The sequence below is a fragment of the Diceros bicornis genome, chromosome 3 (assembly GCF_020826845.1).
Source record: "Diceros bicornis minor isolate mBicDic1 chromosome 3, mDicBic1.mat.cur, whole genome shotgun sequence".
Taxonomy (NCBI): Eukaryota; Metazoa; Chordata; class Mammalia; order Perissodactyla; family Rhinocerotidae; genus Diceros; species Diceros bicornis.
The window spans coordinates 63405739-64559171 of record NC_080742.1 but is presented as its reverse complement, the minus strand read 5'-3'; the positions used below and the strand labels follow the sequence as shown (position 1 = coordinate 64559171).

At 38.5% G+C, this 1153433-nt stretch overlaps 6 protein-coding genes, 1 long non-coding RNA gene and 1 pseudogene across 16 annotated transcripts; 4 read left to right on the top strand and 4 right to left on the bottom strand.

The window, feature by feature from the left end:
- The first annotated feature begins 91275 nt into the window (after positions 1-91275).
- Positions 91276-220878, top strand: BMT2 (base methyltransferase of 25S rRNA 2 homolog). Of its 4 annotated transcripts, XM_058528604.1 has the most exons (9): positions 91398-91613; positions 104699-104840; positions 119514-119684; positions 156643-156757; positions 193652-194908; positions 204571-204750; positions 212283-212425; positions 214396-214670; positions 218870-220878. In XM_058528604.1, exons 1-9 carry the CDS (start codon positions 91454-91456, stop codon positions 219415-219417), a joined length of 2991 nt encoding a protein of 996 aa, XP_058384587.1. In that variant the 5' UTR covers positions 91398-91453; the 3' UTR covers positions 219418-220878. The 4 variants fall into 4 exon arrangements, with proteins under 4 accessions (XP_058384605.1, XP_058384587.1, XP_058384592.1 ...); XM_058528609.1 differs by lacking the exon at positions 204571-204750 and having other exon boundaries at positions 91402-91613; XM_058528618.1 differs by lacking the exons at positions 91398-91613; positions 104699-104840; positions 119514-119684; positions 156643-156757 and adding an exon at positions 188568-188664.
- Positions 220879-290434: 69556 nt separating this feature from the next.
- On the top strand, positions 290435-294340 carry LOC131396338 (uncharacterized). Its single transcript, XR_009216471.1, has 2 exons — positions 290435-290545; positions 293433-294340. It is a non-coding gene; the product is annotated as an uncharacterized LOC131396338 (long non-coding RNA).
- Positions 294341-370829: 76489 nt separating this feature from the next.
- Positions 370830-374668, top strand: LOC131399911 (large ribosomal subunit protein uL6-like; annotated as a pseudogene).
- Positions 374669-468732: 94064 nt separating this feature from the next.
- On the bottom strand, positions 468733-477441 carry LSMEM1 (leucine rich single-pass membrane protein 1). The gene is made up of 3 exons (XM_058528596.1): positions 474724-477441; positions 472916-473044; positions 468733-469072 (listed from the first exon to the last, which is right to left on the bottom strand). The coding sequence occupies exons 1-3, from the start codon at positions 474848-474850 to the stop codon at positions 468942-468944; spliced, it is 387 nt and encodes a 128-aa protein (XP_058384579.1). The 5' UTR covers positions 474851-477441; the 3' UTR covers positions 468733-468941.
- Positions 477442-482306: 4865 nt separating this feature from the next.
- Positions 482307-507439, bottom strand: IFRD1 (interferon related developmental regulator 1). 2 transcript variants are annotated; one of them, XM_058528559.1, is made up of 12 exons: positions 507266-507439; positions 503212-503316; positions 502988-503072; positions 501791-501915; positions 499998-500155; positions 495680-495730; positions 495410-495588; positions 495219-495327; positions 489564-489698; positions 485430-485558; positions 484922-485017; positions 482307-483069 (listed from the first exon to the last, which is right to left on the bottom strand). In XM_058528559.1, exons 1-12 carry the CDS (start codon positions 507354-507356, stop codon positions 482980-482982), a joined length of 1353 nt encoding a protein of 450 aa, XP_058384542.1. In that variant the 5' UTR covers positions 507357-507439; the 3' UTR covers positions 482307-482979. The 2 variants fall into 2 exon arrangements, with proteins under 2 accessions (XP_058384542.1, XP_058384553.1); XM_058528570.1 differs by lacking the exon at positions 489564-489698.
- Positions 507400-507713, bottom strand: LOC131396324 (uncharacterized). The gene has a single exon (XM_058528583.1). It carries the CDS (start codon positions 507556-507558, stop codon positions 507400-507402), a length of 159 nt encoding a protein of 52 aa, XP_058384566.1. The 5' UTR covers positions 507559-507713.
- Positions 507714-593944: 86231 nt separating this feature from the next.
- On the bottom strand, positions 593945-717287 carry ZNF277 (zinc finger protein 277). The gene is made up of 12 exons (XM_058528544.1): positions 717184-717287; positions 651513-651714; positions 643734-643822; positions 643385-643467; positions 613935-614026; positions 610337-610447; positions 607461-607593; positions 600318-600385; positions 598806-598902; positions 597051-597093; positions 595845-596019; positions 593945-594289 (listed from the first exon to the last, which is right to left on the bottom strand). Exons 1-12 carry the CDS (start codon positions 717272-717274, stop codon positions 594103-594105), a joined length of 1371 nt encoding a protein of 456 aa, XP_058384527.1. The 5' UTR covers positions 717275-717287; the 3' UTR covers positions 593945-594102.
- Positions 717288-717594: 307 nt separating this feature from the next.
- Positions 717595-1153206, top strand: DOCK4 (dedicator of cytokinesis 4). 6 transcript variants are annotated; one of them, XM_058528487.1, is made up of 53 exons: positions 717854-717913; positions 775732-775894; positions 899355-899438; positions 902160-902200; positions 904238-904293; positions 908244-908340; positions 913178-913326; positions 918755-918839; positions 927250-927401; positions 945288-945369; positions 945912-945972; positions 950410-950542; positions 954440-954528; positions 973961-974086; positions 983383-983507; positions 984629-984791; positions 990777-990883; positions 1013443-1013599; positions 1018828-1018925; positions 1019037-1019120; positions 1019293-1019393; positions 1021489-1021570; positions 1022619-1022789; positions 1027232-1027424; positions 1040965-1041092; positions 1043295-1043429; positions 1059441-1059539; positions 1070518-1070612; positions 1081496-1081571; positions 1083899-1083999; positions 1084714-1084772; positions 1091548-1091696; positions 1093374-1093459; positions 1098160-1098255; positions 1099118-1099178; positions 1103397-1103490; positions 1111555-1111703; positions 1113418-1113504; positions 1115319-1115423; positions 1120693-1120834; positions 1122453-1122619; positions 1125876-1125962; positions 1133459-1133635; positions 1134374-1134457; positions 1137514-1137633; positions 1137985-1138106; positions 1138430-1138550; positions 1139827-1139908; positions 1140080-1140189; positions 1141890-1141962; positions 1143736-1143849; positions 1146628-1146689; positions 1150510-1153206. In XM_058528487.1, exons 2-53 carry the CDS (start codon positions 775885-775887, stop codon positions 1150939-1150941), a joined length of 5859 nt encoding a protein of 1952 aa, XP_058384470.1. In that variant the 5' UTR covers positions 717854-717913; positions 775732-775884; the 3' UTR covers positions 1150942-1153206. The 6 variants fall into 6 exon arrangements, with proteins under 6 accessions (XP_058384480.1, XP_058384461.1, XP_058384491.1 ...); XM_058528497.1 differs by lacking the exon at positions 775732-775894 and having other exon boundaries at positions 717595-717913; positions 1138430-1138496; XM_058528478.1 differs by lacking the exon at positions 775732-775894 and having other exon boundaries at positions 717595-717913.
- Positions 1153207-1153433: the final 227 nt, after the last annotated feature.

Sequence of the window (1153433 nt, the reverse complement as noted above, 5' to 3'; positions counted from 1 at the left end):
ACAGTTCCCCTTGGGAACTAGAACAGAGCTTCAGAATTGTCCTGAGTTGGGCTGAAATGCCTAGGGATTTATACCTCTGCACTGATCAGTCACTGGATGTGGGCTGCCCAAGGAAGGGACGTGTCTGTGGATGAGGATTTCTTCCACTGAGGCAATCTCTGCACCCCTGCAGGTAAGACAGCCTCAGCAGCTGGATCAGTAAGGGCTTCGCTGACGGAGGATCTGGGCCAGGCATAGTGTCCACCACGTTAATACCACCAGCACTGTACGAGAGTGCCCGCTTCCCCTCACTTTGACACCACGTGCTGTCATTAGTTATTTCATGTTTGTTGTCTGAAAGGTAAATAACGGAGTCTTGTCTGGTGGCAATCTGTATTTCTATTTTTATAAATTTCCTATTGATGATATTTGCCCATTTTTCTATTAGGGTGATTTGCCAAGGAGAAGGCTGAGTTGTTCTTTCTTAAAAAGCTCTTTATATGATAAGAATGCTAAAATTCCCACAAACAATGCAAATATTTTTTCTCAGTCTGTAATATTTGTATTCAATTTTGTGTGTGTGTGTGTGTGTGAGGAAGATCAGCCCTGAGAAAACATACGATGCCAATCCTCCTCTTTTTTGCTGAGGAAGATTGGCCCTGGGCTGACATTTGTGCCCATCTTCCTCTACTTTATATGGGACGCCACCATAGCATGGCTTGATAAGCGGTGTGTCGGTGCGCACCTGGGATCCAAACTTGCGAACCCTGGGCCGACTGTCAAAGTGGAGCGCGCGTACCTAACCGCTGCACCACCAGGCCAGCCCCTATATTCAATTTTTTGTGGTGTTTGACAGGAGAAGCTTTTCATTTATATGGTCAAATATTTTTATCTTTTTCTTTATGACTTCTGACTTGGGAATCATGCTTAGGAAGGTCTTCTCCACCCCAGGATTATATCAATATTGATCCATATTTTGTTAATTATTATATATGTACATATATATACATATTTACATATGTATATATATAAATATATAATGTTTATCTGGAAATTTTTGTTATATATAAGGTAAGGAAATTATCTTATCCCAAATAGTCAACAGTCCCAACACTATTTATTGAATTATGTATCTTTCCCCTGATGTTTTGAAATGCCATCTTTATCACGTTCTAAATTCTTGTTATACTAATATCCAATGGATTTTTAATTCATTTTCAGGGCCATCACTGAAAAATGATTCATCAAAAATGTTCTCCAGTGTGTCACGCTATACAGGATGGTGGTGTGTACAAACATTTTAGCCAAAGTTTCCGACCCTTTCTCAAAAAGAATAATTTGATATAAAGAAATTAAATTAAATATTAATAGAAACATAATTTCCAATTTTGAATGATGACTTTTAATTATGTCCAGCACTGCTTTATCTATAGAATGCTAATATTATTTAGAATCCTTACACACCACTTAGGCACATTTTGTTTAAATAGCTGAGATGATTCTTTCTCTATTACTCCAAACCCATGAGATTAAATCCTATTACAAGTAATTCACATTAGCATCATTAAGAAGATAATCCTATTTGGCCTACATACAGTTCATTTCTTCTTTCTTTCTTTTGTTTCTTTCTTCATTTCTTCTTTTGTTTCTTTCTTTCTAAACAATGCAACTTAGCCCTGTGTTTCTTTTCACTAAAAGAGAAAGAAACAGAAAGATAAAGGGACTAATCTATAAAACATTGCCTCTATCACTCTCTCTGCCTTTACATCAAGCATTCAAAAGTGTGGTTTTCTTTGTAACCATCTCTATGCAATAAATTGATAATAAAATAGAATCCAGATATCATTTAATAAAACAATTTAGTTATTGAATATCTATCTTCTGAAGAGCATCACGCTCTGCCTTTCACCTAAATTACGATGCTCAGTCTCATACATTGGAACACTTCAACTGGGAGGAAGAAAAGGAGTGTGGTTTGACTTCAGGCCCAGGGTCACCTGGGGGAGTCTGAGAGGTGTCACCAATCTCTCAAATGTTTTATGGTTCCTCAGTGAAATGAGAAATTATTCTGGCCTACTCTACTAAAATATTAACTTTGCAGTTGGTTCAATATTAGTACTCTTTCCCCAAATAAAACTTAATTCCCAACGCAATAAATTCTTCTAAATGAAATAAAAGAGATGTTTCTGATATACTTTCTTAATACTTTTCCGTCTGTGAAAATGTGCAGAATAATTGTGTGCATGTGTCCCTGTATATTACACCAGCTTCCTGACTACATTATCACGTGCTAAGAATACATAACTAAAATAATATGGCAAAAGCTCCACAAAAGATACTGTAGTTATCCAGGGGGGAGGATGGGGAGAAGAAAATGTGATCAATTACTTTCAAATAAACTAAAATGTCTTTATTTGCAATTAGACAAAAGTGCAGTGCTGGTAAAGACCCAAAATGAGACTATCAGCTCTGAGCGCAGGCGTCTTCTCTTCCCATCCCCACTCTCCAGACTCCCCCAAATTTACCTCCATCACACGCATCGTTGTTTTCTCTACTTTTGTATCAAAAGGAAGAAGCCTTCCCTACAAAAACTCATCCTTCTCATGTGCCCTCCATGATTTCTCAGTGTGAGACCTTGCTCCAACAATTAGTTTCTCTTCCTCCCCACCCGTCCCTCTCCACGGGCTCCCCGATTTGGGCCTATAATACTCATTGTAGAACCTCCACTTCTTCCAGTTTATCACATATTCTTTCTCCCCTTCAAGCTTCTGTATTCTGACTTCATTGTCTCACCCACTTTTTCTTCAATTTTCTAAAATCTGTCTTCTGTCTTTAGCACACTACGGAACTGTTCTTGCTGAAGATCTAATTACCAAGGCCAATATATTATTTTCAGCCTTTGTATTATCTGTTCTCTCTGTAACATTTAACACTGGTAACCACATGCTTTCTAACATTTTCCACAGCGGCTCTCATGCTTGATTCTTTGGCCTAGCTCGTCACTCGGCTGCTCTGGATGACTCTCCTTCCACCTGCCCTTCGTACAATAGTGTCACTGAGGTTTTGTACCAGGCACTATTTTCTCCTACACACATTCCTGGGAGCTCCCATCTATCCCATAATCTCAAGCAGCTATACACTTATGGACCCCAAATCTCAATATCTAATCCAAATCTATCTCCCAAAGCTTTAGACTACCAAATAGCTCCAATCAGTTGTCTCAATACTTACAAACATGTGCACAAGAGAATTGATTACCTGCCCATTTGAGTCTACACAAAGACATAGCAAACTTTGCAGTTTCAACTCCATAAGGTATAGGATTCAAAATACATGCATATAATTCATGTCATTTAGTTCATAATGTGAATGTATATATTGCTATCACTGGAAAAATTGCTTCACCTCCTCTGAAGACGAGATTTTTTGTTTACTCCGCCTAACATCATACAATTATTTTGACTTAAGGGAAACAGAACATAGGAAACAAATGGTGAAGTGAGATAATACATAAAATTTAATAATTCAAGACAATTTTATTCAAGATGCATTAGGTAGGAACTCTCATTTGCTTATCTTTCCAACCGCTATTTTCATCTTCCTTAAATTGGTAGGGTAACCTACCCTATCCTTGATCATAATACACTATGTCTTTAATGTGTGAGAGTATAAATGTTTGAATTAGTTAAAATGTCATCAAAGGACCAGTTCTGTCTTGTGGATAATAGGGTTTCAGATGACTTCATTATCTAAAAATAATCAAACACAGTAGAGTTCGCTGCAACAAAAACTGATATACAATGTTCCATAAATATATTGTGCAGGAGTCTAAGATGTTGATCACGCCTTCTTGGTATACATGAAGGCTGAGTGAGTAATTTCTAGGCAGCATTATTTAGGTCAAACAGAAAATGGTTCTAGCAGGAAGGTGTTGGGACCATTCAAGCTAAAGAAATGCAGATTTTGAATGTGGGCATTATTCTCAGTAAATCAATTCAAACATGCTTACTTTGAGTATAGAATTATTATGATTTTTCTACTAGAAACTCACTATAATATCTGCTGTCATATGTCAGTAAATCTTGATGGCTCTTCCTTCAAAGTATATACAGAGTGCAACTACTCCTCACCCCTTCCTCCACTACCACCTTCAAACAAACCACAGTAATCTCCCTCTGATCTAGACTATTGTAATTGTTTATGAAATGATTTCCCTATTGGCACCTTTGCCTCCCCTACCGGGTGTTCTTCATACTGCAGCTAGAGTTTCTTTGGAAAACACAAATAAAATCACATCACTCTTCTTGTCAAAACCCTCACTTAGAATAAAATCCCAAGTCCCTCCAACAGCCTACAAGGCTCTACACAATCTGTGCCCCTGCCCACCCCACCCCACCCCCCATGCCGCCTCCAGGGCCTCATCTCCTACCACTCTCTCTCTAGATCTATGTATTCCAGCCTCGTTGACTTTGCCGTTCCTGTGACACAACAAGGACATGCTCTCCCAAGGGCCTTGGCTTTGCCTAGAATGCTCTTTCCCCAGATGTAGCTACATCTTCTTTATACTTCCTACACTTTCTTCAAACCAAGGTTCAAATCCCACCACCAGTTCTGTGACTCTGCCATGGTTACTATCCTTTCTTCTATTCTAGTCTCTTTTTCTGTAGGAATGGAAATAATACCACATACTCTGGCCTTTGCTCCTGCAGTTCCCCGGTAACCCCCGGTTCCCCGGTAACCACTACACCCAGATTTCTGTTGAGGTCTACCTGATTTCCCTCAGGTCTCTGCTTATATTGTTTCCTTATCAGAAACATTCTCTGACCATCCCATATAAAATAGCATACAAACCACCCTCTCTGTCTTCCATCTCCACTGACTCTCTTTTATTTTTCTTCAGAGCACTTTTCACCACTGCCATATTATGTATTTACTCATTTTTTATGGTCTTTCTTCCCTCACCAAAACAAAAATTTCCTTTTTGATAGAGACTTTCATGTGTTTTCTTCATTGCTGTACCCCAGCATCTAGAATTGTGTCTGGCAAATATTTAGAGCTTACAAATACATTTTTGTTAAAAAATTAAAGAATGAATGAACATGCATTTAACTTAAGGTGAATTCATTCTGAAAGTTAATCAGAGATATAATTACTGAAATACTACATGGATTTCAATATGACGTGGGTTTTGCCTATATCACACAATATATATCTGGAGAATGGTAGCCTTTACTTTAGGATGATTCACACTGTGTATGCTCACATGATAAGCTAGGGATGTAGCAAAGTAAACACCAATCTAGATAATTCTGGCCCTCAGAGTAATTACAGAGTGGTTCAGAAATACACATTTTAATCACCCACAATAATGAAATTATCCAACAACCTTCTGAAACCTCTACTCCATCTGTGTGTTTGAACAGTTTGAGGCATTAAATCCAAACTGAAGGGTATCTGATCTGATTATAACAGCCAGGCAGGTGTGCAGGGATCTGCATTTATTGGCTCAAGGACTAAACGATCATAGTTCCCACACTAAGACCAGTTTAATTTCTTGTCAGCAGGTCTATCCAATGTTTTCCATGAGGAAGCCCTAAGAGGTTACATATCTTTAAGTAACAGACTCATTTTAATGCTTTTCCATATTTAAAATGGCCCTACAACATACGTTTGCAACAAAGAGCCAAAGGAAATTTAACCATCTCCAAGATTATTTGCAAATTTTTATGTTGGGGATTCTATTTTATATTGGAAATATATCCTTCTTTGAATTAGAAGACAAAACTCTCTGAGGACTCTTTCTTTGGCTAAAATAATATGAATTCCCTAGCTGCTTTCTCTAGCAGCAGATCTATAAAGCTCAAATTAAATAGTGTAAAAAGGGCCAACTTTATTAGATTGTTAAAATAGATAACTTCAAAAATAGATTTTCTGGGAAAATGCTAAAAATTCTTTAATATTGAGAATAGACACCTTGGAGATTAGCCCAATCTATTAACTAATGTACATTAAATTTTTGCCACGTTATTTTTTCTATTCAATGTAACTACTCAAAATATTTATTCAATATTATTGCAAGATTCTGAAGGAGTAACTTGGGATTGAGTATTTTACAATAGGCTTTGTCTGTAAAGAAAATATAGGAAAGAAAAATGATTTTCATATTCATGTAAAAGAGAACAGATGACTACTAGTTGCAACTCTGTTATATTAATATATACAATATGTTTCCAAGCTGCTATGTCTGTGTATAAAGTTGGCTTTTACAATGTGAATCCATTGTCAAACAAATCACTTTCATGATGAAGATGGTGTAGAGAAAATAAATCAAGTCCAAATCAAATAAAGCTTTATTCCATTCTTTCCCTCCAGGAATATCAGAATTCATTTAACTATCCATTTGTCCTAATGAAATCTTCTGTTGTACACGTAATGCAGGTGAGCTGAGCAGCATTCCCAATTGGATCTGCTCTTACAAACCGGAACCAGCTACCAGAGTGGTGCAGCAGAAAGCACTGCTGATCGGGTTACAGCTCTGGCTCCTTGGTCAACCATGTGGCTCGATTCTGTTCCTTCACGTGAAACAGGGTAGAACGTAAACCAGAGGGCTTCTAGGATCTCTTCCAGCTTTAAGTTGGTATATTTTCCCCCTTAAAACAAATATCTCTAAAGGGTCAGGAAGAGAGAGAGAATTTGTTTCTTCAACAATAATTGCAGCAATCACATATTTTTTAAACTACAGCAGAAAATTTGAGAACTGATGAAATCTAGAGATTGTCAATGTGGGAGATTTGATGCTGTTGGCCATCCCCTGCTTCCAGAACTTTTGCCAAAATTTTCTTTATAAAATCTGATTATGTCATACCTCTAGTCAAAAGCACATGCTCCCTGGCTGATTTGGACATCTTTAGGCTTAGCACTATAGACAAAGATCCATATAATTTTGTCCCTTGAACCACTGCCGCCTCATTTCCTGCCATACCTTTCATTCTTCTTATACATCCCAGCAGATAATATTCTAAAAAGCTCTACACATCTGCACATACTGTTCTTCCACCTCCCCTGTCCTTCCTCCCTTCTTCCGTTAGCAAACTCCTACGTGTGAGGATACCCCCCATTGAGGACTTAGAGCTATTTGTTAACATTTCTATCACAGTCTTTATACATTGTGTTGTAACTTCTGGTTCTAGGTAGTTTCGCTGTAAACATCTTTTGCCGCAAGCATTTTCTCTGCAAGTAGTTTCGCAGTATAACTAATTGGCTGTAAGGCAATTTTACCATAAAAGATAAAATAAGTGGTTGACAGTTTGGTTTTATTTCTTCTCCATGGGCAAGTTCTCGAAGTATTCCCATTTTCATATTATATGAATCGTAGCCCTCATGACGGTCTATATAGTGACGAGCAGACGTGGTGGTCTTAAAATAGAGGATGATAATTACTATATATATCGACGTGATAGAAAATATGGTGATAAAACTTACTGGAAGTGTGAAATAAGAGAGTGTAAATCCAGATTGCCTACTACACTGGAAAATGCCAACATATCAGTTTGCAAATCCTTCAGGGAGCGCAGTCATCTTTCCCACCTGTCAAAATCAAAAGATTACCAAGCTATGGCAAATATATAAAAGAGGTGGCTACTAAAGTCTTTATAATGTTATTATTAATTTTAGTGTTCCTCTTTTATTTTTCATTATTTTATCTTTTACGGCAAAATTGCCTTACGGCCAATTAGTTAGGCAGCAGAAATGCTTGCACTAAAGATGTTTACAGCAACGATTTTCACAGCGAAACTACCAGATACGGTAACTTCTCTGTTCAAGTCTATCTTACTCATTAAACTGTTTCATTTTGGGAGAAAGAGATCATGTCTTACCTATCTTTGTGTTGCACCCCAGTGCCTAGTACGATGCCTGGCACATAGTAGTGTTCCATAAATATTTGCTTTGTGTGGACCTGTAGATAGGTTTAGGCAGTGAACAATAACTGCTCTGAGCTCTCCCCAGCCTTAGTTGCTGGGTAATGTTGATACAATGACCTAAAGAGTTACAACATCCCCAGCATAGTAATATTCCTCCTCATAGCAGGTATAAGAGTGAAAAGATATTTCTTGGGTAGGTTTATCAGAGAAAAATTAGCACATCCTTCACTATGCATTTTAAAAAATAGAGCAAAGAGTAGGTATAGACAGAAGTCCATTCATAAACACTTTTGTTTCTTCTCAATGAATGAAACAACTCTACGGAGCATGCTTAGTAATGATAAATCAGGAAAGTTTGGGAGGTCAGATTTCCCCCAAAAAATCTGCTTCAGGACATCCTTTGTCACTTGCAAGCTCCTTTGAGCCTCACCATTTGCTTGCTGGTGATGAGGTAAAAATGTAACAGAAAAGGATCTCTCCCCAAAGTCAATAAACTCAACTCAAGTGATGACTGACCTACAGTTAGAAAAACAGTGGCTTTAAATCTGTGTTAAAATTTATTGACACAAACTGTTAATTATTGCAATAGTAGGAGCAGCGTCAAGCTATTTTAAGAAGAGTCTCCTAGAAGCAAAAAGTTATTGCCCTGAAATGGCTCTGCAAAATCAAAATGGATTCATAGAGAGGGCCTGGCCTGCTGGCTTAGTGGTTAAGTTCTTGCGTGCTGCTTCAGTGGCCTGGGGTTCGGGATTCGGTTCCCAGGTGTGGACCTACACACCACTCATCAAGCCATGCTGTGGCTGCGTCCCACATACAAAACAGAGGAAGATGGGCACAGCTGTTAGCTCAGGGCCAATCTTCCTCACCAAAGGAAAAAAAAAAGTATTCATAGAGAGCCCAGAAATAAATCCACACATCTACAGTCAACTAATCTTCAACAAGGGAGCCAAGAACACAAAATGGAGAAAGGATAGTCTCTTCAATAAATGGTTTTGGGAAAAACTGGATATCCAAATGCAGAGGAATGAAATTGGACCCTTATCTCACACCATATCAAAAATCAACACAAAACGGATTAAAGATAAGACTTGAAACGGTAAAACTGCTAGAAGAAAACAAAGAGGGAAAGTTTCTAGACATTGGTCTGGGCAATGATTTTTTGGATATGACACCAAAAGCACAGGCAACAAAAGCAAAAGACAAATGGTATTTCATCAAACTAAAAATCTTCTGCAGCTCTCAGCCTTGGTGCCGTCTTCTTAGAAACCTCTACGCCAGGAGAGCCAAGTGGAAGAAGAAGCGAATGCACAATCTCAAGTGCAAAAGAGGAAAGATGAGGCAGAGGTCCGAGTAAACCACTAGCTTGTGCACTCATGGAAGCCACAGAAGCAGAAACATGGAAAGCTGGAAGCCAGGGACACTGATAGAAATTGTTGGACTGCATGCTACTATCTAGAACTTGTCTCATTGAATCTGGAACATCCATCACCACCTGATTTCCACGACCACCTCTGAGAGACCCACCTCACTCATACCAAAACAGTCCTTTTTGGTCCTTTGCCCTGGACCTGGTGACATTCTAGGCTAGTTCTGTTCTCAGTTGTAGCTGAATGTCACATATGTACAATAAATCACCTCTTCCGCTGTCTTAGTTGATGAAAAAAATCAATCAATCAATAAAAAGCTTCTCCACAGCAGAAGAAACCATCAACAAAGTGAAAGGCAACCTCTGGAATGGGAGAAATATTTTCAAACTATATGTCTGATAATATCCAGAATATATAAGGAACTCATATCACTCAATAACAAAAAAACAAATACCACAATTTTAAAATGGCAAAGAGCCTGAGTAAACATTTCTCAAAAAAAGAGAATTGACCTTTTACAATTGACCAATACAAATGGTCAACAGGTATACGAAAAGGTGCTCAACTTCACTAATCATCAGGGAAATGCAAATCAAAGCCACAACGCTTTGATTGTGTACGAGATATCGCTTCTTACCTGTTAGCATTGCTATTATCAGAAAGACAAAAGATAAGTATTGGCAAGGATGTGGAGAAAAAGTAACACTTGCGTGCAATTGATGGGAATGTAAATTGGTACAGCCATTATGGAAAACAGTATGGAGGCTCCTCAAAAAATCAAAAATAATACTACGTTATGATCCAGAAATCCTACTTCTATATCCAAAAGAAATAAAATCAGCATCTCAAAGAGATATCTGCACGCCCATGTTAATTTCAGCATCATTCACAATAGCCAAGATATGGAAATAACCTAAATGTCTATCAATGGATGAATGGATAAACAAAATGTGGTACATACATTTTGGTATATATACCAACAAAATGTGATATATAAATTTTGGTACATATACCAACAAAATGTGATATATAATGGAATATTATGCAGCCTTAACAATGAAGGAAATCCCGCCATTTGCAACAACATGGATGAGCCTGGAGGACATTATGTTAAGTGAAATTAGCCAAATGCAGGAAGACAAATACTGCATGATCTTACTTATATGTGGAATCTAAAATAGTCAATCCCATGGAAGCAGCGAGTAGAATGGTGGTTACCTGGGGCTAGAGGGAGGAGAAAATGGGGCAATGTTGGTCAAGGAGTACAAAGTTTCATTTATGTAAGATGAATAAATTCTGGAGATCTAAGGCACAACAATGTGACTATAGTTAACAATACTTTATTGTATACTTGCAATTTGCTAAGAGGGTAGATTTTAAGTGTTCTTACCATAAAAAAAAGAAAATGGTAACTATCTGAAGTGACGGACATGTTCATTATCATGATGGTAGTGATAATTTCACAATGTGTATGCATATCAAATCATCAAATTGTACACCTTAAATATATACAATTTTTAATTGTCAAATATACCTCAATAAAAAAAACAAAATGGATTCTTGATCAAGGCTTCTTGGTCACTTCCTATGCAAAGATAGGAGAACTATATATATTATAAAAGGTAGCCTTTTACAGTCTTTTCAATATCTAAATCAATTCAACCTACCAAAAACAAAAGCTAGCAAATATTTTCTTATAAAAAGCTCCTAAATGGACTACATGTGTCATGCAATAATTCAATTCATCATTGTAACAATCCTGTAGTAGGAATTATGATTTCCATTTTTCACTTGAGGAAACTGAGGCACAGAGAGACTACATAATTTTTCACATCTCGTGACTAGTTAGGGTCAGAGCTACATCACAAATCCAGACAATCTGACCTCGAACCAAAACTCACAATCACTCACCCCGTTCTTCAACACTGGGCTATGCTATCTTCTATACAAGAGTAACTTTTAAAAATAAATAACTTTGGTGATTTTTTCTGATAATAAAAATGAATCATGTTCATTGTAGAACATTTTTGCAATCAAAAAAATAAAATCATATTTAAAAAGAAAGCATATAGATCCCTAAGAGATTGAAACAGTATGTATTCTAACGGTGTGACAATAGAATTAACTGTGCAACTTTAGGACCCACAGAAAAAGAGCAGACCTCATTATCAATTTGTGAGTCATGTTCCATTCTATAGCCGATACTCTCCTTGATCAGAAAGCAGCCACTACCTCAACACCATCTGATATTTTATGGATAGGCCCAGCTCCAACATCAAAAAATAGGGCATCAGTGTTCAGAAACACCTCTTTATAGTTATTGTTCTCTGCTATGATTCACAAGATAATAAGTGCTTGATATAATGGAAGGCATTCTTGTGCCAGCAAGGCATGTAATGACTTTTTCTGATAGGTTTCTCAATTGCTTCATTTTGTTTAAGGAAAACACGGAAGAAATTAGAGTAGCCTCAGGAATTCTCAAAGCTTTTCCTGTATTTTTGGAGAAGATGCAGCTTTGATTTTACAGAATGTATCTTGGATAGAGTGACTATAAAAATTGCTAACGCCATGACTAAGAAAATATATTAGAATTGTTCTAATTACATCTTTATCTCTTTTCATTCAGATATATTGTGTATCAAAATCATATAGAAATTCCTAAACTTTGCCTTTGAGTTCTTAATATATTGGTCTTGAAGTGAAATATGGATCCACTCTAGAATGCTAGAAGGCCTCCATGAAGCACCAGAAAATTAAAAGATCAAAGCTTTAAAATTCTAAAATACTTCGTATTCACCACATAATTCAAATTATAATATCAACTGTGTGTCATAGTGACCTTAACAACTTAGGTAAGTATCTTGTAAAAAATAATTATCGAAGATATATGTGTGTGTTATATGTGTTTCAACATACCAAAATAGAAAAGTACAGGCTTATATATTCATCCATCTAAAATTATAATGTTGAAGGCAATAACAGCCAGCCTATGAACATTTAGCAAGTTGTAGGTGCCAAATAAATATTACACACTTAAAGTAGATTTTCCAAAAGTGACGCTTTCATTATTCTTTATCACAAAGGTTAAAATGGTACAACAGAAATTGGCATGTGTAATATTTTCAATAATCTGAAATAGATTAGAATTGATTGAATACATCTAAATGACACAAGGTAAAGCATCTCCGTTTCCAAACTAAATTAGGATGAAATCTATATCTAAATCTATTTAATGCATCCCATACTAGAAATGAAATAATAGACACGCAGTGATAAATCATGTCAGTATTTCTAGGCCCTAATTTTAAAAAACCAAAGTTCAAGTAGACCTTTTGATCAGAATCAAAGTAGACTGATAATTAAGTGTGGTGGATTTCGGCCATTAGTCATGATTAGGGCTCTTAGAATACTTAACAGGGGAAATTTTTTTTTTTTTGTGAGGAGATCAGCCCTGTGCTAACATCTGCCAATCCTCCTCTTTTTTTTTGCTGAGGAAGACTGGCCCTGGGCTAACATCCATGCCCATCTTCCTCCACTTCATATGGGACGCCACCACAGCATGGTTTGCCAGGCAGTGTGTTGGTGCGCGCCCAGGATCCGAACCAGCGAACCTCGGGGCCGCCCCAGCAGAATGCGTGCACTTAACCGCTTGCACCACCAGGCTGGCCCCAACAGGGGAAATTTTTAACATACCAAGAAAATAATCTCATATGATTTTCGTAGGTATCTTTTGATTTACCTGAACTCAATGCAGTGAGCTTAATCAATTATATTGTTTTGCCAAAATAATTGGAGAATGTGTCTCATCTTCAGAGAGCCTGCGACTTAACTTTCTTTATCAATCTTACCACACGCGTGATGGAGAATTTAATTCTAGATGTATTCAAAAATAGTTATACAGAAATAAGTATTTTTGTAAATTTCTACCTTCATCTATGTATATATTATAAATTGTGCTAAAATATCATAGACTCTCTTATTTCTGAGCTTTTACTGTTTATATTTTCTGGAGATCATGTAAAAGAAATTCTTAATCTTTTAGGAATATGAATTTATTTAAAATCTGATGATAGCTATGATATTTTCCTTTTTAAAAAATGTACATGTTCACAGTTTGCATCCAATTTCAAGGGATCTATGGATCCCAGGTTAAGAACTTGTGTTCTGTAACAAATACTTCATTTTTCCAGAGGGGATGTATGAAATGTTTTGGACTTCTCAAAAGAGAAATGGATCAGTGAGTTTATTGAATGGGATCTTAGAAGATTTTGGGGGGTGATTACATATGACATTGGAATTGGAGTTTATCTGTCTATTGAGAAACGGATCTCATTTCCGTAGGTGAATGCTTTTATAACAAAAGGGTCTCCACTGGCTTAGTCATCTCTTTGGTGAGATTTCCTCTCCTGGTCTCTCATCATTGCCAATTCAAGTGGCTCAGTGTTGCCAGTGCAAATAAAATAGTCCTTCTCCCCCACAACCATTCATTTATTAAATAGATATTTATTGAGTACCTGTTATATGTTAGGATCCTTCCCAAAACACCAGACACAAACAAGAAATACAAGGTTCCCACTCTCATGAAGCCCGCATTCTAGTAGAAAGGAAGAGGGACAATAAGTAAGTAAACGAATAACCAAGATAATTTCAAATAGTGATAGGTGCCATGAAGATTATAAAAGAAGGTCATGTGATGAGTCACTGAGGTGAGGGGAAAGACTCCCTAGAATGCGGTATTGCTCTGAAATCTCAAAGGATGAAGAAGCGCCAGCAGTGGAAAGATTTGGGCAGAGAGTATCTAGAGAGGGAACATCAAGTAAAAGGCCATGAGGTGAGAGCATGCTTGACTTGTTTAAGGAACCTAAATATGACCAGCGTGGCTAGAGTAGACTAAGGGTTAGACGAAGTCAGATGGGTGGGTGAGATGCAGATCATGTAGGACCTTGCATATCATTAAAAGGAGTTTGTATTTTCTTTTAAATGGGATGAGAAACCTTTAGAGAGTTTTAAGCAGGGAAGTTGGTAGTACAACCAGATTTGTATGTTTAAAAGTTTATTTTGTCTGCTGTTACCTTAGACCCAACAGTAGCCACAGTAGAAAATGCAGCAACTTCCATTGAGGGCAGATATACAGAAATTTCTACCATGGATACCCAACAAAGCAAATTATAGTCTGCAAGTAAGAAGAATCTTATGACTAACAACGTAATTTTTTAAAAGTTTTTTTTAAGATTATACAATTAATATATAAGAGTGTGAGACTTCAACAATCTCTGGTTCTATCTATACTTTATTGAGTGCTCTAATGTTCCATTTGTTCAATAAATAATTATTGAATAACTTCTATATGTCAGGTGCTGTTCTAGCGTAGTGCTTTTCAAACTATCTGTGGTGAAGGACTAGTTTTTTTGCTTTTCTTTCTCAATTCACTGTTACTAGTATTTTTATAAAATACAATAAAAATAAGTTATTAGAAAAGTGAATTTAAAAGATACATAGGATACAAGTTTAATTTATGATTATTAGATTCATCAAACATAAAATTATGTTTCATAAGGTATAATCAAAAGAAACATAACAAAAGGGGAAAAAAAGAATTACAAAGAATTGAAAAACTAAACATGTTTAAAAGTACATGCATAGGGGATGAATATCGAGAATTTCTAATACACTTGTAACTTTTTGTCATTCCACAATAGTAACTAAATAACAATTTACACACTTTGAACACTAGTATATCAATATTTAAAATTTTTAGTGCAATAAATGAGCTTGCTTCTTGCTTGTTAAATTATCTAATCAAGGTTGGATTGACAATAATGTATTTATAAGTGGTTTCTGTTTTGTTTTAATAACACTCAAAAGTAGAGAAACCAGTCTCACAGAAGAATATTGATAGGAATGAAAGGAGAGATTTTAAAGTAATTTTGGCAAGCTCAGGATATTCATTTTTAACTTTTATACAGAATGAGGCAAGTGATATATTTTCAAAATTAATCTTCAATCCTTCATCATAGCCAGACCTAACAACTTGCCCCCTAAAAGTATAGTTAAAGCCCAAACTGGTCTACTCCCTGTTCAGTGACTATAGAGCTATCTTATGAGTCCACCAATCATGAACTTGGATGTCGTGGCAATGTCAAATGGCTATAAAAGCTCCTAAACCCTTACTTTGATTTCTTCACTTTCTCATCACAGAAAAGTTACACACAGTTCTCAGACCCACATCAGTCTGTGAACTATAGTTTAGGGAGCACTACTCTAGACTAACCTTTCTATGAACAAAATAAACCTGTATGTTTTCAAAATCGTTAAATTTTGTAGAGGGATGCTTTCTACTCATTATTGTTATAGACAGCAAATATTAGAAATAGCAGCAATAAAACTCAGCGTTAACCTGGAGGGATTGCCCTCCAGATGAAAAAGGATTTGGGGTAATTTATGTCTCTGACTGCCTGGCACTATTTCTGATGCCTGAGATTTGTTCTAACACAGAGTTTCCTGCAACGATCATCTATTTAGAAGTGCTCAGATCATTTTCTTCACTCCTCTTAAAAAAAAAGTAATTAACATAGAGCAAAATCTATTAGGAATGTTTTAAAACTTCATTTAAAACAGTCTTATAATTTCAGGTTTTATTAGGTTAAAGGACTATTTAGGTCAAATGACTATTTATATAAACGGGATTATAATCAGTTGTGAGCTGGAGCTGGCTCATACTGGTTAGAAAGAACCAATTATGTACATCTCTTCCCATTAAGCATTCACTGAAGTCAGGTTGGTAGTTGAAATCAGCCTTGGTGAAAGTATTTACACCATGGAAATCAGTAAACACTACTAATCAAGGCTTTTTTTTCTGGAGAGCTTATTATTAAACATTTGCTAGCACATCACTGGTTGCAATTAATAATAGTTTCAAATTTCTTTTGAGTAAAAAGAATTGACAAAATGGCATTATAAAATTTTAAATATTTCAGGTACTGTTTTCAAGATGGTTTCATTCATGGTCTTTAGCACCAGGCTAAGAAGAAAAAAAAAAAGTCTTTCTGGATTTTATGGGATAATCTATCATTCAGTAGAAATTTATATCATTGTTTCTGTTTGTCCATACAGGCAGCTATGCACCAGATCACAAGTAGGAGTAGCAACAGGTAAACACGAAGAATAACAGTATATGTGTGTTTACTTGTGTAAAATTATGTTCAAATGTGATTTCATAATTATCTTTATATTGACCAGAATATATTAGCAAAACTCCAATAATTTCTTCTAGACAATAGCAAAAACTAGAGCTGGTAAAAAAAAAAAAAAAAAAAAACTCTTTGAAATGATAGGAGAAGTAAAAGGTACTGTATCAGTAGGAAGTTGGATTATTAAAAATAATAATAATAATATTATTTCCAATAATAGTATTGGAAGTAGAACTCATAGCTTGCATCTATAAACAAACAGACTACACTAAAACAACTTAAATCTGTCACTGAGAAATTATATTATTTTTAAAAACAAAATTTTTTTAAAAGAAATGGCAAGAGGGTAGATGTAAGGATCTAACATATATTTGGTGAATGAGCAGATAAATGGCTACCCAATGTACATTTAAAGAAATGAGCACATTGCCTCGCTAGTTAGAATGTGGTTCCAAAGAAGTTAGGGGCTGGTTAGGTCCCTCTAATCTGGGATCCTAGACTGAACACCTAATCTGACTATTGGTCTTGAAAACGAAAGCCTAAAGCCACAGGAGAAAGCCAACAAATTCAATGCCTCACCCTTACAAGCATCCCAATTCAGTGCACATGAATTGTGGGGGCAGTGGGTCAGTAGTCCCAGCTTTTGATACCAGGGGTTTCATAAATCATTAACAGCTATCTCACTTATATTCATTTATTCTCCTAATCAAGCAAAAGTGCAGTGAAAATCAAAGTGGAAATAAGAATAATTCCAAACTTTAGGATATACTGTTTTTCAAATATCATGAAAGATGTTTACAGCAAAAATGTTGAACACAGTAGCTTCATCCCCACCTTGCAATATTATCTGTTCAAAAGAAATCTTCTTAAGGATTGCTATATTTTCCCTTGAATAGTTATCTTTTTATGCTATTTGAATCTGAGTTGATTTTCACAGCACAGCAAAAATAGGATCTTATGGAGAGATAAATCCTCCAAAAATAGGATCTTGTGGAAAGATAAAGAGTAATTTAAATAAATTATGTAAAATAATGAAATAGAGAATTAAGAAGATATTCTTATCATAATATATCTACCCTTCCCATTTTGTAAGGATTTTCTTTTATTGAAAGATAACTTTTTAGTAACTAGGAATCAAAATCCTCTGCTTTTAAATTATTTGAAGGGATAATCTCTCTATTCTCAGTTTTTTGCTTTCTTTTCTTGTTCAGGGAGGAAAAAATCCACATCAGTGCTGCTCACAAGCTACTTCATATTCTCCTTTTCTTAAGCAAGCTGTGTCAGGTGATTCCCTGACACCAGCAGCCCGTTAATCACCCTCGGTGACAGCTTAGTGCCCCACGGTTTTGCCAACTATCTATATCTTCCTTAAACATTTCTTACTTTCAGAAACAAAATAAGGTTTATGTCAGTATTAACTTCAACCATAGTCACTTAGCGGCTACAAAAAATCTTTCTTAAAATTGAAATACAAAGAATGTTCCAAAATTTCAATCAACGTAAACATAGAAGAAAAACAAGATTCTCTCTCCATTTCCTGACCGAATCTTTCTATTACTGATTCACAGATTTTTAAAATTTAAAATTATAATGACAAATATGATAACAATCTCAGGATTTTCAAAAGGCTGCAAATTGTATTCAATAGGATAATAACCTCTTCCTTTGACACTGTTTACTTGTCAAAGGATTAGAACACACCTGCTGCTGAGCAATAGCAGTAAAGAAGAAGAAAGATCAATAAAAATCTGTTGTGTTCAAGTTTCAAGAGGCATGCTCCCAGGCATAATTATATATTCGTAAGTCATAAACTTAACTTCATATATTTCTTTACATTTTGGAAGATAACAAAAGAATTTTAAAAAGCTGTATTTTTCCTGCATCATCATATATAATCCCCACAAAATCCCCACATGAAGAATGAACTATTATTATTCTCATTTTATGGATGAAGCAATGTGGGCAGGAGACAAAGGAAATTAAATGATACTTGTCTGATGCCACACAGCCTATACATGGTAGAGATTCCAAAACAAACCTCACTCAAAAACTCATGTTCTTCATCACCAGGATACACTCCTCCTTTAGATTACCATCAAGGAGTTTTGAAACTATTTTTCTCAACTGCTTTATGAATCAATAAAAATACAGAGTTTTTGAAACACATAGAAAACAATCATAGCTCATATGAATAATGATAATTTATATGTGATTGGTCATGTACAAAACTTTCTTGCACATTCTTCCTTTTGAAAATCATTGTATAAAATTCTGAGTTTCCAATCTGAGTGTCATTTTAAAACTTCCTTGAAGATAATACACTCAGAACAATATTTAGGTTAAATTCTACCATGTAAGTCCATGACTTCTCTCTGAGAAACTGTACTAACCTAACAATATGCACTTCACGTAACTCCAGCAACCATCCACATTCATGAGGGTAATTTTGAAAGACTAATCAGGAGCTTCCAATTTTGCGCCCTAGGAAGAGAAGTTGTGGAAAGTTTATTGTGACCTCATTCAACTTCTAAGATTTCAGAAGTTTTACTATAGATGGATAATTGCCAGACTTTAATACTTTGTTTTCTGTTATGTGTATCTGGCCATTTCAAGAACAGGAACAAAGACCAAAAATTCTCATTACTTCCCATAAAAGGGTCAGACAGGTTCAGGCATTCATCCTTCTAGCCCATCTTCAACAAATGTGTGTATAACCTTACTTTTCCTTGCTAACAGGAAAAAGAATTCCCCTTACCATTATCCTTTGTATATAAGGAAAGGCAAATAATTAGAGAGAGAGATTAGTTTGACATGCCAATCTAATTGGATGAGCATTGACTAAATCTTTGCAGCTGTATTTTCTTGATATGCTTACTGTTTCATGCCCTATATGTAATATATTGTAACAAAATGATCCAGGTCCATCTTTAAGGTCAGCTCTAAATGATCAAATACATGCATGTAGGTCAATCACAAAGAATTGATTGGCCATCCACTTATAATCTAATTGATTGCATTGTTCTTAATTATATCTGAATTAGCCAATATGATAAAAAATAATTATATCAGCAATTCAGTACTTATTAGGTAAACCAAAGTAAAACTCAGATTTATTTTGCCATGTTCGAGTTATTTGCTTGCAACTAGACTTTAAAAATTAGTTTGAAAACACATTTTATCTAATAGAAATATATTTTCTATTGTAAAGAAATTCATGCGTCCTGCAAAAAATTCAGACAATACAAAAGTACAGTACATAAAGTACAAAGTTAAAGTCATCTTGTAATATTAACCTTGTTTCTAGTTTTCTAGGAAAATCTTACTTTGCCCTTGTAAAGTTTGCCTTTTTAGAGTATCCTTTCCAAGTTCCCAAGCAATTACATAATCTCAAAATTATAAATGGAAAAACCAATAAATTGTGATCTTTAGGCAAAATCAATGCTTGTGGAGAAAGAGAACAAATTCCCCTGCCATTTAACAGAAATCATAGTGTTTATTCTTGCTTCTCTAACATGTGTTCATTATTTTTAAATTCAATTACTTTAATCCATGACTATTTGGTGTCACAAAAAGTTGCAATTTTTTTCCACAGTCATCCACTTAATTTTTATTTTTAAATTTAATTTGCCCATAAGAAAATAACTATTACGATAAAACACAGAAAGCACATGCTCCAATTGCATAAGTTGCTGGACTTAGTTTCTCGAGACTATATAATGGATCTCTATTGGTGGTTCTCCGACATTAAATGTGCATCAGAATCACCTAAAGGTCTTGTCAAAACCCACAGATTGCTGGGTCCCCACTTCTAGACTTCTGAATTAATAGATCTAGACTATTCCCAGGCAATTGTGGTGGGGCTTGTCCAGGGACCACATTTTAAGAACTGCTGATCTATATAAAGGCATTAAACATCACTTCAGAACTCATCTTTCTAAGATGTATTGTCACTCGATCTTGATTTTAATGTACAATTTAGTGCTGTGTATATAGTAGGTTTCCCTAAATGCTGTTAACTAATCAATTCTAAAATTAGATATAAAATAAATTGGGTTACAAATCTACCAGTTATTAAATAACCCATCTTTTCTCCTAGCTTACCAATTGAGAAAATTTTGGCCTTGGTTTCAGAGAGTGCAGATTCATAAAATGGCCTTTGGATCCTGAATCTTTCTAACTATTAAGTTTCCTTTCAGTGCACTTTTCTTTTATTTCCTGACAATAACAATCACAGTCATCCTGGTACAGGTAATATAATGGTAAAATGAAATGTGCCTAATGACACATCAATGAAATTGTTGATTAAATTGTTGGTTTCAGGATTTTTTTTTAGAACAGTGTTTTGGTAATAGAGAATGATATTTGGAACAAAAGAGATCACACCTTGATTTTTTAGTTTCAGTATAATGTTAACATCGTGTTGCTAAAATCTGGAATGTGTCTATTAGTTTGTTTTGACATTTATCTTTCACCTCGCATGACTAATTTAAGCATGATGTTTCTTCTGTTTTCAATCCTACGGTGAGATAAGTCCTTCCCCATAGTCACACCCAGTTCTACCAAATTCTGAAAGCTTGTTGAAATATCAATGGAACTGTTGAAATATCAATGGAGGGAAATATTTAATGATTTTTCCTTTTCCTTTGTCAATATGTTATGGTATTCATATAACTCCCTCTGGTGGCAAATGTAGCATGGAATGTTAATATTTTTCAAGAAATATACATGTATACATTTCTCTTCATATAAAGTCAATGATTTTTTTCTCTCCTGCCTGAAGTTTTCTTCTCTATCTTAATGCTATCCACAATCTAATATGACCATTGGAAGGTGTCAAAACGGTCAGTTCAATAAATACAGAAATAGACTGAATCTCTTTGTCAAAAATCAACCTGGAAAATGGTGTCAAAGAGTTTATGCATCCTTTTAACAATCAAACTGGAATATAAAAATACTAAAACAATTAATTAAAGAAAATGACTCCCAAAAACTCAATCTTAATTCCTCTAAACATAGTCCATTCATAGTCACATATAAACTTAGTCTAAGAAAACCTAAGTATATGCACCCAGAAAATGCCCTCAGAGCTCCATGCAAATATATTATAGAGTCATTCAGAGACAAATTTGAATTCTACCTCTGCCACCTGATGGATAGGTAACCTAAGTCAGATTACCTAACCTCTGTGAGACATGGTTTTCATATCCATAAAATGGAAGAATGCTTACTTTATGAACTTGTTGTAAGGATTAAATAAGACTGGATGTTTAAAGATCTAGCACTGTGCCTGACGTTCAGTAAGACACTAGCTATTGTTATAGTTATTAGTTTTAATTAACAAATTGAAGCAAAAAGAATTAAAAAATTGAGACCTCTGCCTGATTTTTACTTGAACCTTTCAGAGCAACTGCCTCAGATGAGGTAGAGAGGCGAGGCTCAGGTTAGACAAAGCTCACCAAGGTGAAGAATGCCATTCACGAGTCAACCTCCAAGTGACGGTCAAGCAAAAGCACATACTGCAGAAATGCAGCTAATTTGTTATACGTGTACGTGGTATCTTGATATTCCAACATACCACATCTAATTGCAGTTATGGAATATCAGAGAACGCCCCCTTTCATTCAAACTTGCCTATATTTCCATGGCTCAAGTCAATATGCCAATGTTCATCTCTGAGCTTAGAGATAATGGGGATCTATGGGAAACAAAATTTTTCTCCTCAAGGAAGAAAATATTTTAATAACTTTTTACATTTACTATAGGAGAAGAAGGATAGTAAAGGTAATTTTATATCTTCTAGTAAAAGCTTTTTGCGCTTGTTGAACAAAATAATTGGCCTATATAACATGAAACATTGATCATGACTTAAATGATGCTTGTGTGCACAGCTGTTTTAAAAGTTTTTTGGTTTTTGATTTTTTTTCTGAGGAAGACTCGCCCTGAGCTAACATCTGTACCAATCTTCCTCTATGTTGCATGTAGGTCGCCACCACAGCATGGCTGCCAACAAGTGGTGTAGGTCTGTGCCCGGGAACCAAACCTGGGCCCTGGAAGCAGAGTAACTCCAAACTCAACCACTAGGCCATGGGGCCAGCCCCTGTTTTAAAAGTTTTGATTGGTCCATTAAAACAAGTTATTTCTCCTCATTCCCTTGACTGTTGTTTTGTAATTGTGTTACTAATTTTGTGACTGAATTAATTACGCATATACACAGCCACAGATGTGTACGTTTAAGGGTTTTGTTGCCAAGGTTAGTTGTGGAAAATCTCATTTATGAATTTTGCATTGTTATTACTTAACTTTCCTTCCAAGAAGAAGTGGTGCTACCACAGATTGGTCAGGGGCAAGAGCACCATAGTGGGACACAGTGCTAGGGACATGTTCTGTCTTTCATCTGAGATTCTATTCCTTGAGAATCTCATTTTGCCTTTTTGGATGCTTGCCAATGCAGCTTAAGTAAGAAGGACCAGGCTGCCCCATGCCCCCATCACCTCCTTGAGCTCTTGTCACTGTGCCTTCCCCTAGTGCTGGCTTTTTTTTCTATGAGATAAATATAATCCAAGATTTGAGTATGGATTTAGAGAAGGAAAAGCAGAGAAAGCTACTTGGTCTTCTTTATCTCTAGCCCAATTAAAGCCAAAATGTCAGCCAGTAATAAGAGGGTCCTTTGCCTGACCAGGTCTCTGTGCACAAATATTCCCCTTGGCAAACTTGTGAGGAGGATTGGAAGGTATTCCTGGGTTTCTACATACCAGTTACTGGGGGAAAGGAGGAAAGAGTAGGCAGAAATAGAATTCTGTGCTTTTCAAGTCAATATATGCAAATTAGTTAATACTGTAAAATGACTTCACAGTAATATAGTCAGCTCCCCAGAGTTAATCATTTCTGGACCGAACCAAAATTTATAGCCAGTCCACCGGCCACAAAACATGAAAAAGAATATTATCAACGGTGCCTCACATCTTTTACAAATATTTAATGATACATATATGATTACATATATTCAGAATAATTTTTGATTCCTCCTCTTCATTGTACCACACATGTACTCACCAAGTTTTCTTGCCTTGTCTGTCTTCAAAACATCTCTCAGATGTATTATCTATAGGAATTATCATCAACTGCTCCCTCTCCTGCACTCTGTCTCACACAGGATTCTTTCAATTATACCATTTCACAATTTCCCACATCTATCTACTCTCACTGTCCTCTTGTCCATCAGTCAGGCCCCAGCAGAAAGCAGATGGTACATGCTAGCTACATAATTTGAGAAGAGTTTAAAAATGAGAATAGTTATGAAGGTAGGACCAAGGCTGAAGGAAACCCTAAGAGTGATGCAGTACCTTGGGACCCACTACACCTAGGCCAGAATGGGCAAGTACTCACTACTTGAGTAGTGAGTGTTTCCCAGACCTGAGAGGAGAGCTATATGGATAGGGCTGACAGACACTAGCTATAGCTTTTGCTAGAGGGATGCAACCAACCTGCTGTGGTTAAACTGGGAGGGATCTGGAGGGAATCAGCATCTCAACCTTACTCTTCTCCTTCCCTCTGATCACCTAAAGGTATCTCCCATCGGCCACATCTACCAGGAAGCTAGAGGACAAAGTTGATGTAGCCCATGTGGGGCAGCTTCCCATGGCCCAGTGTAGCAGCAAGAAAGGGAGGGGGGTGGGTCTACAGATACATCACAAGAATTTAAGAACATCCTGCCTTACCATAATTTTACTACAAGTGGACATCATCTCCTGCCTGGATTATTGCAATAGCCTCCTAACTGGTCTCCTTGAGCCCAGTCTTGCCTCCTTCCAGTCCATTCTCCACACTAGACAGAGCGATCTTTCTAAAAGTGAAAATACGATCATGTCATTTCCCTAACTTAAGCCATTCAATGGTTCCCTATTGCTCTTTGAACAAATTTCGAACTCCTTAACATGAGTTTTATGAGGCCTTTGACAATCCAGCCCTTGAAGATCTTTCCGATCTCATTATTCAATGTTTCTCTGATCACATTCTACACTCCACACAAGCTGAAGGTAATACGGGTCTTCTAAGAAGTGGTACTCACCCTCTTATCTACCTGCATGATGGTCCTTTTGCCTGAGTGACTTTGCCACCCTCTCTGTGGATTTAGCTCCTTAAGACTAATTCCCAAATGTTCCCTCCTCTAGGAAGCATTCTCCATTTTCCCAGAATTAGGCTATATGTGTTCCTGGTGCAGCTCCATCTGCTCCAGTCATGGCAATAATATGTTATTTTAATTGCCTCTTTACTTGTCTATTTCTCCCTAGAGAATATAGGCTACTTGAGTACAAAGGATTACATTGCTCATCATTGTCACCCCAGCACCAAGCCAGGCCTGGCATCATGTGGGCACCTAGGAAATTTTTACTGAATGAATAAGAAAACTAAAAGAAAAAAGTCCAATCTCTTCAGCGTGACTTCTAGACTCTCCATAATCTACATGATATTACCTAATCACCCTCCTGTCATATTATCCCATCTTCTTCAACATCTGTCCTGCACTCCGTCATGAACTCATCTGTCCAACCATTTTTCCTTCCTAGGGAGGAAATTAAAAGTCCCCTTTCTTTCCTTACTCTCTCTCCTAAGAACGGATTAGAATGTAGGCATTGCATTTCATCTCCAAGGAGGAGGAATGTTGCTTCTCAATTAGACTATAGTACAAGAAGGTAGGGTATTACAAAGGATTGAAAGACTACACAAAAGTAAAGATGGTTCTTTGGGGCTTTTGTCAGTCAACTACTCCGTACATAGAAGGAAGATAGGCAGAGCATTACGGAAATAGTCATTTTTGCACTGACATATGGTTCCTACAGTATTTCTTTTTTCATATGTGCTTGACTTATCTATCAATTAAACCATGGACTCTTTGCAGTTAAGTACCAAGGTTTTCCCTATATTTGTATTCAATTATACAAATGTAAGGATGGTTCTTTGGGGCTTTTTTCCTTCCATGAGACTGGAAAGGTAAGGCAGGGCTCCAACCTGTCCCTCTGTTTCCATGCAGCTAGGAAAATAGTCTTTCCCTTTTCTCAAATCACACTTGGGCAAATTCTCTCTCCTACACACTCTTCTGTTTCTTGCTGTCGTATTGGCTGACAAACCACAGTGGAGTTGTAGGTAATCTTAGAGTCCAGCTTCCAAGGGTCCAGCTCACTGGGTATTGAGGTTTAATGTTAAAATCTCAACTTACAATCAAAGGTTAGCTTACCTGGCTTCCTTTGTGTGAATTGCTTTCTAGGGGATCTCGAGTGTCAGGGTCCTTGTTTGGGTTAAGATTCAGAAATTTCTGTGTACTGGAAAAATACATATTTTTAGTTTTTTAGTTTTTTAAGTTCTTGCTGTTTGGTTTTATTGTTTTTTAAATTATTTTTTAAGTCCCATATGGACATGGTAAAAAGTTCAAAACTCTACAAGGAGACAAACAAGTGTCCCTCCTTCCTAGGTTCTCTCTCCTGGGAATTAGCAGAAGTGTCTGCTAATTATATTTTACTGTTATAATAACATCACTTCTCAGTCTCAGAATTGGGCTGCCATCAGAGAGCATTCTGGTGGCAGATAACAGGTAGGAAGATAGGCAAGTGGCCTCAGACAGATTATCACAGGTAGAAAGTGTCCAGCTTTGATTTGGGGAGGATTTTGATCTCTTTCATCCTGGAAATGGGTTAATGAGGCTGACAGAGCACAAAGATAACCAGGATGTAAGAGGAGAACTTGGTCAGAGACAAGGCAAAAGGCAGATCCAGTTATTAGAATAAGGGTATGAGAGCAAAGCTGGACCAACCATTCCACAGAGATGGACTGACTCTGAATCCCACTGCTACCAGCCAACTACTCCTTACCATCCCCTAGATCAGGAATATGATTGTTTCCAGACTAGGGATGGGGGCTAAGAGCGCTGAGATAAGTTTCAGAGGCTAGAAAATCATGGTAGAAGGAAGACAGGCAGAGCATTATGGAAATAGTCATTTTTGCACTGAGATATGGTTCTTACAGTATTTTTTTCATGTGTGTTTGTCTTATCTATCAATTAACCCATGAACACCTTGAGTTAAGTACCAAGGTTTTCCCTATATTTGTGTTCAATTATGAATTATAAATTTAGCTAATTTCTGTGTACCCACCACTCTGGTGAGTTACGTGAGAATTTTACATATCAAAAAGAAATTTACCTTTTCATTAGAAGTTTACCCTCTGAAGTGGAATACTTCCCAAAAAAGTTAAAAGTGTTTCCGAAAACAAAAACAAAACTATTTTTCTGGTATACACACAGCCTGCCTCCAAGTTGCCAAAAGCAATCAGATTACTTTGGACTCGAGAATCAGAATCAAACTGAACTCCTCATTTCGACCTTGGATCAAAACACCAACAGTATAATTAAGTGGCTGTTTAGAGGAGAAAATAATCAATTCTGGGAGGTCCAGTATGATTAAGATCTGATTGTTCTTAGAAATTTTGAATTCTTTTCTGAGGTTTTTATGTGTATTGTGATTGGATACATCAGAACAATCTGATATCATCCAGACTTCCATCAGCCTCAGTGGAACCAACTAGACCCCACACAAAACCCTTCCATGAGGCCTGAAATACCTGTCAGGTGTACTGACTCCTTTGGAGGAACGTGAGATTTAATGTCTAGATTATTAAGAGTTATGCTCAATGAAACAGCTCTGCTACTGCAACTCATTACCTCCCTGACCTCATCTCCTGTTACTCTCCCCCCTGGCCTGTCCACTCTAGCCTCAAACAGGCAGATATGCCTCAAAAAGGCCTTTAAAGCCTTGGCATTGCCTTTTCCCTCGCTTTGCGGACTCTTCTCTCAGATAGCCACATGACTAACTCCCTCCAGCTCACTTCCTTCATGTCACCTGCATGGAGCTACCTTCCCTGACAACAGAACAATCTATTATTTTGTGGTACCTACCCTACTTTGTATTTATTCATTATTTACCTTTTTTTTTGTCTAACTGAAAGTTCTGTGAAGGCAGGGACTTTGTTTTGTTCTCCACTGTCTATTTAACAAATAGCCATTCAGTACCAACTAAGTGCAAGCATCATTTTAAGAAACACAGCCATGAAAGGAGTTTACATTACAGAAGAGGGAGAGGGAGACAGACAATAAACCAGTAAGTAACGTGATATTTCAAATGGTAACCAATGCTTTGAGGAAAATAGAACAGGGGAAAGTGATAAAGAGTGACTAAGAGTTGGAGGATTAATTTAAGTTGGCTGGTCTGGGAAGACCTCTCTAAGGAAATAACATTGAGTCAGGTAGAAATTATATAATGGAGGCAGCCATGAGAGAACCTGGTAGCTGAGCACTCCAGGAAGGGGAAACTGCAAGTGCAAAGGACCTAAGGTAGGAAAAATTTTGACATAAAGGGGCATAAAGAAGTCCATTGTGTCTAGGGGTTTGTGAATGATAGGGATAAGATGAAATGGGAATGGCAGGCAGGCATCAGATCATACAGGGCATTGTAGATCATGCTGAAGCATTAGATTACTTTGCCTCCTATGTGTGGAATAGACTATAGGAGAGCAAGAGCAAAGCAGCAGGTAGCTTTGTCCTGGCAGACATAAGAGATGACAGTGACTTGGATCAGGGTGCTTGTAGTGTAGATAGAGAGAAGTAGAAAAAATGGAGCTATATAGTAGATATATATAAATGACAAGCCTTGCTGATGAACTGGATGTGTGCAATGAGGGAAAGAGAGGAATCAGGGATGACTTCCGGACTTTGGGCTGGACCTATTTGGTGGATGGATGAATGGCATTTCCATTTACTGAGGCAAATATTCAGTGCTTGGCACATATTCTGTGCTCAATAGCTGTTGAATACATCAATCAATACCGAGGTTCTGGGTGAAATTTTGTTTGAGTAAAACAGTTCTTCTGATGAAAGCAGAGGTTGGAAACTGCTGCAGTTAGAGTGATTGGAGTGGTACGTGCAGGTTTCATTCTCATCTGGGTGAGTTGGAGGCAATGGCTCTGCTATTAATTTCCCTTGGCAGTGCCTCACAGATGGAGTAACAGTGGGTGCATGCATACACAGAGCTGACTTCTGGTATGACCAGGGTAATGCTAGGTTTGATATCAGGGTGATGTTGGCCTCGTAGAATGATTTAGGAAGTGTTCTATCTTCCTCTATTTTTTGGAATAGTTTGAGAAGGATGGGTATTAAATCTTCTTTGAATGTTTGGTAAAATTCACTGGAGAAGCCATCTGGTCTTGGACTTTTATTTTTTGGGAGGTTTTTGATTACTATTTCAATCTCTTTACTTGTTATTGGTCTATTCAGATTCTCCATTTCTTCTTGGTTCAATTTTGAGAGGTTGTATAAGTCTAAGAATTTATCCATTTCTTCTAGATTGTCCAATTTGTTGGCATATAATTTCTCATAGTATTCTCTTATAATCCTCTGTATTTCCATGGTATCCGTTGTAATTTCTCCTCTTTCATTTCTAATTTTATTTACTTGAGCCTTTTCTCTTTTTTTCTTAGTAAGCCTGGCTAAGGGTTTGTTGATTTTGTTTATCTTCTCGAAGAACCAACTCTTTGTTTCATTAATCCTTTCTACTGCTTTTTTGGTCTCAATTTCATTTATTTCTGCTCTGATTTTTATTATTTATCTCCTTCTGCTGGCTTTGGGCTTTGTTTGTTCTTCTTTTTCTAGTTCTGTTAGGTGTAATTTAAGGTTGCCTATTAGGGCTTTTTCTTGTTTGTTAAGGTGGGCTTGTATCGCTATGAGTTTCCCTCTCAGGACCGCTTTTGCTGCATCCCATATGGTTTGATACGGCATGTTATCATTTTCGTTTGTTTCCAGATAGTTTTTGATTTCTCCTTTAATTTCATCAATGATCCATTGGTTGTTCAGTAGCATGTTGTTTAATCTCCACATTTTTGTCACTTTCCCAGTTTTTTTTTCATGGTTCATTTCCAGTTTCATAGCCTTATGGTCTGAAAAGATGCTTGTTATGATTTCAATCTTCTTAAATTTATTGAGGCTTGCTTTGTTTCCCAACATATGGTCTATCCTAGAGAATGTTCCATGCGCGCTTGAGAAGAATGTGTAGTCAGCTGTTTTTGGATGGAGTGCTCTGTATATGTCTACTAGGTCCATCTCATCCAGTTTTTCATTTAAGTCTACTATTTCTTTATTGATTTTTTGTCTGGATGATCTATCCATTGCTGTAAGTGGGGTGTTAAGATCCCCTACTATTATTGTGTTGTTGTTGATTTCTCCTTTTAGGTTTGTTAATAGTTGCTTTATGTACCTTGGTGCTCCTATGTTGGGTGCATATATATTTATAAGTGATATGTCTTCTTGATGGAGTGTCCCTTTTATCATTATATATTTCCCTTCTTTGTCTTTCTTAACTTGTTTTATCTTGAAGTCTACTTTGTCTGATATGAGTATGGCAACACCTGCTTTCTTTTGTTTGCCATTAGCTTGGAGAATTGTCTTCCATCCTTTCACTCTGAGCCTGTGCTTGTCTTTAGTGCTAAGATGTGTTTCCTGAAGGCAGCATATTGTTGGGTCTTGCTTTTTAATCCATCCTGCCACTCTGTATCTTTTGATTGGAGAGTTCAATCCATTTACATTTAGGGTAATTATTGACATATGAGGGCTTAATGTTGCTGTTTTGTCACTTATTTTCTGGTTCTTTTGCATTTCCTTGGTTTCTTGTCCCATTTGTTTTGGACTGCCAATTCAGTTTGGTTGTTCTGTCTTATGACTCTTCTAGTTTTCTCTTTGTTTATCATATGTGGTTTTGTTTTGATTATTTGTTTAATGGTTACCTTGAGGTTTGGGCAAAAAATCTTGTGTATGAGATAGTCCATTATCTGATGGCCTCCTATTTCCTTATGCTAAGTCAATTCAGTCACTTTTCTTTTCCCCTTCTAAGTTGTTCTTGTTATACCTTGTTCTATCTTGTGTTGTGGCTGTGTGTTTACAGTGATGAGGTTAAATTTATTTTTGGTGAATTTCTTCCTTTGATCTTTGAATTTAGTATTTAAGTGGTTGCTAACCTATTCCGGTAAAGATCTACTATTTTTCTGAGTTTGTCTACCTACTTTTCTCCTTGCTCCAAGCTTTGTGTTCCCTTTCTCTTCTTTTTTTCAGGCCTGAGGGCCTTCTTGAGTATTTCTTGTAGTGGGGGTCTCGTGGCCATGAACTCCCTTAGCTTTTGTTTATCTGGGATAGTTACTATTTCTCCATCATATTTGAAGGATATTTTTGCTGGATAGAGTATTCTTGGCTGAAAGTTTTTGTCTTTCAGTATTTTGAATATATCATTCCAGTCTCTTCTAGCCTGTAAAGTTTCTGTTGAGAAATCCGCTGAGAGCCTGATGGGAGTTCCTTTGTACGTTATTTTTTGTTTTTGTCTAGCTGCCCTTAATATGGTTTCTTTGTCATTGACCCTGGCTAGCCTTACCACTAGGTGTCGTGGTGAAGGCCTTTGTCTGTTAATATATATAGGTGTCCTGTTGGCTTCGCTTACTGGTATTTCCTCCTCCTTCCCCAGATTTGGGAAATTCTCAGCTATTATTTCCTTGAATAGGCTCTCTATTCCTCTTTCCCTCTCCTCTCCCTCAGGAATACCTATAACTCCTATGTTACATTTTCTAATAGAGTCAGATATTTCTCGGAGTCTTTCTTCATTTCTTTTTGGTCTTAATTCTCTCTCCTCTTCCATCTGGAGTATATCTGTATTCCTATCCTCTAAGGTGCTAATTCTTTCCTCCATATTGTCAGCTCTGTTCTTTAGGGATTCCAGATTCTCCTTTGTCTCCTCCATTGTGTTCTTCATCTCCATCAGCACTGATTGGTTTTTCTTTATGATTTCAATCTCTTTTGTGAAGAAACTCCTAATCTCATTGAATTGTTTGTCTGTGTTGTCTCGTATTTCGTTGAGTGTTTTTATGATAGCTATTTTGAAATCTCTGTCATTTAGTTCATGGATTTCTGTGACTTCGGGGTTGATTTCTGGGTGCTTGTCATTTTGTTTCTGGTCTGGTGATTTCATATATTTTTGCATTGTGGTTCCTGTGTTGGTTTTGTTTTTCCTCATCCTGGAAATCTCTGGTTGCAATTTCCACCTGCCGCCACTGTCTGGTGGTAAAGGGCTGTGTAGTCTAAGCCCCCTGCACTCTGCCCCGGTTTTTCTGCTGCGATCCGCAGTTTTGTGTTTTTTTTTTGTTTTTTTTTTCCCGCTGCGATCCATGGGTCCAGTCGTTTGATCAGGTCTGCCGCAGATCGCTTGGTCTGGTCTGTCGCGGATCACTTGGTCTGGTCTGCCACGGATCACTAGGTCTGGTCTGGTCGGTTGAGCTGCAGAGTCCGGTTTGCTGGGAGGGGGGAGCTCTCTCCTTTGCCCTCTGGGTCCCTGACCTGGGAGGCTTCTCGTTTGCCCCTCTTTATCCGCTCTCTGGGGTGCTCAGATGTTGATGGTAGCCCTGTGGCTCCTCTGAGTCCTCTGTGCCGGAGTTTCCCACTGGCTGAGAGAGTCTGAAGAGCCACGGTCTCCCCGCCGAGGGCCGCCCCTCCCCCTGTCTCTGGGAGCTGCTCGGACCGGGATCGCTGATCTGATGGGGAGGGAGAGGAGTTCTCCTTACCTCTCCCCACTTCCTCTGGGGGCCTAGCACGTTCCGCTCTCAGATTTGTGGCAGTGTGGATCCCTCTGGTCTAGCTTTTCACTGTCTGGGATTCCGTTGTTGGTCTGTGACTGTTCCTTTTGTTGTATCTTGTCGGGGGAAGAGTTCACGGGAAAGCTCACTCCGCCATGATGCTACGTCACTCTTCTCCAATGCTAGGTTTGAGGTGGGTAGTCTTGAGAGGTCTGAAGATTACCCACTATGAAGGTGGGGCAGTTTGGTTGTGAATGAATTCTCAGTTGTAAGACCAACGGCTTGGTCAAATACAGTAAAGTCAGAGCTTGGACAGGGTCACAGGAGAGGACTCTGGTCAGGTAGGTTGGCATTAGGACTGAGAAATCGGAGCTCAGGGCAGCAGTACAGGCTAGAATAAAGTCAGAGATCCCCTTCTAGAACACAGAACCTAAATAGCAGCCATCAGAAGAGAGAAGAGAGGTTGATGTTGGTTAATAAGGAATTGTAAAAACTAGAAAAACAGAGTGAGCAGAAGTTTGAATTTCATCCAAGGAAGATGATTGTGCCCCCCCAAAATTGTTTAAATCCTTTTTTATGAAGTAATTAGAGGTTTTTTAGGCATGCCAAGTTTACAGGAGGTTAATCCCTGGAAACTGGGTGGGGAGTGAGAGAGGAGGGTATGGTATCACAAGGTCCTTTGCTGAGCGACTTATAAATCACACTACAGAAGCAGTTACCTTCTCTGACTACATACAAGGCCACTCTTAGTTCTGCTGGGCTGAATAAAGTAATCACGGTTTAGAGAGATTATCTGCCTTGCAGAACTGCTGGGGAGAAAGTGTAAAGCAGAATGAAGAGCAAATGCTTTCTCTCCTAACCAACACAGGAACTGAAGGTTGCTCAAACCTGGGTAATCTAGACACCTCCTGCCACTTGCACTGCCCAGGCAGCTAATAGAATCCAGCAGCAGCCTCACCACTGCCCAGGATATAGACCTATGGGGGCATCTGTAGTTGAAAGTTATAGATGTCCGCTGATGTGGCGTCCCGGGAAAGCTAGAGCTCGACTTCAGCAGGATTATGAGGTTTAATTGATTAGTGCTGCTAAAGTGTGTGCCATCTAGTTGTAGAGTTTGTAGTCTTACCTTCATAGAATTGAGTTAATTTCCTCCCAAGGGACGCATTTGCAATTTTCTTAAGTGATAGCTTTAACCTAATACCCTCAGTGGTTAAAATCTTGGTAGTTAAAAGTTAATGCGTTTCTAACAAGCTATTCACAACATATGCATAAATTGTTTTCTTTTCCATGGATAGTCCCAGGTTGAGGGGTTGAACTGGATGAAAGAGAAGAAACGCAAATCTCTTCTCCAGATTTGATTTCTGAGATAATATCAAGTGCCACAGTATTTTTTAAAACAATGGAATTTTCATTTTCATTGAAAAAGGCTATCATTTTCTCATTGTAAGAGTCAACAATACTGAACTAAAATTCTATCCCTTACTAGCTGTGTGAACTTGGATCAGTTACTTAATTTCACTAAATCTCAGTTTCCTCACCCATAAAATAGGAATAATGATAGTTGTGACTATCAAATGAGATAATGCAGGAATAAAACTTAACACTTGTTTGGCAGACAAATATTTTCTACCAATTTTTTATTATTAGTAAATATTTTAAGAATTGGTTTTATCCTCCAATTAAATAATTATGCATGTGGGTATTTAATTTGCAGGACCAAACTTGAGCTCCAAAGCTTGAGCAAAGACAAACATTTTAAATGATTTTTCAACTTATTTTCTATTCTTCCTTTGTGTCAAATCTGTCTAATTTATCTGACAGTAGACCTTCTAAAATGAAGTGATTATTATCCTGACAATTCCAATTACCCAATCTTTTAAAGATCCTAATATGCATATATTTTTCACTGTAATCTTTGAATTTTTCAAGGTTATTAATTAATTAAAGAATGGCTTGTTCGGTAAGATAGTTCTCGGTCTGTATTTACAGAAGGAAAGGGCACGTGCTACTCTGCTGTTTTATTGATTGAAATGACCTGGGTAAAATCCTAATCTTACTGCTAGGATAGGCTTAAAGAACAACAATATACTTATATTCAATTCTGCTTTTTAACTGCTATTCATTGCTATCCTGTATGCACAAAGCCCTAAACATACAATAATTGAGTCACTAAGAAGCAAGAGGAGCAGCTGCATTTTCTGTACATCTTGTCTAGACCAGAAGCTGGTAGATCTTGAGAGAAAAGCTGTTTTTAACAATTAAGAGAGCTTTCTCGATTTCTGCATAAACTATAAAGTAAGGAGAGTGAGTGAGTGAATATGTATTGAGAATACACCACCAAAAATATATATATAAATCTACATTTGAGGCTAATAATAAAATATTTTTTAAAGGTATTAAATGTGGGTCTTATTTTTGTATTTAACCCTTAAAGTTGTGTTAGGCTCTACCTTCGACCACACCTAACCGGGACTGAGCCCTCGTTTGCCACAAACATTAGGAAACACAGAACAATAGGCACCCCAGCAGTAGGGTAAATTCAAAAGACTTTATGATAGAAAAGGAAACTTTCATTGTGTTTGTCCTTTGAAACATTGAGCAAATTTATTTTTTCTATTTTTTTCTACTAATATTTAGAAGACGAAAGGAAAACAAACAGCACTTAAAATTGTAGAATTATATATATAAAACTTTGAGTATTGTGATGAAAAGAAAATTCTAAATAGCATAAAAATTGACATTCATAGTTAATCTCCAAACCTCTTTTTATAAATCAACTATGTCTTCCTTTTCTCAAAACATCTTGTTCCTTATGCTAAATTATTTCCTATATGAATGAGCAGTTTTATCTGTAAAGAAATAGGTGATTTATTTAATAATTTTGTAGATTTTGATATATATATACATCAGAATCATCAAAATGTGCTTCTTTTATTAAAAAGCAGTAAGCGAATAAGTGAGCCTGCTACAAGCTAACACACTGGCTACTTGCAAGTTAACAAATGAGCCTGCCACAGTTTCATGGATACTGGCAGAAGACATGAGCCTCTTGGATCAGAGACAAAGAACAGTTTCTTACTCAGAGCAATAGCCATAGCCAGAGTATCAGCATCTGCACTGATGTCCAGAGCCCCAATTCCCATAGAGCTGCATGATCAGAGAGGAACACTGAACTAAGGGAACCAAAATCTTTTATAATGGGCAGTAAGAGTTCTTGCTCTTCGCTCCAGATGGAGATATTATCTCTATGTTCCAAGGCTATAAACAACCCTACCCTTTTCTCTGGAGGGAGACAATATCTCTGTCTTCCAAGTCTTTTCTCTTTACAAACATTCTTGAAAAGATAGTCAAGAACAAAGGGCAGTCAGTGCCTTACTTTGTAAGACATGCAGAAATGAAAGAGACTCATGGAGGATTGTCTCTCAGTGATACCAAGCAGTGATTTCTGAGTAAAGAGTTCGGAAGGAGAGAGAGAGAATTCTCTCCTGGTGACTTTTCTGGTGCAGAGAGAGACAAGGCCTCGCATACTGGGTAGTTTGGTGATAGGGTTTAGATCGGCGTGAGTTTCCACTGCCATTTGTGGCCTAATAAGAAGAAAATTCCATCTCCCGCTCTTCCTTTTTCCCTTGTCCCAATCTCTCAGTTTCCTAGGACATATTATAGTTGCCGTCTTGGCATCTTGAGCCCTGACTTGGAAACCAATTACCTTAGAAATAATTTATGACAGCAGCCAGATTCCATGACTATTCCTCTCACTGCCTCCAATCTCAGTCTCCCCAAAGGCCCTTTTAACCCGTAATGTATCTGATTTATAGAATATTCGGTTTCAACTGCCTTGCGAATTAAATAAACTTGGTGGGCTAGCTGGAGACCATAACCACCACTTGTGTAGTCTCTAGTGTGGGAAAATGTGTTTTATTAATGAATGCATTTAACAAATGACTTTATGGGCCATGCCTCTTATTAGATTGCATCTTCATATTTAATAATCAAGTTTTTAGATTTTTATTAGAGAAAGTTTATTTTTGCAACTGTCTTTGAAAGATGGCACTATTTTCTGTGGCAGCAAAAAAGTTATTCCAAGCCAAAAGCCTAGAGAAAAAGTAAACTTAGTCTCTAACAGGAGATTAAAGTTAACGGTGTATGAGCCAACACGCTCTGTCAAATTATCATATTCTCTCCCTAGAGAAGTACAATGGACAAAAAGCAAACAGTAAAAGGAAAAAATTTTAAAGATATTTCACAAAACCCTTGAAAAATGAGTTTGTAATATATCAGTAAGAAAAAACCAAGGAATTATCTCCCTCTCCCTGGAAAAGTGTTGTAGCTTTAAGAACCTCTCTTGAGTACTCCCGGTTTACATTCAAGCTCTCTTGTGTTATGGGAATCTTGCAATAGCACATTACCATTTTTCATCAAAATGTTCTCTATGATATTACACTTTCAAATTTGCTTTTGCTTAACTTCACCCCATTACACACAGCTATAGAAAATTTTCTTATCTGCATTCCCATTTAGAACTTATCAAACATTTTTATCATTTTTATATGAATTTTTACATAATTTTTTTAGAATTTATGCTCCTTTTTTTTTTTTCTAGTTGAAAATTATCCAGTTGTATTTTTCCCATATGGAGAAACTGACAGCAGACTAGTAAAGCCAAGTGTGATCTTCCCAAGTGCTAGTGAGAGGGGCAATCACTATTTCTGTGCTCTAACAGATTGCCGACATTTTTTGTTTATCAAAGTGAGGATTTTTTTGTAATTTTGCCACCTTTAACTGTCCTTTATTTTTTCTGTTTTCATAGGATCTTACTTCATGTTGATCTGGGGAAAAAAATACCCATTGGTTCTTTTGCAATTACGGTTCTCTAGCTATTAATTTATCTGTCTTAGTGTTGAATTTGTGTCTGATTTTTCACATTTCTAGGGCATATTCTTGAAATTTTACAAAATGTTATCTTAAAATATCAATTTACTGAACTAGCTAGGAAGTAATTTTGAATATTATAGGAAAGCTCATATTATTGGCTCATATTAATTAACACCCAAAACTTAAAAATTGAAATGAATATTATCTTCTTCAATATAACTGCCTTAGGATTTCTACTTTTATTTCACTGATCTTGCCATTTTTTAAAACAATTTTTGAGACTCCTCTTATAGATTTACCTTTGGAACCTGCTGCTTTGTTTTAAATGAACTCAGCAGGAGTAAATCTTCATCCTTTAAGTGTGGACTTTAATTTTTGGATAGGGATAATTATCATTCATAGTCTGGTGAATAGGTTGATGATCAGGCTGAGAGCCTGTTTGGAAGAAAAAGTATCTGACTATAAGGAATGAGAGTAGTGTTCTTGTCTGACTAAACTGGCTCTGAAGACAACTTCAGACAGGACTTCTAGAAAGTTTTTGAGCTTTGTCAGGGGCAATTGGTTGCCCATATGTCTGGCTTCTGTGCAGATCCCTGGTTCAGCCAGTGGTAGTAACGTATCACATAGGTCCTGACACACCACTATCCTGAACTCACCCGGCAGGCCATTTTCCTCTAAGGGAAACGGGGAGTCATTAGAGGATTGTGAGCAGATGAGTGCCATATACTGACGTGTTTTGAAAGAATCACTCTGGATGCTGTATTGAAAAGACACTGAAAAGGTACAGGTAAAAAGTGGGGCAGACAATAGGATCTAATTAGAAAGCTATTGCAGTAATCCAGGCAAGGGATGATGGTGGCTTGAACAAAGATAGAAAGTGGAAGTAGTAAGAGGTAGTTGGATTCTGAATGTATTTTGAAGGTATAGCCAACAGGATTTTCCAATGTTCTAGACTGGATCTCAGCCAAGGGCCATTTTTCCCAGTAAGGAGCATTTGGCACTGTCTGGAGACATTTTTGGTTGTCATGACTAAAGGCACACTGTAGGCATTTAGTGTATAGAGGCCAGAGTTGCTGCCAAGAATCCTACATTGCACAGGACAGTTTCCCACAAAAAAGAATTATCTAGTCCAAAATGTGAATTATACTGAGGTTGAGAAACCCTGCTCTAGTTGTACTTTGAGCATTACCCTGTGAGTTTCCCTACTATATGCTTTAGGAGAGGCCACCTTAAGAATTTTGATACTAGGCTAAAACTATTGTTCAAATGCCCACATAAAAGGACAGACTAGCAAAATCCATTCTGCCAGTGGACTCAAAGCCTAAGTTAGAAAGAAACCTCCCCAGTGGGTCTGTTTTAGGAATAATGAGTAAGTCTGTTTAGAGGGAGCTTTATCCACCAAGGCATCCAGATGGAGGGCAACTAAAGTCAAAACTTCTGCTTAGGCACCCAGCATCCAGCCGCTCCTGGATCCACTGAAGTCTACATTTATGAGAATTCCTTCTGATTTTCCTAGCAAAGAGGGATCAAGAAATAGGGACAAAATCTTTACTTTATGAGCCCAAGTAGAGCCTGCTCTACCAAGTGGCCCAGGCCCATTATGCTAGAGGAGGAGATCTCTTGTCCACCATAGCAGGGCAACCACCGCACAGACTTGCTCTTTTAAGGATTCATCTAATTGGGTGTCCTCACTCTCTGAAGATATATCAAGTCTATGATATGTGTCAAATAATTACAACTTGGAACACTACTCTATGAATGTAGGCATCCTTTTACTTTTAGAAATATTTAGTTTGAGAAAAGACTCATCAACTGTCTAAATCCCAATTCTAGGAAATAGAGCTACTAGGTTGGAGCGAATATCAAACTGAATGTGGGTGTTTCTATTGTCAATAACACATTAAGAAGGACAAAGCCACAAGACCTGGGCACTCATCTGCTCACAAGACCTCTAAAAAGCCCTGTCTGAGTAAACAACAAAATTATACAGGCCATCCTTGTTATCCATATATTTATTATTTGAGTTCTCAAACTTACAAGGTTTCATAGGCTAGCAAAAGTATTATGACACAAAAATATTTGCTAAGGAACTACCACATATAAAATTAGTTCATACTCAAAAATCCCTTCCTGCCTCCCATTCCTTTACCCTATGCATCATTTTCATATCTTTGCCATTTTCTTACAAAAATTATGACGTTATAATTATTAGTGAAACTGAAAATCTCACAAAAGGTGCAGGCTTCATGAAGTCCATAAAAGTGCAATTACAAAACAGCTAAGCTATTGAGAAATAAAGATCTGATGACAAAGTAATTCCCTCAAAAGACGCTTTGAAGAAGCCCTTGAATATTTTGCAAAGATAATTCCTTTTATGAGCATGCTGCAAAAGTCAAGTGAGAAGTGAAGGATGCCCTATTGTGCTATTCTATAACTTCGTTAGAAAAATTAACCCCTCAAAAAGGCTTTGATTTATTTTTTGTGCGTCCTAAGAATTAGCACAATCATAAGCAAACTCTAACCTAGTTGTTGTTAAGTAGGAAATAAATTAAGTTTACTTTTATAATTTACAGACTAACATCTTATCTTGTTTCTTCAATATGAAAATACACAGGAATTTTCCCCCAAATTCTCTTATTCTCTGTCATTCCTACCACTCATATTACAAATTCAATTCTTAATTAAAGCTACAGTGAGCTTCTGTCTGTTTATTAGAGTCTGACATGTATCTTCTACCCCAAGACTAGTACAGTTTCCTTTTCTGCTCAGTGGTTAAACTGGCTGGATTAGACACTGCCAGTAGTTGAACACTTAACTCCAAAGAGTTACAGGGATACCTGACCTAAACCTCAGAGAACCTCAAGAGGCTCCAGAACCCATTGAAATGTCCCGTTAAGTTAGTTTAGCACCAAGGCCCATTTGAAAAACTTACAACCTAAACAAATGGATGGTCCTCTCAGAAGGCCAGGGGGCCCTCAGTCCAGAGAAGCACCTCAAAGTGACAAAACAGCTTAAAGCTCAACATTCCAACCAAATGTATCCAAGCGTTAGATGATTCTAACTTGGTCTGTAATTGGCCAGCTCTCCTGTCACTTTTCAGAGCCAAACAAAATTCCAGCAGAGATTCTTCCTCTTTTGAACTTACAGATTGGCTTGGTTCCAGAATGGCTTTATTCTAGTTCTCTGACCTGCCCATCAATTCAAGCCCAGCACCTGCAAATCTCCATTTTACGGATGGGAAAAGAGACTTAGAAGGGTTAAGTAATCTTTTCAAGGTCACAAACCTAGTAAGTGGCAGAGCTGAGATTTGAACCATGGCAGCTTGATTCCAGAGCCTACCCATGTCACCATTCTGCAGTATTGACTCTATCGGCATAAGAATTAATCGGGCAAAAATAGGAAAGACTAGTACTGTAGCGTGCCACTAAGAGAGAGATTTAATGATGACGGTCTTGTGGTGAAACTTGGATCACACCAAGGGCAACTGCCTGAAGCACCTACAATGAAGATGAACTCAGCTATGTAGAAATGAACAAATTTAGATCCCTGTAAATTTCTTCCAAGACAAAGGCTGCTAAAAATCTTACATAAAGAAAATAATGTAGTCTGGTGTTTAAAGCTAGACTGAAATTTAAAACAAACAAACCAACAAAACCTAGGTACTGATCCTAACCCTTCCTCTAAGTATCAAGCCTTGGGGGCACCATGAAATCTCCATGCTTCTGTATGTCCATCTTACACATACAGCAAGGTAGGTAATAATGCCTGGCTACTCCCTCTCAATGGTATTGTGAGTGCAAATCAATGAGTTTTAATTGTCAATATTCTTTGAGACCATCAGAAAAAGGATGTCACATAATTCGAAAGTGACCCACCTTCTGCTTACTTTTAGCCACTCTTGGTATTTCTACACTCATTTGTATTACACTTGAATTTTTCTTGATCACTTCAAGTCATTGCTTGTACTTTGCACTATGTGCATGTACAGTTACATAAAGAAGTGTATCCTCATTACTCACTTATCATTAAATTGGTTTTATCTATAAACAACTGAAAAGATTCCATCAAGGAACTGACCCATAGAAAACTAGATCATTTTCTTAAAATCAAATACAACTGTTGTTGTGTTATATCAAAGTACATAACAATTATTTTGTCCTCTGTTATACCATTTTTAATGTAGCAGAAAAACCATTAAGATTTTTTTCTTCCTTTATTATTTCTCTATTATTTGTGTGGCTTCATCTGGATATGAGCTTTTGGATTTTTTTATATATATATAATTTAATTTGAAGCATTTTTTTCATTGAATATTTTTACTTGTATCTCATTTTCCTTATAGATATTTCTTTTTGTTAATAGTACACTAAATATCATTCATAATCTCCAAAATGGTTTCATCTAGTCCCATTTCTTCGTTTCTATTTAAAAATATACTTATAGGTCAGAAGAATAGTTATTCTATTCCTTTGAGGTTCCCTTTTAGGGCTTATGTTGCTTGCAAAGCCTCAGTTGACTATCTAAAACTTCAATATTTTTATCACATACAAGTAAACAGTGCTTTTACAAGTTAACATTTCTAAGATTTAGGCTCTCCTTTTGCTAAGTTCTAAAACATTCTAATGCCTAAACCATTCTAATTCTAAAGCAAAGAATAGAGTCTTTTCATCTTTATATCACACCCATGAGTGTCCAATACTATGCCTGGCACATAATAGGTACTTAGTAATTGTTCCTTGATTGAATGAATCCATTAACTAGTCTATCATTTCTAGAATTAGTTTGGCATTGTCGTCTCCTGACTTCTCTCTTCTTCACATTTGTCATCCGTAAAACTGAGGTAATACTGCGATGAGGTGTTAAGTGTGAACTGAACATGACCCTCGCTGGGCTCTGCCACTTGCTATTTTCTCAGCACAATACTCTCACAGTACCCAGTGTTACTTTTAAGTTTTCCAGCATCAGTGGTTTTTCAGGATGCTTAAAAGTAACTTGCATATCAAGCAGGAAGAGCACAAAGAAACTGCAGGATATTGAACTATGCCGAGCGCTGCATTACATTTATATCATCACATCATCTTATTTCCCTCCATAAGGCAAGAGAGGAAGTCTATCATCAGATAAGCTTTTAGCCGTTTCTGCTACATTGTACCCAAAATATAAAGCCGGGAATATTAACCATGATATCTGAAACTATAGGTATAATTTTATGCTCCAGAAGTAGCATTTGCCTAACATGAGAGATATATAAGGAAAATAGTTGCTGTTTTCTTCCTCAGAGAAAAGAGTAACTTCATGAAGCTATGAAAAATACTGTATTTCTGTATTTCACAAAGTATTTATGGATAATGACAGGTTTGCTGAAATTATGTAATCAGCCATTCCTAAATTGGTGCCATTATAATTAATGTTTATTTGAAAATCCTCAGAGAGGGACAGAAGATACATCTCCAGCTTTGTAATGACCTGAGGTTGTTCTGGCTGCTCTTCCCAACACCTGGGCTAACACCTATGTAAATCAGATAATGCTAATGTGTGCATATTAATGAAGGTCAAGCTTTACTGTTCCCATAGCTAATTTTTTAAAAAACTAATTTCCTCCTTTTGACAGTTTTATTACCAACAGATTCTTATTCTTCTAAAGAACAGAAACCTCCTCTGTCATGCTTCTAATGCCTCATCTCTCGTATTTTAAAACCTTTTTGAGTGCTGTATCTAGTAGCTGTGTCTGATGTGTTGTGAAAAGCCTGCTGTAGTACAAAGAGCCTTGTACTTAGGTTCAGAAGACCTGGCTTCAATCCTTTAGCTACTAGTAAAGGTAATCACTCCTTTGGACTGAAATTTCCACATCTGTAAAGGAAAGATGATAGCCTGATCTTTAAAAAACCAGTTACTGTGGCTACTATCAAAACAAAACAAAATAACCAACCAGAAAATAACAAGTGTTGACAAGGCTGTGGGAAAACTGAAACTCTTGTGCATTGTTGGTGGGAATGTAAAATGGTGCAGACACTATGGAAAAGAGTATGGTGGTTCCTCAAAAAATTAAAAATAGAACTACCATATGATCTAGTGATTCCACTTCTGAATATATACCAAAAGAATTAAAAGCAGCATCTTGAAGAGATATTTCATCCATATTCATAACAGCATTATTCACAGTAGTCAAAAGATGGAAGCAACCCAAGTGTCCATCGACAGATGAATGGATAAACAAAATGTGACATACACATACAATGGGATATTAGTCATCCTTTAAAAGGAAGGAAATTCTGACACATGCTACACATAGATAAACCTTGAGGACATTATGCTAAGTGAAATAAGTCAGTCACAAAACTACAAATATTCTATGATTTCACTTACATTAGGTATCAAGAGCAGTTGAACTCATAGAAACAGAAAGTAGAATAGTTTTTGCCAGGTGCTAGGGGGAGGAGGAAACGGACAGTTGTAGTTTAATGGATATAGAATTTCAGTTTTGCAAGACGAAAAAATTTTGGAGATTGGTTCCACAACAATGTGAATAAACTTAACACTACTGAAACCATACACTTAAAAATGATTAAGAAATTAAAACAACAATGAGATATCATCTATTAGAATGGCCAAAATCCAGAACACTGACGACACCAAAGGTGAGGATGTGGAACAACAGGCACTCTCATTCATTGCTGATGGGAATACAAAATGGTACAGCCCCCTTGAAAGCCCCTCTGGCAGTTTCTTACAAAACTAAAATACTCTTACCATACAACCCAGCAATCGCCCCTCTTGGTATTACCCAAAAGAATTGAAAATTTATGTCCACACCAAAATCTGCACACAGATGTTTACAGCAGTTTTATTCATAATCTTGAAAGCAACCAAGATGTCCTTCAGTAGGTGAATGGATAGACTGTGGTACATCCAGACAATGGAATAATATCCAGTGGTAAAAGGAAATGAGTTATTGTCATGAAAAACCATGGAGGAACCTTAAATGCATATTACTATTTGAAAGAGCCAATCTGAAAAGCCACATACTGTTTGATTCCAACTATATGACATTCTGAAAAAGGCGAAACAATGGAGACAGTAAAAAGATCAATGGTTTCTAGGGGCTGGGGGAAGGGAGGGCTGAATAAGTGAAACACAGAGAATTTTTTTTAGATTGATGAAACTATTCTGTATGATACTATTATGGTGGATACATGTTATTATAAATGACATTATAAATTAGAATGTACAACATCAAGAGTGAACACTTATATAAGCTGTGGACTTTGGGTGATAATGATGTGTCAGTGTAGATTCATCATTTGTAACAAATGTACCACTCTGGGGGTGGGAGGTGGAATGCTGATAACAAGTGAGGCTATGCATGTGTGGGGGCAGAGGTATAAGGGATATCGCTGTACCTTCCTCTCAATTTTGCTGTGAATCTAAAATTCTTCTAAAAAAATAAAGTCTATAAATTGAAAAACATACTTGAGATAGATTTTATGTTATGTGTATTTTGTCACAATTAAAAATAAAAATAAAATCAGTTGCTTTATAAAATTTAATTTCTTGAAAAAAAGGATTCTGTATCAATTTGCTATTTATTATTATCCTTCAGTGTTATTACCCCCAAAAAGTATAATAATAAAAGCATAATAAAAAATATAATAAAAGTATAGAGCTATAATACGTATCTATGTATAGTTCACATATATGGAAAATTCAGTGCTGCATTAGAAATGTTACACATCTGCTTTTACTTAAATTGACTCCCAGACTCTACACTGGAGACATGAATGAGTGGAGTATTTTTTGAAGAGAGAACATTTCCCCAATAGGAGAGGAGAGCTGTCTCTCTGCTCACCAACCTAGTCTTTTTTTCTGCCAGTCTGAGTACACAGTGCATAGTACTCAGCACTGAAAATCGCTGAGAGGACAAGTTGGAGGGCGATTGCAAGAAGGAGCGAGTGATTACTGAGTAATTATTTGCCACAGCACTCTTCTGCTCCTCTCTTTGCTTCTTACAATCCCCTTCCTTACCCCCAGAATCTACTGTGAAAGTCTCATGAATGCAAAAACCAGGGTAAAGAAGTGACTTTTTCTCAAGGCTCCCCAAAACAACCGCTGTGGCAGTTCGGCTGTTCTCTGGAGAATTCAACAGACAGCCCGTTGGAAGTAATGTTTTTGGGATTTGTTTTTGTTTTTGTTTTTTTGTTTTCCTTTCTTGCCCTCCTGGCCATAAAGAGAACACCAAAGTAGTAAGTCTGGCTGATTCTTTTTGCTTCACAGGTGGGCTAAATAGCAAAGGAGGTCAAATTTCTCCTCTGTGACCCATACACCACTACCCACCACCTCACAATCATTAACACCTTCGCTGTGTTGACACCATTTTCTGAGAGGAACTCCACCCCCTAGGTCAGCCCTCTCCTCACGGCTCCATCTACTCTGAACACAAACACTCCAGGTTCTGAACCTTTCCCACCTCCATTTCTCATTCCTCTTCCCCAGAAATCAAAGCTTTTCCTGTACTAACTCTCTCAGACTAACAACAAACTAGCTAACCTGCCACGTTGGTTTACACTAGGTTTTGATTGCTGATTTTGACTTATCTCCAGAATAATTTCCAATTTAGAACAGCAATCAATATCCAAACATAAAGTATTCATAAACCTAAGGTGAGAATCCCGGGCACTGTATTATATCTCCAAATTCAGGGACCAAGCAGTCTTTTTAGTGCCTTTGAAACCACATCAAGTGATTAGCTGCCTGTTCTCCTATGCAAAGGGCTATCTTTGCTCTTTAAATTTTGCTCACGCAGTTGTTCATTTAGTAACTATTTACTAAGCCCGTGCTGAAAACACGATACTGACGTAGGTTCTTCAAGCATTTCCTGGGCAGCCCTACAAGCAGCCTTTCATTAAAATGCCTATAAAGATGCAGAAAGAGGAAAGAAACTCACTGCCACAGACAATCAAGATGGAAGCCAGCCTAACTCTAGTATGTGGGAAAGAGTAAAGCTAATTCTAAAGCAGAGGGAGCTTGGCAGGGATAAGCACATAGCATTTCCTACCTTCAGTCTATGAAGATGTCCCGAGAGAAAGCGGGGGAGAAGTAATAAATAGTGCGTTGCTTTTAAGGCGTGGATCCTAACATAGAGTTTAGAGTGCAGTAAAGTTTTTATGCAAGTAATTATGACTCATGATAAAAAGTATTTCCCATTCATTCTTGCCTTTGTCTCCACATGAGTCTGGTTCTTCAGGCTTCTGCAGAGTTCATACATCTCTGGGTTTAAAATATAGTGCCACAGGGGCCAGCCCAGTGGCGTAGTGGTTAAGTTTGCATGCTCCGCTTCAGCAGCCCGGGGTTCACCGGCCTGGGAGCAGACCTACACATTGCTCATCAAGCCATGCTGTGGCAGCGTCCCACATATAAAGTGGAAGAAGATTGGCACAGATGTTAGCTCAGGGTCACTGTTTCTCACCAAAAAAAAAAAAAATAGTGCTATAATTGAACAGGATTTAATGTCTCCATTTTTATATTATACTGCTTATTTAATCCTTTAAAATAAAATGATAGGAAATTCAACATATTTTTTCCCAATTTGCTTAGATAATTGCCTCATTTATGCATTCTCTTTTTGGCATTTCATGGCTGACTTACATCGAGTTTAATGTATGCTAACAACCCTAGAGCTTACACAGTTATTTTCCCATATCACCCGTGAATATTCTACTCCTGTCACTGATTTTCATTCGTTTCTGCCAGTCCTAGATTTTTAAAATGCTATCTGAAGTGTAGAACAGTTGTACAATCAATACAATTCAAGTAAATAGTCTTTACCTGGAAGCATTTGAAACAAATTAACAGTAACTGGAGATGGCGGTAAACTGACATGAAAATTACTTAAATTATTCCATCTGGAGAAAAGAAAACAGAGGAAGACAATCATAGTTTTAAGATATAAAAGATTATTCTAAAAATGTATAACAAATAGCAAACTTGTCCAAAAATTTATTCTCAGTTATAGACGAAGAAACAGCAGTGTTAATTAATCATTGATCAATATAGGGAGAGGAATAGAAAACTTTCTGAATTTGAAGATGGTTTTTGTTTGTTTTGGGTTCCGTGCTCCAACCTGTATTCCACTTCTCCATTTCAGATGTAACCCCAAATAAACAGAGTGCAAAGAATAGGGATATGAAGAGAGATCTAAGGTTAAAATGACAAAAGAACAAAACAAGAACATATAAATGAGTAGTTTAGGCATAGCAGTGTTTATAAGCAAAAATTTTGTGGGAGATAATAAAACATCATTTGGGTACAAAGTATTAAGTGATGCATAGATGACTCTCTTTAAAATAATGTTATGGAAGACTTTCATTTCTACAGCACTATGTCCTTTATTAAATATTATGTGCCATTGCCCAGATGTAAATCTGACCTACCTTTTTGTACAAGATAGCCCAAGAGAATGCTAGGAAAGCTAAATGTCAGGATTATGCAGAGCCAAAATTAGCTGAGCATGGATAAAACTATGAAAAGATATACCCCAAATTGCTCACAGTGGTTGCTTCTACAGGATGGAATTAGAGCTGGGGAAAGAGGAACGTTATCACTTTTACATCATTTATTTTCTGTGTAGATTTTTTTAATTGGTTATAATGGTCATATATTACTTTTCAATTTAAAAATTAACTATTGAAACTTCTGACCAGATGTAAAATAATGCTGATTCTCAGTTCAAGCAATTTCTGACTTAGAGAAACAGCACTTCTAATGACCACAAATTCCATTCCCTGCCTCCTATCTTTACCCTCTCTCCCTTCAGTTAGACACAATGCCACCCACAGAAAAGTCCTGGATCTATTGCCAAGTGGGCTATTGTAGGGTGTAGAAAAGGTGGAGCAGAGTTAGGCAGATTTTTTTGACAATCCGTGTATTCAGAGGAGTGAGTAAGAAAAGACGTTGTGAATACTATGAACAGACCCTGAATCCAGATTCCCAAACAGGGCTTCTTGCTTAAATATTGTCCTGGATGCCCAAAAGACTTCCTGCTTTGCTTGGGCTTTTTGCACTTCAGTTGTTACACCCCATAGAATTCTACCCAAAAGACCATCCTTTGGTTTATATCTTTCTTTAAAATACAAATACTTCTTGAGAGGGTAAAGCGCTTGCCACTATTCACACATTAGTAAATGTTAGTTTAATTGTATTTCCCTCATAAGAGCCCACTGAAATTAGGCTTGCTGGAGAGAGAAAAGGTGTGCCACAGGTAAGTGTATGAGAGGGTAATCGGCGACGGGAGACCTGGATGTTGAACTGAAGAGGACTTGGTACAGCAGAGAGCATGTGAGTCTGGGAACCACAAGAAGATCCTGGAAGTCAAAAAGGAAGATATGTCATAAGGGAAGGTGGTAGATGCCAAAAATACCGTGGGCTACTTATAAAAGCACCCAGTGAGAAAAAAACTCCTTTTGCTCCCTTTGCTGCCTTCTCCTCTTTCCTCTCCTTTCTTTTTCCTTACTTCAAATACTATAGCAAGTATAAGTACCACAAGTGAGCGATATATAATGGCCTGAATAAACTTTGGTTGAAGGCTCCCTACTCCATCCTTCCACCTCCAATGACTCCCCACCACCTCCCACAGCCTAAACACACAATAATGTGTCCACCGCCCAGGACAAGGTTTGAGAAACAGCTTCTTGAAGACTGTCAGTCAGAAATACATTTTGTCAGTGCTATTTCTATAGACTGAATGCTTGTGTCTCCTCAAAATTCCTATGCTGAAACCTAATCCCCAAAATGATGGGGGATTAGGAGGTGGGGTCTTTGGGAGGTGATTAGGTCATGAGGATGAAGCCCTCCTGAGAGGAATTAGTGCCCTTGTAAAAGGGACTCCAGAGACCTCCCTCGCCCCCTCCCCCATGTGAGGTTACAGGGATAGGTGGCTGTCTATGAACCAGAAATAGACATTCACCAAACACCTAATCTACCAGTGCTTTGATTTTGGACTTTCCAGCCTCCAGAACTGTGAGAAATAAATTTCTGTTGTTATAAAGCACCCAGTGTATGGTATTTTTTGATAGCAGGCTAAACAGACTAAAACAGGTATGAAATCTACATTGGGGTGGATGAAATTACAACCCAGATGGGCACACCTAGCAAATAATAGACGGCTGATTGTTTTGTCAAGATGGCAAAGGAAGCCAACGGGAAGAGCTGAGTTGCTAGAGCTAGCTGAGGGGAACGTAAGGGGTTGGGTGGGGGGATGGAAGAGAGAAGAGACACTGGTCAGGAGACAGGAACACTGAAGTGGGGGAGTGTATGGAGAGGTAGAACAGGAAACGTTACAAAGTTTCTGTTGTGTGCTGTGCAATCTGAGTCTTCTTCCCCAATTCCCAACTAAATCCTTAGGAAAATATCTACTTCTCATTTTTGGAATTAGCTCTATTTTTGCACATAGATTAAGGAGTTGAGTAAGGTAACTGTAAGGTAAAACCAAGGCTTTCCCTCAGGAGCCTGCAGTACTCCACTTATATGGATAGAAGTGTTTATGCTTATGACACAATAAAAAGAATTGTTTTTATAGGATGGTGACAAAGTTATTTTTTCCCTTTCCATTGTTATCAGCACGCTGTTTTACAATACATAATTATTTTGTCTCCAAGAAAGAACTTTGCATTTGAGTATGTACAGACTTGGGGGGGGGGTGGAGAAGTTCTAGCAACGTCCTCTCTCCAGCCTGGCCTGAGTCACATCTCCTCTGCCATAGACTCATACTATGCTTCCCCACAGGTTTTAGAGCTTTTCATAACGTAGGCCACGAACAGACTCAGGGATACTGAGATGAGCCTTCTGTGCATCCCAAAGACAAAGCAAGGCAGCCAGGAGCAGAGAGGGCTGTGCCTTGTAAAACCATGGCTATGAAATTCAGGCAGAACAGCCAAGGCTAGAGAACGTACTATGCATACCATCAAAAACGGTTGATAAAGTGAGAAAAATGAAAGAGTAACATTTACTAGAGATGTTTTCTTGGTTTTCCAGCATTGCTTCTCAACTGAGGACTTCTAATCCTTTTAGGGAAGACTGTGAAGATAAGCGAGACAACACATGAGCTGTTTGGAGCACTCAACTGGATGCCACGTGTCCCAGGACTAGCTAGGAAATATTTAATGAAAGCAGTGGGGCCTGTATAAATATAGTTTTTTAAAATAGATTTGACCACCCATTTACATTTATCTCACTCATGCTTGTGCTTTCCCAGCTATTTCACCTCTCTCTTCTTCTTAGCATCAGTGCATTAAAAGAAAACAAGCATCCTGCTGAAGCAAAAGTAGCAAAAGCATTCTCACAGGCAATGGCTTCTATGAAAACAAAATCTAAAGGACTTGGGGAAAACAGAGCTTATATAACCTCTTTGGGGTACCCATTGGTTTCCCTTGCAGTCTTTCTGATCCTAAGCTCAATTTTTGCAGTTTAATTAATGCTATTATTTGAAATCTCGCTGTCCAGCTAGCATATTCAGGTGACAGGAGGATTATAACTTGAGTTTCCTAATGGAGGAAGATAAGAATGTTTGAAGATCACAGAAATTGTAGGATAATGGTTAACAGAGAGCCGTATTGCCCAGATTCACACCCCAGCTCTTCTCTCACTCACTGTATGACTAGGGACAGGTTACTTAGGCTCTCTGTGCCTTCATTTCCTCATTTATAAAGTCACGATAGTAAGTACCTGCTTTACAGGGTTGGGTAAATTGAATAAATGCATATAAAGCGCTTGAGACATTACCTAACACATCGTAAGCCTTCAATAAACTTGACCATTAATATTGGAAGGATCAAATTAACTTTTGTGGCACTTTAGGAGCTCTCATAGTGTGGTTTACTTGAGGTTGTCGCTGGAAGGTAGGAAATGAGGCTGCAGAAAAGGGCTGTCTCCGGCCGGCCCTGTGGCTTAGCGGTTAAGTGCGTGCGCTCCGCTACTGGCGGCCCGGATTCGGATCCCCGGCATGCGCCGACGCACCACTTGTCTGGCCATGCTGAGGCCATGTCCCACATACAGCAACTAGAAGGATGTGCAACTGTGACATATAACTATCTACTGGGGCTTTGGGGAAAAAAAAAAGGAGGAGGATTGACAATAGATGTTAGCTCAGAGCCAGTCTTCCTCAGCAAAAAGAGGAAGATTAGCATGGATGTTAGCTCAGGGCTGATCTTCCTCACCAAAAAAAAAAAAAAAAAAATTATCAGTGTGAAAACTGGAGGGAAAAAAGGAAAAGAAACTTTCATTCCCTGTTAACCAAGTGAATTTTAGTGCTGGAAATGACTTTCCACTTGTTTGCATAACTATAGCAAGGGCATAAACTTTAAAATATTTCTGGTCTTACATAACTTTAGGTTCAGCCACAGTTAAAGGAAACAAATAAATGTGAATACATGATTAAAAACTGTGCAATAAGAAAAGAAGAATTTTTAACACTAGCAAAATCACTCATTTTACATTACAGTTTAATATCCTACATAAAAGTGAGATAGAACCTAACACCTGTAGGTAAGACGGGGTGGGCGAGAGAAGCTCATATTGGACAATTACATGAAATGACACTTGCAAACAGGGAAAACCAAAGAAATAACTACAAATGTTCCATAGCTAGTAATTTGATACTGGAGTGGGAGGTAAATAAAATTAGAGAGGAAAATTAGGAGGCATGTGAGAAATTGCTGAAACAGAGCTAGGGGTTGGAAATACGAAGTTGCTTTTAAAAAGCATCAGAAATTTTCCAAACAAACTGGATTCCCAAGTATTACTTAATAACAGTTTTGGATGGAATAATACTACTACTTTAGCAAAGAGGAATAGTCTCTGCAGCTTCAAGCTTTCTTGCTGTCCTCAAAGATAAACACATAGAATTCCTGGTTTAAGGGGATGACAAAACCAAAATGCGTGGGAAAATTACAAAGTTCAAGTAATCTTATGATGTTCTTATGACCATGTTTCCTGATCTGTGGTAGCTGACTTCTGAGTAGTCATTGGAAGAACCACAGGACTTCCGCTCTCTAAGACTTATTCTTGAATGTGAGCTCTTCAATCTTTTCCCGTCTACTTAATCTTTAGCTCGTGTCTCTTGCCCAGAGGGGAAGGACAATGGCAACCCTGCCTTAAAGAAAGACCCCCATGCAGACCTAAGGACCCAATCAGTAAAGAGCAAGTATCTGCTTTTCCTTACAATGGGTGACAACCAATTCAATAGGTCCCTATCCTTCATGAGAATGTTGTCTTTGTAGCATTTCCTTACAAGGAGTCCTATTGCCATTTGATCACATATTTGTTTCAAACATATTATATGCAATTTATATATAAATTGTTTGAAACATATATATTTTAAATATATTTAAACATATAATATGCAATTATATGGCATATTGAAACATTATATATAATATATATATTTGAAACATATTATATGCAATTTAGTTTGAAAAAATTTACAGGCAATTGCAGTATTTGTTGTTAATTTTTAAAAAACACAAAATGACGAAAATAACTGGATGTAGTCCAGTTGAAATAGTCTAAACTATGCTCCCAAACTCTAAATTGATTTGAATTAAATGATGCTTTTAGGAGTTGAAATAGGAATTACAAGTGTGGTATTATAGTAGAGTGTATTTTAGTTAAAATATCTCAATCAGAAAATCTAAAAGCTAAAGATAAGCAAAATAACAGAAACATCTAAATACCAGAGTAGTCTTCTCTTTAGTTTAATCTCATATCGATGTTTAAATGTATATAATACTTTTATGTTTCTGAGCTATTAATCAACACATTGGTTCTCTTTATTTAATTTTTTTGCCACTTTTAACTTAAAATAAATTTGTAAATGTAATATTTTAGAGTTTAGATTTTTCCACTTTCACATTTTTGCAATTCTTCTTCTTCTTCTTCTTTTTTTTTTTTTTGTGAGGAAGATTAGCCCCAAGCTAACATCTGTTGCCAATCCTCCTCTTTTTCCTGAGGAAGATTGGCCCTGGGCTAACATCTGTGCCTATCTCCCTCTACTTTATATGTGGGACGCCTGCCACAGCATGGCTTGATAAGCAGTGTGTAGGTCCGCATGCAGGATCCAAACCTGACAACCGCAGGCTGACGAAGCAGAGCGCGCGAACTTAACCTCTATGCCACTGGACCAGCCCCACATTTTTGCAATTCTTTTAATCTGTGCTTGGAGTTAAGGAACCTTCAAAAATGTTTTCATGCCTTGAATGGGTAGCATTCTCCTTATTTACAAAGGGTCTTTACTCTGAGATAATTGATAATAGAATTATATTTATGAAGACTTAAGGCTTAGAGTACAAAATGTGTAAATTTGCATTTTCTGCAGTTTGTTATAGAGTTTAGGAAGAGCAAGTAAAAGTTTTCTCTAAGAAATTAATTAAAACAAGTTGAAAAAATGATTAATAATAGTATGAGTTCATTCGATCCTGTGGTTCATAACTTTATCCTGAGCCATATATTTTGAATTTGGAAAGTTTTATGATTAATTTCATATAGTCTAAATCAAACTCATCTGTCCAAATTAAGGTATCAATATGATAAGAAACTTAAGTAATCAATCTTTTGTTTATTGCAGGTATCAAGTCATTTATTCATGTATAATTTAGACCAATTCAAAAGAACCATATCTTCCAGCCCTACATTTCCCGAATATGTGTGCTGAAGAATAGCAGCAATTGTTCAATATGCTACTAATAACATTTTATTTTTGCATAAGTAGACTGTACATCAAATTGTTTTTCATTTTTATTCTTTTCTCTTTCTTGTAAAAAATAATAATAATGTGTACTTTCAGTCACCTGCATTCATGAGCAGATTTTTTTCACAGGTCAGTTAATTGATGGGTCCATATATTACTTGAGATTGCTATCTATTCCTTCTCATTAGGCATTTATCTCATCAAGGTGGATATAGTAAATGATTGTTTGCCAAAAGTAATCAAGTTTCTTGAGAGCAGATTTAATGTTTCCTCGTATCTCTAGGGAAAAATAAAATACCACATGCAGAGAAGTCAAAACAATAATTGTTGGGGCTGGCCCAGTGGCATAGCGGTTAGATTCTCTTGCTCTGCTTTGGTGGCCCGGGGTTCACAGGTTCAGATCCCAGGCTTGAACTGATGCACCTCTTGCCAAGCCGCACTGTGGCGGCATCCCATATAAAGTAGAGGAAGAAGGGCACAGATGTTAGCCCAGAGCCAATCTTCCTCAGCAAAAAGAGGAGGATTGGCAATGGATGTTAGCTCAGGGCTAATCTTCCTCACACACAAAAAAAGAATAATTGTTTACAAAACAATAAAAATTAAAAGCTAAATTGTTTTAAATCCTACTGAGAAATAGCATGAAGTGCCAAAACGTATGAATATAATGTCTCCTTTTATGTGAAAACACTACTAAACTTAAACAGCTATCCCATACTGAGCCTTGATATTTTACAAGTTAAGGCTCTCCCAAAGCTATGCAGCCAATAAGCTTCCATCTCTAAATACATTAACAGCTTATATCCATGGAACCTAGGTCAGAGAAAATCACTGTGTACCAGATGTGGATGGACAACTCAAGCAGGTACAATTTTTTTTTTTTTTTTTTTTTGGTGAGGAGATCAGCCCTGAGCTAACATCCGCCAATCCTCCTCTTTTTTTTTGCTGAGGAAGACGGCCCTGGGCTAACATCAGTGCCCATCCTCCTCCACTTTTTTTATATGGGACGCCGCCACAGCATGGCTTACCAAGCAGTGCGTCGGTGCGCGCCCGGGATCCGAACCAGCGAACCCCGGGCCGCCGCAGCGGAGCGCGCGCACTTAACCGCTTGCGCCACCGGGCCGACCCCGAGCAGGTACAATTTTTAAGACAATTGTAATCGGTGCTACCCTGAGGGTATGGAAGGAAGAGGAGGTTGCTAGGGACACGAAACCAACTGACTGGACATGTATGGCTCTCAGATGCTTTATGATACCACTGAGTGCACAAGGGCACACACAGAGGAGCATACACAGAGGGTGCAGAGATGTATGTGCAAGAGCTCATTGGCTGTTGCCATGGAGGCAGCCAGTAATGGCATATAGGGAACACACAGAAGGACATAAAAAGAGATGACTGTGCCACATATACTGAGAAAGAAACCTGTGAAATCCTCTCCTCTCATTGGCCATCACTATGGAGACAGCCTTTAAAAGCCCGTAGGAGATGGAAATTAGATTCTAGTTTAAACGCACGCACACACACACACACACACACACACACCCCTCATAGAGTTGAGTATCAGCATGAAAAAGATTTAAAGTCAATTTCATAAGCTGTTTTCAGGAACAACTACTAACATATAGCAAGGAAAATCCCTCTAGACACAAAGAAAATATTGTCATTATTTAATAATGATCAAGAGTATCATTTTTCCTACCCTGGTATTCATTTCAAAAAGTTACCCAGCTCATCCAATTTTATCTCTAGGTTGTATGTCAGATTCCAATACCACTGGATCCCATTAACAGGTCACCCTTTCAAGTAATGAAGATAACCCCCTGCTGCACAGAAAGTGCTTAAAAGCCTTGAAACCCTGATGTTTGGCAGGTAGATATACTTCAAGTTTTATCAGCTCTTTATAACCTGGGTAAATGTTTTTCAGTGATGCATTATTAACAAGGTTCCTCAACACCCCGTTATGTTACAAAATCAGTTGAGATTTAACCAGCCGCTCATGAGGCATAAAGGAAATCATTGTTTCTTAAATTATCCTCTTCTGCTTCTTTTACGTGATGTTAGTCTGCCCTGACTCAATTACCAGTATAACCATCATCTCTTAAATACTTTTCAATTTTTCATTTGTTCTAACCTCCTGCTATGTGTAGTAGCTAAGCTACCTAAAGCTTAGGTTTATCCTGGTTCCAAAAAATACCTAGAAATATACAACTAAGGAAAATGTATATTGTAGGAAAAAATATAAAAATGATGCCTTTTGAGAATATGGAAATTGATCATCACTACTTATTTACTAAGAAAAGTACTCAGCAAATTAAAAAGTTGAATAGCTTATTCAAATTTAAAGAATTTGAAATTTAAAAAATTTTTTTCTTCCTCTTCTGACATAAATTTGTTAGGTAACAAAATGGGAAAGAGCTTGCGTCTAAACTTTCTTGACACTACATATTGAGGTAGAATTGCCCCTGTGGCTGAATTCTCTAAGAGGTACAAAACAGGTGTTATAAAGTATACATCTGAAGTAACTTAGAGGTGGGACATGTGGCTCATTTATTACTGTTTTCAAGGACTATTCTAGCCATGGGACTGGGGTTGAGAGAGAGAGAAGAGAGAGTCCCAGGTAGCAAAACTCCCTAATTTACTCCTGGCAACTTTAAAATAAGAAATTCTACAGCTGAGGGAAGCACGTGCTTTTGTTGCAAAAGTCAAATATTAATAGAGGTATAAATTACGGTGGAATGTTCTCAGTCGCCTCTCTAGTCGCCTATCTAGGGGTTAGGATTATGTCTTGAGAAAGAGAGCACTAGAATGTTAACCTTAAACAAATAGACAGCCAGTTATTTCTCCATCAAAAATGCACTTATTCGGGACCAGCAAAGAATTGCAATTCGTGATCTGCAATCATAGCTAGCCACGTGCAAGTCCCAGCAGCAAAGGAAGGACAAACTCCATTACAGAGAGGAAGAGAACGTTGGGAGGGCTTTTGTAAACAGAGTCCATTGGAGGAGACTGGGAGTTCAAAGTGTAGCGGCTTTTAAGCGGCTGCGTTGTGACAGTCTCTCATTGGCTGAGCTTCTTGGTTAAGAAGAGGAAGTCTTTCTTCTGCCTGTTGTGCTGTGTTATGAACATAGGGCATGAGAGCTCCCCCTTTTGGCCTCCTTACTCCATTTTAATGAGGTTTCTGTTTATTAGCTTCCACAAGACAAAGGCTAAAATAAAGGTAGACTGTTCAGCAACTCCATGCAACCAAACATTTAACACAAGATCTTCTGCCCTGCAAAGGCATAGCCAAACAAGCCAGTCTATGGGAACTTAACTGAGTTCTCATTATAAGTCAGGATGCCCTAGAATTATAAATTTTCTTGGCTAGGGATCAGCCTGTATTTGGAAACAATAAAGTTCTATCTTTATGCACTTGGTGTCAGAGGCAATCCTGAACCCAATGTACCTTAACATTTGTTGAATACATCTGCTGTAAACTGCTTACACAGCAGTGTGACAGACAAAGAAACACCAGAACTATTAAGAGGATGGACTGGATCTTATCAGTTAGACTGAAAGGTGTGCTTACATGAGCTCTGAAATGTTCCATAGTGTCTAACTTTTTATTTCTTTGATGTCTAAAAAATGTGATTCAGCATTCAAGCATGACTGATTTGGTATTTTTAAGCAGAGAGGAAAATCTGGTTCAATGTAAATATTAAGTATCATTGTTTATATAGGTCTTTTTATGCTGGGATTTGACCTGAACTTTTATCAAGTTGTGGGATGGGTTGTGAAGCAAGGTATGTCATTCTTTTGATCCTAAGCACTATCCTCAGAAATTTCATTTGCAGAATGAGTTTCATTTTCAAAGGACTTACTGTAAATAATGATAATAATAATAATAATAATAGCATTAACTTATTTCAATCTTTCATAAAGGCATAAAAAACATCTTAAAGAATTGTTTAATTTTCCTGGGGAGGTCCAATGCTCTTATTTTAGGTTATTATGCACAGAGATCATTAATATTTTTTTAAGTTAATTGACTTTTCATGCTGCAACTTTAGTTGCCACTATACAGATCTTCATTTTCAAGGAAAGGCCACTAGGGGTTATTTCCTCTAAGTTACATACCTGTAATTCCCGTAATAACCCAGTCAATCAATGGGAGCTCCTGAGCTATCACCTCTAGCTAGATTCAAGCAGTCTGACCTTCCATGGGCAGAGTTACTGTGTGATAAAACTATAACATTTATTTATACTCGATTATGTTATTTCTATAAAACATTTACTTATATTAAGATATTACATTTCAGCAATAAAAATAGCAAAGTTTCAACATTCCTACAAATGTGTTCATCAAATCAGTAAGAAAAAACATACAAAACACAATAGATGAGAAAGGGCATGAATAAATCAACAAGTCACATAAGATAATTACTGAAAAAAAGTTCAACCTCACCAGACTTCAAACATGCCGAATAAAATGAAATAATATTTTAGCATATCATAATTAAACTGCCCAAAATAAATAATGATATAAAGTTTATAAAATTTAGAATAAATAATAAAATGAAAACAATATATTTTAAAGATTAGATCAAAGTTTAAAGGAATATAAATCCTTGGGCAAAATTGGAGAACATCTTTATTAACTTGTAACAATTATGAATCTTAATCCAATTCTTCTGTTCCCTACAGATATAAACAGGATGTTCTTTTTCTCAAATTTTAGAAGTCCAGAGTTCCTCAGTTGTTGGAGTTAAAATTTTACTGCACTTTTTCTTATTTTAATAGTTATCTATGATCTCAGCTTACTTCGACTTAGCTAGTGAAGTAATTCCCCAGAGTTTAACTCCCTTTGCTTCAGAGTTCTAACTTTTCCTTCCTTATAGGATTTGACACAAAGAGACCAAGGTTGAAGATGTCCTATATTTCCCAACACAACTTCCATGTGACGGCATTTTTCAAATCAGCGGAAAAATTTTCACTTCTGACCAGGTTTCTTTTTCATGCCCATTCTTCCTTTTTGAAGTCAGAGCTTGTTTAAATCCAAAGTCGCACTGTCTACTTAGGCTCACATTGCATTTTCCCGTGGTAATGAGTATAGCAGGCTTTAGCGCACTCATAAATCTACTTGTTACTGTTGTTGTTAATTAAAAGGATGTGCCCTTTTCATTTCAAAACAGACTGTAACATACATTTAAACAGATATATAAAATTGTTTCTTTCTGTCTACCAATTAAACTGTCCTCATAGTTGCTCAAAAGCATACATTTAATCACCTATAACATTTTCCTAACTCAGTGCTCCTACAAAACAAATTGCAATATTTAGAAATTTCATCATATTTCTTAATGATATGATTATACTAAGCTTTTGATAAAACAAATAATGTTGCATATTTGGAAACAAATAAAATATTTGTGATCCCACACTAGCTTACAAATAAAATATTTGTGATCCCACACTAGCTTACAAGACACTTTCAGTGACTGAAAATAAACTCTCTATATTCTCAGTAGCTAAATTATTTTTTAAATTTTTATTTAGATTAGCACCTAATAATAAAATTAAAGATTCTAAAAAATAGTAAGTAAACTCGATATATTCTTCTGCATTTTTGGTTAAAATATTTTATTTTGACGGTTTCCTGTATTTATCAGGGGAAAAAATTCTAATTTTGTTATAATAGGGAAAAAAATTACTTCTCCATCCTCATTTGCTGCTAACCTTTTCCTACCCGTTATTATATCCACCTGCCTTGAAATGCCCTTGGGTTTTTCCTTCACATTTGGCATAGTCATTTTTAAGACCAACTCAAAGGTCCTATATGAACCCAACATTAACCACCAGATTTGAATCACTCATTGCACTATCTGTAATCTCCTAGGTCTTCATCCACACTTCTTTCTAAACACTTAGCATCTTTTATTGTAGTTCATCTCACATATGTTTGTATCTCCTTTTGGACTGTGAGATCCTTAAGGGCAAGTATCATAGTATCATATTGTGTTTACCTTTATATTTTCATGATCTGGCAAAGTAGCTGGTACAAAAAAAAAAATGCCACATAGACTTTTAATGAAAAAATAAATCATTACAGAGTGGTTAAGACCTAGAAGGGAAGCAAATTACTTCTTCCTCTGAAACAGGAGAAAAGGAAGTTGTACATACATAGTATTGCTCCTTCATGGAGGTGATTTCACCATTTCAAAGGTAAGGTGAAAAATCTTGGGAAGAAAATTAGTTCATCTGATTATGAATTTGTGTCCAAGGCATTCATACTCTTATTTTTTTTTTCTTTTGTGAGGAAGATCAGCCCTGAGCTAACATCTGATGCCAATCCTCCTTTTTTTGCTGAGGAAGACTGGCCCTGAGCTAACATCTGTGCCCATCCTCCTCCACTTTATATGGGACTCCACCACAGCACGGCTTGACAACCGGTGCGTCGGTGCACACCCGGGACCCGAACCCACGAACCCTGGGCCGCTGCAGCGGAGCGCGGGCACTTAACCGCTTGCACCACCAGGCCAGCCCCAAGGCATTCCTACTTTTAGTCTCGCCAAACTACAAATAGTTGTGAAGAGATTTCACAAGGTGTTCTTCAAGGAAGCAGGAATAAACAAAGAACAATACGATTCAGAAAATCAGAGAATAGTTTAATGGGATGATTAACATCCCATCCGTTATTGGACCAGGCTGTCCTGAGGAAGAACATACTTGGCGTAATCCTATTTTAGTACCAGGATTGAGGAACGAGAGTCTATGAAATCTTGAATGTCTGCAATATCCAGATGTACAGATATATTTTTCTTCTTCAAGGGCACTGAGTAGAGTCTTTATTTTGGCTTAAACTTCGGAGTGGGCTAGGAAGCTGTGATGTTATGATTTATAACAAAGTGCATATTTGATCTTCATCCCTGTTTCTGGCATAGAGCCCCTAAAACCCTTGGAATTTCCTAACGGATAAGAGTGATAACGATGCCTTTTGTTATGTTAATTAGGTGACTTTTGGAAAGCCTCTAAGTAACCTAAGGGGGGGGGCTGGTTGCCAGGGGAACCAACCATGTGACCAGAGGGTTGGAACTTTCAGTCCCACTCCCCCCACCTCTGGGAAGGAGAGAGGAGCTGGAGATTGAGTTCAATCACTAATGGCCAATGATTTAATCAATCAGGCCTATGTAATGTAGCGTCTATACAAATCCAAAAGGATGGGGGTTTGAAGAGCTTCTGAGTTGGTGAACACGTGGAGATTTGAGGGGAGTGGCACGCCTGGAGAGGGCATGGAAGCTTTGCACCCTTTCCCCCTACCTTGCCCTGTGCATCTCTTACATCTGGCTGTTCCTGAGTTATATCCTTTCATAATAAACTAGTTATCTAGTGAGTAAATGAGTTTCCTGAGTTCTGTGAGCTGCTCTAGCAAATTAATTGAACCCAAAGTGGGGGAGAGGTCTGATCTACAGCCAATCAGTCAGAAGCACAGGTAATAACCTGGGCTAGTGACTGGCCTCTGAATTGGGTTGGGGGCGGTTAGGAGGAGGCAGTCTCATAGGACTGAGCCCTAACCTGTGGAATCTGATGCTATCTCTGGGTAGATACTGTTAGAATCGAGTTGAATTGTAGTACATCTCACTGGTATCCCTATCATTACTTGTTGGTATGGGGAACCCACACACACACATACACACATATGCTGGAATTGGGTTCAGGAACCGAAAAAGAGAAGGTTTTTGATAAACTAGTTTTTATTCCTCTAGCTAGTCTGAAGCAATTCTCCAATACAAGCAATTGTGAAACTGTGCATATGTTTTGATCAGAGTAAGCAGAGTGTGAAAGTAAACATATACAGACTCCTGCTCCTGTTCTTCTCCAGACCCCTTCAGATTTTCCCTCTTCTGTAAACCAATCTGTCTTCAGATATGTGTTAATATCATCAATTAGGTTCTAGTTCATTTCACATTTAATCATATTTTAAACATATAGATTTGCTAATTTAATGAATTATATGAAGGTTTTAGTGATTTAGCTCTTTGAATTTCACCTTATTTTTCCTAGTTCTGAGATCATCTCATTCTAGCCTTCAGTACACTGCCTCTAATTCTCAGTGGATTACATTAATTGTATCTGTACAAGCCTAATGTTATAAGCCTTTGTGAAGACCAACTGGACAAAAACAAGGTCCTTAGGCAACGCTCATAACCATTACTTGCAGTCAGTCAGCTCCATTCTTGCTGAAGGGGAAGATTTTTGCAAAACCTAACAATGCCCAGGTTAGGCAGCTTGTTCAGCAACGCTGAAGTGTAGAACATCCAGTCATCATTAATTGAGGAGTCTTTCAAGATTTATTTGTTCAGCCTGGACTTTCTAACCCTTGGAATTTTCTAATGTATCATGGAAACACTGTTTTCTGGGGTTCCAGATAAGGTAGCAGGCTTTTTATATTATATTAGCCATAAAACTATAGAAGATAAGTTCTTTTAAAAACCTCTACATGGTTTCCCTTGGAGTAATCCTTGATCCTCTCCTTCTCTCACAGCCCACACTTAATCTTTAGGAAATCTTGATAGTTCTGCCTTCAAAATATGTCAGAATCTGACCACCTCTCATTCTTCCCCCCTCCCACAGCAATGCTGGCATTGATCTAGGCCACCTTGAATTATTACACCCGGAATTACTATAATCGCCTCCAAACTGCTCTGTTTCTGTCCTCTCTCCCCTATAGCCTATCCTCAACACAGAAGCCACAGAGATCATTTTAAGTCTGCTCTTCTCTGTTCAAAACCCTGCAGAGGTTCTCTATTTCATTCAGAGTAAAAGTCAAAGTCCTTACAGTGGCCCCCAAGGCCCTACATGGTCCACACGCCCACCTCACCTCCCACATTACCTCTCTGACCTCTTTCCCTGGCTCATTCCACCTAAACCACATTGGCCTCTATGCTGTTCTTCAAACATATTAGCCATCCAGCCACTTAGGACCTCCACATTGGCTGTGCCACCCACCTGCAATTATCATTTACCTCCTTCAAGTCCATCCTCAATATCACCTCTTCAATTGGGTTACATGATCACCCTATTTAAAATGGCAACTTCTTCTTCTCCCTGGCACTATTGATTTTGCTTATCTTGCTCTATCTTCTCTTTCTCATAGCACTTATCATTTAATAAACTAAATAATTAACTTATTTGTTATGTTTATTGTTTGTCCACCATCTCTACAATGTAAGCTCTTTGAGAGCAGATATCTTTGTCTGTTTTGTGCACTGACATCTCAGCCACCTAGAACAGTGTCTGGCACGTAGTAAGTGTACAACAAATACTTGTTGAATGAAAGGATGAATGAATTGCTAATAGGAAAATATTTCTGTTATCAGCTGAGTCAGTTAAGGATTTAGAGTTCAGATGCATAGAATAGAAATATGACTACTGTGACTTATATAGGAGTTAATTTTTCTCATGTAAAGTAGGCAGTTCCAGTTAGTACCTTATTTCTTATGCCTTTCCACCCCATGATCCTTAGCATGGGGTTCCTTACTCACATCCTTAAGAAGGCTGTTTCACTTTCAGGCACTATCCACTGAGTCTGGCCCTTTACTGGATTCCCTGTCTAATGACTTCTGATTATATCTTATTGGCCAGAACCAGAACACATGGCCATTCATAGTTGCAAGGAAAATTTTGAAGTGTCTATATTTTGAAATGGACACATTGCAGCCCATAATGGAAGATTAGAGTTAATACATGTAAATGCTTAGAACAATGCATGGCATAGAGTAAATGGCATGTACATGTTAGTCATTACTGTTACCTTTGTCTTTTATTTTTTAAATTCTGAAAGTGTTCTGTGAATACTTAGCCAATGATGGAAGCAATATATTGTAATATGACTATATTGAATTAATACAGTTAATATATTAAAGCCTTTCATTGTTAAATAAAAGAATGATTAAAGTGGTTAAAATGAATTTGCTTTAAAGAACAAAATTAACAGTAGGATCTTGGAGTTTAATTATGCAAAAAAATCTACAAATTTAAATGCTACTTTGTTCTGAATGAGGTTCAAGTTCACACAGATAAAATCATACTTATGTATGTTTTCCCAAATATTGCTGATTCACTTATGTCTAAATACCTATTATGTGACAAGCACTGTTCTAGGCACTATTCTACACTCTGTGGACAAAACAATAAATGGGCAAAAAGGTGTTTCCAGAGTTTACATTCTAATGATCATGAACAAGGAGGTTATAATATTAAAAAGCCCTTCCCAACCCTTCTAATGACTTCTTGAATTAATTTATCTAATACCTGAATAATAAGAGAACTGCTCTAAAGTAAAGAACTTATTTAAAAGTAAGTTGCTCTATGTCATAAAACTTAAAGAATATTATGCAAAGTGCATTTTTCTTCTTCACTTTTAAAATATAAGCAGGCTATTTTTTCCATATCTGCATGATGTACTTGCACATTTATGCTAATTCTTAAGGAAGTTGTTTTGTTTTATTTTTTGCTTTGGTGTACCAGTCCTAGCATAAATTTATTTTATTTCATTCATGTCTGCAAACATTTTAAATGTAAAGAGCCTATTGGTCTAGACCTAGTGAATTTATTTATTTCTAAAATTATTTTGCAGAGTCACAAATATTAAGTACAATTCTTTTAAATTACTCACAGATACATAGGATGAGTTGAGTGAGTGAGGAGAAAGTTGAAAAAGGTCACTACATTTAAAAGGTCATCATTGTGAATTTGTTACTATTTGAAACTGATCTAAAGCCATTTTCTGTCTGAGGTTCGGTCAAGACTCTAGAATGGGAAACAAACATTTGGGAAGGAAATACGCAACACATCTCAGAAATCCTATGAGAAAACTTTCAAGAAAATATTTATTTCAAAATACCGTGTTCCTATATGCCCCGGTGGGGAATGGTCCCTACAAAAGTCTGTTACCTGGCTCTCAGAGACTCAGGGTCACTTCCTAGTTCCCACTTCGACCCCAGGCTACCTGGGGACCACTCCTAACACAACAGCCTCTACTTTGGGCTCAGTGACTTCAGGCCTGAAAATTGCTGCTCTCTGTTGTAGATCTATTTGGTGGAGATGGAATGAGCGGTCTCTGCCCTCTTTTCATTTATGAACTGGCTGTATGCAGTCTCTGCTCATTTTTTTCCCTTTGCCCATGATAAAAGCAAAAGGGTAAAGAAAAAAAAAATAAAACAAAGAAGAAGGCTCAATCAAAAATGTAGAGTAAGGCTAACGGCCCAATTAGGTTATGTTGTTAGATTTAAATCTTGAAATAACGTCAGAAAGTCTGAAGAATTGGTTAACCTATTACCTTTTCCCCAAACTGTTCACAAAATTGCAGTGTTTCAGTCATTGTTATAAATCCTAACCTTTTCAGGCAAGGAGTTCAACAATAATAACAATGCTGTAAATAGCCACAATTCTTTTTCTCTTTTGTCCAATTCAGTCATCGCCTAAATAACATACATATCTAGTCTGTCCATTCTGCTTGAGGTGGAAATAAACTTTTGCAAGATACTTGACCCTTTTGGCACTAAATTTTGTGGAGATCCAATAAATAATACATATATCCATATCTCTACTATTTCCAACTAGGACACAGGTGTGTATGTGAGTGTGTATGTGTGTGTGTGCCTGTGTGTCTGTGTGTCTGTGTGTTTAAGGATAATTGAAAACTATCAGAAATAATAAGAAAATTCATAAGTCCATGGGGTACACAATTAACACTAAAAATAAACAGCTTTCCAATATTTAAGCAATAACCAGATAGAAACTATATGGGAAGAAATGATCACGTTTATAAGAACAATAAAGAGACAAAATATCTAACTATAAACTTACAGGAAATATACAGAATCTATATGCTTAAAACTTTAAAACTATACTAGGGAATAGTTAAAAAAATTTAAAGAAATTATAATATACACTATGCACTTGTATACAAGGGAGACAATATTATAAAAATGCCATTTCTCCTCTAAATTACTCTATAAGTTAAATGCAATGACAATTAAAACACCCACAGGATTTCTTCTTCAACTGGACAAAATTATGCTAAAGATCATCTGGAAAAGTAAGCATGCAAAGATAGTTAAGAAAATTCTAAAAGGGAAGAATGGAAGGGGCTAGCCCTACTAGCTCTTAAGACACCATGTAACTTCCATAATTAAACAGTTTGGGAGCTTGAGAAGAAATAGATCAATGGAACAGAAGACAAGAAATAGAGAACAATTATGTGACATGATAGAGGTGTTAGCTAATGCTACTGTGGTAATCATATTGCAACATATAAATGGATCAAATCAACACCTTGTATGCCTTAAACTTACACAATGTTATAGATATACAATGATATCTCAATTTTAAAAAAAGCACAATACGTAAAGAGATTTCCTTTATGTTAAACTTGTGTTTCAAATCAATCTGGAAGAATTTCTGTATGGTGAAAACTAAAATGATAACTACAAACAAAGTCAAACAATACATAAGGAAAAAAATATTTGTAACATAAAAAAGGATTAATTTCGTTAATTTGTAAAGAACTCACATAAATCAATAAGAAAAAGATGATCATTTTGGGAGAAGGAAAGAGAGAAGAATAAACCTGATTTTATTTTTCTGGAAGAAAGCAAGAAAATGGCACATATCTCTAAAGATATGACAAAAAAAACTGGGTTGTGAGTGAAGATGTGTGGAGGGAGATGGAAGAAGGAGGGTTTCACCTTTCAGTTTCCTTCTTTCTCTACAACATGAATTTTTCTAGTCATATTCATGTATTTATTTATTTAGCAGGTCAACATATTACCTGGATGATGGAATTTTAGGCCGATATTTATTTTCATTATTTTATTTATCTATGTTAAAAATAAAACGCAAATTATTATTTTAAAATTTTAAAGAAATTGCTCTATAATGTCTGTAATTTACTCTAGAATACTCCAGTGTAGTGAGATATATGAGTTTCAGTTTAATTTTACCCTAGGAGCAGGTAGTTATCATTTGAAGTGTCCTAATCAGGAACATATACTTCATGGGTGGTTAGTTAGCTTTGAATAGTTCTAACCAAAGCCTACAATCCAGAGGCTGTTATACCAGCGTTTCAAGTATCTTTATCTCCAATCAACACCAGAGGCTTTGTTACATGTTAGAAAGGATTTTTCACTGGTGAAATGAATGGTGCTTAAGATGTATGCATTGGCTATAAATATTGTACACATTTTCCCACCTTTGAATGAATAGCCTAGTATCTAGGCAGTCCAATATCCTACACCTTTTAGAATAAAGCTCTGGTTTAGGATTATGAATAAATTACTTGACTGCCTAATGGAAGATTTTGCCACCTGACTCTAACTAAAAGTTTAGCTATATTTGATATTAAAATGTAGTCACATTCATCTGTATTGAAACTTGTATGCAAGGATCTGTCAGAGTGCCTAAAATGATGCAGTGCACAGAGCAGATTGTATGACTTTTTTCCAATAAACAGTACTATGTAATGTTCATATACATTTGTGGCAAATTTGGTCTTACTTTCATTGTAACTGTCACCTTATGGTGAAGTTATGGAGGAGAAGACCTAAAGCCCTCACCTAGCTTTTATTGGAGGTCATTCCACATATCTACACAAAAATTTTACTATGAATGATTGAATTACCTTAGGTCGATTTGCAACAAATTTATAAAAGGGATAATAGGGGTGGGAACTTTGAGAAGCAGAAATCTTGGAAACGATCTCCGGATGGTATCCTGCCTCCCAATTATCATACCTGGTCTCCAGAAATATAGACAGAATTTGAAAGGTAAGATTTAATCATTGCCTTGATATGGGTCACTATATTTCTTTATTAAACTTACAGAGACAGCCCCCACCCCTGCCCTCTGCCCCGTTTCCTGTGTCATCTGGGATCACTATTATATTCCCAATTCTCCGCCTCAATGACCCTCTTTGCCAGGTGTATTATCCACTTTTCTCTGGAGATATGCTAAGTATTCTGCTGGTTTCTCAATTTGCAATATCCAAGGCCTTGTTTAGGACCTTTGATAATTCTGTTAAAAGCCCTGACAAAATCTACTGATTGCAAAAAATTCTGAATAAAGTCCTTCATAATGTAAATTTGTCTGTTTTCATGCTGGGTGTCCAGACTTAGCATTGCCAGGCTACCTGTTTTATCTGAAATGATAGTTGCACATTTGGACAAAGATAATTTTCTTGCCAATTTTACTTTTTGGACATGTGTTACTTTTTAATTCTCCATACAAAAATTTAAGTCATCTAATCCTTTATATCATTTATTAATCAACTCTTGGAATTTTACCCTATTTCAGTCTAAGTTTTTTTTAAGTTTAATGTAGTCTCAAGAATAGTTCACATAAATTTGAATACCCTGCCTTTGCAAATCTAAATCTTCTGTGTACTTGATGGATGGTTTCAGTCTTGATATCACTCTAGCATTATAAATTTAAATTATATTCAGAATTTCTCAGTCTCATAATATCTTTCCCTATGTCTTTTAACAAAACTCTAACTCAAAATATTAATATCACATTCTTTAATCCTCAAACAACATGCCACCTTCTACACTGTGAATTAACTCTTTAGTTGGGAAAAATTACCAACCAAATTTAATTCTTTTCATCTGGAAATTGTTCACTCCACATCTTGCCATGAATTGTACACTATGCTCTCAGATCACTTGATACCTGTGAGGTCTAACAATTACTAGAAACACAAAATCTGCTAAAGATTTGAGATGTGTGGTTTAATATCCTATTTTTGGAAGTAAAGTGTGTTTCCCAGAAAGTTTAGCAAGTTGCTCAGTTATCCAGCAAGTTAGTGTCAACATTGAACCCAGAACTCAGATTTCCCCCAAGGATAGCACACCACTTCCCCATTTAATTGTCTGATTCACTAAGGTTTTTTTCCTGAAAGCCAACATTTCAGCAGCAGAGAGTATGATGAAATTAAAATAAAATCTATATGGAAATTTCAAGCTCCAGTGTTTAGATCTAGACAAATATCCTAAGGAACAGCAACATTAATTCTTTAACACTTTTTAACAACAACAACAAAAATCCTATCTCTTTTATGTTTTCTCCTTATATTCCCAGATTACAGGAGCTGCGGAGGGGGCTGCCCTTATTTCTCTTTGATCCCTTTGAAGACACACAAATAAGAATAAAAATAAGCATCCTTAAGATCTTGCTCTGATTGAGCCATTTCTAAAACATCCTTTTCACGTTCCCTTCTCTGTGTAATAATTTTGCTTCTAACCCTAAAACTGTCAACTTCCTTCCCTATGCTTTTTTTCAACTTTACACGAATTGACAAAGGATGAACAGAAAGGTCCATAAATAAGTGAGAATGTAAAGTGAGTTCTTCCATCCTGGAGCCAAGATAATTTTTCAGTTATATACATTCAGTGCTTTCTCATAATTGGCAAAGAATCTGAATGGTACTGCATCTAAATGAAAAATTGACTCCATAGCATCAGGAAGTATGGTGATAATACGGGGTATGCTACCCAAAAAAGAAAGGGTTTTATGTCTACTAAATTATGTATGAAATCTAACATCTGTTAGAGCCATTCAAGGTGCAAAATAACTTAGTTAAGATCCACAATAACTTAGAAATGTCTAAATATTGAATATTGTCGATTACATTTTAAAAGATTTAACCTGGCATTTTCTTGTTTTCTTTGACCATATGCTTTGTATTGCGCTTTTTAGTACCCCTCTCTAAAAAACACAAGATATTTTTGCTATCCAACTGCACTGTCAATGCAATCCCATTTCTCATTCTTAGTTCTCAGTTCTCATTTTTATTGTGTAGTTTTGTTTTTTATTCAAGTACCAGAAGTAAACATTTAAAATTTGCAAACAGAGAGCTCTATCTGTGTTCCTACATGCATGGGACATGATACACTTAGAGAAATGATTATCAAAGAGACATGTTTACAACTGAATTCAAATATGAGGAAATGAAAGACATCAATTTTAAAATGTTTTTTATTTTTTTGAGGAATCTCTGTGATCAGCTTCTATGAACCTTTCTTTCCTCATCTATAAAACTGGGATGCTAAAATACGTAATCTAAGATCTAATTATAGGAAATTTAAGTGGCCACTTCAATGTCTATCCCATGACATATCATAGTAATATAATCAGATAATAATGTGGCCCAGCATTTGGTAGCCAGCAAATGCATCTCCCCTTTCATACTGCATACCTAAACTCAGGTTTTTAATAAACATTCATTTTCAACAGGCCCATAAATGTCTAATCGTGAGGGTTTTTTCACTATGGTGGCAGGTCTACAGAAGAATGAAGCCATACCCTCTTTAATTATAAAATCACAACACATGTGACATGATAGACACTGTGGTAAACCTAGTTAACTTACTATAAAGTATTCAGGATTTTAAAGACAAAATAAAGTGGACATTCTCTGAAGTCACAGTTGTCTAATACATTTAAATGCCCCTTTTTCCGCCTTAGATTTTAAACTGTTTCCTTTATGTGGCTAAAACTAGATAAAAACTGACAATAAGTCAGCATTATGCTGTGCCATATAATGGAACACTAAGTGACATATCATACGTTGCTATTATAAAATTATATAAAATCAACTACAGTGTTAGGTTATAGATTCTTCTGATAAAATGGTTTTTTGCTTAGCAACACTAGCAATACAGTCATAAGAACTAAACTGAAAAAACTAAAAACATCCACCCTTACCAGGAGTAAACACGGGAATGATGGTGAAAGATTCCTTACTCTGTTTGTCTAATGTTTGGATTTCAGTTGGACATTACATGAAGCCAAAGTAAGTTTGATGCCACATTTTGAAATATACTATGATTGAGATATTGCATTTCACTCTCAGGTTTTCCACGTTCCTAGAGAATTTCAGAATCATTCAGGAAATCTTATGACTCAGGTCCTATCTTCTTATCTGTGAAAATGAATAATCTTAAAATATAAAGTGAAAGGAGAGGAAGAGAAAATTTAAGGAAAAAAATAGTATTATCTGGTCAAAGAGTTCTAAATAGCTATTAGTTATAAACCCTAGTAATTAACATTATGAGTTTAATAATAAACAATCAAGAAGATTTCAATCTTGATGTATTAAACTGCTCAGGCTGCCATATCAAAGTACCACAGACTGGATGGCTTAAACAACAGAAATTTATCTTCTCACAGAAGAAGTCCATGATCAAGGTGTAGGCAAATTCGGTTTCTGGTGAGAGCTCTCTTCCTGGCTTGCAGAGGACCGCCTTCTCAATATGTCCTCACATGGCCTTTCCTCTGTGTGGGTGTGCAGAGAGAGAGAGAAAGAGATCTGGTGTCTCTTCCTCTTCTTGAAAAGGATACCAGTTCTATTGGATTAGGACCCCACTCTTATGAACTCATTTAAACTTATTTACCTCCTCAAGGCTTATGTCCAAGTACAGTCACATTAGGGGTTAGGGATTTAACATGAGAATTTTGTGGGGACACAATTCAGTCCATAATACTTGGTATTCATTGAAAATCTCTCAAAATATTGGTTTCTCTACTTCAGGTCAAGCTAGGAATAATTGGTATAAGATGTTTATTAATTGTGACAATCACAAGTTTATTCTTAATTAGCAAGAACATCTCAGCATTCTCATATTATGATTTTATCCTTTACCCCTAGGAAAAACAATACAGGAGCATTATAACACAATCTAGTAGGCAATTTATGTTGAAATGAGAGTTTGGCTACTCTCTTCTTTAAATAATCTCAGACCCCTCTACTGGGACCATGCCTTTCATAATTCTCATTATGTCATAAAGAGGGATTATAGGAAGAGGGCATATATAGGGAAATTTGTCCTTATGATAATGGTAACACTACTGTAATAGCAGAGTAGCTAGTATTAGACTAAATCTCTTATAGATATTAATTACAAACTCTGGGAAAAAATACATACATACACACACTATTTGAAGGCACTGTAGACTAATCAAAAGCAAGCAGGAACTAATGAGGAGTTCGACCCTTGGAAGAAGAAGGAAATTGTACTCAATAGGTCCATATTTATATATTTTTCCCCCTGAGGATATGAAGCAATAAGAACATAAGCAGAAAGCCACAGTCTTACTTCCTTAAGTATCAGAGGACGGAATTTGGGGCTTCCAAGGTAATTGGTAATTTAGGTCGTAAATCCAGAAAAGAGAGGTCTATAGAAGGCAAGCCCCCAAAGTCTTGATACAAACTACCTTCAAACCCTTGGGTAACCCCCAAATTGCACATGTCTAGAGCAGACACCAAAGAGACTAGGGAAAAGAAACAGCTGGAAGGTTAAAAAAAAAAAACTGGGCAAGGAATGAGGTTGTTTACTACCTTGGGAAAAAGCGAGTTTGAAGTTTGAGTCTAGTCAAAGTTGAGGGGGATTGGTAAACACCTCAAGCTTTCCACTGAAATCCCAGAACAATCAAGATTGTTGATAAAAAGACTACTTTCTAGGAATAAATCATATATCCTAAGACTAAGGGCAAAACTAATTCCTAAGATTACAGAAAAAACTTTCCCTAACAAAGTATAAAAACCAAGCCTTCACAAATTCATGCTGATTACCCAGTAACTTAATTACTTGGTCACACAACGATCAACACTTCTCAGAGAGATATAATGAAATCCAGAATCTTTACAACGTATCATCCATAATATCCAGCCTGCAATCAAAAAGTACTAGACATGGCAAGAAATAAAAGAGTCTAACTCCTTGCCAAAAGAAAAAAGAGTTAATAGAAAGAGATCTCAAGTTGACCTAGATGTTAAAATTAGCAGGCAAGGACTTTAAAGAAATAATTATGAAGATGTTCATGACTTACAAAAAGGTGAGCAGAATGAGTGAACAATGGACAAATATCAGCAGAGAAATGAAACTACATAAAAGAATCAAATGGAAGTTCTAGAACTGAAAAATACAATAAGCATATGAAATAGCACTCAACTTCATTAGTCATCAGGAAAATGCAAATTAAACACACAATGAAATGTCATTTCACATCCTTAGAATGACTAAAATTTAAAAGATGACAATACCAAATGTTGGCAAGGATGTGGAGCAACTGGAACTTTCAGACATTGCCAGTAAGAGTGTAAAATGATACAGCCACTTCGGAAAAAAGTTTTGGCAGTTTCTTATAAAGTAAAGTATATAGCTACCCTATTACCTGGCATTTCCATTCCTAGATATTTATTCAAGAGAAATGAAAACATATGTCCACACAAATACTTGAAAACAAATGTTAATAGCAGAAATAACTCAAATGACCACCAGCAGATGAATAAGCTAATTATGATCTATTTACACAATAGAATACTACTCAGCAATAGAAAAAGAATGTACTGTTGTGCAACAACATGAAAAAATATGAATGATATTATGTTGTTTGAAAGAAGCTAGACACAAAGGAGCACATACTGTGTAATTCCTTTTATAAGAAGCTCAAGAACAGGCAAACTATCCCTATAGTGATATAATCAGAATATCAATTGCATATGGTGAGTGGAGATTGACCAGAAGGGGAACAATGTAACTTCCTGGAGTGATGAAAATATTCCAAATCTTGTTTGAATTGATGCTTATATGGCTGTATTCAACTATTGTAACTCACCAAATTGTGTGTATATTTTACCTCAATAAAAATGGTATCAGAAAGTATCTATCAACTACATATTCACTTATAAAATTTCAATTCCTCAACACCATTAGAGAATATGGACCTATTGCATATAATTATTTTCCATGAAAAGTTACCACTGTATATAGTTCTTCATGCAATCAAATATAAATATTAAATATAGAAAGCAATAAGAATACAAAAAAAAAAAGGAACAAGAAATTTTCCAATCTTACAAAACAGTGCTTAGTAGGGAAAGGGAAACTACCAAAGATATTTTCTGTTCCTTGTTAAAACTCTTTTTGCCTTCAGGATTCAAATTTACATTCTAAGTGGGAGAGAATTAAAATTGGTCCACCCCTTTAGAATGGATTCTATGCTTGGCTAAGCAGAATAAATCATTATAACATGGCATTTTATATTACATATTCATTTTATCCCAAAATCTTGCAAGTTAAAAAGAAATAGTGACACATTGAAAAGCTAATTTACACTCTGATAGAAAAAGTTGTCATGAGAGGTTCATGGTTAAAAAAAAAGTCATTAAGGAGTGTACCATCCTAAAGTAATGATTCTCAACCCTAGCTGTACATTAGAATCACCTTGGCAGATTTTAAAATACTATATACTGGGGCCGGCCAGGTGGCTTAGCGGTTAAGTGCACGCGCTCCGCTGCTGGCGGCCCGGGTTCAGATCCCCGGCGCACACCGATTCACCGCTTGTCCGGCCATGCTGAGGCGGTGTCCCACACACAGCAACTAGAAGGATGTGCAACTATGACATACAACTATCTACTGGGTCTTTGGGGAGAAAAAGGGAAAAAAAGGAGGAGGATTGGCAATAGATGTTAGCTCAGGGCTGGTCTTCCTCAGCAAAAAGAGGTGGATTGGCATGGATGTTAGCTCAGGGCTGATCTTCCTCACACAAAAAAAAAATAATAAAAAAAATAAAATAAAATACTATATACCAAGGCTTAAACCTCACTAATTGAAGCAGAATCTTTGAGGTATTATTTTCACTGAAATATGAACTTCATGAGGAAAGTGTTCTTTTTCTTTTTTTTTGCTCATTCTTATAACCCCAGAGCTTAGACACTGTCTGTCACATAGGAGGCTCTCAATATTTGATGAATGAATGAATAAGGGATAAATTAGTTATTACAAGCCAAGGAACAATTTTGCTCTTGTACATAATGGCAGAATTCCTCAAGATGATGCAGAGCACAGCAATGTGAAGTTTTACAAAAATGTTTGATGATTTATGTTCATTTTAGCTGAAAATTACTAAGCATTCGTCAAGTATTTTCTATAGATCAGGAAATACGCTCAAGTGAGGTATACAAATGTGAGTAAGACATAGTCCTGCATTTGAGAAGCTCCCAGTTGGTTAGGGATTAGTGGTAAAGAGACAGTCTAGCATGTAAACATTCATTGATTTATTCATTAATTCAACACTTATTTATTAAGCACTTACTATGTGCCATGCACATATGCGCCAGGATATGCTGTGGCAAACAAAGAAAATGATACCTGTCCTCAAGAATCTTACTGTCTAGTGAAGGAGAAAGATAATAAATAGGGAAATAAATAATTATAATTTGTGATAAATATTATGAAGGAAATGATTATAATGTTGTGATGGAAAATTTTGGTCGGGTAGAGGCCACTATTTTGTATTGGATGATCATAAAATAACTCTCTAGGGAGGAAACATTTGTGTTGAGACTTTAATGATGAGAAGAAGCCAAGAATGCAAAGTGCATAGAGAGTTTCTAGCAAAGGAAATAACACATTCAAAATACCTGAGGCTGGAAAGAACTTGGTATGTTAAAGGACCTGAAAGAATCTAATGGCTGGAGCATAAATGGAAAGTAGAACAAGTTGAAAGTGGAATAATAGGTGGTGTTATTAAATTCACAGCCTGGTAGGCCATGGTAGAGAGTTTGGATTTCATTCTAAGTGCAATACGAATCCATTAAATGGTTTTAAGCAATAAAATGGCATGATGCAATTTATATATTTAACAGATTATTCCTTTTTCCAAATATAAAATAGACTAGAGGATGGACAAAAATGGAGGCTTGGAGATGAGTTACGAAGCTTTTGCAGAAGTCCAGGTGATAGAAGATTGAGGTAGTAAATTAGAGAGATTACACTGGAGATGGAAAAATGTGAGCAGCTCTGAATATATCTGAAGAGAAATTTGATAGGACTTGGTGAGGGATTGAATGTGAGTGAGGGAGAGTAAAGAAGCAATAATGACCCCCAGGTTTCTGGCTTACATGAATGGGATGATTGAGGAAATAGCTACACAAATGGAGAAGAATAGGTCAACTCCAACATTTAAAGTTTGGATAGAAAAGGGGTCAAGGAGAATGAAAAGGAGCAACCAAAAGAGAAAACTCTGGAGCATGAGGAATCTCAGAATCTAAAAATCTCCCTAAAAGAGGAGAGTATTTCAAGAAGGAAGAAGTGATGAAATATGTTCAATGGTGCTAAATGGCTAAGATAAGGGCAGAAAAGGACCCACTGGATAGGGCAAAATGAAGGTTGATGGTAATCTTGACTAAAGCAATTTCAGTAGAATTATTGGAATAAAATTCAGATTAGAGATGGCTGAAGGGTGAATAGGAAGTAAGGCAATGGAGGAAGGAGTAATCAACTCTTTCAAGAAGTTTAGTTTTGAAGGAAGTAGAAAAATGGAATGAGAGCTGAAGGAAATTATCGGATCAAGAAGAGATACTAGAGCATATATGTACATTGATGGAGATGCTCTAGTACAAAGAGATTGTTCAGGGAAGAGAGAGTATTAATGAAGAAGACTGAGAAAGGAGCATGGTAATCGAGGATGTTCTCAAGAGAATGATGGCCAATGGAGTCTAAGCTGGAGAAGGAAGGGAGAGGGTATGGTAGGGGATTACAGTGAATGAAAGGTAAACAAAGCTATGAATAAAGAAAGCTAGAAAGAACAATGAGTATTTGTGCTTCTGAGAAAGAAGCATACTTGGAAAAGGAAGAGGATGATCCCATGGAGACATAAGGTTGAGGGAATGTCGTTGTCTTTTGAGGCTATAATGGAGAGTAGAGGCAGTGAAAAGAGATGGAACTTAAAGCTTGGAAGCTAGTTTTTGAAGGGTATTGCATGCCTACCAAGAGTTTGTACTTGATTTGTTGACAATCGTAATTATTAAGACTCTTCGAGTTGCAAATAACAGATATCTACTTGGGTGAACTTAGCAAATGAATGAATGAATGAGTGAATGAAAGAAAGGGGGTGTTTAATGTTAGGGTACAAGTGTCTTACAGACTCCAAGAGAAGGAAAGCAGTAGCAGCCTAGGAAGCGGCTGGAATATTGTCAGTACATTGTCACTCTTTCTCCTTTTCTTTCTCAGTCTGTTTACTCCTTATCCATTTTACAATATTAAAATTTGGTAACCCCTAGCTCATAAGTGTGCTTTTTACAGGATGGAGTGTGATTGGCCCAGTTCAGGTGTCTACTCCTGTTTCAGTCAACTATGATTGAAGAGTGGGGAGTTGTCTGGAATAAATATGGCTTCTGGAGGTCCATCCCTGTGGATCAGTAGTGGAACTCATAGAAGATAATATTTTTAGAAGTTAGGCAGGCAGCTCTCAAAGCATGAAGACACAGGAAAAATTTTTTTTTAAACATGGAAGTAATATGATCAAATCCATCATTTAAAAAGATAACTCTGGCAGCAATACAAAGAATAGATAGGAATAGAGACTAACCAGATTTAGAGAGGTAAGCCCAGTTAGGCAACCACTAAGAAAAATTCCAGCAAAAAATAAGAACCTGTATTGGGACAGCAATACTAGCAATGGAAAGACATGGATGGATACCAGACACATTTTAGAGGCTAAATGGACCAGACTTAAATATGGGCAGTGAGGAAAGGTGACAAAGAAAAGATTACTCCAAGATTTCTAGCTTGATCAATAGGGTAAATAGGATTGCTGATAACTGAGAAATGGAAAACAAGAAACAAAAAACAAGGCTTGAGGGGGCAATATTGAGCCTGAAGTGTTACAGTAAATCCAATGATAGATTGAAAGCTCAAGAAAGAGTTGATAAATCAATGTCTGAGAAACGTAGGTAATAGTTGGAACTGTAAGGATTGCATGGGATCATTCAGAAAGATCATTTAAAGTGAGAAAATATAGTAAACTCCCTTGGAAATCTCCAGCAGAAGAGATGAAACTAGGAGAAAAACAAAGAGCAGTCAGAAACATCCAGGAAGAATAAGAGATAACTGTATCTTAGAAGACAAGAAAGAACTTTACAAGGAAGGAAATGATCGACAATATCAAATTCTGCTGGGAGGAAAAGTAGGCTGAGAGCTGAAAAGAGGCTAATGTGTTTGACAATCACATCATTGCTGACCTTTCTCAGAGCAATTTCAGTAGAGTGGTGGAGGTGGAAGCCAGATTGCAGAGGGTTGAGAAGCGGCCGAGAGAACAGGAAGTGGAAGCCGTGCCTATAACCTGCTCTTTCCAAAAGTTGTGTATAAACTAGAATATATATCGATATATAATGATTTATTCTATTAAAACTTATTTTATCACTGTATTGGGTTGGACTGAAACTAAATTATTGACAAAGCCCCAATTGAGCCATGGACTCCTGACTCTCAAATATCTAGAGATTGCCTTATCTTTACATAAATTAATTCTGTGGCCTTTTAGAGAAGTAGAGCCAATGATATTATATCTCATCTTTATTTTCACGGCATTGTCTTTAATGATTTCTCCCCCCATCATTCCTTTTTACTCCATCTGAGCTCTTCGACACATGACCTTTTTGCGGATCTCATTAAAACTTCTGCTTGTTTTCTCAAGTTTCCTATCAATAGGGGTAATTGCTGCCTACACAAAACCCAGTCTCCTATTAACTGGCTCATTACCTTGAGTTAAAAGTTCAGAAACTTCTTCAAACTGAAGTCATTGCAGTGTCCTGAAAAGAATCTACTTTTGAAGGTGCTGACAAATCTGTAAGCCAAGACATTTTTTTGGATTGAATTCATTGTTTTACAGATCAAACTTGTTCCTGTTTGCACCAGTTTTCCTCCCTCACTGTATTAGTACATTTATTACTCTCCAAGTCATAATCGTGGCAAACATACAGAGTAGTAGAGGACAAAATCAGTTAATATGTTCATCACAGCTCTATCTGTATGGATAGAGCTAATGGGGTTCAGAAAAAGAATACTATTGAAGTTCTTCTAGTTCTCTCTCTAGTTGAAGACAATTAGGTCAATAAACATTTCTACTCATTACTTCTATGCTAACTAGTTTTATCTTTGCATTTTCTGGGCTTACCTCACTGATGCTGAACATCCTAAAAAGCCTTTGCTTCTTTGGATCAGTGAGAAAATCCAAGAGATATGAAGTGAAAAAAAAGAATTAAAAAATGTAATAAAATAAATGATCTGAATCCATTATACCTAATGAGTAATTTAAATTCTTCTTTGGTAGTACAAGTAAACATCTTCTCAAATACATTTTTTAAAGCATCGATATAAGTTCAAGACAGACATCACTTCGAGTGGAATAATATCTCCTAAAAAGAACTAAAACGCCCCAGTGTACAACTGCCCTCACTATCAAACATTTATTTAGCAGGTGTTACACTGTGGGCACTGTGACACAGAGATATGGGGCTCGGTTTGTGTCCTAGAGAACCATACCGTGGGTTGAGGAGACAGGATATGCTATTCATAGGAAAGTAAATAATAATATAAGAGCATATGTTCAGTGAGAAATGAGTAGTATACATAGTAAGAGCTATTAGATTTCAAAAGGAGAGACCTGCCACACCAATATGGAATAACTGGAAAAGTTTTCATGAAGTAAGTGCTCTTTGTGCTAGATCTTGGAGGAAATATAAAATGTAGGTTAGCAAAAAGGCACGGGGAGGGCCAGCCCTAGAGGCCTGGTAGGTAAGTTCGGCACACTTCATTTGGCCAGCCTGGGTTCGGTTCCCGGATGCGGACCTACACCGCTCGTCCATCAGTGGCATGCTGTGGCGGAGGCTCACATGCAAAAAGAGAAAGATTGGCAGCGGATGTTAGCTCAGGGCAAATCTTCCTTGGAAAAAAAAAAGGCATAGGGACGGCATTATAGATAGAGGAGACGACTTAAGCAATGATCCAGAGGAAATGTAGAATTGTTTAAGATATATTAGACCAATCTGGCCTGAAGAAGGCCTGGAAGTGTCTTTTGTGCTCTGGGAGAAGTTAGCCACCATGTGAAAACTGAACCTACCAAGCTGTGGGAAGCCTGACCTAGCCATATAGAGAGGTCAGGTACGGAATTGAGGCCATTGGCCCCGAGCTCCCAGCTGAAATAGACAGCACCTACCTGCCAGCAATGTGAGGGAGGCCATCTTGGCAGTGAGTCTTCTAGGACTGTTGAGCTACTCACCTGATACAATTGCTGACCCCTGTCTAAATTTCAGAATTTTGAGCAAATAAATGATTGATAATATTTTAAATCACTAAATTTTGGGGTAAATAACTCCCTTTTTTCTTGATATGGGTCAAAATTGTGACATAAGCAAAGTTTATCCATGAGGACCTCTTGCTCCAGTATTATTCACTTTCCCAATTTTGTCTTCTCTTCCACTTACCATAAGTGTTTATCCTTAAAATCTGTGTCATATGATGACTGGTTAATTTGTTTTTTAAAAAAAGTTCAAAGTGTCCCTTCTAATGTTATTTATCTTTTAACAAAAGAAGATAGGAATATCTTTAAGATGCAAGTGCTGAAAAGGATAGGGGGTACGCGCAGCTATGCAATTAAAGAAGAAAGAAAAGGAAACGTGTAAAATCACCATTTAGGAGCCCAAAACATCCCATTTAAGCTATATCATTTCAGGTTATCTAGCTCCCAATTTTTCTTTGCTTAATTTCTTTACTTAAAAGTATCATGTCACTAATTGTAGTTATTTGTTTTTAATTGAGAAAAGTTAGTTACCTACTATGTTATATATAGTTACCTCATATGCCATTTCATTATAAGCTAAAATCAACTTAGCAGAAAAATATTTTTAAATAGCTAACAAACAAATGACTTTTTCCATCTGATGCTTTTCCTAAAACATGTAAAGTGAAACAGAGAGTTAAATGTATTATGCAATTGTATTATGCAATCTGCAACTAGTCTATCACTAGTTCTCTTTAACTGGTCTGAAACTTCAATGGGAAATTATCTTTAAAAAACATATTCCCCTTAAATTAAGTAGCTTACATTTTAATTCAACACAAAAATCTAAGTAATATTTTCAGTTCCTAACACTATCAACTATTTAGAATTAGACCAAATTAAGAATTTAAAACTTTCCTATCATTTTCTATTTTAAAGTCATGAGCATTGGTAAGAGACTAATATTTAAGAATTATTTGATCTCTTTCTTTTTTCCTTTTATATATCTTCTCAGTTAACAGATATGCTAAGTCCTTGCTATTTTCACACTAAGTTGATCACGTGGTTGATCTAGGTAGCAAAAGAGATAACCAATCTGTATCAATCTCCACTTTATTTTATAAATAGTAAATAAGAATTTCACTGGTCTGCATCCTCTTACTAGTTACTGCAAATTTTATAAAAATACAGACAATGGTTTTTTTGTTTGTTTGTTTTTGCTACTGAAGCCACAATACCCAGCAGAATGTCTGGCATATAATAGGTGCTGAATATATTATTTTTAACAGCTTTATTAAGGTATAATTAATATACAATAAAGTGCACACATTTAAAGTATACAGTTTGCTAAATTTTGACATGTACAGACTCACAAAACATTACCAAAATCAAGATAATAAACATATCCATTACCCTCAAAAGTTTCTTCATGCTCCTTTGTAATCCCTCCCAGCCTCCCCTCCCTACCTCATCTCCATAATCACTGATCTACTTTGTGTCACTATAGATTTGTTTGCATTTTCTAGAGTTTTATATAAGTGAAATCATACAGTATGAATTTTGAGATTAATTTATGTTGCTGTATGAATCAATAGTCTTTATTTCTTATTATTGCTGACTAGTATTCTACTGTATGGCTATGCCACAGTCTGTTTATCCACTTATCTGTTGATAGACATTTGGATTGTTTCTAGTTTGGGGCTGTTATAGATAAAGCTGCTATGACCATTAGTGTATGTCTTTTTTTCTTTTTCTTTTTTGGTGAGGAAGATTAGCCCTGAGCTAACATCTGTGCCAATCCTCCTCTATTTTTTGTAGGTGGGATGCCGCCACAGCATGGCCGATGAGAGGAGTAGGTCCGTGCCCAGGATCTGAACCTGCGAACCCAGGCCGCCAAAGCGGAGTGCACAGACCTTTAACTACTCAATAATAAGAAAACAAACAACTTATTATTGAGTTTTGAGAGTTTTTTGTATATTCTGGATACAAGTCCTTTATGAGACATATGATTTCAAATACTTTTTCCCACTCAGTGGCTTCTCTTTTTATTTCCTTAACAGTGTCTTTTGAAGAGTAGGTGATTTTAATTTTGGTAAAGTCCAACTTATCAATTTTTTCTTTTGTGCGTTATACTTTGTGTCATATCTAAAAAATATGTGCCTAACCCAAAGTCATAAAGGTTATCTTCCAGAACTTTTACAGTTTTAGGTTTTATATTTAGGTCTGTGTTCCTTTGTGAGTTAATTTTCATAGATGGCATCAGGCATATATTGAAGTTCGTTTTTTTTTTGCTTATGGATGTCCAATTGTTCCAGGATTGTTTGTCGAAAAGACTATCCTTTCTCCACTGAATGTCTTCGTGGAAAAGTCAGTTGTCTATATATGCGTGGGTCTATTTCTGAACATTCTTTCCTGTTCCACTGATCTACTTGTTTATCTTTATGTCAATACCACACTGTCTTAATTATTGTGGCTATATACTAAATATTGAAATCTCCAACTTTGTTCTGCATTTTCAAAATGTTTTTTGGATCTTTTTGTTTCTTTGTATTACCACATGAACTATAACTCAGCTTGTCAATTCTTGCTTAGATTTTGATTGGGATTGCCTTGAATCTTCAGGTCAATATGGGGAGAATTGAAATCTTAACAATATTGTGTCTTCTGACCCATGGCTGAGCAGATTTTAATTGAATAAAAGAAAAATTGTTGAAAGTTCAGTTTTGGAATGAATAATTTTCAGAAGATCTATGTAAATTGGAAATATCATGTTCACTAAAATGTTATGGCAATACAGATGATATGATCTTATATAGAGAAAATCCTAAAGACACCACCAAAAAAACTACTAGAACTAATCAACGAATTCAGTAAAGTTGCAGGACACAAAATCAACATACAGAAAAACAGTTTCATTTCTATACACTAACAACAAAATATCTGAAAAAGAAATAAAGAAAACAATCCCATTCACAATAGCATCAAAAACAATAAAATACTTAGGAATAAATTTCACTGAGGAGGTGAAAGATCTGTACACTAAAAATGACAAGACTTTGAGGAAAGAAATTGAAGAAGAAGCAAATGGAAAGATATCCTGTGTTCTTAGACCAGAAGAATTAATATTGTTAAAATGTCCATGTTTCCCAAAGCCATCTATAGGTTCAATGTAATCCCTATCAAAATTCCAATGTCATTTTTCACAGAAATAGAGAAAAATATCCTAAAATTTGCATAGAGCCACAAAAGACCAAAGAAGAGCCACAAGAATAGCCAAAGCAATCCTGAGAAAGAACAAAGCCGGAGGAATCACACTTCCCAATTTCAAACTATATGAGAAAACCATAGTAATCAAAACAGTATGGTACTGAAATAAAAATAGACACACAGACAATGGAATAGAATTGAGAGCCAAGAAATAAACCCCCACATATACGGTCAACTGATATTTGACAAGGGAGCCAAGAAGACTCAATGGGGAAAGGATAGTCTCTTCAATAAATGGTGTTGGGAAAACTGGATAACCACATGAAGAAGAATGAAATTGGACCCCTATCTTATACCACTCACAAAAATTAACTTGAAATGGATTAAAGACTTAAGTTTAAGACTCGAAACAATAAAATTCCTATAAGAAAATATAAGGAAAACCTCCTTGACATTCGTCTCAGCAGCGATCTCCTGGATATGACACTAAAAGAGCAAGCAACAAAAGCAAAAATAAACAAGTAAGACTAACCAAACCAAAAAGCTTCTGCACAGCAAAAGAAACCATCAACAAAATGTAAAGGTAACCTATGGAACGGGAGAAAATATTTGCAACCATATATCTGATAAAGTATTAATATTCAAAATATATAAAGAACTCATACAACTCAATAGTGTAAAAAATCTAACAAGCTGATTAAAAAATGGGCAGAAGAATTGAGTAGATAGTTTTCCAAAGAAGACACACAAATAGCCAACAGATACATGAAAGGTGCTCAATGCCACTAATCATCAGGCAAATGCAAATCAAAACCATAATATCACCTCACGCCTATTAGAATGGCCATCATTAAAAAGACGAGAGAGGGGCCAGTGGTTAAGTTTGTGTGCTCCACTTCAGTGGTCCGGGGTTCATAGGTTCAGATCCCGGGCACGGACCCACACACCACTTATCAAGCCATGCTGTGGCAGGCATCCCACATATAAAATAGAGGAAGATGGGCACAGATGTTAGCTCAGGGCTAATCTTCCTCACCAAAAAAAAGAGACAAGAGATAAGAAGTGTTGGCGAGGATGTGGAGCAAAGGGAACCCTTGTGCACTGTTAGTGGGAATGCAAATTGGTACAGCCACTATGGAAAACAGTATGGAAGTTCTTCAAAAAATTAAAAATAGAACTACCACATGATCTAGCAACCCCATTTCTGGGTATATATCCAAAGGAATTGAAATGAGGATCTTAGAGATATATCTGCACTTCCATATTCAATGCAGCATTACTCACAATAGCCAAGATACGCAAATAAGTGTCTATGAATGAATGAATGGATAAAGAAGAAGTGGTATATAAATATAATGGAATATTATTTAGCCATGAGGAAGAAGGAAATCTGGCCATTTGTAAAAACATGAATGGACCTTGAGGGCGTTATGCTAAATAAAATAAGTCAGACAGAGAAAGACAAATACTGTATGGCATCACTTATATTTGGAATCTAAAAAAAGTCAAACTTGGAGAAACAGAGAGTAGATTGGTGGTTACCAGGAGTTTAAGAGGGTTTGGGAAGCAGAGAGATATTTGTCAAAGGGTACAAACTTCCAGTTATAAGATTAACAAATTCTGGGGATCTAATGTACAGCATGGTGATTATAGCTAATAATACAGAATCATATTCTTAAAGATTGCTAGGAGAGTAGATCTTAAATGTTCTCACTTCCAAAAAGAAATGGTAACTATGTGGCGAGATGGAGACGTTAGCCAAAGCCATGGTGGTAATCATTTTGCAATACAATAGAGGTATCAAATTAAAAAGAAGAGAAACATTTAAAGGCTACTTAACTTTACATTTCAGATTTTTTTATGTCTTGAGTTGAATCAGCCCCCATCAATTTTCATTTGTTCCTCTCAAAATGTATTTACTAACATGACTATTTTCCCTTTGAACAGAGAATTTTTCCAAGACTGTATATTTACTAGCAGGAATGATTGGGTCTCACACCCTTAGAGCACCTAATACACCTATTTCCCTTCCTTTAGACAAACAACCCCCAAAGAATCCCTTTTTTAAATTTATTAATGTATATTTTCTAATAAAGGAGTTGCCAAAACAACAACAACAACAACAAAATGTTATGGCAGGGAATTTTGATTTGGATTTTCAAAATGCATTTATTCTAATTATCTTACAAGAAAATTTTGGGAGAGATATAGTCAAGTTTGGGATATATGTGGTGATTGCTTCATACCTTGACATATAAAACTTGTAATTTCAGACCTAATATGTAATTTTTGGAGCATGTTCTACCTTTAGAAAAAGAAAAAAATGGTGGGTCAGTGACAGAGTATTAAAATCCAAAGGGAGACTGATGTACATTCAATAAGAAAAAGTCTAAATTTAGCTTCCTACATCCAGGAAAATTTCACTTCTTCAAGTCCCTTAGAAACAAACAATGCCTGTTTCATTTATTTGCTTTTGTAATTTTTTAACTTCTCAAAGCACTTCCAGTCCGTGATTTCCTTTTACTCATACAACGACATGGGAGGTAGGAATGGCAAGTCATCATCATGTGGCAGCTGAGGAAACCGAGGAACCTGGCAGACAACAGATCACCAAAAGTCACAGTGCAAGCTAGTGAAGACTGCTTCAGGGTCACCTAATTCTCTTCCACGTTGTCTCTTCTGAGATGTCCCTTCACTAGAGACCTTTATGCAAAAAATGGAACTCTAGCTATTCAAATAGAAAAGGCATTTATTAAAGGATGCTGGGAGACTTCTAATCTCTAGAAAGTTTAAGAGGCAGACTTGGAGACTATCCAGCCCGGATCAACACCTAAAAGTCAGACCCAGCGACTACTCTGCTGGGTCAGACCCCACTGCTTCTGTTTCTTGGCTTACAGGGCAAATGCTGGGCTCTGGAAGATAGAACCTCAGTCACTGTAATACTAAAAGACCCACACCTCCACAGTCTCCCTCAACAGACCAAAAGATTCCCTGTAGTTTCTGCTTCATTGTTTTGCTCTTTTCCAAATAGACAGTTAGCTCCAGAGAATGATTAGCAGAGTCTAAGTCACTTATCTGAGCCTGCATTCATAATGGGGGAAATCCCTCAAACATATTCAAAAGGAGCTGAGTAGTCTCAACATGACAAGGTACATCTCACAAAGTGTTCTCAAAATTAATGTGAGTGACAGAATTACAGTGGTTTGGGGGCTGAAAGGGATCTTTGAAATTGGCAGTGTTTCCAAATTTTAGCCCATGACTCAGAGGAACATACAAATCAATGTAGCGTGCTCCACAGTTTTAAAAACTAAAACAGAATTGAAAATACCACCGTGTATCGCACTTAGTGAAGATAAGTATTGTCTGGTGAAACTTTTGTCCTAATTACATAGGGTATCTATAATTTACATATTTATATGTATAGTATAAGTGTCCTGAGCCCCAATGTAAAATGTATTTCTTTTAAAAAAATGTATTTCTTACTGTGAGACCTGGTAAAAAAAAAAAAAATTGAAAAGCACTAGTCAAATCCAACCTCTTCATTTTACACTTGAAGAAGAAAAAATAAGGCTCAGAGAAATCAAATACCTTCCTCCGCTGGTTAAGGCAAAGCTGGAATCAGGACACAGAAAATCTCTCAGTCCTAGTCTCCATTACAAGGACATCACCTATCATCTGGAAGAATACTTCCCATTTTCTGTGTAGATCTCTTCCTACAATAGCCCTGTTGTGATAATTAAATGTATTTCATTAATTAGTATATCACAAAATTATTGTAAATTTTATGCCTAACTCCGCATTTGGAGTTAGGCAGTAATTAATGGCTGTCACTTGCTGCAGTTAATACTAGTCTTAACATCATACTGCATATTAACTCTGGAAAGACAGTTAATCTGTATTATTTTAAAGATTTTTATGTTGGCAGATATGTTAAGAATTGCAGTGGAGACATTGGATTAGTAACTATCAACAAAATTTTAAAGAAAATAACTCTATTTTGAATAAATAGAAAGATTTTTAAAGTTGTAATCTGCCATACTGAATGAAAATATACCACTGAAATATTTCTTTTCTTGCTAGTTCTCCACTGTTTGTTTCTATAAAAACATTAAATACATTTTCCAAAGAAAGTTTCTATGATTTGAAATACAATATGAAAAACAAAAAGCCTTTCAACAGTTTCTCTATAATGTGTCCACTTAATGATACACCTATTTTTTAAAAATTTGAATTACTAGAAAAAACTACTTAAACTTTATAGATATTTTTATATTCATGGGTAAGAATTATACAAATAATATATAAATATCTACAAAATAATACAGATTTTAGTTTTCCAGTCCTCATTTTAACATTCTATTTCTAAATTGCCATGAGCCAAAGATTTGGCTTGGAATATATCCCAATCTTCAACCACAAGGAGGTTCACCAAGTTATTTTGCACTATTGATGTACACCATTGTATGATTTATAAACATAAGTTTAATATTAATACTTCTATTATACAACATTAAAACCTAATTGTTTTTAAGATTTTGATAATAAAGAGGGTCAAAAAGGAGTAAATAATGCCAAAATTCAGTGAAGAATAAAAATAAATGATTAATGCGTTAGATAATTCAAAGAATCCCAATTTCTGTTGTGTAGTCTTCTCCCTTCTACAGGAATACTCAATATATGTAGTCATGAAAAGTACACCACTTTTGCAAAGTGCACCCAGAATCTTTCTATTCACTAACTCAGTGCCACCACCTAGATTTTGATATGGATTTAAAAGTTTACTTTTCATGGCAGATCAATTTTTTTGTGTGTGTGTGAGGAAGATCAGCCCTGAGCTAACATCCATGCTAATCCTCCTCTTTTTGCTGAGGAAGACCGGCTCTGAGCTAACATCTATTGCCAATCCTCCTCCTTTTTTTCCCTTTTTCTCCCCAAAGACCCAGTAGATAGTTGTATGTCATAGTTGCACATCCTTCTAGTTGCTGTATGTGGGACGCGGCCTCAGCATGGCCAGAGAAGCAGTGCGTCGGTGCAAGCCCAGGATCCGAACCCAGGCCTCCAGTAGTGGAGCGTGCACACTTAACCGCTAAGCCACGGGGCCGGCCCCCGGATAAATATTTTTTGAACTCTCACTGAGAACAGAATGCACTTTATTTCCACATGTTGACTCTTCTCATTGTCTATTGGAATTTGTTTTCATTATAAAGAATATAACTGCAAACAAAGTGGACAAGGTATTTTTCTTGCCAAGGACATTTTTTATATACTGAGTGGTTCTTTGACATAAGAAGCTTACCATGACACACCAAATGTTCATGGGGTAGGGTGCAAAAGTTAGTCAGATAAGGCAAAGAATGAGGATGAGAAATTTAGTTATGAGGGTTTAGTGCAGTCATTAGAAATGCCTCTTCCTCCCAGACTGGTTTGTCTTGCTCAGTAAATACTGTTTTCTTCCAACATCCCTTTTCCCAGTTGTCACTTAAAATAATAATGAAAGAATTTTTTAAATAAAAATAATATACTTACAATAAATGAAATCTTGTCACCACATGGGGGGGAAAAGGTGCTGATATTTTCCTGGGCATAGACTATGCTCATTGAATATGGCACCAAACCTACTTCCGGCAGTGAATCCCTCTTATCAGCAGTTAGGACAATTATTTTACTTAAATGGAAAATCCCATTACCATTCTTCTTACCATTCTTAACAGACAGAAAGCTCTTTCCAATACTACTAATCACACTGGAGAAAGGTTATAAACTTGCTTTAATACTGTGGTCTATGGCCAGTTGCCATAGTCCTCCTACAAAAACTCGGTATTGATGTTTCTCAGGACATGTTGGCCCTTGCCCTATTTGAATTCATGCAAATCTAGAATAAAATCCAGCTGTCCAATTTCTATTTCTTGAGTTGCTTCTCAAGAAAGTGTGAAATCAAAAACCAAATTTAAAATATGGAGCTCTTCAATTTGCTTGAAAAATGACAACTAGATAGTCTTAAATAAGTTTCTTTTACTTCCTCTTATATTAATATTTAATGTTAAATAGTATACCAACCAAATAGCCAGTTAAGAAACAGCAGAAAATTCTCACATTTCTTAAAAATAGAGACCTTAAAAAATTCTCATTAATGACTTTTTAAATTGTAATACCTATATTTGGTAAGAGTGCAGTGAAATAGACATTCACATGTACTGCTGCAGGTGGCATAAACTGCTACCACCTTTTGGAAAAGGCAATTTGACAATATATATCAAAACCTTAACATACCTGACCCTTTGATTCAGAAATTTGACTTTTAGGAATTTAATCTAGTGAAATGTATAATTAAAGAAATGAACAAACATGTATACAAGGGTGTTTTTTATAGCATTATTTGTAATACAGGAAAACTGGAAACAACATTAAGTACACAATAGCTGGGACTGGTTACTAAAATGATAGGCAATTCATATAATAGATTACCATACAGCTATCAAGAACTATCCCATTTGAAATAAGTATAGACAAGCAAAGAAATAAAATGTTAACAGTTGTTATCTCTCCGTGGTTTCCAGGTGACTTTTACTTTCTTTACTCCTTTCTGTGTTTTCCAAATTTCATCCAGTGTACATCTTTACTTTTAAAAAGGAGTTAAAAATTCATTTACCAGTAGTAGTATGGAGGAGAGTTTTTTTTTTTTTAAACTACAGTTCAGTACAAATGAAATTTAATCTGTTTACTATGGTTGTAAGTTCCAAACATTTGCACCTCTTTTTGTCTCCCATATATATTAAAACATGGAAAGAGCCAAAAGAGGCATGTCCTTCAAGTTCCCCTTTCTTTCCAAAAGAAATTTCCCCAAATAAGACCACATATCCTCAATTTATTAGACACTTTTGTGTAATTTCTCTTCATAATTATAATTAGTTCTTTTGAAGTTTATCTGTGTTTGATCTCCCTCTTCACTGTGCCAGTAGGGACACACCTTCCATCTTTAAATTCCACCGATCTTCCCCCTTCTCTTCCCCCCTCCCGCTCCTCCTATGTTCTGGAGAGTGTGTATAAATGCTCTGTTCTTCACAGTTTTCATTATTCAGAAGGTGGCATATAAAATAGTTACATAATGCAAGCTATATTTATATTCATAAAATCATTAATCAGAAAGTTCTCATTGCAACAATTTCCAAACAACGTGTGTAACCAGCAACTGCAGTGCCGGGTACGCTACAACGCAACACAATTCATTAAGGGCTCTCAGCCGGTTGAATCTCTGATATTCCAGCAGCCTCAGTACCACCTCAGGAGCTAATGCAGAGGCTACCTCTCTCTGGAGAGTGGTGTTCCACCTTTCTGGGACAGAAGTCAGCAGCCACATTCCCCATGAGCTTCCCAAGAGAAGGGAGTGGAGGAGTGGGGGAGGTAGAACAGGTTGCCAAACTCACTTAGGCACACTCCGCATAGACTAACCCATGAAATTAAAGGGCAGGAGGTCACCCAAACCAACTTTACAAGCGCTCAGAATTCTGATGCGAATTACACAAGGGCAGGCTTCCTGTGACACCGAGGCCACGACAAAAGGTCTTGAAGGCGTCTGTTTTGGGTTCGCCATCTTTCCTTCCCTCTCCCCCATCAACTTCTATTCCTTTTCTTGGCCCTCTCCTTTCCCCATTTTCTATGTCTTTCGCCCAGCACTGACACTAGAGGCATTAACCATTGCCAGCCCGTGAACTAAATCTGTATTTGTTAGCCGGACCTCTCCTCGCGCCAAGGAAAGCATCTATGCTTGGGTCCCTTGAAGGGTAATATTCCTGTGCTGACAAGTCATCTCAAAAAGCCTTCTCAGAGCTATGCAAATAAAGAGAACCTTCAAGTGACAAGGTGCAGCGGGAGCTCAGGTAGAGGACCCTGACCGCATCGCACCAGAATGTAACTCTCAGGGAGTGGAACCGCTGGAGATGGTGAGAGAGAAGGGTGGTTGAACGACGCCCAAGCCAAGCAAACAGACGCGCAAGCGCTTGGCTCGCAGCGCGTCTCCCGTGGCCGCATCACAGCGCCTGCGCACAGAATCCGAGGCGGGGAGAGGAGCGGAGGGGCCCCGGGGCCTAGCGCTCCCACCGCCTCAGCTCCCCTCAGCCTGCGAGCCCCGCCTCCTCCAGCTGCTCGCCTTCCCAAACAACCGGGTGCGCCGCCAGCGCTCTCCGTCCATTGGCCCTTGGCCTTTTCCGTTTCCGCCCAGCCCTCCACAGTCCACCAATCAGCTTGTGCGTTTGGGTAAGAGGCCTCCTCCGAGGCCGTCGCTTCGGCTCTTTTGCCTCCTCCGGCTGCTGCCTCCGCTGCTGCCTCCTCCTTCCCCACCTCCTCCGTCAGGCGGGCGTCTGCGGGGGCCCGAGGGGCGGCGGCGGTGGCGGCGGCGGCGGCGGTGGCGGCGGCGGCGGCAGCAGCAGCGACATGGAGCCAGGCGCCGGCGGCAGAAGCGCTGCTCGCGGGCAGGGGGCCGGGCCCCCGACCACTCCGCCGCCCCGGGAGCAGGAGCGGAAGCTGGAGCAGGAGAAGCTCTCCGGGGTAGTGAAGAGCGTCCACCGGCGGCTCCGCAAGAAGTACCGGGAAGGTAAACAGCGAGCGGAGCCGGGGGGGGGGAGGGGAGGCCTCGTCGCCCCCAGCCCCTTGTCACCGCTCCCCCCCCCCGCAGGGGCAACCATTACAACCTGAAGGAGCTGCACGTCAGCCGCTGCCGCTCTCCCAGGCCCGGACGCCCCCTTCTTGGTCGAGTTCTCCGTCGGCGTCAGGCGCGCTCCTCCGCCCCCTTTTCTTCGAGGGCCGTTCAGCAGAGTTGCAGGCCTGTGGAGGAGCTGAGTCCCCACCCCCGCCCCTCCCCTGTCCCCAGTCGGGGTGCTGAGATTGTTGTCGCCACACTCACAAACACACCCCCGCCGAGGAGGTGGAGAGACGTGGAGGTAAAACACGGAGGCAGGTAAAATGCGTTTGAGAAAGACGGCCTGAGGGCAGCCCGCGCTGCCCCTCGCCACCTCGCGTGTGACCGGCCTGTTTGATGTGCTGCCCGGTCGGACCCCTTCCCTCGGACCTCGTTCCTGCGGGTTGAGCCTGGCCGTCCCGGGGCGTCCTCGCTTGTCTCCCAGGGCTACGAAGTCAGCAGGCCTTTTAGCTGACTGGACTTCACCTTGTTAAAAGGGGGAGGGCTCCATCCATGTCCCCACCTCACCCCCCCCATTCTTCAAAAGCTGGGTCTGAGTGGCAATGTAAGCGGGGGAGGAAGAGATCTGGGGCAGGTTCTTAAAGTACTGTTTAGCTTTGCAGAGTCTGTGTAGCTACCAAGCCTCCTAAGCACCCAGTTGCCAGTGAAGCCGGCCATCGCTGGGGACTCCTCCTATGCAAGATCTTAAGCAAAGGAAGAAGCCTTACAAGCTTTTGCTTGTGCCTGAGGAGTGTTTATGGTTGGGGTCTACAGTTATCCTTGGTATTTTTAATTACAGGCTTATTTACAGAGCTATTTTATGAGACACTGATGGTGAAAATTCCCAGTTTTTTTATATGCTCAGAAGAAATTTCCTCTAAATATCAAAATGAGGGATAACTTTCAGCTTGCTCTTGCTTTAGTTTAATTGCAAAGTGAAAAGTCAGCAGTGTTCTAGTATTAGTCTTATGCTTAGTTAATTTAGGATTAGAAGCAAAATTATGACAGGGAACAGACATGTAAGATCATGTTACTTTTGATTTACAAATACTTTTCTGTTACTCTAGAAGATTAAAACTATCTTTTGTTCCTTTGAATGTAGTGGATGTGTTTCATTTTTCAAACTTTAAATCCAAAGTTTTCCTCCCTTGGCAACTCAGGCCTTGCTTTTTAAATAGCTGCTTAAATAGTCATCCTCAAAGACGGCCTGTAGTTATTAATAGGTAGCAATAGAAAGAGACTTATCGGGTATAAAGATGTTGAAATTTGTGTTTTAGAAGAATGCTTTAAACCCCAGCCCGCAATTTATTCAATAAAATGAATAGTTACCGTAGCAACCATTGCATCATTCTTGATTTTCAGAGAATGCATTCATGTAATGGCATTCACTGTAGATTTTCATGTTGTTTGGAGAAATGAGGAAATAAATGAACACACTTTCCTTTAATTTATCATGCTATTTTGTACAAATTTAAGCAAGTACCCTTTTAAAGAAAAAAATGACTAGCATATAATTCAGTTGCCATTTTTATCTTTTTATAATAATTCAGTGTTCATTTATTCATAAATGAATAGGTTCCACTTAAATTAACACACTACTAATGTGTCATCACGTCTTCAAGTGCTGTTTACACACGCTTAGTTCTCACATGTTGAAACATGTCTTTAAGCCTGAATGTTAACCAAGGGAACACTTGTGTATAATGAGAATTGGTAGTTGGAAGTTACCAGAGCTAGAATAGATAACATGTAGTTCATAAGTGAATGATCTACTGTGCTTCTGGGCAGGTAAAGTCCTGGCAGTCTGTAAACATTTGAATGAGACTGTTCTTGAGGCATTTTAATGCTCTGAATTCCACCAGTGATCTAGACTTCTCTAGGCTTTATTCCAATGATGAACAAAGCCTCATCAGTGAACTAGCAAAGTAAAAGATCCTAACGAGCATGCCCTTTCTACCGTTATTTCTGACGTGTAGGTCAAATCTTAGTTGTGATTTGACAAAATCTGTAAAAAAAAAAGTCTGATTATGCACATAATAATCACAAATATTTTTTAGTGTTTTCCTTTGAGGTCTTAGTATTGTGATACTGATGGTCCCCAGTCTGTGAACATATTTTACAAGTTCATTTGCAAGTCAGCGTTGGTCATAAAATAATATAAATGGTGCTTAGGTGCTAGGTCAGGTTACAAAGGCCTATTTAATCAGTAACATACCTGAACGGTAATACCAATAACTATGGAAACTACTACCCTCCTGTTATAACAATATTCCTATCAGAAAATACAGTGAAAGTTCCAGCTTAGAATCTTGGAGTGTTAAACTAGAAGAAGCCTTAGCATTTATCAGTGATTCCCAAACGTACTGATCAGTAGACTCATCTGGATGCCTTTTAGAAAATACCTCCTTAATTACACCTCAGATGTACAGTTTCAGAATCCCTATCATTGGAGCCTGGAAATTTGTCAGCCAGATTTTGGAGTGGTAACTAAACTAGTTGCTACCTTTTACGCACAGGTGAGCCAAAATATTAAATCCCAAAAATATTATTCAATAAAATGAGTAGTTTTTTCCCAAAAATATTAAAATAACCTGCTTGAAGTTTGGCTAGTTCATCATTAGCACTGTACATGTTTTAGGGGAATAATAGTTTTTTTCTTCCCACTTCCAAGCCTAAGCGTGACTGCATATGTTGGTAGAATGGGAGAGGAAATGGGAAGCAGGAAGTAGCTCTAGAATTTGTGTTAGGTGAAAGGATATAAATTGGTGGGAATGGGTAATCCATGGGATAGATATGATTAGCTGAGTTGGGGCTATGTGAGGTATGGGTTTTTGGGTAGAGATGGCAGGGAAGAAATAAGTTGGAGTAGAGTGAAGAAGGAGGCACAACATTCGCTGGTTAGTAAAGACAGTAGTGAGAACTGGATAATGAGTATAGAGTTGAATAATATCATTTTCCCTTCCCTTATCTCTGGTAGTGGAATTGAAAATGAAGCAGGAATAAGAAGGAAAATACGATTTTTCTGCAGTAGAAAAAAATTTTATGTAGTAGAAAAAAATTTCTCTTGACCCTTCCCAATCGATTTGTTCAACTGATGCTTGTTGATGGTGATGAGCAGGCGTGGGGTAGAGGGTAGTGAATAGGATGTCAAGACTAGCAGGTAGGTTTAATATGGTCTTTTCTTTTATTGCTTTTCCCTTCTCTACTTCATTTTACTGCCTGTCCTTATGTCACTACTTGGAGAGCCTTTGCTGATTTGTATAAGAGTAAAGTGAGAATTGGAGATAAAAGTCTGTTCCGGGCAGTTCTGATATCTGAAGTAGTTATCAAGAGGAAATGGTAGGGAAATGTCTAGCAGTGGTGATGAGAAGGTGTGTTTCTGGTATCATCCATGTATAGGTAAGGGACAGCCTTTTGGACTGAGCTTATATAAATGGAAATATGCTTGTAGATATAGGTGTTTTCTGTCTTTGCTATACACAATTTTTAAAATATGATCTCCATGTAAACCAAAAATATTTTAAATATATCATAAGAGTTGTAGACAGTTTTTTAGTAAGAAACAACTAGTTTTGCTTTCCAAACATGAACTTCATTGTTTAATCAGATCTACCTGATAAGTACATATCTAATTGAGGATTGAAGTAGAACCATGTTTATTTTTAGTTGTCTTTGTTTGATTTTTTCCCATAACCATAGTCGCATAATCCCATTCCTATAGTGATTGTTATTATGCTTGGCATCTCTTTTTCCAAATTTAATTCATGTAAAAATTCCAAGAATATGTAAAGACTGCAGCTGTTAGAAATAAAAGTATGATCTCCATTCCATTTAGTTTTGATTTTTTAACCTATTTTGTGAATGTTTTTACTTTAGCAGATTTCATCAGTTTATTCAGTTGCTGAATTTTCTTGTTCTATATGCCGAAACAGATTAAAACAGTTCACATAAACCCATGCAGCTTACAAAGCAATCAGAGAAAAATAAACATACATATTAACCTGTTAACAGTGGTATTCTCAAGGTCATGAGATTATAGGTGATCCTTATTATACTTTTCTACATTAAAAATAATGTTAGTCGCAATGATAATATTATAAAAGTAGTTAAAATAAACAAGACAGATTACTGATAGTGAAGTAGAAAAGGAGAACACAGGATAGGTTGGTTCTGTAGAATAAATCCAGAAAAAAATTGTGTTACGAAGATTAACAATTGTGAGCTGCATTTCATAAGTCAATGACTAAATAGCCTAAAAGTTTAGATGTTTAATTAGTATTGATTATTCAAATTCTTCTTCATAGTTTGAGGCAAAGGGTGAGCCAGAATAGGAGTTTAGGATAAGCTGAAAAATACATTTGTGGTTGATTATTCTTTAGCAAACACCTAAAACAAGAAAATTGTAGGGAGATGGGAAGAATCTAAATTAGAAATAATTTTAAACTAAAACCAAAAGGTCTAAAAATTAAAGAATGAGTGTAATGTTAGTGTTTTTCCTGAAACAAAGTTTTGAAATTGTTTTTAAAGTTAAGATAATAGACTATCTGTTTTTAATTGAAATTTCCTAGATTTTTTTTTTTCCTTCCATGGCCTTCAGCACTACTTTAAAATACTGACCCGGTGGCGTGGTGGTTAAGTTCATATGCTCCAGCTTCGGTGGCCTGAGGTTTGCGGGTTTGGATCCTGGGCGCGGACCTGTGCACCACTTATCAAGCCGTGCTGTGGCAGGCGTCCCACATATAAAATAGAGCAAGATGGGCTTTTAGCTCAGGACCAATCTTACACACACACACACACACCCCCCCAACTCGATGACCCCAGGAAACTTTGAGCAGGTTCTCTTTGTTTTCCCTTTATTTCAAGTGAGGTTTTACTCTGTTTTCTTTACTTGTTCTTCCCAGTCACAATCATTCTGATATAGAATCAGAAAGTGCTGCTTTTTGTGATAGAATCTTTGTTCAATCAGCAAAATAAGTAAGGTGAAGACTGTCCACAGAAAGGCTTGTTAACTTTGCCCTAGAAGAGTTTGAACTGCTATTCTAGTGGGGAAAAAAATGAAGAGAGTTTAATAATCAGTAACGCTAAAAGATAAAGGTAACATTGGCTGATAAACAGTGAGGGACACATAGTATGTTAGCTACTTGATTTTGTTATTTTTAGTCATCTTTGTAGTAAGGTATCTTTTTAGGGATTTTTTTATGTTTCAAAAGATACAGTAAAATTCAAAAGTATTGGTGTAGATCCTTTGATATTTTTGTGGAAAAAAAATATATAACAAATGGATCTTATCCTTGGTTCCACATTTGTATCATCTGTGGAACTTTTTGGAACACAGGCATCTGTATTATTTAAAAGCTCCATGGATTATACAGTGGACAAAGGGGTTGAGGAACACTGAGCTAAAGTACTATAGATTTGAGAAGGAAGGAATCTAGAAGAAAGGAGATCAGGTAGGAGACTCTTACACTAATCTGGTTTAGAGTTAATAGCTTAAATAACAGTGATCGCGAAATTAGAGAAAGATAAATCAAAGACGATTTGAAGGTCAGAGTGAGCAGTTTTAGTGAAAGTAAAGAGGAAGAGTCAAGGATGATGCCAAGATTTCTTGCCTAGGAAAATATAAGTAGCCATTTCCATCCAGTTTGTTGGGATGGGGGTAGGGAGAACAGAGTAGACAGGCAGGTTGGCTTGTCATACGATGGTGGTAATGATTTAGTTTGGAATGTATCCCTTGCAAGTGTAGGATTGGAAGCCCTCCCTGTGGAAGTTGAAGCTTTGAGGGCAGATGAACTGACCATTGGTGTGATAAGAATGTGTAACTAAGGATAGATCCTTGGAAGACACCACTTGTGTCCACAATATTATGTAAGTGCTCCTCTTTCTACCTTATGCTCCCGTAGCACAATTTTGCTTGCCTTTATTGTATTTATCACTTACCAGTTCACTTGTCTGTCTTTCCCACTAAACTTAGTTCCTTGAGTAGAACTCTGCCTTTTATCTTTGTATCCCTCATACCTAGCACTGTGCCTTGTAGATTTAAGGGACACACACACACACAAAAAGAAGCTAATACAGATATTTCCAGATAGTTGAGTCTAATCTTTTTATGTTAATAACTTTTAAATTTTAACTTTTGGATACAAATCTTTTGTAATTAGTTTATGGTCATATCTTTTTTGTGTGTGGTGATGATTGTACCATTTTATGTATATATATATATTTATTATTTTTTTATTGAGGTAACATTGGTTTATAACATATAAATTTCAGGTGTGTATCATTATATTTCGATTTCTGTGTAGATTGCATCATGTTCACCACCCAAAGACTAATTACCGTCCATCACCATACACATGTGCGAATCACCCCTTTTGCCCTCCTCTCTCCTCCCTTCCCCTCTAGTAACCACCAATGCAATCTCTGTCTCTGTGTGTTTGTTGTTGTTTTTATCTTCTATTTATGAGTGATATCATATGGTATTTGATGTTCTCCCTCTGACTTATTTCACTTAGCGTAATACCCTCAAGGTCCATCCATGTTGTTGCAAATGGCTGGATTTCATCTTTTTTTAATGGCTGAGTGGTATTCCACTGTGTATGTATAACACATCTTCTTTATCCATTTGTCCTTTGATGGGTGCTTAGGTTGTTTCCAAATCGTGGCTATTGTGAATAATGCCACAGTGAACATAGGAGTGCATATATCTTCACGCATTCGTGTTTTCATATTCTTTGGATAAATACCCAGCAGTGGAATAACTGGATCGTATGATAGTTATGTTCTTAATTTTTCGAGGAATCTCCGTACTGTTTTCCATAGTGACTGCACCAGTTTGCACTCCCACCAGCGGTGTATGAGAGTTCCCTTTTCTCCACATCCTCTCCAACACTTGTTATTTCTTTTCTTGTTAATTGTAGCCATTCTGACAGGTGGTCATATCTTCTTAAATTGAGTATGTTAGATTAATTTTATCCTTTTAAAAGTGGCCCAAATTATCATTATGAACATCATTCTGTTTTTCTGTAAATAAAATAGTAGAGAATATAGATATTGTAAAGTGCCTTGTCCTTAACATTCTATAAATGTTTGTTGAATCAACTTGCCTTATCTTACTGTATACTGTGAATTCTATTTCTCCTCTTCTTATCTGCTACTCCCCCTTCCCTAAACATTGGTTCCCACATACCAGTGTCAGCCAGAGTTTAAAAAAAAAAAAGTTTTGTCCAGAGAAAAATGAGAACTAATAAGGATATTGTAATAGTGATATGTGTGTTTCTGTGTGTGTTGGTATTAGAAGATGGTAATAGTTTCGTGTATATGTGTATATTTACTTATATACTGTAACTTGACAGATAAAAATTTTGCAACCCCAGTATCAGTCTCCTAAATTTTGGAGGTGAAATTTGTACCAGTTGCAAAATCCAGGCATCTGAGAACCACTGATCTAAACTGTACTAATTTATTGTGCTTAAAGTGTAGATATACTGATGCCCATTGCAAGGGTTATTTTAGAATAGATGACTAGTCCCCATGCCTTTAGAGAGGCATCTAACTATCCCCTATTCTCATTTATACAGAAATTCCTCTACTTACCTAGAAACTCCTATTCCCATTTATACATGATTTAAGTCGCAGAAGGTTGTTTATAAGTCCTTTGTTTACACTAAATAAGTGATCTGTGTGGTCATACACATATTGGTAAAATTGTTTCACAGGGGAATAACAGATTTCGATGCCACTGATTCTGACTTTTCTTGATTGTTTCAGAGAGCTTTACATTTTGGGTTAGCTATTTTTATCATAAATATGTTTGTAATAAAAGAGTGCTTCAAACATGGAAGATACACCATGGGCTAAGTTGTGTTTGTAGATACTAAGTTTTATCCATGCAGTGTTTTGTTTTTAATTAAATTTGACTCTTGAGGTTGCCCCAAGCTTCATTGCTCTGTATATTATTTCACCAAGCATTTGAGTTTACAACCTTGCCATAAACCCGTGGTTTTGAGCCATGGCTGCACAGTGGATTCATTTGAGGAGCATTAAAATAAATGACCAGTTCCCACTCCAGACCAATTAAATGAAACTTCTGGGTGATTCCAGTGTGCAGCCAGAATTGAAACCACTGCCAGAAACCTCACAAATAATTCAGTTGCAGAGACTAAATAACTGCATTTGACGGACAAAAGATCACTTGTTTGTGACTAGTAAAGTCAGTGTACTTTGCTCTAGTGCAAAGCTTTGTTCGTGTTCATGAAAGTTCGTAAATTAAAAACTTACAAAGAGAGGCAAGGTGGTATAGTGGTTAGGAGCATGGACTTTGGCACTTGACTGTCAGGTTTGATGTGTACCCTTGAGAAGGTGACTTAATCTCTGTGCTTCAGTTTCCTTATCTGTAAAATAAAATATCTGCCTCAATGGTTGGCATTAGAATTAAATGAGTTAATATTTGTAGAGTACTTAAAACAGTATCTGGCACAGAGGAAGCATTAAGTTTGTTAAATACATAATTTAAAAAATAATAGAGGTGTATCTGTAGCTGTACTGCCTGGATGAATTTAAGGTATAACATTGACAGAATTTCTACCCAGACTGTTCTGTAAGTCTCTTTCTTCTCCAGTATTAGAATGGCTGTAATTTTTTTTTTTTTTGCCCCCTTCTTATATTTCTCAGTTTTTATATGAAAGGTCTGACCTTTTTAGCACATTACAATATTGTTTTTTTTTTCCCTCATTAGAGAAATGACTAGTCACAGCCTGTTGGGTGTAAGATGCAGGTTTTCAGGTGCTTCCTTTGTTTGAGTCTCAGGAGCTGCTTCAACACCAAACACCTTGGATGTTTTGTCCCACCTTTAGGTGTGTCCCTATATCAGGAGCTCAAGAATGCTGAGAAGGCCGGTCTGTGTGTGGCTTAACTATGTTCGTGAGACAGTCTGGTTCTGAACACTTTGTTTTAATATCTTGGAATGGCTGCTGCTGAACTTGTTTCTACTGGGTCATGAGTTTCTCTGCTTATTACCTCATACTAGAGGAAACAACCTTTAAAGGTTCTTTGAACTTGAGTTTGGTAATCTGGTCATGTATAGATAATGCATCTTACAGCCCATATTTGGTTATATACCTAAGTAAAAATCAAATAAATTGTTAGTTCTGAATTTGTAAAAGTGTAAGACTTGTTTGTGATACTCAAAGTAAATCTTTTTGTTTAAGAGAATTTGGTGACCCTCAAATTTAATGAAATACAGTTTTTATTTTGTAACTTTTACTATGCTGATGACATATTTTTTAAAATGGAATTTATTGAGGTGCAATTTATGTACAATAAACCAGACCCATTTAAAGTGTATAATTTAATGGGTTTTGCAAGATGTATACACCTCTGAAAATATTACCACAATCAAGATACAGAACATTTCTATTGCCCCCAAAATTTCCTTGTGCTCCTTTGCAGTCACTCTCTCTCTCTCTACCCTTGGTCCCACCAATCTCTTGTCACTGTGGATCTGTCTTCATTTTTTAGAGTTTTCTGTATATTGATGTGCTTTCAAATAAGACAGTCTTTTAAATATTGGTTAACTTAACTAAATAACAAAAAATTCTTAGAATTGAGTTTTAACATTTTTTGTGTGTATGCAGTTTGACCAAGTTAGCAGAGGAGTTTTGAATATATATACTGGGCACTGGTCAACCTTGACTTTTTTTGACTTTTGGAACCCAAGTCCTAAATTATTTTGAAAATACTTTGCTTAGAGGGTAAATACCACTATTTTGAATACTGTAAAAACAAATCGCTGGGCTCTTATGAAAAAAACTGAATTTTCCCATTCTGTTTTTGTTTAATAACTTTATTTTAAAAATACTTTAATAAGCTTTAATAAAGGTATTCTGGAAAGTGGAATTTTCTCATAACTGAAGGCTGTGTTTTTTATTCACCTTTGTAACCACCAGACATTTAACATATGTAGTGTATACCTAGTAGTCGGGGTTTGATACATTTTTCTCGAACAAATAAATGATTTAAAAGTCCTGTGTCTTGGATGCCTTACATGGGATGTAGGGAACATATCAGGTTACTATCTCTATTATAGCATCTATCACATTTTATTAAATGTCTTCTCCCCTTCTTTTGATGCCAGTGCTTGCTCATTAACTCTATTATTGTCTGTAGTGTTTGACATAGAGTATTTTTTCAGCAAATCTGTTGAAAGAATGAGAAGTATATACAATTGCATTGTTTAGTCTCAATTATATCTTAAGTGTACTATACTAATCACACATGAATTTTAGTATCAGCATACTTGGAGAGAGTCTGGAGACTCGTAAGTGTTAGTGAAAACATTAAATTGAAGTTGTCTGCAATCAGTTTAAGTTGAAGAGGCTTACAGACAAAATTTATATCCTTCCTTAGAACTTCAGTGGAGCAGATAGTAAGCCTTAAAACTCCGTAAGAAATTGACAGTATTTAAAGAGAAGTTTGTTGAGTGTGAAAAACTAGAGGTCTTCTAAAAAGCAGTAGGTTTCTATATGTATTTATATACAGTTGTCTTTACATCTCACAGCTAGTAGAATAATTCTAGAGTCAGTTGAGTTTCACAGTATACAGTGACATAGTAAGGACTCGGAGAATTTGTAATGGATGCCTTTGGGGCCACATATAACAACATTACATACCCTTGGTCCTCAGCTGTGGTGGACAGACACGGTGAGTTCAGAGGTACTCAGCTGTGATGGAGTCCCACTTTAAATGTGTGCTGCTTTCTTTTCTACTTTCAACCTTTCTCCAACACTGCTAGAGCCCACTGAGGATGTCCCCTTATTCAGTTCCTAAGTGCAGACTAAAAGTACAGGTTGTTAACAACCCTCAGTTAATGGGGGATAATAACTGATAGGTAAATGCTCCTGCCTCCCATCTTTGAGGTGCACAATTCCAGGGTCATTCTGTATGCTTCTCTGTTGCCCACAGCAACAACCTCAATAATGCACCCTTTTATTAGTGTTTTCTCCTTCCTTTCTTTCTCCCCACTTCCTCCTGTTTTCTAGGATTCTCTCCCAGATAAACTACTTGGACCCAGGTCCTTATCTTAAGTTGTACCTTCTGTAGAATCTAAACTAAGAAGTCTCATATAAAGCAAATTTGAATATGTTAAAAATAGCTTTTCCCAAACATATTTGATCATAGAACTTTTTTTTGGATGACTCCTATTACCAGCAAATTTAGTAAATTTATGTATTTACTTATAATGTGTACATTTTATAGGACAGTGAAACTTACGAGTTCAAACAAAGGGACTTTTAGAATTGAAGATATTCATCTCAACAAAAGATATAGGACCTTTAAAATTTATACCTTAATGAACCATTTAGTATCAAGTCTGATGGGTGAAGTCAGGAATTGTGTTATGAACCATCATAGGTTTATTAAAGTAACATTAATCAAAATATTTGTTTCAAATACTTTACTTCCTGTAGTTCTGTTTACAGCCTTGGTAAATAACTACATCTGAAAGATGTTGCTAAAACTGAGGAATTTTTCTTTGAGAATTTAGAAAACTTTTGTTTGCTTGTTTATTTTTAGTGGACAGTTATTGCCAATTTGCTATTATATAACAAATTGAGAGCCCTATCACTACACACGTTAGTGATTAATGAAAATATTGTTGTATAAGAACATAACCCCTCAAAAAGAGAAAACTTTTCGTCCCTTTTAGGTTTAAAATCAGGATTCAGGCCAAGGCTAAGACTGATACGTGCTCATCTTAGCTAAGCAATATGTCTGTAAGGGTGTGTTTGTACGCTTATTGTTTTCTTAATTTGGTCAAACTAGAAGGCTAATAGTTTGGTTTTCAACTCAGTACTTACTGGACTGTGTGCTTAAAATAACCAATAAAATTTTTCAAATTTTGAATAGATGTGTCATTATATTTAACTATTATAATTCCTTTTCTGTTGTTTTTTTTTTTTTAAAAAAACAACTCTTAAATACTAGAATTTAATAGTCTCACCTGGGGAAAGAATTTGAGTATAATTATCATTCCCAAATTTGGCTCTTCTTTTTATGTTTTGGAGTTTATTCTGTCACCGAACAATTGCTCATATTTGAACATGAGGCAAGAGAACCTAAATCTTATGTCTAAGGACATTGAATGAAGCCGCTTTGATAATTTTTGTTTACTCTTTTACCCTTACAGTGATGTTAATGTCATTTATTTGGCCGTAGCATTCTCATACCTTTCTTTATCAGAACTCACATTGGTGTTTCAGATTTTATATTAAATGTGATTACTGATTTAATTTTAAAAAAACAGAGGTAGTGGTTAGAAGTAATACTGTGGCCAGATAATGTAGTCAGCTTATTTTTATTCAAAACATTTTATAAAGACTCAGAACTTTTGAGAGGCTTCCAAGGTAATATCTCTAGCAACATTTTTGCCCTAGCATTATAATTTTCAAAGTATAATATGCCTAGAGCAAGTCCAAGTGTGTAAATAAAAATATTTAACTTGCATACTAATTTATGTCACTGTCTCACCTATCGACCCCTTTTTAATGTAGAGAACTAATAAGTATGTAGAGATCAAAGAAAATAACAGGCAAGAAACAGGCTTAAGTGGTTTTACTCTGTTGCTACAAGGTGATGTTGCCTAAGGGTAGCAGGCATTAAGCATTAATTCAAGCATTAATGCTTGAATGCCCTGCTATACTTGTCCCCTACTAGCATGTTTTTGGTTTATAAACTGGTAACTCATATATGTCTACTTGCATTTATTGGTTTTGTTCAGCTTCACAAATCCATCTGTTTAAAATGGTAAAATTTATTTGATGATCAAGTCATCACAGTTAAAATGATGCATCCATTTGCATAAAGGAGCTTTTAAGATTATGAAGTTTCAACTTCATGAAATTTTACTTCATGATTTTGCTTCTACTTTATTTTAGATTATGCTGAAACTTTTAAAAGCCTGACTTTTTTAAGTAAACTTAATTCGTTTTTTTCCTTGTTTTTAGTGGGAGATTTTGATAAGATCTGGCGAGAACATTGTGAGGATGAGGAAACACTTTGTGAATATGCTGTTGCAATGAAAAATTTGGCAGATAATCATTGGGCAAAAACTTGTGAGGGCGAAGGTCGTATTGAATGGTGTTGTAGGTGAGTGTTTTTATGAAATAACATTTTTGGCCTCTAATGTATTGTTTAAACTCTTAAATCTAAGTAATGCTGTGTATAATTCATTGTACCAAAATAGAAATGTTTTAAAACAGATGATGTCTTTTAAACAACTTCTTCCTCTTACCTCACTTTCCCTAGCTTTATTTCATTCATCTTTTTTTAATCAAAATGTTTTTCTTTGATATAACTTTAAATTTTCTGTTTCAGCTTTTTAAAAGTATAGCTTTAAATACATTTAATATATTTAAACATCAATACATTTAAAATATGAGGGGCTGGGGCCGGCCCCGTGGCTTAGCGGTTAAGTGCGCACGCTCCGCTACTGGCAGCCTGGGTTCGGATCCCGGGCGCGCACTGACGCACTGCTTCTCCGGCCATGCTGAGGCCGCATCCCACATACAGCAGCTAGAAGGATGTGCAGCTGTGACATACAACTATCTACTGGGGCTTTGGGGGAAAAATAAATAAATAAAAAAATTAAAGTATGAGGGGCTGGCCCAGTGGCATAGCGGTTAAGTTCGCGCGCTCTGCTTCAGCAGCCTATGGTTCGGATCCTGGGTGAGGACCTACGCACCACTCATCAAGCCATGCTGAGGCAGCGTCCCACATAGAGCAACTAGAAGGATGTACAGCTATGACATACAACTGTCTACTGGGGCTTTGGGGAGAAAAAAGGAAAAAAAAGAGGAAGATTGCAACAGATGTTAGCTCAGGGCCCATCTTCCTCAAAAAAAAAAATATGAGTTTTAACACTTGACTCATCATTAATAAGTTATAGTATAGAAATTTCTTTAGATAATTATCCATATTTGGATTAAAGTAAAAGTGAGTACTTTTCTATAATGTAAAATTTGAAAACATCTTGAAAGTTTTAAAATCCTGAATTTTTGATGTCTTTTATGTTGAATTTGGATAATATTTATTTGCTCATAGTATAGATTCTAATGTTAAAAACATCAGAAAATTGGGCCGGCCCCGTGGCTTAGCAGTTAAGTGCACGTGCTCCGCTGCTGGCGGCCCGGGTTCGGATCCTGGGTGCGCACCGATGCACCGCTTCTCCGGCCATGCTGAGGCCGCGTCCCACATACATCAACTAGAAGGATGTGCAGCTATGACATACAACTGTCTACTGGGGCTTTGGGGGGAAAAAAATAAATAAATGAAATCTTTAAAAAAAAAAAATCAGAAAATGAAATACTGCTAATCACTTCTCTCAAAGTGGTAAAATTATAAGAATGGATATGTATATTGACTGAATTTAAAAATGAATTGCCAGAAAACAAAGTATTATCTTTCTGCATGGACAATAAACTTATAACTTCAGGTTATGTTTCATTTCAATTACTTTTTATTCAAAATTTCTGTTTTTATCTCATTTAAAAATTATGTAATAATGCACATTTCATTCATTCAAAAATAATCCAGAGAAAAATATGTATTTAACTTAGTTCTTTTATTTATTCATTTAATAAATAATTTTTAATGATTGTCTACTGTGTGCCAGTCACATCATAGGCACTGGGAGTACAACAATCAACCAAATAGACAAAATCCTTGCTCTCCTGGAGCTTACATGCTAGTGGAGGTTAAAGGCAACAAACAGTATATAAACTAAATATTTACTTGGTCAGATAATGGTAAGTGCCAGGAGAAAAATAAAGCAAGGAAAAGTACAACAATTTTAAGTGGGGTAGGCAGAGAAGGCCTCACTGAAGTGATGATGTGTAAAAGATGCGAAGGAAGTGAGAGAGCAAGCCCTAACAAGTCCAAAGGCCTCGAGGCAGGAGTGTGCTGGCATGTTTCAGAAACAGCAAGGAGACCAGTATGGATAGAGCAGAATGAGAGTGGGGAAGGTGGTAGAAAATAAGATAATGAACAGCTAGATTTTGTACGGTCTTGTGGGCCATTGTAAAGACATTGGCTTTTATTCTGCGTGAGATGAGAAGTCATTGGATGTTTTAAGAAGAGGAGTAACAGGATTTTATTAACCTTTTAAAATGTGTCAAGAATTTTTAAGGATTAATTGCTGTGTTAAGAGACTATAGGAAGGTCAAGGGTGTAAGGAAGGAAACTAGTTAGGAGGCTACTGCAATAATTAATCAAGGCACAAAGTTAGAGTGAAACAGTTTTCTTGGAGAGTGAGCAAGTGAGTGGATAGGACAGTGTAGTAGGATTAATGCTCAAATGAGTAGAATGACTCACGAGAGGGGCAAGGGAGATGATGGTGTATACATTGTGGTGATTATGATGATATGTAAGAAGGGAGTTGAAAATATGGGTGAGGAACAGTGAAAAGGTGGTATCATCAGTGGATTTTGGAGTCAAAGAATTGTGGAGTTGGAAAACTAAAGAAGGAGCAAGAATAATAGGAAATAGGATACTTGGAATTAAAATGTTGGGGGTATTTTTGCTTGGTTCAAGAGAGAAAATGGTTATAAATTTGACTGTTCTACAGAATATACATATTCTCCCTCAAGCTAAGAAACACAAAATGAGGTATACTATGAACCAAATATTTCCCTTGCAACACAAAGTGATAATGTAATCCAATCAGGAAATCAGCACCATCACTGTTTAAGACCATCGTTCTTGGCTTTTAGCAGCACTGCTTTTAAATTAGTATTCTAGTACATCAGGCAAGCTCTCAGACTGTTTCTTAAATGGACTTTGATATGTGGTGTTCTCATAGGAGCATTTGCTTGAACCTTCCACTTGAATAATGCATCTGCCTCACACTTCACTCTCTTTTCTTTTTCCTTAGATTTGTGTTTTTATCAATAGTTATTCTATCTACATGTGTTCTGAAAGAGGTCATTTTTAGGTCAAACTGCTGAAAAAGAACATTAATAACAATTTAGGTCAAACTGCTGAAAAAGAACAGTGGCAAAATGTGATAAAAAGTTTTTACTAGGGGAAGTAATCCCAAAAGGAGTTTTATAATGTCTTTACTTTAAACTTAAAACTAGATTGAGGAAAAAGGCTTCAAAACAATATTGAATTTTGAAACTTGAGTTATTTGTAATTCCAGCTTGGGTTATATGTAATTCCTTTCTCTGTTGACAATTCTAAGAAAGCAGTGTCACTTTGAAAGCTAAAGTGGGGCTTTAAAAGGGTTTGATAAAAGTTTGTTTCCAGTTAGTTATGCTTAAAAACTTTGTAGGAGTTTGGTATGTGAGATAAGCCACTGACATTACCCTGCTAAGATTTTGTTGACTGTTTAGCCTGAAGAATTCTACGTAAGATTTCCTTCAAAAAAATAATATTTTATTTGTAATATGAAGTATTAAAAACCAGAAACAAAACACAATATAAAGGTATAGTTGTGCATTTAATAAAAGTTTACCTTTTCTAACTCTTTATATACAAAGAAACATAAAAACACGCTATTTCCTGAAGCATTTGAAAGTAAATTGCTGATAACATGACTTTTCATCCCCATATGTCTCCTAAGAATAAGGACATTCTTCTACATAACCACAATACCATTATCACATTAAGACAGTTAACAGTAATTTTGTAATTTCCTAAAATATCTAGTTCATAAATTCAGATTTTTCTTATTGTCCCCAAAGTGTACTTTATAATTTTTTTTTTCTAAATCCAGTCATGGATTTGGTGGTTACATTTCTTTAGGTTCTTGTTTTTGTTTTCCATTACATTGAGTTTTTAGAGAGATATCAGTTGATTCATAAAATATCCCACATTCTGTATTTTGTGGTTGTTGGTTCAAGGTGGATAATAGCATGGTTTAAATATTCTATATGTCCTTACTGATTTTTGTTTTTGGCTTTTCATTGTATCAATTACCAAGAGAGATGTTTTCAAGATATCATTTTTCTCAATTTTTATGTAATAATTATTTGGCTCTTCTTTAGAGATTTCATTTTTCTATTGAAGTTTTCCATATCTTCATCTATTTGGTTAATCTTTTTCTCCATTTAAAAAAAATATATATATGTATAATCATTATTTTAAAGTTCTTGTCTGCTTATTCCAACATAGAGTTTATCTGTGGGTCTGTTTCTTTTGGCTGTTTTTTCTTTTGGTTATGGATCATTTTTACCTTCTTCATTGTGCATCTGGTAATTTTTAAAAATATATATTACTGGCATTGTGTTTAGAAGAGACTGGCATAAATAATTATTTTTCCCCAGAGAGGGCATGCTTTTTTCTCTGACAGGCAGCTAGGATGTGAGACTAACACTTTGATCTCATCAGGAGGTAAGCTGGGTTGAGTTGGATTACCTCTTTAGGTAGTTACAGTTCACCTCTGGCTTCAAATGCTTTGAAGATGAATCCTGTTCTATGTATATCACAGGCACCATCCTCTAGCAGGACTCTGGGACCTAATCCCAAAGAAGAATGCAGAGAATTTTCTTTGCCTTTTAGTTCCACTCCAAGCCTCCAGTGCTGCTCCACTGCCTTTTTCATACTGGAAAAAAGACCTATGGAGGGAAGGAGGAAGAAAATGAGAAGAACAGTCTCTGCATTTGGATTTCTTAAAGATTCCAATCTGTCACATCATTCTAAGCAGCCATTAAAAGCTCTCCTGGTTTTCATTTAATCAGAGTCCCTCTACCATGGAAGGTTTGATCCTCTGCTGCCTATGCATCTTTTCAACAAATGCACAAAGTGCCTGTGATCCCTTCTTATCTGGGAAGGGCTTGTCTCTCTCTGGAATTTAGTTCTTTTAGAAGACTTAGCATCCTCAGCTCTCTTGATTTCTTTTTAATATGTCGTTTTTTGGATTGTATAGTTTTTTTTCCTAGTTACAGCATAACCAAGGGTCTGTTATGATAGTCTGTATCCTAATCCACAACCAGCTTTGTGTCCTGTTTTGATTTATTTGATTGTTTTCTCATGGTGCCATATAACTACTTCTTCAATCTCTTTTATTTCTTGTAAACGGAATGTTGAGTCTAACGTGTTGATTCAGGTCACGTATTTTTGCCAAAATATCTATTAGGTGCAACTGCATGCTTCATATTGCACACTGTAGCAGGTTCATATTGGCAGGTTATTCCGCTGGTAGAGGTGCTCAATTTTACTATTTGGTTAAGGTGGCACCTACTAGATCCTTCCATTGTAAACTTAAGTTTTTCCTTTGCAATTAGCAAGTAAAAGTGACATTTTGGCTTGTGGATCAATCCTGTCTCCCAACAGTCTTTCAACTAACAGGTTTACTTCCATTTATTAAATAAATTATTTGGGGTTGCAAAATGATTTCTTAAATTGTATCATTCCTTGCATTTATGAGCTGTCATTCTTATGTAAATAAAAACTTTCATTTATGATCAGGGAATGATTACATGTTCTCCAGAAAGGCTGGGTAAAAATAAATATATAAGTAATTCTTTCTGTTTAATTACCAATACTCACAATAGGGAGTTGGTTTAATAGTTAATTCCAATCGGGACAAATGAGTTTTTTGGGGTTTTTTTTTTTTTTTCTTCAGAATATTGCTGTAGCCTTCTGGATTGTTATTGATTCACTTTTTTTAAAATCGGTCTTTGATCTTGTTTTATTGTATTCTAATTATTCTATATTCAGCCTGTGGGTGTCCCTTCAAAGCTGGCTTCTGTGTTCTGACATCATCTTTGAACATTTTCTTGCTGTCCTAGTGCAAGATGAGCCTTTACTTTCCCTGCACAAGACCTAGAATCAATCTGTTTCTTCAAGGAGCCCTAGTTTCTTTTAGTGGGAAATGGCGTTTAGAAATTAAGATCTGGGCGCTAGATGTGCTACTGGGGTGTCCTACAGTTTTTGAGTGAAGAGAGTTAGAAAACAATATATATATAGTCTTAAATTCATAATTGATATTTTCTATTCAAATGTATCATTACAGGATTTTTGCCTAACTTCTTTGTTTTATATTTGAATCTCTTCTGTTACACTGAATGACTTAGTTCTGAATAACATGAACACGTTTGCTTTGTCCTACAGTTCACATAAAATGGTTTCAAAATTACAATACCAGTTTTACTTCTAACAGTAAACTGAGTCAAGTTTAAGATTTCTTTGTGGTTCTTTTGTCTTTAGAACATATCCCACTAAGAGAACACTGTGTTTGAAAGTTACTTGAAACAGTTCTTTTGTGTATAGTTACGTTACCAATTTGCTGTACATTTGGTTTCATTTTACTTTTGGTTTTATGGGTTTTTTCCCCCTATTTTCTTTAAATTGGGGGGAATATAAAACATTTACATGGTTCAAAAGTCAAAGTTTTGTAAAAAGGTATACTCAGAAAAGGCTCTTGTCCGTTTTATTCATTTGTTTCTTGTTTTTGCTACCAGTGTCTTTTTGTAGAAATAAGCAAATTCACTCACACACACATACACATCTACCTTTTCTTATCTAAGTGGTACATGTTATACACTCTGGTTTGTACCTTTCTTTTTTACTTAATAATATGTCATGGGGATCACTCTATTTGGTTTTGCATTAGTAGGGTTTTCCAGAGAATTGCCTCATGTTTATGTAGGTTGACAAGTCTCAAGATCTGCAGGATGAGTTGACACACTGGAGACCCAGGAGAACCAACAGTGTAGTTCCAGTCTAAGGCCAGCAGACTCGAGACCCAGGAAGAGCCGATGTTTCAATTTGAATCTGAAGTCAGGAAAAATCCAGTATCCCAGTTCAAAGGCAGTCAGGCAGGAGGAATCTCATACTCTGGGGAGGTTCAGCCTTTTTATTCTGTGCAGACCTTCAAGTGATTGGGTGAGGCCCACCCATATTATGGAGGACAATCTGCTTTACTCAGTCTACCAATTTAAATGTTAATCTCTTGAAATATAATAATGTATACCTGAACTTTATATAATGTTATAAACCAATGTTACCTCAATAAAAAAATTAATTTAAAAAATGTTGATCTCATCCAGAAACATCCTCACAGAAACACTGAGAATGTTTGACCAAGATATCTAGGCACCTCGTGGCCGGTCAAGGTGACACATAAATTAACCATCACAATTATATAGATATCTTCCTCATTTTGTTAAGTTATTTACAAACTTTTCCCTTTATAAATAGTGCTGTAATGAATAACCCTATGCATAATCATTTTGTATTTTTGGCTTTTTATCTTTGTAGCTTCCTAGATGTGGAATTGCGGGGTAAAAGAGTAAAGGCATATGTGATTTTGGTGGATATTGCCAAATCACCCTCCAAAGAAGTTATATCATTTTGCAATTCCACCAGCAAAAAACAAGAGTTCCTATTTCTCCACAACCTCACCAACAGAGTATATTGCCCACCTGTTGAATTTTTTCCAGTCTGACAGATGGGAATTGGTATCTCTGTGTGGTTTTAATTTACATTTCTCTTATGAATGTGGTTGAGTGTGTTTTTCTATATTTAGGAATTACTTGCCTTTTTTCTGTGAATTATGCGTTCATGTTTTTGGCACCTTTTTTCCTATTGGTTTTTCGTCCCTTTTTTCTTGATTTTTTTGGAGCTCTTTATATAATTTGCAGATATTTGCCCTTTTTCTTTGACTTTTCCCATGCAGGTTTTTGTTTTGCCGTGTAGAAGGTTTTTATTTTTACATAATCAAATGTGTCTCTCTTTTTTTTTTTCTTGAGGAAGATTGGCCCTGAGCTAACGTCTATTGCCAATCTTCCTCTTCTTTTTCCTTTTTTCTCTCCACAGCCCCCAGTACATAGTTGTATATCCTAGTTGTAGGTCCTTCTAGTTCTCCTGTGTGGGACGCTGCCTCAGCATGGCTTGATGAGCCATGAGTAGGTCTGCGCTCAGGATCCGAACTGGCAAACCCCATGGTTTTGTTCTTTCTTTCCATTTGTTCTAGTCTGCTTTTTTGAGTCTTTCAGTAGTGTTTTAAGGTTTTCTGTATAGTGGTTATGCACATTTCTTCTTATATTTATTCCTAGTTATTTTGTCATTTTGTTGCTGTTGTAAATGTGATCTTCCCTTCCATTATATATTCTATCAGGCTGTTGTTTATATGTGGAGGCTTTTGATTTTTGTATGTTTTACATCCTATTTTACTGAATTCTCTTACTGTTAGTTTATGATTGGTTCTTTTTGGTTGTCTAGGTATAGTATCATATCATCTGTGAATGCAGAGTTTTATTTCTTTCTAATTCATTTGACTAATTCTTTTTCTCCTGTTTATTACATAGCTGTACCTTATTTAGTGATAATGTGTGTGGTGTGTCCCCACTAATGAAGTTGCTGGCTTTTTGGCTGATATATAATTTTACTGTTAGGGAGTCTTCACCAATTCCTATTTCATTGAGAATTTTTGTTAGAAATAGGCGTTGAAGTGTTGAATGTCCTTTCAGCATCTACGGAAATGGATGAGTTTTCTCCTTAGATTTATGAATATAGTGAATTATAATAATGCATTTTCTTGTATTGAATCATTCTTGCATTCCTGAAATACATACTCCTTGGTCATGTTTGATTTTGGTTTTCTAAAATTTTATTTCATATTTTTACGTTGATAATTATAACTGATATTGGTCTGTATTTTTTTGTAGACATTATCAAACCTAATTATTGTTATTTTGCTCCCTAGAAATGACTTTGGAAAATTTTCCTTTGTTTCTATGGTATGGAACTGTTTAAGTAGTTTTGGGGTTGTCTCATTTGTACTCGTGGAATTTTAATTTATAGAGGTGACTGAGTGACAACACAGGACAGTGCCATTGAAAGAATTTATTGCTTAAATTTCCTGAGAGAAGGGGGTATGCCATGCCACACAAGACCACAGGAAAAGCACCAGATTTGGTCAGGAGGCAGAAGCAGCAGTGAGGGGAGAGGATAGACCAGAGCCTTTATGGGGTTTCCTTGGGAAAGGCAAACCAGGGTAGAGTAAACAGTTTAGGATTGGCTAGTTGGAATAATTTTAGTGGGCTTTGGGGCATAGGAGCTGTCCCTAACTATTTGGTATGTGGGCCTGCGTTGATTTAGGACAGGGGAAATATTGGCTTGGTGTGTGAGTTAAATAAAGGAAATAGTTTTGGCTTGTGTATGAGAGGGGTGCCCCCTAGGAAGTTGTTTATTATCTTTAGGAATTATCTAGCCTTGGGAGGGGCAGTTTCTCCTTTGTGATTAGATGCAAGTTAAGCATATTATTAGCAAGAATATTACATAGGTGATATTGTGTCCTCAGTATAATTACATCAGGAGGCACATGATATCTATGACATATCTATGCTACTCTGAGTTGGGTTTTTTATCCTTTTTCCTTTCAAATGGATTTTATTTTTTAGAGCAGTTTTAAGTTCACAGTAAAATTGAGCAGAAACTACAGATAGTTCCTGTATACACCCTGCCCACACACACGCACAGTTGCCCCCGTTATCAGCATCCATCCAGAGTGGTACATTTGTTAAAACTGATGAACCCACACTGACACATCATTATCATCCAAAGTCCATAGTTTACATTAGGGTTCATTTTTGGTGTTATATATTCTATGAGTTTTGGCAAATGTATGAGTTTTGACAAATGTATAATGACAAGTATCTACCATTACAGTGTCATACAGAATATTTTCACTGCCCTAAGAAGCCTCTGTGCTCCACCTATTGTACATCCATTCTTCCTCCCTACCCCCAGCAACCACTGACTTTTTTTACCATCTCCATAGTTCTGCCTTTTCTAGAATGTCATATAGTTGGAATCACAGTACATAGCCTTTTCAAATTGATGTCTTTCACTTAATAATATGCATTTAAGATTCCTCCGTGTCTTTTTCATGGTTTGATAGCTTATTTCCTTTTAGCATTGAATATTATTCCACTGTCTGGATGTACCACATTATTTATCCATTCACTTACTGAAAGACATCTTAATTGCTTACAAGTTTTGGCAATTATGAGTAAAACTGCTATAAACATCCACGTGCAGGTTTTTGTGTGAAAGTAACTTTTCGGCTCTTTTGGGCAAATACCAAGGAGTGTGACTGCTGGATCATATGGTAAGAGTATGTTTAGTTATGTAAAAAAACTGCCAAACTATGTACCAAAGTAACTGTACCGTTTTGCATTCCCATTAGCGATGAATGAGAGTTCTTATTCCTCCTTATCTTCACCAGCATTTGGTGATGTTAGTGTTCTTGATTTTCGCCATTCTAATAGTGTGTAGTAGTATCTCATTATTGTTTTAATTTGCATTTCCCTAATGACATATGATGTAGAGCATCTTTTCATATGCTTATTTGCCATCTAAATATCTTCTTTGGCGAGGTATCTGTTCAGGTCTTTTGGCCATTTTTTAATTGGATTGTTTGTTTTCTTATTGTTGAGTTTTAAGAGTTCTTTGTGTATTTTGGTAACAGTCCTTTATCAGATATGTTTTTTGCAAATATTTTCTCCCAATCTATGGCTTGTTTTCTCATTCTTTTGACATTATCTTTTGCAGAGCTGAAGTTTCCAATTTTACTGAGGTCTAGCTTCTCAATTCTTTCTTTCATGGATTGTGACTTTGGTGTTATATCTAAAAAGTCATTGCCAAACCCATGGTCTTCTAGATTTTCTCCTAGGAAATTTATAATTCTCTAAGAATTTTATAGTTTTGTGTTTTACATTTAGGTCTGTGATCCATTTTGAGTTAATTTTTATGAAGAGTGTAATGTTTTTGGCATGTGGATATCCAGTTGTTCCCTCACTGTTTGTTGAAAAGACTACCTTGACTCCATTGTATTGCCTGTGCGCGTTTGTCAAAGATCAGTTGAGTGTATTTATGTCGGTCTATTTGTGGGCTCTCTATTCTGTTCCATCGATCTATTTGTCTAGTCTTTTGCCAACACCACACTGTCTTGATTACTGTAGTTGTGTAGTATATCTTGAAGTCAAATAATGTCAGTCCTCCAACTTTGTTCTTCTCCTTCAGCATTGTGTTGGGTATTCTGGGTCTTTTGCCTCTCACATATAAACTTCAGAATGTTTGTTGGTATCCACAACATAATTTGCTGTCATTTTGATTGGGATTGTGTTGAACCTATAGATCAAGTTAGTAAGAACTCATATCATGACAATAGCGAGACTTTCTGTCTCTATTCGTGAAATATCTCTCCATTTGTTTAGTTCTTCTTTATTCTCAGTTTTTCTTAATTTCAAATTTGAAGTGTTCTTTCATATCTGCAATTGCCTACTTAATTATATATAACTGATATTGAAGTGTTATATTACAGTTTTCTTCTCCTTTATGGCTGTTTTTGTTTTCTGCGTTTTTGGGAAATTTCATCCACTGAAAGTTTTGATTGTCTTTCTCTTCCCTTCTAATAGAAACTTGTATGGTTGCTGGGTTCATTGGGCATTTCTCTTATGTATTTTGTCTATTATGTTGGAGTATCTCTAGATGTGTAGGTAGGGATTTGAGTGGCATACTTTGTTTCTGAATTCAGAGAACCTTGCTTGACTGCTACAAATACAAAACTGTGAGTTCCTTTCATAAATGTTGTCCTCTTTTCGTCTGATTTATGATTTTTTAATGTGTATAGATTATAACATTTCAGTAGGCTACTTATCCTTAATTGCTTCATTCTTTTCCTTTATCACCACACTTCTAGAGATAATTCCTTTATTCAAGGTGCCTCTTTTCTCCCCCCAAAACAATATCTTCTCAAGGCTCTCATCTTTGGTGACAGCACTTCCTCTATACTTTCCAAACTCCTTCCTTTTTTCCCTCCAGTGACTAATGCTCTGATTCACTTTGTCCCAAATCTCTTCTTAAGATTTCCTCACTCAAAGTTGGATCCTCTCCTGATGGTGAACCTTCGCTGGTGTTATCTGTTTTTTGCTACCTCTAAGACCCCAAAATACCTTCCTCTCCTTTATAGACTCTACTTTTGGTGGTTGCAAAGCCACCTCAGTTGGCCTCAGATTTTTATTTCCCCAATTATAAGTAAGATGAAGTTCTGTTCTGTTTCCTAGTTATGCCATAGGTATGAACTGTTTGTGTTTTTATTTGTTTTTATTTGCTTTTCCTAATAATCTGTATGTTTTTTGGAAGGTGCATAGAGAGATTTATTTATTTATTTATTTATTTATTTATTTAGTGAGGGAGTTCAGCCCTGAGCTAACATCCGTGCTAATCCTCCTCTTTTTGCTGAGGAAGACCGGCTCTGAGCTAACATCTATTGCCAATCCTCCTCGTTTTTTTCGTCCCCAAAGCCCCAGTAGATAGCTGTACGTCATAGTTGCACATCCTTCTAGTTGCTGTATGTGGGATGCGGCCTCAGCATAGCCGGAGAAGCGGTGCGTCGGTGTGTGCCCGGGATCCGAACCCGGGCTGCCAGTAGCGGAGCACGCGCACTTAACCACTAAGCCACGGGGCTGCCCCCTGTGTAGGGAGATTTAGATGGCTGTTACTATCCTATGAGAACCTAGAATTCTAGCCCTTGAAGTATTTTGCTGCCAAGTTTCTAGATAACTATGAGATTGAACCATATAAAATGGCAGTTTTTGTGGCTCAAGAACTTTTGAATATCAGCAGTTGTATATGGTTTTACCTCAAAGAAAAGTAAGCAAGCTCTTTACTCTTGTGTTTCATGCCTTAGTGAAATGTTATATGATAGAGGCATTATTTTTAGTATTAATTCCAAGGTGATAAAGGCTAGACTTTTTATCAGTTTTACTGAGGTTTAATTTATATACAGTAAAATGCACCCATTCTATTGTACAGTTCAGTGGGTATTGACAATTATTTGTGCTCATGTAACCACCACCACTATCAAGATATAGAACATTTCCATCTTTCAGAAAGCTCCACTGTACACCTTTCTAGTCAGCCCCATCCCCTACTCTAGGAAACCACTAAACTGCTTTCTGTCATTAGATTCGATTTTTAAAGGCCACGTTTCTAAATTGGCTTGAGTCTTGCATGATCTGAAGCTTGCTAATCTCCAGTGTCACCTGGCTACCATTCCTCTCTCTGTGTGTGCTGGCCTCAGGGCCTTTTCACTTGTGAGTGCATCCATCAATCCATCCCTTTTCTGCTTGGCACTTTAAATTTCACATACCTTGAACTGATGTCCATCTCTGCAGGATCCACGCTGCTTTTCTCTTTCATGCCTTTCCTCATGGTGTTCTCTCTGCCAGGAAAGCACTTCCCTCCTTAACTAACATTCTTTCTTGCCTGATTTATTCCTACTCACCTTTCTAAAATCGGCTTATGTTACCGATTTTAGATGGGTTAGGTATTTATCAATTGTATTTTCTTTGTTTTTATATAATTTTTTGTCTCCTTCACTAGTCTGAGGTCCTTAAGGGCAGCTATGCCTTCTTCAGTTTGCTTTCCCATCACCCATGAGCCTGGAACATGATAGGTACTTAATAAATGTTTGATTAATGATGAATGAGTTTCAACTCCTGTATATAATTAGAGTTAAAACTAAATCTCCACAGGGTAAGTTAAAGAAGTCTTAAATAATAGATAGTTAGAAAAACTGAAGTTGAACTAATAGCATCCTATAAGTGTGAGGAGAAATGAGTATTGTTCCCTTAGGCCATAGTTCTATTTGCAGAAACAGGTTTTTAATTAATTATTCAATTCTTACTACTTTTGCCATTTGTTTTTGGAACTTCAGCAAGCAGTGTCTATGGAGAAAAATAGTCCAGCTTTTTTCGAAGTATGAGCTGTATGTAATAATAATGTGGTTTGTTTTAAGAATCTAAAAAGAAAAAAAAATGTGTTTGGATTCCATTCTCCTTCACTTTAAGTAGCTTTGATAAGTATATCAGTTAATTGTTGTCAAGTGTGTATCTCCTGTCACATCGGAAGCTCAAGGGCCAGAGTTAGGTCTCATTAGTGTTTTTTCCTTTAGGTTTCTTGGCTTTAAAACCTATTAAGTATTTGAGTTGATTCTCTGGTTCGTATTTATTGTCCTCTTACATACCCAGGCCTGTGCCCTACTATATTCACAATAAAATTATATTAGGTATGAAGAAAATTGTTTAAGGTTATGCCAGTCATCAGTTTCTGATTCTGGATAGCAACCTGATATGGGCTAAACTGTATGAGCTTAAAATGATACATCTTGGAAAATCTGCATTTTAATAGTCTTAAGAATTGGGACAAGCAGGAATGGTCTCTTGATAGGTATAATTTCCAAATGTTATAAAAACCACTCCTATATTCAAACCTCTGTTCTCTCTGAATGTATACCTTTGTAATTTGATACCATTTTTATGCCCTTTTCTCAGAGCAAAGAAGAAAATAAATGATCTTAGTATGTTGACAACTTGACTTTGTTTTCATAAACCAGGAGGAATCTGAAAAACAACTGATAGGATATCTGTCTACTACCAGTGAAGCTGGCTCAGAGTTAACTGTGACTATACTATTATTCTTTTTGGGTGCTGTCACTGAGTAGCAGAGTTACCTAAGCTTTTCTAGAGGAACTTATGCTTTAGTTAAGAATAAAGTTCAGCAAAACATACAGGCACGTCTGTACTCCTGAAAAACATACTTTTAATGTATTAAACATAATCTATGATCATGCTTTTTAAAAAATTTGAAAGTGCTGCATAAGGTGCTCAAACTTACCTCTGTGTGTCACTCTCAATATAGGAATCTGTAATTTGAATGTTTCCTGTTTTGATTAATAAAGGCTAATGTTTTCCAATTTTATTTTATATTCATACCTAATGTTTTAAAATATAATTTTATTTTGCCTTGTAGTGTATGCAGAGAATATTTCCAAAATGGTGGGAAGAGAAAAGCACTTGAAAAAGATGAAAAAAGAGCTATACTCGCCACTAAGACCACTCCAGCCTTAAATACACATGAGTCTTCTAAACTTGAAGGTCATTTAACCAACCTCAGCTTTACAAACCCTGAATTTATAACTGAGTAAGTAGACTTTTTCTACTTCAATTATTAATGTTATCTTGGATAGCGGTGTTAATAATGTAATATAGTGTAATGATTCACACCAAGTAGTAGACAGTTTGCTGGCAGTATATTAGGTTGAGAAATGCAGATTTGTAATATTATTAGGTAGAAAACTAGCATAAAATTTTAAGGGATGTCTGGAAACCTAGTGGTTCTATAACAGATTGTCCTCTCTAAAAATGAGAAAGAATAGTTTATTAAATGTTATAATAATTATTGTTATGGTAATACAAAGAATCAAAACAGCAAAATCCAATTAACCTATGTTTAATTTAAAGTGGCTTATCCACTAAGAAATCACAAATAAGGAATAAATGGAAGATTATTAATAGAACCAATTGCCGTTATTTTATTATGGTTATAATCTGCTTGCTAGTAAGATATGTATGCATATAGGCACAAATTTTACTTAATAAGTACATAAGTGTTTTTCCAGTTTTATTGAGATATAATTGACATATAACATTGTACAAGTTTAAGGTATACAACATAATAATTTAATATGTGAATATAGTGTGAAATGATTACCACAATAAGGTTAATTAACTTCCCTCTCCTCACATAATTACATATTTTTTTCCTTATGATGAGAACTTTTAAAATCTACTCTCTTAGCAATTTTCAGATATACAATACAGTATTGTTAACTACAGTCATCATGTTGTATGTTACATCCCCAGAACTTATTTATCTTATAACTGGAAGTTTGTACCTTTCATCCACTTCCCCTACCCACACCCCCTGTCTCTGGCAACCACAAATCTGATTTCTGTTTCTATGAGTTTGGTTTTGTTAGATTCCACATAGAAATGAGATCATACAGTATTTTCTTTCTCTGTCTGACTATTTCACTTAGCGTAGTGCGTAGTGCCCTCAAGGTCCATCCATGTTGTTGCAAATGGCAGGATTTCCTTCTATTTTTTTTTTTTTTTTTTTTTTTGTGAGGAGATCAGCCCTGTGCTAACATCCGCCAATCCTCCTCTTTTTTTGCTGAGGAAGATGGCCCTGGGCTAACATCTGTGCCCATCTTCCTCCACTTTATATGGGACGCCGCCACAGCATGGCTTGCCAAGCAGTGCGTTGGTGCGCGCCCGGGATCCGAACCGGCAAACCCCGGGCCGCCGCAGCGGAGCGCGCGCACTTAACCGCTTGCGCCACCGGGCCGGCCCCAGGATTTCCTTCTTTTTTATGGTTAATAGTATTCCATTGTGTATGTATGTGTGTGTGTGTGTGTGTGTGTGTGTGTACAAGAGTATTATAATCCAATTAATATTAATTATTAATATCCAGTTATTAATAGCATTAAAATTATTTATACACTCTAGTACCAGAATAGATTTATAATGCCAAGTAATATTTTATTAATCTCTTGAAAATTATAAACTTGAATAATTCTAGAAACATTCTTGATAGATATTGAAAGCTAAACATGAAAACAAAATTAAATTAACCTCTTAAGACAGTTCCAAGTCTGTAGATATCAACATAGCATTACTTTGGTTACTTCGATTTTACATCGTGTTGAAAATATTATCTCGTTTGTTAGAAGCAATTTCATTTAAAAATTAACATACCTTTGATTAGTTCAGTAGGAAAAGAGAACGCATCTTTACCTTTATTAGGTTACTACAAAGCTTACAAAGCATAATGACTTACTAAACATCTTGTAACTCATGTGCTATGAACATTTTAAAATATTTTTAAAGTGTTGACCAGTGTAAGAAATTATGTAGTTATACTGTTATCAAAAACAGGTACATATGGAAAATATCAACCCTAGAATTTCTATTTGGTTCTTTTTTATCGTCTCTGTTTCATTGTTGAGATTACCTTATTTGTTGAGACATTGTTATCATATTTTCCTTTAATTCTTTAAACATGATTTCTTTGAATTCATTGAACATTTTTATAATAGCTGATTTGAAGTCAGCTGCATCCAACATTTGGGCTCACTGGGAGTCTCTTTCTATTTACTGCTCTTTTTCTTAAGTGTGGACCACACTTGCCTGTTTTTCTTTGCATGTCTCATAATTTTTTTTTGAAAACTGTCCAATATATTTTTGATAATATATTATAGAAACTCTCATTGTGGAATTTCCCCCCAGGAGGGTAGTGGTGGTGGTGGTAGTGGTTTTTTAAGTAATTTGCTTGGACTTATCTGTGAGATCTGTCTCCCTGGTATTTTTTACATTATTGTTATTTTTATTTTTTAGGTTGGTTTCCTAGGGTTTGTACCTGTTATCTGCATAGCTCAGTGGTCAGTGATAGGTCAGAGGTTGTACTCAAACACCTCTCGAGCCAGTAAGGCTTCCACTCTCTGGCTATGGATGTGTGTTGACTTGGGAGTGTATTTAAAATTTAGGCAGTTTTCAAGTCTGCCTCACCTTTTACTTTCCACCAGGCCCTCTTGGGTCTCCTTTGCATGTTCATTTAGCCTCCCAGTTGGCCAGGGCTATGGGGGGAGCTTATCTAGCCCCTCTATGCCTCTCTCATTTCCAGGACTTTTCTGTTAAATTTTGGACTAGCCCTCCAGTCTACAGCTCAGCCCAACCAAAAGTGCAACCTGAGGCTAGCATAGCTGCTTACTTTCTCTGTTTGTTTCCTACCATGTTTGCTACTTTTACTGACAATACTGTGTGGGTTTTTCACCCTTTGCTCCAAATCATGTTAGCCCCTTTCAGCAGTTGAAGCTGCTGTTTTTCTCAGCCAGCCCTGTCCTTGAAGAATTTCCATACCAACTGAGCAGGGGGTGGGGTGATGAAGGCAGCTTCAGGCAAGGACACCACAGATCCCCACTGCTGTTAACCTAGGTTCAGCTAGTTTTCATGAATAAACACTTCTTGACTTATTTGCCTTGTTTGAGCCCTGAAATGGTTGTTTTTGATGATTGTGTCCAATTTTATAGCTGTTTCTTGAGAAGTGGATTTGCCAACCTCTACCCCGCCATAGTCAAGAAATTCCTGTCTTTGGTTTAGTTTTAAAGGAGAAAAACTAGTTTGGTTTTAAGTATTTAAAGGAAAGCATCCAAATATGATTGTTACAGTTCCGGATTTACTTAGTATTGAAATTAAACATTGAAATGACTTAGCCAAGGATGGCTAGGTTTACATTTTATTCATTCTAAAAACTCTGGACTCCTTCATATAGCATCTGGCCCCAATGTGTGTGTGTGTAGATTTTTTCTTCCCGCTCTTCCTACCGTGCTTACAGCCTGTATTCTAATCATATGGAACTATTTGAATTCCCCTAGTGGTACATGCTTGTTCTCACTCTCTGGCAGTTGCAAGTGCAATATACCCTCTTTCTGATAAACTATTGCTATATTATAATATATTAGGCTATACTTGAAGCATCTTCCCTTCCAGAACTTAACTTGAATTTCTCAAAAGAATTGATACTCTTTGGTACCAAGATTAAACTTTTTATACCTTTATTGTAGTACTTATCGTATTGTATTAAAATCACTGACTACAAATGAAATTAGATCGCAGTATGAAAAATTTGCGTGTAGAGAAGATTATAGGTGTAGAAAAATTACTACTCAATCCTGGTTACATTTAGGCATGTTTCTTTCCAGTCTTTAATAGGTGTTGTTTTTTGACACAATAGAGAGCACATATAAGAATTTTGTAAACTGTTCTTCCCTTTCTGTTAAACCACTCATTCTGCATTATATTTCATCATAAAGATCTACCTCTGTATGTCTCTGAATATAAAGTGATCCTGAATACAAAATAATACTCAATTTTCCCAAAGAGTATCTCTCTCCTTCTCTTTCTCTCACACTCACGCTTTTAGGTAGGTAGATGAAATAGTCAAAGGTCAGATGTTTACACTATTTATTTATAGATATCATCATATAGGAAGACATGTACCCCTTACTATCTAAATCTATTTGATTTCGGACTTTGGAAAGCAAGTTTAGATAGCAAGCTTATCTTTTTCCCAATTTTATCTCAAAATATCTATTCAAGTAATTTTGATTTCTAGGTTCAGATAGTGAGGGCTCATATAGCAAAAATACCTTTTTTTTTTTTTCAGCACTTACAGTTTATGAAAACCAGATTTAAAACCAAATGTTTGTTACTACAGGAGTCACTTTTTAAGTCATCTATATCTCAAAATTGAGATGTCACACTTTTTGAATCTGTGTATAATGTCGTTACTGGAAACTTGATCCCAAGCCCCAGTTACCGCTCATTCATCCTAACATTAGGATAGTTGTGTCCCAACCCTTCTTCATCTTGTACATATATGCTTGTAAATAATACAAAATAAGTACTTACTTTGCTGCCTTTTAAAAAGTATTTATATTTTTTCAAAACATTCACAAAACAGACCATATCTGGGCCATAAAACATACCTTAACAAATTAAAAAGATAGATCATCATAGAAAGTATTCTCTCAGACCACAGTAGAATTAAACTAGAAATCAAAAAAAGAAAGAGCTGGAAAAATCTCAAAATATTTACAGTTTAAACAGCACACTTCTAATTAACACATGGGTCAAACAAGAAGCCTCAAGAGAAATTTTAAAATATTTTGCACTAAATGAAAGTGAAAATGCATCTTATCAGAATGTATGGGATGTAGTGAAAGCAGTGGTTAGAGGGAAATTGCATATATTAGAAAAGAAGAAAGAAGTAAAATCAATAATGTCGGTTCTACCTTAGGAAACTAGAAAAACAAGAGAAAATTAGATCCAAAGTGAGCAAGAGGAAAAGAAATAATAAAAATTAGAGCAGAAAAGAATGAAATTGAAAACAGGAAAACAATAGAGAAAATCAGTGAAACCAAAAGCTGGTTCTTTGAAGATCAGTAAATTGATAAACCTCTGGCCAAGCTAACCAAGGGGGAAAAAAAGGAGAAACACAAATTACTAATATTAGAAACGAAAGAGGGGCCATCACTACTGATCCAGTAAATGGACAGTAAAAGGATGTATAGGAATATTATGAATAATTCTGTGCCCACAAATTTGATAACTTAGATGAAGTAGACCAATTCCTTGAAAGACACAGTCTACCAAAACTCACACAAGGAGAAAGAGATAATCTTGATAGGTCTATGTCTATTAAAGAAGTTAAATCAATAATGAATAGCCTGTCAAAACAGAAAGTGCCAGGCCCAGTTGGTTTCACTGGTGAAATCTACCAAACATGTAAGGAAAAAATGATACCAATTTCCTACAATCTGTTCCAGAATATACAATCAGAGGGACACTTCCTAATTCATTCTGTGAGGCAAGCAGAATGTAGTTTAAGACGCTCAACCAGTCTTCCCATTTCCCAATATGTAGTGAAATTGATGTGTTCCTAATTGATTGTGTAAACATGATTAGATAATGACTATTATCATCTGTATTGGGAGGTTAAGGTATGCTTTAGTTGCTTGTGATGGAGACAAATCTAAGGCTAGAAGGAGACTAGAGAATTCATCTATTTGCCTTACGATGTTGCTTTTCAATATCTTTGAGAAAACAGCTACGAAGTACAGTTGTAAAGCTATACCTCTGAGTATAATTACTAAATCTGTACTAAATTTCTCTGCCCTCTTTTTTGGCCAAGTTCATCAAGTGGTCTTTCATCAATTAAGCAACCAAGCTACATTGTGTGAAGTCATTTCAGGCTAGTGTTAGTTTTCCCCACATAGTACTTTGTTGTTTAAAATAAAGAAATTGAGAGGTCTCAATAATGTAGAGACTTTGTAAGGACTCAAATATAATGCCCTCTTTTTGAAGGATAATATGGTGGAAAGAATCTTGCTTTATACTCATTATTCTCTTGTTGGACATTTAGGTTGTTTCCTTTCTCACAGTTGTTTCATCTCAGCATTAAACTTCTTTGTGCTTGAATTTTTATGTCGTTGGGATGGATTCCCAGAAGTAGGTTTCTGGGTTGAAGAGTATAAATGGCTCAAGGCAGTTGTACATATTACTGAATGACTTTCCAAAAAAATAATACTAATTTTATTACCTCTAGCAGCATTAAGTGACCTTTTTGCCAAAACTCACAAGCATTGAGTATTTTCATTTTCTTCACTCTTTATTAAGGTGATGAAATAAAACGGCATTGCATTATATTAATATGCATTTCTAACAGATACATAAAACAAGGAAAAGGAAAATTTTTAAATAAATGGAAATAAAATCATATGAAATCAAGAAAATAAAATTCATTCTGTGAAGTTCTAGTACTTGCCATGGCAGAAACATGGTATGCATCCTGTCATTTTACATTCCAAAGTCCATGATAAACATAGGTAATTGGTCATTGGATCTTTCCTACAGAGCCTGGACTTGGCCTCAGAATCCTTTTCACACAGCACTCTTGAGAAGCCATTACCAATTAGTCAGTCAGTATGAGAGAAGAAACTGATCTGCCATTCATATCCATTACCCTTGCTATAAATAGGACCACAGTTTTCACTCTTAAGTTCACTCTTAGCAGCTAAGCCAGGGCTATAAATAGGATCATGTCTTTATTTCCTTTTTTTGAGAATTGTCTATGTCATTTGCTTGCTTAAGTATTGGGATCTTAAGTGTTTATCAATTTCTGTGAGCTCTTTAGTGCTCAGGGTATTACTTGATATTTACAGTTATTGAGTAGGGGCTTAACACGTGCTTCATGAGTGAAATGACAGAAGAAAGACAGATGGACAGAAGGCAGTGAAAGAAAGAACATATTTAGGACAGCAGAATCATGTTTTTATAATCATCTACTTGAAATTTAGTTAATTGGTTGAGAAAAGGGGGAAGGAAGAGGTGGCCCTGAGCAAAGGAAAGACCTGTTTATTAGATGGTCACTGCTAATCCAAGAGCACTGCTATAGGCCTTATCTCCATTCTGCCTTAGGATGTAAGATACTGGACATACCCTTAAAAGATTTGTGACAGAGAGAGGGAGTACAATACATGATGATAGGTAATTCCTAATAAAGAAGACCTAATTAGACCTGTTAATGCCGGGTTTGAGAGTTCAATTTATAACAAATAGTGGTTTTGTATACCATTTTTAATGTTCTCTCTTTTTTTTTAAGTTTTAGTTAGCAGTTGATTTCTATGCAGTTTTAGCATTTTTTGTATTTTCTTGGGTTTTTAATATTGAAGGTTATCCTAGTAAGTAAAAGATGTTACAGTGGTAAAGGAGGAAGTTAAATGTCTTTTGAACATAGAGTATATAAATAAAAATTTTTAAGTGTTTCAGTAGTGTTTTGCTTTTAGTTTGAAATGCATTATATATTAATCGAAGTATATATATATATACAAATATAAATTTGAACCTGAAAATAAAAGTCTTCATTTATTTTACTGAAATGTTAATAGGATAAAATTATGATTACAAATATCAGATCTGGAGTTTTAGTAATATTATCAAAATATTAAGTTCCATTTAAAGCCATATATATTGTCATTTTTAAAGCTGTTTCTACAGAAACAATGTGTATTACCAATTCCAAAATGTACAGTTTTCCTCCATAGGTTTTCTTGGTTTCAAATATTGACGATTATGAATAAACTGAATGTAAATAATCCATGCTTATCAGTTAGTCCTTTCTAAAAAGTTAGGAAGGTAGTTCCTTTTCTAATTTTCGCACTGGCTTAGAGAATAACCTTGGGGAAATATCTAACATTCCTGAATCTCCTTTTCTTTATAAAAAATAAAATAATACTGTATAGTCTTCTAGCTGTTAAAAAAAATGGGAAGAACTATGTATAAAAAACCCCAAAGCTCTGAGCTTTTCAGATAATGACTCAAAGTACGAAATGTTGAGAATGAAAGTAATGATGATTGTATAGGTTCAAAACATCATTTGGGTAAGATCTCAATCAGCAAATCATCATGAGAAGAATACTGTGATCCAGACTTCTATAATCTGACTGTACATAAAAGAAAATGATGACTACAAAATATTTTCTACCAAAAGAAATTCTGTCTGGAGGGATTCCTAAAGTAAATGTGCTTCCTTAGTAAGACTTAAAGCATTCCAAAAAAATTCTTTCTGTTAACCTCAGTTTATAAGATTCTTAATGTAGTTTTGTGTACTATGTCCTCAGCTATTAAAGATTTACTATCTAAAACAAGTTGTTTATTTTTTTAGTAACTGTAATTGAATCTAATTTGATCTAATAAATATAAAGCTAATTAGGCTTTTATGTGAAATTATAGAAAGATAATTTAGGAAATGGAGTCTTCAGTGTTTTGTTTTAGCTAACAAATTACTATTTTCTAATAAATTACCTGAAACCTAAAACCCTTCCTGAAATAAATATCAGTGGATGTAATTCATTTCATGGAAGTGGCAGAGGCATGTGCTATTATTATCTGTTTTATGAGTCTTAATGGTAATTTAGTGGTTATTAATAATCAACCTCTTCCATGTACTTCTCCTTATCACTACGATGTTATCTTGAAAAAATAAATCAGTCTTCATCCTAACTCATGTGCTGTAAGGACGTGTCCTTTTATCAGTCCATTTACTTGTCCTTTCTTAATAGCAGTACATTCCCTTTCTATGCCTGTCTCTTAAATGCTGCTCCTGGGCTCTCTACTCTTCACGCTCAGCATATCCTCCCATGGCAGCTTAATTTACTCCCATAGCTTTCTTTACCACATATATGCTGATGATTCCAAATCTGTATCTCCAATTCAGACCTCTGATTTGACTTTGATATATCTGGGTGCCTAAATTGACATCTTTATTTGCATTTGTGCCTGTGAGATATCCTTGTGTCGTGAGTGAGCTAGTATTCTCTCCTTTCCTGTTCTCTAAACCAACCAAATCTGTTCCTCTTCCACTGTTCCCTGATTCATTTAATGCATCTATAGGCCCAAGCTTGAAACTTTAAGATTTATTCTTGGCCCCTTCTCCCATCTCACTTCCCACTTCTAGTTAATCAACAAGTCCTACTATCAGTTCTAAATTCTCAGTATCACTTCAGTCTGTCTACTTCTGTCTGTCCTCGTCTCTCACCAGGGCTTCTGCAACAGTCTCCTATTTCCAGTCTTATTCCAATCCATTCTCCACAGTTCAACCCGAGAATTTTTTCTGAGATGTAAGCCTGGTAATACCAACTGTGTTACTTAAAAACTTTTCAGTGATTTCCCTTTGTCCTTGAGATAAAATCCAAGCTCCTTAACAAGACATAAAAAATCCTTCATGATGACCTTTACCTCCCTCATTTCTCAGTACCTTTTCTTTTTAACTATATTGATCTTCCTTTTATTAACGTAGAATTTCAGCTTCTCTCTGGTGTTTTTCCTTCTGCCTAGAACATTCTCTCACAACCCATCATTCATCCCCTTCACCTGGATAATTTCCTGTTAATTCTTATATATAGTCTTAAACATTCAACTTTCTCAGGAAGAACTTCCTTGGTATCGTCAACAAGACTGCATATTCCTCTAACACAGCAGATCTCAAAGTGTGGTCCCTGGATCTCTAGAAGTGTCAGATGCCCTTTTGGGGAGATCTGCGAATTTATGTTCATGTTAATATTAAGATATTATTTGCCTTTTTTTACCATGTGGCCATTTGTACTGATAGTTTAAAAGCAATGGTGGATAAAATTTTAGCACAAATCAAGGCAGTGGAACCAAACTGTATTTAATAGTCATTGTGTTCTTCACCATGAACCCACAATTTAAAAAAAGTCAGTTTCACCTAAGATCGTCGTTGATGAAGCAGTAAAAATTATAAATTTTATTAAACTGAACTGTTGCATAATCATCTTAATAATCCGGGTGATGAAATGGGAAGTACACAAAATGTACTTTTGCATACTAAAGCATGATGGCATAATTATCCAGCTATTTTCTACTTAGCCAGATTATCAGAGATTCACAAAAAATGTAAAACAATGCCACCCTTCTCAGTAGATTTTTTGTTTTTGAAAATAATAGTTCATTTTTAAAAAATGTTATTTATGTTAGCATATGATGATTTTATTATTGCTATTTTATGAATAAATTTTTTAAAAATTTCTCAGCTATAATTACTAGAGTAAATATCAATAGATATTACCTATATAAACAAAAGTTTTTTGGGGTCTTCAGTAGTTTTTAAGAGTACAAAGGGATTCTGAGACCAAAACGTTTGAAAACTCCTTCTCTGACACATTGTCATTCCCTGATTCTGTATATGATTTGTCCTTTCTCTTAGACCACATTTTAAACTCGGTGAAGGTAAGGTCCACATCTGCCTTGTGGGTAATTCAGCTCCTAGGATAGTGCCAACACATGTATTGATTATTATTATCGTGCATATTGTTAAAATTGTGAGTCTGGAGCTAAAAAACGAGTTCAAAAATCGGAAGATATATATAGAAGTCTCATCTGCATTGGCGGCTATTATTTTGATTGGTGGAACTATATGATATCATTTGGATGTACAGAATATCACCTGAATCAGTCTGGAGAAAACTGGTAGAGTAGAAAGAGAGAAGGAAAGAGAGAAACCTTAATTATGGAACTTTAGGAAATGCTTACATACAACATGAGTGAAACATACAGTGAACATAAGAGTTCGGAAGGATAATCATCAATAGGCTACAGATCAAGAGGATGTTCTTCAGAGGTTTATAGAGTAATGATACTATTAAGAGAAGGGTGATAACAAGTGGAAAGGTTAAGATAGGATAATGTCTTTAGGAAAATTCAGATCAGGAGTTCTACCTAAGGGACTACAACACGAATTTTATTTTGTACATGTAAGTCTATGGAGTAAATTTTTTATTATCTCAAATCACCTAAACAAGAATTTTACTGAATTTATTTTTTATTTTTTGGTGAGGAAGATTGGCCCTGAGCTAACATCTGTGCCAGTCTTCCTCTATTTTGTATGTGGGATGCCGCCCCAGCATGGCTCAATGAGCAGTGCATAGGTCGGTGCCCGGGATATGAACCCGCCACCCTGGGCCACTGAAGCAGAGCGAGTGAACTTGACTACTACACCACCGGGCCAGCCCCTGAATTTATTTTTAATGCTAATACAAGAGCATTAAATTAGGGGATGGGAAGAGGGTAGCAAGTGGCTAAAGCCAAGAAACAGAAGATGTAGGCATATGTATAGAGTCTGGTGGATTGAAGAGTAAATTATGTTGTTAGTGCTACAACTTTAATCATCACCTCTTTCTTATCCCCAGGAGGATCACTTTCTTAATAAAAATCTCCTGTTCAGTATTTCTCCAAAAGAAATACTTTACTTGAAGGCTCTGCTCTTATTCCCCCTCATTTGTAGATAAAGAAAAAACTTATGGACCAGAAAGACTTAATTTTATAAAATCACCTATTATGCTCAGATAATGAATTTTCCATTAGTTAATGCCATCTTACCTAGTCAATTAGAACAACTTGGTTTCTTGGTATTGAACCTCAGAAAACATTTACTAATTTTATATGGGATGTTGGAGAGTGATGATTCTTATGTTTTCGTTGCCATTTTTTTCCTTAAATCACCTGCATTTTGATAACTCATTCTTCATCACAGCATTTTGATATGAAACTGTCAAAATATTGCTTTGATAATTGTCATGGTCAAGGGTAGTACTAAGCAGATTTTTACTGTTTATGCCATACATATAATACCAGTTTTCAGATATTTCAGATAAAGTACATTTCATGCTAGAGTATATTTAACATAGTTGGATACTTCTAATCTGGACAGTGAAGAATCATACTCAGTTATTAAGAAGGAAAGTCAGTTAAGACAAATTTTAACTGGTGGAATGTTTAACCATCAATTTGTACTATAATTTTTATTTTTTTACACTGCCTATGAATAGTGACTATATGCCCTGGTTTGTCTTGTCGAGTGCTGGTTTATGTTTGTTAATAGTGCTTTTGCTTTATTTTTAGAAGGGTCCTAATTTGGATTATAAACTATATAACGACCTTACCTATAAAATACAAAACCCATAATATAACCATAGCTCAGTTAGAAATGTGTAGTAAGAAAAGTAAGATGTATTTAAAGAGTAGACAAAAGAGATATATAAGTAAATGGACATCATGACCTATCAGATGACTTCAATTCTCCCAAGCAGTAAAATCTGTATAAATTTTTTTTTTCATGGCTTAGAAGAGGAAGCAGACAGAAAAGGTGGAGACTATTGAAATTGAAAACAGATATTCAGTTTGAAAATCTATAATTGAAAGGCAGAAAAACTAGTAACCAGTGGGTAAAGTACCAAGTAACCCCAGCCACCAGAACACATAGGTAGGTATATTTTCAGTCATTCAAAAAAATAATATTTGCTGAGTGCTACTATATTTCTAGCCCTCTGTGCCAGATAACAAGGAAAATAGAAAAAGAAGGGTAAGATTTTCAAAAACATAGCATAATCCTAAGGGAGATTAATGTATATAAAAGTATGGGATGGCTTAGTTCACATTTAATTCTTCAACGTCATATTTCTGTATTTGTTACTGTTGGTTGCTTAATAGTAAATGCAATAGTTTGCAAGTGTAATGTGTTCCTAGAGCAAAGCCATTATTTTCCACGTTTTGCTTTTAAATGTTAACAATATTCAGTAGTCACACTAATTGACTTGTTTGCATTTGACTTTAAATGCAGTTCTTTTTTGCTGAGCGTAGAAAAAAAGATCTTGTGCTTTGCCAGAATCATTATGCCACATTTTATGATCTATCCATCCAGGAGTGTTATTCAAAAAAAAAAGTTTTGATACATACAAATCATATTATAGTAGCAAGGGAAAAGATGTAGAACAGGTTAATTGCAGTTAGACTCTCAGTATACTAAGTGGCATTGGACCTGAGGACACTACAGCCTCTTTATGTATGGGCAGTTCTTCTTCATTCATAAAGAATTCTTGAAGAATGTTTTAAAGAGTCAAATGGATTCATATAAAAGTTGGACAATTACAAGAGGTCTTTTATTTCCATTCTCTTAAAAAATAAAATTCTTAATTATACCTCATGTTTTAAACAGAATTAGTGACAATATATTTCTAGTATGTTATACATGTTCTTTAATAGTTATAAAATTGAGAACAGTTTAATTTTAGCTTCTCAATTACGTGTCCAGCGAGTATGAAATTGAGAGGTTGAAAATCCACCGCTTTAAGCAGCTTAATGAATTTTATCTTTGTCTCAGTTGTACTAAGACTGATAACAAAGCTCCTTATCACTGGCATTATTTTAATTTTCCCGTTATTATCAAATAATGGACAGTGCAGTAAATGGCATAATTGACAATGGCATATGTAGAAGGAAACATGAACCCCAGTTTATTTATTTATTTATTTATTTATTTATTTATTTTTGTGGCAAAGATCAGCCCTGAGCTAACATCCAATGCCAGTCCTCCTCTTTTCTTTTTTTTTTTTTGCTGAGGAAGATTGGCCCTGAGCTAACATCCGTGTCCATCTTCCTCTACTTTATATGGGATACCACAGCATGGCTTGACAAGCAGGGCGTTGGTGCCCGCGCACGATCCGAACCCACAAACCCAGGCTGCCGAAGCAGAGCGCACGCGCTTAACCGCTTTCGCCACCAGGCTAGTCCCGAGCCCCAGTTTTTAAATACCTTCCTCTGGTGGTGTTTTAAGTTTCTCTACTTTGCTTACAGTCTCATTCTTTTGGGAAAGTATAGTTGTAACATTGTTTAAAGCATGGTAAAGAGAAAAAAGAAAAGTATGGATAAATTTGAAGACTGCTGTTATTAAGTAAAACAAAGAAAGGAAATATAAAACTCTTCTGAGATCTGGTACTCAGTCAGGCCTGGACGGGATCTATATTTTGAGACCCATAGTGAAACACAGGGTTAGAGTCTTTTGGCTTTCTAAACCTTCTACTGTGAAGCTTATGGGTAAACTGCTATTTAAAGAGATAGAATAGGAGCTGAAACTGTATAATCAATAAACAGACTTCTTCTTGAGTTTCAGCCCACTGCCTCCCTGACCTCTTTGATTTCACCAGGCAGCACCTGTTGCAGCCACAGGCTGCTGGCCCCTTGAGGTCTTTCCCTTCCTTCTCTGGCTCCCTCTCCTTCTCCGTGCTTAACTTGGCTCAAGGGGACTACCTACCTGGGGGTCTGTCAGTCAGAGCTGGCTTTAGGATTAGTCGCAGTGTGGAACAGAATTCTGAAATGTTCCTCTGTACCAAATTTAATAACACGTTAGTACTAAGTTTATTCTTATTATACTGATAATAGCCAAATTCATCATACTGGGTAACTGTATATGGAGGAGTATATAGATACTTCAATTCTCAAATCATATATTATTTATGATTTTTTTGAAGTAGTAGTCCTCATGTAGTACTATATATTTATTAAACTGTGTATGTTTCCCATTCTCCCTCAGTTCAGCTCTACTTATAGAAAGCCTTGAAAATAATTCATAAGATGTTTGTTTATATAGCAATTGCCTAAACTATATTCCTGCTGTATAAATTTAAGGACAATAATTTCGTCTTGTTTAACACTGTATCATCAATACCTATGAAATATCTGGCACATAGTAAGTACTCAGTATATATTTGAATAAATGAAAGAAAAATATAGAAACAGTTGAATAATCTAATATAGAAAGTGTAAGGGTAATTGCTTTACTTCTGGAGAATATTTTAAAATTAAGAACATGGCCTTAAGAACTTGACCAGAGATGAAATATGAAACTCAGGTGGAAGCCTTTTTTGAAATATGTAAGTTGAAGAACCTTAGCCAGCTGGATTCTTTCTTATCTCAGTTTTCCAAAGCAATGATTTTTAGACTTCAAAGAAATATTGTTACCTGTGTTAATTTTAATCTAAGCCAGCAGTGATAGAGGTCACAGCACAGAACTTTTAAGCTATAAATGTGAGTGTAGAGTAGTCAAGTATTTCACAATGACATTGTTTCCCTTACTTAATCTCTAAGCCTTCAGGCAATGTTTATTTGCTTTAAGAACCATGTAAGAGGAAAAGCCTATTCCTCCCAAGATCTCTGTACTCTTATGGATTAACTCTAGATTGAATATATATTCTCAACCATAGAAACAACTTTGAAAACCTGGGAAAGTCGGTATATTTGACAGAATTCACAGTATTCTAAGTAAGTTAATCTACTCTATCATAAAATCACAAGAGAACCTGTGTCTAAAGGCCAGATTTTTTTTTTTAGGCCTTAATAGTAGTAGAGAACTTATGAAAAGGTTAGAGAATTCTAAAAGTGTTGTTATTTACTTAGTAACTGGCCCAAGGGGCATTATAATCTTCCTAACCATTATAATTTTCCAAACCATTGTACTAGTGTATAAAGCTCCATGAGGACAGATGTTGGAACTGTATTATTCTCTGCTGTAATTCTGGGGCCTAACACAGTAACTTTGCATATAAAGGAACCCAGTAAATCAATCAGAGAATGAGTTCTCTGTTAAAAGGGACTGTAGAATTGAATCCAAAATCCCCAATAGTGCTAATCTCATGATTAACTCAGACTTTAGAACATACAGATGACTTAATTTAGGTTAGAAACAGGGAAAATTAATAGTACTCTGTTTTCTTTGTATCCGTAGAATATCTTTCAGTTCTGTGTACCGTTGAGTAAGGTGATGTTGGTCCAAACTATTTAGAGTAGGATGCAGCCATAAATGCAGCAGATTATGGATGATCCCAAGGAGAAAAACAAAGGATTAAAATGTCAGAAGTAGACTAAGAAAAGTTTTTACAAAGGGAGTCGGGGGGGGGTACTTTATATCTTCAGAAAACATTGGTAATCTACTATCTTTATCTACTATTTGGCTTTTCACTGTAGTTAATATGAGACAATATATCCAGTTTCAGCCAACTTGTATTTGACCACCCTGAATAAAGAGGAGTAATAATTGCCATGGAACTAGGGCCTTCGTACACAAAAATGAAGAGGAGGAAGAAAGGGAAGGGGCGAGTTTTTCAAAGCATAACAGATTAGAAACCTTAAGTAAGAATACAGAAGAAGGGTCAGATACATAATAACAAAATGTGACAGTGAGAGAAAAGACCAACTATCTTAGAGAAAAGCAACAAATAATTCCAGAAACATAGGCATATTTTTTGTAGGGGCAGAGTCCTATACATCTATAAAAATTATTAATGATCATGATGAATACCCCTGTTGTCAACAATATTCATTAACTCAGCTTTTAAAAGACAGGTAAGTCTATATTAACTCTTTAGAGATTTCCATTACATATAAAATACATCCTCCTTCAAGCACTAGATCCCTGCCCTTAAAGAATCATGCCCCACCACAAATTGCAAGTTGTTAAAAAATACTGAACTGTAGGTTGCCAACAAGTTATGTCATAAATAATAACAAATGAGAAAGTTGAGATAAACAGTATTTTAAAAAATCTTGTTAATTGTAACTCCCCAGTGTTGTTATGTGATATCTCAAGACACAGTCACTCAGGACAAGTTCATGAGTGAATATAAACCTGCATTTCAGTTAACTTCATAATTTTGAATTTTTTCCAACTTGCCTTGTCTGATTTAGTCATTTTTTGCTTCAACTCCGTAGTTAAAAAGTGTTTTATTTATAAGTGCCAGTCTCATGATTAAATTAACTCTGACTTTAGAACATAGAGATGACTTAATTTAGGTTAGAAACAGGGAAAATTAATAGTACTCTTTTGTTTTATTTGTATCTGTAGAATATCTTTTTAGTTCTGTGTGCTATTGAGTAAGGTGCTATTCTTAGTAAAGAATGGAAGTGTCAGATCTGTGGGGGTTTTTTGTAATTCCTTTGCATTTGCATTTTTAAACTATCTTCAATCTTTAGTTTCTTTGACAGGAATCTTGATAAGCTACTCTTTCATGAGTCCTAGTTTAATTAAAACCAATAATTCAGTCTATCTATTCACTTACCTGGGAGCAAGGAAACTCAGTATTTTGTGTGCTAGGGAACAAATAGTAGTGATGTGCCACTGTTATTTCTCTGTGTTTTGGAACGTCCTTTCATCTCTCAGGTAACCCTACACTCAATGGGGAGCTTGACCACCAGACACAGGGATTCTGTGGGGGTGTCTATTAGTCAGGGTTCTCCAGAAGAACAGAATCAATAGGGTGTGTGAATGTGTGTATAGAGAGAGAGATTTATTTTAAGGAATTGGCTCACATGATTGTGTGGGCTGGTAAGTACAAAATCAAGGGCAGGCCAGCAGGCTAGAGATCCAGGCAAGAGGTGATGTTGCAGCTTGAGTCTAAAGGCAGTCTGGAGGCAGTATTCCCTATTCCTCAGTTGATCTTAGTCTTTTTCTATTAAGGCCTCTAACTAATTGGATGAGGCCCACCCACATTATAGAGAGTAATTTGCTTTACTCAGAGTCTACTGATCTAAATGTTAATCTCATCTAAAAAAAAAATACCTTCACAGTGACATGTCTAGATTGGTGTTTGACCTAATATCTGGGTACTCTGACTTAGTCAAGTTAACACATAAAATTAACTGTCACAGGGTATCAGTGTCAATTAATTTACCAGTAGAGCTTAATTTCTTATTGTAGAAATGAAAATCACAGATGAATAGAAGTTCTGATATTGGCTTCCCATACCGACAGATGATTTTATATATTCCCCACTTTTAGGAACACTGTAGTGGCTGCCCTTTATGATTAGCCTTACTTGTTAAAACTCAAAAAAAAATACTTATGAATGTTTCATTAAGTTTGAGCTTTCATAAGTAAATCACTGATGTATAGTAAAACCTCATTAATTTGAAATGCATGATTATTAACAACTCATCAAAAATTTATCTCTGGAAAAATTTATCTATAACTGGAAAAAGGATTTTGTGTGTGTATGTGAGGAAGATTGGCCCTGAGCTAATGTCTGTTGCCAATCTTCCTCTTTTTTTTTTCTTGAGGAAGATTGTCCGTGAGCTAACATCTGTGGCAGTCTTTCTCTACTTTGTATATGGGATGCCACCACAGCATGGCCTGATGAACGGTGTGCAGGTCTGCGTGCGGGATCCAAACCCGTGAACCCTGGGCCACCGAAGTGGAGTGCGCTAACTCAACCACTGCACCACCAGGCCAGCCCCTGGAGAAAGGATTTTTAAACAAATAATGTAAGAAGTATTACAGTTGGGATATTTACACATTTAAGAATGGGAACTTTTCTTCAGACTTTTTTATTTTAAAAGTCATTTTAGATATTTAAAAAACATTCTTTATTTTTTAAAAAACATGACATCAACTAGACTTGGTGGTGAACATGATATAGTCTATACAGAAGTTGACATATAATGATGTACACCTGAAATTTATGTTATAAACCAGTGTTACCTCAATTAAGAAAAATTCTTTAATTATTTTGCCATCTCAGAATTACTGTTGCCTTTCATTTGCATGTGTATTTTTACATCGCTGCTTTCAAAGTGCATATGTTATTTTGTTTTCACCTGCAGGTAAACATACGTGTCTTCTGTGGTCTTTGTCTTTATTTTTAATAGTTGTATGATAATTCATCAAGTTCATGTTTGATATCTTCTGTCATGTTGACTTTAAGATAAAATTTATAGTGACATTGCAAGTTAAAGGGTATGAATATTTCGGTGCTCTTGCTAAATATTTCTATTTTGTTTTACAAAAAAATTATAAAAGCTTGCCACAAATAGTATTCAGATTGTGCACTGTTAAAAGCTCACCACATTCAAGGAGGAGCCATTCACATGGCAGGCGTATATACTAACTTAAATGAAAATGGATGGTGGTCTTGCCTTCTGGCCTAGCTTGGAGCAGCAAGAGAGAACATCATTGTTCGTGAAACAGAACCCATACACACATAACATTGCCTGTTCTATCCCAGCCATACTGGGCATCCAAGGGGTCCCCTCCCTCTTGTGCTTGCTGCTCTTGGAGGCCCAGCGTTTGTTCACCTCTTGCTCTGACGCTGACAAACTCATCTCTTTGGAGCTGCCATAGGTGTTGTAATAGGTTGCTAGCAGTGTGGGCACTCTGGGGTTTGGGTATGTGTAACCCACATATTTGCACAGCCAGGTTGCTTCTCATGGGCTCTAGAAAACCTCTCTGGGCAGAGCTGCAGTGGGCCACTGCATTCAGTTGTTCAGTTTGTGCAGTTATATACTTAATATTTTTTTTATTTGAAGAAGGGGGTACTTTTTCTCTAAATCACAAAGACACCATATAGACCGGCATGGCTCTGGAATTTTATCCTTTTTCATTGTCATTAGTGTGACAGTTGTGTATATAAACTTTACTTTGACCCCATTAAGTGCAAAATATTTTTATAATTTTTGCAATTTGCAACTTTAGATGTATATTTGTTTGTTTTTGTGATTACTAGTGTGGGTTAATGTTAATGGCTTTTAGTTTACTTTTAGCATTTTTCTCATCTCTATACATCATTTTTCCATTTATATGTGAAGGTCTTGACTTTTTGCTTTTAAATTAAATTTTTCTAATGTTATAAAATGTTATGACATTTTCTGCAGACTATTATTGACCTTTGTTTACTTCGTATTCTGTTTATTTACATTTTTGTTCAAATCGTTGATTTTTTTATGATTTTATTTTAGTGCTTCAAAGCTTTAAAAAAAAGATTATTTTCTTCAGACTAGATATTTTCAGCTATTTTTTTCTTTAGCACGTATTCTGGATCTGACCTACAGTTGTGTATCACTTAGTGATGGGGAGACATTCTGACAAATGCATCATTAGGCAATTTCGTTGTTGTGCAAACATCATACAGTGTACTGAAGGGGAACAAAATTTGCCACTGCGCGATGTGTCTCTTTAACATGAGGATTATTTTAGGCTGATTATTTTTAAGATACAAAAGGCTCAAAGCTTTTCTTGTTACATCCCCATTAATTGCCTAAAAGAATTCAGATTAAAAAAACCTATCTCAGGAAGCAAGCTATCACCTTAGCATAACATGAACTAGGTGGTAGACAGAGAGGACCCTAGAAAAGCCTGTTTGTTGGGCTCCCCTCTGTGTTCTTCTGTTTCTGTGTGACCAAACACTTGTTTTTCAAATGTTTGCTCCTTTTCAGCTACCTGTGAATTGCCTTTCTTCCTTTTGAAGTCCCCGAGTCTCCCCACTCTCAATGTCTTCTTTTGTCTTTAGCTGAGGATGGTATTTAAGGTGAGGGCTTCAGCCATTTTGGCAAATTACTTGGTTTTCCTGAGTTTCTCCCATGTGTACATGTTATTAAAGTTGTTTTTCTCCTGTCAATCTGTCTTATGCCGATTTTTTTCTTAGACCAGCCAGAAGAACCTAGAAGGGTAAAGGAAAATTTCTTCCTCCCCTAAAGTACTTACACAAATCTAGATGGTATAGCCTGCTACCACACCTAGGCTGTATGATATAATCTCATGGGACCAGCATCATATATTCGATCTGTTGTTGATCAGAACGTTGTTATGTACACATGACTGTATATATGATTCAATACCAGTTGCTCTGAGGTTTATTTTATATATGATTTAAGGAGTGAATCTGACTTATCAGATAGTTTTTTTTAATGTAACTAAAGTTATTCTATATTCTATTCGTTTGTTCTTAATTCAGTTTTTATTTACTATATAGTTTTGAATATTATTTCTGTTTCAATTTCTAGTAATTGGTTTAATTTTTCATTTCTCCTCATCCCTTTCATTGTTCCTTTCAGTTCAAAAAGAATCTTTTTGGGAAGATACTGGTTGCAATTGAATTAAATGTTAAATAAGTTTGGACAAGAACATTTTTACATTGCTTAGTTTTCCTGTACAGGAACGTTTATTGAGATTTTCATAATCTCTAGTTTTGTAGCTTTCTTTTGGGAAGTTTTTTGTCCTTAGATAATGGAATATTACTTTATTATGTTTTCTATCAGTTATATGAAAAATCATTTAACTTGAAATGCAATTTTTTCAAATACTTTAAAGCTATCCTTTAACAAAAAATATGTTGTTATACACAGGGCAGTATTGTTAGGCTGATATTTGCTCCTTTACATCCTTAAAGATAATAAACTATTTTCTTTTTTAAAAAGTCTGTAATTCAGATATTACATTTTTTAACTATAATAAAAATGAGGGCATTCATTTTAACTGAATTTCATAATTGTATACTTGTTTATAGCTTCAAAATAGGAACATAGGGTTCAAATTCATCTTTAAGTAGCCAGTGTGTACACATATACACACACACAAAACTATCAGTCCTTCTCATGCCTCTAACTGCAGAAGCAAATATTCTGAATAAACTTATAAAATTGTTAGTGTCTAATATAAAGTAAAGGGTTTTTTCCAAGTATGACATGATAAGCAGAATTCTGAAGATGGCTACCCACTGCTGCATCCCAAAACTTTCATCCCTTGTTTATTCAGTCAAATACTAATCTAGGTACTGCTGTGTAGGGATTTTCCAGATATAATTAAGGTTGCTAATCAATTGACCTTAAGATAGGAAGATTATCTTGGTGGGCCTAATCTAATCATATGAGTCCTCAAAAACAGAGAACTTTCTCCAAATGCAGTAGAAGAGGAGGGGAAAAGAGCATGCCAGGGAGATTTGAAGCATAAGAAGGATTCAGTGTGCTGTTGTTGGCTTTGAAAATGGAGTGGGCCATGAGCCAGGGAATACAGGTGGCCTCTAGAAGCTGAGCAGCCAGCCAGCAAGGAAGCAGGGATCTCAGTCCTACAACCACACAGAACTGGATTCTGCCAACAACCTAAATGAGCCTAGAAATGGATTCTTCCTCCCCATAGAACCCCAAAATAAGAGCCTAGGCCTGCTGAAACCTTGATTTCAGCTTTATTAAACTCTAAGGAGAGTTCTGGCCAAGCCTGCTTAGACGTCTAACCTAAGTGGTATTTTAAAATTGTTTGTGGTAGTTTGTTACACAGCAATATAAAACTAATACATATGGTTAATTTTTTTTCAAAATGAAGAACTACATTCATAGTACATATTTCCATAGCATATTTATTTTATGCATGGACAACTGAAGTTGTCTCCAAACTGCCACTTCCTTCTGTATTAGACATAGTAAGGATAATTGTTAAAGTTCAGGCTGCTGAGTCAGATAAATTTTAATTCCTTCTGAAATCACTTGCTAGCTATATGACCTTGGGTGTGTTATTTATCTTCTCTAAGCCTCATTCTCCTCATCTATAAAATAAGAGTAGTAGTACCTACTCATAAGAACTTTACTTTGCCGATGTAGTGGCCATTGTTATACGATTACAATGATCACCATGATGGCAACACAAAGAATGTTGTTAATAAGAGCAGGAATCTGGGCATTTGTGTGAAGCTATGGCTGAGATCTTTTCACTTAATTCTTTATACCCCTCTCTGATCTCCGTATGTGGAGTTTCTGGGTTATATTTTCAGTTTTTTCAGATGTTTTGCTTAGAAACTAGATATTTATGCCTGTCTCATGAAGCTTCTATTCCCCTATCTCCTATCTCAGAGTATCCCAGAGAAGTTCTATAAAATAAGTAATACATAATTGAAAAGGGAGTTTGTCAGCAAATAAATTTGGGAAAACATTGAACTAAAAAAGTTAAATGGAGTTTTTTAATTATAGAGCTGTTATATGGTTACATGCCTGTAGCTCTTGCAAAAGAGAATATATTTCCCACATTCATTGACCTGTTGACAAAGGAGCATCTTGCAAGACTACTTCATGAAATATACTTTGGGAAAAACTGTCCCTTCAGATATAAATCATTAGCTCCGTGAGTGAACACCTGTCTTTTCCTTTTTAAAGCTTGACTTCATCTACTTAGTGCAGGTTATTTAGCCCATAAGCAACCTTTACTCACCACACTTAATCTCCCTTCAGTACATTTTTTTCTTCTTTACTACCAAAATATGGCAGGGAAGCTGTTGTCTGGCTGTTACACATTGCCATCAAAATCGATAATGTTTGGCAGTCAGAATTTCAGGGATTTGTGATACATACAGAAATGAAATGGATTATATGAAACGTGCCAAGAAGGAGTTGCTAAATAGTGATGATAAGCCAAGTCTTTAGAGTCAGAAGTTTTCTATTTTAACTGTTTTTTCCTGCTGTTCCTTAAGAAATGATTGAGGCAAGAGGACAAATGGAACTAATGATTTTTATGTGATCCAAAGTATCTAGTAATAAATTTTACCCACTTATTTGTCATCTATCAGCCCTAAAAGTTGGCTTTAGAATAATTTCTCATATCTATACATATATATACACACACATATATATATATGACTATCATGAATTTCAAGGAGTGACAGTGCTATTTACATATTCTCAAAAATGCACTTTCTTCTTGTTTTTTTTCCCTCACAAAAATATGAGATGGAAATACATTATTCCCCATTCCCTATTTCAAACCAGCAGGGATAATAAATAAAGCCTAGATCATTGATTTCGACCATTTTTACCATAGAACCTTTCTTCAGAGGAAACATTTTATGGTCTGGTCAAAGGGTATAGAAGTTGTAGCCTCCCAGTATCTCCCATATCTGTAGAGAGCACTTTGAAAAAAACACTGTTGTAAACTACATACTTGAGTAAATATTGCTAGGTTTTCTTATGTAATAAGCAAGAAATTTTACTTAGAGTTTGCAGCTCCTTCTTAATATGTCAAGAAGTTCAAGATGCTATTGTTGACATTGGCAACATGCCAGACAGAAAATTATGTAGAAAATAAAATCCTGTATTTCCCTATTAAACTACTTAACCAGCAGGGTGGGAATTGAGGGGAAGAGAGTAAAGAAATATGATCTTGTTTTGGAAAAGAGAACAAAGACAATATTGAGTAAAAAGCAGCATGGGAAATTTAAATAGAAAGTTATCATTTGAAAGCCTGTACATTTTTACATATAATAAGGTTTTTTCTTAACGCTTTTTCTATTGTGTAAAGAAGGAAAAACAGTCAAATGAAGTTAGAAAGAAGACTATGAATTCTTATGTTTTAGAAATGTTTTCACATAATACAATTGTAGGATTCTCTGCATGAATTTGTCTAAAGAAACAAAGAGATAACTTAGAATGTAGATGAATATTTCAGAGGCGTTAAAATGTAGAGGAAGCACAACAAGCTTTTTAGCCAAACTGTTTTCTAATCAGTGTGTTTTATCACTTGACAGAATGTAAATGAAGGGAGGTAGTGCAGATATGCTGAAAATAGAACCCAGTCTAACAGTATTTCAATTAGTTGTCATTCAGAAAGTATTTTGCCTCCCTACTCATCAGCCTCTTGACTTGTTAATATAAATTTTCCTTATTAGAACAAACTAATTTTTCCAAGTATTTGCCTTACCAACATCAGTAAATTTAGCTATTTCTTTTTGTTTTGTTTCTCATAAGATATAATGACAGATTATTTATTTATTTATTTATTTTTGCTGAGGAAGATTCACCTTGAGCTAACATCTGTTGCCAATCTTCCTATTTTTGTATGTGAGCCACCATGATAACACGGCCACTGAGAGACGAGTGAGGTGGATCCACGCCCAGGAACCGAACCAGGCTGCTGAAGTCGAGCACACCCAACTTAACTACTAGGCCACCAGGGCTGGCCCAACAGATTTTTTTTTTTATTGTTTAATCTTTTCAGAATCACATTTCGCACGTCAAAAAAGTGGCTTTCAACTATAAGGCTTACATATGGCCTGCTGCACATTTAGAAAAATGTGTTCAAATGCCCCAGAGTAGTCTCCAGAGAACATAAATATATTCCAACAGTGCTGCCATAGACCACAAAATTTATTAAGCTGTTAAAGGAAGTTACAATGCCTACACCATATTCCTTTTGAACATTGTTAATGGTGGTAAATTGTCTATTGTGGTTGAATTTGATGTTAATTTTTGGAGAGATGTTTCAGTAAAAAATGCTATGGCTGTGATAAGCCCTAGGTTGCTATGAGAAGAGGGATGAAGCATGAAAAGTATAACTTGAGAAGGGCTATCTGAGGATTATAGGTGTCTTGGAATTTAAAGAGCACATCCTAACCAAGAATGCTAAACATTAACTCAGAGATGGGTTCACAAATACTACTTAATATTCCTAGTTCGTATCCCGTGTGTGTAAATACTAAGTACTCTAAACTAAAGTAAGAAATAATAACTCTTTAATAGTATGGTCCAGGGATACAGGACTGTGTCTCTTTTAGTCATTGGAGTCCAGAAATTTTTTGTAGCTGGACTCCAGCCACAAAAGTGAGGCGGCTTTCTGGAAAGAAGGAGGGAGACAGAAGAGTATCTGTTTGGTAACTTTTCTGTTCCCATGAAGACCAACTGTGCTTCTTAAAACTGAATTCCATGAGATATCTTTTCATATTTAAAATAAATCTGCCTTTTACTTAAGCTAGTTTAAGTGGTTTTCTGTTCCTTACAACTAAACTATACCAGACCGAGACAATGATTCTGTAAACCCTTGTCTTCATCATCACTGCGTATGCATGGAAACTCAGATGATCCAAGCAGAGTCTGTGAACCACCCAAAATCATATCAAAATCTGATTTGTGTGTCACATGTGCATTGTTTTCTAGGGGGAAAATACCTTAGATTTCATCAGATACTCAAAGAAGTCTGTTACCCAAAAAATTTAAAAACTACTGGTAGAGAACCCCATGCAGAGACCCTTGCATCCTAAGTGACAGTGCCTTTCTGTTCTGCCTCTAGGTGGAGACAGTGAATGACTGACTCATTATTGTTGGATCTGACAGTGCCACAGTTACACCAGTTTTTATCCTATATATGGCACATTTTAAAAGATGCCCCTTAGAGCCTTGCTGCTGTTAGATATATATTAACAATCTGACAGAATAGATTTTCATGAAATTTGGCACTTGAGAAAATCACTAGGTAGTAATTTTTTTTCTAATAAGTCTTAATTTTTGTTCATTTTATTATTTCTAGCTGTAATTTGATATAGACAGGTTTGAATTGGGCAAGAGAGTGGTATTTTGTTCTGTCAAAAACTGATCTAAGGGCCAGCCACAGTGGCCTCTTGGTTAAGTTCAGCACGCTCCACTTCAGTGGCCCGGGTTCTGATCCCAGGTGCAGACCTACACCACTTGTCTGTCAGTGACCATGCTGTGGTGGCAGCTCACATACAAAAAAGAGGAAGATTGGTAGTGGATGTTAGCTTAGGGCGAATCTTCCTCAGCCAAAAAAAAAAAAACAAACCTGATCTAAAATTTTAGAATTAGAATGGCATTTGGAGGTCATCTGCTCCAACCTTTTCATTTTACAGATGAGGGAACTGAGATGCAAAAAAAGTAAAATTTCTAAGATCACTTGGTAGTAAAGTGTGAGTCAAGATAGAGTTCTGTTGATTATCTGTCTCCTGAGCCTTTTTTACTGTACCAAATTTTTGATGATTATTATTTCTTTACTCCTTGTCCCCATCTATGATGTGTAGTTAACTCATTTAGTCTATACAACACTATGAGAAAGGTACTACTATTATTCCCATTTTAGTAACTTTTTTCTATTCCTTTGGGGAAATTACATTGTGATTGTTCTATTAAAACATGTTTGAAAAATACGTGGTGGTGGAATTGGATTTCAAGTCTTGGATAAGTCAATGAAGAGCCATTTCAGATAATATTTTCTTCTCTGTTTTCTAGGAAATGTGATTAGAGGATTATTTTTTTGTTTGTTTTTAAATTTCACAATGAATTTTAAAACAATGTTAAGAGCAGAAGAAACAAGTGTCACTGATGACTTAAAAAAGAACTACAATACAATGAAATCAGTGACTGGACAACATTTCAAACGGCACTTTATGAGTTTCAGAGATTCTATGGAAAGTCCACACCTACTTGGAAACACACACCTTTGCACTTGCTCTGCTTTCTGACTGGAATGACAGTTACCCACCTCAACAATCCTCCCCTTTATTCTCCACTCTTCCCTCCCCATTTTCTCCTGGGAAAAGCCTGCTTATCCTGACAGGTCCCAGCTACAGGTTTCCTTTCTCTTCCACCAGTGTTCTTCTACTCTTATAATATTTTATACACTGCTCTACTATGCAATCATTGCATTGTTTCACATTATATATTTACATGTGTGTCTTCTTCACTGGACTGAATTCCTTGGATGTCAGGACTCTCTTAACTCACCTTGATATCTGATAAACAGAGGCAGACAGGTACAATAGTTATTCAATAAATGTCAAATTATAGATATGTATACATTTAAAGCTATTCTTAAAAATGGTACTAAAGGTACTTGGATTTTTTTGTAAAAGATTTGAAATACTATTTAGATAAATAATTTTAAATTAAAATGACCTCTAAACTAAGATTAAACAGTCTTAACTATATATTTATGAATATAGCTATTTAATATCAGCTTTTTAAAATTGGCTTCCAAAATCTAATCTTATTTCTGATTTTAGAACTTGAGCTTTCAGGTTGACAGCCTCTATATTTCCACATCAAAAATTAGAACATATGATCTAACAAAGATTTTGTTTTGCTTTGTTTTGTTTTTGAATTCTGTGAGTGAAAGTACTCTGAAATATGGTTTGGATGCCAAGAGACTGGAATTTCCAGATCCTTCAACTTCTATGAGGAAGAGTAGTTTAGTTGGTATTATTCAGAAAAAGTCAAGATCCTATTATACTATTTAAGTATTTCTTTTGTTACATGACTTATTCTTACTTTGCCTGGGCCAATTTTTTGAATTCCAGAGATCTAACCATGACATTAACTACCATTTACCTTGCAAATAAAAGGGGCTTTTCTCCCAAGTAAATTTATACTATGAGAATTTGCATAAATAGTAGTAATGTTCGTTGTTGAATTTTGAAGTATTGGTGCTTCAAATACAGAAATATTGGTGTCAGGATTTAGTCTTTAGCAATAAAAATCATCTTGATGTGAAAGTAGTTCTTTTAAGATTGATTTATTTTGGACTATGTGATTACAAATCTCATAAGAATTTATTAAGGGTAAATCGGAGAAAGACCAGGATAGCTCTACTTAGTATCAATATAAAAAAACTGTTTATTTCTCTTACAGAAAAATTTGAAGTAGTGATTAAAATGAGAAAATTGGGTAATTCAGTGTCATTTCAGTCATATCTGTATTTGGTATTTTATCTATTTTGTTTGCAGAAAACTTCTAGAATGCCCATATTCCAAAAAGAATAAGTGCCTTACAAAAACAGATACAATTTTTAAAATATGAAAAATAGTGCAAATGAGGAAAACAAAATGTATGAAGAATAATAGGAAGCAGAGGTGAGGTTAGTGTAAACAGTACCTACTGAGAATTCCTGTATACTTGTTAGAAGTGAGCCACAAGTTTAGCTCATAATCACCATGGGTTCCCTAGAAAGGAAGTGCCCCGTTCCTTCAAAATAATTTTCTTTCCACTTGACTGCTTTTGTCTAAGTGAAATGAACCTGTCCAGGTTTAGTTCATTTGACCTTGTCCCTTTAGGAGGTCCATAAATAGAATTCAGAGGGTCCATGAACTTGAATGAGAAAAAATTAATCTTTATTTTCACTTACTTCTCATTAAAATTTAGCATTTCCTTCTCTTATGAATGTAGACAGCAAAATTCAGGATCTATGACTTTGTTACTTACAGAAATCACAGATATTTAGGTATCATATTATAGTTATTGTATATATATCAGAATATTATTTATTAGATTCACTGCTAGATCCTCATTATTTAATGTGTTACTAAAGAAACACTTTACTATATCAAAACATAATATTTTGATAATCGTATTTCAGTATACAATTTCAGTATATTCCTTTGTAATTCGGTTTATTTTATTTATTAATTTAAAAGCATTATTTTGTAAAAAGATCCATATACTTCACCAGACTGCTAAAGGGGTTCATGGTCCAAAGTACTTAAGAATCTCTGACTTAGAGGAAGAAACTACAAATGGTTATATGATGGTAGATTCTTCCTTTCAGAACTCATATTCATTCAATAATTGGATTATTTGAATACTCACTGGAATTCAACATAAATAATGATGTTAATTAAAGTCGTCATCTCTTGCATTGAAGCTAACATTTGTTTGAAAATATTATTTAAGAACAGTGACCATGAATTTCCAGGTAGTTCCTCTTATCTTGTGTTATTATAGCTAGCACTACTCTATAGTTTTTAATTTTTTAATAATTTAATGAAGAATTGATTCTAACATTAAGTTCCTTCCCATGTTACATAAATTACACATATTAATGTATAAGAAAAGTCTGTCGGTTAAGATCACTTGAGGTTAGCTCTCTGGCCTTTTTTGATGAAGAAACTTCAAAGTCATTTAATAGATTATTCAGAGCCTATTTTTGCCCTTAGCACGCCTCATGTATTCACATAATACAATAGTTCCATATCAGTGAACAATAATGAAGCACTACTTCTGTTTATTTAAATATCCTTTTGTAACTATTGGATCTGTTGTCACAAACTGATTTCATGCCAACCACTTAGACTAAGTTAATTTTATCTGTTTATATATTCTACTTTAAAAGAATAATGGAATACTACTTGGCCATAAAAACAAGAAAATCGTGCCATTTGTGACAACATGGATGGACCTTGAGGTTATTATGCTAAGTGAAATAAGTCAGACAGAGAAAGACAAATACCGTATGATTTCACTCATGTGAAAGATAAACACATAGATAAGGAGAACAAATTGGTGGTTACCAGAGGGGGAGGGGGTAGGGGGAGGGCGAGAGGGGCACATATGTATGGTGATAGATGGAAACTAGACTATTGCTGGTGAACACAATGCAGTCTACACAGAAACTTAAATATAATAATGTACATCTGAAATTTACACAATGTTATAAGCCAATATGACCTAATAAAATAATTTTTTAAAAAAGTTAAACTAGAATATGGCTAGCAGAATATTCTAACTCATCTCTCAAACGTGAAAACAATTTTTTTTTAAATGTTGGATAAATATTCTTAAAAATACCGAAGAACTGGTAAGGCCAAAATGCAAATGCTGGCAGGAACCCAGAAAGGTAGGCAGAGCACAAAGCTTCTTTTGCCTTGAGAGCATTTGTCCAAACTAACAAATTTTGACTTTGGTTTTTATACTCCACTGATAGAGTTGGAGCTCCAGAGTTACTTTCTCAGTTTAAGTCTGAACAAGAATAAATCTACCCCATTCATGCAGAGCATGACAGACCCTGACAAGTTGAAACTACAGGACATCCCAAGTGCAGTCTCATAGTCCCATTTCACATCACCAGAGTCATCACCAGAGTGGTCCAGAAAACTTCAAATCCTGAATTTATTTAGTTGAAAGTGGTCCTACACTGGTGGTATCCCAGGTTGCCTGACAGAAGCAAAAATGAATACTTATGCTCAAAGAATCTTCATAACTAATTTTTCAAGAAAAATAAAAGTAATTAGTAAAAAGTAATTACTAAGCATGTATGGAAACAAGTCACCATGATCTAAAGCCAGCACACAGCAAGAACAGATTTGTAAAGGCCTCAGATACTAGAATTATGAGTCACAGTTTATAAAATAACTATTTTTTTAAAAGAAAAGAATTGCTTGAAAATTTGTATAGGGACTAGAAACTTTAAGGACTTACTAGCCATTTGGAAAGCCAAAATTAAAAAACAGAACTTCTAGAAGTGAAAAATAAAATAATTAAATAACTCGGTCTGTGGCATGAATTGAAGAAGAAATTATTGAACTGGGTAAGACATAGTAAATGAAATTATCCAGAATGCCACATACAGACAAGAAAATACAATATACAAAAAATTAAAATGGTTTAAGACACGGAAGATAAAATGAGAAGGCCTAACTTCTTATTGGAGTTGTAGGAGGAGAGAAAAGAATGGGAGAGCAAACCCTTACTAAAAGAAATTCTAAAGATAAATTTCAGGCAGAAGGAAAATGATCCCAGATGGACAGTCTGAAGTGAAAGAAGGAATGAAGAACCAAAAAAATGATAAATATGTTAGTAAATCTAGACAAACTTTTGTAAAACAGAACACCCAAAAAGACTAACATAAGTTGTATGGTTAACAGAATTTAAGTGTTCTCAAGCATTTGTATGGTCTGGGAAAGGGGTAAGGTTATTCAGTAGTTGAGTATATATTTTTATAAAACATTAGAAACTGTAAAATATTCAAATCAGTAAAATGAAAAAACATGGAATCGTTAAAATTTAAAAGGAAAAATCTAAAACCTGTTCTCAACCTTGGCTCTACAATACATTCACTTGGGGGGCTTTTAAAAGTCCTAATGCCCAGACTCTATCCTACACCAATTAAATCAGAATCTCTGAGTGATTTTAAAGTTCCTAGGGTGATTCTTAGGAAAGCAAGGAGGGGAAGAAGAGAAACAAAGAACAGGTAGAGCAGATAGAAAGTGCAAAGTAAGATACTAGATAGAAATCAAAATATGTCAGTGAATCACATTAAAAGATCTAAATACTGTTGAAAGACAGATTGTCAGACTGGATTTAAAAATCCAATTGATGATGCTTATGAGAGGCATATCCAAAACATAACACTTTACAATAAATATCATTTCTAGAGATAAAGGAGATTTTTCATAATGATAAAAGGTGTGATTTAACAGGAGAATATAACAGTGTTTAATTTGTATATGCATAATAGTATAGCTTCCATATATATAAAGCAAAAATTGACAGACAAATCTACAGTTGTTTTGGGGAGATTTGTTTTATTTCTCCCAATATTGTAGTTTGATAAATTTGAAAACTCTAAGGAAATTGTAAGAATAGTACAGCCAATACCTTTATATTCATTGTCTAAGATTTATTAACAGTTAATATTTTGCTTTATTGGCTTCATATCTCTGTGTGTATACATGTAGACACATTTTGCTTTTCTTAACCGTTTAAGTTACTTCAACCCTAAATACTTGAGCATGTATAGCCCAAGATCGAGGACATTTACCTGCATAGCCTCAATACAATTGTCATCACACTCAGGAAATTTAACACTGATGTAGTAACGTAATACACAGTTCATATTCACATTTTCCAGATTGTCATAATAATGTTCTTTATAACTGTAGGTTGATTGTTTGATCCAAGATTCAGTCAAAGATTACCATATTGTATTTAGTTGAATATCTCTTAGGCTTCATTAATCTAGAAAATTCCCTGTGATAAGATTCATGTTAAACTTTTTTTTTTTTTTTTTTGGTGAGGAAGATTCACTCTGAGCTAACATCTGTTGCCAATCTTCTTTTTTTGCTTGAGGAAGATTAGCCCTGAGCCAACATCTGTGCCAGTCTTCCTCAATTTTGTATTTGGTTCGCCGCCACAACAAGGCTTGACGAGTGGTGTAGGTCCACACCTGGGATCCAAACCTGCAAACCCAGGCTGCCAAAGCAGAGCGCACTGGACTTAACCACTACACCATGGGGCTGGCCCCTCATGTTAAACATTTTTGATAGGCATGCTACATAGATGATACCATGTTCTCAATATATCACTAAGAGGGCACATGTTAGTTTGTCCCATTATCAGTGATGTTAAGTTTGATCATTTGGCTAAGGTGGTATCCACCAGACTTTTCCATTATGAAGGTACCTTTAATCTGTAATCTGTGGGGTTATGCATGAAGACAGAGTGAATTTCCTATTCCTTGACAGTTTTCACCTGTGACTTTAGCAGCCATTAATGGTCTTGCCTGAATCAAGCTTTTTTTACTGTAGTGGTTGAAATGGTGATATTTCTATTTCTAGCTTGCTTAAACATTTATTGGTTGGTATTCTGTAAAGAATTTTAATTATCTATGGACTCAGAGTTTTTTTTAATTCAATGTGTTATAATTCATTCCTGTCCTTATTCATTATGATGCTGAAATCATCCCAAATTAGGCCAGTGGAAACTCCTGTAAGCTGGCTCCTTTGACCTTTTGATATGTTCCCATTAGTTTTTGAGCATTACCTTACTTTCTTGTACAACAAGATAATCCAGGTTCACCTTGTCCTTTCTCTGCTTCAACCCTGGAATAAGCCATTCCTCTAAGAAGTACAGATTCCTCTTAAGTGAGGAACCATATTAGGGCCTTTAGGTATTTTCATTGCTAATGGGGTGTCATTGCTTCTACACCCTTTCATGTGAAACCTCTAATTCCAGTCCATCTCTAAAGGGTTCTTTCCCTCCTTTCCCCCGTTCTGAATTTGTACCTCCCAGCAACTTTAGTTTATTTCCCCATTTGCTCAGCCCTTCAGTACACACAAAATAATTTCAACACAGCTGTACCAGTACCAGAAAAACAACATACTAAGTAAAATTCAGGATTCCTTTGCAGTTCTTTTTGTCCTTAAAATATCACCCATTGAGATTATTATAGTCATAACACTGTGTTCAGAAGTTACTGAATTTGTTTTTCCTTCTGTGTTACTTAATATATTGCTAGGTTCATTAGTTGCTCTTATTGTTTTGTGTTTTTTCCCATCTTTGTGATTTAATTTTATTTTTTGAATATGTAAAACATTAACAACTTTGAAATGTCAAAACTACAAAGAAAGGTGTACTCAGACATCCCGTTCTTTCCTCAAAACATCCACCTCATTTCCAAATGCTGAGGTTTTATTAATTCTGGTTTATCCTTCCTGAGTTTCTTTTTGCAAAAACGAAAAAGTAATATCATTTCAAATCAATTTATAGAGATCTTTTTCCACTTCTTTAAAAAAAAATTGGAAAATTTTTTAACACAACTTCTCAATAATTGAGAGAGCAAGCATTCAAAAAGTAAGACTATAGGGGCTGACCCCATGGCGTAGCAGTTAAGTGCGTGCACTCCGCTGCTGGCGGCCCAGGTTTGGATCCCGGGCGCGCACCCAAGGCACCACTTACCAGGGCATGCTGTGGTGGCGTCCCATATAAAGTGGAGGAAGACAGGCACAGATGTTAGCCCAGGGCCAGTCTTCCTCAGCAAAAAGAGGAGGGTTGGCATGGATGTTAGCTCAGGGCTGATCTTCCTCACAAAAAAAAAAAGTAAGACTATAGAGTATTTGAACAACATGATTAACACACTTGCCCAGTGGCAGTTTATATATAGAATAGTGTACCCAAAACTGCAAAGTAGTACTCATTTCAACCATACATGTAACATTTGTAAAAATGCTTTATAAAAATTTATAAATTTTTAAAATTTGTATTAACTTTATAAAAATTTATAAAGCAAACATCAATAAGATTCAAAGGGTTCAAATTGTACAGAGTATATTCTCTAAAGACAATGTTATTAAGCTAGAAATCGATACCAAAATGGCAATTAGGAAATACCCAAAAGTTTAGAGATTAGTAAATAATATTCTTAAAAAAAAAGTCTGAGCTGAAGAATTTATAATGAAAATTAGAAAATATTTTCAACTAAATAATAATAAAAATACTTTTTGTGAAAAAACACTTTATGAAAAAATGTTACAAAAATGCTTTATTACTAAAACTTGCAGATATGGCTAAAGCATCACTTAGAGGAAAATTTAGAGCTTAAATCCATATGTTATAAAGAAGAAGGGCTGGAAACCAATGAACTAAGAATCTATCTCAAGAAGTTAAAGATAAATCAGCAGGGCCGGCCCCGTGGCTTAGTGGTTAAGTGAGCGCACTCCACTGCTGGCGACCCGGGTTCGGATCCCGGGCTCGCACCGACGAGCTTCTCTGGCCATGCTGAGGCCGCGTCCCACATACAGCAACTAGAAGGATGTGCAGCTATGACACACAACTATCTACTGGGGCTTTGGGGGGAAAAATAAATAAATAAAATCTTTAAAAAAAAAAAAAAGATAAATCAGCAAATAACACCTCCCAAAAAAAAAACAGTGTTAAAAAGGAAATAGTAAAGATAAGAGCAGGAAGATAGAAAAGATCAACAGAAATACAAGTTGGAATTTTGTAAAGACTGTATTAAAATTTAAAATCTCTGAGTGAGGGAGATCACAAAAAACAAAAGTCACAAATAATCAATTTGAGGATTAAAAATGGGGGATGTAACTATACATACTGAAGACATTTAAAAGATAAAAGTATAATGAAAAACTTTGTGCTCATAAATTTGATGGAATGACCTATAATCATTAAATTAAATCAGTGGTTAAAAATCATCTCAAAAATAAAACTCCAGGGCCAGCCCCGTGGCTTAGCGGTTGAGTGTGCGCGCTCCACTGCTGGCGGCCCGGGTTCGGATCCCGGGCGCGCACCGACACACCACTTCTCCGGCCATGCTGAGGCCGCGACCCACATACAGCAACTAGAAGGATGTGCAGCTATGACACACAACTATCTACTGGGGCTTTGGGGGGAAAAATAAATAAATAAATAAAATTATAAAAAAATAAAAATAAAAATAAAATAAATAAAATAAAACTCCACGCTCAAATGGCTTCCCTGGCAAGTTCTAGTAAACATTCAAGGCGAACTGTTCTTACACAAACTCTAAAAATAGAATAAAAGGGGCTGGCCCCGTGGCTTAGCGGTTAAGTGCATGCACTCCTCTGCTGGCAACCCAGGTTGGGATCCCAGGCGCGCACCGATGCACCACTTCTCCGGCCTGGCTGAGGCGGCGTCCCACATACAGCAACTAGCGGGATGTGCAACTACGACATACAACCATCTACTGGGGCTTTGGGGAGAAAAAGGGAAAAACAAGGAGGATTGGCAATAGATGTTAGCTCAGGGCTGGTCTTCCTCAGCAAAAAGCGGAGGATTGGCACGGATGTTAGCTCAGGGCTGATCTTCCTCACCAAAAAAAAAAAATGTAACCTCTATTTATTGCATTCTTTTTCTGAGAAAAATCAACTTTAGATTGTATTATTTTCACTTACAGTGCCTTTTCCAGGAGCTTAACCTACTGTCTGTAGTTTAACACCTCCCTCATGGACCCTAAGGTAATAATGCTAGCTAAGCTATGAGGGAGAGAAAGAAGCTGGACAGGGTCTTTCTGCCCTTTAGACTTCAAGGAACCAAGATTCTGTTTTTACCGAATTATTTCCCTGCATTTTCTTTCCTTTATTTTTCCAATATCCATCAATTTATTAAAGTAAATTAACATCAGTGAAAATGGCATATGTCTGAAGTTGATTTTCTTTATTGCTTTACTGTCTGAACATTAGGACTACAGGCTTTGGACCAATAAAATCTACTGTTTTTCTTCATCCTTACTTGCTGCTATGTAGATCAATATTAGTTGCACTCAACTAACTTTATAAAATGGTCATTTCTGGTACTATTTTTCCTACTATTTTTGGACATGAGGAAAGCTCTTGCACATAATAAAAATTTTTCATAACTTAAATACTATTTATGCTTTTTGATCCCTTTTAAACAAATCATTGAGACAAATTAAAGTCAAGTCCAAAGACATTGTTACATTGACTACTGAGAATTGATTTGTGAATGGATTCTTTCATCTACAATGACAGTTTTCAAAATGTGGTCTGGGGATCTGAGACCCTTCCAGGGTCTCTGTGGGGGAAAAATTATTTTCATAATAATACTAAGTTGTCATTTGCCTTTTTTACTCTCATTCTCTCATGAGTATAAAGTGGAGTTTTCTAGAGACTACATGGCATATGATGTTGCAACAGCTTGAATGTAAAAGCAGATATGAGAATTCATCTTTCTATTAAACCAGACGTTAGACTTGAAAAAATGTAAAACAATGCCTTACTTTTCGCTATCTTCATAATCTATATTTTTCATTAAAAAAGTTTAATTTACATTAACATATACACTAGGTTTATTGTTTTATAAATGAATTAATAAATTTTTTTAGACTATTCAATTTTAATTTCAAATACGGTATTATTGATAGATATAACCCACATAAACGAAAGTTCTTTAAGGTCCTCAGTAATGTTTAGATGTGTAAAGGGATCCTGAGACCAAAAAGTTAGAGAGCCAATAATCTATATGATCTTTTTTATTCTCAAATGTTTGAATTTTTTTCTTATACTTTATTTCATCTTATAAAAGGCAAACTAAAAATAATCTGTTTTTAGGTTGCTACAGACCTCAGGAAAGATCAGATTACTTGATGTTGGCAGCTGCTTTAACCCATTTCTGAAGTTTGAAGAATTTCTAACTGTTGGCATAGACATTGTACCTGCTGTAGAGGTATGCATAGTTCTGATTTGTTTTGTTTTAAGACTTGAATATTTTACGTGTATATTTACAGAGGAAAAGCACTGTCTTTACATTCCTGAAATAGCAAATATATTTCCCGTGTATGAGTGGATAAGAGATTATTTCTGTTCAAAACTAAATGTATATTCCGTGAAAATTTTTGAGCATTTGGTTAACCAGTATTAATTTGACCAGTACCATATTGTCTTTATTTTCTTTGTTTTGTTCCCTGTTATCATCTTTTATTGCAATCAAGAAACTTTAGTAGATTGCAGATTTGCAGATTTGTATTGTTTGGGCTTTTTGTTTGGTTTATTTTTTTAATGCATCTCTTTCTGAAATATACTGTGAAGTAGAGCCATTATGGAATAGTGGAAGGAGCAAGGACTTTGGAGTCAGCCAAAACTTTATTAAATTCCAGCTATTTGTACTTAATAAATGAAACTATTGAACATAGAATATTTCCTCTACTTTTAAAATTAGATTTTTTTTCTCAGTCACATAAATTCCTAATGTTTGCCATTTTACTTTTGATATAGCACCAGGCACAAAAAATTTCTTAAATATGGCATTTTTATTGTTATAAAGAGAGTGTATTAGAGTATATACCCTTTGGTTAGAGATTCCCGCCCCCCCACTATATTCCCAGCACCTAGAAGAGTACCTAGTACATTAAGTACTTCTTGAGTAAAAGAATGGAATCTTACTTTCAATCTAGGTTTGAATCTCTAAGCCTCCATTTCTCATCTGTATAATGAGGTTAGTAATGGACCTTCATAGGATTGTTGTAATGTTTACTTGAGAAAAAGTATTTAAAGCACCTAGCACAGCACTTGTTATATAGAGTGCTAAAGAAATGTTTGCTGTTATTGAAAAGTTCCCACATGAAGATTCAACTTTCATATAAATCTTTTCTTTAATTTCGATGAGCATGACTGTCTAGATTGAATCTATATGAGCAACATTGAGCACCAAGAAAAAGCTAAAACCATTACTATCATCTCTACTACTTAAAGATAGACAAATGTTTGCTTTATGGTAAAACAGCTGTTCTTAGCTCATCACAGCAGAGAATTCCTGTGCCTCAGGAGCTGTAGTTTTAAAGTGCAGGTAGCTTTGTACATGGATTCTCTCCCCTTCCTTCCTCAGGATACACATTAGAGATGTCCTTCAGAGACTGCTGAGACATGATGACCCTTTGATCTAAACACCAGGCTTAAGTATTATTCTTAAAATATTAAATTTGTTTATAGATAGGGTTATAAACTTTGAACTGTAAAGTCATTAGGGAAGTCAAAAGAACTGCTATACATAATACATAAGTTCTAAAGTAAAGTCAGACTTTCACAGTTCCAGAACCCTATAACTAATTTTAAAACAAAGGGAAGAGACTTACACTTCCAGTCAAGATGGAGTAACATGGACCAGATTGATCCTCTTTCCTCCTGCCTGAAGCAGCAAAAAAGTGGACAAATTATTCAAAATAATTTACAAGACACTGGACATCACGTAATGAAGGACAGTGATCCCTAAGAGATTGAAAACAAATGAGATGAGCCCTACAACTGCACCAGCATGTAGCCTTCAGACAGTTTCCAGGACGTGGCACAAAGAGGGGATTCCCAAGCAGAGCCCAGTTGATGCCCTGAGTTGTGGAGACAGAGCTGAGAGTCCTGGGAGACCAAGAGAGCTAGGGTTCCTAGGACCAGAGTATCAAAGATATGAGAGCTGCACAGAGGAAAACTCCAGAGGTCTGCAGAGAGTCCTCCTTGAGTACTCACTTGAGTAGTGATGAGTACCTGTGTGTGAGAAAACTACGTGATATTGGAGGAAGTACTGCTACCTGAAAGGACTAGAGGTTATAGTGCCCAGCACTCATACAGGCTAGAAATAGTACCTGTTCCCACTAGCCTCACTGGAAACCTTAAGAATCATGAAGCATTGGGTAGAGTACACAGAAGAGCCTGGCATCAGTAGTGGAGAATATTAGCCCTAGACTGAACACTGCTCTAGTCCCACCTAACAGATCTTAAAAGCAAGACCTCAGAAGATCAAACTGTCTCCAGGTAACTTAACTACATCCCAGAACAAAGCTCAAAAATCTTTATAGCAATACAGAGCCATCCAGCACCTAATTCACTGTGTGTGGCATCCAATAAAGAAGTAACCAGCCATGTAAAGAAATAAGAAAATAGAACCTACAGTGAGGAGATAAATCATCCAACAGAGATCAACCCTGAACTGACACAGATGTTAAAATGAGGAAACAAGGACATTAAAATGGGGACATTATGACTATATTCCATATGTACAAAAAGTTAGAAACGTGGAAGATATTTAAAAATACCTAAATCTAACTTCTAGGGGTGATACTACAATGTATGATATGAAACATGTACTAGATGGATTAATGGTATGTTAGATATTACAAAAGAAAAGTTAAATTTAAGACATGGCAATAGAAACTACCCAGAATTAAACACAGAAAAGAGAATTTTGTAAAACAAAAGAACTACAGCAAGCAATGAGACACTTTCAAGTGGCCAAATATAAGCATAATTGGAGTCCCCCCAAAAGGGAGGGGTGTTGAAGAAATAATGGCCAAAATTTTTCCGAATTTGATAAAAGCTATAAACCTACAAACCCAAGAAGCTCAGCAAACCCCAAGCACACAAAACAAAACAAATTACACCAAGAAATATGGTAGTCAGACTCCCCAAAAACCAGTGATAAGGAGAAGGTCTTAAAAGCATCCAGAGATTTAAAAAAAAAAAGCTCAAGTACTGAAAGATAAAAATTTGTTACCTAGAAGCCCACACCCAGCAAAAATATCTTTCAAAAATGAAGGCAAAATAAAGATGATTTTTCAGACATAAAAAAGCTGAAAGAATTCAACATCAGCAAACTTGCAGTACAAGAAATGTTAAGGAAAGTGTGCTTCAGCCAGTTGGAAATATGGATCTACACAAAATAATGAAGAGTACAGGAAGTGATAACTACATAGGTGTAAAAAGTATAAGACTTTTCCTTTATTGTTTAAACTCTTTAAAAGACAACTGACCATTGTTATGGGTTGAATTCTATTCTCCTTAAAAAGATATGTTGGAGTCGTAACCCCTAGTATATGATTTATTTGAAGATAGGGTCTTTACTGATGTAATCAAGTTAAAATGAGGTCATTAGGGTGGGCTTTAATTCAGTATGACTGTAGTGTCCTTATAAAAAGCAGAAATTTTGACACAGAAACACACACATGGGTGTGATGCATCTACAAGCTAAGGAGCACCAAAGATTGCCAGCAAACAACCAGAAGCTAGGAGAAAGCATGGATCAGATTCTTCCTCACAGCCCTCAAAAGACCAGCCTTGCAGACACCTTGATCTCTGACATCTAGCTTCTAGAACTGTGACATAATACATTTCTATTGTTTATGCCATCCAGTTGGGGATGTTTTGTTATGACAGCCCTAGTAAACTAATACAACCATTTATACAAAAATATCGAGTGAGGTTTATAATATATGTAAAAATCAAATGTATGACAACAATAGCACGAAAAGTGAGAGGGAGAGTTATGGAAATATACTCTTTTAAAGTTCTTATATATGAAGTGGTGAAATATTATTTGAAAGTAGGCTATGATAAGTTAAAAATGTATACTATAGATCCTAAAGCAACCACTAAAATAAAAAAAAGAATTAGAGCTAATAAGACAACAAAGGAAATAAACATGGAATCATAAGGAACTTCAGTTAATCCAAAAGATGGCAGAAAACAGAACAAAGGAAACAACAAACAGATGGGACAAATAGAAAATACATAGCAAGATTATAAGTTTAAACCTAAGTGTATCAATAATAACATTAAATACGGCCTAAATACCCCCAATTAAAAGGCAGACATTGTCAAATTGGATAAAAAAACCAAGACCCAAATATATGCTACTTATAAGAAATAGACTTCAATTATAACACACAAATAGATTAAAAGCAAGAGCATGGACAAAAGAAAGGTGACGTGGATATATTATAATCAGATAAAGTAGATGTCAGAGCAAAGATTATTACCAGCAATAAAGATAGTCATTTCATAATGATAAAAAGGTCAGTTCATCAAGAGTACAAAAAAATCCTAAACATTTATGCACCTAATAAAAGAGCTTCAAAATAGATAAACCAAAAACTGATAAAATAGCGAAGAGAAATAGACATTTATAAAATTATAGTTAGAAATATCAATACCCCCTCTCAATAATCAATAGAATGATTAGAATATCATCAAAGAAGAATTCGCCAGGAAAATTAGACCATATTTTGGAATGAAGATAAATAAAAAACATAAGATATCAAAATGTGTAGGATACTACTTAAGTCACTAAAGTAGTACTCAAGGGAAAATTTACACTACTAGACACCTTTATTAGAAAATAAGAAATGTCTCAAAGCAATGACATCAACTTTCCAACTAGAAAAAAAAGGCACACTAAATAGAAACTACAAGAAAGAAAATAAAGATCAGAGTAGAAACTAATGAAATAGAAAACTTTCAGAAAAACAGTAGCGAAAAGGGTTGAAAGCAAAAGCTATTTCTTTGAGAAGTTCAATAAAATTGATAGGAGTGACTTCAGCAACATGGCAGGGTGAGCTGTTCCCTTTCTCTCCCCCTTTAAACTACAACTAAATGGACATTCATTGACCAACATAAGATACCCACACAGCACAATAGGATGCCTGAGAGACCCACACAGCTATACATCTGAAGGTGGATGGACTGGGCTCCCAGGGAGGTAGTGGAGATACGTGAGCACTTCCCTGGCAGCCATGTGCGTGCATGTGAACACTTTCCTGGCCAGCTGGAGTGCCCATAGTGCTGCTGTAGTCCCATAAATTGGAATGCACCTTGGCGTGACTCTAAGAAGAGGTGGCAGCCACCCTAAGCCCGTGCACCAACACTTTCCCAGCCAGTAGGAGAGCCCACTGTGCCACTGTGGTCCCAATGAGTGGCCCAGGCTCAGAACCCACAGAGAAGCCCACCCGCCAAGCACAGCAGCTGGCATGACCGTAAGAAGAGGCAGCGGCAGATCTACACACTCACGCAGATGCTTTCCCAGCCAGTGGGAGTGCCCACTGTACCCCCACAACTTCTAGCAGACAGGGTGGAATGAGAAACATAGTTCCTGCTTCCCCCCAGTGGTAGCAGGTGGAATCTGCGACCTGATACTACCACAAATGCATTGGTAAAGGATTAGTTCATCAAGCACCATGAGGAACTACAGCAACAATTCACAGCAAAAGGAAAATGACAAGTCTCCAGAAACCAATCCTGAAGTCACAGAAATTTACAATTTAAAGGCCAGAGAATTCAAAATAGCTGTCATAAAGAAAGTCAGCTACGGGGCTGGCCCGGTGTTGTAGTGGTTAAGTTTGCACACTCTGCTTCTGGCAGCCCAGGTTCACAGGTTCGGATCCTGAGCGCGGACCTACACACTGCTTATCAAGTCACACTGTGGCAGGCATCCCACATAAGGTAGAGGAAGATGGGCATAGATGTTAGCCCAGGGCCAATCTTGCTCAGCAAAAAAGAGGAGGATTGACAACAGGTATTAGCTCAGGGCTAATCTTCCTCACAAAAAACGAAGAAGAAAGAAACTCAACGAGTTACAAGAAAACTCAGAAAGACAGTTCAGTGAGCTCAGGAATAAAATTAACGAGAAGAAGGAATAGTCCACCAAAGAGACTGAAACTATAAAAAGAAAAAAGCCAAGTGGAAATTTTGGCTTTGAAGAACACAAAGAGATAAAAAATAATCTAGAATCTTTAAAGTATAGAGCTGATGTGTTATGGAGGAAAGAATTAGTGATTTAGAGGATAGGGATATAGAAATGCTTCTGGTGGAAGAGAGAGAACTAAGATTTTTAAAATGAAAGAATTCTTTGAGAAATAGCCAACTCAATTAGGAAAAGCTACCTAAGGATTATACATATTCCAGAGGGAGAAGAGAGGGAGAAAGGAGCAGAGCGCTTATTCAAATAAATAATAGCTGAGAAACTCTCAAACCAGGGGAAGGAACCGGACCTACAAATACATGAAGCCACTAGAACTCCTACTTACATCAGTGCTAAAAGACCTTCTCCAGGGGCTGGCCCAGTGGCATAGCGGTTAAGTTTGGGCATTCTGCTTCAGTGGCCTGGGGTTCACCTACTCAGATCCTGGGTGCAGACGTACTCACTGCTCATCAAGACATGCTGAGGCAGCATCCCACATAGAAGAACTAGAAGGACCTACAACTAGGATATACAACTATGTACTGGGGCTTTGGGGGGGAGGAAAAAGAAAAAGAGGAAGATTGGCAACAGATATTAACTCAGGGCCAATCCTACTAAAAAAAAGACCTCCAAGGTATATAAAAGTGAAACAGGCGAAAGTCAACGACAAAGAAAAAATATTAAGGGCAGCAAAGCAGAATAAAATAACCTACAAAGGAACCCATATCAGGTTTTCAGCAGATTCCTTGGCAGAAACCAGACAGGCTAGGAGAGAATGGAATGATATATTCGAAATACTGAAAGACAAAAACTTGCAGCCAATAATACTCTACACAGCGAAAATATCCTTCAGATACGATGGAGAAATAAAAGCTTTCCCAGATAAACAAAAACTGAGGGAGTTCATCACCACTAGACCTCCCCTACAAGAAATGATCAAGGATGCCCTCATACCCAAAACAAAAAGGCAAAGGTCTACAAAGCTTTGGAAAACTGCAGCTCTCTTTCAGTACAGGGTAGCAAATAATTATAATTTAAAAGGGAAAGAGAAGGAAAGTATCAAAAGTAACTATAAACACTCCAACTTAGCCACAGACTCAGAACACAAAACAGAATAATTTGTGACAACAATAACTTAGATGGGGAAGAGGACAGAGATGGAACCTGATTAGACTAATGGTAATAGAAGGCTCTCAGAAAATGGACTTTTCTATGAGATCTTTTATACAAACCTCATGGTAACTACTAAATGAAAAATCAGAACAGAGACACAAATGATAAGTAAGGAGAAAACTGTCATAGAAAATCACCAAACTGAAATGGCAGTCAGAAATACACAGGAAAAGAAACAAGGGAAATATAGAACAACTGGAAAACAAGAGATAAAATGGCAGTATTAAGCCTTCATATATCAATAATCACCCTAAATATAAATGGGTTGAATTCTATCAAAAGACACAGAGTGGCTGGATACATTGAAAAACAAGACCGAATAATATGCTGCCTCCAGGAAACACATCTCAGGTCTAAAGACAAACACAGGCTCAGAGTGAAGGGATGGAATATGATACTCTAAGGAAATGGCAAACAAAAGAAAGCAGGTGTTGCCATACTTATATCAGACAAAGCAGACTTCAAGATAAAAAAGACAATGAGAGACAAAGAGGGGCAGTATACAGTGATAAAAGGGACATTCCACCAAGAGGAGATAACACTTATGAATATATATGCACCTAACACAGGAGCACCAAACTACATAAAGCAACTATTAACAGACTTAAAGGGAGAAGTTAAGAGCAACACAATAATAGTAGGGGGACCTCAACACCACACTTACATCAGTGGATAGATCATCCAGACAGAAAGTCAACAAGGAAATCATGGAATTAACGAAAAACTAGACCAGATAGACTTAATAGATATATATATAGAACATTCCATTCAAAAACAGAAGAATACACATTCTTTTCTCAAGTGCACATGGAACCTTCTCAAAGACAGACCATATGTTGGGAAACAAGGCAAGCCTCAATACATTTAAGAAGATTGAAATCATATCAAGCATCTTTTCTGACCACAATGCTATGAAACTAGAAATCAACTACAAGAAGAAAGCTGGGAAAGTCACACATATGTTGAGACTAAACAACATGCTTCTGAACACCACTGGACCAATGGAGAAATTAAAAAATACCTGGAGACAAATGAAAATGAAAATTCAACATACCAACACTAGTGTGATGCAACAAAAGCACTCCTGAGAGGAAAATTCATAGCAATTCAGGCCCACCTCAAAAAACAAGACAAATATCAAATAAGTAATCTTAAACTGTACCTAACAGAACTACAAAAGAAGAACAAACAAAGCCCAAAGTCAGCAGAAGGAGGGAAGTAGTAAAAATTAGAGCAGAAATAAATGAAATAGAGCTAAAAAAAAAAACAGTAGAAAGGATCAGTGAAACTAAGAGCTGGTTCTTTGAGAAAATAAACAAAATTGACAAACCCTTAGTGAGGACTCACTAAGAGAAAAAGAGAAGGCTCAAATAAATATAATTAGAAATGAAAGAGGAGAAATTACAATGGATACTGCAGAAATACAAAGGATTATGAGAAAATACTATGAAAAACTATATGCCCACAAATTGGATAACCTAGAAGAGAAATGGATAAATTCTTAGATTCATATAACCTCCCAAAACTGAATCAAGAAGAAATAGACTGAATAGACCACTCACAAGTAAAGAGATCGAAACAGTAATCAAAAACCTCCCAAAAAACAAAAGCCCAGGACCAGATGGCTTCTCTGGAGAATTCTACCAAACATTCAAAGAAGATTTAATACCCAGCCTTCTCAAACTATTCCAAAAAAATCGAAGAAGATGGAACACTTCCTTACTCATTCTATGAGGCCAACATTACCCTGATACCAAAACCAGACAAGGACAGCACAAAGAAGGAAAATTGCAGCCCAATATTGCTGATGAACCTAGATGCAAAAGCCCTCACAAAATATTGGCAAACCGAATACAGTAATACATTAAAAGAATCATACACCATGATCAAGTGAGATTTACCAGGGACACAGGGATGGTTCAACATCCACAATCAATGATACACCACATTAACAAAATGAGGAATAAAAACCACATGATCATTTCAGTAGATGCAGAGAAAGCATTTGACAGGATCCAGCATCCATTTATGATAAAAAACTCTCAATAAAATGGGTATAGAAGGAAAATACCTCAACATAATATAGGCTGTATATGACAGACCTACAGCCAGCATCATACTTAACAGTAAAAAACTAAAAGCCATCCCTCTGAGAACAGGAACAAGACAAGGGTGCCCACTCTAGCCACTCCTATTCAGGATAGTACTGCAGGTTTTGGCCGGAGCAATTAGGCAAGGAAAAGAAATAAAAGGAATCCAAATTGGAAAGGAAGAAATGAAACTCTTTTGCTGTTTGGAGATGACATGATTCTATATATAGAAAACCCTAAAGAATCCATTCAAAGACTATTAGAAATAATCAACAACTACAGCAAAGGTGCAGGATACAAAATCAACTTACAAAAATCAGTTCTATTTCTATACACTATACACAATGTACAAACTAGCAGAAAGAGAAGTCTAGAATACAATCCTATTTGCCATCACAACAAAAAGAATAAAATATCTAGGAATAAATTTAACCAAAGAGATGAAAGGCCTATACACTGAAAACTATAAGATATTATCGAAAGAAATTGAAGAAGATATAAAGAAGTGGAAAGATATTCCATGCTCATAGATTAGAAGAATAAACATAGTTAAACTGTCCATACTACCTAAAGCAATCTACAGATTCAATGCAATCTCCATCAGAATCCCAATGACATTCTTCACAGAAATAGAACAAATAATCCTAAAATTTATATGGAACAACAAAAGACCTCGAGTAGCCAAAGCAATCCTGAGAAAAACTAACAAAGCTGGAGATATCACAATCCTTGAATTCAAAATATACTACAAAGCTATAGTAATCAAAACAGCATGGTTCTGGCACAAAAACAGACACACAGATCAATGGAACAGAAATCAAATCCCAGAAATAAAACCACACATCTACAGAGTTAATCTTTGACAAAGGAGCCAAGAACATACAATGGAGAAAGGAAAGTCTTTTCATTAAATGGTGTTAGGGAAACTGGACAGCCACGTGCAAAAGAATGAAAGTAGATTATCTTTCACCATACACAAAAATTAACTCAAAATGGATTAAAGACTTGAATGTAGGATCTGAAACCATAAAAGTCCCAGAAGAAAATATAGGCAGTACACTCTTTGACATGGGTCTTAGCAGCATCTTTTTGAATACCATGTCTATTCAGGCAAGAGAAACAAAAGAAAAAATTAACAAATGGGACTACGTGAGACTAAAAAGCTTCTGCAAGGCAAAGGAAACCATGAACAAAATGAAAAGACAACCCACTGACTGGGAGAAAATATTTGCCAATCATATCCAACGGGGTTAATTTCCAAAATATATAAAGAAGTCATACAACTCAACAACAAAAAACAAACCACGTGATCAAAAAATGGGCAGAGGATATGAACAGACATTTTTCCAAAGAAGATATACAGACGGCCAACAGACACATGAAAAGATGTTCAACATCACTAATTATTCTGCAAATGCAAATCAAAAGTACAATGAGATATCACCTTACACCTGTTGGAATGGCTATAGTTACCGAGACCAAAAATAACAAACATTGGAGAGGATTTGTGGAGACACAAATGTGGAGAAAAGGAAACCCTCATACACTGGTTCTCCTGGTGAGAATGCAAACTGGTGCAGCCACTATGGAAAACCGTGTGGCGATTTCTCAAAAAATTAAAATTAGAAATACCATATGATCCAGCTATTCCACTACTGGGTATTTATCCAAAGAACTTGAAATCAACAATCCAAAGAGATTTATGCACCCCTATGTTCATTGCAGCATTGTTCACAATAGTCAAGACGTGGAAGCAACCCAAGTGCCCTACAAATGATGAAAGGATAAAGAGGATATATATACACACACACACACACACACACACACAATGGAATACTACTTAGCCATAAAAAAAGACAAAATCATCCCCTTTGCAACAACATGGATGGACCTTGAAGGGATGATGTTAAGCGAAGTAAGCCAGACAGAGAAAAGACAAATAGTGCGTAATTTCACTCCTATATAGAAGATAAACAAACACATGGATAAAGAGAATAGATTAGTGGCTACCAGAGGGGAAGGGAGTTGGGGGGTGGGCGAAAGGGGTAAAGGGGGACATAATGTATGGTGATGGATAAAAATTAGACTACTGGTGGTGAGCATGATGCAGTCTATACAGAAACTGATAAATAATAATGTACACCTGAAATTATACAATATTATAAACCATTATGATCTCAATAAAATAATTAAATAAAAAATAAAATTGATAACCCACTAGGCATACTGATTAGGAAATAAAGAGAAGGTAGTGATATCATTATAGATTATTAAGAGGATAATAAGGAAATATTACGAACAACTTTATGCCAATAAATGCTACAACTTAAATGAAATGGACAAATTCCTTGTATGACACATACTCCCAAAGCTCACTCATGAAGAAATAGATAACCTGAGTGGCCCATATGTATTAAAGATATTTGGATTGGCAATTAAAAACTTTCCCACAAAGAAAATTCCAGGCCCCAGTGGCTTCACTGGTAAAAGCTACCAAACAGTTAAAGAAGAAATAATAGCAGTTATACACAAACTTCCGTAAAATTGAAATGGATGGAATACTTTCCAACTCAAATGAGGCTGTTACTCTGATACCAAAACCAGACAGACATTACAGAACAAGAAAAAACTATATACTTCATCCCTCACGAACATAGATGCAAATGTTTATTATAAAACTTTAGCATGTTGAATCCAACAATATTTCAAAAAGGATAATACATCATGGCTCAGTTTGGTTTATTCTAGGAGTGCAAGATTGGTTTAATGTTCAAAAAATACTCAATCTTTTCATCACAGTAATACACTAAAAAAGATCATCTCAAGAGGCACAGAAAAAGCATTTGACAAAAATCGAAATGTTCTTTCCTGATTAAAACTCTCAGAAGGAATTGAAGGGAATTTCCTCAACTTGATAAAGGGTATCTGAAAAACCTGCAGCTAACATCATACTTAATAGTGAAAGAAAAATGCTTTTCCCACACGAACTAGAACAACAAGATAAGGATATTTACTCTCACCAGTTCTATTCAGCATTCTCTAGAGGTTCTAGCCAGTGCAATAAAGCAAGAAAAAGCAATAATAGGCATCCAGATTGGAAAGAAAGAAGTAACTGTCTTTATTCACAGGTAACGTTGATCATTTATTAGATTATTCTTTGTAATCTACAGAGAAGCTACTAGAACTAATAAGTGAGTTTAGCAAGGTTGGAAGATAAAAGATCAATATACAAAAGTCACTTAATTTATATATCTAGCCACAATCAATTAGAAATTAAAAACATTTACAGTAGCCTCGAAAGTATGAAATATTTAATATATGGAAATATATTTAAATGAAATATAAATCTGACGAAAAATGTGGAAAAACTTGTGTATTGAAAACTATAAATTATTGAGAGAAATTAAAGGAGACCTAAATAAGTGGAGAGATATACCATGTTTATTGGCAGAAGAACTCAATATTGTTAACATGTCAGTTTTCCCCAAATTGATCTGTAGCTTCAATACAATCCTGATAAAAATCCTAGCAGGTTTTTTAATAGAAATTGAAAAACTTCTTATAAAATTTGTAGGGAAATTCAGAGGACCTAAAACAACTAAGATAAAAAAAACGAAATGACTAAATAACTAAAACAACTTTTTAAAAGGACAGTGTTGGAAAGTAACATTACCTGATTTCAAAATTTATTTTAAAGCTACAGTATTCAAGACAGTGTAGTATTGGTGTCAAGATTATCAATGAAATATAATAGAGGGTCCACAAATGGGGCCATACTTAATGGACTACTGATTTTCAACCAAGATGAAAAGGATAGTCTTTTAAACAAATGGTGGTTGGAACAATTGGATATCCATATACAAAAGAGAAAACTTCAGTCCATGCCTCATACCACATACTAAAAATGAACTCAAAATGGATCATAGACCTAAATGAAAAACCTAAAGCTATAAAACTTACAGAAGAAAATCTGGGTGGCGCTGGATTAGGAAAAGATTCCTTAGATATGACACCAAAAGCAGTCCATGAAAGAACAAACTGATAAATCGGCGTTCATCAGAATTAACAACAACTGCTCTTGCAAAGACACTGTTAAGAGAATGAAAAGACAAGCCACAATCTGAGAGAAAATATTTTCAAGTCATATGTCTGATTAAGGACTTGTATCCAGAATAAAGAACTCTTAAAACTCAAAAATAAGAAAAGTTTTTTAAAATTTAAAGCAATCTAGTTATTTTTAAATGGGCAAAATATTTGAACAGACACTTTACCAAAGAAGATATCCAGATGTCAAATAAGTACATGTAAAGAACATCACTACTCATTAGGAAAATGCAAATTAAAACCACAGCATACCACTACACACTTATTACAATGGCTAACATTTTAAAAGCTGGCCATACCAGGTATTGATGAGGATTTGGAGGAACTGGAACTCTCATACACTCCTGGTGGGAATGTAAGATTGTGTAACTGCTTTTGAAAACAGTTTTGGAGTTTCTTTAAAGGTTAAACATGCACCTATTATATGATCCAGCCATCCCTTTCCTGGATATTTACCCAAGACAAATAAATGAAAGCATGTCTGTTCAAAGACAAATGGGAATATTCATAGCAGCTTGAGTTGTAATAGCCAAAAACTAGAAACAACCCAGATATCCGTAAACAGGTGTATTGATAAACAAACTGTGGTATTTCCTCGATACAGTAGGATACCTCAGCAATTAAAAAGGAATAAACTATCCATATATGCAAAAAAATGGATGACTCTTATGTGAAAGAAGCCAGGCAAAAATAAGAGTACATAATTCTGTATTATTCCATTTATATAAAATTCTAGGAAATGCAAACTGATCTTTAGTGATAGAAATCACATCAGTGATTGCCTCGTGGCAGGGGAAGAGCAGCAAGGGTATTACAAAGGTGCATGAGGAAACTTTTGGGGGTGTTGGATCTATTCATTAACTTAATTGTGGCAATGGTTTCACAAGTGTATAAATGTCAAAAGTTATCAAAAGTGTACACTTTAAATATGTTTGTCAGTTATACTTCAGTTTGTATGTCAGTTACACTTCAATAAAGCTATCAAAAAAAAAAAGGCAAAGGGAAGAAAAACAAGAATCTTTTTCTGTGTAATAGAACTTTATGTATCACTTTCCCTAATAGATAGTCCAGATGATTATGTGACCAGCTTGTATACCCACTAACAAGAATGAGGGACTAAGGTATTAGCCCATATCTTTGTTAATTAACTAACTATTGTTATATGATAAAGGTAACTAATTTTTATCTAATTTTAAAACTGCTTTCTTATTTTGGATCATTTCCATAGAGCTTAATATTCAGCAAATTATGTGATGCTGTTTATTCCTTTACTTGTAGTGTTTACCAGGGTCATTTGACTAAATTAAATTTAATGTGTAGTTTGTTTCAAACCAGGGATTAACTTTTTAGTACAATAAATGGAATATTAAAATTGCTTTTTTAAGATAGTTAAAGTTAATGGTTTAAGAGATGTTTTTCATGTCTGAGAAGTTTGGGTATTCTGTTTTTACAAATTTATAATGCCTCTTTCATTAATCCTCTTTGACTGCTTTGATTCATCTTTATTTCATGATTTAAAAATATATGCTTAAAAATTATTTCTAATTTCAAAGTAATTGTTAGGCAGAAATTTTTTTAAGTGATGACTAGAAATTCTCTGGGCTTAATTACTCTTGAGATTTTTGTGAGTAAAAGTTTTAGTTGAATAAGTCTGTGCAAGTGGAATAATTTACAAGCTTGAATTATATAGAAATGCTGTGAAATACTTTGGTGGAAATAATCTTGAAATTCTTAATATTCCTTGTTTTTCCCTTTCTGTAGAGTGTATATAAATGTGACTTCCTGAATTTGCAGCTTCAGCAACCACTCCAACTTGCACAGGATGCTATAGATGCCTTTTTGAAGCAGCTGAAAAACCCTATTGACTCTCTCCCTGGAGAACTTTTCCATGTGGTTGTTTTCTCTCTCCTCCTTTCTTATTTTCCATCACCTTACCAGCGATGGATTTGCTGCAAGAAGGCCCACGAACTGTTAGTGTTAAATGGTTTATTGCTTATCATCACACCTGATTCCTCCCATCAGAACCGTCATGCTATGATGATGAAAAGCTGGAAGATTGCTATAGAGTCCCTGGGCTTTAAACGTTTCAAGTATTCAAAATTTTCACATATGCATCTGATGGCATTTAGAAAAATCTCCCTAAAAACCACAAGTGACTTGGTTAGTAGAAACTACCCAGGGATGTTATATATTCCTCAAGATTTCAACAGTATAGAAGATGAGGAATATTCTAACCCTTCCTGCTACGTTCGATCAGATATAGAAGATGAACAACTAGCATACGGTTTCACAGAGCTCCCTGATGCTCCATACGACTCAGATTCTGGAGAAAGTCAAGCCAGCTCTATTCCTTTCTATGAGCTAGAAGATCCCATATTACTTCTAAGTTAATATAAAAGCAAAAGGCCCTTTCAGTCCAGACTCCTAAACTAATTGCTTACACTAATCAAAATACTAACATGAACTCAGTACTTAAAACCTGGTTTGCATAAAAGAAATGCGAAGGTTTACAGAGTTTGCTATTTTTTACTACTTCTGGATTTTAAAATTTATTCTTATATAGAAAGCTTAGTTTCATGCAGAGTGACTCCTGTCATAGCAGAAACCACTGTTACTTTAGCATTTAGCACTAAGATATCATAGAAAGGTACCTTTTTCTCTTTAGTGCTCTTGTGAAAAAAGAAGCATAATTTGCTATGTACTTTTTTTTCATCTTTTTAATGTTGACTTTAAACCATTGCAGTGAGAAACTTTAAGATTTGTAGGAAGCTGTAGATTGCACTTTGATGACTCACAAGTTAAATGTGACACAGAGATAGATTGGTGTAGTTGTTTTGTGATGCACTTATTCTTTTTTCTAACTAAATCGTTATCTGTTACAGAAAGCCATTTTCTGTTCAGGTTTGTCTGATGATCCAGTATTTCCTGAACTTTTTGGAATTGATGATAATTCTTTTTCCTTCTTTCTTGCTCATTGGCAGCATCAGACATTAGGGGAGAGATTTCCCCCAAAGTATGTATTCTAATTTGATTAGCACAGTACAGTAAACACCATTGCCAAAGTAGAATTTTCATATCTTTCTTGTTAATTTGGGCCTTGGTGTTAAGTATATTTAACTGTGAGAGTTTTACTTTTTTAAATTTAGGTTTCATTTACAAAATTTTGTATTTAAGCAAGGAACAATATAATACTCGATACTGACCTGAAACACCTTTGTGAAAGGGTTTGCACTTGTAAGAGAGCTTATGTTCTATCTAGAGCAACCTTGATAAGGTCTTTACCTTTCCGTTAAGGAGGTGCTGCACTACAAGTCTGGAATTAACAGAAAAATTTAAAATTAACCCTCTGCTGGTAATCTTATAAAATGGCTTTGACCTTTTGGTATTCTAATTTCTATCTAAATCCTAACAGAAAATTTTCTTTGAATATATAAACCATTAGTTGGCTGTGGGAATTTTCCCTTTCCACATTGATAAATGCCTGTCTGTGTTTCTGAATCAGAAGCAAATGATTAAGCAGAAATATATGTCCAAACAAGACAAGATTAGTTTAAATAGCTAAGAACATTTAGTCCACATTGTCTTGTCAGCCAGCAATTGTCATGTAAACTATCATTTTTAAGAGTGCCACTGTGTGGATTTTTTTTCAAGTGGTTATTACATTAAAATTACCTCATACTGAGGTTTTTGCACTGAAATATCACAGTTTCAGATTTCATGGTTTAATGTTATGTATGTGTGTGTTTTTAAAGGAAACTTGCATTTTCAGTAGTTGATCCTAAATTTCATAAACTGCACTTCTTTACTCTGGTAAAACTGATGTTTTTGTGCTTATTGTGAATTGCTGTAGTTAACTTTGAATGTTAAACTTTATTTAGAAATACAGAATTTACCCTTTAAGATATAAATGGCTGTGTGTACCTGATATTTCAAATTAAATTTCACATTCTAAATGAAAGTAAGAAGATTATAATTAACCTAAAAAAGTCAGTTGACTAAATGCAATAAATATTGGTTGCTCAAATATGCCAGAAGTAACTTGAAATTTTTCATTTACTTTCAATAGCATAATATTCCTTAATAATTAGGATTGACTTTTCTTTCCAATTAAGCACTACAGGTCAAGTCTTGTAGCTCCCCCAAAAGAAGAAGAAAAAAACACTGTGTTCAGGATAACACAGAACTGTGTTTTGGTAGTACCTCTTTTACCATACTGTCCATTTCTTTGATTTGGCTAAATACTATCTAAAGGGCAAAGAAAACAATATACCAAATGAAAGTGCTTTGAAAGTAAATGAAAACAGTGCTTTTGAGAAGCTGGTGTAAGTGTGACCTGGGAGTCAGCCTTTGTGTTACAGCTAAAATGTTGGTGCTATAAATTCTTCTGATTGTTTACAGATGTTGATTCTGCTTATGCTCCAAAGTGTGCATGATATATTTTAAGTAGTACTTTAAAGAAAAATCTCTTTATAAAACCTATACTCCCACTTAGTATAAATTTGTTTGGATTTATAAATATCATTTGTTACTGTAAATTCAGCTTATTCAAATTAGTTGGCACAGGATTTAAACTAATACATATTCCACCAAAGCCAATTCAATGTATAAGTGTTAAAATATAAGCAGTCATGTGGCTTGGTGCCAGATTATATATGTAATGACAAGAGAAGTTAATAGAGCCTTCTAATACTGTATAGGTACTCTTGAGAATGATTTTATTTGGATATATAGAAGTTAAGGGGCCTCCTGTCACATTCACAAGAGGATTCTCCAAAATAATTTGACGTTTCAAAAACAAATGATCATTTGTTTGGATTCTTTAGGATCATGACTAGATCAAGTGATTTATATCATAGTTGCCAAGTGGTGGAAGATGGCATACCTGAAAATGTATGTTTGTGTTTGTTGTATTTTTTCACATTTTGTGAACAAAGCCCATTTATTAAAAATTTTAAATTTTCTAATATTCATTGTCTATTACTTATAAACTAAAAGTTTTATGGTCTTTGACCTATTTCACTAAGTGATTTCAGAACTGGGAAGCAATTTAGAACTTGAATAACTTTTAGAATTTTCTAGCTGGGTTCATCTAGTCAAATCCCTTAATTTCATAAATTTGTTCACTGAGATCCAGAGAGCACAAGTGACTTCTCCACTGTCATGCTGTTTATTGAAGAACCAGGACAACAGCCAGCATAAATTCTAGTTTGTTGTATGTCAACCACATCATACTCTACTTTCCTTGAAAGTTAATTACATCAAAGATAATTTAGTTATCAATTATTTTAGGGCAGCAGATGGCATTCTCATGATGTGAAAGAGTTCTTTATTCATTGAACAAATGCTTGAATTCTATCACATACAATATGCTGGGGAACAGCAGGGATTGTGGTGGTCACAGTGCCCTGCTTTCACGGAGCTTCTGATCTAATGAAGACAACAAGCTTTCTACATCGAGTTAATGTCTGTATCTAGGAATGATTGCCTACTCATCCTACACCTTTGCCCCTGCATAAATCCCTTAATTTGTTTCCCAAAAATGGAACAGGAGGCAAAAAAAAGTTTTACACAAAAAACTATTCACCAAATTACAGACACATTGTAGATAAGAGGGATGTATTGTTTATCCTCTAGAAAAGTGCAAGCTCAAAATAAATTCTTTGATTGTAAAAGGCAGAAAAACAAATGGAATCGAGCTTTTGCTCCATTTCCCCACACTTCTGAGCACAGTACTGCAATGGTATTCCCCTTCAAGAATCCATACACTGGATAAGCAGAAGACAGATTTAAGATCTGGTTCCTTCTTGGTGCTGCCAGTTGATAATAAAGGTGGAAAACAAATTCTTCTCAATTACTAGTCCAAAAAACATAATACAAATGTTTACTACAAAGAATGTTTGTGTTATGATAATTTGATTCTTCCCAAAAAAACTGAATTGTAGTAACCTCCATGATAGCTCATAATAAAAAGTTCATGTCCATGATCCACTGAACACAAAGCTCTCCAAGATTATTAATGGTGGCCTGTGTTACACAATACCTAATAAACAAGCATGCTACAATAACTAACAATTTCATTAAGAACCTCTAAATGTTATAAAGAGGAAAGTATTGGATTTTCTAAACCCTATTTTGTCTTCTTAGAGAAATTCAAACCTCAACAGTTGGAAAGTTTTTTTTTTAATTTATCTTAAACTCAGGTTTGAATGTATATTTTATCCTAAATTTGTTTCAGAATGAGCTCAGTAGTTTAGTATGTATTTTTCAAATAAGAATCTTATTACATATGGTACTACTGAGTTGTAACTTTTAGTCGACATAAGCAGTGTTGAACTTGTGAATTTTATTTTTAACCATAACGCCTTTTCTCAATTAATAGAAAGCTATTCCACTTTTTGCAATAATATAAAACACTTATTAATGTTACTGCTTTTTTTTAGTAATCAAAAATACTGATAACTATTTTGCATCATGGATTTTTAACAATTTCTAAGATTGAGTCCATCAGCAGTACCAAAGATGGTACCTATGTTTTTCAAGTTAAAAGAAAATACAAAGAATTAGGTCATAAGCATTAACTGCAGAAGTATTTCTTGAATTTGTCCTTAATAATTAGAAGGCTGTAAAACATAAATTTGTTAATATTGTTGGATTGGAATGCCCATGTAAACCATAAAAATAGTAGGGAGCACAGCACAAAAGACAAAGCAGTGCCCAACAGTGCTTCCTAGATCCAGGTCTATTTGCAACACTTTACAGAGAAAAGTGTGAATATACTTGCATCCTTTTATCCCATGTATGTCGTACTACTGAAGGCAGTCACAAGTAAATCATTCATAGTCTCCTGATGACAACATTCTTTCTTTCTATAGACCTTTGAGCTGCCGTGAGGAATTAGATACCTAAAAGAATATGATTTGTGGTCACAGAGATATTCTATATGAGGCTATTATAGAATCCACATTGAAGTTATTTACATTTATTCCCTAGATCTACAAATGTTTTTTACAGTTAACCTAATGCCACTCTTTAGCTATGCCCAGTGCCTGCTACCAAGGAAAAAGAATACAAACATGGCCATGGCCAGTATTAATTTAGTTCTCTCTCAAACTCCTATAATACATCTCTGTTTGGATACGAGTTAGCAGAGAGAGGCTAAAATATGTAGGATAAAGTCAGCAAGAAGCAATGATAGTTGCCAAATTGCCATGGGCCTTTTCACTAGGAATCCAAGACATAACATATTTCCCAAAGCCAGGCATGGATGAAACATTCTCTGGAAATAAGGTAGATGAGTGATTGCTGGAAAGAAGAGAGGTAAGCAGTCCAAATCCCTGGACGCCTGCCAGAAGAAAGATACTTAGGAAACAGACCTGAGACAGAAAGAGGGTCTAATGGCTTGGCTGTAAAAGGAGCTTTATGTTTTCCAGCCCCACTGAAGCATTAGCACAGATTAAAGTACCAGAGTGCAAGTTGCTGTGGAAAACTGAGAATTTGAAAGTAAGAAGATAACATTTGATAGAGAGGAAAGGTGATGGTCTAGAGCTTGTGTAACCAGAAGTATTATCAAGGTAGGTGGGACCCTGGTGGCCTGGAGAATGGTGCCAGTTGGAATGAAGAGCTACAGAACATGAGTTAGGATATCACAAACCACCTCTTTAGTTTTGCTTGATTCACGAATTAAGGCTTAATTACTACACTGTTACATTACACTAGGTACTATAAGGAATAGATGTCTGCTGTGCTCTTCAGGGCTGACAAGTAACAAGAAAAAAAAAGATGAATACATTAGCATTGATACGAGGCAACAAAAACTATAAAACTGCAGAATAGCATATTGCCCTGCAGCATCTGGTGGTACATGTCAATGAAATCTGTTCACGTGACCTTTTGACAACACTGTTTATAACTAAGCTAGATGCAATTTATTTAAATATGGGTATTCTTCATCATGGAAGTGCCAAATGTAAATGATGTTGCCCGGAGCTCCCTGCCTCTCCCAGTTCAACCTCCTACACTCTCTCCTTCTGCATCTGTGCTCAAGTCCTAGGAGGAGAAGAACACAAGCCTGTGCTCACCTTTGCACTAGCTAGTTCCTATGCCTAGAATTTCTTCCTCTCATATTGGATTTGCATGGCTGGTGCGTTTTTGTTATTCACATCTTAGCTTACATGTCACCGCCTCGGGAGGATCTTCCCAGTCCACATAATCTAAAGTAGTCTCTTCACATCACTGTAAAGTCTCTGCATAATTCTAATTATCTGAAGTTTATCTTTTTCCTTGTTTGTCTATATATACAGGCAAGGCCCTCATCTATCCCACTCTGCATCTTCAGCCTAGAAAAGTGCCTTGCACAAACAGGTGATCAATAAATATTTGCAAGTGAATTCATTTTACCTTATAAAATACAAGTGACATAACACAGGACCACTGCTGATACTTAGTTATGAATCGTTTGGGGTGGTCTGGTTCTGTTTTCTGTTAATTAGTTTGTTACTTAGTGCATTCTCAGAAAGGATATAACTCAATTTATACTTCAGAAAAGTCTGAGTTGGTTTATATAAAACGCAGCTGAGATCAATACTAAGTGACTTGGAGCCATATAATTTCTTTTTCTCTCCTCTGCTTATCCCTACTCATTTAAATTTCTTGTATCTTAATCTCAGATCCTACTTTCTCATCATGTCTCTATCAATACTATCCAATCCCCACCTCCCTCTCATTGTCAATAAAAGAATTTAAGTTTATAAACCATCATTAGCTTTACTACATATTTAAAAGGAAGATTTAGCTAATTGATCTTTTCAACCCCACAAGAAAAGTGGTGCTCCAACAGTTTCTTAATTCGTGTAAGGGATACATACTATGAGATCTTGTGCAAATTTCTTCTCAGGACCATTTTCTTTTTTTTTTTTTTTTTTTTAGATTTTATTTATTCATTTTTTCCCCCCAAAGCCCCAGTAGATAGCTGCATGTCATAGGTTCACATCCTTCTAGTTGCTGTATGTGGGACTCGGCCTCGGGTTGGACGGAGAAGTGGTGCCTTGGGGCGTGCCCGGGATCCGAACCCGGGCCGCCAGCATCAGAGCGCACGCACTTAACCGCTAAGCCACGGAGCCGGCCCCTGGACCATTTTCTTAATCCACAAAATTCACTTCTCAGGGTTAATGATAGATTTAAAAACAATTTCTATAAAGCAAATAACACAATCTTGTCACCTAGTTGGGATACACACAATGACTATTATTTATTTTAGCAAATAGCATTTAATAGCCCTGTTCCTTTTTTCTCCCAATCTTGCCTGTTCTGTGTTCATGTACATGACCATTTCACCTCCACCATCACCACCCAATTCAAAAATCGCTGATATCTACTCCTTAAAATCATAGTGAGCAAGTTAAATAGTCAGTGTTATATTTTCTTATCTTCAATTTTCTCTCCTATGAATTCCCAGAAAATGACATAAGAGATACCCAGGTCACTACAACCTACCCTGCAATGTTTTAATGGAAACTACAAATCACAACACAAGGTGGTCTTGTTGCTTTAAAATAAGAATTAATAAAGAGGAGTAACCACTTCTTCAGTACGTTTGATTCAACTGTCTAATTATTAACCATGAGGGAGTTTCCATAAATATAAAGGATGGCAGTTAATAATGAACTAGGAGAATCACCAATTTCATTTAAGAGTAGGAAGAGATTAGGGATATTACAGCATTAAAAGGGAAGAAAACCCTTGAAACACAGTTCAGTTTCTAAAGTACTGACTTCTCTCGCTCTACAAAAGCCCACCTGCTATTGTTCTATCACATTCCAAGTTACGAGTGTAACCTCATCCATGACGAGTACTTGTCTGAATCCACTAACTAGTTATGGTACTACAAAGGCCTATACACAAGAACAAATTGAAGACTTAGTACCCCTAGTGACATGACAACAGCCTCGAAAATTACAACAGGAGCAACAGAAAAGACACATTTTTGAAAAATAGCATTCAGTTCTAAATAAAGTCCTTTCAATAGTCATGATAATAATACCAAGTATCATTTACTAAGCAACAATTATGTGTCAAGTATTATGCTAAGTACTCTACAAACATTGCCTCACTTTCATCCTCTCAACAAGCCTACAAAGTAAGTACTAGTATCACTATTGTATTAATGAGGAAACTGAATCTTTGAAATGTTAAGGAATTGTCTAAAGTTATAGAGGTAGAAAAGTGGCTCAGCCAGACTGTAACTTGGGTCTGACTTCAAAGTTTATGTTGGTTCACCACATTACCTAAGTTGCCTGATCAATGTGGCTGTCTGAATGACTATATATTTTTGAAACTAGTTTCATAAACACTGGGTACTGTCTACAGTGCTGTGAGGGTGCAAAGTTGAATAAGATATGCATATGATGAGTGTTTGCGTTACACTGTGCAAGGCATTCTTTCATGTACTGAGTTCTGATACCGAGATAAATCAGATTGTGCCTTCAAGAAGCTTCCAGTCTAGTAGGAAAGACAAAATGTGTACATAAAAATTATAATGCAAGGAGAAAAAGGGATGTCATAGAAGTTGAAAAGGGAGTCAAATACTCTCTCCTTTAAAAAGGCACGAGAACTTAGCTTCACAGGTGAGTTTTATCAAACTTCTGTGAATGATTTTTTTCTAAAATCTGCTCCAAAGCTTCAAAAAGAACTTGAAAGTTCAAAAAGAAAAAGGGAATGTTCAGCTATAGTTGATTCAAACTTGGAGAGCGCACAGATAAAATTACAAGCTGTATTAACTTTCTACTGCTGCTGTAACAAATTGCCTCAAACTTAGTGGCCTAAAAAAATACAAATTTATCTTACATTTCTGTAGGTCAGAAGCCCAACATAGGTCTCACTGGGCTAAAATCAAGGTGTTGACAAAGTTGTGTTCTTTTCGGGAGGCTCTAGAGAAGAATCCATTTCCTTGCCTTCTCCAGCAAGAGACTACCTGCGTTCCTTGGCACATAGCTCTCCTTCCATCTTTAGAACCAGCAGTGTCAGTCAAGTCCTTCTCACATCACAGCTCTGAACCTTCTTCTATCTTTGCATCTCTCTGTCTCTAACTGCAGCTGGAAAAGGTTTTCCCCTTTTAAGGACTTGTGATTAGATTGGAACAATGAGAATAATCCAGGATAATCACGTCAGCAAAAGGGTCTTTAACCTAAATCACATGGGCAAAGTCCCTTTTACCAAGTAAGGTATTCTATTTACAGTTTCCATGAATTAGGACACCTTTGGACAGCCAATATTCTGCCTACCTCAAAGGCTATTTCACTTATAACTATTAATGCAAAACTAATAAAATACTAGAAAATATCAAGTAAAAGTAATATATTGACACATTTCTTTATTACCAAAGAGGGTTTTTTCCTTTCCAAAGATGAGTTCAGGTAAGTCATAACATAAGTCACTATATCTACCAATTAAAAAGAAAAACCATATGATCATCTGGATGCTTAGAAAAGCATTTATTAAATCCAACACCCTTTCATAAACAAGCTCTTAGTCAGATTAATAGAAGAAAGCCACCTTAACATGACAAAAAGAATTTACCAAAAACCTCCAGAAAACTTCATTATTAATGAACAAATACCAGAAGCCTTTCATTAAGGGCAGAAAGAAGAAGAATAGTGCCCAGTTGCACCATGACTATTCAATGTACAGACTTAATTTAGTAAAATCAGATAAATAAATGAGGTATAATACTGGAAAGGAAGAGATAAAGCTCATTATCTATAGATTATATCATTGACTAAAAACTATAAGAGAAATGACCAAAAAACTATTAGAAAGTTTAGTAGGTTAGATTTTCCCATAAAGCATCAAAAATTAGCAAATATAATGGAAAAAATATTCCATTCATGGTGGCAAAAGTAAACAACAAAAAAAACTATTAAAAATACTTAGCAATAAACTAAATATAAAAAAGTATGGAAACCTATATAAAGAAAATACTAAAACTTTACCAAAGAGCATAAGACTAAATAGCTGCAGACACTGCCAGGTTTCTGATGGGAAGATCAAATATCAGAGATAAATCTGTGATTTGGGGAGATATCAAGATTTGGAAAAAGTCAAATCTCCCCCAAATTAATCAATAATCCATTGCAATCTCAATCAAAATCCAAATAAGGTTTTTGTATCCATTTTATAAGCTGATTAAAATTTCACATGAAAGAGAAAATGGGCAAGAAAAAACAAGAAATTTTTTGAAAAAGAAGAAAGAAGTTATTGATATGAAAACATACAAGCTATAATAATATAAATGGTAAGGCATAGGTGCAAGAAAGTTAATAAAACAGAGTAAAAAGTCCAGAAACTCTCCAATGTACATATAGAAAGAAATTTAGTATAGGACAAATGTGACGTTTCAAATCAGTAGAGAAACAACGGAAAATTCAATAGTGTTGGTGGTAGACAATTCAATAAGTGATAATAAATATGAACAAAAAATAGGAACTGACAGTTCACGTGAGAAAAAATACAAATGGAAAAAAATAAAATGACAAGGGGCTCAACTCACTAGTAATGAGAAAAAGAGCAAATTAAAACAACAAGTAGATACTGTTTTTCACCCATCAGCCCAACAAAATGAAAAATAATAATATGCACTAATGATATAGGTATGGGGATAAGAATATTCTCTTTCACAATTAGTAGAAATTTGGTATAAATTCAAAAAGCCTTTTTGGTGAACAATTTAGCAGTATCAACATTTTGAATATGCACTTAATGCAGCCATTTCTAATCCATAAACATATCACCATGTCTGCAAATTTTACATATTCACTGAGGCACAGTTCTTAATAACAAAAATCTTGGAAGTCTAAATGCCCATCAATAGAAAAATAGTTACATGAATCATAGTACAGTCATTCTATACAGTTGTTTAAATTTTTTTTAAAAAACCAAAACCACACAGGGATCTCTATGTCCTACCTTGAGAACATCTCCAAGATAAAACGCTAAAAATAAAAAAGTGCAACAACAGTAGAAAGAATATAACAATCAAACAAAAAACAAAATTATACATTTGTATAAGAACTCCTATTAACATATGGAAAGAGGATAAGATCAATGACAAAACTTACCATGATTAAGAATGACCAAAGTGCAGCTTCCTAGGTCCCACTTCCATGAGATTCTGATTTATTGGGTCTGGGTTGATACACAGGTGCCTCCATTTTAACAAGCTCCAATGTGATTTGAGGTAGGGAGGCTATGGCCAACATTTTGAGAAACAGTGACTTAGAAGGATATAATGTATCAAAGAGGAATACTGTTTTCCTGAAGGTATGGGAGTGGCTTTGGCAAAGTGCTGAAGAGGAACTTTTTACTCTGTATAGTATAAGCTGTTACTTGAATTGTGTGAATTAGTTAGGTTCTACATTTTAAAAGCAATTAAAACAATGAAAAAGGAAAATACTAAAAAGAAGTTGAAGTGTCTTCAGTCACCTAACAGATAAAATCTACAAGAAATCAAAGAAAGAAAATATTTTAACCTGGGGCAATCAGGGAAAACTTCCTAGAGGAAGTGGCATTTAAAACAAGCTTTGTGGGCTGGCTCAGTGGCATACTGATTAAGGTCAGCATGCTCTGCTTCAGCGACCAGGGGTTGCGGGTTTGGATCCCAAGCGTGGACAGACACCACTTGTCAGCCATGCTGTGGTGGTGACCCACATACAAAATAGAGGAAGACTGGCACAGATGTTAGCTCAGGGCTAATCTTCCTCAACAACAACAAAAGAGCTTTGAAGGAAATGCTAAGGTTAGGACAACTAAAACTGAGAAATTAATAACAAAGAAAAAAAGAAGTAAAAATGTAGTTCATTGACAGTGGGATCCAAAATGGTTCCTTTCCAGCAAGAAAATCAGCAGTATGCATTAAGAGCCTCAAAAATGTTCATATTCTTTAACCAACCTAGGACTCTATTCCAAAATGATAATCAGAAATGTAATATATCACAAGTGCAATGAGCCAAAGTGCTCATCATTGTAGTATTTTTGATAGCAAAAATCAAAAACATCTTAAATTTTCAAAATTAAGGAAAAGGTTAACTAAATAATGGTTCAGCCATATGATGAAATATTTGCCATCATTAATACAGTGGAAAGGCTAATGAAATAAGGTGCATCAGTTAAAATGGCAAACCAAAAATGGTTCAAACAATAATGACATTTACTATCTCACTTAAAAAGAATTTGGGAGGTAAGGAAAAAAGCAGAGTTAGTTAAGCTTTAGCAAAGACTACTTGTTGTCATGTATTATCTATTCTCCCTTCTTTCTCAGAAAGAGAACTCTGATTTTTAGATATGCATACGGCCACTCAAAAACTGACCACTTTTCCCAGACTCTATAAATACTAAATACTGGTCAGTGTGATAAAAGCTGAATTGTCTTATACAGCTTCCAAGAAGTGTCATTAAAGTAGGGGTGAGGGGAGTACATTCACTTCTTGTACTTCCTCCTTTCTGTTGATTGGAATTCAGAAGTGATAGCTGGAAATTAAGCAGCCATCTTGGACTATGAGTAGGAAGCCATGTCTTGAGTGGAAGGGTAACAAGAGAGATGGAATCAGGATCTTTAACAACAAGGAGCACCACATCTGCTCTGGAACACCTACGTCTAGACTACTTTTATGTGAGAGAGAAATAAACTGCTATTAAGCCACAGTTATTGAGTTTTCTGACACAACCATCTGAACTTAATCCTAAAATCTGGGCTCTACCCTTAGAGTTTCTGATTCAGTAGACCTGGGCTTAGGGCCTAATAATTTGCATTTCTAACTAGTTCCCAGGTGATGCTGATGCACCTGGTCCAGGGACCACACTTGGAGAACCACTGCACTAACGGAAGTAATGACTCAGTGGTTCTCAACCATTGCTTTACATTAGAATCACTGGGGAGGGGAGTAGGAGGGTCTCTAAAAAAACCCACAGTCTATCTGGGACTCACTTCCAAAGGAGACTCTAATTTAATTGACCTGGGCTGGGCCTGGGTATGGGTGTAGGTTAAAAATCTTCCAGATGATTCTAAGAAGTATAACAGGACTGAACACTGTAACTCTTTCCCTACATACTGTGAACAGCTGTAATGAGACTGAAATTGAGTAGTGAGGGGAATGATATTTAGAAAGCTGCACTTGATGGCCCAGGACTTGAAGCCAGAAGACTGTGATTTAAGTGCCTTCTCTGGGACAGTTATGAGGACAAGGAACACTGGAGTTTCTCTGGACCTTAGTTACTTTACTTGTAAAATGGTGATGAAAATATATACATCATCAGGTTTTTGTAAAGACTGGATTATATTATATAATTGAAAACACTTTGAATCTCAAAGTGTTACCTAGAAATAATAAGGGAGTGGGGCCAGCAGATCATCTATGGAGAACCTGAGTTGGTTTAGCTCCAGAACAGGATTGGAGAATTGAAAGAAGTAGAAGGAAAACAAGAGAGAACGTAGGAAGAAATAACGTAGGACTCATCTGTGACTCCCTGCCACAGAGGACTGGAATGGATGATAGGATTGCCCATTTCTCCTGCCATGGGTGCTGCCTTTTCCTCCTTTCCTTGATTTTTTTTTAAATCATGATTATATTTTCAACAGTTGTTCTTAGTCTGGAATAACTCCTCTGGGTGAAATTCCTGGCCTGGAGCCTGCATAGAAAGAAGCAAGTGTTGAAGAATGGATATTCCAGCTATTAGGATCGTTACAGTGCCATCAATAACCACAGCCTGAAATCTCCTATCAGTGAAATGTTTTCCCAGGTGGCTGTTTTATATCCAGGTGTTTGGCTGTAGATGTGCCAGATGTCAGGAAGTGACTCCGATACTTCTAATTTCAGGACAAATAGCACCAGGCAAAGGGAAGTTCAGATCACGACCTGGAGGGCCTCAGGTGCCAGACTCAGGAGTGTGGACGTATTCTGTAGCCTGTAGAAGTCACTGGTTTTAATCTAAGAAGTGATAGAGAGTGGTACTCAGAATATCAGTCAGGAGGCCAGTGCAATGGATTAGTCTGGGGTGAGGCTGACATCAAGATGACCAGCATAGAGATTCCTGAAATAATTCAGGTGTCAGGACCTCAACTAGGGTAGTGGCAATGGAAGTTGAAAGAAAATGATAAGTTCAAGAAATATGATGGATGAAAATGGACAACACTTGGCCTTCACAATTGTCAGGTTCTTTTAGTAAATACAAGTAGCCTTCAACAACTAAAGATTGATGAGAGCTACCCGTCTCCTCTCTCGCTATTAGATAGTGTCCTACAGTGAAAGCAATCTCAGACTTCATGCTACTACACAAATAAATATTCATCAACAAGGAAACACAAAAAACAGTACATAAACAATATTTTGTGGCAAAGTACTAAACAGTGGTCTAGACCTGGAGCCATTCTGAAGGGTGTCAGTCTGCTAGATTCTTATACCACATTTATGCAAGGACAGGAGTGCCTGTATAATATTCTAGCCAACCACATGTCTTGAACACCTGTTAATTCCACAATGAAAAATTATTTCTAATTCTTGATGCTAATTAACATACCTCTAGTGCAGATTTACATAGTGATATTGGAAGCAATCGTGCATCCAACTTTGTAGTGAAGATTCCTGATTAGCGTCTTTCAAATGCTAATTACTCACCCTGCAGTGTGCAGATTAAAGTTAACTCTCAAACACATACACATCTCACTGAAGTATTCTAAAGTATACCGACAAGATAATGAGCATCAAAAATGGTTTCAAGGGTCAAAAGGCAGAGGATCATGTTTGAGGAAGATGAAAAAGCAGTTTTAATGAGGCGTCTTAGTGCTAAGAAACAGAAAACAGCTGCGGCTGATTTAAGCAGAAAAGAAATTTTTTAGAAGATATTTGGTAGCTCAGAGGATTGAAGATGGAAGCTTGGATCTGCATGGCCAGAGACCACAACCAATAACAACAGACCACAGAACTGCTCGGAGAGGGCTCTGGGGTTGCTGTCACCATGCACAGGCATCTTGAATCACTGACTCCGCTAATACTGGGTGCTGATGCCACTACTAGAACCACTCTCACCACTGCCCCAGGAGCTTACTTTGCTACACTCCTGCAGTTATCCAGGGACCATAGCTTTCTGTGCCAGCTTTTTTGAGTCACTAGCTTCCAGCTGGTGCACATGATTGGTTCAGCAAGTATTTGGCATTTCAGTTTCAGCCACTAGACTCCTAGGGTGGGCAAGTCTCCAAATGGAAGGGGGCCTCAGGTGGTGGGAATGCAAAAAAGAAAAAAGATAAATGTCCATTAAAGGCAACTTGAATTGGAAGTGATGACAATATATTCAAGTAGAAACTTGTAGCAGGCAGTTGGAAATGTGACACTGTGTTCCCCAGAGGGCCAGAGTTACAGATTTGGGAGTTGGGTAGTGATTGCACTTAGAGTTAGACGTGAGACAGAAGTCTGGAGAGAATCTAAGTCAAACTTTCCATGTAAACACGAGGAATCTGAATCGGAGAGTGCTTCATCTCTATAGATGCCCACTCCGAACCCCCAACAGCTATTAAATGAAAATGAAGAAATGCACACTCTAGGGGAGAAAGGACAAGTATATAGATAACACTAATAGACCATAAGTGAGAGAAGAGAACTAGCGATTGTTAAGGGCCTACTGGGTACTATTATTTTATTTAACAAATATTTAAGTGGCAACTATATATCAGGCACTATGCTAGGCTGATTTAATGCTGAGCAAAACCAGACATGTCCCTGCATTTGAGGAAATGAAAGCAGGCTGGGGTGCAGAGAGTTGGGGGGCAGTGTGGTGTGAGGTCAAACTGGAGGTAAAAAGGGGCCAGATTACACAACTTGTCTGTACCTGTTTAAGGATTCTGAGATTTATCCTAAACGGGATAACCCATCTAAACGTTTTTAAGGCATTTTTTACGTATATTACACTTAATTCCTACAATGAGCCCTGTAAGGTATTATTAGCACTCATTTACATAGCAGGAAACGGGTTCACAGAGATTAACTGACCTATCTAAGAGCTACAAACAGTAGTAGATGGTGGGGACAAAAGGCAGGCAGGCAGGAAGGCTTCTTCGAGAGGGAAGGGGAATTCATACATTCTGAGGGCCTACCTTATGCCAGAAAAAAAATACTGGTTCACTGAATATTCACAACAACCCTGCAAGGAAGGTTACCATTTTATAAATGGAGAAACCGGGGTGACACACAGGAAAAGGGAAGAATCAGAATTCAAACCCCAAGACTCTCCGGCTGCACAGGGGTTGTGAAAACGCTGCCTCCAGGTAATATCCCCTTACGTTGATTCAGTGCGCTGAGTGCAAATGAGGATCAGCCCTGGAGTTGAAGGACCCTCAGGAAGCGAGACTGGCGAACGTGTAAGGCACAGGGTGAAGAGGGGGAACGGACAGGCCAGGGCTGGGGGAGCTTAGTGTTCTCCGTGGACTAAAGACCCGGGCGGTGTATTAAAGGAAGTCTTATTTAGAAAAGGGGGCGATAAGGGCTCTGAAGGCGAGCCTAAGGAGCTTGGGCTGTAGGCGGTCAGCGGATACCCAACCATATATTGTGCCATAGATACTAAAGAGCAGCAACGCCTTCTGCAGTTTTTACAGCCGACGCACGAGCGTCCCGCCCGTCCTGCCCCAGTTTCGGTCCGGCCCGAGGCGGCGGCCTAGATGCTTGATGGACACGGTCGGCGTGATCCAGCGTGGTTTTCCTGCTCCCTGTTCTCCGCCGCTGACTCCAGGTCTCGGGAGGGCACCGAGGCCCGCTGAGCCTGCGCCTTAGGCGGGGCTGTTCGCGCTCGCGCAGCGCCAGACGCACCTGGGTCCCCCCGCGGCGCGGCGGGTTGGGGCGGGGAGTCGGGCCGGGCCTCAGGGAGGAAGCGCGCCGCGCGGTTTGACCCCGGCGGCGTTCCGTACCGTCGCGGACTCGGCGGCGAGAACATGGCGGCCGCGGGCGGGCGGGTAACGGAGAAAGTTTCCAAGGAGACTGGTCTGTGCTAGTGGGTGCGGCCTCGGGCCCTGGAGCCCGCGCGCGTGCCATCTCCCCGCTCCGAGTAGCAGGTTCAGCCCCAAAGGCCTTCCCTTTACTGTGTTTGCCCCAGAGCCGACTCCGAGTCTTGAGAGAGCTTTGGTGGCGACGGCCGAGTCAGGTAGGAGGACCAGGGGGTGAACGGCGGGGCGGCGAGACCCGAGCACAGACACCGCCCAGGGCTCCGCGTGGTCCGGGCCCCAGGCTCCGCCCAGCTGGCCTCCCGAGGCGGGGGTAGGGATCCTGCCCCAAGAGAAGTTGACAGTGTGGGGTGGAGGATGGAAGGTGGAGGGCGCCTCTCCGTGTCCCCCAGCGGTTCCCCGCTCAGCTGGGCGCTCACGGTGGTCGCCTTCTCCCAAAATAGAGGGATGGTCGAGAACAGCCAGGCTCCTCCTCAGGCTTCCCACATCTTGCTAGAAGGAGGCCAAATGGAAGAATTGCTGTTGCTGCCCTATTGTTGACGGATTTAATATTCGAGGTGCCTTTCTCCATGTATATGACGAACCCAAAGAGTTATTATCATGAACTCAGAACCGAAGCACAGAAATTCCCCCATCCTGGCTGCTCATTATGGTTCTTTCAGCTTTTGACGCTTCCGCTAGATGGGACAGAAATAGTTCCTGAGTCGAAAGCTGATGCATACGATATAGTGTGTCTTGGACTCCTTAGTGAGCCATTCCCTAGAGGTGGGACATGCAAGAGCACTTACTGGTTTGGGGGAATTTGGATGAATTAAGTGAAGGCTAGAGTAGGGCCGATAGAGAAACACACCAAACATTCGTGGAATCTCCCTTAGCTCTATTACTTATTAGCTGTGAGATAGGCGACAAGTTGTTTATTCTCTTTGTGTATTAGTAATTGTCGAATAACTGGTTGCCATTCTTATTAAATATAGTGACTTCTGTACTAGACTTTATTTCTTCAACAAGTATTTGTTGAATACCTACTTAGTGCCAGACTTTCTGCTAGACCCTGGGCATACAGTGTTGAAGACAACCCCTCAGAGATCTTGTGGTCTAGTGGAGAATGCAGACGTTAAATCAGTGTTGATGAGTATTTTGCTGTTATACAAGCAGTAGAGGTTTCATATGAATAGGTCAGGGGTGATTTCCCTAAGAAAGTGGTTTAAGCTGAGACCTGAAGGGTAGGAGTGAGCCACTTGTGAGGACTTGGGTGGGGCCAAGAGGAGGGAAAGGAGTGCACCTGGAAAGGAAATAGCATTTGTGTAGTTTAGAATTGAAAGGTCAGTATGGCTGGAATACAGAGTTAAAGAGGGAGAGTGGTAAGAGATGAGGCAGGGAGGTTATTTACATCCAATGTGGAGGGTCTTATCAGGCAGTTTAAGAAGTTTAGACTTTATTGCTAAGGGTGATCGGAAGCCATTGGAGGGTTTTACATAGGAGAGTGTCATGATAAATTTTGATTTTATAAAGGACACTTCTTGGAGAAGAGCAAGAGTGGATACAGGGAGATGTTGAAGCATGATTCAGAGGTGGCCAAAATTGGGATGGTGACCTTGGAAATGGAAAGTAGAAACATTTAAGAAGTGTCTAGGAGAAGAGTGGACAGGACTTGGTGAGGATTAAATGTAGGTGGTGAAGAAGAGGAGGGTTAGAGTAGTAAGTGGAGTTTTATGAAACAGACTCTGGCAGTTATTAGTTAAACTTTTCCCTAATGCGGATTGACTCATCTGTGCTCCGTTTTTATCTGCATCTGAAGTAATTTCCCATTGCATTATTATTAGTGATGGCAGACAGTTGGAAAGGATTGTAATGCTTTGTTGTTTTACTCTCTGGTTCACGTTTTCTTTTGAAGGTCAGAAGGGGGAAAGACTTTGTAAATTAGTCATTTAAAAATAATTATCTGCCACGTTGGTTTTGCCCCTTAAGAGGGTGGCTGCATGTATTCCATGAATTGGATGTACTGTACTTTATTTAAAGTTATTTACATGTTTACATTTACTTTGTTTCCAGGTTTTTACCTCTATTAACAGTGTAGAACAGAGCTAGCGCTTTTATTTCTATCAGGTAGATTAATATTTGTGTGTACTTAAGGAGAGAGATAATAATTAAAGACATGGAAGTAGATGAGATTCCTCATAGAAAGTGTGTAGTGAGAGAAAAGCCTATGCTTGAGATTGAACGTCTAAAGGATGAATTTAGGACTGAAGAGCCTGCAGGGAGACAAGAAGGAGAGGAGGAAAATCTGGAGACTGATCTTTGGAAGCTAAAGGAAGGGCAGGTTTCAGAAGGTGAGAAGAGTCAGTAATGTCAAAAGTTGTTTGAAGAATGTGCAGGATAATGAGTGAAAAGTTCCCATTGAATTTAGGAACTTACAGGCCATTTCGGAACTTGGCAGAGCAGTTGTGTGGTGGGAACCACTGTTTAATGGTGTGAGAAGTGAAGCAACCAAATATTAGCTGTCAAGAGAATAGAAGATTGAATTTGGAAGAGGAAACGGGAATGAGCGAGGATTGTTTTTGTTTTATTTATTTCTGTGTCTGGGAAGTTTTTTGTAGTGTTTTTAAAAAGTGTTTTTCAAATGTTTAAGTGCTAACGGAGTGAGAGTTTGAAGAGAGGGGAGAGAGTATGAAGTTCTGGAAGAGGCACAGGGAAGAGATACACAGTATGGCTGAAAGATTTAGCCTTAGATAGGGAAGGGACACTCTTCTTTCCTGGTGTTGGGAAATGTAGATAGAGGTGCGTTTCTGGTGTTGGAAACTCAAGTAAGCTTCCTTCTGACAACTCTGTGGAAGGCAAAGTCATCTGGTGAGGACGCAGTGGGAAGTGGGTATCAGAGATTTGAGGACAGGGAAGAGAGGTCTGGATAGTCACAGACTAGAGAAGGGGAGAACGTGTTGACCAGAGAAACACAGAAGGATGTCTCATGAATTTAGAGTGGCAACCATTTAGCCTGGTGTGTGATTTTTTGCCAGCAGTGTTTCATAGTCTGAACCCAGACTGTATCATCAACCTGTAGAGGATATATATTCTGACATCTTTGTTGAATGGTTGTATAACACAAAGGAGTGATGTTAAAAAAAATTCAGTGCACTCTAGATTTTAGCAGTTTCTCGCACTTGAGTAAAAAGATAAAACCAAAATATACCAAAGGAAGACTTTTTTTAGTTGTGTGTGGTATCTTAAGTAAGAAATGATTAAAGGAAAATGTAATTGAGCAAAATCAGTTAGAATACCTAGTTAATTAGATAGATTTAGCTCTAAAAAATATACTTGTTGAACATATAGAAGTAGAATTAGTAATAATAATACTGGGAACCTCCCAGAGACCCTAAGGTTGATTCAGTAACATTCTTCTCCAGCAAAATGGGTAATTAAGGGTTAATTCCAGGTTAAACCATGTTTCTGTTGTGTTTTTCTTTTAGTGTCCTGCTATTAAGAAAGTGTAAATAAACTGATCTGGTTGAATTTTTTTTTTTTTTTTTTTGTGAGGAGATCAGCCCTGAGCTAACATCCACCAATCCTCCTCCTTTTTTGCTGAGGAAGACGGCCCTGGGCCAACATCGGTGCCCATCTTCCTCCACTTTATATGGGACGCCGCCACAGCATGGCTTACCAAGCAGTGCGTCGGTGCGCGCCCGGGATCCGAACCAGCGAACCCCGGGCCGCCGCAGCGGAGCGCGCGCACCTAACCGCTTGCGCCACCGGGCCGGCCCCTGGTTGAATTTTAATCTGGTTGAATTCTCCATGGATATTCTCCGTGCAATGGCGCGTGACCATGAGCCATTGCAATGGATTGGTTCTTCTGAAACAGTAGACTAGAAAATTTGGAGAATTATCTAGTAGATAGTTAAATCATTTTTTGACTACTGTCATGTCTTAAGTGCAAGTTGTGGGGGCACTTAAGGTTGAAATAATTATCTGGGTCCTGTAACAAATAATCATTGTGGTAACTTTTTTTAAGTAGAACTATAATGTTTCTAATTTACTTTTAAATAACTGTTGGTCAACATTCCAACTTTTCAATTTTGGCTGGAAAGTTCAGGAATTGGTTTACTACAGAGATAATATTTAGATTTAGAAAGTAGGTTTTGTAATCAAAGTAATTTACTAGAGGTAAAAGTACAGAGAGAATTATGGATCAACTTTAGGGAGTAACTTTAATACAGTTAAACTTGACTTCTAAGTTTGTTAGTTAAACGAAGTAAAGACTAAGATTTTATAGCATTATAGAGCTGCCTTGTAAAAAGATGTAGAGGATTTTAGGCAGGTAGTAATGGTCGTTATTATTGTATACTAGTGCTGTTCAAATTAGAGGTAATGGTGAAGTCCCTCATTCCTTTTAAGAGCTGAGTAGCTGTCCACTGTGCCAAACCCATCTGCCACAATCTAAGCTAAATTGAATACCTCACATTTGCATGCTGCTGAAAAATCAGATACTGGAATAAGAATGGATTAGGCGAATTCCTCACCATCTCTGGGAACACAGTTTCACTGATGGTGATTTAGTCATGCAATCCCAGCATATGATGTGTAGAAAGCACTGGCATTTTTGTTTGGATAAACTGCAGAATTTTTAAGCCAGAGACACTTATCATTAAGATACGTGCAAACCAGGTTTTTACACTGGGTTTCAGAAGAAACTTTATTTCTCACTTATTCATTATTTTGTACAAAAAAGATACATGTGAAAGGTAAATTATATAAAATTAACACTGAAATATTTTTTCTTCTTTTTAGATCCCTATAAACGAAAATTCCACCAGAGGAAATGTTGAAATAGGAGTTACAGATATATTGGATTTGCTGGATGAAATACAAGCAGTTAATTTTTGTAAAGTGGGGAGAAAGCCCAAATTGCCAGAGTACATGTGTAAATCACTGCGTTATTGCTTTAGTCATTGTCTCTATTTAGCAATGACAAGACTGGAAGAAGTTAACAGAGAAGTGAACATGCATTCTTCAGTGCGTTATCTTGGCTATTTAGCCAGATTCAATTTACTGGTTGCTATATGCTTAGGTCTTTATGTAAGGTGGGAAAAAACAGCAAATTCCTTAATTTTGGTAATTTTTATTCTTGGTCTTTTTGTTCTTGGAATTGCCAGCATACTCTATTATTATTTTTCAATGGAAACAGCAAGTTTAAGTCTCTCTAATCTTTGGTTTGGATTCTTGCTTGGCCTCCTGTGTTTTCTTGATAATTCATCCTTTAAAAGTGATGTGAAAGAAGAATCAACCAAATATTTGCTTCTAACTTCCATAGTATTAAGGATATTATGTGCTTTGGTGGAGAGAATTTCTGGTTACGTCCGTCATCGACCCACTTTATTAACCACAGTTGAATTTCTCGAACTTGTTGGATTTGCCATTGCCAGCACAACTATGTTGGTGGAGAAGTCTCTGAGTGTCATTTTACTAGTTGTAGCTTTGGCCATGCTGATTATTGACCTGAGAATGAAGTCTTTCCTAGCTATTCCAAACTTAGTTATTTTTGCAGTCTTGTTGTTTTTCTCCTCATTGGAAACGCCCAAAAATCCAGTTGCTTTTGCATGTTTTTTTATTTGCCTGATAACTGATCCTTTCCTTGACATTTATTTTAGTGGACTTTCAGTGACTGAAAGGTGGAAACCCTTTTTGTACCGTGGAAGAATTTGCAGAAGATTTTCAGTCGTTTTCGCTGGAATGATTGAGCTTACATTTTTTATTCTTTCAGCATTTAAACTTAGAGACACTCATCTCTGGTATTTTGTAATACCAGGCTTTTCCATTTTTGGAATTTTCTGGATGATTTGCCATATTATTTTTCTTTTAACTCTTTGGGGATTCCATACCAAATTAAATGACTGCCATAAAGTGTATTTTACGCACAGGGTAGATAACAATAGCCTTGATAGAATCATGGCATCCAAAGGGATGCGTCATTTTTGCTTAATTTCAGAGCAGTTAGTTTTTTTTAGTCTTCTTGCAACAGCAATTTTGGGAGCAGTATCCTGGCAGGTAAGCTTATAGTTTGTTTATTATGTCAATGCCTATGATGTGTGGTTAAATGCTTGCTTCAAGAGTTGAAATATTAGAATTGAAAGGTCGAGTTCCCAATTTCAAAAGGAGATTCTTTTTTGGTGCTTATGTAGTTTTATTCATGGAATTGAAGTAATGAATGAATATTGACTGGATAATGTAGTTTGATCTCTGGCAAAGAGGTACCAAAATGTTAGGAATACTCAGCATGTGACATACCTCCTACCTTCTGATTGATTGATCATTAATAAAACACTCATAAAGATCCTTAGAATATTAACATTTGAAGGGTGCTTAGAGTTTGTACTTGAATCCTTTTGTTTTACATATGAGGAAACCAAAAGCTAGAGAAGACATATCCAGAGTCACTGGTACTAGCCAGAACCAGGTTACCTAGCTTCTGTCTAGTCTGCTGGTCTCCTCACTACAGCACATTTCTTTTATATAGTCATTTCCCTAAAGATTTTATATAAAAGATGATTAGATATATAATAAAATATCAGATTCCTAATTACAGATCAGAGACTATCCTAAGAAGGAAAAAATGGGTTTTATAATACGTTTGCTGCCCACAATATGTTTTAAAAAAAAAAACATCTTTTGTAGACAAAGATATTTAAACTGTATGATTGGAGTTTGTATCTACAGTGTTAACAAACCATTCGTCCATTCTTTGAACATTTATTGAATGCAGTGTATGTCAGGTACTGTACTGGGTGCTGAAGATCTAAAGAAGGCACAATCTCTAATGGGAGGGGAAAGAGGCAGGCATGTAAACAATTATTATTACAGTATGACAAGTGATATAATTTGAGTAGATCAGGCTGGGGTGTGGAGCATAAAGGAAGGTCAGTTCTGCTTGGTGCACTTCTCTGCTTTGCACCAGTTAGTTACTGCAGAGGAGCAGGAGGGGAAGGGGGAGGGGGAGGATGTCAGAAACTCTAACAAGAGTTTTCCTTCCTCTTCCTCTCCTCTCTCCTTCCTATTAGCTGCTTTCCCAGCCCTAACTACTTTTTCTTTTCCAAATCGGCCTCTTTCATGCTTGACACCTTTCTAGATCATCAAATCCTCTTAACCAAATATTTTCTAAGTCACCAAATTCTTCTTTTTTTATACCAGTGATCTTCAAATATGATATGTGTATCACTGGAGGTACACAGCTTTCCAAGGAGTATTTCAGCAAACTTAATTTTAAGAGAATCAATTTCCAGATTTTCTCCTTCCATTCTGCTTTCCTAAAGTTGATTTACTTGAAAATGCCCCTCAATTTAGGTGTGGAGTGGTATCTTATTGTGGTTTTAATTTGCATGTCACTAGTGATGTTGAACATCTTTTAATGGGTGTATTAGCCATTCGGTTATTTTTGTTGTTGAAATATCTATTCAAATTTTTTGCCTGTTCTTAAATTGGGTTGTCTTCTTATGATTGAATTTCAAGAGTTCTTTTTATATTCTGGATATAAGCCCATTATCAGATATATGATTTGGAAATGTTTTCTCTTAATCTGTGGCTTACCTTTTTTTTTTTTTTTTTTGTGAGGAGATCAGCCCTATGCTAACATCCGCCAATCCTCCTCTTTTTTTTTTGCTGAGGAAGACGGCCCTGGGCTAACATCTGTGCCCATCTTCCTCCACTTTATATGGGATGCCGCCACAGCATGGCTTGCCAAGCAGTGCGTCGGTGCGCACCTGGGATCCGAACCAGCGAACCCCGGGCCGCCGCAGCGGAACGCGCACACTTAACCGCTTGCGCCACCGGGCCGGCCCCTGTGGCTTACCTTTTTAATGATACCTTTTGAAGAGTACAAGTTAATTTTATGAAGTTCAGTTTATCAACTTGTTCTTTTATGGATTGTGCTTTTAGTATCATATTTAAAAAATCTTTGCTCCACCCTAGGTCACAATATGTTTTCTTCTAGTAGTTTTGTTGTTTTAGGTTAAACATTTAGGTTTATGATCCATTTTGAGTTAATTTTTGTTTATGGTATGAGGTAAGATCTATTTATTTTTTTTAAATATGGCTTTCTAATTGTTTCAGCACCATTTGTCAAAAAGACTATCCTTTCCACTGTTGAATTGCCTCAGCATCTTTGTCCAAAATCATAAGGCTTTATTTCTGAGCTCTCTTTTTTTGTTCCATTGATCTGTGTGTCTCTTCTTATACCAGTACTATGCTGTCTCACAAGATATCTTTTATTTTCCCTTGAAATTTCTTCTTTGACTTATGTGTTACATTCATGTGTATGTAGTGGTGAGGATACGTTCTGAGAAATGCATCGTTAGGTGATTTTGTTGCTGTGTGAACATCATAGGGTTTACTTTCACAAACCTAGATGGCATAGCCTACTACACACCTAGGCTATATGGTACTAATCTTATGGGACGACCGTCGTATATGTGGCCCATTGTTGACCGAAATGTTCTTATGCGGTGCGTGACTGTTTAAAAGTTTGTTGTGTGATATTGTAATATTTAGGGATTTCCCACATTTCTTTCTGTTACTGACTTGTAATTTACTTCCATGTGTTTGGAGAACATAGTTTGTATGATTTTAGTTTTTTATTAAGACTTGTTTTATGGCCTGGCATGTATTTTATTCTGGAGAATACACCATGTTCACTTGAAAAGAATGAGTATTCTGTTGTGGGGCAGAGTGTTCTGTAAATATCACCTAGGTCAAGTTGGTTGGTGGTTTCGTTCATGTATCTATATCCTTGCTAATTTTCTGTCTAATTCTATCAATATTGAGAGACGGATATTAAAACTCTCCATTATAATTGCTAAATTGTATATTTCTCCTTTCAGTTCTGTCACTTTCTTGCCTTGTGTGTTTTGGAGCTCTGTTCTAGATGTATATACATCTTTAATTTTTATACCTTCTTAATAGATTGACCTTTCTGTTATTACAATAAACAGCATAGTTGAGTAGTTACAGCAGAGACCCAGTGGCCCACAAAGCCTGAATTATTAATTTTTTGGCTCTTTACAGAAGGAGTTTGCCAGCTCGTGTTCTATACCAGGGCTTCTCAAACGTTAATATGCATAGGAATCAGATGGGGATCTTGTTAAAATTCTGAAGATTGGAATTAACTGATTTGGAAGGAGAGCCTGAAACTGCATTTCTAAGTATCTTAAAGGTGATGTAGAAACTTCTGGTTGGAAGTATACCCATTGAGTGGTAAAGTATTGATTTAGCTATTCAAGACTAACGTGAATCTACCTGAGTTTTGTCTGCATTCCCCAAGTAGTTGCTATTGGATAACTGCTGTCTGTGGTGTAGGTATGTATTTAAGGCAATTAAATTTTTTAACTTAATTTTAATCTAACTAATTTCTGTAGAAAGATTTCCCAAATTGTGCTCTGCCCAGTGTTCTGTGAGATGTTAATGAGTATACTCAGAGAAAAAGTGTTCAAAGAAGTACAGAAACAGAAACATTTCCAAACTTACTTGACCATGAAATCCTTGCGTCTACCTCTCATTATCCCCATTAACCACCCCAACCCAAACACACACATACATATACCTATTAACCTCTGTGTGAAGCATAACTTGGGTAACACTCTGCACTGGATTTATACAGGTTCCAACTCTTGATTGATGAAAACATCAGAAAATTATATAGTGAAGGGAAAAAAATTAAGAGCTTGTTAGGCCAGGACTGTTTTTGGCATAATGAAATCATTGTTAATCCAAGTAAATTCTAAGGGCTATCTCAAATTCTTTAAAGTAGATTTTAATTTTTTTATTGAACAATTTTGGCTTAAACATTCCTAAATGATATTGATACTGATTAGATTTTTAATAATATAACTTAAACCCATTTTTCACATTTTTGTGAAAGTAATATTAAAGTGCTAAACTGATTTTTTTCCACTGTCCTAAAATATCCTTAAATGGATTTCCACTGGATAAACTATTCCACTGATTGGGTTGGAGCAGACTCAATGTGGCAGGCAAAAAATGAGGACCCGAATAAGCCTTTTTTTAAAAAAAAAATTATGTTATTGAGGTCACATTGGTTTGTAACATTGAGTAAATTTCAGATGTACATTATCATATTTCAGCTTCTGTTTGGACTGCATTGCGTTCACCACCAAAAGTCTAGTTTCCATCCATCACCATACACTCCCCTCACCCTCTTCCCCTCTGGTAACCACCATCTGTTCTCCTTATCTATGTGTTTGGTTGTTTATCTTCCACATGTGAGTGAAATCATAGGGTATTTGTCTTTCTCTGACTTATTTTGCTTAGCATAATACCCTCAAGGTCCATCCATGTTGTCACAAATGGCATGATTTTGTCTTTTTTTATGGCTGAGTAGTATTCTATTGTATATATACACCAGGTCTTCTTTATTTATTCATCCATTGATGGGCACTTGGGTTGCTTCCAAGTCTTGGCTATTGTGAATAATGTTGCAGTGTACATAGGGGTGCATATATCTTTTTGAATTAGTCTTTTCATGTTTTTTGGATAAATACCCAGAAGTGGAATAGCTAGATCATATGGTAGTTCTATTTTTAATTTTTTGAGACATCTCCATACTGTTTTCCATAGTGGCTGCACTAATTTGCATTCCCACCAGCAGTGTATGAGAGTTCCCCTTTCTTCACATCCTCTCCAATACTTGTTTCCTGTCTTTTTAATATAGCCATTCTGATGGGTGTGAGGTGATATCTCATTGTAGTTTTGATTTGCATTTCCCCAATAATTAGTGATGTTGAACATCTCTTCATGTGCCTGTTGGCCACCTGTTTATCTTCTTTGAAAAAAATGTCTGTTCGTATCCTCTGCCCATGTTTTGATTGGGTTGTTTGTTGTTAAGTTGTATGAGTTCTTTATATATTTTGGAAATTAACCCCTTGTCAGATATGCAGATATTTTCTCCTAGCTGGTAGATTGTCTTTTTGTTTTGTTAATCATTTCCTTTGCCTTGCAGAAGTTTTTAGTCTGATGTAGTCCTATTTGCTTATTTTTTCTTTTGTTTCCCTTGCCTGAATAGACATGGAATTCAAAAAGATACTGCTTAGACCGATGCCAGAGAGTGTACTGCCTATATATTCTTCTAGGAGTTTTATGGTTTCAGATCCTACATTCAAGTCTTTAATCCATTTTGAGTTAATTTTTGTGTATGGTGTAAGATAATGGTCTACTTTCATTCTTTTGCATGTAGATGTCCAGTTTTCCCAACACCATTTATTAAAAGACTTTTCTTTCTCCATTGTAGGTTCTTGGCTCCCTTGTTGAAAATTAGCTGTCCATAGATGTGTGTTTTTATTTCTGGGCTCTCGATTCTGTTCCATTGATCTGTTGTGTCTGTTTTTGTGCCAGTACCATGCTGTTCTGATTACTATAGCTTTGTAGTATATTTTGAACTCAGGGAATGTGATACCTCCAGCTTTGTTTGTTTTTCTCAGGATTGCTTTGATTATTTGGGGTCTTTTGTTCCATATAAATTTTAGGATTCTTTGTTCTGTTTCTGTGAAGAATGTTATTGGGATTCTGATGGAGAGTGCATTGAATCTGTAGATTGCTTTAGGTAATATGGACATTTTAACTATGTTTATTCTTCCAATCCATGAGCATGGAATATCTTTCCATTTCTTTGTGTCTTCTTCAATTTCTTTCTTATAATAATATAATAGTCTTATAGTTTTCAGTGTATATGTCTTTCACCTCCTTGGTTAAATTTATTCCTAGGTATTTTATTATCTTTGTTGCAATTGTAAATGGGACTGTATTCCTGATTTCTCTTTCTGCCAGTTTGTTGTTAGTGTATAGAAATGCAACTGATTTTTGTATGTTGACTTTATTGTATTCATTAATTATTTCTAATAGCTTTTTGGTGGATTCTTTACGGTTTTCTATATATAGAGTCGTGTCATCTACAAATAGTAACAGTTTCACTTCCTCCTTCCCAATTTGGATGCCTGTTGTTTCTTTTTCTTGCCTAATTCTCTGGCTAAAACTTCCAATACTATGTTGAATGAAAGTCACGAGGGTGGGCATCCTTTTCTTGTTTCTGTTCTTAAAGGAATAGCTTTCAGTTTTTCACCATTGAGTATGATGTTGGCTGTGGGTTTGTCACAGATGGCCTTTATTATGTTGAGGTACTTTCCTTCTATACCCATTTTATTGAGAGTTTTTATCATAAATTGATGCTGGATCCTGTCAAATGCTTTCTGTGCATCTGTTGAGATGATCATGTGATTTTTATTCCTCATTTTGTTAATATGGTATATCACATTGATTTGCAGATGTTGAACCATCCCTGAATCCCTGGAATAAATCCCACTTGATCATGGTCTATGATTTTTTAATGTATTGTTTTATTCCATTTGCTAATATTTTGTTGAGAATTTTTGCATCTATGTTCATCAGTGATATTGGCCTGTAATTTTTCTTTTTTCTGTTGTCCTTGTCAGGTTTTGGTATCAGGGTAATGGTGGCCTTGTAAAATGAGTTAGGAAGCATCCCATCCTCTTCAGTTTTTTGGAAGAGTTTGAAAAGGATAAGTATTAAATCTTTGAATGTCTGGTAGCATGCACCAGAGAAGCCGTCTGGTCCTGGACTTTCGGTTTTTGGGAGGTTTTTGACTGCTTTTTCAATCTCTTGTGATTGGTCTATTCAGATTCTCTATTTTCTTCTTGATTGATTTTGCGAAGTTGTATAAATCTAAGAATTTGTCCATTTCTTCTAGGTTATCCAGTTTGTTGGCATATAGCTTTTCATAGTATTCTCTTATAATCCTTTGTATTTCTGTGGTATCCATTGTAATTTCTCCTCTTTCTTTTCTAATTTTGTTTGAGCCTTCTCTCCTTTTTTCTTAGTCTGGCTAAGGGTTTGTCAATTTTATCTTTTCAAAGAACCAACTCTTAGTTTCATGGATCATTCCTATTGTTTTTTTTTTTTTTTTTTTTTTTTTGTGAGGAGATCAGCCCTGAGCTAACATCCGCCAATCCTCCTCTTTTTTTTTGCTGAGGAAGACGGCCCTGGGCTAACATCGGTGCCCATCTTCCTCCACTTTATATGGGACGCCGCCACAGCATGGCTTACCAAGCAGTGCGTCGGTGCGCGCCCGGGATCCGAACCAGCGAACCCCGGGCCGCCGCAGCGGAGCGCGTGCACTTAACCGCTTGCGCCACCGGGCCGGCCCCCATTCCTATTGTTTTTTTTAGTCTCTATTTCATTTATTTCTGCTCTGATTTTTATCATCTCTTTCCTTCTACTCTGGATTTTGTTCTTTTTCTAGTTCTTCCAGGTATAGTGTTAGACTGTTTGAGATTTTTCTTATTTCTTATTTCTTAAGGGCCTACCTTGAGGTAGGCCATTATTGCTATAAATTTCCCTAAAGAAGCCTTTTGAGTAGATCAGTTTAGTCAGCTATAGATAGGATGAATTAAAGTAGAGATAGACTGAAACCAAGAAAGCTAGCTAGGAGTAAGAGGTAAGGACCTGGACTAAGGTGATAGGGGAAAATTGCTGTGCTAAGGATAAGATTAAGAGAATTATCAAGGAAAAAACTGATAAATCTTGTTGAGAAGTAAAATTTAAAGAGAATTTGAGATAAGTTGATGAATTGTAGAGTTGAATATTCTGACATGGTGGATAGTCTAAAAATGTTGAAAAGATGTTGAGAGACTGAAGGGAGCAGATGGGAATGTAGGATGATGGATTTCATTGAGTTAATGACCTAGTGGACATTTCTAATTAACAAAACATTTTATAGTAGGTTTATTTTTTAAAGTATATTTTTAGAGAGTCAAATGTACTCTCATTTTACTACCAGAGAAGTAAAAGCAAACAAACAAAAACATGAGATTACTCTGCCTCATGGAACATAATTGTAGCTTAGAACTTAATTTCCCAAAATGGACTTAGCCATTTTTCTCTATTTTAAGCCTTTTTGCATGTCAGTAGTTTTGGGTTTTGTTAGTTTTACTTAGCTTAATAACAAAATTTTTTTTTGTTAAGGAAAAATTTGCATACAATAATATTCCCCCTTTTTAGTGTACAATTCTGTGATTTTGACAAACGCATATAGTTGTGTGACCACCACTACCACAGTCCACACATAGAGCAGTTCCATCACCCCCCAAAATTCCCTCCTGTTCTTTTGTAGTCAGTCCCTCTCCCAACCCCCAGTACTTGGCAACCACTGATGTTTTTTCTGTCTCTAGACATTGTCTTTTTCCAGAATGTCATATATATGAAATTATACGGTATATAGCTGTTTGAGTTTGGCTTCTTTCACTTAGCATAATTCATATAAGATTCATCCATGTTGTGTATATTAGTAGTTTATTCCTTTGTATTGCTGAGCAGTATTCCATTGTATGGACGTCTCACAGTTTGCTTATCCATTACTCAATTGAAGGACATTGAAATTATTTAGTTTTTGGTAATTATAAATCTGCTGTAAACATTCATGAGACAGGGTTTTGTATTAACATAAGGTTTTTTATTTTACGTGGTGTGGGATTGCTGGGTCATGTGATAAACATATGAGTCATACATTTAACTTGATAAGAAACTGCTAAACTGTTTTCCAAAGTGGGTCTGTGATGTTGCATTCTCACCAGCAGCATATGAGAGTTCCAGTTGTTCCACATACCCACCAGTGCTTGGTATTGTCTATTTTTTGTTTGTTTTTTAACCATTCAAATAGGTGTGTAGTGGTAACTCATTGTAGTTTTATTTTCTGTTTCCCTAATGATTAACTATGTAAAGTATGTTTTCATGTGCTTACTTGTCACCTGTATGTCTTCTTTGGTGAAGTACCTGTTCAGATCGCTTGACAATTTTTAAAATTGGGTTGGTTATTTTCTTATTATTGAGTTCTTTATATATTCTACATATAAGTCCTTTTTCAGATATATGACTTGCAAATGTTTTCTCCCAGTGTGTGGCTTGTCTTTTCATTCTTTTATTGTGTTTTTTGAAGAGTAGAAGTTCTTAATTTTGCTATAGTCCAGTTTTCCAATTTTTTTCTTTTATGAATCATCTTTTAATGTCATATCTAAGAAATCTTTGCCTGACCTCGTTTGAGTAGAATCTTTGGCTGACCCCACATGTATAGCTTCTTTTTTGTTTTTCATTAGTTTTACTGAGTTTAATAACATTTTAGAATGTGTCAGTAGTATCACTCCAAGTCATTTATATTAGAAAGCTGGAATTTTACCATTAACTTGTGTTTTGTTCATAATCTCATTCCAACTTTAAAATGCAACATTACATCTGTTATCTCCTGCAGTTTGTATTATGTTTATTGAATGTGTTATTTGCTTTTCTCTTTTTTACTTTTTTCCTTAAATATAAAGTCAGTAAGAAAGACTTACACAATACCATAGCATTTGGTGCTAGTTTTATTGCTCGACTATAGGCTTTTCTGAAATTATGATAATTGATAATTCACATAAGGATAAAAAGGAAAGAAAGTGTCCAGATACCCAAAGAAGCATACCCCATGGCTCACTCTTATGTTGAGAGATTCTCTCTGAAATCTTTCACGTGAGATTTGATATGCCTTTCTTTGCCAACCGTGGTCATTTGCAGATTCCATGGAGGTTTGATGCAACTTTTTGTAGAAACCCTTTTGCCGCAAACCAGAAAAACCACAATCACAGTTGATTTCTCCATAGGGGAAGCAGTGGCAACTACTGGGTATGACAGATGTAACAAGATCAGCCTCACATCAACGAAGGGTTGGAATCCACAGATGCAGCACAGTTTCATTTCTAGCAAGATGGCAGGATCAGCCATATTACTTCGCTTGGCATGGGGGGCAGGGAGTTTTCAAATCTGCTGCCAAAACTAGAAACGTACGTTTCATAATTTTTTGTTTTGTTTCATTTCTGTTCCTAAAGTTTTGAGCTATTTTAGTCTAGATGAGAGGGGGGACACTACCTCTTTTTAACTTGAAGAAGGTATACTTTTAATTTGGTGTTTTATCACTTCTGCCAGAACACTATGAAACAGGAGTAGATGCCTTTTTTTCTAAAACACCAATAACAGTGGTCTGAGTATTGTTTTATTCATGAAGTAAGAACATGATATTTCTTTTTTCCCCCAACTGATTTTCTAGCTTTTAAAAATTTTAATGACTGGAGATAATTTTTTCCATTTTAATAATAATGGCAAGACTTACCATTTATTAACTGTTTTCTGTGTGCTATCCACCATTCTATGTACTTCATGTGTGTTAATTTATATGATTCTCTATGACACTCTGGGATAGGTACCATTATTATTCCCATTTTATGGATAAGAAACATGCTTGAGAGATTAGGAAACTTGCTTACGGTTACATAGTTGGTGTGAATCTAGGCGATCCGCCTTCACAGCCTTTACTTTTAACCACTCTGCTTAGTTCCATATATTTTTAGAGTTGGAAATAAGCATAAAGGTTATTTAATGTAACCTCTCTATTTTGCCCATGAGGAAGAAGTAAGATTCAGTACAGTACCCAGGTTTGATTCCCGTACCAATGTTGTTTCACTTTCATCAGGATTGTGGTCTAAAAAATTTTTATTTTTGCTCTCTTTTTTGAGGCTACTCAAAAAAAAAATTTTAAATGCATTTGCTAGGCCTTAACTCTACGTAAGATCTCCTAAATAGCAATAGTCATATGATGAAAAAGTAATAGTCATTTGGATTTACTCATAATGATCTCATTTCAATTTAAAAATGCTTCATCGAGATGCTGGTCCCGTGGTGTAGCAGTTAAGTGCACGTGCTCTGCTGCTGGCAGCCCGGGTTCGGATCCTGGGTGCGCACCGACGCACCGCTTGTCAGGCCATGCTGTGGCGGCGTCCCACATAAGGTGGAGGAAGATCGGCATGGATGTTAGCTCAGGGCCAGTCTTCCTCAGCAAAAAGAGGAGGATTGGCATGGATGTTAGCTCAGGGCTGATCTTTCTCACAACAACAACAACAAAATGCTTCATTGCAAAATTACAGCTACCATTTTTTGTGCTAAACATAGTTCACACATTTCTAATCTATAGAATAAGCTCATAAAATATTATCCACCTTTTATAGATTCAGACTCAAAGGTTAATTAATTTATTCACATACACACAGATGGTAAGTGACTGAGCTAAGAATGAACCAAAGTCTACCTTCAAGCTTGAGTCCTTTCCACTACACCCTATTGCCTGTAGTGGACATAAAGAAATCACTTGACTTTAAAACTGTAGCTTTTCTGAGCCAGCCCTGATGGCCTAGTGGTTCAAGTTCAGCACTCTGACCACTCCGGCTGCCCAGGTTTGTTTCCAGGTCGCGGAACCACAGCACCCATCTGTCAGTTGCCATGCTATGGTGGTGGCTCACAGAAGAACTAGAAGGACTTGCAACTAGAATATACAACTGTGTACTGGGGCTTTGGGGATGGGGCAAAAAAAAAAGAGGAAGATTGGCAACAGATGTTAGCTCAGGGCGAATCTTTCCCTGCAAAAAAAACAAAAAAACTGTATCTTTCCTAATGGTCTTAAGTTTCCTGAACTAAGAAAAGTTTTGGAAGTTGCCTGTGGTTTCTTAAATCTGGATTTCTCACATCAAAGAGCATAATACTTCGATTTATATGTTGCTCTGTAACATACATTTATATATTCCGTTTCTTAGTTGGGCTTCATTTCTTTAGACTTCTATGTATAATATTTCCCAAATCTGGCTTACTTGAGGAGACTTATAGAAAAATACTTCTAAACAAACAATAATTATATCTCTTAATTAAATGCCAGATTTTTTTTTAAATGAAATTCTGACATTGGTATCTGTATGTTGCATAACGAGATTTTTTTCTTATTACCTGAGAAATTTTAGAATATGAAAGTGTTGAATATTTTGTCTATGACTTGAAAGCCCAGCTGAATAGAGAACTAATAGCTAGTAAGTATGCCAAGGGTATTACTTATAGTTGTTTACTGGTCTGCTGTTATGTTCAGTTTATATCTGCTTTGAAATTTGAATCATGTCTTAAAGTTTGATAGTGAGCTTAGGAAGATTTCTAGAAGCAAAGTAAGAAAAGTACCTACGCTTACTGGTTTTGATCAAGTTGATCTTATTTGTTACAGGGAGTTGTTTAAAGTGGAAGGAGTACTCCAAAGTGACAAATGACTTTTAGGTTGAAGCTATAGAATAAAGGTTTGCATGCCAATAAAATTGAAGCTTTTTGAAAGTGGCAAGTCGATAAAACATTCTAAATTTATTTTGGCTCCCCCTGGACATATTTGCCATCTCTTCAGTTAAGATTGCGAATTTTTTGTATTGCCAAACTGTTCGCTTTTATTTGTGTGTGTTATCTTGATAGTATATTTAATATTGTTTTCTAAGCTTGCTTACTCAAAATAACCTAATAGGAGTATTTAATGATTTTTTCCAGATGAATTAGCTTTTTAAAAATTAATGGCAACATAAAATTCTCAATTTTTTACTAACATTATAAAAAACAAGTAATAACAGATCATCAGTTGCCTATGAATTATGATCAGTAAACCTCTGAATATCTGCTTATTTAGTCCTATTGTATTAAATATCATCAGTGTTGTATACCTGATATGAGGATATTGAATAACATCACTATCAATTAACATTTTAATTGAAATTTTAAATTATTTAATTAGGCTTCTCACTTGCCGTCTACAAATTGGCGATTGAACTTTATCATTTGTGTAGTTCACTGCTAGATTATAAACTGTTTAGTATTTTTTTTCTAATGGTAGAAATGATATTTTAACTGCACAGTAAAAACCTTAGTCATAGTAGCTTTATATAATTCTTTAATGTAATGTAGAAGTAGTCAGTAATATTTGGTATTCTATACACATGAATATTTAAAGGCCAGTCTTGACATTTGAGATATTAAATAAATAGGGCCAACCTTCAAATAAATATTTCTAGGCCTGCTTTCAGGAATGGAAATTTTCATTTTCTTTTCTGTAGGAAATAGGAAAAATTGGTAGATAGAAAATTAATAAGCAGTCTTAACTAAAGAAAAATAGTTTGACTAAACAAAATGAAAAGTGAACTTTTTTGATGGTACAACATTCTAGTCTTTTACCATTTACATGTCAAAATTTGATTCCCCATTCTCAGTAGAATATCAAGTTCCTTAATGTTTATTTATGAATTTTTTAATATGTATATGTATATAAATTTTTTTTCCCTCTATGTCATAAAATTTCCTGGTAACTCTTGGTACAGAAAGTTTATTTACTCACCTGAACTTCTCATTCTTCTAAAAACCATCCATTTAGGATTAACGTGCAGGGATTTTTCTTTTTTAAAGAGGATGCTATTGCCTTGTAATTCTATTTTTTAAAATACCTATAATTATGTCTGTATAGCAAAATAAATAAATAAATAGGCCTGTAAGATTATTGAGTAGACCAGTTTTATTCGGCCAGAACATTTTTTTTTAACGTATGCCTTTAGGTAGCAATGCTGCACCTTCCTTTAGAATCCTTACCACTACTTATTACTTCTATAGCTGCTTCACTTATCTGGTTTTCTGGCCCCTGAAGGCATTTGAGTTTGTGACCCTTGCTATAAATTATAACATAGTGAATTATTTTCATTCCTGTATTGCTGTCTTGATCAGAAAAGTGCTAGTTATGTAAAGTTAAAGGTAGAAATAATAAAGTTGTCATATATTGATCATGGTATTTAATAATTCTTTTAGTAATTCTTTTATATGAATGGCTGACATAATTTGAAAGTAATCCTTTTGTGTGAATAGGGGTTTAATTGATTAAAGCATTATCTATTTTAAAGGAGCAACATATTCAATAGAAGTATAGAAATTGAAAAGAAAGTAATGAAATTATCAGTATTTGTAGGCAAGATGATTATCCAGCAAACCTAAGAGTTAACCAAAAAACCAATTGAAAATGCTGTAACAATAGTTGTGAGAATTATGCTGCATCTTTAAAATTGTAAACTATATCTAAAGGTTGATAAAAGGTTGATTTTGCTCACTGATACAGTTATCATTAACCCAACCAGTATAAAAACTGTAAAGTCTCTTGGACTTATATGACATAAGTTGTATAAGAAGAAATAAAAGGTGTTTATAGTGGAATTATATTTTTTAATACCATTTAGGTAGCAAGTGGTATGTAAATATACGAAAAAATCAATATCCTGGACGTCAATAATCAGAAAATGTAATGGAAATTATTCTATTTATAGAACAACAAACATAAAATGTCTAGAAATAAAGTTTAAAAGAAACTTATGGAATTTTTATAAAGAAATACTGTAAAACTGGGGCTGGCCCGGTGACATAGTGGTTAAGTTCGCACACTCTGCTTTGGTGGCCCGGGGTTTGCAGGTTGGGATCCCAGATGCGGACTGACACACTACTCTGCAAGCCATGCTGTGGCGGCATCCCATATACAAAATGAAGGAAGATGGGCACAGATATTAGCTCAGAGCTAATCTTCCTCAGCAAAAAGAGGAGGATTGGCAGTGGATGTTAGCTCAGAGCCAGTCTTCCTCACAAAAAAAAAAAAAAAAAGAGAAGAAATACTATAAAACTCCACTGAAGATTATAAAAGAAGACTTGAATAAATTGAAAAACATACCATACCTCTGGGATAGGAAGACTCAACACTGTGCCCTGTGACCATTTGTTAGTATAGAGGAAATAGTTTTCAAATGTGCACTTTTGGTGCTGAAAGAGGAGCAAAAATCAAAGTCCAGAGCTTCAGAAGTGGGATCTCCAGTAAATTACCTCCCATTTTAAGATGACACGTTGAAGGAAAAGGATGGAGTCACGTATATTAAACTCCTCTCGTAAACTTGCATGCTGACCTTGTGTTCTATTAGTGATCCAACTTAGATTAAGTGGTCAAACCTGGATTAAGGTATGTAGACTAGTAATGCCCCAATTCCCTGGAAGAAATAAACAAAAATCCTCTTAGAGAAAGTATCACCCTACGCCTGAAATTAGTTATATAATATATATATATATATGTTTACATAGTGTTCTGCTGATAAATATAACCGGATACACACACATGCACGCACACACATGTACAGCATCAAGAACAAGAAGCAGCAGGACCAACAGAAGGAGACAGTCCAAAAAGTCTGGGGATAACCATCATACTTAACTAAATCGAAAAAAATAAAAGCAGAGATAGTACATAATGGTAGGAAGTTGGAAATTATAAAAAAGTGACAAGCCGGATTTGAAAAAGAACTGAAGTTTTCGAATCAGAAAATAAAATACCTGAAATTAATGATGTGCAAGCTTAACAGATTAGACAAAGCTGAAGTGAGCATTAGAGAACTGGAGGATATAGTTCAGAAGAAGCTATGCAAGAAGGAGCACAGAAGGGAAAAAATAGGGAAAATACAGAAGAAAAGGGTAAGACTCAAAGGGGATACAGTGAGAAGATCTCATCTGTGTTTTATTGGAGTCCCAGAAAAAAGGAAATAAACGCCAAAGGAAATATTTGAAAGGGTAGACAGACTAATGGAACAGAAGAGAGTACAAAAATGGATCCCAGAATACTTGCTTTATGACAAAGATGGTACTGTAATGTGGAATGTTTGAAACTTTCAGTAATAGGTAATTGGACAATTGGGTGTTCATATAGAAAAAATGTAATTGGATCATTATCATAAACAAAAATCAATGTCATTTGGATTATAGACCTAAATGTAAAGGGCAAAACAATAAAGCCTTTAGAGGATAGTGTAAAATATCTTCTTGACCTTTGTGTGGATGAAGATTTCTTTAATAAGACATGAAATGACTGCAATTAAGAACTTAGATTAAGCAAAAAAACAGCATTAAGGGAGTCACAGAGGAGGAAACATATTTGCAGTACAACGGACAAAAGACTTTTATCTGAAATATATGGAGAGCAAAACAAAGCTGTAAATCAATAATAACAAGGCAGCCCCGTGGAAAAGTGAGCAGAATATCTAATACTTCCCCCAAGTTGAAACCCAAATGATCAAAGGTATTTAACATAATTAATAATCAGAGAACTCAATACTCTGGTTTTGTTTATCATAGTTAATTAAAAGGAATCTAGATAGCAGTGACAGAATCAGCTAGTTTTTTTTAAATACATATGCTAGCATGCCATTTGGACTTTACAAATGATTTAGAGTTATGTTAATAGGCTTACAATATATTAAAAAGTTTACAGAACATTATATTATCATCCTATTTTGGTAAAAAAACATAAGTATATATTTGTGAATATATATTGCATGAAATCTGGAAATATTTCAAAAAATTAGTAACTATGTATGGATGATGGTACTTGGAATGATTTTGTTCACATCTTTTTTACTTGTGTTTTCTAATGTTTCTAAATTGAGCATGTACTGTATTATTTATATAATTGATAACATAGAATGTACCAAAAATAGGGCATTATATCCATTTTTCATTGTGGGAGTCAATTGCTATTTTTTATTTAAATTCTGATCAAATGAACCTCTTAGTGTTAGAAAAATGTGTGTTCATGCCCATAGGCACATGACTGTGTAGTATGTGCGGTAGCAACACAGAAAGAATGTAGCATAGTACCAGTATTGTGAAGGTATAGATCAGGACTGAGTAACTATCTTCCTTCCATTTTCTTTTCACTTAAAATGTCCTTTAATTGTTTTCTGGGTTTTTTTAATCGCAGTTACTACCTAATCTTGCCTACTTCTTTTAATATTTTTTTCCTCCCTTTTTCCTTCCATTCTGCTTTTAGGATGCTTAAATGTCTTTTTTTTTTTTTTTCTTTTTTACAGCTTTGAATTTAGTCTACAGAGTCTGGAGCTTTTCAAAGGAAAGCTGTATTATAAGTTTAGTTAAATATAAGAATGGAATTCATTTTGATAGCTTTAGGATCTTAAATTTTCTTTAAGATTTTGTTCTTTTAATTTCCAGACTTTTCAGAGGAAAAAAAAAAGAGTCCTTTCTAAAGTACCCTTTCTGATAAAGTAAATGAGTGTGTTATTGAAAAATAATTTAGGGCTGTGGTTTTGACAGGAAAGGATTTGTTTTCTGGCTTTTTCTCTGTCATATCAAGAGTGGTTATGTTTTGTTTTTTAGTTTGGGTGGGATGTTATTTAACATTTTAAAAAAATATGATGTGCTGTATTTGTTTTGCCATGACTTCTAAGAAGTTTAGAGATACATTTAGGATTTATTGCTTATCCATATATAGCTGTCTGTTTCGACTTATAATTGTTTTTAGATAATTGTTCTTTTTATCCTTTTTGAAAGTAGGGGCAAAAAATGTGAATAAATATGTGTGTATGAAAATGTATAGACGTATGCACACACATAAGTGCAATCATACACAATATGTAAACATGCTGTTTTAAATTTCTTTTAGCCAACAAATGGAATCTTCTTGAGCATGTTTCTAATTGTTTTGCCATTGGAATCCATGGCTCATGGGCTCTTCCATGAATTGGGTAATTGTTTAGGAGGAACATCTGTTGGATATGCTATTGTGATTCCCACCAACTTCTGCAGGTACAGTAATCCAATATAATTAGTAATAACTACTTGACTCTAACATTTTCCTAATATTTGTATGACTATAAATATAAAATATAGTAGCTCACTTTTTCAAAACTCTTAATATTTTCAAAATATAATACTCTTTCATTTTTTTTTTCATTTACCCCAAGTGTTTAAAAACCTTTACTCTGAATAATAATCTTCAGGGTTTGGGTTTGATTTAAATATATTTTTGATAAATGTGATTAGTTTGTATTTTAGCTAGAAATCAGAAAATATGAATGAATTTTCTAAGGAAAAGTCCTATCCTTTCTTTAGAAAGGGATGTCTTGTTTAAGAAAATGTCCCCTGAAACAACATGGTGAAATATAATAGAATGTACAATGGACCGCAGAGTCCTAAATTCTAGATCTGTGTTACCTTAGGCAAATCATAACTTCTCTGAACCTCAGTGTCGTTATGTAAAATGGAAATGACAATACCTATTCTGCCCATCTCAGAGGAGTATTATGAAGAGCTAATGAGAATATGAATGTAAAAACACTCTGCCCACTGGAAAATGTCATACAAATACCAGAAATTCAAAAGATTGGCAATGAATGTTATATATATATTTGTTTGATTGCAGTTTTATTCCAAAATAATTTTTGGCCCCAAATGTGTGGCAGATCTGTTTGAACTGTAAATATTGCCACATTTTAATTTATCTTTTATAGTTAAGTACCTTTGAAGTAGAAAAAAATTAGTTCTTTGCCATTAATGAATTCTGATGACCAAGTATTCATCATACTTTCCTTGGAGGTAGGGAGGGGACGACTTGAAATCAAAAAGTTTTTATCTGATTTCAGATATTTGACATATAAACCCCAAATAGACTATTTGTAGTAAATATTTTCCTCCATGTTAAAGACTTGATAAAAAGTTGAAGAGTCTCGTGAGAAGTAGAAGAAACAGATTTAGAGGGTCCCGTGAAGTGAGATGTAACAACTCTGCAGAAAGAATATGGAGAAATAGTAATTTGTACAGTTAGGTTTTTATTTCATTACAATTTTTATTTATGCATTGCTTATTCTTTTACATTTTTGTGATTGTTAAATGTTACAAAAATGGAACAAAATGTTTTATTCTTTTAATGAAAACTAGAGTGTTATCAGAATAGCATTGATAATATATGAAGCAAAATGTAAAGTTTTCAAAATTCCTGATATGAAATTTTTTTTCTGGATAGGAGTGATGATTCTTTTTCTCCCTCAATATTGATAGTATTTTGATTCTGCTAGTTGTAAGACTTGGTTTACCATCTTTACTAAAGTAGCATTTCACTTTGTTCCAGGATCAGAGATCTGAGTCTTCAATTAGAAGTCAGTAGTATAAGGCAATGGACCTAAATTTTAGTAATTCTTTTAAAATGCCATTTACTAATAATTCATTTCTTCTATAATTTATGTACCTTAGGTTAGTAAAACTTGAACACAACTTTATAAAGACTGTCTTTTTCAATACAGAAAGTAAATATGTAATTTAAAATATTGCTTTCATATTTTGTTAAGATTTTATTTCTTAAGAAAAAAAGATTCTTTCATTATAGTCGCACCCTGGTGTTCTTGTAACACTTTTGTGGTAAAATTAGTATAATCTTGCTTTTAACAAGTCTTGTCCAGTATCTGTCATTTGGTAAGAAGTTGTGAATAAAGAATGAAGAGTAGTACTGTTTACATTTGGAGTTATTATTCTCCCAGCTTTTGGTTTGGTTATTGTTCTATTGATAAGAAATATAATTTTTAGAAACTAGGCTTTGATTTTCCAAGCTTAATTCTTAGCACTGTAGGAATTTTAGAAAAGATGATTTAAAAAAATTCCTACCATTTAGTTAGCAGCAACTATTATGATTCTTAGATAATTAATTATAAATAAAGGATATAAATATGACATAGAATGAATACTTCGTAGCATCAAAATAATATTTTTTTCTCCTTCTTCAGTCCTGATGGTCAGCCAACACTTCTTCCACCAGAACATGTACAAGAGTTAAATTTGAGGTCTACTGGCATGCTCAATGCTATCCAGAGATTTTTTGCGTATCATATGATTGAGACCTATGGATGTGACTATTCCACGAGTGGACTGTCTTTTGATACTCTACATTCCAAACTGAAAGCTTTCCTTGAACTTCGGACTGTGGATGGACCTAGACACGATACATATGTTTTGTATTACAGTGGGCACACCCATGGTACAGGAGAGTGGGCTCTTGCAGGTAAATTCAGCTCTGGCAGTTTCACTATGATGAAGATACACCAGTTTGTGGAAATCTATCCTTCACATTGGAAACGTTAAAGTTCCAGAATTCTCAATTTTCCACTTCACAGTTTACAAAGTATACATATGACTGTTTTGTTTTTCTTTTCTGTAGTATACCTGTTCAGCATAATTCTAGTAATCTCTAAAGGTTTTGAGAATTATGTCTTATATTGATTGGAAGAAAATCTGATCTGAGACTTATAATCAGTTTCCCTTCAAAGTATTTTCAGAATTATTAAATATAGTTACATTTTTCAGAAGCTGATTAACTTATTTGACTAGTACCTCTTAAGTCTTTAAATGTTATGGATGCTGATTTCAGTAGTCCTTCACATGTACAGTTTTATTTATGTTAGAAAGCTCATCAAAATTTTAAATAGCAGGCACTGTGATATGGTGGGAGTAGCACTTAGGTCAGGAGACTTTAGTTCTGGTCCTAATTTGCCGCAACAGTGTTATTTTAGGCAAGTTACTTAACTTCTCTCAGCTTCAGTTCTCTTGTCTGTAAAATGAGGGGTAGCATTAAATCTTCCCTGCCAAAGGAGAAAGGAGATCTCTATATTACATGTAAGTTTGTTTGTTGGTCTTCCCAACTAGAATAGACACCCTGTAAGTCAAGGGCTTTGTTTTATGAATTATTTGTTCAGCACCTAAAACAGAGCTTGACACATAGTAGGGGATCCTTAAGTAACTGACAGATGGATGAAATCATTGAATGAATCATGAAAAAAAGGATAATTTTCTTATTTTTAGATTAGAAATAGTTATTTTAGGTTTAATTATACCCTACTTTTTTCCATAAGATATTTTAGATGTTTTTCACCAAGAACACATACAAATAATAAAAGTCATAAAATGTAAGTAGAAATAGATACTCAGATCAAAGAAAAATATAAACGGAAGTATTATAGAGGGACAGAAGCAGAGCTACCAATATAAGAACTTCAGAAGGAAGGAAACAAAATCAAGGTTAAGTTGGAGATGATTTTAAACCGTCATGGTCTCGCTAATTTCATGCCAGATTTATAACAGGGTTTTATCATAAAGGAAAATATTTTTTATAATTTTTTGTTTTTGCAAATAAATATTGAATAACTCAATAGCTGTCTAGAAAGAGTAAAAGCAAACCAATATTTATTGGGCACATTTGAAGCGCAGCTACTATGCTTAGTACGTTATACACATTATTAGATTTAACCTTCACTTGAAATCCTTTGAGAAAAATACTATCACCTCCATCATCTTTATTTTTCAAAGCATGAAATGAAAACTGAAAGTGGTTATATAACATGTGTTGGTCATACTACTGATAAGTGATGAAACCATGATTCAAGCCCAGATATTCCTGACTCCTTAAGTATATTTTTCCCCATTGTACCATGTTGCTACCAAAGGCAAAAACCATGAAGGTAGAGAAGTGGCATGTTCTGGTTAAGTAGATGTTTTTTGTTAGCATAGTTTACCCATTTTCAAAATATTAGAATATAGAGGGAGGTAGTCAACATTAAAACTACTTGAATATAGTTTATAAAATCATTTACTTGGCCTGTAACTTTTTAATAATTCAATGTAGAAAACAACTTTTTAACCTTATGGTTACTTTAATTCCAGGTAAAGTATAGCATTCTGTGTACTTCAGAGCACAAGAGAAAAAGTTATAGTCAATTCAAAAATTTTTATAGAAATAGGATTTCAGTCCTAAAAGCAGGGATTGATTATTGAAAACTTACTGCAATGCTTATAATAATAAACTGTCTCCCAATCAAATGGGGAAAAAAAGGCATAATTTTGGTGTTCATGCATATATCCTTAATTATTTTTAAGTATTATAAGAAAGTATTTTAAAAGTAAGCTTGTTGCGTGTATTTACATGAAGGACTTTTTACGTAATATAAACATTTTTCAAAAAGTTTGCATTTTTCTTCTTAAATCTTTTAAAATTTATTTCAGGTGTTTTTTTAAAATATGGCTTTGGATATAAATTCTAGATGTTCAGTTTACTAATATTTATATCAGCTGTTTCTTGTCCTAGGAAAGTAGACACCAAGATGAATAGTATATATATCAGTGTTCTTAAATTTTCATTTACTATGAGTTAGGAATAATTTATGAAGACTTCAAAACTCTAAAGTAGGGTTATATTTTAGGTAAATGTCTAGCAGTTATATTCTGGAATGGTATCTTTATAATATTTTTTTGAAGTATGTCACCAATAAATTGACCATTATAGAATTTCTCTATTAGAAGAAATCTTCTTCTCAAGAAGATTTGTTCCTGTATGTATAACTTTCTTTGTCAGAGACTTTATTGTAAAAAGGAGAAAACATAGCTGGCCATGGCCTTGCCTTCCCTGAGAGGGTAGGTTTTGTCCCATAATTCAGCAACTGTATACTCTTACAGCCTGAGGCACCTGGCCCACTTCGAGGTAACCCAGTTGAACCAGGCCCAGAGGCTGAGCCCTCTTTTTAGTCAGTTTCTGACTGGCCCTGGCCTGCCCAAAGTACAGCCCTCGAAGGCTAATCCTACCTCAGAAATAGTATTGAACCACCCCTTCTCTGAAGAAAATGCTTCTAAAGGATTGTCTCTCTTTCTCTCCTGTGTTGTCATTTTGATAGTTTAGCAAAGAGGATGGTTGCTCTTGGTAGAAATGTATTTTCTAAAGTTACGTTGTTGAATCTTGTGCTAGTAAATTGTAGCATGTTAAAACTTTTTTCTAATTATAAAAGTAACATATGCTCATATTTCTTTTTATCATTTATATAACTTTCTATAACTAATTTACTAATAATTTATATAACTTTTATACTTTTATACAATTTTTTCTTTGTTGAATTTTGGAAAAGATAGAAAAGTATAACAGAAACCACGTGAAAGCCAAACACCCAACAAAAACCATTGGTGTTATTTTTGTAGATACACTTCTATGTCATGCCTTTCTCCTAATATTATAGACATTTTCTTATCATTTAAAAATTTCTTTATAAATACTTTATTATAAAGTTCTCTCATAAGGTTATACCATAATTTATTTCCATTCTGCCCTGTTGGTTGTTTCAGATTTTACACCATCTTAGATAGTAGTGTGAAGGTCTTTACCTGTAGTTTTTTGCCCCCATTTCTGCTCTTTTCTTAGGATAAATTCCTAGAATTGGAATGATTATATGAGTGTACCATTGAGACAGAGCCAGGACTATGGTAGCAATTACCTTAGGCACAAAATTTAAGAGGGTGCCAAGAATTAAATAATCAAGATAATATTTTAATGTAAGATATTTAAAAATCAAAATTAATGCAAAAAACTATCCACAATGAACCAGATGTAAAACCGATTAGCTGTAGGACAGGTTTCTAGGTCAGAAATTTATTTACCTTAGACCTTTCTGGGCATGTATATTTTTAATCCTTAGTTGTTTTTCATGTATAAAACTGATTTAAAAATAAATCCATTCTAAACTTGTTCTTGGTACAGTGTTTGGTAAAGTGTTTCTTTTTCATTTAGTAGGTACCTACGTATGAGGATGAGGTAACATTATCAGTGGTGTAGAAGAGGGGTCGGCAAACTTTTTCTGTAAAAAAACAGGTATTTTCGGCTTTGTGGGCCATAAGGTCCCTGTTGCAACTACTCAGCTCTGCTGTTGTAGTTGAAAAGCAGCCATAGACAGAATGTAAATGCATATTATTTATGGAAACGATTATTTGAAATTTAAATTCCTCTAATTTTCCCATGTCATAAAATATTGCTCTTTTGATTTTTTTCAACCATGTAAAAAGGTGAAGTCAGTTCTTAGCTCTCAGGCCATGCAAAAACAAGTAGCAGGCTGAATTTGTCCCACGAACCATGTTTGTTGCCCTTGATGTAGAATATTAGCTTTCATTTGTGGTTTTAATTTTTTTTCACCAAATTTAACTTTATAAAAATCTATTTTCTTAATTTAGTATAGCAGATGTAACAAGGATGATTGGTATTTTTTTTTTTACCTGAAGTTGAAAGTCTGTTTTTAAAAAAAATCTTCTGAATACTTTGAAAGGAAGGCTCTATCTATTTTTCCACTTACATATTTAATTCCAATAATTTAAAGAAAATACACTTAAAAGAGTATTCTTAATGAGAGGCTTCAGGAATTATTATGCTACTGAATTTTCTTTTGTTCACAGGTGGAGACATACTACGCTTTGACACACTTCTGGAATGGTGGAGAGAAAAGAATGGTTCCTTCTGTTCCCGACTTATTATCGTATTAGACAGTGAGAATTCAACCCCTTGGGTAAAAGAAGTGAGAAAAATCAATGACCAGTATATTGCAGTGCAAGGAGCAGAAATGACAAAGACAGTAGATATCGAAGAAGCTGACCCACCACAGCTGGGGGACTTTACAAAAGACTGGGTAGAATATAACTGCAACCCTAGCAATAACGTCTGCTGGACTGAAAAGGGACGCACAGTGAAAGCAATATATGGTGTGTCAAAACGGTGGAGTGATTATACTTTGCATTTGCCAACGGGAAGCGATGTGGCCAAGCACTGGATGTTCCACTTTCCTCGTATTACATATCCACTAGTGCATTTGGCAAATTGGTTGTGTGGTCTGAACCTTTTTTGGATCTGCAAGACTTGTTTTAGGTGCTTGAAAAGATTAAAAATGAGTTGGTTTCTTCCTACTGTGCTGGACACAGGACAAGGCTTCAAACTTGTCAAATCTTAATTTGGAGCACCCAAAGTGGAATATTACTGAGAGTTCATACTACCAGTTGTCACTAACTTGCCATTTTTTTGTATATTTTTATTTGTGACAAGTATCTTGCTACTTCTGTAGCTGCTCTCACTTTGTCTTTTCTCAAAGTAATTATGGTTTATGTAAGGTGTTGAGAATGAGCATTATTTTATAAAAGTATGTAAGGAGTCATAAATTCTGACTCTGTAAATGCATAAGAGATGTAAAAAATAACAGTGCACTTTGAGGAATGTTTGCATATGCCTCTGATTAGAAACAAAACATTTGTCTATGCTCTGCAGTGGCCAATGAAGAATTACTAATGCCTTATTTTCTAGGCATAGATTAGAGAATGTAGACCAGACAATTTGTTTACTAGTACAAGAAGACTACCAGTTTGCTTACAGAAGATTATTTTTTGTGAACAGTAGGTTTGAGTCCAAGACCATTTGAAGAATTACAAACTCTTTCTTAGAAAAGGAAAAAAGAAGTCTGCTCGAAATGAATGCAAAATTTGCTTATAGTCCATCACATTCAGATGTCTTGGTTGTCACTTGTTACCAGTATAGCAGAGACGCCCAAACCACTGTTTTAGATCAAAACATTCTTCATGTAGGTAACTGTAAGAGGCTAGAGCCTACAAGTTGCTCCTTCTTGCATTGTTGGGGTCTCTGAAAGCACTGGCAATTTTAAGAGTCTTTCTCAGGGTAAGTTAATGTTTTCGTAATGAACAATATTTTCAGCTAAAAATTCCTTCCAAATAAATTATCTTCCCTTTCAAAAAGTAATCTTATAAAAGAAATTTAGCAGTTTCTCATTGATTGAGGCTATTTTCAGTATTCAGAAATGATTTTGATCTCTATAGAATTAATGGTCTGCATGAAAATTATTTTTCAAATCCCCTTTAGTGGCAACATTTTTTTTCTATTGAAAGTCAAAGGATTGGAAACAGGTCATTTTTCTTCTTGTATACGTGTAATGTGTTATGTGAAAAAGTATTCATATTGGCAATTTTAGTTAAGCATTATGGTATGGTTGTAATTTTTAAAACTTAATTCAGTGTTTTGTATGATTAAAGCAGGCACTGATCAGGGTATCTCCTAAGAGGTAATTTACCTCCTATTCCCTCCCAATAATCCTTACATTCTGAGTTTTCATCTCTGAGAAATAACAAGAGGGAATAGAATTCAGTTGGGGGATAGTCTAATCTTTGTCGTTTAAATGGTGTGACTTCTCACATTGAAGCCATTTTTCCAGCCTCAGAGAGAGGAAATAATGCCTCTACCATTTTCTACCTGGTGACTTGAAAATTGAAGTTTTAGTTAGGAAGAAGTCACTTAGTGTCAGGGAACTTGTATACCACTATCTATGCACCGTTGTTATAGTCTGATTATTTCTGTGTTTTGAATATGATTTTCCTAATTCTTTGAATAAAGTTTTGTTAAAAATTAATTTTCATGTAATGTGCAAATAAATTATTGAATATTTTAGTATATTAAAAGTGATAGTCATAAAAAATGCCCACATATAAGAGTTCACGATTGGTAGCAGGTTGATTTTAACATTTCCAATATTTGGTTACATATTTATATCAAGATCATCCAAATGAAACAGTATAGTGTTTCATTACTATTCAGAAGTAGTATAACAGAAAAGCCAAGTGTTAAAATTATAAGCTTTTATAGCTGCAAAAAACAGTTGAATTAATTTTAAGTAAAATCTCTTTTTAAATTTCTGAGCCAATATTGAGCATATCTCTTTTCTCTGAGAAAGCCAAGTATGGAAGTATATTCTGCATCCTTATAAAGTGATATTATTATGATGGTACTGAAAATCACATTCAAAAGGTAGCAGACAATTTTACAGCCACAAAGCTAACATTTGAATACATATTTTCTGTGAAAATACAACCAAAAAAAGTCTGGGCTAAAAATGTGACTTGAGCCAATTTATTAACCAAAAAGCTTAGCATATCCACTTTGATGAATTCTCCTACCCAAACAAAAAACTATAAATGACTTTTAGGAGATGGCATCCTAAATTAAAGCTGCCAATTTTAAAACATTAAAGTAACTGATAGTATGGAGAAGGAATATTATAGGAAGGATAAAATTACTGGTTACTTTTACCTAAAGATTGAAAAATAGATCTAACAGACAAATTTTCTTAATGGCTTTCATTTTATATATCAGAGTTTAAGAAGGAGTTACTTGGAGTGATAGGAATTATTTTAGGGAAAACTACCATTCCACTAAAAAGAAATAGATAACATGGAGACATTTTTTAACATATTATTGACTGACTTGGTTTCCTTATATGATACTTTGCTAAAACCACAAAAGCGCTACCCGCTAGAAACATCTTTTTAAAGAATGTACACTGTTAACGTGACAAATTAAGGAGCCAAGTTCTTTCTCTTCCCAAAACTTTTCAGTTATGCTATTATTTCATCAAAAATTGTTTTAGTTTCCTCTGATTAAACTCTTTCTCCCTGGGATACTGGGATTTATCTTTGTATAGCTTTCTATCTTCTTCTTAATAAATACCAAGTTCTACAGAAAAGACCTTTCTCAGAAGACCATTTTTATGACTAGTGTTTTCATAAGTTCTATGCTTTTAAAAAATTACATTGTTAATTAAAATGCACTTATATTTAATGCATTATTGGGTGGATTTTTTTTAATTTTTGGTAAAATATTCATTAGAATTTATTTGTAACTGTGTATTTTGTTTGTGAATATTGGCTTAAATATATTTGCTGTTTTGGGTAGTGCCTTTTTGTGTGTATTCTATCACATTTAGAACTTAGTCTCTTCTGAAGTAATGTTCTATATTACCTTTCCACAGGTGATGTGATAGTTAATATTATGTATGCTAGAAGAAAATGGTTTAATTTTAAGAATGAGATAGGTATATTTGAATGTGATTAAGTATATTTGATAGTAGATGCTCAAAGGAGTTAGATCTGTCAGAACTTTTGAACATCTCCTCTGTTGGAAACCACTAGACTGTCATCTCTTTTAGGCAGACACTTACACATCTTGGTATTTCTGGCACACAGTTACCCAGAAGACTGCGTTGCCCATAATGGGAGTTATTTAAAAAATATTTTTGACTGAGTTAATGAATTTAGAATCCTAAGGAGAAATTGGAATAACATGATTGTAAATTACTACATTTTCTTTACAATTTTAAGTGGATATTACTTCAAGGTCCTCATTAAGTTAATAATTACTAAAGACTGTTACAGAATCAGTGCAAGGAAAAAAATCTCAAATTTGTAGTAAAAGAGTAATAAGTGTCAAGATTAGGGAAGGAAAAACTCTTGCAGACGGGTTTGAATGAAAACATAGCTGATGTCACCAAAACACGGCTTTTTGTGGGTTGGGTCCATTTTCATCATCACTCGATATGATTAAGATTGAACCTTTTATTGATTTCCCATTAGAAACATAGAGATTAGAGATTTATCACAAATGGAAATTATTAAAAGAAAGTCTGATGAACAAAGAAGGAATGTGGCTCTGCATATCAGTGACAACCGGACTGTAAGGTCAGAATAACCAGCCCATAAACGTGAGCAGGTTAAAGACAAGCCGGGGAAACTACAAATACCTCCTTTTTCGGGTATCTTCTGTATTCACTAGATGCAATACATAGATGTAAAGTACGAAACAATGAAATTTAAGTAGTAATTGTTTTGAGCAACTACTTTGTTGATAAAGTAGTTGACGTATTAAGAAATATTACTATTATTACTTAGACCAAAGCTGATTCAAAAATGGAAAACTGTAGGCTAATCACTAGTTTTTTTTATTGTATGCATAAAAGCCATTTTAATTGGTTAAAAAAAATTCACCAGTCATCTTGTATGATGATCTCATAATATTTTATAAGTATGAGCTTAAAATAATTAGAACAGTTTTAGTAAACTGATCTGGACCTAAAATTATTTATTCCAAATCAAAGATCTTTAGCAGTGGGCCAGGGATAAGTGAGGAACATGACATATCTTCCTAGACCAGCAATGTTTATTCCATGTGAAGTAAAAACGTTTCTATATTAAAACACATACTAATGTATTGAGCAACATTTACATTAATTTTTTGTGCAAATCACAAGACTTCAAAGCAGTTTTAATCTTGCAGTAGATCATTTCTTCTGTCTTCCATACCCTAGAACACTGATGATTCTTTGGACACAATATTGGATGTTAATGACACTTTATACAGAATTTTTTTTTTTTTTGAGGAAGATCGGCCCTGAGCTAACATCTGCCAATCCTCCTCTTTTTTTGCTGAGGAAGACTGGCCCTGGGCTAACATCCGTGCCCATCTTCCTCTACTCTATATGGGATGCCGCCACAACATGGCTTAACAAGCGGTGCGTCGGTGCGCGCCCAGGATCCGAACCGGTGAACCCAGGGCCGCCGCAGCAGAGCACGTGCACTTAACCGCTTGCGCCACCAGGCCGGCCCCCAGTATACAGAATATTTTAAAAAAAGAAAAGAAATCCTTTGTCTTATGGCATGGAAATGCAAATAGCACAATGTATTTTCTCTAAACAAATCATTTTGTTTGTGTATATATAAAATTTCAGATGGATGCCATTTTCATGTAATTTTATAATACATATTTCTAGGTTGGCGTCCTTATACATAAGGATTTCTTTTTCTACACAGCTAGATATTGATAAGAAAAATGGGATAGGAATTTTAATTTGTAATCCGCATCCATGTACACACCCATTCTCACCTATTTCTCTCCTACCTAATTAGAAGAGATATTCCTCCTCCTTTCCAACACCTAACCTTTGCATTCCTTTCTTACTTTCCACATAAAACAACTAATTCATCAATAACAAAATGACAATGGTTTTCATCTATTGAATGTTTACTATGTTCTAGGCAGCGTGATAAGCATTTCTATATCCATGATTTCATTCAATCCCCACAACCACCTTTAATGATGGATATACTTTTATGATGAGGAAACTGAGGCAATGAACTTAACATAACTTCCTCCAAATGACAGCTATGGCTAAGAATTTGGGTCTCAAACTCAGCTTTGAGCCAGATTTTATGTTGTGGAGACCCCCACATGCCGGGAAAAGGAAGGTTTTCCTCTTGGGTATAAATACCTGCATTTCTTTAGAGAAATGTTTTGAGTATTTTGTAAAGGGGGTAAGCACCTGGCTACAAGCACATGGGCAAATAGAAGAAGTGCAGTTGGTCAATATAAAGACCTTCAATTATTAACTGCGCCAATATCAGCCCCGCTTCTTAACCTCTCCCTCAATTTTCCAGCAATCTCTGATGCTAGAGCCTTTCTGGGGTTGTGCCGGACTGGTCAGATGCTCCTCCCCAGAAGCACCGTCTATGAGGCTGCTACAGCTTGCTTCTCTCGGCTTCCCTGGTTCATACTCTTCTATTCATATTGGCTTCTGGATGTGTACTGAAGTCTCTGGTCTGATGATAGATCCTCCCAGTCCCTATATCTTGATGGTATATTCACTTGCTTATTCCTTTACTATTAATTTAATGGGAACTGGAGGAGAAGATATAAAGCCATATGTTCACTATCTTGAAGCCAAGGTAAACTTCATTTTAAAAGAACATGGTGAATTAGACTTCCACCGCTGGCTAGGATATAAAATACGAAAGAACTTTGATCCAATGAAAACATTAGAAAAATTCCAGATGAAATAAACATACTTTTTAATGGAGCTATTGCAGAGTAGTATGTACAAGCAACACCAGATGAAATAAATCCCAGAGAGAGATGAATTCTTCATAAACAAGCAGAGACTGCAGCTGCTTCTATACCTGGGACAAACGCCTGTCTGGGTGCTGGTGGGTGGCAAGTGGAGATGCCATAGACTAGGAGGTTTTGCAGGAAAGAAGAAACCAGCTGAACTTTTGATGACATTGTAGGCTGGTGAGATGGGTCTGCAAGGGCATCAAGTGCTTGAGCCAACAATTCTCCTGTCTGTTTTCCCTGGAATTTTGCCAAGAAATTAGCAATGGAGGAGAGCCTAGTAAGTAAAGAGAATTCATGCAGCTTTGCACATCACACTTAATTGCCAGAGTTAGAAGCAGATTTGAATTCAAACTAACTAAAAGAGACTCAACTCTTATTCCATTTCAAGCACTAAAAAAATCAAATTGCTCAGTCTCTTGGCAGATGAGGCATAGGAGGTTAGGGATTGGACTAACCGGAGGTGAATTCCATCTAATTAAGGCTGCAGCGCAGCTCTAGCTCAATTCATCTTATTGGGGATTCTGAAGGATAGGTCCCTCACCCTAACCACCACAGACTGAACTGGCACGCACTCGAGAACACACACACACAAAATTACTCTTTACTCTCCACTGTTCTTTCACGCAGAATACAGAATACAATTTTAAAAATATGAGATATGTGAGGAGGGGAGGAATTGGACCCATTATCAAGAGTAAGCAGTCAACAGAGACTTATAGGTTACTAGCAGACAAGAACATTTTAAAAAACTAAGGTATGTTGAGGAATTCACAAGAAAGAAAGGATATGAAGGACAAAGAGATAAGAAATTTCAGAACCGAATGGAAATTATAGAACTGATAAATATAACAGAAATTTTAAAAATCACTGGATGGCACTTATGGGGGGGGCGAGCAGTGTCTGGCATAAGATGTCAGAGTGGATGGCAGAAACCACAAAGAGGAGCCATCTGACATGGGCTAAGGAAGGCATCCCATCGGGGATAGGGGAGAGATGATGATGGGGGATTGGTTACATAAGGAGGGATTTATCAAATAAGAAAAATATATTAAAGACAATAGAAGCAGATTCTTTTGTTAAAGAAGGGAATGGCAATGGAGAGAACAAGAATGATCCCTAAGGTGTTGGATTGGAAGAGAAAGTATCAGATAAAGGAATTAATATAGATGTAAATATTTGCAAGCATAAGTGTGTGGTATTTTTTTTACAGATAATCTCTAGCATTGTTTACTAAGAGGGCCTGAGATTATCAGTGCCCCAATAGCAATGAACACATCTAGATTCTAGATCATGGCTTCTGAATATTTTTTTCCGCTAGAAGGAGCCAGGGCTCTTAGGAGAAATAACTGATTACTTCTGATTACTTTTGCTGGAGCAGCAAAAAAACAAGATGAGTCTGGAATATCTGTTAGTTCCAGAAAGCAAACAGTGCTCACAGAATAATAGAGACAAGACAAAAAGGCAGAAAAGTCAGACTGAAGCAGTTCCCAGTGATTTGAGCATTAAAATAAACAATGATAGTAACAGACTATATATCCCATTGAGTAAAATAGGAAACTATATATGCTCATACTGATATAAATAAATGAAAAATTTGATGAACAGGATAGTTACATTAAAACAGAGGCATAATAAAAAAAAATTGATAGAGAAGATAAAGTAGAATACTAAAAAAAATACTTGATTAATCCAAAAGAAGGCAGGAAAGGAAGAACAAAGAAACAAAGAACCAATAGGACAAATGATAATAGCAAGATGCCAGATTTAAAATTAACCATATTGATAATTATATTAAATGTAAATGGACTAATGGCTTCAATTAAAAGTCAGAGATTGTCAAACTAGATCAGAGTTTTTCAACCTCAGCACTATTGACATTGTGAGCCACATAATTCTTTATCATAGGAGGTTGTCCCTGGCTTCTACTGACTACATACCAGTGGAACGACCCCTCTCTCTTCAGTTATGACAACCAAAATTGTCTCCAGATATTTCCAAATGTCCTCTGTGAGACAAAATCACCCCTGCTTGAGAACCACTCTGCTAGGTGAAAACCAAGATGCAACAATATGTTGTTTACAAGAAATACATGTTAAATATAAAGACACCGATAGTCTTAAAGGAAAAGATTGGAAAAAGGATGCAAATATTAATCATAAGAAAGCTGGTGTGACTATATTAATATCAAACAATGTAGACTTGAAGACAAAGAACACTTACAGAAATAGATATACATCATAATGACAAAAAGATCCACCTATCAAAAGGACTTAAATGTGCATGTACCTAATAAAGAGCTTCGAAATACATGAAGCATAAATTGACAGAAACAAAGGAAAAAGACAAATCTATAACCATATTTAGAGATTAAACATTGCTCTTCCAGTAATTGCTAAAGTAACTAGGTGAAAATCAGTAAGGTTATAGAAGATTTGAATGCCTTTAACCAGCTTGACCTGAATGATGCTTTCAGAATATTACACTCAACAATTGCAGAATATACATTCTTTTCAAGTGCACCTAGAATGTTCACCAAGATAGATCATATGCTGGGCCAAAAAACAAGTCTCGTTAAATTACGAATCCATGCAATCAAACAAAATATTTTCTACGACTACCACAGAAATAAATTAAAAATCAATAATGAAAAGATATCTAGAAAAAATTCCAAATATTTGAAAGTAACATACTTCTAAATAAACCCTGGATCACAGACAAAGTCACAAGGGAAATATAAAAATATTTTGAATTAAATGTCAAAGTTCTTCAAAATAATTTGTTTTCATCCCCCTGCTTTGCTGGTACTTTAAGCAAGTGCTAGAGTAAAGTCAGCACTGAGACAGGATTATTTACATTGTCAGTATATAGAATATAGAAATTCATTTCTTACTACATATACAGGTCAAATGATATCTGGAAGGAGTTTGTCAATTAATATATATGGTAAAGCTGTATTTTAGAGAACAACCAAATCATAAAGATTTCTCCAAGGATTGATATATGAGGAACTTGAAGCCATTTTTCAAATCTAAGGTCCCTGGGGTCCTCCTTGTGGAGGATTATAGAGCCATGTAAAACTTGCAGCACTAGAATGAACGCAGACCCTCTTCACATGGAACCCTTCTCTCTACCTCTTGACAGAAGACAATGTTTTAAGTGAGCACCTTCTCTGACTTTAGGAAGTTATTCTCTCTCTTGGATACAGTAACTTAAGCCCCTTAGTAAGTGAGTAGGATTACTTACCAAGAGATACAACCTAGCTTATTCTGCCACTTAAAAATTAGATATTCCTACCCTAGGCTAAGAATGACAGCTTTGCCTTGGCTAAGATAAAAGGCTTCCAGTTACAGAAATTCACCCAAATCCATGACTGCCTTTGAGTGTTCCTGAAGCACCTTCAGTCCCACTCAAGTTCTCTCATCTGACCCATCCATATTGCTGCCTGAATTCACAACCAGGAATCCTTCTGGATAAATGCACAGATTCAGCCATTTAACCCTGGGATCATAGTTGCCAACACTTTGGTTGGTCATATTTGCTATAACAGATTGAAAAACTGTTTTCCAGGCCCAACTGGCTTTGGATGTTCAAAAAAAGGGTTTATTAAAACCATTAAATTGATTTCCTTGCATCCTTGGGGCAGTCACTTATCCTTCATTTTTAACCTCACACCTGTGGGAAAGAAATGCTAAAGAAGGTAACAAGTTTTACATTCACATTTCGTCATTCAGAAGAGAGGGAGAAAATAAATAAAAATATTTCAATGTTCCCTTATTTTATACATCCAGAAATTATTATTTTTTGAGTGTAGTGGGTGTTAGGACTATAGAAAATTATGGTTGTAACTAGCTTTTTGTAAATAAATTGTTTCAAACTAGGAATGATCTTATAACTTTAGCTATGATGTGAAAAGGAATTATTTTAGTGATGGATACTGATCAAGATGAAATTTTTAAAAATCAACAACTGAACATATAGTGAAATTGTGAAAAAACAAAGAGAGAAATCTAAAGCAGCTAGATTTTAAAAAAATTCGACAGATTACCTTCAAAGAGGCAAAATGTATACTGACAGCTCTGATTTAGCAACAAAAACAAGATCAAAGGACAATGGAACTATATAATCAATACAGTTGATAGCTGAAAGAAAATAATGACCAACATAGAACTCTATACCCAGCAAAAATATCCTTCAGGGATAAGGATGAAATAAAGACATGTCAGGCAAAAATTGAGAGAATTTGTTACCAGCAGACCCTCAGGAAGGAAGGAAGCATATTCTTAGGGCAGAAGGAAAATGATACTAGTTGGATGGTTAGCTATGCAGGAAGGAAAGAATTCCAAAGAAAGCCATAAATAAGTGGGTAAATCTAAATGAATATGACTATGTAAACTATTAATAATAAAATCTTGTGGGGTTTAAAATATAGAGAGAATTAAAATAAAAAGCATATGTAAATAATAGCATATTGGTTGTATTTCCCTGTTGGAGGGTTGAAGTACTAATTAACTTATCATTTCTAAGGTAAAATGTTGCATAACTTTAAGTCTAACAGAGGAAAAAATGGAATTAAAAAAATCAATAACTCCATAAGAAAGCAAGAAAGGGGAAAAATAGAACATAGAATAGGCAAGATATATAGAAAGCACAGTAAGAAGGTAGTTTAAATCCACATTTACTATTTTAAGACTTTTGAGGATAGTACATAGGAGTATGACAGAAAAGAGAGTCCTTCAGTTAGCCTTGTCCTAAGAAGTGCTTTTTAATAAGCTCCCGTAAACAGGAGTTTAAAAATTGCTACTTCTTGGATACTTTAAATACCAGGAGCACCAGCAAGGCACTCTGCATCCATCATGTCTTTTCATCCTCACGATGAACCTGCAAGGTAGCTTTTGTATCCTCAATTTAGAGGTGAGGATTGCTTAAGGTTGCTCAGACAGTAAGTGACCAAGACAGGATTCAAACCAGGTCGACCTCATCCCAACCTCAACACACATCCCACTATGACACAATTCCTACCGTTTAATAAACAAAGTTTAATCATGTTGTTTAAATACATCCTAAGTTTTTAAGTGCTCAGAAGACACAGATGGACAAAAATTTTGCAACAAACCCAACTGCTTTGAAAAAGTAAAATTCCTAAGATTTCTCAAGTTACAAATATATAGATCTTTAAAACAAATGTACCAAACTTAGCCTATAGTTCTGTGCACAGCTACTCATATTAAAGCAAGCATTTATAGAGACGCTATGCATCCTATATTTTTCCATTTTGTGATCCACACTGCATAGGCATTTCAGTTTCTGCTTAGATCTCCAGTTAATTCTGCTAAGAATATGCATTCATTTCTTGTAAAAGTAGAGTTTTCATTTCTGAAATGATTTATACTAGAAGACAATGTAATTACATTAGAATACATTTTAATTTGCAAATTCATTTCCAGCCAAGGTTTGTGCAAAATAAAATCTAATTTATGCCAAAGAATATCAAACCTGCTAATCAATTCTCTTTTTAATGACTTCCCAGGAAAAAGCTGCTGTTGGCTATGATTCGTTACACAACACTGTTATCTTCCAACCATATTGCTTTTTAAAAGTAGTCAATCTATTTTTATGCTCTTTCAGAAATGAGGATTGTGTTATCTATTTACCACAAAATGAGAACTTTGTTGCCTAAATGATAAAAAAGGAAGACTTTGATTGTTTTCCTCCAGGTCATTTATTTCCAGGTACATTTTCTTTTATTTCCTTCACTTTTTTACTGCTTGATTCGTAATGCCTTCTCTACTGATTTGTTAACTGTGTTATAATATTATACAATGTACTGCTGAAGTGACTGCAGCTTGTCCCCAGACCATTACAAGAACACAAGTTCGAGACAGAAAAATCGTCACTAGAAAAGATGAATTGATGATATACTGGCCCTTAAACTCTGTTTCTAATGGAAAATCCCATGCAATAGATGACAAGTTACCAGAAAACATGAACTGCCTCATTAATTTTATACCCAAGTTCTATCAGCGATTGATTTTTAATGCCTGTGTTCATCATTTATGAGCTCCTACCCTTCTTTATACACATTTTAAATTAAGCTTTATGAGATGAACTAGTTACATCATGATGCTCACTGCATCATCTATATAAAGTATCTCAAAGAATAATTCACAGAGAAGAAATAGAAAGCTGATGAGCCAATGTTATTTTGTGATGCAAATTACTAATTATTAAATGTCAAATGTGGTAGCTATAATTGCCACTCTATTTGAAATGACCTTAAAAATTGCCAACATATCATGAAGATACTTTTGGAAAATCAAGATAACATTGCCTTCTTTTATTGTATTTCCATGGCATCTTTCAGCCAAGGTTTCTGACAGCACTGCAGTGAGCCCATAGGCATCACAATGTATTTGTCACTGATAGAAACATAACGGATTTCGAAAGTGTTGCATGTCAAAGCAAGCAGATTAAAGTGAGCCAAATACATCAGTGTTCAAAGCTAGTTCTAGAAATGCCAATTCCTAGACTCAGTAAACAAACCATTGAGCTTTGTAGAGTTGCTTGGAATAGTTTCATTTTTTTTTTTAATAGAAAGTCATTAAGTAGAAAATAAGGTTTTAAACATGGTTTTATAAGTTTGCTTATAATCTGTGGTGGGGCAAAACCATTAACGCTAGCTTTGCTGTTACTGGAACTAAGTTAAAAATAAATTTTCCAGAAGCTGGGTTGATTTGAGAGATATTTTTGAATTTACCACCAGAGGAGAGCTAACATTGGCTAACATAGCCAACCTCTGTTGTAAGCCTTGACATGTTAACTCATTTAATCCTTTTAACAATCCTATGAAGGCGGTACTATTATTACCGATGTTTTAGGGATGAGAAGATGAGGCGGAGAGGTGTAATAACTCTTCTGAGATCACTCAGTAGGAAAGGGAGCGCTAACCTGGGTGGTCTGGCTCTGAACCCTGATTGTAACTACTATAAGCTGTCTCTCTTCAACTGAAGTGTTCAACTTGAGTATTTTCTTTCATTAAAGGCATGGAAGAATATTTGGAGGAATTCTAGTACATGCAGGAAGCCTTGAAGAACCTTCAAAACTGAGCCAATCATTAATGGATTAGTGGACTTTCACTGGGTTTTTCCCTAAAAGAAGATTCACCCTGCAGACTTTCACCTGCAGACTTTCAGCCTCTGATATTTAAATACTTGCTCAGTGCTCTACATTATCTCACTTAATCCTCACAACAACCCTATAGACTACAGTGGATTCTATTATCTTTGTTTAAATTGACATGACATGGACTTTTGTGAAAATGAGGAGAGAGGTCATCACAAATATTCTGAAAATGCCAAGGGTTTAATATATATCTACATCCTTTTTACAGATTTATGTATGAAAAGTTTTGCCTTAAAACCTTGAGACGGCAGATATCAACATAAAGTTATTCTGATAGTCTGTTTTTCTATAACAAAGTTTTTCTAACTCAGATAAATTAATACAGGAAATATATGAGGTAATGATGTTCAGATAATGTGGAAATTGGGTTGGTTCATAGACTGTTTTTCCAAGGCAAGGGGGTGCAAAATTGCAGAAGTAGAATTATAAACCTCAGCAAGAAAAAGAAAAAGCCCTCAGCTGGGCTGGTGACCTGGCAGCATGAACCTTTTCAGCTGTATTTTAGAGAAGTTAGAAACAAGAGTCTGTCCCCAGGGCTCTCTCCCCAGAGAAGCCTGGGGCAGCTCTTGACTCCTGGTGGATCTTACAGGCTCCTGGGCCCACCGTGAGGACAGCCCCACAGGCTCGTAGCTCCGTGTCCCTTGGCCTTGTCTCAGCCCTCTGAGCCTTTGCCTAATTAAATTCCACTTGCATTCCTATTCTACTGTCTTGTGCAATCTAATATTCGCTGTGGCAGATTCCAGCCATACCGAGCTGCCTGCCTTGAAGGGCCATTTTAATCCCCAGTTACCAGTGATGGAAAATGTATTTTTTTAAGGGTAACATCTTTTCTGATATTGCAATTCTCCACCTTCATGTTTACTTTTCCCGTTGGTTCTAAACCTGGTGGTGGGGGGGGGGGGCTGATATCAAAGTCACCTAGGAAAGGTTTTAAAATAATTCATACCCTTCTACCCTTCCCTTCGGCAAGATTACGTTATGTTGAAAACCACCATTCTTGAAAAAATGGAGCATAACCTACATTTCCCTAATTCCTCAAAACTCTTAAACTCAAACAAGAGTTTCAAGATTCTTAGGAATTTATAGGTCACTTTTTTTGATGGCAGGGAGGAGGGCTCTAAGTTTAAATGCACTTATGTAACAAGCTGTCCTTGGCATAGGAAAAACATCCTGTTTTATGTTAAGCACCATCACATAACAAGACATATCATATATATTTTTGCAGCAATTTTAAAATTTCTTTTCATACCTAAATTGACAAAGATGCTGTTAGTATTTAAATCTTGGTTAAAGGAAACAATTTTAAAGACTCCTTCTGTTAATGCACCATGGATTATTCAACAGTATTCTCTGAAAGCTTTCAGAATAAAATTATTTCCATCTTGCTTTTAATTTGAGGAAATCTTGGCTCTTTTATTTTAAGTATGTATATCCTTTGTTGTTTTCTGTATCTCCTAAGTGGCTTTTCCATCCAGAAATTGGAAGGCACTGCCTTTAGGCTGGTGGCCCTCAGGCAAAAGAGAAAAGCAGTTGAGATTGAAGAAATGCTGTATGCTCAAACTATCTCTTCTTTCCTCCATCATATCCTGCAATCTAGCTTGAAATGTGCACTGTTAAAAACATGTCCCCTTCTCCAGGTTAGACAATTGGGGAATTGTTGGGAATCTCTTTCATTAGTTGGCACAGCTGAATTTTATTTATTTACAATTTATACCCCAAATACCTCCAACATTTTTAGGGGGTCAACAACAAAACTGCTATTATGGAAATTAAAAGTAACCTTTCCCTTCTCTTGTATTATTCCTCACCAATAATAAAAAGAAAAAACAAGTTAACCTTCATTCAGCCTTTGTTAAAATTATAGGAAACCATAAGCCACAATAACATTTGGTTATTTCATATCAGAACATTCTGGTGATTCCAGGAACATAGGAAACAGAGAGACTGGATAGGTGGGGGGAGTTGTTATGTAGAATTAAATGAATGTGCCAGTTACTGAGTTTTTGTCTCTCAGCACCAAATCTACCCTTTCTATGGCGTTACGTGATGCTGGAGCTGGGACTTTGCAAGCCACGTATCTGCTTTGCCAGCTGGCACCCTATTAAGCTCTGCCAGTTGTGGTGGTATGTGTGTATATGCCTGTGCATGGTGGCGTGTGTGTCTCTGTGTGGGGGGCGTGTTAGAGGGTGAGTGCAAGGTGGGATGAGGAAGAAGGAATTACTTGTTCCTATTTGTCTGCTTCCTGTTCTGGGGAGCGTCAACTGAGCAATGCTTCTTCCCCTGAGATGGTAATTCCTTCCCATGACCACACTTGCAGAACCAGCATTTTTGCATTTCCTCAGAGACACCAGGATCAGCTGCCTGTAGTCTTCTCTTCAGAGATCTGAGTTTCAGCTCCATGGGGTTTCTTCCACAAGCTTCCAAGTTTTGCTACATCCAACCTCTTCCCTTTGTTCTCCCAGCCCTGGAGGTGGTGGCTGCTTCCTGTAGTTGCTTCTTCATGTTCCCTTTGCTTTTTTAGTTACCTAATGAACAACTTTATACCTAATTAACAAATTCTTATGTTATATTTTCTCTATTAAATAACCTGTGTGACTGTTGTCTCCTGGTTAGATCTTAAGGGTTACAATGGATACAGGCCATATCTCTTAATATGTTCCCTTATTGTGAAGCAGTATGCCTCCTAAGACAGTCACACACTCTTCCTGAGCTATTAATGCAAAAGTCTTCCTGTAACATTCAATTTCTGTTAAATATAATGTTTCTTTTAACAAGGAGGCATCTAAAACATTTTTTTATTTCTTTCTCTCTCTTTTTGTTTGAGAAAATGCTTATTGTAAAGATCGTAATTTGCTTCTTTCGAATGTGTTCAAAATGAACCGTGTTAGTCAGACCCATGACTGCATGAATCATACACGGATTAGAAAAGCCCAGACCCTGGGGCTAATTTTTCTATCCGATGGCTTGGTAAATAAAATGAAGGTGGTGGTTTTAGAAGCTTAAAAACTAAATCCAACAGGTGATCTGGTTTCTTTGATGATTTGCTATCAAAATAGCTAAAAACAAAAAATTCAAAAGGATTATAGAAAAATTGCTGGTTCTATAAAGAAAGAGATGATTGTATTGGGAGTAAATGATTAGGTTTTCACATGAAGTTTAACTTCCAGCATTCTAGCAAGCCAAGGCTTTTATGAACAAGTAAACAAGTTGTTTATGAACAACAAGGCTATATCATTGCTTTTATGAACAAGTTCACCTTTTCTTTCAGATACTAGTCTATTCATAATGGTACAGCACAATCACCAAGGCTCAGGGGTGTTTAGGACTAAGAGGAAACATAGGGCCAAGAGAGCCCCAAATAGGACAATATAAGGGCCAAGATTATGGGGGAGGAAGGACCCGGATTTTGAGCTCAAAAAGACGGTAGAAGCCAAATTCGTTAGGATTATTTTAACAGTGAAGGGCAGAAGACAATGGAATAACATATTGAAAGTGTTGGAAGGAAAAGCTGCCAACCAAGAGTTCTATACCCTGCAACCTTTGAAAGAACTTAGATCTGCCTGACAAGAAACGCTAGAGAAAGTCCTTCAGACTGATAGGAAATGATTCAGGATGGTAACTTAAATCCACAGGAAGAAATGAAGAGTGCCAGAAATGGTCAATATGTGGGTAACTATAAGAAAATGTATAAATGCTCTTTTTCTTTTCTTGTAATTATTTGTAATTCTTATAATTACTTATGTAAGAGACATAAGATTGTATAAAGCAGTAATTATAATACTGTATTGTTGAGTTTATAATGTAAATTGGTGTAATATGTATGACAATAATGGCACAAAGAAGGAGGAAAGAAAAGAAGCTATGCTGCAGCAAAGTTGCTATATTTTACCAGAATTAAGTCTGTATTAACCTGATGTAGATTGTGATAAATTATGATGCATATAGTAATCTCTAGAACAACCACTAACAAAATGACTCAAAAAGTATATTTAAAAACATGACAGAGGAATTAAAATGATATACTAAAAAATATTTGACACAAAAGGCGATATAGAAGGAACAGATAAACAAGAAATATGTGAGACATCTAGAAGACAGGTAGCAAAATGGAGACTTATTTCCCATGAAATCAATAATTATACTAATGTGATTACACTCTAATCAAAAGGCAGAGATTGTCAGATTGGATCAAAAAAAGCAATATCTAACTATATTTTGTCTATAAGAGACACAATACAGATTCCAAGACACAACTGTTTGAAAACAAAAAGATAATAATATAGTTGGAGTGGCTACATTAAGACAAAATGGACTTTAAGACAAGAAATATTACTAGAGACAAAGAGGGATATTTCATAATAATAAAAGTCAACATATCATGAAAATAAAGCAATTTTTAATTTAAACTCACCTAACAAAAATGCCTCAAATCACAAGAAATAAAAACAGACAAAATTCAAAGGAGAAATAGACAAACAACTATAATTAGAGATTTCAGTGCTCCACTTTCAATATTGACTAGAACAAATAGACATAAAATCAAAATGGATATAGAAGAATTGAACGTTATCAATCCATTTAACCTAAGTGGTATAGACTGTGATAAGTTAAGATTCATATAACTACCCACATTCCACCCAGCAACAGAGAAACACACATTCATTTCAAGTATACATGGAACATTCTCCAGGACAGACCACAGGGTAAGCCATAAAACAATCATTCAAAGTATGTCCTCTGACCACACTTGAATTAAATTACAAATCAGTAGCACAAATAAATTTGAGAAATCCCCAAATATTTGGAAATTAGATTATAAGCTCATGAATAATCCATGAGACTAAGAAGAAATCACAAGGAAAATTAGAAAATGTTTTGATCTGAATGAAAAAAGCACAATATTTCAAACTGTATAGGATGCAACTAAAGCAGTACTTAAAATTTGTAGCTCTAAATACCAATATTTGAAAAGAAGAAAGTATCAAATCAACAATCTAAGTTTCTATCTTAAGAAAAATAGACAAAGAGAAAATTAAACCAAAAACAAGCAAAAGAAAAGAAATAATGAGTGGGAAAATTTCCTAACTCATTCTAAAAGGCTAGTTGTACCTTGATACCAAAACCAAAGACTTTACAGGAAAGGAGAAAAACAGACCAACATAAACATAGACACAAAAATTCCTAACAAAATATTAGAGATTGAGTCCAGCAACATATCAAAACAATTATATACCGTGGCCAAATAGGATTTATCCCAGGAATGCAAACTTGGTTAACAAATGAAAATCAACTAATGCAATACAGCATATTAATAAAATAAATGCAAAAACCACAATGATTATCTCAATTGACTCAGAAAAATCATTCAACAATATCCAACACCAATTTGCGAAAAAAACTAAAACTAGAAGTAAAAGATTGCTTCCTCAGCCCAATAAAGGGAGTCTACAAAAATGTATTAATTGTCTCCTATTCACCCCATTGGTGAGGCAGGGATTCTTACCATAGGGTTTTGGGGATGACCGAACACACAACACCTGATCCTTGACAAATGTGACCACCAGTAGTTTATTAGTCACACACTCACAGCCCAGGGGAGGAGGACACTACATGCGATGTAGGCCACACAGTGGTTGCACTGGGGAACAGAGTGAAAAACCAAGGGCTGTAGGAGGCTTTGTAGTATCAAGAGGGTGAGGTGCCTCCGGTGCCTGCAAGAGGATGTGATTGGGTATTTGAATAATTCCATGGGCTGGCAGGGAACTGAAACCAGCTACTCAGAGATAAGCAGGAACTACACCTGGTCTGTTTGATGAGGATGACAGTTTGACTATGGGGCCTTATCCATGGGAACAGAAGGGGGACTGGAGCTTGTGATTAGGCTATCTGAGGCCTTCCCAATATTATCAGATAACAAGGAAGCATATAATACTGAGACTTAATTTCAGGCTTTACACTACAAAAAAAATGCAGCTAACATAACCCCTCCTGGTGAAAGAATGAATGCTTTCTCCCTGAGATCAGGAAAACGGCAAGGATATTCACTCACATCACTTCTATTCAATGTCGTGCCAGAGGTTTAGCTAATATAATAAGGCAAGAAGAGAAATTAAAGTCGTACGGATTAGAAAGGAAGATATAAAACTGTTTTTATTTGCAGATGGCTTGGTGTTATATGAAGAAAACCCTAACGAATAGCAAAAAAACTATTAAAACTAATAGTTTAGCAAGTTTTCAGGATACAAAATTAATACACAAAAATCAATTATATTTCTATATGCTAGCAATGAACAATCTGAAAACAAAATTAATTTAATTTACCATAGCGTTAAAAGGAATAAAATACTTAGGAACAAATTTAGCAAAAGAGGCATATACCTGCACCCCATGAACTTTGCTAAAAGAAACTTAAAAAAAGACCTAAAAAATAGAGAGACATAACATGTTTATGGATTGGAAGTCTCGATATTATTAAAATGACAATTCTCCCCAAACTGATCTGTAAGCAATGTGAGCCCTGTAAAAAACTCTGCAAGGTTTGTAGAATGGACATGTCAATGCTAAACTTTATACAGAAATGCAGAAGAATAGAATAGAATAGCCAAAACAATTTTGAAGAGAAGGACAAAAGTTGGACTCCTTATGCTTTATTTCAAAACTTACTATAAAGCTACAGTACTCAAGATATCTTAGTATTGACATAAGAATAAATGGATAGTTCAATGCAACGGAAAGAGTCTAGAATTAAACCTTCACGTTTATGGTCAACTGATTTTTGACAAAAGTGCCACATAGTTCGATAGGGAAAGAAAATTCTTTCAGCAAATTGTGCTAAAACAGTCAGCTATCTATGCAAAAAAAAAAAAAGAACTTAAACTCGTATCTCACACCATACAGAAAAATAAACTCAAAATGGATCATAGACCTAAATATATGAGCTAAGATGATATTACTTAAAGAAGAAAATATAGGAGAAAATCTTTGTGACATTGAGTTAGAAAAGATTTTTTCAGACATAACCTCAAAAATATGATTTATGAAAGAAAAAGATAAATTGAAGTTCATGAAATTAAAAACTTTTGCTCTTCAAAAAGCATCATTAATAAAAAGATAAGCCACAGATTAGGAGAAAACATTTGCAAATCGTATAAGTGATAAAGTGTTCATATTCAGAATATATAAAGAACTCTTAAAAGTCAATTATAAGAACACAAGTAACCCAATTAAAAAATGGACAAAAGGTTTGAACAGATATATCACTAAGAAAATGTATGAATAGCTAATAAGCCCATGAAAGGATGCTCAACATCATTAGTCATTAGAGAAATGTAAATTAAAACTACAGTGAAATATCACTCCCTACCCATCAGAATGGCTATAATGAAAGACTGTCAATACCAAGTGGGGGCAAGTATGAGAAGAATCTGGAACCCTCATATATTGCTGGTGGGAATGTAAAATGGTACAGCCACTTTGGAAAACATTTTGGCAATCACTTCAAAAGTTGAATATTAACTTACTATTAACATAGTTAACCTACGATTATCTAGCAATTTCATCCCTAGGTGTCTACCCAAGAAAATGAAAACACATGTCCATATAAAGACTTTTAGAGAGGAGTCAAGATGGCGGTGTAAGCAGACTCTGAACTCACCTCCTCCCGGGGACACAGCCAATTTACAACTACTCATGGAAAAATTACCCCTGAGACAGAACTGAAAACTGGATAAGAGGAACTCCTGCAACAACGGACAATCCTAACTGGGGTAGAAGAGGCAGAGACTCCCTTCTGGAGAGGAAAAACGCCGCCTTCACAAGCCGCCAGCGTCACGGCAACCGGGAGCAGCTCACAGGTACGGCAGCCTCCCTGGAGGGGCGGGGCCCTGAGGCGGGGAGCGCCCCCGCTGTGGGCATTTTGTGGACCCAGCACAATCGAGACCAGCGGCACAATATCTGACTTTGCCTGCTGCTAAAACATTGGGGAGTACCCCCAGAAAACCCGGTTCACAAAGAAACTAAAACTGGCTCTTAAAGGGCCCGCGCGCAAACTCACCTGTTTCAGACAGCATCCTAAAATCACCAGAAAGAAAAGTGCACAGTGCTGGAGTGAAAAGAGACTCACCTGATAGGCCCTGAGTGCATCTCGGTGAGGGGTGAGACCTCTCCAGGGACTGGGACATTGGCGGCGGCCATTGTTGTGGCCTGGTGTGGGCGTGCTGACACAGACGCCATTGGAGTTCTCCCTGAGGCTTGCTAGCCCAGGGTCTGCCCCATCCCACTAGAGCACCTATTTAATCCAGCTCAGCCAGGGCAGGCAGCCCACCCTAGAGACTGGCCCCACCCAACAACAAGCCCTCAGGCAACGTGTGGGCCTGCATAGATTGGTGACTGGATTCTCTGCAGCCTGGCAACTGAGCCGACTTGAGCGGGCAGGGTGTGCACAAGGAGCGGGTGGAGAGTGTGGGGTGGTGGCGGAGTGTGTGGGGCTCCTGCCATGGAGAGACTGGGTCCGCTTGGGGAGGTAGGGGCGCGCACACGGGGCAGGACTGTGTTGACTGTGTGTGTGGACCTGTGGGCGGCAGGGCTTGTCAGCTGCAGAAGACTTGTGCTTCTCAAAGACCCACATAGGGGGTTTGCCCCACCTTCCAAAGCCTGAAACGATTGGGTGCTCCTGTGCCTGAGGCCAGCCCCACCCAGCTGCAATCCTCAGAGAGCTGACAAGAGACATAATAGGCTAGAGGCTTACTGCAATTGTAAGGCCCTGAGCCTAACAACCTGCCATGCTGGGGGCCTACTCACTTAAAAGAAATACTGTAACACAAATGTGGTATTAGAACTTGCAGCCAACTGTGCTGGGGCTCCCCACACCTGATAAAGAGACCGAAGGGCCCACAACAACTACAAGCAGCTGAGCATTACAACAGCTGGCCAGAAGCATAACTCGGCCTCCCTGGGTGCCTACAGGGAGAGCAAACAGGCCACAACAGAAGGACACACATAGCCCACATAGGGGTCACCTCTGGAACATTGAGAACTGAGGGAAGCACACTGGAAGCCTCCTAAGGCATCACTTACATAAGGTCACCTATCCAAGAGCAGGAGACGTAGCTGACCTACCTAATACGTAGACACAAGCACAGGGAAAGAGGCAAAATGAGGAGGCAAAAGAATACATTCCAAGTAAGGGAACAGGACAAAACCCCAGAAAAGGAACTAAGTGAAACAGAAATGAGCAACCTACCTGACAGAGAGTTCAAACTAAGAGTGTTAAGGATGCTCACTGATCTGGGGAGAAGAATAGATGAACTCAGTGAGAATGTCAACAAAGAAATGGAAGATATAAAAAAGAACCAATCAGAAATGAAGAATACAATACTGGAGATGAAAAATTCACTAGAGGGACTCAAGAGCAGAGTAGAGGATACAGAAGAACGGATCTGTGAGCTGGATGAAAGACTAGAAGAAATTACCCAAGGTGAACAGGTAAAAGAGAAAAGAATTAAAAAGAGTGAGGACAGTCTAAGGGACCTCTGGGACAACATCAAGCGCACTAACATCCGTGTTATAGGTGTCCTGGAAGGAGTAGAGCGAGACAAGGGGGCAGAGAATCTATTTCAAGAAATAATAGATGAAAACTTCCCTAACCTAAGGAAGGAAACAGACATCCAGGTACAGGAAGCACAGAGAGCCCCAAACAAGATAAACCCAAAGAGGCCCACACCAAGACACATCATAATCAAAATGTCCAGAATTAAAGATAAAGAGAGAATTCTAAAAGCCGCAAGAGAATGTCAAGTTACATACAAAGGAAACCCCATAAGGCTATGAGCTGACTTCTCAGCAGAAACCTTACAGGCTAGAAGAGAATGGCACGATATATTTAAAGTGCTAAAAGGAAAAAACTTACAGCCAAGAATACTCTACCCTGCAAGGTTATCATTTAAAATGGAAGGAGAGATCAAAATTTTCCCAGACAAGCAAAAATTAAAGGAGTTTGTCACCAAGAAACCAGTGCTACAAGAAATGTTAAAGGGACTGATTTAAGGGGAAAAGAGAAGACCACAAATAGGAAAAATTATCTATTTCCATGATAAGAACGTAATGGATACAAATGCACAAAAAGAGGTTAGATATGATATCAAAAACATAAAAGGAGGGAGGAGGGGAGTTAAAGAGTATAGCTTTCAGACAGAGGTCAAACTAAAGTAACCATCAATTCTGTATAGAAGAAGAAAGGAACAGAGAAGGACTACTAAAACACTGAGAAAAAAAAAAAAGTTAAAAAATGGCAGTAAGTACATACTTATCAATAGCTACTTTAAATGTCAATGGACTAAATGCTCCAATTAAAATGCATAAGGTGGCTGACTGGATAAAAAAACAAGACCCATATATATGCTGCATACAAGAGACACGCTTCAGACCTAAAGACACTCACAAACTGAAAGTGAAGGGATGGAAAAAGATACTCCACGCAAATGGCAATGAAAAGGAAGCTGGGGTAGCAATACTCATATCAGACAAAATAGACTTTAAAATAAAAACTGTAAAAAGAGACAAAGAAGGGCATTACATAATGATCAAGGGAACAATCCAACAAGAGGATATAACACTTGTAAATATCTACACACGCAGTGTAGGTGCACCTAAATATATAAAGCAATTATTAACAGACATAAAAACAGAAATAGACAGTAACACAATAATAGTAGGGGACTTGAACACTCCACTTACACCAACGGATAGATCATCCAAACAGAAGATCAATAAGGAAACATTGGCCTTAAACGACACACTAGAACAGATGGACCTAGTAGATATATACAGAGCATTCCATCCCAAAACCGAAGAATACACGTTCTTTTCAAATGCACATGGAACATTCTCCAGGATTGATCACATATTAGGCCACAAAACAAGTTCATAAATTTAAGAAGATTGAAATAAGACCAAGCATCTTTTCTGACCACAACGGTATGAAACTAGAAATCAACTATAGGAAAAAAATCAGAAAAGCCACAAATACATGGAGATTAAACAAAATGCTACTGAACAACGACTGGGTTAACGAAGAAATCAAAGAAGAAATCAAAAATACCTGGAGACAAATGAAAATGAAAATACGACATGCCAGAATTTATGGGATACAGCAAAAGCGGTTCTAAGAGGGAAGTTTATAGCAATACAGGCCTATCTCAACAAACAAGAAAAATCTCAAATAAACAATCTAACAATGCACCTAAAGGAACTGGAAAAAGAAGAATAAACAAAGCCAAAAATCAGTAGAAGAAGGGAAATAATAAAAATTAGAGCAGAAATAAATGAAATAGAGACCAAAAAAAATAGAAAAAATTAATAAAACCAAGAGCTGGTTCTTTGAAAAGATCAGCAAAATTGACAAATCTTTAGCTAGACTCACCAAGAAAAAAAGAGAGAAGGCACAAATAAGTAAAATCAGAAACGAAAGAGGAGAGGTTACAACAGACACCTCAGAAATACAAAAGATTATAAGAGAATACTATGAAAAGCTATATGCCAACCAATTCGACAATCTGGAAGAAATGGATAAATTCTTAGAATCATACAACCTTCCAAAACTGGATCAAGAAGAAGTAGAGAATTTGAATAGACCAATCACCGGTAAGGAGATCAAAACAGTAATCACAAACCTCCCCAAAAATAAAAGTCCAGGACCAGACGGCTTCCCTGGTGAATTCTGCCAAACATCCAAAGAAGACTTAATACCTATCCTTCTCAAACTCTTCCAAAAAATTGAGGAGGGTGGGAAGCTCCCTAACTCATTCTACGAAGCTGACATTACCCTGATACCAAAACCAGACAGGGACAACACAAAAAAAAAGAAAATTATAGGCCAATATCACTGATGAACATCGATGCAAAAATCCTCAACAAAATACTAGCAAATCACATACAACAATACGTTAAAAAGATTATACACCATGATCAAGTGGGATTTATTCCAGGTATGCAGGGATGGTTTAACATTCGCAAATCAATCAACGTAATACACCACATTAATAAAATGAAGAATAAAAATCACATGATCATCTCAATAGATGCAGAGAAAGCATTTGACGAGATACAGCATCCATTTATGATAAAAACTCTGAATAAAATGGGTATAGAAGGAAAGTACCTCAACATAATAAAGACCATATATGACAAACCCACAGCTAATATCATCCTCAATGGTGAAAAACTGAAAGCTATCCCTCTAAGAACAGGAACCAGACAAGGATGCCCACTGTCACCACTCCTATTTAACATAGTACTGGAAGTCCTAGCCAGAGCAATCAGGCAAGAGAAAGAAATAAAAGGGATCCAAATTGGAAAGAAAGAAGTGAAACTGTCATTATTTGCAGATGACATGATTTTATATATAGAAAACCCTAAAGAATCCACCAGAAAACTTTTAGAAGTAATAAACGAATATGGTAAAGTTGCAGGATACAAAATCAACATACAAAAATCAGTTGCATTTCTGCACACTAACAACGAAGTAGCAGAAAGAGAAATTAAGAATACCATCCCATTTACAATTGCAACAAAAAGAACAAAATACCTAGGAATAAACTTAACCAAAGAGGTGAAAGATCTGTACACCGAAAACTATGAAACATTTCTGAAAGAAATTGAAGACGACACAAAGAAATGGAAAGATATTCCGTGCTCTTGGATTGGAAGAATTAACATAGTTAAGATGTCCATACTTCCTAAAGCCATCTATAGATTCAATGCAATCCCTATCAAAGTTCCAACAACATTTTTCACAGAAATAGAACAAAGAATCCTAAAATTTATATGGAACAACAAAAGACCCCGAATAGCTAAAGGAATCCTGAGAAAAAAGAACAAAGCTGGAGGTATCACACTCCCTGATTTCAAAATATACTACAAAGCTATAGTAACCAAAACAGCATGGTACTGGCACAAAAACAGACAATGGAATAGAATCGAAAGCCCAGAAATAAACCCACACATCTATGGACAGCTAATCTTTGACAAAGGAGCCAAGAACATACAATGGGGGAAAGAAAGTCTCCAACAAATGGTGTTGGGAAAACTGGATAGCCACGTGCAAAAAAATGAAAGTAGACCCTTACCTTGCACCACACACAAAAATTAACTCCAAATGGATTAAAGACTTGAATGTAAGACCTGAAACTGTGAAACTTCTAGAAGAAAACATAGGCAGTACGCTCTTCGACATCGGTTTAGCAGCATCTTTTCAAACACCATGTCTGACCGGGCAAGAGAAACAATAGAAAAAATAAATAAATGGGACTACATCAAACTAAAAAGCTTCTGTACAGCAAAAGAAACCATCAACAAAACGAAAAGACAACCTAACAATTGGGAGAAGATATTTGCAAACCATACATCTGATAAGGGCTTAATCTCCAAAATATATAAAGAACTCATGCATCTCAACAACAAAAAAACTACCAACCTAATTAAAAAATGGGCAAAAGACCTGAACAGACATTTCTCCAAAGAAGATATACAGATGGCCATCAGGCACATGAAAAGATTTTCAAAATCATTAGCTATCAGGGAAATGCAAATGAAAACTACAATGAGATATCACCTCACGCCCGTCAGAATGGTTATAATTAACAAGACAGGAAACAACATGTGTTGGAGAGGATGTGGAGAGAAGGGAACTCTCATACACTGCTGGTGGGAGTGCAAACTGGTGCAGCCACTGTGGAAAACAGTATGGAGATTCCTCAAAAAATCAAGGATAGAACTGCCATATGATCCAGGTATTCCACTGTTGGGTATTTATCCAAAGAACTTGAAAACACCAATTTGTAAAGGTACATGCACCCCTGTGTTCATTGCAGCGTTATTCACAATAGCCAAGACTTGGAAGCAACCTAAGTGCCCATCAAGGGACGAATGGATAAAGAAGATGTGGTATATATACACAATGGAATACTACTCAGCCATAAGAAACGATGAAATCCAGCCATTTGTGACAACATGGATGGACATTGAGGGTATTATGCAAAGTGAAATAAGTCAGAAGGGGAAGGTCAAATACCGTATGATTTCCTTCATTAAGTAGTAGATAATAACAACAATAAACAAACACATAGGGACAGAGATTGGATTGGTGGTTACCAGAGGGGAAGAGGGGAGGGAGGAGGGTGAAAGGGATAATTCGGTACATGTGTGTGGTGATGGGTTGTAATTAGTATTTTGGTGGTGAACATGATGTAATCTATGCAGAAATAGAAGTATAATGATGTACACCTGAAATTTTTACAATGTTATAAACCAATGTTACTGCAATAAACAAAAAATTAAAAAAAAAAAAAAGACTTTTGCATGAGTATTCACAGTAGCATTGTTCATAGTAGCCAAAGATCGGAAACAATCGAAAGTCCATCATTTAATAAATGGATAAACAAAGATGCAGAATACTTTCATCATGACAAGGGTCCCTGTGTTGCCCTTTTATAATCACACTCAACTCCCTTCCCCACTGTACCTCCCACTTCACCTGTCCCATTCCCATCCCTGACCCCTGGCAACCCTCAGTGTGTCCTCAATTTTTTTTTTTTGCAAGGAAGATCAGCCCTGAGCTAACATCTGCCAATCCTCCTCTTTTTTTTTTTGCTGAGGAAGACTCGCCCTGGGCTAACATCCATGCTCATCTTCCTCTACTTTATATGGGACGCTGCCACAGCGTGGCCCGACAAGCGGTGCGTTAGTGTGTGCCCAGGATCCGAACCAGTGAACCCCGGGCCGCCACAGCAGAGCGTTTGCACCCAACCGCTTGTGCCCAATGTGTCCTCAATTTTTATAATTTTGTCGTTTCAAGAATGTTATATAATGAAATCATATAGATAGCGTGTAACCTTTTTGGACTGGCTTTTTTCACTCAGCATAATTCTCTGGAGATTCATTCAAATTGTTGCATGTAACAATAATCCATTTCTTTTTATTACTAGTAGTATTCCAGCATGTGGATATATCACAGTTCAACCATTCCTCTATTGAAGAACATTTATTTTTTTTGTCCAGTTTTTGGCTATTACAAATAAAGCTATTATAAATATTGTTTATAAGTTTTTATGTGAGGATAAGTTTTGTTTTGTTTGTACCACAGAGAGGGGGTCTACACAGCCAGAAAGCTCTGGAAAGCTGCAGAGGGTTTCCTTTGAGTCTTTGGCTAAGTACCGATCTGTACATGCAGAGAGTGAATATTCATAAGCCAAGAAAAGAGCCATCAGAAGCAGTGGGCCAAAGATTCCCAGAGCTCACATCAGCTGAGGAAGAGTTCAAGTTCTCACCAGCTTGAGCAAAGAAATCTGATACGACATGGGATGTTGGGCAGAATTCTCAGAGGGGTAGTACTGTTGTCTCAGGGCTACATTAGCCCTAGAGTCCTCTGCCTTGAGCCCACCCTAATACAGCTTAACAGCAAGCCTTGAAAGGGTCAAAACGATGTGCAAGTAAAAGTGCTATAACAAAGCCAAATACTCACTAAAGGAAAACAACGAAGCCCAACATTCAATGACATAAAATTCACGATGGCTAGTAAATGATAACAAAAAAAAATCACTCCACTGCAAATAAGCAGGAAAATGTGCCTAATACCCAGGAGAAAAATCAATCAGTATGAAAGTTTTTATTTCTCTGGGATAACGTCCAAGAGTACAACTGCTGGGTTGTATGGTGGTTGCATGTTTGGTTTTTTAAGACACCACCAAACTGTTTTCCAGAGTGGCTGGGAATTATCTTTTAAAAAGTAGTTCTGTTTTATTGTTAACACTCACCAGACAAGAGAAAGACAAAGAAAATACATCTTTATTCAAGCTTAGGAATAGAAAACTAGAAGTCTATTCAGACCCCCTTATCATAGCTTAATCAATGAGAAAAGGTGCAAGTGGATTATTATTAAGGCATCTTTGAAAGAAAAGCAATTTACTAACAAAATCTACTTAAAATTTCACAAATATTTTAAACATTGACCTAGGAACTCAACATCAGTAGTACTTCCATGGTGTATTGATGTAATATTTGGCATTGAGCAGACTCTGAATGTTTTATTCAGCATTTTGGGATTAAAATGTGGGGAACACACCCCATATATTCTCAAATATGTAAACCTATTTATCTTGTTTTATTTTTATTAAAGAACAAGCCCTCAAAAATATAGATGCATTTTCCCTTCCCAAAACAAGATAAACCGTGTCCTTTGAGGATGACAAATAAAAATTTCAGGAGAGTTCTGAATAATTTAGAAGGTTCTAAACCTAGAGGCATAATATTCCCATTATGAAATTATTACTGCACAGCAAGTAATTTTGGCCCAGTCTGTTCTCTTGAAATCTGAAGTCAACAGGAGTTATGTGCAGAAGACATCCATGCTCTGCCTGTACAGGGCCACTCCCAACCTTAAAGCTTTTCAGTTCATTGAATATTTATGCATCCTAAACCAGATTCAAAAGTCATCACGGGAATCTACCTGCTTGCAAACTATTCAGTATTTTCTTCTCTGTCCACATAACAACTACGTAGGTTCCCACCCACTCCAGTTAAGCATTTTATGCTCTTCACTACATAACTCCATTCCACCACATCTGAATATCTGAATACGGGAGATCGTAGCTCCAAAGACATTTGGTGCAGGACAGGTCCCTGGAAATTCTATCTATAATCACTGGGAGGGCTGCTGTTTCCTTTTATGTAGAAAAGGTCACTTCTCATCCTTGGTGATATTTCCATCATCAGGCTTTCCAGGTTGGAGCGGCTTCAATGTCTTTCTTTGTTCCTATCGCTCATTCATTATCAACATTCATTTTCCTTCGCAGCATTTGTGTTAATTCACTGTTGTCCTCTGGACAATAAAAATTTTATTTAAATTATGTTTTCTAATTAGCCCACTAGAATTCCTTCTTTTCCCATAATTACACCCTTAATGATGAGTTTTTATTTCTTTTTATTGCTATAATACTGGCTTATATGAAGGAGTTACAGCCTTTCCTTATATTTAACAACTATAACATAGTCATTGAGTGCCTACTATTTCTTCTGTGATATCACCGGAGATTCTGTGGTGAAAAAGATGGATATAGCTCCTGCCCTAATGGAGCTTACAGCCTAATGGTGGAGACAGACATTAAGCAGATCATCACACAAGTAATTAATTACAATGTTAGCAAGCATTAGAAAAAAAATGCTACAAATGTATACCTAAAAAGACTCGTAATCTGGCAGGAATTGTAGGCTAGAAAAAAATGATGTTCAACCTGAGATCTGAAAATGATTTGGAGTTAACAGCATCAAATGGGAGACAAAGAATGTCACTAGAGTGAAAGGACTTTGACATAGTTAAGGACTCACTGAACATCAGTGTGGCTAGAACTCAGAGCCAAGAGGAGAAAGCTCGGGAGGAAAGCAGGAGCCAGATCATGCTGGCTCTGGTAGGCTCTGAATTTTATTCAAGTTGCATTTGAAAAATTTTTTAAGCAGGGGATTGTCATGATCAGATGTGCATTCTTGGAAAATGAAATATAGTAACCATTCTGGCTTAGATTGGAGGAAAACAGAAGTGAATGAGAGAGGCCAATCAGGAGCCTTTTGTAGATGCTCAGACAGAAATGATGAATTCCTTGGATGATTATGTTGGCATCGAAGAAAAAAAATACCTTAGAGGTAAAGCTAATAAGATGTGGTTTTTAGCCAGAGCGGCTGAGTGGCTGGGACAGATTTAGGGTATATGACTTCAGTTTGGGACATTTTGAGTAACGACTAGAATGTGAATTCCACAAGGACAGATTTTTTGCCTGTTTTGGTCAGTGCTGCATCCCAGTGCCTCGAGAGACATTCCAGTGGAGACGTTAAATAGGTAATGAGATTGTATGGGTTTGTAGCTCAGAAGAGAGGTTTGGGTTGGAATTTAAAATGTGCGAGTCAGCAGAATATAGATGCTCTCAGAAGCCAAGAGAATGCCAACTCCTCCAGGGGAGGCTGAAGAGTGGGAAAAGCAAGATAAAGGACTAGTGCCCAGCTCACTTGCCAGCAGCTCTCTGCAACACCATTTGGTTGCCAAAGCATGTAATGATCATTCTCATCATGTTGAGATGAGACCCAATGTAGCCCATGCGCTGAAGGGGTCCTGAAGGTGTTTCAGTCACAGTGTCTCCCATTGCAGCATTCAATTTGGACCTGTCCTACAGGAATACCAAGCCCTTTGTCCAGATGTAATTATTCCTCTTTCCTCAGTCCTTCTTTTAAGAGAAGTGGATGGGAGGACATTAGGAAAATGGGTTAGAGTCTAAAATGCAACATGGTACTGATTGTCGATGGAAGATACAGATTTAATGCTTTACCATTGCCAGCTATCAGGGCCCATGTCAGGCTAGCAGGATACATTTTTAGCCAAGATGGCATTTCTATACTCTTTATAATTCAGCTGCTTTCTCTACCTGTATACATGACAAAGCCCTTCCTTCTTCCAGTCCTTCTGGAAGAAAACTTTTCTTCTATTTGTCACTCTTCTTATGTATCCAGAGCAGAAAGAGGTTTGTCAATCTCCTACGTACACTTGACTTATCAGTTAACTAAATTTATTTTGGGGGAAAAAAACCCACTGCCTTTATACATTTTGTGTTTTTCTTTTTACATGAACATGGGTGTCACCAGCATCCTTGATATATTACTGGTCTAATGAGTTTTGAATCTATACATTTCACACTTAATTTCTCCTTAATAAAATGAAATTTAATAAAAATGAGATCTTTTCATAGTATGACAGTTGCTATAAATGCAAAACTTCTAAAAACCAAACTGGTTAGAACCGCTTTAGAACCAGTTTCATTTTTAGAATTACCTATCATCTATAACAACTCAAAAATGTAATTTGTTTATTCTATCCATGTCTCAATGTCATTTCTAGGAACATGTGCTTATTAGAATGTAAACTGTCTTAAGTAACCGGTACCAATTGTCATCAAAATGGAGAAACCAGAAGTCACTGAGAGTTATGTTTAAAAAAAAAACCCACAGAACCCTCTGCTGTGTGTCCACAATAACTAAACATTAATCTTTTCATAATCAAGTAAAATTATTTATTTTCAAAAGATGGAGATTACAGATACATTCTTCCTGAGATCCTCTTGTTAGTACATGACCTCCCAAAAATCCCAAGTTAATGAAGTTCATTGAATAAACGACTATTATCATAACTGATTTTGTATCATTAGTTGAACATATTTTAAATTCTTTCTAAATACTATTAACATACCCATTACATGACTTAAAAAAAAAAACTATTAACCTAATGAAAGCATTGTTGGTCCAGAGAAATGCAAACAGGTCATTCTATAAAACGGGAATAATGATGCCTGCTTCAGAAGGTTGTTGTGAGAATTAAATGAATTAATGTTTGGAAAGCCTTCAGAACAGTCTCTGACACATAGCAAGCCAAGTTAATACTGGCTGCTATTGCTGCTGTGACTACTGACATAGTTCCTGTTTATCTGCATTAGAGACATCCTCAGGGTGGGGATTACAGCTATGTTGGAATTACAATTATTATTTTTTTTAAAATGTGTTATGATTGGTTACTAAACAGGACTTTTGTATATAAATCAAATTATTTCTAAGGCACTAGAAGAGCCACTATTCAAAAGACTTCTCTAAGCACATAATTGCTTTTTGGAGAATGCCAAAGATACCCATTAGAAAGTAAATTTACCTTCTGCCACCACATTCCCTAGCAGCTGTTCCAGTTTGCCTCTGTGACAGCCTGCTTGAGAACCGGTTTCAGCCCAGGTCAGAAGAGCTGAGATGTTGAATGACCCTGGCTAATATATCTATGAAGTCTGAAAATCATTTATTTACTTTTTCCATTATCAGCCATTCTTACCTTTCCTGGCATGGTCATATGGCTGGTTCTTATGATCCCCTATGCCCAGAGTTTGTCCTTCTGATCCTCAGCCAATGTTTGTCCTGGTCCTTTTCAGTGCTTCCTGGAATATCAGGTCAAGCTGACCACCGGACTGTATCTCTGGACTGTCCTGACTCCCTCTCTTGGTTCCATGCCCTATTGCGCCAGACCCTGTGATAGCTTCCCTGGTTCTGGCTTCCTATCTTTCTGTAGGCCTGTCTGTTGCTGGCTGCATCCTAGCATGACAGATAGTTGAGGAAATTGCTGTGGACCCACAGGTTACCATATGTTTGAGAATATGAGTCCTCCTGAACTCTTCTCTTGCATCCTGTTCTTTATCCTTCTCCCTCTGGCCTGAGCATTTTGTATAAGAAATCCAAAGACTGATGAGCATGCTAACGAGCAGACAGTTATAAATCAACGTTGCCTATTTCAAAGCTGTTTTCTCTCTCCACTACTCCTCCCATAGTACAACCTTCCTCAAAGAGCTGGGTTAGTTTCCACCTGGGCTCCCATGACGAAGTTGGGAGAGACCCAGAGTGGATTGACCAAGATTTTTCACCTCACCTTGGTTTTTCAGAACAAATCAAGGAGAAAATCCAGCCTGTGTGGCAAAGTTCCCCAACATGCACACCAATGGAAACACCTAGGAGCACAGCACATTAGCCAGGTTTTCTACCATACTGCAGACACAAACTAGAACAAGTTAGAGCCACAATCCTTCTTCCAACAAGAACTCTACTCACTCCAAGGGGATGATCCAAACTTAAGGAATATTGATGTTTCTGAATCCATCTAGACCTATGGCTGTTGAGCCAAGTCTCAAGAAGCAAGTAGAGGTCTTTTCTGCTCTCCCATTGCCCTTGAGCCTACAGAATTGCTAGAGCCCACTCAACTGGAGAGGACCTAACACTAATTTTCTAAAGTGAGCCAACCAATGGTACAACATTCAGCAATAAAAAGGAATGAATTACTGATACACGCACCAACATGGGTGAATCTCGAGATAATTATGCTGAGTGAAAGCCAGACAAAATAAGAGTACATACTGTATGATTCCACCTACACAAGCTTCTAGAAAGTGCAAACTAATCTATAGTGAGAGAAAGCAGATCAATGGCCACATAATGAGGAGGAGGGGGCCCACAAGAAGAAAAGGATCACAAAGTTGTACAAAGAAACTTTTGGGGGTGATGGATATTTTCATTATCTTGACTTTGGTGCTGGTTTCATGCGTGTAGACATGTGTCAAAACTTACCAAGTTGTCCATTTGAAATATGTACTATTGTTTATACTATTGTATGAACACATACAATATTGTATTATTACATTATCACATACACTACTGTATTATTGTAGGTTAATTATATTTCAATAAATCTGTTTAAAAAGTGTACATCCACCTCCAATATTAATATGGTATATGATATTATTAAATTTTCTAGTATTAAATCAACCCTGCATTCCTGGAATAAATCTCATCTGGCCATGATGTATTAGTTTCTTAATGTGGTATTGGATTCTTTTCACTAATGTTTTATTTTTGCATTCTCAATCTTTTTTATTTTATTTTTTTTTGTTTGTTTGTTTTTTTTTGTGAGGAGGACCAGCCCTGAGCTAACATCCAATGCCAATCCTCCTGTTTTTTTGCTGAGGAAGACTGGCCCTGGGCTAACATCCATGCCCATCTTCCTCCACTTTATATGGGACGCCACCACAGCATGGCTTAACAAGCGGTGCATCGGTGCACACCCGGGATCCGAACCGGCGAACCCCGGGCCGCCACAGCGGAACGTGTGCACTTAACCGCTTGCGCCACCGGGCCGGCCCCTCAATCTTTTTTATTTTATCTTTCATTTCTTTAAATAGATAGCTATTTTATAGTCAACATTGGAAAATTCCCTTATCTGAATTCCGTATGATCTAAATCAATTGTTTGTTGTGCTTGCTGACTTTCATTGATCAGAGTTTGTTTTCTTGTGTTTGGTAATTTTTCACTGGTAATTTCTATTTGTTTTACTCTAATATGTCGGAAACTTGAAAGACTCAAGTAGGAGATGCTTTCTCCAGGATTTGTATTGACTTATGCCAGGCACCAGGGAGTACTTCTAATCTGGGACTATATTACTTTTCAGTTTGGAATTTTCCTGCTTGTGGGTACTATAAATTCAACAGATAGTATAAATTCAAACCCCCAAATGGATCAAGTTAAAAGTTCTCAGAAGGGACAATATTGTTGTTGTTATTATTATTATTGTTTTTCATTCAGTGCTGCAGCCCAGAGAGATAGATTTCCTCTTAGCTGCCCTTTGCTGGCTATCAGATATTTTTTCTTACATGTTGTTTCATTGAGGTCATAGCCCCTTCAAAAGTCCTGACTTTATATTTGCATCTCAGACTGTTTTCTTAATTTGCATGGATACAAGGCTTACCCTTTCATCTCAGCAATTATAAATCCCAAAGCTCTAGATTCCAGGTATCAGCATTTGCTCCAGGGTAGCCAGGCTTCTCTGTTCACTTGCAGCCCTGATTTCGGCTCACAGTTCTTTCTTTTGGCTCTTAGGAATTTTCCTTACTTTCTTGCAAACTCAGCCATTTTTTAAAGTATGTTTGTTGTTCAAGACCCGTGTATATTTCAGCAGGATGGCTTCTCAGAATATCTGACCCATAATACTGCTAAAAGTGGATCCCTACTCACTCTTAAGTTTGAGATCTTTCTCTACGTTAAATTGGACTTCTGTGTAACATATAATCTGGTCAGAAAGCAATTAGTAGGTGAGTAGAAGTCTCACCCACATTTCTTAGGCTATGCCTTTGGGCTTTTTAAGACCCTAAAGCCCTTTAGAATTTTATGAATACTCTTTCCAGGATGTTCTGGACTGCTGATTCTGGCCTGTGGGAATGGTAGATGCAAATATCAAATGCTAATGATGCTCTACCATGTTACCAAGAGTGAGAGCTGTGAATTTCTCAGTTCTATGATTCTCCCTTCTTGCTCAGGTGGCCACTGGTTATTAAGATTTGCCCACTTTTATTAACTACTCATTCACTGCATCATGACCAGTGGCCACAATCACCACGCCACTGAAACAATGAACTCTATCTCAGAGGACCGCTGAGGTCCAGCTGGCTTTCTCACAGCAAAACTAACCTTTGCCTTAGCATCAGTATGAGTTCATTGAAATCTGAAATATTTCTATGAGGTTGAACTAGATAAATCAAGTCAAGCTAAATAGCTCTAATCAACCTGCCACAATGGGTGCAGATCACATGTGAGATGCAACCTAACTGGTTCCCACATCAATCAAGGTTTGCATTTTCCACCTGTGGTGGAAAACCCAAAGTAGAAAGGAGGCCAAGACCAGCCCTGGTGCTTGGGGGACCTGGCTGTTACCAGATACCACTCTTAAGAGACACAGTTGTTCTTAGTTACTATTTCATGATATTTGGGGTTTTTTTTTTTTAGCCATTCCTAATCAGATTTAAAGGGAATTACCACACAAATACTTTTCCCTGTGTGTTTCCAGGCTAGGTCTAACTGGAGATGGAACATTCCCACCTGGAAAAGAGGGGAATATAACCAAGTAGCGAGGGCACGGTGCTCAGTGAGTAACTGTCGCCTGACCGTGCCATTGCCAAGCCTCCCGACTGTTTCTGACCCACTCTCGCCCTCCATGTTGACTTCTTCATGTAGTAGTTCTCAAATTGTTGTATGCATCAAGATCACAGGGGAGCTTGCTAAAAATGTTTTAAAACATCCTGGTTCCATCTTAAAACTAGTGAGTGAGAAAGTGAGTGTGGGGTCTGGAGTGCTTGGCAAGTTTCTCAGGTGGTGACACAGCTGGCCCCAGCACTACACGCTGAGAGACACTCCTAGGTCCCGGCTTCCGGCTGACTGTGGAATTACTCTCGCTCTTGGCTTTCTGATATTCTCTCACCTTGTCCACCTGACCGCCTGTGTATGCCTATTTGAACTGATCTATTTGGCCCCGCCTTCCATTCCCCCTCCAGCCTTTATCTAATGGGGCTGTATACAGGTCCTTGCTTCAGCTGCCCTGCTACTGAGGCCTGCCTTATGCATGCAGCCTGGTGCCACTGCCCCAGCAGATCACATCTAAAGAGGCTGAGGCATCCAGTTCCTCTCCAAAAGTCTGTGTGTGATTTTTCAGGCCTGACCACAGCCAATTACAAAGGCTTTACCTGGCAGGCCTCCCGGGGGAACACTGCCCTCCCCATACCAGACCTGATGCACGCCAATGCCTTCAAGTCTCTGAAGGGAGTTTCAATCAAGGACTCAAGACCCTCTGGTCAGCCAGACTTTTATGTATATTTCTATTTCTAGCCCAGGCACCTCTGCTGAGGCCTCCTTATGGGGGCAGGACCCTGAAGACACTGTTTTCCGCTCCGACTCAGTATCCTGTACTTTTCCACTCCTAGCCCTCATTTCCTCCCCTCCCTTCCCCCATGACGAGCACGCTGTTCCATGGGGGAAAATGGAACAGAGGCAGTCAACGCCATCTCTGGTTTATCCTTTTGCTTAAACTATGGCAGTAAAGTGATTAAAGGCTTCACTGGTACTTCCATTTTGGCCTGTTGCTTTAGTCGGCTACTCTGACACCTGACAGCCCAGCCTTCTCTCCAGCTTAGCCAAGCTCCTAACACTCACGAGAGATCCTGAGCCAAAACCACTTACATTCAGATACTCCGTGAGATAATATTTGCTATTTTAAGCTGCTAACTTATGGGGTAATTTGTTACACAGCATTAGATAGCTAATACTATATCTTTCTCACTTATCTTCTTATGTACCTCTGGACTTTCAACCATTTCAAAGTGTTTTTCACATCTTCCTAAATATAATAGCTAACGTTTATAGAAAACTTTCTGCTGGGCACTGTATTAAGTACTTAACAGGCAATATCTGAATAAAATGGCACAGCAACTCTCTGAGGTGGGTTTTTTAATTACCTGTGCTTTATAGGTGAGGACATTGAGGCACTAGGTATTAAATAACTAGCCCAAAATGACGCTAATAGAAAGCGGAGTCAGGATTCAAACACTTGCTTCTACCACTACAAGAAAACAGAGCCCAGAGAAGTGATGGTGTTTGTGTAAGGCCACACAGCTGTCTAGTACTGGAGCCAAAACCAGTCAGGACTGGGATCGCCCGACTCCCCATCCGGAATTCTGGGACGACCGCCAGTGATTGTGAACAGACTCAGAAACCATTCTCAGCTTCCAGTGGGACAGAGAGACTTGCCCACAGGTTTGAAGGCAGGAAACCTACTCAGGTGTCAAAGTCTCATGTACCTCTGTGGCTTCATCTATACCCTGGCATCTGATTGCATCTAGAGTCCTTGTATTCTGATAACCTGAATCAAGTCTTCCCCTCACATCTCAGCTACACCAGACAAAACTCACTTCAGCATGACAGGAAAGATAGTGAGGAATAAGGTATACAAAATAGGGATACACATGGAATTGTTCCAAGAACATTGTCTCTGTGAGAAGATGCACCCCAGGAATGGATGGTGCCATTGCAGAAGAATAGGAGGATTTTAGGGAGATAGTTTTCTAGAATGTAAAAGTTCTTTAATTTAGACTTGTTAAACTGGAATTCATGATAATTCTGGAAAGCACTGAGTTAAAGATGCACATCCTGGTATAATAAGGGGCTGTATTTCTCCACGTATTTACAGGATACTGTTGGAAGAGAGAATGCTTAAACTATTTGAGAGAACAAAGACTTTAAGCTCTTACATTCTTTGGAGCACTTGAAATGCTCTCTGTGGAATAAATCTGACAGGACCCTAAATGGGAGTTTAGTCATTAATGTCAGTGGTTCCCTGAGAAGTTTACAGAAAATTCAGATTCCTAGGCTTTTCTCTCAATACAGATTCCGTAGACTGCTCATGGGCCTGGGAGTCTATTTTTTGAAGCACCACCAGGTGATTCTGACGCAACTGAGGCATGCGCAATTGTATGGGGATACCTGCAAATTACACACCATGCATCTTATCTATTTATTAAGACAGATCCCTATCTTAATAACTGAATAAATGAAATTTAGAAATGTTTTCAAAAGTGCTTGGCAAAATTTGCAATTACTAGTTGTTCACAATGGAACTTTATCATTTATTGATTTATCACCACTGCAGTTATACCAGATTAGCAAAATTTCATTTGAAACTTGCATTCCCCTACTCCCCACAGAACTTATAACTAGCACAATGTACCTGGAACCTGAAGACTCAGCCCCACTCCAGGCTTTCAAAACACAAGTAGAATTTAAGAAACAAATGACGACCACTGTACCTTATATCTGGATGTCCTGGAAATAGTCCTTGTGCCAAGCCCCTGCCTTGAGCCTCAATTCCAATAACAGGATCTTTGTACCCTCATTCCAGCACAGGGGTCTTCCTGGTTCCTTTTCAATTTCATCAGTGATTTTTTGTGTGTGTTCTGATCCTAGGGGCTGCAACTCCACCAATGAAGCAGCAATGGGTCTTTTGAGCTTTCTGGCTTGACCTCTGACATTTGCCTGCTGCAAGAGTCCCCTGATGGTCCAGCTGTCTCCACTGGTGACCTTCTATCGTCTATGGAGGGAACTTTCTCAATCACCTGCCACACTCTGGGGTCTGCCTGTTCCCTATGGCCCTCCCCCAACCCAGTTCAAGTTCTGGTAGAGATTGTGATTCTCACAGGCTTGGAAATCCCCAAACATTCAGGGTTTTCTGAAATAATATCTCTGGCATATTCAAGATATATTAAATCTCCTTGGTTGTAATCCCTTAAAAAAAAAAGCACCTCTGAACCAATTTAAGAAATAAAATGAACTACTAAAATCAAAACCCTCATATTTTTAACAGAATTTTAATTTTCTGGTTTTTCTGGAGACCTCTTTGTGTTTTATTCAAGTTCATGAATAATGGATGACATTTAAGATGTATCTTCATGTTTGCGGCATACAAATATACAGTTTCTTAAAATGGCCTCCTGTCAAATACCTATGATTTCTATTTGTCTGCTGTTAATGTAATTGACTAAACACTAGATTCTTCTGATTATGCTTTCCCTTGTAAACCACTTACTTTATAGGCAAAAGCAGCTGTGTTTATGCTTCTGTGATTTTCGGGGTTCGTTATAAAGTTTTCAGCATGTGATTCAAGAGCAATAGGCAGTCTAAGCACCCAGGCACCAGCTAGCAGTTCTTTACCGATAAAGACAATATTCCATCCACACTTGTATATGGTCATGTAGAAGGACACACGGAGGCACATATAAAACCACAGCAACCACAGTAACTGTGAACATGCACAGGAAGAAAACACTGTTAACTTTCCAGGAATTGACCAACAGTCAAACACCTGAATATAACCCAGAGCACAAGTACATCCTCTCCTGCCCCTCCCTCAACTGAGAACTGTGACGAGTTTTGTTTTTTAACCTAGGAGCTTGGGATAAATATTCAGAAAGTGTGGAGTCTAGAGAGGCAGGCAGATAAAGAGAAAAGGGAGAAAGGCTGACATAGAAAGCAGCCACCAAGAGGATGAGGAGGAAATCCATGCAGAGATATAGCAGGAAAAGAAGGAGCAAAGGGCAGGAGACAGGGGAACTGACTAGGGCACAGGAGAAATGGAGGGGCAAGGAAGCTCAACAGTCACCCAGGAGATGCGTGTAATCCAAGCCACATTATTACAGTTATTTATTTCTACCGCCTCACGAGGAAGAATATTGGAGAAAGGCCTGATTTAAAACTTGGTTCTGCCATCTACCATCAGCGTGACCTATGCCAATTCCCTGACCTCTTTGAGTTTCAGTTTTATGTTCACTACCTGTAAAATAAAAGTGGGTAGTCCTTGGCCAGGTTTTGGTGAGGATTAAATGAGACAAGCAGTACTGGTAGCAAAGCACAGTGGTTAAGAAGCCAGACTACACGGGTTTGGACTCCAGCTTCTAGCTGGGTAACCTTAAGCAAGTTCCTAACCTGTCTGTGCTTAGTTTCTTATCTTTAAAACAGGGATAATAAAAATGATGGCTATGTGCATGTGGTTGTTACGAGAGTTGACTAGAAAATACCTGTAAAACATGGCAAACAGGTAGAACAGTGCCTGGCATTTGGTTAGCACTCAATAAATGTTTACTCAGGAATAAAAGTAGGTGCTCAAACTATGGTACTGATGATGATGTCTCCTTCACAGAAGGGCAGACACCATTTCTCTTCTTTTTTTATCTCTGGTATCTTGCTGGCACATTGTAAGCACCTACTAAGCGTGTATTAAGCCATCAGAAATGATAGAAGCTTTTCTTTTCACAACTTTACTTGTTTTGCTCACTCTTGTGTTAATAACACTTACCTTTGCCTTGTATAATGTTGACTAGATGGTCATGCAGGCTTTCAACTGTTCTTTTCTTTGAAAAATATTTTTTAATTGCACAGACATATATGTATATCTTCTTTTAATTTAAAAGAAAAGTCAAGACTAAAACCCGCTTCCAAGTTCATACTCTATCCCAGGTTCTTCTCCAAAGGCAACCATTTTATAGGTTTTTTTTTTCTTTTCTTTTTTTTATTGTGAAATTTTTCTTGTACATTATTGTTTGTCAGTCACCATATAAATGCATCCCTCCACCCGTTGTGCCCACCCCTCACCCCCCTTGCCCCTGGTAACAAAACAGTTCTATCTGTCCATGTGTTGGTTTATCTTCCACATACGAGCGAAATCACTCACCCTTTGTCTTTCTCTTTCTGGCTTACTTCACTTAACATAATACCCTCCAGTTCCATGCATGTTGTTGCAAATGGGACAATTTTGTCTTTTTTTTATGGCTGAGTAGTATTCCACAGTATATATATACCACATCTTCTTGATCCAATCATCAGTCGAGGGACACTTAGGTTGCTTCCATGTCTTGGCTATAGTGAACAATGCTGCAATGAACACAAGGGTACATAAACCTCTTTGGATTGTTGATTTCAGGTTCGTTGGGTAGATACCCAGTAGTGGGATAGCTGGATCATAAGGTACTTTTATTTTTAATTTTTTGAGGAATCTCCATACTGTTTTCCATAGAGGCTGCACCAGTTTGCATTCCCACCAGCAGTGGATTAGGGTTCCCGTTTCTCCACAGCCTCTCCAGCATTTGTTGTTTTTTGTCTTGGTGATTATAGCCGTTCTAACAGGTGTAAGATGATATCTTAGTGTAGTTTTGATTTGAATTTCCCTGCTGATTAGTGATGTTGAGCATCTTTTCATGTGTCTATTGGCCATCTGTATATTTTCTTTGGAGAAGTGTCTGTTCATTTCCTCTGCCTATTTTTTGACCGGGTTGTTTGTTTTTTTTGTTGTTCAGTTGCGTGAGTTCTTTATATACTATGGTGATTAATCCCTTGTCGGATATATGGTTTGCAAATATTTTTTCCCAGCTGGTGGGTTACCTATTCATTTTGATCCTGGTTTCATTTGCCTTGTAGAAGCTCTTTAATCTGATGAAGTCCCATTTGTTTATTTTTTCTTTTGTTTCCCTTTTCTGAGTAGACATGGAATTCAAAAAGATCCTTCTATGGCCAATGATGAATAGTGTACTACCTATATTTTCCTCCAGGAGTTTTATAGTTTCAGGTCTCACTTTCAAGTCTTGATCCATTTTGAGTTAATTTTTGTGTATGGTAAGAGAAGATGGTCTACTTTCATTCTTTTGCAAGTGGCTGTCCAGTTTTCCCAGCACCATTTATTGAAGAGACTTTCCTTTCTCCATTGTATGTTCTTAGCTCCTTTATCAAAGATTAGCTGCCCATAGATGTGAGGTTTTATTTCTGGGTTTTCAATTCTGTTCCACTGATCTGCGTGTCTGTTTTTGTACCAGTACCATGCTGTTTTGATTACTATCGCTTTGTAGTATGTTTTGAAGTCAGGGATTGTGACGCCTCCAGCTTTGTTCTTTTTTCTCAGGATTGCTTTAGCTATTCCGTGTCTTTTGTTGCCCCATATGAATTTTAGTATTCTTTGTTCTATTTCTGTGAAGAATGTCCTTGGGATTCTGATTGAGATTGCATTGAATCTGTAGATTGCTTTGGGTAGTATGGACATTTTAACTATGTTTATTCTCCCAATCCAAATGCATGGAATATTTTTCCATTTCTTTATGTCATCATTGATTTCACTCAATAATGTCTTATAGTTTTCATTGTATAGGTCTTTCACTTCTTTGGTTAAATTTATTCCTAGATATTTTATTCTTTTTTTGCAGTTGTAAATGGGATTATCTTCTTGAGTTCTCTTTCTGTTAGTTCGTTGTTGGTATATAGAAATGCAACTGATTTCAGTAAGTTGATTTTGTACCCTGCAACTTTGCTGTAATTGTTGATTATTTATAATAGTTTTCCAATGGATTCTTTAGGGTTTTCTATATATAAGATCATGTCATCTGCAAACAGCAAGAGTTTTACTTCTTTGTTGCCTATTTGGATTCCTTTTATTCCTTTTTCTTGCCTAATTGCTCTGGCCAGAACCTTCAGTACTGTGTTGAATAAGAGTGGCGAGAGTGGGAACCCTTGTCTTGTTCCTGTTTTCAGAGGGGTGGCTTTCAGTTTTTCCCTATTAAGCATGATGTTGGCTGTGGGTTTTTCATATATGGCCTGTATTATGTTAAGGTACTTTCCTTCTATACCCATTTTGTTGAGCGTTTTTATCATAAATGGATGTTGGATCTTGTCAAATGCCTTCTCTGCATCTATTGAGATGATCATATGGTTTTTATTCCTCGTTTTGTTAATGTGGTGTACCACATTGATTTGCAGATGTTGAACCATCCCTGTGTCCCTGGTATAAATCCCACTTGATCATGGTATATGATCTTTTTAATGTACTGCTGTATTCGGTTTGCCACTATTTTGTTGAGCATTTTTGCATCTATGTTCTTCAGTGATATTGGTCTGTAGTTTTCCTTCTTAGTATTGTCTTTGCCTGGCTTTAGTATCAGGGTGATGTTGGCCTCATAGAATGTGTTGAGAAGTGTTCCATCTTCCTCTATTTTTTGGAATAGTTTGAGAAGGATAGGTATTATGTCTTCTTTGAATGTTTGGTAAAATTCTCCAGAGAAGCCATCTGGTCCTGGACTTTTATTTTTTGGGAGATTTCTGATCACTCTTTCAATTTCTTTACTTGTGGTTGGTCTATTCAGGTTCTCCATTTCTTCTTGATTCATTTTGGGAAGTTGTATGAGTCTAAAAATTTATCCATTTCTTCTAGATTGTCCAATTTGTTGGCATATAGTTTTTCATAGTATTCTCTTATAATCTTTTGTATTTCTGTGGTGTCTGTTGTAATTTCCCCTTTTTCATTTCTAATTTTATTTATTTGAGCCTTCTCTCTTTTTTTCTTGGGGAGTCTGGCTAAGGGTTTGTCAATTTTTTATCTTCTCAAAGAACCAGCTCTTTGTTTCATTGATCCTTTCTACTGTTTTTTTTATTTCAATTTCGTTTATATTTGCTCTTATTTTTATTATTTCCCTCCTTCTGTTGATTTTAGGCGTTGTTTGTTCTTCTTTTTCTAACTCTGTTAGGTGTAGTTTAGCTTGCTTTTTGGGCTTTTTCTTGTTTGTTAAGGTGGGCCTGTACTGCTATGAGTTTCCCTCTCAGGACTGCTTTTGCTGCATCCCATATGAGTTGGTATGGTGTGTTTTCATTTTCATTTGTCTCCTGATATGATTTGATTTCTCCTTTAATTTCATCGATCATCCATTGGTTGTTTAGTAGCATGTTGTTGACTCTCCACATCTTTGTCACTTTCCCAGTTTTTTTCTCGTAGTTGATTTCTAGCTTCACGGCATTACATTAGGAAAAGATGCTTGTTATGATTTCAATCTTCTTAAATTTATATAAACATACCTTGTTTCCCAACATATGGTCTATTCTTGAGAACGTTCCATGTGCGCTTGAGAAGAATGTGTAATCTGCTGTGTTTGGATGGAGTGCTCTATACATATCTATTAAGTCCATCTCATCAAGTTTTTCACTTAAGTCCGTTATTTCCTTACTGGTTTTCTGTCTGGATGATCTATCCATTGATGAAAGTGGGGTGTTAAGATCCCCTACTATAATTGTGTTGTTGTTAATATCTCCTTTTAGGTTTGTTAATAGTTGCTTTATGTATCTTGGTGCTTCTGTGTTGGGTGCATATATATTTAAAAGTGATATGTCTTCTTGGTGGAGTGTCCCTTTTATCAGTATATATTGCCCCTCTTTGTCTCTCATTACCTGTTTTATCTTGAAGTCAACTTTGTCTGATATAAGTATGGTAACACCTGCTTTCTTTTGTTTGCCATTAGCTTGGAGTATTATATTCCATCCTTTCACTCTGAGCCTGTGTTTGTCTTTAGAGCTGAGATGTGTTTCCTGGAGGCAGCATATTGTTGGGTCTTGTTTATTAATCCATCCCACTACTCTGTGTCTTTTGATTGGAGATTTCAGTCCATTTACATTTAGGGTAATTATTGATATATGAGGGTTTATTGTTGCTATTTTATTGCTCTTTTTCTGGTTCTTTTGCATTTCTTTTGTTTCTCATCCCATGTGTTTCAGACTACCAATTCAGTTTGGTAATTCTGTATGGGGGTTTTCTTAGTTTTCTCTTCCTTTATTGCGTGTGACTCTGTTCTGATTATTTGGTTAGTGGTCACCATGAGGTTTGTATAACAAATCTCATGGATGTGATAGTCCATTTTTTATGGCCCCTTATTCCCTTAGACTAAGTCAATTTGATCGCTTTCCTCTTCCTCTTCTAAGTTATTGTTGTCACATCTTATTCCTTCTTGTGTTGCGAGTTTGTGTTTCACATGATGAGGTTATATTTATTTTTGGTGCTTACCTTCCCTTGATCTTTGGTTTTATAATTAAGTGTTTGCTAATCTATTCTGATAGAGAGCTGCAATTTTCCTGGTTTTGTCGACCTATTTTCCTCCTTGTTAAAAACTTTGAATCCCTTTTCTCTTTTTTTCCTCAGGCATGAGGGCCTTCTTGAGCACTTCTTGTAGTGGGGGTCTTGTGGCAATGAACTCCCTTAGCTTTTGTTCATCTGGGATAGTTATTATTTCTCCATCATCTGGGATAGTTATTATTTCTCCATCATATCTGAAGGATATTTTCACTGGATAGAGTATTCTTGGCTGAAAGTTTTTGTCCTTCAGAATTTTGAATATATTGTTCCACTCTCTCTTAGCCTGTAAAGTTTCTGTTGAGACATCAGCTGAGAGCCTGACAGGAAATCTTTTGTACGTTATATTTTGTCTAGCTGCCCTTAATATTTTCTCTTTGTTGTTGACTTTTTCCAGCTTTACTGCTATATGCCTTGGAGAGCGTATTTTAGTATTGATATATTTAGGAAATCTATTTATTTCATTCACTGGTATTTCCAGCTCTTTCCCCAGGTTTGGGAAGTTCTCAGCTATTATTTCTTTGAACAAGTTCTCTGCTCCTTTTCCCCCTCTTCTCCCTCTGGAATACCTATAATCCTTCTGTTGGATTTCCTAATTGAGTCAGATATTTCTGAGAGAGCTTCTTCATTTCTTTTTAGCCTTAGTTCTCTTTCTTCCTCCATCTGGAGCATTACTGCATTGCTGTCCTCAATATTGCTAATTCTTTCCTCCATATTATCAGCCCTGGTGCTTAAGGCTTCCAGATTTGTCTTTATCTCCTCTATTGTGTTTTTCATCTCTAAGATTTCTGCTTGGTTTTTCTTTATAGTTTCAATATCTTTTGTGAAGAAACTCCTGATTTCATTGAGTTGTCTATCTGTGTTTTCTTATATTTCATTAAGCTTTTTTATGACTATTTTAAATTCTCTGTCATTAAAGTTATACATTTCTGGGCTTTCCAGGTTGACTTCTGGGTGCTTGTCATTCTCCATTTGGTCTGGAGATTTAATATATTTTTGCATAGTGCCTGTTGGTGTTGGCTTATTTTTCCTCATAGTGAAAGTAGATGGTCGCAGTTTCCTCTTGCTGCTGCTGGGTGGGGGTCAAGGGCTGTGTATTCTGGCCCGCCTCGATCCACAGGTGCTCTGGTCTGCCCCCAGCTGAGCTGAGGCGTGGCTGAGCTGAAGTGCAGCTGAGCAGAGGCAGCTGGGGGGGGGTGAAGCGTGGGAACAACTGGGACTGGAATGCAGCTAGGCTAAAGCAGCTGTGGCTCAGGTGTGGGTGGGTTGAAGCAGCTGCAGCTGAAGCGCCGCTGGGCTGAACAGGCAGGAACTAGAGTGCTGCTGGGCTGAAGAAGCTGGAACTGGAGTGCGGCTGGGCCGAAGTTGCTGGCACCAAGTCAACTGGAGCCTGAGCACAGCCAAGCTGAAGCAGCTAGAGGTTGAGCTGAAGGAGCTGGGGTGGGGCGCAGTCAAGCTGATGCAGCTGGGGCCAGGGCACAGTTGAGCCCAAAGAGCTGGGGCTGTGTGTCATTCAGGGTTTCACCAGAGAAACAGAACCTTTTAATGTCCATGGGATCAATATTGATGTGCCCTTTTTCATTTGTGATATTAGTAAGTTGCTTCTTCTCTCTCTCTCTTTTTTTGGTTAGCTGGACAGTTTTATCAATTTCATTGATTTTTTTCAAAGAACCAGCTTTGGCTTGTTGATTTTTTCTATTAATTTCCTGTTTTCAATGTCATTGATTTATGCTCTAATTTTTATTATTTATTTTCTTCTGCTTGCTTTAGGTTTACATTACTCTTCTATTTCTAGTTTCCTAAGGTGGAAGATTAGCTTATTGATTATAGATCTTTCTTGCCTAATATATGCATTCAATGCTATAAAATTCCCTCTAAACACTGCTTTCATGAAATCTCACAAATTTTGATAAGTTGTATTTTCACTTTTATTCAAAGTATTTTTTAATTTCTCTAAATTTTATTTTTAAATTTAATTTAATTTTTAAATTTAATTTGAGCCTTCTTTAACCAATTTTTTTATTTAGAAGTCTGTTATTTAATCTCCAAATAGTTTGGGATTTTTCCAGCTCTCTTTCTGTAATTGATTTCTAGTTTAACTTCATTTTGGTCTAAGAGCATACTTAGCTTGATTTCTATACATTCAAATTTGTTGAGGTGTATTTTATCTGTATTATTTACCAGAATGTAGTTTATCTTGGTGAATGTTCTATGTGAGTTTGAGAAGAATGTGTATTCTGCTGTTGTTGGATGAAGCATTCTATATATGTCGATTAGATCCAGTTGATTGACAGTGCTGTTCAGTTTAACTATATCTTTCCCGATTTTCTGCCTGCTGGAATAGTCAATTACTGGTAGAGCGGTGTTGAAGTCTCCAACTATAATAGTAGATTTATCTATTTCTCCTTGCAGTTCTATCAATTTTTGCCTCGTATTTTGATGCTCTGTTGCTAGACGAGTAAACATTAAGGACTGTTAATGACCCTTTTATCATTATGTAATGCCCCTCTGTATCCCTGATAATTTTCCTTGCATTGATGTCTGCTTTGAGATTAATATAGCTACTCCAGCTTTCTTTTGATTGGTGTTAACTGTAGGATATCTTTCTCCATTGCTTTACTTTAAATTATCTGTGTCTTTTTATTTCAAGTGGTTTCTTATAGACAATATATATAGTTGGGTCTTGATTTTGCACCCACTCTGATAGTTTCTGTCTTTTTATTGGTGTATTTAGACCATTCACATTTAAAGTGATTATTGATATACTTAGATTAATATTGGCCATATTTGCTTTCTTTTTTTTTGCCTTTGTTGTTGTTGCTCTTCTCCTTTTTCTTCTTCTTCCTAGTCCTCTTCCTCTACGTCTTTCATTCTTTTTCTGCCTTCTCTGGTTTTTGCTTTTAATTGAGCATGTTATATGATTCCCTTTTGTCTCCTATCTTAGCATATCAATAATACTTCCTAAAATTTTTTTAGTGGTTGCCCTAGATTTTATAATATACATTTACAACTAATCCAAGTCCACTTTCAAATAACACTATACTGCCTCATGGATGGTGTAGGGACATTATAACAGAATATTCCTAATCCCTCCTGTTCTCTATAACATTGCTGTCATTTACTTCACTTATCCATACACTATAATCATCCAATATGTTGTTGCTACTATTATTTTTAACAAACTGTTATCTGTTAGATCAGTTCAGAAAAAGAAAAGATTTTATTTTACCTTCATTTATTCTTTCTCTAACACTCTTCATTTCTTTATGTAGATCTACGTTTCTGACCTATATAATTTTCATTCTTTCTGAAGAGCTTCTTTTAATATTTCTTTTTTTTTTTTTTTTTTTGCTGGGAAAGATTCGCTCTGAGCTAATATCTGTTGCCAATCTTCCTCTCTTTTTTTTTTCCCTCCCCAAAGCCCCAGTACATAGTCATATAGTCTAGTTGTAAGTCCTTCTAGTTCTTCTATGTGAGCCGCCACCACAGCATAGCTACTGAAAGATGAGTGTTGTGGTTCTGCACCTGGGAACTGGGCTGGACCGCTGAAGTGGAGCGTGATGAATTTTAACCACTAGGCTATCAAGATTGGCTCTCTTTTAACGTTTCTTCTAAGGCAGGTCCACTGGCAACAAACTCCTTCAATTTTTGTTTGCCTGAGAAAGTCATTATTTCTCCTTGACTTTTTTGTGTGTGTGTGAAGATTAGCCCTGAGCTAACATCTGTTGCCAATCCTCCTCTTTTTGCTGAGGAAGATTGGCCCTGGGCTAACATTCATGCCCATCTTCCTCTACTTTATATGGGACCCCGCCACAGCATGGCTTGTCAAGCGGTGCGTTGGTCTGCACCTGGGATCTGAACCTGCGAACCCCGGGTCACCAAAGCAGAGTGTGCAAACTTAACCACTACTCCACTGGGTTGGCCCCTCTCCTTCATTTTTTTTTTTTTTTTGTGAGGAAGAGCAGCCCTGAGCTAACATCCATGCTAATACTCCTCTTTTTTTTTGCTGAGGAAGACCAGCTCTGAGCTAACATCTATTGCCAATCCTCCTCCTTTTTTTTTTCCCCAAATCCCCAATAGATAGTTGTATGTCATAGTTGCCCATCCTTCTAGTTGCTGTATGTGGGACGCGGCCTCAGCATGGCCGGACAAGCGGTGAGTCGGTGTGCGCCCAGGATACAAACCCGGGCCGCCAGTAGCGGAGCACGCGCACTTAACCGCTAAGCCACGAGGCCGGCCCCTCTCCTTCCCTTTTGAAAGATAGTTTCACTAGATACAGATATTTAGGTTGGTGGTTTTCAGCTTTTATTAGGATGGCTCTAGAATGGACATTGTCTAAAAGCGTAGGCCTTATTCTTAAGGCATGGCTTTTCTGGTACCTCATCTGGATGCCTGGGGTGTTAACATTCTTTCTGGGCTGGAACTCCAAGGTCTCCCAGAATTGCTCAACATCTAGAATCTTTGTTTCAATCTCTACCTTGTAGGAAATGCTCTCTGCTGAGCGTGTGTAGTCTCACCTCACGTATGTACAGGACACACGGATTTCCATGTCCTCTCCCACACTACTCCCTCTTCAATTCCGATCCTGCACATTCCAGTGACTCTATCTGCCCTAATTCTGATTTCTTTCCATGCTCTGCTCAGACTTTGTCTTACTGTGCTACAGTTGATTAATTGTATCTAGGAAGAGAGCCAGAATGATTATGGGATATTACCTGACGGGTTTTCTTTTCAGGGATCACAATCTTGTGCTGTCTATTGTCTAATGCCTGAAAACAATGTCCTCATATATTTTGCACAGTTATATGGTTTTTTACAGCACGAAAGCTAATCTAGAGCCAATTACTCTGCAATCGTCGGAAGTAGAAATGTTTCTTATTCATTATTTTATTCTCTGTGTCTGGCACAGTTCTTACAGAGGCAATCAACAAGAAGTCAATACATGAATTAAAATGTAAATCAATAAATTCAGAGAAGGAAGAAATAGAGGGAAGGGGGAAGAATGAATTTGAGAGTGATTGGGAGGCAATGATTAGTTATCAGTATACTCAAGCAAATGTTCTCACAAACTCGAAACATTCATGAGTTAGGCTTAATATCTTTTAGGGAAAAACTTATTCAATAATAGCTCAGTTTATTCTCTATTTGTCAATATAATGCATATTGTAAATCCTGAGCCAAGATTTCTGATTTGAAATTCATCTTACATATCATATAATCAATAAACTAGTCCCAAGGTAAATCAGGGTATAAATGGACTTTATAATCTGATTTAGAGTAATTGTTAGCTTTCAATGTTCTACCCATGCATATTTTTGAACATTAGCAACCGACAGGCTAGTGCAAGATTTTGAAATCTTTTAAGTTTTAAGGAAATCGGCTTTTGAAGATGTTTTTAAAACTTTGCTCCCAACTTCAGAGATATATTTCTGGCATTATAATCAATCAACCAATTAATTTTGTCTTTAAGATACATTTATTATTACTATGTGATGAAGTAATCAATTTGCTTTTTAGAAATAAATTTTAAAGAATCATTTAACCAGTCTTCTACTTATATTTATCCATTTATTTTTAAAAGTATACTTAGCTGAGACATGCATACGAAAAGGCTGTAAGTTTTCTGTTTAAAACTATTTTTCTTCAATCTACTTATTTATATAATATCAACCAGTTGTCCATTTTCCAGTGAGATTTCTAGATGCTGCAGTTAATTTAAAGAAAAGCCATTTCATTCTTCATGGATCTAATTTTATTTCTCAATTAATAAGCTCTGATTTGTCTTTTACATTGAAAATACTGTCTGGCTAATATTTCTGAAAATGAAATAAATATATATCCATATAACAGGAAATTTTTAAACATGATATTGTTATAGAAGAGAACAGGCAGGATAACTTTTCTTAAATGCAAGCATAATCCAGTGAACTGTATTTAAGGGTAATAAAAATATTTGATAATGAAGAAAATAAGATAAAGAAAACAAAAATATAGAAGAGATTTGCTGATAAGGAGTCAGGATAGAAGGGGAAGCAGCTCACCGGACGTTAAAAGTCTCCAGCTACTTGCCTATTATAAAAAATCTTGTGGGGCCGGCCCCGTGGCTTAGCTGTTAAGTGCACAAGCTCTGCTACTGGTGGCCTGGGTTCGGATCCCGGGCACGCACCGACACACCGCTTCTCCAGCCATGCTGAGGCCGCATCCCACATACAGCAACTAGAAGGATGTGCAACTATGACATACAACTATCTACTGCGGCTTGGGGGAAGATAAAAAGGAGGAGGATTGGCAATAGATGTTAGCTCAGAGCTGGTCTTCCTCAGCAAAAAGAGGAGGATTAGCATGGATGTTAGCTCAGGGCTGATCTTCCTCACAAAAAAAAAAAAAAAATCTCGTGGCCCAGGTAGTGGGAGAATTTAAGTCAAAAATTGTTTTCTCTTGAATAATATTTTATTTTCAAGTAAAGATTGAAGGAGATAAGGAAAGTTGTCTTTGAGTGATCCTGAAGAAAGCAATAAGAATTATTCATTTATAAAAGTTGGACTTTAAGGAAAAATTCTATGAAGAAGAATAGCCTGGAGAAGAGAAGGTCGAACAGGAGTGTACACGTGTTAGAAAAGATCCTAAGTGCAACCAAAAACAAAGTAAAAATTTATTGCATTATGGAAGTCTGTTGCAGCTTATAGTCTCTCTATTTTAAAATATAATTTAATCAAAATATTAAGTTATATCTGAGTGGAGAAGTTATAGTGATTTCTATTCTGTATTCTTTTTGAATTTTCCAAATTTTCTACAATGAGCATATACTACCTCTATAACCATAAGCAACAAACAAATTTAAAGGAACTAATGGGTCTATTTATTTCATTCCAGTTAGGCACTTTATGGTTCTATTGTCCCTTTGATATTATGATAATCATACCCTTATAAAAATCTGGTATTAGTTTAAAAATTATTTAGAGAATTCTAAATAAATTGCTTGGCTTAAAGACATTATAATCTGAGCACCTTTGGTAAATTGAGGATCGAACACAGCAGTCTGTCCCAGGTTTTGGGGGAGGTAGAAACAATAAGTGGAAAGTTTGACGCTACAGAGGGATACTTGTAAAGATCTTCCCCCAAATTTAAGAATTCCAAAAATATACATGGTGAAAAAGAGAGAGAAACCTGAGTTTAGAAAAATTCTGAGGAGAGTTGAAATGAACTATGGCTAATCAATGGTTTTATAATCGTAAGACAGAATGCCTGCTGATACTGTAAGACTTTACATAAGATGTTAGCATCCAAGAAATTAAGATCAATTATATACTGGTATGCTACTTCAAGGTGGAGGAAAAAGTTAAGTTGAAATGACTTCGAATTTTTCAGGTCTTATTGTTATTACCATAAAGAGCAGAACAATAAAGTTTATATATATACATACATTTTATATATATGGGGGGTGGGGGGAGAAAGATCATAGTTCTTGGTATACATATTACATACAATGGATTGTTTCCATGTCCATTCTGTTTTCAATCAAGGAAACTTTATTAACTTTTTACCTGAAAGAGATAACAGATGATTTTGTCTTTGGTGAGTCATGAAAGTATTATTATTAGGTAAAGGAGATAGTCCTTGCATTCTTTGTGTTGTCTCTGAAAACTTGCTCTCTAGAGAATAGAAACAAATTTTCTATATCATATCCTTTTTATACTTCAATGTTTGTTTAGCAATGTCCAATTTCAAACTGTGAATTAGTAACTGAAATATTATTCAGTATGTATTTTGTTAGTATGCCAAACAACTAATCAGACATAATTTTCTTTTCTAAGAGCCTAATAATTTTTCTGTAATAGTTTAACACCTCAGTATAAGCATAATCTTTTAACTAATTGGGTAGCAAATGTAAATGCAAATACACACTTATTGTTAATGATATTATTGCTACATTTCAGATTAGCCCTGCTTATTAATTCAATAAGATTCAGAGCTGCCCTTTTAACAGAAATACTTTACTTACATCATCGAACCATCACTAAATATAAAAATGCCTTTGTTGTTAGTACCCTCCAGTTGATTCTGACTCATAGTGACCCTATGTACAGCAGAACGGAACACTGCCTGGTCTTTTTGCGTCATCCTCTCACCTCCCAGCACTATATCAGACAATGCTCTGCTGCTATTCATTGGGTTTTTCATGGCCAATTTCTTTGGGTGTGAGTGGCCAGGTCCTTCTTCCTAGTCTGTCTTAGTCTGAAAGTTCCACTGAAACCTGTCCACCATGGGTATCTTGCTAGTACCCATGTAGACAACCAGGTGGCATAGCTTTCAGCATCACAGCAACACACAGCCACCACAGTATGACAATCGACAGAAAGTGGTGTGGTTCCCTGACCAGGAAATGAACCCGGACCTGCCAGTGAGAGTGCCAGATCTTAACTAGACCACCAGGGCTGGCCACGGAAATGCCTACATTATGAAATAACTTATATTCAGACCAGTACTTTAAAACCAAGGAGATTTTTTTCAGATCCCATTAACTATGAGGTGTACATGTGGTAATTTACTACCACTTGATCTAATAATGACACACAGAGATAGAATTGCTGTCACTCTCTTACCAGACACTTCACTCACTGATGCCTAGAAAGCTGTGCAAGTCTAGATTTCTCCAGCTCAGCTATCAGACCCAGACAGGTTCAAGAACTTTTAAAGGAAGTTCAAGATTAATGGACTGGGATTTTCAGTGGTTAAAGGCCCATGTAAATCCTATTTCACCTACATTTTGTATTAAATAGGCTTTGAGATTGGAAAGTTGAATATAAATACGCCATCTAAATTCTAGACAAATGACATTGGGAATAAGAACTATGGGAGTCTTTAGGGGGTCTTCACAAATATCCCTGTCCTCTCTACTTCTAGGTAAATTTCGAGAATTCACCTCCTTGTCCCCTTGAACCTAAGGTGTGGTCAAATGACTTGCTCTAACCAATCAAATGAGAATGGAAGTGATCAAGTTCATATGTTGTGATATTATGGTATTCAGCTGTCTTACTCTCTTACTGGGCAAGAAGGAGAAGTGCGATTTATTGGGCCCCTTTAAACACTGCAGTAAAAAATGCTTAGTGTCTTAATTTTTCTTCTTTTTCTTTAATAATGAAAAATTTAAAGCTTTAAATTTTCCTCTGAGTTTTCAATCAGTCTCAAGTTATGAAATGTAATGAAGTGTTCTTCTTTTCCTTGCTTTCTAAAAGTTTATAAGTTTTTTTGTTTCCTCTTTGATATAAGGTTTATCCAAGAATAGATTACTTAACTTCCAAGAGTTATGATATTTTTGGCCACTCTTTTTAAGGTATTTCTAGTTTTATTGGATCATGACAAAAGAATGTGCCTATAAGAGATCTATTTCTTCAAATTTATTAAAGTTTTCTCAGTGGCTGATAACATGATCAATTTTTATAAATCTCTCAGAAATACGTGAGAAAAAATTTATTTTCTAGTAAAGTGCCAGAAAATATGTACACACACACATTATCCATTACATCATATTTTTTGATTATATAAGTCAGTTCTCTAAGTTGTGCTTATTTTGTCCAATTATGTATTAAAGTCTCCCACTGTAACTTTATTTTTTAAAAAGTCTCTTTATATCTGATAGTTTTTGCTTATGTAGGCATACCTCAGAGATATTGTGGGTTTGGTTCCAGACTATTGTAATAAAGTGACTATCAAAATAAAGCGAGTTACACAAAATTTTCACTTCCCAGTTCACATAAAATTTATCTTTACACTATACTGTAGTCTATTAAGTGTGCAATAGCATTATGTCTAAAAAACAATGTAGATACCTTAATTAAAAAATACTTTATTGCTAAAAAGTGCTAACCATCATCAGGGCCTTCAGTGAGTCATAATCTTCATAATCTTCATAAAAAACGTGATATCTGCAAAGTGCAATGAAGCGAAGCACAATAAAATAAGGTATAGTTGTATAGTTATCTATTATGTTATTCGATTCAGACAGAATTATGACTGTGTATTTTTCATAGACTGTATCTTTTTCATTATGAAATTATCTCTATATCTTTAGCGTTTTTACTCTAAATTCTACATTATCTCATATTAATATTGTCTATATATATATATATATATATTTTTTTTTTGTGAGGAAGATCAGGCCTGAGCTAACATCCATGCCAATCCTCCTCTTTTTGCTGAGGAAGACCAGCTCTGAGCTAACATCTATTGCCAATCCTCCTCCTTTCCCCCCCTCCAAAGCCGCAGTAGATAGTTGTATGTCATAGTTGCACATCCTTCTAGTTGCTGTATGTACGTGTATTCTCTGCTCCTCAATGGAAGAAGCTAGTCCATTCATATTTAGTGTAATCACACTTCTTTTACTCTTCCATCATATATTCTACTTATTACTTTTTTTACATTGTTGTTTTATATTTCTTTTTTCTTATTGTATTGACCAAGTTGTACTTCATTCAATTTTTCCCTTTATTAATTTGAATATTATTTTTTTTAAAAATTCTATTAATATTTATTTTCCCCTTCTCTGGTCTCATAAAAAGCATACTTCTCTACTATTACTTGAAAACAAGACCCCACAAAGACACTCTATTTTTTCCCTGCTCTTCTTCTCTCCAATAAGATGAGACCTTTAAATAATTTTGTTTTCCCTTATTCTTCCCATGGATGAGAGCTTTTACTTTCCCATCCCTAATCCTCTCTATTCTTTACTAACTCTTGTGTTTTGCTGAGATAGTTTAATACATTTAATCTTAAAGTATTATTAGAATTTCCCTTATTATACATCCTTTCTGTTTTTAAGGTTTTTACTTAGCACTTACCTTACAATGGTCTTTTCTTATCCATTTGGATTTCAATGGAAAAGGTAATATTGATTTAATATATAAGCATTTGTTGCTCATCATTATTCTCTCATGTCTTTGATTCTCCTATCTTAAGGATTCTGTTGTGTTCTCTGGCATTTATTCTTTGTTTTCTTTAGTCTTTTCTTGAGAATTTTCTTCTTTGAACACTTACATATCCTCAAATATCTTTATTTTTCCCTGACAGGTGAATAATTTCTTGGATGTATATAGGATTCTCAGATTGAAATTCTTTTCTCTCAATAGTCCTCAGATACTATTCCACTGATTTTTATCTTCTAGCATTGCAAATGAGAAGTTTGAAGCCAGTATAATTTTTTCTCCTTTATGGTTAGCTTGTTCTTTTTGGCAAAAAAAGCTTTGAATATTTTCTATTTATCCTTAGAACTCAGAAACTTCCTATGATATATCTAAGTATACGTCTCTTCACATCAGTCTTGCCAGGAACTTGGTAAATATTTCAATCTAAAAATTCAGAACTTTCTTTAGCTCAGGGACACTTTCTTCCTCTATTGCTTTCATTACAGCCTTACCTCCATTTGTGGATTTATCTCCCAGCTGGAACTGCTATTATATCTAGGTTTAGTTTCCTAAAGATATTGTCCAATTATCTTACCTTGTCTCTAATGATTTATATCTCATTATATTTTTGCTTTGTACTTTGAGATATGTTGTGGGTCAAATTGTATCCCCTAAAAAGATATACTGAGGTCTTAATCCTCAGTACCTAAAAATGTGAACTTATTTGGTAATGGGGTCTTTGCAGATGTAAATAAGTTAAGATGAGGTGAGCCCTCAATCCAATGACTGATATGCTTATTGAGAGAGAGAAATTTGGATACACAGAGACACAAAGGGGAAGAAAGACGTGTGATGACAGAGGCAGGGATCGGAGTAACCCAGCTGCAAATCAACGAATGCGAGCAACCACCAGAAGCTAGGAAGAGGCAAGGAAGGATTGTTCCCTCGAGCCTTGAGAGTGAGCATGGTCCTGCTGACACCTTGATTTCAGACTTCTAGCCTCCAAAACTGTGAGAGAATAAATTTCTGTTGTTTAAAGTCCCCAATTTATTGGAATTTGTCATAGCAGCCCTAAGAAACTAATGCAAGCTAGCTCCTCCACTAGCTGTTCCAGATCACTAATTTAAATACACTTCATTTTATTTACTGAACCACTTAATTAAAGAATTCTATTTTGGTTACTGTTTACAAAATTCAGAGTATTTATGGCCTCCAATTGAATGTCCTTATGTCATATTGATATTTTATAATTCTGATTTTTAATCTGTCTTATCTAACAGCTCTATTTCACTAAGCATTTATCTTTTTGGCTTAATTTTCATTTCTGGATGCTAAGTTCCCTTAAATGTTATTTTTCTTTATTGACTGACTGCAGCTGAGGTCTAATTGGGGTACCCTAAGTGCTAGCAATCCTGTGGGTGGTGGAAGGCAAAGTGACGTCTACCCCTGTGGGATGCTTCTGCTAATGGAGTAGGCAGGGAGCCAGTTCCCTGCTAAGGTCTTTCGTGAAGGCCTCTCTGCAACTTGGTTTTCCTTTATCCACGCCCTAGCATCAGGGGCAAGGCAGGCTTGGCTTACCCAGTCAGCAACTTCCTTGGCCTCTTGGGAGTCAGGAAGACATGGTATGTTCATGCTGGACTAATGTTTATCTTTCCACAGGGGTCCCCAACTCTCCAAGGCCAAGCTCTTCCCAGAGTCCTCTGCTTTTTGGTCCTTGCCTGGGAGTCTGCCCTACTCTCCAGGTGCTTTCCCAACCAAGAGGAAGAAAACTCCACACTAGTTCTCCCTCCTGTACCCCAGCAGCACTATTGTTGTACCCACAGTATTTAAACAGTTTTAGTTCTAAATTCTGAAGTAGAATAAATAGAGTCCAACGGACATATGCATGTGTATGTTTAACAATAAATAACTTGCTACTTCTTGCATTCTAGAGTGGTCACCAGCTGAAACCTTCAACATGGAGCAAGTACAGGGAAACGGGTTGCAAAGTAATATGGAACATCTTCTAACTAGAGAGTAGACAGGGAAATGCAGGAGTATTTGTTTAAGCATCTGTTTGGTACACTTGATATTATCCTAGTCCCTCTGTCTTATAAATAAATTTTTCCTCTTCTTTAATATGAAAGAGTTATAATTCTATAAATTAGGTAGCCTCTTTAGAATAATGCAATTTGAAAATGAATCTCAAGGTTTTATTAAATGTGGTTTTTATGACCTTGGTATATGGTTTCTTAGAAAATAGTTTTTAAAAATACTTATGTACTCATTTAAACATATACCACTCATGGACAAGATGATAGCTTAACACCCAGTGTAAACAGTTGGATTTTCTTTCTACAAACTATGATTTCCTTTTAAAAGTAATTTGTCATCTTTAGTTGGATCAAAATGGCATGTTTCCCTATTCCTTCCAACCTACAGGAAAGAAAAAAATGTATTTCTAAAAATAATAAATTTTTAACTGTATTAGAAAACAATAAGAAGAATTAAAATTTTCGAGAAATACCTGCAAAATAAAAGTAGACGAGATCAGATCTCTGGAGAAAATATAGGAAATGATAGCCCAAAACAAGCCCAAAGAGAAGATTTTTGTGGCTAAGGGGTTAGTTCCAGAGAAGCTTCAAGTTCAAGGTCAAAAGACTCAAGGAATGAAAGAAGGTCATTGGGCAAATTTTAGGATAGCGAAGGGGAGCTGCAGTTGGAACACTGGCCCCTCCGCTGCTTGCCCTTCGTGAGTAGAGTGTGTCTTCTGGCTGTGAGACTCTGTTTAGTTTTTTTGGTGAAGGGTGGAGTAGGAACTAGCTGATGAGGGCTATCTTCCTACAGGCTAAAGTAGGAGCCATCCCTCCGGTATCAGCAAGGCAAGGCAGTGCCCCAGTTAGTTTTACTGATTTACTGCTAGTTTTACTGCTTACCATCCTCCAGGAAATGAGTCCCACACCCAGAAGATAAATCATGGCACACCTTTTCAGCATTATGTCTTGCTTTTCTCCCACAATTACCAGAAGCAGGCTAAGTAGAATAGCCAGATTGTCAGATTGGAGAATATGAGAAGAGAGCGCTTATTCATATTTCTAATGATTCTATGTGAAGTTGCTTTGGTTACACTAACATGCCTGGCCTCCTCTATACCAAATTGCCCACACACTTTCCCCATAATTTAGTCTATTGATTTCATGTCTGTCCAAGAATTAGGAATTCCTATTTGTTTCTTGTTAATAGTATCTCTATGAAGCTTTTAAAACAGAACAAAGGGATATCAATATCAGTGTAAACTGAAGTCAGTACAGCATAAAGATGTTAAGAATGGTGCGTTAAATAGTAGAGAGTTAAGCGATAGTTGGTTTTTGTCTCCTTTTAAAACAAGCTTGCTCAGAGGACACACCAATCTAGATTGTTCCTAGTCTCTATATCCGCATCCAAAGGGGCTTATCAGTTCTTTCTATCCATAACCCTTTATATACACCTAGAGGACAATGTTCTGTTTCTATCCAGCAGGAAACTAATCTGGGTGAAGCTTTTCACTAGATTTGGCACTCAGCAGTCAATAAAATGCTTACATATCTCTAGGGGCACAGATCTTCACCAGAGCTTTGTCTGACCAAGAGGTCTTTGCTCCCTTCTAAGGTGATGGGTAGCCAACAAAGTAAATTAATCTGCATATTAAACATTTGATGGTATGCCCTAAGGGGAGCCCTAGAGATCCTATTGAAGTCTTGTTATCAATCCCAATTGGAATGCATCCATTGAACAGAGGACAAATTTTATTTAAGATAAACAACAAAAGGTACCAGAACCAAGATTCACTTCCTTTCAGTTTGACGAATTCTAATTCTTGCCCTTGCAGTTCGGCAAACTCCTTTTTCTGATTCAAGAGCTCCTTTTAAAATAATCACAAAAATGATATATGTACATAATACCCCACCTCCACCCAATCAGTGTGTTTGTCCACTACAATTCTCTAGATATTTTCCCCTATCTTTTTTCCATTCCTTATCAAATGACCTTTTAAAAAGAAAATGTAGTCTGAGGAGAGTAAGGAGATTAAGTGGGGGAAAATGGTGAACCTTAAGAATTAGCAGTACAAAGGAGGAAAATAAAAAGTAGTATGGCTAGATTTTGCATGTTAGAGGTAAGCAATGCTCTTTTTTTTTTTTAATTGAGGTGCCATTAGTTTATAAAATCATATAAATTTCAGATGTACATCATTATAGTTGATTTCTGCATAGACTACATCATGTTCACCACCCAAAGTCTCATTACCATCTGTCACCATACACATGTGCCCTGTACTCCTTTGGCTCTCGCCCTTTCCCCCTTCCCCTCTGGCAACCACCAGTCTATTCTCTGTGTCTAGGTGTTTGTTTGTTGTGGTGGTGGTTTTTGAAAACCAAATACCATATGATTTCACTCATGTGTGGAAGCAATGCTGTTTGATGCTTGATAATCTTTTGGCAAATTGGAAAGAATCTAACGATAATTTGGTAAGTTAAAAACAACAGCAGCAATGTTGCATTAAATGGCTTTTAATATGTTGGCTTTCCAAAATCCATTTTTACTTTCTAACAGGACACTAATTTTCTTAGTTTTTTTCACATTGTCTCAGCTTTTGTTAAATGCACACTGTCCAGGAGGAGGTTTTGCTCTGATGACTTCTCCAGAGAGAGCTGTGCTGACTTCAGAGAGGGCACTTATTCAGCCTGAAGGGATAATTCTGTGCTCTCCACTGGAGTGGTACCTGAGGCCATGACTGTTTACGCTTCTGCAGCTGAAGCTCCCTAGAGCTTCCATTGCTCTAGGGAGCCATATTCTGTTGTGTGAAGGATGCAAACGACTTTCACAAGAAAGTACTTGTATGGCAGCCAGGGCTGCGATAATAAAGTACCCCAGACTGGGTGGCTTAAACAACAGAAATTTATTTTCTCAGAATTCTGGACGCTAGAAGTCCAAAGTCAAGGTGTCAGCAGAGTTGCTTTCTTCTGAAGGCTTCTCTCCTTGGCTTGTAGATGACTGTCTTCTCCATGTGCCTTCACATGGTCTTCCCTCTGTGTGTCTGTGTCCTAATCTCCTCTTCTTATAAGGACACCAGTCATTTTGGATTAGGGCCTACTCATATGATCTTATTTTATTTTAATTATCTCTTTAAAGGTCCTATCCCCAAATACAGTCAGGAATTTGTGGGGGACCACAATTCAGCCCATAACAGTGGTCTTCTCCTCTCTGGTAGCGGGGGTTCAAATGGTGAGATCTGCTCCATGTTTCAAAATTTGCCAGAGAAGAGTCAAGTAGTAGAAGTCAAGTCCAAAATCATTTATTGGAGGGTGGAAAGTTTTAGAAGAGCTAGGAAGTTTGCACAAACTAAATTTGCCTTGGCATTAGCTCTAAAGGAAGATGGGTTGAATAAAGTGCCATTAGGTCATTTTTTAAGTCCAATGTTTGGACATTCACTAACTCCCCACTTCTTCATCTTTCAGGTTGGTTTATAAGCTTATGAGTAGAGAACTGGGTTAACAGAATAAAGACTAGTTATTGTTATGCATGTCCCCAGCCTTACCCTCACTTTCCTAGACTCTCTCAGTGTCTCAGAAGATGAAGCCCACTCCATGTGGGCTCCCTCGACTTCCCTTCCTCTCCACTTCAGATTTCTTTGTACCTTCATCCAACCTGTTTTCCTTTGCTTTTCTCTCAGAGGATACAGGCCCTTCCATCTTCCCAAGGCCAACTCCTCTACGTGTGTCTTTGCTTCTATGGTCAATCATAGCCTCTAAGACCTTTTTCTTTCAATGATTCTTTCCTATCACCACTGACTCTCCCTCTCCCGGGAGAGACCACAATCTCTTCTTCTCCGTTGGTTGTTTCTCATAGGTTCACCAAAACAAGCTCAGAGTTCCAGTATTTTTAAAGCAAAATAAAACACAAATCCCTCAAATTGTGTGCTATCCTTCCTCTTCACTGCCAAAGCTCTCAGGATAACTGTATGCTTGAATACATTTGTCAGTCATCTTCTTTAGTCCTGGTTCAGAGACTGGCACTGTTGACACTTTCCTGAAGCAGTGCCCTCCCTTGGTTTGTTCTGGCTCTGTCTGTTCTCGCTCTCCCCCAACAGCTTAGCTCTTCCTTCAGTCTTCGTCTTGCCCTATGGTGATCTCATCTGCTCCTATGGCCCTACTATAAACCTCTGCTCAAATATTTACCAAATCAATCTAATTTGCTTTGATCTAAGCCCCTAACCCACACTGCCAACTGTTTCCTGAACAGCTGAACCTGGATGTCCATCTGGCACTTCCACACACGAGCAACGCAAAATCCATCATTTCCTCCAACACCTGCCCATTTTTCAACAAATAAATTGCAATTAAAAAAAAGTCTGGAGAGAAATGTAAAAGAAACCTATAGACTAGAGAGACTTAAGAGACATAGCAACCTTGTGGATCTTGTGTTGAATCTTATTCAAATAAGCTGGAAAAACATTTTGATACAATCAGAGAAATTTGAACACTGACTAGGTATTGGATAATATTATGGAATTATTGCTAAATTTGTTTAGGTGTGATAATGGTATTGAAGTTATGTTTTAAAACAGTCCTTATCTTTTTGAGATACAAACTAAAATATTTATGGAAAAAATTATGCGATATATGAGATTTTTCTTTTAAGTCCTCTGGTGGGAAAGGGAGTAGGCGTTATAGATGGAATAGGGCTAGGCATGAATTGAAGCTGGCGATGGATACACGGGGGGTCTTTCACATAATTATCTTTACTTTGATATTCGCTTAAAGTTTCTCATAATAAAATGGTTTTAAAAAATCAAGAAAGGATTAAAAAATGAAATTAAGTTTAAAAGATCTACACCTCTTTCTCACTCCCTTAATTTTGTTGACAGACCTTACTCTTTCGTCTTTGTCATTATGCTATTCTTCACCTTCTCCCCCCAACTGCCAAACATATAGGAACTGTATTAAACCCAGTTTGCTTTCCCTAAAGTATACTTGATTTCCTTCCTCTGTTTTCCTAATCACCACCTCAGTTTATGGGTCCTCATTTTTTTCATCTGTAATAACTTCCTGTCTCTCCAACTGGTTGTCGTAAGGGTAGAGTTTATTCTCACAAGACTAGAATAATATTCTAATTCCACTTCTATTCCCAGACCATTACTTAGAACAGACTTATTTTGAGAAAATAGAACAGTCTGTGGGAGGCTTTGGTGCCTAAAATGAAGCATGAATGGACTTCTGACCTTGGAATTGATGGGAATGAGAATGGGAAGGAAGTTCGGGAGTTGATTGCCATTTGCATTCCAAACTTGGGTTACACTTTTCTAATAATTGTTCAATAGGCAGAGACAGCTGAGTGTGCTGGTTAAGAGCCAAACAGCCTCCCAGCTCCAGGGACTCAGTTCTCTACCAAATGAAATAAGAAAATTATTGTGTTGATTCCATAGGATCATTATGAGGATTAAATGACATAATACGTATAAGGCACTTAAAATAGTGCCTGGCACATAGTGAGTGCTATATAAAGTCAGTAAAATATAACTCCTTTGATGAGTTAGCAAATTCTCCTGTTAATACAAACAGCTACATCTCACTGATTTTTAGAATATTCACTTTTAAAAAATAACCTGTGGGTTGTGACGGTTTTCCCAGGTCTCCAAAGACAAGTGCATCCCCAAGGGATGCATAAAACAATATTTTGGGAAACAGAAGAAAATCAGTACTTCTCTTTATATTTTTTTCTTTAAAATAATAAATTAGGCTTTTTTAGGGTTCAATATTCAGAGAGACACTGGAGCCCTTATTCTTTCCACAGGTGAGTCTGTCAGTATGGTAAGAGGGTGTCTTAAAGGAAGGCTAAGTGTTCTACAATGCTGTGGAGAGTAATGGAGGGTAACAGTGGTGCTCATCCTCACTCATTAGCTGTCAATGTGTTGCAATGTATTACAGCTCTGTGTGCAGGGAAAGGAAGTTTACAGATTATATTCTCTAACTTTAATGAAACTAACCTTCACAAAATGAATAAATGGCTTAAAAAGATGTCTGCAAAGAAAACAGGGAATAAAGACAGACCAAATTATGTAAACACAGGCAAACAGCAAGAAAATGGCAGACCTGATACTTCTATTCCTAGGCAAGCTCTTAGCAGACACATTGCAAGGTAAAAAAAACCATGATGAAATTACATCTGACAAGAAGTCAGCCAAAACGAAAAAAGGAAAGAAAGAAATGACCAAGAATACTATTTGAAATATGAGTATATACATCTACAATTGTTAAAGATGAGCCTGTAAATTCTGAAACACACAGAGCTCCTGTTTTCTGAGTCAATAAAGGAAAGATGCATCAGAGAAGATATAGCCTCAATAGTAAATGGTTTCTTAGTTTGCAAAAATGTTTTGTAGAAAAACTATGGTAGTTGAAGCTGCTACTCTTACTGGAATAATTTTTTTTTTTAAACGACTGTAGGTCAATATTACAAGCAAAGTATTGCAGTGAAGTATTAAAGTCAGGAGTGAACAAAATGCTAAAGCATATAGCAATGTAGTTAATTACACAAAAACAAGACATTGAAATATAGTGTATTCCTAATGTTTTGTAAAGAGATGATCAGCTGATAGCGAATTTTTAAAATATCAATTAGAAGTTCATTGCTTATCTAACACTTAAGAAAGCTGCCAGATTTAAAGATGGTGGGCATTTCTCTTTTAGAAAAACAAATTTGCTGACTACCTCTGTGACAACAGGTGGCAGTAAGTAGGATGATATCTATCAAATGTTTTCAAAGACATAAACACACCTAATCTGTCCTTTAAAAGTTAAAAAAAAAAAGACAGAGAGAAAGCATCTGATTTTTTTAAGAAAACTCTTAACAAAATAAATTGTGCTACAGAAACAGTGCTTTGAAAATGTTTCCCTTGCTATGAAATCTTTGGGGCAAAATAATGTAATTTACCACTTTAACAAATTTTTATATCTGAACACTGAAAAATTAGAAAGAGAATTTTATAATCTGTTTTAAAATCTTTCAAATAAAGAGTTTCATTGGCTTTTGAATCCTTTAAAAAAATATATAAAAATGCAAAACCATCTAACTTAGTTTGCAAAAGCAAGTGATGGGCGTGACAAAAGATGGAAATGTACTACTCAGATTTCAACAAAAGTCTTTGGCTCACTGTGGAATAAGACTGAAAAGTGATTTAGTAAGTACATCCAATAATGTACTTCTTCCATTTAGATCTAGAGTTCTTTGTTAGGTATTTTTCCAGCTAAGGCACCATTAAAACCAAGGATCAAAAGAAACTGACTCAGAACCAAGACTTTGAAGATAAAGAAGCATTTCAATCACTCTACTCTCACTAAAAATATCAGTATGAATGTAATCACTTACAATATAATGCTATAACAACATTTTTGATGACAGCAAGAAGATATTTTGTATTATGGATAAATATAAAGTACTTTTTTTTTAAATTTTTTGTTTATTGCAGTAACATTGGTTTATAAAATTGTATAAATTTCAGGTGTACATCATTATACTTCTATTTCTGCATAGATTACATCATGTTCACCACCCAAATACTAATTATAACCCATCACCACACACATGTGCTGAATTATCCCTTTCGCCCTCCTCCCTCCCCCCTTCCCCTCTGGTAACCACCAATCCAATCTCTGTCTCTATGTGTTTGTTTGTTGTTGTTGTTATCTACGACTTAATGAGGAAGATCATATGGTATTTGACCTTCTCCCTCTGACTTATTTCACTTTGCACAATACCCTCAATGTCCATCCATGTTGTCACAAATGGCTAGATTTCATCGTTTCTTATGGTTGAGTAGTATTCCATTGTGTATATATACCACATCTTCTTTATCCATTCGTCCCTTGATGGGCACTTAGGTTGCTTCCAAGTCTTGGCTATTGTGAATAACGCTGCAATGAACACAGGGGTGCTTGTATCTTTACACATTGGTGTTTTCAAGTTCTTTGGATAAATACCCAACAGTGGAATACCTGGATCATATGGTAGTTCTATCCTTGATTTTTTAAGGAATCTCCATAGTGTTTTCCGTAGTGGCTGCATCAGTTTGCACTCCCACCAGCAATGTATGAGAGTTCCCTTCTCTCCACATCCTCTCCAACACATGTTGTTTCCTGTCTTGTTAATTATAGCCATTCTGACGGGCGTGAGGTGATATCTCATTGTAGTTTTGATTTGCATTTCCCTGATAGTTAATGATTTTGAACATTTTTTCATATGCCTGTTGCCCATCTGCACATCTTCTTTGGAGAAATGTCTGTTCAGGTCTTTTGCCCATTTTTTAATTGGGCTGTTAGTTTTTTTGTTGTTGAGATGCATCAGTTCTTTATATATTTTGGAGATTAAGCCCTTATCAGAAGTATGGTTTGCAAATATCTTCTCCCAATTGTTAGGTTGTCTTTTCGTTTTGTTGATGGTTTCCTTTGCTGTGCAGAAGCTTTGTAGTTTGATGTAGTCCCATTTGTTTATTTTTTCTACTGTTTCTCTTGTCCGGTCAGACATGGTGCTTGAAAATATGTTGCTAAGACTGATGTTGAAGAGCATACTGCCTATGTTTTCTTCTAGAAGTTTCATAGTTTCAGGTCTTACATTCAAGTCTTTAATCCATTTTGAGTTAATTTTTGTGTATGGTGTAAGGTAAGGGTCTACTTTCATTTTTTGCATGTGGCCATCCAGTTTTCCCAACACCATTTGTTGAAGAGACTTTTTTTTCCTCCATTGTATGTTCTTGGTTCCTTTGTCAAAGATTAGCTGTCCACAGATGTGTGGGTTTATTTCCGGGCTTTCGATTTTATTCCATTGATCTGTGTCCAACAACATTTTTCACAGAAATAGAACAAAGAATCCTAAAATTTATATGGAACAACAAAAGACCCTGAACAGCTAAAGGAATCTTGAGAAAAAAGAACAAAGCTGGAGGTATCACACTCCCTGATTTCAAAATATACTACAAAGCTATAGTAACCAAAACAGCGTGGTACTGGCATAAAGTACTTTTTTAAAATAGTTTATTTAAAATTACTTATTCAAAAATTTATATCTTAGTATATCATTTATAATGTGCATAATGCATTAGTAAAACACACGTATATTGTGGGGGATCAGAATTGGCCACCCCAAAATGTGTCTCTTTGGCATGAGGAAGATTTTGGGTTGGTTACTTTTAAAAACTGCAGACATGGGTGAAGCTCTGAAAAGTAGAAATTACCCTTTTTATTTATTTATTTATTTATTTTTGTGATGGAGATCAGCTCTGAGCTGATGCCAATCCTCCTCTTTTTTGCTGAGGAAGACTGGCCCTGTGCCTATCTTCCTCTACTTTATATGGGATGCCACCACAGCATGGCCTGACAAGCAGTTCGTTTGTGAGCGCCTGGGATCCGAACCCTGGCCGCCAGCAGCCAAGAGCACACGCATAACCGCTAGGCTACGGGGTTGGCCCCTGGATTTTACCCTTTGTAAGAGACATTTACATTTGGAAGGGAAATCTCCATGTGTCAAGATACCGCCCTCTCTGTACCAGGAAGAAGGAGAGGATGACCTTATCTCTAGAAACTCTTATCAATGCAGAAGGCAAGGACTTAAATCTGCATAGTAACCTTACTCTTGTTTACTGTGCTTTTCTGGTAATCTCCCATAACTGACTGCCCCTACCCCCAACATCCTCCTCTATCTTTAGCTGAGGATAGTGTTTAAGATAAGAGTCCCTGTCATTTTGGTGGCTTACCCAGTTTTTCCTGGGTTTCTCCCACGTATATATGTTATAAAGCTTTGTTTGATTTACTACTGTTATTCTGTCTCATGTCCATTTAATCTTTAGGCCACCCAGAAAGGACCCAGAATGGGTAGAGGATAGTCTTCCTCCCCAACAATATGTATACATACGTACATATATATGTACACACACACACACACACACATATATATACAGTCATGTGGCTTAATGACAGGCATATGTTCTTAGAAATGCATCGTTAGACCACTTCATTGTTGTGTGAACACCATAGAGTGGACTTACACAAGCTTAAATGGTATAGCCTACTACACGCCTAGGCTACATAGTACTAATCTTATGAGACCACCATGGTATACGTGGTCCATTGTTGACCAAAACGTCGTTATGGGGCACATGAGTGTATAAGTGTGTGAGCACGTGCGTGCATGAGACTTACAAATAAATAAAAACTGAATTTTACTTTTGGCAAGGCAGTGTGAGGAGCTCCACAAACTCACTCCCCAGTGAAATTGATGAAAATTATTTTTTAAAAACAACCATTTAAAGTCATGGGAAATGATCTTAAGGGTAGATAGTAAATAAAGAAACATTTATTCAAGATGTACTAAAACTCAGTAACAACAGAGTCTATAATATTTGAATAAATACCTGCTTTCTCCCCATCCTCTCCTAGGTCTGCAAGATGGAAGCTCCTCTCCTGCCTGGTGCAGACAATTACCAAGGGCTCCCTCTCCCCCTAGATCCAGCTAGAGGGCTATCATCCCTGGAGAAACAGGACATCAGTATTTCTCATTCTTCCCCAGCCACCTGTTGCTGAGGCTAAGTTCTGGGTGAGTGCAGCTGAGACCCTTCTTCCACCTGTAACCACAGGACCAGGAACAGAATTTCCCACCCCAAAATATGCCTCTTTGGCATAAGGGCTATTTTGAGCTGAAGATTATTTAAAAAAAAAAAAAAAGAAAAGAAAAAAGAAAACAGCAGACATAGGGAGAGCTCTGAAAACCTAGTAGAGGGTACCCATTTGTAAGGGAAATCTACATTTAAAAGAGATATCTCCATTTGTAAGGGTGCCTTCTTCTCTACGCCAGGAAGGAGAGGATGACTACATCTCTAGAAACTCTTATCAGTAGAGATGACAATGACTTAAATCTACATAACAACCTAACCTTTGTTTACTGTGGTTTTCCTGGTAACTTGCCATAACTGACCTCATCTTAACAGATGTTAAAAGCTATTTTTCAGGGCGGGCCAGCCAGGAGCATGTGCAGAAAGGAAAATTTTGATCTGCCAATGAAAATTCATCCTGCCAGCACTTCGGCATACCAGCTGATTCCTAAACCTTACCCCATACCCTGGATTGAGGAGACAGAGTTGAAAGCCTGTCCTTCTGTTCCCTTATAATCGATTGCATAATAAACTGCTTCTCTCAAAGACAGATGTACCACGGTATCAGCTTTTGTGTGCATCAGGTGGCGAGCCCTTGCTTGGTAACACACGCATCACCCACTGGTGGGATGCAGGCTCTACCTTGGGTGCAGCATGCTAAGAATACTAGGGCCCAGATCACTTGCCATGACTCATTTGTAGTTCGTAAATCAGAGGTTCCAAGCCAGGAGAGGCAAGCTGAGAAGACTTATTACCAAACCAGTTATGTTTTTACCCACTGCCTGGAAAGCCAAACACCGAGGCGACGAGACTGCAGTAGAGAGAGAGTTTTAGTGACAGGGCAGCCAAGTGAGGAAACAGGAGAGTGAGTCTGAAATCCACCTCCCTGAAAATGAGGACTCAGGGATATTTATGGGGTAGGGGGCAAGGTGGTCTGAAGTGTGGAAATAGATGATTGAAGGTGACGAAAGGTGAGGTAATTGATGATCTGCTCAGGTGTAGTCAAATTTCATACTTCTTCATAGGATGCATGTTCACAAAATGGTGGTGCTGGCATGATCTGAGGGTAGACTTTTTAGCCTCTTGACACCAAAATGTCACTTATTGGGCATCTGCATGGGCCCAGTTGATGGTGTGGGAGATCAAGATTTGGCCACCCTGAAATATATCTCTTTACCTTGATTGTTTTCTCTGAGGGACATTTGACCTCCCCCACTAAATGCCTAAAGAATTTGACATGGTGGCTTCTTCCTGGAACAGATCTTCTATCATGATGGCTGTAATGATAATGTAAAATAGATGTTACAGTGGGAGGAGCACCAAGCCCCTTTTATCAAAAAACTCTCTCTCTCCCTGACCACATTATCTATAGATGACCCTGAAAAGAATTGTCTTCTTGCCCTCTGAAGTCCCAGACCACTACCCACCCCGAACACCTTCCTCAGCTTTAGCTACAATACTTAAGCAAGTAGCTTAGATAGAGGGATGAGTTGCTCATTTCTGAGTTTCTCCCATGTATACATGTTATTAAACTTGGTAATATTTTCTCCTGCTAACATGTCTTGTTGATTATTTGGCCAGCCATAAGAACCTTAAGGGAAAGGGCAGAGGGGGATTCTCACTCTCCCCCAACAGTTTTGGGGTAGTCGCCAGGATCCCCACTGGCTGGCAAGTGCCTTCTCTGGCTGGAAGAACTGCCTTCTCCTTAGACTACTGCAGATGATGAGATACGGGAACGCCTGATGAAAGCCGGCAAAAGGTAGGACTTCTTACCACGTCAGCCTCCCGGAATCTCTATCTGCGGAGTCCAGTGGAAGGAAGCGGTGAGAATATTTTTCTCTTTCTAAATTGAGATTGGCAGGAAAAAATATTTGGGAAACTAGTTTCTTGTGCTTTTAGTGACTCTGGTAAATTTGGTAGAGTGCTCTTGGTTTTGATCTTGATCCCTTTTTCTCCCAGATAGTCTCTGTCTTGTTCTGTGTCCTGAGAAAACTTGGCTTTGTGACCAGTGAGAATATTCTCCTTGGTCTCCACCATACGGAAGGTGCATTTACCGGGGTGCCCCTTGGTGGCCAGTCGAGTAGACTGGGGTTCCGAACTGTCTCTTTGTCCGGCTGTGCCAAGCTCTCAGGGACGTTTGTCATAAAGGGCCCAGTCCATAAGGGCTTTTGTCGTTTTAACCTTCGTTGCTTGTTAGTGCTGGAAAAATCCCATTCCAGTATCGCCTGCCCGGTGTCACAGATTAGCGGGTTTGTGACTGGAGGCGTCCCACACTATTGTGGGAGACTGGAGACACCATTTTCACTACACCATCCTTACCGCCTGTGCAATGAAGGTCTTTACTTTCTCTGAATATCTTTGGGAGTGAATTCTGTGGATCATGGGGGCTACATCATTTGCGCCCTCACCAGGGACGCCTCTTGCGTCCATGGTAAAGATTTATTCGAAGCATGGAAAGTTACCTCCAGGTCTTTCCTTAAAAAGGCTTATTGGATCGAGTCACTATTGGAATAAATATACAAATGAAGATCCTACTCGTCAATGGCCAGACGACGGATCCTTTGAATTGGGAAAACTTCTAAATTGGGGGAAAAAAAAAATGTTTCGAGAGCTCTCACACAATTGTTTAATTGGTACCTAAAAAAAGGGCCAGAAAAAGGAAGGGAAAAGTTTGAACAGCCTTAAGACCTTGACTCAGGTTACAATTGAATTGAGAACATGTAAAAGTGTAAGTGTTAATAAGATTATAAAGGTTGGAATGTTTGAGCTAATTTTATATAAAGAGGTTACATCAACTTTGCCTGAGTATGTTTTAAAATGTCTGACTGGGAATGCTTCCCTTGTCCAAAATTAGAAGACCAAGACCTATTGATAAAAATCTTAATGATAACTATGTTTAAATGTATAAGATGTGATGAAATTTACATGAAATTTTGTAGGAAAAACTGATGTTATTTCTATTACAGAACTGGTTAACAAAAATAGTAATTTAAATGATGTCTAATTTTATCTGAAGTCTTATGGAGTCTTGTAGGCAATCTAAATAATTATTGGGAATAAGTAACTAAATAGTTGTGAAAAAGATGAAAGCTGGGTGAACTTTAAACAATAATTATGTGTTATGGTGGTTACAGCTTCCAAACTCTTTTTGGTGACTTAAAACTTTAGAGTTTTGCTAAATTTTGTGATAAAAATTCACTGAGTATCATCATTTCCAAATAAGATAAGATATTAGACATTGATTACTAAACGTACGTTTGTCTACTTTTGGCTTTGCATTACAGGAAAACTAAAAGGTGTTTTGGGTCTATTGGTAAACATGTGTTTTATTAAAAGATTGTACTATATAATTTTTATTTATTTATTTTTTTCCCTCAAAGCCCCAGTAGATAGTTGTATGTCATAGCTGCACATCCTTCTAGCTGCTGCATGTGGGACGCGGCCTCAGCATGGCCGGAGAAGCAGTATGTCAGTGCATGCCCAGGATCCGAACCCGGGCCACCAGCATCGGAGCGCGAGCACTTAACCGCTAAGCCACGGGGCTGGCCCAAAGATTGTACTATAAAGAAACATTTTTCTAGAAGTTATGAAGTGTTTATAAATTTTCCAAGCCACAAGATACTAATGTAAAAGAAAGTTTATAATTGTTTACTTAGTCTTTACTTACAAATTAAGGTTTCTAAGAGTTAAAATTGCCAATTAGTATATGTGATTGAAGCTACTAAATATTAAGAAAAATATGTCTGTGTACAAGGAAAGTAAGATGTATAAAGAAGGAACAAAGAATGGAAATATTTTGTTTGGTTGATTAAGAAAGATAAATTTGTCCTCAAGTACTAGGAGGGAAAAGAAAGACCTGGGAAAAATTCTGAATGTAAAAAGAAAGTTATAGGTTTGTGGAACAGGAATTCTGGAAAAGGAGTTTTTGCATGGTCAAGTTGGCTAAGATTGAAATGAATTTAATTAAGTAGATGAGTTTTAATATCAGAAGTAAGCTGGTACAAAATTATAATTTGGTCTTATTTCTCTTAAAAGGATAATTTTCTTCAACTTGATAAAGAGGTTATAAAAGATTTTTCTTTACCTTTGGGTAAGTCGACCTAAAAGACAGAAAAAAAAACAACTGTTAAAATAATTTCCTGTGTTCAAAAGACTGAGGTCTCTCTATTAAGGCTTTTTGGACTGTTAATGCTCTGTTTGCCTTGACTTTTTATATTTTTGACAAGCTCCCCAAAATTCATGTCTTAAATAAAGTCATTTTTTTACTTTTTTTCTTTGAGAATTTTCAAAGGGCCCTGGAACTTCTCAAAGAAATTTGCTCTCTTCCTATAAGGAGAAAGATACTAAACTTATTAGGCTTATTCAGTATGTTAAATTACATGGAAAGCATTGTCAGACAGGTGATGATAAGCCTGCTTAGGTGGTATTATGTGGGTAAATGTTATTGATATAGGTGTTTTAAAATTGTATAACATTACTGAAATTCTGATCTGTCCTGGTTATGTCATAATTCTGGTTATTATTATTTTAAAGTGTTGTATGTCACCAAATTAACCAAATTTCTTTGTCAATGGCCATTTTGAGGTCCTGCTGTTTACAGACTTATTTCTTGGCTGTAATGCTTTTGCAATATGTTTCAACTTCAGAAAAATTCATGGAAAGGACTCTGACATTTACACTGGAGTACAGGTTTCTGACAAACTTTCTGATCATAAAACTGAACTTGCTAAGAAATTACAGAAATCTGATGGAGAAACTGATGACTTCATGAAGCTGCTAACAAAAAGATTGGGATCAAGAATGGATTACACAGGACTAAATGAACTGATAAGGATGATTATAATTTTTATGATTTTTCATTTGAAGTATTGCTGAATTTTTAATGTTTTGTTTTTTCGGATTTAAGGAAAACTTTTTCTCTTTTCTCCTGAGCTAGCTATGACTTATAGCAATTTGGTAAATGATACTTTTGTAAGTAAAATTGAAATATTTATCTTTTTCTCTCTATCTGATCCCTCGAATTTGGAAACTCTTAGTAAGTGAGTATTGTTATTTTCATGGCAATATAGTTATTTGCATAAGTTCAATAAGAATCTGTTCTCCTTATAACAGGACACAATTGGAAACACTGGTTATATCACCAAGGCTGTGACTGGAACATCATATTTGCGATATAACCATACAGCTTTTGAGGTGTGAAGATTGGACTTTATGGAATAAAGCCATGTGGAAATATGGGCCTGGTACATTATGTTCCAAGCAGCACTTACCAGGACAAGTAAAGAATGTCACTTCTCTGGCAGGCACAAGGAACCTCGAAATATTTTGGGGGAACCTCGGAAGAGAGGAATTCACCCAAATCTGTAGGTATTACAGGCGAAGTCTGATGACAAAATCCTTGGCTTGGCTTTCCTGGCCTCGAGAGGCCTTTAAAGTTCAATCTGAGATTCCTTATAAAAAGTTCCAGCAAAGCAGATTTAAAAGAGCCTTTGTGATCAATTGCTATTCTTGCTGTACTTATGTAAATAATTGTGCCAACTCTATTGGAACTAGACTTATTTTGCAAACTAGTTTTAATTTGGCTATCTTTGATAAAAATGAGGGTGATTTTAGAAAGAAAAATTATATTTCAGTAAAAACTATAGTATACATTTGCAGATATTAGACTCTAGTTTTGTTGTCTTTTGAGGTTTTTGTTTTATATCTGTTGACTGGACTGGATCCTGATTTCTTCTAGTCTCCTGAAATATCTGGCTACAGACATCCAAACTAACGTTTTTGATTTATTCTATCATTTTCATTTGGAATCACTGAGAACTAAACCTGCCCTTTTTCCTGAAGCCTTACAAACTGAAGCTGATGGACTTGATATAAACTTAAGAGATTACCTGATGACATCATCAGAGACATTTTAAACTGCAAAAGATGCTTTGACGCTGACATCTAAAAATCTTCTTAACTGGCTGCCCTCTAAACTCAGAAACTGCTTACAACTTGCTCCAACCATTAACCTTGTTTTTCTTTTGTTTACATAGAAATGCGTCTATTAAATACTTGATTGATTGCTTCCACAATATAGGCATAACCTTGAGAACCCACTTGCATCACCACATTCTAAAATGAACTTAATTGAACTGATCTATTATCAGGACTATGAAATGTGTTCAGTGAGATGAAACAATCTACCAACTCAGCTTCTGGACTATGAAACTTCTTTAAGTTTCAAAAGGACTGTGAAACTTTTAGTTTCAAAGGTGGGACTGTGGGAGATCAAGATTTGGCCACCCTGAAATGTATCTCTTTACCTTGATTGTTTTCTCTGAGGGACATTTGACCTCCCCCACTAACTGCCTAAAGAATTTGACATGGTGGCTCCTTCCTGGAACAGATCTTCTATCGTGATGGCTGTAATGATAATGTAAAATAGATGTTACAATGGGAGGGGCACCAAGCCCCTTTTATCAAAAAACTCTCTCTCTCCCTGACCACGTTATCTATAGATGACCCTGAAAAGAATTGTCTTCTTGCCCTCTGAAGTCCCAGACCACTACCCACCCCCAACACCTTCCTTGCCTTTAGCTACAATACTTAAGCAAGCAGCTTAGACAGAGGGATGAGTTGCTCATTTCTGAGTTTCTCCCGTGTATACATGTTATTAAACTTGGTAATATTTTCTCCTGCTAACCTGTCTTGTTGATTATTTGGCCAGCCATAAGAACCTTAAGGGAAAGGGCAGAGGGGGATTCTCACTCTCCCCCCACAATGGGTTGGCGGTCTCAACTGGCCTGAACTGGACAAGGGGGTCCTAATTCCTGAAAAACAGCTCAAACACCATTACCATGGTGATACAGGTGCCAGGGAGATATTATCTATAGGAACCTAGTGGGAGTCAGATAGCATTATGCCTAAACAGCAGAGTTAACGATGGGCAGGTGAACAACGAAAAGCTATAATCAGTAACTGCAAAGAAAAAAAAAACTTTAGTTACTAGCCACCTAATAACACTTATGACTAACTGTTTACTGGTTTCAGACCTGAAGCTCCTAGAGTGAAGGTATCACTCAAGAGAGAAAAGCAAAATTGTCCCCACCTCCAGCTCAATCCCTGGCTCAGAGATTTTGCTCAGAGTGAGAACCAGGCCATAAAACAGAAAGCTCCAAATCTCTTCCATTTGTAGCAGATTGTAGAGACGTTAAGGGTACTCTCAAAGTCAGTGAAAGTTGTGGTAAAAGGCAACTGGGAAGACATTGATAGATCCATTGGAAATAAAAGCTAAAATGTACATCAGCTAGTTTGTCAGAGAGAACAGACAGCTGGGAAGAGTCATCTCAGAGGAGTCTGTCTGGGCTCAGTAAAAATCTCAAGCACTGACATCTGGAGTATTCCTTCAAAGGAACCTGAATTTGATTGGATCAGATGATGGTACAATTTATGCCCCAGGGCATGTTGAAAACAATAGAGCAATCAGCCAGCAATTAGTGCTGGTAATTAACAGATGGGTGTGGTCAGGAAGAAGGAAATCTAAGAGAGTCATGCCAAAACCAAGGGTGACTGTGGCCTACAAGGCTGCACCCACCATCGAGCAACATTAGAGACTTCACACTGCAGGGAGGAAATAGACCTCACTAAAAGAATCCAGCCAGCCACTAAAAAAAATAAGCAAATAATAATAACAAGCCCTGGTGTGTGGTGAGGGGCACCAGTACCCAGAGTTGCTACAATATATTTTCTAAAATGTCCAGTTTCTAATAAAAAATTATGAGACAGGAAAGTATGATCAATATCCAAAAAAAAAAAAAAAAGCATGCAATAGAAATTGCCTGTGAGAACAACCAGATGTTGGAATTGACAAAGACTTCAAAGTAGTCATTATAAATATGTTCAAAAACTGAAGGAAATCATGATTTAAAAAGTACAGAAAGGTATGATAACAAAGTTGCATTAAATAGAGAATATCAATAGAGAGATTAGAAATTACAAAAAAAAAAAAAAAAGAAAAGAACCAGATGGAGATTCTGGAGATGAAAAGTACAATAACTGAAATGAAAAATTCACTACATACAAGAAAAGAAAAGTACAGACCAGTATCTCTCGTGAACAGAGACAAAATTCTTCAACAAAATATTAGCAAATTGAATCCAAAGAGGTATAAAAAGAATTATTCACCATGACCAAGTGGGATTTATCCCAGGTAGGCAAGGCTGATTCAACATTTGAAAATCAATTTACATAGTCCATCACATCAACAGACTAAAAAAATCTCACATGATCATATCAACAGATGCAGAAAAAGCATTTGACAAAATCCAACACCCCGTTCATGATAAAAACTTTCAGTAAACTAGAAATAGAGAGGAACTTTCTCAACTTGATAAAGACTACCTGCAAAAAATCTACAGCTAACATCATACTTAATGGTGAGAAACTAGAAGCTTTCTCACTAAGATCAGGTACAAGGCATGGATATCCCCTCTCACCATTCCTTTTTAATATCATATTGGAAGTCCTTGCTAATGCAATAGCAAGGCAAGAAAAGGAAATAAAAAGTATACAGATTTGGAAGGAAGACATAAAACTCTCTTTGTTCACAGATGACATGATCATCTATGTAGAAAATCCTAAAGAATCAATAAGCAATTATAGCAAGGTTGCAGGCTACAAGATTAATATACAAAAGTCAGTGGCTTTCCTGTATACCAACAATGAAGTGGAATTTGAAATTAAAAACACAATATGATTTACATTAGCACCCCCAAAATTAAATACTTATGGATAAATCTAACAAAATATGTACAAGATCTATAGGAGAAAAACTACAAAACCCTGATGAAGAAATCAAAGAAGAACTAAATAAATGGAGAGATATTCTACAATCATGGAGAGGAAGGCTCAATATTGTCAAGTTGTCAGTTCTTCCCAACTTGATCTATACACTCAATGCAATCCCAATTAGAATCCCAGCAAACTATTTTATGAATATCAACAAACTTATTCTACAGTTTATATGGTGAGGCAAAAGACACAGAATAGCAAACAAATATTAAGGATAAGAAGACAGTTGGAGGACTGATACTATCCAACTTAAAGAATTACTCTGACGGGAGGGTGAAAGAGGTAAAGGGGCACATGCGTATGACGACAGATGGCAGCTAGACTTTTGGTGGTGAACATAATGTAGTCTATACAGAAGATGAAATATAATGATGTACACCTGAAACTTATATAATTTTATAAACCAATGTGATTCCCACCCCCCAAAAAAAGACTTACTATAAAGCCACAGTAATCAAGACAGTGTGGTTTCAGCAAAAAAATAGACAAACAGATCAATGGAATAGAATAGAGAGCCCAGAAATAGACCTCCCATGGATGTGGTCAACTGATCTTTGACAAAGGAGCAAAGGTAATACAATGAAGCCAAGATAGTCTCTTCAACAAATGGTGTTGGCACAACTGGCATCCACATGCCCAAAAAATGAATCTGGACACAGACTTTACAACCTTCACAAAAATTAACTCAAAATGGATTATAAAGGCAAATGTAAAATGCAAAACTATAAAACACCTAGAAGATAACATACAAGAAAATATAGATGATGCCTTTTTATATACAACACCGAGAACATGATCCATGAAAGAAATAATTGATAAGCTAGACTTCATTTATATATTTCTAATTTATATATTTATAAAATGGGTTAAAACACATTCTGACCAATTTAGAAATGGTTTATAGGCAAAGGATCTAAGTATATATTTCTCCAAAGAAAATGTACAAATGACCAATAAGCACCTGAAAAAATGCTCGACATCTTTGGTCAAAAGGTAAACATATATCAAAACCACAATAAGATATCCCTTCACACCCACTAAGATGGTTAGAATAAAAAGCCAGATAATAACAAGTGTTGATGCAAATGTGGAGAAGCTGAACTCTCAAACACTGCTCGTGGGAATGTAAAACGGTGCAGCCACTTTGGAAAACATTTTGGTAGTTCCTGAAACAATTATACATAATGTTATCATTTAAGCCAGCAATTCCACGGAAATATTTATAGTAGCACTACTCACAATAGCTAAAATGTGGAAACAAAGCAAATATCCATTAACTGATGAATGGATAAACAAAATGGGGTATATCCATATAATGGAATATTATTCAGCCATGAAAGGAATGAAGTATTGATACATGCCACAACATGGATAAATCGTGAAGACATTATGCTAAGTGTAAGAAGTTAGTCACCAAAGACTGCATATTATATGATTCCATTTACATGAAGTGCCCAGAAAAGGCAAATCTATCCAGATAAAATATACATTTGTGGTTATTTAGGGCTGGGAGAAATGGAAAAATGGGATGATAATTAAAGGCTTTGGGGTTTCTTTTTGAGGTGATGAAAATGTTCTAATGTTGACTGTGATGATGGTTGCACATATCTGTGAATATATTAAAAACTATTGAATTGTACATTGTAAGTGGATAAATTGTATGGTGTATAAATCATATCTCAATAAAGCTGTTTAAAAAAAATGAATGGGAATTATATTCCATAAATTTTGTTGCTAACAGTGCACAATCAAAAAAGTTTGAGACCACTTATTAGGTATTCTCAATGGATGGTTATATTAAAAATATATCCTAATTCTTGATATTTGTATCACTCATAAGAAGATATAAAGTAGTCTTACCTATAATTGCGGTTGTTTGTGAGCCAGCAAAAGTTCTAGTAAAGAAGGGTAAAACCCCACAGATCAAATTGAAACCCATTCCAATCTCATTATATCCAAGAAATAAATTCTTCAGAAAAAGTCTAAACACTATAATGCCTAGGCTCTTTCACTCTAATCTCCTTTACTCATTCCTTCTAATTTCTAATCTCTTGGTCAGGCATTTACAGACCAATAAGACAGACTTGCCTATCATCAATTTATTTTTGTTATATTAGTCAATAGCTGGGCTATTTTTTTTCCTTTGTCTTTTCCTTAAATTACATGCATTTTTGTGGACAGGAGTATCCTAGAGTGGAGGTTGGCAGATTTTTTCTGTAAAGAGCCAGGTAGTAAATACTTTAGGCTCTGTGGCCATAGGGTCTCTGTCTCAACTATTCAGATCCGCCATCATAGTGCAAAGCAGCTGCTGATGATCTGTTGATGAATGAGCATGTCTATGTTCCAACAAACCTTAGTATGAAGGCTGAAATTTGAATTTCATATTATTTGCATGTGAAAATTATTTGGGTTAATATTATTCCTCTTTTGATTGTTTTCAACCACTTAAAAATATAAAAACAGGGGCCAGCCTGGTGGCTTAGTGATTGGGTTCACGCACTCCACTTCAGTGGCCCAGGGTTTGCGGGTTCGGATCCCGGGCAGGGACCTACACACTGCTCATCAAGCCATGCTGTGGCAGCATCCTATATACAAAAAATGGAGGAAGATTGGCATGGATGTTAGCTTAGGGACAATCTTCCTCAAGCAAAAAGAGGAAGATTGGCAATAGATGTTAGCTCAGGGCCAATCTTCCTCACCAAAAAAAAAATGTATATATACATATATATATATATATAGAGAGAGAGAGAGAGAGAGAGAGAGAGAGAAATAAAAACATTCTTAGCTTGTGAGCCTTATAAAAACAAGTGGCTGGCCAGATTTGACCCATGGGCCATAATTTGCTGGCCCTTCTCTTTGACCACGACTGAATAGAGATATAACCAAGGAAATTTTCTAAAATAATTATTAACCTTTAAAAACATATTTATTTCCTCCAAATATCCCACTGAGGGCTCATGGTGGGAGTGGGGAGAAAGTTATCAAAAGCATCACACTTGTGGCTTTAACACTTAAAAGCTCTTAAATTTAATTATGTACAATTAAAATTAATTCTAGCATCGACTGAGAACATAAATACAAACAAACAAACAAACAGTCCCCAAGCTGTTAAGTAATCTGCTTGGCAAGCTTGTAAATTGAAAATTGATTTTCATCCTCTTCAACTGAGTGAATTTTATAGTCACTGTAATGTTGAAAACTAGACATGGGAGGAAAAAGGATCATCCAACCATTCCTAGGGACCCAGATAAAAATCTTGCCTCCTTTTCTCAATCTCTCCCTCTCCCTCTCCCTCGCCCTCTCTCTCTCTCTTTCTCCCTCTCTCGCTCTCTCTCTCTTTGATTTATTATCATTCATAACCTTACACTTCCAATCATTGTGTTATTTTCTAATGCACAGGTTGTAGCTAAGTAACATAAAACTGATGGGAAAAAAGTGAAAAAGTCAACCTGCCAAAGTATAATTTTACTTATTTACAAAGATGTTTGACTGGATTTTTGAAACTGAACTGACACTAATCATCATCACTCGTACACACGGCTGGGCCCAAACTTGTCTTTGTTTCTGCCTACACTTCCAGTAGCTTTGCTTATAGTTGGAAAAACACATTCTCTTCTTTATTTAGTCATCATTTCAATGGCTTGAAAATCAACACAGCTTTTCTAATTAACATCTATTCCCTACTTTAAGCATATATACCTAGATCTGTATATATACCGCTAGAACACGGAATACGACTTTCTGATAGTTTTACCACTGTGATAGTGTGAGGGATGTCCAGAGATCGCAAGAATCTAGAGGAAAGACAATTTTAATAAGCCAAATTTAACTGTTACCTTCCTTTCCTCAAATTTTGTTTACTGTTTTGGTTATGTTAAATGTGATATAAACTGCATACATTTTTATTTAACTCAAAAAGATTAAATGCTACTCACAATAGGAAGAAAAAAAACATTAAAACCAGAAGAAATTGGTATCTTCTCCAAACACAATTCAATATAGCAATAAGAAGGCAAATAATATTGATATACACTGAGAGGCAATCAGGTTATGAATCATGTTACATTTGGTTCTCCTGAGGGACCCAGTACGTTCGCATTCTCATTCATTTTGTGTGAGAATACCTATGCCTCTTTTCCATGGGTTTGCTGAAGTACATTTTCACTTTTCTGGTATCATTGTCCTTTTCTATCTTTCTTCATTTTTTTCTCTAGGCCTTTTGGACAAATTTAGAACAGAATGCATTGTAACTATGATGAGTCAGGGGTATAATCAACGTAAAATGAATTATCAGAATGATTTTTTGAAGTGTTTGCAATAAACTCTTCAGTATATTGTAGTATCTTTATGCAAATGGTTAATAAGATTTTAAAGCTAAATGACCCCTGATAGGGAAAAATGCAAAATAAATGTTTGATAAGTATAGGTATATGAATTAGACTCAAGATTTTCTGGGCTTCAGAAAAGCTAACAGGGACTACTGAATTATGAATTTCTTCCCTAGGCAAGTCAAGCTCTAACTTTAGGAATTTCTATAAGAAAACCACAACCTTGCATTATTTTCAGTCTGAATCCAAAATATTCTCTGAATTTTGGCTTAAAAATTTAAATAATGTTTCTCAAGTCACCAGATACCAAGCGCAGGGATGTTGCATGAATTTCATGTAGACATATTTTAAGTCCTCCAACACTGGCAAAGATGCAAATGGGCATACATTTAAGTAGTTAATTGAAACAGAGTCTCCAACTGTTCTAGAAATTTGGAAAAAACCCCAGTCTCTGAGATATGGGCATCTAATATACAAATGCTTGGATATTCACACCCTACATGTGTTCCCCCTCAACCCATGTGTTTGAGTCATTTATAGTTGACAGCTCTGATGCACACTTCAAAGTTCTCATAATGACTCAAGGGAAATAAAACCACTTGACGATGGTCTAAAATCATTACCAAGAGGTCTCAAACTTTTTTTAAAGTAGGGAAATCCTATTTTCAAACAAAATTACGTGTGGATTTTCCAGAGTGCAAAGTAGATTTTTAAAAATAAGAGCTTACTTTATAAAACACACAAGCAAGCAAGCAAGATTCCCTAAATTATGGGTTACTTACCAAGGCCCAAGGGTCAAATCTGGCCCACCACCTATTTTTATACTGCCTGCGACTTAAGAATGGTTTTTATATTTTTAAGTTGTTGAAAAGTAGCCAAAGAAGAATAATATTTCACAACACATGAAAGGTACATGAAATTCAGATTTCAGTGTCCATAAATAAAGTTTTATTGAAGCATAGCCATGGTCATTTGTTTACCTATTGTGTATGGCTGCTTTCTCATTACAACGGCAAACTTGAGTAGTTGTGACAAAGACATTATCGCCTACAAAGCCAAAAATATTTACCATCTGGCCCTTGACAGAAAACGTTTGCCAACCTCTGGCGTAAATGAGAACATTTTAGCTCACTTCCTAAAAACAGGTTTTGCAACAATTTACTTTCTTCTTACATGTGGGTATGTTATCTACTCTACCAGTTGTAAATATCCCTGAGGATTGTTCATCATACCTACTCGAGGGCAAGTTTCATCATTGGTAAATTAGGTATGTGCTCACCCATCATTAATAAGTTGGGTATGTGCTGGGCCTCATGGAGAATTCTGAAGGAATATAAGTTGTAACTTCTGCCCTCAAGGAGCTAAAAATCTAGCTCAAGAGAGAACAATGTTCTGTTCTGCATGAACCAAAGGTGAAACTCAACTCATTTCTGTGATTTCTATCAGGAAGTACTCACACTAGGCCTGTGTGTAGAGAGCAAATCAAAGTGAGATTGGGGAAAATGGAGGAGGGAGTTTCCATCACAGTAAAGAAAATAATTTCATATTGAATATTGAACCTCCCTGTTCTTAAAGCATTCCACCTTGTTGCTTAGTCCTCCCCTTGACTCTCCTCTGCTCTGTCCCATTCCCAGCTCTGTCCCTCTCTAGTGCAGAGATACAGATATTGAGGCTGGATTCAAGGGGACACACTTAAGACCAAGAGGTCGGATAGCAGGAAGTTGTAGTAATCTAGACGTAATATGGTAAGAGCCTGGATTTCAGTGGGAGCAACAGGGATGGAGGGAAAAAATGGCTATAAAGATTTTCTAGAGAAAAAATTGATGTGACATAGCTTTACGGAACGAAGGGAGGGGGGAAAGAGAGAGGATTACAAGATTTGAAGCTAGATAACTTGAAAAATGGTGGATACATTATCAAACATTATTATTTAAAAAATAAATGTATAATTTATACCTTTCCTGCTTTCATAAAGAATCCAATCTTCTTATAGAAAAGATACATACATATATACAGAGGGAAGTAAGATTAAGCAGAGATCTAAATTAACAGGAAAAAAGGAAACCGAGGGTGATGTAATCCTTTGCCTGAGCACTAAATTTAGCTCTGAACTTCCTTGCAGCTGAGGCAGGTGGCTTCACGGCTGTAACTATCTATACCATTTTCTCCAGAGACTATCACTTGCCTGGCAATAAATTCTGGAACAAATTACACTGATCTTTACTGAGTAACGTAACAGATATGATCTCAGTAGTGGTTCCTTAAAAGATACAGAAAACGCTCTTCATATGGCCGATGTATTGATCACCTCTTGAGAAACTCTGTGGGCAGGCTGTCAGGTTGTAATTCTGTGAAGGCTTATACGGATCAAGTAGGATGAGAATGAGCCTGTTCAGTATTAAGGCGTGGAGCTGGGCTAAGGTGGAGATGCAAGTCATGGCTCCTTCTGTGCCAGAGATACACAACCTGAGTTCTGGAGCAAAAACAGAGATGCTAAGACTTGGCCGAGAGTGAAGGAACCAGAGGACAAGGTCTAAGAGTGAAGCTAGTTGGCTATGATTCTTCAAGAACCTCTGGCCATTTCTCCGTCTTCACTGGGATCCCACTGATGTAGAACAAATAGTCCATTACGTTCACAGGATCCTCACAAAGTTAACCAAAACCACCTTTTATTGCAACAGGAAATTATCACACATGTCCTCTTCCCAATCTGTCCCTTGGCATGAGTGTGGGAGGTGAAGGAGTGCTGAGGGTGTGCACTTAGAGGCTAATCCTGGGAAGCTACATGCTCCACCTGGAGATGGTGGGAAAGGAGCATGGCCTATATGAATTCTTAGGACAAGGGTATTCAATAGTTACAACTTTCCTCCCTTTCAATTTTTGCCATTAAAATTTTTCTTAGCCATTTCCCTTCAAAATTTTTGGAAAAACATAGTAAATCCTAGTCTAAAACACAAATAAATGTGTGTCCTCAAATCACCCTGTCCTGCCCGTAACAGCACTTATTACACTGTAATTGTTTTCTTGTCTTTCCCACTGAATGATAAATACCTTTCAGAGGGCAAGACCTTGTAATCTTGTTCATCACTGCATCTCCAGCACCTATCATTGTGTTCAATAAATAAATTTTGAATAAAGTTGAATGAAAACCCCACATTTCTCTCCTTTAAGCTATTTCTCCTGTTCTTGATTCTGACCCAATTTCCTCCTAGGCAAAGGGACAATCTCTCATTCTGACTTAAGAGGCCTGAAGCTGCGTATTGGGAGTCATAATTATTAATTGTGTAGGATTTTGTCCTATTAATTTTGAGTAGAGTTGTATTAACAATAAGGGTATGTACCAAATACTCCTTTCTCTTCAATCCCCTCCACTTCCTACTCCATAGTTCTTCCGAAAGCCACAAAAAATTCCTACGTTTCATAGAAATCCCTGCTACTTATTTGCCTACATTGTAAAGAAAATTAATGACAACATGGCATTTATTGACTGCTTACCATATGCCAGGCTCTGTTCTAAACACTTCATAAATATGAAGTCATTTAAAACTCTCACCAACTCTACGAGGTAGGTAGTTATTATTTCCATTTACAAATAAAAAGAAGCAGAGATTAATTTTAAAAGGTGCCCAAGGTCCAAGGCTGTACATATGGCTGTGAAGATTGTGCATTGCACACCTCCAGGGGGCACTACTGTATATAGTTGCCCTGCCAACATCACAGAGCTGGTAATCAGTGCAGCTAAGATTCTAACCCAGGCACTCTGGTTCCAGCCCCTCCCCTTAACCATTATATTACTCTAGGACTTTTTGCTTGCACATAATTCCTGCCCCTGAGAGGTTATTCTCAGGAATGTTGGCAATGCCAACCCCTCAAAGCTCACTATTGGTGAGTCCCTGATTCCATCAAGGTCAATTCTTTTATATTACTTGGGGACTACTCATTATCATGCATATTGGTTTTACACTCTAGTTAAACAGAACCTTCAAGTAGCTAGAACTGTGACCAGTAGATCACAGGTAGAAGTTGAGGAAAGCAGAGAATATTCTTGAATCTAAACCAGAACTTTTTAAAGTAAAATAGTTCCTTTCCTCAAACATTTATAAGACGATTTTTTTCATTCTGCTAGCAGGATGTTTGAGGTCTCTTTTATGTTCTTGATGCCAACATAGAAGAGAATAAACACATATGAGAAGAGAAGCAGAGGTTTATTAATAACATGTACTCGTAACAAATATACATTTATACTGCACTTGTACTTGGGAGGCAAAATTTTATTGATATTTAAAACAAATAAAAAACAAGGGCCGGCCCCGTGGCTTAGCGATTAAGTGCACGCGCTCCGCTACTGGCGGCCTGGGTTGGGATCCCAGGCGTGCACCGACGCATCGCTTCTCCGGCCATGCTGAGGCCGCGTCCCACATACAGCAACTAGAAGGATGTGCAACTACGACATACAACTATCTACTGGGGCTTTGGGGGAAAAGAAAGAAATAAATAAAATTATTAAAAATAATAATAATAATAAAACAAAAAACAACAAAAAACTGACTTCAGCTGCTTCTGTCTTCCAATAAAGGGGAGAGGAGTTTAATTTATAGAAGGGAAGGATGGACTCTCCATATAGAAACTACTAACTGAGCTAAGGGAGCAAAGCCTCAGAGTTGGATTCTGTTAAAACTTAAAATAACCATGCAAATGTTTTTCCAAAGGTGGAGACAGGGAGTAGGTGGCCTTTTGTTCAGCAAAGCAATTGAGAGTGTTGAGATAAACCAGGGTTTGTAAGCCACAGCACTATTGACATTTTGGAGTGGATAATTCCTTTTTTTGGGGGGGAGGGGGGTGTCCTGTGCATTGTAGGATATTTAGCAGCATCCCCAGCCTCTACCCATGAGATGCCGGTAGCACCCTCTCCCTAGTTGTGACAACTGGAAATGTTTCCAGACGTTACCAAATGTCCCCTGGAGGGCAAAATTGACCCAAGTTGAGAATCACTGGTATAGACAAAGGTAGGCTCAGAAACGAGAGAGACCAGAGTTAGATTGCTCCAGGCCAGTGGTTCTAAATGTGTAGTCCTTGGACCAGCACAATCAGCATCACCTGGGGGCTTGTTAGAAATGCAGATTCTCAGGCCCCACCCCAGACCTGCTTAATCAGAATCCGTATTTTAACACAATCTCCAGGTGATCCATATGCACATTAAATTTGAGAAGGACTTCTCTAATCTATGTTTTAAAATGGAGTCACTTCTGAAAACCTTTATGTGTTGAGGGATTCCAGAGAGCTGGGAGACTGAAAAGGCTCTGCAGAAAGAGTGAAGCGAAGAGCAATATGATGTTGGGCAGAAATTTTCTAAGGCAGGTGATTGAAGACTTTTGGAAATTAATATTCAATGAAATTGTTTGCTGTGCTGTGATGCAATCCCTTGCCCCTCACCTCCTATGTCTTCCACGTCCCCCAAACTGCAACACTACTCTGCTATATGCAAGAGATTTGCATCCGTACTACTCTGTGGAACTGAAGACAAGTGGGCTGTCCCATATTTGTATTGGTGTGAGGCAGACAGAAGAGACCGGCTACAGGAGGCAAGACACAGAGGAGATCAAGAACTTAGTGGAAGTAGGAACTTAAAGCAAGCGAAGACAAAGAGAAACATAGGCCCCCAAATCTCTAGTAATGGAGGAAGGGGTGGGATTGCTGGTTCCATGTGTGGAATGGGAACTCTAGCCATTCATACCTTAAAGGAAGAATGACTTCCCCTCTCCTTTCATGTTAAAGGAAGAAAACTCTATAAACTAGGAAAGGAGGACTGGGCATAAGGATCTGTAAATTTACATTTCAATTCTCTCTGTGTTCTATGGCTAGGGTGTCAAACCTGATTACTTCCTGTTTCTAAGGAAATGTATATGTATTTCCAGAAATAAATCTTTTTCTGAGATACGTGGTTTCAATCACTTACTTTTCATTACTGTACTTACAACTAAAAATCTCCATATAATGAAAATCCTAACATGGATGTTTAATAATGATCTTTTCACTAACCTCAATATAAACAAGGGAAGAAGCAGGGTAAGTGACTGACATATTTGTGCTACAACCCATGAAATGAAATGGAGGCCTCAAATGGATAATGAGATTATATTTGGCATGTCTTTTCGAGACAGTTTGAAAAAAATCTATTGGAGCAAACTTTAGCATGTCAATCAGAAATTCTAAAATGTATTAACTGAATCAAGACTAATTTTTGTTAATTAGTGTGAACAACACCCCTTCCCACCAGGGAAATCGGCTGTTTCAAACAGTGCAAGTTAAGTTTTACATTGAAGAAATGTTTGTTTTGTAAACAATCTGCTTGATTTTCATTTTGGAAAACAGTTTGGCAGTTTCTTAAAAAGTTGTACACTTACTATGTGATCCAGCTATCCCCTTCTTAGGTATTTACCAAGACAACTGAAAGAATATAGCCATGCAAAGACTTGTACATGAATGTTTATAGCAGCTTTATTTGCAAGAGCCCAAATTTAGAAAAAAAAAAAAGTCCATCAACAAGTGACTGGATGAACAAATCATAGACTATCCATATAATGGAATACAATGCAGCAATAAAAAGGAAAACCTAGTTATATACATTATCAACATGGCTGGATCTCAAATTAATTATGCTGAGTGAAAGAACCCAGACCAAAAAGAGTACATACAGTATTATTCTATTTATATAAAACTCTAGAAAATGCAAACTAATCTGTAGTGACAGAAAGCAGATGAGTGGTTGCCCAGGGAGTGGGGGCATGGGAAGTGAATTACAAAGGGGTAGTGAGAAAACTTCTGGGGGCAACGGATATGTTCATTATCTCGGTTGTGGTGATGGTTTCACAAGCACATATATATGGCAAAACTCAGCAAATTGTACTGTAAATATGTGCCATCTATTGTATATCAATTAACCCTCAATAAAGCTGTAAGAAAAACATTAGACCAAACCAAAACCAAAAACTGGTTTTAAATGATTATCAGGCATACATTAATCACAAATAAGGGATAAAAGTGGTAAATATATTTAACATTTTTAAAGCAAAACCGAGCTGCACTTTTCTACTTTATAGGAATCCTTCCACGTAATCTTAAGCAGCAGTGAGCTTGTGTTACTTTTCTTTAGCACAGGCCGATGCTCAGCGGGTAGACCACTGCAATTTTGGATATTAGACTGCTCTTTGCGTCCTTTCTGGTAATTAAATCTGTTATTCATGCTGCAACTGATATTTGTCTACGTAAATGTTTTTATTGAAATAGACCTTGGAACAGAAGTCAATCTCTATGGTTGTGAGAAAAGAGATACCTACTCTCACTTAAATACGGCATTTTGTTTGCCTAAGGAGCTAGTTGAATGCGTGCTGCACCAATTTGCATGCTCATTTATCAAATGAGATAAATCAGTGAGAGCACTTTGTAAATTGTAAAATACCAGAGAGTTGGAAATTGCTACTGCTACTGCTTCTGCTGCTATTAATTAATTTAGGATGGTGACTGGTGATAATTAATTCATTTGATCAATACCATTACCTAATTTAGAAGACTTGAATTCCAAAGTGAACTGATGCATTAATAATAACGTTAAACATGAAACTGATATACGACGTGCAAAGGAGATGCGTGCTCCACAGGCACACACCCAAAATGGATGAGACCAGCACTGCTTTTTTCTTCTCTAACAGAGTTACAACATTTATACATATATACACAGGTATGCGTGGGTGTGTGTGTACATACGGCAGCTCCAGGGATTGTTAAGATTGTAAAGAAATAATAAAAGTTTAGGTACAAGTTAGGCATTTTGCATGTCAAATAAAACTCTAGTCGATGAGTATCAGAAACACTGAACAAGAGATCAAACAAACCTCTGTCAAATAATAACCCTTCTCTCACTTTTCCACACATTACCGAGTATCATCTTGAAGCAAATATATCTTATAATCTCCTGTTTTACACAATCTTCTACAGTTTCATTTTTTATCCCCTACGTTTCACCTTCCCTGTTGTTCGCTAACCTCCATTCTTTAATTCCCCCTGGTCTGCTGTGCTCTTGTAGGACAAATCAAAAGTTCAATTTTCTCTGCCTCATTCTCTTCCTAGGCTTTTCTTTCCTGTCAGGGATCATCTATGTCAATCAAATCCTTTTACAACTCCTCCTTTCACATAATTTTTTCAGAGCAATGTCACAATGGTAGCTTTTGCTGGAATATGTAGTTTTTCTTGCTCATTTTGAGCACATCACATATACAAGGATCTTTGAGTGCTTGTTTATTTCAAAAATATTTTCCTGCTTGTCTGCTGAAGCCTTAAAAACCTGGAATTATCCTTGACTCATGCCTCTCTTTCAATTCTGAGCCTGGAGAAGGTCTGGGATTCTCTCTCTTGGGCCTGATTTCCCTTTTCAGTGCATCCTATAATGGATTTTTTAAAAGATAATCACTAGAGTACTAGTTTAATTAGTAGAAGCCTATAGACCCAAATTTATGAACAATGTAATATAATCTTACAAATGCTGGTTTGGATTTTGAATAATGCGAACGTTGGTACGGAGCAAAGAGTAAGTGGCTGGGTCATCTGGTAGCAACTGGTAACAACCAGAAGACCCGATTAGCTTCATAAAAAGGGAGACTCTTTCCCATGAACCTGTTGGGATTAGCAATATCTCTTTGGCCAGCCAGGGACACTGCTTTCTCTGCCGGGACCTGATGACTGAAGAGGTCACTCTCTCTGACTGAAGGAAGCAACACCCAGGGGCTTCAAGCACCTGCAGGATGCTGAGACCTTACTTTCCATTAGCACAGAGGAAGACCACCCCGCTGGAGAGATTGTAGGATGTGCCTCCTGCTGGGGGACCCTCCCACCCATGGGAGGAAGTAACAAAACTCATAATTTTAATGTGAACATTTATGTATATGACTGCTCTTTGTTGTAAGGCACAGCTGAAAGGTAAAACATCCGAAGTGACAGCCCCTGTCCACCATCAACACAATCCACAAGCCAATCCAAGTCCGTCCGATTTTCCTTCAAAATATTCATTTCATTAATTCCCATTACTGGTATCCAGCCCAGACCTTGGTATTTTCATGTGCAGATTATATAATTAACATATCTTTAAGGCCTGCCATATGACAGGCACTTTACATACGTTATTATTAATTCCCACAGTAACATTGCAACTCAATAGTAAAGCTGTTAGAAATGAGGAACAGAGGAAAGCTATTGTTTTTGTCTGCCTGGCACCCTTTTCCTTCCCCTCATTGTCTTCTGGTGCATTGATCCTTTCGCACCCCATTCCCATGGTGCCAGTGGTAGTGCCCTTATCCCTCCTCCCAGGCACGTTCAGGTCAACCATAGAACCACATACTCCTGGCCGTAGTGATGGTCCAGGGGTGAGCTAACGACAATGGCACAACAACAATAATAGCTTTATGCTGGCAACTATTCCAAATGTTTTAAATATTTTAAAGCATATAATCCTCACAACAATCCTATGACATAGGTCCTAGTATTTTTCCCATGTATCAGATGAGGGGACAGAGGCACAGAGAGGTTAAGGAACTTGCCTAAGGTCCTAAGCTAATCTTTTCTCAGAACTTAAGAACTGCAGCTATGGAAAGAGTTCTTTTTTCTTTGGTAAAGAAGGTAAGAAGAGGTAAACACACAGTTATCAGTACCCACAGCCCTTAGTCCATGGTGAAATCTGCCCCCCAACCTTCCCCAGAGAGGAAAAGAGAATTCTGGCAGGTTTTAAATCTCCAGTTCTATTTCTTGAGTTCCCCCAGCTCACTCGGTTGGTGTTTTCCCCGGGCTTGGTTGTTCAGCTTTCCCTCAGCTTTGGGAGTCAATCCAGTAATTGTCCAATAATTTTTTTTAAAACTGTAGGGGAGGATGAACTATTCTTCTACCTTCTAGGTCTTTCTGGCTGTTCTAAGAATTAAATTGACATGAGATAGAATAACAGGAGAAAATCAAACAAAGTTTAATAACATGTATACATGGGAGAAATCCAGGAAAACTGAGTAACTTGCCAAATGGCTGAAGCCACCACCTTAAATACCATCTTCAGCTAAAGACAAAGAAGGATGTTGGGGGTAGTGGTCTGGGACATCAAAGGGGAGGAAGGCAATTCACATGGAGATGGAAAAGCAAATGTTTGGTAAACAAATGTTTGCTGTGCCATCTATAGACAATGTGACCAGAGAGAGAGAACTTTGATAAAAATGGGTTTAGCAAGGACTCTCCCAGTCTATTATACCCAGAGTTATCTATGATGATGGCCTGTCCTGGGGACAGGCCTTTTATCTGTTTTTTGTGTGTGTGTGAAGATTAGCCCTGAGCTAACATCTGCCAATCCTCCTCTTTTTGCTGAGGAAGATTGGCCCTGGGCTAACATCCATGCCCATCTTCTTCTACTTTATATGGGACGCCGCCACAGCATGGCTTGACAAGCGGTGCATCAGTCTGCACCCAGGATCCAAACCTGCAAACCCCAGGCCACTGCAGCTGAGTGTGCAAACTTAACCGCTATGCCACTGGGCCGGCCACAGGGCCTTTTATCTTAAATTCATTTAGACAGTTAGGCGGAAGCTCAAAGTTTCTTTCAGAGTCTTTTGTCATTAAAAATAATCAAGCCCAAAAGACACATTTTTGGGGTGGCCAATTCTGATCCCACACAAAAACTAGATTGAATCGAGATTCAATCACTTGCCAGCAAAAGATTACTGATTAACACAATGAAAATGAGGCTCAGAGAGGCTAAATGGTGGAGCTGGGGTACAGCCAGCGTTTTCTTATTTGAAAACCCCTGTCCATTCCGTCTGACCACATCTGCTCCTCAGCTGGCCTGCTCATCACAGAATCTCACCACTGCAGTTCCCTCTACTTACCACTGCATGGTTAGCCTTTCCTAAACATTGTTTCACGGCTCTTCAATTTCTTTGATAGTTTTCCATATTTCCTGATGCGTCAAGTCCAAATTCCTTTGTCTAGTTTTCAATGCCCTCCAAATTAGGCCTCACTTAAATTTGAAAACTTCCCCACCATCCCCCACCCAACAAGAACTTAGACCAACCCATGTCATTCACATTTCTGTGATTTCTTTAATCAAGTCCTTTCGAATGACTAAAATCAAACTCATCCAAGACTCAGTTCAAGTCTCGCCCCTTTCCAGAAATTCCTTTTACTCTAGTCTTTATTAATTTCTTTAACTAAGAGTATACTTAGAGTATAAAAGAAACAAATCATAGAACAGATTTCATTTTAAGTAATTGCAAAGCTGATTTCCTTTGATACTTTTGTCTTTCAGTTAAATGGCTCAAATTTTATTTTCTGTTCAGTGACCAACACACCAGAATTCAGATAGAAATCCAACTGAATGGGAAAAAACAAGGACTATAATTTTTTCCAAACACGTATTTCTTAACTGAGATGTATTATCTTTTCTGCAAGGAGTTGCAAAGCCCTTCCTCTGTAGGAGGTGAGCTGCTCCCCGCTGATGGTCTTCAGGGAAGCTGGGCTTGAATTTCTCACAACCCCAGGCTACTCACTCTTTAGCATTCTTTAGTGGAGGAATATTGCAATCCAATTAAGTGGGAAATCACAAAGCCCACCTATGCTAAGATAAACAACCATCATTGTTCCTAAAAATGCTATTTATATATCCCTTCTTCTCAACCTCAGAATATGTGAGGTTATTTATAATTTTTTGTTTAAGTAAAAGCACTTAAGCCCTTGACTTGGATCCATTTATATCTAACTTAAGATCCTCCACTCCTCTTAGATACCACTTCTAAAGTCTTGTTTGGCATGTTCTCTAATTCTCACAATGTACAAAAGTAATTTTTATAACACAAATCAATACAACATTTAGAAGACAATATAGGATATATTCTCGTACCTTCAGGATGAGACACTGACTTCAACAGAATATAAAAAATGCTAACAATAAAGGGAAAAAATGACAAATTTGACTTTCTTGAAACTAAAAACGAATGTTCATCAAAAGACACAATTATGATAGTAAACAGGCAAGCTACAGACTGGGAGGAGATTTTTGTACACATATAACTACAAATGGATATGAAAAAGGCAAACCCATTTTTAAAAAATGATCAAGAGCCTTGAACCAGCACTGTACAAAAGAGGAAATCAAATAAACAACAGACTTGTGAAAAGTGACCAACTTCATTAGTAATCAAGGAAGTGCACATAAAAAATGAAATGAGATACCACTAACCATCTACCAAAATAGTTAAAATTCAACACTCAAAATAACAGTTTGTAGAACTAGAACTCTCATACGTCACTTGTGAAGACATAAATTGTTATCACCATTTTGAGAAATTTTGGGGCATTGTCTACAACAGTTGAGGATATTCATCCTATGACACAGCAATCCACTCCTAAATACATAACTCAATAGAAATATGTACACAAAAGTGTTCATAGAAGCATTGTTCATAATAGCCAAAATCTGGCTAGAAACCAAATGTCTATCAGCAGTCAAATGGATAAATTATGATATATTCTATAATGGAATACTCTATAAAAATGAAAATAAATAGCTACACTTAACAACATAAAAGAATTTCAAAAAAACAGTGTGAGACAAAAGAAGCCAGAGAGAGAGAACTGTGTGATTGTATTTATATAAAGTTTGAAAATCAGGCAAGGCTAAATAAACTATAAAGGTAAGGACAGCAGTTACCTTTAGAAGAGAGAATTCATTGAGATGTACAGTTATGATCTGTGCATTTTTCAGTGTTAAATTTCAGTTTAAAATATATTAAAAATTATTGGCACTGGCAATTAGAAAAATCATTGGATTTCTCAGAACATTTTCAATGGAGTAATTTGCTAAAAGACAGATATAAAGTATTTTTAAAAAACTTGAAAGTGAGAAAGAAATGGAGGCAGTTGGTATATAAATGTTGAAAAAATTGAAGCAACCAGTAACAGCTCACTCAAATGTAAACAATGGTAAGCATATATGTTTACATGCAGATTAAATTTGCTGACTACTCAGTCTTCAATTTTGCCTTAGTGCAAATCTTCACAAAGTTGTTCTGGGTCCTATTGTTTAAATTAACCATAGTAACCATGAACAAAATAGTGAACATCCATAACCCTATCTACAGAAAGAGAAGCATTTTCAGTTTTGAAATATAAATGGCCAGTCTTGGAGGAAAAATAGTTTTGACTTTGAATTAATATTATATCTGGCTTAAAAATTTGTTTTTAAGATAATGAATATTGAAAAATGAGTTTTAATTATCAATATAGTTTATCTCAAGTTGCAATAGCCATTTGTCTTCAATATTCCTATTCTGTTTTTCACATTCTAGGTAAGATGACTCAACAATACCTATTGTAATAAAAAACTTAATATAAATATAGGAAATACAGTCCATTATAAAACTTAATGCAGAGGAACAAAATAAATTTTCATTAAAGAAAGTAATTAATAAGAACTTTGCTGTCTGTGTTCATAAGTCTGATTTCCTCATTAGAATTAGTTATTCAGCCTTCCATTTTGGAACTTGCTTACTTTCTTTTTATATAACACAAAGAGCCATTGTGATTAATTAAAACTATTCTATTAAATAGCTGACCTTTCACTTCATAAGACTGGGTGCTAGGTTTGATTCAGATTCCAAGTTAAAAGCACTCTCAGCTGAAGGCAGAGAGATGTTTGTGAGTTCCAGATTCAGGGAGCTAGCTGGCTCTAAACCAGCTTTCTGTGCATTAAGGCTCCCTGCCTGACACTGACTCAGACTGCACATCTTTAGGAATGGAGCCCCTTGGGAGGGATTACTGCAATTCGAAGTCACAAATTTGACTGAGAGTCCCGTGGTCACAAAGCTATGCAAGAAATGCTTTGAAATACTGATTAAATTTTGAATGCTACAAAATCATAATTCATGAAAGTATTCTGCAAATGAAAGTTGAGGTTAAATGCATTTTGAAAATTTACCAATAATATAGACAATATATAACATAAACTTTTTTTATTGCTATAAGGTTAAGACTACTGGGTCAAAGGGCATGATCATTCTCTTAGCTATTAATACACCTGACCAGGTTACCTTCCAAAAACTGGAGTAATAGATTCTTTTCTGTGTGCTAGATTCTATTTTACTTGTTTTTGGGTTTTTTTTGTCTTTCAAATTACATTTATAATGTTAAGATGAGGCTATTGCTACAATACATTAATGTATTCATTTCTCAAATACATGAAGCAAAATGTCTCTAAAGCACCCTGTGGTGACTGCTATCAAGATCCTGAGCTGGCCCTGATTCCTGTGCTTTCTGAAATTTGGTAGGCAGATTCTTCTAACAAATTCATTTTTTATTGGTCTGTTGCTTGCAACCAAGCATCTCTAACTGATATGCCTCCTCACATGGAGAACACTTCCAGATAGTTTGCCTGCCTTTCTACTTGGACCTGAAGCCACAAAGCAGTAAAGCTGAATTAAGATAAGACCCAAGACAGAGAAGGACGAACAGGTACATATTTGGCTACGGGATTCTATTTCTTTGATGACCTAAGTATTTGTAGGGGAGGAAGAACTATTCCTCTACCCTCTAGGTCCTTCTGGCTGGTCTAAGAATTAAATTGATGTGAGACACGATAATAGGAGAAAAATCAAAGTTTGATAACATGTATACAAGGGAGAAACACAGGAAACCTGAGTGACTTGCCAAAATGGCTGAAGCCACCACCTTAAATACCATCTTCAGCTAAAGACAAAGGAGGATGTTGGGGGTGGTGATTTGGGACTTCAAAGGGGAGGAAGGCAATTTACATGGAGATGGAAAAGAAAATGTTTGGTAAACAAATGTTGCCCATGCCTTGTAAAGGCAGTGAGAGGTGGAGAGGACTTTGTTTAAATGACCCTTTCTAGGTTCCTTCCTGTCTATCACACCTAGTTTATACTACACTAGAGTTACCTTATGATATTAGCTCCTTCCTGGTACAGGCCTTCTATCTTAAATTCTTTTAGGCAGTTAGCAAGAAGGTCAAACTTTCTTTTTGAGTTTTTTGTCCTTAAAAATAATCAAGCCAAAGAAACACATTTTGGGGTGGTCAATTCTGATCCCCCACATATGGATGAATGGACTTGCAGAGTAATGTTCTCAAAGAAACTAGCTTCTCTGATCTAGAGATATAAAGGCCAGGAGGAAGTAAAATAAAAACTTTAAAAATCACTAAGGTTTTGGATTGTCTGAACATGAAAGAGATTGGGACACTCCTTGAGAACCAAAAGTAGTTTAAAGATGAAGAAAAAAAATTAATGTTCTATAGGGTAGGCACTAAAAGAATGTAATTTGTCATCTCAAAAGGAGTAAAATTTCAGACTAAGCAAGGCAAATAATATAGTAGAAATTTTCATTAGAGAAATAATTTAATAATATTTTCTGTTTTCTCAGTAGTATTAACCTTTTGGTTTTCCCTTTGGGAATTTATTTATTCAGAGAATCAACATCATTTATTTGAAAACAAAAATAGGTTTGACTACGTATGGATGATATTTAAAAGTAAAAAACTAGGTTAGAATATTTATGGAGGCTAAACTCACAAAGAATCTAGGGACTTTGGGGCATGTCATTGTTGAGGAAGAGGGAGAATCCCCCTCTGCCCTTTCCCTTAAGGTTCTTATGGCTGGCCAACTAATTAAAACACAGGTTAGCAGGAGAAAATAATACCAAGTTTAATAACATGTATACATGGGAGAAACCAGGGAAACTGAGTTTCTCAACAAAATGGTGGAAGTTCTCATCTTAAATACAATCTTCAGCTAGAGACAAAGGAGGATGTTGGGGGGTGGGGGGAGTTAGTTATGGGAGACTACCAGAAAAGCACAGTAAACAAAAGTAAGGTTATTATGCAGATTTAAGGCCTCACCTTTCACATTGATAAGTTTCTAGAGATGAGGTCATCCCCCCTCTTCCCAGTACAGAGAGGGAGATACCTTTATAAATGGAGATTTCCCTTATAAGTGTAAATGTTTGTCTGACAACCTTTTACAGGGCCACCTAGAGAATGTGGCTGGAGAGAGACAGAATTTTTGATAAGATGGGCTTGGTGGTGCCTTTCCTATTGTAACATCTATTTTACATTATACTACAGCCATCATATGGTAGTGGCTCCTTCTTGGAACAGGTCTTCTATGTTAAATTCTTTAGGCAGTTTGGGGGAGGTCAAATGTCTGTCGAGAAAATAATCAAGGTAAAGAGACATATTTTGGGGTGGCCAAATTTTGATCTCCCACATCATCTCACCCTAACTTCCTTTCTCCACACCAGTCCTTTGCTTAAAACCTTTTTGTAACCTCCTATTTTTCTTGTAATAAAATCCTAAATTCCACAAGATACTGATATGATCTGGCCCCTGTCTGCCTCTCCAGGGTCACATCACCCCATGCCCTGCCTGACCCTCTGCATTCTGACCACCTGTCTTCTCTTAGTTTCTCAAATCATCCTGCTCCCTCTAAGCAGGTGCCTTTGCACATGCTCTCCCCTCTCCCAAGAACATCCTTCCTCTACCTGACAATCTCCCTGTGCCAAATTAATTCAGCACAAATATCACTCCTTTGGGAAGGCTTGCCCACCCCAGCAATCAGATTGGATTCTTTTGTTTCTCACTCATAGCACTGTGCTCACTCAGGCTGTAAGTGCACATTTATTTGTGTAATTATTTGATTTAAGGTCTCTTCTACTAGACAGTAAGCTACATGAGGGCAGGGACTGCATTTGGTTTTACTTGTTATTTTATCCCTTGCAACTAAAGTAGTGACTGGCACATCCTAGGCATGCAATAATTACCTGATAAATTAAGGAAGGAACCAATTCCCTTGGTACCAATGTCAGAGGCAGACTCCTGGGCTGGGAACCAGAGGTTTGAGGTTGTCATACTTGCACATTTTTCCTGATACTCAGATATGGGACTGAAAATCTGTACAGGGCAGCCTTAGGCAGGTTTGCATTTCTGCAAAGATCTAAAGGACCTGATAAAGGTGTAGGTAGCATTCCATGCAACTCTCTCTCCTCAAAGGATTTAGGTAGACCCAGAATGTTTGTCCTGGTAATATGTGGATGACCTTGGATTACTGCTCCTCCTCTCTTAGAGAAAGTACTGAGAGGCTGTCACATACAAACAGGACATGCTTCTAATCTCTCTCTAGTGGTACTGGAAGAAGACAGGTGATGAGAAAATAATGCTTTTACATGTTTGTTTTCTAATTCCATTAGATTCCAGACCATAAATCTAAAAACATGGGTGCAGAGCCTGCTTCCAAGCAGGCTACTGAGAACAAAGATGACCACCAGTTTAAAGATGAACCAGTACTTTGTTGCTCTTACAAAGTTGGATTAGCTGCTTGTTGGAAAAGGGAATGGAATGGAAAGAAAAAGGAAAAATTTTTTTTTAAAAAAACAAGAATGCAATATTTTAATTTCCTGTGGCAAAAATCTTGACAAAGCATTGGAAATACAATCTTGAAAAGATTTTAAAATAAACATAGCAAGTTTTCCTGGTTTAGTAAATAGAATATCATAGTTAACTTTCTTACGTGGAACAACTATTTAGGTAAAACACATTTTAACAATTCCAGACTCTACCATTTATGCCTAAACCTTAACAAGTATACCTAGCAATTTCCATACAGCATTCATTTTTAAAGACTAGGGGAAAATAAACTAGCAGCTAAAAGCAGAAGAGACAGCTGTTGAATTCAATGAGAGTTTTGCATTTGAATAAGTTGGTGTGAATCTCTGACTTTAAGTGTATACTAAGGGGACATTAAAAGATTCCAAACCACACAATACATACTTATGTTGCCAAATATTTATGCTTTTTCTCTTTGAAGCCCGGAAATTTTATGTAAAATTTTCATTTGAATTTCAGGCAAAATTTCAAAAGCATTTTGCTTTATAAAAACAATCACCAATCTGTTCCTCCAATCTGTAGGGAAATAAAATGCAAAGACTTCCCTGAACTTTCATCTCTATTATCAATAATCACTGAATCCTGCAGGATGTATCTACAGTCATGCGTCACTTAACAACAGGGATACATTCTAAGAAATGCGTCGTTAGGTGATTTCATCATTGTGTGAACATCATAGAGCATTCTTACACAAACCTAGATGGTATAGCCTACTATACACCTAGGCTATATGGTATGTCGACACAAATAATCCATAATCAATCTATAAATCAAAATTGGGGTGAGTTTATTATGACCCAGATCTGAGGACTAGCTCGAGGCCTTCTCTCCCCAAGGAAGGAAGGGCACCAAAGAAGTAGAGTGTACAGAGTAGTTATATACTATCTTGGAACAAAGAGCATACATCATATATGAGAGGAATGTCCCTTTTACAATAGTCACAAGATTGCTTTGCTAGCACAACAGACTGGTGAACACAGCAGGTCGGTGGTCACAAGGTGAGTGGTCACAAGGTCACAAGCAGGTCAGTAATTAATCCTTAATTTAGTGAAAGATGCTTATCCTAAAGGAAATGCCAATATGGGGGAAGTTACATCCCTATCTTTAAGGGCATCATTCTTGACTTTGGACATAGTAAACATTTAAAGCAGATGTACAATGCATGATCAACAGGCCACATCAGGCCCTTTCGGAAAAAACAAGGTCAGGCCAAATTAGTTTTAAACTAAATGGCTTCCTCATATACTCCAATATATCCTATTGCTTTCCATTTATTTATCAGGTACGAATCTTATGGGACCACCATTGTATATGTGGTCCATCATTGATCAAAATGTCATGTGATGCTTGACTGTATTTTAAATTTTTTCCCCCAATCCATCAAACCAGGTTGCAGATGTATATAATTTGTATTTACTTTCTTCTCTTACTAGACTATAAGCCTTCAGAGGGCAGGGATTATCTTAGTCACGACCATATCTCAGTACTCAAGGCCAGGCACATAGCAGGCAGGCAGTGTTCCTCCCTGTTTAGTCAATGCACATGCAATTGTTCATGCTGATAAAAAAAATATTACATGAGTGAGGAAGAACCTTTTCTATATCTTCTGGAGAGGAACTGTATGTAGGTATAAATATTTAATATTAAGAATATAGTATTCATTTGAGACAAACCAAGTACCTGAAATGGACTTCCTTCCTTGCAATTCTCAGTGCTTGGCTGAGGTTTGAGTGTGTCCAGAGGCAGCCTTCCGTGGGGAGCTGGATGGGCAGGAGAGACCATGGACTGGAAAGAGAGACCATTCACCGGGATGAGGAACTGTGGGTTATAATGGAAACATCGATACCCCAACACTTTTAGTCTAGTAGGTCTACACCACTCAACTGAATATAGTTTCCAGAGACTTGTAGGATACCTGATGCAACCTGTCACATTCATTATATCCCTTAAAACTGTGGTGAAAGAGTCATTCATTATTTAAAAATAGTCTGGGACTAGGTAGAGAGTAGACTATAAAAAAAGGTCGCTGCCCTTGGGTACTGGGTGGAGAGTGGATTATAAAACAAGACCACTGCTCTTGGGGAGCTTCTGTCCTGGTAATTCATAATTTGGTGCAGACTTGAAGAAGCCCATCTCCCAAGCTGGATAAAAAAAAAACAAAAATAGCAAATAACAATCAGCACTGTCAATAGAAAAGGGTCCAAAACTCGAACTTTACATCTTGAGAAATATTATCTAAAACCAGAACAATTTGGAACAAAGGGAAAAAATTGCCAGGAATCAACATGCTATATATGTTACTGCCCAAAAAAACGGGGTTCGTCTGCCCGCCACAAGACATGCCAACAGTCAGGAGGCAAGGTGGTAGGAGAAAAAGGACTTTTTATTACAGCTTGCTAGCAAGAGGGAAGATGGCCGACTCATGTCCAAAAGAACCATCTTAAGGGGGCACAAAATCTTACAGCAGTTATATAGGCCGATGAGTTATAGGGGAGGGGGTTAGGAATGTTGACCTTCTGGTGTCACAGAACAGGAGTACCACTCCAGATCTTTCAGTTTTCATTGATGATGGCTATCAGCATAGACTCTCTGTTCAGGGGTCATCACATTCCTAAGGAACTCAAAAGAACAAAGTTATTATCTTATTGCAGCTGGGAGGTACATGCACAAGCAGGGGTCGTAAAATCTACAGAGCAGCTAGCTCTCCTGGAGGGTGCAGATCCAGCTGGGTTAGGTTGTCAGAGGTCATTCAAAGCTAGAATAGAGTTTTTGTTTTCTACAATATGGCTTCCCTTATGTCAACCTCATCTTGAGCCAGTATCATATAGTCTTTTGGGAAAACATTATAGTGGGGCTGAAGAAGGCAGACAAAATTCTGAAAAAAAACTATGCTGTGTATTGGTTTGATATGTGGAATTGAAAAAAAATGGAGTGTCTCGTGTTAAGGTACTAAAATGGAGCTGGGCAGACATGAAGAGGAGAGGAACAAATTCCTCTTTCAGGATGAACTCTTGAACTCATTAAATGCCTGAAATGCATCTGCCATTCAGGCCTTCCTTCTCAAGGAAGATAAGATTACAGGGGCAGAGACCCCATTCCTGTCAAGGTCATCTCCCACATTCCTAAGTTTAATGGCTTGTTTCAACCAACCCTTACTCTGATGATTACCTTGCACTTGGAATTTGTTAAAAGATATTCCTTCCTCTTTTTTGTCTTTGCCTTTGTTAGCCATGACTATAAACCTTCCTTCTCCCTCCAACAGCCGGCACACAATTCAACTGCTGTTTGAAGCTGTGCTTCCCGGGCTGCAGTCCTAACAAACCCAGAATAAACTCCTTTTTGTTTTAAGTCTGTCAGAATCTACCTCATAATTCGTTGTCAGATATGATTTCAAATCCATTTGTTTGTGACAGAAATGAAATTGTTTTTGAGTGAAGTTGTTTTGATCTAAGAATGAGGTTATTTTTATAAGTTGTTTTCATATAAAGAAGCTGCATCAGGATGTCCTCATTGGACATCTGTGGCTGTCGATAAGCCCTGGGTAGCTCAGCTGCTGGGGGTTATCGATAAGAACATATGAAGAAACAATTATGAACAAAGGGACATCTAGACTACGAATATCGAAAGTTTGTGAGAAATATCTGATAGTGTTCGCTCTGGACAAAGCTACCCTTTGCTGATCTAAATAGCTCTCTGAAGACTTTTGGGGCATTAGCTCCTGCTGTAGTAAGGGCGACTCTTTTACTGGCAGTGGTGGAAGCCATACAACAGCCCCTTGAAGAAGACCAGCCCGCCCATCAACACCAGCACCGTCCTTCCCTGGCAACATTCTCTACGACAAGGGACTTGCAGTTTGCGCTGGCAGCTCTCGGTTGGCAAAGTTGTCTCTCCAGTGAACCAACCTCCTAGAAAAGGTACACCTCAACTGAATTTTAACTTTATTTCTTTCATCGCGCCTTGCCTGGAGTAATAGTGTGATTAATCTATCATTGGTTTGGCGTATGTTATTTCTTTGTTGGCATATTGAGAGACGTTACCCTGTATGCCGTTGGCTTGTGAAACTATTATAATTCCTGCAGCGAACTTGTGTTAAATAAACTATCGGCAAAGACAGTCTCAGTTTCTGAGCATGATTTTTGCCACTCAAAACGAAACAAACTATTAACCCTACTTTGAGGAACGAGGCTGGGCGTGTGGGCAATCTGTGAGAAAAACAAAGAACACCCCAAGAGGAACCTTCTTCCTTACAACCAGTGGACAGGGACTCAGCCAGGACTAAAGAATCACACAGATTCTGCTCTTCAAAAATTTCTACAGCATGGGCCGGCTCCGTGGTGCAAGCGGTTAAGCGCGCCGGCTCCACTACGGCGGCCCGGGGGGTTCGCCGGTTTGGATCCCAGGTGCCCACCGACACACTGCTTGGCAAGCCATGCTGTGGCGGCGTCCCATATAAAGTGGAGGAAGATGGGCACGGATGTTAGCCCAGGGCCAGTCTTCCTCAGCAAAAGAAGAGGAGGATTGGCAGGTGTTAGCACAGGGCTGATCTCCTCACAAAAAATTTAAAAAAATAATAAAAAAAAAATTTCTACAGCAGAAGAAAGGCAAAGAGCATATAAGGGAAAATGTTTTAAGGATAATGATCTTAACACACACAAGCTGGGCCAGAAGGAGGGAGAAAAATGAGAGCAAACCAAAGCTGGTGGCTAGTGCATCAGATCATAATGAGAGCCCTTCCAGGGAAAATATAGACCCCAAGACATGGAGTGGCCTTTGCATGGGTTTGGAACATATTTTAGGTTAAAAGAACACAGACCTGATATGGCTGCCCAGGCCTGAGTCTCCTTGCCTCCCCAGGCTCTCAGGCCTTGATGTTGATGCATGTTTATACCAATGGATTGAAAAAAATTAATTAAGCCTATTTTGCTATAGCAAAAAAATTTTTTGAGTAGCTTAAATTCTCATCTGTTATAGTGCTTACTTGTCATAGAAATCAGCCATTTTAGGACTCTTGAATTCTGTAACATCCAAGAAACGCTTATTAGTCAGGCATATTTTACAAACTTATTCAAGAAAAAAGATGACATCTCAACTGTATTTATGTGAGTTGCTAACGCTTGATTAATGATGCTTAAATGCAATGATCACTGAGTGAACAAAAGTGTGAGAAATTTTCATCTCAAAAGTCATTACTATTTTAAATCATCTGTTTATGGTGACTAATTGTATCGTTATTATTGTACAAAGTCTATTTCTACGGTGCAAAAAGCTGTTTTACAACAATTACAAGCAATCTAACAAATGAATCTGAATAGTTTGATGGCAATGTAAATATCCAGCCATTGGTCTTTTTATAAGGCTCATTGCTTCATTGCAGTAAGAAACATAATTGTTCAGAAATACAGACACAGAGAGGAAATTTTTTAGACCCACAATCACTAACTTTTTCAGAAAACAACAGATTGAGTTTTTCTACTTATGACTCAATAAAACCAAAATAAGCTTCTTTATTTACTTAATTGGAACAAAGGATTCCAGCAGCCAGGTTTTATGATTGGATGGTTTTAATAATTCTCCATTCCACTGCATTGTCAGGGGGTATTCATTTAATTCCATTACTTTTGAGTTCATGAAACATACACAGGGGAACATTTTCTCTTGTTTTTCCACATTTCTTTCTTCTGGATGTTGAGAACATTGTTGCTGGTTTTTTATAACCCTCAGTTTTGGCAATTATTAAATCTCAAAGTTAAGGTCAGATTTGATGCCCCAAGTACTCATTAATTCAAATTGGAATGTATCGTGTTCGGGTGGCTTCTTATTCTTTATATTATTATTATTATTTGTGTGTGTGTGTGCGTGTGTGTTAAATAGAGCATCCTTTAATAAGACTCATCTGGGAATTGGAAGGTTGCTTAGATTTTGAAGATAAGGTTTAAATACTATGAAGTCATAGAAAAGAAGAGGTCAATGTGTTTGTATTAACATGGAAAGATCTTCAAGACATACTGTTAAGAAAGCAGGTCGCAAATTCGTATTATGGTATCTTCCTGTTTGGATTTGAGTGTCATTAAAGAATATGAATTCTCTTGTATAAACTACCTACTTACACCTCCTGGAAGGACAAAACTGCTAGTGGCAAGAGGACTGGAAAATCAGCAGTAGAAAGAGGATTTACTTCTCATTACACATCCCCGACACCCAATCTCTCTGTTTCTCCCTACCTCTCTCTCTGCCCCTTGTCAGTTTCCTTTGCTTGTTCATCTTACTCTGCTCAAATTCTAGATGTTGGTAAGCCCCAGGGCCTATCTTAAGCTCCCTTCTCTTCAGTCTCCACTAACCACCTCATTCAGGACCATGGCTTTCAATAGCTTCAGATACTGATGACTCTTAAGTCAAAATTTCTACTCTTTACACCTTCCAGGAAATTCTGAATCAGACGGGAAATTGGCCACTTAATATCACCACATGGTTGACTAACGGCATCTCAAACTTAACTTGACCAAAAAAAAAAGGAACTTTTGTTTTTATCTGAGTCCTTTTCAGCTGAATAAATTAAACCACTATTCCCCCAGTTACTTGAGTCAAAATCCAAGAATTGTCTTGATTCCCCCTTTTTCCTTATCCCAATATTCAATTTATCTAGGAGTCCCTCCAGCTTTATCTCTAAAACACCCCTTATCCATCCATTTTCCTCTATCTCTTCAATTACAGTCCATATCTAAGCAATCAGCATATTTCACATGAACTTCTTTTTATAGGACTCCCTGCTTTTGCTCTTTTTTCCCTATAATCCATTTCCCCCATGGTACCCAGATTGATCCAATTTTTTTCCCTTCTTTGCTTAAAATACTCCAATGGCTTCACATTGCTCCTAGAACAAATCCATACTTAAACTGGCTAGAAAGTCCTACAAAACTGGCCCCTGCCTACTTGTGTGACCTCATCTCGGATTGCTCCACCTCTTTTCCACTAAGTTCCATCCACACTGGCTCTCTTTTGGTTCCTCAAATAGACCAAGTATGTGCCTACCCTTGCACCTTTCCACTAGCTATCCTTCTGCTCAAAATCTTCTTCCCCATAATCTTCAAAGGGCTTATTTTTTCTTGTCATTCAAACTTGTAACAGAGACTGATACTCAGAAGTGGAGTGCTGCCATAAAACAAGCGTGGTATTGGCTTAGCAGTGTGATGGCAGGAATAAGGGACACAGGCATTACAAGCTAAAAATCTAGTGAGTCTTGTTATGCCACAACAAAACTTTTAGTAACAGTGTCGCTTGTCATAATTTGGAAGGCAAATCATATGCCTATCATGCCTACAGCTCCGGGGAAGCAGCTAAAAAAAGCCAGAAAGTCACTATGCACCTGCAGCTTCTTGCCACTTTCCGGCAAGTCATTACAAGACAAAGATGAGATCAGGCAAGACTTGGCCACTTTGTAAGATGTAAAAGGACACCGTATCCAGAAATCTGGGGCTTGACAAGGTTGAAAAAGCTTAATTGTGTATGCATTCCCAAATGACAGAAGATAAGATTGTTTTTACTCATCGCCTTTCTCAAAAACCCTACATGAATCCAAACAAGGGAATAAAGCAGTGATTCTCAACTAGGGTAATTTTGCCCCCAGGGAACACTCAGCAATGTCTGGAGATACTTTTGTTTCTTGAAACTGAGAGAGAGGGTGTTACTGGCATCTACTGGGTAGAGGCCAGGGATGCTGTTAAATATCCTTCAATGCACAGGATAGCTCTGCACAATAAAGATTTAACAGATCTGAAACCATAAAACTCTTAGAGAAAACATAGGGAAAAAGCTCTTTGACAGTGGTTTTGGCAATAATTTCGTAGATAGCATACCCGAAGCACAAGCAACAAAGCAAAATAAACAGGTGGGACTACATCAAACTAAAAAGCTTCTACACAGCAAAAGAAACCATCAACAAAATGAAAAGGCAGCCTATAGAATGGGAGAAAATATTTGCAAACCACATATCTGGTAAGCAGTTAATATCCAAAATACATAAGGAACTTATACAACTCAATAGCAAAAAAAAAAAAAAACAAAACAAAAAAACAATTCTATTTAAAAAATGGGCAAAGAAACTGAATACACATCTTTCCAAAGAAGATAGTATTCAAACAGCCAACTGGTACATGAAAAAGCACTCAGCATCGTTAATCATCAGGGAAATGCAAATCAAAACCACAATGAGGTATCACCTCACACATATTAGAATGGCCATCATTAAAAAGACAAGAGATAACAAATGTTGGTGAGGGTATGGAGAAAAGAGAAACCTTGTGCACTGTTAGTGGGAATGTAAATTGGTATAGCCACTATGGAAAACAGTATGGAAGTTCCTCAAAAAATTAAAAATAGAACTACTGTATGATCCAGCAATTCTACTTCTGGGTATATATTCAAAGGAAATGAAATCACTATCTCAAAGAGATATCTGTACCACCATGTTCACTGCAGCATTATTAACAATAGCTAAGACATGGAAACAACCTAAGTGTCAATTGATGGATGAATGGATAAAGAAAATGTGATATATGTATATATACATATATATATAAAATGTATATACACATATATAATGGAATATTATTCAGCCACAAAAAAGAAGGAAATCTTGCCATTTGTAACAACAGGGGTGGATCTTGAGGGCATCACATTAAGTGAAATAAGTCAGATAGAGAAAGGTAAATACTGTATGAGCTCACATATATGTGGAATCCAGAAAAAAGTAAACTCATAGAAACAGAGAACAGATTAGTGGTTGCCATAGGTGGGGGAAATGGATGAAGGGGTTCAAAAGGTACAAATTTCCAGTCGTGAGATGAGTAAGTTCTGGGATGTAATGTACAGCATGCTGACTATAGTTAACAATTCTGTGTTGTATATTTGAAAGTCGCTAAGAGAAGTAGATTTTAAAAGTTCTCACCACAAAAAAAAAATTGTAACTCTGTGAGGTGAAGGATATGTTAACCGTACTGTGGTAATCATTTTGCAATATATACATATGTTAGATCATTATATTGTACACCTTAAACTTACACAATGTTATATGTCAATTATATCTCAAAATCTCGGGAAAAAAGACTTAACTGGTTCAAAATGTCAATAGTGCTGAGACCGAGAAATCCCAGGTGAAGAAGTGTGGCAGAGATCAGATTATGTTTGCCTTCCTGCCCCATAACACAGGTGAAAGATCTACGTCCAGAAAAGAGCATTGAGTGTGTTTACTGGCAATAGATCTGATTGAAACAAAAGGACTAGAAGTCTAAGCTTTCTAAATTTTTTCAACTGAGCTCAATAGCATTCTACAACATTACAGACAGTCCTCTATTTCTGATGGTTCGACTTAACATTTTTTTCAACTTTATGATGGTGCGAAAGTGATGTGCATTCAGTAGAAACTGTAGTTTGAATTTTGAATTTTGATTTTTTTCCCAGGCTAGCGAGATGCAGAACGATGCTGTCTCGTGATGCTGGGCAGCGGCAGCGAGCCACAGCTCTCAGTCAGCCACGCAGTCACGAGGGTAAACAACTGATACACTTATAACCATTCTGTTTTTCACATTCAGTACAGTATTCAATAAATTACATGAGATATTCAGCACTGTACTATAAAACAAGCTTTGTGTTAGATGATTTTACCCAACTGTAGGCTAATGCAAGCGTTCCGAGCACGTTTAAGGTAGGCTATGATGTTCAGTAGGTTAAGTGTAGTAAATGCATTTTTGATCTATATTTTCAACTTACTATGGGCTTATTGGGACATAACTCCATTGTAAGTTGTCTTGACATGAGTACAGCCATGTTTGGTCGCTCCATTGACCTATGGCCACCAGCGCACAAAGAAATATAAAGCTGCTTTCTGTGTGGTGGGAACTGGCCTTTCTCCCACGGAGAGAGTTGCAAGTTATAACATTTCAAGGCTCTTGGAGCGTCGTAGCAGGGAATGGACTGGCCATCTGTGCTGGGCTAAGACGATAACCAAAGAGAACAATGCAGGTACACAATTACTGGGCTGGGACGTTAGCCAGGGGGCTCAGTGCGCGTACGCCACTGATAACCATTTGTGCATGGAAACACTAAATGCTTGCTCTGCAAACTCTGTAATTGCTTACTCTGAAAATTATTGATGGTATAAAAACTGCTGGAAACTGAGACCTTGTGAGAGTTCCACCTGTGGAAGGGACATCTTGCCCAGAACATGTGATTCCCGCCCAGCCGTGTCGATTGACAGGACTCTCCCGGCAGTGGGGTGTGGATATTGTGAGTAATTGATTTGATGTGAAGTAATTGATTTGATATGAAGTAATTGATCTGATGTGTTCTCTTTTCGGTCAACCTGGTGTTTCTCTTTCTGGTTGATTTGTGTCATTTCTCTTCAGTCGATGTGGATGTTTTCCCTTTCCAGTCGAGCTGATGTTTTTTCCCTCTTAATATTTGACCTATTCGGATCTGTTTGCAGACTATCACCTTTACTATCCTCTATATAATAAAATATACCTTCAGTTCATTTGTTTGGAGTGGAGAGTGTCTTTTACGCCTCCAATCAAATCCCCGAACCTCTCATAACACAAGTCAAAGAGGATATGTACTTCAGATTGGTCACAGGATCGCTTCTTCCATAATACCAGAAGTAGCTTCAGATTCTGCTTAGTGGGCTTGTGGCAAAAGTAGAAGGACTATTTTCAGCTCATCTCATGCATAATTAATGAATAGATGCCATCAATGTGACTGATATAACAGGTATAAAAATAAACGTTGCTTTTAGACATTTTTTTCAAAAATATTCAAAATGTGTAAAGATTTAAATATCTTCTTTCAAAGATAATTAAAATTCAAAAAGTGTATGTTAGTGTATATTCCTTTCAGAGTGTAAACACTACCTTTACATCACTCACGTACACATGGTCTTCTTATTTTGTTTTATAATTTGTTTTTGGTTAGGCTAATGCTATCATGATGCGATGATTTCTAAATTTCTCCCCCCAAATTCATAATTGTTAATTTAGAGCTTTTGACATCACATTTTTAATGAGAGTTAAAAGATTAGATAATAGAAGGAACACACATTAATTTAAGATTTATGATGTCAAAAGCTTTTTGAAAATTACACTTACCTTTTCATAATCTTTATTCTCATCAAACTGCTTCTTTTCATCTGTAATAGACTTGATGATGGCCTCTGTTAATACTAAGGTACAAGTGTGAGAAGGATTTAGCCTGAGGCCACTGTTCAAATCATAATTGACTCTCTTGGTTTCTTTGCATGAATTCCACTCAAGAGCTCTAACAGGGTACACTTTCTGGAAAACATAAAAGTCATGAAAAAAAGTGGTTAATCTTTAGGCTTTAAAAAAAATGGAATCAAAACAAGCAAAGAAGACATAAGGCAGGCTAGTGTAGCAGAGTTGAAAGAGCCCCAGCCCAGGAGTTCAGAGATTGGGATTTTTGTCTGGTGAGTTCCATTAATTGACAGGGTTGTACTAATTGTGCAACCATGTAGGTTGTGTGCTGGAAACTCAGGGGCACCATTCACGAGGTCTAAACTTAGATCATGTGAATGGTGCCCCCCCAGTGTTGGTATTATTAATACAACCTGGTGTCTCTGGAGCTCACAAAACTTGAACCAATCAATTCCCTGGATCTCAGTTTCCTCATCTACAAAATGAGAGAATTGGAACGATATCTTTCAGGGTTCTCAAGCTATAGACTTATGATCATCTTCTCCATGCGTTTGTATTCATTACATTCATTAGATCTGCTTATCATTTCAGAAAACCACATACACCATTTGAAGACAAATTGTTCATAATGTTAATGCAACATTTTATCAATCTATTTCACTGAAAATGAAGTTTTTTAAGGCACATTTTATGAAGATGATGTGTAGTAGTAAATCAGCTATAGTGTAATATTATTGATTACAATAATTTTTAACGTACTTAAGTCTTCCTAAATTTCATTCTTATATCCCAAGGTACACAATTTCCACTGACTTAAAAACTAGTCAAGGAGATATACAGTGGCAGAGACATACATAAAAACAGGGAGAAAATATTACAATATCTAAAAAATAGCAAGCAGCGATGACAAAGGAAAGAATCATAGGAATAATACACATTATTAGTCATTTATTTTGATATCAAAATTTTTCAAACCTACTGGGTTCAGAATGTCCAAAGAAATAGCGTTGTTAGCATCCATTATTGCTTGTCTCATCTGTCCTAAATCAACGTAGGGAACATTGAAAGAAGGATATCGTTTCACAGTCTCTCTTTACATTTTATTGCCAAGGATAAACTGAATAATAAATGCATACAATATTCTGATTAATATTCATTTATACATCATGTTCAGAGATCCTTGCAATTCACTGAAAAAGTACCACAGGACATGCTGAAATTCCCACATATGTATAATGTGAGAAAAGTTTTTTTTAAAATGAAAATGAGCCACTAGAGTAATCTAAAAGCAGTTGCTGGTAATAAAGGGCCTACCACCTTAAACAGACCAGGAGAACTGGACACAGCTTATGTTGGAGGGGAAGATCAGCAGATATAAAAGGATTAGAGAAGAAAGTAGAAGATTAAGCTGAGTGGGAAACTGGCTTTAATAATTCTTTACTTCTTTGAATAGAAAACTAATAAAATGCTTGAGAAGGCTTTGATGAAGCTTGATAAGATAAAATATAATTGTTTCCTCCTCGAAACTTAATATTTTAACTGTTTTCATAGACTGAGGATGAAAGTGGAGATTATCAGGGGCTTTTGCCTCCTATGCTAATGTATTAGTTATCTATTGCTGAGTAATAAATTACTACAATACAAAGACGCAGGCAAGGGCTGGGTTCTCATCTGGAGTTTCAACTAGGGAAGGATCCATCTCCTTACTTACATGGTTGTTGGAAACATTCACTTCTTTGCAGCTATAGGATTCATGGGGGCTTACTTGTTTAAAAACAGCAAGTGGAGAGAGAGAGAGAGAGTGTCTGCTAGCAAGACAGAATGTAGTATAACATAATCATTAGAGTGACATCCCATCACCTTTGATATATTTTATTATTTAGAATCAAGTCACAGGTCTTGCAAGAGGAGGTAATTTCACCAGGAAATGGGGATCATGGGGCAACCTTAGAGTCTGTTTGCCACAGTCCACCCTCTGGATACCAATGATTCACATCTCTTCCACATACAAAATACGTTTTCCTCTTCCTAAGATTCCCAAGTGTCTCATTCCTGAAAGTCCAAACTCTCATCCTCTGAATTGGGTCTGAGGGCAGATTAGGCTTCTTGGTGTAATCTGTTAAGTACAGCTCCTAAGAAACATATGTGGATCTGCTAAACTAAAGTTATCTGTCCCAATATATCCTTCATGCAGTGGTGGGATAGGTGTAGGAAAATTGCTATTAGACATGCCAGTTCACAAAGGAGGAAAATGGGAAGTTAAAAAAAGTTACTGGTCCATAGCAGTTCAGAAATCAATCCAGCCAGACAAAAGTTGGGAGTTTCTTTATTAAGTTTCAAAGGCTTCAAATAATTCTCCATGGCTTTCAACCCAGTCATCTGGGATCTTGGTTCTGCCCTTCGAATCATCTTTCCTTTTTCATAAATGGTAGCATATGTTTACAGCCAAGTAGTTTTATCAGCCTACTTCCTGACAGGAGAATGGTGGGAATCCAATAGTCTTCTTCCATTTTCTACATTCTCTGTTCCTTTCCACCCAGGCTGGAAGTATTTCTGCTGAAATAATTTTCTGAAAAATTTTGTGGGTCTCCCATGGATTTCAGTGGGGTTCATTCCATTAGACAAAAGTCACACCCACAGATCTTTTCAAGATAATCTTTTTTCTATCTTTGGCTCCTATTGAGATAGTTGAATAACAACAAAACTTAAGCCTGGTAGAGTCCCTATGGTTTGATTGAGAGGATCTGTGGGGAAAATCCTTAATCTCTTGACAAGACGCTTTGTGTGACGGAATACTCTGGCCTTTTGATCTTTCTGAAGTCTCAACAAAAGTTTGTACAGTCACATCCTCAGCTTTTTCTCTAGATCACATTGTCTTAATTTTAGCATCTTTAGTCATCTGGAGAGGCACAGATTTTTCAAAATCATCAAGTCCTGGTTTCTTTTTGTTTAATAGTTCTTTCTGCAATATATCTCTGTCCTCTCACATTTTTCTATAAGTGCCTTCAACACTTTGCTTGGAAATATCTTTAGCTATAGTTCTGCTTCCCATATAGCTGCTAAAAACAACTTGGCTAACTTTCTGCTATTACATAACAAGAATCTCCCTTCCTCCATTTTCCAATACCATGCTCCTCCCTGAATGCTCAGACAGGATCCTTAAAGTCCATATTTCTACTAACAGCCTGTTTGAGGCAATTTAGGCCTTCTCTATCATGATACTTAAAATGTCTCTAGACTCCACCATTGCCTGGTTTCAAAGCCACTCCTACATTTTTAGGTGTTTGTTTCAGCAGCATCCCACATCCAGATACTAAAATCTGTATTTGTTTGTTATTGCTGCATACCAAATCACCACAAACTTAGTGGCTTAAAACAATACGTTTATTATCTTACAGTTTCTGTGGGTCGGTAATGTAGACATGACTTGGGTCCTCTGCTTAAAGTCTCACAAGGCTGTTATCAAGGTGTTGGCCAGGGCTACATTCTTATCTGGAGGCTCAACTAGGGAGGGAATTAATTCCCTGCTCATGTGCTTATTGGTAGCTATAGAATCCATGGCACTTATTTCTTCAAAACCATCAAGGTAAGGGAGGGAGCAAGACAGAATCTAGTATAACATAACTTAATGATACAAGTCTGCTGGCAAGATACACTATTATAGAATGCAAAGTAATCATGGGACTGACATCACCTGTGTCATAGAATATGGTTAGAATATTGGTAGAATCAAACCACAGGTCCTGCCCACATTTACGGGGAACAGATTACATGTGAACACCAGGAGGCAAGGATTAGAGGGGCCATCTTGGATCTTTCACTCTTTCCCAAAAGTCACTAATCCTCTTCTCCTCCGCTGTTCCCTCACATCCTATCTTTCCACCAAATGAGAGTATTAGAAATTCTTCAAACATGATACACATTTTCACATCTCTGAGCCCTTGTACATTCTGTTTCTTCTGACAGAAATGTCTTTGGTCCACTTCTAGCCATCGGAGCATGCATGTGTTGGTTAAGTCCCTTAATATTCAGGAGTGAAAGTCAGCTCTGCTCTTGAGTCGGCTGCCTGTCAAAATATTGGGTTCTACTCTACCTGCACAGATTCTCTCTACCTCAGGTTCTTAGCAGAAAATATAATTTAGCCCATCTGCTACAAGAAAGCTAACTACAGGAGGCCATAGGAAAGATAATACAGGATCTATGTTTTTCTGATTATATTCAATTTATTCTTGACTCAATTCATTTCTTTGGATCCAGGTTTTGACCTCAAGTGTAGCCCCCACCATGTTCCCAGTTTGACTCCCTCCTCCCTATCTTTAGAACGCTTCTTAGAGCTCTGCTTCTAGCTCAAGTCTGGGCCAGGTCTGTGGACACTCTCCCTCCTAGCTTCACTCCTCCCAAAGTTTCTCACCTATGAAAACCAGAATCATCTCTCTGGAGCATAGGATTCATTAAATCATTCATTCACTCCGCTAATATATCCTGAGTCCTCACCACTTGTTAGCTGCTTGGTATACAGTGATGAACAAGACACGGTCTCTGTCCTGAGTGACTGACAACCTAGTGAGGGAGACAGATGTAAGCAGACAATGGCCAACTGTTTGTAATGTGCTGTAGGAAAGATATTCAAGCAAAGGCGTGGAATCATGCAAAGGTCTCCTGAACTGAGGAAATGAGAATAATTTACTGTGTCTGAATCAGATGTGAAGTGCATAAGGGAGATTTAAAAAATAGAACTAGAAGAGGTAAAGGTGAGTGACCAGTTACCACCTTTTAATCTTCAAATTAAAATGAATTTGGACTTCTCCTGTAGGCAGTGAAAAGCCACCAAAGATTTTTTAATATGAAAGTAAAAAATTTTTAAATATTGTTTGAGGAAGATAACTCTGGTAGAAGCTTATCAAAAAGCTAATACAATAGTGCTGGTGTAGAAATAAAGAGGGAATCAACTCAAAAAGCATTTTAGACATTCAGTTGTCAGAAGTTGACAGTCTCTGGATGAAGGAGAGGGGCGAGTCTGGAATAACCCTGAGGTGTTTCTCTTAGGTAAATTCCTGAAAGATGGAACCATGAATCAAGATGGGGAACAGAGCAAGAGATGCAGACTTGAGGATAAAGGCTCAGGAATGTGTAATCTTATATGAAATTGGATATAGCATCAATATTTGAGCTCAAGCTATTTGCACCATTCTCTGCTTAACTCACAGAAGTGGATTTCTCTCCAAGTCAGGTTTTAGGAAATCTAGGAGGTGAAGGATAGAAACAAAGTGATCTTCATTTCTCTTCCAAGGGATGAAAGCCTTGGATTTAAGTACATCTCTCCTGGCATACACAGCATGGTTTTCCTAAGTGGTAAAAAAATCCATGACCTCCTTCGTAAACAGTAGTCCTGTGTTTGAACCTCTGGGTTCCTGGGCATATTAAGATGCTGTCTCAACGCATTTTTGAGATCCCAGTGCTGTAATCAGGCTGATTGTTTGTGAGTTATGAATATATAAAAACATCTTAGTATAGGAAGCACTCGACATTTTAAAATAATGGCTTTTTATTAACTACTGCTTAGTACAGTGAGAGTAAGGTCTCTAGTAGGAACTTAACTTCAGAGGCCGGCCCGGTGGCATAGTGGTTAAGTTCATGTGCTCCACTTTGGTGGCCTGGGTTTCACGGGTTTGGATCCCGGGGGCAGACCTACACAGGGTGCGGACCTACACACCACTCATCAACCCATGCTGTGGTGGCATCCCACGTGCAAAATAGAGAAAGATTGGCACAGATGTTAGCTCAGCAACAATCTTCCTCAAGCAAAAAGAGGAAGATTGGCAACGGATGTTAGCTCAGGGCCAATCTTCCTCACTAAAAAAAAAAAAAAAGAAACAATTTCACAGAGGAAACAGATTTGTTAGCTTGAAAGTTAATATCAGCCCAATTCAGAGATAAATGATGCATCTTACCACATACTGCATGAGAATATGACATTCTTGAAAATATTGGTGTGTGGAAGAAAATTTCATATTTCAGCCAACATTATAGCCATTCTGGAAATAAGTGAAGAATACTATTAATAGACTATGAATTAAAAATTTTATTATTAAAGCAGTATAACATTGCAAAATATTTAAAAAATAGAGGGAAATATTAATCTCACTATTTTTAAATAAGTTACAAACTATTTTATACGTTTCCTTTTGGTCTTCTCTACGCAATAGTATATAGCTGTAATAATAGCCTGCATTCTATTTCATATACTCGTTTTTCACTTAAGATTCTGTTTAAGGCATTTCAATATTGCTATGTGATGTTCATTGTCATTTCTACTAGTTGCACAATCTTCTAACAAGTAGATCCGCCCTAATTTACATAATATGATATTATTGTTGGATATTTTTTTCTTCCAATATTTTTGCTGTTATAGATAACACTGCAACGAACATCTTCCCCAGCCAGGTTTTTCCCTTATTTTAGTTTACTTTTATGGAATAAATCAATAAATTGACTTGCCAGTTAAAATACTATGAATCTTTTTATGGCTCTTGATTCATATTGCCACATTGCTTTTCAAGACAGTTGCATCATTTGTCTTTCCACTTGCAAGGTATAAAAGTACCGTTTTCATTATATCTTCATTTCCTTTAACTAATTTGAGTCGGAAAATAACTTATTTTACCTTTTAATTTGCATTCTATGATTACCAGCAACCACAAACATTTTTACTGTTTCCTTAATAGTTCTTCTTCTTCTTTGATGAAATTTTATTCATGTGTTTGCCAATTATATTGGGGTACTGCTTTTCTCTTCATAACTGAATTACTCTTCATATGTCATCTTTAGCTTTAATTATATCTACTAAAATACTTTGTCATTTCTTTGGTGGAGCAGTTTAATGATCAACTAGAATTGCCAAATATAAAAATCCCTCATGAAAAATCTAACAATACTTTTATACCATAATGGCATTAGCACAATTGGCTCTTTGTTTTAAATCACCATCCCTATTTATCTTGACAGGACTCGATAAGACTACTCCCAGGACTTTGGCTATTCCTTTAGAACTGACTAATGCCATCATTCCAAATGTGTTTCCAATAATTGCACTCAGTTTTTAAAAACAACGTGAAAACCCAAGAAGCTATAAAAGGAGCTATTACAACCTTAGCTACACATTAATATAAATCAATTCACTTCCTTAGAGATAATAATTTTTTAAACATATTTAACAGACACATACAGATTTATAGTTTACAGTAAACATACTTTCAAAACATAAATGTACCACACAGAAAAATTAAATGAAAGTGAAAATAAGCATTGATTTTAGGTTCATTCACAAGCAAATAGTATTTTCAATGTCTGTCCATTTGTACAAGTGTGATTAAAACCAATGGGAAATAGCACAGCTGCAAGGGAAATGGGAAGATCACAGAGTCTAGAGTCAGAAGACCTGAGTTCAAATCCTGGCTTTGCCAATTACCAACTGAATGAACCCAACTTTGTCAATCCACATCTGTTTCCTCATCTATAAAATATTATAACAGCTTCCTCTAAGCTCAGCACAGGGAGCTTTGAATACTTGATTTATCCCGCATTCTTACAACATCGCTTTCAGGCAGGAATTAATGCTTCCACTTTACAGGGCGATCTCTGACCTTTCTATTTCAGTAGTCACCTCCCCTCACACCCCACACTCCCTGTCCCCCATTATCCTCCTTCACTGTTCTCCATAGCACAACTCACCATCTGATATACTACTTATCAACTTGTTTATATGGTTACAGTCTGTATTTCACCGCTAGAAAGTAACCTTGTTGGGAGCAGGGATTTTGCTTTTTCCACTGCTGTCTCTCCGGCATCTAGAAAGGTACACTCAATAGATATTTGTTGAATGAATAAACTCTGATATCACTCTTGACCCAGGTTTCTCTTTTCACTTTTCTCTAATATGTATAGTTTCTTTTAAAAAATTATTTTATAGGCAAAAATATATTCTAAGTGATATGACAAACCTATTTATTTTTCATTTGTTGTTTAATTAGTAAATGAGAGAACATTTTTGAGGGGGAAAACTTCAGCAACATACTTGAATTCCTCCTACACATTTTTAATATGCTATCTCTTTTAAGCTAGAGTGCTGAATCTATTCTTTCCAATTTATTTTAAATTGAGATTAAACGTAAAAATATCAAGACATTAGACTGTGCATTCAATACAATCTTTGGGCATTATATTGAATCTCTGGTGGAATTCTCCAAGTTGAACACCAAAGTCTGGGTCAGCACAAACCTATAGGGTTAAAGAGTCTTCAGTTCCAGTTTGTATATTATCCTGTAAAAATTTATAAAAAGAGGCAACAAGGGGCCAGCCTGGTGGTGCTCTGCTTCGGCGGCCCGGGTTCGCTGGTTTGGATCCCCAGCGCGCACCGACGCACCGCTTGTCAAGCCATGCTATGGCGGTGTCCCATATAAAGTAGAGGAAGATGGGCACGGATGTTAGCCCAGGGCCAATCTTCCTCAGCAAAAAAAGAGGAGGATTGGCATCGGATGTTAGCTCAGGGCTGATCTTCCTCACAAAAAAAAAAAAAAGAGGCAACAAATTTTTATTTTATAAATCCCTGCAGGTAAAAATAGTTTTCCTGCATGGTCGAGTAGAGATGACAGCCTTAGAAACAGAAAGCTGAGTCTTTTTCCTAGCTCCACCACTTATTAGCTGTGTGACTTTTAATGAGGTATTTAATTTCCCTATGCCTCAGTTTCCACATTTATAAGTGACAATAACATTATTTACTTTGTGAGGCTGTGAGGATTGTACAAAGTCAGCAAGGGAGGTAACCAGCACGGTGTGTTACACAACGAAGAAGCTCAATAAATTAGCTGCTTCCCTCTGTTCCTTTCTTGATTACATAGTGAATTGATGTCGGAGGACTGAGGTTTGAATCCTACTTCCCTCATTACCAGTTGCATGACTTAGGGCATGTTATATAATCAGTCTATTCTTCCACTAACCCACTGTATTAAGTTCCTGAGAATAATGCCAGTCTCCTAGGTTTCCCGTGAGGATTAAGCGAGATAATTCACGTGCAGGGCTTACCACTCTGCCTGACACATGCTAGGTGTCCAGGGTGAAAGTTTATTATCATTAGTAATAATAATATCTATGTAAGTAAAATGACATTGAAGAACAGTCAGAAGGGCTAATTTCTCCCTACGCTTGCTGTATTAGACACAAATTTAATGAAAAAGAGAAGGAAAAAAATTTGCTCTTAAAAGTCTCTTTCATTTACCTATTTGAGAGTGATACCCTCGCTTTAGGAAATGCAGAAGACACTATGGTTGGTGGGATTTGTACCTTTCTTTATTTTCCAAATTCTCAACACAGAGTACATATGACCTCTACGATTGGAAAAATAGTTACTTAAAAAAACAACTACAAAGCACAAGGCAGCATAAAATATTCAGAATAATGGTTTACAGCACTGCCTGATGTGAATTAAGTAACTGTGTTTTCTGGGCTGAAGTATTTCATGTATTTTACATAACGCTCTTTACTGCCACTGGCAACACATGGCTGTCGGTCACCTTCAAATAAATGTGCTGTGACAAAACCATTATACTCCTACAATTTGCACATTTTTAAAAATTCTAAGCAATAGCTCCCTAGGTTTACCTTTGGTATGGAGGTGATCCTTGCAGTGTTTGTTAATTGCTGTATGCTTTCTTGTGGAGACTCAGGTTTTGGAGAGCTACTGCTAAAGGAAAATGATTCTCACAGAGCTGAAAGATAAAAATGGTGTCAAAGTACTTAAGGTTTTTTTTTGGTTTTTGTTTTAGGTAGCAAGCTTTCGGCTAAGTTTAAACTATAAAACAAAAGTTCTTTCTGCTCCTTTACTCATGTCATCCACGAAATTGAGTAAGTTGCCTCAGTCTCCCCCAATGCCACTGAGAACAGACCAGTCCAAAGACACACAAGCTAAAGCAAGCTCCCAATTCTATGATCATACTCACATAGATCCCTGTCAGTACAACTCCAAATCCTCACTAGTCTAGGAGTTTAGTAGTTTGAAATGGCAGACACATTCTTTGATATTACAAACTAGCTTACCGTTCCCTGTCAAAACAATGACACACACTTCCTATGGGTTCCTGGATACTGTGATATTTATCATCAGTTAGTTTACATTCCCAACCATGTACGAGCAAATCTCCTGGCTTATGAGTAAAAACATGTGTTAATACCCAAAAGGACAGGCAGCATAGGTAGAAAAATCACAGGGCTGACTGCAATAGCCTGTCTCTACGGTGATGTACTAAACTATACAAAATTATACAGAAATTCATTCTTAAAATCTCAACCAGTATTATTTTCAATATTTTCCAATGTTATAAGTTATGTGTCACAATGTTAAAGTCTTTAAATAAATATCCATTTCCAGAAAGTGTATTTCATTCAGACACTACTAATTCTAAATATGTTCTTATTATATCTAAAAGAGCCATTGAGGCACCCAAAGCATTGAACCAAACAAACCAAACACAGCTCAGTGTCCTGATTCAACAATGGAGAATTTTAAAAAATCTCTTCATTTGGCCTTGGGTCTCCCTCTCATCAGTGTAAGTCAAGACATATGGAAGTCAGAAGAGAGCATAAGGCTTTTAGCTGACTTTACCTGTTGTTCCAAAGCCGCATTGAGACACATCAGAGAAAGACCTGGATTTGGCTCAGACCTCCAGGCCCATCTCAGGGAGTTTCTGTACTGGGAGTCACTCAACCACTCTGTGCCTCAATTTCCCCAAGTATAGCACAAAATGAACCAAGATGAACTCCTGAGGTCCTTCTCATGGCTAATATTCTGTGGTTCTCTGACTTTGCTGGTGTCTAAGTTCTGGGCAAGATTTCTGGGGCTTGACCCAGAAACACCTAGAGAAGCAGTAATTCACTCTTTCTGTCCACCAAAAGCAAACAAACAAAAACTAAAACACAGAAATAAAATAAAATTTCAAAACAAATAAGACAAAAGAAAATGTAGTAATATCTACTGCTATTTATACTTAATGTTTATAATAGTTTGTGAAGGTCGGCAATAACCACCTTCTCACCAAATCTATTTTTTCTCAATCATCACTTCCCTCTATTTCTTTGAAAGACTTAATCCTCTTTATTTTGTGCTCATCTTTTGGAAAAGTCTCTCTAGCTGGGTTCTTAGCCCTGCTCTCATTCTCCTCCTACATTTGTGACTGTTTCTCTCTGACTTAAGCTTCTCTTCCTTTTCCCTCATCTTAACTATGTGTTTACCATAAAGTTCAACTCCATTTCCTCTGCTCTTTCTATATTTTCACTGCTTGGAGAAATGATACTTTCTCATCTATTAACCTACCTAGCCTATGTTAGCGATTCTCCAGTCCATATTCAAATGCAGGTTTCTGCCCTAAGCACATGTGTCTAACTGTCTATAAGACAGATATTTATATATTCTGACATCACGTCATTCTAACACGTCCAAAATTAAATTCCTCATTTGCTTCGTTTCCATTTGCCAAGAAAAATCCAAGCGAGATCATCTCTCCAGTTCTTTCATCTTCATTAACAACATTACTCTTCTCTCAGGCCACGAGCCTCAGAGGCTTTGGATATTTGTTTGTGCTCTGCTGTGGTTAAGGGGGAGTCAGACTCCCTGGGATCAAATCTCAAGGTAACCACTTACTGGCTTTATGACCTGGGCAAGTTATGCAACCTCTCTGTGCTTCAGTTTGCTCATTTGTAAAATGGGGATGATAATAGTACCTACCTCATAGGATAAGTGCAAGAAGTAAACTGTTACTATGTTGTAGAGTACTTACCACAGTGTCTGCTGTGCGCTAAGTGTTTAGTAAAACATAGCTGACAAAGCAAACAAAAAAACAAAGTATACTAACACCAGGAAAAACAATAAGTTGTACATGAAAGAAAATGTAATAGTTATACACTATGTGTGGTTCATCTGTGAATAATTGTGTCATAATGGTGTAATATTGAATAAGGACTTAACCAAAATTGTGAAATAACTACATCAGGAGGATGGGGAAGGAGCAGTACACACAGTTGAGGGTAGGAGATTGTGTGTGTTGATGGGGGGGCCATGCGGGGGGATATTCTATATCTGAGAGACATGATGTAAGAGAGCAAAATCATCATCTTCCAGAGTAGAAAGCCAATAAGTAATGTCTATAACAGAAACAACAAGAGATAGCAATACAAGCATGTTATTGAAAAGGATAGAAGTAAATGCTAGGACAAAAACATTAAATTAAAAGACTGGGAGCAGGAATCAGGGTTGGGATGGGACGTATCTGAGGGCTACTTTCTGTTCCTTAAAAAATCTTAGAGTAGTATTTGACTTTAAACACTATGTCCAAATATTATTTTGATAAAAATAAAATTTTAAAAAGTAATTCAGTACATCATGGAGTATGTGTTTAGAGGTCATATAAATCCTGGGAAAATGCTTACATTTGAAGAAGGTATTTTTTGTACGTTTTAATTTCCCACACTGTGACTTGTAGTCTAAGCTAAAAGTATAAACTGATTCAGAAAATGGTTAGGGAAACTCACAATAAATTTATAGCCAAGGCCTAAAAAAAGGTAGGAAGATCTGAGTGACAGCTTAGCCTTCTGCGATATCATGTAAGGCAACCATGATCTCTGAAAAATATCTCTTATCACTGTTAGGAACAGAAAGCCAGGTTGCAAGGAACTCTAAATCTGACCTGCAATTCAACCAGCAGGGTTTCTTCAAGTGTGAATATTTATTCAAACGGTGGTCAGGCCCAAGATTGTTTTGGTAATATCATCCAAAAAATTTCAGCTAATGATCTCTTCTACTGAAGCAGGACACTTTCCACTTTTATTGTTTTATAATATCTCCATCAGATATCATTTCCACCAAAATGCTTGGAACAATATTTATGGGAATCAATTATTTGCAAAGCATGTTGAATTTCACTGATTGAAACTACAGCTTCAGTACAGTTTAAAAAAAAATCCTCTAAATATGTGCTGCTTAGTAAATTTAGATGGGTTTGTTATTCTTTCCTAAAAAATGAGACCAACAAAATTTATGGTATTTAATAAAAATGAGGAATTAAAAATTTCCAATTAATAATTTTTAGTAATTAGTGCTTTAGGAGATGATTTGCTAAAATGGTCTAAACCCAATTTGACGGTAGCAGGACCGGGAGAGCCTTAACTGGAAAATGCCTGGGGCTAATTTCTGCTTTGTTGTGGCTTGTTCCATGAGCTTTTAGATACCAATCATATCCCATAAGCATGAAAACTCCATGTCTGCTACTGAGCTCAGAACAAGTGGGGTGGCTTTCCGAGGAGAAGTACCACTAAGATGCTAAGAGAAGTGCTGGTTGGCAAAAATGAAGGGTATCATCATAGAAGATACTCAGAAACAGCTCCCAAAGTACACATTCAAGCCCTTGAACAGCTTTAGTTCTACCTCTTCAGTACCTTCAAGAGGAAGAAAATAAGTTAATCAGAAGAGTTATTCCGACCCGAATATGTGAATAAATGAAAATCTTCTGGAGCCAAAAAGAAAAAGTTAGTGCTTCTAAAATCAACACCCTCAGTGCCTCCACGGGGAAGACAACAGGCTCTCGTGAGACTTCTTTTCACACTCAGGTTTCAAGGCGTGCTGATGAGCACGTTTGCAGAGACTGCCGTGAAACAAGTTTGTTTTCTCACATGTCTTCTTCCCCCAATCTAAGAAATTGGGTTTTGAAGTATTGCAATGAATTAAGAATCTTTTTACACATTGCTTTCTTGCCTAAAGTCACACCATCTTGGTCCCTAATTCTTCCCCGTCTCAGTCAGTGAAACAGTATTAAAAGAACGCCAAATCTGCTTTTGTGATCCCCACATTAAAATTTCCATTTGTTTTAAATCCAGGCTCATATTTAAAAGGCTTTCTCAAGGTTTAAAAGGATGAAATTCATTAACAAGGAGATACATTCATACTTAATTCCCCAACTTGACTGCCCATTGAAATTTGCCTGGGGAACTTCAAAAATTGCTCATCCTGGGTCACACCCCCAGAGATTCTGATGTATGGCCAGGGCATCCAAACTTTTATAAGCTCCCCAGCTGAGTCTAATATGCAGCCCCTGTAGAGGAGCACTGTTCTGGAGAACTGGTGCTCTTGACACCACGAAGTTTGTATTTATCAGCCTCCTTAGGTTGCTTGAACAGAGTGGATAGATTTGGTTTTCCTGTCTATTACTTTGATTTTTATTTTGTTCTATTCTTTGCAAAGGTGAATCTAACAGAATAACGCTGCATAAATTATTTAAAGAGGGCCTAATGAGGACACATCTGTTTCTTTTTTTTTCCCCCCCCAAAGCCCCAGTAGATAGTTGTATGTCATAGCTGCACATCCTTCTAGTTGCTGTATATGGGACACGGCCTCAGCATGGCCGGAGAAGTGGTGCGTCGGTGCGCGCCCAGGATAGAACCCAGGCCGCCAGTAGCGGAGCGTGCGCACTTAACTGCTAAGCCATGGGCCGGCCCAGGACACATCTGTTTCTGATCCAGTCTCACTGATTTTTCTGAATTACAAACAAAAGATCCCTACATTGAATTGCAACAGAATACTTCTTAGGACAATAATAATCAACAAAACTCAATAATGAAAATCATAATATGTACTTTGCACTTTTCATGCCAGAAATTCAATTCTATTTTCAAGGATCACCTTATTACTACCCATTATAAGACTCTGGCAAGAAAATTAAAAATTACCAGTTGAGCTAAAGGAATGTCAGAGTCAAATATCTGGTATATTTCCACTTGGTTTAATGTCCAGTAGTTCAGCTTAATATTCAACAACCTAAAATTAGAAGGGAAAAAGTTTAATAAATTATCTAGCTTGCTTATATTAATTTCTAGAATTTGATTTTCACTCTTATAATTACCATGGCAGAACCTTATTTTAAGAGCAATGAGAAGTTATTGAAGTCTCTTTAGTACCGGAATGACATCGTGCTCTCACAGGAAACCTGGAAGGGGACCTAGTAGAAAGATATGAGTTGAATTTTAGTCTACTGAATTTGGAACGTCTTTGAGACATCGGAGTAGAAGTGTCAACTAGTCAGTTGGCTGTGCTATGAGAGGCGAAGGAAATGCGCAAGTTTCTACAAAGAGGAGGTAAATAAAATGATGGGCAGATAAAGAGGCCTTGGGAAAGAGTAGAGAATGAGAGGAGTGAGGAACTCCAACACGCATGGTCAGATACAAGAGGATAGAAACTAAAAGAAAACAGACTGCAATAAATACACTTCTCTCCGGATCTCTCAATATATTTCTAATTATTTCTTGTATAAAACTACAAGTGGATGGGCCAGCCCTGTGGCATAGCAGTTAAGTGCGCGCGCTCTGCTGCAGCGGTCCAGGGTTCGCAGGTTTGGATCCTGGGTGCACGCGGACACACTGCTTGTCAAGCCATGCCGTGGCAGCATTCCATATAAAGTAGAGGAAGATGGGCACAGATGTTAGCCCAGGGCCAGTCTTCCTCGGCAAAAAGAGGAGGATTGGCATCAGATGTTAACCCAGGGCTGATCTTCCTCAAAAAAAAAAAAAAAAAACTATAAGTGGAATTATTAGATTAAAAAGCATTTAAAGTCTCTGGATCCTGACTGATAAACAGCTTTCCAGAAAGATTATACCAACTTTCCTCCCCTCGCCAGCACTAAATATCTTTGTCAACTTAGTTGATAAAAACATCATCTTATTATTTCAGGCAACTGTATGAAATAATTTATATTATGCAAGCATAAATGGTTTTACTACATAAATAAGACCAAGAGGCTCCCAAATGCAGAATTGTTTTTAAACTAGGACTATGTAGCAAACATAGTAAATACCCAACAAACTTGCTGAATTAAATTGAAATCAAAATATGATCATTTGTTTTCATAGTCTGTTTCTAATAAGCAAAGGTTCCAACATCTGCTTCCTCAGCCATGGCGAGGTCCCAAGACTGCTCAGCTGGTTAATTCAGGCAGAGCTCCCTTCAGAAGTCTTTCCTTCAGTAGTCGCTACCAGGATGCTGCTCAGGGAGACGGATCTTCAATAATGGTGTTTCCAAATGCAGCTGGGAACTTCAAAACCATTTTATTAATTTTTTTTTCCTTTTCTTTTCTTTTTTGTTAGGAAGATTGGCTTTGAGCTAACATCTGTTGCCAGCTTTGCTCTTGTTACTGAGGAAGATTGGCTCTGAGCTAACATCTATGCCCATCTTCCTCAATTTTGTGTGTGGGACGCCGCCACAGCATGACTTGATGAGTGATGTATAGGTCCGTGCCAGAGACCTGAACCTGCAAACCCCAGGCCACCAAAGCGGACAGTGCAAACTTAACCACTACACCACCAGGCTGGCCCCTTATTAATGTTTTTAATATTGCTTGGAAAATGGGCAAGCAATGCCTAACATATTTCTTTGTCAATCAATAGTATAAATTCACACATGAATTTACTGATATGTACTCCATTTCCTGGTTACCCCAAGAATAATGCATCACACTCCTGAATATGTCATGGTTAAGTTCAAAGTCTTTGGCTTCATTGTCTAATCTTAATGTGACTAGATCAGGGTTCATCACAAGAATATCCCAAGTGATATTCTTCTGATATTGATACACACAATTATTTTTCTTAAAAGAGATTGTCGTCTCTTGTAATGTATTTATATTTTTAACTGAGTTCATTTGAGCTATTACAGACTGAAAGGACATTTATTTACATGGACCATGTTTTAAAATTGGTTCCTGTTCTGTATATTACCTGCAGTCCTGTTGCTATCTCCAGCTCCCTCTCACTCCACTTAAAAGGGCAACATGTTTCCTCGTGCAGAAATTAAAGGACCCCCAACTTTTGCTCAACCAAGCTAGTTGGCTTTGCCTGCTATGAACATGTTCCAGTGGTTGTAATGATATGTTGCTTTAAGTTTATCCCTCAAGTTATACACTTGCTTCCAGTTACTTTCTTTGGTCAGTAGGTAAAAGCTTGCACTGCTTAGATTTGAATGCCGGTGTGGGGGATCAGAATTTACCACCCCAAAATGTGTCTCTTTGTCTTGATTATTTTTAAGAACAAAAAACTTCAGAAAGAAACTTTGACCTTCTCCCTAACTGCCTAAAAGAGTTTAAGATAGAAGGCCTGTCCCAGGAAGGAGCTACCACCATAGATAACTCTGGCTATGGTAGACTGGGAGGAACCTTGCTAAGCCCATTTTTATCAAAGTTTTCTCTCTCAGGTCCCATTGTGTATAGATTTTACCAGGCACTTGCTTTTCCATTTCCATGTGAATTGCCTTTCTCCCCTTTGAAGTTCCAAACCACTACCCCCGACATCCTCCTTCGTCCTTAGCTGAAAATGGTATTCAAGTTAGTGGTTTCCAACATTTTGGTGAGTTACTCAGCTTTCCTGGGTTTCTCCCACGTATACATGTTATTAAACTTTATATAGATTTTCTCCTGTTATTCTGTCTCATGTCAATTTAATTCTTTGTCCAGTTAGAAGAACCTAGAGGGTAGGGGAATAGTTCTTCCTCCCCTACACAGGCATCACCCTTTACAACCTGCATGATCCCAGGAAAGTCCTTTAATCTCTCAGGTGGCTCAGTTTCCTCATATGTACACAGGTGAGAAATACTACCTACCTTCCGTGGATAATTGAGTTAGTACTCTAAGTGTTAATTATCATCATTTTGCCTGGTTGTTTTTGCCATTGCTTGTTGGTGTTGCTGTTTTTTTGTTTGCTGTTTTGAGGGAGGCAGGAAGGTGAGGGGTGTACCCCTTGCAATTCCTTCCAGTTTACAACACAGCCATGGTAGGAATAGTGGTCCATCCTTTCTAATTTATCAGCCCAGCTGATTCAGGGGCTGTGATGTTGGTGTGTCTTGGCTTCCCAAAGCAAAAGGGTGCCTCATGGAAATCTCCGGCACTCATTTCCCAGAGACTATAAGTGACACACACGATATGTACACTCAGTTCCTCTCTGAGTATACACACCAGAAAACATGCGATGCTGTGCATATAAAATTCAGCTCTCTCTCCCCAAAGAAATAGATAAGCCACAGAATCGTTTCTCTCTCTCTCTCTCATACACACAACCTCTCTGGTAGGTCTGTGAAGAATGAATTTGAGAGCAAGCCTAAGGCTGGGAGACCAACTGGAAAACCAGCGCAACTAAATATTCCTGGAAATTGGTTAGGGGCGGGGAGAGTACGGAAACAGAAAATGATGCATTTATAGCAGTGAGAAGCATAAACGGTACATTTTACATGTTTTTAATGCACATTTTCTAAAGCACACAGGACGTTGGGAGAAGGCGCTAGGGCTATAATTTCCATGATCCACAAGGCACGGAGTGCTGTGTGAGAACTGGAATAGCCAGCCTGGCCGAGCCTGCGTCTCTCACACCACCTGGAGGCGGGGCCTTCCCACCGCCGCCGGGGCGGGTCCCCACGCCGGTTACCTTCGTCCAGGAGCCTGCGCACGCTCATTGAGCAGGGACGGGCGCGGCACCCGCCAAGTCGCATCCTGCAGCTGGGTGCGCGGAGACTGCCTCGCCCGTTGCTCCTCGCCGGAGCCCGGCGACATGCTGGGCAGGGACATCTGACCCCCTTGGGCTGGGCCCGAGGGCTGGTGGCAGGTAGAGAAGACTGAGGGTGGGGGTGGGAGGGAGTCATCGTCACTTCCCCGTCATGGACACTTTCATTAGCATCACAAAGGGACCCAGCTCACCTGGGGAGGGGCAGGGCACAGGAGAAGGGGCAGCGCCCCTCTAGGAGGCCACATCGATTCCAAAGCAGGGTCTGCAGCTGCCACACTGAATTTTGAAACAAGCAGGCAAGCAAATACTCTTTTTTCTAAGCACGTTCCATACCAGTATTTCCATTTATAAGCCTTACTGCCGCCCCTCCCCCCTTCTATTAATAATTAAAGTCAAACCATTGTTCCCTTGCCAATTTTTTCCCTTGCTATTCCTTTGTATTTCCCTTCTAGTGTTTGGGGGAACTCCCCTTTGCTCCCTCCCTATGGGCCTTCAGGGGAAACCTGTTAGTTAAAGGTTCCTTCCCTTCATTGCTCTCTCTGGTTGCTGCCCCATTCCTGGACAGTAGCCCCACCCATACATTTGGGAACCTCTTTGCCTGTCTCATCTGTTTCCAGCCAGAACCCTGGGTGATAGACCCATATTTGCCTGAAATTCTTCACTTTAGTTATATAGTCTAAAGTTCACCTACTAGCACTAAGCTTCCTATTTAAAATGCAGATATTTCTGCATGCGTAAGCAGTGTTTCCACCCAAAGTAGAATTGTTCAATCATGTTTTTTCCTAAAAATCTGAGAGAGTGGTTCCTCTCTCAGAGGAACCTGAGGGAAGCTGATGTGGTGGAATCAGTGAACCTTGATGAATAAGGTATTTGGGGAGCATAGCCCTGTCTGGCATGCCAAGTGGGAATTATAGTCACTGCAGATAGTCTGGGCATCACAGGCATGGTAGGCAATGGAAAGAGTCCCAGGCTCCAAGAACCACTTTCCTACTTTACCAGGTCTGGGTAGCGCATGGGTATTTGGCTTCTAAAGTCAGGGAAAGGAATCACAGGTTATGATACAAACACTAACATGTTACCATCAAAGATTTTGAGCCAAAAGTAATCATTGAAAAGCAAATTAAGATTTTACAAAAATCTGCAAAACAGGGAGGGAAGACTCCATTCATATTCGACAGTAAAATTTAGTTACCTCTATTGCCACATGCCCTTTCTGTATCTCACAGACACACTCTAGATGCCCCGTCAGATCCTTTCCTCTGGCGCTTCACACTCCCCCAAGCTTTCCACCCAAACAGAACAGGTCTCCTTTTGTTTTCTTAATCTGTATTCTCTGATCTGTTGGAACTCAAGAAGAAATGTTGGATCTCATTGTAATTCCTTAATAAACTTTTGTCAAAACTGTCAATAAATAAATGTGTGTCACTCTAGAAAAAAAGAGAGAGAAAAGAAAACAGACTTTATATTTTAATAAGACAGAGAGTTGAGCATCCTGTCTTCCTAATTTTCTACTTTATGGTTAGCTTTGCACGTCTAAGACGCAAGACACATATTCCAACCTCTGTGTTAGCATGAGAACAGCTTCCATTTTCATTTCGAGAATTACACAGTGTTTGATTTTTACAGTCCAGGAAGCTAGTGACCCCATGAGTATCTTCAGTTCCTAAAAATAAGCAGATAGAGAAGTAAACAAATAAGCAAAACCAGGGGACCACATTTATTTGCATATATATTTACAAAGTTCTAGTAGAGACTGCAAATATAAAGACATGGAATTAAAGGTGATAATGGCCCATGGGAACAAAATAGTTTTCAATCAGATTTAAAAATAGATTTTAGAAGGGGCTGACAGAGACTGCAGGTGCTCCTGACCTTGTGTGGAAGACAGATTGACCTCCCTGTTGACTGAATAAGTCCAGCATTATTGAATGATCCTATAAAAAAGGCCCTGAACTTTCTGGAAGATCATACCATGCTAGATGTCCTGCCATTCCATGCAAGTGAGGGCAACAGATACATAAAGCTGAGGTGCAGGTTTCTCAGGAGGTAGCTTAGGCTACTCCATTCCTAATCGAAATCCACATCAAGGATTTCCTCTACCCTCCACTTTTGGCAACCTCACCCAGGGATCATTTTGGAACACAATATCATCAGTGTTCCAAATTACTTTTTTCTAAGCTGATTTTCCTCTGCCTGAATCTTCCTACTAATTACTTCGCTTAAAAAAAAACTCATTGGATGCAATTTGTAAGCTTCCTTATATGTTCAGGAACAAGAAAAATATATAGAGAGAGAACAAGGTGGAGGGGAGAATAATAAGGAGGAGGAGAAAGGAAAAGAGAGTGGTAGTTTTCTGTGTGGCCTTTGTCCTCCACTAGTACACAGCGCTTATCATCACCATGCCCAGAACATAACATGCCTGATAGAAAGGACAGAGGGAGAATTACCTTGAAGTGGTAATTTATTCATATAACCTCAACTGTCATACTTCTTTGGAAGGTGCCATAATGTTTATCTTCAGCCACAAGCTCTCTCCTAGTTTCGTATCTCCGCTTGTCTGTCTACTAGATTATTTCCACTTGGATGTCTCACTGTCACTTCAAAGGAACCATTTCTAAAATCATTTAAACTGGCTTCATCCGCAAACCAGCTCCCTTGCTCTGCATTCACATTTCTATTAATGACACCAGAACTTTCCAAATCACTCAGCCTAACCCCATGTGCCATCATTGGCTCTTCTTCCCCCTTCTCACCCTCGCACCATCAATGTTTTCATCTTCTCGATTTAATCCCTCTCCTCCATCCCTTCCTTTCCACACTTAACCCTGTCAGGCCCTTATCACGTCACGGGTACCTGGAGTTCTAAAGTAAAACTCCAGTGGCTTCAGTTCTTTTGGGCTCATCCTGATTGAGGATATTCTTGAACTGAAAGGAAAAATTACTAAAGGGGATAAACTAAAGAAGAGGTGAAAATTGTAATAATGATAACAATAGTTAACATTTCTTGAGCACTTACTATTTGTCAACTATTTTACTATTAAAAGCCCTTTACATGGATTAACACATTTAAGGCTCACAATGAAACTCTATGAAATAAATACTATTTGTACTTTCCTTATAATAGGCAGAGAACCATGAAAGTAGAAATAAAATTTGCTTGATATACTGGGAGTCAGAGGACCTGGATTCAAGGTCTCAAAATCATTCTTTGTAAAATGAGGGGCTGAGGAGATAATCCTTAAATTCCCCTTCTTGGAAATAATCTAAGATTCTACCTCATAGCTGAGATGAAAAATTTGGTATGAAATAGAAAGAGAATCTGGAATTCCCCAAATTCTATTCTATTCTCAAGGAGTCATTTGTAAAGAAACAATGATTCATTCATTCAAAACATTCGTTGAGCACCACAAAGCACTACCATTGCCAACAGATGGTTGCTGTGTCATTTCACATAGCCTTCTCATTTGTGTCAACTTTTCCCTTATTTTTGCTAAAGTCTTACCTGACACAGATAACAGGCCAAAGAAAAGAAGAGCTAAGAAAAGATGATGAATCTTCATGGTAAGGCAGCTCAGAAACAACTTAGTGTCTCAAAAACATAAAGCAATATAAATGGAGATGATTTTAGAATCAGAATTCCTGTACTTAGAGACTTTCATGGGTGAGCAGGACCTTACATGCTTTGGTCTTTCTCAGATTTGTGGGGAGCCAACTCCCCATAATCCCTGTATAGTACTTCCTATTTGTTTAGATCATATTATGACATATGTAAGCCCTTATTACATCTTCACAACACTTCTTGCTCATCCATGTCCCTCCGCACTGTCTCAGTGACCCACCATCAGGGCTTAACTGGGTGTCTCTTCTCACTTAAAAGATCTCTAATTTGATGGCCCCCCTAAGGTGGCGCCTTTCTGGACACCTATTCCACTCCCTCTACGCAGGAGCAGTGCTTTCCCTTACTCTACATATCTCTTTCCTAGGCTGGGCATCAGGTTCACCAAGACCAGTATTGCCTTGAATACCTCCATGAGGCCATTAATAAACCTGAATCTTCACAGCTCCCAACTCAACTTCCTCTCCTCCTGAGTCCAACGAGCTTTGTTGAAGATTGTCATGTGATTATGCTAATGTTTCACTTTCATCTGTTTTCAACTGGGCTCTGGTGGTGGCTTTCCCATTAAGTGTGACAACCACAAGGAAAGGGATTGTATCTTCTCTGACCGTGGGCCTACAGTGTATCTTAACATGGTAATGCTCATAGAAATTTGATGGACTGTTGAAATGACCTTTTCCTCACTTTTTTTTTTGTTACTCTTTTATTGACTCCTCTCATCCCAATGGGGCTGTTCATATCAGAACTAACCCCTGCCGCTCCCTTTTTCATGCAGATTGCTTTAAATCTTCCCCTTCTCTCTTTCATTAAAATTTTGAGCCATCACTTGTATATTCCTTCATCTCACCTTCTATCCACATTAGAATATCTGTCTTGACCTCCATCCTTTCTCATCTTTTGTTTCAGAAGACTTGTCACTTCCTCCTTCAAAATTGATGTCATTTTCCTAGGCTCTCTCTCTGATCCTTTTCTACCATTTCCTTCAATCTAAATTTCAGAATCCTCCACTCATTAGGTATACCACAGTACTTACAGATTGATATCTTGGATCACAATTGCTTTAGACATTTCTGAGGGTGAATGGGGAAGTTGTGTTTAATGTTGGACATACATGGTTAATGCAAGCCTTAGCACAACACTAGAGTCTGTCTGACACAGGAAATTAATGATGAATCCTTCAAATAAGCTATGATTATATATTTTTATCATAGATCCTTCTAAAAAAGAATTTAAGGCAGCTTATTCAGTATACACACAAGAGGTTAAAAATGAGCAGATTATAAAATTGGGTTGGGAAAAATAAGATAAAATCATAGGTAAGCTAGAGATGGGCCACGGATTTTGGTTGAGTTTCTTGCAGTAAAAATAAGAGAAACTTAATAGTTATAGAAGTCACCAGGCCAAAGCAATCTTGAGAAAGTAGAACGAAGCTGGAGGCATCATGCTTCCCGATTGAAAACTATATTAGAAAGCTATAGTAATCAAAACAGTGTGATATTAGCATAAAAACAGACACATAGATCAATGGAACAAAATAGAAAGCCCAGAAATAAACCCACGCTCATATGATCAATTAACTTACAGCAAAGGAATCAAGAATATACAATGGGGAAAGGACAGTTTCTTTAATAAATGGTGGTGGGAAAACTGGATAGCTGCACGCAAAAGAATGAAATGGACCCCTATGTTACATCACTCACAAAAATTAACTCAAAATGGATTAAAGACTTTTGAATGTAAGACCTGAAACCGTAAAACTCCAAGACAACATAGGCAGAAAGCTCCTTGATACCGGTCTTGATGATGACTTTCTGGATTTGACACCAAAAGCAAAGGCAACAAAAGTACACAAATGATACTACATCAAGCTAAAAAGCTTCTGCACAGCAAATGAAACCATCAAAAAAAATGAAAAGGCAACCTACTGAATAGGAGAAAATATTTGTAAATCATACATCTGATAAGGGGTGAATATCTGAAATATATAAAGAACTCATATAACTAAAAAAAAAAAAAAATCTGACTAAAAAATGGACAGAGGATCAGAATAGACATTTTTCCCAAAGAAGATATACAGATGGTCAAGAGGTCCATGAAAAGGTACTCAACATCATTTATCATCAGTGAAATGCAAATCAAGACCACAAAGAGATAGCACCACAGACTTGTTTGAATGACTATTATCAAAAAAACAAGAGGTAACAAGTGTTGGCAATGATGTGGAGAAAAGGGTACCCTTGTGAGCTGTTGGTGGAAATGTAAATTGGTCTAGCCACTATGGAAAACAGTATGCAGTTTCCTAAAAAAATTAAAAATAGGACTACCATATAATCCAGCAATTCCACTTCTGAGTATTTATCCAAAAGAAATGAAAACACTAACTCAGAAAGATATATGCACCCCCATGTTCATTGCAGCATTATTTACAATAGCCAAGTGTCCAAGTGTTGCTATTTACAATAGCAATCTAAGTGTCCATCAATGGATGACTAGATTAAAAAGATGTTGAATATATATAAAATTGAATATTATTCAGACATTAAAAAGAAGGAAATCTCGCCATTCAAGACCACATAATACTTGAGAGTATTATGCTAAGTGAAATCAGTCAGACAGAGAAAGAGAAATACCATCTCACTTATATGTGGAATCTAAAAAAGAACAAACAAAACCAACAAACATAGATATAGAGAACAGTCTGGTGGTTACCAGAGATGGGAGTAGGGGGTGGACATTATGGGTGAAGGTAGTCAAAAGGTACAAAGTTCCAGTTATAAAATAAATAAGTCCTGGGGATTTAATGTACAACATAGTGACTATAGTTAATAATAGTGTATTGTATTTGAAAGGTGCTAAGAGAGTGGATCTTAAAAGTTCTCATCACAAGAAAATTTTAACTATGTGTGGTGATCAACGTTAAGTAGACTTGATTGTAACTACGAGTAGTGATGGATGTAAAGTAGATGAATATCAAGATATATGCTGATCATTTCACAATACAGTAATGTGTCACTTAATGATGGAAACACGTTCTGAGAAATGTGTTGTTAGGCGATTTCATCACTGTGTGAACATCATAGAGTGTACTTACACAAACCTAGATGGTATAGCCTACTAGACACATAGGCTATATGGTACTAATCTTATGGGACCACAATCGTATATGCTGTCTGTCCTTGACCAAAATGTCATTATGCGTTGCGTGACTGTATATACAAATATCAAATCATTTTGTTGTACACCTAAAACTAACATAATGTTATATGTCTATTATATTTCACAAAAAAAAATAATAAGAAATTTTAAAAAAGCAATTTGATGAAAGCAGACTATATGATGCCAAATAATATGGCCCATATTTGCAGCTCTCTAAGTATTTGACTCAATCAAGGTTTGACATATGGAAAACCTTTAGCCTTTCATAGTTAGAAATCTCTTTGAGAATTTAATGAAATGTGGGCTTTCCACCTATAAAAAGAAAGAAATGCACCCATGCACATATCCACAAAAGTCCATACACAACGTAAGAAGGTTTCACAGGCTCCCCCCACCTCAAGCCAGCACCTTAATGGTACACGGATCCCAGGTTGAGGACCTCTGCTGTAGAAGAAACCAGAAAAAAGAAGAAATAAGAGATCAAAAAGCTCAGCAAGACTGGGGAGTCAGAAAGCAGGCCAACAAGCTGGATGGCAAGGAATCATAAACAAGAACGCTCAATAAAACTGAAGGATAAGACATGGCCAACATTTTGCCCTCAGAATACCAGTGCACACAACCTATTATCATAACAGAAATATAACCTTAAAGGCCAAGGGGTCACCAAGTCCCCCTACCTCCTCACCCCTGCCTTCTCCAAATAGACTGTACAGCAGTCACAGGACAATAACAAATCTTCCTTAATAATTAGAGAACCTTACTAGCCTACTCACAATCCCCTTGTATTTCCTAAGGCATCAGCCAATTCCAGGGCATGACCATTCTGAGGCCTTGGAGGCAGGATAAGTGGACTGTGGTGGGAAGTCTATTGGAAGTTCAATAAGAAGGACTAATGGTGGTTGGTGGGGAAAGGGAACGAAGGCAGATATATGAGTAAGTACTACCACCAGGATAGGGGTGGAGAGTAGATTTAATTTGATCTGTATTAGTTAGGATTAGGTTTAGCTATGAAAAATATAAATTTAAAATAACAGTGACTTAAACATGTTAGAATTTTATTTCTTTCTCTCATAAAGCCTGGAGGTAAACTATCCGGGGCTGAACGGTGGCTCCATGATCAGCAGTCTCCACCTGTGCTCTTGCTCCATCATACTCAAGACACGGATCCAAGATGGCTGCTCAATCTCCAACAGTCTTTTTGCATTCCAGTCAACAGGAAGGAAGAAGTGTGAGGAAGGGCACACTCCTTCTCTTTAAGGAAACTTCTTGAGATTGCACATAACACTTCCACTTACACTTCATTGACTAGAACCTAGTCATAATGGCCAAACCTAATTGCAAGAGAGGCGTGGGAATTTACTCTTGATTCTTAACAGCCTTGTGTCCAGCTATAAATTGGGAGCTTTATTACTGAGTAAAAAGGATATAATGTATATTGAGGTAGCTAACTTACAGTCTCTACCATGCTATGAGACTTTTCTCAAGATTCTCCATCTCCCTACAATATAGAGATACCACGTCAACATGAAAACAGATGGGGAAAAATCAACACACCTGCTTGTCTTGGGGATTTTAAGAAGCTTTACCTTCATAAGCTGGGATTTCATATAAGCTTCTGGAGGGAGAAAGGAACTATTCCCGAGGAAAGGCATCCAAATCCTGAATTAAGACAGGAAGGCAAAGTCTAGTATCCATCTCATGGGCATATGCTGTAGAGTAAATAAGTTAATACAAGTATGATGTTATTTATGCCTAGAACATATTATGTCCTGTACAACTGTGTGCTGTTATTATTAGGTGTTATATTTTACTCATTAGATGAGGGTCTCAGCACCTCAACATGCATCTCTCTGTCCTCCAGGGTCTGTCTGGTGCCAGGGAGCAGGAATAGCCCACATTCTGGCCCTTCCCAGCTGGCTCTGTCTTACTGCTATTAACTAGGTTACAATCATTGAGTCCCTCTCTGAAAGGGCACAAAGAAGACAGAGAACACCTTCGTTCTTTAAGCAGAAGACAAATGACAGGTTCTAGATATTTAATAGAGAGGTAAAGTAGTAAAACGACTCCAATCTAGAAAGAATAGGTTAAAAAAATAAAACTTCTGGTGTATACAAATAAATTAGTGGCTTAGACTGTAAGTCCTTTTGTGGGCAGAGACTATATCTATTCAAAGTGTGTACCCAGAAGGTAGCACTGTGCCTGACATAAACACTTAACACATATTTCTTGACTAAATAAATAAACGGTAAACACCTTAAGAAGTTCCAGAAGTTTACTTCAATACTTTGACTGAAGTCACAAAGAAGTGAGTAGGAACTTCAGGCTATTTTCCTGAGTTTTCCCAAGTCTGGCCCTCCTGCCAAGAGGGAAGACAGTAAAGAGAAACCCACCTTCCCCACACTCCTTGCACGTTGGTATCTCCTCTGAGAAACACTTGTGAATGGCAAAGATTTGCTCCAAATTCTTTGACAGTCTCCCTTGGAGCCTAACTTTTTCTTTTAAGTTTTGTTTTCAAATTTAAAATATATCTTGATAATACATTTCAAAATGTTATAATATATTCTTATTATCCATGTGTCAACCATTTTTTCTTAGTCTTACACAGCTTTAGCAACATATATTTGGCACTTTTTGGTTTTTTTACCTCTGCAATAACATGCCTAAAGTCGAAAAAAGACAATCCATTCTTAATAATCACATTATTACTTGAGTTCAAAATGCATAGGAATAAAGAGTTGTTTTAAGATCTTAAAATAAATATATATATAATTTTGACCTAGAGACATTGCAGAATGCTTTTAATGAAAGATTTGATGCCATGATGCAGACAAACCATCTAGCTTATGTCAACCCTGCAGAATGGGGCTTCTGTGAAACAATACGCAAAGCTACCAATTTCAAGGGCTTTATTGTAGGTTCAAATGCCTGAAATCAGATGAGGAGACTCCCTCCATTTTAAAATTGAGGTTTCTGACCTAAATAAAAATCCATCAAAAGGCAATTTTTATGCTAAAGAGGAAATAGAAATATTCTACATTAAAATTTAGAACAGGGAACATCAAGCCATTCAATATTTTAGTTCTGTACTGTATTCAGTTAAGGTAGAGTGTAACAGATGAGAGAGAGGGGAAAAAAAGGAAAATCTAAAAAGTAGGTGGATGAAAATTTAGTATTCATCATATTCTGAAAGGACAAAAGTTGAGCAGATTCATCAGTACTACTTTAAGTTATCCCTAACCTCAGAAAAATCTAACTTATTTTGAAACTATTTTTATTTTCCTAATTTTTAACTGGACAAAAAAACCAGGCTTTACAAAGTTTGTGACCATTGAATGAAAAACAAACTTTAGTAATATTAATCACATTATTTAAGTGGTTCCCATTTGGGTCCCACAAAAAAATTTCTGAATAAACATAGTCAAAAACTTTTGACAAAGAATGGCAAAGATGATAGTTAGTTTCCAAACATGATGCCAATTGATGCTGCATGCTTAGAGCTTTGTCTCAACTCAACAACCTCTTTCTACAGTCACTCTTCTGCTCCTTTTAGTATTATCCCAGGTAAAGGATTTTTTTCTCAGACTCATCAACATGATATTGTATAAATAAATTGTGACTCATTCATCAAAGGAAGGTATAGAGTAGATAAAATTTATAAACTGGGATTAATCCTAAATGTTATGTGTTCAGCAAAAGCAAAAGAAATTTGCAAAAGAATACATACAGTATGATCCAATTACATAAAGTTTAAAAACTTTATATAAACTCTGGGTTGCTTGTGGGCACGTATAAATGTAGTAAATAGAAAAGCATGATGAATACATAATTTAGGATAGTAGTTGTCTCTGGTGAGGGATACATAAGGGACTTAATATCTGAAATATTTTATTTCTTAAAAAAATTATGAGGCCAACATTACCCTGATACCAAAACCAGACAAGGACAACACAAAGAACATCACAGGCCAATATTGCTAATGAACATAGACGCAAAAATCCTCAACAAAATATTGGCAAACTGAATACAGCAATACATTAAAATGATCAAACACCATGATCAAGTGGGATTTATACCAGGGACGCAGGGATGGTTCAACATCTGAAAATCAATCAGCGTGATACACCACATTAACAAAACGAGGGATAAAAACCACATGATCATCTCAGTGGATGCAGGGAAAGCATTTGACAAGATCCAAGATCCATTTATGATAAAAACTCTCAACAAAATGAGTATAGAAGGAAAGCACCTCAACTTAATAAAGGCCGTATATGAGAAACCCACAGCCAACATCACACTCAATGGGTAAAAACTGAAAGCCATCCTTCTGAGAACAGGAACAAGACAAGGGTGCCCACTCTCACCAATCTTATTCAACATAGTTCTGGAGGTTTTGGCCAGAGCAATTAGGCAAGAAAAAGAAATAAAATGTTGGAATTGGAAAGGAAGAAGTGAAACTCTCACTGTTTGCAGATGACATGATTCCATACATAGAAAACCCTAAAGAATCCACCAGAAAACTATTAGAAATAATCAACTACAGCAAAGTTGCAGGGTACAAAATCAACTTACAAAAATCAGTTGCATTTCTATATACTAATAACAAACTAGCACAAAGAGAACTTCAGAATACAATCCCATTTACAATTGCAGCAAAAAGAAGAAAATATCTAGGAATAAATTTAACCAAGGAAGTGAAAGACCTATACACTGAAAACTACAAGACATTATTGAAAGAAATTGAAGATGACATGAAGAAATGGAAAGATATTCCATGCTCATGGATTGGAACAATAAACATAGTTAAAATGTCCATATTACCTAAAGCAGCCTATAGATTCAATGCTTTTCTAATCAGAATCCCAATGACATTTTTCGCAGAAGTAGAGCAAAGAATCCTAAAATTTATATGGAACAACAAAAGACTCCAAATAGCCAAAGCAATCCGGAGAAAAAAGAACAAAGCTGGAGGCATCACAATCCCTGACTTCAAAATATACTAAAAAGCTGTAGTAATTAAAACAGCATGGTTCTGGCACAAAAACAGACACATAGATCAATGGAACAGAATTGAAAGCCCGGAAATAAAACTGCACATCTATGGACAGCTAATCTTCGACAAAGGAGCCAAGAACATATAACGGAGAAAGGAAAGTCTCTTCAATAAATGGTGTTGGGAAAACTGGACAGCCACATACAAAAGAATGAAAGTAGACCATTATCTTACACCATACACAAAAAATTAACTCAAAATGGGGGCCAGCTTGGTGGCGTAGTGGTTAAGTTTGCACGCTCTGCTTCGGCAGCCTGGGGTTTGCAGGTTTGGATCCCAGGCACGGACCTACATACAGCTCATCAAGCCATGCTGTGGTGGCTTCCCACATACAAAATAAAGGGAGATTGGCACAGATGTTAGCTCAGTGACAATCCCCCTCAAGCAAAAAGAGGAAGATTGGCAAAAGATGTTAGTTCAGGGCCAATCTTCCTTACCAAGTAAATAAATAAATAAATAAAATAAATAAATAAAATTAACTCAAAATACATTAAAGACCTGAAACCATAAAACTCCTAGAAGAAAATATAGGCAGTACACTCTTTGACATCAGTCTTAGCAACATCTTTTCGAATGCTATGTATCCTCAGGCAAGGGAAATGAAAGAAATAATAAACAAATGGGACTACATCAGACTAAAAAGCTTCTGCCAGGCAAAGGAAACCATAAACAAAATGAAAAGACAACTCACCAAGTGGGAGAAAACATTTGCAAATCACATATCTGACAAGGGGTTAGTTTCCAAAATATATAAAGAACTCATACAACTCCACAACAAAAAAACAATCCAATCAAAAAATGGACAGAGGATATGAACAGACATTTTTCCAAAGAAGATGTACAATGGCCAACAGGCACATGAAAAGATGTTCAACATCACTAATTATTAGGGAAATGCAAATCAAAACTACAGTGAGATATCACCTTACACCTGTCAGAATGGCTACAATTAACAAGACAAAAAATAACAAACGTTGGAGAGGATGTGGAGAAAAGGGAACCCTCAGACGCTGCTGGTAGGAATGCAAACTGATGCAGCCACTGTGGAAAACAGTACGGAGATTTCTCAAAAATTAAAAATAGAAATACCATACAATCCAGCTATCCCACTACTGGGTATTTATCCAAAGAACTTGAAATCAACAATTCAAAGAGATTTATGCACCACTATGTTCATTGCAGCATTATTCACAATAGCCAAGACGTGGAAGCAACCCAAGTGCCCATCAACTGATGAATGGATAAAGAAGGTGTGTTATATAACGGAATACTACTCAGTCATAAAAAAAGACAAAATCACCCCATTTGCAAAGACATGGATGGACCTTGAGGGTATGATATTAAGGGAAATAAGCTAGACACAGAAAGACAAAGACCACGTGATATCCCTCATATGTGGAAGATAAACACGTGGATAAAGAGAACAGATTAGTGGTTACCAGAGGGGAAGAGGTGGGGGGTGAGAAAAGGGGTAAAAGAGCACGTATATATGGTGACAGATAAAAACTAGAATATTGGTGGCGAGCACGATGCAGTCTATAATGAAACTGATACATAATAATGTACATCTGAAATTACACAATGCTATAAACCATTATGACCTCAATAAAATAACTGAAAAAAAATTATCTGAAGCAAATTTGGCAAAATATTAGGATTTGTCTAAGTTGTGTAGGGAATACAGACATCTTTCTCTACACTTTTCTGTTTGCTTGCTATAATTTATAATTTCAAGAAAGAAAGAAAGTAAATAAGTTAATTGTTCAGATCAAGTAGCTGGAAAAACAATAACAAAATATCTCCAAAAAAGAAGGAAAAGGAATTTATAAAGATGTAATTAAAAAGAATGAAATAGAAAACATAAAGGAGTAAAATTGATCAATAAAATCAAAAGATAGCACTTTGAGAAGTCCCATAAAATAGATAACAGCTTTGAATCTTTTAGTAAATATAAAAGAGAAAAAATAAACACCATCCATGATGAGAAAAGAGATATATCTACAAATACAGAGGAGACTGTTTAAACTATAAAAGAATACTAAAGTTTCTAATACCAATTAATATGAAAATATAGATGAAATGATTTTCTGTTAAAAGTATAGATTATCAAACTGAACCAGATAGAAGAAAAAAGCACGAATGTGGCAATAACTGTAAAAATAATTGCAAGAGTTGTCAAAGTTTTATCCTAAAAATAGGCTCCAGTCCCAGATAGTTTTTTGGGTTTTTGTGTGTGTGTGTGAGGAAGATCAGCCCTGAGCTAACATCCATGCTAATCCTCCTCTTTTTGCTGAGGGAGACCGGCGCTGAGCTAACATCTATTGCCAATCCTCCTCCTTTTTTTTTCCCAAAGCCCCAGTAGATAGTTGTATGTCATAGTTGCACATCCTTCTGGTTGCTGTCTGTGGGACGCGGCCTCAGCATGGCCGGAGAAGCGGTGCGTTGGTGCACGCCTGGGATCGAACCCGGCTGCCAGTAGCGGAGCGCGCGCACTTAACCGCTAAGCCACTGGGCCAGCCCCCAGATAGTTTTATAAGTTTTACTAAACCTATAAAGGGCAGGTAATTACTATGTTATGTAAACTCTTGCAGAGCATAGAAGGCATGAATATTTTCCTATATCATTCTATGAGAATAGCCTAATTTTATAGCAGAAATAAATAAGAATAGCTCAAAAATGGAACACTATAGATAATCTCATTTAAGAATATTGATGTAGAAATCCCAAGTAAAATATTATCCAACTAAATCCAGAAGTTTATTTTTAAAATAACACATCAGAACTATCAGAGACGTTAGTCATTCTTCTGGGCTACTTGGTATCTGACAACCTTTCCTCTGTTTGGGAAATTCTAAATCTCCCATCATAGAGGCTGCCCATGCCACATATTTTCTTTCCCAGCTTCCCCCAAAGCTAAAGCAAGAAGTACATGGCCTCGGCATTGCCTATCAGATATCAGCACTCCAGACTTTGAGTTGGAAGCAACTGACATTAAGAAGCAGAGATTGCTCAGAATTCATTTGTTGTGCAGTAGAGGCTACATCCAAGTACAAAGATGGTGGGGCCAAAGGGAGAATCCACTGTCCCTCTTAGGCGAAAAGTTGTGGTGTCTGTGCTCAGCAGTTTCTGCAATGTGTCTTTGCTGGACCAGTTCTACAAAATAATGTGAGGCTTTAGTCTGGACCACGTAGCCTACACGCCTGATTCTTTTGACTTCCCAGAGATTCCAGGAGTTCTCTGATAGCTTTTTATAAATTGCTTTTCTGCTTAACTTAGCATGAGTTGGTTCTGTTGCTTGCAATTAAAAACATGTACTAATATGCTGACAAAGTAGAGTTTATCCTAGTAATGCAAGGATAATTTAACACTCATAAATCAATGTGATTCACTATATGAACAGATTGAAAAAGAAGAGCCATAGATTATACAGCCCAAGACCATTTGATGAAGTTCAACACCTCTTATTGACTAAAAACAATACAACACAAATCTTATCAAGCTAGGAATAGAAGGAAGTTTTCTTAATTTATAAAGGATATCTATCAGAAACAGAGAGCAAACATCATATTCAATGTGAACACGTTGAAAGTACCTCCATTGGTGTCATGAACAGGACAAAGATGTCCATTCTCATCAGTACTATTCAGCTATGTACCTGAGATCCTGCCCAACACAATTAGATAATTAAATAAACAAGATAAATTGTAGAAAAGTGATCAAACTATCATTATTTGCAAAGAATCATGAGTGCTTACCTAGAAAATCAAGAGAAACCAACAAAGAAACTGTTAAGGGTTTAGTAACATAGGCAGATATAAGATCAGTGTATAAACACATCTATAGCATTGTGATATACCAGTAATAATCTGGGTATATATAATATGGGATAATATAGGAAGACACCTATCAAAAATGTTCAAAATATATATGATGAAAACAAAACTTAGGGATGTATAATTATATTTGAATAAATACAGAGATGTGTCTTTTTTTGGATGGTTTCCTCCAAATTAATCCATTAATTTAACGTAAATTCATTCAAAATCCCAACAAGACTTTTTTTGTCTATGTAATTTAACAAGCTGAATCTAAAGTTCGTCTAGAAGAAAAATACTCAATAATATCCAAAATGTTTGGAAAAGGAAAAGAATAAGAAGGAATTGTCCTAACATTTATTCAACTATATTATGGATCCTTGATAATAAAAACAGAATTGAATTGGCACTGAGATATACCAAAGCAGATCAATGAAACAGACTAGAGAGTCTAGAATTCAGATTTATGAAAATGGATTATTTGATGAAGTTAATGTTTAATATCTGTGTGGAAATGTTGAACTTTTTGAAATATGGTGTGACAACTGGCTATACCTTAGAGTGGGGGAGAATTAAATCTCTTCCCCCCACCAAACATTAAATTAAATACCTAGCCATTCATTCTGGTTTACTCCCTGTAAACTGCCTGTTCAATCCTTGCCCATCCTTCTATTTGGCTACTTATCTTTTTCTCACTGATTTTCAGGAGTTTCTAGTATTCTAGATAATCTTTGTGGGTGTAAATGTTGCACCTAGTCAACTAACCTTTTCTAAGATTAGCAAAACTCCTTAATTTTTATGTAAAATTCATCCATTTTAAAAGCTTCTTATATGGAAATAATTTTAAGAAAAGTTGCAAGAATAAGAGTTTACAAAGAACACTCATATACCCTTTACTCAGACTAACCTATCATTAAGAACAACAACAAAAAATTTAATATCTAAGCACAAAAGAATTTGAAAAAAAAATGAGAAAAGTTTTAAAATCTTGGGAAGGGAAGGGTCTTGCTAAGCAAGACACAAAACCCAGAAACTATGAAAAAAAAAAGGCTGAGAAATTGGACTACACCAAAACTTAAAACTTCTTTACAGTAAAAGGTACCATGAAGAAAGTTTTTAAAAAGGGGGGAGGGAGGACAGACTAGCAGAAAATATTCAATAACATATAGCAGATGAGGGTTTGTATCCATAATACGTAAAGAGCACATACTCATAAAAAGAAGCTTTCACTTTTTCACTTATTACCCCATATACTTCTATACTGTTTTCATATTTAACAAGAATTTTCTCATATATTGTTTTTATAATTAAAAAGCTAAAAAGAAATTTTAATGTAGGAAGTGACATCACTCTTCACCAAGATTGTCTATCTCAGCTTTTCTATTTAAAAATATCTCAAGTTCAAGATGTCAAGGTCAATAAAAAATATTGTCCCATTTACTCAGTTATTTAGGTTTAAGATAATCTTACTTAAAATGAGGAAATTATGCATTATATATGTCTGTTCCCTGTTGCAACATTAATAAAGGAAAATAATGTTGCCATTACTTCCAGTCAAGATGAATTTGCAACTTGGGCTTCTTTAATATTCTTAAACTATAATTCACAAATGCTGATAAACGGTTTGTAAACAGTGGTGCTATATTATCAAAATAACTTAGGATACCAGAAATAAATTAGTGGCCTTGTCTCTTATTAACATGACTGATTAAGTACTGCAGTGCCAATCTTGGAAACAAATTCACACAAACTTGGCTCAAAACAATGGAAATTTATTCTCTCACAGTTCAAGAGGCCAGAGTCTGAAATCAAGGCGATGGCAGAGTTGGTTCCTTCTGGAAGTTCCAAGGGAGAATCTGTTCCATAACTCTCTGCTAGCTTCTGGTGGCTGCTGGCTTGGTATTCCTCGCCTTGTGGCTACCCTCCAATCTCTGCCTTTGTCTTCACATGGCCTTTTTCTGTCTCTCCTCTATATCTGTGTGTCTCTGGGTCATCTCCTTTTCTGTCTCTTATAGTAATACTTGTCACTGGATTTAGGGTCTATCCTAAATCTAGGACAATCTCATCCCAGAATGCTTAACTTAATTACATTTGTAAGACCGTATTTCCAAATAAGGTCACATTCACAGGTACCAGGTTCAGGACTTAGCCATGTCTTTTGAGGATACATAATTTAACCCACTACAGGCATCAAAGCAGGAAAGGTCCCTGGGCTGAGAAGACTGGAGAAGGCTGAATGGAGGAGGTGGCACTTCGCTGGGGCCTTGACGTATGTCCAAGAATTTGAGAAATGAAGAGCAGAACATAGAACTTTAGAGAAGTAGGAAAGTGTTAGAAGTGGTGGGTCTGGGGGAAGGGCAGAGTCAGGTGTAGTATTCCTCAGAGGGATGGCTGGAGGCTCCACTAGCTTATGAAGGATGTGCCAAATTATGTCTGGATATTTATCAGGAAGTCAGAATGCTTTTCTAAAAAATAGAGTTGACCAGATATATCCTTTATAATAAAGTTATTTGTTTCTAGAAATAACAAAATCTCCACATGAGGGGTTTTTTTTTCTTGAAATTTTTGTTTCCATATATTATTTTGAAATATTTTTTTTCCAAATTAAGCTTTTTTTTTTTTTTGATGAAGATCGGCCCTGAGCTAACATCTGCCAATCCTTCTCTTTTTTTCTTTTTGCTGAGGAAGACTGGCCCTGGGCTAACATCCATGCTCATCTTCCTCTACTTTATATGGGACACTGCCACAGCATGGCTTGACAAGTGGTGCATCGGTGCGTGCCCCGGATCTGAACTGGCAAACCCCGGGCCACTGCAGCAGAGTGTGTGCACTTAACTGCTTGCGCCACCGGGCCGGCCCCTAAAATATTTTAGATAGTTATTAGTGGGAAAAATGAATTTCCATAGAATATTAGATAAAAACTAGTTGCCCTGAAAGTCTCTTGCTTGAGCGGGAGATCAGGCTTATCTATTACAGGCTGCACGTGCTTAGGATTGCGCGAAGAACAGCTCCATCTAATCAGCAAGTGCAGGCTGGTTGATGATTTTTTGGTCATTGGGAAAGAATGTCAACTCTTGCATCTGTGGGAGGCATTGAGGGTGGTAGTTAAGGACAACAGTTATTAAACAGTCTTCCTTCAAATCCTGGCTCTACTCTTGTTCCTTTACCAGCTATGTAATTTTGAGCAAGTTACTTCGTTTCCTAGTCTCTAAAAAAGGGTAACAATATTACCTAACTCATATGTTTATTGAGAGGACTAAATGAGATGGCATGTTAGGGGCTGCCATAACAAAGGACCACAAACTAGGCGGCTTAAAACAACAGAAATTTATTGACTCACAGCTCTGGAGGCTAAAAGTCCAAAATTAAGGTTGGTAGGACTATGCTCCCTCTGAAACCTGCAGGGGAGAATTCTTCCTTGCCTCTTCCAGCTTCTGGTGTTTGCTGGCAATGCTTGGTAGTTCCTTAGCTTGTAGATGCATCACTCCAATCTCTGCCTCTGTCATTACATGACTGTTCTCCCTGAGTGTTTCTCTCCTCTTCTAATGAGGATGCCCAACATGCTGGGTTAAGGGCCCACCCTACACCAGCATGGCCTTATCATCATTTAACTAATTATATTTGCAACCACCCATTCCCAAATAAAGTCCCATTCTGAGGTACTAGGGGTTAGGATTTCAACAGATTTTGGGAGAAGGGGGGAAATACTCAACCCATAAGAAATGGTATTTGAAAATCCCTCGACGCTCAGTAAGTACTCAATAAACATTTGCTACTTTCACAAAGACAAAAGAAGGCAACAATTTTGATCCAGATTGACATTGTATTATCTTGCAGTTGGCAGGCACTTAGTAAAGGTTGTTGATATGATGATTTTGTATGTGTTTATATTTTTATTTTAGGGGTTTATATAAGCTCAATGTAGCTGTCTGCCAAACTAGAAACAGAATCCTTCAGTACGGGAAATATGCCCTCTGCTTGTCTTGTATGGTCCAGAGTTTACACAGATATCTTATAAGAGTTTGAATGCCAGGTGAATAGATAAACATACCTTATAACCACAGCTCTGTAGTGTGTAAAGCACGTACAATGTCATTAAACTTGTTATTCAAATTATTTAATTTATGTTTAGAAACAAAAGTCTGACAACCCCACCTTCCCTGAGGTGAGTTGAGGCTTCTTCATCTCCTTGGTGGAATCCTTCTTACTAACACACAGAACCTGACAGGTTCTTCCAGAAGCCATACCCTTCCCCATGTTGCTCTATTCTTGGCATTTCTCATTTTCTATTTCATAATAGGAAAAAGGAAAAAAATGCTTTTCTTTGTAAACATTTTGATAGTGATATAAAAATACAAAGGATTGATGGGAGGAGTGCCAAAATTGAATTAAATTGTAAGATTTATCAAGATGAAAATCTCCCAGTCAGAATTAAATGGTTTTAGGGATTCTGGAATCTGTTGTAAATACAAAATCAGTTCAATTATCAGATGAGGAAATATATGTGAAGAAACTCTTCATATCAAAATCTTATTTTATTTCCTTAAACGTACTTTCAAAAGTTGTTTCTGGGACAAATGGCAACTTTGTATCTCAAATGTCTTTCAAAACCAATCTATGGCAAAAGCCAGACTGTAAAAATTTAGGAAAGGTACACTGACAAAGGAAATGTTAAATAAGCATACTCAACCATTATAAGCTAATGTTAAGTATATATAATGGAAAGGAGCAAATGAGAACTAAGATGGAAGGGAATGTAGAAAAAGAAGAAAGTATTACTGTCTTCTATATGGGAAAAAATTAGGCATAAGAATTCAAGTAGAGAAAGATGACCCAGGCAGTTCTGGGAGAACCTTTAGATAGCAAGACAGCTTCCATAGAATGAGAATTCTAGGAATGTTTAAGAAGAGGAAGCCAGGGAGAAGGAGCTGGAAGATGAGGAAACCGTCATGAAGAGGGGAAAATCCTACACTAAACTATTTACATTCACTGTTGCTAGCTATAGTTAAAATACTAAGGTTAGTTGGCAGAACCAAAGCTTAGAATAAAAGTGATTGAGCTCTGTCAAAGGTAGAGGGTGACTTGCCTAAATATACCCAGATGTTTACTTTTCTTTAAATCTTGATTTCCAACGGAAGATGTTGAGAGAGAACAGAGTGTACTTGAACCAGGGATATGGCAGGTCTGGGTTATAGGCTTGATTCTGTCTCTTATTAGCTCTGTCTCCTCCGATAAACCATGGAAGCTCCCTGCTTTCTAAGTGTTGTCATTGATGATTTGTTTCTTTTTGTATGGTCAGAATATACTAATCAAAAATCTAAAATGATATGACTCTAAGTTTATGGATTTGTTATTTTAATGGAGATAGATAGGTGATTCTGTGAATATATATATACAGGAGTAATATTCAAAATATTTCACAACCAGCTCAGCATCAACCAATCATAACAAAGGCTGGCTGCAAACAACCAGTATGGTTACACCAATATACGTCTCCTGAATATCAGATCTGCAAGGAAAACAGATGATAGATAAGAATATATAGCTAGCTAGATAGATAGGTAAATCGACTTGAGTGTAAAGATAGCCACTCATACTTTCAATTAAACCAAATCTGTATTCACACCATAAAAATATAACCCATGTGCTAGTGTTCGCCAGGTAGTAACTTTCCTGCATTGTAGACCTGGTGAGTAAGAGGAAATACATAGCTTCAGGGAAGGAAGGAAGGAAGGAAGGAAGGAAAGAAGGGAGGGCAGGAGGGAGGGTGGGAGGGAGGGAGGGAGAGAGAAACAACTATATTTAGGGATCATGATTCCTACGTGCAGCAGAGGTTCTGATTAGACTATAGCCAGAACTTGGAATTGCTTGGCAAGTAAACACTTATTCTCATCCTCTGATTTACATAGGAGCTAAGGAGCCTTTGGGGGAAAAAAATCTTTAATCACAAGTCAAATTCAGATGTACAAAGTTCAAAGACTTATCTGATGAACCCGGGCAAGAAGCAGGGGACTGGGAGAATCCAGGTGGCCCCTGAAAGAGAACACCCCCCTAGAGAAGGAAGAGGCTGGCGTGGGGCCCGATTTAGCTGGCAGAAAGGAGTGGTTGTGGATGCAGCCAGCAACAGGGTACAGCTGCGAGGCAGCATCCTGCGAGTAAGAACATAACCTCTGGACTCTTCTGATAGGGGCTTCTGAACTGCCTCTAGCATCACCTCCTGTGTGATCTTGGCAATTACATAGCATCTCTAGACTTCAGTGTCTTTATCTGTAAAATGGGGATGGTAATGATCACAGTCCCTGTACCATAGGGTGGCTGTGAGGATGAATGGAGGTATTGCATGTAAAGCCCTTAGAGAGAACTTAACACATATTACCTGTTTTTACCCTGGAAGCCCAGGTACATTTGGAAGAGAAAATGTGAGTTGTTTGTGTGTGAACTGAAAAACCTAATAATGATAACAATAATAACAGCAACAAACATCACAACAGCCTTTCTCTATTCTGTATCATTTAGGGACTCTGCTCAGGGTGCCCTACCCCCACTCCACTTAGTCCCGTCCCTCCTCAGAGGAGGCCATTTTTCTTTTCCCTTCTAAGAGAGCAGCTCAGACTTGGAGCTGTAGAATTTTGGGCTTCCCTCACTTTGGGGGAGAATGTAAAGCCCTTGATTTGAAAGCTGACGCCCCCAGAGCTGGATTGTCTGGGGGAAAGAAGCTCGTAGTGTTGAAGGAGGTGGGAACAGCCTACCTGAGGGAGATGGAGATCATTGATGGAGCAGAAAGAGGCCTTACTCCCTGTTCCCATCAACATGTCAGCTTTTATAATTAAACAGAACAAACTATTATTAAAGAAGAACGTCTTTATAATGATCTAAAGTTGCTGCCTATCGCCATCTAAAACAGGTTGAAGAACTGGCTTGGCGGTGCTCACAGGGTTGAGGAAACGAGAACCACCTGCAGAACAATTGAAGCCACATGGCACTGCCCAGGGTCCAAGTCACAAGTCAAGGATGTCATAGATGAAGAAGGCCTGGATTAAGTCTAGGAGAGATGGAAGTAGGATCAAGGTCATATAGAATCGGGTACCAGATCAGCATCCAGAATTAACACAGGAGGTAGCTCTCCAACCCTGGGTGCATCTGGCCTGCTGGCTCCCGAGCAATGGAGCCAATCAAAGACTGACCCTGTGAGAGGGCCCACCGCGTGATATAGGATTAAGCTTACCCAAAACATTGGGAAGAGGGAAGGAGTTTGCTAGAGGTCACTTTTTAAAGATTGGGGAAATAAATTGCTTAAATTATTAGTTCAGAAGTTGACTATTTTGAGTTTTTTTCTATGTCATTCATTGATATAAAAAGAAAATGCCAATTATAGCCAAAGTCACTATTTTAAACTGTTAAAAGTGTCGTAAGCAGGTTCTCAAAATTAATAAGTCAACTAGAAACACATGTATGCTCTTATCAAGAGTTAAATATGCAGTTTGGGGTGAGGATGTGGGGCCATAAGAAATATAATCATGAAAACTTTTTTTGTATGAGAGGTTCACTTTTGTTTTTGAAATATAAAAATTGGCATCTTTATTATTTCTAGTCTACTCTGTATCCTTATGTGATTATGAGTTTACAGGTAAAAGCAGTTACCGTGGTAGCCAGAGTCTTCCCTTCCTAAATAGAGGAAACATGAGTAATGCTTTAGACTCATTGTTTTCAACTCTGTTCCTTCTATATGTCTCTTCTCCATTAATATTACAGCATTAAGATGATCCACAACACACTTAAACCTTTTGCTTTGACTATCAAGATGACTCAGCCACGCTGTCTTGTAAATAATAATGTTTTGACATTTACAAATTACTCCTGTCAACTAAAAAGTGGTTAAAGTGAAAATTACCCAGTCCTGGCAGACATTCATGTGACCTAAGGTTTGGGTTTTTTCTTAGGCTTTATAACCTTGACAGTTAATTTTGCGGGCCTCTTTTAAAGCCTGTCATTTAGCACAAATTGACATTTAAGCAGCTTTTTAAAGCTTTAGTATAAAAATGTTAAAACAGCCTGAGTTTTTTCCTATTAACATTGGCTATTATTTATTGTTGTACTCAGAGAAGTGAATCATCAATTTTCCCCTTTCAACATTTTCTTAGGAACTGGAGGCAGTGGAGAACATAGGACATCCTCAGTTAATTTTATTTTCTTCCTTAAAAAGAAAAAAATAAACTGCTTAGATTAGCATTAAAATCTTTTGTACAACAAAGACACTACAAAATGACAGCAAGCCATCATCTGAGAGTTGTGATGTATTTAACAACAAAGGATTAGTGTCCAGAATGAATATATATATGGATTATATATATTATGTAATATATATATGGATTATATATATTATATGAATATATGTGTGTATATTTTATATATATATACGTATGTATATATGTGTCGGTATATATATATGTAATGCCAAATAATGATGTTTTGGTCAACAATGGACCACGTATATAAGGGTGGTCCCATAAGGTTGGTACCATATAGCCTAAGTGTGTAGTAGGCTATACCATCTAGGTTTATGTAAGTATACTCTATGATATTTGCATGACAAAATTGTCTACTGACATATTTCTCAGAATGTATCCCCATTGTCAAGCGATGCATGACTCTGTGTGTGCGCATATATATATATTTATATATTTTTATTTCTACAAATTATTACAAAAAAATAAACAGCCCAACAGGAAAATGAGAAAGAATATGAAGTAGCAATTTACAAAAGAGAGAGTTGGAATGGCCATGTAAAAAGATGGTCAGACTTACTAGTAGAGAAATTCAAATTAACACAATGAAATGTCGTTTTATGCTCATATGACTGACAAAAACATAAAAGTCTAAGAGAGGATAGGTGGTGGTTTGAACTGGACCTGTGCTCTCATATTCACCGGTCCCCATCTCTGATCCAGCTGCCACACCAGCCACTTTCCAGCCAGATGGATCCCGTGCTTAGAGAGTGTGAGTGGGCTGAGACTCTAGCCAGTCCTGAAGGAGAGAGATGAACCCAAGGAGCACCTGGGGACCCGTAGTGAGGAGGCCTGGGAGGAAGGGGAGACCAGTAGCTGAGGATTCTAGAGAAAGTTTGGCCTGTGGAGACCCTTGGCCCCCTATACTTTCTGTCCTCTGGGGAGCTACAGAGGAGCCAGGCGGATGCTCAAGTCTTTCCTGTCCTGAAAGATGGGAGAATGACACCCTTTGCTAGCATTTGCCTTGAGTTATTTTAGGGACCGTATTTTATTTTTTTAGACTCCAAGAGCATAGAATTTAGTTAACCTGAAGGGATATACATTTATTACAAAGGGCCACAGAGGAACAGTCCAGAGGGACTTCAACCACATTAGTGTAGAACTCAATATCCTTAGAAAGAAAAAGAATAAGGCCTGGGTTGACAAATAGTGGGAAAGAAGAAAGGAGCTTAGTACATGTACTTTCTACTCTCTGCTATCATGTCTAAAACATCCTCAAGGCTGGACACTGGTTTTTCATTACCAGATGACGTCTGGGTATACTCACTTCCCCAAAAACAGGTTATTCAGGACAGTGGGTCTCTTCTTGAAATCTGAAATTGCTTGAGTGAAAAATATATCCACAAGATTTGGATAAGGTCAGACCATTTCTTCTTCGGTATCTCAAGCTGAGAGAGATGAGTTAATTCTTGAAGGAAACAACTTTATACTTATATTGAATTCAATTCAAAAAGCCACGATAGTTAAAAACAAGGATATCAGAAAGGTTTTGGATGGTATCCGTCTCTGAAAAGGGAAGAGTTCAGCAGGCAGATGAATAACATCTGGGAGCTGCCCAGCTCTGGAAACAATGAGATGCTGAATAATCCTTAAGACCTATTCGTGAGATTTAAAGAGCACAATTGAATTGATCTATTGAAAAACAGATGTGAGGGTAAAATAAAGGCATTTTGAAACATTTAAAACTGTTTCTAAGTAATTCTTGGGTTAAAGGAGAAATCACATCTAAAATTACTGATAAAATGAACATCAATGAGAGTAGTACACTTCCCATCTATGGCATGCAGCCAAAGCAATACTTAGCAGAAATGTGCATTCTTAAGTGCATTTATTAGAAAACCAGAAAGACAGAAAATAAATGGATTAAGCTTTCAACTCACAATGATAGAAAAAGAACCAAACAAAACAAAAAAATTAGGAAGGAATTTAAAAAGCTAAAAACAGATGTAGCTTAAATAGAAAATAACCCCAAAAAGCAGACTAGATAAATTAAAGTTAGTTCTTTGAAAAGTCCAATAAAATACACAAGCCTCTGGTAATTCTGATGACATAGATGGAGACAGAGAAAGAACACCAGAAATAACAACTAAAACACAGCCAAAGACAGAGGATATGAACAGACGTTTTTCCAAGGAAGATATACATATGGCCAGTAGGCATATGAAAAGATTTTCAACGTCACTAATCATCAGGGAAATGCAAATCAAAACTGCACTAAGATATCACCTTACACCCATGAGAATGGCTATAATCACCAAGACGAAAAACAACAAATGCTGGAGAGGATGTGGAGAAAAGGGAACCTTCATTCACTGCTGGTGAGAATGCAAACTGGTGCAGCCTCTGTGGAAAACAGTATGGAGATACCTCAAAAAATTAAGAATAGAAATACCTTATGATCCAGCTATCCCACTTCTGGATATTTATCCAAAGAACTTGAAATCAACAAGCCAAAGAGGCTTATGCACCCCTGTGTTCATTGCAGCATTATTTGCTATAGCCAAGACATGGAAGCAACCCAAGTGCCCATCAACAGATGATTGGATAAAGAAGAAGTGGTATATATATACAATGGAATACTACTCAGCCATAAAGAAAGACAAAATCGTCCCATTTGCAACAACATGGATGGACCTGGAGGGTATTATGTTAAGTGAAATAAGCCAGACAGAAAAAGACAAACACTGTATGACCTCTCTCATATGTGGAAGATAAACGAACACACAGACAGAGAGAACAGTTTGGTGGTTACCAGGGGGAAGGGAGTTGGGGGGTGGGCACAAGGGGTGAAGGGGCGCATTTATATGGTGACTGACAAATAATAATGTACAACTGGAATCTCACAATGTTATAAACTATTATGACATCAATAAAAAATAAAAAAAAATGGAGGAAGGAAAAAAAACACACAACCAAAGGTACAGATAATACTGCCAAAATCAGAAGAGAATTATATCTAATACTTATACCAAAAAAATTTAAAATTTTAGAGGAAAGAATTTTTTGGGACATATAGATTACCAAAATAATATCAGAGAAGACGTAAAATTGAATAAGTAGCAATAGAAGAAAATTGAAAACATAATTTTAAAAAATCATCCCTTTAAAAAAGGCATCAGTCCCAGACCATTTTATGAGTGAGTTCTACAAAACTTTTAAGCACAGATTTTTTTTCATGTTTATTTAAATTGTTTCAGGGCATAGACTAGATATGAAACTCCCTTACTTGTTCTATAAGGCTAACAAAACACCAAATTGAGCAAAGACTGCCCAAAATAGCCTTTTCTACATCTCACATAAGATTATAAAAGTAAAAATCTTTTTAAAAAATTACAAATCAAAACTAGCAGTACATTACAAAAATAGTATATCAAGTAGGACTTTTTATAAGAATAAAAGGGTAGTTAAATGGTTAAACAATGGGAAATGTATTAATTCCTTGTATAAACAGAAAAATCTATATGATTCTTGCAATAGATGCTAAAAAAGGAGTTGGAAAAAAATCTCAAATCTACCCCAGAAATAGTAGTCTAGGAATAGCATGAGAATAGGATGCTCTATAAGAAATTAATGTAAGTTTTGTTCCCACACTTTTAGCCTCATTAGTTAGAAATAAAAGACAGCTTTACCCCTTCCCAAGAGGAAAGCCAAGCTATGGCCTAGGTTCTCCCTACCCTCAACTGGGAGGGAGCTTTTGTGTTTCCAGGCTAGTAAATGAGAAGTTAGCACTCAAGTACTGGTTGCCTTGAAGATAATCAGGCTGAGGAGAAGATCTGGTTAACCAACGGCATTTAAACTAGACTATCCAAGAGAAGGCAAAAAAGAGCTTTCCCTTGGTGGAATTTGAAAGGAATGAACAGCTCCCCTGAGAACTCAAGTGGGGAAAACACTGCAGTTTTTACAGAGGTAGTGACTTCAAGGGTGCAGGAAGACCTGAGACAACTGGTATGTCACTCTGGCTCTGAGGTGGGAGGGATCCTATTGTTGGAGGGATAGATGTCAAGGGCTCGTAGAAGCTGAGCCAGCAGGGCTGAAACCCTGGAAGCCTGTTGAAGTGTCTATGCACTCTGCAGCATGCTGTGCATGCTCATGTGTGCTTGTGTGTGCATATGTGTCCTTTGTGTATGCACACACATTGTGTGCATGTAGACACCCGTGTGTGATGTTCTAGATTTGGCTTATCAGTTATCATAGTGAATATATAATACTTGTGAAATATTTTAAAACTATGGGAACTAATAAGAGAATTTTGTCAGATGGCCAAATATAAGATCAACATATGAAAGTGACTTGCTGTCCTTCATGGTGGCATTAAGCAATTTGCAAAGCAGTGGGGGAAATATTCACTCACACTGGCAAAAAACCTATAAAACACCTTGGAATAAACATCCTAAGAAATGTGTCAAACCTATGAGAGAAAAAAATCATCAAACTTTATTGAAGGAAATATTTAAACACTTGGCTAAGTGGAATGACATACTATTGTAGGGGAAGAGGGAGAATTCCAGCCCCTCCCACCCCCCCTTTCCCTTAAGGTTCTTACGTCTGGTCGAATAATTAAAAAGGCAGATTAGTAGGAGAAAATAAAAACAAAGTTTAATAACATGTATACATGGAAGAAACTCAGGAAAAACTGAGCAACTCAGCCATCTGGCCAAGGTTGTCATCTTAAATAGCATCTTCAGGTAAAGACAAAGGAGGATGTTGGGGGTAGTGGTCTGGGACTTCAAAGGGGAGGAAGGCAACACATGGAGATGGAAAAGCAAATGTTTGTTAGATAACTGTTTACTGGGTCACCTATAGAGAATGTGGCCCGAGAGACAGAATTTCTCTGGGCTTCTTGGTGCCTTTCTTATCACACCTATTTTATATTATACTATAGCTATCTCATGGTATTAGCTCCTTCCTGGAACAGGCCTCCTATCTGAAATTCTTTTAGGCAATCTGAGGGAAGCCCATATGTTCTTCCTGAGTCTTCTGAGCCTTTATTGTCTTCAGCTCGAAATAATCCACCTACCAGAGTGGCGCATCTTGGGGCAGCCTGCCCTGAACCCCATCACTATGGTTCTGGATATTTTATTTTTCTAGTTGTATCAGTAGGGTGAATTGTTTAACCTCTCTCTGTCTTCTTTCCCTTGTCTGTAAGACAGAAACGAAAATAGTATCTACTTTACTGGGTTGTTATGAGAACTAAATGAGTTAATTGATGTAAAGTATAATATAATAGTTATTACTAATAAAAATACGTCAATTCTTCTCAAGTTAATCTATAATTTCAATGCAGTTCTAAAGAAAATCTCGAAAAGATTTTTATGCAGCATGAAAAAGATAACTCTTAAGTTCATCTACAAATGTAAATGTTAACGACTACCTATGGAAATTATGAAAACATGATTATGATGGGGAACCTGCTGTGCTGGATTTTGAAGCATACTTTGGAGAACTTCAGTAATTAAAACAGTGCAGTATTTATTAAAACAATAGACAAATCTGGGGCGGCCCTGTGGCCTAGTGGTTAATTTCGCCATGCTCCACCTCAGTGGCCAGGTTTGGTTCCCAGGTGCAGACCTACACCACATGTCAGCAGCGATGCTGTGGCGGTGACCCACATACAAAATAGAGGAAGACTGGCACAGATGTTAGCTCAGGGCGAATCTTCCTTAGCAAAAAAAAAAAAAAAAAAAGACAAATCGTTCAAAGAATAAAGAATGGAATAAAATAAAGAATGGAATAAAATAAAGGGGCTAAACAGACTCCTGTATCTGTGGGATACGATGTAAGATAAATCTAACATTTGAAATCTATGGGAAAGAATTGACTATTCAAAGAATTTTGTTGGAACTAATAACTATCCATTGTATCTTTACCCAACACCAAATGCTAAAATAAATTCCAGATATAGTCCCAATTTAAATGAAAAACCACAACTGTAAAAGTATTAGAAGAAAATATAAGAGAATGAGTGCATAACTTTAAGGAGGCATTGCAAAGTATATTAATCAGGGTTCAACTGAACATAACAGAAATTATTCTATCTGGCTTAAGCAGAAAAAATTAAATATACAGAACCTAATATTTAGAAAATTATCAGAAGGGATTGGAGGAGCAGGCTCTAAGCAGAACTTTCAAAAAAGATTTCCAGAACATCACTGCAGATCTGGCCCACGAAAATAATCAATAACTTCTGTGATCAGAAAACTTCGTGATCAGAAAAGTTGAGGAATCAGCTAATTTTAAGACTCCTCCACCTCAGCCATTCCATACTAGCTAAATGAATCCCCCCATCTGCCCTATTTCTTGACATCCATGAAAGCCAACACTAGGAACTGGGGCTTCTGCTACCGCTGTCTCTGAAAACCAAATGCCCTTCCCACCATGCTCCCCTGTGGAAATAGCTAGCATAGCAAAGGCATGGACCCACCTCACTTCCATCTTCTAAATGTTGGGGAGAAGGGGCTTGTTTTCCAGGAATAATGCACATGTAGAACTCAAACTTTGATGGATCCTCTGAAATGTAATCTTTCTACATTCTAGCCTTTCTACTTTCTGGCCTTTAGCATGAAGTTAAGGCATGCTTCAAGGGGGCTGGAATTTCACCAAGGGAGTCAATTTGCAATTCCTTTCGCAATAGAGAAAGATAGAAAACCCAGAAGCCATAAGAGAAAAGATTGATAGATGGACTACATAAAATTTAAATTTTTGATATAGCAAAAGAAGCCATAAACAAAGTAAAATAAACAACAACAACAAAAAGCAATATACCGGGGGGGCACATTTGTAATATATACAGCAGATGAACATTAATGCTCATAATATATAATGATCTCTGCATCACTAAGAAAAACAACACAGTAGAAAAATGAGCAAAGTATCAGAGCAATCAATGAACAGAAAAAGAAATATGCATGGACAATAAACATATGAAAAGATTCTTAACCTAACCAGTAAAAAGGGAAATGCATATTAAAACAAAGTAATGTGATTTTTATCAATCAGATTAGCCAAAAAAAAAATTTAATTGGTAAAATACACAGTTGATGGAAGTAAAAATTAGTGTTGCCTTTTTAGAGGACCATTTGACAATATCTGACAAAATTTGAAACGCACGTGCCGTTGAACATTTTCACTTCTAGGAATCCCACTTACAGAAATCTGTTTAACGGAACATCACTTGTGACGAAAGCCAGACAGATGTCACCCGACATATACAAGGGTCTGTCCTGTAGGTGAGGAACTCCATAAATACAAACCTGGGAGTTTATACAGAAGAGGAACAGCTGCTGCGCTGCTGCTCTCCTGAGAGGGAGAGAAACCTTGTTGCCTAATATAAACAAATTCTCCTTGGGAACCAAAGGGAAAGGATGCTAGTCTCCTACCCTTTGGAATATAAATAAATGCCTCCAGGGAGAAGAGAAGACAAGTATCTCTGAGTTTACAACCTTGGAATGTTTCTTTGGTTGGAGGAGATACATTTATTCCTCTTTGAATGGGAGCAGATGGCTCCAGTTCTAACGCCCTTGAATGGAAGGAGCAAATGGATTTGGGAAAATGGAGACATTCTCTAACTTGTGGGTTCCCTTCGCTTATGGAGGCAAACTACGCGGAAACAGGAAAATATTCTCCCTCTGACAATAAGCAGTTGAATAAAATGTAAATTTATGATTATTGGCACCCAGAGTAACCAAAATATAGACTATTCAATAAAAATTCAAGTAAGAGAACAATATATTAAATAGAATCTCATCTATGTGAATTTGGTAAACTAAATCATTAACATGGTCGTCTTTTGGGAAAGGAGAATGGATGTGGCAGTTAAAAAGTTACTTTCGTTTTAACTATATACATTTGTTTTGAATTTGGGTGTGGAACCGGGGGTAATTTTTAAAATATCTTCTTTTCTGTATTTTCCAGATTTCCTACAATAAATATATTAGTTTTATAATAAGTCATCTTTTTTATAGTCAAAACCCATTCATTCATCAAATGTTCTTTATATTTCAAAACAGCCACAAGATTAATAAATCGTATCTGTTAACATTGAGTTTATCATTTACTCCAAAAGGGAAATGGTACACCGTTATTTATAGAATGAGGTTCTCCTCTTCTGCTGTTTATCAATGTTTGTCTCACAATAACTTTTAAAAATCTCATTCATTTAGCAACATTTACTAAGCATTATAATTAGCACTGAGGTTACAAAACATTAGAGTTGGCCCTTCCTTGAACAGCTCACAATCTACTGGGGGTAAAAGACCTGCGTCAGAATATATTGTAAGTCCTTGTGATCAACAGCAGCATGTAAACTAAGTGTGGTGTGGACCATGCAAGGGACACTCCCTCCTGCCTCAGAGGAATGGGGAACTTTTCGTGAAAAGGTGACATTTGAAATAGTTCCGGAAGAAATCGATTATATCACAACACAGCTGAACGGAATCAGAACGCCAGGTAATTTGATCTTTATCAACCCACTAAAGAATATTAAGACACAGCTCAAGCTCAGCTTGTGGTCTGATTTTTAAAAAATGACAGATAACACAAGCTTCCAACATATCAGAGAAACTTAGTCCGTGAGTAGACAGATACTGTGGAGTCTGTAGAATTGTTATTATCACAAGTTGGGGGAGTTGTCTAGGTGTATACAATTCTTAATTCTTAAAAAGTGAGTCATGAGCCAGCGCTGATGATCTAGGGTTTAAAGTTCAGCACTCTCACTACTACAGCGGCCCAGGTTCGTTTCCCAGTCAGGGAACCACACCACCCATCTGTCAGTTGCCATGCTGTGGTGGTGGCTCACATAGAAGAACTAGAAGGACTTACAACTAGGATATACAACCATGCACTGGGGCTTTGGGGAGGGAAAAAAAAAAAGAAGAAGATTGGCAACAGATGTTACCTTGCAGCGAATCCTTCCCTGCAAAAAACAAACAGTAAGTCATGGGAAATAGATGTTCTTGACAAAATTAAGGTAAGGAATAACTTAATTGTTGAGTTTTAAGGCTTACATTTCTTTGGTTCAAAATGAAAAGTACTGGTTACTGCTGTGTCCACTCCATTATTCCAACAGAGACTCAAGTGAGGGGAGTCAGACGAGAGTAAAAGTTAAGTCAGTAGATCTCAAAATGTAGTTCTCAAATTAGCAGAATCAGCATCATTTAGGAACTTGTTAGAACTGCAAATTCTCAATACCCACTCCAGAATTACTGAATGAGAAACTCCAGGGATAGGGTCCAGCAATCTGTGTTTTAGCAGGCTCTTCAGGTGATTCTGATGCACATTGCACATTCAAGTTTGAGAGCCACTGTTCTAAGGTAAGCTCTCAGTCATTGACACGCAACCAGTTAGTGGCTTTAATTTAACTGGCAATCATTTATTTATGCACCAGCAGGAAAGAGGAAAACATTTTGCTGTTATTCTCAAATACATGTACGTAAATGATTATTAATAGAGGGTACATGAGTAAAAATACTCTTTTCATTCTAAAGAAAATAGCCCTACAGTGGTGGGATGGATATTTCTGTCCCTATTCCTTCTTGGGTTTCAGAGAATCAATGGAAGCTGCACCAGCACCAGTCTTCACAATGATAAAGCAGGCGATCTTTGATTTGTTATGACTTGAGGAAGATGCTCCTTGCCTCAAACACGTGTTGTTACTGCACAAAATTGGGGTTCTCTTGCCTGATGCACATAAAGAGCCAATTATTATGGCATCAGCTTTTGAGAAGAGAAAAGGCTTTATTTCGAGATTGATCTGCAAAGGGACAGGAGGCATAAGCTCTGAGATCTGTCTCCCCAGTTCAGGATTTGGGGCAAAATTTAAGACGTTAGGGAGAACAGGCAGGTATGCAGAAATGCTGGCTGGGCAAGTTTTGATTGGAAGGCTTTAAACATTTATGGTAAGGTGTGGAAGGGGCTTTAACACTGGAGCTTCCTAGACAATGGAACTTTAGCTTCTGATAAGAGTCCAAATTTCAAGGCCCAGTCATGTCCTAGTCTTTGGTTCCATGGAGGGGAGAATTTTGGTTCTGGGGTCATTTCAGGTCAACATTTTCTCCTCCATGAGTGCTCTGGCTACATGACTTTGCAAATTTTAGGCGTGCCCCTAAAAAACCTTCTGTTGATAAAATGGGGGTTTGAACTAGTCCTAGATAGCCTATGGTTACAATGTCCATCCAGAGGCCTCGTAACTAAAAGTCCACTTTCAAAGACTCATGAAGCTAAGGACTTCTCTGAGTACCTACTCTTAAAAATTCAAATCCCCTCTGGAGAAATAACAATTTAATTGTCACCAGTCTAATTCAACCATGAATTCATTAATCATAACCTTTTCTTCTGAAATGAGAGGTCCAGGAAGTGTACACAGTAAGGCCCTGGTCTGTTGGCAAGGGGAATGATTCAGATAAGGGGGCGGGGGGCATTAGTCAATGGAAATAAATTGCCATTTTTTCACCCACAATAGACTTAGATTCTGCAGAGTCTAATTATGGCCTGACTTTAGATAAGCCCTCCACCCCTTTCAATGCCTCAAATTCTCAGCTGTCAAAAGTCTCACAAGTTTAGGGTTTTAAAAATGCTTGGCGGTCTTTGAGTGTCAAATATGTGAAGAGAAAAAAACCCAAAACTCACATCAGTGTATGGGTGATAATCACTCTGGCTAACTTCACTCATTACTCCTACTATTAGTGTCAATCTACAGACCATCTAGAGTCCTTGGTGAAATCAGAGAAGTCATTTGTCTGGCACCCAAATAGTATCTCCTGGTGACAGCTTATTTTACCCCAGTGAATGAAAAAGTTGATTAAATTATAACCCAATATTAATGGATGCTCAAAGTCTTGAATTACTTTTGTGGAGACTGAACTGTGAAGAGGAGACAAGTGCTATTTTTCAGTAACCTACACTATTCATATTGTTTACTTTCCATATTTTGTTTTCTTCAATATTCCTATAAGACGAAGAGAAAGAATTCCTTATAATTTATTATAGAACAGAGGTAAGTGGTTAATTAATAACTTGGACAGGGACTTTAAACCATTTCCCCTGCCACCTAATGAAGAAGAAGATGTCTTTGGATTTTCTTTCTATTCCCGGCAGCAGGGTTGCTGAGGAGATAAACAACCCAGACCTGCTAGCAATAAATCACTCTGAGGAGATAAACTGCCTGACCTTTTTGGGAACCATTTACACTTGCATAACACTGAAACCTGAGGAGCTCAAAACTCTTGGGGGAGGTTATTGTGCATATGCATTTTAAGTATTTAATCTTACCATTCCTTAATAAAGGAAATAGATACAAAGAGTTATCAATATACTTTCCAGGACCTACATACCACAGCCCAAGATCAAAGAAAGTCCCAGTCTTCTGACATCCTAGTTCTACCTGTTCTTCTGTCTCATCTCTTCCCGATACAAGCAGTTTTCTCTTTTTTGTTTTTTTTTTTTGGTGAGGAAGTTTGGCCCTCAACTAACTTCCTCTTTTTGCTTGAGGAAGATTGTCCCTGAGCTAACATCTGTGCCAATCTTTCTCTATTTTGTATATGGGATGGTGCCACCGCATGGCTTGATGAGCAGTGCGTAGTTCCACGTCTGGGATCCACACCCATAAACCCCAGGCCACTGAAGCGGAGCATGTGAACGTAACCACCACGCCACCAGTCTTGCCCCTACAAGCAGAGTTTTCTTGATGCCAAAGGTACTCTTGGGCAACAATTCTTGATTCTCCATCCCCACCCCCACACACATAAATCCTGTTCCTGAGAAGATGGCATTAACATCCACCTGTTGCTCAAGGCTAAACCCTAGGAACCATCCTGGATCCTTCTCTTTCTCTGTCCCCCACCCCCACCCCCACATCCAGCCAATCAGATCAGCCAAGTCCTATCTCCAATACACACATGTCAAACCCAACCACTTACCACATCCACTGAACCCTCTCTGCTCTGCCACCAACATCTCTCACCTGGACCCCACTTCTTCCCTTGCCTGTACAGTCCACTCAGTACATGAGAAACTGAATTATCTAAAATATAAATCAGATTTTATGACTACCCACTTCAAACCCTCCTGCAACTTCCGAGTATAATTAGAATAGATTTCAAATTTCTATCAGTGTTCATAAGGCCTTGACTATCTCTCCACCGTCATCATGTTCTCCTTCTCCCCTCAGTTTGGACACTCCAACTTGACTGGTCCTCTGGGGTTTTTGGTTTCTCAAACACACCTAGCTTACTAACTTCTAAGAGTCCTTTTCTGGAAAGCTCATCCCCCAGATCTTTGCATAGCAGGCACCTTAGTGTCTTTCAGGTCTCAGGATACATGTTACCTCCTCAGAGAATAATTTTCTGAAATGCACCCCCAACCTCCCAGCTCACTCATTTTATCACCTTATTTGTTTAGATTTTCTTTGGAGCACTCATCATACATGACATTTTCTTATTTATTAAATGTCTGTCTTTCCATACCGGACCATAAGCTCCATGAAAGCAGGGACCTTGTGGTCTCACCCACTAATTCCTGGAGCCCAGAGCAGTGCCAAGCATAGACTGGTGCTTGGTAAATATTTACTGAATTAATGAATAAACAAATAAACTCTCTGACAGAACCCATTCTATGGAAGTGTCAATCATATATGTAATGCTAAGAACAGTCAATTCAACAAAAATTTTTATGTGTCTACTAAGTGCCAGGCACTGTTCTAGGCATTTCATTGGTGTTGGCTTGTATTCATCTACTAATGTTGAATAGGACATGGTTTTGATCACAATAATATGCCAGTTAAGTGTCACCTGAAGAAAAGCCCCTCTTCAGATGCACAGGCTGTGCTGCTCACTCCTGACGTGGGTCTTGCTCCTGGTGCTCCCAAGGGCACCTAAAAAGCACAATCTTATTTTCACTTCTGAAAAAACAAATCATAGAGCACCTTTTCTGAGAATGAGGAACAGAAGCGCATCTACAGATATGCCAGAGTAAGGAGACAGAGTTCAAATCCCACGTCTGCCATTTACAACGCATGTAGCTTTGGGCAGATTACTTTATCCCTCTGTGCCTCAGTTATACATCTTTTAAAGATAAGAATATTGATAACTTTCCTGTCCACCTCACAGGGTTATAGCCATCAACGAAATATTGCAGCTAAGAACACTCTGCATCCTGAACACATATATGGTTTAGGATTATAAACACACACATGCTCACACACACAGACAGGGTAACAAAAAAACATTAAATGATTTATGAATTATATTTACCACTTATAATCAGTTAACTCACATTCAATGCAAATGATTACTCACTAGAAGTAAGAGCAGTTGGATCTTTCCAAACACATTTGTTTACAATAGATTTCCCCAAAACAGTCTCATTTGGGAGTCCCTTCCTGGGATCTGTCCTTGGACACGAGTCCCCTACCTAAGAAGGAATCCCAAGCATTTATGATGTCCATAGGTAGCAGCAATGTTTTCTTCCTAAAGAGAAACTAAATTTGGAATACAGACCAACCTTCAGTTATGGCTGCAACAACACACTTAGTGGCCTGAAATTCCCCAAACTATTCCTTCTTGAAACTAACTTTCAGCCACTGACGATGATACCAGTCAGGGAGACTAATTGAAACATTGGTTCCCTAGTTGAGCACAAGGAGCAGACAGGCCAAGACAGTCCCCTCTGATGGAACGGTCTATGTGGATAATTCTCAGGCCTCTCCAGGGGCAGTGTAGATACTCATAACTAATGAATTTCTCAACTTGCATAGTTTTTCCAGCTACAGATTTGATAAAGGGGAGAGGAAAAAGTGACATCTTAGGACTCTAACTTCAGTGAATTTTTGACAAATATTCATGGACAAAACCCAAACGATATTTTTTAAATGCTTCTCTTGACTATCTTGCCCTGGAGGCTAACTCTGCAGTTGCTCTGTCTTTCCAGTTCAAAGTCATTTGTATTTCATCAATTATTAGGCACCTATTTCATTCGACAATTTCTTGAGGCTCCTTCTTAATTATTTAAATACTGAGGAATGTAAACTAAATAAGCTTATGTGAACTTCCAACTTAAAAAGCCTTTTAGCGATTTTCTTGGATGGGCAGGTTTAAGAATTGTACCATAAAGTTGCCAGAAACATGTAAGGAGAGTACGAATCTTTAAAGGAAAAAAGCAAAATGCAGTTCTAGTTTAAGTATCCATTAGATCTGCTTGAGAATACAATCTAGATATTCGGACTCACCCCTCTTTCTCTCTTTCATGCCCAAGACCATCCTCTAAATTCACTCCTTCTAGACCTTGAAGGAGTTGCACTGTAAGACTGGCTTCTGAGTGACCAGAGTGTATGAGGAGGTTCTTGGTGAAAGACTAGGGTAACTTCAGAATCAAGGATCTTGGTGCCTGCTGCTGATCACTGCCACATTAGGATTCTGTTGGCTATTTCAGAGCTGGTCCCTGCATTCTGGGTCTGCATCCAAATTCCAGAGCCTGTGTTGGGTGGCTGTTGATCTAAATATCAATATACAGTCCCAGTCCCTATGTTGTCCAGAACTAAATATAAAACTGTATGTGTGGTTTTGTATGTGTGCCTTTTGAGGAAGGAGGACAATAGGTTTTATTAGAAGTTAAGAACCACTGATTTCCATTATCTGTGCTCTCCTGGTTCCTGCATTCTTTCTAGTATGACTCATTGCCTTGCTTCAAACTCAGGCTTCAGGGTGTGTCCAGATATAGAAGCACAACCTCACTCTGACGAGTTTGGACAGTTCGTCTTGTTTAGCCCTTAGCTATCCTTAGCCATCATCCCCTGAGCACTTTGCTGGTCTCATCCTCCTCCCATGTCTCCCCTCTTCTCCTTTTTTTTTTTTTTCTTTTGTGAAGAGGACTAACCCTGAGCTAACATCTAATGCCAATCCTCCCCTTTATTCTTGAGGAAGATTGGCCCTGAGCTAACATCCGTGGCCATCTTCCTCTACTTTATATGGGACGCCGCCACAGCATGGCTTAACAAGCGATGCGTCAATGCGCACCCAGGATCCGAACCTGCGAACCCTGGGCCGCCACAGCAGAGCGCACGCACTTAACCGCTTGTGCCACCGGGCCAGCCCCTCCCCTTTTCTTTGCACACCTTGCTATAGCTTTTGCTCTTAGTCCCAATGTCAATATGCAAATCCATAGTTCAATCATACATGCTAATCTTTGACCCAGTTCTTATGGTCCTACTCATAGTAAAAACTATTACTTTCTCTTGCTGATTTTAAGTATATTATCCCAGACAGATCCCATTTACTCAACACTCCATGCTATTGAAGGGAAAAAAAAGTACAGTATACGTTTGACAAGAACTTTAAATACTTTGATACAATGTCCCAGCTGGCCTGTGGAACTGGTCAGGAAAAGGGCTTTTCACTAAATGTTTGTGGTTTTAAATATAACATACACCAATCAAGAAGGGGTTTTGCATTAGCTATCTTGGTTCATAAATGAATTCTTGACACTGGGCAACAGCCTCAGGAAAGAATAGGGCCTCAGGCCTAGCACATAACTATTGAACTATAGAAATTCCTAGTAGATTTCAGCATCGGAGTGTGCATTTAGATGATCTGGAAGTCCTGCCTGTAGACACGAGCTATTTCCTTCAAAACTCAAGAGGAAATGTAACTTTAAATTCGGTAAAAGTGTGCCTCTATCCTACTCTGATTTTTGGCTTACATAAAATACACAAATGATATTATATACTGACAGAACTAGTATTTTTCCCAAAGATAGCAGCCATATTATCAGCCAATTAAAATTGAATAATATAGATTGCATATATTTGTAAATTATAATAATTGTCTTATCATTTAAAATAATGACCCTGTCTGTTTTAAGCAGAATTCTAAGAGGACTCCAAAGATTCCGGTCCCCTAGTTATTCAATTAAACACTAATCTAAGTACTGCTGTAATGGGATCTTTTTTTTTCTGCTGGGAAAGATCCACCCTAAGCTAACACTTGTTGCCAATCTTCCTCTTTTTTCTTTCCCTCCCCAAAGCCCCAGTGCCTAGTTGTATATTCTAGTTGTAAGTCCTTCTAGTTCTTCTATGTGAGCCGCTACCACAGCATGGCTACTGACAGATGAGTAGCGTGGTTCCCCCGCCCAGGAACCAAACCTGGGCCACCCAAAGCGGAGTGCACTGAACTTTAACCACTTGGCCATCTGGGCTGGCTCACTGTAAAGGGATTTTTAACATGTAAAATGCCAAATAGATTGGTCTTAAGATATAGAGGATATATGGGGGGGCCTGAACTAATCAAATGAGCACTTTGAAAGCAGCATTTTCTCTGATTGCCAGCAGAGGGTGAAGTTAGAGAGATATGAAGCATGAAAAAGAATTCCAGGTACCATTACTGGCTTTGAAAATGGAGGGGCCTCAGGCAAGGACCAGAGAGCAACCTCTAAGAGCTAAGAGAGACCTCAGCCAAGAGCCAGCAAAGAAATGGCAACCTCAGTCCCACAACGGACAGGGAATGAATTCTGCCAACAACCTGAATGAGAGTGGATCACATTCTTCCCCAGAGCCTCTGGATAAGAACTCCACCCTCCCACAGACCAACACCTTGGTTTCCGCTTGTGAAACCCCAAGCAGAGAGCCCAGTTGAGCCCTGGTCTCAGACTTCTGATCTGAGAGTTATGAGCTAATAAATTGGGGGTGTTATTTAAACCACTAATTTTATGATGATTTTTTACACAGCAATAGATAACTAATACACTCTTTCTGGAAACTTAGGTGTCATGCTTCTTTTGTATCTAATATTTTTATGCAGCTTTGTACAAAGATGCAAAATCTGACTCACAAGGAGAAACAGTGAGTCCACCAGGTAACTGTCAGGAGGGATGTGTTGACCACCCTGAAGATCATTTGTTGAGTCACAATGAGTTGTTATGGGAAAATGAGTCACTTGGTTTCAATAACAAGCCTAAATGGAAGAATCAGCAAAACCAGCTAGCAAAAATGACTCTAACAATCATTTTCTAGCTTGGGGTACATGTTAGGAAGTTTTAGCATAGGTCTCTGATGAAGTTAAATGCTTAATTTTAGAGAAAGCAATTTTCCAATAAAGGCAAGTGGAAACAAAAATTTCATGGAAGTGCACTGGTAAATTCAGACCTACGGGCATGCAAAAGTAGGTTTTAACACTTGCCGCCCAGCATATCTCAACAGGCTCAGCTGTGCTTACCTTTCTCCAACTTCCTGCCTCCCTCTCAACAGAATAAATATAATTGGAGGACAAGGAAATTGGTGGTCCACAGGGACCACAGAGAAAGTGCATTAATCAGAATTCCACTGGGAAAGCAGTCCAGAGCTGCCTCCACTCATAGTCTGGAAATAGCTCAGCATGATTCTCTAATTAAAAATTAATCAAGTGAATAAGACCCTGCAATACAAAACAGCAAAAGAAAATTAAACATCTCCCCAGGGGAAAGCCAACAAGTCATAAAAAATTAAAACGTAAAACTGAATATTTACAAACATCATTTACAAACTTAAGGATGTTGAGGACTCATGCCCATGACAAGATCACAAGTCCTTTGGGAGCTTCAAGACCATTCAGGGGTCGAGCAAAGCTTCTCCTGCCCAAGTGTGCACCACAACCACCACCTGGGGATGGAGGCGGTAGATTATACAACATGGACTCTCAGAGCCTACCTCTAGAGGTGCTGACTCAGAAGTTTTGGGAGGCAGGTCTGGCTTCGATAATTATGACAAGTAACCTGAAGGGATTCTGAATGGGCATCTAATCTGAGAAGCACTGGGATAGCCAGTTTCCTCACAATTGTCTAACAAGTCTGGTGCCCTCACAATGCAACACACTGTCTATTGTTCTGCTGCTTATTCAGGAACTGAACTGTACTTGTGAATTATTCAGGCACTTTCCAATTTTCTTTCCCAGTTATAAATGAGATCATCCTAAGCAGAACTAACTTTAGGATAAATATTGGTGAATAAAACTTTTCCCATTGCTGTTTCCTTCATTCATTTGTCAATTCAACAAATAACGAGAAGTTATCATATGCCAGGCATATTGGACAAGGTCTTCGAGATACAATGACAAATAACTAAGAAATAGCCCCTGCTCTCAGGGTGTTCACAGCCTAATGTCATTCAGCAAATATAATATATGAGTGGCAGTATGGCAAAAATACAAGGAGCAGAAATATTGTCCCTGGCAGGGGGAGCAGGGTTAAGAAGAGTTAAGGAGGAAGTATGGTGGAGTAGAATATGTCCATCTGTGGGCGTATGTCCGGGTGTGTGCATGTGTACAATGAATGTCAGAGGGAATAGTGAAAGATGAGATCAGAGAGAAAGTAGGGTTCAAATGGTGTCTCCATAAAGGTAATCTCTTCTTGGCAAAGTGTGTTGGTAAATCTGCCCAGAGCCATTGTTCAGTGGACTCTATTTACATCAAGACAAAGTCAACAACGCTGAATACCGTTACAAGGTGTGTTTTAAAGACACTAAAATCTTCCAACAGCTTAACACTTTCTGATATAGAAGTTCCTGTGTAAATTCAGAAAAATATATGACTTTCTTTTTTTCCTTTTCCCATTTGCCTGACAGTTTTCAGAAGAGACTGGCACAGCAGATAGTGATCTATAAAGACAGTTATTGTGTACCTTGGCATGCTGCCAACATTGTCATGCTTCTAACTCACAATAGTCATAGACTTTAGAATTCGTGATCCAACTAACCACCCAAGGCAATGATCTCTTTTAAGTTTTACATATTCTTTTGGGGGAAAGAATCAGATAGAACCACAATTTTCTTTGAGTGGCTTGTCCCAAATTTAGGAAACCAAGCTTATCCAATTCAAAATAAAGCTCTTCTGGACCGGAATGGAGATCTGAGCTGTAGTTCTAGAAATAAATAATTTGGGGTGGAAAAAAGTAGAGATCATCCAATATTTACAAATAGAAAGAAGAGAAAGTTTGAGAGTAAAAGAAACATTTGTCAAGAAGGAAGTAATTGGTGATATTCAAGGGAAGGAGAAATGCTAATATCTGGGCCAATGAAAGTTAACTGACTCCAAGTGGATTGAGGTAGGCAACAGACATCAGGCTTAGCCTGTGAGCTGGATATATTTCACTTGCTCTTCCAGAGCAAGTTCACTCTCCAAGCTTCTCTTCCCTGCTCTGTGTTCTGGAGGCTGATTTGTATGAAGTGCATCAATGAGCTGTGTCGTCTTCTGGCCTCCAGTTGGGATCAATGGGAGGCACTAGTAGAAGATTAAAGTGAGGGACAGGAGAGTGATACTAGGTATCTGTTCCCTTGGCCATGGTTTGACTCTTCCCTCTACGAAGGCCACAACGCCTGTCACACAGACTCTCCTACAGCTGCTTTCTCTCTCCGGGTTCTTGGAACTAATCTTTTTTCTTGCTGCTTCAGGCCTAGGAAGATAACAGCTCCCTATTGTTGCTAGCTCATAGTGCTTCATCACGCCTTGCTGGTTCACTTTGACCTTGTCTACCTTGCCTACATCTTTGTAAACCGTCCTTTCATTAAACTCTCCTCCATTACCGGGTTTAAGTGAGCCATTTACCTCCTGTCTGGATCGTCACTGATACAACCTGCCACAGACTGCATGCTTCTTTCATTGGCAATGGAGAGTTAGCATGACTTTCAGAGGTAGTTAAAACAATAACTGTTATAAACAGTTACATAGAAATTACAGGTCACTAAGTGTGTTCACGTGTGTTATCTCTTTTCTCATTCTTTATCCATGACTATTAAAACTCAGACCTCACCAGCTCTACTGGAATAATAATTATAGATAATGAATGTAAATGTGAATATTTACTACCAAATCCAAGTCTAAATCATATTCTTGTATGATACCATAAGCTGGTTTGGCAGGTTTTTATTCTTAATTGATTCAATTATCATTATAAAATATGGTCTTATATATCTACCTGCTCATGATTAATTTCCAATCATTCAGAAAGTTTGCTTATGAAAAGGAAAGAAGCCTAGCTTGTGCTACTCTGTACCCTAAGACCGAGCAGCTAATGCCTGGCAAGTGGATGCTTAGACCTTGTCTCTCAAGCCAATCACTAACTCAACCAGTGATAGAAAGGGCTAAAGACCAAGGGAAGATTTTTCCATGTTAGAAGAGAGCTGTGTATTTGCGAAGGCAAAGAAGATGAAGACAATGGAGGGAAGAAATTGATCACATTAAAAGAAAAACCTTATTAAAAGAGAGATATGGGAGAAAGTCTCCAGTGGCGATGGTCAAAGAGGGTACAAGAGCCTTCCTAGGACGTCTCCCCGCTGTTTCTGGGAATTGTTTCCACGTTTCCCTTTCCTCATTCCCACCGATCTTCCTTTTCCCTCAACTTCCCAGTCCTTCCTTTTCATTTCTCCTTTCCATTTCCTCTTCCCCTCACCTCACTTCTCTCTCTCCCATCTAGACATAATATAGAAGTGAAATAAAAATAGTAACATTAACTTGTGCAAAATTACATTAAGTTTTAAGACTGCTTTTAAGCTAAAAGCAGGTGAACTGAATGTTTTATATTTATCTCTACCTTTTTTTTTTAATGTGACTCTAGAATAAGTATTTTTCCTTGGGGTGAAAGTCTATCAGAATAGCCTCACCCCAATTTAAACTCCTGGTGGAAGAATTTGATTTTTGGTAGAGAGGGGAGTAGTTTGTGGCAGGAAACATGATGATTTCATCATTGTTTAAAACATGGGCTCCAGAGTTAGGCAGACCTGAGCTGAAATCACAAATCCACCATTTACTGGCTGACGGAATTGGGCAAATTTCCTCATCTATGAAATGGCGCTATTATCTTCCTCTATAGAGTGGTTCTAAGTTTTTCAAATGAGGGAATGGTAGAGTTTTAGCCTAGTACCCAGCACAGAGCAAACACTTGGTAATGTTAGCCATTGCCATTCTTACCTGCTACACATCCTAAACTACCTGAACAGATGAATTAAGCCAAGAAAATATTCTTCTAGACATTTAGCTTTTGATGGCCGCCGTTTGTGTTGGTAAATTTACCATTACCATTATTCTCATTATCCTCATCTAAGGTTAAAAAAAGAAGAAAAGAAAGAAATGAAATCAAATCCAGTCTCTTGCTAACACGCACTGAGTTAACTCCTGACGGCAGCCAACTGCTCCAAGATGTAGCAGCGCTGAAAAGCAAAAGGTGCATGTATTGATTTGACAGTTCACAAGACAAATAAGCATATCAGTTTTAACTTCCAGGCACACACGCTGTCACTCAAGATCATTGTTATGCCAATTATCTGGCATTAAATATTGTTATGATTTCTGACATCAAATCCATAGTAGAACACTGTTTTAGAGTGACAGTTCAGTGGAAAATTCCCAGTACTTTCCTGCTGCAATCTGGGCTGGTGAGGTTTAATTAAAACAGCCAAATTACAAGCTGCCTCAGAAGATTTTGTAACAGAATTGCTGGCTGGCCTTTAGTGATAATGGTGTTACAGACCATTGCTTATTATCATATGAGCTTACTTGGATATGAAAGGATTGGTCATCGATTCAGTAATAGAAGCCAAGACTTTTTATCGCTGTCATTTCTGCTGCTTTTAGTAACAATGAAAGTAGGAGATTTAAAGTTTCAGTTGTTCTCATAAATATGCCCAATCATGGAAAAGCAAGGGGACAGACCAATACCTTAAAGGTCATGCGTTTGAAAATCTATTGAAGGCTAAATAATGTAAAATCTTAAGGACTTCGAATGCTATTCCAAACACTAACAGAAAAGTACAGTTTGGTCTGGGCTCAGGCAACTGATTTTTGAGCCCTCCTGCCCCTGTTTGCCAGCTCAATGTCTACTGCTTACAGAATGGGGAAAGAGGCCAGCGGCTGCCTCGGTTTTGTTGATGAGTGAGGATGTAAATGGGGCGTGGAGCTTCTCGCTTCAGCAACGGTTTGTTCCCCACTGGATAGTCTGGAATTTCAGAGCTAGAGAAGCCTATCTAAGGATACTGTTTCTCTCATCCTAGTGACATTAGCTCACAATCTGGCTAATTAATATACACTCGTCAGCACCTTTCTTTATTGTTTTTCACACACCTCTATTTAAGCCTTTTGAGGCTTCAGTCTAATTTTCAAACTAGCCTCAATCCTCTCTTTTCTCCTAACCTTCTCAGACTAGCTGCCTAGACATCCACCACATAGTCCAAATCCACTCTCCTTCATTTCTCTAGTCATAATGCTAGCATCTTCGTACAGCTCTGAAACTATGTATCTATGGATTTTATGAATAAGCAATCTCTGATTCAGGGCAGAATGTGTGGAAAGTAAGCAAAAAATCAGATTTCTTTGTATTGTAGTAAATAGATTAATGTAACTCCTTTGGAAATATAATATCTGAAAGCTTCTTCTCCCACTTAGGAATGTCTAAGATGGCACTATATCCTTCCAGTTACTCTTTATCGGGACTCTTTCTTTCAAATCTTTAGAATTAAACCGTGTGGGCCAGCCCCGTGGCTTAGGGGTTGAGTGCGCGCTCTCCGCTGCCGGCGGCCAGGATTCGGATCCCGGGCGTGCACCCACGCACTGCTTCTCCGGCCATGCTGAGGCTGCGTCCCACATGCAGCAGCTGGAAGGATGTGCAGCTATGACATACAACTATCTACTGGGGCTTTGGGGGAAAAATAAATAAATAAATAAATAAATAAATAATTTTAAGAATTAAACCGTGAAAGAAAAACATACTGACAGAATGTATTATCATACTTCTTGTTTAAAAAAATTGTAATCATGACAGTGAGAATTGTCCTAGTGGTCTATAAAGAGAAAATTTAGTCTGAGAATCTTATTTACTAGCACCAAAACTTTTACCCAATATCTAGAAAGAGTCCCTCGATTCTCCAAGCCATGCATGTGAAAAGATCTTTGATTGACAATGGACATTAAGTTACAATAAAACTTTCACCCACTGGTAGAGTAGCTGCTCATTTGGAATCCCGTCACCAAACCTTCTTCCTATTTCACTTTCTCCCATAGTCATAAACACATCACAGAAACAGCTCTGGAGTTGTACTGCCTGGATTTGAACCCATCAACTCATTAACTGTGTGACTATGGACAAGTTTCTTAACCTCTCTGAGCCTCAGATTCTTTATTGGTAAAATGAAGGTGGATAATAATAGCAACTACATATGGAGCTGTTGTGAAGGTTAAACGAATTAATATATGTGATGCACTAGAACTCTGCCAGGCACCAACTGAGCACTCCGTCAGGGCTACCCTTGATACTCTAAAATGTGAGTGCCGCAAGGTGGGAATATGGTCTCCACTGTACCTGTCTGTATCTGCCGCCCTAGGACAGTGCCCAGCACAGACTACGTGCTCAACAAATATTTGCTAAATGAATGAACCAGAACATTCAAGTATAAAAATAGGTCATAAAATCATTTTTCTTCATCATTTTTTCATTCGTTCACTTAATGTTTATTAAACACCTATTGTGTGCATTTTCCAAATACATTTTTGTTAATGAAATCCATACAAACAAGGAAAGAAAGTAATAGGAATATGGACTTTACCAACATTGGGTAATATAACGAATTGTAAATTCTGCCAGTATTTATTAATTCTGTAAGAAAACTTGATTCTTTACACAGTTGCCTATGGCTCCAAGTTGCAGACCTAATTGACCCAAAGAAGAAGAAAAAATGTATTTAAGGTTTGAAAACCTTAAACCTTCCTAATAACTACAATCTAAATGCGTTTCTCCTTTATTCTTTCTTGAAATAAATTTGTAATAGATTATTTCTATCTTTCACAAGATTTTTCGGATACAAAATCTAGTTGGTACACAGTGATTTGCTTCACTATTTGGTATTTCTGCATCCATATGTAAAAAAGTAAATAACTGTTAAAGTATTTGCTGATCATGTGCAGCTAGGTCAGAAAATGCACACCAGTCAGAAAGCCCTTAATTTTATATATCAAGTTAACTTACATATGCATCTTTAATCATGTAGTTTGAGCCACAAGAAAATGACTTATAATACAATGTCTCTCTAAGCTGTCAATGTTTTGTATTTGTCAAAAATGTCCATTATTTGTTATATTTTATTCACTCACTATAGAAAATATTTGTTGAGCACTCACAATGAGCTGAGCCCTCTGCTAGTATTGAGGATAAAAGAAAAATATGGTCCCTCCCGTCACGGAATTTACACTCTAGGTCATATGATAGAGGTAGTTTCATATTTGTGTTCCAAATTTTATTATTTTACCTCATAATATTATATAATTTGATTTACCTCCTGTTGTTCTAAGAATAGGAAAATGAAACCTTAACTTAAAACTTCAATTTATCCATCCATTATTTAATCATTTTAAGTCATTTGAAATTATCACAAGCCAAAGGAAACTATTAGTTTCAGTAACTCACAAGCCTGAATATTTGTGTTGAAATATCTCTCACAATAGAATTATCACTTATTTTTATATTTATGGATTTGAGAGGAAAGAAAAACTTAAAATCGGACTAACTGTAATAAGTGTACTCTAACTGGAGGGAGGGCAAGTCTGGGGCTCATAGCATGCAGATCTACAATCACACTGCCTACTCTCAGGGGACTGAAGCAGGGCTGCAGTTCTCAGAAAATGTTCATGAGTTCTTTAGTAAATAAATAATCATTTGTCATTAACATATTCATCACCACTATTCAAATACTATAAATACGGTTTTCCAAATGCTTTTGAAAATAGCTTATTGGACTAAGGGACTTCATTCAAATAAGCTATTTCCTTTGTTTACATGATTAATATTCATATCAAACACATTTTTCTTAATGCAAAGATAACCCATCCCCCAATTCTGCAGGTCAGAATTATCACCAATTCCAATAAAGTCTGTTAATGAGGTGTTTGTTTTTGTGTAGAGTACTATTCAAACCATTAATGTATATCCCAAGCAGTTCATAGCAATTTTTTTATTGTGCAATCAAGCATATTCACAGTGACAACATGCCCTTTTCTGTTTACAGGTCTCTTTGTTTATTTACTCACTGATTTATGGAGTGCAATATGTTGTCAAGTCTCCCTTAGTAAATATGGGAAATTACTGAGGTTCCTCGGTATAGTATTTCTCATTATACTGTAACAAGAGTTCACAGAGAACTCAATTATGTAAACTAAAGATTAAGGTTTGTGTCCAAGTGATGAAATTTCAGTCTAAATTTCAATTAATTCAGAAAAAAAGAAAACTCACCCAATGTTTAATTGATCATGTAGGCCAGTGATTGGTAATCTTTTAGGAGTCAAAGACAACCTTGAGAATTTAATGAAAGTCATCCATTCCCCCTCCAGAAAAGCTAGACAAAGTGAAGAACTTATGGTGGAGAAAAAACAGTGATTTTCACTTATCAACCAATTGTCGTGCATCATTAGTCTCCAAATGCCAATGCCTTATCATTCTCTGAGCTCTAAATGTTTCCACCAGTATATTTATTAAACAAGTTCTGCCTGATCCCATAAGTTTGTAATTACAACTTGAAAATAAAAGCGAGCCTCAGAGGCTTGCTTTACTCCTACTTTTACTAAAAGCATCTACAATTCTAGTGTTCAGAAAAGTAAGGCTCCTAAGATGTCTTATTACTGAGATAAGTGTTCTGAGACCCTCTTGGCCCTCTGGGGTGGAGACTTCATATCTGTGATTCCCTCCTCCCCTTTGAGAAGTCCAACACTCTTCCACAGTCATCAGTTTTCCCCACTCTGCTCCCTGTACATCTCCGACTCTGACCCAGCACTCCATTTCATCCCCCCTTCCTTCCCTCCGTTCTGAACAGTTCCCCTTGAATTCTCTAAAATTCCTGATCAGTAAACACTGTATCTTCAATGCCTTCTCTGAACATTCCCTTCTCCTCTTCGCCTTAAATGAAACTAAGCTATCTCCTAAGGGCATTGCTTCCCTGGTGAGCTTCTCAAGTAGAGGCTGTTTTTTTTTCCTCTCATATCTCGCATATACAAGGATTAGAAGGTAGATGATCCTCCAGGCTTTCCATTGCAACCTCAAATCATTTCACTCTCCCTTCTACTGCTTTGAAGCTCAGGCCAGCCAGCTATTCTAGCTGTTCCACCTCCTCAATGCTATCATCTTCTTCTCTCCCAGTTACTGCCCTCCTCCTTCAATAGGGTTAGATGGTAGATCCTCAATCAGAGTCTTCCTTATCACCCCTAATTTTGTCTTCGTTCTTAGTGATGACAACATCCACATGGATGACCCATCATACACCCCCAGTGTCTCCATTTCTTAGCCATCTCAACTCCAGGGACTTTTTCTTCCACACCATGGCAGCCAGCCATTCCCATAACCATACCGTGGGTCCTGTCATTATCTCTTCCATAATCTCAGTTTCAGACACCCATTTCCAGCCCCCATCTTCTATTTCTTTGAGTTCTCTTATTCTATTGACAACCTCATCTACTGCTACAGTTTTCAACCTTGACCTTCCGTCTATTGCTAACACACCATCTCTTATCTTCAGTTACATTTTTTCTAACCTTAGACACTATTGTTCATCAGGATTATCACTTCTTTGGTGCTCTCTCCTTCAAGTGTACTATCCTAACAAAACCTTGGTTGAACTGGAATATCCTCTTTTCCTGTGTCTCGAACAATGCTAGAGGACATCATTTAAATTCATGATTACAAATCTCAAATGGGCACATAACACTTCCTGGAATGCCTACAATGTTTCCCAGTGGGCTCACTTGCCCACTCTCTAAAATAATTATTTCATACCTCCTTCCCGCTCCAAAAACCTCCTATACTCCCTTCCTTTTCATGCCCAGTTGATGACTTTGACTCATACCTCCTAAGAAAATAGACATCATTAGATGGGAACTTCCTTACATTCTAACCTCCACGTGTGAAACTTGCCTATGTCAATATCTGCTTCTCCATCTTTCCTCTTGTTACAATGGAAGATGTGTCTCTATGTCCCTCAAAGGCTTATCTTTCCATTGGGCTGTAGATCCCATCACACCACTCTTTCAAGTTAGATAGGGTGCCCTCTCACAAATCTTAAAGACTGGTGAGGACACCTACAGGCTCATGAATCCTAAATGCCAGAAGAAGCACTGCTCTGCCTAAACCCTATTCTAATTCAAACCCTACCACACTTCCCTGAACTACAGTGTCTGGCCCAAGACACAATCCATATGTACCAGCCATGTGGCAAATCTGTGATCCTTGCAGTGATTACCCACCCCAGGCTGGGTACCCATGTTGTATGGGAATGGACAAGAGAGCCCAGTGTCTCCTGTGACTTGGGCGCTGAGGCACCAATCATTCCTCCTCGGAAGGGTACATAATGACCAAACTTTACAATATTCCATTCTCATTTTGTAGGGAGACAGTCTGCCCACATACTTTCTAAATTCTTCTGACACTTGTTATAATCAGGAATCTTAGAGCCAATGAGGAGATTAGAAATTATTCATTCAACCCCCAATATAAAGCCTCGGCAGAGCAGGGTGACTAGGCTAAACCCACAGGTTAGAGAGTAGTGAACACAGTAGCAGAATCATGTTCTCTGAGACAGAGGCTGTTGCCACCGTGCTATTTGTAATTGTGTGCTCCTTGGAGTAATAATTCACTAAAAGTATTATGAGAGCATTTGGCCAAAAGACTATGAAACAGATTTATGGATTCACCTAGTGGATTCCATATGGATACCCAAAAGATATCACAATAACAGACTAGAAACAACTCACCAGTGTGTAAAAGTAACAACATTCCAGGGTAGAGCAACTCATTAGCTATTTCACATGTTACTTCTGAGCAGTAACCTCTATCACTGTCTTATTGTGAAAGAATACCCAATTCTAAATGACTCTGGCCTTAGGAGCTGCTTTCAGACAGCTAGAAATATCTGGATATAGTCAGCCTCAGTCTCCTGTTTGTTTTTATGCAAACCCAGGGAATTTTTAAAAGTTAATTTCATTTTATAATTCATCAACCAGTCACCAATTAAACAAACACACACTGAGCACCTGCTATTGTCAGAAAGGGTGCTAGATGCTTGGTTTACAGAGACAACTGTGATAGAGCTCCAGCTCTCAGGAACTCACAATCCTGCAGAGGCCCTCATAGCACATTGGGGGAGTGCAGCCACCTCGGAGGGCGAGCACAAGTAATTTGCTATTAATAACCAAGTGCTGAAGTTGGTGAAATATTTACTTTAAAAGATTAGAATGGATTCAGTTATTCTTATAATAACTTTGTAGTCATTTACTGGCATCATGATACACATTCTTGAGTAGGAATAAAAGGAGTTGAGTTACAATTCACAAACTGCATGTAATCTGCGTCCTATCTTGCCTTTGCTGCAGTCCATCATCTGCATAAGTCCACGGGACTGTGTCAGCAAATGGAAATCATCTAGCATGCGTCAAAGTAGAAAAAAGTGTTGGGGGCCAACCCAGTGGCGCAAGCGGTTAAGTGCTTGCGCTCCACTGTGGCGGCCCCGGGTTCGCCGGTTCGGATCCCGGGCGCGCACGGACGCACCGCTCGTCAAGCCATGCTGTGGCGGCGTCCCATATAAAGTGGAGGAACATGGGCGTGGATGTTAGCCCAGGGCCAGTCTTCCTCAGCAAAAAGAGGAGGATTGGCAGATGTTAGCTCAGGGCAGATCTTCCTCAAAAATAAATAAATAAATAAAAGTGTTGACAAGCTCTAGCCTAGAGGTCTGGTGGGAGAGCGAGACACGAAGATAGACAACGATTAAAAGATAGTCTATTAGGAGCAATCATATGCACCCGGTGTTTGCACAGGACACTTCGGGCATGCAGAGAAAGAGAAAGGGTCAGAGAAAACTGTGTTTATAGGAGAGGGTACAGTCAGGAATAGAAGAAACTGTGCCAAGACGTAGCTAACATGGGATAAGCTAACATGGGATAGGGCTGATTAGGAACAGCAGAACCAGGGGCTGGGTTGGGACAGCTTGGGTAGTGAACACATTAGAGATCTTGGTCCCATCAATCTCAGAGCAAAGCAGAGTTGAGAGTGGAGGCTATCTAGTTAAATTGGAGGGACCTGGCAAGGTTCACTGTCTAGTACACAGGCTGCAGTCAACTTCTAGAGGTACAAGTCCAGCAGGGGCCGGGCAAGGAGGACAGCACAGCCAAAACCTTGGTGGCATGGGTCAGAGTTCAAGATTCGGGTTCAGCATTTGAACGGATAATCTGGAAAGAGGCCTTCCACAACCATCAGAAGGCATGGGACCACAGGGCAGCAGGGGCAGAGAATGAGTGAAACCAAGACAGGACTGTCTGATCTCTGTCCTCAGCTCTGACTTCGGTACGTGGCAGGTAAGGGCTGGCAGGTGTGTGTAACTCCAGAGTCAAGCGTCGAGAAGACAACAACACCCCTGCCACTGAAAAGCTCTCGGTCTAAAAAGAGAGAAAGAAACACGTAAGCGAACAAGCTGCAGAGATGCTGTGATAGAAGTTTGTGCAAGGTGCTGAACGGAGCGCAAAATAGGGAGGGTCAATTCAGCCTGAGAACGTTGGGTAAAGATTTTGAAGTGAAGGTGACCAGTGAATAGACTTGAAAGATCCATAGGTGTTTACCTGGCAGACCTTAGAAGGAAGGGGCAGTTGGGAAAGACATTCCGAGCAAAGGAAGCGGCATGAGCAAGAGTTGACACAGGGAGCAGTCTGGAAGATCCAGGGACAGCATGTGGAGGAAACATTGAGTCAGGACTGATTATGTAATTTGTGGAGCCCAATGATGGGGTATTTCTGAAAATGGGGTCATGAAGACAGCCCTGCATAGCGTGCAGAATGGGGTGAGATGAGTTTGGGCTTTATTGGGTAGGGCACCAAAGGTTTTTTAAAATTTTTATTTAGTTTAACTACTTCATTGAGATATAATTCACATACCATATGATTCACCCATTTAAAGTTTACAATTCATTGGTTTTTAGTATATTCACAGATATGTGCAACTATCACCACAGTCAGTTTTAGGATATTTTCATCACCTCAAAAAGAAATCCTGTGGTCTTTAGCCATCAACCCCCACATGCTCTGCCCTCCACTATCCCTAAACAACTGCTAGTCTACTTTCTGTCTCTCTAGATTTGCCTATTCTGGACATTTCATAGGAATGGAATCATATAATGTGTGGTCTACTGTGACTGGCTTCTTTCACTTAGCACAACGTTTTCAAGGTTCACCCATGTTGTAGCATGAGTCAGTATTTCATTCCTTTTAATGCCTGAATAATATTCTATTGTATGGATATACTGCATTTTGTTTATCTACTTGTCCATTTTGTCTATTATGAATAATGCTGCCATAAACATTTATGTATAAGTTTCTTTGTGGACATATATTTTCACTTCTCTTGAGGATATACCTAGGAGTGTAATTGATGGGTCATTTGGTAACTCTACATTTAATCCTTCAAGAAACTGCCAGACTATTTTCCAAAGTGGATGCACCATTTTACAACCCCACCAGCAGTGTACAAGGGTTCCAACTTTTTCACATCCTCATCAACACTTGTTATTATTGGTCTGATCTTTATTCTAGCCATCCTACTGGGTGTAAAGTGGTATCATTAAAGGTTTTTAAATAGGAAGAAATGAAAATTTTAGTTTTAGAAGGATGACAGTGACATCAAGATGGGAAAGGAATTGAAACGAGAAGTAGGACTAGAGATAAAGGATTCTAGCAAAGAGAATGAACCTATGTCTCTGTCACTGGCTGCTGAGGAAAGATAACAAGTGAAAATGGCGCCATCATTCCAACTACCTTATAATATCAGAATCTTGACTTCACATCGTTTCCTCTACGAATTTTTCATCATAATTTTAACAACTATCATGAAAAAAAATGGGAGCCACTTTTTCAGAATGTGTCGCAAGGGAGCCTCTACTTCCTAGCTACCAAGTTTCCAGTCTGTTCTTCCAGCCTCCATCCACCCCCGGCCATGCTTCTGGACACAACTAGAGACAGTCCAGTTTAAAATGCATTAGCAAGAGTTAGGCAATTAATTGGCTCTAGAAGTTGGGAAAGAGAGAAGAATCTAGTAGCTCCCTGGTTTCTGGCTGGGATAACTGGATAAAATAGTGGCCCTTGTTACTAAGATGCCAAAAGCAGACCAGGTGAGGGGAGTCAGGGAAAGAGGAAGCATGGATTTAAACACATGGATGTTGGGGTGCCCAGGGGACACCAAGGAGGGGCAGTTTGGCAGGCAGCTGGATAGAAGTCCCCGAGGTAGTAGTTCAAATTGTCTGTTTCAAATGCTTAAACCACATAGACACACAGAAGCTCAGTATTGGCTAATTTAAATGTCTAGAAGTGCCATCCAGTTTGCCTTTCGTCACAGTAAATGGAGTTTGAAATTAGGAAATTGGCCAGGGTACTCAGTCCAAAGAAATTTTGGAGAGGTATCTCAGTTAAAGATAAATAATAGCTATATATTTCCCCAATTCTCTTCTTTTTTTTGCTGAGAAAGATTTGCCCTGAACTAACATCTGTTGCCAATCTTCCTCTTTTTGCTTGAGGAAGATTTGCCCTGAGCTCACATCTGTACCAGTCTGCCTTTATTTTGTTACTGGTTGCTGCCACAGCATAGCTGCCAACAAGTTGTGTGGGTCTGCACCCAGGATGTGAACCTAGGCCACCAAAGAGGAGCACTCCTCTCTTAACCGCTAGCCAAGGGGCCAGCCTCTCAATTCTCTTCTGTTCTTTGCTAGTGATATATACCATGTATATATGTATCAAAATCCAAAACAAGGGGCCGGCCCAGTGGCGCAAGTGGTTAAGTGCGCACACTCCAGTGTGGCGACCCGGGGTTCGCAGGTTTGGATCCCGGGCACGCACCGACACACTACTTGTCGAGCCATGCTGTGGCGGTGTCCCATATAAAGTAGAGGAAGATGAGTATGGATGTTAGCTCAGGGCCAAACTTCCTCAGGAAAAAAAAAAAAAAAAAAAGAGGAGGGTTGGCATTGGATGTTAGCTCAGGGCTGATCTTCCTCACACACACACAAAAAAACCCAAAACGAATCACAGATTTCTCTGATACCTGAACTCATTTGTTCACTCAGTCAGTCGTTCGTTCAATAAAAATTTATTGTCAGGTACCGCTCAGGTGCTCAAAATGCAATTTGTTGAACAAAACAGACGTGGTCTCTGCCTTCTCATGGAGTCACCTCCATGGTTTTCTTCACTCAAAAGCTACTCATTTTTCTGGGAAAGGCAATCATCTGGCATGTAGGAGTTGAACTAGATATAAAGATTTTATTTCATGTATCAAATAATTTTTAATAATTGTTTAAGCCACCTTAGAAAAACACTTAAATGGTTGGCAATTCTCTTGGGATATTAAGCTTCATGAACAGCATTGACAAAACGGTTATAAAATTGTTTAAATCTCCAAAGGAGATGTTTTTAATGTTTTAAAGCAAGATAAGAGTTGAAAAGCCTGGTTTAAAAATGGAAATTCAGAATAAATGATAAACACTGCAGCACTGCTTGCCCCTGGCTGCAAAAAGCAAAAAAAACGGCAGGGGGCACAGGGGACATTGATGTTTGCAAGATTTTTCGTTTATTTAATGGTGCAATTTCAGTGATAAAGTGACTAAAACCCTAGACTAGCCTAGTAACACCTTTTTAATCAGAGTAACAGCACTTTGCTAAATTTTTAACTAAGTGTAATTTACATATAACAAAATTCACTAATTCTGAGTGTGCAATTTGATGAGTTTTGACAAACGTAAAAGCCATGTACCCTTCAACACAATAAAGATATAGAGCAGTGCTGTCCAATAGAACTTCTGATGATGATGGAAACGTTCTGTAACAGCCGGTGATGGTAGCCATTGACCACACTGGCTATTGAGCACTTGAAATGTGGCTTGGAGACTGAGGATCTGAATTAATTTTATTTGATTTTAATTAATTTAAATAGCTACATATGACAAGTCGCCACCATATTAGACAGTGCATAGCGTTTCCATCATCCCAAAAATTTCCTTTTGCTGTCCTCTGGCAATGTTACTCCAGTGCCCTCTACTGACAAAGCCTAGCATTACAGTAGCATTACAGGTTGCAGTTCTGCTGTTAAAAAGCTGGAAATAGACGGGTGGGTTTGGAGCTGAGAGAAAATAGATAACTGGTCCAACAGGTTATGTTTAATTTTAATGAATTCCAATTTATCAAATTTTTTTCTTTATGCTTTTTGTGTCCTGCCTTAGAAATCTTTGACTAATGGAAGATTATAAACATTTCCTCCTATGTTTTCTTGTAGAAGTTTTATAGTTTTAGCTCTTACATTCAGGCCTATCATCCAACCTGTGTTAAAATTTGTATATGGTGTGAGACAAAGATGGAAGTTACTATTTCTGTATATGGACATCCAATACCTTCAGCATTTGTTGAAAAAACATCTTTTCAACTTGAAAACACCAATTTGCAAAGGTACATGCACCCCTGTGTTCATGGCAGCGTTATTCACAATAGCCAAGACTTGGAAGCAACCTAAGTGCCCATCAAGGGACGAATGGATAAAGAAGCTGTGGTATATATACACAATGGAATACTACTCAGCCATAAGAAACGATGAAATCCAGGCATTTGTGACAACATGGATGGACATTGAGGGTATAATGCAAAGTGAAATAAGTCAGAGGGAGAAGGTCAAATACTGTATGATTTCCTTCATTAAGTAGTAGATAATAACAACAATAAACAAACACATAGGGACAGAGAGTGGATTGGTGGTTACCAGAGGGGAAGGGGGGAGGGAGGAGGGTGAAAGGGATAATTCGGCACATGTGTGTGGTGATGGGTTGTAATTAGTATTTTGGTGGTGAACATGATGCAGTTCATGCAGAAATAGAAGTACAATGATGTACACCTGAAATTTTTACAATGTTATAAACCAATGTTACTGCAATAAACAAAAAATTAAAAAAAAAAAAAACATCTTTTCTTTCTCCCATTTTGAATTACATTAGCACATTTGTCAAAAATCACTTGACCATATATGTATAGGTCTATTTCTGGACTCTCTGGTTTATATGTCTATCCTTACACCAGTTAAACTATCTTGATTACAGTAGTTTTATCATAAATTTTGAAATCAGAGTGAGAGCTCTGATTTTTCTCACTCAAAAGCAATTCAATTTTGCTCACTCAAAATTGTTTTGGTTATTCTAGGTAGTTTACACTTCCGTATAAATTTTAGAATCAGCTTGTCAATTTCTATTTTAAAAAAATTCCCACTGGGATATTTGATTGGAATTTTATTAAATCTATAAATCGATTTGGGGTTAACTGACATATTAATTATGCTGCATCTTGTAATCCATGAACATGGCATATCTCCTTTTTCATTTAAATTTTATAAAATTTCTCTCAGCAGTGTTTTGTAGTTTTTTTCAGTTGCTATTCTGGGTATTGGACAAACTCACAATTCTTACCTTTTCTGGTTCAGGGACTAAGCTCGCCTCTGGCTTTCACCTGCTTTTAGGTACTTTCCAAAATCTTTAAATAGTGTTTTTTTATTATTATTTAACAAGCTTTTATAATTTTCTCCGAATATATGGGACCACTCCACTCCTCCATTGTTACCAAAAGCAAATTCCTTAAAATTTTTAAGTAATAATAAACAAGTCTAAAATAAAGATTAGAGATCCCTGCTGCTTTAAGTTCTATCAACTTTTTCAGGGTTTAAACTGTTGAATATTATCCAGTCACATCATGGTGTTTGCACTATGATAACATCTTAGTTTTAGTCAGCTTCCATCTGAAATGGAAAGAATAAATTAAACAAAGCCAATGCAGTTTCTATCAAGGTTCTTATATTTGTGAGTTATACAAATCAGACCAGACTCACTGATCAGGAAATCCAAAGACTGTGGTCCTTCCCTGGAAATACTAGATTATAAAGCATAGAAATATTCTTGGTGGAAAGTGAGGTAGTGAGGAGAGAGGGGAGTCCAGGTAAATATTTTGAAATGTTATCCAATGTGTTTTATTTCTCACTTCCAGTATTTTCTCTTGCCCTGCAATTCCTCTCTCCCGTTTGCCACTCAGAGAGAGCAAGAACAGAGGTGTCTTACATTCACTGCCTTTAGGGTTGTGTTGTAACAGCAGAAATGAAGCTGGAAAGAAATTATTAATGCTTAGGCTTTGAGGTATAAATTAGACTTGAATATTCAGGTAGAGACAATATCCTTATTTCATTTAATTAAAAAATTTTTTACTAGGTAATGCATGTCCCTAGTACAACATTCATACAGTACAAAAGAGTCTACAGTGAAAAAAGTCTCCTTCACTCCCTATCCCCCAGGAAGTTCCCTCCCATGTTTTCTTCTATAACTTTTATAGTTTTATTTTTTACATTAAAATCTTTGATTCATCTGAAAGGTATTTTTTCCAGCTTTACTGAGATATTATTGACATATAACATATGTAAATTTAATGTGTGCAATATGATGATGTGATACATGTACATATTGCCAAATGATTACCACAATAAGGTTAGTTAACACATCCATCACCTCACATAATGACATATTTTGTGGGGATAACATTTAAGATCTACTCTCTTAACAACTTTCAAGAATATAATACAGTATTGTTAATTATAGTCACCATGCTGTACACTAGATCCCCAAAACTTTTTCATCTTATAGCTAGAAGTTTGTACCCTTTGACCAACAACTCTCCCTTTCTCCCACCCCCCCTAACCCTTGATAACTATCATTCTACTCTCTATTTCTATGAGTTTGGCTTTTTTTAGATTCCACGTATAAGTGATACCATATAGTAGTTGTCTTTCTCTGTCTGACTTATTTCATTTAGCATATTGCCCTCAAGGTCCATCCATGTTGTCGCAAAAGGTAGGATTTCCTTCCTTTTCACGGCTGAATAATATTCCATACTCTGTGTGTGTGTGTGTGTGTGTGTGTGTTGCTTTTTCATTATCCATTCATCCCTCAATGGACTCTTAGGCTGTTTCCATGTATTGGCTATTATAAACAACGCTGCACTGAACGTGGAAGTGCAAATATCTTTCTGGAATAGTGATTTCATTTCCTTCAGATATATACCCAGAAGTGGGATTGCTGGATCATATGGTAGTTCTATTTTTAATTTTTTGAGGAAGCTCCATACTGTTTTCCATAGTGGCTGCACCAATTTACTTTCCCACCAATAGTGCACAACGTTTTCCTTTTCTCCACATCTTCAGCAACTCTTGTTCTCTCTTGTCTTTTTGATGATAGCCATTCTAACATGTATGAGGTGATATCTCATTGTGGTTTTGGTTTGCATTTTCCTGATGATTAACGACGTTGAACATCTTTTCATGTGTCTGTTGGCCATCTGTATATCTTCTTTGGAAAAAATGTCTATTTAGTTCCTCCGCCTATGTTTAAATCAGATTGTTCATTTTTTTGCTACTGAGTTGTATGAGTTATTTATATATTTTGGATATTAACCCCTTAGGTAGATGGTGTGCAAATATTTTCTCCCATTTCATAGGTTGTCTTTTCACTTTGTTGAGTGTTTCTTTTGCTGTGCAGAAGCTTTTTAGTTTGATGCAGTCCCACTTGTTTATTTTTGCTTTTACTTTTAGTGTCATATCCAAAAAATCATCGGCAAGGCCAAGGTCAGAGAGCATTTTCCCTATGTTTTCTTCGAGTAATTTTACAGTTTCAGATATTACATTTAGGATTTTAATCCATTTTGAGTTAATTTTTGTGAGTGGTGTAAAATAGGGGTCCAGTCTCATTCTTTTATGTGAATATCCAGTTTTCCCAACACCATTTATTGACGAGACTCCTTTCCGCATTGAGTATTCTTAGCTCTCTTGTCAAATATTAGTTGACCCATATATATGAGAGTTTATTTCTGGGCTTCCTGTTCTGTTTCATTGGTCTATGTGTGTTTTTATGCCAGTACCATACTGTTTTGATTACTATAACTTTGTAATAAAGTTTGAAATCAGGAAGTGTGATGCCTCCAGCTTTGTTCTTCTTTCTCAGAATTGCTTTGGCAATTTGAGGTCTTTCGTGGTTCCATACAAATTTTAGGATTATTTTTTCTATTTCTTTGAAAAATGCCACTGGAATTTTGATAGGGATTGTATTGAATCTATAGATGGCTTTGGGTAGTATGGACATTTTAACAATATTAATTCTTCTAATCCACGATCATGGGATATCTTTCTATTTTTGTGTGTTTTGTTCAGTTTCTTTCATCAGTGTCTTGTAATTTTCAGCATACAGATCTTTCACTTCCTTGGTTAAATTTATTCCTACGTATTTTATTATTTTCAATGCTATTGTAAATTGGATTGTTTTCTTTACTTCTTTTTCAGATAGTTCATTGTTAATGTATAGAAATGCAACTGATTTTTGTATGCTGATTTTGTATCCTGCAACTTAACTTTACTAAATTCATTTATCAGTTCTAACAATGTTTTGGTGGAGTCTTTAGGATTTTCTATGTATAAAATCATATCATCTGCAAACAGAGACAATTTTGCTTCTTCCTTTCTGATTTGGATGCCTTTTATTTCTTTTTCTTGCCAAATTGCTCTGGCTAGAACTTCCAGCACTATGTTGAATAGGAGTGGGGAGAGTGGGCATCCTTGTCTTGTTCCTGATCTTAGCAGAAAAGCTTTCAACCTTTCATCATCGTAAAACGTTAGCTATGGGTTTGCGATAAAGCAATTCAGATTACATATACATCTTTTTCCCTTTTTTATATCGTTCCTTAATTTCATGTTGTTTTTGTTTTTATGTGGCAAACAAAAGGAATTTTTGACACAGAAAAAAATACTTTCACAGAATTTGCTAAAACATTCCTTCGAAATAGATCCCTTTAATCAGCATTTATAGAGTACCTACTATATAGCAGGCAACACATTAGCTCTTGGGAAAATGGAGATGCTTATTTTGATAAAATCTTTACTCAAAATCTATTCTATGATAGACTATATCTGGAAACACAAGAAACTGTTAACAGGTTTACCTCTGGAGACGGGATTTAATTTTTATAGTACATCCTTTTTCACTTTTTTGAATTTTATGTCTCATGTCTGTGTATTACTTATTCAAAAAGTTTGGCTTCTAAAATCCTATGTATTCCATAAATCCTCTAGAACATAATTTGTAGCATATAATGGGTTTTTATATCTCATTAAACATCATTTCACATTGTAGCAAGTTAACAAATTCTAACAAACTTTTCTGTTTATTCATCTTAATTGTTTTTTAAAGAAAGGAGCCTGTTGTTTACCTTGATTTGCCAGCCAGAGTAGTTTATTGTTGGTTACAAAGGATCCTATAACCCTTAACCTGTTCTCAATTAACCATGATAGCTCCACAGGAGGATTCTAGTGGGTAGCGTTCATCTCTACTTGAAAATCAGCCTATTTGTACTTAGCACCAGCTTTGCCAAAGCTCTCCCATAGCTCTCTACCAAGTCCTGCTTCCCATGTTAATGTAGCATCTCAATCCGTGTCGATAGAGATTATGAGACCATTTTTCATCTAATTCCCTTGCCCCGCAGCACTCATCTCCATCAACCAGAGCTGTAGCTGGGAGGAACTCAGCAATGTGCTGGAGAAAACTGAAATGAATCCTCTGTGAATACTAAACATATTGAGACTAAGCACTGAAAGAACACCTGATTAGCTACTGTTTCAGTTGCTTAAAATGAATTGAAACATGTATCACATTCAAGTTCTAGTAGAAAAGAGAAGTTGGGTGAAGTATTACGTAACACATTGCTTTGAGGGCGTGTAAAGGAATAGTCTAACAGAGAGGGGTAAATGCCAAAAGCTTACTTGGTTTGCGGTCAACCCCAGAAGGGGTTTCAGATCTGCCTGCAGCATGGAGAGTATTGGAAGGGGGCAAGACCCGAGCAGAGAGAGTGTTGAGGGGATTGGATTAAGGCAGTAAGAGTGGGATAGAAAGGACAGGCCAAATATGTTACTCATTAAGAAGAAAGAACTAAAATATAATAACCAGGTAGAATCAATAAGACCTGAGAACTGATTGGTAGTTAAAGTAGGGAGATTAAGAATAGGTCTCTGGAGCCAGTGAATTTTGGGTCTGTATTGCTAATAATTCCAGCTTAGTAAGACTAACAGCAGTAGCAGCTATTGGTATTATTAGTAATATTGGATGGGAAGAGTGAGAGATAGGGATGACTCCCAGGTTTCTGGATTGCACGACTGGTAAACAGACATGACTTTCACTGGGCTGGAAATACAGAAGGAAAACAGGCTTGAGTGAGAGGAGGGAAAGATGAAAAAGATGCTGAGCTAGAGGGGCTTGGGAAGCATCCAGTTAGAAACATGCACATGTTGCATATGTGAAAGCTGTGGTCAGGAGAGGGGTTGAGGCTTAGAAATATAGATGTGTGAGTGCTCACACATTGTTGGTAGTTGACACCATCAGAGTAAATGAGAATGAGAGAACCAGGAGAAACATGTAGAATATAGAAAGGGGTGAGGGTGGTGAGGATGGTGAGAAGAAAGACCAGAGAGCTTGCAGGGAAACCAGGAGGGGACAGTGACACAGAAGAAAGAGGGGGAGAGTTTGAGAGGGAAGGGCTTGATCAGGTGTTCCTTCCTCATCCGATCAACCCAAATGAAGTTTTATCTAGGAATGTACAAGGTTTGAGGTCTTCTCTAGGACCTCAGGCCCAAGTATCCAAGAGAACACTTGGGTACACCTGAAATCACCCACCAGCCTTCCTGGAAGCCTCTATGACAGCAATGGCCCAGGACAGAATAGTCCTCCTCTGCACTCATATGTCAGGTCAGCCAGAAGTTCCATGGTTTCCAAGAAGCAGAGAGAAGCTTACTCCACTGTTCAGCAGCTGACCCATGTCAACTTCATGTCAGTGGGAAAAGTTTTAGAAAGCACAGAATTATGCAAGGTTGACAAAACAACCTTCCTATTAACAAATAAGTTAGAGATTATAGTTAAATGTTGGAGGTATAAAGTTGGCACTCTCAAATTCCTCTGCATTGAAGTGGTAGAGTAATGCCTTATTTGTATAACTGAATTTTCTAGATAAAGTTTACTACTTTAGGAACTAAACCTTTAATTTTAGTCATTTCTAATGTAAATCTCACCAAAACTTCCCTACCTTTCCAATACACAGGACACTGGACATAATATAATCTTGCTTGAAAACTCAAGATCATCGCTATGATCATTATTTATTATGGAAAAGACAGAAAGGATGAGAAGAAGTAACATTTATTGTACACCTACTATGTGCCTGATGTATACACTTAACTTCCTCCATGATCCTGTACACTAGGCATTGTTATCTCCATTCTACAGATAAAGACACTAAGGTTTAGATAGATGAATTTTTCCAAAATCAGACATATTTTTACCCAGAATTTATATCTAGTTGTGTCTGATTCCAAAATTTTCCTAATCCTTTTCCCATGCTTTCCCCTCCAACTTTTGAAAGTGGGTTTTTTACAGCTATTTCTTGCTGTGTGTTCCCTCAAGGACTGTTTACCCCTATAACTAAACAGGCCAGGTTGCTGAGATTTTAAAAGATAATTTACCTCTCTCCTGCCTTGCTACCAATGATCACTTTCAGTATTTCAGCTTCAGCAGTAATCCCTCCCTGCTCGTAATATCTTTTTTTCTGAAACCAGGCAACTTGCCAGGGAAAACCAAATTACTGAATTTATTAAATGAGTCACATAATTCAACACTATGCTTAAGAATGATTTCACATCTCTCCTGTGAATACTGTTTTCATCCCTTCTTAGAGACGTTTCCTTACTGTCAGATTCATGGCTGTATTCAAGAAGGTTAAAGTTAACCAAACTCTAAATGTTAGACAAATTACTCTCTCAGTTTGTCCAACAAGTCTTCCCCCCAATCACCTACCCATATGTGGGCCGTAGTGATTGGTCCAGAGGAGGGCAGGTACCCAAGTCGAGAAATCAGTCTTTCTTGGGGATTTCTCTGGCTGCAGCTATCAGGAAAGAGATGCTCTTGTCGCTGGAGCCATTACAAGATGAGTTCTGAGCTTTCCACCACTCTGTGGAGACAGCCCACTGCTGCAGTAGAGAATGCACTCACAAAGAGAACAGAGACAAGAGATGGAGACAAGGAGGATCCAGACAGCCTTAGTCTCTGGATCCAGTTATTCCTAGCTCTGCAACCGCCATGATCTTATAAGCTTAAAAACTCTCCTCCTCTTTATTTTTCTTAAGCTAGTTATACTTGCGTTTCTGTCACCCATGACAAAATCTCTTGACCGATAAATGTAGGCATTAATCGAGAATAGTAGTTCTCAACTTTGGCTGCACATTAGAAGCATCAGGGTAGTTTTCAAAAGTCTCAATGCCCAGGCTGCATCCCAAACCAATTAGATCAGAATTTTGATGGGTAGGAACTAGGCATCAGTATTTTTACAAAGCTCCTCAGGGAAATCCAATGTGCATCCAGAATAAGAATCACTGCTCTGGAACAGCTTTTACTCAAGTAGTCTGTGAAAAACCAACAGCAAAGGATGAAGCTTTGGAAATATTCTTATTGAAGTAAAAACTGAGAGAACAATTGCCATTCTCTCTTGTACTATTCAAGGTACACTGAAAATCATAATTGATGCAAGAATACTAAAAAGTTGTATGAAGTTTAAAAATAGAATGTGGAGAGACAAAGTTGTCATCTTTTGGAGAAAATATGATTGTCCACATAGAAATCCAAGAGACTCTATAGACAAACTATTAGAATTAGTATTAGAAAGGAGGCTAGATACAAAACCAACACATGTACAAAGTGTCAATTTTCTCCAAATAAATATGTGTGATCAATGTAAATCCAACAAGACTTTTCACAGAACTTGACCAGCTCATCCTAATATTCCCACTTTGAAATACGTCTTTTTACCTAAAATAAATAAATAAAGGATCAAAAAAACCTAAAACAATTTTAGAAAATAACAAGTGGGGGACTTGCCCTACCAGGTATAAATTCTCTCTTCCTCTTCCAAACTATATTTTACACACATACTTATTTATACCATGTATATCTACTCACACTCCAGAGATTAAAGCAGTTACCAATGCAGTAAAAAACAGATAGACCAACAGAAAACAAAAGAAAGGCCAGAAATAGACCAACACGTATCCAAAAACTTGATAGATGACAAAAGTAAAATTATAAATAAGTGAGGGGAAAAAATGGACTGTTCAACAAATGTTACTTTATATGGGGAAAAATAGATTCCTGCTCCCATAATACACAAAAGATAAATTTTGGAAGAATTAAAGAACTAAACTTAACAGCAAAATATTTTAAATTTTAGAACAACAAACAGGAGTGTTTTTGTGATCTTAGGATAGAAAAAGATTTCTTTCTTTTTTTTTTTTTTTCAGGTATACAACATTTTATTTCAGCTTCTCTATAGGCTGCATTGTGTTCACCACCAAGAGTCTAGTTTCCATCCTTCACCATACATATGTGCCCCTTTACTCCTTTTGTCCTCCCCCATCCCCTTCTCTTCTGGTAACCACCAATCTGTACTCCACATCTATGTGTTGTTCGTTTGTTCATCTTCCACATATGAGTGAAATCATATGGCGTTTGTCTTTCTCTGTCTGACTTATTTCACTTAGCATAATTCCCTCAAGGTCAATCCATGTTGTCACAAATGGCACAATTTTGTCTTTTTATGGCTGAGTAGTATTCCATTGTATATGTATACCACATCTTCTTTATCCATTCATCTGTTGATGGGCATCTAAGTTGCTTCCAAGTCTTGGCTATTATGAATATTGCTGCAATGAACATAGGGGTGCATATATCTTTTCAAATTAGTGTTTTCATGTTCTTTGGATAAATACCCAGAAGTAGAATAGCTGGATCATATGGTATTTCTATTTTTAATTTTTTGAGAAATCTCCATACTGTTTTCCATGTTGGCTGCACCAGTTTGCATTCCAACCAGCAGTGTATGAGGGTTTCCTTTTCTCTACATCCTCTCTAACATGTATTATTTCTTGTCTTTTTAATAATAGTCAATCTGACAGATGTGAGGTGATATCTCATTGTAGTTTTGACTTGCATTTCCCCCAAAATTAGTGATGTTGAACATCTTCTCATGTGTCTGTTGGTCATCTGTGTATCTTCTTTGGAAAAATGTCTGTTCATATCCTCTGTCGATTTTTTGATCAAGTTGTTCATTTTTTTGTTGTGGAGTTGGATGAGTTCTTTATATATTTTGGATATTAATCCCTTATCATATGTATTTGCAAATATTTTCTCCCAGGTGGTGGACTGTCTTTTTGTTTTATTGATGGTTTCCTTTGCCGTGCAGAAGATTCTAATTTGATATAGTCCCATTTGTTTATTTTTTCTTTTGTTTCCTTTGCCTGAGGAGACATGATATTCAAAAAGATACTGCTAAGACCGATGTCAAAGAGTGAGCATACTGCCTATGTTTTCTTCTAGGAGTTTCACAGTTTCAGATCTTATATTCAATACATTAATCCTTATATTAATCCATCTTGAATTAATTTTTGTGTATGGTGTAAGAAAATGGTCTACTTTCATTCTTTCGCATGTGGCTGTCCAGTTTTCCCAACATCATTTATTGAAGAGACTTTTCTTTCTCTGTTGAATGTTCTTGGCTCCTTTGTCAAAGATTAGCTGTCCATAGATGTATGGTTTTATTTCTAGACTCTCAATTCTGTTCCATTGAGCTGCGTGTCTGATTTTCTGTTACTACCATGCTGTTTTGATTACTATAGATTTGTAGTTTATTTTGAAATCAGGAAGTGTGTTACCTCCAGCTTTGTTTTTTTTCCTCAGGATTGCTTTAGCAAAAAGGATTTCTTAAACAAGATTAAAAGTACAAACAACAAAGAAACCCACTGATAAATGTGACAGCATTTAAATTTAAAACTGCTATACAACACAACACCAAAAAGAGAGATGAGCCACAAACTGGGAGAAGATATTTGTACTGTAGAAAGCCAACAAAAGACTAGTATCCAGGCTATATAAAGAACTACAAATTAAGAAGAAATCCAATAGAAAAATAGGCAAAGATTATTGGGAATGGGCAAATCACAGATGAAACCCCATCAACAAAGAAACTTATAAAAAATATAAATTTAAAATCACATATATTTTACATCTATCAAATTAACAAAAATATTATAACATGACAATCACAAATTTCAGGAAGAATATGGGAAAAGGGAACTCTTATAAGCAAGTGGGAGCATAAATTGTCACAACTTTTTAGAACAATTTGAACTTGTCCTAAGATCCAATGATTCTATTTGAAATATATGCTACAGATACTATAGTCAATGGACTAGGAGATATGTGCATGTTTACTGCAGTGTAATTTGTGATAGGAAAGAAAGAAGGGGGGAAAAATTTCAACTTATAAATAAATTATGGTATATTTATATGGGAAACTATACAATAGTTTTAATGAATGAACTAGAGCTACATACATCAATATGGATAAAACTTAGAAGCATACTATTCACTTTTCATGATAAAAACATTCAACAAACTAGGAGTAGAAGAGAACGTCCTCAACCTGATAAAGAGTATCTATGAAAAACTCACAGCTGGCATTATACTTAATGGCGATTGACTTGATGCTTTCCCTTCAAAATCAGGAACAAGACAAGGAAGTCCACTCTTGCCACTTCTATTCTACATTGTGCTATAGGTTCTACCCAAGGAAATTAGGCAACAAAAAGAAATAAAGTCATCCAGACTGGAAAAGAAGTAAAATTATCTCTATTCATAGATGACATGATCTTGTACATAGCAAATCCTAAGGAATCCACTAAAATCAATTAGGACCAACAAATGAGTTCAGCAAGATTGCAAGATACAATATCAATATACAAAAATCAATTGTTTTTATAAACACTTGCAATGAACCATCTGAAAGTTAAATTAACAAAGCAATTCCATTTAAAATAGCATCAAAAAAATAAAATAAAAGAAGTGCAAAACTTATAATCTGAAAACTATAAAACATTGTTGAAAGAAATGAAAGATCTAAATAAACAGAAAACATCCCACGCTCTTGGATTGGAAGACTTAACATTGTTAAGATGGCAGTACTCCCCAAATTGATCTACAGATTCAATACATATCAGAATCCCAGCTGCCTTCTTTGTAGAAACTGACAAGCTGATTCTTAAATGCATATGGAATTGCAAGGAACCCAGAATAGCTAAAACGATATTTAAAAGAAGAACAAAGTAGGACTCAGATTTCCTGACTTCAAAACTTACTGCAAAGCAATGACAATCAGGACAGTGTGGAACTGGCACAAGAATAGACATATAGATGAATGGAATAGAATTAAGAGTCCAGAAATAAATTATATATCTATGGTCAACTGATTTTTGACCAGGGTGCCAAGACCATTCAATAGGAAAAGAATGGTCTTCTCAACAAATGGTGCTAAGACAACTGGATAGACACATGCACAAGAATGAAATTGAACCTTTACCTCACACCAAATACAAAAATTAATTCAAAATGGATCAAAGACAAACATGAGACAATAACCTCTTAGAAGAAAAGAGAGGTAAATCTTCATGACTGAATTATGCAATAGATTCTTAGATATGACACCAAAAGCATGAGAAAAAATAGATAAATTGGACTTCATCAAAATTAAAAATGTGCTTCAAAAGATACCATGAAGAAAGTGAAAAGACTATCCACAAAACAGGAGAAAATATTTGCAAATTATGTATTTGATAAGCAACTTGTATCTAGAATGTATAAAGAACTCTTACAACTTAATAACAAGTCAAATAGCACAATTTAAAAATGGACAAAGGATCTGAATAGACATTTCTCCAAGGAAGATATAAAAGTAGCCAATAAACACATGAAAAGATGCTCAACATCATTAGTCATCAGGGAAATGCAAATCAAAACCACAATGAGACACCTGCTAGGATGGCTAGCATAAAAAAGTCAGATAATAACAAGTGTTGAGAAGGGTGTGGAGAAATAAGAACTCTCATACACTACTGATGGGAATGTAAAATGGCACAGGCACTTTGGAAAATAGTCTGGCAGCTCCTCAGATGATTAAGTGTGGAGCTATCATATGACCCAGCAATCCCGTTCATAGGTATATACCCAAGAGAAGTGAAAACATATGTCCACACAAAAACTTGCTCATCACTGTTTACAGCAGACTTATTTATAATAGCTAAAAGGTGGAAATAACCCAAATGTCCATCAATGGACAAACGGATAAACAAAATGTGGTATATTCACACAATCCAATATTATATGGCCATAAAAAGGAATGAAGTACTGATACATGCTACAACATTAATGAACCTTGAAAACATTATGCTAAGTGAAAGAAACCAGTCACAAAAGACCGTATATTATATGATTCCATTCCTATGAAATGTCCATAATAGGGAAATCTAAGAGATATAAAGTCTATTAGCTGTACCTTAGGACTGGGTGCAGGGCAGAAGGTAGGGTGATGATAGCTAAAGGGCACAGGTTTTCTTTTTTAGATGATGAAAATGTTCATGTTCTAAAAATCGTGGTAATGGTTGCATATATCTGTGAACATACTAGAAACCATTAAATTGTACTCTTCTATTGGATGAAATGTATGGTATATGAATTATATCTCAATAAAGCTGCTAATAAAAAGCTGCTATTCAGTTAAATAATATTTAGGATGATATTTATGTTATAATACCATTTATTTAAAGTTTACAAACACAAAAAACAAAAATTTTAATGTTTATAGATACAAATGCAGTATATGTCTTGAAAATAATTTAGACAGGAAAACACACACATTTCAAGATAATGAGTTAGCTTTGGGAAAGATAAAAATGAAGTGAATAAAATTGCAGATGGTGCAAAGGAGACTTCAACCACATCTGTAATATTGTATTAAAATATTAAAGCAAAAACAGAATAATGATGTAAAAGCATGGTGGTTTTCTTTAAATTTTTTAATAAATCTTTCTTGTTGGCTTTAGCAAGGGCCAAATTTACACAAGCAGCAATTATCTTAATTGCTAAGTCAATATTGCCAAAGCTTATTTTAAGAGAAATATAAAATCTAGGAGATTCCTCTTACTTGGTATATTTTGAACAGAAGTGAGGACCTGGGTCTACGGTTAATGAGGACTTGCTGTATTTTACATCTTTTGATCTTCTTAGTCTCTTTTCCAAACTGTTTTTCAGTTTCTATCTTGTTTTACTAAAGTGCTTTGACCAAAAATAGATGTAATATAATCCAACAAGTGTGTGACTAATAGAAGGATTTGGCATATGATCTTATTTTCATACAGTCTGGATTCCAACCCTTTTCCCACACAAATGACCTGAGCTATGGGCTCGGTCTCAGTGAGGTGATCCACTAGGTCCTCTGGGTTGATATTGAGCTACAAATAGCAACTATGGCTACCAGCATGTAAAATATCCTGACCTAGCAGCTATAAGATCGAGAATTTGCTTTGCTAGATGTCTTGCTCCCACAATATGGGAATTATAACTCTTCTAGAGTGTTTGAAATGCCTCTTGCAAACAGAGTTAAAAATCCACTCTAGATCTCCTGTCACTATAGTCCGGTAATTTCAGTGCAGGAATCTTCAAGACTTCTTTCTTTCTTTCTCCTTCTCTCTTTCTCTACACATTTACCATGGTTCTCAGACAGATGCCACAGTGACTTGGCAGAAGAGACCATCAACATAGTATATATAATGCATCAAATGTCTTTGCAACAAATTTTCCCAGTTTCAGACAAAAAAGAAAAAGAACAAAAGAAAATTTTTTAATTTAAAAAAAAAAATTTTTTTTTTTTTACTGTGCTGACTTCCCAGACAGAAATCACAACTTTGCTAAAGGACAAATATCCAGAAGACAATATTTGCATTTAATGAACATGACTTAAAATTCTTTTTTTAGAGTGCCACTAACGTGTTTTTTAAAGTGGTTTTTTCAGGGCCAATTTGCATTTTGCATGATTGAGTCCTTGGTCCTTTCAGTGACTAGAAATGTCAATCCGGAAACATAGAAAAGACAGTCATCTGGGGTGAATTGATGTCACTACAACTATAACAGATATGAATTGCCTCCCAACCTTCCAAAAGAAATATTTCAAAATAGATCTGAGTCCACCCCTCCCACGCACTAAACAAGATTGAAAAGAAATTAAGTATTTGTAGATTTTCAAGGATAGCATCTCCTCTCCTTGGATCATACAAGAATCCTAGGCCTTTCAAGGTCTAGAAAAATGAGAAGGGAGATCTGATTCTCAGTTCACATGGGTAGTGCCCCCAGCCATTGGAAGGCAACTGGTTTCAATGGCAACTCCGCTCCCTCCATCCCAAGCTTGGCCAAGAAAACTTTCACCACAGTACCCAGGGCCATATACTTAATGATCAGGCCTCTCTAGACCTTACTAAGGCCTTGCAACCTCATAAGGTAGCAAAAGTTCTCCCACAGAGGCCCAGATGTTTTCCTCTAACAGAACTGGAAACCCTCCATTTCCCTTCTCCACCAGAAAGTCAGGTAGACAGTATGCCACTGCCCACTTCAGCTCTTCAACCTCCAGTGTCTTCACCTCCTCCACACAAAAGCCAGTCTTGATTTGTCTCCATGGTGGGTTCTTCTTCCTCACCACCTTCTTGCAAAGTCTCCTCTTTCTGAGATGTACACACACTCTCCCTCACTCCCTCATCCCCCAAGGATCTCTCTTTCTTAGGGACGTAGGAGAAAGGACAACAGGGGAATTATACTTTTTCTCTGGTGAGTCTGCAATACGAGACAGAGAGAGATTTTTTTAAATAAATCACAGTTTTATATAAGATACAAACTACCCTAATCACCTAATAGCCAGAATTTTGCCTGAAACTTTCACCATTAGATCCAGTTCTTTGATTACAGCACCGTCTGCAGAAGACCACAATTCATTCCTTTACTAAAACAACCGAGCAAGTTTAAGGCTAAAGATGAAGAGTCCAGTCAGGGAGAAATTACATTTGAGGTGCTGAATGGTGATATGAAGTAGACACTTAAATATAGAGCCTGGACACAGATATAAGTTTGGAAATCTTGTTCCAGTGTTTAGAGCCATAAGCGTGAATGAGAAGCTTTGGATTGAAAGAGAAGAGGGCCTTGGACCAAGGCCTGAGGCACCCACCTGCAAAGGAGACTGAGGAGGAAAGCCCTCAGGGGTAGAAAGGAAAGTAGATGTGTGGCCACAGAGGGCCAGAAAGACGGAGTTTCAAGAAGGAAGGTATAGACAGCTGTTTCAAATGCAGCCAGTCAAACATTCCCTTACAGGGGGTGGGACAAATGCCTCAGGAGCTAGCTCCTTCCCATTAAGAATTTAGCCACCACTATCATACTCAAGCAGATTACAGCTAAAATTTAGGAAAGCAATAGGCCCTGAGGGAACTGGATGGAGTGGGTATAATTTGGTAGAAGGAAAAAGGGAGAGAACACTCTGGAACAAGCCCTCTGTGCAGAAAAACAGTCCTGGGTGGACATGAGGGTAATTCTCATCTATCCAGACCCTTCTATTATCTCTCTATATATGGCAAAATGACAGTCTTGCTGTCAAGGCCGTTCCCCATTCCCTAGTTAGCTGTGAAATGGTCACGTTCATACAGCTCCCACAGCAGCACTGAAGGTTTCCTTTGTAGGTATTGGGCAAAAGCTTTGGCTGCAGGGGTCTCTGGCCCTTCTTAGGATCTTAAGAAGATCTCTACTGAAATATTTCTTGATTTAAAAATTAAAATTAATTTATATATATGGTATAAATAAGTAAATACTCCCAGAACTTCTAATGAAAAATAACCATCTCTCACCCAATCCCTTCTGATTCCCAGTCCTGTTACACAGAGACCACCACTTGAAACCATTTCCAGTTTGAGTTCTTTTGCTTATTACCTTGATATTTTAAAGAATGTACTCAAACTGCTATTTCTTGATTTATCAACTTCAGACCATGTGTATCTATTGACTTTCTGCCACAATCAGTAAGGATTCAGCTCACACCATTGCCCACCTCCTCCTCCTCTTGCCTCATCATTTTTGATACTTAGATAACTATCTTTAATTCATCTCTTGCTTATCTTTGTAATTTTAAATAATAATTCAAATTGCTGTCAATTTTCAACACAATCTCTTGACTCCACAGTTGTAAACAGGATATTAACACCCATGCCCTGACCTCCACCTCACCTTCCTCTTCCCCCTCCCATCTATTGACAGCCACCTCTTTGCTTTTCTGTTTTCAAAGTTGATCCATTTATATTCTGTTCTGTATTCAGAACTGTGTGTTCCATACCTTTTAAATGTAGGTTTCTCAACTGCAGTGGTTTCAAAAGCAGGACATTAGGGCAGAGTCCATTTGCAATGGTTGTTTCTGTTTAGAGGGACATTTCAATGTAGTCATTTGGATGCAGCTTCATCAAAATGTAAAAATTCCCTATTTTTTTAAACAAAAATTAGAAATGTAAGCAATAGACTTCCCTAAGCCTCACTCCACCCCTGGGCCTAAGAGGGTGGGATCGGGGTGAGAGTATTTGTGACATGCATTGCTTGATTTTAAGAAGACAAATGCTTAGAAATGTGCACATTAAGCCACCTCAAAATGTCAGGTACCTTCTGTCCTCCCCCATACTCATTTTGTCAAGGCCTATATCCAGAGGAAAATATTGGGAAACTCAATTATCTCCTGAATTTCAGACAGGCTAGGCAGCCAATCTAAAGAAGAATAATAGTGAAACCTTACAAGAGACTATGTCTAGCAATGTAAATAGCCCTATGGGGAAATGTTGTAAAATTACAAAGAAAAATGCTTTAAAAAAATAAAATCTTGTCTGAAAAACCTAATACTAAATCTCTTCAATAAAATATAAACTGCTAAAATAAAATACTATAATCTCTAGTTTATCTCTGGTCTTTTGAGAAAGTTATAAAAGAGTCATTGTTCTCTTGTTACACATACCAGCCCATCATCAATTTAAGTGACTTCCCTAAAGCCACAATAAGGGTGCTAGAGGGTTGCCACTATAACCAAGTCCTATAAGGCTTGAAAATTAGTATAAGACAAAAATCACTCTTGGTTCCTGTATCATAGATTTTAATTCTCAAAAAAAAAGAATCACTTCACTATATTTTAGTGAATACATAATTCTGTTACACATCTCTCAGAGTCTGTATTCTGGTGAGGCTTCAGAGTTTTTGACAATTCATTAATTCAACTGCCCTCGCACAATGTTCAGTACTGTATTAGATAAAAATTTAGTTTCTTCTCAGAAATGAAGGAGAGTAGGCACTTCCTTGTGAAGACATCCATCTGCATATGAGTTGCCAGGGTATTTCTGAAAGAGAGCAGAAGACAAAAAAGATTTTAAAAAAGACTGCAGTAGTTGCAAAAAGAATTTTGCTTCAATTGGGATTGGCTTCCAGGTGAACACTTGAGGCTGTAAATTTGCTTAAGACCTCTCAAACAAACCTGCTGCTGCTTCTGCTTAATCATAAAAACAAAAACTCCTGCCCAAATCTCAGGTGAATCAAGAGCACCTTGGCCGGCCATGTCAGCTTCAGAGCAAAATCAATTGAGTTTTAGATATTATATCAAACAAGAATTGCTTAGCAGGCAATCTCCATGACAGTCTGGATCTAACGCTTAATATAGAACTCAAACAGGAGACTCTGGAGGGAGGAGATGACACAGACAACTCCAGGACTCTCTACTCTGTTCAATCAGACCAGAAATTCACACACAAGAAATAGGGAGCTTCTAGATCAGAAAGGCAGAAACGAGAATAAAGAGGAAATTGCCTTGGAGAAACTAAGGTTCTAGAGTGAGCTGACACATTGACACTGAGCTGCCATCAGGAGGATGAGATGAAGACATGAGGAGAGGAGAAACATTCATCACATGAGAATGGCATTCATTTTTGCTGGGCTGTGCAGGGGAAGTTGAACATTACCAGTGAGCTGCTGAGCAACAGACTGAGAGGCTGAAGAAGAAGCCTGTGGATGGTCAGGAGCCTTCAAGGAGTATAGCTCCCTCTGGATCTCGGTGATAGTTGGCCTCTGGTTCAGTTAAGGTGCATAAAGGAGTAAGACCAATTGATCTGGGAATTACAGTAAAAGTAATCCTCTTAGTGACCTTATTGAGGTGTGGCATATTAAAGTAAAAAACAAGGGCAAACCAGTCCTTGGTATTTTAATGTATTAACCTAATATGTTAAACCTTTCACATATGAATATGGACAGCCAGTGGGTGCCCAAGGGACCTAGAAATTCCGCATCCTATCCTGACACCACAGCTCAGGATTTCCTTTCCTTCTCAAAAGGCTGCTACTGGAATCTACTTTTCTTCCACTCTGAGTTAGATGAAACACTTAGGGTTAATTGAATAGAATTATTCTCTAATACGTAAAAGTCTCGTTTCTATCCTCTGTGTTCATAAAATAACCAAAAGCTCTTCTATGCAAATTAACTCAACATGGTTTTGGAGAAAACAGAAGATTGGGCAGATGGAAAATTTATAGGGATGCCTTTTATTCCATCTTATAAAAACCAGAAAAGACGTTTGTCTACACAGCTTCTTGCCACCTAACCACTAGGACCCCCCATTCTGACCTCCCAATCCTCCAAAAGGAATGCAGAAATAACTTTAGGAAGCAACCTATTTATAAAATACCCACTATATAGGCTTGTCTTTTGCAAACTTCAGAACTTCCCTGTGTGGCTGTGGAATGAATGGGGTCCAATGGAGTTGTATAACATGTTGGCCCTGAAGACCTTGTAGTCCAGGATTCCCAGTCATTCATTCAGGAAATATTTTTATTGAGCACATACTGTATGCCAGGCCAGTTCTAGAAGCTGAGAATACAGCAACAAAAATGGCAGAGTCCTTGTATTCCTGGATTTTATTCTCAGGGTAGACAGAGACCATAAACAAGTAAACAATAAATATAAAACTTCAAGTAGCAGTAAGTGCTATGAAGAAAAACAAAGGTTAAGGAAATCGGCAGGGGGTGGAGGTGGGTGGAGCAGGTCGGTTGTTTTAGAGAAGATGAGCAGGTAAGACTTTCTGAGCGGTAATAGCTAAGTGAACCCCTGAATGGTGTGAAGGAGCATGCCAAAAGGAGCATGAATTATATTAGAAGTATGACAGAAAGCCATTGTATGACTTTGATCAGGGGAGTGAAATGACTGATGATGTTTTTTAAAGAACACTCTGGCTGCTATAAGAATAGACTTTAGGAAGACAAGAGAGGATGCAGGGAGACCAGTGAGAGATGATGATGGCTCAGGCAAATGTGACAAAGTGAAGGTGATACATGGTCAGAGTCAGGATGTAAAATAAAACGTATGGCTGATGGATTGGATGGAGGAAAAAGAGGAGGCAAGAATGTCTTTTAGGCATTTGGCCCAAGCAATTATATGGAAAGAAGTACCATGTACTGTAGTGGGGAAGACTGGAAGAGGACCAAGCTTTTTTCGGGGGGGAGGGACAATAGTAAAGAGTTTTGATTATGTCATTTTAAGTTTGAGATGCCCATTAGACATCCAAATAGAGATGTCAAAGGGCAGTTGGATGTTCAAATCTGGAGCTTAAACTAGAATTCAGAACTGACTGGAGACACAAATTTGGAGGTCTAATACCACGCATTAGAATAAAGTTTTCTACTCTATCCACTCAGCCAATAAAGCTTTGCATTCTATTTACTTTCCTACTGGGAAAAGGTACCCAACAGATGTTTAAAGGCTTTCTCCAAAGAGTGGAAAATTTACCAATGCTTGAAGGCCCTCCAAAAGCCTTCTTTTGAGGAACTGTCTAGGGCTTGTTCCAACTGACTCTGCTTTGTTGAGAAGAGGTAGATAGCTGCTTAAGCTCCTGATCTGAATGTAATTTTGGAAATGCATTTGAGAGAAAAGCTCTCTACTCATCCGCTTGCAGTTCCCGTAACTCCCATCTGGCCACACTTACAGCTGCAGCTCACGTGAGCCCTCACTGGTGCTGTGATTCCTTAAGAGAAAATCAGCTAGCTTCATTTGCCCTCCTTTTCATTTTCCATTTGGTATCCATACAGAGGGTAGATTTATTAAAAGGATTCAGAGATCTTGCACAGAAACCAAGGGCAGAAATGCAGCCAAGACTCAACCTGGAACCAGGAAGAGGGAAGTCATCAGGACTCTCTATTCCTCCTTTCTGCTTCTATGTGTTTGCTTTTTCCTCCTTCTCAGGACAGATGCTCTCTCTATCTTCTGGTCCACATGGAGGGATATGGCCACCCCACAGGTAAACCCAAGTTCACATGTGTAATAAACTACATCATTGGCTTTGATTCTTCACCCAAGTTCACATGTGTAATAAACTACATCATTGGCTTTGATTCTTCTCACCACCCACCACTCAACCCTCAGGCCTCATTTCCATGCTATGTGCCATATGACTGCAGTACCACCAAAGGGAAGAGTATATTTATCCATATCTTAACATTGGGTTCAACCATTGACTTCTTAGGTCAACAGATTGAGGCAGAAGTGAAAGTATGCCAGTTCCAAACCTAGGCTCTGAAGGCCTGCTGCATTTCCACATGTACCCTTGTGCTCTGCCGTTGCCATGTGTCCTAGTTCACTCAGGCTACTATAAAAAAATACCATAAACTGGGTAGCTTATAAACAATGCAAATTTTTTTCTCACAGTTCTGGAGGCTGGGAAGTCTCAAATCAAGCACTGGCAGATCTGGTGTCTGGTGAGAGCCTGCTTCCTGGTTCAAAGACGATGTCTTTTTGCTGTGTGCTCACATGATGGAAGGGGCAAGGGATCTGTCTGGGATCTCTTTTATAAGGACACAAATCTCATTCATGAGGGCTCCACCCTCATAACCTAATCAGTTCCCAAATGCCCATCTCCTAGTACCATCACCTTGGGTGTTAGAATTTCAACATATAGGGGCCTGGCCTGTGGCTTAGCAGCTAAGTGCGCACACTCCGCTACTGGTGGCCCAGGTTCAAATCCCGGGCACACACCGACGCACTGCTTGTCCAGCCATGCTGAGGTGGCGTCCCACATACAGCAACTAGAAGGATGTGCAACGATGACATACAACTATCTACTGGGGTTTTGGGGAGAAAAAAGGGGGAAAAAAAAGGAAGAGGATTGGCAATAGATGTTAGCTCAGGGCCCGTCTTCCTCAGTAAAAAGAGGAGGATTGGCATGGATGTTAGCTCAGGGCTGATCTTCCTCACAAAAAAAAAAAAAAAGGAATTTCAACACATAAATCTGGGGAGGGACACAAACAGTTCTCAAACCGTAGCACATGAGAACATGCCCGGCCTAGGCTACTGGTTCTGGGATGAGGATAAAAGGCACACAGAGAGGAGTTGCTCAGCTGGGCCCAGACAAACCCCTGGCAAACACAGACGCATGAGCGTGTATAAATGCTGATGGTTGTATGACTGTGGGATTTGTTGTTGTTTGTTTTGCAGCATTATTGTTCCCAGAGTTAACTAATACATTTTCCAGTTATAGTCACTTGCAGAGACCAACTGTGTCTGAATCCCAACTTCACTTTCTGAGGAGAGAGACCACAGTAGATTCAGTTTGGGTCAAGTGTCAACCTCTATGGCTAGAAGAGGGAGTCAAGGCTATCAGAATAAACATGGCTACCGGGGGCCCACCCTATGGATCAGGAGACAGTTCTCAGATGCAGGTGGGGGGGGTGGGGGTTACTGTGAGCTGGGCAGGCACCCAAAAGGAGTCTACTTCTACTTCATGTACAAAGTGCTCCCTAGAGCGAAAACCGCCTGAAGGGAAAAATTGTTTCCTGTGAGAAAAATTGTGTCCTGCAAAAAAGTTCTGAATTTCAGAAGCAACCTAACTTTGAAGAAAAAAAAAAAGAAAAACAGCAGGTTCTTTAAAAAGGGAAGATGGAGAGCAAGTAGAAATGTTCAAATGCTATTAATCACAGCTTTGGGTAGTATTTGATCAATGGTTCACAAGGAAATCAAGTGTGAAATAGAAGGGATAGTAAGTAATTTTAGCGCTCACTCTTCTGTGAATCCGGAAGCATTGGCTGCTACCAGCTGCTCTATGCAATTGGCCATGAGGCATGGATCTGAGCCTGGCAAAGGATAGAGATGTCTCTTAACGAAGAAAATGGACCAAGGTAGAAAGGTGAAGTGGAAACAAATCACAACCATTTCAAATTTAATGAGTACATACATGATGATAGTCCTTTTCTTGAATGATGAATTTTAAATCAGAGTTATTACATGGCAAAAAAAAATGGATTATTCAAATTAGCTTCATAGTAACAACAAGACAAATTGATAAGGTTCTAAGTTGTTTTTGTCTTAAACAGAGGATTCTGTTTCCTCTAACCACTCTTTGAAGGGATGAGAATTTTTAGATATGGAACATTCAAATAGAGAGAAATGTTTATAATAACGCACGTAGTTCCATTTGCATCTAATATTTAAATAACTTTCATTAACAAACCATTTCTCAAAATACAATATGAGGATGGCGATTACATTTTTCCTTTACGTCTCACTTCTGGAGAGGAAATGGCTGATTATGTTTTTACCTACTTACATAAATACAAGCAAACATCCATATATACATATATTTGAAATACCATTATTATTACACAGACTATGTGCTGAAATTTAAACTGAATAAACAACACCATATAATAAATCATAGCCAAATGGACTACGAATAGTTATTTGAATAACTGATAGAATTCTGAAAGCAATGCACAATACTTGCCAAAAAGCAATGCTTCCTTAATGATTTTATTGGGAAGCAATTAATTAATAACAGTCACTAATGATAATGAGGACGTTTGGGAGATGGATGGTGTCCCACCAAATATTTGCCAGGCAGGCAGTAAATTTTGAACAATGACTCTAAAGAGAGAGTTGCAAGAAAATTGAGAAGAAATGGAAAGCTGTTCCAAACACTTTATAATGAAATCATGGCAGGACCAGAGTCACCTAGCAGCAGCTCTTCAGTGAGTTTAGGTTTTAATGAAAAACCAGAGGAGCTGATCTCCAGCCTGTGTTTTCTCCTGGGCAAAAATCCCTGGGGCAAGGCAACTCGAACGACTGCTACCTACTCTGAAGCTGGGTTAGTTCCTCATCTCTGCCCTAGCCCTAGTGAATCTGATATCCCAAACTAAACTGGGAATCTGTATTTTTAATAAGCTCTCCAGGTGATTCTGTTGGACAACTAGGTTTGGAAACCATTGAGCTGGAGGGAAAAATAAAAAGCTAATGTTGACACATTTGGTACCTCTGTGGTAGCACTACAGCAGGCCTTCAGAATGCTCTGGAGGGGCTGGCCCCGTGGCATAGCCGTTAAGTGCGTGTGCTCTGCTGCTGGCGGCCCGGGTTCGGATCCCGGGCCCGCACCGACGCACCACTTGTGAGGCCATGCTGTGGCGGCCTCTCACGTAAAGTGGAGGAAGATCAGCATGGGTGTTAGCTCAGGGCTGATCTTCCTTACAAAAAAAAAAAGAATGCTCTGGAAGCACAGAGGCAGGAATCATCTTTTTGGCTTAACACTCCCACATCTTTCCTCTCCCTCCCAGGGATCAAGATTCTCCCTTTCCTTAAACATACAGAGAAGGTGTTTCTATCTTTCTACTGTAAGATTTTTTTAAATTGCTGAAAAAGTCTCAAGTGAAAATCAGGCCCATCCAATGACATAAATGATTTGGGATTAAATTGGCATAGGGCCCAGACAAATGAATCTCTAAATTGTTTATTTGAGACTGTGATACAAAGAGGAACAACTGACCACAGACGTGGTTTCCCTTTAAATGTGTGTTGTAAATCTATGTTGGTGCTGTTTTGCATTTGAAAAAATACATACCACACTTGGTTCATGACTCCTTCATTCTTTGTTTATTAATCTTTTAAATTACATAGCCACAACTGCACCAAGTTGCCTAAGTGGGATTATGCTACATGACAAACTGCTAATAAGTGAAAAACTAACAAGAGCCTCCATCTGTCCACAGAGTTTCTGATGAACGATCAAGGCAGCACTCATGCTGAGCCATGCTCAGAGCCCCACTCCACCTGCACGACTCCCAGCAGCCTCTACAGCCCCCCATGTGCCCTGTGGCTGCGAGAAGTTTGGCTTTGGTGGAAGCAGCATAACTGAGGGGTGAACAGGGAAAAGCAGGTGGAGAGTCCTGCCCTTCAATGATGCTCTCCTCTGAAGCTCAGGTTGCAATTCAGATCTTTTCCTTAATGTGAAAAAGTCTGAAGAACCTAGATTCAGGGGCCTAATCATCTTTAGATTTCCAACATGGTTGGAAGGATAAAATCTATATCTCTGACCCTCAAACACTGCTTTTAAAGGTAACCAAGAACAATTCAGGACACTTCAAAAGGAAAGGAACAAAAAAGGGATCCTACAGGGTAGCCACTCTGGATATTATGGTGTGATGCAAATAAAACGAAGAGAAGTAGGCATACCATTTATATGTAACACACGTATATAGATAAACACACAGACATGAATATTTATGTCAATGTGGGGGGCAGGATACACAGCAAGCAAGAGGTTGGGTACACCCCAGGAAGAAAACAAGAAAGGCCAGTGGGCCCAGACCTCCCACAGTCCTGTTTGTATGAGGAATGAGAAACCACTTTTAAAAAGACTTTCTAAAAGAAAGGAGAATAAAGTTATACCAACTTGATCCAAGAATACTAGGTCATGTAGGAAGGCAAAGGAGATTTAGGGGCAGTTTTTTGCCTGAGTCCCAGAAAAAGCCTGAAATACAAGAAATGAAAAATAAAAGATCTATCAGATAGATGCAAAGCATAAAAAACAGTACTCCTACAGGCTGTATAATAGAGCGTAGAGGAGTTCAGTGTCCCTTCGTATCCCACTTCAGAGGGATGTGGAGCTCATTGCAGCAGAGGGCTATAGTTGCCTTGGCATGAAGTTGGACCCATCTCTTTCTGGAACAGAGGAGAAGTAGGAAAGAATGATATCATCTGAGCTCCTCTCTGGGTGGCAGGCAACATCACCACAGAGGGAGGGAGAGTGGGCAAGATGACAGAGAGGACTAGCTCCTGAGCACGTGCAACACATCTCAGGGGCTTCCTGGATCAGCTGGAAAGATCTGACAACAATTTGAGATTCCACAATGAGGGATGGAAGCAGAGCTAGAGAAATACTTTTTTTCTCTCTCACATTATAACCCCATGGAACTTCCAGGATGGCACAGCCCAGGGAAATAGGAGTCATCCCGCTTAAAAGAGAATGTGACGATATGATCAAAGAAGACTCATGTCTTGAACTTGCATGTGGCATTATAGATGGATAAAAGGAGACCTATTTATGAGCGTGTACATACAGACATGCATCCACACCTACGTATTGTGGCAGCATTCATGTGTATGTAGGTGTATACACATACACTCTTATACACACCTTTTTGGCAGAAATGACAGATCTTGCTGATGGATTTGATGACAATCCAGGAGATGGATGGTGATGCCACGCATTGAGATGGAGAAACCAGGAGAGGAGTCACATTGGGTGAATGGGAGCTGTAAACAAGCGGTCAGTTCAGGTCACGTTCTGTTTCAGATGAAAATGCCAGGTAGGCAGTGGATATCCTATGTGGAATTCAGAGGAGGGTTTGGGTAGAGATGTCAAATTGGGTGCCATCAGCATTTAAAGTCATGGCCCTAGATGAGCTCTCCTATAAGGAGAGGTTGGATGGAAAAGAAAAGGCATCTTAGAATTGAGCCCACAGACTCCGATTTTGTGGCTGGATGAAGGAAGTGGAAGAAGGAGAAACTAAGATTTATGTTTAACTCAATGGAATTTCATAGAATTGTGATTCTCCAACTCTAGATCTTAGGATACTCTGTGGGTGAAGGGTTTTATGATCAAATCAGTGTGAGATGTGCCACATACATAGTTCCCCCTGGGAACTTCAGAGTGCCAGAGTAATATTTGCAGATGAAAGATTCGGAGATGTCCTATGAAGAAAAGCTTGGTTTAATTTTGTTTAACAGAGCATTTCCTAACTCAGGGCTTCTCAAAATGTGGTCCCCAGACTAGCAGCATGAGCACCGTCTGAGAACTTGTTAGAAATGTAAATTCTCAGCCCCACCCAGATCCATAGAATCAGAAGCCTGGGAGGTGGGACCCTGCAGTCTGTTACCACAAGCCCGCCAAGGTGACTCTGATGTGTGGTTTGAGGACCACGGTCCTAAACATTGACCCTTTTTCCTTTTTTTTTGGCAAATAACAGTGTTTTCCAAAGTGATTTACTTAGAAAATAGTGATTGCAAACTCTAGCTTTTAGATTCTTAGTTTAACAGACCTTACAGTGAGGAAGCACTATTGAGGATTAAATCCAATATCTCACCATTCACTTGTTTGTTGCTAAATCAACATGTCATGAAATATTTTTATGGATAAAAAAGGCTTTATTTGCCAAGAAGCAACACTTGAGTATATGCTAGTCTATGATACATTTAAAAATATGTTTTCACAATAAAAAAAAAAAGTGATCACTTTTACCTTCCTAAACAGGTCAAAATATCTAGACCTGCACTATCCAATAAGTTAGCCATTAGCCACAGATGGCTATTTACATTTAAATTGATTAACACTAAAAAAATTTAAAATTCAGTTCCTCAGTCACATTAGCCACATTTCAAGTGCTTGGTAGCCACATGTGGCTAGTGGACAGTGCAGACATAGAATGTTTGTTGAAAGGCACTGATTTAGACAATGAGTAATTCTCCTCCCTTTTCTTTGTCATCAATGAATGCCTCACAGTCAACAGTTTAGAGAGGAGAGCAATTGTGATGCATGAACATGATCTCGTTTGTCCAGATAACATCAGTCTTCCTAGGGAAGACTGAAGAAGGGACAATGAAGAGCACAGGTAAGAAAATCAGTGGTCTAGATCTTGAAGCTCAAATAACTCCCTCATTTTTCTGAACAGAGTCTTAGGAGTCTCCTCCAAATCTACGAAAGTCCACTCCCTGCTGCCCTGGAAAACCTCTCCACATTACCACTTCACGACCCTGTTCATCCACCACACCTTCACCATCACCAGTGCTACTGGTGTAAATTCTTGACACCATTGCAAGACACTTTGGCCCTTCAGCACCTTGGAAATCTCTTTACGTGCCTGGGCACCCTCACTTTAGGAACCCATGCTTTCTCAAAGTAAATGCCTTTCCCTTGCCAGCCTCCCTGGCAGGCTACATGTGGGCATGTGACCTAGGCTCCACCAATCAGGTGCATCCATGGGAGAGTTCAATTTGGAAGAGAGCAACACAATTAGAAGGCAACACCCAAGCACTACATGACAACATGCTGGCAAGGATGGGGGAGGGTGGCAGGAGAGAAGGTCAGCTTTCAGAGGCAGCAGTGGCAATGGTCTGGAGGCAGTGCCCCATGCTCGGTATCAGCAAGGTATATCCCTGTCTTGGCCCAGCAGAGCAGAAGGGCCTCCTCCAGAACAACATACTGGCATAACTTACATCTTGTTCCTGGCTATAAAACATCCAAGTCCCATTCTCTGGCTTCTTGGGAATCCTGTGAGCTACCTCATAACCTTTAATAAATTCCTTTTCAGCTCCAGCTAGCAAGAGTAGATTCTGTTACCTGTAAATAGCGTCCACAGCAGAAATTCCTACCCAAGTTGGGAAGAATTCTCTCTATAGCATTTACCACGCACATTGATGACGTGGCTTGTGTCAGACTCTCTGCCAGAGCCTGGGGATGAAAACATTTATAGGACTCATCCTCGAGGGCCTTAAAATTCAAGGAAATAGAATGATCAGCGGAGCAATACGAACTTTAAAATACAGTAGGTGGCCGTAACAGACAAACAAACGTGGCATCATAGAGGCCCAAAGGACAGAGAGGAGAAGAGCAAGTTGGGAAAATCTTCAAGGAGAAGATGACCCTTGAGCTGATTGTAAAAGATGAACAGGTTGTTGATGTGCAGGCGGGCAAGAGGACAAAGGCAAAGACAAAGGCATGAGCAAGGACAAGGAGGCTGTGAGAGTCTTCCCTGTTCTGGAGGAAGTGGGGGTTGGGTGGGGAGAAGAAGGAGTCTCGGCAGCAGGCGAAAAGGCTAGAGAATCCTAATAATAACAGCTAACATTACCGAGTGCTTACCGTGTGCCCTGTTCTAAATAGCTCACCCTGCCTTAACTCATTCATTCCTCACCACAACCCCAGGAGGTAGGTGACTTTATCACCCTTATTTTACAAACAAAAATCCTGAGGCAGAGAGGTGAGTGACATGCCCGAGGTCACACACACCGAGGGAGCAGCCGGGAGGGAGATTTACCCTCTGATCCAGCTCCAGAGTCCACACTCTTTTCCACTCCACACCGCTACAGTCAGGTGGGTGCCGGTTCAGAGAGGACTTGAAATCCCATTCTGAGGAGCTCGGACTTGACTCTCCAGCAGCACTGGAAGATTTTAAGCAGATGAGTGGAGTGATCAGACTCGTGTTTTAGGACAAATGCAAAGTGTTTACAAAGTGGAGGGCAGAATGAGGTGGCTGACTAAGCAGGACAGCCTGACTCCACTCCCCACTACCCAGACCCACACATACATGCACACATACACACCCCTCCTCCCGGGGCCTGCCACACAAGCCAGGATAACAAAAAGGGAAGCTTTTGGGGACATAATTCAAAAACAAAGAAGAAACAGCAACTTTTAGCAGAATCGCTAGAAACAGACCTGTGTTGGATCCCTAGCTCCCAACTTAGTAGCTTTGTCACCCTGGGCAAATGAACCTCTTTAAGCTTCAGTTTTTCTATAGAAGCAGAGAAACAGAATGAAAATCCCTATTCCAAAACTCAGAGTGGAGTTACATGTGTTTCCAGAATTCAGATTTTCTGGATTATAGGATAGTATCGTGTTGCCCGTACCATATACTATGTAACATGCCCAGCGAAGTCTGATGCAGTCCCCTAAATCAAATCCACTGATGTTTCTGCAGCAAAACATATGACTATTCACACTAAGTGGGATAAATCAAAACTATAAATAGCCTCACAGAAGTTCAAGTTACGATTTTCTGTCAAAAGATTTCAGGTCAGTCAGTTGTACATTCTAATGAGCTATGAAAAACCTGAGATTTTCAAAGCTTTTGGGGTTTCAGAATTGCAGATAAGCGATTGTGCCCCTTATTATTTGCTTCAGAGTTGTAAGAATTAAATGAGGTGATGCATATAAAGCACTTAGAATCTGATATTCCTCCAAACTGACAATGAATGTAACCCAGTATCCCAGTCATAGAGCCCAAGGGCCACAGCTCTGCTGTGTCATGGAGCCCCCAAACCTGGGGATGTCTTCAGTCCTGCTTTTGATCATAATTTCTGATATTTATGTTCTGTAACCCTACCACCAATCATAAATGCCCACTTCACCATTTTTCTTGGGAATCCTAGCAAGTCTTCATACAAAAAGTCCCCGAGTTCCAAAGGTGAGTGCTACAGACTAGCTCAGCCCTCCTCACCTCCATTCATAGACCAGTCTGCAGGGCCAGCCTGGGAGGCATGAAGCTGGGGTGAATCACACCATGGGGGACCTTCCCCTACATCCACAATATTTTTGGAGACAAAATACTGTTAAAATCAGCAAAAGTGATGACAAAGTGTAAACGATGGGAAAGAAATACCAGGAGAACCACATAAAACCTCAGCAAGGCAATGGTCAGCGAGGAAACATTTATTGACTCCGTACCATGGACCAGGCATGGTCCTGCTGGGCCACCTGCCCCACTCTGAGGACAGCACGGTGTCTGCCTCCTCTTCTCCAACCCTCCATTCTGGATCAGAGTTTTGCTAAGTCATCATCACTGTTACCATCGTCATCTTTCCATGACATAGCGCTTTAAATTTTACCTTGGACTCTTACATAACATCACCTTGTTTCTGCCTCACAGCCACATGGGGTTATTATTAAATCTATTTTACAGGTGAGGAAACTGAAGCTCTGGAAAGTCTGGTAGCAGGTACCTATGTCTTTATCCTTCTCCTCTACTGGACACTGCCTCCTCGACCAGCCAGCCTTCTCACAGCAGATAATTTCCATAAAATGCTGGTTGTTCCAGTCAGTGGAGGCCTTGGAGCGATGCAGATCAAGACCTATCACACCCACAGACCAAGCTACCAACGCCGTTTTGTGTGTTTGCCTGGGCCAACCCGGGAGGCCTCCTTGGACTGGTGATCAGGCCTGACATACAGAATGACAGCAGACTGCCTGACACAAAGAAAAGCAGAGATGCTGCATATTGGCATTTCCATCGTCATTACTAAGAAGAGCGCTTCCCAAATCTTGACTGAGCATCAGACTCACCTTGGAAGATTTTTAAAATACAGATTTCCAGGCCCCATCCCCAGAGATTTGGAGGCCATCGATGTGAGGGGAAGGGTAAGAATCTGCACTTTTCTATGCTCCCCAGATGATTCTGATACAAAGGCAGCCTTGGGAACCACTGACCTAGAAGACTGAGAAACACAAATTACAGAAAAATCACTTTAAACACGCCAAATTCTAATTTCTGGCAACGATAAAATCTGTGGCCACACTGGGGACAGAAAGGAAATGACCTTGGAACAGTAATACAAACAGCTATAGTAACTATTCACTTTGGATAGCCTTTATATAAATGACGTGGAGACTTTGCAAGGAAAGCACAAAATTTTAAAATGTGAAGTCTAAAATGAGGCAAAGTGACAAATGAATATTGGGTATCTAGAAGGTGTTTTCAGGCAGCTTTGTACAAAGGCTTGTTGCTGGTTCTTCACCTCACTCTCTCCTCTAGTCCCCCACTGCCTTCCCCCTACATTCCCCAAGTGGAGGCTGCCTTCAGTAGCAGGATGACACTTCAGAAATCAAATGGAAACCAAAAAATTACTTCTCTGGTTAGCATCTGTGTAACAATATGTTTACTGCCTCTCTTCAGCCCTGAGCAACTGCCAGGAAAGCCAAAAAGAGGGCAAGAGCTCTATTCATCTAATTACTTCAGCAGAAGAAAAATGTGTTAATTAACTGACCTTAATAATTCATGTATATCTGAACCGAGGGATCCTTAGACTTGCACGTGAGGCCTGGCATCTGAATAAAGGATCATCGCAATGATCTCAGGGACAGCCTCATTTTGGAGAAGTGATCTATTTTTGTTTTCTCAAGAACAAATCTACCACCTCCAAAATGATTGAAGAACCTTTCTGCAAATTACAGGTTTGCTATAATACCTTGATTCCTCCAATTTCCTCAGCCCCTCCGGGGGATGTGAAATATTTTTAGAATCACAACAGCCTAACACATTAATTGGATTTCATTATGCTGGCTGCTGATTGGAACATTATACAGTAAAGGGGAATGTGGCTGTGTGTGTCCTCTACAGACTTCCAAATCAGACAGAGGAGGGACAACGAGGCTTGCTTTTCTGGGGAGTTAATAGAATCATTCAAATCACAGTTCCCTATCAAATATGCTACTGCAAAAACCAACCAAAAAATTAGTTCAACAGGCCTCAGCTTTTGAAGTCAGGCTAAGAAAGAGAAAGGATGCTGGTAATTTCAATCTCAAAGATAGTGGGACCCTCAAGCAGACATACTGTTTACATTTGCCTACCTGGGGTCTTAGCAGGGGGAGGTGGAGACCCATTTTTAGTGCACAAAGAGGAAGGGGAAATGAATCATGGTGTATTTGCAATTGGGACAAAGTCATTTTCCAAAAGCATTTCTTAAACAATGATATAGGCATCATAAACAGAGAGGCACAGAGATGGAGGCTGGAAGGCTCTTTTGCAGAGGACAAACAGGAATGGTGAACAAAGGATGGCAGGAGGTTCTCAGCAGGTCAGCAAGACATGGTGGTGACGACAAAGATGCAGCTGGCCATGGTGGCGGGGGAAGAACACCTGCCCCTGGCAGCGACTCCAGCCCATCAGGCCAAGGCCATCACTGTAGTGTGCATGCCACAGCTGAGCCCCAAAGCCGGGAGAAGAGCCAGGGGACATCTGCCTCACCAGCAAAGGAGACCTTGCCAGAAACCTAGTTGGAGGTGGGAATAGGCTGAGAGGGCTGCCAACACGCAGGACCCTGTCTATGGGTTCCTGGGTGTGATGGGTTGACTTGTGTCCCTCCAAAACTCATATGTTGAAGTCTTAACCCCCAGTGCCTGAGCATGTGATCTTATTTGGAAATAGGGTTGTTGCAGATGTATTTAGTTAAGGTGAGGTCATACTGGAGTCGGGTGGGCCCCTACTCCAATCCGACTGGTGTGTTTACAAAAAGAACACCATGTGAAGAGACAGAAGCACACCAGAAGAACGCCATGTGAAGATTGGAGTTATACTGCTCCAAGCCAAAGGAACTACCAGAAGATATTAGAAAGATCTGGAACAGATCCTTCCCCAGCACCTTCAGAGGAGCATGGCCCGGCTGACACCTTGATGTCAAACTTCTGCTCTCTAGAACTGCGAAATAATCGATTTCTGTTGTTCTAAGCCGCCCAGTTTGTGGCACTTTGTTACGGTTGCCCTAGAAAACTAGAACCCTGGGCCAAGGAAGAAGGTTTAAATGGGTGGGAGAGGACTCAGTTCCCACCACTGGAATCCAGCTGCCATGGTCCAAAGCCCAGTTCTGTGATCTTAGACAACCGGCTAGATCTTCAAGCCTATTTCTCCATCCATAAATTAGTGTTGCCTAGATAACGCCTGTCCATAGGGCTGTTATGCGGATTAAATGAGATGATGCTGGTCACGCAGTAAGCGTTTAACAAATGTGAGTTTACTCCTGTTCAGGGGCTGTGGAATCAAATTAGCAAAGTGTGGGTGACAGTGAACATCCATCTGTAGTCTTTTCCCTCCTAGGTTTTACTTTATATACCCTATGAATTGTGATACACATTTTCTACCATGACAGCTAAAATTATTTATCTGAATGGCTGATTCAAGAACATCACAACTCTCCTCAAATCCTTCTTTCCATATCACTGCTTCACTAAATCACTCCCAGCTTGCAAATCCTCCATCAGCCCCACTCTCTGCACCTTTTCCCCTCTGTGCATCTCCATCCATCTCCACCCACAGCCTTCCTTCTTGGGAAGATGGCTTTTGCTCTTTGCCCTTTCTGTTGGCTTCACCCACCTCCAGCTGTAAATATTCCTTGCTCTCTAGCTGCTCTGCCTGGTCCAATCTCCCACTGTGGGCCCTTAAAGAAATAAGCCCCCTCTCAGCCTACCCTCTCCTCAAAAACCCATCTACATCCAATTACAGTGAATGGAAATAGGAGGCAGTTTCCTACTCACACCTAAACATCATCAACTACCTTCTAACCTCAACCCACCCACAGCTGATAAAAATAAGCCTTTAAAAAACAGAATGAGTCAGATTAATCCAACCTCTTTTCATTGCACCAGAAGGAGCTCTGTCTTCACGCCTTGCACAGAAACACAGCATGTGCAAGACAGGGAGGTCTGCGTGGGTGAGAGGTCATGAGAGAAAGCTTCTGGGAGGTGGCCGGGGCCCCCTTACCTTCTCTGCCCTGCTAGATGCTCCCAGGGAAAAGGCAGAGGCAAAGCACCCAATAATTCATCTGTAAACGCACAGAAGGAAAGCCGAGTCACACAGGCAGTCCCTTCCTCCCTCCACCACTCTAATCACCGGGAGTCAACCTTTTGGGATGTCCCCCACCTATTTTAGAAGCAGCATCCAAGATATGATTTGAATCAACTGCAGCACTGCACAAGTTTGTGGGGAGAGAAGCTCTTCTGCTCTTAACCCAACATCTTGCTATCAATCAACAAGGAGATAGTAAATGGTTCTTGTTTTTGCCTGCCAGCACCTTTCTATTTCTTTGGGAGAAATATTCCTTTCCTGTTCCATATGAGTTTCATGATGCCATCAAGCAAAACTACACACACACAGAGTAATGAAATTGACCTCATGCCCCTGGCAATAGTGATTGGTCTAGGAATAGTCACATGACCTAACGTGGACCAGAGTCCTGCCCTATGTTGACAGACACATGGGGGAGAGAAATGTCTTTTCCCCCTGGGGTTGCTAAACATGATGCATGTTTCCATGGGACTTTCATTAGCTATCTTTCTCATCACATTGAGAGCCTGTCTGCAGGGAGAGGCTAACCCACAGAGGGAAGGGAGAGGTGAAAGATTGACAGAGGCACACACAAAGCCCTAGCAACATCATTTGAGCCCCTGGATCCAGCCAAGCATAAATCATATCCATTTCTTGACTTCCTGGTTGCAGGAGCCCTTTTTTATTTAACCCAGTTGGAGTTGGAGTCCTAGCACTTGCAACCAGAACTGATATTTTGCTAATATGCACCTGTATGGCAGTATCTATGGTCTATGATCAGCATCTGTCCTGATTATGTTACTGGTTGTTCAATACTTTGATTATCACCACTGCTTTTAGCAAAAAAATTCCTGACTCAGCAAAGTGGGTGGTTAGCAGCGTTCTCCAGGCTGTGGGGCAGTAGCCTCCATCCCTCTAGGCTGTGTCTGCCTCCCCTACTCCCACCTGTACAGGGAAATGAGATGACGCCTGAAGATACTCTTCTCATCCCTGAGGCATGAAGAAGAGAACTGCAGGGGCAGAATTAAGCCCTTTATTCTTCATAATCATGACACGGTCCCAGCTAGAGGCTCTCCACAAAAGAGGATGCAAGACCACATGGGTATGTGCCATAAGGAGGAGACTGGAGGACTGACTTGGAAGAGTAAAGTCAAGGATGATGAAAAATGATGTTCAGAGGAGCAAGTCTTGGAGAAAGTGCAGACGCTCTGCCTGGGAAGATGGCACCGCCCATACAAAAACAAGTGCAATTTCACCTTTCTAAGAGGGCTGAGATATGAGGGGAGGATTTCAGACCAACCCATGGACTGAATTGTGTGCCCCAAAATTCATATATTGAAGCCCTAACCCCCAAAATAACGGTATTTGGAGATTGGGCCTTTGAGAGGTAATTAGGTTTAGATGAGGTCATGAGGGTGGGGCCCTCAGGATAGGATTAGTGCCCTTGTAAGAAGAAACATCAGAAAGCTTGCTTCCTGTCTCTCTCTCTCCCCTTTCCATGTAAGGATGCAGCAAGAAGGCGGCCATCAACAAGACAGGAAGAGAACTCTCACCAGAACCCAACCATTCTGGTACCTTGATCTTGGGTTTCTAGCCTCCAGAACTGTGAGAAAATTTCTGTTGCTTAAGCCACCTGGCACATGGTATTTTGTTATGGCAGCCTGAAGATTAAGCCACTGTGAAACTAAGACCCTGGCTGAGTACAAGGGGATTCTAGAAGGACTGAAGCAACTCAAAATGTTGGGAAGATAAGCCAAGAAGATGGTTCACCCCTTCAGCCATGCAGGTGAGAAGAGAAGTACCCAGAGAGCATTTTGCTGAATGACCCCAGGCCACCCCATCTTCTTTTGACAAATGATGTCCTGTTAATACTTAAAGGCTAATTTTTGTTGACTCTATAACATCCTCCCGATCAGGCAGGAATTCCACCCCATGAAGAGCCTCTAGAACTCCTCCAGAGGAGTCTGCAAAAGCCATCTCACAATTTCTCACACATCAGTCAGAGCTGTCCCCAGACACCCAGAGCTGTCCCTAGACATGAGGTTCTGCCACTTCACCTTTCCTGTGGCCCGTGAATAGCCTTGCCACTGTCCTGCTGACCTCACTCCTCCAGGTGCCTTGGCAGCTCAGAGGATATCTCCATCAAGGATACAGGACAAGAGTGGCCTCTCTTTGGGTGACATTAAGTTGCTGAGCCTCATGAGCCCCAAAGTGTTACAGGCCTTGGGCCTTGATTCGGACCACTTAGACTCACTCAAAACCCTGAATTTTTTCTAACACAAAATCCTGAATCTTAGGAAGAAGAGGTGAGTGTCTGCCCCCTGGCATTTTATGCAAATCGGTCCATCATATCCCCAGATTTTACACACCAAAGGAGAGGTTGGCTCTTCCAAGTCAGACAAAAAGTTCCCTCACCCCTTTACCCAAAGCAGGGGTCAGCTTGTGTTATGTTAACAAATTAGGAGGACCCACTCCACTAACTCTTCAATTAAACATCTGGTCCCCTGTATTTCCACTATGAACACAGCTGTCAGTTTCTCTCAAAAAAAAAAAGGCTCAGGGAAAGCACCCCGTGAGGCACCTTTTATTATACAAGTGGAGGCAAATAGATGCAGGATAGGGAAGATTGTCACTCCTTATGCCAGGTATAGCTGCATCTCTGTTCTAGTCCAGGTTTTGTGACACAGATACCAATCTGTCTCAGCCATGTTGAGACCTATTGATTAAATTTCCATTCAGGTGATTCTGGGAGACGAGGTGAGAGGAGGTGGGGAGGTGGGGGCACTCGGCAGATCACAGCGAGGAGGTTAACAGTGGCCAGTTACCTGGAGAGTGTGAGAGAGACTGACTTTCAGGAACCCCTTCCCAATAGGCTCCTCCCCCGACTAAAGACTCTGCCAAGGGACTGGGAAGTTCTGAGAAACAGGACATTTAGGGGGCTCATCTCCTTTCCACACTCTGAGAGGCACTTAGCCAGCCCGTCCCTGCAAGGAAGGAAGACGGCCAGCAACAGGGGGATTTGCAATCTTTCAGGAGAATGAAAGGTTCAATGCACTGTTTCCTCCAGGCCCAGCAAGGAAAGTGGAGAAGTTCCTCTGTCTTGTGCCTCAACCTGTTACCTCCCTGAGAGCTTATGTGTGTTTGTTTTCCAGGCTCCAGGAACATCTGCCTGGGGCTTTGCAGAGTCCCATTTATATCCCTGGCTCTGGCTCTTACTTAATTTACGGTTTTGCTGCCATCATCAGGAAGGCTCTGGGTGAAAGCAATGGCAATTCAATGACAATGTAGACAAGAGGGCCCAGGGGTCTTGGGAAATTTTGCTTTGTAGGGGAAACACCGAAAGCAGAAGCATATCCAGGGGAGGCATTTTAGCTCTGTTAATCCCCAAAGCATCTTTGCAAAGAAAAATTAAAGGCAAATTCAGACTAGCATTAAGAAAGGGATATTACAAACAGAAAATATTATGAGTCTGCTAGGAAATGAACATTTGGAAGTTACTGAGAGAAACCAGTCTGAGATCTGTATACTGTGTGCTCTGGATAAAGACTGAATGATCTGGCAGATACCGCCGGGATTGAAGAAATTATAAATTGAAATGCGGGCAAAAATACCCTAAGATAAATAAACGTCAAAGATGTTTTTGAGTTTATTGATTAGAAAATAATTCACATCAACGTGGTAGATAAAACTTTCTTACAGCATGACAGAATGGCCCAGAGTGACAGGTTTGTTTTTGGAGGCATTTATAAAGAGTAAGTCGCCAAATGTGGCTGGTAGTGTCCTAATGTGACACTTGCCGGGCAGGGTAAGTGGTGGTTCCTGGTGCCCTGGACATTCCATTCATTCTCTCTCTCTAGGGCCTTGTTTGACTCCAGTGCCCTTCCCACCTTTGCCACTGCCCCCACTGCCCTTGCTGCTGATGCAGGGTTACCGCCTCTGCCACCACTGCCGCTCTGAAGTCAGCAAACATCCTTGGATGTTGGACCATCTTGTACACAAAAGCTGAATTAATAAACATGCTCCTTTCTTCCTGTCCTCCTTAACTCCCAACCAGGCCTACCGCTTGGCTTTGTTTCTGATAATAGCACCTCTGTTCTCTCAATCACCAGCGTGAAACCATCAAGTTACTTATTACTTTCCCTCCACTAACCCCACCCCTGAGCCCCCTGTGTAGTAAAGAATCAACCTTACCCAAAGAGAGGTCTGGCCTTTGCTGTTGGCTCCTGGGAAGTGATCGCTAGGCCCTTGAAATATCCTACCTAATAAGAGTGTCTTTGTTCCCCTGGGGACCCTGTGCCACACCAGATAACCTAACAGTGTGATTTATGGGACACTAGGTAGGAACTGGATTAGGAAGGATTTTCCAAAGATGGCCACAACAATATCTTTTATCCCACATGCTCTTTGGGGCACTGAGCTGACAGTGTAAGAGATCCAACTATTCTGAGGCTGTCATGTTGTAAGGAAGCCCGGATCACACGGAGAGGCCACACGTAGGTGCTCCAGTTCATAGCCTCTGCCCAGGCGACAGGTATATGAGTGAAGACACTGCCATTAACTTCAGCTCCCAGCCATCGAGTTACCTCCAGCTACTTAAGTATTCTTGGCTGAGGTCCCAGACATTGTGGACCAGAAAAGAACTACTGTGCCCTTCCCAAATTCCTGACCCACAAATTCTGTAAGCATAATAAAATGGTGGTATTATCCCAAGTTTTGGGCCAATTTGTTACCCAGCACTACTAACTGATATACTTTCCTGGCCACCCAGGTCTGGATTAAGCTCCCATTCCCTGGACTCCCGTGGCATCTTCTACCTTCCCCATCGTAACTTTCTATACTGAATTATCATTGCCGGCTCCCTCATCTCTACCCCACACCAGATATTAAGTCTGTGAAGTCAGAAACCACATTTATCTTACATATCTATATCTCTTCAGCACCCTGCACAGTGCCTGGCAAAAAAATAGGCAATCAATAGTGTCAAAAAAATCTCCAATAAAGGAGTGCCACAAGAGCCACTGAAGATTTGCCAAAAGCATCACACAACAGGAAAAAACAGTCCAGAAGATGCATCCAGTGAATCGGACGTATCGTTTTCTTGTATGAAGGGAAGCATCTCAGGTCAGTGAGAGAGCTAACAAGAGTCAAAGCGCAATTCCAGTACGAAACCGGCTTTCAATCTGTGAATTATTCATGAAAGGAAGGCAAGCTCTGCCCTGGAAGAAAGACCAAGATATCAGAAAGGCTAAAATGTCAGGGCTATGGCTCTGGATGGCAAATTATACTGTGAGTTTAGACCACAAAGGGACTCAGAGAATGAAACAATGTCTAGCTGACCTTTTCCTAAAGCCTGCGATTAATTATTAATCATAAAGCCTAACCCAAATCTATTGAGGTGATAGCTGACTCCTGTTTTCAACAGAGGCCTTTATGGTGCTCAAAGGATCTAGGGAAAAGGGCCAGGGTGTCACAGCAGGGAATGATGAAAGGATCTGGAAGATTCACTTACTAGATAAAGAAAAATTAAAAATGTTTAGCAAAGGAGACAAGGTTTTATTCAGAGAAACTAGGTGGAAATGTAAACACTTTCATTCCTTGGCCAAGCAAAAACTTAAAAAAAAACAAGGAATATTATCTAATCTTATTTCCTAATTGAGAACTAGGAATAACGGATTAAAAGTGTGTTTTGTGGTATATAAAATAATTATTATTATCAACACAACAACATTTTAAAAATCAGATAAGGGAGGTTGAGTATTAGAATGATTTCCTTAGGGAGAAACTAGAAATTCGGTAAACTATTTTGACAGTAAAGAATTATACCTTTTGAGATTTTCCTCTCTTCAGTTCTCTGGGTTTTCTTTCTCAAAAGCAGTAATATAAAAAAGAAGCTGTTAATACCAATTCTGACAAATATATTTGCTAAAAGACATTATAATCAGAAAGAACTGGGGTCTCACAGAGGTTCAGGATGGTTCTTTAAAAAGTGAAGAGAGTCAAAATTTTACTGATTTTTTGAATATGTAAAACTCACACATGATATCAAATTCAACAAGTACAAAAGGGTATAAACTGCACACTAAGTCTCCTATTAAGAGTGGTCTTTAAATGCCCAGTTTAATTCTGAAAACCTAAAATCTTTAAATTGCTTAATTTTGGGCCTACTTTAAGAATAGCATTAGGAGTAATTTTCTGTGTTTGCACCAAGAAAAACAATCTATTTGATCGATGTGTAGTATTATTACAGTTACTTTTTATCTTAATTCAACTCTTCTTATTTAAGCTACTTCCCCTCCTCTCAACATTTTGAGACTTATGACCATGGCAAAATCCTACCACCTAGTGGAAAAACTCTCCATTCTTTAAATCCTTTTTAGGATTTAGAATACATTAGCTGTTAGCCATTAGCTACATATATAGTCACTTTTTAAACTTTGTTTTAAGGGAATGAGCTGGTAAAACACATTTAATCAATGAAAGATTGTGTAAATTTTGGCCTCAGAGACTTCAGCAATGTTACCACTTGTTGGAAAGACAGTAGCTAAGGGGAACTGCAGAAATCTACTTCCATTGTTAGGAATTTTTCCATTTTTGTGTCCATTTAGTGACAATAACATCAAGATATAGGAACAAGTGGGTGACATCAGGTACAGTTTTAATCTCTTGCACATATTAAGCATGATAAATTCACATCCACATCTGTCTATGGGAGTCATTCAAACTGAGAAACGGCCATGTCTTTACTCATCCCTCAAGTCGGTGAAGCAGGGTCCCATTCTCTCAGATTTTAAGGTTGCATTTTACAATGAATAGACAACAGTTCTATGTTTATTCATAGATATGGATTTTCCAAAGCTTTATATAGTTCGACTACCCCATCTCAGACAATAGTTTTGAAGGCACAGAACTTACTGCAGAAATTATGGACTGAGGATCCGACTAAGGCAATAGGCAAGAGAAGGGGAGAAGAGAGGGGAAATGCTTAATTTTCCTGGGAGACTTCAGTCCATGCCAGCACTAACTCAACACGAGTTGACATTGAAAGAAAAATAAGATCTTTGCACTTTTCCACATTTCCCTCCTTCTTCTAGATGGAATCTTGGTTTTTCGGGTTATTCCATCATTGACCCCAGACAGGGTAGAAGAAAAAAATATCTGTCAATAGGGACACAGGAATAATACGTCCAGAAGTCCTAGGTCTAACCTTATATGTGTTAGACTTTGTTTGCTTATCTGTTTAAATATCTAGGTGCTTGCATATCTCTTGGCATTTGATTCATTCACCTTAGGGATTCCTGCCCCATGAAATAGAATGTCCTATTTCCCCAGATCATCTTCTATTTTCACATTTCACACTCTAGAAATCATCTACCTCAACTTCCTATCCAGTGTATGAATGCCCTGTATCTTAAACTGTGTCTTCCCTTTTCTGCCTATCTCCTCAGTCAAGGTAAATGCTAGCTGTCTCCTATCAAAGACTCCCTCTCTGCCTTTTTACATGGAGCCTTAATCTTTTCTTTCTGGATTATCTTGTCTTAATGAGGAGATGAGGTCACAAATATCCCTTCTCTCTTCAACTCACATCTTCTGAAGTCCATGTATTACCACACTCTGAGTCACCAACACCAGTGTTCACCCACATTCAGAATTTATGTCCTTGCTTCTCTGGCAAGTCTGAGTCAAAACTGGTGTTATCTCTCCCTTCTCATTTTCTTCCATAAAATTTGGTCATTGAGGGGCCAGCCCAGTGGCATTGTGGTTAAGTTTGCGCGCTCTGCTTCAGCAGCCTGGGGTTCACAGTTTCGGATCCCAGGTGCGGATCTATGCACCGCTCATCAAGCCATGCGGTGGCAGGTGTCCCACAAATAAAGTGGAGGAAGATGGGCACAGATGTTAGCTCAGGGCCAATCTTCCTCAGCAAAAAGAGGAGGATTGGCAACAGATGTTAGCTCAGGGATAATCTTCCTCACCAAAAAGAAAAAAATTTGGGTATTGAATATTCATGTTGTTGACTCCTTGGCATTCCCATTTCTCAATAGATTTTTAGGATTAATCCTGATTGAAATGATGGATGAGTTCAATGGAGTGTTGGGGTATAAGGCAGTTGAAGGCTGGATTAGTCACATTTTAGGGTGTATGCCCAGCTCATAATAAAACAATTTCTCTGAGATCTACACGTCAAAAGTTGTGTTTGTACAATATGGCTCCACACCCAAATTCAGCCACATGTGAATGGACCAGAAATAGTCAGTAACCTGGTATAAGCTGGGCCACAGATTCTCCTAGAAATTTAGAATGGGATTCAAAGAGAGCCAGACTGTTTCCAGAACTGAGGATATATAAACTGAGAAGCTGTCAAGAAGTTATTCCACAGTAAAGCAGAGATTGGTCTGTAGAGAAAGAAGAAAGAAGTAGAGACAGAAAACCACATAGTCCAGGGGAGACACACTGAGGAAATACTTGAGTCCTATCCTTGTCCCTAGTCTTCTCATTTCCTTCTGGTAAAGGACTTCCTTTAACATTTCTTGTAGTGTGGATTTGTTGGGGATGAATTCTTTCAGTTTTTGTAAGTCTGAAAAAGTCTTTATTTCTCTTTTGTTTTTAAAAGTTATTTTTGCTAAGTACAGAATTTTGGGTTGAAAGATTTTTTTTTTTTAATTTTAGTGCATTAAAGATGCTGTTTCACAACTTTTTCATTTATATTGTTTCCAATGAGAAAAGTACTGTCATCCTATCTTTGTTTCTCTGTATGTAACATGTCTTTTTCTTTGGCTACTTTTAAGATTTTCTCTTTATTACTGGTTTTGAGCAATTTGATTATGATGTGCCTTCTTCATGTTTCTTGTGTTTGGGTTTCATTGAGCTTCTTGGATCCGTGGATTTTTATTTTCTGTCAAATTTGGAAATTTTTGGCCTTTATTGCTTCAAAATTTTTTTCTCCTCTCCTTTGAGGACTCCAATTACACAAATACTAGACTGCTGAAGTTGTCCTTCAGCTCATTAGTATTCTGTTTATTTTTGTTGGTTCTCTTTTCTCTATATTTCTTTTTTTTTTTTTTCTTTTTGGTGAGGCAGATTGGCCCTGACCTAACATCTGTTGCCAATCTTCCTCTTTTTGCTGAGGAAGATTATCCCTGAGTTAACATTTGTGCCCATCTTCCTCTAGTTTGTATAGGGGATGCCACCACAGCATGGCTTGATGAGCAGTGCATAGGTCTGCGTCCAGGATCCGAACCTGTGAACCCCGGGCCACCAAAGTGGAGTATGCGAACTTAATCGCTACACCACCAGGCTGGCCCCATCTACTTGTTTCATTTTAAATAGTTTCTATTGCGATATCTTCAAATTCACTGATAATTTCTTCTGCAATGTCTAATCTGCTGTTTATACCTTCTAGTGCATTTTCATTTCACACATTGTAGTTTTCATCTCTAGATGCTTCAATTTGAATCTTTTTATATTTTCCTTGTCTCTAGCTCTTTAGACATACGGAATAGAGTTCGAGGCAGTAAACTGGGACAATTGTAAGGCTTACCATGTTTGTTTCCAATCTCTAGAAATAACAGTCCTTCTATGCCTGACGCCCATTGTCTTGAAACCATAGCAGAATATATTTTCTCTGTGTTTCGATTGTTGAGGGGGGATGGTAAATCCAGTGCCAGTTACTCTGTCTTGAGCAGAAGCAGAAGTCCCTTCTGCCATTTCCTAAGGCCTTGTTTTTCAACTTTTCCTTGGATTTTATCATATTAATCAATATCCTTCAAAGAAATTCTCCTAAGCAAAAGTATCTGATACATTGAACAAGTAGAACTCATGTAATTTTATCTTTAAAAAAAATATATATATATATATATTTGTCTCCTGCACCTTTAAATCTCTTCCCTGGGAAGTAACCATTCTTCTCCTGATCTTGGAAGAAAACTCAGGCCAGACAGTCTGCGTAGGGCTACTCGTAATTAACACCCTTCCATGTATACCTCACTTCCTAAAAAGGGACAAAAAGAGAGCTGATTGCAGGGGATATTTTATATCTCTGATATGGGTAGGGGAAGTCAGGGAATCAAAAATCAGAACAAAATAGAATATATAAATAAGTAGCTACAGAGAAGAATTTAAGTAATATCATAGGCTATAGATCCATAATGTGTTTTTAATTTCTAATCAGTCAGATGGGCTATGGAGAATCAGCATATTCACTCACAAAATATCCTTGCGTGTCAGAGGCAGAATCCTAAACTAAATAAATCTCTGATCTGACTCAATTGAGTGGCCTTTTTTATCTCTGGACAACAATTAAGATCAAAGAATAAGTTGATATGGAGCCAAAGAACATCAATAAATAGACACAAAATCAATCAAAATTCAACTAAAGTTGAGTGTTAAAAAAAATAATTGGAAGTAAAACTCTACCTAGGAAACTGATACTGAATGGACCAAGGAAAAGCTTGAAAAGAGGAAATGCCAAGTATATTGTGTGAGAGGAGCCAATTATGAGAAAAGAGTGCGGCTATAATTTGGACCATAAGAATGGCTGGGGGTTGGCGACCCATCTGCTGATAACCTGGGTCTCCTAAGATAAGGCAATCTAGTGCTGCCTATACATCCATGGCTCCTAGAACACCACACTCTTTTTTAAGAACTTTATTTGCTGAGGAACAAATGAAAATTGGAAGGAATCCAAAGAAAACTAAAAGTGACTATAGAAGAGCAGATTTTTTAGGACAATCTAAATGAATTAAGATGAAAAATCTGGTTAAAAGACAGCAAAGGCAAAGAAGGAAGGATGCATGGAGGAAATCTAGTCATAAAAACAGTGCACAAATTCCTATAAAAAGGATGAGAGCAGGAGGACAAAAGAATTAAAACTGGCGGGCCGGCCCTGTGGCTTAGCGGTTGAGTGCGTGCGCTCCGCTGCTGGCGGCCCGGGTTCGGATCCCGGGTGGGCACCGACGCACCGCTTCTCCGGCCATGCTGAGGCCACGTCCCACATACAGCAACTAGAAGGATGTGTAGCTATGACATACAACTATCTACTGGGGCCTTGGGGAAAAAAAAATAAATAAAAATTAAAAAAAAAAACAGAATTAAAAATTAAAACTGGAGAAACCATAATGCAAGGACTTACAGGGTTTGGGGCAAACAAAGAAAACAAAAGGATGTGAATTACAGGGAACTCAGCCCAGCTTTATGAAGGAGAGAGGACTTGCTGGCTGGGTATTTCCTTTTCTAAACCTCATGTGTCAGGAACTGAGCTGAACACAGCAGAAAACACCAGGAACACACAGACTTTCCTGTCTGCCAACATGGTTAGAGTCTCTATACCAGGGCAGTTTGACGAGCAATCAACCTGTGCTTGGTTTAATGCACTGCTGTCACCATATTGAAATTCTTAATTTATAAACAAAGGGCGCGCAATTTCATTTTGCACTGGACCCCACAAATTATATAGCTGATGCTGCAATACACTCAGACTGTAAAGAATTTCACTGCTACTGGAAACACGTCTTTTCTTCCCCCACATCTAAAATACCAGACAAATCTGGAGAGACAGTAAAGTAAGAACAAGGACAATCCATTCACCTCTTTTCTCTGCAAGACCCCCTTTATGTCTTACCTACTAGCTGAGCTCCTCCCAGTTCTCCTGCCCCAGGACAGCAGCCACAAGGTTAAGGAGGATGTGCCTTGACAGCATAAACTGCGTCCTCAGAGTCCACTAAGCAATGGATTCCTCCACACAGGTCACTGCATGTTAATAAAGTCTTCCTTTGGTCAACTGACATCTCTAATCTTTCCAGATTAAATCACCGTTTTTTTTTTTGCAGAATCCACAATCCATCTTTGACGAGTAAAGAGCTCCATTACCAAATAGAAAAGCAGGCCTTCAAGGCCTAGGAGAATCATAGATTTCTTACCTCAAAAAATAGGAATAAGCAGGAAATTGTAAGAAATACCCATGTACATAAACACATTCTTAATAGCTACAATTTCTTTATTCATTTAGTCAAAAAGTCCCCCTCTGTGCCAGACACTCTTAGGCACTGAGAATTCAGGGACGAATAAGATAGACATGGTTTCCACCTTCTGGTGGTTACGGTCCTGGGGAAAGCTGACTGTGAGCCAAGGGCCATGCTTCACAAGCACGTCATCTGCTTTCAAGCACACCCTGAGGTGGATGATTATCCTCCTCATGTTTAGAGCGGAGAGAACTAAAATGGAGAGCAGTTAAGTTTCCTGCCTAAGGCCGCACAACTTCCAAAAAGTAGAGCTAAGATTCTAATCCAGTTTGTCTGACTCCAAAGTCTTTCTGGTGCCTGAAAGTAGTAAGGTAGGTCTGCTTGAAGTGGTGAACCCACAAATGTATTAGATGCTATGTCTGAAAAGCCTGGATAGCTGAAGAAGAGGTATTGAGATGGAGAGATTGGAAAAGGTTTCCCAAGCAGAAGGGACACTGTGAACAAAGGCACTGCAATGGAAATAGCATACAGCAAGTAAGGACCCACAAAGCAGGATTTGGGAACTATTAAAGATATTTCACCAGGGAGGATATGGATTTACATTTTTAGAAAGATTATTCTAATGACCTTGTAGAATGAGAACTTGAAAGAGACAAACCTGGAGTCTGAGAGACCAGTTAACAGGCTGTTGTGATCATTCAGACAAAAGGCAAAGATGACGTCAAGTAAAGCACAGATGGTAGGAATAGAGAGGAAGGGATGGATATGGGAAATGATTTATAAGGTAAAATCAAAAGTCCTTGATGACTAATTGGACATGGTAAGTAAGGGAAAGGGAGAGGTCAAAGGTGATGCCCAGGTTTCTGGGTTGGGTAGTTAGGTAGATGGTGATGCCAGGGGTTGCAAGAAGAGGAGTAAGTTTAGTGAGGAAGGTGGTTCATTTCGTGTTGGACATGTTGAGTTTATCTAAAGTCCAGATATTGAACACACAATTAGTTCTATATCTGAGGTACAGTAGGAAGATCTGGATTGAAGAAATAGATGTGGAAGTCATCTATATATAAATTGCATTTGAAACCATAAAATGAACTAACCCAGAAATAGTGTATAGAAATAGAAGGGCAGGAACAAGAGGGGCCCTGGAAGGAAAGAGAATAGAAACCCTAGAAGCACAGAAGGGACCCAGGACAGTGCTGACCCAGAGGTCAAGGGAGTTAAGAGTTTCATGAAGGAATGATCAACGTCAAATCAACAAAAACGTCCGTTAAGAAAAAGTTTGAGGGGCTGGCCCGGTGGCGCAAGCAGTTAAGTGCACGCTTTCCCAGGCGCGCACTGACGCACCACTTGGCAAGCCCTGCTGTGGCAGCATCCCATGTAAAGTGGAGGAAGATGGGCATGGATGTTGGCCCGGGGCCAGTCTTCCTCAGCAAAAAGGGGAGGACTGGCAGATGTTAGCTCAGGGCCAATCCGCCTCACAAAAAAAAAAAAAGAAAAAGTTTGAGAAATAGTCATCAGATCTAGCAATGAGGTCATCACTTAAAACCTTAGCAAACACAGTTTCAATAGACAGATGGGGGTAGATGTCAGATTGCAGCAGGAATGATGGGAAGTTAGACAGTAAGAGACAGTGAGTGTAGCCTACCATTTGAGAAGTTCAGACAGGCTAGAGAGGGTAATGGGAGAATGATTTATAAGGATGGGAGCAACTTACATGGGTATCAACAAGAAAAGAAGGAGCTAGTGGAGGGGACAGATTGACTAGATAGAACTTGGTCCCAAGAATAGAGATTGGGATCAAGGATAGAAGGCAATTCACTTTGATCTGTGTCTTGAGAAAAAGTCATTGTTGCAGTGAGGTTGTACATGGGTCTGTAGAGGGAGAGGGTTGACACCCAGAGAAACCCTCCCAACAGTTTCAATATCCTCTCTGAAGGTATGGTGACCAACCTTCCTAAGTTGCCAGGGACTGAGGGCTTTCCCAGGACAGTTGGCCAGCCTATTGTTGGCTCAGGGAAATGCCTTCCCTCCCCTGAACATTTCCAGCTCTTATTCTCTGAGCCACAAAATTGGGCACCCAACTGTCCCTTATTTCTTGTTTTGCCACTGTGTGATAATCTTTTCTCCTCTTAGGTGTAAGCTCCATGAGGGAAGCATGTCTGCATGGTGAAAAGACACCAGAGCTTAATAAATTCCTATTACTTCATGGGAAGATACTTCCCAACAGAGGCCTGACAAAAGGTTACCTTCTGCAGACCTTCCTAAAAGTGGGATCAGAAAGGCACCTTCCAGGGAATTTCCCGAAATCCGAAAGAACTTCAGCCCCTTACTGGAGCCAGCAGAAAACTTGTCCTTAGCCTCAAACCCTACTCTCACCTTCTTAAGGTGAATAATAAAATAATAGCTGCTCTCATAAATCAAGTGCTTACCAAGTGCTAGGCATCATTTTGTTCAATCTTCACAGCAACCCTACGAGGTACGTAGTATTCCCATGTTATGGATATGATGACCAAGGCTCAGGGAAGTTAAGTTGCTTAGCCAAGGTCACACAGTTTGTGAGCAACAGAACCAGATTCAAAGGTAGGTCCTTCAACTCCAAAGCCCACGGAGTGGCTTCACCACCATCTAGGTGGTCTTCTGGCCTGGTGGCCACTTCCCCCAGATGTAACCTCCAGCTCTCCTGTGGCTATGCAACCATTTGCTCTCCCTCCACTATCACAATATTTTAACTCTTGCCTTCTATCTTCCTTTCAAATTGGCTTCCTTCCCCTGAAAAACCAACTGCCACCAGGTGTCCCTCCTCTCCCGTTAGTGAGCACCACTTTGCTCTAATTGCAAATCAGAGGCAATGCAAGCAGCCTGGCAACTCTTCCTAGCTTAATTCAATCACACAAGTTCACATTATTGAGCAATGTGCTATACTCTGAGGATGCCCAAATGAGAAAGTCATACTAAGGATACAACACAAGTACACAATGACAAGGCAAAATCTGAGAGATTCAAATGAAATTCTAAGCTTAAAGGAGGAACTGATTGCATCAAGTCTATGCGGGGAAACAATTATGAAAGATCCCTTTGTGACAGCTACAAGTAATATGGAAAGAATCTCAGTTTCTTATCATCTGTACTGAATGAAGGTTTAAAAACAGGCCCTAATTGTACCTCAAAGGCTACCTAATGTCTTTTCCATTATTATTTTTTCTGAGTCTATAAGAAACTGTTTTTGAGCTCTTAAATGAATTTACAGTAATTCAGAAGTAGATCCCAATTCATCAATATTAAAGAAGTTTAATATTGGGGAGGGGACGGAGGAGGAGGGGAAGGATGCAGAATAAAATTCTAATTTAGTCTATTTGTGGCAATATTTAAAATCATTTTAGGGCATGGAAAACTAGACATCTTGAGCATTTGTGGAGCCATGGCTTTTCAATTATTTTGGCCTGCTCTATCTGTTCATCAGACAATAAATGCTCTGTGGCAGCGGCACTCCACATTCAGGAAGAATATTTCTGATGGAATAAACTTGTTACAATCCACTTCTTTGAGGATTCATGCATGAATAATAAATCACGTTTCAAAATTTAAAAAGGGACACGAGAGTCAGAGGAGGCCAGGAAAAAATGAAAAATTAGGATCATGACTTCCTTTCCCATAACCCATCCATTCTTCACCTATTGAGGAAGACATGGAATGTCTCATGTCTTCCTCCATCGGGGAAGACTTCAAACGCTGCAGCCTCACAGGTGGACTCTATATTTCATGCCATGGCTGCCTTTTCTGCCCTCATTCACCTTCACATCCTACTCCCCACATTCCTGGCCTAAAAGCAAATGTCTACAGAAAAATCTCTAGGTATTTTACTGGCAAAACCAAGCTTGAAGGAAAAAAAAGAGAGAAGAAATGAAACAAAAGTAAAAGCTTCCTTGAATTTCTTTCTGACCAATTATGTGACTTCCTGTAGGTCCATTTTGATTTCTCTTAGGTGGTGAAGGAAACTCAGGGGAAACAGGTTTGTCCAAATTAACTCTTGCAAAGACAGAAAACTCAACTAAGTTTAAGATAGGTTGTAATCTCTTTGCGGTTTTAAGAGTTACACCATACTATTGAGAGATGAGTCACTGCCCATGTCAACTGTTTTACTCCTCAGGTGCTGAAGATCGAATTAATCATTTGCCTTGCTTCATGGTCCACGATTGTCATGGGTTTCAGATGATTGTTGAATATTTTGGTATTGATTGGTTTTATTTTTTATCTCACCAATTCTGAAGAGTAGAGTTGTTTCTAAGTCACTTATAACTGTTATTTCAAAGAGGAGGGATATCTGACCATTTCTAGACATTATTCTCAATCCCCAAGGAATATCAATATCCTCGCAGAGGACCTAAAATTGTCTTCAGATGAAAATATTCAAGACAGGAGGTTCCCACTCGAAAAGAAGAGGAAGTGGATTCTGACATAATTGGTGTGGTTGGGGCCAGGGCAGGAGTGATTCTTTGGCAGGGCCAGGAGCATGACTACTTTTCTTTAGAAAAAAGCTGGAGTCTGAATCATTTGTATTGCAGGGGAGGAAGACTATCCTCTACCCACTCTGGGTCCTTTCTGGCTGGTACGAATTAAATTGACATGAGACAGAATAACAGGAGAAAATCAAACAAAGCTTTATAATGTATACACGGAAGATACCCAGAAAAACTGGGTGACTACAAAATGGCAGAGATTCTCATCTTAAATAGCATATTCAAGTAAAGACAAAGGAGGATATATACCAATGTTACTGCAATAAACAAAAAATTTAAAAAAAAAAGGAGGATATTGGGGTGGGGGGAGTCAGCTATGGGAGATGAACAGAAAAGCATAGTAAACAAGAGGATGCAGATTTAAGTCCTTGCCTTCTGCATTGATGAGTGTTTCTAGAGATAAGGTCATCCCACCTTCTTCCTGGTACAGAAAGGGTGACACATTTACAAATGGAGATTTCTCTTATAAATGTAAATGTCTCTTACAAAGGGTCACTTCTACTTTTACTTGGTTTTCAGAGCTTTAATAAGAATGGGCTTAGCAAGGAGCCTCCCAGTCTATCCATACCTAGAATTATCTATGGTCATGGCCTGTCCTGGGGTCAGACCTTCTATCTTAAATTCTTTTAGGCAGTTGGGGGTGGGGGAGGTCAAAGTTTCTTTCAGAGAAAATAATCACAGTAAAGAGACATATTTTGAGGTGGCCAATTCTGATGCCCCACAGTATCTTAAGATTAAGATCAAAGACTCAACTTTTTCAACATATGTGAAAAGACAAACTGCTAGACAGTCTATCAGCCTGGCCAGGTCTGCATGTCTCACAGTCACAGTAAGCTCCCCCATTGTAGTGTCATGAAGCTTCTATTGCAAGAATAATTCTTCTCTGCTCTCCAGAAGGCTCTCCTGGGCAGGAAGTGGAACAGACCCCTTGTCTGGCTTCTTCCCAGGTTCTCACTCACATCTTCTGTTATCAGAATAGCCCTCAACTGCTCTTCAGTCAAGCCCGGGGTTCACAGATTCGGATCCCGGGCGCGTACCAACGCGCCACTTGTTAAGCCATGCTGTGGCTGCATCTCATATAAAGTAGAGGAAGATGGGCATGGATGTGAGCCCAGGGCCAATCTTCCTCAGCAAAAAGAGGGGGATTGGCATCAGATGTTAGCTCAGGGCTAATCTTTCTCAAAAAAAAAAGTGGACACATGAGTTCCAATAAGAATATTTTCATATTTCTTTTTTTAAAAAAATACATTTCCTGGGGCCGGCCCAGTGGCACAAGCAGTTAAGTGCTAGCGCTCCACTGCAGCTGCCTGGGGTTCGCCGGTTCGGATCCCAGGCACGCACCGACGTACCACTTGTCGAGCCGTGCTGTGGCAGTGTCCCATATAAAGTAGAAGAAGATGGGCATGGATGTTAGCCCAGAGCCAGTTTTCCTCAGCAAAAAAAGAGGAGGATTGGCAAATGTTAGCTCAGGGCCAATCTTCCTCACAAAAAAATAAATAAATAAATACATTTCCTGGCGCTGGCCAGGTGGCGTAGTAGTTAAGTTCGTGTGCTCTGCTTCGGAGGCCTGGGGTTCGGTGGTTCTGGCGAACACCAAGCCATGCTGTGGCAGCGTCTCGTATATACAAAGTAGAGGAAGATTGGCACAGATGTTAGCTCAGGGACCACCTTCCTCAAGCAAAAAGAGGAAGATTGGCAGTGGATGTTAGCTAAGGGCCGATCTTCCTCACCAAGAAAATAAATAAATGAATACATTTCCTGACTCTGTGAGAAAATAGCTCATGGTCCTAAAGCTCTCTCTCCTTTTCACGGCTTCTTTTGGGTATACATTCAGAAGGGATAAATTACCAGTCTTTTCTGATGATCTATTTCTTTTGTTCATCTTCTACTGAATTTAAATGGGGTCATTATTTTAAGCTGGAATAAAATCATTTTATACACCCTGACTCAGAGAGGTCTTGTTTCCATTAAAATTATCTTTCTAAGCAGTAAAAATGGTTTTTAACACAATGGTTTGTGTATTATTTCCCAAGACACCTCTGTTAGTCCAAATGACATGCACACCAAACTTTTCCCTTTTCCACAAACTGTTAAGCAAAACAATCAAAAAATCAAAAAAGCAGTTGTTCTGTGTTATTTTTAACCCTCCTGGTTTGCTTTGTTCTTACCCAAGAGCCTTGCTTTGGAGACTCGTGTCCACTGGCAGGGTCCTAGCCAGACGACCCTGGTCTTTTCCTGAGAGGTAAGTATCGTAAGTATCCTGTGTTCCCTAAATTGCAGCTCAGTAGCCCCACTGGGAAGCTGAGGCCTCCTAGTTTCAGGTTGCTCCAAACCCTAATGGCCTCCAGGTGTCAACAGCAGAGTGTGGTGGGCAGGGCTGGACCAGGGCCCAACTGTAGGTGGTTGCCAAGGCAGAACAGTTTGAGGGGTGTAGGAAGGCTCTTCCAGGGTCCTTAAAGTTGAATGGAAAGTGCATGGCATTGGCCCTGGGGTCAGAGACATGTGTAATCCTTCCAACACGGCTTGCAACATCAGGAAGGGCATGCAGACAGAGCCCATTGCCAGAAAAACAAACAAACACACACCTCTTAGCCTCTTGTCAATATATACAAAGTCCAAAGAATGGTGCAAAACATTCTTTTCTTTTCCTGTCGGGACACATCTCAGTTCAGCAGTCCTTTCTATTTCTTTTTTGGCTTCCTCCTTCCACTGCACCATGTGGTGAAGTCATTAGTCCAGGACAGACAGGTTCCTGGCTCCATCTCAGGCAGGCAAATGTGGACCTTTACGTTCTTCAGACAGATCATTTGGAAAACAACACCCCCCCCCGGCATATATTGATCACCTCTTGTAACATAGCGTATTTTGCTAAAGGGCTCTCACTCCACCATCCTTGGCCAGAAGAAATCAGGACGTTATGGTCTTAAACAGTGCAGCAGAGAATTATTTTGGCCCTAAGTCCCCACCAGTAAGAGGTTTAAATGTAGTGGGATATTTCCACTATACCACACTTACTACTTTTAACATCAATAATAATTACAATAACAACTAGTATTTACTTTGTTTCTGACAGTTTTAAGCCCTTTATCACCTCTTTTTTTTTTATTTTTTTTTTTTATTGATGTTTTAATGGTTTCTAACACTGTGAAATTTTGGGTTGTACATTTTTGTTTGTCCATCACCATATATATGACTCCCTTCACCCCTTGTGCCCACCCCCCACCCCCACTGCCCCTGGTAACCACAGTCCAGTTTTCTCTGTCCATGTGTTGGTTTATATTCCACATATGAATGAGATCATACAGTGTTTGTCTTTCTCTTTCTGGCTTATTTCACTTAACATAATACGCTCCAGGCCCATCCATGTTGTTGCAAATGGGAAGATTTTGTCTTTTTTTATGGCTGAGTAGTATTCCATTGTATATATATACCACATTTTCTTAATCCAATCGTCTGTCGAGGGACACTTAGGTTGCTTCCACTTCTTGGCTATGGTGAATAATACTGTAATGAACATAGGGGTACATAAGCCTCTTTGGATTGTTGATTTCAGGTGCGTTGGATAGATTCCTAGTAGTGGGATGGCTGGATCATAGGGCATCTCTATTTTTAATTCTTTGAGGAATCTCCATACCGTTTTCCATAGAGGCTGCACCAATTTGCATTCCCACCAGCTGTGTATGAGGGTTCCTGTTTCTCCACATCCTCTCCAACATTTGTTGTTTTTTGTCTTGGTGATTATAGCCATTCTAACAGGCATGAGGTGGTATCTTAGTGTTGTTTTGATTTGCATTTCCCTGATGATTAGTGATGTTGAGCATCTTTCCATGTGCCTATTGGCCATCTGTATATCTTCCTTGGAGAAGTGTCTGTTCATTTCCTCTGCCCATTTTTTGATCGGGTTGTTTGTTTTTTTGTTGTTCTATTGTGTGAGTTCTTTATATATTATGGAGATCAACCCCTTGTCTGATGTATGTTTTGCAAATATTCTCTCCCAGCTGGTTGGTTGTCTGTTCATCTTGATTCTGGTTTCATTTGTCTTATAAAAGCTCTTTAATCTGATAAAGTCCCACTTGTTTATTTTTTCTTTAGTTTCCCTAGTCTGGGTAAGCATGTCATCTGAAAAGATTCCTTTAAAACCAATGTCAAATAGTGTGTTGCCTATATTCTCTTCTATGAGTTTTATAGTTTCAGGTCTCACCTTCAGGTCTTTGATCCATTTTGAGTTAATTTTTGTGAATGGCGATAGCACATGGTCCACTTTCATTCTTTTGCATGTGGCTGTCCAGTTTTCCCAACACCATTTATTGAAGAGACTTTCCTTTCTCCATTGCATGTTCTTAGCACCTTTGTCGAAAATTAGCTGTCCGTATATGTGTGGTTTTATTTCTGGGCTTTCAATTCTGTTCCATTGATCTGTGTGTCTGTTTTTGTACCAGTACCATGCTGTTTTGATTACTATTGCTTTGTAGTATGTTTTGAAGTCAGGGATTGTGATGCCTCCTGCTTTGTTCTTTTTCTTTAGGATTTCTTTAGCTATTCGGGGTCTTTTGTTGCCCCATATAAATTTTAGTATTCTTTTTTCTATTTCTGTGAAGAATGTCATTGGGATTCTGATTGGGATTGCATTGAATCTGTAGATTGCTTTAGGTAATATAGACATTTTAACTATGTTTATTCTTCCAATCCACGTGCATGGGATATCTTTCCATTTCTTTATGTCATCATGGATTTCTTTCAATAATGTCTTGTAGTTCTCATTGTATAGGTCCTTCACCTCCTTGGTAAGATTTATTCCTAGGTATTTTATTCTTTTTGATGCAATTGTAAATGGTATTATCTTTTTGAGCTCTCTTTCTGTTAGTTCATTATTAGCATATAGAAATGCAACTGATTTTTGTAGATTGATTTTGTACCCTGCAACTTTGCTGTAGTTGTTGATTGTTTGTAATAGTTTTCCAACAGATTCTTTAGGGTTTTCTATATATACAATCATGTCATCTGCAAATAGTGAGAGTTTCACTTCTTCGTTACCTATTTGGATTCCTTTTATTCCTTTTTCTTGCCTAATTGCTCTGACCAAAACCTCCAGTACTATGTTGAACAGGAGTCGTGAGAGTGGGCAGCCCTGCCTCGTTCCTGTTCTCAGAGGAATGGCTTTCAGTCTTTCCCCGTTGAGTATGATGTTGGCTGTGGGTTTGTCATATATGGCCTTTATTACGTTGAGGTACTTTCCTTCTATTCCCATTTTATTGAGAGTTTTTATCATAAATGGATGTTGTATCTTGTCAAATGCCTTCTCTGCGTCCATTGAGATGATCATGTGGTTTTTATTCTTTGTTTTGTTGATGTGATGTATCACGTTGATTGATTTGCGGATGTTGAACCATCCCTGCGTCTCTGGTATAAATCCCACTTGATCATGGTGTATGATCTTTTTAATGTATTGTTGTATTCGGTTTGCCAATATTTTGTTGAGGATTTTTGCATCAATGTTCATCAGCGATATTGGCCTGTAATTTTCTTTCTTTGTATTGTCTTTACCTGGTTTTGGTATCAGGGTGATGTTGGTCTCATAGAATGATTTAGGAAGTGTTCCATCTTCCTCTATTTTTTGGAATAGTTTGAGAAGGATGGGTATTAAATCTTCTTTGAATGTTTGGTAAAATTCACTGGAGAAGCCATCTGGTCCTGGACTTTTATTTTTTGGGAGGTTTTTGATTACTATTTCAATCTCTTTACTTGTTATTGGTCTATTCAGATTCTCCATTTCTTCTTGGTTCAATTTTGGGAGATTGTATAAGTCTAAGAATTTATCCATTTCTTCTAGATTGTCCAATTTGTTGGCATATAATTTCTCATAGTATTCTCTTATAATCCTCTGTATTTCCATGGTATCTGTTGTAATTTCTCCTCTTTCATTTCTAATTTTATTTACTTGAGCCTTTTCTCTTTTTTTCTTAGTAAGCCTGGCTAAGGGTTTGTCAATTTTGTTTATCTTCTCAAAGAACCAACTCTTTGTTTCATTAATCCTTTCTACTGTTTTTTTGGTCTCAATTTCATTTATTTCTGCTCTGATTTTTATTATTTCTCTCCTTCTGCTGGCTTTGGGCTTTGTTTGTTCTTCTTTTTCTAGTTCTGTTAGGTGTAATTTAAGGTTGCCTATTAGGGTTTTTTCTTGGTTGTTAAGGTGGGCTTGTATCGCTATGAGTTTCCCTCTCAGGACCGCTTTTGCTGCATCCCATATGGTTTGATATGGCATGTTATCATTTTTGTTTGTTTCCAGATAGTTTTTGATTTCTCCTTTAATTTCATCAATGATCCATTGGTTGTTCAGTAGCATGTTGTTTAATCTCCACATTTTTGTCACTTTCCCAGTTTTTTTTTCATGGTTCATTTCCAGTTTCATAGCCTTATGGTCTGAAAAGATGCTTGTTATGATTTCAATCTTCTTAAATTTATTGAGGCTTGCTTTGTTTCCCAACATATGGTCTATCCTAGAGAATGTTCCATGTGCGCTTGAGAAGAATGTGTAGTCAGCTGTTTTTGGATGGAGTGCTCTGTATATGTCTACTAGGTCCATCTCATCCAGTTTTTCATTTAAGTCTAATATTTCTTTATTAACTTTTTGTCTGGATGATCTATCCATTGCTGTAAGTGGGGTGTTAAGATCCCCTACTATTATTGTGTTGTTGTTGATTTCTCCTTTTAGGTTTGTTAATAGTTGCTTTATGTACATTGGTGCTCCTATGTTGGGTGCATATATATTTATAAGTGATATGTCTTCTTGATGGAGTGTCCCTTTTATCATTATATATTTCCCTTCTTTGTCTTTCTTAACCTGTTTTATCTTGAAGTCTACTTTGTCTGATATGAGTATGGCAACACCTGCTTTCTTTTGTTTGCCATTAGCTTGGAGTATTGTCTTCCATCCTTTCACTCTGAGCCTGTGCTTGTCTTTAGTGCTAAGATGTGTTTCCTGAAGGCAGCATATTGTTGGGTCTTGCTTTTTAATCCATCCTGCCACTCTGTATCTTTTGATTGGAGAGTTCAATCCATTTACATTTAAGGTAATTATTGATATATGAGAGCTTAATGTTGCTGTTTTGTCACTTATTTTCTGGTTCTTTTGCATTTCCTTTGTTTCTTGTCCCATTTGTTTTGGACTGCCAATTCAGTTTGGTTGTTCTGTCTTATGATTCTTCTAGTTTTCTCTTTGTTTATCATATGTGGTTTTGCTTTGATTATTTGTTTAGTGGTTACTTTGAGGTTTGGGCAAAAAATCTTGTGTATGAGATAGTCCATTATCTGATAGCCTCCTATTTCCTTATACTAAGTCAATTCAGTCACTTTCCTCTTCCCCTTCTAAGTTGTTCTTGTTATACCTTATTCTATCTTGTGTTGTGGCTGTGTGTTTGCAGTGATGAGGTTAAATTTATTTTTGGTGAATTTCTTCCTTTGATCTTTGAGTTTAGTATTTAAGTGGTTGCTAACCTATTCCGGTAAAGATCTACTATTTCTCTGATTTTGTCTACCTACTTTTCTCCTTCCTCCAAGCTTTGTGTTCCCTTTCTCTTCTTTTTTTCAGGCCTGAGGGCCTTCTTGAGTATTTCTTGTAGTGGGGGTCTCATGGCCATGAACTCCCTTAGCTTTTGTTTATCTGGGAGAGTTACTATTTCTCCATCATATTTGAAGGATATTTTTGCTGGATAGAGTATTCTTGGCTGAAAGTTTTTGTCTTTCAGTATTTTGAATATATCATTCCAGTCTCTTCTAGCCTGAAAAGCTTCTGTTGAGAAATCCGCTGAGAGCCTGATGGGAGTTCCTTTGTACGTTATTTTTTGTTTTTGTCTAGCTGCCCTTAATATTGTTTCTTTGTCGTTGACCCTGGCTAGCCTTACCACTAGGTGTCGTGGTGAAGTCCTTTGTCTGTTAATATATATAGGTGTCTTGTTGGCTTCGCTTACTGGCATTTCCTGCTCCTTCCCCAGATTTGGGAAATTCTCAGCTATTATTTCCTTGAATAGGCTCTCTGTTCCTCTTTCCCTCTCCTCTCCCTCAGGAATACCTATAATTCTTATGTTACATTTTCTAATAGAGTCAGATATTTCTCGGAGTCTTTCTTCATTTCTTTTTAGTCTTAGTTCTCTCTCCTTTTCCATCTGGAGTATATCTGTATTCCTATCCTCTAAAGTACTAATTCTTTCCTCCATATTGTCAGCTCTGTTCTTTAAAGATTCCAGATTCTCCTTTATCTCCTCCATTGTGTTCTTCATCTCCATCAGCACTGATTGGTTTTTCTTTATGATTTCAATCTCTTTTGTGAAGAAACTCCTAATCTCATTGAATTGTTTGTCTGTGTTGTCTCGTATTTCATTGAGTGTTTTTATGACAGCTATTTTGAAATCTCTGTCATTTAGTTTATGGATTTCTGTGTCTTCGGGGTTGATTTCTGGGTGCTTGTCATTTTGTTTCTGGTCTGGTGATTTCATGTATTTTTGCATTGTGGTTCCTGTGTTGGTTTTGTTTTTTCTCATCCTGGAAGTCTCTGGTTGCAATTTCCACCTGCCACCACTGTCTGGTGGTAAAGGGCTGTGTAGTCTAAGCCCCCTGCGCTCTGCCCCGGTTTTTCTGCTGCAATCCGCAGTTTTGTTTTTTTTTTCCCCCCCGCTGTGATCCACGGGTCCAGTTGATCAGGTCTGCCTCGAATCGCTAGGTCTGGTCAGTCGAGCTGCAGAGTCCGGGTTGCGGGGAGGGGGGAGCTCTCTCTTTTGCCCTCTGGGTCCCTGACGTGGGAGGCTTCTCGTTTGCCCCTCTTTATCCGCTCTCTGGGGTGCTCAGATGTTGATGGTAGCCCTGTGGCTCCTCTGAGTCCTCTGTGCGGGGGTTTCCCACTGGCTGAGAGAGTCCAAGAGCCACAGTTTCCCCGCCGAGGGCCGCCCCTCCCCCCTCTCTGGGAGCCGCGGGGACCAGGATCGCTGATCTGATGGGGAGGGAGCGGAGTTCTCCTTACCTCTCCCCACTTCCTCCGGGTCCCAGCACGTTCCGCTCTCAGATGTGCGGCAGTGTGGATCCCTCCGCTCTAGGTTTTCACTGTCTGGGATTCCGTTGTTGGTCTGTGACTGTTGCTTTTGTTGTATCTTGTCGGGGGGAGAGTTCATGGGAAAGCTCACTCCGCCATGATGCTGACATCACTCGCCCTTTATCACCTCTTTTAAGCCTCCCAACAATACTTAGAAATAGATTTTATAATTATCCAATTGTACCGATAAAGAACCAAAGAGGTTAATTTCCCCAAACTCACGGTAAATGGTGGCAACAGGATTCGAACCAGGAAGTTGGGTTACTGAGCCCATGTCTCAAGCGCCATATTTGACTGTCATGAGACTACATGTAGCCAAAGCGTACAAAATTTCAGTTATGCAAGATGAATGGGTTCTCAAGACCTAATGTCCAGCATGGTGAGGACAATTAACAATACTAAATGTATACCTGAAATTTCTTAAGAGGATAAATCTTAAGTCTCCCACCCCCATCCTGCCCCCACATGAATGGTAACTACGTAGAGGTGACGGATATGTTAATTAGCTTAAATGTGGTGCTCACTTAACAATGTATACGTATATCAAAACATCAAGTTGTACATCTTAAATATATACAATTTTTATATGTCAATGATATCTCAATAAAGCTGTTTCTAAAAAAAGGAAAAAAAATGGATGGTTCTATTAAAAAAAATTCTCCAAATGGTAACATTTACCATAGTTGCTTTATACATACACACACACACACACACACACACACACACATGCTCACACACATTTTTTTTCTGAATCACTTTGGAATTGAGACATGATGTCCCTTTATTCTTAAATGCTTCCATGTATGTTTCCTCAAAACAAGGACAGTCTCTTATATAATCATGATACAATTATTAAAATCAGGAAATTAACATTGATACAATACCTTCAGACCAGACACTTCTTCATGTTGTGAAAATCATAAATTTCTTGAAATAAAGATCATTTATTACTGAGCACGAAATACATCCACTGTGTAGGTAGAAAGAAAAAAGCATAAGAGCAAACAATTTAAGGAAAGAAATGAGTATTTTTGCATGTGTGTGTGAGGAAGACTAGCCCTGTGCTAACATCTGCCAATCCTCCTGTTTTTGCTGAGGAAGACTGGCCCTGGGCTAACATCCGTGCCCATCTTCCTCCACTTTATATGGGAGGCCGCCACAGCATGGCTTGACAAGCAGTGCGTCAGTGCGCGCCTGGGATCGGAACCTGTGAACCACGGGCCACCGCAGCAGAGCACATGCACTTAACCGCTGCGCCACCAGGCTGGCCACAGAAGTGAGTATTTTTAAAAAGAGTTGTTGCATCAGCTTCTCTGTGGTTTCTGAAATGATGTTACAACAATCCTGATAATAGATTACTTTGTCACACCCCATCAACAGGTCAATAAGAATTTTTCAGCAACATAAATTTAATATTTTTTAAATATCCTCCACAATATCTATCAATTTTTTAAAAATGAGTATGCAGCACGAATATTTTTGAATGCAAATACGGATAAGTAAAATATCTTGCATTTATTTCGTCGACTATTTAGTGTTATAAAATGTGTGTGTGTGTATGTTTAATTTTAGGGTAAATCCAAATGTTTTTGATCAACACAAAATGACAGAATTGCAATACATTCTTCAATAGACTTGCATAATATATTTATATTAAATAAAAGATTTTCCAAGACTCATATGCTTTTTAAGCTCATGTATATCACACCATATCTTATAAACTGTGTGCCTTACCTCTTGTGCTAAAACTAGGCAGGTTCCAAATATTCTAAATATATAATTTTATGCTGTAGTTTAGTAAAGGCCACAAACCAATCAGATTTCCTCAAAGTTAATCAGCAGGGTACTGAAGGATTTTCTTTTCTTGAGAAACAGAGCCAACACAGCTTGTATAACTATATATAATGCTACCTCTCATTTGTTCCCCTACTTGAATGCAAGCTCCTCTAGGATAGGATGGTTTGTGCAAAGAGCTCAAAAAACATTAATTGAATAAATTGGGCTCTCTCTTTTGACCGCACCCCACCATACACAGATGACTACTACTAAAAAATACCAGAAGACAGCTATCCTGAAATCTCCCCATTTCCTGTCCCTGGGGAATTAAGAGTCAAAGTACAATCACCTTCAGAATCTCTTTTATTGAAGAGTTATCACCTGGTTCCCTTGATCACAAATAATTCAATGCATTCCTTAGGCTTTTGGGGGAGTTTGTAAAGGTGCATGAGGCGCCATGAACCTCACTGGCACAGTGATCTTATTCCGGGGACAAAGCTCCTTTTGTAAGAGAAGTTGTGTGTACAGGGCCAAATTCTCTTGCTTACTGATGGTTCTCCTCCATGCCAGCTACCCTTAACCCCATTAGAGCTGAAGGACCCTACCATAAAATGAGCCCGTTTCTTCTGCTATCCCCACACCCCTCCGCCTCAGAGTTGCTCCCATCCCTGTAGCAGAAAGTTGGCGCAGGGCTGGGTTCGCTATCTAGATAATCTGTTGCCTGCAGAAATGCACTTGCTCAGTTCTTAACTCTGTACACTCCCAGTCAAGTGAGAAACTCAGGTGTTAGCAGTTGCTCTTGGAAGATCACTCTTTAGTTCTGTTCAGAGGCCAGTTGGTTGAGTCGCTTTACGATCATGTTGTTGATTTTCTTAAGATCATCTATGTCCTTTCCCTCAGCTATTAGTCTTCTTGACACATCATCCATCTTGTTTCCAGTTTGAACTTCAAAATGGAAAACAGACTGTGTTACATAGGTTTCCAGTGTGGTCCATCAAGACTCGTCAGAGCCCTGTGTTGGTGCTCAGGTGAGCACTGAAAGGCCCTCTTGGCAAATGCCCTCCTCCAACATCCCACACAGCCCAGAAGCCCCAGAGAGAAATTGCTGAAGACTGAAGTTATCTATCAAGTGAATTATTTTTACAGCTTCTTGGTGCCAGACTAGACTACCTTTGGCAGCTCTGCACAGATTTTGGCGGAGAAAGACATCGCTGTGAGCAACAGAAAGAAATCCATGTGTCTGATTATTCCCAGAGCAGTGATTGTTACATTGTCTCATTTGAGACCCATTCTCAGAAAAGGTTTTCAGTCCTCATCTGGGAAATGAGAATTTTTGGGTTCCAGCCTATTTTGACATAGCTCTGCTGGTTCTGAATTACCAGCACACAATGAATGTGTAATAATTCCTCTCAGACCACCCTGAGAGCAGAGAGACAATATTTTCAAAATAAACAGAACCCCTGGTAATAGAGTAAGCTAGGGAATGGAACATACGGAGGTCTGTTTATCAGAGTCAAAATTTCCAAGAAATGCAGCACAAAATCAGCACTCAATTAATAGTTGAGCTTCTTATCATTTCCATTTCAGAAAGGTTTTTTCCAAGGTATCTTTCAGGAACTAATAATGTTAGTAACACACTATTGGGTTTAGCCAATAAACTGACGTGGAAAGGTAAACTAGATGTTAGAGCTTCACCTTCCAACCTTGGGACAAATTATTGCCCAGAGCTGCTTCTCCCCCATATCTGAAAAATTATGTTGGATGAATTATAGTTCAAGACATGAGGGAAGAGTCTTAATTGAGCTTCGCTGCAGAGCGAGGCAGAGCTACCACTGGCTTCTGGGGAAAAGTGTGAAAATGAAGTAAATCCAAAATATGTGATGTCCTTTCCCTTCTTGGGAACCTCCTACATTAATCAAACACAGAAGGAAGTAGCAGCCATGTTGGCCTCAGTCTGTTCCACAATACACTGGTTGCAAATTAAATTCCAAAGAAGAAAAAGGATTCTATGTGCAAAAAAATTAGAGAAAAATTATATACTAATATGCCTCTTGGAAATTCACAAGATTAAAAATAATCCCTTGAGCATTACCTAACCCAGCAATTCTCAAACTCATTTGATCAGAGAACCCTTTTTTTTCTTTAGGCAATACTTAGTAACATCCCACACACCTAATATTCTCTGGAATACACTGCTTGGCCGCTCGAAACTGCTACCTGGGGCCACACAGGCATCCAGAGTAATCTGCTCTTGCTGTCCATTATTCCTCTTTAGGACTGAGATTGTGACAAAAACGTAAGGCCCAATGGTTTCATAAGAATGTAGTCAGTATAAAATAGTCTTATTGCTCTTGCACAAAAATGCCAGAGTTATAAAGAATACACGAGTTCTTGCACTTCAGTTAAAAGGATGCAAATTGCACTGAATCCCACTGACAGCAAAAAGGTTTCCTTGTTAAAGATGAGCACAGGTCAAGTTCATTCGCAGATGCCTGTGCCAGCTGTGGTCTTAGGTTGTCTGAAAACTGCAGGAAGCCTTTATTATGACTTCAACATAGGCAGTGGGATGCAGGCGACCTCTGGAGGCAGGGAGGCCGGGGTGTGAATCCCAGTTCTGCCTCTTATTAGCTGGGTAAATGTAGAGAGGTAATCTCTCTGGGCCTTAGTCTTTCATTACTAAAATAGAAATATTAGACACTACCTTGAGGGGTAGAGTAAGGATTTAAGATAAAGAATTTAATGTGTCTGGCGCACAGTAATTGTCCGATAAAAAGACATTCTTCCTTATTCACGTCCTCTTTCTGTTTCTTACTTGATATAAATTTGCCCTCAATATAAAACACTACAAGCAAATATAAATTCTATTTATACCAGAGGAGTATGAAAATGGTGATAAAGCGCCTGGTCTTTCATGTCAGGCAGGAGTGTCTTTGAGCCCTGATTCCAAGCTCATTAGCTGTGTGATCTTGGGCATGTTAATTAATCTCAGCCTCAGTTTCAGCATCGATAAAACCAGAATCATAATAGACCCTACACTATAGCGTTGTTACGAGGTTGTGCACAAGCTGACCTCAAGTGCTCAGCCCAGCACCTGGGACAGAGTGAGCACCCAATATACAGCATCTTTGTATCATCATTACCCTCAATCTTACTACTTATCATTCCACAGAAGAGAGAAGTTCTTTGGGTTGCTCCCAGGTCAGTAGGCATTCCTAAAATTTCCCAAGTTTAACTCAGTCATTACCCCAGATGGGTGTGGTGTGATGATCTTTGGAGCATCAATTTATGTTGAAATAACATTTCAAAAGAGTAATCTATGTGCTTTTTTTCCGGCCCTGCAGGTTCAGGGCCAACCCTCCTGCAACTGATACTCAGAAGCAAGGCCACCATTACTGTAAGGATAGTTCCCACTGTAGCTTCTCAGTGCAAAAGGGCATCAGCTGGGTGAGAGAGAGGCAATTAAACACAGAGCCAGAAGTTCCCCACCAGCCCCAACGCCCAGGCCAGATAAAGACCTTTAAGATGGAAGGAGGAAGGAGTTTGGGGGAAAAGGGATTAGAAGCTGTAAAAGAGTCATGCCCCTGCCTACCTCTCTCCTCCCATCATCACCACTACCTCCTCTAATCCTGAAGGAACGCAAATTAGCGGCATTCCAAGGACGTGGGCTCCACTTCTCATAGAGGATTTTTGAAGGCTACAAGGCCTGCAAAGCATGAAAAGGCAGAAGAAATGATAGTGTGGTGGATCCAGGAGAAATGTGTCCAAGATGACTCCCCCCTCTCAGGCTCCTTCCACTTTTTTTGTGTGTGTGAGGGAGATCAGCCCTGAGCTAACATCCATGCCAATCCTCCTCTTTTTGCCGAGGAAGACTGGCCCTGAGCTAACATCCGTGCCCATCTTCCTCCACTTTACATGGGACGCGGCCACAGCATGGCCTGACAAGCGGTGCGTCAGTGCGCGCCCGGGATCCCAACCCCGGCCGCCAGCAGTGGAGCATGGGCACTTAACGGCTCCACCTCGGGGCCAGCCCCTCCTTCCACTTTTAAGGGGGGGTGGGAGGGAACGAAATAATTCCAGGTGATGGTACACAGGGGTTAGGTGAGAGAGAATACTGGTGGGTGGGGGCGACGTGCAGAAGGAGGGGACAGCATCACAAGCGGACAGCACCCCACCCCCATCCACAGCAGAGAGGAGAGTGGCACTGAGACCTTGGGGATCTCTTGGCTGAGGACCTGTGTGGGAAAGCCTGGGTCGCCACTCAAGGGCACCACATGCACACGTAGGCAGGGCAGGTTGTATCAGAAGCAGGAGGCCAGCAGGAAAGAAGCCAGCCTCCTCACATCCCCAGGACTGCCTCTGGTGCTTCTAATTGATTTCTGGCAAGTGAGAAAACCTGGACAGGAGTTTGAAACCTGAATGTGACTATATGTTACAGACCTGAATTAATGGAAGAATCTATGCATTGGATTAAAAAACCTAGAATTAACCAGAATAAGCTGCCTACCATTTGACAGCTAGGGACTCCAAGTGAGAAACTGAAGTGTTTCAGAAATATTTAATGTACGTGTCTGTGAACTTCCGGCACTGTGGGCTTATGTAGTGGGTGTAGGCTGCAGCGACCCTGCCCCCGGTGAACAAGAGCATTCGCCCTGGGCGTTCATTTGCCCTCTCTCTCTCCGTATAAGCACTGATTGCCAGAAAGCATGGACTTGTTACAGGAGCAAAGTGAGACAACCAGCTATGAAGGCAGTGCATATAAGTAATGAAAAACCTGTCCGTGGTACTTACCTATTAGAAATATCACGAAGGAAACCAGTGCCAGGCTAATGATCAGCACGATTATCAGCCCCACAAAAAACAGACTGTGGCTTCCATTTCCTGAGTTAGTGCCAACGTCTGGGATTTTCTCCTCTAGAGCTAATAGGAAGCAAACAACGACAAAAACTCATCAGCATACAGCTCACCAGCAGAACTGAGCAGTCCCCCATTAGTAGAGATTTGAGTAAGGGATACGACCATTTTCTCTCCAATCACTCTAGAAAGTGACATGTTTTAGGAACCTCTGGGCGGGATACTCTTTGTGAATTTTTTACCTTCTTCTACACCGGTATTCAAAGAACAAGCAGAGTCAAGCTATCTCCTTACCCCTGTTTGGGGGGTGGGGGAGGGGGATTGGGTAAAGAAGTTGGGGGTTAAGAGTGATGGAGGATTTATTGCCCTTTTCCCAAAGTGACCCAGGAGTAAAGCACAGCTGGCCGTGGGACACCTCCCCTGCATGGAAAGCTGAACGCTCTGGGATATCTCCCAGGAAAGTCCTTTACCGTAGGAATAATCAGTTATGCCTACACCCATTTAAACAAAAAATGGCCCTGATGTGTTTCTTAAAGCTGTTTTCAGCATGGACATGTTCTGGAAGCAAGGTTCTTTTAAATGTCTTGCTGTTGAACTGAGAATGCAGCCACACTTATAAAACAGCTTTGTTTACCCACTTCACCATAAATTGTCTTCATTGGGTTATCATTTTGTAAGGCCTATTTGCCTAATAACACCCAAATTGAATTGAATAAGACATACAGAAACTTGGGGAATGGAGACCCTTGGTTGCTTTCTATATTCTCTCCTACTTCGCCTCAGTTCCACACACTGCTACTTGATTACAGATAGATGAGTGGCTCATGTCCCGTGCTTTTAAGTACATCCTGTGTCAACCTCTCAACGGCTTTTGCTTCCTAGTCAAAGCAACAGCATCTGCTGGCACCCAAACATCTACTTTTATTGAGACTGACTGCAATAAAAACAGGTGGAAATCTGAACACATTCTGATGAAGAAAAAGCAGGAACTCAGAAAGAATTTAGAAGGGGAATAATAGATATAAAATTGGGACAATAAGAGTTTAGAATGCATATGAAACAAATGGCAAGTGGACAATTAACACCTGTGTTTGAATGTCAGCGTTTAAGCTAGAAAAATGGGGCTCAGAATGCTCTAATAGAACTCCTTTACAATATTTAGGGGACAAGATACACATTTAGTACTTAGCAGATTTTTATTGCTTCATTCACCCTTTTCTAGGCCTTTAATTGGGACAATTCATAATTTGTAAGTAGAAAATGAAGTTGACTTTTTGTCCAACAAAATTTTAATGATATTTTTTAAAACTGGAGGAATGTTTGGAGCATTTTCTCAGCAATCCACAATGAAGTAAGATCCCTCTAGGAAAGCAGGCACCATCCGTGACCTGGCTGTGGTCACTAGAAGGCACGACAGCAGCGGAGAGAGATAAGCAAGCCTCTGGGAGACCAGCTCTGCAGCCTCCTCCCCTTTCCAGGGAGAGAAACTCCACAGGGAATTCTCAGAACTTTTGAAGACAAGCGTTCAATTCTTGCTTTGGAGCCAAGAGATCCCATAAGTCATCAAGTATTCAAGGAACAAAAGCAAAAATTGCCTAATAATAAATAGCATTTTCATTGCCAGGCTGTTCCTAGTGCCCACCCCGCACCCCCCCCCCCACGCCCCCAGGTCCAGATTAGCATTTGCTATTTTTAGGTGGCCTAGAAGCCAGGAAAGGCCACCAAGCCTTGGAGGGCACACATACGGAACAGATGCTGCGAGCCGGCAGGATAGAGGTTTAGTTTGTTTAGGTCGTTTATGGAATCCACAACATAAAGCTTTCTATCTTCATAAATGCCGCGAGAGCCAGTGTCCTGGGAAGAATGATTCATTGTCCCTGAAAGGAAACACTGACGTTAAGTAAGAGGCTGGTCTGGGGAACTCAGCTCCGCAAGAATCACAGCCTGCAGGAGACTGGACAGGCATGGAAAGAACCACCCACAAATACTATTTCCAACTGAAGGTCTAGAAAAGCTTTGCTTGTCCGGAAGAAAATATTTCCTTCTGGGGATAACTTTGTAACTATTCTTTTTGCTTTGCTTGCCAGGAAGCTCAGAGTCCAGCGTGTGGCCCAATGTTAAGAACTGTACCGTGCTTTATACACTACTTATCTGCTTATGCTCTTACCTCCTCTTCAGATTTCTCAATTCTGTCTACATTTTCTCTGGGCCTGCTTTTCATTTCGTAATTGATTTAAAAATTTTTCTCTCTTACTACATTGTTCATATTCTGGGGCAACGCCTCAAATCCCTTGTGCAAGGAGACTATATATAAACATATAGAAAGATAAAATTAAGCTAGTTGGCCTGTGGCCATAGAGATTCTGAGAGAAGGGAACATTACTGTGACCCATTCTAATTGCATGAGGCTTTAATACAAAGCTGTAATTTTTATATTCTCCCTCAATATGGTATGTGAGGCTCCACCTTAAAATGTATCCTTTAACCATTAGATGCTGGCTGTGAATCTTCAAGACCAAATCTTAGCAAGCTTAGATGTTGTAAAGAGGAATCCTGCAGCAGTCAGAGGCTACAGGCCAGGACTTCTGAGGTCTCTTCCCCTGAGTTTCCTCAGATTGAGGTCACTTACGTAATAAGTAATTTTAAAATTGAGGTTTACATTTAAGGTAATATTCTAATGACAGCACAACTTCAAGCAACACTGAAAAGCCTGCTATTTTAAGATCTCTCCAGAGCACAACCGAGAATCTGTGGCCTTTTAATTGCACGAAAAGAAGGCTCTAGGAAGACAAAATACAATGACTATAAAAGCTTTCTCTTTTATCATTATCTCTTTTCATAAAATGAGTCTAATAGTGATATAGGATTTTTTTGATCTGCAAAGGATTTTAGACGTGCTCTCCTTTAGCCCCCATCCTTTCCACAAATGAGGAAATGGAAGCTCAGAGGGTAAAGACATTTCCCTAGCTGCAGAGCTGGAAGTGGCCTCTTGCTTCAGAGTTCACTGCACCTTCCCTTGTGCTACTACACTCCTTCTCTACATCCCTCCCTAATCCTCTCTCAGGACTCAGCTCAAACCTCACCTCCTCTAAGAATCAACCTGTCTTTCCTTTGTGCCCTTGCTGGTTGTGCCATTCTTCTATCAGAACACCTATAATATTTTATCTCATTTATTTGCTTACATCTTTGACTTCCCCAATTAACTGAAAACTCCTTAGGGTCAGCACCAATCCTATTCTTCAAATGCCCAGGGCCAACTTTAGAAGCCAGTGACTTATGTTAAGTTGGAGCACTTAAAATATTTTATTTGGGGTTTAAATCTCACTATTTTCAAAAGAATTTGAGGCAGTTAATAATAAGGACACTAACAGAAATAAAACTGAGGGTAAAAGTCCTCACGTGACATCTTTCCAGACTTTTAGTAAAGTCAAGGCAATAAACTTCATGCCTGCCTATATGTGGCAACACAGTGTTTACTTCCTGTTAACATTTTAAAAATTTCCTCTAATATCCAGCCACAGAATAAAGAGAAATATAATTAGAGTTAGGAGAAATCAAATTCAGAAAAAAAGGATATGAACACCTATAAAAGATCTGAAAAAAAGCATCAGCCATTTACTAAATAACTTAAACTGCACTCTAAAATATTAAAAGCCAGCAATTTCCCAGTAATACCTAAAACCTATTAGTACTTGTAAAAAATGTGCTCCCAGAACCCTAGCTAAGAAAAACAGTGAGCTCAAAAAGTCATGGACTAATTAAATTTTTTTTCAATCAAGATTAAAAACTAAAAATGGTGTTTCAGTTATCCTGAAATTTTAATGAACAAGAACACATAATTCCATCAGTATTTTAGGTAAGGTACTACTGAAGCACTTTATATATTGATGTTATTGAACTCCAAATTTACTTCATGGAGCATTCATAAGTGAACGACTTTAAGTGGCAAAAAAAAAAAAAAAGTAACAGCCCATGGAGTAGAGAGGCCTTAGAGATCAATCAAATCTCATCATTGTATAGATAAAACCAAAAGTGTTGACTAATGCATGGTCACAGATTCCTAAACTATTTTTCTCGAAATTTTTTATATTTTATCATTTTTTATACTTTATTATCCCAAATACTAATATTTGATGAGGAATAAAGGTTGTATGTGTCACATCGTAGGATCCTCGTTCCAAACACAGCTTCTATTTTAGTCTGGGTGACTGATGCATGGTTCATTTTTAGATCTCTGACTTAATATCTTTGAGCCTTAGCTTCCCCTTTAGGAATGTAATTACTATTGCTTAAATCTCATACTGAGGCTTAAAGAACGTTTACAAAGTGGAGGACTAGCTAGAAAATCATAGCCACAAAAACTGACTTAAGAGCAGTGCAGCTAATAAAATCTCCAAATTATTGGCCTTGCTACCAACTCAAAAGGTGACTCAATGCAACATCAAATCCAAAAGCACTAAGACAACAACTTAGAGTGAACTATGAAGTGCTCTGAAAAAAAATTTCTTCTTTAGGGTAAAGTCACAACGTAAATAGATGCTATTTCAATGTGTTTTAAAATTATGTGCAACATGCAAATGGTAAAAAAAAGAACTAGTAGAGAAAACTGAGTTAGGTGTGGTTCATGGCCACCAAGAGCTTGCAAATGACTCTGCAAGTAAATGGATACAAGATCACATGGCCCTAAAACCAGGACCCACAGCTGTTTGACACCCAGTTGTTGCTATCTTTGGTATCTCCATATGAGGGCATCTGGGAACAACCAACGGGGCTGGAAAAGCCAGTGTTACTAAATTCTGCATTGCTCTAACTCGACCCTCCTTCCCGACTCTGGTGTGCAAATTTGCTCATTAAGTAAGATTGACCAATGCAGCATTCTTTTAATGGAACCCTTTCTAATACCTTGTGCTGAAACATGTAAGTAATTTCATTTTCCTCCCGTTTAGATCAATGCTAACCGCTGATTCTTTTTGTCTTGTAAGAATTCTTTGACTACCTACAAATAAATATTCTGACAAATATAGTTGCCTATGAAAAATTGCTTCGCTCTTTATTTTTTCTCGTAGGTGCTCAGTATCAAACCACAGAAACAACTCACACGAGTATTGCTTGCCACAAAATCAGAATTGTTATAATAGGGCTTAATTCAAAGCTAATAGGAAACTTTATTGAGTGAGTCGTGGTAATTTGTTCTTTAATCTTATTTCAGAGTCAGTGCCTCTTCAGATTCAGGAAGTAATTTTTAAAATCAACTCTAAATCATTTCTATCAAAAGTTAAAAGCACAGAACACACGCAACAAAAAACATATCAGCCTCAAGAATCGTAATTCAGTCTCAGTAGAGGAATAGCATGCAAATTACTTACAAAAATGTGAGCTTTCACTGCTAGGTTACCAGAAAAACAAAAACAACTAATTATTCGGAAGCAACTACAACAAAATTTTCTACAAATTCTGTATTTCCTTCTTTGCCTTCCTTCAGCACACGGGTGCTCCTAGAAGGCCCATAAACCCCAGCATGAAACCGTTGGTCTATATTTAGTGTTAATTTAACCAAGCAGTGTAAGATTCCAAATACTGACTTTCTTCACAATGTCTAAGGTTTTTAGTAAATATATTACTGATACTATGCTTTAAAAAGAAAAAAACCACCATTCCTTGATGAAATTGGTAACTGATGAGGTTCTTATGGGGCTGAAGTTAATGTCCCTATTTGGCCGACACAACCGTGTAAGCTGACACACTTCCAGCACTTCTGCCACGGTATGCTCCATATATAAATATCTGGTAGCAGGATGGAGCTGCCACTCTGACAACTAACTTGCACAGGACTACCAGACCAACCAGAGGACTACAATAAAGAGGGACAGGATAAGGTTGTGACATTATAATGAGGATGATGCAGGTCAGAGGACTCCTAGGGCTTCCAGTAGCTACAAAAAAAGATTGTGAGTGGGAGATCGTCTGGCTACAGACCCACTGCAGGTGATGGAAGCACTTTGTCTCATCAACGTCCTTTCCTTTTCCAAGGCTTTATTCTGTGACTTTTTATGCATCTTGTTTTCTCAGGAATGTCAGCCTTTCTCTTATGTGGTTCCCTCACACACATGCCAAGGAGCTTCTGCCCTCTGGTGTACATAAAAGAAGCTACAGTGAGGAGGAGACCTGCAATCCCATAAACCCAGATCCTAGACCCCAGGGACGAACTATCCCAGCAGGACACTAAGGGTTAGGTGATAAACTGATATATAATCCCTTATAATCCTACCTTCCATGGCCATGACTAGATGGACATTATTCATCCTTGAAACACATTGCATGTCAAGTAGAAAATATTTGCTCCATAAAATTTCCCTCACATCTATAGTATCCATTATAGACCTCACTCTACTTTTGGGAAAAAGGAACATCATTTTCTTAAGCTTCATCTACACCCGAGGAGCAATTCATGAAGTAGGACAAGATAATTAATAACTGTTTTCTCAGACGCAGATTATACGTTAAAAAGCTATGCCAAATTTCTTGAAAAATGAAAATGTTTGTTAGCTATTAATTATCATGCTCAGTTTAAAAAATAATCTCCCAACTACCTGATCTATCTTAAACCATCTAACCTTTGAAGAAAAATAGAATAGCCACATTTTGAGCATTTACTGTGTGTTTTTCTCTCTCCTGTAACTTTACAACCCTGTGATCCAATCCCTCAGGGATGAGGAAAATGGAGACTAAGCAATTCCTCACACTGTAGTCTGAATTCCATGTTTCACCATATTTTACACCAGTGAAGGGAATGAGATTTTTAATGGCTTGTGACCAGTTAGACTTATGAGAACCACTTAAGAGCACAGCAAGGTAACCTACCTCATTTTATCTATTATGTACCTGAAGAGTTTTGGGTCACAAGAAGAAAATAGGTATTCTCACCTGAACTGTTTAATCTGGGGACATTTTCAAGTATTTCTTGCTTTTTCTTTCAAATATTATATCTCACTGTATCTAGATTAAACTCCCAGGAAATTCAGTAAATGCTATCAAAGGCTTGAGTCACAGATGCTCATTGCTTCAAAATTTATGCTTGAGCCTCAAAATAAAGAACTTATTAGGCAAGGACCATTTCAAACTCCTTTAAACCAGCAAAATTAACCAAGAATCCAGGAATGAACTGGTCTATCATACACCATTTTACTAATTTCAAGAAAACTCAAGCATTCTTACACATTGAATCCCCAGTAAATCTGTCCAGCAAATACCCATCAATTCCATGAATAAAAAAAAAAAAATCTATAAATTTAATATGCAGATTAACATGTTTATCTCTTCTTCCTCCTAAAACCCCAGTAAAAAGGCAGAATAGGTAAAAATTACAAAACAAGAATGAAAATAGGAGAAAGCAATGGTGAACAAGATTTCAGCAAATGTATTGAATAGGAAAAGGAGGGAGTATTTGGTACCTGCCTTAGCAGACCTCCGGAGGACTATCCCTGATGAGTGATGTGACTGATCCCGCTTAATTCAGGCAGGCTCAGGAACTGGAGGCAACAGTGAAGTATGGCGCTAAACACAGGCAGGTAATTTCATGTTAGCCAAAAATAAAATGCAATAGACGATTGGAAAACCATGTTACATAAACCTCTCAGAAAGAAAAAGAAATGAGCAAGAAAGAAATAAGCCCAGTGGATCAATCCAGCAGCTCTAGTATCTTGAGTTCTAGAACAAAGAAAATGGGGGGGGGGAGCATGGTCAAGAACTTAAAAATATTTTCCAGATTGCCAGAGCCCACCAAAGCACAGTATCACCCAATTTTAGAGCACTAGAGACAAAGTGATTCTAAAAGCAAAAGAAAACAAAGAAATCAGAAACAAAAATCACATCAGATATTGCAACACTTGACAATTGGAAGACAATACAACAATGCCTTCAAAATTCCGGATTTGATTTTCTATCTGGAACTTTATATACCAAGCCAAACTATCTTTCAGACATATAAAGTCTCAAAATAATCAGCCTCCCACTCACCCATTCCCAGAAGTTACGAAGGAAGTGTTCCACTTTAACAAGAAAATGATCTGACATTGAAAACATGGGGTCTAGGTAATGTGAAATCGAACCCAAGAAAGGAAAACAAATCTCAGGACGATGAAGTCTCAGGAAACAGCTGTATACTCAGACAAGAAAGAAATTAGCGCAGACTGAAACAAGAAGCAAGAGTTCTGCTGGGCTTTGACCATGTGGAAAACAGATTCAAGAGTTTTATATATTTATTTAGGACTAAAAAGCATTAGTGGTATACGTAAAACCAAGATAAAATGTTCTGAGAATTGAAATGCACCACGATGCAAAAAATGATGCATTGGGAGTAGCAGAAAGGAAAAGTAAAAAGGCAGAAATTTTCACCTAGCAAATAGGAAGTTGGCAGATGTCTAAAAATAATAACCAGTTGTAGAAGCATATTAGAAACCAGAAACCCAAGTACTAGCAAAAAACTAAAGGCTGAAATGCCTTCTGGGATGGGCCTGAGAAATGGGAAACGATGGAGCAGGGAGCTAACTTTTTTTCTTATAAGCCTTGAAGTATCTATTAAAGTATATGTGTGTGTGTGTGTGTGTGTGTGTGTATATATCACTTCAATAAAAATTCATTTTTATTTAAACATATGTATACATATACAAAATTGAAAATCTAGGAAAAAACACTATCTGCAATCTCTTTCCCATGATTCTAACCTACTTGGATACAAATGACAACATGCAAACCCAAGTTCTAGATTTCCAATTGGTTTTCCAGTGCACTCTGAGGGATAGAGCTCACACTCCCAGGGGGTGCTCCATAGGCCAGCCAGTGATTTTCAACTAGGGGGCACATCAGACCTTCCAGTTGTTGTTGGGGAAGCGGGAGAGGAAGTATGCTAGTTTGGAACAAATACCCCCAGTGATTTTGGTACTTCTCTACAGTGTACATGCTTCCCTAACCCTCACCCCTCTTTTCACTGTTTTTCTGCACTAATGTCAAAGACATAAGTCTAGGAATCTTGAATTGCAAATGTTGCCTGTGTAACATAATTTGTGTACACATTAATAAAATCCTAATGTATTGTCAAAATGCATTTCATAAAGTGAAAAATCACCTCATAGGGGTATCGAAGCAGCAACAGTCTTAAAAGTCAGTAACTGGAATCCCAATGATATATTGCTTCATTTTTTCGTCTATTTTCATGTTTCCAAACATACAAAGTAAGTCTCATCTCACTCTCTCCCTACCTGGCTTGGTCATTTTGAACTCTGTACACCTCAAAACCATAAATAATGTTTCTTTATTAGAAAAGAAGCACTTTCAATGTGAAAAGATTTTTATTTCAAAATAAAAGAGTACAAGGTCTTACACAGCAGATAAAATTAGTGTTACTGCCCTCAGAGGTCAAGGTTAGCAATCCATACGCTAATTCATCATGATTCCCAATAGCTGGTCTGCACTTAAGTGCAACTGTAAGGTCTCATGGTATAATTCCCTTTGTTGATCACAGTGACAAAATTAAAATTATCAGGTTCCATTTGAAATTAAAAATATAGCAGCTTTTCCAGAAGAACTAGCTCCCAAAATTGTATCCAAAACTCATTTGTCTAAGATTTTAAGTTAAATACTTTGTATATCTATACCAGAACAATCAATATTTTTGACAACCACAGTACAAGAAATTTAATCTTGGCTAATAATTTTTCTCATCAGGATATCATGTGAAATCTATTTTTGCTTTCTTCATAAATAGAAAATGACCAAACATTACAAATACTTTATTCATGTTTACTGATATTTACAGAGAATATTCCATAATCAGAACTCACCATTTGTAACACTGTACATTAAATTATAAGTAATATAAACCCTGCTACAAAAGCTATCTATGTTGACCCAAGATAAAAACTGTCTCTAGAGTTTAAATACATTAGAAATTACAAAAAAAGAAAAAATTGGAAATTAGAAAGTAGTTTTCAAGTGTTGAAAATCTAGAAGAATTCTCCAACATCTGCTCTCTTATCTCGACATTTGCTTCGAGCTTTTGTTCGAGCTTTGAAGGCTGCAGAATTATATAAGTGCTAAAACAAAGAAAAGGAAAATATACGTGAGTCACTAAGGCTTAAGATATTCTTGCAAAATAATAAAAAAAGATAAATAAAAATCACAAAGGAAAGAAATGAACTAATTCAGCCCTAGAAATATTTTAAATGTTTATGAAACACATAGACACAAAGAACAAGAGGGAAAACTAACATATATATTAGTTAATGGCTATCTATATTAAGAAAAGTACTAATCAAATATGTAAAATACCAAAAAAATTCCAGTGAGAAAGTAAAAAAAAGTACATCAACATTTAATCTGATCAAGGAGAAGATAAATCACAAACTAATGTAAACAAAATGTCCAACCACGCTATCAATTAAAATGAGGAAAAATATGAGGTTCCATTTTAATACCAATTAACAAATATTTAAAATTATAAAACCCAATGCTGTCAAATATGTGCATAATAGCTACATGCTTTGATTCATTGCTGGAAACAATTAAAAATGATAGAATACCTTTGGAAGGTAATTTGGCAATACATATCAAAAAGTCATAATCCAGCCCTGTACTCCATGCAAGGATTTCTTCCAAGAAATAATTCAAAGGAGAAAAGTATGTAAAAATATTAACATTTATTAAAAACCCAACAATTATACGGCCATAAAAATGATTAAATTTAAAGACTATAAAAATATAATTAAGCAGTTCACAGCCACTAGGATGGCTATAATTTAAAATAAAAAAACAAAAGCAGAGAATAACAAGTGTTAGTAAGGATGCAGAAATTGGAACCCTCATATACTGATGGTGGGAATGTCAAAGGGTACAGATGCTGTAGAAAAGAGTTTGATAGTTCCTTAAAAAGTTAAACATAGAATTACCACATGACCCAGCAACGCCATTTCCTAAGTACATACCTAAAAGAAGTGAAAACAGGTACTCTAACAAAAACTTGTACACAAATGTTCATAGTAGAACCATTCACAAGGGACAAAAAGTAGAAACAACCTAAATGCCCATCAACTGATGAATGGATGGATAAATAATGTGTAGTCTATCCATACAATGGAATCTTACTCGGCCACAAAAGGACGGAAGTACTGATATCTGCTACAATATGGATGAACCTCAGCAACATCATGCTAAGTGAAAAAAGCCAGACACAAAGGGTTCTATTTACATGAAATATCCAGAACAGGTAAATCCATAGAGACAGAAAGCACATCAGTGCTTGCAAGCAGCCAGGCGTGGGGAGCCACTGCTTAACGGGTATAGTTTCCTTTTGAGGTGATGAAATGTTTTGGAACTAGACAGAGGTGATGGTTGTGCAACATGGTGAATATACTAAATGTCACTGAATCGTACACTTTAAAACAGTTCATTTTATGTTATGTGAATTTTACCTCAGTAAAAAAAATAAAAATATAATTAGGAATTTTGGAATGTTAAGTGAAAATATTAATTACTACTTAATGACACAAACCCTCTCTGAGCACTTCAGTTTCCTCATTTGTAAAATGAGCCTGGTACTCACTAAGCAGGCTCAGTTATCTGGTACCAAAGAAGCACTGTGTAAATATTTATTCTTAAATATGAAACCTTCATAGAACAAAAGAAAACAAAAAAATGAAAATAATTTCTAACTTTAGATAATAGAACTATGGGTAAAATGTTTTCCTTAAACCTCCTCCACTCGAAATGCATTACACTTTTAGTATAGTGTATGCTTCTACACTTTTAGTATAGCTATTCTGTGACAGAATCATGAAGAACTAAAACCCCCCAGACACAGCTAAACACCTGTCACCTGGCAGAATCAAAGCTCTGGTTCTGCTTTTCCTTGGTGTATTTAGTTCTGTTGAAAACAAAATTAAAACCTACCCTTTCGAAACGAGAAATCTTCATTGTTTTAAGCATTGCAGCATCAAGCATCACTGGGGGTCCAAGTTCAAACACATTGCGAAGAAATTCATTTGACTTAGGTAAAGAAAAAGGTTATAAGGCTCAGTATTAAGTATCAGTTCTTTTTTATTACATAAAGTGAAATGTGATTAGTAGAAGTTATGTGGAGCTTATAAATGAACTTAGTTCATTTTCTGTTTCTCATTATGAGAACAAATTGTTTTCCATTGCCTTGAATCCAAAAAAGCTATGTCAAACGATTTGCTTTCATACAAAGATATCAATAGTGCTCCATCAGACAAACAATACAAAAAAAAACCAGTTTCACATTTATTCAATTTTACTGTCAAAAATAAATTTACTGTTTTGTATCATCTGGAAAGCATTCTGTATATTCAAGTAACTTCAAAAGCCAATTAAGTGAGCTACATTCAAAACCGTTCCCTAATTTAAAAGCAAACGTATAGAAAGGACGTTACCCACTCACCTGCAAGTGGTACTGCATCCCCGATCCAAGAACCTCTTTAAAGGCGTCATAGGTATGTTTTTTGACCCAACAATCAATATACATGCGTTCAGGACCAAACTTAACGGTTTCTGTTGGAAAATCCCGTTCCTAACCAACAGAAGAACCAAAATTATAAGAGGGACTAAGATGGCCTCAAGAGATCCTACATAAACACAATTTCTAAATACACATATATACATTAAGATAAGTGGACAATATGGTTTAAACGGATACCTCCATCTCTGAATGTGAACAGACTAAAAAGTATTATCCTATATATAAGGGTGTAAAATTTGTCTAGTTATGGTAGACTTTAAGGCACAACTAAGTTTGGATAAATATTAAAGACAAAATCACAGTGTTGTGAATGTTTTTACATTTCAATAGCACTCAACAAACTTGAAGAAAAAGTCAGATATCGGTATTGGTCTAGGATTGAGGAGTGGGATGGGGAGAGAGAGGAGAAGGTTGCAGGACAAGTCAGAAAGACAAGATGCTCCCACAAGCCAGTGATGGAACTGAGGGGAAGCAGGGATCTAGGAAAGGAAGCGAAGACAAATGGGGTTAAGAGACCAACCAAAAAGGAGAGGACCAGCAACCAGTGGGCTCCAACGGTCTAACATAGCAGGCTTATGAAGAAAACAAGAGGTAACATCTAAGTTGAAGATTTCAGAGATGAAACAATTTTGCCAGAGGACAATTTCTAAAGTATAACCATGGGAGGGGGCCCCAGTGAAACGGAAACAAAGGCCATTGCAAGAAATATAGCATAGCGTTTTTCAAACGGACAGAGAAGTCATCCAGAATGGTGACAGAACTTGAGATGAAAAAAAATGGCTGCTCCGTTCTTTGATGAATCATGAATATGGAAGACTAAGCAGGAAGGGAATAGCTGATAGCCATAGGGACAGGAGAAAGAAGGCGACAGAACTTGACAGGGCAGGACTACTCTAATCACCTTCCCCACATCTACCAAGCCCCCTTCTCTCTCAGCAGACAGAGCATACAATGTAATAGAAAAGAACGTGAACTCTACACTTATTTGGATGTGCCATTCATTGGCTTGTGACTTTGGCAAGTAATTTAACCTCTTTGGGTCTATTCCCTTGTAAAATGTGGTTATCTATACCTATACCACATAGTGTTATTAGAAGTGTAAGACAGAGCATGTCTGAGAAGCACATACAGTACCTAGTCTGTTACAGCAGCTCAAAAACAACCGGTAAGATTCTATTATTTCAGAAAACACTGAGACACCAGGAAAGAACTCTCTATAGACTCATTTGCATCCTTGCCTATTCCTGTCTCTTAAATCAGATAGACAGACTCTCCTCCCCAATTCAGGACTAATCATTATTCTTTAACCACATCATATTCCCAATCTTTCACTCCTATTTTCATATGCTCCTTTCTCCATTGGTTCCTTCTCCCACAAACTGTCTTGAGCATCTAAAATAAAACAAACTCGCCCACAATCCAGAGATCAACTCTCTTCCTCTTCCCATTACAGCCACATTTTTCAAAAGAATAGTCAAGACACACCATCTCCACCTCTTCACTTCCCATTCACTTTTCAATCCTTCAATCCAGCTTTTCTCTCATCACTCTACTGAAGTCGCTCTTATAAAGGTCACCAGTGACCTCCTAACTGACAAATCCAATTGACACTTTTCCTTCTTTCTCACTTGACCTATCTGCAGCATTTGGTCCTGCTGAAAAACAGCACAGTTCAATGGGTTTAAATTCCAGCTTTCCTACTTTCTGTTCTTTATTCCTCTGGTCTCCATTTTTCCTTAAAAAGATAATTCTATTGCTTAAGAGCTATAATGGAACTGAAATAAGAAAACTGGATGTAAAGCACCTAACATATTAAATGCTTGCTGATTTAAGAAATACATGAGCTTCAAGAAGGGTTTTTGGATGAAAAGAAATGGTATGGCAGCAACAACTACACCTAAAATGGATAATTCTCCTCTGTAACAGCTGAACAATCTTCATGTAAAAGATCCACCAAGGAAGTAGGGTCCTTCAGAGAAAGCTGTGTTCCAATGAAAGAAAAGAGACAAGAACACTTAGCAAGGCTCTGAGGACACATCTTTCTTTGGCTGGTGCACTGAAGCAGGGCTGGAAGAACAAGGAACTCAAAGCGCAAGGAAAGATTTGAACTCCTCAGATGAACAGGAGAGGGTGAATAAGCCCTGGGAGAGAGATCACTATAGGACAGAATTAGGAGACACACAGAGGGCTTTCACTTTTAGCAGTGCCTGACAGGCACAAGAGGCCTGTTAAATCAGTGCCATGTTCTGTGGCTGGCCTGGGCTAAGGGGTTTATCAATAGGGTCTGTCAGGTCCTGTCCCCCCTTAAAATCTATTACCCATGGAGGATGCATTAAGACAGAAAATTTGAAATCAGGTTTAATCCAAAAATCTAGGACATGTCATCATTTTATCTTTTGCAGCCTACAGGATCCAAATCTAGGAATAGCTTATAATTTCTCAAAAAAATGGCTTGTTTAATTTGAGGACACTGCCACACTAATTGTAAGACTAATAAGTTCCATTCTTAATGTGGATGTCTGCTCAGATTAGGGTTTTTTTCTGTTTTTTAGCTTATAAAATGCAGAGTAAATATAAAATGTTACTATAATGCAATTAGAGTCAACATTAACCAAAAATTTAGATCACAGAGGATCTCTATGCTAATTTATACCCTAGGTTTTACTTTTTTAAATGTAGATTAAAATGAAGAAAAAGTAGTTCTTAAAAGCAGGCTACATAGGAGAATCACCAGAATGTTTCAAAACTACATCTGAGTGGGGCCTTAGCATCTCTTTTTTTTAATTCCCATTCTAAAATTTCATATATATGTCAGGTTGAATGACTCTTTGGTGACACATTTATTCTTAAAAGAACTGCCCTATCAGATAGCAGTTTATATCCAAGAAATTTACCCTTTATATCCAAGAAATACTTTTACTGGCCACAAAAAATATTGTTAAAGATTTTGGTATTTCCCAAAGAAGACTCCTCTTATCTTACAGTTCATTTTAACTATGCATTCTAACCCCTGAGAGTTTCTAAGTCAATTTATTTGCCAGGTAGACTGAAGCAGATTAGAGGACTATAGAAGGGATTTGAGCATCAGATAATGATTTTAAGTGACCTTGTTAAAATGTTGGGTTTTATTTCAGATTTTAGCACCTAGCTTTCCCGGGGAGATCATAAAGGTCTTTGCTTAAAGGTACTAAGGGGTAAGCAATAATTTAGTATTCAAAAAAATACTATACTGGGGCCACCCGGTGGCGTAGCAGTTAAGTGCATGAGTTCCGCTTCGGTGGCCCAGGGTTCGCAGGCCCGGATCCCGGGCGCCCACCGATGCACCACCTGTCAAGCCATGCTGTGGCGGCATCTCATATAAAGTAAAAGAAGATGGGCACGGATGTCAGCCCAGGGCCAATCTTCCTCAGAAAAAAAAGAAGGATTAGCATCGGATGTCAGCTCAGGGCTAATCTTCCTCACAAACAACAAACGAACAAACACTATACTAAATATCTATGTGCTAAGCAAGCACCATCGCTTAAATGATGGCAAATACACCAAGGTGAAATGCATTTCTATCACTATCAATCTTCTTGATTTTTTTAACCCCAAAAAAGAGTTATCTTGAGAATTAAATTTTCCCTTGTTTAAAAAAAAAGTCTTCATTTATGTTGTTAAAAATCCACTGAGTCTTGGGGCCAGCCCTGTGGCGCAGTGGTTAGGTGCGCACGCTCCACTTTGGAGGCCCAGAGTTCGGTGGTTCGGATCCCGGGCACGCACCAGCACACCACTTGTCAAGCCATGCTGTGACGGCATCCCATATAAAGTAGAGGAAGATGGGCACGGATGTTAGCCCAGGGCCAATCTCCCTCAACAAAAAATGAGGAGGATTAGCATTGGATGTTCAGGGTTGATCTTCCTCACAAAAAGAAAAAAAAAATCCACTGAGTCTTAAAATGAGGAAATTATTTCGTCAAAGGTGAAGTTCCATCAACAAAATGACGCAATTGTCAAATTTGGTCGGAAACAATCTAACGTCAAAATGAGTAGCCATTAACGCATTGAGAGGCCTACCTCCACCGCCCTCAGGATGTCTCTGAACACCGACCGCTGCTTTCTCTTGTCCACTTTGGCCCGGTGCTTATTTCCATCTGTAGCCAAAGCCCTAAGCATCTGAGTCAAAGACTCCATGTCTTCGTAAAAAAAGTCCTGGTCAGACAAAAACAATTTGGTTTAGTTTTTTATTGTTTTTTTCCCCCAACCTCTTCTAACAAAGAACAGTCCACCTTGGAAAATATCTAGCAGCGCTGCACAGAGCAACATAAATCTTTGAGCTGTTTAGAGATCTTGGCACATAGGCACCCATAATCACATTTATATTATCATGCAAAAGTTTAATCCAGAAATGCTAACTATAAGATGATACATTACCACCAAACAATTAACATTCCCCTTCCAAGTATATCCAGATGCATTCAACAAATGCTTATTGTGCTCCTACTGTATTTAAGACATTACTGAGATTTCACAGAAGTTTAGTGAGAGTCAGATACACATATATTAATACAGCTTCTATTCTTTGGCTCCCCAGTTCCCAAAGCACGCATTTCCAGAATTCCAAACATTCTAATTCCAAAAGTACAAGCTATCAGTAATGCTTTTTAAAGTATCTAATTTCTATTTTACTGGCCATATTTCAAATACGCAATAAGGTATTCACATTAGGTGCACAAACTGGGCAATTAAATTATTTAAGGTAGGGAGATATTTTAATCCCTTTTGGAGGGAAGCCACAAAATATATTACTTTGCTATTACCTTGAGTTGACTATGGGCTTCCTTGTAACAGTTTAAGTGGCTATATTTTTATGAAGTCTCTTTATTTTGGGTGTTTTTATTCCCTAACTACATTTCACAACCACATTAAAAACTAAAAGATGATTCAAAGTTATTTAGCCAACCAAAACTAGAGCAGACACTTACAGAAACCAGGTGACCAATCTCCAGTTCTAGGTATTAATGCCTGTTTAACCTTTTTTGCATTAGTGGTTAACAATCATTTAACTTATTCTATCCATTAAAATAAGCAGCTCTTATTCTGGGCATTCTCCAAATTGTATATATAAAACTGTTTAATCTCAAAAAGTATAAATATTTCTTTTAATGTCTAAAATAAAAAAGATTATTATACTTGTGGAAAATAAGCTTGAAATTAACACAATAGATATTCTAACTTTAAATAAATATTTTCTTATTGTCAATATTTTAGAGATTGTTTATTATTAACTGTTCTAGCAAATGTTTTCTTCAAATGTTCCTATTCAACCTCCTATGTCTGAGGTAGCTGGAGACAACACTTATTAAGATTTACATCTAGAAAAGCAATTATCAAAGCTGATAAGGTATTAAAACAGATCAAAGTTATGCTGATCTCTATATTTAAATTCCAATAAATTTGATTCCATCATAACAGGATGGAAATAGTTTTATTTGTAGAAAACAAGTACATTCAGGCACCGGCAGTTTCCTACTCACTTCATTGGCTACTTGTTCTTTTATAGTATTTCCAAAAAGAAAAAAAAGTATGGAAGATTTAAAAATACATATGGACAAATAAACCAAAAATTAAGAGACACATTATCTTAATTTTTTCTAACAACTGGGAACCACCGCCAATGATTCTCAACAATCTTACCTCCCAGGGGACATCTGGTCATGTCTGGAGACACTTTTGGTTGTCACATCTAGGAGAGGAGGAGTTGGCTACTGGCATCTAATGGCTGCATAGCCAGGGATGCTACTAAAGATCCCAAAATGCACAAGACAGCACCTCCCTCCAACAACAAAAAATTATCCAGCCCATATATCAACAGTACTGACGTTGACAAATCTGCTGGAATTGAGCTCAGCAATCAATAAAATTCAATCTAGTTTATAGTCTGAATCATTGAGTTCAATACAGTCCTAACTTAGAAAAATAAATGTTAAATATCTTAGGGAAGTGTCTCCATAAAGTGCTCGTGCATTAGAAAGAAAAAAAATGTAAAATATAACAAAAATAGTCCATAAATAGCAACCAAAAGCCAATTTATTGGCATCTAGGATAACTATAGTCGTGTGCCACAAAACGACATTTTGGTCAAGGGCAGGCGGCATATACGACAGGGGTCCCACAGGATTAGCACCATATAGCGTAGGCTATACCATCTAAGTATGTGTAAGCACCCTCTATGATGTTCGCACAACAACGAAATTGCCTGATGACACATTTCTCAGAACGCATCCCCCTAGTTAAGCAATGCATGATTGTATACAGAAAAACTGTACACCCAGGGACAAATAAAAAAGGGCTTCTGGAGATACAAATAAATACCTTACTCTGACCAAAAAGGAAAAAAGAAAATAATCACTATCACACAACAAGGTGTACATGTGTGTATGTGTGTGTCTGTCTCTCTTTCTCTCTCCTGCAGCACTTCTCCTGTCAGGTTAGGTGGGAGATGGAATGGGGAGAATTGGAGAAGGTCTGACTATACTATATTTTGGTATATTTTCTTGAGTCAACACATGACGTGGCCCCAAGATATGTACTTCTGCCCACTAAATAGTCTTTGTCTTATTTTAAGATACCCTAGAGAGCTCCTAAAAGGCCACTACTAGAATACTGAAGGAAAGGGGGAAGTAACACTCAATTCAATCAACAATTAGTCATGCAGCACATTAACGACGTTTTGGTCAACAATGGACTGCATATATGATGGTGGTCCCATGAGATTATACCACAAAGCCTAGGTGTGTAGTAGGCTACACACACACCATCTAGGTTTGTGTAAGTACTGTAGGGGAAGAAGAAATTTTCTTCTACCCTTCTAGGTTCTGCTGGCTGGTCTAAGAATTAAATTGACGTGAGACAGACTAACAGGAGAAAAACAAACAACAGTTTAATAACATGTATACATGGGAGAAACCCAGGAAAACCGAGTAACTCTCCAAAATGGCCAAAGCCCTCACCTTAAATACCATCCTCAGCTAAAGACAAAAGAAGATGCTGGGGTGGAGAAGGTCAGGGACTTGAAAAGGAAGGAAGTCAATTCACAAGTTAGGTGAAAAAGAGCCAATGTTTGGAAAACAAGTGTTTGGCCACAAAGAAACAGAACACAGAGGGGAGCCCAACAAACAGGCTTTTCTAGGTTCTTCCCTGTCAGGCACCTAGCTTATGTTATGCTAAGGTGATAGCTCAGGTGACAGCTCTCAACCTTCCCCGAGACGTGTTTTTTTTTTTTTTTTTTTTTTTTTTTTGTGAGGAGATCAGCCCTGAGCTAACATCAGCCAATCCTCCTCCTTTTTTTTTTGCTGAGGAAGACGGCCCTGGGCTAACATCGGTGCCTATCTTCCTCCACTTTATATGGGACGCCGCCACAGCATGGCTTACCAAGCAGTGCGTCGGTGCGCGCCCGGGATCCGAACCAGCGAACCCCGGGCCGCCGCAGCGGAGCGCGCGCACCCAACCGCTTGCGCCACCGGGCCGGCCCCGAGACGTGTTTTTTTATCTAAATTCTTTCAGGCAGTTAAGGGGGACATAACAAGAAAAACTTTCTGAGCCTTTTTGTTTCTTAAAAATAATCAGCCTAAAATAATCCTCATGTTAAAGAGATACATTTTGAGGTGGCAAATTTTGTTCCCTTCAGTACATTCTATGATGCTTGCACAATGACGAAATCGCCTAATGATGCATTTCTGAGAACATATCCCCATCGTTAAGCAACACATGACCGTATAGTAATAGCTACTATTTATACTGTACCCATCATGTATTCTCAACAACACTATGAGGTGGTAACTATTATTTTCCCCATTTTAAAGATAAAGATACTGAGGCATAGAGAAGTTGCCCAATATCATCGTACTAGTAAGGGCGGAAGAGAGATCTGAACCTAGGCAGCGTGGCTACAGAGTACACTCTTACCTGCTTGGTTATACGGTAAACACACATAGTAAACTAAGAAAGCTCTCATGAAGAATTACTAATACCTCAGGCCAACTTTGAACAAATACCTATTACTAATATTCCACCAACTCATTCCTAAAAATTCAACCTAAAAGTCAGCTCTTCAGAAGTTTTTTTTTTCTAAGTCCCCCAGGCAGAATTCATCACACTGCTGGATTTCCAGGTTAACAATATCACAAAATAATTATGTTAGCAAAAAGCTCCAAATAATTCAATGCCACACATTTGCTAGAAGAACTCTAATTTTAATCAACCTATGTATTTACCAACACCTGATTTAATCCCTACTGCTACCACCACACACTCACTCCTTTTCAAAAAGTTTATTTACTCAACAAAAATAGCAAACAAAACACTAGGTTCTGTTTTATAACTCAGTTCATTTTTGTCCTTGACAAGAACTTAGGTCAAATTAAACATGTTTGGATGAGTTCTCTTGGCAATCTCATATAATTTATTAAGCCAGGGAACATAAGATATGTGGGTGGTAATATATTTATGTTTACACAAATTCAAACAAATTCAACATGCATAATTAAAATTGCTTTATTAGTTCACTTTTAAGATGTATTTCAAGGGAAAAAGAAAGGAAATTACCATTTCTAGCCAGGAGATGAATATAAGATTAAAAACTGGGACATCTGATTTCTGAGCCTTGAGGTTAAGGAGCCATTAACCAGCTCAATAGAATTAAACTGATTGCTAAACTTGAGTCCAATTTCTCACATAAGGAGAATTGTTAGCTACTGACACCATTAACAACTTACTTTTCATTCCTACTTGTTATCCTTCAAGAAAAAAGGTGGGGTGCCTAGGGAAAGACACTTCCCAGAAATAAATGTCAAGACCCTAAAGATTTTTTAAACACAGGCCTAGAATGGAATGTGAAGGACTAAAGCAACCCAGAACATGTATTAATCCTATTTGAAACTACTCACTGTTAAATAACTTTAATTGCAGAAAAAGTTTCATTCTGGAAATACAGTCTTTCTCCTTATATTAAAAATCACCTAGTAAGTAACCCAAGGTTCACAATAGAGGTCACAAACCAGGGTGACCAAATGTCCCAGTTAGCCTGAGACAAGGTGTCTCCTAGAATGCAGGACTTCAGGGCTAAACCTGGGACACTACCAGGACAGTGGGTCACCTATCATAGACTCAAAGACCTTTGAAAGCCAAACTGTGGTAGTGAACATCCATGAGCACTGAACACAATGAACAACTGCAAAGCACATGTCCCATCTGAAGGGCCATGTGTGCTTGTGTCTTTGGCTTAGAGAAGTTAAACAACAGTGACTAAACTCATCTGATCCCAAACCTATGCTGACTTAATATTACATCCATTTGTCTGACATTTATTATAAAGCATCCACGCCTGAATTACCTTAATGTGTCCATATCTGAGAAATCCAAGTACCTTCACACAGATTATACTAGACACAACTCTCTCCATGGGTAGTAGAGTGCGTCCCCAAATATCAGTTTTTTAGAGAGCAACAATTAAGTATAATGAACTTCACTCAAACGTTGCTCTACAAAACCCTACTGGTTTATGTTCTTAAAAGTATGATATCACCACTGGCAAGAAGCAAGGCAATCCATCACTAGGTTCTCAAGCTGGCCATGCTCCCAAGTTATCACCCAATTCTTAACTGTGAAAGTAATGACAGAATAATGGTGCTTGTGACAGAAGGTTTTTTCCTCTACTCATCAGATACTTACACTATCCATTCCTCTGGCCAATTCAAACAGAAGTGCCAAAGATTCACCCACAGCTATTCTCATGTTTACATCATCAGAAGAGAGGAGGCTTGGAAGTTTATGGAAATGCCTGGAAAATAGTTAGTCATTACTATGTGAACACAATTATGTCAATAAATGTTTTTATAAAATGTGAAACTAAAAATACATACATCTCAAGCTTTTTCTTCACTTCATTGATTGGGCATATGGTCAGTAATAATGTCCATGCGAGAAGTGAGCTAATATGAAGCACTGTATTAGGAGTGCTGCAAATAACACTAGTATTTTTCTCTTTGATATAGGACTTGGTGAAGATATTTTCCAAACATTCCAGAGTTGAATACAGCTCCTAATATATGAATAAGGTAAGAATATGCAATAAGATAACCACCTTAAATTGGAAATGTGCAAATAACTGGAGTCAAAGGTTTTCTACTCACAGTAATGTCATCTGTGGCAATAAAACAGCAAACACCAAAGCAAGTTGCACACTAAAAAAAAAAAAGAAAATTCAGATATTAATGATTGTCATTTTCTTATTAATTTTACATCTTCCTGCTTTTATAATTCAATGTGAAAATTTTCTCAACTGGGGCCAGCCCAGTGGCACAGCGGTTAAGTGCGCGCACTCCGCTGCAGCGGCCCGAGGATCGCAGGTTGTTAGTCCATGCTGTGGCGGCGTCCCATATAAAGTAGAGGAAGATGGGCACGGATGTTAGCCCAGGGCCAGTCTTCCCCAAGAAAAAAGCGGAGGATTGGCATTGGATGTTAGCTCAGGGCTAGTCCTCCTCACAAAAAAAAAAAAGAAAAAAAAAAAAAAAAAATTCCCTCACCTACATGACTACATTACATCCCAAGCATAGTATAAAAAGAGAGAGAAAGAATAGAGGATCAAGAGTTAAGGGAAGTGGATTTCAGCCCAAGCTCTGCTACCAAACTCAGAGTACAACTTTTTTTTGTGTGAGGAAGATCAGCCCTGAGCTAACATCCATGCTAATCCTCCTCTTTTTGCTGAGGAAGACCGGCTCTGAGCTAACATCTATTTCCAATCCTCTTCCTTTTTTTTTTTTTCTCCCAAAGCCCCATAGATAGTTGTATGTCATAGTTGCACATCCTTCTAGTTGCTGCATGAGGGACGCGGCCTCAGCATGGCCAGACAAGCAGTGCATCAGTGCACGCCCGAGATCCGAACTCGGGCCGCCAGTCGCAGAGCGTGCGCACGTAACCGCTAAGCCACGGGGCCGGCCCTCAGAGTACAACTTTAGGAAAGTTATTCTATTTCTCTGGGGTCTTCCTTCATTAATCTAGCAGATCATTCCAAACTTCAACTCCAGCTCAAAGACAGAAATAAGTTTGGACATTTGTGATAAGGAAATCTGTTCTCTCTATTAAAAATCTTTAAAATACATTGTTATAGGTTTTTAAGCTTTAAAAACAATTGACAGTCATGCATGGCTTAACAACAGGGATGTCCTGAAAAATGCGTCATTAGGCAATTTCATCGTTGTGCAAACATCACAGTGTACTTACACAAACCTAGACGGTAGAGCCTACTACACACCCAGGCTATATGGTACTAACCTTATGGGATCACTGTCATATATGCAGTCCATTGTTAACCAAAATGTCGTGAGGCGGCACAGACTGTATATTCGTTTGTTTTTATGTAAACTCTACTGTGACAACTTCTAAAAAAATGAGCTTCCAAAAACTAAGCAACAGGAGGAGAAATCTCATAAAACTTAAATCACTGTCCTCAAACTTTCCACCTAAAGAAGGATCTCATTAATTCATATTTTACTTATTTTGGAATATGTTGAAAAGAAGCCGGGAATCCTATAATCACCTTTTGTGGGGAAAAGAGCTAAACAAGTGGGTACACTACAAGATTACCAACGTAAAGCTTACCTAATAAAAGAGACTCAGAATACAGTATTTATATGCAAACAATCTATCGCAACATAAACAGGAGCCATCCATTTTCAGAACATTGCCTTAACAAATTAATCATATAAAACCAGAATTCGAAATCTGTAAGACTTTATAATATTCCATTTCCCTTTCCTCCATATGTTGTCACTAAAAATTCCCTCATGTTGTTCCAAGTACCACTATAGCTTTAAGTCTTTAAAGTCACCATTCACAGCTCATTCTGTTCCAGTACTATGAGGACCCTTGTGATATTAATCTGCTTGGTGTCACTATTTTCTTATTTCATCCTAATAAAAACTGGACATTGTTAAAATTAAAAAGTAGCCTAGAGGCCGGCCCAGTGGCGTAGTGGTTTAGTTTGCATGCTGTGTTTTGGCAGCCCAGGGTTCATGGGTTTGGATCCCAGGCACAGACCTATACCCTGCTCATCAGGTCATGCTGTGGGGGCGTCCCATATACAAAATTGAGGAAGATGGACATAGATGTTAGCTCAGGGACAATCTTCCTCAAGCAAAAGGAGGAGGACTGGCAACAGATGTTAGCTCAGGGCCAACCTTCCTTATCTAAAAGAAAAATAAGTAACCTAAGCACTATTCTCAGTAAAGGAAAATTTCAATCTGTATCCCTTCTCCTAAGTAAGCAGCAGAAGCAAGGCACATCTCTCCTTTTGATTATTCTAAGAGAAATAGTAGATTAAAAATTAGGACTGCCTACATTTAATAAAGATTCCTTCTGCTAATATGCAGAAGGCTGATAAGTTCTTTTAAAAAAATTCATAGCGGGGCCGGCCTCATGGCGCAAGCAGTTAAGTGCGCGTGCTCCGCTGCGGCGGCCCAGGGCTCACCGGTTCGGATCCCGGGCGCGCGCTGACGCACCGCTTGGCAAGCCATGCTGTGCCGGCATCCCATATAAAGTAGAGGAAGATGGGCATGGACGTTAGCCCAGGGCCAGTCTTCCTCAGCAAAAAGAGAAGGATTGGCAGATGTTAGCTCAGGGCCAATCCTCATCACAAAAAAAAAAAAAAAAAAAAATTCATAGCAAAAGTATGAAGAAAATGCCTGTGAAGAAAATGCCTTTAAACGACAACAAACTCACATGCAACCAAAATTAAGTGATGGCTCCAAATATCTAACAAATAGTGTTTTCTGTTGAACATTTCAAATACCCCTATAGTTACATAAAACTACCCAAAAAGGGGGGACAGAAAGGTAAAAAGCAAAAGCTTAATTAAATATTTCAGGGTTACTAACTACTAGAGGGCAGAGATTCCTATCAAGTCACCAAACTCCTACTTTTTTGCCTCCAAGGAAAACAGCTAGACTATTCCACACAGTTGGTAAACCAAGGAACTTGCAGCAGAAGGGATGTGCCTCTGTCCTCTTGTTTTCCTTATCTACTAGCTACTATAGTTGCCATTTGGAGAGGACCTATAAGTAGGGCAGAGCTGTAGGATGGATGCCTAGAGACCCTGCCAACTCGTACTGGGCAGTGATTGAATGAGAAATAAAGTTTTATTAAGCCACTAAGACTTCAGAGTTTATCTGATACAAAGATTAATGTCACTTGCCTTAAGTAATACTAAAGAGGAAGCTAATTTGAATAATCAGTATTAAAAAGTTTCAAACTTGAACTGGTTCTCTTGTTAGGAAAACAGCTTAAGATTCAAATCCACTAAGAGTAATTTCTTAAGCTCCATTAAGACTCTTAAGATTCTTAAGCTCCATTAAGATTCACGTTCATGTGATCATTTAAATCACTTATTAGCATACCAAAAACAAACAACAAAAAAAAACCCAAAACCCACAATCTAAAGTCAAGTGTTATAAGTGGTAAATATCAATTAGAGAATGAAAGCTTTTCCAAACCCCAAAACCAGATAAATATTTCATAAGTCAGAGTTTCCTACATCTACCAAATCCACTCATGTAAATTATAGAATTCAGCTTTTCATGAGGACTTGTAGGCCACAGCAGCCAAAAATTTTTAAAAACACCCCATTACATTTCTTAGAATAAAAAATAACCACACAATAAACATTGTCTAGACCATATCTTTAAGTTCCAATCAAAATTCTACAGTCATCCTAAATAACTCAACACAGTATTTATTATATTTTATATCAATACAGTCATGCACCACATAGACGTTTCGGTCAGTGACAGGCAGCATATACAACAGTGGTCCCATAAGATTAGCACTGTATAGCCTACGTGTACTATGCTATATCATCTAGGTTTGTGTAAGTATACTCTATGATGTCCACACAACCACCAAACTGCCTAATGATGCATTTCTCAGAATGCACCCCCGTCATTAAGCAACATCTGACTGTATATGATCTTCAGTAGAAATTTGCTCTATCTGGGATGCTCTATGGAGTCTCAGAAAATTTAACAACTGTCATATTGATTCTGCTTACTAAAACTAAAAGAGAAATTAGAATAAAATGTTAGTAAAAACCTACCATTTAAGGGGGTCGGCCCAGTGGCACAAGCAGTTAAGTGCTCGAGTTCCGCTGCAGCAGCCCGGGGTTCGCCGGTTTGGATCCCGGGCGCGCACCGATGCACCGCTTGGAAAGCCATGCTGTGGCGGCGTCCCATATAAAGTGGAGGAAGATGAGGCATGGATGTTAGCCCAGGGCCAGTCTTCCTCAGCAAAAAAAGAGGAGGATTGGCAGATGTTAGCACAGGGCTGATCTTCCTCACACACAAAAAAAAACAAAAAACCTACCATTCAAAAAAATGCTGCTTTCCTAGATTATTCATCAGAATGTCTGGGTGGTGTCACGCTTAGATAGACCTATAAACTTAAAAATCTTATACTTACAGTTTGCCTAGCTTGGATACTAGCTGTGCCATCACAAATTATTTTCTTCAGGATTGGTCCAAGAGTTTTTAAAACCTCTTCACTTTCAATTCCAGGACCCAACTGAATACAAAGAACAGATGCTAACGCTGCAGCTGCACGCTGCTCATCACTTTTACCTGTAAAAGAGGCCAAGATGCAACTATGACAAATGATTTTCACTAGACTAACTTATTAAGGCAGCAATTTCCCAAACTGGTTTAATTTCAAAATAGGATCTACAACTTACGAAACCCATAATATGCTCCAGGCTTTCACACGAGCTATAAACCTAGTGAGGTTAAAGAGTTCAAACTCTGGAAACAGATCTCACTCAAATCCTAGAGTGACCACTTTTTAGCCAAATGATCTTCAACTAGTTACTCTTATTCTCAAACAGATTTCCTCATCAGTAAAATGGAGATTAACACCTATCTTAAGGGAACAATGTTAGTTCAGCAAAATAATGTGTTTCAAGCCAATCTGACCTTCCAAATCCTTCATGTACTCGTAGAACAGTGCTCAGGTAGCCCAAGCATTTCAGATGTACACAGCCCATGAAGTAAACTAAACCTTCAGGGTGCCCCTACTAAAAATTTTAAAATTAGAGATTAAAAACAAGGGATTCTTTAAAACCATAGAAAATACATTACTATAAAGGTAAATGTAAATTAGCTCTTTTGAGAATTGTATACACCAAAGGTTTGAATAAACTTTGAACTTCAGTTATTATCTGATAAATTAAAAATTTATAAAATATGCAGGTTAGAACGAATTTTTAAAGGTCACCTAGTCCAGCTACCTTACAGGAGACAGTTTCAATGTAAACACCTTTAACAAAGCCATTGTAATATCTCAAAAAAGTTGGTTCTGCTATCAACTACACCACTAACAAGTTATTTAACCTAAGACCCAGTCTCACGTTTCCTAGGCCCTTCTTTCTTCCATACAATGAGAGAGGTGGATTAGATGAAAGGTTGTGAAACATCCTTTCTCGACAAAGCTTTCACCTGAGGCAAAATGAGAACAATAAGGACAGAAAGCTAAGCTCCTTCAATGTAAAGGAGCACGTGTGCTTCCCACATTTTTAGTCTTAGAAATATTTTGTTAATAAAGTGATGATACAAGGTAATTATTTTCATTATGTTCTTACTTGGCAAATAATTAAGCTGACGGCCCCAAATCTTTTTAATTTTGGTGGTTCCTACAACTAAAAACTCTGCTAATACTAAACTTAATCTTTAAGGTCTCTCTCTTTATTCTTAAAAGTTCTATGATTATAACAATATGAATTCCAGAATCTCTATTACAAAGTTCTAGAATTCAAATATTCTAAGGATGTCCTGAAAATGATGTCATCCACAGCTATGACTGATGTTTTAAATAAGAGAAAATGAGCTAGATAACTATAATACTTTTTCAATTTTAGAAAAAATAAAGTAGGATGCTTTTTTAATAATACTTTTTGTTGACATCTGACACACACTTTCAAGCCTTTCTTTCTTATATATAAGAGAATGGTCATCACCTCTTCTGATACAACAAAAGATGAAAATCCACTCCAATCCTTCCTAGTTTCAAGCTGTTGATCACATAAACAAAAACAAACCTTACAGTAAGTCTGATTTTGAGTTTTAACAAGTATGGTGTATTCCTTGACAATTATAAAGTTATGAGTGAACTAGACTTCTAGTGCCATTAACAAATGTTACTGCAAAGAAGATACCAAATTCCTTTTCAGTTCTGTGCCTGTGACTCAAAAATAAGGACATTACCTTTTTTCAGGCAGCGCTCAATGCTGTCAGTTAACGTCATTCTTCTTTCCAGAATAAATTCATAAAGCATTTTTGAAGCCAGTGCATTTTTAATACCTTCAAGAGCTGCCTGCCTTATCTTCGCACTATTTAAAACAAAATGTAAGACAAACAGGATCCATTTGAAGTGTACCATTAGTCAATAACGTTTAAAAACTTATTTTCCTTTCAATTTTTTCTATTTAAAGATTTTTTTAATCTAATTGTCATCAAGCCCTAAACATTTTCCAATAATAATTTAATTTTCACCTACAACTCATTTTATTACACAAAACATTTTTAAGCTGCCATATATCCTAGCATTTTTCTGCTTATTAGTTGAATAGCCACAAATTTAAATGACTACATAGTATTTTATAGTTTCAATGTACAAGACATGTTCGCCTATATTACCCTTTAAAGTAAACTCACATTGTTTTTAACACTACAAAAGTCTAGAGTTCATGGGGCCGGCCCGGTGGCGCAAGCGGTTAAGTGCGCGCGCTCCGCTGCGGCGGCCCGGGGTTCACTGGTTCGGATCCCGGGCGCGCACCGACGCACTGCTTGGTAAGCCATGCTGTGGCGGCGTCCCATATAAAGTGGAGGAAGATAGGCACAGATGTTAGCCCAGGGCCGTCTTCCTCAGCAAAAAAAAAAAAAGAGGAGGATTGGCGGATGTTAGCTCAGGGCTGATCTCCTCACAAAAAAAAAAAAAAAAAAAAAGTCTAGAGTTCATGATTGCATCTTCTGGGCTTTTTAATTCCATTTGTTTTAAGTCAGTTCTAGAGCTACTGTGAAATAAGAAAACAATTTAGCTTTGATATTTTTCACGTCGGTAACAAAATTAGAAGACAAAAGGCTTAATGCAAAGTTTAGTTGTCCCTTCTACTGAAGATTAAGTTTTAATTCAACAAATCCATTCCAATTATAATCAAGTACAGTTATGTTCTATTATGCTAGAACAATAACTAATCTGAGTTAATTAATCTAAATTCTAGTGGTATGTTCCTATCCACATTAAAAGTCCAAAGGAACAAGAAACATTAAAACGTCCCAAGTAAACAAATCAAGCTTTAGAAATGCATACTGTTAAATCAGAGAACTGTACATACTATATATATATGTATATAAGGTGGCTGATAGAATCACCCAGAATGAAGAGTTTCCAGTCTTTCCTACCTCTTATCCAGGGTCAGGTCAATGAATCCCTTCAACTTGTACTCTAAATCTTCTTGAGTTCCTTCCTCATCAAGGACTTCTGGTCCTAAGGAACAGTATAAACCAACCACCGTAATTTAAGTAGGAAAAAAGCAGATAGGGAACAGTAATAGTATACCTTAGCTATAAGAATTCTTCCATCTAAAACATCCTTTTACTTAAAGTTGCAAATTTAAAACCCATACCATCTTCAGCAAAACTGGAAGGATCGCTGTAACCACTGCAGTGGCTCATTGTTTCAATCGATGCATCCTCATCACTAAAGGGTTGAACATTTCGATGCTGACCACCTATTAGGTAAAAGAGAGCGGAGGTAGATGATTTTGTTGCCATATAGATAAATATTTAACTTAAGAATTTTTAAATTTACTTAACAGAAATCAAGTAATAAAAACCCAAACTTATTTAAGAAAAAAGATGATTATATTACAAAAGAACACACTTAAGTATTTCTAAAATAAGTCACTTCACCTAATACATATTTTACAGCACCAACTTTTTACAATATACATCAGGTTCAGAAATATATCAGTCATCTAACATGAGGGCACCAGTTTTTGATGATACAAAAACTGGAATTACAGATGAAAAAACTACTTCCAAACCAATACTTCAAATCATAAAGACAATGAAAACAGATCCAAATATAGAGTATGATGTCATAGAACATCATCAGAATAAGACAAATATATCGTCCAACGAGAATGACTGGAAACTAGTAAACTTTAGTGAGCGGATTAGTTTTTAGGTTACACATATCTTATATGAAGAGGAATTTAAGGAGTTAAGAGATGATAGTTTTAAAGATAACTTGAATAGAGAGGAAAAAAGGCTTAAAATAGAAGTTTTGGTATTTGATATAGCATAAAAGCCAGTTAGATAAATTACCTTTAAAAGAAAGGTTCTGAAGTATCCAACAGTTTAAAAATGTGTTATTGTTGCGTTACTAATGTTGTGTTACTGTTTCATTACTAATGTGTTACTGTTGTGTTAGTGAAAGTGCTGTCACTAAAAAATATAACCTCTTTTTTTTTAAATTAGAATCTTTCTCTCAACTTCATTAACCTAAGGAATAAATCCATATTCCTAGTCACTGTCATTTCTAGTCAGTTTTTTTTTGTAGGAATTTCATATTAATAAAAGGATTGCCTAGTCATGAATTACACTGAGCACTGAGTTAAAATAAGTCCCAAATTCTGCCCCAAAAGTGACCTTGAGTCACCTGATTTACCTCTGAGCCCATTTCCTTATCAGTAAAATCTAAGATTGCACCAAAGATCACTAGGTCCCTATGTTCAAGAAATTCACGACATTTACTATCTTAAAATAAGTTTTTTTTAAATCCTCTTAAGTTTAAGCCTGTTGCTGTTGTTTTTTTCTTTAAATCAAAACAGAGAAGAGAATTTAGCAGATTTTTAAATCAACACAGGAAGCCAAGTGGCCTTACAAATTTGCCTGCTATCCCAAAGGGAATAAACAGTGCCAATCAAAGTAGTAAAGCATCAAGAATAAGCAATGAAGCCAAGATCCCAAAACTACTTAATCAGAATGCTTAGGAGAGAAATAAACAAAGATCTATGAGATCATAGTCTATTTCTGGATCTATCTTCATTTGTTTTCATGACTTGAAGTCATGGCAACAGTTGAGAGTCATTTGATTAACTTTTACTAACATTTATTAACAGATCGACTTATATTTTTTATTTTTCATATTCAGCCTACTTCTAAACTGTCAAGAAGAGTATTTCCTATGCAGCTCTTACTCAGCTCCCTTCTTTAAAGTTTCAGTGATTTTCCAAGACTCAAGGGAAAGAGAGATTAAAAAAAAAAAAATCAAGGAAAAGAATCCTATATGAATGCCTGATATCTACGTCAAACTCACCCACTTTGTGATCCTAAGTACCACTAATGAGATAGCACTCTAGACACACAAAGTCCTTATTTCTTAGAGGACTGACTTACTGACAAGGTTTTGTTCTTTCCCAAAAATGCTCTCTTCAAATTAAGTGCTATGACAAGTATGCGTACACTTGTCATACTGTATAAGAGGTCAATTTCGTTAGCTTCCTCGAACCCTCCCCTAACTTAAAAAATAAAGAATTTAAATGGAAAACCCATTAAAGAGACAGAGAGAAGCTGGTTATCTTTTGGTTGTGCTTGTGAAGATCTCATTTGAATCCTATTTCTTCTAGATGCCATTTAAAAATACCAATAAGGTAAGTACAAGTTTGTGGCAATTTTCCATCTCTTACACTCAACTATTATTTATTCATTTATTTAGTGAATAAGTAATACATTCAGATGGAACCAAATTAAGGTTTTAAAAAAGTAAATCTCACCCCCATACCCCACTTACCAGAGGCAAGCACAGTTCAGTTCTACTGTAAACGTCACAACATATTCAAAGCATGTATAGTTTTATAAACTAATCAAATAATTTTTTCATTTCCTTATATATGCTAAAATTCATACACATATTTGCTTACATATATCTTTTCTACTGAAAATAATCAAAAAGGCATCAGCAATAAGTCTGATGAAAGGTCACCAATGAGCTTCAATGTAAAATTGGAAAGGCAACCCCACTGCCATCTGAGGTTACTCTGTAAGGACCAGGAAGGAAGGAGACTAGACTGGAAGCTTCAGAAGGGAATAAATGTTTGTGATTCAAGGAGGTGATTAGCAACATTACCATTTTCAAAATGACTTTAGCTTGCTGCTTCTCCATTATTTGTTTCATCAACAAAACATAAACTTAAAGAATAAAATTAATAAGAATCTTCTAGACAGAATTCAAATGTTTACTTGAGACGACTAAAAGCTTAAGCAAAGAAAAGTAAGAGGTATGCCAGATTCACGCAGAGCAACTAGATGCCACGGCACACTAATTATGTACTTTACATCTTGATCAAGAACCAATTTCATGAACATCGAGAGCATTCAATTAAAATAGAGCGATACAAAGAAAAGGAAAAAAACTACATTTATAACAATTCATTCCTATTGTCAATTATTAAATGTTTAATATGTGATTACAAGTTTCCGTGCTGCTATAAATTCTATAGGAAAGCTTTTTAGATGCAGTTTCCAAGCATCTTTAACAAAAAAACTGGCCTATTTACTTTCTAATGAACAAAGCAATATCATTGTGGGGGTCACAGTGGGAACTGTGTTGATAAATACCTAATGGCTACTAGTAGTTCTGATGTGATAACGTGTGAGGATATTTCAATATTTAACTTCAGAACTTCAACACAACAATTACCAAATGAGATGCTTTTACCCAGTTTACTTTAACACTCGATTTTAGTGTGGTGTCTCGTAGAATCTTCTGCTTTAAGTCTTTTTTTCTTAACTGTATAATTAGTAGTAATCATTAATTCAATTGAGCACCTACCCATCCAGGAAAAGCTTCAACCTTGCAGTGAGGAGACAGAAAACCTAAACTTTTCGCCAATTGCAGCCTAAGCTCCTCACCACTCTCGCCTATCTCGGGCTCACGGCAGAGAACCTATACAATGCAGCACAAAGGACAACGCGGTCTCTGCCCCGGGGAGTCGCCTCGACTGGTCGCAGTGCAGCTGGGGGCCCGGGATTTCTACAGGTACCAAGCGGGGGGGGGGGGGGGGGGGGAGCAGAGCCTAGGCTGGGACAGTGGCCCCCAGCCTCCGACGCCTCCGCCGGGCCAGGTGGACACGCGGGATGCGCAAGAAGGCAGCTGAATGGGATGCCACACCGGTGCCTCTGCGTCACGCCGGCCCCACGGCGCAAGGCCAGGCCGCGTGACGCAAGAGCCGGTCCAAACCCGCCGGACGTTTGGCATTCCCGAGAACTCCATGTTGGAGCCAGGGGGTCAAAGGCGAAAAGTGACAGGACAGACACAACTCCGAGCTCTGCCCCACCCTACGTCCACGAGACCTCTGGAAGCAAGCACCGGCCTCTGAGGCAAGTTCCTCTCCCCCACAGCTCCCCGGCACCCGGACCCGACTCCCTCTCAGGCCCAAGGACCCATTCGTCCCCAAGGGTGGCGAACAAGAGGTCGGTTCGCATGCCAGATCCAAATCGCGCGAGGTACGGCCCCCGGCGCATGCTGGGAATTGTAGTTCGCCAGCTAGGCCAGGCTCCCCGCAGACGCAAACGTCTGGAGGGAAAGAACTACAACTCCCGCGGTGCCCAAGACCAAAAGACTCGCTAGCCAGGCCGGCAACCGGGATGCCGGCGGCGAGGATACCCCCTTACCCGCTGTCGCCGCCGTCGCTGCAGCTGCCCCTGAGCCGCCTCCACCACTGCCACCGCGGTGGGGAGTGTTCCGCTTCTTATTCTTCGGCATCGTGGGACGCCCGGTGCCGCCTAAACTCGGAGCTTAGCGAAGATCAGCCGATAGAGCTGCACTTTTTACTCGTGCGTCTGTGCGGCCGGCGGCTGAGAGGCGAGTCTTCGGCTAACAAGAGAGGCGAGAAGCGGCGGGGGTAAGAGCGGGCGGTGGCGGCAGCAGAAATCCCCGTGAAGAGCTGTAATCGGAAACGATACATGTTTCTCTTTAGCGCGGGAGCTAAGGCGGGGCGGTCGAGGCCACGACGCCTTAAGTAGCAAGACCGCCGCCTGTCGTCACCACCCGTGGGCGGGACTCGAACTCTCCCTAGCCAATACCCATAGCACTCCCCACCAGAGTCCCACTTCGCGCGGCTCATGGATGCCGACTACCAATCCCATGCCGCAAGTCTGCCAGCGGCGCCCAGGGAGCGAGTCTTCGTGGCCGCACTGAATTCTGGGAAAGGTAGTAGGCCGGGGGGCGGGGCTCGTCTCCCAGCTCCGCCCAACTTGCTTTTCTGCGCGCTTGCCTGCCTTCTCATGACCCCTCCCCTGCCTCCGGGTGGCCCCGCCTTGGAATTGACTGGGGTGGTCACTGGTAATGAGCAATCCAGCGGGTATGCCCGATGACGACAGCTGGCTTCCAGCTGGGAGCTACGCAATCCTCTTTGCTCATCTTTCTCCAGAGGCTCTCGTTCTCCTCTTTAACTTTTCCCCTACCTCCATGGGGCCTCTGCCCAGGCGCAGCCATACCCCTCCTTGGGAACATTTGCATGGTTTTAGTTGTTGAATTAGTTTAGCGATCATTGTAATATCTACAATTGAACTGTGGTTCAGAGCTATGTGCCTCCCACTTCCAAAAAAAGTGTGCTGTAATCTACTTAGTCGTGTAGTTCGCGTGTTTCTCCTATTCTAGACTAGAAATATCTGGCGATTCAGTGTCACAGGTTTCCATACAAGAATGTGTCCTTTGACAATTCTGTCTGCCAGTTAGGAGGTCAATCTGGGATAAGGGTTGGTTTCTGAGAATTTAACAGCTGGTAAAACAAACATGAGCTGTAAATACCAATAATCGCGGTGATTTTTATTTTCCAAGCTCCAGCTTGGAGCTCCTGGATGTCTGTCTTCCTTGTTACATTTGTCGTGTATTTGGGACCTGTTATTAAGTTCGTATATTATGCTTACGACAAACCAAACTCACTGACTCACCTCAATGCACATGACTCATCCCCCACTCCACCTCTCTCCTGAGCTCCTTCTCTTATTTTCGGCTGCCTGTAGCACATTTCCACCTAAATGTTCCACCTGCACCTCAATCCAACATCTCTAAAACAAATGCTATATTTCCCCTTCCTGTCTTCTCTTTGTGTGTTCACAGTACTCCTATCCTGGCATATGTCCAAATTCAAAACCTCAACTTCATGTATCGTTCCTCTCTCTAAGGGCCCCCCCAAACAATCAGTTTTACGATAAAACTCTTAAATTTATGCCCTATTCTCCAGTCACACGTGGCCTCAGTCCCTGCCTGGCCACTTTAGGGGATCTCCCAGTCTTTTCACCAATGTCTCATGCATGATAATACTGCCAGCTTTATTTGTGTATCCCCTGTTGTACTAATTCACCTGCTTTAATAGTTGCGCAAAAACATTCCTTGGTTCCATTACCAATACATTAAAGGCCAACCCTCTTAGGCTGGCCTGGCCTCCCTTTCCAGCCCCATCCCTCACTGCTTCCCCATATACGCCCTGTTTTTAGCCCCATTGAACTGCTCTTCGTTTCCAGTACACAGTTCTGCTCACCTACCTCCATTTTATCACTCACATTTTTCCCTGTTCTTGAAATGCTCTTCCTCCCACCTTCACCTTACAAAATTTTATCCATCTTTGAAAATTTAGCTCAAATGCCACCTCCTTCATGAAGCCTCTAACCAGAATTGTTTCTTCCTCCTGACAACTCTTAGCACTCTGTAATGCTCTAATCTCACTTACTGTGTCCCCACAGGCCACACAGCCTATTCAAAGGGCAACATTTCAGGGTTGCTTTTACTTTGTTTAATCCTAAATCGGCAAGTAAACCGCACAGAGCACGTAAACCAGATAAGGATGCAGGTTGTGGACACAGCTCCCACTGATTCCCTTGTATCATCCCTTCAGGTGACGGCACTTCGGAAGTCCAGTGGCCTTGGCCCACGTTGAGTGAGATGACCCCCAGTTGGAGGAGCGTAGAACTCCATACCTTTTATAACCCCAGCTCTTCATCATCCAGAAACAACTCATGCTATACGTAAGGCAATAATTTTGCCACTCTGTGAGCCATATCACCAGGCTTAAGGTCCAAGTTCCAGGCCTTGAAACATGGGCTTTGCCTGCATTGGGGGCACGCTCCTTTTATCTGCATCCATTCATGTCCACTTAGAGGCTTTTCTTGGATGGGCCTAGCATGGCCTACCACATTGTATATGTACTTGTTTTACATTTATTTGTAAATGCATACATCAGCTCATGAAATTCTCAGCTCCCCAAGAACAAGAACCTTGTTTTCATTATCTCTATCCCTCATAACACATAAAGAAGTGTTATCTTTGTAATTGTAGATAGCATATGTTAAATGAACGTTTAAGAAATAATTGCTGACTAGATTTTTCTGGGTCAAGAAAAGGGAGAAACATTACATACGTGGAGTATAATTTTCAAAATAATGAATTCTGAGAGGTACTTTTGATAAAATCACCTTACTGTATTTTTATGTCTACAGCTGAACTCCAGGTCAGTACAAGTACCAGAAGGATTTAGCCGTAGTTCTCATAAGACAGTGACCCTTAATGCAACATATTGGTTTTGCAACATATTTAAAGAAATTAGAAGACTCCAAACAACATTAATTGAGTCACCAAACTACAAATACAAGGAGAAAAGGGGAACAAAACAAGGGCTTTCTCCTAGCGAGGCTCCAGGAACTTCTGCCTACATCTCATTGGCCAGAATTTTGTCACTTGATGATCTCTAGCCAAAAGGGAGCCTAGATGATAAGTATTTTTAGTTGGGCTCATTGACCATCAAATTTGAGGTTCTGTTGATAAGAATGAAGGGGAGATCATAGAGATAAGGTAGGCAGCTAGCAGTCTCTGCTTCATATACTATGAGGCAAAGTTCTCCCGTGCTCTAATAAATAAGTATCACATATTTGTTACCAGCTTGACATTATGTGCTGCCTCTTACCTCTTACTGGTAGTAAGATGTATCCTCCTCCTATGAAACACAACCACAACCTGCTCAGTTTAACATTCCACCTAACAGCACCATCATGGTAAGTACACTCAGATGTTGCCAAAATAAACTTTACATTAATCTGAATTTGTGGGCACACCTGAGAAGAATTCTAACCTCTCGTGGGGTCTGTATATTGAGGACTTTGATTCAAGAACAATGAACACAAGTAAGACCTGGTATTCAAACCTCCCTTGGAGGCATAAACATGAAAGGTTTTCTTTGAATGACTTTAGTCATAGCTTCCTTGAGATTCTTTGCATAGAATTAGCAGAAGTAAATGTCTCCCAGATCCTCCATCTAAGACTTGTCATAATCTGGTTCCTGCCTGCCTCTCCCAACTCACCTCTCATCACCTAACAACACAGTCCCTTCCCTTCTGCCATGTGGAACTCCCAGCAGGTCTCTGAGCTCCCCATGCTCAAGCTTCTGGGCTTCACACAGCAGGTCGCTGCCTACCTCTCCGTCTCATCTTCTGCCCCTCTTCTTACCCACTGTACTTCAGGCAAACAAGTCTTCTTTGCCAACTCAAAATACGAAGTTCATTCGCCCCTTAAGACTTTTGTAACAACTCCTTTCTCTGCCTGACATGATCATCCCCTGAGCTCCCCACAGTTGCCATTCAGATTTCAGCTTAAATGACACCTCCCTGAGGAGGCCTCCCCCACTCTCTCTTCTAATGTAATCCCCGCACCCCACCACCACCCCACCTATATTCTTCTTCTAAAGCACATCTCACTACCTAATATTTTTCTAGTTCAATTATTGTTGTCTCTCTGCCCTACTAGAATGTTAGAATTATAAGATTTTGTTTGTTTTATTCACTGCTGTATCTTCAGTACTGGAACTTAGTAGATATTCAATTTATATTTACTGAATGAAGAAATGGATAAATAATTGAATATCACTCCTCTGCCTGGAACAGTCTTCTCCACAATCTCCTCTTCATCCTTTAAGTCACAGATTCCAGACCCCACTACCCCATCTGATTTAAATGTCTCTCTTCTGTGTTCCTATAGTAGCATTAATTATATGTATTGTAGTTCTTGATTACTTGTCTGTTTCCTCATCAGACACAAAGTGGGCAAAGTCTAAGTTCGTCATCTCTGAATCAGACGCCAGGGCTTTACAAGCATATGTAGCACCTTTGTGCAAATTAGAAAAAGAGGCCAGGGCACCCAGCCTGATGAGTAATAATGGGGTGGAATTCAGCCCCCTCTCTCCCTGGAGCAGGGAGCTACCTATACATCTGTACACAGTGGCCTTGGTAGACAATAATTGTTTAAGTCAATGAGGGAGTGAATTTCCTCCATATCTGAGCAGTTTTCTTAAAGGCAAAGAAACTAAGGTGGGGGAAAGGATGAGACTAATAATTATCAAAAGTCCACTCTGTTGCTGGCGCTGTTCTAGGTTCTTTTTTCTTTTTTTTTAAACCACTTTACTGAAGTATGATTGACATACAAAAAACTGTACATCTTTGAGCCAGCCCTGATGGCCTAACGGTTAAAGTTTGGCATGCTCTGCTTCGGCGGCCAGGATTCAGTTCCCCGGGCACGGAACCACACCACTCGTCTGTCAGTAGCCATGCTGTTGCGGCGGCTCACATGAAAGAACTAGAAGGACTTACAACTAGAATATACAACTATATACTGGGGCTTTGGGGAGGAAAAAAGAAAAAAAACAGAGGAAGATTGGCAACAGATGTTAGCTGAGAGTGAATCTTTCCTAGCAAAAACAAAAAACAAAAAAACTGTACATCTTTAATGGGTACAGCTTGATGGGTTTGGAGATAAGTATATACTCATGAAACCATCACCACAATCAATGCCATAAACATTATCCATCACCTCCAAGTTTCCTCCCATCCTGTGTGTGTGTGTGTGTGTGTGTCTGTGTCTGTGTGTGTGTGTGATAAGAACACTTAATTCTAGGTTCTTTTCACACATCTCATGTACCTCTTACAACACCTGTATACAGGAAAAATAAGTTTTAACATTTTGTAGATAACGAAATGGGCTCAGAGAGGTTTTGCAACTTCCCCAAGGTTGTACCAGTAGTAAACAGTGAGTCTGTGATTAAAACCCAGGCCCATCTGATTCCAGGGTTGTCTCTGGCTGGCCTTGGCCACATGGAACCTGACTGCTTCTTCCCAGCAGCCTTGGATTATGTATGCAGTCCTGCTAGGACATGCCCATGTGGACAAAGCCTTGCCTGGCTCCCCTTTTTTAGTGTCTCTTCACCTCTAATATTGTTGACCGCCTGATAATTGTTTGGCAGATTTAGGTTTTTCTGATATTTCTAAGGCTATAGCAGAATTGTATTATCAAATAGCAATGTTATTCAATCAAATAATTTTTAAAAAATAGATTATCACTTAAGTTCTAGGTCACATTGCTTTCTTAATCTGTTTGAAGTTTTGTGTTATTGCCAGGAATGGTGATAATGCAACATGCTCAATTTGAGGTCCCTGTTTGTTCTTTTCTTACAAAAGGATACAGTGGCAAATTGAGTTAGAACTCTTAAGCCTTAAAATATTTTTGTTTGCCTTTTTTCTTTTCACTAGGTAGGAGACATTTCTTTGTGGTTTTCAGTTTTGAAATTGCATACAGTTTCTCTAATGAGATTTCTGACAAAAGATAGTAAGACTAAATTCAATTGTCTTCTAAAAAGAGAATGTTGCTTGTCTCACAAAGTTGCAGTATTGTCAATAATACAGTACAAGTCTATGTTAGGAGAGTACCATGAGCTGTAAGTACCATAATATGAGCCGCCAGACAATGATGTTTATGACATATTGCGTTGGAAGAGCTTTTCATGGCAACAGCACATGTATGAATTATCTTTTCTTTGAAGATAGAAATATTATTGGGCTTTTTCATTTGGATATCCTCTGAGCTTTCATACCAAACATAATCAAATCATCTTGTTCTCTACTGACCCCTCTACCCTACATCCTACAACCAGTTCTCCCTCCTCACTTTCTCTGTGTAGTAGCACCAATCTTCTGGCCAAACAACCAGAGAATCTTAAAGTTGAAAAAGACTTGAGAGGTGATCTACTTTAAACTCCTGTCTCACCTAGGAAACCCTTTGACAACATGACTAGGATCCAGATCTCTAACTCAGTCTTCCAGGGTTCAAATCCAGCCACGCTACTTGGCAATGGGTTCTTGAGCAAGTAACTTCACCTCTCTGTGCCTGTTTCAATGAGGATAATAATAGAACCTATTTCATGGAGTTGGAATGAGGAATACATGAAATAATACATGTAGAGCACTTAGCCCAGTGCCCAGCACATAGTAAACACTCAATAAATGTTAGCCTTTAATATTAGCAAGCAGATATTTATCTGTCTTTTCTCAAACTCTGCCAGTGCCAGGAATCACACAACTTTTCAGGGCAGATCATTCCAATATTGGATAGGTATCATGTTTAGAAAAGTCTTATATTCCTTCAACAAACGTTCATCAAGTGTCTTCTATGTACCAAATACTGCGCTAGAACCTGAGAGCAAAGAGATGAGTGAGAACAGGGTATCTGGCCTCATGAAGTCCCCAGTCTAGCAAGAGAGCTCAGCACCGAATGACCTGTGGCTGTCCTGCCCTCTCAGCCGACTTGGAGGCAATACTCCTGTGTCCCCCAGGATGTGACCAAAGAGGTCCTTCATTTACCAGTAAGCAACTAATCCAGAGGCTCCCCGGAGAGTTCAGTCCTCTTTTCTGGAGCAAGCCACCTTGCCCCTGTGAACCTCCATTTCCTCATCTATAAATGAGAGTAAATAATTCCTGCCTATTAAGTCACTGGACTGTCATAAAAATAAAATGAGATCATTATGTGGTCTTTATAACCTGTCAGGTACTCTATAATGACAAATACTCCTTGTGTTAAGCCAAAGAAAGAAATGACTTTCCTAATGATGGAATTTTAGACATCAGTCAGCAAGGAAGGATCTTTTGGCTGGGAGTAGATAGACGGGGATGAGAGGAGGAACCAAACCAAGCCCCCAAATCAGGCTTACTTACAAGGACCGGACTGGACTGAGTCAACAAGGCATCCAGCATTGCTCCTGAAAATCTCATTGGTGGCCACATGTGTTGCTGGAAGGTCATCAGGTTTTAGATCCAGACAGACCTAGAGTCTAAATGCCTTATCTACCACTTACTAGTTGGGTGACCTTGTGCAAGATACTTAATCTAAGCCATTGTTTCCTCATTTGTAACTCAGATTCTGTCTCCTGGAAATTCAGAATTAGAACTGAGAGACATTCAGAGTCTAGACTAGTCTTTTTTTTTCCACTGAGGAAGATTCGCCCTGAGCTAACATCTGTGCCAGTCTGCCTCTGTTTCGTATGTGGGTCGCTGCCACAGCATGGCCACTGACGAGTGGTGTAGGTCTGCACCCAGGGACTGAACCCAGGCCACCAAAGCAGAGCACACCAAACTTAACCACTAGGCTACAGGGCTGCCCCTGGACTAGTCTTTTGAGCAGAGGAGATATAATGTCAAGGAATAAAAAGTGGCTATCATCTGCCTACCACAGAGATGAAAAAGCAAGCAAGCCAGTTTGCTGAGAGAAAAGAATGAAACAGGACTGTAGAGAGAAGCAGAGATGAGAGATGGAACTGTCCAGCTCCCAATGGGCTTCCACTTCCAGGTAGCGGAACTTCCTAAGACCCAACTGAATTCCTGCCTTCGGGTTCCAGGAGACACCCCTGAACTTCTAAAATAAACTTGTTCTTTATGCTTAAGTTAGGTCTAGTCAGTTTCTATTTCTTGAAATCCAGAGTAACTGATAGTTTCTTCTTGGCACTCCCCTACGTCCTTGAGTCTGGTATCTCTTGGAGACCCAGGAAACTGTCCAGGCAGTTGCAAATGGGACTTGCAAAGCCTATCTTTTACTCTCAGATGAAAGGCAGTAGGAAGCAGGAACAGATTCTCCAACACTTTGGAGGCATGTTAGCATTTTTCTAAATTATGGAGAATGAGTGAACTGCCAAATTTCATTCATCGTCAGTGATATTTTACTGTGAACCAACCCAGCCAAAAGAATTCTGAAAAGACACTTTAAAAACCTAAGCCAAACTGAACTGACCATACCAGGTTTATCACATTGAAGTATTTATATCAAATAGATGTAAAATTATTTTATTAAGAATAGGAGAAAATTGGCCTTATTGCTAAAAGACTGAAAATTTTATTAATATGATACATTTAGTAAATATTTTTTCATTCCATTCAAGAAAGTCTTTTGCAATTAATTTGTTTGCCTACCCCAAATCTATCCGACCCTCCTTCCCCGTTCACAGAACCCCAATTTTGTCCAGATTTCCAGCCTTCTTTGAGTGGCCCTGTGCTTCAGGGAAGGCTGGACCTAGCCTCAGCTCCATGGGTTGGGTCGTGATTGATCCCATGATTGATTTCTCTTACAAATGGTTGGTTTAGTCTTGGACACACAACATAATTCTAGCCAATGAGACATAAAAGTTGAGGGGTTTTGCTGAAAGATTTCTCCTTCCCAAGAAAAATACAAATGAAGAGAAAGTCTTCTCTTTCTCCAGATGTTGTCATTTGTGACCATGAGGGCAAACAAAGCTAACATACCAGGAATGGCAAAAGAGGATTCAAGAAGCTGGGTGAGATTTTTGAGTCCCTCAATTACCAACTGGCACCACCCACCACCTCTAGGTGGCTCATTAAGTGAGATAATAGAGGCCCTAAATGTTTGTCAATTTTAACTGGAGATTTCTGTGACTTGGGGCTGAAAGCATCCCAACTGACCACTGTTTTATCTAACAATCCCTTGAAAATAATGGCAGCATTTGGCAATTTCTAACATTCTTATATGTGTTCAAAAGTGAGTTGAATAAAAATAATCCCCCAGCTATTCTCCTACAACCCTTAAAAGTGCCATATGTTCCAAGAAAGAAAATGTCTTTGAAATCCTCACTCCTGTCATCTGCTGTTTTGTACATAGAATGTACCAACATAGTGCCACTGCCCACTTCATGCCGCCTCCACAGAATTCTGTCCAAGGACACCCTGTTAAAACTCTTTATTTGGAGAATTTCCTTTCCTCCACTCCCACTATTATTGTGTATGAGTGTTTTGTGGGCTTTTTTTCCAGACTCCTTTTCTTTCTCCATCTTTGGCATTCCTCATTAAGAGTTTTTATTTCCCTTAATGATCCTTAATAGGGTCATTTGTTGTTGTTGTTAACTGGCATCAGAATTTTTGTAATTGAAACATCTTTCAATGGCAGGAATCAATTTTTCTGCCAGTGGTATCCCAGGTGGCTAACTTTCATTATGCTAAGGTTGATGATTCATGAATGGTAGTTTTCCTTCTAAACAAGGGCCACCATGATGGGTGAGCAATGGTGCCTTCTCTATATTCCAAAGACTGAGGGAGTAAAATGTACTCTACTCACATAATAATAGGGTTAATTTGATTCTATATATATAGGTGATGACTGTTATTTCTTTGAAGGTTATTTATTTGTTGACTTGATTTTTGTAGCCTAGTCTTTTTTGTATAGGAGATATCTTCTAGTCTCAAATTATTTTCATTCCTGCATCCATTGAAACAAATTTGCCTTTGTCTCCTAGTTCTGTTTCTTAGGATGGATTTTAAGAAGCCCCAGGCTGATCAAGGAACTCTCAAAATAGGAAGTGAACCAACACCTTTTATACTTTTGTGCTCTTCATATGCTTCAGGCAACATTCAGGAATATTCTTTCTCTAATCTTGTTCTCCCAAGTTCTACCTCTTCTATCTTAATCCACCCTCTCCATATCTCCAGTCTTTCCCACTAAAAGTCTATACAGTGCTACAACACCATTTTCATAGCCCTGTAAGCTAGAATATCTGCCTACATGTTTTCTTTAAAAGGAGGTAGTACATTTTACCAGCTTCACTATTTGCTTTCTCATGGTGTTATCCATTTGTTATATTTGACTCATTTTTTTTGGATGAAATCAATAGTTATGATTTGACATTTGGAGAGATACAATCAATTAACTAATGTATTAGTTTTTAAATCTTCAAAGATGACATGTACTGCAATCTCTGGCTTTGATATTTCTCATAAATTCCAGAACCCTATATCCAATCACTGACTTTTACTAACACTTACTGTCCCACAGACTCCTCAAATTCAACAAATTAAAAATGTACCTACTCTACCTCTACCCCACTCCTACCTGTTTCTCCTTTGGCATTATGAATCATGGTTTATGTTCTACTATCCACCTTGATATCCAAGTCAGAAACCTAACCTCACCCAGCACACTAAACCGTTTCCCACATCTGAAATATCTCCGGACTCTATTCTCTTCTCTCATTGATGCAACCAACTATTACTTAGCCTCATAACTCACCTTCTCGCTTCTAGTCTTGCCAAGCTCCAAGTTGTCAGAATGATCTTCCTTAAGGCAAATCCCATCACTATCTCCATGAAGACTTTCCAAACCCCATCTCTGTCCCTGCTGAGGATTGTCCTCTCCAATGTGGTTCCTAGTGCTCTGGAGAGCTTACTGTCATGGGGAAACAGCATTACCTTTAGTGGTAAAAAGTGCATTTTCTGGAGTCAGACCATTAGGATTTGAACCCTGGCTCCACATAGAGGCAAGTTACTGAATCTCTGTGCTTCAGTTTCCTCTTCTATAAAATGGCACTAATCAATAGTGCTTCTTAGGGTTATTGGGAGAATTAAATAAGACAATACATGTTAGCGCTTAGCGCTTGCCTGGCACATAGTAAATAATAAATGTAATAATATTATTGTCATTACAGAAAACCTGTGACTTCCATTGCACTAACTGGTTTATATTTTTCTTTACTAGGCTGAGTTCCTCGCAACTGATTCATCTTTGTAGCTCAGCACCTAGCGCTGGCCTGGAAAGTTAGTAGACACCGTAAACACTTTTTGATTGAATGACCACATTACTGCCTGGCTCATAACCCTTCATTGGCTCCTGATTGCCTGTAGGATAAAATCTATCCTCTTTAGCACGGTTTATAAAACCTCTGAAATCTGGCTCCTACTCATCTATTCCACTTTATCTCCTAGACTCCAGCTAAGCGAGATCACTTGCAGTTCCCTGCAAACAGACATTTCCTTCCACCAGAATGCCTTTCCAGGCCCTTTCCCCAAACCTGGTGAACTTCTTTTGATAGTCAAGAGCCAAATCAAGTATCTCTTCCTCTGAAGTCTTTCCTGACCTTCTTACAGGTGGCCACCAAGTCTAGAAACACAGGCAAGTATATAATAAATGGTTTGTTGGAACTATATTAAAATACAGGATGAAATAATGTGTCTACATTTCCAGACTTCATGGCCAACCTGTAGCTAGAACTGATCATTCCCTCCTCATGCTCCCAGAGTACCCTCTACCTCTTTTATGAAGTACTGATTACCCAGGATGCAGCACACAGAGGCTCTGCTCTATTCATCTTTGTTTCCCAACCACCCAACTCCGTGATTGACACAGATGAGGCACTCAGCAAATATTTGTTGAATAAAATGTCAACAAATATTTATGGATCATCTATGTGTTAGGCAAGGAAAACTGCTACTCATTGGATCATTGCTAGCGAACATCCCTAACATACAAATCCCCTCAACATCACTTTCATCTCTGCTGCTCTGGGTGGTGAAGCAGAATTCTTGGTGTGTGCTCTGGTGATTTCATACTACATTGCTTACATTCAGCTTTCGTTCATGGTTAAACATGTCTTCTTTCAACAAATTTTCCCATTTTTTGAAAAGGGAAAACTTAAGGAAATATGGTCTACTTTAATCAGTTGCCATTATTTGATACCTTCAAGAAGAAAAATATTTATAGAGAATAAAATGAATAAAACATTTCAAAATTAATGATACATTGAAGTATAAATGTTCATATTAATGAGTCAATTAAAACTTTATAAAAGAGCTATTATCTAAACTTACCAGATAAATATATTGCTGTTAAGGTCGACTTTAATTTATACAGGCTGATGGAGCTCATGTATATGGTTGCAGTCAGATCATGTGGCATTTTCAACTAGTCAACTAGTTGTCCCCCACCCTCTCCACCTGTGACAGATTTCCTCTGGCTCAGGGTAAAAATCCCAAGCCAGTCTCCTCTCAGCAAACTCTCCAATGCAATATTTCTTAAAGATGACATTTGGCCAGAAAAATAAACACTTAACATGACAGTTTCATGACACAGTCTGTGAAGTGGAAGACAGCCTCTGGCCAGTGACGATAACCACATTGTCGGATGCATGTTTCACAGTTGCACAATGGCTGGTCTAATAAGGGAACCATTTAGGGGCGTTCTCTGCTTTAATAATGACTCATTGTCCTGGGAAACTTCACTTTCTATGGGAATGAGCCCTGGAGTAGCTCATAATTTCGTGGTCACTATGACAACTCTGAACCTGTCAGAGATGCTCTGGCTCTGGGGAAAGTTATATTTGGATCTGATTTTGAGGGAGTGTTGTAGTAGGGAGGTAATGCCACCATCGCTCCTTGAAATCTAAAGTAAAATTATTGTCATCTGATAAAGGATTATTCTGTTCATCATTAATCCAACCTATAAAAGGCACCTTGCAAAGTGAGCCATAATAAATATGTATTCATGGCACAATAGCACCCAAAACTAGGAGTGCCAAGTTGGCATTTGAAATTCTCAGAGGAAGTTGTTAAATGATACAGGGTGACTCAAAAAGAATTGAACATTTCCAAGATGAACCTCTCAGTAACCAGGTAATACACGATCATGTGTGTCCCAAACTGTGGGTGACATTTTAAGTGTCTAGCCATAGGGCAAGTATTAGGTTTTGACCACGTTTATATTTAAGTGTTCAATTCTTTTTGAATCATTCTGTACAATATTATGGGTGTACTAATCTGAGGCCCAAAAATGGGATTTAGATGGTCTGTGAAATCCCTGAAATTATGTGAAAATAATGTATGGTTGAGAGTTGAAGTTATTTAATTTTATCCCATATTATAATTTGTCTTTATGTAATGACATGGTATCAATAAAATTTTTCATTAACAGATTTTACAATGACATTAGTAATTAATTATTGAGTTAATCTTAAATTTAATTTAGAATTTAATAAACTCCTACAGTGTTTTAAGGTCTATAGTAGACATATAAAAAAACATGCTGTCATATTAAGTACAATTCAACCCTGGCTGCTGCAGCACCATTATCATTGTTCTTCCTGTGGGATGCGGGGTCACTGCTAGCCCATCAAGAATCTTTTCTAACTTCTACACAATTTAAAAAGATACCAAGATGCCCTTCCTCTTGGTAGATGGGAGGCAGTCCTGCAATGGGGAGCATTGTTTGGCATGGCAAATGTGACTGGATTTCAACCCCGTCTCACTCCCTCAGCTGGGTACCTTTGTGTAGTACACAAATTGTACAACTGTACACAGCAGCCCCACTGGGACCCCCATGAAAGTGAAAATATACTGTGACTCTTCATTACTTTCTCTACTTAAAATAGCTTGAACAGAGACCAAGATATACTCTTATTTTTTTAAAAAAAGAACTGTATTTAATTGATACCAAGTTCCAAATGAATGTGTCTTACAGTGCTATACCCATTCAACCACTCAATAAATTTTATATAATGAATCCATTTTTTAAGCAAAAAAACAAATTAAGGAAGTGAAATAATTCTAACTTCTATTTATTTATTATGTTTCCAGTTAGAATAATAGGTTATTTCCTACTTGAAAGGTGATACCCTGTAGATCTGTCAAATAGACCACCTTCCCATAGGCTCTGTTTTTAAGGACTCCTTATACTAAAATAATCCCTCCTCAACCCCAAAGCACTTTGTTTATACTCCTCTTGTGGCCTTGTTCTATTCTGCTTTGTACTGTAATTTATCTTGCTTCTCTGTCTGTAAACTCCTACAGGGCAGGGCCTGTGGACCTCTGTCTCCTCTGCTCTGTGGGGCAGCAGCACGGTCAAGTGGAAGCAGCATGGCCTCTGGAGTCAAGCCAACCTGCATCCAGATCTTGGCCCTGCTGTCTACTAGCTCTGTGATCATGAGTCAATTATTTAACCTCTCAGAGTCCCATTTCCTCACTTGTAAAATGGAGATAATAACACTTAACACATGGGATTGGTCTGAAGGTTTAAAAAATGAGTGAAGTTGTGAAGGATTGGCACTTAGCGATTTCTTTGTCACTATCACTATTTTTCAGAGGCAGCATGAGTTTTGGAATCAGATAGATTCAAATCCTGCCTTGGTCACTTAGTGTGTCCCCTAACTAAAAGCTACTTCTGTAAGCCTCAGCTTCTAAGCACCATGAAGGTCGGATTTTGTCCATCTTGTTCACTGTTGTGTCCTTAGCATCTAACACAGAGCCTGGCTGTTGTTGAATGGACCAATGAATGAATAAAAAATGAAGATAACTCCTTACAGCACTATTGCAAGAATTCCATAGACTGTATATATAAAGTGCCAGTCACAGTCACAGTGCCTGGTACATAATAGGCCACAATAATTGATTTTTGATTGTCAAAACAAATGGATACAGAAAAATAGGATTTAAAAAATGCTATGGGCATTCCTGCCCATGTATTTTCATGTTATTACAGGAGTAGGCAGTAAGAGGACACGGCTAAATGGCTGGCCTGATGACTAATACCTTCTACTATTAAATTGTGTTCATACCTCCAACGTAACACTATTATAGGCAGCAAGAATTGTTTGTTTAGTCAATATTTATTGAGTACTTAGGATGTGGAGAACACCAAAATGGATAAACTATTTAGGAACAAGTACGTCTATGTCAAGGACACAACACGGAGGTACTTGTGTTTCAAGAATCTGAGGCCTCAGATAACTGGAATTTCCATGTAAAGGAGATTCAAAAAAGATCATAATGAACAGACAGGTTACTTGGTAGCCCCTTTTCTCTCTTTATTTCAAATACTACCTTCATAACTGTGACCTTTCTGCTCCCACCTGTTTAGGCAGAGGGAGGTAGCCCCATGACCTTTGTCACAAATAGAGACGGTATAGAAACACAGATTATGGAGGTCAGGACAAGGGAGTTTCCTGCTGCTCTGGATACTACCCTCCTATTATTACAACAGGGGGAGGCGGACTACTCCAGATCTGAGGAATGGATGGAGGAAGGGTAAACCGCAGCTGTGAGTCTAAAGATAAATGATTACACCTCATCTGTAACTTGGCTTCTAGGTGATCTCACCTAAAACATTCCAAACTGATGCGTGTCATTCTTGTCCTCCGAGATAGGTAGGAAAGTGGACTCCATAAGCCGTATTATTGATCAAAGAGAAGGAAAAAGTCCAGAGCTGTTATGCTGAATTATCAATTTGAATTTTGTTGTCACATATCTATATAATGAGATTCTTAATTCAAAATATACAATAGGACACATGGTTAAAACGGTGTTATATGTCTTCATATAATCATTTCTAGGCAAAAAGATCTAAGCATTAACCTCGAGGCCCAGCCTTAAGATTGCTCAGCTCCCTTTGTGCCCTCTAAGCCTTGAAGGATGGAAGCAGATTTCTGGCCACAACAGGGAACACAGGACACTGGGAGTAGCTGCAACACTGCTTGAAAAATAATGAGAAAATTTCCTAGGACCAAGGATGCAGGAAGGAAAGAAGGGAGGGCAGAGAAGGTGGGAGGGAAGGAAGAAGAAGGGTGAGAGAAGAGGGAGAAAGAAAAGAAATAGCAAAATAACCTAACAATTTCCATCCATCTTAAGGACTAATTATGTCGAACATTGAGCAGAAGGAGCTCTGAGGAAGGGCCCTTCCGCCCTCACTGGCCTGTAGGGGCATCTGTGTCAATTAGCTTGGGAACACAAGGCTGACCTATAGGAAACAGGACGCTGGAAGAATCCTCTATTTCCAACACCAGGCTATGTGAGGGCCCAGGTCCGCTTTTGGGGGTACCAAGCTACAAACAGGTGATGTGGGTCTTTGACATCCTCCTTGCTCCCTTTATATAAAATACCTTCTAGTCTTGCCCTCCCACTTGGATAGCCCCAAATGGGAGAGAGCGCAGTGGCATGAAAGGCAGCTAGGAGTGAGTGTGTGTGGAAGGGAGGTGGGGAGTTAGCCCCACTCCTGGACATGGGCTCGTGGGTGTTTATTCTGGGTGGGCCAGATGTTAAAGACCTCTGTAGTCTTCCAAGGACAACAAAGATCAGAGCTCATGTATGACAAAAAAGCTCATCTTTTACTAGCTTCCCCTTCCAGGTTCTTCTGAGAATCCTCAAGGACTTTCCTGCTGCCCCGCACATCTGCGCTGGCTGCTGCTTGTCCCCAGTGAGCAGCGTGGAGCCAGGCTGCTGCTCGGCTGTCAACAGGTCACCTCCCGCCATCTCACAGCCGCTTCCCCAGGCTGCTGCTCGGCTCCCCTATCTGCTTTACTCCCGGCACTGACACATGCCTATCCCTGAGTTCCCCAGAGCACCACAAAGATCAGAAGGCTTGAGCGAACAGAAGAGAATTACCATACAGAAAACAGTATTTTCCAAAACAGAATTGGGCTCCCAAATCCTCCACCTGCCCCAGGTTGCATCTATTCTATGTTGCTTAGGATTATAATTTTTTGCTTTCCCTGGCTCATAACTCCCTCAGTGAAATTATGGTGGGCAGACCCAAATGCCTTTATCCAAGAGAAGTCCTTGGGGCTCTGCAGCTGCTGTCGACCTCACTGCACTTCTGGTTTGTATCTGCCAACATATAACAGAGAGATGGAGAGACTGAAGAAGTACAAAGAAGCTGAGAAGAAGGGAGATGAGAAAGATCTGGGCTGAAACATCCGTACTGTGCTCTGTGGCTCAGAATTGTCTTCTAATAGTAACATTCTATCTTTATTTTATTTATATAACAACTTTTCTCCATACTAAGTTATCCTCTTCAATGAAACACTGAAGGACTGTTGGTGGAGAATTTACCCAATCTGCAGTTTTTGTAACATGAGGCCATACAGTATGTTCTTTTATAGAAAGATGCTAGGCCTGCCTTATCTCTAAAGAAAAAAGAACATGGTGAGACTGCCTTGTTTACTGAGATTGCTAAGATAATAAATTGATATTATGAGTCCATTTTACTGTGTCTGAGTGAGAATCTGTTGAAGCAGAAGGGACATTATGGGAATAAAGCTTAGGAGGTGAAATTAGATTTTTCATACACGGAGTAGCAGCTGCTCAGATAGCAGAAAAATCCTAAGTAATTTATCAGGCAGCAATGCAGTGAGCAACAATAAAGCAACTCTTCTTTGAGATGAGAGAATGGTCTAGGACACCTCTGTGACTGCAGATGACTGCATGTTATATTCCAGATATTGGAACCATTGGATAACTAATGTTCGAAGGTTTATAGCTCAGAATGATCATTCTAAAGTGCACATTGCCTTTGACTCAACATTATCAAAAACAGAATTTTGAAATGTAATCACGTGCTGGATGTCCCCCATGGCCACAATAAAGAGTGATGTCTGCTTATACCAGAGGCTTTCTATAGGTGTGAGACATTCCACGCACCAGTCACCACTGAATGGCCAAGTCTGAGATTAGACAAGTGTTTGAGATAGAAAAGCCAAAATTGGTATAAAAACAAAGCAAGAAGATTGGAGTAAACAAGAAAGTTCAACAGAGTAATTGTAACTAAAGCAGCTCTAGTAGTAGATAGGTCTTAAAGGACCAAAGACTGAACATTTGTAAATGACGTCCCTGCTCTGTTGCAGATAGGTCAAAGTTATTTTTCTGAAACTATAAACATTTGTGGGGAGGTGATTTTAGAGAAAGGAGGTAAAAGGTAATTCTAAGGTAAAACTGTCAAGTTGGTAAAAGGCCATTGACACGATGACAATAGCTTGTGAGGAGAGGATTGACATGATGTCAATGGCCTTTTTAGGAAGATTAATCTAGTGCTGATCAGAAGAATGAATTGAAAGAGGATGAGCAGGGGTGGATACAGGTTTTGTGTGTCTGAAGCTAATACCAGCTTAAAGAGGATGTAGGCCGTCTTTAAGAAAAACAATATAGATTTAAGAATACAAAATTGCTAGGGCCACTCCCAGAGCCTTTGATAGGCCCAGGCAAGGAAGGGGGACTGGAGATTAAGTTTCCTTACCTTCACAATAAGCCACCTCATGGGTAAGTGATAGCTAAAGCCACTAACACTGTCATCCCCATCTACCCAGCAACCCAAGCTAGAAACCCAGGAGTCATCTTTGATCCTTCCTATTATTTCCTCTTCAGTCACCAAGTCACGCACATTTTATTTCCTAAATATTTCTCAAATTCATTTCTTTCTTCATTCTTCATTCTTAATGCCAATACCTTGGATTCAGCTATCACCACCTCTTACCTACTCCACTGCAAGTAGCCTCATAACTGGTCCTCTATTTCCACTCTTGTTTCTCTCTCAGAAATCTATCCTTCACCCAACCACCCAGAATACTGTCTATCTAAAAGGTAAATCTACAGTTTCACACTTCTGTTGAGTATCCTTCATTAAAGCCTTATCAGGAGGAAGCCCCAAGCCTCCTTAGCAATGACAAGCAAAGCCTCCATGACTTTGCCCTTTGTACCTCTCCACCCTCAGCTTTCAACTTTTCACAGTATCAACACCATATTGCCTGTAGTTCCCTGCAAACACCTTGAAAGTTTTCACCTCCAGGGTTTTGGTTCCTGGCTGACCTCTTAGCTTGGAACCTCCTCCGTTTCTCCTCATCCCTCTTCCCCTCTCCTTCTTCCTTTACCAGGCTCACCTTCTGCTGGAGGCCTTCATCAACACCCACCACCCCACCAGCAACAAGCTGGTTAGATGCCCTCTTCTGTAATCCCACACGCAGAGCTCCATCAAGGTACTCGGCACACTATGTTAAAAGGACTTATTTATATCTTGCCTCTCTCTCTCCTCTCCAGACTGTGATCTCCTTGCGGGTATGAGCCATGTCTGATTAATTTTTAGCAGAATGTAGGTCCCCAGCACTTAGTAGAATGTAGGTACTCACTAGATATTTTTGAATGAATGAACAAATTAATGACTAAATCAATCACTATATGAGTCATTCTCTGTGACAGTACAGAGCGACAAGAGAGTAGAGAACTTAGTTCTGGGCTATGCCCAAGACTGCAGGTGGGAGAGAGAAAAGACAATTAGGCACAGGTTCCTGAGAATAATCAATCAGAAAAGTAGGAGGATCAACAGGAATTGTGTCGTCTTCTTTCTGTGTATCATTAAGTTATGGAGTTTCTACAGTGAATGCATAATACTTTTTGAATACGAAATAAAGGAGTTTATTAGAGTACATGCTAAGCTGCTGTAACAGACCCCAAAACAAAATAAAATGATTAAATAAGTTTATTTCTCTCTCATGTAAATATCCAGAGGTGATATAGTCCAGGGCTGGTAGAGAGGCACTGCTGTCCTCAACATGCCAGCCCTGCCGACCTGACCACCAATTTCCAAGGCTGCTTCTAGTCAACAGTGAGAACAAAAGACAAAGGACAGGACAGTTAGCTTTTAGGGAAGCAGGAAGTTGCCCCCAACTCCTGGCTAAATGTCCATACCCAGCTGCAAGGGAGGATGGGAAATGTAGTCTCTAGTTGGGCATCCATATGCCCAGCTAAAACTCGGGAGAGTTTTATTCATAAAAGGAAGAAAGAGAAGGGAATACTAGGGACAACTAGTGGTCTGATGTAAAGTGTTTTGTTCTGTTTGATTTCTACAAAAGAGAAAGAATGTTTTAGTAAAGCAGCAGCAAGAGAAGCCAGATTTCAAGGAATTAAGAGTAATTGGGTAGTAGACAAATGAAGACAAAAAGTGCAGATCCCTTTTTTCAAGTGTAACAGTAAATGGAAGAGAAATAGGGTGATGCCAGAAAAAACTAGAGTCAAATCATGTTTTGTTTTTGTTTGTTTTCTTTTTCTTGAAGGAGGAACACCTGTGCTTGTTTGAAGGTGTCAGTGGGGATAAAGAGCAAAAATACTGGAGAAGGCCTAAAAGTAAAGATTTTAGCCTTGTTAAGTCAGAAGGACACCTCACCTTCTGAAGTTGAGGGAAGCATGAGAAGACAGTGTGGAGACCTTGGTACTGAAGTGAAGAGGAAGTTAGATTGAGAAGTTAACGCCACCCACCAGTTCTCCAGGGGCTCCCACTGTAAAGCCCCAGCTCCCAACTTTCCCATCCCTAATCCTACCCAATCACATCCCCCTCAAAATATTACCTGTGACCTATTCCTCCCCGTTCTCTACTTTGCAAAGTCAATGAATCAGCCAGACAAGAGTATCAACAAAGTCTTCAAGGGACACTATGCCTCCTGTTCATCTCTTTATGTATTTATAAATTCTTAATTCAATACATAAAGGTCACCTTCTTCATTCCCACAGCTAGGGATATAGAAGTGTGAACAAGACAAAATCTTTGCCTTCGTGGAGTATGCCTTTGAGGGCATGTGCATTTCAGTGATAACCTCTGAAGACAATGCCCCAGCCTTTGCTGTACAGTTACTGTAACAGTGACAATTTTAGTGAGGGTTGGAGATGGGGCAACAGTATGACAGATGCATCTCCAGTCTCACTAAATACACACCTGTCCCCTGATGGCTGGAAGAACACACAGATCTAAAAAAAATCCGTGGAGGGCCGGCCCCATGGCTTAGCGGTTAAGTGCGTGCACTCCGCTGCTGGCGACCCGGGTTCGGATCCCGGGCGCGCACCGAGGCACCGCTTCTCCACCCATGCTGAGGCCGCGTCCCACATACAGCAACTAGAAGGATGTGCAGCTATGACATACAACTATATACTGGGGCTTTGGGGGAAAAAAATAAATAAGATTTAAAAATAAATAAATAAATAAATCCATGGAACGCATACATGGAAAATGGAGATAACAAGACAAGTCCATCTTGAAGAGATGTAATAAGGTAAATGAGCCTCTAGGGAGGAGCTTCTGTGGCCAGAAAGGGCTGTGGTTTGAGCCATGTTGATTTTCTCCCAGCGGCAGGTGCTTCCCTCCCTCTAGCCTTCCCTTCTTATCACATTCTTGGCCCACTTTAATTTTCTCCTGCGTATGATCACCTTCTGATTTTTATGTAAGCTCAATAGACCATTTCTAATCTCTGCCAGGCAGAAGAGGGTACAGGTTAAGAGCAGGGACTCTTAAGCGAAAAGGCTTGAGTTAGATTCTCAGTCCTTGAGCAATTTAATTAACATCTCTAAGCCTCAGTTTTCTCATCTGCAAATGGAGATGATAATACCTACCTTGTGGCCTGCTTCTGAGAATTAAAAAGGATGTCCGGGGAAAGTTCTTCACACCATGTCGGCACCTAATGATCACCCATAAAGGTTACTTATGATTATGTGACAATGCGACCAGATACAGCAGCTGGTGTCAGCCCAAAGCCTGACCAGTTCAGGCTGTTGGCCCAAGTTAAAAAAAGTAATAAAAGAGCATTAAATACTGGGATGAATTACACATCCCTTCTGGAACAGCCTTTTACTATACAGACCTAGAATGAACCAGGAACCAGAAGAACAGTCCGGTTTTAACAGCGGCCAGCCTTGCTAAGGCCTCTGGGGTTGGCCTTAATGATAATAATAGGAAATGCCGAGTCATCATGCCCCTGGGGGGGTTGGGCAGAGTGGGGGGGCTGAAATCCTCCGTGGCAGGCCTCCCAGCGGAGCATTCCAGGGCCTACTCGGTCCACGCTGATCTCCTGACCCACTTGCAGCTGACTCAGCACTATTTATGCTCTCAGCTCTCGCCCACTCATCCAACTGTTTATATTCCTTCTCTGGGCACGAGCCTCCTGACCTCAGTTCTTCAGCTGCAGCCAAATGCAGATGCTGTTACTGACACCTGGGAATTTCCACCTGTGAATCAAGGGATGCCTTGAACAGAAAAAGTGCTAACTTTCTTCCTGGGAACATTGCTCGGGTTCTTTTTTTGAAAGAGTTAAATGAGAGTGAGGAGGAAGCAAATAAAAGACCTGCTCATAGCAGAAATGGATGAAAGTGCAGCATAGGAAAAAAATTTGATGTGTTTTCCAGAAGATAGATGAGTGCAACTACTTTATTAATTTCCTAATCTTATCTGTGCAATCTGAGGGCGTTGCCAGAGTTATAAAGATGGCTTGCCATCTATTCTCTGTTATAAATTCTCCCCATAATAAATATCAATTTTGGTAACTAATTGACCCTTGCTTTATGCTGTAGGACCGTGAGATGAATGGTTTGTTCTGATTTTCAGGCTGCAGAGCTCTGCGACAGACTGCAGATGTCCTGAGTTATAGAGCTGATCAACACTCTATAAAAAAAAGCCACACGGGAAATGCATTTCAGCATCTTTGCTTACTGGAGAACCTGTACTGGCAAAAATACTTGCCCTGTGAAGTCCTGAGTATACCACTGCCAGCCCCATGTTCCCTTCTAAGTCCCCACTTCCTGTTTCCTTGGTTGTGAAACGAGGAGTGGTTAGAAATCTCCTGCACAAGTACTGAGTGGTCACAGATGCCTCCTCTGCCCACACTGTTCCTCTTGCAACCCTGACCACAGTCCCTGCAAGTGACAGGAGGTGGGAGTGGCTGGCAGGTCCAAAGAGCAACAAACACCAACACTGCCACTTCCTTCCCTCTTGGGTTCCAATCTCTGATAACTGCTCCCTCCCCTCTTCCCCCACCAGGTGATGCAAACATAACCATCCCATTGTGGGGCCATGCACAACCTGGCTGTGACACCCTTCTCCACACTGATCACCAAGGGTGGCTATAGTGTGAGTGAGTGCTTCTTGCCTCGCTGCTCCATGCACGACCCTCGAGAAAAACCATTGAAGAAGATGCCTTCCCAGAAGAGAGAGGGTACAGAGAGGTCCTGATAGGAGACATGGACCCCCCACTCTGCTCTCTCTGGTTCACAGAGGGCACTCTGTTGAGCCTATAGGGCAGCAGAATTTGCTACCTCAAAATGTGTCTCTTTGGCTTGATTATTTTTAAGAACAAAAGACTCAGGAAGAAACTTTGACCTCCCCCCAACTGCCTAAAAGAAGTTAAGATAGAAGGCCTGTTCCAGAAAGGAGCTAATACCATAGATAACTATAGTATAATATGAACTAGGGAGGAACCTAGCAAGGCGCATGTGACCAAAGCCGCCTCCAGGTCTCACTGTCTTTGCAAGGCATGGCAGACATTTGTTTACCAAACATTTGCTTTTCCATCTCCGTGTGAATTGCCTTCCTCCCCTTTGAAGTCCCAAACCACTACTCTTAACATCTTCCTTTGTCTTTAGCTGAAAATGGTATTTAAGGTGATGGCTTTAGCCGTTTTTGGCAAGTTACTCAGTTTTCCTGGTTTCTCCCATGTATACATGTTATTAAATTTGTTTGATTTACTCCTGTTATTCTGTCTCATGTCATTTTAATTCTCAGACCAGCCAGAAGAAGCTAGAAGGACAGAGGAATATTTCTTCTCCCCTACAAGGCATTCCCTGATCTCAAGATTATTCTTCTTGGCCACAACTTTAAAAGACTTGCTGTCTGCTCACCAAGTCCTAAAAGTTCTGACTTCAACATTTGTGCTAAAGATCACGTCTTCACTTTTCATTCTTGTTCATATTTGTTTGCAGATTGATTTTTTTTTTCAGGCCCTGGTTCTGTGTGCTCATTTTTTTTTTTTTTTTGGTTTATTGTGGTAACATTGGTTTATAACATTGTATAAATTTCAGGTGTACGTCATTATACTTCTATTTCTGCATAGATTACATCATGTTCTCATGTTCACCACCCAAATACTAATTACAATCCATCACCACTGTGTGCTCATATTAATTCCCCTGATTCTTAATGAAATGAACCAATACAGCTTCTTTTATTTAGTTTGATTTTTGTTGTGAGTTGTTGAGAAATGGGACAGAATCATGGAAGGAGAACAGAGACTTTTTTAACTATTAAAGATTATACAAGTTATTGGTTTTATTAGCATTTTCTGATTATAAAACTACTGTATGATCATTTTACAAGATATGAAAAGTCCAGGAAAGTTTAAATCACCAAAATAAAAAGCACAATAATCTCACCACCCCACGGCAATGACTGTCCACATTTTGATATATTTCCTTCCAATCTCTCTTTCCTACAGTTTTTAGTAGGAATAGGAAGCCTGTTTTTATTAACAGCACCCTTCAGCGAAGATCTGGCACTGTGCTAAGGGCGTGACATACATATTTGCTAGCATTTCCAACAATTCAGAAAGATACATAACGCTGAAATTGTGAAAATGGAGTCCCAGGAAGGTGAGTTAGTAACTTGTCTGAGCGAGGATTCAAATCCAGTGTCTCACTCTCAAGGCAAAACTTTTTAAGAAGTGGACTCCCAAATGAAGCCCTTTAGCGGATTTTATGGAGAGAACGAACTGCTGAGAGAGGGATGTGGGAAGTTTGATGCTATTCTTAGTGATGGGAGATCTATCCAGTTTATTACTAAATCAGACCTACTGAAAGAAATTTCTTCATCTGTATACAGCCGTTTTTTATAGAGAGATTTATTTCTCCATGAATCCAAAATATCACTGCTTGTCATTGTAAGCCAACTAGAAAGGAGTGGAGAGAGACCTCTGAAACATCTACAGAGCGGCTCAGCTGGAAGTACACTAAAGGAGAAAGGAGAGTAAATCTTTGGCAGTTTGGGCCACATTCAACACAGCACGAGCCTGGGCAATGTCTTGGCTGCCAGGGACTGCCAGCTGCGATAAAGTCACGGCAGCAGGGGCCAGGGCTATTGGCCAGACGTGAATAACCAACAGCGAGGACAGAAATGTAGTTGGAGTTCTGCTGAAAACATCTGGGCTCAGATAAAAACATATATTAAGCAATTCCTGTGCTAGTCCTGTACTAGCTTTAAGGCATCAAAGTAAGTACATATGATAAATGGCTTCTGGGGCCAGCCCAGCAGCGTAGAGGTTAAGTTTGCATGTTACACTTCGGCAGCCTGGGATTCGCCGGTTGGGATCCTGGGTGCGGACCTACTCACTGCTCATCAAGCCATGCTGAGGTGGTGTCCCACACAGAAGAACTAGAAGCACCTACGACTAGGATATACAGCTATGTACTAGGGCTTTGGGGAGAGAAAAAGCTTCTCTTAAAGAAATTAAGCAACTATCACAACTTTGAAAAAATAAATGGCTTCCTTGCCCACAAAGAGTTTCATTCATTCAACAAACATTTATTGAGCACCAACTGTGTGCCAGACACTGTGTAGGCTGTTTGGATACATCAGTAAACAAAACAAATAAAGACCCCTGCCCTGTGGAACTAGCTGTTCAGTGGGAAAAGACAGACCATAGACGATAAACATAATTGAGGCAAGTTGTGCAAATTCCACAGCTTCCCATGGTTTGCGTATGAAGAGCAGGCTTTACTGCGGAAGCTCACAAGTGCAGGGTCAACAACAGAGGCAAGTGATCCCTCAATCAGGTATTCATTATAAATTAATTTGTTTCCAATGTTAGAGTTTACTTTTATTTTCCTTTTTCATTTTATTTTATTATTTTTTTGAAATTTGTAAAACATTTACACTGTTCAATATGTATAGAGAAGTGTTACTTCCATCTGTATCTCCTCAGCCCCCTTTTCCTGCCCTTTCTAAGATACCATTTTTACTAATTGTTGACTCATTCTTCCAAGGCCTTTGCTTTTGGCGAAAATAAGCAAACATTCTTATTTCTCCTCCTTTCTTACACAAAAGATAGTATTCTATACGTATCTTTTTTTCTAACTATGTAATCTTTTATTCTGAATCTTGTTTTTAGAGAGCTGTTTCTTTTCTTTTTTAACAGCTGCTCTGTTTTCTATTTTATTTTACTTAAAAGACCCCTTTTGATGGATATTTGGATTGTTTATAATATTTTGCTATGATAAATTATGTCATAATGAATAGCTCCCTATGCATATTGTTTTGAATTTATAGAGATTCTTTTTTTAATTTAATTTAATTTTATTTTATTTTGTGAGGAAGACCAGCCCTGAGCTAATATCTGATCCCAATCCTCCTCTTTTTTTTGCTGAGAAAGATTGGCCCTGGGCTAACATCCGTGCCCATCTTCCTCTACCTTATATGGGACGCACCGCAGCATGGCTTGATAGGCGGTGCGTCGGTGCGCACCTGGGATCCGAACCTGCCAACCCCAGGCCGCCGCAGTGGAGTGCGCGCACTTGACCACCTGCACCTCCAGGCTGGCCCCTATAGCGATTCTTAAACGTAGAATTGCTAAGTCAACAGGTGAATGCAAATATAGCTTTTTTAGGTAATTCCAAATTGTTCTCCAGGGGGGCTGCGCCATTTTGCACTCCCAACAATTACGACAGCAACTGTTGTTTCTCTACAGCCTCACCAACAGAGGGTATTATCAAACTTCTTGACTTTTGCCAATCAGATAAGTGAGCAGTAATATTTTAAAATACTTTTTAATTCACTTTTAATATAAGCAAGATAAAGTAGCTTTTCAGATATTTAAGGACAATTACCTCTTTAAAAATTTTTTTCTTCTTTTAATGTGATCACAGTAAACATACATATTAACTTGGGGAGAATTGGCATCTCCCTGATACTGTGCTGTCTAATCCAAGAACATGGCATGTCTTCCTATTTGTTCAACTCTACTTTTGTGTTTCACAGGAGTGCTTTAAAGTTTTCCTCCTCTGTTTTGCACATTTATTTGTACTCATTTGGTAAAACCACAACAGGATGCAGCTGAACGTGGCTGGAGAAAAGCCCATGATCATGCTGACTGGTCTTACTCTAAATTTATTACCACAGACCTCACGTGGTGCCTTTGTGCCCCTAGGCAGTCACACTGCCCCGTCTTTCAGTCTCCAGCTCCCCCATCTTCATTCAGCTGATTGTCTTGTTTTGTACCTCACTGAGAAAACAACACAAAACAAAAACTCAAATCAGAAGAGAATTTTTGCAGTTTTCCCGTAGGATAATAATGTCAGCCACCCAAATTCAAATCTCTCCACACAACCTCCCTTTGGGGAAAAAAGTACAGATTAATAAAGAGAGAGAGAGAGAGAGAGAAAAGCTTGCACTTTCAGAATAACTAGGAGACAGAGAATAATACAGATTATAATTTAGATATAAATGGAAAGTAGAAATCCCAGAGCAGCAGTCACTCCAGAGCCTCCCTCAGAACCCCAGACTTGTGAGAATTCCATGGAAGAGAGGAGAGAAGCAGGGTCTCAGTGACAGCATAACCTAAATAACATCAGCGCGGGTTCGCCACCAGCAGGAGAGTGGGGGAATACAGGTGGAAGACTGTGAGCTGGCTCACTGTCCTCCACCAGGCCCCCCAGGGAAGGGCTGACCTCACCCGAGTGTGTGTGCTCCATCTTGACCACTGCAGATGGACTGGAGGACGCCTGGGAATGCCAGAGTCACAGCAAGAACAAGGGCCCCTCATCACCCCATGAAGGTGTAGGGGGTGTGTGAGGGCTTAGTTTCCATGGCTGAGGCCTCTTTCGAATCCAGTTGATGGGATTGGAGGCCTATAGAATTGACAGACGCACTGGGAAAACAAGACAAACACCAAGCAATTAATAACCAAGACAGAATGATACAGCTTATATTTACACACTGGTGTATCTACTAAATTATGCAGTAGAGACAATTTGGGAATAGTATAGTATATAATAAGGTGCTAATCATAGGATGCAAGGGGTAAATACAAAAGATGCCTGAGAATGGACAGATCTTGTGAGCTGGGGCTGTCAGGTCATGGATATCTTGATGAGAAGCAGACATCTAAAGTTAGATTTTTATCTTTGGCATAAAGATTGTTTAAGAGGCTTTTACCACATGGACCTAAAAATGAGCAGGACACTCAGCCATAAAAAAAGATGAAATCTTGTCATTTGTGACAACATGCATGGACCTTGAGGGTATTATGCTAAGTGAAATAAGTCAGACAGAGAAAGACAAACACCATATGATTTCACTCATATGTGGAATGCAAAAAACACAACCAAAACCAAACAAAAAAACAAAACAAAAACAAACTCAAACTTGTAGAAGCAGGCAACAGATTCCCAATCAGAGGGGAAGGGGGTAGGGGCAGGGCAAAATGGGTAAAGAGGGTCACTTATACAGTGACAGATGGAAACTACACTTTGGTGGTGAGCACACTGTAGTGCATACAGATGTCAAATTATAATGTTGTACACCTGAAATCTACACACTGTTATAAACCAATGTTACCTCAAATTAAAAAAAAAAGCAGGACAGAGGATGCACATTGGTGACATCATGTATCTGATTGACATGTTTCTTAGGAAGGTCTCAATTTAGCCAGCAGAGGGCAAGAGAACACAGAAACCATTCCAAGATTTAGTCTTAGGAGTATTTGGAATAGGACTATATAGGTGTCTTTGCAAAAATAAACAACAAAAACAACCACAAATATGGGTCTTTGGGAAGAATATATTTAAAAACTGTGATTGTGTAAAGCAGAGACTGGTTACTGTCCACACTGCAACAAATTCTTGCTTTTTTACAAAAAGTCAGAATTTCTTTAAATGGTACATGCATTTCTTTATAGATCCTTAAATGCTTGACAAAAATATGGGTGTAAGTCTGAATAATTTAACCTAACATTTTAAGAAACATTTAACATACAAATGAAGATCCTACAGAAATAAAGTCTCTGAAACTTTAATAAACATACATAGCAGTGATTAATTTTATAAATCTCAGAAATAGATTTCTTTAAAGACTGAGATGCTATCATTAAATGGGCTAACAAATGTCAAAATGTTAAATGGGTTGTTTATTACACACAAACATGTACTTAGTCTATGAGGTAAGTAAGGACGGAGGTGGGAAGAGAGAGAGAAGGAACTGCCCTTTCCAATAGATAGAAGGCAAAATCGTGAGGCCAGTGGCCATGTGTCTGCTCTATCCAGTGTCTGTCAGCTCCTCCTTTCATGCTACTCACACCCTTAATTGCAAAAAGTACACTTTCTATTCAAATAAATCTTCAAGCCCACAGACTCCAGACCCAGATAGAGAAATTGCAGTAAAGTTCCTCCAGGCATTTAAAAGGTGCTCTTCACACACTTTGGGGGTGGCAACAGAGTATAAAATCTGCTGGGCTGGAAGTCTGGAAACCAGGGACATTATCTGGGTGAACCACTGAACCTCTCTAGTCCACAGTATTTTTCATCTACAAAATAAAGATGTGAGGCTAGGGGATCTCAATGATCCCTACCAACTCATAGATCCTAAGATTCTGTTCATTTTGTCCCCATCTTACAGTTCTCCATCTCAGTTAACATGACAGGTGATGAGAGTATAGGATGCAAGTCTCCACTCAAGAAAATATGTAATTTAAGAAAAGACTCTTGAAAACTCTGAGAAAATTAATCTTTACCAATAGAATTTCAGACCTGAAAGCAGAATATAAGCAAATTCATTTTATTTTATTTTATATGCTAGGTAGAGGATTTTGGTGCTGTTCATACTTTTAGAGGTCAGCTTTAGGCTAGAAATACAGGCTGCTTTTACAATCCCAAAGCCTTACTGAACCATAATCCTCAGGGCTCTTAGGTCTCTGAGCCATCAAAGTAGCAGCTAAGAGAATTAATAGAAGGCAGGAAGGCCAGGTCCAATACTCCCCCAGGCGGAGGTGTGAAGTAGCATTACCTCCTACCCAGTCTTTAGACCATCTGTAGCGGCTAAAACGCATTTGGCTCTAAGTAACAGAATATTCAACCACAGAAGCTTAAACCACAAGGAACAAGAAGATCAGAGCCAGGCTCTTCTAGGGATGGTCAGCAGATCAGTGGTTTCATCCAGAGAATTAACACCTAAGGGTGACAAGATGGCTGCCAGCTTCTAGGCAGCCCGCCTCACATAACAGCCCCATCTGCAGGGAGGGATGAGTAGGCAAATGTAACTTTCTTCTCCTGTAGCTTTTGCTCTCATCAGGGAGGAAAATCTTTCCCCCAGCTGACTTGCTCTTATATTTCATTGGCCAGAACTAGATCACATTTATTTCTCACAGTTCTGGAGGCTGGGAAGTCCAAGATCAAGGTACCAGCCGAATACAAAAATCCTCAACAAAATACTAGCAAACCATATTCAACAGCATAATAAAAGGATCACACAGCATGACCAAGTGGGATTTATCGCTGGGATGCAATGATGGTTCAACACACACAAATCAATAAATGTGATACACATATTAACAGAATTAAGGATAAAAATCATGTGATCAACTCAATGGATGCAGAAAAAGCATTTCTTTTATAAGGGCACTAATCTTATTCACGAGGGCTGCACCTTCATAACCTAATTACCTCTCCAAGACCCCACCTCCTAATACGACCACATTGGGGATTAGGGTTTAAGCATAGGAGTTTGGGGAGTACAAACACTCAGCACCCACCAAAGGAGTTTTAACTTATTTAAAGCCCCCTATCGCTTAGCTTATTATGTTTCTCTTGCCCTTCTCTCTGTTGAGTAAGCAGCCAGATTATTCCCAGGGAAGCGTTTGGAGACGTTTCCTCGGGAAGATTTTTTTGGCAAACAAAATGCGTGCTGTATGTTTCCACAGCAGCCCAACAGAGTGCAGCACTGCGCTGCTCACTCCCTCCCAGGGCCAGAGCTGCACCAGTTGTCAAATTAATTCCTTCTTGCTGAAATTCATAACAGTTCATTCTGGGCTTCTATCTGTTCAAGAATTTAGAGCCAGAACCTTAGACAAAGGGATTTTAATTGCATGCTGATAAAATGCCAACGCTATTGTGCATAAAGTAGCTGTGCCTTTTTTTTTAAACAATGCCTCCAGGATTACAAGAAAGATTTGCCCCTGTGAGTGAAATCTGTTTTGTAACTCATCAGAAAATCTTCATACCAGGCGTGAATTCTTATTTTCTCCTCTATAAGCCACTAGACTGTGTCTTTCTACCTTTCAGTTTTCGCGGTAATACAACACGCTAAAATGAGCGGTCTGCAAATTTGACTAACATATTTTTAACTTTAAGTAGTGGAATTTTGACCCCCCTGTGAAAATCTTAATGATGAATAAGGGTCATTATTTGGGAAAGTTGCTTATTTCGCAGAACACAGCTGTTATGCCTCATGTTAAACCGTGAAGAGCTGTCTCAGAAGGTCACCTTCTCTAAGAGCCTTTCTAGCTTTGAAAAGAAACATCCAAAGACAACAAGGATGTGGTTGTTGTCAAGGTCATCTAATGAGATACAAAGAGTTGCTCTAAGCTAAGGCAGGTATATTCAACCAAAGCTTGATACCACTATTGGTACCCTTAATAGTCAGAGTGGGCTACAGGGTTTACAGAACAATTGCTAAGACAATTGCTAATACCTAGAAATACAGAATTATCTCCCCAAAGAGAAGTTTTTGTTTCTATCGGGGTAAGACACATCTGAGGGAGTGATTAATGAGAGGCAAGATACAAAAGGTCCAAGGCATTTGTCACTATCCTAAGTACAGTATCTAAGCAATAAGGCAAAATATATTTATATATATTTCTATTTGAGGTGATGAAGTGCCCTTCAGTCACCTAGCTTACTCGTCAGTTCAACTGACTCTTCTTGATTTCAACAAGAGAGTTCATATGTGTCTCAGTTTTTAAGAACCTGTTCAAGAAGTCTGAAGTTACGAAACAGTGAAAAAAAATCCCTACTCTTCTCATTATCAAATTACAAGCCTGTTAGCTGCTGGACTTCTTTCACATGCAGCTTGCAGCCCTTGAAAACCTCTAATTTCTCTGTTAGACTCTCCAGGGTACACAGACATTGCCTCATTATTTGGGTTAATGGTGATTGCAAAGGAGCCCCCAGGTCACGTAAGTATCGTTGCCACTGCTTTAAAAGAACCCTGTGTTAGGTCCTGGCGTAGGTAAAGAAGCTCCCTACCCACATATGTGTATTCCTGAACTTGTCAGAGGCTGTAGCTAAGCAACTCAAAGCTAAGATGAGGTGTAACTGTCAATGCAAGATTCATTTTAAAATGTTTAAATAAATTTCTTTATTGAAGATTAGCATACATGCAGCAAACAACAAAAATATTATGAGTACAGCTCAATGAAGAAATACCATCAAGGAGATTGATCCAAGAGGACTTGACTGAAGGAGCTGTCAGCCTGCTATTAAATGTTTTAGGGAGAGATAGAGGTCAGTGAAGGGACTGCCATGAGACCAAAGTAAGACAGCTTGACACATGTCCCCCAGAGTCTGAAGAACATAGACATTGGTACTTGATTCTCACCTGGAAGATTGTAAGGTGAGGGACTGGCTAGAGCTACCAGTGCAAGGATAGAGAAATGCAGTGGAAGCAAGCAACACTTCTACCAATGGTGGACGAGGGTGCTTGATTCCCATAGGCCAAATTGACATTACAGAGGGGCATCATGCTATAATCATCTTCATAGGACCCCACAAGGATGCCTGTTGGGATGATGAGAGCCCAGGTGAGGACTCTAGAATAGGACATGAAGGAGATTCATAAGAAATCAGACAGAAAGTACAGTACTTGGGTCAGAAAATAGTGTATTAAGAGTGCTGCTGGTGGGATGGAGGGGAGTGGGTGTCCTCAGAAATGTCTCAGGAGAGGAAGCCCAGCACTTGGACCTTCCCCATAGCAAAGGGCGTTATAGTATCCAGGAGAGAACTGCCAATAGCACCAAGTTCAAGGGTAGGATGTTCTTATTCTGTCATCCTCTTCCAGATCCTAGAGGAGAAGGGGGTGGGGAGAGTAGGGAAGGGAAAGGAGACCCTCCCCATACGGGCCTGTGGGACTACAGGTCAGGCCTGGGCTGAGCACGGGGCGGGGGGGGGGGGTGCAGATAGGAGGTAAAATTTTCACTTCATTAGGACTGGAGTTTTTAATACCTGAAAATAAGACTGTTCTAATAACTGGAAGAGACCAGAAACAGATGGCATTTTCCCAAGATGTCCACAGGGCCAGAAAAGAAAATCCAACATGGTGTGTTTGAGGCAGCTCACTCCATAAATTGGTTACATAAGTTTGAGTGTCCATAGCCAATAGAGGAAAGGAGTCTGCCAGCTATCATAAGTTTGATATTCAGCCTGGGGATGTTCGGATTCTTAGGCAGGGTTTGGGGTGAGGTGAAGAAGCCTTTTAATTAAAGTCAGAGTGTAAGAACAGGAAGACGTCGAATTCTTCCTAGAACTTCAAAGCAGGAAGATTAAAATAACGGTTTGGACACTTTAGCCTTCCTAAGGGTAGATAAAAGTATTTATTGAGTGTAGTCTAGGTTTTCTCCAGAAGCTTCTTAAGTAGAAATAATCTGCTTCACTGGATATCACTTACCTACCTGGACCTGTCACACCACACCTGGAGGAGCCAAGTATTTCATTCAAGAGGACTTACTTTCAGAGGTAAGTGGCCCAAAAGTAATATAAGAATTGTAAACAGGAGAGGAAGGAGATTTGAAGCCCTGAGAAATGAGCAAGTGAAAGGAACCTGGGATGTTGTGTCTGAAAGAGACTGAAGAGTTCCATTTTGAGAGTTGTGGCCTGCCTCATGGTAGCAGTAGTTATGTGTGCTTCCAGATGGCACACCAGCCATTGCGTGAGTGTCAGAGGGTGGTGAGTTTTGTCTTAGGAACCTTTGTGTCAAAATGACCCCTAGCTATATTTGAGGAGAGACAGTTATCCTAAGACCTAACACACTAGGCCATTCCCTGCTGGGGAGCTCCCTCTCCCTTGAAGTGTCCAACGTTAAGGAGAGAATATTCTGCAGACATGGAACTGGAACTCAAAGGTGGGCTGAGAAGCAGGCAAGGATGGAATTGCTATCTTAGGCCTTGTTCTCCTGGGTCTGCATCTCAAGGAAAAAAAATGTTCGGAATTGACTCCTGCGGGGGGAATGGGAGGGATTCTGACTTCTAATGCATAGTGAGTTGGCCAGAATGGAAGAAAGAAATCTTAGCAAATCTGAAAGGTCAAATAGAATTTGATTTAATGATTTCAACTTATTTTCAAGGCCCCAAAATTCCCATATTCCCTGTTATCACCAATTTGGAATTCTAAAGGGATGTGGGGGTTTCTGGCCCCAGGGCTCCTTGTCTTTGGGGGCAAATGGCGGACAGCAGCAGAGCAGAGGCCGTGGAGTACCAGAAAGAACCATTTGCTTTTCTCATCAGCTCCTCAATCGACTTTAGGATGTCATTATTGAGAGCTGTGGGACACAATTTGGAAATATAAGAAAACAAGACCAAAACTCTTTGACAAGTAATATCTTAAATCTCACATTCTTCCAAGAACTCTTGCCTCCCACTTCTTGTCCTCATTTTTCAGAACATCTGTAGCATCTTTCAAGAGCAAGCAAGAAAAATAAACTCCTTTTATGCCCTTTAGAAGAATCATTTCGAAATCTGTGTTGTAGGTTTACAACAATGATTTAAAACGGACTATCCACTCTAATCTAATACTTGTCTTTTGGTGCAAGGTTGACCCACTGCCATTATCACCAGATCCTTGAGCTGTTTTATTTTAATAATTTATAGTGGTCATGAGTTTAAACTGATCCACTCAATACTCTCCTAATGAGCACATTTTGCAAGGCAGACAGCTAATGGGTAATCAACCCACGGAGGGGAGCAAATACACATGGATAAAGAGACAATAATTATAAATAATATTATTTGAGTGCTTAGTATGTGCCAGGCCCTGTTCTAGTATTTTATTCACATGCATAATCTCATTTAATCATCACAATAGTCTAATGAGATAAGGACTATCATTATCGCACCTTGATATGGGTGAAGAATGCAAAGCACAGAGAGGCTAAGTGACTATTCCAAAGCCAAACAGCTTGGAAGTGCTGCCATCTGGATGCTGCGCAGCCAGGACTGTTATTTTGTATTCATTTGCACAATAACGTAGTAATTCAATGATCCCGATAGCAGCACTTTTGGACACAACTAATTTGCTCTGATATATGCAATTCTAAAATTTCCCCAAATACCTATACCTCCTGCCAAGCATTTAGCCTTTTGAAAACAGCATAAAGAGCCAGGCGAGACTGATATAATGAAAATCTTGAGAATGACTTCAAGGTTTCCAGTTAACGTTTCTGAGTGTGCTCTGTTCTGTTCGACAGCTTAACTCGACAGCTGAAACTGTCTTAAGAGTGGGTCAGTTATGTGAGTTTTCTCTTTAAGGCAAAGGAAAAGCCAGATATGTCAGTTACGGGCTGTAATTAAGCTCACTGTTCAATTTCCTCTGTAGACGATATACTTTTCCTGCCTTGTAATGCCCACTCTTCCTTGCTGGTTTCAATTTTGGCAACATTTACACCAAATACTGTACCAATCTCCTCACTCTGCCCCCCTGAGACTTCATTCCTCTGCTTTACGCCCACCCCCCCTTGCGTTTGACCCAGCTTGGCCCAGGGGTAGGGGTTCTGGCACTGTTTTAAATCGATTGGGATAAGTTCAAGTTAAGATTCAGATTTCCGAAACAACAAAGTGGGCATAAAAAGAGGCCATTAGGGTCAGATTGCTACACTTGGGGCAGAGAGGGCTAGGTTTCAGAGAAATGGAAGCTCGGAAGATCTTAATGGTCGTGGGACCTAGGGCCAGAGTAAAAACGAAAATTATTTTTTATTGTTGTTGCAAGATGTTCTATTAAAATGAAAAGACAAAATAAAAATTATAATGAATGATTATAAAACCTTTTTTATTTTGGTATAAAACACACAATACAGGGGCCGTAGTGGCGTAGTGGTCGAGTTTGCGCACTCCGCTTAGGCAGCTGGGGGTTCACCAGTTCGGATCCCAGTCGCAGACATACACACCACTTATCAAGCATGGCATGCTGTGGTAGGCATCCCACATGTAAAGTCAAGGAAGAGGGGCATGGATGTTAGCCCAGGGCCAATCTTCCTCAGCAAAAAGAGGAGGATTGGCCACAGATGTTAGCTCAGGGCTAATCTTCCTCACCAAAAAATAAAATAAAATAAAACAAACCACAATATAAAATTTACCGTCCTAACCATTTTTAAGTGTATAGTACAATATTGTTAACCATTGTTGAGCAACAGATCTCTAAAACACTTGCATCTTGCAAAACTGAAACTCTATCTATACCCATTGAACAATTCCTTCTTTCCACTCCCTTCAGCCCGGGCAACCACCATTGTACCTTCTGTTTCTAAGAGTTTGACTATTCTAGATACCTCACTTAAGTGTATTATTGAGTATCATGCAGTATTTGTCTTTTCGTGACTGGCTTATTTCACTTAGCATAATGTCCTCAAGTTTCATCCATGTTTAGCATGATTATCAAAATTTTAAATCAAAATTATGTAAATAAGTGATGTTTTAATTTTTTGGAAAATATTATTAAATCTCATTACGTTTTTCATAAAAATAAAATTATTCATAATTTTTGCCAGCCATAGAAGTGAGCCCCTCAGATCTCCCTTCAAAGAGAAAAATGGCCATGAAGTGTGCAGTTATCTATGGCCTTCAGCTACCGTGCCTTAAAGATTTGCCGCGACGTTCAAGCTGAGGCTGTGTTCTCCCCAGGATGCTCTCAGTTAGAGGCTGCCCGGCAGGGAGACGAAGGCTTAGCCATTTCTGCTCAATGCAGGACTCCTCTACTGGCAGTCTGTGCACCAGAGAGCCATACTGGCTGGTCAAAACTTTCTCAGAGTTGTGTTGCCATCTGAGGCTCCTCCTACGCAAACTTCCTTCCCCCTTTTCTTTCACAAGTGTCAGACCTGCGTTGTCATCTGAAGGCTTTTCCTGCCCACTCCTGTTCCCTCTTCCCTTTGTCTTTCACAGGTATTTCTCCAAATAAATCTCTTACACTCTTCTAACTCTGTCTTGGCATCTGCTCCAGGAAAACCCAAACTGGCACAGTGTTCTAGCATTCAGTATCCATTTAGTTGACAATGTAAAGAATTGGTATTGCATTTTACTCATGTTATGTCTAGGCCTATGTATATACAAATTTTAAAATGATATGAATTAATATTGCAAACTATTCCTTGGCTACCATATGCAATTGTCATGAACACTGTGCTCTGGACCCACAGATTGGAACACAAGGAGAAGCAAGAGTATAGACATTTGGCACTACTGAAAAAATGATATTTCATTGTGCAAGAATCTATTGCATTCAAGTTATCTGAGAGGAGGCATTCAACAGTTGATTAATTTGTCTTCTTTTTACTAAACACTTCTGCTACTCAAATCCTCATGCCAAAGTGGTGTCCATCTCCAACCTCTGCAGTGGTAAAACACATAGACCTTCAGGGCATTCAGATGCCATTGCATGTTATTTAAAAGGACTTCAGGCAAAAGATGTGGGTAAGTGTTTCCCTGGGTCCTGACCAGTATTAGCCCTGAGAGTAGATGTGTAACCTCACAGGTTGTACTATACCAGAGCCAAGCTCTGGGTCCCAGTGACAGAGCACATTATGTGTTCTTTAATAAATTTATGTTTTCTGTGTTTTTGAAACACAAGTGTCTAAAGCACAGGGCTCAGGACAGGAAACTGTCTTGCCTAGATTTAAGGACGGTGCTGACACTTTAAAATGGGTGTCCAAAGGATGAAAAGAAGGAGGCCCCCACAGCAGCTCCTGGCACAAGGGGAGCACCTGGTAGCCAAACGTTTCCAGCTGCACTTGGCTGCACTTGATCCTTAGTTGGCTCCAGCCTGTGGGAAAGCCAGGATAACAAGTACTTGGTAAAAATGTTTTTTGAAGGAATACTTGCTAAATCAATGAACCCAGCTAACCCAACAATTCCCCTGACATGGTATCTTCTTCCATGCTCTCCTTAACATTTCTCTACTGTCTTTCAAAAATCTCCTATAAACCCTCTTCCTGTGTGAACTCCTTTCTATTTAAGAAGTAAAATACAACTGTATCTTAATACTTAGCACTTGCTTTAAATTTGAGAAGTGGACTAATCTTTGTTTAATTAGACCTAAAATAAAGATTATTCTATATTCTAAAAGGTTCTTAAAAGTACAATTCTGTATTTATTTTGGTTTCATCATAAAAATTCCACTACCAGAAAGGATGGAGTAACGGGGACCATATTTATTCTCTCGCCTTAAACAACCAGAAAAATGGACCAAATATATGAAACAACTATTTTCACACATTGGAGAACAGGCAGAGCAGGTCCATGATTCTCTGAGAGAAAGGAAATAAACAATGTCAGCCCCACAACTGCACCAATTTGCTGCCCAGAGGTAGTTTCCAGGCTGTAGTACAATTTGCGGAGAACTCAAACAGACCCCAGAAGTCTTGCTGCATTGAAAAGCAGATGTTGGCCAAGGCAGGCAGAATTTTTAAGACAAATTACCAGAAAGGAGGGAGCTGCAGAGAGAGAAAGAAAGAGAGGGCTCTGGAGATCTGCGGAGGAATACCCTCAAGTATTTGGCTGAGTATGACTCTTTGCATGTGTGAAAGGAAACTACCCGAGGCCAGGAAAGGAACCACTGGAAATGAGATGGTATAACAATTCCCAGAGCTCCCACAGGGCTGGGAATGGCTTGTGTTGCACAAGCCTGAGTGGAAAGGCTTTGTAATATATGGGGCATTGTGTAGAATCCTTAAAAAGGATGCCACCTCAAAAGCGTGTAGTAGGGCTCAATTTTCCCTTGACTGAAGGCAGCTCTGGACCTGCCCTGACAAAGCTTAAAAGCAAAGGTTGGAAGAATCCAACTGATTCCAAGTAACTTAACTGTGTGCCTGAACAAAATCCAATACTATTTAAAGGAATACAACAAAATCAAACATGAAAGAATGTAAAATTCACAATGTCCAACATCCAATCAAGTATCACCATGCATGCAAAGGAGCAGAAAATATTATCTATAGCCAGGAGAAATTTTATTAAAAAAAAAAACCCAGAACCAGAAATGAAACACATGATGGAATTAGCAAAGATGTTGAAACAGGTATTATAAATATGGTCTATATTTAAGAAGGTAGAAGAAAACATGACCACTAGGAGGATAGAAATGGGAGATATTAAAAAGACCCAAATGGGACTTTTAGAGATAAAAAACACAGTGTCTGAATGAAAAATATACTAGATGGGGTTAATAACAGGTATGATGCTGCAGAAGAAAAAATCACTGAACTTGAAGAATAGCAGTATAAGTATCTGTAGTAGGCAGAATCTAAGATGTCCCTCCAAGATTTCCTGCCCCTGGTGTACACACCCCACATAATCCTCAGCACTGTGAATATGATGGCTTTCACTCTGGTGATTATGTTATCTTATATGACTCAGACAATATTAAGAGAGATTATCCAGATGGGCCTGACCTAAGCACATGAGCCCTTTGAAAGGAGAGAGTTTCTCTGGCTGATCACAGAGATGAAGTCAGGGATCAAAAGCAAGAGAAGTATTCAAAGCACTGTTGCTGGCTTGACAATGGAGGAACCCATGTGGTAAGGAATGTGGGCAACTTCTAGCTGCTAAGACCAGCTATTAGCTGAGATGCAGCAGGGAAATGGAGACCTCAGCCCTATAGCCCCAAGAAAATGAATTTTGTCAACAACCAGTGAGCTTGGAAGAGGATCTTGAGCCTCAGATAAGAACCTCATTCCCAGTCAACACCTTGGTTTCAGCCTATGAGATCTTGAGGAGAGAATTCAAACATGCTGTGCCAGACTTCTGACCTACAGAACTGTGAGCTAATAAGTGGTGTTATTTTAAGCCTCAAAGCTTTTGGGAATTTGTTACACAGTAATAGAAAACTATCCATGCAACACAGAAAGAAAAAAGACTAATAAGACCAATGTGCTTACAGCACACAGTGACTAAGAACAATATTAAAGATTCTAACTTATGTGTAATTGTGGTCCCAGATGAAAGAGGGGGGAATATTTGAAGATATAATGGCCAAAATTTTTCCAAATTTGATAAAAACTATAAATCTACAGATCCAAAAATCTCGACAAACCCCAAGTAGAACATACATAAAGAAAACCATACTGAGAAAAATCATGAAACATTATGTACAGAGAACAAAGATAAGAATGATAGCAAACTTCTCATCAGAAACCATGCTGATTGGAAGAGACTGGAACAATATTTTTAAGATACTGAAAGAAAAAACTGTCAAGCTAGAATGCTTTACTCAAAGAAAATATCAGATAAGCAAAAGCCGAGAAAATTCATTGACAGCAGATCTGCACTAAAAGAAATATTAAATGAAGTTCTTCATGCAAAAAGAAGATACTAGTTGGTTTTATCATAGCATATCTTCTGTTAATTGATATAAACTCCTAGAGGTTAAAATCATGCACACACACACATATTTGTCTTATGTTTAGGAAGCACATATAACATTCAGCCCAATCATGCCAAATATACAATAAACCAAATTCTCACTATTTAAAATTTACTTTCTGTTCATTAGTTTAAAAAAAATGGGAGAAGTAAAAATTAGTTTACTATTTAATTTACTGAAAGAGTATTTACTAGATGAAATGTATTGAACCTATAAAATATAGTATGCAGATTTTACAGGCTCAGTGTCTGCAAGTAGATCATAAAACTTGACCTGATATCAAGCACTTTTTAGGAGATTATCATCAGATTCCTAACTTCACAGAGCCTCATTTCATTAACAAATATCCAATTTTAGCTACTATGTAAAAACAAAATAATTTATTAAAAATCAAGACCATCTGCCAAACAATGATTTCAAAAATATAAAACTCCAATGCTATTGTTGTAGGAAGCCTCTATGATTATTACCACACAAAGGGCATGATCTTCTTGCCGTGAGACAAAAGCCAATCGTCAAGAGGCAAGATGGTAGAAAAGAAGGGCAGTTTATTACAGCTTGCTAGCAAAGGGGAAGACGGCCGACTAATGTCTCAAAGAACCATCTTAGGGAACAAAGACTACAGGCCAGTTATATAGAGAGCTGGTCTCTGAGTGGGGGAGGCATCTGGTCCCAGGGTGGGGGCATCCATCTGATTACTGGGTGGAGGCCTCCAGTCTCAGGGTGGGGGCATCCATCTGGTCTTAGTTCCTGGCAGTATTTTGTTTTACTTGATATGCATCAGAGACTGGAGCAACGCCCTCTACCCTGATCTTTCAGTTGTCATTGATGATGGCTATCAGCATAGACTCTCTGCCTGGGGGTCATCATATTCCTAAGGAACTCAAAAGCACAAAGTTATCAACTTACAGCAGCTGGGATGGGCCATGAAATCCAGAGTTGGTCAGAGGTCATTCTAAGTTACAATATGGTTTCTTTTCTACAATATGGCTTCTCTTGTGTCAACCTTGTATTGAGCCAGTATCATGATAATCCCTAATGATCCCCACTGTCTGATATTCACACCCTTGTGTACTCCCTCCCAGTCCTGTGGACTGGACATATTGGCTCACTTCTAATGAATAGAATATGGCAGAAATGATAATGTTACTTTTGAGGTATTATAAAAAGACTGGCATCTGTTTTGGGTTCTTCTTCTCTCTCTCTCTCTCTGATCATTGGGCCCATGGAAAGCCAGTTACCATGTCATGAGGCAACCCTGTGGCAAAGCCCAAATGGCAAATGACTGAAGCTTGTCAACAACCATGTGAGTGAGCCTTGAAGCGGACCCCAGCGCTACCAATTGAGCTGTTAGATGAGCCCACAACCCCAGCGGATAGCTTGATTGCAACCTCCTGAGAGATCATGAGCCAGAGGCACCCAACTAAGCCGTGCTCAGATTACAGACCCACAGGAATTCTTTTAGGCCTCTACAGATTGGAGTAATTTGTTACACAGAAATAGATAACTAATCCAGCTATTATTCAGCAGTTTAAATATCTTATTCATGAAGAAATTGTGATATGTAATATAGGGGAAAATAATTCTGCTGGCTACCTCGTGTACCATGGTGTTTTCATGGATCAGCAAAAAAAAGTCAACAAGTGGCAAGCTATTACATGGTGACTCACAATCTGTAATAATTTGGCCCCATGATATATTCAATTATTGTCACCAATGAGCAATGTGGTCCAGAAGACAGAATTTACCAGGAACCAAAGTAACACTTCCATTATCCAACTCTTGTTACCATTTTTTAATCTTAAAGAATTATGAGTTTCTTTTGAGTGTTCCAGAGAGATATCTTTAATTGCCTTTGCTAGGTTCAAATTAAAGAACTTTCTACCCACACAAATGGGTAGAATTACATGATGACTCACTAATTCTCCCACTGAACAGAGCTGCACACAACCCTTTGGCCATCTGGCTGAGATAGCACCTTTGGGACTAATAACCTAGGGCTCCCTGGGACCCAGTAATTATATCAGACTAATATGTATAACTCCTGCTGGCTAAATAATAACATCTGGGCTGGAGCCATGAGACAAAGAAGATGGTGATTAAAATAACACTGGCAGAGCAGTTTAAAGTTTATAATGTTATTTGTCATTCACAGTTGCATTTGTTTCTCACCAAAAATCTTGTCTGCTAGGTATTAATTTTATTATAAGGTCCTTTCACCATGCTCCATTCTTTGCCATGTATCTAGGACAGGGTTTGATAATTCTAGAATTCAAAGACAATTTGCCACAAACAGAGTAGTTGTTGATCCCTTAAGCCATGAAATGCCTGCATAAAAAGTAAATAGATCCATCATAATGAGAAAAATCCTAATACCCCACTGCCTTCCCAACCTACCCTGGGCTGGACTTTGAAATTGTTTCTATTCCGCATTGCTTAAGAAATTTATTTTTGGTTGCTTTACTCTGGCTTAATGAGCCAAATTCTTTGAGCCAAAGACTACCTTCCCCACCAGCCCCATAAACAAAATTGACCGTATTTGTTATGAGAAAAGGCAGTCCAATGACATGGTAATGAGTGCCTACTGTGGGATTTTCATCTCCTGCAGAAATTTATGGCCCCATTCGCCACAGCATCATATGCCTCTAAGAAAAAGAAGCAATGGGTAGTTTATTCCTGTCTAGAAATTGATGTGTAGCCAGGGGTAACATGTGCACATTCACATCTGCCTAAAGCAGGGTGTAAAATGTGCCCATGAATCAAAGATACTCTTGTATCTTTAAATCACAGAAAGTCAGAACTAGCTGCAGGAGGCAGGCTTTTGTAGCTAGGCTGCACTTTGCTGAAATCTGTGCCTTGATCTGTCGCTGCTCCATTTCCTGGACTGGATGTTCATTACAGGTCCTTTTGACTCTAACGTTGTAAGATTTGTGGACCAGCTGAGTTGGCTTAAGGAATTTTCCTAAGCTGTGCTAGCCATGTCGGATCCTTGATGTCATCTGATATTTTTCATGGGTGCTTTGGATTAGGAGAAATAGTGTACATGGAAGGACATTACGGTATAGCTATGGCTGGCAAGGAGCCATCAAAACTAGTTGAAAAAAGAAAATATTTGAATGAAAAAGAAAACAGATTATAAAATACCATGTTTGGCAAAGACCACTAGTGAAGTGCCAATTTCCAATCTCCCTATTTCCTTTATATTAGAACTCTAGATTTTAAGCAGGGCACATAGCCGTCTGAAACAAAGATATTTCTCAGTAGCTCACCAGTACATATGGTCATATGTCTGAGTTCTGGCCAGTGACATATAAGCATAAGGAATGCAGACAAGACAACTGGAGCACAAGTAGCCATCCTGAACCATGAGGTAGAATTTGTATGCTGAGAATGGTGGAGCAACATGACAGAGGACCCTGACCCCTGAAATTGTGAGTTCAGAGCTCAGACAGTTCAGAGCTAAACCAGCTCTGAACTGTCTCCAAACTTCATTTACACGACAGAGAAGTGAACTGCTGTCTTACTTACATCACTACCATTTTGGATTTCCTGTCACAGTAGAATTAATCTTGCTGACAAAGCAGGAATACTTGTATACCATTTTAATAAAATCATGTCTGTGTGTATGCATACATGTGTGAGTGTGTGTGTGCATTGGGTCCGGCCACCCAGCATCCATTCTCCCATTTTAATATCACTCTGATTTCCTTTTAGTGAACTGCCTCTTTCGCTGTGTGATGTCATGGTGGGATGGTCAATACAGGTGTCTATTCTCTCTTTAATGGATCTAAGAGGCTGCCTTCATCAGGGCCTTCTTCTCACTGCCCTCTTTCTGTGGGAGGCAAGGTAGAGTTTCTTAAAGCTCAGTGCTAAGTATTCTCCATTTCCTGACTGCACTCCCCCACAAAGGAATTTATCATCCACATCAGCTTCTGCTACATCTATAAACAGATGATTCACAACATACGTCTCCACCCTGAACCTGTCTCTGAATTCTGTATGCATGTATCAGTCAGGACCCTGGCAGAAATGAGTGATACACTCAGACTGGCACAATTTCAGTGGGTGGACAGGATATAGGGAATTTATTAGAGGTAGTAGAGTATTCTGGAACAAACAAGAGCACAGCCAGACCTTGGAGAGAGAGGACCTCATGGGGACAGCTGTCTGACAAGAGCTATGGCAACACACAGGGTTGTCTGTTTATGATCTATTCGTTCAAACAATATGTATTGAATGCCCATTATGTGCCAGACACTATTCTAGACACTGGGGATAAAAAGCAAACAAAGCTGACCCAAATCCCTCCTCCTATGGAACTTACAAGCCAGTGAGGGAGACGCATAACAGAGAAGCAAATAAGTAAATAGTATGTGAGATGGTGGTTAAGTGTTTTGGGGAAAAACAAGATAGGAAGGAGGATGGGGAGGCCCTAAGGTAGAGTGGGTTGTTATTTTTAAAAGGGTAGGCAGGGGAAGCCTCAGTAAAAACAGGATCTTTGAGCAAATCCCTGAAGGAGGTGAGGAAGCTATCCATGTGGATTTAGAGGAATAGTGTTCCAGGAAGAGGGAACAGTGAATGCAAGTTTTCTGTAATGGAAGAAGCCTGGTATGTTTGGGGAACAACATAGAGCAGAGTGAGCGGGGACCAGAGGAGCAATAGAAAATAAGTCAGAGAGTTAACAGAGAGCTGGTTCAGCTTTGAACACAGTGAGAGTGAGATGCTTTGGAAGCCTCATCCAAGTGGACATGTCCAGCGGGCAGTGGGCTCTTTGAATCTGGAGTTCAGGTGAGAGGTCTGAGCTGGGCGTCTATGGTGGACAGATGGTATTTAAAGTCGTGAGACTGGACAAGACCACCAAGGGACTGAGTATAGATGGCAAACAGAAGAGGTCTGTGGACTAAGCCAAGAGCACTCCAGCGTTTGGGGATCATGACAATGAGGAGGCACCAGGAAAGAAACAGCCAGAGAGGAAGAAGGGAAGTCAGGAGAATGCAGTGTCCTTGAAGCCCAGTGAAGAACTGTTTGAAGAAGGAAGCAGGATCAGCTCTGTCAAATGGGTCAAGTGCTGCTAATATGTCAAATAAAAGGAAGACGAGGGGTTGTTGGCCGTTGGATGAGGAGGCATACAAGCGCTCCTGAATCTCGACAAGACGAGTTTTGGTAGAGTAGTAGTAGTGGGAGCAAAATCCGCCTACTTAGGGGTTCAGGAAAGAAGGAGAGCAGGATTGGAGCTGGGAAGCTTAGACAATTCTGTTGAGAGTTTTGCTACAAATAGAGACAAAGAAATGGGACAGTGGTTAGAGCAAGCTGCAGGGTTAAGAGAGTTTTTTAAATTTAAGGTTTTTTTGTTTTTTTTTTTAAAGAATAGGGATGTTACAGCCTGTTTGTATACCAATGGGAATGATCTAAAAGAAAGGGAAAAGGTGGTGATACAGGAATGGTAGGAGAAAATTCAATGTCTCTGAGTAGAAAAAGAAGAGTAAGAATGATAGGAAAGTGTGCATAAAAATGTTTAATCATCGACACATTTGAACTAATAGAAACCCCCAGTCATTCATGCTTTATTCATCAACTCAGGTTTCCCCCACAGGCACAAGTGCTTGTGTGTATGTTTGTGACATTCTTGTGTGAATGTGGCACGTATCGTCTGATAGTAAATTTGTTCCTTTTTGGTGTCATGGTGTTAAATATATCCATCTTTGTGTTGTTCTAAAAGAGCATCGAGACTTTCAGGTATTCATTCACTTATTCATTAAACAGGTATCTACTGAGCATGTACTATGTGCTAGATATTGTGACAAGTGCTAAGGACACAAATGGTGAGCACGACAGACACTGCTATCCTTGTCTTCAAGGATCTCAAAATCAGATAAGTAAGCAAGTATTTACAATACATAGAAAACAGCAATGGTAGAGGTAGGTACAGTATGTTTGGGAGGGTGTAGAAGGGGTACCTAACACAAATAATGGGAGTGAGAGAGGTCAGGGAAGTTTTCCTATAGAAGTGACATCTAAGCTGAGATTTGAAGAAATTAGCCAGACACAGGAAGAAATAGTGTTCTGACCCCTCAACAAGTGTGAGAGCCAGTGTGCTTCCAAGTAATTTACCTAGACCCGAGATAAGAAAAAATCCAGATGTTTACGTAAGGGTTGCTGTTTTTCAAGGCACTATCCACACATTATTTTATGTGACCTTCACAACAATCCAGAAAAGTAATCGGAGTGGAGTTATTATCACTATTTTGTATGTGATCAAGTTGAGGTACAGAGAGATTAAAAGACTCCCTATCTTAGTCCATTCAGGCTGCTATAACAAAACACTATGAACTGGGTGGTTTGTAAACAACAAAAACTTATTTTTTACAATTTTGGAGGCTGGGAAGTCCAAGATTGAGGTTCTGGCAGATTTGGTGTCTAGCGGTTCATAAACAGCCATCTTTTCACTGTGTCCTTACACGGTGGAAAGGGCCAGCGATCTCTCTGGGGTCTCTTTTATAAGGGCACTAATCCCATTCGTGAAGCTCCACCCTCGTGACTTAATCACCTCCCAAAGGCCCTGCCCCCTAATACTTTCACACTGGGGAGTAGGTTTCAACATACGAAATCTAGGGGGACACAAACATTCAGTCTACAGCACTCCCTGAGGTCCTAAGACTGGTGCTGGAACCAGGGCCTGAATATGGTTGGTATGTACTATGTGCCTGGCAATATTTTAAGCACTTTACGTGCATTAACTTATTTAATCCTCACAAAAATCCTATGTCATCCCCATTTTACAGATGAGGAGGCTGAGCCACTGAGAGGTTAAACCTTGTCCAAGGCCACACAGCTAGCAAGTGGTGGAGCCAGGATTCAAACTCACATAGTCTGCCATTAGAGCAGTCATACCATCACACCATATCGTCCACTGAAGAATTTCAGTCATTATTGAGTCAAAAAGAGATGTATTCATATAGGTGTGGTGTATACCTAGGGGTGGATCAAGGTGGGGAAAAGTGCTCTAGCCTGATAGCCCTGAATCACATCTCTATCTCTATTAGGATGGTCAAATGGCCTCTATAAATGAAGTCTATGTTAATTTTGTGTACTCTTGTTTAATTAGGTGAAACTTCCATTATCATGGAAGGGAGGGGTGTCTTTATTTCTGTGACTTGGGAATTGTCTCGAGGTTTCTCTAATCTTTGTTGCCCTCCCTCCCTCAGAGGCTTTCCAGAGCCCACATAGAGTGTACAGGGAAGAGTCACATACCAAACACAACAATGCAGAGATCTGACTGCTTGAGGAACACACCGGCACTGAGACATCTAAATGAGGGTTGTTCCCTTCAAACCAGTTTCTTGAGGAGAACTCTGGGCTGCTGCTACTGCTCCAAACATTTGTGCAACTCCTCTTCTGCTCAGACCCTATGGCATGTAGAAAATGTTCATCCTTACAGCAAGGAATTTGGGGAATGTCTAAAGGACATTCATAGTCAAGTCTGTTGGTCAAGGTTTTTATTTTTAACAGCTTTATTGAGGTCTAATTTATACACCATAAAATTCACCCATTGTAAGTGTCTAAGTCAATGATTTTTGATAAATCTATAGAGTTGTGGAACCATCACCAAAACCCAGCTTTAGGATGTTTCCATCACCCTATAAAGCTCCCCAGTGCCCATTTACAGTTAATCCCCACTCCCGCCCACTGCCCTAGGCAAACACTGATCTTATTTCTATCCCTACAAATTTTCTTTTTCTGGATATTTCATATAAATAGGATCATATGATATGCGGTTCTTTGTGACTACCTTCTTTCACTTAGCATTATGTTTTTGAGGTTCATCCACATTGTAGCATTTATCAGTACTTTTTTCAATAAATTGCTGAACAGTAAGTATTTCATTGTATGGATATACTGCATTTCATTTATCCATTTGCCAGTTGATGGACATTTGGGTGTTTCTAGTTTGGGGTTATTATGAATAATGCTGCTATAAATATTCACATGCATGTCTCTGTATGGATATGTTTTATTTCTGTTGAATAACATTTAAGTGTACAATTCAATGGTTTTTAGTATAGTCACAGAGTTGTACAATCATTGCTACCACCTAATTCCAGAATATTTTCACCATCCCAAAAAAAACCCTGTACCCATTAGCAGTCACTCCCTATTTCCCCTTCCCTCCATCCCCTGGAAACCACTAATCTACTTTTTATTTCTATGGATTTACCTATTCTGGACATTTCATATAAAAGGAATCATACCACGTGCGGCCTTTTGTGACTGATTTCTTTCACTTAGCCTACTGTTTTCAAGATTCGTCCACTTCATAGCATGTATCAGTACATGCATTGAAATGTACTGACACATTCCTCTTTTTGGGTGGGGGAGGGGACAATTGGCTTTGAGCCAACATCTGTTGCCAATCTTCCTCTTTTTGCTGAGGAAGATTAACCCTGAGCGAACATCCTCGCCCATCTTCCCCCACTTTGCATATGGGACGCCACCACACCACGGCTTAAGGAGTAGTGCATATGTCCGCACCCAGGATCCGAACCCACAAACCCTGGGCAGCTGAAGCAGAGCACGCAAACCTGGCCGCTAGGCCACTGGGCCAGCCCCAACACATTCCTCGTTAGTGGCAAATAATACCAGATTTTATGGATATACCACACTTGACCCGTTCATCAATTGACAGTCATTTGAGTTGTTTCCACTTTTTGGCTATTATAAATAATGCTGCTATGAATATTTGTGCACAAGTTTTTGCATAGACATATGGTTTCAATTCTCAGTTCTCTTGGGTGTATATCTAGGAGTGGACCTGCTAGGTCATATGGGAACTCCATATTCAACTTTTTGAGGAACTGCTAAATTGTTTTTCAAAGTGGCTGCACCATTTTACATCCCATCAGCAATGTATGAGGGTTCCAATCTTTCCACACCCTTAACAACAATTGTTATTATCTGTATTTTTAAAAATAGCATTTTAGTGGGTGTTAAATAAGGTTTTGATAAAATTAAGTTTTATCAAACTTAATACCACCAAGAACAAAAAAAAGAATCCCACAGTTGATAGCAAAGTAAAGAAGAAATTCTTGTGTGATGCATAATTTGACCATAAACAATTCCCAAACAGTTGCTTCGTAAGACTCTGGAGAAGCAGTAGCATTGTTTACCTGAACATGGGTTTCATGTGACTACCAAGAAGGACAACACTAGCATCTCTTTGCATCTGTGTGAGGATGCAGGGGCTTTGGGATTCATACACTGTATGTACGAGGACAAATTAGTATGACCCCTTTGGAGGGCAATTTAGCTAGTAAGTTTCAGAAGCCTTAAACCCAACAGTTTTATCTCTCGGAATTTATCTTGAGAAAATAATCAGAGACACACAAAATTTATGCACAAAGATGTTCATCACGGTATTATTTATAAAGACAATTACTGAAGGTTTTAAATCTTCTTTGTTCTTGTCTGTATTTTCCAAATCTTCCATGGTTTCTTTATGTAATTAAAACAATTCAGGATAAATGTTACTTCATAACAATTCTCCTCAGTCTTCAGCGTCCAGTTCAAAGCTGCACCTTTCTTGATGCCTTCCTTAATGTTCCAGCGGTTCCTCCTCCCTTGGCATTCCAGGAGCATGTAGGGCTGAGTCTGAGGCCAAAGACAACAAGCGAGAGGTTGCTTGTAATAGCAGAGATCTGTCACCAAAAGTGACTTTTTAACCAGATTTCTAACTGTTTAAGAAACTGATAACTCTTCTGCATATTCAAGAGCTGTTTCTGAGATTATGAACAAGTAAGGAAAAAAATTTTCTTTTCTCAAGTTAGGCTGTGGAAATTTATTTTTAACCACTAAGAGCGTAAGATGTCAACATCCCTGGATTGAGCCTCCAGAGGGAACTGCTGGGTTACTCCTACGATTAAGGAGAGAAACAGCCAAACACAGACAGTGAACCATGGCAAAATCTCACTAGACAACTCCTCTGTAGCGAGCTAATCAAATAATAACAACCTTGTGGTAATAGTTACACAACAACAGCCATGCAACTTTCCAGAAACTGCTTATTAAACCTCAAGTTATTACATGTGCTTCATGCTGTCTCTACCCAAATGAGCAGTTTCACCAGCAGATTTTAATTGATAAGGTAGAATATTTGCCTCATACAGAGAGGAAATCAGTGAAAAGAAATTAAATGTGTGTGTGTATACACACATATGTATTACTATAGAATTTGGCATTGTCTTATCATTCACACTAAAAGGCCTAGGCAGACAGTCAAACACCTCAGAATATGCTCTCTTTTGGCCCAAATAAATAATAATAATGGGTAATTTTAAAAGAGTTCATTATATTCAACTATAATTAGTAAAATCTAAGTATGAGATTATTATGCTATATATTTCATGCATTGTTCAATCAATCACTTTAATTATAATTTTGGTTATGGTTTCTACAATAATAAAAGAAAAATATCTCATTTAACTAATGGATTATACCAACAGACATAATAATGTTAAGATGCAATGAACCTTTGAGTGTGAATCCATAAAGAAAATTTGCATATAACATAGTCAAAGGACACTTTAGAAAATTTTGCACAATATGTATTTGAATGGACTTACAATAATAGGCAAACAAATAACTAGCAAACAAACCAAACATTCCCCTACTTGATGAAAATAATAATACAATGTCAATTAGCAAAAAACTTTTCAACAGAGAGAGAAAGAATAAGACAGAACGGAGAGAATTTGAAAGATAAAATTTCAGGTATCAGGTCCTGGAATGAAATGGTCTTAAAAATGTTCTCCTGGGGCTCGCCCAGTGGGATAGTGGTTAAGTTAGTGCACTCTGCTTCAGCAGCCTGGGGTACGTGAGTTTGGATCCCGGGTGCAGAGCTACACCACTCATCAAGCCATACTGTGGCGGCAACCCACATGCCAAATAGAGGAAGATTGGCACAGCTGTTAGCTCAGGGACAGTCTTCCTCAAGCAAAAAGAGGAAGATTGGCAACAGATGTGAGTTCGGGGCCAATCTTCCTCACCAAATGTTCTCCTCTCCAGATATGCCTCACAACCCATATCTATGTTAATGCACAGTAATCCATATTGCTATCTTCTTATTCATTTTCATTAATAATTGAAATTATGACACGTTTTTTCTCTTAGTTGTAAGCACAAATGGAACACTGTTACAGAAATGTTAGCAAACTCAATGTTGGAATGTTATAGGTCAGGGAAATGGCCCAAACTTGACAAATATAGGTCCCCAGGGCTTGTGTCACGTGACTACACTTAGGAAGGACAAAAGTGTTCTGAAAGTCCTCTGACCAATAGTAGTAACCTTATGTGTTGTGTACCAGAGGCCGTCGATCAATGAAGATGGAGAAAGAACGGGGATTTGCTAAGCACACACATACAGAACAAAGATTTTCTAGGAATCAAGTTTACTTTGTTTTTTTACATTAAACAGAGACAGGGTCATCCTCTTGGAGTCCCTTACTGTCATCCAGATACAGGGTTTAACCATTCTCAGAACACGTTCCTTTTCTGAAGTCGAGAAATAGACCTCATAATAACGATGCCATATAGAGCACGTCGCACAGGGACAGCTGACAGGTCACTGTCGCACAGCTTCTAGGCCACTTGAGAGAGGCCAGGTCAGACCTGCCCCAGCTCTTCATGCCTTTCCTGCAACTGTGTCTAGCGGCTGCTCTGCCTGGCCCTGCAGATGGGTGGAAAGAGCACCGGCCATGCCACCTGCTGTTTTTGCACGGATGACCCCCTCTCCACCCAGGCTGTAGAAGAGTCATCCAGAAAAAACACTCTGTCTTCGAGTCTGGGCATAAAGAAGGAGTGGGCGGCTATTCTAGGTCTTCTGGTTTGACTCACTGTGCCCCTAAAAGTGGGCTTCTCTTTTAAGGGATCAGGTTCTAAGAGGGCTCAATTCTCATAACTGTCTGAATTAAGGCCTCTTATGCTTAGGGAAATTGGGGTGAGATGCTCCTGCTGGTGAACTGTAGGGTCCTTCTATAGGAGATACCAGCATTAGCATATGGAACTGGTGCGTAGCCTGGAGTTAGACTTGGACAGGTGGGACACAGAAACTTCCCAGAGATCTTATGTAGATTGACTTGGTATGTGGCCCTCTATGTTCCATCTCCCTCTCCCTCCCTCTCCCCTCCACCCCACACTCAGTATGACTGACCCTCTTGGTCCTTCACATTAGGAACTTCTCCATATTCCACTTTCAGCTTCCTGGCCCGAGAGTAATCATTGAACGATTAGGTATCTCAACCATTTGTAATAACTGTTTGTAATATCTATAATAACTATTAATAGAAAGATACAGCAGTCTCCCCTTATCTGCATTATCTGTATCTGGGATACATTCCAAGACCCCCAACCTGAAACCGTGGATAATACCAAACCCCATATAAAATATCATTTTTTCCTATACACACACATTTGAGGTGTGACAGCAAAACTAGCATGACTTTCTTCACAATTTCACAGATAGAAGGCTCATTCTTACTGCAGATCTTAGCAACCTCAGCATATGATTATTTTTCTTTCCTTATTTAGTCAAGAACTTTCACCTTTTCACTTAAAGGAAGCACTTTATGGCTTCCCTTTGGCATATCTGAATTGTCCGCATCACTACTCTTGCATTTTGGGGGCACTATTAAGTAAACTAAGAGTTACTTGAACACAAGCACTGCAATACCACAACAATCCATCTGATAACCGAGATGGCTACTAAGTGACTAACAGGAGGGTAGCATGTACAGCATGGATACACTGGACAAAGGGATGATTCACGTCCCAGCCAGCACAGTGCAGGATTTCATCACACTACACAGAATGGCACAGCAACTTAAAACTTACGAATTGTTTATTTCTGGAATTTTCCATTTAATATTTTCAGACTGCAGTTGACCATGGGCCCTAAAACCATTGAAAGCAGAACCATGGATGAGGGGGGCTACTGTATTAAAAAGACCTCAAAGACCAAGGTTGCAATGAAAATGGCTTAGCCAGCCTGAAGACCCCATGATTCTAAAACATACAATAAATTCATTCTTGAAATATTTAATGTACACATACTATTTGTTCCACACTGATTAAGGTGCTGGGGATTCATCAGTGCATAAAAGAGACAAAAATCTCTGCTGGGAAGAAAAATAATGTAGAGAAGAAGAATAGAGGAGGAGGTTAGAGTGGATTGCAGTGGTCAGGGAAGGTTTCACTGTGGAAGTGCTACATTTCAGCAAAGACATGAAAGAGGTGAGAGAGTGAGTCATGCAGCACCCAGAGGAAGTGTTCCAGGCAGAAGGGACAGCACGTGCCAAGTCTCCGAGTTGGGAGCACGCTTGGCATGTGCAAGGAGCAGCAGCAAGGCCAATGTTCCAGGATAGAGTAAGCAAGAGAAAGAGAGCCGTAGAGAAGGAGGTAAGGGGGGGTCGGGTGGCGTAGGGTCTCATAGGACCTTGGGTGGAATTACCTCTGGGTGGAATTGGAGCATTTTGAGCAGAGAAGAGAAAAGGCCTGACTTACACCTGGTAGGAGCCCTCTGTCTGTGACTGGTCACTCACAGCACTCTCATAGGCGGCCTAATGGTGCCCAAACTGAGAAGTGCAAGGGAAGCACTGGAGAAGAGAGAAAGAAGAAGGAAAGAGAAATCAAGCAGGGTGAAGAGTGGAGGCAGGCACCGGTGGGGAGGGAGGTTGTGATTAGGAGCGGAGGAAAGAACTTGGGGTCCACATTTGCTGACAGCGAAGGAGCGAGAGTTGTCACTGAGATGGAGGTGAGATGAACACGAGTGTCAGGGAACATTCAGTCTAGAGCCAAACCCCTAACCCACCTTAATAACCCTGGAGGGTTCTATAGTCCGGAAAAATTATGATTTGACTCATAAAGAAAAATTTTAAATGTGACCAAAATAGATGAGCTGTTTTCACTTTATTATACCATGAGGTTACACGATCTTGGGCAATGTTCTGCCCCACCACGTGTATTATTTGTGTCCAATGCTGATGTCTGCTTTTAACTAAAAGCGTAAGCTGCATTACATCTAAGCATATACAAACATGTTACTATTGGTGAGATATGAAACATTCCTTTTATAATCAGTGCTTGGAATATCCCAGACAGATAGGTATATAAGGGAAGACGATAAATTCCAAGGTCCAGTGCTGAGCAAACACAGAGAGCGAGAGAGATTTCTGATAGGCGTTATCAGACAAACTCACCAATCGGGCACTGACCCCTGTCCCTGGGGTAACGAGGTAGAGGATCAAGGACATACAGCCCCTGGGAGACACAGGTGGGTGGAATGTTGTGGTGGGTGTCTTTTGGGGGGCCCCGCTTCATCTTCTCTACTTACTTGATTCCCAAAGTAATGATCATTCATTGCAAATTTTTTCCTAAAAACTGCAGGAGGGTATGAAGTGAAAAAAATCCTCCCTCTAGAATCCCTCTAACCACAGTAGTCAGAGTTAACAATTTGATGTTTATCTTCTGGACATTTTTCTGTGCATATATAATTCCTTACATATAAATATATATTTCATATGAATTCACATTACACACACACACACACACGCAAAATTATTTAAACAATGAAATAGTAGGTACGTTTACCTGCTGTTCTCCCCTTTACCCCCACTTACTTCATGGTCTTTTCTCCAGATTAGGATGTATAGATCTGCCTCACTGTTTTTATTTTTTTTAATAAGTTTAAAAAAATTGTGGTAAAATATACATAACATATAATTTAGCACATTAACCGTTTTTAAGTGTACAATTCAGTTGGTTAAGGGCACTCACATTATTTTGTATCTCACACTTCTTAAGAGACAGGACAGCAGAATGGTCACACACATGGGCTTTGGAGTCAGGCTGCCTGGGTACCACTCCCAGCTCCCATGGCGATCAGCTGTGTGGCCTTGGGCAAGTTATTTAACCTCTGGATGCCCCGGATTCTACATCTGCAACATGAAAGTAATAACACCATCTATCTCACGGGAGTGTTGTGAAGATCAAATGCATATTAACACAAAGTACTCAGAACAGGGCCTAGCATGCAAGACGGGTTAACTAGAGGACAAATCATAACTAATTATAAGGATATATCATAATTTATCTAACCAAGTCCCTGCAAATAGCCAGCTGGCATATTTTGGTGGATAGCTGCTTGGGGGCAGTTGGAGAGGTGAGAGAGCACACATTAGCTGACCTCTGTGACCAGAGAGGGTTGTTGGCATTCAGTGGGAGAAGAGCAGCGATGGTGAACGTGCTACGATGAGCCGGACTATCCTGAACAACGAAGAGTTCTCCCACCCGCGGTGTCACTAGCAGAGAAACACTGCCATACCTTCTAACACTGCATTCCCACTTCTTGTCATTTTTTCCCCACAGATTTACTTGCACACAGGCAAAACGATAAATGTAGAAGTTTATTCAATGTAGTTTTGTTTAAAATAGTAACAGAATGGAAATAACCCAAATGTTCTTCTCGACATGGGACTAGTTACATAATAATTTACAGTACATTCATGCAATGGAATGTGATGCAGGTGTTTTAAAAGATTGAGAAAGTTCCCCATGTACTAATATGGAAAGATTTCCAAAATGCATTCGGTGGAAAAAGAAAAGTTCAGAATGATATACACAGTATGTGAACATTTCTGTAAAAAGCAGGATGGAAGAGAAGAAGCCATGTCTACGTATGGTTTTATTTGTGTAAAGATACAAGAAATTAAGAAATGTGGTTACCTGGGAAAGGGCTTGCAGGCAGAGGCAGGAATGCGGTGGGTGGGATTAGGGTGGCAATTAGACTTTTCAATATTTGCCTTTTTCTAATTTTTTTTAAAAAATTAGAATCATGTGAATGTCATGCTTTTTTTTTTTTGAACTAAGGAATGAGACAGGCTTTCCTCAAGCATTTGCAGAACCTGGGACAACAGTACAAATGGAGGCCCACATACTGTAAGTCTAAACATGGAAAAGTTATAAATCAAGCTAACAAACTGTTAAATAAAACATGTTCTCCTTGCCTACCTTGACAAATAAACTGTCTTAATGACAAAATAGATAAATAAGTGTAAAATTTTAAGGTTGGAAAAATATCAAACACAATAGAATTAAATTGTTATTGTACATATCTCCTTGGCCCATTGATGGTTTGGCAGTGTTTGGAAGAGTAATAAAGATATGCATAATTCACAATGTATTTTATATTTATTCCACACATTTCTTTTTCTTGCCTTCATTTCAATAAACACAAATTGTGTAGTTATAATCAAGATTTTCACATCATTTGAGTCCTATTGACAGCAATGTCAAATTAGGCAATCTTTCTTGAGTAATTAAAGTTTTTAGGTTTTTTCCCCTTAATTAGTTTCAATTTGAGGAAACTGCTCTGCTGAGGCAGAAACTATTGGATTGTGAATAACTTTTTAGAGCCCGTACTTAGATTGGAAACAAACCACGTAATTTAGATATCATGTTCAAATATTGTAATGGGATCTTTATTGCAGAAATTATTACAAAATATTTAAATTTTATTCTATAAATCAACAACACTCAATTGCCCTTTTCATCATCTTTCAAAGGAATATCTAGATCTATACAGTATTTCTTAAATTCTTCTCATTTCCAAATTTTCAATGCTGAGACATCATAAAGAAAATTAGAAATAGTACACATCCTTAAGTATCCTACTTCAAAGGACTCAAAATCTCAGAACTTGCCCAGGTCTTGGTGAAGTTGGAGTACTGTTAGTTCCTTTTAAATTGGGAGCCTGAATAAGTCAAAATAAATTTTGAAAAACCATCTGTAATACTTAAAAACTCAGTTGTTATTACAGAGATTGACAATGTGGTAAAAAAGGAACTCAGAAGTAAATTGACACTGGTGAGGATGTGGTCAACTGCAATCAGCAACAAACCACTCTTCTTTCAAAGTGTCTCAAATCATAACAGAACTGAAGAAGTAATGCAAACAATTTCCCAGAACTGCACATAGCAATACCCAAAGCAACCATCTGAGACAGACGGAGACAGATGCACAGGGCTAGGCAATAAAACTTTCTCTAAAGAGAGTTACTGGAGGAGGAAAATCCCAAGTCTCAGAAGAGAAGGTAATTAATCTAATTATTTCAACGAACTCGAGCTTCTTGCTATGTTTCTAGAACATTCATGTGACTGTAATCTTGACAGTATGGTCATCTATTTATAATATATCAGCAAGGATCTGATACAAAATTATAATATCCCAAGAGTACTTTATTAAAATGCTTTATATAGAGTAAGAATTTGATATTCTGATTACTCACTAAAGGGATATATCTTAAAGTTAACTGGATAAGAGGAAATGGTTATTAGAGAGCAAGAGGAAGAGAGAAAACTGAAGGAGGTCATTTATATGGAAAGAGGTTTGGATGAGGTGAGCACCGAGTGCATTGACTTATGAAGTTAGACCTATATTTGTTCATAACCCCTATGCTCACCTTGCATAATATGTGAATCACATTGTGTTACAATGGCATTTTTATTTGATTGCCTCATCACATACTACAAGCTTCAGGATAAGGATGATGAATGTTGTGTTCTCCATTGTGTCTCCAGCAATTACACAGGGTCTAACACACAGTAGGTACTGGTAAATATTAACTGGATAGGTGAATGAAAGGATGAATGAGTGGTTGGGTGGATGGGTGGGCAAATGGGTGAATGGGTGGATGGGTGGGTGGGTTAGCTCATGCGTCAGTTGTGTTAGGGAGCTGAACATTCCTTGGCTACAGTAAATAGGAAAGTTTCCACATATCTATGGGAAGCTCGACTGCCAATGCCACAGCCACAAACATCTCTCAGACACCATTAACCTCTCCACAATAGTTTGCTCAAATTTCTGGTGTTTACCAAAAAGAAATTCCAAATATTGGAAGAGAAATCTTATAAATCCAAACCTAAAAAGTTATAGAAAACTTACCATCTTCTCATAACTGGCAATAACTTTCAGAGATAGCTCTGGTGAAGGTCAATGTAAAGCAATCTTTTTTTTTTTTTAAGTAATCTTAGATTTTATTTATTTATTTATCTTGAAAGTAATTATTTCTCTATGGCTTGTCATGTTGCTACTCAATAAACTGACTAATTAGTAGTATAAGATTTATTGAGAAATAATTCATATACCATATGATTTACCCATTTAAATTATACACCTCAATGGCTTTTAGTATATTCACAAAATTGTGCAACAACCACAATGAATTTTAGAACATTTCATTACCCCAAAAAGAAACCCCATTCTCATTAGCAGTCTCTTCCCATTTTTCCTTTCCCCAGCAATTGGAAACTATTAATCTACTTTCTGTTTCTATAGATTCCCTATTCTGGATATTTCAAATAACTGGAATTATACAATATGTGCTCTTTTGTGATTGGCTTCTTTCACTTAGCGTAATGTTCTCAAGGTTCATCCATGTTGTAGCATGAATCCATACTTAACTCTTTTTATGGCCAAATAATATTCCATTGCATGAGTATAACACATTTTGTTTATCCATTCATCAATTGATTGACATTTGGGGTGTTTCCATTTAGGGGCTATTATGAATAATGTTGCTATAAACATTCATGCATAAGTTTTGTGTGGATGTTTATTTTCATTTCTCTTGGGAATATACGTAGGAGTGGAATTGCGGGGTAATTTGGTAACTATGAAGTTAACCTTTTGAAGAACTGCCAGACTCTTTTCCAAAGTAACTGCACCATTTTACATTTAGGTCAGCAATGTATGAGTGTTCCAATTGCTCCTTATCCTTCTTTGCTTTTGTTTTTATGTATTTTTTTTTTAACACAAGGCAATCTTGTAAGTTAGGCAAAGTCTGACTCCTGGACCCTCCTATTCCCCTTTCTTCCCTCTCCTCTCTAGGTCTTCTTCCAAGTAGCTAGTGCCTTCCCCAGGCAGTGTCCCTTCCCACTCCTTTATGCTGCTGTGGCTCAAACTCTAAAGCACTGATTCCTTCTCAATTCCTCAGCCATTATGCTTTTTACTTGAAGACTCTGAGGGGTGTCACATTCAAGAAGCACAGGTTAACAAGCCAACACATCATTTTAAAGTATCTCAAATTCTTTCCTTGAGTTCTCAACACTGAGATTGGGGCTGGGGTAGACACATAGATGGGTGGCCCAAACTCCCTTCAGAGGAGGATTCTCTTCCCAGCTGGAGATTGGAGAAGGGCATGTGGTGCAGTCAGCTACAGAGAGCTGCTTCTCCTGAGTTCTCTCCCTTTCCAGGGCAGCCCACAATCTGTGATTGAGCCAACAGGGGAGGTAAAGGCACATTCATTCTGGCTTGGCACAGAACACTCGCTCTAGAGCTCCTTGCCAAATTAGCCAAGTCTGTCTGTGGTGAGCCTGCATGGCAGGTCAACATCTTCCTCTGTCCAATCCTGTATCCTTTTTCCCTGCACAGGTGTTGATTCCTAATAAACACCTTGCAATCCAAACTCCATCTCAGCATCTGCTTCCAGAGAACCCAAGCTATGAGAATTGGTACCAGGAGTGGTCCAAGAAAGCAGGCAATAAGACAGGGTTTAGGAGCAGTCATCAATCGCCTCTGGCCAGCAGTGAGGATACAAATTACTGGTAGTAGGAGGAACATGGACATCCCTGGGGCAAAGTGGCAGCCCAACTGTTAAAACTTTCACCTGCAGTGAACTGGGAGGCTGTACTGGTAGAGTGGAACGAACTAGCTGGAATGATTTATCAGGCATTAGAGATGTACAGAGAAAAGAGCAGCTGCAAGGGTAAGAGTATTGGATAGCAATTGCTAAGTGCCAATGATGCTCTACAGAAAGATAATGAACTTTTTTTGTGTGTGTGTGAAGAAGATCAGCCCTGAGCTAACATCCGTGCTAATCCTCCTCTTTTTGCTGAGGAAGACCGGCTCTGAGCTAACATCTATTGCCAATCCTCCTCCTTTTCTTTTCCCCAAAGCCCCAGTAGATAGTTGTATGACATAGTTGCACATCCTTCTAGTTGCTGTATGTGGGACGTGGCCTCAGCATGGCCCAAGAAGCGGTGCATCGGTGCACGCCTGGGATCCAAACCCGGGCCGCCAGTTAAGCTAAGCCACGGGCTGGCCCAAGATAATGAACTTTTTTTTTTCCCCCCAAAGCCCCAGTAGATAGTTGTATGTCATAGCTGCACATTCTTCTAGTTGCTGTATGTGGGACGCGGCCTCAGCATGGCCGGAGAAGCAGTGCATCCGTGCGCGCCCGGGATCCAAATCCGGGCTGCCAGTAGCAGAGCGCGCGCACTTAACCGCTAAGCCACGGGGCCGGCACCGATAATGAACTTTTAAGGGCTGAGTAATGGGCAATTGAAAGCCAGGTGTGAAAGCCAGAGAACCTCTGTAAGTGCATACAAAGAAGCTCTCCTCTCCTCCAGGAGGGTGGAGAAAGCCAAGGGCCAAGTTGAACACTCCATCAAGACCTCTGACTCCCAGACTCCTCTGAATTTGGTGAGCCTGCAGACTACAGATGCTGCTCACCTACATTATTGTGAGCTATCATCCCTCCGTCTCCCCACCCCAGAAGAAGGCAATGAAGAAGCTTCTCCCTCTTCAAGGCATTACATGGCATTTACTCAGATAACTATGCAATGGAGAAAGGGGAACACCTGGACATTTCAAGGATTATTGGAACAAGGTCTGAGTAGACATTGATACTCAGAGACCCAAAGCATCACTGTAGCCCCCCCGTTATAGTGAAGGTATATGGAGACCAAGTAATAAGTGAAATCCTAAGCAAGTTCTTGCTTAGTGGTCTCTGTGTTCATGGGACCACCCATGATCAGTTCTCCTGTCACCAAATGTACACCTGGGACCGACATACTTGGCAGCTGGTGCAACTCCTACATCAAGTCCTTTGGTCTGTGGGGTAGGAGCTATGATAGCGGGAAGGGCCAAATGGAAGTCTTTGAACTTCTTCCTCCCCCAGGATAGTGATACTGCATCCTGAGAGAAAAAGCAGAGATAAGTGCCACTCTTCAGCATAAAAAAGATGCAGGGGTGGTGGTCCCCAAAGCGTCTCCATTTAATTTGCCAATCCAGCTCCTGAAAACACCAGATGGATCCTGAAAGATTACTATAGACCAGGGGTCAGCAAACTTTTTCCGTAAAGGGCCAGATAATAAATATTTTAGATTTTGCTGGCCGTATAGTTTCTGTTGCAACTACTCAATTCTGCTGTTTCAGCATGAAAGCAGCCATAGACAGTTTGTAAATGTGGCTTGCTCCAATAAAACACAATAACATTTAAAAAAATAAAATAAAATTTATTTACAAAAATAGGCAGATGGATGGATTTGGCCCTCAGGCTCGAGTTTGCTGACTCCTGCTACAGACCATAGCAAGCACAGCCATCAGGCAAGATGTGGTATCTTTGCTAGAGAAAGTAATATGGCCTCAGGAATATGGTATGTGGTCATTGATTTGGTGGATGCATTGTTTTCTATTCCAGACAAGAAAGGGGATCAGAAGTGGTTCACATTCACATCAAATGGACAACAATAAACATTTTCAGTTTTGCCCCAGAGTTATGTAAACTTCTACCCTCTGTCACAATATACTCTTAGGAGATCTGGACTATCTTGATAGTCCTCAGAACATGATACTGACCTATTACATAGTGTGCATTGCATTAATCAATGAGCACGAAGTGACTAGCAGGCTGGAGACCTTGGTAAGACCTCCATAGGTGCTCCAGAAGGTGGGAGATAAATTCTGAATACACAGGGGCCTGCTGCATCCATTAAACTTTTATGGTCCAGTGGTCTGGGGCACGCTGGACATCGTCTCCTAAGGGAAAGACAAATTATTACATCTTTACCTCCTACCATGAAGAAGCATGCACAATGCCTGTAGGCCTCTTTGGGTTCTAAAGACGTTGTGTTCTATAGCTGGCAATACTTCTATGGCCCATATACTGAGTGAGGTGAGCGGCTGCTGGATTTGAGAGCTGCAAAACAGGAAAGGGCTCCGGAGTAGGTCCAGGCTTCGATGCAAGCAGCCATCCTGTGTGAGTCACATGATTCAGCAGATCCTATAGTGTTGCAGGTATCACTGTGGGAGAAGACACTGTGTGGAGTTTGTGGCAAGCCCCAGTGGAAGAATCACAATATGGGCTCCTAGGTTCAGAAGCAAGGCCATGCCTTTTGAAAAACAAGTCCTGGCATGCTACTGGGTCCTGGTAGAGACAGAATGCTTGACAAAGGACACCAAGTTACCAGGCTTCTAGAGTTGCCCATCATAAGCCTGGAAGACCCAAAAGTCATAATATTGGACAGACCCAACAACAATCCTTCACAAAATGGAAGTGGTATACCCAAGACTGAGCATGAGCAGGACTAGGGGGCATAAGCAACCTGCATGAGAAAGTAGAGCAGACCCCCATGGCACCCACTGCTGTTATACCAGTGCCCATCCCTCAACTCACTAGCATTCTTTCCTCAGCTCACACATGTGGCTGCATGATTGATCCTATACGACAACTGAAAAAGGAGGAGAAAGCTCAAACTTGATTATGGATGGGTCAGCACATTATGTGTATGCAGTCTGAAAATGGACAGCAGCCACCCTTCAGCCTCACTCAGGGCTGGCCTTGAAAGACAGTGGCAAATTCTCACAATGGACAGAACTCTGGGTATATCTGGTTATTCATTTTGTGTGGTAAGAGAAATGGCTCAAGATTAGAATATTTACAGATTCACTGGTGGTATCAAATGGGCTAGCCAGCTGGTAAGGGGCCTGCAAGGAAAAAGATCGGAAGATTGAGGACAAGGAGATCTAGGGGAGAACATGTGGTTGGACATTGGAAATGGGCACAAAATGTGACGATCTTTGTATCACATGTTGGCATCCACTGAGTGTCTATCACAGAAGAGGCAATAAACAACTCAGTAATCAAAATGACCAGGCCAGTCATTGTCATCAGTTATTCCAGTGCTGGCAAATTAATGAAGTGGCCATGGTTGCAAAGATGGAGGTGACACATGGGCCAGCAGCATGGACTCTCACCTACCAAGACTGATCTTCCTACTGGTCATCCCCTTTGAGTGGAAAGAGAAAAGGCCTAAGGTTAACTATTGCCATTGTTGAATGTACAGCAACAGAGACCAGCCCCCAACAAGGCACCATTCCCCAAAGAGACCAACTGGCCAACTTGGCAGCAAATTGACTATGTTGAGTCCCTTCAATTCTGGAAAAGCCAGGTTCAGGTATACACACATATTCTGGGTACAGATTTGCCTTTCCCACTTGTAGGCCTCAGCCAACACTACTACCCAAGAGCTTATAGAGTGTTTGATCCATTGGTACAAGATCCCACATAACATCCCATCAGACCTCGGGACCCACCTCACAGCAGAGGAGGAGCAGGAGTGGGCCCATGACCATGGGATCCGCTGGTTGCAGCATATTCCACATCTCTCAGAAGCTGCCAGCCTGAGAGAGCGTTGAAACAGCCTGCTGAGGGCAGTGCTGAAACACCAGATCAAAGGTATTACTCTGAAAAGATGGTGCCAATCTCTAGGATGCAGTATATTCATGGAATAAAAGACCTTTATATGCTCTGTCTCCAAGAGAAAGAATAGATAGGACTAGGAAACAGGGGTAGAAGCAGGAGTCGCCCCACTCACCATCACTCTCAATGTCCCAGACACCGGGAGACTGTGCTTCCTCAGTTCTGGGCTCTGCAGGCTTAGAAGATCTGGCACTCAAAGCAGGCACACTTTTGCCAGGGGACATAGCAAGAGTCTCTGGAATTATAAGCTATGGCTTCCCCCCAGGCAGTTTGGGACCAGCAGGAAGAAGAGAACTTACCATCTTGGCTGGGTAATTGCCTCTGAACATCAGGAGGGGGCAGGCCTGTTGTCACACAGTGGGACAGGGAGGAATACAGATCCAGCCCCGTTGGGCACTTTTTGGCATTCTCTTGCCCAGTTGTGACTATAACCAGGTACATGTAGCAACCCTGGCCTAAGAAGGGCATGGTGACCAGACCCTTAGGCCTCTTGGGGATAAAGGCATGGGTCATGGCACGAGCTAGGCCTCTGAGGCCAGCAGAGGTGGTAGCTGAGGGTGAGGGGGAACTTAGAATGGACAGTGAAGGAGGCAGACAATGAATAGTAGTTTGTCCACTCACCTCCCTCTTCCCTCAGGAAGACAGGCCCACGGAGCAACAGAGGAACTGCCTGCAAACGGAAACGTGTCTCCGGGCCCTGCGCCGGGAGAATATGGTAGTCACAGAGCCCTGCCACCCACGCCCCCCTCAGAGTACAGTCAGCAGGCAGCCTCCAGCTGTCAGATCTGCCGGCAGCCCACGCGAGACTGAGCCAGGCGGGCGTGTGCAGGCCTGGCCATCGCGGCCCGCAGCGGCCCTGGGAGAGGCTCCAGAGCTCCACGCCCATGGACGAGGCTTGGCAGGCCAGGGCAGTTCTTCCTTCACTCTCTCCCACTTTCCTTCTCAGGTGTGGATCGCTAACAAATCATTTGCAAATCAAACTCCATCCTAATGTCTGCTTCTGGAGAAGCCAACCTGAAACAAGGATTATGTCAACCACAGCAATAATTCTTCAGAGTCCCCTTTCTCCCCCTCTCTCCTCAACTCTCTTCCTAAACTTTAGCTGCTCCAGGTTTTCTCTTTTTAGGAAACCAAAGCAGTCTTCCCTTCTCTTCAGGCCACACAGTTGAAAGTGGGCCCCAGACTTCACCTCCACCTGGCAGAGAAACACCCGGCTCCATGACAACAGAGCCCTCCGCCCATTCTCTCCGTCTCTCTCTCTCTCTCTCTCCCCCTCTAAGTGCTGTTTCTCCTTTCACATTCACTGCCAATCTCCAGGGGAGGGGAAGCTGTGGATACTCATATGTTACATTTTTGTTCCCATCACACATATCCTATCAGTGCAAATTAGTGCTACTGGATTAATAAAGTACACCCCTAGAGTTATTTGCGTTTTAAAAAAGTTATTAATACAAAAGAATGGCTCTCTCATGGAGAATTCTGGGCAACAATTACATAATAACAAGGGTGAGCCTCCCCTGTATCCTTCCAAACTCCGAGATACTTTGCCTGCACACAGCCCCTTGGCTCACTCAAATGCCAAAGAGCACTCAAACAACAAAAATAACAAATGACTGAGTCCTTATTACATGCTAGCCATGGGGCTGGGCCTTTTACATTCCTCTAAACCCCACACCAACTTTGTTTTAGAGAAATAGCTGAGGCTTGGAAAGCCTAAGTGGCTCCCCATGCAGCTTGGAAGTGGTAGAGAGAAAATCCACTCAGCTATTTTGACTTCAAGTGCCCAAGGAAAGCCGCTCCCAGCTGGCACACAAACACGCTGCCGTTAGCAACAGCCCACAGCACACCACAGAAACCGTCATACCTTTTATTGTTGACTAATGCTCAAAAGGCCTTGTTCACCGTGTAGGGTCTGAAATAATACACCAGACTGCAAAGAAAATATGTGAGTGGGGCAATCTTGGATCAATAGAGAAATTTCCAAAATTTTCCATGTGATAATGAAGCCATCTATATGTGCGAGTTAGAAGAAAGGCCCTTCATTTGGGGTGGGAGGTGTCACATGTGGTGGAGAGCTGCTATTTAGCCACTTTCTCTCAGAGATCCAAGTGTAGATCTTAGTGGAGGTCAGTTGTTTTAGACGTGCTCTTAGAGGCAAGGAGGATGCCATGGCCTCAGTCCTCCAAGGACCACAGTGCTAAGCCCCAGGGAGCAGGTTGTGTACAGTGAGTGACAGCTGATGTGGGTGAGGGAAAGCACCTATGAGCCGCCTCCTCTCCACTGCAATGTTGCCCTTCTTTTGAATTCCAGTTCATCAGGGGGTAGCATTTTCAGGGAAACCTGAAGAAGTGATATTGGAGTCCCTCATATAACCATCGCAGCAAGTGCAAGCCCCTGGCATCTCTCTTGTGAAAGTGGCAGAGATTTAGGGGCAGGGTAGGGTGGCTGTGACCATGAGGAGAGTCAAAATATTTCAACACTATGGACCCAAAGAGGCCATGCTAAAGTGACTCTTAGAGACAGGCAGCAAGATGCCGCAGGTTTTGGGGTGGCCAGGTGGGCCCTGGGCGTATTTCCCTACAGGACGATGGTCCCTCTCCCAGGAGGGCTGGTGTCTGAGCCTGCTCTGGGTGCAGTGGTGGAAGGTGGAGGGAGGAGGGGGGACAGGCGGGACAGCCTCAGGTGTGCAGGAGCCTTAGCCAGGCCCAGGGCTGCCCCCTTTAGTGCCCACGAGGACTTCTCGGGGTCAGGGTGTCTGGAGTGGTGCAAGGACATTCAGGGAGCTTGGGTCAGTGTCTATTTACTAACTGGTAAGGAGCAGTTAATATTTTACTAACGCTCATTGTTGTACTCATAGCAGCCCTGGTTGTGACACATGAACACATGACGGCTTCCTGAAGAATACTGAAGAACAGCACAGTGCTGTGCCCATGAAATCCCTGAGCTACTGCTCATTTCTTCCGGGGACCAGTCTTCTTCAGGAGCTTTCTGGTCCCTGGGGACTCACTGCAAACACTCAGCAAAAATCCAAAAGCCATTCCCATTGGTGGAATGGGCCCAGGGCAGATGTAATAATCCAGGGCTATGTCTTAATCTCCAAGTGGACTTGAACCTTGTGGGACCAGAAGGTAGCCTGTCATTGTGTCGGGTCCTTCTTATTGACCGGAGATGGTAAATAGGGGTCATCTCAGAGGCCAGCTCCAGGTGATTGCTGGTGGCTGCCTGGTGCGATGTGTTGAGCAGGATTCTGAGGATACCGTCTTTAAGAGAAGTCCCATGATTTGTGCAGTGGTGGTCTCCTCACTCTAGACTAGGGCTTTTTATTCTTTTTTTTTTGTAAGTTTTTTGTGTGTCATGGGCCCTTTGCCACCTGGTAGAAATTATGAATAATATTTTTTTTAAATAATATTTTTCAAAAATAAAATTAAATACAAAGAAAATCAAGTATGTTAAATACAGTTATAAAAATACTAAAAAAAATTTAAGATACAGTAATATATATGCATCTTTATTAATGCATTCAACAATAAGATCCAGTGGTGGGTCCAGGAACTGTTGAATTTTGCAGTACTAATTTTGAAGTGTGTAAATGGTATTTTGAAATGTCTGCAACAGCTGAGTGTGATATGAATAGATCTGTGGTTTCTGTGATCAAACGTGTTGCTAATTCTACCATGATGTGTTCCCTACATTCATAGTGGAAGGAAATGCTAAATTTTAGTTTGAGATTAGTGAAAATAAAGATGTCATTTTTTCCCATTCATGTTCAGAGACCCCTTGAGTTCTAGCCATGGACCCCAGGTTACCAACCTCTGATGGAGACTGTAGCACAGACCCAGCCCCTGATTTGGCATGTTGTTTTCTAAGACATCCAGAACCATTGTTCACTGAAATCCAGACTTGTGCACACCCGCAGCTAATGCCTACTTATTCATCTAAATGCTTATCATCCTGTGACTCCTTGGAGGGTGGTAAGGGGTACACAAGTGTCCTAATTTTCGTCTTGGCCCAAATCATGGCCCAATTCCCGGGAAGACAGAAAACCCTCTCTATTGTGTAAACTCTCTGGAAAGCTCATGTTGTCCTGGGATCCACAGAATGGAACTGCAGATACCGGGATCCCGGCACTCAGTGACGTGACAGCTCCCTGTCATCGTGTGTAAGTCTGGGAGCTGTCATCAGCTGCATTGGGTATTGTCGAGCGAGAAGAGAAGGGCGACTAGTAGAATCCATCTGTAATGGCATCGATGGCACATGTCACAGAGAAAAGGGGCTGGCACCCCTTCCTTGACAGTGTTCGTAAGGGTTATATCTTCTTGCAGTTTGATAAATTTATAATTCTTCTGGTAAAAGTAGGACTGAAAACAGACCATTTTCCAGACATAGACCTTTAAGTAAAAATCAGCAGTAGACTTTTATGGTGGCATGAGTGGAGTAAGCTGGGACTGATGCTTTTGGAATATGAATTAAAACTCAAATTTGATCATTACCATTTACTGTATTTAAATTGTAGCTATTATTTCAGGGAAGAAAAAAGTAAACAGCTTCCACCTGGGACATCAAATAATGTTGCTCTGAGAGAATGTCAACCCAGCATTCTGGCATAGCTGCCAATAAACACTTGGAAATTTTCTTGACTCTTGTTAAACCCCTCTGAAACTCCAGAAGCAGCTGTGGAAAACACACGGCCAGGCCTTGACCTCGGAGCTGTCTGCCCAGCATTTTATTCCTTGACCTCAAGTCTGCTCTGAAATTACCTGCACAACAAAGTTCCCGTTTAGGCAGTGTGTTTCCTTCTGTGGATGGTCAGATATTGAAGATGTACCCAGCAGTGTGGCATTCAAGAGCACAAACCCCGTTTGGACTCCCATGCTCTGAAGACCCTCTATAAGTTATTAACAGCCCCTAGCGGAACATAATTGGCTTTGTGTGAACTATGGCTTCGCCCGTAAACTGTCCATCCTCCGTCTCCCAACAGTGGGACGAGGATACGTTCCTTCATTTGTATTAAAAACTCTGGAAGGTAGAAAAGATTCTGTCAGTTGAGTCGTTGGAACCTGTTCTTCCTCACTTAATCCCTGCCTAAATCACCTTTCTCCTTACACCTAGTCAACACTTGCCAAACTCAAAGTCTATAAAGAAATAAAGAGGTGAACCTGAACTAAATGACTGACATCATTATACAATACATAGAAAAGTAGGCTGAGAGAAAAACTGGTAATTATATTTAGGCTTAGTGACGATGGTGATGATGATAACGATGATAATAATAGTGCATTTATTAAGTGCCTCCTGTATACTAGAAACTATGTTCTTTCTTTTTCTTTTTTTATTGAGGTAATATTGGTTTATAACATTGTGTAGGTTTCAGGTGTACAACATTATAATTTGAAATCTGTAGGCACTACAGTGTGCTCACCACCAAAAGTGTAGATTCCATCTGTCACCATATAATTGACCCCCTTTACTCATTTTGCCCTCCTCCTATTCCCTTCCCCTCTGGTAACCACCAGCTTCTATGAGTTTGTTTTGTTTTGTTTTCCGTTTTGTTCTGGGAGACTATGTTATTTCTCAGATCTCTATTCTATTCCATTGGTCTAGATGACTGTCTTTTCACCTGGACCACATTGCTTGATTACTGTAGCTTTGTAACATGTTTTGCAATCAGGAAGTATGAGATCTCCAACTTTGTTCTTCTTTTCCAAGATTATTTTGGTTATTTTGGTCCCTTGAGATTACATATGAATTTTAGGATAGATTTTTCCTATCTCTGCAAAAAAATGCCATTGGGATTTTGGTAGGGATTGCATTGTGGAAACTGTTATGCACTTTAAAAATATAATCTCATTTTTTCTTATTGCACCCTATAAGGTAGGCACTATTATCATTTCCAAAATACACATAAGAAAACAGAGGCACAGAGATGTTAAGTAACTTGCCCACAGTCACACAAACAGCGAGAGAACCCGGTTTTGCACCTAAGCAGTTTGACTCCGAATACCACATACTTGACCATGACTCCAAATACCACCTGAACAGCCTCACTACCGAGGATCTGGGAAACCTAAAATGTTTCTGCACTTCTACTGGGGAAGAGTGCACGAGGAAGACTCAGCTAGTTGGTCACTGCCATCCATTCCCCCTTTCTTTAACAATAGATTTCTAAGTGTTGGTTGGCCACATGGTCACCCAGCTGGTGACCACACGTCCCAGCATACCCCGCAGGTAAGTGTGGTTATGTGAATAAATTCTGTCCAATGGGTGTGAGTGGAAGTGATCTGTGTGCACCTATAAAGAACACTCGTGCACTCCCGGGCTTTCCCCTCTGCCTCTGACAGGGTTGGCAGCCCTGTGCAGGGGTGGCCAAGCAGCCCCACTGCCCTGGAGCGTGTCAAGACTGTGATGGGAGAGACAAATAGACTCTTGGTTTAGCCAATGTACCTTTGGGTTTTTTTGTTACAGCAGCTTAGCCTAAACCCTAAGTAATAGAATTAGCTGTAGGGGAAATGTTCGCTTGGAATTTCTGTGTTCAGTATAATGAGATTTTCAAATATTTATCCAAGAATAAAGTATCACTATATGTGTGTAGCATTCAATGTCTGCTGGTATCTGTTTTTTAACTTTCTTGGTGATTTTTAAGTTATACTTCTCAATCTAGTACCTTTTTACAAAGAAGTTGGCACTAGGCTGTGGAAATTAAGGTATGTGCTTTGAATTTCTTTCTCAATAGTAATAATGAATATTCATCTGTCTACATTCTTTTTACCTTGTTCTTATAGTTATCTGCTTTTGTCTATGGGGTGTCTTGACTGGAGTTGAGGATTTGGCCTCAGGACCCAGGACAGGGCCTGGCCACCTGGATCCTCCCAACAGCAAGATTGTCGTCTGCCTGGAAACACCAGCTCCAACAGCTCTGACACACCGGCATGGCATGTGCTAGGATGGTTGACGTTCTTCACAGAGAATGCCATGCTAGGGCCATGAATAAAGCTCATACCTGATACATATCAGTGTCCCAGTAGCTCTCCCTGTGATTCGTGTGTGGAAGGAGTTCAAGAGATGGTGCCTGAAATTCACTGCCCAGGTGTAAATTTATGTGATATTAGAGCCATCCTTAAGGAGGGTGTGTTTGGAGCAGTTCATGTAAATAAAGACTTTAAAAACCTTTTTTATTAAGAAAAATTTCAAACATATTCACAAATAGAGAGATCAGTATGAGGAGCATCCATGTCTGAATATTTTTATACAGATGAAATAAGGTTAAAAAGAACATCAAGGGCAAATTTGTACAATGTTATAAACCAATGTTACTGCAATAAACAAAAAATTAAAAAAAAAAAAGAACATCAAGGGCAACTTTGAAGAGGAAAAGAATTTGAGAAAGAACTGACAAAGAAGGGCATGATAATAGGAAGGGGTCATGCTCAGACAAAGGCTCTTTGTAATGTGGATGACAAGGGTGACAAGGGTGACAGCTCACCTTGCCCTGGGAACATTCCTCATACCTCCCACAGGATTTAACAATAAATCACTCATAACAAAAATAGTTAACATTTATGAAACCTTTCCTATGTGCTGAGCACCGTTTTACAAACATATGAGGTAGCCATTACTATATCCCCATGTTACAAATGAGAAAATTGTGGCTTTGAGAAATTAAAGTTAACTTTGTCAAAGTCCCGTGGCTGGTAAACATCAGAGCCAAGAATTGAACTCAGGACCTTTTGCCTCAGGAGCCTCTACTCCAAACAATATGCCTGTGTTTGTTAAGTCTGGTCGTGGCTTTTTGACTCAACATCACTTGGGCACTTGTCAAAAAGGCAGATTTCTCATTCCCACTCTAGACTTAGCGCATCAGAACACTGTGGTGTGAGGTCTAGGAATACACATCTGAAGCAAGCTTTTTAAGTCCATCCAAGTTTGAGAACCGTGGCTCCAAGACATACTGTTGAGTTATAGTCTCCACAAGAGGTTCTCAGAACATTTTCGATTCCACACCTTTGTCATAAAATGTTTTAAACTACGTTTTCTCAGCACGTTCTCATTCTCTCTCCAAATTATGTCTATTCTTGATAAATTACTCTTTACGCTTAATATATAGATGCTGTTGTTCTGACGTATCACGTATACTATAAATATAGACAAATGAAAATTTACAAGTATCCTCCGAGTTCATGTACCCCACCCCTCTTTTGAGAACACTGGTCTATCATCCACACAATATGAATTTGCTATTCTATCACGTCATCTATATCAAGAGTCATAAACTGGAATTAGCTCTCAGACAGGAATTAAAAATCAGGAAATTTCACATAAAAATCCAGATATCTGACTTCTTTTGAAAAATAGTAGATTTGGTCACCTGGGCCCGAGTTTCTGGTATAACAATTGGCAGGAGGTGCTTAAGGAAAATGGGCTAGAGCGGAGCAGCAGGCCCCTTGGGGGGAGGATGCACAGGAGCACCTCCTGGGGTCACTGCAGTCTGCGGAGCCCACCACGTTCACTTGTGTTAAATGTGGAGCTGGTGGGCACTTCAGGCTTCCACGTCAGATCTACTGCCTGGACATGAGGATTTCTAATTCTACCTTGACACGAAAATAGTCTTCATCTCGTCATGTTGTGTGCTGCCAGATAATCTTTATCCCCCTTGACTTTGAAAACCAATCATCTTAGCTTGAATGGCAAATAGGAAGTTGCCATTTTTGTAGGTTCCAAATTCTAAAATTAAAGGAATTCTACAGGGGTCAGCCTAATTATAAGTCTGCTTATTGTGTGCACCATGGTGAGAGCTTGTTTTAATAGCTTAACCTAGGTTATTTCAGGGCCAAAAGAGAGAATTTCACTAACTAAGCCATTAAAAACAACATGATTCACATTGTCATCGGTTTTAAGGAAGATTTAAAATAACCGTGTTGTCTCTTTCTGAGGAAAAGAGTAGTGTGCAAAGATGAAACCTACCTTACAAATGAATAAGCTAGATTCTCTCCCGAGTTTAAACCATCCATTGATTGTAAGGTAGGGGCTTGGAGAGACAAAAAGAACTCTTTCCTTAGGGTCTCGGAATTTCATTGGTAAAAGGAGAACTAAGTTTCACCTCGAGGTTTGTGTTTATCCATGTGTAACTGGACTACCGTGAGGCTGTCTTGGGGTCTGCCTCTGCCTGGCACATCCAAAAAGAACACAGATCCAACACCAGAAACCTTGATGACAGATTTTTATCAAGGAATTTTTTTCCTAGTCATAATGAATTTTATTATAAAGGAATAATCTTCTCAAAATAGAACTGATAATGTTTAAAATGTCACAGCATACAATTTGTTAGAGATTAAAAAAAGATCTAATTGTCTTAAAATTTAGATCTGCAAAATATTTGTCTAGGGAAATTGGATTTGTTAAAAACAACAGTCACAAAAGAAAATTTACAGTGGCAGAAGTTATAATGGAAACAATTTGATAGATGTATGAAATACTTCTTGTACAACTTACACAAAACAGAATTAAATTATTTGAAAATAAATTTAGTAAAATAAAAGTAAAAAGTATTAGAGACAAGTTTATAAGACAGAATACAAAACTGATTCAGGAATTAAACTCGCTTAATGGAACTCACTTCAGAAAATGTATTACATCTGCATTCATAAACATGGAGTCCAAGGGACCATGGTCAAAGCATCCCCCTGGTGTAAATTGTCAGGTCCACAGTCTGGGGACAGAATGCCCAGTTCCCACTAGAGGGCAGTATCCTGAACCCAGTGGAACTCAGGCACATGTGTGGAGACAGTCTGGTTGATTCTGCTCAAACTCCAGAGCCAACCATTTAAGACAGCCATATCTGGGCACTACCCACTTCTCCAGCCATCTCTCTTGCCTTCCCCTTGCCTCCTGCATTTAAACTGGGTGACTTCCCTAGCCTGGGTTCCCTCCATCACACCATTTTCCCTGCCTGTCAGGTCTTCCTGTGCCTTACTCCCTACTCTTCCTTTAAGACTCAGGTCCAGCTCTTACTCATTGCCTCTCATGCTGTCTCCATCCACCTGCAATCCAGACCCTGCCCTTCCACAAAAACTCCGCCTGCCAAAGTCACCACTGACCTTTATGTTGCCAAATCCAGTGGAAATTCTCAGATTGCCTTCTCTGCCCATCACTCCCTTCTTTTAGTAACCATTTCTTACCAAGTTTTCTTGACCCCTTGCACAATGCAACTCCATTTGGCCAAGGGCAATGCCCACACAGGGCTGCAGCTATGGGCCGTTATCAACCTACCTCAAGTACAGCTGGGAGAATGAGGGCCTCAGTCCTGAAGGAGAGATCTGGACAGTATCCACCACATGACTCAAACTCAGCATCTCCTTGGGCCGGCTTAGCAGTTAAGTGCTCAAGCTCCGCTACTGGCGGCCTGGGTTCGGCTCCTGGGTGCGCACCGACACACCGCTTCTCCGGCCATGCTGAGGCCACGTCCCACATACAGCAACTAGAAGGATGTACAACTATGACATACAACTATCTACTGGGGCTTTGGGGGGTGGAAAAAAAGGAGGGGGATTGGCAATTGATGTTAGCTCAGAGCTGGTCTTCCTCAGCAAAAAAAAGAGGAGGATTAGCATGGATGTTAGCTCAGGGCTGATCTTCCTCACAAAAAAAAAAAAAAAAAAAAAAAAAACTCAGCAGGTCCAAAACAAAATACACTTGGTCTTGATCACTATACTTTCAAATTTTTTCCTGACTTTCACTGCCTAGTTGAAGTTCTCTTCTCATCACCTCCTGACCAGATTAATGGGCCAGTCTCCTTGTTGGTCAGCTTGATCTACTCTAGTTCATCCTTTATTCCTTTATACAGTTCTCTAGTTTATTTTTTTTAATCTCTTTTTTTGTATTTTTTTATTGTGGTAAAATATACATAACATAAAATTGACCATTTTGACCATCGTTTAGTGTATAATTCAGTGGCAATAATTAAATTCACAATGTTGTGCAACCATCACAACTATTTCAAAAACTTTTTCATTTTACCAAACAGAAACTCTGTAACCATCAAACAGTAACTCCCATCCCCCTCCCTCCAGCCCCTGGTAACTTCTAGTCTATTTTCTGTTTCCCAAGGAATGTTTTTACGGAAGACATCCGTGCACCATGCATTGTCCATCAAAATATTTTCAAAGTCCTCTTCAACTTTCTCCAGTGCTGAATAGTCTGTCCGCTCTCTGACCCTTGCAATCTCTCTCCAGTCTTTAATGCCTCGCTCTCTCCCACTCCTTCCTTCTCCTTGGGTACCACTCTGCACCAGCTTCAGCACATGACTTCCTGGATCTCACACAGCTGGCAGCAAAGTGCAGTCTGGCTTTTGTCTCATGGGGAGCAGCCTCTTCGGATTCTTGGAGATAAAATTCTCAATCTTAACTCCAGAAATATTTGATGTCCCCACAAATCTATTGTATAATTTTCTCGCAGAGGTGCGAGTGGGAAGAGACCAAAGGCAATATTTGCTTGTGGCACCCAAGTCTATTTCCAACTCCCAGCCTGACCTTCTCCCCTCTTCTTTTCTTAGGAGGTTGCTGAATTTGAAACTGCAGTGGCAGCAAACAAGTTAGTGTAGGGATATAAAGTAGGACTGGGCCAGTCTGTGGAGATAGTTGAACTGAGGCCTGGATGATAAAGAGATGTTAATGTAAAGAATCCAGGCAAGAATATACAGACAGAAAGAACAATATGTGCGAAAACACTGAGGTGGGGAAAAGCGTGGTCTGTTTAATGAATGGAAGGAGGCCTCGTTGCCTGGAGAGCAGTGGGTTTGCAGAAGAATGGCAGGGGACAAGGTTGGAGATGTAACTGGGGCCAATTCGTGAGGGCCTTGTGGGTCATGTAAGTGTTTAGACTTGATTCCATGTTCAATGGGAAGCCATTTGTATTAGCCGGGAAGCTTTCACTGTATGTAACAGAAAAATCTCATTTAAAGGGTTTAAACAATAAAGGGGATTAATTGGCTTGAGTAACCAAAAATTCCAGGGGAGGACTGCCTTGAATTGAGGGCTCTGACTTCATTTCTCAGAAATTCTCTTGGGGGCTGGCCCTGTGGCTTAGCAGTTAAGTGCGTGTGCTCCGCTATTGGCGGAGGGCCAGGGTTTGGATCCCGGGCACGCACTGACATATCACTTTTCTGGCCATACTGAGGCCGAGTCCCACATACAGCAACGAGAGGGATGTGCAACTATGATGTACAACTATCTACTGGGGCTTTGGGGAGAAAAGAGGAAAAAAAAGGAGGAGGATTGGCAATAGATGTTAGCTCAGGGCCAGTCTTCCTCAGCAAAAAGAGGAGGATTGGCATGGATGTTAGGTCAGGGCTGATCTTCCTCACAAAATAAATACATAAATAAGGATATTAAAAAAAAAAAAGAAATTCTCTTGACTTTGCTCTTCTCTGAGAGTCCTTGGGCCAGTTTTTCTCAGGGTTGCAAGATGGCTTTGGCAGCAACCAGGGTACATGTTTCTTTTTTTACAAGGAAAGGGAGAGTCTAGTTTCTTTAAGTCGTTTAACGGAATCTCTCACCTTCACTCTGATTGGATCAGCCTGGACCAGTCACAGGGAACAGGGACTTGCTGTGTACCTCTTTGCATAACCCAATCTGCAGCGAAGTTCTTACTCCAATCAAGACCTCCTCCCCCCTGAAGCTAGGGCTGAGGTCAATCCCAAATGGCACACTGCTACTTAGTGAGGGTAGAGTGGTTCCCCCCAAATGATTTGGAAACTGTTAGGAAAGGGAGAAAGGGGAAATGGATGCTGGATGAGTAACCAAGAAAGTTCATCATACCATAGAAGGATTTTTAAAGATCATTCTAGCTGCTAGGAGGAGGACAGATTGGAGGAGCCAGCAAGGAAGGAGGGAGACCAATTAGGAGATTATTGCAATAGTCAAGTCCAGAGAGGATGGTGGTGGAGACTGAGATGCATTTTGGAGACAGAATTGACTGGACTTAGTGATGGACTGGGTGATAGAGGGGGTAGTTTTGGCCAGACTCTGAGGGGCATCAAATGCCAAGCTCTGGACTTGATCTTTGTAGGCAATGATGGAGGAGTTGGAGTGGATTGCCTTTTGTGAGAATAAGAGATTAATAATTTTTGGTTTCTGGTTTGTCTTTCACTTTCTCCTCCTTCTTTAATTCTTTTTTTTTAATTTTCACACTTTACCATAGCATATTCTTTTGCTCCTCTCATGTTTTCCAAATGATGAATCTATGGTTTTATTACACCATAATCACAATCTATGGTTTTATTAGAGTTTTATTTACTGCTCACTCTGTATCCAAGTCAATTGATTGAGAACATCCTCAAAAATCTGGTTTTTGTAAGCTAATTTTACAAGCCCAAAAGGACACAGCTTCACTTGAATCTTAGAACACTGTGAAATTAATATTAACTTAGCCGAATGATTTCAGTCTGAATTAACATGCTTGCAATGCCATTCAGTCTTGCAAATTGCTCGCATCAGGAATTGAACATGCTTTAGCTTTTCAAAATGTCAATTATAAAGCATAAGAGTCAACTGCAGCTCCTGGTTTAATCCTCTAGCTATCCATCATCCAAAGCTTACTGAAATAGTTGAGTTAAACTTCAAGGATGTAGGGTGGCTATTTTTGCGGACTAAGCAAACAATAGCTGCACTTTGATGCTCTTGATGGAAGTGGACGGGTGTGTTAATTCTGTGCATAAATTCAGCAAAGCATTTACATTGAAGAACTCATTCTTGTTCTGATTCAAGTTCAACTCCATCCTCTCAAAAAGAATCACTATTCCTCCATTCATTAAAAAAGTTCAGGACTTGGCTTTGTCTTATTTTAAATTCCCATATTTTATTTTGTCATATATTACTTTGTTGTGCTTTTTTCTTTTGGACAAGTCCCTATCTCTCTGATCCTCAGTTTTCTCATCCTCTGTTTACCCTTGATGAGGATAAATTCCTGACTAGATACCTCACAACATTGTTTTGAAGGTCAAGGGAGATGATACACAGAAAAGCTGTGAGGACTGCAAAGCTCCACATAAAATGTTTTCTTTTGTGATAATGCAACATCCATAGTTGTAGTGGTTACTGTCAGGGCCCTTTTGCATCATTGCTTCCTCAGTCTTTGTGTGAGGGCCTTCTGCAGCCTCCTGAGGGCACTGGACCAATGCACAAGGCAGGCTGGAAGTGTGAGGGAATTTACGCCCAGAGAGCAGTCCTCAACCCATGACCAATGAGGGTTGGTGGATAAATATCCCAGTTTTTCGGCCCCTTGGTGGAGATGGGGTGTGGGGGAGGGTGGGTAGTGGCAACTCTAAGGTGTTCTGTGCATTCTCCCAGAGGTCCTCAGGGAGGTCGAGCCCCAGTTCCCATAGCAGTAACCTCTTCATTGATGCACTGTTTTGTGTTCCTTCCATTTCATTTTTCACTTCCTGAACTGGTATTTACCTCTTAAATAAATGATCTGCTCTCAAATTCCTAACTTAAGGTCTATTTCTGGTGGAATTCAACCTAAGAAAGACCCTAGTTCTAACAGTCTTTCTAAAAGTATATGTGTAGCTAGCTCACCAATGATATCCTAGAAACCTCTGGCTTTATTGTCCAGCCTTAGTCTCAGATGAACTAGGTTTATTTTGCCTTCTGACTGCTGGGGCTTAGTGTATTTAGTGGTGACTTTCCAAGAGGTGGTTTCCTAGTGGTCCTGGCCACACCTACCATTCCTTGAGGCTGTGTACCTTCTAGAAGGGCAAGCTGATACAAGAATCAAGCAAATGGAGATGAAATATTACCTTTATTGCTAATAAAAATAATATTGGAGAACACAGCTTAGCTATGGGCAAGTGAGCTTCCTAACACTGAACCCCAAAGTTAGGCAGACTTATCCACACAGTCACAGAGTATTGGATACCTGCAAGCCTCCAACTGCACGAGCAAAGTCTGCTATGCTCAAGTTTGCAGAATGGAGGAGCAGAACAGGATGCGTTCTCTCTGCAGACAGACAAATCCCAAAGAGAAAAAGGAGGAGGAAGGGCCTGAGTCACAGATGCCTAGTTCCTGTTCTCCAAATTTCCAGTCAGAAAATTCACTCTTCCTTGAGTGAGAGGAGGCAGAAAGAAACCAAGAATGTTATTGTAATGGATTCTTTTCTCATGGAAACAAGATGCTAGGGAAAAGGAGTTCCCCAGGTTTTTGTTCTCTTAGCTCATCGGGCTTAACCATTAAGCTCCAGGCCAACCAAGGGTATGACCATTCCTTCTGCAGGAGAAAATCAGTAATCTATCACGACAGTTCTGCTCCCACCGGCTGAGCACATCCCCGCACTCCTCCCAAATGAATGGCAACTACTCTTTCTTTGTGTATTCTCCCGAGACTCGTGGCGAAGAGTGTAGCTATTGCTCTAAAAAGGCAATTCATTCACTGAAGTAATTCCACAGCGACGCTGAACCCCAGCTGAAACCTCCCCATTTCATTTTCCATTCCTAATTATGTCAAACCATGTTGTTTTGAAGTCTATTGAAGGTTCTGCAAAGAGATTATATGACAATGTAAAGATACTTCAATAAAAAACATTCCAGTAAAATATTGATGGTCCCCAATTTAAATATAACCCCTCTACCATTGTGAATTTCCCAAGGAGAAATTAAAGATTAGTTTCTCTTGTCTGCTTGAGTTAAAGTTAAAAGACATTAAAGCCTAAAATTCATCCTTCCCAATTTCTGATTCTGCTCATTCTGAACTAGAAGGGTTCTTCATGCCTGGATAGCACCGTGGTTCTTTCATCAGCCTGGATAGGGTCTCACTAGAACCACTAGTGTGGCTTTTTTCAGAGTCTCAGAAGTTAAATTAAATGCCAAGTTTCTGGTATACCTCACTTTTTAAAGAGTATCATCAAAGCGCTTAACACCAACAAAATCAAACAAACAAAAAAACCAAATGAGTACCAACATCTTCAAGTAATTATCCAGACAAAATGATGCTACTGGAACTCTGCACTTTCCATAACAGAGTCTCAGTGATGTCTTGATTTCAGCTTCACCAGGATGGTAGTCCATCTGTGTAAATTATCTCAAGCCCTTAATCTGTAAACTTAAACTCGATTGGAAGAATCTCTCTCAAGAAGTTAATGTTGGCAACATGTTTTGCCATTCCTGTGGGAAGAATCAGCGGAGAGATATTTCTCTGAAGGTGACATATGAGACTGTAGGAGATCAGAATATGCCACCCCAATATACGTCACTCTGGCATAAGGATTATTTTGAGCTGAAGGCAATTCAGAAAAAGCAGACAGAGGTTGAACTCTCTGCTGTATGCCTATCTACCGAAAACAAGATCATAAATTCCCCTTGTGAAGGTGTCTCCCCCCACATCACATCCCCCACTTTCCACACCAGGAAGGGAATAATCTTATCACCGGAGACAAGATGGCACCTTGAAAGAGTCTGCACAAACAAACCTTACTAACTAGCCCTTATCTACCATTAATTTCCCATATATTTGCCTTCCTACAATTTGCTGCCCCTAGAAACCCAAAGCCCTTTCATTTGTCTTGACACTTTTTTAATTTATCCTCTTTTGTCCAAATGGTAAAAAAGCCTCCAACCTTAGCTGTTTCTTTGGGGTTTTTCTCTTCTTTCTGGGAAGACCCCTCACCATGTAAAACTTTTAATATCAAATAAATTTGTGTTTTTCTCATTTTAACCTGTCTGTTGTCAGTTTATTTTGCAGACTCAGCCAGAAAACCTAAGAGGGTAGAGGAGAATTTTCCTCCCCTGCAAGATATTTGCATTCTTGCAAAGTCTAGAAATATGCAATGATGGCAAGCCCAGTCACCAGTCTGTTTTGAGAGGTCTTTCTTCCCATCTTGAATCTTAAACACCTCCTAACTTTCATTTCCCTTTTGAGCCTTCTGTCTCCAACATCCCCTGATCCATGGAGTCTGGGCTCTGACTAATGACGTGATTTCCACAGTGGCTCCTGCTGTTGCCTTTTGTTGTGGAATTGCTTAGGCTTGTGAAGCCTGTCTTCTAAGGGTGGTTTCTCCTTCATCCCCTCATTTGTTTCAGCTGGAAAACATCCTCAGCCAATTCCTGAGCTAAAGCTGCTGTTGATGTTTCAGCAGCTTGAATCGCCAGGGGTACTGAGATTAGTTTCAGCTATGAGTGACAGAAAACCCAAAATAACAGTGGGAGGGGAGAAGTTTATTCCATTCACATAACTGTCTAAGTCAGCATTCCAGGGCTGGTGTAGCCCACAGTTGCCACACCATGCATGCCTTTGACCTCATGGTCCCATATGCAGACATCTACATCCTGAGCAACAGGAGGCAGGAAGGGATGAAAGAAAAGCAGAAGGTGCTTGGGTCCAGCATCTTAAGCATGACTCTTGGAAGCTGTCACATAAGACTCCTCTGTTCACATCTCATTTGCCAGAATGTGGACACACGAGTTTCCTGAGCTGCAAGAGAGGTTCAGATATGTAGTCTTCATTCTTGGCAGCCATATTCCCAAATAAATGTATTATTATTGAAGAAATGGAGAACGAACATTGGGAGCAACTGGACTACCAGACTAATTGCACGGGTGAGGACAAATACCTCTGGTAAGCCCTCCTCAGCACAACACCTCCCCTTGCTTTTGATTGGTCCAGGCCTCCAGCAGTATTTCTCTCTGCTCTGTTTCAGTAACAGTGGATTTGTCCTAGTGTTTCATTTCTTTCTGCACTTTTCAGGGAGGAGCAGCTGAGTTTGTCATAGGATAAATTTTTTCTTAAGTTGATCCATTTCCTTCCCTAACACATATAGGCCTAATACTATTTGTAGGATCTGATGCCTCCTTCTCTTTTTTAAACTTTCTCTCCAGACATGTACTTGCCTAACATTCTGTTCTAGATTTTGTCTAATGAGGTCTTCTGTTTTGAGAGGTAAATCACTAGGTTCTGGTCTGCCAAAGGCAACCATTGTTCAAAAAATCTTCTCACTTGTCTGAGTTAGATAATCAGCATGTATTTTCTGATTTGGCTAATAGCCAATCCAGGCATGGATTCCATTTATCACTGTCCCGCCTCACTCTTGTTTCATCTTGTTGCCTTCATTTAGAGTCCTAATTCTCAAAATTTCTCAGGTGTGTTCCCTCTGGGCACAGGCAGCACTTGTGTCCCTGTCTACAATTACAGTGACATTCGGAAACTCATTCAATAATCCCCTGAGTAATTTACTTGCATCTGACTGATCTTCCCCTCTCAAGCGGTCCAGAGGTTCAGGGTACACTTGGCATCACTGTCCCAGTCTTTAAGGTGCGGTTCCCCATTGGTTCTTACCAAGGAGTCTCCACATGGCTCTGAAAGAGTACTTGGCCAGTAATGGCCCATATTTGTGTTCCTTCTGGGAGAGTCAGTAGTTTGCTGAGACTTTGCTTCTGTTCTTGTTCCATTTCTTTGGGACTAAGTTATTATTTTTGTCCCCCAAAACATCCACCCATTTAAAAGATAACCTCTCATATGAATTAAATCCTAAGTACATCATCTTTTCCCTTTTATCTGATGGTCTGTCCTTCAATTTCATTTTTCCTTTTATATCTATCTGATCTGTTCTCTAAAATCTCAACCTAATCTCCAAAAAAAAGCTCTCTCCTTCTTAAGCTTAATTATTCTTATTTTGTTCTCATTTTTCCATTGCTCCTGTTCTAAGACTGAAGCACATTCTAGAAAGACTCCTGACAGTCCTTGATTTCCTGAACAAATCTGATTCCTAGAGGCACAAGGTTCTAGGCATAGGACTAATTGCCTTTTTTTTTTTAAAGATTTTATTTTTCCCCCCAAAGCCCCAGTAGATAGTTGTGTCATAGCTGCACATCCTTTTTTTTTTTTTTAAAGATTTATTTATTTATTTCCCCCGCAAAGCCTCAGTAGATAGTTGTATGTCATAGCTGCACATCCTTCTAGTTGCTGTATGTGGGACGCGGCCTCAGCATGGCCGGAGAAGTGGTGAGTCGGTGCGCGCCCGGGATCCGAACCCCGGTTGCCAGCAGCAGAGCACGCGCACTTAACCGCTAAGCCACGGGGCTGGCCCGGACTAATTGCCTTCTTAATCGTTGATTTTAAAACAATTTAACTTAACTGTGTCTTTAACTTACACAATTTTCTTTATAATAAGGGCTCCCATTTATTTGTTTCCTTGGTTTTTAATAAAAGCCTTGTATGGGTATCTGCACAGCTGGAGGCTTGGAAATCTAAAGCCAAGGTCAGAGCCCACATAATTTACAAATCCAGTCAATTTCAGATCACATGGTGGAAGACTACTCTTGAGACTCGGAACAGGCTATATGACTTCAAGACGTCTTGGGGCACTGCCTACACAGGCTAGCATTAACTGAAAACTAGAACTTCAGATTCCAGTGCTCTATAGCACATATGCTGTGTAAAGAACCCATTCATAAAGAAATGAGAGAATTAGAAAATCAACATTTTGCAACCCCTGAAAAAAATAATACTTCTAGGTAACAATTACCAATGGATGCCAAAATCATTAATCCAAAGACTGATAGGGAACTTTATAATGATGCATCAGACTGACAATACCTAAATGCACTGATCAATTCTGACATCTGTAAAAGCGGCACATCAGATATTATGTGTGCAATATTGTGATTTATAAAAAATATATATTTGGTCATTCAGATGACCAAAGTATATTTCTCATATACATGGGGTCTTCATCCACAGTTCCCAAACCCTTAGAATTTATGTTAATGAAGGTGACTTTTGGATTCCATCCAAGGGCAAAGGCTGGTTGCCAACAGAACCAGCCATGTGATCAGAGGATTGGACTTTCCAGTCCCAACCCCTGACCTCCAGGAGGGACAAGGGGCTTGAGGTTGAGTCAATTGCCAGTGGCCAATGACTTAGTCAATCATGATTATGTAATGAAGCCTCCATAAAAACATAAAATCCTAGCTCGTGGACACTTTTTTTTGAGAGCTTCTGGGTTGCTGAACACATGGAGGTGCTGGGAGAGCTGTGCACCTGCAAAGGGCATGGAAGTTCCTGCACCCCTTCCCTTATACCTTGCCCTAAGCATCTCTTCCATCTGGATATTCATCTGTACCCTTTATCATATCCTTTAATAAACTGATAAATGTTAAGTGTTTCCCTGAGTTCTATAGGCCGTTCTGGCAAATTAATTGAAACCAAGGAGGGGGTCATGGGAACCTCTGATTTATAGCCAGTTGGTCAGAAGTATAGGTAACAACCTGGACTCAAGACTGGCATCCTGAGTTGGAGGGTGCTATTGGAACTTCCAGTTTGTACCAATCAGTCAGAAGCACAGGTAACAAGTTGGACTTGTGGCTGGTGTCTGAAGCGGTGGGTGGTCTTGTGGGACTGAGCCCTTTACCTGTGGAATCTGTTTCTATCTTTAGGTAGACAGTGTCAGAATTGAGTTGAATTCTTGGACACCTGTTGGCATCTGAGAACTGCTTGCTGGTGTGGGGAAGCCGCCTCACACACACATTGATGTTGGGTTCAAGAACCCTTTGCAATATGCCTGATGTGATGCAATAGGAACCACACAGTATCTCTTAAGAATTATTCTTGTAAAAAAGATTTTTTCAATCCTTTTCTTCTTTTTGCAGGGGAAGAGTCACCCTGTTAACATCTGTTGCCAATCTTCACATCTGTTGCCAATCTTCCTTCTTTTTTCTTCCTCCTTGTCCCCTCCCCGACCCCACAAAAACCCAGTACATAGGTGTGTATAGTTGTAAGTTCTTCTGGTTCTTCTGTGTGAGCCACCACCACAGCATGACCACTGACAGACTAGTGGTGTAGTTTCACGCCCGGAAACCAAACCTGGGCCACCGAAACAGAGTGCACTGAACTTTAATCTCTAGGCCATCAGGGCTGGCTCATAAAATAATTTTTTGAACTCAAATTTAATGTAGCTTCTAGATCTACAGGAAAAATGGGTGAGAGAGGAACATGTTAAATGACACAAAGAGGATACAATCATACGAATTCAGAAAGTGAGAGAAGCAATCCTGTTTCTTCAACAAGTGGCATTTTAAAAAAAGGAACATGAGTTATAGATTATAAGACCATTAAGAACCACATCAACCAAATGCAATGCATGTGGCTCACTTGGAACCGGATTTAAATAACTGTAAAAAGACATTTTAAAAAACTTATTTTGAAACAATTTTAGACTTACAGAAAAAGTTGCCATAGTACAAAGAATTCCCACATACTCTTCACCTAGATTCCCCAAATGTTAACATCTTACTGCATTTACTTTATCATTCTCTCTCTCTATATATCCATATTAGTTTTTTGAGAATAAGTTACAAATAAAATGTTCCTTATCCCTAAATACTTCAGTGTGTATATTCTAAAGAGAAGGACATTCTCATACGTAACCACAGTACAATGATCAAAATCTGGAAATTAACACCAACACCATAACATTTACTACACACTTTATTCAAATTTTGCCAAGTGTCCCACTAATATCTTTTATAGCAAAAGAAAATTTTTTTCTTGGTCCAGGATCCAATCCAGGATTACACATTGTGATTTTTCTTTAGTCTGCTTTAATCTGGAAAAGTATTTCAGTCTCTGTTTCTCATGATCTTGATTTTTGAAGGGTAAAGGCCAGTAATTTTGTAGACTGTCCCTCAATTTGGATTTGATTGATGTTCCTTCATTATATTCACATTATACATTTTGGAAAGGAATCCTAAAAAGTGATGTTTTGTCCTCCTCACTGCATCTTATCAGGAGGCCTACAATATTTGTCCTATAACTGATAATATTGTAAAAAGACATTTTTTGAGACAACTATAGAAAATTTAAAATATATGATATTAAGAAGTCACTTAATTTTGTCAGATGTCATAATGGTGTTGTCATTGTTTTTATATGTTGTCATATTGTCAACATATAAACATAATGACATATGTCATATTGTCATTGTTGTCATATGTTTTTAAAAAATGGTACTTATCTGTTAGCGATACATTGTAGGGGAAAGTGAAGTTATCTGGCTTGACATCCATTTCTAGGCAGTTTAGCAACTCTCGGCAGAAAGTAGTAACGATAATATGATTATTATTATTGATTATTGAGATCAGATCTTGATTATTCTGAAGTAGTGTCCAATTTGTGCATTCTCCCCGTCTTTGACCATTTCTCCTTTCTTCTGAGGCTCCTCTTTTGGTTACTATATTTACAGCTTAGCCAGTCTAGTAAAGAAAAACACATCTGTCGAATTTTTGACTTGTTGGATGAAGAAAGCCTGTGGGGAAGAAACTGAAACTACTGGTTGAAATTAGGTTTATAAATAATTTGAACATTTCATATCTTTGTGATTTGCATGTCCTCCTTATTACAGATAATTATGAATCTAATGAGATCATTTACAATGATTATATAATAAAACTTTAGAGCCAAACACAAAAAGTCCTCATTTTATTTTTCTACTTTAATTTTTAAAAAGAACATTCATTTTTTAAAAGTTTATTTCACCAAGGACTAATGTTTTACTAGTGTTCAAATTTAAATGATTCTTTCATGTCTGTCTCACAGGAGAAAACGAAAAATTGCTTCTGTGGCAGTTTCTTCTAGTTTTTCAAGCCCTCGTGTAGTAGCAGCTGGTTCAAAATACTGCTTTGTTTCAAAGCATGCAATTCAGATGTATCTTCACTGATGATGGTAATACTTCCATTTTGTTCCTGAGCTGTTAGGTCACTTTCACTGTCAGACAGTGTACACAGTAGAGTGTCATTTTCATAGGTTGGAAAATAATACCTGAAAATAACCAGAGACATATTAACCAAAACTATAAATTATCGAGAAAATTTATAGGCAGCTGAATGTACATATTACTATCATTTTGCTAGGTTTCCTCGGCAACAATTTCAACAGCATTTTGCAAAGGGAGACAACTTCTCAATTACGTTCACTTTGACCTTTACTGGCTGACATCAGTCTTACTAGTATCCTTGTTAGGTGGTCATCAACAATCTTACTAGTATCCTTGCTAGCTGGGCATCAGCCTTTGCTTGATATCCACCATAATAAGAAACTTACTATCTTAAAGGCTACCTGCTCTAGTATCGGGCAGCTCTAGTTGTTAGATAAAACCTCCTCAGATGAAGCTAAAAATGACATCCCTCTCATTTTTACTCAAAGGTCCCAGTTCTTTCCTAGAGGTAAACAAAGTTCAAATCCAGTTATTGTTTCATACACTAATCCTTCAACTATGTGACGAAAACAAGTTTCCCCTTGTGTGTGCGTGTTTTTTTCCCCAACCTAATCATTACTGGTTCCTTCATTCTAGATGATCAAAAATTAAAACACCTATAGAATTTTAGGTCTGTTATTCTGGTTCCTTCTCTGGATATACTTCGGAGCTGGTTCTGAGGTACCTCTAAAGATTTCAACCTGTAGAAGAAGAATTATAGGAATAGGGTATCAGGTCAATCCAGGGCTGACTTGGCCTCTCACAAGTCTGGGATTTTCTAAAGAGGAAAAACTAGAGCTTTTCAGCTAGATTACTGGGGGGACCTGACTTAACGTTCTCTGAGAATAGAGGAATTTCCGGGCAGCTAGAACCCCACAACCTCTCAGAAGTTCCCTCAACTGAGGTTATCCAGAGTGAAGTGAGAACCAGCCCAGAAGGTTGCACTGGCAAAATGACACCTGGCAGTTTGACACCACCTCAATAGGCACGTACCAGTAGACCAATTGCTTAATGTCTTTAAAGTGCCAAGATGCAAAATATATACCAAAGCCCAGTAGTTGCATATTCTTTGACACAGTAATTTGATTTCTAGGAGTTTATCTAAATGAAATAATTAGGGAAGTGTGCAAAAATGCAGGCATATGGATATTTGTTGCATCACTATTTATAAGAGCAAAACATAAGAAACAACGTAAATATCTAATAAATTAAGGTATATCCATACCATGGAATATTTGGCAACCATTAAAAATGATGCAGTAAACTTGTATTGGATATGGAAAGCTGCTTACAATGTTGTTAACAAAATATAATTTCAAAACCTATACTTGTATATTTATCTATATCTATATCTATCTCCACACCAGAAATAGTTGGTTACATTTGTAAGAGGAGGATTACTTTAAAAATAAGGTTTTTGAAGATTTTTACTGTTTACAATAAACATGTATTTCTTTTTTGTGCGTGTGTTTTTTTTTATTCTTTTTTATTTTTTTGTTTATTGCCATAACCTTGGTTTATAACATATTTCTTTTTTATATAAGTTTAAAGGAATTAAATAAAGGGACAAAATAAAGCAGATAGAGCAAAGAAGTTTATATCTGGTTGAGTAGTACTCACTCTGGTTGATCCCATGTCTTTCTTTCAGGAAGCAGTGATGTATGTCTAGCTTCTTCCATGTGAGTCTTTAAGTCTGCTTTGGATTTGAACTTCACATGGCAGCCATAACATCTACATTGGTGAATCTGCCTCCGAATGAAATTAACCAGTTTCACTTGCTGATAGAAATTTAATCCTGAAAAATGACAGTACATAGAATCATTAGACAACTGGTCAGACCCATTTATGCACTGTTACGGTTTTTTAAAAGAGCCACTTCTCTTTATTAACTAACCTGAGGGGGCAGTGCAATTATAAAGCATAATAATAGATATCAAATAACAGCCAATACTTATACAGAGCTTATGTGCTAGGCACTGTTCTACTCACTTTCCATGTGTTAATACATTTAATCCTTGAAAAACTCTATCACATAGGTAGTATTATCATATCTGCATTATATATTAGGAAACTGTCCAAGGTTGCACAGCTAGTAAGTAGTAGAGCTAGGATCTGACACCAGGATGTTTGCTCCAGAGCCCCTGTTCTTGACAACTGAGCTAATTATATATACAACAATATACATGTCTACAAAACAACAAAATAAAGTAACACATCCAAGAGTCGAGGAAAGTAGTCAGTGAGCTGAGGTGTGCGAATTGAGCTTTTTACTGTCTTAGATCCATTAGCAAGTCAGTACTTTATGTCTTCATGCCCCTAATCTTTCTATCATGGTGATACTGAGAATGATGCAATTGGGTACATCTATAATAAATAATCTAGCTATACCGCTAAGAAGTGCAGTGGGTGTTTTACATACGTTATCCACTCCCTATAACACTCTGTTGTCCTGAGGCCCAATGCCATACAGTCAGTAATTGCTGGAGCTGGAATATGAACTCCAGTCTGAGTTCAAAATCCATGCTTTTTCCACTAGCTCCCTCCACTTTATATAGATACTAATGATTAACTTGAATTTTATTTGAAGCATTCATATATGTAGGAAAAAAGAAGAAAGACTGTATGAAATCAAATATCGTATTTAAATATTACAGTTCAAAATCGTTGCAAATCACTGCTTCAGGCAGTTCTGTTGACACCATCTGTGGAGAGAGACATTTTGGCTGTGCACTCTCCAATCATGACTACACAACACAGGCATCGTTTAGAGGGGTGGTGTATAAAAAAACGCAGTATCATGGAAAACAACTTCTGAACCAAACGTACCAAGTTCCGACTTTATTTTGAGGAGATCAAATTCGTGTGCATCCTAAAAAAAGAAATGAATACATCTGTGAGCATATAAATTATTTAATCATTCAGACTGAAGCTATAAACAGCTCATTCATAGGAGTTTGAACACTGTGGAAACTTAGTCTCAGTGTATCATCTTCTGCTTTTGAAGTCTTCAAAATCTAACTGCTTCCCCCCACATCTAACTGCTTTTTAAAACACAGTCCAAACAAGTCATGTCAATCAGTTAAAACATTTTAATAATTCACAGCTTGTATCTACAGTTTTTCCAATTTACTATGTATGCATTCTTCAGTCTGACAAAAGTATCCTCAGTCTCTGGGTAAGATGTGGCCCTGGTGTATTGTGCATCTGGACTAGAATTATGGATATAGGCCCTTTGCTCCACAAGCAGATAGGTAATTTTACAAATTCTGCTTTTCATTTTATGCTGTCAAATAGACTGTTTAAACCTGCAAGTTTCTCTTCATTCACATCTTCCCACAAATTACATTTCTTTTGATTTTTACAATGCAGAGATTTATTTTATTCTCTTCCATTCTAGCAATCGTCCATCTGGGTCAAGTTTTAACTTACAAGCTTACAGAGAATAAAGACCATCTAACTCCTTGTGAAGGGATTTAGTGTAGCACCACAGGCAGGATAATTAGGAATTCCATGGTATGTCATCACTGAAAGTGACTGAGCAGAGGTTGAGGACACCAGTCACAAGGATACTGCAAAGGGAATTCCCACACAGGGTAGGGGTACTAAGGCTCCTTTCAATTCAAAGATATTAGGATATTATGAATTAAATTTAAACACTGTAAACTATATACACATACTAGTGGCAATCTGTTTTAGAGAAAGTGACTCTCTGCTTTCATAAGGGTAAACGCCCACGGCCTTCTGAACACCTTCCAGGTCCTTTATTGAACTAAGAACAGTGTTTCTGAAGGAGAGTGGAGTGAAGGTGGGTGAAATAAGAGAGCCAGCTCCACTACTGGTAGAGATCAGTGGGGGAGGGTAGGGAGAGCATATCAGAATCATCTGGTAATATTTTTCTATTATAATCCCCCCTCTACTCCCAAGTGGCAATACTGTCATGAGTCATTAGATGTTCCCCTTCCCTACCCACACTGTCCAGCTAAGGATCAGAGGTGTAGGGAGTATGTCATCTCTCAGACACACTGGAGTGAAAAAAAGATTTAGAACTACTAGCTTCAAGCTTCATTATAACATAAAAATGGCATCCAAAAGGGAAAGCACAAACTGGAAACGCCCTCAAATTTCTTCTTTCCAAATCCTTGTAACTGAATAAGCTGCAAGACTATACCCTGTACCCTCTCTAGGTCCACGCACTTCCCCCTGCCATTTTCTCCAAGGGCTTTATAAATGTCAAATTTCTCCCTTATTCTCTTTATTCACCAGCACAGGAAGTACTGGAAAAAGAGTCAGAATCTTTCCATAATCTGGGTACTGCTAATCATAGTTGCAGATCCCACATTCTAAGCTAGAATTATCTAGCTTATCTGGACCAGCTCACTCAGGTCCAGTCAATTTTACTAAATTGCCCCGAGTTCTGGTTCTCCTTGATGAACAAGGTCTGTCTCTTCTGTTTTGCTTATAGCACTTGTAAGAACGGGATAACGATCGAGAAACTAAAAGTATACGCTGATGAGGCTGCAATAATTATCAGCTTCCCCCCGTCAGAACAAAACAAAATTCAAATGAATAAAAGTATCTCACCTCCATGTGGACATATAATTTCTCAATTGTTTCTGCTTGCTTTTCACAAAACAGGCAGACGGCAGAGACTGGGTGTTCTTCCCAATCAGACCAGTCACTGTGTTAAAAAAAAAAAAGAGCAGATAACGGAGATTCCCTTCATTAAGAGGGTATACTACAGTGACTTGGTATTACTTTCTCCTCCCTAGGAGATTCTGCCAATCTCCTTCAACTCTGACATGTTTGTAAAGATTGTCACATCATATTATGACTTTTTGATACAGCTTTTGAAATTCAAAGCAGCACCATGAAATTACTGTAAACAGAGAACAGGTGCTGCTCCTTTTTCTTATACTTGCCTCTCTTCTGAGCAGCTATCTCACTATAAAATCAAGGCAATGTCTTTCTGAGACAACCAGGTTTAAATTGCAAAGGAGACATACCAGGAGATGTGATGCTCTCTCTCATTAACCACAAGCACAAAGTGCACATGCTGTGAGGTAAAATGCTGGGAGTGTGTTCTGCATGGCAAATTGTGTATTTTAAAAAGGCAAACAGTATATATTTCATGTGGGAAATACTAATCATTTTAAATGGGGCAAGTGTTAAATCTGGTGGTAGACAGAGAACTCAAAAAGCATACAAGACCCCTTTACCATTTTTCCCCCTCTTCGCATTTATTTATTTATTTATTTTTTGTGTGAGGAAGATCAGCTCTGAGCTAACATCCATACCAATCTTCCTCTTTTTGCTGAGGAAGACTGGCCCTGGGCTAACATCCGTGCCCATCTTCCTCTACTTTATATGGGATGCTGCCACAGCATGGCCTGACAAGTAGTGCATCAGTGCGCGCCCGAAATCTGAACCCGGGCCGCCAGCAGCAGAGCGCGCGCACTTAACCGCTATGCCACGGAGCCAGCCCCACTCGCATTTACTTTTTGAGATACTGCCAACTTCTTGTCATTCCTAAACCAGCAAAATCAAAATCCCAGGAGAGAAAAGGGTGAACAGCTTTGAATGAAAAGAGGAGGAATAACTGGGAATCCTTTTAGGTTGAAAAGAACACTTTGCAAGCTTACAATTTCAAGCAAAGAAGCTGTGAATGTTTTAAGTTGGTCATCAATGAGATAAACACAGAACAAGGTTAACTTCAACTCAGTTATATTCTCTTCTCCAATGACAAGCAGCATGGAGAGTTCAGCGATTATATCACCTCAAGGTCTGGGGACCAACCAACTAAAACAAAGCATCCTGGAGTGTATTTTTCTCTATAATTATATATCACCTCTGTGTTCAATTAATATCTTTAATGGCAAAACACTATTTAGTTAGAACAACAGTTGCTTTAGTGATTTTTATGTCAGTTATTTGGAATTCACATTTTTGCTGTACTACATGAAAGGATGCATGGCTTAGAGAAGTTTTCTTTCTTTTTATTCTATCTCCTCAGAATGATCATTTTAAACCAAACCAAAGAATTGTTTTCCTACTCTTAAAGCACTGTAATTAATTAGCAGAGATAACAAGTCTTACTCTTCCTGAAGGTCTAACAACTCCCGATCATCTTCCAACTGAACTTCTTCCCATGATTTTCCAAGTTCCTTTGTAGGAGGAAAAGAAGGATTAGAGAGATGGAAGGATTTGGGGAGGAGGGGAAAGGAGAGAAAATAGACACAGAACTCAAAATAAAACAAAACACCCCAAACAAAAAACCCACACTTGACTGGTTTTAAAACAATATAAGTAGGATATATTAAAACTGTTATTTCAGTGATATGGAGGATATATATCCTAAAATGCTTTTAATATATTTTTCTTTTTGGAGAAGCAGCAATATCCTTTCTTTTTTGGTGAGAAAGATCGGCCCTGAGCTAACATCCATGTCAATCCTCCTCTTTTTGCTAAGACCGGCCCTGAGCTAACATCTATTGCCAATCCTCCTCCTTTTTTTTTTTTCCCCTTTTTCTCCCCAAAGCCCCAAAGCAGACAGTTGTATGTCATAGTTGCACATCCTTCTAGTTGCTGTATGTGGGACACCGCCTCAGCATGGCCGGACAAGCGGTGCGTTGGTGCGCGCCCAGGACCTGAACCTGGGCCGCCAATAGTGGAGCACGCGCACTTAACCGCTAAGCCATGGGGCCGGCAATATCCTTTCAATCAAATTCTTTTCTCTCAAATGTAAACCAGTGTTTGTCAACCCTGGATGCACATTAGAATCTCCTGGGGATCTTTTTAAAAAACCACCAATACCTCTTGACAGAGACCCTGAAACATGCTCCCAGCTGGACTCTGTTTCTACTCCAGGTTCTCCACAGTCTATTCCCCAGACAGCAGTCACAGTAATCTTTCTAAAGGACGTTTCCCTGTTGTATAAACCCTCCCATGGCTTCTCACACTCTTAGAACAAAATTCAGAGTCCTTGCCATGCCTCTAAGGCTTCCATGCTTTGCCCTGGCTCCCTCTCCATCCCTTACGTCCCATCACTTTTTCTCTTGCTCAATCTGCTCCAGCCAGACTGGTCTTTTTTCTATCCCTTGAACACAGCAAGCTCAATTCCACCCAGCTACTTTTTGCACTTGTTGAATTGTCTGCCTGAAACACCACTCCCTCACATATCTGCATGGCCCAGTCATTCTGGTCTCCATTTGAATGTTACCACCTCTTTTTCTGACTACTCTGTCTAAAACAATACCCCTCTTCCAAGTTACTTTTTATTCCTCTATGGCATCTTATTTTTCTTCAAAGCACTGATCACCACCTGAAATCATTTTGTGCATCATCTGTTTCCTTATTTGTTATCCATCTCCTCCACTAGAATATCCATGAGGACACAGCCTTTATTCATTGTTACCTTTCCAGTGCCAGGCACACAGTGGGTACTAGAAAGCTTTTTTTTTGGTGAGGAAGATTAGCCCTGAGCTAACATCTGTTGCCAATCCTCCTCTTTTTGCTGAGGAAGATTGGCCCTGGGCTAACATCTGTGCCCATCTTCCTCTACTTTATATGTGGGATGCCTGCCACAGCATGGATTGATAAGCGGTGTGTACGTCCACGGTCGGGATCTGAACCTGCAAACCCCAAGCCAGCAAAGCAGAGCGCCCAAACTTAACCACTACGCCACCGGGCTCGCCCCTAGAAAGTTATTTTTTGAATTGAATTGTAACTGAAAAGCGTAAAAATTTGATGCCAATTTAGATCCTACCTCAAAAGATTTTTATAGGGCGATTAAACGAGTTAGTTAATGTATATAAAGCACATAGTACCAGGCAATAGTAGGGACTAACTATCTACTCAAATCCCTTTTATCTCTTACAGTTCATGGAGAAGTTCCACCCTTTTAATATTATGTCTGGTCAATTTAGTCATAGTTTCAGCAAAACTTTATGGAGTGATGAGCAGGAATGATTTCTGGTTGGCCCAACCATTTCTCTTTTCTCCCTTGAGTCTCATCTTCCTCACTCTCACCCTTTCTTCTCTCTCCACCCAAACTTTCCACTATGCAACACAAAAACAGACAGTGCACTAAAGAGGGATGTAGGAACATTAATGGACACCTTCTCAAGCAGTTAAACTGTGGTTACAGTCAAGCCCAATCTAATCTGCTACAGATACAGATATCCTTGCTCGATATCCTTCTTTTTGAAAAACAATCAAAATTTACTCTTGGTTATGAACATTCTTTTCTCAAAAAAAGGTATTCATTTAAGTAGAAACAAAGAACTACGAGTGTTATTATGATTTAGGAAAAAAAGAAAATCTATCATTCGTCAACTTAATGAGAGGTTTTGAAGCTGTCATTATCTATCAGCTAAATGATGCATAAACTGAGACATGCAGGGATTTACCATAACGTCATTAGAGACAGTTAATTTGAACTCTATAATGTACTTTCTAGAGTCGTCATGAAGTGTCTGAACCTCATTACAGACACCAAGAATGGCCTCAACACTGCCAACAGGATCCTTGTTAGTTGGAACTTTTGGTGATGAATTAAATCTTTCATGCATTACTTGGTCTCTCTGGACTTGGACTTAAGGACATTGTTGCAAGAGTTTACTGAAGGATGGGCCATCCGTGGCATTACCGTTCTCAATGATATGGGCAAATGCTGCTTATCAATAAATGTTTTGAGCCAAAAGTGACAAAAAAAATCTTTCATTATTAAACTTCCGAACTCAAAACATTATTTTGCAACTTTCTCAGTATAACATGTAGGGATTTATCTAGGTAATACAAGCATTTACCACTTGAGAGAAAAATGGAACTCTGTGTTCATTAGTATATTAGGAAACAAGTGATTTGTATGTGACAGTGGCTCAGACTTTCCTAGAGTGCTCTGTCTTGTACAGTTACATATATGATTTATTATAGGAACAAGACCCAAAGAGAGGGAAAAAAAGCACATAACTCTCTAATTAAGACACTGTGCCTGCTAATGAATCATGTCAGGAAAGCAAAGAATGCAAGAAAAACAAAGTTTGGAAGGCTTATCAGTAAGGATGTGCAGAACACCCCCTCAAACCCCTGCATCAGATGGTTTATGATCAATGAGAGGGTGGAAAAATCCACGGAAAAAAAAAGATTCCCTTCATCCACCACCTCTCTGCCCCAAAACACACACACTTACATGTGCTTACACAAAAAAATCTATCAGAAACAGAGAAATAGAAGTGCTTTAAATGTAAATAATTTCATTAAAGAGAACTATAGCAAAACTATGAAAAATAGGTTAAGAGCCTACTTTTGTTACAAACAGCTTTGTATATTTTAATTAAAAAAACTTAAATCAGAAGATGATAAAACCACAGCAAAAATAGTTCCCCTTGGAAAAACTCAGGGCTTGAAACATGAGCACCTTAGGAATATGCAGCTGAAGTCTTGATGATGATGATGAAAGCAGTCTGTTGCCCTCTGAGGCAGGGGTATCTGAACATGAAACTGCCTGGGACCTTGTCCTCTTAATCATCCCCACTACCCACCGAACACCTTTGTTTGAGAGAAAACAACGAAAGAACTTTAAGTAGATAATCTGGACTATGCAAAGGACCTTTAATGTATTTGCAAGTCTATTATTAATAAAAAACTGATAATGAATTATTAAGCATGGAAATTATCTCACCTAAGGAGGAAAAAGGAATTTGTCAATTTGCTGAGCTCAGAGGAGAGCCAGAAACAGTCTCTTGTCCCTTGGCTCTCCCATCTTTTATGACTATTAGAGTGCAGCTTGCGAGGAATATCCTGGATTCTTCCATCATTGCTGCAGATTCTGTTTGAAGTGGAGGTGAGAAACTCTGGATGCATGACTCAAATACTGCATGTATCTGCTATAGGAGAGGTCAAAACTAACTCTGTACACACCATTACAGGTGTTGAAATTAATGTGCTTACATGTCTCTCTCTCTCTCTCACACCAACCTCAACTCTTTGAGAGTAGTGACTCAAATCAACCACCTTATCTGCAATATTTTTCTTTCTGTACCAGGGTCTGGTACCTGGAAGGCACTCAAATGTTTGTAGAATGCATGAAGCTAATGAAATTACTTCTGAAGGGAAGAGGATGTGAGAAATGGACGTACAGACACAGACTACTAATACACCAATTCTTCTATCTTTTGCCCACATTCATGCACTCATGTCAGCCTTTTACCTCAGAGGGACTCAAATATTTGTAGAATGCATGAAGCCAATGAAATTATTTCTGAAGGGAAGAGGATGTGAGAAATGGATGTACAGACACAGACTACTAATACACCAATTCTTCTATCTTTTGCCCACATTCATGCACTCATGTCAGCCTTTTCCCTCAGAGGGATCAACAGTGAATGTCTCTCATTTTTCTTTTTTTTTTTGGCCTTTAAAAAAATAAAGTAGAGGCTGGCCTGGTTAAGTTAAGTTCACTCGCTCTGCTTTGGTGGCCCGGGGTTCGCAGGTTCAGATCCCAGGCGTGGACCTACGGACCGCTTATCAAGCCATGCTGTGGTGGCATCCCATATAAAGTAGAGGAAGATGGGCACAAATGTTAGCCCAGGGACAATCTTTCTCAGCAAAAAGAGGAGGATTGGCAATGGATGTTAGCTCAGGGCTAATCTTTCTCTCACACACACACAATAAATAAAGTAGTGCCTTTATTCATTGTTTAATTAACTTTTAGAAGATAATATATTTTTCATTAATACAGTCTAAAAAAACTTAAACGATGTCAAGAAACCTTTGGCCCTCATTTTTCTCTAATTTCACATGATTGGTATTTGGAACAATCTTCTATATACTCATTCTATATATTATTATACCTTTTATTTACAACAATATTCCTAGACTGTCAGTTAGGTTGATATCTCTGGTAAGCACTCCTATGGTTCAGGACACCTATACATCTTTAGAGACTTTATTAGCTTCTTCAATCCTTTTCAAAGGTAAGTTTACATCGTTTCCAAAATGCTAAGGCATCATAACACATTTTAGTTTTTTCGTTTAATCATTCTTATTGTTGCTGACTATTTACCTCAGCAGGAAAGCACACAGGGCTAAGAAGGCTAAGGTTGTGGGTTAGAGCCCTTAAAGAGCTGATTAAAGTCACCTTTGAACTTGGCTCAGTTTCTAGTTTCTAGTGCAAAAGAGAATAGGTAAGGAGGGGCGAGTAGATCATTATGAATTCACCATTACTTGACCAAAAAACCCAACTCAAAGTGTAAGAGGTAGGTACTAGAACTAGTTCAACTGTAAAAATTGAGGAAAAATGGAAGGAAACTGATGCACAGAGAGATTAAGTAACTTGCTCCAGCTATGTGACCTTGGGAAAATTACTCAACCTCTCTATGCCCTAGTCTCCTAATCTATAAAATGGGGATAATGATAAGACCTGTGTCACAGGGATGGTTAAGAGTAAATGACTTAATGAATACCTAAGACAGTGCTTGGCGCATAGCAAGCACTCAAATGCTGCTAGTTAAAAAAAAAATTCTATCAAAAGTGATTTAATTTTCATTTTACATGTTATTAAAGCCTTTACATTCTCTTGAAGCACTTCTCGCAAGCCATGATTCATGCCGCATCAAATGTGGGCACTCTGTGGGCAGTATAATCTAGCATGCTCACCTAGAGACAGCTGGTGGTAATTTCAGTTTTGACAGTCGCACTACTTGATGCCCAAGGAATGAAGTATCATACTTTTCTAAAAGTGCCAGCAGAATCTGAGCGAGCAGTCCCTTTGAAGTCTCCTCTAAAAGGTAAACACCTCCAGCCACATAATGTTCTGCTAGTCCCAAGCTCTTGAATACTGGTTTAAAAGAGCCCCAGAAGAAAGTACTGTTAAATTGTTTCCATAGCTTTCTGCAGCAGCTGAATATTTCTCAGAGCTAACACTGAAGTCCACTCCCTATTGGATCTGGCTGGGCCTTGAAGCAGCGTTTGCTCTAGGAATTAATGACTGAGTGACTTCAAGAGAAGACGGAAAGACTCAAAGGGTGCCTTTGCCTTTAGCTAGTTGTAAAACATCTGTAGCAAACCATGGCAACTTCTCGTCAATCTTGAAACACATGCTAAACTTGCTTCTCAAGGGGAATTTTATTTTAACACTATAACGATTAGTTAGAAGAGACAAAAATTCCACCCTACAGCAGAGATTTCCAACATAATTCAGGATATGCTTGTTTCTGTCCAACAGATAAAATGGCTGATTATAATCAATTATGCCTTCTGTGGCCAGTGGGTTTGGATTCTAATTTATTCATATCGAGAAGAAAAAACGTTTCCATTTGCTTAAGAAAAGTGTCAGAAAAAGAACTCTCTCTCTTTCCTTCAGTCCCACTAGGGAGTCACTTAACCCCTCTCTTTATAGGAGTAGTTCCCTCCTTTGTTATGTACACCTGAAAAATCAGCAGATTGGGGGCAGGGCTGGTAGCACTCTCCAGTCCTTGTGTCAATCAAAAATCCCCTCTTAAATTTCCAAATGCCCCCCTAGCGTCATTTGCCTCCACCTGAATACCTTTTCTTAATGAAAGGGACTGGAATCTACAGAGGCCAGCAAATGGTACTGAGGTTTCTGGGCAAGGAGAACTTTCAATGTACTTGAAATCCTTGATGTGGTAACCCCATTAGTCCATCCTACTAGCCAAACAAATAAAAGTCCTCTTGCCTAGTGAAATGATTTGGTTTCTCTGAAACTTCTGTTAAAAATAAGCTGGCCCAAGAGAACGATAGAGAGACTTTTTTTTTGTGGGGAAGGGAAGGTTTTCTTTAATGAGAAGAGAGAAGAGTGAACAGATTGTCTTTAAAGGATTATTTAGCACAGCACCTAGCATGTCCAGAGGTCAACAAATGTTTTTTGAATAGAATATAGAAGTCCCTGGCCTCAAGGTAATAGATAACAATAAATGAGGAAGAGTGTTTGTATATCTAAGTGCTTTATGTTCCTTTTTTTTTTTTTTTGGTCAAGATCATTGTGAGTTCTAGAGACTTGACATTTTTACTACATAAACATCTGGCAAATCAAAGACAAATCAAATCAAGTTCTGCTTTGTAAACTAACCATTTTAAAACCCATCACTGCTTGAAAGTATCCCTCAATTACATTTTGACCTTTATACTAATTGCTTGTTTAAATATTAGATGGCCCTTAGAAAGATTTTTATTTGCAGAAATGCAATCAAATTTTAAATTATGAAGAGAAACCCTTACCAAATAATTGATGACATAAAATTGGTCATATTCTCTGTTCTTAGGATTGATCTTGCGATGCTGTTTTTTCCTCATATGATCTTTAAGTGTATTTTTGTCTCTGAAGGTCTTCTCACAGTACAAGCACTGCAAGCTAAAAGAAATGCACCAACACTGATAGATTAAACAAGTCTCTTGGATAGTAGCTGCAATAGCCTTTTATTATCTTTGAGTCTTATATTTATTCATTTTAGGTCATACAAAATCTTCAAATGGGATGCTCCTTATCAGAACCCCTCTCACTTTATTCATTTGGTTTTATAGGATGCATGCTACGGTTGATTTTGTAGTTGGCTAAGTTGGACAGCTTTGCTCTTTAGTTAAAGCTGTGCAAAGAGGGCCGGCCCCATAGCTTAGTGGTTAAATGGGCGCACTCCGCTGCTGGCGGCCCGGGTTCGGATCCCGGGAGTGCACGGACGCACCGCTTCTCCGGCCATGCTGAGGCCGCATCCCACGTACAGCAACTAGAAGGATGTGCATCTATGACATACAACTATCTACTGGGGCTTTGGGGGGAAAAAAATAAATAAATAAAATTATAAAAAAAAAAATGTGCAAAGATAGCTAATATCCAAAAATCATTTTGATGCTTTACTAATCAAATTACCTATTCTAAAAATGAAAATGTAGGTATGTTCTTCAAATAATTATAATGATAAACTAACTAGCATTGGCTACCTCCACTGAGTATAACAATTTGTCCATGGTTTGGCATATTTTTTTGAGCTGATTTGCAGGGTTTGATTCCCAGCTCCAGTACCTACTAGCTATGGGACTTGGTCAATTTACTTGCCGCTTCTGCCATCATTCATTTTCTGATCTCTCAACTGAAGATAATACCTATATTTTAGAGAATTTTTATGATTACTTATATATATATACACATATATAATTTATATATGTGAATATTTAATACATATATATGAACAAAATATATGTATGATTTTTGTATATATGAATAAAGTATATCTGTATAATTAATATATAAATAAAATATCTAGCATAGTTCATAGCACACAGTAAGCGCTCAATAAATGGTAACTGTTACTTCTATCCTAGCATTCTCATGTACTTTCTGCTCAAATATTTCTACTGACTGGGAATTCATTACCTAATGAGGCAGTAACTAACAGTTTTGAACAGATTACTAACAAAATATCTTTCTCACCCTAAGCTTGACAGTTGACACTGCCAGTAATATTAACCCAACAATCCCTACTTTTTGGAGTCACACAGATTAAGTCTAATCTCCCTTCTACATGAAAACTCTCAAATGATTGAAATCTGTTGTTGTTTCAATTTTGAATTCTTCTTTCACCTCTACTAAACATCCTGTCAACTATTTTTTTTTTTTAAAGATTTTATTTATTTTTTTCCCCCCAAAGTCCCAGTAGATAGTTGTATGTCATAGCTGCACATCCTTCTAGTTGCTGTATGTGGGACACGGCCCCAGCATGGCCCGAGAAGCGGTGCGTCGGTGTGCGCCCGGGATCCGAACCCAGGCCGCCAGCAGCGGAGCGCGCGCACTTAACCGCCAAGCCACGGCGGCCGGCCCTTGTCAACTATTTTTTATGCCACAGAAATAACTATGTTCTTTTACAGTAAACAATTTATAGATGATAAACTGATTAGGGATATTCATTACTGCACAAATCAGAATTTTGTGCTACCAAATTCTAGCACATTTGGTATTATTTTATAAATGAAGGGTCATCCAATAAAAGAGTGAAGGGACTTGTTTTAACATAGTGTTGATATCAGAATTTGAATTCAGAACTTTTTATAATTGATCTATATCACTTGATACTTCTTCTTCTTTTTTTTTTGGTGAGGAACATTGGCCCTTACCTAACATCTGTTGCCAATCTTCCTCTTTCTGCTTAAAGGAAGATTGTCCCTTAGCTAACTTCTGTGCCAATCTTTCCCCATTTTGTACATGGGACACTGCACAGCATGGCTTAACGAGTGGCGCGTAGGTCTGCACCCAGGATCCGAACCTGCGAACCCTGGTTCGCAGGTTTGCTGAAGCAGTATGTGTGAAATTAACCACTATGCTACCAGGCCAGCCCCTAATACTTCTTTTTTAATGTTATTTCTCCAAATGTTGTGGGCTGAGATACCACACTCTTTAGTATTATACTTAAATGAAGAAAACTAGGTTTTGAGAGAAAAAATCTCATGCCCTTTCCTAGAAAGAAAAGTGGACAGATTTTTGAAAGCCATTTTGGTGACCTAGAGAATTTCCCTCCTTATTTCTACAAGTTAAGCTCTAGATACCCAAGGTTGCCAGACTATGACCTGGGGAAAAGTGGAGTGTTATGATATATAAATGTGATTAAATACTGACAAGCAGAAGAATGTATATAGTATGTTATGTCCCACAAAGAGGTGAATAACATACAACAGTTTGGCAATATTTTTACTTTACTAAATATGTAGGAAATTATAATGAAAAGTGAAGGAATTACAAATCCAAAATTAAGAACAGTGGTTTCTGGGGAGATAATAATGAGGAAAGGCACAGAGGGAGATTCAAAGGAATTAATAATGTTCTATTTCTTAGGCTGGATGGTGATTATATTCTTCATATTCTACATAACATACCTTATATGGTATGTACGTCATTTTGTATATATGACACTTTTATTTGAAAAACACCAAAAGGCAATATGATCTCGACAAAATGAGGATTGTCATATAAAATGTGAGATCCTCCAACATGAGAAATGAGAAAATTCCATTTCTTTAATTATTTCTAACTATTAAATTAATTTTTAAAATTCACAAAGTCCAAGATTAAAATAGCTTCAAGTTGTGTTTCATAAAAAAGTACTTACTTGTCGAGCTTTTTCTGTAATGTACATAGAAATTCATTGCAGTTAACAATGTTGTCTGGCAGTCCAATGTTGAAAGCATGTTCTCTGGCCATGTGGTTCAAAAGAACAGATCTAGGAAGAAATTTGAGCAATGTGTATTATTTATAAATTATCTAGGAACAAATCAAGTCAGGAATAGCATTTGCATAACGATAACACTAAATTATAAGTATAAACAAGTGTTAAACATGGAAACACACATTTTGGCTACGAAAGAATGATACGTTATAAAGTATCTAAGTACACATATAATCATATCAGTTCTTTAAAGGGAGTCCAAGTTTGTTCCACTATCTGTCACTGGGCAGGGTTACTCTGCACAGGTGAATTGGGTTTCTGTCCTTTAAACTAATAAACTGTGCTTTGCCTACTTTTTCAATTTATCATGGGGAAGAGGAAGAGACAACTGCCCAAGAGAAATATGACCTGCTATGACCTGGAATCATGGACATTTAGTCAGCTTATCACTGGACAGACCTGGAACCCATAGTTAACACATCTATTTACATGTATGGGTTATGATAACCTGGATACACAAGGACCAGCCTATTGATTAGTTTACGCCGAAAAGGAAAATTTTAATTTATATAACATTTACATAGCGAAAAAGCCTATGTGTAAAATATATTCTATTGGGCCTTTATCACAACTTTAGTTCATAAAATAAAGGTGATAGTTTTTGGAAACTCTTTAGTACACATACCACTGACAGACTGCATAGTGACACATTATACGGTTTATTTTATCTAGCTTAATTAGACATTTAGCTGGCCTCAAAAGAATTTTTTTTTTAGTTTTTTTTTCCCCTTTAGAAAGGGAAACAAAGCAACTACTTCTAAGAAAATGTTAAGAGGCTGGGAACCTCTTGTAGGGGGTAGGGTGGGTGAGTAGCAGGGGCTGTGAGGCAGAGGGCTGGAAACTTCCCCCATCCCGAAGGCTGTGTTGGGGCAGGGTACAGTGCCTCTGGATCCAGGGAGGTTCTCCTTCGAGTAGCCTAGCCATAGTTACATCTGCCCAGAACTTCCAGGACAAAGATCCAGACCCTAGGTTGTGCCTGGATGGGGTCATAAATAATAGGTGGCTCAAGGGGTATGCGTGAGTTGGGAGGTTTCTCTCATTTCCAGTCTATGTGGCATCAGGATCTCCTGTCTGTAAGGGTCACAATGAACGTACTCATGCGAGACTAGTTCTGCTCTTGACCTCTCTTGGGCCTAAAGGCCTGGCATCTAGGGTCTATAAGTTAGGAGACGGGAGCTAAGCCAGTGTATTTTTCCTTCTCAAATATTTTTCCCTTTTTACACTGTAGGAATAAAGATTTCCTTGCAAAGTAAACACTGCAGTTGCCTGAGGCAATATCTGTTGGGGTAAACAATAGGCTGGCCAAAAACCTTAAAAGGAAAATCTGGGGAATGAGATGTCCATGGAGGACTTTGAAAAGTTCCAACATACTCCTGGGGATCAAGAAGACCATGCACATGTGCAGGGCTATGTGCATGCCCAGCAAATACCTGAGAAGACCCTAATCTCTCACCTCTGGCTGAGTGTGAGACTCCACCACAAGTAAGAAGTAAAGACTAGGGCAGAGCTATAACCTGATGGAACGCTGAAGGTGTCTCCCAACCCACACACAGGGCCCCTTGAAAAGGGCAGAAAATATACTGGTTCAAGGCATTTAAGGAAATCTCTGTCTTATCATTAGCTGAACACTAAGCTTAACTAAGCAGATAGTTCAGTGGCCGCACACAACCAAGAATACACACTTTAGAGAATTAGTCCAAAAAAGTCACTAAATATACAAACAGCAACAACACAAACCCTGGTTGGGGTTGGGGAGGAATCTGATTCCTAGAGTTACTACAGTATATTATTTAAAATGTTGAGTTTTCAACAAAAACCTACAAGACATGCAAAGAAACAAGAAACTATGGCCCATTTGCACGAAAAGAAAGGAGTCAATAGAAATTGTGCCTGAGGAAGCTCAAACATTGGACTTACCAAAGACTTTAAATTACCTAATACGAATATGTTCAAAGAACTAAAGGAAACCATGCCTAAAGAATCAAAGGAAAGCAGGAGAATTTTATCTCACCAAAAAGAGAATATTAATAAAAAGACAGAAATTAAAAAATATATATATATACAAATTCTGGAGTTGAAAAGTACAAGAACTAAAATGAAAAATTCACTAGACGGACTCAAAAGAAAATTTGAGCTGGCAGAAGAATGAACCAATGATCTTCAAGATTAGTCAATTGAGATTTTCCAGTCTGAGGAACAGAATAAAAAAGAATGAGGAAAAATAAACCGAGCCTTAGAGACCATCACGTCTACCAGCATATATATAATAGGATTCTCAAAAGGCGAGGAGAGAGAGAAAGGGGCAGAAAGAACATGTGAAGAAATAATGGCTGAAAACTTCCTAAATTTGATGAAATATATTAAGCCAAACATCTAAGAAGCTCAACAAACTTCAAGTAGAATAAAGCAGAGAGACTCATACCAAGACAAAAACTGCTGAAATCCAAACACAAAGAGAGAATCATGAAAGTAGCATGAGAAAAGTGATTCATCATGCACAAAGGAATCCTTAATAATACTAATACAGATTTCTCATCAAAAATCACAGAAACTAGAAGGCAGTGAGATGACATATTCAAAGTGCTTAAGGAAGAAGACTGTCAACCAAGAATTCTATATCCAAAAAAAAGATTCCTCAGGGGCTGGCCCGGTGGCGTAGTGGTTAAGTGCGCGAACTCCACTTCAGTGGCCCAGGGTTCACAGGTTTGGATCCCAGGCACGGACGACGCACTGCTTGTCAAGCCATGCTGTGGCGGCGTTCCATATAAAGTAGAGGAAGATGGGCACAGATGTTAGCTCAGGGCCAATCTTCCTCAAGAAAAAAGGGGAGGACTGGCATCAGATGTTAGCTCAGGGCCAGTCCTCCTCACTCACACACACACACACACACACACACACACACACACACACACACAAAAGTACAGGTGTCCTGGGGAACCCCTGAACTTGTGGGTGGTGTCTAAAGTGGAGGAGCTCTCGTTGGGAACGAAGCCCTTAAACCTATAGAGTCTGATGCTAACTCAGTGTTAGAAATGAATGACAGTACACCAGTTGGTTTTGGACCAGTTGGGGCTGTTGACAGAATTACCAATCCCTCAGTTTTTTTTCCTTAGATCTTTATCAATTTTAACATTCAAAAGTGAAACACCAAAACCGGTTAAATGTTTAGAGGTAATGAATTAATATAGAAGGGTGTGTCTGTAGTAGTTTGTTGCACACAGTCCTGCTTGTCAGCCAAGTTAAGAAGGCCTATAACATAAAACAGAAATCTATTTTTGGCATTTAAAAAATTTATTCCCCTGCTTTGCTTAGAACAACTATAGTCCATCTTTGATGTTAGGCATACTAAAAAAAATTACTGCTGACATATGAAAGGGTCCTGAGCCAAGCGATAGAACTCAACTTATATAACCATTATGGATGTTTTGATGAGTTTTCAGATGAAAAACAGTAACATTTAAAGACAGGCATAACGGCAAACCTGTTTCCGAGGAATTCCTCATTGCAAAACATACAAATGCCATGAAAACTGTTATCGTTTCGTTCTTGCTGCTGTTGTTCCAGAATTTCTTTCTGTAAAGCAGAAACAGATATATGATATTATCTTTAGTAAATGCACAATTAGCTAATGAAAAACGTCATAATCTGCACGGGAGGAAATTGGGGTAGAAGCAACAAAGGAAGCGTATAAACACTGACAATATGGCAAATTTCTCCATTCCTGTCTTTGTACTCAAACAAGTCTATACTGTTAAATGCCTACAGAATACTCCAGTTGGATAGCTATGTAGGAAACTCAAAGTCAACAAGGTCTCACCTTCCCTACCCTGTCCTTCCTCCTGTCTTTATTAGTGGTCTCCCATCCTCACCCTCTTCCAAAACCAAAAATGTGGTGGGATCTTTGACTTGCTCCTTTCTGTAATTCTCAGTTTAGTTTGTAATCAAGTTACGATCAATTTTTCACTTGAACTATCTTTCATATTACTTCTCTCCACCGTTCCCAATGTTATCATCCTGAGTCCAGTTTTTAATCCGTCATTATGGGATTACTATAAGTGAGTCTCCTAGTGGGTCTCTCTGATTTCAATCCTTTTCCCATCACATCCATTCTTTCTTTTGCTGCTGGAAAAACTTTTCTTAAACATTGTTTTCATGCACAATTATCGTGTTCCTTTCCAATTTTAAATATGCTTTAGTAACATCCTGCTCTAATCAGGGTGGTTTTACACATTATTTTTCCTTGAGGTCATTTTATTTCTCTTTGCTTTTTCACTTACAAATCTTATCTGTTCTTTAAAATCCAACTTGATTCCCATTTCTATCATGTAGCCATTTCTGGACTATGGTACAACAGTTAAGAGCTCAGACTCTGAAACATTGAGCAGACCTAGATTTGAAACCTCGCTCTCATCTGTACTCGATATTTTATTTAACCTTGTTAATCCCCAGTTTTCTCATTTTTAAGATGAAAATGAAAATATTATCTCACATCATTGTTTACAGGATTAAATCAGATACTTTATGTAAAGAGTTCAAATTGTGCATGGGTCATTAAATGTTGGATATTATTGTTATCCAGCCAACATCAATTTCCATTGCTTATTACCCATCATCTCTTTGGTAACTATTGCCTACTTTGTCTTCTGAAGGGATACGAAAACTCTCTGAAGTCAAAAGAAAGTCATTATGCTGTTCTTATATTACATCGGCATACTACTCTCCAGCTTCTCTTATAACATGGAGCTCAAAATAGCAACTTCATAAAGTTTATTGCTGATTCTATAAATATTTATAGAAAAGCATAAAAATGAGCTAGTATCTAGAAGCTTAATAAATTCCATGTGGCATTTCTGGAACTGTAGCACCAAACATCTAGAAATGTTAATCCACTGAAGAAATAAAAATTAAGAAGCCACTAAGATAAAAATCAATTCAGAGGAGTGACGTCAGCATCATGGCGGAGTGAGCTTTCCCGTGAATTCTTCCCCCACAAGATACAACAAAAGTAACAGCCACAGAGCAACAACGGAATCCCAGACAGTGAAAAGCTAGAGTGGAGGGATCCACAGTGCCGCACATCTGAGAGCGGAACGTGCTGGGCCCCCGGAGGAAGTGGGGAGAGGTAAGGAGAACTCCGCTCCCCCCCCATCAGAGCAGCGATCCGGTCCGCGTGGCTCCCAGAGAGGGGGGAGGGGCGGCCCTCGGCGGGAAACTGTAGCTCTTCGGGCTCTCTCAGCCAGTGGGAAACTCCCGCACAGAGGGCTCAGAGGAGCCACAGGGCTACCATCAACATCTGAGCAACCCAGAGAGCGGATAAAGAGGGACAAACGAGAAGCCTCCCACGTCAGGGACCCAGAGGGCAAAAGAGAGAGCTCCCCCCTCCCCGCAACCCGGAGTCTGCAGCTCGACCAGATCTAGCGGTCCGAGGCAGACCTGAATAAACTGGACTGGACCCGTGGATCGCAGTGGGGAAACAAAACAAAACAAAACAAAACAAAACTGCGGATCGCAGCAGAAAAACTGGGGCAGAGCGCAGGGGGCTTAGACTACACAGCCCTTTACCACCAGACAGTGGCGGCAGGTGGAAATTGCAACCAGAGACTTCCAGGATGAGGAAAATCAAAACCAACACAGGAACCACAATGCAAAAATATATGAAATCACCAGACCAGAAACAAAATGACAAGCACCCAGAAATCAACCCCGAAGACACAGAAATCCATAAACTAAATGACAGAGATTTCAAAATAGCTATCATAAAAACACTCAACGAAATACGAGACAACACAGACAAACAATTCAATGAGATTAGGAGTTTCTTCACAAAAGAGATTGAAATCATAAAGAAAAACCTATCAGTGCTGATGGAGATGAAGAACACAATGGAGGAGATAAAGGAGAATCTGGAATCTTTAAAGAACAGAGCTGACAATATGGAGGAAAGAATTAGTACTTTAGAGGATAGGAATACAGATATACTCCAGATGGAAGAAGAGAGAGAACTAAGACTAAAAAGAAATGAAGAAAGACTCCGAGAAATATCGGACTCTATTAGAAAATGTAACATAAGAATTATAGGTATTCCTGAGGGAGAGGAGAGGGAAAGAGGAACAGAGAGCCTATTCAAGGAAATAATAGCTGAAAATTTCCCAAATCTGGGGAAGGAACAGGAAATACCAGTAAGCGAAGCCAACAGGACGCCTATATATATTAACAGACAAAGGCCTTCACCACGACACCTAGTGGTAAGGCTAGCCAGGGTCAACGACAAAGAAACAATATTAAGGGCAGCTAGACAAAAACAAAAAATAACGTACAAAGGAACTCCCATCAGGCTCTCAGCGGATTTCTCAACAGAAACTTTTCAGGCTAGAAGAGACTGGAATGATATATTCAAAATACTAAAAGACAAAAACTTTCAGCCAAGAATACTCTATCCAGCAAAAATATCCTTCAAATATGATGGAGAAATAGTAACTCTCCCAGATAAACAAAAGCTAAGGGAGTTCATGGCCACGAGACCGCCACTACAAGAAATACTCAAGAAGGCCCTCAGGCCTGAAAACAAGAAGAGAAAGGGAACACAAAGCTTGGAGTAAGGAGAAAAGTAGATAGACAAAATCAGAGAAATAGTAGATCTTTACTGGAATAGGTTAGCAACCACTTAAATACTAAACTCAAAGATCAAAGGAAGAAATTCACCAAAAATAAATTTAACCTCATCACTGTAAACACACAGCCACAACACAAGATAGAATAAGGTATAACAAGAGCAACTTAGAAGGGGAAGAGGAAAGTGACTGAATTGACTTAGTATAAGGAAATAGGAGGCTATCAGATAATGGACTATCTCATACAGAAGATTTTTCGCCCAAACCTCAAGGTAACCACTAAACAAATAATCAAATTAAAACCACATATGATAAACAAAGAGAAAACTAGAAGAATCATAAGACAGAACAACCAAACTGAATTGGCAGTCCAAAACAAATGGGACAAGAAACAAAGGAAATGCAAAAGAACCAGAAAATAAGTGACAAAACAGCAACATTCAACCCTCATATTTCAATAATTACCCTAAATGTAAATGGATTGAACTCTCCAATCAAAAGATACAGAGTGGCAGGATGGATTAAAAAGCAAGACCCAACAATATGCTGCCTTCAGGAAACACATCTTAGCACTAAAGACAAGCACAGGCTCAGAGTGAAAGGATGGAAGACAATACTCCAAGCTAATGGCAAACAAAAGAAAGCAGGTGTTGCCATACTCATATCAGACAAAGTAGACTTCAAGATAAAACAGGTTAAGAAAGACAAAGAAGGGAAATATATAATGATAAAAGGGACACTCCATCAAGAAGACATATCACTTATAAATATATATGCACCCAACATAGGAGCACCAATGTACATAAAACAACTATTAACAAACCTAAAAGGAGAAATCAACAACAACACAATAATAGTAGGGGATCTTAACACCCCACTTACAGCAATGGATAGATCATCCAGACAAAAAGTTAATAAAGAAATATTAGACTTAAATGAAAAACTGGACGAGATGGACCTAGTAGACATATACAGAGCACTTCACCCAAAAACAGCTGACTACACATTCTTCTCAAGTGTGCATGGAACATTCTCTAGGATAGACCATATGTTGGGAAACAAAGCAAGCCTCAATAAATTTAAGAAGATTGAAATCATAACAAGCATCTTTTCAGACCATAAGGCTATGAAACTGGAAATGAACCAGGAAAAAAAACTGGGAAAGTGACAAAAATGTGGAGATTAAACAACATGCTACTGAACAACCAATGGATCATTGATGAAATTAAAGGAGAAATCAAAAACTATCTGGAAACAAACGAAAATGATAACATGCCATATCAAACCATATGGGACGCAGCAAAAGCGGTCCTGAGAGGGAAACTCATAGCGATACAAGCCCACCTTAACAAACAAGAAAAAGCCCTAATAGGCAACCTTAAATTACACCTAACAGAACTAGAAAAAGAAGAACAAACAAAGCCCAAAGCCAGCAGAAGAAGAGAAATAATAAAAATCAGAGCAGAAATAAATGATATTGAGACCAAAAAAACAGTAGAAAGGATTAATGAAACAAAGAGTTGGTTCTTCGAGAAGATAAACAAAATTGACAAACCCTTAGCCAGGCTTACTAAGAAAAAAAGAGAAAAGGCTCAAGTAAATAAAATTAGAAATGAAAGAGGAGAAATTACAACAGATACCATGGAAATACAGAGGATTATAAGAGAATACTATGAGAAATTATATGCCAACAAATTGGACAATCTAGAAGAAATGGATAAATTCTTAGACTTATACAACCTCCCAAAATTGAACCAAGAAGAAATGGAGAATCTGAATAGACCAATCACAAGTAAAGAGATTGAAATAGTAATCAAAAACTTCCCAAAAAATAAAAGTCCAGGACCAGATGGCTTCTCCAGTGAATTTTACCAAACATTCAAAGAAGATTTAATACCCATCCTCCTCAAACTATTCCAAAAAATAGAGGAAGATGGAACACTTCCTGAATCATTCTATGAGGCCAACATCACCCTGATACCAAAACCAGACAAAGACAATACAAAGAAAGAAAATTACAGGCCAATATCGTTGATGAACATTGATGCAAAAATCCTCAACAAAATATTGGCAAACCGAATACAACAATATATTAAAAAGATCATACACCATGATCAAGTGGGATTTATACCAGAGACGCAGGGATGGTTCAACATCCGCAAATCAATCAACGTGATACATCACATCAACAAAACAAAGAATAAAAACCACATGATCGTCTCAATAGACGCAGAGAAGGCATTTGACAAGATACAACATCCATTTATGATAAAAACTCTCAATAAAATGGGAATAGAAGGAAAGTACCTCAACATAATAAAGGCCATATATGACAAACCCACAGCTAACATCATACTCAACGGGGAAAGACTGAAAGCCATTCCTCTGAGAACAGGAACGAGGCAGGGCTGTCTACTCTCACCACTCCTGTTCAACATAGTACTGGAGGTTTTGGCCAGAGCAATTAGGCAAGAAAAAGGAATAAAAGGAATCCAAATAGGTAACGAAGAAGTGAAACTCTCACTATTTGCAGATGACATGATTGTATATATAGAAAACCCTAAAGAATCTGTTGGAAAACTGTTAGAAACAATCAACAACTACAGCAAAGTTGCAGGGTACAAAATCAATCTACAAAAATCAGTTGCATTTCTATATGCTAATAATAAACTAACAGAAAGAGAGCTCAAAAAGATAATACCATTTACAATTGCATCAAAAAGAATAAAATACCTAGGAATAAATCTTACCAAGGAGGTGAAGGACCTATACAATGAGAACTACAAGACATTATTGAGGGAAATCTACGATGACATAAAGAAATGGAAAGATATCCCATGCACGTGGATTGGAAGAATAAACATAGTTAAAATGTCTATATTACCTAAAGCAATCTACAGATTCAATGCAATCCCAATCAGAATCCCAATGACATTCTTCACAGAAATAGAAAAAAGAATACTAAAATTTATATGGGGCAACAAAAGACCCCGAATAGCTAAAGAAATCCTAAAGAAAAAGAACAAAGCAGGAGGCATCACAATTCCTGACTTCAAAACATACTACAAAGCAATAGTAATCAAAACAGCATGGTACTGGTACAAAAACAGACACACAGATCAATGGAACAGAATTGAAAGCCCAGAAATAAAACCACACATATACGGACAGCTAATTTTCGACAAAGGTGCTAAGGACATGCAATGGAGAAAGGAAAGTCTCTTCAATAAATGGTGTTGGGAAAACTGGACAGCCACATGCAAAAGAATGAAAGTGGACCATGTGCTATCGCCATTCACAAAAATTAACTCAAAATGGATCAAAGACCTGAAGGTGAGACCTGAAACTATAAAACTCATAGAAGAAAATATAGGCAACACACTATTTGACATTGGGTTTAAAGGAATCTTTTCGGATGACATGCCTACCCAGACTAGGGAAACTAAAGAAAAAATAAACAAGTGGGACTTTATCAGACTAAAGAGCTTTTATAAGACAAATGAAACCAGAATCAAGATGAACAAACAACCAACCAGCTGGGAGAGAATATTTGCAAAACATACATCTGACAAGGGGTTGATCTCCATAATATATAAAGAACTCACACAATTGAACAACAAAAAAACAAACAACCCGATCAAAAAATGGGCAGAGGAAATGAACAGACACTTCTCCAAGGAAGATATACAGATGGCCAATAGGCACATGAAAAGATGCTCAACATCACTAATCATCAGGGAAATGCAAATCAAAACAACACTAAGATACCACCTCACGCCCGTTAGAATGGCTATAATCACCAAGACAAAAAACAACAAATGTTGGAGAGGATGTGGAGAAACAGGAACCCTCATACACAGCTGGTGGGAATGCAAACTGGTGCAGCCTCTATGGAAAACGGTATGGAGATTCCTCAAAGAATTAAAAATAGAGATGCCCTATGATCCAGCCATCCCACTACTGGGAATCTATCCAACGCACCTGAAATCAACAATCCAAAGAGGCTTATGCACCCCTATGTTCATTGCAGCATTATTCACCATAGCCAAGAAGTGGAAGCAACCTAAGTGTCCCTCGACTGACGACTGGATTAAGAAAATGTGGTATATATATACAATGGAATACTACTCAGCCATAAAAAAAGACAAAATCGTCCCATTTGCAACAACATGGATGGGCCTGGAGCGTATTATGTTAAGTGAAATAAGCCAGAAAGAGAAAGACAAACACTGTATGATCTCACTCATATGTGGAATATAAACCAACACATGGACAGAGAAAACTGGACTGTGGTTACCCGGGAAGTGGGGGTGGGGGGTGGGCACAAGGGGTGAAGGGAGTCATATATGGGGTGATGGACAAACAAAAATGTACAACCCAAAATTTCACAATGTTAGAAACCATTAAAATATCAATAAAAAAAAAAATCAATTCAATAAACTTCCAGTTTCAGCCACGATGGAATAAGGCATTTCACACTTACCCTTCCCCTGTAAACTACTACAAAACAAATTGCTTCATATATTTTATCTGCTTTTAGACATTGGAAAAGAGCACAGGGCTCTGACTCTTGAGAGAGAAAAATAATTCATTGCCAGTTGTCTGTTGGGTAGTATTTTCCAAATTGCAACACAGTGAAGTTAAACCCAAATGAAGTGTAGCTATCTCATTGGGTGGAGAAAAAAAAAGATTGGAGCTCAGGATACTAAAGCGAGTGGAATGTGTGGGACAAAGTACTAGAGAGAAGAGAGCTGTAGATAAGGAGCTCAGGAAACCTGCATTGGGATTCTTTTAATCTTTGTCCAAATACTGAGCTGTACATGTATAGAGCAGGACTCTGTGAGGCCTGACAGAGGAGTTTCCAGGGGCTGTGAAGCTTAATGGAGATTCTGGAAGTTACAGCATTGGAATATGTTGGAGTTCTGACATGCAGAATGAAAAGACCTTGCTTGACACTTCAGGCATACAGCAAAAAGAAAAAAACACTTTTTAGTTCATTAAGTTTAGGGCTTTACGCTGGTAGCATGTGGATGGATAAAAGCAAAAGAAAATAGAATGGGTAAGGTTGACGTAGCAATTTTAATGACTGCTTTTTAAGTTTAAGTAAACTTTACATAGAAACTGAAATTGGCAGTAAAAGTCAAATAAAAGAGGTATTGGAAAAGGAAAACTGAACTTTTACAAACATGCATGGTTTGACTAAAAAAATGAAAACACATTTCAGAGCCCTATATCGACAACCTTGTTAGCAGCAAAAACAAAAACTCAGTAGATAAAGCTCTTGATAAAGATCACTATTACTACCCTGCAGTAAGGCTGAGCACGTACTTTCTCTGCCTGCTCCTGTTGTCAGCCCACATGACCTGTTAGCGCTCATTAAAAATCATCATTCTGGCTCCTATTTCTTTTTTTTTTTATTTTTTTTAAACATTTTTTTTTTAATTTTATTTATTTTTTTCCCCCAAAGCCCCAGTAGATAGTTGTATGTCATAGATGCACATCCTTCTAGTTGCTGTACGTGGGACACGGCCTCAGCATGGCCGGAGAAGCGGTGCGTCAGTGCGCGCCCGGGATCCGAACGCGGGCCGCCAGCAGTGGAGCGCACGCACTTAACCGCTAAGCCACGGCGCCGGCCCCTGGCTCCTATTTCTTAAGCTTGTGATGATATAACCAAAATCTGGCTAAAGAAAAACCTTACTCAGCTTAACATTTCCTTGGTTTTGACTCAGCACAAACATAAAAGATTTGTGAGTCTAAACCAGATTGATACTAAACCATTTAAGGTTTTCTTTGGCCAAATTTAAATTATCAGTTGACCCTGAATTGCATGACCTGAGTGTAGACACTTGAAGTTGTATAAAAACTGGTTCTTAGGAGAGCCTAACTTACACTTTGGTAAATTAGAGGCAGCATGGAATAGACAGGGCAATAAAGCAAGAAGCTGCTTTAATGGCAAGTAACTAAAACCATGCTGTCCTTCTGTTCGTTTGCTCTGGAGTTCCTCTCGTACGTGATTATGCGCTATTGTGGATTCTCAGCTAGTTTACCTGCGCTACCCACAACCACAATAAGCGAGACAGCGGCTCTGGAGCACCTGTGTCGTCCCTGATCTTGCAGGCTCTACACAACTTTAATTTTTACCCAAGTTCATTCTTTCAAGATCTGCCTTTTGTCCATTGCACAAACTCTTTCCCAGACCTTCCTCCAAGCTGAGCTACTTAAACCATTTGTTGTTCCATCTCTGCTTTCTGTTTATTTCATTTGCTTAAGACTCATTTTAAAATCACCATACAGATTTAAAATCACCAGAGCAGAAAGAGCTCTATAATTGGGAAAAATGGACACAGTGACTAGGTAGTTCAGTTTTAGTTGGGTTCTCTGCTCCAACTGCTCAGCTCCAACTTGTATTCTTGCCACACCTGACTCTTCTGGTTGCAATAATGTGAATACTCTGCCTATTCCTTCTTGGCTATCTGCCTGTCTCCTCATTAACATTTTCTATTTCTACTCACTACATCTGACCTCTCCAGTAAGATTTCCTTTATGACCAATCCTGCTCAGTACTGGCTTTTTGGAATTTGAGAACTGAAAAGGACCTCATGAAACGATTTACAAACTCCCTATAAAGAAATGTTAGGGTAACTTGTTTAAAGCTACATAGCTACTTGGTGCCAAAGACAGTGATACTTTCAGTATCACTTCTTTTCTTTCAGTATTGCTTCTTTTTTCTCAGAAGGTACCCACTGTATCACGTGTAGTGAACAAACAAGTTCAGAAGCCAGGGGATAGAGACCTGGAGAGACAGAGCAACATAAAAATCTTTCTTACAAAATATCCACACGAAAGCTTCATTACATGAGTCTAATGTGAATTAGCTTCTCAGTATTTGAGGCTTTAGAACACACTAAAATAACAGGACAGATAAGGTACACAAATAGAATTATGCCTTATTCCTGACTTAATCAGAAAAATTGGTATTTTGGATAAGTAGATTTTATAGAGTGCAGGAATTTTAATTTGGTATTTAAAGGGTTAATAGTTTTGCACAAGTTGGTTTCCAAGACATTTCTCATGTTTTCTCTACTTTCTAAACTCAAGATATAACTTAACCTGTTCTGTATGATACAGAATCCTTGCTATGAACAATTACTTCTACATTGTACCGTAACATATATCTCACTTTCGGGATCTCTCTGCCCCTACAAATGACTCTAAACTGTTGGGCTCTTCTCCTTTGATTATATTCTCACTCTTTTATGGCCATCTGTGTTTATCTCTTTTTATTCACTGAAGCTTTTCATCACTGTTAGTGCGTCTACTTCTGTACCCACCAACTGGCTCCCCCATCTACACCTCCATTCCATTTGCTATTTGTTATCCTTTCTTTAGATCTCCTGTTCTTCCCCTTAACCTAGAACAAAACTTTAAGAATTCCTAAAATCCAGCTAAAGAAAAATAGATCATCAAAATTCTATGGATAAAATTATGTTTGGTACCTGAGAAAGAGCAGTTCCCAGTTGTCTTCTTTGGATAGGTTTTGTGGCAGTTATTTTCATCTGATAGGGATACTTTCTCTTATTTCTGGTTTTTCTGCTATTTGGATCTACTGAGGTTACCAGACACTACATGGATAGGTTATAGATAAGACTTTCTCTGTACATACATTTTAAAAGTATGTTTACCTGATGCATGCTCAGAGGAACGGAAGTCAAAATTTGATTGTAAATGGACCTTGAAAAAGTAGTCCATGAATATGTAATGACTATATCTGGAAGTGGAACAACCAGAACTGGTACTTGATGAAGCTTTAAGTAACACTAAATAGCTCCCTGTTTTCTACTGAGTAAAATCCACAATCTTTAGAATGACATTCACAATGCTTTGTACCTGATTCTAACTTCGGTTTTTAAAAGCCTTCTCTGGCATTGCTTCCTCATATAAACCCTGTAATAGGGAAAAACAAGAACACTTAGTATAATTTATTTGTATATTATTATTCTCAATAGCAGTTCTCAATTCCCTATTATGATTTCTCAAGCCACTCAATGGTTTGGAGTAACTAACTGTTCTCTCTTTTCACCATCCATCTTTGCCTATGGGAGTTCTCCATCCTGATCCTTCAGAACTCAGTTCAAATGTCACGTCTCTGTGGTGAGTAGAAAAAACAGTTGACTGGGATTCAGGAGATCTGTATTCTCGTCCTGTTTTTGTGACTAACTAGCTCTTAATATGGCCTTGGGCAAGCCATTTCTCTAGAACATAGTTTCTGGTGATCCCTAAATTGCGTCTGAAACATTCTACAGATCATAAAGGTGACTGTCCCTGACCACTTTTGTGCTAGAAGCGATACCTCCTTCTTTTGCCACAGTTTGTAGCATTCCATTGGCATCTATATTGCTCGGTCTTCAAAAAAGCTGTGTCTCAACCATGTCTACTAATAGAACATGAACTCCTTTATGCCACATGCACACAATTTCTTACAGCAGATTCTTGTTTTGTTTTTTTTTTGAGGAAGACTGGCCCTGAGCTAACATCTGTTGCCAATCTTCCTCCTTTTTTCCTTTTTTCTCCCCAAAGCCCCAATAAATAGTTGCAGGTCACAGTTGTACATCCTTCTAGTTGCTCTATGTGGGATGCCGCCTCAGCATGGCTTCATGAGTCGTGAGTAGGTCCGTGCCCAGGATCCAAACCAGCGAACCCCGGGCCACTGAAGTGGAGCATGCGAACTGAACTGCTACACCACCAGGCCGGCCTCCTTACAGTAGATTCTTAATAAATACACAACAACTAAATTTACACCCCAGATACAACAACATACACACTACAAATCCGAATGCTCTTCTGAAAATCAAAAGAGACTTCTCAATGGAGAAGATTTTATAGAACATTTGATTATTCCTTACTGACATAGGATTGGCACTTATTATATGGTTTATATTTCATATATAATATAAAATGGAGAACTTTTCACAGCAATAGTAGTTGACAGGACACTGTTTAAACAAGATAATAGCCTACTGTATATGTAAACCATCCTGAATAAAGGAATTTATTATTGGTTATGATTTTAAAAGTTATCAAGTTTTTTTTTTTAAACTTACAACTGACAGTTTTTAGGAATATACAGAGCTACAAAGAGAATTTTATATTGCTATGGGGTAGAGATTTGGGGAATACGTTTTTACTTTTTTTTCAATTAATCATTTTTACTTTTAATACTGTGTAGACAATTTTTGCAACTATTGAAGGAGTTCAGAACGAGCCTCCCCAAAATGTGACACTTTGGCATGTAAATTATTTGAGCTGAAGACAATCAAGGTCCAAAAGACTCAGGAAGAGCTTTTCACCTCCCCCTTAACTGCCTAAAAGAACATAGATAGAGGGCCTGGCCCAGGAAGAGAGCTATCATCAGAGGTAACTACAAAGAGTATGGGCTAGGTGTGGTAACCTGGGGGGAGCTTGGCAGGGCCTATTTGTTCAAATTTCTCTCTGTGCACCATTGTCTCTGCATAGCAGGATAAACATTTGTTTACCAAGTATTTACTTTTCTCATTTTCCTGTGAATTGTCTTCCTTCCCGTTGAAGCCCCAGACCCCTACCCCCTTCTCCTTAGCTCAGGATGTCATATAAGCCTCAACTGTCTGATTGTCTTGGACTCTCTCATATCTATTTGAGGCTCCTGTATGTACGTAATTAAATTTGATTTTCTCCTGTTAATCTGTCTTATGTCAATTTAATTAATAGATCAGCCAACGGGCCAGCCCCATGGCTTAGTGGTTAAGTGCACACGCTCTGCTGCTGGCAGCCTGGGTTCGGATCCCAGGCGTGCACCAATGCACCGCTTCTCCGGCCATGCTGAGGCCGCATCCCACATACAGCAACTAGAAGGATGTGCAACTATGACATACAACTATCTACTGGGGCTTTGGGGGAAAAATAAATAAATAAATAAAATTATTAAAAAAAAAAAAAAATAGATCAGCCAAAAGAATAAAGAAGGGTAGAGGAAAAAGTTTTCCTCCCCTACAGCATATATCTTAAAATCATAACTACGTGTTTGTTACTAAGATGACTTTTTGAGAAAAACAGGAGATACAAGTCAAGATAAGAAAATAAACTAGAATATAATTATTTTTGCTCTATTCTTTAAAAATATTAAGAAAGGAAATAATGGCAACATGCTTTCCCTCCTATCCATTCTAATAAAGTCTACACTATGAAGTGCCTGTGCCTTATAAAACAAATAGGAAATTATCCTTATTTCTTAAAATAGGAACGCCAAATACATTACATATACTTTTAGTCAAATTTTACTAATAGAGAAATTAAATCATATAAAGATGAAAGAAATTATTTTAATTCTTCAACTATTATATCTGTAATAGTTTTTACCCTATTGTAATCAATTCAGTAAATTAAGAAGAGGGTTCTTTACTTGTTGAAATTGGTCTTGCTGACATAGTTATGTCACGATGTGCCAAATGAATTAGTAAACCTGGAAGCTATTCAAGTCAGGTAACTCTGTCACTGTCTCTTTTATTTTCTCACAAATTTTTTATTATGAAAAATTTCACAAACAAAAAATTTGAAAGACTAGTACAATGAACATTCCTATACCCAATATCTCCATTCAATAACTGTCACCATTTTGCCAAAGTTTCTCTCTCTCTCTCTCTATACACACACACAATATACACATATATATTTATGCACCTTTTGTTTGCTGAACCATTTGAAAATAAGTTGCAGACATAATGACACTTCATTCCTAAATACTTCAGCATCTCTCTCCTAAGAAGGACATTCTCCTACATACAACCACAATACCATTATCATCACACCTAAGAAAATCAACAATAATTTCAAAATAGCACATAACACCCAGGCAGTATCTAAATTTCTTCAATTGTCCCAAGAATGTCTTCTAATGTTCTTCTCTTCCCCAGCTCCCCATCCCACCAAGGTTCATACATTTCATTTGGGTGTTGGGTGCACTGCCTCTAAATCTTTTTCTTCTTTTTTTAAATGATTTTTTCATCCAATTCCCCCACCCTCTAAATCTTAAACCACAAAATAACTCAACTTAGGCTTTGATGTATGGAAAAGGGAAAATTTTCCAAACTCAATAACGGTCTTCTAAAGTATATGGATGAGTAGTAGAAAAACCTTGTTAATCTTACTATTTCTATGTAATTAACTCAAAATGCATCCCACCAGATAATTAGCTTGCTGAGGGCAGAACTGCTTTATTCACTTTTGTAGTCCCCACTGTGCTTCACCAACAGGAGTATGCAATAACTGTTGAATGGAGGTGCTCTGTTTCCTATCATCTCTACACTTCCTCAAATCCCTTGAATGGTTAGGAGGAGTCTAGATAGAAGAGAGCCACATCGTCACTATGCCCCCACACCCTTATTCCCATTGCCGTTAACTTGCTATGATGTGAGAAAACAAAACAACTTGAATGACTTGGTGCTTCCTTCTTCTGTAGCACATATGCTGACAGCTGCTGATCAGGCATTAGTGAGGAAAAAACTGAGTGGAAGCCACTTGGGCAATCAAGAAATATATTTTTTCTTTCTTCTTTCCTTCTGTCCTTCTTCCTTCTCTCCCTCCTTCCTTCTTTCCTTCCTTCCTTTGTCAAGCTTGGTATCTGATAGCATTAGTTGTAGCATATGTTTGAAGTCACTTATGAACCAAAAAATTTAATATTAGGAGATAATCCATGGAAAGCATCACAAAGAAGTGCAAATCAAAGCCCACCAGCTTTATGGTTTTATTTTTCTAAAATATCTCATGCTGGGTAGATATACTAGATTTTATTCATGGATTTATAGAATAGAGGGATGAAAAGAATGTCACAGATGTTACATGTTTGAACTTCTCAAAGCAGCCAATGAAATCAGACAAAATTTTCATTACAAAATAGGCTTGGATAAAAACCATAGTTGTATGAATACAAGATCAGCTTATGTATTAAGCAAAGAGTCATAATAACAAGCTGTGTGTTTGTGTAATTGGTTTAAAATGTCAAGTATGGTAGCAAAGGGGTCAGTGCATAGTCTTTCATCTTTATTCATAAGCTGAAAGCAAAAGAAACATTAATGAAACAGTAGATATGGCAGATGGCACTCAACATAGTCATAGAGGACTTAAAATATAGGTAGAAAATGAAAATGTGAGTTAGGTTGACAATTATAAAAATCAGCCAATTTAGGAAAAAGTAATTTAGAAAAGGTCAATTTAGGTAAGTATTTGTATACAGGACAGCAAAAACTGATGCTTAGAACAACAAATCCAATGGAAATAGCTTGCATTAACATAAGAAAGCAGAACTAAAGCAGATGTTATTAATTATAGATATCAAAAACATTTTACAGATACTGACATATTAGATTCACAATAGAGTCTCCTGGCTGAATGGCTGTATGAGTGGCTATGGGAGAAAACAGCACCCTCCTAAGGTTCCCAACCTAGCCCAAAGGCAGTAGCATGGCAGAACCTGCTAGGAATTCTCAGTCTAGGAATGCTCCTCCAATAGAACACAGCAAATCGCCCTACTAAAGTTAGAGCAGTGGTCCAAAGGCTCCACAGGCAGGCAGCAGAATCTCCTATCCTCTTGCTTTCTATTTCCAGAACCATGGATTATCTCTGAGGTATTTGGGATTATTTCTTTACACCTCTATCTTGTTCTAATAAGTGTTTCAAGCTGCTACAAAACAATGTAGCATAAACATGAAAGTAAAAAAAGAAACAAAAAATAGAGTACGATGGGCACATAAATTGAAGATAAAAAATAAAAATAAGAAATATCCATGTACACGTATGCATACACACACACACACACACACCCAAATTTAAAGGTGGACCCCAAATTTGGCTATCAGCTTTCTTAGAAAAGGGAAACAAATCAGACAGGGGCTTGTATAAAAGAGAATTTGGCTGGCTTTGTCCCCTGTTACTGGGAGGTAACCTCTAAACCCTTGGAATTTTTTGAGTGACTAAAGTGTCTTTACTATTCACTATGGCCCCTTGACCCCACCTGATAGTTTACGCTGATGAGATAACTCTGGATGGGGGCTGCCATGCCCAAAAGACCAACCACGTGATTAGTGGGTTAGGGCTTTGAGCCACATGATATCAGCCTGATCTCAGAAAGGGGAGGGGAACAGGAGACTGAGTTCAGCCATGTGGCCAATAAGTCAAACAATCACGCTTAATGAAGTTTCAGTAAAAACTCTGGACATGAAAGCTTGGGTAAGCTTTCCTGGTTGGCAATACTCTGTGTATTGTCATACATTGATGTGCCAAGATGGCAGCATGTCCCTAGGGATGATGGAAACTTTGTGTTTAGGACTCTTCCAACCTCACCCTATGTATCTCTCTGTTTGGCTGGTTCTGATATGCACCTATTTCTATAATGAAGCTGTAATCATGAGTATAGTGTTTTCCTGAGTTCTGCGAGTTGTTATAACAAATCAATGAACCTCAGGGGGTAGTTAGAACCCCTGAATTTGTAGCCAGCTGGTCAGAAGTGAAGACAGCCTGGGGATCCCCCAACTTGCAACTCGTGTTTGAAGCGAGGACAGTCTTGTGAAGTTTGGTTTAACTCTGGGGAGCTAGAAGTCACTAATGATAAGTATACTATGTGATATAATGGGCAATATACTTAGAATAAATAGACCAAACAACACGGTCTGTTTTTCATATTGATCCTCAAAATAACCTGACTCTCATGTCAAATCACATTCCAAAACTCAGTGAAAGCAATGCACAGAGGTGGGGTAAGGGTTGTCATAATACAATACAGATACCTTCTCCCTCCTGATTGGAGGTTGAAAGTTTACGACTATCTAGAAAAATTATGAACTTCCTCAAACAATTTTCCCTGAACATGGTTTTTATAAATACTAGTTGGTAATAATCTTGACTTTGTCCTTCCTGTCAAGTACCTGGAATGTTGCTTTTCTAAGTTCTCACTTAGAGGTACAGCCACAGGCCTTAGAAGGTCATCAGGAGACATCTGGGTTGACACTCTCTTATAAAAACTGCATAGTCCTAAACATGAACTGGAGCTTGCATGGAAAGTCATTTAATTCTTTATCAAAAATGACTCAAGAGAATAGCCACACACTAGACAAAAGAGTCCCCTAAAAAAATCAGTTTTAATCCCCACCCTACCCTCCCAACACCAATTACTGGCCTCCAAAGTTGAACTTCATTTATCATGGTTATAATTTTTCACATGGATTAAATTTTAAGTAAAGTGTCACCAGAAGCCTAGCCCTGATTGGGTGGGTGGGTGGTTGTCAGAACCTTATCCACAGAACACCTGGCAATGAGTGACATAATTGGCTGGCATATCCTCCAAAGACAAACTTCTGGCAAAACGCATACCAAGGTAACTAAATGTAGCAATTTACTGACACAGTTATCACCGATAACTCAGTTAAAAGGGTAAAGATTAGACACCAAACAATAATAGATTTTAGAATTTACTTATGACAGCTAGTCAGTAGGGTCAATTGTCTCTTCAAGCTATACCTCATTTAGTAGACAAATACATATGTGTGTGTGTCTTTTCAAACTCTATGAAAGAAGGAAAAGCATCTGTTTTAACCAAAAGTGGCACTTAATCACTAAGATATTAATTAAAATATAGAGGAGGGAGGAGGAGTTTCACTCAGCTTAGGATGAAGAAAGCCACAGAGAATATCCTTATAATGAGAAAAAGCTGGATAAAAAAAAATCATAACTTATTTCGAATCCAAAAAGCTTAAGTCATAAGGCAAATTGAATTCCAAAATGTGATAAGCCTCTCTGAGGAGAGGCAGGACACATAAACTATTTTATCTTTGGCAGAGCATGGGAGGAAAAACCAAGTAGAAGAAAATAGCTGAAATTTTAAAGAATTCTTAAAGGCTAAGTCCCAGGGAGCCCTAGACACAAAGGGGTACAGCTCTTTTCCCCGGGTTTCCTCCAAGTTCTCAGGAGAGTAGGGCGAAGAAATATGAACAAGAGCTCTTCGATGGTGAACAGGCACAAATCCCTGCTTGCTTCCTGGGACCATTCTTTAGCATACAAAGCAAAAGCTATAAGCTACCGGGGGAAGGGCTCAAATCCTGCACTGACACAAAGGAGAGGTCTGTCTTGCTGGGAGAGGGAGCAGGAATGCTGAGAAATAAAATAATATTATTCCTGAGCTCTTTCTGAGTGTACAATAGTGTTCTGTGGTATAAGAGCTGGATGTAAAGACACGCCTGGAAGACCCCAACTTGCAGTTTGTCAATCAAGTTCTGCAATGCATTTTTCTTAGAACATTCAAGAAAGTTATTGGGATGTATTTTAATGTTAAAGAATCTAAATATTAAAAAAATGAATATCTAAGATACTTAAAATTTATGGAAATGAAGATTTGTCTTTTTAAAAGATGGGAACAGTTTGGCCACAACCTGATGGAATGACAGCAGGCAAAGAAGACAGATCAAGGAGACCTGCAGCACAACCCCTTGGCCATTCTGTTCCCCTAATATGTCCAGGGACCAGTAAAGGTCCACAGTGTATTTACTTTTTGCTTACATGCTAGGATTATAAAAGATCCTCTCAAGAAAAGGGATAAAAACATGAGTATTCAGGAATCTTAGAAGAGGAAAAACCTTGAAGAAGAATCAATCCTAGAACTGAGGATTTTCTTAAGTTTTCAGTCATCAATAAAAGTTCAGGGTAAAAAATGAAACAGTGGATTGTCAACAAAATGGAGGCTTAAAAGAAAAGTAATAAAAATCAAAATTTTCATTAGTTACATGCAGAAAAAGGTCTGTGCTGTTGATAAAAATGTACTAATGTACAAAGTACTAGCTTTCTTTTGAAGTGACTTGTTTATAGTACCAGAACCCAGACTGCACACCAAATGGCAAAATCCCTAATGCATATGGAATGCTGAGCCTTTTCTCTTAAAGAGTGTGAACATCCATAGCTTGTAAGTACAGCACTGGAGAATCTGGACTGGCATTCCTTTGAGGAACCGACATCTAGGCACGAAGAATGGTACATCAGCTACCACTGGTGATAAAAAACAAAGCAACCAAAGAAGTTTGTTTGCTGTCCACTTCCTGTTCTCTGTCCCCCCACCACCCAAAGGAGTAAATGAATTGAAAATCACATATAGAAGGTTTTACGTTTGTTTGTTTGTTGGTGAAAAGAGGAGACCTGGACACTCCAACTGGCTAAAACAAATGCCATTTATTGAGCAAAAATTGCCCAAAGGTTAACTAAGGGTTTGGTTTTACACTGGGCACTGCAACCTATGACTTCTTTTTGGTCATAATCTTGAATTCAGAATAGGCTTAAATCTTTCCCACCCACTGAGAGAAGACTTTTCAGTAAATTAACCAGTTAATATAAGTTTTGAGTGTCTACGTTGTGGCTGATAGCTAAAGTTAATCCTCCACAGAAGGCAATTTTTCCTAACTCAATTCAGTCAATCATTTGAATTACTCTAAATGTCTTTATCTTCCAAAAGCATTTCTAAGGCATTCATTTGCCTATAGCACCACTCTAGAAGCTCACCTCAGATATTACCTTGCCCAAAAACTCTTCCCTTCCCCTTCAGAAAAGCCAGGCGATTTGAAGAGCATTCCGAGTAGAGCAAATAGCAAGTGCGAATAGCAAGGGAGCTGGAAAGAGCTTGGTGAGTCTGAGGAACACAGACATGGCCCAAATGGCTAGACACAGTGAGCAAAGAAGAGAGTGGGTGAGACAGAGAGGCACTATATCCTCTGAGATCTTGGTAAGGAATCTGGATTTTTATTCTAAATAAATTTGAAAGTATTGAAGACTTTTAATTACTAGAGTTATATGAATTGAATGAGTGAACCTTACATAAATTATTGAAATGGGTCTTCAAATTGTTTCAGACTCAGGCAGGATAAAAAATAACACCATCTCCTCTTGTTCTTTCTGCCATTTCTTATATCTTCTGACAGTAAGCATGGTATTTTCATTTTAACCTCACTCAGAGTTATGGTGATAGCTTATTTTTTTCTATCATATCCTTAATTTATCTGATGTAACACTCAAAATGAGGAAATTAAAGTACAAAAAGTTCACTAAATTTCCACTAATTTAAGGATTAAGGGACAAGTTTGATTAACAAAGTAAAATGGAAACAAATACATTTTGTGTACAGATACTGATGTACAGTTTCAATCGCTTTCACAACAGAATCTGTCTGCAACTTAGAAGCCCTCTGAACCAGGGATCAAGTAAAAAGCTACTTTTTCCCCAAAGAATTCTCTTTTAAGTGTCAAAAATGCTAGGTAGCCCTGAGAAAGACTAACCTGCTTGTCAGAATCTAATGACTTGAGCATTTGAGTTTATGTTAGCAATATATTCATACAATATACTTAAACAAAAACACACCTCTGCATGCAGAGGCAGGAATAACTGTATTAAAACAGGGATTGTCAATGACACAGTACAGTTTCTTAAAATAAATGAATAAAATCCACTGTTCTCAGCATTTCATGAGATGACGGAAAGTTAACTTTGTGACAATATCAAGGATCTTAACAAATGAGAAAACACGTGTCAATGACTAAAGAAAGACAGTAAAACAAAAAAGCCACAGAGAAATTTCTTAACTGAATGATGATATACTCCCCCAAATCCATGAGATTTGATCTGACTAATATTTCACCTTCTTGAAAGACATCAGTACCTTCCACCCTTTCTGAAACTGCAAAGATAAAGGCAATAACCATCTGCTCGCTACATAGGATAGAAAGGGAGTATTTTTCTTCTACTTTGAGTCTTACTGAGGTGGCTTTTAAAAAATAAGGAAGAGACAAAATAGAACATCTTAAAAAAATTAACTAGTAGAGAAAAAAATTACATCAATTTAACCATTTACATGAAATAGATCATCACAATGAAAAAAAGAAAAGTAGAAGCACAGAACAAAAAAAATGTAAGAGTTAAACACATGAGAACTACAAAAGCCTAATTTCTATTTGTATTAAAGATATAAGGGAATTTAGCCTAGGCAAGAAGAGGAGGACTTTTAAAAACTGAAAGATGGCTATGGGAGATTGCCCTTTTTTACACTAACGTACCCACTTTTTATACTAAAGGAGAGAGAGCTAACACCATGGCATGGATCAGCACAGTATTACTTGCCTGAGGAAGTATTTTCCTGGATAAGCTCAAGGTCAGGTATAGCCCTATATTTCTCTAAAGATAGAGGAAACTCTGAAAACACACTATCTTCAAGTTTTAAAATAAAATATAAGAAGCTTAGGCCCAAAGAAATAAGAAATTCCTATCTACCACTGACCTAAGATAACAAGTAAGAAATTAGATTTCCCTAAAAAAAATTCTTAGCAATGGAAACAAATACTATTATTTATTTATATATGTATTTATGTCCTTTTCATCCATTTTTATTAATTCTAACAAATGTCAACTTAGAAAATATCACATTTGCTTACAGAAGAAAGATCAAATTTGATAAAGGATCTTGGTACAATTGGAAAAAGAATGGTGTCTGGAGTTGGAAAACAAGAGTTTGAGTTGCTTCCCTTCTTATTTAATACAATATATAACCACAGCCTTGAGAACATTATCTCCTAATATCTTCAATCTTGTTTTGCAATCTAAACAGAAATAATGATATTGCCTTAGTGACCACACAGAGCCAACGTATATAAAAAATGCCATGTAAATTTTAAGTTCATGTTGAAGGAGTTCAAAGCGGTAACCTTTAGGATTCAATTTAGTATTGTTTCAGACTGGGTTTACACTCATTTTCTAAATGAAAACATTAATTAATCTGAAAGTTAAAATCACTCAATGGTCATTCTAGCTAACTTGATCTTTGTTGCACTGTTAATAATAATGTTACATTCCATGGGAAATATCATTTTGTATATGGGAACATTACTCTAGATGCAACTGGAGAACTTATGCTAGGAATTATGCAAGAATGTAAGTTGACTTTTTACTTCAAAGTCACTGATATAAAATAATTTGATCCTTTACTTAAAAGTCTCTAAAGCTATAAAGAAAAGTAGGAAGAGGAAGAAAAATCTTCTTAGTGGGAAATATGTTACTTAATTTCGTTGTTCTTTTATTGTGGGGTAGGTGGGATATATGAAGTAGTATTAAAAAAACACTGTTTCTCTCCAGAGAATCAAATTACTGTATAGGTTAAAATTTTCATAAAACATTTATAGTTATCATGAATGACCTATCAAGCTGACATTTTATAATAGTGATTAAAAAAAAACCTTCCACATAGTTAATGGATGTTTCCTCTTGTCCCAATTTAATTAAAAGTTACTTCTTGCTACTGAGAGTTTATGAATGCCACATACCTTGTCCTGTAGGCAAATGGAAAAACTAGTATTTTTTTATGCTTAAGTGAAAAGTGTAACCCAGTGATTAAAGATGTCTGCCTTGGCTATTTTATATCTCCTTTTTAAATCAGGGAGATCTGACTACATGGCTTTATAGAAATACCAAGCCAATACTTCAGGATTAATTTAATACTTTATGAACAAGGCTCAGAAAAGAACAAAAGTGAACATGACAGTCTCAATCCTTAAGAGATATCTAATCCAGTAAAGACGACAGATTTTTAAACAACTATAACTGAAAAGCCAAATAATATCGTGTATTAACGGAGCTTAGAAGAGGTTATTAATTCTGACAGGTGGCATCAGGGAAGCTTTTGTCAAAAATGTGGCATTTGAGCAATGTCTTGAGGGATATGTTATCTACACAGGTGAACAGGTGGGGTTGGCATTCCTGGTCGATGAAGCAGAAGCCTGAAAGTACCTAACATACTTGAATAAATGTGAGACAAGCAGTCTTTTCTCTAGAGTGCAATCTAATCTCTACAAGGGCAAGGACTGCCCTATTTCATCCACTGCTATTTCAACAGCATTTAGAACAATGTCTGCTGCAAGATAAACATTTATTGAACAAATGAATTAATTGGACACTGGCTAATTGAAAGAAAGAATGGGGAAAGGCACTGTAAATGCAGTTTGAGCCTAGAAAAGCTTAAGAATACGTAGATGATAAAGACCACTGCAGGTTTTAGAAAAAGAGAATAAAATGATATGCTATACAGCAGTCCCCCCCTTATCTGTGGTTTTACTTTCCATGGTTATAGTTACTCATGGTCAATCGCGGTCTGAAAATTTTACATGGAAAATTCCAGAAATAAAAAATTCATAAATTTTAAATTGCACGCACTTCTGAGTAGCATGATGAAATCTCACACTGTACAACTCCATTCCGCCTAGGAGGTGAATCATCCCTTTGTCCAGCGTATCCACGCTATATATGCTACCCACCTGTTAATCACTTAGTAGTCGTCCTGGTTAACAGATCGACTGTCGAGGTATTGCAGTGCCTCTGTTCAAGTGACCCTTATTTTACTTAATGATGGCCCCAAAGTGCATCCTTTAAGTGAAAAGGAGAAAGTTCTCAACTTATTAAGCAAAGAAAAAAAAATCGTATGCTGAGGTTGCTAAGATCTACTATAACTTTTATTATGATATATTGTTATAATCGTTGGATTTTATTACTAGTTATTGTTGTTAATCCCTTACTGTGCCTAATTTATAACTTAAACTTTATTACAGGGATGTATGCATAGGAAAAAACAGAGTATATATAAGGTTAGGTACTATCCACGGTTTCAGGCATCAACTGGGGGTCTTGGAATGTAACCCCCAATGGATAACGGGGGACACTATATATTTTAATATTAAAAGTCTGGAGGCAATGTCAATTGATTGGAGAAATGAGTCCATAGCCAAGGTAAGATAAAAGGCACTAGGATTGCAAACAAGGATATGGATATAGAACTCAGAGGCGGAACTGACAGGACATGACAAATGACTTAGGTATGAGGATGATGAAAAGGAATGAGTTAAGGATGATTCCAGAAGTTTCCAAACTGAGTGACCAGGAAAATGGTAGTACCATTATGTAAGAAAAGGAAAACTGGCAAATTGCGAATTTTGGTAGAGAAAAAAATAAGTTCAGTTTTAGGCACATTAAACTTAAGATGTTGACTGGACATCTATATGGAAAAGTTTAAATAAGGAAAGCTAAAACTGGGGCTCAGAGGTGAGCCGAGATGAAAGCTGCAGATGAACTCAATCAATGGATATTTACTGACTGCCCACTCCGCCTACTCTGTGTCAGCACCAAAATTTAAGGTACCAGCACAGCGGTGGTAGTCATGAGTGCATACCCTGGATGGGGGACAGGACCTTGGGAAATTTACATATACTTATTTAAGAGAAAAGAGGGGAAAAAACCACTGGAGGAGATTAAGATAGAATGAAGAGATCAAGGGAAAATGTTTAAAGAAGGAAGCTAAAGAAAGGAAGGTGTACAAGCTACTCTAACTCTTGAGAATCTTTCCTAATTCTGTAGACACCTTTAGAGTACAGACGAAAAAAATTCAAAGAAGTGTCAAGTAGGAATTAAGCTCTTCAAAAAGAACACTGGGAACACACACAAATCTCACAAATGTCACAAGGAACCAGTGACGTTTAGAAAAAAAAGGGAAAAAGAAATATGGTTCTAGTTTTAAATCTGCTACGGTAACCTTAAGTGGATCATTTAGACTCTCTATGCCTCCAGCCATTCACACAAAAACACTAGTTTTTTTTTAAAAAATGGGGTTTGGGGAAAATACCAACATAAACTTAGCAGTACATTGAATGCTATTGAAGGATGTTTAAATATAAGAATTCTTGCCCTCAAAGAAGTTATAAAGTCATTTTGAACTAAGAGCAAGTCATACAATGGTATTTAACCTAAATACTTTATTCAGAGTTCCAAATGAGAGAATAAATATTAAAGAATGATATATATGCAAGTCATCATCAATGCAAATCAGGAGAGCAAATGCCACACTAGTACTCTAGTTCGAAGGTCTTCCCTCATGGACTTGAGTTGAGATCCTACAGGTATTCAGCTGAATTCAGTCAAACATAGACTGGATTATACACCCACTACCATAAAGCAATTTAATTGGTTTAAATTACATTTTCCAGAAGCTAGATTGAAACTCTGATTAATGAAGAGGAACTGTTTGATAAAATACAATTGATGGCAAATAAGGAAAAAACAACTAAGCTGCCATAGCGCAGGTGACTTCATAACCCTTTAGGTGTATGATTCTCCTAGATGAGTTCTTTGAGAATATGGATCAAGGACATAAACATCTTTTTGTTGAAAGTTGTTTCATTTGATCATGTGGACTTCTGTCTGGAAATGCCTGTTACTGATTGGTAGAGCTTGTTATACATAAAAGAAAGATAGCCTGTTATCACTGCCACCTCCCAAAGGAAGATCACCCACACCAACCTCAGGCTTCCACACTATAGAGCATAAAATTGTGATGAAATGGCTGACTGCAAATTCAACCCGTCTTCCCACATTTAGCAAGTCTTTTCTTTTTGTCAATCCTCTAGCCATGATTCCCAGCGGCAGCCTATAGTAAACCTCCTCTGCTTTCCCTAAATCCCAATCCTAGCCTGAATCTCTACCCTACACAACCTGTCAGACCATGAGCATCCAGGACAGAGCACTTCCCAGAGCATAGAATAAGAGTACAAGACATGTGGGAAGCTCAATAAATAACTACTAGACTGGCATGGCACAGCTTAAAAAGGCACATTTGCTTTATAGCCCCAGCTCTGCTTCTCATTCACTATATGATCCTGGGCAAATTAATCTTTCCATGCCAGTTTCCTTATCAATAGAACAGCATTTACTAGCCACCTCACAGAGTTGCTATGAAGCAAGGACCTAATGCAAGGCATGGCATATGCCTTGTACTCAGTAATTGTTAGCTTCTTTTCACATCTCCAAGTTGGTCTGCTCTTTGCCAGGATTTGTCACCTTTAAATGGATTTTTTTTTAACTTTATTATTTATTTATTTATTTGTGAGGAAGATCAGCCCTGAGCTAACATCCATGCCAATCCACCTCTTTTTGCTGAGGAGGACCGGCCCTGAGTTAACATCTATTGCCAATCCTCCTCCCTTTTTTTTTTCCCCTTTTCTCCCCAAAGCCCCAGTAGATAGTTGTACGTCATAGGCGCACATCCCTCTAGTTGCTGTATGTGGGACGCCGCCTCAGCATGGCCGGACAAGCGGTGCGTCGGTGCACGCCTGGATCCGAACCTGGGCCGCCAGTAGCGGAGAGCGCACACTTAACCGCTAAGCCACGGCGCCAGCCCCCTAAATGGATTTTTACACAGCTACATTTATCATCTTTTCTTCATTTCACTCTCATGGGCAATGAGGAGTCGTCAATGGGTCTTTATCACTACAAAGCCAATGTTCCTGGCACTGAAGGATTCCCACAATTTAGCTCCATCTTACCTCTTCAAATCTATCTCATACTTCTCCTCCAAAAATCTTTCTACCTCAGTCAGACTAGACTTACTCAACTTTCCTGAATACACCTTGAACATTTAGAGCCATATGCATTTTTCCTCCCTTTTCAACAATTCTCCAACTACCCATATCCTTCTCATTGTTAAGACACAGTATTATTATTGTTATTTGTATTATTGGCAACATTTACTGAGTGCTTTCTATGCAGCAGATACTGTTCTAGCACTAAGTGTATTACATGCATTATCTCACTTAATCTTCACAAGCCCTAAGATATTCTATCATTATCTCCATTACTGAGATAAGAACACATATTTGCCTTTTTTTCTTTTATGACACGAACCATGCCTTGTACTTCTGTGTACGATCATCTAGTTAAGCAGGAATTCAATGAATATGTACAAATTGACTGCAATTTCATCTTTCTTTGTTTCTTTTAAGCTGCCATAATGCTCACTTTCATCAAATCTATCACTTTGTCAAACTATAAAGTTGGTAAAAAAGTGTGATGTGATTTATAAGAAATATATATTTGGTCTTAGTCCCTGTTTCTGGCACATAGCTCCTAAAATCCTTGGAATTTCCTAAGTGTTGAAAGCTATAAAGGTGTTTTTTGTTATGATAATGAGGTGACTTCTGGAAAGCACTGAGGCAACTTAAGGATGAGGGCGGGAAACCACAATGTCATTAGAGGGTTAGAACTTTTAAACTCCCACCCCCTCCTTGGAGGGGAGAGGGGATGGAGATTAAGTTCAATCACCAGTGGTCAACGATTTAATCAATCATGCCTAAGTAATGAAGCCTCCATAAAAACTCAAAAGGACAGGGTTTGGAGAGCTTCCAGGTTGACGAATGAGATGGCACTCACATGCTGTCTTGCCGGTCCCCAAACTCCAAGGGGACAGAAGCTCTTTTGTTCCAGACCTTGCCCTATGTATCTCTTTATCTGGCTGTTGATTCATATTCTTTAATATCTTTTGTAATAAACTGGTAATCTAGTGAGTAAACTGGTTTCCTAAGTTCTGTGAGCTGCTCTAGCAAATTAATAAAACCCAAGGAGGGGTCATGGGAACCTCTGATTTATAGCCAGTTGGTCAGAAACAGAGCTAACAATCTGGACTTGTGATTGGCATCTGAAATGGAGGGCAATCTTGTGGGACTGAGGCTTTAACCTGTGGGATCTGATGCTATGTCCAGGTAGATAGTGTCAGAATTGAGCTGAATTGTAGGACACTCATCTGGTGTTGGAGAATTGCTTGGTGGTGTGGGGAAAAGACCCACATGTTGGAATTGGTCTCAGAATCTTAAAGGGTCATCTAAATTTTATAGATGTATATATTTTTAGGGACTTGAGTTTATCTGCAGACATAGTAAAGATTCTGTGTACTGAGTAACAGCAATGGCTGAAGTAGTAGGGTTTGAGTTCTTATAAAGAAATCCTTCAGGCCGGCCCAGTGGTGTAGCGGTTAAGTGTACGTGCTCCGCTGCGGCGGCCTGGGGTTCGGATCCCGGGCATGCACCGATGTACTGCTTGTCAAGCCATGCTGTGGCAGCGTCCCATATAAAGTGGTGGAAGATAGGCATGGATGTTAGCCCAGGGCCAGTCTTCCTCAGCAAAAAAAAAAAAAGAAAAGAAAAAAGAGAAGGATTGGCAGATGTTAGCTCAGGGCTGATCTTCCTCACAAAAAAGAACAAAAAAAAGAAAAGAAAAAATAAAAAGAAATCCTTGGGTGTACTAGGTTATGACAGTTTGATCATTCTTGATTAAGACCACTCTGAGCAAGACTGAAAAACCTCACAGAAATTAAAAATTATAAAGAAGTACAAGCAAACAAAAATCCATAAAATATGACAGTAAATTCATCCTTGTTTTACACATTTCTTAAGACATTATGATAGCGAAAGAAGAGAAACTCACAAAGTCCCAGTTCTTCATTTGGTTTGCTACTACAGGAAAAGCATAATTTTTCTTACATATAAATCATCATCCAATAATATCATCTCTCCTTATGAGAGAAATAATCATTTGGGATGTTTATAAAACATGATGTGCTTCAGGGGACTTTCTCAAATCATATGACTGTGGTAGATAGCCCTTATTTTCCTCCTAGATCTCTTGAGGATTTAGCAGAAACACTGAAATCATAGCTCTCTCTCATAACATATCTAGCAAAGTCCAGAGACACAAGGAACACTTATTAAGCAGCCAATAAAAGAAGAGCAAATCAATTTCAAGTAATAGTTGAGATTAAATCACAAATAATGGAAAATTGCATACTTTTAAACAAAATTAATAACTTTAGAAAATTAATCAATTTCTGTTCAACTTACAAAAATGAAAATTTTCACATTTATATATGCTGTTATCTTTTTTAAAGACTAAAGATGCTGAGATTTTCAAATTAGCTTGCTTATGGTTAAGGCTGCAAATGAGAAAGGCTACTATGTTGATCAAAACATAGGCTTAACTCATAAAGGGGAATAAAAGAAGTGCTAGTGCACAGCACATTCCAGTGAAGAGGAGAAAAAAAAAAGTTAATCAATTCAACTCAATTTTAGCTGAGGGCATTTTTCCACGACTGCTGAACCCTAGCATGTGTCAGGCAGCTGAAATTACACTAAAATGTGTAAGCTCTGTTGTTATTTTAGAGATAATCCAAGAAGCAAAACAAAGCCAAAAATTCTCCCAGCATTTTTAACATGAAATGCTTTAATCTTCAATCAGGTGCATACTTTTTTCTGTTTTAAAATCTTTATGTACGGTGTCTTCTTTTGTGTATGTCTGAAAGTTTCCAGAATAAAAAGTGAAAACAAAACAAAAAAAGAACAACAACAAAACTGATTTTGTATGCATTTCCAACACACTGTTCATCCTTTAGAACAATTCTTACCAGTCTCTGTTTCTGAAGTTCTTCTCGAAGTATTCTATCTTCTGGTAAAACATCACATAACAAAAAATAATTGTCTTGTTCTTCTGTTGAGAGATGAGGAAAATAAATGAGAAACAATATTTATCATCTTTTCCAGAAGGATTTATTCTTAAAAAAAATATATATATATATGAGGATCTCTCTTTTGGTATACAGTTCTGCTTTAGCTTTCTTGAAGTTAGGCAACATAAACACAGTAATTTAATTTTAGCTATGATGAAAGTGAGAGAAATCTAATTTAAGAAAGTAAGATTATTCCTTTGAATTTTTGAATTGTAGGGAAAAGATGGTAGCCAAGATGTACACTTACCAAATGGAGCTGTGGAATTGATTCTTATCACACTACAAAAATCTGTAACGGGCTGTTCAGTGAACCTTTTCCTCCAATATAAAATGTACCTTAGAACAATCAAAAAGAAATGATGATGAGAAGACTCAATGCACTACTTTAGAATGACTAGATTTTATAAGAACATTTAATTATTGCAAAGCAACTAAGCAAATGTTGACTGAAAACTGCTAGAAAATCTGTAAAGAGAAAAGCAGTAGAGCATTGTAGAAATACGAAATAAATATTTAATGAAATGAAATTACCCTGTAAAGGCATGGAAATGATTAAACTTTACTATCCCCCAATTCAATAAACAGACATATGGGAAAGGTAAAATGAATTATTTCTAGTAATAACAAAGTTTTTCTGAAATCACATCTAAGTTAGCACGAATTTAAAATGAAACAATGATTAAATAGGCTTTATCACATACTTTCCAACAAATTAAAAGTTGGGTGGTTATCTTATACGTCAAAAGAACAGAGGTCATAATAATAATGCAATGAGAAGTCAGTTTAAATTCAATATCTATAGAATAAGATAGAAAAATTCCATACGTCCACACTGTATCTGAAATGAGGCAAATTTAGCCTTTGGAAAAATAGTTAGGCTTACAATTCTCGTATCTAACGAGCAGAGTTAGAAGAAGCACACTGACTAAATTTAAAACCAAGCATAACACCCAGACCTGCATATCTGATGCAAGAGGCAGTAAGACGACAGGAAACAACAAGCTGTTCCTCTTTCCATTTATCCAACAAGATTTATATTGGCAATTGCAATCTTATTTATCAAATGGTACCAAGAAGAGAATGTGTTCTCCTTCATGGAGAGAAAGGAAATGGAAAGGCTGACTCTGTAGTTGACAATTTATCAGGCTACAGGGTTGATGGATAAAAACAGAAACTTACAACAAAGAAAGAAAACCTGTGAAAGAGATGTGACCTACTGAAAGATGAAGTGCGCAGAAAGAGTAGGAATTTGGACATTTTAAATGGCTTAATAAAGCACCTAGCAGTGTTTTGCAAACAGCAGGTGCAAATAGTAGGTCCACAATAAATGTTTTAAAGAGGTAGAAGAGCATTTGAAGATTCCTGCAAGGTTCTCTAAGTAACCTCCAGCTCCCAATATTTTGTCTCCTTTTTATTCTTTTATTCTTACTTCTCTTCTTCTTAACATTAATTTCCTAATCCCATGGTGCTCTAGAGAAAGGTCATTCACGAAAAAAATATGTGCCGAGAGAGAAGACTTACAGAACCATAACATGAGCTAACAAAAATACAAATGGATGACAACACTAAGTATAGAATATATAAGGAAAAGAAGTAAAGGAATAATGTATAAACATAGAACCACATGTTTTAGTTCTCTTTCTTCTCATGTACAACCATACTGTCAACCTGGATGGGTAAGTAAGGGGAGAGCTTTCCTTACACAAAAAGGCTAGACCTTATCTTAAGAGATCTGAAAATGATGTATCTTAGGCTCCAGCTCAGCTTCAAACTATAAATACTATACATGTTGCACTATGACCCTATGGTTAGCTCCCTGGCTTCCATTTTAGAAGTATCAGAAGAAGACAAGAGCATATCAGATCCATCAAAGTACACAAAAAGAAAAAGTATCTACAATAGGCTGAAACATTATTTCCTTGGCCACCCTACCCTGGGCCAGCTTTGGCACCCTCCAGTCCTCAGTATCTTATACAGCTACTCTTATTCTCCTCTTCCATTCCCCACTAGTTGCTTTATTTCCCCCTGGGGGAGAGAGAAAAAAGGGAGAAGGAAAAGGCAAGAGAAGACTTAAAAGAATAAAAATGACAATTCTAGCCATTTTCCTTATTCTCCTCTCAGCATATTTTCTATTGCAAAGTGGTGACAGCAATGAAGGAACACAGAACTTCTATGAGAGATGTCAGGAATAGAAAATGAATTATTCTTCCAAATTGAAATATACAGACATCTATTTTCACGACTAATCAAATTCATACAGCAGACCCAGGTGCTGACATAACTTATTTAAAAAAACAGGACAGCCAAGTTCTATCTGGAGTTCCCTCAGGGCTACCACTAGATACACCAAGGAGAGTTCATCACTCCTGATTACTACTCCACTGAAGACCAGCTAGGCGATACCCTCTGGGCAAAACTGAGAATAGCGGTCAGCCCTTTATCAGTTCCATTCTGGGTAGAAAAGTACCCGTGTGAAACTACATGAAGCAGACAACCAGGTTAAGAGCTGATACTAGCGACCAGACTGTCCTTTGAATTGTCGTTGACTTATTTTCGGGTTAGGGTTAGGGTTAGAGTTAGGGTTAGGGTTAGAAGAGTCAACACAATAAGAGTCTCTTATCTGCACAGATCTTGTGCCAGAAGAAGTGTCGCTTTTTAAATTAAGGCTATGGTCAAACCCTCACAGTTGATGATTTAATAAGTGACGCCACCAGCCCTGCAGGCAACAGTGAACAGAGGAGCAGGGACTTTGCATTCAGAGATATGAACCTGAATTTCAAGTTTTCTAACTTTTCTGAAACTCAGTTTACTCATTTACAAAATGAATTATTGGTAACTGAATAGGATAATACATGTAAAGCAGTGTCCAACATCGTGGGTCTTTAATAAATGGTAGTTATTATAAGAAAAAGTAACATATTTAGATAAGATTGACGTAGTAAAGAATTTATGTTTATTTCAGAGAAGCACTCGTGCCTAAAACAACAACAAAAACAACAATAACAACATGTCATCAAACATTTTTCATGAACAAGTCAAAACAATTATATTAGTGGTGTTAGAGGGCACATACAGGTGGCTAAGGTGGTGGAAGAGTAGAATGATAATGATGATGACAAGGATGACAATTACTAGCAGCTATCATTACTGAGACCTTACTCGCTCAAGGTCACATACTTAGAATGTCAGAATTGGGATCTGAAGTTGGTCTCTCTGGCTCCAAACCAAAATCAAATCTTCTACAACACAGTGCCTTTAATGTCATGTGAGGACCAATCTATACAAGAATTGCAGAAAAGGGAAGACAGGGGCAGGAAAAAGCTCCTAGAATTATAGTTGTAATGGATACTTGAAGCACTTTTTCCTTTAAAGACCAAGGAGAATGCTTTTTGACAAGGCAAAACCGAACTATAGAAATGAAGTTTGAAGAAAGACAGAACGTCTTCACTTTCCGAAAAGCATACAACCTAATAGTAGCCCTTGCTCTGATTCGTTCCTAACTTCCTGCCTAAGTACTGAAAGTTGACACCAGCTGTTTGGGGCTGTTGATTTGGAACTGCTTGACTAGGCAAGAGGTGCAAAGAAATGCCCCAAACAGAGGTAACAATGTCCTCATTCCAAGAGTCAATGGGTCTTAGTCTCCAAGGGCTTCCATGTTTGGGTCCTGTCTCCTTGATCTTTGAAGAAAAGGTTCACACCATGTACTTGTTTTGTATCAGAGTTTACTTCAAGGTGGTAGGCACAAGGGAAGCAATTACTAACATCAAACAACTTAAAATCACGGAGAGATTCTGTCTAGCAGAACCTCAGCTGCCCTCCTCAAATAGTTAGGGAGGGCTTCCCATGGGATGAAGGGAGAGAAGACACTGCTATATGTTCATAGTCTGGCAGTCTTTACATTGGTTAACAGTTATTTTATTGTCCCACGAACAAGTAGTCATGAATTTTGGACATGATGTTTTTCAGACACCATCTCTAGGAATATCTCCGAGATGTTGTTAGGAAGCTTCTGATGGAAGGAGGACAAAACAGGTATTGAGCCCAACAGGCATAAAACTGTCATTTGAGTGTTCTCTTCCTGACGGAAGGTTGGTGACAACAACATCAAGGAAAAAATCATGTTACAAAAGCAAAATATAACCATAAATTACCATACAATTTACACATAGAAAATTATGTATACCTTATTGTAGTATACTGTATAAATAGATCTGAAATGTAACATACATTTGACTTAAGTCTAAATTTAAGATGCATCCTAATTAAACACATAACAGTACTTCTTTAGCTTATAATTAGAATTAAGAGGTGTCAATATAATATATACATTTTCCTGTGGTTGGCAGAAGCATTCAGACAAACAGCATTCAATTGGGAGATGGCTTAAAGATAGCAGATCTTCAAAACGTGTTTCTTATGGCATTTTTCCCTACCCACTAAAACATATTTTTCAATGTTAAGGGATTATTTATTATTTCTCTTCTTCATTTTTTCCTTTTCTTTTCTTTCATTTTTCCATTTCCATTAGTTTATTTAAAGCTACAATTGCAGCCACTCAATATATAAAGGCAGCTAGTATGAACTCTTTATTTGGATGACAGTTATCAAAGCATTTCATACTTTATTAAAAAGGTCATAAAAGTAATTATTAGGTCATCAGCAAATAGTCTTTTTTCTTTTAAAAGAACTTCAATCATGTCTCACAGAACTACCTCACAAAAAATACTTGTAGTAATATCTTGCCTGTCCAGCCCCCCATTGTAACTGCTGTGCTTATTGACAGAGGCATAAAGATTTGAGATATGGTTGTTAATTAAGTAGTACTGAAGGAGAGGAATTTAATATAGAAAGGGACAAGAATGAAGGAGTTAACATTTATCATCTGGAAAAATTTTATCTACTGACTAAAGCCAGCAAATAGCTCAGTATAAATAACTATGAAATGGTTCAAAGTAAAGATTTTTATTTTTGTTTTTGTTTTAGTCCCTCTGCCTGAAAGTTTTACTGTTACTTTGTTCCAACAAAAAATGTCAAATGTATTTAACATGAAAACTTATAACTTATTTCTTGTAAAGCACAAGTCCATCTCTTTATCATTTTTATTACTTATTATACTCAGAAGTAACAAATCCTCTCTGAGAAGTCATATATATACATATGAATTATTCAATCTGTAAAGAAGTTCTGAGCAAATTAATTCATGCCAATTGAACATCTTATGTTCCCCTCTCCCCCTTATAATTGTTTTTCTAAAGTTAGGAAAAAGTCATATAACATTGAGAAGATTCCAATTTAACTCTGATCAAAAATAGTCAATGCTTTTTGTTTTGGAGAGGAATTTTTAGATTCCCTAAAGAGTGGGAGTTATTATCTAAAGGAGACTAAATATATTAAAAGGTACTTAAAAGCAACAGAGTTTACTCATATACATTCCTGGTAAATTTGAATTAATCACATTTTCACTTCCTGAGAGTGAAAATTTTATATAGTTAGGAAGACAGTCGACAAGGAAAATCTAGGTTTTCCAATTTAAAGTACATGTTAACTCTACATTTTGTTTAGAAAGCACTTAGATACCTATCTTTTTCTTTTTAATTAAAGCTTCCATTTTATTACATAACTGCATTTAGAGGGTGATTGATCCCAACATTTAATTATTGACTCCTAAACCCTGAGACCTAGTAAATAATTTGATTTTTCCTGCCCAGAAACGGATAAGATTAACACCAATGATAAAAGAGAGAGCTAGATTAGTACAAATATAGCTACTTAGCTATCATACATAAGAACAAAAGATAAAATACCAACTGACTCACTCATTCCTCACAGATTTTAGAAGAGAAAGAAAAATCTTAACACTACTCAATTATCACGGGTAGGCAATAATTTTATACAATTTTTGAGGGAGAATTTGCATTTATATGATACAACAGAGTAAAAGAATAGTTTCACATCAAAGAAATGCTGAGTAATACAAGACTTACAAGAGATAACTCATTTGATAGTCCTGTCGTTGGTTATTTGAATAAGAACAGAATTCGAAGATCTCTAGCCTAACAAGTGTCTAAAACAAAATCAACAGATCTGACTATATGTAACTAGGTATCATGTATAAGAAAGTTCTGGGAGTATTCTGGGACATATATACATACGGGATATATATACATATACACACACATATATATACAAATATTTTAATTGAAAAGAAAGAATAATGAATGAGAATGAGAAGCGTGGAGTGGTTCCTCTAAAAGTATGTAAGAATTAGTTTATGCTACCAGTTGGTGGCCTATATTATTCCTATAACTCTCCTCCCCTAATCTATTCTATTTCTGCTCCCTGACCAGGCAGCACCAAAATCGACTCAAAAATAGCAATGCTGAGTGGATATAAGGGGCCATAACACAGAATGCATGCAGCAGACGTTCAGTATTGGTGTTACACAGTTAAGAAGGATATGAAGGGTTAGAGAATAGCTAACATTACGGTATTCCGGCTATTCCAACTTAAAAACGAACTGCCACTCTAGAAGTGTAGGGTATTTAGAACCCTGAATTAAACTTTCTCAAAAGTTAAATTTCCACAAATGATAATTAGGTTTTCAGATCATCGTAAATGCTTATTGAAAACTCAAGCTATAGTTACAGAAAAATAAGATTTCAAATATATCTTTGGTAATCAAAATACAATGAAATTTTTGGCTACCAATTAGGTATAAAAGATGTCTCAGGCACTAGCAGGTGCTCTACATACCCTGTTTTATACAATACTCGACATTCTTTTGAGGGCTGGTGTTACCTTCATCTTATAGATGAGGAAATTGATGCTTAGAGTGGTTAGGTAGCTTGCTGGAAGTCACATGGTTAGGAAATCACCAAGTCTGCATTCAACCCTAGGCCTGCCTGGTTTCACAGTCCACTCTTTGATAATACAGCTTGCTGCTTTGCAAGACTCATCATAAGAAAAAAGCTGCTTACTAACAATGATGTAGTTTTGGAGATACAGAGTTTAGATGCAGGGATATTACAATATCTGGGCTACTCTAACGTTTTGTAGGGAAATCAGCACAGAACGTCTCAAAATGGGACCTTACCAGATATATCAAAATGTGTGCTTTCAGTAACTACAGAAAGCTAGTCACTACCATGATGCCATTTCTATGGAAAATACTTTCCAAGTTTCAACTAATAATGACATGAACATAACTGTTCCACTATAGCTGCTTAGGAGAAGGCATTTCTCTTGGATAATCACTTCTAGGAATTATGAATTGGGGCAAAAAGGAATAATTGACTATGGTACTTGTCTGTTGGTATGGATCATTCTAAGTCAGGTGCTCAAAAGTTGGAGTCTAGCTCTCTTTGGTCCATGTCTGTATAAGTTAGGTTCCTACATTTCACACATGCCCAAAGTTGGCAATTCCTCAACCACTCACCTCTATCTGCTCTTCATCTTCCTCTCAAAATCTCAGTCACTGACCTCAACACCTGTCTACTTTTATACCCTCTTGGCTTGTTGAATGACAATTTTTTTCTGGTTTTCAACCTCATCACAGGACTTAAGCTGAGAGTTCTTTGGACAAAATCCTTTTCGCTTGAAAGGCTCCAAGGATCCCTGTTCCCAAACACTGCCCTTTGGGTCACATTTTACCAAGTCTGTTCTGGACTTTCTGGAAGGACTTACTCAGTTGGAGAATGCCTATGGCCTGAACATGAAAAGAACATCAGTCTGATAGAGATCAACAATGTCAACAATCTCATGGAATGTGGCAAAGGGAATATTATCTACTCTTTGGAAAGTTGGTGTGTTTCTAGAATTTGTAGGACATGCAACAGTATGAGACATTCTCAGATACAACTTACACACTCAAGTAGGCAAACGAATGCAAAGATTTTTTAAAAAGTCTAAGGAGAAACCTGAGAAAGAATATGAATTTTCATATTTGTCTAGGAATATTTTACATATAAGTTATGCCTTTCCTCTAAGAATAATAAATTTAATTCTTTTATGGACAAAAAAAATTTACCTTTGGAAATCAGCCACCAACTTGACATCAGCTATCACAATCTTATGTTCAATAATCATGTGCTTCAGAAGTTTGTCTTGTTCAGCCACAGGAAAATGTTCTTCACAGAAAATACAAGGCACAGATGGAGAACCTTCTAAAGTGGTGGTGCCACCTGGATTTTCTGGCAGAGAAAGTGGCTCCAAGATACAATCCTTACTGTCTGGAAGAGACAAAAAGAAAAAAGAGAAAAGCTGAAACCAACTCTCTTCAGAAGGATGATTTCTCACCTCCTGCATTAAAAAGAGCCTAAAGATATTTACATATCTCCAAAATGAAAAATACATAGTGCCAGAAAGCAGCATACTTGATTATCATTTTAAACAGCTTCTGTAACCCAGAGGGAGTATTGCAAAGCAGCTAGAACTCCTCATTTGCCGGCTTGAATGGGGGAAATCCATTTGTCAGGGCAGCTGTTCAAGCCTTCTTCTTGGACACTGGCCAATGGCAGCAATTCCAGGGGTACTTGGAAGGGGAAGGCTGCAATATGCTGGGTTAAGGTTCTAAGGCCCAAGTGTGACCTATGGCTGAGAGTTATCAACACTTTGGGAAGTAAATGGTATATGTTGAGGCTATAGATAATGCCAGGCCAGTCTTTTAAGTTGCTTCCTGTTACACCTGCAAACTCTTTTCAGTTTCTGATTATCTGTCATGTGCAAAGAAGATAGCTCTCATACTGGTTTGACACAGCATGTGCTGGGTGGCCCAGGTGGCAATTTTTGAGGTTGATTTATGTCTACCATTTGCTTATTTACACAATTATGTATCATAATTAAAGTTCTTGTGAACAAAGAGATGAATGCTCAATTACTAGACATACATGGTAAATATTTTTCTTGTCTATACTATTCCATTTCCTAACATCACGTATAGTATCTTTAAGAGTTGAGGTGTGTAAGGTCTATAGCTCTGAATTCAGGGCCTCAAACTACAGCCAGTTGTGTCAGGAGCTCTCTTCAGTCTTTCAGGGTGGAAGACTGGACTTGTTACTTTATGGAGGCTATTGAGTAGTTACTAAGCAGGCAACTAGGGTAAGGCATCTGGCATCTGAGGAAGGGCAGGGAACCTTCCTCAGAAAGAAAGACAGCTATTGCACAGACAACAGTCTTTGGAATTAGGTTATTATTAATTCTACTGTTAAATTTTATTTCTTATTTTTATCTTACTCTATCTTATCTCTAAAGGCCTTCTTAATTGAAGAATTCATTGAATCAGTTCCTGGTGCACTGTTGACCATGGTTTAAGAATTGGATAAGTGATGTAAGAGGGCAGCATTCATTCACTCACTTAACAAAAATCAGCTGAGTATCTACCCACTGTTGGTCCTTCCTGCTCAATGTTGCATAACATGATCCTTACCATCAAGGCTTAAGTGCTCACAATTTGTTTGAAGGTACAAATAAGTTAAAAGGATAAAGAGATAGAGAATGTACAGGGTTTATGGGAGTATGGGGATAGGCGGGATCACCTAACAGCTAGAGAGGGAAGGCATTCCATAGGAGATGTCCTTGGAGATGTCCTCTAACACATCACTTATAATACTCTGCTCATATTAAAGGATGCTAAATCAAACTGTTTATCTTAGTTCCATAAAATTATTTAATACCAGAAAAGGTGAAAACAGGGTATACATGACAATAGGAAGAATATTTAAAATATACAAGCACTTCAGAAGCACTATTAAAATTGGTGTGTTACCAATTATTATATTTATTAATATGGTAATGGAATCAAGGAATTCTGGAATTCTACAGTTCTAGGTTAAATTCTGCAGGAACTTAAACCCAAATGTGAAAAAATAGGATGGGGGAAAGATAGATAAGTAATATACTTATGAAACTCTATAATAATATTTTACATTCAGTAGAATAGGACAACAAAAGGCAGCATATTCTCAATAAAGGTAACATTAGTAAACATTACGTGCCATCTAGGAAATAACAAGTACTGTATTACACCCTTCTCCCCAAGTTTCACTGAGATATTTGACTGCTTGAATACAGGAAACAAACAATGCATTAATAATCATCAGCAACAGCAAGAACTAACATTACCAGGTGTTTGCTATTTGTAAATTACCAGCAAAGTGCTTTAGGGCACTTTCTCAATTAATCCTAACTATCTTATTTGGTTAGTACTATTATAACCCTCATCTTTTAAATGAGAGAATTGAGACTTAGAAAAGTTAAATAATTTTCCAGCCACAGTGTTAGTAAGTGGCCTAAACATAGTAAGTTGCGCCTAAATTCAAACACTGCATTATTCTGACCTCAATACCATAAGGCATTTCCCCAACTCTGTGTTTCTTCTTTAATATGTATGTTCAATGCTGTTTTGAATTAATATGTATTTAGAAACCACACTGAATGTATATGTATTCTGCCAGTGTCCTGCAGTCTCCCAATTACTACTTCCACCAGCAATTCTTAAACCAATCTCAGGAGCCCCCATCCTCCAAAAACCACTGGGTACAGTTTCTATCATTGTCTTTATTCTTTCCTAAGGCTTTACAGTAAACTCTCTGCTACTCTACTGTGGTTCACTTCTCTTCCCTCTTGTAATTTCAATGCCCAGTTTCTCTTTTTTCAAATTATTCCTAAGACAATAGACCCAAATGTTCAGACATACGAGAACCAAATTGCTTGTGTTCACTGTAAAGGTATACAGGAACAAAATCATAAATATGCAAATTTTATGTATGAAGACTTTTGTTCTGGGAGTTACTAAGTTATATTTGGGAACCTGAGTTACTATGTATTCCAGAAAATAAAAATTTTAGTATAACATTTTTATACAAGAAGATTTTACAGTTTTCTCTGACTTCCTAATCATTTAGCATCGTGCTCAAATTTTTAACAGCATTGATCATATAAAGTAATTTGTTTACCTATTTGTCTCTCCCTCCCCCCTTCAGACTGTTAATCCCTGGAAGAGAAGGTCACCTTTATTTACCTGGCACATACACTGTATGTTATCCCACCATGACTATCACCACTATTGTGTGTTTATTTTGTGCTGGGCATTGTTAAGCACTTTATATGTACATTATTAACTCAGTTAACCCTCACAATAATCCTAAAACAGAGATTCCATTTCTATCCCTGTTTTACAGTTGAGGAAACTGAAGCACTGAGAGGCTAAGTGACTTGCTCTAGACAGCTAGTAAGTGGTGGAGCCAGAATTTGAATCCAAGCAGTCTAGTTTAAGCATTAGCACTCTTAAGCTATACACATCACTAAGGAGTTTAGTCCTTTTCCTATAGGAAGTAGAGATATTCCTATGTTTTAAATTGATATGGGGACAAGGACTGGAAAGAGGCAAGTCTCAAGAGGAGGAGATTGACCAGTTGGGAGACTACTGTAGATGTCCAAGTTTGAGGGCTTGTTTGAGGCAGCAATGTGAGCAGTGTTTAGAGAGGAGGGATAGAGGAGAGACTACAGAGATTAAACTGACAGTTCCTGATTATCGGTTGGCCATAGGCAGTGAAGGAGAAGACAACTAGGAAGCCTCCCAGGATTCTGGCTGGGAAGACTGTACAAATGGGGGTAACAGTCACCAATCTAAAAATACATGTAGAGAAGCAGGTTTTTTGTTTTGTGAGAGAGATGAATAATGAGTTAAGTTTTAGATGAGCTCAGATGATCTGCTCAGAAGTTAGCTATTCTTGACATGGCTGGCGGAAAAGGGCAGCAGTGACGGGTGTTGCATGCGATACCTTGGCGCTTTTCTTTGTTTGCCAGGCCCCTCCTGTCCAGGTCCTCTTATGGGCTTGATCCACTCCATCTCTCCAAGCCCAACAACAGCAAATACCTCTGTTGTAATTAATTATTTACATGTATATCTCTGCCTCTAGGGTAGTCTGTGAACTCCTAAAGTTCAAGGACTCACTTATTTTCATATTTATGGTGTAGACCATACAGTGCCTAAAATATAGAGGGTATTTGATAAGTGTTTGTTGGATGAAAAAATGAAAAAATGAATAATGGACCAGAGGTACTTACAACTAGAGTTACATCTTTAACTCAAGTTTCTAGGGAAATCCTATTTCAGGAAACACCAGTGGCTGGCTGTCTTCAGGGAAACTTTCTCTGACCAGGATTGAGAGTAGTCCAACCATAATTACAGCCAGATCCTTAGTGCTGTGGGCCTTGCTGTAACAGGCCCATTGGTAATTAATAAACAATGATGTAAAAATTACATTGAATTCTAAGATAATAAATATTATTGAGTGTAATAAAAGTATATTGTATTTAATTAGGGATTTTTAAATTTTTCATGTAAAGATACTCTCCAGTAAACAAAGAACAAGTGGCATTTGGAATGCAGAGTAAGTTATACCACTCCATCAAAGGACATTTCTATGGGCTAGACCTGAATCCTAAATATATATTTTACTTTAGCGCAGTGGTTTCTGAATCTGTTTGAGTTTCATCACCTGGAGGGCTTTGTAAAAGTACTGATATCAAGACCTTATTGTAGACTGAGGAAAAGCAATTTTTACCAAGCAGTAGTCCCTAGACTGAAGCCTGGGAATCAATGGTTCCAAGGATGATCACATGGGGATTGTGGGTATCTTGAACTCATGGAAAAGTCCATAAATTAGGTGACAAGGCCTTGCGGCAAAGTTTACTTGATAGTCTATACTATCAAGTATAGAGAGCCCCTCAAATACTACAAGAACCCCCCAAATACTAAGCCATAGATCCTATAGAGAGCCTCCCAAATACTAAGCAATAGGTCAGCAGATATAACTCAGTAAGATTTGTCTAACAGATTGTTTATTTCCAGCTGCCACCACAAGAATCATATCTATATCCTACCACGTGGTAAAAAGATAATAGACACAGAAATATATAATTCTTTGCTACAGGGACCTTGAATTCTAAAAGGCAAAAGGAAGTAAATTATATCTAGCTCCTTTCAGCAAAGAGGCAAAGTATCTAGGAAATTCTGCTTTGGCCCAAAATCTGCTTCACACATTTGTTACAAATTAACGACAACAAATTTTCTGCTCTAGTTTTCACTTTGAACAGCAACTCTGTTCAAATGAACTGTAAAAAATACCATCCTGAGAAAACTGAGTTTTTGAGGAGATCCTAGCTGATTATGAACAAATTTATTGACTCTGGGTAAGATCCCCAAAGTGTCAAATTATTATTCTAGGCCTGCTTCTCAAAGTTTAATGTGCATATAATCATCTGGAGATTTTGTTAAAATGCAGATCCTGATGCAGTAGCTGTGGCAGCCAGGGAAATGCGCCAGTCAAATCTCCTGCTGCTCTGAGCATAACTGAAAGATTGCTTCACGTGTTGTGCTCCAAAATCCCACTTGCACTGAGGCCAAGCTTTCCACAGGCTCTCTAAGTAAATGATTACAAGCAACAGAAATAGTACAGCAGACTCATTCCTTTGATAAATGGAACTTCACTGACATGTGACATTGCCTGGAAGATTCCCATGGGCTTGCCAGAAACTTGCTTGGGACTGCGCTGCAGTCTGAGATTCTACTCAGCCCTTCTTCCTTCCCTCCTTCCTTCACAGTGGTCAGACCTATACTGCAACCTCCTCCAGCTCCCTCTCCTTTTTCTCTTTTCTGGTATCTTCCCCAACAAATCTCTTACGTGTCAAATCCTATCTTAGTGTGTGCTTCTTGGAGGCCATGAACTAACAAAGTAGATCTGGGAGGTAACTTGAAAATCTGCATGTCCTTCCCACTTGATGTCAGTCAGCCCATCCACAAACCATACTTTGAGTAGTAAGGTTCTATCTAGAGAACAAACAAGTCATGAATTCATAATACATCCATGTGCTAAAATACGTAACCTTAGACTTTGCAATGCATCATTACTGCCAAGTAGATAAAGGCTGCCGGTGCTCTGAAGGAAAAACAAGAAGCGTTTGAGGTTTCTGGCCCCCTTAAGTCAAATGAGAAAAAAAGCCCGTATCAACAAAGAATTGATGAGAAATTTTTCAGCATTCCATTGTAGGGAACTGCAGAACACCTCACACATCCTTTGCCTTTTAAGGAAGTCCTCACAATTTGCTTTGCACACTAGCACAACACCACTACTGAAACTCTAAAAAAAGTAAAGGAGTAATTTTGGTAATATACTCATCCTAGATCAAATTGGTTTAGTTGCTTATCACATTCTGACAATCTAATTAATCGATAACCATCATAAAAATTGGAATATCAAGATTGGCAGGGTATTTTTGTTTGTTTTTGTTGTTTTAATTCAGAAAATGCTGTAAACAAGCTCCTAGTTTCCAAAGTAAACATTTCCTTTACAGTTATTCTTTTTTTTTTTTTTTTTAAAGCTTCAGTACATGGTTGTGCATCCTACTTGCTGGTTTTAGTTCTCTATGTGAGCTGCCGCCACAGTATGACAACTGATAGACAGGTGGTGTGGTTCCACAACTGGGAAATGAACCTAGGCTGCGGTGGCAAGAGCGCTGAATCTTAACCACTAGACCACCAGGGCTGGCTCTACATTTATTCTTTATTTATATTAGTGTAATTCATTTGATTATAGCTTTCTTAAGTATACTGTCCAGCCCAAATAATATTTTCAGGCAGGCCTGTTCTCTAAGCTTTGGATTTGACAGACATTGTATCTTTCCATAGGTCTCTAGCGCCTAGTCAATCTCATTTACTCTGTGTTGATTTTATTCTGATAATTAAACTCCAAGAAGGTAACTTTATTTCTAAATTCTTGAGGGTTTTTCTCTCTTACACTAAAAATGGGCTTCTAGTTCCTAAACAAGTCAGTTCTTTAGTTACTAAGAGTGTGTCCCCTACAGAGGCATTTGGAAAATGGAAGAGACTGGGACTAGTCTTTTTAACCACAATCAATCTCCAAAGCTGAGAGTAAGAATGTAAGACCCTTATTTAATTAGCCCCGGGCTAATAATTCATTTTGTAAATTATTGAGGCCCAATATTTAAAAGATTAATTTACTGTATTCCTACTAAGAGTGGGAAAATATGGAGGGATGGACTTAAATAAATCAGCGTTGACACACATTCTCTCTCAACACCACACTGAGACTACTGATGAGGCTGTGTTGGATCAGTACCCTCATAAATAGCTGGCAGGTTTGCCACTTCCTTTTGGTACGAAAACAGGGTTATAAACACATTCAACTCTTAAACCTAATAAACCCATGCTTGAAAATTTAAGGAGGTAATTTAACACAAGCAAAAAGCTATGAAAAATTTATTACAACACCACCTATAAAGCAAAGTAATAGAAACAACCTAAATGCCATGCAAATGAAAATCAGTTCTATAAAACATGGCATGTTGGTGGTGTATAATATTATGTATTTGCTAAATGGTAGTTATGAAGACAATGGATAAATATTGAAAAATATGTTTGATATTAACTGAAAAGAACCTAATCCACAATGAATTGCACACAATGCCTCACACATATACACAAACAAACATACATGTACATACACTCACAAAAATGTACAAAGTTTGAAAGGACAAAAAGAAAACAATGAGAGATTATGAATGCATTTATTTATCCAAAATGTTTTTAACATTGAAAAATTTTAAAATAAAAAGCATGTTACCTGATGAGTTCCTCAATGTAACTGTGACAGACAAAATTAAGAAGTAAAGCAAGCACAGTTTTTTTTTTCTTGTGAGGAAGATTGGTCCTGACCCAACATCTGTGCCCATCTTCCTCCATTTTGTATGTGGGACGTGCCACAGCATGGCTTGATGAGCGGTGCGCAGGTCCGCGCCCAGGATCGGAACTCGCAAACCCTGGGCCACTGAAGTGGAGTATGTGAACTTAACCACTATGCCACCAGGCCAGTCCCTGCAAGCACAGTTTTATCTGGTCACTTTTTAAGTCTTGACATTTAAGATAAATTTTGATTATATTTACCATTTTAAAATTGAATGCCTACTATGCATAAGATGTATGCTACGTACTATCAGAAATGCAAAGATTATTAATATAAAATCCTTAACCTGAAGAAGTTGTTCACCTAGAGGAATATATAAGACAACTGTACAAATAATTATAATACATGTCAACTTATGTGAAGTTGGCTGCATAAATCAAAGGCTAAGGGATAGGGAGGAAAAAAATAAGTCAGGAGAAAGGAAGAAGAGTCTTCATAGAGGATAAAGTCTTTGAAATGATAAAGAACTCCAGCAAGTAGATATGCGTAGTCAAAAAATCAAAAGAGTCCAATTAGTGCTAGAGTGTAAGTAAGAAAAGGCTACAAAAGGCAATGGATCACATGTTGATGGGCCTTAATGCCAGGTCAGATTCATATTTAATTTGGAAGTTGTGAGTAGATCCTGAAGGCCTTTAATGAGGAAAGTAACGTAACATATTGGGTCACAAAACAAGTATTAATAAAATGAAAACACAACATACTAAAACTTATGGGATACAGCGAAATAGTGCTAAGAGGGAAGTTTATAGTGGTAAATGTCTACATTAAAAAGAAGGAAGATCTCGGGGCTGGCCCAGTGGCGCAAGCAGTTAAGTGCGCGCAAGCAGTTAAGTGCGCGCACTCCACTGTGGCGACCCGGGGTTCGCCCGTTTGGATCCCGGGCGCGCACCGACCCACCACTTGGCAAGCCATGCTATGGCGGTGTCCCATATAAAGTGGAGGAAGATGGGCACGGATGTTAGCCCAGGGCCAGTCTTCCTCAGCAAAAAAAAGAGGAGGATTGGCAGATGTTAGCACAGGGCTAATCTTCCTCACAAAAAAAAAAAAAAAAGAGAAGAAGGAAGATCTCACATACAACCTAACTTTGTAACGTTCCTTCTTAATTTTCCAAGGAAGGAAATAATAAAGATTAGGACAGAAATAAGTGAAGTAGAGAATAGAAAAAAGTCAACAAAATTAAAAGTCAGTGTTTTGAAAAGATAAAATTGACAAACCGTTAACTAGAATAAGAAAAAAGGAGAAAAGACTCAAATAAAATCAGGAATGAAAGAGGAGACATTATAACTGATACTACAGAAATACAAAAGATCATAAGAGACTACTATGAATAAATTATATGCTAACAAATTAGATAACTAGAAGAAATGGATAAATTCCTGGAAACATACAACCTACCAAAACTGAATCATGAAGAAACAGAAAATCTGAACAGACCTATAACTATAACGAGACTGAATCAGTAATGAAAAAACTCCCAACAAAGAAAAGCCCAGAAACAGATGGCTTCACAGGAAAATTCTACCAAACATTTAAAGAAGAATTAATGCCAATTGTTCTCAAACTTTTCCAAAAAACTGAAGAGGAAGGGAACACTTCCAAACTCATTTTATGAGGCCAGCATTACCCTGATAACAAAGCCAGACAAAGATACTACAAGAAAACTACAGGCCAATACAGTAGTTCCCCCTTTCTGGCTAGGGATATATTGCAAGACCCCCAGTTGTTGCCTGAAACCTTGGATAGTATTGAACCTTATATATACTATGTTTTTTCCTATACATACATATTTGAGGTGTGACAGCAAAGCTAGTACAAATTTCTTTTTTTCTTCACAATCTCACGGATAGAAGATTTGTTCTTACCATAGATCTCAGCAACCTCAGCATATAATCTTTTTTCCTTCGTTATTAAGTTGAAAACTTTCACCTTTTCACTTGGAGGAAGCACTTGACAGCTTCTCTTTGGCATATCCGAATTCCCAGCATCACTGTTCTTGCATTTTGGGGCCATTATTAAGTAAAATATGGATTACTTGAACACAAGCACTGTGATACTGTGACAGTCTATCTGAGGCAACTACTAAGTGACAAATGAGCAGGTAGAGTATACAGCATGGATCCATTGGACAAAGGGATGATTCACAAAGGATGGAGTGGGATAGCGTGAGATTTCATCACGCTATTCAGAACGGTGCACAATTTAAAACTTATGAATTGTTTATTTCTGGAATTTTCCATTGAATAGTTTCGGACCACAGTTGACTGTGGCTAACTGAAGCTGCAGAAAGTAAAACTATGGATAAGGGGGAACTGTTGTATCCACAAGAAATACAGATGCAAAAATCCTCAACAAAATACTAGCAAACCAAATTCAACAGCACATTAAAAGGATCACACACCATAATCAAGCGGGATTTATCCCTCGGGCGCAAAGATGGTTCAGCATATGAAAATCAATCAATATGATACAGCACATTAACAGAATGAAAGATAAAAATCACACGATCATCTCAAAAGATGCAGAAAAAGCATTTGACAAAATTCAACATCATTTTATGATAAAAACACTCAACAAACTAGGAAAAGATGGCATTATCTCAACACAATAAAGGCCATATAAAAAAGCCTACAGTTAACATATTCAACTGTGAAAAACTGAAAGCTTTCCCTGTAAGATCAAGAACAAGAAAAGACAAGAATACCTACTCTTGCCACTTCTATTCAACATAATACTAGAAGTCCTAATTAGAGAAATTAGACAAGAAAAAAGAAATAAAAGCATCCAAATCAGAAAAAAAGTAAAATAATCTGTTTGCAGATGACATGATCTTATATACAGAATACCCTAGAGATCTCACACACACAAAAATGCTTAACAAATTCAGCAAAGTTGCAGGATACAAAATCAACATATGAAAATCAGTTGTGTTTCTATACACTAACATGAACCTTCTGAAAAGGATATTAAGAAAACAATTTCATTTATAATAGCATCAAAAAGACTAAAATACTTAGGAATAAACATACTCAAAGAGGCAAAAGACTTGTACACTGACAACTACAAAATAATGAAGAAAGAAATTAAAGATACAAACAATTAGACAGCCCATGTTCATGGATTGGAAGACTTAAAATATTAAAATATCTATACTACCCAAAGTGAGCTATGGATTCAATGCAATCTCTATCAAAATCTCAATGGCATTTCTTGTAGAAATAGAAAAAACAATCCTAAAATTCATAAGGAACCACAGACAACCATGAATAGCCAAAACAATCTTGAGAAAGAAGAACAAAACTGGAGGCCTGGCCTACATTTCCTGGCCTCAAAACACATTACAAAGCTACAGGAATCAAAAGAGTATGGTGCTGGCATAAAGACATATATATATACACACACACACACACACACACACACACACATATACGTACATACGTACACATACATATCATCTATTTATAGAGAGAGAGATCAAGGAACAGAATAGAGAGCCCATAAATAAACCCACGTATATACGGTCAAAGGATCTTTGACAAAGATGTCAAGACTACACAATGGGGAAAGGATAGTTTCTTCAACAACCATCTGTTAAAGAACACCATTGTTGGGTGAACTGGATATTCACATGCAAAAGAATAAAATTGGACCCTTACTTTACACCACATTAAAAAATCAACTCAAAATGGATTAAAGACTTAAATGTAAGACCTGAAACTATAAAACTCCTAGAAGAAAACACAGGAAAAAAGCTTTATAATATTGGCCTTGGCAATGATTTCTTAGATATGACACCAAAAGTACAGGCAACAATAGACAAGTAGGACTACATCAAACTAAAAAGCTTCTGCACAGCAAAGAAAACAATCAACAAAATGACCTATGGAATGGGAGACAATATTTGTAAACCATATATCTGATAAGGGGTTAAGATACAAAATACATAAGGTACTCATACAACTCAACAGCAAAATAACAAACAACTTGATTAAAAGTGGGCAAAGGACCTAAACAGACATTTTTCCAAAGAAGACATACAAATAGCCAACAGGTATATGAAAAGGTACTCAACATCACTAATCATGAAGGAAATGCAATTCAAACCCACAGTGAGATAGCACCTCACACCATTACGAATGACTACTACCAAAAGACAAGAGACAACAAGTCTTGGTGAGGGGTGGAGAAACAGGAACTCTTGTACACTGTTGGTCGGAATGTAAATTGGTACAGCCATTATGGAAAACAGGATTAAGGTTCCTCAAAAAAATAAAAATAGAACTATCATATGATCCAGCAATACCACTCCTGGGTATTAATCTAAGAGAATTGAAAACAGGATCTCAAAAAGATATTTGTACTCCCATGTTCACTGAAGCATTATTCACAATAGCCAAGAGGCAGAAACAACCTACACGTCCATTGACGGATGAATGGATAAAGAAAATGTGGTACAGATATACAGTGGATTATTATTCAGCCTTAAAAATGAAAGAAATTCTATCATACACTGCAACATAGATGAACCTGGAGGACATTATGCTAAGTAAAATAAGCCGGTTACAGAGGGATGAATATTGCATGACTCCACTTATATGAGGTATCTAAAGTAGTCAACAGCCAGCCCTTGTGGTCCAGTGGTTACGATCGGCACTCTCACTGCGACAACCCAAGTTCATTTCTTAGTCAGGGAACCACACCACTTGTCTGTCAGTTGTCATACTGTGGCAGCTTTGTGTTGCTGTGATGCTGTCAGCTATGCCACTGGTATTTCAAATACCAGCAGGGTCACCCATGGTGGACAGATTTCAATGCACCTTCCAGACTAGACAGACTAGGAAGAAGGACCTGGCCACTTCTGAAAAAATTTGCCATGAAAACCCTATGAATAGCAGCAGAGCATATGTCTGATATAGTGCTGGAAGGTGAGAGGATGGTGCAAAAAGACTGAGCAGGGTTCAGCTCTGCTGTACACAGCATTGCTAGGAGTTGGAACTGACTTGAGGGCACTAACAACAAAAGTAGTCAAACTCATAAAATCAGAAAGTAGAATGGTGGTTGTCAGTGGATAGGGGAGGGGAAAATGGGGAGTAGCTGTTCAATAAGTATAGAATTTCAGCCATGCAAGATGAAAAAGTTCTAGAGATCTGTTGTATAACAATGTGCATATACTTAAAAATATTGTATTGTACACTTGGTCCCATTAACTCACATTAACTAATCCTGGGCAAGTTACTGAACCTCTTCTAGCCTGTTTCTATAACATAAAATGGATTATGGATCATAATCTCACCTGATAGAGTTGTTATGAGGGTTGAGGAAATTAATGTAAAGCACATGGGTGACTGACATAAGCTCAATAAGGTTAGCTCCTATTATTACTACTGGTAATAATGAGTAAGTTTGAGGATGCAAAGAGATGGGCATCATCTGCACTGATGTGTACAAGCAATTCCTGTGGATTAATTCAAAATACACATTCCACGGCCCTAACACAGATCTAAAAGATCATGTCATAAGAGAGTGGAACCCAGGCTTCTAAAAAAGAATAAGCTCATTTCATAACTATCTATTTACTCTTAGGTCCTTTATATTACTAGTGTTTGATTATTGATTATATTGAGGTTTTTTTGATTAATTATTATATTATTGAAATTCAAAGGCTTTTGCATTCACCTTACTATTTCTGTAGCACATTATAATAACAGAAAACACAATGGGATCTTTATACAGACATAAGAGAAGTTGAAGGAATTTATATTGATAGCCTCAGTTTTCTGAGCACATGAGGTAGGGTCTCCAACCATACTGAAGACAAGAGTTTAAGGAAAAGTGGAGAAGATTTAGAACTACTACTATAGAAAATGCAATTTAGATACAACAAGATAAAAACTGATTGTAGAACAGTCCTGAAAGCCCACCTGATGTTAGCCAGCTGCCTTATTTTTAGTCATATTTATGTTTCAGGAACAGATCTGTATTCTGTGCCTAAGGGATTGACTTTTCTTACAACTAATATGTTATATATTCTGGGTTGTCAAATCACACAGCTCTACACAAACACATATACATAAACACACATAACGATAAGATTCTTAAACAGAGTATTCTAAAAACTCTAACCCAGTGCTGTCCAATAGAACCTTCTGAGATGAAGAAGAAAATATTCTGTATCTGCTCTGTCCAATATGGTAGCCATTAGCCACATGTGGCTGTTGAGCACTGAAAATGTGGATAGTGAGACTGGGGAAGTTTAATTTTGTTTAATTTTAATTAATTTAAATAGCTATTTAATTAATTTAAATAGCATGTGATTATTGGCTATTTATTCAAAATTATGTGTATGTGAATTCTTCTGGGAAGGTCTTTTGATTTAAAAGATTCTTAAAGGGTTCTGGGGATCCCAAAAGTTTAAAAACCACGCATCCTGCCACTTACACTGTATTTTTCTGTCATTTAGTCTAACATTTTTATTTATGATGCAGATGTGAATAGTGTCCTTATGCTGAGATTTCAAGCAATTAAATAATTAAATTAACCACCATTCTGGAGTAGGATTTAAATGATCTCACTTGGCACCCAGAGCATAAAGGAGATAGCCTGAAGACACAAAAGGCAATAATTATATAGGGTATAATATAGAAACTACAGACAAACCCTCCAGCAAAGCTATTTTTTTTAACTGGTTATCACAGTGCCTGAAATTTCCACTAGTAAAATTAACCCTCTGGACTACTGTTTCTGGAAGTAAAACGTTACCTTTTATATAACTACAGGAATTTACCGAGAACAGACATAATAGGAAGGGTCCTTTATCTATGAGGATATATATTTCAGAGAGTCTCTAATAGGACCAGATTACTGCATCCTGCTACAGTAAAGATGTATTTGAGAAAAAGCAACATGTTTTTCACACAGAATCAGGATTAACAACTCTCTTGCTCCCCAAAAGATTTTCCTTCTTATTTTCCCATAAAGAAAAACTGTTTTAGGTGTAAAACTCTGCAGCATATTCTGTCATCCGATCATTTCTAGTGAAGCAGGTTTGTTCAGTTTACGTGCACGCAATAATCAATAGCAAAGATGAGTCAAGCAGTGACTGAGTAAGAACATGGGGCAAACATCCTACTATAACATTAAAGCTATTAACATAGCCAACCTTTCTAGAAATACACAGGAATTGCTTTCTCATACCTCCCCAAAGCACTATCCACCCCATCAAATTCCCCTAGGACTGGCTGGGAGAGGGTTATTTGTGGATCTATTCTTTTTGTGTAGAAAACTCTCAATTAGTTTATGAGCTACTACAAAAATGGAGCTCAGGAGCAAATGATATAGTAGAGTTGTAGAAATGGCTTGATTTCCCAATCATATTATGGCTAATCAGATAATACTAATTATGTTCCTTTCCCTTATTATACCATGAAAGCATTGCAGAATTTAAAATTTTGGCTGATGCCTCCCTTCCATGCTGCATTTCTTACTTTCAAAACTACCTAATGGTGAATATTGTGATTAAGTTTCTCTTCTCAGGTAACTTTGGTGCAAAATTGGGAAACTAAATGGTACACTGGTTTCATTTCTTGGCTATCGATTACATATGTTTCTGCTTTATACATACTTTCTTATCTTAATCCACTTCATAAAGAGAATTAGTATTGTCTACTTTAATAATATAGTAGTGACAATAATGTGGAAGCAGCAGCTGTTTGAAATATTAAAAGTTCATGACATTTTAGAGGGAAATAAATCCTAGAAAGATAAAGTAAATTGATAAAAATAGACCCTTATTAATACAATAAATGATTGATTCATTTGTGGATTTAAAGTAGACAAGATTTCTACTGTTAAAAATATGCTTTAAAACATACATGGTTAAGTATATTCAGTTATCTAGAACTATTTTCTCTAACTCTAATGTTTACTGCCAGTGAGAAATTTACCATACAAAAAGAGTTGGAATGAAGGGTAAAAGACTATACTCTGTTATATGATTACTTTAAATATTCTTTCACATCAATGATATTTCATTTCCTCTACTACTCCTACTCCATACTATCAAAGATACTTTAGAGCACCTAAATGTAAAACTACTACAAGTTCTTATTTTGATAGGGCCAGGACTTGGAATGCTGGGGCCCTAAGTGAAATTCAAGGCTGGGTATATATATTTCATTCTAAGAAGTAATGAGAGGGCCAGCCCCGTGGCTTAGCGGTTAAGTGCGCGCGCTCGGCTACTGGGGGCCCGGGTTCGGATCCCGGGCGCGCACCGACGCACGCTTCTCCGGCCATGCTGAGGCAGCGTCCCACATACAGCAACTAGAAGGATGTGCCACTATGACATACGACTATCTACTGGGGCTTTGGGGATAAAAAAGGAGGAGGATTGGCAATAGATGTTAGCTCAGAGCTGGTTTTCCTCCGCAAAAACAGGAGGATGAGCATGGATGTTAGCTCAGGGCTGATCTTCCTCACACACACAAAAAAAGTAATGGGACCTAAGCCCTCAACTTTATCCCCCTTCCACCAGTAGAAGGCAGTATAGTCAGGGGGCAGACATTAGCAATTTGGGAATATAAATCTGGAAATTAACAAAGAAGGCATTAAAATTTTAACCTCAGTTAATGATAAACTTAATTAACCAGAAGAACATATTACAAATAATGCTGGTGATCCTGACAGGAGGGCAAATGTAACAAAAGACATTAACAAACAAAAGACCTTTTGACAGGAAGGGGGAAACAAAGCGAACTGATGAAGGCTCTTATTTACTGTAATCTAAGGGGGGAAAGATGGAAAGGAAGAAGGATGAATTCTGACTCAGGAAGATCTGATTGGTTATTGGCCTGCCTATGCTTTCTAAATAAGTAGTGCCCAGCGGAAACTGCACAGTGCATCCACAGAGGTTGAGTTTAACCTAAATGAACTGATTTGACAGTCAATTACTTTGGAATTAGTGCTCTAGTCAATATTTTAATGAAATGGGCTGGCAACTAGAAAATTATAAATTACCTATCTGATATTCCCTAATAAGTATAATCAGTGTTTTTGATAGAATCATAAATTGCTGAATTGTGGGACTAATATATGTCTATTTACAAATTTAAATAGCTATGTCATCTTTTTATTTTAGTGTCTGATGTCTTAATTCACCAATATGAATAATTTTTTAGTACAATAAATAGTTTTGTTTTTATGGAAGAGGTTAAGAATGATAATTTTTTAGGCATAGAAAAACATTCATAAATATGGATTTTCCAAAAGTACGACTGATTTAAATTCTGATTTTAGATCATTTGAATTCCTCAAACTTATAATATATATGCAGGTATATATTAGATACCAATTGGTTCCTTGAAAAAAATTAATTTTTGTCCTTCTACTGAATGGAAAGTGTTCAGTTTTGTTGACAACTCTACAAATGCATTTCTCTGATATATGTCCTAAACATATTAATAATTTAGAATAAAGTCAAGTGGTAGTTTCAAATCAATATGTATGTTGAATGGTTTTTTTCATTTAGAGAAAAATCACTGATTATGATCTCTGCTCTTTTGACAAACAATTCTGCCATCTTCAACAGTAAATTCTACAATTAAGAAAACGTGTTAATTCTTTTTTGATCTTTGGGTGAGATGTTAAAGTTAACAATTACTAATTTAGTCTAACTTCTTTAGAAAACAACCTATTATTAACACAGTGGGCCTTGGCTATGATAGTATTTACTAGATTATTCAGCATTGGGTAAGTCAGCTGCAATTGTATCCAATGGATTTTAATTGTTGAAATAGTAAAAGACCTCTTTATAACAGCTTTCTCAGCAATAAAGCAGCTCTCTAATAACAAGGCTCTAAAAGATTTGAGAATAAAAAATAGTAACAAATTGTCTCTTAGTCCTGGTATTGAAAGAGAAACTATCCTCAAGTTAGCAAAAGTCTTAATTGATATTCATTGTATCACCCCATTTTATAAATATGCATCCCTAGAAAGTAATTCTCCCTTCCAGCCCACTTTCAGGCAAAAGGCTGTGCTAGATACTGGGGAGCAAATGAAGAAAAATAACAGTGTCCCTGCCCTCTAAGAACCTACATCTTTTCCACCAGGGAGGCTGGTCGTGTTCACAGATACATCCAACACAAGTTAGAATGTCACAAGCACCAGAGGAGAGAAAAGAACAAAGCACAATGGTAAAACAGCCTAAATCCAGCAAGTAAAATACTGAAGCACTGGATTCATTTCCTCAGTTCCAGTCACACGCCAGCCTGCTCAGGTAGGCAGTCTGGCCTTACTTTGAGGCATTTAATAAATCCTTTTTCAAAGTTACTTGGGGCCTGCCAGGATTTGGGCTGCTTTTATAAAGACATAGTTATGCGTGGTCTTTCAAAACTTCTGCAACACTTGAGATTCAGTTATGTTTTCAGGACATTTAAAAAGTATACAATTCTCCAACTTATTTGTCTGACAATCTCTTGTATCTTCAGTGAAGTTTAGTATAAATCGCGTCTCCATGATACAACATAATCTTCTACAAATATGTGACCACATCACAAAAATCACTTGACTTCCAATAGGAAGGATGAAGTATAAAATACATAAATATACATAACATATATATAAATATATAAGTATAAAATATAAAATGATGCGGACAATAAAACATACATCAGATTTTAGTCCTAGCATTTCAGATATAATATTAAATTTCCTATATTTTACGTCACAATTACAAAATGAATCCAAAAAATGATATAAATCTTGTATCTCTAAAAGAATAGGTGAAAGTCAGTTAACATAAATGGTATGTGTTGCAAATTACTCATGCAACAGCAAAGACTAAATTTTGCCAGCTGTTAATCTGACTTGCATGGGCTTCACTGGAATGTTCAAATGCAACTTTACTAAAAACGACACCCAAATGAACACCTTTTTTATTTTTATTTTCAGGTAGTGGTTCTCAAACTTGACAGTACATTATGAATCAACTAGGGAGCTTTCAAAACATGCTGATGTCTTTTACACAGAGATTCTAAAGTAATTACTCTATGGTGACTGGAATATGTTTTATGTGAAGCCACAAACTACTGTTCTAAGGAAAACTGATACGATCAATTCTATGACTTTATAATTTAGTATACGTGTAAGAAGTTAAACATTTTATGGGGGAAGAGTAAAAAATGTTTTTTGGTTTTGGGAAAAACAACATCTTTTCTATAGATTTTAGAAGGGATATTTTATGATAGTTAAAATTATATTTTATAGGTAGTAAGCTGACTAAAAAGAGAAAGGACTTTATTTATGAAATGTAATCAAAGTCTTTATTGATAATGATATGTTTCGTTAATGTGAGTCTGCTCATACACATTTGATAAACTGAAGAAAAATGTCACCACAACGTAGAGGTTGTATTGTTCATACGTAATTTTTTCCAGCAAAATAACGATTTGAATCAATCAGGGCAAACTTTCTCATTATTTAAAGAAAGCCTAATATGTAAAGGTCTTTAACAAAACTCCTGAAAAGTCTAGGTAAGTTCTTCCTTACAGCAAGTAGGGGTTTCAAGAACTGCTACCTTTTCCACTATGTTAAGCTAAGCAAAGAAGCTGAGAATGCAGATGAATAAGCTGAAAAGGCATTTCGTCCTGTGTTTAAAAAATACCTGATTGACAAAAGATAGTCTCTTCCACAAATGTCGCTCAAACAACTGGACATCCACGTGCAAAAAAATGAATCTAGAAACGGACCTTACATCCTTCACAAAAATTAACTCAAAATGGTTCATAGACCTAAATTTAAAACACAAAACTACAAACGCAGGAGAAAACCCTGATGACCTTAAGTATGGTGATGCCTTTTCAGATACAATACCAAAAACGTGATCCATGAAAGAAACAGCTGATAAGCTGAACTTCATTAAAATTAACACTTTTGCTCTACAAAAGACAATATCAAGAGAATTAGAAGACAAGCCACAGACTGGGAGAAAAGATTTGCAAAAGACATGTCTAAAAAACGACTGTTATCCAAAATATACAAAGAACTCTTAAAACTCAACATTAAGAAAACAAACAACTTAATTAAAAATGGGCCAAAGATCTTAACAGACATCTCACCAAGAAGACATACAGATGGTAAATAAGCATATGAAAAGATGCTCCACATCATATGTTATCAGGGAAGTGCAAATTAAAACAATGCGATACCACTACACACCTATTAGAATAGCCAAAATCCAGAACACTGACACCACCAAATGTTGGTGAGGATGTGGAGCAAGAGGAACTCGCATTTATTGCTGGTGGGAATGCAAAATGGTACAGCCACTTTGGAAGACAGTTTAGTGGTTTCTTACAAAATTAAACATACTCTCACCATAAAATCCAGCAATCATGCTCCTTGGTATTTACCCAAAGGAGGGGACAACTTATGCCCACACAGAAACCTGCACACAGATGTTTATAGCAGCTTTATTCATAATTGCCAAAACCTGGAAGCAACTAAGATGTCCTTCAGTGGTTGAATAGATAAACTTCAGTACACCCAGACAATGGAATATTATTTAGCACTAAAAAGAAATGAACTTTCAAGCCATAAAAAGACATGGAGGAATCTTAAATGCATATTACTAAGTGAAAGAAGCCTATCTGAGGGCCGGCCCCGTGGCTTGGTGGTTAAGTGCGCGCGCTCCGGTGCTGGCGGCCCGGGTTTGGATCCCGGGATCGCACCGACGCGCCGCTTCTCCGGCCATGCTGAGGCCGCGTCCCACATGCAGCAGCTGGAGGGATGTGCAGCTATGACAGACAACTATCTACTGGGGCGTTGGGGGAAAAATAAATAAATAAAATCTTTAAAAAAAAAAAAAGAAGCCTATCTGAAAATGCTACATACCATATGATTCCAGTTATATGACATTCTGGAAAAGGCAAAACTATGGAGACAATAAAAAGATCAGTGGTTGCCTGGGGTGGGGTGGGGTGGGGTGGGGGGGACAGATGATTAGGGGGAGCACAAAGGATTTCTAGGGCAGTGAAAATACTCTGCATGACATTATAATGATGGATATATGTCATTGTCCAAACGCTTAGAATGTACAACACCAAGAGTGAACCTTAAGGTAAACTATGGACTTTGGGTGATTATGGGAGAGGCTATTCATATGTGGGGGTAGGGGGTATAAGGGAAATCTCTCTACTTCTCTCTCAGTTGTACTGTAAACTCCAAACTGCTCTAAAGAAATAAAGTCTTAAAAACAAAAAAAGACACTTGATTGACAGAGGTCTACACACTGAGTCAGATATTTAATTTTGATGAAACTGGTCTTCATTAGGAGCAAATGTCCCCAAGGAACTACATTTTGAAGGAGGCAGCATGAAATCCAGAGTTTAAGGATGCAAAGAATCAACAGGACTGATTCTGGATGTAAATCCAATGGAGATTTAACCATGCTATTCTTTTTATCAGGATTGCTCTGGTTATAAAGTTCTACTGATTTTGAGTTATCTGTCCCTAACCCTATTTTCCCCACAAGATCTGTTATGTTTATTGTGTGATTTTGTAGAATGCAAAATTATTCAGGAATGCACATTAGGTTATCAGAGCAGAAGCACCTGTATATAACAAAGTATTTTTAGAGCAGAATATATTGGGATAGACGAGGGCATCTACTGGCTAAGTCTGATAATACAGCTCAGCTTTAGACTTTTATAAGTCCTTAATAAAAGAAGGTGGGACTAAGGAATCAGGGTATCTCACATACTGAAAAAGTGCTTCGGGTATAGTATATCATAGCTTACAGCTAGGAGGACCTAGAATCAAAACCTCACGTGAGATAAGAAAACTATGACCTAAAAGTTTCTTTCTACTTCACATGTTGCCTCCCTAGTAAAGCGTTACAATGGGCCTTCTTGTACAGGCCAGTGCTCGTTATGCCAAATGACTGGGTGTCTTAACTGATTCTGCATCAAGTTACAACCAAGTCAACAAGTAGGCTTTGTCCTTCCTCAATGCAGTTCCAGTTTTATTCTCCAAAACAGTGAGAAAATAGTGCTTGTTTTACCAAAACATGCTTCATAACCAATTTTACTGGAATAGATTCATTCCAAAAAAAGTCCAGATATAAAATTGCCATACACAGAGATAAAAACACTAAACGGAAAAAGATAATATATCATCACTCAAGATTCCTGGTATGTAAGATTTGGGGTACTGAATCACGGAACAAAACTGCTATCAAAGAGATGCAGAGAGTCTTAAAAGTGAAGAAACCCCTCAAGAAATCTAGATTAAAACAAATGCTTAAGTGACTGTGTATTTGAAGATACTAAGTGACAATCAATGGAATCTAACCAGATGTTTATATAAACCACATGAAGCAGACATACAGTGATTATCTTCAAAAAATTGAGAGTAAATTACAATAAGCAAGTCAAGGAAAGATTACATGTACTGACAAAACAACAGTAGTCCATCCATAGTTTTGGTATGTTTTACTTTGATCTGAAGGTAGTTAACATGATTCCAGAAAATCTTCCCAGTTTGGATTTTAATTTTGGACATGCAAAAAAAAAACACTCAGATACAATGATCTATAAACTATTCTTTGTACTCCTTGCATTATAAAATCATTTTAAATTTCTAGTGTTCACCAAATGATCCTATGTGGGATAAAGTTTTGTACAAAAAGAACAGAGAAAGGCAAAAAAGCAACACATTGTAAATCCTTAAGGAACACATAGATAAATTCATCTTCATGTCAAATTGTCATGAAGTACCTTTGACTTTTCACAAGTGGCCCTCAAAACCATTCAGACTCGGGTCTGCCACTGGGCCAGAGTTAACCAAGGTGCTTAGCTTTCCCAACGAAAGGAGACAATGAGTTCCTGTTCCATGAGAATTTCAATTATCTCTGGGAGCATCCAGGGAAATCTTGGGGAAGGTCTCTACTGGGGCAAGCTGCTTCCACTGCTATTTTGAAAGCACAGTGGGCTCACATTCCCTTCGTGGAATGAGGAAATGTCAGTAGTAGAGAAAACTGTTTTCTTCTATGCCTCTTAGGTCTGATGCCTCAAACCTTCTAGTCCTCTTTCAGTCGACAGATATTCCCTAGTAATGAGAGGTACACTAACAAAAAAGAATGGAAAAACAGGAAAGGGAAAATATGAAGAGGACTTTTAGAAGCAGGCAAAAGGAAAAAAAAACAGCTATCAAAGTTAATTAAATGTTAGCAATTATTAAAAGAACTGTTCATTGCCCTTCCTCTCTTCTATTTTTATTCTCCAACCCCTTCTCATCCTCAGCTTTAAAGCATTGAAGAAATAAGACTGTTTGAACAGAATTATTCAATAATTATTCAGTAATTATTTTAAATAGGATCCTATAGTTACAACATAATAGGGAGGGCCAGCTCCTGTGGCCTAGTGGTTAAATTTGGTGCGCTCTACTTGGTGGCCCAGGTTCGGTTCCTGGGCCTGGACCTACACAACTCGTCTGTCAGTGGCCATGCTGGGGCGGTGGCTCACATACAAAAAGAGGAACATCGGCAACAGATGTTAGCTCAGGGTGAACCTTCCTCAGCAAAAAATAAATAAATAAATAATAACAGGGAAATGTTTGACTGATGAAATCTATAAAGATGAGATCAGCATCAAAAGACACTAAGTTTCCAAAATCCTAGCAACTCCACTGAACAAAGATTACTGATCCTGCATGATAGCTACTAAATGAAATATAAAAATGCAAAATAAGTTATTTGTGTTATATTAAATAAGCTAATGGGACAACAATTCTATTCAATATATCCAATATACTTAGGAATATATTAAGAGGATACAGTAGTGGTCAAAGGAATCTATCACAGAGCAGAATCTATCACTCTGAATCTCACTGCCAGCTGTCATTTCTATGTTCTAAACCGATAATTTACAACGGGGGAGGAGGATCTTGTTATAATTTGAAAGCTTCATAAACCACTCCTCCAGGTGAAAATCATCAGGATGAACCAACTCACGCAAAAAAGAATAAAGAGCAGAAATCTTATGAATATCAAAGAGATGATTCCTACATTTATTAAAAGAAAAATATCCTTTTTTGGTGCATTAAGGGATTATTAAGAAACTTCAAGGATGAGTTCTTTAGATTTTCTAACATACGTGTGACACCAATAACTCCATAAGAGAAGACTCAGAACTATAAAGGGCCAAGTGATATTCTAGAAACAAGAAAAACACAACATTATTGGCACTGCTAGTTTTTGGTGAAGCAATTGTTTTAGGAGTACAATAGAACTTAAGGGCTTTCAACAGGGTTTTCAATGTTCCATGCATCTAAATTTTATAATTATTTTCAAAAGTCAGTTTGTTGTTATGATACGCTGGTGAGGTCTTCAAATATCTTACCGGAAATTTCAGAAGTTGGTGCAATTCTTACCCACCATGTAAAAAAAGTCTTCATTTTTTGGTTTGTGATTTTATAGCCAGTGATAACCCTGGACCGTTGTTAGTGATCCACTAGCCAGACAGTAACTATACAGTCATCTTAAGAATTAAAACATAAATGCAGAAATGTTAATAATAGGAGGAAGAGTTGCCTTTCTCTGTAGTAAGATGACAATACTACTCACAGCTTCTTTTTGTCGTTACCATTTAAAGGTTAACAGAGCAGAGCCAGCAACACAGCTGCCTCCAGTAGCTTCCTTCTGTACCCGTCCCCCTCCCAACGCTGACCCTTTTTTCTACAGAGAGGCACTCAGTACTGTTCTGGGACTTTCACTTTTTCTTCTTATTCAAAATATAAGGAATAGCTCTCAGTTGTCTTCTGTACTTCTTGGTTGACTGATGTAATATGTTGATTAAAACTCGCACTAAACTATTTTGACTAAGCCTTATAGCTTTCTAAAACAAAATTTTCAGACTACAAAAATGAATACGCAGTTCACTGTAGAACTTTTAGGCAAAACAAAGGGAGAAAGCACCCATAATACCACTATTCAGAAATAACCACAACTAACATGATAGTATTTCTTCGTATACATATATCTCAACATAAATTTTTATTAAAAATCCAAAAACACTTTCTTGATATGTTTTTCCTCCACTTAATATGCCACAAGTAACCTTCCACACCACTAAATACCTTCTGTAAAATTACTTACAATAACTACGTATTCTAACATTGGAACGTAATTTATTTAACCAATTCTCTGTTAGATATTTAGGTTGTACACATTTCTTGCTATTATAAACAAAATTGCAGTGAATATATCTTTGCCCTTTTTTAATGATAATTTTCTTAGGATTAATTAGAAGCAGTGCCAGACCTAATTAATCAAATTCTGGGGGTAGGGCCCAGAGCAGGATCCCCAGGTGGCGCTTATGTACACTAAGGTTCAAAACCTACTGCCCCAGCCTACACTATCGCCTAGAAAGGGCCATTGTAGCTTCGAGGAGTGAGCACCTTCCTGTCTAATCCATTTCAACCCTTACCCTCAAACTCCAAGATACATTTTATGTCTTCTGTCATAAAGGGCTATTTTTATTGGCATTATCCAATGTCCTGCAACTGAAACCTAGAGGTGAAGATTCTGACAGAGAACTGTCTTTTTGAACAGAAGTAGTTCTGAAGAGCAGGGCCTGAACCTTTGGGGAGTCTGAGAACCCAAGAAACTGAACACAAAAATGTGTATATGAGGGCCGGCCTGGTGGCGTAGTGGTTAAGTTTGCGTGCTCTGCTTCGGCAGCCTGGAGTTCACAGGTTTGGATCCGGGGCATGGACCTACGCACCACTCATCAAGCCATGCTGTGGCAGCATCCCACTATAAAGTAGAGGAAGATGGGCATGGATGTTAGCCCAGGGCCAATCTTCCTCAGCAAAAAGTGGAGGATTGGCAACAGATGTTAGCTCAGGGCTAATCTTCCTCACCAAAAAAAAAAAAAAAAGTGTATATGCACATATACATCTCTCAGGAAAGAGTTAATAGCTTTTACCAGGTTCTCAAAGAGATCTGTGATGATGCTTACAAAAGCTTAAAAACAAAACCAAACCCACAAAAAGCCCACTGGTCTAGAAAGTGAATCATATCTATTTAAAAGTGATAAACACTACATAAAATGCTGACATTGTAGAGCTGTGTATTAAGCACACACAGAAGTGAAAATGAATGGCCTGTACTATATAACATTGCGGGGGGAGTGAGAAAAATTCGAGATGCTACACTGCTCCTGTGTAAAGATCTAAGGCTCTAAAAGCTGGGGCTTTCGTAGTTTAGGGGATTTACTCTCTTCAAGGCCAGATTGATGAAGATGATGGTTTGTTTCCTAGCATTATGCTAGGAAATTTATACACGTCTGATTTAATTATCAGAAACATTTTAAGAGGAGAGCAGTTTTCTTAACTGTCAGGTAGTAAGAGAATCATAAACAGTTTTAAACTCATCCCAATGGATCAGTGACAACTCAGTTCCATTACTGCACTTCTGAAAGTCAGTTAATTGGCAACAACTTCATGCAGTGACTACACTGCCATAGCTAAAGGTCCACCAATCCCCACACACTCCTGCTTCTCAGAGTCTGCCAGGCCCTGACTTCTATGATTCCCAAAATCCGAAATGAGATCAGCAGTGTGCTTTGTTCACAAAGACTACGCCTTACAAGTACAGGTCTCCACTCTTCAGCAACAGTAAATTCAGCTTTTTGTTTCAGATATTGAGTAGTGACCTCTTCCTTGACCAAAGGGTTAAACAGCCTGTAAGATGTGAGAGGACTGGAATCCAGGCAGTCCGACTCCAGAGCCTAAGCTTTTTTGAGTCATTATACTCTCCCGGAGCAAATATCTTAACATTTGGATTGTGATGGAGAGACCTTGGTTTCCTCCTCCCTTTTTTGACCATAGAAATGTTATTTAAATACATTATATGGTAATTTATTATTGCTCTTTTCTAATTTTATTAATTTGTTTATGGACACTGTGAATGGGTAAGTCCCTATGAAGTTAAGCAGTATTATTTATCAACTTTTACAATCAAAAGTATCCGTTTTTCAAACTGAAACAAATTTAAAAACAAGCTCTTAAATGCTAAACTGTGAAGTTTCTAAATATGAATAACAGCATATTTTTGTAATAATAAGACAAAAAATACTTTAAACAATATATAACCCTCTATATTGTTTACAAAACATTCTCCGAGATAATCCCAGGGAACAAAATTTTTCTGTCATTACTTTTATTGATATAATTCACTTACTAGCTTTTAATGTATTAATACAGAAAATAAACCATGTGCAGTATATTTTTCATAAATAAAGTAATTAAGGCAAATAGACAAATAATCTCTCTAAAAAAAACCTAAAAATATTGTTTACCATGGGAACTTAAAATCCAAAGTTCTCTTTGTAATGACAAAACTCCCTACAATGCTCTCCCCTTGGCTTTCTTTCTGAGCTTTTAATATAAAGCTGAAAATTCTTGGCTAGCAGCTTGGTCATTTTAAGATTCATAAATCTGGGCAAGCAGTGTATACACATGGCTCAGTAATAATCTTTTTTTATTTTATTGTTTTTTAAAATGTCTCAGTAATTTGGAAGACAGAATATGAAGGGAGATGAAATCTACTGAGGCTGCAAAACTAAAAGGGCTGATTGTAGGAAGGAGGAGACCAGCGTACAGAATTCATTGTAGAGAAATATAAAGTAATGAGTTAGGGAACACCAAATTCTACAGAAAACGAGTACACCCTTGTTACTCATATGCCACAAGACACTGAACAGAAGAATAAATGTTTAGTAGAGGATAAGACTCTAAACTTGTAGCACACTGCTTAAATAATGAAATAGAATTCTAAGATGTATATTGCCTAGATATAAGTCAAAGGATGTTATTTAAAAATGAAATAACTAACTTTATTTGGTACAAAGGGTAGTTCAGGTCACCTTGCTTTAAAAAAGTTTCCTATTACAATAAAAGCAAGCAGAATGACACACGAGCTTTGACTGGAGGCTTTGATATTCAACAGGATTAAACAAATGAGCACTGGTGTCTTTTAATGGAGAGAAGATTATGAAGAAATTCATAAAAACTGACACAATCCTAAAGGGATTATGAAGGTTAAAGAATATAAGGATTTGGAGAGAAATGTTACATGTGGTAATATTCAGACAAGCATAAAAATAAATTAGGGGAGACGTTAAGACTAAAAACTGAGATTTTGTTTCCATCTTCAATACGAGTTATCATTCTTTTCTCCCAAGAAATGGTTATCAATAAGGGCCCAAAGTAATCACTTTTCTTAATCTGAAAATCGAAAACATAATCAGAAAGACATAGCTAGGCACATGAAATGCCATCCATTAGCTCTAAAGGGGATTTAACAAATTTCTTTTGCATTCTCTCATTTTTTATAGCCAGAAAATCAAATTGTTGGCTGTTAGGTAAAACAGACTTCATAAATGGTGAAATGAGACACAGTTGGTGTCCAGGTACCTTATTACTAGTTTTGAAGGAAAATGTCAAAGCTAAAACTTCATCTCAACGACCTGAGTATCGGGTCGAAGCTGATGACACCAGAGAGCCTACAGCATACAGGAAGAGTGTTGAGTAGAGAATTCAAAGACTCTACTGCGGTATCCAGAAAGATATCTTTAAAGTTTATGAAGCTACTTAATGCCTGAAGCTATTACAGTGATTGGAATCTTCCCAAGCTGCCTGAGCAAACCCACGAGCAGGAGAACTGAGGCAAGTTCTACTTAGAGACCATTATTACGGGTGTTATGGTGGCCTATCATTAAACGCTCTAGTCTCTCTTTTCTCACACACACTTCTGTTATTGAATTTGAATGACATTGACACTTCTACCAAGTCTTGTTAAGAACCGTTAAGACTAAAAGAAAAATACTGCAAATTTGTGAGAAGTGAACCGCAGATGGAAAAAACGCAATCCTTCTATGCTGTAACTATTCAGAAGTCAGCAAAGATGGTACGGACACCAGAGCAGGGACAACTTTCCGTTTCCAACACTTTTGCTCTCTGCCTAGCCTCTCCTAATTTCATTCTCTTCTTGCCCTAGTTTTAGAAAACTGAAGCATTCCTTATACTTTGAAATGTAATTTGAAAATTGAAGTTTAACTAAGGCTACCCCCCTTCCCAGAAATAACTGCTCTATAAAAGCAAGACTGAAGGGTTTATTCAAGAATATCTCTTGGTGTTAATTTAATGATAGAACAAAACCAGAAATGACCTAATATCCAACAATAAGAGAATGATAAATGAATTCTAGAAATAAAGCAAGTCATTAAAAATGTGTTTTGAGAGATTTAGTGGAATGGGAAAATACTCAGTAAAAAAAATATACAAAACCACGTTTATACTATGAGTCCTATTTTTAAAAATATGTAACGTATTTTTAAACAAAAGAAACTACTAAACAAGAAAACAAAAAAAGCTAAGCTGCGGGGGAGGGTGGAGAAGGAATTACTTTTGTCTTCTTCCTTCTTTTAATCTTTAGCTACTCTAGAAGACTTTATACCCATATCTCAGGAAGTTTGTCCAGGATAGATAAACTTACCCATTTGATAATGTTTTTTAAGATCGTTTTTTGTACTGTAGCTGTAATTTGTTTTGTATCTGTGTGTTGCTTAATTCACATTATCTATTGACTTGGTATCTGGGACACTGCATAAAAATCATTTTATTCCTTTTCTAGGAAGGGCATGCCAGAGGCTGAAGGTCCACAACAAGGACTGCTCAGTTTGAGCTGTAAGTTACTTTCGTGTGTGCACTAACACATTTAAAACTTTCCCTCCCCAATTCCTCTAACAAAAGCCCTGAACATTTAAATCTCTCCTAAAACTCTGCCTTTTTCTTTCTTTGTCTCTTTCTTCTTTTAAATAAAAGTCCCTTCGGATACTGCAAGCAAACAATTTAAAAAAACAAACTCACTGGATAGTGTCTCTGGAATTATAATTCTTAAAGTAACTTTTTTAGTGGTTAATTAATTTAGAAAATGCATCCCCTATCAAAGTGCTGAAAAACAATCTTTGGGATGCATCTGTGGCTTAGTTTCCTTTCTACAGATTTGAGAGTCATGCCCACTCTTCACTCCTAGACTTTACTCTTGTGCCAATGAGAGTTAGGTGACTGTTTCAAGGAAATCGATTTTCCTTCTAATATTTGGAATACAATGGTAACAAAACTCCACTGGTCAGCCTTTTATAATACATGATAGAGTAACAAATCTTGATTTAGTTTAATTTATGAAAAAATATAAAAATTCATTGTATTTTTATTTTATTATATTTGGAGATAATGAAACAAAACCAGAACATCTGGTGGTATGTTAAATGTCTTTCTAATTAAATCTAGCAGTTGAATGAATCAATTCATTAGCAACAAGCCTGGCTTATTATCTCATTAATACAGATGGTTAATATCAGGAAGGGGAGAAAAAGAGAATCTTAAAAAGTACAAAAACAATTGCCAAGTGGCATGGGCATCAGGGAGAATACTAGTTGAAGCAAAGTGGTAAGAACTTTGATTTTGATTAATCAATGTGCTAAGACAGAAAGGAGGACATTTATAAAGATTTTTTTTTTAATGCCACAAAGGCAAGTTGTTGGCATGGGGATAAATATGTAGATAAAAATGTTCATTTGAACCACAGAAGAAATACTTTTTGTGCCAAAATAATAAAACAAAGTAAAAAAATCTTTAGAAGTTTATATATAAAGGCTAAATAAAAAGGTTTCCCCATAGATAGCCAGATTTTTTTTAAAATTCTTATTTGAAGGTTTAGCCAGCTTGGCATATAGCCATAACTCAATAAAAATTTAATTTTTAATTATTTTAAATTAATTATTAATAGGAAAAATGATTAAATACTTAATTTACTCATAGGCCACTTATTTGGCAAGCTTAACTTCAAAATAGTAGCATAGTAGTAGGAATAGGGCTGCCAGATAAAATACACGATGCCCAGTTAAATCTGAATTTCAGATATACAGTGAATATTATTTTAGTATAAGTATGTCCCAAATACTGCATGGTATTGCATAGTATAAGTATACCCTGTGTGATATTTGGGATATATACTAAGAAATTTATTGTTTATAATTCAAATATAACTGGGCCTCATCCTTTATTTTCATTTGCTTCATCTGGTAATCCTAAGGAAGAAGAAAGCAAAATAGGCGTCCATGTATTTAAATTAGATGCTAAAACTCATGGGCTAACCTCACAGGGGACTGACTCTCTCAGAGCCTACAAATTGGCAACCCTCAGGCCAAATCTACCTCCCTGATATATTTTATTTAATATATACAGTATTTTAATTAATTAGCTACCACCATTAAAAGTTAAAGAGTATACATTAAAAAAAATTTCCAGATTATGATAACACCAGGAGCCCATTCACACATGTCAACAATCCAGATCTGGATGGTTGCTTCCTCAGACAAGGTAGATATGTTCCCGTCTGCCACAATCCTCACCACTCCCGATTACTACGACATCAAGCTAAAGGTAGTATTAATTCAAAGTTGTCATTATTAGATGAAGTTTTAATACTTGTTGTTTTTAGACTTTATCTAATCCCATTTTTCACCCTACTTTCATCATTTGTTACCTGGCAGGTCCCTTGTAGGCTCTGAGTTTGTGGCCTGGGTTCTGCTATATACATTCAGTTTATATTTAGTTCTCTCCACCGCAGATCTGAAGCCACAAATTATGATATACAGAGAATATGAAATGCTGCTGAAGTCTATTTCTCTTACTAGTTTTTAAGTTTGATGAAGGTAGGAAGCTTGTCCATTTTGTACATTCTTCTTATTCTAGCACCCAACCCGGCACACAACAGATGCTGGGTGAATATTTGTTTGATTAATAAATGAATGATCATCAAACAGAGAGAAGTAAGAATAACTATGAAAACAAAACCAAAAAAAGTAAGGCAATCTAGCAGTATTTGATGTGGAGTCAGTAGGTAAAAATATGTGTGTTGATTATGTTGTCATCACGACATGATGTTTGTAGTCAGCAACATATGTAATCCCTTTGAAAAAAAACTATTCAACATAATAATCTTCAGAAACCTGATATGTTTCTTATACAAAACACTGTATTGTTTTCTGAGATGTTGCCAGATAAATTAGAGGGCATTATAATCCATTACCCCATGGACAGAATCTAGAATTTTTTTTATTTCCCAGTTCTAACCATATTCCCCTAGTACTCTGAATTTTGGATGAGCATGGAAATGCAAAGACAGGAAAGAACAGAAGAGGTTTTCTATAATATCTGAACAATTTAGTCCAAGAATTATGGTATTAAATATCTCAAACAAGCACAGAAACACCCTATCGCATCCCCCAGCTTCAGACTTGACTAATGACTTCCCTGGAGATTTTCTTAAATGGCTAAACATATCCTTCACCAAGCATAGGGATCACTCTTCCTCTTTACAGATCCCTGGTATATGGTAACTTTATTTAAAGGATTTTTGTTATTTCTGCATATAGGACATTTAGGAGATACATTTTGGGCAATAAGATAGCTGAAGTTATTGATAGCTGAGAGAAAGGGCAAAAATTTCAAATCAGAATTATTTCAGAAAATCCATAATTTGTTTGCTATGCCTATAATATGTACAAATCTCTCATCCATTCATCCCAAAAATATTAATTGAAAATCTACAGTGTGCTAGGCACCAAGCTAGGAAAAAGGATTACACAGATAAAGACATGGATCCTGCTCCCAAAGCACAGGTAGGGACACAAGGAATTACAATATATGCCATTTGTTATAAATGATGATATGTGCAAGGCATAGGGAAAATCCAGGGTAAGGAGAGCACCTAAGTCTGCCAGTCAAAGTCGAAGAAGTTTATTAACTGAACTAAGACCTTAAGGGCAAATATGAGTATATGAGAGGAGCAAATCTAGCTGGGGAGAGCAGGGCAACTATGGGTACTTTAAGGAGCAATATAGCAGAAAGGCAGAGAGACGGTGTATTGAGGGAACTACGAATATTACTAATATTTAAGGATTTGATCCCAATAAGGAAGCAAGAGCAACAGTCCTGGTAAGATATGGAAAGGGTCTGAATTAGGGCAGTGGTGATCAAGAGGAAGGAGCAAATGCCAGGTGCTTACCAGGCTTAAATGGGTGATCAGAATCATTCTGCTGCTATTGTTTCCTTGAACTAACTGACCTCTGGATTCCTGACCAGATAAATCTTACTTATTTTGATTTCTCAACCCTGTTTAGCTCTTTTTTATAAGGCTTGACAGCCTGGCTTTCACAGTCAGACCTGACCACTGACAAGTACAACTTCTTTAGGCTCTGTTCCAACATCGTGGTATACAGGTGGTTCAGTTTTTGTGATAACCAGCAATTCTAAATACCTTAACTTTCAGACTGCCTCTCTCCAGCTCAAATTTCTGCCTGGATCTCCAAGTTCCAGGTCCTACCTGCCTCTTAAAACTTTACATGACAAGGTAAACTTGTCCTTTTTGCAATTCTCTAAGTCATGGGCTCCAAAAGATCCTTGCTTTTACCACATGCTTTTGATGCGTTTTAGGATATAAAGGATGAATTACTACAAGCAGAAAAGGCACTATTTAAAATACTCTTTCAAAAAGGTGGATACTTGTCAGCCTCCATACATCAAAACATAAGAAATAACAACAACAAAAAAAACCAGAAAAAAAAAAAAATACACACTTTCATAGTCTGAGTCATTACCTATTATCATAGACTTAATGGCAATTACTTGCCTTTTTCTTATGCTTGTTAATAATGGATAAATAAGGATTAGGAAACATTTTAGTAGCTAAAATCAATCATATACTCTCCACTGCCATGTTTTATCTTAATACAAATTGGTATTCAGCTCATATTTCAAAGTATAAATAAATTTACATGATAATAAAAACAAAAAGTCAATAATTTCTAATTATGTTAGCAGAATCCATCACAAAATGGATGTGATGTCTACTACAGTACTGTTTATCCTGTGCACCGTGGTTCGCAACTTTGGTGTGCATTCGAATCACCGGAAGACTTCTTACAACACAGAGTACTGTGCTCCAGCCCCAGTTGCTGATTCAGTAAGTCTGGGGTGTGGCATGTGAATTTGCATTTCTAACAAATTCCTAGGTGATGCTGCTGCTGCTGGGGAACCATATTTTGAGAACCCACTGTGGTACATCAACACAGGGTGTGAATGTGGGGGAGGAGGTGGTATCCCATGTGGTTTATTAACCTTGAAAAAGCTTCTCTAAATTAGAGACTCTAGTTCTAGTCAGACAGTTTAAGAAGTTAAGTCTAGATCATGGGAAAGATTCCAAAATATCGATTTCTTTTAAAGAAAGAAAATAATAAATGCAACTGTGTTCCACAGCTATTTTAACAGAGATGCTCTGTGGGAGAGCTTAAGATGTTGCAGTTTCATTAGCATTATCCAGTGTTGCTATGGGGACCAACTGGAGAGGAATCATCAGTACACAAGAAAATAAAAAGAGGGGAATTGATGAATAAAAAAAAGAACGTAACATTTCTGAGAAAATAAAGCCAACTCATATCGCCCATTATCTGGCATTTATATAAATAATATGACTCATTACAATGAGACATAGCCACATATAGATCTCTACACCTTTAGAAGATGCATAATCCCTTTGCAATTCAGGGAGGGAAACAAAAACAAAATCTTTCTAAAAGGAGAAGGAAAAGCGGCATTACGGGGTTTTATTAAGTACAGTCAGGCACGATGACCCCGAGGCTGGGGGCTATGTGGAAAGGATGGGCATTTTGCTGCACTGGATTCAGTTTTGCACAGTATGAGAGACAGGGCTCAGGCAGACATGACACACAGCTCTGGGGATTGAGGAAGGACGAAGAAGAGGTGGCTGGCCTACTCTTAGTTTCTCCAATGATGAAACTAAGAAGAGCCAGAGAGGAAGATATAACTTGAAAATAAACATCAATTCTCTATCTAAACCATTTTGCATCTGCTACCAATCTCCCTTCTTCATGTCTGCGTTCATCACATCAGTTCCTAAGATTAAAACTCCAGTGCCTCTCTTTTTTCTTTCTCAACAAATCTCAACTTTTCTGCCTGCTTTTCTAGCTTATACTTAATGTCTACCCTCTTTCCTTACCCAACTTTATTTCTCACTGTGCTTCATATTGTCTATGTCCTTTTTTTCTTTTCATTTCTTGTTTCCTCCCTCCTTTCCATCTATTTAAATCCTGCCCAGCCTTCAAACACCAACGTGAGGAGAATTCCTACTTGGCGTTTTCCTCTCCTTGTCAGACCCACAGTGGATTTTCTCTTCTCTCAATTTACCCCATGTTTACACGTTCAATTTAATGATTTTTAACTGTAATCCCAGCTGCCTCAGATCCTAAGGGAGTCTCATTGGAGACAAAGAGACAACCAGAGCAGATGTCTTCTTTGGCCTCCTCCCACCATCTTCAACCAAAGAGACCTGGCTACTATAGGTTTTATATATTGGAATTTTGTGTAAGATAATGTAGAACTAGTTCTATCACTTAAAAAAATTTTGAGAAATATTGCTCTCTAAAATACCAAATAATTTGTCACAAAGTATTGTTACTGGCACTTTTGTTTTACATGTATACGTTTTGTCTCATAAATTATACTGGAAGCTCCTTAAAACTAGCTTATCTTTCTTTTTTCCATTGTGCTCAGCTCAGCGCTGAGCAAAAGGAGTGCACTCTGTTGACTGATTCATTTTTTAATTCATTCTGCAAATGATCTGGTAAAATTTATACTGAGGGGACATATACTGAGGTGAGTGACACAATGTACTGCCTCTCTGCATAAATTTTTGAGGAACAGAGGCCTTTCCAATGCCCCTCAAAGTAGGCCACTTAAATTAGCAGCTAATTTTTGAGATGGGTCCAGTTTGGGGACATATAGCTAACTTCTCAATGCCATTTATGCCTTTTGGGTTTACATAACTTTTCGTACACTCATGCACAAATATATGAACTGGTACATTTTGCTGAACTACACGCATTGCAGAGACACATTATTTATGTTTTTCTTATCTCATTATTTAAGAAATAATAACAGCTAATGAAACATTCACTGATGTGGTTATTTCCTTTAGATTACAACTACATTTGAGATGCAAGAGGTTAGTTGATTGCAATTAGGGTTACAACTTGATATGACAACTACATTCGAGATGCAATTAAGGAGAAGGCAGACAAGGCCACCAAGTGGAATACTGAGCTGAGAATAAAGTGCCATTGTCCCATAGGGCCCTGCTGTTCTTTAAGCATTTCCTTAAAAGGGTGAATGAACAGAGCAGGATAGTATGATAATATTGTTCCCGTGTCTCGTACAGTAATAGAGCTGTGGTTTTCTTGAGTCGTTGAGGAAAAAACACAAAACTCTGTTCTAGCAAAAAGGTACATTATATATATAAGCACATAGTGTCTCTGGGAGAAAAACAACTGTGCCTGATTGCTGAAGTTTGTCAGGGTAGAACAGCACACCAAGAATCTGGGTACCTGCAATGTTCTCTGCCAGTGATATCCTTGGACCTTAGATAAAACATCTGATTCCCCCCTGCTTCTATTTCCTTATCTGAAAAGCAGTAATGAAGTGCGCTCCTCAAATGAAAGAGTGTTCAGGCCTCTATATTGAAGTGTAGTGGCATAATGTGGATAAAGTTATGACCTTGAGATACAGTAAGACACTAAAGATATTCACCATTTCAGGCTTTGCAAAGTCAGTGAGTAAGTGCCCAGAGAAACAAATGAACAAAAGAATATTTCCGACACTCCAGGAAGTCAAGACGGCGGCATAGGGAGACTCTGAACTCACCTCCTCCCGCGGACACAGCCAATTTACAACTACTCGTGGAAAAATTACCTCTGAGACACAACTGAAAACTGGATAAGAGGAACTCCTGCAACAAAGGACAATCCTAATTGAGGGAGAAGAGGCAGAAACTCCCTTCTGGAGAGGAAAAACGCCGCCTCCACAAGCCGCAGTGCCTCACGGCCGCCGGGGAGCAGCCCAAAGGTACGCAGCCTCCCTGGAGGAGCGGGGCCCCGAGCTGGGGAGAGCCCCCGCTGTGGGCATTTTGTGGACCCAGCACAATGGAGACGAGTGGCATAATATCTGACTTTGCCTGCTACTAAAACCTTGGGGAGTACCCCCAGAAAAGCTGGTTCACAAAGAAATTAAAACTGGCTCTTAAAGGGCCCACGCACAAACTCACCCATTTCAGAAAGCAACCTAAAATCACCAGAAAGAAAGGTGCACAGTCCTTTGGTGAAAAGAGATTCATCTAATAGGCCATGAGTGCATCTCGGTGAGAGGTGAGACCTCTCCAGGGACTGGGACATTGGCGGCGGCCATTGTTGTGGCCTGGTGTGGGCTTGCTGACACAGATGCCATTGGAGTTCTCCCTGAGGCCTGCTAGCCCAGGGTCTGCCCCACCCACTAGAGCATCGATTTAATCCAGCTCAGCCAGGGCAGGCAGCCCACCCTAGACACTGGTCCCACTCAAAAACAAGCCCTCAGGCAACTTGTGGGCCTGCATAGATTGGTGACTGGATTCTCTGCAGCCTGGCAACTGAGCCGACTTCAGTGGGGCAGGGTGTGCACAAGGAGCAGGGGGAGAGTGTGGGGCAGTGGTGGAGTGTGTGGGGCTCCCGCCGTGGAGAGACTGGGTCCGCTTCGGGAGGTCGGGGCGTGCACATGGGGCAGGACTGTGTTGACTGTGTGTGTGGACCTGTGGGCGGCAGGGCTTGTCAGCTGCAGAAGACTTGTGCTTCTCAAAGACCCACATAGCGGGTTTGCCCCACCTTCCAAAGCCTGAAACAATTGGGTGCTCCTGTGCCTGAGGCCAGCCCCACCCAGCTGCAATCCTCAGAGAGCTGACAAGAGACCTAAAGGCTGGACCTAATTGTGAGGCCCTGAGCCTAACAACCTGCCACACTGGGGGCCTACTCACTTACAAGAAATACTGCAACACAAATGTGGTATTAGAACTTGCAGCCAACTGTGCTGGGGCTCCCCACACCTGATAAAGAAACTGAAGGGCCCACAACAACTACAAGCAGCTGAGCATTACAACACCTGGCCAGGAGCATAACTCGGCCTCCCTGGGTGCCTACAGGGAGAGCAAACAGGCCCTAACAGAAGGACACACGTAGCCCACATAGGGGTCACCCCTGGAACATTGAGAACTGAGGGAAGCACACTGCAGGTCTCCTAAGGCATAACTTACATAACGTCACCTATCCAAGAGCAGGAGACGCAGCTGACCTACCTAATACGTAGACACAAGCACAGGGAAAGAGGCAAAATGAGGAGGCAAAGGAATACATTCCAAGTAAGGGAACAGGACAAAACCCCAGAAAAGGAACTAAGTGAAACAGAAATGAGCAACCTACCCGACAGAGAGTTCAAACAAAGAGTGTTAAGGATGCTCACTGATCTGGGGAGAAGAATAGATGAACTAGTGAGAATGTCAACAAAGAAATGGAAGATATAAAAAAGAACCAATCAGAAATGAAGAATACAATACTGGAAATGAAAAATTCACTAGAGGGACTCAAGAGCAGAGTAGAGGATACAGAAGAACGGATCTGCGAGCTGGACGAAAGACTAGAAGAAATTACCCAAGCTGAAAAGGTAAAAGAGAAAAGAATTAAAAAGAGTGAGGACAGTCTAAGGGACCTCTGGGACAACATCAAGTGCACTAACATCCGTGTTATAGGTGTCCCGAAAGGAGAAGAGCGAGACAAAGGGGCAGAGAATCTATTTCAAGAAATAATAGATGAAAACTTCCCTAACCTAAGGAAGGAAACAGACATCCAGGTACAGGAAGCACAGAGAGCCCCAAACAAGATAAACCCAAAGAGGCCCACACCAAGACACATCATAATCAAAATGACCAGAATTAAAGATAAAGAGAGAATCCTAAAAGCCGCAAGAGAAAGTCAAGTTACATACAAAGGAAACCCCATAAGGCTATCAGCTGACTTCTCAGCAGAAACCTTACAGGCTAGAAGAGAGTGGCATGATATATTTAAAGTGCTAAAAGGATGGCTGGCCCTGTGGCTTAGCGGTTAAGTGCGCACACTCCGCTGCTGGCGGCCCAGGTTCGGATCCCAGGCGCGCACCGACGCACCGCTTCTCCGGCCATGCTGAGGCCGCATCCCACATACAGCAACTAGAAACATGTGTAGCTATGACATACAACTATCTACTGGGGCTTTGGGGGGAAAAAAATTATAAAGTGCTAAAAAGGAAAAACTTACAGCCAAGAATACTCTACCCAGCAAAGTTATCATTCAAAATGGAAGGAGAGATCAAAAATTTCCCAGACAAGCAAAAATTAAAGGAGTTCGTCACCAAGAAACCAGTGCTACAAGAGATGTTAAAGGGACTGATTTAAGGGGAAAAGAGAAGACCACAAATAGGGAAAATTATCTATTTCCATGATAAGAGGGTAATGGATACAAATGCACAAAAAAGAGGTTAGATATGATATCAAAAACGTAAAAGGAGGGAAGAGGGGAGTTAAAGAGTAGAGCTTTCACACAGAGGTCAAACTAAAGAGACCATCAATTCTGTATAGAAGAAGAAAGGAACAGTGAAGGACTACTAAAAATTGAGGAAAAAAAGTTAAAAAATGGCAGTAAGTACATACTTATCAATAGCTACTTTAAACGTCAATGGACTAAATGCTCCAATTGAAAGGCATAGGGTGGCTGACTGGATAAAAAAACAAGACCCATATATATGCTGCATACAAGAGACAGACTTCGGACCTAAAGACACTCACAAACTGAAAGTGAAGGGATGGAAAAAGATACTCCACGCAAATGGCAATGAAAAGAAAGCTGGGGTAGCAGTACTCATATCAGACAAAATAGATTTTAAAACAAAAACAGTAAAAAGAGACAAAGAAGGGCATTACATAGTGATCAAGGGAACAATCCAACAAGAGGATATAACACTTGTAAATATCTACGTACCCAATGTAGGTACACCTAAATATATAAAGCAATTATTAACAGACATAAAAAGAGAAATAGACAGTAACACAATAATAGTAGGGGACTTGAACACTCCACTTACACCAACGGATAGATCATCCAAACAGAAGATCAATAAGGAAACATTGGCCTTAAACGACACACTAGAACAGATGGACCTAGTAGATATATACAGAGCATTCCATCCAAAAACCGAAGAATACACGTTCTTTTCAAATGCACATGGAACATTCTCCAGGACTGATCACATATCAGGCCACAAAACAAGTCTCCATAAATTTAAGAAGATTGAAATAATACCAAGCATCTTTGGTGACCACAACGGTATGAAAGTGGAAATCAAGTATAGGAAGAAAATCAGAAAAGCCACAAATACGTGGAGATTAAACAAAATGTTACTGAACAACGACTGGGTCAACGAAGAAATCAAAGAAGAAATCAAAAAATACCTGGAGACAAATGAAAATGAAAATACGACATGCCAGAATTTATGGGATACAGCAAAAGGGGTTCTAAGAGGGAAGTTTATAGCAATACAGGCCTATCTCAACAAACAAGAAAAATCTCAAATAATCTAACAATGCACCTAAAGGAACTGGAAAAAGAAGAACAAACAAAGCCCAAAATCAGTAGAAGAAGGGAAATAATAAAAATCAGAGCAGAAATAAATGAAATAGAGGCCAAAAATCACTAGAAAAAATTAATAAAACCAAGAGCTGGTTGTTTGAAAAGATCAACAAAATTGACAAACCTTTAGCTAGACTCACCAACAAAAAAAGAGAGAAGGCACAAATAAGTAAAATCAGAAATGAAAGAGGAGAGGTTACAACAGACACCTCAGAAATACAAAAGATTATAAGAGAATACTATGAAAAGCTATATGCCAACCAATTCGACAATCTGGAAGAAATGGATAAATTCTTAGAATCATACAACCTTCCAAAACTGGATCAAGAAGAAGTAGAGAATTTGAACAGACCAATCACCAGTAAGGAGATTGAAACAGTAATCAAAAACCTCCTCAAAAATAGAAGTCCAGGGCCAGATGGCTTCCCTGGTGAATTCTACCAAACATTCAAAGAAGACTTAATACCTATCCTTCTCAAACTCTTACAAAAAATTGAAGAGGGGGGGAAGGTCTCTAACTCATTCTACGAAGCCGACATTAGCCTGATACCAAAACCAGAAAAGGACAACACAAAAAAAGAAAATTACAGGCCAATATCACTGATGAACATCAATGCAAAAATCCTCAACAAAATACTAGCAAATCGCATACAACAATACGTTAAAAAGATTATACACCATGATCAAGTGGGATTTATTCCAGGGATGCAGGGATGGTTCAACATTCGCAAATCAATCAACGTAATACACCACATTAATAAAATGAAGAATAAAAATCACATGATCATCTCAATAGATGCAGAGAAAGCATTTGACAAGATACAGCATCCATTTATGATAAAAACTGAATAAAATGGGTATAGAAGGAAAGTACCTCAACATAATAAAGGCCATATATGACAAACCCACAGCTAATATCATCCTCAATGGTGAAAAAGTGAAACTTATCCCTCTGAGAACAGGAACCAGACAAGGATGCCCACTGTCACCACTCATATTTAACATAGTACTGGAAGTCCTAGCCAGAGCAATCAGGCAAGAGAAAGAAATAAAAGGGATCCAGGGCCGGCCCCATGGCTTAGCAGTTAAGTGCGTGCGCTCCGCTGCTGGCGGCCCAGGTTCGGATCCCAGGCACGCACCAACGCACTGCTTCTCTGGCCATGCTGAGGCCGTGTCCCACATACAGCAACTAGAAGGATGTGCAGCTATGACATACAACTATCTACTGGGGCTTTGCGGGGGGGGGGGGGGGGGGGGGGATAAATAAATAAAATCTTAAAAAAAAAAAGAAATAAAAGGGATCCAAATTGGAAAGGAAGAAGTGAAACTGTCACTATTTGCAGATGCCATGATTTTATATACAGAAAACCCTAAAGAATCCACCAGAAAACTTTTAGAAGTAATAAACGAATATGGTAAAGTTGCAGGATACAAAATCAACATACAAAAATCAGTTGCATTTCTATACACTAACAACGAAGTAGCAGAAAGAGACATTAAGAATACCATCCCATTTACAATTGCAACAAAAAGAATAAAATACCTAGGAATAAACTTAACCAAAGAGGTGAAAGAGCTGTACACGGAAAACTATAAAACGCTGCTGAAAGAAATTGAAGACACAAAGAAATGGAAAGATATTCCGTGCTCTTGGATTGGAAGAATTAACATAGTTAAGATGTCCATACTTCCTAAAGCAATCTATAGGTTCAATGGAATCCCTATCAAAGTTCCAACAACATTTTTCACAGAAATAGAACAAAGAATCCTAAAATTTATATGGAACAACAAAAGACCCTGAATAGCTAAAGGAATCCTGAGAAAAAAGAACAAAGCTGGAGGTTATCACACTCCCTGATTTCAAAATATACTACAAAGCTATAGTAACCAAAACAGCATGGTACTGGCACAAAAACAGACACACAGATCAATGGAATAGAATCGAAAGCCCAGAAATAAGCCTACACATCTATGGACAGCTAATCCTTGACAAAGGAGCCAAGAACATACAATGGAGAAAAGAAAGTCTCTTCAACAAATGGTGTTGGGAAAACTGGATAGCCACATGCAAAAAAATGAAAGTAGAGCCTTACCTTACACCATATACAAAAATTAACTCCAAATAGATTAAAGACTTGAATGTAAGACCTGAAACTATGAAACTTCTAGAAGAAAACAGGTAGCACGCTCTTTGACATTGGTCTTAGCAACATATTTTCAAGCACCATGTCTGACCGGGCAAGAGAAACAATAGAAAAAATAACCAAATGGGACTACATCAAACTAAAAAGCTTCTGCACAGCAAAGGAAACCATCAACAAAACGAAAGGACAACCTAACAATTGGGAGAAGATATTTGCAAACCATACATCTGATAAGGGCTTAATCTCCAAAATATATAAAGAACTCATGCATCTCAACAACAAAAAAACTACCAACCCAATTAAAAAATGGGCAAAAGACCTGAAGAGACATTTCTCCAAAGAGGATATACAGATGGCCAACAGACACATGAAAAGATGTTCAAAATCATTAACTATCAGGGAAATGCAAATCAAAACTACAATGAGATATCACCTCACGCCTGTCAGAATGGCTATAATTAACAAGACAGGAAACAACATATGTTGGAGAGGATGTGGAAAGAAGGGAACTGTCATACACTGCTGGTGGGAGTGCAAACTGGTGCAGCCATTATGGAAAACAGCATGGAGATTCCTCAAAAAATCAAGGATAGAACTACCATATGATCCAGCTATTCCACTGTTGGGTATTTATCCAAAGAACTTGAAAACACCAATGCGTAAAGATACATGCACCCCTGTGTTCATTGCAGCGTTATTCACAATAGCCAAGACTTGGAAGCAACCTAAGTGCCCATCAAGAGACGAATGGATAAAGAAGATGTGGTATATATACACAATGGAATACTCCTCAGTCATAAGAAACGATGAAATCCAGCCATTTGTGACAACATGGATGGACATTGAGGGTATTATGCAAAGTGAAATAAGTCAGAGGGAGAAGGTCAAATACCATATGATTTCCTTCATTAAGTAGTAGATAACAACAACAATAAACAAACACATAGAGACAGAGATTGGATTGGTGGTTACCAGAGGGGAAGGGGGGAGGGAGGAGGGTGAAAGGGATAATCCGGCACATCTGTGTGGTGATGGATTGTAATTAGTATTTGGGTGGTGAACATGATGTAATCTATGCAGAAATAGAAGTATAATGATGTACACCTGAAATTTATACAATGTTATAAACCAATGTTACTGCAATAAACAAAAAATTTTAAAAAAAAAGAATATTTCCTAAGCACCTAAATAGAGTGTCTCAGGAGCTGGGTTAGCTACTGGGGATAGAACAATGAGTAAAACACTGTTTTTGTCTCTGAGGAAGTCACAGAGAGGAAAGCAGGCCTGTAAACAGGTAAAACCCAATATGGTTTAATAAGTAGTGTCTTGTGAATGGAGTTGATAGCCAGGTATCTTTGATAAGGAATACTCACAGAGAAGGTGAATACTATTTTGAAGTCTTCACAGAGGAGGCTGTAACAGAGTAGGCTGCAAGAGGAGATTATTCCGGAGGCTAGGCATTCAAAATCAAATTTCTGGTATCATAAATCTTGGTCCTTTGTTATATAAATATAATTAAGAATTTTGCAGGTAGATTTTTTCCTAAAATTGGGTGGAGTCTAAAATTCTAATATAGCCATCCTCTAAACCATAAGCAAACTATGATGCCACTAAATCAAGTGCCACTAATAGCAATTTCTAATGATACTTGCCCCCAACCTCTTCCAGGTGTGAGAACATGCTTATCAAAGAAAGATGGTGAGTGTCTCAGTTTTGGATGCCCTGGGCACTGGCTGTTATAAGATGTCCAATGTTATGGGTTGAATTATGTCCCCACGAAAAGGTACATTGTACTTTTAACCACTAGTACCTCAGAATGTGATCTTATTTGGAAAAAGGGTCTTTACAGAGTTAACCAAGTTACAATGGGGTTATTAGAGGTCACAACCCAACATGACTCGTATTCTTATAAAAAGGGGAAATCCAGACACAGAGACAGACTACGGGAGGACAGTGGGAGAACACTATGTAAAGGTGATGGCAGAGATCAGGAGGATGCATCTACAAGCCAAGGAACGCCAAAGACTGCCAGCAAACCACCAGAAGCCAGGCGAGAGGTATGGAACAGATTTTGCCTCACAGCCCTGGGAAGGAACCAGCTCTGCTGATACCTTGATCTCAGAATACCAACCCCCAGAACTTTGAGACAATAAATTTCTGTTTTGTAAGTCACTCAGTTTGTGGTACTATGTTATGGCAGCTGCAGCAAACTAATATACCCACAACCGTGGAATGGAGCTTCTCCCTTGAAATGCCCTGGAAAGGACATCAGAACAGGATCTGAGAGGCCACAATCACACAGAGTGCAAATCTTCTTCACTACCTTTCCTCTGCCTGCTCTTCCTTTTCTTCTCTTCCTTCCCCTGTTTTAACCTGTGTGAGAACCCCAATAAGAGAGAAGAGTGGCTGGAACTCAGCTAGCAGTTTCTCTCACCTTCACCTAGCTGCACTGGCCATCAGAGCCAATGGATCACAAAACAATGAATCGGTCGACTGCTGTCAGTGTCTTGGGGTAGAGATGAAGGGATAACTGAATAGAGGAAATGAAGACTTGAAGAACCATGATCCAAAACGACTGGAAGAAGAGTAGTCACTAACCATGAGAAAGCCAGGAAGAGGAATAAGTTTCTGAAGGGAAGACTAGAAAAGAAGAGTATTCGTAAGGAAAAAAAAAATTGTTTTGGACACTGTAAACAGAAACACTGATTTAAAAGACATATAATCTGAGCTTTTCTGTGCTAGTAACTAGGTATTCAAAGTAGAAATAAAATAACAGGATTTGTGCTACTCTTTCTAGGTAATAGTGGCTATAACACATTACAATTCATTTGTGAAAATTGTTCCTAATTGCCTTTTGAAATTTTTTTCTAATCATATAAATAATTGCATATTATGAGGCTTTAAATTACTAAATTATAAAAATTATTTTTAATGCATATATCAAGATCATAAATAGAAAACATAGATTAATGGCTTAAGAAACATATCAACTAATCACATGACCATAAATTCTAATCTAGATACTTTAATAAAATTAGGCAACTAAGTGACACCATAAACATAGAGATTGTCAGGTATCTTACTAGAGAGGTAATAAAGAAAACCATATACATATATGATTATTAAAAAAAAACTCATCTGGTTAGGGAAAATGCATCTGTTCTTTTTCTACTCTATCTCTCTGTACATATAAATTCATGTCTAGTAATTTTTCTATTTTAATTCTAAAGAAGTTGAAGTCACTGTACCCAGAATGTCAATGGTTCTACCTTGATGAATAGAAGTATATTATGATCTAAAATTACAACAGAAAAAACACTACTTCGAACCTCAATAGGTTACATAAACAGAGAACCTAGAAGGAAGAACATCTGTTATGAGAAATACGGGTGAAATAGAAATATACCCATATATTCCAATCAGGTTTAATACCTCACTCACCGTCATATGAAATATATCTTATTTGCACAGAGAGACCCTTTTATAGTGTAAATGTTTCTAAAATTGGCTTTTGGGTTCTAATTAAAAATATTAGATTGTGCTTAATTTCAAATATGAAACGTGAATAATTGTTAGTGAAAGAGGATTTGTAGAATTTTAAGACCAAAACTTAAGCTATTTACCATAGCACTCACAACTACTTTAGCTTTTCCTTCTAAAGCTTACTGCCAGTTGTACAACATGTGTGCTTCATTAATACTGACTTGCCAGGAAATTCCCTTTCCCTCCTATACTTTATTCACATGTTCAACTACAGAAGGAAGGAAATAGAGATTACTGAGCCTCAAGTTTTAAAGGTTATCGGAGACCTAGAAGGGTATGTAATTGACTCAATCTCTAAACACGGGAAAAAACTAAAGCCCAGAAAAGTCCAAACACTCCCTGCCCAGATTAGTACCTGGGTCTAGTATAATCAAAGAATAGTACCTAAAAATAGCCCATTAGAACAGATTTCAAGAGATTATTTATATGCTAAAACAAAGGGTTACTGCTGATATTTGTCTTTTTTTTTTGATATGCTCTGATGCTGGAAAAATCAGCAGTTAACTCAAAAAAAAAATCTTGAAATAGAGGAACAAAATCTCACAATTAACCAATTTCAAAACTTCCTAAAAAGCTATAGTAATTAAGACAGGGTGGTACTGGCACAAGAAAAGATCAACATAGATCAATGGAAGAGAATTGAGAGTCCAGAAGTAAACTCCCACATTTATGGTCAATTGATTCTCGACAAGGATGCCAAGACAATGCACTTGGGGAAATGACAGTCTTTTCAACAAATGGTGCTAGAACAACTGGTTGTCCCTATGCAAAAGAATAAAGCTAGACCACTTCCTTATGCTATACATGAAAATTAACTAAAAATGCTATTCATTCAAAGCAGAGATACTTAAAATGATAGTGTGAGAGGATCTGTGGTGTGGTATAATGATAACACACAAAGTAAATAGATTTAGGGTTTTCAATCACAGTGCTGCTGCTAAAAACCAGTTGTGTGACTTATGCTTTGTGCCTCGTAATTTGTTCATGCTAAATGTAGCTGAGGCGATAAAATGAGATCAAGCATTCAACAATGCTCTAGAAAATATGACCTGTTAATGATGCGGGGAGGACTGTGGAGGGAAGCCAGTGTAGTACTGGCTCTGCAAGGACAGTGTCCTCCAGTGGCTAAGAGGCAGGGAGAAAGAAGATGGAACCAGGGGTGCCTCAGCTTCAGTCCTGGACATACAGCACACAGATGTCCAATCCCATACAAGTGGCAAGTGGCAAGTCAGGAGTAACACTAACATAACTTACTGAGCATCTGAACATAAAATACAAGAGCAAAGTCTATCGCAGTCACAATCCCAATACAGGAGCTGAAATCAGAAACTCATAATGAAAATGCAGTATTAAGAAGAGGAAATGTTATGTTACCTTTTGGGTGGAGGCAAGGAGGCAACAACACATTTCACAGAAAAGGTGAAGGTTATATCTAAACTAAGTCTTGAGGAACGAGTAGGGGTTGCAAGGTAGAAGGGCTGGGAAAAGATATTCTAGGCAGGGAGAATATATGAATTAGGGGTAGACTGATAAACTTTCTCAAAATATACAGAGATAATGGGAGTGGATTATTCAAGTAACTTGAGGTTTTTTAGAACCACCAGCCATCACTCTGAAAATTACAAGGTACTCCACTGACTAGAGACAAAACTTCAGTGTAGTGATGTTGATAGGATAAGAACTGCATCACTACATTCTGGACTTAGACACCGCATAAAACATTTGATTGTGAATTTGCATATTTTCTTTGTACTTTCAAATTTTGCTTTATAAATTTTAAAGCCTGTCTCACTTAAAAAAAAAAAAATTTGATACAAAACTGCTATTACACTGCTATTCAGATTCAGGATTCAAGGGATTCTTGAGGAAGCGACATCCCAGAGAGCAGACGGTTTCAACTCCTGCCCACCCCTTGCAATGCCTAGACTATCATCAACTAGTAACGTGTGCTATTATTTGTGCGCATACACATCCATACACTTCTAGTAACTTCAGAGATGTGGCCTCAATTCTCAGTTATTCATTTGTAATCTGGCTTTCAAATTAATTCAAAGTAGGTAAATCACCTCAAAATAGGTACTGGAGAGGAACACCTGAAAATTCAGAGCATTATCCTACATGGATGTAAATGTTAATCCACAAACTATTTCAGACAGACTATTTTGTTCTAATTCTCCAAATTAGATTCACAAGGTTTCTTCTGTTGTCTAGTTGATACTTTGTTCCTTTTTCTTGCAATTCATGTTATCTTCCCCTGAGATTTTAATTCAAATTACACTGACTCCCAACCCCTATCTTAATTCCCCAGAGCCCATTATTCATTTTTAAAGTCATGTGTCTAGTCAATATACGACACTTATGGGGACAAAGGCTTTGAAATCACTTTAGTTAGGGGGGAAAAATTTTTTTTGGTGGCAGTCCCTGGACACTGCTGCTGTTTTCACCAAGGGAGCTAACTGAACACAAACAGCAGAATACTTTAAATTGATACCAACCTAAAATAAATAAATAAAATCTTAGGGGCCAGCCCCGTGGCTTAGCGGTTGGGTGAGCGTGCTCCGCTGCCGGTGGCCCGGGTTCGGATCCCGGGTGCGCGCCGACGCACCGCTTCTCCGGCCATGCTGAGGCCACGTCCCACATACAGCGGCTGGAGGGATGTGCAGCTATGACATGCAACTGTCTACTGGGGCTTTGGGGGGAAAAAATAAATAAATAAAATTGATACCAATCTTCTTTCCTAATGAGGTGGAAGCTACTGTCCCGTTTTTTGAAATAATAGACAGACTAGATTTTTGCTCCCCAAATTACCTCTTTCAAGCAAATAGATTTGATATTAGGAAGGAATATATAAGAAAAGTTGTACCTTGATCAATTGAAAGATTCTTTGAATTAGGAAAGTTATATGGTTGTCTTGATCCCAATACAGTATATAAAATACTGTTTTGTTGATGTTTGCTTACTTTCAGAAACAAAAAGAGATGTCATTCATGTTAAAGAAAATTTAAAGAAAAACAGTAAAAACGTTCATAGGAGATGCAGTAATCTATTATAATAGTAAATTACCAAAATGGAAAAAGAAAATATGGTAATGGGGAGATGGGAAGAAGCCAAAAAGCAATCTGAAAAATTGCAATCCATCGTTAGGACCAGATGGCATTCATCAGAGACTTCAGAGGTAACTAAGCTACTTAAAAAAAAATGCAGTTTATCATTAAAAAGAAGTAAAGTGGAAGATTAAATACCTCTAAAAACTGGCTATTATCAGTTGTGCTAAACCAAAATAAAGTACTTGCAGTAGACATGTATCTAAGTTTTCAATAAGAGAAAAATTATAGCAACAAAACAGCATTTCCCCTTTCTGGTTTATCAGACTAAACTTCACTCCAATTAACACATCAACACTTTAAAATAGTTTTTTCCTATACACACAAACTCGTATATAATTTTAAAGACACACAATCACTCTGCCTCCCAAATGATGTGGGGTCTTGTTTGAAAATTCTTAGATTTGTACAAAATCTGGAGCTTAATTAGGAGTATCTGCTAAAACTTGTCATGGATCAAAACAAAAATACAGAATTGCAGGGGTATATGGCCATTTTTAATTATGGAAAAGATATCAACTGTGAAATTTCTTAGAAATAATTAAGAAAAACATAAGCTTAAAAAATTTACTTTCATCTAGAAAATAAAATTTGAAAGTGCAGATTTCCATATGACAAAGTCAAGTGAGCACTCAATGAATGGGCGTAACTCCTCCACCTGTGCCTCTTAGATTATTCCTTTAATGTAGAACTTAATCCTGAGGAGTGGTTACAAGTAAGGGAGAAAAAGAAAACCCTCAGCTATTTCTGAGGTTGAGAAGCAGCAGGAGATTAAATTAGTGGGGCCAGGCAATGAGGAGTCCTGAATGAGATATGCTTTCATTTTGGGCTTTTTCCTATTGGCATAGAGAAATCATAGCTGGTTTTTGAGCTGGAAGGTTACATGCTGGTTTACACATTTTAGTAAGACTTATTTAGCTTGGCATCCAGTTTGGCCTGCATAAGGAACATGCTCTATTACCAAGAATCTCTGAACTACCTGCTCTGCCTCTGTATGCATCTTCACATTAGGACTGCCACAGGCTGTTTCTCTCCGGTAAATCTGATTCATATTACACTCACCCACCTAAAACACTCCTCATCATGTAGGAGATAATTCACTTCCTTTTGCATGGCCCACAAGCTCCTTCTTAATACAGCCCTTGCCCTCTTCTCTAGCCTTGTCTCCTCCTCCACCGTGTCATTTGAGGCTTTGATAATAACCGACATCTTCAAGCCTTTCCTTATGCAGCTTCCTCTACCAAGAAGGCCTACCCCACCCCTGACCACCTGGCAAAGACCTCTGCCAGTTATCACCTCCTCCTGAAGCCTATCTTAACCTCCCAGATAGGTTAGAAGCACAGAAGACAGAGTTACCTCCCTGTTTTAGTGTGCTTTTTTTATTGCACTTCCACAATATTTTCTTCTACTAGACAAGTGGCACCTTCAGGGCAGGAACTTGTTCTTTTTGGAGACTTCAGGACTTAGTACATAATTAGTGCTCAATAAATGCTTGCTGAAACTCAAGAGCCTGAGATAATCAAAGTCCTTTTTAATCTCTAAGGAGAATTGCCTGTGTGTTCTCTTATTTTAATTGGGGAGATTCTACTCACTCCTACTAATTGCTTTTAGAGACCATTTGGCTTGATGGAGAACAAAGACCCAAATCTGTGAAGCATCCACATCCACATAAATAAGAGCTTGAGCACTGGGCAGTTTCTTGGTTCTTATAAGATGGTTATAGAAGTAGTCTTTTATTTCATTTTATCTCCCCCTACTTCTCTCTGGCTGAAGCTTTGAGCAGAGTTTCTGAAATGTCCCTGGATGAAAGCTGGCTCTTTTTTTTGCATTGTTTTTATACAAGCTGTTACTCTAGGCTCATCTGTATCCATCTACATGCCTGTTGGAGTCTTTCCTAGTCCTCTGGTCTCTCCTACTTCTTCCATGAAGGCAACTAAGATCATCCCTTTCAAGCAATATTTTCTTTCTTTCTTCTTTTTTTTTTTGTGAGGAAGATCAGCCCTGAGCTAACATCCATGCTAATCCTCCTCTTTTTGCTGAGGAAGACCGGCTCTGAGCTAACATCTATTGCCAATCCTCCTCCTTTTTTTTTACCCCAAGGCCCCAGTAGATAGTTGTATGTCATAGTTGCACATCCTTCTAGTTGCTGTATGTGGGACGTGGCCTCAGCATGGCCAGAGAAGCGGTGCGTTGGTGCTCGCCGGGATCCGAACCCGGGCCACCAGCAGCGGAGCGCGTGCACTTAACCGCTACGCCAAGGGGCCGGCCCTCAAGCAATATTTTCCCTATCCATTTCTCTATCCATTTACTCAGAGCTTAACCTAGTTACTGGTATGTGTGTATCTTCTCCAATTAGACTATAAGCTCAAAGAAGACAGAAACTATGTCTTGTCCTTTTAAAACATTTCCCAAAGTGACTTATGCCTATGTGACTCACAAATCAAATATTTTATAGATATTTAGATTAAATGATAAATGACTTACAGTTTAAAGGGGGAAGAGGCTAGTCATACTACATAGTCAGGATAGAAAACAACTGATCAGTAAATCTACAGACGGTCACTTCATGCGGGATATTAATATATCACTTCTTAATTTATACGTATAACCTTGTACTTTTTATAAAAACATCTCCTAAATATCTTACTATTACCTGCAAGATAAGAAAGATTATTATTTCTGTCTTAGTTATGAGAAAACAGGGTTCAGGGAGCGTGATTTAAGGTCACACAACTAATATGCAAACCAGATTCTTCTGTCTACAAGTGCAGTGTTCTTTGCACCACACTATGCTCTCAATCTTGAAAAGGCCAAATTTCAGGGGCTATAAGCACAAAGGATACACCTATAGCTATCAATCAACTGGCAAAAGAACTCAGCACGTGTTACGTACAATCTGAGTACCTAAAACAACAAAAGAAAAGTAAAGTAGAAAACAACAGTGATGGAAAAGCCCCAGTATAAAAGACTACACATTTTTAATAAGCCTTATCCAAATCCTCAGTGCTGACTTTGTGGAAAGAATTTAATATTTCTGAGAACAATAAGGTCAATGCATACGTCCCAATGTCCATAAAGTCAAGCAGCAGGCACCATCTGCTTTGGAAAGCTCAAATAAGAAAAAAAAAAGACCAATCCCCACCTCAACTCACATAAAAACATGCACTCACCTGTGCACACATCCCTTGGCCAGACTGGAAAGAAGACTATCTGGAAATAAGGGAATATCTTCAACATATGTAGTGGATTGAGTGGGGACCCACAAGAGATACAGTACCTGGAATCTTAGAATACGACTTTATGTGGAATAAGGATCTTTGCAGATGTAATTAAATTATCTTCAGATGATATCATCCTGGATTAGGGGGGGCCCTAAATCCAATGACTGAAGTCCTTATAAGAGACAGAAAAGGAGAAGACAAACAGGGGAGAAGGCTACATGAAGACGGAGGCAGAGATCGGAATTATGCTGCCACAAACCAAGGAAGAGGTAAGGAAGGATTCTTCCCTAGAGCCTTTGGAGAGTGTGGTCCTGCTGACATCTTGATTTTGGACTTCTAGCCTTCAGAACTGTGAGAGAATAAGTTTCTGTTGTTTTAAGCCACCTAGTTTGTGGTAATTTGTTATGGGCAGCCTTCGGAAACTAATACAGTATATATTAGTTGAACGACTAGAATTAAAATTTCTTTCTACAGCAGGTAATGGGATTCTCCTAGATAACTATATAGTATAATACAATTAAGGCTACAAAGTGTGTAGCTTATTCAGCCTATGGTTCAGGAATGGCTTCACATAAAAAGTGACATTTAAGCTAAGATTTGAATGAGTATGAGTATGTCATACTATGAGTATGACAACCAGAAAGAGAAAGGGAAGAGGTGTATATTTATGAGGGTTACAACATTTACAAAGTACAACTTATGAAGGATATAACAAACAAAAGATGTTGCCTATTAAGTATACGAAAATATGTTTGTGTGTTTACACAAGTATGTATGAATTGCACAGCAGGACCAAGGATCAGCTAATATTAATAATGCTATAATTATTTTTGATAACTATCCATAAATAAGATAAATTCAGAATCTGATTCATTAATATATCGTCACAAGGGATATCACCAAACGTAATTTCAGAAAAAGATGACAAGATAAAGAGAGCAATCCAGTTGCCTCACTTATAAGCTGCTTGCCTAAATCAGTCTACTTTGGAACCACATTTAATGTAAGTGAGAATCCTGAAGACATGGAGACTTGCCAATTGGCTCTGAATACTGCTAACTAGATGTGAATAACAATGGTCCCATGAATCATTTCTAAGCTGTTTAAAAAAGCCTTTCACTAAAAAATTCCTCTATATCACACTAGTTGTGGATTTTACATCAAAGAGATGCCTGGATTCATCATTTTACTAACAAACGGTAATTCAGAAATTGACATTTCTGACAATGATGCCACACACAGGCAATTAAAAAAAATCACAACTAACCTACATTCTTGAAGTCAATGAAAGCTGATAGAGGAAGGTGAATTAAATTTTTATAACCTTAAATAATGCATTAAATAACTATGGTTACCTGACTTAATAAGAAGCATAGGCTTGAGTGCTCTGGAACAGCAGGTCAGAAACTGGATACTTAGGAACACTTCTTCTATTGTTCAATATTCAAATCTTAATTCAAATGTACCAAGGAAGGGACAATAAAATAAAAAAAAAAGACACCAATTTGAAGAGTAAATGTTGTATTGTGCTAAAGGGTAGGTTTTGTTTATACAACTATTTATTTCAAGGCTACCTTCGACATTTTCAAAAGAACTATGGCTTTCTAGATACAATGGGGGAAAATGCTCCTTAGAGGATGTCACATCTCCCTGAGACAGAACAAATGGTTATGTTTGTTGTTTTTACCCTCTGCTTAATAGTCTACACTTACTTTTTACTCCACTAAGGGCACGAAGTAAAATAGGAAAGCTATAAAGATGAATGACAATGGTTATTATTCTAGACACAGGGTGAACAATCTCTTCTTGAAGATGTTTATAGATGGAACTGTTTGGGATTATCTAAGCTCTTAATAAATATGATCTGTTTAAGGGGAAGATGACCCTGATTAGCATTTCCCAAATCAAATTCCATGGAACACTAGCATCCCATGAAACGTTAATAGGTGCTATTTGAGAAAAAGGTAGTGGAGTCAAATATTTGGGAAACTGCAATATAATATTTATCTCTTGGACAGTCACAAAAATTAGCATACTAAAGTTCTGACATAAGGAAGTTATGTAACTTTATTTAACTCAGTATTTGCAAATTATTTGATTACGAACCCCCTTTGTGTAAAAAAAGGTATTATACTTTTCTGTCTTATAATTCTATGGAGTCCTGGAATACTGTCCTTAAAAACATAAACAGCATACTAAATTTACATTAGCCCTACCTACTTCAATCACATGGATGAATAAAAAGAAATGAGAACACAAACTTCTATGATAATATCTCAAAGCATGATAGCAAAGAAATGAATTTCTTTTCAGTCCATGACTTAAAGGTTTAGTCATTTTTAATTCATTTAGGCTCTAAGAACACGTAAATTTGTATGACTGGATGTACTCTGGGTTTCATGGAATGAAAGGAAAACAGGATTGTGCTCTATTTATAGAAACGAGTATAATTACCAATACTTAAAAATATCATATTAATAGGGGAGAAATTATTAACATTATAATTTAATCTGTTCTGTCAATAAACTCTAAGATGTTTCACAAGGAAAAAGATCAATAACAGGACTCATTCTCTGCGGAATCAAATTCCACATAATCTAGGAGTCATGAAAAAGAAAGGGTGTTATCACCTTATACTTGAGAATTACATTACAACTGGCTGATTATTCAGGATTAATGAGCTCAGGGTTAAGAGTTCAGCAGCCATATGGGTAACTGTAATGAGTTGCCTGGAGCTAAGACCCTGCCAATACCACCAATCAGCATGGCAGAGGTCTCTAAGCTCACTGGTGGTTTGGCTCTGCTCCAGCAGGGGACCGCCTCAAGCCAGTGATTCTGCATCAACCCAGTCTTCCTGGCCTCATCTCCACCTGGGTCTAAGATGCTAGTCACTGGGCATGTGACTAATTTCTTAGAACCAAGCCTCGACTTGTATTCCTTTTCTACTAATTGTGTCCTCAATCTGCTGCCCTGATTCCATAAGCTGTCTGACTTGATGCCTCATCCTGAATCCATGTTCCTCTAAACATGTTTCTCTAAGGCTTTAATGACTTTAGTCCTGTCCCTAAAATCCAGTTTACTTGTGGTTGTGTTTCTGCTACTGACAAAGATGCTCTCCTAGACTAAACTTTAGTCAGGCTCCTTTGAACCCTTTTCTCCACTAGACCTTGCAGAAAACTGCATAGTTCAGTTTTAGCAAGAATTGTGCTAAGTCAGTTTAGAGAAAATCCCCACCTTCCATATCTGATGGGGTTTCTCATCCTCTACCACCCTCCAGGAGATATCTCATCACCCTGGCCTGACTTCAGCAAGAATCTTGTCAAGTCTGTTTAGGCAGAAGCCCCCTGATGTTTCCTCTTAGTAATTTTCTATCACCCAATCTCCCCCACCTCCACCGCTTCGATAATGCTCTTTGGTTAAAAATCCTCACCTTTCCTTGTTGTATATGGAACTGAATCTAGTTCTACACTGAGGTCTCTTCCCCTCTATTGCACTAGTTCCTGAATAAAATCTGTTTTTACTGCTTTAACTACTGCGCAGCTCTGGTTTTCTTTAACACTCTCTACGACCAGAACTCTCCACCTGTCTGTACTCTGATGCCTGTCTTATCTTTATGGTGTTTTCTGCCTGCAGTCAGTTGGGCTTTCCTCATGTCAGAGCCCAAGGAGACCCCAATCTATCAAAGATAGAATCTTCATATACAACCTGCTCTGTCCCAGCATATTTTTCTAATCTCAGGAATTTCTTTACAGGACTGAGCTGTCACCTGACTTCATTAACAAGCGCATATGATTAAAGTCTAGCGCAGGTCTTCACTATCTCTTGCTTTGGCAAATCAGTACATTGTGTGAAAGAAGACATGTGTGGAGCCATATCAAAACAGAGCTAGGGCAGCTATTTCAGAGGAATTGCCTTGCATGTCTTGTTTTCTTTATCTTCCAAGCTGGACTAAATCACCAACATTCCAAGAAATCAGTAAGGACACAATATCTTATTTGTAAGGACTGATGAAACTGGACTTTGCTGAAGACCAAAGAGCTAACCAATCAATGAAGTATAAACCTAGCCTTACCTCATCTAGCACCAATGAACTCTTCTTTAATACAACTCACCTCATCTTCCTCCCTTTTCCCCAGAAAAACCCTGAGCCCTTCTCCTGTAATTGGGACACTATTTGGGTTTCTACCTGAATCTATGCTCCCCAAATTGCAATTCTTTGATCCCAAATAAATGAGTACCCTCTTAAACTGGTTTCTGTTTTTGTAAGCTGACAACTGTTACCTGATTAAACTATGATCTTGTCATTTTCTTCCCTCAAACCTTCAAGCCCCACAATCTGTAGAGTCAGGGTTTAACATCTGAGACTATATGATCTAGCTTCAACTTACGTTTCCAAACTTCTTTTCCACTGCTCCTATTTACCTACCATTTTCTCCAAGCAAAATGAATTGCTTTGTTATTTGCTGTATATGCTCAGTTTTTCTACTGCTTCCTCCCTTTGCCTAGGCCTTTAAGGCTTTTCCTTATTTCTGCATGTCCAAATCTTATTCAGCTTTAAGACTCAGTACCACCTGCTGGGCATAAGCTTTCTTTCTTCTTTTTTTTCATCTTCTTTCTTCTTTTTTTTTCAAATTTTGCTAGCTTTTTATTTAATTTAGTGCTCTAATTTTTTCCCCTTTTACTATGGTTATTGTTAAATTATGACTCACTTGCCAGACAAGTCTCTTTCTCTTTTTTTAAACTAGATGGTATTTATTTATTTGTTTGGTTGAGGTATGATCATCAGATAGCATTATATTAGTTTCAGGGGTACACATAAGCTCTTTCTCGCTCAACTCAATCTTGATCACTCTGATGGTCCTCAACACTTTCTACCTTGTAATATAGTTATTTGTGTACTTCTTATATCTTCCCTATTTGGCCATAAGATCCTTGATGGCAAGAACCATCCTGTTTTCACTAGCATCTAGGAGACAGAAGTTTGCACATAGCAGATGCTGAATAAAATTTTTTGAATGAACTAAGTCTAGTTCTATCAATAGCTCTTTCAAATTTGCACTGTTTATTAAAAAATGGAAAGAAGAGGGGATGGGGCAAGATGGGATGCATCCTAACATCTATCCCTACTCTCTTGGATTAAGAGACCCTAGAAGTCATCTATTGCAGTGGTTCTCCACCAATTTTCTAACTTGATACACTTGATTAATGTCACGCACATGTGCAACTAATTCTTAAGGGCCTACCCAGATACATTTTTTTCTTTTTACATAGATTCTGGGATATGTATAATGTGGGCTCCCTAGCTGTAAACCTACCTTCTCTTTTATTGATATTTGGAAGATGCAGCAGAAAGGATGCTAATATAAGCAAATTCTCTCATTTACAAATTAGGAAGTCTTAACCATGAGTGCAAATAATTTCTCTAACATCAGAGAGTCAGTCAAAAGCAGAAGTGGGATTAAAACCCAGGTCTTCTGACTCCTTGTTCATTGAGCTTTCCCCTAAACAATACTTTCTATGATCACTGCTGCTGGAAAAATAACTCAAGGTCCCAGTTGATTATTAGCATTACTTTCCTTCATGTGGGTGCATATTTACAAAGCTTTCAAGAGTCATTCATCAACTGGTTTGTAAAAAATTCTAATAGGCTTTCAAGCTCTCTTTCACCTTCCTTTCCTTTCCCTCCCCTCCTCCATTTGTGGAAATTAGTTGTATGGTCCTTTAGCAAAGATAGCTTGATTGACGTTATGTTACTGTTCAGCAACACTTCCTGCTATTAATTGCTTTATAATGGTAATTACGATTAGCAGTACAAGATATTTTCTTTTCTAATTGGCTATTACTGGTGAATAGCAGCTTGTTACATAACAGAAGACTGTGTTAAATAAATAACCACAACTACAATTCTGAGGTCTTTCTTTTAAAACACAAATCTCTCCAAGTTTTTGGATAAACACACTAAAAAATTTTTTTTAAGGCAGGGCCTTGTAATTACTTGGGGGAGGGTTTATCTTTGTCAAGAAAAAACACGAAATGAGGGCAGTGTTAGGGAAACCAGGAGAAGGACCATGCATTTCCTTTCTTTTAAAAAGAAACACATTTAAAAGCTTTACTATGCTCGGCAACCCAGTCAATGCATACAAATTACAGATTCAAATGTATCCACTTCTTCCCACAGTGTGATACGGAAACGGAAAGGACTCTCCAACTAGCTCTGGTAAAATATGAATGCTAAGCCCGATCAACTACATTGAAATGTCCCCCTGGATAAGGCCAGGGGTTCTTCATTTGTGCCCCACATAGCACCCAGCATGGAGCCAATCTACAGTCACCGTTCAACCAACACCAAATGCCATCACAACATGGCACTGTCTCAGAAGATGAGGTGATCCAAAAGTATATGTGACAGGGTTTACATATTATAAAATCAGGGATATGTCTTGATTCAAACTTTCATGTTGATTAGTCTGTAATCTTTTTTTTTTTACAAATGAATTATAGTTTCTTTAATGAATCAGATTGTCACATAGCATAAATGTTTACCAAGCACTGGTTGCTGAGAATGTGGATGAGCAGTTATTCTCAAAGACTGTGGGCAGAGGTGTAGTTGGGGAGCCTGTAATCATTTTAAAGTCATAGCCAGACTTTTGTAGCAGCAGTAGGTCATATGACTTGCTCAAGGTCACACAGGTTTTAACTGATAGCTACGTTTAAATCCAGTTTATCCAATTCCAAAGACCCCCCACTGCCTCTTGTAATAAACCTTTATCGTCAACATCATTCATCCCTATATTTTCATAGTGTGTCAAGGTTTACAGAATGCTTTCACATATCCTGCCTCACTCAACCTCCCAATAATACCAACAAGGTAATTAACTGCAGCATTTTTATGATGAAGTTGAGGCTCAGAGACGTTAATTGATTTTTTCCAAGTTCACAATGCTACAAAGCAGCAAATTCAGGATCAGAATCCAGGTTTCCTGACTCCTAATCCAGTTTTTCCTTCCATACATTCTTACTCAATGTATTGATTAATTTAAAATACTACACATGGAGAAAGCCTAATATTATCCCACGTTAGCTTATATCACTTAAAATATTCTACCACTTCTCAATTGTTGATCCCTGCAAGAATGAAGCAAAGGGTTAAGTCTTGTTTAATTCTAGAAAATCTTATGTGGTTCCTAGACCTAAATATAGCACCCAACTCCAGTTGGCTATCTTACAAATAAATGCCACTGGTAACAAAGAGTATTGGCTGAGATGTAGAGAGAGGCAGAAGATCAGTCAAATGTATCACCACTTCTGGAAAAAGCTGCCCTGCTCACCTTTGGGTCAATAAGGTCAGTATTGTTTCAGCAAGAGATGGCAATTCTTTAAGTTACTGTCAGTGAAATGCCAATCCATTCAGACTCTGATGAGTTTATTAAGTAAATCATAGGCAAACTGAATCCTAATTCTGTGACAAAGTTCTCCAAGAACAGCTAACAGAAGCATTTAAAGAGTCAATCGCTGGAGATGGCAGTTTATGTACACTGCTTTTTTCTATATACCCCTGGATTTATGTTTAGAAGAAAGCATAATTTTTATTATATGAATCTTAACATCATCTTCAGTTTTACAAAATGGGAAATGTATGACTGTGTGGTGCAGTGCGGCGCTATTCTTTTGCATGAATGGAAGGTCTATGTCAACACAGCAAGTATATGTAAATTCAGTGTCTGATACTGTAAGTACCTAACAAATTCCTCAACAGAAACCTGGTCGTGAAGGGACAAAGACACATTAAAGTTGTAGCACTCAAAATCATCACCTGTATCACCTCTGGCACACGTGCCAAAGATGTCCCTATATCTACGACTGAAATAACAGTTACCATTTATTGAAGACCAGGCTACTATACCTATCATCTCACTCCTCATTTCAACATTCCAGCAAGAGAGACATGATTATTATCCACTTTACGGAAGAGAAATTGAAGTTCAGAGGTTGATTAACTTGCTGTGGCTGGTAAGTGATCAGGATTTGATCCTAAGTTGGCCGGACCTCAAAATGTACACATACTCTCTTTTCTCTATACCATATTTCCTTTCTACATTAACATTAGCTTTTGAACATATTTATGTTTAAGGAAAGTCTGTTTCAGACCTCATCTAATGGAATTTAGACACTATGAGACATCATTATAATAGTAAATAGGATAAAAGTTCCTCTTCAGTTACTGTGTGACCTTGTGCAAGCTACTCTTTGCATCAGTTTCATCATTTGTAAATAAAATGGGGATAGTATGAGCATCTACCTCAGGGATGTTGTGAGGATGAAATGAAATAAGACTTGTAAAAGCGTTTGAAACAGTACTTGGCACCTTTTACTGCTCAACAAATGTTAGCTACCACCAGCATCACCATTATAATATCCCCTCCTAATATCCTATAAGTGAGGTCCTGTGTATTTTTCATACGAAAATAAAAGGATGTTCCAGAGTAGTCCCCTTCAGAACCTCACACCAAACCCACAAGACTAGGTTTCAATAATTTTTTTCCTTCCATGATATCCTTCGGCCTGTACCTTGCAAGGTCATCCCAATATGCAAGATCATCTGAGCTTCCTGCTGACTCTGAGTGTGGGTGTATGTGTGGGGAGCTGGGAACTGGATTTGAGGGGGCAGCACTGGGTAGGGGTGAGGAAAGGTATAGAAGATAATGTAAAAGGCTTTCAGAGCACATAGTTGCAATACTAGTACGGAGCACCAACAGACACTCTGACAACCCCCAAATTCCAGGAATACACGGGCAGCCTAAGCAGTTATCACCAACACATTCCTAAGCTTCCCCTGGGGTTACACTACAATTTAGATTGCTTCTTAAGTGAATACTACAGAATCAGAGAGCAGGCAGTTTTAGAGTTCAATTAGGCATATATTTTTATTGAAAGCAACAATTTTTACTGAGGTCCAACGTTATAAAAGGAAATATGCTTGGCTCTCATAAGTATATAATTCAATAAAATAATCGTAATAACTCTGCAAAGTAGGTATTACATCCATATTTTCATAAATGTAGCAGCATGTGCAATAAGCCTGTTACACAACTACTAAATGTTAGAATTGAAATTTAAATTCAGTTTTTCCAAGATAGAGTCTAGTCCTCTTTCCACTATTTATGTCAAATATATGAGACTAGACTTAAACACTAATGCTGCAAATAAGATGATAACCTGTGGAAAACTGGATGACAGCCATACAGATGATGGAAGACAGATTTCAAGGTCTATGTAGCAGTTTATTCAGTTATGAGATCAAGGTTATAAAGGACAGATCTGAAGTATTCTTTTAAAAATTTAATCATTATCTAAACAGCTCTAAAACTTTAATAAAAGACTGAAAAACTATGCTGAAGTGCTATGATGATAATACTCTGTATTTTCCAATTGGTATGCATAACTTTCACAAGCATAAAATACCTACTCAGTTTTTTATTCTATTTCAATTCCTCTGCTTAAAACAGCTGCCATTCTAAGTACTTTGAATAAATTTCAAACAGATTCTAACCATTAAACTGTTACAGGGTGTTTACTACACACAGCTCTGATAAGCACTGGATGTATGAAAGTGAAATAAGACAACTCTTGCCCTCAAGAAGTTCACAGTCTACTGGGGTAGACAAAGCTGCCAACAAATCACTCGAGTCTGATAATGTAAGTGTGATAATGGAGATTCGGGAAGGGAAGCAGAGTGACTGAAGATGAGGCTGGGAAAGTAAGTTAGAACCTTAAATGTCACATGCAGAATTTGGATCTAACTATACATGCATTAGAGTTACACTGAAGTTTTGAAACGAAGACCCATGAATACATTTGCATTTTAGAATGTGGATTAAAGGGGGGAAAATCAAGAGTCAGTGTCATTAGGAAGCTTTTGCAATCATCCAGGCTAGAATTCAGTTCTGGTCAGTTATTAAACACTGGCAATGTGCCAAGAACAGACTCAGGCAGACAAAAACATGCAGGACAAGGTTTTGGTCCCCAAGAGGGCAGTTTGGAGGGTGGGGGACACAGGTAATTCAGCAGAAATGGTGAGGGTTAGAAACAGAATAGTGGCTAATGAGAAGAAGAGAAAGAACAGATTCAGAAGATTACTTCAGGCACAGAAAAATAAGCCATGATAACCCATCAGCTTCAGGACCTGCAGGCAAGATAGGAATCAAGGATTCCTAGGTTTCCAGCTAAAGTTTGATGCCATTTATTGAAATAGGAAATACAAGAATGAGGAGCTGACATCACCTGCTACCCCCATTTCTTCTAGAGACATCACAAACGAGTTAATAAGGTCTCCTGAGGAAAAGCATTATAAATCCAAAATAGCATTACCAAGATCATCATCTACTAGGCATGCATTTGCAAGGAAAAAAGTTGACTCTGTCAGAATATTATAGCATGGAGGCACAGGTTAACTCTGTCAGAAGAAATCACCTCAGTCACAAAAATTTCCTACCAGTATTGCCAAATAATAAACTATAGATGTGCTATCTTACTGCCTTCTAATGAAAAACAGCAAAAGAAAAAATACCAATAACACATCCTCAAGTGTAAGAAATGTTGAGTCTATTTACTACTTGTTCTTAATTTTAGGGGACAACATGAAATCCTAGTTAGTGCTCAAATGTACAGAAAGCAGTGTTGTGCAAGATCAGGAACTTTCCTGGAGAGGGATGGCACCTCAGGAAATCTGTAAACACGGGTCCCAGAGAAGGTGCTGTACCTGCCTGCATACCACCCAGTGACTCGCTCTAGCAGAGATCTTACGAAACTGCAAGCATTTCCATAACAAGACTCCCTAGCCCCTTCTGTCCCAGGATATTAAACACACAGATTGCCACTTTAATTAGAGCTAGAGGGAAACCTCTTAAAACAGGCAGTTTTCAAGAAATTAAGGATTTTACAGGGAAAGACATACTTGATAACCTAAGTGACTGCTTAACAAAAAATATGAGTATACTTTTAATACTGTCTTCACGCAAAATTTGTATCACTTTGCAGGCTTTGAAAAAAATCGGATAAAGTTTCAGAATGGTACACAGGTTATTAAGGGGACTTTTAATGATAACTTTACCTTATAAGAATGACATAAACATCAACCAGTAACCTCTTCCAAAAATGCTACAAATTAGTGAGAATACTGGGCAGGTCTGAGCCAGGGTGAGGAATGTTTTTATGTTACAGATACTGCAAATTCACTGCTGCTCAGTACTTTTGATGAAAACAAATTAGAACCTACAATTAAGCTTTCTATCAGTTACTCAATTCAATTCAATAATCATTTAAACATTGGACCTGGATTAATAATTTCCTCACAGTTGGTGAAGATATGGGGAAAAGGACACTCATATGATACCAGTGGGAATGTATACTGATACCTTTCAAGGAGAAAATCTGACATCTGTTAAAGTTTTAAACATATGTAACCTTTGGCCCAGCAATTCCTCAAGAAATACACACCCAGTGGTCAAGGATTTGTATACAAAGCTGTTCACTACAACATAACTGAAAAACTAAAGCCACACTATATGGTCATTAATAGGGGAATGGCTAAAGTATGGCACGTTCATATTATGGAATACAGTGGGTGCAGTCCTTAAAAGCAAGGAAGCAACAAATGTATTGACATGGAAGAGTGTCTACAACACATCACTGGGAGAAAAAAGGTCGCAGATCTTTGAGCATACATAGAATAAACCCTTTTTGTTTTCTTTTTAAGAAATCAAAACCATACAGATGTGTGTCATACAGGAATGTCAGAAAGAGCACCCACCAAACCCTTACCACTTGTTACTTGCGGAGTAGGACTGTGTGGTGAAGGAATTTTCATTTTTTTTACCTTACACACCTCTGACCAGTTTGAAATGTTTATAATGAAAACTTTTATAATTTTAAAATAACTAAAGATTTTTAAATGTTTTACAATGTTTTTGAAAGGCATACCCAATTTTCTTTTTTATGAGTTAATGTGTGAGATAAATTCACCAAAGATTCCATCTCTAGATTTTTAAACTCAGCCCTCTGGAACTCTGAGAATCTGGAAAACCTTAATACTGTAGTCTGTTACCATCACCTAAGAGCTGACTATACGGCCAACCCAATAATGAACTGTCTAGAGTGTGGGTATAACTCAAGATTTAACTCAGGAGCCTACCAAAGATTTCTTTGGTAGAGGTATTGAAATAATTTCAGGGCTAGGGCATTCCATTGACGGGAAGTGGGAAGAAATTACACTTCATCTCTGTGCTGCTGAGATGAAAATTTAAGACTAAATGTCCATTTAACCAAGAAAGCGGAAACAAAGAAACCAAAAAACCAAACAAAAACCCTCAAGAAGGACTAAGAACCAAATTTAAGCCCATCAGAAAAAGACAACTTGCCGTGCTAAATGACATATCAAAGCAAAAAAAAAAAAGAAGGCGGGGGATAGACTAAAGGTAAGAGAATGGGGCTAGGAATCCTAAAGACAACCTTCCTGCAGCTTTCAAAGTTTGGTTTTTGATCTCTACAGTGGATCAGAGGACAACTCGAAAGTCAAGTAGAGCCAAAGTAACTGTGATGATTTTCATAACCCCCTTCAAATTTTTCTCTGAAGCCACAAGTGCAAAACACTTCCTTTCCTCTTGCCATAAGGCCCCGGCCTGAGAAGACTTCCCAGGCTCCACGTTCAATCCTGGAGAACGCCCGGGGCAGTCAACAAGCGACAGAGGAGGCTGTGAGAGGCACGCGCACACTTGCCCTTCAGAGGCCGCTCTCGCCAGCAACTGAACAAATCTGTAGAGTGCAGAGCAGTGACCAGTCTGCAACTGGAAATCCGCCCGAACCCAAATAAAACATATCTCCCGAGGCCAAACCAAGCAAACCGAGGCGAGGAAGGGCATTTCGAGGAAAAAGAGCTGCTAATCCCAGAGTTATAATCACACGTGCACGAACCTGACTTGACCCACACCCACTCGAGAGCAAGCGCGAAGCTGAGAGCTCCAAACGGAACACAAAGGCCCAAGGAACTTCCCTGGCTGCGGGGAAGGTCATTCCAACCCATATTCTCTTCTTTTCCCTGACAGCCCCCCCCAAGTAGCCGCCTCCGACCTCACCCCGTCCCAGTGGTCCCCGCCTGCGGCCCCCTTTCGCCCAGCTGGAAGGCTCTCGGGGTCCGCCCAGCGGTCAGCTGCAGTTCTCGTCCTAGAGAAAGGAAGACAAACCACCTGCACCTCAGGGGCACCGTACTCACCCTCATAACTGACATCCCCGGCTCCGCTACGGCTGCCATCACTGTCCTCCTCCCCTCGGGTAGCAGCCCCCTGGGTCTCGGCAGCAGCCATTACGCGGGCGAAAAGACAAGGGAGGGACGCGGGGCGGGGCGGGTGCGGTCCGGAACCAATGGAAACGCGACTGGAGGAGAACTCCCCATCAACGCAGCGGTTCCTCCACGCCCACGTCGCGCCGTCACGCTTTGGGCCAATAGGACGTGGCGAGAGGAACCTAATCCCCGCCCCCAACAGCTACTGCCACGCCCCCTTCCTGGATGGAGAGGCCCAGAACTACAATTCCCAGCGTGCCGCGGGGGCGCTGGGCAGGGAGGGCTGGAGGAGGCGCTGGCGGGCGGGGGAGCGCCCGAGAGTGCCCCGGCGCGTTCGCTTAGTTCAGTGAATCAGAACAATGACTGCGCCGCCGGGTCCCCGGGAGCGCGTCGGAGGACTGTGAGCAGCTGCCGCCTGGAAAGCGGCGGGCGGCGCAGCCTTGGCCGCGCAGTGTCAACGCCGGGCTCGGGAGCCTCCAGTGCAGACCCTGCCCAGAGTGCGCAGCCCGCGCGGAGCCGCCGGGCTCCAGCGCTGCAGCCGCTCCTCGGGAGTGTGCATTGTTGTGAGCCGGAGAAGGGGCGCGGGGATTACAAAGCCCGGAGACCCGGGAGCCCGCTTTAGCCATGTGGATACCTACGGAGCACGAGAAATACGGCGTGGGTAAGTCTTCGCGGGGCGAACTTTTATTCCGCTCTGGCCGGAGCGGGTGCGCATTTCGCGTCCTTGCCCCCGCGTCCCTCTCCCTCCGCCGGGCTGTAAATGCCTAATCCTGGCATCGCGCTGCGGGTTCGGGCTTTCCCGAGCCAGCTCCGAGCAGAGGGGCGCGCGCCGGGGTGTCGCCCCTCACGGCCGGATGGGCGCTCCCCGCACCGGCTCCAGGAGTGCCGGGACGTCTGGGGGAAGCGCGCCGCCAGCCCGCCCGCTCGGGGCTCTGCCTGCGGAGTTTGGAGCGGCGACGGGGCGTGTGTGTGTCAAGTTGGGAGAGGAGGGCGAACGGCGTTCTTCTGCTCCTTCGTCCTTCTTCTCCAAAGCGGCGGGGTGACGGCAATGGACTGCAACGATTTCCGAGGGTGGAGAGGGAGACAACAACAACCGCGCAGGGGGAACACCCCCAAAACAGAAGGGAGGCGCAAAACCTTTTCTCTGGCTCCCATCAACATTCCCGGAGTGCGGAATGTGGCACAGCCCTCAAAAGAGCCGCTCTGACAGACGGAGCCCGGCCCGAGCCTCCCTTCTCCCTCCGATCCCGGGTTTATGGGGTGTGTGTGTTGAGGGACCGGGGATGGGGGGGCGGTTGGTAAATTTCAACATCTGCGCCGCTTTGCTCTTTGGAGGGGAACGGGTATTTCAGCAATGTTTTTACTTCTGGCCACCTTCTCTGCCCAGGGTGAGCGTGGTGGGGGTGGCGGTGGCGGACGGCTGTGGAGTGGTAATGGGGAGGGGGATTGGAAAGCCTGGGTCTTCGAGGCAAGGAGACAGTTTTTAGGAAAGGACTACCCTGATACTGGCGTTCGGAGGAAAAGGCACAGGGTAGCGCTCGCTGTTCTGTGCAAAGGTGAACAACAAAGGACATTAATGTTGACTGATGAATACAGGAGTCTCCCTTCCTTTTCCTCCTCCCATTTCAGGCCGATTACAGTTCCCGTTTTTGTTGTTTGATTTCAGCTGGGTCGCCCCTTGACAGTTACTCCTTTTAGGGTTGTGTATTAAGAAGCCAGGCTCTCTGACAAGCCTGCAGCGGCCAAATGTAATTATAACCTCTCAGAAGGTTTAACAGAGAGAAAGCATTATGGATTTTACTAAGTCTTTATTTTCTGTAATGTCCTGTCCTCCCGATTTGCTGCTTTTTAAAAAAAATTGGGTACAGATCTAGTGATTTAGACGATATGTAGGTATCTGCTTATGTTCTAAATTCATTTCCCTGTAATTTAAAAAATGTAGAAAGCCTTTCCAGGGAGTCATAGTCAAGAGGATTTTTTTATTTTCCAACTTGTCCTAGGGATAGGACTTTGGAGTTCACTGAAAGGACTGTATGATTGATTAAACAAAGTCCTTTCCATATTTTACATTAGCTTCCATTCTAGATTGTGACTGGTTAGCAAGACAATAGTTTGTTCTGGACCCACCTTTGAGAAGGGTTTCCAGCCTTCCTTCTCTTCAAAGTGTAAGGGGAACCTTTGCTAGGCACTCTACTGGCAAGGAGTAGATGGTAGTGGTTGTTCTTTTCCTCTCCTCACTCTCCCCTTTTTGGGGGTAGATTAATCCTTGTTAGGTAAAGACATTGCCTTTGCCGAACCAGTGAGGAAGCAGAGGGTCCCCTTGTCACCGGATTTAACAATGCAGGAAGCCCAGACCCATCCAGGAACAGTGTCCCGCTTGGAGTCAATCCCAGATGTTGTTTTCTTCCAAGTGTTAAATTATACAGATTATGGAATGGGGTTTATTTTTTTGATTTCTTTATGTGCCAGGTCACAGTTGGGGTGCTAGTATCGATTAGTTCTTCTCTCGCCTTTCTTTACAAGCTGTGGGCAGAGGGTTAAAACCCACTCTGGGATTTCCTGGAATGGCAAACCGGATATTATCAGTCAAGTGTTTTGGGCTGCAGCAGACACCTCGCTTTTGGGTGGTTGTGATTTGGTTGCAGAGTAGAGGGAGGTGGAAGGGTGAGCACATGTTTGGAAAAAGGAGGTTGAGTGAGATGAAAGGGGGGAGCACAGAGGGGTGTGTTGTACTCATTTATACAATATCACGTACACAGGAATGTTAATCATCTTTTATTACTTTTTGAGCATTTGGCTTATGGAATGCTTAGCTGTTTTTTAGAATCCATCTGTTAGGTGTGTGTGTGTTGTGAAAATTATATGGACTTTATTTCTCACCATGGAGAGCACTATTTGTAGCTACCTATGCTGCAAGTTGTTATTTTTTTTTAACCTTGGTTAGTGTGTGTGCTTTTCTCATCGAGTTTTTGTAAATACTACAGAAAAGATACTTTATGGGCCCAAATGTTTGGCTGATATCAGATATAGTAGTAATTTGGTTTCCTCATTCTTTGAAATAAATCGGTCTTTGTAACTTTGGAATACCTGAAGTTTCAGTACAAATTGTATATTTCTACAATGATACTTCCTATCTACTATCAATTATGTATGAGATAATTATGTCTTTACATCTTTTTGTTTCAGTTTCAAGCCACATACTATAAACATGGGTAAAATTACTTAGATTTCATACCTATAGTAAGGTATATTAGAGATAGAAATTCCTTTTCAAACTTGATGTGTAGGCACTGTCTTCTTCATTTAATTGGTGAATGGTCTTAAACCGTTACATACTTAGTCGTATACCTAAGTGTTCTGATTCTAGGGAATTAGAAAGGTATACTGATAAAACTATAGTCCAGAGGGGTAGGGAACTTTGTCTCTTTAAAACATGTTAGTAGGCACAATAATAGGCATATTTTATCTTGGGAGATTCTGCCTAGCTCTTGATCCTAGTCTAGACACTGCTGCCAGCTGTGTGACCTTAGGTAAATCACTTAACCTTTCTGGGTCTCAGCCTCTGGATCAAATGATATCCAGGGTTCTGATTCTGTAGAGCTCTTCCAAACAAATGCATCCGTTGGTTAGAAAAACATCTTCACTTGTAGAGTTTATTATGAGAGGGACACTTTTGCTGTGACACATCCCACATAGCTCTTAAGCAAGATCAGAGGTAAGCAAAAGCTACCTGGCAAGCTGCCAGAACCGAGATGCTGGTTGCTTACTTTTTCGATCTGTTTGATTCTCTCTCCAGTAGGAACTCCATGGGCAGTGACTGCAGCATTGTTGATCGCCCCCTCACAGATGTCCTCACGATCTCTGTCTGCCTCCTGCTTGCCCTCATCTGTCATACTCCCTCCCCTCCCTTCAAGTGTCACAGAGAAAGTTAAGCCCATTGCGGATATGTTTCTGTGTTCCTTTGTTCGGTAGGCATTTATGCACAGTGTTCCCAGGTGAGCCGGTGAGTCTTCCTGAGTTGCAAGCTGCACCTCTCAACCTCGGCCAGATGTTTTACATGTGTGAGCCTGTTTAAGCTTAGAGAGAGAATATGGGCTGGATTGATCAGTGCAAAAAATCCATGAGCCTTACAAGAAACAAACCTCAGAACAAGCTGATCTGAAGGTCACGAGTGTCATTTAAAAATGAAGTCTTAGGGTATCACTGAGTCCTCACAAATATTCCTTTCCTCCATTTCTCTAGAAGTGGTTTTGGAACTCATCCAAGGAGGAATCCCATTCCTTTTTATTTATTTATTTTTTAAAGATTTTATTTATTTATTTATTTCCCCCCAAAGCCCCAGTAGATAGTTGTATGTCATAGCTGCACATCCTTCTAGTTGCTGTATGTGGGATGCGGCCTCAGCATGGCCGGAGAAGTGGTGCGTTGGTGCACGCTGGGGATCCCAACCCGGGCCACCAGCAGCGGAGTGCACACACTTGACCGCTAAGCCACAGGGCCGGCCCTATTTATTTATTTTTTTATTTTTTAAATTTTTTGTGAGGAAGATGGGCCCTGAGCTAACATCTGCCAATCCTCTTTTTGCTGAGGAAGACTGGCCCTGGGCTAACATCCACGCCCATCTTCCTCCACTTTATATGGAATGCTGCCACAGCATGGCTTGACAGGCGATGCTTCGGTGCGCGCCCAGGATCCGAACTGGCGAACCCCGGGCCGCCACAGCGGAGTGCGCACACTTAACCGCTTGCACCACGGGGCCGGCCCCAATCCCATTTCTTTTTAAAGGGCTGTCCATTTTAGGGAAAGAGGTACCTTCTCTTGTGTCTATAGGATCTTTGGAATGTCCTGTCCTTCAGAAGAGTGCTTTAATGGCAGCTTGTGTGGAGAGCTATGAGGGAGTGTACCTTTCCTCTTAGCAGTTTTCATTTTCTTAGCTAGCAGCATCTTAAAATGTTTTCTATTTGTGATACCATGTGTCCAGATAACACATATAGCTAAATAATGATGTGCTGCCTGGAATTGTTTGTGGCCTTACGTTTCAAGCCTGACACAAGATTCTAAACTTTAAGTGGGAAGAAAAGGAGTGATTTATATCTCCAAGTAAAGTACCATTGAAGGGCTGTGCAGACAGCGGGATGGCGGCTGATGGTCTTGATCTGGCCTCCTGTGGGAATAGCCTATAAACATGTTTCCCTCTTTGGGTCATTCTCCTAAGCGATGATTCTTTCACGAGGCCCCCACAGTAACACAGAAATGCTGCCTTTCCTCTCTAGTCTTGGGGTTTTCCCAGAGGCTGTGTGGTAGATACTACAAAGGAGATTATAAAAATTTCAAGAACCTTTAGGTTTTCCTGCCTCTAGCTCGCTTTAGGAGACTACATTTTTAGAATTATCTTTGATATAGTATGTCCAAGTTTCTAGCATAGTGACTTTATGCTGTGAGCATATATGGCAGAGAAACATTAAACTCTAAGAAAACTCAGCCAAAATGCTGTAACTGTAACATAATAATACAGTGTTTTATAGCTGAAAAACATGTTGTGAAATTATTTTATTTGAATCTACTCTCAGAATTAGAATCATAATGTCCATTTAAGAGATGAGGAAACAACTTCATAGAGGTTAAGTAACTTACTTTGGATCAGTGCCTTTTAATCTTGTTTGACTATCACCCATAATAGGAAATATATTTAATTTCCTGACTTAATATATATATAAACACCACCAGCATCACCCCACACATGTATAAGTAAAACAGTATTTGCCCGTAGTCTGTGTGGTGTTCTATTCTTTTACATTAAAAAAAAAAAATGCTCATCACAAACTTGACTTAATAACTCATTAATGGGTCCTGACCCACAGTTTGAAAAGCACTGCTCTAGATACCACATTTGTGACATAGGAAGGACTAGAACTCAGACCTTGTTGCGTTTCTGCTTAAGTTCATTCATGACGTTATTTGTTTTTTTTTTTAACAGTCAGATGTTTGTGTTTATTTGACTTAGAATTTAATAATCATACTTTTTTCCTTCAATGTAAATCAAAGTCTGTCTTTATATATAATATTTCTCATTAAAGATAGAACAAACATCCAAAGCCATCACATACAGTGTATAAGTTGTCTCTTTAAGTTCATGTGTGTCTTTCTACTAGGATCCTTTTGACAAGAACTGGGATCAACTGCATAATGACCAGTTTTGGATTCTTCTATATAATTTCCTTTGGCAATGATCTCTGGCCACTATAACAGAAGAATAAATATAATGAATCTAATGAGGTATATTGACAATCGTAGGATTACCACTCACCATTCTTTTCTACCTTTTTTCATGTTGCTGATCACTATTAGAAGAAACAAAGCAACTTGTTTTCTTAAAAAACTGAGCCGGTAAGCTTCTTTGGCCAAAGTATATATAATACTAAGGAATAAACAAGTAAAGTTCCCCAAGCCTGTTTTCATTTAAGCAATTTAAATTAGCTTAAGGAACAACTGTTTTACTCTCTGGCATTAAAAAAAAATGTGTGCTAAGATATCATTGGATACCTACTAAGTAAATAAGAATCACCAAAGCAAGTGTTAATGCCTTTTGGTGACAAAGTTGCAGTAAAACTGATATGCATTACCTTACTGGTTGTACTGAATATTAACATGATCCTTTTGGAAAATAATATATATGTATATAAAATAGCATTTGTGGCACACTTGCTATATGCCAAGCGTAGTTCTAGGAGCTTGCCATGTGTTGTCATTTAATCCTCGTGACACTACCATGAGAGAAGATTCAATTATCACTCATATTTCACAGGAAACTGAGTCATAGAGAGGTTAAGTAACTTGTCTAAGGTCACACAGGAAATGTTGGCGCTAGGATTGGAACCCGAGAAGTCTTACCCAGAGCCTGCCCTGTTAGCCACTATGCTGTATTGCCTGATATGACAGGTGTTAGCAGGAGTTTGAATCGGTAATCCCACTTCTCAAAGTTTACATGAAAAAAAAACCAATAGCAACAAAACGCTTTATGCACTGAGTTGTTCCTTGCTATGGATAACTATGCTGTGACTTCTAACAACTTGCTATGAATTCCATGTCTGTGAAACAACATAAATGCCAATACAGGAATAGTTTAATCATTTTTGGTTATCAGCACATCAGAGTATTATACAGTCATGAAATAAGATGATTTCATAAATAATGCTATTTCTAAAATATATTCCAGCTATCTAGTGTTAAGTGACAAAAGAAATCAGAATAAATATGGATTGTGATTGAAATTACCTAAAATGTGTAGTGTATAGAGAAGATGCAGTTAATGCACAGATGAGAATACTTCTTTTGTAGAAGATGGAGATTATCAGCAAATTCTTTTTTAAAAAATTCGTTTTGGTTGGAAATATGAGCAGTATTAAATTTTAAAGCACTTGTATTGTTGCTTGTGGAGGAGGGAGGGGTGGCATACAAATGAGTAAAGAGAGATTATTGCAGTAGATGAGGTGAGAGATACGTACCTGAACCAGGTTAGCAATCGTTGTATGGTGAAATGTGGCTGGATATGAGATATTGAGGAGATGAAAGCAACATGGCTTGGTAATTGGATGTGAGGAGTTAGGGAAAGAAAGAAGTTTAGGATGTCTTCCTGGTTTCTGGCTTGAACAACTGGGTAAACTGCTATTCAGCAGTTTTTTTTTTGTAGGCAGGGCAGATTTATGGTGTAAGAATGAGTTTTGTTTGGCCACCTAGAGTCTGCCTTACCTGTCAAACGTTCATGTGGTGATGTTTAGTAGGAAGTCAGTCTGGAGCAAAAGAGAGAGGTTCTGGACTTAAGAGTGTGATTAGAAAGTCGTTCGGTTTATGTGTGATGACTAAAGTGATCGACTTAGATGAGACTTTATTAATTGTATTGACTTTGATTATGTAGTCTGCTTGTCCACTGTTAAAGTGACAGGCCCTCAATTTTTACAGAGCAGTCATCTTGTAGCACTTTATTAATATGGGTACAGGGGGCTGTAAAGTAAGAAATATTAGCTGTCCATGTAGAGTTGGTGGTAAACAAAATTTTATGGTCTTTTCTTGCTTCCCACTAGTGCATTGCCTGACTAAGACATTAGTTATTTCTGTTTCTGTGACAGTTCTCTCCCAAGCAAATATCTGAAGCCAGATTTTGCATGTTTGCGAGATTTTTCCAACAGCATGTTGAAAAACAGAATGCACAAATAATATTTCAATAAATAAGATTTATACATCCCTCAAACAGCATATAAGTATATACACACATACAAAAATGGGAAAATGCTCAGATATCCAAAGCAGTATATTTGTACATACAGATATTTTTTTGTGTGTGTGTGGTAAATATGTAATACCTCTTAGGAACCGCAAGGTCGAATTTAGAATTCAAAGTTATACCATTGCACTCCTGAAAAATATGTGATTTGAAGTAAGGAATTCTGGTTTAAGATGACATTAGACTCCCTTCCTTTAATGTAACCTGTCATAACTTCCCACTGAAATATCAATAAATGCACACAAAGAGGCAAATATTGCTAATATTAAAAATTGTCTGACAGAAAGCCTATTGCCAAAATTCGGGAGGAATTTCCCCAAGGCAGGCAGAGCTGGATTAAGAAAAACAATTGATGGTTTCTCTCTGCTTTCCTGCGTTAAGCAGGACAGCTTCCGTGACTTCAGTGGCCTGGGCAGGAAGACCCATTGCTCCTCCCCACCGTCATCAGCTTAGAGGCCAGGTCAATACATTCAACTTGAAATGTGTCCTTTACTGCCTGAGACATCTATGGTCCTTCTCTTTCCACCCCATCTTTGTATTTCCATTGAGAGATGACCACTTCCAGAAACAACTGGGACGGGAAGATGGGTGGTTGGATGGGTGGAAAGGAGTCTACAGAGGATGTCACTTTGTCTTTGAGAAGTGTACTGTGATCTTCCTAAGAAAAGTGATTTCATGGGCGCCCTTGAAGTGCTGTAACAAAGCATGCTGGCTTTTGTACTTTTGCTTGCAATCTGTTGGTGACTGAGAAGGAAGCGGTGGGATAAGAGATGATCTCATCTGAATTGCCAAAAACCATGGTACATGATACATGATGGCTTATAACTGAGAACTTGGCTTGGAGCTGTGCACATCAACCAGCCTTTGAAGGAAGACCTGTAAGTCGGACCAAACCCACACCTTCGTTTTTAGCCCTGTCCACAGTACTGCAGGAAAGTTCAAGACCCAGGTTTCACTGGTCAGTGATCGTATTTGCATTTCTGTGCAAGAAGGAAAGCAACTAAATCTGGAAATAGGCATCTGTTACTTCATAATGAACTAAAACGTGACTGTTGCTCAACTGGGGAGGAAGAGGGGAGAGCATGACATTCACAGGGGAGGCTTTGGGAAACTACCAATTACACATGTGTGTTTGTTCCCCACCCCTATTCACGTCCCCTGTGAGCTGTGCCGGAAAGAGAAAGTCGATGGGAGGGACGTTGCCCGGAACCCTTCTGGATATGACATTTGCAAGTCTTCCTAGGTGAATTTGATAACCACTCCTCTTTCGTAAACCAACCCTTTTATTGTTTCGTTTATAGAGAGTATTAATTGGGTGTTAACCTAATCATGTCACCCGAAATCTTTAAGCAGAAATGTAGAGATTTGGTTCTATGTCTTTTTTTTCCTCTAAAAGGGAAGAATCCTGTCTGTCGCTGGTGACCAGAGGTGAACATTTTTGGGAACATGGGCGTGCATATAGGTGAGGCAACTAAAAATAGCCCCAACCCAGGTCCTGGATTAAACATTACTCTCTCTTCTAGAGAGAGGAGATAGCCTGTTGGCCTTTCTCCTGAGGTGTCCAAAGTTGGTTGAAGTCTGTGGAGCTTCCTTGATAGCAGCAGTCTTAGAGTTTAGCCGGGCTCTCGAAGAAACAGGAAAATCCAAAACATGCGTAGGCAGTTCTGTAGAGAACAAAGAGAGGAGACATCTCTGAGGTTTCCTCCAGAAATATGGATGATAAACACTAACAGTAAGACAGGACTATTCCTACAAGATTATACACACGGTAAAAGTTTGCCCCTTCCTCAATTTGTTTTTTTCAGAATTATATTTGTATTAATTGCACTTTACATTTCTTTTAATACTCCCATCCATAGTTTATAGAAATTGATTCAGAAGACCAAATATTGATGTTCTTGGCCCCAAGTTAGAAGAGGAAATATTATATATGAATTATGTAAAAATTATGGTAATGAGTTTTAAAATGGGAAAATACTTATGAGAAGTGAAGAATTGGCATGCAAAATTATATGTTGAAGTGTTGTAACAAACAATTGTTATCATTGAGAGGGTGTGTTATTTTTTTTCAACTTTCTACTTTTCAATCATTTCCAAAATTAACATGAATTTCTTTTATAATCAGAAATAATTATATAAACTGTCTTGTAAACCGAGCATTATTTCCTATACAGAGTTTCCTCTCAGGATTAGAGGTTAGACTGGTGGAAGTTGAGTCTGGAATGCCTGAATTTAATTTGTCATTTATGTCTAGGAAGCACTCTGTTCCAGAGTTTCAAAGTGACTTTCCTTGCTGTACCCGCTTGATTACTTTTGATGTCGCTGCCCTGTTCATTCTCCAGTAGCCACGGTGAAGCTGTTCTTTCAGATGGCCTTGGGGTATAAGTCTTTGAAAAAGAGCCCAAATCCTTTGAAAAAGAGCTTCAGACGAATTCACCTAAGATAAAAATGCTGTTCTCTCCATGAAGTGTTCGTTTAGAAGATGGGTGTTGGTGTCACTGCTCACTTTTCATTGTTCTATAAACTCTGTCCTGTGAGAGTGTGGGCCCTGGGATAATTTATGCAGGAGAAATTTTTCAACATAGAGTCAACAACTTGAAGAGGCTTTATTTAGCAATTATGAGGTGTAATTGCTTATTCATGGGTGTTACGGACTAAATGTGTCCCTCCCAAATTCATATGTTGAAGCTCTAATCCCCAGCATGGCTGCATTTGGAGTAAAGAGGTAATTAAGGTTAAATGAGGTCATAAGGGTGGGGCCCTGATTGGATAAGATTAGTGTTCTTGCAAGAAGAGGCCCTAGAGAGCTTCCTTGCTCTCTCCACACACATGCACCTGAAAAAGGCTCTGTGAGGACACATTGAGTCCCAGCTGTCTACAAGCCAGGAAGAGGACTCTCACCAGAAATAAATCGATCCTGCAGGACCTTGGTCTTGGATTCCTAGCCTCCAGAACTGTGAAAAAATAAATTACTGTTGTTTAAGCCACCCAGTCTATGGTATTTTGTTATGGTAACCCAAGCTGACTAATACAATGGATTAGAACAGTTTTAGGCACTGTAGGAAGAGGGATAAAGAAAATAGAAGCAGAATCCTGGACCTCAGCATAATAGATATAATCAGTGTGGGCCCTTTCCGTGGTCTGAGGTCTGCCTCCCATGGCCCACCCTCAGAAGCCTGACTGACAGTTAATTAATGACTGACAGTTAATGAGTCAGACCGTTCGATGATGATTATCTACTAATTACTCCAAGCATATTTTTTTATTTCAAAAATGGCATTTTTTGCAAAGTTACTCACATTGTCTTAAGTCATCAAATCACTTTGGGTGCCTTCAAAGCAACCAACAGAAGTAGGGTCTTGAAATGCTTCATTTCTCCCTGCTATAATTACTTATACAAAAACCTGGAGTGACAGATTTGACCATCTAGGTTAGCACTGAAAACAGGTAGATGAATTTTTTTGTGTGTGTGAGGAAGATTAGCCCTGAGCTAACGTCTGTTGCAAATCCTCCTCTTTTTCTTTTTGCTGAGGAAGATTTGCCCTGGGCTAACATCGGTGCCCATCTTCCTCTACTTTATATGAGACGCCGCCACAGCATGGCTTGATAAGCAGCGTGTCAGTCCATGCCCGGGGTTCTGAACTTGCAAACCCCGGGCTGCCAAAGCGGAGCACGGGAACTTAACTGCTACACCACTGGGCCGGCCCCTAGGTGAATTTTTATTATGTGGAAATTTGGTTGGAGACATCACTTTGGTGTACTTTGTTTTTGAAAGGCCTGGGTATAGAATGCCAGGTCCTTGAGGAGAATAAAGCAATATTTGGGGATTTTTTTTTTCCATTTTCTATCCTTAAATGTGAGTTTCCTGATAGCAAGTAGTACATCCCTCTAAGAGTTTACTTGCTCCATGTTTTTGTTTTTCTTAGTGGTAAGTATGAAGGTATATCCTGTGACACATTAAATGGAAAAACTGATATTGGGTGATTATTTATTGGGTATGCCTACTATGTATAAGGCCTTTTGCCAGCTTGAGGTGGGGCACACAAAGAGGTGCAGAACTGGATCCATGCACAAGTGAAGAAGCTAGAAATCTTTCGTAGTTTTATTTAATTTACACTGCATTTTTTTCAAGGTAAGTGTTGTCTATTTTTTTAAAAAAAATATTCATTTAGTAAGGCAGTGCATAAACGTATCACAGAGAAATCAGTGTGAAGGTTAAGACAGATATTTCCTCTCAAGCTTTAAAATGAAGATAAGGACTTGGGATGGTGACATTCACTTGTGAGCCTGAGGAAACAGCCCTGAAGAGGGAGTGTCTCATATCCTGGAAAACTCAGAGCTTGTACAAAAGAATAGAAGTTTCATTTTAAGATACTCCCCATAGAAGTGAGTCACCAGCTGCTGAGACTGTCCAGTATAAACACCTGAGTGGAGTTATACTTTAAATAGCTGGAAAACCTTCTTCCTCTTCCTACTGGGCAATATCCGCCACCCCTCTCTCTTATGTCCCCCCATGACTCATTCCTGTCACCTGACTAACGTGAAGTGTCTTAGACAATAGTTTGTCTTTTTTGTGGTTTCCTTCTAAGATTGGGCAGAGGAAGAAAGATCCAGTATTTATTATTCTCCTTCAAGAGATTTTTGGAGCAGTAAATAACAATCATAGTATATGTTGAAATCATAGAAAACTAAGAATGGGCAGGCCGAGGAGAAGCTAACTTGAAGGTGAATGCTTACAGGGCTAGACCTGTGTGCCTGGCCCCGTGCACACACACTGAAGCCTTAGAGTAAACCTAGAGAGGGTGAGTGATTTGTTCAAGGTGATGCCGGTAGTAAGTGGCAGAGCTGAGAATCAGAGACACTGTTCAAACCTGTGGCTCTGTCATGGTACCACAGTCCTACATGCACATGAGCCTACAGCCAGAATCTGGAGGCCTAAGCCCCTGGCTTTGGGGTTCCATGGACAGTGGTGAAGAAATTGCTCATCATACTTTACTTTTTAAATAAGATGGTGGTATTAATACCAGTAATATGTGAAATAAGTACCCACATTGTTTTTTTGCTCCAGCATTAGTCTCTGGTGGGCATGGTCAGCCCCCTTGTGTGCTGCCTGCCCCTGGGTGGAGGATATGGAGCCCATTGGTGCTGGAAGGGCCACTAGGTGGGTCAGGAGATGGATAGGTGCCAGGGGTTTGGAAAAAACAGGGGAATGAGAGCTAAGGATCAAACAGTGCTTCGTGACCAGAAGGGAATAAAAGTATGCTTCTGTGAGTGAGGATGGACCTTAGCCAAGTCTGACCAGAAAGAGGGAGCAACCCTGAAGTAAAATCCAAGTTCTCAGTGACGGGGGATTAGAAGGAGGAGAGCTAGAAGGGAGGGAGGGTCAGCATTAATTGGAGGAGCATGGAAACCCTGATCTCTGAGGCTTGTGGTCCTGATGTTGGAAGCTCTTGCTTTGCATGAACCTGGGGATCTCACTCTGCCCCATCCATGCTCAGGGAAGCTTTGTCCTGCTGGGAAAAGGAGCTGGTGCTGTAATCAGTCTTGGTGTGCTGGATAGGTACTTCTTGTCTGAATTCCTGCAGTAGCCTTCTAATTTGTCCGCTACCTATAGTCTCTTCTCTCTCTAGTACACGCTTTGCATTTAAACCACAAGTGATTTTTTATAAGGCAAATTTGTTGATGTGATTCATCTGGAGAAACAAAAACAATACCCATAATGTTTCCTTTGTAGTCAGGATAGAGTCCACAGTCATTCATATTATACAAGGCCCTTCCTAAATTGGCCCCTGTTTGCAATCCAGTCCCGTGTTGGCCATTTCTTCCTCCTGCACCCTGTGTTCTGTCCTAGGGAACCACTTACAGTTTTTCAGAGGTGCCATGCTGCTTCTGGACTCTAGGAATTTCTAACACTTGCTGGAACTCTGCCTGGCTTGACCATACTCCTTCCTCTTCTTTACCTGGAAAACCTAACTGCAGTGTCTCTTCTCTAAGAGGTTCCATTTCTGACTCCTCCTGGCAGAAATGAAAACTGCGTTCCATATCTGCGCCTGCAGCTGCCTCTCTCAGGCCCTTGTTACTGCTGTTTGAACTGCCTGCCTTTGCTACAGGCTCGTGAAGCCCTTGAAACCAGAGATGCTGTGCTGTTCAGCTTTGATTTCCCTGGAGAGTAACAGAGAGCTAACTTTTAGTAGGCTCAGTAAGTGGTAAATCAATGAATGAATGGTGACTGAGTTGGTTCAGGCTGCTATAACAAAATACCACAGACTAGGTAGCTTCTAAACAACAGAAATTTATTTCTGACAGTTCTAGAGGTTGTGAGTCCAAGATCAGGGTGCCAGCATGGTCAAGTTCTGGTGAAGGCCTTCTTCTAGGTTGCAGACTTCTCACCGTGTCCTCACATGGAGGAAGGGGTTAGAGAGCTCTGTAGGTCTCTTTTTATACAAGCCTTAATCCCATTCTTGAGGGCTGTACCCTCATGACCTAAGCACATCCCACAGGCCTCACCTCCTGACACCCTCACATTGGGCATCAGGATTTCAGCATATGAATTTAGGGGAGACACAAACATTCAGACCATTGCCACAGGTTCCTTGGATGAGGGAGAAAACTCTAAGCTCAGTGTGTTGTAGTTATTTGTTATGTGCCAGGTTGTCCAGCCTGTGTAAGCCACACTGGCTGGGGCAAGCCCTCCATATCCTATATAGTGTGGACCCAAGGGAAGACAAATATTTGCCAGAGAAGTGACAGAATATGTGAAAAGTATATGAAATTACCTACATAAATTCTGAAACATACAGCATGGGTCTGTTTGTTCTGTGACCGTATAAAATTGGCGTTAAAAAATCCAGATAGAGAATAAAAACAAGAAAGTTATGAGTGCTATTTCAGGAAGAAACTGACTGTTAACCACTAAACTCTATGAAGACAGGACTGGATTTTTTTCTATTATATTCTCTGCTCTTAGCATAATATTTGCTACATAATAAATTATAATTTGTAATAAACTTATAAAAAATAAATTCTATTTGAGTCAGTGTGGGCAGGTCTAAATTTTTAATCGAGTATTTATAAGTGAAGTCTCCACAGCAGCATGTAGCTATCAGACTCTATTTAAATGCCAGAAGATGCTCAAGCACATCTGTTTGTCACATACTCTGGCCACCGTGTAATGGTCAATTGTAGAAAATCTGGCTAATGCTGTATCTTAGTCATTTTTAGTGCTTCCTGCAAGTTTGGGGTGCTTTTCCAACTGTTTAATGATTCACCTTTGCAACATAAGGTTCCTACCCCTGCTTTTTCAGAAGAAGAGTATTCTAAGAGTGCAGGGCAAGCTGTTATCAAAAGACAAAAACAAAACTGCTACCAAAAATGCAGTTAGCCATTGGCAAGAAACAGGATTTTCACTCTACTGTGCAACCAAAACAAAGTATAGAGAGAGATGGCATGCTGAACAGAGAGACTATAGTTGTCATTTATAGCTTCCCGTTTTTTATTTTTGTTTTCATGAGAACAGCCTTTTTCATTAGAACATTTTATTAGAAGCCATCTGTCATGCCTCATGTGTGGTATTATAGGTTGTGCTCTGCACAAGGTGGCTGGATTTGGGAATGTCTCCGCTGGGAGGAAGGGATGCTCTCTCTCTAATTTGCACAGTGGTGTAATACGGACTAATAGGAACCTTGATCATTGTTCTCACTGACTAACTTGATACTGAGTAGATAAAAATTTGAAAATATAAAATAAATTTATTAGGATAAAATGCTGCTTTTATTAATTTTATATGTTGAAGTTCTATGTAAGAGTTCATTAGAAAAACAAAAAAGAAGAAAACTTTACTATAAAAACCGGTTTGAAAACCACTGACATGGCAGAATGCTTTAAAATGAGACTAAAGGATTGCAGGTAATTTTCTGTTATGACAAGCTTTGAAATTCCTGTCCGAATTCTCATGACGAGCTGACATCTTTCTGTTTTAAGTGGAGGTGGAGAAATCTTTTGGTTTGGGGATATGAATTGTCATGGAATTATTGCATTTTTCAGAGCGCATATGCCATGTGGCACAGTTTGTACCGTTTATATTGATGAAATAAAGCTATTCATGTCTGAAATAACCAGTTGTTTGATGCCATCATACTACAAAGTACCTATCTGGAAGGGTTAATATGAGTTTATCTTATGAAAGTAAGAACCTAAGATTCTAATTTTGGTTCTTTAATAATAACTGTATGAAAACATTTATCTCTTAGGGCCTCTCTGTAAAATGAGAGAGTTGGATGATGTGATATCCAAGTTTCCTTGAAATTCTAAAGTTTATTGTAAGTTAGAGATTTCCTTGGGCACTCTGACTAGATGTCAGTGGAACTGTTTGGAATATTCTGTATCTGAAGTGTTTTGGTTTGTGTTTAGGTAACTGAAGGTGAAGTGTGTGAGAGATTTATTCTTTATGGTGGTCTCTTCTGCCAGACAGTTTACTGCATTTGCAGCTTTATGTGTTATCTTGAAGGTCTTGGGCAATTCCCTATAAAATTTGGTTCTGTGAATTTTGATAAGTGTTTGATAAATATCATATAACACCACTCTATTCCCTAAGTCTTTCTATCCCTAATAAGGCGTTGCCAGGGTTATTAACATATTCAAATGAATAATTCAACTCCATTATCTATTTTTGAGTCAGATTGTACTAATTCAAAGAAAACGAATTGGTTAAAGGGGTCAGATTTGGAAATAATTTATTATTTCTGAAAGGCTTCTTTTCTTTCTTAGTTGTCAAAAAAGAGCGCAGGGTTGGAAATACAATATTACCCTTACTTGTCAAAAGGAAAAGAATCATCTTAGATCTCATTCCACATCCAAATTATAGTGCTCACAGACTGCACTGTGCCAGACTGGTCAGATTCCACCGACTGGTTACAATTACTTCCCTAATTGGAAAAAATTAGGACTATTAATCATTGTGACACAAGGCAAAATGTCATCGTGGCATGACAATCTTATTTTCCACCTGAGAAATGGTGGCTTCTGTGAGCAAAACCAAACCCTCCTTTCCCCACTCTCCCTTCTCATTTTATTTCTGGTTGAAGCTCTCCAGAGTAGATCACACAAAGACTCGCAAAAAGCAGAGGGCACAGAAACAGAGGAAGAAAGCTTTCCTTCGTTTTTATTCTACAGAAACAGCTGTGAAAGTGAAAATGGGATGTGGGGAGAAGACGTCCCAAACCAAGAAAACGTGGTTATTGCAGAGACATTAAAAATTATTTGCATGTGGGGAATTGATTGAGATAAAGTCTTTTTAGGCATGGGGACATCAAAATGACTGAACTCTGAATTTTCATTTTGTTCCTCCTGGATTTACCTAGAAGGGAAATATTTTAAGCAATTGGCCAGGATTTTCTTATGAGGATAATAATTTTCTAACTATAGAAGTAATTATGGGGTTGTAACACATGAATTATTTTGGTATCGAGTTTTGTAATTTCTTAGTGTTTTGGCATGCTTTAAATTTATTTGGGCACTTGCACATTTTAAGCAGGATTTAAAAGAAAAAGGTAACTGACAAATGCTACTCTATCTCATGGTTGGCTTTTAAAAATATTTGTTTTTTTTTAAGCATCAGTATGCTTATCAGTATGCTTATCAGTATACTGATGCTCTAAGCATCAGTATTAACTACTTTGTAAAAAAAGAAACAAATATAAGTGTGTGTACAAAAATGTGTAATTAAGGACCCCCTTCGCCTCCCCTTACCATCTATTTCTTTTTGATAGTCATGGCATTTTTGCTGGATAACTTTTGTTTCTCTAATATAAGCAATTTCTTTTATATGTCCCTGAAATTCTGTCATCCTCCAGAGTTCTTGCAGCACTCTGAGGAGGGTACTGACATTTTTTGAGTTTTTAATATTTCCAAAAAGGAAAAAAATTATGACATTTTTGGTGAACATTAGGTCCAAATCTTGCAGGTTTTCTGTGTGTGTCTCATGAACCACAATGGAAAGATTCTTGCGTTTACATTTCTACCTTAGTAATAATGTTTCTTCGACGTCAGATTGTTAATGCAGCCATATTTTGTGATGACTTGGACTGTTATAAGCAGTACTTTGCTTTTATAACAATAGTAAATATTTACTGAACTCTTATGTATCAGGCACCATGCCAAGGTCGTGCACGCATCATTTCATTCAGTGCTCATGACAACTGAGTGATGTGGGTACTATTCTTATCCCAGTTTTACAAATGAGAAACCGAGGCACAGAAATGTTACAGAACCTGCCCAGGCGCTCAAGGCTAAGGAGTTGTGGAGCTGTGATTTGCTGTCACTTTCCAAAGCTCAATGCCTTCCATTATGTTATAGTGTCTCCCCAGTCACGTCTTTGCTGCTCATTTGTTTTGTTTTGAGTTGGCGGTGGTAGTGTGGGACTTGGGGCTGTCTGTTACCCTAAGTTAAGCTATTGACAAAATCCATAGATCTCATTGTAGCACATATTTCTTCTTTTGAAACCAGGCAAGTGCACTAGGATGAAGGGATATGAGGTGGCTACTGACACAGAGCCAAGGCTAATGCATGGACAGCCTGTGATTTTGAAACCTTTGCATTCGATTTCGCCCTTGACCATCTTCTCCCTGTTGAGAGCCCCCAGGATGTGCGAGAGAGGTTCTCTAGCCCAGCCCATCACTGCTGCCGGGCTCATCAGAAGGGAGTGGGGGCCGAGACTCAGCCAAGCAGGGAGTGCTTCCAGAAGCCTGAGGTTGGAGCATCCCTAAGTGTGCAGCTGTGATGGCCCCTCCACCAGTGACCCCTTCCACAGCTGCAGCCAGTGGTGGCAGGTACCTTCCCAGCTTGTGGTAGTTATCATTTGTCAGGATTTGTCACTGGATTCCACTTAGGAAAGGCAGTTGAGGACTATTCACTCATAATGTGGGAAAGGCAAGTTATGAGAATAGAATTCATGACAGTAGAGACTTGCCAGGCCTTTATAGGGGGGGTCTGTAACAATACCACAGAGAGCTAACGATAACATCATCGTGTAAGGTAAGCGTTGTGGTTGGCTGAGTGCATCTTTAATTTCAAGTGACTTTTACCGCAGATAGCTCACTTCGGATGACCCATGTTCTGATCCCTTGTGAAGTCATCAGGCCTGATAGAATATGACTTGAATGCTTAAATCATAACTGTGTATAGAATAGTAACACCCGTTCCATTGATATGGAGCTTTTAACTGTTCACAATGCTTTCTTACTTGTCCTGTTTGATTCTTTTAGCCTCTTAGAAGGTAGATAGGAGGGGGTTGTTCCTATTTTAGTGATAAGATGGTTAAGGCACAGCAAATGAAGCAACCAGTTGAATGCAAATAAAATGTGCCAGGTCAAGACAGCCCAGCTCTGCTGCTATCTCAGTTTGTTTCTCTGTATATTTATTTTGCACAACTGCAGAACTTGAACTGTCACATGCTTTGTGCATGCACAAGTAGTTGACCATGCCTGATCTTGATTGGTGGTCACCATCTTTAGACAAGAACGCCAATGTGCAGCCTGTACTTCATTGCTGCGTTCCCCAGACCAACCTCAGCCTCTGTGCTGCTGGTGCTGTGTGTACTGGCTACTCTGTTGTTCAGTATTACTGGTGTCCTATGGATTCTTTATCATTTTTGTAGCCCATGTCAGTTTTTTTTTAAGTGTGGAAAGTGTCCTAAGCTTTAGTTTCCTGCTCTGTAAACAGGGATAATAAAGCCTGCCTTGCTTATTCACAGTGTAATTATCATGGTCAGGTGAGATCATTCTTGTGAAGCCATGTAAATTATAAAGGGCTTTACTGGATGACCTTGAGTTCAAGATGGAAGTCCATACTAGTTAGAATAATGGGTCACGATACCATCCAAAACTCCTCTCAAAACCCTCTGCAAGCCCCATGGGGAAGAATGGGGGTCACACAGGTGTTTGTGAAGGAGCAGAAAGACTTCTAAAGCCTTTTGGGAAAGACCTGGCTCCCATTTCTGGGAGCCAGTGTCCAAGGCATATGACCATCGGAACAGGGACCCACTGTCAGGAAGGAGCCACCAGCTGATCTCCAGGGAACCGGGTGTTTAGGAGGCGGGTCAGTGCCACGTTGCCTGCGACTAGCCAAAAGAAAGACAGTAGCTTGTACCTTTTGCTCAGAAAGGAAAAATGAAAGACAAGTTGGAGCATTTGCTTTATTAAACCTCAAATTAGTTAGGGTTAGCCAGAATACTAGTGTTTCCTATAGAACGCTCCTATATGAGGGTGTGGTAGAGACTACAGCGCACTGTGAAGAAATTGCCTAGAGCAGCACCCACAGGAAGTGCCCACTGATCATGCAGTGGGGAGGGAGGGTGGGAGGGTTTGGGAAAACCTGACCCTGCCCAGGTGTAATAGCAAGTGGTGGTCACCTGTGCAACTACATCTGTGTAATATTCCCTGATTTATGAGTTCCTCCTTTGTGCCAGGCACTGTGCTAGGTGTTGGGTCAACATTGGGGAGGATGGAGTTTTTGGATATCAGGAAGTTTAGAAATTCACTCCTCCATTAAATATGTGTTAGGTATATGCATTAGGCATGTGCAATGTGCTGTAGCTACGGAGATGAACAGTGAATTCCAAGGAGCTCAAACCTACGTGGAGAGGAAGGGGAGGGATCACTGATTATGGTTTTGGGAGAGGCAGGTATGCAGAGAGGAAGGGCCCCTTATATTTGGTCAGGCAAGAGTGTCCTGAAGAAGGTGATAATCTGAATAGAATTAAGAATGAATTGTAGGGGCCGGCCCGGTGGTGTAGTGGTTGAGTTTGCACGCTCCGCTTCGGTGGCGTGGGGTTTGCGGGTTTGGATCCTGGGTGCTGTCTTGCACACCGCTCATCAAGGCATGCTGTGGCTGCGTCCCATAGACAAAGTAGAGGAAGATTGGCACAGATGTTAGCTCAGGGCTGATCTTCCTTGCCAAAAAAAAAGAATGAATTGTAGGAGTTAGCTAGGTGGAAGAAATGGGGGCGGACTCCCATTACTATACTCCCATTATACTATAAAGAAATAGTATAAGTAAAGGCAGGTAAGCCTAAAGGTGTTTGTGGAATGGCTGGGGAGCTGCACATAGATGACTCCTATAAAAATTGTCATCATCATGATACTGCTACATATAGCTGACACATTACCTTATTCCAGTTTAGATCCGGGCTTTCAACCTGGCTGAACCACCCACCCTTCACCTCTACTCCCATGGGTGTTTGGAAATGTGTTGTTTTTGATTGGGAATAGAGTGATTGGGAAGCCCTAGTGGCATTCATTGGACAGGGCCAGGAATGCAACATGCCTTCAGAAGGAAGGAATCTCCCATCCCAAATGCGCATTGCATCCTCTTTGCAAAACCTTGGTAGACGTAATCCCATAAGATAACAAGGCAGTGAGGATGCCTACTGTTTTCAACTAAGACCTGAAAGCCAGGGTTGCACAGCTTGGAGGCCATCACTAGGGCCTGGAATGCTTTTTTCCATTAATATCTTGTTTGAAATTTCTTTTGCTCTTTCTGGTTTCCATATTTTATTGCTATTTTGCCTTATAAAATTGTAGATAACACCTTATGTTGATAGTATCTTTGTTAAGAGGAAACAGTTAATTCTCCGCCTGGTCCCAAGTGAAGGAACTGCATTAAAGAAACAGTCTGCTCTTTCTCTGCCCCTTCTCTCCCTTCCTTCTTTCCTCTCTTGATTGGCAATTGGCTGGCTAGTTTGAGAGAGGATATTTGGCTGGCCTGGCTCAGTCCCTCCTTTCCATTAGGATTTGCCCTCTGCAGAGAGTCTGCCTTCTGATTTGTGAGGTTAGTTAGTGGTGGTGCAGGAGGCCTGCATGTTTGTGATCTAAACTCAATATAGGGGAGCATTAGCTGGGTCCTGTGTACAGTGATGTGGTTTGTGTACTGCACAAAGGGAGTAAGTGGTGGCTGGAAGCCAGCCAGAGATCCTCTGGACTCAGCCAGCTGTGCTGGGACCCAAGCAGTTCCTTTTGCTCATTTGAACAAGGGTATTGTGTAGTCCAGTGGCCACCCTGTTGCACAACTCCAGAGGGCACCATTGTGTCCAGTGTCTACTGTTCTAGGGCTTGTAAGCTCTGCCTTGGTAATGAGCCAAATGTCTACACACCCAACTATGTCCTTCTTTGTGGAGTTGATTGGTGGTAAAGCTGACGTTTTGATCCTGGTCGGTTTGACCTGCTTCCTCTCTCTCTCCAGGATGAAGGGGTGTTGTTTATTATTTTATCTGGTCCTTTAGATTCCTTAGTGAGATGAGGCTTTGGTGCTCTGTGAGCTCTAAATTTTGTCTCTCTCACACATACAGTTAATACGTGCTTGTGATTAAAAGTTCAAACAGTAGATAAAAATGTAGAGTATGAAGCTGAAGTCTTCCTTCACCTCCTTAGCCTACTCTCCTTTTCATAAATTATCATTTGCTAATGCTTTGGGGTAGAACCTCTCAGATCCTTTTCTATTCTTTGGTGTGTATATTTTTTAAAATGTGATCATGTTATTTATGTTCTGCAACTTTTTAAAGAATATCTTTCCACACAGGTACATTATAAATCTAGCTGTGTTTTAAAAATGAATATATTTTAAAATTTATTTATTTGAAAAATTATCTGTAATAATAATAACCATAATACTTAAATTTGAGGCTTACTGTGTGCCTGCATTATTCTAAGCCCTTTGCATGCATCACAACAACCCTATGGGATATGTACTGTTAGTACCATTTTTTAGCTCAAGAAACCGAGGCACAGAGGTCAGATAACTGAAGGGCAAGGATGTAAAATTGGTGTTTGAAGCTGAGTGGCATGGCTCCAGAGTGCACACTCTTAAATATACTTGACAGCATATGGTATAAAATTCAAAAGGTGCAAAAAGTTAGTGATATGGTGACAATTGAGGTTCTTGGCTCTGGTCCTCAAATTCTCATCTCAGGATCAGCCATCTGTCAGCTCATTGTGAGCCCTGTGGGTACATACACCCAGGCTCCACTGCAGACCTATTAACACAGAATGCTTAGAAGGCTGTACATGCACATAAATTTTTTTTCTTTATACCAGTGAGATACATCTATTGTCTCATCCATTTCAACTCTGTAATCCTTCCTATTACCCTTTTTTTCCTTTTTTTTTAGGCCCTGGAAACCACCATTCTACTCTATGCTCTATGTGTTTGAATATTTTAGATTCCACATATAAATGAAATCACACAGTATTTTTCTTGCTGTGTCTGACTTATTTCACTTAGCGTAATGTCTTCTACATCCATCCATATTGTTAGAAATGGCAGGATTTCCTTCTTTTTAAAGGCTGAACAGTATTCCATTGTATGTAAATACCACACTTTCTTTATCTGTTCATCCTTCAACGTATATTTAGGTTGTTTCCATATCTTGGCTATTGTGAATAATTACACTCTTTAATAGTGGCGTACTACTCCACAGTAGGAATGTATCATAATTTATTTGAACACCTCTCTTGATAATTTCCAGTATCATGCTGTTCTAAACAATGCTGCCTCAAAGATGTCTGCGTTCATATTACATGCAGTTATGTGTACTTGTGTAATTACAGATGTGTGAATATCACTTTAGAAAATATTCTTGGAAGGATAATTCCTGGGTCAAAAGGGATGTACATTTAAACTTTTTATAGATCTTGACAAATTATTTTCTCAAAAGTCTGTACCATTTTATACTCCCATCAGCGTACTTGTCTCTTCAGTCCTTTGCCAACATTGGATAGTATCTCTCATATTTTATTAGTCTACAAAGTGATGTCACTACACCAAATGAGCGAAATCAGCAACATTTGAAGTTAGTTATCTTTTAGTTTATCCAGTCTTGCCAGGATTCACTTGCTTAAGAAGAAAAGTTATGTGCAAGTTATGCAGCTATTCCTCGTTTTTCTAAGAAATATCTTCTGTTCTTTTTTCTTTCTTTCTTTCTTTCTTTCTTTATTTATTTTTTCTTTCTTTTTCATTTGAAATGCAGCTATTATGTGCCATTTTTATCTACTTCAGGAGAACAACCTCCACCGTGTCACCAACCTGGGGATGCTTCCTAGAGGGGCAAGCAGTTATTGACTTGAGAGTCTGTACCTACTGCCCTCTAAGACATAAACCAGTCCGCCTTGCCAGCCTTCCCCCCTGAGGCGGTGAAGCAGTGCATAGCCACAAAGCCCAGGTAGCACCATGGGGACCCCAGCTGCTCCAAAAAAGGATGCCATCGTTGGGACAGTGCCTCACACAAACTGACAAGAAGCTTATGCCGTCATCATGGAATTGAGAAAGCTCCGTAAGTGACTCTGGACTTGTGGCTTTTATTGTCAGCACCATTCTTCTCTGAGAATTTTCTAAGGAAAAGCCCCAGATTCTGAGTGCTTTGGCTCCGCAGAATCAACTCACACCTACTTTCAAGCCTAGAGGAGCGGAATTTCCTTCTGATTTGCCTGGCAGACGCAGATTGTGTTGTGTGGGCCTGTGGGGTAAAAGGTGGTTTGTGGAAGGAGGAGGGGATTTTTGTGTATCAGGGAGTGCCGTGCCTTCGTTTTCTGGACGTCTCTGGGCCTCTGAGTGCTTGTTGGTGGTTTGGGAGGGGAAGGTTCTCTAGAAGGTTTTGCAGCCGCCAGGGAGTTCTGAGTTGAGGTGTGCGGGCTCCTTCCTTACTGTGCTCCCTGCTGCCCAGCCTTGGGCTTGGTGGCCGCCATTGCTCTTGTATGGCCGGTTTTCTGCCTGATGAACTCTGGGCGCGTGGTACTGACAACTCAGTGGTTGACTTGGAAGCTATCGAGTTTTAGTTTTCAGTTTGAAATTTTGTTTTCTAGTCATGTTCTATTTTAGACTTTTGGACTGACTGTTATTGCAGAACAAGGAACTGATGTTATGCCCTCCTCATTCCCCTTTTAAAACTGAGCTGACAGCTTGTCAGTTTACTAACAACATGCCAGAACTTCGTATAATAGGAAGAGTCTAAATGGAAGAGTGTTTATGGTCATACTAAAGTGATGCGAGCGTAAGTTTAATATTCATCACACATTTCAGGTGCCTGTTTCACTGGCACATTCCTGATTTTGAGGGTTTTCAATAAAGCTATCTTAATCTCCTAAATCTTATCAGTAGAACTGCCAGTTTTATTTCCATATTTCTAATTAAGCTAGGTTTTCGTAGGGTGTGGAAGAAAGTTTTGAGGTGACCTTATGTGACAGTTAAAAATCGTGTAATGATTTTAGAAAAACTCCTTTTTGAAGTAGTTGTGTTCTTCTTGAAGGGGTTCTTTGAGTGCCAAGAATCATTAATCCCCCTCTGGGTTTTTGTGTGCGTGTATCTAGGTTTAAAAAAAACTCTATGTTGGATGTTTTGCTGAAACTCCCTAACAAATTATGGTATGTTGACACTATATTACTTGCTATCTATAAGACAACGTTTCTAGAGAATTCACTCAGAAGTTTTTCTCCTGTGGTCACTTCCATCTCTATTTCTGTTCCTAAATAAGCATCCTAACTTGTTGAGTACTTCTTATAACTTTTGAGGAGTTGGCTAAACTCAAACACAACTTTTAGAAATTTCACTCCTTTTATCATCATAGGCTCTTTTTATGTCTGAAGTTGCTGCATCTTTCAGGTAACCTTGATAATGGATATTGTCCTACTATCTTGTGGATTGGTTAGCACGGTGAGATCTTTACAGAAGCCTCTAATTTGGCAGCCTGCTGTGTGTGCACATATATTCTGTGTGTGAGCTCTTTTGTGGTTCTGAACTGAGGATGAAAGAGACAATTGAAGGGAAGTGTGATGGATGATGGATAGAAAAATTATTTTTATTTTTTGGATCACTTTTTTTAAAAAGCATGCAAAATCAGTCATTTCCATGCCACCAGCTGCTGCCAGCAACCAAGTGATGTCCTTGTCATCGTAGTTCAGGCAGCTTCTTTGTAAGGCTGGGGCTCAGTGTAAGCTGTGTCTGGTACGTGAGGAGCAATGTGATGAAACTGTATATGCTCAGTTCAGCTCTTTTCCTAGTGTTTCTCTGTGCCTTTTTTCTGGTGGTATTTCTGTTCCTGGCTAAGTTGTAGAGGCTGGAAGCAGAGAGGTTGAAGAGTTTTACAAAGTGAGTCTTTTAAATAGTTATGATTAAGATAGAGATACTACTGCTGTTGGTTTTCTCTCTCACAGCTCCCTTATCTCCTTGCTCATGTCTCGTCTTCTTTCCTTCTTGACTGTCTTCTGGGAAAGCTCTATATTCATTTAAATTATAGAATGACTTAGGACCATAAAAATTAAATAAGAAAAAAGGCATACCGTAAGCCTCACAAGTGCACAGGTGGGTGAGTGATATAGACAAACTCCTTCCTCCATCCCGCAGCAGAAACACTATGACTTTTAGTGCACACATTGCTATAACACTGTGTTGCATTTCATCTGTAACTGTGATGAAGGAAAATTAGACCAGAAGCAGCCTTCAGAAAGGTCTTAGGGAATGAGAGAGTGCTTCCAGTGTCAATAGCGTTTTGGGATTCTCCTAATCCTGGTGCTGGGTGCTTAAAACAATTCATTTGTTGGATTGACCATAGTTCTACAGCCATTTTACTATCACCATGAAAGTCCCAGGTGATAAGTGTCTTAGGACTGGTTGTGTACATGCATGCACACGCATGTGCACACACACACGTGCAGCTTGTGCTAAGTGGATACGGCTGGTGGCCAGTCATGCTAAGTGCCTCTGTAACATGAAGAAGAATGGTATTTCTGCAAAGCAGATGTCTTTTCCTTTAAGCAAACCTAATGCTGTGTTGACAAGGATCTAGATTTCCCCAAAAGAGTGACTCTTTTTTTTAACCCTATAAAAGGGCTTATTTCAAATTTCTGTGGGAAAAAAACATCAGTGTTCCTCTATTGTATTTGACATATCATCTATGACTTGATTGCCAAAGAAATTGGTCTGCAAATGTGTAAGACGATATTTTTAACAACAATACCTCCTATTAAACGAGCAGTTCTATTTATCAGGCACTAAGTTAAGTCCTTTTAAATGCATTATTGACTTGTCTACTTCTCACAATAACCTTGTGAGGTAGGTGCTGTTATTATCATCCCTATATTTCAGAGGAGCTATCTAAGGTTTGGAAAGATTATTTGCCCAAGGGCACACAGGTATGGTAAGGGCTGATACTAGACTTTGCGCCCAGGGGCTGTCTGATTCCTGAGCGTAAACTCCTAACAAAGTCCTCAGCCCGCGCTGACTGTGGCCTGAGGTCTGTAACAGCAGAACAGGCACCACTTTGCAGGGACAGCGTAGATTTCCAGCGTTTCTGCCTAACTCCTTGATCTGGCTGTGATTGTGTGCCCTGGAACTTAGTTGTTGGACAGTGATGAGTGAAACTGGAAGTTGATCAGCAAGAGAATTATTTTCCCTCCTACTCTCACCCCACCTCCCTATCCCTGTAACCCAGGGCAACTTAGGTCACAAAAGGATGACCTTACCCAAGATCTTGATGGAAAATGGAAGGTAAGCCTGATCACACCTAGATGATCAACATCTGTGCAATGGTTTCATTAAAAAACAAACACAAATAACCCCTACTACCAAACTTGTTTTTATCTTATGTGCAATCTCAATGCTGAATACAGTGCTCTCAGAGCAAATATACTTGGTTAAAAGAAGTATGTACTCAGGAGACAGCTTATTATAATGAGTCAGTTCCCACATTGTTACTGAGCAGAACTTGGTGGTTAGAAGACTCGGGGGGGTAAAAATTGCTGTAATTAAAATACAGTAATTGGCAGGTTTGTGCAAAATACAGATTTTTCTGTTTTGATTCTAAAAAAGCCAGATAAGGGCATTATATGTATGAGATTTTTTTTTATAATTTTATTTATTTATTTTTTTTCCCCCAAAGCCCCAGTAGATAGTTGTATGTCATAGCTGCACATCCTTCTAGTTGCTGTATGTGGGACGTGGCCTCAGCATGGCTGGAGAAGCGGTGCGTCGGTGCCCGCCCGGGATCCGAACCCCGGCCGCCAGTAGCGGAGCACGTGCACTTAACCGCTAAGCCATGGGGCCGGCCCTATGTATGAGATTTTTAACAACACATTTTTCAGTGCCAACAAATTTAAACCATTAAAAATTTCGTGTTGTTCTTAATGATGGGAAGTTAAAATGAGAGGTCACGCAGACAGAGCTCCATTACTGTAGGAGGGAAGAACAAAGCTGTCAGCCCCGTGTTGTCTTTGGAGTCAGGACCAAATAGAACATTGTGAGGTCAAGTGGAGATGTTCAGACTGGGGTTCACAGACCATAGACTTTCTAATGAGTACAGGGTGGTGGTGGTGAGGGTGGTGGTGGTGGTGACGGTAATGAATGGATTTCAGGAAAGTTATTTCCAGACTCTACTTTGATATATATTCTTTCTTTAGTACCTGCAGTCTCCTTTCCCACCAGATTTCCCACTTGACAAGGGAAAGGCCAGTCTCCTATGCATCCCTAATCTTACCAGGATGCTCTTCAGACCCTGAGGGAGAAACACTACTGCGGTCCAAACAAAGGGATGATTGAAATAGTGGTGTTGTCTTGATGAAAATTAATGACTCTAATGACAGGATAACAAATACTTTTGCAGTTCAAGTGGCATCCAGTTCTTTATTTTCCACAAATTGAAAGAGGACTTAATTGAGTTGTCAGTTGATCAGTAAAAATAATTTTGATGATAGATCACCCTGAGATTGTTTCTGGTATATGTCCCAGAAGGAATTCAAACTATTGAGGAAAATTATTACAACAAATTTAAATTTTCATGTAGTTATTTGTGTGAAGAAGTTTTCTCAGACTTTAGATTAATAAAGGGGAAGAGGCAGATAGAAATAAAATTGTTGCTGAATTTTGTCTCGTTTTAGCCATTTTCATCTACAAATGCCTAATTAAATTGGACATAATGGCTCATTCGTCTCCTTAAGTGATGCATTTCTAAAATGACTAATTTTTATTTTAAATAATCGTTTATAAAATATGTAATATTTATGTTTTTATCAATTGTATACAACCAATAGCTCATGTAAAGCAATCCAGATAAAAAATGATCAGAGTCTTACGGTCACAGGAAACTTTTAAAAATTCACATTTATGTTTTATGTGTGTAAGTTTAAAAAGATCCCGTGACCATAAAATATTTATATTTATATGCAAATTTTTAAACTTTTCCTGTGACTGTAGATATTTACATATATATAACATTTTTCTGTAAATTATGCATATATATTATTTATACTTAATTTGCAGAGATATATGGTAGAATGAGTAATAGAACTTTCAAACAAAAATATTTTACGTTAAGGTAAAATTCTGTGGGGATATTGAAGTGGAAAAACAAATTCAGAGAATAAGGAACAATGTAAAATTTCTGTTATGCAAGAGCTTTTCAGTTTTTTTAAAATGAATAATGATAGCAAATAGCTCTGGTATTTTAAGTTGGATACGTTTTAGAGACATATTACAGTATCATTTTCAAATGTCCTTTTATGGTACCTTGGTAATTAGACCTTTTTTGACTATTTACACTTGAGATGAAAAAATTTAGATGTAACTTAAAAATGTGCAAGGAGAAATATAGTTGTCATAATTCCTTTAGTAGGCATGCAAGCAGAAACTCTTGGGAAAACCTTGAGATAAAGCCTCATCTAGTGAGAACAAAGTACCAGTCATCTGGGAATACAATACAGAAGTGACAAGGAGCCCTCAAATCAGGAGGTATTACAAGTTTCTGGAGCCCTTTGGGGTCATATGAAGAAGGGTGTTGGGAAAAGCACCTTCTACTATCCTAAGGTAGTGCTGAGAACTTTTAATTAAAATAGAAATAATAATAGTAAAAAGCCTGCCTTTATTCGCTATAATCGTGATTTCTTTCATATATATAGGGTATGTATATTTGAGGTCTGTGTGTGCATGTGTGTAGTTGTTCTGCTGTGATGGTAAAGAGAAGGTTTTTGGGTTCTTTTGCTAGCCAAAGGTAAAAATCAGCTTGTGATGACACCCATGTACCTTTCCATAATCGAAGGTCAGCTGCTGCCCCTTAAATTGAGCAGTGAGTTGGGTGAGTTTCTGAGTCATTAAAATCATTGGGAGAGAAAAGATCAAGCTAGAAAAGACAAAGTATGTTTCAAGGATCATGGCAGTCTTTTCCAGAACATGTGTGCGTGTGTGAACAATTTCTGTTTTTAGATGATAGGAGCCATCTCAGGTTGTATACTAACATCTGATGGGATACCACAGACTCACACAGCCAACCGAAAAGTTGAAGGTCTTCAGCTGCTCAGGGGTGGGAGTCTGCAAATGGCATGGTCCTGGCCATGGTCCAGACCATACCTGGCAGGCTGAGGCAGAGCAGAACGAACGCAGGTGGAGAATAAAGAGGGAATTGGTGCAGAGGAGAAGAGGTGAGGAAAGGCAAAGAGGAAGGAAAAGCCTGAATTGGGAGGGCCAGAGCAGATCTCTCTGAGGCATCTTTGTGGGTCACCTGCCCCGGGGGTGCTGCTGGAGGCCCACTCACCCTGTTGTCAGGCTGCACAGATACCCTACTTGCTCTCTTATTTGGTCACTACATTGTTGGACATAATGCTGCTTAGGTAGCCTTTCTTGGGGGGCATTTTCCACTTGGAGTTACCAATGAAAAAGTCTTGCTGTTGGGTTTTGCTGGGCCAGCACCTGCCCTTGGGCGTTTCCAACTTTCTCTCAGCTGGCATAGCTATGGCTGAAGTCTCCGCAGGTCTTTGTGGTGTATTCACAGTGTGGGGTAGACACTGGGAGCAGGTGATTCCTAAATATTGCCTAACAAATGACTTTTTGGAAAGCCACACTAGATCCCAGTGGAACCCTTTTAACCTAACTGCTGACTGCCTTTAAAAGAGCAGTGCAGGCTTCAAAGCCACTTCTGTTTGGCTCTGTTATTCATCTCTTTAGGAAATGATTCCTTAGGGAACTAGGATAAGAGGACCTGCTGCCTACAAAACAGCTGCCTGGCCACTAAGTCTTTAGAAAGAGACAATGGAAAATAATCTAGTACAACAAGGGCTATTGTCTGGAAGCGGCATTTCCCTTCTTCCCTTGAGTTGAAACAGTTGTGGTGAAACATGGAAAAGTAATTATAAATTGGTGGCTGGAGGGTGTTATCCCTTTTGCTGCTGCTTTCTCACACAATGCACGAGGGAGATCATGCTTTTTGGCAGTTTGTTTCCTCCCTGGTTTTTGGGCAGAATGCCTGCAAAACCTGACACTAAATTAATCAGGCAAATGTATAGAATGTCAGAGGGATTACACGGGATTCTGGGTATTCATTGGTTGGTCTTTGAGCTGTTGACATGCCAGATGTCTTCGGTATCGGTGAAATGATAAATGTCCGTGTGATCAGACGGGTTGTCATGAAGGGCACACAGGAGGTGATTAAGCTTCTTTCTAGATCCTGGGTTTTGTTCATATTTGAGACTGTGTTGCTGGGCCAAGGTCTACCTGTGAGGGTCCTTCAGGATACCAGGCTGTCATTTTTACCTGTGCATCTATATAGCAGAAAATAAGATTTAACACTTCATGGTTGAAAATGTGGCAATATCAAAAAATGTAAAGAAAAAGGATTGAAATCTGTCTCTGATCCTAGCCCCAGAAATAACTTCCTATTATTCTGTAAGATATTTCCTTAGTGTCTTTATATTTTTTATTTATGTCTTTAATGTATTCTTTCTAATAACAGGATCATATAATATTTACCATTCGGTATTATGGTTTTCCACTTAATGATAAATTGCAAGCTAATGAATTTATCTCTATTGCAGAAGATAAACACTTGAAATTGTGAATTACTGTAATTTTAGGTAATTAGTGTAGTCTGGCTTTGGAGGAAGCAATTGCCCTGATTTTTACCTCTGTTTCTAACACTGGCAGTGAGTATCTACAAGTCAGTTGTTCTCTCCATACGTTGGAAATGGGGATTACCTGGGCTTTATCTGAGATCAGGTGCTTCTAATGGTTCACTTTCCACTAGAGATAGAGGACAAGCCCTCTCAGAGACTTGGTCAAAACTCTCTTCTTACAGCGAAATACTACAGGACCCTAGGAGAGAGCTGGCACATTGCAGTGAACCCATGAAGTAGAGATAAGGCCTCTGGCTTTTCTTTTTCTAGGAATGTTTCTCTTGTTTTTGTAGGCATTTCCTCTGGCCAGATGAATGTTAGCTTTGTAGATGGAGAACATTTCCTTAAATTGCTATGGAGAATCCCAAAATGCACAGCACTGGAAACTTACTGGAATATTTGCTTTAAATTTCATTTGGACAGTGTTACAGGCTGAATTGTGTTCCCCTCCCCCCCAAATTCATATGTTGAAGCCCTAATCCCCAGTATTTGAGAAAGTGACTGCACTTGGAGTTAGGGCCTTAAAAAAGTGGCCTTTAGGGTGGGCCCTAATCCGATCTGACTGGTGTCCTTTTAAGAAGAAGAAATTTGGACACGCACAGAGACACCAGTGATGTGGGTGCACAGAGGAACAACCATGTGAAGACACAGCAAGAAGCAGCCTTCTGCAAGCCAAGGAGAGAGGCCGTAGAGAAAGCTAACCCTGCTAACACCTTGATCGTGGAGTTCTAGCCTCCAGAACTGTGAGAAAATCAATGTGTATTGTTTAAGCCACCCACTTTGTGGTATTTTGTTATGACAGCCCTAGCAAACTAGTAAGGCAGCAGAAGAATCGCTTGAAATATTTGGGAATGTATTTTCTGACTATAATAATATGGAGAACATTTCCATGTGGATGTGAAGAAATCACCTCAGGGTCCAGGGGGGTGGGTTACCGGTGGGGAGTACCTAAATGGATCCAGGTTTTTGGTAAAACTCTAGCTCCTGGATCGTGTGGTTGGTTCATTGTGTTCCATTATATTATTATGCTTATAAATTCCATCTATTTAACATTATGTGATTTTCCATGGCTCAAATATTACATTAAAGATAAAGAAAAAAACAGTAAATACAAAAAGGGGAAAAAACACTTGTTGTCATGGGTTATATTTAGTGAAATAAAATATGACACAGTCAGAATTCTTTCTCATTACTATCATTTACATAGTTTTTCTTTTCAATAGCTAGTTTATTCTGTGAAGCAGATTGTAATTATATTCATTAGTTATTTCTTTATGGGAAATAGGTTAATTATTTTTCCATTTAAGGAGAAAATTAATATTAGAAGTGAGCCATTCAGCCTTGCCAATATGATATGAAAATGTAGACACTTGTGCCATTGAAGCATGATCCTGAAATATCTGTGCTACAGAGGAGGGTCAGGACTGTTTGTGACAGTTGTTCTAACATTTAGAATTGAAAATATTTACCATGCCCTGGAAAGTAAGTTGTGGGTGTTTAGTGGAAGTGGGTCCGATCTGTGTTCATGTCAGTTTAGCCCTTTTTTTTTGGTACTGTGACTGTAGAGATTTTTCACATTGATGAATCACATTTTAAATTCATGGCAGTGGTTGCAAGGTAGAATGTCTGATGGATCGTTGTACTAGAAAAACACTCTTTTTAGCACATATGGTACTGCTTCTGAGTATACAATCCTCTGAGGCGGTAGCTGACAACATTTCTGTGTATCTCAATATCATGATAATTATTCAATGAAGGGAGCATTTGGCTTTAACATTTCTTAGATAATTTGAGCACTTTACCAGGTTTTCTGGATACCTAAGATTCCCACTTTAAAAGCACTCTAATTAAAAATATTTCTTTAGAAAATTTTTGTAAAATGTATTAAATATCCTTTCCCTCTTAGGGTATTCTGAATACAGCTTGACCTTTTGTGTAAATAATCAAGGTCATCATTATGAAAGCAATTCTTGTTCTGCAATGTAATGATGTCTTTGGAGCCATTGAGATAAGTATAGTCTGCTGCTACAATAAATAACCCTAAATATAGATGGTTTTTGAATATTTTCCTTGCCTTTTATACTTTTTTGTCTCCTATTTTGTTATGAGACTATCACTTATAATTTTCTTTGCTGCTTTTTGCAGCCCCTTGCTGCCTTGTAATTTGCTGCATCTGCTTTGCTTGTGGGACTGGAGATGATAATAATTGAACCTATAGTGATTGTGTATCAGTCAGCAGCCTGAGAGGCCTAAGAAACTGCTTCAGGAAAAAGTGTGAATAGAGTTTGTGGTATCCAGATGAGTAGCTCACCTATTCAGATTACTATAACCTCTACTGGGTGCCTGTTGTAGGCGAGCCCCACCCAGTGCTGGCTCTGGTCACTCCCTGAATTTGAGCTGGGGAAGCACAGAGGTGGTTTGTCTCCCTCCTCTCTTATCAGCCATGACCATATTTGCCGTTGAGAAATAAAAGTTTCCGCTTCTCTTCACCTTGATTTGTACTTTAGAATTGAGGCAAAAAGTCTCCTCAGAGGCTACAAGAGAAAGGCTTGGATGGTCCACAAATGCATAGTTGAGACTCTTGTGCCTAATTCTACATCCCTTAGCTGTTGGCATGATATTTTTCAAAAATTTCTTCGTGGAGTCAACCACAGAATAATTTATAAGCTCCCCTTGCCCTCCCTAGAAAGTGCTTCCTTTAATTATTTGGGTTGTAAAATTCTCAGTTTAATCGAGAGACTTAAATAAGCTTGTTCTAAGTGGCATTTTAATTTTGGTATATAAAATTTCATCCTTAAAGCTGTGTTACTAGTGATTTTGCTTGGAAAACTAGAGCTTCAGAGCGGTAGTGATAAAACAAATGTATGTGTATCTTTCTAAAAAGGACCACCCAGGGTGCTGATTTTTTTTAGGATTGCCATGCTTAACTTGCAGTTTTTCATGGGACAACAGATGTACCTGATTTTCCCCTTCAGTGATTTTCAAATATAGCTGTAAGTAGAATTCAGAATTATTCTCCTCATCCGCTATGGTCAGTGCTTACCTTGCCTAATTGTTTATATTGCTTAAGCACGTTTATAAAGGAACTTTTTGCGTGTGTGCTGGCATTTTGCCCAAAATGAAGAGTCCCTTTCTCCAGAGGCTTTGACTTACACAGCTCCAGACAGTACATCCAGGTGAAAGCACAGATATCAGAATGGGTGTGATGGATATAAGATGTAAAGACAATATAACGTTTGATTAATATTTGGTTTTTTACTAGTAAGTACTAGATAGCTTTTATTCCAAACTGAGAGAATATTTTCAAATACTCATGAATAGTAGTGTTTTTCTGCCAGAAAATGTGATGTGTGGTGAATTCATTGATTCAAAAAAGTAATATGGTTTTCTGGTTTTCATTTAGGTGAATCATGGTCGTGACTGTATTATGCATCCAAATCAAGAGATTTTAAAGTGTAGGACAATTGCTGTTATTTAGAGGAATGGAGAGTTAGGAGGGGCTGGTGAGAAATTTGGTGGCATAGGAGAAAGACGTTTTAATTTTATAATGATGAAATGAAAAGGCTTAAAAAGATCTTAGAGATTATTTAGTATAATACCTTATTTTTTTCCTGAAGGAACAATTGAGGCCCAGAGTAGGTAATTGAATTTCTTAAGTTTGTTCAGGTGTGTTTGAACCAGCGCTTAAGGTGACAGTACAAAGACCTAAAGGCATTTAAAATGAACTGTGAAGACTATAAAGGATGATCAGTATGAGTGAGGGAGGGACAGCTTTGATGATTGATATCTTTTTTTTTTTTTAATTTTTTTCTTTTTCCCCAAAGCCCCAGTAGTTAGTTGTACATCATAGTTGCACATCCTTCTAGTTGCTGTATGTGGGACGCGGCCTCAACATGGCCAGAGAGGCGGTGCGTCAGTGCGCGCCCGGGATCGAACCTTGGCCGCCAGCAGCCGAGCGCGCGCACTTAACCACTAAGCCACGGGGCCGGCCCTGATGATTGATATCTTAAAATAAATTCCTTGAATATATATGACCCATCCCCACCTGTTTCTCCTTTTGCCATGAGCATTTTAAATTAATGGGCTGATTTTCTAATGTTCATTATGGCATTAGCAGATTCTATAATCAAGTATATATTTTCTTGGCCATGTCTTCTTGTCTTTCACAAGCATTTTCTTGTAAAGGCGGGACTGGCCACTATACAGCTGTGCACTGGGGAGTCACTGGTGACTTTGGCCAAGACTGAATTCAGGCCAGCCCAGCTACTGGCGAGAAGCTTTGCCATTTTGGGTGTTTGACCACCTGCTTCTGTTTTTCTGTTCTGCTTGCAAATGGAGGTTGTTTGTTCTTCTTCTGGCATCGACATCAGTTTCAAAAAATTCCTTGGAAGAACTTGGAAAGAGGAGACAATAGGATGATCGGTGTTCCTGGTTTTGTTCCCTGAAGAATAACAACTCTTAATTGAGATCCTGGGATTTCGGTCCAGCTATAGGCCATTTGGCTGAGTGGAATTTTGTCCACTAATGAATTTTTTTGTAGTTGAGAACCGTTGGAGATGTCTGATGAGAACCTTGAAAATTATAAACCATTTCATCTATTGTTTCCTCTACCCTCCCAACAAATATGCAGTAGGTTTCATTAAAGTAATGAGAATTTAAAACAGTTATAGTTACCAGAATTTATTCTTCCAAGCAACTATTATGACCTAAGAGAAGTTACTTTAAACATTTAATCTGCTTTTCAGTGATACTGCCATTATTGAAAACATAGGAATTTATTAGAGTCTAATAAGGTCACAATTCTTTTTTTTAAAACTTAAGGGTTCTAACACACCTCATTTTCTTGAGAGAATTGAGATTTGAATTTGAAGTCAAATCCACTGTTAAAGGATTTGATTTGAAATATACTGTAGGCTCTGCGGGCATTTCTAGTGACAAGATATGGTCAAAGTAATTGTGTAAGTCTTCCGGGTTGCTTAGAAGAATAAAACTCTTTCCTGGCAATGTTTTTTTTTTCTTTAATGGCATAGTTCTGTTAGCTAGATTTTCTTATACTTAAAACATGCCTTTTAGTTTCCCATGATGCCTGGTTCAGATTGTGTAGCGGATGGTGGTGTTTAAAAGCTCCTTACTTTCTTTGCCTCTTAGAGATATGATATTAAAAAGAAGCACAAGGAGAAGCATGTGATTTTCCTCTTGGGGGAGGAGAAAAGATAAGACAGAAATGGCTGGGGAGAATGGCCTTTTTACTCCTCAGTAACGATAGTGATCCTAGTTGTGACTATGCTCCAGATATCAGGAGGTGTAATTACTTCAAGGAGGGGTCAGAAGGCATTCCAAGGCTTGGAACTGGGTGAGGAATGTGAAGAGGATGTTTAAGGAGCAGGGTTCTTTGATCAACTTTGTGTTATTGAATGATTTCTAGATGCTCTCAGTTACCTTGATCTACTTTGACAGAATTTATCCGTATGCTTAATTCAGTTTCTCAGAGAAAGATGCAAACTTTTTTATTTTTTTCCTCATGTCACTTTAAGAAATGGGCCCGAGAATATTTAAATATACAGATAAGAGAATGGAGTAATAGCTCTCATACTGGAGTTTATAACCTCGGGAAAGAAATTCACTTTATAGACATGTAGTGGATAATTTTTGTTTATAGTCGTAGATTGAAGCCCATGTTGATACTCTGCTTAATAGTGATTTTTTTTTTTTTTTTGAGGAAGATCAGCCCTGAGCTAACTTCCATGCCAATCTTCCTCTTTTTGCTGAGGAAGACTGGCCCTGAGCTAACATCTATTGCCAATCCTCCTCCTTTTTTGTCCCTTTTCCTCCCCAAGGCCCCAGTAGATAGTTGTATGTCATAGTTGCACATCCTTCTAGTTGCTGTATGTGGGACGCGGCCTCAGCATGGCCGGACAAGCGATGCGTCGGTGCACTCCCGGGATCCGAACCTGGGCCACCAGTAGCAGAGCTCCAGCACTTAACCGCTAAGCCACGGGGCTGGCCCCTTAATATTGATATTCATTAGACAGTTTCTGCTGATGTTAGAAAGATAGATTTTTTACTCCTTCATGGATCATTTTGTGTCTCCTGAGTTTGTAATAACATGTCTATTACCAATAAGTGACATTTTCCCAGTAGTCTTTAGTGGAGCTCAGACAGACCCTGGTTTATAGTCTGGCTTTGCCACTTACTAGGTGTTTGAGCCTTGGCTTCCTCATCTGTATAAGGAATAATAGCACCACCTCAGGATGGTCATGAAGATTAAATGAAACAAAGCATGTAATGCGTTTAGCACAATGCCTAGCACACTTAATGCTCTGGAAAGGTTTTTTAAATTAATTGTAAATATTGAGCATGAGACAGGCTGTCTGGACAGTTCTGAGATTGGTTAGGTGAGATGGATATCTTGAATTTCAGATAGAGCACATATGCTTTGAGTAAATATGTACAAACGAAGTAATGCACACTTAGGGACAGAGGGAATAAGTAATCTAGATGGGTTAGGGAACAACTAGTACGACTTGTTATTTATTCAGTTGTCAAAAAGTCTACCAAATGCATATCTTATTAATATGGCTATATGTAGACTATAAAGCAATAATAAAAGTATATATTTAAAGAACACTGTGTGCTATATAACCAATAAAGATGTGCAGGGTAATCTTAATATGATCAGAATATAAACTCCTTCAAGGCAGGGTCTTTGTGTGTTTTGTTCACTGCTGTCTCCTCAGAGACTAAAAAGTGTCTGGCACGTATTAGATGCTCAGAAAATTTGAATGAATGAATGAATGTGTACTAAACTCATTCCAGAATGTGTGCTTGCCCAGCCCCTTGCAGTCCTAAGTGATTATGAATTTTTCCATGGCATAGTGGTTAAGAATATAAATTCTGGCCCTAGACAACCTCAGCTCCTATCCACTTACTGGCTGTGGACCTTGGTGTAATTATATACTTCTGCATGCCTCAGTTTTCTCATCTGTATAATAGAGTAATAATTGTACCTACCTCGTTGGTCTATTAGGAGTATTAAATTAATGAATATTTGTAAAGCACTTAGAAGGGTGTCTGCCTTGCCTCAACTAAGTTCTATGTAAATGTTTGTTAAATAAATGATTAAATAATTAATGAATAAGTAAATAAAAGAGACTTCTCTTTGGCTACCACTAATTGTGCCCAGAGTGGACACACATCCATCGGCTGACCTTGGCTGACACTAACATGATGTTGGTCCAACTCGTAAAGAAGAGCTAGGCCAGATTCCTCTTCTAGGAAGCTACACTTGGAAAGTTGAGAAATTAAGCCAGTTAGCTGTGAGAAAGGTGATTCACAACCCAGAGGTGGGGTGGCCATTAGAAGGTGCATGCAACAAGGGATGCCATTGGCCAGAGCAGGGGTGAGAGTGGAGCATGTCCATGCCAAGAGACAGAGGAAGTGGGGGGGGCGGAGAGCAGAATGCCGGGGCCTGCGGGCTAGGCCATGTTACTGTGCCTGCCTGTGTGTAGCATGTACTTCCTGCCCCCCCCATCTGTTTGTTTGTTTGTCTTGTAACTTGAGTGAATATCTGTTCCTTGTGAGACAAAGGATATGGTGTGATTAGTCATTCACAACAACTAGCTTGGCATGTCTTAATTGATTCGTCTGTAGTAAATGGTTTTTTGTTTAGAAAAAAACTCCACCAGTTGTCGTGGGATATGGCAGTAGAGGCAGCAGCGGCTACAAGGGAGGACAAATTTCACAGCTAGCCTCCACACACTCAGGCAGTGTTATGTTGCTTACTGTATAATAAACACAGAAATCTATTACAAAGCGGTGATTACCTCTTTAGTGAAGAAGCAGATATCCCTGGATAATTCAGTAGTGCTTGAGAACATCATATGTTACCATGTAAGAGACTAGATCAATAAGAAAAGGTTAAATTTTGTTTACTATGGCCTTTTTTTAAGACTAAGGTAGAGAAGCATGCAGTTTGTTTTGGGGTTTCATTTAACATCAGGCAAACTTTAAATCAGCTGAAGTTTGGACATTGTATGAATCAGAATCCTTTTAGTTGCAAGTGATAAAAACTCACCTTGAAAATGTTGACTCATGTAACCAGTAGTTCAAAGCAACCGCATGGCTGGCTTGGGGCAAAGCAGTATTCAGGAGGTTAAATGGAATTTCTTAGAGCTCTGTTGCTTTTGCTTCAAGTCTACACGGTTGGGGCTTTTGGATAAAAAAAGAAGAGAGACTCTCTTCTTCCCAATGTCCATACATAAAATTAAGTGAAAGGATGGAGGTCCAGCTTGGGTCTCATGACTACTTCTAGATCTACCACTATATCTAGGGGGGATGTTGGCTGTGATTGGTCCAGTCTAAGTCACATGCTACCTCTGAGGCAAGGAGGCTGGGATACCATGAGTGACAGCCCAGCCAGGCCATGCAGAGTGGAGGAGGGGAGGCCCCATAGGGGAGGAGTGCTGGCAGGAGAGAAACTTCCACTCCAGGCAAATGAATGGCAGAGTGTTTGTTATTCAGGAAACCACTCCTCCAGAGCTCTCCTCTCTTGATGCCAAATAATTGAGGTTTCACACTGTTTGCAGTTACTTACTCTCTTTGGGAACATACAAAATAAAAATCATGATGCATCTAAAAACATTACTTACACTATCATTTTTTAATCAAATTTTTAATGCTTATACGCTAATGGAAAGTGAACTTTTTTTGCGAGCTTTTTAACCTCACAATAGTAATGATGTATCCCATTTGTACCCTCCAAATCTTAAGAGGAAAGTTGAAACCAATCTGGATGGGGAATAGCAACTGTGAGTTTGAAATACTCTTTAGTTGGGATGCTCAAGATGAAGGCTTTTTGTCATCCTTTACTTACAGTCACAGTGGAAAAATTACTTTGGCATAAAAGTCCTCCAGTTTTGTTATGCCACATTAACCAAGATGTGTAAATGTCGTAAGTGAACTATTGATATTGCTTAAGTGGTCCAGAGAGACTGTTCCAGAGCTCAAGTTGTTATCCCCAGGAGAGCTTAACCTACCTTCCTTCCATCAATAAAGCATCCCTTATATCACGTAAATTTGCTCAATCTCGCTAGACAGCACGGGCTGCATTTTGTTTTACCCTAAAAGGCTTTGCTGCATAAAATTGGAATGCAGAATTAATAAGCTGCTTTTGTGTTTCACAAGTTGATACTATGGTAAAGACAGATCCCAGGATCAAAGCAAAATCCGCTGATTACCCTTTCTAAGTCTAATTAGAATTTATAGGAAATGAAGCCTTCCATTAGGTTTTCCATGCCAGACATGAAAGATGCATTTAGCTTTCCTTCCTGTTACTGTGTGCCTAGCCAGATTGTTTCATCCTGTTAGCTACTGGCTCACGTGGTACAGTGGAAGAAATTGTCTTACTTGCATTCTGCAACAGGCTTACGTCCTGTTCAGTTTTATAAACAAGTTCACTAGTTCACAGAAGTGTTTTCTCAACCTTTTCTTATACATTGGACTTATATAGACAGTAATAAATATGTTCAATATTCTAGAAATATTTGTGGATGGGGTATATTTGAGAACTAACTAGCTTTCATTAGACATCATAACAGGAAAGGAAACAATAGGAAATTTGCCACTGATAGGCCTTTTCTGTACATGTCTGCTTTCAAGGCTAATTTTTAATTATTAAAATCATATGACTCACTTTAGTTAATTCTTTCTGTCCTCTGCAAATATTAGTTAAATGTCTCTATTGAAATACAGGAAGTGCAGGATCACAGTGACAATCCAGATGATGGGCCTTGGGTCCTGCTTCACAGAATCCAGAGTATGTGTTAACCTGTTAAAATGTTTGCTAAGCCTGCATTCTCAGGAAAAAGTTGTGAAATATCAACTGATGAGTGCAGTGATAGGTTCTTTAATAGAGGCTATAGCCAAGTGAAAGTAAGTTGTTTAGAAAGATAAGTGTATAGAAAGCTGAAGTTAAATTCATGGTTGTTCCCTGCTGAACGAACATTCTGTTTTTTTTTCCTGCTGTGGCTACTGACCTCTGGCTGGGGAAATGGTGCTGCCTGTTTAAGGAGACCACCAAGTGCTGTTCAGAAGATTTCTAAGTAACCTCTGACTGCCATGGTCAGATTCTTGATGATTTACTATGGAGATTAAGATGCTTTTCAGAGAGACTGGACAGGTTTGGCAGGTGTCCTTTGTCCTAGCTGCTCCTCTTCTGCTTGCTAACATAAATCTTACACCTTCCTCGGGGCTTGCCTCCAATCCTTCTCTCCTGAGAAAACTTTCCCCAGTAGTCCTGTGGAGCCTGGAATGGTCTTTGCTGTCTTTGAATTCCTGTGCTGTTCTAATTCTCTTAGAGCTGGAGATGATACTGGCTTGTTTGGTTCTCTAGTATTGTATGAATGCACATTTGTCTCCCAATTATGTTATCCCACCAATTCAATTTGTGGAGTGTTTTCAAAAGAAATATTTTATTATCTCTTTGATATTCACAAAAGCCCTTTGAGAGAAACACAGCAGAAGCCTATGTTTGCAGATGAACTGAGGCACAGAGATGTGGTTCCTGGAGTCAGATATTTATGGAGCGTTTGCTCTGAATGCAAGTGCATTGTCGTGGACAGATGAATGCTGGTAAGTGTGATATACACCCCTTGTTGTGTAGCTTACAATCAGGCCAAGAAGAGAAGTTGTGCACAATTATCTGAAATATGTGACAATTTATTTTGTGAAGAGTGGGAAGAGGGGATTGTTTATTGGGATAAGGAACGCTTCTGGAAGAGAAGAGGGTAATACATATGCTAGACTACAGCAGATGGGTAAGACTTTACAGATGCAGGACGTCATTGTCAGGGAGATAACAGAGCAAAAGAAATATGGAAGTACAGACCATGTTTTGATAAGAGGAAGTAGGACAATTTGGCTCGAGTGTTTGTTTAGAGAAGCAGGAAGGAAATAGGTCAGAAACTCAGACTGGGATCAAATGCTGGAGGACCTTGGTTGCCAGACCGAGGAGTTTGGTTGGGACAAGAACGTGTTGGAGGGAGGGAGTGATGTGATAAAGGTGGTTGGTGGGAATGCAGCAGGGGGCTGCTGGGGATGAGGAGAAGGGTTAGGGACTGCTGCAGAGGTCTCCCTGATAGGTACTTGACTAGGGGTGATGGGAGTTAGAGGGGAAGAAATGCAGATGTGAGAGAGATTGTGAGGGAAAAAAGGACAGCCCCAGTCAAGTGATGGGACGGTGGTGGGGTTGTGTAATTTGTAGAGTGGTGCAGACTTGGAAAGATGCTAGAGCTTCATTCCAAGAGAAGATAACATATGTCAGAGAAGGACACGTTTGCGGTGATGTACCGAGAGGTAGAATACCAAAGGGATTTGGTTACACTCACAGAGCTAACCTGGCTGACTTGCTCTTTGGCTTCTGTAACATCCTCCATAGCAACTGGTACAGAGCAGGCCACTTGACAAATACAAGTTGACTTCAGTAATGGGATTCTTTCAGTTGGCTTGTAGTAACTTAGATGAAGCTGGGCTGAATCTTACCTGAAGTGTAAACTTTACGTTGTGGTTATAGTAAATGAGAATGGACTAGGAATATTTAAAATATTTATGGAAACAAATGATTTTTTAAGCACTGTCAGGAGCTAAAGAAATATCCATTTATAGCTAAACTATTGAGATGCTAATTAAAAATCGTTTTCAGCCATTTACTAGATTCCCTAAAGACTTTTATTGGACAACCCTTTGAACTTTGCTGAGTTTATTGAAAGTTTATTATAGTTTCTGCGGCTGGCCCCATGGCATAGCGGTTAAGTGCGCACGCTCTGCTGCTGGCGGCCCGGGTTCGGATCCTGGGCATGCACCGACGCACCACTTGTAAGGCCATGCTGTGGTGGCGTGCCTATCTTCCCCCACATAAAGTGGAGGAAGATAGGCACGGATGTTAGCTCAGGGCCAGTCTTCCTCAGCAAAAAGAGGAGGAGTGGCATGGATGTTAGCTCAGGGCTGATCTTCCTCACAAAAAAAAAACTGATAGTTTCTTTGACCTTTTCAGTATTGGACACTGTTAACCTTAATAGGAGGGAGATTTCTTGTATATGAGTAAAGGGGATTCAGCATTTTAACTGATTGTCCAAGTATTATTTTGAAATGTAAATACATGCTATAGGTATTTATCCATATAGAGGAATATAATTGGTAACTTAAAAGTTTCTGAATCTTACAAAGACTTGTAAATTAGCTCAAAACAGTGTAATCCATTATCTTTAGAAGTCCCAAGGATTACAAAAAAAGCACAACAAAAACCAAATGAAGGTATAACTGAGTCAAATATATTAAGTACTAAATTCACTATTGTATCTCTAGTCCTACTTCATTTTATTGAGTTCATACTATGTACCAAGCTGTAGGCACTGGCGATACAAAGGTAAGCAAGCATGTCAGTAGTACCAAGTCCACCTAGGTTTCTAGCCGGAAACCTGGGCATCACCCAATGGTTCCTGAGTGTGTTCCCCAGACCAGCATCATTAGCATCATCAGCATCATCTGGGAACTTGGAGATGGGGCCCAGCAATCTGTTGTAACAAGCCCTCCTAGTGATTCTGATATGGGCTAAAGGTTGAGAACCATAGGCTCTTAATCAGGGTTTCCATGGAGAGAACTGTATTTCAGTGTTATTAGTTTCCTTTTAATTCTGTGTTTTATTTTATGCACTTAAAAACATTTTGAGAAACATTTCTAGGCCTCACCAGACTACAAAAATGGTCCATGGCACAGATAAGTTTAGTTAGGAATCCTGTTGGCTTACATTCCTTCTGTTCTCCCTCCTGCTTTTCTTTGTTATCCATCAATTCATAAAATCCTGTGCATTCTGCTGTTGAGGATCTCAAATCTGCCCTTTCTTCTCTATCCCCAATGTTATTAATTTAGCTTAAGACTCACTTCCTTCTTAAACTATTGCAGTCACAACCTAAGTGTCCTGCCTCTCATTAGGTTCACTACTTCAACTCATCCTCCCCACTGTGGCCAAAGGGATCATTCTTAGGTGCTAGTCATTGAAATCTTTAAAATCATTAAGTCATTGAGCACATGGGATCAAGTCCAATTTCTTTCTAAGGGCTTGCAGAGATTTTTCATGGTCTGGACCTTGTCTGTGTTTCTAAGATTCCTTCATCTGCTTTTTAGCACATGCTTTTTACTTCAGCCTTAACAGAAGTTATTCCACAGTTCTTTGTACTGTCACATCTCAGCCTTGGCATCAAATGTTCCTCCACCTGGAATATCCGTCCCTTTCTTCCTTGACTGGTGAACTTCTATTCACGCTTAGGTTCTGTAACCACGTGTTCCTCAGCAAGCCAGGCTGAGTCAGGGGCTCCATGCTCTGAGCTGCTGTAGTGTCCTTTTCCTCGACATAATCATTCCAAAAATTATTTGACCACAGACTTCATGTTTTGAGATCTTTGGTACCATATGAAGACCTCTCAAGCAGATTACTTAGGTGTCTAGTTGCCAAAGGAGGGTGGTTCTTCACCCTTAAAATGTTCACATCTCTGAGGAGCAAGCCAATAGCTGGTGCAGAATCTGGTATGCCATCCTTCAGGGTGGGGAGGAGAAGCTGTCGTCTCCTCCACAAGGAGAGTGTGGGATGAGCACTCTGTAATTACTCTCATTGCCTGGTTACCAGGCTGCTGGGGGCCAAAACACATTTGAGGTGTTGTGGTTTGAGCTGTTGTCTTCCCACAATACTGTGAGCTGCTCTCAAATGACGGGAAACAAATATGACTGGGGCTCAGCCACAGTGAATAACTTTAAAAACATTTGTGCCCCACCTCCCAATATAAAAGTCATACATACTCATTATCAAAATCTAGGAAGAGAGGAGAAAAGTGTGAAGAAAAAAAATTATATGTTGCTCTATCTCCTAATGAAAATAGCTGTTTTTTTTACTTTCGTCTATGTATATTTTTAATTTTTAAAATCATACTGTATATAATTTTATAATCTTATTTCTTTATTACACTTTAAACTTCTCATTATAAACTCTTAATACATGTTTTAATGGCTACGTGAAATTCCGTTGAATGAATGTCTTTGCTTACTTATATAATTCCACTATTATGGAATGTTAAGGTTGTTGTCTATTTTCTTTCTTTGTAAATGAAACTACACTGAGTATCTTGAATAATGTGTGTGAATAGTCTTTTAATAATCTCTATAGCTAGATATATAAGTAAGGATGTCAGTAATTACTCTTGAACTTTATCTGTTTTACAATCAATCAAACATTTATTGAGCAGTAGAACAATGCTGTGCTGGTGGTTCCTCCCTTACAGAGGAATGTAGAGACTCTCCAGATCTGCTGCTTAGGAAGACTACATCCTATAAAGTAACATTTCAACAATTTTATGTGGTTTTTATAGTCTCTATTATAAAATGTCATGCTTTGTGAGATAAAAGAGGAGCATGCTTTAGCTTTCTGGCTCATTAATGAAGTGCAATTGTAATTAACCAAATATTAAAAAATGAATACAGTTTATAATTCTTTGATGCCATAAAATTTTTTACCAAGTTAAAATGTAAGCCAAGATGTGACTTTCTTTTTTCTTCTTTACCCTACTTCTAAGAAACTCAGACATTTTTATAGATTGTTCATGAAATTTTATCTCATGATTGCCTTGTAAGTTCCAAGTGTACAATTCTTTTGGATTGAGACGGATAGGGGAGGATGGAAGAGGAGAGAGAACTAATATTTTATAGATTGTCTTATATGCTAGACACAGTGAGAGAGAAGCCCTTTCTTCCCAGTCATCCTGAGAAGTTGGCATTGAGATTCCCATTATAGAGATGAAGAGGCTGAGGCTCAATAAAGTAACTTTCAAGGTTATGTAGCTTGTAAGTGACCGTAGTCTGTCAGTCTCCAAAGCCCTTGCGCTTTTTGTTACATCCAGTTGCCTCGGGGTCTGTGAGTCCTGTGAAAACAGACTGGGCTGTGATTCCCGTGTGGAGTGATAGCCTTAGTCTCGAGTTGCGCTGTTCACATGTGGCTCGTTACATTTAAAATTAAGTTATTTAAATTTGGTATTAAAATTCAGTTGTTCCACCACCCTAGCCACATTTCAAGTCCTCGGTAGTCACATGTTGCTAGAGGTTACCACCTTGGATAGTGCAGATATAGAGTATTAACATTATTACAGAAAGTTGTTTGGGACAATGCTACTCTGGAGGCTGCCTCTGGAAGAGTCCTTATAGGCTACCGTCCATTATCTTCATTAACAGAATCACTGATAAGCCTAGAAATACTTACTTAGGACCCCGACTAACACTTGCACTTAGCCACTCATGCACCCACACATCTTTTGAACTCTGGAATCCAAATTGTCTACAGTCTGGGGCCTCCTGACTAAAGGAGGGGAGAGGGTTTGCATGACCTACTGGTTGGTGATTGCAGCATAACCATATCACTAGTTTATGTGGAATATTACTCAAAGAAGTTTTTTTTTAATAGGTCGGACCATGAGAAGAGTAGTGATTTCTTTGTCTTTGCATGATAAATGCTAAACTGTATATCTCCCAGGTACAAATTATTCTTTTACATTTGCTTAATGTTTACTCAACACAAGGTCTTAGTTCAGTTGGGGAAGGGTAAACCAAAATTGGAAGAATTAGTGAGAGTTGAAATTCAGAGTATTCTTTGGTGAATTTTGAATGTATTAAATTAAAATTCTTTATATTCTCCTCAGGAAATTTTTATGATACAGGGAATAGACTTTTTAAAGGACTTTTTTTTGCAGGGGGGGTAACATAAAAGGAGTTTTAATCTACTGTCTCTATATTTTATTATTATGGCATTTGAAAGTAGTTGGGTAAAAGAGGTCATTTGACAAGTGAGACAGTGTTGTATAAAAGAAAAAGCCCTTTACTGTGGATCTCTAAGAAGTCACTTAACCTCTCAGCTTTATCAATTTCCTCATCCATTTCTTCAACAATATATTGGAATAATAACATCTGCCTTGCTTGTCAGAGTCATTGGAGACTCAACTGAAACCATGTATATGATAGTTGGGCTGGGGAAACTACCAGTGCTGTGCAAATGTCAATATGGCTTTGTTTTATTGATCTTCTTTTGTGAACCTTTTTTAAATCTGAAGAACAGCAAAGTATTGCATAAGGCCAGCTCTCCCTAAGTACACTTTCTGCTGTTGTTTGTCTCTGGCATGCAGTTACAGTGATGGATCTTGTTCTTAATACAGAGTCAGTAGTGGTATAATTGACATGATGAAAAATACTTTGTTTGGGGAGGAGTCCTGATGCCATGAGCTGTCTTCCCTTTATGAACTCATTCACCCTGAGCCAATGTTCCTGGAAGATGAGAGAGTCTTTATCTCATGGAGGAATAAACACCTGTCTCTGTCTTAGCACATCTATAGCAGAGAAAAATGGTCTTTTTTTTTTTTTTTAAAGATTTTATTTATTTATTTTTTCCCCCCCAAAGCCCCAGTAGATAGTTGTATGTCATAGCTGCACATCCTTCTAGTTGCTGTACGTGGGACGCGGCCTCAGCATGGCAGGAGAAGCGGTGCGTTGGTGCACGCCCGGGATCTGAACTCGGGCCGCCAGCAGCGGAGCGCGCGCACTTAACCGCCAAGCCACGGGGCCGGCCCGAGAAAAGTTGTCTTGATATGTAGTAGACAATATTCTATGTATCAGCTGCCATCTTCATTCATGAAAGGGGCAAGTTATCTAAGACTTTCACTAATGAAGCCTATAAGGACGTTGTGACAAATGTAGAACCTCACTGTAGAATTTCACATTAAACTATATTTTAGAAAGCGAGTGCAAAGAAAAAGGAGTCATTCAAATAATATCTAAGCAGTATGGAGGTGCTGCTCTTGGCTGGGAAGGCAGCAGACTCTTGATTAGTGATGATTATAATTCTTAAACCTGCGCTTTCTTCAGGTACGGTGTCACTTAAAGGTTACTTATTCTTTTCACCTAAAAAAATGTTAAAAATTTGCTACATCATTAGATTATTTTGACAGGAAGTTTGCCATCTCTATCACAATGGTTCATTTTTAATATTGCTAGCTTTTAACCTGGAGGCTGATGCTGCTGAAATACTGCTATTTTGGGGCCTCTAAAATACCTAGTATGATGCCTTGCATATATTGCTTGCTGATTCAATAACTGGGATTGGAATAAATTGGAGGGTGATCTCTTTGTTTTGCTAGGACAAAGTGTCCTTTGCACACATCCCACATTCTATATTGGAACTGGCAATTAATTTTCCAGTTGCAATAATGTTATAAATAATGGGTTTGTTCCCAGAATGGTCCACCAAACTAAATTTACCCAGAATATGGCTTAGTTGATGGAGAAAACATACGTACTAGAATCTGAAGATGCTCTCAAAACTGACAAGGCTAAATTTCACACAGCTAATAACTTTAAGTTGGTAAGTTGGGAACTGCTTATTCATTTTTATGATATAAAGTTCCAATAACTCTCATATCTGTTAAATTTTAAGTTTTTTCTGACTTCTTAGTGTATGAACCTCCTCCCTTCATAGGAACTTTAACCTTAAATCTAAAACAAATCAAAATTTAGCAACTGAGCTAAATTTAATATTATCTGTTTATTTGCCAAAGTTTTGCTATAAATTAGCACTGTGATTTTTAGATTTTTTTTCTTTCTTTTGATTAAATGCAATTTTAAAATGGTCTCATTGTATTGATCTACACTATTTTTCCTTTGTGGTAGAGAATTCCTTAAAAACTCAGCAAGCCAGCACACAGTGGTAGTAACAAAGGCATAAGTCTAAGAATTTATTGTGCTACATCTTACAAAGGTAAATACAATTTTTTGAAAGATAATGTTGAAGTATAAAGACTACAATGTAAGTATTTCTCCTCTGCTATTTGGAACTCTGTAGTTTTTTTTTTTTTTTTTTTTTTTTTTTAAGATTTTATTTATTTTATTTTTTCCCCCCAAAGCCCCAGTAGATAGTTGTATGTCATAGCTGCACATCCTTCTAGTTGCTGTATGTGGGACTCAGCCTCAGGATGGACGGAGAAGTGGTGCCTCGATGCGCACCCGGGATCCGAACCCAGGCCACCAGCATCGCAGCGCGCGCACTTAACCACCAAGCCACAGGGCCGGCCCCTGGAACTCTGTAGTTTTTAATTTACTATTAAAACAGATGTTGGTATCCTGTGTGGTTACTAATCCTATTTGTTACACGTTTTTGAAATGGTTAAACATGAAAATATGTGTAAGTTATTATTACATGATAGATTATACATTTACCCTCATAGGAACTTAGTTTGAGTAAATGTTGATGTTTTCTTATTTTACTACTTAGGATGTATTCTTTAGCTTAGTGGATGTAAACCATAAATGTACTCCTAAGAGTCCATCTTGGTTAAGTTTGAGTGATGGGTGAGGTTTTTTGTGATTTAAAATCTGTGACAGGGACGTTAGGACGGCATATACCCCATTTATTTATTTTTTGTCGAATCGAAGGAACAGAACCTTCTCAATACCACAAGCTAATAATTGCCATACACGTCGCCTTCCTGTTGGGCTCTGTGACTTGCACCCCATCACACCACGGAGCTGTGTCTTTAGGAGGCGTGCTGCGTGGCACGTGGGCCCAATTATCATCAACATGACTATTTCTTTTGATGGAAGAATCTGTAGTAAATGAAGACTATTTAGTCTGTTTGTTAATATTGAAGTCCTCAGAAGCCAGCTGTGCTGAAACTGTTTATTGCTTATATTTATAGAAGAGGTTGTTAAATGCTGATACTCTGTGTCATGGGATGGTCTTATTGTCCATTTTCTGAGCTTGTTACTTACATAGTAAATGGAAGAGTTATTTTTTTCTTTAGTTTTTTTAAAATTAAAATTGAGCATGTGCCTTTATATAAATACAGCATTTGAGAAATGGCATTCATGATTCATTTGTAGGTCTTTTAATGGATTTTAGTTTTTTTAGTTTTTCCCTCTGTCTCAAATGCAACTAGGCATCGAGGTATTGCATACTAGCTTGAATCAGCCAGAGTTCATTTTTTCATAAATCAGCAGCAGTTTGGTGCTCTAGTTAAAGATACACGGGTCTACAATCTGCATTTGTGTGAGACTACTGTTCCTTCCTATCATGCTGAACCCATAGCCAGACACAGATTCTTTTTTGATAATCAGATTTGTGTAGGTGGTTGGATCATAGAAACCTTTATGTTAAACCATACCTTTTTTTCTCTATATCTCTACTTCTTGCTGAACTTTCTTCATTATTGAAAAAAGACGTTCGTTTGATAAAAACAAAACAACAGAGCTTTTTGTAAGAAAATCATTCAGTGACCCACAATAACAGAACTTTGCGTTTGCCGATTGAACCTCAGCATGAAAATGGGATTTGGGAGCGGATGCTCCCCTACGGTGGATGACTCAGAGGCGCATATTGGTGATGAGCTCCAGACACTGGCGTGTCCATCTGAGTCTTGAATGTGCCTGCCTTCCCATTGAACTAAAAATTAAATGGATCCTTCTGCAACTGGCTTTCTCATCCTAGCTGTGTGACAGTTGTGGTGCAGTGTGTATGCTATTGTCATTTCCCTTTTTACTACTACTAAGTAATATCTACTATATTTTGAGTAAGTACCTAACATGCACTTATTTTATTCACTCCGTACAGTCCTATAAAGTAGGTATTATTATTATTGCCATTATACACGTGAGGAAACTGAGGCTGCAAGAGGCTAATGTAGCTACTGAGTATGGGCTCAGGTTCAGATGTCACAGCTCCAGGCTTTAACCACTATACTGACCTAGCTGTAGGTACAAATCTTTCCTGTTGTAAAACCACTTCAGAGACAGGTATTGCACCATCTCTTCTAGGAACTGGCTCCAGGGTGTAATAAAAGTATACAGAATTAAGTTACTCCCCCCACTGTTGAATGTCACTTACTTTATATGTGTTGCACTTAGAGGAGATAAAGAAATGGTGCTTCTGCCCCCCACTTAATAACTCTGGAAGACCAGTCTTGAAGGGATATGTGTGGCTTAAACAAACAAGCCTCCCCGAGTCTTTCAGCTTCTTCAGACTGACTGGAGCCAAGTGGTGCCTTGTAAGCTGTGAAGATGCTGTCAGTCTTGCTAATGTTTTAGGAGAAAGTGGCTAGGAAACGGCATCTGAACGTATGGAAGCCCTGAAAAGGGACTGTAGTCACATGTTAGGACTTGGAAAGTCCTGGGGAGGTTGAGGGTGGTTCTTGTTAAGTCATGCTGGTGCTTAGAGCTGTGAGGCTCGCTGAGCACAGGACTTGGAGCTGTATCAGAAACTAGGAGCATGGGATGAGCAATAGGTGAGCTGAGCAGATGTTGGAAAAGCACCTTGGGGAAGATCTGTGAATGGGAACTAGGATGCTGAACAGGTCAACATCTGGAATTTTGCAAGGGGGAGCAGAATGGAGTTGCTGTTGAAATGGTGAACTTTGTTTCTGTTTTTGAAGGAAATAATTCAGCACAGGACTATATCAGAGGGTAAAGCAAGATGAGACAAGGTTATCGCCAAGGATGAGGAGCAGAGGCTGAGAGCCAGCTGACTCAAAGAGTCTGGAACTGGGTGTTCACAGAGAAGGACTCATTCTTGAAGTAGAGTTGAGTACATTGAGACTGTTGACCAATAAATTACCTAATTGTTGGGTGATTTGTAGCCTGATATTTCTTCCAACTGTAGTAAAAAATATACATTTCCCACGGCAGTTGCAATTGCACTGGCAAATATGCAATGGACATTTGGGGAGATGCTTGGTGAAAAGGTAGTGATAGAGTCTTAGGAGGAAAAATTTGTCAGGGAAGTATTTCAAAGCGTGAGCTTTGGAGTCAGACCTGGGTTCAAATCCAAGCCTAGGCTCTTAATAGTTTGTATTTTAGGCAAGTTACTTAACTTCTCTAAATCTGTGTTTTCTTTTCTAAAATGGTGGACAATAATAATACACAGAGTGCTTTTGTGAGGATTGGATAGTGTGCATGAAGCACTTGGTACCTTGCCTGGCCCATAGTAAATGTTCAGTAAATGTCAGCAGCTGTTGCCTCTTCCCCATCCTCTGAGCACCTGGCAAGTGAACCTGGCCCACATGCCTTCTCTGGGGGCTGCCCACAGGGCGTATTTCAGAAGCCTTTGGGTACTAGCCTGTTGGTCAGACAAGTAGATCAAGTGGCTTGGCCTGGAAGCTCGTTCTTATTTCTTCTAGCAATATTTTCCATCCTTTTTCCAGATTTACTGAGCCCAGGAAGTAGGCCCATTAGAAATAATATCTTCTAATGCAGGCATTTCTGCAAAATAAGGGTACATTGTATATTTTTTATAATGTTGTTCTCTGCTCCTTTTCTTTTAGATTTCTTGATATTTCTTTCTTTACTACAGAGACTTTAAGAAGACCCCTGAATTCTCATACACAGAGGGGTTGTCACACCCATGTTGGCGTGGTAACAGAAAAGTTATCACGTGTGCTCTGAATCTGTACTCTGAAAGGCCCAGTTGCTGAAAACGTGATTGTCTTGCATTTTTCCCCTTAGTGCTGGCTTATATCAGCCAATGGGCTTAATGCTTGAGCATAGCAATAGTGGCATATTCAAGTGGGGAGCTAAGAATCCATAATGACAAGGAGATGGCAGTGACATTCTCTTGCAGAGCCTAGGAATGTTCTTTCAGCTGCACCATCTCTTACTCCATAGACATTAATGAATTATAAGTCCCTGTTGACTGGCATGAAAAATTTCTGTGGAAAGACTCTATATCCACATGCCAAAAAGAGATGTATTAGCAAATAGCACTTCTTTTTTTTTTTTGAGGAAGATCTGCCCTGAGCTAACATCCATGCCAGTCCTCCTCTTTTTGCTGAGGAAGACTGCCCCTGGGCTAACATCTGTGCCCGTCTTCCTCTACTTTACATGGGACGCTGCCACAGCATGGCCCGACTAGCAGTGCATTGGTGTGCGCCCGGGATCCAAACTTGGGCGGCCAGCAGGGGAGCACGCGCACTTAACCGCAACGCCACGGGGCTGGCCCCTAAATAGCACTTCTTAAAATTGTGGGGAAAAAAAAAAAATACTGTTCAAATCAGCAGAAACAGAGCAAGACAAAGCAATAGAGCATAGCTGAGAATGTGGACCCTGCAGCCAAACTGCCTGGGTGGAACCAAACTCTGCAAGCAACTCAGTAGTTGTATGACCTTGAACTAGCCATTCAACCTCTGTGTGCCTCAGTTTCCTCATCTGTAAAATGGGGGATATTAGCTACGATGTCATAGGCTTGTCTTGAAAATTAACTGAGTTAACATTTATAAAGTGTTTAAAATGATGCCTGGCACTATATAAATGTTAAGTAATTAAATACTGAAAATTGATAATAATGGGTGTTTGCTAAACTGACTGGTTGGCATGTTTTTGCAGAAGACTAAAATACGGAGAAGCATTGGTTAAATATATTATCTGATGGTTTCCATGACTGCATAAAATCTAGGGGCTAATATTTTGAAATTTATATAACATTTCATTTATTAAATATCTTCACCCTAAGCACAATATTTCACATACTCGTAATGACGTGAAATCACTTATATTTTTTATTCAATTTAAGTCTGAGGCATTCTGCCGCTCTTCACACACTTTATTGTCTGAAAATTGTATGTGTGTCTTAAAGTCAATGGATATATTTAATGTAGTGTCGCCCCTCCCCCAACAACGCTTTTATTTAATTAATGTTGCAATTTTTAAAAAATCGATGTTGGGGCCGGCCCGGTGGCGCAAGCGGTTAAGTGCGCGCGCTCCGCTGCGGCAGCCCGGGGTTCGCTGGTTCGGATCCCGGGCGCGCACCGACGCACTGCTTGGTAAGCCATGCTGTGGCGGCGTCCCATATAAAGTGGAGGAAGATGGGTACGGATGTTAGCCCAGGGCCGTCTTCCTCAGCAAAAAAAAGAGGAGGATTGGCGGATGTTAGCTCAGGGCTGATCTCCTCACAAAAAAAAAAAAAAAAAAAAAAAATCGATGTTGTCTTTGAACAAGGAAACATAGTGATTCGTGGGTGCACACAAATGTGCTTATGTATCTCCAGTTTGAGAGGCACAAGGTCAATGTCTGGGAATGAGGGAGTTGCTACACCTATCCATTGAAAGAAGGAGTGGTGTGCTCAGTGGCCGCAGTCTTCAGCTGAGTTCCAGGGAATCAGACTTTAGCTACATGGGCTTCATTGTATCCACAAAACACTGGAGTTAATGTTACCCCTTTGGTCCAGTAGTTGTGTACCCCATTATTACTGAATTGGATTCAGCATTGCATTTGTATTGATATGAACTTAGAGGTAATTCTTTTAAGAAGCCTGAATCATTTTAGAATGTGGGAAGAATAACTGTGGCAGGGGTTCTTAATCAAGGAGCCCGTGGATAGAATTCCAGAGTCTCTGAACTTGGAGGGAAAAAAATATCTTCATTTTCACTAATCTCTAAATGAAATTTAGCATTTCCTTCAATTCTGAATGTAGACAAGAAATCATGGTAGTATTTAGCATTTGAAATTACAGTACTTGTGAAATATGCCACTAGATTCTGTTATTCAGTGTATTAATAAAGAAGCACAAATACAACTATATTGGAATTTGTTTTTTAATATTTTGGTAACTGTATTTCAATGTAATTGTTTTCCTTTGTAACTCTATGTTTTTTATGCTTTTAAAATCATTACTCCGAGAAGAGTCCATAGGCTTCATCAGACTGCCAAAGGGTTCTGGGGTAAAGAAGTTAAGAACCCTGTTCTGTGGTATTTTGCCTCTATATTAGTCCTGATTCTCAGCCATTCTTCTGACTTCTTCTCCGCCATACCCCTTCTCCTGCACTCTGGAGAGCTGAGATGTGGCCTTTGAAAGGTCCAGAGTCAATTGCATCACTATAATCTGTTCTATATTCTTGACTCTGGCAACAAAAATTCTTTGCCTGTTTTTGTCTGCGGTTTACATGTTTTAAAAGAGTAGACTTTCTTTAGCTTTCCTATTTCTCCAGTGCAATACTGTCTACACAAACTTCCAGTGAAAGGTGTTGATGCAATGACGGTTTACTGGAAAGCTAGATGCTGTGAAAGCAAGACATAGAAAGCAGAGAACATTTAGCCGTGGGAGTGTGGAGGAGAGGGAGAGAGAGCGTGTGCGTGTACAAAGGGATCATATGAGGCCCAAGGGGAGAGCTGGTAGAGGCTGTGAAATGAGACGGGGAAATAGTAAGTCGGGTGGAATAATAAGGAGATGGAGAAGTAATTAAATTGAGGCTTTCCAGCCTACTCCTGATGGAGGCCTCTCCCTATCAAAGTCTGCTTTTGTTCCTGGGAACTGTTCCTGTGTGGTTAAGGATGGATTCTTCACCTGTGTCTTCAATTACTTGAATTCAGTTTGGAACTTTCGTGATTCAAAGCTTTCTGTGAAGGCTATCTCACCTCCCAGATAACTCCCTTATTTTAGTTCAGGTTATTGCTAGAATCTTCTGATTTTTTTTTTTTAAAGATTTTATTTATTTATTTTTCCCCCCAAAGCCCCAGTAGATAGTTGCATGTCATAGTTGCACATCCTTCTAGTGGCTGTATGTGGGACACGGCCTCAGCATGGCCGGAGAATCGGTGCGTCGGTGCGCGCCGGGGATCCGAACCCAGGCCGCCAGCAGCAGAGCGCGTGCACTTAACCGCTAAGCCACGGGGCCGGCCCTCTTCTGATGTTTTATTACCAGATTTTATACCGAACAGAGGAAAGTAGGCAAACTATTGACTTATAGGCAATACTGTCTACCTTTGAGGGTGTTTGGAGGTATTGGGCAAAGAGTAAAAACCATTTCAAAAGAAAATATTTTTAGGCAAAATATCCAATAACAGTAAGAATGTTGAGTCTTTGTTAAGCCAAAAGGGAAATGTTACAGGTAATTGGATGCAGGACAGAATTTAAAGTGATAAGCATGCACTGATATATCTACAAATGGCTATGCTTAAAAATTAACTCTATGGAATTAAAAAAATTGTTTATTCTGGTAATTGTAGAGCCTAGGTTTGAATCTCCTTGAAAACCCCCAAAACATGTTTTACTTACCATTTGGGAAAGATAGTCTTAATGAATAGTTGGATTTATGTGGATTATAGTCTTTAAAAAACATATTTTACTGCTTACCTGTGTATGTTTCTAATGACAACAGTAAATTCAGATGGAAGATAATCTAAATTAGGAACAAGACAGTATATATAAATGTTATTAAACAAGAACTATATTGCCTTCAAGTAATTTTAATAACTAGATCTAATATAACAAACTGTTGTTTAGTATATGTTACTAAGGCTCCTGCTTTAATAAATAAATATGATCTCAGTTACATACCATTAGTAGGTAGATGTGTTTTAAAAATGCTTTGAGGCTTTTAAGAAAGTCTCTTAAATATTTAAAAAATCATATTTATTTGCATTACTAGTTTCCCTATCATATTCTTTCTTTAGAGAAAAATGTTAAATTTTGGATAATGTTAAACTTATCTAAATTGTCAAGAATTCTTACCCCCAAGTTAATGAAAAAATTAGATGGGATGAAGGTATACCCAAGCCTGGCCAGACCTTTGGTTGTCAAATATTCTTTCTGTATCAAAGTTCTTTGAGTTACACTGACAACAAAGCAGCTTACAGGGCTCTGAAATTCCTGCCTTTTATTTGGCACTCTTAAAATCAGGGTGACCAGGAAGGAAGGGGATCAAGTTTTGCCAGTTTATTAAGGAAAGCCTTGGTAAAACCCTTGCAGAATGACCAAGCTCTGGGGACCTCTGTACCCTTGGGTTGGAGTCTGAAACTCCTCCCTATGCCAGCCTTAGAAAAGGCTGATTTAACAAAAGTCTTTCTGGCAAAGCATTTAAGATCCAGCCACTTCCCAAAGCTGAGTCCGTCTATAAAGTCACCTTGGATTCGTGCTACAAAAAACTGATCTGTGCTGTAAGTGTTTGATAAATACTGCCACATTGCCATTTTGGATGTCAGATCTTTGAATTTGTTGCATGGGTTTCCAGCTGTGGGAGGCACATTTTATCCTGTTAGTATATTATCTCTTTCAATCTATTTCTCTTATTTTCTGTATCACAAATGAACATTTGAGCACATTCTAATAAAGTATGCAGTTTAAGAGAAGTTAGATAACATAGAATAATAGATCATCATCGATATATTTTTACATACTTGCTGTCATACCCTCCCCCGCCCCATTTTTATTTCTTCCAGATGACTAAGTTCTGTGATGTGGATGCTGTGACCTGGACTTCTGACTTTAGAGGAGAAGTCAGATGAAAAAGGATTTCCATGCAAATCATGTTTCCAAAATCATCCCTAGAGTGCATATATGTCTAGTGGAATGCAAAGATTACTAGAGAAAAGATGAAATTAGGTGAGCCTGAAGGAAGTATAAAAATCCTGTTTAATGACCTTGTTAGTTTTTTACATAGATTAACTGTTTTTAAGTGAGGAATGCTAAGTCCGTCTGGAATTTCTCATCCTCTGAAGAGCCAATTCTGGCACTATAAACCAGGAAGACTTCTGTTGTATCTCTGAATATATAACATTGCAATATTGCAAACCCTCAGGCCCTTTTCCTGAACAACATATGCTTGCATGTGGCTCAGTTTTCTGTGAGCCAAACCAGTCTTAAGTTGAATATGGGAGTTAGAGTGTATGTGTGTGTGTATATGTTTTTTAAGAGTGATTTTAGGGCCTGGTGTAATGAGACATGGCCAGTTAAAGCAAAGCGTTGCTTAGGAATGTGGTTCAGTGTGATCACTGTGGTTCAGTGATTACAGCCTAACTCTGAACACTTATGTTTATAAAACACCCTCATTACCTTTCTTATAGGTCAAGTTTCTATAGATTTTATAATAATCTAATTTGAATATAAAAAGCATGCAGTAAAAAAAAAAATACACCCTCATTACAGACCTTGAGTAGACAAATTGTCTTCGGTTCACACTCTCCTTTCCTTTCTGCAGTGCCTTCCTGCTGCCTGTTCTCTCTTCTCTCTGGCTCCTACTCCGTGTGTCCCTCCCCAAGGTGCCCAGTCCCTGCCTTGGCAACTGCAACTTTCCTCTTTTTCACAACATAAGTATTGTTTTCATCACATAGGGAGGCTGCCCTTGCAGAGGCACAAGAAAGGTTCTGAGTTTATGAAGTGTAGCACTTTTTAAAATTTTAACAAGCAAGAGGTGTTTTATAACCCAGTAGGAAAAAAATCTCTGATAATGAAAGCAGGCACATTGGGAATGGGATCCGTCCTTTCACACCTTGTGCTTTCTCTGTCCCAGTCGTCCTGACAGGCTCCTTGGTGTTCGCAAGCATCCAAGGAGAGTGAACATACCTCACTGTGCTTCAGAGGTATGGCATTTCTGTGTAGGGCGTGATTACAGGATACCTTTGATGGAAAGGCAGTTGGTTGCAAAACCCGCAAGTGTATTTTCTCAGCTGTGCCAGAAACCTGAGTAAATGAGCATTAGATTATTAGTTTTGGCATCATGGTGCTGAACCGCAAAGCTCTGTGGCTGCTGCCCTGGCTACTTGCTGACTTGGCATCCTGGAGGAACCCTGGTCCTCCTCGACGTAACTCAGGCTGCAGCTGTGAGCTGGGTGCCTGGTGCCATCCACGTGGGTAACTGCCGGAAATGCCAAATGGCCTGGCAAGTTTTAGTGTGGCCTTTGGATCCTCACTGAGCCATATGGTGCTAAAATGTCAGACTGTTCCGAGTGTGGGCCATGATTGAGGAGGCTAGATAGAGAAAACACACTTCAGATAAAGGATCTGCTGAGGCTTTATTCCCTAGCCACTGGCTTTATCACTTTGTTATTTTAACCAATGTTTATTAGGTAGTGTTTGGTTGATAGTGGGCTACTTATATTGTGGGAGGTACCAAAATATAAAATAAAATAATCAGACGTTTCTTATTGGCAAAGATTCTATCTCCCAGGGTTCATGTATCTTACATGTAATAAACTTGTCACTAGAGGAAGGTGAAATGACTGGATGATTTACAAATAGAATTTAATGGGAGGAAACTGTCTTAGAAACTGAAGAAAGATGAAGAAATTCAGTTCCCTAAAAGACTGTAACATCCTTAGGTTGTAGTTGCAGAGATCTTACTAAAAACGAAGCCTTATCTTCGGTTCCAGTTCAGCTTCTTTCTGCTGTGTTCTGGCAATTGCCCTTGTTGATGGATTGACATAATGCCTTGAGAAGTTTACAATCCATGTAGGAAGAGAAAACATAACAGAGACTTACAGATGATCCCAATCAAAACATCTACAAGTGCTAAGTGATTGAGGCCAAAGGGAATGTGGAAGTCCAGAGGGAGAGAGGAGGAGATGAGTGATGTGGTCCAGATGAGGTTAGTCCTGGCAGGCTTCCTAGAGGAGAAGGCTGGGCTTGGGTTTGGCCCATGGAACTCTTCTTAGTTCCACTCTCTGGACCTTTACATAAACATAATTTTCTCGTAGCACAGGGTATCTGAGTGGTTGGAAAGAATAGGAGGAAAAAGGAAAGATGTTTGAAATCAGAGAGGGTTTTTGCCTCCTACTTTAGGGGGTATCAGACTTTTAGATGTGCCCCCAAATGCAAAGAATTAAACACATATATCAGGTTTGAGTTAAACCTCTGAAAAAGGTGAGTCATTTCATATATTGGCTAGAGAAGTGCTATAGTTTGAGAGAACTTTTTGACTCTAATAATCTTTGCTGTCTTTTCAATTTAAATAACTTCTTCCTGTCTTGGTTTATAAATATTCAAGGAATTGCTTTGATTTTGCTTAGGCATCCTTGACCATATGTAAGCTCAGCTATTTGAGGCATTGTAAACGTCCGTGTTCACATGGCAGTGTTGTGACATTTCTGGGATTGGGTACTCAGGAGCCAGGATCTTCCTAGTTCCCCTGACTATGGAGGCCTCGTCTGGGCCTGGTATTTAGTCCAAAGCTTTGCAATCCTATGGAAAATTGCTTTGGAAAGTTTTTAAAAAACTTTTAATTTTGAACTAATTTTAGAATTACAGAAAAATTGGCAAAAATTGTACAGAATCCTCTTACATCTCACTCACCCTGTTTTGCCTAATGTTAACATCTTACGTAACCATAGTATACCATACATAATTGTCCAATTTTGCCAATTATACCCTAGTATAATTGTCACCCCAATTTATCCCCCTTCAGAGGATACTCACACTTGGTCCACAAGAAGACCCATGTAAGGGCCGGCCCCATGGCTTAGCGGTTAAGTGCTCGCGCTCTGCTGCTGGTGGCCCAGGTTCGGATCCCGGGTGCGCACCGACGCACTGCTTCTCCGGCCATGCTGAGGCCGCGTCCCACATACAGAAACTAGAAGGATGTGCAGCTATGACATACAACTATCTACTGGGGCTTTGGGGTAAAAAATAAATAAATAAAATTATTAAAAAAAAAAAAGACCCATGTAAGAATGTGCTTTGCTGCGTTGTGCGTAATGCAAACTAAATATCTTATAATAAACAAATGGATAAATACCCTGTGTTGTTTTCATACAGTGGAGTGTTATGCAAGGGTAGAAATAAATAAAGGTCAAATTCATCATGTTGAGGAAACAAAAGCAAGTTGCAGAAGGGTATATACACCTTATGGTACCATTTACCTCAGGCTTAAAAGAATGAAAAGCAGTATTAGATGCTACATATGCATGTGAAGTAACAGTGTAAACACTGGCACGCACATGCGAACAATACACACAAAATTCAAGATCCTGGTTACTTCTGAAGTGGTAAAGAATACGTGTGAGCTTTCCATTATACTTGTGATATTTAATTTTTAAAACTGAATGGTAGGCTCAAACACCACGTCGGACCGGGCAAGAGAAACAATAGAAAAAATAAACAAATGGGACTACATCAAACTAAAAAGCTTCTGCACAGCAAAGGAAACCATCAACAAAACGAAAAGACAACCTAACAATTGGGAGAAGATATTTGCAAACCATACTTCTGATAAGGGCTTAATCTCCCAAATATATAAAGAACTCATGCATCTTACCAACAAAAAAACTACCAACCCAATTAAAAAATGGGCAAAAGACCTGAACAGACATTTCTCCAAGGAAGATATACAGATGGCCAACAGACACATGAAAAGATGTTCAAAATCACTATCAGGGAAATGCAAATCAAAACTACAATGAGATATCACCTGACGCCCATCAGAATGGCTATAATTAACAAGACAGGAAACAACATGTGTTGGAGAGGATGTGGAGAGAAGGGAACTCTCATACACTGCTGGTGGGAGTGCAAACTGGTGCAGCCACTATAGAAAACAGTATGGAGATTCCTCAAAAAATCAAGGCTAGAACTACCATATGATCTAGCTATCCCACTGCTGGGTATTTATCCAAAGAACTTGAAAACACCAATTTGTAAAGGTACATGCACCCATGTGTTCATCGCAGCATTATTCACAATAGCCAAGACTTGGAAGCAACCTAAGTGCCCATCAAGGGACGAATGGATAAAGAAGATGTGGTATATATACACAATGGAATACTCTTCAGCCATAAGAAACGATGAAATCCAGCCATTTGTGACATCATGGATGGACATTGAGGGTATAATGCAAAGTGAAATAAGTCAGAGGGAGAAGGTCAAATACCGTATGATTTCCTTCATTAAGTAGTAGATAATAACAACAATAAACAAACACATAGGGACAGAGATTGGATTGGTGGTTACCAGAGGGGAAGGGGGGAGGGAGGAGGGTGAAAGGGATAATTCAGTACATGTGTGTGGTGATGGGTTGTAATTAGTATTTTGGTGGTGAACATGATGTAATCTATGCAGAACTAGAAGTACAATGATGTACACCTGAAATTTTTACAATGTTATAAACCAATGTTACTGCAATAAACAAAAAATTAAAAAAAAAAAGTATTAAAAAAAAACTGAATGGTAGGCATTCTGGAGTTCATTATATTATTTTCTAAACTTTTTCAATGACTAAAATGTTTAATTTAAAACTTAGTAAATAATAATACAAAATCCAGCCATGCCATTCATTAGAAATGCATTAGTGAATAGCTTTCTTGAGAGAGTGGGACACCTTTGCAGTTGAAAGGCAAAGAGAGGCATCGGTTGAATTATTGGCTCTTCTACGTGGGTGAGACCTTCAACATGTCTTTAGTTTTCTGTCACATTTTGTGCACCTGTAAAGTTTCCATGACTGTCTTTACAAGCCTATTGTAACACACAGAAATGAAAAGTAAATGTATGAGGACGCTAGACAAAGGGAAGCAAAGTTGTCTGTGTCCCTGTACCTTGCCAGGGTTGACTGCCTGGCAGCCCCACTTACTAGCCATGTGACCCTGCCCAAGTTATTTAACCTTCTATGCTGCAGTTTCCTATCTGCAAAAGAGGCATAATAATAGTACGTGCTTATAGGGATGTTTTCAGGACTAAATGAATTAATGCACATAGAACACACAGAGCCTGTTCTCCTTCTCTCTCTCATCTGGCTCATGGACTTGTTTATTTGATCTCCATAGGATTGGATTACTAGATGCTTTAAATTTGAATTAGTTGCCTGTACTTAAGAATGAGGGGGAGGGTTTACATTGAAAAATTTTGGATTTCTGGCTTTTTTTTTTTTTAATAATTTTATTTATTTATTTATTTTCCCCCCAAAGCCCCAGTAGATAGTTGTATGTCATAGCTGCACATCCTTCTAGTTGCTGTATGTGGGATGCGGCCTCAGCATGGCTGGAGAAGCAGTGTGTTGGTGCGTGCCCGGGATCCGAACCTGGCCCGCCAGCAGCGGAGCGCACTCACTTAACTGCTAAGCCATGGGGCCGGCCCTGTGGCTTCTCTTGAACATATGGAACTTTGCAGCCTGGCAACACTGTCGTCCCCTGTAGGTAGAGGTGACTACAGTTAGTGTAGTTCTCAGCACTCCCTCATGTCTCCTGGACACTGAGGCAACCTGTTCATTGCTGTCTATTGTCTAACAGCCGCTCTCCCCAGTGACATTACCTGCCTGGCCCCCATTGGCATTTGAGTTTGCAACCCCGATTTTAAACGGTCCACAGTGATGCAAATAGGAAATTGGATTATGTATCAGTAATAACTGGGCTTTCTGGAGAAACAGAACTGGTAGGAGAATTTACATATGTATTTATTAATATTATGTCATATATATATGTGGAAACCCTTGAGTAGGAATTGATGCTGCAGTCCTGAGGCAGAATTTCTTCTTTAGGACCTCAGTGTTTGCTTTTAAGGCCTTTCAAATGATTGGATGAGGCCCCACTCACATTATCGAGAATAACTGTCTTAACTTAAAGTCAGCTGATTGTAGATGTTAACCACATCTACAAAATACCTTTCCAGCAACAGTTAGGTTAGTATTTGATTGAATAACTGGGTACTATAGCCTAGCCAAGTTGACACATGACACTAACCGTCAGAGATTGCATCTTTTTGAGCCATCTTGTGATAGGTATGTGGCACCTGTAGACCTTTTTCTGTCCATCGTGGTAGAGGATTGTGGTGGCATTTAGGAGTTTTTTTTTTTTTTTTTGTGAGGAGATCAGCCCTGAGCTAACATCTGCCAATCCTCCTCTTTTTTTTTTTTTTTTTTGCTGAGGAAGACGGCCCTGGGCTAACATCGGTGCCCATCTTCCTCCACTTTATATGGGACGCCGCCACAGCATGGCTTACCAAGCAGTGCGTCGGTGCGTGCCCGGGATCCGAACCAGCGAACCCCGGGCCGCCGCAGCGGAGCGCGCGCACTTAACCACTTGCGCCACCGGGCCGGCCCCGGCATTTAGGAGTTTTTGAGGGAGTTGGATATAAAAAACTCTGAGAACCTCTGAGCTTTGGAAATAAAGCTTCTGTGTCTGGGCTGGGATATAAGAGGCAGCATGCTGGTGACTGATGATGCGGGGTGCTTCCTCCAGGTGGGGGTGACAGAGATGCTGGGTTTGGTAGTTCTGGCTCTGCCATTCAGGGTAGATTCTCAGGGGGGTTTTGGAGGAAGATAGGGTGTTTAGGAAGAACTAGATTTCTTCACCAGCTGTAGAGCCTTCTGCAAACCAGGTGTACAGGTGTGTGCTCTTCCTGCTCAAGGTCGGGTATTAACGCAGGTTATGAACACGTCTCCACCATTAGCCTCATGTGGCTTTGTGCCTTGGAAGGTTGCCAACAAGGCTTAAAAGGAATTCTCCCAAAGCCACCTTTGTTTCTCAGAGATTTGTGCAGAATTTCGATAGAGAGGCTGAAAGGCAAAACAGAAACAATCTTCCATGTGTGTCTGTCTCTGCATTTTTTTTTTTTAATGTACCAGATAAGATGACTTTGAGCTTAGTTTTTTTGAGGGGGGTAGAGAGTTTAAATAAAGCCTCAAGATTCCATTTCTACATGTCTTTTGAGAATTCATGACAACTTAAAATACAGAATATTTGTGTTTTATTTCCATGAAAACATAGATTGGCTAGAAGATCCAAAATTAATCTTAAAGAATTACACAAAAGTCCAGCAGCTCAGCCTCAGAGTTTTAATCTCAAAAAGTATGTTCTGTGTGGAACATACTTAGACGCCAGAGCAAATGTGTAGGAGCCGAGTTCCTGGGCTCTGGGTATGGTCTGGACATTGCTGCTTTGGAGTGGAGGACAGTGTCCTACAGTGGGGAGTGGAGGTCAAGGCACCCACATTTCTGCGTCTCAGAATTTCCTGTTCTAGGGGAGAGCATAAGCCTTGTATTGGTTGGTTTGTTATCGTAACTGATTTTCTACTTTTACCTTCATTAGAACCATGGGGATTAGCCCTTGATTTTTCTTCGGAGAATTTCAGCGGTGTTAGTTTTTGTTCTTGGACGAGGTCACAAGCTTTTGGGAGGGAAGTGCAGTGAATCTGGACTTGGGAGCTGTGATCTCCAGTCTTGGCTCAGTTGGTACCTTAGCTTCACAGCCTTAGACAAGTCACTTGGGCCTCTTTTTCCTCATGTTATTCACAAGGGGGTTGAGCGAGATGGTAACTAAAATTCTAGAGATACTGTATTTTGCTTGCTCTGTAAACTGCACCTTGGCGCAAACTTATAGCTTAGTTGGAGCCTCTTACAGTCCCTTGATTCCTCTACTTTTTCCTCAGCTAACATCCACTCTTTATTTCGTGGTGACCTGTGGTCTGTTGCATCAACTGCTCTCTTGTCAATATCTCCTTTCTCTTGCTCTCTTCAGACCCCCAACTCTGCCATCTCCCTGTTCCTCCTCAATCAATGGTTTGACTATCCTTTCAGCACATCCTTATTGGTCCCCTTAGTTGTGTGGCCTTGACTTTTTTTTTTTTTTCAGGAAAACTTTTAATTATCACTGTTAATTTGTAAAGCACTTACTATTTTGTCACACCTGACTACAGAAGTGTCAGCCTACCACTGAATTTGTTAATTTGATACTTTTCCCATTCCCTCTCATTTTAGGTTAGAGAAAATGAAATTCCATTCTCACATTTTCTAAGGCTAGACTTAGAGATTGCCCTTTTCCTAAGCTATGTCTTGTCCACAAGTTGTCCTTTAAATTTCAAAAATGATACTCTTGATGAAACTGCTGCATACAAGACCAGTGGGAGTGCCTGCCGTTGGGATTAATGGGATTAATGGTTACTGGATCCTCAGCCCCTTTTTCCTTGTGGTAACCTGCCTGGCTTTGGGGATTAATAATGTTTTTGTTCAAAGGACTCATCCCTTCTTGGGAGTCTATTTTGTGCTCGCTACTTAACAGGCAGGAGGTAGCTTCTTTGTTAGTTTAGAGGTAGCCAGACCCCATGCCATTAGCAGTTGTTTCCTAGATCCAGAGGCCCTGGTTTTTAATGTGCATAAATTAATTACAGGAGCTACTGCTATTCTTGAGGCTACCAGCTTCTTGCAGGAGCAGGCAGTTGTGGAGTTGGGTACGGGCAGGAGTGCTGCGAGCAGCTGCTCTCAGAATCTGGACATGTAATGAGCTTTTCTGATCTATGTGGACTCAGGAGCCACTCTTGTCCTCTTCCTGTAGGGTATTCTGCCATTCTGGTATTCATACTTGATCTCTACATGTGTTACCTGAATATATAAATTGTAAAATTTCTTCTGCAAATACTTTCTTGGTCATTCTACTTCAGCTCTGCCAAAGAGACTGTAGCTCATGCTCTATATTCAGTGTCAAGAGTGAGGGCAGTCATCCTCCTGTATCATGTTCAAGCCAAACCACTGAGAACATATTGTGTTCCTTTCTGGACAAAACATTTTTTTTTTAAATAATTTTTATTTATTTATTTATTTATCCCCAAAGCCCCAGTAGATAGTTGTATGTCATTGCTGCACATCCTTCTAGCTGCTGTATGTGGGATGCGGCCTCAGCATGGCTGGAGAAGCAGTGCGTCGGTGCGCACCTGGGATCTGAACCCGGGCCACCAATAGTGGAGCGTGTGCACTTAACTGCTAAGCCATGGGGCCGGCCCTGGACAAAACATTTTTTAGGAGGATATTGACAAGTTAGAGTGGACCCAGAAGTGGATAAGTGTTTTAGAAACCGTGTCGTATGGAGGATGATTGAAGGGAAGAAATTATTTAGTCTAGAGGTAGATGATGATAATGGCTTACACTTTATGGAATGTTGATTGTGTGCCAAGCACTGTGCCAAGGATTTTACATGTGTTATCCATGTAATGCACACACAAAAAGCGCTTGAAGCGGGTATTGTTGTTAGCCCCATCTTTCAGATGACGGAACTGAAGTACAAAGAAGTGTGACCCAGGTCAATGTCAACCAGCTAAGTAACTGGTGGACTGCTGTGGGACCAGTAGTGTCTGCTTCCAGGGCCTATGCTCATTATCTCTCCTTTTGAGGACATTTGTCAAACATGGAAGAGAGATTAGCCATTGAAGAGAGGTTAGGCCAGATTTGTGTAAGACACTGTTATCTGACTGTGTTTTGTAGCATCTGAGATACCACTGATTACCATCACTATTTTATTTGCCATTAAGAAAAATTGCTGCCAATTAATAGTGTGACATGCAATTAATTCTAAGTCTCCTTCTGATTTTATGGTTGTTAAAATGTGAAGAAAGCATGTCTTAGAATAGATGGAAGAATGCTGTTCTGCATTCTTCCAGATCTGGGACCAAAGGATCAAGCTGTAGGAAGATTTTAGTTCGAGGAAATGCTCTCCAATCTCTGAAAGCTGCTGAGAAATGTAACCCCCTGTGTCAGAGAGCTTGACATGTAGCAGGTGCTCGGTGTAAATTTCCTGGTCTTGTAAGGGTTGAGACTGGCCAGAGGATGAGATTTACTCAATTGGGTAGAAGGTGAAATAAATGACCTTTAAGGACTCTTCTTACGTTTAGAAATCTTAACGTTTTCTATGAAATATAAATATAAAGAGCACCACACAGCAATCACAAAAAATAAAAAATGTGCTTGACAATTATCTATACCAATTACCCATAGCAATCTATGACGGAACACCTTTCTTTCTTTCTTTCCTTCCTTTCTTTCCCTTCCTTATTTTTTTCCGTTCAGAAACATAGTTGGTAGTCTCCCATTTTTCTCTGGGGTGAAATCCAGACTTATTGGCTCCACATTGGAGGCAGTCAACACTTGCAACCAACCCCATCTTCCTTGGCTTTTTGCTTCTCTCTGAAACGCTGTAGCTGAATCCCGTTGTGCTTCCCCATTGAGAAAAGGAATTATGAGATATCGTAAATAAACTCATAGCACAGTGTCACCGTGCATACTAGCCTTCTGGGAAATGTTGATGCTCTCTCTTCTCGTTTTTCAAATTATCCATCCATCTCTGATTTTCAAAATCCTGTTCATAAGACCCAATTTAAATTTGATCTCCTTTAAAAAACTCTGCCTGATCACATAAACCAATGATAATCTGCCTCTTCTTGACTCCTAGAGTGTTTTGTTTATACCATTCTGATGGTATTTACAACATTTGACCTTGAACTCTAGTTATTTGTATCCTGTCTTTTGTCTTCCACCTGATTATAAGCTCTGAGGGCAGAGACAAGTCTTATTTGCCATATCATCCTCCAGCTGAGGGCCTGACACATAGCAGGTGCTACATACATATGTGAATAAGTGAATGAATTATGGCATTTTGTAGCAGACTTATCTTTTCATAAATGTCTGGATTAAGCCAATAAAAATTATTGTGTTCCCTGAGTACAAATGTACTAGTCTGTGGGAGTGGGAATTGTGGCATGATTTCAGGCTGAGTGATTTACAAGCCAGCCTGGATTGCAGGTGTGAAATAAACCACAGAGAGAAAAAATCTACAAGCAGATAATGGCTTTTTGTGTATTGCTAGTCCTTCATAGTTTCTACATTTATTTTTATATTAAAACACTTACATTAGACATAAAATGAAACAAGTTTCATTTTTTTTGTTCACAGTTTCTTCAGAGCTTTGAAATTTTGAAGCTATTGATTTTGGTTATGAACCATAGTGAGGTAAAAACTTCTGAGGATATGTTTAATTTACAGTGACATCTTTGGAAATTGGCCAAAGAATTCTCCTTTCAACCTGTGGCAGTGGTCTATGTCTGATTAGTTCTTGATTGTTGCCTGATACCTGGTTTTCTCCTTTTGGCTGAAGATTTAGATGATTATTTTGGGGCAGGAGGGCTGGAATTAGGATGAATGTGGAAGGGAATTGACAAGGATGGTTGGTGTTTTTTATTATTTTATATTATACCCATTGCCCTTTTCCATTGGCCTTTCAGATATTCCTGGGAAAGCAACAATATTCCTGGGAAAGCAACAAAATTCATGTTTTCTTCATTATATTTGGGGTAATTTGGAATGCTTTAATTTTTTTGGTGAGAGGAATGATTAGAATTGTATGTAACCCTTGGAAAAGAAAGTTAGAAAATCTATTGGTTCTATGTTCTTTTTTTTTTGAAGTCTCTAATGGTTGAATTGCTACTCTAGATGCTCTTTAATTCCTTCCATAATAGTCTGCATGCAGCTTAATCAATTCAGCAAGCTGTTGATTGAGTGGCTCTGATACTGAATACTTGGATTGATAGCTTTCTATTGATTAATGGAGATAGTTTATATAGCTAATAAGAACTCTAGGGAATAAAATTTAATTAATAAATTGAGCTATAATTAGGTATTGGAATAGATTTAATGTCTTATGTCGTCTTTCCATTCAGAAAATAATTTTTTCTCGAGTACCTACTATATATATGGTATTTTGTCAGAAAAGTATAAAGAGATAGATATTTTTAATATTCTAGTTTTGACAAAAGCATAAAGAAGGCGAGAAACATAAAGCTTAAATAGATTAATAACAAGCTGTTTGCTTCCATGGTTTTAGCTTTTTTTTTTTTTTAGGAAGATCAGCCCTGAGCTAACATCCATGCTAATCCTCCCTCTTTTTGCTGAGGAAGACCGGCTCTGAGCTACCATCTATTGCCAATCCTCCTCCTTTTTTTTTTCCCCCAAAGCCCCAGTAGATAGTTGTATGTCATAGTTGCACATCCTTCTAGTTGCTGTACGTGGGACGCGGCCTCAGCATGGCCGGAGAAGCAGTGCGTCGGTATGCGCCCGGGATCCGAACCCAGGCTGCCAGTAGCGGAATGCGCGCGCTTAACCACTAAGCCACGGGGCCGGCCCGATTTTAGCTATTTTTAAATGATTTAAAGTTCAGTCCATTTTTATCAATAAGCTTGAATCATATTTATTTATTTATTTTTGTGAGGAAGATCAGCCCTGTGCTAACATCTGCCAATCCTCCTCTTTTTTTTTTTTTGCTGAGGAAGACTGGCCCTGGGCTAACATCCGTGCCCATCTTCCTCCACTTTATATGGGATGCCGCCACAGCATGGCTTGCCAAGCGGTGTGTCAGCGCGTGCCCGGGATCCAAACCGGTGAACCCGGGCCGCCACAGCAGAGCACGCACACTTAACCGCTTGCGCCACCAGGCCGGCCCCTAAACTGACTTTTAATTCAGCAATGTAAAAGAATCAATTTGAAGAGCCCCAGTCAGAATAATTATGTCTTAGTTAAAGCAAATTATGTCTTAGTTAAGGCAAAATTGATTGGCCAAGGATTTAGAAAGAGTAAATTATACAGAAAGGACTTTATCGATTAAGTAGAGATTGTCTTTTTATTTAAAATTTATTTCTGTATATATGTTTTAAGAGTGAAATAAATTTTACAGCAATCAAGGGTGAATACTTAAGAAAATTACTGAAGTAAATATTTTCTTATCATGACATATTACTGCCACTCTGAGCGATGGAGTATGCCTCATAAAGCATACGCCAGCTGTTTTCTTATTAAATAAGATAACACACATGAGGGTTTTTGAAACATACTTGATATACTTGTCATTTTAGAATCCACTTCTTTATCATTCTGGTCTTAGATATTTTATCTATTCTAATTTGTTAAAATTATTTTGAAATATTAGTAAAAACACTCTTACAGTTCATTGGGTCAGTTTCCACAGTTCATTGGGTCAGCCCGCCGTATCCAAGTCTGATGTCTTTGGGACAACTCTTTAAGAGTTGTAGGATCCTGGGGCGGGCCCAGTGGCTTAGCGGTTAAGTGTGCACGCTCCACTACTGGATCCCGGGCACGCATGGACGCACCGCTTCTCTGGCCATGCTGAGGCCGCGTCCCACGTACAGCAACTAGAAGGATGTGCAACTATGACATACAACTATCTACTGGGGCTGTGGGGGAAAAAAAAATGAGGAGTATTGGCAACAGATGTTAGCTCAGAGGCAGTCTTCCTCAGCAAAAAGAGGAGGATTAGCATGGATGTTAGCTCAGGGCTGATCTTCCTCACAAAAAAAAAAAAAAAGAGATGTAGGATCCTGATGGTTTTGGATGGTAGATTTGCCCTTCCCCCAAGCTGTTAATGTCGCTGCAGGCTTTCATGCTTTAGGGAGGAGGAATGTTGTTGCTGTTGTAAAGGCTCAACTCATTTTATTAATCTTCTTTATCTTGAAACTAAATTATTAAAAGACCTAATCTAATTACAATTGAAATGATTCTGAAGCATTGTAATGGAGTGAAGAATTCAAAGTAATATGAATAGTGCATTTATATTTTTCAAAATGTCAAGTTGACGTCATCCAAAATTGTGGCTTTTTACTTTAAAAACCAAATCCTGGCCTCCACTATGGCACAAGTTTCACGAAATAATAGTTAACCAGACAACATGTGATACATTCTAATATTTTCTTTTCCTTTCCATTCTGTTCCATGTCATTGCACTCCATTACATTCAAAAAATTGATTTCACGGACCATTTTAGGAACTATTCGTGAGACATAACTCACAGTTTGAGAAACACCGATCCAAAGTAATAAACACCTGCCTGTATATGATGTTTTTCCAAAGAAGCAATCTTTGTCCTTTATAAGTATACATCCAAGCAGCCTTTTTATGCTGTATCCTTTTTCATTCAAGCATCAGGCAAGGAGGTATAAATCCAAAGGCCTAATTACAAGATAAGCAAGAAAGCTTGGCTTATTTATTTGACGAAGGTTAAAAAGGCTCATGACAAAAACATGTATGGAATGGTAAGATAAATTCTGCCTCAGTCAGTCCTGGATTCTATTTTGGTGTCTATCTGGCTAAAAAGCACTATACCTGGACATGCTTCTGCATTTCAGAGGCTCGACGGCTCCCACGGGTACACACATGGCCACATCATCCTCGCCTAGGACTCCTCTCCCTCCAACACTTGAGAGAAGAGATGTGACCTGTGTCCCTATTCTGGGAATTAGGTTGGAATGGAGACCTAGAAATCTCAGGGGAACTTGAATATTAGAGAAGTAGATAACTCTCCTGGAATTTAGGGGTATGTTGTGATCCTGGAATTTGGGATTCTAAGTTCTAAGGAACCTGAATACTAAATGTCTGGATTCATTTCATTTCTATTCTGTTGTCAACTGAAACTCAGGAGTGAAACTTGAACTCCTGACAAAGAACTGGTTTTTGTGGGCCTCCGTGCTTAATGAATCCTGCAAGGCAAGTGGGTCTGGTATGTCAAGCAGTGGGGCCAAGTGCCCGAAGAGAAGTATAAACCAGGAGTAAATTTGTCTAAGGCCAGAGAATATTCTGCTCATCCTTTAATGACCTTTCTCTCTGTGTCCCATGTTCCCTCCTCCTTTGTGACCAAGGATATTGAATGTAGGTGAAATAACAAGACTGAAGGCCTTTTTATTTTTCTTTAAAGCATTTATCCAAATGCCTTGCTGTGTGTCTGCATGCCTCTGGTCTCCAGCTTCCTCCTTTCAGGTCCTTTCAGGGGAGGGATGCCATCAATCTTTGTGCTGTTTCTAGATACCATCTCCCTGTGAATGTTTGTTGATTCTATTTTTAGCATTGCATCCTTTATGTGAGCTGCCACCAGGCTGGGATGACCAAATGTCCTGTTTTCCCCCCAGGTTTTTCCTGGTTAAGTTCCATTCTTTTGTTCATGATACCTAGAAATCATTTTGGGATGGTAATCTGTTCTTTAAACTATGTTGAACTGAAATTCCAGCAAAAACTGTGCCTTTGAAACTGTGTGGCTTAAACCTCTTCAAGAATCCCTGTAATTAAGACAAAATGACCACAGAGAAGATGACCTCTGGCTCTGAAGTAAGGGGCCAATTTACATGGGGTTAAGGGATCCTATCAAAGTGAGACTCCCAAACTAAACACCGTGACAGTCCACTGTTTTTCTAATGGTCTGAGGAGCTGCCAACCCCTCTCCCACATCCCTTTCATCTTAGCCCTCAGTGCAGATATTAACACATACTTGTGAAATCACATTTTTTAAAGCTTTCGGGCCCACAGTGATGATGAGCATGTGAAGGCCCCTTGTGTCTGAGATGGTCTTCTGCCTCCAGACCCTGCATGTTCTCCCCACAGGACATTGACCTCTTTCTGGGGACAGGATTTAAAAGCATCTCCTCCTCCCCCCATACCAGTATATCAGTTTGAAACCATGAAGTTTGTTATGACCATACTTAATCCTTTTCCCTTTCTCTTCTCTTAGGTCATTTGGGTCATGTCTTTCTCTCCTATCACATCCCTTATTACATCTCCTATTACATCTGTGCCATATGACTTTTTTGTCTCTTGCTCATTAGCTGGCATGATACTTGGCTCATTGCAAGCACCTGGTAAGTGTTTGTAATGAAAAATAAGTGAATGAATAAATAACATGTGTACCACATTTTAACTGTTTCTTTCATTGCACCAAGCATGCATTCATTCTATCATTCATTGATTTAGTCAAAAAACGTTTATTGAAAGGCATTGTATTAGGGACTGAGGATATGAAGAGGACTAAGACAGAGTTAGCACCCTCAAAAAGCCCATGGTTTATTGGATGTGAAGGTAGTTGGTTTCTTCCTTGTCTCATAAAGCTGTGGGCAATTAAGTACTTAATGTAGGTGAATGACCCATCCTGATGTTTGTCTGTTAAATTGGCATCCCTGAATCCTGCTAGAATTGCTTGCCTCCTTCTGCGCTCCCCAGGTAGACAGGGGATCACGTTACTGTGTATACTTGATGCTCTAGTCATTGTAGCGTGATTGATCAGTCATGGGCTGCAGCACATTTGAAAACAGTCTCAAGTGCTGAAAAGAGAGCTGATCTCATCCAGCATACAGCATGTATTTCATACTCTGAGTTTCAGATTAATTCAAAGAGCAGAAGACACCTCAAAAACTACAAGAAGCAGAATCACATTTGTTAGTTTTGAGACATATTTATGTGATATGGCATGCCATTCCTTGATATCGTGGAGGTTTTCACTATTATAAGCCTGTGTATTTCAAAGCTAACTTGACATTGGGAGAAATGGCTCTATTTATTGTCCAAGATACTGGAAGTCAAATGGATTTATTTTTGGTAACTTTTACTGATGTAATGACTTGACATAAAATAAAGAATCTGTTCCAGAGATTGTGAATTACGGCCCATGTGAATTCAACTTTGTAATGCTATTAATATTTTACTGCCACAGTGAACAAAGCTGTCAAATTTAAATCAAGAATTATTGGTTCCTTTTGGTAGAATGCCTCTGTATTTTTACTCACTCCCTGTGCATTTTACTTTTTTCCACAGTTACTAACTTTAAAACATGGCTTAAGTTTATTTTGAGAGTATAGACCAGCTTTGAAAAAGGGCAAGATTGAATAAAAACAGATATGCTCGGAATATGTTACATGAGATTCTATTAGCTTTTGTGTATAATTTGGGCTAGTGATTTTGGCTTAATTTTACTCCCCCAAAATAATCTACTTTCTTTGCTTAGTCAGAAAACAAACCAACAAAGCGTCACAGTATCATAATTATTGGGAGAATTGTTAGAACCGTGATATCTTATTTATGTTAACTAGCAAAAGGTATGCATGTGAGGAAGAGAAATATAATGTAGGTAGCTTAGACAATAAACGGAAGAAGTGGGGCGTGGTGTGTGTGTGTCCTTCAACTTGGACTTTCCACCTGTAGCATGGCCCTACGGACCTTTAAGACCTGGTGCCCTCTTCTTTCCCACAGGTATGTTGTACTGTTGTCACGCCCCCTTCCCCCTTCCCTGCAGCTCTCTAAACCTGGGGTGCTGTTCCAGGCAAGTGGCTTCCTGGAATGCTCTTTCCTTCCAGTTCTGCCAAGTGACGTCCTACTCAACCTTCAAAGTCAGCTCAAATGTCACTTCTTGGAGGAATCCTCCCCTGACCTTTCCAGGCAGAGTCAAGTGCTTCCACACCTAGACGTGTTCAAGGCCTTGTTCATTTGGAGAAGGATTCCCAAGGACTTGACACTGAGGGAATGGCTTTACTGAAAGCCAAAGACTATGAATATGTTAGTACATTTGCTTTTTCATTTTCTTCCATTATGAAAGGTGTGATAGAGAATTGGATTGTGAGTTAGGTGACACGGGTCCTAATCTCCAGTCTGCTGCTAATTTGAGGAACTTTGGAGAAATCACAACCTCATAAAAGGAGCAATGTTGCCCGGGCTATTTATAGGTTTCTACGTGTGGATGAGCTAAAAAACTGCTTAGAATCTCTTTTTTTTTTTTACTTTTACTCTTGAAATAATTATCATTATTGACTCAGGAGGTCACTCGCACATGAAGAGTCCTATGTACCCTTCACCCAGCTCCTCCAATTATGACATCTTATGTAGCTGTAAGAGTATCAAAACCAGGACATTGATTTTGGTACATTATTGTTAACTAGACTACATGCTTTGTTCTGTTTATATGTGCACTAGTGTGTGTGTGTGTGTGTGTGTGTGTGTGTAGTTTTATGCAGTTTAATCTCGTGTATAGACTTGTGAAACCACCACCATAATCAGGATACAGACTGTTCCATCACCACAAAGGACCTCCTTATGCTATCCCTTTATAAGTGCACCCATCCCTCCAGCATCCTAGGCTCCTGTTAACTACTCACCTGTTCTCCATCTATATAATTTTGCCATTTTGAGAATGTTATATAAATGGAATCACACTTTATACAACCTTTTGAGATTGGCTTTTTTCACTAAGCATAATGCCTTGAGAGCCATTCAAGTTCTTGCTATATCAGTAGTTCATTCCTTTTTATTAGTGAGTACTGTTCCATAGTATGGTTGTACCAGAGTTTGTTTAACCATTCATCTGTTGAAGGACATTTGGATTGTTTCCAGCTTGGGGCTATAACAAGTAAAGCTGCTATGAATGTTCATATACAGGTTTTTGTGTGCACATAAGTTTTCATTTCTCTGGGAAAAATGCCAAGAGTACAGTTACTAGGTCATGTGGCAAGTGCATGTTTAGTTTTATAGGAAACTGCCAATGCTTTCCAGAGTGACTATACTATTTTACATTTTCACCGGCAATGCAGGAGGGGGCTCAGTTTTTAAGGTGATAGTAATTTAACACTGAGAAAATCATCTGGATACAGAATTCAGAATCTTCTAGGCTTGGAGAACGATAGTATTGGAATCTTCCCTTGCCAAGAGATATTAAGGGACTGTCTATATTATGTGTTTATGGTGCTATTTGTCTAAATGAATACTCCTTTATATAATGAGCCATAAACTTAGACTTTCTTTACAAAGACACATATGAACATATTTATTGCTTCTGTAATATTGGGTTATTTTGTTGTTGTTTTTCAGTGTTTTCATTGGCAAATATTTAGCGTGATACTGCTAGTATCAGACACCAAGTGGGGACAACCTGATCTAATGTGGAGATACAGACTTAGGAGTAATGGAGATAGTATTTAACTTAGAACTCTTCGCCATTTTAGCTGTGGACATTCATCTGAGCTTTAGCCTCATCTCTAATTTGGAGATGATAATACCTAATTCACTGGGCTATTGTGAGGACTAAGGAGGATAATAGCATGGTTCCTGGATTATGATAGGTACTCAGAGATCCTCTGTCTTTGAGGATTTCATTATTATGCCTTTTTGATTAATTTTTATGTTGATTAGAAATAGCTAATATTGCCGTTAGCTCTAGTTTTATGGAAGAGAGAAAAACCCATTGATCATTCTTTAATAAGAAGAACAGTGATGAGGAGCCTACCATTTATTGAGAGCCTATTGAGTGCAATGCCATGCTTGATAAGCGTGAATTACCTATTTCATTTGAGCTTCACAGTAGATCTATGATTACTCTTATAATACCCATTTTTCAGATAAGGAAAACTGAGGTTTAGAGAGGTTAAGTAACTCAACGAAGGTCACATATCTTGGGAAGCTGGAATTCAAAAGTTAGACGATTAGTCTCTCTCTAGTACTCCAGTTTTAATCATTAACTTATACTTATTCCTTAATGTCAGTTGCTTTTTCAAATGTGGTTCTCTGGATGGTATAAATGATAACTGAAGTGGCAGGTATACTTGCCACGTTCATTGGCAGCCAACCTACTAAGAAGTATTTTTGAGCTTTGTCTAGAGGTCAATAGAAGCAATTACACAAACAAAATCACCTCACATTTCAGAAGAAATCTGACTAACCTTGGTATTTTTAAAATAGCTGGTTTGTATTTTTGAAAGGCAAGATAATTACTGTAAATGACATGATAGAGAAGGCTTTGGGTCACCCTGATGAGGGGGAAAGCATTGTTCTCTAAAACATATGATTTTCCCCACAGACTGTAATTTAATTCATAAAGATATTATAGAAAGTAGTAGATATTACAATTACCTGAGAGTGAACTCACCCATCCCTTCATCGGGGACATAACTTTTAAAATGTGTAATTCAGTATTGTTTATAATTTCAGATTTGGTGGAGCTATGGAATTTCAGGTTTGTTGTTTTCACAATGAGACCCTGGTTTAACTCAGTGCTTTAGGGCCGTGCTCCCACATGAAGCTTCCTTATGAAAAGATGTTTGGTACTTGGGAAACCAAACTCATTTTTGGTATGAATGTCTTATCTGAGTCTGTTTATTTCTTATCACTTTTCAGCACACTAATAGATTAGATACAACCTATGTTTTAAAAGTTTAAGGAGGGCCGGCCCCGTGGCTTAGCGGTTAAGTGCTCACGCTCAGCTACTGGCGGCCCGGGTTCATATCTGGGGCACGCACCAACGCGCCACTTCTCTGGCCATGCTGAGGCCACGTCCCACATACAGCAACTAGAAGGATGTGCAACTATGACATACAACTATCTACTGGGCTTGGGGCGGGGGGAAAGGAGGAGGATTGGCAATAGATGTTAGCTCAGAGCCGGTCTTCCTCAGCAAAAAGAGGAGGATTAGCACGGATGTTAGCTCAGGGCTGATCTTCCTCACAAAAAATAAATAAATAAAAATAAAAGCTTAAGGAGGTTATAGTTAGGAAAGTGTGAGAAGAAATGAAACTGAATTACATATGAAATGTATCAGTGAATGTATTGCTTTAATGAATATGTTTGTTCCTTGTATTAAAAAACAAGGAAATTGACCAAGTGTTTTGTTGTTTTTTTTTAACAGTATTAATGAGTGCCTACTATGGGCCTGGCACTGTGCTAGGCAGTTAGAAATACATTATTTTATCCTTAAAATTGTCTTATGAAGTAGTTGGTGATATTATAAATGGGAAAATGCAGTTTCCCAGGTCAACATGGCCAGTGAGTGGCTAGACCTCTCTTCGTTTATTGCTCTTCTGTTTCCAGGCCATGATCTTCCCTCTTTACACTGGAGGAAGGAGAAATAGAGCTGAGATTTGGTCCTTGGCCAAAAGAGGGGTTATGTTGGTGGAATGTCCTTTGGTATAGCTGTGAGGTCATGTGGAATACTCTAGTCAATTCATTTCTTGTTTAAATGTAAATGACAAAGTATGTCCATGTTAACCATTTTTCACTTATCTTATGTGTTACACATAAGAATAAGTTGTAGAGAATGTTGGTTTATGATGTCACTTAAAATGTTTTCTCCATGTTCACGAAAACTAATACCCTATTCTCATGATAAACTCCTAATTCTAATTAGTGCAAGGGTGGAGCAGTAGCGGTGCCACCTGTGGATAGCCTTTCGGTTGCTTCTAGACAGATTCCTTCTATCTAGATAGATTCCTTCTGTTAGGGTTTATAACATATTCTTTAGTTTTCAAAGCGTGTTTTCCTTCCTTGTTACAGCTGATTGAGGGGAGAATGGAAATTAGTTTGCCTGCCTTGAATTCTCATAGGAGGACATGGTCAGAAGATAGTTGAAGGCCGTATTGGATCCAGCAAGTAAAATTTACCATGAGTAGGTAGTGGAAAATTTATTGAGTAAATAATTGATATAGTGGGTGGAATGATTTAGAAAAGTATTTCCTCTTCTATACAAGCCTAAAAGATTTCCTACCTTGATAGCTAAAATTCTGGATGCTATTCTTTGCTTGAATTACAGAAATGATTGATGGAAACTGATATTAGTTAACTAGACCTTTATTTTGACTTTGAGTCAAAGATTTGTTCATGGTACTTTTTACAAAGACAACCATCCCTTCATATTATTCTTTTGTGATAATATGCTAAATTTCTTATCCCTGCATATGAGAGAATTGGAAATAATCTTGTTCTTGACTTCATCATTAGAGATCTATGGGGTTTAGTGTGTATTTGGTAACTTAAAGATATCCACTAGTAAAATAAAAACAATTTCAACTCCCAAAATACTAAAATAAGTAAAAGCAGGCAAAAACCTAGCGTTTATAATGAAATGGAAGATAAGTACGTAGCACAGAAACACACAAAAAGGATCAAATAAAATGTCAAAAACAAATGGAAACATATCCGTCATCTCAATAAATGCAATTAGGCTAAACACTACAGGGTTAAAACTCAGATTGGATTTTTGAAAATCCAACTAAATACTGTTTATAAGAGACAATCTTAAAACATAATGACCCACCTCTAAAGAAGACAAATTCATAGAAACAGAAAGTAGAATGGTGGTTACCAGGGGTTGGAGGAGAGAGGGAATGAGGAGCTGTGGTTTAATGGATATAGAGTTACAGATTTGCAAGATAAGAGTCCTGGAGATCTGTTTCACGGCAATATGAATTAACTTAACACGAACTGTACACTTAAAACTGGTTAACGTGCTAAATTTTATTTTGTGTTTTTTAACAACAATAAAAAAAACCCATAATGACCCACCAGAATTAAAAATAAAAAGGCAGGCTAAGATCTGAGAATCAACTATGACTATATTAATAGACAAAGCAGAATTGAAGGGAAAAATTAAATGCAAAAAAATATCATTTAACGTTGTTTGCAGCATTTTTTGCACTCAGGAAGAAATGTAAATCATATGCTAATAGAAGTGGGTGGAGAGGGGCTGGCCTGGTGGTGCAGGCGGTTAAGTGCGTGGGCTGTGCTTCAGTGGCCTGGGGTTCGTGTGTTCGGATGCCAGGCAAGCACCAACACACCGCTTGTCATGCCATGCTGTGGCGGTGTCCCATATAAAGTAGAGGAAGATGGGCACAGATGTTAGCTCAGGGTTGATCTTCCTCACAAAAAATAAATCAATAGGCGCCGGCCCGTGGCTTAGCGGTTAAGTGCACGCGCTCTGCTACTGGCCGCCCGGGTTTGGAACACCAGGCGCGCACCCACCCACGCACCACTTCTCCGGTCATGCTGAGGCCACGTCCCACATACAGCAACTAGAAGGATGTGCAGCTATGACATACAACTATCTACTGGGGCTTTGCAGGGAAAATAAGTAAATAAATAAAATAAATCAATAAATAAAAAATAAAGGATTTAAAGAAGAAACTTAAAAAATAAAAAGAAGTGGATGGAGAAATTGATCAAAGTATAGTAGTGATGGAGAACTCTTATACTCTATATTCAAATAGAAGGGAACTTCATCTATATTAAATAAGAGATCAACTATCATTTTGCAGCAGGAATGTCATCAGTGACTTTGGTGAGAGGAGTTTTGGTGGATGGGTGGGATCACTGAAGGGGAACCATAAAGAGGGGACCCACAAGCCCTAAAATATCTGTATGTTGGTCTATGAGTCTCCTGCCTAGAGTTATTTTCTTTGCTGATGTGTGTGAATGCAGTCTAATTTTTAAAAGGTAAAAGTCTTCAAACGGCTTCTTGCTGTTTTCTCTCACATTAGAGTGGGTGAGGGATTCCTACACAAGGATCATGAAATAATAGAGGGGGAAAGCCTAGAAGGGAAGGTTTGGAAAGTTCAAGGCAATAGAACCTAATGCCAAGAAGTTAGTGACTGTGAGAACATAAAGTGGAGAAAAGAAGAAGAAACTTTGCCCCCGTGGATTGTATGAAACTATGCTAAACGTTTTGTCAGTGGAGAGTAGGTATGCACCTCTGTAAGAAACGTCGGGAACCTGTGCTCATAGAACACAGGAGAATTCATCAAATCTAGTCACAGGATGAAGTCCTGCTATTGTCCCCAGAAGGAAGAAGATTGCTTGGAAGTTAGAGACTCTTGATTGAGAGATACAGAAGATATCATATATAATGTAGAAATGCTATTTGAGACAGGAAGGAGGCATGAGATTTGGAGTTATGCTGACTTAGGTTCAAATCCCAGCTTTGCTGTTTTCCACACACATGATGTTGGGTAAGTTATTTAATCTTGCAGTTTGATTATGAGGATATAACGTGTAAAATATCTAGCATGGTATCTGGCATATAGTAGGTAATCAATAAGTGAGAGTTGCTAGTTCATAAGTGCATCCTTTATAAGATGACTGCCAGAAATTAAGGCCACAGATGGGTGGAGCTGGCTTGAACCACAGGTTGTTTGATTTCAGAGCCCACACTTTGTCAGCACCCTGTGTTGCTTCCTTATGAAAGAGCTGTGTTTCTAAAGTTCATTTAGGATGCAGTTGCTTGGATTTAGCACACATGTTGCCATAGACACTATGTTCCAATAACTGTTAGGTTCTCGGGTAGCCTTAATGTATCTGAGGTGTCTGAGAGCCAACAGCACAGTAGGTAATAAAGCCATTCTGAGATCCTGAGACTGTGTTGGCTTTTTAACTTGGGAGAGCCAGGAACTGCTCTCCTCAGTGTTGTCGTGTCCTTGGGCATTTCTGCCCTGTCCTGCACCCCTTCACCTACTACGTGGGCTGATGGTGGTCTTCTGCAGCAGAGGGGTGGGGACAGAGGCTGAAGGCTCTGGGCTGTGGTGGGGGCAGGGTGTGGAGGCTTCTAGCAAAGCCTCTGGGATTCTGCAGTTCATTCAGTTCCCTATCTTCCTCTGCCCTTCCCTCCTCCGCCCCCCCCCCCCCCCCCACCGCCCCGTGTTTTCTTCTGAGGTTTCTACTTCTTGTCTTGGAGCGGAATTCCTATCTCCTCTCCTGCTCTGGGTCCTCGATGAAATGACATAACTCCTTGGCTATTGTCTAAGGATGTTTTTACTGCCAACAGTTGTTGGCAACAGGCAGCTATCAGGAGTGACTAGCTCTGGCCCCATCCCTGTCTCTTTTTTCACATAGGTGCAGAGTCTCATTAGGAAAAGATGAAGATATATAAGAGCTATTTGTGGGTTCTGAACATTTAGATTTCTATGGAAAGACTGAGCTACCTTTGGGGGAAAATGAGGATTTTGTGTGTCTTCTGGGTAGTCATTGAAGCAGCTGGGCTATGACTCTGTGTACACAGCAGATGTAAAGTTTGGGAAGCAGCAGTAGGGGTGGAGGACTGACAATTAGCCGATGACAATTAGCCGATGACAATTAGCCGAGTTTTCTTTCCTCTTTACCACGGCCTCTTTTGCCAGACAGGCCTATTTGATTCATGGGTTGAGGACAGGCCCTGGACTGGGGTTCGAGGAGTTAGAAAAGAAGACCGTCTTAGCATCTTAGTCTGCATTACAGAGGGGAGGAAGGTGAGAAGGGGAATTCAAAGTAAGCAGAGAAGTCCTAGTTGCCACCTGACTATGAGACACGGGAGGAAGGATTTTTTGGCAGTTATTTCTATGTATAAAGTAAAGCCGCTGAGTGTTAGTCAGTCAATTTTTATGTGGCATGAATTTTATTTTGATGGTATATTTGGGTACAGAGGCCAAGATGTTCTTCCCAAATTATTCTTAATCTCACTTCCTTACTCTAATTGTCATCTTGCCTTTTTCTCTCTGAATAATTTTCATTTGAAGCAGTTCCATTAAGTTTTAAGTGTGGCAATAAATTACTTAATAACTCCCATAAATTCTCTAAAAATTATGAAGGAGAAAATTGTATATAGCATAAATCAGCTCCCGGGATTTTTAGAGAAACGATTCCTTCAATCTTCTTTCTGTGGTTCTGTTATCATTCTTTTGTAAATAAGAGATCTGCAAGCAGACCAGAGAGTTTTGTGGAAAATAGATGATTTGATAAGGGCAATGAGAGTTTCCTTATACAATAGCTCTGTATCTTGTCCAGGAAATCTTACATGGGTTTTTTTCTGACTGTGGAGGAGGAGGCTATTGCTACTTACAGTGGTGGGAGATTAAGTTTTAAAGGGAGTTGCATGCAGAGAGACTTTTAATAAATGCAGTGACATCTTTGTTTGGATGGCGGGTTGACTCGAAGGAAGAAGCAGATCGTGAAAGCTTAGTCTTGGACCTAAGCTTCTGTTTTGAAGCAAAAGCCATACAAGTAAGTCTGCTATAATGCAACTTCTGCGTTGCTAAAAATCACTATACTGCACAAAATTGCACAATGAGAACCACAGCACTTCCGGGAAAAATAGGGTTAAGGACCCAACATTCAAAAACATAATCAGTGACACATTAAAAAAAGAAAAGATAGGAACCAAATAAAAATGGTAGCATGGTTTTATACATGTTAAATGGTTAAGAGATACATACATACTACAATAAATATGGTACTTTAACTTGAAAAAGACCTGAAGTTTGCTTGTAAAGATAGGCTTCAGAGGGCTGCAGCTTGTGAGTTACTGTGAAGTGGTGGAAGGAGGGCTATGGGAACTCCAAGGGAAGTCAAAGCCATGCGCGCGCGCACACACACACACACACACACACACACACATATTGGCTTGTGGATCATATGTATAATATATTATATATATTGATATATACACCACATGCATTGGCTTATATATCATATGGATATATAATCCATAGAGACAGTAGATGAGTGGTTGCCAGAGGCTAAAGGGAGGTAGAGTATGGGGAACGATTGCTAATGGGTATGGGGTTTCCATTTGGGATGATGAAAAAGTTCTGGAACTAGATAGTGGTGATGGTTGCAACAACATTGTGAATCTACTTAGTGCTACTGAACTGTACACTTTAAAATGGTAAACTTTATGTGATATATATTTTACCACACACACACAAACACAAAGAAGAATATGTTGAATTTGTGTCCTGGGCAGAGCCCTGTGTTTGCTGCTACAGGGGACACAGTAAGGAATGCAGCAACGTGCTGTCTTACAGGAGTGTGCAGCCTGGTTGGGAGATGAGATAAATGGAACAATAGCTAGACTAGAAGGCAGAAATGAAATGCGCCACGGAGGACATGAGGACAGTAGGCTGCAGATGTCCAAAGAAGGAGTGCGTCTGTCCTTTTGAAGGAATCCACAAGGCTTTCCTTTAGGCAGTAGCACATAAGAGGGACTCATTGGGTTTCAACTGAGTGTTATTTAGGAAGCTCTTAAATATACCTATTCCCAGGCCTGGCCACATTCAAATTAAGTCACAATCTCTAGAGGGAGGGGCATAGGTCTATTTTTTAAAAGACCCCTAGGTGATTCTCACATGCCGCCAGCCAGGAGTGAGAAACTCAGGTTTAACAACAATTGGATATTGACAGGTGCATTCTGGGCGGAGGAAATTATAGAAGTAAATGCCCAGCTGGGAGAACCTAAGTTCTGTTTGACCAGACAGAAGAGTGTGAGTACAGGAGATGCGGGAGCCAGGCAGGAAAAGCAGTTTAGGCATTCTCATGGGGCATCTTCAATGTCAGTGTTGGAATCTCCGGTTAATTTTGTCCTCAGCGGGGAGGACTTGAAGGATTTTGATAGGCCCAGGAGGGATGGATATCTGGACTTGTGCCTTAGATAGGTGAAACTGGCAGCATTTTGAGATCAGAATTATCTGCCATATAGATCGCTGGAGACAGGCAGGCCTGTTAGGAATGCATTTTAATAGTCTAGATCAAAGCTTCTCAAAGTGGAGTCTGCAGACTCTTAGGGGTCTCCCTAGACCGTTTTGAGGGAGGGTCTGCAAAGACAAAACTATTTTCATAATAATACTAAGATGTTATTTGCCTTTTTCACTGGGTTTGATATTTGTTGATGGTGCAAAGCTGATGCTGGGAAAACATTTTGTACCTTAGCATAAATCAAGGCCATGCCACCAAGCTGTAGTCATTGTATTTTTCACCTCCATGCACCTGCAGAAAAAAATACCAGTTTCACTCAAGAATGTCCTTGATGAAGCAGTGAAAATCTCAACCCTGGGGTTCACATCTTTATAGTATTCTGTTTGACAAAATGGGAAGCACTCATAAGGCACTTCTGCTGCATCCTGAAGAACGTTGGTTGTCTTGAGGAAAAGTACTTCCACAGATGTTTGAGTTGTAAGCTGAATTAGCTGCTTTTTTCAGGGAGCACCATTTTTACATGGAAGACTAATTGACATATTATAGTTATTTAAACTTGGGTATTTGGCAAACATTTTCTTGGAAAAGAACAGTGTGAGCCTGTCACTTTAAGGCATTTGACAGCCTTTATTGCCTATGATAAAATTTGCCCTTTCGAGAAAAAATGAGAATTTTGAAAAATTTCTATCTGCCATTGTGAACTTGATAGCATACCAGTATAGTACTGTAAAACTTTTCTGATGAGATTTTGCAATAGTTTGATATTGTGTAGTGAAATGCATCAACAGTTGGAAGATCTGCATCACCATGTGAACCAGGATTTTCTGATATTAGTCTTTGGGAGTAACTGTGCCATGAGGGCTTGACCTGGGTGGCCTGTTTGTTCATGCCTTCGTTCAGGGAGCACAATGACGTAGCTCGGATTTGCAGCGTTTGGCCCTTGCATGGGGGATGTTCAGACAAAAAAACAAAAAACACACAGACGTTTTGAGCCTGATGGACTAAGAAAGCAGTAGTGCTTTTAATGCAACAAGAGAGTCAAGTGAGGGAGCTGGTTGAGTGAAGGGTAAAGGAAAATGATGTTTTGCTTTTGGCTGGATCCTCATATGTAATTTCCTTAATCCTTTATAAAATCTTTTGAAAAGAAGCTAAACTTACTGAAGCTTTTCTGTTTGGGGAAGACTTTTATGGAGTAAGGTATATAGAAATCAATTTTCAAAGATTCTTTTTCCTTTTCTTACTTACCTTAATAATCATAATTTCCTTTTTTATCTTCTGTGTTGCCAAAACTTGCCCATTTTGGGCTGCTGACCTTATTGTCAGAACCCCTGACTTTGTGTAGCTTCCTCTCCCAGCCCAGATGCTTCACTAGAGTCCTCTTTCTTCTCTTGCTCCTGCTCACCAGAGGCTTTCCTTCCTGGTCTCAGATACCCATCTTTGTATTTGAGAACTCAGGAACAGATCTCTTTGGCTTTTAAACTACTAGAACTGGCCAACACTCCACTTTGCCCTAGGAATTCCATAATAATGGCTCCTTTCACCGTAGCCTCTGACCTAATTTGTTGCTGTTTTTTATTTGCAAGCTCATTTTTATTGAATACGCAGTAGTATAATTTTTTTTTTTCATATTAGTAATCCACCACTGCCTTCCAAGGATTTTAGTTGTGGAAAATCTGTGGTTTGCTGAGTATAGAATTAGTGCTCTCACAATAATAGCCCATCTCGTCCTTGAAGCCAGTGTTAAGTGCCAGGTGAGGGATACAAGACATGAGCTAGAAACTGAGATAAAATTAAATTTTTCTGCATAGGAAAGTGGAAGAGATTGAGAGGCTCCTGAAAATGTCCCTGAGGGGGAGACAAAAGCCAGTGAGATTCAGAGACCTCTCATGGAGAGGTGAAGAGAGTGTGGACTGGTGGCTGGAGGCTGAAAAAAAAGATTTGAGAAAAGCTATGCCTACAGGGCGTGGTGTAATTCTGTGAGTATAAACTTCTCCTTGTGAAATCTTTAGTGAAATTCACGTTGCTCACTCAGTTTACTCTGAGAGGAATCTTCTTTCCGGTTGGGGCTGAGGAGAATCGTGGAGGCCCTTGGAGAGTCTTATGAGTATTATGTAGACTATTGAATATTATGTAGACTATTTGTCTCTCTTTTACTTGAATAAAGAAGCCTGTACTTAATTGAAATATCTAGTGATCCCAGGTTAGACAGGCAGGTCATACTCTGTCCAGAACAGGGACCTCACCCCTGACCTTTGTACCAGGCATCACGGCCTTTCCAGGTCAGGGCACTATCACATGAGTTGTGAGAGCAAAAGCAAAGGAAACTGAAGTTTTCTGAATAAAATTTTCTGAATAAATTTTTTGAGTAGCAGATTCATAAACATTAAAAATATTCAGTGAAAAAATTGCAAAAGATGGCTAAATTAAATGCAAAAGATGGCTGGAATTAAAGTAAAAATAAAGAGATAAATGACTAGGAAAATTGCCTCACATAGATAGAAGTTCAAAATATGGTAAATGATGTAAATGTAAACTCATGGTTTTCAACAAATCTGTAAAATTAAAGTGTTTTTCCTCAGGCTGATGTAGACACCAGTGAGACCAGGACTCCCATCCGTGTCCTAAGGACAAGCAGGCAGAAATAACTGGGACTAAGGCAGTCCCTTATCCTCTCCACACTTAAGGTAGGGTCCTTGTGTTCACTGCTCACACCTCAAGACATTCCTACCCAGATTAGGATCCTTAGATGGCTCCATTCTTCCCTAGTATCCCTGCAACCCCTCCTTAGTGTCATCTGGTCTACTTGAAGGCTGTCAAGAACCAGCTGCTGAGCTGTGGCAGGACCAGATGCCCCAGATGTAATGGGTTGAAATGGCCAACTCTTCCTGGACCTAGATGACATCACCTGTTGTGGGTGCTTTTCAAAAATGACCACACCCTTTTCTGATGTGAGTCACTTGCACATCCTGCACTCTGCTATGTGAAGACCGGAGGGTGGATGTCAAAGGGGCGAGGCGGGGCTCGGAGGAGGGGAATAGAAGGGCCATAGGTGGGAATTCTCTCTGCTAAGGTATAGGTGCATTCTGAATGGGGAAAGTGCAGGCAGATGTGTCTGCACGTTTCCCCATGGAGAGGTAAGTTGCACTGACCCTGTGGGACAGGCTCCTCCTGCTGCTACACCCACCCTCCAGCTGACCACCTGTCTAATTTCTCTGAGCAGTGGACATTGGGTCTGTAGTGGGAGTGTCTGAAAAGATGGGAGTAGGGAGTGCCTGATCTGAAAGACTGCAATCAAGAAGTCATCCCAAGCAGGGACGAGGTTGCCCCTGAAAGCAGGGCCACCTTCTCCTTGCTGAGAGATTCCCGGTTGCCCCACGCTGTGCGTGATGCTTGCCAGATTTAGCCTTTACCCTGCTTCATTCCCTGGTGAAGGTGGCCTGAAGCTCCTCTTGAGCACGTGGCTCCTCCCTGAAGAGGACCAATGTCGGGGCTCCAGATTCAGGGGTAATAACTCATGAATGTTTTCTATCCTACTTAGTTTAGTTTCTTGGCACATAATAATCTAGTCTTGTCTTTGAAGACTAAGGCTCTGAGATGGATGGGCAGGTATTAGACCTATATCACCCTGGACTCAATCCGCAAAGTGAGGAACGTGAGTGGTTATGTGCACGTCACTGCGCGTATCTGTGTGGAATACTTATTGCCTTGGACTTGCATTCCAGCCATAACTGGGCTCTGTAAGTGTTAATGTTTTAAGACAAGATTTTCTAGTATTTAAATTTTTTTACCGTTATTGGAAAGTTATCATCTGTTAACTTAATATATTACATTTTAATGAAAAAAAAATAGTATCAGGAGACTTGGATGCTCGGATTCGTGTTTGGCAGTCCTTTGGCTTCTCTGGGAGGGCATCCACAAATGACTTTGCTTTTGGATACGATGCTCCGTTCAAAGATGATTTTTACTGCAGCTTAACAAAAAAATAGTGCTATATATGGAAATGCACCCTGGTTGCTCACAAATATGTAGCGTTGGGTCAGTAACCAGCCTCCCTCCAAACTTTCTTAAAACCTGAGGACCTTCCTTTTCTGCTGAGACACAATATCCCTAAAAATCAATACATTCTTATTTTTAGTTCAATAGTTTTACCTTGAGAGAGCAGGTGGCGCAGGAGTTTCTATCATGGAAGCAAGTTGCATTTATGTGAGAGGTGGAATGCCTGACATTATATAGCATGTTCTTCAAAAGGACAGCCTTGCTTTTTGTACTTGAAGTTTACCAGATATTTTTTTCCTTCTCTGTATCTCATTTGGGGCTGCAGAGGAATTGAATTGGCCAGTGGTGTACCCCTCAGTGCTGCCTCCTCCGCAATCCTAACTGGAGGGAAGAAGCCTGATCAGCAAAGATCTTTCCATTGGGAAAAGGTCCCCTGTTGTTTGCTCCTATATATATATATTTTTTTTTTGGCTTGGGGAAATGCGGCAGGAAGAGGGCTGTTGGGAGCCACAGTTGCGGTGCTCATGGGCACCCAGGCTCCCCATTCTGCTGCACCGGGGAAACCCCGGCCTCCGGGCCGTCCCATGCCACTGAAATGTCCCTTTATGACCAGGGAGTTCATCTCTTTCTCCTAAAGGAAGGAAACTTCCCTTATTGAGAGAAATCCCTCAAGCGAGGCAAAGCACTTTCCTCTCACATCAGTCTTGTGAAATGGGGTTAGGATTGGGGTATTTTTTCTCTTTTTTTTTTCCTCCTCCTTCAATAAATAAAGCTGGTCCAAACCCTGGAAGTGATTGTCACCTTGACATCGTAGGTCCCCAGCAGTGTTCAGAAATAAAGAGTCTGGCTTTATTTACTGCAAATTAAAATTCCCTACATTCTACTAGATTACATCCCTAAGAAGTAGGATTACAACATCCATTTTCATGGCTTCTGTAGCAATTGTTGGGTTTTTACTGGCACTGAAATGTAATAATGTGGGTATTTTGACGTTTGTCTGCAGTAAATAGAAAGGATGTAATTAAAGGTCAGGCCTGAAAAGGGTTTTTAGTTTATTTTGATATCTGTGGAAACTTATTGTGTTTGGCCAATGTTCTTTTAATGATCTAAGTTTTAAATACCCCTTTAATTATCTAACTTTCACTGGGGTCTGCAAATTGAGACCGTATCAATAAATGTCTTGTTGCCAGGAGAGTGATCTAACAGTATTCTCAATGGTCTAATAATAAATAGTGTAATTAATGGTGTAAAATATTACACATTCTTGTTTATTAATTGAGGTAAACATTTCAATTCAGAGGGAGCGTGAGTGTCTCCTTGACTTGCACTATCAAGCTTAAAGGCATAGCAGGCTTCTAATGAGGGATTTGTTTAGTTTAGTCACTTTTTATTCAGTTTCCTAGAACGATATATATCACTCCAGTGTTGTGTGTGACACCTAACGGATTATGTGATGAATATGAATTTAGGTTTCGGGTTAGTATCCTTTTTTAGAGGGTGGCATTTATTTTTGCAAGCTTTTCAGAATTCAGACTAGCTTGCTGTGAAATAATATCACTGTATATCTAAGCGTGTAATCTCAGAAATGATTGTATTGCACTAACTTCAGAATCTTATAATAAATTTATACTTAGAACTTTAGTGTGCATGTTTTTTAAAAAAAGAAAAAGTAAGAAACTTTGTTAACTTCATTGCCCTGTACGAGGCACTTCTTCTGAAATAGTCATTCCTGTTGCACCTATAGGCTAGATACTTAATAATTTCTCTTTTATGTGCAGTCCTGTTTCTACCAAATTCTGGATAAATTCCTCGTGCTACCATTCAAAGCCTTTTGCTATATGGCTTTAACAAGGTCTCCTTTCCTTACCCAAAGGAGATCAGAACGTCACCAAACTAGGCAACTGGCTGCCTTCCAGATGTTCTACTCCTTGCTACCCTGGGATCTTGGCTCATGCCTGGGATGATTTTTTCCCCCTCTTCCCTCACCTTCATTTTTCAGAATTCTACCCATCTTCTAGGGCCCATCCTAGGAGCTTCCTTCCGTGAAGTCTCTCCTGATTCCTTCGACTAAGTAAACTATCACTTTCTCTTATGGTATGTATCATTACTTCCTCTACAGAGTGGCTATATTAGTCTGCAGAGCTATCATAACAAAATACCACAAACTGGGTGGCTTAAACTATGGAAATTTATTTTCTCACAGTTCTGGAAGCTGGAAGTCCGAGATCAAGGTGTCCACAGGTTTGGTTTCTCCTGAGACCTCTCTCTTTGACTTGCAGATTTTTCTTTGTGTCCTCACATGGCCTTTTCTCTGTGTACACATCTCCCTGGTATCTGATCCTCTTCTTAGAAGGACACTAGTCAGATTACATTAGGACTCCCCCATATGACCTCATTCAATCTTAATTACCTCTTGAAGGTCCTATCTCCAAATACAGTCATATTCTAAGGTACTGGGGATTAGGACTTAAACATATGAATTGTGGAGGATACAGTTCTGTCCAAAACAGTGCTATTTGTATTCATTACATGCCCTCTCCTCTTTCCTTTTCCTGATTAGATTGTGAAGTATTTGAAGACAGGGCCTTGTACAAATGGGCTTATCAGGTCTTAGTATAATGCCTCATACATAGTAAATAGGCAATAAACATCTATCGAATTTAATTTTAATTAAATCAACTCTTCAAAAATTTAGTATAGTTATTAGACTTTTATGGAAAAATTATTGATGGCCAAAACATGTTACTTAAAATTTCTTTATGGATTTGGCCAAATGCTGCCAAGTAATTTATAAAACAGAGCATTGCCAGAATAATAAGTTACTCTTCTGTCTTTCTTCTTCCTTCAGACTTAAGTAATGCTCATCGTTCTATTGCATACATATCCTCTCTCATTTTTATAAACTCAAGGTGAAAACAGAAGTCAAGACAGAACTTAATACATCCACCTTCTAAATCCACACATGAATCTTCACTGCCTTTGGCAGTTACTCTCTGCATTCAGTTGGCAAATGTTAAATATTGCTCAGGTGTAAGAATCGAATTCATTCAACTCTCTGGGGCTAGTGACATCAAAGACCTTATCAGGAAGCCATGCTACTCAGAATTAGATGTTCCTTGGGGCTATCTGAAGTTATCATTGGCTAGGTTAGGAAACTGGTAACTCTTATTTTGGGAACTTACGAGGTTCAAAGCATTTCTGCCATCCTCCAATGTGTGGATTCCTGGATACTGTATCAAATATATGTCTAAATGTCAGAGCAGAATCTTTGTTGCTGCCCAAGAGAATACCTTGTTTAGCCCACAGCCTCTTCAGCACCCCACCTCTGTGTACATGCTTTATTGGGAAGGGTCTGGTTAAATAGCTCAACTTGACTAACAAGGTCCTGCCCTGCTGTCTGTTGGTCTGATCTTCCATACGTTTAGAGTTGTCCTCATCAGCAGTTTGGAATATCAGTCTCTGGTGGCAGATTAGAGTGTCCCTTGAACCTTTTAGAGAAACAGCTTTTATCAGAAACCTGCCTGAGAGAAAGGGGCATTTAGTGTGCTTAAAGGACTTGTATCCATTCGCTCCTTGAGGTACCAGGTTCTTTTAGATTCCATTGACACCTCCCTGGAGCTGTACCTGAATATTATGCTCTTCTCTTGCTGAAGGCTGCATAAATGTCTTAGTCCCTTCAGACTGCTATAACAAAATACCAGAGGCTGAGTGGCTTATAAACAACAGAAATTCATTGTTCACAGTTGTGCAGGGTCGGAAGTCCAAGATCAAGACACTGGCAGATTTGGTGTCTGATAAGGGCCTGCATAAGGTTCACAGACGACTGTCTTCTTGCTGTGTCCTCACATGGTAGAAGGAAGCAAGGGCACTTTCTCAGGCCTGTTTTATAAGGGTACTAATCCCATTCATTAGGAGTCTACTCTCATGACCTAATCACCTCCTAATGCTATCACCTTGAGGGGTAGCATTCAACAGATGAATTTCAGAGGGACACAAACATTTAGACTGTAGCAATTACCAACAAGTGGAATGCGTTGTGGAGTCTATTGTCCATTACATGCCTTCCCATCCTTCATATAACCCTAAAACTTCTTATAAGAAATTTCTTTTAGAATTTGGTGACTTTATGCCTTTGCTTCAAGGAAGCTTAGAACCAAATTATTATTTTTTGTGTGTGTGAGGAAGATCAGCCCTGAGCTAACATCCATGCCAATCCTCCTCTTTTTGCTGAGGAAGACCGGCCCTAAGCTAACATCTATTGCCTATCCTCCTCTTTTACCCTTTTTCTCCCCAAAGCCCCAGTAAATAGTTGTATATCATAGTTGCACAGCTTTGTAGTTGCTGTACGTGGGACGCCACCTCAGCATGGCTGGACAAGCGGTGCGTCGGTGCGCGCCCAGGATCCGAACCCCGGGCCACCAGTAGCGGAGTGCACGCACTTAACCGCTAAGACACGGGGCCTGCCTCTTAGAACCAAATTTTAAACTTCGTCACGGTTATTCAAGTTAACTCATATAGTTACAATGTTTGCATTTTGATTTTGCTCTTGTGATGATTAAAAAAATAATTTTAGATGATTATACACTAGTAATAAGTTGTAAAAGTAATACAAAGAGGTCCCTTGTATTCATTACCCAGTTTCCCTCATGGTGTCTACTTTTTTAAAATATACGTTTTATTTTAGAAGAGTTATAGATTTTCACGTTGATTTTTAAATTTGTTTCCCTAAGCTTATTGCTGTGTTCTTTACTGTGATTTTCTATGGCTTATTTAGAGAAAGGTTAAAAATAAATAAAAGCTGGTAAATGAAGAAAAATAACAGGTTTCTGTCATCTGTGAGTTCACCTAAACATGTTTCACATCATCTTCCAAGGTGACAGGGACTAGAAGTGTTTCTCCTTGGATGCAAGAGTAGAATAGTGTCCTCACTATAATCTTTGACATGTTTCTGATAATGGCCAGTATTTTCCTGCTTTTTAGTGATCCTAGCAGCATAATAAACTAATAGTCTTTAGGGGATCATCTAAAATGATGCTCTAATCCCTTTCTTGAGTCATAATAGTTATTCTTGAACCTGCCATCCCCCAATGTTACTGACCTCACTCTTGTTTGAGCCCATTTACTGCTTATTATTGATATCACATCATTCAGCTTTGATTAATTATATACTACCTTATATTTTCCCATCTGTTTTTTGATGTACTCTCCCCACCAGATCACAAGCATTTTGAAACTTCTGCCTAATACTTTTTAAAATTTTTTCTATATTCCTTAGCACAAATTTAAAACATAGGAGGTCGTTTGGATATTTTTCTTCTAAAAAGTGGTATTTTATACTTGTCCATTCTAAATTATGCCATCCAGTATAGGGGGAAAAAGCAGATTTCTTCTGATGATTGATTCTCAGTTTGGTAGCAGCCAAGATTAGTTTTGGACTTTGGTGTTTCCCTTGCAATCACAGAGCCAAGTTTCACAAGCCATGGCCTACAGTTATGTGCAAAGAGGCTGTAAAGGTTCTGCATTGGGAGTTTTTTTCCCCTTCCTCCTAAAGGGCCCTACTCTAATGATTAGTTTGCTAATGGGGAGAGCATGGCTGGTTAATGAGGCTTTCTATTTCAGTGGTGTACTTAAAAGTAATTCAGTAATAATTGCTGCATGTTATGATTCATATTCCAGAACACAAAATAGCAATAACACATCTGTTGTGAAAGTACTGTTATAAGATTGAGAGAGCATTAACCTACCTAACCCCTGTTCTCTAGTGACTACAATTGTAGGAAAAAATTCAGACTGAATTTCTCTGCAGAGCCTGCCCTGCAAACACTGGCCTCGGCAGGGATGTGAGAGTTGAGAATGGGGTGCGGGACCTAGGATTTGCTCTCCCTGTCGGGATAAAGGTCATGCTGGCAAGCGGCCCCTGAGGAGCTGGCCGTGTGGTGTCCTGAGGGATAGGCAGGACTGGGTCCCGGGTCTCAGAGAAGGGGATTGTTTAGGGCTGCTCTTAGGGCAAGAGCACTGATCGGTTTATCATTTTTTTTAATCCCATATAAATCATCTTTCACCAATCTACCCTCCCCCAAGACTGAACCTTTGGTTTTAAGGGCCATGACCAAATATTCTGCAGCTCTGACTGACTCCTCCTGAGTAAGTAGGCCTCTTACCTTTGGGATTTCACTGGCTCCCAGGAGCCTGGGGCTGGAACTAGAAAGGGAGGAAGGAGATGCTCTGAGTTTGTGGTTGTGACTTCCCTGGACTCACGTTCCCATTCATTTCTCAGTACCTCTGCACTCACAGTCTTATTAGACAAATTCCACCTGTTCTTACTTTCCACTTTGCTCTCCAAGTTTGGGGATTGTGATCTGAGAATTTAAAAGACTATAATTATGGGCTATTTTTGTATAATATTGTGGGAAAAATGGGTATAATTCATAAGTTTAAAAAATTGAACTGTTTCATATAACTTGAGTTATATTTTGTAGATGTTGCTAGTGAGTTCTTTGTTGTCACAGGTAAACTCAGACATGTGCAGAGTCAGCATGACCAGAGGCAGAGGTCCAGGCATCTGTGGGTTTGCTTCTTTTCAATAAGAAGACTCTTTTAAAAAAATTAAACTTCTTATTTTATTAATAACTTAAAAAGTTTTATTAGTAGAGAGTAGCCAGAATTCTTAGAGGACTAATCCATTGTGTAAACGTTAATTTCCAATGCTCAAAGCGTTTACAATGCTTAAAGGTACTTTTCTAAGTATTTGGCATATATTAACTCAGTTATTCATCATGCCACTCATAAGATAGGTACCTTTCCCAAGGCCACACAGCTAGAAAATGGTAGGGCTGGGATTTGAACTCTGACAGTTGCTCTGGAGTCTTTCCTCTTAACCACTATGCTTTGCCTACTTTCAAAATTCACAGTGTTTCTAGCTTTCTCTTTCTTCCTCACCCACTTATCAGTTTCTCAGACACTTGCTCAGTAATCTTACATTTATTGAGACAATTAATTAGATATTGTGGTTGAGTATATTTCCTCTCCTCAAAAACCCCAGCCTGGTAGTGGGAGACAGATACATAAACAGCCACAGAGTGAGGAGCATGCTACAGAAGGAGGTATAGCAAGAACTGTTTGGGAGGTTGAGAGGAGAAGGGAGAGATCCACTATGCCAGAGGAAGGTGGGGCATGTGAATCTCACAACGGGCATCAGCATTTAAAGGAAGGGCAAAGAAGGGCGGGGCAAAAAAGAGCTTAGGAAAAATTGGTCAGCGGGTATAAAATGTAGAAGGTTCAAGAATGAACTACAGATCTATTTGAGGATAAAAGGAGAAATGAGTGTATTTGCCAGTGTGGGAAAGGCAAAAAAATTATGGTTGGAAAGTGAGGTAGTGGAGTTAAAAAATACCTAAGGAGAAGGGTTCTGAGGGATTTCATTATGTGAAAAATCATAACAACAATAAATATCAAATTCAACTGAGAGGACTGCTTCGAGAAGTTCGCACTGGGTCGTGTTTCTTTTAGGGCTGATTGGTAGCCTTTGTAATAAGCTATTTTATTGGTGCCATTTGTCTTTTGACATAAAAGTACTTGATGCTAAGCAACGGTCTGTAAAAATCAAGCCTCTCTTCTTTATAGCACATATTTCACCTCTCTGGGGACCAGAGCTATACGGTAGGCAAGGTCACCATTATCTTGATTCAGAAAACATTTTGAGGGATATATTATAGATGAGTTTCTTAACTAGCATGTGACATATATAGTAAATCAGCATGACCTTACACTGGGATAGTGGAGCTGGATTTATACTGAGGGATTGTTTGCCTGTGATAAAATTGCTTGTTAATTCTGGGTAGATGACACTTTTTTTTTTTTTGGTGGGTTGTTGACCATAATAATTCTCATCTTTAGAAGTGGTGCCAAAAGTGGAAATCTTCTCCCTGTGTGTGTCCCCCCACCCTATCCTTCTGTAACACACACTCAGATTCAGTTCCTAGGAGATGCTCACAATAGACGAATGGCTATTCCATAGAAACTTCTCAGTGTTGGCTTGTTCACTTGGTTATTTAAGTCTGAATTCAAAGCTCCAAATTTGGAATATAAACTATTCTTTAAGGGTAAACTTTATTTTAAATGCTTTCCTAAGCCCTGATAACTTTTTGATGACATCTATATCTATCTAGCCATCCATCCATCCATCCATCCATCCCAGTTTTACTTATACTATCTTTATATATATATATATTTTTATACACACACACATATATACACACATACTAGATAAATGGATAGATAAATATAGATAAAGATAGAAAGAGAGAGAGCTTTTGGTAATTACAATTTCTGACCTCATCTTTGCCTTTGGTAAACATTTGATTGTCTAGTATGTGCTGGGCCTTGAGGAAATGGGAATGAATATGATATGGTTCTTGAATTCACTGAGCTCTGAGTCTAATGGGGGAGAAAGATGTGAACAAATAGTTCTAATGCACTCTGATATATGCAATCCTAGAAATAGAGTGGGAGTCCAGAGGAGGGAAAAGCTATCTCTTTTTTGTGGAAAGGCTTTCTCGATTCATAGGGGTGAAGGTGGGGGCCCTTGGGCTAAATCTTAAGAAAGAAGCCGGTCTTCAGGCAGGCTTGGTGGGGAGGATGGGATCTTCTCAGGCTTAGGTAAAAAATTGGAGCATCCAAGCCCACTTGCCTCTGCTGGAAGACAAATTGACTTTCAATAGCTGCTCTGTCTTCTTCCCAAGGGAATGGATAGCCTGGTTTACTGTATTAACTCAGCATCCAAAGCCGTGCGTATTCCACATTGAATCTCAGGGGAGTGCCAGATCTCAGATCTCAAAAGAGCAATCTCCCCGCTAACTTATCTTTGTGTAAAATTATGTGTAGGTATTCCTTGGTGATATCTAATTTTAACAATTGCCTTACATAGTTACTAGTACTTGAATTGTAATTATATCAAAACATTATATGAAGTGCTCCATGCATAATGTAATATTCCTTATTCACAGTTGGAAGGAGGTATGATAGTTGGCATAGGTTTGAAACACAGCTCATTTTCATTGCCAGAATTTATTTTTGTTAAACTACTTCATGGAGTCTAAAAATAAAGATAATGATTGTAAAATTATAATAACCTAGAATTAAGAGGATAAAATACTGTTTGTGAGTTCTTGTTTTGCAAATATTTATCAGTGTTTAATTTGTGCAATAAATCCACGAAAACAAAACCTGTTCATTTTTTTAATTGATTTTTAAATTTATTATATCTTACCTACAGTCATGTCAGTAGTAATATATTACTGGGCTCAAATACTACCTAATATATTTATAAGTATGAAAGAGGGGGTAGTTTCATCCATCTAGCTAGTTGTCTATTTAATTACCTCTATTACTTTTCTTTCTTTATACACGTATTATGGAGTTTCTGGGCCAACTTCATACCTGGTTGATTTGAAATAAAGTTATTCTGACTGATGTGTCTGTATAAGGCCTGTGAACCTAAAGGAAAATATTATTTATTCATGAATTCAGTCAACCAGTCTATCATTTTAATGAATGTCTGCTGTTTGCTATGATAGTTGCTTAGTAGTGAACAGAACTGTCACCCTCCCTGACCTCATAGAACTTACAGTGGAGTCTTGGGGACAAGCATTGAATGAGTAAACAAACAAGTAAATACATAATTATCAATTGTGTCAAGGAATACAATGAACTATTTTTCCTGTTAAAGGGACTATGGGGCTACTGTTAAAGAGAGGCATGTGTGTGGAGGGTCCTACTATAGGTATGGTTATCAAGGCTGGTGGACTATTATTTATTGCCTTTCTAGGCTGTAAATGGTGATCATAAGTTTTAGGAATTTAAATCTCTTCTGCAATTTTTCTTTTTAGGTGTTGTAAAAGTGTTTCTTGGATTATTTACCAGATTATATATATCTTATGCACACAATTTGGAATAAGATATATATGAATAATAAAACTATTCACTGCTGAAGAAAATTTTATATATATAATTTAATTATAAAACAGATATAATTTATAAAATAAAAAAATATGGTTTCATTTAGCAGTGAATAGTTTATTTTTAGAGAATTTGAACAGAGGGATGTGGATTATCATTGTATTTTTTAGTGCTTATGACTTTTCATTTTGGCATTTACTCACATTTAAGCGATTTCTAATGATTGTGCAGTATGGAAACATTTGAGACACAAGGGGAAAGAGAAGGCAAGCATTTCCTGAAAGAGCAACTATTTGGATATAACATTTGAAACCTTGGCTATATAACAGATTTTCAGAGCTGAAATGCACAGCGAAATCCCTTGAATTCCACCAAGGAATTTCAGCTTCCTATGGGCAAACCTCTGGTGTCCTAAACTCTGTTAGGAGTGAGAGTTAACTCTGGCATTCTGACATTCAGCATTCCCTCCTGTGTCTCAGCCTAATGATGGGAAAGTCATTAATAAGTTGTTCTCAGCTTAGGTGGTACTGACTGGCTTTGAATTCATAGGCCCAGAACCTTTTAAAAGTTCTGTCTATATGTTCACCTGTGTGATCACTACAAACAAGACTGATCAGAATAGCAAAAGTATGGCTAAGCATGTTGCTATAAAAATAATGTTCAAAACATATGTTTAGTCTACAGAAGGCCCCTGGAGCAACCTGAATCCTTCTCAGCTCTTTACCTAGAGCTTTTTAAATCTTCTTTTTTTTTTTGTGAGGAAGCTCAGCCCTGAGCTAACATCCATGCCAATCCTCCTCTTTTTGCTGGGGAAGACTGGCCCTGGGCTAACATCAGTGGCCACCTTCCTCCACTTTATGTGGGAGGCCGCCACAGCATGGCCTGACAAGCGGTGCATCGGTGCACGCCCAGGATCTGAACCTGGGCCGCCAGCAGCGGAGCACGCACTTAACCGTTACGCCACGGGGCCGACCCTGCCTAGAGCTTTTTAAACCTTTCAGTGTGTTCAGACTTTCCCTGAGATCTGGAACCAATCCTTTTCCTAGTCAAAGAAGTTTAAGAATCCGTAATTTGATGGTTTAGTGGCTTAGTACCAGTACTTTCCTACTACTTGTTCTCTTCTGATTGGTTACTCCTGTTCTGTTGACTCAACGTCTTCTCTTTTCCTTTGGATGAGAGTTGGCTATAATTGTGGTCGTCAGGTCCTGTGTTCCATTCTGGTGTCCTGCCTCTCTGCGCTCTGTCTGATATGCATTCCGTTTATTCTGTATCGCCATCCTGCTCTCTATGGTTAGACCCCGCAGGGCCTGAAATCCTGTCCCTGAGCTCCTGCCACTCTGCCTCTCTTAGACTATTTACTTTTCTGTTGCGATACCAGTTGACTTTCTGTTCCTGCGTTCCCCAATGCTGTGTCCTGTGGTCCACCGCTAGAATGTGCAGTTGCCCATCTCCTTGCTGGTTTGGCGTGTGTCTGTCTTGATCTTCTCTCTGGGACCTTTACGATACAGCTACATCTTGGTCTTTTGGTCCGGCCAGCACCAAATCTCGTTCATTCTGGATTACCTCATTGACATTTAACATTATCTCAGCTGCTGGGTGGAATTCAGAGGCATTAGACTTCTTTTTGGCTGAACAAACATTTATTGAGCACCAACTGTGTATGTCACAACTTTGTGTTGTGACAGAGAGATGAATGAGAGCTGATTCCAATTTCTAGAGCCACATAATCAGTTGAGAACAAAATAAAATTACTACACGATACATAATGAAAAAAAAAGTGGCCTAAAAAAATTACACACACACACACACGCACACACGATTTTATGTATTTGTAGAACTTGCTTTGAAGAAACCTAATCTACAATTCTGGATACACCTAAATTCATGAAACGTGCTTATTCAATCTTCTTAAGGGAATTTGGTGAAATGTGTTTGTTTCATGGCTTGTTTCTTAAAATTTCTTGGTTTTACTTTGTCCCTCTCTATGTCAATGAACTTCATAAAAGTATTTCAAATTAACATGCATGTTTTAGAAAGAATGAAGCCATTTGTTGATGGAGTTATCACTAACGATTAAGAGAAAGAAGACTTCTGTGATATGTTGCTGAATTCTCTATCCAAAGGATTCATAGAGCCAAATAACTTCAAGAAATGTCATGGGTCACTTAATTACATATTCTCTCTCTTAATAGATTGAAACTTTGGGGTTTGACTCCCTTTTGTGTCCTATTCACCGTTTCTCTGATTTTAAAGTAAATCTAATATCTAATGTCTTATAACAATTGAAATCCCTTACCATCCCCCATTTCTTCCCTGTTAGCCTTTTATTTTCCTTTAATAACTGCACGTTTTTATTGGTTCAACATTACCCTCTTAACTCATTGTATTGCCTTTCTTTGACTCCAACTTGTCCATGTTCTACGTAAAATAAAGATGCCTAAATTCAGCCCTATACCACTGAAAGTCTGATCAGTGTAAGTAAAGGGACTTTTTCAGTATTGCAAATTATTCTTTTGCTGTACAAAAGTTCACAATCAAGTCCCTATTTTGATCATGGAAATACACTGTTAAGAGTTGGTCAGTTTTCAGTTTCAGAACTTTCTTTGTTGCTGATACCGTCATTTTCTATCTATATTTTTTATCCATATGTATATGTCCTATTTTAATAGACAGTTGTCGTGGTTCTGTCTTTCAAGTTAGCTACAACTAAGCTGGTGTAATTTGAAAAGTATCCTTTTCTAAGTTGCAGTACAGATAAAGGCTAGAGATTCCCCCGTGTAAACTCAAAATCTTTGGAAGATGTTTTGACCTAAAACTATCTCCATTTGATAAGACTGTCACTAGGGAAGGAATGGGCCTTGCTGAAATGCAGCTCTATTTTTCATATTCCCTTTTCATCTGTAGAGGTTGTCACTGTGTCACAAAAGAAAATTCGCTGTGGCTTATCCCTGAGCCCTGACCCTATATCATTGCATTTTTTCCCCTTTTGATGACTATTAATTTAACCTATGACAGACCTACATTATTGAGGTAAGGAGGATATTATTTTAGTGGTATTAATGAATTATAAATTTTTTTTAAAGAGAAAAATGGCATGAATATGGATCCGTTTTTTTGTTCTAAATTTTCAATAGATTCTGTTTTTTTTTTTTTTTTTTTAAAGACAAGCTTTAGGGCCGGCCCCGTGGCTTAGTGGTTAAGTGCGTGCGCTCCGCTGCTGGCGGCCCGGGTTCGGAACCCGGGCGAGCACCGACACACCGCTTCTCCGGCCACGCTGAGGCCGCGTCCCACATACAGCAACTAGAATGGATGTGCAACTCCGACATACAACTATCTACCGGGGCTTTGGGGGAAAAATAAATAAATAAAATCTTTAAAGACAAGCTTTATAAAACTAACTTCATATTACATGGGTATAGAACATTCTCTTCCTTAAAAATTAGGATTAAAATCACTGGGTTTTGGGGCCGGCCTGGTGGCACAAGCGGTTAAGTGTACACGCTCTGCTGCGCTGGCCCAGGGTTCGCAGGTTCTGATCCCAGGCGCGCACTGACGCACCGCTTGTTAAGCCATGCTGTGGCGGCATCCCATATAAAGTAGAGGAAGATGGCCACGAATGTTAGCTCAGGGTCAATCTTCCTCAAGAAAAAAGGGGAGGATTGGCATCAGATGTTAGCTCAGGGCTAGTCCTCCTCACACACACAAAAAAATAAATCACTGGTTTTTTTTGCACTAGTCTCTGAGGTGATATGTTACAGTAATAGGAGTTTCCTTACAGAAAGGAAGTTTTGCTTATACAGCGTTTCTCATTTAAAGAAACAACATCTTTGCTGACTACCAGCTCTACTGTAGGAATGTTTTAAAACTGGAAAACAGACTGACTTCTTAGAGTTGTTGGCTCACATGAATCAGTCAGGGGAGTAGTCATCGTTAGATTCCAAAATGGTCATATTAATAAATTGTTTTTTCCTCCTGAAACGTGTGATGATGACTTTTAATTTAATCTGCGATATTAAGTAGTAGATTATTTTTGTGAAGAGTATATTAACTATGGTTTGTAGACTAGCTTAAATGATACTTTTTGGTTTTTTTATTTTGGTGAGGAAGATTAACCCTGAGCTAACATCTGTTGCCAGTCTTCCTCTTTTTGCTTGGGGAAGATTGTCCCCGAGCCAACATCCGTACCAGTCCTCCTCTATTTTGTATGTGGGATGCCGCCACAGCAGGGCTTGATGAGCGGTGTGTAGGTTCGTGCCCAGGATCTGAACCCACGAACCCTGGGCCGCCGAAGTGGAGCGTGAACTCAACTACTATGCCACTGGGCCGGCCCCTTAAATGATACTTTTAACAAGTTAGTTGCCTGAGAGACTTAATTACAGTGTTAAGAACAGTGATTTGTGGGGAGTGGGAGGTGGGTGGGGACACCGAGAGAGGGCACATATGGTAGGAACCACTTCATGTTTATTTGTGATTAGGTGACCATTAAGCAATTCCTGGGCAATATTGTACCCACTGTGTCCTTTGAAGCAACAGTGAACTCTCTGCCTATTTAAGAATGCAGTCACATGCTTCACCATGTTTGAGTTACTTTCTTTTATCCCTTCTGATACAGTTATCTCCACATAGGCCCAAATCTGCTGTAATAATGCCAATATGGGAAAGTTAGAAAAACGTGTTAATCTGGAGTTTGATTCCTCATGACCCTTTGAGTTTCTAGGCTGGTAGGGATTTCAGTATTCTGTTCCCACTCTCGCAAATGCTCCCTGAGAGAGCAGCCCCTCTCTGAGATCCTGAGGCGTGCAGGGGTGTAATTTACTGGTGCCCAGAGCCTGCTGCCTGTGCTTTTTCTTCCGTCTTCTTGAGGAAGGAGGACAGTGCAATTCCAAAGCTGGAATAGTGATTATGGCTTTCTGATCTATGGCTGCCTGTTGGGCATGTTAAAAAAGGAAAGGAAGAGAAGTTTAATGCAAATCACAGTCTCTTTGAGGCAGGGTCATCTTGAGCTGTTTTACACTGCAATAGCCTTTGGAGAAGCTGTTTTTCACTTCAGTGCATTTAGACGTGGTTTTGCAGACACTTGATGCTCTGGGCCCAAAGTCCTTGTGCAGGTGCAAGGACAGGCTGGAGCCCAGGTTCTCCTTGTTCAGGTAGAGAGAGGCTGTCACTCCCTTGGCAAGGGTTCTTTGATCCTTGACATCAAAAGTGTGTGTGTCAGATCTGCAGGGCGCTGTTTTGTGGACATATAATTGAATTTCAACGACTTCGTCTGTTGGAAAGTGTAGGTAAAAATATCTCACAGAGTTGTTGAGGGATTAAAAAGTAAAATGTGAAAACCCCAAAAATAGTGCTTAGTACATGGTAGGTGCTCAATGAATGTTCATTTATCTCCTCACAGTTGACAGACCAGTGTGGCAAATGTACTCTGTGGTGGATGAACATGACATAGAATGTGAATATTGACAGTGTGTTAGTCTAGAAGTGGTTCATGCCAATACCTGGCATCTTCATTTATTAAACGAAGTTACTGTCCGACTAGCATCGGTGAGGATGTGGGGTGTTAGCAGAGCTGAAAGCAGGCTGGGCTCTATTAATGACACACAGAATCCTCCAGGACTTTGCAGAGTGCTCACCTGCATGTTTGGTTATTTTGTGAGTCAGGGAGAGCATCCCACCTAGGAGGGAATGCAGTGCGGCTTGTTGATGTGATCAAAAGTGGGTAAAGATGAGGCTGATTGGGTTGCTCTGATGATGCTCAGAAGGAGAAAACAAGCTGATGAAATGAACTTTAGAGGTTGGACGCTTTTCAGTTCATGATGCCTTCAGAAGGTGCAGGAAAGATTCTGGGTGTCAGTTATGGACCGCTAGTCATTTCAAATCTCAGGAGCATATATGTTATTAACGGGGGGCATCAATGAGTAGAGCCACCTTCTCCAGGTGAGGAAAGACCTGAGAAATGTCCTTTCGAATCTCTTTTGGTCTTTTCCGGCCTGTGGCATTGCTGGGTGTGGTGATTACTTATTGATCATACAGAACACAGGTTTTCTTCAATTCAGGCAAACGTTAATTTATAGCTCTAGAAAAGTTATTGATCTCTGGTTTCAAAGATTGACCCTCTAGAGCAGCCCTGTCCAACAGGAATAAAATGTGTCACATGTATTTTAAATTTTCTAGTAGCCACACTAAAAAGAAGTTTAAAAAGTAATAAAAGTAAAATAAAATGGTGAAATTAATTCTGATAATATTTTATTTAACCCAATATGTCCAAAATATTATCATTTCAATATGTAACAATGTAAAAATTATTGTTACTCTATATTCTTTTTTTAGAATCAAGTCTTCAAAGTCCAGTGTGTCTCTTATATTGACAATGTATAATCACAAGCACTATTGAGCACTTGCTACATGCCAAGCATCATTGTAAGCTCTTTAAATGGGTTGACTTATTTACTCCTTTCAGTTATTGTTCCTCATTTATAGATAAGGAAACTGAGACACAGACAGGTTAAGGAATTTTCCTAAAGTCACAGAGCAGCTAAGTGGCGGAGCTAGGATACAGACTCAGGCAGTCCAGCTGCAGAATGTGTGATGTTAACCAACAGCCTGTCCTGCCTCAGTGAACACGATCCTTCAAGGTAGGGAACTGAATGAGTGGAAACTTGCCAGTGAAAAGAGAGATCAGTGCTGGAGACTGACATCATCTAAACTGGCACCGTGGAATGTAAAAAGTGAAATAGTTGACCACAGCCTTGGTGTGGTGAGCTGCCCTGTCTGTGCCACAAAATGTAGAACTGAGACTCCTGAGGGTTTCCTCCTTAGTTTTCTGCCTTTTCTTCCTTCTTACCCATGGTTTAGCATGCAGTGTTACTCATTAAAATCCTGTCTTTTCCTGATTTTTCTCTCCGGGGGTAGGGGTGGGGAGTGGTGGGGAGTGGTGGTGGAATGTTCCAGTCCTCCCGCGTGCTTTTGCTTTCCTGCTCCTGGTGCTACTGACCATGTGAACTGTGACAAAGCCCCATTCTAATCTTTGAATACTATTTAATTCTCCTGCGTGTGTTTCACAGTTAACATTTAATGAGCCTGGGCAGGATAGCCTTGGTTCGGTGTAAATCCTGTCAGGATCAGTTAGATGTGTCTTTGGAGTTGAGTTTTATTGATGTTTTACATGCCAAAGTTGATTTGGGAAATTGCCTCTGTTACCACATCCTTATTTCTGACCCTAATGGGGAAGCTGACATTTGCCAGATTTTTAGCAAACACTATTTCAACAAGAGAGACCTGTGGCTTTTACACTTCTGTATCCCACAGCCTTGGGTTTTGACTGGTAAGGAGAAAGTAGGGACTCAATGAATATTTATTGAATGAATGAATTTTAGTGCTTTCCATTATAATTTTTTAAAAAAATTTCTGTTTCATTGACTTATAAGAAAACACAACCTCTCCCAAACTTAGTTACTTAATACAAACTATAATTTTAAAAATAAAGAAAAACAAAAGAGACAGACGTTAAATGAAACATTACTAAACATATCTAAAAGAGCATTAGTTAGGGTTCGTTTTTCTTGATTTTTCTTTCTGCCTTATTTTATTATGGAAATTTGAACACAAATGTATACAAAGGTAGTATAGTATATTTCCATGTATCTTCTGAACTTCAAGAACATCCACATTTTGCCAACCTTATTTATCCAACACCACGTCCTTCCTTTTTTCTGTTTCTGGAGTATTTGAAGGCAAATCCTAGACACTATGTCATTTTACCTCAAAATTCTTCAATATACATTTCTGAGTTCTAACTGAAAAGGAATATTTTTTAAAACAAGTTATCATTTTACCATCACACCTAATATAATGAACAATCATTTCAAGACTTATTTCCGGTGACTTCAACGTATGTTTTTATTGTTGTTCTCCCCGTCTGTCCCAATTCAGGATCTGAACAAAGTCCACATTTTGCAGTGGTTATTTGGCCGCTTAAGTTGTTTATTCTATTGTCCTTCCTTGCCCTGCTGCTCTGGTTTTTTCCCTTCATGCCATTGATTTGTTGACGAAATAAGCTCATTTGTAGGCTCAGGTGCGCCATGGTGTGGATTTGGCTGATGGCTTTCTCATGGTGTATGTTATCCTTTCACTTGTTCCTCTATAACCTGTATTTTCTGTAAATTGAGTATTAGATCTGGAGATGTGATTAGATTCAGGCTTCTTTGTTTATTTACTTCTTTTGGCAAAAATATCTCGTAGGTGGTGCTGTGTGCTTTTCACCTTCCTTCAACAAGGACGTGGTGTCTCTTTAGTGGCACTACCGAAGATACATGGGTCAGGGGTTTCAGATGCTGTCAGCCTGATCCTATTATGTATAAAGTTCCCCATCAACCTCTCCCTTGATGGATTTAGTATCCATTGATGATCACTGCCTCGATCCATGCTTTGCAGTTTGAATGGGAAACACAAGATAAATGTTCGATTCTTTCTCCATATTTATGAATTTTTGGAGTAATAAATTTGTGTCCTTACAACCTCCAGTAAGAAGTAATTAACTTGTTCCCATAAGTATTATTATGAACTCCTGCATTATCATACATGGCTATCTTTCAATTCATTGCAGTCATTATTCTTTTTGCTCAAATTGCCCTATCTTACGCCACTTTGACCCCTATGCTTTTTGACACAACCTGATCAGTCTTTGGTCAGCTGTGGATTTTTAATCTCTAATCTTGTTTACTGATTTCTGAAGGGTATTTGAAATTGCTCTGTGGGCATCCTGACCCTTTGATTACAAGTTAGCATTTGGGGGCTGAGGGTAAGCAATGAAGTATTTCTCCAAATGTTACCGTGTTAGATCTCTTCTTCAATTTGAGGAGAAAAGATCAGAAGATAGCTTTGTGGTAAGATCTACCTGGCAGGTTCTGATATTAAAATGAAGATCCTGGAACTGTTTTCTCATCGTGTAGGATACAGGTAAGAGTGTTGGTCAGAAATAAGACAGCCTGGCTCCAAATCCCTGCCTGACCACTTCCTAGCTGTACGGCTTGGCCAAGTTACTCACACTCTTTACATTTTAGTTTTTGTATTCTCTAAAGTGCCGATGGTAATAACACATACCTCTTAGGGTGGCTGTGTGATTCACTTGAAGTGGTAACAGTAAAACACCCAGCACAAAGCCTGCCACACATGGGAAGGGTTCAGTAGGTGGTGGCATAAAAATGGTACCAAGTCATGGCCCTGTGATTTGGCATTAAGTCTGAATCTGTTACTTCACTCTGTGCAGCCATGAAAGGGGAATTTTTCTAAGAAAACAGGGATTTTCTTTCATTTTCATTATTCGGGTCTTGAAATTTTCTGCGTTGGTTTATTTGTGGGACCTGAAAAAAACATTTTCTCAGCCCACAGCATCATGTGACTGTTTCTTATTGCTAGTCAGCAGTGTGAAACCTCAGATGAAAGTATATTAACTCAGGGTCTGGGACGACTGTTCAGCTAAGCTAAGCAGACTTTATTTAAAGAAAGTGCTTGTTCTCTTTTTCTGGACACAAAACTCATAAGAACTATGCATCACGCTGTTAAGTAGTAGCTTTGGGATGCTTTCCATATGAATGAATTTTCCAGGCAGTTGAAAGTTACTCTCTTCAAATGCTAGACTTTAAAAAATTTTTATAGGCTTCTGATAAGAATTTTACTAAAAATGTAACTGCCTTAAGCAGAGGCAGTTTAAACATCTCTTAACCTTTTCTTTATGACTCCATCAGTCAGCTATTGCTATGTAACAAACAATCCCACAACTCAGTGGCTTAAAATAATTTTCATTCATTCTCATTCTGCAGGATGCTGATTGGCTAGTGGTGTTCTAGGCCATGTTGCAGGCCTATCTGTGCCTGGGTCTTCACTGTAGCTTAGGCTTAGGTCTCTTCCATAAGTGTTTATTTTGGAGTTCAATGTGAAGGGGCAGCAAACCAAGGAAAGCTTTTCTGATGGTGACGGCAGAGATACAGGAAGGCTAGCCCAACTGAACAAGCATAGTTCAAAACTCTACTTGCATCACATCTGACTTCACTCCACTGGTCAAAGTAAGTCAATTACTGAGCCTAACATCAGTGGAGCAGGGAAATATACTTCTTCCATGAAGGTGGGGAGGGAAAAAGTTTGCCAAACAGTAATCTAATTTATCATAATAACCAGGATCATTGGTATGATTATCTAATATGATTTTATGTTATGTACAGTTATTATTTGTACCTTTTATAACCCTGCCCTTAATCCTACTTTTCAACTTGCTCATTCTTTAGCACAGATAACCAAGTCTTTTAAGAATCATGTTTAGGAAGGGTAGATAAATTCTATCTGAAGATTTAAGGACTTCTTCTGGGTAGTGAATCTTTTTCATGGATATCTTGGATACTCTGTAGCCTCTCCCTTCACTTTTCTCTACACAGTTTGTTCCAAAAAGAATCCGTGATTATTGCCAGAAATTTGACTTCTGGGAGCAAGGAGTTAACTCAGTAGGTAAAGGTAAACCTCTAGGAAACAGAGGTTAATTCATTTTGTTCCAGTAACTGGGTCATGCACTAAACTCGTAACTCTAGATTTTCAGATTCTAATCTTGTATCTTCAGCCAGCTGACAGAACAACCAGGGGCAAATTGCCTAACCTCTGGGTGTGTGTAAATGAAACTAGTGCGGATGATAGATGTGAAAACCTGAGGCAATTGTGTTGGTATTCACATATCAAATAAAATTATTTTCAACTACTTTAAAATGATATTAATGTAAAATTCTCGTAGTTCTTAATTCGCAATCACTCTGCTTAAGCTGCACTGAAATTTACCTTAGTGCGATCGATGGAGAAAGGGCTTATTAAAGGGATTAATGTTATGAACCCACTGAAAAAAGTACATTAGAAAAATTAGAACATTTATTTGGGGGTATAATTAATGCTAATTATAATTAGTGCTGATTTCAAGTATGGTTAATCTGTTCACACAGCAGACCCAATGGACTTTAAATTGACAATCTCCATAATGAATTAGAAGTAATAAAATGGTTTTTATTTAAATATGTTCCACAATAAATGATATTTTCTTAATTCAAAATTTATTTCTAACTAAATCACATGGGTGGAATTTTACCGTGTTTACAAAATTACATGTTTTTCAGATGCATGAAAAGCACTACCAATCTCAGATAGTTGTTTTTGATATGAAATGTCTCAGCCAGGGATGTGGTGGTTAGTATTTTTCTCTCCCTTCTCTTTTTTCATATAAAGCCTTAAACGTAGTAAATATAATGGAATCTAAGTAGGAGAGAGAGGTGAAATTGCCACTATCTGTAGATGCTTTCCCATCTCCATTAGTTAAGAGTTTAACAATACATTGTCTGTAGGCTTTTCCAGTTTCTTACAGGAAGTAAAAAGAATTTTGTAAGAAACTACAATTATGATGTTTGAGTCAATGGGAAATCCCAGCCTGCTGACGAGTTTGCAATCCTATCATCCCCCAGTAGAGGGAAAAAAAAGGGTAGATTTTGTACCTCAGAAACCACCACTCCTATTTCTAACCATTCTTCTTTTCTCTTTGACTTCCCTACCTGGTGTGTTCTCAGTCTTCCAGAACCACAGATGAGAGTGTGGTGGTGGCTGTTATTTCCACTACTGACGTTACTATAATTTATGAGAATTTCAGGGTAAAATATTATATATTTGAAATCTCATAAAGCATCGTTTCATTAGCATAGATTGTTCTCTCACCCCAGTCGTGACATAGGTTTTTTTAAAAGAAGTTTTTCGTATTTCAATATTTCATTATTACTTCTACTACTGTTTATTGAGTGTTTATTCCATTCCAAGCACTGTACTAAGAACTCTACGTGTCTAATCTCATTTAATTTCCGCAGCTCTCTATGATAGGTGCTCTTATAGCATCCATTTGATACATGAGGATTCTGAGGCCCAGAGAGAGTCAGCAACTTGCCTAGTATGTCACATGGCTGGTAAGAGGCAGAGCAGGGCTCCAACCCAAGTCTGTCTCCTTGTAGAGCCTGTACTCATGAGCACTATGCTCTATGCTCCATTACTCTGTGATCCACCTCCTTTGGTCTTGACATTTTGGAATATGTCACCGTAGGTAGTTTTTCCCTCTTTTCGTTCTTGAGTTCCAAGTTTAGTTACCATCTTTCTTTTTGGTTGCTTAAAGAGATAGCCATTAATGAATCATTTAATTTAATAAACATGTATTAAACATCAGCTGTATGAGGAGTACTGTGTTAGTGTCTGGAGTATCTGTTTGTTTCTATTATAGTCTACAAAGCATTTGAGGTAGCTGATAAAATACATAAAATAAGAAAGAGATATAGTCTCAAAGACCATCAAGATATAATGACTTCCCTCAAGGGGGCTATCTAGAAGGGTCCCACTTGAGGTCATTCTTCCATGTTCTTTACTTGTCTACCTGGTCTGTTCTGCAGGACATAATGAATATTCCTGGGGGCACTTTCCGTCTCAGACTTCCCTAGAGGGCTCTGCCCTCATGTTGAGCCCTGGATTCAAGCCATCCTGATTCATGACCACGATGACCATATCTCCTAAAGATTTTGTAATGTCCGGAATATTTTCACATGGATTGTCTTGTTTGTTCTCTACCACCCTGAGAAGTAGCAGTCATATGGAAACTGAGTCATGTAATACAGCTTGCCCACGTTCTGCGAAGCTCCTCCAAACCTCACTGCTTCCCTGAATTGTCCAGTGGACTTGCATTCCTCTCTGACTTGGGGTTCCTTCTTCTTGTTTCGGTTCTTCTTTCACAGACTTTTTGCAGCGCCATCACTCCCTTTCACGTCTCAGCATTTTTGTTACTGGCTTTACCCTTGTAAAGCAACCTCCTGAGATGGCAACCTCCCATCCGCACCCTATGGGCTACTTGGCAGACCCTCCAAAAACGTACCTCAGCAGTCATTTGTGTCCTTTTAAAATTTCTTTTATGTTGTTGAACAACAGCTAAAACAGTTATTTAAATCTAAATTAAATCTTAAAACAGTTAAAGATTTAGTTCTTAAATCTATCTCAGTCCTCACACCCCACAAGTCACACAACATAAGTTTTTAATGACATAAACGTTGCTGAAATATCAAGATCTCTTACTGTCTCCAGTTACTAGGTTAAAGTATACAGGTGATGGTGGCCGTATTTGTAGAGCCTAACAAAAGTGACAAAAGATGTGTTCTTTGACAGTGGTCATCTCAAATAGTTGGGTACACTGGTTATGTAAATATTCACTGAAACAGAGAAACTGTGTTATTTGGGCCTAACAGAGGTGAAAACAAAAGTCTACCATAAGGTCTGTCTTCCTTTAGCCAAATGGGAAGTGATGTTCCTACAAGTTGCTACAAGTACATGGCTGATCATAACCTCTTCTTGAGCAATTTAAGTGGGCACGGGAAATCTTAGATATGACTAAAGGATGTGTCAGGGAGGAAAAATTTCTGAAATGTTGTTTAAACAAAAAGTGGCAGATGCGTAACATTTCCCCATTGATGTTAGAAAACATCCTAAATGAAAAAGGATTTTCAAAAAATTTATTAAAAGAAAAACATTTTCAGTTACTTTGAGTTTTGTTAACATTTACCCTTTTAAGTAGAGTTGCCAGATTTAGCAAATAAAAGTAGAGGGTACCAGTTAAATTTTAATTTCAGGTACACAACAAATTTTTTTTTTTTTTTAGTGTAAGTATGCAATGTTTGGATTATACTTATACTAAAAACTTGTTATTTTTCTGAAATCTATATTTAGCTGGGTGTCTTGTTTTGTATCTGGAAAGCCTACTTTTAAGAAAATTTAATGATTCATATTTAGGTAATAGATAAGTTAAGAGTATTTATTGTTTTTTAAATGTAAATAATGTGTACAAAAGCAATTGCTCTAACTTTAGCTCTTCTGGTAGAAATTTAATTATAATTAGCTAAGAAAGCATAGGGGTTTAAAAGCCGACCTATATGAAGTCACTGCAAGTAGATTAAATTACAAATGGAGATACGGAATCCCAGAAATAGGAAAATAGTGTTTATAGTTAATATTCAGTCAATATCCGTTTTCCTGTAACTTTTCCCCATTGCTCCTAATTCTGCCCTCTAGAGGCTACGGAAAATAATGAAGATGGGGTTATTAATGATAACCAGCCCTTGCTGAGATCATTTATGTGCTAGGCACTGTTCTAGTGTTTGTTTTAATTTATTTGATCTTCACAACAGCCTTATGAGACAGGTGCTTTATGATTTCTGTTTTACCAATTAGTAAACTAGAGCACAGAGAAGTTAATTAGCTTAACCAAGGCCCCACTTCTCTGTCAACTCTTGAAGTATTTTCTCTTTTGTAGTTTTAAAGTTCCCATTTCCTTCTGTTGTTCCTTATAAGACAGAGTCTCTAGACCCTTTTCTGGCTTGTTCAGAACAAATTCTGAGCTTGCTGTGGTTTGTCAATGCCCTGGTATATATTACGACCAAAATTTAAAAGTCTGCTTCACATGTAATATAACTTATAAGCAGGGTACAGTGGGATTTTTAATGGCTTTTGTACTGGCTGCCGTACTTCTACTCATGGCCCAAGGATTAAATGAGTTTTTATTATTTTTTTTGATGGTGAATATACTTCCACATAACACAGTTGACTTAGACTGAACTTTTAGTCAAGTAAAACTTCTAGGTTCTTTCTCTACACAAAATGCAAGTAAGCCAAGTCTCCCTTAGTTTCTACACACGCAGTTTTTGTTTTTAACAAGTGTGCAGGAATTCACTTATTTTTGTATAGTTTTTGGAAAGTGTTTTGTTTTACCTCACTCTTTCTGCCTGGTAGCATGTCATATAATGCTTTATAATATATCATAATGGTAGTAACGGTATGTGTTTAGAACAGAAACTCAGACTCCGCGGGAAAGCACATGTATGAGTGTGTGAGCTCCTCCTGTGTGCTTCCTTTACCTGGACGTTCTATAGCCTCTGCCTGTCTTCCCAGTTGGCTTAAGCGGACATACAATGGGTTGATATCAGTGTGTATATACTATTTGACCATCTTGTCTTTGGGAAAGAAGGTTGGAGCTCTCTTACGCATTTTTTTCTCCCTTGTAGCTTGACAACCTCTTAAATCGCCTTCCTTTAATAATCCACAACAATCTTGCCTAGTCAGATATATTATCCCTAATATAATATTAATTATATTATATTTAATATAATTAATGATTAATAATAATCACCCTGTCATTCTGTGCCTTGCTTGCAGCTGTAAAGTTTCTCCCAAAATGACTGTTACTCATAGTACTTTGTTCTTAGAAATCAAAGTAGGAGAGAGTTAATAATAGAAAGAAGTATTTACCTGGGGAATTGTAGACTGTTTCTATTTCCTGTAAGAAAATATGACAGCTCTAGAGGTATTAGATCTAGCTGGGGGTAGAATATATTGAGAGAAACGGGGCAGAATGTGAGACAGAGCACTTCTTGTTTGTTTTTAAGTAAAGCTCAGATTTAGATGTCGACTAATTAAGCATATTCTAACAACTTTAAAAAAAAACAGGAGAGATAAAATCATATTCATATACCTGTTAGCCATAACATTTTAAGAATTTAATAAATTTATGTATCTTGAGTTGGTCCATCTATCAATATACCATTTAGTAGAGAACAATTTTCTGTATTTGTCAACATCATTAACAATTAGTGGAACATCTTTGTAAATGTGTTCAGTAGATATAATAGTCAGAATTTCACTCACTTTGGCCTGAACTTTTTAATGAATACCCACAACAAAGTAATTAGTGTTTATCGTTATGCTCTTTCTGGGACTGCTTTGACATTTCTTAGCTACCTTTTATAAATTAAGTTTATTGATTATAGTTTTTATTTCCCAAAGATATTAAAATGAATAATATTTTATAAATATTTGAGAGTATTATAGAGAAACTTTTAAGTATTACTCGTTTTCCAGTATCAACATTCAGCCTAAAATCTTGCAATGATATTGCAGACAAATAACTGGTATGTTAAAAAATACACACACAGGGGCTGGCCTGTAGAGCAGTGGTTTAGTGCACGTGCTCCACTTTGGAGGCCCAGGGTTTGCAGGTTCGGATCCCGGGTGCACACCGACGCACCGCTTGTCAAGCCATGCTGTGGTGGCGTCTCGTATAAAGTAGAAGAAGATGGGCATGAATGTTAGCCCAGGGCCAATTTTCCTCAGCAAAAATGAAGAGGATTGGCATTGGATGTTAGCTCTGGGCTAATCTTCCTCACCAAAATATATATATGGATATATTTTTATACTATAGGAAGTATAATGGAAAAAGTGTTCTAATATGGTTTCCTTTTGTTTGATTTCTTTTTCCCATCTTGTAGATGTAAATATTGTTCCATTTTTGTCTTTTGTGTTCACAAGGAGCCCAAATATGTTACATTTTTGCTAATAGGATATTTGGCTAGCTTCTGTAGCATTTTCCTTTTTGGAGAGTGTAACTTACTTTGTGATCATCCACACTGGGGAGGATGGCAGGAAGATTTATCCCAAAGGTTGCTTTCATCAGAAAAGAGTACTGCTTTTGGATTTTGAACTTCTGCCTGATGACAGACGTTAATCTTATTTGTTGAATATCGGTTGGCGTTCAATGGCTCTTTTCTTGTCCTCTTCACTTTTCTCTCCTTTTCTCCCATTTTGGCTTCACATTGAATAAAATCAAACATGTCTAGCTACTGTACTACACGCCTTGCCATTTATGTTTAACAGATCTCTTGGAGAAAAGAATCTCCAAACTATACTATCTTTGTTTTATGCTGTTGGAAAGAATACTTGTACTTGTCAACCTTTAAGGAATAGTATATTCAGTCATCTCTTGATTAAATGTAGGGTTTTTTCCCTGAAAAATAAAACCCTGTGCTATGTTTAGTTCTTACCTATGTTATATTTAGAAAAATGAGACTTATGACAAATTGACAAATTAAGTGGTTCTAAGCTTAATTTCAGTTTTAAATGAAAAATGAATTTTTAAAAATCTCATTATGTTTCATAAAACCCTGAACACACTTTACCTAGAATTTAGGACTTATTTGTAACCATAAAGGAATAATTATCAAACTTCCCACTAAGATGAGTGTTTGGGGAAATACGAATTAAACCATCCACCTGGAGAATGTTCAAATATTGCAAAACATATTTTGAAAATATCAAGTGGGCCTTAGGGTGGAATTCCATAAATAATCAAAAAAGCCAGATGTCTTTGATCATCAAATAATGTGTGGAAATGTGCCAGTGTGTCCTAAGCTTTCCTCATCTGTTTTTTTTAAATAACTTGTTTAATACGAAAATGAGTTCAAAAATTTTAACTATTTTTGCCAAATCCAGTTTGTCTTTATTAACTCTGATTGTCCAGATCCTAAATTAATGAAGAATCTGATTTCAAGATATTTTAAAGATGCTCAATTCTTTCCCTCAGTCAATGTAAATCAGCAAATATTTATTGTGTGCCTACTATGAGCAAGGTGTATGCTTGTTTCCAGGAGATAAAAATCAGACTATTCACCTCAAATTACTAGGGACTGTTCTAACAAAATAGTTCTATGTAGTATTTATTATAGAGTTCTTTAAGTGAATATCTGACAATACTATATTTTTAGTGTGCAAGTCAACAAATATTTTAGGAGTTTTTACTCACTGTGACAGATTCTAGGAGAATATAGAAAAATTGTCACATGTGATACTTCCCTTTGACAAAGTAATATTGTGATCTAGCTTAAGAGAAAAGATAAAATAACAGATAGTGTAAGGACATGAGTAAATGATAATTTTATTAAAATTCTAAGTGCTACAGGAGTCCAAAGAAAATCAAGTTGAGAAATGAGTAGTCACTGCATTATTTGGGTGCTTCTTTTTGGACTGGAAGAGTTTATTCCTGTTATGCTATTAATTTCTCGAGGGAACTTTTCTTTTAAATAAAGGCAAAGTTTAGCCCCACTAACATTTGCATACTCACAAGTTTTGTTGTGGTTATGTCTCTGTATGGGGCAGGGTGGTTGGATCTATGTGGAAATACTTTTTAATGAAAATCTTTGATTCAGAAATTAAAGTTGTCATATCACTTTTTGGGGTAGGCTAAAATTCCATTGTTTGCTGCCAATGAGTGTGGCCCAAAAGTTGGGAACTAGTTGTATTTAATTATACAATATTTAGTGAGTTGTGTCTGAATTTTCTGCTACATTATTTACATCTTTAGAGGAAAGATTTTGTTTTAGCATTAAGCTTTCTAACTGATCTCCAAATTCTCTCCTATGCTACACTTCCCCTATAAGCAAGCTGTCTTCTACACCACCATCATTGCTGTGCCATCCAAAGCAGGGAACTGCATGTTAGTCTCCAATAACTCTCTATTGTCTACAGAAAGCATTTCTTAGTACTGCAAAAAGTCTCTCCTCTAGCCTTGCCTCCTTTCCCTCTCCCGCACAAATTCTTTTCATGAGCAGGCTCTGCATTTTCTGTGTGGTTGCTTGTTATATTTTCTACCAGAATGCCCCATTTCACCATTTTCTACTGGGAGAATTCCTTCTTGTCTTGTAAGATTGTAGTTCAACTACTAGCCCTTCAGGATCTTTCCCTGGCCGCAGTGTTATAATATTTTGTTGGGTAATATGTGTTCTCGTATTTATTGAAGCATGTTGTAGATAGTGTATCAGCCAGAGTCCAATCATGGACAGTAACCACACTAGTTATTTGAACAGAGATACTTTAATATAAAGAATTGTTACCTAGGTGTAAATGTGTTACCTAGGAAACTGACAAGGCAAGAAGAGAATACTAAAGTATCAGGGATGTTGCAACTGTAGGAAAAAGGCTACGTTATTAAAACTTAGAAACTTAGAGGGGGGTCTTATAGACCTGAAACAGACCTGAGGAGAGGGTGCTGCTCTTGCTGAGTTCAGAAGAGGGTCCCTGTGGGCCTGGGATCCAGGGGCCAGCCAACTGGTGCTGAGATCTGTGGGTGAGGTTGGTTCCGCAAGTGTGGGGAAATCGGCCAGCTGGACTCAAATGCTGCTAGAGGGACCTGCCACTGCCCAGGGGAAGAAGCGTTGCCTGGATCATACGCAGAGGAACAGCCATAGACCAGAAGGAGGGTGTCCCTTCTCCCTCCTCAGTCTTCCAGTCTCCCACGAACATCCCTATGGCAGACAGAGGAGCCAGCAGTTGGCAAAGCAGAAATGTGGTTTGCAGGGCGCCAGCCTAGCATCCCAGAACAGAGCATAAAACAGTGAATTTGGAGCTGATCGATACAGGCTTATTAACCCACTCAGAGGGATAAATATCTTGCCTCCTGTTTGACTATGAGCTCCTTGATATAGAAGTTGTATTTTATTTATCTGCCATCCTCAAATCCCCAAATGTCTAAAATCTAAATCTTTTCATAATTTGACACTCAAACCTATCTAACTTGATGTAATATTCATACATGTTGCTGCAGAAATATTAACCCTGACTAGACACTGACCCATATCTGCCTGAGAAGGTTAGTAATACATGATATTTAACCCAGATTGCTTTTCAAAACCTGGAAAAATTCTGAATTACACAATACATCGGACTCTGAGGTTTCAGATCAGGGGATCCTGGATCACGCAGGCCTAGCATACATCATGTCTTGTGTAGGTGTTCAGTAAAGATCCCAAGAAATGAAAATAGATTGTTAACTAACTTGCTATTGTCATGTTGTTTTACAAGCTGATAATCTGGTCATGAATAGTTTTTTTTTTGCGCATGAGAATTTCTAAAGAGGTAATAAATTCATGAGCTCTTTGTACTTTCTGAGTACGTGGAAATATTATGGTTTATTAGAGCTTTGCAGATGGAAATGGAAGCTCTTTTGTTAGACTCTGAGAAACAAAACAGAAGATATTTCGAATTCCCAATAGGTATAGCATCATAGCAGGTTATGACTCAGGAATTAGTTTTCACATTGGTTTATAGTAAAGTGAGCTCAGCAGGGTGAAGAGGTATGTATTTCACTTCAACTTATAACAGTCAAGAAGTTCCACTGAAATTGTAAACATTTAGAAAGAGGAGTAATTTGGGGTTTCATCAGTCTGATTTTTCACCTAGAAATATGAGGTAAGGCTCTACCCTTCCTTTGACAAGGTTCAGATGATAACTTCCTACTGGCTTTATTTCTGTCAGTATTCCATATTGCTCCTGGTACATTTTTCTAAAGCTAGTGTACCTTTAGTTTTCTATGCTAAAGGTAAGGACATACAAGTAAGAAGATAAGAATTTGGCAGGTAATTGTGAATAAATTCAAAGGCTAGAAAATGTTTAAGAGGATTACATTTACATTCCTTTGAGAAGATTGAAGACTGCTCTGAGAATGTTATACTTTTACGATTTGTGTAACATTCCTATTGAAATAGAATCATTCTTGAGTTCATTCCAGTTAGAGAAGTCATAGAACTATTAAATTTTTTTTTATGTTTTTGTTTTCAGGTTTTGGAATGATAAAGATTTACAGTTTAAATTTGTTAGGGTCAAATTTCAAGCTGTCCTTAATAATGATACTAAAGAGTTCTTCTTTTCTCTTCAGTCAGTCAACATTTATTGATTCTTCTGACATGTTTATACACTCTGCCAGGCAAGGGCCATGGAAGATAACAGAGGTAGAAGTTCCTAACCTGAAAGTACTTAATACTGCTAGTTAGGAGAAAGATAAAAATGAAGGAGAACTAAGTAATAATGATCAAGAACAGTAGAAAAAAATTGTGTCATTGCCAATGTCAGATATCAAAAAAATGCCAAATATTTTAGGAGGAGAGCCCCATTGTGGGTTGTGGTAAAATCATATCATAACTAATGCTATTATTTTAAAAACAAAATGAGTTTGTAGGACAAATTGGTTTTTCCTTCTGTCATGTAACCCAAAGCATTGTTAATTTGGTTGCAAGAAATCCTATACAGTGAACCATCTTCTGCCCCAGCGCTTTACTTTAAGCGTTTGCCTGCATGAGATAAGCAGTAACTGCTACTCAAAGAAGAATCTAGAGAAGTGTGGGCCATCCAGCTACATCCTCTTCCTACCTTTATAGTAAAAGAGCCTGCAGGCAAATGTCTTTGGTTTGCCATTTTTCCTTTTCCATCTTCTTTTCTGTTTTGGCTATTTCTAGGTAAGTAGCTCCTTTTTCAGGAAGTTTTTTCTGTTTCTTACCGCTGAATTGGCTACTCTTAATCTGTGCTCTGACACCAGCCTAGACATGCTTCTGTTATTGTATATCCACCAGCATTGCCACCACCACTACTACTAATAATGCCTTAATCAGTTTGGGCTGCTGTAACAAATCACCATAGACTGGGTGGCTTAAACAACAAGCATTTATTTCTCACAGTTCAGGAGGCTGGACGTCAAGATCAGAGTGCTAGCATGGTTCAGTTCTTGGCAAGGGCCCTCTTCCTGCTTTACAGAGGGCTGTCTTCTTGCTATGTCTTCACATGGTGGAAAGAGAGCAGGCTAGCTTTCTGGCCTCTTCTTAAAAGGGCACGAGTCTTAGATGAGATCGGTAGGTACTGTTTTCCCCTTTTTACACAGGTAAAGAAACTGAGAATTGAAGTTAAGTCATTTTCTCTAAGTCTTCCAACAAGAAGTAGAATTGAGATTTAAATAAGTTATTTTACAATAAAGCCCTACCTTTTAACACTGACACTATGCTGCTTTCCACATTAGGCTGAGAGCCCCTTGAAAGCAAGAATTGTGTCTTTCATTAAATTGGTCAAGTGACTGCTTGAATGAGAAGATGAGCAAAGGTGTGAATGTTATGAATGTATTTACCTTACATAGCCAAAGATAAGTCATTCTTCACGGAAGGAAAGCTTTGAGCCATCATCAACCTGATGACAAAAGTTTATTGGTTTATTCATTGTCTGGCAGTACTCAGGTCAGGCAACAGATAAGCATTTGGGTGCTCAGAATAACTGGTCAATGTTATTCAAGGTACTCGAGAGTGCATTTTAAATGTCAGGCACATTAACTGCTCTGAAGGAAGCACATTTTGTGTGGGAGTGAGGAATCAGAGAGAGAAGTTGGGAAATCATCCTAATGATATCATTCATTAATATTCCTCTTTTTTATTTTTAACTGTTTCACTTGGGTACTTTCATCTTAACTCATTAAAGGAGTGGTTCCCTGGTGAACCGCTTGAGGGTAATCCAAGGACATAAAGAGATCCTGCTTCCATCACAGGCTCTCTGAATCTGCAGGAAGGGCTTTGGGACCATTAATTCAACCAGAGTGTGAACATTCATGAAGTGCAGGGCACTGTGGGAGGGGCTCGGGGATGCAGGGATAAATTGGACACCACCTCTGTCTCTAGAAAGGTGAGTTTCCCTCCAGCTGCTGGAGGGATTCCTGAAAGTTTCTATCAGGGAAGGTGTGTTTTTCTTTAGGTTGCTTTATAGGCTGATCTTTGCTTAAGGCAGAAGTAATAATTATAATAATAATTTGTATGAATTTGTAATATCTCTGAAACTGTGCCAGGTACTTTATGTGAATTATTTTTAAGAATTTTCACAATAAACCTGTGGGATAGCTATTATTACCTCCATCTTACAGATGAGGAAACTGAGGCTTAGAAAAGCTAATAACTTGCCCACATTCACATACTTAGAAAGAATTTAGCTGGAATTTACACCCAAAGCCACTGCTCTTAATCACTGTCTGACCCAAAGCCGTCTAGGAAAATAGAACTGTCGGGGTCATTGCAAGGTGCTCTAACATCACTTGATCATTTCAATGAGGGATACAAGACACTCTTCGCATTTTATGGTTGGAGAAACTGCCTCAGAGGGGTTGTATCTGGACCAGAGCCATACTTCTGTTATTAACTGGTGATACTGGGTTGTGAACACAACAGTCCAATCCTCTTTGTACAACTCCCCAGTAGCAATTTAACAAACAGGAACAACATATTATGCAGGAACAAAGAGATTTGGAGTTTATTATATTTTCCTTCAATTCATTTTACTTTCCCTTATCGTGTGGGACATGCGTAATTTTCTTGGCTCTGTATATCATTACATACCTGCTTTGAGATGAACACTCTTAAGTTCAATGACTGATGGACTGAGATTGGATGTAATTGCACTGTAGCCTAAGTCGTTCAATATATTTCACCAAAAATGCTAATAATTAAACTGCTGGTGGTAAGAAATAGCCAGAGTTCATCTGATAGGTGTCTGCTGTAGTTTCCCATGACAGTAACGTGGCAAGCGTTTCAGAGTTCCTGGGGATTTCAAGCGGTGGCCTTTGAAGGCATGTTTTGTACCTCTCTCCTGCTCTGGGGAGTTTTCCTGTTCCCCATAGATATTGGAGGCGAGTCAAAGCTATCTGTTCTAGAAGGGCTGGCAGGAAACTCGTCCCTGCCTGTTTCCTGCGAGTCATGCTGCTTTGCAGCAGGCAGCAGGCCCAGGACTCTACCATGCCACTTACACTTATTTCTTTTTCTTTTTAGTCCTGTGGTTTTCACCCAATGAGAATGCAAAAGACTTTACTTTCTCTCTCAGTGTATTTTCCATTCCTTTCTGACTTAGTTGAAGTGGTATCTCCTCTGGGAACACCACCCTGGCTGACTCATACCCGTGCTCCTGTCTCCTGCCTATCTCAGAATGCCTTTCATTGCTCTGGCCAACCATTCAGGAAGAGGCACCACCTCGAGGGCCTTTCTGACCAGCTCCTCGAGATTAGGATGTTGGTGTGTTTTGTTTGTCTGGTATCACGGCAGTATCCGGTTCGATTCTAGGAATAGGAATCTTCTTTTTTTTGTTTTTTAAGTTGCATGATTATTTTTCCTGGTTGAAATGTATTAATATTCATTGTGTGACATTTTTTAAAGAGCTAAAAGAAAAGCTATGGAATCACTTATGTACTCACCACCAGGAGATAACCAGAGTGAACATTTTGGGCCATTTGCTTTTGGTCTCAGATATGTGAGTCAGTGTGTGTGTTTGTTCTGTCCTTGGTCAGAAGCTCATTCTGGACACCTGGTGTTTTATCATGTTATAATGTCATGGCTCCTCCTGAATTTTTTTTTTTTTTTTGGTGAGGAGGATTGGCCCTGAGCTAACATCTGTGCCAATCTCCCTCTGTTTTGTATGTGGGACGCCACCACAGCATGGCCGCTGATGAGTGGTGCGTAGGTCTGTGACCAGGATCCAAAACCATGAACCCCAGGCTGCCAAGTGGAGCCACTACGCCCCAGGGCCAGCCCCTCCCTGAATTTTTTTGATCCTTGGACAGAAGCCCCATTTTGGATGCCTGGTATCGTATCACCTGGTGATGGCAGTGGCTCTCCCTTAATAAATCCACCAGCAGTGTTTGTTTTATCTTAGAATAGCTTATATCATAACTTAAGGGGAAGAAAGTATCATGGAGATGAATTAGTTTTGAAGTGGATCTTGGAAGTCATGTAGTCCAGTGACTCCAAAGCCAGCTGTGCATAAGGACATCTGGGGAACTTGTTGAACTGCTACCATCCTAGGCCAATTGGGCTGGAGCCTACAAAGAATAAGCTCCTTGGGGGTTTCTACAGTCAGCCCAGCACCATTCAGTAGACTAGAATTTGAGAGCCCATTCGTGAATTTATGCATCAACTATCTGTGAGAAGTGACTGGGAGCCAGGCACCCTGCGGGGCTTTGGGGATACAGTGACCACCAGGGTAGACACAGTATCCTCCCTCATGGAGTTTATGTTTTACCGGGGAAGACAGCGAATACCAAGTAAACAAAAATAATCATCAAAATCGTGGTAGTTAGTTCAAAAGTAAGGCACTGAGAGAAAATAACTTTAGATAGAATGGTCAGGGATAGCTTCTCAGAGGAAGACACAAAGTCTCAGGACTTGTAGCCTGAGAATGAGCCATCTGTATGAACAGCGTGGGAAAGAGGCTTCAGGCTGAGGTGTGGCACACACAGACACGCTGATGTGAGCAAAAGCCTGGCATGTTTCAGGAATCGAGAGAGCAGTGTGTCTGCAATGTAGGGAGAGAAGGGACAGTGCAGAGATGAGCTCAAAGTTGTTTTAGTTACCCAAGAACCAGCGCTGGTAACTGGCAGAATGAAGGCCGGAACCTACTTTGTTGGTTGCATGTCCAGTCAACGCCCTCTATGTTGCTGTATTAGTCAGCTTGGGCTGCCATAACAAAATACCACAGAAATGGTGGCTTACATGACAAATTTATTTTCTCACAGTTCTGGAGGCTAGAAGTCCAAGATCAAGGTGTCAGCAGGGTTGCTTTCTCCTGAGGCCTCTCTCCTTGGCTTGCAGATGGCGCCTCTCCCTGTGTCCTCATGTGGCCTTTCCTCTGTGCTCATGCACCCCCATGTCTCTGTCTGTGTCCAAATTTTCTCCTTAGAAGGACACCACTCAGATTGGATTAGGGCTAACCCTAATGGCCTCATTTTAACTTAATCACCTCTTTAAAGACTGTATCTCCAAATAGTCACATTCCGAAGTACTAGGGATTAGGGCTTCAACATATGAATTTTGGTATGGCGGCATGACACAATTCAGCCCACAAGAGCTGCCTTCTTGTGGTTGACAAAATCCCCCATTTGTCATAGGAGCTAGTCTAACAAGACAAAGCACTTGTTTCTCACCTGCTATTGGGACCAAGAGAGAAACCTGTATTACCTTTTTGGAATAAAATAACTCTAAACAAAAGAAAGACTGGCTTAGTGTCCCTACAACCTCTAATACAGATGGAGGCAAGTGGTATGGAACTAGCTTATGAAATTTTTGCTCCACTGGCTGGTATCTTGTGCGGTTTTCAAAACCTTTCCTATCCAGAGTTTTGTATCTGCCGAGGTTCTTTGATACAAATAATAGAATCTCCCCTAGCTGGTTTAAGTGGGATTTATTATGGGATATTAGCTGGCTTGTAGACTCTTTGAAAGGATACAGACTCATGCTCTAGCCTAAATTTCCATGAACATTTCCTAGAACCACTCCACGGGACTAGTCTGACAGGAGAACTGTTGCTGACACCAACTCCAGAACCACATTGCCTCTGCTGTGATCCACAGAGTTGCTGCCACTTCTGACTCCAGACTCTACACCTTTGCCATCACCTCTGTCAACAAAGTGGATGTTCTGGACTCAGCATGTTTCCTCACATACTTACAAATCAACACTTGCATCTGAGTCATGGAACCGGTCTCATGGCTGCACTCCAGCTGCCAGAGAGGATTCACAGTATCGGGAACTGTCAAAGATAGCCCCTTCCTCTTAAAAAATGGCAAGATTTTGGGTGCTCACAAATGTCATATGACAGGTGTCCTCTCCAATCTCCTTTGCTAAGATATGCTCATATTTTACACCTTCCAGTCCTACCCTGGCAAAATTGTAAAATCAAAAATGAGCAGGGTCTGTACTCATTGTCTGTTACATCTTTGAGAGGGTGCAAATGAGTTACAGAGATCATAAAGTAGGAGATGAAGCATGGAGAAATTTTACGAGTCCCATCAGTAAATGCTTTTCATTTTTATGATTGCATTATGTAAGATGGAAGGATGACAGAAGGCTGTGAAAGGCTGGCATGTAGCAAGTGTGGACTCAGCATTCTGGAGGCGTCTGTCTTGAGGCTCCCTCTTGAACCATAGTTTTAATCTTCAGGACAGTCTTTTCAGGAGAGTGGAAGGTTTTGTAGATGTCTTCACCCATGTGGTTCATTTTAAACTGGGGGATTCTGCATGCTTTGTCCATCTTGTAGGTGGACTCTTTATTGATTCGTTTTCTGCTTATAATTTCTTTTTTTTGGGAGGGTGGGCAACTGTGTGCAGATGTACAGCCACGCTTGAGTACATACATAATATAAAGGCAATGAGAGCTATTGTACTTGCAGGAAGGACACAGCAAAAATCATAGAATATATACTTCTATTTACGCATGCATTTGCAAATAGAATTGTTTAACATCGACCCTCAGCTATCACTTGTGGTATCACTGTTTTTGGTGCTGGAGATACAGCAGAGATAAGGCTATATTAGCTCATCTTGGTGGTTGTTACAATATATTCATCAGGAGGTACCATATAAAGGACTAGCTAAATATACACACAATGACAACTGCCTTCACTTTGGAATAAAATATAAGATTTAAGAATTAGCCTTGTTTTTACTGGAGACAGAACTGTCCCTTCAAAATGTCTTGTGACTGTTTATAGTGCTTTTTCCCACCTCCATGACTCCCTTGTGTTCGTCTCCTCTTTTGAAATTTCCTTTCCTTTACACAAAGTGAATTTCTGGGCAGGAGGAATGGATATTCGTTGTGCTTTTCTTTCAACTCATGTAGGTCTGAAATTTTTTAAAATATAAAGTTGGTGGGAGGAGAGGTGGTAGTCATAATTATCAATGTTATTAATAGGACAGAATACACATTAGTTAGGAGTGTCCTACACAGAGTAAATATTTACTAGCTCCCTGAATGAATAAATGAATGAATGAATGAGAAAAAGTACTTCGGAGCGAGATCTAGGTTCAGGTTCCTGCTCTGCTACTTACTAGCTGTGATTTCATGACTTGGCTCAGTTTCCTTTTCTTTATACTGTATAATTTTACTTACTAGATAGATCTGTTTTGAGGATTAAGTAAGATAATGTATGTTAAAAAATATGAGATGATGCTGGTCTGGCTTCCGTTTAAGCACTCAATAAACATTTCCATCACCACACCATCATCACTTTATGTCTCTCTCTGAGATTCCCAGTGAAGAGTAACATAACCAAGACTCTGGGAAGTTCTCCAGCAAAGGAACTTGTTGACTTTTTTAATATCATGTACACCTTTTTTGCGTGTGTGGAACATTATTAACATCTTCGCAGAATACTGTTCCACAAAATAAAATTCAGGAAAGGCTACTGTGAATCAAAGTTACATTTATAATTCTTTTTAAAGGAAAACTTTGGTGTATTTATTTTTAAGACATTTTAAGTGGCCAGAGTGAGCATATAAAGAATTTGCTGTGTGGTGACCCTTTGTTCCATATCAGATAGAAGGATGGGATAGTAGAAAGCAGGTGTCAGGAAGGCTAGTATATAGCAGACCCAGGGCTCAGCTCCCTTAAAAGAAGGTCTTGTTTGCTTCTTGACTCCTGGGCATCTGTCTTGAGCTACCTCATGAGCCAAAGCCTGGCATTCTGGGACAGTCTTTTCCAGTGTGGCTGTTGTTCTCTTTGTGACTGTGAAATGTCTCTGTGGTTTAATTCTGCAACTGCCTGGTCGTGTGACCCACCTCTACAGTCCTCGAGGGCGTTGGGCAGGCCAGCCGGGGCAGGATGCAGCTGTTCTCCAGAGGGTGCGCAGCAGCCCCTTCGTACGTGAGGGTGTAGCCTTGAATCCATCCTAAGTGGTAATTATTGGAAATGCTGAGGTACACATGTGTGATCATCATCACTTGTGGGAAAGACACCTGCACATGGGCGAGGAGGGAGGTGAGCAGTTTTTAACTCCATCCGTTCTCTTTTATATTGGAAAGTGTTCATTTCTGTGAAATGAAGGAATGCAAAAAGAAAAAAGTGGTAAAGTAGGACATGAGGGATTATTAACAGTTATTGCAAATACATTTTAACCTTGTGAACTCCAGCCATGCTTTTCCTGTTAGATTTTACTTTTAACCTTTATAAATGGCTTAAAAATAAAGGATGAAAGCTCATCAATTCTTTTTCTCTGTGATTCCTCCTTGAAGGAGTTGGAAATGAAATTGGCTCTTTACTGGAGCTGGCAGCCCTTTGCAAGTGGGCTTTCTCTGTGCCTAACTGTAAAATGGGCTACATGGACTTGATGTCAAGCCTGTGCAGTTTCTAAATTAAACATGGTGATCCTTCCTGCCACCACCTGGGAAATGATCTTAATTATTTCCATTATACCCAAGAAATTTTCTAAGGTTTTCTCTTAAAAAAATTTCTTTAAAATTTTCTAAGGTTTTCTCTTAAAAAAATTTCTTTAAAATTTTTTATTGGCTCTTAAATGTATTCTCTTTCTTTTTATTCTGAGTTGGTGTAGACTTTGACAGCAGTAGTTGTGAGTGGTTATATCTGTACAGTGCACTGCGAGGGAGGTTAGTAAATGCCAGTATCTGAAAAGGAAGATTTCTCCAAGTTTTAGATACAGCCATTGGAAGGTGTCCATATCCCCATCTCTGTAACTGCTTATCAGTCTCCATGTCCCATGGCTTTCATCTTTTTTTTTCTTTTGATGTGTCCATATTTATCTTAAATTAGTTTTTATATTAATCAAAAAATTATTGCTTTAGTCAACTGTCCCTGTTGAATCCAGTGGAGAGACTTCTTTGAGGAGACAAGGTTGATTAGTAAGGGCCATATATCTAGAATTCTGTTTGATTATATTATATCATGAGTTGGTGAAATAATTGTATATCACGTTTGCTGTTAAATGAAAATGAAGGAAAATATAGGATGATTATTATCATCATACCTTGATTTGATAGGTGAAAGGGAATAGGTTCTTAAGTTTTGTCATGATGATCTTATATTCATTGAATTGAAAGATTCTGAAATGCTGCAGTGTAATTTTATGAATGTGAAATTGTTACGTGTGTTTAATAACCTTATTTTGATTTCATTTGCTTCTGAATGTCCTGAGTGGTTGAAACAAGGTTGTCCTGAAGCTTCTGAAATTTAGGCCAGATCAGACTAGGAAACCTTTGGTGTCCTTAGAGTGGAGCTTAATCTTTCACCCAAATCAGCTTTTTCTTCAGAGTTTTGACCTATCACTTAGGAAGAGCTTTTCTCTGCTCTCTGAACTACCCTTCCCTGCTTCACAGTTTCCCGGACAGTGTGATCCTTGGAGATGTGGGAAGAGGAAGAGGGAAGTAGGCTTTGACCTTTGTCAGTGTATATCCACAGAACCTATGCCCAGATTTGGCTTTTTTTCCTTTTCTCCTCTCTCTCTTTCTTCTATCTGGCTTACTTCATTGTCTCCATGCTCATTATCTGCCCATTGCCCCCATAAGAGAGCAAACAAACCTATAATAAGGCTCTTGCCTGACTGAAGCTCTGAGAATTGGTTACATGAGGCCTTTGCCCAAGGGACTCAATGTTTAATGTGTTCATGATTGGGGTAATGAAACAGGGAGCAGGTGACAAATTTAGTTTATGGAAGCCCCATTCAGGATAGTAAGCGTTTGAAAGGGCTGAAAAGACATACCAGAGATTCTAATCAAGCAGCGTGGCTTGGATGAAAGGTCACAAATGAAATTTAATGTGAGTTGTGCTAGGGTAATTCATATTAAGAAAATAATTTAGGCATATTACATTATGTCATCACTTCATATTGCTTTTGGAACCTTTGTGGAATAGAGGAGGCGATGTTTCCTATTCCTTATAACAGAGGTTTTAATGACTGATTTAAAAAAATAATTACCTAGACCATGTATTATAAAAATACATTTACTGTGGTAGGGATGAAGATAAAGGAATAAAAAAAGGGGAGGAAGAAGCAAAGATAAGGGGCTATCACTGCTACTCGACTTCTCTCCATGTATTTATGCAAACATTTTCCAGACATTTCTACTTTATACCCTTCATACAATATCTTCTACCTTAGTGAAACTCCACTGGTAAAAAATTTGAGTCTGCACTCCCAAAATACGTATTTTTACTTATAGTTTATATACATGTACCACATACTTTTAAGCATAATATAAAGCACTTAATATAAGCATAATATAAAGCACAAAAATTTTTATAGGATACCGGTGAAGTGAACTTTATCATTTAATTTTTATTAATACTCTAAAACCCTTTTAAGCACATAATGTAATAATGTAGTTTTAGTGAGGGCAATGTGATTAAATAGACTTCATTATTTTTAACCTTAGCTTACTTCTTTGGGATACAGGCATTTTGCTTTACTATCTTTTCCCTCATTGTTTTTATTATAATTTATGTACCATAAACTGCATCCATTTTAAAGTACGCAGTTTGATAAGTTTTGGATTAAGTAGTTTATTTTTATATTTAGTTTTAATAGCTAATATTTAATACACAAGATATAGTTAGGACACAATTCATTATTAATGATAATGGATATAAAAATCCGTATTTCAAATAGTTTTCTTGATTATTTCAGCCTTGCACTGTATGATTTATTTCAGATTTGTTTAGCTCTTCAGTTTTTACCTAGTACATATTGCTGATTAAGGTGAATCCACAGAACTGTCAATTTTACCATTTTTGTTTGTTTGCACGTGCTTTCATTATTAGCCCTATCCTTAATCCGTGTTTTCTTTTCAGGAATCTTTTTAAGCCATTGGCCCATTTTGTAAATGAGTTCAATTAAATCGATATAATCTTGTTTGTAAATCCACTTAGCCAGGCCCAGGTGCACTGCAGTCTTCACAATATGCTGCAAGTGAAGAACCACGTGGACCATTCCTTCCTGGTGGAATTCCCCCTCTTCTCTCTGGATGGCTCACAATTCCCTTACTATGTGATTTAGGGAATGCATCAGGGAGAGTTCATACAGTAGACATATAGGAGAGCTTAATTTATTTTTAAGGTAAAAAAATTATATACAGAGAAATTCTAATATGTACTCCCATGCCTCAGTGGCTCATCTTGTGGACCCAGCTCTGTCAACGGTTGTCAATTTGTTTAAAAAAAAGCCACATAACTCTTTTTTTCAAGTGACTTCTTATAGAGAGGCCAATTATGTAAAAATGAGCAGAGCTGCTCTTCTTGAAGCAGCGTTGCACAGCTGAAATCTCATCTGATCTCACCTGCCTCATTCCTTTCCCAACTGCCTCCCTCATACCTCCTCAGCCAAAGCCGGCAGAACACAGTTTGATTCAAGATAGGAAGGAAGACGTTTTCTCTGATCTTAGTATCAGATCTCATTGTCTTTCTCTTTTGCTGTGTCTTTGTTTTTATCTTATGGACATTGAGATTCTTGTCAATGATCACATTTCCCTCTTTGCCTTTCTTTCTTTCTTTATTTTTGGAAGATTGGCCCTGAGCTAACATCTGTTGCCAATCTTCCTCTTTTTCTTTTTTCTCCCCAAAGCCCCAGTACATGGTTGTATATACTAGTTGTAAGTCCTTCTAGTTCTTCTATGTGGGATGTTGCCACAGCATGGCTTGATGAGTGGTGAGTGGGTCTGTGCCCAGGATCCGAACCGGGGAACCCCCGGTGGTCAAAGTGGAACTCGGGAACTTAACCACTACACCACCAGGCTGGCCCACTTTGCCTTTCTTTAGTAAGAACTTAGAGCCATTCTCTGTTCCATCTTTTTGCAGTATATGGAAATGCATGGAGTATATTTGGGATACCAGGCCTCCTCCTGGCTTTATCTTCCTTTCATACCTTTATTTTACTTTGCTTCATATTTCTTTAATTTATGTTTTCTTTTTATATTAAACAAGGTAAATTTATTTTAACTTCCCATAATATATATAGCTTAAATTACTTTAATCTTTTTTTTTTGCAATAAGTACAGGGGTGTTGAAAATATTGCCTTTTATTGTTGTTCAAAAATTAACTTTAGGGCCGGCCCTGTGGCTTAGTGGTTAAGTGCAAGCGCTCCGCTGCTGGCGGCCCGGGTTTGGATCCTGGGCGCGCACCGACGCACCGCTTCTCCGGCCATGCTGAGGCTGCGTCCCACATATAGCAACTAGAAGGATGTGCAGCAATGACATACAACTATCTACTGGGACTTTGGGGGAAAAAATAAATAAATAAAATTATTTAAAAAAAATTTAACTAAAATTTTTGGGAGAGAAGTTCTATGCAAATGTAAAGTAAGTGAATTTAAACTGTAGTGAATTACTTATGCTTAATTAAAAGGATTTGAGAGCAGAGGCAGGTAAATTCAATGTTACATGGAAAACCTTTTTTCTCCCCACAAAAACTGGAAAATACATAGTTGTTTTTCATTATTTTGTAGATTTTTTTTTTTTTTGGTCAGTAATTCCCACCCAGTTCAGAGGTTAGTTTAGAAAAGAGGAACATCCAGGCTTTCTCATTCTAAGTTGGAAGTCAGTTAATACAGTCATGACTTCTGTGTTGTTTTGGCAAGAAGGTCAGGGTTTTAATGCTAGGATTATTTGGAGAATGGAGATTCTTTTCTCTGAAAATTGAGGTCAGTTGTGGTAGGGCCACATGGAGATTTACCAAGGTATGTAATGGTAGATCTCATCATTTTGGAATTGGAAAGCAGTATTAAATAATTTTTATCCAAGGAATTTAATTTAAACCTAATGCTGAGTGAGTCCTTATTTTGTGACCAAGTTCAGAAGTGGGGGTACTCATTTTCTGAACCCCTCTGTTCTGAATACATTAGTTTATTCGTTAGTCCCTGTTTTCCTCAGAGGAATGCTTCCTAGGAAGTGCCTTGAGACTTCACACGGAGGGAGCTGGAGAAGCTCAGAGGAGAACCTGCTGGACATTTGTTGTCTGCCTCTCCGGCAACCGCTGCCTCCTCTTCCAAGAACAGCTCCCACCTTCAGTTGGTGACCTGTTCTTCTTTACTCATTACCCAGGTGCATGGGTCAGGTTCCAGCTCAAAGGATTGATTGGCCAGGGTGTGGTGATGATGATATTGCTGACAATGCCTTTCTCTTGGACCTTTCTCCCACAGATTCCAATAGTTGTAACTGGTTTTACAAGATCTAGTGATTCCATGCATACCGTTGAGTGGGAAAGCAAGCAAAATTCTGCATAAACTATTGAAATAAATCCTCATATTCTATAGCATAAGTTGAGTATTGTCAAGTGTTTGGAAAGAGCCCTTTCTTTATTATTATGATGTCTGTGACACTTTGTAATTAAGCTGGATGATGCCTTTTTGGGTTGTGCTGTTTTTTGGTGTTTTTTTTTTTTTTGTGAGGAGATCAGCCCTGAGCTAACATCCGCCAATCCTCCTCTTTTTTTTTTTTTTTTTTCTTTTTTGCTGAGGAAGACGGCCCTGGGCTAACATCTGTGCCTATCTTCCTCCACTTTATAGGGGACGCCGCCACAGCATGGCTTACCAAGCGGTGCGTCGGTGCGCGCCCAGGATCCGAACCAGCGAACCCCGGGCCGCCGCAGCGGAGCGCGCGCACTTAACCACTTGCGCCACCGGGCCGCCCCCGGGTTGTGCTGTTTTATGGTGGTTTCTTCCATGAGAGGAGGCAGAGTTACTTCTTGGACTTTTGAGAAATAGGAATCCATGTAGGGAGGAAATGAATGGAATGTTTTTTTTTTTCTTACAGAAAAATCCTTTTAAAGATATCCTCGTGCACTAAGTCATAAAAATGAGATAAACAAGGGTGTTTTTACTTGCCTTCTGTTTAATCTTGTGGTGTGATCTGCAGTAATGAAGTCTGATTGTGGCCCCTTGCTTGTCCTTCCCTTGAACTTCAAACCCTTGAACCTGATCTGAGGAGTAGGATATAAATAGCACCCTGGGGTCTTGCATGTGGCCAAATCTTGTACTATAATTAGTGAGGTTTATGGCCTGCCATTGCCTTTCCAGAATGATGGCTGGTCAGTAAGAATCAGTGCTTTTATTAGCTCCAGGCGTTGAATGGTTAAGAGAATTGAGTCTTATTATATATGAGTTCTTTGAAATAACAATATTTGAAATGGATAAACATTGGGTAGGGGAAACTGTAGCATTTAACAGGCTTTTCACTTGGCTTTTTACCTCCTCTAGGTTTGGTGAGTTAGAAATCAGAACAAGAAATTGGAATCATATGGGCGTGTTCTGGCAATTGATTGTAAAAGAGACCGACTTTCTATTCGTCATAAATTATGCAAATTTCATTGGGCCTTAGTTTGTAAAACTGTAAAATGGAATGTTGAGAGGAAGAATTAAGAGCTTAATAATAATACGGGAGAGGAGAGTGAAATCAATGCAGGGACATATCTAAGGGTAGTGGTGGGAGGAGGGGGTGGGTGTACAAGCCCAGCTGCCTCTATGAGGAAACAGCAACATTATTGCGAGTGGGTGAGTGGGAAGCAGTAAAGCTTTTTGTATAGTAGTTTGAGGCTGGGTCTAGGGCGTTACAACAGAAATGTGAAGATACAGGTGGTAGATTGGTATGTTGGAAACACGTCTGACCCAACATAGGCCTGGAGATCCATCAGTGAAATAGCATAACCTTATAATGGGTTTCAAAAAAAATGCAGCACAGGAATCTGTAATATATTATGTGCCCAAAAAGGAGGAGGAAGGAGAAATAGGAAAGAATATTGAATGAAAGTTCAAAATTCTACTGAATATAATATTACTTGTATTTATAGAGCTTTCTTTAAAAAGAGTATTGGGATTTGGATGTTAAAAGGTAGCTTTAAAAAAATATATATATAAAATATTATATATATAACTGTATAAACATACATATATATAAATTTAATAGAGCTATAAATATAGATATAGGTATATAGAGATCTGTTTATCTAGCTAGACCTTTTTTAAGGTTTTAATTAAAAGTAAGTCTTCTGAGAAATAAATTGGAATAGTCTTGGGATGAAGTAAGAGTATTTTTTTTTTGGCCTTTTTAAAAATGCCTGAATATTTTTCATAGCAATATCAAATCATCTCCTATAATATAGTATCATTTGAGCAGCTCCAGAGGTTCTTTCCCTCATACTCTCAAGTTTTTATTGAGAAAATATTTGTAACCAGGTTGCAAATTAAATTTTATTATTAGAAAATGTCATTCTTTTCACTGATCTTTTTCTGACCTATTAATGGCTTCTCTAAAAATGATTGCAATCATTTTTAGGTATCTTATTTCAGGAGTTAACATCAAAAGGTGTTGAGCCTACATATTCTTCTCCTAATTTCTTCTTCACTCTTCCTGGCTCTTCTTCTCAATAAAAGAGGTCATTTAAAAAGAATCTGTAGTTCAGTGTCATTGATAATTTTCCATCTAAAAAGTGTAACAATATGTATGCAGAAACTTCAAGGCCTTTTGTAATCTGGTGCCACTAGATTTACTTCCCATCAGGTGAATAAATCTTGCTGCTGAAATGTTCTGCCTTGTCCTCTCTGAGAATTTTTAACCTGCGGCCCTCAAAGCCATGAGGAATTCTGGACTCATTCATGAAACCTTTTGTTACAACTCCCACTCATGCTGATTTTGCTATTCCTTTTGCCCTACCTTCCTAAACCTTAAAAATAACACCTTATTTTTTATTGTTCCACTAATTGTTCTGTGTGTGAGCATAGTACTGTATGGTGCAGTAGTATTTTATAGCACTAACGTATATGTGTAGCTAATACTGTCTTGTTTTGTTTTTACTTGTTTAACTGTGCACAATGGCCATATACTCTTAGAATTGTGTACCTGATTGGCTGTAATCCAAAGCCACAAGGAATTTTTCACAATTTATTGATTCATCTGTATAATGCCATAATCAGAAATTATTAATTTTGAAATATTAAGCTAAACAAAAACAAGCCATAGATGTTCTAGCTTCAGAATTTAGATTTTAATCAATACTCAGTCTCAATTTGTCTTGACAATGTAAAGTCTTAGGTAGACTTTTAAATCAATGAAAAATCAGAATTGAGGCTAGCAGTTTCCTTATTGTGAAAGTAAATGGTGAAAGAGGAAATATGTACTGGAAGCTAGAGCTCTTCGTTTTTTTATAATTCCCCAATGAAGTCCAACATTACGCTTTTGTTTAAAGAAGTATTATCATGACTACTTTTATAAGTCACTCATACCAATGACTACCTTTAATTTTCTATATAAATAGTTGTTTGGCAATGTAGAAGACCAATTGGAATCCAATATCCAACAGTATTTCTTTCTGGGCCAGTAATGTTATATAACCTACATGAATTAAACAGAATACTAAAAAGGTTTTTGGGCAAGTAAACACCAGGTTTAGGAGTGTTCTGATTTGTGTACAATTCATTTCAAGTCAGGGAATAAACCCAATGACCTTAGCGTTGGATGGCAACAGAGCTACCACCATAGTCTACTTTCCTTTTATCTCAGTTGGAGGCCTCTCTTAAAATTTAAACAAAAATAAGGCTGGTGCAAAGATGACCAGTATTTTTAAAACTTTTGGGAGAGACCTCTTTAAATTCTGAGGGAAAATGCCAGGTTTTATTTGTGATGGAAAATCTCATTTTAAAAGGAATGCTGAAACAGATACAGTGACAAGTAAAAGGAGAGGAAAATAACCAATTTTGAGTTCTTGCTCTGTATCAAACATTATGCTAAGTGTTGAAACAAATCCTCTTAAATCCTTAAAATTGGTGGGTTTGAATATGCCTTTAATATGGATGAGGAAATGAAGCTCTGAGAGGTTTTATCACTTGCCCTGGGTCACAGAATTCATAGTGGTAAGGCTAATAATCAGATTTAGGTCTCTAGGCCTCCAAACACCACACTCTTTCCAGCACATCTGACTTAATAGAACTGTAATTAGGTGTATTTTGAAGCTCTATTGTTAGGTATATAAATGTTTAGGATTGTTATGCCCTCAATGAATTGACTCTTTTATCATTATGAAATGACTTTCTTTAGCCATGCTAATATTTTATCCTCTGAAATCTACTTTGTCTAGTATTAAGATAGCCACTACAACTTTCTTTTGGTTAATGTTGCCATGTTAAAGTTAACTTTGCTTTTATATGCGAAGTGCTTTTCTTGTAGACAGCATAGAGTTGGATCTTGATTTTTTGCGTGTACGTTTGAGGAAGATTAGCCCTGAGCTAACATCCATCGCCAATCCTCCTCTTTTCACTGAGGAAGATTGGCCCTGGGCTAACATCCGTGCCCATCTTCCTTTACTTTATATGGGATGCCACCACAGCATGGCTTGTTAAGCGATGTGTCAGTCCACACCTGGGATCCAAACCTGCATACCCTGGGCTGCCGAAGTGGAGCATGCGAACTTAACCACTACACCACAGTGCAGGCCCCTGATCTTGATTTTTTATCTGACAATCCCTACCTTTTAGTTGTGGTGTTTAGACCATTTACATTTAATGTGATTATTGATATGTTTAGATTTTAATCTATCATCTTGCTATATATATTCTATTTGTCCTATCTGTTCTTTGTCTCTTCTTTTTCTGTCTTCTTTTGGATTGAGTACTTTTTTATAAATGTATCTTCTCTCTTCTATTGGCTTATCAACTATAACTGTTTTGGTTATTTAATGGTTGCTTTCAAGTTTTAGCATATATCCTTAACTCATCATAGTTTACCTTCAAGTGATGTACCACTTTACATGTGGTATAAGAACCTTACAATAATATAGTTCAATGTTCACTTCTAGACCTTTGTGCCATGATCATACATTTTATTTATGCATATATTTTAAACTCCAGAATTCATTATTATTATTTTTGTTAAAACAGTCAATTGACTCTTAAAGTGATTTAAATAATAGCAAATTTCAAAAAATATTTACCCATGTAATTACCATTTCTGGTGTTCTTTATTCCTTTGTGTATGTTCGTATTTTCATCTGCCTGAAGGACTTCCTTTAATATTCCTTGTAGTGCTGGTGTATTGGTGATGAATTCTTTCAGCTTTTGTATGTCAGAAAAAGTCTTTGTTTTTGAGAAATACTTTTACTGGATTGGAATTCTAGGTTGATTTTTCTTTCAGTGCTTTAAAGATATTTCTCTGCTATCTTCTTGCTTGCATTGTTTCTGACAAAAAGTCTGTGGTAATTCTTATTTTTGTTCCTCTGTACATAGTGTGTTTTTTCTCTTTCTGCTTTTAAGATTTTCTCTTTATCACTGGTTTTAAGCAATCTCATTATGATGTGTGTGGTGTGTAGTTTTCTTTATGCTTCTTATGCTCAGGCTTATTTAAGCTTATTGGGTCTGTGAGTTTGTTCTCATCAAATTTGGAAAAATTGTAGTCATTATATATTCAATACATTTTTTGTCCCTGCCTCCCCCACGGAGACTCCAATTACACATCTAATAGACTACTTGACTTTGTCCCATAGATCACTAATATTGTGTTCATTTAAAAACTTTTTTTCTTTATTTCGTTTTGGAGAGTTGCTATTTTTGTCTTCAAATTCACTAATCTTTTGTTCTGCAATGTGTGCTGTTAATCCTATTAGTGGTTCTTTTTTTTTTTTTTTTTTCCCCCACCTCACATGTGTTAGTTTTCATTTCTAGAAATCTGATTTAGGTCTTTGAACATATGAAATGCAATTATAATACTATTCTAATGTCTTTGCTAGTTAAAACATCTGTGTTAGTTCTGTGTCATTTTACATTGATTGATTTTTCTTCACATGAAGGGCTATATTTTCCTGCTTATTTGCATTTCTGACACTTTTTTATTGCCTATCGGTAGATTTTACCTTTTTGGGTTATGGATATTTTGAATTCCTGTAAATATTCTTAATCTTCGTTCTGGGATACAGTTAAGTTAATCTGATTTTAGGGGGTCTTGCTATTAAGATTTGTTAGGACAGAGTAGTGTTTAGTCTAGGGCTACTTTTCCCCCATTACTGAGGCAAACTCCTTCTCTACCTAATGCCCCACGAATTGTGAGGTTTTCTGGCTGGCTGTTGGGAACAGGCCTTGTGTGAGTTCCAGACACTATTCTTTCTAATCCCTTAGGGGGATTCTTTCCCCGGACTCATGTAGTTTCCTCACATGCATACACTGATGAGTATTCTCCTGAATACTTGGGGCAGAACTTCTGCAGACCTTTGCAGTTCTTTCTCTATGTAGCTCTATCCTCTCTGCTTCTCTAAGCTACCTTGGTCTCCCCAGACTCCCAACTCTATTTCCTCAACTCAAGGAGTCTGCTGGGCTCCATTTGGACTCCTCCTCAGTGCTCCATGGCCCAGACACTTTCTCAAGGCAATCATAGGGCTCACCTCGTGTGCATCCCCTGTCTCAAGGATCACTATCCTTTGATGTCTCATGTCCACTGTCTTGAGAACCATTGTTTCATATATTTTATCCAGTTTTTTGGTTGTTTCGGGCAGCAGGTTAAATCTCGCTTTTGTTACTCCATCTTTGTTGGAAGCAGAAGTATTAAGTATAAATTTCCACTGAAGGATTTTTCTTCTTTTCCAATTTGGCAGCTCCCTAGGAGACTATTTCCCCTTAACTTTGGTTTTACTTTTTTACTACTGTCCTTTATCCTTTATTACAAGAATACAATTTCCCTAAATCTATTTTTTCAACTGTCTGGATTTTCATAAATGTTTCAAGGTAGGACAAATGAGACAGACCTTCGATTCTTGAAATCAGCCCCTGACTTGGACAAACGCTAACTGGTACCCAAAGCTCCCTGATGGATGCTATCTTTTTGTTGATTCCAAAGTTGTATAGCTGGTGATTATGTTTGCATGAATATGGGTGATTATTACCTTTTATGTTGTCTTGTATGGATTTTAAGGTATAATGGGCTAGGATTGCTTTCTTCACTAGTACTAGTGAAGTACTTACTAATACTAGTAAAAACTCCCAGAATCCAGCAAATAACCAGCATGTCCAGCAAAGAAACAAGCTCAAATGAGATGTAGGTTTTCAGTTGACAAGTTATTCTGTTTAAGTTGTTATTCACGGGACAGGGTGTTGAACAATGATTTTCCCTAAGCAGTAGTTCCAAATGCCATAAATGTAAACTTTTAAATGATAGCTAAAAGGAACTTGCTTTCTTTCTATTCCGTGAAAAAGGTACTGTTTTTTCTTAACTTCACATTATGAGACATGAATTTTAATATACTTTTTTTGATTTTTGGTGAATGGCAATTGATGTATATTCCCTCATTTGAATGGCAGCATTTGCTATGGTGGTGCCTTTGATGTCTCTTAGGACTTTTAGTCAACAGTGCTCTCTTGATCAAAATGACATGCTTTCACCAGCCTATCACATTTAGAGACCTGACCTTTGAATCTACTAGTTCTTAACCTGTCACAGAAAGGAGTTAGTATGTTTCAGGGGGAAAAAGGCCCTCGTTTGTTTGATAAATATTATTGAGCAATTATTATCTTTCAGGCCTATGCTAAGTTTCAGGTGGGTATGGATGAAGAGACTTGATCCTTGTCGTCAGCCGTGGAGCATTTAGTGGCAAATGATCATTATAACACATTGTGATAATTATTTGCTGGTTTATTTCTTTAATAAGTATATATTGAGAATCTGCCAGATACTATTCTAGTCTGTGTGTTCATACCAGTGAACAGTTCTCTAGTCTCATGGAGGTAACATTTTTATGAGGGGATAATGGGGTGGAAGTATAGGTATAGCAAATGCTATAAAGGTAAATTAGTGTAAAGGGATAGAGCTTGAGAGTGGGAGGGTGCTAGTTTTGTCCAGTAGTCAGGAAAGCCATTCTTTGTAAGGTGATATTTGAGCAGAGACATTAAAGAAGAGAACAAATCCTGCAGATGTGTGAGGAAAGAGTGTTCTAGACAGAAGCAGGTATAAAAACTAGAAAAGGAGGAACTGTGATGCTTGACTGTGATTGAAGAAACATAAACAGGCCAGAGTTCCCAGTTTAATGAGCAAGGGGAGAATGGCAGGAGGTGAGCTCAGCAAGGTGGGGGTGGGGAGGAGATGGGGGGTTGGGATGGAGTGAGGAACCAGCTCACCTGGGGCTTTATTAACTTGGTGGGAAGGATGTGAGCTTTCGTTGTGAGTGAGATGGGACTGCCCTCAGAGGATTCTGAGTAGAAGCGAGACTTGAGGAACTTGGATGTTAGAAGTATCCCACTGCTTGCTGCCCTGTGAAGCAAAGGAGGAAACTTTGGGGGTGGTGAGGAGTGGTTAGAAGCTGTTGAAATGGTCCAGCTGAGAGATTATGGAGAGCTTTGGCTGAGGTGGGGGTAGTTGTGTGGTGAGAGTGGTCAATTCAGGATGTATTTTGGAGAACCCATCTTTGGGTTTGCTGAAGGATTGGCTGAAGGATTTTCCATTAGTGTGGAAAAAGAAAGCTATCAAGGATTCCTTTGGCCTCAACAACTGGTAGAAGAGAGTTCTGTTTAGTTTAAGACTAGGGTGGGTCAGGGGATTTGGAGGGAGGAAGTGGGAAGAAAGAATTTGATTTTGGACCTGGTATATTTGAGGTACATATTAGATACAAATGGAGATATTGAGTAGATAGTTGGATTTATGAATGTAGAATGAGAGAAGTTTGGGCTAGAGATAAAAATTTGTTATGGCATATTATAATGAAAGTTGAAGAAACAAATTCATGCACTGTGATGAGCACTAGATAAAAATAGTATCTAAGATTATCTAATACGGAATATACTTAATGCAAATGAAGAATCTGAAGCCCAGGGAAGTAGAATGAGCCCAGCCCAAGGACACACAGGTTGTGTCACTTGACCCATGTCACTTCACTCCTCATCGGTACTATTCCCATCTCAGCACAGTTTTCCATTCATGTTGCTGTAGTAATAGGAGGAGGGACCTCCACTAACATAAAAGCCAAGGATGGTAAGCAGGGGTGTCAGGCAATGTTTAAGAGTACAAACTCTGGAGCTAACTTCCTGTGTTCTGATCCTGATTCTCCCACTCACCTGCTGTGTGATCTTGGATAAATAACTGAGCTTCTCTGTGCTTCAGTTTCCTTATCTGTAAATAAGGTGGATAATAGTACTTACCTCATAAAGTAATTGGGAAGATTAATTGACAGGAAATATGTAAAGCATCTCAAACAATACCTATTAGATAGTGCTATCCAAGTAAAGCTGCAGCTATAATAATAATAATTATTATAATTGTTATTATAATAATTGTTATAATTGTTAATAATAATTGTTATTATTATTCTCATTAACTAGTTGGGGGATCTTCAAAAAGTCCCTTTCTTTTAAAACCTGAGTGCCCAAATGGCTCAAATGCAAGGTAATGTAGCCTGCTAAATGTTGTCTAAGATTCTTATTTCAAAATGGAAGCTGAGAGCTTTTGTTACAATTTCTAGGGGACTGTCTTGACATGAGTACAGCCATGTTTGGCCGCTCATTGACCTACAGCCACCAGCACAGAAAGAAATATAAAAGCTGCTTTCTGCATGGTGGGCACTGGCCCTTCTCCCATGGAGATAGTTGCAATGTGTAAAAATTTCAAGGCCTTTCGGGCACCGCAGCCTGGGACAGACTGGCCATCGGTGCCGGGCCGGGATGATAAGCAGGGTAAACAATGCACGTACACAACTACTGGGCTGGGACGACAGCCGGGGGAGGGGGCTCAATGGACGTACGCCACTGATAACCATTTGTGCATGGGAACACTAGATGCTTGCTCTGCAAACTCTGTAACTGCTTATATAAACTGCTGGAAATTGAGACCTGGTGAGAGTTCCACCTGTGGAAGGGACGCCTTGCCCAGGACGTGTGATTCCCGCCCAGCCGTGTAGATTGACAGGACTCTCCCGGCAGTGGGGCGTGGATGTTGTGAGTAATTGATTTATTGTGAAGTAATTGATCTGATGTGTTCTCTTTTCAGTCAACCTGGTGTTTCTCTTTCCGGTTGATTTGTGTCACTTCCATTCAGTAGATCTGGTGTTTCCCTTTCCGATGGATCTGATGTTTTTCCCTCTTATTATATGACCTCTGCGAATCTGCTGCTATCTCAGCCGATGTGGATGTTTTCCCTTTCCAGTTGAGCTGGTGTTTTTTCCCTCTTATTATTTGACCTATTCGGATCTGTTTGCGGACTGTCGCCTTTACTATCCTCTATATAATAAAATATACCTTCAGTCCATTTGCTTGGAGTGGAAAGTTTCTTTTATGTCTCCGATCGAATCTCTGAACCTCTCATAACAGGGACCCAGAATTTGCTTGATATCTGGGGGTATTCAAATACTGTGGATAAGCCATATTGAAATCAAATATTCAAATATCCCTTCTATCCGGGGTTGTCTGTTCTCTCCCTGACATTTGGATCTACTGGTGCTTGTAATTAGTTGGTAACAAACTCTGCTATTTTGCATTATTTTGTTCTTTCAGTTGACTGTGTTCTGTGAGAATGACTTATCTGCCTTTTCATTAAACATTCATGATTCTGTAATACCTCATTCTCTCCGTTGATGGCTTTTTTGGATGCCTTTTTAATAGAGATCTTAATCTTGCCTTTAACATTTAGACGATGTATTGGTTATCCACACTGTAACATCCCATTGGTGTGTTTTTATGTTATCAATGCATCATTGTATATGGATCCAAACAAGTAAGCTCCTGTTTTTAAGACCCCATCTTTTGTGGGTAAGAGTTGATTTGTGGCAGTTTCTTGAAGGTAGAAGAATTGAGTATGATTTATTAGTGAAGTTGGTAATATTTTGAGAGGGAATAATGATGTTATTGATTAGATTCTTTTTGATTATAAAGGAGATTTAATGACATAGTTTTGGTCAAGACATGTGAAAGTTTCTGTTTCGTGGGTAGGTGATAATGACTGCTTATTTCCCTCTTCTGCCTGACATGCTAAGTGTCAAGTAAGGTGTGTTAATCGAGCCACTGTTGTCTGTAGATGATTGGTCATTCATGTAGCAAGTGGTTGGACAGCAAAGATTTAATTTTGTATAGATTGTGTATTATTAACTAAATATCTTTTTTTCCCCTGATGTAATTGCGCTAAATTTTGTCGTGTAGCGTTCATGGAATTTTCATTCAGCCCATATTGGTCTTCTAGACTTTTCACATAAAGCTACAAGTTTTATTTATTTGTGCTGCCTTGGATGTGAGTTTCATCCAATAGTGTTCGGTAATTTCTTGATGCTTTCTCATTGTCTGTGGTCCAGTATCCTCTTTCATATTTTTGAGATGATTTTCCTGTCCTAAGGCAAATAAGGCATGAGCTTGGAGCATAGTGTCTTCATCTCAGGACACTGATTCCTCTGGACTACAGTGATGTCTGTTCCAGTGAGTGGAGCGAGGGTCACTAAATGATAGATAAACATCCTCAGAGACTATTATTCTTTATCACCTTGCAACTGGTTGTTATTTTCAGTCCATCTAGGGACTGGAGAATCTTTATATTGGCAGCAGTGCTCCCCTATGAGCCCACAGGCTGGCACTCTTAACCCAGTGGGGTACAACTTGACTCTCCAGAAGTAGGCTATGGGGTACAAAAAGGGGCAGCCTGGGACCTAAGCAAACGTCTTTTCTTTGTCATTGAATCATAGAGTTTTAGGGCTGGGAGGATTATGGAAATCGTGTAGGTCTGATCTTTCATTTTACTAATAAGGAAAGGAAACTCATAAATGGGAAGTGTCTTTGCCAAAATGAGAGTTAGTAGCAGTACAGGAACCATAACTAAAAAGTCCTTTTAGTCCTGTGTTATCCCCATGGTGAAATGGAACAAGAAGCAGTGATAGAGTAGAAACAGTATTGGGTTTGCAATTTGAAGATGTGGGTTTTATGCCTAGTTGTATTGTTACATAGTAGTTGAACGGATTGGAATCATTAACTTTTATCATTTTTGAAATTGTTCATTATCCATCGAATGGTGAGGTGGTCAGTGACCTTGCTTTCGTCTAATATTTACCTGTTGTCTATTCATGTACGTTAAGTTACAGCATATTTTGATACTTAAAATTTGCTCAAGGTTGTGATTTGATGAAAAATGTTGACTAATATGGAAATATACTATGACCTCATTTTCTTCTCTCCCCCATTTCCTTGAGATCAGAGGAAATACATTTTTGTACTCTAATAATTGTATATTCTTATCTACTCTGACAGCTACACCTCAGGGTCTCACCTCTCCTGAAAAGGCTTATAATAATTGGGCATTCTTTGACCTTCCTGTCACAATAGATGGGGTACTTGAGACTCCAGAAGGATTTTTATCAGCAGTGTTTATCAGTGTTTCCCTGTTAAATCCAAAGAAAATAGTTCATAAGATGTCTCAACTAATGGTTTCAATTTGGGGCTGTATCTCAGCCTGAGCTGGTATGTTATCGTTGTCTTACTGAAAAATAATATTTAGTTAAAAATGTGAAAGAAGATAAGATCTGATAGTACAGAAACTGGACATTTAATCTCTCTTGCTTGAGAATCCTATTGGAGGATTTCCACTTAATCACGTGTTGTTATTTCATATTGATTTCACTAAATTTTCTCTGTAAAACATTTTGACCTCGCTTTTGAGTCAGGATACATATATGGAGAGTCTTTATTTTCTCAGGTAGTGGGGTACATGCAAGACAGCTTAATCACTCATACGAGATGCCTAAATCACTCACATTTTATTAATGAAAACAGCAATATAAATAAAGTAATTACAGTAGAATACCCATGGTATATGGTGGGGGCTGAAAATTCAAAGGCTTATTGGTGGCAGGCATGATGGAAAGGGCTGGATGTAAATAATAGGGATAATTGGAGGCTATCTTCTTCATCTAAAGGGGTCAGCCGTTATTTAACTCACACCAAATTGTTGACATGGGAAATAAGGACCCAGAGTAACTGGATTTTCTGATTTTTCAAGAAAAGCTGGAAATTAAATTTATTTATAAAAACTCCTGATTCTTAAATGTTCGCAGTAATTATAATTGTTTTAAAACACAATGCCGGTGAAACAGGAGACATCTGTGCATCTAATCCAGCCCACAGGTCTAGATAGAGTTCTCTGGGGACAAGTCTTCAGCTCTTTGGGAATCAGAAAATCCTTCAGAAAGAGAAGGCTTCACATCCATCTTTCCAGGATTACTTTAAGGATAGGCATAAGATATAAAAACCAGAAGATTTCAAGAAGACTACTAGTTAAGAAAAAAAAAAAAGGAACAATAACAGTTTGCAACTAGATTTATGCATTTCTAAGGCCTCCAAATGAAATCCTCTTTAAAACCTTCAATTTTCTGCATAGAACAGTAAGTGCTTCATAGTTCAACCTTATCAGCCACAATTGTGGCAGGGTTCCCTACACTGTAAGTAATCAGTAAATATCTTTTCATTTAAATAATAACGTAAGAGTTAGAGACAATTCTGATATCACTTACTTAAGTGTGGAATGCATTTGAACTGTATGTTTAAATATGGATGATGATTCTGGGGGATCTTAGAAATTCACTGTGCCTGAGACAATATCATATATCATGGTAAATGACTGTTAACACTCACAGCTTCTCTGTTCTGCCTCTCCTGTCTAAATCTCTCCTGTTATTCACTCTGTGTTGTGAAGGGACTAAACCACCTCTCAGAAGCAAAGGACCAGGCTAAAGTGGACAAGAACACCTCCATGTGGGTGAACTTATTGGTATGCACCATTTCTTAGGCTGAGAAGGTAGTGACATTGGTCTAATATGCTGCTTTTTAAAAAAGTTCCTGCTGAGTGGAATAGACACAATCCTTTTTATAGTCACAAAACATTAGAGTTGGTGACTAAGGAGCCGGGATTTAAATCGCCTCTAGCTGGTGCCAACGGTTATGTCCTTTCCATAGAACCAAACAGGGTTTGACTTACTTCTCTGATTGAGGATTATCCATCTTCTACTTGGATTTTATATTTTTGTCACTTTGATCACCTAGAGGAGAAATGTTGTCCCACTGGTATTGGTTTTCAGGATACGCACTCAGTGACAGTGTAGGGTGTAACCTGTCCTGAATGCAATTGAAGCTCTACAGCCAGTGGTGACACAAGAGTGACAATTACTGTCACCTCCAAACTGTTTGTTCTTGACCTCACTTGGCATATTGATTTTCAGTCCTCATCCAGTTGTGTGGCAGGGTGACATTAGTGTTTGTCACCGCTCAACCTCTTCTGTCACTTTTTCCTACAAAGTTTTTGAGGAGTCATAAGTTTCCAAAATAGAGATGACCTATCAATATGCCTGCTAATTAAGTTTCAAAAGCACTTTGATCTCACCTCCATATTTTTCTCTATGTGCATTTATATGGCTTCCAATCCACACTAAACAAATAATAGTTTTACAGTTTTTCTAAAATGTGAGGCATGCTCATTTTATAAAATTCAAGGAATATACCAAAATACAAAGAAGACGTTTACAAATCACCTCCAAATCTTACCTGCCAGAAGTAAAATGTTATCATTTGGAGAATATGCAGTCTCTGCAAATATACAGATAGATGGATGGATGAATGGATAGGTAGACAGGGATGAATGATTTTATGAAAATGTGATTATGTTATACTTCCTATTTTAAAATTTAAAGCATTATATTTAATGAAACTGGAGGAATTTTTGAACATAAGTTTCTTATCATAAAAACATTGTCTAAAATAATGACTCTGAAGTAGAGAAAAGAGTTAAGAACCATTAGGAAGTTGGAACCATCATGGTATTACCACTACACATGCATTAGAATGGCTGAAATTAAAAATACTGAAAATACAGAGTTTATATGAGGATGTGGAACAACTGGAACTCTCATACATTCTTAGTGGGAATGTAAAATGATACAGACCCTATATATAAAATATTTCTTTTAAAATTGAATGAACCCGTATCTTAGGATCCAATAATTCCACTGATATTTACCCCCCAAAAATGAAAACACATGTCAACAAAACGGTTTATGTAAGAATGTTCATTTCTGATTTATTCATAAGCACTTAGAAACAATTACATAAACAAACTATGGTACCTTCATACAGTGGAATAGTATCCAGCAATAAAAAAGGAAGAGATTTTTAAGATCGGCAACAACATGGATGTTATGTTGAGCAAAGAAGGCAGACACAAAAGAGTGTATATTATGTGAGTCCATTTATATTGTGTTCCAAAACAAGCAAAACTTATCTATGGTGATAGAAATCAGAACAGTGTCACCTATGAGATGAATGGAAGGAGAATTGACTGGAGAGGGAACTTTCTGGGATGATGTCAATGTTCTGTATCTTAATTGGGGTATTGGTTAAACAAGTGTATATGTTTGTCAAAACCCCTCAAAATGTACACTGAAGATCTGTGCAGTTTATTATAATTATACTTCAAATTAAAAATCTTAAGAACAAACTAAATTTAAGTGTTTTAGACATTATGGATTATCTCCTTGTTAGGAAACAAGAGGAGATTAACAAACTCGTGATTCCTCCCACCTCGCCTGATGTAGCTTGTATTCGTTTTTCTTTTTTCAAGTTTCACAGCATTTATACTCTGATTTGCAATCATAATTCCCCAGTTGTTTAGTCTTAGTTCTATATTTAAGTAGAGTCTCTGCACATCACGAGTCCTTTTGTCACAGTTTTTCCATTTCTTAGTTCTTTATTTTGATTCATCTCTTGTTTATCCAGATTTCATGGTCAAGTAGTTTTTTTTGGTTTGTTTATGCTAAGGGAGGACTCACAGATACCCTATTTCCTGAGTTTTTAAATGTTTGCAAATGCCTGTCTTTTGCTTTTATCCTTGAACCGTAAATTAGCTGGGTTTAATATTCTTGGGTCACGTGTCCTCTTTTAAGACATGCCCCACTGTCTTCTGACGTTGGCTATTACTGTAAAGATATCTGTCGTCAGCCTGCTTTTTTGGTCTTTCTCCTCTAGTAGATGACTTGCTTTTTATACTTAATGTCTGAAATTTTTTTTATTCTTATGTTCAAGAACTTAATCAAATGATTGCTTGATCTTTTAAAAATTATGTATCCATTTTCCCAGGCATAAGAATGCCCTTTTGATCTGCAGCTTGAGTTCTTCTTTTATTTTGGAGAGCTTTTTATGATTGCGTTATAATTCTTTGTAGTTACTCTATTTTTTCAATATGAACACTTTTTTCCTTCTTTTCTCTTTCTTGCGTGTGTGTATGTGTGTTACTTCAAGAACCACCCTTGTCCTTACACTGGATTGTCTTGCTTCTCTGTGTATAACCTTCTCTCTAGTTCCCTTAATTCCTTTGTCTTTTCCTGCTGCACTCAATGTGATTGTCTCAAACCTTTACTCTATGCCATTAATTAGATTTTCATCTCTTCTGCCCCTTGCTACTTCTTAACGTTTTTATTAACTACCTAATACTGTTGTTTTTTGTCTATGCATTTTTTTATTTCTACAGTCTTCCTTTCATATAATCTAGTCTTTGTGCCTTTGTTTTATAGAATTCATGGTTTTATGAAGTTGTTATAGAATGTGAAACATTCTCTGAAAGTCTTCTGTTTCAGGGGTTATGTTCCTTACACTCTTAGTTCCACATCTGTTGTTTGCATGCTAGATCCTTTTATTTTTTGTTTTCATGTATTTTTATAATTTTCCTTATTTCATCTTGCTCATGCATAATGGTGGCCACTCTCCGTATCATCTTTTTGTTCTGATCATGTAAATTCACTTGATCCCATTTCTACTTTATCTGAGACTAAATTGTCTTCCAAATCCCTACCTACAGTTTGAGAGTTGGCTGTCAGCTTTGATGCATTACTCTTAATCCAAAGGCATGAGAGTGGGGAGAACTCAGCTGGAGCTGAGTACAGTTTTTGCTGGAGAACCTGGATCTAAGGGGCTAACCAACCTGGTGTGTCCAGGACTTTCCCAGATTTAGCATTGAAAGTCCCACATTCCAGGAAACCTCTTAGTCCCAAGCACATTGGGATAGTTGGTCATCCTATCTGGATCTTCTTCCTTTTCTACAAATTTAAGTACTCTAGGCCCCTGCCCACTCAAGGTAGCCACAGCTAGTTCAGTTGGACCCCAACTCTGCTTATTATCCTGGAATGTGGCAAGCTTGGGGCACCTGGGGAAGTACAGAATTCTAGTCTCAAGGATTTTTTTTTTTTTTTTTTTTAGGACTTCCAATTCATCTTCTCCAGTTGAGAGCATTTAAGTGAGAATGTTCAGGGTTTAGTCAGCTCATTCTTTTTCCTCATTGCCACTTCTTGGGCAGGGTACACAGGCAGGACTCAGAGCTATTTGAGAGTCTTGTTCCTTTCCCCCAGCTGCCACATTTCAAAAGATGGCATATAGTTTCCTTTCCTTGTTTAGTTACTTCAAAAAGATATTTAGAGCCAGCCCTGGTGGCCTATTGGTTAAAGTTCCATGGTCTCTGCTTCGGTAGCCCAGGTTTGCTTCCCGGTCACGGAACCACACCACCCGTCTGTCAGTTGCCATGCTGTGGTGGCGGTTCACATAAAAGAGCTAGAAGGATTTACAACTAGGATATACAACCATGCTTGGGGCTTTGGGAAGAAGGAAAAAAAATTTAAAATTTTCCGTTAGCTATTTGAGAAAGTAGATTCAATAATCCTGTTTGATTCCACTGTTGTTACCCAGTCCATTATAAAACTTTGGTTATCTCAGTTAGTCAAATGATTTCTCCTCGTATTTTCTCTTTCTCCTTCTCCCGTCCTGCCCCCCAAATACACACATGAATCTCCCTCTCTCTTTGCTGTACATGTATGCAAGTGAAAATATTAGGCCCCTTAAATAAAGGTTTGAGAGGGAGCTTAGAACCAAAACCCAATCAAAAGCACAATAGCTTAGCACATGAATTGAAAATGTGCTCCTTTATTGCAGGATTTATAAATTTAGATGCTATTATTTGAGACTTCTCTTTCCAAGGATTGCTTCAGACTGTGCATTATATTTAACACTGAAACATTAATGCTGATGTGGGTTTTATGTTGAGCTTACTCATTCTCTTAAGACTTAATTTTTTTTTAAATATAAAGAAGATTATAATCCCCCAACAGTGAAGTAGTACTTGGCTCAGATTTCCAAGGACTGTGTTAATTGGGGCAGTAAGTATGAATATTGGAAACTAGTGCTGGCTCTCTCCCCATGTCCTTTGCAGAACTGTTTCAATAATTTTGTGTCGATGAAGGCTGATCAAGTATTCCTAACCTGTGAGGTCAAGAAAGAGAAGCCCAGCCTTAACCTATAGTGTCAGGAAAACGGTGATACAGCCTAAAAGAGAGTAAGGTTTGAAGTTTTGAATGAAGGTGAGAAAACATTGCAAGTAAATTTCAGGGAGAAATCTAAGGCACACTTTGAAAAGTGCTGCTGAGTTCATTAGCGGGATGTGGCATGTGCCTTCAGAATAAAAGGCGTTTACCTCCAGCCTCCCCAAGAGGATTTTTTGTTTGGCTTTCCTTTGTTTTAGTGGATGGGGTTGGGAGCATTCAAAATCTCACTTATGAATTTGAAGTTTTATGCTTTTTCATCTTTCTTTTCTTCAAGCCTCAAACAGTAGATAACAAGAGAAATGATCATTTTTATATTTGCTTTTGTTAGCCCATTTTTTTCTAGTCTAGAAAGATAAAGAGGTTTGACCTGTTTTCTAATTCTGTTGTATCTGTCTGTCTGTATATTGTATTTCTTTTGGAATTATTTGCTTTACATTAGCTTTCCAGAAAAATATGTAATATAAAATTGGAAAAAATTAAAAATATACTTTTATGTCTTTTAGTATTGTTTTTGCTTGCTCAGATTTATTACGGTTAAGATAAGCAAATACATTTAGTGATTGAAGTCAGAAGTGATTCCAATGAGTTTTATTTTATTTACATTTGTTAGCTAAATAAATGAGTGTTTTACCATCTCCCTTCCCCCTTCTTTTGGGAGTTGTAATGAAAGATTTTTTTCTTTCAGAGATTAGAATGTTTTCTCTTCATGGAAAGTAAAATATATTAGAGAAAATTATTCAAATAATACTTAGCTGTTCATTTGAAGCTATGAATAAAAGACAATATGTTTATTTTCACCCCCTTTTTAGGTGAGTATATGAGGCATTGGGGGGAAGTGAGACAATAAAAATAACTAATGTAGGTTCACAATGGTATGGCTGGAAATAAAAGCTAGTCTACCTTTCAGCCACTTCCTTACTTGCTGTTTTATATGGTGTTCACATAATGCACAGAAATCTGACTGCAACATAATATGGTGTAGGGAGGAATTCAGAATAAGACAGATCTTTGTTGAATGCTTTGGTGCCTTGTAACGAATACCAAAATACCAAAAGGCCCTTTTAAGAAATAAAGCAAGCAGCCCCGGGAAAGGAAGCCAAGGGCAGCATTCATATGAGACATCACTGTAGTAATATGTGAAAGATTTGTTTTTTTAACATGTAATCAGCTTATTTGTATAACTTCTTAATTGTATTTGGTGTTTATAGCCATTCATTTAGGATTTCCAGTTTAAGGTTAGCAGCATCTTAAGCCTAATTAGTTATCAAATATTTTAGCTGAAGATGGTACAGTACGTCTTTTAGTTTCTCTGTTGGAGTAGATATTTTTGTATACTCTCTTCCTAAATATTTCATAATTTTAATACAGCTGAGGTTTGGTCAGAATAGCAAAGTACCGACCTTTCCTCCAAGATCATGTCTACATTGTCACTCGTCACAGTTTTCTTGCTGTCAAAAATTTTTAAGCTTGCTATGACCTACTTAAGGGTCTTATGATGAGATTAAAAATTCTGGTGAATTTTCTGCCACAGACTGCATGGATTCAGCATTCATACTTGTGTTTTCTAGTCTTGTTCCTATGGAGATGATGGCCAGCCTTGTCATGCAAACCCACTGCCTTCTTTTTTTGGTGGACATGCTTTTTGTTGTGACTCTCAGGAAGCAGTATCACTTGATTTGGTTGATTTGAGTTTCTAATGTACACTGCATGTATCTTTTGGTATTTTGGCAGGAGACATTTTAATGAGATGTTCACCTCACTTTAACTCGGGTTTGTCAGCATTTCCCTTGTAAGTCTGTGTTTTTCAAGGGTTAATCTCATCGTTTCAGAAATGTTCTTGGAGCGAAGCAAGAAATCACCCTGTAGTAATGAGATTAATTTGAAGAGGCTTGAAATGATGAACTACACATAGCGAATTCTCTTTGAAAAGAAGGCAGTCCATGAGTTACAGCTCAAGAGAGAAAAAAAGGAGGAGTGGGGCGGTGAGGGAAGAGGCTTCAACTTGATGAAGGGTTAGAAAGCAGCGCACACACTGAAAGCTTATAAAAACTGGGCCTGATTTTCTTTTTCTTTTTTTTTTTTTATTAATGGCTTCTTTTTTTGTTTGTTTTTTGTGAGGAAGATCAGCCCTGAGCTAACATCCATGCTAATCCTCCTCTTTTTGCTGAGGAAGACCGGCTCTGAGCTAACATCTATTGCCAATCCTCCTCCCTTTTCTTCCCCAAAGCCCCAGTAGATAGCTTTATGTCGTAGTTGCACATCCTTCTAGTTGCTCTATGTGGGACGCGGCCTCAGCATGGCCGGAGAAGCGGTGCGTGGGTGTGCGCCCGGGATCCGAACCTGGGCCGCCAGTAGCAGAGCGCGCGCGCTTAACTGCTAAGCCACGGGGCTGGCCCCTGATTTTCTTTTTGAGAAGTTTGGAGGAAGATGTAATCAATCTTTAAAATATAAAGCTTATATGAAGAAGGACAGATGAGAGGGAGGGAAGGAGGGAAAAACGGAGGAAGGGAGGAACCAAAGGGAAGGGAAGGGAAGGGGAGAACTATGAAGAGTAAGAGAGTGGAATTAAGGTTTCCTAAAGAAAAAACTCTTTGGTGTCTTACCTTAAATAGATGAGAGAGAGCGATGCTCCAGCTCCACTGAAGACGAGCAGACAAGAAAGGGAGTTGATTGACTGCATGATGTCTTAGTTGGGTCAGCAGTGAATTGGGGTGAAGGCCACCCTAATGTGCTGGGAATCTGTTATGGACCAAATGTTTGTTTTCCCCTAAAATTCCTATGTTAAAATCTAACCCCAATGTGATGGCATTTGGAAGTGGGGACTTGCGGAGGTAATTAGGTTATGAGGGTGAAATCCCCATGAATGAAATTAGTGCCCTTATAAGAAGATGCCAGAGAGCTAACTCATTCTCTTCCTGCCATGCCATGTGAGGATACAATAAGTCAACAGTCTGCACCCCAGAAGAGGGCTCTTACCAGCCAAGTGCATTTGTGGCTCCCTGACCATGCTGGCATCCTGATCTCAGACTTCCAGCCTCCAGAACTGTGAGAAATAAATTTCTGTTGTTTATAAATCACCCAGTCTATGGTACTTTGTTATAGCAGCCCAAAATGACTAAGACAGGATCTAAACCGGCCTCTCTTTCAGCGTCCTTGGATCCAGTGTCGTCCCTACTTACTCTTCCATAGTTGCTGGTGTCTGATTCTATAGCCTAGTTGGTGGAGGTAGTGGCCGTGATTGTGTAATGCCTCTGCTATTCAAATAATATTCTTGTTATTTTTCCCTCTGCTCTCTTCTGGTTTGGTGGCACTAAATGAGGGGGACAAACAGGCATGGGTTCACCACGATGAATTGCAAGATACAAGAGAATATAGGCGAGTGACTTCTACCTTAAAAGGCTCCATCCCTGGTCCTACATTGCACCCCTTTCTGAGTATTTGCCATAGAATGTGGCCAGTATTCTTAGTTACAAGTGGCAATCCCCCAAAATTCAAAATAGCTAAAAAAATGTTCATTAACTGAAAAATCTGAGCTGCTGACTCTTGCTGCAGCAACTGCTAGATCCAGGAGTTCACTGTATTACCAGAGCTCTCTTTGTCCCTCTGGGAAGGCTTCTTTTTCTAGCAAGCTCTGTCTGTGTGGCCCTAGCCTGTCACGTCTCTTAGAGCTCAAAGTCCCAAAAGAATGAAAGATCTTTTTTCTGATCAGCTCTGGCTAAAGTTGGAGGGAAGAATCTGCTGGACCTTGCTCATTGTCCACTTGGAGGGGGTATGAAATGTGTGGGGCCTTTCCCCTCCATGCTATGGGGACTGAGGAGAATGATTAGAAAAGATGAAAGGCAAGCTGCACAATGTGTGTTCACTCCAGCCACGTTGTTAGTGTTTCATGATTTTTTGTAGTTCCATTGTGATTTAGAAACACTTGGAAAATGTGAATGAATTATTTAGCTGCATTAACTGAGGCAACATTAACACAGTCCAAGTGGGTTCTCTATGGTTGGCTTTGGACAGGGATTGTATTTGTACAGTTGGATGTCTGTGTCTTGGATTTGAGCATTCACTGTTTAAACCCAACCTGAGCTCCCATCCCAGCCTTCATCTCAGTCTTGAGTGTATTCTCCCTAGGAATCAGATACTTATGGAACTTGTTCCACACCCAATTGCTAGTGTAGGCTTGAAAGGGCATCTTTTCTACATTCTACAAAACTAAGGTCTTGGTCGTGTGTGTTGGTCAGTATGAATTTGAAGCCAGCATTTGAATAAGAGACATAACATGCCAGTAGCAAAGTTCTTGACACCAGTAAAGTTTTTTGTGCCAATATAGCGGTTCATGTACTTAAGTGCTTTGCTTATATTAAGAAAGCAAATTCTTTAAGTTGTTTTGAACCAGAAAGTTACATTTGCAATGATTTAGACATTTTTTTGTAATATTACAGCTATTTGTCATGAATATTTAGAAAACCAATGAATCGTGATACAGTTTAGTTTCAGCCATATTTCTTACAAATAATTTCTTTCTGTGATGCATCAGTAGTTTACCCTTGTACTTCCAAGGATTAAATGGGATCAGATTGGATCATAATATCTCCTTCTGTCAACACAAGCAAACAAACCATCCAGTGAGTACAATTACCATCTTCATTAACACTGCTATCTGTTGGAACTGATGAATTTCCATGTAAGTTCAAGAGTGACTACTGGCTGACATTTTAGATTATCCAAACCAAAGTTCTGTCCTTCATATTAGCATGGAAGTTCAAGGGTTAATAACAGTTCTCATCCAACGTCAATTTAACTTTGCAAAAGACATTGCAAACTCCAGCTCTTGGTCCTGTGCTGAAAATGAATGGTGACATTTTATGAATTATTTTTCCCCATTTATTTTCATCCCTTGAGGCTGCTTAGGATTTTCATTTTTACAAGACAGATTTATATCTAGGACCTACCTATGAAAGAGGCGATTCCATGCTGCACAATTTGAGAGGTTAAAAACACTCTTTCTTCTCCTTGTGGGCACCGGATGAATCAGATGTGCTGGGGTGGGAGGTTGGATGTGTGCTCTTCATCCAGAAGGCTGTAGTTGAAATGATTATGCTCCCTGGGAGTGGCCATTTAGCCTTTCTCTACTTGCACATTCATAATGATTAACTTATCAGATTTATTTGGATCCCATGATCCCCAGTGATGGGACACATAATGAAGGAATGAGCAGGCACTTTTCTGAGCTGGGTGCCACCGGCTCAGTGACAGATTCTTCAAGGGCAGCTGGAGGGAGTTGGGTGCCGAGAGACAGAGGAGGGAAGACTAAGAATGTACCATGCTTGCATTATAATATTGTAGGACCAGCCCTGCGGGGTATCTGATTTATAGTCATGCATCACTTAACAATGGGATACGTTCTGAGAAATGTGTTGTTAGGTGATTTTGTCATTGTGCAAACATCATAGAGTGTACTTACACAAACCTAGATGGTATAACCTACTACACACCTAGGCTATATGGTACTAATCTTATGGGACCACTGTCGTGTATGTGGTCCATCATTGACTGAAACGTTGTTATGCAGTGCATGACTGTACGTTTTAGGTAGTCAGTTGGAAAATGACTATTATTATTATTTTTAAACGATTAGAAATCTGAAAAAAATCACAACCACATAAGGAGGACAAAGTTGTGGTATGATTCAGTGTGAAATGTGTGTCATGCATGCCGAGAGAAATGGATGAAGGGAACCCAGTGAGGCAATTAGACTCAGTACTGCTGTAACTTGCAGTGTAGAGGGTGATCGGAGATGTTCATTCTTCTCTGAGTTTCCATTTCACTTGATCCATGTTCTTTCAGGAAGTTTTCCTTCTGGGTTGAAGTTTCTCCCACTTGATTTCAGCCATGTGATGATTTGTTAAGTGAAGAGGTTAACTAGGTCTTTTTAAGGCATTATCAGGCAGTTACAATTGAGCCAATTACTTGTGCTGAGATGATGCTAGTGAGATGATGTGGTTCTCTGGTGGGAACAGTGGGGTAGCAGTTTTCAAACAAATACTGACTGGTTCTTTTGATGCAAGCTCGGGCCTCCACTCTGCCAACAAAATGCCTTCACTGTTGGAAAAGTAGTGTGTTTTCATAGAGTTCTAGGAAGATATTGGAAGCCATTTCTTATCTTTGCTGTCACCTATTAGGTTCTCAGCCTAAGATTTTCAGCCCTCAGAGGGCTTGGACTTTGAACATGTTACTATGTTGGGCCTTCTTCAAGTTAATCTTTAAAAAAGTTGATTCACCACTTCCATTGCCTTCAGTTCTGTACTTCATGCTCTAGTGGCTCCCTAAGTGGCTTTCTATTTCTTTCCCTTTATCTCTTGCAATCCTTTTCATCATTTAAAACTCAAGTCAGGTGTTGTCTTTGTTAGGAGGCCTTATCATCCATCTCCCAGATCTGTCAATAATCCTTCTTCTACATACCTCTTGGTACACACCTTTAGTCTCGTTCTTTATTGAATTTCACGTCTCTGTCCTTCATTAGACTGAGAGTTTGGAAAAAGCACTGTGATTTACCCGCCTTGTGTCTCAGCATCTCTGCCTGGTACTCAGATAGGTACTTAAGAAATGATTGTCGAAGGGAATTGAGTTTAGTGAAGTAAGTCAAATTAACATTTGAAAAACAAGCTGAGTCCTTTTTTCTCCCTTCCTGAGCCAAGTGCATTTATGGCTCCCTGAAGTCAAAGCTCTTTGCTACAGCTCAGATTCTTAGCACGTGGGTGTCCTGCTTACTCTGCGTACATTCAGTTTTCTGCTTTGACCAAAATATCAAAAGCCAAATGAGCTGACTCAGTTTTTATCATTTGCTGATCATTTTGCTGTAAATTACTTTTTTGTTTAGTTAATTGAAATTAGAATCTATAAAGACATGAGTAAAGAAAGGTAGCCTTCCTGTACAAAGTTCCTTTTTCTGTGTGAAAGGGTGTGAAACTTAAGAATTCTATGAGAGCATCAAATTTTCCAACGTATTTGTGAGGTTGAATTATCATTTATCATTTCCAACAGTTGCCCGCAAATTATAAAGTGCCAGTGAGTAGCAAATGAGTTCACCCAAGCTCATTAGGTCCTCAGTTTGCCCGGCTGAGCTGCTTCTGGGGTAGAACTTCATCATGAGCAACATTTCTGTTCCCAGCTAGAGACTGATCTCTCATCCTCAGCCACTTTGTGGTTTTGAGTCTCTTTAATTTGAACTTCTGTTGCATTTCTCATATAAGTTCAAAGTGCTCTTGAATTGAGATGACTAGGGTACCCATAGGTAAAGGAATCGAGGCTCTAGAGCAGAGATGGAAACTTTTTCTGTAAATGGCCTGTTAGTAAATATTTTAGGCTTTGGCGGCCCTATAGTCTCTGTTGCAACAACTCAACTCTGCTGTTGTATGTACTGCAAAAGCAGCCACAGACAGTATGAGCATGAACGAGCCTGGTTATGTTCCAATAAAACTTTATTTATGAACACGGAAATGTGAACTTCATATAATTTTCACATCACAAATTATTACCCTTTTGATTTTTGTCTAAGCATTTACAAATGTAAAAACTGTCCTTACTACATGGGCCTTACCAAAGCAAGTGGCAGGCTGGATATGGTCACTGGGCCATCATTTGCTGACACCTGTTCTAGGGGACAGGTGTAAAGGTGGTAATGGGGCCGTTATTAAGCATCTCCTATGTGTTTGATAACGTACTATGTGTTGACAACGTTCTAGGACTTTAAAGTTTAGTGCGGGTGACTGATGCTTGTACATGTACAGAGGTGAGTGCAATGAGAAGGGCTGCATTGGGTAATCATGGGAGTACCAAGGTGGGGCCTTGGGGGTGAGGAGATAGCTCTGTGTGTGTACAGGAGCAGGCAGGGAAGGCTGCCTGGTGGAGGAGACACCCTCTTGGTTGAATTAAAAATGATTTAGAATGAACCCGGCAGTGAATGGGGCTGAAGGCTGTTCCTAGCAGAAGGACCCACATGAGCCACTGGGAGTTAAGTAACATCATTGTGAGTGAGAGGAACTACAAGGATCTGGTGATGCTCATGCAAAATAAAGGATGGTGAAGGAGGAACCCCAAAGTAAGGCAGGCAGGCAGCCAGGCCAGGCCACAGAGGATGAGATCTTTATGTTGGCAGTTATAAGGGGTCACTGAGGGTGTCATGTGGGAGAGACATGATCAGCTCATTTTGGGGTAGATCATGCTGGCACCCGAATGGAGGGAGAATCAGAGGGGCTGAGGCGGGAGACAGCATGAGGGGGGCTGAGAAAGGAGTATGTATATCACAATGGTGGAGTAGGTTATCCTCTCCTTGGCCAATCTGATTACTAAGCACTTTGAACTGAGAAGAAAAGGCCAAGAAATATCCAAAATAGCTCAAATAAACAGCGTGTTGCTACCATCCACAATATAGATCAGAAGCGGCATCTGTTTTTATTCCTTGTCCTCATCCAGGGTGTCTCTGAGCTGGCGGCGATTTCACACATAGACTAGAGCAGAATCGGAAGCTCAGTGAGAGCTTACAGAGCCCAGTGAGGAGAAGGTAGCAACAGCGGCTTTTTCATCCATCACTGGATCGCCAGCACCCAGCGTGGGGCCGGCATATGGGGGCTGCTGAGCGAACGTTGAGGATTTGGCTTATATCAGCATTTGGAAAACATCTGTACTATCATCAATGTCACCAAATAACTTTAGGTTGGTCTTCAACATTTCTGTTGATTAGTGCTTTCTCAATGACCAGCTGTGTTATGCAAACCAAGTTTCTAAACTTGGAAATGTGGTTATTTTGTAAATGTGTTTAGTAGCATGAAATAGTGAGGAAGAAGTTGTATCACTTTGCTAATTTTGTGAAAGATTTTGTATCATTTTACTAATTTTACATTATACATGGCTAAGAATACAGGTCTTGATAGCTGCACTGTTCATGACAGCCGAAGATATGAAAATAACCAATGTCTGTCAATGTGCAGTGGAGGAATAAATTGTCTCATTTTGAGCAGAGGCATGACATGATTTGTCTTAAGTTTTAGAAGCATCACTCTGGCTGCTATGTGGAGAATTGACTGTTTGAAAGCTAAGGTTTTGGAACCAGGGAGAGCTCTAGGAGGCAATTGCAATAATCCAGGTTAGCGATGATGGTGGTTAGACCAGATTGCTATTGGTGGAGGGGGTAACAAGTGGCCAGACTCGAAAAATACTTTACAAGTAGAGGACAGGATTTGTGGATGGATTGGTTAAAGGATGTAAGAGAAAGGAGGCAAGGATGACTCCTAGGGTTTGCCCTGAGTAGCTGGAAGGATGCAATGCCATTTCCTGAGATGGAAGGCTGAGAGAGGAACAGGTTTTGGATTATGGAGTCAGATAGGGTGAGAAAGAGAGATCAGGATTCAGTTTAATGGAAGTATCCAGCAGAAAGTTGAATATACTAATGTGGAGTTCAAGGGAGAAGTCTCAACTAGCTATGTGAATTTGGGAATGATCAGCATTTAGATGATATTTAAAGCCAGGAGGCTGAGAAAGGCCTCTTGAAACACTTGGATTATATTCTCATTAAGTTTTTAAGACAAATTGATTATTTGTATGAAGTCATTTTGTTAGAAAATTGAAAACATTGTATCCTTGATTATGTCTTTTCAATACTTTTCACTACTTATATCATGAGCAATCTTTCTTGAAAAACAAGACGAACCAACATATACATGATAAACATTTTCTTGCCTCTGAAGGGCATAAACAAAGCAGTTTAGGAAGGAAAGCTATTGACCAGCGTATGGTTGACAAATCAAGAGAAAGAGACACTTTTCTGGCTAGCAGTTAGCAACATTAAATATCAAAGCTTTATTTTATAATGACATGAAAAGAGCTAGGATGTAAATTAAAGAACAGGTTTACCTTTGAGAATTATTTTTGTTAATGCCTCAAAGGCATATCATGAATTGATAAGTTGGGGATTTTCTATGCGGATTTTCGAGTTGCAGAAATAATGCTGCGCAAGTTACATACTACCGCTGTTGAGGAGATGGAGTACAAAATACCTGTCTCTCTTTCATTAGTATTCTAGTGGTGGTATTCCAAGGATAAGGTTTAGGGAAAAGAAGTCTTCGCTGTTACTGATTTTAAAAATAGTAAGCACAATAACCTAAAACCTCTGTTCTCTGATTCAGAAGGTAAGATGTTATCTAATACTGGGCTTGCTTACTGAGGTTGTGCAGATGGCGTGTCTTTATGAGTGAGAGTGCAGCTTTGCCCCATCGCTTGGCCTGGTTTTCTTGGATGCTCTCTACATCTTGAGTGGGAGTCAACGCCGAATCTTAAGGGGGAAAACAGATGCCTTTGCCAGTGTTCTCTACGTTAACTCGGCACCAAGGACATGTCACAGCTTCAGTGCTTCTATTTCCGCGTGCTTCCCTCAGCGTTATGTACCAAGTCTGGAAATCTTGTCATGAAGGCCCAGTTAGAAAAGGCTTCTCTTTAATCAACGTCGTACTTTATTTCTGCGGCAATTTTGCAGACCTTTGGCTTTGAATGCTTAGTTGGAAATTATAGCCAATAAATCACAGCGGTTAGAAATTAAGGAAATACACATTTCATCAGAGAAACATTTCTTGATGCTACCTACTTGCCAGGTGATTATAGTAGTGGTGGTAGAAGAGGTACCAATGATGACAGCTCATATATTGATCACCCAGGGGTACCCGTCACTGTGGTGAATCCCTTCTGTGTCCTCCATGGAACTCCTCTATCCTCACATAACCCTGTGAGCCAGACAATGTTATTACACCAATTTTACAGCTTAAGGAAACTGAGGCACAGCAAGGTTAATAGTCATGGGTTAATAAGTGGCAGAAATAGGATTTGAACCCACCTATAGAGAAGTCCAGGTGATGCTCTTACCATGGCTTTGGTGCCTGTTCCCCTCTCAAGAAGTAATTATTACAGTTGGGACATGCATCCACCAACTAGGACTTGAACCCTCCTGGGTACCACTTTCGAGCTTTTTGACCTTAGGCAAATTGCTTCACTTGTCTAGGCCCAGCTTCCTACTCTGTAGAATACAGATAGTAATACCTATCACAGAGGGTTGCTGAGAGAAGTACTTATAAGACATTTGTGGATACTCCTGGCTCAGTACATAGAGTGGTACCCAGTCTGTGGTAGATGTTGAATAAACATTTACTGAGTGGGTGATTATAGTGTGCTAAGCACAAAGCACAGCGTCCCCTGGGGGAAACCCAGGTGGGGACAGAGGAGAGATGCATGTGAGGAGGGGCAGGTAAAACCTTCACTTCTAAATGTTTCTCACACTCTCATGATACAGAATGGTACTAAGTAAAGTATGTCCCTGCTGATGGCTAGTGGGCTTTCTCAGCTTACACTTTTCACATTAGTTAGGAGCATAAATAATCAAATGCATATTGGATAAAAATAGCATTTTGTATGCCCTTTGCATGATGTTGGGCTTTCTGGGGCTTGCCCCAGGCCTGCCTCGTGGTCTGTTGGTCTGCTTAAACTGGAGAAAAAGGGAGAATGTGCTTCTTGGGACACCCCTAAGAAAGAGTCTTGGTCTGTTTTGTGTGTAGTCACATTTGACAGATAGATTTGGTTTGGGAATCTTTTGAGGAAATATTAGGCAGGAACTCCCTGTGTAGTAAGTAAATTAAAAGACAGAGTTTAAAGAAGCTATTAAAAGATAGGGGAAAATTCACTTACAGTAGATTTGGGTGAATTTCTGGAGACGATGGGATCCTTTGTGGGTGATATAAAATGCTTGAGCAGCCCCTCACTCATGGAGTGGGGTAGTCTAACTTCCCTGTTGGAAAATGTTAGGCTTCCTCCTGTACTGCCAGTAGCCTTCCTCTTGTACTGCCAGAGTTTTTATTCAGCTTATGTGTGAGAATTACGTATGAAATTCATGCACACTTTTTTTTTTCCTAAGCTAGTCAAAGGATTAACAGGATTGATTTTTAACTTATTTTTCATTTGTGTCTGCCCTTTTTCTTCACCTAGGTATAGGCCCTTTGCGAATAGGTACCTAGTCTTGTATATCTATAACATGTCATCTCTCTGGGACTCACCTCACCTATATTCAACATGGCCAAGAATTAACAAGTAATTTTCTGAACAAACAACATAGATTTGCCGAAGTCCGTGCTCTAAAGCTCATAATATTCATTCTAGCAGTTTTTTAAAAATCTAAAGGGCTGATTTCTGGACCAAAATAATTTAGAAGAGAGAAATTACAATGGCTTTGGGCATCAGCTCTTTCCCTCTATGTACCCTCTGGTGCTTGCGACCCAGTGTGGGTAGGACATGGTAATGGGCCATCACCTATCCTCACTTGGCCTCCACTGTAAATCTAGCTGGTGGTGGTGTCCCTTCAAGACTCAGCTTGCAGCCTCCATCTAGCCTGTGTTCTGGGCTGTGGACTCCACAGCCTCTGCAGACCTGGCAGGAATGTGATTCTGTATTCTCAGCTGCCTCTACTACCCTCTCAAGGGAGAGAGACTATCTTGAGGGGAGGGAGGGAGGTTAGCTAATTCAGACCCAACCTATTAGCTATACCAGGCTGCCATTTCTACTTTGCTTTGGCTGTTGTTATTGTTGCAGTCTCTCCCCCAATACCACGGAGCAATGAGCACAGACCTCTAGACTAAGGAAGCGTTGGCAAATGGAAGCCTTGACTTTCGCAACTGTTGACTGGGAAATGAGCAAGCCTGCTTGGGAAGTAGAAGACTGAGCATTGTCTCCTTTGTTTTGTTGTCTCCTGGAAACAATGCAACTGCCTCAGTGGGAGGAGGGCTAAGGAGCACAGGAAATTACTGGCAATGAAAAATACAAATGATGATGTGTAAACATACACTCCAGCTATAGAATCAAATGTGGACTGGGATATCCAAGAACCCTCCTCCCCAATTTCATGATGTTGAAACTTATTAGTGACAGTATTCTGTTGAGTAGTGGGGTGTGGATTGGAGAGGAGAGTGGGACTGTAGAGAGACAGGTGGTCTTTTTGATTCTATGAGCCAGTTCTAACTTCTCAAAACTATACTATTTTATAGACCTAAAGTATTAAGGACCTCATCTCTGGAGATAATGTTCATCTAAAGCCAGGCCATTGTGATTAGCAGCTATTACACTTCTCATTATGTTCTAGCTCCCTGACTCTGTTGCCCAGCTTTTGCTCACTTACTAAATTTGTTTTAAAAATTTTACTTGTGGGGTACACATGGCTCTTTGGTATTGAAAGCAAAGTCAATTTCAGTCTATTTTCTGTGCCATATGATCTTACAGGGCTCTCGGGTTTGGAATACTGAAGATTTGATCATTTAAGCCAAAGACTAGTCTTCAAGGAATGATTGACGTTTACTTATTTTCCAAAAACAAATGTAAAGTCAGAAATTTGTTTTTCACAAGGCCAACGGGTACAAGCTGCAGACTAAGGGAAGGGCATCAGGGATTCAAACTGAGATGGTTTTTTTTTTTTTTTAACAAACAGAAAGACCTGCCACAGCTAGGGGATTGTATGAAGCTGAACTTTTTCACCTTAGAGGATTGAGATTCATGCACATTAAGTAGCTTGACATATGTTACTTCTAGCAGGCCCCACTAGTGTTTGGGAAACTGACAGAATGATCTATTATTTCTACATATGGATCAGGAACTAAAAAAGATTCAATCTTATGTCAAAGAAAGAAAAATATTAGCTTGATGGAGGGAAGGGTGGGTACATTTTAACTCATCTATTTTGATGAAATCTTGGTTAATATGTCCTATTTGCTTACTGTGTTTGTCAGAACTGGGTCAGGTGGTGGTGAGGAGATGATTGAGAAACAGTTAAGACACGTTATCTGTCTCACAGCTTCAAATACAGTGTAAGAAAGTTTTTCCCGATAATGCTTGGTATTTTTAACTTTGTAGCTCCGATTGCAAATTGGAATTTCCTGGCATAATATAATTTACTTCTACATATATCTCCTCGGTAAATGAACTGACAAAAATGACCTTCCTGGCTGTGGATATTTTTAGAAAGAACTCACAGAAAAAGGCAGAATTTCATTTTAACTGCATTCTCTAGTAGGCAAATCTGCTACTCTGGATTCATTGAAAAGGTTAAAAAATGCACAAATATTTAGTACACAAAAAGATCTGAAAACTCAGTGATTGAAAAAACTTTCAAGAAGTATCTTAGTCTTTTACTAATATTTCACTCAGCTATAAGAGCTAGAGTTAAGAGAGATGGCAAGGACATTTATTTATATTTACTTATTTGCTTATATTTTTGTATTTGAATTTTATAAGAAGATAAATTCAGAGTCTTTAAGCATATTATTTTGGAGTCTTTATAGCCTATGGTCTGTTTTTTGATCCATTCATTTATGTTTAGAAATAGCTAAATTATTCATTTTTATAGATTGATTTTTAACTTTAAGAATTCACAACAATTACCTATATTTATTAGTAATAGTGAAACTTTTAGTAAATTGTGAATGCTTTATAAAGCGTAGGTAATATATGGCTGTTACCAGAGGCTATAAAACAAGATACTTTTTAAAAATTGTAATCATTAGTAAAAGAAGAAACTGTCATACCTTTTTATATGTACATTCCATGTAGGTGTAACTTCTAGTGATGCTTAGGAGTTTGAGCTCCTAATTCTTCTTTTTGTTAAGTGGAATTATCTTTCAATTCTCAAACACCTGTGGAAGAATATATCTCACCTTCAATTTAATTTTTGTATGTTGAGGTTACTTTGGGAAGTTTGAGATTATCTTCCAAGAAATTTTCTCTGTTGTTTGAAATTTTTTTTCTCTTTCTAATCTTATTATCTTTGGGCACTTGTTATTTCACTCTGTGTTGGCTGGAATATAAAAAACACTAACTTTGTACATAAGCCCCAAGGGCATTCACATTGTCAAATTTAGTTCACGAACAGACTGAGTCACCTCCAGTGATGCTCAGAAAAATAAAAACAAATGCAAAATTATCATTCAAACCAAAGAATTCCAATAGATGGATTGTTCCTAATTAGCATATTGTGAAACAAATGACTGGTTTTGCCCCTAACACTAGACCTGTTGTCTGTTTTTGAAGATATTTTGGAAAACTTATCCAGTTTGTTGGGCAAGTTTCATTGTAGAAGGGAAGAGGATAAATATTTACGAAAATTTTTAACCCTAGCCAAGCACAGTGATTTTTAATCTCTATGAAAAAAATGAGATGTGTTTATGGGAGGAGGGGTAGTTTTAAAAAGTTTTTTTTAGTAGTGCAGCAATTTGCTAACAAAGAATCCAGATTTCAATGATTGTAGACAACATATGGGATCAATACTTAACTGAAATTTACAGTGAGAAGAAAGGCATGGGAAGCAACTGCTTCATTAGTTTATAAAATTGGAAGAGGCAAAGAACAGAGGGCATGATCCCCAGGGAAACTTGATGCCCTCTAAAAACCCTGAGGAAGGATTTAAAAGTTCATTTATAATGATAAGTGCTGAGTCGGTAATGTTCATTTTTATCTGGTTCCCTGATTTGGCTATTCTAGTTTCCTGAGTTTTGCCTTAACTTGTCATTAAAATCTCAAAGATTAACTAGCAGCATTTCTTCTCTTAATATCTTTTAATTTAAAAAATAGTCATTGAGGGGAAGCAGAAAGACTTCATAGAAAATTTATAAAGTGGAAATAACAGGGTCAGATGAATTTCTTGGATAGGGTAAGCCACATGAATACCAGCTTTAGAAATACCATGTGTTTAATGATGTGATTATTCCTATAAGGCTCTTCCAGTTCTAACACTATGCAAATCTAAAGAATGGCTGGGCTGGACTCCTGTCAGATTCCAGAGGACATGGGTATTCTTTCCCTCAGTTCCCATGGGTCAAGTGGCTACTATGTCTGCCCTGGGGTTTGGAGTGGGAGTGGGGTTGAAACAGAGAGGTGTTCCTAATGCAACCATGTTGCTCTGGGGAAAAGGAAATGATAAGAGCAAGGTGTATTCATAGTTATACAATCCATACTGGGGGCACTGAGCAATGTGGATGGATCACCAGCTTGTGGCAAAGTGAGATGTGGCAGCCGTCTCTGAGACTGGGGTTTTCTAGGAGACCAAGATGAGAAACATGGTATTGGGAAGGAGTTAGCTCATGCCCTTGTCTCTCCACATTTGCCAGTACCTCTCTACCACCCCAATAGTATACCTCCTCCACTGTATATCTTATCCATCCTCTGATCTTCACTGCATGTGAAGTTATTATTTCAGCTGCTTAACTAATTAAGTAGGCTATAATGTGGTAGCTTGAGAATCCAGTCATTGATTCTAAATAACCAGCTTTATAAAATTTCTAAAGTGTGAATCATTCACAAATTAGAAACTCACTGTAGTTTGCAGTCGACGTCTTATGTTAAATAAGATTTTAATAATCAGTTCTAATACAGTATACAACAGAATTAGTAACTTATGAGCTCTTGTGAATATTAGTAAAACCTAACACCTTGGTTAAAAATAAGTATTATCATACAAAATTATTAGGAAGGTGTATTAGGGTTCTCCAGAGAAACAGAACCAATAGGATGGATATATGTGTGTGTATATATATATATATATATATATATATATTATATATATTTGTATAATCCTATATATATATATGTAGGATTTATAGGAAATTGGCTCATGTGATTATAGAGAAAGAGAAGTCCCACAATGCAAGCTGGACACCCAGGAAAGCTGGATACTCTGAGAACTGGAGGGCCAGTGATGTAAGCCCTAGTCCAGGGCAGGAGAAGATTGATGTCCTAGCTCAAACAGTCAGGCAGAGAGATGGAATTCCTCCTTCCTACCTTTTTGTTCTATTCAGACTCGCAACAGATTGAATGATGCCCCCCCGCATTGGGGAGGACAATCTGCTTTACTTAGTCCACTGATTCAAATGCTAATCTCTTCCAGAAACACCCTCACAGACATACCTACGAGTAATGTTTAATCTGGGCACCCTGTGCCTCAGTTAAGTTGACACATAAAATTAGCCATCACAGATGGCTAGATTCCTGCCGTGAAATAAAATACAAATAAACTTTACCACTGTTTCCTTATCAGTCATTAATAAGTGCAGTAAAGACAGAAAGGTTTAATTCAAACATGCAGATGGTTATAGTTAATGACAGAACCCATCCAGTTTTCCTTGAAAATGTTGGCTGAAACAGTTCAAAAGCTGTCTTTCACCAAACACACATATATAAATTCTTTAGTTAGGTAAGGAGTGTCTAGAAAGATCATGTAATGTACTGAAAATTGGGCAAAAATGTTAATTCTGTTCATTTTCTGAAACAAATGAAATGTTAAGGTTGAGGTTTTATCTTATTTGATATGATGAGTAGGTCATCTCAAGGATACCTATGGTAGTAGTGGTGTTAATTTTATCTTTCTGCCTTAGAAGTCAAGACTAAAGTCAGGATATTGTGCCCACTTTAAAAAAAGGACCCATTACAGGTTTTGACTGCAATTAAAATAATCCAGCTGTGACTTGATAACCCTGTGAAATACCATCAGAGTTAAATTTGCTAAGGTTGTAGGCAAGAGTCATCAATGGATGGTATAAAGTATGATGGAAAACAGTATATTTGCATAGTCTCATAGTGTCTCTCCACAAGATACTTGTTAATTGCAAAGGAAGAAATAGTAAGTCTTCAATAGGGAAATCACCTTAACCGAGTGATCAAAGTTAACATCACCAGTAACGAGACACATTGCTATTATAGACCTCTTGATAAAGTAGACTGAGCAGGGCACTTTATCACTTCTGTAGTATTTTTGCCAGAATTGCATAGCCTCCATTTAATCATGAGGAAACATTAGACAAACCTAAATTTAGAGACATTCTGCAAAATAACTGGGCAGTATTCTTAAAAGCATCAAGGTCATAAAAGACAAAGAAAGACTAAGAAACTGTCATCTGGAAAGAGATTAAGGGAATATAACAACTAAAGGTAACATGGAATCCTGGATTGGATCCTTAACCAAAAAAAGAACATTAGTTGACACTTGGTGAAATTTGCATACAATCTGTAGAATAGTTAAAAGTATTGTATCAACATTAACTTCCTGGTTTTGGTAAGTGTATATTTAAGATCTTAACATTTGCCGAAGCTAACGTAAGGGTATGTCAATTTGTATACTATTTTTGTAAATTTCTTATTAATCTGAAATTATTTCAAAATTAAAAGTTAGAAAAAGGGCCGGTCGGAACTCCGGGCGCGCACCGACACGCCGCTTCTCTGGCCATGCTGAGGCCGCGTCCCACATACAGCAACTAGAAGGATGTACAACTATGACACACAACTATCTACTGGGGCTTTGGGGGATAAATAAATAAATAAATAAAATTATTAAAAAAAAAAAAAGTTAGAAAAGGACAATGGACTTAATTTTTTTATCCACACAAGAATGATAGAACTATAAGTGTATCAGTTTTGTGTATACATTTAAAGATCACTGGGGATACAAAATATGGAACTGTATTTTGTAGGAACCAAAAGATATAGGAAACATTTTTTCTCATGACTTATGAATTTGATGGAGCAGGTACAAAGTGTTACTTTCACCGTTGTATTTCCAGTGACTACTACAGTCTTGGCACATAGAAGAAGGTGACCATTGATTGAATAAATGAGTAAATTGCACACTTTGGTGATTTCATTGTATTTTATATTCAACTAATATATATTGAGTACCCACCAGGTGTCATTCATTGTGCAGGGTGTTGGGAACGTAAAGGAACCCTAAACCTAGAGGTGGTGAATATAATAAGTATTAGAGGGATGTAAATGGGAGGGTACAGTGGAGTGGGGGATGGAGTAAACCTTCCTTGAGCAAGATGCTTGAGTTGTTTTGAAGAATACCTGTGGAGAAGGGCAGTGGGAGCCGGAATCCTGGTAGAGGGAAAAGCATTTGCAGCGTTTGGTATGGCCTAGATAAGAGGTTCAGTGTGACTGTTGAATGTGGTGTGTAAAGGATGGGATTGGAGAGCTGCGCAGGAGCTAGATTTTGAAAGAACTTTGGACTTTATTCCATTTCTCCATTGAACTGTTCACTAGTTCCCCATTTCCTAGAGAAGTTGTTTTTGACCGATTTTCCATGGCCAAAACTAGTGTTTGTTCAAAATTGAACATTGGCTTAGTCATCAGAGCAGAAGGGGGAGTAATAAATAGTAGGAACTTAGAGTTTGATTCTCTTCTGATGAGAGTTATGCAATTTGTAGGTAATATTCTAGGAGACCTCTCGAGAAGTCAGCATGGGGAATGGAAGTCAAAATTCAAATTGAAAAAGAAAAGCTTATGGAGGAAAAATTAGAAACATGAATTCTTCGTTGTATGGGGAAGATGAAAGACCAGAGATGAGACAGGACTGAATATGAGGTTGGAGAGAGGGTTAGAAGAGGCTGTGATAACAAGCTGGCCTCTCCCCATATTGGGGGGGCCCGTGAGTCACTCTGGTGCAGGATGGAGAAGGCAGAGACAATTTGGCCCAGGTGTACCACTTCAGTTCTCCTGTGCTATCTGTTTTGTGACAGTGAATGTTGAGTACTTGGAGAGATAAATCAGAAAAACAAGACATGGAAGGATATAACAGATTATTTTTTTCTCTTCCCTCATGGCAAAAACCTAAAACAAAACAAAACAAAAGTCAAGAAACTTAGTCCTGTGTTTCAAAAATTCTTTTAAATAATATGTTTTCTTTTTCTTTCTTTTTTTTTTTTTGCTGAGGAAGATTTGCCTTGAGCTGACATCTGTTGCCAATCTTCCTCTTTTTGTCTGTGAGCTATCGCCACAGCATGGCCACTGAACGACAAGTGGCGTAGGTCTGCATCTGGGCACTGAACCTGGGCCACTGAAGCAGAGCGTGCCGAACTTAACCACTAGGCCACCAGGGCTGGCCCTTAAATAATATAGTTTTAACATTAACATTCCATCTCACATTGGAAAAGGGACACACACACACACACATTTAACCAAATACTTGGTAGTACGTTCAATGTTTGCTTGCAAATGGTATTTTACTTCTTAGTGAAAATTTTTCACTTGGATTGTGGGGAAAGCAGTTATTGTGTTCTGTAACTTAATCCACTTTGTGATGTGAAGGCATTATATTACAATTTTTCCCTCCTGCTGCTGTCTACTATCCCTCAGACAAATACTGCACTATTGTGGCGGAGTAAATATTAAAAGCTGGATCTCCGGGCAGGCCCGGTGGCGCAAGCGGTTAAGTGCGCGTGCTCCGCTGCGGTGACCTGGGGTTCGCCAGTTCGGATCCTGGTCGCGCACCGATGCCCTGCTTGGCAAGCCATGCTGTGGCGGCGTCCCATGTGAGGTGGAGGAGGATGGGCACGAATGTTAGCCCAGGGCCAGTCTTCCTCAGCAAAAAAAGAGGAGGACTGGCAGATGTTAGCACAGGGCTGATCTTCCTCTCACACACACACACACACACACACACACACACACACACACACACCGCTGAATCTCCTTCCTTCCCATCTCTGCCTTAGCATTTTAGGACAATCCCTCTTAACTATGTTACTTTCCTTATCAGTCTCATTTGCCAGTTGTTTTTTTTTTCTGTTTTATCAGAGACAGTAGTAGCAGCTGTTTCTCCTCTTGAGTAGCTGAGCTTGAATCTAAGTTTCACTTGTTAATAATGGTTTCCAAGAAACTGTAATAACAGAAAGAGCCGTTGACTTACTATTGTAAATGGAAACCTCATTTTTGCCCATGACAGATTCACATCCAGCTTCCAAGTTTCCAGGTAGCAATGATGATGAAAAACTAATATGTATCTCATATTTACTTAGATTTATAGGTTTACAAATCCAGTTTTCATATGTTTATTTGATCCTCATGACATCTCTGTGAGGTGGGCCAGGCAGGTGATGTCATCCCGGCTTAGTAAATGGGACCAAGGACCGCATGGTTCATAAGTGATGGAGCTCAGCCCCTGGCCTCCAGCTCTCTTTTTAATGTTGTCTTCCTTTCCTGAGTGCTGGGATGCTTTTGAGATAATTGTTTAAACTCTGTCTCTTCTAAGATGCTACTCTTGGCTGGCAGTTGGCCAAAACCATAACCTGTCATATTAAGTTGTTTTTAAAAGTACTGATAGGTGAATGCAATAATTAGTTCAGTGTTGTATTGCCTGACCTTCAATTGTTCTTGTAGCCACTTCGGAAAGTCCCTTTGCATTGTAACATTAAAACCAAGGTGAGGAGTATGTCTGTGACTCTTTGGGGAATAAAACTGGTTCATTTACTGCCACAGTGACAATGTCATCAAATAAATAGTAATGTGGAGTAATTCCCTCCTGATATTGTTAATTCATTTCCTTAGTTGCCTCTTTCCTCTTCTTTTTTTCCTATCTCTAAAATGGGAAAAGAAACACATCGTAGAAGATTAGAAAAAATAAAGAATTTAGCAAAACTCTTAACACAAAATAATAATCCAATAATGTTACTTTCCTTCTGCCTTGAAAATAAATCTGGCAAGAAGTAAATTCTGTGTGGGTAAAGCTTAAAGCCTGTAGCAGGTTGGGCTTTCTAGAAAGCAGACTCTGAGTTGGAGGTTAGCTTGCAGGATGTTTATCAGGGAGTGCCCTTGGGGTTCACAGCCGTGGAAGGGAGAGGAGGGAGGCAGGACTGGGTGGAGGGAGAGGTTGACCTGCGATGTAGGCCCACTGACAGCCTTAGTCACTGGAACTGGATTGGCCCTTCAGCGTGGTACTGAGTTGTGGGGTGAGGGCCTGGCCCTCATACTCCCACCCAGTCCTTCACTGGGAAGAGGGCATGACCTTGGGCAAAGCAGCTCTCTTCAGCTGAGACAACCCCAGGCCTGCCTGCCCTAACACTCTCAGCAGCTGGGATAATGTCATCCATTTCTGAAGAGGGAACTTGGTGTTGCATTGCAGTACCCACCACCACCCTTTACGTTCACATGCAGTGGTTCAAGCAGGATGAAGTTCTGCAATCCCGGGTAAAATTATCTTCCTAACAGTCAAGGGCAGCAATATATTTTCAGGTAGTACTTGTAAAATGTCAGAAACGAATACATTTTATTCTGTATGCTTCTGATTTTTGAGAGTCACTTAGGCCAGAGGGAGTCGTGTGACATATCTCAAGGCCTGACCGTGGTACCTGTGGTGTATGAATGGAATCCTATTTGTAAGTGTGCATACATCTGTGCCTCTCAGGTGTGCCTGCCAGGAGTGTGAGGCCTGTGGGCACAGTCCATTACCAGAACGGAGGCAGATCTCAAATGCATGGCAAGTTTGAGGGCAAGAAGATGGAGCACAGCATTTCTTTAATTTTCCTAGTGTGTTCATTTTCAGCATCAGAGCCGTGTTGAGGAGCTGCCACCCCATTTCCCCCTCCCACATTTCCTTTGAATTTTTTTTTTTTCATTCTTTCTGGACCACCTGCTCCTATAGTCCTACTGTCATACTGACGGCCAGCTGGGAGTCCCTTGAAGTTAGGAATGACCACTTTGCTCCTAACTTCATCTTGTGGAGGGAAAGAGAAGGGAATACAGGAGAAAGACAGTTCTGTCCTGCACTAGGGATAATACTAAAAGAAATCTCCAATGACTTCTAGTCTGTCTTCCCTCACGCCCTATCCCGAACAGCTGTAAAAAAGGAAGCATCTTTTATTAGACTATTAACCTGGTTTTCCCCACCATATTTTATCTTTCCCTAGGAAGATTTTGTCCATGTGCAGAGGAGGTGACCCCTTGGTCTCTTCTTCCATGGTTCACCATTTCATGAAATAAAGTCCCTGAAATGAATTTAGCTCTCCTTAATCTCTTTCTCTTTTCTCCAGCTCTTATCCAGATTCTTCAGAAATTCTACTTCTTTCTCCCCTTTTCCATTTGTGGGTCCCCCCAACCGTGAGACTAGTAAAAGTGGATAAACCTACATGTGGATACGTCCATGACAAGCCAGAGCCAGATGTACAATGGGAAGTGAAGATGGACAAAGGCAAGAACCAGGTTTAAGTGTCCTCTGAGAAGCAGAGTTCCTTTAGAATGTCCACAAGGTCAATACCTGCTTCATCACTGTCTCCTAACGGTCGCTCCTGTGCTTCAAGCACTGGCGTTCAAGATTTTACAACCACTCCCATAAAAATGTTTATGTAACTTCTGGTGCAGTCATAGCTCATTTTTGTTGTGAAAAATGGTTTCATTTTTGTGTTAAATAAGATTCTGTGGGATAATCTCAGAACTTGAGAACGCTGTACCGCATTGTTCTGTGTTGTAAATAGTCAACTCACAAGTGACCTTTCAGACCACAACCTGTTCGTGAGCTGCAGATCCTTTTATCAAAAAGATGAAACCGAAACTCCAACTTGGAGAGATGAGTTTCCTTCCTTTGTGTCACCAGGGACAAAGCATTTTCATTTTTTTTTTTTTCTACATTATGTTCCATTCATCTTCGATTGTCAGCCCGTAAAGGGCAAGGGCAGCATTTGCCAGGCTTGAATTGGATTGTGGCGAGTTGAATCATCGTAAATATTATTTTGACAATGATGATGAAGAATATGTTATTGTCTGCGATGTAGAGCTACATGATTGACTTATAATAGTTTTTTATAATTTGTTTCTATTTTTGCTTTTAAAAGTCATAGAGCTCTGTGATTCAGTTTCTCTATACTAAGTTTAAAAGTTTTTTAATTTTTTAGTTTTTATTTATTTTTTTGTGAGAAGGATCGGCCCTGAGCTAACATCCATGCCAATCCTCCTCTTTTTGCTGAGGAACACTGGCCCTGGGCTAACATCCGTGCTCCTCTTCCTCCACTTCATGTGGGATGCCGCCACAGCATGGTCCGACAAGCTGTGCGTCGGTGCTCGCCCGGGATCTGAACCAAGGCTGCCAGCAGCGGAGCGTGTGCACCTAACCACTACACCTCGGGCCGGCCCCCTAAAAGTTTTAAGATATGAATTTTTTCTTTGCGTGAGTGAACAGTATCATTGAAGCTAAGAAGTGAGGCCCTACTTCACAGCATAATTTTGCTTTCTCTTTACTTTTTTCGTGGAAAATACTTATGAGTTGTATATGAGGATGTTTCTCACAGATATTTAATTTTTAATAAACTGTCCATAAGTACTAAGCTAATATCATTATGTAAAGGAATAACATTTTAAGTGATAATAGGCTGCTGTTTATGATGTGATTTTCAAGATAGTTATGCTATAAATTTAGCACTTTCAGCTTACATATATATTTTTTAAAGGACTTGAATATAAACTAGGTTTATATACTTTTTTTTTTTTTGAGGAAGATTGGCCCTGAGCTCACATCTGTTGCCAATCTTCCTCTTTTTTCTCCCCAAAGCCCCAGTGCATAGTTGTATATCATAGGTGTAGAGTTGTAGCTCTTCTGTGTGGGATGCAGCCTCAGCATGGCTTGATGAGCAATGAGTAGGTCTGCACCCAGGATCCAAACCAAGGAACCCAAGCCACCGAAGCAGAATTCGCAAACTTAACCGCTACACCGCTGGGCCGGCCCCTACATGTTTTTTAATCTAAATAAATTTTTACATGGTAGCAAATGGGTACAGATGAACACAATACCCTACAATAGTTTTTATGTGCTGTTTAAAATTGTACTTTCCAGGTCCCTATGACAGAAATAATAGTTTTGGGCCTGTATATTTCTAGCTCTATAAAGAGTTCATTCTCTGTGATCTTTTCTGTAGCTACTGAAGTTTCTCAATTTATAAGAAAACAAACAAGAAAAAGAAATCAAGGGATCAAGATAGCGTGTGGTCATGTTTAGTAAACCCCAATATTTTTGGGGGGAGATACCCCTGAAAGTGTACCCTGAGAAGACTTTTATATAAAGACATAGCTACTTTACAGTAATTGAGGGCAAAATGAATTTTCACCTGTAGACTTGTTTCATGCGAAAATGCTTGGAGGAACTTCAAGGGATTTAGTTGAAAAGTTCTATCCAAAATGGAATCTAAAAATAATGTATACTTTAATTGGATTTGATGGAAATGCAAATTGAGGTTTCATGAATGCCTATGTTATCTTTGAATCTTTGCTTTGCTAAACCAGTTTTCCTTAGTTTATGATACATTACATGCAACCAGTAATAAACGTGAGCCAATCATATTTTCAAATCTTTTGCTCTTTTGCCTAAATTGCCTCCCCCTTTCACCTTTCTTTTTCATACACCTTTCATGAGTTTAGTACACCGCAAGGTGGAGTTATTTGTATAACTCAAAGATTGAAAATGGCTTGCCATTTTAGAGGGTAAAAATTAAAGTCATGCCTTGAACTATATGCTGAAAAAGTGTTACTCTCCAATATGATCTGCAATTTAACACTTACTTTTAGGTGTTTTTGGTTATGAGAGGTGCCCCTGACGTTCTCTGAATCCATTAAAACCTGAGTGCTATTTTTCAGTGGCTTCATTCATTCATTCCATGTGTTTATTCATTCTCCATTCATGTACTCAGACATCATATGCTGGGTCTTGAAGATGAATTACAAATAGTTCATGTTCTCAAGTAGAAAGACACAGATAAAGTGCTATGATAGTATGTGATACCTTATCGTATTTAAGGTGTGTTCCGAGTGTCCTTGGGGCACAGATGAGAGAGTAATTGATTTTGTATGAGTCCAAGGATGGGGAAAGGGGGAGGGGGTGGAGAAATTGAAAAAGCTAACCTTGGAGCCAGACCTTACACTAAGGCTACTTTGCAGTTCCCAGTGTAGAAGAGGTGGGGAAGATAACCCCCCAAAAGGGAATAATATATATAAAGGCACTGAGGCCTGCATGAAAGAGCTTGGTAAGAATTTGGGCATAGGGCAGTGTGTGGAGAGGTAAGTGGGATGTGAGCAGGAGAGGTAGCAGAGAGCAGTGGTAAACGACCTTGTATGAGATGCTGAGAGCAGGCTGTCCCGTCTGCTCTATCAAGATGACTGTCACAGGTGGAGACAGATGTCCATTGTTTCAGAACTCAGGCAGTGACTAAAACCAAAGCTTAGGCTGGTTTGGGGACAGAGTTGTTCTGTATATATTATGCTGTGTCAGTGCTGAGCTGAAAGGCCTCTTATAGACTCTCAGGATTTCAGGCTGGCAGGGCCCTTTCAATTCACCTCGTCTAACTCCTTTATTTTATAGAGGAGGGATCTGAAGCCCAGTGAGACTGAAGAACTTGTTAGCTTGCCTTTAATAGTTATCAAATATTATATGGCTAAGAGTAAAATGAGAATTCACCCACATAGACTGCTTGGGTGAGAAATGTGATGATACACAGTTATGACCCAGACAAATTGTCATCCCAGTTTTAAACAGCTCCTATGAAAGAATAGGTTTTCACAGGTAATATAGTTTGGTTCTTAGAATTTTGAGTGCCATCCTAAAATAGTATTGCCAATAATAAAGGAACCTGAGTGTTTAAGACCAGAACATTTAGCAGTAATGTCCATGCTGTCATTCATTCCTTCATTGATTATTTGCTGAGCTGAGGTTGTGTGCCAGGCTCTGTACTGAATCAGATGTACAACTGGGAGCAAAAACCATCCCATTCCTTACATTCATGAAACTTAGTCCATCGCAGGAGACATCATTCCAAGAGTTGCACAAATACGGGGTGTGGTTGAGTGCTATGAGTACATGTAGTTGAGATGAGGGGATGTGTATCAATGAAGCCTTCCCGGAGAGGACACCCCTGAACCTGTATATGAAGGATGAATATGGCTTAACTGGGAAAGGAGGGAAAGGAAGAATATTGCTTGCAAGGCGTCAATCATGCACAAAGTCCTGAGTGGGAGGGAATATCGCGAGGAAGGTATTGACAGAAGGTCATTGTGACTGGAGTACAGAAAGTCAAGGTAAAGAAGGGCAGGGCCTTGCAGGCTGTGGGAGTGATTTTATATTGTTCTTAGAGTTTTGATATATTTATAAGAGGAGGAGGACATCATCAAATGTGCATTTTGAAAAGATTTCTTTGTGTTGTAAGAAATGAATTGGAGAGGAACCTGAGTATATGGGCATAGACCTATGAAGAAACTGCTAGAGAAGGCTAGGCAAGAGGTGATAGCAAGGCTAAGTAGTGGTGAGAGTGGAAGTGTTGAGGAAAGGATGATTTGGGGAGATATTTAAGAGATAAGACCATCGTGATGTGGTGATGGGTTGGACATGTGGATGAGGGGTCATGTGGATGACCCTTAGGTTTCTTGCTTATACAGTGAATGGATGGTGCTAGCATTCAACAGAACTGGGAACAAAGGAAGAGGGTTTGGTTTGGAGACACCCAAGGATTGTCTGAGCTACATGGCAGCATGAAATAAGAGGAAAACAATTAACCTCATTAAGCTGTTGCCCTTTACTGCATGATATGTTTTATTACCTTTTCCTTTAGTATAAAAGAAATTGAACCTAATAAAAGAAATATAAAAAATTTCCTGATGCCACATACAAAAAAAAACCCCACTTAAGCACAAACATGACCAGTCAAACGTAACTCTGGTGGCATTGTGGACATTGTGTTGAGGAAGGACAACCATAGAGACAGGGAGATGTCCTGGAAGACTTTGCAGTGGCCCTGTTGAGAAATACACAGAAATCCACCTAGGAATAGCAGAATAAAGCACGACTAACAAGAGAAGACTAGTGTTTTAGACTGACATTTTAGAGTGAGTGATTGGGAGAGAGAAAATTGCTTAGCTTTGTTTAGGGGCTGAGGGGAAATAATGAGTTCAGTTGGAGGCATGCTAAGTTTTAGGTGCTTAGACATCTAAATAGAGATACACAAGTTGGAAGTTGATTTCAGATGCTCAGGGCACATATCCAGACTGGAGAGAGACTTGGCAAGTCGTATATCCACAGGTGATTCTGGAAGTCTTAGAATTCTCCACATAGGGAGAAATGCATATGGACAGAAGAGAAAACATACAGTTTAAACAATTGAGGTGTTTATTAAATAACTAGAATATACCAGACAGTGCAGTAAGTTATTTCTCATGGATTCCTTATTTAATCTTCTACTACCTTTTGCACTTCCTTTATTGTTATCCCCATTTGCCTGATAAGGTCATGGAGATTCTGAGGTTGATATCTTGACCAGTCACACAGCTAATAAGTAGTGAGGTCTGAGTTCAAACCCACGTCTCACGATATCAAATTTGACATTATTTTCCTACACCCCAGCCTTTACACTTTAGCATCTTGAGGGTAAAAACCCTGTATGACACAAGCGTTTAAGAGATGGCTAAGAAAGGATGGTCTACAGAGGAAGGCTGGAGAGTGTGAGAGAAGCAATAGAAGATTAGAGAGAGGATAGACTCCTGACAGGTGATATGAATGTGGTCACAGTGAGAGGACTAGTGACTTTATTAGAGCAGTTTCAGAACACAGTGAAGGCTGCATTGTGGGCTGAGGCACGAAGGAAGGGTGAAGCAATGAAATCCGTGAATGGGACTCCTCTGTTCAAGAAGGTGATGAGGGGTGGGAGAGAGCGACCAGCGGTGGGGGAGGTATTCGTGGCAGCCTTGGGAAGTACAAGGATGTTCGTGAGTGGTAAGAGCTGTACGTAGAGCTGTGTTAGGGAGTCCACGCACTTAGACCTCTAAGAGCAGTGTCACTAGTGCAGTGTTGAACCACCAGGGTTGTGAGAGGTTAAGGTAACTTCATGAGTGTAGAAAGGTAATTCTGGGTGCAAGCTTGTTTTGAAGTCTTTTAAATTGTAATCAATCTACTGTCTGTTCAGTTGTTGATCCCTTGTAAGAAAAGGTCTCTGAAAGTTATTTGAAGTAATCTGTCAAGATATACGGACCCTTGATTATTTTTCCACCAAACATCTTCTAGCACATCAATATGAGACCATATGGTATTTATGGTTATAGTTAGAAAATGACATCATGAATTAGTGTGTGTCTAAAATGTTCTAACTTGATTACTATGTAGTTATTTTCATCCATCTCATGTACTTTGGGTTACGTTTTCTGTCCTTTGTTTTGATTTCCACTGTTAATTTTGTTTTGTGATCATAAAAAGGCTTTAGACTTCTCTAAAAAGCCCATTACTTATTGGCATGTTTTGAGTTTTGACAGATTCATGTGTTCCTTCAGACTTTTAAAATACATTCACAACAGTAGCAATAATTTATTTTGGAGATTGGGGTTGTATCTAAATCGCACTATCTGGAACAAAATTATAAAATTCACTTGCAAATTTTTGGTCTTTTAAAAATCTTGCAGTCAAAGCATTTACTCTCATTTTCTTTTGCTGTGAATTGCAAGTTGATTTCAGCATATATCATATTGAACAGGAGACTTCTCTTTTCGTGTGTTGAGATACATTTTCTTTCTTTCTTCATCCTTGTGTCTTTTATGACTCGAGCATTACCATCTCGGAGAGAATCACTCTGCTTCATTCTCTCTCTAATCCCTGGAGTCGCCCAGGGATGACTAATCTATGCCCTTTCTCTCTGATATTACATCCTGGTCCTGCCCAGCCTTGTGAAATGTTTCAGAAACCTGACCAGCAGGTAGGACTAAATGATGACAGCCCCCCCACCCCCACCCCAACAATTCCAAATGGCGTGAGAGCTAAGGCACGTGGGAGTGGTCATGATGGCTGTGTTTTAGGAGAGGGGTCCAGTCATTACTAAATAAAATGTTACCATTGATTACCACACAAGAAGATTTTCATATCACTTACTAGGGTAGGCCCTGAGGACATGGTAGTGAGCAAATAGATGCAGTCCCTTCTCTTGAGGAGCTTACAGTCCAGGGAAATGAAATCTCCTTCAAACAACAAAACAGCAAGATAAACCAAGCTTAATAACAAGTGAGAAATACTGTCCTCATTTACTGTTGAACACAAATTTATTAACTACCGTGGGCTAGGCACCTGGATGGAGCGTGAATATAGCAGAGAACAACAGGGGCACAGCCCCTTATGGAGCTCTGCAGGGAATATCTTTGTTTATGTATGTTACTGGGTGATATTCTTGATATTTTGTATACTATTTCAGTAGTAAATTCCACGTTTGAAATTTGTATTTATAATACTTGTTTGACCAAGAAGCTGGCAAAGTATATACACTTAAAAATTGACTCTCTTCAAAAATATATAAAATTAGGGGCCGGCCTGGTGGCGCAAGCGATTAAGTGCGTGTGCTCCGCTGCGGCGGCCCGGCCGGTTCGGATGCCAGGCGCGCACGGACGCACCACTTGGCAAGCCATGCTGTGGCGGCGCCCCATATAAAGTGGAGGAAGATGGGCACAGATGTTAGCCCAGGGCCAGTCTTCCTCAGCAAAAAAAAAAGAGGAGGATTGGCAGATGTTAGCACAGGGCTGATCTCCTCACACACACAAAAAAATATATATGTATATATGTGTGTGTGTGTATATATATATATATATATATAAAATTAAACTAGCTATCAAAGTGTACTTTCTAGTCACATTCACTTTTCCTAGTCAATAACATTTAATAGTAAGCAGTATAACTGCCTATAACTGATGTGATTATCTTCATATATTCTATATCATTTTTTACAGTTATTGCCAGTTTTCGAGGAACCGTCCCATATGGCCTGTCATTGGAAATTGGGGATACAGTTCAGATCCTGGAGAAGTGTGATGGTAAGTGGGCTGGTGGTGATTGAGGTTGTGTGAACAACCTCCTCAACACAGGATAGTTCATAAAGTTTGTACATTTCTGTCCATACCTCTATTAATCTCTGGAATTTTTCCAGTCACAGTGAACCATTTTTGACAAAACCCATTTCTTGCATATTCAGTGTTTGCCTTAAGGGGAAGCATCATTTGGTATTTTTAAGCTGATGGTATTTTTTCCTAATTTTATTTGCTTATATTCACTAGATGCCAACACAGAAAGCAATTGAGGCTACTGTATTTGTGGGAGTTCATGACTTGGTGCCAAACCAGAAGGCCTTTCTTAGAATCTCAAGGGTCTGGTAGGTCCCCCAGGACAGGAAGAAACAGAGGGCCAGAGCAGAAAGGGCTTACCCAAGGTTGGGTAACCAGATGCCTCGGGGGAGGACTCCTGCCAGGAGAAATCTGCTCTAGTCCTGCAACCTTTTCCTCCCCGCATTCCCCCAAATTTGGACTGAAATTATTCAATACATTTGAAATGTTAGTGGAATATATTATATGAACTCGTATGATTATTGTTAATTTATGTAGCAGGTAACTCATTAAATCAAGATACCTAATATGTTCTCAAATGTTTCCATTCCTGTGCCATAAAACATCCTTAAACTCTAGTCCTTAAAAAGATCTCAGGGCCTGGCCCCAGGGCTAAGTGGTTAAACTTCCACTGCTCCGCTTTGGCAGCCGAGGTTCATGGATTCGGATCCCGGGCGCAGACCTGCTCCACTCACCGGCCATGGTGGTGTCCCACAAACAAAAAAATAGAGGAGGATTGGCACAGGTGTTAGCTCAGGGCTAATCTTCCTCAGCAAAAAAAAAAAGAAAAAAAGAAAAAAAGATCCCAGATGAAATGACTACTCTTTTTTCTTATTAACAAAATGACCATATTTTAAAGCCCTATCAGTATATCTCTAATATATATATATTTCTTACTAAAATGTTATCCTTATTAGGAATTTATAATATGATAACATTCTATCATATCCAGGTTCATTATTGATTAAATTGTGTTCCCCCAAAAAGAACTATTAAATAAAAGCCTGGCATTAAATGGTGGTAATACATGAACATTTGTTCTGTCCAATGTAGTTGATATATTTAAAAATATCATAAAGTTTCTCTGTCATTGTCAAATATATTTTGTCTGTTTCTACTTTGTGTACAGATAAATATAAAATCTGTTTTGAATTGGTACATAAAAATAGGCTTCATAGCTGATGGGAGCTGTTTTGTAACCTGAAAACCTTTCTGTATAGTATAGTTGGACAGGGACTTCTCTACGACATTTCTGCATAAGTTTTGGTTTCTGTTAGAATAATTATTTAAGAATGAAGTGGCCAGCCTGGTGGCGTGGTGATTAAGTTCATGTGCTCCGCTTTGGCGGCCCAGGGTTTGCTGGTTTGGATCCTGGGCATGGACCTACATACTGCTCCTCAAGCTACACTGGGCATCTCATACATAAAGTAGAGGAAGATTGGCACAGATGTTAGCTCAGGGACCATCTTCCTCAAGCAAAAAGAGGAAGATTGGCCATAGATGTTAGCTTAGGGCCAATCTTCCTCACCAAAAATAAAAGAATGGATATATTTCTTGAATATGTCTTTAAAGGATCTAATAAATTCTGAGATATAGAGATTCTAATTCTCAATTCATTCTGCCTTCTTCAGACTGAATTTAAAACTGTTAGGCACAATATTTTCCAATATATCCTTTTAGGAAGACTTATGAGGAACAAAATTATTTAAATACAAAGCTCAAATATTTCTTTTTAAAAATTCAATTAATCAAAAAAATTCCATTTGATGGAACATTTGTTACATGATAAAATAATTTCTCACCAATAAGCAAAATGGTTTCTATAGTTGAAGAAACTTATAAGTTGAAAATAGTACATTTATAGGGGGTTATGTATTAACCATAGAAGTTCCTATATATACCCTGTACTTGTTTTAAACTATAACAAGATATGTTGCCCCTTAAGGATAGTGCTGTACAATTGATTGAGAGTTGCTTGGAGGTTAAGTAATACGCATTCTACAGAATAAAAATTATGGTGAGCTCAGTTGGTAGGACATTGTGCTGATGAAAGAGTGCCCATTATCTCTTAGCGGATGAGACCTGGCTTCACTCTTCTTATGCTATCAGACTGATCCTAACCCAAGATGGTGGGCTGAAGGATGTGAGAATTCACTACATGACTGCTGGCTGAGCACTATTCTTTGGTGCTAGAGTCTGGGCTTTATGGTCAGGAAAAGAGAATTTGGAAATGTATTAAATCTTGTGCAAATTCGTGAATTTCCCTGAAATGTAGTGTAGCCTTTTATAAAGTGGAAGAAACTGTGCTCAGAGAGGTCAATTACCTTGTTCAGGATTAAATAGCTAATTAGTCACAAAGCCAGAATTTAAGCCCAATGCTCTGATTCCAAAGCCTTTACTTCCGTTATGCATGTTTCTATTTTTTAAGTAAATTTCCAATACACTTTTTAAACATTTTTATTAATAGAATACTTAAACTAATAGTCACCTGAACTTCAATCTAGCCTAGTCCCAACCCCCACCTTGTTTATACCTAGAATATTTACATGCAGGATAAAATTCCATCAGCAAAGGACCGAGTGATTCATAATCATTTCTTTTCTTTAAAATATTATAATGGTTTATTGAAATATGACTATGATTATTTCTTCACAGGCTGGTACAGAGGATTTGCCTTAAAAAACCCAAATATCAAGGTAAAAATTATTACTTCGAACCATAATTATGGGATTTTTTTAAAAAAGATAGTTATTTTACATTTTTTCACTATACAATTGCAATTATAGTTGGGACTCTTAGTTGAAATGCTAAATGGCAATACAGATTTTCATAATTTTGGAAATTCCTTTGAACTTGGATTATAGTTGCGACATGCTACTCAAATCATAATCCTATGTAGTTCTTGAAATTTGTCTTGAGAAGACCTTAATAAGCTCATTATATATAAATAAAATCTTTTTGAAGTGTTAATTTTGCAGAGAGCGAAATTAAAATTCAGGCAAGAGAAATGTATATTCCAAAATAAATATTGAATAGATGTATTTAATCTTTAAGTTTTCTGTGGTATCATTTGTAGAATATTGGTGTGGAGAAACAAGTTTATTTGAGGATATGTTAAGAGTCCCTTTGGGTTTGAGGAGCTGAAACGTGAGAAAACCGTATTATAAAGGATCCATCTTTCTTACCAATCCAGACAGAAACTAAGACTCATTATCCTTTATATATTTATATAAATCCTTAGGAATTATAGTAGAAAGAAATATGATTTTTCTTTTACCGTTCATTTGTACAGTTGATGATTTTGACACTAATCCTTACTAATATCTATGTTTTTCTACTTTATTCTAATCTCCCCAATTTTCACCCATACTTCCCACATTCTCTAATATTTTCTTATATGTCATGTTCATTTTTTGATTTAATTCTGGCTTTATTAGAATTGTAGATCAGACATTGTATCGTTTCTCATTCTCAAAATATAAGTAATCTAAACTCTTTTGCCTACCTTTCTGCTTAAATATACCTTTTTTGATCATCCAACTATATTTAATTACTTTATTTCATTTATTTTAGGTCATTCTAAAGGAGAGCCTCAGGGACAAAAGAGTGTACAAATTTAATTTTTTAAAATACTTTAGCCCTCATTTAAAGTAATTTTTGGACATCTGCAAGGCACATGCTAATATAGCTTCAGTATTTAATTATTCATGTAGAACATGTTTGAGAAAACAATCTGTTGTGGTTTCTGTTACTTCTCTCTCTATTCTAACAAACCTCAAGTTCTGACTTTTCCTTATTAATTATAGTTACTCTATTTGTTATTCCTACCATATTGAGCTAAATTTAAGTTCTGAAGAAAATAAAGTTATTTTTTTTAACCAATATAACTATTTACCACTGTTGTATATACAGAATTTGCTTATCAAATTTTATGTTATCCTTGGATCCACAATGGTGATAATATATTCAAATGACATTTGTTTTCCTAAAGATTTAATTGAATTTGTCATTTGATACTACATGAAAGATCATTCAGAAAATGTTGTCATTTAATGGATAATAAAATTGATGCTCATTTTTTTTTTATGTTGTTTCTTTCAATTTCCCATTTAGAACAAAGGAGCAATTTCCTTGCCCTGTGTTTTCCCTACGATAAAAAGCTTTAAGCCAGCGTGTCTTCTTTTGTTTAATTTTTGTTCCATCAGAATGGCAGCCTGGTGATTAATTGCTGCTCTGTTTTCATCAGAGATCTTCCTTAACACATAATATACATGATGTCTCCAAATTCACAGTGGTATTTTTTTGTGTGTATATTTTTAAATGGACACATGAGTATTTTGGAAAGAAGAAAAAGAATAACCAAAACAAACAAACAAAAACAACCTTCTTTCAGACCTATGTAATATTTTTAAAAATTCTTATTCAGCATGCTGTTTATGCAGAATTCTTGAAAAATTTTTAATTTTCTGTTTTATAAAGAATATATTTATTGAGATTTAATTTTTTTATTATTTTAGAGTATCTTTAAATTTGTAAACCAATGAATAGTAGTAAATAAAAGGAATGGATCTAAGCTACAATAGACTTTAGCCTATAGAATGTGGTAGAGATATTGTTTTTCCTATTCCTGGTATTTTTATAGTTCTATGACTACATTTTATATATCTGACTTGTGAAATCAACCCTGCCTTAACAGACAGCTGGCACCATAACGTTCACATTTTGTTTTCCAGGGTATATTTCCTTCCAGCTACGTTCACTTGAAAAATGCCTGTGTAAAGAACAAAGGGTAAGAAATGAGTTGTATTAATAGTTGGAGGATTTTCGCAGAATCATTGCTTATTTTGGAACTTGAAAGGCTTAGTAATTGTCTTGAAAAATGAACTATAGATGATCACGCCATTGTCTATGTTGTTTGATAAAGATAGATTACACTAAGGTGGTTTTTGGAGAAGATTAAACACGGTACGTCTGTGTGCTGAACAACAGTAGGATCTAGGGCACTGGAGGTTGCGTTGTCCACAAATCATGGAATCGGTCTAAACCTAAGCAGAAAGAGTTGGTTCTTTCTGGTTTCCTGCTGTGTAGAGAAGCATGGCAGTCAGACCCATTGAGTGCTGAGTCATGTCTCAAACCCCAGGCATTTCCTAGATTCACCACTGATTATAAGCAGCCACGTCTGACTGTCTTTTCCTAATTGGGGATAATTCCATATCCTTGTGTGACCACTTCACAAAGCCACTATTCTACTTCAGAGAACAGCATTTCTATAATATTTTTTTTTGATTGAGCCCCTTGATTACCTAGGATTTCTCATATATTTAAAAAGTTTTTCCAGTCTGTTTCCAAAAGGACTTGAAGTAGCTGTCAGGATAACAGATCATTCAAATAAAATATTACAGGATAAAACAGTAGAACTTGCTTCTGTAAATGGTTAACATCGTTCATTATAAGCGGGCCATGGATTTGGACCCAAACATTTGCTGCCAGTGCCACAAGGAATATGCATTGGATCCTTGAATAATTTTCATTTTATGACAAAAGAAAGAATACAGATTCTGCCATAGAAATTACATTTTTCCTCAAATAGCAAAAAATAGTAATTTATTTGTATTCTTAAAGCACGTTTTAAAACATAATAAATGATATCTTCAAACTTGAGTTTTACCAAAAAGTTCCAAGGATGTTATTCAAATAGATGATTCTTATATCCAGTCTATAAAGGTAGGGTATTAAATCTTAGTTCAGTGAAATAACTTCTGCAGGAGGTAGAGAACCTATGGTGTAAATATTTTGAGTGTTCCCTCTGTGGATTAAAGCTTAAAGAGTCTAGGAGATCCTTACACTATATGTCTTATTTACGTCAGCTACTTTAAGCAATATTATTATCTTAGTAGTAATTATTTAAAACAGTAGATTAAAAACATAATAATTCTAATACTAATAATTACCACCACTACTACTCTTTTAATAAATGTGTGTCCTTCAGAAATGTAGTGCAGCTATAATCCACCAGAAGTGAGTCAAGCAGAGTTCTCAGTCCTGTTGGAATTCTCTCATCAGGCTGGGTTTGACACTATCCAGCCCCGCTCAAGTAAACCAGAGAACGCTCCAGAAAACACTTTAGCCACAGGCTTACTCTTGTTCTGACCTTTCTACCCTAGTGATCTGGGCTAGGCAATGTGGAAACTCAAGGTCTCTACCCTGGCCCTTCAAGTGTCCACCTAGGCAGATCCGTGCAGCCAGTTCTCTTTGCTGCCTTTGCCCCATGCCCATACCTACCCATTCAACTCTCTAGAGCCAAGGGCCACCCGCCTCCATCTTACACACTGACCTATCGAGGAAGAGAAAGAGAGAATGCTAGCAAAGATGATGTCAAATATCACTCCATCCAGTGAAAGTCCTACCTCGCGAAGCAGATTGGGGTGGGACATAATTTTAATTAAAATAAATACTTTTATTTATTTATTTATTTTTGTCCTAGTGAGTAACTGGTGCATATCTGGCCCCCTTCCCTGAGGAAGTTTAAACGTGGGTCAAGTTGTCTCAAAATTTGGTTGCGTAAGTTTAAGACTTGGTTGTAGGTTCTCCACCGGACACGGGGCATGATGCGCATTATACAGCAGGAGAACTTTGGGGTAGAATCGAAATTTATTTTCTAAAAAACTGTTACTGGAATTGATTGAGACACTAGATTCTAGGACTGTTAACTGGAGGAAAAACTTTAGCCTGAAAACATTTGAGAACATGTATTACTAAGTGATTGCTTTCCCAGAGAGGAACCTCTTTGGGATTTTGACATTACCTGTTTTATTTTAAGGGGATTAGCAGCCTGATGGCCCACTAGGATGAAATAGCTGCGAAGTACATCTGTGAATAACTGAACAAAACATAATTTCAGGGACAACTACTTATGACTGACTATTTGAACATTGATTTTGGTTTTGGTATAATTAAGAAGAAACAGCTGCCTCATCTAAAATGGCAATTTTGTGCTTCTTAAAAATTTACATTTGGTTGAACAAACCCCAGATCAGCTTCCCACAGACTGAATTGCCTTTATGTTCTTTCCTGGCTCTTCAGAGCAATGTAGGACTGATGGGGGTCCTTAAATTAAATTATAGTTTGCGAACAGTGAGGCCACTTCTGTATTGTTCAATTCCTGCTGAGATCATGTCACTTTTTAAATGTTAAGTAGGTTGTTGAGTTTTCCTGGAAATTCATTGTTTCCCTCCTTGACCTTGCATCTGATCATTTTATAATCTTTGTCTCTAAATATTCGTCATTTAAATTGCAACAGCTGTTTCAAAAGCAAAAGAAATGTACTACCATTTGAAAATGTCATATATAGACTTGATCAAAGGTTCTGTATATGTCACAGCTCATATATTACTGTTTACTTTTACTTCTAGTTTTTAAATCCAAGTTTTACATTTTCAGCTGTGTTTAAGCTCAGAAAGAAGGAAAATATTCACAGGGCAAGTATTTTAGCAGCAGTATGGAATGAGGAGATGAGGCTCTGTTGGTGAAGAATTCAAGGCAAGAATTTAGTTCCCATTCTTGCTGTCACAAAGACTTTACAAAAGGCAGTTATACACACTTTGGACATAACATTAAAAAGGAACTGCAGAACAGCTATTAGCCTCATACTAGGAAGTAATTTTCTCTTGATCATCTAGACAACCTGGTTCAGTGTCTAATATGCTGTTACGTTCTACATATTAAATGTTGTCCTTGAAAAAAAATATACTCAAATGAAGAAAATAATCCTCATCAATATAGTTGGCAGCATTCTTTTAAGAAACTGTAGTAATAACCGCCATTTAACGAATTTAACTTGCAACTAAATGGAAAGAACTTGAAAAAAGAAACTAGAGATGAAAAAAAAGGTTATTGTACATCAAAGATAGGATACAGAGGACAAATGAAATCTTCTGGGGTTTTTTTTTTCCTTTCATCTCCTTATGTATCTTCTCAACATCAGGACCACTTACATACCCTACTAGATGTTGGTATGACCGCTTTCCAAGTATAGTTTCTGACTTAGAGAAGAAATAGGAAGAATATATTACCCTGATCATAGAGAGGAACATTTTGCAATGGATATTCAAATATTTGTGATGTCACAAACTCTTAATAAATTCTACGATGCATGATAACATTGCTAATAGTACTAATCATTTTTCATGGTCCCGTTAGCAAGTAATAAAAATGGAGTGTTAATGAGATCAAGTGAATGTTTAATCAGTACCGTGGTGTCTAGTTATTTATAACGTTAAGTGAGTTTGGATGTTTGCAGCCATTCTTTCCTTATCATTGAACGAGTCTTGTCACTCCTTTTGACTCCTATGGTCATAGCGCTTGGAAAGCAAAAGCCATCTCACGGTTTATGTAAACCTGGTGACCTCATGTTACACATGACGGCTTTTGGGCTTGGAGAGGTTAAATGAGTTGCTGTTTGGTGGTCAGACTTGGCTGGAGCAGAACTCTTCTGATGTTGTTTCTTCTCCACTACACTGCCCAAACTTGATCCAGATGAAGTGGCTGGTCATTTTGGTATTGTACCACCATAACCCACATAGCGCTCCTCACACAAGTTCATAATCAGATCCTGGTTACTGTCTGCAGAACCAAAAATAACTAGGTGGCTTTTTTTCCTGGTTTATCTTTTAGAGTATTCAAAAGAAAATTGTTGTCCATGATATTTGCATATTTATTTTTCCTTTTTTAATTTTACAGACAATTTGAAATGGTTATTCCCACTGAAGATTCTGTTATCACAGAAATGACATCAACATTAAGAGATTGGGGAACCATGTGGAAACAACTCTATGTGGTAAGTAATTTTTAATGGCATACTTTTTCAGATAGAGAATTGTTTTAGGAAATAACAGAACAAGAATAGACATCAACTAATATTTGAGCACCTGCTGTAAGTCACTAGTACTCCTCCAGGGACTGGAGATACGGAGCTTAAAAAGACATAGTCTTGTTGTAATTTGTATGTCCACGGAGCATGGGTTTTATAAGTTCTTTTTCAAGCTGCAGGAATGTAAAGGATAATTTTCTGGTATCCAATCAATCCATCTAAACCATAGGATGGTTTACATGCAGCTAATGTTAGGCTTTCTGAATATTTTTAATTTTAAGGGAGAAATAAATTTAGTTTTCAATACAACTTTAGTATTGGCAGTATTTTATTATATTCTAATTCTCTGTAAATGGTTCAAGTATACTGAAAATGGTAGACTACTTAGCCAGAATCAATGAGAATGTTCTAAATATACAAGAGAAAGGAATGTTTCTTGGAAACAAGGGAGGGGTCAATGTTTTGGGGATATGTATATGTACTTATTCACTGATAACTAATTACATTTATTGAGAGCTTTCTATGTTGCACACTCTGTGGGACGTAATCCATATGCAGTATGTCATTTAATCCATTCACCCACTCAAGGAGATAATGACTATGATCACCCCCAGCTTACAAATGAGGAAAATGGAGCGAGAGTGAAGTAGTCAGAAAACAGCTGAGCTGGGATTCTGATGTGAGTCTAGTACCCTCACTCTGAACCACTGCATATGGGGAAATTTGGGGGTGGTGAAGTTTTGGGGAAGATGAATGCTATTCTTTTATTTTCAAAGAAACTTAGGGAACAGCTTAGTCATTGGAGGGGATGCGTTCAAAATACAAAAGTGTACTTAGCCTGACCAAGCAATTTGAAACAGCCTTGAGAAACAGTCAGAGAGAAAATCCAAATGAGTGAGGGACATTGGCACAGAATGACAGTTTTTATTGTCTGGCACATATAAAGTGCAATAGGATATTTCAGAGGCAAAAAAATTAGAAGAAGTCACTAATAAAAACCCCTTTGATGTTGGATTTCTCTGACCATGCCCTCCTGGAGCTGGTGGGCTCAGGTCTCACTACTAAAATCCATAAGATGATCTTACATGCAAGGCCAGAGTCTAAGCTTTGGTGGAATGAGGTAGATGCAAAATCAGGATAACTGAGCTCAAGGGCTCTGTGCTGGGAGACTACAAAGGAAATGCAGATCTCCTTTTCAGATTTTTTAAAAAAATTTATGTTGGAAAGAATATAAAATCCAAGTATTATTTCACTTAAAATAACATTGTGCATGACACTAACATGGAAAATAAAACTATTGAATCACTGCATCTTTAATACCGAGCCTAAGAGTTATAAAAATAATGACAGTATAAGTGTTATCCATTAGTTGAGCTAGAGCACCAGCACTTTTCCTTTTGTATAGCTGCTTGTGGGGAAAAAAAGTTGAATTTCCTCTTGATTCTGCCTTTTCCAGCTATTTTTACTGCTTTCGAGGTTGTGAGCATCTATTTTGGGGACATACTCGATTGCCTTGAAAATCTCTGTGTTGTAAGCGCTAAGAATAACCTTCTCAACTCTTCGGTCCTGAGCAATGAAGACAGAGAATTAGTTAAAAATTTCCCTGGATACTGGAATGGTAGTCACTTATGTTAGGAACGAGTAAAAAGTTTAACCTGGAGATATCAGATTTTTGACCTTGAGAATGAAACTGGCTTTGGCTATGTTGGACCTTTTGGTTTCTCTTTTCTTGATGTAAATATTTTGTTTCAAGTCTATCATGTTTGAGTGTTTTGGAGTACTGTGCATGTTTTTTCCCAACAGTTTTAAGGTGCCTGTCTTCTCCACTCGAAGATGTCTGATGAGGGTAGTAATATTTTGTAAATTGTAAGCAGAGTATGAGATATACTTAATTGACTAAAACATTTAGCATCAAAGCACATGGTAGATACTTGGGAAATGCTAGTTGCTCTTTTTAATAACGTTAGTAAGAACCTAAATAAGGTTCTTTAAAATATCACTTAATAAAATATCAGTAATATAACCACAGAAAGTTTAAGAGAAATATAGCAGCCGTCTTTTACTGAGTCCCTTTGTGCAGGCCTTTCCCTGAATATTTTACTTCTGTCTTCCCTGGGGCTCTGCCAGGTAGTTTTTAAATCTTGAATCTTGTCCAAGATAATCTATCCAGGGTCCCATGCTAAACGGTAAGGCCTGAGTTTAAATCTAGATCCGCTGCTCCAAAACCTATGTTGTTTTTATTTTGAAGCAAATGAAAATGTACCCATTCTCTAAAACACTAAAATACCGTTAACTTTTGCTACATTTCTGGTATATTGTAGGAATTTTTAGATATTAGATATTATGTCATTACAGATGTTTAATATTGTACCGTACCTTTTTGTTTAATATTAAACGAAAAGCATTTTTCATATTTCTGAATAGTCTTCATAACCAATTTTTAAAATCCAGTTTTTAAAGAATCATCATTTTATGACTAGCTGTCAAACCAGATATATACTGTTTTCATACATTAGTAGGGCAGGGTTACTGGTCGGGGCTGCAGTACGTCAGTGTTCCGGCCAGCCTTGCCCTAAAGGGAAAGCTGACCAGCTGGTTTTCTTTGTATAAAGGATCCAGCTTCCTTCTCATGTCAGCGTTCTCTTAAACTTAAGTACTAGAGGTGACATTGTTAGAAAATCCAGCTCATCCCACTGGACAGTGCAGAACACCTTCCCCAAGAGCTGGGCAAGTGACATTCACACTGTGACAGTCAGTTCAAGAGGGAGCTGGCTCTCTGCTTTGCTGCATACAATTTAACTTATTTTATATCTTCCTTCTGTAATTTCTTTGACTTGAGTAGACCTTTCCTTTTGAACACTGACTTCCTCAAGCTTTTCTTGATCTTCCCTGCTTATTCTTTTACATGACCTAAACAGAATCCACCTCTCAAAATCCACAAAAACAACCTGCTGTAAATCAAGGTATTCATTCATTCATTCTCCAGCTGCTGGGGCTACTGAAGGCAGATAAGCCATTGTGTTTGGGAGCTTCCACCAAGTGGAGAACACCGACACTGAGCGGTGAATTACAAGAATATTGCATTATAGTGCCCTTGTAATGACTTGTATGGGAGTGTATGATGTAAGTAGACAGTGAGAAGTAATAGAACAGGCTCAACAGAGTGTTGTAGTTGCTGAGAGGAGAGCAGGATTATTTATATCTCAGAGGATCAGAGATGACATCATGGAGAGTGCATCTTGTTCAGCTGACACATTTGTCTAACCTGCACAGTACGTGAAAATGCTTCATGTCACCAAGTATTGATAAAGCAAAAGACACGTCACTACTTTTTAAAATAAAAAATATGTTATGACTAAACGTCTGTACCCATTACACAGAACTTGATATTTCTGGCATCTTATTGCTGTAGAGAACTTTAGATGAATGATAATCTCAATACTATTATACCACTGTTCATGTAGTCTACTAATAAGTTTTTGTAGAAAGTAAAAGCATAGCTTCTAGTTAAGAAAGATGAAGAGTAATTTTTTGTAGAAAGTAAAAGTATAGCTTCTAGTTAAGAAAGATGAAGAATAAATACTTATAAAGGGTTTTTTCCCTGGGTAAGAGATAGAGACTTAGGTTTTGGTAAAGACAGAATATCTGTAGAGGGCTTATTCTGGACCAAGCCCAAAACAATAACAGTATTAGTAGCAGCTGATACATGGTATTTATTCTAAGCCAGACATTGTTCTCAAAATTTTAATATATTAAGTCATCAATCCTCACAACAACCCTGTGAGGGTAGTTACTATGATACCCACTCTACAGATGAGAAAATAAACTCAAAGAGACTAATAAATTGCCAAAAGTTTTTCAGCTAGTAAATGGCAAAATTGGAATGCAGATCGAGGTAGTTTGGCTCTCGGGTCTGTGTACTTCATCACTGTGCTATACTGCTCTCTTCACGAACATTCTCTCTAATCCATAGAACAACCTTACAGGGAGATAACACTGTCCCTGTTTCACAGATGACAAAATTCACTCTCAAAGTCTGTAAAACTAGTAAGTGGCACAACCAGGATTTGAAGCCAGGAGTTTAAGCCATCTTCTTTCCACTAAGCCACCTTGCTTGATAAATTTCACAGGAGAGTATCTTGAATCTACATGAATGTTTAATAAGTAAGAAAGAAAACACAATTTTCCCCCAAAGATCTGAATACTGACCAGATAATAGCAGTGAAAATCCACCAATGAATGAGTTTGAGAGTCCCCTCTGTGAGCCCAATTTCTCATGGAAATACAGGAAAACATTAAGACCAACATGCAAGAAATAGTTGGAAAACCATGTTTTCCACTGAATTGGCCTTAATTACATACAGCTGTGGCTCAGAGATGGGAGAAAAGCATGTGAGCAAGAGTTATCAGGGAAGATATCCTGACAGAGGTAGAAGTCAGGTGGAGCCTTGAAGGACAGTAGAATTTGGACAGAGCTAAAGAAAGGAGCTTTTGAGGTGGAAAGGGAGGCACAGTATGTAAGCTCTGGGTGTGGAGGCCTAGTGAGAACACTGGGACACAAAGTGTCTGTTGGGGATGCTGAGAAGTAAAGTTGGATTCTTGGGCAGGAGAGCAGTGTCATGAAGCTGTATGAAAGCCTGTGGAGCAGTGAGTGTGTTTGAGGACGCGAGGGGAGAGTTAGTCTGTCCAAAGAGTGGCAAGCACAGAGCGGGTAAGCAGGACTTGCCCTCCCTTTCCTCTGTGGTTACCTCAGAACTCAGTATGAGGACTGACCGCCAAATCTCCACGTTTGCGTATTTCCTAGAGAAATGAGGGTGATCTCTTCCACCGGCTGTGGCACATCATGAATGAAATCCTGGATCTGCGGCGGCAGGTGCTGGTGGGCCATCTGACCCACGACCGGATGAAGGATGTGAAGCGCCACATTACCGCCCGCCTGGACTGGGGCAATGAGTGAGTACCGGCCACCACAGGGGTGATCTCTAGGGGCTGAACTCAACAGAAGCGACATAGGTGTGAGCCACTATGTGGTAATATCTCTGGAAGACACCATATGGGGCTTTTCCAGTTTTCTCCTTTTGGGGACTTAGTACAAACTGTCATTGATGGAGATGAGAGCCGCATCTTCTAGGGCTGGTGCGGGCACCAGGATGTTGTTTGTTCTCTAGTGCCCTGCGTGGTCTGACGGTGTGCACGTGCTCATGGAATATGAAATGTTCACAAGGATCAATCAGATATGGCTGCTGCTAAAATAGGCCTTATTTTCAAATAGGCTTTCGGTTTGGCATGTGTATTTGCTTTCAAGTTTATATCACTTATGTGGTGGTAGGTTGCCAGTGTAATCCGGAGGGCGACAGTAATGCTGACAGCTTCTGTTAAAAGTCTTAGGAGGGGTACACTGGGGGTGCCTTTCATTATTGCCCTGATTTGGCCTGTGTATATATATTAGCCTCTTTGAGGAGATGCTTGGGAGAACTCAGTAAAAAAGCTGTTCTTGATCAAGATTTACTTCCAAATAAAACTATAAGTGACTAGTCTAGTACAACAACCAAGCACTTTAAACAGTAAATCTAATCACTTAAAGCTCTGATCAAGGCTGATACTGTACTAAGTATGAATGTTAATAAGTGGGTGAGAAATTAGAATAAGCCAGCTTTGATGATGATCCTAAGCTTGGATAGGCTTAAGTTTAAGGAAGTTAAATGGTCCCTCAATATTGTACATGGCCATATTCTCTTTCTTTCCTCTCTCCAAATTCCCATTTGCTATTGGGACCTTTGAAGGAACTTAGGGCAACAGAATAAAAAGCAAAGCAGACAGAAATGGAGAAAATGGCAGGAGGTACACTGCAGATAAATTTGCCTCTTACTCAATCTGGAAAAACCAATTTGAAACTAGAGGGCTGCCTCCCTTAACCATAGGAAGTCGCTTTATCACAAGTCAGTTTTGATTCCTGCCGAGATATTCCATACTACAGATATGAATGCATGGACCTACTAACACATTTTAAACTTCCATCTCACCCGGAGAGCTTCTGGTGTTTTTTTGAGTAAGATGTGCCATTTATCCTTTTACAGATGATTAGTAGAGTAGCCCTAATTTATTTATCTCTAGGAGATTCATTCCTTCTGGGGAATAAAAAACAAATGCAGGTGTGGAATGGCAACAACACATTGGACTAGGAATCCTACTCTGCTTTTTTAAGACTTGAGGCAAATTCCTGAGCCCTTTTCGACTTCAGTTTCTGAGGAGGTCCAAGGGCACTTTCGGCTCCGGGGCAGTCTGATTCAAAACACACCACATTTCCTCAGAAAGAGAATTTGCCAGCTGTTTGTGTTGAGCCCCCAGTCTTGCTGTGTGAGACAGGGTAGCACTGTGAGGGGCAGGTCTAAAGCATATTTGAGTGTGACCTATGCTGCCTGTCTTTCATGTGTTTCTTTTTTCATTTTGAAAAAACTCCAAGTTTTCACTGATTTATGTTGGCTGTTAGTCATTATGCTGGTCCTCATTTAAAAGACTAGTTTGTAAATAGGAAGAAAGTTGGATGAAGTTAGCTTATTAAAAATAGCTTCCAAATATAGAGTAGGCCAGAAGATGATACTTTTCCAGTTTTAGGAAGGAAGATGATGACAGAAGGAAAGGGAAAGGAAGGAAAACCATTAATTATGACTGAATCATGACTCAGTTTTGACTCACGTAAGTTCTGACTTGTACTTTGGACAGTTCTGTGGTTAATTTATGGTAAGTTGGTAAAACATTGATGCTTGAAAATGAGCAATATAATTTATTTAGATCATCCTCAAATTCATGAATTTTCTGAGATCTCATTCTGTTTTCTTTGCATTTCTTTGACCACTTACTTAAAAATGACTTTCAGCATACAGATTGTGCGTTTATCTTGTTCCTTTAGGTACAAATTAGTTTTCTTATTGAATAGTGCTAAATGGAAAGCAAATTCAGGTTTCTCTTGCATATTAAACTAGATCAAATTGTCCTGCAAAATTGTCTGTCAGCATGTAGATCTCTGGATGAACATAAATTAAGAATGTGTTCACGATGGAATAGTATCCAGCCATAAGAAAGGATGAAATCCAGCCATTTATGACAACATGGATGCACCATGCTAAGTGAAATAAGTCAGAGGGAGAAAGTCAAATACCATATGATCTCACTCATAAATAGAAGGTAAAAACAACAACAAACAATCACATAGAGACAGAGACTGGCTTGGTGCTTACCAGAGAGGAAGAGGGCAGGGAGGAGGGTGAGAGGGAGGATTAGGCACATGTCTGTGGTGATGGATTGTAATTAGTCTTTGGGTGGTGAACATGATGTAATCTACACAGAAATCGAAATATAGTGATGTACACCTGAAATTTATATAATGTTATAAACCAATGTTACCACAATGAAAAAAAATAAAGTAAAAAAAAAAATGTGTTCAATCTCAAGTTGCATATCAAACTGTTGAAGAGTAGGGAAGCGAAGCCCTCCGGATGGGGGAAGCGTGGGAGGGAGAAGAGATAACCCATCTGGTTCCCTAATAGGGTCATCAGAAGAAGTGTTCTTGCCTGGAAGCCTCAAACAGCAGATAATGGTACCTGTTTCTGTTTCTCGTGGAGTCCTGTGCTGTCCTCTGACTTTCCTGCTAAGATTATACAGGAGGGAGAATCAGTTCTTCCTTCCTGATGTCCCAGAGCAGTTTAGTGACTGAGTTAATATAAAACTTGACCCTCTCCTCCCCCCACTGGCTTCCCATATCCTGAATGTTCTCCTTCCATCTTGCCCCTTTCTTCCTTGCCTCATTTCTTCTTATTGTTTTTGAAGCACTGCCCTGATCCTGTTCTGTGAGCTCGGAAACCTCAAACAGCGGGAAGGTTATCCTAAGGACATAGCTAGGAATTAACAGAACAAAATAGAGGCAGATAAAACTCTCTTTATACAGCCAGGATTCCAGGAAGCCAGCAGTTGGACAGTCAAAGCCTTGTGAGAGAAAGAGATTTGCAGATTATAGGCTCCTGGGGCACCAAAGCCCAGGAAGGTTCTGGACCCTACACTTGCTCCCGAACCTGTGCAGCTGGTCTTGACTGACTCTTTCTGCAGTAATGTAGATCAGCTGCCCTTCATGTATCTTTTCTTCCTCGTGCCACATGGCTGATGCTGTCTGAATTTCAAGATTTCAAATTCTCGAAGAAGGAATCTCACTGAGAGCCGATATCTATTATTCCTGGCTAGACTGAGCATTTTATCCCAGCCACTCCTAAGCTGCTGGCCAGTCCATGGATTAGTCATCCTTAGGTCAGGTGCCTACCAATGAGGCAGTCAGGTGTGGCCCCGGAAGAGGGAATGCTTAGATGCCTAGACTACCTCAGCTGTCCCTCGCCCCACCCAGCAGAGAATGTGGGGAGGCAGCTTCTCATAGAAGGAGCTGTGGGTAAGGTAGGTGCTATGATTCAGATGTGGGTATATAGCCTCTTTCCTTTGCTTGATAATCTTTCCTCAGCAATATTGACCTGGTGTCAAATGATGTCTTTCATTGTGGTGTAGTGGTTCTCTCTTAGGAGAGGGTTAGAGAATGGGGAACAGACCCTATCAGAATCCATGGTGAGGTGCAACAGAGGGTGTATTAGTCTGCTCAGGCTGCCATAACAATACTGTAGACTGGGTGGCTTAAACAACAGACATTTATTTTCCCACAGTTCTGGAGGCTAAAAGTCAATGATCAAGGGGCCAGCAAATTCAGTTCCTGGTGAGGGCTCCCTTGCTGACCTGCAGATGGCCACTTTCTCGCTGTGTCCTCACATGGCCTTTCCCCTGTGCTTGCATGGAGAGAGAAATCTCTGGAGTCTCTTCCTCTTCTTATAAGGACACCAGTCCTATTAGGATTAGGGCCCCACCTATATGACCTCACTGAACCCATATTACCTCCTTATAGTCCCTGTCTCCAAATACAGTCATATTGGTGTCAGGGCTTCAACATATAAATTTTGGGAAGGATGCAGTTCAGTCCATAACAGGGACATGGGTATTTGAAAACAAATCACAAGGCTGTTTGTGATTTGAAAGTTCAACAAAAATTAAAGAATGGGAGTATGATTTTTGAATTGAAGAAAATTGAGATACTGTTTTAGTATCTAAAAGACAGCTCCTGCCATCAAGAAGGCCACAGTCCTATAATCTTCTTAAGAACTATTCCTCAGAGTGGCTGGGGCAGTCCCTGGCTTGAAGTAGGTGCTGAATTAATAAATTCTACCTATGAAGCCTCTAATAAGGTTTTGGAGAGGGCACAGAATTTCAGGATTTTTTTTTTAATAGCAAAGTGAGAAAACTGCAGTTTTGTAACTGGAGCTGCAATGAGGGAAGGCTTCCACGTTAGAGAGAGTGAAGATGTGAAAGGGATGCAGAACAAATTATACTCGGAGAATTAAGCGTTGAGACCTGGAGCGGAGTAATTGAGGGGCATCTGGAAGAGAGACAGTATCTTGGCCTTGATCTGTAGGGTGTTACAGAGGCATCTCGGGAAGCCTTTGGGATAGTCGTGGATGGTTAAGGAGCTGAGTAGAATTATATAGCATTGATATCAGTGTGTTCAAGTGTATGCCCTGGAGAGGAGTATGTTAGCAAGGTCGATGGAGGGAAACTGGCAGGGCTATACTCATTTTCCTCTGTCCGTGGTGAGACATCACAAATCAGTTACCATACTTGGTCCTTCTGAGGCTGGATATGTAACCTTAGGATACTCTCAGCACAGCAAGCCGCATGTCCGCCACAGTGAAACTTGACACGGAGATTAAACCACCCCAGGCCTGGAACTGTGCTGCCCTAATTTCTGTCCCCGCTTTACTGAGTTTCTCCTAATGACTGACCCCAGAACTTGCCATGGATGAATGACAGCCATGCATGTGTTGCCAGAGATTCACGTTAGAAATGAGTTAGCTCCTGACGTAACTAGGTATTTTGGTGCCAGGTCAAATCCTAAAGACTAGACTCCCCTCTCCTCAACTCCGATTTCTAGAACAAAATTATGCCTAACTCTAGTTTCCACCCTAGTCCATTGTGGAAGGGTTTCTGTGGTGATAGTTTGTAGGATGCTGAAGGCTCCCCACCGTGCAGGAGCACTCCACTGAGAGTACCAGGCCCCCTCGGTCACCCCTGATTTGCCTACCTGTGTCATCTTTTGTTTCTCAACTTACGCCCAGTGTCCAGCCTGGTTACATTGGCTACTCCAGCCGTGGTAACAAGTAATACAAGGTAAAAAGTATGTGCGAGAGAAGCATGGTGGGTGATATATCTAATTTCAGGGTAATGTAGTAAAAATAATTATTTTTTATAAATGCCATAGAGGTGACTTTTCTCCCAACTTTTGCAATTCGTTTTCTAGACAACTGGGACTGGACCTGGTACCTAGGAAAGAATATGCAATGGTGGATCCGGAGGACATCAGCATTACTGAGCTCTACCGATTGGTAGGTACAGGAGATCTTGGCTCACAGCTTCACTGCTAATTTTGTGGTTTCCATGGCACGGTTCATACTTGCTTAATTTTGTAAGAACAGGATGTTTCAGGTTTAATTTGGAGCAAGTAAAGAGGATTGAGAGCTGAGGTGACCATGCTCCAAGTACAAAACTGAGACACTTTACCTTTCTCAGAATGACGTGACCTTCTCTACTGTGCCCTCAACTCCCAGGCACTAGGAAGTAAATTCAAAGAAGTTTTAAGTTCTTTTGCACATCTTTGTACTTTTTGCCTAGTCTAGTGAAATGCTTACAAGTCATACATATTTATCTGTTGTGTTTCAGGACAGTGCCTTGACTAATGGTATCCAGTCATTGCTCACCAACGTGTTAGTCCCCTCCTGCCCCCATTATCACTGCGTGCGCAGACTGCTGACAGTGTCTCCTCCTTGGTCTCCAACTGCTGGTCTTACCCACACCCGTCCAAGACTCCAATGCATTCCTAAGTGCTGAAGCCTGTTACTAATCCTAAGATATTTGATCATCTTGCCCATCACAGCATCATCTATGACTTGAGTCTTTTTTCTAGTTGCGTGTAGGTTGAAGTTGTTATTTGCTTGGCATCTAGGTTCCCCAAATCTGGTCCGATCTGCCTTGTATATAGCCTTGTATTCTTAATACTTGTATAAAATTTATCTAATCTCTTGATATTAACTAAGCTCTTTTCAAACCCCAAATCAAAGAAGAATGTGGTTGGAAAGGGCTTTCAAAGGCCATTACCCCAGGGGTAATTTTACTTTGATAGAGTTACTACTGCATCTTACCATGAGGTTTCAGGAAGGAGTGCCTGTGGCAAATAGTAGACTCCTTGTCAGGAGATTCCACCTCTTTTGGGTAGCTTTGCAAGCTTACAGTATTTTTCATAAAATAGTGGGATATTCTTGCCTCGAGATTAACTGTATCTGAAAAATGTGGGAAAAAAATCATCCATACATCCTTCAGGGCTTATGTCTGATTTGAGAAAGCTGTTCTTAATACCACTTATAGTTTTTGCCTTAGTCATTGATCTGTTCAGATTATTTACATCTCGTTATGTCAGTTGGAATAAATTCTGTTTTTGTAGAGAACTTCCTTTCCTTTACATTGAGCACAGTTCAAGGTCACTTGGAGGGAGGCAGAGGAGGAGGAAGGAAACAAAATAAGAGTATTCCAAGTTAAAGTCATCACTAATTCTTAACTTATACAGCAAATAAAATCTGTATAATTTATTTGTCCGTCACATCCTTTAAGGAGACATCTTTCTTGTGGTTAGTTTTTTTAACTCATTGAGCATCATATTCTGTCTCTCACTTTTTTAATCTCTTACTCCATTTGAAGTTTCTTCAGCGTAGGCACTGTCTTTTTTTAAATTTTTTGTTTATTGCAGTAACATTGGTTTATAACATTGTAAAAATTTCAGGTGTACATCATTGTACTTCTATTTCTGCATAGATTACATCATGTTCACCACCAAAATACTAATTACAACCCATCACCACACACATGTACCGAATTATCCCTTTCACCCTCCTCCCTCCCTCCTTCCCCTCTGGTAACCACCAATCCAATCTCTGTCCCTATGTGTTTGTTTATTGTTGTTATTATCTACTACTTAATGAAGGAAATCATACGGTATTTGACCTTCTCCCTCTGACTTATTTCACTTTGCATTATACCCTCAATGTCCATCCATGTTGTCACAAATGGCTGGATTTCATCGTTTCTTATGGCTGAGTAGTATTCCATTGTGTATATATACCACATCTTCTTTATCCATTCGTCCCTTGATGGGCACTTAGGTTGCTTCCAAGTCTTGGCTATTGTGAATAACGCTGCGATGAACACATGGGTGCATGTACCTTTACAAATAGGTGTTTTCAAGTTCTTTGAATAAATACCCAGCAGTGAAATAGCTGGATCATATGGTAGTTCTATCCTTGATTTTTTGAGGAATCTCCATACAGTTTTCCATAGTGGCTGCACCAGTTTGCACTCCCACCAGCAGTGTATGAGAGTTCCCTTCTCTCCACATCCTCTCCAACACATGTTGTTTCCTGTCTTGTTAATTATAGCCATTCTGATGGGTGTGAGGTGATATCTCATTGTAGTTTTGATTTGCATTTCCCTGATAGTGATTTTGAACATCTTTTCATGTGCCTGTTGGCCATCTGTATATCTTCTTTGGAGAAATGTCTGTTCAGGTCTTTTGCCCATTTTTTAATTGGATTGTTAGTTTTTTTGTTGTTGAGATGCATGAGTTCTTTATATATTTTGGAGATTAAGCCCTTATCAGAAGTATGGTTTGCAAATATCTTCTCCCAATTGTTAGGTTGTCTTTTCGTTTTGTTGATGGTTTCCTTTGCTGTGCAGAAGCTTTTTAGTTTGATGTAGTCCCGTTTGTTTATTTTTTCTATTGTTTCTCTTGCCCGGTCAGATGTGGTGTTTGAATAAACTTAACCAAAGAGGTGAAAGATCTGTACACCGAAAACTATAAAAGATTTCTGAAAGAAATTGAAGAAGACACACAGAAATGGAAAGATATTCCGTGCTCTTGGATTGGAAGAATTAACATAGTTAAGATGTCCATACTTCCTAAAGCAATCTACAGATTCAATGCCATCCCTATCAAAGTTCCAACAACATTTTTCACAGAAATAGAACAAAGAATCCTAAAATTTATATGGAACAACAAAAGACCCCGAATAGCTAAAGGAATCCTGAGAAAAAAGAACAAAGCTGGAGGTATCACACTCCCTGATTTCAAAATATACTACAAAGCTATAATAACCAAAACAGCATGGTACTGGCACAAAAACAGACACACAGATCAATGGAATAGAATCGAAAGCCCAGAAATAAACCCACACATCTATGGCCAGCTAATCTTTGACAAAGGAGCCAAGAACATACAATGGGGAAAAGAAAGTCTCTTCAACAAATGGTGTTGGGAAAACTGGATAGCCATATGCAAAAAAATGAAAGTAGACCCTTACCTTACACCGTACACAAAAATTAACTCCAAATGGATTAAAGACTTGAATGTAAGACCTGAAACTGTGAAACTTCTAGAAGAAAACATAGACAGTACGCTCTTCGACATCAGTCTTAGCAACATCTTTTCAAACACCATGTCTGACCGGGCAAGAGAAACAATAGGCACTGTCTTATACTTACTTCCTCTGTTAAGCCCAACGTAATCTTGTACAGTGCTTTGCACTTAATAAGCAATCAGTCACTGTTTTTGAAGTCATTATGGTATTATGAAAAGACCATGGGTATAAATCCAAAAAACTAGATTTGAATTCCGTCTCTTCCTTTTACCAGCTCTGTGATTTTGGACTTATTGTTTACTCTCTCAGAGCTTCAGTTTCTTCATCTATTAAATGGGAAAATAATTCTTATCATGTTCTTTATGAAGATTAAGTAAGAAATGCATGTAAAATGCCTTTCCTTGACAGATAATGTTTGCAAAGCACCCAAGTATTCAGTCGATTTTCATTCCTTTCTCATCTTCCTCATTTCATCCTTATTAGAGAGGCAAGGTGGCAAGAATAATTGATACCTTATATGCTATATCTTAAGATTAGATTGGCTGTGTTCCATGAAATATATAAATAGTAGAAGCTTAGACATGATAGAAATTTATTTCTCTCTCACAATATGTAAGCCAGAAGTTTGGGCCTTGTTGTGGTTTCCTGAGGTCAAAAGCAGTACAGACTCTTATCTTTCTGCTATACAGTGCATGACTTCCATCATTAAGGATACTTCAAAGTACAATATAGCTGCAAGAGCTCTAGCCATTACATCTGCTCTCCAGCAGTAGAAAAGAGACAGGTTCTTCTCAGTTAATTCAACTACTTTAATGAGCCTTCCTGGAAATTCCATACAACACTTGCACTTACCTTTCATTGGCCAGAACATGGTCACATCCCCATATTTAGCTATGGATATCAAATATTTGATAGACAACTAACAATGTCTGATACAAATACATTTTATTTTCCCTAGTTTGATTGTGTATACATGTAATTTTATCTCTGTTCTTTTCACTTAATGTCATATGTAAGATGACAAATTAATTTCATCTCTTTCAACATTCCAATTTGTTAGTGGTGGCTGCTGGGAGTACTACGTTGATAAGATTCTGGGGTCTTATCTGGGCTGTGACTGATTAGCAATGACTGCCATTGGAAGGGATTTTTAGTATTTTATAGCTCAAATCCTAGTCCCAAATCTTCATTTTACGGATGAGGAAAATTAAACATTGTGATTTTTTACATGAAAATTTAGTTTCTCCTCGGTAGTGGTTATATTTTACTGTTTCTAAAGCAAAGACAGTAGCCCATGAAAAATCCAAATGATTATAGCTTTCTTCTTTAACGTAGCTTTAAGTTCCTGTTTACATTCTGTCCTCGCAATAATCAGATTCTCTGTAGCACTGGTCTTTTTCTCTGTGCAAAATAGAAGTGACTGACTGTATTGACTTTACCAGGGAGAGTTGGCAGGCACCACCACCAATCTCTTGTTCTTGTTGTTTTTGCAATTTATTGTCACTTATAGATCAAGGACTATGGCATGCAGGTAAAATGCCCCAACAGAGGATGTTTGATTAATTGTTGCCACTTCTCTCCTTTTACTATGTCTTCTCCATGTCGTCTTTGAAACAGGTGTTTGTGTCTTACTAAATCCATATTGCATCATTAGGAAAAAATGTCTTGCTTTAGGTTTTTGAGAGCCCTGTTAGCAGATCTTTCTCACCTAATTGTGTTCATCTAAGCAGTAAAAAGTGCTAAACTGCACAGTGTTAACACATGTCCACTTGGAACATTTGGTTTACTGCCAAAGGCCAGATCTCAATCCTTCTGTAAATAGAGAGAACCTTCTTAGCTGGATTCTCTGGTTATTTGTGCATGCAGAGTATCTTTTTAGGAATCTTTCTTGGTTTTATAAGATCACGTTAGCTGTTTGCTTTGTGATCTTTAGTAGGTTCTCAAACAGGGAACAGGGGACATTTGACAATGTCTGCAGACATTTTTGGTTGTCACAATTGGGGATGGTATGGGGTGGGGGCAGGGTGCTCCTGGCATCTGATGCGTAGAGGCCAGAGAAAGCTGCTACACTTCCTTCAAAGCCCAGGACAAGCCCCCACAACAGAGAAATACCGGCCCAAATTGTCAATAGTGCTGAAGTTGAAAAACCCTGGTGTGGACTATTCACCGAGTAATTTATGCATTATATGAGGATTAAAAATTTGCGTCACTTAAATAAATCTTTGGAATGAATCTGTTTCTTTTCCTAATCAAAGGTCTAGTTAAACTGTAAGCACATTTAGAGTAACTGGTAGGAGCTTTTTTAACCATCAGTTATTTCCGAAATGGATTTTTGTCTATGTGTTATAACTACCAAATTATAGCTCTTCAAGTGTGAACATGCCTTTTTAATTTTGTTATTGTTAAGGGTATTTTCACGGAGATATTTTTAGCCATTCCCCAAAGTAGTGAATTACCAAGAGATAAACAAGTAATCATAATCTACTTAAATCCAAATCCATTCCAGACCTGGAAAAATGGTGGGTGAGGGGAGAGGGAAGATTCCAGAGCCAGAGATTGCAGTGCCATTTGTCAGGATCCACGTCACATGTACAAAGGGAAGAATCAGGAGGCTGATTACTAGCATGTGTGCAAAGACTGAAGGTTCCAAGGCAGTAATTACACAAAAGATGTGACTATACATTTTTCAGTCAGCTGTGGTTTGCCTCTCTCTGCATATGATCTCAATCAGTGATTCTCAACCCTCATTACACATTAGAATCACCTGGGGAGCTTTTAAAACTACCACTGTCTGGCCCCCCATCCCCTAGAAATTCTAATTTAATTGTTCTGGGATAGGACCTGGGCATAAGTATTTTTTAAAAGCTCTCTTGATGATTCTAAAGTGCAGCCAAGGTTGAGAACCACTGATCTAGATATATTGGATTCTTTGCACGAGTAAGGGAGCTAATTTTTTCCCTCGGTTTTTAGTAAATGTCATGCTTGATGGTAGGAACTTTGCACTGTTGGAAGTCAAGACCAGACGCCTCCTTGAGGTCTGTTCTTTTCATAAAGTTTTTGTATCTGTTTTTCCACCTCTGGCCTTTAGTAGTCATTCATTTCTTCATAGTAGTTTATGCTATGTTACCCTGAAATTTTAAGTAAATCAGTAAATAAGTTAGCAATTGCAGAAAATAAAAAGCTTCTTAGTGAGTTAAAGAGATGTAGTTTTATGAATGTATGATGCTGCTTTTGCCCTGGTGAAAAGAATTTCTAAAGCACAAAATAGAACAACCTTCATAGAAAACAAGGCAGAATTATGCTTTTTTCTACACTTAGAATATTTCTCTGCAGGAAGCCATTTCTAGTAATTGTGGCCCAAACATACCACAATGCTGAGGTCCACTTGGAAAGAAAATGTATTTACTCTTCACTTTTACAGGGAAGTGTCCAGTGTACTTGTTGAGTATACAATGATTATAGATGCATTTGGTTCATTGCATTTTTTAACTGTGTACTTTTCGAGTAGTTCAGATTAAAAGATAAAAGCATGGGGCCAGCCCCAGTGGCCTAGTGGTTAAGTTCTGTGCGCTCCACATCGACAGCCCAGGTTTGGTCCCTCGGCACGGACCTAAACCACTCGTCTGTCAGTGCCCATGCTGTGGTGGCGGCTCACATCCAAAAAGAGGAAGATTGGCAGTGGATGTTAGCTCAGAGCGAATCTTCCTCAGCAAAAAAAAAAGATAAAAGCATGAAAAAACTTTATGCTGCTGCATTTACAGCTGTAACCTTAGACAGCAGTTTTCGCCTTTAAATGTTGGTCAGTCAGTGGTTTTTGAACTATACTTAGAAACATAAAAAGATGGCTAATGTAGAAATGGGGTTATGTACCTTAAACCCAAGCAAAGGGTCTGACTCCATTACTATGGAGTTAATCCCCGAGCTATTTTTTTTTAATTGTCGAGTGATCTAAAAGAGGTAACCTCATTTAGTAGTCTGTGTCATGAAAGCAATAATCCTCCACATTCTTAGCACCTGTTCTGTTAATACACAAGCCTGTGTATCTGTCTTCCCTCTTCTTTTATCCTGAGTCAGTTCTACTCAAAGTGTGGGCCAGGAACTAGCTGGACCGTCAACTGTTTGTGACTGGTCCAAGTACAAAAATGGCAGGTGAATGTTTAGAAACCTTTGTAACGTTTTGACATTACCATGGCATTTTTATTGTATCTTATGAAAATATCAGTCTGCCATGGGTCAGGGGGAAAAACAACATGGTCCTTTGCTGCAGGTAGTTTGAAAGACACTGTCCTAACTGGTTCATAATTCCTGCTCACTCTTTAGCTCTCTGCTAGAGTGTCACTTTCCCAGGAAGCCTTCTATGACTGTCCAGACACAAGTCAAATCCCCCCTTATAGATTCTTGTGATAATCTGGTTTTTCCCCTCCATTCATCACAGTTGCAGTTTTATATCTGTGTGTGTGACGATTTTGTTGATGGTGCGCCCCCTAATAGATAAGCTCCATGAAGGTGTGAGCTATTTCTGTTTTTGCTCAAAATTGCATTCCCAGTGCTTGAAACATAATAGATTTTTAACAAATGTGTGTTGAATGAGTGATCCCCATGTTCTCCTCACCCCTGGAACCATAGGTGATTCCTTTCCTCCCTCAACATGTGGAAATTTTCACTTCTGGTCCTGCCTCCCGAATATAGCCTAGGCTGGCTGCATTGAGAACAGAAGGAGAGATGAACACAGATGCTACACCTCACTACCTTTCCTAGGTCTGCCTCTCTATAGCTCAACAGCAAGTTAGAAACATTTTTTTGCTCTAGTGATTGAATATCATTTGCCACAGCCTGTCTCAGAAAACTACCACAATTTTGCAATTCAGTGTACTTTAAAAGAACTTTTAATTATGAGAAATGTGAAGTCATAGCTGAGTTGTTCAGCTACCATCAGTGAAATGATCAGTTAGATATAATTTAGTCTGATTTTTTAAACATGACTAATAATTTGTTCTCACCTTGGGAGTTGATAAGGGAACAATAGAATCCTTTGAACTTCATGCTACCTGAATCTACTCAGTGAGTTGGTATAATTTTAAATTAATGATTAAAGAATGTGTTCTTAAGGCAAGATTTCTTGATGGTCTGCGAACTTCATAGTTTCTTATTTCAGAAGTTGGAAGAAAATTTGGAACTTAACATCCAGTTAAATACCAAATCCAAAGCAAAAAAAAAAAAAAAAATTTACAGCACAGGACATCATAATCACACCATAGCCAACCAGTTTGTTGGGTCTCATTATTTTCTTCAGTTCATGCTGATCATGTTTTGGTTGGGGGGTGTCATTCAGATGGAGCATCGACATCGGAAGAAAGATACCCCAGTGCAGGCCAGCAGTCACCACCTCTTCGTGCAGATGAAGAGCCTCATGTGTTCCAATCTGGGGGAGGAGCTCGAGGTCATCTTCTCACTCTTTGACAGTAAAGAGAATCGACCAATCAGGTAACTGCACGTGGAGACATGACTTGGATTTCTTAAGGTTGGAATGGTGGATATTGGTAATTGGCATGCTTTAGGATATATGACCTTGTACACTTTTCCTCTCTCAGCCTCAGTTTTCTCTTCTCTGGAACTCTGTGAATATCTAGGCTGCATACCCTCTGGAGATTTCCACACAAGTTAGATGGGATGATGCATGCGAAAGTTCTTTGAAAGACTCAAAAGGGCTGTAGAACCGTAATAATTATTATTAAATGAAAGTATGGCATTAATATCAGGTTTGTTATTTGTTTGAGTTACTTTGTATTGATAATTCAAGGAAGACATAATTTCTCTAAAATATGAAGTTTGCTTATCTGGGTCAACACATTGTATTTTTCAAATTTTCAGTCAGCAATTACATTATTCTAATCCTGTCTGCATCAGATGGTATCAAGAGATGACTAAATACGTGGAAACCTCCCGTAGAATTTCAAAGCTGTGAAATATACAGTTTTTACGTTTTTATTCCCCTTTCTCCGTTCTCTGAGTTCTGCCTGTTGCAGTTCTCTTAAGGCAAGTTTTCAATATGTAGGAAAAACTTACAGTGGACGTTTTGGTTGTTATCCAAAAGTCTTGACTTTTGTTGATACTTTTTTTAATGTTTTAAAATTTTTTAATTTTTATTGAAGTTGAGCACACAGCACACCATCTTTTACATTAAAAATTTTAAGTTTAGAATTAAAATTATATCACACAAATCAAATATAATGACCCAACTGTACTATGGTTTAAAAAAATACTAAAATAAATGCTGACAATTTTTTTTTTGAGGAAGATTGGCCCTGCACTACCATCTATTGCCAATCTTCCTCTTTTTTCTTTTTTCTCCCCAAAGCCCCAGTACATAGTTGTGTATTATAGTTGTAGAGTTGTAGCTCCTCTATGTGGGACGCCGCCTCAGCATGGGTTGATGAGTGGTGCATAGGTCCGCGCCCAGGATCCAAACCAGTGAACCTCGGGCCACCGAAGTGGAGCATGCGAAGTTAACCACTACGCCACTGGGCCGGCCCCAATGCTGACAATTTTAATTAATACTGAGCCATATATATTGTTTTGTAGGCACAAAATAGTCCTAAGTATTTCTTTTCTGGTAAAAATATTTGTTTTCTAGAAGTATGTGTGAAATTTATTTTTAATGTATTTATAGCCATAAAATCTGTGGTGAATTAATTTATATGTTAGTCATTACCTATTAGTAAGCGTACTTCCTATTTCTTGACAGTAGACTGTGTCTATAGAATTTAAAGGTGAATTTTTATGCAGCAAGGACAGAATTTATGAGGTGTGGAAATAACAATGGTCATACAGTTTTAAAATCTACTTTGTACGCTATGGGAGGAAATGAATCAGTGAGTTAGAAAACCTTTCTCCCTTCACAAATCATCACTACTAAAAAGGGAAAATAAAGGCATGAACAACAGATCCAAGTTACAGCTTAGCACTTGCTTTAGAAATTTGAAAGATTATTTAGAAATGATACCTGCTTACATACTGAAGTGTGTCTTAGAGAGCTTGGTTTCCAAGTAGTCTAGTTTAACAAAATTCTTCATAACTGTCTGTATAAGATATGGTCTCTAAAATATTTTGCAAACTATGTGGAATGTAAAAGGGAGAAATGAGGTCACTCTTTTGCTTATTCCTATTAAGCTAAAGCTTTTGAGAAATACAAAGTGCCCTTTGCCACTAATATTCAAATTGCACAATATCGTATTGCATTAATTTGGAATTAATATTAGCTTGTCTCTGAGTTTTGTCTTATTATAAACATTTTCAAATTTCCTAAAACATCCTTTTAGGTGTTGATCGAGTTTCCCTTGTTTTATATCTGTTTACTTGGTGAAAGTAGGAAGATAACCTGGGTGCATGGTCTCCATAATATTGTTTTTGTGGTCCCCAATTTCAGACCAGGGGCTGGGCCTTTTTCCTGCTCTGTGATGTGGTTGGGCTGCCCTGTGTACCCACCACCTTCTCCTCTCCTCTCCCCATCTCCCTTTCTCTTCCCTCCTCCTCCCTCTCCCCTCCCCCTTATTTGTCACCACCCCCCCTTCCCTCTGTCACACACATTCTCCTCTAGTATCCCACCTGATTTATAATGACCCTAGGAGAAATCAAGACTGAATCCCTCTCCCCTGCTTCTACTCTACTCACTGAGTGTGGCCATCGGCTCTCACCTCCCAATCTCATAATCACCATAAAGATGATTAGCAAAAGAATGAGTAAGAAAGAAAATATATGCTTACTAGGTGTTTGGAACAGTGTCACATTTACTTTCTTGCCATTCTGAGGCCTCAGCACAGTGATTATTCTTTTAGGGAGTGTTCAAAACCTTGCTGTCAGTAGCTTTGGTTCAAATTGCACAGGGCAGTGTCACCATTAGCTTTTGAAGAGACCTTAGGATGCACTGATCTGAAGACGGGGCTTGATTCTTGTCTCTGCAATTGGCTGCTGCTGCCCTGACCCCTTCACTTACCTCTGTCTTTTCCCTCATCTTGAAGCTGGTGACGAGTCTTGCTTCCTTCATTGTGCCTGGCGTAGCTAATGAGTGTCAAGTATTTGCATCTTCTCAGGAACGGTATTATAAATGTAAAATATGATTTTGAGGCATTGTTGTGTTTCTTCTTATGCCCAACAATGGATGCAGTGTGGGATGTGTGGGAATTTTAAAATCAACTTGTATTTCTTTTTTAAACTTTTCATTTTAGAAACTTGCAGATAATAAAAAAGTAGAATAGTGTCGCGAAGCCTCATGTACCCACCACTAGCTTCAACAGTGGTCCACTCAGGGCTGGTCTTGTTTTAACCACATCCCTTTCCAGTCCTCCTGTTTGCCCCCAGATTATTTGGAGGCAAATCTCTGACATCATATTATTTTCAAATGTAAATATTTCAGGGTGTATCTCTAAAAAAGGGAACTCTAAAGAAATTGCTGCCTAAAAGGTTAGTATTCTCAACATCCTCAAATATCCATTTCCAATTAGTATTCAGATCTCCCCTGTTGACTCAAAAATATTGTTTTACAAATTCCACATAAGTTATTTGTAATTTACAAGATGCAGATAAGGTCCGCATATTGCAGTCGGTTCATAAGTCTCGCAAGTCACTTTTCAGCTATAGGTTCCCCCTCCCTCTTGAATTCCTTGTGATTTATTTGTTGAAAGAACCGGATCATTTGATTTTTTTCTTTTTCAGAGTTTAAAGTCCAATCCAAACCATGAAAATCAGTAGAAAAAAGAGAGTATAGTTAAGTAATTACAAAAAATAAAAATACTTCCAAGTCTGATCTTTCTGGCATTGCCCTGCCCGTGAATCACAGGAGTTACGTTGTCCAGGTGCAGGTGGAGGGGCCCTGCGTGCAAGGCCTGTAGAGGAGTGGTTGGGAAAGGTCATTGTTCATTCCTCTCCAAGGCAGACAACTGGTTAGGACTTGTTTTTTAAACTTCCCTCCTCTAAGAAGCAAACAGCCAGCATTTATTGAGCACTAACCATCTGCCAGACTTCGTTCTCAGTGCTTTTAATATGTTCTCAGCACTGATTTTATAGGTGAGAGAACCAAGGCACAGAAAGGTTGGGTAACTTGCCTAAGCTGACAGAACTGGCAAGAGGCAGAGCAGAGCAGCAAGTTGGCAGTCTGGCCCCAAAGCCTCCCTCTAAACACCACCCCTTTGGCCTCAGCCACATTCCTCCTCGAGTGCTTCAGTATTTGTCTGAAAGCTTCCATAGTTGAGCAGGATTTTATTGGCCAGAGTTAGAGCTTCAGAGACTGAGAGTCTTAATAATACATTGTTATAAATTATTAATAATGATAATACTGAAACTAATATAGAGCCTCAGAAATATTCTATGCCATAGAAATTGGTTTTCCAGATTGAGGCTGTCTCAGAATCCTTTAAGAAGAGCACAGCAGCCTTGGCTCCTAGCATGTGCCAGTGATCAGTGTCTTAGATTCAGTGCTTGGAGATGTCAAATGCACAAGGAGCCAACATGTGAAAATCATCCCCTTCCAGTTCACTCAGTGGAACAATGAAGCACATGATATCCCCTCAGGACCGGGGAGGGTACATTTTCCGACAAAAACTGGAAACAAATTGTCATCGAAGTTGGGCCATACTTAGAAAGCCCATTCATTTTACCTCAAGATAATTTCTGCCTGACGTTGACTCAGAACGTTAGGCCTCTGATGCGTGTCACTGAGACCTCTTGGTATTGGTAAAGATTTAGTGATATTCTGACAGATTCTTGCTCACATACACCTACTCTGTACTTCTTTTCCTGTTTGCCTTCCTCAGTTGTTTGTGTAACAGCACCAAACCAGAATCCCCTGCAGGTACAACTACATTGGACTCAACTATCAGCAAAAATAACATACTTTTATTTATTTGAGTTTTGGACAGTCTTGACGTGATTTCTCACTATAAAAGATAATTTATTAGTAAAAAAAAGTTTGTCAAATTAAATTTTATATGAGTAAAATATTTTTAGAGAGCATCTATGTGGTTGAAAGTTTGTAATTTCCCCAGTCTATAAGAGGATAGCTGGAAAAGTCAGGGAATCATTTCCCTAGATATCATCTGTAATTTTGTTGGATTCTATTCAATTCATTTAACTAAGATTTACATAATGCTTATGATGTGCCAGGCACTGTTCTAAGCTCTTTAAAAACTATTATTTTATTTATCCCTTATAACAACTCTCTGAGGTAGGTACTATTAATATTCCCATTTTTTATAGATGGGGAAACTGAGGCACAGAGAGATTAATAACTTGCCCAAGGTCACACAGCTGGTATGTAGTAGAGCTGCCGTTTTCACATGCAATCTGATCAGGTATCAGTACTCTTAATCACTTTCCTACACCCATTCTCATTATCCTCAATATTTATAATATCCTATTTTCTTCCTCAACCAATTTTTACTTACCAATGTGTAGTAAGGGGTTTGTTGAGAGTTTTTTTTTTCCTTCTTTTTTTCTTCTTTTATGAGGAAGATCAGCCCTGAGCTACCATCCATGCCAATCCTCCTCTTTTTCGCTGGGGAAGACTGGCCCTGGGCTAACATCTGTGATCTTCCTCCACTTTATATGGGACGCTGCCGCAGCAATGGCATGACAAGCAGTGCGTCGAGGCGCGCCCGGAATCCAAACCCAGGCCACCAGCAGTGGAGCGCGCGCACTTAACCTCTACGCCACGGGCCCGGCCCCTGTTCTTTTAATAAACTGGATTGGGAGAGACTCAAGCTTCTTGAGAATTGACAGGAAGGATCCAGTAACAAGGGGGAGGCCACACTCAGGGGAGAGGGAAAGTCATTGTGGATCAAGCTCCCTTAGGAGGCATCAGGAAACAAGCTTGGGATTGCAGGTGGTGAGATGAGCCATGGGCCAGAGAAAGGGAAGGGTGTGGAGGTGTGTAAATTGACATATAGGATTGGGAATATCAGAGAGTTTTTTTAATATAAAGAAATCAAACTACTTAGCATTATATGCTACAGATGTCTCCTTTGGCTTGCATTAAAAATCAGCTACTGCATGATTTGGTGGTAGAAATAGTCACATGCTTTCCATAGGCTGTGCAGTTATGAATGTGTGTATTAATTCTTGTCTTTCCTGTATTGATATGTGTCAATTAATCTGCAGCAGGCTGTAAATTATATGGGCCAGTGAAAACGACATAGTTCACTGGTTGACTACTTCGCTTATAACTTTCGTTACTTTGTTTTAGTGATGTATTCTAAGCCTTCGTTAATTAAAATTATAAATTTGTTTCAGGGCTAATCCATTACTGTATTTCATTCTCATCAGAGAATATGGTTAATAGGACGGAAGTGCCTCCAGTGTAGCGCTGCTCATGCATGCATGCTGCTGGCATGGGCTTTTATTGAGAAAACAGCAGCAGGGTAGTACTTCTGGAAAAAGTCTTATCCTGGTGATTAAATATAAAAAGTCTGTTTGTAATAGTTAAATTCAGATAAAGCTTGCTTTCTGCTGGTACCTTATTCACATACTTTCCTGAAGTTATGTATGTTTTTCTACCATCACACAAGTAAACTCCCCATTTTCCTTGAAAAGCTTCATTCCCATATAAATTTTATATTGCCCACAATTACCTTCTTTTCAATTTATTGTTCCAATTCTGTCATTTAAGAAAAAGATAAGTAGTGAATATTATTGGTGAGGCACAGATTTTTTTTTATATGGATTCATACTGAACTGTGAAATATATCTGAATTTATCTCCATCCTCAAGACACATATCTTCCTGTATCTTGTGCAGGCACCACTATATGGTATAGTGGCCTAGCTCTGGTGTCAGTGTCTGGGTTCAAATCTTGACTTTGTCATTCAGTAGCTGCATCATCCGGGGCAAGTTAATTTGTGTCTCTTCTGGCTGTTAACTGTCTGCTAAATGAGGATTATAATAGTACTTTCCTCATGGGATTATTTAAAGATTAATTGAGATAATACATATACTTCTTGGTGTAATGCTTGACACCAGGTAATTGGTCTGTAAATATTACCTATAATGTTGATGATTTTAAAAAACCACAACAGGACATATACTTTAACATAAGCAGAAATGATATGTTGTGTTTGGTCTTGAATTCTTAAAGAAACCATATATTCCAAGGAATTATTGTTTTAGGTATATGTTATTATAGTTACATAAGATTTAGAGAGACTTATGAGTAAACAAGTGAAATGGCATCAGGGATGTGATTTGTTTTAAAATACTTCAGCAACAGGAAAAAAAAGAAGAAAGAATAAAGAGATAAGAGGAGCAAGTGTGGCAAAATTAATGATTGTGGGATTCCGTCTTATAGGTATGTGGGTTCTTGGTTTAATTTTTAGCATATAGTGTGTATGGTTAGTGAATTACCTGCTTAAAATTGATTAATGTTTTATGCATGTGGGCAACAAAGCAATGAGGGCAGGCATTATTTTCAGTCTCTGTAAAGAAGACTGGTGTATTAGTCTGGTCTAGTCACTAGCCCCATAGATGGTCTGGATTCCATGCTGCTTAGAATAATATTCCTAGATTCCTATGAATGGAGAATAATATTTTTGATAATGTATTTGACAAAACTTAAGAGGACTGTTTTCCTAAAGTCTAGGACATTCAGTGTTATATAACACATACATTATAATATTACCTTTGAGGCATAAACTTTGACTCTTTGCAGCATAAACTTTGACTCTTATATAAAGCAAATTAGGCAGCTTTTAAAGATCAGTGAGGATTCTGTGAGAGGAAATACCTTGCATGCTTAAGCAAAATCCTATGTCTGCATGAGGACCACCTTCCCAGAAACTCTGAATTAGTATAGGTTCGCCCTCTCAAAGGTGAGAAAATGCAACAGTTGTATGAATGGCATGTTACCCTCTAACTCTTCCCTTGTTTGTCATTCATTCATTATGCAAGTGCATGGGAGGGACTGTTGTGTGCCAGCAGTGTGAGGCCCTGCTGGAGATCTAAAGGTGAATCCTGGAGCGAATGGCAGAAGGGATCCAGGACACAGGTGAAGGAATCTACTTTGAAAAAGAGGAAGGATACTTCTTCTAACATGAGAGGAAGGGAGGTGAGGGCAGTGAAATGGGTATAAAATGTTGAGATGGAAAAGAGCGACTGAATTTGCGGCCTTGATCTTTTATAACTAAGTCGAGAAACAAGATCAGCTGCCATTGGAGAGCAAAAGAGAGAATGAAAAGGAGTTTAGGGCTGAAAGTGAGTTGCGGGAACAAGGTAAGTGTACTTGGAGCAAAAGTGTGGTAGGAAGTGAGTTAGTGACAAATAGAATTGATGAGTGCAGCGAGGGCCCTGCCAGAGACATCTCAAGTTGTGAATCCTGGCTCCCAAGTTCGACAGCTTTTGCCAGAGGTGCTCAGGAAGTAGGGATCATAAGTAGGTGGTGGAGTTGAGGCTGAAACATCACAGTTGGAAAAGAATGGGAAGATCAGGAATCTAGCGTAATGGTTCAGAGAATCAAAGAAATTACAACCATAGCTTCTAGTAGGTCTCTTCAGAGGCTGACATGATCTAATGGCCTTTTCATTTTTTAGAGGAAATTAAAGAACTCATGTCTCTTTTGAAAAAACTCAGTTATTGGGAAAATTTTTCCAGAACTTACAGACCAGAGCAATCAGAGAAAATAGTTCTTCAGCCCACTCTAGGAAAAATGCTAATATTTTTGTGTGTATATTGTAGTACATAACACAGTGAAGAGAGCAGATATGGTTTTTTAATTCTCTGAGCACTGTGCTAGAATTTCTCATTTCATACATCATTTACAACTTATTATAGTGTGATCACACAAGTTCAGCATCTATACTTTTACATAAATTAGGAGCATTTATTGTTTTGAACGTTGAAAGATTGTTGGCATAGATCTCTCTTTATAGTTTTATGTTATAAAATGACCTCCAAATTGTAACCTTTGCAAAGCAAAGTGACAAAAAGTCTGACTGGCCATACGTGCAGGGAACATAACTCTGAGAACAAAAATAGATGAAGGAGGTGTTCAGAGATCCTCCTTGGATTGTGGCAATATCAACTATTCCATACGGCCCAGAGCGTTTCCTGCTGTGTCTAGACATGCTGGCAGGGATCTCACTGTGGGTGTCTGTACATCAGTGACCCGAAGTGACCTTCCCTCGGGCCTCCTGTTAAAAGACACTACTGCTTTCCACTCTCTCTCTTCTTCATTTGATTCTTCCAGCAGGTGCATGAAAATGGGGATTGTTGTCACTTTGAAGTTAATCAGATTTTGTGCTTTACTCTCCTTTGGTCACACTTCTGTGTCACATAGCAAAAACAAATAATTGCTTCAGAGATGTGGTGATGTCATTAATAGGAGAGATTTTAAGAAACAGACCAGGAGGAGGATCTAAGTTAAAACAAAACAAGCAAAGAAATAACTTTATTCATGCTGAGAACACCCAGGGTAGAAGTGATCCACTCTTTTTCACTGTAGTGTTTTAAGAGCCATACAATTTCAATTATTTTTGAAATTGTAAATTACTGCATTATTGTAATAATAAGTGGCTGGAAATTCAAAGTGGCAGAAAACCAAAAACTCACAGAGTAAATGGATTGTGAACTGGCTTTCTCTTTCCCTTTAGCTCTAAGCAATTATTCAGGCTACTTGTCTCTTTTTACTTAAATAGTGCAGTGTTTTAAAATGTGATCAGAAGGCCCTTTCACTCCTATTCCTGTGTTTTAAAAGATGACCAGATTGGTGTTCTTTTCACTGGGATTCTGGTCATCTCTGTCTTTCCTCCTCTGCCACGTCTGCTGCCTAGAGGGAATTCAGATTAATTTAGTTTTCCTAAATTCCCTGCTGAATAAGTTACCATCACAAATAGCAACCCACCTTTCAAGGACTTCTTTGGTATTCAGTGCCATTTATGTTGTAAGATGATTCAATATTGACAAAGGAATTATTAATGATACGGCCCTCGTTAGCTCCTTTTCTGAGGGTAAGCCTCTCATCATCTTTGTGTTCCCCGCACCTTGCAGAGTAAATTCCGTTACCTTGCAGGGTAAGCACTGATGCAGTTAAAGGAAGCTTACAAGTCTTTCATTGTTGGTGAGGCAAAGCATTAACAAGTCGTGCCGTTATTGTCTTCACTTTTGCTATCATCCTTCTATTCCACTGCAGATGTGCTTATTAATAAGAGGGAAAAATCAAGGTGTTCAGGGCATCAGAAATGTTTATGGAGTTGTTTTCATGTTATTCTGTGTTAATCAGAACTATGTTCTCCGACATGTCTCTAGGGGACCATCATTTGCAAAAACTGTCCTGCTAAAAAAAAGTGAATAAAAATTGGCAGATAAATACATAGTGTCTTCTCCTAAGTATTTCTATTTAGAGATTTTTGACTACAAGTTAAACAGAGACTGCTTCTTCATTTTATTTCCATTGAGCATCATAGATTTCACACTACTGCTGTTGAATATATTGATGTTCATTCATTCAGTGAACAAATATTGCTCTCCTCCTCAGGGCCTGATGCTGATCTGGGCGTTGGGGACACACCAATGAATAAAACAGGAGAAAAAAAATTCCTGCCCTCTCAGAACTTACATTCTATTGCTATTCAAAACACTATTAGGCTTTAAGTCAAGAAATATTTTTAAAGGCCAGAGTTTCTATACCATCTCTTTGTATGGTAACCAATATGCTGTTTTGTGTTTTCACAAAAATTTTTGTGATGTCTAAAGCAATGCTTCCTAACCTTTTCAGTGCCTAACACTTGTTTTAAAACATCTTTTTTTTGAGATAATAAATGCATGAAAGATTTATTGTACTTATTGTTTCTACAAGGCTTGAATTACTTAGATTTTTATTATTTATTCTGTTTTAATTTAAGATTTCTTTGGTTTTGCAAGGAACTTCATGCTTCAACCCAGAGACTAATAAAGAGCTCAGGTTTGCTTTATTTTCAAGATTCCTTATTACAGATGCTTTCCCTATGAAGAGGCATTGTTAGAAAGGTCAGAATAATTACCATATATAGATCAGAATGATTTCTCCCTTGTGAAATGTCAAAGATATATGTTTACAATGATCAAATTATGTAAATTCCCAGAAGAATAAGCATAAGACATTCTGCCTGTATACAGCCCTTCTTATTTCATGGTCCCTGTGTCTGTTGACCAGATCCTAACATTGCCTACTTTCTGTTACTTTTCTGAGAAACTTGTTTTCTAGTGAAATTCTTAATGAGTTCTGTAGAGATAGATGCAAGCAAGTATTGTCCTGAATTGTACAGCCAAACAGGATAGCTGTTTCTAAGGATTTTTCTTGAATTCAACTTTGGGATTTGTAGGGTCTCAAGTCTTCTGAACTTATAGTCATGACTGTTTTTCTCAAATCAACAGTGAATCCAAATCATTTCCTTAATTCATCAGTCACTTGTTTGGTCTGGTAATAGCACAGGCAATGTGAAACAGCAGGTGATCTGTACATCACTTATTTATAGCTTTAAAAAGTGTTGCATTCCTTTTTTTTCATTGAGTGTTATCTTCCTGGAAAGAGTTCTGATTCGGATAGCTTTATTCTCAGACAGGAAAAATAACATGAAGTGGTTTTAAATCACCCTAAGTAGTAAGAAAGAATCAGCTTGATGTTCAAAATTGGCAACAGAGTTGACTATAGTTTAAAAAATCATCTCCTCTTATATCATTCAACTAAAGCCAAGTCCTTTACTGTCCTAACAAAGCCGTCACATTATCTGGCTGCTTAGTCCCTCAACCCTCAAATATTTGTAAAGTAAATCTGGGCTTGACATTAATATTGAAAAAAGAAAACTCAGGGTCTGTCTGCTCTTTAGTTAGATGACTACGGAAACTCTGGTATCAAGGATCATCCTCTTTCCTATTTCCTTTTAATCAGAAGAGCTCATGACCCTAAGTTTGCTTTAGTTTTAAAATTAGAAAGCACATTAATAGCTTTATCTCGGAAGACTTGCTTGAGGAGTTGCTTTCATTTTTTGCCAGGGAAAAACTCTGTTGTTTGTATCAGTCACATGGTTGGGAGAAGAAAGGGCAAAAGTCTTTGACCTGAAGGTATCAGACATTTGTTGCCTTTTTCTGATATATATGACTGTCATAAAAGACAGTCAGCAAAACAGCGGTCCTTAAACATGACTGAGCTTTTGAACATATATGGAGCTTTTAGGTCCGTCTTGACCTAGTAAATCAGGGTCTCCAGAGTAGGGCCTGGGCTGTATACAGCTCCCCAGGAGAACGTTGTACATAGTCAGGTTAGGAGCCCCTGGATGACAAGGCTAGTGGGTCTCTTCTGTTTACCACTGAGCATTCCTTTCATCCTTCTGTGCCATAGTGAGCACCAGAGCTCTTGGTCCAGCGGCCACCCTAGCCAGCACTCCTTCTCCGGAGAGTCTTGCCTGGACTGCAGTGGCGCCAGCTCCTGGGGGCGTTACTACAATTGAGAATGCTGCTTGAGCTTTCCCATTTTGAGTTGTTCTGTGCCACTCATCCTAGGAAAGAACACGTAACAGTTCCCTGCACAGACTGTTGGAAGCATCATGCACTATTAGTCGATCAGAGAGCACTTGAGAAAATGCAGGAGAAGCAGTAAAATAGAAGCATTGACATCACCTTATATTTGTATTCTCTTGATTTAGAGGCTCTAGAGTCAGCACAGCTGAACCAATCTCTCAGCTCTTCTCACGATTCCCTTTCCGTCTTCTTGCTCCCTCTGTTTCCTGCATGGCTCCTAGAGCATCTCCCTTCACTCCCACTCAGTATAGAATAGATATTAATTACTATCCTCACAAACAGCATAGTTAAATGTAAGACAAGTGACTTTGCTTTTTCAAAGATGCTACATGGAGTATTTTTTGGTAAAATTGTTTTATAAAGGAGGAGTGTAAAAGGACTAGAGAGTTCAGTTCTTTTCCAGATTCGTTTACCAGAACATGACCATCTAAATGTTTTCTCTCTCTTTGTTACTGTTACTTTTGGAGACGGTAAGTTTATTTCAATAATTTAACTGTTCAAAATGATTTTAGAAGTATTCTTTGTAATTTTTTGTAGATTGATGAGACTCCTAATCTTTCACACCACATGTTGCAACCCAAGATATTACCCAGTCATATATTTTTGGATAAAGTACACATGTAACTTTCACATACATTAAATCGCTAGGCAGTTTTGCATCTTGTGAGAGGGGAGCTATAGAGTGATAAACAAGAATCCATATAGAGAAATATAAAAATATAAAAGTCTCCTTGGTATTGGCCATTTCTAACTGTAGGTTCATTGCTCTCCGGAGGCCACCAATTGTCCTCACCCTATGGGAGAGCCACTTGATGTGATTGCTCAGAAGCCTGGGAGGACCCTCCCACATCTGGCCTGGAGGCCTCTGAGATCCCAGGTAGGGCCTTTCCTACAGAAGTGTGACTGCTTCTGAGTGGTTATGATAGAAGGAGGGGCAGGAAAATAGAAGCATCCTCTCCTGCTGAGAAGGGGAAGAGAAGCCATTAGGGTCTTCAGATCCCTACTATGCCTCCTACATTATTTGCATCACTGGTAAGAACTTTTCTACCAAACTGTGCTGTTGGAATACATTCTTCATTATCAGAGGTCTTTTGGAGTACATCAAAATGTCAGTAATGCAGCTGAGCGGGTTCACAGACATAAACTCCCTAAACACAGATATGTTTGTGGCTTTATTTTTTTTCTTTCAGCTTCATGTGTTTTTAATTATTATTTTTACTTTATTGAAAATATTCACAATAAAAACCCTTGGTTGACATGACATGGTTAGTTTTGCTCTTTGTCCATTTCAAGGTGCTCTGTTCTTTTAGAGACAACGTAGCATTGTGGTTAAGAGCTTGAGACTCTGGAGTCAGACCCTGGAAGTTAATTTCCTGGCTCCATCCTTGACAAACCTTGCAACTTTGCCAGCTTACCTAATATCTCCAAGTCCTGGATTTCTCATATGTAAAATGGGGATGAGAGTGGTTCCTACCTCATAGGGAGGTCGTGAGAATGAAATGAGAAAATCCATGTAAAGCATATGTCACACTGCCTAGCACAGGGTATATATTTACTTGTACTGTTTTTCCCCAGGGGCCATTCTGGGGATGCTGATTTATACTCTTATTTTATTATCTTGGTTTCCTCCAATCTTTCTTAGAAGAAGGCAGGTTATAAATAATAAATAATTGTGATTTTTTTTTTATTATTTCCGAAGAAAGAATTTGTCATTATTGATTTATAATATAGTGATTTATAATGGCTCACATGGATTTCAGGTGGACACTAAATTTCTCCAGCAGTGAAATCTCCTCTGGGAGAACATGGCGGTATAGGGGGAGTCAAATGATGATTTTTCTCTGCTAGTAATAATATCAACTCTCGTTTCTCGGTGTTTCTCTAAGTGTTTTATTTGCTTATTCAGTCTTTGGTGATGAAGAAGGAGGCAATATTCTCATTTGAAAACATATTATGTCATTGTAGATTTTTCCATTGCCATATGCTTAGTATAATAAAGATATAAAACATGCATGGGGAACAGAGTTACATGGCGTGATCTAGAATCTGGAGATGCCCTGAAGTTAATTAGATGACTCTCACATCTCAAGTCTGGCAAGGCACTATTGATTGATAAGTCTCTTTGGAGAATTTTGTATATTTCCTTCTCATAAAGTGAAGAACATTATGGAGAAGAGAGAGAAGGTTGGGAGGGAGTTAAATCTTCCCAGTTATTTGGAGTTTGTTGTATTTTTTTCCTGAAAGATTGTATTTGTTCAATCTTTAATTAAACACTAAGGAAGTACCAAATTATTGGTTAGCAGCTGGGGATGTAAAGGTTAGTCGTCATGGGCCTGTACTCTAGTTACTCACAATGTAATAGAAAGAAACACATGAACCTCTTATGATTAGGAAAAAAGGTGTAAATGATATGATGGAGATATGCACATTTTGTAAAAGGATGCTTTTTAAATTCACAAAAACTAGTTTTGTTTTTTGATCAGAGCTGCCACCCTTTGACTTAAAACAGAGAGTTGAAAAGACCATTACATGTGGCCACAAAAGTTTGTGAGAGAATCTTAGAAGATGTGCCAGAATGGAATATCATTGCCTTGTTCAGTTTTTCCCCGACCTTGAAGGCATACATTTTGGTATTCTTCAAACGTGTGTGAGAGTGTGGGTGTGTATTTATTTGTAATCCCAGGATTCTGAAGTGCGTTGCTATGGGTCTTTTCTCTGAAACCATTTGCTGATTAAGTAGTTGTAGTTTCACCAGAGCTGAAGAGAAATTGATTTTGTCTAACAACAACTTGTCACCAAATGAATAAAAAAGATTTTTTTTTAAATTGGCAACAAAGATTTTCTTTTTCCTTTTAAAAGAAGTCTGGTTTTTAAAAAATTGCATATGACATTTCTCCATAGTACCCATCTTCAGTCTATTTTTATCTCCCCCTTAAGGCATGCTTAAGCTAAGGGATATGTCATTGGCTTAGTATATATTGATAGTCTTTCTGAAACAGGATATGATATAGTGTAATACTTGCATAATCAGGATTCTGTCTAGACTAGTGAAATTAAAATAGTGACAGAGCAAAAGGAATCTCTTTCTAAAGTAGAATACATTAGGAAACATTGTTTTACCAGAATATTGATGAAACTTGCGAATATGGAATAGTATTTTATATCAGTATCGAAGTTAAGGTTTTGGGCCGGCCCCGTGGCTTAGCGGTTAAGTGCGTGCGCTCCGCTGCTGGCGGCCTGGGTTTGGATCCTGGGCACGCACCGACGCACCGCTTGTCCGGCCATGCTGAGGCCGCGTCCCACATACAGCAACTAGAAGGATGTGCAACTATGACATACAACTATCTACTGGGGCTTTGGGGGAAAAATAAATAAATAAATAAATTTATTGAAGTTAAGGTTTTAATATTTAGAATGCCTTGTTGACTTTTGTATATTAATCTTACTGGTATTCATCATTTTAGACTGACTGTCAGAAGATAAAGTGAAATTTATTTCAAATGTTTTAGTAGGAATAAAGAGGAACCTCAAACATAAGTGCATCTCAAAAAATATAAAGTATAGCATGCTGTCCATGATACAGGAGAGGGGAAAATGGTCACGTTGCTTGTGTTTTGAGCTAAAATATAATCAATAAACATTATATGTTAGTAGGTGACTGATGACTAGGAAGCAAAACCAAATAACAGTCTTAAATCCCAGGAGTTTTGACTAACTAAAACCAAGTTCTTAAATCTTTTTTGGCGTTTTGCATTTGTCTAGTACAATAATTTATTTCCCAAATTATTTTTTTAGGTATATTTCATTGAGAAAACTACCGAGGAACAATTTCAAACCAGGGACTGCCTTGAAATCTGCTAAATCAAGATTGCCACTTTTTTCATTCCTGTTAGCCCAGAGAGGGTGCTGGGAGAGTTACCCTCTGCGCTTGGGACCAAGCTTGATTGAGTCAGTGGGTTTCCCAGGCAGATGAATGACTTCTCTCTTATCTCAACTTTCTGAAAATATTTGCTCAATATTTCTGTAAAGCAGAGAAAGAATTTACGTTTTATCATTCAAATGAAGTGCGAGGGTTTTGAATTAATACATGGCGTAGAATCTCTACTCAGCCACGCACCAGCTTTGTGATCTTGGGCAAAACAATTTACTATTACTCAATTTGCCCGTCTAGAAAATGGACATAATAATAGTACTGCCTTCATAAGGGTATAATTAGGATAAAATGAGTTAATCCATGTAAACTTAGCAGAGTGCCCATCAAATGGTAAATTCTCAAAAAAAAAATTAACTAATAATATGATTAAGATGTAATTCATTTATCCCAAGATAAATTTTTGCACATTTCCTTTTAACATATCTTAAAATTGAAATAATAATGAATTTTCTTCCACTGTGAAGAGAGCTTACAGTCCTTTTCCTTGAATTATAGTAAATGACAATTGGTTAAAATTAATTTAACTCTGCATCCTCAGTTGGATCTGTGATTCCCAGCCTCTGCTTCAGAATTATATCATATGGGACCTTTAGCTTCATTTGAGAATCCTCGCAGCAATTTATGTTCTCTTCATTCAGGCCTCATCAGCCACCACTCTGTGGAAAAAAACATAGGTAATAGATGTGGAAATGATCCCACAGAAATGTGTATTGGTTGCCCTTTCTCTGATGAGAGGTCAGGAATAGGCATAATATAAGAAAAAGACAAGGCAAGCCAGGTAGTTGAATCTGTTAAATATATCTATCTAGATTTAGCTTGCAAAAGAGAATAGAAATGTTCCAAAACAGCCATAAATTCAAATCCATATGCTTCCTTAGAGATCTGATTTTGGTTCTCTTTTCCCCCCCTGTATGGGAGAAGGGAGGTTTTGGATGACAGAGCCATTATTTAAGGCAAAGATCGAGTAGTGAATAAGCATAGAGACTTGGTAGGTTCTGAGCCTTACTAATGCCCTCTACTCCTTTCCCTGCTTGTTCCCTCGGCTGAAGCTACACTGACCAGGCCACACCATTGCTACTTTCACGTTCTGTGAATGTTAGCTGTGTGTTCTGTGCCTGAGACAGGCAGCCATTTGATTGTATCATAGGCACCAGGATATTGAAATTCAGAAGCTCCTGGCACCTGGTAGATTAATTATTCTTGGGTTTATATTCCCTTTATTTTTTTGTAACACATTTCTTTGCATCTAAAATAGTGTCCACAAGTGTTTATTGACTTGAATTAGTGCCTGATCATTTTGTGTTTCATTATATCTTGGTGGCACTGTATTTTCAAATGCAAGTTCTGTGGAGAGTTAGATGTTTCCTATTCCTTTGTGGACCAAAGAAAATTCAAGTTTCATTTCTTGGGCTCTCTTTTTGTGCTTTGGACTATAGATTTATAAGACCATAAAATATTAAGCCTTCTAATGGATGGTTACCACTCAGAATGGTGTCCTTGTATGATGTTAATTAAATACTGTGACACAAAATATGAAAAAAAATCTTAGATACAAACACCAAAACATGTTAGATCATGTTTTTTCTTTTAGTGCACTTTTTCTACTTTTTAGAATAATAACAATGATATCACTTATGGAAACCTATTCTCTTAAAAGTAAATTTTTTGTTTGCATGTATATTTATGTTTTCTACTTTTGCAGTTGCTACTTTGCCGCTTTTATCAGAAGTGAAGCAAATGTCTGTTGTCTTGGGTGCTCGCCTAATTGATATAAGCAATTTGATATCAAATGAAGAGCCTAATAAGTTTTGAGTTTAACTTAGGATGAAGAGCAACTAGAAAAGTGATGAGTCCTTAAATAGTAAATGATTTTCAAAATATTAAACTTTTTTCTTTTATAGTGAGAGATTCTTCTTGAGGCTGAATAGAAACGGGCTGCCCAAAGCCCCAGATAAACCAGAACGACATTGCTCTCTCTTTGTGGTAAGTGGATCTTGTTTTATCCAGGAGGCGGATTCCTCCCATTGTATTTTATGTTACTTAGGAGAAATAAATTGTTGTGAGAGAACATAGTGAATTTGCTTAAACTATGTAAATACCACACAAATTATAGTAATGCCCAGAATTCTGAATACCACCATTCACAGTCACACCTTTGTTCCCTTGTGTATGCTAGAGCCTGTTACACTATTGCCATAGGATAGGGGTGATAGGGCTCAGGATGGCCCATGGCATTTAGTACATATGTACTTAAGAAATGTTTAAAGAGTGAGTGAGAGATTGAAATAAGAATCAGCTTTTCTTTTAAGTATTATTTAACATTAGTGGACTTACAGTAACGTTGATTGTAATGGTATTTTTTGAACGGGATTTGAACTATATGCTTCTGCTACAAAAATTCCATTAGGAACATTCATGTTCATCTTTGTCTTTCTTCTGTTATTTGTGAAAATAATGTGCTATGTCCTTTAAACGCTCTGCACACATTGTGAGTTCTAAAATAACCAGACTTTGTTTTTTGGTAGGATTTGGGTAGCAGCGAGCTAAGAAGGGACATCTATATCACCGTCCACATTATCCGAATTGGTAGGTACAACACCTGTTGTCAGGGTGATAGAAGCAGGGAGAAGAGACATTGAGAGGTCTCTGTGTAGTTGTGTTTGTTTGCTATGTGGATCAGAAAGAAGTCAAAGCAAGATATGAATCCAAGAATCACAGAATTGGGGAATTGTTCCCTGGCCTGCCCAAACTCACATACAACCTCCTCACCCACCATGAACAGATCTTGTGTTCTTTCCATATAGGTCATTAGGTAGTTTATTGTGTTTCATTTTGTTTTATTGGACTCCCTAAACATATTTGATTCAGAAATTTGGTATTCGTCTTTTTAAATTCTAATTTCTGTTAATAGCATAAATTACACTTTTAGGAGCCGGATTTCCTACAAGTTTATGAAAACTTTACACCAATTGACATTTTCTTTTCTTTTTCTTTTTTTTTTTGTGAGGAGATCAGCCCTGTGCTAACATCTGGCAATCCTCCTCTTTTTTCGCTGAGGAAGACTGGCGCTGGGCTAACATCCGTGCCCATCTTCCTCCACTTTATATGGGACGCCGCCACAGCATGGCTTGCCAAGCAGTGCGTCGATGCGCGCCCGAGATCCGAACCGGCAAACCCTGGGCCACCGCAGCGGAGCTCGCACGCTTAACCGCTTGCGCCACTGGCCTGGCCCCTAATTGATATTTTCTACAGTGCAGAATACTGCAGAACATTATTACACAAGGTGCTATAAGAAAAGGGTTCTGAAATACTGAAGACTGTATATTCTCTTCATTTGTATAATATCATTAGCTTATTAAAGGGTCTGAGAACACCTACAGGGAAAAATTAAAATGCCTATCCAACTTTGTTGGTCCTAGTTTTCCACACATTTGATTTGACTGTGGAAACATTTATATAATGTAACATTTATTAACATCTTGCAAAACACACTTTGGGTGTTCAACAATGAACTTGCACAATGAGGCCAGAATATGTTCACCGTTTTTACACACAAAATACCTCTAAAGGCATGCATTTTATAGCAGAGGAACTGGGTAAAATAAAGAATGGTGTAGCCTACACAGTTTTTCTGTTAAAACTAACCAGCTGATACTAGGAATTGATTCCCACTTCTTCACTAACTGTGCTACATTACTTGCTTGGGAATACTTCTGCAGGATAGTAATCTCTCTCCATGCAATCCTGCATAGCGATCTTTATTTTTATAGTCTGTTATTTTATGCTCATGATAACCGCACTGTGCACTAAGAGAGGCTATAAAACATGTTGTCATTCCTACATAGATTTTCTATTATTTTTTCTCATAAAAATCTGTTCGGAAAACCCGTTTTCATTTTATGCTATTTTTATATTTGAGGGACAGTAGAAATAAAAAACAACATAAATTGTCTTTGGTTTTGTTTTAATTTTCTTTTTATAAATGAATATGTGGGAAAAAATTTGGAAAGGATCTTTGAAAATATTGGACAAGTTGGAATGCATGCTGCTGTGTATTTATGAGATAAAGCCTCTGTCTGTTCCCAAGATGGCAGGGGTGCAGTTTGTTATGTAATTCTTCGTGGGTTTTTTTTTTTTAATTCAAATGTGTAATACCAATTGCTAATGTAACATATAGTTTTGGATTTCTTCATGTAAACATTGCTAAAATTTGAATATAATCTTCTACAGCTTTGAGAGAAAAAGTAAACCACTTTTGCTTTCAGAACTCTGTAAAAGCTATCTACAGGTTTTTGGTAGTAGAAACACACGCAGCAGAGCAACTACATACCCTGTTTGCCCGTGGCCTGGGTGACTGTCCTCCTCTCACCGGGTTATTGCCGAGGAAGCCGCTTCGGTAATATTACCCGTTAAAGGGCTACCTTTCAAATACATGGTGTTTGATAAATGATTGTATTTTTTACTCAGATTTTTATGATAGTTAAATTGTCAGAATGAATGTTGAATCAAAATTACCAATCTCCCCTCCCCTAAGCTTTGGTCAAATTAATACTTCTTTGAGATTACTGCAAAAACTTGCCTAATGATCACATTTAGTGGTTTGACATTTTGAGCCTTGAGGAGAAATAAGATTTAAGGTAAGACACTCTAAGAAGGGTTAAGACTTAGTCTGCTGCAATGAAATTAAGGAGTTGGAGGATTGCTGTCTCTCAGGGGCAGACACTTCTTACTTTTTCTAGAATGTCCCTTGTACCTGCTTTAGTAGGAAAAGGGCATGCTGACCCTCACTGGCTGCAGAGAGCAGGAGCAATAACACCTCACCTTGGAATTTAACCTCAGATCTTTGATTAGAAAGAAGGGAAGCAAAAAGAGAGAAACAGTTTCATATCCTCCTGCTCTTTCCACCTCTGTATCTCCCCTTTTGGCTTTTAGCTGGTTGCTAAATATTTGTACCTTTCCCCACTCCTACCTTCATTCCTACTTAGACAGTTTTCCTAGAAATTGGACCTAACTGTGAACCCTTACTAATCCTAGAATTGGGAACACCAGGGCTGGCATCAACTAGTCTTTTCAGTACAGTCATTAGACCAAAGGTTTCCACAGAACCGGGAAAGAAAACTTAAAATTGGGTGTCTGAGGATGTGAGTGGTGTGGAGGTTGGGGAGTTATGCTTCACAGCCGTCAGAGAGAGGGACGGAAAACTCCCTGGAGAGTCTCCTCAAGTTGCTGTGAGAGAACACTTTCCCATCTTCCCTATGTTGCAGTCCTCCCCAAGCACCCACAGTTTTTTCTTTAGTGCACTTCTAGCTAAAGGGGTTGGAAAAAAATAGGATGCCTTGTATAAACTCCTAGGAATTTAGAGCTAGAAGAGTCCTTGGGAATAATCTTGTTGAGAGTTCCAGGTTTTTTTTGTTTTACGTTTTTTTAACTAATAAAAATTTTTTTTTTTTTTTTTGGCTGAGAAAGATTCGCCCTTAGCTAACATCTGCTGCCAGTCTTCTCCCTTTTTTATTTGGTTTGTGAGCCGCCATGACAGCATGGCCACTGACAGACTAGTGGTGTAGGTCTGTGCCTGGGAACTGAACCCAGGCTGCTGAAGCGGAACTAGGCCACCGGGGCTGGCCCCATAAACTTCTCGTGTGATGTTAAATAACTGTAAAATACTCCACTCTGTAATTTTCTATTGTCTTTATCAACTTAGATTTATAAGGAAATGGTTAAGTGAGAAAAAAGTTATATTTTAAATCACGATATCAATAAAGATTGGAGTATATATTTCATCCTAATACAGTCAGTAATAATATTCAAAATAGAGACAAACTAGATTTTTTTTTCCATTTAACAAGTGATCAAAATTTTAAATTTGTTTAAATCAATTCTGTAAGTAAAAGTATGATTTGTTGACAGATTCAAATATGATATTATAAAAGGTTTGATTTGCAGGTGAAATTTATATTAAAACATAGATTGACAATTGGACACATATTACACCATCAGGTCATGAAAACATGATATTTGAAATTCTTAAGTTGTGCACATCTAAAAAGCGGCTGACTTATTTTGACCATGTTTTAGTTTTCATTCTGCCTGATAAACGAGAGGTTTTTGGGCTGCTATTTGTAAGCATTCCCGGAAAATGATTTATTGCAGAGGCAGTTTTTCTTTATTACTGATGAATGAAAGCCAAATTGGATATTGCCATCCCTTTTTTTCTATTTAACGTTGGATTGACAAGTGTTAGAGTCATCTAGATGGGCTATAGGACAGTTTCGCTCAGATGGAAACAACTTACAGGTCTGTTGCCAAGCACTGGGAAACAGATTTGCACATTTTTTTTTTGTTATTTTTCCTCACATTAACTTGTTATATTTCAGCTTCAGAATACTTTCTGCTTTCTGTCTTCAGAATAATCCCTTGGTAATTAAATACAATAATAAATTAAACTAGTATCTCAATGACATACTTAAAAATGTATAACAATGTTAACAAGTTGAAACTGTGTCAGAGTGAAAACCATCCCAGGTGATTCAGCGATTGGCTGAGTTCTCATCCGCCTGAGCCCTGGGTCAGGAAAGGGCAGGGTCATTTGGTCACCTGTGCTTACTTGCTATACCTTCAGGGAATCTCAAACTACTTCCTTTCAAAGGTGAAATATTTGAAATTGTTTTTTAAAAATGGAATTTTTTAAAAATAGGAAAATAAAATAGGCACCATTACTACCTTTATTAATGTGAACCTCGTGGAGTGCCTTCACGATTCCTTGGGGAGAGGGTTCCCCAGCTGGATCAGCTCTAGTCTTCCTGTTTGATAGACAATAGCTGATGCCCAGAGGTAAGCCCGAGGTCACCCAGCTAGGTGGTTGGAGAGGAGAGTCCAGAACTGAAGCAACATCTCCTGTTGCCCCAAACCTGTGTCCTTTCCGTGGCCCAGTCACATTTCATATGGCCTATCTTGTAGCTGTATCTATTTAAGATGCACTAATCAAATGGCTCCTTGGGCCATGTTTGCTTTTTAATTGGACAGGTCGAATGGGGACAGGAGAAAAAAAGAATGCCTGTAGTGTCCAGTACCGGCGACCCTTTGGCTGTGCGGTTCTTAGCATTGCTGACCTGCTGACAGGAGAGACTAAAGATGACCTCATCCTGAAAGTGTACATGTAAGAAGCACGCACATGGTGGGGGCTGAGGGGCACAGAGGCACGTGTGGATTCTACCTGGTGATGCTACTTTACATGGGTAATAGAAGAGCAAGGGATGGGTTGAGTCTATGAGCCATTCCTCAAAAGCTCAGTAATCTGTAGACTTGCTACAAGTGAGCCTGCAGTTACCACTTGCCAGGCAGAGAGATTATGAAATTGAGAACAAAAGAATATAGTTCATCAATAGATTGAACCGTCCAGTGTAGAGTATCTCCTCTGTGAATTTAAAACCCTAACATTTCTTTATCCCCAGAGAGTGAATTTGTTCTTAGAAAATGGAAATAGATTTTAATGTAAATTGATTAGAATTAGGAAAGAGAAGTTCAAGTGATTTCCCTCCTACTTTATATATTGTTAGATTGCTAGGGCTGCCATAACAAAGTACCATAAACAGGGAGGCTTAAGTAACAGAAATTTGTTGTCTCACTGTTCTGGAGGCTAGAAGTCCTAGATCAAGGTGTCAGCAGGGTTGGTTCCTTCTGAGGGCTGTGAGGGAGAATCTGTTCTTTGCCTCTCTTTCCTAGTTTCTGGTGGTTTGCTGGTGGTCTTTGGCGTTCCATGATTTGTAGATGCATCACTCAGATCTCTGCCTTCATCTTCACATGGCATTCTCCCTGTGTGTGTGTCCATTGCTGTGTCCAAATTTCCACTTTTTATAAGGACATAGTCATATTGGGTTAGGGTCCACCCTACTGACCTAATTTTAACTTGATTACCTGTGTAAAGACCCTATTTCCAAATAAGATCACATTCTGAGATATTAGGGGTTAGAACTTCAACATTATCTTTTTTGGGGGACACAGTTCACCCTGTAACACTCCACTAAGAAAATCACTTAATGTATTCCAAATCCTAAATTCAATGACTTTTTAAATGCACGTGGTTTTATATTACCCCACGCTGAGCACCGCCCCACAGGTTTGGAAATTGAGAGCTGACGTACAGCGACATGCTCAGAGCAGACCCATGGAGGGTGAGGCGGGAGAGGGAGGGGTTTTCCACATTCCTGGTTTGAGGACCACGCCACTGACCACCTCCATGAGCCAGCTTGCTTTCGTTTCATGTTCTGGCGGTCGAGTTGATATATCCAATAGATGTTGATAGTTTTTCATATGTGGAGGTAACACAACTGGCCCACTGCCTGTGGGGCATATACTTCAAGTTGCTTTTTGACCATTGCTGCAGGATTTCATGGATTTATCCATTCTCCACCCAGTGCCCCCAGGACCTGTGTCACACATTTGCTAATTAGTTGACAAAGATTTGTCTATATAGCCTGTGGTTTAGGACCGGAAACTCTCTTTATCTCTTTTAAGAGGGATAAAATCAATGACCTTGATTTTAAACTTGAAACTTTGTGGTGAATCTAGAGGAGAGTAATACTTGCTACTCTCTTTATCACATGGCAACCCTCAGTTTCAGTAGTTGGGCTTAAATCCATGATAATCCTCTTTCCAAACTCTACTGGTGGTCATAAAATATAATTTATTTGAAATAATACTGATGCTAATGGCCACCTCGCACAGTGCTTATAATGTTGTGCGAGGAACTGTGTTAGACACTTTGCACGTACGTGTCATGTCACTTTATCCTCATAACAAACCCTTGAAGCAGATGTTCACTTTTACACATAAGGAGACAGAGAGGCTAAATAACTTGCCCAAAGTCTCCTGGCTAATAAGAACAGGAACTAGATTTGAAGTCAAGACTGTCTGACTTTAGAACCTGAGCGCTCGTGTTTCCAGGTTGTATGTTTCTCGGTGTTATTTCACACCACTGTCTGGTAATGTGATAATGATGCTGTTGTGTGACATTGCTTTTTAAGTAAACCAAGTTCTTCACAAACACAATCTCATCATTTCTTAGAGTAGTCTTGGCAGGTGTGGGTAGCAAGTGTTATATTTATCTTGCCATTGGGAAAACTGAGGAACTAACAGTTGCATGCATCATCCTTGATTATGCAGCCAGCTAAAGAAGACCCATGAATTCCAACTCTACTTATGGGAGACACTCGCTCTCATAAAAATAAATTGTACTGCTCTTTGTGGTTTTTATTGTCTGTTTTTTCATAAATATCAAATAAGCTTTTGGGTTATTCTTGCTGGAAGAGTGATCTCTTAAAAATGCCAGTTCAGCAAATTATGAAGCTGTTACAAGAGGAATATTAGCCAGTCAAAACAGTCACTGTAAATTAAGAAGGAACGGTGAGTTTAGTAAAACATTTTAGGGAAGTGCCAGTTACAAATAATTTCGAAGAAATTTCTCTTTGTTAAGGTGACCAAATCCTCAGCCCGTCTAGGACTCAAATATAAAGCAGTCACAAGGACCTCATCTGAGTCTGGAAGATATTTCAGTCACCTACGTTAGGAACTTTGATTTTGTTTAGAGTTTTGTAGATTAAAAGCATGAATTCTAGAGTCACTTAACTATCTAATAGGAAGCAAGCCATCTTTCCTCCTTCCCCACTGAGCTGAAACTGGAGGCAGGATGTACTAAATGGCAGTTTGGTGTCTTACAGCTGGACAGGTGGGATGGTTTCATTTCATCTTAATTTTCCAGCCTTCCTAGATTCACTGTTCTGTTTGGTATCCTACTGTTAACTGGCTCAAAAATAACCTCCATCATATTCATCTTGGAAAAGCCTATGGTGGTGAAATAAATAAATATGTAAGCAAATTGTGAATTATCAGCTACAGACAAGATCACTAGGAAAAGGAATCTGTACTATGGAACAGCTTGATTGATAGTGTATAGAATCTTGATAGTCAGGACTCTTGGCAGGGAGCATTTGTGGCTAATAGGAGATAGTAGCGAATTTACAAACATGTCCAGATGAGGGAGGCTCTCCCTGGCCTAACTGGTGGAGTCCTGACAGTAAAGAGGGATAACAGACCCAGGTATTTAGGAACCATCAGGAGCTGCCAGTCAGAGGGACATCCATCCATTCATTCATGCATCTGATGTTTTTTAAGCATCCACAATGTCCGGAGTACTGAGGGAGACGCAGATATCAACCAGTCCTAGATCCAAAACTCAAGAAACTGAAGAGTCTCCTAGATGAACTATATCATGTAAACAAAGATAACATGAGCTAGCAAGTGACGAGAGCTAAAAGAACAAGGTAGAGATGTCTGTGAGAGTGAGAAGGCAGAGAGATGCCTTTCAGCCCAGAAGTGGGAAATTAACTACCCTTTGGTAAATCCTGCCAGCCTTTTGCCAGTGCCAGTTGTGTTAACCTCAGTTTCATTTTGCTTGGCCAGTTGTGTTAACCTCAGTTTCATTTTGCTTGGTTTGTTGCATTTTGGTGCTAGCCGAACTTGGTCAGGTTATTGTAGGCAGTGACTTGCTAATGTGAACTAACATTTATTGAGCATTTACCATGTATCAGGCATTGTCCTAAGCCCAAGCTCATTTCATGTTCCAGTATATTACCCGCATTTCACAGTTGAAGAAATCTAGGCACAGAGAGGGTAAATTTCTTGCCCAAAGAACATAACTCAGTTAATAGTGAGGATTCGAATCCAGGGAGTCAGACTCTTAGTCTGCCTTCCCCTGTACGCAGTGTTCTCTGAGATTTTGGTGGGGGAGAGGGGCTCTCCTAATCTGTCAGTTGTTCATCCTAGCTGCCTCTGGCATGAAGTAGGTGGTCATGCATTACCAGATATGGGCATTCCTGCTCATCTTGGAGCAACTATGCTAAAACCGACTGTCACTTGTGGTGAGTTGTTGGCAACTCCAAGGAGGTTTAAGGAAGTACATTATAGTGATTATACCCAAAAGAACAAGGGTGCTGTTAAGGTTGTTGCTTGATCTCAGGCATCATCAAAGCTTAATAGAATGTTAATGTTTTTATAGGTGTAACACAGAAAGTGAGTGGTACCAAATCCACGAGAACATCATCAAAAAGCTGAATGCACGCTATAATTTGACTGGCTCCAACGCAGGTGAGTATGTGAGGTTGGCTCACTCTCCCTACACTTTTCGTTTCAGGCCACTTCTTTTATTATCTGTGTGAGAAGGAAATGATCTGCCCTTTGTTTTTCTCTCTGTTCACTCCCTGTCTTTAAAAATGCTCAGTCAACATTCTGGTACATCTCCCTGTGCTATGATAGGCTTATAGCTATAATTCCCTCTAAAAATTGTATTCTGTTCTGGTTTGAAACAAGGCAGAGTATCTGAATTTGTTCAACAGTACCAAGTCTTGAGACCTCTAAGTTATTACTGATTGCTAAAAACCAAATGACAGTTATGTTTGAGCTCATGACTGTTGTGTGGAATAGGTTTGATGAATGGAAATCTGTCAGTAAGGAAAACATGCTTCACTGCCTATAGCTGGAAGCAGCATTATTGTACTGGGGAATAAGCATGCTGGCTCACATATTGAAATTGGTAAGAAGGAGAGTGATGTTGACTGCAGTGTCATGTAGAGAAAAATATATACACACTTGTTCAGAAGGGAACTGAAATAGTATATAGCATTGTAAGTTATATGTAATATGTGGTAGTCTTATACTAGTAACATATTATAGAATATATTATGTTATATAGTATATAACATATAAGTTATATAGATTATATAGCATATGTAGTGATGTCATTAAGTTGGGTCAGTAGACAAAAACTTGGTGAATATTGTCTGCTTCCTGTCACCCCTTCAAACCCATGTTGAAGCAAAATAAACTATGCAGTGTGTGCTTTCATTGATATAAAGAAACTTCAAATTAAGTAAGCTGTTATTTGAACTGAATGTATTGTTTTTTTAACTGATTTTTATTTATTTATTTTTATTTATTTATTTATTTATTTTTTTGTGAGGAAGATCAGCCCTAGCTAACATCCATGCTAATCCTCCTCTTTTTGCTGAAGAAGACCGGCTCTAAGCTAACATCTATTGCCAATCCTCCTCCTTTTTTTTTCCCCAAAGCCCCAGTAGATAGTTGTATGTCATAGTTGCACATCCTTCTAGTTGCTGTATGTGGGACGCGGCCCCAGCGTGGCCCGAGAAGCGGTGCGTGGCTGTGCGCCCGGGATCCGAACCCAGGCCGCCAGTAGCGGAACGCACGCACTTAACTGCTAAGCCACGGGGCTGGCCCTTAACTGATTTTTAAAGTATCTTGAATATAAATATTTGTGTTATAGTCTAACTTGTCTGGCAATTAGAAGAACCAGAATTTAAATTCAGACTACCTTTTTTTCAGGCCTGCACACATTTTGCTAGGCCTAAATGACCCACAAAGAAAAGTAACTGCAGACAGAAACTTATGGTTCAGTTCAATGAGAGCCATAAATATTCAGGCTGTAATGAGGGGTGAGGTCAGTTGTCTCCTCCCTCTCCCAAGAGTTGGGGAGGTAACTTGGGTTTTATTTGATTAACACAAAGTTCTGCATCTCTCACTTAATAAACAAGAGCCTTGCACTTACTGTTGAGGGCAGAGCCCCTGAAGGACTGGGAGGAGATGGTGGTAGCAGAATACAACATGAAGTAATAAGTATACTTTAGAAACTGGTACATACACTTGTCTTTGCATTTTCTGCAAAAGAATTATAACAACACTTAATTAAATCAACGAAAATGATTTAATTTAAGTATATCTTCAGTAAAATGGTAGAGGTGCTGCCTTTTTAAAACTTGTCTTGCTGAATTCGTTGGTAGACTTCTAGCCAAATCTAGTAGTTTTGTTTTAAACGCTTTGGTGTTTCTTGATACCACAGATTATTTTTTATCATTAAGCACACTATAGATCTGTGCTGTCCAATTCAGAAGGCACTAGCCACATGTGGCTATTGAGAACTAAATATGAGGCTAATACAACGCTAGGAGTGAGGTGTACTGTAATTGTAAAATATATACTAGATTTCAAAGACTTGGTACAATAAAATGAATGTAAAATATCCCATTAATGGTTTTTATATTGATTACATGTTGAAAGATAACATTGTAGAGATATTGGGTTAAATAAAATATCTTACTAAAATTAATTTTATTTGTTTTTACTTTCTTAACATGACTACTTAGAAAACTTTTAATTTCATTGGTGTCTCAGATTATATTTCTATTAGACAGTACTGCTCTGGACTTGATTTAAAGGATTTTTTTAAAGTTCTTTTCATGGCTCACAAACAAACTCATTATGCCTTGCTCCTTTCCTTCTGCCCACTAACTGTGGGTAGAGGAGTCTATAGCCATTGTGTATTTTGTTCTTTCTCCCCAAGAGTGCCTTTACTCTTAATTTGCTTGCATTTGCCTCCTTATGTGAATAAATAATATAAAACTAACCCTGACCTTCTAATTTTTCCCATGTATTCCCTTCCCTCTCTACCATCATAGATGCAGTCTTGACCAAGCGGGACGTGTAGACTGCTGAGATACACTTCTTTCCCAACTCCTGTTGACTCCCAAGCCTTTCTTCTTTCCAATATGCCTCATGCAGAACAAAATTCCTCTGTTGTTGGGTTGTTTGAATATATCATTGTCCAAATTCTGAGGTGATACCGAGTTGCCTCTTGAATAACAGTGAGGTTCTCGATGATGGGCTTTGGCTTATACCTCCAGATAGATTTCTATCATAATTGATTCTCTGTCCTTTGAGGCCTCTGTTAGGGGTCAGGGTTCCAGTCAAGCCAAACCACATATTTCGCTCTACTTACAGACAGGAGTCTTTGCTTAGAGACTATGAACTCTAAGAGCTTTGCTTCTGGAAATAGAATGTCCCAGGTTTGAATCAGTTTTACTGGGATAATAGTAGTATCATTTTTTAAGGTTGGGAGGATTTTATTATGAGGATTAAAAGAGAAAATGTATGCAAAGCACATAGCAGAGGACTTGAGACATAATAAGTATCTATTCAATGTTGACTATTATTGTTGTTTATTCACTCTGGGGTCATCATCTAGAATATTCTGCCCCTTCCTCTTAAGTCAGTTCACCTTGTTTCATTTTCTCAAAGTGGATCCTGATTTGATCTCCTTAATGAAGACTTCGAGAATAATACAGTTGGATTATTGATAGGTTGGATCATTGAACCAACCCTTCTTACTCTTTGTTTCTTCCATTTCGTCTCTGCTGATTTGATTGCTAGTATGTCTTCTTAGGTCTTTTAAATTAATTGTTGTCCTTCTGATTACATAGATTAACTCCAGGAGGGAAGAGCAGCTCATTCTATTTCCTTGGTGCTTAGGCATGCTCCACATGTTCCATGTGCTTAGTCAATTTTACTGACTGACTGACTACTTATTCTCGCTGGACTCCTGAGTGAGACTACCAGAAAGTGAGATACAAACCACCTTATTCCCTGAGTGTTACTTTTTCTGTTTATAGACACTGTACTGAAATGAAAAACGACACGTTGCATCTTTGGAAAGAGTGAAAGAAATCATTGTACTGTAGAGCCCTGTATAGTTTCCCCACCCTTTGTCAGAATTCATCTTCCATTTTGCTGCCTACTGTGATACTCAGATTCCTAGGCAACCAAATGTACGCTGTTTGTACTTGACTTCTGCTGCAAATCCCTGTCTGCTCTCCTGTCCTTATGGCCCAGCCCCTCTCCATCCTCCTCCCTCAAGCCTGAGTCCCAGCCAGCTGCATGCAGCCAGCATCTATCTGCCTTCTATTTCTCTGGTCTCCACCTGATCCCTTCTAGCTCTCTCAAGCCAAGGCAAACTCAGCCATAAGCCTCATCACTCCAAAATACTGTTCCAGAGAGAGAAAGCTCAGGAAGAAACTTTAAGAAATAAGTAAATAAGCCCTTTACTCCTTCCACTGAAGTTTCTACCCTTCAGTCTTGGTGGGTCATTGTTCTCTATCACCTTGATCTATTCTCTGTCTTGAGAAGAGGCAGTTATAAGAACAGCAGATAGGTATTCAGGAGCTGTTTGCCTTTGTTATTGGAATGGGGGCACTCTAATGACTTATTTAAAAGTAGTGAGGGAAGCAAAGGTACACGAAATTGAAATTGGAAATTGGAGTGCCCTAATGTTCAAACTATCACAATGGTTAGATATGTTGACTTCTACTGTTTTCTCCTTGGACCATGTAATTGTTGATTAAATGGAAGCAGTGCAGTCAGACGTTTTCAAGAGAGTTGAGTTCACTCAACAAAGTATTTTTTCCTGCTTTCCTCTTGGTATTCCTTGGTCATTGGTACTAAAAAATGAAAAAAAGAATAACTTTGAAATTAGTTTTGGAAACAAATTCTACCAGCTAATTTCCAGGCCCTTTATCCTTCATTGTATTTCCCTATCTCTTGCAGTTATAATCTTTTCTGTTTAATAGATAAAGGGACTAGTCTGGTTAACTGGATTTTTTCCCTCTAACCTAAGACTTACGCTGCAAAGGTACATCAACCACTATCTTTGTTGAGTTTAGAAACTGGGAGAAAATTGCAAGTGATCCATTTAACTTTTAAAGATTAGAAAAATTGAATTAACATATCTCTACGGTTAGATTTAGTTGGATTGAGTAATTCAAAATTTCCAAAGTTGTGCTCTGTAGGAGTTTTAAAATCCAAAAGTAATATTGTAAGAATTTGAGATTCTAAAAATATTCATTAAAATGAGCCTGGTTTAGGTTTGTTGAGCAAATGGTTATTATAAATGTCACCTCTGATAGACATTAGCAGTTGAATTCTAGGAATGTGGAATGAGACTGAGCCAATATGATTTTCTGAGGCAAATTCAGTTCTATGATTTGAAATAAATTGTATAAAAATCATTGGCTCTAGTTCATTATGTCCTAAGAGAAACTTCAGAATCTTTTCCTATTCTCTGTGTGTTTATGAAATCTTATTTCCTGTAGTTTGTACATGTAGCTTACCACTAGAAGAAATCATTTTTGCTAATCAGGTCGATTTCTACAGTCTTCTTTTTGCCTTAGTAAGATGAGTGAGTGTACATGGTTACATTCCTGCCAACTGTACTTTTTAACCCCCACAGAAGGTTAAAAGGAATTACCTAGATAAGGAGCCCACAGGTACAGGGAGAGCAGGTTAACTTCATGCAGGAAATAAACAGTGTTCTTTTTTTGAGCTGAAAGGAGGCTTTTGAGAGAGTCAGATTCTGTTTTGGGTGTTGAGCATCCTATCCTCACATAGCAATGTGGTCATTTAACTCAATATTAAATTGATATAATTTTAAAGGATTGTATCAATTCTCCTGACTTATGAACACTGCTTTTAGAAACTTTGCCTTCTAATATTGTTGAAAGAAAACTGGTACTTATTGGCACCACCTATTGACTAGAAATATAGCATGTGACTTTTTTGCTCACTTTTGGAATTTCCTGATTATTAATCTGTGCTCTCTTCTTTATTCTTTTAAAGTTTTTATTTTCAACTAATTTTACTTACAGAAAATTTGCAAGAATATACAAAGAATTCCTAATTTCTCAAAGGTTAGCATTTTACTACATTTGCCTTATCCCTCTCTCTCTCTATACACTCGTATATGTCTATGTATACTTTTCATATATACAGGTATATGGTTTTATATATATGTGTATGTATGTGTATATATATTCTTTATATATGGTCATTTAATATTACTGAATTGGTATAATTCTTACGGATTGCATCAGTGTTTGTGATGTGTATGCACACACCCACACACACAATATGCACACATATGTACATATCACACATACATACATACATACATTTTTTTCCCCCCTGAACTGTTTGAGAACAAATTGCAGCATGAATTCTCTCTACCCCTACTTACTCCAGGACATGGCAACATAACCACAGTACAATTATCAAAATCAAGAAGTTAACATTGATGTAATACCCTTATCTAGTCTGTAGACCTTATTCAGATTTTGACAGTTTTCTCAACGTTCTTTATAACCAAGGAAACCAGGCCATATTGCATGCAGTTGTCATATCTTTTTAGTTTCCTTTAATCTAAACTATTCTCTTTTAATGACAGTGAAGAAAAAAGATATAGTTCAAAATATATTAAATTATGCTTTAAGATATTTTTTAAGCTTTGTGCAGTATTAAAAGAAAAAAAAACCCAAGCCCAAATTATAAGCTCATAGAAGTAGTGATTAGCACTTAATTTTATTCTCTAAATTACTTATATTTTGCTAATGTAGATATAATCACTAGCAATATGTTTTGGAAGATTTGCTGTATAGGAAAAATTTGCAATTTAGCAAGTATTTTAATAAAATAATCAGATATTAAATTATGTGCTATGCTCTATATGCATTTTTAAAAAGTGATTTTCAGCCTGTGGCTGACTGTATGCTTCGTGTCATGAAAAAATTACAAATAAGAAATAATATTTGCAGTAAAAAGCAAACAAACCAAAACCTTTTTAACTTTGACATAATCCTCAATATATATCATTGAAATGTTGATATCCCAAATCAGAATAAGGATGGAAACTTTAAGACGAAAATTCTCCTTTGTTAAAAAGGAAATGTTAATTTCCTCTGAATGGTTTCATCCATTCCTATTATTATAGCTTCCACTCTTTGCCAAGGGGCCCCTCACCATCTCTCATTTCTGGTCAGTAAATATCTTTTCTGGTTAAGACTTAATGAAAGGAAACAATTTCAGATGTCTCTTATGTCCCTTAGTTTGACGTTCCATGACTTATTTTGTATTGCTTCAGTCTTATTTTCTCTATAACTCTTAGCCATGGGCTAACCACTTCTTTAAAGAAAACATAACAGCCTTCCCAAAACTTTGAAATAGCAGATCTGTGGACTAGCAGTTATAATCACAAGATTGTTGCTCATACTTACCATACCTTTTACATGTTAGAAGGCAGACATCCCAATGGATAGGGTTATCTGTTCAAAAATCTCAGGAAGATGATCTTCAGAAGGTGAGCCTTCAGAAGGTCAAGCCCTCTAATTTATCTTCAGTTGTGTCAAAATTGCATCCTTTAAGAGTTAATTTGGTTTAAGGAGACGGCAAAAATTGAATAATACTGGCTGAAAGTCAGGAATCAAGATGAGGCTATTAAGAAAGGAGAGTGATTTTGTTCTTCTTTTTTTTTCATTTTAAATTGGCTTTGAAAGTGCATCTGAAAGAGGGGATACATTTCCAAACTTGAGCAATGGCAACATTAAGGACGTAAGTGTTTGGGTTTTCAAGATGACAGTCTTAAAGGACAGCTGTCATTTGGGTAAACTGGTCCTGCTGGGTAGAGGCCTTAAGCAAGTAGGTCCCTCCATCTTGTAATTAACACAACATTTGCTAGGCCTCTAGTACTGTCGTTGCTCCCATTTTATTTCTTCGTCTAACCTGGCTCATTTCTACACTCCAGTCTCTTCCTAATGCTTCAGGCTTTTGCTCCATTGACTCATTTTCCAACAGTGTTGTCTCACTTGACACCACTCCTACTAGACATTTGGGTTCCTTTCTTTCCTCTGCTCCAGAGACCCTGAGATTCTGTCTCTGACCTCTCTCTGTAAACACTTTGCCTGATCCCACCAGGATCTTACTGCTTGATGTAGCTAGGTTGTACCCTTGAAAGTTCTCTCTTTGAGTTGGACCCAAATAGGATAAATGCTTCCTTAAATAAATAGGATTTATTTAAAAAGTCAATTATCTTACATTATAGGTGAAACATGTAACATTCTGTTAACATTCATATAGCATTCATATAACATTCTAATACCTGAAGTAAATTTTCAGTGGTAGATTTTGTGAATCAAGCACACAGGAGGGAATAGAAGCAAAAATGCTTGCTCTGATAGTAATAAGGTCCTAAGTATTTCAGAAGTGAACAAATTTTATTGAAGATGATTTTCTGAAAGTATTGAATAATACTTTCTTTAGGAAGTTTTGCTGGCACTTCATATGATGTTAGTAATTTTGCAGTTCAAATTTCAAAGTCCTACCAGTTGTTTTTTTACCCTTAGCCACCTCCAAGACACAGACAAAGTATGCTGGTACTGTCAAGAAATAGTGCTTTTAGAGTTTCACTAGAGAATGGCAGTGTGATGAGCTGAGTGGACCCACTCCAAATTAGAACAACCATAACTAGTAAAGATCATATTTTTAAAAAGCATTAAAGTCTGAAAATTTTTCTAAGAGCAGACAGCAAATGGAGACATACATATGCAAGAATAGCTACTAAATCTTGATAAAAACAGAGAGAGTTGGTGGCACTTGTGCCACAACCCGTTTCCTCCTTCCCATCTGCTGCTCTTAACATGATGGAAATTCTACTCCAGGTAGATGTGACCAATAAGATAGAACTCCTTCTCCCCTCAGCTCTCAGTCAAGGGATGCAATATCTCACCAGGAGGTGAAGGCTGCCAGCATTTCTCATCTCCCTTAGCTCTGAGTTGCTCAGTTCCTGGCAAAAGTGGCTGAAAGGTCAGAGGCTCCCTTCTTCCACCTAACTCCCATTCACGGGGCAGGGACTCTACCCTAGGTGCAGTAGGCCAAGAATATTGGGGCGTTGATCACCCTCACCCCCCAGCTCAATCAGTGGATGGAGGTTCCACATCAGGAGATGCAAGCTGAGAAGACCAGAGGTTACTGCCCTAACCTAGCACCTTGCTCATGAAGCGGGGTGTTACTCTAAGAAATGGGCCGCTGTACCCATCTCCAGCTCTGGAACAGTGGGTCTAGAGATTTGGCCAGGGGAAGAGGCAGTCCATGAGGAGAGAAAACGCAAAAGCTCTCCTGAAAGGAATTGACCTTATTTGAAACTGAGTATGCAGAAATTTAAGCCTATGAGAACTCTTGAAAACAGTGGAGATTTTGGGGAAAAGGTTATTTTTGGAAAAAAGGGTGAAGAAACGTGAACAGAACCTCAGAAAAATGTGCGATACCATCAAGTGCACGAATGTATACAAAATGGGAACACCAGGAGAAGAGGAGAGGAGAGACAGGAACAGGAAAAATGTTTGAAGAAATACTGAGAGAAAACTTTCAAAGTTTGATGAAAAACATTAATCTACATATGCAAGAAGCTCAATGACTCTAAATATGATAAACAGAAAGAGATCCACGCCTAGGCACATCATAGTGAAAATGCTGAAAGACGAAGACAAAATCTTGAAAGCAGTAAGAGAAAAACTACTCATCACATATAGGGGAACCCCAATGAGATTATTACCTGAATTCTCATAAAATACAATGGAGGTCAGAAGGAAGTGATGACATAGTCACAGTGCTAAAAAAAAAAAGAAAGGTGTCAACCAAGAATCTTATATCCAGCAAGACTATCTTTCAAAATTCAAGGCAAAATAAAGACATTCCAAGACAACAAAAATGGAGAGAATTATTTCCAAACAAACCTGCTTCACAAGAAATACTGAAGGAAGTTCTTCAGGCTGAAAGCAAGTGACCCCAGACCGTAATCCAAATCCTCATGAAAAATAAAGAGAACCACTAGAGGTTAATTATGTATTTATGAAAGACAGTATAAATGGCTATTTTTCCTCCTTTTTTTTACTTAACTAATCTCCCCATCTCTGCACATAGCCCCATCTTCTACACAGTGTCTCAGGTCAGACACTCAGGAATCTTCCTAATTCTTCATTTTCCCTTATTCCCCCACATGTAATATATTATCAAGACGTAACTTCTTATATTCCAATATATAGCTTTTTTACCATTTTTTCCCATCGCCATTTCAATCATATTAGCATGAGCCTCCATTGTCTCTTGCCTTCATATCTGCCATAGCCTTTAACTGGACTCGTCAGCTCCACTCTTCCCCTTCCCAATCCCATTTTCCAGGCAACACTAAGCATATTTAAAACACAAATTGGATCCTGTTTCCTTTACTTAAAATTCTCCAGCGGCTTCCTGTTGCACTCAGAATAGAATAAGAGTAATTAATTATGGCCTCCATGACTGCTGCCTATCTTTCCAGCCTCCCCTCCAGCCACATTCAACTCTGCTTACTTCAGAAACAATGGCCTTCTTTCAGTTTTTCCATCACCCCAAGCTCCTTACTGTTGCAGGGCCTGTGAATGTGCTCTTCTCTCTGCCTGGAACATTATCTTCCCGTTTTTCACATTTGCCATCTTTTCTCTTTCTAAGCTTGAGTGCTACTCTTTCAAAAATGCCTTCGGTAATCATTTATCCTTGATTATTTTTATCTCAGTCTCTGGTTTATTTTCTTTATAACAGTTATCACAATTAAAAGAGAAAAATTCTGGTAGGATACACAAGAGGTTGTAAACGTGGATTCCTTATAGAAAATAGAACTCTGTAACTAGGGTGGGGAGTACATCTCCTTCCATAGTAGAGCCTTTTGTACTGCTTGAATTAGTTAGTACTTGCAGGTACTAATTAAAAAATTTTTTAATCTAGTTAAATTTTAAAATGCCCAATGTTTAGTGACTAGTAGACACTCAATAAATATTTATTTCATAAATGAATAAACAAATGAAAAAACACAATTATAAGGTATTTGCCTCAAGTTTTTTTTCTTTAGTTGCCCAGTGCCAAATAGGAAAACAATTAGATGATGAAAAAATGTACTGGGTCCTAAGGTGGTTGCATAATTTTTCCTGGCTTTGATGTCTAAGTCCCTAATTTACATATCTAACTCTTATTGTTGGATTCTTAAATGCTTTCACGTTTTTCACATTTATAAGTAATAATGTGAAGAACATCTGCTGTATTTTGGAATATGTCCTTAAAATAGTGCCTTATAAATGGGATTATTAAGGGAAAATGTGATCTTTTTTATTAATTTTGCCATGTTACCAAAATAAAAAGCAGCTTAGATGTTCATTTTGGAAGAAAAAATGTCACAGCCTACAACAGGATGTTGGAGACATCAAAGACAGAGAAATCAAAGATTTTTGGAAGACTTGGAGCCTGAAGATTCAGAATTGCATTATTAATTAATACAAATGGAAAACAGGTGAAGAAATTGGGGATTGAGTGGAAGAGACTGGTTTTATTTGTCGATTTACTTTCATAGTCTCTGTGTGCTCAAGGTGACTGGTGGAGTTAGTTCTCATCTTCTATAATCACTTATGATATTAAGTTTAACCCAGGATTGATTCTTACCTAGACCGTTGAATTGATCCGTAATGTGTATCCTACCAAATCTTCTTCTGTTCCACTACCAGGATCCTCACTCATTCCCAAATAAAAATCTGTTTGTCTCCTTCCCCATTACAGCTTTCATTGGTTCATCACTTCTGATGCCGGCCTGATCCCCTTCCATGGCAATGCAAGACAGGCTTTCAAGATCTGGCCCAGCCTCCTACTCTAACCACCTTTCATGTGTCTGCCTACAATCTACCCTCAATCTAATATTCCCCTCTTTGGATTCTGAGTATTAGTAGCCACATAGAGTTGTGATACTTTATATAAATGTGCATACCCCAGAAGTGCATGCGTTTATGGCAGTTATATTAGAGAACAAACTATTGATACAGCCTTTATAATTTTACTAGGAATCAGAAGACCTCAGGGATAAAAGACAAAACAGGGCAAAGACATTTCTTTTACCCATTCTATGTGTTTCTGTCTTTGCTCGCAACTCCCTGCTTTATTTTGTGTGTCCTCTCCCTACTCGATTCTAATAAAATACTTCCTTTGCTAAACAAACCATTTCCTGCCTTTTTCCATTTAGATTTGTGCCATGTCATATATGATGACTTTTTTCAAGTTTCTTTAATGTTGTTCAACTAGATCCATATTCTGAAATGAGTTTCCTTAAGCTTTAGAATATTCTGGCTGAGTTGAGATGAAGAGCCTAATTCAAGGTTCTCTATTTGACACTTTATTTTGAGAAAAAGTAAAATGAAGCAATTTTTTGGCCTTTTCTTAGCATGTGGATATTTTAAAATGCTGAAAATGGAAGTAAAAGACCATTTCAGTTTAGTCATGAAACTTCCTGAAAATTCTAATTGAGAAAATTAAATAAGTAAGGATATATATATATATATATAGCACCACTATATTCTTCGTTTCCTCCTTCCGTAGGTCACTTTAGGGATTTGTTTATTTTGGTTTGTAATGTGACCTTTTGATACCCCTCTTGTGAAAATATTTTTGCACTATTAGCACATCTATTCTTAGCTCAGATGTTTTTTTAGCACGTATATTTTTAGAACATATATTTTAATATTCTATCATGTTTCTTCTATTCAGGAGAATAGAATTCAGGAGAATTAAAGAGAAATATATAATTATACAGTGTTAAGTACTTTTTAATTGGCTTACATTTCTTAAGTCAATCTTTTAATCAATATTATGGTTTTATACTTTAATTGGGTACATTTATAAAATTTTTGGAGCAGAGGACAGGTTTTGAATTAAATTTTGGTGAGATTGATAGTTCTTAAATACTATATAAGTATTGTAATTTTTTGTTTGGTCAATTAATTTACTCATTTACAATTACAATTTAACTGTGCATTAAAGACACACTGTTATATTTTCCTCACAGACTGCTTGTGTTGTTGGAAAACAGTAAGGATTTCAGGGATTTTAGAATAAGTGGGCTTTCTGAAACACGATAGACTGAACTGTTGTAACCTCCCCTTCCACTACAAACATAAAAATGCTGGATAAATTATACCAAGACATGGTAAGAAATAGAGAACTAAGGGTCAAAGCAAGGAAGGGAAATTTTGCTGACATGAAGAGGGAGCTCAAAACTAGAAGCACTGAAGTAGGTGCTCTGACAGGGAAGGGGGGCCATGAATATAGGCCCTGACAGTTTGGGATTTAAATTTTAAATTTCTCATGTAAGTGGAGACATCGCTTAGGTGTGTACAAGTGCACCTAGAAGTGAGTCCTCTAATACTGGACCTGAAAGAGCTGTTCTCTGCTTTAAAAAGGTGATGGGGGTGCATGATTCTCCCACGAGACGTCAGAACTCCAAGTTTATGCTGTTAGTCTGAACTTAGACTAACTCAATAGTTTGGAAGAATCCATAGCCATAAAATTCAATGTAAAAAAACTGGTCCCTGTTGAGTAGCCTGAAAAAAGTAAATGTATAGCCACTCCATATTGCTACTCACACACCCACGGTGCATGGGATTCCTGTGAAAAAAGCAATACCCACTGAAAATGAGTCACAATAAATGGTAATGTAATAATCATGAAATAATCAGCAATGAGGCAGAGTAAGCAGATACAACAAACAGGAATCATAACCTCCTAGAATTTTAGGTAATAAACTATCACAAAACGACTAAACAAGAAATAGAAAAATAGATTTATAATGAAAAAGAAAGCATCATGAAAAAATGAACAAGGAGAGTTTTCAGATTCGTGCATCAAAATCATTAATTGAGCATCTATATGTCTGGCATTATTCAAGACACTAGTAATACAGCATTTAACAAAGCAAATAAAAATCCTTGTCCTCTGTGGTATTTAGATTCTAGTGATTAGAAAGACTAAATAGAACTTCTAAAACTCTTTTAAAGAAGTCATTGAAAAAAATTAGTGGACTGCTTAAATACCACATGAGCATAGTTGAAAAGAGAACCAATAAACTAAAAACTATAGCTTAGAATATAGTAACCAGAATGTAGCCAGAATGTAACACAAAGGGAAAATGCAATGGAAAAACCTGAGTGAACATTTAAAAGATAGAAAGGATTGAATGAAAAACATCAGCATGCGTCTAGCAAGAATTCCAGAAAAAGCAAAGAGAGTACATGTGAAAACTGCAACATTTAAAAAGAAAGCGTTGAGAATTTACAGAACTTTTGCAGAGGATAAGAGTCCTCAGATAACAGAAGAAAAAGTCATGAGCAGGATAAATAAAATTAAAGTCATATCTAGATAAATTGTGATCAACCACAGAACACCTAAGACAAAACTAGAAACAAGAGAGAAGAAAACTGATTACTCAAAAAGAAATAATAGTCTCCACAACAGTTATAAAGGTCAGAATATCATGGAATAAAATCTTGGAATTGCTGGAGGTAATGGCCAACTTTGAATTCTGTACTTGCCCAACTGTTATTTTAAAATAGGAATAAAATAAAGATTTTCAGAAAGAGACTAAAAGAAATTAACGCTCGCATTCACTGAAAGAACTGGTAAACATTTAAAAAATTGAAATACAATATATAACTTCCTGAATAGTAGAGAGGGAGATGAGGGAACTAAGAAAATCTAATTCATTTAGAGCGTAGAAATGAAGAAAAAAAGAAAAGAGAAACAAAGGAGAATCATTATAATTGAAAAACACAAAATAAGAGAGTAGAATAACCTCTCCCCCTCACCAAAGTACATCTAAATATCTTCTCAAGGGCATTTCACAATCTGTCACTTGTTCAGAGCTTTGACTTATTGATATTTGGGCACAAAACCAAAATCCCTCTGCAATTAGGAATTTCATCATTTTCACCTGTCTGTACACATTGCCTACTTGTATTTATCAGTTACGTCTTTGCCCAATCTCCCATATTAGAATATTGCTCTTGATTGATAGACAGATTTGCCATTGAAACCTGCATAGAACCTAATCATTCAGATAACTAGGAGATTGCAGTACTTGGCTTAGTCTTAGTGGTAAGTGGACACACCTATTAAAATGAATATTGTCTTTGTGTATGGTACTTAGGAAATGTTGAACATTTTTTGATAGAAGCTATTTTCTTGATATCTATGGCAGGGAGGAACAAGAACAGAAATAATGGTACGGTACAATAACAGTAGTGGCAGTGGTCAGTGGTAGTAGCAGCCGCTAACATTTTTGAGCACATCCTTTTGCCAAGTATCGCCCAAAGTATTTTATGGAGTTGGTATCATTATTATCTTATTTTACAGATGTGGAAACCAAAGCACAGAGAAGTTAACAGTGAGGCAGGGTCGTGTAGCTGTTTGATATACTTCTTAAACTGCACACTTATTCACAATGTATATTGATGAAATGTATTTGTCACTCTTTTCCATTTTTGCACTGCTATAGCTATTCACAGCTATGTGTTACTTGGTTCATTGATGGCAAAATGGCTGATCTAGTTTAAAATAAATTTTGCCTACTACTTATAAACCACGCTGTGCTTCCCATTTTTTTATGTAAAACTGCAGAATTTCGTAAATTTAAAAGGAACTATCTTACGGATTGAGTTAGCTTCAATTCCTGTGAAATTAGTGCTACCAAATGGTCAACCACGTTTGGTGTAACAGATACCAAGCCTTTCTTTCCTGTACTGCTGCTCCATCAGCCAAGCTTAATCATGAAAAATATGTTGTTTTGTGACAGACTCTAGATTAATTAGTGACTATGCCTTTGTTTAAAATTACATATCACATCATAATTGGCTCTTAAACAGCTAGGTTGATAAAAAAAAAAAGTTGTTTAATGATTGTTTCTTCCAATAAGGGGACTATTTCTCCCTTAGCAGTTTCATTTTTGGTACTTATGTTAAGGGCCAGAAAAAAGTGATTGTAAAACATTATTGATATATTTTGTGAAGTTAAAAATTTAACCTAACTCTTCAGCTTATTGGTTGTTGTAAACCCCTGTTAAAAAAAAAATTTTCCTGGAGTTTTTAAAACTCCCTCAATCAGGGGCCGGCCCCAGGGCTTAGCGGTTAAGTGCGCGCGCTCCGCTGCTGGCGGCCTGGGTTCGGATCCCGGGCGTGCACGGACGTACCGCTTGTCCGGCCATGCTGAGGCTGCGTCCCACATACAGCAACTGGAAGGATGTGTAACTGTGACATACAACTATCTACTGGGGCTTTGGGGGAGGAGGATTGGCAATAGATGTACCTCAGAGCTGGTCTTCCTCAGCAAAAAGAGGAGGATTAGCCTGGATGTTAGCTCAGGGCTGATCTTCCTCACACACACAAAAAAAACTCCATCAATCAGTAATAATTTTTCCTTCTTTTAATATCCCATTATACACTACTTAACCCATTGTGCTTTATATTCTATTTACATATGTGTGTCTTACTTTCATTGTTGGATTACCAGTTCCTTTGGAGCAGGACTTTATCAGATACATCCTTATATCTCACCTTGCACCTTCCTCTCCAGCCAGAAGTTACTGCCTTGCCCAAAGTGGGCAGTTTGAGTTGTGTCAGGAGTAAGGTAAAGTGTGCAGATAAAATTTTAGAAGTTGCCCCAGCCCCAGAGGTAGCAGGTGAGGCGAGGATAGTGACATCGTCTGTCAAGGAAGAGAATGGAAAGAAAAATACTGCTCTCTGAACATACACTATGTCATAAATTACTGCTCCTGAAAAGATAGGGCTAATCCTCAGGGAATGGGAGTGGGTGAGTATTTGGTAAGTCTCTCCTTTGTAGTGATGAGTAGTTTCTTCATCTTAATGTATTATTTCGTATTGTTCTACTGATGCATTTAATCCAACCTGTTGACTGTAGTCGTGATAATTAAGGACCACTATAAAAATAGGATCTGGAGTCTCCCTCATTGAAAAATAAATAGTATGGCGATGACTCTTTGTGGCTGATCCCTCTGGACTCACCACTGTATCACGTTGTTTCTTTGTCTTACATTGTGTGGATTTGATGATTTGGGAAGAGCCAAGTACATTGTAGTCAATCCCTCGGCCCAGTTGATCTCTCCAGTTCTTGACTGTCTGTGAGTTCTTTATTTTGGAGAAATTGGGTCACCTCAAAATGGCAGTACCTTCCCCTCTCCCCCAAATTGATATCACTTGGCTACAAATGAAATCATTACACTTGGGCCTTTAGCTATATCTTTCTAAACCTCCAGGTTGAAAACTACCATTTCTTCTACCCAAACTTTAGGATGCATTCAACTTTTAAATGCTTAGTTTTCCTTTTTCCCCTGTACTGTTTTGTCTCTTTTTCCCGTCACTTCCTCATTGCCTACCCTTATCCACTAGCTTGCTCATCTCTGTTGTCTCCTATGTGGGTCTTCTCTGTCCTTTTGCACTCTCTCATCTCTATGGCTCTTGCTGTCTAGAGAATGTTAATGTTTTACTCTGTTCATGCTTACATCTATGTCTTTTACTAAAACATATTTTTTCTCTATATTGTATCTTTAATTTTCTTCAGCATTCACATTTTCTCTGAATGCTTTTCTTTTCTGGTTGTCTTATCCTCTGTATTCAGCTTATGTAAAAAAAAAAAAAAGAAGGAAATCACTGATGGTTAAAGGAATTCTGACACCAATAGGGCAAAACAATAATCCTAGTCACTTTTCCTTCCTCTAGCCCCTACCCCGAAGAGCATGATCTCTTTGTCTTTTCATTACCGCTTAATTCTTTTCTCTTCTTACGTTATACATACCACATAATGTTGCTAGTGTCTCTGATCAGATCCTTTGATGAGAAGTCCTGGTAAACTCATCTTCACTTGCAAAAAATCACAGGATCTCAAGAATTTTGTTAAATCCATCTGATTCTCTATTTGAAAGCATTGCTTATAGTACCCCAGGATTTGAACAGTGTTCTCCCCAGTGGGAAGGAGTGTTATTATGTACCGTGTCTGACACACACTATTCTACAAATATCAGCTTCTGAGGATGTTAATGATGATGGTGATGGTGTGGGTGAGTATTTTGAAGGCAAAAGGACAGAAGTGGGAGAACAGAGACATCAGTAATGAGGTGGGGGTAGTGGGAGAGTGTGAGTCAGGAAGAAATAGCCGCTGGGACAGATGGATTATAACGCATTAGTTTGTCTTCATTATCCTGCCTCTGAGTTTTAAAAGGAACCAATAGTACCACTTAAAGTATCCCAAAGCTGGGCTGACTCTTGTCGCCATCAAACCATCCAGACTGCTTAATCTCCCCTACTTCATTCCACGTGGCTTTCAGAGGACAGAAGCTCTTCCATTCTATTGCCTTCAGTCACCCACCTCAAATGCGGTGGGGGTGGGGAGAGAGATAAAGGGTAGTTAGGTAAAAATGGGATGCAGACTTAATTAAAGTAAGTGCCAGATTTAATTTAATTCTCACGATAATTCTCTGACACAAGCATTCTATCAGATCCACACACCATAAAGTGTGAGGGCACAGTGGTGCAGTTATGTCCTGTCCTTCTTATGTCTTTGCCCCTTGGGTATGCTTCCTCTTGGGGGTCAGATTTGAACTCCAGCAAAGGCTCCATCTTCTCTCTGAACCTAAAGCTTTTAAAAAAAAAAAATTTTCCTGATGTTTTAACCACTCTATTGAAAAGCAAGCAAACAAACCAACAAAACACTGCTTTTGTGTTGTTTGTTCATATTATTGAAGGAGGGTGAAAGGAAGATCCTAATCTAGATGTGCGGCAAATTAGTTTTGCATTTCTTTTCATTCCAGCATGATTGTTGTCGTTTTTAGGATATGTTTGTAGATAGCATTGCAGCACTATAAATTGTGAATGAGAGCGAGAACTTGCACGTAGTATATATATTATTGAGCGAAAGGAGGTGATAAATAATGAGGTAGATGGAATGTCTTTGGAGTACAGATTTATCATCCTCTTGACTCCACCATCCAAATTCATTTTAAAATTGAGTTCAGGTTAATGATGACTGAAAGTTTTTTTTAAAAAGTCTCCTCTGACTGGTTTCATTTTCTATCACTAACGTGAGGAACTTTTTGTTTGTTTTCTTGTTTTAAAATAATAGAAGAAAAAAGAGGGAATTAAAAAGCTGAAAGACAAGTAGCATCTTAGAAATATACAAACAAACATATTCACAAAGATATGACATTAATTTTTCTTTCTGTAGTTCTTGCCTGAGAGTTGGGAAAATAATATGTGAAAAAAGTGTCATTCATCTTCTACATATCTCACTATGGTAATGTCACTATAATTGGGGCAAAATAAAAAAAAGAATTTTACTACTTTACTGACTCAGTTCCCATTCATTTGTCAAAATGACCTGCATTCTGCTAAATTCTTCTCAGTAGAAGATAATGCCATATGAGTTTCTACTGTATATAATATTAAAAACGTAATCTTGGTTGCATTATAGTCACCTTTGTTACTTAAGTTTTAAGTAAAATCTCCATGAATATCTTAAAATTTTTGAATTGCTATATGTCTTTAGATTTGTGTTCATCTTTATGATATATGATAAGTAATTATTTGTATGCCTTAGAGAGTTTTAAAAAAATTAAAACTCCCATTTTGAGATCAATGTCTTCTAGGCCAGGTAGCCACCTCGATTGCTGGAATAAGTGTCAGTGCAGGGGCATTTCCATCTGGCAGGGGCTGGAGAAGAGGGTATCAGGGCTAGAAGCCAGACTTCCTCTTCTTGGTATTCTGCTCAAGTTTTTTTCCAGTTCCTGTGAGCCTCCTTATAAATGGAAAACTCAGGTAGTCAAGTTGGAAAACTGTTATATAGATATTATTCCTATAGATTCTATTGATTTTTTCTGAATATAGCTTAGCTTAAAACAATGATACTACAGATTTGGGCTTGTTGAAGCAAGTTCAGTTTCTATTCATGCTGTTTCTATTCTTCTATTTTTAACTCTGGTATCTCTCCTTTATTTTAGGTTTAGCAGTTTCCCTACAACTATTACATGGAGATATTGAGCAAATCAGAAGAGAATACTCATCAGTATTTTCTCATGGAGTGTCGATAACGAGGAAATTGGGTTTTTCTAATATTATTATGCCTGGTAAGTGACTTGGGATGAACCAAATGATAAAACGTGAGTATTTTGTCTGTTTTCAACACTTGAGAAGTTTTTTGAATTGTCAGCTTCAAAGAGATCAAGTGGGCCATAGTGAAGAATGAAATGAGGTTTGTGATGATAAATAAGCAAAAGTTTAGAAAAAATATCTTTACATTTTGATTATATTAGGGTGGGTAACTTGTGGGGGCCATGGCTGCATTTCATTATGACATGATAAGAAGGAAAATTGAAGTAGTGGCCAGAAAATACTTTACCCTTTGGCGGAAGATGTTAGTGAGGTCACTTAGGGGCAATTCTTAGAGGTTTTTATAAGAACAGTTATTGAGCAATAGTTAGCCTTTCTTGGAGGACTTTTCCACTTGAGATATGTATATATATATATGTAAATAAGCAGCCATATGCAAATACCACATGTATTTCTACATCTTTCCTAGTTCTGTTTGTATATATAATTCAGATCTCTATTAGCAACCAAAAAAGACTCCAAAAATGTGTTTGTTTCTAAGTGGAGAAGGTAGGGGTTAAGGAGATTCACACTGGTAAAGTAAATGCCAAGTAGTAATATTTCTCAGTGCCCCACATCCCACCCTCCACAACCAAGAAAAAAAATAGGAAGACCAAATGAAATAGTCTCAGATTGTTGACTATATTTTTAGAAACAAGATGCTCTAAATCACTGTTTAAATCCCATGTGTGTAAGCAAGCTCGAGAGGTTGCATCTGACAGGACCCCTGGCACAGCTGTGAGACCAGTGGTAGGATTGCTGTGAATAAAGATCTAACATGATGTAGACACTGACGGGCATTATCTGTTGCAGCATTTTGTCATCTCTTTATGGAAATTTGTTCATGCGGGGAAGGCTAAGAGAACAGCCTGGAAAGTTTCCTGAGATGACCTGACCTAGCTTAGAGCCCCAGTCTGCCTGAGCATTTCAGGCTTCTGTTGTCGAAAATGACTGTTTATAGAACTGTTTACTTGGTGGCATGTTATTCAGTGGCTTTTGCAACCCTTCATTATTTCCTTCAGTTGCTATAAATAACTGGTATTTCCTCTTTAACAAGAAAGAAAAAATTTCATCCCACTGGGAAGCAAATTGATGGGCAAATCTAATATAAAAAACATATTTTAAAACAGAATGTGGCCAGCTGCTAGAAGAATTGCTCAGCTTGGTCTCTGGGCAGTATCATTGAGAAATGGAAAAATATAAAGCAACATGACACTTCACCGGCTGAATAATTGTCTGGGATGTTCTGTGCTCATGCAGCTCTTGTCTGGCTTTAATGATGAAAATGAACTTGCTATGGAATAAGGCTCGCTTTAGTCCCTTTCCTGTACCCTGTTACAGTAGCAAGGTTCACACTGTACAGGGGATCAGTCCTCCCAGACACAAGTCTGCAATGCTGGGGACTGCAAGAGATTTTTGAAAGTGCTTCCTTCTTTTTCTTTTCTCCTTTTTCTTTGGCTTCTTAGTCTTCCCAATTAGATGGAGAAGGGAGAGATGTGTGTATTTACTTAAACAGCTGAAAGCAACTTTAAAACTCAATGGAATTTTTTACATTGGCAAACATACAGTCATTGTTTTGTTTTTCTTCATTATTTTCAGAATTTTGACTTGTCAATTAATTCTTACTGGTGACTCTAATGAAAACTTGAGCTGAATTTCTCAATGAAAAAAATGTATGTGAATAACACTTCTGATCCCAGTGTTGTACCGACATTCTGCTAGCATGATTTTTTTTTTTCCTGTCATTTTCTAGACTTCTCCTTCAGAGTTAATTTGTGTTCTGATAGGGCAGGGCCCTATCAGGGCAGACGAGGCGTGTGCTTATACCAACAGGACCAAGTTCATCAACATAGTCACTGCCTCTCTGCAGAATGAATTATCCATGGTCCTGACACTGACAGGAATGTACATGACACTCTTCTTGAGCATCACAGAATGTCATCAATGCCAGACGCTTTCTGGAATGAGAAAAACATGAAAACAGAAATTCTCCCCTTGGTCTGGCTGTTGTACAGGCAGTTCTCTACGATGTCTCCTGGTATAAGGAGGTGATCTGCCTACATGCTTTTGAGCTATCCTGAAGTCCTCTGGACCCTCCTTGTTGCTAAGCGTCGGACATTCAGCACTTTATTTCTTAGGGTATCCAATTTCCAAAGAAGAAAAGTCACTTTCTGTGAAGCTCCATCACTGCCACCTACAAACCAAATAACTCTGCACAACATTCCGTGGTCTGGTCTCTGAGCTCATGAGAGAGAGAGCAGCAAAAATATTTCATTTAGTGCTCCCCAAAAGAAATATAATACAAGCCACAAATGTAGTTTTAGCTTTTCTAGTAGCCACTTAAAAAAAGTAGGAAGAAAGAGGTGAAATTCATTTCAACAATATATTTTATTTAACCCAATACATCCAAAGTATTATCATTTCAACAGCTAATCCATATAGAAAATTCTTAGTGAGTTATTTGACACTCTCTATTTCAACCTGTCTTTGAAAACTGCTCAGTATTATACATTTACAGCCCATCTCTTTTCAGCCAAGTCACATTTCAAGTATGCAGTTGCCACATGTGGCAGTGATTGGACAGCCTAGCTCTAAATGTCTTAACAGACTGTGCAAAGCAGGGCCCAGGCCGTTGCTTCAATATCAGGAAGGACCAAGTTTCCATCCACCAAACATTTTCGAGCAAAGCTGGCTGATGTGTCAGGAATGTTATGGGAGGTGAGGCTGTGTCCTCCCCCCTCCCTGAAAGTCCATTCTTACTCTGAGTTTATGATTCTTTCTAGGCAAAATTTTCTTTACTTTCTTCGTTGTCTCCCTACTTTATCTTCCCTACCTGTACCTTGTTCCCTGGAGACTTGTTCTCACATAGCAACTGGTCATACTGTCACTCTTTGTTAGGTAACCCCTAATTAACACCTTCCAGTACATTCACTTGTAGTATGAGAAAGATCGTTGAAGCTCCTAACCCTAAAAGGAATTAGGTAAAAATGATGGGGTGATAGGGGATGAGAGGGGTTGAGATGTAGAAGCTAGAGGCTCACGCTGAACACAGTTAGCAGAGCCTATCTTTCAAATGGCTGCCAGCAGTAGTAGTAGCTTTGATAAAGATATCAAGATTTATTTAAGTTTATTTAAAAAGTGTCCTTCAGAATAAGCCTCCTTTTTCTTTGGTCTTTAGGCAGTAGTTCAGGTAAGTCAAGTTTCTATTCAGTCAAAGTTGACTATATAATGATTTACAAAGCTGCAATAAGAGGTATATAATAGATATGTAATATAAGTATTATTGTTCTTTACCACTTACTGATAGAGACATGTACATCAACAGATGGAATTTCCTGAGATAAGCCTTCTTTTGGAGAAAGCAGGTGGGAGTCAGTATATGATTTGATCTTCCTCAAAAATATGTTCTAAATCTAACCAAAGCTCACCAACCCCCAGTCCAAGTCACTGGGCCTCTACATCATATAGGTGCAACCACTTGGCTCAGAGCTGAACCTCCTGACCATGCTAGGGTTGAGGATGATGGTCTTTCAACCAATGAATGCCACAGTGACTGAAGAGAGATGGAGGCTGTAGTTCTACCACGTCACACTCTGGTTGGGTTCCCAGCCCCAGATCAGACTCGGGGAGGGACTGGTGCCTCCCAAATTATGAAGCTTATAGGGCACACTGCCCAAGGGTGTAGGACTTTCCCCACTGGCCCTACCAGATCTCCATACATTAGCCTAGAGTGTCATGGGCAGCAGAGAACCACAGTCTATCCCTGATCCTGTCTCTCTGCAACCCTGTTCTCATAAGCCTGTCATGGGCACTATTGAATCATTTGCCCTTGCTTGCTTGAGTAGTCATAAACAAAAGTTAGAAAGCTACTGGCCCCCAAAAAGTTAAACATCTCATAATATTGCCCTAAAAGAAAGCAAAACAAAAATGAGAATGACAGAAACTAGGGAAAATATTGATGGGTTTTACTGAAGTGTACTCTGTGAGAAATCCAGTTAATTTTTCAACCCAACCATAAATTATCCCTGTCTGTGGTCTGCTTCGATTTCCAGTTACCTGTGACTCTCGTCCCTATCCCTTGTCCCCCTTGCAGGTGTCATGAAGTGATAGAAGCTTGGGTGAGGATGGCATATTATGTCAGTTTCCTATGGCTGCTGTAACAAATCACCACAAATGAGATGGCTCAAAACTACACAAATGTATTATCTTATAGTTCTGGAGGTCAGAGGTTTGCACAGATCTCACTGGATTAAAATCAAGGTGTTGGGAGGGCTGCATTTCTTCTGATGGCTCAAGGGAGAATCCATTTCCTTGCTTTTTCCAGCTTCCAGAGACTGCCTACACTCCTTGGCTCATGGCCCCACATATACCAACCTCTGCTTCCATCACATCCCATTCTCTGACCATTCTCTTCCCTCTTGTAAGGACGCTTATAATTATATTGAGCCCACCCTGATAATCCAAGAAAATCTCCCCGTCTCAAGATCTTTAACTGAATCACGTTTGCAAAGTCCCTTTTGCCATGCAAGGTGACATAGTCACAGGTTCCTGGGATTAGTACCTGGACACCTTTGGTGGGAAGGGTAAGGAAGTGTCATTATTCTGCCTGCCACACACATGAAGGGCCATCCAACCCAGTCACATGTCCACTGCATGAATTTCTTCCTCAGGTCCCTGGTGGTGGTTTTCAAGTTCATACTTGAATATTTATGACCAAGAATACATCACATCATCTCTCAAAATGATCTCTTTCGGGGCCGGCCTGGTGGCGCAAGCGGTTAAGTGTGCGCGCACCACTGCGGCAGCCCGGGGTTCGCCGGTTCAGATCCCGGGTGCGCACCGCCACACCACTTATCAAGCCATGCTGTGGCGGCGGCCCATATAAAGTGGAGGAATGAGCATGGATGTTAGCCCAGGGCCAGTCTTCCTCAGCAAAAACAGGAGGATTGGCAGATGTTAGCTCAGGGCTGATCTTCCTCACACACACACAAAAAAGACCTCTTTCATGTTGGACCAGTCTCCCTCTACCTTCTATCCATTGGGTTGAGTTTTTCTGCTTGGAACCTCAACATTTTAAAATTCAGTTAACTCTCTTGTCTCCCTCGTCCCTCCTCTGACAAGTTCTGAGTGTTTTCTCCATGTTGTTTATGGTCTGGATGATACTATTTCTGTCTGTCTCTGTCCCGTAAAGATGGTCCCTAGAACTGAATTAATGCTTCCAGACTGGTCCCAACAGTGCGGAATAGAGTAGAACTAATACCTTTATTATTGAAGGCACTGGTCTTCTGATGACAAAAGCTGAGTTGCACCAACTTATTTGATGGCCTTTCTCACCTTGTTGAATTACATTTTTTTCATACTGAAAAAATATGATTTTATTTTAACATATACTGATAATATGTTGGACACATTTCTTAATTTCTACAGTTCAGTTTCCTGATCTATAAAATAGAAATAATAGGATCTTTTTATAAAGTTAATGTGAAGATTCAATGAGATGTTCTACTTGTAGCACTTGGCAAAGTACCTAACTACTATCTATGTACTACTACTATCATCATCATCATCATCAAGTTCACAAAAAAACCGTAGTCTTTTGCACATGTTGATTTGTTTTTAACTGAAGCACAATAACTTTTCTTTTCCAGTTCTGTAAATATTAACAAATATCCAGCACAGATAAGGCACTGGTCTAGCCCCTGTGGCTGGGTGCAGTGGTTTACTTGATGTGGTGGGCATGCACTCTGTGCCTTTATCCAAAGTATTCAGAGAACAGAATCAAGGATCCAAGTTTTCAGCTACTGATGGAAACCTCTTGCCTGTTGAGGTCAAGCTGTAAATCAACCCCATTTGGCTGTGATCACTGAACTCTTGAATTTGTTCCCATTGTTGTGACCTTATCTTTGTCTCATCTACAGTGATATTTTGAGAAGCCTTCACATGTGTAAAAGCTTCCCTGCCAGTGGGCCTGCTTAACCGGAGGAAAGTGTCAGGCACATCAAATTCACAGGGTAATACATTTGAGAAGCCAAGGTGTTAATAAACATTGTGAGGAAAATAGCTTTTCACACTGGGGCTATGGCTCCATTTCATACTCACTTTATGGTTTCTCTCTTAATTACTCAAGATGCTTTCTTAACACCTTAACACCTTATTCGTTTTCTCCAGAGCCGACCTCAAGTATATTGATTTTAATTAGCACTTGTTTCAACTTTATCCTTCTGCATATTTTTGCAAAATGTGGCGCCTTGCAGTATTGGAACATAGCAAGCTGCAAAATTCCTGGGGAGATATATGTAGAGAGTCATCCAGGAGAAATGTTCTTCTTGTCACGTGTTCTCTTCTCAAAGAAATCTTATTTTAGTCTAAAAAGTTTGCAAAAGATAAAGGAGTTACAGCGATAGTGACAGTTGAAGAACAGAAATTTAAAGCATATGTTTAAGGTGTTTTAATTTATGAATGTGTTATATTCCAAAAGTTCTTTTGTAAGTCATAGAAACAGCATAACATAACAAAGCGGTCTTGTCCATCCTATCACCTCTTCATCCCTACCTCTACCTTTACCCCACCCCCATTTTGATAACACCAAAACTTGAGGCCCAGAGGTTTATATTACCCCCTGTCTAGACTAATATCACATGGAGTAGACAGTAACAGAGAGAGACTTGAATCCAGATCTCATTATTCCAATCTTCCTGTGACCCTACATCCTTTAGGTTTATTTGAATTCAGAAGAGAGAGAAGAATCCAGCAAAGTTATAAGCTAAAAAGGCTCTAGGGATTGGCTTGGGAAGCTAATGCCATTTTTAACCTTGCTCCTTTGTCGAAGCACGCCATAGCTTTCTCAGATCTCTCGTCTTCTCAGTGGGGCTTCTCTTGTATAACACCCCCTGCCCCCATTCAACACTCTCTATCCCCCTTCTCTGTTTTCTATTCACAGCACTTATTATTCAACATTTTATGTATTTAACTTCTGTATTAAAGACCTCCCCTGACTAGAACCAAAGCTCTGTGGGGAAGGGATTTTTGCTTTGTTCACTGCTGAATCTATGGGGCCTACAATAATCTCTGGCACATAGTAGGTGCTCAAGATATATCTGCTGAATGAATACATGGAGAAAGAATTTCATGGCACTGGCAGTACATTACTCGCCCCCCACCCCATCCCTCCTTTGGGCCTAGCCTGCAGACAAGAAACAGGTTGCCTTGCAAGCCTTCCTCATCCTCTCTTGCCTTTGCTGAAGTCAGAGTTGCCCTGTCCTTCCAGCAGATGAAAGTGGAAGTCCCCCTCCCAAGAAACAAAACATTCTTCATTTTGCAGGACAGTTAATCCCCATGTGGTTTAGACAAGCTAATTACTCATGATGAGAAATTTCTAAGGTAAAAATCCCCTGGAGCTATACTTCCCATTAATCAGTGTTTGTTTTATAATCTATTTGTAAGCAGAGCTGCTCATTATGCGTCACCTACTCGAAGAAGCAAAGGAATTTTGCTATTGTTAACTAACATCTTTTGCTCTAAAGTACCTTGATTTGAGTGTTGTTTTTTTAACCTGCCAAATCTATTAGTGGAAAACTGTTGTCAAGAATTTCCTCCCAAACATATTGTTGAAATAGCATATGTACAGACCATTAGCATACCGGACCTGTTTTGAGTTGAAATTGATTGATTCAGAGGAAAGTGTTTGTGAGTTGACTATTCATTCTGTAATGGAATTTTTTAAATAAAGCATTAAGAATGTGTGTGTGTGTGTGTGTGTGTGTAGTGATAAATATATATATAGTAATAAAAGGAACTGGATTATAAAAAATCTAGCAAACTTGTGAAAGTTTCTGGGCCATTCTCTAAAAATTTTTTTTAGAATAGAGGTAGTTAAAACGAGAAACTTTCAAAGCCTACAAATATAATTTTAAATGTGCTGAAATATGTTGCTTTTCTCTTGGAATTCAAGGTTCATTGCCTTCCCAAGTTGATTTGTGTGAGCTGTGTGAGAGTACTGGAAATTAGTAAGACAGAGACCACTGTATCAGTTGTTTCCACTAATGTATTTTTTATATACTCTTTTTAAAGGATAGTTAAGGTTTCATCCTTTTTAGGACTTTATCAATTTCTTTATTTTATGGCCCATCTGTTTCCTGGTCAGCCCAGGTCATTCACGAATGATGCCATCATAAAGAGGTGGTCTTTATGGAAGAAGGTAACCAGGCACGCTGGTATTCCCCCGTGGTTTTGAAAGCTAGGGTACTTTCTTGAACACACTTTGGTCAGGAAGTTTTAGAAATCTAACAGTTGTGGGCATATTTGTACAGTTACTGTTTCTTCTGGTGATTTGCTTTCTTATGGGGAGGTTTTTTATTAGAAAAAAAGAGTATTGCTTTTGATTCTTCAGATGTTTGAAAACAATGTTAAGTAAATTTAACCTTGCCAACCTCACCAACATTGTTGACTTATTTCTCACTTACCTATCCACTCACCACTTACCCCTAGCTTAGTTCTTATGGGAGAGGTAAAAGCATGCTGTCAGTATGTGCCTAAATTTGCTAGTTGGCATCAAATTTCTCTTTTTTCTTGCAGTAATAAGAAAGGGGCGAGATTAAAAAGCATTCAATTTTTATAAATAACCAATCGAGAAAAAATAGATGGTATACGTGTGCATAGAATATGTCTGTTTGAATCCAGGGCCTTTCCCATTTGTTTTATAGCTTGATGGTGAGAAATATTAAGCCAAGTTTGTCTCTATGACTGAATTATTCTACATTTGTGTTCATAAAGTACTAATCTGGATTTTTCCAGCAGTGAGATCATTTTGTCCATGAATTTTGGAAAAGATTTAAATTGTAACTGTACCCTTTGCAGTCCTATCATTTTATTCCATTTAGGTATTTCTTCTGCTCTAAGTGCTGTGACTATAAGTATTAAAACTGGTCTCTTTGAGCCACCCCTGCTAGGCTGTCATTTTGTAGTTGCACCTCATAAATGAAATGAGGGAAATATTGAAAAATGGTAAAACTTGACAACACCGTCCTACTCAACCCAGTATTCACCTCCTAAATGTACATTGTCAGTATTGCTAATTCAGACTAGCAGAGGCTGGCCTTTACTTTTCTCCAATATTGGCAGTGAGGGTGGGGACCCGTTTATAAAAGTATAAATATAATATATTTTATATGTATGCTGTAACACTATATTTTATGAACTGAAGTTTTTCTTGATAGAGTCCTTTATTACACTTCCTAGTATATATAACATGGTTTTAATTTTCTTCTCCTACTAGGTGAAATGAGGAATGATTTATACATCACCATAGAAAGAGGAGAATTTGAGAAAGGAGGGAAGAGTGTGGCCAGAAATGTGGAAGTTACGATGTTCATTGTAGAGAGCAGTGGCCAGACTCTGAAGGTATGTTAATGCTGGATACTTTCTGGTAAAAAGTATCATCATTGCTTTGGGTTCATCTTTAATGCGATCACTTAATTTCTGATTTTCAGTGTTTTCTATCTTATTTTTCTTCTCCATCCCCTGTAGTTTTTTTTTTAAATCGTTAAAATGCCTTTCAGAAAAGACAGCAGAAAAACAAAAAGGCTTTACAGCTTAATTTAATTGTGTCAACAATTTCCTCTTAGCAGCTCTTCCTTTTTTTGTGTGTGAGGAAGATCAGCCCTGAGCTAACATCCATGCCAATCCTCCTCTTTTTTTTTTTGCTGAGGAAGACCGGCCCTGAGCTAACGTCTATTGCCAGTCCTCCTCCTTTTTCTCCCCAAAGCCCCAGTAGATAGTTGTATGTCATAGTTGCACATCCTTCTAGTTGCTGTATGTGGGACGTGGCCTCAGCATGGCCAGACAAGCGGTGTGTCGGTGCGCGCCTAGCATCCGAACCCGGGCCGCCAGTAGCGAAGCGCACGCACTTAACCGCTAAGCCATGGGGCCGGCCCCCAGCAGCTCTTCCTTAAATGCAGTATTTTTTTATGCTATTTGATTTTTTTCTTTTTATCTGTCATAGTTTGCGGGATGAACACTTTCTCTTTGGCAATTGGTAAAAACAACAACAACAAAAACGATCACATTTAATCCTATGTATTTTCATTTTGACCAAAATAGGGCATGAAGGTTGGGGTATTACTAATTGGGTGGTAATAGCTGGTTCCTTTATGGAAGAAGTGTTTTGCATGAGCCCCAGGGCTTAGTGAGTCTCCCAGTGAGGCACAGAATGGGCTTTTGACCACAGCAGGGTGCGAACTTTGCCATGTAGTTGAACCTCTAACTGGGCACGCAGTTGCCCATCTCGCTCACATCACTGAGGTCCACCATTGGCGCAATAGGCCCTGGGAGACCAGCATCAGAATTAACAGACACAGCCACTAGCAGAAGCAAGTGCAGAAGAGTGCTGCCAAGGACCAAGGAGGTAATTTCACATCAAGTGCTATTTGGGGAGCAGGCAGATATGGCAGAACGGTTGCTCTGCTACTTTGAAAATAATCTTGAAATGAAGCTGCCTTTAACCTGCATGTTTCCTTTGTTAGGATTTTATCTCCTTCGGCTCTGGAGAGCCACCAGCTAGCGAGTACCACTCCTTTGTGCTTTATCATAACAACAGTCCCAGGTGGTCCGAACTGCTGAAACTTCCTATTCCTGTGGATAAATTCAGGGGCGCGCACATCCGCTTTGAGTTTCGGCATTGTTCTAGTAAGTGTTTTGTGTGATTGGCTACCTGGCTTTGTTGTGTTGGGGTCGTCTGCTTATGGCGCTGTCGTGACAGTGTGGGCTAATCTGTAGAAAGTGTGTGACAAACTGGAGACTTCATGATGAAGAAATGAAGGCGAGTGGAGTCCTGAGAGGTGAGTGGGCTCACTTCTCAAAGAACCAATAACCTCTGTGAAACAAAGAGGAAGGAGAAGGAGGAAGAAGATACCTCTGGAAATCTACAGGGTTCTCCTTAAATTGTTCACTTTCATAAAAATCGGTTCATCGGTTTCACAGTCCAGAAAGATGAGACAGAAAGGGGAGACACAGCACTGAGAACTAGACTAGCTCAGGTGGCCCTAGGCAGTCCTGACCTGTCTGCTGTCCTACTCCAGGCAAGAGCTGATCTGGCTCTCAGATGGCTCAGGGGAACTTAACGAGGACTTTTCTGGGCATGTGAGTTCACTAGGAAGGCCTCTGATTGGCTCAGATGCATATATCTGCATCACCATATGGTCTCAGACAGTATTCAAATGAGAATCAAGTAATGTCAGCCCGAATAGGCCTTAGAGATGGTGTGAAGTGATTGCCTCATTTAACAGACCAAACAAACCAAAACATAAGGATGTTACAGGATTTGTCCATGTGGACATTACTGTCCAGGATAAAGTTGTCATTTCTTGTTGTCTCTATTTTAATTCTTTTGCACTCATTACCACCCTCTTAAACCCCCACTCCGTGTCCCCGCCAATCCCCAGTCCAGGGATCATATGGTATTCCGTATCCCTGAAGTATCTTAGATACTACTGGAGTGGGCATTGTGACCAGAGAAGGTTCTGGTGGATCTTGCTTCAAGGGCAGTATAACAGGTGGGAGATACAGAAGAATCACACTGTTGGAGAACAGCAGGCTCCTCTCCAGTTTGGAAGGGATGGGGACATTGCCAATAGATATGCAGTGACTTCACCTGAGTGCTGTGTAATTCACCCAAGATTCAGAGGGAAAAGAAGGACTTTGTTGTCAGGACTATGGCATGTTTTAGAATTGGCTCAGAGAGCTCCATAAATTGTGCTTTTGTAGATGTTTCAGAATATAGCGAGCTGGCTAGCAAGGTCTTACCATCCTTCCAAATTCCCAGAGGAATTTCATGGGTTGGACTTAAAGTGGGAAAAACATAAAGCACTTGGAATCGTGCCATACCATTCCTTCCACCAATCTTTGTTATAAATTCTCATTTGGTCCTAATACGAGCTTTGAGCTTTAAGTTAAGAAAAAGAAGAAAATAAAAGTGAAACAGAGGGAAAGGGAGAATGAGCATTTGGAGGAAATTATTATAACTCAGAACTTGGAAAATGGAATAAGGGCTACTTTCAGTAAAACCAGTTAGATCTCTGCCCTCTTGTCCTTGTATACTGTACTTCAAACATTATTCACAGGGTTTTGTTTTTTTTGGAATGTTCATTGTTAAAATTCAGAAGAAACAGCCAAAGCATAGGAAGAAAAGAAAATTCCTATAATCCCATAAACTTCAAATAATCAATGTAATCATTTTATCACATGGACTTCTAAATATTTCTCTGTGTGTACATACATTCAAAAAATATCATTTATTCATGAATCAAATATTTATTGAACACTTGTGGTGTGCCAGGCACTTTACTGGGCATTGAAGATATATCAGTGAACACAACAAAATACCGCCTCTCATAGAGCTGTCGTTCTAGGAGAGGGAAGACAGACAAGAAGTGATCAAATAAATACGTCCTATATCAGGTAGTGATAAGTGCAGGGAAGAAGACTAAATTGAGGTTAGGTGCTAGAAAGCGATGGTTCTGTCTTGGTATTTTACATAGGGCAGTCGGGAAAGACCTCTCTGATAAGGAGATGTGTCAGTCAGCAACAACCTAAAAAAGTAAGAGCGTGAGCCCTTGGTTATCTGGGGAAAGAATATTCCAGGCGGAGAAAACAGTAAGGACAAAACTTCCGAGGTTGAAACATGCTTGGCATTTTCAAGGAATAGCAAGGAGCCCAGAATGAGCAAGTGAGAGAGTTTAGAGATGAGGCCAAAGAGGTAGCAGCGAAGCCAGTTCTCATATTGTCTTTTAGGTCATGGGGAAGATTTAGGAATCTATTTGGAGTGAGGAGAGCCATCAGAGGGTTTAGATTGAAGGGAAATCTGGCTGCTGTATAGAAAATTGATTGTAGATGGGCCAAGTGGGAACAGAAAGACCATTGAGGAGGCATTTGCAGTCCCTCAAGTAAGAGATTAGAGTGATTTGCATTAGGATGGTGGTGGTTCAATTCTTTTTTACGGGTTTATTGACAAATTATATGTGAAAGAAGTAGAAAAGTCAAGGATGACCCCAAGATTTTGGCCTGAGACTGAAATGGTCATTTAATGAAGTGTGGAAGACAATAGCAAGAATCTGTTTAGAGAGCAAAAATCAGACATTCCGTTTTAGACATGTTAAATCTGAGAAGTCTCTTAGACATTCAAGATGTCAAATAGATAGTTGAATGAGATCCAAGCTGGAGACTTAAACTTGAGAATGAGAACATATAGTTCAGTGGTGTTCTGTAAATATTTAATAATAACCATTCGGGGTGGTGGAAAGGGGCGAGGGGAGCCCCAAATCATAGTGTTTGCTGATTTTTATGGGTACATGCTCCCACGGTAGCCTATTTCAAGCTGCTAACTTGACATCTCTGAACTTGGAGTTGGGAAAAGATGGTGTGCTGTCAGCTCTGTGAACCCTTACAGGCCAGCTCCAACATATCACTGATACATCAGTGATTTCCAAAGCCATGAGACTGAGTGAGATTTCCAAGTAGCAAGTTTAGAAAGCAAAGTCAAGTCCAAGGATGATCACTGGGGCACGTCCACATTGAGATCATGGGAGAATGAGAGGGAGCCATTAATAAGATTAAGAAAGAATAGCCAGGGCTGCCCCCGTGGCGTAGCGGTTAAGTGCGCGCGTTCCGCTACTGGCGGCCCAGGTTCGGATCCTGGGCGCGCCCCGTCGCACCGCTTCTCTGGCCATGCTGAGGCTGCATCCCACGTACAGCAACTAGAAGGATGTGCAACTATGACATGCAGCTATCTACTGGGGCTTTGGGGAAAAAAAAAAAAGGAGGAAGATTGGCAATATATGTTATCTCGGAGCCGGTCTTCCTCAGCAAAAAAAGAGGAGGATTAGCACGGATGTTAGCTCAGTGCTGGTCTTCCTCACAAAAAAAAAAAAAAAATTAAAGAAGGAATAGGCAGTGAGGTTGAAAGAGAATCCAGGAGGCTAAATGAAGAAAGTTTTTCAAGAGGAGAGGGTTAGCGGTTAAGTGCGGCATTCCACCACTGGTGACCCGGGTTCGGATCCCGGATGCGCACCGACGCACTGCTTCTCTGGCCATGCTGAGGCCGTGTCCCACATACAGCAACTAGAAGGATGTGCAGCTATGACATCCAGCTATCTACTGGGGCTTTGGGGGAAAAATAAATAAATAAATAAAATTATAAAAAAAAAAGAAGAGATTGATCAGATGTGTCAGGTGCCAATGCTAAGTCAAATAAGATGAGGACAGAGAAATTATCACCTGATTTGGCCTCATAGACGTCAATGAACCTGACAAGTGATTTTAGTGGATTTGTGGTGATGAAAGCCTGGCTGGAGTAAGTCCAACAGTGAGATGGAGGAAAGGGAGGGTAGGCAGTGGGTATAGATAAATCTTTTGAGAAACTTTGCTATAAAGAATACAAGAGAGCAGAGAAATGGGATAGTAGCTGTAATGAAACAGTGGGTTACAGGAAGTTGAGCCAGGGAAGGAGCATGGGATCCAGTGCTCAAGGTTAAGCATTGGCCTTAGGTAGGACAGTTGAGGCATAGTACAGGAAGGCACAGATGCCATGGGTTAATAGGTGGATGCTGGGTTCTCACTACATCAGCTGAGAGTGAAGAAAGTGCCAAGATATTGCAGGCTTGAGAATGGAGGCGAATGGATGAAATAATTGCCTAGAAAAGTGTAAGAGTGAGTTGATTAGGTAAAAGTAGAAAGTTTGCCCAGCTAAGGGCCCCTTTGTGATTGGTGTGCATTAATTAAAGTGAGATTAGTCTAGTGTAGGCATGGAATAAGCTGCAAGTTGGATTTAACCAAGTTACAGTCGTATAATGGAAGTGTAGAGGAGTAAGGGGTTGAGAGTATTTTCTAGGAAGTGGTTAGAATGATGGACCATAGAAATGGGAAGTGAGAGCACAGGGGGAAGGAGGGGTGGATCAATAAATTGAAGGTCCCAGGGGGCAGAATTGTTGGAGTTGGGACACTAGAAAGAATAAATTAGAAGATTAGGAGGTAGAATCCATAAATTTAGGGTTTTTACTAATAAAAGGGAATCATATTGTGCATCCTGTCTGTAACACATCATTCAGCTTATTAATCCTGATCTAATAGCTCAAGACAAAAAACCATGTACTTTAACCTTTGTTTGGTATTTATTTTTATTTTATAATAGAAGAGAAATTTGGAGAAACTATTACTGTGTTTCTTATCTTTGTTTCTTATCTTTCTGAACTGAATACCAAAAACCACACCAAAAAGAGAGTCAAATAAACTTAGGAAATTATTTCCAAATAAGTCATCTCCCCTAAATCATAGCTTCCATACCCAGCACTCTCATTGATGTAAAAATCTCTTCCCAGAGATCTTTGCTGTGATTTTTGCTTAACTTTAAAGAATATCAATATTTTCCAATTTTCTCTCTTGGGTTGAAATTAAGAATTGTAAAAGAAAATCTTTTGCTATAATCACATTTTCGGGGCTATCCACATGCTAGGGGCCAAAGCCAACCAGCCAAAATTACTGTTCTTGGCATGGGGCTCCAATTCCCAGTGGTTAAACACCAGAATCAATTGTAAGAGAATGATGTATTGCTAAAACCTCTTATCTGATCTTCAAAATCACCATGTCCAACTCCTCTAGCTCAGGTCTCACTGCTTCCCAAAGCTGGACTTTTCTATCAAGTTTAATGCTCCACTTCCACACTTGTATGGGAAAGAATAACCGTCCAGCCTGTCATAAGATGTCTGGAGAGCTCCTCCCCGCATATCTAAATACAAGGGGAGAGTCAAGTTGAAGAAACCAGGTTCTTTTAATGCTTTCTCCGTTTTTGGAGACGAGGCACCTTGGTGGAAAGAACTGGAATGATATTCAAGAGATCTAGAGCAAGTTACCTAACATTGTGTGATCTCAATTTCCTTATCTACTAATAATTGCCAGTCATCCTTGACGGTTCTAGCCATTGTAATTCTTAGTTAGGCATCTGAAAACCTCATTGCCTCATTTCAAGCTTCCAGAATACTACAGTTACCCCTTATCAAACTGTAGGTTGCCATTTATGTTATTTTTCAGCATGCCTAACTTATCCCAAGGAGGTAGTTTCCACAGGGCTCTCTGTCTTCACACATGTGGTTATCAGGAAAGTTCTGTCCTGGAGCAAGGCAGAGCTTAGAGACTCCCCTTCCATGAGTAGTAAGCAAAACATCGCATTTCCCATTCATTTGCTCACTTGTTCATTTATTTAACACATATTTACTGAGAACCGACTCTGTTCTTGGCGCTCTGAAATACCACACATAAAACAGACAGCAATCCTGCCCTCAATGGTGCTTACATCCAAGGGTGAAGGGTGGGATATGAGGAGAAGAAACAGGCAATCCACAGATTTTTAAAACACATAATTTCAGATAGTGAGTCCCATGAAAAAAATTAGTCAAGGAATGAAACTTGCAAATTACAGGGCAGGAATATGGGGTTGGAGGGTGGCTACTGTAGATGGAGGTCCCATCCTAAAAGCTGCTCTCCATTGTGTAAAAGGAGCTGGTGAGCATGGGTTATATCTTTTGATGATCATGCTTCTTGACAATCTGTGTATCTGAACACAGGTGTGTAAGCATGCACACGTGCTTAAGCGAGTAATTCTTTTTCTTTTTTGTTCTACAGCGAAGGAGAAAGGAGAGAAGAAGTTGTTTGGTTTCTCTTTTGTCCCCCTGATGCAGGAAGATGGTAGGACTCTTCCAGACGGCACTCATGAGCTCATCGTGCATAAGGTAACATCACTCAGATGTCAGTGATGGCTGTGAAAAACAGGGTTGAATTTTGAACTATCTTATCATCACTCTGGAGAAGAGAAAAAAATGGCTGGAAAGAATACTTTTTTGTAAGATTGCTGGCAGGGAGAGTGCCATTTTAAAAGTATCTATATTCTATGTCATATTCTAAAACATATACATATACGTAAACATTTTGAGGATGATTTATATTTTCATCTTAATTTAGGTGTAGGTATTTGGGTAAGTCTATATGTTGATCTTAAAGTCATTTCCATTGCTGTGATAGGATTAAATAAAGCTTACAAGTAAGTTTTTAAATATTGCCAATACATGCTGTCTTATCTAAAGATCTATATACCCCCAGAGGTAAATGTAGCAAGGTCAGCATTACATTTTTCTTGTCTGCTGCTCAGAAGTCGCTGTACTTTGTCATGACAACTTGAACAGTTGTTACTTTCTATTTTTTGCATCAAGAATTGTCATAAAAATATTTGGAACAGAGTATCCTGTAGTCGGCAACAAAAAGAAAATTCATAGAACAAGAGATCCTTAGAAGTTATCTGAGAATACTAGTAATAATGAAGTATAGAGTAGAAATACTAGTAACTATAAAATATAGAATATGGAATTAAAGTACACAATTTTCTGCAAAATATTTCTTCTTTGCATTTCTCTGTTCCTGTAATCATGTGACATTCCAGGCTCTAATCAACTCGCACCTGGGCTGACTGGTCCTGCTGACCTCGGTCGTCTTCCTCTTGTCCAACTTCCACCCAGCCATTAGGGTTGACCCTTCTAAAGTGCAAATCTAACCAGGCCACTTACCAACTTATACCCACTGAAAAGCTCCCCCCTGCTGAGAGGATAAATTGCAGGTTTCTCAGGGTGTGCCAGGCTTCTGACTCCCTACTGCTTCACCTCCCACTTCCTGGCGTTTACTTGGTGCCACAGCCACATCCAGCTCCTTCTAGTTCCTTACCCACTGCCTGCTGGTTTCCTCTGCTCCTTTCTCTGCCCTTGGCACTCCTGGAGTCATGCCTTCCCCACCCCCACTCACACCCCCCATCCTGCTAACTCCTACTCATCCTCAGAGGCTCACCTTGGCCATAATCTTTTTCAGAATAACAGTCCCCACTCCCCAGCCCCTACTCCCTATATTCCCAGCTGGCCAAATGCCGTCCCCTGAGTTTCCTGGATATCTGCACACATCTCTCACCATTGTACTTATTACGTTGCTCCATAATTATGTGAAGATCCCTCGGCTTACCCCAGTAGATTTATGAATTTCCTCGAGAGTAACAGCTGTGTCAGAGGGCTTCTGGAATGTGGTAGATGTGCAATGAGGATTTATTGAAAAATGAAGGAGATTAGATGCAAAAACTTTCTTTACCTTTGGATTATTTCTGATAAAGTGAGTATCAATGCACAACACACCTTTTCTGTTTGTGTATGCGTGTATATGTATGTGTATATTTCTTTTGTGTGTGTATATGTGTGTGAGGAAGATCAGCCCTCAGCTGACATCCATGACAATCCTCCTCTTTTTGTTGAGGAATACTGGCCCTGAGCTAACATCCATGCCGATTTTCCTCCACTTTATGTGGGACGCCGCCACAGCATGGCCTGACAAGCAGTGCGTTGGTGCGCTCCTGGGATCCGAACCCGGGCCGCCAGCAGCGGAGCGCGCGCACTTAATCTCTACGCCACGGGGCCGACTCCTATATTTTTTCAAGCATTCATTCTCTAGTTATTTGTTCAACAAATTTATTGACCACAAACTGCAAGCGCACTGTTCTAGGTACTGGAAATATAAGGCAAACAAAACAGTTCAAGTCCCTCCATTTCTGACACCCACATTCTCTCTACTTTAAAAAGTGACTTAAAGGAGCTTACAGTGTTAAATACAAATAAAAAATATTTTAAATCAGAGTAACCAGTAAAGCAAACAGAGGAGCTAAATGTACTAGACACCTGGGATGATCTATGTATCTCATAGGTCTGAGTCTCCCTTATGCGAGATATGTAATATGACAGGCAATGTCTTCAGCTACAATTTTCCAAAAGACATAAATGGTACTTCGTATGGATGTTTATGATATTGCTTCTGTGTAACATTAAATCCTGTCTCAGAAAAGGCAGGACTAAGATAATTAAAACTGGGCTCCCTAGTAATAATTACAAGAATGAATCCCTACTATATTTCATATCATGTGTAGGTGCTCTCACCTGTGGGTCAGAGGGTGTTTTGGGGCAGATGCTAAGTTTTCAGTCAAGTCTGGGTTGACTCTTCTAAATGAGTGCAAATAATACCAAGATTCTCAGTTGCTGATTAGAGACATCCATATGCTTAAAATGCCAGGAGGACAGGTAGCAGAGCTTGCTTCTCCAAGTGAGCATTTAGGAGGCCAGCTGGTGTTGATTTCCAGACAGAGAACCGTTCTACTCCATTACAGAGGCCTATCAGGGTGCCTGTTAGCAGGGCCAAAACTTTTCTCAAAGGCAGAACTTTGAATCAGAGCTTTGAATCCGCTCAAACCCTTGCACAAATTTCTACTAAGTAACCAGAATTCAAATCCATAAAGCATAGGAAAATTTATTTGAGCTTGAACAATTTAAAGGGCAGGTGTTCTTAATGATCTTTCTCAACCACGAAAGAGGCTCAGGATGGTGTCTGTAGGTTGTCTAATTTTGGGCAGACTTATATTGTATAAACCCGTCAGGAAGCATTAGCTCCACAGAAAAACCCTAAGCAGCTGAGTTGTCTTATGATTAGGTTTATTCAGAGTTGCATATTTAAAGAGGTGTAGAATACTTACCAAGTATAACAATTTTTGTTCTTAGTCTAATTGATGCCATAGTTTTCTTTTTCATAGTCCTGAGCCAAGAAGTTCAGTTTTAGCTTAAGGCCACTTGCAGTTTATGACTACAAAATATTGTGAGCATAATGCTTATTCTTCCTCTGCCATGGCAGGAAGGCACACAGCCTGCTGATAATTGTAGCCTTGAATTTATTATTTTAAAAAAATAGAAAGAAAAAACGAAAGAAAAAATGGGAGGAGTGGAATTTGAATCATTGGGTAAAAAATATAGCCTATTTAATAAGTGGTATTGAGATGACCACGATGCGTGTTGGGGGAAAAGAAGAGCTAGATCCCTACCTTGCTTCTTATACCAAAACAAATTCCAGATTAAATGTAAAAAATAGAACTGTTAGAGCCTGAAAAATATGAGTGAACATTTTTATAATATTCAGAAAGAGGGCCTTTCTAAGGATGGCTCAGATGTTAGAAATTAAGTAGAAAGAAAATTTGTAAGTTTGGCTACATAAAATTCAAAACTTCTTTATTGATAAAACCATCATAATCAAGAATGAAAGACACGTGACAAACTGAAACAGTTGCAACACAGCTTACAAAGGGCGACTATTCCCAATTTACTACAATTTATCTCAAATCAGTAAGAAAAAGAAAAATTGATAAATGCTACAAACAAGCTATTCAGAAATAATAAATGCAAATATATAAAATAAATATATGAATCAAGGAAATGTGTGTTAAAGAATGAGAAACCTTTTGGCCTATTACATTTGTAAAGATTTTTTAAAACCCAAAATTTAGAGAGTAAGATTAAGGGGAAAATGAACACTGTCTTGCATTCATAGAGGAAATGTGAATGGTTTTATCTTTCTGGAGGGCAGGTTGGCAACACATAGATAATTTTAAATGTGTATATCCTTTGACTCAGCCATCCCATGTCTTGGTATTTCTTGGGAGAAGATAATCAGACAACGTGAGAAACGATGATCTAAGGATGATCGTTGTAGATTCCTTAAAATATGAAAAACTTGAAAGTAATCTAAATTACCAATAACATAGATGTGGTTAAATAAATTAGTTATATCCATACAATGAATGAAATACTACATTATTTAGTCATGCACTACATAATAACGTTTCCATCAATGATGGACTGTATATACGATGATGTTCCCATAAGATGAGTAGCATATAGCCTAGATGTGTAGTAGGCTATACCATCTAGGTTTGTCTAAGTACACTCTATAATGTTCACACAATGAGGAAATTGCCCAACCACACATTTATCAGAACGTATCCTCGTCGTTAAGGGGTGCATGACTATATTGTCTGTTTAATTTTTGTTTATTGCAGTAACATTGGTTTATAACATTGTATAAATTTCAGGTGTACATCATTATACTTGTATTTCTGCATAGATTACATCATGTGCACCACCAAAATACTAATTACGACCCATCACCACACACATGTACCGAATTATCCCTTTCACTCTCCTCCCTCCCCCCTTCCCCTCTGGTAAGCACCAATCCAATCTCTGTCTCTATGTGTTTGTTTATTCTTATTATCTACTACTTAATGAAGGAAATCATACGGTATTTGACCTTCTCCCTCTGACTTATTTCACTTTGCATTATACCCTCAATGTCCATCCATGTTGTCACAAATGGCTGGATTTCATCGTTTCTTATGGCTGAGTAGTATTCCATTGTGTATATATACCACATCTTCTTTATCCATTCGTCCCTTGATGGGCACTTAGGTTGCTTCCAAGTCTTGGCTATTGTGAATAACGCTGCGATGAACACATGGGTGCATGTACCTTTACAAATAGGTGTTTTCAAGTTCTTTGAATAAATACCCAGCAGTGAAATAGCTGGATCATATGGTAGTTCTATCCTTGATTTTTTGAGGAATCTCCATACAGTTTTCCATAGTGGCTGCACCAGTTTGCACTCCCACCAGCAGTGTATGAGAGTTCCTTTCTCTCCACATCCTCTCCAACACATGTTGTTTCCTGTCTTGTTAATTATAGCCATTCTGACGGGCGCGAGGTGATATCTCATTGTAGTTTTGATTTGCATTTCCCTGATAGTTAGTGATTTTGAACATCTTTTCATGTGCCTGTTGGCCATCTGTATATCTTCTTTGGAGAAATGTCTCTTCAGGTCTTTTGCCCATTTTTTAATTGGGTTGTTAGTTTTTTTTGTTGTTGAGATGCATGAGTTCTTTATATATTTTGGAGATTAAGCCCTTATCAGATGTATGGTTTGCAAATATCTTCTCCCAATTGTTAGGTTGTCTTTTCGTTTTGTTGATGGTTTCCTTTGCTGTACAGAAGCTTTTTAGTTTGATGTAGTCCCATTTGTTTATTTTTTCTATTGTTTCTCTTGCCTCGTCAGACACGGTGCTTGAAAAGATGTTGCTAAGGCCGATGTCGAAGAGCATACTGCCTATGTTTTCTTCTAGAAGTTTCATAGTTTCAGGTCTTACATTCAAGTCTTTAATCCATTTGGAGTTAATTTTTTTGTGTGGTGTAAGGTAAGGGTCTACTTTCATTTTTTTGCATATGGCTATCCAGTTTTCCCAACACCATTTGTTGAAGAGACTTTCTTTTCCCCATTGTATGTTCTTGGCTCCTTTGTCAAAGATTAGCTGGCCATAGATGTGTGGGTTTATTTCTGAGCTTTCGATTCTATTCCATTGATCTGTGTGTCTGTTTTTGTGCCAGTACCATGCTGTTTTGGTTACTATAGCTTTGTAGTATATTTTGAAATCAGGGAGTGTGATACCTTCAGCTTTGTTCTTTTTTCTCAGGATTCCTTTAGCTATTTGGGGTCTTTTGTTGTTCCATATAAATTTTAGGATTCTTTGTTCTATTTCTGTGAAAAATGTTGTTGGAACTTTGATAGGGATTGCATTGAATCTATAGATTGCTTTAGGAAGTATGGACATCTTAACTATGTTAGTTCTTCCAATCCAAGAGCACGGAATATCTTTCCATTTCTTTGTGTCTTCTTCAGTTTCTTTCAGAAATGTTTTATAGTTTTTGGTGTACAGATCTTTCACCTCTTTGGTTAAGTTTATTCCTAGGTATTTTATTCTTTTTGTTTCAATTGTAAATGGGATTGTATTCTTAATTTCTCTTTCTGCTACTTTGTTGTTAGTGTACAGAAACGCAACTGATTTTTGTATGTTGATTTTGTATCCTGCAACTTTACCATATTCGTTTATTACTTCTAAAAGTTTTCTGGTGGATTCTTTAGGGTTTTCTATATATAAAATCATGTCATCTGCAAATAGTGACAGTTTCACTTCTTCCTTTCCAATTTGGATCCCTTTTATTTCTTTCTCTTGCCTGATTGCTCAGGCTAGGACTTCCAGTACTATGTTAAATAGGAGTGGTGACAGTGGGCATCCTTGTCTGGTTCCTGTTCTTAGAGGGATAGCTTTCAGTTTTTCACCATTGAGGATGATATTAGCTGTGGGTTTGTCATATATGGTCTTTATTATGTTGAGGTACTTTCCTTCTATCCCCATTTTATTCAGAGTTTTTATCATAAATGGATGCTGTATCTTGTCAAATGCTTTCTCTGCATCTATTGAGATGATCATGTGATTTTTATTCTTCATTTTATTAATGTGGTGTATTACGTTGATTGATTTGCGAATGTTGAACCATCCCTGCATACCTGGAATAAATCCCACTTGATCATGGTGTATAATCTTTTTAATGTATTGTTGTATGCGATTTGCTAGTATTTTGTTGAGGATTTTTGCATCGATGTTCATCAGTGATATTGGACTGTAATTTTCTTTTTTTTTCTGTTGTCCTTGTCTGGTTTTGGTATCAGGGTAATGTCAGCTTCATAGAATGAGTTAGGGAGCTTCCCCCCCTCCTCAATTCTTTGGAAGAGTTTGAGAAGGATAGGTATTAAGTCTTCTTTGAATGTTTGGTAGAATTCACCAGGGAAGCCGTCTGGTCCTGGACTTTTATTTTTGGGGAGGTTTGTGATTACTGTTTCGATCTCCTTACTGGTGATTGGTCTATTCAAATTCTCTACTTCTTCTTGATCGAGTTTTGGAAGGTTGTATGATTCTAAGAATTTATCCATTTCTTCCAGATTGTCGAATTGGTTGGCATATAGCTTTTCATAGTATTCTCTTATAATCTTTTGTATTTCTGAGGTGTCTGTTGTAACCTCTCCTCTTTCATTTCTGATTTTACTTATTTGTGCCTTCTCTCTTTTTTTGTTGGTGAGTCTAGCTAAAGGTTTGTCAATTTTGTTGATCTTTTCAAACAACCAGCTCTTGGTTTTATTAATTTTTTCTATTGTTTTTTTGGTCTCTATTTCATTTATTTCTGCTCTGATTTTTATTATTTCCCTTCTTCTACTGATTTTGGGCTTTGTTTGTTCTTCTTTTTCGAGTTCCTTTAGGTGCATTGTTAGATTGTTTATTTGAGATTTTTCTTGTTTGTTGAGATAGGCCTGTATTGCTATAAACTTCCCTCTTAGAACCACTTTTGCTGTATCCCATAAGTTCTGGCAGGTCATATTTTCATTTTCATTTGTCTCCAGGTATTTTTTGATTTCTTCTTTGATTTCTTCGTTAACCCAGTCGTTGTGCAGTAGCATTTTGTTTAATCTCCACATATTTGTGGCTTTTCTGATTTTCTTCCTATAGTTGATTTCCACTTTCATACCGTTGTGGTCAGAAAAGATGCTTGGTATTATTTCAATCTTCTTCAATTTATTGAGACTTGTTTTGTGGCCTAATATGTGATCAATCCTGGAGAATGTTCCATGTGCATTTGAAAAGAACGTGTATTCTTCGGTTTTTGGATGGAATGCTCTGTATATATCCACTAGGTCCATCTGTTCTAGTGTGTCATTTAAGGCCAATGTTTCCTTATTGATCTTCTGTTTGGGTGATCTATCTGTTGGTGTAAGTGGAGTGTTCAAGTCCCCTACTATTATTGTGTTACTGTCTATTTCTGTTTTTATGTCTGTTAATAATTGCTTTATATATTTAGGTGCACCTACATTGGGTGCGTAGATATTTACAAGTGTTATATCCTCTTGTTGGATTGTTCCCTTGATCATTATGTAATGCCCGTCTTTGTCTCTTTTCACCGTTTTTGTTTTAAAGTCTATTTTGTCTGATATGAGTACTGCTACCCCAGCTTTCTTTTCATTGCCATTTGCGTGGAGTATCTTTTTCCATCCCTTCACTTTCAGTTTGTGAGTGTCTTTAGGTCTGAAGTGTGTCTCTTGTATGCAGCATATATATGGGTCTTGTTTTTTAATCCAATCAGCCACCCTATGCCTTTTAATTGGAGCATTTAGTCCATTGACGTTTAAAGTAGCTATTGATAAGTATGTACTTACTGCCATTTTTTAACTTTTTTTTTTTCTCAGTGTTTTAGTAGTCCTTCTCTGTTCCTTTCTTCTATACAGAATTGATGGTCACTTTAGTTTGACCTCTGTCTGAAAGCTGTACTCTTTAACTCCCCTCCTCCCTCATGTTTTTGATATCATATCTAACCTCTTTTTTGTGTATTTGTATCCGTTACGTTCTTATCATGGAAATAGATAATTTTTCCTATTTGTGGTCTTCTCTTTTCCCCTTAAATCAGTCCCTTTAACATTTCTTGTAGCATTGGTTTCTTGGTCACAAACTCCTTTAATTTTTGCTTGTCTGGGAAATTTTTGATCTCTCCTTCCATTTTGAATGATAACCTTGCTGGGCAGAGTATTCTTGGCTGTAAGTTTTTTCCTTTTAGCACTTTAAATATATCGTGCCATTCTCTTCTAGCCTGTAAGGTTTCTGCTGAGAAGTCAGCTCATAGCCTTATGGGGTTTCCTTTGTATGTAACTTGACATTCTCTTGCGGCTTTTAGGATTCTGTCTTTATCTTTAATTCTGGACATTTTGATTATGATGTGTCTTGGTGTGGGCCTCTTTGGGTTTATCTTGTTTGGGGCTCTCTGTGCTTCCTGTACCTGGATGTCTGTTTCCTTCCTTAGGTTAGGGAAGTTTTCATCTATTATTTCTTGAAATAGAATCTCTGCCCCCTTGTCTCACTCTACTCCTTCCGGAACACCTATAACACAGATGTTAGTGGGCTTGATGTTGTGCCAGAGGTTCCTTAGACTGTCCTCACTCTTTTTAATTCTTTTCTCTTTTACCTGTTCAGCTTGGGTAATTTCTTCTAGTCTTTCATCCAGCTCACAGATCCGTTCTTCTGATCCTCTACTCTGCTTTTGATTCCCTCTAATGAGTTTTTCATTTCCAGTATTGTATTCTTCATTTCTGATTGGTTCTTTTTTATATCTTCCATTTCTTTGTTGACATTCTCACTGAGTTCATCTGTTCTTCTCCCCAGATCAGTGAGCATCCTTAACACTCTTTGTTTGAACTCTCTATCGGGTAGGTTGCTCATTTCTGTTTCACTTAGTTCCTTTTCTGGGGTTTTGTCCTGTTCCCTTACTTGGAATGTATTCTTTTGCCTCCTCATTTTGCCTCTTTCCCTGTGCTTGTGTCTACGTATTAGGTAGGTCAGCTATGTCTCCTGCTCTTGAATAGTTGACCTTATGTAAGTGATGCCTTAGGAGGCTTCCAGTGTGCTTCCCTCAGTTCTCAATGTTCCAGGGGTGACCCCTATGTGGGCTATGTGTGTCCTGCTGTTGTGGCCTGTTTGCTCTCCCTGTAGGCGCCCAGGGAGTCCGAGTTATGCTCCTGGCCAGCTGTTGTAATGCTCAGCTGCTTGTAGTTGTTGTGGCCCCTTCAGTCTCTTTATCAGGTGTGGGGAGCCCCAGCACAGTTGGCTGCAAGTTCTAATACCACATTTGTGTTACAGTATTTCTTTTAAGTGAGTAGGCCCCCAGCGTGGCAGGTTGTTAGGCTCAGGGCCTTACAATTGCTGTAAGCTTCTAGCCTATTAGGTCTCTTGTCAGCTCTCTGAGGATTGCAGCTGGGTGGGGCTGGCCTCAGGCACAGGAGCACCCAATTGTTTCAGGCTTTGGAAGCTGGGGCAAATCCGCTATGTGGGTCTTTGAGAAACACAAGTCTTCTGCAGCTGACAAGCCCTGCCGCCCACAGGTCCATACACACTCAACACAGTCCTGCCCCGTGTGCACGCCCCGACCTCCCGAAGCGGACCCAGTCTCTCCACGGCGGGAACCCCACACACTCCGCCACCACCCCACACTCTCCACCCGCTCCTTGTGCACACCCTGCCCCGCTCAAGTCGGCTCAGTTGCCAGGCTGCAGAGAATCCAGTCACCAATCTATGCAGGCCCACAAGTTGCCTGAGGGCTTGTTGTTGGGTGAGGCCAGTGTCTAGGGTGGGCTGCCTACCCTGGCTGAGCTGGATTAAATCGGTGCTCTAGCGGGTGGGGCAGACCCTGGGCTAGCAGGCCTCAGGGAGAACTCCAATGGCGTCTGTGTCAGCACGCCCACACCAGGCCACAACAATGGCCGCCGCCAATGTCCCAGTCCCTGGAGAGGTCTCACCTCTAACCGAGATGCACTCAGGGCCTATTAGGTGAGTCTCTTTTCACCCCAGCACTGTGCACCTTTCTTTCTGGTGATTTTAGGATGCTTTCTGAAACGGGTGAGTTTGCGCGTGGGCCCTTTAAGAGCCGGTTTCAGTTTCTTTGTGAACCGGGTTTTCTGGGGGTACTCCCCAATGTTTTAGTAGCAGGCAAAGTCAGATATTATGCCACTGGTCTCGATTGTGCTGGGTCCACAAAATGCCCACAGCGGGGGCGGTCCCCGGCTCAGGGCCCCGCGTCTCCAGGGAGGCTGCGTACCTGTGAGCTGCTCCCGGGCGGCCGTGAAGCTGGCGGCTTGTGAAGGCGGCGTTTTTCCTCTCCAGAAGGGAGTCTCTGCCTCTTCTACCCCAGTTAGGATTGTCCGTTGTTGCAGGAGTTCCTCTTATCCAGTTTTCAGTTCTGTCTTGGGGGTGATTTTTCCACGAGTAGTTGTAAATTGGCTGTGTCCAGGGGAGGAGGTGAGTCCAGAGTCTGCTTACACCGCCATCTTGAGTTTGCCCCTGTGCATGACTATATTGAAATAATGTTTAGTGGAAATTTTTATGTGCATAGAAAATGTCTATGGTATATTGATAAACCACACTTTATAGAAATATATAGTTGGTATAATACCATTTTTGTAAGATTAACTGCATGTTCATATGTATGTATTTACATAGAGAGATGCTTGGAAGGATGTCCTAAAATAGTAACACTGACTTTATTTTTACATTGCTTAGTTTTCATTAGGGGATACATGTCATATTATAACATTAAAATCTTTTTTCATTTTGAAAAAATAAAAATGGGAAGAAACAGGGGCCGGTCCTGTGGCTGAGTGGTTAAATTTCTATGCGCTCCACTTCAGTGGCCTGGGGTTCGTTGGTTCAGATCCCAGGCGCGGACCTACTCTGTTCATCTGCCATTTTGTGGAGACATCCCACATGCAAAGCAGAGGAAGATTGGCACAGATGTTAGCTCAGGGTGAATCTTCCTCAAGCAAGAAATGAGGAAGACTGCCAACGATTGTTAGCTCAGGATGAATCTTTCTCACCAAAAAAAACAAAAGGGGAAGAAACAGAAAGTTAGACTTAGCTTTGTTTTATACCATTTAATTCTGGAGTTTCATCTAACTAACGACCATTCTTCTGTCATATAATCTTGACAATAATGCTTATGGTAAGGTTTTGGAGAAACGTTAATTGCCTTAGATCTTTTTAAGCCATATTCTGTATCATTCATTGACAGCTACTGTCTATAAAATCAAAGGTTGATGAGAGGTGGAAAAAAAAAATGCTCTCAAAAAAGTGTCTTTAGGGGCCAGCCTGTTGGCGTAGCGGTTAAGTGTGCGCACTCCGCTGCGGCGGCCAGGGGTTCGCAGGTTCGGATTCCGGGCGCACACTGATGTACTGCTTGTCAAGCCATGCTGTGGCGGCGTCCTGTATAACGTAGAGGAAGATGGGCACAGATGTTAGCCCAGGGCAAATCTTCCTCAGCAAAAAGAGGAGGATTGGCATCAGATGTTAGCTCAGGGCTTATCTTCCTCACCAAAAAAAAAAAAAAAAGTGTCTTTAACTCTTTCTTGTGGATGTGATACAGAGAGTAACTGTGGCTCCTAATAGGGTATTTAGAGTTAAAACCTACTTGCTCCTCTTGTAAGTTATTAGTTTAAAAGACTCAGTCCTGCAGTAAGATAAGAAGAAAGCTGCTGTGCTGAAGACTGCTTAATAGCCGAATTTGAGCCTAAAATTTGTGAGAGAGATAGTTTCCCTTTGGATGATGGCTGGACTCCACTTCTGCGTGTATTTTAAGGAAATTGTTCGCACAGAAGTGTTAACAGTCAATAGTCTGGCAAGGACCTGGTCTCATCTTTTAGGTCAGGAGCTAAAGAACTCTAAAGGGCAAAGACCCTTTTCATGGTCGTTTTCAACTTTGCATGATTGGTTACATATTTGGAGTGGTTTCCAGTGAAGGTAAACTCTGAAATCTACAAAATTCTGAATGTTATAGTTCTAGAAAGGTAAGTGAAATAACTTGATTAGTCAGCATTAGAGATTTTGTGCTTCCAAAGTCCTGTTTACAGGTCTCAGAACATTAATAATATCTCCAGGTGGCTGAAGGCTAAGTCCAAAACCTCCCTTTGGAATTACTAATTTGCTAGTAACAGGATTTAGTCTTATTTCCCTGCATTCTGGTAGGATTGTTGTTTTCCTTAACTTTGTAGGAATATTTTTGGCTACCCCCCCTCCAGCTACCTGCTGGAAAGCAAATTAAGAAAAGAGACAGAAATAATGAGCATAAGGGAATTCATTTCCAAAAGTCAAGTCTCTTAAGGAGAATGATGTGAGAATCCAAAAAGGATAATAGCTGTGTGCTCAACTTCCCATTGTGACTTATTCCAGTGAAGGATTTTTAGTCCTTGGAAATACATTCTAAAACACCTTCAGGTCCAGCATGTATGTATGTAAAGTAAAATAAACAAATAAACAAGCAAACAAACAATAATAATAATAATAATACAATCTACCTTTGAGAAATTAGGGTTTTGCAAATTCATCATCGTTGATTAACACTACATGGCTAAAACGACTCAACTCAGCCAGACTGTGGTTTTGTTTAGCAGACAATCTGATTTCTTAGAGTGGGGCTTATTGGCTTTCTGATCCAATGCGTCTGAGCAGGAGAAGGGCCAGCTGAGAAATCAGCCAAATAGAGGATGATCCTGTTTCCTGGTTGGAGGGGGATTAATTTAATGTGATGGCTTTAGACTGCAAGAGTCTGTTGCAAGTTTGTTTATTTCACCTTTGCTAACTAAAGGTTTGTCCATAAACCCTTTGTGGCTCATATTTTTTTCCTACAAGTTTTCAGTTTCTTATGCTATATCTCAATTCTGTACCTGGTCCATAGAACTCCAGCACAGCCACTGTCTTTGAGATGGATTTTTTAGATTCAGTTGAAAGCTATTGCTCTCCACTTATCCTTTCCTATACTATGTTTGCATTTATAAGTAAAATGAAAATATGAGAGGAGTTTGAAAAATTAAGATAGACTGATGGGTTTGGCACCTATCTTGCTGTCCAAAGAGCTCTACTTCCTCCTCAACTATTCTGAAAGAAACTTCCCCTGTAACCAGGATCAATAGATCTTAGAGAAGCCAGAGACATCTCTCTCCACCCTGGGCTTGGACATAGGAGAATTGGTCACGTAACCCTTGTTTCATTTCACACTGTGAGAGAAATTAAAAAATGAATACCTGCCAAATTAAAAAAAAATTAAAGGTAACTGACCTGCTAACTTGAGCATAGCAGTATGCCAAGCTGAACAACAACAACAACAGCAAAGACTAAGATAACTTAATAGGTGGACTTGGTTTGAGCACTGAAGGCTATTAATGTGATGTCCAGAAAGCCCCTTTATTCTAACTAATTAATGCCACTATATTTTCAATCTTCCTAAAATGCTCTGCCTTACCTGAAACCTAGCTCTCCTCTGCTCTGAGAGCTTCCTGTGTAGCTTCTGGAGTAAAGAGAGCTTATCTTCTGAGGCCTTGTGTCTAGTATCTGGAGGTCAGATGCCTCTAAATGCCCCAGTGCCAAAGACACTTGTTTTCCTCTCTCTTGTAAAGAGCTTCCCTACCCTTCGTAAGGCTCATTCCATACAGTACTGTAACTTTCTACCTGTCCTAGTTACTATCTTCCACCAATATGTATATTGCTGGCCAGCAAGGCAGAGCAGAGGGATAGGGTGGTGGGCAGCTGTTTACTTTCCCATAGTCAGCCTAGCCCCTAGTTCAAAGTTGTCTTCTTCTTCTGGTTGACCTGTCCAGTGCCCTAGCCCCTTGTTTCTTAGACACTACATCTCCAGTGACCTTTATTTGTGTTCTGCTTCACTATGGCCTCTCCCTGGGCCTTGCTTCATCCAGCCAGCAGGATCTCCCATGTGGGTGCTAAATAAACACTGAATAGATGAATGGGTGGATGGATGCATGGATGGATGAAATCATCCAGAACCACTTCTAATCAAAAATCTTAAATTCCCAATATCCAGAGCATAACCTTTCAACCTTCCAATTTTCTGACTCTACCTGTTTTCAATAGACCCCGCTTGACTTCACTTTCTTCCTTTTCTTATCCAGGGTATCCCTTGATCCTTAGTTCTGCTGTGCCTGCGTGAGAAGAAGAAACCAGCCCTGAATCAGTCTGTCAACGTTGCTCCCTCCTATGTCCCGCCCTATGCAGTAGAGCTTTACTAGAGGAAATCATACAGTTGTTATTGGTTAGCATCAGCCTGATGGGTATAGATGCAGGACCATTAACACTGCAGGCTAGCTAATCAGTTCTCTCTCTCAGTCCCCACAGGAGTTATTTACCAGATTTCACCATTCTGCCTACCCCACCACTTCCTGTCTACTTAACAGAGAAAACAGAAGCCATCAGACAGGAACTTCCTTAACTTCCTATGCTCTCTCCTTTGCCACCTGCAAACTTATCTGCATCCTTGCCTTCCTTCCTGCATCCTGTCTCAGAGGATGGGGAAAGACTCCTTCTCTCCAAGGCTAATTCTTCCACCTGCTTCCCTCAGGATCTTCCTCCCTCCTGACTCCCCTGGGACCCTGCTTCATCCAGTGTCTCCTCTTGCTCCTGCAACTATAACTGTTTCCTCTTTTCTAGCAGTATTCTCTCAGAGTATAAACATGCTCAAGCCTTTTTCTTTAAAAACAAACAAAAATTTGTAATAGCAGCCACCCTCCCTCTTCCCTTCCCATTACAGCCAGCCTGCAGGAAAAGTCAGTCTTCATTCACTGTCTCTACTTCCTCACATTGCATTTGTTCCTTGGGCTGCTTCTGTCCCCACAGCTCAAATGATGTTTCTCCCTCAAGGTCACACACCTAGGGGTTAAAGCCACTGTATGCTTTCAAAATCTTTCCTTGCTTGACTTCCCTGTAGCCTGTAATGCTGTTGATTACCCTTCTTCTTGAAAATCCCACGTTCCTTAATCTCTCTGACAATGTTCTCCTGAGTTTCATCCTTCTTCTCCTTTGAGGACTCTTCACTCTTTATCCACACCTTAAACATTTGTGTTATCGTAGATTTAATCCTTGGCCGCCATCTATGTCTGCTACACTCTAGAACCGTCTTATCCACCTCCATGGGTTAACTTACCATGTCTGTGCTGTTGACGGCCCCATCTGGATTTCTAGCCCAGAGCTTTTACAGGCCTACTGAAGCCCTTCAGTTGGATTCTCCGGAGACACCTCAAACTCAGCATGTCCAAAACTGGGTTTTTTGTCCACCTCCATCCACTTCTGCTGTGAACAAAAGCCTGCAGTTTCCCTTGACTTCTCACTCACCCCCCATATCTAAGTAGGTGGTTGCATGACTGGTCAGTTTCATCTCCTTACTAGTACTTTAACCTAGGGAATTTAAACTAGAGGCGAGTATCAGAATCAGCTTGGGTTTTTCTTATTTAAGAGGTCTAGAGGAGTCCCAAGGCTTTTTTGTGTTGAAAAATCTCATACTCCAGCTGTATTAAAAACTACATACTGTTTTCTGAATATACCTGTACTTTTTTAACAGTTGTTTTTTAAGATATTTTAGACTTACAGAAGAGTTACAAAAATAGTACAGAAAATTCCCATATACCCTTCACCCAGCTTCTCCTTCTGTTAACATCTTATATAACCATAGCACATTTATTGAAACTAAATTAACCTTGGTACAATACTGTCAACACAAAACTTATTTGGACTTCAAAAGTTTTTCCACCGATGTCATTTTTTTGTTCTAGGATCCAATCCACTATCCCACATTGCATTTAATTGCCACGTCTCCATAGTGTCATACATGTACTTGTATTTTCTCAATACCTTTACATATATTGTTTTTTCCACATAATATGCCTTTCCCTCCCTTGCCTGCTTGGGGAGCCTCTTATTCTTTATGACTGAGGTCAAATAGTCCCTTTCCCATAAGGCCTTTCTTCCCTTCCCTGACAGAGCTGGAATCCAGTGGTCTTTATCACAGCTTTGTAATCAATATCAACAGATGAGTGCAGAGGTCAGATGTGTAATGCCCTCAAGGACAGGAGCTGTGTTTGTTTCCTTGTTGCATTCTTAATACCGAATTAAAGGACTGGCAAATAGTAGGAATTTAATAAATGTTTAATAATGACATTAAGGATGGCTAATCATATTGAAAGAGTCCCTAAAAGATAGTATTTTGCTGCCACAACTATTGAAATCTGGTTTTCATTAACTGGTAGTATATAGTTCCAACTGGGTTGTCTAACTTACTGTATTTTTTAATTTAATTCTCTACTTCCTGAAAATTGTAGACCCTTTAATTTGATTAATATACTATGAATTTCTGTACCAGTTTATTTCTGAATAAATTGTAGATGTTCATTTCTCAACCACATAGCTTGCATTATTTCAGATATCACATTTCTGGGATACTGTTTATGACCAACCATTGAAGTTCTCTTTCACATGCCTAAGACAGTGGTCAACAAAGTAGCCCAGGACATGGTGCACCATTCAATCCTACACCAACTGATTTTAATTCTGGGCAAAGAAATAGACTGTGCCAAGCCATATAATCTTAAAGAAGATTGAGACTACTAGTCCTACCACAAAGCCTACATTTTAATTCTTCTCTAAGAATCTGAGAGAGCACAGCTCTCTTGTCAGATCTGATTTCAGTCTCAAGAGTAGTAAAGCAAAGGGCTGGTTCTCATCTCCCTCCTCTCTAATTTGTAATAAATTAACTTCACACCATTTTAAGATGATTTGCACAGATCCCAGCCTATCAAAGCAAACACAGAGAATTGTCCTTTACTATGACAATGACATTGTTTTGTTCCCACAATCCAGTAGCAGCCTCACGAGGCTATGGTCATGTTGTCTTGTTTCTCCTAGAAAGAATGGCTCAGTTAATTGTTGCCTCATCTAACTATCATCATACATCTACCATCACCCTGGTAACACTTGAGCTGGGTCTGTGTTGTCACAAGAGAACGGGGAGGACAGTGTCTTATTATTCTCGTATCCATATTGCCTTGTTCCATGCTTGCACTGGTTTTGGTGGGAAAAAAATTGTCCCTTTGCCAAAACTCAAAACAGTTGTTTTGCAAGCGGTCCCCAGAATGCAAGTAATCCATATTTAACCACCCATCTAATTTAGGGGTCTAACTGAATTTTACTGTGGTGACAAAAGCATCCATCAACTACATGCAGTGTAGTTTCATGCAAAGGGGCAGTTTCACGCCGTTGAGCCTTCGTTGCTCAGATTCGCATGCATTCAACCACCAGCCGCAACTCTTTGTACTGGTATTTCCAACTAAAGCACAGACAGTGTCATGCCATACTTTTCCAGCTTCATTTCTGTGACTTGATTGACTCTTTGCCCTTCATCTAAGGAGGAGATTATTCATTCCCATTTGTTTTCTCCGGCCCATAACCTGGTTCAGAGTGGCACTCACAGTGCAGAGCCTTCTCCCACCTGGCTGCAGCATGCCCGAGGAAGTTACTGCTGATTCTTCCTCCCTCCCAGCTTCTGCTGGTGAGCTGTGCATTTCTTCTTAAGAGGCTAGAGAACCTTTTTGGCTTAATCTCTTGCTGACACCTGCCCCTGCCCTAGAGGCCTACCTTTTGGAACCCCATTTCTATTCTCCACTGCTCTTCAACCCCACGTCTCTTCTATCTCTTCTCTCTCATCGAATGAATGAACGAGTGATCTCTAACTCACCTGTTGTGTTCCCAAGTTCCTGTGTCATGCCTCATCTGCTCCTACCTGCCCCTCCTCCCCACTACATCAGGTCACATGATCCTTTTTGCTCCCTGCGTGGCTTCAGAACATGGACTAGCTATCCCACCGTAAGGCTCACAGGCTTATTCCATATGAAATATTTCAGCTCTTTAGACCACTGTAAGCTCTCTCCCAGGGTGTCTCCCACAAACGTACCTTTTTGTTGAAAAGTGAACTTTTTTTCATCTTTCTTAGCTATAACTGCCATTCAATATGTTATCTATAAATCAATAAATTTTAAATTTATTTTAGCAAAACTCAACACTTGGTTAAAACAACAGTGGAAAAGTAGTTGTGGTCACATCTACTATGTTGCATAGTAGATGTGAACACAAACTTTGGTTCAAATCCTGGCTCTGATGCTTACTAATGTTGTGACATTGAGAAAATCGCATAAACTCCTCAGGTTACCATGTCTGACCTCATTGGGTTATTATGAGAGTAAGAAAATACATGTGCAGTGCTTAGCAGTCCCTGACATTTAGTAAACCCTTGGAAATGGTAGTTGCTTGGATTGCTTTTAAAATGTCCAGTGTTATATGATGTGTTAAGGATGCATGCTGAAAACCTCAGAGAACAATAAAAGATATGCTATGAGACTTTCTGTGCAATTTCTGTGGGCTGCTTAAGTTCTTCAGAAATAAATTAAAACCTCCAACTCTAATGTCATACCTAGCATATCTCCTTTGACTCTTACTGGACAAAAAAAATCAGTTTTGAACTTCTGGTAAATACTATATCAAAGGGTTCATAGAGACCAAGGAGTGATTGATTACATGCTTTTCTTTACTGAATTGATAAGTAGAATTCTCCCCACCCCTGACCCGCTTTCCCCGCCAACACACACACACACACACACACTGGTATTCTTGGTGGGAGATCTTGAAATAACTTTTATGTCCAGAGTAATGTTTATATTAATTATTGTATTTTGTACATAAGTGAGGGTGATAGAGTTTAGCTGTAAGAAGCTATCAAGGTGTCACACCTTAAACAGACTCGGATGCTGAGGTCTTGGCTCCCCAGGCTGGGGGAGAAGTAAAGTGAAGCAGACTTGGTGGCACTGAACTGGCCACAATGACTGGCCCAGGAGAAGGCAGCCAAGTCTTCTATGCACAATGCCCCCTAAGGACACAGCACAGCCATCATATCGTCAATCATAGAAGTGGTCAGTTCACGATTACCAATGGAGCTAGATTAACCCAGCAAGCAGGAATTCTAAGAAGCTGCCAGAAGTGCTCAAGAGCCAGGCAATTAGTTGGGGGAAGGGGGTAGAAGAGAGATATCTATAGGGGCAGAATTTTTGTGAATAGATGAAGCATATCAGACTAGGGCAGGCTCCAGGTCCTGGGGAGGAGGCCTGGAAATAGCTGGACGGTGTGTCTGGGCTGGGTGTGCATGAGACTTCAGTTCCAATAGGAAGTGGTAGTTAGATGTATGGAGCACAAGTCAGGCTAGGGATGGCAGACCAGAGCTTGTTCCTAACCCCATAGACCGGATCTGGGCAGGAAATAGGGTCAGTGAGGGGTGCTGTAACTCATACTATGACTTGCTGATACCAAGCTCTGCTACCAAGAGCAAGACTCAGGGAAGGGGATGGTGACCCAGAGTTTCAGAACATTACTTTGCCTGAGCACTTTTTCTGAAGAAGACATTTGAATTGTTCACTTTGTAATTATTCTTTAAACCATATATGTGTGTTTCATGTACTCTTCTGTCTATATGAAATATCTTGCAGTAATAAAAGAAAGCATTTCAAGTTATAAGGTCAGAAGAGAATTATTGAGGCTGTGTATTGTGTTTATTGGTACTCCTGTTATGGGGCAGGTGTGCTAGTACTAACATCTTGTAGTATTCCGATTCTGTTTTTCTAAACTTGTTAGAGAGGTCTTTCTTAAAGATTTATTATTTAAAATTTAAAAAAAATATATTTTATGAATCACACAGACTACTCTAGAATAGCAAAGAGATTCTGTGCCTGAACTCCTGCCTGTTACCAGGACACTAGCCTTGAAAATATTTGAACAAATTTAAAGGAATAAAGTTCATATGAGTTTTAAAATTTATACTCAGAATAATCTAAGCTATACCAGCTCTATATCTGTTACAGTATTTTTTTCTCAAAATTGTATCACCTTTATTGTTACAAAAGCAGTATATAGAAAATTCAAAATCAAACAAAAACACCATACTCTTGTTACCTAGATGATGTTAACTGTTAATCCCTTAGTGTATATCCTTCTAGATGTTTTTCTGTATGGATTTTTTTATCCAAATGATATTATATGATATATATATTTTTAGAACAGTTTTAGGTTTACGATAAAATTGAGAAGATACAGAGATTTTCCATATACCTCCTGCCCCCACACATGCATAGCCTCCGCCATTATCAACATCACTCACCAGAGTGGTGCATTTTTTACCAAGGATGAACCTACGTTGATATATCATAATCACCCATAGTTTACCTTAGAGCTCACTCTTGGTATTGTACATTCTGTGGGTTTGGACAAATGCCTAATCACATATGTTCATTATAATATCATACTACTCTAAAAATCCTCTGTGCTCTGCCTATTCATCCCTTTTTACCAACCCCTGACAACCACTGATCTTTTTACTGTCTCCATAGTTTTGTCTTTTTCAGTGTCATGTAGTTGGAATCATACAATATGTAGCTTTCTCAGCATTTGGCTTCTTTCACTTAGTAATTTAAGCTTTCTCCATGTCTTTTCATGGCTTGATAGCTCATTTCTTTTTAGCACTGAGTAGTAGTCCGTTATCTGGATATACCACAATTTATCCATTCACCTACTGAAGGACATCTTGGTTGCTTCATAGTTTATATATATATGTGTGTGTATATATATTTCCTCAAAATACAATTTTGAGAAAAAATACACACATAATATATATATATTATGTTTATATATATTTATATTTTATATATAGATTTTGTGTATGTGTGAGAAAGATTAGCCCTGAGCTAACATGTGTTGCCAATCCTCCTCTTTTTGCTGAGAAAGATTGGCCCTCGGCTAACATCCATGGCTATCTTCCTCTACGTTATGTGGGACGCCACCACAGCATGGCTTGACAAGCGGTCTGTCAGTCCGCACCTGGGATCCGAACCTGCGAACCCTAGGCCACTGAAGCGGAGCACACGAACTTAACCACTATGCCACCAGGCTGGCCCCTATATATATATATTTTTTTTAATCTACTTTTTCAGTTAATGATTTTACCAATCACTGAATTTTTATCTCATGTAGAACTTAGTCAATGTATAGATTTCAAAACAAAAAATCCTTTCAGCAGGTTTGTCCAAATCCAGGACCATATGTTGCATCTGGCATCTTCTTAAGTGTTTAATCTAGAACAATCCCTTTTTTCACAACACTTGACTTGAAGAGACAAAGCCAGGCATCCTGCAGAAAGTACCACCTTCTGGATTTGTCTGGTTGCTTCCCCGACATATTGTTCAGCATATTGCTCTGCCCCTTGTATTTCCTATGAAGTGCAAGTTGACTCTAGGTGTGATAGATTCAGGTTCAGCATCTTTGGTAAGAATGGGTTGTAGATGATGATACGTTTCTTTGCACTACCCTGCATTGGTGTGACAACAACCCAATCTCCTCACGTGCAATTATATTTGTCCTCTTGCCAGTAGAAAGTAATCTGAGTGTTGCTACGTTGGCATCATATGAATATCCATTTCCTCATCAACAATTTTCCTGCTGGTCTTAGCAGTAGACGACGACCCTTGACTAAAGAAAGAATTACATTAGGGATATGAAATTGTATTTTGTAAATCTGTCATTTCTTTTACATTTGTTAGTGGGCATTTTCTGTGAAGTAGAGATTTTCCTCACATAGTGGGACTATTAGTTTACCCTGAGATACATTTTCCTTTAGTTGTCAGCTTTCAAAGTAAGGAGTTAATAGCTGCCTCAGATGAGATGTTGGAAGAATTTAAGCATTTTTTAAAAATCTACAGTTGCTGCAAATATGATTTCTTATGCATTTCCAATGTATCAGGCACTGTGTTAAAGGCTTTATGTAATCTAATTCTTATGACAACGCAGTGAGGTGTTAGAGATAGAAATGGAAATCCCGAGTGGTTAAATAACTTGATACAGTTACTCGTGTGGGAAGTGACAGAGTTGGGATTCAAACCCAAATCGGTCTGAGTCCAAACTCCGTGCTTAACTTATTTTATACATTTTTGTTGCATTTTACTTCAAAGCCAAATTCTGATTGCAATGCTGTTTGAAATGTTTTCCAGTTCATAAACACTAGAAATGGAAATTATGCTTAATAATTCTCATGAGGTCTCTTCCCTCCTCCTTTTCTTTCTCTCTCTCTTTTTTTTTTTTTTTTAATATTTTTAACAGTGTGAAGAAAACACAAATCTTCAAGATACTACCCGCTACCTCAAACTTCCCTTTTCCAAGGGCATTCTCCTTGGGAATAGTAATCAAGCCATGAAGGCCACAAAGGAATCTTTTTGGATAACATCTTTTCTCTGTTCCACAAAACTCACACAAAATGGTAACGTATAATACTGTTTTATTTGAAAGCCCTTGTACTTAAGTACTCATGTGAATCTTGGTAGGCATATTTAGTAAACACCAATGTTATATTTAAGAAATTTGCACTAGAAAAATTGTTGATCCTTCTGTTTGTGATTTCCAATAAAATGGAAACAGTTGTGACCCAATGATCTGTTAAATGCATGTAATTTAAGGACTTCAAAATTATCCCAGTATTGGAACCCAAGTACACAGCTCTTCAAATAAGCCATCAACACCCAGCTGCTTAGCATAAAAAAAAAAAAAGGACAGGGGCCGGCCCGGTGGCGCAAGCGGTTAAGTGCGCGCGCTCCGCTGCGGCGGCCCGGGGTTCGCTGGTTCGGATCCCGGGCGCGCACCGACGCACTGCTTGGTAAGCCATGCTGTGGCGGCGTCCCATATAAAGTGGAGGAAGATGGGCACAGATGTTAGCCCAGGGCCGTCTTCCTCAGCAAAAAAAAAGAGGAGGATTGGCGGATGTTAGCTCAGGGCTGATCTCCTCACAAAAAAAAAAAAAAAGGACAAAGAATACCACCACCTTAATCTCTCTTGTTTTATAGCTCCATAAACAGTGCTAATTGCAGGCTTTAGAATAAAGCCTGTTTTTTGTTTAATTAGAAGGATATTGCTTTTCTATTCTAGCATTACTTTTTATGTCAGTGATTGTTTAGCAAGTTATGATTAATAAAGCAAGCTCTTCTTGGCAAATTGTCATGAAAACATTGTCTGTAATGAAGGAAGTAAATTAAACATTTTTGAGTTCTTCATGGTTGCCATATAAGACTTCTGGCTAGCATCCTAAACGTCATATTATTAAGTCAGTTTCATTATGTTGGGGAGAATCACTTTGTAATAAGGTATTGTGTCTCATAAAATGCTCCTGTGCCTAAATATTTGTGTTATTAGTTCTTTTTTCTGTATCATAGAACAGCGTTTGTAGTAGGAATTAGAAAAGTATGTAATATGGAATCAGAAAAAGTATGTAGTATGGAATCAGAAAAGAAGCAAAATGTCGCATTCCGATATTGACCACTTTTAAGATACCTCTCAATTTCTCATGCAATGCTACCATATTTATATAGAACGTTGGCAAATGATTCTTTCACATTTATATTAGTTTTGTTTCTCCCCTTCCAAAAGTATTTTTGGAGAAATGTTTTTAAAAATCAATTGCGTGATTTATGTTTAGTAAATTTGATTGAAGCTAGCTATCACCAAGTTAAGATATGTCGTTATACCAGACTTTATCAGTATCCAGTGGTTAATGATTTTACTTAAATAAAACCTCCATTGACATAAATCTGTAATGATTATAAAGCATTTGCGAAACCTCAGGCATTTTTTATGGGGCTAGTCTACCCTCATGGAGGTTATGAAGATAATAAAATCGACTTGTTATTGATTCCCTTAGACAGAATTTTTATTCATCCTATGTGGATTAGTTGTGTATCTGTTATAGAGCCTAAGTTCACATTTAACTGATTGCCTCCAATAGAACATTTTCAGGTTGTACTAGTTATCTATTGCTGCTATAACAATTGCTATAAACTTATTAGCTTGAAACAACAAAAATTTATTGTCTTACAATCCTGAGGTCAAAAGTCTGAACTCCATTTCACTGGGCTAAAATCAAAGGCGTCAGCAGGGCTCCGTTCCTTCTGGAAGCTCTAGGGGAGAATCCTTTTGCTTACCTTTTCTAGGGGCCACCTGAATTTCTTGGCTCATGCCCACTTCCTCCACCTTCAAAGCCAGCAGCATAGCATCTGTAAATCTCCCTTTTAAGGACCTTAATCACCTCTTATGATTACATTGGGCCCACTATATGATCCAGGATAATCCTTCTATCTTAAAATCTAAAGATTTTATCTTAATCATTTCTGAAAAATCTCTTTTGCTGTGTAGAGTAAACATATTCACAGGTTCCAGGGATTAGGACACAGACTTCTTTGGGGGCCATTATTCTGCCAACCACACATAAAACTAACAATAGATTCTCTGCCATCAAAATATTTGGTGCTGTGTCCTTAATTTATTCTAGTTCTAGAGTTTAGGATGTTAGACAGAATGGTGAACATAAGACGGAGAGAATCAAGTCCTGAAAATTAGAAGTTGCTACTTTGTAAAAGCAGAGAACATTTTCAGGTATATATGTGGGTAAACTATTCACGAAATCGTTATATTAAACACCTCACTATATGGAAGGCAATGTTTGGCTCATTTTTGGAGACTGGTAAGTGCTTAATTATCATTTCGACTTTGATTAACCGTGTCAATATAAGACAGCTCAAAATGAGCCGGGGAATGAATAGTTGTTTCCAAGAGATGGGAAGGAGGAAGGAAGGGAGTTGATCTTTCTGAAATTTACATGCTAGACACACATCTCTGGGTAGAAGTAATTCAGTTCCAAATTGGAATTAAATTGCTTTGTATTCATTTTACTCAGCTTGGAAAATATACAAATCCTATTTCCATTACATTTGGGCATTTAGTAAGTGATGTGGTCTCTAGGAATAGTTTCCTAGAGCAGATTTGCATTTCAGGATCGCTAAGGTGTGTCTGTCTACACGCTCTCTCTGTATTCTAGCATCCTTCATGTATAGCATACCAAGGCCAGAGTGCTCTACTGGTCATCTGTGGTTGCCAGATCAAGTAGATATCTTAAGCTCCTTAAGAGTAGGGATCAGGGAAGAAATTATTTTACTTCTTTGTTAGCTTCCTGGGGCTGTTAAACACAACTCTAAAATAATTTAAGAAAAAATAAAAACAATGCTTAAATTTAGTCTCACAGTTGTATAGTTACTGACTGCCCCACATCCGCGTCTCCCCCAAATAATAAGTGGTTCATTCAGTCTCTTACTAAGATTGTGATTAAAAAAAAAAAGTAGGTATCATGTCATCCACCTATTTTATAGCTCTTGGTAGGTTAGGCATACAGTATACACTTAAGTGCTTATCAAATGGAATGTATAAAATTCACATTTTCAGTAGTAGGTCATGTCTCCTAATTTGCAACTAATGTATCTTCAAATGGCTAAAATAGAGACCTAAGGGATGACAATTTTGACTTAATTCTGGGTACTTTCCACACGTGATTAGTTTTCTCCAGACAGGCATACTACTCTCACTCTTCCTTTGCTCCATAATGAGCAGTCTAGAGATTCATCAGACTTCTTGCAAGAAAGATGAACAGCTCCATCCTGATCTGATTGTCTGGACCACTGTCATCTGTTTTCCACTTCTGCTGATGAAAGTCCTATTCCTGGTTCCCCACTGTGGCCACTGGTGATGCCACTTTGTGGCCAGCAGAGCCACCTCCTTCCTCTGCACATTCTCCACTCCTCATGTTGGGCGGGGCCCTGGACGCCCCTGCAACCGCCTCAGTCTAAGGGGCAGGGAAAGAGAGCGAGAGGAGACGGAACGAGAGCTGGAGTGGAGGTGGAGTGGGAAGGGAAGAGTGAATGGCAGGGGGAAATGCATTGGGGAATTATAAAAGAGAAGATGCCCAGGAAAGGAGGCATCCTGAAGTTAGATGCAGGAGGCAGGAAGTAGGTGGGAGGGAGGCAGCAAACAGACCGGGAGAATAATGGAGGAGTCTTCTGCCGCTGCGGGTCTCACTGTGGAAATATCTAGTGTTCTAAGTATAACCAATCATTTTTAAAGAGGTTTCAATCATACCTCCAGGATGTCTGCATTAGACATGAATATTAAACATTTTCAGGTTTTTCTGTTATGCAAATATCATAAATCTCTTTTTCAAAGTCAGTGTGTTTTAAATTCCCTCATCTTTGTGATTCTAGAGCCTCCTCCTCCTTGTATCCCTGTTTTTTGTGGGTAAAGATTCCTATTCCCAAATTTCTTCTTATTAAATCCTTTGTGAGGTTTTTCTCTTGAATCTGGCTCTGGTGGAGGTGGCTTCTCTTTCCTCTTGAGATTCTTAGGCTTTCTCTCATCCCTATGCACTACATGTTTTCTTTCTCATCATAACTACTTCTTGATTTCTTGTTGTTTTTTTTTTTGTTTTTTTGTTTTTTGTTTCTGTGTTGGTCTTTCTGTCTCTCAGCAAGTCTCCTTTCGGTTTCTCCTGAAACAAGTGCCTTGAAATGGATTTCTTGCTGTTGAGCCTAGAAAATCCCTCCTGGCTTCTCTCTGGCCTTTCTAGTCTCAGCCCCACTGGGCACTGGGAGGCCAGCCCTTCAGGTTCCCCTGCCTTGAGCACTCCCTGCAAGCATGAGCCTCGTCAGTTCGTACTGTTTTCATTGGCCTTCGGACGCCACCGTCCCCCTGCTCCCTTTGGGGACTAGCAAAGCTAGACGCCATGTTGAGGAGCTTTTCTAACTTCTGCCCGGGACAGCTGGGAGAAGGGTTTACTCCCTCACCTTCTCCCTGCTGGTCTCAGGGCCCACGTGTTGTCAGTTTAGGAAGGGGAGGAAATTGAAGGGCTGGGCTCTGAGCTTATCCTGAATCTGGGATGGAAGACGACCAAGGAGTCCAGGAACTGGCCCTGTCAGGTCCGAGGGCTCACTAGATGATCTGACAATTGAGTGGGCTTGTCATCACTGTGCAGGGACCTTCAAGTCTTACCAGATTTGGGTCACATTATCAAGAAGACCCTCACTGCCAGGTGGAATTGCTTTTTAGGCAGCGTGCTCTCTCCTGGGGGCACAAATATGAATAAAGCAGGTTCCCAGGCCTTAAGAAACTTTGATTTTACTGAGAGGAGGCAGAAAATTGTTCAACAAATATTTATCACTGCTTGCTGCGAGCTGCTCTGTTCTGGGTCCTGGGAATATGATAGGGCCAAGCTTGACATGGCTTTGTTCTCTTGGAGTGAACAGTCTAGTGGGGGCGCAGACAACAACAGCTGTAATAGTGAGTGAAATGCTACTGCGAGGTGAGAGCCCATTGGAGGGACAGCAAGCTCTGTCTCGGGATTTCAGGTAAGGCTTCCTGGATGAGGCAACAGCTAACTTGAGAACTGAAGGATGAGTAGGAGTTTGTATGTCAAGAGCATTGGGAAGGGAGAAATAATTAGACGACACTGCAGTAAATGTCATCTTAGAGGGCTAGTTGTGGTATGGGGGAACCTGAAACTTGGATGACCAGGAGGGGCAGGCAACGTTTAAGAATTCAGCTTTTACCAGTAGAACACTTTCATGTGAGGGACTGTTGTCTATTAAGGCAATTAATCTTCCTTATCTATTTGGAAAGGTGATATGCTTGATCTTCTGAAATGGAGAACCCACCCTGACAAGATCACAGGCTGTCTCTCTAAATTAAAAGAAATCGATGGCTCAGAGATAGTAAAGGTATCTGCTGTTTTGTTCTCCCTCTCTTGGAAATTCATGGGGTAAAGTATATTTGGAAGGGAAGGACAGATGATATTTTATTTATTCATTAACTTCTTCTTTATCTAACAGTTTCTGCAAGATACACTGGATACCTTATTTGGAATTTTAGATGAAAATTCCCAAAAATATGGGTCTAAAGTATTTGATTCTTTGGTGAGTTTAAATTCTGTTAAATTATATCTTAGCAATTTTGTCTCTCAATCTTGACTTTCATAAGCCTGTTTCAGAAGTGTGCACTTAATAGCATGAGTTCACTTAAAAAGAACCAAAAAGAAAAAAAATCTTGGTGTGTATTCAGTTTTATAAAGCTCAATTTTCTTTTTAGGTTCACATCATAAATTTGCTGCAAGATAGCAAATTTCATCATTTTAAACCCGTAATGGACACTTACATTGAGAGTCATTTTGCTGGGGCTCTTGCATACAGGTAAGGCCCTTTATCTTGTAATTGGTTTAGAAGCACTTCCTTTTGAGCTTTTCTAAGCAGAACCAGCAATATAGAAAAATTTAAAAGGGAATGTAAGAAGAAATGAAGCACAACAACATAAGTGTCTCTTGAGACAGTATCTTCCTTTCTCACACACTTTTTTTTAATGGCTGGAACTTAGTTTGATTAAAAGAAAAAAAAAAAAAAAGAACTTCCTGAATTCTATTCCTGAAACCTAAAATATAAAGTGTTTTCTTCTTGTCTCTATTTCACTTGATGTTCTTTGATCTAAAATGTCTGGTTATTTCACTTTGGCTTCCAAGAGCCCCATTTAATCACCACACTCCTTGATGATTCTAGATGTCTTTAAGAAAGAAATATGAAGGGAAAACAGGCTTCACCATCATACCTTTTTAAAGTCATTCAGTCATTCATCCTGTTAATATTTACCGAGTGCCTACTGCATGCCAGACACTATACTTTGTGCTGATTAGTGAGACCTGGTCCCTGGCCACAAGCGGTTCAGTCATTGGGCTACCCTTTGATACTAGCTGCCATTTTAACTGCTCATCCTTCCTATCATCTCAAATTACACAAGCAAGGCTGAAAGTGAATGGAGAATGACATGCTTTAGCTAGTACCTGCCTCCATGCAGCCTAGTTGATAATTGCCAGAAGGCAACACCGTCTCTCTTTCTGTGCTATGCGTAACATCCTCCTGATGTTTGGTCCTTCTTAGATACAGCCCTGGAATGAACCCCACTGTTCTGTCTCCCTGTTCCAATACTGTCATTGCTATTCTGCCCACGTTTTTACCTTATACCTTAAGCACTTATGCGTATGTACATGCAAAATCATCTATTCCCAGAGGTGTGTTAAAAGAGCATGGAATCAAATTTTTACCCTTTTTTCCCCTTCTTTGTGATATACAAAAGGTTAGTAGGTAAATAAGCATTTGATCCCATTACCTTGGATATTCTCGATCACGGCATATTAAGATTTATGCCTCTAGCATTTGAATGAATGGAGTTATTTTTGCAAGACGTGACCCTCTGTCAACATGATTTTTGCAGAGGGTGAGATGTAACAGCAGGGAGAGTTTTGAAGTGTTTGATGGCTCTGCCACTTGGCCTAACAATTTGGGCTGTAGTGTGAGGAAGTCACGAATTCCAACTGAAATTATCGTTGGAAGCTGGAGAAGAAGGGTGTAATTTCTAATACTTCAGGTTGGCCAGGAAAGCAGGATAATCAGTCCTAAGAAGAAAAATAATGCCTGTGGAATCTTCTTGGGCTGTGAATAGTCAGAAACTCACTGACATTTTATCTTCAAAATAGCGCTCCCAGCAGCATCTACCTACTGGCACATCCATGTGTTCTTCCCTGACTAAGAGAAAAGAGAAGCATTTAAAAAAATTGCTCTGTTTCCTAGAAACCAAGAACTGACCAAAGTGAAAGGTAGCAAGAATGCAACCTTGAGAATAGCTGTTTTTTCTTTAATTTTTGTTTCTTGAAAAATAAAACTTGGTTTTTCTGGAAATTCTCCTTCTACCTAAAGGCACAGTTTGATGGTAAGCTTTGTTCTTCCCACAGGTCAGAGAGTTGGCTTGATAAATTCATGGAGGGTGTGATTTGAAGTGGGGAGGTGTTGCCTTCATCCCTTGCCACACCCCCTTTTGCCTCCAGCTGAATATTTCTTCCAGCTGTTTACATGGTCACTGGGGAAGAAATCCCAATTAGCCATTGTCCAAGACTGACCATGACAGTCATACTTCCAGGCACTTCCTTGGCCAGAGTCCTTTTCTCTGATATTTGTGCTTATCCATTTGGAAGCATTGCCAGAAACAGCAGGGCCGATGGAATATATCCAGACTGAGGGGAATCTCATTGGGAGGAAGTCATCTTCAAAAAGGGTAGTGATGTGGGTATGCAGATTTTGTAAAATTATTATATTATAACAGTTTGACAGACAAATGTGAGAACTGATGGGAAAAGAAGATTCCTCATGATAAAAATAAGTGTTTGATTTGTTGGCGTTTAATTGAGAATTAGACCAAGTCTACAGTTCTACCTTCTGCACATTTCTCCCTGTATTTTAGAGATCTCATCAAAGTGCTCAAGTGGTATGTGGACAGGATAACAGAAGCCGAGCGGCAAGAGCACATTCAGGAGGTGTTGAAGGTAATAACACACTGTCCATAGCAGATACCGGAGTCTGACAGAGCTATTGCATGGTGATGCTAAACTAATTGGTTTCCTGCACACAGACAGTAATTGGTGATGATATATTACTGACATTCCAATTCAAGGATCTTAATCAGTTTATGGCTGCTCCAGAGCTGATGAAATTTGAAAGGGACTTTGCCAGGCTCGCCCAGTGGAACCTGCTCGGGACTGAATCCTTACTCCTCTGGGCTCTTGAATGCTTGAAGTGAAGTCTTGGCTTGGCTAGAGAGAAGACTACAGATGGTCAGTTAAGCTTAGAAGTTCCTGGCTCTTGCTTGTACCACCCTGACAGAGACCATCTGAGAACCATTTGTCTTAAATTTTAAGAGAGCATAGAGTGGCTTAGCAGGGATCACAACAAGGAAACCTGAGGTTTTACTGGGTCTCATGGTTTAATGCTACCCTCACCTCTGGGCCCTATGTGCTCAATGTATATGGAGATGCTAATACCTTACTTGCAAACATGTTCAATAGGAACACAGATTATTAAAGGGATTGTCCAGTGACTGCCCTAGCAGTCTTCTGAGCCCTGTTGTTGAGTGCCACGCTATTTGATATCAGTAGATAAAAATAGACAAGTATGCATTTTATAAAACAAGCATTTTATTAATCATAAATTTATCATTTTGGTCTGATTGAAGGTAAAATATTAAGTGGCAAGAGTACCTACCGGCAAAGCAAAATCATTTTTGAGAGATAGGCCATTATCTCTTTGTTAACTAAATTTAAAAACCATCTGAGGATCAAAAACATTTAATGTTCAAACCTCTTGAGAATTACATAGAATTTTTAAAGTATCTATACCTTTTCTATCATTAGGCATCAGAAAAAAATAGTTCTTCCCCTACAAGTAAATACTGTTCAAAAATCTCATGGGGCCTTAGTGTTTAAATCAGTAATTTAAAAGTCTAATGTTGTACCATAGTTTTTATGCTTCTCATTGTTGAATAAATACTCTTGGTTTCCCTTAAAACTAACTTTTTAAAAATTTTATTTTAAAAAGGCACAAGAATATATTTTTAAGTATATAGTTCAGTCTCGAAGGCTGTTTTCCCTCGCCACTGGTGGTCAAAACGAAGAGGAATTCCGCTGCTGCATTCAGGAGCTCCTTATGTCCGTCCGTTTCTTTCTCTCCCAAGAGAGCAAAGGCTCTGGAGCGTTATCTCAATCACAGGTAATTTGTTTTCATCTCTGCTGAGTAGAAGAGAAATGAGTCCAGTTTATTTATTTTTATATAGCAGCATAAGTGAATGTTTTCTCTGTGAGAAATCCGTTGCTTCAGTTTATATTTATAGCTTAACCAACTTTAAATAGGCTTTAAGAAGTCCCCCAGCTTCTGAGTTCCAGCAGAGCAGAAGTTGGGTTGCATTTCCTTGGACTGTTCTCACTCTGAGTGGAGAGGCTATTCGATTCCAGTTACCAGAACACATACTGATGATTAGCCACACTGTTACGTTCAGCCTTGGAGAAGGAATTTCGCTCCAGCCAATCTGTTGCTTTTGTTTTCCCCAAGCCTTGCAATTGCATTTTAATCTGTCAACTTGAGACTCATTATATTGGGCTCGGCTAAACTGCATGTTTTTTTGTTTTATTTAACTTGACCCTAATCGTCCTGGGACTGATCTTATGTGGTCAGTGCGAGCGACTGTTGCCAAATTCTATTACCGGCAGTAGCTCTACAAGTTTTGTTTAAAAACAGGATCCGTCCACTTTCCAAATAGCATGGCCTTGAACGTGATCCAGGAAATAATTCTGAATCTTTCTCTACATGTTCTTAATCCTTCTTGTATACTTTTAATTCTAATGACTTGGTTAAAAACCTGTCAAATGGAGAAGCAGTCTCTTTGCTACCATCCCCTGGAGACTAGAGACTTATAATTATTGAGAATTGGTACATAAAATGGGAGATTAGAAGACAAAACTAGATCCGTAAGAATATTGTTATAATTTGGTGCCATTTGATATGTGGAAGGCATAATGTATAATGGCAAAACACCAGAAATGTACCAACTCTCCAATAATAGTGCCGTACTTTTTTGACTATTTGGGGACTATTCTTGTTATTCTCTGCTTTATAAGGGTGGACTGATCTTCTGTCTGGGCAAGGATACAATTCAGGCTCTTTTAATGTCATTTTGGCCTCTATCATCCACGATACAATCACTGCACTTCGGGAACTTGCCAGAGATCTCAATGTCCAATTGCCCACTAGCTAAACCCTGCTTTCAGCTGTTGATATTTGAGAAGGAGAATCAAACAAGCTAACCATGTATTCCTTTAGATCAAAGTTCTCAGAAGTTCACTACTTCTGCAGAAGCTATTCAAAATTCATGTCTTCATTTTGAGATTTTTCTTTTTAACATTTACCAGTTACAGGGACAAAGCTTAACTAATTTACGTCTGAAAAATATTCTCTTTACCCTTAAGAGTAACCTTAAGTCATGGTGTCTCACTGAGATGCCTTCCTAGGGACTCAAGAGATTTTTTTCTTCCTTTAAGGGTAAAGAAATATTCTTTTACCTTATGTTTCCACTGAATCCTAGCAGTCGCCCTGAGATGACTTGGGCTGCTGTGGTACAAAGGAATAGAGCAGGTCTCCTTTTATCTGTTTAACATATTGACTTCCACTGTCTTTGATTCTTCAAGTTCTGTCCCTCGATCAAGATAGTGAAACAACTTTAGCACCTTCAGAGAATCATATTAGATTTTTCTTTTTTTACCCTTAGCTTTTTATCAAGAGATGTTATATAAAATGTATACATAAATTTTCTGAATATCTTTGTAAACTCTACCAGAGTCATCCTCTATTATTTTGTGCAGTATCCCTTACTTATAAATTATGATGTGATAATTTTATTTTAGTTTGATGCTAAGAAAAAATTCATATAAAATGATAAAGTGGTTAGTTTTCTTTAATAAGCAATGAGGGCTTTGTCCCTCTGTGTTTTGGGAGGACATTCCAGGTTCCCTTTTGACCCCACACCTTCAAAGCTCGCTCTTATCAGAAGGAAGATGTCACTAATCTGATTGAGCGACTGTATTAGTTTTCTATTGCTGCATAACAAAAGACCATACACTTAATGGCTTTAAATAACACCCATTTGTTAGCTCACAGTTCTGCATAGGTCAGAAGGCTGGGTTGATTTTTTGCTTAGGGTCTCCTATATCCAAAATCAAGATATTGGCTTTGATGGCTTATCTGGAGGCTCTGGGGAAGAATTCACTTTCAAGATCTTTCAAGCTTTTGCCAGAAATCAGTTTCCTTGTGTTTGTAAGACTGAGATTCCCATTTCCTTGCTGGCTATCATCCAGGGATGAGAGGAGGAGAAGGGTACTCTCAGCTTCTAGAGGCCACTTGCATTCCTTGGTATGTGGCCCCTCCATCTGCAAATCCAGCAGCGGTATGTCAAATCCTTCTCATGCTTCAAATCTCTCTGACTTTGCCCACAACGAGCCAGAGGAAACTTCTGTTTTAAGGGCTCATGTGATTAGGTCAGGTCCATCTGGATAAGCTCCATATTTTAAGATCAAATGATTAGTAACCTTTATTACATGAGCGGAATCCCTTTTGCCACGTGACATAACGTAATCATGAGAATACCACCATGGGACAGAGGTCTTGGAGGTCATCTTAGAACTCTGCCTACCACATCCAGAGCCAAGAATATCCATTGGTCTGAGTTTTACTATTAGGCTGCCTTAAAGGCAAAAACCTAATTTTCTTGCTCCATTTTGCATTTTTTCCACGTGGGCTTCTACTCAGGGCAAATTCCGTCTCCTGGAGGCAGAGCAGCCGTCCCAGCAATCCTTCATGTTGGATCAGTGGACGGTTGCCCACAGATCTGGCCTTCCTGGTCCTAGTAGGAGGCTCGTTTAGTCCTCTTGGCCTAAGCCCAGCTTACTAATGCCTCTCTCCTTGGGAGCCCTGCCCTGGGCAAAACAGCCAGCTAACTGAACTGTGTAGCAGTGGTTTTTGGTTTCCCATTCCATGGACAGATCCCTACCCCAAGAACCCCAAGAGAAGAAGAGGAATGACAGAAAGAGTTGAGGCCTAAGACCCTACCCCAAATTTCTATTAATTATCTTTCTGTATTTGTTTTGGCTACCAAGAAAGTCAAAACAAATTGTACTCTTATTTTTATTTGCAGTAGAAATCCTTAGCTTAGATACCCTGGAACAACTCTTTCTGCCCTCATCACAAGGTCCTTGTTCCTTTATCCTTTTTATATATGTATCTTCCATTGCAGGCACATTCATATACTTTTTTGAAGTAAAGAGGTGTAAATAAAGAATTAATGGATAAATTTAGAGATTCCTGAGGAAAATCAACTTAGTTGACTTTTCAGTGATTAGAACGCTGGGCTCATTTTATTTTATTTTTTTAAACTTCGTCTGTATGACTCAGCTCTTTGCAGAGTGAAAAATAAAGGTTATATAAATACAGTCTTTAATAGAGAATACCAAGTTATTAATTTTAACCTCATTCAAGTAAATCTATAATTTTTAAGAGTCAAGGAGAACATAGCTATTGACCGCAGCACCTTAAATGTTTTGATGGCTCTGGTATCAAAAATAAGTCTTCATTCTTCTAGAGATTTTTGCTGCTCCTGTATAGATAAATACCAAAATCCATGAATTTGAGTTTGATTCTGTGTTTGAATCATCAGCACATAGACTCGACCTACTTTCTTGCTGGTGTCAGATCTCATTGGTAAGCCAGCTAGCACTCGAATCTCAGCATAATAGAAACATGTGCCTGCTTCCCCTACTAGGTAGTTGAGGCTGACCGACTTTCCCTTCCTTTGCCCTCCTTTTGTGGAATTTTAAAAGGCTGAGTTTGTTTTGATGTACAATCCTAGCTCAGTTTTTTAAGTATGTCCCTTAAGATTTGATATTAGCATCTTTTTTCTTTCCTCAAAAAGTGATTATTAGATTTCTTTATTTACATGAAGAATATTGTTCTTAGTACACATAGTTCGGAGTTTACAATAGATCTTGAAAAAAACCTAAGGGATTGTTCTAATGATCTTTTATTTTACAAGTGATTAAACTGTAACCTAGCGGGCTACAATGACTTGTCCACGGTCACAGAGTTGATTAGAAGCAAAGCTTGTACTATATAAAATCCAGGTCTTCTGATGCCCTGTCTTGTTTTTTCTTTAATCATAAATTGAATGCTTTAGGGAATTAGTGTATTTGTTTTTTTAAAGGTAAATGAGATTTAAATGTGTACTTCAGAAAGCTGCTCCAAAGAGGAATGAAATAGAAGTGACTACAGTCCAGGTCTTGGTTGAGCATTCTTGCCATTTGATCATGCTGCATTTTACTCATTCTGTGGGGGGTTTTGCCAATCATTTTGCTAATGTCAGTGATTTTTTAGAATTTCCCAGTTTTTGTTATGTTGCACCTTTGCTCATTTCAAAAAATTGTCCTGTTTTGCTGCACTTTTTAAAAAATTTTTGCCCTTTGAGCCTTTTTAGCTTTAGGTACTAGAAACATTTTATATTGATTTTCATACCATTCAAAAATATTTGTCAGAATCTTAAACTCCCTGACATTTTACAGCTGATTTCTCATGACATAGCTGGGAATTGATTTCCATTTCATCTTTTTTAGGCTGTGTTTCTGAGCTCCTTCCCAGCCGTGTACTCAGAGCTATTGAAGCTCTTTGACGTCCGGGAAGTGGCCAACTTGGTACAGGACACCCTGGGCAGTCTGCCGACCATCGTGCATGTGGACGACTCCCTGCAGGCCGTTAAACTGCAGTGCATTGGCAAAACCGTAGAAAGCCAGCTTTATACCAACCCAGGTAGGGTGGTGAGTCTCTTGGATGAAATAATGTCTCTAGAAAGCCATTACTTATCTTATAGTCACAGGTCAGCAGACACAGTTAAAAAAAGGAAACTGACAACTACTTTCTCAAAAGTATTATTTATTTAGATGGTGGAATAAATTTATTAAGTAGCCAGATACAAAAGTATGGCTCTTAAAACTTTATTTCTAGAAAGAATGAAAACTCTAATGATTAAATAATTGATTCTACAACGAATTGTAATGTAGGGCATGCTTTTTTTCTTGTTATAGATTTAATTTTTTTTTAATGTTCAACAAAATTTCACATTTTCTTTCAGAGATGCTTACGGGGACCTGATATGATCCTTGTTTGTTTGTCTCTTTTGTTTCTAAAGTTTTCCATCAATCTGTATGCTGAAACTAGGTGGAAGTTTTGGTGTATTGTCATTTTTTATTTTATTCCAACAGCAAGTGATCAGTTACTAAATTGATTTTGTCATGCTATCTGTTATTAAATCCCACTGCCTCTTGTTTTCTTCTAGTTTTTCCTGAAATAAATAATAAAGTACAACCTCATTTGAAAGTTTATTTTAAGAAGTTTCCATCAGTATCACCAAATAAAAAACTTAAAAAATTAATTCTATTGAGAATTATCTTTCCACATGAATGCATATATATGTGTATAATATCTTTGAAATAGGGTTTCAAATATAGTAAACAAACCTGTTTTTTACATTATTTTGTTGTAAAACATTTTAAACATACAGACAAGAATATAACATAATATGAGTAAATCGTTAACAAATCTTAACAATATCAGATATTTGCTTTAGGTCTTTTATTAAGGAATTCATCGTTATAGATATAGTTAGGACCTCCTGTGTATACTCACTTTCTTCGTAGAAATTCCCACTATCAGAGATTCCATTCCTAGTTTCTATGCCTTTATTATATAGCTATAAAAATATATCGTATTTTTTATCTTTTCAAATTTTTTTCATCTTTTAGTCTTTATATGATGACATTGTTATACACCATTCTGTAGTGTGCTTCTTTTTGACTAATATTATATTTTTGACTAATATTATATTTTTGTATTTATCCATGCTACTAGACATAGCTGTAGTTCATTCACTTTTTTACTATTGTATAATATTTCACTGAATGAATATATCATGGTTAATTTATTTTTTCTCCTGTGATGGATGGTTATTATGTTTTGATTTTTTTTTCTAAAATAAACAATGCTTCAGTTAATGTAAAAGAAAGTTCAACCTTGTGATTTCTCCCCATAAAAATACATCTCTTCCTGGAGAAAAGATATTTGTTGGCATGGTTTACAAATTCTGTCCCTCAGAGCCCTAGAGGTTCTGCTGCAGTGATCAGGGCTTCCTCTGGGGTTGGAAACAGGGAGTGTGGAGTAGAGGGGGTGGAGCTCCAGACCAGGCACCCCAGTTTGACTAGAACACCAATTCTGCTTTCACTAAACAAAGAAAAGTTCATTCTCATCTCATAGGAATTGGTTATTTCTGCTGTATTTCTCCCTCACTGGCCAGATAATTCTTTGTTAGGTTAAAGTCTGACACCAAAAGAGCAATACAGATAATGAAAATTGTTTTCAAATATAAGGAAATTATTTGGGGAGATTATATTCATTATATGCCTCTGAGAGATGTATTCTGTCTGTGGCTTCAGTTCCTTGTTGATTACTGACACTCAGTAGATAGTAGAAAAATCAAGACTGAAGAGAAATAAAGAGAAGCTTCTATGGTCCAGGAAAAAAAATATTGGGTCTTTGTGGGAGGTGGTGAGATTATTTATTGGGGTGAGGATGGAAGGACTCAGGAGACCCAGGAAATGTGGACCCTGGGTGGTCTGTGCTGGTGACCTGGAGGAGAGGCTCAGAGCCAATGCTGAGAGGCTCTGATTATGACACTGTGGTTCAGAGGAGGAAGAGAAGAAGGGAAAACCTGCCTCTCATGTTATGCGGATGCTCCCCATGGAGGATGACTATGGAGAAGCATAAACTTCTGGAGAAGCAAAAGCAGCTCCCGACCAACAGCGTGCTTAGAAGCACACACAGATGCTAGTAAGAGGAAAGACTTCTGTCACTGCCCTGGAAAGATGAGGCTTAGCTTGATGTTTAGTGACTCACCATTGAAGAAAACAGAGACTGTCACGTATAACGGACAGGGCACATGAGTAAGGAGGCTATCTGCATGGAGAAAAACAGCAAGCGTCCCTAAGAGCCTTCCAAGGTTCAAACTACCCTCTATTTAAATCACAGAAGACCCCACAGTAGTTTTAGGAAAACCTGGAAAGTGTTTCTAGTGACTCCTAAATTCTAAGTCAGAAACTGGACTTTGGGGATAGGTGGGGCATATCTGTGTTGTCCAGTTGAAAGAAGAGATGTCAAAGGAAAAGAAGATGTGTAATGCAAATGGTAGGCGCCATAGATGGTGTCTAAGAACAGGATAGGATGTCTTGGATTGTGGTAAGAGGAAAGTGTGATTTCCTACAAGGAACATGGTATATCTCACAAAAATAGGCAGATTATGTCTAACTAGAGGGGGGAGAAGAGGGACAGTAGGAAACCGGGTAACTAAGGGCATAGTGAGGATGCAAAGAATCACAGTAAAAGAGGTTCCAGTAGCCGCAATCCACTGAGAACAAGAGGTACAAGGGTTAACACTTTTGACCTCTCCTAAAAAAAAATGCACATACACAGTTCTTACAACAGAGGAAGGATTTTTTTAGGGATTTTGGGATTTGGATACCCCAGTTTTGTCATATTTCCCCAGAAGTTACCACAGCCAAATGACAGGGAATGGGTAAAAAATGACCTAGGAACTATAAACATAAAGCAATGGATTGCATCACTGAAATATGGTGAAATTAGACTCATGTCTTAGATATAGTTTTGTTACCAATTTCACCTCACCCTGGTGGGACTCCAACCCACAATCACAGGAGCTCCGAGGAGGGGCCCATAGGTGGGCCTCATACCCACAATCCATCCCTTCCCCGGAGAGTTCTTTTCTGTTCGGTGTTGCGGGTTTGAAATGAAACCAAAGTTGAGCAGTCAATGGCACAAGCTTTTATTCGATGGCCAAAGAATGGAGAAGTGGGAACTATGTTCACAAATCAACTTCTCAGCTCTTGGGGTAAGTAAGGAGCTGTTTTAAGGGGTTGAGGTAATGAAGGGGAGGAATATTCATAGTATTTGGGGAACAGGGCAGGCTTTTGAGGCGAACAAGGCTGCCACCTCTTTTCTTTCCTTATTTAGTCATATCCTGCTGTTGCCATGGCAATTGTAAACTGTCATGGCGCTAGTGGTGTGTTATGTAGCATGGTAGTGTATTACAATGAGCGTATAATGAGCTATGGGGTCTGTGTTGGGTCAAGTCAGACTGCCACGTTGTCTTCACCCAGTCTTAACTGGTTTCGACTATAGGTCTCAGCCATCTCCTCCTTCCTCTCGTTGTGGTTTCCTGTAAGATAAAGAAAACATGTTAGGCTTGTTCTGAGCAGGGTTGTGGTTAATGTCTTATGGGGCCAGAGGCCGGGTAACAGTTTTGGTGTATTAGTTTCCTATTGCTGCTGTAACAATTACTACAAACTTAGTGGCTTAAAGCAACACACGCTTCATATCTTACAGTTCTGTTAAGGCAGAAGTTCAAAATGTTTCTAACTGGGCTAAAATTAAGATGTTGACAGAGCTGCATTTCTTTGTGGAGTGTCTAGGGGAAAATTCATTTTCTTGCCTTTTACAGTTGCTAGAGGCCACCTGTCTTCCTCGGCTTGTGGCTCCCCTCCTCCTTCTTTAAAACCAGCAGTGTAGCATCTTCAAATCTCTCCCTGAGTCTGACTTTTATAAAGACCCCTCTTTCACTTATAAGGACCCCTGTGTTCACATTAGGCCCACCTCTATAATCCAGGATAATCTCCCCATCTGAAGATCCTTAATGTAATCACTTCTGCAAAGTAAGTCACTTTTACCATAACATTCCCAGATTATGGGAATTAAGATGTGGACATCTTTGGGGGACCATCATTCTGCCTTCCACATACGGGTAAAACAAAGACATTCAAAAGCAGTTTCATGGCTTAGGTCCATATAAGAAGGAGAAAAACACTTAGAAATCTATGAATTTTATTTATTTATGGAAAGTAGAAGAAATGAAGCACAGGAGTGCTGTAATTGTGTGAGTATGCACATCTTGGCCAGATGGAAGTTACAAATGACACTTTCTTGATTAAAATTATGAATCTGAAACAGGACAAGGTAAAGTAGAGATAAGAACATTACAGGGTATCAACTAGATGCATAGTCAGCTAAGGACAAAGCACCTAATTCTTGAGCTGCCTTAATGACAGTTCCATTTCTCAGAACATAGAGTATGTTCCGAAGACAATTGCTACTCTGAGCTTAATTCTGATCAGCAAAGAAAAACTGGTTAGTGTTATAGAAGTGAGAAGAATCTGAGAAAGTCACATCGTTTTCTGGGGGTTCATATTAGCCAGAGAAAGGAGTACAGAGTACAGTTGGCCCACACTTGAAGAAAATAAATTTCAAAACATTTTGGAGAAAAAGACCTTAGATGTTACAATACCTGCGCCTCCCCCCCCCCTGCCCCCAGGAAAGATAGGAAGTTCTAAAAGTTGTCTTTGTCATAGAATCCTGTATTTGTCAGGGTTCTCCAGAAAAACAGACCCAATGGGGGTGTGTGTGTGTGTGTGTGTGTGTGTGTGTGTGTGTGTGTGTGGAGAGAGAGAGATATTGATTTATTTTAAGGAATTGGCTCATGTAATTATGGAGGCTGTGAAGTCATACCCTCAAGGTCAGAGTCTAGGGCATTTTACCAAACCTGAAGAACATAGCTAGGATTTGGAATCTAAGTAGGTTGGTATTCAAAGTCTAAATCATCTGGGGTCCAGGCAGACTTATTTAGGGTCTAAAAATTGAACAACCCCTTTTTTCCTTTCTCCTCACAATTCTATTCTTCCTATTTCGTAAAAGCCAAGAGAGGGTATTTTAGGGTAGGGATTTCTTAAGCAAGTAGCCAAATGTAATTTTTTTCTTTTTGCCAGAAACTCCCCAGTCCCCATTAGCACTTTTGTAGATTTCATACAGGCTACAATAAAAAATAAAGGGAGAGAGTGAGGAAGATGGACTGGTTGACTATTTGTAAAGTATATTCTGGGAATTAATGCTTTCTCTCACCCCCCTCTGCCTCCATTTTAGGCCATAATATAAAGGAAGGACATGTGATGGTTTACCTACTAATTTGACACCTTTAAGAATAAAATCTTATTACAGTTGATGGGTGCCTAGTAGCTTTTATTTCTTAGAACTATAATTAAAGTGTAATTTGGTATTGACTTTTCTTGCACTGCAAGTGATTAAATTTCTTTCACATTTGAAAATGCCATTTGTTTAAAACTTTTCTGCATGCCAGAGCTTGTAAAATAGTAGATGAGCCTCATAAAGACTAATAGAGTTGCATGAATAAGGGATTCTCTTTTCTCTAGACATGGAATGGTATGCAGGAGCATTGGAAAAAGTGTAAAGACCTTAGATTTTTGGTGTGGATTTCATGTTGGTTATCCAATATAAAAAAGTATTTTTAAAATCTGAGACCTCAAGAAAGTCTTTGGTTAAAAATCATTAGTATTCTGCCCCTCCAGCCTGGATTCCTTCATTCTCTCCCTCCTCTCTGCCCCCAACTGTGTTCCCAACATGCCCCCTTTCCCAAAGTGGAAAACTCAGGAGTGAAGGCCTTTCTTGGTGTCCTTCACTATCAGGGAGCTCTGAAAGCGCTTGCTCAAAGTTTAACAGTTTCACAGTTGTTCAGGCTCGATTCTTGGCTTTTATTAAGGATTTATCTACATGATTTTTTTTAAGTATATAGTAGTTAAAACCGTGTTAAAGTGCAGGTTCTTAAAGAAGTGCTTGACAAAGGGCTTCTTTGGAAAATAATTTCCACATCTTTCCCTAGAAGAGACAAGGTAAGAGTAAGAGTTTTAGGTAATGCATCACTCTGAACATAGAATTTAAGATGAAAGATATGAGTGACTAAAATCATAGTTGACCCTAAGTGTTATCTGTGGTAACTGAAAATAAATGTGACCGTACATATTTTGGGCTACTCAGCATCCGGTTTAAACTTTTTCTCTTACTTTGTTTCTGAACTTTTCAATACTGGTTGACATGGGCAAGCACATTACTAGGGAAAAGGTGAAACTTATGTCTTTTCATTGCTTACACATCACTCATCCACATTTGCACAGATCAGGGGGTGAAGCAGGCCCAGGATGTGTGTCTTGTTTCTGGTACCACAAGCGGCTACTGCAGTTTGTGTGGAAATATGGTGTTGGGAATAGCTGAGTTCTGGTGGCTCAGGGCGAGCACCAGCAGATGGAGTCATTGTAAACTGGCCTGTGATAATCTGTGTCCTACTCACTTCCCATTTAAGCTGTGTTAAAATGTGCAGACAGGAGTGTCAGGCTCCATTTCAGTTGCCTCTCATATCCAGTAGAACTCATGGTGTAGTTTATTTATTCATTCAACAAATGTTTATTGTGGGCAGATGCCACTCCAGGTAGTATGTTAGAAATATTGAGGCAAATTAAACAGATACAGTCCCTGCCCTCAGTCTGTTTATAGTGGTCTGTTGATAGTCTAGCATGAAAGCAGACGGTGAACAAGTCATTATGATATCAGTTACAACAGCAGTTATACAGGGGTAAGGATACGGGGTGCATTATAGCAGGGAGACCTGAGTGAGTCTTGGAGTTCATCCCACTCACTTAACCTCAGTTAGTGGTCCATGTGCTGACACAACTCTCAGATTTGTATTTCTAGGCCAGATCTCTCCTCTGAGCTCCAAACCTGAGTAGTCATCTGTCTTCTCAACATCTGTACGTGGATGTCACCGGTTCCTTACACTCAGCGTGTCTAAAATGGAAATCTCAACTTTTTCCCCCTCCAAGCCTGCTCTTCCCTGTCTCAGCATATAGCAGCACCATCCACCTAGAAACCTCAGAGCTGTTCTTGAAACCCTCTTCTCCCTTTTGCCCTTCATCTCCGCCCATCACCAAGACTGTTCTTGGGCCTCCATGGCGTCTCTCACGTCTGGCCATTTCTCCCCACGCCACCCGCCACATCTCCCGTCCAAACTGCCGCCAGGTCTGAACAGCCTCAGTTATTTCTATACATGTTTCCCATCTCTCCTTTCTCCTGTCCATCTATGTAGCCAAGGTTCCCTTTCAGAAACTCATCCCAGATGATGTCACTGCCAGCTCCTTGACTCACATCCCTGTTGTTTTGTTCTGTTTTTGAGGGTGCACTCCAGGATATTCCAGTCGAGGCATATTCCAGGCCTCGCGATCTGGCCCTGCCCACCTGCCTGGTCCCGTCTCTTTATTACTTCACTCTGCTTGGAACCCACTTTCTCCTCCTCCTTTCTGAATCTAGTTGATCCCCATTCACCCTTCAGGGCTCAGTTTAACTCTCCTTGTCTCAAGAAATCTTCTATCTGCCACGCCCACCCCGTTATCCCTCTCATAGTGTACTTATGCTTCTTTGGCTTTTTGCTTTCTTGGCTCACCTAACACAACTTGAACTAACTAAAGAATTGGGTACTAAGTTGTTTAATGTCAGTCTCCCTCCCTCCCCCTAGAAGGAAAGCCTTAGAGGGCAAGGGCTTTATTTATGTTGATCACAGTTATATCTCTAGCTTCCATAACAGTGTCTAGTGCATAGTAGGTGCTGGATAGATGTTCATGAATGAATGCTATGGACTGGGTCGTGTACTAGGGATCAGGATGGAGCACCAATAGCTATTGAATAAATGATGTCATTAAAAAAAGAGAGAAAATCTTATTGGAAAAGAACTTTTGAGCTAAGGAAGAGCATGAATATGACAGCAGAGCAGTGTGGGGTGCCGTGGTCCCAGTCCAGGAGCAGAGCACAATTAACAAAAGTAAGAAGTAAATATAAGACCAGACCTCTTTATGTTGGTAAACCAGTGGCCGGCATAAAAAGAAACTTGAGACTAAATCTCTCCTAAAAGAAATCAAGAAGACAATAAGAGAAAGCAGGCAAACACTGATGAAGATGCTTTGCCAGTTGTGGATACTTTGCACGCCTTATGATTTTGCTTTAGGAAGGATACCCCATGGTGGAGGCACCCAGGGTGGGATTAAAGCCAGCGGAGGAAATCTGTAAGCAACACACAGAGATCATCCGTAGCCCTCTCCTGCTGTTTTCCTCTGTGATCCTGATGTTGTCTGCATGAGAATGTAGCCCCTGAATCATCTGCAGTCCTTTCCACTCTGAGTGTTGTCTGTCTTCCAGTGTCTGAAAGGCTTGTTTGCATTTTTGTTGCTGTCTGTGACATTGGCGGTTCAGTTCCTGATGGCTTTGATCACAGAGGCCCAACCCAGCTCTGATTTCAGGTTTTCTGCCATTCTGGTGCTTCTCTGCAGCCAGCAGCTCTGTATGCCTGGTTTACAGTCTCCTCCTCCTGGGGCTGCCAGGGACCAGCTGCTTAAATGTCCCACTGATGTCCAGCCCACGCTGGGGCCCAGTTTATGGAGAGTGCTGGCAACCCTGTGTCCTACTACAGGACGCACAGACTCGCTCTCTTGTGGACAGAAGCTGACTTCAAGGATCCTTGTCTAAAGCTTTGTTGATAGAGGAGGCAAAGATCAGCTTATGACTTTCCTCCAAATTAACCTCAAGGAGGAAATCTACCAGCATTTCTTAGCTGCTTCTCCCGCTTCCTAGCCACACAACCATTGGGAATTACTAATGGGAGCTGGCTTTATCCACTCAAATTTGTACAGGCAAAACAAAAGTAAATGAGAGTCGCTCCTTTATACATGCAACAAGACACACAGTGCGATGTGTGTCTGAGTGTTTATCTGAGATATGGAATATGAGTGTATTGAACATTTCAAGGGCAGAACCTGCATAACAGATTCTATTGATAAATATGTGGAAAGTTAGTGTTTAACTGTGGGTGTTCTTTTTTTCTTTGGTCCCACTTGATGAGTCCAGGTGTTTTCTTTTAAAGGTAATAATTAGCATTTTAACCAGTCAGCTTGTTTGGTATTTACCCACTGATTCTATCATTTGTGTTAGCTGACATTGCCCTAGTAATGGAGAAAAAGCAAATTGGATAGTTGTATATTTCTTCTTATACACACCACACATGAATTGTCTTCCTTCCTTACTTTTTTGCCATAGATATTTTCTTCACAGTTGGCTGCAAATTGAATTTTTAGAAATCAGATCCCACTGGCTGCAGGAACATATCAGATAAGCTTATCTTCCTTCCTAATTAAACATCACTAGGCAGGGACTCCTGTCATTTAAGCTTTCAGGTTCTTTTTTTTGGTTCTTTTTCTCAAGTAATTGATTTATAAATAAGTAGTTAAGTTCCCTGGTCAGGCTTATGTTTACAGGAAGCCTGCAATGAATTATTTCACAAGTTTGGATTTTAATAGTCTGTGTTCATTTTCTTAAAGTGAAGAATGCCTGTGCCTTATGTGGGTTGTTTTGATGGTAAACCCAAGGCCAGACCTCCTTGTGTTGGTAGCCTAGTGGCAGGCATTAAACAAAATACGAGACTCTAAAATTGGCCATCCTTGCCTTATTTTTGATCTTAAGGAGAAAGCATTCAATCTTTCACTATTATGATAGCTAAAGGTAGGCATTTCATTGATGCCCGTTATCAGCTTGAGGAAATTACCTTCTATTCTCACCTTCCTGACAATTTTATCATGAATGAATACTGAATTTTGCACGTTTTTTCTAGATCTACTGCTAATATAGTGAATTATATTGATTGATTGACTTTCAAATGTTAAACCAACCCTGCATTCCCAGGATAAACCCTATTTAATCATAGTTTTATATATATATATATATGTATGGATAAAACATATATATAAAACTAGATTTATTTTGCTAATTTTCATAAGGATTTTTGCATCTATGTTGATGAGAGATATCAATCTGTAGTTTTCTTGTCTTTTTATGTCTTTGGCTAATTTTGGCGTCAATAATGCTGGCAGCATAAAATGAGTTAGTGGTGTTTCCTATTTATTCTGTTTTCTTGGAGGATTTCTGTAGATTTGATATGATTTCTTCCTTAAATGCTTCATACCATTCATAGAAGCCATCTGGGCCTGAAATTTTCCATGTAGATTCTTAACAAGTTCAATTTCTTTAGTAAGTGTAGAGTTCTTTAGTGTAGAGTTTCTTTAGTAGTGTAGAGTTCTTATCCATTTTTTTAATGAGTCAAGTGGAATTATAATTTATGTAAGCCATTTATAAGACACATGGGTTTTTATAAACCAAGAATAATCTATCTGAATTGTTGCACAAATGACATCTTTTAGAAAACCAAACAGAGCAGGGAAAGGGACTAGGGCATTTGCAAGTGGGTGCATCCATAAATAATATGATCATTTTGAGCCTATAATAGACAATAATTTTGTGCTTGAGACATCCTGTTGAAAAATAAACAGGCCAATAAGCCTACTTACTGTTACTTTTTCAAAAGATTGAAATATATACTGCATATATCAATATTTAGATTACTTATTACTCTACTATTTCAAATACTTATTTAATGACAAGTCCAGGATTAATATAAGACTTCCAGTTAATGGTACAATTTGATGCATGTACAGTCAAAATTCATTATTTGTGGATTCACTAACTCCCTAAAATTTATTTGTAACCTCAAAATCAATACTTCTGAGACTTTTATGTTCACTTGTGGACATGCACAGAATGGCAAAAAATTTGAGTTGCAGGATGCACACATTCCCAGCTGAGGTCGAGCAAAGCAATGCTCTGCCTTCATTTCTACTCTCATACGAGGATGAACAGAGGATGGAGGCAGTAGGGGGCAGTGCAGTGCAAGAAACTCCAGCTCTGGGGCCGGTTGACAGAATTTGAATCCCATCTCTGGGCCCTGTTAGTGGGACAGCCTCAGGCAAGTCACTTAGCGCTTCTGATCCTCGTTTTCTCTTTTGTAAAATAAAATAGAATCTACCTGCGTGACTTGTTTTTAGGATTCAGATTGTAATCTAGGTAAGATATGTATGGGTATATATATATTTCCCCTAGAAGAAATGATTCAGTATTCGCTGTTTCATTGTTCCCAACGACTTTTTAGAACTTAACTACCACGAATAACAAGAATCGACTATATTTATCTTTCTTTCCTGTTGAAAGTGTATGAATATGATTTTCAGATTTCCAGATGTATCCTAAAACTTTACTTTTAGGATAAACCTCATCTGGTCCTGAAATAATACGTGCTTTATATATTGCTGGAATTTATTTGCTGAAGTTTTGAAGATGGTTTTTGTTTCTATGGTCAGTAAAGGAATTTTTTAAAGATGTGTAATCTCACAAGTTTAGGAAAATGGTAGAAGAGATGACAACACTTAAGAGATATCAACAATTTTTGCCAAGATGAGTGGCAACTACCAGCAGACAAAAGAAGGCTGACGCACAGACAGGTGTGTGGGGTTGGGGTGGAGCCAAGGGACGAACTAGTTTACACCACAGAACCACACATGACTCAGGGTGGTTTCAGAAAGGATCAGGAATTGAAAATACCAGATGTCTCTGAAGATTAGGGGTGCTACAAATATGGGAATTGGTTAAAAAATCTTAAGAAGGAATAGTTAGCACCCCACCCCACCCTGCCTCAATCCCCACCTCTATTTTAGCAAAAAAATAGAAAGTTTACTCTCTAAAGAAAGTGAATGAGACTTGCCTGGATTCGGGAGAATCAGAAGCTACTGAATATGTGGATAAGGCTGCACACTATAAACAGAGCCTCGCAATTAAAGAGAGACTCCACCAGCCACTTCCTTTCTTGATTTCAAATTACTAAAAGATGATGGGTTCATGCTCCTCAGAGAGGAGATATGCAGACTCCTCTCTAGAGAAACTGACCAGCCCAAGAGAAGACATCTCAGATTCTGAAATTTGGGGGTCCCCTGTTGAAACATCTGGATGCCTCCCCTCCCTTCAGTGAAGTTTCATCAGTCCGCAAGCTTGCCTAGGCACACAGTCTTTTTTTTTCCAGTTAACATTTTAGTACTTCACTTGTAAAGATGAATGGACAATGAAAGATCACCAGATTCTGGAGAAAAACCTCTACTGTGAAATGCAGAAGCCAAAATGAAGAAACAAAAAAAGAACTGGAAAGGAAAAGATTCAGGATGAAAAAAAAAATTAAAAAATTGTCTCTGTTTTTCCTGGAGAAGATAGTGTATTCATGAATCAAGAATGGGAAGCTATAAAAAGAGATCATCTAGAGAAATAAACAGGAATGGCTGCATAATGAAAATGCAACACCTCTTGTTTGAAAATGATTAAGAATTGCATGATGGCAGCAGCAGAGCATTAAACCAAGTGTGGGACCTTTGTGAGCATAGGGACCTGTGTGGCTACACAAGTTGCACAGCCATGACACTGGCCTTGAAAGTAAGAAAGAACTCGTGGAGTTTAAATATATGATAGCATAAGTACGTCAACTGAATAGAAGGATCGGAAGATAAAGTAAGGAAATCACTGAGAAAGTTGGACAAAAAGATGAAAAAGTATTCGAGAAAAGTAGAAGATAGTTTAAGAAATTCATAACTTGAATGTAGTCAAAGTTCCAGACAGAGGACAGAAAAAATAGCAGGAAGGAAGTAATCCTAGAAATAATTCAAGGGAAGTCACCAGAAGTGAAGGACATGAGTTTATAGATGTAAAGAGCCAAGTCAAGGCACATACTCATGAAATTTTGAATTAGCAGGAATAATTTCCTGAAAGCTTTCAGACAGAAAAACAAAAAAATAAAAAAATCCGGTCACGGACACGTGGTTGGCAATCAGAATGGCAGCAAATGCAAAATGTTAATTTAGCCAGATATTGTGGTATAACTGCTTTTGAGAGGCTCGGGGAGAAGAAAAGGGGGCAAAAACACTAAATTCTCATCTACCATAGTAGGAAGTCAGTAGATGATTGATCTCAATGAAAAATCAGGAAATAGCAAGAGAAGCATGCCATTTAGATATTTGGAGGTAAAACAAACAATTAAAAAAGAAAAACCTGGGCTGGCCCCGTGGCTTAGCGGTTAAGTGCGTGCGCTCCGCTACTGGAGACCCGGGTTCAGATCCCCGGCGCACACCGACGCGCTGCTTCTCTGGCCATGCTGAGGCCGTGTCCCACATACAGCAACTAGAAGGATGTGCAGCTATGACATACAACTATCTACTGGGGCTTTGGGGAAAAAAAAAATTAAAAAAAGAAAAAAAGGAAAAACCTATTTCAGTAAAAGAGTCAAAGGCCTCTTGAGTGCAGGAATCATGGGTTGGGGAAAGTGGCTACTGTTTTTCAATATCAGCCTTGTAGAACTTGTACCTTTTTAACTACATGTTAATAATTTAGCAATTAAAATTAAAGAGCAGATAAGGATTTGCATGGGGTCTGCATGGGACCACAGATGTGACACTAATGCCTCTTTTCTTTTCAGATTCCAGGTACATTCTCCTGCCTGTTGTGTTACATCACCTCCACATGCATCTGCAAGAACAGAAGGACCTGATCATGTGCGCGCGTATCCTTAGCAACGTATTTTGTCTCATCAAGAAAAATAGCTCAGTAAGTAAATACAGGTCGTAGTATGTAGTTCCTATCAAATGGCTTCTGGAAGTAAAATTTTAAAAGTCTTCAAGGAAACCACGCTAAAGAGTAACCCTCTGAGGCTCGCACGTTTATTTCCAGCTGGGTTGGACTTTTTGCCTTTCCTCTGAAGGAATTTTTGTAACCTGTGGGATTGCTGTAACCCCAAATAACCTGAGTTTCCTAAACTTGTATTTCAAGAAAGAACTGAAAACCCAGTGAAAAAAATTAGAAATCTCAAAGCCTCCCACATGTGTCTTTAATCTTGATGAATGCTCTGTGGCAAGAATAAATTACTGCTTGCAAAGTGCAAAGTGAATTCTTTTTTGGCCTGTTCTGTGAGAGGTTGCATGATAATGCTCAGAACTTGGCCCTGGCCCTTGGGTCTGGTCCCGTGGAGAGTGTGGAAGTGGAGGAAAGCCCCAGGAGCCTGAGAATGTCTTGCACTACAACCATTATTACTTGGCTCTGACAGTAATCACTCAATTGTTGTGGCTTTGGGAATTCCTTTCGATATTCCTGACTCTTGTTGCAATGCAATTGCATTGGACGATGCAGTGCAAATAGAGAAAAATCACATGCTTGCTTATAATTGGGGGCAACTCAGAGTATTCATGTTCATGGCTCAGGGATCGGTGTATGAAGGATGCCCTATTCCAATTCTGTCACTTGGCAACAGTTAAGCATTATACTCATCTGTAACAACTTTTATAAACCAGAGTTGGCCAGCGAGTGCTGAGACACCTGTTTCTCTGCCTCCCTATTATTACTATGCTACACTTTCCCCATTTTTGTTACCCTTACTTATGATCACCTTCTGAAGATCTCAGCAGTCGGCTGGCGTGGAACCCCAGTGGGAGTGGTGGAAATCGGGCCCCAGTACTGTGGGAACAGAGTTGGCACTTGAGAGAAAAGGGCCAGAAGCTCTGTGTCTATAAGTGTAGTAAGAGAGACCAGCTTGGGGAGGGACGGTTGAGTTTTACGCACCCTCATGATCTCAGGCCCCAAGGGTGATCTGGGACTGGGTAGGAGTGGTGACGGGGGGGGGGGGGGCATTAGTTTTGCTCTAAAACTCCTTCTGTACAGTTCAGTGAAGCAGAGCTATGCCATGCCTAGTTAGATGTTTTTGCAAACTCTAACTGCTAAGAGTAAAAAGTGAGTTGTAAAATTCACTGCAAAGAACTAAAAAAATCAGGTGGTAGTGGAGGTGATTTTTCTTTTTATTTCCCCTATTTCAAGTTGGAAGTTGCAATCAGTTTTTGGACTTATAAGGAGTACAGAGCAGAAACTCTACTCTGGGGGACAAACTTTGGTAGTTTTCTTGTAAGTGCAAGAAAGTTTATCATAAAATCCTAGCCAAAAAGTTCTTTCAAACTCACACTTTCTGCAAGTTTTCTTTGCAAAGGCAGTCTCCTTGGTAGGGAGAATTTGTACCTAGCGTTTTGTCTGCTGCAGATGGAATAAGAACTCAAATCCACTACATGCAGTCAGTGCAGAGCAATTCGGGTTTCTCTCCCAAGTCCTGGGGGCTTGGATAGTATTAATTTTGCCTCAGGAACGCAGTCCCCACCGTGGCCACCGACATTAGGTCCAGTCTATAGCTAATGATATTCACCTAGATTGAATACTGTTTGTTAATCTTAACATGTGGTGTTTTTATAAAATCATTTTTATAGGAATAGTCATTTACACTTAAAATAGAGTTTTGGAAAATGACTTACACAACTACAGTGATGAGAAGAATAAATGTAAGCACAATCTAAAATAAAAAAAATTATAGACTTTTAGAACCAAGAGGGACTTGCAGTGAGGAATCAGGCCCAGAAAGGCAAACTGACTCGTCCAAGGTCACACGCTGTGTTAGCCGCGTAGCTGGTGCTCTGAATTAGTCTGACGTGCTTTCCAGGACGTCGCCCCGCCTTTTAATTTGTATCTCAGGTATCCACCGCACAGCCAAGTTGTGTGCTCTTGGGTAAGCTGTTAGCTTCTCATGCCTTTGTTTTCTGTAAAAGGTCATTTACACAGGGGACGTAGATGAGGTCCAGGTCTGTCAAGCTCTTGAGTTCTCTGATTCTTCGAATGTATATTTGGAAATGTGCTTTGTCCCCTTTTCCGTTAAAGAGAAGATTAATGTATGTATTAAGCCACAGTTTCCTGAACACGTTATTTTTTTGTCTTAAGGAGAAGTCTGTGTTGGAGGAAATAGACGTGATAGTGGCCAGCCTGCTGGACATCCTGCTGAGAACCATATTGGAGATCACCAGTCGCCCTCAGCCATCTAGCTCCTCCCTGCGGCTCCAGTTCCAGGATGTCACTGTAAGATCATAAAGCAAACGGCACACGGGACCGAGTGTAGTTGCTCTTGTTAAAGCTTCTGTCACTTTGAGGGTGGATTGCTGTAAGAATCTGGGAAATCTGACCTTGGGAAAGTGGCCTGGATGTATGTCAAATATATTGCGGTAACGTTCATTTTACTAGGGAAGGAGGAGAAGAAGTATCTTTGTTAAAAGATCTTGGATTAAGACATTTTTAATTTCAGCAAGTCAAATTTGATATTAGCTCTCACTTTGCCCAATTTAAATGAACCCATGATTCTGTATCCCCAGTCATCCTGATAACTTTTCATTTTCTTTTCATCCATTGAATTACTTGAAGAAGTGAGAACAGTGAAACGGAGGGATGGTAGTCACATGCAGTTGTATGCAGTGATACAGAAATATCCCTATGCCTTCTAGCCAGTTTCCCCAGTGGTGACGTCTTACAGAACTCCTATACAGTGCTGTAGTACAATATCTCAACTAGGATAGTGACATTAATACAATCAAGATATACACTGTTTCCATCACCCTAAGCATCCCTCACGTTGGCCTTTTATAGCCACTTCTCTCCCATCTCCTTAACCCCTGGCAACCGCACATCTGTTATCCATTTCTGTAATTTTGTCATTTCAAGAACGTTATATAAATAGGATCCATAGTTTTTTCCTTTTTATTGCTCAGTAGTTTCCATGGTCTGGATGTACCACAGTGTGTTTAAACATTCACCCACTGAAGGCCGTCTGGGTCGTTTCCAGATTTTGGCTATTACTGATGAAGTTCCTGTAAACATTCGTGTACAGGTTTTTATGTAGGCTTAAGTCTTTGTTTCTCTAGGGTAAATTCCTAGGAGTATAGTTGCTGAGTCGTAGGGTAGTTGCATGTTTAGTTTTTTAAGAAAGTGCCAAACTGTTTTCCATAGTGGCTTTACCATTTTACATTCTTTACATACAGTTACGTTGTACACAATATATGAATGATCCAATTTCTCAGTATCCTCATCAGCATTTGGTGGTGTCATTTTTTTGTGAAGGAGAGGAGACAATTCTGATAGGTATTTAGTGATATCTTATTGTGGTTTTGATTTGCATTTCCTTAATGGCTAATGATACTGACCATCTTTTCAGAGGCTTATTTGCCATCTGTATATCCTCTTCAGTGGAATGTCTCTTCATGTCTTTTTCCCACTTTCCAATTGAATTGCTTTTTACTATTGAGTGTTGAGAGTTCTTTATATATTCTGGATACTAGTCCCTTATTGAATATGTACTTTACAAATATTTTCTCCCACTCTGTAGTTTATTTTTTTATACTCTTAACAGAGTCTTTTGTGGAGCAAAAGTTTTAATTTTGATGAAATCCAATTTATCAACTTTTCCTTTTATGGATAATGCTTTTGATGTCAAGTCTAAGAACTCTTTTGTCTAGCCCTATATCCTGAAGGTTCTATCCTCGTTTTTTTCCTGAAAGTGTTATAGTTTTTTATTTTACATTTAAGTCTATGAACCCGTTTTGAGTTAATTTTTGTATAAGTTGTATCAGATAATTCTAACATCTTTATCATCTCAATGTTGACATCTATTAATTGTCTTTTTAACTCAACTTGAGATCTTCCTAGTTATTGGTACAATGAGTGGTTTTTTGATTGAAATCTGGACATTTTTGTAATATAAGACTGGATCTTATTTAAACCTTCTGTATTAGCTGGCTCTGTGTGACACCACTTGGCAGGGGAAGGGGTGGGGTGCCAACTCATTAAGGCCAGATGGAGGTAGAAGTCCAGGCTCCCACATTGTCTTTACTAACACTGACCAGTGGCCATGAAAGAACCTGCTCCCTATTTTGCTTTCTCTGACACCTCTCTGGAGAGAGATGTTGGGGTGCCTCATCACAGCCTTGGGAGAGTAGAAGTCTGGGCTCCGCATGGAAGTCTGGGCTCCCCACTTGGCCTTTGCAGGTGTGGGTGAGGTCTATGTTTTGTGGTCTTCGGCTGGAGTAGAGCAGTTATTGCTAAAAGTTTTGTTTTGTTAAACTGCCCCTTTTGGCTAGCCCAGTGGCGTGGTGGTTAAGTTCGCACGCTCCGTTTTGGTGGCCCTGGGTTCGGATCCTGGATGTGGACCTATACACTGGTTAGTAAGCCATGCTATGGCAGACATCCCATATATAAAGCAGAGGAAGATGGGCACGGATGTTACCCCAGGGCCAATAATCTTCCTCAGCAAAATGAGGAGGATTGGCAACAGATGTTAGCTCAGGGCCACTCTTCCTCAGCAAAGAAAAAAAAAGAGAGAGAAAAAAAAACTGTCCCTTTCCTGATCCTTTGGCCAAAGAGAGTGGGCTTTTGTTGAGGATTTTTGTTGTTTGTAGTTGTTGGCATTTTAGGGTGACCAGCTCCTTCAGCTCCAGGTGTGGCTATCCCAGGCAAAGAGAAAACCCAGAGAACTCAGCACTCCGTCCATCCTCAGGCCCCCGGGTCCCTAGCCAGTCTGCTCTCTTCTCTCCCCCTTTCAGAGTCTTTTTCTGTTTATTTTATACATAGCATCGAGGAGTTTTAGTTATACTTAGCAGGAGGAATAGGAAAAGTGTATCTACTCCATCTTTCCAAAAGCGGAAGCCTCCTTCATTATGGCTTTGATGGTAACATTTTAACTGCTTCCTGGCAAAACAGTTCTAACTTAGTTCTAAATTTATAATGGCCCAGCAAACAAAATCATACAAATGCTAGATATGGTTTAAGACTACCTGAGATCAAAAGCTAAAACACTTTTTGGAGCCAGCCCCATGGTCTAGTGGTTAAAGTTGGCGCACTCCACTTTGGTGGCCCGGGTTCAGTTCCCAGGCATGGACCTACACCGCTCATTGGCAGCCATGCTGTGGCAGTGACCCATGTACTAAATATAGGAAGATTGGCATGGATGTTAGCTCAGGGTGAATCTTCCTCAGCAAAAAAAAAAAAGCTAAGGCACTTTTCAAACTGCATTGTATCCACAGGCAGGGTTGCCACTGCCAAATCTCTTTGGGTTATGCATGGCCTTTAGGCCTTCACAATGTAATAATCAATGCAAATTAAGAGATTTGAAGAAGTCAGTGAATCAGGTTTGTGGATGGAGCTGGGAGTAGGGCAGGCAGGAGGATGGTCCAGTGTTCTAAATTTTAGGAAAATCACAAAAAGAGAAACCTTCCCCCACCTAGCTATGTTGTGCCCCCTTGCTGTGTGAAAAACCAAACTCTCTCAAGTTATGTGGGATGAAATTTGCTAGGAAACACACACTTAAATTATTTGGCACCTTTGATTTTACACTTTAAGACATTTTTTTGAGAGTACTCAGGCAGACCTGGTTTGAATCCTACTTTGCCACTTGATTAGCTGTTGCTCTTGGGCAAGTTACCTAATATCTCTAAGCTTCTGTGTCATTGTCTTTAAAACAGAGAAAATAATTGTACTTATCTCAAAGTTAGTGTGAGGATTTCATAAATCTGTAAAAGTGTTTAAACAATATCAGTAAATTGTAGCCATTAATAATTGTGGTAGCAACAATAGTCACAGTAATTTTATTGCAGAAGTAATAATTTTATTGTTGTTGTAACTAATTCTATGGTGAGAAATATGCTCTGGTCATTCAAGAAGGCAGTTCTCTCTGGGCACCGAAGGCATGTCTAATTTCTTCATCATTTTCTCACAGAGAACAAGCTCTCTGAATAGGGAGTCTTTACATGGTGGTCCCACATTGAGCACTTCTCAGTCTTTACAGAAGTGCCCACAGTAAGTGGACATATGGTGGATAGAAGCAGTTCCCACAGTGTGTCATGGTGAAGTGTTCTAGTTCTCTGTGAATACCACGGCTGTCACCCTGCCTCCCAGTAACACCAACAGGAGAACTGGCTTCCGCGGTATCCTAATTCCAGATAAGAGTAGCCTTATTTTTACTATTTAAAAAGATTGTACTTTTTGTTCTTCTAACACTGTTCTTTAAACTTTAAAATGCTCTCTGTAGCTGGAAAACAAAAAAAACACCATTGTAATCTGTTCCTTTCAGAGATTAATTGTATGTGGAAGCAGATTTTATAAAGCAGCATATAGGGCCATTTGTTCACACCCTCAACTAATTGGATTCCAGAGTTCCTTACAATTTTGTAAATGCTTCTTTTCTTTGCACGTAATTCTGTTAAGCACCATTAATAGTGCAGGTGACTCAGCTCAGCATAGGCCTTGTCTAAGACACATAGTCTGGTGTGCTTATCTAAAGTTTTCATGCACTATGGGCTTATGGTCTGGGAGAGAAAAAAATGCAGAAGAATTCTGTAAGAAATTTCTGGAAAAAATTGTGCATTTGTATAATAGAAGTTTTCTTGAAGACTCCTGTTGTAGCCATCTGATACTCTTATTCACAGTTATTGATAGAAATGCCCATTATACTCAATCTATACATAAAATGGATGCAAGCTACTGAAGTGTAAAGAGTTCTAAAGGCAATTTGTATGTAAAAAATTCCCACATTAAAACTAAGTGAATCTTGGCCAACATTCATTTTTTATTTATTCTTTTTAACAAATTGTGGGTCTAGGGTTTTCATATAGACACTTATAATCTCTTTAAAAAATTACATTATGGGTGAAAAATATGTCAGTAAAATATTGGACGTCTAGGCCTCGTAACAGGGCTAAATGTGCTTGGAGTTCCTAAATAATCAGGTGAGTAAATAAAATGATATTATAAAGTAGATGTGGAAATTGACAACATGTCATAAATATGCCAAGATTAGGTGTCAAGGTGATAAGTTGTTTGCAATGGGCTTAAACCATATATGACAGATATAAATAGTTAATAACCTGAATTCAAAGACATCTTCTTCCAGGTACATTGACTGTAAAGACTTAATGAAAGTCTATTCATTTTTGAATAATTTTTCTCATTATTACCAAAATTATTACAAATAATATGTCATTCTTCCAAATTCAAGGTATTTTACTATTCACAGGATGGTATGTTGAAATAAATATTTTAGGAATATTAATCTGGTAGCTGTATTGGAGATAGTGTAGATAGGATGTGAAAAAACTGAGATGAAAAATTAAATGGATTTCTACCAACTAGATTTGCATTTTAAGTCGAGACATAATAGAGGTTAAAAAGTACAGAATTGGTTCTCAAAACTGACATACTCTTTTTTTTAAATTTTTTATTGTGAAATTTTTGTTGTGCATTATTGTTTATCAGTCACCATATAAGTGCATCCCCTCCACCCCTTGTGCCCACCTCCCACATCCCTAGCCCTCGGTAACCACCAAACAGTTCTATCTGTTGCATGTGTTATCTTCCACGTATGAGTGAAATCATGCCCTGTTTGTTTTTCTCTTTCTGGCTTATTTCACTTAACATAATACCCTCCAGGTCCGTCCATGTTGTTGCAAATAGGATGATTTTGTCTTTCTTTATGGCTGAGTAGTATTCCATGGTATATATATACCACATCTTCTTTATCCAATCATCAGTCAAGGGACACTTGGGTTGCTTCCACTTCTTGGCTATAGTGAAATGCTGCAATGAACATAGGGGTGCATAAGCCTCTTTGGATTGTTGATTCCAGGTTTGTTGGGTAGATACCCAGTAGTGGGATAGCTGGATCATAAGGTATTTCTATTTTTAATTTTTTGAGGAATCTCCATACTGTTTTCCATAGTATGCATTCCCACCAGCAGTGAATTACGGTTCCCATTTCTCCACAGCCTCTCCAGCATTTGTTGCTTTTTGTCTTGGTGATTATAGTCATTCTAACGGGTGTAAGGTGATATCTTAGTGTGGTTTTGATGTGCATTTCCCTGATGGTTAGTGATGTTGAGGATCTTTTCATGTGCCTCTTGGCCATCTGTATATCTTCTTTGGAGAAGTGTCTGTTCATTTCCTCTGCCCATTTTTTGATTGGGTTGTTTGTTTTTTTGTTATTCGGTTGTGTGAGTTCTTTATATATTTTGGAGATTAATCCCTTCTCAGATATATAGTTTGCAAATATTTTTTTCCCAGCTGGTGGGTTCCCTATTCATTTTGATCCTGGTTTCATTTGCCTTGTAGAAGCTCTTTAATCTGATGAAGTCTCACTTGTTTATTTTTTCTTTTGTTTCCCTTGTCTGAGTAGACATGGAATTCAAAAAGATCCCTTTATGGCTGATGACGAGTAGTGTACTACCTATATTTTCCTCTAGGAGTTTTATAGTTTCAGGTCTCACCTTCAGGTCTTTGATCCATTTTGAGTTAATTTTTGTGTATGGCAAAAGAAGGTGGTCTACTTTCATTCTTTTTCAAGTGGCTGTCCAGTTTTCCCAGCACCATTTATTGAAGAGACTTTCCTTTCTCCACTGTATGTCCTTGGCTCCTTTGTCAAAGATTAGCTGCCCATAGATATGAGGTTTTATTTCTGGACTTTCAATTCTGTTCCATTGATCTGTGTGTCTGTTTTTGTACCAGTACCATGCTATTTTAATTACTATCGCTTTGTAGTATGTTTTGAAGTCAGGGATTGTGATGCCTCCAGCCTTGTTCTTCTTTTTCAGGATTGCTTTAGCTATACCGGGTCTTTTGTTGCCCCATATGAATGTCAGTATTCTTTGTTCTATTTCTGTGAAGAATGTCCTTGGGATTCTGATTGGGATTGCATTGAATCTGTAGATTGCTTTAGGTAGTATGGACGTTTTAACTATGTTTATTCTTCCAATCCAAGTGCATGGAATATTTTTCCATTTCTTTATGTCATCATTGATTTCGCTCAATAATGTCTTATAGTTTTCATTGTATAGGTCTTTTGCTTCCTTGATTAAATTTACTCCTAGATATTTTATTCTTTTTGTTGCAATTGTAAATGGGATTGTCTTCTTGAGTTCTCTTTCTGTTAGTTTGTTGTTGGTATATAGAAATGCAACTGATTTCTGTAAGTTGATTTTGTACCCTGTCACTTGGCTGTAATTGTTGATTATTTCTAATAGTTTTCCAATGGATTCTTTAGGATTTTCTATATATAAGATCATGTCATCTGCAAACAGTGTTTCACTTCTTTGCCTATTTGGATTCCTTTTATTCCTTTTTCTTGCCTAATTGCTCTGGCCAGAGCCTCCCAGTACTGTGTTGAATAAGAGTGGTGAGAGTGGGCACCCTTGTCTTGTCCCTGTTTTCAGAGGGATGGCTTTCAGTTTTTTCCCACTGAGTATGATGTTGGCTGTGGGTTTGTCATATATGGCTTTTATTATGTTAAGGTACTTTCCTTCTATACCCATTTTGTTGAGAGTTTTTATTATAAATGGATGTTGGATCTTGTCAGAAGCCTTCTCTGCATCTATTGAGATGATCATATGGTTTTTATTCCTTATTTTGTTAATGTGGTGCATCACATTGATTGATTTGTGGCTGTTGAACCATCCTTGTGTCCCTGGTGTAAATCCCACTTGATCATGGTATATAATCTTTTTAATGTATGGCTGTATTGGGTTTGCCAATATTTTGTTGAGGATTTTTGCATCTATGTTCTTCAGTGATATTGATCTGTAGTTTTCCTTCTTAGTATTGTCTTTGCCTGGCTTTGGTATCAGGGTGATGTTGGCCTCATAGAATGTGTTGGAAAGTGTTCCATCTTCCTCTATTTTTTGAAATAGTTTGAGAAGGATAGGTATTAAGTCTTCTTTGAATGTTTGGTAAAATTCTCCAGAGAAGCCATCTGGTCCTGGACTTTTATTTTTGGGGAGGTTTTTGATTACTGTTTCAATCTCTTTACTTGTGATTTATCTATTCAGGTTCTCTATTTCTTGTTGATTCAGTTTTGGGAGATTGTATGAGTCTAGGAATTTATCCATTTCTTCTAGATTGTCCAATTTGTTGGCATGTAATTTTTCATAGTATTCTTTTATAATCTTTTGTATTTCTGTAGTATCTGTTGTAATTTCTCCATTTTCATTTCTAATTTTATTTATTTGAGCCTTCTCTCTTTTTTTCTTGGTGAGTCTGGCTAAGGGTTTGTCAATTTTTTTCATCATCTCAAAGAACCAGCTCTTGGTTTCATTGATCCTTTCTACTCTTTTTTTGATTTCAATTTCATTTATTTCTGCTCTGATTTTTATTATTTCCCTCCTTCTACTGACTTTAGGCTTTGTTTGTTCCTCTTTTTCTAATTCTGTTATGTGTGGTTTGAGGTTGCTTATTTGGGCTTTTTCTTGTTTGTTAAGGTGGGCCTGTATTGCTATGAGTTTCCCTCTCAGGACCTCTTTTGCTACATCCTATATGAGTTGGTACGTGTATTTTCGTTTTCATTTGTCTCCAGATATGCTTTGATTTCTCCTTTAATTTCATCAGTGATCCATTGGTGGCTTAGTAGCATGTTGTTGAGTCTCCACGGCTTTGTCGCTTTCCCAGTTTTTCCCTTGTAGTTGATTTCTAACTTCATGGCATTATGGTCTGAAAAGATGCTTGTTATGATTTCAGTCTTGTTAAATTTATATAAGCATGCCTTGTTTCCCAACATATAGTCTATTCTTGAGAATGTTCCATGCATGCTTGAGAAGAATGTGTAATCTGCTGTGTTCGGATGGAGTGCTCTGTATATGTCTATTAAGTCCATCTCATCTAGTTTTTCATTTAGGTCCATTATTTCCTTATTTATTTTCTGTCTGGATGATCTGTCCATTGATGAGAGTGGGGTGTTAAGATCCCCTATTATTATTGTGTTGTTGTTAATATCTCCTTTTAGGTTTGTTAATAGTTGCTTTATGTACCTTGGTGCTCCTGTATTGGGTGCATATATATTTAAAAGTGATATGTCTTTTTGGTGGAGTGTCCCTTTTATCATTATATAATGCCCGTCTTTGCCTCTCATTACCTGTTTTATCTTGAAGTCAACTTTGTCTGATGTAAGTATGGCAACACCTGCTTTCTTTTGTTTGCCATTAGCTTGGAGTATTGTCATCCATCCTTTCACTCTGAGCCTGTATTTGTCTTTAGAGCTGAGATGTGTTTCCTGGAGGCAGCATACTGTTGGGTCTTGTTTTTTAATCCATCCCACCACTCTGTGTCTTTTAATGGAGAGTTCAGTCCATTTACCTTTGGGGTAATTATTGATATATGGGGGCTTGTTGTTGTTCTTTTATCACTCTTTTTCCGGTTGTTTTGCATTTCTTTTGTTTCTCGTCCCATGTGTTTCAGACTACCAATGCAGTTTGGTAGTTCTGTGTGGGGGTTCTCTTAGTTTTCTCTTCCCTTATGGTGTGTGATTCTGTTCTGATTATTTGATTAGTGGTTACCATGAGGTTTGTATAAAAAGTCTCGTGGACGTGATAGTCCATTTTTTGATGGCCTCTTATTCCCTTAGATTAAGTCGATTCGATCCCTTTCCTCTTCTGCTTCTATGTTATTGTTGTCACATCTTATTCCTTCTTGTGTTGTGAGTTCATGTTTAACATGATGAGGTTATATTTATGCTTGGTGCTTACCTTCCCTTGATCTTTGGTTTTATAATTAAGTGTTTGCTAATCTATTCTGATAGAGGACTGCAATTTTTCTGGTTTTGTCGACCTATTGACCTCCTCTTTCAAAACTGTGAATCCTTTTCTCTTTTTTTCCTCAGGGATGAGGGCCTTCTTGAGCACTTCTTGTAGTGGGGGTCTTGTGGCAATGAACTCCCTTAGCTTTTGTTTATCTGGGATAGTTATTTTTTCTCCATCATATCTGAAGGATATTTTTGCTTGATAGACTATTCTATCCAGCAAAATCTAAAAGAACAACAACAAGCCCCCATATATCAATAATTACCCCAAATGTGAAAGTTTTTGTCCTTTAGAATTTTGAAGATATCGTTCCACTTTCTCCTAGCCTGTAAAGTTTCTGCTGAGAAATGGGCTGAGAGCCTGATAGGAAATCCTTTGTATGTTATTTATTTATTTTTTTTGTCTAGTTGCCCTTAATATTTTTTCTTTGTCGTTGACTTTTGCCAGCTTTACTACTATATGCCTTGGAGAGGGTTTTTCGTGTTGATATATTTAGATCTATTGATTTCATTCACTGGTATTTCCAGCTCCTTCTCCAGGTTTGGGAAGTTCTCAGATATTATTTCTTTGAACAAGTTCTCTGCTCCTTTTTCCCACTCTTCTTCCTCTGGAATACCTATAATCCTTATGTTGGATTTCCTAATTGTTCAGATATTTCTCGGAAAGTTTCTTCATTTCTTTTTAGTCTTAGTTCTCTTTCCTCCTCCATCTGGAGCACTTCTGCATTGCTGTCCTCAATATTGCTAATTCTTTCCTCCATGTTGTCAGCTCTGGTGCTTGAGGCTTCCAGATTTGTCTTTATCTCCTCTATTGAGTTTTTCATCTCTAAGATTTCTGATTGTTTTTTTTTAATAGTTTCAATCTCTTTTATGAAGAAACTCTTGATTTCACTGAATTGTCTGTCTGTGTTTTCTTGTATTTCATTAAGCTTTTTTATGATGACTATTTTGAATTCTCTGTCATTAAGGTTATACATTTCTGTGCTTTCCGGGTTGACTTCTGGGTACTTGTCATTTTCCTTTTGGTCTGGAGATTTAATATATTTTTGCATGGTACCTGTTGATGTTGGCTTACCTTTCATTATAGTGAAAATATATGGTCGCAGTTTCCTCTTGCTGCCACTGGGTGGGGGTCAAGTGTTGTGTATTCTGGCCCGCCTTAATCCTTGGGCACTCTTGGCCTCTGGCTGATCTGCGATGTGGCTGAGTGGAGGCTGCTGGGGGGGGGGTAGCGTGAAAACAACTGGAGCTGGAGCGCAGCTAAGCTGAAGCAGCTGTGGCTTGGGTGCGGGTGGGTTGAAGCAGCTGCAGCTGAAGTGCTGCTGGGCCAAAGAAGCTGGAACTGGAGTGCACTGGGCCGAAGAAGGAGGAGCTGGAGCGCCACTGGGCCAAAGAAGCCGGAACTGGAGTGCACTGGGCCAAAGAAGCCGGAACTTGAGTGCACTGGGCCAAAGAAGCTGGAACTGGAGTGCACTGGGCCAAAGAAGCTGGAACTGGAGTGTGCTGGGCCAAAGAAGCTGGAACTGGAGTGCGCTGGGCCGAAGAAGGAGGAGCTGGAGCACCACTGGGCCAAAGAAGCCGGAACTGGAGTGCACTGGGCCAAAGAAGCTGGAACTGGAGCGCGCTGGGCCGAAGAAGGAGGAGGTGGAGCGCCACTGGGCCAAAGAAGCTGGAACTGGAGTGCACTGGGCCAAAGAAGCTGGAACTGGAGTGCGCTGGGCCAAAGAAGCTGGAACTGGAGTGTGCTGGGCTGAAGAAGGAGGAACTGGAGCACCGCTGGGCCAAAGAAGCTAGAACTCCTTCCACTTACTCTGGAGATTCCAGTACCTCAGTCCTCTGGTGTACGGCTGCATGGATGCCTCAGACGTCCCCTGTGTTGTGTGAATAGCTTCTGTTGGAATATGAATGCCCTTTTTGTTGTGTCTTAGAGGGGGAGAGTTCAATGGGGGAAGCTCACTCCACCATGATGCTGGCGTCACTACCAAAACTGACATATTCTTATATACTTATTTATATTTGAAATATAACCCCAAAACTCAGGTGTGTTGCCTCTATAAAAATAGTCTAAGCAGTAGGAAGAAGAGCCAGAGATACCTGGGTTCACATCCCAACTTCACCATTTTCTAACTGTGGAACCTGGGATGAATATCTTAATCTTAACAGATTTTAAAGTGAAGTTAATAGTGTCCACCCAGCAAGGCTCTAGTAAGGGATGAACTTGATAATGTAATCAAAATATAGCAACTTACACATAGTGCCTTTCCATAAATGATAATCTTGTCATAATATCTTATTTTAAAAGTTTTATTAAGATATGATTGACATACAAAAAATTGCACATGTTTTAAGTATACAGTTTGATAAATCTGACATAATATATATGCTTGTGAACCATCACCACAATCAGGATAATGAACACGTTCATCACTCTCAAAACTTTCCTTCTGTCCATCGCTATTCCCTCCCTTTTGCCCCTACCTCATCCCCAGGCAACTACTGGCCTGCCATCTGTTCAATTTTGTTCTGTGTATCAATAAGTTCATTCCTTTTTTTTTTTTTTTTTTTTTTTGGTGAGGAATATTGGCCCTGAGCTAACATCTGTGCTGATCTTCCTCTATTTTGTATGTGGGTTGCTGACACAGCGTGGCCTGGTAAGCAGTGCATAGGTCCATGCCCAGGATCCAAACCCACTAACCCCAGGCCGCCAAAGTGGATTGCACAAACTTAACCACTATGCCACTGGGCCGGCCCCGTATTCCTTTTTGATGCCTAATAGTATTCTGTTATATGGATATGCTACAATTTGTTCACTCATTCACCCGTTGGTGGACATTTGGGTTGTCCCTGGTTTTGGCAATTCTGTTTTATTTATCATTTTGTGATACCAGTAATGCGGTATCCTAATTACCATAGCTTTATAATAAGTCATGAAGTCAGGTAATACAAGTCCTTCAACTTTGTTCTTCTTCAAAGTTGTTTTTACTATTCCAGGTCCTTTGCATTTCCATGTGAATTTTAAAATCATCTTATTGCTTTCTATCCCCCCAAGAGTCTGCTGTGGTATTTATTGAGATTGCATTGAATCTATGTATCACTTTGAGAAAAATTGACACCTTAACAATAGCGAATCTCCCAATCCATGAACATAGTATATCTCTCCATTTATTTGTCGTCTTAATTGCTTTCATCAATATTTTGTAGTTTTCAGTATACAGATCTTACATATCTTTTGTCAGTCATATCACTAAGTATCTCATATTTCAATGGTATTATAAATTATATTATTTTAAATTTTCATTTCTGATTGTTCATTTTTAGTGTATAGAAGTAAAACTGATTTTGGTACATTGATCTTGTATTCTGGGACATTGATTAACTCACTTAAGTAGTTCTAGTAGGTCACTGTAGATTTCATAGCATTTTTCATGAACACAAATATGTTATCTGTGAATAAAGCCAGCTTTTTTCTTTTTATTCCTTTCCAATCTGTAGTTCTTTATTTCTTGCTCTTGCTTCATTGCATTGGTTAGAATCTTCAGTATAATGTTGAATAGAAGTGGTGGACTGTTTAAGCTTTGAGATGTCTGGAAAGTCTCTATTTTGTCTTTGTTTTTGCAAGGTATTTTTTCTGGGTAACAAATTCTTGGTTGATAGTTTTTTTTTTTTCTTTTAATACCCTAAAGATTTTGCTTTACTGTCTTCTAGCTTATATTGTTTCCAATGAGACATCTCTCATCCTTACCTTTGTTCCTCTAGCTTATATTGTTTCCAATGAGACATCTCTCATCCTTACCTTTGTTCCTCTGTATATAATGGGTCTTTTTTTCTCTGGTGTTAAGAATTTTTTATCTCTGGCTATAAGCAATTTTATTATGATGTAGCTTGGTGTATTTTTTTTTTTCATTTTTCTTGTGCTTAGGGTTTGTTGAAATCTTTGATACATAGGTTTATAGTTTTTAAGGAACCTGAAATTTTTTCTCCTTATGTCTTCAGTTACTTTTTCTATCCCCTCCTCCTCTTTGAGATCTCCAATTACATATATATTCTGCTACTTGAAGTGTCCTACATTTCACTGATGTTTTTTCTTTTCTTTTTTTTTTTTCTCAGTTTTTTCTCTGTCTGTTTTATTTTGGAGAATTTCTATTACCCTGTCTTAAAGTTCAATAATCTTTTCTTCTGCAATGTCTGATCTGCCATTAGTCCCATTCAATGAATTTTCATCTCACACGTTATAGTCTTCATCTCTAGAAGTTCAATTTGGGTCTTTTTGATATCATTCATATCTCTAATTAATATGTTCAATCTTTCCTCTAGCTTTCTGAATATATAGATTACTGTAATAATAGCAGTTTTAATGTCCTTGACTACTAGTTCTATTATCTGTGTCATTTCTGGGTCTGTTTCCATTGATTGATATTTTGTCTCCTCATTTATATCATCATTTTTTCCTGCTTCTTTGTATTCCTGGTAATTTTTTATTGAATGCGAGACATTGTGGATTTTATCTTGTTGGGAGATGGATTTTTTCTATTCCTAAAAATATCTTTGAGCTTTGCTCTGGAATGAGGTTAAATTTCTTGGGAACTATTTGATTGTTTTATGTCTTGCTTTTAAACTTTCTTGGGTACGATCAGAGCAGCATTTATTCTAGGAGTAATTTTGCCCGCTACTGAGGAAAGATCCTTTTAGTAGTCTAACTGATGCCCTATTAATCATGAGGTTTTCCAGGCTGGCTGGAGAGAAAAGGCACTATTCCCAGTCCTGTGTGAGCACCAGGTACTGTTCTCATAATCCTTTTGGGTAGTTATTTTCCTAGCCTTGGGTTGTTTCCTCACACACATGCACTAAAATATTAATAAGTTTTCCCTTAATTTTTCCATTTTTTTGTGTTAATGTGCATCAAGAGTTTCTTTGTTCATTAACAGAGTATTATGTTGAAGTTAGAGGACATTTCTCCTAGCCCATACTGGTTAGTTTCTTAAATATTTGCCCTAATAATTGTGCAGGGGTAATTATTTGTTGTATCTGTGTGTTACAAATGATTATCCACATACAAGGAGCCAGGCTGCATCTCTGTTTACCCTGACATGGCTGTTAAGTAGCATCCTCAGACCTCCCTTGGCAGCTGATAGGGATACATTTGACTGTCCTGACTTAGCTGCCTATTTAAGCTTTGAAAGCAAAAAGTTGGAAAAGTAGGAAAGTCCCACTTCAGGGAGCTTTTAGTTTCTAATTTTACACGTGAGCCTGTAGTCTCTTTCCACGTAGACTCAAAGAAACCAATTCCCAATTAAACTGCATTTCTGTAAATTTACCGTCAGTTACCACTTATTGCTACTCCTGTTGTGTTTATATTGTTTTAAATGTTATTGCTCTAATTAAAAGCAGATAAATTCTTTGCTGAGCAAAAAAGGTTGCATTGAAAACACTAATATTTTAAATTAGAAATACATTGGGAAATGCAAGTGCTAGCAATTTTGTAGGTCTTCAAATCTGTGAATGCTATTATTTTTTCTTTTTCATTATTGATTTTTTTTTTCTGAGGAAGATCAGCCCTGAGCTAACATCTCCCAATCCTCCTCTTTTTGCCAAGGGAGACTCCCCCTGGGCTAACATCCGTGCCCATCTTCCTCCACTTTATATGGGGCGTCACCACAGCATGGCTTGACAAGCGGTGCATTGGTGCACGCCCGGGATCCGAACCGGTGAACCCCAGGCTGCCGCAGCGGAGCGTGTACGCTTAACCGCTTGCGCCACTGGGCTGGCCCCTTTCATTATTAATTTTTAAGAACTATACTTTTAAGGAGTCAATCACATAGTGCCCAAGCACAAAAGGATCACAGTTAACTTAAACTATTTTTAAAAGGAAATCAAAACCAACATAATGCCATATATGGCTTTCTCTACACCCTGCGAATCAGCACACAGGCTGATGAGTTGGAGGCAATCATGTGAATTCAGAAATGGAGCATGAAGTTACAGGCAGAGCTTTGGAGTCAGAAAGACCTAAAGATAGCTCCAGCTCTGCCACTTTCTAGCAGTGTGACTTTGGGCAAATCTTTTAGCTCACTGAACCTACATTTTACTTTCTTTAAATAAGTATTGTACCCCCTACCTCATGGCATTGATATGAGGCTCAAATGATATAATGAATGAAGGCGTAGTAAATGCTCAATAAATGGTTGGGGGCCTCATTGCCTTACCTCCTTCAAGTGTGTGAAGTTAGTTCCCTAGTGAAAAGCTTCCACCCAAGTAAAAAAAATCCACTCTAAATTTAAAATGTTTGTATACCAAGTAAATGGTAATCATCACAGGGCGAAATTTTGACTGTGATATTATGGTTAATTTAGATTAAAAAGACTTCACAGGGTGAGTTTGGATCAGAGTGGATTTTTTTAAGTGTCCTGTTTGAGGGCAGTTCAAAGTAAGTTCCTGATGTTCTTTTATGTCCTTACTAAAAAAATATGCTTGCTTTTTTTTTTTTAAATTAGGGGGAGTTTGTTGCTTGTCTCCTGTCCCTCTTACGACAAATGACAGATAGACATTATCAGCAGCTTCTTGATAGTTTCAATACAAAAGAAGAACTAAGGGTAAGTGACATTTTTAAAAGTTACCTTTAATATATCTTTTTAGCGTCTCTTGTTCTTATTCATTATTGTTCAGATAATTCCTTGACAATTGCTTTACCTGTTTCCATTAAATTCTAAGCTGTTTTTTCTCAGCTTCATCCACAGATCTGCTCATCTGTCTTGATTCTTTAAGATTTCTACTACTCAAACAAAGCAATTAAGTCTTATTTTGGATAAGGACATAGGATTTGAAACACCTGTCATCAAAGTCCAGCAAACCAGAAACAGAAAAACAGAATTAATGACACAAAAGAAAATAGACTAACTCTAGTTAAGTGGACTTAGAAATTGCCTTAACAGAAGATAGGCGAGAATATATAAATATATTAGCTATTTTCATCCCTCTAAAACCACAATGAGAAGGTCTGGCTACAGTGTCTGACTAGGGAGGCAGAGTTGTGTTTGGTATTCTCTATCAGCTATGGTCTAATCAATATGCTGTGCTAGTCTGACAGGCTGACATTAAAGAGAAAATATTGATGCCAGGTTTATAAAAATTCAATCTTTGCTGAGATTTAGGGAACTTGAATGCTTTCTCCTTGGTGTTCACTAAAAGCTTAGATGTTGATTGTCCTCATTTGGAGGAATGACCTGTCATCTGTCCTTATTTACTTTTATGTCTCTTCCATCTCTTCAGTTTTCCAGACAACTTCATATGTAAACCATCATAATGGAAGGGTTACTTAAATACGGGGGTTGGAGATATTATCGGACAAGGGGTATAGTCACTAACTGTAATGTTTGCATGACTGGATCCTTCATGGTGCCTTATGGGAATATTTGTAGAATTTTTAATATGTTTTTTTATTTTGTTAATTTATTTTGGTGAGGAAGAGTGGCCCTGAGCTAACATCTCTGCCCATCTTCCTCTGTTTTGTATGTGGGTCACCGCCACAGTGTGGCTTGATGAGTGGTGTATGTCCACGCCCAGGATGCAAACCCGTGAACCTGGGCTGCCAAAGCAGAGCGCACCAAACTTAACCACTGCACCACTGGGCTGGCCCCGAGATTTTTTTAATATAGATAGTGTGTAAGAGTCACTTATCTTTGACTTTTAACTGCCTAGAAGATGTTGTATGATCTGAGAATCTTTCAGTTACCTTGGAGCAGTTGACAAGCTGAGTCAAGTGGAAGAAAGAATAGGTCTGGGCAAATGTAATCTATCTAGCAGTCAGTTGATTGATGTATGCTCAAGGCTAGAAAATATGTTTTTCATGCTTACATTCTATCTTGAGTTTAGAATTAAAAATGGATAAAAGGCATTAGAACTTATCCACTCTACAAAAAAAGAAGATAATTGTACAGTTATTAACTTTCATCAGAAGTTGAATATTTATCACAGTTGAGGAACCATTAGGTTTTACTTAAGAAATGTACGACTTCACATTTCAAAATTTCACGTAGGAAAAGGCTACCTATTTTTGCAGAGCCTGGGCATAAAAAAGTAGCAAAAAAGCATAAATTGAAAAACATGATTGGGTCGGCCCCGTGGCTTAGTGGTTAAGTGCGCGCGCTCCTCTGCTGGCGGCCCGGGTTTGGATCTCAGGCGCACACCGACGCACCGCTTCTCCGGCCATGCTGAGGCCACGTCCCACATACAGCAACTAGAAGGATGTGCAGCTATGACATACAACTATCTGCTGGGGCTTTGGGGAAAAAAATAAATAAATAAAATCTTTAAAAAAAAAAAGGAAAACATGATTAATTTAATCTAGGTATTGAGTTTTACGCTTTAATATTCAGGTTAACAATATTAAAACAAATGGAAGTAAAGAATAAAGTGTTTTATGTGGCCTTTCCTCATTTCAGTCAGCCACACACCTTTTCAAAGGATATGTATTTCCCTCTTCAAAATTAACAGTGCCTTCAGGCCAGGAAAAATATTTAATGATATTAATTACTTCATCAGTCCTTCAGGAAATATAGATTGAGCAATTTAGGCATACCAAGCACTACTAGTGTTATTATGTAACAGGGAACAAAAGAGCCAGTCCCTGTAGGGGGAGGAGTCAGACAGGTAATGGGCATTAACACTGTGAGTGGCGAATGCACAGGGGAAGCACACGGTGCTTTGAAGCATCCAGAAGTTCCTGCCAACCCAGACGCAAGGCGAGACGAAAACTCCCCCAGGGATGTCTCAGCTAAGAGCTGAGAGATAAGTAGGAGAGGGCTGGACATGTCTTTGACTGGGACATTCATATCTCTCAACTAAAATGTCACCTGAATATCCTAACTGACATAGCACATCCACCACTCCACCTTTACGACTGTTATTGGAATCTGGAATATTTTAGTTTATGTGCATCCCCAACTCCTGGCCACTAGGTTATAAGCTCCTTGATGTCTGAAACTTTGCCTGGTTCACTGCTGTATCCTCAGATCCTAAAATACGCCTAGCGTATTGTAGGCATTCAAGAAACAAGTGTTGATTGATAGAATATAGAGTGTGAGGAAGAGAGTTTTAAGACATAAGGCTCTGTGAATTTGTATGGACTTTATTTTGAGGACATTTGGAAACTATAGAGAATTTGTTGAAGGGAGGGACATGATCACATTTGAGTTAAGAAAGACCTGTCTAGTTGCACTATTGAAAATGGATTTGCTGAGGTCAAGATGAGAGGTAGAACCCTGTAAAGAATCTGATGCAGTAATCTAAACTAGAGATAACTGTGGCCTGAAATTGAGATGCTCATGATGATAGATTCTAGGGACATTTAGGAAGTTGAATTGGCGGGACCTGATGACTGATTATATAAAAAAGGTGACGGAGAGAGAGGAGTTGAAATTGACTCCCAGACTCTTTGACAACTGCCCAGATGTTGGTGCCATTCACTGCATGGGAAACCCAGGAGGTGCAGGTGTACAGGTTTGGGACCAAAGATAAATTCAGTTTCAGCCTGAGTTTGGTCACCTGAGGGACATCAAATTAGAGATGTCTTATAGACAGTGTCTGAAGTTCAGGAGAGAGAACTGGGATACAGATATAGATTTGGAAATTGTCAGCCAGTGAACAATAATTGACATGATGGGAGTAAAGGTGAACATCAAGGATGAGTGTAGAGTATGAAGTTAAAGGGACCTAAATAGAACCGTCAGCATTAAGGAGGAAGAAGTGGTGAACAGTGTCTGCTACTGCAAGCATGTCAAGATCATAAAAGGGTCCATTAACATTATTGGTGAACTTGATGAGCAGTTTCAATGCGGTGGTGAGAGTGGAAGCCAAGCTGTCATGGATAGAGGACTGAAAAAAAAAAAAGATATAGTGGATATACACAGTGTTTCAAGAAGAGGGGGAGAAGTTAGCTACTGAAGGAGAACTTTGGATGTCAGGAATATTTATGATAGAGGAGACTTCAGCATGTTTAAATGTTAATGATCAGAGCTGGTAGAGAGGGAGAAGCTGAAGATATAAGAAAGAGGGGCTAACTCACAGGGCGAGTCCCTGAGAAGGCAGCAGAAGGGGGCAGAATTAGTCTTGACTGGGAGAAAGATCACCTTTCCAGTGTAAGAACGGATGGGGCATAACCTGAGTGAAGGCAGGCTAGACGTCATCTATGTTACTAAAGGCTAATTAGTCATCTGACTTTTATATTTTAAAATTCAAGGGTCACCTTTTAACAAATAAATTTTTCATGTTCTCAATTTTCTTCAAAACCAAATATCCCTGCTTATGATACTAAAACCTATATTGCAAAATTTTTCAAAGATAATAGCACTGGTCCATAGTCCCTTATTCAAAGTTCTTACTACCAAATGAATTTCAGAAATCAGAATTTTTGAGATTTCAGAAAGATAATATGGCACATATACTGTATATTATATAGCACCTCAAATAGGATTTGGGGTAGCAGCTATAACCAAACATCTTAATATTTCTGCATTTAAACAAAACATTCAAGTCAGATTTTACTGCCAAATGGATTATAAAACCAAAAATCTTAGAGGACTTTGGGATTGGAGTATAGTGATAAAGGAACTGAGGACCTCTAAGAGCAAACATTTATATAGAACTTAGTACATGCAAGGCATGGTTCTAAGACTGGTTAATATTAACTCATTTAATCCTCAAAAGAACCACATGAGGTAGGCACTATTATTATTTTATTACAAGTGTCAGTTATTTGATTCAACAAATGTTTGTTGAGCACCTTGGGTAGACATTTAGGATATCAAGACTAATAAAACAATCTCTATTAAAGCCTTACTGTTATTAAGGACATCTAAGTCATTAAGTTATAAATGAGTGTGATATGTATAGACAACAACAGTGATAATGGCTAACAGTTAAGGAATGCCTCCTCGCCCCTACCCCCACAGCCATGAGCCGGATGTGGTGCTAAACTCTTTTCTTCTGGCATCTCATTTCACTGCCCCTATCTCCTCTTTGAAGATTGGTGTTACTGTTATTTCCAGGTAATCAGGAGGGCTAGGAATTCTATTAACATCTGAGCCCTTTGCTCAGGCAGCTAAACTCAGCTTTTTCTTAAACTTTAATAAACTTTCCTACACCAAAATCTTTGCTATCAAATTGCATAAAATTTCATTTGCCAACTCTTTAAAAGTAATAGGGTGGTTCTAGTCATGAAGTGGGGATGTCTGAGAAAGGCCAAATTAGTAGAGAGAGAGGTATTTGGAATTTTTTTTGTATCTACATAGGTTAGAAATTGAATAAGTAAGGGAACTATCAGAAAGGAAAGGTACAACTTAGTAGAGTGGTATGAGTGGAAAATTATAACTGATATTAGGATTAGATACAAAAAAACCCCATGTAACCCTATTAGTTTAAAGTAATAAATCAAAGTGTATGTCCCCCTCTCCTGCACACACACGTGTTCTAATCCCCAGAGGTAGCTACCGTTAACACACAGAGGTGTGTCCTCATAGATGTTTTCTATGCTGTATACACATACACATATTTTTTAAAGGGATCATACTATTCATATTGGTTGCACTTTTTTCACACAGTAATCTGTCATGGATATTATATAGCTCACTACATCATTCATTCTTCTGAATCTCATTATATGGAATCTAAATAATTTAATTGTTCTCCTTTTGATGGGTATTCAGGGTGTTTCTGATGTGGGCCATTACGAAGGATACTACAATAAACATCTTTTTTTTTGTTTTTAAAGATTTTATTTATTTATTTTTTCCCCCCAAAGCCCCAGTAGTTGTATGTCATAGCTGCACATCCTTCTAGTTGCTGTATGTGGGACGCGGCCTCAGCATGGCCGGAGAAGCAGTGCGTCGGTGCGCGCCCAGGATCCGAACCCGGGCCGCCAGCAGCAGAGCGCGCGCACTTAACTGCTAAGCCACGGGGCCGGCCCTACAGTAAACATCTTGATACATATATCTCTATGGGCTTGTGCCCTATTGCTGTAGGATGAATACCTGGAGGTAGAACTGGTGGATCATGGGTTATACACATTTTAAATCTTAATTGATACCAATAAATTATATATTGAGATTGTAAAATTAATATTTTTTTTGTTCTTTATTCCTAGCACCACTCCATTTTTCTTTCTTCTTATGAATGCAGGGAAAGATTTCCCACTGGTTCTCTAAATCAAAATGATTTCTGGAAGTGTGTAGTTCTCAAATATCTGCTAAGACTAATGGTGTTTTAACTCCATTCTTGCTTGAAGAACCTGGATGTCTCCAGGGTTACTGTTGGAGTGACCCTGGTACTTCTGGTATTTTAAACAGTATACCATTTCTTCTCCTTGGTCCTCGGGTACTTGTGTGTGAGTGGTGTGAGTCACAGTGTCAGCAGAAGTGTGTAGGAGCAAGTCCCTGAGGGCTGCTCCTCTGCATTGTTTAATTCTTCTCTTCTCTAGAACATGGCATTATTTTAGAAATGAACAAAAGCAAAAACTAAGAAGTGTTTGTTTTTTTTTTTCCTCCTTCGGTAGTCAGTAATGTTTTATTGTACACCCACCTTCTACTGGGGGCTAAAGTTTTGTCCATATCCCTTGTATTTCATGTATATAGAGAGCAGTGAGGCTCCTGTTCTTTGTCGATTATGACTTTTCATATAGAACTGTGGGGATCTTGCTTTAAGCATGAGATTATACATGTTCTGGAAGTTACATATAGCACTGTTATAATCTTTCATTGTCTCCTATATACTGGCCCACTAGCTTTCAAAAATCATATCTGGTCAAGTCTCAATCCAACTTTAAAACTCTGATGACTTCACATTACCTACAGGACAAAATCCAATCTCTTTGTCAAGTCTTCTCTATCCTCAATCTGTCTTCCATCCTCACTGTCCTCCATCCCTTTCCAAACACCTTTCATTCCAGCCACTTAAAATTTGTATATTTGTAGCAAACCATATATATAATTTTTAATTTTTCTGAACTTTTTTGGTCTACTTAAAATGTCTATTCCATCACCACCTCGCTCCATTGCCTGATTTGTACCCCTATTAATCCCTTCCCTGATTTCAGCTCATGCTATAAGATCCAGCTCTGATAGCACTTTCTTTATGAAGCTTTCACAGACTACAGCATGCAACAATGCATCGTAATTATATGTTGTTTCCTTGTCTTCTTGATGACTATGGACTCTGTGAGAGTGGGGACCGTGTCTTTGTGTCCCAAGCGCAGAGCCTGGAATATTTAAATCTTTGTTGAATGAATCAACCCTCTTGATAAATGTCTGCCTGCTTCACAAGCCATCTTTTTCCATACAACTGTTTCGACTTATAGTCTTTATTTTATTTCAGAAAAATAGTTCTCGAAGATTGAAGACCATTTGGGAGTTATTTTTGCTTAATATTTGAATTTTGCTTAATAATTGAATACTTAAATATGCAATTTTAAGCATATGAATTTCAATGTGATAATGATTATTAACACCCTTTAATTGAATTCAAATGCCTTATCAAGGGTGTCACACATTTGAAGTTTGTGGCAAATTTTTAAAATAACATTTGACTATAATCTAAATCATAAGTAAATGAGAAGTGTTCCTAGAAAACTGTCCCATTCGTCTCTTGACATAAGGAGACAATGTTCTGGTCTTTCTGCCTATCTCATGGTGTTTTCTTTTTTGGATGTCTTAACTCAGGTTTCATGATCTCAGAATTCTTCCTTCTGTGTCTCATAGATTCTGTTTCATACATCTGATTTCTGTCTTGTGCTATTCTGATTCCATAGTATCAGGTGTAAACACCAAACAATTCTTTATACATTATAGTCAGATAATCTTTGTAAAACGTGAATTGGATCCTCTCACACATCTACATTAAACCCCTCAGTGTCTCCACCTTGCCCACAGGGTAAATTTCCAAACTGCTTGCCATGAAAAACGTATGAGATTTATTTATCTTTTATTTCTCTTTCACTTATTTATTTATCTTTGATTGATCCCTATTTATCTTTCATTTATTTATTTATTTACCTGTTTATTTATCATCTGTCCGTCTGTCCGTCCGTCCATCCGTCCGTCCTTCCATCCATCCATCTTTCATTTATCCCTGTTTGTCTTTCAGCCCCACTTGTTGCTGCTCCCCTTTGCAGTTGGGTAACCCCATGCTCTCTTGCCTCTGAGCTTGCAAGTGCTCTTCTCTCTGCATGGAATACCTGGCCCTGAGTCTTATCCTAGGTTGTAGCGCGTGCATGGATCTGTGTGGTTTTTAGATTAGCATTCACCTCTCCCACCAAACTGTAAGCTCCATGAAGGCAAAGATCATGTTCAATTACTTACTATGGTGTGGCGTGTCACAGGTACTCCATAAATATTCATACGTGAATAAGTTAAAGAATCTAGTTTACCCCACTTGGTGTCCCTAGCATCCAGCACAGTGCCTGGCACATAGTAAAGCACCTGTATTTATGAATGAATAAATTGCTAGCAATAATTTCTAAAATCATAACAATTCCTCTTGCTTTCTTTTTACTTGAACATGGGACTTTCTATTGTTTTGGAAAGTTTTCACATGAACGTTCTTGCTTGAACCTCTTGCACTGTAGGAAAAGTGTTTCTGTAAAGTAGCACTTCTCTGTTTCTTTTGTTATTTTTAACTCTTATTTGAGTAATAGCCAGTAATGCAGTTATCATGTTGTGCTATTTGAAGTTAACAAACAAAAAAAGAGACTGCTCCCAGGCTTTCGGTTTTAAAATGGTGGCATAGAAACACTTATTTCTTGCTATCCAAACGGAGATATTGTTATAGCAATGTTCTTTTTTTAAATTATGAGAAGAATCTGTTACTTAGTTATTGTTATGTGTGCAAAATAATTTTGCAAATCTATGCAAAAGCACGTATTTAGTGAAATAATCAGAGCTGAAAAGTACTTAAGACGACAGACAAGGAAATACCACTGTATTTGGGGAGGGAAGGAAATGGATATTGAAGAATCTGGCATTCAGGTTTTAGTGCTTTAAAATATTAGAACTGAGTTTGAAATGAAATCTGTTGCATGGTAGTTGACAAGAAATACTTGCTGAACTAAATTACATGTAAAGAAATACTTGCTAAACTAAATTATATGTAAGTACCACGATGGAAGGTGTTTGTGTTACCATCTGATGAAACATTAGCCTACAGTTTAGAAATAAGAAAAAATTTTGTGTACTATGTGAATAGATAAATGATCATATTAACTTTTTTTAATCTCCTCTAACTACAAGGGACCTTAAAGCTCCCACATTTTCCAAGTAAGAGAACTCAATTCCAGAGAGTTAAATAAATTGCCAAGGTCATTGAGCTAGTTAATTGCAAAGCCAGGATTAAAATCTAGGTTTCCTGATTTTCAGTATAATGTTCTTTTGTTTTCATTACAAGGTTTCTACAAATGAATGTGTTTGGTTCTATAAAGGTAGATGAAGCTTCAATGGATATCTGAAAAAACTACTTGAGATGCTGAAAAGTTCTCTTAGGGGAAATAAAGATTTATGTCAATACACAGGCATTTGCACAGTGTCACAGGCTGCCACACCTTTTATTTTGTGAGATAAATGGGAATAGGAAAACTCCTACACCTGGGATGAACTTTCTCTTTGTCCCCAGCACTACAAAAGAAGAACCACCCAAGTTGCTAGTAAGTAAGATAGATGTCTTGCCTCCTGCAGTCAATTCTTTCAGCCAGTTTTTTCTCTGTGCAGCTGGCATCACATTCCCCCTGCCTACACATGCACACACACCCCATCCCTAAGGATGCTACCTCCAATTTCCAATTCTGTTAAAAGTTTTAAGAAGAAAAGATGAAACTTCAGAATTTGTTTAAACTATTCCAAACTAATTATAGACTATGAAAAACAAATGACTCCCCACTTTCTTGATTTTTCTTTAATATCTAAGCAAATGCAGCAAGATAGGAAACTGAAGTGGGGTATAACCTTTGAAGGGTAAATGCAAACATCCCTTTTGGCAGGGTTTATATGTGTTCATGTCTGAGAGACCCAAAAGAATCAACTGAAAAACCGTTTAGAATAAGTTTTAGAAATGCATTAAAAAGGGCTTCTCACAGTTTAGTATGCTAATGACCTACTATTCTAAGGGAGGGCTAGAATGTGAGGTGTTCCCCAAAATTATTTGACCTGCAGTGGAATACATTTGGGAAACTGTCTGTGGTGATTCTGTAGACACAGGCAGGATCTGTCTTGCCATTTAAAGACAGATGACCTAGTGGGCACGTTTCCACATGGCGCATACTACATATCAACGTATGTGTTGATGCCAAAGAAGCTAAAATAGATTCTTGTCAAAATATTTATGGGCTTGATCAAAGCTGTTCGAGTATGTAAAACACACACACACACACACACACACACACACACACACACAGCTACCACATGTTTCTTAATTTTTTTAGATTCTTTCCTTCTCTCTTCTGATGTTATGAGTGACAACCATTATCTTATATTCAAGCAGCTTACATGTTTAACATAATGTGTTGTTGGGCTTGATAAATAAAACTCTGTGTTTGGGGTCTTTTTTTTTTTTTTTAAGCAACACCATGCTGTTGCCTTCAATCAGATTGTCAGCGAGATATATTTTCCAAGCAGCATGTAAGGTTACAAAAAAAAAATCTGTAGGTTTTCTAGTTAATAAATCTAAATCAAAGCTAGATTGCACCAATCTTTTTTTGAGTAGGGCAAGTTCCCTTTCATTCTTTACACGTGGTATGTTATCTGCTTGATTCTCCTGTAAGTATAATGTGCTACAGCCTTTGGGGCCCTATCTCTTATAATGTTTTAAGGAGAGATATTTTCATGTCTGACAAGAGTTTCTTGTCAAGAGTGTTTCCAGGTGATGAGTTTAAAGATAACATCTCAGTACATACCACTGCCCTCTGGCTGGCATCCCTGTGAAGAACACTTTGACACTCCCAGCTTCTAAGCACTCATCACTGGGCTCAGCTTAGCACACATCCTTATTTGAATTTATTCTGCATAGCACACTCAGAGTCTATAAAATTTAGTAAGTTATGTTCACTAAAAAGCATCTTAAGCAAGAATCCGTGTTTCTTAGAGGGCCTTCTGAAGATGTGATTTTAACGATATTAACCCACTTAAAAGAAAGCAGAGCTGAGCCAGGACTGTTTATAGTTCTCTCGACTTGAAAAGTTCTGATGTTTAGGACACTAATAGAAGAAGGAGAATATACTTGCTGGCTAATCTTCTCTTACTAGTTTTCCATTTTATTTCTAAAACCTAAATTTTTAGAGCTTTTGAAGAGAAAGAAATGACGAGTCATTTCCCCTGTGCATGAGAAAGAGAAAGAAAAGGAGACATTTGGGAAGGAATAGCAAACCAAATTGGGTGCTGAGAATGGGAAGGTGATGATTCCTTCTCCTGGGTGAACTGGTGAAATAGGGCTCCCTTCTTCTCTGTAATGGCTTTGGAAATGGTAACAGTAGGCCTGTGTGTATGTATTGACAGTTATAATGACTTAGTAAAACGGTCTTTCTCTTCCTTATCCAAGGATTTCCTGCTGCAGATATTTACTGTGTTCCGAATATTGATACGCCCAGAGATGTTTCCGAAGGACTGGACTGTCATGCGCTTGGTGGCTAACAAGTAAGACATTTCAATTGATGATAATTTCAACTCGTTGTGTAGGGGAAGAGGAGAGTACAAAATGATCTCTTTAATTTGATCATCTCAAGTTTGAAACCTCCAAGTCCTGGGATTCTTTTTCTTTGCCTCTGAATTAACTTCTCTCACTCTTTTTTTGTAATTATTACTGTTTGTTTTAAATAGGTGATATATTAACATGGTTAAAAAGTCAAACAGTATAACAGAGTATGCATTGAGAAATCTCACTCCCACCTACCTTATTTATCCCCTACCCCCAGCCTGTAGTAACCACTTTTATTAGATTTTTGCAGATCCTTCCGTGTTCCTATATGCAGAACCTAGCAGGCAGCATAATATACACACTCTTCTGCACATTGCTCTTTCACTTCAAAATCCTGGCAGTCTTTCCACATGAATACATAGAAAGCCCCTCATTCTTTTCTGTTTTTTTTTCTTTTACAGCTGTATAATATTCCATTGATTGAATATACCTTAGTTTATTTAACCAGCCCTGTTGCTGGACCCCCGAGTCATTTCTGGTGTTTCTTAATTCATTTTAACTGAGCAAAATACATTGAGCATCCACCATGTGCTGAGCACTGGGAATAAGATACAACCCCTGAGTTGGACGCGTGAAGATTGACGTTCCCTTTATACATCTAAGTGGTTTGGCCTGTAGAGAGTTGAAAATAGAGCTCTGTGGAGAGTTCAGAACTAGATACAGACTTTGGGAAGTTATTGACGTAAAGTTGGATCTCTGGCAGTTGATAAAATTAGCTCGTGTTAAGCATATCCAGCAAAAAAATAAAATGATCTGAGGTCAGTGCTTGAAGGAGTAGGAGCCAGGAAAGGAGATTAGGAGGCAGTCGGAATGGCAGGAGCCATTCCCAGAAAGTAAGTGTCATAGATTTATCTGCTCTCTCACTTCTTATCTCTGTCATCTCCGGATACAGAATGAAGATGAAGTTCTTTAGGAAACTGGCCTGATCTTTACTCCCACGCATGTAATTTACCCTGTTTCATAAGCATTCTTACTTTCAAGCCCACATTTGCCTGTTTCTCCTTCCTCCTCCTCTTCAGTCCCCAACACCCTCATGCTCAGAGTGAAGGTCTGATTCTCTAGGTATCATCCCGTAGCCCAAGGGCACCATATGTCCTCCCCAGATGCCCAGGTATGTTGATGGTAAGAGCCCCAGGAATACAGGATTTGATTTTTATCAGATATACCAAATATGGCTTGTGCTGCAGTATACATTTATAGACGTGGAGGTGTTAAAACGATGTGTTAAAAACTTTGTGAAATAACAAATAGTATAATATGGCATATTATATTTTACATAAGGACAGAAGTAGCTTTTCCATTTTCAAGACTAATTGAGTTACTGAAATAACTCTCTATAGAATTTAGCATATTTAGTTTGATATCTGTGAGTAGAATCAAATATCTCTTCATCTGGATGTCCAGATGCTGCAGAGTTAAGTGGGAGCTGTTGGTCACATATCTGGCCTTACTACCAAAGATCACACATTCTGGGTACCTGGAGAGGGCTATGAAATCATCCAGGGAGCAGATGGGAAGGGATTCAGGCTGCTGACATCATCATCACACAGCACCATCATTAGGTCATTCCTGCCCTGTGTGCAGAGGGATGTTTTGACTTGAATTAGATTTTTCACTGGCAGAAATTCAGACTGAAAGTAAACTTGACATCTGTTCTTGAGCTTCTAAAAACCACGACAACCATGTAGCTTTCTGATATTAAATGCCATCTCTTTTTGGTCCACCTAAAAATCTCTCTTGCGTATGAAGACTTCATGGTCATACAAGTGGTTGACGGTATAGATTCTGCTTTTGAGTAAACCCTTGATGTTCAATATTTCCATTTATAGTGTTAACCAAATAGGAACATGATTTTGTTAGAGATGAACTCTGTGTAATACATTTATAATTTTTTTTTATTATTATTATTTATTTATTTTTCCCCCAAAGCCCCAGTAGATAGTTGCATGTCATAGCTGCACATCCTTCTAGTTGCTGTATGTGGGACGCGGCCTCAGCATGGCCGGACAAGCGGTGCGTCAGTGCGCGCCCAGGATCCGAACCCGGGCCGCCAGCAGCGGAGCGCGCGCATTTAACCGCTAAGCCACGGGGCTGGCCCAGTGTGTAATACATTTAAACAGAAGATTACTCCCATAGCAAACCCAAGAAAAGGGCCATCAGCCTTTGCTAAATGCAATAATATCATTCCATTGCCACCCAAGTCAGTGCCAATAGGAATCTGGCGCTGCTTTTCCACTGGCGACGGCTGGCAATGGCACGTCCAACCTAATTCATAGACAGGACTCCAAGGCCTGGTGAAGCACCTGCCAAGTCGGAACAGACCACCTATTCTGTGCTATTCTACTTCGTTCTCCTTTCTCTCTTTTTCTCGTTTAAGTGCCATAGTCATTTCCCATTCAAATTATGAAAGCATATGAGATTTTTCTTGCTTTATAAATGCAGTATAGTCCAGATATAAGCCTTCACCTGTGTGTGCTTTATCTGTAAAAAATGTTAACCTCTATAATATTGGTAGGGAAATAAATTTCTGAAAGATGTTAAAGATATTTTAAATATGTAAAGAGCATATACTGGAAAGGAAGAGTTCCCACTTGGCATAGAAGCAAGTTGCAGGAGGTAGATCTACATCTCTGAAGCTGGCTACCTCTTCTTCCATGATATTAACTTTCTTAGACCAATATTTAATCAGGGCCCCTCAAAGAGGCATTTTATCCCAGACTCCCCCCTTTATTACCCACTTGTGTGCTTAATACATGTCGAATTGATAGTAACTAGCTGAGACGTCACCGTTGCCCTGCCCTTAAACTCAACTGAATAGCTCATCCTTCAAAATATATATTCTTTTATGTGTTGGTCCTTTCTTCCTGTGTTTTCGGGTAAGTGCAGTGCCCTTAACTTTCATCCATAAACTGTGTTGTCCAGAATCCAGTAGCGTCCCCACTTTATGTGAAGTCCTGCCAAAAGCTGTGACCAGAGACCTGGTGATTAGGATGGTCTTTTGTTTATTTCCACCTGAATGTCTAATATCGTGTAACACAGTAAGTGTGTCCAGGCTAAATTTCCCAAGGACAAGAAACATGACTTCTCTTGCTTGCTTGCTTGCGAAGCTATATTGTGCCTGCTGTAAGTTCTTGATGGATGTTTCTGATGAGGGCAACTGCTCAATCTAGAAAGAAGGAACATAAGGGAGATGAAAATTAAGTACCAGAAATACAGGACACTTTGACACAAGCTTCTCTCCACCCCCTTCCCATACACATTGCAAAATACAGTACAAAAATAAAGTTACAGCTTTATACATATTTTCAAGGAGATAAATCTTATAACAGTCTTGCTTATTGAGGAAAGTAAAACTCCCTGGCCCTGTATTTGAAATTTCAGGCCCTTATTCTGTTTATCTTGTGTGCATGTTGGCTTCAAACATATCCTACATTTTCTTTTGTGTTTTTTCCTGCCAAACACTGAATTATTTAGTTGACTATTCCCTTTAACAATTTAGCTTTCACATGAGCTCTATATAGCAAATAAATGATTTATAGAATCAAAGATTCCATTCATTCATTCACCTATCCATTCAGCAAATATTTTTTAGTGCCTACGGTGTAAAGTAAATGCCATAAAGCTAGAGAGCACAGTTCTATGAAGGTGTTTATGAAAGGAACTGTGTTCTGGTGAAACTTGAGCTGAAAGCTAAAGCAGGAGTTAACAGACATACAGCAAAGAAAAATGTTCTTATCAGCAGGAATAGCATATACAAAGGCCCTGTGGTCAGAGTGAATATGGCACATTCAAGGAACTGAAACATTGTTAGTGTGACTGAAATATGAGGAGGGAAGGAACCAGTAAAAGTGAGGTTGGAAGAGGAAGACAGAGCCCAGGTATTGGGGGGTAGAGAGACAAAAAAGAAACCAGGAAGGACCAGTTAGGAGCTTAATACAGCAATCTAGGTAAGAGATGATGATGGCTTGAATATGTGGGTAGCAATGGAAGATAGTAAGAAGATTGATTTTGAAGATAGAGATGACGAGGCTTGCAGATGACTGGATGTGGGTGGGAGAGAAAAAATTGAAGCTGGCCCTTAGATTTTTGGCCTGAACAGAAGAACAAATGGTGGTGCCATTGACTTAGGTGGAAAATACTGAGAGAGGAGCACTTTGGGGGTGGGAGAGGTGAAGGATCCTATTTTGAACATAAGTTGGAGATGCTGTTAGATACCTAGGTGGAGATGTAGAAGGGGAAGCTGGACGTGCTTGTATGGAGCTCAGGGAAGAAGTCAGGGCTAGAGATGTGCATGGGAGGGTCATCAGCATATGGATAGTATTTGAAGCTGTGGAACTGAATGAGAGCACCCCGGAAGAAAGTATAAATTGAAAAGAGAAAAGTACTTAGGACTGGGCCCTGAAGCATGCCAACATTTAAAGGTCAGGATGTGGAGAAGCATCTAGCAAAGGAGACTAAAAAGGAGTAAGCAGCCCATGATGTAAAATGAGAATCAGCAGAGTATAATATCCTGTGAAGAAAGTATTTCGTGAAGGAAAGAGTATCAGAGCGGCTGGGAGGTTGAGGATGAAGGCTGACAATTGGCCCTGAGATTTGGCGATGTCGTGTAGATGTTGGTGACCTTGACAAGTGCTCTTTCAGTGGAGTGGTGGAGGTGAAAGCCTCATTAGAGCGAATTCAAGAACAGATAGGAATTGAGAAAGTGAAAACTAATTATAGGCAGCTCTTGAGAAGAGTTTTGCTGTAAAAGGGATCAGAAAAATGGGGCTATAACTGGAAGGAGGTATGGGGACTAGGATTATTTTTAAAATATGAGATATTATAGCATGTTGGTTTACTAATAGGTATGGTTCAGTAAAGAGAAGGATTGATAGTGCTAAAGAAAACAGAGATAAGTGAAGGAACAACATCCTTGGGCAGGCAAATGGGGATGGGTTCCAGTGTAGTATTGCCCAGTGTGCCTGTTGGAGAACTGTCTGTTACTTGTCCACAATCAGCTTGCTCTGGAAATTAAATCAACTGTGTAAGCATGCAGTTTGGTTCAGTTGACATTGCTTTTTGTAGGAAGACTTTGTCAATGAAGGAAGCTTAGCACACACAAAGAAAGCTTGGCCTTAGCTAGGAGTGTTGACAGTTTATCCATAGTAACAGGAAGGAAGACAGAGTATGTGATACTGACCGTGAAAAGTTGGGTGGTAGCGTAGTTGATCAATTGAGCGCCCATTAACGCAGCTATTACTGTTTTTTGTTGTTGTTGTTCTTCTCTTAAGGGTAATTATCCTTAAGCTATTTTACTGTCCAGGTAAGATATTGATTTTTATCAAAACTATATAGGATGAATATGCCAAGCTTAAATAAATAGCAAATATTTATACAAGAATTGCTGGCGCATCTCCTGGTGAGTGTGAGAAGTTGGTAGTGAGAATGAAGACGTGAAGGAAAGACTTCTTAGGGTCTGAGCCATTGCTAATAGGTCAAAACTGAAGCTGTTGCCACATGAGTGATTTTCTGCCAGTACTGCCCAGTGGAGTAGCTCAAGGGGGTTTTTAAAATCCTTCCATTTCAATCCTTGTTCATTCTTTGTGTGTGTGTGTGTGTGTGAGGAAGATCAGCCCTGAGCTAACATCCGATGCCAGTCCTCCTCCTTTTTGCTGAGGAAGATTGGCCCTGGGCTAACGTCCGTGCCCATCTTCCTCTACTTTATATGGGACACCGCCACAGCATAGCTTGACAAGCGCTGCTTCGGTGTGCACCCGGGATCCAAACCTGCGAACCCGGGCTGCCAAAGCAGAGTGCACGCACTTAACCGCTGCCCCACCAGGCCAGACCCCTTGTTCATTCTTTTTACCTCACCTGCACTGTGTGCTTCCTTGACTGAAAGCAAAATCACTCCTTTTCCTGCCCCTCTGTTGTGGCTAATGCTGTGCCCTCCACCTGGAGTGCCTTTTCCATCAGCTTTGCCTGACTAATTTCAGTCCGTTCTTCAAAATATCTTACAAAACGTGTAAAAAGTTTTACAAGCTTCTCATTTTAGAATTGTCTAATACAGCAAATAAGTATAACAAAGCATAGATTCAAATATAGTTGTGAGGCTACAGTCGTTCAACTAGCCTAGGCTTTTGGTGACACAATGGTTAACAAGGCCAAATTCCCCAAATATCATTGCTCTCCAAGTTTCAGCCCTTGTCTGTCTTCTCTTCCATCTGTACCACCAGTCCAGAAAGGACGATCACGTACATCTGAATCACCTGGCTGGGCCCCATCGCCACCTCGCCAGGCCATAGGTGGTGGTGAGGCCCTGAAGTCTTAGGTATCCTTCAGGAGATTCTCATGCATGCTGAAGTTGAGAACCACTGCCTTAGATCAATTCCCTTGATGGCCATCGAGGATTTTCACCTGCCCTCAATGTCTTTGTGTTGATTTTTTCTGCCTCCATTAACCCACCAGGTTGTAGGGAAGTCATGCTCCAGATTTAGATTCCTTTAGCTTGTCAACGTGTAAACATCAGCCTTGTTAATGCCCAGTCTTGTCCACATAGGCACTTCTCTCAGTCCATGTATTGTTTATGGAGATGGGCTTTTGTTTGAGCACAATATCACGTTAATTTTCAAAAGGACAAATTATAGGAGATGAGGTTTCTCTAGGGAGCAGATAGCATCGCTTAAAGATACTTCCTAAATCCCAGAATGCCGTGGCAACTGGAAAACTTGAAGCAATAACTTTTCTTTCCTGTACACCAGTCCCTCTTTTATGTGTAAATTTTATCATGCTTTGCCTGTAGATTATGGTTGTCATAAGTGATCCTTGTGTTTGCATTTCTATAGCAGATATCAGTAATTTGACCATTTGCAGTAACAGATTGCAAACCTTTCTTGGCTATTGAGTTGGAGCACTGAGATTTGAAATGTCCCCGTATTCAGAGACTGAGTCATGAGTAACAGAATAAACCCAAAGGAGCCACATGGTTTTGGATAAATTGGAACAAGTAAAGAAAGATCCCTAACCACCACGGGTATCCACTACAATGAAGACGCAATAATGTATAAATGCCTTTAGCTGGCTTGGGGACTTGTGTGCCAGGAAACTGACTCAGTGCTGAGTTACCATAAAAAGCTCCGGGAGCTGCCTCTGTGACTTGGGCTGAATGTTATAAGCATAAATGAAAAGCAGTTGAAGTAGAGTCATTTCAAGATATTTCTTGAATATCCTGGAATAACCTAGGAAGTCTCATTCTTGGAGGTCTTACCGCTCATCATATCAAACATGTTAAAGAGACCCACATGCCACATTAGATATATTTTACTGAAGAAAAAGTGAAAAGCGATTTTTACATTTTGCTTTTTAAATTATTGGCCTATGAGTAAATCATTTAATTCCAATTGGCTGTGATTTCTCAGCATTTCTATATATTTAGGAAGTCTTGGAAAGTCATGAAAAGTAATCTATAATTTTTTTAATATAATAGAAGTTGCATGAATATTAAATTGGACAATTAATGAAATTGATAATGTTGCATTCTGCAGACATGTAGTTAACATCTTTTTAGTTTATTTTGCAGTTTTAATTTTTGATCCCATAAAATTTTTTCAGGTCTCAGTATTTTCTGAAGCCCCTGAGAGGCTGATAGGCCCTACGCCCTGTGCCTCCTGTGCCTCTTGATAAAGCAGCCTTGATAAGAAGATGAGGTGTTCAATCTAGAGCAAGGATTGCATGCCCTATTCAAGAACCATAAGAATAGTCATTGGTCTAAAATTCTAGAATCCAGAAGAATGTGAAGCAGAGTTTGTTGGAATGTTTTTCAGACTCCGGCCTCTCTAGAGCCTTGCTCTTCAGAGAGTGAGCCTGGATCAACAACATGAGCGTCACCTGGAGCTTGTCAGAAATGCAGAATCTCAGGCCCCATCCCAGGCCTACTGAATCATAATCTGCATTGTGACTAGATCACCAGCTACCCCTTAAAGTTTGAGAAGCACTGCTCTTTCTAGAGAGTTCTCAGCTCTAGGTGTACAAAAGAATCACCTGGGAGTTTTAACAATCCTGATGTCCAGGTTGCACCCCAGTCCAATCATTAGGATCTCTGGGGGTGTAATCCAGACATCTATATTTTAAAAGCTTCCAAGTGATTCCAGTACGCAGCCAAATTGAGACTCATTGGTCCATAATAAGGCCGCAGAGCCTTCACGTTGTTTACCAGCAAGAAGCTGTGAATTCTGTCTGTGTGTTTGGGATCCAGCGTATAAGAAACACATGAGTAATCTTCACCACGGAATAGCCTCTCACTTGGAAGATTGAATTTGTTGGCTCCTTCCCAGGACATTAGGCCCAATAGTCTAAATCCCAGATATGTCATGTTTCGCTAACACCGGAGGTTATTGTTTCTGAACAATAATCCAAGCTAGACGTGTGGGCGAGAAGGTGGTTTTTTATGTAAAACTCGGGAATAGGGGGACTGTGTGTATTTTTCCATTGAATGGCAAAGCAGAATGTCTGTGCTTAGAACCACAGCTTAAGGATGCCAAATTTTCTTCATTAAACTTAGAAGCCCAACAGTCTCCTAGATGCTGGGCCAAGGACTGCTTCCTTGCCTGATAGCATTCCATTTTCTGATAATTAAGTGTTAGTTTCATATAGTAAAGTTTGAATAAACTGCTTTGGGAACTCTAATGATTTCTTCAGTTGTCATCATTGAATTTGCCAGTGTCTATAGAAAGTTGCCGCTTTATACTGTTATTTGCAGGTGATTTATCTCTTTTATATGAAATTCACTGATGATATTTGCCATTTTGGGGGCTGAAGAAACCACAGGACTTCTCAATTTCATAGGCTTTACTTATACTTAACTTTCATAGTAAGATTCGCTGAAAGATGTAAATTACATATATAAAATGTGCATGTGTGCACCACAGTGCTTGCTCAGGGTAGAGCAGGCGCCCAAGAAATGGTGGTTTTCTTCTCTTTCCCTTTCTTTTTTTTTTTTTTTTTTTGGTGAAGAAGATAGGCCCTGGGCTAACATCCATGCCCATCTTCCTCTACTTTATATGTAGGATGCCTGCCACAGCATGGCTTGATAAGCAGTGCATAGGTCAGCACCCAGGATCCGAACCTGCGAACCCCGGGCCACTGAAGCCCAGCTCTCGAACTTAACCACTACACCACCAGGCCAGCCCTGGTGTGAATTTTATTTGTGTGTTTGGGACTTTCCCTTTCTTTATCATGAGCTTTCACACTCAACCATCCAATCCCTTAATCTCGATAATGTTCCCCTACCCTATGAGAAGGCTATAATAGTGAGTTTTCCAGCAGGTAACAGTAATGAACATTTATGTCCTTCAAAGACTATAAATAACCTTCTAACCTGTATTTTACCAGTCAGATAACCAAGGTGTAAAGTTTAAGTATCAACCATTAATACAGTGGTGTTTAGTTTAGAGTAGCTTGGGGAGTGACCTATCTTGTTTCAATATAATGCTGTATCTAACATTAAATGAACCAACTGCAACTGCATTCAGTTTTGAATATGTACTTTTATAGCTACAAAAAGGGACATATTTTGAACAAATTACGTAACTGTAGAATTAACCAAGAAAGCTTACCAAATCCTCCTTCTTTTTTTTTTTTTTTTTGTGAGGAGGATCGGCCCTGAGCTAACATCTGCCAATCCTCCTCTTTTTGCTGAGGAAGACTGGCCCTGGGCTAACATCCATGCCCATCTTCCTCCACTTTATATGGGACGCCGCCACAGCATGGCTTGCCAAGTGGTGCGTCAGTGTGCGCTCGGGATCCGAACCAGTGAACCCCGGGCCACTGCAGCGGAGCGCGTGCACTTAACTGCTTGCGCCACCGGAACGGTGCCCAAATCCTTCGTTTTTTAATCTCCCAGGCAAGATACATATGGCCATATATGTCCTCTCTGTCAGGCTTTCCCCCTAATTTCTCCAGCCCTGAGATACCCCGTTCTCTGAATTGCTGTAACACTCACTGTCAGTTTCACACAGCTTAGTACTGGGTTATAGACAATCTCATAGTCTGTAATTGTTCCTATAGTAGCAGGCTTGTCACCATGAGAGAGGGAATCTGCCTTCTGTAGCTCTTTCTTGCCCCTAACATCTTAAACGGGAGAGAGAACACATCTTATAAATACTCAATATATTCTATCATTTTATCCTATCCATTTCATCTCTGAGCTCCATTTCTTTTCTTTTCTTTTTTTTTTCATAATTTTATTTATTTATTTATTTTTTCCCCAAAGCCCCAGTAGATAGTTGTATGTCATAGCTGCACCTCCTTCTAGTTGCTGTATGTGGGACGTGGCCTCAGCATGGCCGGAGAAGCAGTGCGTCAGTGCCCGCCCGGGATCCGAACCCGGACCGCCAGCAGCGGAGCGTGCGCACTTAACCGCTAAGCCATGGGGCCGGCCCGTGAGCTCCATTTCTTTTTCTGTACTTTTAAAAAGTGTGGCTTTCTTCCATGTTAATCAAATATGGAATATTATATTTATATTACATCATTTTTGCTTTGTTCAGAAATTAATAATAAACATTAGGAAATATCAAGAGATTAATATATTTCTGTCTGAGTCATATGAATTCATAGATCTTTCTGTGTATCATTTTACAAAGAACCCGACTCTAGTGATAAATTTTTTCTTTTTTTTTTTGCTTTGTGTCTGTTTTTTATTTCAAATATGAATTATCTAATATCGTTCCACATGCTTACTGAAGAAGGTTTTCTTTTGTCTTAGTTGTTCTTTATTCTTATCTAATAAGTGATTTTCACTAATGTGAAGTTTCCAACTTAATGTGTGTTCTTTTTTTATCACTAGCGTTATTATTACAACAGTTCTATACCTATCAGATGCACTTCGCAAGAACTTCTTAAATGAAAACTTTGATTATAAGGTAGGTATCCATTTAGATGACTGCTTGGGACTGCAGGATTGCTTGGGCTAAAAAGTTTCTCATTGTACTTCAAGAAATTACCTAATATATTTTCTTTATCTTTATAATAGAAAAATAAATTTATTCCAGCTACCTCAATTAATCTCGGGCCATAGTAGTTTTAACTGTGAATAAAATGAAAAGAGGTTTCATTATGTTTGTGAACAAGTTAGAGCTGTAATCATGCTTATCAACCTGGTGAAAATCATAGAGCTTAAGAGGAGATAGTTCTTTATGATTACTATAAATTTTAATTCTTGTTTTTTCTGTGCGATCCCCATGCATGACAAAAGGAATTTAGAACTAATATTTTCAAGACATGTTTTAAAATAGAGTTTATATGAAGAAGATATTTGCAAAGTAAATCCTTTACTTCTCCATCTTCCCATTTTTTAATGAATTAATGAAAAGAAAATAAATGAAAGATTAATAAAATTCTTTAAGGCATAACTCTCTGTATATCTGTAATATAATGTGATATGTCTCAGTGCCTAAGAATTCTTCATATACTATTTTTTTTTTTTTGATGAGAAAGATTTGCCCTGAACTAACATCTGTTGCCAAGCTTCCTCTTTTTTTGCTTGAGGAAGATTAGCCCTGAGCTAACATCCATGCCAGTCTTTCCCTATTTTGTATCTGGGTCACCGCCTCAACATAGCTGATGAATGGCGTAAGTCCATGCCTGGGATCGAACTCACGAACCTAGGTCACCAAAGTAGAGCATGCCGAACTTAACCACTATGCCACAGGGCCAGCCCTGCCAATCTTCCTCTTTTTGCCTGAGGAAAATTCACCCTGAGCTAACATTTGTGCCAGTCTTCCTCTATGTTGTATGTGGGTTGCCGCCACAGCATGGCCGCCAACAAGTGGTGTAGGTCTGTGCCCGGGAACCAAACCCAGGCCGCCAAAGTGGAGGACACCAAACTTAACTAGGCCACGGGGCTGGCCTCTTGATATACTGTTTTTTAAATGGCAAATGATAAGTGGTAAACAAAGGTGGGCAGTACTTGTGTTGGCTTCCCTTCTTAATGATGTTTTATGGTTTTCTGGCATCTTTATTTCTTATTCTTTTTAAATAACATTTTTCATCTTAACATTTAATAAAATTTCCTTATTGGATAACTAAAAACTACAAAAAAGCACATATACAATAAACCAATGGAATTTTAATGGTTGTGTAATATTTCTTTATATCATACTTTATAATAATTAATATATCATAATTTCATAATCAGAGCTCTACTTTTAATATTTAAGTTGCTTCTACTGTTTAATTCTTATAAGTTACTCTTTTTATGTACTCCTCACAAAATAAAACTTGGCATATATCTGTAATTGTTTCTTTGGATAAACATTTATAGGTGGAATTGTTGAGTTAAAGGTTGTACCAATTATATTTGATTGGGGAAAAATCTTTTTTTTGCTTTAATTAGCATTTCTTGCTAGTTATTAGTTACTAATTATTGATTATAGTTGTTAATTATTGACTAGTTATTAACTAAAATTCATATCTTGTCAATTGTCTGTTCTTGACCTTCATTCATTGTTTTGCTCAGGGTTTTATCATATTCTTTTTTATTTGTAAGAGCTCTTTATGTATACAAGATATTAATTCTTCATAATATTTTTCCTACTATTTATCTTTAATTTTACATGGTGTCAGTAGAGTTGTTTCCTTCTGTTATGTCCTAAATGTTTTTGGTTAAGTTTTTGCTGGGAATTTTATTCTGATCTCTTTGTGATGCTGTTTTTGGTATAAGAAACCTTAGACTCAAAAAGTTTGTCTGGGCATGGGATTTTTATATACTGTCTGAATTTAAAGCAATTAGCATATCCAAAGAAGTGGATGCATTTTTTTTTTTTAGTTCTACATTAAAAGTTCCAAAAATGAATTCTCACAGGAATAAAGTAAACCATCTTATACCTCAGCCTCCTTGGAGACACACAGACATGTTATAAGAGAAACAAAACGTCTACCATTTAGCGTATAAGAGAGAGTTCGAGAAACCTGGGATACGTAATTGAAGCAATAAATAAATAGATAGTAGTTAGTTAGTTTACTTCTTTGTTATAGAAAATTTCAAGCATGTATAAAAGTCGAGAAAATAGTATAATGAACTCCCGTATACCCATCTCCAGTTCTGACTATTATCAACTCATGGCCAGTCTTATTTCAACTATACCCCCATCCACTTACCACTTTTGAAACAAATCCGAGATATCATGTCACTTCACCTGTAAATATTTTTGGAACACCATAGTATTTAAATATCTTGTTCTTGTTTTAGATCTGGGATTCCTACTTTTACCTTGCAGTCATTTTTATAAACCAGTTGTGTCTGCAATTAGAGATGTTCACAGCTTCCAAAAAGAAAAAGGTGTTAGAAAAGTAAGTACCAGTGTATAATTGGGTGGGATTATGAGGCACGTCAAATGTTGTGCCTTTTAAAGGGTGCTTAGTTCAAATGATAAATCAGATTTCTATAACTGGAAATCACAGTGGAGAGGCAATGACCAAGAGAACAACAAGCAATTTTTGCTGGAAATTTCAATATTTTGAACTTATTTACACATTTTTTCCTCATTCTTTCAGGATTCAAAATTAATATAGAAGTGAAAAATTATGAGACAAATCTACTTTCCTAAAGGATTTATATGAGAATTTGAATTAGAGACATCAAGATGTACGTTGTACAAATTTCCAGTTATAAAATGAATAAATAATAGGGATATAATGTACAGTATGGTGACTATAGTTAGTAATACTGTATTGCATATTTGAAAGTAGCTAGGAGAGTGGATCTTGAAAGTTCTTATCACAAGAAAAAAAATTTTGTAACTCTGTATGGTGATGGACATTAACTGGACCTATTGTGATGATCATTTTGCAATATATACAAATATCAAATCATTATGTTGTACAACTGAAATTAATATAATGTTATGCCAATTATACCTCAATAAAAAAAGACATATGCATTAAACATCTTTAATTAAAAACGTACTGCCTTTTAATTCAGAATGATAGATTGTATCCTAAGAGATACAAATACTTCTTTGTCCTGGAGGCTTTGTATCAGGTATGATTTTTGTTCTTTTTCAGGTATGGTGACATGCGGGTAACAATGGGTTGTGAAATTTTCAGCATGTGGCAAAACCTAGGTAAGTGATGAAAAAAGAAGCCACCTCCATTTTACAGCTCATCACTGTACTTTTAAGTGTACAAATGAAGAAGGACAATTTACCAATGACAGCATTTGAAACCAAATGTCTAAATCGATAAAGATATCTAGAGAAAGTAATTGACATTTTGGCATCGAATAGGGTTACAACTAATTCTTTAAATTGGCGTCTGTCTGAAAAATCCCCTTAGCTTTGTGTGTTTCATTATTATTGAATGATAAATTTTATAATCTAGCATCGCTCCAATAATATACACAATTCTGGCAATGAGCTAACCTTTCAGAATTTGGGAATGTAACGACTCAAAATTTTTGGAACTCTGAATTGAGGCTATGAATCATAACAAATTAAGATTAAACTTCATGAAACATTGACTTGAGCGTCACTTCTCTTAAAAAACTTGAAACCACTGACCTATATCATAAAGAGTACAGCCAAAGGATTTAAAAGCATCTGCAGTTGCTAAGGAACTATTAGATGCAATTTTGTTAATCTGCCACAGCAGATAGAGCGTATTATTCCAGCAAATTGATGACACAGATCTGGTTGCATAGAAAAGAAGAATATTTGGAAAATAAATTGTTTTAAAATCTCATTGGCATAAGGTTTTTTCTAGAGATTCATAACTTATTTAATTTGATATGTTAACTGTGCATGTTTATAGTATTCATTTACTATTATTGCATTGTAATTCTTCCTTGCAATTTATTAAAGTGATGGACCTATTTGAATTGAATATGTATTGACCTGAAAGTATGAACGCTCTTGCGCTCATCCAAGCACAACTTGGAGATGGCAGGATATGTTTTCTTTAAGTGAAAATAGAACCATTATCATTTTACTTCAATTCATGTTACAGAGTGCTTTTGACCAGGATATATATATTTCTCAAATTTACATAGCAATTTGAGAAACCCATGTTATATATAATTGAGGCCAGAGTTCAATGCTTGCTGGTACTTTCAGAAAAAAGGTGAGTTAACATCTTGAAAGCAACCTCCAGCTGTCTAAGGTCAGCCAGAAGTCCATGATGTGTCTTTAGATTTCAGCTCAAAAATAGCATCAGTTTGTCTTATTTGAAGAACACTCCTCTCAGTCTTCATGTTTCATTGATTCTTTGTGTCCTTGTTTTTCAAAAGCAAACCAAGGCCTTTGGAGTGTCCATATTGCATTTGGCATTAATTTAGCAAGATGTTTTCCAAAGAATGCTTCATTGAAATGCTACTGTGGTTGTTTAGGCTCTTATCAGAGCTCAAATGATAAGACTAGGACAGATTCATTTGGTTACTAGAATGTTAGAAAACATGACAGGTTTCCTCTTCTAGATAAATCTTAGCATTGCCGAGTATGGTTATTTCCACATAAATCTTTATCCAAGCCAAGGATAGCTATGCATTTAGGCCCATGACCATTGGCTTGGTAAATAAAGCTGGCATCTTTAGTCTCCCTAAAGATGTCATTGTATCCTTCATAAACTTTTCTCCTTTATTTTGTCTTTAAAACAAAAATATTTCTACCCCTCTAGATTTTATGTTAAATTACTTCTTTATTTTCCTTAGAAATCTAGAGAATGTGAAAAATCTCTGGAGCATACTGATCCCCGTAACGTATTATTATGTCAGTACTCTTTAGAACAGTGGTTCTCAACAGACCAGCATCTGCATCACCTAGAAGCTTATAGGAAATGCACATTCTCTGGCTCCACCCTAGACCTACTGAAACAGAATCTCTGCGAGTGGGGCACAACAATCTGAGTTTTAACAAGTTCTCCAGGTGATTCTTATGCACTTGGCTAAAGATTGAAAAGCACTGCTCTAGACAGTATCCTCTTTCTGTGTTTTTCCAGCCCTAGAACAGTTCTAGCACTCTGTTAGAAAAGACTTATTATACAAGTGTTCAGCGTACTATTTTAACACCCCGTCTAGACCTTAACACAGCTTGTTACTTAGGAATATCAAAATACATTAGTTATAATTTGTTTTACCTATAAATATGTCATATTGAGTATTTTGATTGCTAAAGGAGAATCTATTTAGATAATTATAGATTTTTATTTTTTTAATGGAACAGGCCACTAAATTCAGTTTAACGTAGTTCATAAAGCACTGGCTATGTGCAGGTTATTTGGGGGGATTAAAAAAAAATAGTCCAGGGGCTGACCTGGTGGTGTAGCAGTTAAATTTGCACGCTCTCCTTTGGCGGATGTACAGCTATGACATACAACTATCTACTGGGGCTTTGGGGAGAAAAAAGGAAAAAAAGAGGAAGATTGGCAACAGATGTTAGCTCAGGGCCACTCTTCCTCAAAAAAAAAAAACAGTGGTTGATGCCTGTTAAGAGCTTAGTTTTTAAATCTTATATTTTAAACTTTTTCTCCAATTTATATAAAACAAAAAAAAAAGCTTGATAAAGACAAATTCACCATGTTTTAGTAAAGCAAATAAGCTTTTATGATTTCATAAGTCAAGATCCTCAATAGTTTTTAGTAGATAGAAAAAACACTAACTTGGAGAACATAACTTGAGGAGAGGAAATGCCCAGAGTCACTGAATACACTTTTTGCCACTTTTGAAACTGTTCAGTTGGTCTAATTTGAAAACACAAATTTTACTGGACAATATTTTTAAATCAGATTTTGGTCATTGATGTTTACCTCAGAAGTGTGGGAACTCCTCCATATGCTAGAAATAAGTTGGTTTTTCCATTCTGTTGAGGACAAGGAATAAAAGGTGCCTGTAATTTAGTGACTAGTCTGCTTCTAAATATAAAGCTGTAGGATTTTCTAATCTGATCATTATGTTCCTTAGGTTTACCTGTGAGCAACGAATCATATAGTAATTTTATGTTTATCTTTCTGAAGAACTGCCGTACTGTTTTCCACAGCGACTGTACCATTTTACATTCCCACTTACAGTGCACAAGGGTTCCAAATTCTCCACATCCTTGCCAACACTTTTTTTTTTTTGATAGTAGCCATCCTAATGGGTGTGAAGTGATATCTAATTGTGATTTTGATAAAATAATTTATTTTTGAAGTGTAAAGACCAAGTAGTGAGAAGACCAAGTAGTGAGACCTTTTCTTAAATGTGTTATTCCTCAGTATTTTTGTTTTCTAAGTAGAAGGACCAAAAATGTTCTGTCAAGAGAGGGGGTAAGGCATGAATTTTCCCCTAAAATTTTATACATTTGTACCTACACTTACAAGAATAGTCGCAAAGAAAGAGGTTAGTCTTTACTACTGTCCCACCTTTGGCATTCATCGTGCTGCAAGGTTAAGTTTTTTCTTTCTATTTTTAGTTGAACTAACATTCTTACTGAATATACTGTGGGCTCTTTCTTCCACATTTGCAAACACAGCATCTTGTAACTGCTGTAGAAAAATCAATACTTCCCTAGCAGGCTGTTCTGTGTGCGTAAATATAAAACTCCAACAACCCAAGGAGCAGGTGCCCTGAATACTTCAAAACAAGACCATGTGGCTGACAATTAGAGATGTGGAAAATATACTAAATGTGCAGTTTAAAGAGAAATCATTTAAATGAAGTTTAGTTTGCTGTTGCCATACACAGCTCAAGATTTTGCTTTGCTGATTGGGGAGGAATTAAATTTTCTATGGTGGAGAGCCTGTTCATGTTTGCACAGATTCTGTGTTCCCAAAGTGTGTTTTCAGCAAATAAGGCTATCTCCATGCATTCCTGCACAATGGTTTAAATGTAGGTGTGGCTTCTCTACTGTTGATAGAAAATCAGGCTACAAAGTATAGTGTATAGACTTTGTTTGGATTGTGATTGAAAGAAAGCAGCTGTAAATGACATGTTTTAAGCCAATCAGGGAAATTTTAATATAGGCTGGGTTTTAGATTACGGAATTATTGTTTGCCTTGTTAGGTGTGATAAAGACATTGTGATTCTGTATTTATGAAATGTCCTACCTCTTAAAGATGCTTACTGATGTGTGTACAAGTGGAATGATATGTATGATGCCTCAGACTTGCTTTAAAATACTCTAGAGAAAAAAATAGTTGTAGCAATAGGTGAAACAGGATTGGCAAAAATGTTGATAATTATTGAAGCTAGATGATGGGTATGGGGGGATCTGTTTTAGTATTCTTTATAATTGTGTGTGCATGTGAGATTTTTCATAGTAAAAAATTTTTAAAAGAAGAAAATCAGGTTGTAAAATGTCTATAAATGGAAAGATTTTTAAAAAAGAGATTCAAAAATACTCAAGCAAATGGTGGTAAATAAAATAAGTACATGCTGATAATGTTCTTTGTTAGAGAGACCAAAGGATGCCAGACTCAGGAAAGATTCAAAACAAAGATCATCATGTAGCTGCTCTGAATCTCATTCCACCAACTCAGCCATGGGAGAACTATCGGAGCTGGCAGGAAATTCCGTTATATTTTGTATTCCTTGCCTCTCCCTTCCCTCTTTACCCTCACATACCCAAAAGCTGTGTCAAGGTTTGATGTCTTACACCGTGTTAAGGCAGCAGGGAGGCCCTCCTGGTTATTAGTCACATGCCAAGATGGCTTTTGTCCTGTGTACATGGTCCCTTCAGTCTGTGGCTCTGCTGGGGCACAGCATCTGTGGCTACACTCTGAACCCCTGCAGCCGTCTCCCAGGGCAGGGTCACAGAACAGGTGTAAGCCTGGCTAATCCCAGGACTTGCCAGCCTTCGTCTCCACAAGAATCTCCTTCTCCCTTTTCTCTTTCTTCCCCTCACTTGCCAGCATGTCTTGAATAAGCATTGAGTGGGTTTAGGCTTTTACAAATGACAGTAAGAGTGATTTAGTTCAGGTTGCTTCTGCTTTCTGCCCTGACAAAAATAACTGAGGAAAGGAATTGCAAATGCTGGCTGCTAGTTACCTGCTCGATATATGTATGTTGGAGGGATGGGGGATACAGGGAGAAAACTATGAATTGATGGTTCCGTGTATTCTGCCACAGTAAGTTTGTTGGTCTTGAAAGTATTCATTCTTTTGGAGGAAAATATACAAGGTTAGATTCATAAGGAAATTTCTTTTGATGGATAAGAAGGAGGTGTTCTTGCTCCGATGAGGAAAAGTAAGCAGTCCCTTGGGAAAGATTAAATATTACCTGGGTCAAAAAATAAAGATAGGAAAACAAAAGGAATTACAAGCCAAGTTTTACCACACACATATGGGTATGGATAAGTAGTTTGGAGATGAGAAGCAGTTACTTCTGATAAAACCTCACAGAGACAGGAAAGGACTTTGTGGCTTCAGTGCTGTAAAGGGGCGTTCAGATAGGCAGGGGCCTGCGAGTTGTGTCCTGCTAAGGTCCCGTTGCTTTGAGAAAAAGGTACAGGGGCCATGTTCTGAAGATGGCGGAAATGTCCCAAGGCACTTCCAGTCACCAAAAACAGTAACTCCACAAACACTTCTTTGGATTTGCCCATCTCTGATCTCATCTATCATTTTTGTTCTCTTTCCAAATTCTTTTTTTCATATTCCCTTTTCTTTAAAAACTCCTCTAAAGTCAATATGCATTTAAACTGTATATTTGCACCCTGGATTTATATATGTCCAAGCTCTGTGGCCACCTTAATGCCTTCTGGTACAAAAAATGAAATTGAGAAAGCAATAATTAATGTGAAGGGGTGTAACTCCGAAATTGGCAAGTAACCCTGAAGAGTATGATTTTGCTCGTATTCAACCCTTACTACAGAAGATCAAAGGTAGAAAAGAATAAAAGGGGGAAATTATCCTCTTTCATGAAGCCAGCCATCTTCTGCTCAGCTCCCCAACGTTCTGTGGGTTTTAAATGGATGCTTTCAGTATCATATGCTTTCCTTCATGATGTTGAAGGTTAGTTCTTAAGAAATAGTGCATTTTCCATAGCATGCAGTATTCTCATGATAAAAATAGAAACTCTTTGAGATTTAAGATAGATGATCAGGGTAGTGGTCTGAACTCAACACTCATCTGCTACATGAAATCACGTATGCCCACCCCACCCTCCACCTTCCTTTCCTGTGAATTATCAATACCTTACCTTTGAGTACTTGGTAATACACCATTTTCAGTTCGCTATTGCTACATTGTAGTCTTTTTGGAAAATTGTTATATTCCTTTTTTGGACCACCATTTAGATTTTTATTTAGGCTGTGTGTTTATTACGTAAAAAAACACAAGAAAAATTATAAAATACAGATAGGAACCATCTTTTTCACATATAAAAATCACTTGTAATGTCTCCACCCAAAGATAACCACTGTGGTTAACATTAGCAGATATAATCTTCTAGACTATCATATATATATGATATATATATATATCATATATATATGATATATATAGATAGATGTTTTTAAATGGAAGATATGCCTGTGCATACTGTATTGTACCTTGCTTTTTCAGTTAATTATATTGAAAAACTTTGCCTGTGTTATCCTTCTTCAACCTCATTTTTAATGACTGCATAAAAATTGTAATGTGTGAATATACAATAGTATATATAACCAATTCCTGATGATTTAAATAATTTTTAATTGTATTGCAATGGCTTTTTGTAAATCGCTCGTGTTTTAATAAAAAATGATGGAGAAATGTTAATCAACACATGGAAATTTACTGTTTATATATCTGCTTAGGGAAATATTTTTTTGCTTGGGGAGACAACTATAACTGAATATACTTGTAGCAATAGTTTTAAATAAATTTCATAATATTAATTTTCTGAAATCTTAAGACTAAATATACTGAAACACAAATTTTTATTCACTTTAGGAGAACACAAGCTTCACTTCATCCCTGCCCTGATTGGTCCCTTCCTAGAAGTGACCTTGATACCCCAGCCAGATCTCCGGAATGTCATGATTCCTATTTTTCATGATATGATGGACTGGGAGCAGAGGCGGAGCGGCAATTTTAAACAGGTAGGCAGATGTGCTCCTCAGAGCAGTTGGAAGAGTTGCAGTTCCCTCAAGCATCTCTGAGCTCCCAGATTCAACTCTGAGTCGGGAATTGAGCACCAAACCAGCCATCAAGGAACCCACATTCCAGCCTGGCCTGCCCGCTCCCAATCCACATGGCCTTGAACACCTCTCTGGTCCTATGTTCCCCTGAGCCTCCGGGGAAGCCCTGAAAAGCCATTTCATTCCCTTTAAGCTAAAAACTTCTGTGATTCCCCAGGTCTGTGTGTAAGAACTGGCAGAGACTTTATTTGCTCCTAGTTGGACACAACACAGAGGAATCAGAAGGTTAATGATTCTTAAAATCACTGAGCTCTCAGTGGTCTGCACATTGTATTTGGTGAATGGCTTAGCTTTGAGCATTTGATGCGCAGTGTGTTTTGTTGCTCTTTGCTTAAAGCATCGAGAATAAATTTAAAGGGAAAGCAGAGGAAATTCTTGCAAAGGAAAGTCTGAGAAGATGAGCCTATCATTTCTCATTGACATAGGTTCTAATAACTCTGCTCCACTCTTGGAAAGACAGATGTTCTTATTTCAAAACCAGATGTCCTGAGAAATCACCTGCTTTTGCCGTTACAAGTCACTCAAGTTGGAGGTAGTAGGCCTACTATCTGTTTGCAGTCACTGCACTAACCTAACCTGTGTGCAAGATTTGGCCCTCCTTCATGCTTCGGCATATGAAGCCTTTCTCAAATCTTAGAAATGACTGTCAACTGTGTGAGCAAGCTAAATCATACAGCGAACCCTCCTATTACCAAAACCCTAGCCTAGATACCAATATCTACATTTCTTTTCAAGAAAGCTAATAGGTGAATGAAAGGCTATTTTAAAATTATATTGGGAGGGGACCCGCTTTCCCTTTTGTCTTTATCCTTTTATTGAAAGTTGATTCAAAGGAATAATTGGGCTTAGTCCTTTGACAAAGTCAAATGTCCCCCCCAACTTTAGTTGTTTAACTCTCTCTGACCATGCAGAGATTTTTCATTTTCTGTATTCTGCCTCAGATTGATGAAGGGATATTTCTGCCTTCCTGATACTCAAGTCCTAAAGGATTTATGTTCTTGAAAATATAAATGTTTTGACTACAGTTTACGGGAAATATGTCCTTTCTCTCTCATACTGTTTGTTGCTGACTTAGAATGTTTCTATGGATCTACCATCTGTACATGGATAGGACAAATTCTCAACTTCAGCAGAGATTTAGTGCAATCTCGAATTGTTTTGAGAAAGAAAAGAGATATAAAACACATCAAAGATTTAAATTAATGTTTGTGGATGTTCTTATATAGTGATTTAAAAAAAAAAAAAAGAAATAGGACTTGCCAGTTTTTATAGCTCCTAAAAAAGAATTCAAACGTTTAAGCTGGACTGCAAGCATTTGTGTTTGAATCAACAAATAGATAGATGTCTTTGGCAGCCGCAAATGGTACCCCGCTGGGAGTTTGAAGTCATGTTGCTCCATCTAAATTAGCCCCCTAGAATTCCAAGGGGGGGTGTCTACTATTAACCACAGCTGATAATGTCACTTTCACAAAATTTACTGTGGCTTTTCCCCTTGCAGATATAAATATGTTTCAATTTACCTAGAAATCCTACTTGTGAAGGGGAGGAAAGAGAGAGTAATATTTGGGTATGTTTCAGGTGGAAGCCAAGCTAATTGACAAACTGGATAGCCTGATGTCAGAAGGCAAAGGTGATGAAACATACCGTGAGCTCTTCAACAGTATGTGAGTAATATGATTCTCTCATTCTATTCAGGGGATTTGGTGTCAGTGCTAAGCAGCTGAGAGCTACAAAGACAGCTTGGGTCTCACAGGAGTGCTTTGTCTTTGTGGAGTGTGAAATAAAGGATAATTGCCTAACTCTGGCGAATGGATCTTATTAGGTTGATGATTAGACGTGTCTCCTTATTTTAGTCTCTGATCAGGACAGGTCACAAGTGTTACATAACAAATCTCACTCATTTCATGCCTAAAAATTTTAAAACTGGGGCTGTAAGATAATGATTTTAAGGAAGGTTAAGAGTGGGAGAAGAAAAAAAGGTGTGCAGTGCTTTCTAAAGCAAGATATGCTTGTCTGATGTGCTGTTGGGAAAGTTAACCTAGTTTGCATCTGTTCTTCAACATTTGATTTAATTCATCAATACCGATTGCTCGCTCAATATTATTAATTGCTTTCTAAATGTTTCTTATTAGAACATCACAGAAGCAAATCATTTTTAGTAAATTCTGTGATTTGGATTTGTATAGAGGATAGAGAAATCACAGAGTGTTGTAAAGGGACTTTGAGGTTGTCCTTACGGATGGAATATCACAGTCACAGGATAAATTGCCTGTACCAAGTATTCATCCACCTTGTGAAATGGCCAGAGAGGACACGTGAGAATGTTTTAGTGCTTAGGATTTTAATTCTAACACTTGTTTTCTCTACAGCTTTCTATGGACCTTAGTCATTCTCAAACCTAAGAGTTATAAAGTGTTTCTTTTTGAAGGAAGAACTAGCTCACTGTGCTTGGAAAATGTTTGCAGTTCTTTCAGAAGTGCAAAAATAATTCAGCAATACATTTTTCTGTTACAAAATACACTTTTACTTGTATTTATGCCCAAGTGTCACCTGAAGCTAAATATTAATGCTTTAGAACTTATAGCCGAAACAAAATTCTGTAATTCATTTTATGATCATTAATTTTAAAAAGTAGATATATTAATATACAGATTTGAAAAGCATTATTAGTGGCTGATAGATTTCAACCTGCCTGATTCAAAATCATTCTTCAAGCTTTTAAGAAAGTTATATTGAAAGGAAAAGCCAAGAAGGGGTATACAGATTTCTTGTGGTGGTGGGTGATGAAATACATTCTTTGTACTGAATCCTGAAAAACATCATTTTTTTCTGATACTGTAATTAAACTAGAACTTTTAATAATTATTCACCAAGCCCTCATTCATTCTAGCCTACATTCAAGCGTCTGTCTTTCATGACTGCTGGAGTTTAGCAAGAATTCTGATTAAAACCTCATCCAATATAATAAATTGCTTTTGAAAACTGCTCTCATTTCAGTGTCTAGTCCTTAGTTTGAACAAAGAACTAAAATGAGAAGGCACTCAGTGAAATGAATCTCTTGAGATTTGTGATTAATTATTTATAATAAATTCACAAGATTAATAAATACATAGTTCTATAGTGCCTCTTATCTACTTTAATAAAGGCCTTATAACATGAATTTGGATTGCTTGTGTGTAAATATGACATTGAAATAGAAGATGTACCTTGACATTAGAATCAAACCAATGATTAAAATATTAAGCCTCTGTAATTAGGACTATTTTAAGGTGCCTGATTCATCAATGGAAATTTTCATTCTTTTGTTGATTTTTTAGCATATTACTAGAAATGTTACTATAAATATTTTTCTTTCATGCTTTTATGATCAGCATATTGGGAATAAATAAAATCTAAAATGATAATTAAATATCATTACTACATGGGCTCAGAAAAGAAAATGAAAATCTAACTATATCTCAGGAAACAATAAAATGCTTTTTTGGCAATAGAAGTCCCAATGAATTAGTATAATCACAGGGAGTCACTGCACACATTATGAATTAGAAACACATGCCGTTATGGTACAGATTCTCATTTCTTCTCTGTAATTCATGTCTGAAACTTCTTAAAATTTGTTCAGAAGCTGAAAGTAGCTCACTGCCTCCCGAAAATGTAGGACTTGCCAAAATGGCCTCCTTATAACAAGACTGTAAATTTATATAGTACCTTCCTTCCTAAGAACTTATCTTTCCCTAACCTGTAACATTATCTTCATTTACCCATAGTACATCTTTTTGAAATAAGTAGGAGTCAGGATTTATTATTTTGGATAATGCTGAAATTGTGGGTCATAGACAGCAATGTGATATATCCAGAGTAGAGTTTCAGAACTGAATTCTGCTTCCCCTGGCTCCACTTGATTCACTGATTCGGCTTTATTTGTTGAGCGCCTCTCTGTGCTAGGGACTCTCCCAGGGCTGAGGATGCTGCAGAGACTGTGCTCTAGGAGCACACAGTAGGGGTACCTACAGCCTTGGGGGCTCTAAAGGGGCTTTCCAGAAGAGGTAACATCCAGTTCAGTTCTTTCCCTAGTCCTTTACTCTGCTCCCTCGTATGTTGCTCTAAATAATTCGATAAGACTCCAAATCATTTCAAAGGTCTTTATTTAGTGATCCCATTTAATTTTAGTTTAGAGACAGAGGATTAACTATGTAACACCTACTTGAGGTATCTAATTTTTTTCTTTGGGTTAAGAGCCTACACAGATGCAGGTGTTTTATATAAGAGTGATGGCCTCAGCACAATCCTGTTATGATACAGAGAGAGGTAGATTGAGGGTCAAATCCGCCCACACACACCCCTCTCTGTGTTCTTTCATAGAGTAAAAGCCTGTCAAGCAATATGTCGTTCTGCAGAGCTGTGGTTTATCCTACGCCCCAATGTTAGAGTCCCATTGCCTGTCAATTAGCAATAAGAAATCACCTTTTACTGTTATTTCAATGAGTTCCCTATGTACTCAACATGGGCACATGGGCATGAGTACAGACCAAATGAAAATACCCAGTCAAATACCCAAATCAAACAAGTTATCCAGAAAGACTCTTCTCTTTTTGCTGATAACTTTCGCTTCTCAGTTTGTATCAGGTAAACTAGGAGAGCAAGCTTCCCAACAGAAAGAACAAGCCTAGCTGAGAAAGCAGATGAATTGGGTTCTAGACTTGGTCCTAACATTTGGATCTTGAGTTAGTCAAGGAAATAGGCTCTGCAGAGCTTTGCCTCTTCTTACAAGAGGATTATGTAGCTCTGATTTCTTACTGCATCAGGAGGCTGTGCAAATTAATGAAACTCATGCCCATAAAAGAAACCTCCATATATTTTTGGCGTTATTACTTAACTTGAGTTCTTTGTTTTTCAGCCTCTAAAGCGTATGAGGTGTGGGCTGTCACATGGGGAAATTTCTACATCATCCTGCATTGCTTTGGCAGGAAGATTTTCATTTGAGTACTTGGTTCAATACCAATTCGTCATTTAAGCTTGAAATAGGTGCTTTTCAGAGATTTTTAAAAAGAAAACACATTTTAACACATTTAAACTAGGAGACCTTTCCCTGGAGGATTAGTCAGGGCAAGCTCCATCCCTTCATATGCTACTTCTCCACCTGACCCCCGCCATCTAGGAAACAGTTCAGAATAAACCAGAAAAACAAATGATCAGGGATGAATAGGCAACAGATGAGGAGACAAGACAGAAGGCTGGGCACTGGAATGGCAATAGCGAGAAGAAGAAGTGGGGAGGAAAAGTGGTAGAGAACATAGCCACCGACCAAAACAAAGCTTTGACAAAAGAGCTTTTTTCTTTAAGGTTTGTTTTCCCACTAAGCAAAACGTATGGTAGGCTTAGATTATACTTGTAAGAAATGTTTTCTCTCTCTATTATTCCTGAATCCAAGATGAAAGGGAAGCAAGATTTGAGACAGAAATGATAATCATTCAATTCGGAGGGGTAGGGAAGTATCCTCATATTGCCATGCTTATGTTCTTACTTTTGTCTTTTGGGGAGAGTTCAGTTGTAAAGGCTTTACCAAGTATATTGTTAATTTGCTGAGAGGTGGGAGTGAAGGTAAAACAGATCCTAATTATTCTGATTGTCATTATTTTGTGTTTACATAGTACCTCTGCTCCAAGGTTCACAAGATTAGGGGAAATGTAGGAGGAGAGAAGTGATTCAGTACTTGTTATCAATCTGCTGTAACAACCACATAGAAAATCCTCTGTGATTAATGACAAAATGAATGAAACTGTTGAGTGAGTGCACAGATAGTACAATATGTCTTGAGTGGGCAAATGTTAAGCGAAAAGAAAAAACGCAAAACGTCATACCGTCTGTACAAGGATTTTCCTGTAGCAGTTGCATTGCAGTAAAATTGCTTGGATGAAGATGCATTCCACTGAGAGGTAGGAAAATATTTTATGTGAATAAAGCAAGATCTTATTTAAAAGTAAACTTAGAGGCACTCCTGTTTTTGCTTTTTGCAGTGTTATTTGATGTGGTAAGGTGCAAGCCTCTGTTAGTGTAAGAGAAAAGCTAGGAAAAAATCTTTGAGCTGTGAGGTGCTTGTACATTTTGAAAATATGATTATATGCATGTGTTCATGTTTTATGACTTGGATAATCTGAAAATCAATTTGCTTTGTCAATGCTTCCTGGATTAGAATTCCACTATTTGGTCCCTATCCTAGGTAAGACATTGTTTGCAAATTGTGCTACTTGTGAGATGTTGCAGTGGTTGCTAAGGCATTTAAGGTACGGATGAAAGTAAAATGGTTGTCATGGTGACTGATAAAAATAAATGTTGAAAATGCCCTGGGTTCTTTCTTTTCCAGTCTACTAAAGAAAATTGAGCGGGAAACATGGAGGGAAAGTGGCGTTTCATTAATTGCCACTGTGACTCGTCTAATGGAGAGGTTGTTAGATTACAGGTAAGCTGTGTCCCATGTTTTCCGGATCCGCTGCGCTCCAGTTAGAAAATCAGAGTTAGAATACAATCAACATTCCGCTTGAGTTAATCACTCAAATAACTGATAATCAGCCCGTGGAACCTTGTGCAGTAGGATAATGGACTTCTAACTAGCTGGTTCAGAAGGTTTTGGGGGGGGGTTCCCCTTTTGTTTCTGTTTTGGTTGACAGTTCTTTTAAAGTTTTAGAGAATTGAGAGGCTTCTCAGTGTCCCATTATTAAAGGAATCTTTTTTGGTATTTATACTCACCCATTAGAACCAGTAGGTCCATCGATTTTAGTGTGAAGACAGTGTAACAGAGAATTGTATAGCCGTGCTGCTTTCTTATACAAGGGGAGGAGAAGGATACTCACACTGTCACCCTTCATAGGCATAATTTTTTTTTTACTTTTAAATTATCTAAACTGTTAAAACAGTTCGTCCCACTTAAATGCATGGTGTTTGTTTTATTTTAAGAATGAAACCCTTGTTCTCATTGTTGATGGCCAAGCTTACCGGCTACTTCTTGACCCACTGTAGGAGGTGTGTAATAACACACTTTCACTCCTCCTTTTCCCTGAGCCTTGTGCCTATTGAGAGGGAGCACAGTCTACCTGGAAGTGAAATTCTCAGCAGAAACTGGTGCTCAGGAGTGTCTGACCTGCCAGCCTCACCTGAGATCATGCAGCCTGGGGCGCTTCCCCTAGTCTGCTGAGCCTTTATCTGAAGAGCAACTTGCAAATTGCTTCTTGTCTCTGACAGTACTTTTTTTTCCCTGAAAGAACAAACTGTGTTTGCCCCTGGGAAGGAAGTTCTGAGTGCTGACTATTGCTTTTTGTTTTTAGGGACTGCATGAAAATGGGAGAGGTAGATGGCAAAAAGATTGGCTGCACAGTTAGCCTCCTGGTTAGTAAACTATTCCCCTTTTCCTCCTTGTGTCCTAACATTTGTTTTTTCACAGAAATATTATGTTTTGTTTGTTTTTAACCCACAATTTGTTTTTAGCTGAATGTTTCTTAGAAGAGGCTAGAAGTGTTTTTAAAGAAGCATAGTGAGCTTCAGGTCGAATTAAATGCCAGAAAGTGCTCGGCTCCGAACATTGCAGAATGTGCCGACTTCATTCCCAGCAGCTCGGATAACAGACCTGTAAGATCCAGTGATGCCATCTCTTCTCCTGTTGCATCTCTTTACCCTCTTGGAGTCTTATTGCTCTTCTAGGAAAAAGCACGACATTCCCGATAGAGGTCCTTTTACTTCTGTGTAGACAGTCTTTTTCTGTCCTTCTTATATTCATTCTACATTTTAATAAATATTAATGATCTCTTCTTTTGTGAACAAATGACACTTGTGTGTTTCACACACTAATTTTCACTTTCCGTCGTCTTCGCAAATTAAATCCATTATACCGCTATTGTTGAGGTTTGGATTATAACTAGGATGACCACATAATTTATCACTCAAACAGGACATTTTGGGGAATAAAATTAAATATTACGTAAGGATAACAGGCTAAACCAGAACCATCCTAGGAAAACTAAATTTATGTTAAAATGTCTCATAACTAACTGTTAAATAGAATGGTATTCTCACCACAGAGCACAAGAATGACCATATATCTAGACATTCATTTTTCATAGTTTACTATAGGGTATATTGATGCTGTTGATAATTTACCTTAATCAGATTTGAAATACAGGAATATGTGACTGCTTCCAGTTGTAAATTTGTAAATATTCATGGTTTCTTTTTCTTGTTTTGCAGAATAGATGAAACCTCACCATCTATACTGGGTCCTATACAGATATGCTTGTTCTTACTCTGAGTGTCTGAACTTCTCACCTGCCTTATTGTTCTCTATTTGCACCTTGAAATTTTGTTTTGCCCCCAACTCTGATTCTGCCTTGTCTTAGCTCATTGATTTCAATCTTTTTGTTTTGTTTTGTTTATTCCTGCGAAGATCAGGACTTTTGCTTTCTTATGACTGTCTTTTTATCTGTTTCCCTAATTTATTTTCTCACTGCACTGTTCTTCATGTCTGAGCATATGACTGTCTCCTTTTTTACCACACCCACCACTTCTTCCTCATTTTGGATTTGTTACATCTCCACCTCCACTCTCAGTTGCTAAAAATAGTGAGAAGTGAGCATCCTCTATCAGGCCACATCTTATTACGCACTTTCTTCCTTAATTTTTGTGATCAATCCCAACAACAACTTCCAGGCCATCAAGCCAAACTGACTGGGTCAGCGCGCTTACCTCTCCTCTTAGCACACATTTGTAATCCTGGGCCTAGTCATTCCCACTTTTATATTTCCTATCTGTATTTCCCCAGTTTTTTGCCAACCTTTCGCCATGATCAAGATCTTCAGCCTGAGCTTCTTCTACATCCCTTGTACATCAGTCTTTGGGGAGAAAAACCAAGTGCTCTATAAGCTTTAGGTCCTCTCAGTTTGTCTCCTTAATCCTGGATCTACCCCAACTCCAGGCACAAAGTCTCATAAATAACCTCAAAGGAAAGCCTTTACCTTTTTCCAAAAGAATCTTCTTCCATTGTCTTCATCTTGTTTCACAATGCCCTCTGTTTGGAGGTAAATAAATAAATGTAGACCCCAGGTTCATTTCCTCAATTGGTATAACACAAGAGATCATTTCCTTGCATGAAGGAATTAATACTCTGCCCTAAATGTGTGTACTCTAGCCTCCCAGTAGGAATTAGCCAGAGACTTAGTAAAATCAGTGGCCCCATCAGTATTCACTTGAGAGACAGAATTTATCCTGCTAGCTTTGCACTGATTCCTTACAGAAAATGTTAACGTTTGAAAGCTTTTCTAATTTCAGAGTAGCACAAGAGTACTTACTATTAAAGGACCAAATATATAACTTTGAAGCTCATCTTTTTAGCTTCTACTCCATATGGAAAGTTCTTGATATTTTCTAGCAGCAATATAATTCTCTTCAACTATACTCACTTCCTCTTAGAGATTTTTTGTAACTCTTTGGAAAGATCAATTCCAGATTGTCTTCAGGAGAGCTCTGGCTTTCTTTACAAGATTGGAGTTAAACTGTAGTGTTAAATTGGTAAAAATGCGTAATCTTTGACATGACTAATAGTAGGAAATGTAATTATTGTTTTTTTCTTTGTGTCACAAGTTTTGCCAGACATATGTGAAAGATTCTCATGTGACAACTGGAGACATCTTTTTTTTTTAAGGAGGATTATTCATTTACAGAGTGATTCTTTATTTTCTTCTCAAAGAAAGCTGCATCTTACCAGAAAGCTATTAGAGCAAATCATCCTTTAATAATGTAAAAACCTGCTGTGAGGTTGTTAGACATGTGTTTATGGTACAACAATTCTTGCTAATTAAAAGGATTTGGGTTATAATAAGAGAGATGTGAATAGCATTATTTACTTAGCTTTTAAAAGAATGCCAAGTTCTACAGGGGACAAGAGGGGAAGGGGAAGGATAATGGTATAAATTGGAAAAAAATATTTTTTATGATGCTTTCAACTAAATGTCAGTGTCTCAAGGTTAGAAGAGTCCTCATATTAAAGAATGGACACCTGTTAGGTAGTGGGCAGAAAGTACATTTGACAGAAGGTCCTCAGTCTTCAAGCCCAAGTACAATTTAAGCAGCCACCATTGGCTAGTTTAGTCCCTTACCAAATCCCTGTCTACTTCTCAGTTTCAAAAATTTTTGAAGTTCCTGGCCTTTCCCCCTTAGAAAAACATGTCACTCCTTCAGATTAACAGATTTATCCCCTCATCTTCCCTTCCTCCACATACCAGGTAGCATCAGTGAAAACAACACTAGCAACAGTAATGATAGCAGTTTCGATGGCTTACACAGGGATTTCATAATGTGCAATGATCTGCTCACTAAAAGTGCCTCATTTAGAGTCTCACAGCATCATGCTTTTGCTGGAATCCAACTTCATATACATTTGTTCCTATGTTTACTAAGTTCAATGAGGACTAATGTACTTTCTAATGTGGAGAAGGAGTAGATGTGAATGCTTATAGGTATACCTTTAAAATGCCGGCATAATGTGTCCAGGTAAGTCAAAGTTGAGATTTTGATAACTAATGTTAAAACATTTTAGAAAAATATAGTAAGATCTAGATACTTTTTTTTTTTTTGTGAAGAAGATCAGCCCTGAGCTAACATCCATGCCAATCCTCCTCTTTTTGCTGAGGAAGACCAGCCCTGAGCTAACATCTGTTGCGAATCTTCCTCCTTTTTTTCCCTTTTTCTCCCCAAAGCCCCAGTAGATAGTTGTATGTCATAGTTGCACATCCTTCTAGTTGCTGTATGTGGGACGCTGCCTCAGCATGGCCAGACAAGCGGAGTATCAGTGTGCGCCCGGGATCTGAACCCAGGCTGCCAGTAGCAGAGTGCGCGCACTTAACCGCTAAGCCACGGGGCCAGCCCCTAGATACTTTTTTTAATAAACAAATAAAATATTTTCAATAAGCATGCTCTTATACTAATAATTTGAAATAAAATCTCTTGTTATTAATCCCTTTATGCTTTGGGATATAAATTGGAAACGTTTAAACTCCAATGCAAGTAAGAAACTCAGGATATCACCTTAACAATAAAGAGCATTTTCATTTATCATCTTTCACATGGTTCTCCAGGGGAAAAAAATGCTTTTACATTATTTTTACTCATCCTTACCTGTATACCTTAGAGACTTTTTTTCTTTAGAGCAAAATGTGTTTGAAATTAAAGAAAATATCCTTTGAATATCAATGATCAAATTTAATAAGCAGGGTAATCTGTTATGTATTTTTAATATTTTTTAGTTGAAAAGCCTGATTATCTATTGGCAGTAAAACTAACAAAAAATAATAGAGAGTAACAAAAGAAATGTGAATCAGTGGTAATAACCCCCCAACAGTTACCAGCTTATCCAATAATTGCTAGGTAATGTTTAACACAGGCAATGTTGAATTAAAAATATGTCACTGGGCCTCCTTACTTAATTGTTTAAAGACATTTATGTGGAAAAATGCATTCGTTCTTTTGGTTCAAGACATGAAATTTCAGCAGAGTAAAAGGCAGCTATTTGCAGGCCTGACTGTTGAGGAACTATCCATACTGTCCTCTTTTTTACAGAACTTCTATAAGACCGAACTGAACAAGGAAGAGATGTATATACGCTACATCCACAAACTCTACGATCTGCATCTCAAAGCACAGAACTTCACAGGTAACTCTGTCTTTGGGCTCAGGTTGGGGGAAGTGGGCTGGACACTGGTGTATAAAACATGGTAACTCCTTTGCTATTTATAATTAGAGCTGAGGACTCAAGCATTTCTACTTTAAAATTGAAGTTTATTTTTAATTGGATTTCTGTTTCTAAGTATTCCATTTTAATTTGTATATTGGCTTTTTTACTTCATCTCTTTGCATAGTTTTTTAGAGGTTTCTTTTGGGGTTATAAAATACATACCTGACTTTTCAGTCTACTTAGAGTTAGTATTTTGCCACTTCAAGTCAAATATAGGAACTTTACAACCAGATTGGTCCCTTTATCCTCCCCACTTTATGTTGTAGTTGTTGTATGTATTACATCTGCATTCATTGCAAACCCCGTCAGATAATATTTTTTACTTTTAACAGTCAGACCTATTTTAAAGAGGGTAAAAATAGTCTGTTATATTTCTTCAGATATTTACCGTTTCTGTTGCTCTTTGTTTGTTCATGTAGTCCTCCATTTCCCTCTATTATCATTTTCATTCAACCTAAAGAACTTGTTTTAGTATTTGTTTTAAAGCAGACATAATGGTTGAAGAATTCTCTTAGTTTTCCTTCATCTGAGAGAGTCTTGATTTTACCTTCGTCCCTGAAGGATATGTTTGCTGGATATAGAATTCGAGGTGGACAGTTCTTCTGCTTCAGGACTTTAGAGGTGTTGTTTTATTGTCTTCTGGCCTGCGTGGTTTCTGATGAGACGTCTGCAGTAATTTAAGTTGTTCACCTGTACGTAATGTGTAATTTTCTGTGGTTGCTTTCAAGACTTTATCTTTGGTTTTCAGCAGTTTGATTATGCTATATATGGGCATGGTTTTCTTTTATCCTGTTTAGGTTCACTGAGCCTCTTGAATCTATAAATATGTTTCCTTCACCAAATTTGGGAAGTTTTCAGGCATTATTTTCTTTTTTGTGTGTGTGTGAGGAAGATCAGCCCTGAGCTAACATCCATGCTAATCCTCGTCTTTTTGCTGAGGAAGACCGGCTCTGAGCTAACTAACATCCACTGCCAATCCTCCTCCTTTTTTTTCCCCAAAGCCCCAGTAGATAGTTGTATGTCATAGTTGCACATCCTTCTAGTTGCTGTATGTGGGAGGCGGCCTCAGCGTGGCCGGAGAAGCAGTACGTCGGTGCGCGCCCGGGATCCGGACTCTGGCCGCCAGTAGCAGAGCATGCACACTTAACCGCTAAGCCACGGGGCCAGCCCTCAGGCATTATTTTCTTAAATATACTTTCTGCGCCAATCCTGCTCTTCTCGTTTAGGACTCCAGTGACATGAGCATTAAGCCTTTTGGTATTGTTCCATAAGTTCCTGTGGCTCTGTTCATTTTTTTTTCAGTTTTTCTTCTTTCTGTTCTCCAGATTGGATAATTTCTTTTGATCCGTTTTCAAGTCCATTGACTCTCCTTTGTCATTTCCATTCAGGTATTGAGCCCTTCCAGTGAAGTTTTTATTTTTGTTATCGTATTATTCAGTTGTAAAATTTTCATTTGGCTGTTGTTTTATAGCTTCGATTTCTTTGCAGGGAACTTCTCTCTTTCTGTTCATTTCGAGAGTGTTCACTTGTATTTCAAGGAGCATGGTTATAATAGCTGCTTCATAGCATTTGTCTATAATTCCAATGTCTGAATCATCTTGGGGTTGGCATCTGTTAATTACTTTTCCCCTTTGAGATTTGTTTAGTTTTCCTGGTTCTTTGGATGTCAAGTAGGTTTGGATTGTATCCCGGACATTTTGAATATTGTAGCATAAGACTCTGAGTTCTATTAAAATTTATTGGAGAATGTTGACTTTTTAATTTTAGCAGACAATTAATCCAGTTAGTTTCAAACCTCAAGTCCTAAACCAGCTTATGAAGATTATGATTCTAATGTCAGTTTAGTTTTCAAAGCCTTTGCAGGACTATTTCGGTCTTTTCTGCACATGTGTCACCCGGGGAGAGTCTGAGACCTAAACAGTGATCTATACCATCGTTCATTTCTCAAAATCTTTGTTATGTTGATTCTGGTTCATTCTCTGCATGTATAGCTTGGAAGTGAGGCCAGAACGTCATATACAGAATTCAAAAATCCCTTTCTCCATCTCCCTTCTCTCTGTGATCTTCCTTACTCTTCCCATCTCCCAGGAGCTCCTTTTCCTAGCCCTCTAGCTTGATCAGAGCCAAAGTACTCAAATCCAAGGCTTGGTCCTCTCCACACCGTGACGCACTCCCTACACTTGGTCTTCCTAAGGGCCAAGCTGTGAAAGTAAAAAGCCTTTGGAAGCTGCTGCCGCCACTGTGATTGTCACCACTGCAGGTTTGCAGCTATGTTCCTGGAACTCAGAGTGGGCCAGAAGAGTTGAAAGCACTCTATCTCACAGGAGGGCCTCTTCCCAATCCTCTGACTAGAGGAGCTTTTCTTGGAGCTTTTTCTGTCTGTTCCCATATGTAGTTCCAGGAGACAGGGAAGGCTAAGCCAGGAGATACAAGAGGCAAAAAAGAAAAACAGGGCTGGGCCGGCCCCGTGGCATAGCGGTTAAGTGCACACGCTCCACTGCTGGCGGCCCGGGTTCGGATCCCGGGTGCGCACCGACGTACCGCTTGTCAGGCCATGCTGTGGCGGCATCCCACATAAAGTGGAGGAAGATCGGCACAGATGTTAGCTCAGAACCAGTCCTCCTCAGCAAAAAGAGGAGGTTTGCCACGGATGTTAGCTCAGGGCTGATCTTGCTCACAAAAAAAAAAAAAAAAGAAAAACAGGGAACTCTCCACTATATGGTCATTCTTTGAGTATTGATTTTCCTACTCTGTCCACCTTTTCTTACTTACTTTTCAGAATCCTGCAATAATTGCTTTATATATTCTGTCTGGAGTTTTTAGTTGTAATCAGTGGGAAAGATACAATAGAATGTACTTACTACATCTTAACTAGAACGAGAACCCTTTAACTGAATTTAGGAACTGCAAGTCTGTCTTTTGCCACACTATTCTTCCAAGGAATTGAATCATAGCCCCCAAAAACTAAAAGAATTCTTTCTGAAATAGTGTTTATGTTCCCAGAATTTAAATATGCCTCTAGCTACGGTTCTACACTATCAATTAATAGCATCACTGTTTACTCAGTCTGGAGACCTTGATGTTTTCTTTGATATCTCTCTTCTTTACCTCCCTCAAGTGTTCTATTCATGATGTTCTATTGATTTTACTTCCTAAAAATCTCTCAAAACCCTTTCCTTTTCATTGTTCCCACTTTCACTGCCTCAGTTAGGCCTTTATCATCTCTCACCTGGACTGCTCCCTAACTATCACCAAAGTTATTCTCTAGAGCAGGAGTCAGCCAAATATAACCTGCAGATCAGCCACCTGATTTTGTAAAGAAAGTTTTATTATAACTCAGCCACACCCACATATTTACATATTGTCTATGGCAGCTTTTGTTCTGCAATGGTGGGATTGATTAGTTGCAACAAAAACCATATGACCTGCAAGCCTAAATTATTTACCGTCTGGACCTTAAAGAAAATTTTGCAAACTCCTCTAGATATAACTCTGTTGTCAGTTCATGTCTTCTACAAAATAAAGCTCAAACTCTTTATTAAAGGTCCATCATAATTGAACCAACATCTATCTATTCAGACTCATCTTACCACTTGTATTACATTCTTTCTTTTCGTCCTTCAAAGCCAGCTTCTTTATCATCTTTTCCATGAAGTCTTCACCTGCCTGGAGTTTTCTTCTATTTCTTTCCCTCACCAACTCCATGCCCCCCACCCCTCTCCCAGGGGCTGAGTGATGTTTCCAACTCTTTTCCCATTGCATTTTTTTTCGGATTTCTCTTTTCCCATTGCATTTTTTTTCAGATTTCTATTAAAGCACTTATCACATTGTTTTTATTTATAGTTGTATAAGATATATGTCTGTGTGTGTGTGTGTGTGTGTGTGTGTGTGTATGTAGGTAGGTAGGTAGATAGATCTACCGATCTATCTCCAGTTAAAGGATGAATTCCTTGAGGACAGAGATGATGTTTTCTTCTTCTTAGTCTTCTCAGTTCTTGAAATAGTGGCTAGCAATGTGAGATTTAAATAAATGCATCACTCATGAAGGTACTCAATTACATTTTAACACCTGGAGAGCAGATTTTTCTCCTTCAATGTTGGTAATTTCTGCATCACTAAGGAAGCCCCAGTATCTCTTCACACAGATGTGCTGATATTTTCGACTAAATAGACTGAGATTTTGGAGCTGACGGTGTTGTTTGAGAGTTTAAATGGTCATTTTTAAGTAGTTAGTAGCCAAATTTTGAGAGAAATGGTGAAACTAGTTTTCATATCTGTGAAAACAACCTGGTAGACTTGTTTTATTTTAAAGTCCATGAAAGAAGAAATGAGAGAGGGAACTGAGGACAAGCTCTTCCAAATATGTAACAGACATGTTTTGATTCTCTGAAACAAAGTCCAAATGTATCTGATTATATTTTAGAAATGGGTAAATCTTTTTTCTTTAATTTGTTTACTCAACTTACAGCTGTTATGTTCCCCAAAGTCATAAGAAATAAGTCCTTTTCCCATATAACATTTTATTCATCTCTCTCCTGTCCTCATTTTTGTGTGTCCTTGGAGAAAGTGAAATTGATGGAAAAACTTTTCTATTTTTATAGAATTCTGTTTAAATGGCTTAACCTTTCCCAGCCTTTTGTGACAGTACCTCCATTCCTAATTTATCTCCATTCTTCTCCTATGTTATTTCTTTATGCGTATCGGTGTCCTCACTGTATGCTTCTCAAAATGATGGAATGAGATGGCCTGTGTTTAATTATGTGGTGATGCCTTTTGTTCAAAAGTATAAATACTTTTTAAAAGATTGTTGGAAATTTTGGACGTGATTCATTCTTCACTTTTCAATACATAATATTGTCTTCTAAAGATGCAGAAGAATAAATATACAACATATTGCAATAAAAACTACAATTTGCTAATATGTTAAGAAATCAGCCTCAGTAGTCTGCCGTTGTTCATGCCTCAAGGCTATATATGTTTTCGTTAATGAAAATTTTCTACAGCTTCCTTTATACACACTGTTTGCCCCAGATAGACATAGTCATTTTTCCGAATCAAATTCAGAAACAGGTGTAATTTGTTTTCACACCTTTCTCATGTCACCGTTCAGTCGTGTTTCAGCTTCCTCTGATGGCCTGCCAATGCCTACTTGTTTTCCCAGACTTCCCAGGGGCTACTCACCCACACCTGACCTTCCAGTCATTCCCTGGCCCTTCCCAGAACAAGCATAATTTGGAAAGCAGTTTAGGGACTAGAAACCCTTCATTGCTCCCCTCCCCCATTTTTTTCAATATTTTTTATTGTGGTAAAATATATGTAACATAAAATTTAGTATCTTAACCATTTTTAAGTGTACAGTTCAGTGGCGTTAAGTACATTCAAATTGTTGTGCAACCATCACCACCATCTGTCCCCAGAACTTTTTCGTCTGCCCAGACTAAATCCCTGTCCCCATTAAAGAGTAGCTTCCCATTTCCCACTCCCCCCCAGGCCCTGGAAACCACCGTTCTACTTTCTATCTCTGTGAATTTGATCTTCATTGTCCTTTAAGTCACTCCTTGTGGGCAGCTGCCAGCTTCAGCTGTGGGAAGGAGTTCCCTCAGTCCTCCTCTTCCTTTTCTGTGAAATGGTTAGTCTCAAGAATATTTTTTGAGTGCTCAGGTGCTGGGGGAGACACAAAAGAAATTTGAGAGACAAAGATGGTAATTCCTGAGCTGTCATTAAGAGCAAATAGGAGTTATTCGGCATTTAATGGGAAAAAGCTTGAAGCAACAGGCTGTGAGGGCCCATGGGTGAATGTCCACGTGGTAAATGAGGGGAACCATGGTTTGTTTAGATGGCAGGAGCAAAGAGTATGTGTGGAAGAACAAAGACATACATGGTATTTTCTTAGATGCTTGGCATTGATGATAAGGGTATATGGGGAATTAAAGATCTCAGGAGGTCTCAGAGGAAACTAGAAGGCTATTCAAATCCAGCACAGATCAGATGATCTGGTTGTTATTATCATTCTTGTCCTGTCGGAAGCAGTCTTCCATGGCCACCTACATTGTGGCGATTCAGCTCTCTTTCTGCATCCACCAAGTAACCGACACCCTTTAGCGATACTCTCTCTCTCATCTCACACTCAATCCCCACAAGAAAGAGTTTGCCTAGTGCCCATGCCACAGAAGGCACCTCTGTCCCTGTTGGGCAGCTTTCTTGTAGCCGACTACCTCTGAATCAGGCCGCATTTTGTCTCATTCAGCAAAAGCTGATGATGGAGTCAAGGAGCTCCAACTATGGAGGCTGGAAGCTTCTTAGGAGAGACAGTGGTGGGCTCCTTCTTACCTTACTATGTGGAGGGACAGTGGGAAAATGTGAGTGGAGAGACTAGATCATGGGCAGCCTTCTCTGTCCCTTTAAGAAGCCTAGATTTATTCTGTTAGCTACCGGCAGTCATTGGCTGGTTTTAATTAGGGGAGCAAGATGAGCATTTGCATTGAAGGAAGATCATATTTGAGACAGTGCACAGACTGAGTGGAGGGGGATAAGAGAATGCTAGTGGGTTGTGAAAGCTTTTGCTCAACAATCATTGAAGCCAGTGATTGTTGAGCTCACCAAAGGTAATTAAAGAGAAAAAAGGCCAGAGCCTGTGCCTCACAGGACTTCTACACTTAAGAGGCAAGAGAAAAGTGATAGAAACACAGGCCTTTCTTATTACAACTATATTTTATACATTGAGATGGCCAAATCATAGGACTAGAACTTAACATTCTGCTTTAGGGCTTATGTGTAGTTACCCTGAAGGCAAATAGATGAAGAAAAAGAATTACCATTTGCTGATGTGTTAAAAGCTACTATTACATCTTTGGAGAGACATATAGGGATGGTAGTTAAATGGATTAATAACATAAGAGTTTGTCCATTTTATTCCATTTAGTAAATGAGTTGGCTATCACCATGTTAAAGGAAAAAAATTATTGTAGTCCTTCATCAGTGACAATGAATTCTGGTTCCTATTTTTGATCTGTTTGGCCATAGTTATGGTTTGGGAAAAGAAGAGACCTGCAGAATGGCAAGTATTCTTTTAAATACACTACCTACCGGTCAACTATGGTTAAGCCTACAGGTCACAATTACCACATGTATATACAGAAAAGCACTCCTTGACGTGTTCTCTAAGAAGTCCCAATCACACCAAGCATGGAATGACTTCAGTAGACATTACTGAAGCTTTGTGGAACCAACCAGGGGGGTCATATCACACAGACCACAACGGTTTGTTCTCCCTCTCTCCTTTTCTGTCTCTCTCTCTCTCTCTCTCTCACACACACACACACACACACACACACACACACACACACACACAATTCTTATCTAACACTTCTCCCGTGGCTAGATTTCTAATTCCTCCTCCGTTGCTAGATTTTTTTATTTTTCTTCTTTGGGCTCATCTCCCCTCTGGCTTCTTTGCCCCTCCTAAATTCTGCCTGTGCCATGACACCCCACCCCCCACACACACATCACTTTCAAATTTTTCAGCCTTTTATTATCCAGAAGAATTTAGCTACCATTTTTTTTGTTTCCTAAGCATGCCCTTTTGAAGATGCTCATAGTTCCACCCCTAGGGATTTACAAATGAATTTTTCTAGTAAACAGAGTCATGTCTCCCCTGTGTCTTTGAACCAGCTACAAAAGATATCCTTAAACATTTATATTATGCCAGGAGCACACAGGCATTGTAGAAAAAAGAAAGAAGGGGAGAAAAAGAGAGAGAGTGAATACAGGGAGCCAAAAGATTAAATATAAATCTCGGATAATTCCATCTTCCAGGCGAAGTCATTATTCGTTATCCTGCTGTTGCATATATTCTGGAGACTTTTCTTCAGTATCATGAAATTCAGAAAATAGTGTTTTCTCTAATTTGTCCCAAACCAGAGCCTTTGAGGGGAGGTTGTTTGGGGGCCTGTCTCAATCACTGCCTTCCCACTTGACTTTCAGAGGCCGCGTATACTCTCCTGTTATACGATGAGCTGCTGGAATGGTCCGACCGGCCCCTCCGGGAGTTCCTGACCTACCCCATGCAAACGGAATGGCAGCGCAAGGAGCACCTGCACCTTGCCATCATCCAGAACTTTGACAGAGGCAAAGTAAGTGGCCCTGCCTGCCTGTGGCCTCTCCCAAGGTGATTGAGTTGGTGTCACATTTCCTTTATTTCTCATTCACTGATGCCCACCTCCTCAAGCAGGGACCTTCAAATTTTAATGTGCCTCAAAACACCCAAGAGTTTGTTGAAATGCAGATTCCCAGGCCCCGCTCCTAGACATTCTGATGAAGTTGGACTGGCATGGGGCAGGGGAATCTGTGATTTTAACAAGGACTCCAGGAAATTCCACTGGGTATGAACTATGGACCACACTTTGAGAAACACTGATCTACAGGTTTTGACTCCCAGGCATTTTATAAGGGTGAAAAACCATTATCACTCCTCACTCACCTTCCCAAATTGGCATGTATTCTGTTGCAGTCCACTTTTTCAAAGACAAAATAAATGAAACTAAATTTGTTTAAAGAATTTTATGGCATCTCATCATAGACTTAGAGATGCCACGGGGCGTCGAAAAACCTCATTGAGCTAACAATGTGATTGTGCATCACCTCACTCCACCTCCCTCTCTCTTCAAGGGCTTGCAGCACTCTTTAAAAACAATTGTGACCCTGACCACAGTTGATTTGAACACTTGGATGCTTTGGTGATACCTGTCTTAGATTTAAATATATCTTCCAAATTGCCAGGGTTAAATAGAAAATTAAAATACAACCGGTGGCTGTCATTTTTTTACAAACCATGATTGCGTACACCTAAAAATTTGATGCAAGAGAATAGCTTCTTTCCTAGCCTCTCTTATTATTTATCTGACTACACTGGCATGTCGTTTGTTAATAGCAAGGAAATGCCTTCATGACCTCCTGCGGTAAAGTTGCAACCTGTAGGATAAGCTGGTATAAAATCTCTGACTGCATATGTTGGCCCATTCCAAGGAGTCTGAGCTCGATCAGAGGTTGCAAACTATGGCCCATGGGTCAAATGGCTCACCGCCTGTTTCTGTGCAGTCCGCAATCTGAGAATTGCTTTTCCATTTTTAAATGGTTGAAAGAAATCCGAAGAAGAAGAAGATTTGACATGTGAAAATTTCATGAAATTCACATTTCAGGGTCCCTAGATTATAGTTTTATTGTAACACATCCAAGCTCATTTGTGTCTATGACTGCTCTCTTGCTTTAATGGCAGAGTTGAGTAGTTGTGACAAAGGTTGTATGGCCCACAAAACCTAAAGTGTTTATGTCTGGCTCTTAGCAGAAAAGGTTTGCCCAACACCTGGGCTAGATCGAAGAATTTTTGCATTTCTTCTGAGAGTTAACCAGCTGGGTTAGATCCTCACAATTTACAAGTGTAGTTGACCCAAGCAAGGAATCCAGTGTGCCACTTGTAGATAATTGGGCCTTAGGGGTCGGTGGTAATTCCCCCCAGCACTGAGGGCCTGTTTATTCATCTGCTTGGCCATTGTAGAACTGTAGTTATTTCAAGATGATGATGCTAAAATGACACCAGAAAATGCTTCTGCACCATATGTTAATGTTTGTTGTGGTAGATTATCATTTCTAACTTTCTAAAGATTTTTAATAATTTACATGTTAATTGCGTGCTGTTTTCCTGCTTAACATTGCAGTGATACTATTAAAGGTAGGTTATACAGACTAAGAAGTAAGACTTAATCTGAAAGCAGTCACGTCCTGACCTCTGGGTGGAAGTAATTAAATGTTTTGGGATCATTAATATTTATATTATTCATTTGTCCACAGTGTTGGGAGAATGGCATCATCTTGTGCCGGAAGATTGCAGAGCAGTACGAGAGTTATTATGACTACAGAAACCTGAGCAAGATGAGGGTAAGGTACCTGGATGCATCCTGATCAGTCTATGGCATCCTTTTTTGGTTAGCTTTCCAGTATAGTTTTATGAAATTAACTTTGTGATCATCTTGCTGTCTTGTAGAAAGCTTTTTTAAGATAAGTCTTTCCTCTGAAGCATACTCAGCTATTTATACAGAGAAATAGCAAATTGATCTCTGTGATGCTTTTTATTAATATGCAAAAAGTGAACCCTTGATCTCTTCTAGACACTACATCTGAAATTCACAATCTACTCCAGAATTAATACTTTTAGTTTATTGAGGAAAATCTCCACACTGTTTGAAGAGCTTCCCACTTGCACACAGATCTCTATAACAATATCCCATTCTTAGTCCCGTAATCTGTACAGCAAAATAGTGGAAATGGCTAGCTGACCCATTTTTTAATATTTTGGGGCTAAATTCTATAGGTGTCAGCTCTCTTTAGCTTTGGAAGTGTGTTTTTATTTGCTAAACCTAAACCAAGGTCTTAGTACCCAAGAGCTCAAGGAGTTTAATATTCTCTGTCCCTGAACCAAATCTTTTACACTTTGTTTTCTCTCAGGTTCAAACAAGTCCCTCTTGCCCTCCAAGTCCTTATTCTTTAGAGTCATGAATGTTTTCTGTCATCTTGTAATGCGTAAGCTCTTCAGGGTTCCTAAAATAGGATCATCAGCTTTAGTATATTTAAAAAAAAAAAAGATTATGATGTTGTCTTTTCATTCTGAGGTAGCACTATAAGAGATGATATCATAAACCTTTAACAGCTCATAAAATCCCTTCACCACAAGTAACTTATTCAACTGGCAGGAGCAGGCCTTGTCCTCTTGGCATAGTATTTCATGTCAACGGTGCATCGACATTTCTCCTAACGTGAAAACCAAAGTGAAAAAACCTTGTTTTAACTTCAGTCCATCATGCTGGCTCTGGCAGGCCCTGCAGTTTTATATAAAAATGTTGCTGTGCTTCTCTTGGCATCCTGTCCCTGTAACAGAAGCAAGGTTACAGTGTTTACCCGTGAGTGCCCTTGGGTGCCATAGTCACTAAGATTTTTATAAACCTAAAACATTACACTTCATGCCAATTGCTCTTTCGGGGGCTGTTACTGGGGGGGGGGGGGGGGTTTTCAAGTACGATATTAGTCTTTCTCTGGAAACCCTGGGGATGATAATACCACAAATGGGAAACCATAAGCTTTATGTGCTTCGTAGTTCCAACATTGTCAAAGACACACTGAAGAGCTTTCAGCCCAGACAGCACTTTGCACTATGGGCCTCCTTTGGTTTACTTTGTCGGTTTATCCCTGTCCAACCTGTGCAAGGTTGCACCTTCCAAATATCCTGAATTACCATGTCCGAGGTAGAAGAAAATCCACAGGTGAGTACATCTGGCACTAGAATTCTCCAGAAAGGTTTTGCATCTACTAGTTCACATTAATTTTTATTTAATTGTGAAGAAAATATTTCCTCGATAGACTGTGCATAGAAATCATTTTCTCTGGTAAGAACATGTAATAATATACTTGATCCTTTAAAGCAGGGGTCAGCAAACTGCAGCCTGTGGGCCTCACAGAATGAGTAATTGTGACAGGGCCCATATGACCTGCAAAGCCTAAAATACTTATTCTCTGACCATTTACATAATAAGTTTGCTGATCCCTGGCTTAAAGCACAGAAAGGGAGTCAAACCTTCTTTTTTGCAGACTGAATTAAAATGAAGTTCTCCTTTATAGAGAAGAAATATCCTCTTCTACAAATTGGTGGAGCTGAAAGATGAGATAAAATGATTAGAATTTCTCCTGTGCTTTCCTAGATGATGGAAGCCTCTTTGTATGACAAAATTATGGACCAGCAACGTCTTGAACCAGAGTTCTTCAGAGTTGGATTTTATGGGAAAAAATTTCCATTTTTCTTAAGAGTAAGTAATATACATTTAATTTGCTTTCATACTTCCAATATAGATAACCCAATCAAGAAAGCTAAGATATTGAGCCAGCCCTGATGGCTTAGTGGTTCAAGTTTGGTGCTCTCGCCGCTTTGGTGGCCCAGGTTGTTTTCCCCAGTCATGGAACCACACCACTCATCTGTCAGTTGCCATGCTGTGGCAGCAGCTCACGTAGAAGAACTAGAAGGACATACAACTAGGATATACAACCATGCACTGGGGCTTTGGGGAGGGAAGAAAAAATAGAAAGCTAGGATATTAATGACATTTTATCTTTTTAAGATAGGTAATAACGTCATGAGATTTCTTTTAACCTTTTAGTTTGCAAACAACATACTAATCTAGAATGCCTTGTTTTGAATAATTTCCCAAGATGGCAAACAATCTTCTGATTTTTATTCCAGAGTTTCTAAGTTTGCAATACTTTATGAGCAATCTTTGGTAATCATAGTTGTTTCCCTTGTGTGATTGATATTCACCATTCTATTCAGTCTGTAATTTCCAGAGACTTAGTGTTAGAGAAAAAGGGCAGGGCAGGGCCGGGGTTGAGAGTTGCAGACTATAGAAAACATTGCAGATTCACATCATGTGGAAACACTACCTCCAGAATCATTTGAAAAGTGTTATTTAGCCTAGTTGATGACTTTGTGAAAAGGTAAATGTCACCCAGCAAAGAGATCCAATTTATTGCTAGTATAAACTCTTTCTACAAAGGAAAATTTGACATTCTAAGGTAGCTACTGGATAATAAAATATTTGATTCCCTTCTTTCTATTTTTCACATTGTGCCAAGTAGTATTTTATATTCTTGATATTTATTGAAGTCTTCAATATGTATGTAACATCTTACTTATATAAAAACATTGGTTGGGAGAGGAAATGTAGCTCCCCAAGCAACTAAGGAGAAGTGTCTGGGATAATTTGTAAAATTGAGTGAATTCATTATAAACTTTAAATCTCAATATATAAATATCTTGGTATCTGTGTTGCCCTAAATCTTGCTTTAACTGTCAGCTCATATGAGTAAATATAGGTTGGGGGTACGTGAAGGAGAAGGGAGAGGAGAAATATTTGACTTCATTATTTATTTAATAACCATTAATTTATCCTCCTTTCAGAATGAAGTTTTATATATATTTATTCATATTGTTATATATAGTTTCATATATATATATATATATATATATCCCAAAATATCCAAACACCATAGGCAAAGATTCACTTTAGTATCACATGGAACAGATGACAGGTTGATATCATCTTTAATTGATTGAAATGACTGTGTATTTGGGTGCCATGCAGACATAAGTAAAATCACCTCGTTGGGTTATAGGAGAATCCACACGATGTCATGCATGGTCACAAAGCTGATTCTGCAGATGCGTCTGCCTAAACACAGAGGTGAGCTTGATTCTGGATCAAAAACAATGGCAAATTCAGAACACTTGCTGAATTTGAAAGACTAAGTTTTGAAAGTGGACGTGCTAGGCCTGGGCTGACATCATCAACCCCCTGCCAAGTACACATGGCCTGGATCCAGGTCCTGAGTGGAGTGAGGGGCATTTCAGAGCTGTGAACAGCACAGAGGGACAGAGACCCCATAGAAGACCTCATAGGAGGGTCCAGATGTGACCCTGCTGTGGCAGACCCACTTCCTCTGTTGGCTCAAAACCATGCAAAGTAAAAGATTATGTTTCTTCCATATTATACTTAAGGCTAACTGATCCATTATGCACAGGAGATACAGTGTTTAGAGATCATGATAGTTTTGGATGGCCCACAAAACTGTTTTAATTTATTTTAAAAATCAGAAGAAAAAAGGGAACTTTCAGATTGAAAAAAATTTTGTGATATGTATTATATTGTATATTAATATCAGATAATATTGATATACTTGTCTTTATACCAATCAGTCATACAATTTGATTTTTAATATTTTTATGAAGGAATGGGCCCACAAAAGTCATAATGTAGCCCTGATCAAATTCTGAGTTCAGCTAGCAAGCATACTGTGAGGTACCCTAGACATCAATCCAGCATATGCAATTAATGTTAATTAAAAGTATAAAGTTAAAAAGAAAAAAGTAGTAGTTTAGGAGCCATAATTTTAAAGGAAATTTAGCAAATTAGAAAACTACATTGGCTAATAAAATAAATTTTGTTAGAAAGTCAATTAGAATAAATCACTGTATCATCAGTCTTTTAAAAACAGCTTTTCTAGATATAAATGGCATTTCCTTCAAAATGAAAGAGAAGGGTCACCCTCTATTGGTTTCTAAAGGGCACTGCATCCTTCAGAATCATGGGATTAGACCTTTTTTTTAGAAAATCAGATTCTAGTCTGTTCTTTGATTTAAAACCAACAAATATTAACATTACAAATTTCCTTTTATTGATCAATTTCCAGATAAGTTTTAAAGCTCAAATGCATTAATTCATTTATATAATTGTATGCTTTAAGTAGTTTTTTTTATCCTTTTGGACAAGGAGTTCTTTATTGACAATGTTTTATCTGCATGGGATCTCTCTGAATAGTGATTCCTCTGGAGAGAATGACTGAGGTCAAAGAAGGGAAGGATGTTTATTTTTCATTGTATGCTCTGTACTATTTAGATTTTTTTTTTTTACATAAGTTTGTATTTCCTTTTCAAAAAGAAAAAAGACAATAAAAAAATTTTTAAATATTAACAAATATGACCAAAACTCCTACGTTTATACACAAGAGAATTGAAAACATACATCCACAAAAGACCTGTACACCAATGTTCATAGCAGCATTATTTGTAATGGCCAAAAAGTGGAAGCAGCCCAAATGTCCATCAACTGATGAATGGATAAACAAAATATGGTATATCTATACAATGGAATATTCAGCAGTAAAAAAGGAATGAAGTACTGATATATGCTACAAAAAGAACCTTGAGAACGTTATGTTAGGTGAAAAAATCCAGTCACAAAAGGCCACATGTTGTATAACTCCATTTATATGAAATGTCCAGAATAGGCAAATCCATAGAAACAGAAAGTAGATTAGCGGTTGTCAGGGGCTGGGAGAAGGGGGAAATAGTGAATGACTGCTAATGGGTATGGATTTCTTTTTGAGGTAGTGAAAATGTTCTGGAATTAGATAGTGTTGATAGTTGCACAACTCTGTGAATATACTAAAAACAACTGAATTGCACAATTTAAAAGGGTGAATTTTATGGTATATGAACTGTATCCCAATAAATCTGTGATTTAAGAAAAAAATATTGATGGGGAGGAAATGCTTAATTCCTTTTTATCTCTTGGCAACTCAGATATCAGACCCAAAATTTATTTTTATCTCAACATGACTTCTTAATACCATTGAATGACTATATGCTGAGAGTAACTCCCCTGATTTCACAAACTGTTGTTACATAGAAGCATTGCTTTAAAAATATTTCAGTTATTAGAGTATTCAGATATTTGTTTTGAGACTTCTGTAATATGTATTTTCTTATTTTATCAAGCAAATTTATTATCGTTGGAGTAAAATTAAAAAATACAGCATCAGGGCCGGCCCCGTGGCTTAGTGGTTAAGTGAGTGCGCTCCACTGCTGGCGACCCGGGTTCGGATCCCGGGCTCGCACCGACGCGCTGCTTCTCTGGCCATGCTGAGGCCGCATCCCACATACAGCAACTAGAAGGATGTGCAGCTATGACACACAACTATCTACTGGGGCTTTGGGGGGAAAAAATAAATAAATAAAATCTTTAAAAAATACAGCATCAGAAGATGTAACTTCTAGCTAGAAAGTTTTAAGCGTAGGATTGTTTTGGGGCCCCCATTTCTAGGTAGTCTGTCTTAGCCTCTGTTTTTCAGAGGATCATGATTTGTTTAGGAGTTTGTGGGGAACTGTGGCAGGTTCTCAGAGCCCTGGCCCCACTGCTGTTTCCTCCACTTGCCTGCAGCTGCTTTTTCTCAGCTGCAACCTGGAGCCCCCTGCCCAAGGGTGGTTTCTAACTTCCTCACTTGGGTTCCGAGTTCTTCCTTACGGCATTTTGTGCAACCATGGGAACTTCGTGGAGCTGAGAAACTGGACGGCAAACCACTCTCTCTTTTCCTTAAAGACCGTCAGGGCATGTTACGCCACAACCTTTCTTGGTCTTGGTAGCTCCTAGGAGTTTTTTCTGCATGTACCAGGCGGTGTTCAGAAGACATTGATCTCAGGCCTTGGACTCAGGCTTGAGTTTGAACGTAGTACACGTGGACAAAGTACTTAATGAGCTTGAGCCTCAGTCCTCTAATTATAAAATGGGGCAGGATGGGGGGTAACTACCTCTCAAGCTTTTTTGGGTTAAATAAGATACGTGCGGATTGCCCAGTCGATGACTGTGCTCAACAATTGTAATTTTGGTATCACTAAACTGTCAGAAAGAGTTCCCTCATGTCTAACCCATTCAGTAAGGCACTTTTTGGAAACCTGCCCATCTTTCCAGCTCTCTAGTTAGCTCAAGGATACCCTTCACCATTCTTACCTGATGAGAGAGAGTCCTGACCCACAGAATATTTATATTTATTGTAAAATAAAACAAAAAACAGACAAAAATATGTTCAACATTTAGCAAGCCCCTAAATATCCTAAATCTTAGCTTTGGCCAGTTAACAGGATTCCTGGCTACAGGAAGCTGATCTGAGTTGACCATGGCAAGGAAGCTTCCTGTGCTGGCCCTGTTGAGAGCTGGAATACAGACGTGCTCAGCTTTCCTTTCGGTGGAAGGATCTAGTTAATGAAAGTGTTAAGGCTGATCTCTGTGGCCTTTTTAAAAAGAATGCAAGAAAGTGCATTTTTAGAGATTGCATTTATTTTCTTTTCCTCCAAATTGTGAGTTTATCCACATAAGTTTGATATCCAGTTTATAAAAATAATCTTGAACACGTGCTCGTTAACATTTAGAGGGAGCACGATTGCTTTGTTTTGTCCTTCGGTGCTCTGAGCATCAGCTGCCTCTCTGCACCTCGTGCAAGTGAATTGGAAGAGTAAGGCGTGCTACTGAGTCTCGTTGAAAGCAATGGAGAGTGAAGCTCATGATCTTTGCCCTGCATTTTTAATATTTGAGCAAATTTTTCAGGTTGTTCCAGTGTATTTTTTTTGTTACAGTCTATTGATGTGGGGCATGTGCTCAGTTACTCCCAGTATCATATTTTTTTGGCTTCCCTCTGTGATTAATGCACTCAGTTATGTAGTCCTAATTTCTTTTTTGATTTCGCCTCCAGAATAAGGAGTTTGTATGTCGAGGGCATGACTATGAGCGACTGGAGGCCTTCCAACAGAGAATGCTGAACGAGTTCCCGCACGCCATCGCCATGCAGCATGCCAACCAGCCCGACGAGACCATCTTCCAGGCGGAAGCTCAGTGTATCCACACCTAGAAGGGCTGGATTCCAGTTAGAGCGAACTGGCCGTTAGCTGCAGAGCGTTTTCATGCATATTTCATGGTACTTCAAATACCAACAGGGTCACCCATGGTGGACAGGTTTCAGCGGAGCTTCCAGACTAAAACAGACTAGGAAGAAGGACTTGGCCTCTCACTTCCGAGAAAATTGGCCGTTAAAAACCCTGTGAATAGCAGCAGAGTACTGTCTGATATAGCACCGGAAGGTGAGAGGGCAGTGCGAAAAGACCAGGCAGGGTTCTGCTGTGCTGTCCACAGGGTCGCTAGGAGTCAGAATCAACTCTACAGCACTGACAAGAGGAATTTTCGTGCAAGGTTGTTAAGCCCCTCATCCCTTTTCAGTTGCCATGTTCTTACTCTCCCTCTTTCTCATCATCTTAATTTTAGCCTAGCTCCTTCTGAACAGAATTGTTCTATTTATTATCATGATGTCAGTTAAAAAGAAATTCCTTAAAGATTCTGTTAAAGAATTTTCTTCCTTTTAATTAAAACTTTTCTGTATCTCAGCCCTGCTTTTAAAGCTCTTTTTAGTGATTTCCCTTAGAATAATTTTCCTCTGACATATCCTATGGAAACTACTTTAGTTCAAGGGAATAATAACATTATGTTTACTGGCACATATCATTCACTCCCTTTTCCCTTGACATTTTTATTGTGGAATGAGGAAGGGAAGAGAAAAAGGTACCCCAGGATCTTTTGGGGGCTCTTAGCCAAGGCATTCGGACAGCCTTTTATAATTGCTATATAATTGACACTGCCATGGTCTAAACATGAACAACTCAACTGAAATGACATAGGCATTAGAGACAGAGGGAATTCACCCTGGCATGCCTTTCTGAATCCTTCTGTCTCTGTCTGAAATTGATGATCTTAAAGAAGACCAGAAACTCCCACTGATAATTATGGATCCCATTTCAAGGTACAAACTAAAATGCAACAGAAGCAAGTAATTACACAAGGAAAAATATTTTGCTATCCTTCTTTGAATGAGAAGAGAAGGAGGTAAATGTACAATTACAATATAAGTAACTTATAAAAATATCAACTACAACTAAACATTCTGCTGATCAATACCAGATTTGGGAGAGTGGATACCACAAATGTGGGAAGGCTGTAGACAGAGAACATCACACAGGTAAATATAAGTCACTGTCAGTACTGGCTATGTCTTTGGTCATGGTTGCATTGGTATTTATACATTATTTAAGAAACAAAGAGGGCCTAAAGATAACAAGGATTAGAATTAATACCATTCTGAGTATCTAAGATCCAACCATTCCCACCCACCTTCACCAAAAAAAAAAAAAAAATCAGTGGTAAATAAATTCATAGGTCATAGAAATTTTAAACCAATAATTTTTCAGAATCACCTACCTAAAACTGGTTCAAGGCCTGTAGTATGAGAAGTGATTTGGTACGAACTGAATTCTGGGCACCTTCTTGGCAGTTTTTTAAGTGACTTCAACCCAAATGGAGACACCAGATAGTTACCCATCCTCTCCTCTCTGCCACAGCTCTGCGCAAGCCAGATTACCATGGAGTTTGCCAAGTTGGGTTCCCTCCTTGACTCTTTAATTCTAGATTTGCAGATTTATGCTGTGACTCCCATTCCGGAGAGCCAGGAGGTCCTACAGAGAGAGGGTGTTCCGGACAACATCAAAAGTTTCTATAAAGTGAATCATATCTGGAAGTTCCGCTATGACAGACCATTTCACAAAGGCACTAAAGACAAAGAGAACGAATTCAAGGTACTATGCCATTCTTATTACATTTTGTTTCCTCAGATAGACTGTGAGCTCCTTGGAGTAAGATCCTCAGTAAATATTTACTCAGAATAGAGTCAAATAACAGAACCAGAAAGGATCAGAAATCATTCTCAAACTCTGCTGTGTATCCAAGTGACATGGGGTGCTTTCTAACCAAGCAGATTTCTGGCCCCTAGCCTAGGAATTCTAACTCAGTAGGTCTGAGAAAAGGCCCTGAAATCAGCTTTTTTGTGACAATTCTAATGCCAGTGGTCCTCAGACCAGTCTTTGAGCTCAGTCTCATGGTTGAGCTCAGTCTTCTCATTCGTTCATGTTGAACCACTTGTGGGAACCTCAGCATATGTATTCTCAGATACAGTAGAGTGCAATGAGTAAAGAATACATAATGAAGGGGAAAGCAGGATTTCTGAGACAAAAGAGTTGGGTACACTGCTGAACAGTGGGAAAGTTCTGTGCTATCTTCTGCTGCTGCTGCTTGTCGGGGTGTGTAGTTAAGAGTTCTGAGAGGACACAGAGTAAAAGCAAACCATAGACTCTTAGCATGCGTTGAGTTCTCTGTTGTCAGTAGTTCCAACGTGCCTTGCTAATTCAGAGCTCCCTCAGCCAGAAAGGGATATGACTTCTCACAGCCCCACTGCGGGAAAGGGGCAAGATTATTCCACAGATAAATTATAATCTGCTCTTTCCTTGACATCAATGACATAATGTCACCAGATAGACCCCCGGGTAGTCAGTATTTTCTCTGCCTAAACAAAGAACGCCAAACAGACTTATTATTGTGGGTTACTTGGCTTAGCTTCTTTCATCACAAGTAGTCTCTACTTAAGCTGGGAAATGTTCTCCTAACACTGTCAGTAATCATTGTCTGATGTTAACTCACCTTGTCACCTCTGCCTAAGTGTCGGTTCCCAGTACTCCCAGCAGTAACTCCAGGAATTATTCACAGCCAAGCGATCAGAAGAGGAAGCTGTGATAGTTGTGTGGCGTTGTGATAGGACTGAACAAAGAGCAGGCCTTGTGCAGGGAAGTTTGATGGGTTAAATATCAAGGCAAGGAGACCACTGGAACACAGCTCTGCAATGGTATTGAAAAGATCTGTGATTATTTTCAAGTCCTTTTGGATACTTACATTTTTCTTTTTTGCCCTCCAATACCAATTAAAGATCATTAGTTTATGATATAATTTTCATTGCAGTTGCTTCCAGTGACTAGCAAGTCAGGCAATTGACGTGCTCAGTCACATTCTGATTACCCATAGACCCTGCACCTTCTGATACCTTCTCCATGGCATTTTCCACTGCACCACATTTCCTCGTAGCCATCACTTTAAATATTTATCAATGGTACAGCAGTCCCCCCAAAAAGAATAATAAATCTAGCTCCTTATTCCTGGGCTTACAGTCCTCGGCATCTGGCTCCAAAGTGTCCCTCCAGCAGCCATGTCTCCACCACAACCCTCTCACCCACCGCCCCCTCAGCTCCAGCGACACCGCACTTCTCTCTCCATCGCTTGCCATGCCCTTTCACAAGCCGCTCCGCGGCTCTGCGCTGCTGCTGCCTGCTGCCTGCAGTGCTTCCTCCACTCTCCGCCTGGCAAACTCCTACTCACTCTTCAAAATTCCGCTCACATGTCACCTCCTCCGAGAAGTGCTGGCCTCCTCCCACAGGATGGCATGTGTGCCTGCTTCCTCCTCTGTCTTCCCTCAGCACCTCGAGCGTTCCTTTCTCTTGGCCCTGAGTCCCTAGTAACTGCTGACCTCCTTGTCACCACCAGAACACTTCGAGCTCCTGTCATAGGGACTCTGGTGTATTCATTTCAGTGTATCTTGGCTGGCACAAAGAAATCTTTCCACTTTCTGCTGTTGTTGAATACATGGCACTATTTCAGGAATTTTGTAAAGTTTATTATCCTCTTGGGAATACATATTGTTTAAATAAGAAAAATAAGGCACAGATACAGAAACCTGGTTGACAAAAAAGAAACCTGTCATCCACAGCAGCTCTTACCAAAGGCAGCTGTGGATTCATGTGTTGGGGGGGTGCTCGTCCTGGAGAGAGGGAGCCCCAGCTTTTACATACAGATCCTCCTGGTTTGCGGCAGTTCAAACGGGCATGAAAAAGTGTGGTACAGTGGATCTAGCAATGAGAAATCAGAAGTCTTTGTGGGTGGGTTCTAGTGCTGGCTCTACATGTAATTAGAACCAAGCTCTGAGCAGATCACATTGCCTCTTGGAGGCTTAACGTCTTCATCTTTAAAATAGAAAGATCTGGAGCCAGCCATGGTGGGCTAGTGGTTAAAATTCAGCACGCTCTGCTTCAGCGGCCCGTTTTGTTTCCCAAGAGCAGAACTGCACCACTCTTCTGTCAATAGCCGTGCTGTGGCAGCAGCTCACATAGAAGAACTAGAAAGACTTACAACTAGAATATATAACTATGTACTGGGGCTTTGAGGAGGAAAAAAACAAGAGAGAGGAAGATTGGCAACAGACGTTCACTCAGGGCGAATCTTTCCCTGCAAAAAAAAAAAAAAAAAAAAAAGATCAGGCTATATGATTCCTAAAGCCCTTTCCTCCTTTAGGATTCCATTATTCTAATCCTGTGTTACTAGTTGATACTGTTACCCTTCCAGATACAAATGGCTAGACCCCTTGAGTGAAGAGAGTTTAAGTTAGAATTTTAGAGAGATAGTAAAGAAAATAACATGATGGCTTATTTTTATATTTTTAAGCTTGCTGTCTGAGGTAGATCATTTATTCTACACATAAAAAGTTTCAGATGATAGGCAATGGAATTATTAACATATGCTCCAGCAGTGTCTTCCTGCGATAGCTTCATGGCGAAGGGATGCCAAAGTGCTAGAAGGGATACTAAAGAAAAGCTGACAGTGGGGCCGGCCCCGTGGCGTAGCGGTTAAATGCGTGCGCTCCGCTGCTGGCAGCCCAGGTTCAGATCCTGGGCGCCCACCAATGCACTGCTTGTCAAGCCATGCTGTGGCGGCGTCCCATATAAAGTGTAGGAAGGTGGGCACAGATGTTAGCCCAGGGCCAGTCTTCGTCAGCAAAAAGAGGAGGATTGGCATGGATGTTAGCTCAGGGCTGATCTTCCTCACACACACACAAAAAAAGAAGCAGCAGCTGACAGAAATAAGGGAAACTTGATAAAATGGAATGGCAAACACGAGTCATAGCTCAGTAACAGAAGGACAACTTGGGGACTGAATTTGTTTTGTATTTCGTAGAGTCTCTGGGTGGAGAGAACGTCATTATACTTGGTGCAGAGTTTACCTGGAATTTCCCGCTGGTTTGAAGTGGAGAAGCGTGAAGTGGTAAGGATCTGAACTTATTCTCAAGTTCTTTCTCATCACAGCCGCTCACCTGGAGTCATGCCATTTATTGCTTCTGCTTTTGACTCAAAGTCCCTGGAAGGACCCTAGTAAGTTAGTGGACGTTTAGGATATTGACCACTAGACCAAGGCTTGAAGGGGAACATTGCTATTGTCGTAGTTCAGCCAGCCAGAGGGATTCCTCAAAAATAACTATGACTGCAGCATGTCAACAGCTCAGCCTCTCGAGTTAGAAGAACTGGATTCCAGCTCTCCTAATTACTATAGCTCTGTGACCTTCAATGCTTACTGTGTGCCAGGCCACTGCAAGAAGGTTATCTACATTATCTTATTTAATCACCGTATCAAAACCATGAGGTATGTATTCTTATCCCTATTTTCACTAGTTTTGGCAAGAGGTTAAAAGCCTTTGCCAGTGGTCCCCATAGCAAGATGCTGACAAAGGATAGACTCAAACCAAGATTTTTCTGACTCCGAAGCCAGTTATGTTCATCTCTTCTAGCCTTAGTTTCCTTATAGGCAACGCGAGGGTACTGGAGAGCCCAGCATGGACTCGGACACACAGTAAGTCCGTGCTGTTACAGTTTGTGGCAGAAGGGATGCTGATGCGTTGGTCTCACTGAGCAGTCCTGGATGAACGGCAGCTCGAGACCAATGGGTGTCGTTACAGAACCTGGAAACCACAGCACCCAAGAATCCTTTGGTTTGTAAAACACGCTCCCAGCTCCAGTCTCCGGTTGTGGCAAACAGGGAGAGCAGTTGCTGAAGGCAGCCACATCCAAGGCGAGATCCCACCCCGCTCCCTGTGCTGCTCTTCAGGCTGGCAGCCGCAGCCCTGCAATCTTGCAGCCTCCCTTCTCCCTCTTTGGGTACATCCATTATGGCTGAGGCCAGCCCTTTGATCGCCACAGTTCTCTAGCTGATAGAAAATGTGCCAATTGTGAAAATATAATTTAACCCCTTCCTTATTTAGGTAGCAAGCCCACTCTGTCAATGAATCAGTAAGAGCAGCTCCTGTCCAAATTGTCTTCCAAGAATGGCCTGTTCCACCTGAAACCTCTCTAAGCATTGAAACTTCTCAGCTTGTCATGTTCAATTAAGCTAAGGATTTAATGGCATTTTCATTTTGCTGTGCCAAAAAATTCATATAGCTCCCTAAACAAATTAAACTCAGTTCATCAGATTGCCTCGGTGCAGTTGTATTGCTGTGGGGTCTGAGTCAAAGGTCCCCAAAGCTGGATGCTTACATGGTGTACCCTGGTGCCTTCCGTGGAAGAGGAGAGGCTGCTAACCAGCGCTCAGAAAGTCATGTTGTTATGCTTCCTGCTGAATGGCACGGGCCCAACCTGCAGAAATGTTCTTAGTCATCCAGGCTGCATTAATGATTCAGAGGGCCTTTTCAGCTCCTTAGTACCCAGAGCGTTAAATTCTGTGAAGTCTCACCAATGGTCCTAACCTTTGAAATATTACTCGAGCAGGAGCACACACACAGACACACGGACACAATGCTAATAAAAAGCAGCATGCTGATAATGATTGAAGGAGCATTACTAAACACAACCTTTCAAGCCTCAGCTGCCTACTTTATTAGAATAGGCAATCTTATATTCTGTCAAGCAGAACAAATCAAACTGGGTACTTTGTTCCCTGAACACAGCCCACTCCTAAGAACCTTGTGTCTTTCTCTTGTTCCCACTACCTGAAACGTCCCTACCTTCTATTAAAGTTGCTGGTTTACTGCCTTAATTCCTAGTGTATAAGCTCCTCAAGATCAGGGATACTTAGTAGGTAGTTAGTAAATGTGTGCCTAACTGAATTGAAATTCCTTATGTACAATGCCAAAATCTAAAAGATACTGAAAACCAAAAGATGTGTTCCTAAGTTTGAAAACTCACTTGGTAATAAACCTAACCTGACCTGAGGTAAGACCTATGTGATCTTTATCTCACTTAATATGAAGAATATGCATATGTTTTACTGTGGAAATAGTAGTGCATTTGATTAAAGGGAACTGCTTGAGGATTACGTAATATGCTATGTGTGCCCTATATTACCTTTCTAGAGTCTGAAAAATTCTGAATTATGAAACATCTGTTACCAAAGGTTTCAAATGAAATTGTGGGTCTTTATTCTCTAAATTGTAGCCCCGGAATATATTATCCCATTCTTTCAAAGATAACAATGGCTTTGAACTGCCGTTTCCTCCGTAATTTTTATTTATTGTTTTCAAAACACAAAAAATCTATTTTTTTATGACTAAAAAGTAAGCTTTTAAAAATTTTACATAAGATAAAAAACTGTCAAATAGAATGTATAAATAATGATATTTTAAACTCCAACTAAAGGTAATGAGAATATTATTACACCTCATATCATCTCCATCAGAAAATCATGTGGCTCTAGTTTCAAAATTATCCAGAATCCACCAGTCCTCACCCCGACACCTCCGGTAGCACCATCTAGTGCCTGATTTCTGCAGTCGTCTCTGAGAGGTCACCTGCTTCTACCCTTACCCCTGCAGGAACTTCTGTACCCAGCAGCCAGTGCCCTGTATAAACTTGTAATATCATACAAAAGTAGAGAAAATATGTAACAAACCCGATTTACTCATTATTGTTCTTCAACAACTATTAAAAAGGCCAATTTTGTTGCATCTGCACCTCTACTCAATCTTTTTCACACTCAATTATTTTGAAGTAAACCTCAGACATCGTGTCATTTCGTCTATAAATATTTCAGTATGTATATTTTTAAAAAACCCAGCGTATCATACATTATACTATCTAAAAAAATTAACGGTAATTCCTTGATCGTAAAATATCTAGTCAGTGTTCATTCACACTTTACCAAGAGCCTATTTTAGGAGTTTTTGTTTGTTTTTTGTCTTTTGTTGTTTGAATCCAGATCTAAATAAGGGACATATATTGCAATGGGTTCAAATGTCTCCTAACTCTCTTTTGGTCTATAGGTTCCCCCTAAATCATTCTTTATTTCCTTTTTTTTTTTTTTGTGCTGAGGAAGATTCGCCCTGAGCTAACAGCCACTGCCAGTCTTCCTCTTTTTGTATGTGAGCCACCACCATAGCATGGCCACTGACAGCTGAGTGGTATAGGTCCATGCCCGGGAGCCGAACCCGGACTGCTGAAGCCGAGCACACCAAACTTAACCACTAGGCCACTGGGACTGGCACCTACTTGTAATTTTTTTGTTGAAGAGACCGGGTTGTTTATCCTGGATTGTTTCCTTAAGTCTGGATTTTGCATATTGCACACCAGTGAGGTCATTTGACACGTCTCTTTGTTCCTATATTTTTTGTAAATTGGCTGTTAGAGCTAGAGGCTCGATAAGATATTGTTAACTTTTTTTTAATTTTTGTTTTGTTGTTTTGCAAGACTATTTCTTAGGTGGTGTTATATGCTCTGGTTGTCTCTTTTTTTTTGATATTGGCAGCTGCTGATGATCATTGCCCCAATCCATTAATCTATTAGGGGTTACAAAATGGTGATACTTTATCATTCCTTTATTTATTCATTGGAATACCTCTATAAAGAGAAACATAGTTACATCCACTATTTGATTACCCTGAGGTATAGGAAAGGAAGGCTGATGCTCTATTCCTTCCCTTTATTGACCAGTTTTCAAAATAATAATTTGGTTCCCTAACACCCTACAAAGATGACCAGAGAGGTTTTTGTTTGGTTGGTTTTGTTTTTAGTATCATTAGTAACTCATGGATTTAAATATATTTGTTTTGTTTCAATCCATTACTCTTATTAATTTTCAGATTGTTCCATTTTCCCATTGGGAGCCTCTTCAAATTGACTTATTAGTCTTTTTGACAGTATCCAAGGAGTCTTTGTTGCTGAGCTAACACACAGGACCGATTGTCAAATCAGATGTAGGAATCTGCAGTCTTCCCCAGCATCAAGCTTTACTAACAACCTCGAGGGATCAAGAGGCTCAGTTGAAGCAGAGAGACAGGGGAGACCCCAAGCCTTGTCCCCCAGGTCCTTCTTTTCCACATCAATGATAATCATGTGGAATAACGGATGGAGGCTCCAAGTGAAGTTCACAGGGTTCCTCATACAGAGGGCACATTTAAATTATGAAACATTCCATTTTATACTCTAAAGAGTTATGAAGCTTCTCTGAGACATTCTTTAGGTTTATTTACTATATGCAATCCTTTAGCTGGAGACTTCCTGTTAACGGCATTCCATAGATAACATTTCTTCTTTTTTTTTTTTTTATTATTATTTTTTTTAATTTTATTTATTTATTTTTTTTCCCTCCAAAGCCCCAGTAGATAGTTGTATGTCATAGCTGCACATCCTTCTAGTTGCTGTATGTGGCACGCAGCCTCAGCATGGCCGGAGAAGTGGTGCGTCGGTGCACGCCCAGGATCCGAACCTGGGCCACCAACAGCGGAGCGCGCGCACTTAACCGCTAAGCTACGGGGCCGGCCCAACGTTTCTTCTTTCTAGCAATTAGTGTCAGTCTGTTTACTTGAAGGTTCAATTGACAGGGAGATAAGACCAGGTCACCTGCCTCCTTTTCTGTTCCCCAAGGACATTCCTCAGTAAAGAGAGAGAATGGATCCCAGGCCAGCTGCTTTAATGCCTTCCTCCTCGCTGCCTTCCTTGCTTACTGGAAGGGCAGGGTATCCCAGCGCACTTGTACATCTTCCTCAGACCTGAAAGCAACCATTTCTCCAATGACTCCTGATTCTTTTTAGTGATAAACAGTATTTAAAGGTCACAGTCTGGAGGCCCAAGGAAAATAATTCTTTGACGAATATTTTTTATACACATTTTTCTTTGCACACTTTTTTGACCATCTTCTTAGAATAACTTCCGTAGAAGTGAATTGATCTATCAAGGGTCCACAATTGAACCTCTGATTCATGGATCTCTGACAGCATGTATCAATTTATGCTGTGTCTGAGGGGATGTCTGTTCTTAGAAATACCCATTTTCCCAACATCCTCTCCAACACTGGGTATTGTATATTATTTTAATCTTCCCAAATAATAGAGCAAAAATAATCATACTAGGGTTGTTTTTTTTTTTTTTTGGGCATTTGTTGATGGTATGTTTTCATGTATTTATTTACTCTTTCTATTTCTTTTGTGAATGCATCAATCATATCTTTTGTCTGGTTTTCTTCAGTATTTGAGAAATATTAATACTTCCTCTGTAATATATGTTGGAAATATCTTCCCAAGTTGTTGTTTGTCTTTTGCCTGTGTTTATTGCATTTTGTTTTGTCTGCTTTTTAAATTTTCATATTAATAGCATTTGAATCTATAAAGATGAGCATGAATTTCTTTTTTTTTAATTGTGGTCAAAAACACATAAAGTTACCGTCTTAACCATTTTTAAGGGTACAGTACAGTAATGTTAACTATATGCACATGGTTGTGTAACAGATCATTTTCGTCTTGCAAAATTGAAACGCTATACCCATGGAACAACAATTCCTCTTTTCCCCCTCCCCCCCAGCCCTGGCAACCACCAGTCTGCTTTCTGTTTCTAAGATGTTTTGTTTACTTTTTAATGTTCAGTTAATCAGAGCTCTCAGACTTTTCGTTTATTATTTAGCTTTTGTGAAAACAAAAGTTTAATGTCACAAATGATTAGAAAGTCAATACCTGCTTACCACTACTCAGGTAAAGAAACACAGAACTTTGCCAGAAGCAGCCTAAAGGCCTCCCATTCACCCTTTCCCAATTATAACCCCCTCCCTCATCCTGACGTTTATAGTATCCATTCCGTTGCTTAGTTTATCATCCGTATATGCTTCTCTAAACCAGTCCATTTAGTTTTGCCTAGTTCTGAACTTTATGTAACAGTGTCATACTGTATATATTCTATTGTGACTTGCTTCTGTCACTCAGTATTACTTGTAATATTAGTCCATGTTATTACATGTGACTGAAGTTTGTTTCATTGTTGTATACTATTCCGTTGTATGAACATGCCAGAATATGGTTATGCATTCTATTATTAATGGACATATGGATTTTGGAGATGATTATGAACATTTTTGTACATGTTTCCTGGTACACATGTATACACATCTCCGACCTCATTTTTCCTCAGATATAGGCCTAGGGATAGAATTGCTAGATCTTAAAGTATTATAAATGTCTTCAACTTTAGTAAATAATGCCAAACTGTTTTCCATAGTGATTGAACCAATTTGAACTTCTAATAGCAGGAATCGAGAGATTCTATTGCTCACATTCTCACCCTCATTTGCTATTGCCATATTTATTTTTGCCACTCTGGTGAGTGCTTAATAGTATGTTATTGTGGTATTGTTTTTTACTTCTTTGATTACAAATGAGGTTCAACACCTTTTCATGTGTTTACTGGCCATTTGGGTTTCTTCCTTTGTAAAGTGGCCAAGTCTTTTGCCCAATTTTTATTGGGTTGTTTGCCTTTTTTTATTGGTTTATAAGAGTTCTTTATATGTTCTGAACATAGACTCTTTGGTGGTTTTATATGTTACAAATATCTTCTACTTTCTGGCTTATCTTTCTGTCTCTTTATAGTGTCTTTTGGTGAAGGTACATTCTTAATTTTGACATAATCAAGATATTCTAATATTTTTCAGTGTTGGCTTAAGATGATCTAAGTGACCTTTAAAAACTCTTAATTTGTTTCCTTAACTGAAAGAACCAATATTTAAATGTGCTTGTGGTAAGCTTGAATTACTGCACAGCTGAGAGCTTGGCAGACCTTCTCTTCGAAGAGAATGTCAATGACAGTAACAGTCACAAAGCTATACATCTGAAGAGCACTTTCATCATTTTCACAATTAGGTCCCCCATACAACCCAGAATTTTTAAGTCATTATGATTCTGTTTGGCTCTCCTTCAACAAATAGATCCTGCGGCATATATGATTATCTTATTTTCTATAACTCCCAACTGTGTGCCATCCTGTGCCACCTTATGGTGCTGTTATATATGCATATGGGGTCCATATGGGCATATGTCCCATCTTCCCAACTGGGCTGAAAGCTCCTTGACATAAGAAGATCTGTAAATGCATCTTTGTATCCGTGGTGCTTTACATTAAGTAAGCATCTAAAAAGGTGATAATAATATGCATGGCCCCTGAATATTTAGCCCTTCAAAAGAAAAGAAAAACAAGTTTTAAAAGACATGAGATGCTTGAATTTTTCTTTTAAGGATTAAATTGATTGTTGCAGTGCTAATGTATAATTGATGATTGCTGATTATCTAAACCACATTTCAACCAATGAGTATCATCACCTTCCCTTTCCAGACCTTATTAATGAATAGATAATTTGTCTTCCACATCCTTGTCTGTTCTACAGGATGGCCCCTAGTAGAGATATTGATGGCAGCCAAAGGGGAGCACAGATAATTCAGAACGTGGACAATCTACTTTGTCTTTCTTCTTGAATGTCACAAAATCCAATATATATTTATGCTCATTGCTTCTCAGGTAGAAATGAGTCCTCTGGAAAATGCGATCGAAGTGTTGGAAAATAAAAATCAGCAGCTGAAGACTCTGATTAGTCAGTGTCAGGCAAGACAGATGCAGAATATTAATCCCCTGACCATGTGCCTGAATGGAGTTATAGATGCTGCGGTTAACGGTGGAGTTTCCAGGTATCAAGAGGTGAGGATTCGGTACTGTTGTTTGAAAGTTTTCAGATGTGATTTCTTAGGGTCTCTGAAATCTGTTTTCAACATATATACTCACATCATATTTTATGTTAATATAAACATATTAGCATGCTCACATAGGGCTACAACTGACACAGTTCTTTTGTTAAATAGAGCAAACATACAGTCATTTGCGATGCCTACTTACTCCATTGCACAATGTGATTTTTTTGAGGATAAAAGTGTGTGTGTGTTCTGGGATGCATAAAAGCTTAAGGGTATCAGGATTATTTAATAAATGTCTACCTAAAATCATTTCTCTGAGCAAAGAGGTTCATGGGCATAGAGAAGTCTGATCTTGTTTAGAAGATACTTTAAGTGGACTTTTCATCTGCCCTCTTAGTTTTCAACAGAAAGGCACAATAGCTTGGAAGGCGAGGCCACCATCTTGGTCACACTGAATCTTAAGGGATTTTTAGGATATAATGCCGAAAAGCTTATTGATTTGGATTTGCTATTTGTTTGTTTCTCCAAAAATACTTATTATACAATCTCTGATCTCCCTTTAACAATCCATTCTTTATATTCCCGTCTGTCCAGCTGCCCACACTAGGAATCACTCTATCTGCCCCCTAAACGTTGTTTATAGTGGTGTCATTTCTTTAAAGATACCAGGTCATTAAAAACAACTGTGTATTTCACTTCCTTTGTGACTCTCCTGAAGTAAACTGACTATCCCTTCTCTTACTAGGCATTCTTTATCAAAGAATATATCTTAAGTCACCCTGAAGATGGAGAGAAAATTGCACGGTTAAGAGAGCTGATGCTTGAGCAGGTAAGGCGGATAGAAGCCAATCACCTTGTCTCTCTGCTGCCTAGATATGTGCTTGCTTACCCAGAGACCCAGCTACGCGGTTTTCTACATTGGTGGTGGAAGTGAAGCCGGCAGTCAAGGGTTATAGATTCACCTGTAATGTACCCCAACTTTCTAATTTCCACTTTTTGTTCCCACTTGGATGCAAAAATAAATTTAACAATGAGTAGACTATGGCAGCCCCTTATAAAAAACAACCTCATGTAGTCTCTTGGAATGTTCTTTGAATGTTCTCTCCCTAAAGACTTGCTATAGGCTTAATGCCGACTTTCACTCAAAATTTTGGGCTCAAATAAGTTCAGGCCAACTCAAAATAAATGAATAGATAAATGAATGAGTGAGTGAATGAATGAATGAGATTCTTACTTAAATGTTGTAATAAGGAAATGGATAATCAATAGACTTTGCTTTAAAACTTTAAAACAGTATCCTGTTTTACAGACTAAGCCTATAGATGATATGATATGGACAAAACTAGATACAATCTCATCATTTTCTGCTCCAAAGAAGCATAGTTCATTTTTGTTTATTTGGTTCCATCAAGTACAAAGAACTGGAGTGAGTAATCTGTTGCCTGCTGTGTCCCTGTTGATAGCTCTTGGCCTGAACATGCTTTGAAAACCTCTGAGGTAGAGAACATTGTGGTTGGAAGCCTGGGTTAAATAGGAAATAGAGACATTTTATACCCATGAAAAATGGAATATGTGTGATAAAATGTGACAAAAGCATGTCTTCCCACTTGATAATACCAAATTTAATAAACACATAAAGCTTGCCCTTTTGGATTAGAAAATGATGAGGTTGTATCTGATTTTAGTTTGTATTTTATGCTCTGTAGGCTCAGTCCACAGAACTTATTACTGGGGGGAGAACAGTGGCCATGGACAAGGGCCGTGGCTGCAAAAGTGTCAGTTGTACAGCTTCTGGAAAAGAGAAAGGAGTTACTTGAAGTTGACCTTCAAGGAAACAGAAAATAAGTTAAGTTCTCAGTGTGGCCCTGGGGGTGATGTAGCTACTAGAAGTGAGCTGTTTAGGTTATCCAGTTCTTGGGATTATGGAATGACTTTAGCCTTTGTTGACTTTTTAAAATCTGTTTTTAACCCAAGCACAGTCCACTGTAAGTGGTTCGCCTCACCTCAGGACTCTTACCTGCTGCATTCAGTCTGACTGAATTCTTTCCCCAGAATTAAAATTAAAAAGGCCAAGAAACCTCTCAAGAAAAATAAAACCAGGGACCCTTTGTTTCCTCTATAGCCGGCCTGTGTTCATGGGGCCTGGTGGAAAGAGCCATGGCCTAGGAAACACTGGATCTCTATCACAGGATGAGCGGTGCAAGTGACCACCACGCGACCCTGGGCGAGTCACATTGTTTTTGTGGGCCCGTAGTAGTAGGGAGTTGGGCTAGCAAGGGTACCATCCTCCTCTGAACTTCTTGAGGTGGTTATCTACAAGATACTTATCTAGTAGACATGGAGATGCACAAGTCAGAAAGGACTTGTTGCTCCAGCTGCTGGGAGTGGTGGCCCTTGACAGACACCTTTGGCTCTCAAGTCCTTCAGGGATTAACTCAGCTACAAAGAGTCCAAGGTCACTACCTTCCTGCATGGCCCACATTCAATGACTGAGGAGGAAATATAAAGCCTGGCCATTTGGGCCCAACACAGCACAACTCTGACAGACCATTAAAGGTCCAGAGCTCCACTGGTGTCGGCAGAGGCTGAGAGGAGTGCCACGCAGCTCAACTTTTTTTGTCAAATCCTGCTTCTGCCCCTTCCTTGAACAGGCAGTGATCCCAAGGGTATTCCCCCATAAACCTCCTAATCTCCATGCCAGAGTCCACTTCTGGGAGAACCCAACCTACAACATTATTTGGACAAAAGGGAGGTCGCCAAACAGCGAGTGTTTAAAACAGAGAAGACGGGAGGCTCCTACACTTAGGTTCAACTCCTCAGTCCCTTCCACTCCTTCATCAGAGATCTGATGTTCCCTTTATGCCTCAGACATACGCTGCACTCAAACTATTCCTTTCAAAGGTGCCCTTGATGTTTATTTCAAGATATTTTTATCTTTATGCAAATGTGCTGGCTGGCGGCCGGTGGGAGTTGCCACAGTCCTGTCCCTTAGGGAAGATGCTGGATTCTCTAACCCCACACTGGGGTCAGTCTTGCTTGACCGGAGCGTTGAGTCTTGAATCTTCACAAGCTGCAAAGATAAAAGACGGTGGTGGTGGTGTGTGATTCGCTTTCCTCCCAGCCTATGAAATTTGTTCTTGTGACCACTTTAGCATAGGGCATTTGTAAAATGTGAAAGACAGCTGCTAGTCAAATCAAAGGAATTAAGCACTACTGAGAGTTGAAGAAAGGAAATGTGAATGTTTATGTTCATCTCTTTTTGGGTCTTCACAGCAGGAAACCCTTTTTTTAAAGTAGAAGCTGCTCCATGTTGCATTATAATAAGTGAACAAGAATAATATTTTTTAACAAGAACAAGAAGCATAGCAACTATTATAGAATTCCTGTTCATTTTTTACTTCCTCCCTGACAGATTTTGAAAATCTGGGGGAGGAGGGGATGGGCACAGAAGAAACCTGATGGAAGAGAGAAGAGTAACGTGGGAAAGGGGGTGCCATCCAGAGCAGAGATCCCTCGGGGAACAGCTCCTGCCCCCATTCCCTGCCCCATCCTGGGAAGTGCAGGAGGGGGCCAAAGGGCCACATAACTGCTTAAGAGGGTTGTTATTACAGATCTAAAATACATGGGAGAGAAACTTGGGGTAGTGGGAAAATCAAGTCTTTGGAATCAGAGAGACCTAAATGCAAATCCCCATTTGTCTTTTACTACATGCAGGATTTGCTGATCCTCAGTGTCCTCACCTGTAAATTAAGGGTTGTTCCTATCTTGTTGGATTGAGAGGATTAGCAATAATGCATGCAAAAATACATGTACAGTGCCTGACCCCTGGCAGGCACCTTGGGAGTTACTCATTAATGTGAATTTTTTCCTTATGTTATTATCAAGGCACAGATTTTGGAATTTGGTCTGGCAGTGCATGAGAAGTTTGTACCACAAGATATGAGGCCCCTTCACAAAAAGCTGGTCGACCAGTTCTTTGTGATGAAGTCAAGCTTAGGGATACAGGTACGTACACAGAGTGTCCATGGGGGGGCAGTCTGACCACTGCCATTTGCTTTTTGTTAAAGGGATAATGAAGTATCCGATAGTGACATCTTTTGGTGTTTCTACCAAACTGCACCATTTTCCTAGGGAGCCCTCAAATATTAAAATTGCATTATCTTCCATTTGCCATGCTCACCTTTTATGAAAACAAAAAAGTAAGTGACAGAAAGCTTAATACTGAAACTTACCTTAATAGCCCTATGTGAAGATTTCATGACAATTAGAATGCATATCTAATATACTAAAATATCTCACAGGTTATTTTGCCCATATAATTACTCTTCTAAAATACTTTCTTTACTACACCTTTAGGAGTTCTCTGCTTGTATACAAGCCAGTCCAGTCCATTTTCCTAATGGAAGCCCTCGCGTGTGTAGGAACTCAGCGCCTGCTTCTATGAGCCCAGATGGTACCAGGGTAATTCCTAGACGCAGGTAAGTCGTATTCTGAATTATCTTACACTTTGGCATCCCCACAAGATGATCTGGAATGATTCTCTCATTCTTTATGGCACAATTTGTCAAACACGCTATTTCTTAATGAAATAATTAACCCGCGAGGCAGCTGCAAACATCTGCCACTGGTAAAACAGCAACAGCATGAAAAATAAACTCAAACATTTGATTATATTGAGGCAAACAGGAGACAACAAAATGGGATGTGTATTTTTTTTCCTTGGGTTTTATACCACGCCAGCATGTGATAAAGTGCAATTCAGAGACTGAGTTAACGACCATTTTTTTTTCCCCCGAAACAGCCCATTAAGTTACCCAGCTGTCAACCGATATTCTTCCTCCTCACTGTCCTCACAAGCTTCTGCTGAAGTAAGCAATATTACAGGGCAATCAGAAAGCTCTGATGAAGTCTTTAACATGCAGGTACTTGATTAGCTTTTTGTCTGGTCGTGTTTATTCCTTTTCTGTCTCAGTCATGAGAGTGTCTGTTCAGTCTGCTGTGCTAAGGAACAGAACTACGAGCAAGAACTTAAGGACAAAACTTTAAACGCTCTCATTGCTATTTTGGTCTCCAAAGTCTACAAAGATGTTTCTCTCAAAACTGTCCCATCCACTCTAAGAAGACATGAGTGAGCACTGGAAAAGCCCGGGCAAGCTGTGCAGGGATTAGCTCTGAGACCTACCTCAGATGTGGTTCTTCAGTCCAGGACTCCTGGAGCAGGTCACCACATGCTCGCTGCCCCTTAGCATTTCTAAGTGGCTTTTTTTCCTTAAGAATACATGGTTTAGGGGCCGGCCCGGTGGCGTAGTGTTTAAGTTCTCGTGCTCTGCTTCAGTGGCCCAGGGTTTGCAGGTTCAGATCCCAGGCGTGGACCTTCACACCGCTCATCAAGCCTTGCTGTGGCGGCGTCCCACATAAAATAGAGGAAGACTGGCACAGATGTTAGCTCAGGGCTAATCTTCCTCAGCAAAAAGAGGAAGATGGGCAACAGATGTTAGCTCAAGGCCAATCTTCCTCACCAAAAAAAAAAAGAAAAAGAAAGAATACATGGTTTAGGGGTCCATTATAAAATCTCTCTACTTTTATGTACATGTTGGGAAATTTCCATAATAAAAAGTTTGTTATAAAAGTAAAGCAGATAGTTTTTGGGGATTTTAGAGTCAGTGTAACTCTTGCAACAAAAAATTTTAGACACTACCAATATGGCGTTTATAATAATTTGGTAAGACTAAGCTGAAGTTTTCCTCACCACTATCTTTGGGAAAGGGGCATAAGACATATTGCCAAATTTGTTCTTTGAACACATTTTTGGAGAAAATGAGAAGGTGCATTCTCTGCCTTTTAGAAGCACTCGCCTGTTTACGTGCCCTCAGCTGGGAGTCCTTCTGCTTGGACGTTAGTCAGGGCTGCTCCGCTAACTGGTCCCAAGTCACAGTATGTAGCTGAAACTAACGTGAACGCGTTCCTTTGGCAGGTCCAAATCTTGGATTCTTGATTAATTCAAACAGGCCTCCTTATCACTCTGAATTAGTGAGATCTTTCTGTATTTCTAAATGGCCTTTTTCTTTCTTTTTGTGTGTGTGTTTATTTATTTATTGCTAATTTGAAAAAAAAAAAGTCAATGATTTTGTTTCAAATGCGTCAGTGTTGTCTGGAGCCTCTGAGTCGTGTATGATAACAGCTCCCATGTATTTCCAGCCAAGTCCATCTACCTCAAGCTTGAGTTCTACTCACTCAGCCTCGCCTAATGTGACAAGTTCTGCTCCATCGAGTGCCAGAGGTCAGTGCCAAGGTGTGGGGTAGACTGAGGATGCTCAGAGAACCTTCCAGCCCTCAGGAGCTGTGGCTTCCGTTTCCTAAACTGTTGCTGCTTCCACAACACTCAAGCCCTCTCCTCCAGACAGGTCCAACACGACCTCACTGACCGTCCTCTCTTTCCTTCTCTTCCCAGCTTCTCCCTTGTTGTCTGACAAACACAAACATTCCAGAGAAAACTCTTGCCTGTCCCCAAGAGAGAGACCATGCAGTGCCATCTATCCAACACCTGTGGAAACCTCTCAGGTAGTCCTTGGGGGACGGAGATACTAGAAAACAAAGAAAAGTCTGGAATTGCTTACATCTCTCTGCAGAAACAGACTGTAGCTGCCAGAGGCCCCCAGCAGGGCTGTGGGAGACAACAAGTCCAGCCGGGTGAAGAGTGACTTCTGTTCTGTGCCTGTTAGGAATTCCTTTGAGCTTATTTCTGATGGAGATATAGGAGTTGTTGCCTGGGCAGTAAAGCTGAGAGGGAAGGGGGAAATGATTTTACCCTCCGTGATCTGACTCTGCATTTCATGCTGCTACTTAAACATTACAAAGGGTAATTGGGTGAATGAGTCGGGGTGTGTGTCTGTACGTATAGCAGAAATTTGGAGGAACTTCTTACATGAGCAGAAGACCCTTGAGGAGAAGCATGGTCTGCCCGGCAGTCTTCCTTTTGGCCTCTGCCTAGTTTGAGAGAGCTGCAATTGATTCCTTTCTGAGGTACCCAAGGGTGCAGGGGCAATTTCTGTTTGCCTTGGCCATTCTTCTTTAATGCATGGAGGACAAGCCGTTGAGTCCTCGGGCGTTCCCTGTGCTCCTCAGGAGTAAGGGAACATGGCCCTCACCTGCTGCCTGGTTTTGGTTTTCAAGTGATCCCTGTTAGTCCGAGTGAGGGCAAGGCCAAGGGCTTGGCCCTCTGAGCACTTCAGGGGCTTTGAAGAGTGGCTTCAAAGTTGAAGATTCATGTGTATCCCTGAGTTTTACCAACTATTTGGGAATAATTTAGGAGCAGAGAACAATAGTTATTTATACTCCAGCTAATTTCTCTGTTTTTCTACACCATCCTGGCAGAAGTCTGTAGCTGCATCTGGAGGTGGATGAGAGCGAGTGGGATTTGGCTTGATTGGTGTGTCTTTGCTGATTGTGTGATCTTCTGGAAAGTCCCAGGATACCTCATCTGCACAACACTGATGTCTCGCAGAAATTATACCTGAGTGCGTTTGGCGGAACCAGCTAACCAGTTGTATTTCCCTTTGCCACTTGATGTTGCAGGGGAATTTCACAGTTTGTTCCATCCGCTCTAGGAGAGCATGTTGACAGCATAGGGGACTCTGAAAACCTTCCTCGATTAGCCTTCCGAGTGTTCCACTTTTGGTAAAATTTGAAGCAGTGTGTATGTTGCCAAAACTTCAATAATACACATTGCTATGGTGCATCTACTTTTAAGGACTCATGCTTTTTCTTTTAGTATATTAGGTAGAACCATGTAAAATTGGCATTTTTGTGTTAAAAATTGTAGAATATTGACCATTTCATATGTTTTAACATAATCTGGATTGAAAATGTGAAGTCCATTTCACTATTTTTTGAGCTAATATTTCTCCTTTAATTCTTACTTGCCTTTCATATTGCCAGTCTAGTATTTGTATTTATAAAGAACACAGAGCTTAAGTGCTAGTTACTACTTATTTTTTCCCTACATTTTATTGCAAAAACTTATTTACCATTTTTATTTAAAATCTAATACAAACTTTTAAAATACTTTGTTCTCTTTCTCAAAACCCAAGGCTCTTCTCCCCTTTTTCCCTTATTGAATTTTTTGTTCCTGGGTTCATCATACACCATGTAAAAATTTATTTTGAAAAAGAAGTTTCAGTAATGAGATAATCATCTCATTTTCTAGAAGGTCTCCATGTCAGCATATTGCATCATAAAAATCGACTCTTTTACCTTTCCAGAGGCTGCTGTTTAATCACATTGGAGATGGGGCCTTGCCACGGAGTGACCCAAATCTTTCTGCGCCTGAGAAAGGTGGGTATGAAGCCAGCCCTTTCATCAGTCCTGGAATGTGTCAGGGGTTGTTTGTCCTCATTTTCCTCAATCTTCCATGTGTCTGTGTGGAAGGCAGATCTCCAGATCTTTAATGATCAGGACAAATTTGCTCTTTAGGGGATTAATGAAAGACAGACAGTCATTCAGGATGCATTGTTTAAAAACTGTTTTCTTGTAGGATTTAACAGCAGAATCTGAACAAGTTAGGAACTCCTCTGTTCAGTGGCTTTGGGTGTCATTCAGTGAGTCACCGAGGCAATTCCTGGGCTTCCTGAAACAAATTTGCCAATTAGGCTACTTGTTCAGCACCATGAAAATAGCACCTTCCCAGATTGATTCCCTGGTCCCACCCTTCGTCTCCCTTACAAAGCTCATTCTGCCAGCTCATCTGTTGTTTGTGGTGACTCAGACACTATTTAAGAATTGCAATCCAGTGCATAATGGAGTGTGCCCTGCTGCAAGGTCACACATAAAATGAGAAACAAACATGTGCAGAACAGTTAATACCCAATTAGCATCAGTCTGTGCAACACAGCAGAGGATGCAGAGCAGACTAAATGTGACTTCCTCAGCTGGGGGTGAGGGGGCTTGCAGCAAGTCACCCATTTGCCTCTCTCAGGGTCAAGCCTCAAAACTCAGAGCTGTCCCACAAGCCAATGAATCAAGAGTCACTAATGAAATGTCCCCGTAAAGTGCACTTTAATTGCCCTCATTTAGAACAGACTGTATTGTCATTTGAGTACACCAATAAATTAACATTAAAACTTTCCTTGGGAGATTGAAATTAGCAAGACCCAAGCCAAAATTATTTTAAAACACAAACTCTGCTTTAATGTTAAAGTCAAATATTGATTTTTGTCAGGAGAACTTAGGAATGGGGTATTTTTCTCACCCCTTCTACCAAAGAAAACCACAAAGCACATTTAAAAGGAACAGCGAAAAAGTATAGAGTGGTAATTCCATCCCATTCAGTGAACACCGTAATTTAAAGAATGTTGAAATCCTAGGCACGTCCATCAGGTGGCAGTGTCTGTACAGGGAGCAAGCTACGGGCCATCTCTAAGACTTGCTCTTATAAACCTCATTGCATAGCGGCTATTTATAACCTTGTGTGTCTTGCCCTTGTTCCTAACAGGGTTGTTCCATGTGTCTGCATCTTACTGAAGCGTGGAACAGGCAAATTACAAAAAGGAATAATACTGTCAGTATTCCGCATTTTTGGGGGGGACATACTTCAGTATAATCAAATGATTCCAGGAACAAGGGTCCTTTTCTCAAAGAGCTGGTCAACAGGGTGGCGTGGCGTGGCTATTCCTTCCCAATAATTCTGCCAAACAGTTGAACTATTAGCATGTCATTGCCTGCCCCCTTTTTGGGTGTCTCTTGTCCAGAAATTTCCACTAAAAACCAAGTTTTAAAATAATGACTATATCTTCCACCTGTTATCCAGCATCTAGAGACATTTGTAATTCTCAGCAAGTTTCTACACTCTAGTGTGGAGATTTGTAGTTCTGTTTGACTGCTTGAGAGAAATAAAGAGACGTGCTATCACCCAATTCAATGTCAACGATAACTGTGAGGTAGGCAATTAAATAAAAGTTTAGTATTTAGGCGGTTTCCTGGCTTTTTTTTTTTTTTAAATCCAGTTATTATTTTTTTTCTATTCTGGATAATTCTGACTTTCTTCTAAAATCTCAAGCATTGGAAGGGCAAAGTGGACGATGTGTTTTTAGCTGTGTTATTCCCTTCCAGCTGTGAATCCCACCCCTAGCAGCTGGAGCCTGGACAGTGGGAAGGAAGCCAAGAACATGTCGGATAGTGGGAAGCTTATCTCTCCCCCTGTCCCTCCAAGACCCACACAGACTGGTGGGTATTTGAAGCATTTGAACAATCACTTTTATAAGATAACTTTTACTGACTACTTCAATTTGTCGTGAATTCCTCAGAGAAAGGTAGGCATTTGGTGTTTGAGGTAAAAACCTTAGTAACTGCGTAATTCATCTCCAATGTTCTCCTTCTTTCCTGAACTTCTGTTACACTAAGTCAAGCAGTGCTCCATTCCTAATAAACCCCACAGACAGATTTTGTAGAATGTTCTCCTCCAAGGCACCATCCTCAAAATTTGGAGAGGTATCCTAACTTTGCTAAGCCGCTAGCATTTTCTCTGTGCTTTGCTTTAACTACCTCTTTCTTATGCTAACTCAGCCACTTTCTTCAATCTTATTTGGAGCTGATGCCAAGGTTTCAGGTTGCCCCTAAATAGGAATTGACTAACTGTAACTTTGATAGGCTTGTGGGGACCAACCGGCCTTGCATCCATAGCTATCTGTTGCTTAGAGAGGTCTATTTTCAAGACCCAGATTTCTCAAAGGGTTGATTCAGAGCACTGCATGCTCTAGGGTGGTGGGAGAAGCAAGTTCTTGGGCGTAATCTCAGACTGCTGAATCAGAATTTCAGTATTTCTGGGGTAAGACCTTAGAATCTGTATTTTACCAAACCTTTCTAGATTCTGACAGCCACTGAAAATTATTCTTAAGAAACTTCCTTTGTGAGTTTTATAGCCATAACAGGCCCCCCTTCCTCCTGAACAAGCCATTTGCTTGGTTACCTACATGTGGTGCAGTCTTTAAGAGAGGCCTATTCTACTCTACTGACTCCACCTATCCCGGTTATGGGGAGAGTCTTTTCAGCACTTACCTGTGTCTAGAGTAGCTTTCTAGCTTTACAAATACAACTGGCCTAAAGGCAAGAGAAAATATGACGCTCTTCATGGGTTTTTCTGGATTGATCATGTTTCATTTGCTGTGTTTTAGCATCTCTTCTTTCCATTTTCTTTTTTACTAAGAAAAGAAAACTGATTTTCTCTCTTTTTAAAATAAACTATGTGCTACCTGGTTTATTCCATACTTGCCAAAGCTAAAAGTCACCAATAGGTTTTTGAAAGGCATGTGAAATCTTTAAACAGAACAGGAAATAACTTTAGGCCTAATTGATAATCTGCATTAGGATATCATTGTGACTGTGGAACATTAAGACTCATCAACGAAGTAATTTGTATTTTATTCATGGTGTCCATATGTTCAGGCAATCTCCACTTTAAACCTGGTTGTGTCCCTAAAGTTAGGAGCTTGAAAAGCATTTTCTAAGGAACAATAATATTGATGGTAGTTTGGTTCCTTAGGTCAATTCAAACTTGTAGACAAGGATACTGATAGAACTATTTTAGGTCTCTGTGGGAGAATGCCTTTCCAGGGAAACATCTCTGGGAACATGCAGTGGGTGCAGGAGCTGCTGTGGAGTTCACAGTGGTGGTGTCAGTGAATGCCTAAGTCAAGAGGAAGAGGATCCCAAGCAACAGTAAATCTTCATTTCAGCCACAGCAGAGGCAGAGATACAGATCCCAGTCAGGATCTGCTTCTCTATACGTACATAATTTCCTTCCATAATCAACACCCACAATTGATGGGATAGGAGAACTAACACTGGTGTTGGAACATGACATGCACTGACAACATGCCCTAGTGTGCAAGAGGGAGACTGCACAACCCCACAGTGTGATGAGGGCCCACTCTCCGTGGTCCCTTAGGACCCAGAGCACGCAGGTGATCTCACCTCTCCCAAGTTAACTTGGCAGGGCTGCCTTCCCTTCTGCACTGATTGCTCTCATGCTCTGTCCTCATGTCATCATCTGTGGTCACTGTTGGGGGGATCTGTAACTGTCTGTCTTTCTTTCCTTCAGCCTTTCTGTAGTTTTCTAATGAGTCACACACCTCACTGTGACAGCTGGGAGAATGGCAGCTCATCACAGAGCAACAAACCCTGAACTCACTGAAACCTCTGTAGGTGGAATTGGGAAATCTGGCTTATGCTCACCGCGTTGATTGTGTCACAGCAGGCTTTTAGAGTGCGTTGTTATGCTTCAGAGAGCTGGATTTGATCCACAAGCAGACACACAAAGCAGTGCCATCACATATGCTGCATCCCAGGTGTAGGGCTTGAAAATCTAGTGGGAGAAACAGAGAGCTCTTCTTTGCCATTATGATGAAATCCGTGGAGTACCACTCCCTGGGGACAAAGGGAAGACCTGAGTACAGACATTAGGGGGAAAGATGGAAAACTTCTCACCTCTCAAATGGATGTGGCCAAGGGTTTTCTGTCTGTTTTGGGAATATTGGGGATGTGGAAGGGAGGCTGGTATAAATGTATTCCCGTGGACCTATTCTGAGCTGCCTAGGTGACCTTGATCTTCCTGTTGCTCAGGCCAAAGTCAGCTAGGCTGTTTTCTGAAGACTGCTCCTTGGCACCTCCCACCTAAAAGCACCTTTTGAAATAGATTAAGCAGTAGAGAAGCACCTGAACTTTGGGGAAATGGAAGGGGCATTGGACTAGTTTGGGGCCCTGTCACGATGGTTAAAGCATCCTGTATGCCCTGGTGACTTTTCACTGATTATCCCATGTCTTGGTGCTACCATCCTTTGAGAGAAATCTGTTTTGGACAGGCATCATTCAGTGTCTCCCCCACCCCCTTGCCTAGGAGGTCCTTATGCCCTGGATCATCTGTATGGGTTTATACACACAGAGGGCATCTGCAGATAGTAAACCATCTGGTTTTTCTTAATTGAAATGCTCTCTCTCTATTTACAGCTTCACCAGCAAGACACACGACGCCAGTATCCCCCTCACCTGCCGGGCGATCTCCACTGAAGGTACAGGCCTTTCTTTAGACTGAGGCTAGAGAGTGGCCCCACGTTCCTTTTGTCCCTGAGACTCATCCCTGGTGCATCAATGAAGTGCTTTCATTTGCACAGACCAGGCAAAGAACACATGAAGAAGGGGTAGAGGAGGCTGGGGAGGAAAGAACACTAGGCTTTCCCTTTGGGGAGCCTCCTCCATGAATGTAGCCATCTGTTCTCAGATTATTAGCCTCATTCTCCAAATGGTGGCAATGAGAATATACAGACCAGAGTGAGTGTATACACTGAATGAGGGAAGAAATATAGTCCCAGTGTATTTCCCGGGACATTTATAGCCTGGTCTTTTGGTTTAAGGGACATCAAAAAAATCACTTTAATTGAAAAACATCAGTGATCAAAATCTACTAAATATTCTCTTGTGCCTTTTTGCCTTTATCATCAGCCTCACCCATTTTGACAAAGCTGAACCCAACTTTCTCTCTTTGAATATTTTATACCAAGGCTTTTGTTTACATTAGAGATACATATTTGATAATGAAAAACAAGGCAGTAAAATGAAGTTAAAAAATTCTGGGGAACAAACTGGAAAGCTTTAAAGGTGAGACATTTGAATTGGTGTGTAGACATAGGCTAGTTAACATCTCTAAACATATAAACTCCCTCATGAAGGTAAAGAAGAATATTTAGTCTCTATCCAAATTGAATCAGACTAGCTGTGAGCGTTGTCAGTACGTATAGAGGTTGGTGTTCAGAGCTGCTGCCAGAGGCAAATACGAGGTTGAAGTGAGTGTTGAAAGAATGATTTTGTACCCTAGTGACTTAGGATTGACACGCTCCATGTCCTTTTGGTTGATGAGATATTTCTAGCTAATGTGAAAGAAAAAGACAAATTAGCTTCTACAAACACAAGAGGGGCAGGTCGTGATCTGATGCATCTGTGGTGCTAAGGGTAGTTGCTGATAGAAATTGAGAATCTGGAAAACAAAACCAAAAAAATGGAGAAATTTGCAAAGAAGTGTGATTTTGTTTGCATTGCCAACATTTCTGATGTAGAAATTTGCTGGTGAATGCAAATTACTTGCTAGTTTTGTTGTCATTCTACAATGCAGCTGTTAATCCTAAAGTACGTGTGACTGCACTTGCTCTGGAAGCCATAAACTGTCATCTTGATGTGATGGGAAGGAAGGCAACATGATGTTTCTGCATCTTTACATTTACTGTTACTCGCAAAGAGCTCCCACATGTTGCTGTGGAATTAACATCTGCATTTTTCAACTTGATTTTGCAGAGTATTAATAAGATGATAAGAAGTCTTGGAGAGTGGTTTTTATTTTTTTGCTGGGAAAGACTTGCCCTGAGCTAATAACTGTTGCCAATCTTCCTTTTTTTATTTTTCCTCCCCAAAGCCCCAGTACATAGTTGTATATTCTAGTTGTAAGTCCTTCTAGTTCTTCTATGTGAGCTGCTGCCACAGGCTACTGACAGACAAGTGATGTGGTTCTGCACCCAGGAACTGAACCCACGTCACCAGAGCAGAGCGCACCAAACTTTAACCACTGGGCCATCGGGACTGGCTCTGGAGATTGATTCTTAAAAAGTAAAAAGAGGGGCCAGCCCCATGGCTTAGCGGTTAAGTGCACACGCTTCGCTACTGGCGGCCCGGGTTCGGATCCCAGGTGCGTGCCGACGGACTGCTTGTCCGGCCATGCTGAGGCCGCGTCCCACATATAGCAACTAGAAGGATGTGCAACTATGACATACAACTATCTACTGGGGCTTTGGGGAAAAAAAAAGGAGGAGGATTGGCAATAGATGTTAGCTCAGAGCCGGTCTTCCTCAGCAAAAAGAGGAGGATTAGCATGGATATTAGCTCAGGGCTGATCTTCCTCACAAAAAAAAAAGTAAAAAGAACTGAAGGGATGAAAATGTTCAACTAGCTACCTAATAGTCCTTGTTAGCAGGTGGTGTATACGATCTCTCTGCAGACCTGCATATGTTCTTACTGTCTAGATGTGGCCTTGTAGCCTATAGCTTTACAAATGGAATTTGAAGAGAAAATGGATGGAACCTTGGTGTTTTAACTCCTGGGTTACATTAGAGGGCACACTGCTACCAAGTTACTGACTTTGCTATGATTAGAATGCAGTTTGCTGCCTTAACTGAGAGTTTTTTCAGCAACTAAATGATGGAGTTAACCCCGTGGAGAAGACTGAAGTTACGTGCCTGATTTTGAACTTGGGGTCTAATTTTTGACAAAAACAGCACTGAATTTAGATTTCTTAATTGGCCATGCTTAATTTTAGGCTCTTGCTAAATGAAGGGATTTGTATCTACCAGCATTAATTTGTTTAAAAAGAGATCAAGGTAAAGTTAGTGTAGGACAACATTTCTCAAAAAGTGTGTTCCACAGAACAGTAAAGTTTTTATAGGCCGTTATGTGATGAACGAAAAAATGGTCTATGGTCAAGTAAGTTTAGAAAACACTGGGCTGAACAAAGTCGCTTAGCTTTCTTTATTGTAAGACCTTAACATGCGAATATGCTTTGAATGCACTCAAGGAGTGTGTAGTATGCAGCATTTCCCAGTGGAACCCTCTTTTCACAGAACATCTCTTAGGACTTGTCTTCCTTAGGACTCCAGTTGGGGGAGTAGCAAATTCAGATACCAACGAGCTAGACAGCTAACATAAATGAGTGAAGGAGGTTGGTAGAACACTATGTGGAGTGGCAGGGACTGCGGTAAACTGAGGGATTCACGCTCCAGCTAAAGGGAACAGCCCCTGCTCAGCTTCAAAAGATTATCTCCGTTAAGAGAAAGTGATCCATTTTTGCTGGAACTGCCAGTTCTTTCTGAAATGCTAGAAATCTGGAGCTTTTTGGAAAATCTTCCTATTTAAACCTGACTTAGCAACTAAGTTTTTAAAAACACTGCAGGTGAAACAGCTGGCATCTCAGGCGAGAGCCTGAGGGCTGCCAGCGTGCAGCACCAGCTCAGGAGTTGGAGCTAGGGCAGAGCGATCCAGTGCAGGGCCTGCGGTGCCTCTCACGCCTTCTGAGCTCTCTGCTGGGAGTCCCGACTGCTCATCCAGCTGCCCTGCATGCTGCCATCCTGTCCTGCAGTTCTGAGCTCATGCCCCACTCAGCTAGGAAGGGGAAATGGCCCCCTCAGAGCTTTTGTTGCCCGTTCCCTAGCTTTCAAACTATGAGACTGATTATCTGCCTCTGAATTTGCTTTCTGATCACTTTTATCTTCTTTCTATCCTGAAAATAAGGAGAAGGAAGGTGGGCAGTGAGGTCAAGTGAATGGCTGGTGGGCCTGGCAGATACTCACCTAATGTATATGTTCATTGTTGAGAATGCCAACACTCAAATTCGAGTCTGGGTATTTGCATTGGTCCGACATGGCTGCCATAACAAAATATTGCAGACTGGGAGGCTTAAACAACAGAAATTTATTTTTTCATAGCTCTGGAGGCTAGATGTCCAAACCAAGGTGTTGCCAGGGTTGCTTTTTCCTGAGGCCTCTCTCCTTGGCTTATAGAAGGCCACCTTCTCCCTCTGTCTTCACGTGGTCTTTTTTCTGTGTGCATGCATCTTTGGTATCTCTGTGTCCAAATTTCCTCCTCTTATAAGGACACCAATCAGATCGGATTAGGGCCCACCCAAAAGGCCTCATTTTTATGTAACCACCTCTTTAAAGGCCTTGTCTCCCCATTCTGAGGTCCTCGGGGTTGGGGCTTCAATGTAGGAATGGGGGGGGCAGTTCAGCACATCACAGTGTTCACGACTCGGCTGTCTCCCCCCACTCCCCCTCTCCTTTTCCACTTGCGCAGGGCTCTGTGCAGTCTTTCACCCCTTCTCCCGTGGAGTACCACTCCCCAGGACTGATCTCCAACTCCCCCGTCTTGTCGGGCAGCTACAGCAGTGGAATTTCTTCTCTCAGCCGGTGTAGCATGTCGGAAACCTCAGGCTTTGAAAATCAGGTGAATGAACAGACCGCGCCCGGGTCAGGGTTGAGCTACAGCGGGCCGGAGGAGCCTGTGCGCAAGGAGAGCAAGACGCCGCCGCCCTACAGTGTCTACGAGCGGACTCTGCGGCGCCCGGTCCCGCTACCTCACAGCCTGTCCATTCCTGTCACTGCCGAGCCGCCCGCCTTGCCCCCCAAGCCGCTGGCGGCGCGATCGAGCCACCTGGAGAACGGGACCAGGAGGACTGAGCCCGGGCCGCGGCCCAGGCCCCTGCCACGGAAGGTCTCTCAGTTATAAGTCACTTTCCCATTTCCCTGCGATGACTTCTTTGCCGTTTACAAGGGAATAAGAAGTATGATAAGAAGACATTTAGTGTAGGCACTTTAATAACTTACTCAGATTTTGTCTTTAAATGAATGGAATTAAAACTTGCTTATTAATATAATGTTGCACAATATTAAAAGTTACTGATCTAAAACGCCAGATGTTACATGAAGTATGGCTGAATTTCATTAAAACGTTTCTCATTTGAAAGTGGTAAATAGTGATAAAGACTTCTTTTGTATCTTTTTATGTTCCCTTTTTTTACGTAGTTTAATCTTAAAACCAATACTGTCAAACAATACGCTGCGTGATAATGTTGTATACTTTTTACTGAATACTTGATACTCCGAGAAAGTTTATTAAGTCAATGCACATCCTAACACAATGGTCTTTACTGTAGAAGATGTCTGTAAATAAGGTGAGATTTCTGGCTCTTTCCGTGAGCTGACTGATCAATGCACATCATCAGAATTAAAAGTTGAAGCAGGATAGTTAGACAAAATACTTAAGGGGTTGCAAGGATTGGGACTAGAAGTCATTTTTGTTCTTGAAACAAAATACTTCTTAAGGTTGCTTTGGCCATTTGACAGCTGTCTACATTCTTAAAACTCTACTTTGTGAATTGGTTGGTAAATTCTTTAGTACTCTGACACCATAGTATCTACTGTATTTCTTTTTAAGGTGCAATTTACTAAGAGTTCCAATCCGGTAGATTAAGCAAATGACCCCAGGAGAAATGTTTACTTGAATCTTGTGCTTCCTTACTTGATCGTTTCCTCTACCAAATTTGTCATTGAAGAAGAACAGATGTTCGTGTATTAAACAGGCACAAATTAATGTGTCCCATTAACAAGAATTCAGGAATCAATACAGGACAGTATTAAATCGATAGCGTAAATGAAGAAAAAAATCTTTGAGAAAATATATTAGCATGATTAAATGGCAAAAGAACTTTCAAAAGCCAAGGGCATTAACTTGCAATCCTGCACAAAATAAAAAATTCTTCACAACTCTCCATTCTTACCAGTGGAACTTGTCTTAGCTCATCCTATTGTCCTTTTGTTGAAGGATGATGGCTGTAGACCGGCTTCGGCTTGAATATTGCAAGTAGCATCTTAGATCTAGATAGGGATGCTAATGCCACAGTTGTAGGAGTGTGAAAAAAGCACCTTGGATGTAGTAATGTATTTTGTATCTTTGTTTTTTTCTTTTACTGACTGTTTATAACACTCAATTGACAATAGATATGAACTGTATTTTAAATCATACTGTTAAATATTTTCCCTCTTTTGTTGGGAAGCTCATTTTAGTTTAACCGTGTTTGTTTTTGTTGATAGCTTACCTGGAAGGCAGTGACCACTTTTTTATATTCCCTTAATGAAACCATTCAGCAGGTATACGCTGTTGAGGCTGGTTATAGAGGTTTTCTATAATAAATGTTCAAGTATTTTTGTACATAACTGGTTAATTTTAATAAGAGATACCATTATGTGTAAAAAAAAGTAAAAATAAAAGCAAACAGTTGTGGATGCAGTATGATTGTTATTATAATTATGCCAAATACTTTATGGAAAAAGAATATTTGTACATATGTGCTTTTAACAATAATTCTGCCATATTGACTTTACAATTTTGAATGTCAGAAAAATTAATATATGTTAAAATATTTATGTTTCGTGAAAGTATTCATAATTGAGAAAAGGAACATATGAATTTTAGCTTTGTATCTTGCAAGTTTTGCAGTTGGAAATTTCTTGAACTAGCTTTTGCTTTTGATGATAACACTGTGTTTGTAATCACATCCTTTAAAATATATATATATAGGAAGCTCCATATTTCTGTTGCTTTAAAGAAATAAAGCCTTCCATTTAAGTAAGTTGACATGCATAAGATAAAGCTTCTCTGATTTCCTTTTCCTCTGTAATTTAATAGATTTGTTGACTAGTGCTTGGGCACAGTATAAATCAGTGTTATTTGCTCTTGAAGCCATTTTTTAAAAAAAATTTTTGGCAATGAACAGTTGAATTTATCATGTGCTTGTATTTCTGAAGCAGCTGTATAGCAGAACACTTCAAGAGATTCTGTTAGCTCAGATGTTCATGTTGGTTGCTGCTGAACGGTAAATATTAAATAAAATTACCTGATTAATCTTAGTATTGCTGTCTTTATTCCTGTCATCGGTATGTCTTTACCTGGAACAGAAGCTGTATAAATCTCCTGGTTGTATCATACTGAAATTTTCAGACTTCTTTGTTGATAGATCCTATTTTTTTTGGTGTTATGCCTTGGTTGATGCACTTCTCCTTACAAAGCTTATTGATGCCATAGAGAACAAAGGTTAAAAAGGTAACAGTATTGGTTAATATCATTAGAGAAGGTAACATTTTACCTGGATGGCTGACCATTAATTGGCCTAACCAGAGCCAATTTTAACAAGTCAAACCATCAAAGTTTGTTTGCATTAG

Excerpts from the sequence above, each read along its gene's own strand:
- IFRD1 (XM_058528559.1), bottom strand. The coding sequence starts at position 507,356 with ATGCCGAAGAATAAGAAGCGGAACACTCCCCACCGCGGTGGCAGTGGT. Across the intron at positions 503,317-507,265 it reads AGCGACGGCGGCGACAGCGG|GTGGTCAGCATCGAAATGTT; the intron begins GTAAGGGGGTAT and ends TTTACCTAATAG. Across the intron at positions 485,559-489,563 it reads ACATCCTGAGGGCGGTGGAG|GAACGGGATTTTCCAACAGA; the intron begins GTAGGCCTCTCA and ends TCTGTTGGTTAG.
- LOC131396324 (XM_058528583.1), bottom strand. The coding sequence starts at position 507,558 with ATGTATCGTTTCCGATTACAGCTCTTCACGGGGATTTCTGCTGCCGCC.
- LSMEM1 (XM_058528596.1), bottom strand. The coding sequence starts at position 474,850 with ATGAATCATTCTTCCCAGGACACTGGCTCTCGCGGCATTTATGAAGAT. Across the intron at positions 473,045-474,723 it reads CGGCTCGCAGCATCTGTTCC|CTCTAGAGGAGAAAATCCCA; the intron begins GTATGTGTGCCC and ends GCTTCCTATTAG. Across the intron at positions 469,073-472,915 it reads CTTCGTGATATTTCTAATAG|TTCAAACTGGAAACAAGATG; the intron begins GTAAGTACCACG and ends TCCATTTTGAAG.
- ZNF277 (XM_058528544.1), bottom strand. The coding sequence starts at position 717,274 with ATGGCTGCTGCCGAGACCCAGGGGGCTGCTACCCGAGGGGAGGAGGAC. Across the intron at positions 651,715-717,183 it reads CGGGGATGTCAGTTATGAGG|ACAGTAAGGATTGTATCTTG; the intron begins GTGAGTACGGTG and ends TGTCTCTTCCAG. Across the intron at positions 594,290-595,844 it reads AAGACATGGGATCAACCAGA|GTATTATTTTCCAACCTATG; the intron begins GTGAGTACTACT and ends GGTTATTTTCAG.
- BMT2 (XM_058528604.1), top strand. The coding sequence starts at position 91,454 with ATGGAGCCAGGCGCCGGCGGCAGAAGCGCTGCTCGCGGGCAGGGGGCC. Across the intron at positions 156,758-193,651 it reads ACATTGTACCTGCTGTAGAG|ATCCCTATAAACGAAAATTC; the intron begins GTATGCATAGTT and ends TCTTCTTTTTAG. Across the intron at positions 214,671-218,869 it reads AGGAGAGTGGGCTCTTGCAG|GTGGAGACATACTACGCTTT; the intron begins GTAAATTCAGCT and ends TTTTGTTCACAG.
- DOCK4 (XM_058528478.1), top strand. The coding sequence starts at position 717,877 with ATGTGGATACCTACGGAGCACGAGAAATACGGCGTGG. Across the intron at positions 950,543-954,439 it reads CTCATCCTGAAAGTGTACAT|GTGTAACACAGAAAGTGAGT; the intron begins GTAAGAAGCACG and ends ATGTTTTTATAG. Across the intron at positions 990,884-1,013,442 it reads ATGAGCTCATCGTGCATAAG|TGTGAAGAAAACACAAATCT; the intron begins GTAACATCACTC and ends TATTTTTAACAG.